Raw genomic sequence first — 1,007,975 nt, forward strand, 5'->3', positions numbered from 1 at the left:
CAACAGATGCCTAAGAGACAGACCACGGAACGAGGACATGCCACAACCAAAAGGACTAGCCACACTACCATACATCAGGAGCGTTTCAGAACTGACAGCCAGACTATTGCGACCCTTAGGACTCATAACGGCACACAAACCAACAGCCACGCTCAGACAACTCACTAGAACAAAGGACCCGATACCCAACATGAGCAAAACTAATGTAGTTCACAAAATACCGTGCAAGGACTGCACAAAACACTCTATAGGACAAACAGGAAGACAGCTAACAATCCGCATACATGAACATCAACTAGCCACGAAACGACACGACCAGCTATCCCTAGTAGCCACACACACAGACAACAAGCAACATGAATTCGACTGGGAAAACACTACTATCATAGGGCAAGCCAGACAGAGAACAGCCAGGGAATTCCTAGAGGCATGGCATTCATCCACAAACTCCATCAACAAACACATCGACCTGGACCTAATATACCAATCACTACAGCGGACAGCTGAAACTGACAACCGGAAGCGGCAAGGATAGACCACTATAAATACTGGAAGAAACATCAAAGAAGCGCTTCGCAGGAGGCTCCAAAGCACTGATGATGTTGCCTAGCCAGGGGACGAAACGTTTACAACAAAAACTTCCAGCTCGGTGAACAGATCCATTATCATACTAGTGTAATAATAACGTCAACAAGTAGTGTATAGTCATAGGAAGTTATATAACAGTGCCATCCAGGAGTGAGTCCTTTTAGATTTATGAAATGTATTAACTTAAGGTCTGTGTGAGGGGGTCGTTTTGAATGGAGAATAATATATCCTCAAAGGACATCTCATCAATTTCCAAAGAATGATACCTGGGGTTAGAAGAAAATAGTCATGTTTCAGGATCTTCTGCCATAACAGCCCAGACTAAACATCACCTGAGCTTGTTCTTAACCTGTAATTAAAAATGGATTGGTGACTTCAGTACTCTAGCCTCCACTATTTAATTCAAAGAATTCCTAACTTCAATATCTGAACAATGTAAATTGGTAAACATTCTATTTTATTGTACAGTTTAAGATAAACCACATTAGTAATCTTATTGTCCTCCTGCAATCTAATTATTTCCTACCAAAGGCTCACTTAGTCAATAACTGAAAGTTAACTTGCAAGTAGCCCATAGCTGGAGAACTATGACGCAGTCTAACCAGGCATCCAGATGCAGCACTCAATATCCTTAATATGATACAACTATTTTGTGGTTTAAAAAAAATCCAGTTAAACCATTTACTTTCAATGAATTTTTAAAATAAGCTTTGCATTGTCTTTAATAGGCACGAGTTTTAACAAATATAATCTCACCATACATTTAAATGACTGCTATTTGTAAAAACTCATTAGTCTTTCCACAGCATGTGGATTGTAAGCCAGAAAATCTCTAGAACAACCCTTAAATTCCAAACATCCTCTTATTGACATACATTAAGTAACAAAGCAAGCCAGGGGCTATGCTCGCTGGAATGAGCAACAGCACAACCCATACTTAAAAACTTTATCAATTTCTGTTATATAATCTAGATTCCACTATTTTGAACATTTACAATGAAATAATAGCAATGTTTAAGCATACAAGAATGAAATACAAAGCTCTCTATTTACAATCTACACTTAGACAGCTTTTCAATTTACATTCTTTTTTGTGAAGGTTTATTTTCTAGTAAAAGCACCAGTAAGCGCTGTCGCAGTGGTTTCAGTTTCTTTGTATACTGCTCTTTAAAGAGTGACACCAGCTTTTCCCGTAGGTCACAAAGTGATGGTAGAGTCTGGCAGTTGGGAACATATAACAAGGTATTAAAGAAATGATTCCACAAATCTGCATGATGACCTCTGAAACAAAAAAAAAAATTTTCAGCAACTGAGCCATAGTTCAGAGATACAATTAAATAATGTAGCACCTGTTTAGGATGACAATTCCAGATATCGGGATATAAAAACTGACCTTTGAAAAGTTGCATTAACTTTCCAGATACCCTGGTCTTTCTTTAATTTCAGATAAGTGCCAAAGAGAAGGCAGTGAATTGTTGCAGCAATTCCAAAGTAGTCTGTCTAAAGCCACAGAAAAATAAGCATTAGCTGAAAATATTTTAAAGGGATTTATTTAAAAGATTGTTCTATAAATAACTTGAGACATTTCTTTGCTCAACTGAGATGGCTGAACAATAATAGAGCATATGAAATGACATCTTCTAAGGATAACACAAGATGACACGTGTTGCTGGCAAGGTCAGTCAGCATTTATTGTCTATTTCTAACAGTTTTTAAGATGGTGATATGCCAACTGTTCATAGGGTGCACATATTCACAAACAATGCTGTTAGGGAGTTTTGGGATTCTGACCAGGCAACAGTGAAGGATGACGTCTGCTTCTGTTACCTTTTTCAGGTGGTCAGTGCCGGATAGTGGTGGATATGGTGTCAATTAAGCAGGTTCTTGCCCTGGGTGGTGGTGTTAGAGTTGCACTCATCCAAACAAGTTGAGAACATTCCATCACTCCTGGCTTATGTCTCATTATGGTGGTAAAGGCTTGGAGATTCAGGAGGTAGGTTAGATGTGGCAGAATTCTCTTAACCATGGTGTTAAGGCTAGTAACCTCACATTAGTGGTTTCAGCAATGCTAATACCATTGAACATCCACAGGGTTAGGTAATTGCCTGATACATATCATCCAAGCCTTTAAGTCTCAGTCTTGCAGCATGCAATGAATGAATTACTTAAGTATAAGGAGTTTAGAATCACTTTAGCTTTACCAGATCATAGGCCCCATTCTTTTGAGAGAGAGAAAGGTGTGATTTAACCTGAGAGTCACCATGCATCAAGTATGGGACCAGGTAAAGAAAAAGAGTCTTATTAAACCTCAGCTGTGGCAGATTGAAGCCACACTGTTGGTATCACACTGTTGGTATCACTCTGCATTGCCATCCAGCCAACTGACTGCATAACACCTCATGCGGAGGTTTGGGACAATCACCAAGTGTCCTCAGTGCTGACCTTATGAAAGAATGGTCACTGAAACAGCTGAAGATAATTTGACACAGTAGAAGAACACTTGTTAGGATGTCATTGAGCTGAGATGACTATCTTCTATTATGCTGCATAAGACACCAACTATTGAGACTTCTGATTTGAATTTTTCTCCACTTCACACATAGTTGATAGAAAAGCAGAATTTGACTCATCACTCTAACCTTCCCTGTAGAGTTTAGTGCCATTTGGATGATATCAACAGGATTATTGTTGCTTGCCAACCATTGTGGACAGAGTGGAACAGTCATTGGTCAGGTTACAATTGACTTGGTTTGTGAACAGGCAGTACCTGGAAACCTGCCCTACAATAGGCCTGGAAAGTCTTAAATTGGAGCATGGTTGCTAGAGGTGTATGCAGAAGTTTAAAGTTGAACATGATATACCTGGAATGTCCATGGCTTTTCTGACAGCATTTCAATACACTGGAAGCCTGATGTCTTACAGTTTTCCACAAAAACTGTATTGTGAGGGAATAACTTCATATCTATGCTTTGACCAAAGTCAATCAATGTCAGTCCTTGGGATAACGTGTCATCAACACTGGCTACATCATCCAAGAACCTAGATTCAACATACAATATTAGAATCTTGTTAATAGTCAAAAATTCATACTATCCACTTGCTCAAAATTATTTAATGATCCTGCCTTGAGGCAAAATTCCAAAGTTCCACAACCCTGAAAACATTTCTCATCTGTCCTAAAAGAATTATTCCTAATTTTTAAACAATGCTCCCTGGTTTTGACTCGCTGAAGAGGAAAAATTCCTTTCCTGAGTGCATCATGTCAAGGCCATTCGAGATCATATACACATCAACCCTGTCCTCTAAGCTCCATGGAAAACACACCTACCTTGTCTAACCTTTCGCTTTCCTCAAGGCAAATGGTTTTTTCTCTGTATCAATCTAGTAAACCACCTTGAACTGCCTCCCAAAGTATTCATATCCTTCCTAAATCTGCACAATGTTTGAGATATAGTCTCACCAATACACTAATTGAAGCATAACATCCTTATTTTCATAATCTATTCTTTTGTGACAAAGGAATACACTCAAGAAGGCTAATGCAGTGCTATGGTTTATTATGAACTAAATTAAATATAAAAGGAAGCCAGTAGTGCTTCACTTCACTGCATTTTGACCTCCGTATTTAAGGAAGGATTTAAATGCTTTGGAGATGGTTCAAGTTTATTTGCATAGTGAGGTGGAATTTCAGTGAGGAAATACTGGATCTTAAGGCCTAGGCAAATGAAAGAAAGGTTGCCAATGATGGATTAATTAAAATTAGGGATGCTCAAGAGGCTGGAATTAGAAGAATGCAGATATTTTAGAGGGTAATTGGGATAGAGGGCCAAAGCCATGGAGGAATTTTAAAATCCACTGGTTGTTCAACTGGATGTCATTGTTTAAAAAGGGCTTAGGAATTACTACATGATGGGCAGAGTTCGAGATGATCAAGTTTACATAAGGTAGAAGTTGGAGTATGTTGCAACAGACAAGTTTAGAGGGAAAGGTGTGAAGGGGGGTTGTAAAGAGGAGATAAGCTAAGATAGGTGATGTTAGGCCATTTGATGTGGAAATATAGTCTTGATGATGGTGCAAATGTGTTCAGAAGACCATCTGAGTCAAACTTCACCAAAGTTGTGAGCAGACTGGCAATAGTCTATGACTAATTCAGAGAGAAGGATTGAGTTAATGATTAGGAAAAGGAGTTTGGAGTCAGGCCCAAAATCAGTAGCTTCAGACTGCTCAATATTTAGCTTGTAAAATCTGGAAGGCATCCCTTCCAGAGATTATCCACAAATTTTATCAGAAAATGGACGTCGGGTACCAAATCTGGACAGACATTGCCATGGAGTTTAATACAGCACAAAACCATAGATCACTCCTTACGAGTACATCATGCATAAGACAGATCAGAATTGTTCAGAAGGGATAACAATGTGAAGTTAAAATCTTTGTTTCTTTCACTAAAACTACAAGTTTGTTACAAAAATACAAACCTTTCTCCAAGCACAAAATTATCAGGTTTTATGTCACCATGAATTATTCCAATAGAATGCAGCTGTTCCACCATATACAGAATGTGAATGGCAAAGTAGATCACCAGGGGCTGAGGCATTGCTTTTTCATTTATTGTTTTATATAGATTGACTGCATTCTGAAATCAAAGAAAATGCAGAATTTTACCGGTGATTTTCAAAGACAAACTCACTTCTGTATGTTCAAAAGCAAGTTAATGGGGTAACTTTTTTTTTCCAAAATGATTGTACTTCCTCTTCTATGTCATCTCTAAAATATGTTTTTTTGACTTTATTGCACCCTTTACGAAGTCATTCATTTCTCACAGTAGAGCACTTCAAATAATATGTTCAGGAGCAGCTACAATTGCAGAACAGTCAGGATTCTTTATTACAGAAGAGCAGTCTAAACAAAAGAACAATATAGCAATGAGGAAGACTTAAGTTAACAATTGCCCACAGAACTAGACATGGCAATGTATTGTACTGGTTTTAGGTAAACAGTTGGTCTCCAGTTTTTGGGCATTTAGATCATTTAAGATAGCAGTTCATAAAAGAAACCATAAAGCCTTTTCTAGCCTTTTGAAAACCCTCAGTCCTATTGCAATGCCTTTAATGAAATTTCTTTTGTTTTGGATATTTGTCATACCAGGACTATCCAATCTTGATCATCCACGAAAAAGACACTTCATTCTTTTGCTGATCCTTTCAAGTCTTCTAAATTTGCAGACTGATTTTTCTTTGGAATTCTCTGCCCAGTGGGTATGTCCACAACTGAGACTGACAGATTGATTAATTTTATTTTAAAATGAAGGATATGACAGTAGTTAAGAAAAATAGTATTTAAGTAGATCTGTGGCCTTGGCTGTGTTGAAGGGCAGAACAGGCTTGAAGGGCTGAATGGTCCGGTACTGTTCTTATTTCTTACATTCATATGGATAGGACCCAGTGAACAGATTTGAAAGTTTATTTTCCTGTTTTTTTTCCGAAATCTACATACTTTCATAGAACACTGTGATCCCTTTGTAGAATTGATGTGAACCAGTTAGACTAGTAACCTTAGCTGGTAATCACAGTGTCCTAAGATGTTTCAGCAATCTGAATTGCATCTATATTAGTTAGCGCTTACTCAAAATGACATGTCTAATGTAGAGTTAAAGTAATCTTTTAAGTAAGTTACAATTTATTTCAATTTAAATATGTGACAAAATAAATTGAATGAAATAAATACCAGCAAAGTTCCAAAACTGTACAACTCTCCAACCAAAATACTGCCATTGGTAAAGTAGTGTCCATAGTGGATATTGTTGTAGAGCTTGCAAAACTTGGTGTTCAGTCTCTCCTTTAGCTGAGTATTTATGTAGAATTCCCAGGGATTGGACGTTTTTTGAACCTGGAGAACAACAGAAATTGTGTAACATGTCATATCACATTCAATTCACAATACAGACACCAAAATTTTCCAAATTATTCTTTTCTTAGCATTTTATCTGAAAGTAAGAAGCCTTTCCATAGGCTCCAGTTGGGCATATCAAGTGGCTATTGTAAAGTCATAAAAAGGAAGCCATTTATCGTACCTGTGATAGCTACTTGTAAAAGTTATATAAATCAATTCCACAACTGTTCCTTCCTGATAAATAATTTAGAAAGGAAAATTGCAAGTTGTCAACTTTCTCATGACAGAGGACAACAACTCATTTCCAACACCCTTACAGGCTGTATAGTTCCAATTCACTGTGTAAAAAGAATTTCCTGTCTCCCTTCTGATGTTTTTCACTGTGGTGGAAATATATACTCTACCATAACTCCTTAACTTAGAATAACTCTCTTCAACATTCTCTTTTCTATGAAGAACAACCCCAACTCCTTTAACCTCACCACATAATTCAAGTTCCTCTGCATGTTTCCTTTCTTAAATGGATTTTAAAAAGTTCAGGATAACCTCTTCCTTTTGTACTCCGTCTCTAAATCAAAGATTGGGTATGCTTTATAAAGATGCTTCCCAACTTGCCATCTTCAAAGATTTGTATCTATGTTTTCAGTCTTGTTTTTAAATTCCTTCATTAGGAGTCTTCGCTGCTCCCTAACTCAAACAAATTTGTATCCTAAAACCCTCTCAGATGTCTGCACTCCATTAGTTCTGGCCTGTAGCATATCCTTTACATAATCCACCACAAGAGAAAGTAGCTGCTTCTGCTCTAGCATTCTCCTCCTGAAACTGAACCTCTCTTGCTAGGCTAAGGCATTCATTCATACCTATCTTTTTTGCCAAGCTTTAGATCATTGGCCCTATTACCTCCTTATATAGCTCAGCATCAAATATTGTTCTGTGACATAAGTGGTTTGAGACACTTTGATACTTCAATGGCATTACATATGATGACTCTCTGTCCCTGCATTCTTGTGAAAATTGCACCCTTTTGTTTAGATGAGGAAGTAGTGTTACAGTGGTATTGCCACAAGACTAGTAATCCAGAACCCTAGGCTATTATTTGAACCTCATAACAGCAGATGATGAAATTTGAATTCAATTTTAAGAAGTCTGAAACTGAAGACTGGCTGAGTGATGACCATGTAATCACTACCGATTATCAAAACAGCCGATCTGGTTCATTCATGTCCTTCAGGGAAGCTAGTCAGCCATTCTTATTCTGTCTAGCTTACAGATGAGACTAGGCACATGCCAATGTGTCTTTTAACCTATTTGTGAAATGGCCTAACAAGCTAATTTAATGCAATTCTTAATAGTGTCTACACAAATGTCGCTTGGCTATCCACTAGAATCAGTTGTAAGAATCTTTTGTAATTGTTTCCTTCCCTCATCTGAAGTGGGGTACCACCACAAAGGGTCAACTCAGATTATATAGCTCAATACAGGCTCAGTAATACACTTGGGTCTTCGGATCTGCATATCTTAATTCCAGATTCATTTAACTTATAATTAATTTAAATTCCCCCAGCTGCTACTGAATCTTTTGCAAGATGACAGGGTGTTGATTACCAAGCAATTGGATGCTTTTAGCAGCACCACACATTCCGATGCCAGACCTCTTAAGCGGATACTGAGTGCCTATGAATAGATCTTTTGAATGAGATCCACCTGAACTTCAGAATCCAACAAACAGGGTAGCACTTGGTCAAACGCCGTGCAACTGATTAGTGGGGTACCGTGCACAATTTTGGTCCCCTAACTTAAGGGGATGATGTTGCATTGGAGGCAGTTCAGAGGAGGTTAAGTAGATTGATGGCTTATCTTTTGAAGAGAGACTGAACAATTAAGGCTTTATTTTCTGGACTTTAGAAGAATGAAAGGAGATCTTGTTGAGGTTCAAGGTTTGTGAGAAGATTTGTAGCTCGGGTGCTCATTGTGGTTCTGTTCGCCGAGCTGGGAATTTGTGTTGCAGACGTTTCGTCCCCTGTCTAGGTGACATCCTCAGTGCTTGGGAGCCTCCTGTGATCTTTCCTCCGGCATTTGTAGTGGTTTGAATCTGCCGCTTCCGGTTGTCAGTTCCAGCTGTCCGCTACAGTGGTCGGTATATTGGGTCCAGGTCGATGTGCTTATTGATTGAATCTGTGGATGAGTGCCACACCTCTAGGAATTCCCTGGCTGTTCTCGGTTTGGTTTGTCCTATAATAGTAGACAACACTACTATTATAGGACAAGCCAAACCAAGAACAGCTAGGGAATTCCTAGAGGCGTGGCACTCATCCACAGATTCAATCAATAAGCACATCGACCTGGACCCAATATACCGACCACTGCAGCGGACAGCTGGAACTGACAACCGGAAGTGGCAGATTCAAACCACTACAAATGCCGGAGGAAAGATCACAGAAGCGCTTCACAGGAGGCTCCCAAGCACTGAGGATGTCACCTAGACAGGGGACGAAACGTCTGCAACACAAATTTCCAGCTCAGCGAACAGAACCACAACATCCCGTTGAGGTATCCAAGATGCTAAAGGGGATTGACAAAGGAGATTTAGAGAGGATGTTTCCTCATTGAGGCAATCTAAAATAGTCTTAGGATAAGGGGCAGCAGATTTAAAACAGATGTGGAGAAATTCCTTCTCTCAAACGGTTGTGCATGTGGACCTGAATACTCCAAACTGCAATGGATTTTAAGACATTGAGTAAATTTATGGCCGAAATGGACAGATTTTTAATTAGTAATGTTTGAAAGGTTATGGAAAGTGGACAGAAAAGTGGAATTGAGAACAAGGTGAGATGAGCTATGATCACATCAAATGGAGGAGTAGGCTCAACGGGCTGAACTGCCTATTCCTGCTCCTAGTTCTTCTATTCCCAAACAGCAATCCTGCTTATGTAGACATTAAGTGGGCACCAATTGTGGGCATATGCAAGAGCAAAGGTTACTCAAAGAACTTCTCAAAAATGGAGTTTTAGCAATTTATAATTCTCAATGCAAATTATCTCAACCATCAGGATTGTAGCATCTAACACTCCCAAACATGCCTTAGTAATGACATACCCAGCAAGGCAACTATTAGGGAAATTCAATGAATCACAAAATTTATCTATCAATTCTAGATGCCTCTAGTCACCAGATATTGACCTTCTGTGAAGGTAGAAATAAAAAGGTAAACTTTCACAATAGTTAGCTATTAGGTCTCACCATGCTTTTTTCCCGTCCTGACAGATAAAAACAACCTCCACTTGCTAACCCCATCTATACATATTTGAAAAATTGCAGATGTCGCATATAATATACAGGTGTCAAAACTTCTAAAGCTTTTAACAATAAACTGGTAATTTTCTGTGCACGCTTGTAGAAATTCTTGCCTGTCATTAAATTCAAAGTATTTAAACGCTTGTACGAATAGCCAAGGTAAGCTTTTGTCCTCGAAAAATATTTATATCATCCAGAGCAATCAATTTCAAACCTGAAAAGCAAAGGCTCACAAAGTTCAAGTGGCATTCCTATTATATCTTTTTGAAGTTTCTGTATTTGAATACAATCAACATAAACTAATAATAACATGCCATGATGAGCAAAGAGTAAGTAGTAGAATTGTGAGCACCAATGCCTTATGCACTAGTAACCAAAATGCAACAGAATTTAGGCTGATTTCCAAATAAAGAAATGCAATGAACTCAGCAAAAAAAAACATGGCTCTCTCTTACCTTTAAGCACACTTTTTGTTGGTTCCTCACATCAGATAAATTATTCATATCCACAATTGTAGCTTGATAAACATGAGCAAATGACCCCTGTCCAAGCAAATGACCGACATGGAACATTTCATTCCCTAAATACAGGGAGAGTTAATATCACAAAAATTGTTCAGACTTTGTAACTTAATAGAAACCAGTGATAAATAAGCAAGTAATAAGTGTGTTAACTATAGAATATGATGAAAATGAGCAGATAAAACACTATTGACCATAAGAAATACAAACTAAGTCATTCAGCTCCTCAAGCCAGCTCTACTATTCAACAAGATCATGGCTGTTCTGACATTTCTCACATCCACTTCCCAACATTTTACCTGTAACTTTTTATTTCCCCTGCTGACAAACTCTCTCTCTCAGTCTTAAATGTGTGTATAAAAATCATAACTTCGGCTCTTGAAGGTAACAATATAGTTCTATTAAATTATTCTAAATAAATCTCCATCCTCTGTAAAACTACTTTTTAAAAACTAATATTAGATTGAAAAAGCTGAAAATCTGAAACAAAAACAGAAATTGTTGGAAATGCTCAGCACATCTGGAAACATCTGTGGAAAGAAAGCAGAACAAAAGAAGGGTCACTGGACCTGAAAGATTAACGCTGTTTCTGTTTTTGTTACAGTGAATCTGAATTGGGTAGCTATCCAGATCTTAATCTACATTTATTTCTTAATTTTTTTTCCCTAGTGACAATAATCAAAGAATAAATCCCAATGTTTACTCAAGTTATAGAATACCACGCAATTGTTAACATATTTAGCATGAATAAATCCTGGTTTCAAATCCCTCAACAGCAACATTATTTCGTTTTCCTACAGCCTCATAAGCTGCTGAGGTCTTTGCACATCTCAGATTCCTACGCATATCAACTCCAATTGCTCTATTGTCAGTCATGCCTTAGGTTTCCAGAAGTCCCTCCTTAACTCTGTCCTGCTTTCTTCTTTTAATATGCTTTCCAAACCCCTTTCTCGGAAGATTCCGTGATAACCATCATCAAGTTTGTGGTTAGGGATTATTCCTAACCATATCCTCCTCCCCAAACTAGAGAAAACTATTTTTGTATCAACTCTTTTGAACTCCGTTATTTAAAATAGCTGTATGACCAGGCACAAAGGAAAGGTACAAGCATGAGAGTTGGAGAATGGTAATCAGCACACAGATCCAGATGCAAAGAAAAAGCAGACAAGAAGAGATGCAAAATTCATTTGAGATTTGCTAGCTTAACCTCAATGAAAATACTAGCTGTTAGGAAATAAGAAAAAAAAAATTACAGAAACTCGTGTAGATATTTAAACCCTGGGAAAATCCACTTTGCATTGGATAGGCATATGGAGGAAAATGGGCTAGTGTAGGTTAGGTGGGCTTGGATCGGCGCAACATCGAGGGCCGAAGGGCCTGTACTGCGCTGTATTTTTCTATGTTCTATGTTCTAACTGATAATGAACTAAAAGGGACAGAATCTTAAAAAATTATGTCAGTAGTTCAGGCATGAGAAAGAGAATTTGCTTCAGAGGACCAGATAGTGAATCAGGTATTACAACACAGAACAGTACAGGCTCTATGGACAACTGTGCTGACCATCATATGTCACTCTTAAAGGAATCCCATCTCTCTGGACAGTCCATATCTGCCTGTGCCTTGCTTTTTCATATGTCTGTTTAAATGTCTCTTAAATTTTACTGTCAAATCTGCATCTACCACCCCCATTGACAGCATGCTCCAGGCAACTTCCACCCTCTGCATAAAAAAAACTTGCCTTGCACACATCCTTTAAACCTCCCTGCTCTCACCTTAAACCTATGCCCAGAGTATTTGATATTTAAACCCTGGGAAAATAAGACTCTAATATCCACTCTATCCATGCCTCTCATAATTTTACATACTTCTATTAGTTTACTCTTCAGCCTCTGATGCTCTAGCGAAAATAATCCCAGTTTGTCCAAACTCTCCTTATACTAATATACTCCAATCCAGGCAACATCCTCCTTTGCACCCTCTCCAAAGCCTTCACATCCTATGGTATGGCGATCAAAACTGCACACAACAGAAAAAAGAACAAAGAAAATTTACAGCCCAGGAACAGGCCCTTTGGCCCTCCAAGCCTGAGCCGATCCAAACCTACTGTCTAAACCAGTCGCCCAATTCCTAAGCATCTGTATCCCTCTGCTCCCCACCTACTCATGCATCTGTCCAGATGCATCTTAAATGAATCTACCGTGCCTGCCTCTACTACCTCTGTTGGAAACGCGTTCCAGGCACCTACCACTCTCTGTGTAAAGTACTTGCCACGTGTATCCCCCTTAAACTTTCCACCTCTTGCCTTGAAAGTGTGACCTCTCGTTATTGAATCCTTCGCCCTGGGAAAAAAGCTCGTTTCTATCCACCCAGTCTATACCCTTCATGATTTTGTAAACCTCAATCAGGTCCCCCCTCAACTCCTTTTTTCTAATTAAAACAAAACAAAACCTAACAGAGAACATAGAACATAGAAAAATACAGCGCAGTACAGGCCCTTCGGCCCTCGATGTCGACCGAAGCCTACCTAACCTACACTAACCCATTAACCTCCATATGCTTATCCAATGCCCGCTTGAATGACCATAAAGAGGGAGAGTCCACCACTGATACTGGCAGGGCATTCCATGAACTCACAACTCGCTGAGTAAAGAATCTACCCCTAACATCTGTCCTATACCAACCTCACCTTAATTTAAAGCTGTGTCCCCTAGTAACAGCTGACTCCATACGGGGAAAAAGGTTCTGTCAACCCTATCTAAACCCCTAATCATCTTGTACACCTCTATCAAATCTCCCCTAAACCTTCTTTTCTCCAATGAGAACAGCCCCAATTGCCTCAGCCTTTCCTCATACGATCTTCCTACCATGCCAGGCAACATCCTGGTAAACCTCCTCTGTACCCGTTCCAGTGCCTCCACATCCTTCCTATAGTATGGCGACCAAAACTGCACACAATACTCCAGATGAGGCCGCACGAGAGTCTTATACAACTGCAACATGACCTCAGGACTCCGGAACTCAATTCCTCTACCAATAAAGCTCAGTACGCCATATGCCTTCGTCACAGCACTATTTACCTGGGTGGCAACTTTCAGAGATCTGTGTACATGGACACCAAGATCCCTCTGCTCATCCACACTACCAAGTAGCCTACCATTAGCCCAGTAATCCATCTTCTTGTTACTCCTACCAAAGTGAATGACTTCACACTTAGCTACATTGAACTCCACTTGCCACCTTTCTGCCCAGCTCTGCAACTTATCTATATCCCGCTGTAACCTGCCACATCCTTCTTTGCTGTCCCCCACTCCACCGACTTTCGTATCATCCGCAAACTTGCTCACCCAGCCTTCAAGCCCTTCCTCCAGGTCATTTATAAAAATGACAAACAGCATTGGTTCCAAAACAGATCCTTGTGGAACACCGCTAGTAACTGCACTCCAAGATGAACCTTTACCATCAACTACTACCCTCTGTCTACTTCCAGCCAGCCAATTCCTAATCCAAACCTCTAATGCACCCTCAATGCCATACCTCCGTAATTTTTGCAGTAGCCTACCATGGGGTACCTTATCGAACGCCTTGCTAAAATCCATATACACCACATCTACTGCTTTACCCTCGTCCACTTCCTTGGTCACCTTCTCAAAGAACTCAATAAGGTTTGTGAGGCACGACCTGCCCTTCACAAAACCATGCTGACTATCCTTGATCACATTATTCCTATCCAGATGTTCATAAATCCTATCCCTTACAATTCTCTCTAAGACTTTGCCCACAACAGAAGTGAGACTCACTGGCCTATAGTTACTGGGGCTGTCCCTACTCCCCTTCTTGAACAAGGGGACCACATTCGCTATCCTCCAGTCTTCTGGCACTATTCCCGTAGACAACAACGACATAAAAATCAAGGCCAATGGCTCCACTATCTCCTCCCTAGCTTCCCAGAGGATCCTAGGATAAAATCAGGACCAGGGGACTTATCTTTTTCAACCTTTCCTGTATTCCCTGGACCTCTTCCCTACATACCTCAAAGAAACCTACGCAACCTCTCTTCAGAGCTAGCACCTTCCATACCAGGCAACATCCTCATAAACCTTCTCTGCACCCTCTCCAAAGCATTCACATCCTTTTGGTAATGTGGCGACCAGAATTGTACACAGTATTCTAAATGCAGCAAAACCAATATCTTGTACAATTTTAACATGACTTGCCAGCTCTTGTACTCAATATCCTGTCCAATGAGGGCAATATGCCTTCTTGATCACTCTATTCACCTGTGCAGCAATCTTCAGGGTACAATGGACCTGTACTCTCAGATCTCTCTGCCCATCAACTTTTCCCAAGGCTCTTCCATTCATTGTATAATTCGCTCTAGAATTAGTCTTGCCTAAATGCATTACCTCACATTTGCCTGGATTGAAATCTATCTGCCACTTTTCCACCCAACTCTTCAGTCTATCTATATCCTCCTGTATTCTTTGACAGTCCCTTATGCTTTCTGCTATTCCACCAACCTTCATGTCATCTGCAAACTTGCTGATTATACCAACAGTGCCCTCTTCCAAATCATTTATGTATATCATAAATATTCCAAATGTAGCCTAAAGTTTTATACAACTGCAACAACTTGCCAACTTTTACACTCAGTGCCCTGACCACTAAAGGCAAGCATGCCATATGACTTTTTTAAAATCACCTTATCCATTTGCGTTGCCATCTTTAAGGAGCTGCGAAAGTACATCCCATGATCCCTCTGTATATTCATGCTCCTAAGGGTTCTGCCATTTAACATAAGATTTCTTCTTCCATTTGATCTCCCAAAATGCATAATTTCACACTTGTTTGTCTGAATTAAACTCCATCTACTATTTCTGTAGCCAGCTAATTGATCTATATTCTGGTCTTTCCTTATTAACTACAGACTTAATAATCAGACCACCTACATTTTCATCCAGATCATTTATTTATATTACAGAGGTTCAAGCACTGATCTTTGTTGAACACCTTTAGTCACAGAACTCCAGTCAGAAAAACACCCCTTCACAACTATCTTTCATGACCAAGCCAATTTTGTATCTAACTTACTAATTGACTGTGGATCCCATGTGATTTACTCTTCTGGGTAAGCCTACATTTGACCTTCGTTAAAACAATGAGTGCAGATGCTGGAAGCCAGAGTTTAGATTAGAGTGGGACTGGAAAAGCACAGCAGTTCAGGCAGCATCCGAAGAGCAGTAAAATCAACATTTTGGGCAAAAGCCCTTCATCAGAAATACAGACAGAGTGCCTGAAGGATGGAAACTTAAATGACAGGAGGTTGGGGACGGGGAGAAAGTAGCATACAGTACAACAGGTGAATGGGGGAGGGGATGAAGGTGATAGGCCAGGGAGGAGGGTGGAGTGGATAGGTGGAAAGGAAGAAAGGCAGGTAAGACAAGTCATGGGGACAGTACTGAGCTGGAAGTTTGGAGCTGGGGTGAGGTGAGGGAAAGGGAAATGAGGAAACTGGTAAAATCCACATTGATGCCCTGGGGTAGTGTTCCGAGGAGGAACATGAGGCAGAGGAACATGAGGCGTTCTTCCTCCAGGCATCAGGTGGTAAGGGAGCAGCGGTGAAGGATGCCCAGGACCTCCATGTCCTCGGCTGAGTGGGAGGGGGAGTTGAAATGTTGGGCCACAGGGCAGTGTGGTTGATTGTCCCGGAGATGTCCCCTAAAGCGCTCTGCTAGGAGTGTCCAGTCTCCCCAATGTAGAGGAGACCACATCGGGAGCAACGGATACAATAAATGATATAGGTGGATGTGCAGGTAAAACGTTGATGGATGTGGAAGGCTCCTTTGGGGCCTTGGATGGAGGTGAGAGAGGAGATGTGGGCACAGGTTTTGTAATTCCTGCGGTAGCAGGGGAAGGTGCCAGGCCAAGAGGGTGTGTTGTTTTGGGGGGGGGGCGCGGGACGGCATGGACCTGACCAGGTAGTCACGAAGGGAACACTCTTTGCAGAAAGTGAAAGGGGTGGGGAGGGAAATATATCCCTGGTGGTGGGGTCCGTTTGGAGGTGGTGGAAATGTTGGCAGATGATTTGGTTTATGCAAAGGTTGGTAGGGTGGAAGGTGAGCACCAGGGGGGTTCTATCCTTGTTACAGTTGGAGGGGTGGGGTCTGAGGGCAGAGGTGCGGGATGTGGACGAGATGCGTTGGAGGGCTTCTTTAACCACGTGGGGAAGGGAAATTGCGGTCTCTAAAGAAGGAGGCCATCTGGTGTGTTCTGTGGTGGAACTGGTCCTCCTGGGAGCAGATACGGCGGAGGCGGAAGAATTGGGAATACAGGATGGCATTTTTGCATTTTGGGGTGGGAAGAGGTGTAATCCAGATAGCTGTGGGAGTTGGTGGGTTTGTAAAAACTGTCGGTGTCAAGTCGGTTGTCATTTGACCTTATCAAATGTTTTAGTAAAGTCCATATAGACAACATCTACTACTTTACCCTCATTCATCTTCAGGACTTACTCAAAAAAACTCAGATCAAATTTGAGACAAGACCTCTATTAAGTCCTTTTGCTTCTAAATGCAAGTAAATCCTATCCACAAGAATCCTCTCCAATAATTGTCCTACCACTGACACAAGCCTATAATTTACTAGATCATCCCTTCTTAAACAAAGGAACAACATTGGCTATTCTCCCATAGTTCAAGAAGATACAAGGATCTCTGTAAAGACCCCAACAATTTCCTCCTTTGCTTCCCATGATCCTGGGATAGGTCTCATCAGGTATGTAAGTTAGCTTGCTGAGCTTGAAGTTTGTTTTCAGATGTTTCATCACCAAACTAGGTAACATCATCAGTGAGAGTCTCCAGTGAAGCGCTGGTGGTACGTCTTGTCTCTCTATTTATTGGTCTTAGTTTCTTAAGGTGGGTGATGTCATTTTAGCTTTTATTTTCAAGGGAAGGTAGATAGGATCTAAATTGGTGTGGTTAGAATGCCATGCCTCTAAGAATTCTCATGCATGTGCTTATTTCACCTGTCCTAGGATGCATGTGTTGTCCCAGTCACAGTGGTATCCTTCTTTGTCTGTATGTATTCAAAGTAATGATAGTGGGTCATGTCTTTTGGTGTCTCATCAGGCTCTAGGGACATCTTCTTTAATGTTTTCCACAACACCCATCACCACCTCCTTCTTAGTATTGATATCCCCTAGAATATCAAACCATCCCTTCTTAATCTTAGCATCATCCATGTCCTTCTTCGTGAATATGGATGTGAAGTACTCATTAGGAGTCTCACTCATTTCTTTTGGCTCCATGCATGAATTCCCTCTTTTGTTCTTGAGTGGACCTACCCTTTCCTCATGTAACCCTCTTGCTCCTAATACAGGTATAAAATGGCCTGGGATTCTCCTTAATCCTACTTATCAGGACGTTTTATAGTCATTTTTGCCATCCGAATTCCTTGCTCAAGTTCTTTCTTGCTTCCCTTATATTCCTTAACAACCTTATCAGATATCAGTTTCCTAAACCATATGTGCTTCCTTTTTCTTTTTGACTAAACTTTCAATATCTCTAGTCATGCAAGCTTGCTGAATCTTGCCATCTTCATTTTACATCCTCACAGAAACAAACATTCTGGTCCTGACAGACCTTCTTCCACAAGATGTAAACTTAGCAGCTATCCCAATCTAATTGCTCCAGTCCCTGCCTAATAATGCTGTAACTAGCCTTCCCCAATATTGCACTTTCAACTGAAGATCTGTACAATCGTTATCCATAACTATCCCTCCCTGATGCAAACATTGGTTAACTGGTTAAAAAAAAAGTCTGGAAAGCTACAACATCAAGGTTGGCATGACTTAAGCAAGAGAGGATTGGTAGATGTGGCTGGAGCCATCAGACCGAAAATGCCCTTCGATGAATCAGATTCAACAGCTAAACTGACCGAGTTCTGAAGACGGTGAGATTGCATGTGGTGTCATACTTATTGCATAAAATGTACCTGTAATCTATTGATTATTTAAAGTAACCTTTTTGTCTAAATTATATTTACTTGTTAATTCATGATTACAAAGATTGGGACCAATGCAAATTAAAGTAAAAGTAACAAAAAAAAGTGAAATCTTGGAGGTAATTTCTTAATTGGGGAAGACATCAAGCACCTCTGATTATTTTGGTTTACAGTTCTCTCATGAGGATTGTAACATCTTCCACAGTCAAATGTATGGAGAACAGAAGTCATTATGCCATTAATGAAATTAAATTTCCAGTAAACAAAATAGCTTAAAAAATATTTGTGGGCTTGTTTTTATTACTAGCTTTGCATTATGTCAAATACAAATATCTGTGTGCAAAGCTTTTAAAATTAGAATTAGCTAAACTAGCTGCAACATTTCGATGCCTATTACACTTTAGGGGAGGTTTACATGCAGACAATTGCTGCAAAACCCTGGAGTATATTGCAGTTTAGTCAGCAGAAAATAACAGCAAGTTGAATCTAAGTCCTTGCCCACAAAAGAAAGAAATTACTGGCATGCACACTACCTAAGTTGCTCCTGGAGCCCAATTATAGGAAAACTGAATAGCAAAGTAACCGTATACATTTTGCTCACAAAAAGTACAAATAGAAATATATCTCAACTAGATAATTATTAATGAGTAGATTCCAAATAAGTGTGCTGTTTACCCAAATAAAGATTGATTTTCGGTCTGACAGCAGGCATATTGTCCTTCCAATTTAAAAAAGAGCTATAGGAAGTCAATGGTTTAGCCAAATTTGACAGAATTTCACTTAAAAGATTCTTGTCCCAAGGATTCCTGATGATTGCACCTTGAAAAAGAAAAACAAAAAATCAAATTTTCATATATTTCATTTTACGGTATTTAAATTTTGATATTTTTAAAATATTAGACATAATTATAGTATTGAACTTCAATGCATCAATACAGATATTCAGCAATAATAGCTTCAAGGACTTAAAACATAAACCCCAAGTCAAAAGTACATTGCACCTCACAAATGTAAATAGGACATAAAGGAAATGAGTCATTCACTCTTTCCATCCAAAGACTGTGTAATGTTTTGCATTCTAGACAAGGAACTAAAACTGCATCACATCACAATGAAATGGTCGATACTATTACTGATCAAGCTTTATTTTCTTGAGATTTTAAAAATCTGCACACTTTTCAGATATGCCACTATTTGCTTTGGCTATTGGCAACAATCTGATAACATCTCACATTTGAGCTGCAATTGGATTAATGATTCACAAAACCTGAGATTTTGTAAAGTTATAGCACAACTTTCTTGCTCTTACATTCCATAACTTGGTTAATAAAGTCAATTAATACCAAGGCAAATCAAAGCATTATTTTTGCTCTACCACATTCTCTGTTCCTTAGCCACTGATTCCATCTCCCGCTATCTTAATCACTGGCATTCAGATAGCCCAGTTTGGGTTCTGCCAGGGCCATTCAGTTCCTGACCTCATTACAGCCTCAGTTCAAATTTAAACAAAAGAGCTGAATCCCAGACTTGAGGTGAGAATAAAGTCTTTGACATCAAGGTTGCATTTGACCTAGTTTGGCAACTACGTGTCATAGCAAAATTGGAATAAATGGGTATATGGAAATAAACTTTCCTCTGACTGGAGTCACACCTGACACATAGGAAATGGGCGTAGTTGTTGGAGATCAGTCACATCAGCTCCAGGACATCTCTGCAGGAATTCCTCAAGGTGTGTTCTTGGTTCAACCATCTTCAGCTGCTTTATCAATGACCTTCCCTTTATCATAAGGTCAGAAGTGGGAATGTCCATTCATGATTGCACAATGTTTATTACTATTTAGATTCATCAGATACTGAAGCAGTCCATGTTCAATGCAACAAGGTCTGGACAATATCCAAGGACTGACAAGTGGCAAGTAACAGTTGTGCCATACAAATGCCAGGCAATGAATATCTCAAATGAGAAACAATGTAACGAATGTTTCTTGATATTCATTGGTGTTACCACAATTGAATTTCCCACTATCAAGATCCTGGAGGTTACTATTGACCAGAAACTCAACTGGACTCATCGCATAAATCACAGTAGCTACAGAGCAAGTCAGAGACTAGGGATACTGTGTCAAATAACTCAACTCCTGCCCCGCACAACAGCAAATATGTTAAAATATGTGATATTCCATAACAGTTCTCCAATAATAACTTCTCTAGTTGTGGGAGATATGGTACAGATGGTTACATTTACCAGTTTCTGTTGGGGTTTCAACTGGCTCCTCAAACTGTAGATCACTGCAATACATTTCCTGTAGACAGCAAAATGACTGTTCAGGTTTAAGGCAATCTTCAATGTTCGGCACGCTGCATGCTTCAAGATTCTCATCAATCATCTGAAACTCTTCAGAAACTGGTGCGTCATTGGACACATGCTGACAATTGAGGCTAGGGTCAATGGCAGGAGCTGATATCCTATTATTTTGTTCTGATCCTAGATCCTGAATAGGACTGTAAAATATATATTTGGAGGTGGTAATGAAGGACAGACAGGGTGAAAGAAAAGAGAAAGAAAGATTAATTTGGCACCAGTGGAATTTTGTTTAAAGTCATAAATGAAAAGGGAGCCAATATTGAAAACTGCTTTCGCCATTGTGGCATTCACTGTGTAATTCTTAAAAAAAAAACACAAAATTATAATAATTAGATTCCCTACAGTATGGAAACATGACCTTCAGCCCAACAAGTCCACACTGACCCTCCAAAAGGTAACCCACCCAGACCCATTCCCTTTCCTACATTTACCCCTGATTAACACACCTAACACTATGGGCAATTTAGCATGGTCAATGCAGCTAACCTGCACATCTTTGGACTGTGGGAGGAAACCTACACAGACACGGGGAGAATATGCAAACTCCACACAGACAGTTGCCTGAGGCAGGAATCGAACCCAGGTCCCCAGCGCTGTGAGGCTGCAGTGCTAACCACTGAGCCACCATGCCACCTCATTACCACACTGAAAACTTTTCAAAATCTTGTAATCAATAATATTAACTAAACAAATTAATTCACATTATTTAATGATTAATTAGATTTTAGTAACTATTGTCAAATTTAAGTAGACAAAATTGAAACCCCTTCGTATTAGCACGTCCTACCTAATTTTTCTGATTTTGGCAAGCTGAATGCATTCCTCATCTGATGAAAGAGCCACCAGGTTTGCATCATTGTTAAGTTCTGCCTTTTCTGGAAGAAACAAAACTATTACTCTCCAGTTCACCCAGTTTTAATTGATTGTATAATGTTCAAATGCATTCTCTTTCATTTTGATTTTCATCCATGTTTGTAAATTAAGGACATTCACTATTACCATTTCTATTTTAACTTGGAAATAGGTTTTTTTAAAAAAGCCCAGCATGCTCAAACTGCCACTTTTTGATCTCTGATAACCCTCCTGTTTGCCACTTCCCTCTCCCGACCTTCCCGCTTGTGACAATTATCCAATGTTCTTTCCACTTTCTGAATGCTTCACATGGTTTCTCTCACTCCCCAGTTGGCTTCTCCCTCTCATGGCCCATCTCCCTGGTGCAGAATCTGGAAGTCACAGTGGGTGAGTAGAGGGATGCCCATGAATTAGTGATTGGTGAAAAAAGTAAGCTAATAGCACTTATTAAAATTAGAAACAAAATTAGTAAAAAGATTTTTAGCCAATTGGGCTCAAGGTAGCCAACGTGTAAAAATTTCTGTTCAGGATCTTAACCCAAACCTTTTTTTAAATGGGAAAATCATTTTCATTTAAAATGCTATTTTGTGTGGAAGGCATTGGGAATGTTAAATGAAGGCTATCTGTACTTTACAAATTTAACTCTATGCTGATAGTTACCTTTACTGTAATCCTCTGAATCTTGCTTATGCTGTGGTGGTACCCCATAGAATGGGGTTGATGCTAGTGGGGCTGCAAACCCAAAATTCTGTGTATCATTTGGATTGATTACCAAGGTTCGGTTGTCACAAACAGCCCAAACAGCTTGATCATCTCTATCCTGAGCAAAAATTATTAAAAGTCAGTTTCATACTTGACAAATCAGGATAAGTATCAAAACCTTAGAATTGGCAAAGTACTTCCTTGACAATACATTACAACATTATTGATTCACTGGGACAGTCTTCACTTTATTACTATCCAACATGGTAAAACATTAAGTAAGTGGGCAGGTAATTTCAAGTCTTTCCATTCCTCATTCTGTGTTGGGGGAAGGGGCTGAGAGTAACTTATGACATCATAATGATTATGTGGCATCACAAAGTAGTTTTGACCAATAGTTATGAAAATACCTAAATTCAATATGAAAATATAGATAGCTAGCATAGATAGAATATGTCATTACTACTTTGGAGACATATGATGTACTATCTTATATAAAAATGGGACAAGAAGATGACATTTAGCTTCTGTAGAAGGAGACAGTTGACATTTCAGGCCAATGAACTTTCAAAAGAAACATGAAATATTGTTTCAGTTTTCTGACGGAAGGTAACAAGTGTTTTAAAACGTATGATTAATTTTTTTTAGGGTTTGGGTTTTGAGCTAGTGGCAAGTAAGTTTTGGACTTTGTGTATGAAGGAGTAATAATTAACTTTGTGAAGCCTTTGTTTTAAACCATATACTTTAGAGAACAAGTGGCTGGGGCCCTCCTGAATTAATAACGCAAGGTTGTGTTGTGTTATGAAAGTTTTACCATCAGAGAAAACAAACACTGAAAGCCATTATCTTGTTTTTGGTTTAGGAAAAACAAGAATTTATTTTTGCTTCAGAAAAACCCAAACTTGAAAGCTTTTGAGTTCTGTTTGCAGAGATTGGCTGTGGCTAGATGATGCAAGAACAGTTTCTCTGGAGAAAGGAATTAAAACAGTAAAGAAATAAATTACCTCAGTTTAAGGGTATAGTTTGAAAATTCCAGATCAGAATTGTAGATTAGACATTCGAAGGGATTAATTGAAGCTAAAAAGATTCAAGACCAGTTGTGTGAATAATCAATCAAAAGGCTATCAAGACTTTGAATTGAAGGAAACTGTTATGTCAAACATAAACTAATGTCAGAAAAGAGAATTCTCTCTGATATTTGAGATAAATGGGACTTTTGTTTTGCAATGTGTTTCAAAATCATTCAAATTGTATTATATGTGAATATCTTGGTTTGTTCTATTTTATCATTTCTTTATTAGTTAAAACAGAATCCGCAGTATTGCATGTTTATGTTTTACTGAAGGACCACAAAAATAAGTCATCTAGTAGAATGGAGGTGGGGTTGTGGGTGGGATAGGATTTCATTCAAACCTATAAAATTCCAGCAGAATTAGAATGGGTAGATGTAGGAAGGATGTTTCCGAAGGAAAGAGAGTCGCAGTCTAAGGATAAGGGGTAAGCCATTTAGGAATAAGAGTATGAGAAATGTCCTCACCCAGAGAGAGTGGTGAGCCTGTGGAATTCACTACTACAGAAAGCAGTCAAGGCCAAAACATTGTATGGTTTCAAGAAACAAAAAAAGAGTCAGATACAGCACCTGGAAGCTAAAGGAATCATAGGATATCAGGATAATGCTGGAATTGGCAACTGAATTGCATGATCAGCCATTCATAATGAATAGCAGAGCAAGCTGGAGGGGCCAAATGGCCTGCTCCTGCTCTTATTTCCCCACACAAGCCAGATTGCACTCTGGAACCTGACATGCTCAGTAATAACATCAGCTAGGAATGTAACACCAAAGCACTGACTGCTGTGTGGTTTATACAAAGTACTGGAAGATGGTTAATAAGTTAAGTTTTACTCACAATTGCAACAAGAGTTTAGCTTTAAGTTGGCTCAACAGCAATTTTACTTTTATTGTCAGAAAGTATAGGTTGAAGCTCCACTATAGAACTGAAGTAATCTAAACTAATTGCTGAAGAAATGTGGCATTGTCAGAGGTGCCTTCCTTCAGATGAAGATAATAAATCAGTAAAGAACTTGAATTTTTGTTCTGTTGTTCATTAAAAGGATATTAAAGATCCCATACTCTACTTATTCAGGTGCCCTGTAAGTTTCTTCTTGAACCAACACTATAGATTAAATGGTTATTCACTTCATAGCCTAATATAGAACCTTTTAAACAAAATAACTGTTGCATCACTACGTTTAAAAAAGCAATTCAGTGTACATGTAACACTCAAACATTTCAGCTGAGAGTGGGGTAGGAAAATAAAAATATTTCTTACCTTTACTTTACCAGCTATCAACTGTTTTTCTGACAATTCTCCCCACGGTGCCGATTCTACAGGTTTACTGTTCAAATCATTTTGTATGCTGCAACATTGCAATGCTAATTAACAAGAGACCAACTGGCTATGGTTTAATTAAAAAAATGTTACAAGAAACTGTTTTATGTACCTATTCACACTACCAGCATCATCTTCAAAGATAGAGAACGGTACTGTAGAAGGTGGAGCAAAGTTCATACTCAGACTTTCCATGAATTGATGGTTGTCTTGACAAAAAAATATGGAGGCAAAAATAAAATTAAGAGACAACATTCAAATGTAATTAATAAAACATTTCCAGAAACTTTCTTTAAGGTCTCTGTGAAAGTATAAATTTGCCAATGCGAATTCCGAGAGGAATGTGGAAACAACCCCTCAAGCGGAATGGCCTACTCCTGTTTGTATGTTCATACTTTAACTTCATATCATCTAGAAAGAACCTTTATCTATCCATTTTTGATCCAAAATGGACAATCTTACACTTGCTTACTTTGAACTCCATCTGTCACAATTTTGCCCAGGTAGACAATCAATATCCCTTTGTAATTTTATGCCACCACGTACACGTTTACAATGCCATCTAACTTTCTGTCATCAGCAAATTTCTTTGGCATGCAATAAGAATAGGCAAGATAGTGTGAAACAATACAGGATTAAAAGATTAATAGGACGCTACAGTATAACTTCAATGATCATTGCTACAGGCTGAACTGCCCCTCAGCCACATTACTCAGAGAAAGCACACCGCTTTATTTGACAGATTTCAACCGCACAAATTTCCAGGTTTCCATTCTATTATTCTCTCACATCAATGGAAAACAACAATTTTATAGTGTAACAATACTTTAAAAGATATTCTGTTCTCAGCCAAGACCTACCACATATCATCAGCAAGCTTAAACAGAGTAATAGCAAAGAAGAGTTTAATTGGAAGGTAATAATTAAGCAATTAGAATTATAATCCCTACAGTATGGAAACAGGCCATTCGGCCCAACATGTCCATATTGACCCCCCACACGAAGAGTAATCCACCCAAACCCATTCCCCTACCCAAACATATTCCTGAACTCTATGGACAGTTTAGCTTGGCCAATTCACCTAACCTGCGCATCTTTGGATTGTGGGAGGAAACTGGAGCACCTGGAGGAAACCCACGCAGACACGGGGAGAATGTGCAAACTCCACATAGTCGCCAGAGGTTGAAATTGAACCCAGGCCCCTGGCGCTGTGAGGCAGCAGTGCTAACCACTGAACCACCATGCTGAAATAGTAAGCAAAATATAATAACGAAATCATAGAAATCAAAATGAAACCCTGCATTTATCAATATTTTTAATCAAACTATCACATGTATGACACACATCTGAAGCAGTAACCAAGATTTCTGGCTCAAAGGTAGGAGCACTATTATTGAGCCACCAAAAGCCTACCTGAACTGTATTTGTAAATATTTTCTAATAAGCTTGATCAAAGATTTTGTTACACACCTCTGCTACAGGTGGACTTTAATTTGGTTCTCCTTGCTCAGAAGTAGGAACACTGCCACAAGTGCACAAAAAGTGATACAATGTAAATATAATTACTATAGCTGTTATAATCAACCTATTTTGATATGCTAAGGCACATGTCCAGGGTGAGTGGCCCAAAGGCAGGGACACTAAGTAGTTCCACAGTCACTGTTATAACAAAGGTTTTTGCACAGAACAGAAGTCATGCAAATCACAGTGAGGCAAATGACAGGGATACTAAATGCCATTTGGAGGGTAAATGTCACTAACAATATGATAACTCCTTACAAAGTGCCATGGTATATTTTGTGTTCACCTGAAAAGAGAGACAGGGTTTCAATTTAAGCTTCAAGTCACTGGAATGATCTTTCAATGCAATACTATTTGATTCAATGGAAAACATATTAAGCCAAGTTCAACACAATGTATGAAGTTAAATCCAAAACTATCCCACACAGGTGAGCAGACTAGCATTGAACACTGACAGATACTTATAAGAGATTGTGTCCGGGGTGTTTGTTTCATTTTGTTGGGATTTTAAGATTTCATGACTTATAGTTTCACAGTTTAGAATACACTAGTCATTTTTATGACCTTGAATAAAAATGTGAATGCCTTATTACAAATATTTTGTACTATGGCTCATGCTTATTAGAAACTGAGCTATCTCATTTTATATCAAACAGCACAGAAAAGGCTACCATTCTATTGCGAGGTGAACGGTAATGTAAGTTCCAAGAAGAAATTGCAGAGGGTTAACCTGTGGCAAAACAAAATTAAATCCCTCAAGGGTGGATTGTAACAGTTCAAGATGGCATCTCACTATCATAAGGCAGTTTAAAGAATTGAGAATATTTTAACAAATCAGTATATGGGGATATTAATATTTTAAAGTAAAGGCATAAATAATGTGCAAAGCGAAATAAAATGTTTCTATTAAGATTTAATAATTGTATTAATATGGAACACATATGCACATTGCATTAGTTTTAATGGGTATTTGAGTTAGCAAATATATCCAAAATTAAAATAGCTAGAGCTATGGTAAAGGAATAGAAGATAAACAAAATTTACCATCCTTTTTACAAAACGCTTTGGAAACTCCATCCTGCATTTCTGTTTGATCTTCTGCAAAAGCACCATCATGTTCATCTACTTGAGGTAATTCAGGAATCACTGGTGCCTGAAACATATCCATTATAGCATCTACCACAAAAAAAGACAAATTAATTTTGGTTATGTTTTTACAATTTGTTCTGTATTGCACACTCATTCTACATTCAATTTGTAATTTAAATAAATTTACAAGTTAGAGGTAATGGTTTTTTAATTTCAGACATGGTTACATTTTTGGGATTTTGCCAACTTTTAGTTCAGATTATTTTGGTCTCCTCAGTATTAATTCTAATTTACCAAACCTTCATTAGCCACCATTTTTGCCTTGAAATCTAGATCGCCTTTCAGTAAGTTACTCAGGAAGCTAGCAGCTTGTTTTAAGCCATTTGTGGGATATGTGCATCATTGGTCAGGCCAGTAATGTTTTGACCAAGAAATAGTATTAAAATTACAGGCAAAAGTGGCTAGACTCTGAAATTACAGATATTTGATTTATACGTGCACTCAGCCATTACTTTGAAATCACTTGGAGTTAAGTAAATTGCCTATAAACTGGCATCTGTACTTGGGGAAATCTCAGAAGGAGGCAGAGATGACATCTGCTATCATTATGGATGGCAACGTTCATGGAAACTCCTTCAATTAATTGCTTAATTGTTCACCAATGGCTGTGGCAGGACTTCAGTGACTTGAACTGATCCATTAGTTGTGAAGTGTGTCCATAAAATTTAACTGTGTCCACAAGATTTAACTGTGCCCATAAAATGTTGCTTCCACTATCTAGAATTTGTTAGTATTGTTGTAGCTTCATGAGGTCAGTGCTACATTTTTAAGATATATGCAGTGCTGCTCTTGGCATGGTGTCTTGTTCAACTCATTGCAGTGTTAATCCCTGGGTTTTGGATTTTTTTCTTCAACAAAGGCTCACTTGTGGAATGTGAGTGTCACTGGCTGGGCCAGCATTTATCGCCAACTGTCGCTGCCTAGAGAAGGTGATAGTGAGCTGCCTTCTTGAACCACTGCAGTTCACGCACTGAAGATAGATGCACAAAGCCATTAGGGAGGAAAGTCAAAGATTTTGACCCAGTGGCACAGAAAAAAAACAGCAATATATATTTCCAAGTGAAGATGGTGAGTGGCTTGGAGGGGCACTTGCAGCTAATGGTGCTCTCATGTATCTATTGATCTTGTCCCTGGTAGAGTAAGAGATACTTTGGGCCACGGGTATACAGATTTTTATGAAATACAATTAAATTGCTCATGATGGCTCACAGCAATTCATGGCTGACTCAGTTTTGAACTCTAAATTTTTTTCTAAACCTACCCCATGTAGAAGTAGTGCCAAACAATGGAGTGTATACTCCATGTGAATATGACAAACTGTTTGCAAAAGCAGTGGTTCATTTGACTAACACTATCATCAATAGATGTATTTGAAACAGGTATGTTAGTAAGATTGTGGCTGTACATTTTTTTCTTGCATGTTAGTTTTTACATCACCTGCCACAAGTTCAAATTGATAGCTACATCCTTTCCCAATTGAACAGTTGGGCCAGTAATGGCCCTACCAAACTGTTCGCAATGATGGATCCTCCCATTCAGAGTATCTTTTATACTCTTACCGCAAACAGTATTTTTCCAGGTACTATGCAACGTGAAGTAGTATGGACACTTCAGCTGAGGGATAATAGTAAGTGGCAGGAGATTTTCTTGACAAGTCATTATGGAGTCTAAGCTGAAAATGTGTTGCTGGTTAAAGCGCAGCAGGTCAGGCAGCATCTAAGGAACAGGAAATTCGACGTTTCGGGCAAAAGCCCTTCATCAGGAATGTGGAAAGTGTGTCCAGCAGGCTAAGATAAAAGGTAGGGAGGAGGGACTTGGGGGAGGGGCGATGGAGATGTGATAGGTGGAAGGAGGTCAAGGTGAAGGTGATAGGCCGGAGTGGGGTGGGGGCGGAGAGGTCAGGAAGAAAATTGCAGGTTAGGAGGGTGGTGCTGAGTTCGAGGGAATCGACGGAGACAAGGTGGGGGGGGGCGGGGGGGAGGAAAGAGGGGAAATGAGGAAACTGCAGAAATCTGAGTTCATCCCTTGTGGTTGGAGGGTTCCCAGGCGGAAGATGAGGCGCTCTTCCTCCAACCGTCGTGTTGTTATGTTCTGGCGATGGAGGAGTCCAAGGACCTGCATGTCCTTGGTGGAGTGGGAGGGAGAGTTAAAGTGTTGAGCCACGGGGTGTTTGGGTTGGTTGGTCTAAGTCAATTTCAAGACTGTCAGGACTTCTTCCTTCTGACGATTGTGCCATTTCAGCAGGTCTGTCCTGCTGGTGAGGCATAGCATACCAGAGATGTAGATGAAGGAGTAAATGAGTGTTGTTAAATGTAATTTTGTGAGCCAAAGGTGAGACAGTTGTTGTGTATCCATTTTTGTTTTCAAATTAATAAGATTTCTAAATCAACATATTACAATTTTCATGTATCAATGTTAACTGTTTCTTACCCAATGCTTCTTTGGTATAAACTGTTGGTGAAGGTAGCACTTTGGATGGAGTAGCTTGAACCAAGCCAAATGAAGAGTTTGGTGTGTGGGATCTATTCGCAATTGATCCAGAAACATTTCCTGTCAGAGTTGAATATTAAAGCAAACAATTAAATATTAAAAGATTTCACTCCCTAACGTATGATTGCTAAGTTGGCAGAAAAGAAAGTTCAAGAACAAAAATGCTATTTTCAGAGGCTTTGTCTTTTATAGGTAAGTTTGGAGGTAGGTGCTACCCACTTTTAATGGACCACTAAGAACTTACACAGCAGACAAGAGTGCTTGTGAAGAAGAATACTAAGTTACCTGGATCCAAGAATTGACACACTGACCAAAGAAGTAATCACCTGACTTCCATAGCCAACATTAATGACTGACAAAAAGCAAAGTCAAAATATGTGAAGCTCAGACAATTAGCCAAGACTGCATACACATTGCCTCGAAATAAGGAACAATTTTGTTCCTGCTGGCTGCTTACTCACTGCAGCAACTTGCCATACTTCCATGGTGCCTAAACCATGGTTTCATAATGACTTTTACTGTGATGGCAGGCCAGTCTGTCAACTGTGAGATAACTGCAAGGATAGATCTAACAAGTCGCTGAAGATTTATAAGTCAGAGACCTTCAGTTCATGAGAGTTAAAGCATGAAATAAATCATTCTGGGGAGCTATTTTTGTCACTCTATCACACTCTGGAATGGAAGTACATCATTTTAACCAATGCATTGAGTACAACCTCAAGCTCCAGAGAGCGAATTACAACTCTTGTATGTTCATGTAAAGCCAGAACAAAAATGGAGAGTGGGCTATCTAGGTTTAGTAACAAATTCTTGTGCATGCTGCAACCCTGCATCTATGGTGATGGTGTTAGAGAAGGTGGGAAGGTCAGAGGTCCTAAGGCAATATGAATGCTGATGTACATGTTTTAATTTGGGGCTATGGACAGTAATGGCATAGGCTGCAAATTTGTTGCCCATCACAGAACTAACCAGGAATCTTTCCCAGAGTTACAGCCTGCCATTGATGCATGTCAGAAGAATTTACAGGTTAATAATCAATCGGTTTAACCCCATTGACTATTTTGAAAGTTACTTGAGTTTGAAATCGGTAGGTAAATAAGAATGAATATTAGTTGGATTTTCAAAAGGTATTAAAAAATTGCCACAGATGAGGCTCTATTACACAATATTATATATTACAAACTGTTTGGTTATTGTCCATTTACCAAATCCTAGAGTGTAGAAATAAATGGGTTGTCTGAGGCTTATCACAGCATGAGTCTTAATTATATATAATCTAAATAAATGGCATCAATGACAGTTTCAAGCTTCTTTAATATACAAAACTAGGAGAATGTAAGGGAGTGCTATTATCGTAAGACTGTTAATCCAGAGGCCCAGGTACTTTTCCAGGGACCCTGGTTTGAATCCTGCCAAGGCTAATATTGGAATTTGGATTTAATAAAAGTCTGGAATTAAGAACCTGGTGCTGACCATGAAACCATTGTCAATTGTTAGCTAAACCATCTGGTTTATTAATTTGTCTTCAGGGAAGAAAACTGCCATCTCTACCTACACACAACTTCAGACTCTCAGCAATGTGGTTAACACTTAGTTGCTCTTTTGGCAATTAACGCTGATCTGGTTAGTGACAACCCATGAATGATTTTTAAAAAAGCACTGGAATAGAATGTGAAGAAATGGGAAGTTGTCCAAATTGACAGAAAAAAGAAACAGAAAAGCAAAGTATTTCAAATGCTGAAAAATTGGAGAATTACAACATTTAGTTGGGACTTTATGTCCATGTACACAAATCATAAAATTAACATGCAAGTAATAGAGAGGTAAATGACATGATCTTATAAAGAAGTTGGTGTATAGGGTAAAGACTTAGTACAGTTCATATACAGTAAAGGCCTTGGTGAGTGAGTAGTGCATATGGTTTTGGTCTTCTTACTCAAGAAAGGACTAAATTCAGATTGCCCAGATGGAGGGAATGTCCTATGTCGAGAAATTGAGTAGATTAAGCCAACAATATCCCTAAAATTTAAAAGAATAATAAGTCATCTTGCTGAAGAGGAGTTTGACTTGGAATGGAAATATTTTGACACAGATATTTACTAATTTGCTTTTTTTTTTAAAACCAGTTTTCAGTGGCTTTATTTCAGAGTTTCACTTTTTGGTTTTAAGAATATTGTAGACTGTAGAAAACATTACTTTTCAATATCAGACTCATTGGGAAAGATATTTAAATACACACTGAATGATACTGAAAAGGTAAAAGGGTACTTGGTTCTCCAGCATCATGAGACAGCCTCAGCTGCAGAATAATGCAAGGAGAATGGGCTATCAACTGTAGTTGAGCACCTAGGTTATCCAGCAGCTTAAATTGTTCTGATGGAAGGCAGCTGGGATCAAACTAGCTTGTGCAGTACCATTTGGAGCTCAGGGCCAATGAACCAAAACTGTAAACAACAAAGTAAACCTCCTGTATGATGTTATGAAATAACGAGTACACTTACACGTCTGATTGTACACATATTAGCTTTTAAAATTCTAACTTCATTTTTGTTTTGTGATAGTTTTCAATTAGTGTTACTTTGCAAACATAACTACAGCTCAAGTAAATGTTTTCCAAGTACAATATAAATTACCGTCTTTTGGTTTCGAGAGCGGGGTCCTAGAACTGTTACCACTTCTATTCATAAACCTAAAAGATTAAAATATGTTGTCTTACACAATTGCAGAGTCATTATGGTTTACTGAAAACAATTAGTCTGAGGCACCACAGTTCAAACCCTTCCATTTATTTTTATTTTGAATTAATAGACGTTGTAAACAAATATAATGTTACACACGCTTCATGTTACTACACGAGAAATCCAGAGTCCTGGATAAATTATCAAGAGACAAAATTCCACCAGGATACGTGGAATTTAAATTCAGTTAATTAAGTAAATATGGAATAAAGTTGGAGAGCCAGTTAGGGTGACTGTTAAACTGTCAGATTATGGTAAAAATCTATAAAGTTCATAATGATCTTTAGGAAATTAGATCTGCCATGTGGTGTGGGTGCAAGACCCCCATATGAGAACCTGTACAACAATGAAGTTTGCAACCTTCGCAAATCTGTCATTGATTCTTCCTGCTGCAGGCAAGAGAAAGAAATAGTTAGCTACCTTTAAATAGTCCATTTGCAATAATGGATAGCAAGCCGAACGTACAGCATTTAGCTCGGGATTCAGATTAGAAGTCTCGTGTGTAAAGGTTCACAGTCACAGGGCAATGCAACCATTGGGAGAGTGGGTTTTTATTTCTGTGTAAAGTACGTTCAGCTACATGAGATTAAATGAGTTCACTGAATAAAGTGGTGAGCTCCAAAATGGCAGTACAATCTAAAATCAGTTATTATGTCATACTCTGTCTGCACTGGCATACTTCCAATGGAATTGTCTGATCAATGACACCTGGCACAATCTGCAGCTGAACTGTTCACCTATGTATCAGATGTCATTTTGGTTCAAAGTAGGATCCATTCATCAATGCATAATAATAAGATCGATATTGTGCTCTAATTGTCGAACAGATACTTGAATATTGGACTTGAGTTATGGCAAGGTTTGCATGCCTATAGAAGTGTATTTCAGATAAAGCATGTAATCTTCAGGAAACAAGGAAGAGGAAGAAGAAAGTGCAAGAAAATGTAAACATCTCGCAGGGGTTTTTGATATTTGTTCCTGAAGTATTTGGGGGTAATGATATGCAAATATTTATTTATTCCACCTCTGCTTCCACAAAGACGCCAATGATCAATATTGCGTGATTCCAGTCCTATAACAATAGACCAGAATGGGAAGGAGGTAGGGCAATTCAGTTACTTTTTTTAGAAAATTCTGTCAATTTTCTTAATGTTTTGTGTTGTCAGCCCACAATTTATAGTTTTTTTGCATATTTGCATTGTGTTACGAACTTAAATTCACAAATAAGAGTCACTAGGCTGTTGCATTGATATCCAAGTGGTAATGTGTCAATTAAAACACCGAAGATTTGTGCTCTGTTTTGATGCTTTGCAAATACTTCAAAAGGTAATCAAAATCAAACCAGAAAGGATCATTCAAACTAAGCTTCTAAAAGGTATTTAAGAAAACAGTATTCATCATTACCAAGACACTCAATATAAACATTTTAAGATTAAAAAATGTAGCAAAAATACGTACTGTTCCCTACTGTTGCTCTCATTTAAACCCGTAACTAGGGATCTGGACAGTGGCTCCACTTGTGTCCGTGTGTCACTGGCCCCTTTATCTGCCTCTTCATAAATCCTAGACACTGTTTGAAAGCCAGGAGATTTCAATTTTTCATCTACTGTAGGCAACAATGATGCCATCTCATATTGGGGTTGATGCAGATGAGCTGTAGCAAAACTTGTGGTTGTGACTTTTCTAGCACAAACTTCTAATGTTGAATTTTGTTCCTTTATTAGCCTTTTGTCCGTTTTCATTTGTAAAGCAGTAGCTGAAGATTCTGCAACAGACTTGGTTGGTTGAGTTGATGATTCAGGAATCAGCTGCAAGGAGGTTTGAGATGATATCTGCTTAACAAAATTTTAAACATTTAGAAAGCATGTTAAAGGCACTCTGAATCAATAGTTTGAGATTTCTATTTTTACTAAGAGGGTAAGCCTTTGGAATTTTCTACTGCAGGAGGGCTGTGAAAGATCACTTGTTGAATATGTTTTAAATAGAGTTTAACAAATTTCAAATTACCAATGAGGAGATAGTGGAGGATAAAAAGGTACTGAAGAACTACAATTATTTTGAAATGCTACTTCCAAATGGTTATATATTTTAAATATCAGTGTGATTATAAAAGTACTAGTTAGAATAGCCACACTAATCGTTTTTAGTATAAAATATACACATTTACATTAAAATTTGATCCTGCGCTAACAGTGATACTACAGTTAAAAATTTAGGAGGTTGGTTTAAGCTCAGTTGGTTGGACTGCTGGTTTGCAATGCAGAATGACAACAACCATGCTCAATTCCTATAGTAGCTGAGGTCACCACAAAGACGCACCTTCTGAACTTGTCCTTTGTTTGAGGCATCATGACCCTCAGACTTAAAAGAGAGCAGCCTATGGTCCTTTGGGATTATGGCAACTTTCAGTTCACACTAGAAAGTCAATTAATTATTGGTAAGCTTTTCTTGAGAAAATACAAGTTTAGTAGGTAACTGGAAAATCAGTTAACTTTAGGTTAGAATAATAGCTTTTATTGTCACATATACTCAATGAGTAGTGAAAGGTTTATACATCGCCAATTACAGTGCCAACCTAGGTACAAAAAGTACCTAGGCACAGCTTCTTTAGTTACAAAATCCTAGACAATAGAGAACTAAAATATCCAACATTATAGAAAAGGCGCATTGAGAATGCAATGTGAAGAGAGAGATGTTGAAGACTGCAAGCATTGTTGAGGGAATTTGGTATAATAAAATGTATGTATCTTTGGCCATGCTCCATACACTATGGCACTACGAATAAAATAAGCTTATGCTTCAGCAGTATTAACAATACACAGAATTCAAAGATATGACTCTATGACAGAATATAGGGACCTACAGCATGGAGACAGGCCTTTTGGCCAAAACTGGTCCATGCCAACCATAATGTCTGTTCATGCTAACCCCATTTCCCAGCTCTTGGTTCATAGCCTTCTAATTCTCTCTTATTCATATATTTGTCCAAATGCCTTTTACATGTTGTTAACGTACCCGGCTCAACCACTTCCGCTGGCAGCTCATTCCATATGCGTACCATCCTCTGTGTAAAAAGGTTGCCCCTCAGGTCCCCTTTTATTCTTTCCCCTCTAACCTTAAACTGATGGCATCTAGTCCTCGATTTCCCCAACCTATCCACACCTCTCATGATCTTATACACCTCTATAAAGGACCCCCTCAGTCTCCTACACTTTAAATAAAAAAGTGCTATCTTGTCCAACCTTTCCCTATAACTCAGATCATTGAGACTAGGCAACATCCTTGAAAATTTCTTCTGCACTCTTTCCAGTTTCATAACATCCTTCCTGTAGCCAAGGTGACCAAAACTGAACACAATACTCCAAGTGCAGCCTCATCAACATAACTTCCCAAGTTCTATACTCAGTGTCCTGACTGATGAAGGCCAATATGTCAACAGCCTTCTTCACTGTCCTGTCTACCTGTGCCTCCATTTTCAGAGAACTCTGAACCTGAACTCTAAAGATCCTTCTGTTCCACTACACTCCTTAAGGCCCTACCAGTCACCATCTACCTCCTACCTTGATTTGACTTTCGTAAATGCAAGACCTCACACTTATCACATTTGCTATTTCTCAGTCCATTTCCTCAGCTGATCAAAGTCCTGCTGCAATGTCTGATAAGTTTCCTCCCTGTCCAAGAGACCGCCTATTTTCGTGTCATCAGCAAACCTACTAATCATACTTTGTACATTCGTATCCAAGTCATTTATATAGATAACAAACAGCAATGGGCCCAGCACTCATCTGAGGCACTCCACTAGTCACAGGCCTACAGTCCAACAAGTATCCTTCCACTATTACCCTCTGCTTCCTACCATCAAGCCAATTTTGTAGACAATTTGCCAGCATGCCCTAGATTTCATGCGATCTAACCTTCCAGAGCAGCCTATCATGTGGAACCTTACTAAAAGCCTTACTGAAATCTATACAGACTACGTCTACTGCCCTGTCCTCATCAACCTTCCTGGTCACTTCATCAAAGAACTTTAACAAATTTATAAGGCATAATCTCCCACTCAAAGCCATGCTGACTACTCATAATGAAACCCTGTCTTTCCAAATACGTGTACATCTTATCTCTCAGAATTTTCTCAAATAACTTACTTCCAACAGATGTTAAGCTCACTGATCTATAGTTCCCAGACTTTCCTTTGCAGCCATCTTGAATAACGGCACAACATTCCTTGCCCTCCAGTCTTCCGGGACCTCACCCCCAGCTAATGTCAATGTAAAAATATCAGCCAAGCCCTCCACAATTTCTTCTCTAGCCTCTTGAATGTTCTTGAATATATCCAGTTTATCCATCTTCATATATTATAATACATCCAACACCTCCTCTGCTGTAATATAGACTGTCCCATTCCTGAAGAAGAGCTCATGTCCGAAACGTTGATTCTCCTGCTCCTTGGATGCTGCTTGACCTGCTGCGCTTTTCCAGCAACACATTTTCACCTAAGATATCACCATTAACTTCCCAAAGTCTTCATCTTTCATAGTTTAACCACATGAAATATAGGACAAGGTTAGCTTTAGTAATTAAAAAATGTTGTTGTTTTCCTAAGGGGTTTTCTGCATGCTATAGCTAGTTTCATGGCACTGCATGCAATGGGTTATTTTCTTTCACTGATATGATTTTTTAAAAAAGCAGTAAGCACATACTTGTTTCAGTTTTGCGTAAAGGTTTATAGCTTGGGAGCTGGTTGCTGTTGTTGTGCGTATGTTTGCCAAGCTGGGAATTTGCAGATGTTTTGTCCCCTTTCTAGGTGACATCCTCAATGGCGTGAAGCCTCCTATGAAGCGCTACTTTATGGTGTGGTTGGGACTTATTCGATTTTGTTCCTGCTGCTTCTGGTTACCGGTTCTGGTTGTTTGTTCCAGTGATCAGTGTATTGCGTCTAGGTCAATGTGTTTATTGATGGAATCTGTGTATGAGTACCAAGTTTCTAGAAATTCTCTGGCTGTCCCTATTTGGCTTGTCTTATTATTGCTGCGTTGTCCCAATCAAATGTATGGTCCTTGTTATCTGTGTGTGTACTAGGGATAGCTGGTCGTGGCGTTTACAGGCTAGTTGATATTCATGAATGTGGATTGCTAGTTGTCTGCCTGTTTGTCCTAAATAGTGTTTCGTGCAGTCTCTGCATGGAATCTTGTACACATTTGTCCTGCACATGATGGGTATTGGGTCTTTTATTCTGGTGAATTATTGTCCTGAGCATGGCTGTTGGTTTAAATGTTGCCATTTGAAGGCCTTCCGTCCAAAATGTCAAATCTCCTGCTTCTTGAATGCTGCTTGATCACTGTGCTTTTCCAGCGCCATCCTTTTCAACTCTGCAGCCCTCACTTTCTACTTAGTATTTATACACAACAGAAAATAAGGACCACAACTTCGACTGGGACAACTCAGCAATAATAGGACAAACCAAACAGAGGACAGCCAGAGAATTCTTGGAAGCACTCATCCACGGACTCCATCAATAAACACATTGACCTAGATCCAACGTACTGACCATTGCAACAAACATTCAGAACTGGCAACTGGAAGCAGTGGGAACGATACCAAATAAATTCCAACCGACACAGTACAGCAGTGTTTCACAGGAGGCTCCACAACACTGAGGATGTCACCTAGAAGGAGGACGGAATGTCTGCAAACCAAATTCCCAGCTCAGCAAACATATCCACAACAACAGCAGATACTTCTTCCAAAAATGCTAAGAAGTCAAGTTGCATTTTTTTAAATAAAAGATGGAAAATTAATGGAGCATCTGCCAATGTAGAAGCAACAATACTGGACAGCTGAAGCAGTGACAAGCATTCTTTTGGTTATGAGAAAATCTAGTGCTAAATATTCAGTTTTGAAGAATAAAGTAAACCTGGGTTGCTCCGTAATACTGATCAAATGTGGCTAAACATTGTGTACATTTAGCAATATTTTAACATTAGTTCAACTTTTACCAAATAATTTTAAAATGTAATTTTGAACTCTATTTTTATGCATATACAATGTATTAAAGCTTTACAAAATCTCAGATAGGTATCTTTTCTAAAGGCAGACAGATCTCACCTGCAGTATTTCTTGCTCCCGTTCCTGAGTTAACTTCAGTTGTACTTTCAGTTGTTCCAATTTTTGCTCCAGTGATCTGATCTCATCAGATTTGGAGGCTGTGCAAATCTTCTCTTCAATTTTTTTGAACAAAATAAAAATTACCATTTGAATCTTTAAACAGACAATTACATTTTGTATAAAAATATTAGGGCATATTAGAATGCTAAGTGGCAGATTATTTCATTCTTAGAAAATAGACACCAATTATAAGAGCAAAGGAGCATTTTCACTCTGAATTTAATCAGTTGCAACAGATTGATGAGATGAGTCATTTAAACTTTATCTTCAGAAAAGTAAAACTACATACCAAGCCCGGAAAATGGCCAGAATTTCCCAAAAATCCGCTAAAACTCATTATTCATATAAAAGCAGTTGATCTCAAGATTGAAACATTTGGAGAATTCAAGTCAGGCCACTTTAGAGGGAAATAAGGAAGCATAAAGCAACCAGACAGTTTCTCACTAAAAGGCTGTGGCATTTTGAGAAAATGAAAAATGCAATTACAGATGAAGTACAATTCAGTTTTGTTAGGTAAGTGCATCAAAAGATATGAAGCAAAAGCAGGGAAATAAAGTTGTAATAGCTCAAAATAACTTGCAAAGTAGGTAACAGTTGCTGTTCCTTTAAAACGACTTCCACTTGAAATAAACTAAGTTTCCATTTTTGAACAGTCCTGAATGTTTTCAGGTAAGAGATTGTCAGAGGTGCCATACTTTGGATTGTGTGTTAAATCAGAGGCCTCAGTCTAAAGGTGAATGAATGCGTTAAGTTTGAGACATTGAATGAATGAGAGAAGTTCTACTCATTGAATTAACACGTGCAGTTTGTTTCATTGAATGACTGAGTACAGTTTGATGCATTGAATGAATGAATGCATTTGGATTCATTAAATGAATGTGTTAAGTTTGTTTGAATCAATGAATAACGTGGCATTATTTTGAAGCTGGTCAGGGGAGTTATTCATGCTCCCTTGGTCAACGTTTGTCCCTCAGTCAACACCACAGTTAACACTTGGTCAGGTTTGCAAACATTTGGCAAGTAAACAATTTCCTATAAGGGTAGTTTTTCTGTAACATGATGGCTACGTTCTTGTGCAACCTTAGGTTGTAGAAAAATCGTGCTTTAGAAACAGCACTTAAAGTGCTGGTGATGTAATCATATTACAGCCAACATTCGTTTTAAAAGTTCACACTTTGGAAACAGTGAACCCAATTCATCAATCACGTTACAGCCAATTTGCATTAACAAAACATGCATTATAGGAAGATGGCCTGTATTACAACACTGACTACACTTCAAAATTGTCTCATTATTTGTCATGTATTTTGGGATCTTTGGTGGTTGTGAAAAATCACAATACAAATTCAAGTCCTTTGGTTTACATATCCCTAGAAACATGGAATACTTGGAAGGTACAATTTTAAATTTTTGTTTCATGAAGTATTGACTTCAATGGTGCCACTGACAATGTTGCAACAGCAATGAGCAATAAATGAAAGGCTGGAATCCCACACTGTCAAAGAAGGAAGCAAAAACTGAAAGCTGATCAGCAGTTCCAATAAGTTCTAGTGAATGGCTAAAAGTCATAGTAAAACTAAAACAAAACATACTCCATTCCTCCTTTTCTTTGAGTTGGCTTCGTGCAAAGTAATCCTTAGCTCGAATTTCTTCAAAACACATTTCTTTATCTCCAGAAAAGAGAACATCTTTATGATACATGATGACTTGCTGAATTTCACCAACTGCTTCCTGATTTTTACCCTGGTTGTCATTTTGATTCACAATCTTAGGTGCTTTTGGAATTCTAAATGGTTAATAGAAATAAGAAAACTTGTGTGAGATAGTTACTGAAATCATATCACGTAATCAAATGAAAATTATTCACAGTCACACGAAGATCTAAATGGAAGATGTCACATTAGATACAAAATGACTAGTTTAAAAAACCTGTAATATGTTGGTACTCAAAATAAGAGCTAATATCGTTCATTACAATTTATTCTGTGAAATAGAGAAAATTGTTCAAATGAGAAAACAAATTTGGAAAAGGAGTAAGTCATTCAGCCTTTTGGGCCTGCTTTGCCATTTAATTAGCACATGGCTGATCTAATTACTCCACATTCCTACCCAACCTCAACCACTTACTATTCTATTGCTGATCAAGAACCTATGTACCTCTGCCGTACAAAGTATTCAAAGACTCTACTTCCACCTCCTTAAATTTAAGTATTATTTATTGTACTCGATTCACTTTTCAATTTGGAGATGGGGAAAAGGGTAGAGAGATTTGGAAGAATGAGTTAATGACTAACAAACAACTTTCAATATAAATATGTTTGCAGTATGAATATTAAGTAATAAAAAATATCATTACTGGCTTGGGAATTGGTGGTAAAAAATAAATGTAGAATTTGTGGCAGTAGCTACAGAAATTGTGTTTGTCTTTCTAGATATTGATCTGAGTAAGTTGAGACTCATCGGAGGTTAGATTTGGGTCGAGGCATAACGAAAAAACAAAAATATTGGAAATTCTCAGGAGGCAAGGCAGCTTCTCTGGATTGAGAAACAAAATTAACATTCGGATCAAAGATCAATCACTACAGCCCTTATGAGCATTTCCCAGATTTTATATTTTAGTTTTAGTTTTCCAATTAATTTGCCGAGTACAGGAACGATAGAAAAGTGGTTAGTAGCTGTTTTCAGACTAGAAGGAGGTTTATAGTAGAGTTCCCAGGATTTTAAAAAATTATTTATTCATGAATTGTTGGCATCACTTGCTGGGCCAGCATTAATTGTCCATTCTTGACTGCCCTCAAGAAGACGGTGGTGAGGTCCCTTCCTGAACCACTGCAATTTATATGGTGTAGGTACCCCATAATGTTGCAAGGGTCTATGTTACGGCTGTGTATACAGGACAAGATTTCAAAATTTGCAAATGACAAAACATGAAGATATTATTAACAGTGAGGAGAATACTGTAGCACTTCAAAAGGACATGGAGGTAGGTGAATGAGCAAACAAGTATCAGATGAAATTTGATGCAAAGAAGTGTGAAGTGCTTCATTTTGGTTATAAGAATGTTAAGACACGATATAACACAAAAGTATATAATTCTAAAAGTAGTGTAAGAGCAAAGGGAACTGCGTGTATGAATAGGGGCTTTATCAATAGGGGCACAGAGTATAAAAGCAAGCAAGCAAGCTGGGTACAACATGCAAGGAGAACATTACTTTGGTCTCAACTGGAGAATCACATCAGATTTTGGACAGCACATTTGAAGAAGGTATGAGGACATCTGTGAGGGTTCACAAGAGTACTTCTATGCATGAAGATTGAAGAATTAGGACAGTTTTCCACGGAGAAAAAAAAGGCAGAAATGAAATTTGATAGAAGTATTCAAAATCATTATACACCCATTCAAATACAATTACTTACAAACTATCAGACTCTGTACCACAAAGAGCAAACACAGTTTGTTTACTGTCACAGCTATTTTGTATGTTGTCTTGTAATACCTGCAGATGTAAACCCTAAAAAAAAATTACAAGTATAAATTTCAACAGTTAGTCTGAAATTGCAATTTGCAGTTGTATGCACTAGTAATACACAGAAAAAATACATTGCTTATGAATTTTATTACCTCCTTATCTTCAGAAAGTATTATCCCTTTGCTTGGAAACCAATGGTATCTGATCCAAGTAATCACTTTTTTTAAAAAATTGCACAAGTCTTGACAAGTAAGCTGTTTGACTAAGGCGGCATCATAGCCAAGCACAACTCCAGTGAAGGGACAAAACTACAAATGTTCTACTATTTTCAGGAGATATGGCTATGCAGTCATTTATCATAGAATTTTGAGAACAAATAGATTGAGAATGACAAGCTCATATTTAATTGCCATCTTAAATTTCAATTTTACATAACCAAAATAGTTACCTGAGATCTGGGAAATGTCTCTGGACCCACAGATGCAGCGTTCAAACCTAATTTATTCAAAGCAGACAAATCTTGACCAACAGGCTGAAGATTTTCCAAAGTTTCATGTGGAAAGCCTAAACAAGTAGAACACTTAATTTAAATGTAATATGCAGATTTTTACAGTTACAAATGCTCAGCTGTCTAGGCACAATTCCTCCTAAACAAAAAAAACTAGGATCTCAACATATGAAATCTGAGCAGGAGTAAGTTTTTCAGCCCTATAATCCTGTTCTGCCATTTTATAAGCTCATAGCTGATTGGATTTTGTGGCCGTAACTTCGCTCTTCTGCTTGATCGCAAAAATACAACTAGTTTTTGATTCAAGGACTACTTTTTTTTGGGGGGGGTGGGGGCAGCTATTTTTTCATTGTTGTATGATGCCATCAAGTAACAACCCTTCCATATTTCTGTTGATATTCAGGATAATTGGACTCTCAGAAGTAGATTGAGAATAATTCATCAATATCATCAATCATTATCAACTCCCCATCAAACTTAAAGCCATGACATACAAGGAAGGCATTAATTTCCCAGATACTACAATATTTTGTACACATTGGTACAAGACAACATGTATAAATTACCATAATATTTTAAAAATTACCACATTTCTAGACACAAAAAGCCATCACCCTAAACACATTACACAGACTGGAGAGGTCACAGCTATTACATTTCCATTATGCCTACATAAAGCTAGAATATTTCACCTAGACACTTAAGATAATAGTTCCTGCAGCTCTGAAATCTGTCCGTCTCAGCCTTGAATATACTTAAATGACCCAGCCTTCATAGCCCTCTGCAATAAAGAATTCCACAGATGCAATATCATTTGAAAGAAAAAAATCCTCATCTTGGTCTTCAATGGGTGACTTCTTCTTAAGATAATGCCCTCTGGTTCTAGATTTTCCATACAGCCAAATCATCTTTCCTTCCAAACATCCGAGGAATCTTGCACATTTCAGTGATGTTTCTTGAACTTCAATAAGTACGAGCCCAACTTATGCAAACTCTCCTCATAAGAAAATCCTCCCTACCTGTGGTCAACTTAGTTAACCTTCTCTGAGCTGCCTTCAATGTCTATGTCTTTCATTGTACAAACGGACCAAAATTGCTCACAGTGTACCATTTGTGATTTGATTGGTGCCTTGTATATTTTAGACAAGCCCTAATTTAGTTATTGTTGTGTATCTTGTTATAAAACACAGTGAAAAATGTTGTATAATGTCACCATTCTCCTATGCCATCTTAAAACACAGAAAAAGAAACCAAAACAAAGAATATAAAGGCAGAAAAATTAAGAAATAAAGAAGGTGTTCAACTTTACAGTCCTTCGTGTTCAATGCTACATCATGATCGCCAGGCATGAGTCCCTTTCACAGCACTGCTGCCGCTGGAATGAAAATCACTAATCTTCAGAGTCATCTTGTCTCCAACGACACCCTTGCCAGTATGAGTCTTCGCTGGACCTCACCAATGCTACTGTGTACCACACTGGCCTAAACTCGACTCTGCCACCACCTTGACTCCACTTCGGGCCCACCTCACCGATGCAACCGTTGCTGATGCTGCCAGGTCTCATACTGGGCCCAAACCCGCCTCCACTGCCGTTTCCATGAATCTGCGCAGAACGCAGATGCCATAGGGAACCCAAACTTGTCACCCCAGCAGCAGCCATGACTTGGCACTACCACCACCTCAACAACACAGAAGCCACCAGGAACCCAAACTCACATCAGACGCTGCTGCCATAAGCCCACACTGTTGGGCCCACTCATCGTTGCCATTACCCCACGACCAAGCTAATATCTCATCAAGGGGTGGGTAAAATAAAATAGAAGAGAAAAAAAAATGAAAGCGAGGAGAGAGAAAAAGAAGAGCGGACAAAGCAGATGAGCTCAGGCTCAGCAGCCCTACTCTACCACCATCTTACTGGAAGCTATCCTAATTTCAGTCCCTTTGAAATTAAGGCCAACATTCCATTTACTTTCCCCACTATCTGTTGAATTTGAATGCTCTCTCATATTTTAAGATCCCTAAATCGCTCGGTGTTGTAGCCTTCTGCAGTCTTCCTCCATTTAAATGATATTCTGCGTGTTTATTCTTCCTGCCAAGATGCATAACCTCACATTTTTCCACATTATATTCCATTTGCCAAGTTTGATATCTTGATCTACTTCTTTACTGCTTAGCCACCTTCCCACAGTACCTTTCTATGTAAGCGCAAGCTGTAAGACCTGGTCTTTGTTTGATGTCCAGGCCCCAGAGACTCCCTTCAGGTGAAATAGGTGTCTCTATTACTAGTGAGACAAGCCTTATATTCTTGGTTTAATTTTTGAACTTAAATTCCAGCATCTGGAATTGTGATGGGATTTGAAATCATACCCCCATGGAACAATAGTCTGGGACATGAATTACTACACCAGTGGAGTTACTACTAGGCCATTATCTCTCACACTAACATCCTTCCCCATGGTAGGCTACTGCAAAAAATACGGAGGTATGGCATTGAGGGGGAGTTGGAGGTTTGGATTAGGAATTGGCTGGCTGGAAGAAGACAGAGGGTAGTAGTTGATGGTAAAGGTTCATCTTGGAGTGCAGTTACCAGCGGTGTTCCACAAGGATCTGTTTTGGGACCATTGCTGTTTGTCATTTTTATAAATGACCTGGAGGAGGGGCTAGAAGGTTGGGTGAGCAAGTTTGCGGATGATACGAAAGTCGGTGGAGTTGTTGACAGTGAGGAAGGATGTGGCAGGTTACAGCAGGATATAGATAAGCTGCAGAGCTGGGCAGAAAGGTGGCAAATGGAGTTCAATGTCGCTAAGTGTGAAGTGATTCACTTTGGTAAGAGTAACAAGAAGATGGAGTACTGAGCTAATGGTCAGATACTTGGTAGTGTGGATGAGCAAAGTGATCTTGGTGTCCATGTACACAGATCTCTGAAAGTTGCCACCCAGGTTAATAGTGCTATGAAGAAGGCATATGGCGTACTGGCTTTTATTGGTAGAAGAATTGAGTTCCGAAGTCCTGAGGTCATGTTGCAGTTGTATAAGACTCTGGTGCAGCCACATCTGGAGTATTGTGTGCAGTTTTGGTCGCCATACTATAGGAAGGATGTGGAGGCACTGGAACGGGTGCAGAGGAGGTTTACCAGGATGTTGCCTGGTATGGTAGGAAGATCGTATGAGGAAAGGCTGAGGCACTTGGGGCTGTTTTCATTGGAGAAAAGAAGGTTTAGGGGTGACTTGATAGAGGTGTACAAGATGATTAGGGGTTTAGATAGGGTTGACCATGAGAAGCTTTTTCCACGTATGGAGTCAGCTATTACGAGGGGGCATAGATTTAAATTAAGGGGAGGTAGGTATAGGACAGATGTTAGGGGTAGATTCTTTACTCAGCGAGTCGTGAGTTCATGGAATGCCCTGCCAGTAGCAGTGGTGGACTCTCCCTCTTTATGGGCATTTAAATGGGCATTGGATAGGCATATGGAGGAAAGTGGGCTAGTGTAGGTTAGGTGGGCTTGGATCTGCATAACATCGTGGGCCAAAAGGCCTGTATTGCGCTGTATTTTTCTATGTTCTATGTTCCACAGTACTCAGAATTAAATACTGTACATCAGCTGAGACCAAATCAGTGATTTTAAAAGGCATTTCAAAACTATTTACAATTATTTACCACAGCACAAAACAAAACTGAAACTCACCATTTTGAGATCCAAACATCAAACTATGTTGATTCCCCAGGGGTTCAGGTTTAGGTCTTATGGGATTTTCTGTTCTAACTGGAAGAAGATTCTGAGATGCTCGATCCCTAAAACATCTATTAAAAATAGCATATGACCAATTGTCTGACTCACAATAAAACAAAGTAAAATATATAGCAAACAAGGTTTTAAAAATTATATTAATAGTGATATATAAGCATCAAATTGTTAGTTATGTAACAAACTTACATAAGATTATCTTTGCAGTATCTGGCATATCAGGAGGTTTTATTTAAAAAAGATAACAAACTGCACCTTATATACATGTTCAGACTTCAAAATGTGGCATAAACAGTGATTATTTTTTTCTTGAACATAACACTTTTACATTCTTCACTCATAGTGTCCGAGTGTCACTGGCCAGGCCTACATTTATTGCCCATCCCTAACTACCCACTTGGTGCTGGTGAGCTGCTTTCTCAAACTGCTGCAGTTTTGGGGATGTTGGGACACCCATTGTATTTTTAGGAAGGGAGTTTCAGGATTGTACCTAGCAAAAGTGAAGGAAGAATGAGTGATATAGGTCCTAGTCCCATCCTTATCGGTGGAGAACACAGGTTTGGAAGGTGATGTTGCAGGAGCCTTGTAAGTTATTGTAGTATATCTTCTAGTTAGTACACACTGCTATCACTGTGTGTTGGTTACAAACGGAGTGAAAGTTGAAGGTAGTGGATGGGGCTGCCAATCAAAGCAGGCTGTTTTATCATGGATCGTGTCAAGCTTATTGAGTATTGTTGGAGTGGCACTCATTCAGGCAAGTAGAAGGCATTCCATCACACTCCTGACTCATGCCTTAAAAAATTATGAAAAGACATTAGGGAGATAGGACCCAAGTTACTCATTGCAGAATTCCTAGATTCTAACTTGCTGTTAAAAGCCACATTATTTAAATGGTGTGGTTCGATTTCTGGTCAATGAAATTTCTTTAAGATGTTGATGGTGAGGAACTCAGCAATGGAAACACTATTGAAAGTTAAGGAGCAAAGTTAGACTCTCTCTTGCTGGAGATGGTCATTGCCTCGCACTTGCCACTTGTGAGTCCAAACCTGATCAGGTCTTACTACATTTGGACAAGGAGCAGCAAAATCGATGTTTCGGGCAAAAGCCCTTCATCAGGAATAAAAGGGCTTTTGCCCGAAATGTCAATTTTGCTACTCCTTGGATGCTGCCTGAACTGCTGTGCTCTTCCAAAATCTGGTTTCCAGCATCTGCAGTCATTGTTTTTACCTACATTTGGACAAGGACTACTTCAATTTCTGAGATGTTGTGAATGATGCTGAACTCTGAGGATCTTCTCTGATTGCACGTCAGTCATTGATGAAGTAGCTGAAGATGGTTGGGTCAATGACACTACCTGACAAATGGGACTCTTGCAGAGGTTGAGTCCCTACCTCTGCACTAGAAGACTTAGGTTCAAATCCCAAGATTTGAAAATAGAAAATATCTGCTCTGAGAAACTACAACAGTGGCATCCTGAGGCTGAGATGACTGACCGCCAACAAACACATTCCTTGTGCTTGTATGCTAGAATTGTGAGGGAGTGCATTTATGAAAGTCAAATAGTAAAAGGGAATATACTGAGAGGGGTAGATGAAGTGAGAGATTATGGCTAGCAAGCGAACAGGTCTCTAAAGATAGCAGTACAAATAGATAAGGGAGTAAAGAAGGCACATAGATTGCTCTCTTTCATTGACAGAAGTATAGAACACAAAAGTAGGAATAGGAGATGGAAACTGTCTAAGACACTAGTGAGGCCACAACTGGAATACTGCATACAGTTTCTGGTCATCACCTTAAAGTGAGGATGTAATTGCTCTGGAGAGAGTGCAGAGAAGATTTACTAAAATGATGCCAGGGCTGGAGAACTGTAGTTAAGAGGAGAGGTTAGTATTGTCTTCTCTGTTCCAAGGAAAACGGAAGGATGACATGATTGAGGTATACAAAATTGTGAGGGATAGAGATAGAACAGACAGGGTGAACCTGCAGCAGGATTAGAGGAGACATGAAGATAAATGTTTTTTTACACAGAGAATGATGGTTGTTTGGAATTAACTGCCTGAGTTGGCGATGAAAGCAAAGAGCCTAAACTCTTCTTAAAAGTACCGAATCTGCATTGTACATGTTGTAAGCTGCAGGGCTATGAGCTGTGTGCAGAAAGAGGAGATTAGAAAAGGCATCTGGCTGTCTTTCGGTTGACATGGATAAATCGGCCATATGGCTCACTTCTGTGCTGTACCATTTCTATGGTTCTGCAACTCCAAACAATGGAGAATGGCCTCAGATTCTAATTAACACCTCTTTTGCTATGCCTTGGCAATGCCATACTTAGTCAAATGCTAGATACCACAATTTCAATTTTCTACACAAAGCATTTACTCCACTTAAACAGTCATGATGCTTCTTAACAATGACTACTTTATCGAAGCATCAAAAGATACTTTCTAATAGCTTCTGGTATTTTGTTTTCCTTGCACCTTTAGAAGGTCGTTTGCAGCATTTACTTACATTAATGCAAACTGTAGTGGTTCTGTTTGCCGAGCTGGAAGTTTTAGTTGCAAACGTTTCGTCCCCTGGCTAGGAGACATCATCAGTGCTGTGGAGCCTCCTGCGAAGCGCTTCTTTGATGTTTCTTCCGGTATTTATAGTGGTCCGTCCTTGCCGCTTCCGGGTGTCAGTTTCAGCTGTCCGGTGTAGTGGTTGGTATATTGGGTCCAGGTCGATGTGTTTGTTGATGGAGTTTGTGGATGAATGCTATGCCTCTAGGAATTCCCTGGCTGTTCTCTGTCTGGCTTGCCCTATGATAGTAGTGTTTTCCCAGTCGAATTCATGTTGCTTGTCATCTGCGTGTGTGGCTACTAGGGATAGCTGGTCGTGTCGTTTCGTGGCTAGTTGGTGTTCATGTATGCGGATTGTTAGCTGTCTTCCTGTTTGTCCTATATAGTGTTTTGTGCAGTCCTTGCATGGTATTTTATAAACTACATTAGTTTTGCTCATGTTGGGTATTGGCTCCTTTGTTCTAGTAAGTTGTTGTCTGAGCGTGGCTGTTGGTTTGTGTGCCGTTATGAGTTCTAAGGGTCGCAGTAGTCTGGCTGTCAGTTCTGAAACGCTCCTGATGTATGGTAGTGTGGCTAGTCCTTTTGGTTGTGGCATGTCCTCGTTCCGTGGTCTATCTCTTAGGCACTACAGCGGACAGCTGAAACTGACACCCGGAAGCGGCAAGGACAGACCACTATAAATACCGGAAGAAACATCAAAGAAGCGCTTCGCAGGAGGCTCCACAGCACTGATGATGTCTCCTAGCCAGGGGACGAAACGTTTGCAACGAAAACTTCCAGCTCGGCGAACAGAACCACTACAACAAGCACCCGAGCGACAAATGTTCGCACAAACTTTGATTAATGCAAACTATTGAATAAAATTTGCTGTGTTGTTTAAAAATATATACTTTTTGAATTAATTTCTTCTTCTGAAATTGGAAGCAGATGGAACAGCATTTTTTAAAAAATGGTTATATTCACCAATAAGGGGAAGAAATATAGGTACACTTTTTATATCCAAGAGCTCTTGAGATTTTCTCATGGGCTACATTTTGGTTTTAAGGAGCGAAAATTTCATTCTTACTAACTCATTTATTAGATGATGTAATTACAAAGTAACAAAATATTTTGTATTTGTGTTGAACTATGTAGTATTGGAACCCTCAGAAACTGAGTAATTAATATTTTCAATAATTGCCAACTACCCAAAATACTTAAAGCAACAAAACACAAAGGAAAACGTTGATCTTTTAGGCACCAAAGAAACTGAATTGGCACAAAGCAACAGGCGCACATGGTGCTTCCCAGTAAAGGCTTCCATGATGTCTCACTCACTCACCTTCCCTTCCTTCTTACTTACCTTGTTTGGTGCTCTTCCAACCTCAGGCTGTTCCTCTCACATGTCATTGATAGGCTATCTAGGTAATACATTCAAGAGAAAACTAGGGTGGTTGGATGAGCAGTTCCTCTCATGTTCTGCCCATTTACTTATGGTGGTGGCTATTCAGAACATTCACCCTGTGATTGAATTTTTCTGGCAGTTTTGAGACTTTAGGAATGAATTTGCTTGTAACATGCGTTTTGAAGCGAAGTTCCATCCAATTTAAAAGATATTAGTTCAAAGCAAATAGAATTACTTTTCATTCAAGAATGGACAGGTCAAAGTTAACATGGTTCAGATCCAAGATAAACCTTTTTTTTGCTATTTTTAAATATTATTATTATATCTCTTTCTCTAGCACTATTTTCCCTGGTAGAAACAGAAAAACAGCTAAGACATCAGCATATTTCTATCAATTAATTGGATCCCAGACTTTGATTTTCTTTAATACATTCTATTTTGAAACTGAAACATATGTCAGAGGTAGTTTCTTTACTCAGAGTAGTAGGGGCATGCAACAGCCAGCCTTCAGTCGTAGTAGCGGTAGACTCACCAATTTTAAGGGCATTTAAATGGTTATTGGACAGATATATGGGTGAAAATGGAATAGTGTAGTTTAGACGGGCTTCAGATTGGTTTCATGGGTCGGCACAGCATTGAGGGCCGAAGTACTGCACTGAAATGTTCTATGTTCTATAAGCAAACAAACACACTTAAAAAGTTAACTTAAATCACCTAAGTTACCTGCATAAGAAATGTAAATTCTGCCAAATGCATTTTATTTCAGATCTTCAAAAGAAATAAAAATTCAACCTGTTTTTGTCTTCAAAAGAAATAATCAACAATTTGTTTCCAACCCAGATCACAAAAGTGAGATAGTTCTTGAAATACAAAACCCTAGGTTTATCTTTCTCAGCTCTACCACCCAGGTCTGCCTTACCCATAGTGATGTATTAACATATCCACTGGTTCTGCAGAATGTTGAATGCCTTTCTGAAAGATGCTATCAGCTATCTGAAAGTTGCCTTTCATTTCAAGCACATTTGCCCATGCAAGATAGAGGGCAGCTGATTTTATACCAATCTCTTGACTATACATGTAGTTGTAAAAATCCAGTGGTGTTGTGCTGCAGTTTATCTGGAAAAAGAAAGAAAATGCTATGTAAAATTAAGTTAAAAGTTCTGCAGGAGCTTTCAAACAATCAAGAGTTACATCAAGGCAAAATTTAAAATAATTAAATACATGGGAAAACCTCTCCACTATCAGAAATCATACTTGGCACACCAGAAAATGATGATGTTTGTGGCAGCCCAGTCAAAACAGCACCATGACATTTCTGCTGGAATTCTTTACTCTAGAGTTCTAGGTTCAATTAATCTTCAGTTGCATCAATGGCATGTCTTCCATCATAAAGTCAGAGTGGGATGTTTGCTGATGATTGCACGGTGTTTCACTTAGAAGTACTCATGAGGCAGCAGTCCATGGCTGCACGCAGCAACACACGGACAACATTCAGTTCGTCATTCATGTCACACAAATGCTGACAAAAGAGAAAATCTGTCTTTAACACATCACAGAATCCATTTATACTGTGTCCGTTTTTTAGGGGGCCAGAGTCCCAATGACTAAGAATGAGGGTCTTGTAAGTACAGTGGCTAAATTAGATCACAAACTGCAGTAACTAGTTCACCTCTTGATTTTAAAAATCCTTTGGACCATTTACAAGACATAAATTAGGCATTTAATGGAATACTGTCCATTTAACTGCTGCTCTAACAACATTAGTGAAGGTCAACTGCATCTCTTGTACAAACCACCAAACTGGACTAGAGGCCTGTGACCAGTGGAGTGCCACAAGGATCGGTGCTGTGTCCTCTACTTTTTGTCATTTACATAAATGATTTGGATGCGAGCATAAGAGGTACAGTTAGTAAGTTTGCAGATGACACCAAAATTGGAGGTGTAGTGGACAGTGAAGAGGGTTACCTCAGATTACAACAGGATCTTACCAGTCCTATACCAGTCGCAGGCCGGAGGATACACGATAACATCCACCTGGTCCGGGACCTGATCCATTTCTGTCGACGGGCTGGTCTGCCAAGCACCTTCCTGTCTCTCGACCAGAAGGCGTTCAACAGGATCGAACACAAGTACGTGCTCAGGGCTCTACAGGCATTTGGGTTCGGGATGCAGTTCCTTGTCCGGCTCAGACTTTTGTACGCCGCCACAGAGTGTCTGGTTAAAGTGAACAGGTCCCCGACGGCGCCCCTTTGCTTCGGGAGAGGGGTACGTCAAGGCTGCCCCATGTTCGGCCTGCTGTATTCCCTGTGCGTGGAGGCATTCCTGCGCCTCTTGCGGAGGAGGCTGTCGGGACTGGTTCTGCGCGGCGCGGGCATGGGGGTGATCCTCTCGGCCTATGCCAACGATGTGTTCCTCACTTTCACCGACCTGGCTGACCTGGGGAGGATGTGCGAGTGCCAGGCCGTGTACTCGGCAATGTCTTCCTCCAGGATCAACTAGGCCAAATGTTCCAGACTACTGGTGGGACTCTCTGTCAGAGGAGTTACGGGGGCTCAGCTGGAGTACCACCCATTTCCTCTACCTGGGGGTCTACCTCAGCCCGGCTATCTTACAGGATTCGAGTGCTGGTCATAAACCAGCTGGTGGCCGCCATGCTGTGGTACCGGCTGGTCACTTTGGTCCCTCCTCCTGGTTTTGTCGCTGACATCAAGAGAACATTAGTTGACTTCTTCTGGGACAAAAAAATGCACTGGGTTGCTGCACAGGTTCTGAGTCTCCCTGTTGAGGAGGGCAGTCAGTCACTGGTGTGTGTCCGCACCCAGGTCGCGACATTCCGCCTTCAGACCTTGCAGCGATACGTTTATGTCGAGCCTCCTCCTAAGAGGTGTGCCCTGGCGACGTATTTTTTTCCGCCAGGTGCGTAACTTCATCTATGACAGACAGCACCTGTTCGTCAACTGTGACGGTTTGGAGATCGCCCTCGAGACGCTGCCTGTCTTTTGTCAGGACCTGATCACTGTCTGGAACATGGTCGAATCGCATCGCGCCTACCCTCCGGCAGGAGTAGCGGCTGTCGTCAGGGAGCCGTTGCTCAGGAATCCACACCTCCGTACTTGCGGGTTTAGTGGCTGTCAGAGGGGAGGGCCATGGCGGCGATGGTGACCAGGGTCGGGGATGTGCTGGGAGGCGGGGGCCTGGGCTGGACGCTGCCGCAGGACATAGCGAGCAGGGCAGTGGTAGACATCCGGTATGTGGCCTCCACCATCCGACGCCTTAAAATGGCGGTGCTCGGACCCAATGTAGTGCACCAGTTGGAGGATGCTCAGGTGTGCGGTGGAATCCCGTCTGCCCGGACGGAATTTTACATTGGCCCGAAGGTCGCGTACTTCCCACGGGAGCCTGTGCCCCACAACCTGAGCCGCCTCTGGAATTTTAGTTTTGTCCCTTTTAAGGATGTAAAAAGGCGGGCCCTGTATCGACTACTGCTGCACACCTTCCAATTCTTCTCCCTCACCCACCGCCCGGAGACGCCTTGGCGTGCCCATTTGCCACCGGGAATTGGGGATCCCCAGTGGAGGGCGCTCTACGCGGGAGGCCTCCCCGTTTCTCTCGGGGATCTGAGGTGGAGGGTGCTGCACGCAGCGGTCCCCTGCAACCGCAGATTGCAGTGGTTCACGGAATTCAAGCCCAATGGCTAGTTCTGTGGTACTGTGGAGTCCGTAGACCATGTATATATTGGGTGTGGGCGTTTGCACTCCCTTTTTGATTTTCTCAAAAACCTCCTCTTGTGCTTTTGGTTGCACTCCAGTCCCACTCTCCTGATCTTCGGGCGCCCGGTACGGAGGAGGGAGGGCAGGTCTGAAGACCTCCTCGTGGGTCTGCTCCTGGGCCTGGCCATAAATAGCCGTGGGCCGTGGAGGAGGTCGTTAGGGCCGACTGCCTGCCCCTCTTCCGCAGCTACGTTAGAGCATGGTGTCTCGGAAAAGGAGCACACAGTGTCCACCAACACCCTGAAGTTGTTCAGGGAGGGGTGGGCGCCGCAGGGAGTGGAGTGCATTATTTCCCCCTCCAACTCTATTTTGATTTGATCTCTGCCCTCCCCTTCACTGTTTGATCACACAGCATTGCCCTTTGATGTAAAGGGCACCGCTTGTCACTGGCCACTCGGTTGTTTCCTTTCTTCCTGGTGGTGGAAATTTGAATAAAGATTCGTGCACCTTGTGTCTTTCACTGTGTCTCACACCTGCACACACACAGCATGGGTGCTGGGAAAAAAAAAACAAGCAGCAAAAAGAATAAAAATGAAAAAAAAATAAACAAGAGTGTTAGAAGTTCTATTCACTACAAAAAAATACAACAGGATCTTGACAGATGGGCCAATGGACTAAGAAGTGGCAGATGGAGTTTAATTCAGATAAATGCGAGGTGCTGCATTTTGGGAAAGCAAATCTTAGCAGGACTTATACACGTAATGGTAAGGTCCTAGGGAGTGTTGCTGAACAAAGAGACCTTGGAGTGCAGGTTCATAGCTCCTTGAAAGTGAAGTTGCAGGTAGATAGGATAGTGAAGAAGGCGTTTAGTATGCTTTCCTTCATTGGTCAGAGTATTGAGTACAGGAGTTGGGAGGTCATGTTGCAGCTGTACAGGACATTGGTTAGGCCACTGTTAGAATATTGCGTGCAATTCTGGTCTCCTTCCTATCGGAAAGATGTTGTGAAACTTGAAAGGGTTCAGAAAAAATTTACAAGGATGTTGCCAGGGTTGGAGGATCTGAGCTAAAGGGAGAGGCTGAACAGGCTGGAGCTGTTTTCCCTGGAGCGTAGGAGACTGAGGGGTGACCTTATAGAGGTTTACAAAATTATCAGGGACATGGATAGGGTAAATAGGTAAAGTATTTTCCCTGGGGTCAGAGAGTTCAGAACTAGAGGGCATAGGTTTAGGGTGAGAGGGGAAAGGTATAAAAGAAACCTACGGGGCAACTTTTTCACGCAGAGGATGGTATGTGTATGGAATGAGCTGGCAGAGGAAGTAGTACAATTTCAATATTAAACAGGCATATGGATGGGTATATGAATAGGAAGGGTTTGGAGGGATATGGACCAGGTGCTGGCAGGTGGGAATAGATTGGGTTGGGGTATCTGGTCGGCATGGATGAGTTGGACTGAAGGATCTGTTTCTATGCTGTACATCTCTATGATTCTATGACTCATTTAGACATAAAATTAGACAGATGACAGGAAAGGAAGTACATTACAACCTGTTTAGGAAATGAAGGCAGGTAGGTAGTTACAGCCTAGCTGAATGAAGTATTGTAATAAGACTGCAGGTATACTCAAACATGCCTATGCATGCCATAAGTGCTTCCCTTCCTATCCAACCAACAGGTGAGAAAATGCACACTCACGTCATCACATCAAAAAATGTGTCTCAGAGAAACAAAATAATTTTCAGACAGCCAATGAAAATATTATAAAATTGGAGATTTACAAAGTCAAAGAACTTGGGGGAAAGAATCAAGATGCAAGAAACAGCATCCCTCCATTGTTGTTTTTCTCTTATGCCTTTCTTTAAATCTCCTTAAGCTGCAGTATTACATTATAAACAAAAACACAACCATCAAACCTTTTTTGTATCTAAACAATTGCACCTTACTTTTAAAAGTCAAGAAATCTGTGTGAAGGACAAAACCATCATGCAAGTTACTACCAGGATTAAAAATATGTTGAATATTATGAATAGAGTAATGTCAAGTTTCCATTTTTAAAAGTTAATAAAGCAATAAAGGAAACTAAAATATCTCTCAGTTCTGAACTACAACAGGAAGGAGCAGGTGCTTAAATTCCAAAACAGATCCTCTTTCCCTTTAGTATATAATACTAAATATTTTTAAAAATATTTCCAACCCAACTACTTGCAACTCCACTGGATGCACATTATCTTGCTTATTATCATTAAAAATTTGTAAAATCGTAACAGATTAAAAAGCTTATACAGATCACTTGCCAGTTTCAACCAGTAGTTGACATATCTTGGATCGTTGGAATACTTCTTGTCACCTATAAAATTCTTTACAAGCTTCTCCAACACTGAGACCAATATGTCTTTCTCAGTCGGGGGAAGTAAAGGTTCTATCCATTGTATAAACCTAGAGTGATAGGAAATGAGATGTGAATAACTTTTCAAAGAATGGAGACTTAAGAAAAAACTTGCAGAAACTTTCAATTTTTACCTGTCCCATAAATCCAGTGGATCATTGCCTGCGTAGCTTTGTATCTTAGCCTCAAACATCCTGCAGACATAAATAAATGTTAAATATTAATTTGTTCACATCCCTTACTTTTAAAGACATTACATAACTTATGATCACATCTGTTTTCTAGTCAGTATGAAATATGCAAAGAATGTTATAGTAAAAACAGAACTTCCCTTTGTTATGGGGAAAATCACCAGTCTTGGAGTCAGAATCAGGGTTCAATGACAGAGTTTATTGCACAAGGAAATACCGGAGCTCCGGGGAGAGAAAAACACCAATAGCACAGTGGTCAGCTGCAATTCTTCTGTCGACCCAGAGCACTTGTCAAGATACTTTTATACATCTTGTAATACAATAGGTCAGTGATGAGATTATTGTCTTTGTAGCATGGTTTGCTTATAATTATCATTGTATCGAAAAACTATTCTGCAGTCATTGTCAGTTCCAGCACAGCCTTTGTTAATTTCAGCGTGGTTGTTGTTAGTTTCAGCGCAAACATTGTCAGTTTCAATGTCTACACAGAAGTCCATTGCTCTAGTAACGGGCACTAATCACTCTTCCTGAGAAGGACAATTACTGCAACTCTGGCTATTAGCACTCTGTATCAAGTCCGTATCAAGCTGTTAGCATTTCTACAAAAGGTATTGGCTGGACCCAGATACTTCGGCGAGCAGTGTACGTTACTCATGTGTATTCTCTCCCCCACCTGCCTTAAACTAATCAACTAGGTTTCGAGTACATTATGCTGGCATTCTGGTGGCCCCAGGCAGCGTCTGTATTTGCGCTGCTGTCTCTCTACATATTGTGGTCCGACGACCATCTTATGTATCAATGGCTCAGCAGCCATCTTGTGTGCATCTCCAAGAGAATAAATAGATATGTTGTACTAAGACATACAGGTAACTTCGACACCAATGTTTATCAGTCTTTGTCCAGTAATGTCGCTCACTGGGATTAGAAGTTAACTAATTGAAACACTATTGCATAAACTGGATCAAAGATGACACTATAACTGTAGGGAGGTGAGAGGCTTCTGGTATCATCACTAGACTATTAATCCAGAGACCCCTGGATTTGGGTTTTGGGGATCTGGGTTCATGTTCACATCCCACGAATGAATCTTGAAAAACAGCACGGAAACAGACCCCTTGGCCCAATTTGGCCATGCTGACCAGATATCTTAAATTAATCCAGTCCCATATGCCAGCATTTGGTACATATCCTTCTACACCCTTTCTATTTATGTACCCATTCGCATGTCTGTTAAATTGTTGTAATTGTATCAGCCTTCAGCACTTGCTCAGCAGCTCATTCCATACAGACACCATTCTCTCTGTGAAAAAGTCACCCCTTAAATCCCTTTTAAATCTTTCCATTCTCACCTTAAACCTCTAGTTTTGGACTCCCCTACCCTGGGGAAAAGACCTTGGCTATTCACACTATCCTTGCTCTTCATAATTTTATAAACCTCTAAGGTCACCCCTCAGCCTCTGATGCTCCAGGGAAAATAGCCTCAACCTATTCAGCCTCTTCCTATAGCTCAAACCCTCTAACCCTGGCAACATTCTTGCAAATCTCTTATGAACCCTTTCAAGTTTCACAACATCTCTCATACAGCAGGGAGACCAGAATTGAACACAGTATTCCAAAAGTGGACTAACCAATATCCTGTACAGGCACAACATGACGTTCCAGTTTCTATTCTCAATGCACTGACTATGTACCAAATGCCTTCTTCACTATCCTGTCTACCCGCCGCTCCACTTTAAATGAACCTGGACACCAAGGTCTCTTTGTTCAGCAACACTCCCCAGGAACCTACCATTAAGTGTATAAACCCTGCCCTGATTTGCCTTTCCAAAATACAATCCTCACATTTAACTAAATTAAACACTACCTGCCCATCTGATCAAGGTTTCATTGCACTCTGAGAAAACCTTCTTCACTGTCCACTACACCACCAATATTAGTGTCATCTGCAAACTTACCAACCATTCCTCCTATATTCACATCCAAACCATTTATATAAATGACAAAAAGCAGTTGATCCAGTACACAGCCTTGCAGCATATCGCTGGTCACAGGCCTCCAGTCCAAACTTCAACCCTCAACCACCATCCTGTCTCCTACCTTCAAGCCAATTTTGTATCCAGGAATTGATCTAATTATAAAATGCTCTTACTGGGAAAACAGGTCCATAGCATAAGTGCTTTTCTCCCCCTTCAATCAATACCATCCAAATCAAAGTAAACTGGTTGTTTATTCAACTATCATTTATCAGGCATTAGTAGGCAGAAATTCTTGACAATATTTGTCTGCAACACAATACAACTAGTACATTTTATCACTGGTACATTGTCCCAAGGAATTAAAGAATTGTAATACTTCAGTTTTTTTTTCTTTGACTAATTTCTGGTTGTGCAGCATTAAACGCAAATTGTGCACCTGGACAATGGACGTGGTGGGGAAATTAAAATTCATGATGATTCCACCCAGTGACTTCTGCCTTCTGGTGGAAAGTGCATACTTCAAAGTGTGGAAACACCAGCTTAAGTTGCTCTTTGAGTTTGTTAACCATCATCATATATCCTTGTAGCTGCACAGTCACACAAGGCAACACTCAGATCCTAGATTTTTGTCTACATACTTTGAATTTACAAAACTTGAGTTGGTCCTATGTACAGTACACCACTTCAATTCTTATCAACTCACTGAATGGAACCATTATATCCTTATACATGATGCTAATTGACAGATATAATCTGTTCATGTTTTGTCTTTAGAACACTCTCTAAACCATATGACTTGAGAGTTTTCTTACTTGAGATCAATCTTGTTCTTTCTTATTATTATATCCAATCCAGTTTTGAAATCTCCAACTCAATTAGTCTTAACTACACTGCCATCAGGGAGGCTAATAATGGAGGCTCAAGAACACCAGATACAAGTGTGCCCTCCAGGTTTTTAGACTGCACTATCATATATGAAGTGCCAAGCATGTATCATTATCTCTACATAAACACTGATAGTTAAAGGAGACTAGTTGCCCATGAAGTAAAATGTTAAGCAATGAAGCCATCAGCTTGATTGACATCCAATTCAACAATTTTCACATTCACTCCCTTCACCAGAAATGCACAGTGGCAATGGTAAATATCATCTATGAAATGCAATACAGGAATCTTGAGGCTCCTGAAATGGCATCTTCCAAGTCTGTGACCACTGTCCTCAAAGCAACAGACATATGGGAACAATCCCTTCTGAAAGGGTCTTAATGAAATACATATAAACTACATCAACGGCCCTACACACTTAGTCACCTTGAAAAATTCAATCAAATCCAATCGGCACAACCTCCCTCTGACAAAGCCATGTTGACTATCCCTGATCAAAACTTTCCTCTCTAAATGGAGACAGTTTTCTCCTTCACTATTTTCTTTAATAAGACCATAAGACATAGGAGCCGAAATTAGGCCATCCAGCCCATCGAGTCTGCTCCACCATTCAATCATGGCTGATACGTTGCTCAACCACATTCTCCCATTTCCTCCCCATAACCCATGATACTCAAGAACCTATCTACCTCAGTCTTAGATATATTCAATGGCCCAGCCTCCATAGCCTTCTGTGGCAATGAATTCCACAGATTCTTCACTCACTGGCTGAATAGGTTTCTCCTAATCATCGTTCTAAAAAGGTCTTCCCTTTACTCTAAGGCTGTGCCTGCGTGTCCTAGTCTCTCCTATTAATGGAAGCATCTATTCTGTGCAGGTCACTTAGTATTCTGTATGTTTCACTCACATCAACCCCTCCATCTCATTCTTCTAAATTCCATTGTGGATAGACCCAGAGTTCACAAACATTAATCATATGTTAAGCTTTTCATTCCTGAGTCCATCTTCATGTACGTCCTCTGAACATGCTCCAATGCCAGTACATCCTTCCTGAGATATGGGGCCCAAAACTGCGCACAATACCCCAAATGTGGTCTGACCAGAGCCTTATAACGCCTCAGAAGTACATCCCTGCTTTTATATTCAACATCTCTCAAAATAAATAGAGTCATAGATGTACAGCATAGAAACAGACCCTTCAGTCCAACCTGTCCATGCCAACCAGATATCCCAACCCAATCTAGTCTCATCTGCCAGCAGCCAGCCCATATCCCTCCAAACCCTTCCTATTCATATTCCCATCCAAATGCCTCTTAAATGTTGCAACTGTACCAGCCTCCACCACTTTCTCTGCTAGCTCATTCCATACACGTACCAACCTCTGTGTGAAAAAGTTGCCCCGTAGGTCTCTTTTTTATCTTTCCCCTCTCACCCCAAACCTATGCCTTCTAGTTCTGGACTCCCCGACCCCAGGGAAAAGATGTTGCCTATTTACCCTATCTATGCCCCTCATAATTTAGTAAATCTCTATAAGGTCACCCCTCAGCCTCCGACGCTCCAGGGAAAACAGCCCCAGCGTGTTAAGCCTCTTTCAATTGCTCAAATCCTCCAACCCTGGCAACATTCTTGTAAATCTTTTCTGAATCCTTTCAAGTTTCACATCTTTCTGATAGGAAGAGGACTAGAATTGCACGCAATATTCCAACAGTGGCCTAACCAATGTCCTGTACAGCCACAATATGACCTCCTGTACTCAATACTCTGACCAATGAAGGAAATCATACCAAACGCCTTCTTCACTATCCTATCTACCTGCGACTCCATTTTCAAGGAGCTATGAACCTTCACTTCAAGGTCTCTTTGTTCAGCAACACTCCCTAGGACCTTACCATTATGTATTTATCTGAATTAAACTCCATCTGCCCATCTGGTCCAGATCCTGTTGTAATCTGAGGTAATCCTCTTCGCTGTCCACTACACCTCCAATTTTGGTGTCATCTGCAAACTTACTAACTGCACCTCTTATGTCATCATTGTCTTCCTAACTACTGATTTAACCTGAAATGTAAACCTTCAGAAAATCCTGGACTATAACTCCCAAGTCTCTTTGCACTTCAGAATTCTGAATTTTCTCCCCATTTAGAAAATAGTCCATCCCTCTATTCTTCTGACCAAAGTGCATGATCTCACATTTGCCCACATTATACTCCATCTACTACTTCTTTACCTACTCTCCTAGTCTGTTCAAATCCTTCTGCAACCTCCCCAGCTCCTCAATTGCTTCATGTCCCTCTACCTATCTTTGTATTGACTGCAAACTTAGCCAGAAAGCCCCAGTTCTTTCATCTAGATTATTAATGAATAAAGTAAAACGTTGTGGTCCCAACACTGAGCCTTGTGGAATACCAATTATCACTGGCTGTCATCCTGAGAAAGACTCCTGGAAGAAACAAATCAAGGGAGTACACAGCTAATGGCAAAACACTAGGAAACTCAGAGGAACAAAAGGATCTTGGGGTGCTCATTCACTGATAGCTGAAGGTGGCTAGACAGGTTAATAGGATAAATCTTCGAGTAAAAAATGAGGTCTGCAGATGCTGGAGATCACAGCTGCAAATGTGTTGCTGGTCAAAGCACAGCAGGCCAGGCAGCATCTCAGGAATAGAGAATTCGACGTTTCGAGCATAAGCCCTTCATCAGGAATAAAATTATTCCTGATGAAGGGCTTATGCTCGAAACGTCGAATTCTCTATTCCTGAGATGCTGCCTGGCCTGCTGTGCTTTGACCAGCAACACATTTGCAGCAGGTTAATAGGATAGTTAAGAGTGCACAATGGATGCATGCATTTATGAATTGAGGCATAGATTATAAAAGCAGGGAGGTTATGTGAGAGCCATACAGAACTTTTATTAAGCCATAGCTTGGGTACTGTGTACAGTTCTGCTCACCACACCTTAGGAAGATTGTGATTGCACTGGAGGGGGTTCACCAGGATATCGCCTGGAATGGAACATTTCAGTTATGGAAAGAGGCTAGATAAGCTTGGGTTTGTTTCTTTGGAGTGGAGAATGTTGAAGGAGGGATCTGATAGGGATGTATAAGACTATGAGGGGCATGAGAATGAGGACTGCAGATGCTGGAGATCAGAGCTGACAATGTGTTGCTGGAAAAGCGCAGCAGGTCAGGCAGCATCCAAAGAGCAGGAGAATCGACGTTTTGGGCATGATCCCTTCTTCAGGAATGCACTTTTCCAGCAACACATTTTCAGCTCTGATCTCCAGCATCTGCAGTCCTCACTTTCTCCTCGAAGATTTTAACCTACTGTGAATCCTCTTGCAAGGATGCCTTCCTTGAAGAAGCTCTCTTCCTCCCACTACACTCATTCCTGAAGAAGGGCTCATGCCCGAAACGTCGATTCTCCTGCTGTTTGGATGCTGCCTGACCTGCTGCGCTTTTCCAGCAACACATTTTCAGCTATGAGGGGCATGGACAGGGTGAATAGAAAGCAGCTACTCCCCTGAGTTAAAGGGACAAGAACAAGGGGACCTAAGTTTAAAGTGAAAAGGCAGAGGGATTACAGGAGAACATAGAACATTACAGCCCAGTACAGGCCTTGTCATACTAATCTGAAGCCCATCTAACCTACGCTATTCCATGTACGTCCATATACTTGCCCAATGACGACTTAAATGTACTTAAAGTTGGCAAATCTACTACCATTGCAGGCAAAGTATTCCATACCCTTACTACTCCCTGAGTAAAGAAACTACCTGTCATCTGTCCTGCATCTATCATCCCTCAATTTAAAGCTATGCCCCCTCATGCTCACTGTCACCATACTTGGAAAAAGGCTCTCCCTGTCCATCCTACCTAACCCTCTGATTATCTTATATGTCTCTATTAAGTCACCTCTCAACCTTCTTCTCTCCAACGAAAATAGCCTCAAGTCCCTCAGCCTTTCCTCGTTAGACCTTCCCTCCATATCAGGCAACATCCTACTAAATCTCTCTGCACCCTTTCCAAAACTTCCACATCCTTCTTATAATGCGGTGACCAGAACTGTACACAATACTTCAAGTGCGGCCGCACCAGAGTTTTGTGCAGCTGTAGTATACATGGTTCCGGAACTCGATCCCTCTATTAATAAAAGCTAAAACACTGTATATCTTCTTAACAACCCTGTCAACCTTGGTGGCAACTTTCAAGGATCTGTGTACCTGGACACTGAGATCTCTCTGCTCATCTACACTACCATTAGCCCAGTACTTTGCAGTCCGGTTACTCCGACCAAAGTGAATCACCAAAGTCCACATTATACTCCATTTGCCACCGCTCAGTCCAGCTCTGCAGCTTATCTATGTCTTGCTGTAACCTACAACATCCTTCGTCACTATCCACAACTCCACTGACCTTAGTGGCATCTGCAAATTTACTAACCAACCCTTCTATGCCCTCATCCAGGTCATTTATAAAAATGAAGGATAGCAGTGGACCCAACACTGACCCTTTCGGTACACCATTAGTAACTGGACTCCAGGATGAACATTTCCCATCAACCACCACCCTCTGTCTTCTTTCAGCAAGCCAATTACTGATCCAAACTGCTATATCTCCCACAATCCCATTCCTCCGCATTTTGTACAATATGGGGAACCTTATCGAACCCCTTGCTGAAATCCATATACACCACATCAACCAGTTTACTCTCATCTACCTGCTTGGTCACCTTCTCAAAGAACTAGATTTGAGGAAAATATATTTTCACTCAGAGGGTGGTGTGACTCTGGGACACACTGGCTAGGAGGGTAGTTGAAGTGGGTAACTACACAAACCTGAAAAAGTACTTGGACAATCATTCGTAGAGTCATAACATTTAAGGCTATGGGAAAGAAGCAGGAAAGTACCTACGACTGTGGGTTCATATTTCTGGTGGGACAGACTCAATGGGCCAAAGGGTCTCTTCTGCATTCTACGATACTAGGGCTGGAGAGGCAAAGTTTGGACAAGGGTATTCAGCACAGCTCCGTCAGCGGCAAGAAAATGTCGAACAAGTTTTCCAATTCGTTTTTCCCTGGTGATCATAATCATTTTTTTTAAAAAAAAGTTGCAAACTCTTGATTATCAAGAATGGTGGGGGAGTTTTCTAAACTTTGTACCCGGGTCAAAGGGCAGTCATTTCTTTGCTTTCAACGCCCCAGTGTCACCAACACTTTAAGATCAGCTACTGTTTTCTGATTTATATGTGTGCAGAAATGATTACCGCCAGATTTTTAAAAGAAAAAGCAAGCCTTCTCTCGTACGCTGCTTCCTCCCCATGAGTTTCCATTTCAGCTGTTACTGCCTGTACATGTGGTTCAATGGAGCCATTCAAGGGGGCATCGGATGAGTATTTGGGTACAAATGGTGAAGGCGGGGAGATTCACACTCGGGAGCGGTATTCATATGAAGAGCTGGTGTGGGCACGACGGGCCGAGTGGCCTCCTTCCGTGCCGTCACAATTCCGTGATCGCCCTTCCTTCGCCTGCTTCGAACAGCGATCGGGGATTCGTGATTACCCCGGCTCCCGCGCCAGCCCAACAGGGGAGAAGCCGCTGAAAATGCACTTACTGCCAGGTCTCTTGAAAGTCCATGTTTCCGCCGCTGTCCATGTTTGCAGCAAAACCTGCCGCTGTCCCTGAGCCCGGGAGCCGGCCGCTCGAGCTCGATCTTTCAAATTACAACCGCCGCCGCGCTCCTCAACCGCCATTGGCTGAGCAGTGCGCGTCTCGCGCTCCCTCACCTTTCACCTCACGCACAAGCAGCCAATCAATGGCGCGCTTTCCGGCCACCTTCCACTCAACGCTCCCATGCCTTTCGACAGCTCCTGAGTTGGAGTTGAAGGTCTTGGATTGGGGTGTACACGTACACATATACATACAAGTTTGTAGGGTGAATTTGTATCTGCAGAATTACATTTTATTTTGCTCCTGAGTTGGAGGTGAAGATATTGGGCTGGGGTGTACACATACACGTATAAGTTTGTAGGGTGAATTTGTACTGGCAGAATAAAATTTTATTTTGCTCAAAAGCTGCATGAATCCATGTAAGATTCTGTAAATCCCTTTAGAAATAGAATCAGTCTGATCATCAGGGCACAGACAGCCTCACACAGGGCACCTCATACCTTCAATGCATTATCTGAGCTTACGTGGCACCTACTATTAAAGTTCACTTGAGAATATAACTTTTTTAAAAGGTTCCAGGATTTACATATGAAAGAGCTGAGACCAACATAGTAATTCTAAAAGATGAGAAACTTAGCAAACAATCCAGGTCTTTTTCAATATATAGTTTCATTTGCATCACACTGGAAACTTTTACTATAAATTCTGTGTCTTATGATCTCATACTCTACAACCATTTGATGAAGGAGCAGTGCTCCGAAAGCTAGTGCTTCCAAATAAACTTGTTGAACCATAACCTGGTGTTGTGTGATTTTTAATTTTGGACTATAACGTGGTGTTGTCATGATTTTTAACTCTCTATGGCTTGGCCACGCTTCTACGACATACGTGCACACTCACTACTGAAGGGAAGGGTGTCACATCTCCACACATGCACTATTAGGGTCTAGTCGAGTTTTTGTCAATGGCTATATTAGAGATCCGCAGTGATTGGGAACACCACTGATTGATTTGGAACACCTAAGACAGAATTTAAGGAATCAGACAGCCCAGGGCGAAACAAAAGCAGACGTTGATGGAGAAACTGCCAACATCCGTGCAAAAGGAAGCAGAATGAACATTTCGAGACCAGTAACCCTTCTTCAGAGCATTCTGGAAGCTTGCTGGACAAGACCATTTGGATCTGAACTCTCCACCCCATACCTCTATTTGCCCCAATTACTTATGTTATTTATTTTTGTTTTACATGAAAAATACTAAATATCAGATTTGAGAATCACCAACAAAGCCATTTGTTGCTCGTCCATAGGTAGTGAGCTTCTGCCTTGAGTGTAACTGCGTATGCTCATTAGGACAGTTGAGAGTATATCACATTACTATGGATTTGAAGTCACAGACTGCTTACTAGATTTCCATCCATTAAACAACAGTGTGGTAATGATATTCAAGAATATCACTACCATCCAAGAAAAAGCTGCCTGACTGATATAAGTTGCACTCAGCAATTTTCCTTTGTCAGCAGCTATACACGCAGCCTCTAGCACATGAAAAGGGCCAAAGCAGCAAACGTGTGTGGCTGCTATCACATACAAGCTCCTCTCCTAGCTACACGTCATCCTGACTGGGAATCTCTTCTTTCACTGCTGCTGTGTCAAAACCAATAATATGTGGATTGCAGTAGTTCAATAAATTACCTCTAGATCACTTTCACAAAGGCAATTAGGAATGAAGAACAAATGCTTGCTAATGTCCCATGAATAATTGTTTAAAAATGATAATCGCTTACTTCCAGTTCAATTACATCAACATCTTCAGCATCACTTCACTAAATCTGCTGTTGAAAACCTAAAACTTGTCTATGGCATTTCTAAACAATACCATTTCACTGCTTGACTAGCCTCCCATTTCACTCTCCTTTCTCTAAACCTGGGCTTATTCAAAATTCTGCCTGTCACAGCCATTATCTATACACAGATTGGATTACCTGCTTAAAGGGTGAATTTTAAAAACTACGTGGGATAAATTTATAAGATAAGCAGGGGAATTAACCTCCAGTGGCCTTGGTAAATGTTAACAATTGAAAAAATAGATAATTTTGTCATCATCAAAATGGTATAAATGGGAGCTTGCTAAGTGCAGGCTAGCTGCTACAATTCCTGCACTGCAACAATAACTACACTTCTGAAGTTCTTAATTTGTTCCACGTGTTTTAGGATGACCACTGATTGTAAAAGGTGATATATAACTGTCTATCGCCTTAACACCTGTCGTTGCAGCTCTGCAATGGCTATTTGGTGATTCACCAAAGCTTCAAATTTTAATTTTAAAATCTTAGCCACATGTTTGAATTCCTTCATTAGTCTTCCTTACTCATAACCTGTAACTTCCTCCAGCCTTTTGTGTGTTCCCTACTCCCTTTGGACAACCTGTAGCTTACATTTCTAAAGACTTCATTCTGTTAAAATCCTGACTCAAAAATCTGTGTTCTCACATCCCTTTCTTCCTTAGGGATGCTAACTGTATTTGGACATGGTCCTAAAGGATTAATTAAGTAATTATCAGCATTTAACACCCCCACTCCCAAAATTCCAATGCTGTTATTGAACAGAAACTTGATTCAAGTATTAAAAAAACTGCAAACAGCATTTTTCCAACAAAGTTTGGGAGAAGATTTGTAGCTTGGGTGCTCGTTGTTGTGGCTCTGTTCGCCAAGCTGAGAGTTTGTGTTGCAGACGTTTCGGCCCCTGTCTAGGTGACATCCTCAGTGCTTGGGAGCCTCCTGTGAAGCGCTTCTGTGATCTTTCCTCCAGCATTTGAAGTGGTTTGAATCTGCTGCTTCCGGTTGTCAGTTCCAGCTGTCCGCTGCAGTGGTCGGTATATTGGCAGATTCAAACCACTACAAATGCCGGAGGAAAGATCACAGAAGCGCTTCACAGGAGGCTCCCAAGCGCAGAGGATGTCACCTAGACAGGGGACGAAACGTCTGCAACACAAATTCCCAGCTCGGCCAACAGAACCACAACATTTTTCCAACAATTCCAATATTTTTATAATCCATAAATGTTCTGAGAAGATGAAGATATCTCATTCAATATTTGAAATGCCCTCTATTTCAAATGAAGTGTGTTGAATGGCTGCTACAGATTGCCCACAAAGGCACTTTAGCAGAGGTAGTGGTCACATGACAATGGTCAGCCAGGATACTAATAGTGGGATTGCATTTTCCAGATATCTCCCTTTTCACACAAAAAAATACAAATATTTCATTCATTATCATTTGCAAATTTAACTGATACAAATTATCCCCATATACATGATCGCAAAGCATACCATTCATGAATACAACTGCGTTAACTATGGTCAATTCCAGCTTTGTCAATCTGCACCTGTATTGCATGCTTAAAGTTTGAATTATCCAGACCCCTAGTAACCCTCTTGTGATGCAGAGATGGAATCCCTACCGGAGGACTGGGTTGAACTCGCTCTTGCTCTAGAGATATGTAATGACATCTCTGAACAGGTTGATTTTAAAAAATATTGTGCAGGCCCCCTTTTTTTTATTTCAAATATATACTTTATTCATAAAATACTTTGATGATCTGTACAATTGGTCATGCCATACATATGTAAACATTCCATTTCTTTCTATACCAAGACAGAGTAATCATTCATATTTACAGGTCTGTACGATTACTCTCCACATATTTAGCTGGGGGGTCAGCGGGGTCCCCTTACTGCATCGGCCCCCTAATGGAACAGTTCATCAGGTACCTGCTCATTTTAAAGGCAGTGTTTCTGCTTGGGAGTGTGTCATTCCCTTTGTGAGTGCTATTGTTACGGGTGATTTCCTTGTTGGGAAACCATAGACCTCTGAGAGTGCAGGTTCATAGCTCCTTGAAAGTGGAATCACAGGTCGATGGAGTAGTGAAGAAGGTGTTTGACTGATAAAGGAAAGCATACCAGAGTACAGGAGTTGAGAGGTCATGTTGCAGCTGTACAGGGCATTGGTTAGGCCATTTTCGGAATATTGTGTGCAATTCTGGTCTCCTCCCTATAGGAAGGATGTTGTGAAACTTGAAAGGGTTCAGAAAAGACTTACAAGGATGTTGCCAGGGTTGGAGGATTTGAGCTACAGGGAGAGATTGAATATGCTGAGCTATTTTCCCTGGAGCGTCAGATGCTAAGGGGTGATAGAGGTTATAGAGGTATCTAAAATCATGAGAGGCATGAATAGGATAACTATTTCCCTGGGGTGGAGGAGTCCAAATCTAGAGGGCACAAGTTTAGGGTGAGGGGGAAAAATATAAAAGAGACCTAAGGGGCAACTTTTTCACACAGACAGTGGTATGTGTATGGAATGAGCTGCTAGAGGAAGTGGTGGAGGCTAGTACAATTACAACATTTAAAAGGCATTTGGATGGTTAAATGAATAGGAAGGGTTTGGAGGGATACGGGCCGGGTGCTGGCAGGTGGGACTAAACTGGGTTGGGATATCTGGTCGGCATGGATGAGTTGGACTGAAGGGTCTGTTTCCATGCTGTACATCTCTATGACTCTATGACTCTATAACTGAAGGTAAAATAGAACAAACTAAACCATAACCACCTGATGAAGAAGCGCCGCTTAGAAAGCTAGTGCCTCCAAATAAACCTGTTGGACTATAACCTGGTGTTGTGTGATTTTTAACTTTGTTCACCCCAGTTCAATGCTGGCACCTCCAAATCATCACTTCTACTACGCACTGAAAGGGTTTTAAATAAGCTGTAAACATATAACTTCATTAATCCCAAAACACACTCTAATCAATTGAAACAAGATAAAACTCATTTTGTATAGTAGCCAAAACACAGCCCTGGTACAGTAACCAAAAAGCACCACTTATACAACACTTCAGTAGATTTAATTCATTTGGTGACTTCAACTTACAGACTGGAACTGCAGACAGCTTTTTAAAACTATTGTACACCTGAGCCTACATGTCCTCCACTTTAAGTAACCACTTCAAAGGTTTTATCCCAACATTTCGAGTATGGGGTTAACACTACTTGTTCACTCAAAAATAACTTAGTCCATAATATCCTTCCCTTCTCAGGAGCACTGATATATACAACCCATGCACATCCAAGGGTTTAAAGGGACTGTATAAAACTCAAAATGAAAACAAAGCTCCATCAAAATTATCAAAAGTTCTCCCGAAAATTTTTGGAGAAAATCAAAGGATTGTGTTCCATCTAAATAAAAGTTTATTGCAAGTTATTTGCTAATGTAGATTTCTAAATGATGTTGAGCAGCATAAGACTTAATGCTTCTTTTTCAATGATTGAATATCTTTGTTGGTATGTGGTCGATTTCTTTGAAAAACAACTGATAGGCTGTTCAATCCCCACCTCAACTAGTGCAATGAATCAGCCGCCACCACAATGTCACTACCAGTTTGAATAGCTTTGCACAGTTCAGCATGGATAAGACTGTTGTCAGTACAGTTTGTAAATTTTCAAAGGCGATTTGACACACTTGTAGTCAATCAAATTTTTTTCCCGTTTACAATAAGTTTGTTAAAGGTGCAAAGACAGTGCTGAAGTTTGGAACAAACTTGTGATAGAATCCACTCGTCAATGTAATGTCAAAGTTCATGTTTCACACGAAGCACAGGAAAACCAATTATAGACTTTATTTTTGCAGCTCTAGGTGCTGACTAGATTTGCTCTACAGTATGGTCCAAATAAAGATAAAAATCACACAACACCAGGTTATAGTCCAACAGGTTTATTTCGAAGCACTAGCTTTCGGAGCACTGCTCCTTTATCAGGTGGTTGTGGAGAATAAAATTACAAGACACAGAACTTATAGCAAAAGTTTACAGTGTAATGTAACTGAAATTGTATATTGAAAAAGACCTGGATTGTTTGTTAAGTCTCTCATCTTTTAGAATTGGTTTCAGTTCTTTCATATGTAAATCACAAAACTTTTTTAAAAAGTTACAGTCTCAAGTGAACTTTAACAATTGGTGTCATGTTGGCCCAGATAATGTATTGAAGGTGTTTACTTCCCTGCGTGAGGCTGCCTGTGCCACAATGGTCAGACTGATTCTAATCTAAAAAACGGATTTACAGAATCTTACATGGATTCATGCAGTTTTTAAGCAAAGTAAAATGTAATTCTGCAAGTACAAATTTACCCCACAAACTTATATATGTATGTGTGCATTGAGGGTGTGTATGTGTAGGGTGGGGGGGAGGGGGGCGGAGCGGTTATGAGTGTTTGTGTGTATGTTTGTGAGTCTAAGAGTAAAGGGGTATAGGTCTGTTAGAGTGTGTGTGTGAGAGTGTATGTCTGAGTGTATGAGAGAGGGTCTGTTAGAGTGTGTGTCCCCGTTAGAGTGTGGTGTGTAGTGCAATGGGGTCACCTGTAGTGTGACATGTTGAAGCCATCCCCATGAGTACCAAACTTGGCTATCAGCCATGCTCGGACACTTTTTGTTGTTGCCTGTCCCGAAGTCAGCCTTGGATGATGGTCATCCGAAGGTCTGAGGTCAAAAATCCTGGACCGCTGAAGAGTTCTCCAACTGGGAGGGAACACTCCTGCCCGGTGATTGTTGTGCGGTATCCATTCATCCGTTGCCGTAGCCTCTGCTTGGTCTCGCCGATGTACCATGCCTCAGGACATCCTTGCCTGCAGTTTATGAAATAGACAACATTGGCTGAGTCGCATGAGTACATGCCATGTACATGGTGGGAGTGTCCCCATGTGTAATGGTGGTATTCGCATCGACGTTCTGACACATCTTGCAGCATCTACCATGACAAGATTGTATGGTATTGTCCTGAAAGCTGGGCAGTTTGTTACAAACACTGATCTGTTTGAGGATTGATGGTTGTTTAAAAGCGAGAAGTGGAGGTGTGGGGAAGGTCTTGGTGAGATGCTCATTCTCGTTGATAATGTATTGCAGGCTGCGAAGCAAAATCATGAATACCATCAGGAGAATTACTCATTGCTTTTCGTCTGCCCTAATGTCATTTGCTCAGAAAAAATTATGCCCACATACTGGGCCCAGTCTTCGACAGCAGGATCAAATGAGTCGTGCTTCCCAAATAGCAGCATGACACCAGAAATGCGTACCCCAAATGAAAAATGCTTGTTTCAAGTGAATCACTGGCGTGTTTTTCTCTCATCGTCTCTGAAATAACTCCACCAAGCCTGATATCCTGTCACCAAGTCACCCTTTATTTAGAGACAATAGACAATAGGTGCTGGAGTAGGCCATTCTGCCCTTCGAGCCTGCACCACCATTCAATATGATCATGGCTGATCATCCTTAATCAGTATCCGGTTCCTGCCTTATCTCCATAACTCTTGATTCCACTATCCTTGAGAGCTCTATCCAACTCTTTCTTAAATGAATCCAGAGACTGGGCCTCCACTGCCCTCTGGGGCAGTGCATTCCACACAGCCACCACTCTCTGGGTGAAGAAGTTTATCCTCATCTCTGTCCTAAATGGTCTACCCCGTATTTTTAAGCTGTGTCCTCTGGTTCGGCACTCACCCATCAGCAGAAACATGTTTTCTGCCTCCAGAGTGTCCAATCCTTTAATAATTTTATATGTCTCAAACAGATCCCCTCTCAGTTTTCTAAACTCAAGGGTACACAAGCCCAGTCACTCCAGTCTTTCAGTGTAAGGTAATCCCTCCATTCCAGGAATTGACCTCGTGAACCTACGCTGCACTCCCTCAATAGCCAGAATGTCTTTCCTCAAATTTGGAGACCAGAACTGCACACAATATTCCAGGTTTGGTCTCACCAGAGCCCTGTACAGCTGCAGAAGAACCTCTTTGCTTCTATACTCAATCCCTCTTGTTATGAAGGCCAGCATGCTATTAGCCTTCTTCATTACCTGCTGTACCTGCACGCTTACCTTCATTGACTGGTGTACAAAAACACCCAGATCTCTTTGTACTGCCCCTTTACCTAACTTGATTCCATTTCGGTAGTAATCTGCATTCCTGTTTCTTGCCACCAAAGTGAATAACCATACATTTATCCACATTAAACTGCATCTGCCATGCACTTGACCAATCACCTAACCTGTTCAGGTCACCCTGTAATCTCCTAACATACTCCTCACATTTCACCCTGCCACCCAGCTTAGTATCATCAGCAAATTTGCTCATGTTATTGCTAATACCATCTTCTATATCATTAACATATATTGTAAAAAACTGCGGTCCAAGCACTGATCCCTGCGGTACCCTACTGGTCACTGCCTGCCATTTCGAAATGGAGCCGTTTATCACTACTCTTTGTTTCCTGTCAACCAACCAACTTTCAATAAGTTTGTACTTTGCCCCCAATACCATGCGCCCTAATTTTGCTCACTATCCTCCTATGTGGGACTTTCATCAAAAGCTTTCTGAAAGTCCAGGTATACTACATCTACTAGATCTCCCTCATCCATCTTCAGAGTTACATCCTCAAAAAATTCCAGAAGATCAGTCAAGCATGATTTCCCCTTCATAAATCCATGCTGACTCTGACCTGTCCTGTTACTACTATCCAGATGTGTCATAATTTCATCCTTTATAGTAGACTCCAGCATCTTTCCCACCACTGAGGTCAGACTAACTGGTCTATAATTTCCTGCTTTCTCTCTCCCACCTTTCTTAAAAGGTGGTACAACATTAGCCACCCTCCAATCCACAGAAACTGGTCCCAAATCTATCGAACTCTGGAAAATAATCACCAATGCATCCACAATTTCTCGAGCCACCTCCTTCAGTACCCTGGGATGTAGACCATCAGGCCCCAGGGACTTATCAACCTTCAGACCTGACAGTCTCTCCAACACCAATTCCTGGCAAATATAAATTCCCTTCAGTTCAGATCCTTCAGCCACTGTTACCTCAGGGAGATTGCTTGTGTCTTCCTCAGTGAATACAGATCTGAAGTACCAATTCAATTCTTTTGCCATTTCTTTGTTCCCCATAATATATTCCCCTGTTTCTGTCTTCAAGGGCCCAATTTTAGTCTTAACCATTTTTTTGCCTTTCACATACCTAAAAAAGCTTTTACTATCCTCCTTTATATTTTTGGCCAGTTTACCTTCATACCTCATTTTTTCTCTGCGTATTTCCTTTTTAGTAATCCTCTGTTGTTCTTTAAAAGTCTTCCATTTTCCCACTTATCTTTGCTATGTTACACTTTTTCTCTTTTAACTTTGTATGTTTCTTAACTTCCCTCGTCAGCCACGGCCACCCATGCCTCCTCCTAGGATCTTTCTTCCTTTTTGGAATGAACTGATCCTGCATTATACACAGAAATATCTGCCATTGTTCCTCCACTGTCATCCCTGCTAAGGTATTGCACGATTGAACTTTGGCCAGCTCCTCCCTCTAGCTCCATAGTTCCCTTTATTCAACAGAAATATTGTCACTTTTGATTGTACCTTCTCCCTCTCAAATTGCAGATTGAATTATTGTATTATAGTCACTACTTCCCAATGGCTCCTTCACTTCGAGGTCCCTGATCAATTCTGGTTTGTTGCACAATACCAGATCCAGAATTGCCTTCTCCCTGGTAGGCTCCAGCACCAGCTGTTCTAAAAATCCATCTCGGAGGCACTCCACAAAGTCTCTTTCTTGAGGTCCAATACCATCCTGATTCTCCCAGTCTACCTGCATGTTGAAATCCCCCATAACAACTGTAGTAACATCTTTGCAACAGGCCAATTTCAGCTCCTGATTCAACTTACATCCGACATCCAGACTACTGTTTGGGGGCCTGTAGGTAACTCCCAAGAGGGTCTTTTTACCCTTAGAATTTCTTAGCTCTATCCATACTGACTCTACATCCCCTGATTCTAGGTCCCCCCGCGCAAGGGACTGAATATCCTCCCTTACCAACATGGCCACCCCACCCCCTCTGCCCATCAGTCTGTCCTTACGATAGCACGTGTGGCCTTGAACATTCATTTCCCAGGCCCTGTCCACTTGAAGCCACGTCTCAGTTATCCCCACAATATCGTATCTGCCAATTTCCAAAAGAGCCTCAATCTCATCCATCTTATTTCTAATGCTTCGTGCATTCATATATAATATTTTTAATTTGTTACTGCCCTCACCCTTCCCATCAACTCCTATTTCACTCAACCTTACGGCATGATCCCTTTTTGAGTTTTCTGCTTCATTGATACAGTTGTCTTTCTTGACTTCCCTTGTTCTAACTTTCCCTTCAATTTCCTTCTTAAACATCCAGTTTGTCCGCACCCCCCCCCCCCCCCCTCCGGCTACTTAGTTTAAACGTAACCGTGTCGCGGTAGCATACCTGCCTGCCAGAATGCTGGTCCCCAACCTATTAAGGTGCAAACCATCTCTCTTGTACAATTTATGCTTACCACAAAACATACCCCAGTGATCCAAGAATTTAAATCCTTGCTTCCTGCACCAGTTCCCCAGCCACACGTCAAGTCCATTATCTCTCGGTTTCTGGGCTCACCAGCCCGAGGAACTGGTAGCAAACCGGAGATAACCACCCTGGACGTCCTGCTTTTCATCCTTCTTCCTCGTTCTCCGAAGTCCCGCTGTAGTATGTTCCTCCTGTTCTTCCCGACATCATTTGTGCCGACATGTACCACTACCTCTGGCCTTCACCTTCGTCCTTGAGGATTTCCTGCACTCTGTCTATGATGTCTTTAACCCTGGCACCAGGGAGGCAACACACCATCCTTAAGTCCCGCCTGCTGCCACAAAAACCCCGGTCAATTCCTGTCACTATGGAGTCCCCTATTACCACGGCTCTGTGTGATGTTGGACTCTTCCGCTCTGCCTCCACGCCAACTTTTGATTGACAGACCTGGCCGCCTCGCTGACTGGCAGTGTCATCTGTCTCTACTGTTTTCAAAAGATTCAACTTGTTCCTGACAGGTACTTCCCCTGGGGTCTCTTGCACCTGTCTCCTCTCTGCCCATTGAGTTGAGGGTGTGGTGCTGGAAAAGCACAACTGGTCAGGCAGCATCCGAAGAACAAGAGAATCAATGGGCATATATTGAATTGAATGGAACTTAATTTATTGTCACGTGTACCGAGGCAGTGAAAAGCTTTGCCTTGCAAGCAATGCAGGCAGACCACAATTAATTAGCATAGATAAGTAAATCACAAGAAGCTCCCAGTTTTTATGAACCCATTCGATGCTATTACTGGATAAGCTTGAACTCAGATTGAAACCCAAATTGACAAACCATATTTTGATCTGGTTTTAACAAAGTGGTTTCTCATTGAACCAATGCTGCAGATTTTGCTTTAACAATTAAACAGAAGTCTATTAACAATAAATAAAAGCAGCTACTTATACTACAAATTCAAAGATCTTTAAATACACATTGAAAGTAATCCCATTAATGTGAAAATAACGCAAATAAATCTTTTGTATAGAACTCAAAACATACCCCTGGTTCATTATCTAAAATCACCACTCATGCAATAGTCACACCAGAGTCCCTGGATCTCACACATTGGTAGGTTGAAGTCAGTCTGGGACGAACACTACCTCTTCACTTTAAGGTAACCTAATTCACAATTCCTTCCCTTCTCAGGAGCATTGGTCAATACAGTCATTCTCATCCAAAGACTTCACAAAACTGCCCAAAACTTTGGAATAAATAATAAGCTATGGGTGTTTCCCTCTCTAAGCTATGGGTGTTTCCTTAAACTTAAGAAAAAGTTCCAGAACTCTTTAACAATCCTTGAGGACCAATTATTTATCTTGCTGAATTGCAAACAATCTAAGATAAACAAAATTCCACTCATTCCAAAGGCAGGCTTCAAGTCATATTAAAGGCCTCAAGTCATATTAAAAGTATATACGTAAAATATATCCCACAGTTTACATAACAATGCTCTTTGCCACTGTTGATGTCATTATCGTCTTGGTCAGCTGGCTGCAGTAAAGGAACAGCTCTGCAGTTGTCTGTAGATACTTTTTTTAAATTAATGGGATGTGTGTTCTCTGGCTGGAGCAGCATTTATTGCCTAACCCTAATTTCCCTTGAGAAGATGGTGGTGATCTGCCTTCTTGAACCACTATAGTCCATTATTGTTTGTCTGCCCCACAATGCTGTAGTGGATGATTTTGATCCAGCAAAACTGAAGGAATGTTCATTTCTGTCAAACTCAGATTAATGTGTGTTATGGGACTGCAGGATGTGGTGTTCCATGTATCTGCTGCCCCTGCCCTGCCACATGGGAATAGTTGTGGATTTGGAAGTTTCTAAGGAGCCAACCTGAGTTTTTACAGTGCATATTGTAGATGATACACAGTGCTGCCATTGTGCTTCAGATATGGAGGATTGAACATTTGTGGATGTGGTGCTAATCAAGTGGGTTGCATTGTCCTGGATGGTGTCAAACTTCTTGAGTGTTGTTGGATCTGCACTTATGCAGGCAAGTGAGGAATATTCCATCATGCTCCTGACTTATGCCTTGAAAATGGTGAGCAGGTTTTTGGGAGACAGGAGATGAGTTACTGGCTGCTGGACTTCTAACCTCTGACCTGCTCATATAGCCATAGTATTTGTCTGGCCAGTCCAATTCATTTCTTTTTTTGGTCACAGATAATCAGGACATCAGGAGGTGATTCACTCCACATGATATCAAGAAACTGAAAGCACTGTGCAAAGAATATGGACTGTGACAACATTCCGGCAATAGTACTAAAAGCTCCAGAACTTCTTGTGTCCCAAGTCAAACTGTTGCAAACAATGTGGAGTATTCTTTCACATCTGAACAAGTGCCTAGTGGACAAACCTTGAGGAGACAGGAGATCCGTTACTGGCCACAAAATCTCGTATACAAACTGTTACTGCAGCCACAACAGTTATTTGGCTTGTCCAGCTTGGTTTCTGGACAGTGGTAACTTCCAGGATATTTATAATTGAAGGATTCTGAAATGGTAATCACATTGACTAGCTAGAAGTGGTTGGATTCTCTCTTGGTGCAGATGATCATTACCTAGCACTAATTAGTTATTAGTTTAGGCCTGAATGTTGTCCAGGTCTCACTGCACGCAGGCATGGTCTGCTTCTACATTTGAGATATTACCAACAGGACTGAGCAATGCTATCATCAACAAAGATCTGCACTTCTAACCTTATGACAGAGGGTGTGTTGTTGATGAAGCTGATGATTTGGCCTTGGTAATATTTGTACATCTGATATGGTGCTTGTGGGGCAGTGGTTGTGTCCCTGCTGGTGAGATAGGTCTTAAGTCCTACCTGCTCCTGAGCTGTGTAATAATGTTTCTGAACAAGCTGGATAAAAAAAAAATCTGGAGGAACAGGTGATGTTGGACCTGTAGTTTCTAAAACTATCCACTACTCTGGTTAATGTTTTGGATCACGTCTGGTTCAGTTGTAGACTAATCATCATTTACTAATTCCATTTTCATAGTATCATGTAATTATCAGGATGGTGGAAGGACATTCTTTTGATTGGAGTTTCTTTGTCCAGCAAACTATATACTTATTATAGTCTGAATGGTCAGGTTGAGGCCCAGAAAGAATTTATTTCCTATTACTTAAGGAACTTTGCATCTTAAATTACTCAATATAATAGCACTTTACTACCTTGTTAGTTTCTGAAGAAAGCCAGTGTGAGTAGCTACTCTTGCTGCCTACCTCTCCTCTGTATGTGTGCCTGTACCAAATATCCCAATAGGAGAAACATGCTCTCTGCCAATAGTCCTGAACCATTCTGTAACCGGTGGGATCTAAGGGTGGCTCAACAGCATAGTAAATATTATATTTAAGGTTGCTTTCTTTGGTTTTGAGGTTAAAGTCTTTATATTTTGAGCTCTATGAACTCTGTTTCTTTGTTTGGAAGATCAGGCTAACCGCATAAGTATCTATTCAAGCTAAAAAGAGATGGAGATGAAGTAGTAAGCAGGGAAAATGACAATATCAATTTGACATTTAAGTGAGAATTAGGCAGAACAGAAAGATCGGAGGATAAGTGAAAGCAGAAACAAGATAAGCAAACAAAGAGCATGCAAAGAGATTGGCAGCTAACAAAGGAAAAACCATAGGTTTTTATGAACATATAAATACTAAAAGTGTGGTAAAAGGAATAATGCAGCTAACTGGGGATAGAAAATACAGCATAGGTGAGGTACGAAATGGAGTCTTTGTGCAATTTTTGCAAAAGAAGAAAATGCTGCCCCAGTCATAGAGAAGGGATAGAAAGTTTAGACACTAAATGGACTAAAAAGTGATGACATGGAGGTAGTATAAAGGCTGGTTGTATTTAAAATTGAACCATCATCAGCATCAGAGCAGTTGTATGTGAGAATACTGAGGGAAGTAAGGGACATTAGGCCATCTGCTCCTTATTAATATCTAGATTGCAATACAGTTTGTAGCACTATTAGCAGGGTTGCAACCTTCATGTGCTCAGGTTTTCTAATTAATTTTGTAGCTGTTTTATTGTTTTGTCCTTGAAAATGGGAAGAAAATCAAATTCTCTCTCATACCTCCTTTTATTTTCACAACAGCAGGGAATAGAAAATGCATAGCCATTTTAATGCACCCAGTAATTCAAAGTTGCAGACTATTTAGAACACTTCTTTTTCAGTAGCTGGTTTTCTTAAATCTCTAACATCTACCTATTTTCAGCTGTTCCACTCTGACACCATGTTCCAAATGCTGTATGTTTAATGACAATTACAATCTACAGATAAAGACAATTACAATAGAGGAAGAGGTCACATCACTATGGCAAGCCAGCATATCTCAGCAAATACCTGTAATGTTTCTCTTTTTTGTTCCTTTTTAGCAGCATCCCAGAGGTTAATTTTTAGTTTCTGAAGACGTTGTGACAATCCTGGAGAGTTGGCAATCCTACTCTTTGTTTAATACTTTCCCTTTATCATTACTAGCCCCCCCCCCCAACCTACCCTTTCTCAGCATCAATTTTTCATTGACAGAAGTAAAATCAATCAGACTGACATGTTTTCTTTCAAAGGAACTAAAAGTTGCTATTAATATGCCAGTTACAAGAACAATTAAATGGTTCAGTAAAGCAGCCAAAATAAGAGATCTGATTTACGTTTTTTTAAAAATGCTGAATATGCACAGGCCATTTGGCACACAGAGGAAATACCATTTTTCTTTTATTCATTCACAGGCTGAGGGCATCACTGGGAAGGCCAATGTTTATTGATAATCCTTAATTGCCCATTGCGCAGTTAAGCATCAACTGTGGGTCTGAAATCACATGTAGGCCAGGCCAGGTAAGGACAGAGGTTTCCTTCCCTAAAAGGTTCCCTAGTGAGCCACGTGGGGTTTTCCCAACAAAGGTTTCACTATTAATACCAGGTTTTTGGTTGAGATCAAATTCCACCATTTGCTTATTCCACCATTTGAACCCCCCAGAACATTAAACAAGTAAATTAACAAAGAGTTGCAGATACTGGAAGTCAGACAAAAACAAATTGCTGGAAAAACTCAAACTGTTATGAAGTGTAACTGGATCTGAAATGTTGACTCTGCTTTCTCTCCACAGGTGCTGCTAGTCTTGCTGAGTTTTTTTGTTTTTTAGTCTCCATAATATCAACTGGGATTCTGGATTAAGTCTTAGCCACAATACTACTAAGATATCCCTTCCCCCTCAGTTTAAGATTTGTAGCCATCTGCAATCCTGAAAAATATTTTACTACCATGATTAGTTAAATAGGATCAGGAATTGTTGGCAACCGAACAACCTCAGTGTTTTTTTTAAAAACACGTTTTAAGTATAACGTCCGATTTGCAAACCTCCGAGGTTTTAAAATCCAATTTTTAGTTTAGAGAAAAGGAGGAAAGCAGGGCTTTAAAATATGCTTATTGCATTGGAGGTACTTTGGGTAACCTGTTAGCAACAAGACTGCGGGGTTGCTGCTGGTACCTGTAGCGGCGGCGCCCCGCCTTCCGCATCGCGCGCTGACGCGGCTCCTGCAGCGCGAGCTTAGCCTGTGCCATGCGCGAAAAGTAACCAGAGCGGAAAAAAAAACGATACATTGTTGCCTGGGTCAAGGTATCGACCTGGAGGAGGGAAGTACACCGCAGACTGAGAAAACATGCCGAAGGATCATCTACTGCTGCAGCGGCAGCAGCAGCAGCAAGCGTGGGAAGAGGAGGATTCAATACAGGGCAGCCTCGGTATCAGGGACACCTCGCTGGCCAGGTACCTGGATGGACAGCACTGGCAGCTGAAGAACGAGCTCCGTCAGCAGACAGCCCAGAGTCAGCTGTTCACCCAGCACAGGTAGCCGGCGCAAATACCGAGACTGACACGGACTAGACGGGCCGCGTCAGCTGACGGGATCCCTTTTCCGGGTTCCGTCGGCTTTCAGATCTTTTGAATGGAGTAGCTCGGAGAACCGTTACGTGACGTTAGAAACCATCTTCCCCTCCCCCTTGCCTTTCCTGCTGCCTTTTCAATCCCATATCCTGTTTTGGGTCATTTTTAAGGATGCGTAATATGCTGGGAAGTTTGCCCAAATCACTTTTTATAAAAAAAAAATTCTGAAAGATGGAGGCCCCGTGAATCTCTGACTTAGAAATTGTAAATGTCATGACATTAGTGTCATTCAGGATCCCAACGATGATCAGTGGAGTTGCAGATTGACAGATCATTTTGCAGATTTGCCAAGCGGATGCCTGTCGGAATGCTGTTGGTTGAACCAGTGCCAATAAGATAGACTTCCTTCTATTTTGACGCTAAATTCAAGATCTTTCCAGAACTATTGGGTAGTTTTGCCTGGCATTGTGTTGGTATCTGTGCTGACTTGACAGGTCTGATTTTGATTTTTAAGCAGATATTGTCAAAATGAAAATAAAATGCCCGCAAGTGCACTTGTTGAATAGTTTCTGGAGGGTCTTGAAATTAGTTTTTACAGCTTGTCTGTCTTAGTCAGTGTTGGTGCCCTGGATACTGAGCAGTTACTTCATTTCAGACAATCGAAAGTTATTTTGTGGATTTGCAACTGGTTTAATCTTCTCTGAAAATAGTTTTCTCAGCTGCAGAGGAACACTGCAGGAACAGCAAACATTCATATCAGGGAAGCAAGAGTTACCACAACTGATCTGTAGCAAATAAAACCATTTGTTACACTTGGAGGTTTCCAATATATGACCAGAACCTATGAAAATCCAAGTCTTTTAAGAATACCAGACACGGACCTGCTTACATTTGTGTTGATCTTTGAGCCTAGGGGTAATCTAACAAAGTGGATTGCATTGTTGCTGCTGGTACTCAAACTTTCATTGACTCCCCTTGTGTTTACACATTGGCTCCCTGTGGCAGTATCTAAAAGTTACATCCAAATCTTTCAGGAGTGAAAATAGGAAACATTTCTAAAGGCAAATCATCGTGGAAATTTGGATGTCTTACATCATTTGATAATGGATTTAAAATTAAAAGTTTATCTGAAATTGGTGGTATTTTATCCAAAATGTTAAGAAATGTGGGACAATGACAGTTACACGGAATTAAGCATCAGATCAGTCCTGAGCTAACTGAATGGCAAAACAAGCTTGAGGGACCTAATCTTCTTTGTCTGTCTCAAGTAAAATTCTCATGTTGTGTTCAGGTTCCTCGATTGTCTCATCCCCTCTATCATTGTTACCACCCAATAAGCTTCTGACATTAACTGTGTTCTTCGGTTCTGATCTTATGAACTTTTCCAATTTCCATTGCCCTGTTCTTTGTGCCTTCAGCTGTCTAAAGATTCCTTCTCTAAACCTGTCTGCCTTTTACAATTTCTTTTTCTAAGACAGTTCTTAAAACCTACCACCTACAGCTTTTGGTCACCTATCCTAATGGGTGGGGTGGCACAGTGGCTTACTAGTTAGCACTGCTGCCTTACAGTGCCAGGGACTCAGGTTTGATTCCAGCTTCGGGTGACTGTTTGCACATTCTCCCCATGTCTGCATTGGTTTCCTCTGGTTTCCTCCCACACTCCAAAGATGTGCAGGACATGCTAAATTACCCATATTATTAGGTGCATTAGTCAGAGGGAAATGGGTCTGGGTGAGTTACTCTTCAGAGGGTTGGTGTGGACGTTTTGGGCCAAAGGGCCTATTTCCACACTTTAGGGAATCTATTCTAATCTAATATGTGTCAATTTTAACTCATAATTAGCTTTCCAAGGCACTTCAACGTGTTTACAACAATAAAGAAGTTTTTTAAAAAGTAGATAATGGTATAAAAAATCAAGTTAGTTAATAAAAGGTGTCCAATATGGCTCCTGAGTGGTACAGTGGTTAGCACTGCTGCCTCACAACACCAGATACCTGGGTTCAATTCCAGCCTTGGTTGACTGACTGTGTGCAGTTTGCATGTTCTCCCTCTGTCCGTGTGGGTATCCTCTGGGTGCTCAGGTTTCCTGCCACAGTCAAAAGACATGCAGGTTGGATGGATTGGCCTTGGTAAATTGCCCCGCAGTGTCCAGAGATGACAGGGTAGATTGATTAGCCAGTCTAAATGTGTGGTTGCAGAGATAAGATGAAGGGCACTGGGTCTGGATGGGATGCTTTTCAGAGGGCTGAATAGCCTCTTTCCGCACTGGGGTGATTGTATGATTCTACACATTCTGCAGGATTTCGTCCACGCTGTTGTAGTGAAAATCTGTTCCATTACTATGCAGGTGATTTGGACATATTCCTGCAAGCTATGTTTCCTTAAAGGATGTTGATGGTCTGGTGGTAATGTCGATGGACTACAAATCTAGAGGCCCAGATCATGTTCTGGGGTCATAGACTCAAGTCGCATCATGGCAGCTGAGGGAGTTTAAATTTAGTTAATAAAACCTGGAATTGAAAACCAGTCTTAGCAATGGTGACCATGATGGACTGCCATTGATTGTTGTAAAGACTCATGTGGATCATTAATATCCTTTTGTTTAGAGAAGGAAATCTGCTATTTAACCTCACTTGGTCTGATCTGCATGTGACTCCAGACCCACAGCACAGTGGTTGACTTTTAACTGCATTCGTTTCGGGAGTCATTACTTCTAACATCCTTGGTGCCCTGCTATTTTCTCACATGTAATTTGCCTTTCGGTATCATTCTACAATGCACCACCTGAATCCACATGTATACTGACAATCCCCATTGTCATTTCACTTGACCCTGTCAGCGTTTCTATTTGTGACACCTGGTAGTGGATGGGCAGAAACATCCTCCCGGTGCATACTGGGAAGCTTAAAGCTATTGTTCTCCTTCCCCACCATTGTTCGCTGTCATATTTCCATCCCTGGGTTTAGCTAGCTTTGGCTCCAGTTACTGACATGGGTAAATTTCAACTACTATTCCATTTGAATTACGGGCGGCACAGTGACTCACTGGTTAGCACTGCTGCCTCATACTATCAGGGACCAGGTTCGATTCCAGCCTTGAGCAACTGTCTGTGGAGTTTGCATATTCTCCTCGTCTCTGTATGGGGTTCCTCCCACAATTTAAAGATGTGCAGGTTAGGTAGATTGGCAATGTTAAATTGTCCATAGTGTTCAGGGATGTGTAGGTTAGGTGCATTAGTCAGGGTAAATGTAGAGTAATAGGAGAATGGCTCTGCGTGGGTTTCTCTACAGAGGGTCGGTGTGGACTTGCTGGGCCAAAGGGCCTGTTTCCACACTGTAGGGATTCTATGTTCTAATATCTTGTCAGGTTTGACTTTCATCCAGTCATTTCTTATCTTTGCAGTCTATCTGTTATATGCTAATGTGATGCAGTGGCAGTAGACCTCTCTTAACCACCAGAAATTGCATGGCTGCCCTAATTATGTGTGCTGCACTTGAACAGACTGGCTGCAGCACTTAGAGAGAACAGACATCCCCATGACAAATCTTGTTCCCTAACCACTGAATTCATCCTTCCCCTTAGTTACTGTCCAAGGTTGAACCAGACAGTTCGCAACTTCAGTGCTTCATTTGACCATAAGCTGACTTTAAGATATTATAGTATACCAGCATCAAACTCACCCGCCTCAACATTTTAGCATCTTTATCTCAGGCCCTGTTCAGCTCATCCATCGTTGATACTGTCATTGTGTCTTTATTCTGTTCAAATTTGACTATTCGACTGCTTTCCTGGCAGGAATCTCACGTTTTGTATCCTTCACAAACTTCTATATTCAGCGATCCAAAGCTGTGCAGTCAATGTCTGAACTCAGCCCTGGGTTCATTTGGCTCTTGGTCTGACAATCAGGATTTTAAAATTCCCTTGGGTTGAACAACCTCTTTGGCTGTTTCTCTTCCTGTCTTTGTAACCTCTCAATCCTTAAAGATACCACTGCTACTCCAATGCTCATTTATGCATCCAGGTTTTTCTTTGCTTTGATAGTCATGCCTACAAACGCAGGAAATCCCTCCCTAATTAGAACATAGAACATAGAAAAATACAGCGTAGTACAGGCCCTTCGGCACTCGATGTTGCGCCGATCCAAACCCACCTAACCTACACTAGCCCACTTTCCTCCATATGCCTATCCAACGCCCCTTTAAATGCCCATAAAGAGGGAGAGTCCACCACTGTTACAGGGCATTCCATGCACTCACGACTCGCTGAGTAAAGAATCTACCCCTAACATCAGTCCTACACCTACCACCCCTTAATTTAAAGCTATGCCCCCTCGTAATAGCTGACTCCATACGTGGAAAAAGCTTCTCATGGTCAACCCTATCTAAACCCCAAATCATCTTGTACACCTCTATCAAGTCACCCCTAAACCTTCTTTTCTCCAATGAAAACAGCCCCAAGTGCCTCAGCCTTTCCTCATACGACCTTCCTACCGTACCAGGCAACATCCTGGTAAACCTCCTCTGCACCCGTTCCAGTGCCTCCACATCCTTCCTACAGTATGGCAACCAAAGCTGCATACAATACTCCAGATGAGGCCGCACCAGAGTCTTATACAACTGCAACATGACCTCAGGACTCCGGAATTCAATTCCTCTACCAATAAAAGCCAGTACACCATATGCCTTCTTCACAGCACTATTTACCTGGGTGGCAACTTTCAGAGATCTGTGTACATGGACACCAAGATCCCTCTGCTCATCCACACTACCAAGTATCTGACCATTAGCCCAGTACTCCATCTTCTTGTTACTCTTACCAAAGTGAATCACTTCACACTTAGCGACATTGAACTCCATTTGCCACCTTTCTGCCCAGCTCTGCAGCTTATCTATATCCTGCTGTAACCTGCCACATCCTTCCTCACTGTCAACAACTCCACCGACTTTCGTATCATCTGCAAACTTGCTCACCCAACCTTCTAGCCCCTCCTCCAGGTCATTTATAAAAAATGACAAACAGCAATGGTCCCAAAACAGATCCTTGCGGAATACCGCCGGTAACTGCACTCCAAGATGAACCTTTACCATCAACTACTACCCTCTGTCTTCTTCCAGCCAGCCAATTCCTAATCCAAACCTCCAACTCACCCTCAATGCCATACCTCCGTATTTTTTGCAGTAGCCTACCATGGGGAACCTTATCAAATGCCTTACTAAAATCCATATACACCACATCAACCGCTTTACCCTCGTCCACCTCCTTAGTCACCTTCTCAAAGAATTCAATAAGGTTTGTGAGGCACGACCAGCCCTTCACAAAACCATGCTGACTATCCTTGATCACATTATTCCTATCCAGATGTTCATAAATCCTATCCCTTACAATTCTCTCAAATACTTTGCCCACAACAGAGGGAAGACTCACTGGCCTATAGTTACTAGGGTTATCCCTACTCCCCTTCTTGAACAAGGGAACCACATTTGCTGTCCTCCAGTCTTCTGGCACTATTCCTGTAGACAATGAGGACATGAAAATCAAGACCAAATTGCTGTGACTTTCTACCTTTCTTTCTCCAATAAATTGCTTAATAAAATCCTGCTCTCTGATTAAGTGATGGTCACCAGCCTAAAATTGCCATGTGGCTTGGTGTCAGTATTTGACTTCCTGTATAGTACCTTTTACAATGTTAAAAGTATAAGGTGAATGTAAGTTGTATACGGGAATAAAAAAGGATAAACAGATGAAAGCTTTGACTGATACAATTATTTTATGCCTTATATGCAGATGTTTGCTGCTATTGAGCTCTAATTTTCTCATGCATTCAACAATTATTTAAGATGTATTAGAATTGTAGGTGTAAAACATACTAACTGTTTGAGAGATTGTGCAAGGGGGATAATATGATGGTTAAAAGATGTTGATTTTTGTAATCAATTTTTATTTAGGTATGATCTGAGTCTGGACGAGATGCGGGATTTATCTTCTGAGCGAGTCAAGTTTGTCATAAAATTACCAACTGTTCAGCAACAGTTGGAAGAACAGGTATTTGCTTGAAAAAAAACAAACCTATTTGTTTCTTCAAACGGATTGAACGCTGGGTAGAATTAAATGCTTTAAGGTGGGGTTCACATCCACTGGCTGGAACCTGTCAATTGTTTTTGCGAGGTCTGATGCAAAGTAGTAACAATCAGGCACCTGCCGTGTGTCAGAGTTCACCTTGAATGAAGCCTTGTGCAGGGTGGAAAGCCTGTTGGCCAATCAGAGACTGGCAGCACTCCTATACTTGCAGTGGCACCAGAAGCAGTGGAGCTTTTACCAGGATTCCAGGTGGGTTTGTGGAGAGAGTTAAGTGGAATGGCATAGGGGTACCAAAAAGGGGATTTCTGGGAAGTAGAACAGAGAAAAAAGGGATCTGGGGAAAAGGGCCCTTCACGTGTTGGGTCCCTTGATCAGGCATACAGTGCTTAAGTATAAGGTTCACCTCTCCAGTAGGGCATAGTTTCAAACTGAGTAGAGATGGGATTGCAATTGTGCTGCATGTTGTGTTCTCATAGTTTTGACAGATATGGCACAGCCTTTTGTGCAATACCAAGGAAATGCTTCATGTTTGAAATGCTGGCCTTTTGGATGAGATGTTAAACTGATGTCCCATCCTGTTCGCTTTAGTGAATGCTAAAAGCAATAGCATTGGAAAAGAGCAGAAGTCCTCTCTTCCGGTGTCTTGACTAATATAAATTCCTAAACTAACATGAGTAAAAATAAATATGATTTAGTAATATTTAATTGCTGTTTGTGAGACCAAGTTTACTTAAATTAGCTAATGTGATTCCTGTAGTTCCACAGTATTTAATGTTGGAAAATGTGCAAACTTCAATAATGCCTACTTTGGGTAGAGAGTATGGTAACAGAGAGATCTTGGCCTGCAAATGTACAGCTGATAAAACAAATTTGTAAACAGCAAAAAAGTTAAGAGCGTATGGAATTCTGGGTTATAATTAGAGTTTTAATTGAAAACTAACTTATTGACAACATATTCAAAGCATGGTTACAAAAGGCATAGAAAAAAATTGCAAGATGATTTAGATTAGCATTGCAATTGGACAGAAATGTAACAAATTAATTTTATCTTGAGCCATGGGGATTACAGCATAGCTCAAACCATTTTGGAACAAAAGCATATTATAAATAGGACTGAATTAAGATGGAACAGTCTAGGTCTGGGAAGAATAAAAATATATCACTTTCCATGTCTTGGTGGAGCCACAAGTGAAGCTAAAGGATAGTGAGTGTTATAGTTGTAAGGTGTCAAATTCAAATGTATAGAAGGTAAGTTGACACTCTTTTCAATTGTTACCTTGACTCAGTGGAAATACTCAACTTTGATTTAAAATGTCATTTGTCTCCTTACCAAATCATAAGTACATCATCAAAATTGACACTTCAGCTCAGTAAAACATTTTAGAAAAAGCAGAAAGTTAACCTGACATCTCAATCCATGCCACCCTCAAACAGCATCATCAAATATGGGTTAGATACTACTGTGCCAAAATGACAGTATTGACATAATTTCAAGGTCAGGAGAACGTGAGGACTGCAGATGTTGGAGATCAGAGTCAAAAAGTGTGGTGCTGGAAAAACACATAGGTCAGGCAGCATCCGAGGAGCAGAAGAGTTGACATTTTGAGCAAAAGCCCTTCATCAGGAATGAGAGGTTGGGTGCCCAAGGGCACTGAGAGATAAATGGGACAGAGGTGGAGTTGGGGGGAAGGCAACTTGGAAGGCGATAGATAAATGAAAGTGGGGGGTGATGGTGAATGGTCAGAGAGGAGGATGGAGCAGATAGGTTGGAAGGAAGATGGACTGGTAGGGCAGTTCAAGACGGTGGTGCCGAGTCATTGGTTAGCTGTGAAGCACCTGGGATTGTCCTACACAGAAACTTAGGTTAATTTATAATGTACTAGTCAGATCATATTTAGAATGGTCTGTAGATGAACACCTGTGCTTAAAAGGTTTCTTTTTAAAAGATTATTCATTCTAATCTAGAACATTGTCCTCTATTTTAAAAGCCTGAATCTTTCTGACTCAAAAGTTGAGTGTATGATTGCCTTCTAAGCCTCCATCTGTGTTACATGATAATTATGTGGGCTCCTCTCTAGTCTTCACTCACCCACCTATTTTGCAAACATGAATTTGTTCCATGGGATTTATGCTATTTTGACTTAAAAAAAACTGAATTCATGTTGCCTCTTCTTTTAGATAGAAAAGAAAAAGCACTGTGTCAATAAAAGTCTGGCAATTGGAGAGGTACTTTCCACAGCTGACCTCACGACTGGAGTAAAGGTAAAGATTAAAGGGAAAACTTTGCAAAGCAATTTGGATAGAATTCTGTTTTCGTAACTTTCAGAGGTTACGGCACGGTGGCACAGTGGTTAGCACTGCTGCCTCACAGCGCCAGAGACCTGGGTTCAACTCCCGCCTCAGGCGACTGACTGTGTGGAGTTTACACATTCTCCCCGTGTCTGTGTGGGTTTCCTCCAGGGGCGCCGATTTCCTCCCACAGTCCAAAAATGTGCGGGTCAGGTGAATTGGCCATGCTAAATTGCCCATCGTGTTAGGTAAGGGGTAAATGTAGGTGTATGGGTGGATTTCGCTTCGGCGAGTCGGTGTGGACTTGTTGGGCTGAAGGGCCTGTTTCCACCCTGTATGTAATCTAATCTAATCTAGGTTGAGAAGAATAGCACTGTTGCCTGAAACTAGATAAAAACATGAGTGAGAAAGGGGTCAAAATTTATGCTCTTGGGAATAGATGGAGAAAGGGGAGGACGCTCATGTAAAATGTAAACACTGACATTGGTGTACTGGAATAAACTACTAGTTTCTGTACTGTATTTTCTATGTTTTAAATAAAATAAAAATAATTGTGCATAGCATATTTTGCGATTATGTATTAAAAGTCCTAGCTTAGTATTTTCATAATTTGCTTAAAGAACAGATCTGAGTTGCATTGGCAAAAAAGGCTTAATGACTTGAGTGGGAGTAAAGCTGTGTGTTTAGTGATGGGAGCAATGAAAAGGATCAGGTGGCAATTGTGGAGGGAAGTGGGGAGTAAAGATTACTCTGGAGCAATTGCAAGAGCTGAGGAATGGGCAAAGCTTGTAGGGGTTAATATCTGGTCAAAAGGCCATTTTTCTTTTCAATCGGAAATTAATTTTTGACCAATGACCATCTGCTGTGGAGATCAAGTTTTGATTACCTCATCAAGAAGGAAGGATATCATAGTCTAGAAGAGGGTGTCTTAGAGAAATTTTATGTGTGATAACAGCTGTTGGGGAACTTCAGTTATATGGATAGCCTTCCTTTAGAGTTGAAACAGTTAAGAGAAATTGAATCAAATTGTTCAAAATTATAAATAATTTGGTGAGAGTCAATAGGATAACTTGTTTCAATTGGAGATGATGATCTGGGATATACTGTCTGAAAGGAAGACTGAAGTTGGTTCAAAAGTACCAGAAGAGCACTGAGTGAATCCTTAAAGGGGAGAAAAGACTTATGTAGAAAGAGTAGGGGAGAGGGACTAACTTGATATTAACATAGGATATGAAGCCATATAGTACAGGAACAGGCTACTTGCCCTAGACAGTCTTTTACTCCACTTGAGCCTTATGCCATCTTTCTTCATGTAAATCTGTCATCATAATCCTCTGTATCCTTCTCTCTATTGTACTTGTTTAGCTTCTCCTTTAATTCATCTATTCTGTTTGCTTCAAATACATTTGTTTTAATGAGTTCCACATGATCACCACTCTTTCCTGCAGAGGTTTGTTTTGAATTTCCTATTGGGCTTTTTGGTGGCTGTCTTACATTGGATTTAGAGAGAATGTTGTCTTTTGTGGAAAGAGTATAATTAGAGCCTGTCAATCTGCCAAAACCTATTTTTAAAAAAATATCTTGATGAAGTAGACCCTCGGTCTTTTCTTCAAGAGAAAAGAGACTCAGTCTGTGAATCCTTCTCTGATAATGTACGCCCTTAATTTCCTGATATCATTCTTGTAAATATTGCCTGCATGCTTGTTGGTATTTCTGTATCCTTTTTATAAAAAGCTGACCAGGAACATGCAAAGTACTTCAAAGGCAGAATCTTCCTGTTCCTGTGTTGGTGACATGGGGAAAATAAATGGGTAGTTAGCTTTGGCAAGGTCCTTATCCCCCTTTTCTTGTCACCACATTAGTTAAGTTCTGCATGAGAAAGTCTATTGAGGATCTCCCCAACCTGCTATCAAATAAGGATGAGTAACTGCAAAACTTTTAAAAACTTATTGCAATTTAAAATCACTGAGGGCATTTCAACCCATTACATATCCAGTAGTCTGCTCTGAAGACTTTGTTCACATTTGACAGCTGAGACAAATTTCACTGTAGCAGTTGAGATAATTAAAAGTATTCTGGAACAATCAACAAATGCCTAAATAGCACAAAACTCATGTTAGTGTTATGTTCTAATATCAACTGATCCTTTTAAAAAAAAGTAGGTTCTGAATCTACAGTTTTTCTAAAAATCAATCAGTTCTTCCTTTGGCCATACCCTATTAGATTAGATTACTTACAGTGTGGAAACAGGCCCTTCGGCCCAACAAGTCCACACTGACCCGCCGAAGCGCAACCCACCCATACCCCTACATATACCCCTTACCTAACACTACGGGCAATTTAGCATGGCCAATTCACCTGACCCGCACATCTGTGGGAGGAAACTGGAGCCCACTATCTAGAATTAGAATTAGATTTATTGTCACATGTACTCAAATGCAAAAGTACAGGAGTACAGTGACAAGTGGGCGGCACAGTGGCACAGTGGTTAGCACTGTTGTCTCACAGCGCCTGAGACCCGGGTTCAATTCCCGACTCAGGCGACTGACCGTGTGGAGTTTGCACGTTCTCCCCGTGTCAGTGTGGGTTTCCTCCGGGTGCTCCGGTTTCCTCCCACAGTCCAAAGATGTGCGGGTCAGGTGAATTGGCCATGCTAAATTGCCCGTAGTGTTAGGTAAGGGGTAAATGTGGCGACCTCCAAGTGAAGCGAAGCTGTTGTCTCCTGCTTTCTATTTATATCTTTCCCCTGGATCCAGGACAAACATATAAATAGAAAGCAGGAGACAACAGCTTCGTTTCACTTGGAGGTTGCCACTGATGATGTTACCTAGCCAGGTAATGAAACGTCTGGATATCCAACCACAGCTCAGCGAGCAAACCTACACCCTAAACCTCAACCTGAGCTACAAACCTTCACAACCCTCTGCTTCTTAATGCTTTACTTTCTCCCTACCCACTTTGTCCACACTCTCATTGTTTTGAAAACTTTTGTTAATCTTTTCTCAGTCTGCTCTCCAAGGAATACAGTCCAAATTTTCCAATCTATGCTCATAAGTGAAGTCACTCACCCCTGGAGGCATTCTTGTAAATTTCTTCTATACTCAGTAAACGAAGACAAGGTGTTAAAAAGAAAAGATTGGCCTTATGTTATGACTGATATTGGAGGAGTGCATTGATTCCTTTCTGGTGTCACTCCTGCAGTGGTCATGACAGATCAAATTTTATCACAGTGGTGATATGGTCAATTATATTATTTTAAATGGTTTAGTATCTTAAATAATTCAGTGAGGTTTCACTCATCAACAAAGAATAACTAGTTTAACTAATACATTTGCAAGAAACACTGCAACAACTCAGCAAAGCTCCTCAGAGAGCAAAGTTCCAAACCCACGATCACTGTCACCTGTATGGACAAGGGCAGCAGGTACACATGAACACCACATCTACCAGTTTTCTTCCAAGGTACACGCCATCCTTATTTGGAAATGTATTGCTGTTCTTTCACAGCTGCTGGGTCAAAGTCCTGGGAGCTATTTCCTGAATAGGCATTGTGGGTATACCTACACCAAATTAGCTGCAGTGGTTCAAGAAAGCAGCTCACCAGCAATCTTCACCAGGGCAATTAGTGATGAGGAATAATTGCTGGCTTAGCCAGTGACACTCACGTGTCATGAAAGAAGAACTGAATAAAAATAAACACAAATAATAAACATATGTTCCTATAGTAATATGCAGTTTTAACTGATGCCAATAAACCTCCTGCTCAGGGAGGACATGCATTCATACATCATTGAACGTTGTCTTATTCCATTGATTTCTTTCCTCAGTGAAACTTGTGGTAATTATTCATCTTTAGCATTAATTCACATTGTTAAAAGCAGCATAATTCAACTTTAATTTTAATGCCTGTTATCAACCAACCCTGATTGGAAGGTGTTAGGATCAGAAATTAGAGTTAGTCCTTTCAAGAGGGAAGGTAGAAAATGCTTCTACATCCAAAGGGAAGGAGAAATTTGGAACTCACTTCTGCAAATGGAAATTGTTTCTAGACGGTAAATTTAAATTTGAGAATGGCAGTGTTTTTGTTACTCAGTAGTATTAAAGAGTGTTGAGTAAGGATGCAAATCAACCACAATCTCATTAAGTGGTGGAACAGGCTCTAGAAGCTAAATACACTCAACTACTATACTGAACTTCACAAAGTATATTCCAGAACCAAAGTAGCAAGACCCAAAGATCAGGCGATAAGTCCATAAATTGCTCTGATTACCAGCGTAAACTGTTCTTTGAAGCTATAATTGTCTCTTTTAAATTAATTTGAAATGAAACCCATTTTAATAAGTGTCATTCTTCATTAAAAATTAAAACTGAAACTCAGCAATGTACAAATTAAGGCCTTGAACAGTTTTCTGTTTGGACAATGTAACTGACCAGTAATTCAAGCATAAGGTCAAGAACACCAGAATGAACATTACACTTTCCAATCAATTTAATTAATCATTGCATGAAAAAGGTCAAACACCGTAAGGATGACTGACAAACTTGCAAAGTGCATAGTGGTAATCAGTCTCACAGGCAGAGTGATGCCTGTACTAGGCACTGTACATCACAAAGTACGTCATTTCCATGTGAATGGCCTGCTCCTGCTCCTAGTTTCCATGTTTTTATGATCATATTTTGTCCAAATTAGAATTTTCTCTCAAAATAAAATTTGGCACTGAAGCTTTCTTCCAAATTACAGGAGTTATAAACTGCAGCATGGGTGAGTTTTTAACTTGATCAAAACCCAATCACTTAAAGAGTAGGAATGTGACCCTACATATTTGAATAAGTTTCAAGAAACAGTAGGAAAATCAAAACTGTCATCCTTGGGCCCAGGAGAGACTCGATACACAAAAAGAAACATATTAGACTTAAATCGTTAATTCTATTGCTTTCATTACAATGCTGCCAGATCTATCACGCTTTTCAAGCATTTAATGTTTTCCATTCCAGAAACCATTTGATAAGGCACTACAAGTAAGGTAATTGCAGAAGAATAGAGCTCATGATATAGGCACACTGGATGAAGAAGAAGTTTGGCGAGCTAGTAGGAGGTAGAGAGTAAAAGACCAAAAGATACAGTGGCAGAAGCATTCAAACATCCAATCTGCTATGCAAGTCAATGAGATCATAGTTGTTTTGATGATCCTCAATTCTTCTGCCTTTTCCCTATTATCCCCAATTCCCTCACTGTTTAAAAATCTACCTATCTCAGCTTTGAATATACTTAATGACCCAGTCTGCTGTCCCGCTGTGGTAAAAATTCCACAGATTCACTACCCAATGAGAGAAAAACATTTTCCTCATCTCTGTCTTAAGGGTGATCCCTTACTTGAGATTATGCCCCCTGCCCTAGACTCTCCCAAAGGGGAAGCAATCTCACTGCATTAATCAAAGTTGTATGATCTGCAAACTCCCACTACAGGTGTTTTCTGTGGATCATCTTGGTTTGCAACAACTCCCACGTGCTGCAGCATTCCTCCCAATCTGCTATCTCTATTGTGTATTGTTTCAGTTCTGAATTAAATCACATTAGTATTTCTGCTCTTTACCTTTGAAAAATACCTATTCTTAACACTGTATTGTTACTATTGTCTTTTTTAATCAGACTCCTATCAATTTTATACCTAACAGGCTATTTTTCAAGATAAAGTGAAAAAAGATTAGAGACCTAAATACAAAATGAAGACCCTATTTTTATATTAAAGACTAGAAATACTCATCAATATTATTTACCACTCAGCTGCTTTGTTTAAGCAAAGTTATCTAAGTATCTCTTCTTCCTCCACTAAATTATTTAAGATGCACAACTCCATCATCATGCTCCCACGAGGAGGTTGAACAGTTCATCCACTTTACCGACACCTTCCACCCCGACCTCAAATTTACCTGGACCTTCTCAGACGCCTCCCTCCCCTTCCTAGACCTCTCCATTTCTATCTCAGGCGACCGAATCAACACGACATTTACTATAAACCGACTGACTCCCATAGCTACCTAGACTACACCTCCTTCCACCCTGCCCTCTGTAAAAATGCCATCCCATATTCCCAATCCCTTCGTCTCCGCCGCATCTGCTCCCAGGAGGACCAGTTCCAATACCGAACAACCCAGATGGCCTCCTTCGTCAAAGACCGCAATTTCCCCCCAGACGTGATCGGCGATGCTCTCCACTGCATCTCCTCCACTTCCCGCTCCTCCGCCCTGGAGCCCCGCCCCTCCAATCACCACCAGGACAGAACCCCACTGGTCCTCACCTACCAGCCCACCAGCCTCCATATATATCGTATAATCCATCGTCATTTCAGCCACCTCCAAACGGACCCCACCACCAGGCATAAATTTCCTTCCCCTCCCCTATCAGCGTTCCAAAAAAAACCACTCCCTCCATGACTCCCTTGTCAGGTCCACACCCCCCACCAACCCAACCTCCACTCCTGGCACCTTTCCCTGCAACCGCAAGAAATACAAAACTTGCGCCCCCCACCCCCCCCCCCCCCACCCTCCAAGGCCCCAAGGGATCCTTCCATATCCGCCACAAATTCACCTGCACCTCCACACACATCATCTATTGCATCCGCTGCACCCGATGTGGCCTCTTCTATATTGGGGAGACAGGTCGCCTACTTGCGGAACATTTCAGAGAACACCTCTGGGACACCCGGACCAACCAACCCAACCACCCCGTGGCTCAACACTTTAACTCCCCTTCCCACTCCACCAAGGACATGCAGGTCCTTAGACTCCTCCATCGCCAGACCATAGCAACACAATGGCTGGAGGAAAAGCGCCTCATCTTCCGCCTAGGAACCCTCCAACCACAATGGATGAACTCAGACTTCTCCAGTTTCCTCATTTCCCCTACCCCCACCTTGTCTCAGTCCCAACCCTCGAACTCACATCACCTTCCTAACCTGCAATCTTCTTCCTGACCCCTCCACCTCCCACTCCGGCCTATCACATTAACTTTAACCTCCTTCCACCTATTTCCAATGCCCCTCCCCTAAGTCCCTACCTTTTATCTTAGCCCACTTGGCACACTTTCCTCATTCCTGAAGAAGGGCTCATGTCCGAAACATCGATTCTCCTGCTCCTTGGATGCTGCCTGACCTGCTGTGCTTTTCCAGCAACACATTTTCAGCTCGACTCCATCATTCCATTGTACGTTGCTCTCACAGGTGTACTGAGTGGCCTATTTATATATGTACCCTGGACAAAGAGCCTACCTCAGTCAAATAATGAGAATCCAGTCTAGTTTCAGCTAGTTATTAATAAGGCTGTTGATTCAGTGCACCTTTTGAAAGTTAATCTACTCAAAGCTCACAACCTCAGAATTTTAAACTTTAGATTTCAACTTCAATGCCAACTATAAATTACAATCTATAAATTGTACAAATTAAAAGCTTAGATACTTCCTTATTCAGCAAATGTATGTGTCTAACCAGTATTCACTTCTTCCTTTCATTTAGGTAGCTTTTCATTTCTTTTTCAGACCTCACTATATCACAGCAGTAACTTGAAGCATTGAAGGAAAGCAGAAAGTTAACTTATTGTATTAACTCCTAAATAGAGTCTTCATCTTGCTGGCTGGCCCAGAGTGGAATTGATGAAATTATGAGAATTTCATAACCTAAGTTGAGAAGGTAGACTTGAGAAAATGATCAATTGCACTAAATGAACATAACATTTTTTTTTTCTTTTTTGTTCTTTACCCCGCACTACTGCCTGACTGCGGTAGAACATTATATTTTTATTGCTCTGTCATCCTCTTTTGCTCCTCACTCAACATTGATTGCTGATGTGAGAATTTGAGGTTCTGGAACTACTCTGGCCAATGTGAACCAATTGTCTATTTCACCTGTATTGCTGACTTAATCAGAAAACCATTAGTGCTGAAAATGTGTCTAATTGTGTTAATCTTGCTTCTCTTCCTGTTCCTGCCCTGCAGATGGGTGTGGTCTGTTGGTTGTTTGGTGGGGCAATAATTAACCTTGGAAGCAAAGAGCACATTGAAAAGTGGTTTCAACCCCTGAAGGTATGTTATGCTATATATACCTAAACAAACTACTCTATCATATGTTTTACACAAGCAATTTGCTGACCAATTCAGTTTTTTAAAAATTGAATATTTGAAAATCTCGCATGCATCAAGTATTTATGAAGCAACCAACTCCATGATTTCTGCCTATTTATTTCCTGTCTAGCGTTTTCCAATTGCAATCTAGAGGGCTGATTTTGGGAGGCAGTGGCATAGTGGTCATTTCACTGGATCAGTTTTCCAGAATGTTCTGGGGACATAAGTTCAAACCCACCAGGACAGATGGTGAACTTGAATAAAAAGCTGGCCTAATGGTGACATGTAACTATTGGTGATTGTCATTAAAAACCCACCAGGTTTGCTCATGTCCTTTAGTGAGGGACATCCACCAAACTTACCTCACCTGGTCAGTATATGACTCCAGACCCAAAGCAATGTGGTGGATCCCTAAATGGCTTCTGGGTAATTATGGATGGGCATAGCCAGTGATACCCATATCACAATTTAGCAAAGGCTCACTTATTTCACAATAAGTTGATTTACTTCACTATCCTGTTGCAATGTCCTTAATTTTCCCATATTTCCTTTTTTTCCTACTGAATCCATTTACACAACGTTAACTTTCTGAAATGTTACTGTACGTTTTGAACATTTTTAATTTTGCCCAGAAATGATTCATATGATCGTTTAATGTCGTTTTTAGATTTTAAAGGTTTTGATGGGGAAGACAGTCCTGAACACACCACATACATTTACTTTATCTGGAATATGTTTGGATAATTAAAACGACTTGCATTTATAACTCCTGCTTCTAGGTATCGCTCTGGTTTGTCCACAAGCTGCATCCTTAATTTTATGATGTTCTTGTGATGATATTAACGTGTACTCATGTAATTATCCTCTTACTAGTGAGCTGCTTAAATCAAAGAGAATCCATTTGGAATATTTCTTTATTCAGTCCTATGCTACAATATTGGCTCTGGTTTAATACTACTATTCATCTTTTATATTTCTCTAGAAAGTCACTAAACAGATTATCTGGTCACATTTCATAGTGGTGTTCTGGAACGTTGCTGTGTAAAAAATGACTTGACTTGATTTGATTTAATTTATCATTGTCACATTTACCGTGATACAATGAAAAGTTTTTCATGCTATCCAGACAAATCATAACTTACTTAAGTGCATCAGGTAAAAGAACAGCATGCAGAATATAGTGTTGCAGCTACAAAAAGGATGCAGAGATAGATCAACTCTGATCCAAGAGAGGTCTGTTCGTAAGTCTGATAATAGCTGGGAAGAAGCTGTTCTTGACTCTGTTGGTATGTGTTTTCAAACTGCCACAATTCCTACATTATCTCAGTGATTACACTTCGATACAAGAACATTATCGACTATGAAGTGCTTTGAGAAGAATAATATTCATGAAGGCATTATAGAGGAACCTCGATTATCCGAAGGATAAAGCGTGGGAGTATTTTGTTTGGTTAATTGAATTCTGGATAATAGAATGCCAGATAACATTCGAGCATCTGACTTTGCAATCTTGCCGGAGAATCCGATTATTCGAATACTCAAATGCTGGATAATCGAGGTTCCTCTGTATACAAATGCAAGTTTTCTTGTCCTAATGAGTTGTCCTACATAACTCTATTCAATGTGTATTACTCTTCTGGATTTAGTTGAAGCCTATTTTAATGAATACAGAGTTAAAAATCACACAACACCAGGTTATAGTCCAACAGGTTTATTTGGAAGCACTAGCTTTCGGAGCACTGCTCCTTCATCAGGAGGCTGTGGAGTATGAGATCATAGAACATAGAATTTATTTGCTATAAGTCCACGTTTATAGCGGCAGTGGTTAGCACTGCTGCTTCACAGCGCCAGCGACCCGGGTTCGATTCCCATCTTGGGTGACTGTCCGTGTGGAGTTTGCACATTCTCCCCATGTCTGTGTGGATTTCCTCTGGCTACTCCAGTTTCCTCCCACAGTCTAAAAATGTGCTGGACAGGTGAATTGTCCATGCTAAATTGCCCATGCTAAATTGGTGCATTAATCAGGGATAAATATACGATCGGGGAATGGGTCTGCAAGGTTACTCTTCGGCAGGTTAGTGTGGACTTGTTGGGCTGAAGGGCCTGTTTCAATATTGTAGGGAATCTAATCTAATCTAATCAACTACTTACAGACATTTGGAAAAAGCCAATTAATAACATTTTTTCCGTGATCTAGATGTTGAAATAAATATTAACCACAAGTATCTAGATATCAAAATATAAGGTTCATTGGAGGGAACAGTGTATTGGTGTGGTAGCAAGGAGATATGAGTGATGATACTACCTCAGAAAAGTAAACTCCTTTTGAGCAGATCCAACATATAAATTTCTTTTATATGGCTATATGTATCATTATTGTTCTTATGGGACGTTTCTCTTGCTACTGTATTCTGAGGGGGAAAAAGAAATGTAGACTTTCTTTTTAAGAGAACAGAGATTATTGATCCGGATTGAAAGGGTATTTGATGAATCGACATTTCTTGGTGAAATCTGAAGAAGATTTTTGACAAAAATAGAGTCATGAACAATGACAGTCATCCCTTGATCTATGTTTACCGTTTGGATGCGTTCAGGGAAATGGCTACGATCTCTCAGATGCAGGTTCCTGAACTTAACTGTATCCTTCTCTGGAAGAACTTTGAACAGCAGTTGAGAATTTGCATTCATCTGGGACTCACTGGTTAATTTAATACATTTGAAATAATTTTTAATATGTTTTAATTAAGGTTGTATCTCAGTATTATGGTGATTTTCTTTCTTTTAATTCAATTATTAATTTTAATGTAATTTTTGAATTAATGAGCAATGACCCTGAAATGAATTTCTGCCGAAACAAGAAAGTGAAATTGAAATTTATTTATATCTAGGAGGTTTAATTGCCAGTCCTGACCCAATTGAAGTCCTGCTTCAATTGTTGGTTTTCCATATATTCTGGTTTGTTTTCAATTTGATGACTCAAGTTCATTATTTTTTGTTTTTGTTTATATGTTCAGAAGTGATAGCTGAATGGTTTTCCATCACCAAGTCTCCGTGTCTTTGTTTTGTTTTTAATGATTGACTGCCACCAGTAAAGCCTGTGCAACCAACTGGGCATGCTCGAAATGTCGATTGTCCTGCTCCTTGGCTGCGTTTTTCCAGCACCACAGTCTCAAGTCTGTAACCGGCAATGCAAACCATCAAAAGTGAGAGTGGGGTAGGGATAACATGAAGGGGCTAAATCAAAATGGAGTTGGAAAGGGGTAATAAAACAATGAATTCCCAGCAGTGGCAACCTCTTTCTAAAAGCATCAAGTGCTTTGGTGGATACAGTATGTTCCCACTCCAAGGACACCCGGGCAGGAATGTAACCACAGAAGACTGGCGCTCTTGTTTAATTGTTTGCACACATGTTGGCTTACATTTCCTTGGTTCAACAATTTTCATGTTCTTTACTTTTCCATGTCTTAATTTTGTTTTAAAGTACTCTGTCCTGCTCAACCTCTTTCATCCTTACCGCCGACACACCTAAAGAAAGCTTGACTTCTTTTCAGGTTGTCCGTTCTTCTGTTTAACATGGAAAATTGGAATTAAAACAAGGAACCATATGACTGACTGACTGATTTTACAGCAGTTGTTAGCTTTGTGCAGTTTTTTTGTTTTGAGGATCATCTTGTTTTACAGCTCTGTTCACAAAATTACACAAAGCACAAAGCCATTTCAGTCCACATTTGCAAAGGACTGCTTAGAGCAGCAGAGTATTAAAAATGTATCCTGGCTGACTAGTATTTGATACTCTGTGTCTTCCCTCTGTGTGGCTGAGTTAGAGCGTGATGACTGAGAGCAAGGTATCCATTTAAGTGAAAGAACATGTGGGAATGAGTAAAGGTAGTATTTGGGGATATAAAGGAATCTGGAGGATCAAGGCTATTAAGGGATTTAAACATGCAAAGGAAAATTTATATTTTATTACTTGTTAGCAATACAACCAAGCTATCAAAGTCACAATACATGATGAGTATTTATTTTCTCAATCAATTGAAGTGAAAATCATCTTTACGATCTATGCTACTTAACTCTGTGATCTGCCTGTATTGCTCGCAAGACAACGCTTTTCACTGTGCCTCGGTACACGTGACAATAGATTCAATTCCATTTGATTCAATTCAGTTGGAATATATTACAAACTGCATTTGAAGCTAAACTACTTATGCAATGCCTTTTGTTTCTCTCCCTAATCAAATTGTAGGACTTAAAATTTACTGGAATGTTTGCAATGACTGAACGTGGACATGGTAGTAATGTGAGGGGCATCCAGACCCAAGCAACATATGATCCAACAACAAAGGTAATCAATGGAGTGATGCTGGGATCTTTTAGCTAAGAAATTAAAATATTTTGGTTTTAGGGAGCTTCATTCTAGAAAGTAAATAGAAACAATGTATATATTATATCAATTAGTTATTTTTAATTTGAAGGCCACAGCTGATGAGTGGTATATTTAAGTATTTTGAACATTTTCCACTTCATTGCTGCTTGAACTGTGGGGAAAGAAAGAAATCGTCATGTTTTGGCTAATTAAACATCAGTGCAACACAGGCTTAATCTGTTATGAGTGTAAAAATATGAATTGTACATATGAGCGAGATATCTCCAAAACCATCTTTGCCCATGCTTTTTATAATCCATGAGACATAGGTGGTAATCCTCAACTTCACTTTCCCATCTATTTCCATAACCCTTGATTTCCTTCATTGATTAAAAATCAGTCCATTTTGGTTTGGAATATACTTAACAACACAGCCCTTGACAGCAAAGAATTCCATATATCCCTTACCCTCCAAGAGAAAAGATTCTTCCTCATCTCTCTGAAATTGGTAACCCCTTACTCTGAGATTTATTTCCTGTGGTCCTAAATTCTTATGCAAGGGAAAACAACTGTCCACGTCTTGTCAAGCCTCCAAAGAATCTTGTACATTTCAATGCGGTCTCCTCTTGTTCTTCTGAAGTCCAATGTGCACAAGCCCAATCTACTCAATGACTCATAAGCAAATCCTTCTATATCGGAATTAACTGAGTCAATGTCTTCAGTACCTTGAAAGATGTATCTTTCCTTCAATAAAGGGACAGTGTTCCAGCAGTTGTCTGATTAGTGCCTTGTATAGTTATAGTAAGCCCTCCCAATGTTTATACCCCATTCCCTTTGAAGTAATAGTCAACAGTCCAATTGCCTCTATATTTCTTGCTGAGCTTGGAAACTAGCTTTTTGTGATATGTGCATGAGGATGGCCAAATCCTGCTGTGCTGCTGCTTTTTCAGTTTTTCTCCATCTAAGTAATGTTCAGCTCCACGATCTAGCAAAGTGCATAACCTCACATCTTTTCACATTATATTCCATCTGCCATTTTTTTTTTGTCCATCACTTGACCACTTATTATTTCTCTGTACACTCTCTCTTATCCTCACAACTTCCTTTTCCACCTATTTTAGCATCGTTCCCAAACTTGGCGATTGTATGTTCACTTCTGCCATCCAAATCATTAGCACATATTTTCAATAATTTGTGGTCGAATACTGATCTCTGTGGCACTCCACTGGATATAGGCTGCCATTCTGAAAATGTCCTCTTTATTCCAACTCTCTCTTTTCTAATAATCAGCCAATCCTCTGTCTGGGCTATATACTATGAGCTCTTATCTTAGTAAGTCACCTTATGTATGGAACCTTTATGCCTTTGGAAATCAAAATATATCTACTGGTTCCTTTTTATCTATCCAATTTGGCACACTTGCTTTCATTGCTGAGACCACTGAGTATAAGAGTTGGGATGTCATGCTGAGGTTTTACAGGATGTTGGTGAGGTCTCTTCTGGAGTACTGTGTGCAGTTTTGATTGCTCTACTATAGGAAGGATATCATAAAATTAAAGAGGGTTCAGAAAAGATCTATCAAGATTTTGCTGGGACTGGAGGGTTTGAGTTATAAAAATAGGCTGGGACTTTTGATCACTGGAGCGTAGGAGGTTGAGGGGTGACCTTATAGAGGTTTATGAAACCATGACAGGCATAGATAAGGTGAGTAGCATGAGTATTTTCCCTCGAGTAGGGTGTTCAAAACTAGGGGCATCCTTTTAAGGTGAGAGGAGAAGGACATGAGGGGCAACGTTTGTTTGAATCCAGGAAATAGTTCATGGATGGAATGAACTGCCAGAGGAAGTGGTAAATGTAGTTACAATTACAACATTTAAAAGACATTTGGATAAGTAAGTGAATAGGAAAGGTCTGAATGGATATGAGCCAAATGCAGGCAAGGCTCTGAATGGATATGAGCCAAATGCAGGCAAGTGGGACTAATTTAGTTGGGAACATAGCTGGCATAGAGAATGTGAGGACTGCAGATACTGGAGATCAGAGTTGAGAACGAACTCCATCACCAAACCCAATGCTTGGAGGAAGAATGCCTCATCTTCCGCCTTGGGACCTTGCAACCACACAGGATTAATGTGGATTTCACCAGTTTCCCCATTTCCCCTCCCCCCAGTTTATCCCAGTTCGAAGCCTCTAACTCGGCACCGCCCTTTGACCTTTCCATCGTCTTTCTCATCTATCCACTCCACCATCCTCTCTGACCTGTCACCTTCTCCCCCATCTTTATCTTCCTATTGCATTCCATTACCTTCCACCACCCTCCACAGCCCCACCCCCTTTCCATTTATCTCAGCACCCCCAGCTCAGAAGCTTCATTTCTGATGAAGGGCTTATGCCTGAAATATTGATTCTTCTGCTCCTCGGATGCTGCCTAGCCTTCTGTGCTTTTCCAGCACCATACGCTCAACATAGTCAGCATGGACTAGGTGGATTGAAGGGTTTGTTTCCATGTTGTATGACTCTATGACTCTATAACTATAATATACATGTTAGGTATGATTTCACTTTCATGAAGCTATGCTGACCGTGCTTGAATATATTATGTATCTAAATGTTCTGCGATTACTTCCTTTATCTTGACTCTGTCACCTTCCCAATGACAGATGTTAAGCCAATTGTCATTTAGTTGCCTTTTTTTTGTCTCCTTCCCTTTTGAATAAGGGTGTTACATGGATAGTTTTCCAATCCTCTAGGAACCAACGGATTCTTGTAAGATTACTACTAGTACATCCTGTAGCAAATTTTTATTATCGTAGGATGCATTCATCAGGTCCAGGAGCGGTCTTATTGCCTTTTTTTTAAATGAAGCTCTTGCGATTTTTTTTAATGTACTAGCTAGTAGTTTACCCTCCATATTTTATTTTATTCCTTTTTTTTCTCATCTTTTGTTGTTTTTCTGAAATTTCTGAAATCATTGTGCCTCCCCCAACACACACACACAAAACTGGCTGTGCATTGCACCTGATTAAGACTGATGGTTGGGTGATTTGTCAAATTGTGCTGGATTTTATTAATGACAGTAGGCACCTGCTGTCATATTCTTTTATTGTGGGAGTCACTAGCAAAGTTGCTTGTCTCTAATTACTCTTGAACTTGCTGGACCGTTTCAGACAGCAATTAAGAATCAACTCACATTGGGTTTGGATTGCATGCAGACCAGCAACTTCCCTTCCCAAAATGATTTTAGTGAATCAGATGGGTTTTTAGAACAATTGCTTATAGTTTCATGGTCACCAAACTGAACTAGTTTTCAATTCCAGATTTATACATTCAATTCAAATTTCACAGCTTCTTTGCTGGAATTTGTACAGAGACTCAGGATTACTAGTCTAGCTACATTGCTGTTACATACCTGTCTCTCCCTCAATTGATTTGCAGGCTTCTTGCACTGGCCAGCAACCATTTTCAACAACACAGGCTTTCAGCATATATTTCATTAGAAAGCATTTAAATTCGCTCCTCATATCATACTCTCACTGTTTAACAGAATAGATGATCAAACACAGCTATCTGCTTTTTGTGCTGAAATAAATGAAGATCTCAGCCAGAGATTGCAATTGCATTGCTATAATTTGGGTCTGTATTTTTGTTGGCTAATGCTGCTGTTCCTGATCATAGTCCAGAGATCCCAGTGAGAAGTTATCATTTGTGCATGTGGTAGAATGCAGTGCTGTGAAACTGGGTAGGGTATTGTAGATTGGGAGGCAGCAAGTTAGAAATTGATGTTTGTAAAATTGTAAAATGGGGACAGCATTGCATGGTTCCTTTTAAAAGATGGTGCTCTTTCAGTGCTTAGAAATTTAAAATGGATGTATGTGAGCAGCAGCTTGAAAGTTTGCAAGTACTCAGACAGCGTCCGAATTGAAACGTTTGTATTGAAAGGCCCGTACAGTTAGCAGGCCAAGCAGCAGTTTTTACCAAGACCACAGGCTTTTGAATTTAGCCAATCAATTTGAATCAGGTATTTAGATACCAGGAACCTATTAAATTTAAATCTGAGGTTTTGACAACATAGGACTAATCCTATTGTAAGAAATATTAATATGTCGTCAAGGGTATAAAAGAAGGGGGCAGTTAGACAAAGACCTCCGAGCAATCTGCTATCCGCCAGAGGTAACAGCCCTCAGCTTTCAAGAGAGCCGTCACAGCCTCATCTGTATCTTGGAGAAACCACCAACTAAATAACAACAGGACCAACAATGGTGAAGGCATTCCTGACAGCAGAATCGATGGAGAAGATGCAGAACTTTCTGGAAAATGTAACCTGGCTGTAATTTCGAGAGACTAAATTTTATTTTTATCATATGAGTGGGACTTGTATTTATTGAAGCAGCGTACCATTAGAATCTCGTTTCATTTGGGGGAACAGTTAGTAGTCAGAAGGGATTTATTTGGTTTGTTAATGGTTTAGTTAATTTATTCACTGTTAGAGTTGGATAAGTATATTGTTACTGGTTGATCTTAAAGTGAGGGCCAGGGATTTATTTTATTTAGCCACTAGTAGTTGCTGAAACGCAGGTTACACCACAGATTATAGCGCAAGGTGTTCCTCTTTGGGTGTTTTATTTTCAGTTTTAGGAAGGGGGTTTATAACAGCAGTGAATTAGCTGTTTTGGAATGATACTTAATAATTAATTGGGTATGGTAGCAGAAGTGCACAACAACCACGTTCCACAAGAAATTCATGATATTGGGTAAAGGTAAGAAATTTTAGGGTATAATAAAGTTAAATCTCTTACTCTTCATAGGAATTTATCATTCACACGCCATGTGAAGATGCGGAGAAAATGTACATTGGAAATGCAATGAAAGGAAACTACGCTGCTGTATTTGCTCAACTAATTGTCAGTGGACAGTTGCTAGGTTTGTATATTTTAACTCTATTCATGAATTACTTTTGACTTTTCTGTGTCAGACATTGTATTTGGATGTTCTGCAATGTGGGATAAATCTAATATCAAACGTCTTCAAAAAGTTTCAACAAAAGGTGTTCATTTAATATCAGCTATGAGCCCTGCCTGTTGGATGTGAAAAGGTGTGAATAAGGGTTTTTGACTCTGCTTCTTATACTTTTATATTTGATAATAAATTTAAGAACAATTGAAGAAGTGATGTATCTAACAGATGGTTATTAGCTACAGTTCACTAATTGGTTTATTTGTAGAGAACAATTAAGTAATCACACATAGGAGATCCATCTATAATTACAAACTTGTACTTACCTGCACATCCACTAATATCATTTATTGTATCCGTTGCACCCGATGCGGTCTCCTCTACATTGGGGAGACTGGGCGCCTCCTAGCAGAGCACTTTAGGGAACATCTCCTAGACACCCGCACCAATCAACCACACCGCCCCGTGGCCCAACATTTCAACTCACCCTACCACTCTGCCAAGGACATGGAAGTCCTGGGCCTCCTTCACCGCCGCTCCCTCACCACCAGACGCCTGGAGGAAGAACGCCTCATCTTCCACCTCGGAACATTTCAACCCCAGGGCATCAATATAGACTTCAACAGCTTCCTCATTTCCCCTTCCCCCACCTCGCCCGAGTTCCAAACTTCCAGCTCAGCACTGTCCCCATGACTTATCCGGACTTGTCCGACCTGCCTAGCTCCTTATCCACTCTACCCTCTCCTCCCTGACCTATCACCTTCATCCCCTCCCCCCACTCACCCATTGTACTCTATGCTGCTCTCTCCCCACCCCCACCCTCCTCTAGCTTATCTCTCCACGCTTCAGGCTCACTGCCTTTATTCCTGATGAAGGGCTTTCGCCCGAAACGTTGATTTCGCTGCTCGTTGGATGCTGCCTGAACTGCTGTGCTCTTCCAGCACCACTGATCCAGAATCTTGTACCTCACCAGGCAGTTCAGACATTTCATTGCATTTATACCATTGGAAGCCACAACAAGGATATGGTGTAACTGCAGCCATATGCTTTGTTTAGTCAAAAACTGTCCTATCCAGTTTACTTATCTTCAGGACTTTGCATCATGTTTCTGCTGAGTGTATCAAACATCAAGACTGGCTGCTGCATGGCATGACATAAACATGGGCAGCAACAATGTAGTTTTACAAGTAAGATTTATGTTAGCATTTGTTTTGTTTGATTAATATACATTCAAGATGAGTTTTAGTATCTCAGAAGAAAGTAATTGTGAAGATTTGAGAATAATGTTTGAGCTAAGTGTGAAACAAACCAAAACAAATTACTGAAGACACTCTGCAGGTCTGGTAGTGTCTGTGAAGAGAATACTGAATTCGCTCAGTTGGCTGGATGGGTTTGTTTGTGAAGCACAGTGATGTCAACAGTGCAGGCTGAGGTTACCATAAAACTCCAGCCTTCAACTTCTGTCTAAGGAGAGAGCAGCCTTATGGCCTTCAGGGATGAGGGTGACTTTATTAAAGGTAATGTGCACAAGTTTATCACGTTTGGAGGCAAAATATTTGTTTTCCATAAATTCCTAATATTATGCAAAAAATGTAAAGAAAGCTGGTGGAATTAGATGGTCAGTTTGGTCTTCTCCACTTTCAGTAGTCTACAGTTGAAAGGTTGGAGAACCATTGTTTTACACAGCCTATTGGAGTATCGAAATGTTTGCCAGAAGGAATAATTGTTGCAAAGGTGTTTACATCATTTTATTTGATTCATGTTGAATCAGGGATGTTCTAAAGTTGTTGGAGGAAGCATAATTTAGTTTCCATAAACCGTATTGAGTGAAATGGCTTCTCAAGTGCTGGAGCCCTCTGTAGTGAAATGGGGTAAATGTGTGATTTAATTTAGTGGAAGGAGAGAGGTTGGCTCTGGCTATATTTGATGAGGAAGAAGATTAACACGGGGCTGCATTGTTAAAAATAAAGCTTGTAGTGGGTCACCTACACTTAATGTAGGTCTCGTTATGTTAGTTAGAGCAAGGCTAATAATACTGAAATACTCAGTAATTTATGTCTTGAAACAAGTATTAAAATCATGTATCTTAGTGAGCAACAAAAAGGCATTTTAAATTTTGACCTTTTAAGAAATAACTTACATGAATTTTTAAATTACATCTTGGAAGCTGATCTTGTTTCACTTGATTACAGTAAATTCACATCCTTGGTTCAGGCAAAACATTTTGCAAGTTTACTGGGCAAACAAAGAAGCTAAATTAGTTTAGCTAATGATGCCATATATGACAGTCAAGCTTCAGGTTCTGCCTTAGAATCTCAACTAATGGCTTTACTTTTGTGCTGAAAGATTCTTCAATTTACCTCCGAAGGCATGGACATTTAACATTCAATTTAAGCCTTCAGCTTGGGGTCATTTAAAATGTTCATTTCTTATTACTTTTTGAATTTAACCACTCGGGCAGTGTTTGAATCCAATGTGTATGTGCTCCCTTGTGTAAAAGTGGTCAGAGCTTAAGAAAAAACGTGGAAGATATTTGAGTAAGGTCACGGTTACAATAACAGCACCCATAATAAAGTGTTTCAAGGTATGTCACAGAGGTGTTATAAAACTAAATGTGACACTGAGTCATTTATAAGTAGATACTATAACAGATAACTAAATGTTTGGCTAAAGAGGGAAAATGTTAAGAAATGTCTTAACTGAAGAAAGAGAGCTGTCTGGAAAGAATTCCAGACCTAGGGCCTAGACAACTACAGCAATGGCCACAAGTGGTGGAGAAGTTAAAATTAGGTTTGTTTAAGTGACTAGAATTGGATGAATGCAGAGATGTCCTACAGTTGTGGTCTGGGGAAGATTACAAAGGCAGCAAAGTCTCAGGTCTTAGAGGACTTTGGAAACAAGGATGAGAATTTTGGAATTGAGCTGTTAAACTGGCAGGCAAACTAGGCCAGCAAATACAGGGCTGATATGCAAATGGAATTTGACATGAGTTAGAAAATGGGCAGCCAGGTTTTGAATCACTTCAAGTTGACAGAGGAAGTAACAGAGACATCGATGAAGAATCCAGTAATAGATGAGCTGAGACAGGAGTGGAAGTGAACAGTGTTATGAGAATGGTAATAGTTGATCTTAGTAATGATTCGTACGTGTGGTAGAAAGCTTATCTTGGGATCAAATATAACACTGAGGTCAGCCATGACTTTGAATGGCAGAACAGGCACAAGGGGCTGAATGGCCTGCTTGCACTCCTATATAGTTGTGAAGTTGGAAACAACTGATTGTTGCCAGGGAAAGAAATGGGTGTGGTACTTAAGGAGCAAAGTTTGTGGTTGGGAAAGCATTCTTCCATTTTCCCAATAATTAATTGGACAATTTCCCTGCTTATTCAGTGCTGGATGCCGGACAGACAAAATAGCGAAGGGGTTGAGAGAGATGGTTGTGGAGTTGGTGGTGAGGTGAGGTAGGGTTTCACCAAAGATATGTGGAATCTAGTGGTGTTTTGGATGTCATCAAGAGGTAATATAATGTTAAGAAATAAGAGGGAGCTATGGATGATTTTTTGGAGTACAGCAAAGCTAACTATGCAATGTGAATAGAAGTCAATTTTATGTCAACAAAGTGAATCTAAAAATGTAACACTGAGAGCACAGTTCCATCTAGCTGGAAGATAGCAGAGAGCTAATGGAGTTGACCAGTGTTATCAATTGTGCTAAAGACTGCAGACATGAGGATGGCTAATTTATTATTTATCAGTGTCAGATCGAATGCCATAGAAAATGGGCAAGTGGAGCAAGAGTAGTCCGTTCAGCCTGTCAAATGTTTTCCCACCATGGAATCAGATACTTGCTGATTGTCTACCTCCAGCTGTTTTACCCCCCCCCCCACCCCCCAATATGTCCATCTTCCTTGTCATGAGTGTCCAGCAATCTCAGTTTCTGACTGAGCATGTATGATGTTAGAACTTTCACAGCCCTCTGAGATAGTGACTTCTAAAGTTTCAGCATCCTCCTCATTTCCGTCTTAAGTGGCCTGGCTCTTATTTTAAAACTGTTTTCCTTGGTTCACAGATGTTATACGATGCTATTCAGTGCATTGTGGCTGCATGTCTCTCCAAATTAGTACTGTTAACAGGCCTTTTCTGTGTAACTGTACACATTGTTTCCACTTTAAACATCACCTATTGCCCTGCTGAATGCCTCAGCTAAGCATGTCTCCACCAAACCTCCAGGCAGTGCATTCCAAACCTGAACCACTTGTGAAAGCTTTTTTTCACATCATACTTACTCCTTTTGTAAATTGCTTTAAATCTATTTTTTTTGTCCTAATATAACCAGGAAATCATATTCGTAATCCCCATCCATCCTATCCCAGACTCTCCAGAAAGAAGAAAAATCCTATCCACATCTACTCTATCACACCCTCCTCCTTGGGTGAGCCATATCCCACTTACCCTGCATTAGAAACCTTCTCAAACCCCACTCTAGTACATCACTGACACTTAAAAGTCTTGACTCCATGTCTCTACTACCCAACCTGAAAACCATCTCAGGTTTTGATCTCTCAGAAGGAAATGCTTCTATTGCAACTTTACATCAACTTGTGCAGGTCTGCCGCTTGTGAGTTAAATTGAAATAATACTCCACTGTTCCCCTTAGAGATCTGAATTAAGTGCCATTTCCTGTGCCGCCTTCTGTTAAATATATATAAATTGAGAAGTAGTTTTTAAAAGAATTGGGGTGCATTTTCTGTTTGCTAATAAAAAGATGTTCATTTTTTTCAGAATGAGACAACTTTCCAGTTTTTACATCTGTATTCAAATTGCTGGAATACAACACAGCAGCTATTTTATTTGATCTAAAGAACCTCTTTTTTTTTTGTGTATGTGTGTTGTTTTGAATTCTAGCTGGGTGCTGCAGGTTGGGATAGGATTGGGTTGGGATATCTGGTCGGCATGGACGAGTTGGACCGAAGAGTCTGTTTCCATGATGTACATCTCTATGACTCTAGGACCAGGAACTCAGCTGGAATGCCAAATCATTCATGAGTCACTGAAAGTTAGCATGTTGGTGCAGCAAGCAATTAAGAAGGCAAATGGTATGCCGACCCTTATTAAAAGAGAATTTGAATATAGGGATATAGATGTTGTGTTACAATTATGTAGAGACTTGGTAAGACTGCACCTGGAGTATTGTCTCATTTTAGTCCCCTTATCTAAAGAAAAACGTACTTGCCATAGACCGAGTACATTAAAGGTTCACCAGCTAATTCATGGAATGGGTGAATTGTCATATGAAGAAAGATTAAGTACACTGAACCATTCCCAGGAGTTTAGAAAATGAGAAGTGATCTTATTCTTACAGAGATTGACAGGGTTGATGCGGGTGGAATTTCCTCTATTTTGGAACAAAGGAGACATCCTCCACATAGAGGTACGGCCATTTAGAATTAAGAGGAGAAGGTGTTTGAGAGCAGAAAGTGTAGTGAATCTTTGGAATTCTCTGCCCCATTAGGTTGTAGAGGTTCAGTCTTTGAGTATGTTCAAGACTGACATTGATAAATTTCTACAGATTAAAAACATCAAAGGTATGGGGATAGTGTAGGAAAATGGTGTTGATGGAGGAGATCAGCCATGATCTCATTGAATGATAGAATGGGATCAAAGGGCTGAACGGCCTACTCCTCCTGTTTCTGTTGTTTTCAATTCTCTTTGTAACAGTGAGTGATACTATTTGGCTTACATCGAGTGTCTAGCAGGTGGGGTAGCACATTGTTACACACCTTATTAGAAATGTTATCTTGTGTTGCTGATGAAACAAAATCTTCACTCAGAAGCACAACCCTCTGAAAAAATGTCAGCAGAACGGTAGAATTATTCAAAATCAAACGGTGACACAGACAGAAGAATATTGTTCTGTCCATAATGCCTGCACTTAACGGTTTAAAATTGTTAGAAAAATCTATTCTTCTATTATATGGATGTAGACATTGCTGGCTAGGCCAAGGTTAATTGCCCATCCCTAACTGCCTTTGAAAAGTGGTGGTGAACCTCCTCCTTGAACTGCTGTACACCATCTTGTATGGAATGGTGTTCCAGTGCCAACGAAGGATATATTTTCAAGTCAGGATGACTGGCTTGGAAGGGAACTTGTAGGTGATGGTGTCCCCTTATATTTGCTGCCCTTGACCTTGTAGATCGGTGATTCGCAACTGTCTTTTGGCCGCTGCCTCCATGGGAGTTCTTGTCAGGTTCCAGGGGACCCCTTTCAAACAGGGTTACAACACAAACAGATAGACAGAAAATCATGTATTATTGATCACCAAGAAAGCTTGAACATTCCGATATGCTGAACACAGCTTAAAAAAAGTATGAAATTAAACATCTATCAGGCCTAATGCAGTCCTTGAGCTTGGTGCTTTTCTGTGAGTTTCGTGATAAGTTGGGTATTTCATCAGTTCAGTTATCAGGACCCCCATAAACCCTTGGGGCTCCCCTTCTCACAATTTTCAGTCTCTGGCCCCGTTCAAATGTGCTAGGGCCCCTAAGGAGGCCATATGGCCTCCGTTGAGAATGGCTGTTCCAGATGGTTGAGGCTGTGGGTTTGGAAGATACAGAAAATTACTGCATAAAAAACACTTTCATCAATTTTAACACACAAGTATTTGTCTAATTGTTTATTCTTTCTTGGGACATGGATGTAACTGGCTAGTCCCAGCATGTATTTGCCAATTCCTAATTACCCAGAGGGCAGTTAAGAGTCAATCATATTGCTGCTGTTCTAGTATCTTGTTTAGGCCAGACCAGGTAAGGATGGCAAATTTCCCCACCTAAAGGACATTAGTGAATTATCTAAGTTTTTACAGCAATTGACTGTGTATTTGCCATTAGTCTACTTTTTACTTATTCCAATTTTTTATTGAATTCAGAATTCACCATTTGTCACAGTAAGTGTCAAGCCCACATCCCCAGATATTGGCCTGAAACCCTGGCTTGCAATATTACTGACTCTTCCATTCCTCCTTGTGTACATTTATTTTTGATGGATGAAGCTTGCCAATGAGCTTTACTGATGGCCTTGCTTGCAGCACCCTCTGTTGGTCAACGATTGTTTTTACTAATGCAACTGAAATTCTGTTCACTTTTGACGTACGAACATAGAAACAGGAGGAAGAAGAACATTCAGTCTCTCAAGCCTGCTCCACTATTTGATAAAAGACCAGGTGCTGGTCAGTGTGGTCATAAAACCTGCCTCACCTATCTTATTTAAAAAGGTGCATTCTATACTCATCTAAGCAAACCTGAAAACTTTAGTTACATAACTATTTACAAAGTGTGGTAAGAGAGGTCATGCTTCTCTAGTTCTGTGTCATCTGATGTCACTTAATAATTGTAATTATATTATTAATCCTTCTTTCACATATCCCAGAAGTTCTTTTTTGGTAGCCCATTTTGCCATTAACATTTAATACTTATATTCCCATTTCCTCCTGGGAGAGATATTAGAAAGCATGGACAGTGGACACATGCAAGCAGTGGAGTTGCTATTTCGTAGTAGGCAAGGACATTTCTGAGATTCTCTTAGAAAGTAAAAGTAGACCCTTGTTCTTGAGGAGGTACACTTATGGATCCTGCATGGTCTGTAAACTTTATGGCCAGCTGGGGATGTGCTCATGCGTTTCTAAACATTTTTTCCAAAACCCATCGAGTTAGACCCCATCTACCACTCCCTGAGAAAAAGAACAGGAAATGATGTCACCACCGGAAATGACATCACTAACACATGGGCACAGTGGTTAGCACTGGTGCCTCACAGCACCAGAAACCCGGGTTCAATTCCTGCCTCAGGTGACTCTCTCTGTGTGGAGTTTGCACATTCTCCCTGTGTCTGCGTGGGTTTCCTCCGGGTGCTCCGGTTTCTTCTCACAGTCCAAAAATGTGCAGGTCAGGTAAATTGGCCATGCTAACTTGCCCGTAGTGTTAGGTGAAGGAGTAAATGTTGGGGAATGGGTCTGGGTGGGTTGCGCTTCGGCGGGTCTGTGTGGACTTATTGGGCCAAAGGGCCTGTTTCCACACTGTAAGTAATCTAATCTAATCGAGTATAAATAGAAAGCAGGAGTTATCAACAGTGCTTTGCCCAGAGGCCCACTGAAGATGTTACCTAGTAGGGTGACGAAATGTCTGGAAATGAACCTTCCAGCTCAGCGAGCAAACCTACATTCAGAACCTCAACATGAGCTACAAATCTTCTCAAAACTCATTTTTCCAAAGATTGTTACCCTTGTATTCTGTTATTGAGAGTGTACTCCTCAATAGGTCCTTTTGAATGTAATGTAAGATTTTTGTTCTGTCTGCAAAGAGTGCCTTTGTCGATTGTATTTGTATGTTTGATTATTCGTAAGAAGAGAACTAGGCGACAAAGTTTTAAATCAACTAGGCGAAAGCGAGGGCTACAGATGCTGGAGATCAGAGTCAAAATTAGAGTGGTGCTGGAAAAGCGCAGCAGGTCAGGCAGCATCTAAGGAGCAGAAAAATCGATGTTGCAGGCAGGATTCCTGATGAAGGGTTCCTGTCTGAAACGTTGATTTTCCTGCTCCTCAAATGCTGCATGACCTGCTGTACTTTTCCAGCACCACTCTAATGTTAACAAAATTTTAAAGCAGGCATTCCTTCAGTTTAAGGCTGAGAAGAGGAGATTTCTTTTCCCAATCAAGGAGTGGTGAGTATTTGGAACTCTTCCCCAAAAAGCAGTGGAAACCAAGTCTTTCAATAAGTATAATAAGTAGCTGTACTGACTCTCTGAGGTGTCAAAGACTGGGTGCACATGATGCAGGAACTGATGGCAGTGGAGGGCTCAATCCTAACACGCAGAATTTGCAGCAAAAATTTACAGTGTGACGTAACTGAAATTGTACATTGAAAAATTGATTGTCTGTTATTCTAACTATTTGTTAGAATACCGTGATTGTTTCACTTCTTTGATGTGTAAATCACAAAACCTTTTTTTAAAAAGTTGCATTCTCGGGTTAGCTGTTAACAATGGTGATAGCTAGACAATATGTTGAAGGTGTTATCCCCCTGTGTTCTCTGTCTATGCCATGATGTTTAGATTGATTCTAATCTAAAAAGTGTCATAACGGAGTATTACATGAATTCATGCAGTTTTCAAGCAAAGTACAATGTAACCCTGCAAGTACAAATTCACCCCGCAAAATATATGTGTGCATGTGGGTCTTTGTCTGTGGGTATGTGTGTCCGCCTGGGTTATGGGTTGTGAGTGTGAGAAAGTATATGTGTGTGTAGTGAGTGCAGAGTGTCTTAAGTCTGTGGGGGGGTGCATGTGTGAGTATGGGAGTGTGTGTCTGTAAGGGTGTGTGTGGGTGTTTGCATGCGCGTCTGTGTATATGTGTGTCCCTGTGTATGTATGCATAGGAGTGCCTGTGTGTGTGTGTGTGTGTGTGTGTGTGTGTGTGTGTAGGAGTATCTGTGTGCGTGTATAGTGCAATGGTGGTCACCTGTAATGTGACATGAACCCAAGGTCCCTCCCTATGGGTACCGAACTTAGCTATCAGCCTCTGCTCAGATGAATGGGCACCGCAAAACAATCAACAGACATGAGTGTTCCCGCCCAGTTGGGGAACACTTCAGTGGTCCAGAACATTTAGCCTCGGACCTTCGGGTGACCATCCTCCAAGGTGGACTTCGGGACAGAGAAAAGTGGTCGAGCAGAGGCTGATAGCTAAGTTCGATACCTATAGGGTCCTCAACCTGGACCTTGGGTTCATGTCACATTACAGGTGACCACCATTGCACTATACACACATACAGATACTCCTAGACACACACACACACACACACACATTCCTACACATACATACACACGGACACACACATACACAGACGTGCACATAGACACCCACACACACCCTTACAGACATACACACTCCCACACTCTCACATGCACCCACTCACAGACTTAAGACACTTTGCACTCACTACACACACACACATACACTTTCTCACACTAGCAACCCCCAACCCAGACAGACACACACAGACAGACAAAGACCCACATGCACACATATATTTTGTGGGGTGAATTTGTACTTGCAGGGTTACATTGTACTTTGCTCAAAAACTGCATGTATTCCTGTAGAACTCCGTTATGTCACTTTTTAGATTAGAATCAATCTAAACATCATGGCAGAGACCGAGAACACAGGGGGCCAACACCTTCAACATATTGTCTAGCCATCACTAACCTGAGAATGCAATTTTTTTTAAAAAGGTTTTATGATTTACGCATGAAAGAAGTGAAACTATCACTGTATTCTAACAGATGAAAGGGCTTAACAGACAATCAATATTTCAATATATAATTTCAGTTACATCACACTGTAAATTTTTGCTATAAATTCTGTGTTAGGATTGAGCCCTCCACTACCACCTGATGAAGGAGCGACACTCCGAAAGTTAGTGTGCTTCCAATTAAACCTGTTGGACTATAACCTAGTGTTGTGACTTTTTTTTTAAACTTTTTACACCCCAGTCCGACACCAGCATCTCCAAATTGTAGTTAACTGTGCTTGTTTCGTTGCTGGGGCACTGAAAATACATCTACAAGTTGTGACTGATCAGGGGTGAGGCGTATACATTGTCTTATCGGAAGGATTTTTTTTACTTTGATTATTTTGGGTGGTTAAATTTTTCTTGCCTGCTGCTTTCCTTGAATTTTACTTCATTCACTGTAAAGAATGAGGAATTCAGTAAATTGAACACAGTCTTGAGAATAGTGCACGTTTTAACTTGGCCTATTGGAAGGGTTAAATGGACTAAATTAGCTTTCTTCATTCCATGCATTTTGGAAAGAAAAACAAACTGGGTTGATGGTTCCCAGAATATTGAGAAGTCACATGAAGCATTTCAGAGAGATGAATGTCAATAGGCTGGTTTGCCTTCTCACATGCAGATGCTTCCATTTCTAACAGGAAAATGTTTGTTTTATTTTTAAACAATAACCTTCATGTTGCTCATGAATGGGGTGAGTCTTCTATCCTGCAGTCTTGAAAAGTCTACATGAACTGGAGAAATGAGATGGCAGAGTTGCAACCTTACCTTCAGTTTATGATGTTTGTCAGCACAGTTCCCTGCTGGGCCAATGGGATTTTGATTTGCTGTGCTATCCTATTCTGTCCTGTCCTGCCCTGCTACTGGGGTAACAAGATGGAAATCAAACTCTGGTGTTCCTGGATGTATCACAAAAGTGAAAGATTTTGTGAAAGCATATTGGTTTATCTGTCTTCAGATCTGGGCTGACAGCCTAGAACAAGGCTTCTGTCCTTACAATGATTACTATATTACAAACAAGTAGATTCTGGCTATGTGTAAACATAGAACAATACAGCACATGATGTTCTGCTGAACATGAACCAAACTCTAATTCTTGCCAACCCAGGCTGACAGATAGATATAAACATTAAAAAATAATTGGTGTTGTGGATGGAGTGTAAAGCTGGAAAGATAGTTCAATAGTCCCTATCCACAAAGTTTGCTGAGATGATCCTCTTGGCTAATCAGGACTTGCTGTTCATCAATCTCTGCCTTCTCCAGTTACTTTCACTTGCCTGCAGGAGACATAGAGCAACTGGTTCACAACTTAAAATCTCCGAGCTTAGCATTTAAAGCAACAGCTTGCAGCAACTGGTGAGGGACAATAAATTGACTTTCTTCAGGCTTTACTTGCATTTTTACTGCAGAGGAAAGAACAGCACCTTCCCTTTATAGAGCTCCAATAGCTTTTTCATCTGTTCAGCCATTAGCTGTTCAGCTACCTGGGAGCCAATCATGTTGATGGCAGGTGCACGGCATTTGTCATTGATAACTAGTCATCATTCCATATACCGGTCAGCTGCAAGTGGATGGGATGTATAGTTACTATATTTATGAGAAACTGGTGGTGTATTGTACATTCCTCAAGTAGAAATGAAGTTATAGTCATAGGAGAAGTGATCTGTTGCAATTTTGCATATTCCCTTCCTCCTTCCTGCACAATCATAGTTTTATAAAATATTAAGATTTTAAGATAGCTTATTTTTATATTTGTTTTGTTTTGTGTCAGGGCCTCACTGTTTTATTGTGCCTGTTCGAGATGATGCAGGCAACATGCAGCCAGGAGTCACAGTAATTGACATGATGCACAAAGAGGGTGAGTTGGCAAATGTTTTGATGCAGAGTCAGGATAATTTAACAGCCCACAGTTTGCATTCAAAAACACTTCATCTTTATCTTGACAATAACGTCAGACACTGGGTAGATATGCTGTTAAACACTGGAATTCAAAGGTTACTGTGAGATGTACTCTCCTGTTTAGATTTTGTAAAAATGACATCTCGCTGATGTAAGTTAACTTAATTGAATTGTGTGAAATTGCTGTACTGACATAGTTGTTAAGAACCAAGCTCACAATAGAAAAAGTGACACAGAAAAGAGAGTTCCACAGCCATATAAGGACCTGTTAAATTTATCTATGGCTGGAGTAGTTGGAAATTCATTTGCTGATGTGCTCAGTATTAATGACCATCCATTAATCTCTCTGACACCTGACACTGAGAATGAACTGCTGCAGATGTGGGAACTCATTCTTTTAGGTTTTAATTGTTGTAAATGTTTGAACTTAGTAGCGTGCATTGAATTTTTGAAGCTCACATAGTGAACTCCTTGTTGGGTAAGTGTATTTTCTGTTATCCAATGAGGGCTGGAAATAGCGTTTCCGATCCTGTTAGGAAGATCTGGGCAGATCTGCCCATTGTACGGTTGTGTGTAGTGCAGCCAAGAAATTGACTGACCTTGCATTCCTTTGCCACTTCATTTTTCAAAAGGCCTGTAGTTTGAATTCCTTTGGGAAGGGCGCAGACTATTTTACAATAGAGTAACTGTGAGAATTTCCGAGGTATGGTACAATGCTAACATGTTTTGTTTTCTTTTTATTTCCTCCCACCATCCCTTCCCTGTTCCTCAGGTCTAAATGGCGTTGATAATGGGATTCTAGTATTTAACAACGTTCGAATTCCAAAAGAAAATCTTCTTGACAAGTTTGTGTTTCTTCATTCCTCTTCTCTGTAAAAGTATATTATATGTAGGAGTTTTTACTGACTGTGTGAGTAAATAAATCTCGGTTGGCCTTTAGAGGCATAAAGATCTTCAGCACAGAAAAAGGCCCTTCAGCCCATCGACTCTGCACCTGTCAAAATCATGTAGCTAGCTATTCTAATTCTATTTTTCAGCACTCAACCCATCGACTTGTATGCCTTGGCATCACAAATGTGTGTCTAAATGTTACGAAGGTCTCACGAGGAAAGGCTGAGGGACTTGAGGTTGCTTTTGTTAAAGAGAAGAATGTTGAGAGGTGACTTAATAGAGACATATAAGATAATCAGAGGGTTAGATAGGATGGACAGGGAGAGCCTTTTTCCAAGAATAATGATGGTGAACATAAGGGGGCATAGCTTTAAATTGAGGGGTGATAGATATAGGACAGATATCAGAGGTAGTTTCTTTACTCAGAGAATAGTAAGGATATGGAATGCTTTGCCTGCAACGGTATTAGATTCGCCAACTTTAAGTACATTTAAGTCGTCATTGGACAAGTATATGGATATACATGGAATAGTGTAGGTTAGATGGGCTTCAGATTGGTATGACGGGTCAGCGCAATATCGAGAGCCGAAGGGCCTGTACTGCGCTGTAATGTTCTATGTTATGGGTTCTATAGTCTCCATCACTCTTCTAGATTCCCACCACCCTTTTGGTAAAAAAACCTTTCCTCACATCCTACCTAAATGCTGCCCCTTACCTTCAATCTATGCTCCCTGGTCATTGATCCCTCTGCCCTATCTATGCTCCTTATAATGTTATACATCTTAATAGTGTCCCCATGCAGTCTTCTCTACTCTGAGGAAAGCAGTCACCATCGATGCAATCTCTCTTCATAACTAAAACTCTCCAGCCCAGGCAACATCTTGGTAAATCTCTTTTGCACTCTCTCCAGTGCAATCTTAACCCTCCTACAGCGTGGATTCCAGAATTGCACAGGTTTGGCCTAACTCAGCTCTTAACTCTATGCCTTTAGCCAATTGAAGAAGTACCTTTTACACTTTATATTTCCTGATTTGTGCAGATCCATTATTTTCGGTTCTTGCTTCCCTTTGAAGTAGTATATTAGTTAATTGGTTGAAGTCAGTATATGTAAAGAGAGAAAGATTAACTGTCAGAGTAAGTGGTAGATGCAAATCCAATTACATTTAAAAATCATTTGGACATGAATAGGAAACGTTTAGAGGGATATGGGCCAAACTCAGTCAAATGAGACTAGTTTAGTCTGAGAAACCTGGCCAAGTTGACCAAAGGGTCTGTTTGCATGCTCTGTTACTCTATGACTATGACTGTGTATGATTTATTTGCGTTTCTGTTTTACATTTCACCACTTCAAGCTGTTTCAAAATAATTGAGAGCCAATAAAGCATTTTGTTTTTGGAAGTGTAGCTATTGTTGTAATGGACTGATCATCCCAAATTATTGCAAAGCAAGTTGGTCGTTTTGACAACAGTAGTTAAACAACTCGTTTTTGCTGTCTCTGCTTATAAAATGTACTTTATCCAAAATAGTCATTATATATGTTTTAAATTTCTACTTCAGGAACCAACTGCTCTCTTTGACCAGTGAATTAGTAAAAATAGGAAATGTTTGCCTGAAGTATGGCAAATACTTTCAAATGATAGCAATAAGGGGATTAGAAAATAGCTTTAGTTAATGGAATGCCCATGAAAGGAATGTGACTTCTTCTACAGAAACCTTGCAGAAATACAAGAAGGCCTAGCCAACCAGGCACATCAATGTGAAACAAGAGAAACTGGGATTGTCCTTCTGTAATCCAAAGATCAGTTGTAGCATTGTCAATTCTGAGTTAGAATTCAAGTTCCATTCTAGAGACCTGAGCACAAAATCCGGTGCACTACTGGTGGTGTGCTAAACTGTTGGAAGCACTATTTTTGATTGGTAAGTTAAACTGAGATCCCATCAGCCCTCTTGAGGGCAATTAAACAATACCACAGCATTACTTTAAAAAGCTGTGGAGTTTCTCCCTGGTGTCCTAGTCAATGTTTATCCCTTCAACAGTATCACTAAGTAGTATTTGATGAAAGTCCATTCTATAAATATATCTTTCTTTCCTACAGTGTGGAAAGAGGCCATTCAGCCCATCATGTCTGCACTGAACCTCTGAAGGGCATCCCTCCCAGACTTAGACCCAGACCCCATCCTTAAGTGAGGACCTGGAAACAATTATTATTACGGAAGAGTTAGTGTTAGGTAAGCTAATGGAGCTAAGGATAGGTAAGTCTCCTGACCCTGATGGAATGCATCCCAGGGTACTAAAAGTGATGGTGGAAAAGAATAGCAGGTGACCTGGCAGTAATTTTCTAAACTTCGCTGGATTTTGGGGCAGTCCCAGCAGATTAGAAAATAGCAAATGTGACACCATTGTTTAAAAAGGGAAGTAGACAAAAGAACAAGAATTATAGACCAGTGAGCTTAACCTCTGTAGTGGGGAAAATGCTTCAGTTTATTATCAAGCAAGAAATAGCATGGCATCTTGAAAAAAGTTGTCCCATTGTACGGACGCAGCATGGATTCATGAAGAGCAGGTCATGCTTCACTAATTTTTGGAATTCTATTACGACACTTCAAGCAAGGTGGACAACGGGGACCTAGTCGATGTTGTGCACCTATATGTCCAGAAGGCCTTTGACAAGGTGCTGCACGTGAAACTGCTGCATAAGATAAGGATGCATGGTGTTAGGGGTAGAGTATTAGCATGGATAAAGGATTGGTTGATGGACAGGAAGCAAAGAGTGGGGATAAATGAGTGCTATTCTGGCTAGCAATCAGTGACTAGTGGTGTGCCTCAGGGATCGGTGTTGGGACCGCAATTATTTACAACTAATATAGATGATTTAGAATTGGGGACCACGTGTACGGTGTCAAAATTTGCCGATGACACTAAGTTGAGTGGCAGAGCAAAGTATGCAGAGGACTGTGAAACTTTGCAGAAGAACATAGATAAATTGAGTGAGTAGGCAAAGGTCTGGCAGATGGAATACAGTGTTAGTGAATGTGAAGTTATACATTTTGGTCAGAGTAACAGCAAAATAGATTATTACTTGAATGGTTAAAAAATTCCAGCATGTGGATTCGCAGAGGGACCTGGGTGTCCTTGTGCATGAATCTCAGAAGGTTGGTCTGCAGGTACAACAGGTAAGTAGGAAGGCAAATGGAATTTTGCCCTTTATTGTTAAAGGGGTTGAGTTTAAAAGCAAAAAGATAATGTTATAGCTGTACAAGGTGCTGGTGAGGCCACACCTGGAGTACTGTGTACAGATTTGGTCTCCTTACTTAAGAAAGGATGGACTGGCATTGGAGGGGATGCAGAGGAGGTTCACTACGGGGTTCTCTTATGAGGAGAGGCTGAGCAGGTTAGGATTATATTCACTGGAATTCAGAAGAATGAGGGGGGATCTTATAGAAACATATAAAATTATGAAGGGAATTGATAAACTACAAATAGATAGGATGTTTCCACTGGTAGGTAAAACTAGACCAACAGGGCATGGTCTCAAGATTAGAGGAAGCAGGTTTAGAACTGAACTGAGAAGGAATTTCTTCACCCAGAGGGTTGTTAATCTATGGAATTCGTTGCCCAGGGGAATAGTTGACGTTACGTGAGTAATTGCTTTTAAAGTGAAGCTAGATACTGTTTTTGAAAAGTAAAAGAATTAAGGGATATGGTGAAAACACGGGTAAGTGGAGCCGAGTCCATGAAAAGATTCGTCATGATCTTATTGAGTGGCGGAGCAGGCTCGAAGGGCTGGATGGCCTATTCCTGCCCTTGTTCTTATGTTCTATCCCTTTAACTCTACATTAACCATGGCCAACCCACCTTGCTTGCACATCCCTGGACACTACAGGATAATTTCCCATGGCCGATCAAAAGAACTTGCACATTTTTGGACTGTGGGAGGAAACTGGATCTCCCAGCAGACACCCACACAGAAACAGAAAAGGATATCCAAACTTCCCATAGGCAGTCACCCAAGGCTGGAATTGAACCCACATCCCTGGTGCTGTGAGGTAGCAGTGCTAGCCATTGAGCCATTGTGTCATCTACTGCAGAGCTAATGATTTTGATTTGATAGAATAAATATGTTTTTGATGATTTCTCCATATTTATCCCATGTCTATGCAGGGAGGGTTGGTCACTATAGAGGAATGGATGTAAATTAATTGGCAAAAGGATCAGATAGAGATGAGAATTTTTTTTAAATACAGTGTGCTCTGAAGGGCGGTAAAGACAAGCCAGGGAACTATAGACCGGTGAGCCTGACCTCGGTGGTAGGCAAGTTGTTGGAGGGAATTCTGAGGGACAGGATGTACATGTATTTGGAAAGGCAAGGACTGATTAGGGATAGTCAACATGGCTTTGTGCGTTGGAAATCATGTCTTACAAATTTGATTGAGTTCTTTGAAGAAGTAACAAAGAGGATTGATGAGGGCTGAGCAATAGATGTGATCTCTATAGACTTCAGTAAGGCGTTTGACAAGGTTTTCCATGGGAGACTGATTAGCAAGGTTAGATCTCATGGAATACAGGAAGAACTAGTCATTTGGATACAGAGCTGGCTCAAAGTAGAAGACAGAGGGTGATGGTGGAGGGTTGTTTTTCAGACTGGAGGCCTGTGACCAGTGGAGTGCTACAAGGATCAGTGCTGGGTTCACTACTTTTTGTCATTTACATAAATGATTTGGATGCGAGCATAAGAGATACAGTTAGTAAGTTGCAGATGACACCAAAATTGGAGGTGTAGTGGACAGCAAAGAGGGTTACCTCAGAGTACAACAGGATCTGGACCAGATGGGCCAATGGGTTGAGAAGTGGCAGATAGAGTTTAATTCATATAAATGCAAGGTGCTGCATTTTGGGAAAGCAAATCTTAGCAGGACTTATACACTTAAAGGTAAGGTCCTAGGAAGTGTTGCTGAACAAAGAGACCTTGGAGTGCAGGTTCCTAGCTCCTTGAAAGTGGAGTCACAGATAGATAGGATAGTGAAGAAGGCGTTTGGTATGCTTTCCTTTTATTGGTCAGAGTATTGAGTACAGGAGTTGGGAGGTCATGTTGCAGCTGTACAGGACATTGATTAGGCCGCTGTTGGAATATTGCGTGCAATTCTGGTCTCCTTCCTATCGGAAAGATGATGTGAAACTTGAAAGGGTTCAGAAAAGATTTACAAGGATGTTGCCAGGGTTGGAGGATTTGAGCTACAGGGAGAGGCTGAACAGGCTGGGACTATTTTCCCTGGAGTGTCGGAGGCTGAGGGGTGACCTTATAGAGGTTTACAAAGTTATGAGGGGCATGGATATGGTAGATATGCAAAGTCTTTTCCCTCGTGTCGGGGAGTCCACAACTAGAGGGCATAGGTTTAGGGTGAGAGGGGAAAGAAAGAAAAGAGACCCATGGGACAATTTTTTCAAGCAGAGGGTAGTACATCTATGGAATGAGCTGCCAGAGGAAGTGGTGGAGGCTGGTAAAATTGCAACATTTAAGAGGCATTTGGATGGGTATATGAATAGGAAGAGTTTGGAGAGATGTGGGCTGGGTGCTGGCAGGTGGGGCTAGATTTGGTTGGGATATCTGGTCAGCATGGACAGGTTGAACCGAAGGGTCTTTTTCCATGCTGTACATCTCTATGACTCTAAGTAGTTCTCAGTGTAAATTTGAGAAATAAATTGGCTATCTATGTCTAAGGAGCCATGATAGCTATAACAGGCTGAATGGTCTCCTTCTGTGCTGTATGATTTTAGGATAACTGTGCTTGAAAGTTATTGAACAGGAAAGTGACTGAGTGAGTGAAATCAATCGTGTGGCTTATATTGACTCATCAGTGAGAGGTGGAGATAGGGAAAGCAGATAGTTGTATGCAGTATGTATGTCTGCAATAAAATGTAAAGCTGGTGCACCTTTTTTTAAATAATTCCTAAACTTGATGATAGTAATGAGATTGTGGAGAGGACTGAGGTTGGGAGCAAAGGTAATCCATGAATCCCAATCTTGTATTTTTGAAGATTGGCCTTGATCATCATAATACTTCGCTTTGGAGTAATAGAAGCTCTGGGAGAGACCAAAATGAAATTCTAACATTTGAGAAATAACTTGATGTGTTTGAATCAGGTACATGAAATGGATTAATGATATTGTGATTGAAAGGTAGGTATATTAGATAGATGAGAAAACTGCTGGGTAGATGAAAAGAGGTATTTCTTTTATCAAGGACTTGTCTTGGAATTGGTTACTGGTGCAAATGTCAGAATACTGATCAATTAGGAAGCCACTAGTTTTGGAAGGCCATGCATATTTGGGTAAGTTGAGATGAAGAAGGGTGGCACATTAGTTATGGGTAACCTGTTTCCTCAGATTTTCTTGATTATATTATGGAGCAGTCATTCAGGATTCTTGAAATTGCAGCATACTTTTTCCTTTGTCTGCCATCCCCAGGATTGATGATTGGTAAAATGGGACAGCATCAACTGCAGAAACGAGGCATCAATAGCCTGGATGGTCCCCTGACTCATCTTGTTCTTTGGTGGTATACCTGTGAATTGTATATAATCCATTGAAGGATAGTAGTTATTATTCTGACATTATGGATTTTATTCATGAAACCTCAGCTCAGTTTCTAGAGTGTTATGTATACAAACCAGACTTGCCATGGGGAAGGTTATGGGGTTGTGGAAGTAGTTAAGATCACAGAAAAGCAGGGCAGTATTGATTTGAGAGACATTGAAAGGGGACAATGAGTGGGAACACTTGACTGAAATGGAAATTTGTCAGTGATCAAAGCCTTCAAGGCCAGAGCTTTGAAAAGCACAATACATGTGCAAGTTCTCAAGATGCATTTTCTACTTTCTTCACACAGGTTTGGTTCTGTATCTGAGAATGGAGTTTATGAGTCACCTATTGCAGACAAAGGTGTGAGATTTAATGTTATGCTAGCAGCCCTTACACCAACAAGGATTGCCTTAATATTTCAGGCTTTGGGAGCAATGAAGGTAGGTACATTTTTCTAACAAATTTGTCAGATCTACAAAGTAAAATAGAAGAATGGTAAAATAGTGCCATCCACCTCATATGTCCTCAACCCAACAGTGGTGCATAGTGCTGTCTCTTTCCATCATAGCTGGTAGCTTAAAGACTATTTCTGAACTATTAGTGAATTGAATAGCTCATGTTAAGACAGTTTCTCAGTCCAAACCTCTGTTAATTGTAGGACCTCGCATCTTATGGTTGTTTTCACGGAACCATACTGTTTGCACTTGGTGCATAATTTTACAGGACAAAGCAACATCATCTTGTTGAAGATCAACCCTTAACTGAAAAAATCTGGGCAAACAGACTGAAAACAGTATCAAGCATTTTGAAGAAGGGTCACTGGACCCAAAATATTGCTTCTGCTTTCTCTCAACAGATGCTGCCAGATCTGCTGAGTTTCTCCAGATTTTGTTTTTGTTTCAAGCTACCTCCGGAGTCTTTTATCATTGGTCATGGTAAAAGCCCATCCTGTTTACTCCTACCTCTGCTTGTGTGAAAACACCTGACCCCTTTGACTGAGGTCAAAGACAGAACAGCTTGTAACATAACCAAGGAGGCAAAAGTGAGGACTGCGGATGCTGGAAATCAGAATCTAGATTAGTGTGGTGCTGGAAAAGCACAGCTGGTCAGGCAGCATCCAAGGAGCAGGAAAGTCGATGATTCGTGCAAAATTCCTGATGAAGGGCTTTTGCCCGAAACGTCGATTTTCCTACTCCTCGGATGCTGCCTGACCTGCTGTGCTTTTCCAGCATCACTCTAATCTAGACCCCAACATTACCAAGGAGTCCTACCTTGCACCACACGTGACTTTGGAATGCATGTTTATGAGTTGAGCAAAGTCATGCTAGGAGCCTTGACTGACTGACATAGCAATGGATCCTCTGGTTTCTTCCCTGATTAATTGAACATTGCAAATTCTTTTACATTGCTGGGAGTTTGTGTGGACAGAGACTGGTTGTTTTTAGTAGTATAAAAGTGATTTGAAAGACTGGTCATCCTGTGCATTACTGTGTTTAAAACTCTGCATTAGGACTTTAAAACACAATTTTAATGAGATAACGACTACACAAAACAAGAAAGGTTTGCTTCAAACGGAGACCATCACAATGTCATAGCTAAACATAAAAGCAATTAAAATACTTTACATGCGCATTAATAAAACAAATGAGACTTTGTTCAGGATAAACTATTACTAGATAGATTGGATAAAATGATAGAGCTGACAGAAATAAAATGATTATTTTGCTTTGGTATTTGCCGGAGAGATAGAACAAGAGATAGACATTGGATGAAAAGATGAGTAATGCGATCGAGGTATTTTAAATGTTACAGAAGGATGTATTAAATAAACTGGTCAAATTTGAAGAGGATAAAACCTTAAGTTCAGATGGATTACACATCTGCATTTAAAAATACTCCAGGAAAGACATGGCAGATACTTAGCAGACCTATTAAATAAATTCTTGGGGGAGAAATGTACAATATCAAAGGACTGGCAGGGAGCTAACAAAGTATGTATATTTAAGAACGGGAATAAACTTGTCCAGGGAATTGAAGACTTATCAATTTAATGTCTGTGATAAGATAGTGAAGATCATACTAAGGGAGGGAATACAAGTACATCTGGAGAGGAGCCCATTTAAAATCCATGTTGACTATTATTCAAAGTGAAAATCTTGCTTGCTCAAAGAGAGTAGATAACGGTGCTGCAATCAGTGCAACTTTTCAGGATTTTCAAAAGACCTTCAGTGAAGTTGTCTGTGATAGACTGATGAATAAAGTCAGAAAATGTGAAGTCAGGGGATCAAGGGCTGAATGGATTAGCAGTTGAATTCAGCACAGAAAGCAAAATGTGGGAATAAATGGTGATTATTGGTGTTCCAAAAGGATTTTTTTAGATTAGATTAGATTATTTACAGTATGGAAACAGGCCCTTCAGCCAAACAAGTCCACACTGACCCTCCGAAGAGCAACCCACCCAGACCCATTTTGCTACATTTACCCCTTCACCTAATACTACGGGCAATTTAGCATAGCCAATTCACCGAACCTGCACATTTTTGTTTTGGACTGCGGGAGGAAACCTGAGCACCTGGAGAAAACCCACGCAGACATGGGGAGAATGTGGAAACTCTACACAGTCAGTTGCCTGAGGTGGGAATTGAACCTGGGTCTGGTGCTGTGAGGCAGCAGTGCTGACCACTGTACCACCCATAAAGATTTATGGTAGGAATACTGCCATGCACAATTTACATTAGCAATTTGGAGTTTGGAATATCTCTTAAAGATCCCCAGCCCCTCAAATGCTGCTTTTCAACCAATTTGATTCACTCCACATGATTTCCATATGCCTAGAGGCACTAGAAACTGCAAAACCTATGGCCCTCAATGGGAGTACTGAAGATGCAAGCTCCAGAAGTTGCTGTGTCCCTAGTCAAGCTGTTTCAGTACAGCTGCAGCACTGGCATCCACCCAACAATGTGGAAAATTGTCTAGGTACGTCCTGTAGACAAAAAGCAGGAGAGATCCAACCTAGCCAATTATTACCCCAAGAGTCCACTATCGATCATCAGGAAGCTCAAGATGGTGTCATCAACAGTGCTGTCAAACTGCATTTGCTTAGCAATAATCAGCTCACGCTGGATTCAGCTCGGACCACTCCCCTCCTGATGTCATTATAACCTTGGTTCAAATGTGGACAAAAGAGCTAATCTCTCGAGATAATTTGCCAATGATTTAACCGAGTGGGATATCCAGGGGTTGTAGCAAACCTAGTGTCGATGGGAATGAGGTGGTAAGGCACTGTGCAAAGTATTGCCATACATAGCAGTACAAAGGAAGATAGTTGTGGTTCTGGGAGGTCCATCACCTCAGTTCCAGTTCCTCCAGAGCCCAACCAACTTCAGCTCCTTCATCAATGATTTTCCCTTCATTTATCAGAAATGAGGACGTTAACTGTGAAATCACCAATATTTCAGCACCATTTGTTGACTCCCAGATATTGAAGCAGTTCATGTCCAGTTTGAGCAAGACCTGGACAATATCCAGACTTGGGCTGACAAGTGGCAAGTCACATTTGCACAACAGAAATGTGAGGCAATCACCATTCCCAACAAGAGAGAATTTACCTATCACTCCTTGATATTCAGTGGCATTGCCATCACTGAATTCTCCCACTAACAACCTCTGGGAGTTACCATTGTGGGTTGGTCAAGGGCTAGGAATCTGACAGGATAACTCCCCTCCTGACTCCCCAAGGCCTATCCACAGTCTACAAGAAGCAAATCTGTGATTGATTACTCCCCACTTGCCTCGATGAATGCAGTTCCAACAACATTCAAGAAGCTTGGTAATGCCTGACAATCATTATCATCTAAAAGGATAAGGTAGCAGATATTTCTGGGAATGTCACCGCTCTAAGTTTCCTTCCAAACACTCACCATCCTGACCTGGAAATACATTGCTGTTCCTTCAGTGTCTCTTGGTCAAAATCTTGGAACTCCTTTCCCAATGGCATTGTTGCGGTATTTACACCGAATGGACTGCAGCGGTTAAAGAAGGCAGCTGGCCACCTCCTTCTCTGTGCTGCTGCCCAGCCAGCATGGCCCACATCCCATGAGTCAACTAAAAAATATAGTGCTCCATCTTCCCATGATCGTTAACATCCCTAAGACTTTTTCCATCTGTTATTGAAATCAGTACTACCCAGGGTTCTGTATTGGAACAATCAAATAAAAGTAGAATACATGAGGTAAAAGTAAGAAATGCTGGAGAAATTCAGTAGGTCTGGCAGCATCTGTGGAAAGAGAAACAGAACTCATGTTTTGAATCTAAGTAAGTTCTGAAGAAGAGTCCCATTGGACTTGATGCTCAATCAGTTTCCCTCTTCACAGATGCTGCCTGAGATTTCTACTTAACAAAGCAGGGCTGTTCCTAGAAATTGCAAACGTTATTGTTGGAGTTCAGTTCTGCCATTTTTGTCTTCCTGATCTCACTGAATATCTACTCAGAACACTGATCCTGCAATTTCTTATTGATGCTAACAGCGGAGATGTGAGTGACTTATTGAGTGTGATGAGAGTCTATTATGTAATGAGGTTGCTGGGACAGAATAACGTTGCATAGGTGGTGTGGAGGGGCACATGTGAATAGATGTTTCAAGATGGAAAGACCTATTAAGAGAGTAGTTAGCATAGTATAAGAGATCTTGGACATCACGAATGGGGGTAATGAGAAGTTATGCTGAATCTGTGTAATCTCTACTAAAACAAATTTTGAGAAGATTTGTAGCTCAGGTTGAGGTTCTGGATGTAGGTTTGCTCACTGAGCTGCAAGATTCATTTTCAGACATTTCGTCACCATACTAGGTAACCTCTTCAGTGAGCCTCCGGACGAAGCACTGCTGGTGTTTCCTGCTTTCTATTTATATGTTTGGAGTTTCTTGAGTTGGTGATGTCATTTCCTATGATGATTTCATTTCCTGTTCTTTTTCTCAGGGGTGGTAAATGGGGTCTGAATCAATGTGCTTGTTGATAGAGTTCCGGTTGAACCTCAGCGAGCAAACCTACATCCAGAATCTCTACTAAAGGACAGTTGGCGTGTTAGCACAATTTTAATCATTATTCTTGAGGAAGGAATTGAGGCCCTGGAGATGGTGCAGAAGGTATTTAGAAGAATAGTTCTAGGGATTGGGGAATTCAGCTACAAGTTAGGTTGGAGGAGCTGGAATTATTCTGCTATAGAAAAAGTGAGAACTTCAGATGCTGGAGATCAGAGTCGAAAAGTGTGGTGCTGGAAAAGCACAGCAGGCGGTCAGGCAGCATCTGAGGAGGAGGAGAATTGACGTTTCGGGCATAAGCCCTTCATCAGGGAGCTGAGAGGTAAATAGGAGGGTGAGGGTGAGGTTGGAATCTGTCCTTCCCACTTATTCACACTCCCCTATCAACATCTCTCTGTTTTCCCCTCCCACCCGCATCTACCTGTCGCCTTCCCAGCTGCTCTGATGCTGCCTGACCTGCTGTGCTTTTCCAACGTCACACTTTTCGATATTATTCTACTAGAGCCCAGCAGTCATGAGGATGCATGTGATGAATATCTTCTCAAAAAAAGATGAGAGTCACGCAGATTATCTATAAATTTATCTAAGCCTAGGAAGGCAGGGCAGCAGAATGATAGTTTCGGGGTAAGAATGAATGATGGCCAAGTTAGTCCTGTGATGGGGAATGAATGGTGGTATAATGGGGGACAAGGTGAGGAGGGAAAAGAGAAAAACGTTCAGGTTTTTGATAAAAAGGAGATTAAAAACAGTGGACTTTCAGAGGAATGAGACTGACTGATTTTCTCTACAAAGAAATGGTAAGAAGAATTGTAACATTAGTATGAATGAAGTAGGGTGGCACGGTGGCTCAGTGGTTAGCACTGCTGCCTCACAGCACCAGGGACCTGGGTTCGATTCCAGCCTCTGGTGACTGTCTGTGTGGAGTTTGCACATTCTCCCCATGTTTGCGTGGGTTTCCTCCCACAGACACAAAGATGTGCAGGTCAGGTGAATTGGCCATGTAAGGGATAGGATTTATGAACATCTGGATAGCAATAATGTGATCAAGGAGAGTCAGCATGGTTTTGTGAAGGGCAGTCATGTCTCACAAACCTTATTGAATTCTTTGAGAAGGTGACAAAGGAGATGGACGAGGGTAAAGGGGTAGATGTGGTGTATATGGATTTTAGTAAGGCATTTGATAAGGTTCCCCATGGTAGGCTACTTCAAAAAATATGGAGGTATGGCATTGAGGGGGAGTTGGAGGTTTGGATTAGGAATTGGCTGGCTGGAAGAAGATGGAAGGCAGTAGTTGATGGTAAAGGTTCATCTTGGAGTGAAGTTACCAGTGGTGCTCCACAAGGATCTGTTTTGGGACCATTGCTGTTTGTCATTTTTTATAAATGACCTGGAGGAGGGGCTAGAAGGTTGGGTGAGCAAGTTTGCGGATGATACGAAAGTCGGTGGAGTTGTTGACAGTGAGGAAGGATGTGGCAGGTTACAGTGGGATATAGATAAGTTGCAGAGCTGGGCAGAAAGGTGGCAAATGGAGTTCAATGTCGCTAAGTGTGAAGTGATTCACTTTGGTAAGAGTAACAAGAAGATGGAGTACTGGGCTAATGGTCGGGCACTTGGTAGTGTGGATGAGCAGAGGGATCTTGGTGTCCATGTACATAGATCTCTGAAAGTTGCCACCCAGATAACTAGTGCTGTGAAGAAGTCATATGGTGTACTGGCTTTTATTGGTAGAGGAATTGAGTTCCGGATGCCTGAGGTCATGTTGCAGTTGTATAAGACTCTGGTGCGGCCGCATCTGGAGTATTGTGTGCAGTTTTGGTCGCCATACTGTAGGAAGGATGTGGAGACACTGGAACGGGTACAGAGGAGGTTTACCAGGATGTTGCCTGGTACGGTAGGAAGACTGTATGAGGAAAGGCTGAGGCACTTGAGGCTGTTTTCATTGGAGAAAAGAAGGTTTAGGGGAGATTTGATAGAGGTGTACAAGATGATTTGGGGTTTAGATAGGGTTGACCATGAGAACCTTTTTCCACGTATGGAGTCAGCTATTACAAGGGGGCATAGCTTTAAATTAAGGGGTGGGAGGTATAGGACTGATGTTAAGGGTAGATTCTTTACTCAGTGAGTCGTGAGTTCATGGAATGCCCTGCCAGTAACAGTGGTGGACTCTCCCTCTTTATGGGCATTTAAACGGGCATTGGATAGGCATATGGAGGATAGTGGGCTCATGTAGGTTAGGTGGGCTTGGATCGGTTCAACATTGAGGGCCAAAGGGCCTTTACTGCGCTGTATTTTTCTATATTCTATGTTCTAATTGCCCATAGTGTTAGGTGCATTGGTCAGAGGGAAATGGGTCTGGGTGGGTTATTCTTTGGAGGGTCGATGTGGACTTGTTGGGCCGAAGGGCCTGTTTCCATACTATAGGGAATCTAATCTAACCTATTCCACTCAGAACCACATGAACGCACCTTTTATTTACTTGGGGAAGAAAAGTCTGTCTACATCTGCCTTAAAAAAATTAAAGCTTCTGAATCTACTGCCTTTTGAGAAAGGGAATTCCAAACATACTCATCCCTCTGAGAGAAAAATATTTTCCTCTTCTCTGTCTTAAATGGAACCCTTTATTTTTAAATGCTGACCCCCTAGTTCCAGATTCTCCCACATCTTTTCATCATACGCATTGTCAAGTGCCCTCAGAATCTTAACTTTCAATTAAGTCGCCTGATATTTCTAAAATTATTATGGAAGGGAAACGAAGATGGTATAATTTTACGCTGGGTTTACCCCACACTAACATATTGGATAGAGGTTGCAATGGTGTGTGTAAGTGTACTGAGTACTTTTTGCAGTATTCTCCTGATGTCCAGTTGAAATGCAATGTGATCATGCAAGATTGCAACATGGTCAACAAACTTTGCCAATGTCCAACCATATGGCAATGTTAATGCACTGTGTGTTTAGAATCAAGACAGCCATTTCCTTATTGGCAACCACTCCTGCAAAACCACCCTTGTCTACATCTGAAAGACATTAAGCGATATGATAAAACTGAAGCTTGAATTAGTCTTTTTTTTCTGTCCTGATACAAACCGTTTTTTTTTAAATTGATTCTCCTGCAGAAATGGTCTGTAATACAATTGTCCCAGAATGTGGACGTTGTGGTATAGCTTTTGGCTTTGTGCAGGATAGAAACATAGAAACCAGGAGCAGTTGCGGGCCATTTGACTCTTTGAGTCTGCTCTGCCATTCAGTCTGACCACAGCTGATCCTCTATCGTAATGTCATGTTGCCACTTTCTCCCCATGCATCCTGATGTCTCTTAAAATGTGAAAATATGATTGTCTCTTTCTTGAATATATTTATTGAGTTGGTATGAACCCTTCTGTGGTAGAGGATTTCACAGTCTCACTCCCCTTTTGAGGGAGGAAATTTTTTTCTCATTTCAGTTCTAAAAGAGAGTCATGCAGTCATAGACCTGCGCAGCCTGGAAACAGACCCAGTGGTCCAACTCATCCATGCTGGCCAGATATCCTAAATCAATCTAGTCCCATATCCCGCTAAACCCTTCCTATTCATATACCCATCCAGATGTCTTTTCAATGTTGTAATTGTACCAGCCTCCACCACTTCCTCTGGCAGCTCATTCCATTCATGCACCACCATTTGCGTGAAAATGTTGCCCTTTAGGTCTCTTACAGAGGAACCTCGATTATCCGAAGGACACGGGAGGGGAGTATTTCATTCGGTTAATTGAATTCCAGATAAACGAGTGCCGGACAACATAGTTTAGCCAAGCACTGGGACATTGCGATCTTGCCAGATAATCTGACATTTGGATAATCGGGGTTCCTCTGTATACCTTTCCCCTCTCACCTTAAACCTATGCCCTCTCGTTTTGGACTCCCTCACCCCAGGAAAAGACCTTGTCGCTTTATCTTATCCATGCCCCTCATGATTTTATAAATCTCTGTAAGGTTACCCCTCAGTCTCTGACGCTCCAGAGAAAACAGCCCCAGCCTGTTCAGTCTCCTCTTATAGCTCAAAGCCTCTAACCCTGACAGCATCCTTGTAAATCTTTTCTGAACCCTTTCAATTTCGCAACATCATTGCCAAAGCAGGGAGACCAGAATTGCATGCAGTATTCCAATACTGGCCTAACCACATGACCGACCAACCCCTATACTCAATGCACTGACCAATGAAGGAAAGCATACCAAATGCCTCCTTCATTATCCTGTCTACCTGCAACTCTACTTTCAAGGAAATATGAGCCTGCACTCCACAACACACCCCAGTACCTTCCCACCAAGTATAAGTACTGCCCTGATTCACCTTTCCAAAATGCAGCACCTCACATTTATTTAAATTGAACTCCACCTGCCACACCTCAGCCTGTTGGCTGATCTGATCAAGGTCTCGTTATAATCTGAGATAACCTCTTCACTATTCACTACACTGTCTATTTTGGTGTCATCTGCAAGCTTACTAACCATGCTTCCAGTGTTCACATCCAAATTGTTTATATCAATGATGAAAAGCAGTGGACCCAGCACCGATTCTTGTTACATACCGCTGGTCACAGATCTCCAGTCTAAAAGCAGCTCTCCCACCAACACCCTCTGTCTTCTACCTTTGACTCAGTTCTGTATCACATGGCTAGTTCTCCCTGTATTCCATGTGATCTAACCAGTCCACCATGGGGAGCCTTATTGAAGCCCATATAGATCACGTCCACCACTCTGCCCTCTCAATTCTCTTTGTTACTTCTTCAAAAAACTCAATCAAGTTAGTGAGACGTGAAATGGTCTACGCCATATCCTGTCTCCTCGTTCCAGACTCTCTAACTTGGGAAAACATCATCCCTGCATCTAGTCTGTACAGTCCTGTTGGAATTTTGCTTCAACCAGATTCCTTCCCATCCTTCTAAACTGTAGTGAATACATGCCCTGTCAACCCAATCTCTCCTCATAGACAGTCTTGCCATTGCTGTTATGAACCTTCACTGCACTCCCTCTATAACAAGTATATCCTCTCCTTGGTAGAGAGACCAAAATCGTACACAGTGCTCCAGGAGTGTTCTCACCAGGGCCCCGTAAAATTGCCATAATTCATTTCTGCTTCTGAACTCAAGTCCTCTTACAATGAAGGCCAATGTACCATTTGCCTTCTTGATAACTTTTTGCACCTGCCTGTCCACTTTCATTGAGTGGTGTAGAAGAACTACCAGATTCCTGTATGCATCCACACTTCCCAATGTATCATCATTTTCAAAATTATTTTCCTTTCTCTTTTTCTTGGTGAAATGTATAACTTCCCATTTAATCATGTTGTACTCCATGTGCCTACTCACTCAACTTGTCAAAATCACCTTGAAGCCTTGTTGCGTCATCCTCCCAACTCAATCCCACCCAGTTCCTTATTGTTAGCGAACTTGGAAATGTTGCATTTGGTTTCCTCATCCAGTTTATTTATATAACGTGAATATCTGGGGTCCAAGTACAAATCCTTGTAGTACCCATTGCTCACTTGCTGCCACTCAAGAAAAGACCCATTAATTCCCACTTTCTGTTTCCTCTTTGTCAATCAATTCTCGATCCATGCCAATGTATATGCTTTAACTTTGCCCACTAACCTGTTATGAAGGACCTCATGTGAATATTCTGGAACAAAAAGACTGATATCTCGTCCACAAGAGGGCAGCAAGAGTATTTGAGTATGGACTGGGTGGTTTCTGTATTCTTGCCCAAGGACTGATTACACTGTGTGTCAAATGTTCAGAGAAACATGTAATTTTCGTATACTGTTAGGGCTGCATAAGCCACGTGGTCCTTTGTGCCTGCTGTGCTATTTAATAAGATCATGGCTGATCTTCTACCACAACCCCACTATCAGGCCCATTCCCATGTGCAGTTCAAATTATAATTTAAGAGTGTAATCCATTTCTGATGATGTATGCTGCCTGAAGAACCATCAACATCGCCAAAAAAAAGCCAGTCATCCAAATACACAAAACAATTCTGTAGGAACATAAAAACCTCAGATCCACAATGTCTGCAGGTTCTTAACTGACGTCCTCCGCAAACAATATCCAGTATGATAATTGATCACTCTGACCATCCCAGCACTTGTCTATAGTGAAAACTGAAGATAGTGCCTATGTCTGCCACCTTTTCAGCCCGGGTTTACCTTCAATTACTCTGGAAGGGAAAAGTTTCTCAAACAATTCGAACAGTGGGTGAAACTAGCTGTCTCGCGCTGCTACAATGCAGTAAATCTATGGACAGTTTCCTCCACTAACAAGCTGCTGTCAAACCAGAATGGTGGCTTGCCTGTCCCACAAATGAGTCACATTGTGAAGGTTTCAGTGCCAGTGTGATGTATGTAGGCTGCATGATCCAATGACTGATGGATCATAACAAACAGCACGTCTTGTTAATTAATTATGTACAATCAGCCCGTGCTTGCAAGCCTCAGAAAAGAATATCCACAGAAAAGAATATGCTGTTAGAAATTATTTATTATATAATCTGGATGATGCAAAGTGTTACTCTGGAATCCAATTTCTGACCATCAGCCAGACCCACAGTTACTGAGTGATGCAGATATGTATTCCAGAAATTGCGTATGTAAATAGAGCGTTACGTGGCAAAAGGTATCTATATGTACATTGCATCTTTTTCAAAAAAGAGGAGTCATGGAGACAGCCATCTCTGCTACACCCCTGTGGTACCCACTCTGCCCAAGCAGAATCTTCCTGCCTGGTTTGGAAGTTAAGATTGATGGGTTACTGTTCTGGCTACCTCTCAACCCAACCAATCAGCACCCACTTCTCATGTTATATAAAAGGGTGTCCCTTTTGTTTAAGTCTATTTGTTGCATTCTATTTCTGACGAATGCAAAACGAAAACCTTCAACTTCTTTTTATTTTAGCAGTGTTTAAGATAATAGCTGCTGTAAGAGTGACCTCAACTTAACTGTTCTGTTTGATCCTCATAACCCCTGATTCCCTTGTTTTGCTTGAAGAGAATTCCACAGAGTAACTGCACTCACAAAATCATTCTCCCCTCAGTTTTGAGTGGGGAGACCACTCATTCTTAGACTGTCCCCTAGTTCGAGACTCTCCCACAAGGGGAGTATCCTCCCAGTTTCAGGTCCTCTCAGAATCATACCTTTCATTTTCTCATTCTTCTGAACTTCAATAGGTGTTGTACTATTCGATTTATTTTTGTACAATAATCCCTTCAAACCAGAAATCAGTAGCATGAAACGTCTTTGAATTGCTTCCAGTACAGAATACTCTTTCTTCAATAAAGAGACCAAAACTGGACCCAGTACTCCACAAGCAGTCCAACTAAGGCTATACAGCTGCAGCAATGTTTGACTTGTTTCCTATTCCATTCTCCTTGCAATAAATGTTAATGTTCCATTTGTCTCCGAACTCACTGGCTGTAGCTGCATTCAAACTTTTTGTGTGGTTTAAGTACCAGGACACAGAGATCCTTCTGTACAGTGGAGTTCTTTGACCCTTGCTAACCATACCCAAACTTTCATTCTGAGGCTACATGAACTCTCATGCAATAAAATGGTCATATTGAGAAAATGTTTGAGCAGCACTGCATTAGTCTTGGACCCATACTTCTTACCCTCAAATTGAATGTGATGTTCTATGATGTTAAGGTCATGTTGCCAAGAGGCTCATTTTAATATGAGGTCACAAGGCTCATTTATACTATCAGGTTGTGAATGAATCCTGGCTCGTTGCACATTACTATATCTAAAATACACTGTTCCCTGCTTGGATCTAGAATATGTGTTTTGAAGAAATACACTCCCGAATACACTCTATGAACTCATCTTCCAGGTTCTCTTTGACAATCTGATTTGCCTAACCTATATAAAAATTAACATCACTCTTGATTGTTCCAATACCTCTCTTACAAACACTTATGCATTATTCCTGCAGTGCAGTTAATGTTAGTCATTTCTTACCTCTGCTATGACTTACCTCTAACCAAACAGATTTTATAACTGAAGTACTGGATGAAGTCAGCCTTAGTTAATCAAAATGCCCGTGCACCTTTTCCTAGTGTCCTGCCATAGAGTCACAGAGATATATATGGCATGGAAACAGACACTTCAGTCCAACTTGTCCATCCTGGCCAGATGTCCTATATAAATCTAGTCCCATTTGCCAGCATTTGGCCCATATCCCTCTAAACCCTTCCTATTCATAAACCCTTCCTGATGCCTTTTAAATGTTGTAATTGTACCAGCCTCCACCACTTCCTCTGACAGCTCATTCCATACACACACCAACCTCTGTGTGAAAAGGTTGCCCGTTAGGTCCCTTTTAAATCCTTCCCCTTTCACCTTAAACCTATGCCCTCTAGTTTTGAATTCCCCTATCCTGGGGAAAAGACTTTGGCTGTTCACCCCATCCATGTCCCTCATGATTTTATAAACCTCCTCAGCCTCCGACGGTCTAGGGAAAATAGCCCCACCTATTCAGCTTGTCCCGATAACTCAAATCCTCCAATGGCAACATCCTTGTCAATCTTTTCTGAATGCTTTCAAGTTTCACAACATCCTTCCTATAACAGGGAGACCAGAATTGCATGCACTCCTCCAAACGTGACCCAACCAATGTCCTGTACAGCTGCAACATGTCCTCCCAATCCTGATACTCAATGCACTGACCAAATAAAGGCAAGTGTACTAATGCCTTCTTCACTATCCCATCTACCTGTGACTCCACTTTCAAGGAACTATCAGCCTGCACTCCAAAATCTTTTTGTTCAGGAACACTCCCCCAGACTTTACCATTAAGTCCTTTCAAACTATCAACTACCCTTGAATATTTTGATCCCAGCCTTGGTGATCTTCCAAACATGTCCCTGAAATTGCTGTTGGTGATAGAGATTTATTTCTGTTTGTACTATTAATTCATCCATTTTGTTATGAATGCACTGTACTTTCAGATATGGAGCTTTTACTTTTGACTTTTTGACCATTAATGGTATACAATCTGTCCCATCCTTCCATGCTCTATTTATCACTGCATACATGGCTGACATTGCTGTTTTAGAACAAAGAACAACTACAGCACAGGAACAGGCTCTTCAGCCCATCAGGCCTGCACGACACATCACGACTTTCTAAATTAAAAACTTTTTCCCTCTATGTGGTTTGTATCCCTCTTAATCATTCCTATCGTATTTGCTTCAAACGCTTCTTTTGACAGCACATTCCAGGCACTAACCTCTGTGTTGCCTCTGACATCTCTTTTAAATTTACCCTCCTTTACCTTAAACCAATGTCCCCTGGTAATTGGTATTTCTACCCTGGGAAAATGTCTCCAACTATCCATTCTATCTACGCCTCTAGTAATTTTGTAAACTTCCACCAGGTTGCCCCTTGCCCTCCAAAGTTCAAGCAAAAAACAGTTTTCCAATTTCTCCCCTTATCTAACACCCTCCAAGCCAGTCAACATCCTGATAAACCTTTTCTGTATCCTCTCCAAAGCCTACGTATTCTTCTGGTAGTGTGGTGAATAGAACTCGCCACAATATTCCAAATGTGGCTTAACTAAAGTTCTGTACGTCTACAATATGACTTGCCAGTTTTTATACTCTATGGCCCAACCAATGCATGCAAGCATGCCATACGCCTTCTTGCCCACATTATCCATTTGCGTTGCCACTTTCAGGGAACTATGAACCTATACACTGAGACCTCTCTGTACGTTGATACTGCTAAGAGTTTTGCCATAGATAGGATTCTGGGTAATCCAAGATGGAGGACAGGAAAAATTTCTGGCTGTAAGAGCTGCTCTTTTTTTTGTGTGGTATTTTAGGTGTTGGAGGTGATTTCCATGAATTCCAGGAGCAGCAATTACTGTTTTATATGCTGTTGCTTTGTTTTGGAGCTTTGGGGAAAAAAAAGTCTAAACAACAGCAGTTTTAAAAGGGAGAAGAGCAGATGAAGGAAGCACATGGTGAGGACAGTGCAGGGAGAGGGAGAGAGGGAGGGAGAGAACCTGTACAGTTACCGCCTTTGCTGTTTGATTTCGTGTATCGCTAGACATCTAAGAAAATTAACAAACAGTGAATTTCACAACTAATCTTGGAGGAACTGTTGGGCAAAGTTCACAGCACAGAATCAGATAAGTTATTGTTGTTTTAAGTCTATCCAAGAGAAAGGCTGCAGTAGTGAATATAGTGGATTCCTTCTTGATTATATGTTTTTGGAGATCAGTCTCTTGATTAAATTTAAAATATAAGCCATAGCTATTAATTTAACCTGGGACAGTGTTTGTAGAGGAATAAGACGGTGTTATTTTCTGGGTCTGTAGATTGTGAAGGAGCAAAAATGGCCTTTGCGGTGATATGTACTTCTTGTCAGATATGGGAGTTTACAGAGAGTTTAATGATTACTGCGGATTATATCTGCCATAAATGCTGTTGGGTACGAATCTTATCATATCGAGTGGATCGGTTGGGGAGACAGATAGAAGCAATGAGGAATTTGCAACAGCAACAGTATGTGATGGATGGCAGTTATAGGAAGGGGGGAAAGTCTCAGATACGGTCACATAGATGGGTTAACTCCAGGAAGGGTAAGAGAGGTACGCAGCTAGTGCAGGAGTCTTTTGTGGATATACCCATTTCAAACAAGTATGCTGTTTTAGAAAATGTAGGGGGTGATGGATTCTCAGGGGAACATAGCACAAACCGCCAAGGTTCTGGTATTGAGACTGGCTCTAATGCAACGAGATCAATTGTGTTAGGGGATTCTATAGTCAGAGGTACAGACGGACGTTCCTGTGACCAGCAGAGAAAAAGCAGAATGGTGTGTTGTTTCCCTGGTGCCAGGACCGAGGGTGTCCCAGAGAGGGTGCAGAATGTTCTCACGAGGGAGCAGCGCCAGCAGGAGGTCATTGTTCACATTGGAACCAATGATATAGGAAGGAAAAGGTTGAGATTCTGAAGGGAGATTACAAAGAGTTAGACAGGAATTTAAAATGGAGTTCCTCAAGGGTAGTAATATCTGGATTCGTGGAACTAGTGAGGGCAGGAATAGGAGGATAGAGCAGATGAATGCATGGCTGAGGAGCTGGTGTATAGGAGAAGGATTTACATTTTTGGATCATTAGAATCTCTTTTGGGGTAGAAGTGACCTGTACAAGAAGGATGGATTGCACCTAAATTGGAAGGGGACTAGTACACTGGCAGGGAAATTTACTAGAACTGCTTGGAAAGATTTAAACTAGTAAGGTGGGGGGTGGGACCCAAGAGGATAGTGAGGAAAGAGATCGATCTGAGACAGGTACAGTCTGAGAACAGAAGTGAGTCAAACAGTCAGGGCTGGCAGGGACAAGGTCGGACTAATAAATTAAACTGCATTTATTTCAATGCAAGGGGCCTAACAGGGAAGGCAGATGAACTCAGGGCATGGTTAGGAACATAGCACTGGGATATCATAGCAATGACAGAAACATGGCTCAGGGATGGGCAGGACAGGCAGCTTAATGTTCCAAGATACAAATGCTACAGGAAGGATAGAAAGGGAGGCAAGAGAGGAGGGGAGTGGCATTTTTGATAAGGGATAGCATTACAGCTGTGCTGAGGGAGGATATTCCCAGAAATACCTCCAGGGAAGATATTTGGATGGAACTGAGAAATAAGAAAAGGATGATCACCTTATTGGGATTGTATTATAGACCCCCAAATAGACAGAGGGAAATTGAGAAACAAACTTGTAAGGAGATCTCAGCTATCTGTAAGAATAATAGGTATTTATAGTAGGGGATTTTAATATTCCAATCAATGACTGGGACTGCCATAGTGTTAAAGGTTTAGATGGAGAGGAATTTCTTAAGTGTGTACAAGACAATTTTCTGATTCAGTATGTGGATGTACCTACTAGATCAGATCTAAAAGTCGATGTTCTAAATTGGAGAAAGGCCAGTTTTGATGGTATTAGGCAAGAACTTTCGAAAGCTGATTGGAGGCAGATGTTCGCAGGTAAAGGGACGGCTGAGAAATGGGAAGACTTCAGAATAAAGATAGCAAGAATCCAGAGAAAGTATATTCCTGTCAGGGTGAAAGGGAAGGCTGGTAGTTATAGGGAATGCTGGATGACTAAAGAAATTGAGGGTTTGGTTAAGAAAAAGAAGGAAGCATATGTCAGGTATAGACAGGATAGATTGAGTGAATCCTTAGAAGAGTATAAATAAAGTAGGAGTATATTTAAGAGGGAAATCAGGAGGGCAAAACGGGGACATGAGATAGCTTTGGCAAATAGAATTAAGGAGAAGGGTTAATTAAGGGTTTTTATAAATATGTTAAGGACAAAAGGATAATTAGAGAGAGAATAGGGCCCCTCAAAGATCAACAAGGCGGCCTTTGTGTGGAGCCACAGAAAATGGGGGAGATAATAAATGAATAATTTGCATCAGTATTTACTGTGGAAAAGGATATGGAAGATAGAGACTGTAGGGAAATAGATGATGACATCTTGCAAAATGTTCAGATTACAGAAGAGGAAGTGATGGATGTCTTGAAACGGTTAAAGGTGGATAAATCCCCAGGACCTGATGAGGTATACCTGAGAACTCTGTGGGAAGCTAGAGAAGTGATTGCTGGGCCTCTTGCTGAGATATTTGTATCATCAATAGTCACTGGTGAGGTGCCAGAAGACTGGAGGTTGGCAAAAGTGGTGCCACTGTTTAAGAATGGCGGTAAAGACAAGCCAGAGAACTATAGACCGGTGAGCCTGACCTCAGTGGTGGGCAAGATGTTGGAGAGAATCCTGAGGGACAGGATGTACATGTATTTGGAAAGGCAAGGACTGATTTGGGATAGTCAACATGGCTTTGTGTGTGGGAAATCATGTCTCACAATCTTGATTGAGTTTTTTGAAGAAGTAACAAAGAAGATTGATGAGGGCAGAGCAGAAGATGTGATCTGTATGGGCTTCAGTAAGGCGTTCAACAAGGTTCCCCAAGGGAAACTGATTAGCAAGGTTAGATCTCATGTAATACAGGGAGAACTAGCCATTTGGATACAGAACTGGCTGAAAGGTAGAAGAATTAGGGTGGTGGTGGAGGGTTGTTTTTCAGATTGGAGGCCTGTGACCAGTGGAATGCCACAAGGATCAGTGCTGGGCTCTCTACTTTTTGTCATTTACACAAATGATTTGGATGCGAGCATAAGAGGTACAGTTAGTAAGTTTGCAGATGACTCCAAAATTGGTGGTGTAGTGGACAGCGAAGAGGGTTACCTCAGATTACAACAGGATCTGGACCAGATGGGCCAATAGACTGAGAAGTGGCAGATGGAGTTTAATTCAGATAAATGCGAGGTGCTGCATTTTGGGAAAGCAAATCTTAGCAGGACTCATACACTTAATGGTAAGGTCCTAGGGAGTGTTGCTGAACAAAGAGACCTTGGAGTGCAGGTTCATAGCTCCTTGGAAAGTGGAGTCGCAGGATAGTGAAGAAGGCATTTGTTATGCTTTCCTTTATTGGTCAGAGTATTGAGTACAGGAGTTGGGAGGTCATGTTGCGGCTGTACAGGACATTGGTCAGGGCACTTTTGCAATATTGCGTGCAATTCTAGTCTCCTTCCTATCGGAGAGATGTTGTGAGACTAGAAAGTGGTCAGAAAAGATTTACAAGGATGTTGCCAGGATTGGAGAATCTGAGCTACAGGGAGAGGCTGAACAGGCTGGGGCTGTTTTCCCTGCAACGTCAGAGGCTGAGGAGTGACCTTATAGAGGTTTACAAAATTGTGAGGGGCATGGATAGGATAAATCAACAAAGTTGGGGAGTCCAGAACTAGAGGGTATAGGTTTAGGGTGAGATGGGAAAGATATAAAAGAGACCTAAGGAGCAACTTTTTCACACAGAGGGTGGTATGTGTATGAAATGAGCTGCCAGAGGATGTGGTGAAGGCTGGTACAATTGCAATATTTAAGAGGCATTTGGATGGGTTTATGAATAGGAAGGGTTTGGAGGGATATGGGCTGAAAATGTGTTGCTGGAAAAGCACAGCAGGTCAGGTAGCATCCAAGGAACAGGAAATTCGACGTTTCGGGCATAAGCCCTTCATCAGCCTTTCCTGATGAAGGGCTTATGCCTGAAACGTCGAATTTTCTGTTCCTTGGATGCTGCCTGACCTGCTGTGCTTTTCTAGCAACACATTTTCAGCTCTAATCTCCAGCATCTGCAGACCTCACTTTACCCTTTAGAAGGATATGGGCCAGGTGCTGGCAGGTGGGACTAGATTGCATTGGGATATTTGGTCAGCATGGAAGGGTTGGACCGAAATGTCTGTTTCCATGCTGTACATCTCTATGACTCTATTTACTGTATACTTCCCTCCTGTATTAGATCTCCCAAAATGCATCACCTCACATTGGCCTAGATTAAATTCCATCTGCCACTTCGCCCCCCCCCCCCGCCCCCCAAAGTCTCCAGCTAACTATTTTGTGCTGTATCCTTTGCCCATCCTCCTCACAATGCACAGCTCCCCCAACTTTGTGCCTTCGGAAAGTTAATAACCAGCCTGGAGGCCTGTGACCAGTGGAGTGCCTCAAGGATCGGTGCTGGGCCCTCTACTTTTTGTCATTTACATAAATGATTTGGATGCGAGCATAAGAGGTACAGTTAGTAACTAGCCACCTAAATTCTCCTCCATATCATTTACACATATATTACAAACAACAGCACTGAACCCTGCAGAACGTCTGCTGGCAGAAAAATACATATCCACCACTACTCTCTCTTCTTTGACCAAGCTAATTCTGTACCATCTTACCAGCTCATCACAGATTCCATGCGACTTCACTTTCTGCATTAGCCTGCTATGAGGGACTTTGTCAAAGGCCTTAGAAAGCCCATGTAGACAACATCCACTGCCCTGCCCTCAACAACAATCTTTGTTACTTACTCAAAAAAAGTCTGTCAAGTTTGGCCTTTCTCTTAATTTTACCACAGACATGAACAAACTTGCTATTCATCCTCTTGGCCAGATTGTTATCGACTCCTTTGTCTGCCCAACTGTTCTCTTCTCTGGTGTCTATCCCCACCTATTGTTTACTCCTTTCCCCCTCCCCACTCCCTACCTTCTGCATATAAATCAACGTTTTGTTTAGCTCTGAGGAAGGGTCACTGGACCCGAAATGTGAACTTCGATCTCGCTTCACAGATGCTGTCAGACCTGCTGAGCTTTTCCAGCAACTTCTGTTTTTGTTGCATGCTGATGATTTCAAAGTCTTTATTAATTCCCAAAGTACCCACAGTTGATGAGTTATTGCCTGTTGCAATTAGGAAACTGCTGGTTGAATTCCTATTTTCAGGATTGCAAGTAAACCCTCTCTTACCAAAGTGTGGTAGTAGTGCATCTGTTAATCTCTCAACAGCGATCTCTAAGGTACTACTCTGACCTTCTCCCTCCCAATCTCTTCATATTACATTGACATTATGTGCTCTTCTATTCTTTGTATTCTTTTTCAGCAACCATGCTCCCCTTTTTCCCAATGGTTTCTCTTAAGGCAGTTTATGAAGATTGCACAAATGAGAAGAGAGTGGGGTGCACTGCGATGGAGGTTTTGCAGAAACAAACAAGAGGCAGCAATAATGAAAAGGATAGTGGGGTGGAAATGAGAAAAGCCCCCAAGCAGTTTACAGCCTTAAAGCAGGCCATTCTGCCCATTAGGTCCCTTTGTAGTTCTTTCTTAGAACTAACCCCAAACCATTCTGGTTTATATCCACGTCCCTGTATCTTCCACTGTTACGAATGCATCTAGAAATTCCTTCTGACCAATCTCCGCACTCTATTGGTGTCAGTTTTAAACTAATGAAATCTTTTCGTTCATTCTCAGATAATAATAATGCTCATGTATCAAAGTCAAATGACACAATGGCATTTCCAATACCAAATCATGTTGGAAGATTTGCAAAAACTACATTTTCCTTTGTGGCTAAAGTGTATTTGTTTCTCACTTGTTGTTTCACTTTGATTGACATTCAATATTACAGCTCTTGTACTCCCACTTAGTGCCCATCCTGTGTTATCTAGTGAGATTGATAACTGCTGCTATTCTCTGAGGATTCTACTGCTTGACTTCAGGCAATGTCTGTGCTGCTATTCTTTCACCTTTTTTTTATTCAGTCCTGAGCATGGGGTGGCTGAGTGTCCTGTCTAATAAGTCACAGCGAGAGATTCATCAATTATTGCAACATCCTCCCAACGTGCCTCTGCTGTTTGATTCTAAGCATGTTCAGAAAAGAGCTTGCTCGTCTGATATTGTGAAGACAGTTAGTGTCGGCTGTTTTAGAGGGTCCCAGCACGAGAGTTCTGTGAAGACTTGACTTATGAAGATTGGAGATTGAGGACTAACGTGTCCTAGCAAAGCTGAGCTGAGGATCTCCATTGACAGATTGCCCTGCATCCTCTCCATCCCCCCACCCCCACCCCACCCGCCTGCCCGCCCGCCCACTCCAAACTCTGGCCAGGAGGTGCTGGCTGTCCAATGTGAAATGATCATAGCTCATTTCACAGATAGAAATAAAGTACTGCAGATTATGGACATTTGAAATAAAAACGGATTGTGCTGGAAAATTTTAGCTTCTGCAGAGCAAGAAGCAGAGTTAATATTTCACATCTAGTGTTATTCTTCTTAAGAGCTGAAGTTCTGTTAACCCTGTTGCATCCATTATTATGTACCAAACTTGTCACCTTGAAAACTACCCCAATTTATCCTGCCCTCTCCAGGAATTTGGTGGGGATTACAGTAGACCGATGTTAGTGAGGGGACCTTGCAACATCGAGGGGAATCCCATAAATGTTCTGACAACTTAAAGCCCATGTGTTTGTGCAACTAATATTTGTCCAGTCTGTGTAAATGGAACATCAGGAATATGTGGGAAAGGCGTTTATTTCATTAATACTATGGCTGTACGATAACAAGGAAGAGAATTTTGAGGGGGCAGTGAAAGGATGTGAGATGATCTTCGAAGCAGGGATAACCTGTTTAGTTCCACATGCCACGTCCGCAGGGGAAAACTACACAACCTGTAGGACTGCGGTGGATGCAAGAATTTCCAAGACCGTGGGGTGGAGGTAAGGAGGAAGATCTATTTCAGAGGAGGAGTCTATTTGCTCATTACAGGAGGGTTAGTTGTTGTTCAAGTGCACTTTATAAAACACTGTATCATCTGATGTCTGTGAAGAGCACCACAGGAGACCTACAGACACTTGTAATAAGGGAGTGCGCACATATAGTTTGACGCAGATCTTGGCTGTTTGACAGATGTCAAAATCTAATTCACCAACTGCTTCCTATTTCGTGCAATGGCCTGCCCACAAAATGTTCATTGTGGTTTTTATAATTTGTTTGCACATAATTTTTTTTTAATCTTGTCAGGTTTTTCTCACTGTCAGTTTTCTGCTTTTTTTTAAAATAGAGGTTGATATTATTCTGATGTTACTGATTTTGACCAGGACTGGTTTGATTATGCTCACCTTTATGAGTCAAAGGACTAACTCCAGAAATTTGACACACAGCACAACCCCTGAGGACTGCAGAGTCAGAAGCCCTGTCTTTCAGATACTTTATTCTCCTGAGGTCCTGCCTATCCCCTCACATCCAGTAGCACACTTACAAAAACATGTTGAGTTCTTCCTAATGTCCTGACCAATGTTTGTCCCTCAACTGACATAACTGTAACACAGATTATTTGGTCATTATCCCATTGCAATTTTTGGATCATGCTATGTACAAATTGTCATGACTGATATTCATCAGTGACTGCCCTTCCAAAGTGTTATTAGGTCTAAAGTGCTTTGTGATGTCCTCAGGTGCCAAAATGTGTGATACGAATGCAATCTCTTTCTCTGCGGTTGAGTTCGGTTGTGTTGGCTCTTTAATGTTGTTGACTCCACATTGTCTTTTGTCAGTGCTGTTCAGTTGGTTGCAGGCGTTGTAGCTAAATCTGATTGTGTCCTCATTAAAAATTTATGTTTCCAACAGACTGGAAATCAGGAGCAAACAAGTCAGTGTACACAAAGATGGGTGAAATGAGAATGAAAGTTTGAGATTGCTACAAATGTGAAATAAAAAGGCAGATAGTTTGGAATGCATAGCAAGTCAGTTCACATGTAAAGGGAAAATACATGATGTAGAGATGCCGGAGTTGGACTGGGGTGGACAAAAGTCAAATAACACTAGGTTACGGTCCAACAGGTTTATTTGGGACTGCAAGCTTACAGAGCTCTGCTCCTTCCTCCGACATGTTATGGTGGAGAGGTTAACCTTTAGCTTATAAATACCTCTCTATCATATCACCCCTGAGAAAAGAATGGAGCTCCAAAAGCTTGCAATTTCATATAAACCTATGGGAAAATACATGTTAAGATATTTTTGGGTGTGTGCCCTTCATAGGACAGGGAAGTGGTGGTCACAGTTGAAATTCCATAACTTTTGTCCTTATAAAAAATTATTGCTGACTTGTGTATTCCCACCAGTTTTTCTGTTGGTTGAAGTTTCTATGTAATCTGGAGAACTCCTGGACTGTATGTTTCAGCTCTTCACTAAATAAATGAAGTTTGTTACTGTGGGGGAGGAGATAGCACTGACCTCATAGTTAATAGAGGATTAAAATTTGATGCTAAAATATAAATGTAACGCCTTGTTGCAATTGATTTTAATTCACCTTCTTGATGATCACACAATGCAAAAACAAAATTCAGTGTGTTGTTTTAAATATTTGGTCACATTGTAAATAGTTCATAATGTTTTATGGAATTGCTACTTCTTGTATTAATAGTGGCCAAGAATGCAGATGCTGTGTATTTTGCCCTGTGATTGTGGAATACACAGCACAGCCTTACAATCATAGAATTCTTAATAGGCCATTCAGCCCATTGAGTCCATATTAACCCTCTGAAGAACATTCCGCTCAGAACCATCCCCCCCCCACCCTGTCCCTTTAACCCCATATTTCTCATGGCTAATCCACCGAGCCTGCACATCCCTGGACACTATGGGCAATTTAGCATGGCCAATTCACCTAACCTGTACATCTTTGGATTGCGGGAGGAAATCTGAGCACCCAGTAGAAACCCACGGCAGACATGGGAGAATGTGCAAACTCCACTTATTTGCCCAGGGGTGGAATTGTACCTGGGTCCCTGGCACTGTGAGGCAGCACTGCTCACTACTGAACCACGGTGTTGCCCACCTGTGTTGGAGCTACAGGTTAACAACTGCATGTACGGTGAGGGTTGTGGCTTTAGTATTAGCTGTTGGACCTTTCTGTTGACCAAAGTAAGGGAATGGGAAAATTATATTTCTGGTCTCTGAAGAGAGAGAGTACTTTGACAAGAAAATTATGCAGCTAAATTGCAGAAAACTCTTATGTTAAGAATGAATATTGATTGTTGTGCATTGTGGGCTGCACTTTGGCAAGTGCAGGAAGGAAGCCTGTGTCATCAGATGTACCTTGCATTCAAGGCAAAGTTGGCAGAAGTGGTGATACCTCTAGTGGGTTGGGTGATCGTACCAGTCCCATCACTTCGTCTGATGCCTGCACAGTGGGGAGGGGGCAGCCACAAGTGGTAGAATTTCTAATTGTTCGAAAGTAACTCCCCAAGTTCTGCCCTGCCCAGTGCGCCTCCTGCTGGTGCCCTTATGGGTACAGAAATTTCAAATCCAATGAATGGAAATGTTCAAGCAACAGGAAGCCACTCATTAGCTAAGTTTGCACCAGCACTCACTTCCTCATTGAATCTATCTATGTTAAATCAGATTTATGACTCGAGAATGTTTCATTTACTGTTTGCTGTATATTTAATAAGTAGAATAGTAAGTAAATTTATTATTTAAAATATTTATAAACTGTTAGAAAATTATGTTTAGCTTATGAACGTTCAGAGGACAGGATGACCATGACAAGCTGTGCAGGTAGAGTGCGTATCTGAATCAGTGATAAAGAACAATTCCAGCAGATTGATTACGGAATTTTAACCACAAATGGGCCATGACCAAATATTGTCAAGGCTGATTTTATTTTCTTATGGGCATTGGATATTTTGTGCACTAGAGCTGTTTGAAATTCTTCTGGGTTTCGAATGCTGTTTTTCTCCAATTGAGGTTTTTGACGAAACCTTACAAATAGGTTTTTATGAAGCCAGTGAATGTGAAATGACTGTTTTGATTGCAAGCTTGCATTTTTAGTGCTATTTCAAACACAAAATTGAGTGATGTATGACCATGGTTAGATATTGAATCGTTAGTGGTAAGTTTTGCTCTACTAATAAACCACCAACTGATATTGACCTTACTTTTGGGTTCATGTCATTTTATTGCTGAAACAAATTGGTTTCATTCTCAAGTCAGAGTATTTGATGTGCTCAACAACTTGGCACCATTTTCAGTGGAGTTGCTACTTATCTCCTTGACTGACTTCTTAGTAGGTTGCTAATATTTGGCATTTGATGATATACTACTGTATTGGTAGAAATTAAACAGTCATTCCTGTCTCATGTGGATTGCAATAGCAGTTTGAAACTGACATTAGAACTGTGATAGGATGATACCCTAGTTTAGCCTTTGTTCATAAGACAGTCTTTCCATACCAGGGACTATCCCAGTGAGCCTTCTCAGATCTGTTTCCAATGGAATAATATCTTTTCTTAAATGAAGAGACCAAAACGTCTCGCAGTACTCAGATGTAGTCTCACCAGCACCTTGCACTGTTGCAGTAAGACTTCCCTACTCTAAAAAATGATACCATAGTCTTGTGTGAAATACTTCAAGCTAAGACCATGCAATAAAGTAATTCAGATATTTGGGCAGAGTTTTGAGTTTATTCTGTGATACCAGATAAGGATCAACAAGCTTTTGTCACATACATTGTCATAGAGTCATAGAGATGTACAGCACAGAACCAGACCCTTCAGTCCAACTCATCCATGCCAACAGATATCCCAATCCAATCTAGTCCCACCTGACAGCACCCGGCCCATATCCCTCCAAACCCTTCCTATTCATGTACCCATCCAGACACCTTTTAAATGGTGTAATTGTACCAGTCTCCACCACTTCCTCTGGCAGCCCATTTCACTCACGCATCATTCTCTGCGTGAAAACTTTGCCCTTAGGTCCCTTTTATGTCTTTCCCATCCCACCCTAAATCTATGCCCTCTAATTCTGAACTCTATCCATGCCCCTCATGACTTTATAAACCTTCATAAAGTCAATCCTCAGCCTCCGACACTCCAGGGAAAAGAGCCCTAGCCAATTCAACTTCTCCCTATAGCTCAAATCCTCCAACCCTGGCAACATCCTTTTCAGAGCCCTTTCAAGTTTCACCACATCCTTCTGATAGGAAGGAGACCAGAATTGCACGCAATATTCCAAAGGTAGTCTAACCAATATCCTCTACAGCCGCAACATGACCTCCCAATTCCTGTACTCAATACTCTGACCAATGAAGGAAAGCATATCAAATGCTGCCTTCACTATCCTATTTATCTGTACTCTACTTTCAAGGAGCTATGAACCTGCACGCCAAAGTCTCTTTGTTCAGCAATACTCGCTAGGATCTTACCATCAAATGTATAAGTCCAGCTAAGATTTGCTTTCCCAAAATGCAGCAGCTCACATTTATCTAAATTAAACTCCATCTGCCACTCCTCAGCTCATTGGCCCATCTGATAAAGATCCTGTTCCAATCCAAGGTAATGTTTTTTGCTGTCCACTGCACCTCCAATTTTAGTGTGATCTGCAAACGTGCTAACTATACCTTTCATGCTCACATCCAAATCACTTATATAAATGACGAAAAGTAGTGGACCCAGCACTGATCTTTGTGACACTACACTGGTCACAGGCCTCCAGTCTGAAAAACAACCCTCCACCACCGCCCTCTGTCTTCAACGTTTGAGCCATTTTTATATCCAAGTGGCTAGTTCTCCCTGTATTCCATGAGATCTAACCAGTCTCCCATGGGGAACCTTGTCAAACGCTTTACTGAAATCCATATACATCACATCTATTGCTCTGCCCTAATCAAACGTAGATTTGGACTGGATAAAGTCCTTAAAAATGGGTGTTAAATGGTTAAAACAAAACTAGTTGTTCAGGTTTTAACAATCGATTAGATGAAACAGAAATTAGAGTGAATTTTTCCCAAATGGATAAGTAATTCTGAAAATCTTTTTACTCTTTTGGTCAGATATTCATGGGCATGTAAGACAATAGACATGAAAATTGCATTTCTGAAATATGATCATTTTTGGAGACAAAAGAAGGATATAGTAACCAAACAAATATATCTTCGGTTTGAATGATGCTCCTAGGGTTCTGCAGTTTTCAGTGAAATTTGTTTTGCTTATGGTTTAATGACAAAAACAGACCATCACATCGCAAAATGTTCCAGGTGTTTTCATGATGCGTAATGGGATGATACTTGAACCTGAGCAAGGTGTGATTTTCATAAAACTTGATTGAGCCCTCCACTACCACCTGATGAAGGAGCGACGCTCCGAAAGCTAGTGTGCTTCCAATTAAACCTATAACCTGGTGTTGTGATTTTTAATTTCATAAAACGTGAGGAGAATTTAAATTGGGAAGTCAGGCTGTGGGGCTTTTAATGTAAAAATATAGATCGCGCTATTGAATGAAGTATGTCTGGATTCTTCAAGTACTATTTAGGCTCAAAAACAGAAATTGTTGCAGAAACTTAGCAGGTCTGGCACCATCTGTGCAGAGTTAATGTTTCGGGTCCAGTCTTCTTCAGAACATTTGGTAGCTGGGAAAGGTTGGTATAAATGCTGAATATGGAGAGGGAAAAGGAGGAGGCAACAATAAAAGTGATGATGGTGAATAAAAAAAAAGATTAGAATGGAAAGTCTGTCAGAGAGTGGAGCAGAACTCCTTAAAGGTGGGCATATCTGGAAGAGATGTGGCCTTTTCCCAGGCCACATCTGTGATCAGCTGTAAAAGAGGGTCTCTGGACCAAAATGTTAACTCTGCTTTCTCTCCATGGATGCTGCCAGACCTGCTGAGTTTCTCCAGCAATTTCTGTTTTTATTTATGATTTCCAGCATCTGCCGTTCTTTTGGTTTTTTTTGGTGTATTATTTAGTATGTTGTTCAAATCCCAGTTAATCATACTAGGCCATCAGAAATATGTTCTACCTAAAGAAGAGACAGAACAATTGTGAAATTTAATTCTAAAGGTTCTTGATCAGCTAAGACCAGTGGAGGATTTTTGACTTGGTGACATTAAATGAGACACAGACCTTATTGTGTTCAAAATTGAAGAAGTTGAGGGAAGGTGTCCTGAATGACACTTACTTGGCGTGCCTATGTAGTCATTAGCATAACATGAGCCAAGGATATGCTGGAGGGTCACCTTTAGTCTTAGTTCTGATCCTGTTGAACATAGAACTGAACAGTAAGCACAGTACTGGCCCTTTGGCCCTTAACGGTGTGCTGACCTTTTATTCTACTCTGAGATCAAACTAACTTGCATGCCCTTCATTTTACTATCATCCCTGTGCCCTATCCAAGAGTCGCTTAACTGTCCCTAATGTATCTGACACTACTACCACCGCTGGCGCACATTCCACGTTCCCACCGCTCTGAGAAACTTCCTGCCAAGTTTAAACTCAGTCGTGACCCTTTGTGGAAATTGGTCACAAGTGGGCTGCATATCTGGAGACAGATTGGGGTGACGCGGTGGCTCAGTGGTTAGCACTGCTACCTCACAGCTCCAGGTTCGATTCCCACCTCGGGCGATTGTCTGTGTGGAGTCTGCACATTCTCCCCGTGTCTGTGAGGGTTTCCTCCAGGCGCTCCGGTTTCCTCCCACAATCCAAAGATGTGCAGGTGAGGTGAATTGGTCTTGCCAAATTGCCCTTGGTGATAGGTGCATTAGTCAGGAGTAAATGTAGAGTGATGCTGGAAAATGTTGGCTCATGTTATGCTGATGACTACCCAGTCATGCCATGTAAGTGCCATTCAGGACACCTTCCTTCAACTTTTTCAATATTGGACACAGTAAGGTTGTCTCCTGATGAAGGGCTTTTGCCCGAAATGTCAATTTCCTCTTCCTCGGATGCTGCCTGACCTGCTGTGCTTTTCTAGCACTACTCTAATCTAGACTCTGATTTCCAGCATCTGCAGTACCCACTTCTGCCCAGGAATAAATATAGAGCAATAGGTCTGGATGGGTTACTCTTTGGAGGGTTGATGTGGACTTGTTGGACTGAAGAGTCTGTTTCCATACTGTAGGGAGTCTAACCTAATCTAAAAAAATGAAGAAAATTCACTGTCTCTTGTACTATTAAGCAAAAGGTGCACAATAATATATTTTGGTGATCATCCAAGTCTCTCAAGGACTTTGTAAAGGGCTTTGCAGTTGTGATGAAGCTATTTTAGTGTATGTAATTTTTATGTAAGCAATCAATTTATAAAAATAACAATTTTGAAGGGACAGAGGTTCCAAAGAATTGCAACATGTAAAATCTTTAATGCATTTTTTACATTTGTTAGTTGCCTACACGTCCAATTTAAAATTAGGTGTTAGAGTGTAAATTGCAAATATATGGTAGTCATATATATATATGTATGTCTGCAACTTTCTGTAATAGAGTTGCTGTTTATCATGAAATCTTGGGGCTTTATTCATTTCTCAGTACCTAGATCTCACACTGTATCCAATTTATAAAAAGATTGATGGTCACTAGCCAGATCATAACTTCAAATTGGTGGCCTTGGTGGAGTCAAAACACAGTTGATGTAGCCTTGATAGATCATTGAACATTATTTTTTGTGTTGTTCCAGAAACATTTCTTCCATGTAGAAAATATAAAACCACTGGGGCAACTCTCACTACTCATTTCTTTTAAGACCCTGGGATAATTTCCAACAGGATGCAGGTACTCATCAACTGTGGCTCCAGCAGTTCACTTCCCAGATGATGGTAATTTTTCCTGGATTCTTCCCCTTCGTCCCTTTCCTGATTTAGAGGTGTTTCTGGAATGTTGTATTTTGCATTGGTCTTCAATGCAGAACATACCTGTTGAGTTCAATTGTCATCTCCTTATTTTCCGTTACTAATTCTAATTTTCCATAGAACCAATACACAACTCATTTTCACAAGTTTTTTACCTGTTTGAGAAATGTTTGTTTTTTAATGTTGTTGGCAAGCTTTCTCTGATACCCTAATTTTTCAAATTATCAATGGTTCAGTCATTCTTTTGCTGTTTCTTATATTTTGTCCATCTCTCTGATCTGTCAACTGTCTCTTTGATCTTTTTCTTTATTTTTGAAACCATTTTTCACCTTTTTGGTTAACTGTGGATGGTGGGTCTGTCCTTTGCAATTTTTATTACTAGTTGAAATATATTTGTTTTTATATAAATCTGACCAAGATACAGCTGATTTCTCCACTCTGTGCAACAGCTTTTGTTCCCGAACAGTTTCAGACAGAGTTATTGCTGTGTGACAGTTCATTTCTTTGATGATTCATTCGGAGGTACAGCATGCAAACACATTCTTCAGTCCAACTCGTCCATGCTGACCAGATATCACAATCTAATCTAGTCCCACCTGCCAGCACCGGCCCATATCCTTCTAAATCCTTCCTACTCATATACCCATCCAGATGCCTTTTAAATGTTACAATCGTACCAGCCTCCACCACTTCCTCTGGCAGCTCATTCCATACATACACTACCCTCTTGGTGAAAAAGTTGCCCCTTAGGTCTCTTTTATATCTTTCCCTTCTCACCCTAAACCTATGCCCTCCAGTTCTCCATGAACAGTTATTTAAGTTCTGAAATCTACAATGTCACAGAGGACAGGTACACCGTGGGTCATATATTTCCCTTCACATTGTGACATTAATGCATCTTACCTCAAGTCTCAGCAATCACCATTTACATTAACTGACATTTCGATGGGACAGATTTGATGAAAGTCAAGATTGATGAAAGCCCACTATTTCGTGTGAGATGTTTTAACTTATTGATGGAAGAGAAATATTTAAGTCATCGTCGACGATGACGACGACAACAACAACATAGTGTTGAACTGAGAAATAACACTGAATAGATTCAGGGGCCACTTGGCTCAGTGGCAACACTCTCACCTGTGTCCAAAGTACATGGCCTTTATATAGAATTTTACTGAAATACTCAATTGCCATTCTGCCAGCTAGATATGAAAGATCCCAGGCTGTATTTTGGAGTGGAGGAATGGAACTTGGCCAGTGTTCCACATAATATTCACTCTTCAGCCAACAAAACTAAAGGAGATTATCTGGTCATTAACCCATTACTGCTCATAGGAGCTTACCACACACAAACTGGTCACTGCATTTCCTGGCTGCCTAGTTTTCAAAATTATTTCACTGACCTACTTACTGTGGGACAGGTTGCATTTCTAAAAGGCATGATACAAATTCAAATGCTTTCCTTCTTCTTACAAGCTTCTTAGCAACAGGATAAGACAGGAACCACATCACTTGCCATCCACTCTCTTTCCAACAAAATATTGAAACTTGCCCTCTTACTCTTACTTTATTCTGTCTGTTACTGCACATCTATTGACTTATCCTTAACCTAATATACAAATTCATTTTAGCCAGCTGTTCTATCATGACACAATAGTTGCCATAATTAAGTTTAAACAAATAATCTTGGACCTGCTCTTTTAGAATCATAGTTAGACAGCACAGAAACAGACCCTTCCATCCAACCAATCCATCCAAATATAATCCCAAACTAAACTAGTCCCACCTACCTCCTGCTGACCCAAATTCCTCCAAATGTTTTCTACTCATGTGCTTAGCCAAATGTCTTTTAAATGTTGTAATTGTACCCATACCCTCCACTTCTTCAGGAAGTTCATTCCACATGTGAACCACCCTCTGTATAAAACAATTGCCCCACATGTCTTCCTAAAATCTCACTCTTCTCACCTTAAAAATGTACCCCCTAGTCTTGAACTCCCCACCACCACCCCCCCACCCCCAATCCTAGGGAAAGGACAACTACCATTAACTCTATCTATATGCTGTATTATTTTATAAATTTCTGTAAGGTCATCTGTTAACTTCCTATGCTCTTGGGGTAACAGTCCTAGCCTTTCTTTATAACTCATCTTCTATACCTGGAAACATCCTGATAAATTTCTTTTGAACCCTCTCCAGCTTAATAATATCCTGCTTAAAACTGGGCAACCAGAACTGGACACAGTACTCCAGAAGAGGCCTCACCAATGTCCTGTACAAACTCAACATGACTTGCCAACTTCTATACTCCAAGGACTGAGAAATGAAGACAAGCGTGCCGAGTGACCTTTTAACCACCTGTCTATATGTGACACAAACTTCAAAGAATTATGTACCTGAACCCCTAAGTGCCTCCATTCTATAGCACTACCCAAGACCCTACCATTAATTGTATTAGTCCTACCCTTGTTTGTTGTACCAGAATGTAACTGCTGAAAATGTGTTGCTGGTTAAAGCACAGCAGGTTAGGCAGCATCCAAGGAACAGGAAATTCGACGTTTCGGGCCAGAGCCCTTCATTAGGAATGCCCGAAACGTCGAATTTCCTGTTCCTTGGATGCTGCCTTACCTGCTGTGCTTTAACCAGCAACACATTTTCAGCTCTGATCTCCAGCATCTGCAGACCTCACTTTTTACCAGAATGTAATACTCACATTTATCAAGATTGAACTCCACCTGCCATTTTTCAGCCCATCGATCCCCATTTCATCAAGATTCTTTTGTAATCTTAGAAAATCTTCTTCACTGACGACTATGTCACCAATTTTGATTTCATCTGCAAACGTGCTAACCATGCCTTCTACAGTCTCATCCAAATCATTTATATAAATGACAAACAAAAGAGACCCAGGAGGACACATTGGTGACAGGCCTCCAGTCCGAAAAGCAATCCTCCACCTCCCTCTGTCTCCTGCCATCAAGCCAATTACATATCCAATTGGCAAGCTAACCCTGAATCCCGTGTGATCTAACTTTACTAATTAGTCTACCATGCGGAACCTTGTTGAATGTTTCACTGAAGTCCAAGTAAACAAAGTCTACTGCTCTGCCCTCGTCAATCGTTTTGGTAACTTCCTCAAAAAACACAATCAAGTTTGTGAGACACAATTTTCCTTGCACAGAATCATGCTGAGTATTCCTAATCAATTTTTGCCTCTCTAAAAGTCCATAAATCCTATCAATTTTATAATTACTCCCAATAATTTACCCCCAACCGAAGTCAGAGGCACAGGTCTATAGTATCTCGGTTTCTCCTTACAAGCTTTCTTAAACAAACATTAGCCACTGGCAAGTCATCAGGTGCCTCACCTGTAGTTATAGATGTTACAAATATTTCTGCAAGGAGTTCACAATTTCCTTCCTTACTTCCCACAATGTTCTGGGATACATTTGATCAGGTCCTATAAGTCCACCTATAAGTTCTCTAAGACCTCCCAAACTTTCACTTTTGTAATGTGCACTGTTTTTAAAACATCAACATTTATTTTTCTGCATTCTCTAGCCTCCATTTCTTTTTCCACAATAGAAACTAATGTGAAATGTTCATTTAGTATCTCTCCCATCTCCTGGGGTTCAACACAAAGATGATCTCCTTGATCTTTAAGGGGCCTTACCCTCTCTTTAGTTAACATCTTACTCCCAATATATTTGTAGAATCTCTTTAGATTATCCTTAACCTTAAATGCCATTGGTATCCCAAATTCCCTCTTTGCCTTCCAGATTTCTTTCTTAAGAATGCCCCTACACTCTTTATCTTGATAAGATTCAATTGAACCAAGTTGCTTATATCTAACATAAGATCCTCTTTTATTCTTGACTAGAACTCCAATATCTTTATTCATCCATTGTTCCTTATTGTTACCAGCCTTACCCTTCATTCTAGTCATCACACTCTTGAAAACCTCCCACTTGTCAGACATCATTTTACCTGTGAGCAGTCTATTCCAATCAACTGTTGAAAGTTCTTGTCTCATACCATTGAAATTTGCCTTACTCCAATTAAAAACTTTAACTTTTATGGAAGGCTTATCCTTTTCCATAACCTTTTGAAACTCTGTCAACCATATGTAATAGCTGCAAATGTGTTGCTGGTCAAAGCACAGCAGGCCAGGCAGCATCTCAGGAATAGAGAATACCATATGTAATAGTCAATTATCATATATTTGCTGCTACCTAGCAGTGCTTTGACTGAGATCATCCATTTCTAGTTCACCACAGAATGTTGGTATTTTCCTTCAGGTTTTTCAGACTTGTTGGAATGTATCGACTCTGGTTAACTGGAAATGTGAAAGACAGTATTAAGCTAAAAGAAAAACATAAACTAGCAAAAAATAGGTGACAGTCAGAAGATTGGATGTGACATAAAATACAGCAAAGAGTGACCAAAGAATTAATAAAGAGATAAAACATTAGAGTATAAGGGAAAGCAAGACAGAAATATAAAAGTAAAAGGAATTAAAGAATAAAAGAGTTATTAAAGTGAGTGTTGGTTCTATGAAAAGTAAGTACATAAATAAGGTAATTTGAACAGGTATTTTGCATCTCACTTCTCTGTGGAAATTCAATAAAACCAAGAACTGCAAAAGAGGGAAGAATTCAGGAAACTCACAATCACCAGAGAAGTGAGGTGGCACTGAGTAAATTATTGGAGCTACAGACTGATAAGTGCAAAGGTCTGGGTTGACTTCATTCTAGGGGCTGAAAAAATTAGCTAGTGGTAGTTGATGTATTGGTCTAATTTTCAAACTCACTTGATTCAGGGATAGCCCCAGTAGATTGGAAGATACAAATGTAACTCCTTTAATAAAAAGGGAGACAGAAAACAGGAAAATCCCAGCAGGTTAGATTAAAATCTGTCATAAGGAAATTATTAGATGCTACTGTAAAAGTTACAGCAGAGCAAACAAATACATCCACACACCTTCATGCATCAGGCAAAGTCAACATGGTTTTGTGAAAGGGAAATCATGTTTGGCCAAAACATTGGATGACTTTGAGGAGTTAATACATGTTGTGGATAAAGTACCACTGGTGAATGTACTGTCCTGAGATGTCCAGAACGTGTTTGATAAGGTGCCACATCAAAAATTGCTATTGAAAATAAAAGTTTGTGATGTAGGGATAATATATTGGCACAAATAGAAGATTGGTTGGCTAGAAAGAAGCAGTAAGTTGGCATAAACAGATCGTTTACAGCAAGTTGGACCACAATGCAGGCCACTGGAAAGCAGCTATTTCTAAATGCAGGAAACATTTGTATGTCGGGTCTTTAAAATTATACCCCTGTATAATTTTATTTCCCTTTTATGGGAACCAGGTGTTAAATGGAGGCAGTAGTTTCCCTTCCAATATCTGCCCAAATGCTCTCAGAACCTCGCTTGAAATACTAGTTTTCCTCAATATTTTGGGTGAGTCTGGCTGCAACAGCTCTTGTGTCAATGTCTAGTATTTTGAATTTATCAATGTCTTGCTGAAATCAAGGTAGGTTTCATCAGGTGAAAACTTGGCCGACAATGAGAACAATTACATTTCTACCAAGAGTTTGATGATCCATAGTTTGAGTTCCCTTATTATCTTTTGATTTGGACAGGGAATTTGCATCCTAACCTTTGCATAATGCGTTTCAGTTCCAAGCCTCTGCTTTAGCAATAGCTGTTGCAGAGATATTTTAAGATCGCTTTGTGAGCGATATATTTCAAATTGTGAATTTTCATATCCAGGTACTGTATATACTCATGTATAGGTTGAATTTTGAAGACAGTTTTTTAAAGTTGAAATTAGGGGGTTGACTAATACACAGCACAAGTTTTGAGGGGCTGAAATTCATACTGCATTTCGAAGCACTGTACTATTAGCAAAAGTTGATTTGATCCCGGGTAAAGAAAAGAAAACACAATGAATTAAGGTAAAGGTAATTACTGGATAAAAGCAAGAGACCGGTATGGAAATTTAACATATCAAAGGTTCATTGAAATCCTGCAAAATCACACTGTTCAACATCATCATAACCTATTTAATGGCATACTTAAAATGAAACATTTATTAAATTCTGAATGTGTAAGTGTCTTGAATTTTCCTGCCAAATTCTTCAGTTACCCTCCCATTTACTCGCGTATATTATGAACCTCAACAACATTTAACACATTTATCAAAGAAGCAAAGATATATGTAGCAAATACATCTCAATTTTATCCAGGTATAATGGAACAATTAAAATGACGAACCTTTTAGCGATATTAACTTTTGGATGTGTAGTGAACAAAGTGTGATAAGTACTGATAGACTTAGACTTAGTCCCGGTCTGAATGAATGAATGAATCAAAATGTGCTGTCGTTAACTAAGTGCAGTAAGTAGAGTTATGAATAAATGAATAGAGATGCAATATATTAAACAAAGAGTGATAAATAGAGTTACCAATGTGAATTAATGAATGTGATTTAATGTGAAATAGAAGGCTCATGTTATACATGAGATATATGGAAAATACGAGAGTGTTTTGGCCAAAAATAAGGGTGTTGACTTATACTTGAGGTCAACCTATACACGCGTATGTACTGTAATTACCCTTAGATAGTCTTTTCTGGGTGTGGTGGCCTGTCTCAGTTAAATGTTCCTTTGTATTTTCCCGAGAGTTTGACTACTTTCCATTCAATTGACTTTGACAGTCATTCCCAAATGTCCCTGCTCTTTTCTTTGTTTGATAAAATAGTAACTATATGAAGCAATTAATCTCCATCAAATAAAGCAGAACTAGTCTAAGAAATACTCTCAGTTTTGAAGGATGTAAGACATATTCTAACTGAAATAATAGCAAAAATATCAGAGTTTCTTGTCTGGTGAGAAGGCTGGACAGCAAACACTAGCAATTCTTTTCTTTCAAGAAAACTATGAATTTCACTGGGCATCAAAAACAACCAACCTGTTTGTTGTCTTATGCATCATTCTGTAACCACATTCTCAGCATCAGATTAGATCTCTCGCTTTAATTTTATTTTCCACAAATATATACCATAAGTTGTTGCTTTGGAGAGTCACAGCTCATTTGAACTTTTTTTTCTCATTTCTGAAGTCCAAACCTTTGAAGTTAGTCAATTTAGATTTTAAAGATTAACTGTCTATTTTAATTCATCTTGGCACGGAAGATAACATAGCTGCTATGCAGACAATTGTACAGTTCACAGTCATGTATACTATGCAATCTGTGAGTGAGAAAAGATTACAGGTTGACTTTATTGACTTGAACCAAATAGTGGGGAGAAAGGAAATCTCTACAATTAAATGGATGGATGCAAAGCTTAATTGCCTACTTACTGTATGGAAGAAAATACATGCATAAAGAAATTCTAGAGAAGGGATGCTTCATATAATGTAATGCTTGGTAAGGAATATGGAGGCTCAAATTTGTTTGAAACTTTGGTTATACATATAAATCTCTTTTCTTAATTTAAAGAGACAAGACAATAAAACCTAATTCTATTCAATTCCAAGAGAATCTGTTCCAGAAAGGGAAATACATTGGATGCTGTAAATGTGAAACAAACAAAGTATTGGAAATATTCAGCAGGCCAGGCAGCATCTGTGGAGACTAATGCAGCACCCTACAGTATAAAAGTCAAGGAAGAGCCTAGGCAGACTGGCTTGCTCTACAGCCATTTATTGACCGCCGAGTCCGTAATTGGCTCGAGGCAGTACCTGTGCAATATAGGAGAGGTAATTCTATCTCAAAGAGCTGTGAGTCAATCAGATGGCCAGTGATCTCTTGTCTCAGCAGCAGCACTGGGAACAGTGGCCATAGTTAGAGCTTTTTGCAGTTATGAACAGAAGATGTTGATGGGGCCTGGACCTTTAGGTTGGTCCATGGACTTAGCATTATTTGATGACTTCCTCTGTGAATTAAATACCTGCATGGTTTGCCATCTTATACCCTCCCTGGGACTGTAATAGTCTGCTCAATATTTCTGATATGCGATCTTCCATCTGTATTAAAATATAAAGTGCTGTCTTCTTTCTTCACAGATAATGCCTGAGTGTTTTCCATTTATATAAGAAAATCTGTTAATTGTACATTGTAAACAGGTGGTTAGTGTTCACTTGGGATTCACCTGCACCCAAAAAGTGTCCCTTTTAAGGGGTTAACCAATTCATCATTTTTTTCATTTATTTTAGTTTGCCCAAAGTAATATAGATTGGAACAGACTGGAAATATTGTGGTTAGGTTAAAAGATATGTTATGGACCAGACCAATGCCTCCTCAAATTTTTCAAGGAGATAACCTAGACCCTAACTTTTATCTTATTTAAAGGCAAGTACAGGGTGCTGTCTTTCAGATGTAATTCAAATGGTGACACTACTTGGCTTAAGCAAAACACATTTTATTCTTACCTCAAGTTAAAGTACAAACAAAAGAAAGAAGAATTGGCACAACGTAACAGAATAATAGATTATTTAACTACTAAACAACAACTGTTCCAATATAGTAACATCCTATAAACACGAAAAGACGAAGTTATTAAGGCAGATTGTTTCACATGCGATTCTGACAGCAGAAAGAGAGCCCAAGCTTTGAGCTGTAACAGAGAGGGGAGAGAGAGTTTCCACAGCCAACTTCAAAACCTCGATAACTGCTGAAAGACAAATTAAAATCCCGGTTCTGTGGAAGCCTGATTCTATCCATTCATGCTGCTTTTATTGTTCTAACTTTTTGAAAAATCTAAGTCCTCATAAGCTGTTTGTTGGCTTGGAGGTGATTGCTCGGAATCTGTGGCTCAAAACCAAACACATATACAAGGTTCAAATACACCTCTAAAAGCCATCCTATCGTCACTGATACATGTTTGTAGAATGTATCTCCTATATAAAAATGAGCAAAGGTTAGCTCCACTTCTATCCTTCACTACCTAACTTTGTGGAATAGAATTCCAAGGTGTCCGTACCACATCCATTGCCAACATAGTTAAGGCAAAATTTGTAAGGAGATGTACTCATTGGAAAGCATGTTGAAGCATTTTAAAACAATGCTTAAAACTCAACTCTTAACCAGACTTCTGGTCACTTGGCCTGATATCACTTCAAGTGACAAATTTTGCTTGACGTTACTCCTTTGAAGTGACTTGTAACATTTTATTGCCTTACACTATAGAAATGCAAGCTGCTGTTGAGTTTTCTTTCTATAGTTTTCTTTCTATAGTTTTGTTTCTAATGTTCCCAGTAGCAATGGAGATTTTGGACCATGGGTCTCCAACATGTTGGAAATGTTTGTATGAAGTAAATTTGCTTTAACTATGTATTGAATGATTGACTTAAATATTGCTTAGTATCAGAATTAGTTGGTGGCACACTGAGCTATAATTCAAAGCATTGCGTGTTCAAGCGCATAATCAAAATTAATATCTTGGTGAATTACTGAAGAGGTGCTCCTTGTTGAAGGTGTAGTCTATATACAACTGAATATTAGACAGAGCCCCCATTGGCTAGATATGAAGTATGTGACATACTGTGTCTTTAAGGGGTGTATTTTGTCGTGGTTTTTTTTTGAAGTGAAGTTTTAAGGCAGAGGAGGCGAGCAGTCTATGAGAGCCATGAGAATAAACAGTTTCTGAGGCCTTGAGGTATTTTGTGAAAGTTGGAACAATAGAAGCAGCCTGAATGGGTGTAGTCAAGCTCCCACAGATGCAGGATTTTTTGTTTTAGCTTTCTGCAGTTGCTGTTGGGAAGAAATGGAAGCTGTCTTTTTTCCCTCTCTCAGTTACAGCCAAAAACTCTCATGCTGCGAGAGCTGCATGTAAAACAGTCTATTTTCTGAATTTGTCTTTTGCCAAGGATGTTTTTATGGGATGTTACTATATTGGAACAGTTAATTAACAATACGTATCTATTATTCTGTTATGTTTTCCAATTGTTATTCCAATTTCTTGTTTCTTTTGTTGTATTTTAACTATGTTGGATTAATAAAGCATGTTTTGCTTTAAATTTCAGTAGTTTGACCAATTGAATTGCATTTGAAATACAGCACCTTACGTTTACATTTAAAATAAGAAAAGTTAGGGGGTCTAGTTTATTTTTTGAACATTTTGAGGGGTTTGGTCTGTCTGAACAAATCTCCCATGGCATTCCTTGAAGAAGGACAGGATGTTTTCTCAAGTCCTGACCATCATCCCTACCTTAGCTAATACCATCAATGAAAGGAATTAGTTACTCACCTCATTTATGATTTGCAGAATGACTGCAGAGTCTGAATTTAAAAATAATGTAAAGATATGAATCACAAGTTTGTCAATGTGTTAAAACACCAGAAATGTTCAATTTCTTTAATATAACATGCTCTTTTTTACATTTTCAGCTTGGCCTGACGATTGCCATTCGTTATAGTCACAGGTAAATCCAACAAATATTTTTCAATCTCTCTTTACAAGGGAAAAAGGCAAAAAAAAATCAGATTTCTTAACATTGTGGTTTATGTTCTGGACATGAAAAGGGGAAGTACAAGCTGTGCTTTGCTGACTCATATCTTCCACATATTAAGCTTCAGTTGTCGCTTAATATAATGGTCTTCATTTTTGTTGCAAGCAATAAATTTCCATGACAGAGCAAAGCATGTATCTATGTCTGCAAGCACAGAAACCACCATAGTTAATTTCCTGGCATCCCCAGAAACCCCCCTAACAGACAGTGTGTCGCTCCCTATGTGCCACCACCCACCCCCCACAACTCCACTTCTACCACCTACACAAAAAAGATCCACTTCCTCGTGGGTGGTTGTGTAACTTCACAAAACTGAATCTTGCAAATAACTCACAGTTGTAATTCTGTACATGAGAAAACAATGCAATTGCACTGTGAAACATATGGTGGTGTTGTGTAGAAATTTTTAAATGCAGCATTAAAAGGGAATCATGCAACTTTGAGAGAGGCAGAACCCTGAAACAGGCACCTTTTGAAAATGTCTTGTGCTTATTTTCATATTCAGGCTGAGTTGGTTTGTTTTGAGGCGCAAGTGTATTGTGATGTTGGATTATTATTGTGGTGATGAATGTCTTTATATATAAATCAGTAAATTTGGTACTAGAGAACATTACTGTGATACACAGCTGGAATTCGTAATGCACTGCATCTGAGCTTGCCAGCAGCATTTTGGTCAAATTTTTGACTGCCTAAGTGTGTTTATTTTTTAATGAATTTATTTCCTAAATGATTTTGCTGTCAACATTTGATAGGAAGGGTGAAGGGAGCAGAGCGGAGGTGACAATGTCAAGGAGTTAAAATGATCATTAGTATTCACAAGACTGGATTTTTCTTATCCTGCAACACTCTTCATAAATACAGCTTTCAATTTTTGCTCATTCTTTTATTTATATTTGTATCCTCTCTCTCTGACCTTTTCCCCTTAGTCTATGCAAATAATAATTTCTCTCATTGTTCACAATCCAATGCCCTGCATGTCTCAAGCATGTGAGAGTTGCAAATATGGTGAAGCCAGCTGTTTGATTGAGCAGACCCATTTGGACCCATCCCATCCAAATCTGACATCTATGGCAGCACAGTAGGTGTTCTGTAAGATAGTTACACGGGGTCAGTCTGGCTTTTTAGTTTTTCTCTTTCTCTGTTTATTAGATTAGATTAGATTAGACTTACAGTGTGGAAACAGGCCCTTCGGCCCAACAAGTCCACACCGACCCGCCGAAGCGCAACCCACCCATACCCGTACATTTACCCCTTACCTAACACTACGGACAATTTAGCTTCGCCAATTCACCTGACCCGCACATCTTTGGACTGTGGGAGGAAACCGGAGCACCCGGAGGAAACCCACGCAGACACGGGGAGAACGTGCAAACTCCACACAGTCAGTCGCCTGAGTCGGGAATTGAACCCGGGTCTACAGGCGCTGTGAGGCAGCAGTGCTAACCACTGTGCCACCGTGCCGCCCAATATTACTATTTCCCCTGGCTGAGATTAGCTAATGCAGCACAGACCATAAGAAATTGGAACAGGAACAGGCTGTTTGGCCTCTCAAGCCTGCTGTGACATTCTATAAGATCATGGCTGATCCAACATTCCTCATGTTCACTTGCCACTACTGATCAAGAATCTGACTATCTCAGTCTTAAATATACAGAAGAACTCTGCTCCCGCTGAGAGGACATTGAGAAGTAACTGGGGTTACTGGACCCAGCAAAAGCTATTCACCTTGACAACATCCTGTCTATAGTACTGAAGGCCCATTCATCTGAACTATCTCCCCAAACTTTTAACAACTTATGGTACTGGCATCTACTTGACCATGCTGAAGATCATTCTACCTATGACCAAGTAAAGATAATTTTGCCACGGCCAATTAAAATCCTATTAATGGATCCATTAAGGATGTAACTTAAGAAAATCGAGGTGAGTGGTATTCTAAGATAAACACTCCTGTGGCTGGGGCTGTAACTGACAAAACTAAAAGGGGGCAGTGGGCAGACTTATCACTGGATGTTACTGCAAGTGTTTTTAAGGACGTGTCCTCAGCTTGTACCTTGGTATTGCCACCTACAATTTATTATTAAAAAGTGAATAAGGGAGAACTTGGCCTTCTCACTATAATCTTCAACGCACTACCTTCAGTATCTGATTAAATTGGGACACAACACATTTTATTGTTAATTCTCTACTGGATCAGGCTTGTTGGCTTCCTTGTTTATGCCTTGCTTCAAACTGTGTCTATTGCCACTGAGTCCCCTGCTGATGACTGTCCCGGAATAGTAACCCCAATTGCCCTCTGTCTGTCTCTCTCTCTCCTGACACATCATGCAGCTTTCTGGAGATTAACTTCTCGATCTCTTCCTGTACATTCCACCTCATTTTTCTCTGAAGGGCAACCAAACTTTGCCAAACTTTGTGCCATGTCCAGTAGCCAAGTTGCAAGGTGGTTATCATCTTTATGATTCATGTCAGCCTCCTATTTACGTCACAAGAAACCTGTACTCTATTGAACTACAGTTTGATTCTACGTAAGTGCCTTTAATGTTGAGGAAATCCCAAAATGCTTCATAGAGGTGTAATCAGGTAAAAATAGATTCAGAGATAGTGGGAGGCATGACTAACAACTTAGCCTAACTTTCAACTCTCATCATTGTCACTAACTTTGTGCTCACCTCTTGGTGAACTCCTTGTGGAAATCCATTCAGTGGATATACAATGATCTTGCACAATTTCATTGTGCTTTTCACCTTTGCAAAATATGACGGCCATCTTCATATATCTCTTGCAAACTATACATCCTTAACATTTGCTTCATTTTCAAAAACCTTATACCCCTATTATCAGGATAGAATTGCTGGCTTAAACAGGCAGCAAGTGCGAGATGCCTGTCTTATCTTGTATGTTGGTGTTTGTTTTTATTATGTTTGGATATGGAAGTATATTGACAGAAATTACTCAATCTGAATCACCTTTGGGCTCGCTTCAGATAATGGTGAAGTTTAAACCTGTTAATCACTTTGGTAAATAGTGTAGTGTGAGAAGACCTGACTGAAGTAGAACAGTGCATTTTAGACTGCTTTCTGTGGAAAATACTTCATGTGGCGATACACTGCATAATCCACCTACAGCTTTGTTGCTCGTGGGTTTTGAGGTAATTCCCTCATAAAATATTTTCCGTGTTCAACAACCTATTTTTTTTTGTACAGCCTGTGTACATTTTGGGTGCACATTAGTCAAGAGTATCTTATTCTGTTGTGTCCTTGGCTTGTGTTCCATGACCATTTTGTAAAAAGATGAACAATTCCATTTGATTAATAGAAGATCCAGACTAACTAGGTGCATTGATCTTTGCGTAAGAACTTATTGCTGATATATATATGTGTGAGAATTTATTGCAGACCTTGTTGTTGTTCCTCACTTTATGATCTGAAAGTTTCCAGTTATCCTCATCACTTTACAAGAACAAAATGATCCCGCACATTGATGTTAATGTGCTGTTAATCTTTAACAAGGTTAAAGAGTTATTTGTGAGAGAGGATACAGATCGAGGTACTTTTGACAATTTTAACTTTTAATTTCCTTTTTTTTTCTGGGCTCCAGATATGTATTTGTGCTTCTTTTCTGAAATGACCTTTGGATTAGACCATCAGGGGCTAAATATAAGTTTTTCTATTTCTGTTTCTTATGCATGCAAGTTTCATCACTTTTATTGTGAATGCAAGTGTTATCTCCTAACAAGCAGTGAAATCTTTACTAAGCAGCTGCCACAAAGTGACAAGCAAACCTTGGACTAGGTGGTCAGGCCTAGCTGAGGAATTATACTTCTACCTCTGAGACAGAGGTCATAGGTTTGACACCACTGCAGACATTGGGAACTTCATTTAGGTTAGTGTCTTTGGATGCATTTCCTCAACTACAGGAAGTAGGCTGTTCAGCAAAACACACATAAGGATGTATGTGGGAGATACCGACTGATTTCTACAGCATGATTTATCTCCCTTTTTGAAGATGGTTGTCACAGTCCTAAGGTCCAGTGTGGGACTTTTTTCTTCCTCCTCTGTAGGTTGAATGCGTGGAAGCTTCAGGTTCCATTTCTGAGGAATTCAACTGGAATGTTGTCAGGGTCTCATTGCCTTATTGTTTTTCATCCGTTTAATTACTTGTTGCAGCCCTCGAATTGATGGTAGTTCACGCACAGATTTTATCACAGGCTGCTGTGAGGTGACCTTAAGCCTATTAGCTGTCACAATGGTTGAGGAATTGTTTGAAATGTTCTAATCAATGTGGACAGGTGGTATTGTAATTCATATAAAGAGAAACCCCTAACCTATGAGTAAAGGGATGTTGTTCATTTGATGTAGATGTCGGATTTCTGGAGTTTTCTCTTCCTACCTTTGTATTTGCACAAGTGCCTTGAGCTCGGAGGTCACGTAATTCAGTATTGGTTTCATTGACTCGATCCAGGTAATGAAGATGCTTGAACACAATCCTGTAGGCACAGACATCTAGTACAATGGAATTCATTTGACCCCACTGTTCTGGAATTGATCTAGATGTGTGAAGATTTTCCAGTGAGTTGCATTTTGAAGTCCTGGTTTCAATCACTCACCACTAGGACTCAGACAATGATTATTTTCTTCTGGAACTTCGAAGCGTTGCAATGTCTTTGTGTTAGATGGATGATCATCACCAATCAAGCGAGTTTATGATCTGTCCAGTAGACATGAATCTCTACATTAATTGCACAATAAAGACAACACTTGGATCTTTGACCTAATGAACAAGGACATAACCAATGACATATCAATGTTTTGATCTATGATGCCGCCAAGTGGTTTTGTGTTCGTCCTTTAAGTTTTGTGATAACACACTTTCCCAGCAGAAAGACACAATTTTCATTGGCTTTTCCCACTCTGTTTTTATCAGCGGCCCCTCACCAGACATCAGATTAACTGTCAACCTTGATACTAAATGTCTCCCAGAAGAATGATTTTTCTTGTTTGGGATGGGCATAAGAGCTTCTTCAAAGTAAGATTAAGACTTCTTCTTTTCAACTTCATCAGACTCCAGGGTTGAGGCACAAATACTAATAATGGGTAGCATATTGGTTCAGGCTGAGTTGTAGGTGAAATCTCATTTATACATTAAGGGTTTCTGGCATTTCATTCAAGATCCCACTCTTCATTTGAGGCAGTATGGTGGCTCAGGGGCATCACGGTGGCTCAGTGGTTAGCACTGCTACTTCACAGCGCCAGAGACCCAGGCTCGATTCCAGCCTCAGGTGTGTCTATGTGGAGTTTGCACTTTCCTCCCCCTGTCTGCGTGGATTTCCTCCAGGAGATCCGGTTTCCTCCCACGGTCCAAAGATGTGCAGGTGAGGTGAATTGGCCTTGCCAAATTGCCCTTGGTGATAGGTGCATTAGTCAGGGGTAGATATAGAGTGATGCTGGAAAATGTTGGCTCATGTTATGCTGATGACTACATAGTCATGCCATATAAGTGCCATTCAGGACACCTTCCTTCAACTTTTTCAATTTTGGACGCAATAAGGTTGACTCCTGATGAAGGGCTTTTGCCTGAAATGTCAATTTTCCTCCTCCTTGGATGCTGCCTGATCTGCTGTGCTTTTCCAGCACCACTCTAATCTAGACTCTGATTTCCAGCATCTGCAGTACCCACTTCTGCCCAGGAATAAATATAGGGGAATGGGTCTGGATGGGTTACTCTTTGGAGGGTTGGTGTGGACTTGTTGGACTGAAGAATCTGTTTCCATACTGTAGGGAGTCTAATCTAATCTAAAAAGAGGCCAAATCGCCTTTTTCCACACAGTAAGGATTCTATGATTCTAACCTGGTCAGTCTTCCACAGAGTATGGCAGTGAGTGTTTGAACTGTGATCACCTTTGTTGTCAACAAAAGTCCACATGCACAGAACAATCTTCATTATGCTTATGTATGCTGTCACATCAGGATTGTATCAATGACACAGCAATAATGCCTCTGTTACCACATCTGGATTCAGTGGGGTGACATCAATCAAATGCTGATGGCCTTTTTTTTTGAAGCCCCCACCAAGGTCCTGTTTTCCTATGCAGCAAACTTGGGGTGACAGAGAAGAGTTTCAAAGACAAATTGAAAGCTCTCCTAGAATTGTGGAATATTAACATTAATGGTTGGGAGGAGCTTATTACCAATCATGCGCAATGATGACAACTTGTCCTTCAAGTGCATTGCACTTTTGAGTCTCAACATGAGGCAGAGTAATAGCCAGAATAAAAGAGGAAGCAAATTATGCGCCGTACTTTCCACTAACTCATAGGGCATCCTGAACCATGTGCTCAAAAAGAGTCTGCCTCATGCATGAAGATCCATGGCAGAAACTCAAGATCCTCAATAGACATAGCCCTCGAATTGAGGAACAGACAACAGGCGGGTGACACAGCAGTACGGATGGAACACAGCGATGATACAATGGACAAGTTAACTTCTTATCTTTCATGTGGATATGAAAGATTTCATATTATCCAGTGAATTGATGTTCTGGCCAATATTTATTGTTCAGCCATTAAAGGTAAAACTGATGAACTAGATATTTTTCTCATTGTGACCTGCGGCTTTCCCAAGTATAAACTAACTCACCTTTTACTGCAGTCAAGCACGTCCCAGGTACTTCTTTTAATGGTGTGAAGTGTTTGATCCAGAAAGGGTCAATTCATATTCTATTTGGATTTAATTTAGTTTATTGTCATGTGTACCGAGGCACAGTGACGAGCTTTGATTTGCGAACAATACAGGCAGATCACAGAGTTAGATAGAATGAGTAAGCAAATAACAGGTAAACAGAGGCAAAAACAGCAATGAATGTTAAGAGTTTGAGAGTCCATTCAGTATTCTAACAACAGTAGGGTAGAAACTGTTTCGAAACTGGCTGGTGCATGTGTTCAGGCTTCTGTACCTTCTCCCCGATGGTAGAGGTTGTACAAGAACATTGCCAGGTTGGCTTGGATCTTTGAGAATGTTGACAGCCTTTCCTTGACAGAGGGCCTGGTAGATGGATTCTACAGATGGAGGGTTGGCCTTTGTCAATGTCTGGGCTGAGTTCACCACTCTCTGTAACCGTCTCCAATCCTGAATGGTACAGTTCCCATACCAGGTAGTGATACATCAAGACAGAATGCTCTTGATGACGCACCTATAAAAGTTGGCAAGGGTATTTGCCATCATGCCAAATTTCCTCAGCTGCCTGAGGAAGACGAGACGTTGTTGGACCTTTTGTAACCAGTATGATCACATGAAGAGTCCAAGAAAGCTTCTTGTTGATGACCACTCCCGGGAGCTTGACACTCTCCACTCATTCCACCCCTGTGCTGTTAATGTGTATATTTCCCTCCCCTCCCCTATCAGCGTTCCGCAAGGACCACTCCCTTCGTGACTCCCTCGTCAGATCCACACCCCCCACCAACCCAACCTCCACCCCCGGCACCTTCCCCTGCAACCGCAGGAAATGTAAAACTTGCGCCCACACCTCCACACTCACTTCCCTCCAAGGCCCCAAGGGATCCTTCCATATCCGCCACAAGTTCACCTGTACCTCCACACACATCATCTATTGCATCCGCTGCACCCGATGTGGCCTCCTCTATATTGGGAAGACGGGCTGCTTACTTGCTGAACGCTTCAGAGAACACCTCCGGGCCGCCCGAACCAACCAACCCAATCACCCCGTGGCTCAATACTTTAACTCTCCCTCCCACTCCACCGAGGACATGCAGGTCCTTGGACTCCTCCACCGGCAGAACACAACTACACGACGGCTGGAGGAGGAGCGCCTCATCTTCCGCCTAGGAACCCTCCAACCACAAGGTACGAATTCAGATTTCTCCAGTTTCCTCATCTCCCCTCCCCCCACCTTGTCTCAGTCGGTTTCCTCTAACTCAGCACCGCCCTCCTAATCTGCAATCCTCTTCCTGACCTCTCCGCCCCCACCCCACTCCGGCCTATCACCCTCACCTTGACCTCCTTCCACCTATCCCACCTCCATCGCCCCTCCCCCTAGTCCCTCCTCCCTACCTTTTATCTTAGCCTGCTTGGCTCTCTCTCTCTTATTCCTGATGAAGGGCTTATGCTCGAAACGTCGAATTCTCTATTCCTGAGATGCTGCCTGGCCTGCTGTGCTTTGACCAGCAACACATTTGCAAATGTGTAGGGGGACATGAGTAACATCCCGCTGAAAGTCAATAATGACTTCCTTGGTTTTGCCAGCATTGAGAGCTAAGTTGTTCTCAGTGCACCATTTTCCAGGTCTTCCACCTCCCATCTATAGTCTGTTTCATTGCCATCTGAGATTTGACTGACTATGGTGGTGTTATCAGCAAACTGGTAAATGGCATTAGTCTGGTATTTGGCAACGCAGTCTTGGGTATACAGTGAGAACAGTAGGGGCTGAGTTCACACTTCTGGGGGAGTCCAGTGTTGAGTGTTAGTGAGGATGAAATATTGTCCTCCCTCTTAACTGATTATAGCCTGAGTCAGGAAACTGAGGATTCAGTTGCAGAGAGTGGGGCTTAGTCCAAGATCACTAAGTTTAGTAATCCATCTCAAAGCGATAATAGTGTTGAAGGCTAAACTGTAGTCAATGAGTAGGATTCTTACATAGCTGTCCTTGTTGTCAAAATGTTCTAGGAGTGAAGGGTAAGTGATATGGCACCTGATGTGGATCAGTTGGTCCGATAGGCAAATTGGAGTGGGTCAAGAGTAGTGGGGAGGCTGGAGTTGATTAATGTCATGACCAACCTTTTAAAGCACTTCATGACTACTGAAGTTAGGGCCACTAGGTGGTACTCATTAAGACATGCTGCATGAGCCTTCTTAGGCACAGGGATGATGTTGACCCTCTTGAAACAGCCAGGGACAGTGGCCTGCTGCAGGGAGAGGTTGAAGATGTCCAAGAAAACCTCTGCCAGTTGAGCTGTGCATGCTCTGAGTGCACGGCCTGGTACTCTGTCTGGTCCCATCACTTTCCTTGGATTCACATGAAGGAAACTGTTGTGACCTTGTAAGCTGTTATGGAAGCAGCATTAGCTGAGGCTCCCTGGCTAAATACCTACTTACAAATGAAAATTTTCATTAAATACCTGTTGTGCATAAATAGCTCTTCAAGCGGTTTGCAATATTGTAATTACTTTCTGGTTGTCCATTACATTTAATATGAATGCATATAATATAGAAGTGTAAATCATGCAAGTGCAGCTGATTACTAAACTTATCAGGCTTCAGCGTCTGATTGATCTTTTTTGTGTGGGGACCCAGTGTGTTGAAATACATCAAAATTGCATTATGATGCTTGCAAATAAGTGTTCTTGGGCCCCTTTCTGTGCCACATGAATGCTGTAAGGGTTATAGAGTTGTAGAGTCATACAGCATGGAAACAGACCACTCAATCCAACTTGACCATGCCGACTAAGGTTCTCAAAGTAACCGGTCCCATTTGCCTGTGTTTAGCCCGTATCCCTCTACCCCTGCTTATTCATGTACCTGTCCAAATGTCTTTTAAATGTTGTAACTCTACCTGCATCTACCACTTTCTCTGACTGATCATTCCACATGCGAATCACCCTCTGTGTGAAAATGCTGCACCTCAAGATCTTTTTAATGCCTTCTCCTCTTGCATTAAATATACACCCTGTGGTGTTAATTCGTCAATCCTAGGGAAAGGCCTTTACTATGCCCCCATGATTTTATAAACCTCTATAAGGTCACCTCTCAACCTCCCAGACTCCAGTAAAATAATTCTCAGCTTATTCATCCTCTCCTTTTAGCTCTAATCTTCCAGTCCCAGTAACACCCTTGTAGATCTTTTCTGCACCCTTTCCTTCCTATAACAAGGCAACTTGACACAGTATTCCAAAAGTGGCCTCACCAACATCCTGTACAACCATAACATCATGTCCATTTTTGATTATTTAAAAAGTAAAATGCTGTGGATGTTTGGAGATTTGAAATAAAAACAGGAAGAGCAAGAAACTCATCAGGTCTGCCAAGATTTGTGGAGGGAGAAACAGTTTATGTTTTGAGTTCATTGGCTTTTCTTCAGTTACAAATAAGACTCATGTTGGTCTTGAAACAACTCTGTTTCTCTTTGCACTGATCCTGTCCTGATTAGTTTTTCAAAATGTTTCACAATCATTCCTTTTGTTGGTCAGGTTTGGAGGCCTGTGACCAGTGGTGTTCCACAGGGATTGGTTCTGGGTCCTCTTTTGTTTGTCATCTATATTAATAGTCATGGAGATAGACAGCATGGAAACAGACCCTTCGATCCAACCCGTCCATGCCGACCAGATATCCCAACCCAATCTAGTCCCACCTGCCAGCACCCAGCCCATATCCCTCCAAAACCTTCCTATTCATATACCCATCCAAATGCCTCTTAAATGTTACAATTGTACCAGCCTCCACCACTTCCTCTGCAAGTATACATACCACCCTCTGCGTGGAAAAGTTACCCCTTAGGTCTCTTTTATATCTTTCCCCTCTCACCCTAAACCTATGCGCTCTAGTTCTGGACTCCCTGACCCCAGGAAAAAGACTTTATCTATTTATCCTATCCATGCCACTCACAATTTTGTAAACCTCTATAAGGTCACGCTATAGGGAAAACAGCTCCAGCCTGTTCAGCCTTTCCCTGTAGTGCAGATCCTCCAACCCTGGCAACATCCTTGTAAATCTTTTCTGAACCCTTTCAAGTTTTACAACATCTTTCCAATAGGAAAGAGACCAGAATTGCACGCAATATTCCAACAGTAGCCTAACCAATGTCCTATACAGCCACAACATGACCTCCCAACTCCTGTACTCAATACTCTGACCAATAAAGGAAAGCATACCAAATGCTTTCTTCACTATCCTATCTACCTGCGACTCCACTTTCAAGGAGCTGTGAACCTGCACTCCAAGGTCTCTTTGTTTAGCAACACTCCCTCGGACCTTACCATTAAGTGTATAAGTCCAGCTAAGATTTGCTTTCCCAAAATGCAGCACCTCACATTTATCTGAATTAAACTCCATCTGCCACTTCTCAGCCCATTGGCCCATCTGGCCTAGATCATGTTGTAATCTGAGGTAACCCTCTTCGTTGTCCACTACACCTCCAATTTTGGTGTCATCTGCAAACTTACTAACTGTACCTCTTATGCTTGCATCCAAATCATTTATGTAAATGACAAAATGTAGAGGGCCCAACACCGATCCTTGTGGCACTCCACTGGTCACAGGCCTCCAGTCTGAAAAACAACCCTCCACCACCACCCTCTGTCTTCTACCTTTCAGCCAGTTCTGTATCCAAATGGCTAGTTCTCCCTGTATTCCATGACATCTAACCTTGCTCACCAGTCTCCCATGGGGAACCTTGTCGAATGCCTTACTGAAGTCCATATAGATCACATCTACTGCTCTGCCCTTTCAATCCTCTTTGTTAATTCTTCAAAAAACTCAATCAAGTTTGTGAGACATGATTTTCCATGCACAAAGCCATGTTGACTATCCCAAATCAGTCCTTGCCTTTCCAAATACATGTACATCCTGTCCCTCAGGATTCCCTCCAACAACTTGCCCACCACCGAGATCGGGCTCACCGGTCTATAGTTCCCTGGCTTGTCTTTACTGCCCTTCTTAAACAGTAGCACCACATTTGCCAACCTCCAGTCTTCTGGCACCTCACCTATGACTATCGATGATGCACATATTGAGCAAGAGGCCCAGCAATCACTTCTCTAGCTTCCCACAGAGTTTTCGGGTACACCTGATCAGGTCCTGGGGATTTATCCACTTTTAACCATTTCAAGACATCCAGCACTTCTTCCTCTGTAATCTGGACATTTTGCAAGATGTCACCATCTATTTCCCTACAGTCTATATCTTCCATATCCTTTTCCACAGTAAATACTGATGCAAAATATTCATTTATTATCTCCCCCATTTTCTGTGGCTCCACACAAAGGCCACATTGCTGATCTTTGAGGGGCCCTATTCTCTAGGAGAAAGTAAGGATGCTGGAGATCCGAGCTGAAAATGTGTTGCTGGAAAAGCGCATCTGGACAGGCAGCATCCAAGGAGCAGGAGAATCGACATTTTGGGCATGAGCCCTTCCTGAAGAAGGGCTCATGCCCAAAACGTCGATTCTCCTGCTCTTTGGATGCTGCCTGACCTGCTGTGCTTTTCCAGCAACACCATTTCAGTAGGGGCCCTATTCTCTCCCTAGTTACCCTTTTGTCCTTAATATATTTGTAAAAACCCTTTGGATCCTCCTTAATTCTGTTTGCCAAAGCTATCTCATGTCCCTGTTTTGCCCTCCTGATTTCCCTCTTAAGAATACTCCTACTTTCTTTATACTCTTCTAAGGATTCACTCGATCTATCCTGTCTATACCTGACATATGCTTCCTTCTTTTTCTTAACCAAACCCTCAATTTCTTTAGTCATCCAGCATTCCCTATACCCACCAGCCTTCCCTTTCACCCTGAGAGGAATATACTTTCTTTGAATTCTTGTTATCTCATTTTTGAAGGCTTCCCATTTTCCAGCCGTCCCTTTAACTGCGAACATCTGCTTCCAATCAGCTTTCGAAAGTACTTGCCTAATACTGTCAAAATTGGTCTTTCTCCAATTTAGAACTTCAACTTTTAGATCCGGTCTATCCTTTTCCATCGCTATTTTAAAACGAATAGAATTATGGTCGCTCGCCCCAAAGTGCTCTCCCCGACACCTCAGTCACCAGCCCTGCCTTATTTCCCAAGAATAGGTCAAGTTTTGCACCTTCTCTAGGAAGTGCATCCACATACTGAATCAGAAAATTGTCTTGTACACTCTTAAGAAATTCCTCTCCATCTAAACCTTTAACACTATGGCAGTCCCAGTCGATGTTTGGAAAGTTAAAATCCCCTACCATAACTACCCTATTATTCTTACAGATAGCTGAGATCTCTTTACAAGTTTGTTTCTCAATTTCCCTCTGACTATTGGGGTGTCTATCATACTATCCCAAACAGGTCCCATACTATCCCTTTCTTATTTCTCAGTTCCATCCAAATAACATCCCTGGATGTATTTCCGGAAATATCTTCCCTCAGCACAGCTGTAATGCTATCCCTTATCAAAAATGCCACTCCCCCTCCTCTCTTGCCTCCCTTTCTATCCTTCCTGTAGCATTTGTATCCTGGAACATTAAGCTGCCAGTCCTGCCCATCCCTAAGCCATGTTTCCGTAATTGCTATGATATCCCAGTTCCATGTTCCTCACCCTGCCCTGAGCTCATCTGCCTTCCCTGTTAGGGCCCTTGCATTGCAATAAATGCAGTTTAATTTATTAGTCCTACCTTGTCCCTGCCTGAATAAAAGCAAATTAGTGCGAATGCTGGCATCTGAAACCAAAAGAGAAAATGCTGGAAAATCTCAGCAGGTCTGGCAGCATCTGTAAGGAGAGAAAAGAGCTGACGTTTCGAGTCTAACTGACCCTTTGTCAAAGCCCTTTGACAAAGGGTCAGTTAGACTCGAAATATCAGCTCTTTTCTCTCCTTACAGATGCTGCCAGACCTGCTGAGATTTTCCAGCCTTTTCTGTTTGGGTTCTTGTCCCTGCCTGCCCTGACTGTTTGACTGACTTCTTTTCTCAACTGTACCAGTCTGAGATCGATCTCTTTCCTCACTATCTCCCTGGGTCCCACCTTCCCACCTTACTATTTAAATCCTCCCAAGCAGTTCTAGCAAGTTCCCCTGCCAGTATATTAGTCCTCTTCCAATGATTTGGATGAAAGTATAGAAGGCATGGTTAGCAAGTTTGCATTTAACCCCAAATTTGGTGACATAGTAGACAGTGAAGAAGGCTTGCTGAGATTACGAGATCTCGATGAAATGGGTCAATGGGGTGAAAAATGGCACGTGGAGTTCAATCTGAATAAATGCGAAATATTTCATTTTGCTACAACAAACAAGCATTGGGCTTATACAATTAATGGTAGAGCCTTGGGCAGAGTTGTAGAATAGAGGGACATAAGTGTTCAGGTATATAGGTCTTTGAAGTTTGTGTCTCATATGGACAGGGTGGTTAAAAAGGCTTTTGGCATGCTTGCCCTCATTGCTCAGTCATTTGAATATAAGAGTTGGGAAGTTGTGTTGAGGATGTGCAGGACATTGGTGAGGTCTCTTTTGGAATATTGTGCCAGTCTCCCAGCTGTGGGAAGGATAAGTTGGAGAGGGTTCAGTCGAGATTTACCAGGATGTTGTTGGGTATGGATGGTTTGAGTTATGAAGTAAGGCTGGATTGGCTGGGGCTTCCTTCACTGGGAGTGTAGGAGGTTGAGAGGCAAGTTTATAGCAATTTACAAAATAATGAGGATAATAGATAGAGTTAATGGTAGTCGTCATTTCCCCCGGATGTGGAATTTCAGGACTAGGGTGAGGGGCACGTTTTTAAGGTGAGAAGACAGAGATTTTAAAAAGGCATGAGGGGCAAATCATTTACACAGAGGGCGGTCCATGTGTGGAATTAACTTCCTGACGAAATAGTGGTTGTGAGTACAATTACAATGTTTAAAAGACATTTAGGTAAGTACATTAATAGGAAAGGTTTGGAGGGATAGGAGCTAGGACTAGGCAGGAGTTTAGTTTGGGATTATGGTCGAAATGGACTGGTTGGACAGAAAGGTCTGTTTGCGTGCTGTCTGAATCTGTTACTCTTTGACATTCCACACAAAGCAACTTTCACCTGGAAGATCTGCAAAAGTAGACAACCTCCCAACATATTCTCACTCTGGTAATTTTCTAATAGTATTACTAAACTCTCCCCATGATTTATTGCTGGAAATGTAAGAGGAGTCATTCAGATCAAATGAGCATATCTAAAATATCAGGAGAAGGGTTTTAGGGAACATTTATGCTCCTGTCGAACAGTCTACCCAGTCCGATTGTTTAGAACACAGGAGAGTCACTGAACAAATAAATGGAATTACGTGCTCTTTAAAAAAAACTGTCATCAGAAAATCCTCTCCTACATTTTGTTTATAGAAATTTAGGTATAGAGTTAAGCAGGTTTTTGTGAACCTGAGTTACCTGGACTTGTATGTTGGATTTGGAAAATGTATGACTTACCTGGTAGAACACACAACAATTTCTTCAAGTTCCTTCTGTCTCTTGAGCATCACTGATGTATGACCATTGTCACATTTGTCTCTCCTTCCTGTAATCTGCTTTTGTTTGATCATGTATCTTCAAAAGTAACTGACTTCATTCAGAGAAGATCCTTTGGTATAATAGCATCAACTGCCTGGGTGTTTGCCCAGTTCACATTTAGACATGGTTTGGAAATTGTGAAATATTGTCACTTAAATTTTGCTGTCAGGTCTAAATTCCATTTCCCCCTTAGAATGTTATCCCTCTGTCCCACCTGATCATCCCTCCCAGTCATCCTTCCTTGGTACCCACTAAGTTTATCCACTGAACATTTGAGCCATTCATATAAGAAATGCAGTGAGATCAACCCACTTTTTGAATTTTGTAACTAATCTCTGGAGGGATGGCCACAGATACACTACAGTTTATCTACATGCTACTGAAGTAGATAGACTGATCAACCATAACCACTACTCCCCGTCAGTGGCCTGCTGTCTTTTGCTGGAGATGCATGTGGATGCTTCTCAAGTGAGGACAGAATGTATTTGGATGCCTACCAGTGCGTTTCACCAATGCCACTTGCGGGAAATTTGAAGGGCAGTCTCTGTGCATGTTGCTCATTCCCAATAAAAGGATAAATGCCTTCAGAAATGGAGAAGTGAGAAGGCTGGAGAGGAAAACAAAACATTTTTTAAGTTTTGTCAGATGAGCTTGTACCATCATTGGATAGTGTGCATATAAATCTTTTAGAAAGCTAAGTGTTCATGTAGTTAATTTAAGTACATGTTTATTTAAATATGTCTAAAGGTGGTGCACTCCAAACAGAAAACCCCCAATTAACTAAGAACATTTAGTTTCCACTTGGGTATTATGTGGGTGGTGTGACAAACAAAAGCTGAGGCAAGCTTTGATGTAGACTATAAGCTTTAGCACCTTCCTCCTGTTGCTGGGGAATTTTTTTTTCTTCCATTGACAACTTATTTCCTCCCCAGTTTTACATTTTCCCTAACTATATCTGATGCTTCTTAGGGTTCTTGCTATTTATACTTTTAGTTTCTATGTTTCTTTCAAAATCAAAACTGCATATATTTGGTTTATATTCTAAACCTTTCAGAAAACTTTACTCTCATAAATTACCTGTATTGGATTATAACATTTATTCAAAACTGGAATGGGGGGGTGAGGCGTAGGAATGGGTTTCTGTTTCCATTTTTCTTTGTGTCAAGTTTATTGTCTTTATTTTTTGCTTACAAGCTTCTTTAGAACTTCATTTGAACAACATTTTTAAGCTGTTTAAGTCAGTTGTTGGGAGAACAAGTCGTCTTTTTACTGTCGTTGTGTTTAAATTGGTCTTTGTGCCAAACAAGACACAGAAAGTAGAGGCATCTGAAGGTATTTTTACCTGTGTTGCTGAACTTTCAGTACTCAATTCCATTTATGTATTAATGAAAGCCATGATTTTAGCTTTAGTTATTTGACAGACATTGAAATTCACTAACTTCTTTATTGCATGGAAAGGTATGTATTTATCACCTTGCCTCAAATAGGTGGAGCCCACAAGTGCGTGTACAAACTAATGTACACACGTGCATGCAGTGTTTCATTTAAACTGGATTTTATTGAGCAGAGATTTGAATATAGGAAGTACCAAGCCATGAAATTATTGACTTCAAAACCAGAAGTGTGTGAGATCATACTCCCAAGTGGCACACTGTGTCAAGAAGGGCAGGCAGAAGCCATCCCTCTCTGGAGCTGCTGTTGGACTGCCACCTCACACTTGGCCTGGAATACTCAAGTGGTGATTGAAAACTCTTAGTTTTTGGTATTTCTGGTCTTTGCATTTTGCATAACATTGCTTCATTTTCCTTCTTCTGCTTGATTTTTTTTTTGTTTTGTGTGGGGCTGTTCATTTATCCATTCGGTCGGTTGGAGTTGGAGCTGAAACTCCATGCCTTCAATCCATAGACTTGCTGTTCAATAAGAGTTAATTCTGTTCGCCCTGTGTTCAGTGAATAGTGAAAATTTAGTTTAGTCTGGGTTCGAGCTCACATTTGTTGATTGTCCAGTAACCAACAGGTGTCTCTTCACATGTACAGGGTGAAGAGTTAATTGGGGTCTCAGTGGACAAAGTAGGGTCCAAGTTGATCCATGTTGCCATGAAAGATTGGAACTGAGTCAACTCTTTGTGGCAAGTCTGGTAGTACAGTACATGGGATATGCAAGTTGATAGTACTTCATGTAAATGATTGAAAACAAATCTTCTGATTATTGGGACATGGGCGTTCAACCCCAAATAACTGCAGGTCACAATCCTCATAGAGATAGTGGTGATAGCTGGATACGCAGCGAGAAGCTCTAACCCAGCAGTGCTGGGAATTTTCAGTGGTTTTAACAACTCAAACCCCAGCAGAAGGGGAGATGATAACCTACTGGTATTAACTGTTAATCCAGAGACCCACTTAATGTTCCGGGGACCCAGGTTCGAGTTGTACCATGACAGATGAAAACCTTGAATTAAAAGTCTAATGATGACTGTGAATCCTTTGCCGATTGTTGGGGAAAAAAAAATCTGGTTCACTAATGTCCTTTATGGGAGGAAACTGATGTCCTTACCTGGTCTGGCCTACATGTCATTTCAGACCCATAGCAATGTGATTGTCTGACTATTAACTGCCCTCTGGGCAAGTAGGGATGGGTAATAAATGCTGGCCTAGCCAGTGACTCCCACATCCCATGAATGAAAATTTTAAAAATCCGTACACAGCTAGGGGCATTCATGAGCCTTGACTGTTGAAAGTTCAGTGGACTGTGGAAGCAGGGTGTGCCTCCAGGATAGAAACCAAGTGCACCCTCTCAGACAAATATTTGTTTGGGAACACTTGAGCAAGGTGGTGGGTGTGTCAAGAAGAAACCTAACGTGCAGGACTTCATATTGTTGACTGATTAGGTATAAAAACTTATCAACAGTCAGGTTCATTGTTAAAGTATCATTGTTTGATGAACTCTCCACTCTGAGAATATACCATTCAGGGCATGCCTCATTCCAAGAGGTTGTTACATTTATCTTTTCTAAAATATTTGTCACATGCAATTAGATTACTTACAGTGTGGAGACAGGCCCTTCGGCCCAACAAGTCCATCCTGACCCTCCGAAGTGCAACCCACCCAGACCCATTCCCTTACATTTACCCCTTCACCTAACACTATGGGAAGTTTAGCATGGCCAATTCACCTAACCTGCACATTTTTGGACTGTGGGAGGAAACCGGAGCACCCGGAGGAATCCCATGCAGACATGGGGAGAATGTGCAAACCCCACACAGGCAGTTGCCTGAGGCAGGAATTGAACCCGGGTCTCTGGCGCTGTGAAGTAGCAGTGCTAACCAATATGCCACCATGCTGGCCACTCGGCTCGGCCATTTTTAAGGTCTCCAAGGTCACTTGGGGTGGTCCAAGGCTTACTGAAGAGGAATTGAAAGGTGATCGGCAAGGTTACCTGAATTCAGGGAGTATGAGAGAGAATAAAATAAACTCCATCTTAGGCAGTGCTGTTGCATAAGGCAACTGATGAGCTCTTTGTAGGGAACTTGGTATGAAATCTCGAGCAGTTGGATATTTCTGTGCTCTTAGAAATCAGGATGAGGTTTTAGGAATCTATTAGCAACTACATGTTGGAGCTAGCCAGTAAAATCCTGAGAGTTGTAGAAAGTCAGAGGAAGCTGGGTGCTACAAATAGTTCAGTATATCTCAATGTGGGAGTTGAAAAACCCACTAGCAGTATTTGCTTGATGCAACTGAGCAAGATTAGAGCTCAAGGGGAAAGAAAAACCACAGGGGTAATTCTAGCTTGGTAACATTAGCTGTTGGAGATGAGCCTCTGAGTACTGATTCACCATCTCCAGAGTCCAGAAGAGCATAAACCCAGAGAAGTATGGAGTCATTTTTTTTCATAAACCTTCAATGTTTACTAATGAAAAACTTATCTCTTCCTTACATTTACTCAATGCCCAGGCATCCAGTGCACTCTGGCATAGTGAATTCCAAAGATTCATAACCTGTTGAGAGGAATAGTTTATCTTCATCTGGTGATTGATCAGAATGGAAGCAGGTCTTTTGTGAGGACGTGCTGAAGTAAGGTCTTCAACAGTGAATTGTAATCTGTTGTGAAGTTTACTGAGAGTTGGTAATCCACCATGTCACTAATGTCTGGGGTGAATTACTGGGAATTTTGGTGGGATCTGACTTGTGTGGGTTGTTTGATGGCCTGTTACCCATATTTACCACATGTTAATTCTGGGTGTTAGAAAATAAGTCCTACACATTGCTTATAATGCTGTTCTGGCACCAAATAGTAAATTTCATTATTATATGTTCAAACATTGGAATATTGTGGTTTTATTTCCTTAGGAAGTCCATTGGATCTCACTTTGTCTACTGTTAACAAATGTTACAGGTTGCTACTCAGATCATAGCATATACAGTATTTAGTGGTCTGGACCAGAGTTATAATATTCAGTTGATCAATCAATCAGATTAAATATGCATAACTTTCTGCCATATCTTTGCAATAATGTAATAAAACCACATCAGTGTCCAATTCAAATTAATATTAGACAAAGAGGAATTTTAAAAGGGAGAGAACATTCATTCTTTATAAATGTTAAATTGATTGATGAATATTTTTTATCCTCATTAGACCCAGGAGGTGGAACTACTAAGAAAAAATGATAAGCCTTAATAGGTTTTCCATACATAGGTCATGCTTTTATAAGAACATAGAAGCTAGGAGCAGGAGCAGTCAATTCAGCCCCTTGAACCTGCTTCACCATTTGATATGATTGTGGCTGATCTCATCATGACCTCAACTCCACTTTGTGCCTACCCTCCATAACCCTTCAACCCATTACAAATTATACCTCGACTGTCTGAAGCTCAAGCAGGGTTGCATATCATAAGCTTATCTTGCTTTGCTGTTTAATGCAAGTATAAGATTAGCTATTCCAACTCCTGTGCCTAGATTATTTTCATCTGCCACATGCAGCCCTTACTGAATATGCTTATTAAACTTCCAGATTACAAACAAAATACTTTAAGTTTCAATTGTAATACTATGTCATCAAAACTTACGCAATTTTCATTTCTCAGTGACATTAACCATAATTGATATAACTTTGTATTTCTAAATTTGGCTGGCATATTCATAGGATGAAAATTGGGAGTCCTTTTGGTAAACCCAGGATTTCTATCTGGTCATATGACAGAGTCTCTTCAGCCAAAGGAAGGTCATTGATGAGAAGCAATGCATTTTCCTGTTCCAGACCAGCCCTAGATGAATTAGCAGCAGGTATTTGTCAGTATTAGAAATGTAGATGCCTTTAAGGGTCAAGCAGAACAGTCCAGAGCTGGTTGAAAGCATGTAATACTGCAAGGTTTGTGCAGGTTTGTAGCTCAGGTTGAGGTTTAGGGTGTAGGTTTGCTCGCTGAGCTGTAGTTGGATATCCAGACGTTTCATTACCTGGCTAGGTAACATCATCAGTGGCGACCTCCAAGTGAAGCGAAGCTGTTATCTCCTGCTTTCTATTTATATCTTTCACTCTCAAACAAAAACTAACAAACTTAAAAGACCCAGTACAACCCATGGACAAAACCAACGTCATCTACAAAATTCCATACAAGGACTGCCACAAACACTACGTAGGACAAACAGGAAGAATGTTAGCCACCAGGCTACACGAACACCAGCTAGCCACAAAAAGACACGACCCTCTCTCCCGCATAGCCCTACACACGGATGAAAAAAACCACCATTTCGACTGGGACAACACATCTATCCTGGGACAGGCTAAGCAAAGACATGCCAGAGAATTCCTAGAGGCCTGGCACTCCAACCACAACGCCATAAACAAGCACATAGATCTAGATACCATCTATCAACCCCTCAGAAAACGAACAGGAAATGACATCACCACAAACGCCAGGCGCCCCATCCAGGAGAAAGGTATAAATAGAAAGCAGGAGACAACAGCTTCGCTTCACTTGGAGGTCTCCACTGATGATGTTACCTAGCCAGGTAATGAAACGTCTGGATATCAGACCTACAGCTCAGTGAGCAAACCTACACCCTAAGCATGTAATACTCTTTGGGTAATTTGCTGGTGGGTTATTAAAAGAAAATATTGCTGGATCTTGGGATGTAGTGGCTCAGTGAGAGTGTTCCAATCTTTGAACCAGGAGTTCTGGGTTCAAGACCCACTTGCCCCACATGTGCCATAGCATGTCTGACTAGGAGAAAGTGAGGACTGCAGATGCTGGAGATCAGAGTCAAAAGATGTGGCACTGGGAAAGCACAGTGTGTCAGGCAACATCTGAGGAAGAAGAGAGTAGACATTTCAGGCATAAGCCCTTCAATCATGACATTCCTGATGAAGGATTTATGCCCGAAACGTCAATTCTCCTGCTTCTCGGATGCTGCCTGACTTACTGTGCTTTACCAGTGCTACACTTTTTGACGCATGTCTGACTAGGTTGATTGAAATAACTACAACCTGTCTGATCCAGAAAACTCAAACTGCAGAAGTTGATTTCTACAAGTGGTAAGAGCTGGCACAATGGTAGCATCCCTACCACCCAGGTTCAAGTCCTACCTGCTCCAGAAGTGTGCTGTAATACCTCTGAACAGGCTGATTTCAAAGTAAGAGCTGAATTCTCATCTGTGCTCAGATGTCATTGAAGAGGGAGCATGTGGTATCCACCAGTAGCTTAAAGGCTTACAGAGATAGGTGGGCACTATTGCACTGTCTATTATCTTCTCCTTTGACAGAATTTTAACTTACTCCTTCCCTAGTTTGCTTCCCTTTCTGTTTGTGTTTTTGTTATTGGAATTGTTGGTAATTTTGGTAATGTATGTTGGTGGTGGATTATCAATTTTTTTTTAAAGTGCTGAATTCATAGGTCTCCTGTCTGCACATATCCATGCTTGGACAGAATTCCACATTGGCCCCAGGTTCCAGAACTGGTGACCTGTGACCTGAGCGCTCTAATGGAAATTGTCACTGTATCTTTCCATGTGGTGCAGAGGGGTTTCCTTTATCAGCTGCTGCTGCTGTACACCATCACAACTTTACCGTCTGTTGCCATCTCAATCTGCCTTGATGGACCTTGCTCTCCCTGGTGACAGGAGCCCCCAATGGAAGGCACTCTATGTGGGAATTCTATACTTTCTGTCAAGGACCCAGGGCAGAGGCTGTTACACGCAGCAATCTCATACAGCGTGGATTAAAGTGGTTCATGAACCTTTGGGCCAGCTGTTCTTTTTCATGTGTAACAGTGGAGTAATTTACTCATGTATGTATGTATTGGTTGTGGGTGATTGCACCTCATGTTTTACTATGTAAAGAATCATCTGTTATCCTTTTGGCTGCACTTCAGCCCCATATTCCTGTTTTTTTGAGCATCTAGTGCAAAGGCATGAGGGCAGATTGTAAGACTTGGTAGTGGGCCTGTCCTGGGCCTAGCGAAAGTAGCCATCAACAGATATAGGCAGTGAATGTGCAGAGCACCATGATTGCTGACTTCCATCTGCAGTTACATCCATGGTCTTTGGAGAGGCAGCAAGTGGCATAGTCCAGGAGGATCTAATCGACTATGAGATCCTTGATTGGATTTGTTAACCTGGGCCAATTAGGGAGCCCTGGCTGACAGATAAAACAGGAGAGTGAGAGCTGCCTCTGAAGGAGCTGGATCAGTGTGAGTGAAGGACTGTGCTTTTTTTTTCCCTTAAAAAAATTAACAGGAGATTTAGAGTCTCCTCAGTTTTGGGAACTGACTCTGTGCTGTGCTGGCTACAGTCGGTGCGCACTGTTAACCTGGGACAATCAGGAAAGCCCTGGCTGACCGATATAACCAGGAGATTGAGTCTCCTTAGTTTAGGCGGTTGATTCTGTGCTGGCTGGGCCACAGTCAGTGTGTTACTGCTGCTGTTGGTTTCTGTTTTTTTATTGGGGGGGGGGACCTGATTCCTGAACTGGCTGAATTATATAGCCAGTTTGTTAACTGGTATTGCTTTTTATTGAGCACTGATTTCTAAACTGCCTGATCTACCCAGTCACTGTGTCTCTGGGGGTGGGGGGAGGTGGGGAAAGGGTCTGTATTCTATTCACTGTTTTACCTAATTGTACTGTCTTATATGTATTTGCTACTGTTACTATTTTGTGATGACTGAAAGTGGGATTTGAGGTTTGTCCTCATTTCCCTGAAAACTGGTTGAACAATGGGGTTTGGCGCCTGGCTTTGTTGCTCCTCTCCCTTGTAAAACTGCTGTTTCTCTGTATACAGCTGTTATTATCTACCATTTGTAAATTGTGTGGTTTAATAACATTTTTAAAAATAAACAGGAGATTCAGAGAGGCTCCTCATTCAGGGAATGGCTCTGAGCTGGCATGTAAATAAAGTTAAAAATCATACAACAGCAGGTTATAGTCCAACAGGTTTATTTGGAAGCATTAGCTTTCAGAGCGCTGTTCCTTCAGGTTGGTGATGGGGTACTTACTCTGCGCAGTAAGTTAAAAGCCTTTTGGGATAGGTGGGCACCATGGAGGCTTGGGTGCTTTATCTCCCCCTCCAATACTATTTTGATTTAGTTTCTCAACACTCACCCCCAATTTTGAATGTTGGGTTTTTAATCATTTTAGCAGACATTGTAATTTGCTACCGTGTGCTTGATTCATTTGGTGACGTGTTTATTCATTTTCAAAGAAGGTCTGCGTTCTTCCACAGCGGGTATGAGGATTTGCTTCTGTGCACAGAAAGGATCCAGAATGGAAAGGTGGGAACTGATGCTTGTGCTGAACTTCAGACTTTCAATAAAACTCCTGTAATTCTCTGAAAGTCCTTTGCTGCCTAATTCAACGTCTGCTAAACTGCACCCCGGTAAAACTAGGCTTAACAAGAGTGGCCAATAGGGGTGTGCACCTTTGGGAGTTCAGGTCAGGAGCATAGTCTTCCATCCAATAGCGTATCCTGGTAGTAGTGGTTATTTTAAGCATCTGCATTAAAAAGATTTTGGAGACAAATTCATTTTTTGGGTAGTGGGGCTATCCCTCCCTGACCTTAACCCTCACCATAAATTGTACTCCAGTCTGCAAGTCATCAACCAGTTTTTCTGACCTCGGTATAGCAGGCAACTGTGATTAAACCTAGTGGAACGGGTACTTAGTAATGAAGGAATCTCCATTCCTGGGAAAACTTGAAGGTGAATGAAGGACATTCCAATGGATACAGTCCTGGAATAGGTCCAGGTCTCTGTCTTGAAATGTGGGCACTATATCTTTCAACCTTGAGTAAGTTTCATTAGTGTACAACTTTGAATTTTTCTTCAAGTAATGATACCAAGTGACATGGAAGTGGGCATCATGGCCTGCCTGAACAATTTGAAAGCTTGAAAAATGCTGAACACTACTCACTCACATACTCCTCTTTCTCTGCCAGGCAACTGAAGTGTCATTGATTCTGATAATGAATCCAGTTTTCAGAAAGCGTAACAAGGGTTTCTTGCTTCAAAGATGTTCTCTTTGGCCAACACAACACCCCACACAATATCACCAAATTAGCTCAAATTCTCAATCATCTCGTTTACTGTTTGAGGAACCCTGCTATGCATAAATTGGTTGCCAGGGTTGACTATGTAACAAGAAAGGCTGCACTTCAAGAGTAATTAAGTGTCTCACACATCCTGAATTTGTGAACAATGCAACTTCCTTCCTTTTTATAATTACATTCTCTCTCTCTGTCTGCCCCTTTTCCTTTCCTCATTGGATTAGCAATGAGCAGTGATTGGGTTGGTGCTCATAAGGAGGTGGCAGTGTGATACAGATTGGTTAAATGCATGGACAAAGATCTTGTAAACGGAGTAAAACATGGGAAAAGGTGTTCATTTTGGCATGAAGAAGAAGCATATTATCTAAATGGTGAGACATTGCAGAAGGTTCTGGCTGTCTTCATGCGTGAATCACAAAAAGCAAATTGGCAGGAACAGCAAGTGATTAAGAAAGCGAATGAAGTTTTGTCATTTATCATAAAGGGAATTGAAAACAAACGTTATACAGAACATTGGGAGACTACATCTGGAGTTTTGTATACAATACTTGTCACAGTACTTTCAGAAGCATGATAATGCATTGGAAGCAGTTGAGTGAAGGTTTATTAGACAAATACCTGGAATGGTTGAGTTATGAGGAAAAGTTGGATAGGCTAGACTTGTATCTACTTGCATTGAAAAGAGTAAAAGCGACTTGACTAAGCATTAAAAAATCCTGTAGGATCTTGTTAGGATGGATGCAGGGAGGATTTTCCCTCTTGTGGGAGAATCTAAAACTTGGGGTCACTTTAAAACATGGGGGATGCCTATTTGAGAGAAAGAAATGAGACAAAATATTTCCTGAGGACTACATGTAAAAGGCATCGGCGTTTGTGTATGAATGGAAGATGTTTGGAGGGATGTGGGCCAGGTGCTGGCAAATGGGACGGGATTGAGTTGGATGTCTGGTTGGCATGGACGAGTTGGACCGAAGGGTCTGTTTCCATGCTGTGCATCTCTATGACTATGACTATCTATGATTGAAGTCTTTGAAACTCTTCCTCAAAAATGCGATGTTAGCATAGTCTTTGAATAAATTTGAGGGAAAGATTTATGGATTCTTGATAAGCAAGATAGTGGAAGATTATCCCTGCCCTAATAACCTTTGATTCCACTGTCTAACACAAAATCTTAAAAATATTGAATGACTTTGTCTCCATCACCTTCTTAGATGGTTCCAAAATCTCTCAACCTGCTGTGGGAAATAATTCTCATCTCTGTCTTGAAAAGGTGACCCTTAATTTCAAAGCAGTGCCCCTCATTCTGGACTGACCCACAAGAGGAAACATCCTTTAAACATCACCTATTTAAGACCATTCATCATCTTAGCTACATCAATCAAATCATAGAACATAGAAGGATACAGCGCAGTACAGGCCCTTCGGCCCTCGATGTTGCGCCGACCGAATCCTACCTAACCTATACTAGCCCAATAACTTCCAAATGCCTATCCAGTGCCCGCTTAAATGACCATAAAGAAGGAGAGTTCACCACTGATCTTTCCAAACTCCAAAAACAAGCACTGCCTGTCCTTCCTGTCCTCATAAGACAGCCTGCTCAATCTAGGCTTACCATTTACACAAAGATTGTTGATTAAATAGAGTAAATGGGAGCGTAAAACTGCAGAGAGAATTTCATTGATAAAGTGAGTAAGGCTCGAAATGTGAAAAAGAAGATGACTTGAAATTATGCGATGCGTTTCCTGATTTCAGGATGTTCCAAAGCATTTTACAACCAGTGAAGTACTTTTGAAAGATAGGCTGTGATTTTCCACTCCATGTGTTCATGAAGTGGGGTTAATTGGACAAAATTCCAAAAATCAGATTCTTGCTAAACATTCATAATGAAGTCATCTATCTTTAGATGATGAGATCACTTCCTCACCATCAAGTGGTCAGAAACCTATATGAATGCATATGCATCTCATTAATTACCCTACTTGCCGGAATTAATTCCTTGTTCCTAACTGGTCCCCAGTTGAGATACTCAACACTTTATAAATGTAGTGATCCTCTGCCTCCAGTCCAGGTGATTATACGGCTTTTGCTGCCTTTTCTGCTACCGATGTGATGTTCCCTGTCCAGTCCTGTTAGAATTTTATAGGTTCAGTGGGATTTTGTTCTTCTAAACTCCAGTGAATATAGTGCTCACTGATCCAGTCTCTCTTTATACATCAGTCCTGTCATTCCAGGAGTCAGTCTGGTAGATCTTTGTTGCACTCCCTGTAAAGCCAGAATATCCTTCTTTAGGTAAGGAGACCAAAACTGCACAGACTACACCAGCACAGTCTTACCAAAGCCCTGTACAGATGAAACAAAACATCCCACCTCTCTCCCAGAGAGTTGTGATGGTTTTCAACCGTAAAATGGGTTCACAGTGCAGAACACGCCATGGAAGCTCTGCTGTAGATATGGTGGATATGTGATAGGTTCTGCCATTCGTGTGTGTGTGTGTGTGTGTGTGTGTGTGCGTGCGTGCGCGCGTGTGTGTGCGCGCTCATATCAACTTTGCTGATTGAGAGATGACGCAAGGTGTAATTGTTGAAGTGCAGCATTGGGACTAAGTGGTCCACATCTTTTACTTTGCAGAACTTTCTCTGGTCCTGTCAGGACAATAAAATACCAATACACGTTAGAACACTTGCAGTGAACACACATGTTCAAAACTGCTTATTCTGTACAACAATTGAATTCCCGTGTTACTGATATGCCCTCAGAAGATTTTCTTTGCTCTCCCTCCCATTACGTCTAAATGTAGTCTGCAACCTCTGTAGGTGGAGGGAGTCTGCTGACCGGTATGCCCTAATGACTTTGTCAGGCGTCTTCTAGGGTTTTAGGATCATTTTCCTTTGTCAGCGTTGCTAAAGGCAATGTGGTCACTGGCAGAGGGAAGGTGGAGGGAAGGATATGGCTGGCGTATGATTTAAGTTGCTCAGGTGCCTGTCTTCTATCTCTTCCTCCATTTGGGAATCTGGTGGCTCCTTAAGAAGTAAAAGCACTTGGAATGAGGCCTCTGTCTCTCTCTCTCACTCTCTCTCTCTCTCTCTCTCTCACTCACTCTCTCCTTGTCATTGATGCTGACCCATCATGCTCAAGTGATGGAGCACTTGTCTGTTTGCAAATCTAGCAGCCACTGAGCATTCTGCTGGACCTGGGTCTCCCAAGACAACCCAGTGTTACTGTGGATATAACCACGTGTACGCGTGCATGCTGGGGCCTCCACAGCAGTGAGCATGTAGATGGACTCCTCCATCTTTTGTTTCAGCTTATTGAGGTCTCTGGCAAACCTGTCTGCTGACCCTTGCCTCTATTTTGCAGATTGTGGCATATCATTTATGACGGAGTACAGATGCACATTTTCTGCCCGAGATCAAGCAGGTTCCTGGTGTCCTTTTAGTATTAGAGACCTTGAAGGTTTCTTCCTGCATCTGTGTTCTGAAGAAAGGTCCCCATACTTGAAATCCCTCTGTTTCCTCTCTACAGATGCTGCCAGACCTACTGAGTTTCTCCAGCAATTTCCGCTTTTGTTTCAAATCTTCAGCATCCTCAATTTTTTGATTTATTTCTGTGTAGCAAGTGACTCCATGAATCATCTTTGAAATAGATTGAGAACGTCAGGACTGCTTTCCAGGAAGAAACAAGGCTGAGAAAAGATGCGAAAGAGATATTAGAAAGGGACCATGAGGGGTCTGGGCAAAGTCAATTGAGAGAAGCTGTTCCCAGCTCATGAAACAATCAAGAATTCTTGGGTACAGATTTAGGAGTAATTGGTTGACAGAGCAATTATGATATTGGTGAAAAGACATTCATGGCTGTGAATGGTTAGGCTCAAGATTGCCCTGCCTGAAAGAGTGGTGAAGTCAGGTTCAGTTGTAGGATTCAGAAGGGAATTTTGAAAATGAACAATTGCACAGTTAGAGGGAGAAGGCAAACACAGGAATGCTCATGCAGACAGACATTTTTCTGAATGATTTCGTGCTGCACTGTAATAATTCTGTTACAGTGCTATGGAATCTTTAACTCTCACCTCAGACAGACAGATGAGACTTTGTTTTAACATCCTATCTGAAAGACAGCACCTCAGTCAGAACATTGGACTTTATTTTTCTGTTGGAACCCTGTAGTGGGTGTTCAAGCCAGAACCTTTTGATTCAGACAAGACATGCGATCAGCCGAACCACAGCTGATGGGGGCATGATGTTTGCAGATTTGGATGTGGTTCAGGGTGGTATCACAGAATTATTACAGTGGAGAGAGAGGCCATTTGGCCCATTGTTGACTGCACTGGCTCTGAGTATTTTAATTTAATTTTAACTTCTCCTGCCTTTTTCCTGTAACCCTGCACATTATTTCTATAGAAATAAGCATCCAATTCTCTCTTGAATACCATGATTGAACCTGCCTCCACCATACTTTCAGGCAGTGTGTTCCAGAGTGTAATTAATCATTGTGTGAACTTTTTTTTCTCATCTGTTTCTCAGCACGTTTGAGTGGAAGCAGTTTCTTTCTATCTCTCACTCTGTCCAGACCCCTCATGATTTTAAAAACTTCTACAAAATCTCCTCTTTGCCTCCTCCTCCCCAAAGAACACAACCCCAACTTCTCCAATCTTTCCTCTTCTGAGCAAAGGGTACAGTTAACTATAGGAGTTCACAAAGAGGAATTTGAGTGGTGAATTATTTGGTTAGAATAGAATATCGGGCTAAGAAAATGGGCCTTTGAGACAAAATGGGGTCAGAGCGAGTTGTGCAAGAATTGTGTTAGAATTTGGAGATAGACATGAATTCAAAACAAGGAAAGTTTGTTTCAAAGGGTTGGGGAAACAGGATGGGGGATGTGGAAAATCGGCAGGGGCTATAGAATGGATGATCTCTGTCTTGAAAGGCCAAAAGATTCTCAAACTTACTGTTAGAGGTGAGACTGATGGAGAGAGGGTAGGTGGTTTCAGAAAACAGCTCATAGCAGAGAAAAGACCAGCAGAATGTCAACATTAATCGGTGTCACCTTGTAAGAAGGTAATCACTTTCACATCTGAGTGAGTATCGTTACTCCCAGTTAATTTGGCAACCAGCTGATCTTCCAGTTTATTAAGGAGAGTTGACCGGATTGTCTGACCACTGCTTTTGAAAACTGTGAACGCTGGTTTATTTGTTCCAGTGGTTCTGATGAGTGTTGGTGACATTGTGGCAGAACCTGGAAGAAATATCCTGGTACCTCTCCCTCAGTTAATATCACCAGATTATGAGCAAATTTAATAGCCTTTCCATAGCTGTTTGTGAATGCTTGCTGTGTTCAAAATTACTGCCATATAGCCTTATGCAACAGTAAATATAACTCAATGTGAATCACATATGTGAAGAAATTTTGAGATGAGGTGAGGTACAAGTACTTTTGAATCTTTTATGAGTTATGAAAAGCAATATATTGTTATACCAAACCAAACTATGCCGTTGCAACCACTGAATGTTAGCTCAATTAGTTTAATGCATTGAGAGCTAATTGTTACTCTGCACCATGGAAATACATTTGAATAAGTTTGAAATTGCAGGCAGTTTTTAAAGAAGATTGAAATTCTTCAGTTGTGTCTGTTTTATTTTAAAACTTTGAATATTTTTAAAGAAAACAAAATGGCAGAGACAGTGCAGGTGTGGAGTCTTGTGGTATAGAGCTACAGTTGTAATTTGTCTTGTAGGTTGTTGCTAGCCACATATGTTTTGAATTCTAAAGGCCTTGTAAACCATACAGCAACTAAGAGAGGATGTTTATAACCAAATACAAAAGTTCAAAGTCATTGTCTAATTCTTTAGGGATACACTATGTCTTGCACAATTTTCCATTGACTATTTTATAACTCTGTAGCAAAAAAAATCATTTTAAGATTACACTTCTCATTTGATGCAAGTTCTCAATTAATCTTTATTGCAAAACTGTGAAATTAATAATCATATTGATAGGCTGGAAGTATTTTATGGTCTGTCAGCGTACATGGAGGATTAAACAAAAAATGTTGCTTTGCTTAAAACAATGGTGATAACTCATTGCACGAACACACTGTAAGATTTGATTTTGAGCCACACATTTTGTTCCCAGGTTGAATCATTAGTTTGTGACCTCTCCCAAGACTACGATACAACCCAATGAGTGTCGACCAGCCACATTGGGAAATGAATCAGTTCAGAAAAGGGAGGGTCCAGAGAATTTCCAAATTATTCAATAATTTCTGGTTAGAAGCTGTCAATATTGGTCAAGGCAGACATCTGGCATGGCTTAGAGCTATTTTCTTAGTCTTCATCTCTCTCTCTCTCATCCCTCTGCTGGCAGTCTCAGTCTCTGTCTCTCTTTGACTCTCTCTCTGTATCTCTCTCTACCCTCCCTCCCCCATCTCTGTCTCTTCCTTTTGAAACCCCAAACCTCCACTTCCAAATGCTCCAAACATAATTAATCAATCTAGCTCATATTTTCAAATTACTGGAAAATTTAGCCATGGACGGAATGATGTGTCTAACTCAATGAACAAGGTTCTTGCTGGCTTTCCACTGTGGAGTAAAACACAGACAGGAGAGTTGGTTTGGACAAAATAATTAGGAAAAGGTGATCCTATTGTCCTAGCATTTCCTGTCTGATTGTATGATACAGGGCTGTATACAAAAATAAAAGGGTCATTGCCTGGAAGAAAGAACAATGGATTGTGGGGATGTCAGGAGGTCATATGTAGGGAGGGCATGAGGATGAAATGTCCCTCAATCTATGATGTAGCTACTGAAATTGATTTGTGGTTTGTACAGTATTAACAAAAATAGGAATGAGGGTTCTTGTGGTAATGTGCACTGTTGCCCAGTTGTGCTCTGGAGATGAGATAAGAACTTTGGTTTTGTGCAAGCTATGATTCCAGCCAATAGATTGTTACACTGCCGATCTTACTAGGGCTCCTTGATGCATCACCCGCTCCCACTTTGTGAAATGTGACCGTGATGCCAAAGCAGCCACGCTTATCTAACCTCTCTAATACAGCTCTCTTGTGCATGTTTCAACTACATTTACTTGTAATGAGATCTGGAGCAGAGTGGCCCTAGTGTAACCTAAACCGAGCATCAGTTATTGGTAAGTGCTGCCTAATATCAGTCAACAATACCTTCCATTACTTTGTTAGTGATTGAGAGTAGGTTGATGAGGCGATAATTTGGATTTTGATGGGGTGATGATTAGATTTGTCCTGCTCCAGTGAACAAGATTTACCTGAACAATTTTCCATTTAAGATCATGGACATTGCCAAAAAACACATAAGAAGGCAAATTTTATATCTTGCACTCAGTCACACTGAAACACAGGAAAACCAACTTTATAAAGGAAACAACACTATATAGTGGTTGACTGGGGACAGCCCCTTAAGAAATTCCTGTCATCAAATTAATCAAGCAATGCATCAAAGCAGGTTTGTAATTCAGCAGTGTAGTATTAGACTGGTAATTGTCAGCCTGAAACCCAGACCCTAGTAATCCACATTGGTCAAAAGTAGAAAGATAAACCTTTCTCAGAAAAGTGCTGAGGAATATTGATTTGTTTGGGTAATTAATTAGAAGCTATGTTTCATGTCAATCTTTAGAAAAGTATAAGCCCAGTTATGGTCTTCATGCCAAGACAGAAAAATAATCAACATGTTACTGTGTACCATTCTTTTGGTACATTGGATAATCCTTTGAGGGCCAGATTCCTTTTGAAAATCTGGATTAAGTTTAGGTATTTATCACCGACCTGAAACAAGGGCATGTGCCAAGAGCGGTTGAATATTGAGCCACTTCGATTGAAATTCTAACAGTTTCATTTGGAAGTGAGTCTGTATTGCTTGAGCAAGTGTCATCATTTCTAGGGAGAAACTCCAGATTCTGCCCACAAAGCAGAATTATGAACCACAAACAAGTTAACAAGTACTAAAAATGATACACTGTTGTGCACCAGTACCACTACTAGAATAACGTACTGGTCGACTGCATAGACTAGTCGAGCAACAACCTGACACGGTCACAGAAGCGTGCATCACCATCACCATTACCATTCCTTGGTATGTCCTGTCCATACCAGAGGTTGTGGTACACAGTCAGGAGGTAATTGCCTTGGGGCATTTTCATGGTGTCGGATCTAACATGGGCAAAGACACCACCTGGCATTTCCCCACTTCACCCACTGAATGAGTACTCCTAAATCTTGAGCACAAATTGAGGATGGTTGGTATCCAATACCAGGAGTGGCTATGCAGCACCACTACTGAGAGAACTGACCAATAAAACATCTGCTAAATCTGTTATTAGCACCTGAGCCAACAAGAGAGTAAAACGTACTTGACCATGTTATCATCGATGTACCTGTCACAAATGCACTTGTCCATGACCATATTAGTAAGTGTAATCATGTACAGTCCTTGTGAAGATGAAGTCCCATATTCACATTGCGGTTGCCCTTTCATTTTGTTAATTGAAAACTTTTGAACAGATCTAGCAACCCAACAGGTGATCCATGAGCCACTGATGGCCGTTGGAAGCAGCAGAAATGTATTCAACACAATCTGCGACCTGCCGGCCTCATATATACCCAATCCTACCATTAGCTTGAGTTCTGGTTAAGTGAAGAGTGTAGGAGAACAAGTCAGGAGCAGTACGAAAGCATATCTAAAAACCAGGTGAAACTACAAATCAGGACTACTTGTGTCCCAAAATAGTGTCTGAGTAAAAGTGCGGACTGTGGATGCTGGAGAGTCAGGTTCGAAAAGTGTGGCGTGGAAAAACACAGAGGGTCAGGCAGCATCTGAGGAGCAGGAGAGTCGAAGTTTTCCTGATGAAGAGCTTATGCCCAAAATGTCGACTCTCCTGCTGCTTGGATGCTGCCTGACCTGCTGTGCTTTTCCAGTGCCACACTTTTCGACACTGTCAAAATAGTGTGAGCAGCAAGTGGTAAAGCTAAATGATTCCTCAACTAATGGATCAGTTCTATGCTCTGATGTCCTACACATCCAGTCAAGAATGGTGGTAAACAATTAAATAACTAATAGGAAGAGGAGACAAATATCCTCATCATAAAAGATGAGTGAGCCTGGTGCATCAGTGGAAAAGACATGGCTGAACCATTTGCAACCATTTTTAGCTACAAATGCCAAGTGGATGATTCACCTTAGCTTTCTCCTGAGGCCTTTAGCATCACAGTTGCCAGTCTTCAGTCAGTTTGATTATCATAGAATTCCTGCAGTGTAGACAGAGGCTATTTGGCCCATCATCTCTGCACTGACCCTCCAAACAGCATCCCGCTCAACCACATGCCCCCTTCCCATAACCCCATTCACCATGCTTAGCTATATATCCGTGGATAGAGAAGGTCAATATTTAGCATGGCCAAATCCACCTAACCTGCGTGTCTTTTGACAGTGGGAGGAAACCAGAATGATTCCTGAAGAAGAGCTTATGCCCAAAACATCGATTCTCCTGCTCCTTGGATGCTGCCTGACCTGCTGCGCTTTTCCAGCAACACATTTTTCAGCTCTGATCTCCAGCATTTGCAGTCCTCACTTTCTTCGGTGTGGAAAATTGTCCAGGTATCCACACTCCCCAAAAAGCATATCAGATGCAGCCCAGCAGAATACTGCCCTCTATTTTTGAATCAACTTGTTTCGATGTGTTGTAACACACCTCTGGAGAAGAAGGACTTAAACCCAGGCCTCCTGACTCAGATGGAGAGACCCTACCATTGTACCACAAAAATCCTCATTTCTGTCCAATCAATCTACTTTCAATCGTCAATGAACCTGAAGGAAGGGATCATCAACTGTGATTTCAAGCAGTACCTGCTCAGTAATCACCTCAGTTTGGGTCCTGCCAGGGACACCAAGCTCCTGAGTTACCTACTGCCTTAGTTCAAACTTGGCAAAAGAGCTGAACTTGTGGTGAGATCACAGCAACTGCCCTTGATATCAAGGCAGCATTTGAACAAGTACTGAATCAAGGAGCTTTAGACAGTGGGATGAGTGGGCATTGAGTGAAAATGCTCCAATGGTTGAAGACATATTGAGCACAAAGGAAGGTGGTAGTGGCTGTTTAATTACCTTTGCCCAAGGCCATCATGACAGGAGTTCACCAGTGTAGGATCAACCATCTTCCATTGCTTCATCAATGACCTTCCCTCCATCATAAGGTTGAAGTGGAAATGTTCATTGTGCAATCATCAATATTGAACACCGATCATAACACCTCAGATGCTGAAACAGCCCACGTTTTTGTGCAGTATGACCTGGACAACATTCAGATCTGGGTTGATGTGTGGTGCCAATGTTACTTGCCGCAGATGGACCAACTACACATTCCCCTCCACACTACTCTCTCAGTCAAATTTGTAGAACTCTCTTCCTAACAGCCATGTCAATCTACCTGCACCAATGCCAACAAGAGAGGATCTAACTGTTTCCCCTTGACATTCAGTGGCATTAGCATCACTGAATCCTCCACTTTCAACATCTTGGGGGCTTCCTACAGTTAAAACTTTGTTATTGAGCATGACTGATGAATGTGTGTTGGCAATTAGTCAACAATATTCAGTAGGTTATTCCTGAGACAGCACCTTCCAAACCCATGATTACCACCGCCTAGAAGGACAAGGGTAGAAGATACATGGGAACGCCACCAACTACACATTCCCCTCCCCACTCCTCTCTCAGTCAAACTTGTAGAACTCCCTTCCTAACAGCTATGTCAATCTACCTGCACCAAATAGATTCCAGGGGTTCAGGAGATCAACTCATCACCACCTTCTTGAGGGCAACTAGGGATTAGCAATGAATGCTGACCCCAGCTAGTGATCCTCACTTCTGTTGTGTGAATAAAAATAATTAGTTCAGATGCAAAACGAGGTACTGCTTTCTACTTTTAAGGTTTGAGAGAGGGTAAGCAGCTGGATAGTGAAGTGGCCCAGCACAGCAGAGCATCGCAGTAAAACCTCCAAAAGTGGAAGACAATCTTTCTACCATGAACTTCAAACCACCTCTTCAAAAAATAACCAAGCTGTCAGTTTCACTGACATTTGCTGTGAGCTCTGTACCTATTGGTTCACACACAATAACCAGAACTGACCCAATAATTTTTTAAAAATTCAATTTAAAACATAAGAACAGTTTCTGAAATTTACAATTTACCGTGTTTATTTCTAAAAATGATACGTTATCTGAACATAGAGTCATAGAGATGTACAACATGGAAACAGCCTTCGGTCCAACCAGATATCCCAACCCAATCAGGTCCCACCTGTCAGCATCCGGCCAGTATCCCTCCAAATCCTTATTCATATACCCATCCAGATGCCTTTTAAATGTTGCAATTGTACCAGTCTCCACCACTTCCTCTGGCAGCCCATTCCATACACATATCACTCTCTGCATGAAAATGTTGCCCCTCAGGTCTCTTTTATATCTTTCACCTCTTATTCTAAACCTATGCCCTCTAGTTGTGGACTCCCCGACCCCAGGAAAAAGACCTTGCCTATTTACTCCTCATGATTTTTATAAACCTCTATAAGGTCACCCCTCAGCCTTCGATGCTCCAGGGAAAACAGCCCCAGTGTATTTAATCTCTCCCTATAGCTCAAATCCTCCAACCCTGGCAATATCCTTATAAATCTTTTCTGAACTCTTTCAAGTTTCACAACATCCTTCCAATAGGAAGGAGACCAGAATTGCAAGCAGTATTCCAAAAGTGGCCTAACTAATGTACTGTACAGCCACAACATGACCTCCCAACTCCTATATTCAGTACTCTGACCAATGAAGGAAAGCATATCAAACGCCTTCTTCACTATCCTATTTACCTGCGACTCCACTTTCAAGGAGCTATGAACCTTCACTCCAAGGTCTCTGTTCAGCAACACTCCCTAGGACCTTACCATTAAGTGTATAAGTCCTGCAAAGATTTGCTTTCCCAAAATGCAGCACCTTGCATTTATTGAAATTAAACTCCATCTGCCACTTCTCAGCCCATTGGCTCATCTGATTAAGATTCCGTTGTAATCTGAGGTAACCGTTTTCACTGTCCACTACACCTCCAATTTTGGTGTCATCTGCAAACTTACTAACTGTGCCTCTTATGCTCACATCCAAATCATTTATATAAATGACGAACAGTAGTAGACCCAGCACTGATCCTTGTGGCAGTCCACTGGTCACAGGCCTCCAGTCTTAAAAACAACCTTCCATCTTCTCCCTTTGAGCCAGTTCTTTATCCAAATGGCTTGTTCTCCCTGTATTCCTTGAGATCTAACCTTACTAATCAGTCTCCCATGGGGAACCTTGTTAAACGCTTTACTGAGGTCCATGTAGATCACGTCTACTGCTATGCCCTCATCAATTCTCTTTGCTACTTCTTCAAAAACGATAAGTCCCCGGGGCCTGATGGTCTACATCCCAGGGTACTGAAGGAGGTGACTCTGGAAATCATGGTGATTATTTTCCAGAGTTCGATAGATTCAGGATCAGTTCCTGCGGATTGGAGGGTGGCTAATGTTGTACCACTTTTTAAGAAAGGTGCGAGAGAGAAAGCAAGAAATTATAGACCAGTTAGTCTGACCTCAGTGGTGGGAAAGATGCTGGAGTCTATTATAAAGGATGAAATTACGACAGGATAACAGTACTAGGATAGGTCAGAGTCAGCATGGATTTATGAAGGGGCAATCATGCTTGACTAACCTTCTGGAATTTTTTGAGGATGTATCACTGAGGATTGACAAGGGAGATCCAGTGGATGTAGTGTACCTGGACTTTCAGAAAGCCTTTGATAAAGTCCCACATAGGAGGTTAGTGAGCAAAATTAGGGCGCATGGTATTGGGGGCAAAGTACTAACTTGGATTGAAAATTGGTTGGCTGACAGGAAACAAAGAATAGTGATAAATGGCTCCCTTTCAGAATGGCAGGCAGTGACCAGTGGGGTACCGCAGGGATCAATGCTGGGACTGCAGGTTTTTACAATATATGTTAATGATATAGAAGATGGTATTAATTGTAACATTAGCAAATTTGCTGATGATACTAAGCTGGGTGGCGGGGTGAACTGTGAAGAGGATGTTAGGAGATTACAGGGTGACCTGGACAGGTTAGGTGAGTGGACAGATGCATGGCAGATGCAGTTTAGTGTGGATAAATGTATGGTTATCCACTTTGGTGGCAAGAACAGGAAGGCAGATTACTACCTAAATGGAGTCAAGTTAGGCAAAGGGGCAGTACAAAGAGATCTGGGTGTTCTTGTACACCAGTCAATGAAGGCAAGCATGCAGGTACAGCAGATAGTGAAGAAGGCTAATAGCATGCTGGCCTTCATAACAAGAGGGATTGAGTATAGAAGCAAAGAGGTTCTTCTGCAGCTATACAGGACCCTGGTGAGACCGCACCTGGAATATTGTGTGCAGTTCTGGTCTCCAAATTTGAGGAAAGACATTCTGGCTATTGAGGGAGTACAGCATAGGGTCACGAGGTCAATTCCTGGAATGGTGGGACTATCTTATGTTGAAAGATTGGAGCGACTGGGCTTGTATACCCATGAGTTTAGAAGACAGAGGGGATCTGATTGAGATGTATAAGATTATTAAAGGATTGGACACTCTGGAGGCAGGAGACATGTTTCCGCTGATGGGTGAGTCCTGATCCAGAGGACACAGCTTAAAAATACGGCGTAGGTCATTAAGGACAGAGATGAGGAGAAACTTCTTCACCCAGAGAGTGGTGGGTGTGTGGAATGCTCTGCCCCAGAAGGGAGTGGAGGCCCAGTCTCTGGATTCGTTTAAGCAAGAGTTGGATAGAGCTCTCAAGGATAGTGGAATCAAGGGTTATGGAGATAAGGCAGGAACAGGATACTGATTGAGGATGATCAGCCATGATCATTAATGAATGGTGGTGCAGGCTTGAAGGGCAGAATGGCCTACTCCTGCACATTGTCTATTGTCTATAAAAACTCAATCAAGTTTTTGAGACATGATTTCCCAAACACAAAGCCATGCTGACTATCCCTAATCAGTTCTAGCCTTTCCAAATATGTGTACGTCCTGTCCCTTAGGATTCCCTCCAACACAGTGGTTAGCACTGCTGCCTCACAACGCCAGAGACCTGGGTTGAATTCCCGCCTCAGGCGACTGACTGTGTGAAGTTTGCACATTCTCCCCATGTCTACGTGGCTTTCCTCCAGGTGCTCCAGTTTCCTCCCACAGTCCAAAAATGTGCAGCTTAGGTGAATTGGCCATGCTAAATTGCCCGTAGTGTTAGGTGCAGGGGTAAATGGAGGGGAATGGGTCTGGGTGGGTGCGCTTCGGCGGGTCGGTGTGGGGCTGAAAGGCCTGTTTTCACACTGTAAGTAATCTACATCTAAATCTAAACTTCCCCACCACCGACATCAGGCTCACAGGTCTATAGTTCCCTGGCTTGTCTTTACCGCCCTTATTAAACAATGGCACCACGTTTGCCAACCATCAGTCTTCTGGCACCTCAGCTGTGACTATCGATGATACAAATATCTCAGCAAGAGGCCCAGCCAATCACTTCTCTAGCTTACCACAGAGATCTAGGGTACACCTGATCTGGTCCTGAGCATTTATCCACTTTTATGTATTTCAAGACACCCAACACTTCCTCCTCTGTAATATGGATATTTTTCAAGGTGTCATGATATATTTCTCTACGTTCTATACCTTCCATAGCCTTTTCCACGGTAAACATTGATGCAAAATACCCATTTAGATTACTTAGTGTGGAAAGAGGCCCTTCGGCCCAACAAGTCCACACTGACCCTCTGAAGACCATCCCACCCAGACCCATTCCCCTACATTTACCCCTTCAACTAACACTATGGACAATTTAGCATGGCCAATTCACCTAACCTGCACATCTTTGGACTGTGGGAGGAAACCAGAGCACCCGGAAGAAACTCACGCAGACACGGGGAGAATGTGCAAACTCCACACAGACAGTTGCATGAGGCGGGAATTGAACCCAGGACTCTGACGCTGTCAGGAGCAGTGCTAACCACTGTGCCAGATTTAGTATCTGCCCCATCTCCTGCGGCTCCACACAAAGGCCGCCTTGCTGATCTTTGAGGGGGCCTATTCTCTTCGTAGTTACCCTTTTGTTCGTAGTGTATTTGTAAAAACCCTTTGGATTCTCCTTAACTCTATTTGCCAAAGCTATCTCATGTCCCCTTTTGCCCTCCTGATTACCCTCTTAAGTGTACTCCTACTGCCTTTATACTCTTCTAAGGATTCGCTCGATCTATTCTGTCTATACCTGACATATGCTTCTTTCTTGTTCTTAACCAAACCTTCAATTTCTTTAGTCTTCCAGCATTCCCTATACTTAGCAACCTTTCCTTTCACCCTGACAGGAATATACTGTCTCTGGGCTCTTGTTATCTTTCTTCTGAAGGCTTCCCATTTTCCAGCCATCCCTTTACCTGTGAACATCTGCCCCCAATCGGCTTTTGCAAGTTTCAGTTAAAGGGGCAGGTTTTTAAACTGTCAGAAATTCTGGTTGCTGGAAAATTTGAGGTGGTAGAGCACAGGATAACACCAAGTTTACTATATTGACCAGAAACTGAAGGGGATCCGCCTCATAAACACAAATACTGAGGCTGCAAGAGCAGGCTAGAGGGTGGGAATTCTGCAGCGAGTAACTCACCCGCTGGCCCACCATGTACAAGATACATGTTTGTGATATATTATGCTTCAGGTGCTTCCATGAGTGCAGTTCCAACAGCACACAAGAAACTTGACATCATCAAGGAAGAAGCCTGCTTTATTAACACTCCATCTAACACTACCAATGTGAATTTATGAGTCTCTCCATCAACTCATGGTAGCAGCAGTTTAGTACCATCTACATGATGTAGTGCAGCAGCTCATCAAATCTTCCAAACCCGTAACTTCTACCAACTGAAAGGATAAAGGTAACAGATAAGATCATAATAAGACAATAAGGCATAGGGGCAGAATTAGGCCATTCAGCCCATCTAGTCTGCTCCATGATATGTTTCTCAGTACCATTCTCCTGTCTTCTCCCCAAGACTCTTGATCCGCTTACTAGTGAAAACCCTATCTATGTCTATCTGAAATATACTCAATCACTTGGCCTTCAAAATCCACAGATTAACGACCCTTTAGAACATAGAACATAGAACCATTCAGTGCAGAACAGGCCCTTCAGCCCTTGATGTTGCGCAGACCTGTGAACTATTCTAGGCTCATCCCTCTATACTATCCCATCATCATCCATGTGCTTATCCAAGGATTGTTTAAATCACCCCAATGTGGCCAAGTTAACTACATTGGCAGGTCGGGCATTCCATGCTCTTACCACTCTCTGAGTAAAGAACCTGCCTCTGTCATCTGTCTTAACTACAAATTGAGGGGTCATAGATTTATGCCCCCTCATATGAGCTGACGTCATCATCCAAGAAAAAGACTTTCGGTGTCTATCCTATCTAATCGTCTGATCATCTTGTATGTCTCTATCAAATTCCCTCTTAGCCTTCTTCTTTCCAATGAGGACAGACCAGGTCTCTCAGCCTTTCCTAATAAGTCCTTCCCTCCAGATCAGGCAACATCCTGGTAAGTCTCCTCTGCAACTTTTCCAATGCTTCCACGTCCTTCCTGTAATGGGGTGACCAGAACTGTCCACAATATTCCAAGTGTGGCTGCATTAGCATTTTGTATAGCTACAGCATGACATTATGGCTCTGGTACTTATTCCCTCTACCAATGAAACCTAACACACCGTATGCCTTCTTAAAAGCACTATCAACCTGGGTGCCAACTTTCCAGGATCTATATACATAGGCTCCAAAATTTCTCTACACATCCACACTACCAAGAATCTTTCCATTGACCCAATACTCAGCCTTCCTGTTATTCTTCCCAAAGTGAATCACCTCACATTCAGCTGCATTGAACTCCATTTGCCACCTCTCAGCCCAATTCTGCAGTTTATCCAAATCCCCCTGCAACCTGTAACATTCTTCCAAACTGTCCCTTACTCCAGTGACTTTAGTGTCATCTGCAAATTTACTAACCCTAGTTAGTAAACGCCTGCGTCTAAGTCATTTCTAAAAAAATGAAACCAGCAGTGGTCCCAAAACAGATCGTTGTGGCACACCTCTAGTAACCGGACTCTAGGTTGAATATTTTCCATCAACTGCCACTCGCTGCCTTCTTTCAGAAAGCCAGTTTCTCATCCAAACTGCTAAATCCTCCTCAATCCCATGCCTCTGTATTTTTTCCAACAGCCTAATATGTGGAATATCAAAGGCTGAACTGAAGTCCATGTACACCACGTCAACTGCCTGACCCTCATCTACATGCTTGGTCACCTTCTCTAAAAACTGAAAATGTGTTGCTGGTTAAAGCACAGCAGATCAGGCAGCATCCAAGGAACAGGAAATTCGACGTTTCGGGCCAGAGCCCTTCATCAGGATGAAGGGCTATGGCCCGAAACGTCGAATGTCCTGTTCCTTGGATGCTGCCTGACCTGCTGTGCTTTAACCAGCAACACATTTTCAGCTCTGATCTCCAGCATCTGCAGTCCTCACTTTTTACTCGAAGATTTTAACCTACTGCGAATCCTCTTGCAAGGATGCCTTCCTTGAAGAAGCTCTCTTCCTCCCTCTACAAGGATTTCAGTGAGTCTCTCTCTCACTGCACCCCCAGGTCATCTCCTCTGCACACGTTCTCAAACAGACTCGTTACCACAGCCACATCTCCTTCCTCAGCACCTGCCTACGGAACCGACTGATCCCGCACAGACTCCGGACTACATTCCAACCAACAAAATTTGGACCCAACCAGGACAACCTGTACCTACAACAAATCCGAAGCCTCCAGCAACAGACCTCCCTCCAGATCCTCCACTCCACCCTTGTAGCCATGCGTCGCTACCTACATTCCCTGCAATCAGCCCTACCCCAGCTCAGGACAACACTCTCACAAACTTGCAAAGGACCTCTACTGTTCTTCATCTACAGAGATTCCTGATGAAGGGCTCTGGCCCGAAACGTTGAATTTCCTGTTCCTTGGATGCTGCCTGACCTGCTGTGCTTTAACCAGCAACACATTTTCAGCTCTGATCTCCAGCATCTGCAGACCTCACTTTTTACACCTTCTCTTAAAACTCAGTAAGGTTTGTGTTACACGACCTGCCCTTGCTGAAACCATGTTGGCTATCTGCAATCAAATTGTTGCTTGCTAGATGGCTGAATAAATTCCTCATCTTCTCAGTTCTTGATTTTGAAGCTGTTCCATTGGTCCTAGTCTCTCCTACGAGTGGAAACATCTCCTCCATGTCCACTCTATCCAGGACTCTCAGTATTCTCTAAGTTTCAATCAGATACATGCCCCTTCTCCAAACTTCTAAACTCTGTCGCATATGCACCCACAGTCCTTAACTGCACCTCATTCTCGTAAACCCTCCTTGGCATTTCCTCAAATACTAGCACAACCTTTCTTTGGGCCCAAAACTGCTTCCAGTATTTCAAATGCGTTCTGACCAGGGCCTTATGCAGCCTCAGCAATACATTTCTGCTCAAGCCTTCTTGACATGAGTGCTAATATTGTATTTGCCGTCCTAATTGCCAACTGAGCCTAAATATTAAGACAATCCTGAACTAGTACTCCCAAATCCCTTTGTGCTCAGATTTCTAAAGTCTTTCCTCGTTTAAAAAAATATTCTGCCTGCCTTCACATTTTCTCACAGTGTAAATCATCCGCCACTTCTTTGCCCACTGTCCTCGCCTGTCTAAGTCCTTCTGCGGCCTCTTTGCTTCCTCAATACTACCTGCCCCTTCATCTATCTTTCTGACATCTGCAAACTTAGTAGCAATGCCCTCAGTTCCTTTGTCCAGATCATAATGTATTATGTGAATAGTTGTGGTCCCAACATGGAGCCCTGTGGAACCCCACTAGCCATCCTAAAAAAAGACCCCTTTATTTCTAATGTCTGCCATTTGCCAGTTAGACAATCCTCTCTGTGTCAAAGGCCTTCTGGACATCCAAAGAGATCACATCCACTGGCTCTCCTTTGTCTAACTTGCTGGTTGCCTTTTCAGAGCATTCCAACAGGTTTGTCAGGCATGATCTCCCATTGACAGTGCCATACTGACTCAGCTATTTTTCCAAACACTTCCAAGTACTCCAAAATCTCATGCTTACTAATGGACTCAAAAATCTTACCAATGATCAACATCAGATTAAGCAGTCGATAGTTTCCTATCTCCTGCCTGCCCACTTCTTAAACTAGAGTATTACATGAGCCCATTTTCCAGTCCCTGGACCCTCTCTGACTCCAGTGATTCCTGCAAGATCACCACCAATATCTCTACAATCTCCTCAGCTAACTCCTTCATGATTCTGGCATCTTGTCCATCTGGTCCGGGTGATTTATCCACCTTTAGACTTTTCAGCTTCCTCAGCACCTTCTCCTTAGTGATAGTCACGACACTCATGTCTGCCCTTGACTACCTTGATGTTCAGGTATGCTGCTGATATTTTCCACTGTGAGAACCGATGCAAAGTACCCATTGAGTTCATCTGCCATTTCTTTGTTAACCATACTACTTCTCCAAGATCATTTTCCAGCAGTTCATGCTTGTCCCTCTCTCACTTTTATTTGGAAAAACTCTTACAACCTTCTTTTATATTTCTATCTAGCCCTTTCTTTCGTATTTCAACTTTTCCTCCCTTATTGCTTTTTAGTTGCCCTCTACTGGTTTTTAAAACCTTCCCAATTTTCCAGCTTCCTGCTAAACTTCCATCATGTTGTATGCTTTCTCATTAGCCTTTATTCTGTCCCTTACTTCCCTTGTCAGTCATGGTTACATCATCCTTCCTTCAGTATGGTTCTTCTTCCTTAAGATGAATTTCTGCTGTGCCTCCTGAATTACCCTCAGAAACTCCTTTCATTGTTGCTCCACCATCTTCCCTGCCAGGCTCCTTTTCCAATCAACTCGGGCCAGCTCTTCCCTCATGTCTTTGTAATTGCCTTTACTCAATAATAATACTGTTACATCTGATTCCAGCTTCTCAAACTGTCAGGTGAACTATTTCATATAATGGTGACTGCCTCCAAGGTGTTTATTCACCTTAGCTTGTTACGAGGGGGCATAACTACAAATTGAGGGGTGATAGGTTTAAGACAGATGTCAGAGGCAGGTTCTTTACACAGAGAGTGCTAAGGGCGTGGAATGCCCTACCTGCCAATGTAGTCAACTCAGCCACATTAAGGAGATTTAAACAATCCTTGAATTAGCACATGGATGATGATTGGATAGTGTAAAGGGACGAGCTGAAAATAGTTCACAGGTCGGAACAATATCGAGGCTGAAGGGCTTGTTCTGCGCTGTATTCTTCTATGTTCTATGTTCTTAAGCTCCCTAATCAAGTCTTCCTCATTACTAAATTCAAAATTGTCTGTTCCCTAGTGGGCTCTACCACCACCTGCTCCAAAAAAAACCATCTCGTAGACATTCCACAAATTCCTTTTCGTGGGATCCACTACTAATCTGATTTTCCCAGGCTGCCTGCGTACTGAAGTCCCCCATGATTATTGCATTAGTGCCTTTCTTGCATGCCTTTCCTATCTTCTAATTTATTTTCTTTCCCGCATTCTAACTACTGCTAGGAGGCACATACACACCTCCCATGAGGATATGTTTCTTTTATGGTTCCTCAACTCTATACATACAGATTGTGTGCCTTCCAACTCTATGTCACATGTTGCAATTGATTTGATGTTATTTCTTACAAAGAGGGCAACCCAACCCCCTCTGCCTATCTGCCTGTCTATCTGCCCTTTCAACAGGACGTGTATCCTTGGATATTTAGTCCCAACCTTGATACCCTTGCAGCCATGTCTCTGTGATACCCACAACATTGTACCTGACCATTTTCAATCAGTGCAACAGGCTCATTTACCATGTTTTGTGTACTGTGTGCATTTAAGTACAACAGTACAACTGCATTGACTGCTCCCCTTCTCATAGTTGTCTATTCTCCCTGAAGTTAGACTCCTGACCATTCTCTGTCTTATTACTTGTTCTAGAAGCTTTAATAAACTCTGCTGAGCCCCCTTCCCAAACCACCTCTAATATTTTCCATAATTTTCCATGCAAATGAACGCATCCCTCAACTATTTAGTTCAAAGTTAAACAGCCGTAGTTATGTGATTGCAAGAACCCTGTTTCCAGCATGATTCAGGTAGAGCCCATTCATCGGAAAAGTTCCCTCCTTCCCTAATGTGGGTGCCAACAACCCATGAATTCAAACTCGTTTCTTCCACACCAATCTTTGAGCCACATATTTACTTTAATCTAGTCGACCCTGTGCCAGCTAGCTCATGGCTCAGGTAGTAATGTGGAGATTATTACCATTTCTGTTTTGCTTTTTAATCTGGCCCCTAGCTGCTCATTCTCCCTCAGCAGAACCTCTTTCCCCTTTCTGCCTATGACATTGGCTTAGGCACACCTTCAGCTGCAAGTGGTCCTCCAAGTCGCTCACCATCTTGACTTAGAAATATATTGCTGTTCCTTCAGTATTGCTGAATCACATACCTACATCACATGGACTGTAGTTGCTAAAGAAGGTAGCTGGCCACCACCTTCTCAAGGGATGGACAATAAATGCCTATTCACCTGTGGTACCCAGATCCTGTGAACAAATAGATTTTTAAATGTTGAGCCTCCACAGCATGATGTGTTTATGGCTGTGTCCTGAGTGTCTTTTCATTCTTTTGCTTCAAAATTATAATTTTATTTTTTAAAAAAGCAAATGGTAATGAAATTGCATAAGAAACAAATCAGAAATTTAAAAGCTGGACATAACTTTAGACCACGGCAAAAGTGAGGATTGCAAATGCTGGAGATTAGAGTTGAGAGTGTGATGCTGGAAAAGCACAGCAGGTCAGACATCATCCGAGGAGCAGGAGAATTGATGTTTTGGGCAGTAGACCTGTCAGCCTCTACAGAGATAATAGAACAGTCAGTGATCTTAAGTCATACATCCCTCCATATCAAAATTCCCAGTAAACCATTTCATCTTGTCCATCCATTGTCTCCCTCCAAAATCCCCTAGAGCCACATTTCTTTTGGTGACCTCAGGCTAAGCCTCACTCTCAGCAACTGGATCCTTGGTTTCCTGATCCACAGGCCACAATCAGTGAAGATTGGGGACAATATTTCATCCTCACTAATACCCGACACTGGAGCCCCCCAGGGGTGTGAACTCAGCCCCCTACTGTACTCACTGTATACCCATGACTGCATCACCAAATACCAGACTAATGCCATTTACAATTTCACCGATGGCACCACCATAGTTGGTCGAATCTCAGATGGCAATGAAACAGACTACAGACGGGAGGTGGAAAACCTGGAAAAATGGTGCATTGAGAACAACCGAGCTTTCAATGTCAGCAAAACCAAGTAACTCATTATTGACTATTGGCAGGATGTTACTTTGTCCCCCTATGCATAAACAGCACAGAGGTGGAATGAGTGGAGAGTGTCAAGCTCCTGGGAGTGGTCATCAATAACAAGCTTTCTTGGACTGTTCTTGTGGATGCGCTGGTTACAAAGGCCCAACAACGTCCGTTCTTCCTCAGGCAGCTGAGAAAATTTGACATGACGGTGAATACCCTTGCCAACTTTTATAGGTGCGCCATCGAGAGTATTCTGTCTGGATGTATCACTGTATGGAAACTGTACCATTCAAGATCGGAGACGGTTATAGAGAGTGATGAACTTGGCCTGGACAATCACAAAGGCCATCGTCCATCTATAGAATCCATCTACCAGGCCCGCTGTCAAGGAAAGGCTGCCAGCATTCTCAAAGATCCATCCCACCCTGGCAATGTTTTCTACAACGTCTACCATCGGGGAGAAAATACAGAAACCTGAGCACACGCAGAAGCCAGTTTCTGTTGTTTAGAATACTGAATGGACTCACAAAACCTTAGCATTTGCCTGTACCTGTGTTTTTGTTTCTGCCGCTGTTTACCTATTATTTGCTTATCTATGACACTTTGTGATCTGCCTGTATTGCTCACAAGACAAGCTTTTCACTGTGTCTCGGTGCAAGTGACAATAAGTTCAATTCAATTCAATTCTAACAAATTTGCAGACTATCCCATTTGGTAAATCCTCACCCCATGACAGACACACAGACAACTTATCATGCATGTTTAGGGCCCTTTTTGTTCATTACATTTGAAAAATTTCAACTTTACTCATCTAAGCTTAGTTATCAAAACAGCCATGAATTGGTAGCTGTATCTAATATTTTGAGCAACGCTTATTTTCTTTCTATTATTTTTTAATAAGCTCATAACCTGGCACTTTAGTAAAATTAAAATACATAAGGTTGTTCTGAAATCATGTATGGAGAGTAGCTCAGTTGTTTTATTCAGTGTTCTAACAGCATTCATTTAGATGGTAAAAGTGGACTGCTTCAAATGAGCACTAAGATCTGGCAAGTCCAAGAAGAGACATTTCTACTGGGACTCTACTGCTAATCTGCAATAGCTGATTGAACAGTCATGGAAATCCTTAGCAGAAGTAACACAATACTACATGCTGCCAATATAACATCACACTAGTGGGATGGCTTGCCTGAAGGTAATTCATACCCTAATTATGTACCATTTCCCTGACCATTTACCTCTTCAGTGTTTTTTCTTAACCATTAAGTGAAGACCAAAGGTTGTTGACTGGCTTTCCCAAGGTGTTTCTCTTCCTGCAAAAACATTGTCACATCAGGCTTACATTGCATTAACTCAGTCTGATACTTTCACTGTGGTCTTTCATTGTCAGTTAAATGTGAAAGACATTGTGTAAATACAAATCTTTTTCTTTCTTTCTCTTATTCGGTTACATTTGTGTCGTGGTCATTTCAAATTGGCAGAGACAAAGGAAGCCTTGACCTTACAGACAAGTGCTAGTTGAAAATCTAAATAACTGATTTAATTTTAATACTTAGTCCTCCCTTCAATGGCTGGTGTTATCTGATATATGCTGCATACATACACAGTATAGTTCAGCAAGATTCCTTTGTGGTTTTCCAAATATAATCCTGACCCCAATTCAAATACACAGCCACGTATGACCTGATGGCAGTAATTTTGTTGTTTTTGAGGATCGTTGTGATATTATCAGATTGCACCGGTACATACTGCTCACTACAATAGTCCTTTGTGCAATATTTTAGAAATCCTTTTTCCTCCTTCGTAAAATGTATCATCATCATTGTAAATAGGCTAACATTTTTATTTTAAAATGCATCTTAGAATTCTTGGATTAGACAGCACAGAAGAAGTTCTTTGATCCATTGTGCTTATAATGGCTGTTTGAAAGAGCTACTCGATTTGTACTAATTCCTTGTGCTTTCCTTCTAGCCCTTACTTTCTTTTTACCTTTTTCACATATTTCTTGAATTCCTTGTGGAAGTTATTATAGAATCTACATCTCTTTCAGCTAGTGCATTTTTCCTAAATTGTCCACATTTTCACCTCTTCCCTGTTGTTTTGATTTTACTATAATTCCATATCATCCACTTTAATGGCATTGGCTCCTGCTATATTGTGCTACCATAAGTATCAGACTGCTGGGAGCTGTTCTTTGTTTCAGAATGAGGGGTCATGCCACATCACTTAGAACCCCCACCCCCACCCCCAGCATATGTACTAGTACATGCCCACACACTTTCCAGCATTGACAGTATCAAGAAAACAAATTTTTCTTTCTTCTCCCTTTTTCAAGGTCCTTTCAAATTAGCTTTAGCACATTTAATTCAGGGACAAAATTCTTAATATGACTGAATATTAGATATTGTGATGCATTTGTATAAAGTTGAAAATCACACAACACCAGGTTATAGTCCACATCCATATCTGGCACCTCCACATCATTTGTATAGAGTGCTATATTAGTTATCATTTTGCAGTCCGATACCTAGTGACATTTGAGAATTTGTGAGCTCGAGTTTTTCAGCAAAGCGTAATTCAGTTTCCTGCTGTCATCTGACAGGAATTTCATTACTTTGCATGTGCTGTTTAAGCACATGAAACAGCTATTGAAAATTTTGAGCATTTGAAAAGTATATTTTCACTCCATGTAGGTCACAATCACAAATGAATGTCAATGTTGTAAATTCATGAAATGGTATGTCCTCTACATACATCTTACACTGATGATGATACAAAGCCAGAAACCACATTCAACTCTCATATTTGGTGTTCTTTTGATACTAAATACCATTTGTAACAACCAAAATCTGTGTAGGAGTAGGCAAAGCGAGGGAATCCTGCCTATATGAGCACTGTATCAGATCTGATATGTTATCTGGGTGTTTTTGTTCTGAGGGTTCTAAGGTGGGGTGCCGTTGCTATTTTAAACAAACATGCTTCGCATCCCATTCAGAATTGCGCTGCTTGCAAAAATAAAACCCTTAGATCTTCAGTAAAGGGGCAAAAGAAATTCGGAGTTGGCATGGAAAGTCTTTATAAGCAATGCAGGGTTCTGTCGAAGAGTAGAAGGTAGATTAAAAGATAGCAGTAAGGCAGAGGTGGAATATTTCATGCTGTCTACAGTGCAGTTTCTGCGTGCAGTGAAAATGCATGTGAAAACTATTTCCTAGACTTGAGCCCAGCTGAAGTTCTCAGCTGTGCCAAAATGAAGGAGTACTACACAATTAGAGACCCTTTAGTGGGATGTTTAATTAAGTAGTGTGAGGTTTTGGGTGTTTGCTAAAGATTTCACAACATTATGAAGAGGTACAAGGAATATATCTGGTTCCCGATTAACATTTACATAGAACAGTAGAGCACAGAACAGGCCCTTTGACCCTCCATGTTTGTGCTGACCATGGTACCATTCTAACCTAATCCCATCTGCCTGCATATGGCTCATATACCACTATTCCCTTACTGGCCACATGTCTGTCTAAATGGCTCTTAAACTTTGTTGTCGTATTCGTTTTTACCAACTTCCCTGGCAGCAAGTTCCAAGCACTTATTACCCTTATTGTAAAACAACCCTTTCCTCGCTCATCTTCTTTAAACTCTCCCTTCTCACCTTAAACCTATGTCTCATTGTTTTGATATTTCTACCCTGAGAAAAGAACTCTGACTATGCACCCTATCCATGCCCCTCATAATTCTATATGCTTTATTCCATATCAAGTTGTCCCTTAGCCTCTGATGCTCTTGTGTAAATAATCCAAGTTTGTCCAACCTCTTCTTGCAGCTAATACACTACAATCCAGGCAACATCCTGGTATGCCTCTTCTGCTATTCCTGGCCCCTCCCCCCTTCCTTCCACTCCTCCCTGCCACAGCCAAAACCTGTACATCCTATGGTACGGTGACCAACACCACTGAAAATACAAAGCTAAAAACCGAAAGAACTACAGATGCTGGAACTCAAAATAAATATATTAAGTTGCTGGAAAAACTCAGCAGGTCTGGTAGATTCTTGAGGAGAAATCAGTGTTAATGTTTCAGATGCAGTAACCCTTCTTCAGAACTGATGGGAGCTTGGAAAAAGTTGATTTTTATGCAGAAGATAGGGTTGGGAGAGGGCTTAAGGAGTAAGCAATAGGTGGAGATAAAGCCCAAACAGAGAGAAGGACAGTTGGACAAACAAAGGAGTGGATAACGGTCAGTCTGGGGGAATGAGTAGCTGCTAATGGGGACTGTTATTGGTTAACAGTGGGTTTTGTGTGTGTAATAGACCATGTGAGAACCAGACCTGGTGTGTGGAATTGGGGAAGAGCATGTGGAAGATGTTCAAGCCCTAAAATTGTTGAAGTCAATATTGAGTCCAGAAGGCTATAAAGTTCCCAAATGGAAAATGAGGTGCTGTCCTTCCAGCTTGTGCTGACTTTCACTGGAGCACTGCAGCAAGCCTGAGACAGAGATGTTGGCCAGGAAACATGGTGGTGTGTTGAAGTGGCAGGCACCTTACTCCTAGGTGTTACGAGCTAGTGAGGGCAGGAATAGGAGGATAGAGCAGATGAATGCATGGCTGAGGAGTAGGTGTATGGAGAAGGATTTACATTTTTGGATCATTGGAATCCTTTTTTGGGGTAGAAGTGACCTGGACAAGAAGGACGGATTGCACCTAAATTGGAAGGGGAATAATATACTGGCAGGGAAATTTGCTAGAACTGCTTGGGAGGATTTAAACTAGTAAGGTGGGGGGTTGGGACCCAGGGAGATAATGAGGAAAGAGATCACTCTGAGACTGGTACAGTTGAGAACAGAAGTGAGTCAAATAGTCAGGGCAGGCAGGGACAAGGTAGGACTAATAAATTAAACTGCATTTATTTTAATGCAAGGGGCCTAACAGGGAAGGCAGATGAACTCAGGGCATGGTTAGGAACATAGGACTGGGATGTCATAGCAATGACAGAAACATGGCTCAGGGATGGGCAGGACTGGCAGCTTAATGTTCCAGGATACAAATGCTACAGGAAGGATAGAAAGGGAGGCAAGAGAAGAGGGGGAATGGCATTTTTGATAAGGGATAGCATTACAGCTGTGCTGAGGGAGGATATTCCCAGAAATACATTCAAGGAAGTTATTTGGGTGGAACTGAGAAATAAGAAAGGGATGATCACCTTATTGGGATTGTGTTATAGACCCCACTAATAGTCAGAGGGAAATTGAGAAACAAACTTGTAAGGAGATCTCAGCTATCTGTAAGAATAATAAGGTAGTTATGGTAGGGGATTTTAACTTTCCAAACATCGACTGGGACTGCCATAGTGTTCAAGATTTAGATGGAGAGGAATTTCTTAAGTGTGTACAAGACAATTTTCTGATTCAGTATGTGGATGTACCCACTAGAGAAGGTGTGAAATTTGATTTACTCTTGGGAAATAAGGCAAGGCAGGAAACTGAGGTGTCAGTGGGGGAGCACTTTGGGGCCAGCGACCATAATTCTATTCGTTTTAAAATAGTGATGGAAAAGGATAGACCAGTTCTAAAAGTAGAAGTTCTAAATTGGAGAAAGGCCAATTTTGACGGTATTAGGCAAGAACTTTCGAAAGCTGATTGGAGGCAGATATTCGCAGGTAATGGGACGGCTGGAAAATGGGAAGCCTTCAGAAATGAGATAACGAGAATCCAGAGAAAGTATATTCCTGTCAGGGTGAAAGGGAAGGCTGGGAGGTATAGGGAATGCTGGATGACTAAAGAAATTGGGGGTTTGGTTAAGAAAAAGAAGGAAGCATATGTCAGGTATAGACAGGATAGATCAAGTGAATCCTTAGAAGAGTGTAGAGAAAATAGGATTATACTCAAGAGGGAAATCAGGAGGGCAAAACGGGGACATGAGATAGCTTTGGCAAATAGAGTTAAGGAGAATCCAAAGGGTTTTTACAAATATATTAAGGACAAAAGGGTAACTAGGGAGAGAATAGGGCCCCTCAAAGATCAGCAAGGTGGCCTTTGTGTGGAGCCACAGAAAATGGGGGAGATACTAAATGAATATTTTGCATCAGTATTTACGTGGAAAAAGATATGAAAAATATAGACTGCAGGGAAGTAGATGATGACATCTTGCAAAATGTCCAGATTACAGAGGAGGAAGTGCTGGATGTCCTGAAACAAGTAAAGATGGAAAAATCCCCAGGACCTGATCAGCTGTACCCGAGAACTCTGTGGGAAGCTAGAGAAGTGATTGCTGGGCCTCTTGCTGAGATATTTGTATCATCGCTAGTCACAGGTGAGGTGCCGGAAGACGGGAGGTTGGCAAACGTGGTGCCACTGTTTAAGAAGGGTGGTAAAGACAAGCCAGGGAACTATAGACCGGTGAGCCCGACCTCGGTGGTGGGCAAGTTGTTGAAGGGAATCCTGAGGGACAGGATGTACATGTATTTGGAAAGACAAGGACTATTAGGGGTAGTCAACATGGCTTTGTGTGTGGGAAATCATGTCTCACAAACTTGATTGAGTTTTTTGAAGAAGTAACAAAGAAGATTGATGAGGGCAGAGCAGTAGATGTGATCTATATGGACTTCCGTAAGGCTTTCGACAAGGTTCCCCATGGGAGACTGATTAGCAAGGTTAGATGTCATGGAATACAGAGACAACTAGCCATTTAGATACAGAACTGGCTGAAATGTAGAAGACAGACGGTGGTAGTGGAGGGTTGTTTTTCAGACTGGAGGCCTTTGACCAGTGGAGTGCCACGAGGATCGGTGCTGGGCCCTCTACATTTTGTCATTTACATAAATGATTTGGATGCGAGCATAAGAGGTACAGTTAGTAAATTTGCAGATGACACAAAAATTGGAGGTGTATTGGACAGCGAAGAAGGTTACCTCAGCTTACAACAAGATCTTGACCAGATGGGCCAATGGGCTGAGAAGTGACAGATGGAGTTTAATTCAGATAAGTGCAAGATGCTGCATTTTGGGAAAGCAAATCTTAGCAGGAGTGTTGCTGAACAAAGAGACCTTGGAGTGCATGTTCATAGATCCTTGAAAGTGGAGTCGCAGGTAGATAGGATAGTGAAGAAGGCGTTTGGTATGCTTTCCTTTATTGGTCAGAGTACTGAGTACAGGAGTTGGAAGGTCATGTTGCGGCTGTAAAGGATATTGGTTAGGCCACTGTTGGAATATTGCGTGCAATTCTAGTTTCCTTCCTATCGGAAAGATGTTGTGAAACGTGAAATGGTTCAGAAAGATTTACAAGTATGGAGGATTTGAGCTAAAGGGAGAAGTTGAACAGGCTGGGGATATTTTCCCTGGAGCGCGGAGGCTGAGGGGTGACCTTGTAAGGTTTACAAAATTATGAGGGGCATGGATAGGGTAAATAGGCAAAGTCTTTTCCCTGGGGATGGGGAGTCCAGAACTAGAGGACATAGGTTTAGGGTGAGAGGGGAAAGTTGTAAAAGAGATGTACGGGGCAACTTTTTCACGCAGAGGGTGGTACATGTATGGAATGAGCTGCCAGAGGGTGTGGTGGAGGCTGATACAATTGCAACATTTAAGAGGCATTTGAATGGGTTTATGAATAGGAAGGGTTTGAAGGGATGTGGGCCGGATGCTGGCAGGTAGCACTAGATTCGGTTGGGATATCTGGTCAGCATGGACGGGTTGGACCTGAGGGTCTGTTTCCATGCTGTACATCTCTGTGACTCTCTGACTCTATAACTGGAAGCTCAGGGTCTTCTTTTGCTGAGAGAATGTAAGTGTTCTGTAAAGCATTCACCCACTCAATGCTTCGTTTCCCCAATGTAGAGGAGACCACATTGTGAGCAGCGAATGCAGTAGACTAGGTTGAGTGAAATGCAAGTAAAATGACATGCCACCACCAAACACATATTCTATTCCCCTCCCCTCCCTTATCAGTCTTCAGCAAGGACTGTTCTGTCCAGGACACCCTGGTCCACTCCTCCATCACTCTCTACACTCCTCCCATAGCTCTGTGGTGCCTTCCCCTGCAACCACAGAAGGTGTAACCCTTGTCCATTTATTTCCTCCCACCTCAGTGTCGAAGGGCCCAAACGCACCTTCCCACATGAAACAACCCGTTACCCGCACTTCACTCAATCTAGTCGGCTGCATTTGCTGCTCACAATGTGGTCTCCTCCACTTTGGGGAAATGACACTTAGACTGGATGACTGCTTCACAGCACACCTACGTTCTGATCACAGAAAAGACCCTGAGTTTTGTTGCCTGCCATTTCAATACATCCTTGTGTTCCCTGGCCAACATCTCTGTCTCGGGCTTGCTGTAGTGCTCCAGCGAAGGTCAGCACAAGCTGGAAAAACAGCATCTCATTTTCTGCTTGGGAGCCCTATGGACGTCTGGACTCAAAATTGAGTTCATCAATTCTGGGGCTTGAGCACACACTGTCCCCTTCCCCTATACACCATGCCTTGTTATCAGATGGTCTGCTATTACACACATTGTTCGCCATCAATAGCAGCGCCTCATGCTCCTGGACTAACTGTTATTCACTACCTTGTCTGTCCAATTGTTTTTCCCTCTCTTTGGGCTCTCCCTCCACCTATCCTTTACTCCTTACCCCCTGTCCACACCCTGCATAAAAAAAAACTTTTTCCCAGTCACCATCAATTCTGAGGGGGAGTCACTGGACCTGAAATGTTAACTCTGATTTCTCTCCACAGATGCTGACAGACCTGTTGAGGTTTTCTAACAATTTCTGTTTTTGTTACCACTGAAAATAAATTCATCTGAGTGCTATTTATTGAATCTTGCTAAGTGTGAATAACTATCCAGTTGCTCGCTGTACCTCTAAGCAATTAACCGTGTGAGAAATGTTTTGAGTTGTGTTAACATGAAAGGATTTTTCTTAATTCCTAATTTGTTCGGTAAAAATTTTGGTTTGTTTCCAACTCTGTTTGTCAAAGATAATTGTAAGACTAACATTAAATGCACAAAATTAACTGAACATCCTTCTGAACATATTACTGAACAGAGTAGGCCCTGATTTGGTCTTTGGTCTCAGATGAATTAGTCATTCCAGTCAGAGTGACAGGCCAGTAAAACTGATCTGAGTGTTTCCATAGTAGAAAGGGGCTTTGTGCCCTCTAGTTAAAAATATTTGCACGTAGGTGAGCACGTGAGGACAACATCCTTATGTTAGCCAGCATTTAGGGCCGCACGGTGGCCCAGCCATTAGCACTGCTGCCTCGCAGTGGCAGGGACCCGGATTTGATTCCATCCTCACGCGTTTGTCTGTGAAGTTTACACATTGTCCCCGTGTCTGCCTGGGTTTCCTCCAGGTCTGAAAATGTGTTGCTGGTTAAAGCACAGCAGGTTAGGCAGCATCCAAGGAACAGGAAATTTGACGTTTCGGGCCAGAGCCCTTCATCAGGAATGAGGAGAGGGGCTCTCCAGGTCCTCTGGTTTCATCCCACAGTCCAAAGATGTGCAGATTAGGTGGATTGGCCAAGAGGGTGGCACGGTGGCATAGTGGTTAGCACTGCTGCCTCACAGCACCAGAGACCTGGGTTCAATCCCCGCCTCAGGTGACTCTTTGTGTGGAGTTTGCACATTCTCCCCGTGTCTGCGTGGGTTTCCTCCAGGTGCTCCGGTTTCCTCCCACAATCCAAAAATGTGCAGGTCAGGAGAATTGGTCTGGCTAAATTGCCCGTAGTGTTAGGTGTAGGGGAATGGGTCTGGGTGGGTTGCGCTTCGGCGGGTCAGTGTGGACTTGTTGGGCCGAAGGGCCTGTTTCCACACTGTAAGTAATCTAATCTAAATAGCCCATAGTGTCCAGGGATGTGCAGGCTAGGTGGTTTTGCCAAGGGAAATGCAGAGTTGCAAGGATAGAGTCAGAGGGTGGGTCTGAGTGGGATGCTGTTCAGAGGCTGAATGGCCTGCTTCCACACTGCAGGGATCTTGCTTAGCTGTGATTTACATAGAACATAGAACATAGAAGGATACAGCGCAGTACAGGCCCTTCGGCCCTCGATGTTGCGCCGACCGAGTCCTACCTAATTTCTCCCTCTTCACGCCAAAGCATTCGTCTGTCGGCTGATAGGGGGGCACATTTTGCATACACACAAGTGTACAGGTAGTAGCAAATTAAATGATTGCTTTACTAGCAGGTAATGTTAACTGAAGCACAGGTTGAGACAGTGACCCAGAGGAATTCCTTGCGCCACTTCTCACTTAAGAGGGTTGTGGATGCTCAACCATTGATACTGAAAATGGTGAATTTCTGTGTGAGTAGTATTCACAGAGCAGAGTGCGACCTGACAGTACTTAATGTGGTCTAATTTGTTATAATTGATCATTCATCTTGCCATGTAGCAGCGGATATGGATGACTGTGCCTTCCGAACATTGAGAGATCAGACCATGCTAGGTGAACAAATCAGGGCACCAGATTTACAGCATTAACAAAAAAAACAAAATAGCTGGAAATACCTGGCAGGTTGGACAGCATCTGTGGGTAGAAAGACAAAATTAACATTTCCATGATCTTTCTCAGCAGTTCTCTCTTCCACTATTTTCCTCTCTCCCTTCATGCTGGCTGACCAGCTATTTCCAGTATTTTCTGTTTGCTGTAGTGTTTTTCAATTTTTCAGCCATTTGTTTTTATGTCTTTGCTGGGCAGAAAGGCATCAGATTGGAGAACGGGGAGTTGTTGAGCAAACTGGCAACTGAATGGGAGGCCAAAGGGTAGGAAGTTGAAAGATTCAAAATGCAGCTGTGAATTACTTCGTAAAAGTGCCCCCGCCCCAGTGCCCCACAGACCCACCCAAGAATGCACAGAGAAGGTGAGGAAGTTGGGCACTGAGGGATACAATCAAATGGCTTGATTACATCTTGTCAGACTACAGGTTGAACGTATCATCCTCTGTACTAGCGCATTGGGAAGGTTTTCTGTTTCAAAGGGACTATATAAATTCTGCACAACAGCAGACCAAATTATGCATTTACTTCCTAAATTATAGCTGTGTGTTTTATTTATAATTCATTTACATTGAATGATTAAATTAATTTTCTGTTGAATAAAGGGGGGAATAGATTCCAAGATGCACCAGGTCCTTTTCTCATATGCTGGAATTCCATAGAATTATACAACATAGGAGGTAGTTATCTGCCACTTCGTGCCTCTTTGAAACAGCTGTCCCATTCATTGCCAAACTGCTATTTCCCCAGAGCCCTAAAGAACTTTATCTTGCCGGGATTTACACATTCCCATTTGAAAATTCCCATTGAATCAGCTTTCATCGCCCTTTTTGAATTGCGCATTTCAGTCCAACATTGTGTTGGCCTGACTGAGACAATACATTGTCTGCCTGTTTGCCACAGCAGTTATCTGAGTCACTATGTTGTTTGGTGTGACCAAACATGCTGAATAAGGGATTCGTCCTGTTGTAAGAAGTGGCACAATTTATGAATGGTGTTGGAAAGTGCCATTTTAATCTGGGATACTGAGGTTTGGAATCCAATTTGACATACTGTTGCAGAAAAGTGCACTAAAAGATTATAATAGCATACTTGGCACCATTCCACCAGAAAATGTGGTGCACCGTGTAGCATTGTTAAGATTAGACTGTTTTTGATATAAACACGGAGTTGAAATGAAGGAAGTTGCTGGTATCTGGGGGCAGGAGTGGTGACAGAGCAGGCCACAGAAGAAGGTTACCAAGTACAGACAGAGGAAATTGATGGTCTGTACTTTGCCTTGAGGGGACCCAGACCTCATCTATGTGCGTCTGTGTGTTTGGAATAAAATGACTACGTTAACAAAACCCAGTTTGCTCAGTCATGTGGTTAACATCATTAGGCATAATGCAACCTGCTGAAAAAAACATGTAAGATTATTTTGAAATTTTTTAGAAGTGATTCATTGCAACTTTCTTCTTAGAAAATCTTGAAATGAAACTGTGACATATCAATTACTCTAAGAAAATTAAGTTGTTATGAAAAAAACAAAAGATCAGACTTTATTTGAACTTTAGTTTTCAGTTTGCTGGAAGCTTTAAGAAAAAAACAAAACTCTTCCAATGTGCCACTATACAGCAAAGGTAAAAGAACAAAGGGTTTTGCTGCTGCTTTGTACCAGCCTATTTGGTCTGTTGGTGTACTAGTTACAACATATTGCTGTTATTTTCCACCAGTTTGCAGATGTAAATATTTTATTCCTTCTTCGTCCATTCATTTAAAGAAAATGTTTCTTACTTTTGATAGTTCTCCTACCTGTAGCATCTCCCAATCAACCCTCATTTCTTAACAACGACACAAGCTTTAACCACATGTCTCATTTGTTTATAGAACAACAGTGTCTATACTTGAAAAGTAACTAGTTGGCTCCAAAGTATCATGTCAAAGTGAAAGGTGCTAGATAGATGTGTTTATTTTTTTCTTCAAACAGGATAAGGCAAAGTTTGTGAGCAGTAAAATATAAATGTGAATTTGGAGGACCATTGTATCTTATTTGACACAAATGGGCAGTTCGGAGGTGTGTGTGTGTGTGTGTGTGTGTGTGTGTGTGAGAAATGTCATTTTCCCTGCTCCTCGGATGCTGCCTGATGTGCTGTGCTTTTCCTGCGCCACTCTAATCTTGACTCTGTGCTACAAATGGTTCCAACCCCTCACACATATTACCTTCTCTATTTCTTTCTGTCATCAAATGTTCATGTCAATTGAGTATCTCTCATTCCTGACTTTCACGATCAATATGCTGTGATTTGCAAACAATGGGTTGAGGAATGGCAAGTAACATTTGCAACCACACAATTACCAGACAGTGACCATCTCCGCAAAGAGACAATTTAAATACCACCCTATGAATTGAATTGCATTACCATCACTGAAGCACCATTATCAAAATTCTGGGGGGGGGGTTACCAGAAACGTAAATGGGTTGACCAGAAACTTAAATGGACTCAGTATATACATACACTGGCAACCAGAGCCTAGAAATACCGCAGCGAGTAACTCAGCTCCTCACTCCCTAAAACCTGTCCAGTACCAACACGGCACAAGTCAGGAATGTGATGGAATACTCTCCACCTGCCTAGATAGGTGCAGCTCCAGCAACACTCATGAAGCTTGACACCATCCAGGTCAAAGCAGCCCACTTGATTGGCACCACATCCCCAAATGTCCACTCCCTCCATCACTGATGCTCAGCATCATGTGTGTATGATGTCTAAGATGCACTGCAAACATTCACCAACAATTCTTTGATGGCACCTTCCAAACCCATGATCATTTCCATCTAGAAGGACAAGGGGAGCAGATACATGGGAACACCACCTCCTGCAAGTTCCCCTCCATGCCTCTCGCCATCCTGACCTGGAAATATATTGGAGTTAAGGTCCATATGAGCCATAGTTTAATTGAATGGTGAAGCAGGATCAGGGACTAAATAGCCTACTCCTGTCTTAGAGCCATTACAGTGAGTTGAAAACAAAATCCATTGTAGAACTGTTCAAGATTAGATTAGATTCCCTACAGTGTGGAAACAGGCCCTTTGGCCCCAACCAGTCCACACTGACCCTCCGAAGAGTAACCCACCCAGACCCATTTCCTGCTGGCTAACATACCTAACACTATGGGCAATTTAGCATGGCCAATTCACCTGGCCTGTACATCTTTTGGACTGTGGGAGGAAACCGGAGCACCCGGAGGAAACCCACGCAGACACAGGGAGAAGTGCAAGCTCGACCCAGACAGTCACCCGAGGCTGGCATTGAACCTGGAACCCTTGTACTGTGAGGTAGCAGTGCTAACCACTGAGCCACCGCGCGAGATAGCTTACTTTGGATGAGGCAATAGCTAAAACCCCAACAGGAATAGGCCATTCAGCCCTTCAAGCCTGTTTTGCCATTATTTATTATTAGGGCTCATCATCCAATGCAATACCCGTTCCAGCTTTTCCTCCATATACTTTGATTCCTTAGCCCCAACTGCTGTGTCCAAGTTCTTCTTTAAATCATGCAATGTTTTGGCCTTGACTCCTTTCTGTGGTAGCCAATTCCAACAGCACCACAACTATCCTCATCATTCCTGTACCTACCTTGTCTAAACATGTTAGTTTCTATGAGGTCCCCCTTATACTCTGAACTCCAGTCTATATAATCCTAACTGATTCAATGTCTCCTCGACTGTCAATCCTGCCATCAAGAAATCATTCTGGTAAACCTTCACTGCACTCCCTCTGTAGCAAGAACATATTTCCTCAGGTAAGGAGACTAAAACTGCATGCAGGTGTAGTCTCACCAAGGCCTAATTTAGTTGCAGTCAAACATCCTGTCAGAATTATATTGAATTATCTGAGTTGAAAAGATATTTATTGTTAAAAGCTATCTTGAGAATGTAACTTTTAAAAATGTTCTGGGGTTTACATATGAAGGAACTGAAACTAAAATGATCATTCTAAAAGATGAAAGACTTAAGCTAAGTTTGTTTAATATTACATTCCATGACACTGCAATCCTGTTGCTGTAGAGTCTGTGTCTTATGATTCTGCTCCTTAACTACCTGATGAAGAAGCATCGCTTCGAAAGCTAGTGCTTCCAAATAAACCTGTTGAACTATAACCTGGTGTTGTAAGACTTTTAACTTTGTCCAAATCAGTCCTACACCAGCACCCCCAAATCAGAATTATATTTTGTTTACATGAAGCATATATCAAAATGTAGTTCATGGAGGTGGTTCATCCCAGGCTGAATGAACACAATTTAATTAATGAAAGAACCTAACGAAGTGATATTTGTGAATGGACCTTCTGCTTGAAGATTTATGTTTGCATATGTCTGTTGACCACTGCTTTGGCCATAATGTGGTTGCTCTGCAAATACTCACCATTAAGATTCACATATAAATAAAGTTCTGATTTCATTCTTGAACATTTCTAACTGTCCTGCACCTTACGCCCATTTCATGAAAATATAGAAAATGTACTGCATTGTTATATATTCCAACCTCCCCATCTACCCTTCCCACCCATATTGCACTCTATATTCACCGCTGTCAACGCCATCTAAGGCATTAGTGTACCTCAAATTCACTTTTCCACTTAGGCACAAGACCATACTTTCAATGTTCGCACTCATGGAATAGTTGATACGACAATAATAAGAAGCAACGTGACTCTGACATTGTGTTTCAAAATGGGGGCTTTAAATTGAGATTCTTTGTTGAATGATCAACAATTTGCATCTGGTGCAGAATTATTATAGACTAACTTCTCAAGCTAGTCAGCAGACCATTCATTATTTTGCTTATTGGAGCAGGCCACAATCAACTTAACTTTATTCAAAAATTATATTCTAGTACTTAGGTCAAAGTTGTTTCCATGACTGGAAATTCAAAACCATTCGAGCTCCAAAATCTAAAAAAAAATCAAATTTCCCTAAATTGTTTCTAAAAATACTGAACCATATCCAAAATTTGCTGGCATCAGCTTTTCTTGATTCAAGAGTCAATTGAATAGATCAGAGTGGTGCTGGAAAAGCACAGCAGGTCAAGCAGCATCCGAGGAGCAGGAAAATCGACATTTTAGTCAAAAGCCCTTCATCAAGAATAGAGGCAGGAAGCCTCCAGGGTGGAGAGATAAATGGGGGGAGAGGTGGGGCTGGGGAGAAGGTAGCTGGTTTCCAGCATCTAGTCCTCACTTTTGCCCACCATTAGGAGTTGTCAACTCAATGCCAGCACTTCACCTTTCCTCTTGAGCCTGAACATGTGTCACCTTTCACAAAACGCACCACAGTGAACAGTTTTTACCGTCCTCATTCATAAAAACAAGTAAAATTGCACACATGGAAATGTAGAAGGGAATGCATTTCTCCTCTGGTTCTTGATTGCTAAGGAGATCAATGGTTACAGGGAGAAGGCAGGAGAATGGGATTGAGAAATATATCAGCCATGACTCGATGGGCCAAGTAACCTAATTCTGCTCTTACATCTTTACAGTCCCTGTTTGAACAATGTTCTCAAAAAAATGCTGAAAAGGCAAAGAGAATTTCAAAACAGATAGACACTCCAACTGGCGTGAAGTGAATTTATAAAACTTCTAGTTAAAAAAACAAAAATGAATATTCAATAGAGACACACGAGTGGATAATGGTGACTTCATTACCATCTGCTCAAGAAACAACAATTGACAATGGGAACAAAGAGAAAAGTATATCTAAATCCATAGGTGGTTTTACTTTTGCCCAGAGAGCTTTCAAAGTTAGAAATCTGAGTCTTCATTTCTTTTTCTCCCTCTGCCTTCTCTCGCCAGATTTAATGCACTTCTATACTTCAAGGCTTAAGTGGCACAAGTTAACTTTTGTTGCATTGTTAATTGCTGCATAAATACATGTTGTTGCTATTGCATCCAGTTATAACACACTGACTACTACAGCTGACATCAGCTACCACGGTGCAGTGTCGGCTGTTGAACACATTCTTACCCTGAGTATGCTTGCTGTGAAGTTATCTTCTGTCACAATCAGTTGCCATTTAAAATTGAATGTTTACTTCCTTTTGACAGCTAAATATTCTTTGTAGCTTTCAGAATACATTTGTGTTTCCTATTGTATAGTTTCTGCAAAATAATTTCCTGCTCAATTCGGGTGTGAGGATCATAAAGTGAAATAGGGACAGATACAGCATTGCAGGAGTAATGATATTCTTTGAGCAACTTTGGAACATATTGTAGTTTTGTTTGATTTTACAGCTCGCTGCAAAAGTGCACCATCAGGATGAGTAGTAATATGCGCTAAATGATCCATTTGATGTGATATATCAGCTTGGTTAGTGGCACGCTTGCCCCCGAATGCAATTGATTCAAACACACAATCTGGGCTGATGGTTCAGTGCACTACTCTGGGAGTGCTTCATCAACTAATTCTATTAATTGAGTTTTAAACCGAAGTCTGTATCCAAGGCCAGGTGAAAAATTCCCAGCCAAAACAGAGGCAGGGAAATTACCTCAGTCCTCAGTTAATACTATCAAAAGTAGATTAGCCAATCATTTATCGCAATGTTACTTGTCAATTGTTGTGTGAAAACTGATCAGGACATTTTCATTAAAAAGAACACTATGTTTTGAAATTAATTGGCTGCGAAATACTTTAGGACATCCTGTATTTGTGCAAGACGTATTTGCGTCGGTGGGGATCTTGAGAGCTTTCATTTACTCTTTTCCAAGCATCTGGGTTAACAGCATGAAACTAGGAAAGGTCACATGAGGGAATTTTGGAAAACCTATAGCCCTGATTGTAGTCTCTCTTCAATGCTTCACTTCTGTATGTTCCAGAACAACTTAACTGTCAGTGGTGTCAGTTGCAATTAAGAAACTCCATCCAATACAGTTCCTTTTGGCAAACCAGTAGACTATATATTCCTTGATTCTGGATTAGTGGTGCTGGAAGAGCACAGCAGTTCAGGCAGCATCCAAGGAGCAGCAAAATTTGAACTGCTGTGCTCTTCCAGTACCACTAATCCAGAATCTGGTTTCCAGCATCTGCAGTCATTGTTTTTACCTTATATATTCCTTGATCCAGTGCTGCCAATATTGATTTTTGGAGGGCAGTGCTTGCTACTATGATTTGCCTGTACTGCTCGCAAATAAAGTTTTTCACTGTACTTAGGTACGTGTGACTACAATAAGTCAAATCAAGTCAAACAGGCTAGGGCTGTTTTCCCTGGAGTGTTGCAGGCTGAGGGGTGACCTTATAGAAGTTTATAAAATCATGAGCAGCATGATTAGGATAAATAGACAAAGTCTCTTCTCTGGGGTGGGGGAGTCCGAACTAGAGAGCATAGGTTTAGGGTGAGGGGGGAAAGATATAAAACAGACATAAGGGGCAACTTTTCCATGCAGAAGATGGTACATGTATGGAATGAACTGCCAGAGGATGTGGTGGAGGCTGGTACAATTTAAAAGGCATCTGGATGGGTATATGAATAGCAAGGGTTTGGAGGGATATAGGCCGGGTGCAGGCAAGTGGGACTAGATTGGGTTGGGATATCTGGTCGGTATGGACGAGCTAGACTGAAAGGTCTGTTTCCATGCTGTACATCTCTATGACTCTATGACTCTAAGTCAGGTGGTTATGTCATTGGACTGAACCCCTATTGAGTTCAGTTTTCAGTTAAACAAATTCAGATTGTGTCATCTCCTATTTTTGTTACATGGTAGCTTTTGATAATGACTGCACTAATTGCAATTATATGTCGTAGAGTCAAGGAGTCAGACAGCATGGAAACAAACCCTTCAGTTCGGCACAGTGGTTAGCACTGCTGCCTCACAGCGCCAGAGACCCGGGTTCAATTCCTGACTCAGGCGACTGACTGTGTGGAGTTTGCACGTTCTCCCCGTGTCTGCGTGGGTTTCCTCCGGGTGCTCCGGTTTCCTCCCACAGTCCAAAGATGTGCGGGTCAGGTGAATTGGCCATGCTAAATTGCCTGTACTGTTAGGTAGGGGTAAATGTAGGGGTATGGGAGGGTTGCGCGTCGGTGTGGACTTGTTGGGCCGAAGGGCCTGTTTCCACACTGTAAGTCTAATCTAATCTAATCTAAGTTCAACCAGCCCATGCCACACATAATCCCAAGCTAAATAGTCCCATCTGCCTGCTCTTGCCCATGTCCATATAAACCTTGAGGCCTGTCTGTTTTTTTGCACTTCCATTGCCATTTCCTGTTGCTTTTCGACATTGTTGTTTTGATATTTAATATTTCTGTCCCTTTACATCATTCCTAATTCAAGTCCCCACACTCTCCAAACTTTCCCGAATGCTCAAGTTCTGATGAAAACTTTTATTTTCTTCCAGAATGTGGCATCACTGGAAAGGCCAGCATGTGGTACGGGCCCATTAGAGTTGCTTACTGGGCCATTTCAGAGGGCAGTCAAGAGTCAACCATATTGCAAATGGAGCCAGATTTTAGATTTCCTTCCCTAAATAGGGGCATAAGGGTACGAGTAAGCCATTTGGCTCTTTGAACATGCTCCACCAGTCAATAAGATCACCCTGGCCGACCCATTGTCTCAGCAGGCTCCTGCCCCACTGAACTCATCTTTACCTACTTCGATACTGTCCTATCCCCCCTAGTCCAGGAACTCCCCACATACGTTCGAGACACCACCCACGCCCTCCACCTCTTCCAAGACTTCCGTTTCCCCGGCCCCCAAGCCTCATCTTCACCATGGATATTCAATCCCTCTCCACCTCCATGCACCATGACCAGGGCCTCCAAGCCCTCCGTTTTTTCCTCTCCAGAAGTCCCCAACAGTACCCATCCACCGACACTCTCATTCGTTTGACTGAACTGGTCCTCACCCTTAACAGTTTCTCCTTTGAATCCTCCCACTTCCTCCAGACCAAAGGGGTAGCCATGGGCACACATATGGGCCCCAGCTATGCCTGTCTCTTTATTGGCTACGTAGAACAGTTGATCTTCCGTATTTACACCAGCACCACTCCCCACCTCTTCCTCCGCTACATTGATGACTGCATTGGTGCCACCTCATGCTCCCGCGAGGAGGTTGAGCAATTCATCAACTTCACCAACACATTCCACCCTGACCTTAAATTTACCTGGACCATGTCTGACACCTCCCTCCCCTTCCTGGACCTCTCCATCTCCATTAATGATGACCGACTTGACACTGACATTTTTTACAAACCCACCGACTCCCACAGCTATCTGGATTACACCTCTTCCCACTCTACCTCCTGCAAAAATGCCATCCCGTATTCCCAATTCCTCCGTGTCCGCTGTATCTGCTCCCAGGAGGACCAGTTCCATCATAGAACACACCAGATGGCCTCCTTCTTTAGAGACCGCAATTTCCCTTCCCATGTGGTTCAAGATGCCCTCCAACACATCTCGCCCACATCCCGCACCTCCGCCCTCAGACCTCAACCCTCCAACCCTAACAAGGACAGAACGCCCCTGGTGCTCACCTTCCACCCTACAAACATTCACATAAACCAAATCATCTGCCGACATTTGCTACCTTCAAAAAGACCCCACCTCCAGGGATATATTTCCCTCCCCACCCCTTTCCGCCTTCCGCAAAGACCATTCCCTCCGTGACTACCTGGTCAGGTCCACGCCCCCCCTACAACCCACCCTCCCATCCTGGCACTTTCCCCTGCCACCGCAGGAACTGTAAAACTTGCGTCCACACCTCCATCCAAGGCCCTAAAGGAGCCTTCCACATCCATCAAAGTTTTACCTGCACATCCACTAATATCACTTATTGTATCTGTTGCTCCCGATGCGGTCTCCTCTACATTGAGGAGACTGGACGCCTCCTGGCAGAGCGCTTTAGGGAACATCTCCGGGACACCCGCACCAATCAATCACACCGCCCCGTGGCCCAACATTTCAACTCCTCCTCCCACTCTGCCGAGGACATGGAGGTTCTGGGCCTCCTTCACCACTGCTCCCTCACCACCAGAAGCCTGGAGGAAGAACACCTCATCTTCTGCCTCGGAACACTTCAACCCCAGGGCATCAATGTGGACTTCAACAGTTTCCTCATTTCCCCTTCCCCCACCTCACCCTAGTTCCAAACTTCCAGCTCAGCACTGTCCCCATGACTTGTTTGGACTTGTCCTACCTGCCTATCTCCTTTTCCACCTATCCACTCCACCCTCTCCTCCCTGACCTATCACCTTCATCCCCTCCCCCACTCACCTATTGTACTCTATGCTACTTTCTCCCCACCCCTACTCTTCTCTAGCTTATCTCTCCACGCTTCAGGCTCACTGGCTTTATTCCTGATGAAGGGCTTTTGCCTGAAACGTCGATTCCGCTGCTCCTTAGATGCTGCCTGAAGTGCTGTGCTCTTCCAGCACCACTGATCCAGAATCTGGCTTCCAGCATCTGCAATCATTGTTTTTACCTACCTAATCAATAAGATCACCACTGACCTGGTAATGATCCCAACACCACTTTTCTGTGTGCCTTCCATAAACTTTATCTCCCTTGCTATCAAAAATCCATCTAACATCCTTAAGTAAATCAAATGTTCCAGCCTCCCCTGTTTCCTGAGGAACAGAGTCTCACAATTTATTAGTTCTCTGAGTGAAAAAATCCTTCTCGTCTCCATTTTAAATATGAGACCTCTCATTGTTAAACAAGTTCCCCTAGGTCTAGTCTCTTCTCCAGAATCCATCCTGTCAATCCACTCAGGATCTTGTATATTTCAATAAGATTACCTCATATTCTTATAAAAAAACACCGCTGAATATGGGTCTAATCTGTTCAACCTTTCTTTATTGGAATGAGTTGCAATAAATTTTCAAATAATGAGACCAAAACTATCCCAGAACTCCAGATGTAATCTCACCAAGGGCATTTATGGTGACAGAAAATCTTCCTTTATTTATATTGCATTCCCCTTGCACTAACTATCTATATTCATGTATCGTCCTGTTCACTTGCTGGGTCTGCAGACTAACTTGTGGCTAATGCACCAGGACACCAAGCTGGCTGTGTAATCTTTGAGTAAATTGTACTTCTTATTCTATTCTTCCACCAAGACGGACAAGCTCACATTTTCCTACATATTCCTCCAATTTTGCCCACACCTTTGCCAAATCTATATCCCTTTGCAGACTCTCTCCACTTCTTCTTGCAATTAAATTTCTTAACCATCTTGGTGTAATCAATAAATTTAGCTAACTTACATTTGGTCATTTCATCCAAGTCATTGACGTAGATTATGTATAATTGAGGTTGCAGCACCAATCCCTGTGACGCACCATTAGTTGCAACTTGCCAATCTGAAAGAAAAGTCCCTGATTCCTGTTAGCTAACCAATCCTTTATCTATGTTAATATGTTAGCCCTGACACCATGATTCTAGAGGGCACTCATGAACCAGGTGGGCTTTTATAAAAATCAATGATAGTTGTCATGAGCTAGTTAGTTTATTTTCTGAGACTGACTCCAAATTTATTAATTGAATTTAAATTTCACCAGCTGCCATGATAAGATTTGAGCCCATGTTTTGAGATCATTAGCTTGGGTCCTCTGGATTATTGATGCAGTGACATCATCATCAATCCTCTCATCTCCTCTGTGAATGTCATGAAACTGAAACATTAACTCGAGTAAAATGATAACTAAAGTCGCCATTATCCCAGAGGACCAAAGGTCGGTACTCCCATTAGATATAGACAACTGCAGGTAATTTAACCTGAGAGCCAGCACACCTCTGGAGAGAGGCAAGGTCGAGAAAGCAATTTCTTCATGGTAACCTCAGCCAGTGTGGCAATGGAATCTACACTGCTGGCATCACTCTGTATCGCAAACCAGCCATCCAACTAACTAAGCTGACTGACTCCAAATCATTAGCACTTAACTTCAAATCATGTTTCCATTTTAGCCAGTTTCTTAAATTCCATCCATGTTGGGAAATCAACGTTCCAGCTTTGCAATATTGGAACCTAGTGACAAAAGTTTAAAGGGAGAATGCAGTTCCTTTAAAAAAAATGATTACCGGCTTTAAATTTTCTTGGAATTTCCAAATTTTGATGTCCAAAAGCACTTCATAACCAAAGATTTCCTGCATTACAGTTGTCATTGTTGGGACAATCAATATCCACACAGAAAGATCCTACTAACCCAACCAACCTACACATCCTGGACACCATGAGCAAATCAGGCAAATCAACCTGACCTGCACGTCTTTAGACTGCGGGTGGAAACTGGAGCACCTGGAGGAAACCTATGCAATCACAGGGAGAAGGTGCAAACTCCACTCAGCCATTTGCCCAAGGGTGGAATCAAACCCAGATCCCTGGTACTGTGAGACAGCAATGCTAATCATGGAGCCATTGTTCCCTACATTAGTTTCTTACACGGTCCAATCCTGCAGATTAGGTGGATTGGCCAAGCTAAATTTCCCTTAGTGTCCAGGAATATGCAGGCAAGGTGGCTTAGTCATGGGAAATGCAGGGTTACAGGGGTGGGGTAGGAGGTGGGTCTGGGATGGGATGCTCTTTGGAGGGTCGGTGTAGCCTCGATGGACCAAATGATCATCTTCTACACTGTCAGGATTTATTATGTAATGGCAGAGCAGAGTCCTTGGGCCAAATGCCCTAATTTTGCTCCTTTATTGTATTGTCTTATGAACTCTGTCACTGTATTGAACATGTCTTATTCTTCTACATAATATATACATTTATGCACCTATTGTACAGAAGTGAAATGCTTAATATCCTGGAGTCAATCAAAATAATCTTTATGGAGCTATATTTGGAGAGTTCCTACCAGACATTTTAATTTTTTTTTGTGTGTGGCAATTTTATTTCTTCCTTAATGTTTGAATTCTAGGAGATCCCCCTCCACATTGTTGCAGCACCATAATATTTGATTCATTGAGAGCAGTACTGTGGGAGATTAAGTATCATGAAAAGGCTCATAAACTGGGTCTCCTGTAACTATTTGTTGTTTTCATATCATCACTACGGTGCAGCATCTGTAAACAAGTCTGTGCATTAGACTGTTGGAGTGAATTGGTGACTGTAGGTGTCCCTCATACTGCTGCTGCCTTCATACTGGTACTGTTTAGTTGCTGCTCACAAAACATAGGGCACTCTCTTGACTGGAGTCAGCTGACAGATGTAAACAATGCTGCTATTCTCCTCTGACTCTCTTGGGTCGTGGTGCTCATGAGGCAATGAACCCGTTTCATTGTGGCATTGACAAAATAATGCTGAAAAGAATTTCATTCGAGTCCACTGAGCAAATAGTGAACTGCTGCTAGCAATAATTATTTCATTGCTTTGAGTAACCTCTCATAAAATAACATTTCACTGTAATTTCTCCCCCACTATTATGAAAAATTCTAAGCACTATCGCTTCAGTATTGTTTTTTCAAATGTATCAGCCCTGTGATGACTCATGTATGTCTGGTTTCTGAGCTTTAAAAAGCTGAAGTACTCTTTAACATGTACATTTCACTAATTATGTCGAATATGATTTTCCAAAGGCAGCGATGATGCAGCAAGTCTGTATTGGCACTAACTTAAACTTTGACGGTCATTACTTTCAACTAGACTTGCTTGTCAGCAATGTTGGATAATGTTATTAGCAGCAAAACAAACTCCTAAACTCTAGATAACGAGCAAAAGCATGGGCATTTGATTTGAAATCTGTATGGTAGATTATCTTGTGATGTCAGACATTGAGAGATGTTAGCATTACATATCGTGCGCAATGTTAACAGCACAGCCAAAGCATGCACTCCAGCTCCTTGTGTCATAAAGGTTCTTGAAAATATGGTCCACCCTCAATGCACAATCGTGCAAGTGTAAGAAATGTTACAAGGGCAGGCGTTGAGCTGGAAGATTCACCTTCACTACCTGTAAACAAGATGCATGTTGTCTTATACGGCACGAAATGGAAGCCCACAGATCAAAACAATGCTGAGGTACAGTTCCTTGAATGCTTTCAAACCTCTGACAGTTATTACATTTTAAATGATAAGGTTATGTTCAGCAGGGAGATTGATTTGAAATCACAGAAATAAAATAAACTGAGATAAAATTCAGTGACATCAACAACATTTATTTGTTGAGTGAGATAACTATCGTTTCTGCAACAGGCAAAGAATTAGTTAGCTGAGTAACCAATCAGTTTTTTACCCCTGAAATATCTTTTATAATTTGCCAACATCTCTCCATTTTTGACATATGTCCAGGTCTGAATGATTGTAATTTGGAGGGAGACTTGGAGGTGATGCTGACATGAATTTGCTGTCCTAGTTCTTCTCAATGGTGAAGGAACTGCTGATGAAGAAACCTTTGCAAGTTGTCCACAGAGTACCTGAGCTATAAGTTTTCTGAAAACCCAACTTACTTCCTCTGCCTTCAGTCATTTAGTGAACCTCTGTCAGGGTTGGTCAGTTAGTTATACCACCGAGAAAGAAAAGGAAAAATCAGGCCTGGTTCCCAATCCTGATTAGTTTTTCAGTGACTGCTGCTTTAAAATGTGAGGACAAGTTCAAGTATATTTGTGCTTAGTTTGCCAGGAATTAGCGGTTGGGATACTGTACAGAAGAAAACTGGAAGTACTTCGGCAATTGTCTGCACCTTCAAAACAGGAGAGGGAGAGGAATTAATCCAAAATTTTACATTTTTTTTCCAATTGAACCTCTATCTTGAGCACTTGTCATCCTGCAAACTCTTTTGGAGACCTCGCACATTCTTTACTGTACCTTCTGCATTCTAAGTTCTAAGTTGGTCCCACTCCTCTCTCTTTTCTACACTGTCCTTCAAATGTTTTCTGTGATGAGAAAGGCTTTATGAATGGCTTTAATGGCTGACTTGTCAAGCAACAAAGATTGTGCCCTTAAAGGTTCACATTGGACTAAACACATACTTACTTCAGAACAGTACTGACTCAGTGATGCATTTTGAAAGTACTATCTTTTAATTGAAGCATTAAACTATGGCTTTGTTATGCTAACTCAATTGGATGTAAAATCCCCTGTGGCACTTTTTCACGAGTAGTTTGTTGTCTTGGTATCCTGACTAATGTTCTTCCCTCAACCAACAGAAAATAGAACATCTAGTCAGTTGTTTCAATATTTGTGTGTCAGTTGCTACTATGTATAATGTGCAGCTGGTGCAAGTTCTTTCATTTGCTTTCAACATTGCATCAAGGGGCCCAGGCAAAGCTGAAGTCAATGGGAATTCGATGGAAACCTGGCAAAAAGGGAATGGTTGTGGTTGTTAGAGGTCAGTCATCTCAGCTCCAAGACATCTCTGCAGAGTTCCGCAGGGTAGTGTCCTTGACCCAATCATTTTCAGCTACTTCATCAATGACCTTTCACCATCATAAGGTTAAAGTGGGGATGTTCACTGGTTCACCCCGCAATGTTCAGCATCATTCACAATTCCACAGGAACTGAAGCAGTCCATATCCAAATGCAGCAAGGCTTGGACAATATGCAAGTTAGACAAATAGCAAGAAGCATTCACACTACACAAGCGTCAGGTCATGACCATCTCCAACAAGAATGAGAATCTAACAATCACCCCTTGATGTTCAACAGCATCAGTATCACATAATTCTCCACTACCAACATCAGGGGGTTACAATTGATGAGAATCTGAACTGGACTATCCACTTAAATACTGTGACTACAAGAGCACGTCAAAGGCCAGGAATCTCAAAATAAGTAACCCATTTTTTGACTCTTCAAAGCCTGCCCTCAAGTCACAAGTCACAAGCCAGCAGTGTGATGGAATACTCCCCATTTGCCTGGATGAGTGCAGCTCCAACAATACTTGAGAAGCTTGACACAATCCAGGATTAAGTAACCTGCTTTAACACCACATCCATAAGCATCCACTCCCTCCACCATTGACGCTTGGCAGCAGCAGTGTATACCAATCTACAAGATACACTGCAGAAATTCACCAAGGCTCCCTAGGCGCCATCTTCCAAACCCATGATCATTTCCATTTGGAAGGACAAGGACAGCAAATTCTTGAGAACATCACCACCTGCATGTTCCCCTCCAAGCTATGCACCATCCTGACCTGGAAATATAATGTCATTTCCTCAGTGTCACTGGATCAAAATTCTGGAACTCCTTTCCTAACAGCACTGTGGGTGCATCTACACCAACTGGACTGCAGAGAACTTCCTTCTCAAAGATGGTAGCAATGGGTAATCAATGTTGATCGGTGAATTGCTTAAAAAATGTTACACAAATTAATTTCTCTAATTGGTGCTAATTAGCAAGCTTGCTCTCAATAAAATAAACCATTTCTGGTTCAGAATTAGTGGAAAGAGACTATTTCCCATCTTTACATGGGCTTTACAAAATTATCACTGTGTCACTGTTCTGTTGCTAACAGTTTGGAACTCTTATTATAAAACAGAATATGCAAGAGTGCATCCATGATAAACTTTTTGATTTGTTTTTACAGAAATTGATAGATCTTCTTCCTTTTCAGTCTTTATTCAGATATCCATGATCTCACGATCTTTAGTTTTCCTTTTCCTCTCTAACGTTATTGGTCTCTGTTCAATGATATGATTGTTTCCTTGACTGAATATTGATCTTTTGTTGGCCAATGAGTTCAAGGAATGTATGATTTTAAAAGCAGTCTCCGAACTTTTGACTGGAATGATTGCAAAGCCCCAATAACAGCAAGATTATCTCTCCATCAAAGTGCAGTGAGTGGAGAATAGTTACAGTACTAATTGTGTGCGTAAAATTAATCTCAGTATTGCGATTGACAGAGAAATTATCCAATCCTCTCAACAACTCCTGCTTACATTTATGTGACGCTTTTTATATAGTAAGATATCCCCAAGATACTTTACAGGAACTTTAGCGAATTAAATTTGACACGGCCAGATCTCTGTTCTGACTGTAACTTATTAAGTGATTATATACAGACATTTATATATAGCAGTCATTGAGTTACTGGACAAGCTTGCTGTAATGTTTTGTTAATCTTTTGCTCCTGTCCCCGTTGTTTTTAAAATTAGCCGGAGGCAATTTGGACCTAAAGACAAAGAAGAGGTGAAAATCATTGAGCATCAGACCCAGTACCTTCGTCTGATGCCGCACCTCGCTGCCTCACTCGCTCTGACTTTTACAAGCAGGTAGGAAACTTGTTTCATTTCCTGTTGTCTTTGTGTGTATGCAAATCAAAAGCAATATGTTCAAAAACAATGTGGAAAGCGATTCTCTGCAGGAGAAACATTAACGTGCTGATGAAGACCCCTTTTCACATGTGGACACCATCCTGAGGGTACCTGCAGTAAATGTTAAGTCAATCACACAAATTCCTGCAGATGTTAACCACCCTTGTGTACTCCCATCATCCCCTACTAAGGTTAACATAGTCACATATGATAATATGAACATTTAATTAGGAGTAGACCATTTGGCCAGGCAAACCTTTTCTGCCATTTGATATGCAGGTCAGGTGAATTGGCCATGTTAAATTGCCGGTAGTGTTAGGTAAAGGGTAAATGTAGGGGAATGGGTGGGTTGTGCTTCGGCGGGTCGGTGTGGACTTGTTGGGCCGAAGGGCCTGTTTCCACACTGTAAGTAATCTAATCTAAATGCTGCTTGATCAGATCTTGCTTGATCTGATTTTAAGTCCAATCCACATCACTCCTTTGCCCTGAGAACCTTTCACTACATTGCTCACAGATTTGCGGATGACACCACTGCAGTGGATTGGATGTCAAACAATGATGAGACTATGTGGCATGGTGTAAAGACAACAAGCTCAGTGTCATCAAAATGAAGGTGCTGGTCATTGACTTCAGGAAATGGAGGGGTGGACATGCCCCTGTCTCAATTAATGGTGCTGAGGTGGAGGTGGTCAAGAGCTTCAAGCTCTTTGGAGTAGATATCAGCAACAATCTATCCTGATCCATCCACATCGATGCTACAGTCAAGAAAGTACACCAGTGCCACTGTCCACGATGATTCTTAGCAATTTTTACCAATGCTCCACAGAAAGTAACCTCATTGGATGCATAATGGCTTGGTATGACAACTGCTCTGCCCACAACCTGCACGAAATTACAGAAAGCTGTGAATGCAGCCCATCCTGATGAAGGGCTCTGGCCCAAAACGTCAAATTTCCTGTTCCTTGGATGCTGCCTAACCTGCTGTGCTTTAACCAGCAATACATTTTCAGCATCAGAAAAAACAGCCTGCCTTCCTTTGACTCCACCTACATTTCCCAGTGCCTCGGGAAAGCAGCCAACATAATCAAAGACCTCACCCACCCTGGTTGTAATCTCTTCCACCCTTTTGCATTGGGCAGAAGATACCAAACTTTGAAAACACGAAACAACTTTTTTTTAATTTCAAAAATATACTTATTTCATAAAATACGTTGGTGATCTATACAAGTGGACATGCTAAACATATGTAAACATTCCATTTCTTTGCATACCGAAACAGAGTAATCGTTCCTATTTACAGGTCTGTACGAGTACATTTTTTAGCTGAGGCGTCAGCAGAGCCCAAATGACTGCATGGGCCCCCTGTTCTTCTTTAGACAGGCAGATGTTACATGGTGGTCTTTCCTCACCGCACCTTGGCGGCAGCTGCCCCAAGCTTCAGCGCGTCCCTCAGCACATATTCCTGGACCTTGGAATGTGCCAGTCTGCAACACTCAGTCAGGGTCAACTCCTTCAGCTGGAAGATCAACAGGTTTCTGACCGCCCAGAGAGCATCCTTCACCGAATTGATGATCCTCCAGGCACAGTTGATGTTCGTCTCGGTGTGCGTCCCGGGGAACAGGCCGTAGAGCACGGAGTCCCGTGTCACGGCGCTGCTCGGGACGAACCTCAACAAACACCACTGCATTCCTCTCCAGACTTCTTCTGCGTAGGCACATTCCAGAAGGAGGTGTGTGACAGTCTCGTTCCCCCCCCGCAGCCGCTTCGAGGGCAGCGTGCGGTGCGGCTGAGAGTCCGGGCGTGCATAAAGGATCTCACAGGCAGAGTCCTTCTCGCCACCAGCCAAGCCATGTCTTGGTGCTTGTTGGAAAGTTCTGGCAATGAGGCATCCTGCCAAATGGCTTTGACAGTCTGCTCAGGGAACCGCTCGATAGGATCCACCCTCTCCTTTTCCCAAAGGGTCTCAAGGACACTACGTGCTGACCACTTCCTGATGGACTTGTGGTCAAAGGTGTTTTTCTTCATAAACTTCTCCATGAAGGACAGGTGATACGGAACGGTCCATCTACTTGGAGCGTTCCGCGGCAGCGAGGCCAGGTCCATCCTTCGCAACACCAGGGACAGGTAGAACCTCAGTATGTAGTGACGCTTGGTGTTTGTGTACCGGGGATTCATGCACAGCTTGATGCAGCCACACACAAAGGTGGCCATCAGGGTGAGAGTGGCATTGGGTATATTTTTTCCCCTGTTGCCCAGATCTTTGTACAGCGAGTCCCTTCGGACCCGGTCCATCTTTGATCTCCATATAAACTGGAAGATGGCCCGGGTGACTGCAGCGGCACAGGTTCTGGGAATAGGCCAGAACTGTGCCATGTATAATAGCAATGACAGTACCTCACACCTGATGACCAGGCTTTTTCCCGCGATGGAGAGCGACCGTAGCTTCCATCTGCCCAGTTTCTGCCTCACTTTGCTGATACGCTCCTCCCAAGACTTGGCGCGTGCCCCAGCCCCCCCAAACCAATACCCAGCACCTTCAGATGGTCAGTCCTGACGGTGAAGGGGGTCGAGGATTGGTTGGCCCAGTTCCCGAAGAGTATGGCCTCGCTCTTGCCTCGGTTTACCTTGGCCCCTGAGGCCTGTTCGAACTAGTCACATATGCACACGAGTCTGTGCACGGACAGCGGATCCAAGCAGAAAACGGCGATGTCATCCATGTACAGGGAGGCCTTAACCTGCAGGCCTCCACTGCCAAGAATAGTCACCCATCTCAGGCTCACATCCTTCCTGATGGACTCGGCAAATGGCTCTATGCAGCACACAAACAAGGCAGGAGAGAGAGGGCAGCCCTGCCTGACTCCAGATCTGACTGGGAAGCTATCTGATTCCCACCCATTGATTGAGACTGCACTGACAATATTGGTGTAGAGCAGTCTGATCCAATTGCAGATTCCCTCCCCAAAACCCATTTTGGAAAGAACATCTCTCATGTACCTGTTTTGGAGAGAGCATCTCTCACATACCTGTGTGATATCCTGTCAAAGGCTTTCTCCTGGTCCAGGCTGATCAGGCAGGTGTCCAACCCTCTGTCCTGCACATAGGCGATCTTATCCCTGAGGAGTGCGAGACTCTCAGCGATCTTCCTACCCGGCACAGCACAGGTTTGGTCAGGGTGAATCACCGACCCCAGAGCAGACCTGACTCAGTTGGCGATTACCTTTGACAGAATTTTGTAATCCGCATTCAACAGTGAGATTGGTCTCCAATTTTTGAGTTCCTCCCTCTCCCCCTTCCGTTTGTAGATGAGGGTGATGATGCCTTTCCTCCTGGATTCACTCATGGTACCTGCTCGAAACATACTGACATACACCTCCAGCAGGTCCTCGCCAATCAAGTCCCACAGAGCGGAATAGAGCTCGACCGGTAAGCCATCGCTTCTGGGAGTTTTATTCTTTTCGAAGGACTCAAGGGCCTTGGTCAGCTCATCCAGAGATAGCGGCTGGTCCAGCCTCTCGCGTGTTCTGTCGTCTAAGACCTCCATGATAGAGGACAGGAACGACTGGGAGGCCGCGCTGTCAGTCAGCTTCGCGTCATACAGACTGGCATAGAAGGATTTACTGATCCTCATGACATCAGCCTGAGATGACGTTATCGAGCCGTCTTCTTCCTTCAGGCTTCTGAGCACAGAGCTCTCTTTGAGCACCTTCTGGAAGAAGAAACGTGAGCACACCTCCTCCTGCTCCACTGAGCAGACCCTGGACCGGAAGATTATCTTGGAAGCCTCTGAGGCAGAGAGCGAGGCTTGCGGGCCCTTCACCTCCCTGAGGTCCTCCGTGACATCGACCCCCATCGTCTGCCGCAGGAGCAGGTTCTGCATACTTTCCTGGAGTTTGGAGCTGGGACAGTTTTCCCCGCCTCTCTCTCGCCTCCTGAACACCTTTGAGGATGAAGAACCTCTTGATGTTCCCTTTTACTGTTTCCCACCAGTCCGCTGGGGACTCAAAGAGGGGCTTCATGGTTCTCCAACCTGCTAGTCCCTCCTTGAGCTCCTCAATGTTTCCCGAGGTCAACAGCTTTGTGTTCAGCTTCCACGTTCCCTTACCCGCCCGCTGCTCGTCCTGTAGGTGACAGTCGGCCAGCAGGATGCAGTGGTCAGAGAAGAACACCGGCTTGACGTCGGTGGATCTGACCGAGAGCGTTCGGGACACAAACAGGTAATCTATCCTTGAGCGGATAGACCCGTCTGCCCGTAACCAGGTGTATCTACGCTGCGCTCCATCTGCAGGATTGCTGAAGACGTCATGCAGCTTGGCATCTTTTACCGTGTCCATCAGGGCTCTGGACGTGGTGTCCAGTTTACTGTCACCCCCCCTCCCCGCCGGATCGTCCATCTGCATCAATGATACAGTTGAAGTCTCTGGCCAGAATGACCGGCCTGGACGTAGCCAGCAACAGTGGAAGCTGCTGCAGGACAGCCAACCGTTCACTCTTACCCACTGGGGCGTACGCATTAATCAGTCTCAGGGGAACATTCCTGTACATGATGTCGGTGACGAGGAGGCGCCCGCCCACCACCTCCTTAACCTCAGAGATGGTGAAGTTGCCTCCTCGCAACAGGATACCCAGGCCGGAGGCGCGGCTATCGTTGTCCCCTGACCAAACTGACGGCCCATGGACCCACAAGCCCAACCATCTCCTGTAGCTGCTGAGGTGCGGTATCCCGCACTCCTGCAGAAACAGGACGTCGGCTTTAACGTTGGCCAGGAAGGCCATCATAGAAACACATCGCTTAGCCGATTTGATGCTACGCACATTGTTGCTGGCAATTTTTAACCCCATTTTAACAGTTTACGAGGTTAACAGTGTCCATTTGCGGCTGGTCTTGCCCCTCTGGGGTAGCTCTGTGCATCCCCGTGGTGACGGCAAACTGCTGGACTTTCCCAGGGCTGAGGTAGCTGTCCGGCTCCACGCTGGAGCCATTTCCCGCTTTGGTGTCTTCGGGTTGTGCCCAGACTCCGCACCGTCCAGTTCTCCATCTGACAGCGGGGCTGTCACAGGACCGCTGCTCCCAGTTACCTGGAGCTGTGGGCCGGTGGGTACCTCTTGGTTCTCACCTGATGGGGGGAGGCCTCTCCCCATCCCCTCAGAGGGATCGTCTTTCCCTGCTTGGGTGGTGCTGCCCTCCTTTCTCCCCGCGGCGCTCTGTCTCTTCCTCTGGTGACGACCCTCCTTGCGCCCGTCCTCACCGTCGGAAGAGCTGCCTGTATCCTCGTTGCGTAGGTGTCGTTGGGTGGCTCTGGGGCCCTTGAGAGTTTTCCTCTTCCTGCTTTTGACAGTAATCCAATCCTCAGCCTCCTTTGATCCCTCCTCTTCCATTTCCTCCGTCTGTCTTGAAGGAGCTTGGATCGGCTGCTGCATCTCCCCGCTGTCTGCCGTCTGCTCCGCTACAGCCTGCTCTTCCTTCTGGGTACCTCCAGACACCGTTCCCGTGCTGTTTTGTGGTACCTTGCTGGTCTTAGTCGATCTACGGCTCGTGTTGCCACCTCCAGCCATCTGTGCGTAGGTGGCAGCTCTTGGGCAGGTCTTGTACATGTGGCCCGCCTCTCCACACAGGTTACAGTTCTTGGCCTCCTTACATTCCTTGGTCGGGTGGCCTTCCTGCTTGCAGTTTCGGCAGACGGTCACCTTACAATCCGCCGCCATGTGGCCTGACCTCCCGCAGGTTCGGCACACTTTCGGCTGCCCTGCGTATGTCAGGTAGCCTCTGCTTCCTCCGATGGCAAAGCTGGAGGGTGGGTGGAGGATGTTCCTACTGGCATCGACCCTCAGGGTTATTCTGACCTGTCCAGATCCCGAAAGGATCGACCACATCGGTACTCTCTCCCTCGACCTGGACATCTGCTGCTGGGACGTGAGGGTTGTACACCTGGATTGTTACAACCCAACTCCTCTGTGCGGGAAGCACACACAACAGGACTGTCGACAAGATGGAGAACAGAGGTTCCCCTTCCTTCTCCTTGAAGACCTTCAGGAGCTGCTCGCAATTCTTCATGCTCCTGAAGGTCATGTCGAAATAGCCTGCCGCAGGGAAATCCTGTAGGCAGTAAACGTCCGCTGCTTCAAACCCGCAGCACTCCAGCAAAATCTTCTTCACAAACACCGTCCAATCGACCGGTATATGCTCCTCCACCTTCTTTACAGTCACCCTGACTGTGTTGCGAATGCCTTGGCCAGGGCTGTGAGTGGCTGAAAACACGAAACAACAGTTTCAAGAACAGCTTCTTCCCTGCTGTTACCAGACTTATGAACCAACCTCTCAAATAATTGAGTTGACCTTTCTCTGCACCTTCTCTGCTGCTGTGACGCTATATTCTGTATTCGGTTCTATAACCCTGATGTGCTTATATAAAGTATGATTTATCTGGTTAGCATATAAAACGATACTTTTCACTGTATCTTGGAGCATGGAACAATAATAAATTAAATCAAGTCAAATCAAATCAGAACCAATCCATTTCTGATTCAACAATATTCAAAGATTCTGCTTCTACAGACTTTTGAAAAGGTCAGTTCCAAAGACTCATGAATCATAGGTTCACAGAGATGTACAGCACAGAAACAGACCCTTCAGTTTAACTCGTCCATGCCGACCAGATATCCTAACCCAACCTAGTCCCACCTACCAGCACCCGACCCATATTCTTCCAAACCGTTCCTATTCACATACCCTTTTAAATGTTGCAGTTGTACCAGCCTCCACCACTTCCTCTGGCAGCTCATTCCATACACATACCACCCTCTGTGTGAAAGAGTTGCCCCTTAGGTTTCTTTTATATCTTTCCCCTCTCACCAAAAACCTATGCCCTTTTGTTCTGGACTCCCCTACCCCAGGGAAAAGACTTTGCCTATTTATCCTATCCATGCCCCTCATGACTTTATAAACCTTTATAAGGTCACCCCTCAGCCTCTGATGCCCCAGGGAAATCAGCCCCAGCCTATTCAGCCTCTCCCTATAGCTCAAATCCCCCAATCCTGGCAACATCCTTGTAAATCTTTTCTGAACCCTTTCAAGTTTCACAACATCTTTCTGAAAGGAAGGAGACCAGAATTGCACGCAATATTCCAACAGTGGCCTAACCAATGGCCTGTACAGCCGCAACATGCTGAGAGAAAAGTTCTTCACTCTTTAAATGGTCATCCTTTTATTTTTAAATGATGACTCTTCATGCTAGCTTTCCCCACCAAAGGATACATCCTCTTTGTTTATTCATTTGTGGGACATTGGTGTCACAGGCCAGGCCAGCATTTATTGACCATCTCTAATTACCCTGGAAAAGGTGATGGTGACCTTTGTTCTTGATTGGGGTAGTTCATGGGTGTAGGGAACACAATGCTGTTAAGGAGGGAGTACCAGGATTTTGACTAGCAGTGATGAAGGAACAGTGATATGTTCCCATGTCAGGATGGTGAGATGTTTTGTAAAATAACTTGCACCACTCGTGCGTCTGCCTCTCATGTCCTTCTGGGTGGTACAGGTCCTGAACTTAGAAGATGCTGTCCGAGGAGCCTTGCTGAGTTACTGCAGTTCATCTTGTAGATCATACTCACTGCTAAGACTTTTCGTTGGTGGTAGATGGGAAGCCAAGCAGACTACTTTGACCTGGATAATGTCAAATTACTTGAGCGTTTTTGGAGCTGCACCCATCCACTTGGATAGTATTCCATCACTCGTGTGGCTTGTTGTTTGTAGATGGACAGGCTTTGGGGAGTTGGGATGTGAATTGCAGACCACAAAAGTGCCAAACTTTGACCTGCTGTTGTAGCCACAGCGTTTATCTGGCTGGCTAACTTCAATGTTTGTTCACTGATAACCCTGAAGGTTTCAGTGATGGCAATGCTATTGAATGTCAAGAAGAGATGTGTTTGTTCTCTCTTGTTGGAAATGATCATTGCCTGACAAATGTTTCTTCCCACATGTCAGCCCAAGCCTAGGTGTAATGCTACAAACAGTGGTGACCATTGTGCAATTGCCAGTGAACATCCCTGCACCTGACCTTGTAATAGAAGGAAAGTCTTTGATGAAGCAACTGAACATTGGACCTCAGACACTATACTGAGAAACTCTTGTAGTGATGTCTTATCTCACCTGTCAAGACCCCTCAGGATCTTGTATGTTTTAATCAAGTTATCTCTTTCTCTTCTTAATTCCTGCAGATACGAGTCAAGCCTGTACAACTTTTCCTAATAAGATACCCTTCCCATACCAAATGTTCATCTTCTGTGAACTGTTTCCAATGCATTTTCATCCTTCCTTAAGTAAGGAGACCGGTACTGTGCACTGTACTCCAGAGGTAGCCTTGCTGGCACACAATATAACTGAAGCATAACCTCTCTACTTTTGTAATCAATTATCCACCCAAGAAATGATAACATTCTACATACTTGCCAAATTGCTTGCTCTACCTATAGAGAAAACTCTTGCAATTTATGTACTAAAACACCCAGATCCTTCTGCATTTCAGAGCATGGCAAGTTCTTGCCAGTTTGATGATATTATTCTTTAATTCTTCCTGCCAAAATGACAGTTTTGCATCTTCTCACATTATGCTCCATTTGCCATATATTTGCCCATTAACTTAAACTATTTATATTCCTTTCTGACCTCTTGACAATTTATTCTTCTACGTGTTATTTTCTACCTGTTTCTACCTATTCATCAGCAAATTTATCCACCATACCTCGGTTCCATTCATCCACATATTTCAGATGAATTGTAAGAAGTTTGAAGTGCAGCAGATCACTGGTACACCACTCATTAGCTCTTACCAATGTGAAAGAAGATCCTACTCACTGTTTCCTGTCAGCAAGTCAATTTGCTATTCATGTCAATTATCGCCTACACAATGATCCTTTACTTTTATAAATAACCTTTGATGTAGCTCCTTATTAAGTACCTTCTGGAAATCCAAGTACAGCGCATTAATTGGTTCCCCTCTATCCACAGCACAAGTTACTTTTTCAAAGAATTCAAATAAGTTAGTTACATATGATTTCCTTTTCACAAAACTATGTTGACTCTGTGTGATTACCTTGAACTTTGCTGAGTGCACTGCTTTAACACCTTCATAGCTTCCAATATTGTCCATGCAACAGATTTTATGATTGTGATGGGAGGAATCTGCTGATAATCAAGCTCCGCTATGTTACCAGTCAAGCCATTAGTATAAAAGTGTCAATTCAAACACCAAAGTGGCCAATCAATTCCCTTTTCTGTTACTATCCAGAATAAAAGAGCATTTTACCAGGCTCTGCAATGACCTCAAATAATCTCTTTATTCTAACACAAATCTTATTCATAAAGCAATTGGCAAACACTGGTTAACATCTGACCATTAGTGTGTAATTATAACTAATACTAAATACAGACACACTTGCTCAACACAAAAACACAACAGTGTCTGCAGTGAAAATTTTATTTAAAAAGGGGCAAAGGAACACAACACACTGTTGCCTAAGAGACTGAAAACAAAAGATAGAATTTGATGACTTCTCACAATCTACTAGGTTTCTTGTCAACAAAATCAAATGCTGACATTTGTATATTAATGACTCAGAGGAAGGAAGCAAATATACTGCAGCCAAATTTGCAGATGACACAAAAATAGATTGAAAAGCAGGTTGCAAGATACAAACAGTTTACAGAGAGATATTGGTCGGTTAAGGAAGTGGACAAAAAGTTGACAAATGGAGTATATTGTAGGAAAATTTGAAGTTGTTCATTTTGGAAGGGAAAACAAAATAATGGTGTATTATTTATATGAGTCAATTACATCCATGCTCATCCTTGTGATCTCTTGCAAGTATAGACCTAAACTACTCAATTCTCCTCATGAAACAAGCCTTCCTCCAATGCAGTTGGGCCAAAATTTGGCATGTGGAGTTTAACAAGAATAAGTGTGAGGTTATCCGTTTTGATGAATGAAAAGGCATCCTACCTACTTAGAGAGAGAAATTTAAAATGCTTTGCTGCATAGGGGTCTGGGAGTTCTCATGCAAGAGTCACACAAAGTTAGTATGCACTTCCGCCAGGCAATCAGGAGGGCAAATTGAATTTTGGCATTTGTTGCTAAAGCATTGGAGTATATAATGAAGAAAGTGTTTAGACAAACATGCAGGGCATCTGGAGTACTGTATGCAGTTTTAGGCTCCTTACCCTGACAAGACATATAATTGCATTAGAGGCAGTTTAGAGAAGGTTCATTGAATTAATTACAGAGTTTAATGTTTTATAAGGAGAATTGAGCAGTTTAAGTCTATACTTGCAAGAGTTTAGAAGGATGAGATGGTGTGTGATTAAATTTTTTAAGGTGCTAAAGAGGATTGACATAGTAGTTGTAGAGTTGATGTTTTCCCCTGGTGGGGCAGTCTAAAATGCGAGGTCATAGTTTTATGATAAGGAGTAGCAGATTTAGAACTGAGATCTTTCTCACAAAGGGCCATGAATCTGTGGAATTCACTACCCCAGAGTGTGAGTCATAGAGATATACAGCATACGAACAGACCCTTTAGTCCAACTCGTCTGTACTGACCAGATATCCGAAACTGATCTGGTTCCATTTGCCAGCATTTGGCCCATATCCCCCTAAACCCTTCTTATTCATGTACTCATCCAGATGCGTTTTAAATGTTGTAATTGTACCAGCCTCCATCACCTCCTCTGGCAGCTCATTCCAGGGTCCAACCCTCTGTGTGAAAATGTTAGCCCTCAGGGCCCTTTTAAATCTTTCTCCTCTCACCTTCAACCTATGACCTCTAGTTTTTAACTTCACTACCCTGGAAAAAGACCTTAGGTATTCACCTAGCCATGCCCCTCATGATTTTGTAAACCTCTATAATGTCACCCCTCACCTTCCAATACTCCAGGGAGTAAAACCCCAGCCTCGCCCTTCAGCTCAAGCACTCCAACCCCAGCAACATGCTTGTAAATCCTTTCTGGACCCTTTCACGTTTAACCATATATTTTCTGTAGCAGGGAGACCAGAACTGAACATCAAATTCCAAAAGTGACTTCACCAATGTCCTGTACAGCCATAACATCCCAATGTTCTGACCAATGAAGGCAAGTGTACTAAATGTCTCCTTCACCACCCTGTCTACCTGTGATTTCACTTTCAAAGAACTATGCACCTGCACCACTGGGTCTCTTTGGTTGGCAACACAGTAGACTGAATAAATTTAAGGAGGAGGTAGAGTTTTAATTAGTAACGAGTTAAAGAGTTATGGAAACAGCAAGAAAGTGGAGATGAGTCTGAGATGTGATCAGCCATGGTGAAGCAGGCTCAAAGGGCTGAGTTGCCAACTCCTGTTTATAGTTCTTATGCTCTTATCCTTCTCACTGTCTTTAGCACACTTTGAACTAAAAGGCCATGAGACCATAAAGTGGGCAGATGACTTATTCTCAAGTATCCTGATGCCTATGTTGAGTAATGCAGTCTGAGTAGGTAGGCTCAGCCGAGAGTGAAATGTATTCAGTTTCTCCATGTCTCTGGGATACATGAACTCTTTTGATGAGTCAAAATTGAATCTTCTTGTGGTCACAGACCAACATATTCCACCGCTTTGTGCATTTTTAAGTGTAAAGTATTCATTCGAGCTTTTTTCCATGGAATCACGCAGTATATTTGTCCTAGCCTACCAGTCTCCAATATGATTCTTTTGCATTAGCCCTGGAAATAATTCCCATTTGATAGTTTCCATTGAAGCTGCTTACATCACACTTCATGCAGTGTATTTCAAATCAGAACTATTCTCCTCAGCATCCTTCTGGCCCTTTTGTCAATGCACTTAACTCTGTGTACCCAATTGCTAAGTGCAGTTTCTTCCCATTCATTCAATCAAAGGCCACTAATTATTTGGAGTATTATTTGAATCTCATTTAACCTCCTCTCCTCCAAGAACAACTTCAGTTTCTTTAATCTAGCTGCAAAGTTTAAGTGGCTCATTCCTGCTGCTGATATTCTGGTAAATCTCTACTTTTGGTTCTGTCTCACAAATAGGAAAATGTTTCCATATCTTACCTTCTACCTTGATGAACTGCTACCAACTGCTTGTATATATAATTAGCTCGCAACTAGCTGTTAAATTCAGAAACTGCTATGTTTGAACCATGGTGGACCAAGGATCTCATATTTTTGTGTCTCGCTTGATTTGGTGTTGGTTTCAGCCAGAAGCCCTCTGCTATCATTTCAAATGGGCTGAGCTGGTAATGCATGTTCAGAATAAAAGTCACTCTCTAATGGAGTTTGATTCACCAAGTCTTTTGTTCATTGATCTAAACTCTCAGTTGCCTGCAGACATTACAATTCTTGTACATGTTTTTATTGTATGAAACTGACTGCGTTACCTGGACAAGTTCAGTCCAGACACATTTGCACGCAGGTGGACTGTAACATTTAAAGGCCTTTATTAATCACCTGCACAAGGGCATCTGCTGTGCCTGCTCTGGAACTGGCTGTAGGAATAGAAGTCAAATAACAATCTACAGGCATTGTCCAACCTGCTCTCCCTTCCCTCTCTGTTTCCTATCCCTCTACCAATTTTGCATCCATGTTCACACTGTATCTTTTATGCCATGACCTTTCTCACATGTCTATTGTGTGGCACTGTGTCAAATGTCTTCTGAAAATTCATGTATATTATCTTAACAACCTTAACTTCATTGAGCCTTTCAGTTATCTCTTTAAAATCCAAATTAGTCAAACACAATTTCCACTTTAGAAACCTGTGCAGATTCATTCTAATTAACCCATATGACTACTAACTCCATCCTGATTAATTTTTTTTGGACATTTACTACTATCGAAGTTAAACTAACTGGTCTGTAATTGCTGGGATTATCATAAAATTCCTACAGTGTGGAAGTAGGCCACTTAGCCCATCAAGTCCACACTGATCCACTGAAGAGCATCCTATCCAGACCCACCCTATCCCTGTGACCCTGCATTTACCATGGTTAGGCCACCTAGTCTGCACATCCATGGACACTCTGGGCAATTTAGCATGGCCAATCCCCACCTAAGCTACATATCTTTGGACTGTGGGAGGAAACCAGAGCATCCGGAAGAAACCCAAGCAGACATGGGGAGAGTGTACAAACTCCACACAGCCAGTTGCTCAAGGCTGAAATTGAACCCAGATCTTTGGTGCTATGAAGCAACAGTGCTAACCACTGAGCCACTGCACTTCCCCAGTCTTAAGTTTATAAACTTTCTTGAACAAGGCTATAATGTTTGTCATTTTCCAGTATTCTGGTATTTCTCCTGGGTCCAAGGAAGATGAAAGATTATGGCCATTGCTTCCACAATTTCCAATCTCACTTCCGTTGAAGTCCTTGGATGCAATTCATCTGGTTCTGGGGCTTTGTCAACTTTAATTGTCAACAGTCTATCCAAGACTACTTCCTTGTTAATTTTGATCCCTTCCAGTGATAGGCTTTCCTTCTCTATCATCATGGGGCCTGGGCAACATTGTCCTCTTTTATAAGTATCATTGAACACCTCAGCCATGCCCCCGTTTCCATCTATAAAGCCCCTTTTTAGTCTCTGACATGTTGCACCACTAAACACTCTCTTACTGTTTATATGCCTGCGGAAGACTTTGGGATTTCCCTTTATGTTAGCTGCTGATCTTTTTTCAGTGTTCTTCTTTGCCTGTCTTCTTTGCTTTCTGCTCCCCCCTCCCCCCCACATCCAACCGACACTTCTGTAATCCTGGTGATTCCCAATTGTATTTTCTGCCTTATACCAGTCAAAAGCATAGCTTTTCTTTCTAATATTAATTTCTACCTCTGTTGTCATCCAGGGAACACTGGATTTCTTTGACCTACCTTTTTCCATGACAGGGAATTTACCTCATCTGTACCTGAACCATCTACTTTGAAAGTGGCCCACTATTTAGTTATGGGGCAGTTTTCAGGCTTCTGATCTTCAGTCTGTTTGTAAGTTGATTTGTACGCAAGTTGGAACACAGTGCAGGACATTAAGAAATAGCCAGTCTTAAGTCCAAGAAATGTTTGTTTGCCGGATCTTTAGAGCTACACCCCTCTCTGGGATTGCATCTATAAGTATGAGCCTTCGTAACTTGGATGTTTATAAATCGGCGACCCCCCCTCCTCATATTGACAGTCATTCCAGTTAATACTGCTCAGCTCTGTTCCTGCCCCATGGCATTTCATCAGCAATTTCACAGGTAACCACCCTCCTACCCAGAGGCTCATTAATTGTGCCGCAGTCTGAATAAAATCCAACCCATAAAGTCTCTTCCTGTATTGTCTGCTTACTCAAATCATGTTGTTCTGAGTCACAGAAGAGAGGAAAATATCTATTAATATCTCCTGCATTCTGTCATTGTACCCTTCTCCCGATTAGCTTTGTCATGTGAGAAGGATATGTTTATGGGCCAAGGTCCACATTGTTGAGCAGGTGTCAGTGTCATATCTGTATCCTGGAACAACTTGGCTGGCAGAGAGGTTAGTCTAGTGGACAGGGCTCTATCATAACAGGGATATGTCAGTGGCGTAGAGGTATCCTTGCACTGGAAGGTCTAAGTTCATGTCCCACCTGTCCTGCAGGTGTGCCCGAACAAGGTGAATTAAAGTAATTTCACACATCAGATTGTGAATACTGTCTCCAGCGAGCACATGTTACATCTTCTCATAAAACAAAGAACTGAAGATGCAGGAGATCTGAAACAAAAGCAGAAATTGCTGGTGAATCTCAGTGGGTCTCTCAGCATCAGTGGAGAGAAATCAAAGTTAATGTTTTGGATCTGGTGACTGTTCCCCAGAACTCAGTGACTATTCTGATTCTTCTAACTTTGCTTTCTGCTGCCAGACCTGCTGAGCTTCTTCAGCAATTTCTGTTTTTCTTACGTATTTTTACTTGCTTCACAAACCTAGTATGTTTTGAGCCAAAACCTGAGTTCTTTCTTTCTTGCTTTTAAATTTGTGGCCCCTATAATTTACTCTCTTCATTTCTCTGAATTTTTTTATGTCAAAGCTTTCATCATGTTGAAAGCTAGTTAAATCAAAGAGACAACCTCAGTTCCTTTTACCTTTAGTTACAAATACCCAATAGTAAGAATCAGTTTTGTGTCACCTTTTCAAAAGCAGTAAAATCCAAAGGCACTTTGTCAGTACGTTAGGAGCCAGAGGATAACCGGGAAAAGAGTTTGACCCATTAGGGAGCAAAGTGGTCAGAAATGGTGGTGATGTTTTAAAGAGCACTTTGCGTCTATGCTTAATTATAGAGAAAGTTCATGTCGACATAGAAATTGGGGAAAGGGACTGTGATGTACCTGAACTAATTAGCATTGAGATGAAGAATAAATCCCCAAGTCCCGATAAGGTTTATCACAGGCTGCTGTGGAAGGCAAGGGAGGAGATTACAGGGGCAATTGTGAAGATTTTTCTCAACATAGGAGAAGTAGCAGAGGACTGGAGTGCAGCTAATGTGGTATTGTTAATCAGGAAGGAATAAACCTGAAAACTATAGGCCAATTATCTAACATCAGTGGCAGAGAAATTATCTGAGTTAATCTCCACTTCAAGAGGCAAGGATTAATCAAAGATTGCTAGCAGAGCCTTGTCAAGGGGAGATCATATGTGTAGCTATATATTATCATGTACAATATTAAAATCTGTATTTATGAATTATGTGACAGCAACATAATTTGTTCAAAATTTCTGGAATTCAAAGTTTTGAGACAGTTGTACATTACTGGAAATTTTCTTCAGATATGCTCCACATTCAATCAGGATGACTAACTCTCCTGTATAGTCCTGATTCCGTTAGACTTCCTTATTGCCTGCTGCACCAGTATGCTAACTTTCTGTGTCTCAGTTATAAATGTCTCAAGTCCCTTTGAGTTGCAGTTTTTTGCAGTTTTTTCCCTATTGAAATAATCCACTTCTTTTGTTCTTCTTTCCAAAATAAGCAACTCCATATTTTCCCACATTATACTCCATTTGCAACTTGTTGCCCACGTATTTATTTAATCTATCAATATCTCTCTGAAAACTGTTTTATCCCTTTCACAACCTGCCTTTTAATTTTTGTGGGGGTCATCTTCAAATTTGGTTAAGGTACATTCAAGTTTTTTCCTCCAAGTTATTTCAAATATATTGTAAATAATTGTTTGGAGCACTGTAACCATTGGTTACAGGTCACCAACGTGAGGAAAAAAAAACATATCTCTACTCACTGTTTCCTGTCCATGGGCCAATGCTCTATCCATGCTAATTTACTAATCCAATACCTTGGCCCTTATCTAATGACTTACCATTTTGTGGCATGCCTTCTGGAAGTCCAAATATAACACATCTACTTGTTCCCTTTTGTCTAGCCTTTCCTCAATAAGGCAGTCCACCCATTCAGGTATTAATTGAGTAAATATTCTCTGAACCGCTTCCAATGCATTAATACCTTTTGTAAGTATGGTGATCAGTACCATTTACAGTACTCCAGATACAGTTTGACCATTGCCTTGAATAATTGAAGCATAGCTTCCCTACGTTTGCATTCAATTCCCCTTGCAATAGATTTTCTGATTATTTATTTTACCTGCATATTAACCTTCTGTGATCCATGCACTAGGACACGCAGATCTCTCTGCATTCTCTCACCATTTAGATAATACGCTTCTTGTTTACTCTTTCTGCCAAAATGGACAATTTCACATTTTCCCACATTATGCGTCATTGGCCAGATCTTTGCCCACTCACTTAACCTATCTACATTTTTTGTAGCCTCCTTATCTCCACTTCACAACTCGCTCTCCTACTTATCATTGTGTCATCAGAAAACTTAACGACCATATCTTTGGTATTTTCATCTAAATCACTTATATAAATTGTAAAGAATTGAGGCCCTTGCATCAACCCCTGTGGCACACCACTCATATCATTGTACCAACCTGAAAAAGACCCACTTATTCCTACTGTCTGCTTCCTATTAACAAGCCAGACTTCAATCCATGCAAAACTTTATCCCCTTTATTGTGAACTTTTAATTTCTGCAATAACTCTTGATGTGGCACTTCATCAAATGTCTTCTGGAAAGTGCTTTTCCTTTTGCTTGTGAGGAGCTTAACTGGAAATCTGACAGACCATGGATAGGAAGGTCGACATTGGAATCAGGTGGAGAATTGAAATGATCAGCAATTGTAAGTTCAGAATCATGCAGTATGAACAGAGATATTGTGTAAAGTGATCACCCGAGAAACAGATTGTCTGGCCATCACCTCTTTGCTGTTTCTGATACCTTGCAGTGTGCAAATTGACTGCTGCATTGCCTGCATTAAAACAGTGATTACACTTCAAAAGTACAACTTTCTAGACGCACTGAGGTCATGCAATGCACTATGTAAATTAGAAGCCTTTTTTTTGGTTAAACCTGTCAGTCTTGTGAAACAAACTGACTCAAAGGCCAAACAACTTTGGCATGGACAAATTAAATTTGATGCAAAGAAATGTGAGATGGTGCATTTGAGTTTGAAGAATGAGGGTAAACAATATAAACTAAAGGGTGCAATTTTAAAGGGAGGACAAGAGTGGCCAGATCTAGGCATGTATTTCAATCTGAAGATGTCAGGATAAGTTGAGAAATCTTAAAATTATACGGAGAGAACCCTTGGCTTTATAGAGAGAATAGCATATTTAAACAAAGAAGTTATGCTGAGATTTTATAAAACTTTAGTTTGACCCCATGTACTGTGTACAGCTCTGGGTGTCACTTTGAGATGTTCAGGCCTATAATTGTATTCAGTGGAATTTCAAAGGAATGAAGAAGGATGAAAAGCTTAAATAACATGGAAAGACAAGAGAAATTGGCACTTGAAGCTGGCAAGAGAAGATTTAATTGTGTTTGGAATATTGAAGGATTTCTCAAGGACCTGACTGTAGTGGCAAATGATCTGTAACTTGAGGACATGGATGTAAGGTAATTGACAAAAAAAAAGAGGCAAAATGAGGAAGTAAAATTTCACAGTGTGATTTTAGAGTCACTATCTGAAATGCTTGTTTAAAAAGATTCAGTAATAACTTTCCAAGAGGAATTGGATAAGTAGTTGAAGTACAATCAATGGGTCTATGGGGAATGGAATTATTTGGAGAATGCTTTCACAGAACTGACAAAGGCATGATATGCTGATAATGTTCCCCTATGCGGTAGGATTTCATTGCAGACGGTGCAGGTGTGGGTAAACTGCAGTCATCACTGACATCAGTGTTTTTTGTGTATTATCTAGAGGAATATTATTTCAAGTGACATCTCGAAAAGTCTTCACTTCCCCACACTGTGTACATATTAATACTGATTGGCAGCATTGAAAGAGCAACTAAGATAGCGAGGGCAATCGGTCACTCCCTCACTCAGCCAGAGTCGAGGGTAATTTTGACTCCCTCACTCAGCCAGAGTGGAGGATCATTTGCTCACTTGGCCAGATTGGAGAGCAGTTAGTCACTTGACCAAATTAGAGGGCAGTTGGTCACTCAGCCAGAATAGAAGGCAGTTGGTCACCTGTCTACACAGTCTGTGTGGAGGGCTAAATTCACAAATTATATAGCCTTGTTTTTAAGAACAGTATTGAATGTGACATATTGCCTGTGCAGGCAGATTTCATAGCACTCTGTGGAATTACTTTTCAGGTGCAACCTGAGATGAGTCTCATTGATGGAACATTGTTATCATTCAAACATTAATACAGCTCAAATGCTGTAGTAGTTTCCAAACATTTAACGACCCATTTTGCATTTATTTGGCTCCACTGCAGGCATTCGTATTGGTTGAACTGAGGCTGGATGTGTTGGAGCAATTATCAGAAGCAGTCATTAGTTTACACCTGATTAATTGGAATAAATAACAATGCCTTCCAGTACAGATGAATGGGATGTTGGCAGATCAAAGCAATATGCTGAAAATAACGTTTCAGTTCAAAATAACATGTACGGTCTGATGATGCAGAAAGATTGCTACTGCCTACCCAGTGAGGACAACTATTGTGCCTGTATATAACATGTGTTAAAGGCAGCATTTCGAACAAAAACCTAGAGTCTTTGTTGTGTCATTTACAGATTCATTATTCTTGAAAAAATTGGACAATATTTATTAAGTGTTTTCAAGAGCTTTATAGTTTATGTGGCATCTTGTCACATCCTCAGGACATCTGAAGAAATTTACCTTAAGTGGAGGTAAATAAGAGATTTTGCTATTTTTTTGTAGTGATCATGGGAAGGGATGTTAAAGTTGGAATACCGAAACAAAAACTGAAATTGCTGGAAAAACTTAGCAGGTGTGGTAGCATCTGTGGAGAGAAAGCAGTGTCAACATTTCAGGTCCAGTGACCCTTTTAAAGAACTGAGGTAATGTTACCTCCTTCTGCAGGCGCTACCAGACCTGCTGATTATTTTCCAGAAAATTGTTTCATTTTGTCATTTCCAGCATCTGCAGTTCTACGGTTTTCCTGGAACATTAAAGGTTTGCCATTTTGAACATGCAGTTCCAGCACCAAACTCTTTCTAATGAGTGTCAGGTTAAATATTTTACAAAGCAAAGGGTCTCCTCCTCTGTGTCCTGAACAATATTTATCCCTCAACCTATATATAAAATTGAACTTCTGGTCATTATTACATTGCTATTTGTAGGAGATTGACACGGAGAAATTGACTATTATGGATATAACAAAAATAACTCCAGTTCAAACATATGCCATTGACTTTAAATGCTTTAGGATATTCTAAGGTTGTGGAAGCTCCAAGATAACAAATCTTTCTTAACTTTCATCCACTTTATTCTAACACTACACCTCCGCTTCAGTCCTAGAAGAACATCAGTGTTGCACCAGAAGGCACTTTCCCATTGTCCAAATGAGCTACATTGTGAAATCCCTAAGTGAAATCGTAAATTATTGTCAAGTTCAGATGATTTTGCATATCGATCAGGAGGTAGATCAATACTTTATAAAGTCACTACAGACAGAACCATGACTGCCTGCCAGACAGGTGATTTGACAATATAAAGTTCTTCTGTATCTACATATAACTAAAAAAACCTAAAAGAATTATTCACCAATGCTACTTACGTCTTTGAAGTTTCGCAGATCTGAAGTTTTTCTTTAAACCTCTAAACAAAACTCCGTGCCATGTTTGAAAAATTCCAGCAGATGGCATCTTTTTGAAATATTTTCAGCCAGTTCATTTAACAGCACATAAAGGTTTCTGTGTTATATATTTCCTTCAGAGGATAAACTTCACTTAGTACTTACATTTGTGAAGCTTTTGGCCAATGAAACCTCCTGGAGTATATCTCCATGGTCTGCACTAAATCAGTGATTGCAGCTGGAATGTATGTTCAAAATTGGACTGCATGTGGGGTCATGTCCATGGTCACCAATATAATCAATTGTATTATATTCTGTAGTAGAAGAATGAGGATTGCAGATGCTGGAGATCAAAGTCGAGAGTGTGTTGCTGGAAAAGTACAGCAGGTCAGGCAGCATCCGAGGAGCAGGAGAATTGACATTTCGGGCATTAGCCCTTCATCAGGAATGGTGATCTAATGAAGGCGTATGCCCGAAACATCAATTCTCCTGCTGCTCAGATGCTGCCTGATCTGCTGTGCTTTCCCAACACCACACTTTTGACTTATACTCTATAGTAGATCATCGCACCTTGAATCATCTGGGTGCATCACTATTTCATATTTGTCACTTAAGAAAATGTGTTAACCATTTAATCTCCCAAGCTGTTTTGCCATTCAATTAGATCATTGATGATCTACATCTTATTACAAGTGTCCCAGGCAAGGCCAGTATTTGTTGTCCAAAGTTGAACGTGAGAAGGTGTTGGTGAGTTGCCTCCTTGAATTGTGGCAACCTGTGGTGTATCACGATTGTTGTGAGGAAGTTTGGGGATTTTGACCTAGCAGCAATGAAGGAACAATAATATCTTTCCAAGTCAGGATGGTGCTTGATCGAGAGTGAGACCTAGGTGTCCACAAGCACCTGGTGCCCATGTTTTTCAAGGTGGTGGAGGTTCTGGGTTTGGGAGGTATTGTTGTCTGCTTATCTTGGGTCTAGACTTTCTTTTTAAAAACTAGCTATTTTAGTTTGGAAATTTTCAGTTGCTCCCGAGTCTCAATGTTAGTTCAGAAGAGTGAATTCCAGACCTCCACTACTCTGCTTCCTCATATCACTTCTGAATGGCCTACCTCTAATTTGAATGTTATGTTTGATTGGTGGCACAGTAACTCAGTGCTTAGCACTGCTGCCACGCAGTACCATGGATCCGGGTTCGATTCCACCCTCGGGCAACTATCTGGGTGGATCTTGCACGTTCTCCCTGTCTGTGCATTGGATTTCTTTGGGTGCTTTGGTTTATACTCACAGCCTAATGCTGTGCAGGTTAGGCGGATTGGCTGTGCTAAATTGTCCATAATGATCAGGAATCTTTAGGTAAAGTGGATTAACCATGGGAAATGCAGGATTACAGAGATAGGGTAGAGGAGTGGATTTGGGTGGGATGCACTCCAGAGGGTTATTATGGGCTCAAGGAGCCGAATGGCCTGCTTCCACACTAGGGATTCTATGATTCTATTTGAACTCCCCTAGAGGACGTAATGTGCCTTATCTACTCTACCATATCCTTTAACTCAATTAGATCATTCTTTAACCTCTAAAGGAATGCAGCCCATTCTATGCAGATTGCCCACATAATGTAACACAAATAGCACTCTTACCCACATAATGTAACACAAAACTCCCAGTTTCACAGTAGTGGATTTCCTGTGCACCTCTGCTGAAGCCAATTTATCTTTTCCTGGGTGCAGTCCTCAAACTGAGTTTATGCTACTAGTCCAGGTGGAGTGCACTCTGCCTCACAAAAAGTGCTGAGTCATTTAACAGGAAGTGTGGCATTGCTAACGCCTTTAATGCATGTCACTATTGAGTGACGAATGTTGCTACGATCCCTTCTCGTTTCTCGGGTGGATGATGGAGATCCTATGGCACTATTTTGAAGTGTACCAGAGGAGTTGTCCCTAGTGTCATGGTCAATATTTGTGTCTAGGTGAACTTTGCACAAAAATAACCTGGTCATTACCAAGCTGCTGTTAGTGAGACCCAACTAATGCACCAGCCAGCTCCCTCATTTCCTGCAACAGACTACACTTCACTGGCTGTGCAGTGCTTTGGAGCATGTGACATGAATACAAGTCTTTTTTATTTTCTTTCAAAAACATCCCAAAGTGTTTCACCACAGATGATTATTTAGAGCCATACAGCACAAAAGAGGCCCTTTGGCCCATTGCGTCTGCGCCAAGCTATCTGTAACCAAACTATTTTCTGTGTCCTGTCACCTGTAAACCACTGCCTTGCTGGTGATGATGGACTGGCAGCTCTTGCTGGATGTGATTTCTGGTTCCAGGGCCCATAATCCCAGGGAATGCCCCTTGTGGTCTTGTTAAACTCCTGAGAGGGACTTAACTTGGCTGGCCTTTTGTGGCCTTTAGAAGGAGTAACAGGAATGCAGGGTACTGGGCTAATGATAAGGTTCTTAGTAGTAAAGATGATTAGAGAGATCCCAGTGTCCAGGTACATAGATCCTTGAAAATTGCCACCCACCTTGATAGGGTTGTTTAGAAGGCATATGGTGTGTTAGCTTTTATTAGTAGAGAGATTGAGTTTCAGAACCATGAGATCATGTTGCAATGGTACAAAACTCTGGTGTGGCTGCATTTGGAGTATTGCATACAGTTCTGGTCGCTTCATTATAGGAAGGGTGTGGAAGCTTTGGAAAGGGTTCAGAGGAGATTCACTAGGATGTTGCCTGGTATGGAGGAAATGCTCAAGGACTTGAGGCTGTTTTCATTAGCGAGGAGAAGGTTGAGAGATAACTTAATTGAGACATATAAGATAATTAGAGGGTAAGACAGGCTGGACAGTGAGAGCCTTTTTCCTTGGATGGCAATGGCTAGCACAAGGGGACCTAGCTTTAAATTGAGGGGTGATAGATATTGGACAGGTGTCAGAGGTAATTTCTTTACTCAGAGTAGCAGGGGCATGGAACAGACTGCCTGCAGCAGTAGTAGACTCGCCAACTTTAAGGGCATTTAAATGGTCTTGGATAGGCATATGAACGAGAATGGAATAGTGTAGGTTAGATGGGCTTCAGATTGGTTCCACAGGTTGGCGCAACATCGAGGACTGAAGGGCCTGTACTGCGCTGTAACGTTCTATGTTCTATGTTCCTTTAAAAAGATGCGACAGGGATTGGGGAGGGGATCTTGTCAGCATTCCAACAGATAGGTGAGATGTTGAAAGCCAATTGCCGTCGCTTGACACAAATGTGAAGCCAGAAGTCAGAGAAATATTTAAAGAACAGTAAAATATTGTGATGGAATGCCATCCAGTTCTTTGAAAACTGTGAGGATTTCAGGAAGTATTTGTGATTTTCTTTCTTTCTTCCTAACTCAGACATAGCCGTGTGCATTTTTATTGCAAGCAACAAATTCACATTTTTTTAAGCCTAATTTGTTTAGGGTTGTTTACATGTGTAGAAGTGCCATTTAATTGTGAGATAAAATATATGCTGAAACCCCTGTTCAGCAAGATAATGGTATTTAGTGGTTTTCCTCTATATCTTTACAATCAGATTATCCTTTACATACCTCTCACCTACCACATAGCTGACTGCATCGATATAACACTTTGTAATTGAGATAACAAGAAAGTCAATTCCATCAGCCTTATTACACCTAAAAGTATAGATGAGATGCAATGAGTGGAATCTAATAATCCCCAGTGGTGTAGCTTTCTGGCAGGAGAATGGGGAAGTTCATGGAAATTTGGAATACCTTGGCTCAACTTCCTGATGTATTCCATTCCCAGCAGATCTTTCTGGAGGCAGGCTGTTGGTGGCCGCAGAAAGTTTCCAATCTGGGCACTTCAAATGATAATTGGCTCCTATTTCTGGATGCATTTAGATTCTTCAGTGGAGTACAGACCAATTGTGTGGATCCGGTCTCAAAGCTTGTTACTTCTGAGGCTGATGGAGAGTTCAACATCAGCAAATAGTAAGGCTGCTGTCTGCCCATATTACTCTTTTGTCTCCTGAATTTCGACACAGTGGAGGTAGATGCCTCCAATGGCTGTAATAGAATGAACCTCGTGTCCATTATTGATAGTGGCAATGCCTCTTCCCCATAGGACCATCAGTGCAGCTCTGCCAGGGGTCTCATGTTGCGGACTGCCAGACTTCACTATGTCCAGCACTTCCACCTTAGGAAAACGCCACCATCATTTAATTGGATTTTGAACACAGAGAAAACTTTGAATTAACTCTTGGCTAGTAGGGTTAAAGAGAGTCCATAGGGTTTTTGCAAATACACTAAGGACAAAAGGGTAACTAGGGAGGGAATATGGCCCATCAAAGATCAGCAAGGCAGCCTTTGTGTGGAGTCACAGGAGATGGGGGAGATCCTAAATGAGTATTTTGCATCAGAGTTTCCTTGGGAGAAGGACATGGAAGACATAGCGTGTAGGGAAATAGATGGTGACGTCTTGAAAAAAGACCATATTACAGAGGATGAGGTGGTGGATGTCTTGAAATGCATGAAAGTGGATAAATCCCCAGGACCTGATCAGATGTACTCTAGAATTGTGTGGGAAGCTAGGGAAGTGATTTCTGGGCCCCTTGCTGAGATATTTGTATCATCAACAGTCACAGGTGAGGTGCCGGAAGACTGGAAGTTGGCTAATGTGGTGCTACTGTTTAAGAAAGATGGTAAGGACAAGCCAGGGAGTCATAGACCAGTGATCCTGATGTTGTTGGTGGGCAGGTTGTTGGAAGGAGTCCTGAGGGACAGGAATTACACATATTAAGAAAGGCAAGGACTGATTAGGGGTAGTCAACATGGCTTTGTGCATGTGAAATCATGTTTCACAAATCTGATTGAGTTTTTTGAAGAAGTACCAAAGAGAGTTGATGAGGGGAGAGCAGTGGATGTGATCTATATGGACTTCAGTAAGGCGTTCAACAAGGTTCCACGTGGGAGACTGATTAGCAATGTTAGATCTCATGGAATACAGGGTGAACTAGCCATTTGGACACAGAAATGGCTCAAAGACAGAAGACAGAGGGTGGTGGTGGAGGGTTGTTTTTCAGACTGAAGGCCTGTGACCAGTGGAGTGCCACAAGGATCAGTGCTGGGTTCACTACTTTTCATCATTTACATAAATGATTTGGGTGTGAATATAAGAGGTACAGTTAGTAAGTTTGCTGATGACACCCAACATTGGAGGAGGTCTGGGGGTGGCGGGGGGGGGATGAGTTGCTGAACAATGAGACCTTGGAGTGCAGGTTCATAGCACCTTGAATGTAAAGTTGCAGGCAGATAGGCTAATGAAGAAGGTGTTTGGTATGCTTTCCATTATTGGTCAGAGTATTGATTACAGGAGTTGGGAGATCACGTTGCGGCAGTCCAGGGTGTTGGTTGGGCCACGTTTGGAATATTGCATGCAATTCTGGTCTTCTTCCTATTGGAAGGATGTTGTGAAATCTGAAAGAGTTCGGAAAAGATTTATAAGGATGTCGCCTGGGTTGGAGGATTTGAGCTATAGGGAGAGGTTGAATAGGCCTGGGGCTGTTTTCCCTGGACCGTTGGATGCTGAGGGATACCTTATAGAGGCTTTTAAAATAATGAGGGGCATGGATAGGGTAAATAAGTCTTTTCCTTGGGATGGGGGAATCCAGAACTAGAGAACATAGGTTTAGGGTGAGAGGTGAAAGATATAAAAGAGACTTAAGGGGCAATTTTTTCACACAGAGGTTGGTGCTTGTATGAAATGAGCTGCCAGGGGAACCTGATTGGGGCTGGTGCAGTTGCAACATTTAAACGACATCTGGATGGCGATATGAATAAGGAAGGATATGGGCTTGGTGCTGGCAAATGGGACTAGATTGGGTTAGGATATCTGGTCAGCATTTGGACTGAAGGATCTGTTTTCTTGCCGTACATCTCTAGGACTCTGTGCTTCCCAGAAGACTGTCCCCATCAGATCCAGGCAAACTGTACTCAATAAAACCCCACATCAGACAGCTCATGGCAGCACTGGGGAGTGGTACATGGTGAGACAAGCACTGTGTTTTGATGGGACATTAAAGTGAGAGCACACTTGCTGACCCAGTGATTCCGATGACTATTAAATGATTCCAAAATACCTTTTGAAGAATAACAGCCAACTTGTACAAATTAGATATAATGGTCAATGCTCCTTCCATAGCCTATGGCATGATAATCAGATTAATTAGCCATTCAACTCATGTCCAAAATCATGATTGCACTCATCGGATTAAGTAGAGAAAAAAAACCATCGGCAGAAGAGTTGATAACTGGGAAACGCTGACTTAAAGTTATTGACAAATAACTTTAGAACTCGAATATTTCTCTTGAGACTAACTCATTGAGAAGGTTGTAAATCCTTAGCTATTGCATCTATTCTTAAGAATAAATCTTATTTATTTTTAAAATGCTTGTTTTTCATGTCTTTATCTGTAACAAAGTGACATTTGGAGAATAATTTGGGACATTCAAGACATAAAATATGTCTATTTCTGTAATTGGCAGATTCATTTGGCATTAATTCTAGAGAATTGAGTATGTGTACTGTGCTGCTTTATAAAAATCAAGATGTGTATATCATTGCATTACACATTGATTTTATTAAATGTTATGCTGATATTTTTGCCAATAGTTTGGTAATTGAATATCCATTGTGCTATGTAATTATGTGCAATTTTTCACTTATGGAGAATCTTTCACCTCCTTGGAACATCAGAATGGAGCAGGAATTGCTTGAATGACAATTCCTGTCCTGAATGAGGGTGACTGCATGTACAATTCACCCTTCAAATAGGACAAATTTCAAACAGCAAATTGCTGAAAATGTGAATTCATAAGTGGAAAATAACTAAACAAGCAGACACAATGCAACCAAAAACTATAGCCACATTACCTTACATCAAAGACAGATCAGAAAAGACTTCCAGACTACTCAGACCCCTTGCCATCATGGTAGCCCACAAACCTGCCAACACACTTAAACAGCGACTAATGAACTGAAAGGGTCAATTAGATATAACCAGCAAAACTAACGTCATTTACAAGATACCATGCAAGAACTATAAAATACACTATATTGGACAAACTAGCAGGAAACTTGCCACTAGGATACACGAACACCAACTACCCACCAAAAGACATGACCCACTATCACTAGTTTCCATACATACAGACAAAGAAGGATGCCACTTTGACTGGGGCAACACACACACCCTAGGACAGGCAAAACAAAGGCATACACGAGAATTCTTAGTGGCATGGCATTCTAACCAGAACTCCATCAATAAACACGTCGATTTAGATCTTATGTACTTTCCCTGAAAAAAATGGAAATGACATCACCCACCTTCAGAAACCAGGATTTATAAATAGAGAGGCGGGACATACCACCAGCACTTCACCGGAGACTCGCACTGAAGATGTTACCTTGTATGGTGACAAAATGTCTGAAAGTAAACCTTACAGCTCAGCGACCTAACTTACATATTTATCATCATCTTGAGCTACAAATCTTCACCAAAATCGGTAAAATAACTTGCTTAGTGACACCCAGTTTGCTTTCCACCAGAGCCACTCAGTTTTTGATCTCATTACAGCTTTAGTTCAAACATGGACAAAAGAGCTGAATTCCAGAGCTGAGGTGAGACTGACAGCCCTGAACAGCAAGACTGTATTTGATTTTGTCCGGCATCAAGGAGCCATCTTGAAACTGGAAGCAATGGGCATCAAGGGGCAAACTTGCCACTGGTTAGATTCATACCTGGTACATGATTGTGGTTACTGTAGGTCAATCATCTCAACTCCAGAACATCTCTGCAGGAGTTCCCTAGGCTCAACCATCTTCAGCTGCTCCATCATAAGATCAGAAGTGAGAAATTTCACTGATGATTACACAATGTTCAGCACCAGTCCAATTCTTCAGATACTGAAGCCATCCATGTTCAAATGCAACACAACCTGGACAATACCCAGGCTTGGGCTGACAGGTGGCCACCCAGATGCCAAGCAATGACCATCTCTAATGAGAGAGAGTCTAACCACCAGCCCTTGACATTCAATGGTGTTACCATCACTGAATCCCTGACTATCAACATGCTAGGGGTTGCCATTGATTAGAAACTCAACTGGACTCTCCATGTAAAGACATTGGTTGAAAGAGCAGGTCAGAAGCTAGGAATACTCTGACAAGGGTATGCTGATTTGGAAAATGTAAGGGGTGATGCATTCTCGGGGAACGTAATATGAACAGCCAAGTTTCTGGTATTGAGACTGGCTCTAATGCAACGAGGGGTACGTCGGCTTCCAAGAGATCAATTGTGTTAGGGGATTCTGTAGTCAGTGTTACAGACAGACGTTTCTGTGGCCAGCAGAGAAAAAACAGAATGGTGTGTTGGTTCCCTGGTGCAAGGATCAAGGTTGTCTCAGAGAGGGTGCAGAATGTTCTCACGGGGGAGAGGGGCCAGCAGGAGATCATTGTCCACATTGGAACCAACGATATAGGAAAGGAAAAAACTGAGACTCTGAAGGGAGATTACAGAGAGTTAGGCAGAAATTTAAAAAGGAGGTCCTCAAGGGTAGTGATATCGGGATTACTCCCAGTGCTCCGAGCTAGTGAGGGCAGGATTAGGAGGATAGAGCAGATGAATGCATGGCTGAGGAGCTGGTGTACGGGAGAAGGATTCACATTTTTGGATCATTGGAATCTCTTTTGGGGTAGAAGTGAGATGTACAAGAAGGACGGATTGCACCTAAATTGGAAGGGGACTAATATTCTGGCAGGGAAATTTGCTAGAACTGCTTGGGAGGATTTAAACTAGTAAGGTGGGGGTGGGCAGGGGCGCAGGGTGGGACCCAGGGAGATAGTGAGGAAAGAGATCAATCTGAGACTGGTATAGTTGAGAACAGAAGTGAGTCAAATAGTGAGGGCAGGCAGGGACAAGGTATGACTAATAAATTAAACTGCATTTAGTTCAATACAAGGGGCCTAACAGGGAAGGCAGATGAACTCAGGGCATGGTTAGGAACATGGGACTGGGATATCATAGCAATTACAGACACATGGCTCAGGGATGGGCAGGACTGGCAACTTAATATTCCAGGGTACCAATGCTACAGGAAGGATAGAAAGGGAGGCAAGAGAGGAGGGGGAATGGCATTTTTGATAAGGGATAGCATTACAGCTGTGCTGAGGGACGATATTCCCAGAAATACATCCAAGGAAGTTATTTGGGTGGAACTGAGAAATAAGAAAGGGATGATCACCTTATTGGGTTTGTATTATAGATCCCCCAGTAGACAGAGGGAAATTTAGAAACAAACTTGTAAGGAGATCTCAGCTATCTTTAAGAATAATAAGGTATGAGTTGGAGATGCCGGTGTTGGACTGAGGTGTACACAGTTAAAAATCACACAACACCAGGTTATAGTCTAACAGGTTTAATTGGCAGCACACTAGCTTTCAGAGTGACGCTCCTTTGGAGCGACAATCACCTGATAAAGGAACGTCGCTCCGAAAGCTAGTGTGCTTCCAATTAAACCTGTTGGACTATAACCTGGTGTTGTGTGATTTTTAATAATAAGGTAGTTATGGTAGGGGATTTTAACTTTTCAAACATCGACTGGGACTGCCATAGTGTTAAAGGTTTAGATGGAGAGGAATTTCTTAAGTGTGTACAAGACAATTTTCTGATTCAGTATGTGGATGTACCCACTAGAGAAGGTGCGAAATTTGATTTACTCTTGGGAAATAAGGCAGGGTAGGTGGCTGAGGTGTCACTGGGGGAGCACTTTGGGGCCAGCGACCATAATTCTATTAGTTTTAAAATAGTGATGGAAAAGGATAGACCAGATCTAAAAATTGAAGTTCTAAATTGGAGAAAGGCCAATTTTGATGGCATTAGGCAAGAACTTTCGAAAGCTGATTGGAGGCAGATGTTCGCAGGTAAAGGGACGGCTGGAAAATGTGAAGCCTTCAGAAATGAGATAACAAGAATCCAGAGAAAGTATATTCCTGTCAGGGTGAAAGGAAAGGCTGGTAGGTATGGAGAATGCTGGAAGACTAAAGAAATTAAGGGTTTTGTTAAGAAAAAGAAGGAAGCATATGTCAGGTATAGACAGGATAGATCGAGTGAATCCTTAGAAGAGTATAAAGGAAGTAGGAGTATACTTAAAAGGGAAATCAGGAGGGCAAAACAGGGACATGAGATAGCATTGGCAAATAGAATTAAGGAAAATCCAAAGGGTTTTTACAAATATATTAAGGACAAAAGGGTAACTAGGGAGAGAATAGGGCCCCTCAAAGATCAGCAAGGCGCCCTTTGTGTGAAGCTACAGAAAATGGTGGAGATACTAAATGAATATTTTGCATCAGTATTTACTGTGGAAAAGGTATGGAAGATATAGACTGTAGGGAAATAGATGGTGACATCTTGCAAAATGTCAGGTTACAGAGGAGGAAGTGCTGGATGTCTTGAAATGGTTAAAAGTGGATAAATCCCCAGGACCTGATCCAGTGTACCTAAGAACTCTGCGGGAAGCTAGAGAAGTGATTGCTGGGCCTCTTCCTGAGATATTTGTATCATCGATAGTCACAGGTGAGGTGCCGGAAGACTGGAGGTTGGCAAACATGGTGTCACTGTTTAAGAAGGGCGGTAAGGACAAGCCAAGGAACTATACATCGGGGAGCCTGACCTCAGTGGTGGGCAAGTTGTTGGAGAGAATCCTGAGGGACAGGATGCACATGTATTTTGAAAGGCAAGGACTGATTCGGGATAGTCAACATAGCTTTGTGCATGGGAAATCATGTCTCACAAACATGATTGAGTTTTTTGAAGATGTAACAAAGAAGATTGATGAGGGATGAGCAGTAGATGTGATCTATATGGACTTCAGTAAGGTGTTCAACAAGGTTCCCATGGGAGACTGATTAGCAAGGTTAGATTTCATGAAGGCCTGTGACCAGTGGAGTGCAACAAGGATCGGTGCTGGGATGGGCAATAAATGCTGACTAGCCAGTGACACACATGTCCTTTGTGTGAATAAATAAAATGTGCACAGCTGGGCCAACACTGGAACCTGCTGCTCAGTGACATTGTGGGAATACCTTCACTGGTTGGCATGGACGGGTTGGACCAAAGGGTCTGTTTCCATATTGTACATCTCTATGACTCTATACAATTGCAAATTTAAGAGGCATTCGGATGGGTATATGAAAGTACTGTGGATGCTGGAGATGTGAAATACAAATAGAAAGTGCTATGCAAATGTACTAACTCTGGCAGCATCTGTGAGGAAAGGAACAGAGTTAACATTTTGGACTCATACGACTCCTCCAGTGTGACAACTTCCCAAAGAAAATGTCATATTGAATTCCAATCATTAACTTATTTATTGTTTGTGGATATTATTGCATGTGTATAGTTTGACTCGTGGAGTTGCTTAGGTAATTATCTTAGTCTTCATTCCAGTCACTCATATTCTCAAATTGTCTTCTGATAATCCTCTACCTTTTTTATGGCTCTCCTTAGCTCATCTCTTTATATATAATCCTAGATATTTTTCTCAACAACCTGTTCATAGATGTTATTACACATCTCTAGAGCAGATGGAACTTGAACCCAGGACTCCTCACTCAGAGGCAGGGACATTGCCACTGCCTCAAAAGACCTCCTATTTATGATCAAAGAATTCCCATCTTCTGTGTGTCTTTAACATCATAATCAATTGACCATTAACAATGTTGACAAGTTCAGCATCCATTTTTTGCGCAATAAATTCCCACAAGCAGCTGAGTGATAGTGATCACTATCATCTGTTTTAGTGGCACTTTCAATTACAGCAGCTAGGGTACTAAGACGATTCCCTACTTCAAGTATTTTCATGGGATATTTTAATGAAATCTGAGAGATGGGCAGGGATTTAAATTCGTTTCCAATCTGAACAACAGCACATCCATCAATGCAGTTCTCTTCAGTATTGTTCAAATCCATCCACCTAGAATGAAGTGGAAACCCAAAGCTGGAACAGGAAATGAAGGATGCTGGTGAAGGTCTAATGGCAAGGATCCTTTTCAGTACCACCTTTAATCCAGGTGGATAGTGCTGTTAAGAAGACATACGGTGTGTTAGGTTTCATTGGTAGACGGATTGAGTTCTGGAGCCGCAATATCATGCTGCAACTATACAAAACGCTGGTGCGGCCACACTTAGAATACTGTGTACAGTTCTGCTCGTCCCATTACAGGTAGGATGTGGAAGCATTGGAAAAGGTGCAGAGGTGATTTATCAGGATGTTGCCTGGTCTGGAGGGAAGGTCTGATGAGGAAAGGCTGAGAGACTTGGGACTGTTCTCATTGGAAAGAAGAAGGCGAAGAGGGGATTTGATAGCGACATACAAGATGATCAGAGGATTAGATAGGGTAGACAGTGAAAGACTTTTACCTAGGATGATGACGTCAGCTCATATGAGAGGGCATAACTACAAATTGAGGGTGATAGATTTAAGACAGATGTCAGAGGCAGATTCTTTACACAGAGAGTGCTAAGGGCGTGGAGTGCCCTACCTGCCAATGTAGTCAACTCAGCCACATTAGGGAGATTTAAACAATCCTTAGATAAGTACATGGATGATTTTGGGATAGTGTAGGGGAACGAACTGAGAATAGTTCACAGGTCGGCGCAACATCGAGGGCCAAAAGGCCTGTTCTGCGCTGTATTTTTCTATGTTCCATGTTCTAGCCAAAATTAGCATGGTTTTTTGATGACTTACGATTTCTTTCAAAAAAGAATTATGAACATTAAATGTGTTCATTTTAATCTCTGCCAACATCTCTTCATATTTATCAAGAACATTCAGTTTGTTGTGAGGTTACTTAAGTCAAACATGAAAAGAGGGAGAAAAAAACAAAAAGATGTATTTTACTGAAGATGTGAGTCTGTGGCCTATGGCTATTTCTTATATTCTCAGTGAAGTAGTGGAGTGCCAAAAAAGCACAACACACCAGCATACTCCGTGGATGTCAGTTTTAGTTAGTGTCCTTTTGAATATCCACCTGAGGTAGCCCAATGTTGCACACACCTCAGCACCTACACTGTACATGGTAGAGACTGGTCTCTTTCCTCTCTCAGCAGAACGTGTCAATTTAAGCCTATGAGTGGAATTGAAGTAAAACAGAAAGAGCTGGAAAAACTCAGCATCTGAAGAGAGAAAATAGAGTTAACGTTTTGAGTTCACCGAGTGGTTTTGTGGCTCTGTGGTTAGCACTGTTCCCCCACAGCACCAGGTACCCCAGTTCGATTCCACCATTAGGTGACTGTCTGAGTTGAGCTTGCATGTCCTCCTTGTGTCTGTGTGAGTTTCTTCCCACAGGTATGCAAGTTCGGTGGATTAGTCATGTTAAATTGTCCATAGTGTGCAGGTTAAGTGGATTAGCTGTAGGAAGAGCAGGGTTACAGGGACACGTTAGGGGTTTCTGGATCTGGGTGGGATGTTTGGAATGTTGGTGCAGACGTAATGTGTCAAATGGTTTCTTTCTGCATTGTAGGGCTTCTATAATTCTATCACCTTTCATTTATCTAGCACATTTTAATTTTGTTTTAGAATTCAAGCAGCTCCAGTTCTTTGTTTTTATTTTGGGAGGATGAAATATCTGTGCAACTAACATTTGTTTCAGGAAAGCTGGGATAGAATTGATTGCTGCAAACATTTTTCCCTTAATTGCAAACGTCAGGTAAAATGTAATTGCAGTTTGAAATGTGAACAACTATCTTAGTTTTTGCATTTGTTTTTCATGTTCATGCCTTTTGTCACTCTTGCTCACACACATCCTCATGGGCTACTTCCACAGGCAGCTGACACTGTCCAGGACCTCACCCAACTTGCTGACCTTTGTGTGTTGATGGGCTATTAAACTGCAGCAGAAATCAGAGCTGAATGCAATTCTTTCCTGATCCAGTGCCCATCCACATTCACTTCTAGCAGGAACTGCTGAACACAATCCAAGTGAAACACCTGAACCATTTTCTCTATCCTGACTTGGGATACTGATCCAAACTGTTACCTTCCAACTGCTGGCTGGGTGATGATCACCAAGTTCTGTAGAGGATTGAATTTGAGATCTTTCAAGGTTGTGATTGCCACCAAAGGAAAGGGCTCCATCTGAAATACACTTAATGTGTTACTTTAAACTTCTCATTCAGAAGAACTAGCAGTGGCTGACAGATGTGTGGGCGGCACGGTGGCACAGTGGTTAGCACTGCTGCCTCACAGCGCCTGAGACCCGGGTTCAATTCCCGACTCAGGCGACTGACTGTGTGGAGTTTGCACATTCTCCCCGTGTCTGCGTGGGTTTCCATGCTAAATTGCCCATAGTGTTAGGTAAGGGGTATATGTAGGGGTATGGGTGGGTTGCGCTTCGGCGGGTCGGTGTGGACTTGTTGGGGCGAAGGGCCTGTTTCCACACTGTAAGTCTAATCTAATCTAAGTTTAATCTAAATAAAAGGAGTAAACAATATGCTGACTAAATACAATTGAATGTAACTGAGTTTCAACTTGTTCCATCTACCAAGTCTGATCAATCTAAACTAAGGTCTAAATTAATTTTTGGAGCAAGAGACACATGGTGAGATGGAATGGAGAAATGTTTGGGAATGGCAGCGTGGACAGGTTTGAAATTCACTCACACAATCTAGTCATCTTGGATTACATTGAAGTGTAATTACATTGAAGTGCAAGTGTGGATGTTGGCTGTTCTCTTGGCACTAGATCATTTGAAGTTCCCTGCTACCAACAATCCACCATGTGGGGCCCATCTTTTTACCCCTAGCACTTCATCTCTATAACTAAAGCATTACACCTGCTTACATATGTCTCTGTTTTCAAAAGATTCTTAAAACCTTCCTGCCTGTCTTTGTTCTACCTCCTCTGTTTTTGTTGTAAAGCACTCACAGCTATTTTCTCAATGAAGCGCAAGGTGTAAATTTATTGTAGGTGTGGGACTTGGGTGAAAATCAGAGGACTGAGCATAGCTTTGAATCTTCGCCAAGTTGAACACTGGCACTTGCTGTCTAGACTCCCATGTAAAGTATAGCTGCAAGGGGAGGAGGAGGGACTTCCATTTGTTTGTTGAACAGTACCTCACTGTGAGTAACTGCCTTTAGGCAAGGTTAAATGAGGACAAACAGAATTGGGGAAACATATGATTAATCTTTGCCCATTAAAAATACGTTTGCAAGGGAGATGGCATAAAGAGCACTAAAACTGTAAAACATCTGTACTGGTGAAAAATAGAGTAAATATATTATCAGCTATGTCCAAGAGAAGTTTGAAATATTTTTCATGCTCACGTCACATGTATCTCATGAATACAATTCCAACCAGGAAGAATGTTGTTTGATTGAATTTCTATAACGTAGGCAAAGTGCCATTGCTTTGCGTGCTTTAAACAGGACTTAAGTTCCTGTTTATTGGTCGTGTAATTTCTGTTTTATTTTTATGCTGACGCTGTTTGTTATTTAATGCTGAAGTGTTTTCTGTGTTTTTGCAGCATTTGGAGATTTATTTCCCCAATCCTGCTTCAATTACATAGTTCTTGTAAATGAAACCATTGCATGTTTTATGTGGTAGTTCACTGGCAGACTAAATGCTACTACATTTGGCTGTCAATTTTACAGTAAACTACATAAAATGGGTGTTGACTTATACATCGAGTATAAAGCTGGATGGTGTGGGTGGTCACCATCATTGTCATTCATCACCTCGGGTCTACTCTGTAGATGTTTCCTATACTCCTGTATATCTTCTCAACACAATCCATATCATCTATCTGATTCCTTGTACATCTGTTTGGTAGTCACCAGACTAAACAGAAGAGGAGGAAGCATCAGCAGGAAGGCAGAAGCTTTGCAGTCTTGTTCAACCCGATGTGTCAAGTGGGTAAGCAATCTTGGCTTCCTCCTGTGGTCCCCAACGTCACAGCCTTTGACCAATTTGATTTCGTACATGTGCTATTACAAAATGGCTGACGGCATGGAATGTTGCAAAGCCCCTAACAATATTCTTGTGAGAATACCAAAGACAATTGCTGCAAAACTGCCGGAGTTCCATCTCAGTACAGCTCCAATAACAACATCTACCTTACAGTGTAGAAAACTGTCTGGCTATGTACCATCAACAGAAAGCAGAATAAATCCAACCTGACCACTGACGTCAATGGTTATGATAATTAGAGATCAATCACCTCAGTCTCAAGGATATCCTGCAGGAGTTCCTCAGGAAAGTCTCCCAGGCCTAATAATCTTCAGTTTGCTTCATGCATTAACTTCTCTCCATCATTAACTTCTCTCGGTCATGAGGTCAGAAGCAGGAATATTTATTGATGGTTGTGCATTGATCAGCACCATTTCCAAGTCCTCATGTACTGAAATGGTCAATGACCTTATGCAGTAAGTCCTGGACAACATTCAAGTTTGGCATTAACATTTCAGTAGCAAATAACATTTGCATCACGCAAGTGTGAGACAATTACAATCAAACCTTGACAATCAATGGCATACCTTTGCTAAATACCCCACACTTAAACATCCTGGGGCTACCATTGTCCAGAAACTGAACGTAAATGCTGCTTTACAAGTACAGGTCAGACGTGAGGAATTCTGCTGTGAGTAATGCACTTCCAGACTCTCCAGTACCTGCCAGCATCCATAAGATATAAGACAGGGATGTGATTGAAATCAGTTCCAGTGACACTCAGGAGGCTCTGCAGTGATACTAACCAGGACTCAGCTGTTTGCTTGATCAACACCCATCCACCACATTGTAGCAGCAATGCCATCTACAATGTAGCACACGGTACTTTCCAAACCACAAACATTATCACCTTGAGCACCATCACCGCCTGCAGGTTCTCCTCCAGGCCAGACACTATCCTGACTCAGATTGATATCTCTGTTCCTTCACTATCACTAGTTAAGTTTCTAAAATCATTGTGGTTTTACCAACACTGCTTGGACTGCAGCAGTTCAAGAAGATTGCACACCACCATTTCTTCAGAGCAAAAGGGGATGATCAAAATATTCTGTCCTGGCCAGTGATCTCACATCCTGTGATAGAATATAACAAAATAAATGCTTCCGAAATATGGACATTTGACCCATTTAATTTCCATACCAAATCCACATAATATATTACAAACCCATTTTCATCCTTCTTTCCAGACTCTTAATATAAATCCTTATTTATTTATCTGCTGGCAGTCCCTCACTGACTTTCTGGTCCAGACTGATGCGAGTCCAGAATTTTGAGCAGAAAATCTAAGCTGACTCTCCAGTGCTGTGATACTTCACTGGCAGGGATGCCATTTTTTGAATAAGACATTAAACTAAGGCAATTCCTCAGGTTAGGTTGACTTGGAAGATCTCACACACGTTTTAAAAAAGAACAGGGAAAGTCTGTGGATTATTACTGTGCACAAATTGGCTGCCTCACATTACAACATTGACTTTGTTTCAGAATTACTTCTTTGCCTGTAAGATGCTTTGGAACTCCCTGAAGTTATGAAAGATCCAATATAACATGCAAATCTTTTTTCTTCTTCTTTCACTTCTTAAATATCTTGATTGGTTTGGTGTTAAAAGCTGCTGGGATTACACATTTTACTTTCTTATAATATTTTGCCTTAAACAATTTGGAAACCACTCCCCCTTTCTGCTTCTAATATTAATTCTAGACTTGATCTTGCTCTACATGCTAATTAAATTTCATAATCTCACTTTCTAAAAGTTTCCATTCCAGGAAACAGTCTACACTCAATTATAGAGCTTCTAAATATAGGCTGTCATTGTGGCTTTGGAAAATCTCAGCGCATTTCCACTGGATTATCTTTTGAAGAGTAGGCAATGTTGTTTTGTTATCAAACCTGCCAACCAGTTTGAACACATAAAGATATTACAAACCAAAACAGATAGAAATAGGTGTAGACGATCACTTTTTTTGAAATGGTTGCACTTTGGTGCAGGTGTGGATATTCTGTTTGGTAAGTTCTTTAAGAAGTGGATGGCATTTTCAGTCTTTATCATTGTCATGCACGATGATGAGCATTAACATTCATACTGTGTAACACAACAGTAAAGGGGTAATACCTGTGCAAGGCAATGTCTAGGTCATAGTTGGGATATGTGTGCGCACCTTTAGGCAGTCAATATCAAAAATTCATTAAAGCCATAGACTTCATGCATAAAAAACAGCAGTTGTGAACAGAGATGAAATACGAGACTATTTCCACTGGTGCAGAAAAGATTAAAATGATTTCTTGGAGACTTCAAAATTGTTCATGGTATTATTTGGCAAACAGAGATAAATTTATTTATTTTTTGTTTGATCATGAAATGTGAACATTACTAACTAATCTAGCATTTTTGCCCATCTCTAAATGCACTTGAAGAATGCTGGTTAACATCCTTGTTGACCCAGTGTAGTTTATATAGCACTGGTAAGCTCAGAGTTTGTTGGGAAGGGAGTTCCAGGCTTTTAACCTAAGACCATAAGAAATAGGAACAGAAGTAGGACATTCATTCCCATTCAATCATATCATGGCTATTCTGCCATCCCCAACGTCTACATTCCTGCATTTTCCCTGCCACCTGTGATACCCCGACTGATCAAGAATCTATCCATTGCAGTCTTAAATATGCAGAAGGACTCTGCCTCCACAGCAAGGAGTTCCAAAGGCACTCACCTCTTTGGGAGAGGAAATTCCCCCTCATTTCAGTCTTAAATTGGCACCCGTTATTTCTGATACTACGCCCTCAGATCCTAGACTTGCCCATGAGGGCAATCATCCTCACAGCCTGTCAAGTCCCTTTAGAATCCTATCTGTTTCAATAAGATCATCATGCATTCTTCTAAACCTCAACAAGTACAGTCCCTGCCTGTTTAACCTTTACTGAGAAGACAATCCCTCTGTACTGAGGTCATCCTAATGAACCTTCTTTGAACTGCCGCCAATGAAATGATATATTTCCTTAAGTCAGGGGACCAAAACCACGCACATGAAGGCATTCTTGTGCATATGTTACCCGGAAGAAGGGCTTCTGCCTGAAACGTCAATTCTCCTGCTCCTCGGATGCTGCCTGGCCTGCTGTGTTTTTCCAGCACCACATTTTTCAACTCTGGTCTCCAGCATCTGCAGTCCTCACTTTCCCCCACATGTTATCCTTGTTATGCTAGATTGTAAAGGTCATGGTTTGTAAGATATTGTCTGAGGAGTAATGGTGAGTTGCTGCTGTGCGTCTTGCAGCTAATACAAATGATAGCACTATGCCCTGGTGGCTGATTGGACATGTTTAAAGCTGTGAATAGGGTACCAATTAAGCGAGCACTTTGTCCAACATGTGCTACCTTCTTTTTCTTGTTTATTTTTAATTCTTATCTGGGATGTGGGTGTCACTGACACTCTCTAGCACTAGCTGTTAGATTAGATTAACTGATTATCCCTCTACATCATTTCAAAGACAGTGAAGGGTCAACCACATGGTGTCACATGACCACCAAACCAGACAAGGATGGAAAATTCCCTTCTCTAAAGGACAGGAGTGAATCAGATGAGTTTTCATTGAATTCAAATTTCACCATCTGACGAAGTGTGATTTGGACACATGTCCCTTGAATTTTAGTTGGTGTTTCTAGATTACTAGTCCAGCGATATTATCATAATTCACCCACCACTGCTCGTTGGTAACTCCAGGGTATTGGCATTCAGTCATGCCAAAGAACAATGGTTTGATTCTCTCTTATTGGAGATGGCTATTACATAGTGCTTGGGATGTGCCTGTTACTTCCCACTTGTCAGACCAGCCCTGAATGTTGTCCAGTTCCGGCTACATGCGGGCAAGGACTGCTTCAGTATCTGAGGTGTTGCAAAGTTTGGTTGCCAGTAACAAGGTTAGGAGGAATCATTTTGACGTAAGAAGTTGCATCATCGGAGTGTATTGTCATTGATTATAGTTGAAGCAAGGGCTTCCATCTCTAAAGAATAAAAAATGGATGCAGGTTTAAAGCAGAGATTTACAAAGTAGAGTAATAATTTACATGTATTTGAAGTCTAAAAAGGAATATCCAGTCGAACGGAACCACTTTCATGTTTTAGCTCTACATAAGCTTGTTCTCATCCTTCTTCATCTAATGTTATTAATATATCTTTTAATTTCTTTGTCCATTATAATTTGCCTTCATTCATTCACATGTACCTATCCAAAGGCAAGTCCTTGGCTCATTGTTTGCTGCCGGAACCATTTTGACAGTTTTTGTTGGTGATAGGTTTCCATTGCCTTCTACTATCGGGGTAAGGTGAGTAAACCAGTCTCAAGACCATCTTAGCGAGATCAGGAATCAAACCTGCACCGTGACTGAACTGCACACTAGCCCACTTGTCTCACTGACCGCCATCTTTATCTAGTTTCCTTATAACTACATCTAAGCTAATTACCTCAACTTCTCCTTGTGGTAACAAGTTCCACATTATAACTACCCTCTGTATTGAAAAAAAAACATTCTCCTGAGGATTTTGTTTTGCTTGGAATTCCTTCTGATTATCTAAAATTTAAGACCCCTAGTTATGGCCTTACCAAAGAGTGGAAACAATTTATTTCTGTCAATTCTGTTAAGCTTTTTCACAATTATAGTTACCTGAATGAAATTGCCTCTGAGTGTTAAATAATCTAGAATTTTCTACTTTCTGGTCAATTTTTCTAAGTGTGTATAATCTCAGAATCTTAGCATGCTTCTAACAGTTTGAGATTGTCTGGCAAAGACCTGGCACAAACACGATTGGTTATATAGCCTTCTCCCGTATTTTAATCTTAGTTGCTTCAATTAAAAGACCAACTGCGTTTATGAGATTTTTGGCTGTCAGCCACTGACCTTGCAGACCTTCACAGTGATCTTACAAGTTTTATGGTGTCGCTTTCCTCTGTTACAATGTAGGTTTCACCCTGATGCCATCTCAAGAGGATTTCTGGATCCCAGAGATAGTGACATCAACAGATTGCTGAGTTAATAATCACATTGAAGATTTCTTACACAGCAAACCAGGAAATTAAAAACACTGATTATCATCTGTAAAACATGAGGTTTATCTACAAACAGAAATATTACAAACAAACTTCTGTAAATAGGAAAATGACTTACTTTTAAAAAAAGAGTCAGTGACATCTTTATCATGGTGGATAGGGGACAGATTTCTGAAATTAGTTTTTATCAGATCCAGAGATTTTGCTTGTAAGTAATAATAACTTCATATTGGATTAAGTTCCCTACAGTATGGAAACAGGCCCTTCGGCCCAACAAGTCTACACCGACCCTCCAAAGAGTAACCTACCCAGACCCATTCCCTTACCCTATATTTACTCTTGACTTGTCAATTTAGCATGGCCAATTCACTGACCTGCACATCCTTGGACTGTGGGAGGAATCCGGAGCACCCGGAGGAAAGCCACGCGGACACAGGGGGAATGTGCACACTCCACACAGACAGTTGCCTGAGGCGGGAATTGAACCTGGGTCTCTAGCGCTGTGAGGCAGCAGTGCCACCCCATTTTAATATGACATTAAAACCTCCATTAAACCTCATTAAAGAAATCATCACATTTTCAAAGGCCTTTATGATAGGAAAATTTTGTTAGACACTGGTGTACATTCTAAATCACTTTTTTTTGTCCCAGTTACATTTGAGAACAGTTGAAATGTGCACCCTATTGCTGAGCATGATAGCCCTGACAAGAACTACCGGATTTCCATCTTTTTCTGTACGTGCATGTCGACCAGACATTGCTGTCAGTTTTGCAGAGCAGTTACATTGTACTCTGACAGTTTCACCATCATCAACACTACAGTTTTATATAAGCTCCACGTTACTACTTGGCTCTTATGTGATATGCTTTTCATTTACCCGAGGTGGAACATTTAATGTTCTGTGAATCTATATTGGCAAATATCTCCTTTTCATCGTTCTAATCAGAGAGATGCCAACCTTAATGTGAAGCAGTAATAACTATCAGATTACTGCTCTGCTCCTACCTTTCTGTGTCTAGTTGAAGGTCCATGTTTCTTTACAAGTCATCCAAACCTGGCTTCTTCAGGAATACAGAACGGTAGTCAATGTTCCCTCTAATTTTCTTACTGGCTGCACAGAATTCTGAATCTGGTGCGTGACACTGACTTTTGGAATTGATGGTCAACGCTGCAATCAGTATGCTGAAGCTACTCACCATGCACAGTACATCAGAGCAACTACATGCTCTCCAGTTGCTTTTTGACGGCACTGCTTGCTGTATTCTGGTAACTGTGTAAAGTTCCTCAAGCTTTTCTGCATCTTTGTGAGCTAGGATCCAACACACATTCAGGTCTTACATCTGGTTTGTGATGACCCGTAGACTGAAGGAGGTGGACCAGTATACCTGTAATTAATTTCTTTTTCTAAACAAAATAGGCTATATTCCCTGTTTTACTGTCATCTGAAAATTTCAATAGCATCTGCTATTCACAAGGGAGCAGATGAACATGCACATCATTTAAATTATGTAACTCTCTCCCTCACATAATGTTGCTGGTGAATAACCACACTTTTAAGGGAGGAAATATACTGCAGGTGCAATCAATCTTGCTGTAGATTGCGTGATCCTTTTTACATAGATTCTTCTTGGTCAGTAAATAGATTCCTGCTGTAAACTAGACTGCGGTTAGTCATGCCATAGCACCCACCCCACCACTAACTCAGCAGCTAACACAAGACAATCTCTTGATGTGTTTGCAGTCATGCCTGTCAACACTAACGTTTAGATTCAGGTACAGGAGCACTCCAATTTGATCCAAGCTAACACAAGCTTGTTTTCTAGTAGTGAACACTGAATCTAAGATAACATTTACAAACAAAAGAAGTGGACAATGTACCACATTCATCCCAATAGAATGTTGGAATCAGTCTTCCAATTAATTTGAAAGCTGCAGCAATTTCAAGTTAAACCAGCTGCTTTACTGTAATTGTATTTAAAGCTTCTGCAGTTCCTGTTTCAACTCTCATATTACATCTCTCATTTTTTAAAAAATTTCCATCAATTGGAAATTTGTAGAAATTCTCCCTTCCTCATTCTTCTCCTTGACTGAGTTGCCTGGCCTTGGCAAAACATTCATACGTCACCTACTGGCAGCTTGTCTTATATGAACTGACTCAATTGATGTTTAGACTTGGATTGACATTATTTTAGTAGTGCAACATAATCTAAAAAGGACTATTGACGTTGCTCTCCATTAGACAGAGGTAATTTGTTACACATCTGGGTTTGGGTTGGCAAGTGATTTCGCACACATTCAGAGGGTTAGATTGGGTGGACAGGGAGAGCCTTTTTCCAAGTATGGTGATGGTGAGCACGAGGGGGATAGCTTTAAATTGAGGGGTGATAGATATAGGACAGATGTCAGAGGTAGTTTCTTTACTCAGACAGTAGTAAGGATGTGGAATGCTTTGCCTGCAACAGTAGTAGATTCGCCAACTTTAAGTATATTTAAGTTGTAATTGGACAAGCATATGGACGTACATGGAATAGTGTAGGTGGGATGGGCTTCAGATTGGTATGACAGGTCGGCGCAACATCGAGGGCCTGTACTGCGCTGTAATGTTCTATGTTCTATCTTCTTTATTATGGAATTAGACCTTTGGGCACCTTTTGTGTGAAACTGGAGATGTGGAGTTGCTCACTATTTCCAGAAAGTCACAGCATTCACATGGTAATTGCCATATTTAAAACACAACTGCACACCATTTCAGGTATTGATAGCCAGCAAATTCCCTTATACTGTCCTGCTCCACCACCATCACGGAGAATATGACCTGGACGAAAGGAAAATTTGTTCCCCACTTTGCAGACAGGGACCTGAAGGTTTCAGTGGATGGGGTAGATGGTGGGTGAGGAGAAGAGGGAAGTCCTTTTTCCAGCTGACCGTCACATTAAATGATCACAACGCGAGATCAAGCTAGCTTGGACCTGGATTGCTGTATCGAGGTTAAAGCAGCTGCCCAGCAGTACAGGAGGAAGGTCAATAAACTTCTGCATTTTTCTAGAGTCAGTGCTACCATATTCTCTGTGCTGCATTGCTCACCAGGCCACTACAGACTGACACTACACACATACACACCTCACCAAGGCTTATGCAATATAAGCCTCAGGATTCCTTTTATCATGTCCACTCACGGCTCTCTCTGATCCACCTCATCCTTACAGACTACTCACTTGTCTGAGCCTGCTTTCTGCTCCATCACGGGAGACACCTCAGTATCTCGGAGTTTAATTTAGATAAATGTGAGGTGTTGCATTTTGGGAAAGCAAATTAGAGCAGGACTTATACACTTACCTTCAGTGTTGCTGAACAAAGAGACCTTGGATGCAGGACCTTGAAAGTGGAGTCGCAAGTAGATAGGATGGTGAAGTAGGCGTTTGGTATGCTTTCCTTCCTTTATTGGTCAGAGTATTGAGTACAGGAGTTGGGAGGTTATCTTGCGGCTGTACATTGGTTAGGCCACTTTTGGAATATTGCGTGCAATTCTGGTCTCCTTCCTATCGGAACGATGTTGTGAAACTTGAAAGGGTTCAGAAAAGATTTACAAGGATGTTGCCAGGGTTAGAGGATTTGAGCTATAGGGAGAGGCTGAACAGGCTGGGGCTGCTTTCCCTGGAGCGTCAGAGGCTGAGGGGTGACCTTGTAGAAGTTTATAAAATCATGAGGGGCATGAATAGGATAAATAGGCAAAGTCTTTTCCCTGGTGTGGGGGAGTCCAGAATAAAGGGCATAGATTTAGGGTGAGAGGAGAAGATATAAAAGGGACCTAAGGGGCATTTTTTTTCACACAGAGGGTGGTACTTGTATAGAATGAACTGCCAGAGGGAGTGGTGTACAATTGCAACATCTAAAAGGCATCAGGATGGGTACATGAATAGGAAGGGTTTGGAGGGATATAGGCTTGGTGCTGGCAGGTGGGACTAGATTGGGTTGGGATATCTGGTCGGCATGGACAGGTTGGACTGAAGGGTCTGTTTCCGTGTTGTACATCTCTATGACTCTATGCATTACCATTACCACTAACTCCTTTTCCATGAACTTCCATCATTTTCAATCCTTCTCCTTGTCTCATACAGATCCATTTGGGCCAAGAGGTCCAAATTTTTATTTTTGTTGGGGAAGATGGAGGAGGTTTCTCTTCTCTTACTCTCTCTCTCTCACATTCTCTCTCTGTTTGTCTCTCTGTCGTGGTGTGTCTCTGTCTGTCTGAATCTCTCTCTGTCTCTCTGTGTGATGAACAAATTCTGTACTTGCCTAGAGAATAGTTTGACTGCTCATGTGGATATGACAAAGGTCAATTAACCCAGTAACGGTCATTGAACTGTGCTCAACCATGTCATTTTCACATTACTGTCAGTGCTAACTCATATTTTCATCTCTCTTAACGGGAAATTCCCTTGCTTCTAGAGGCACCCAGCAAACCTTGGCAAAGAGGCCACAGTAAGAGATTCTCAGCTTCACTTCAACCTTGAGCAGGAAGCCACTGAAGCCTGATAGGATTCAGCAGCATGGCTTTCACCTGGGCTTTAAAGATGCTACTGCAAGTGTGAAAGCCATAAGGCCCCAGCAATGGCAAACACTTGCAGCCACAACATCTCAGAGAAAGGCTTGCAAGATACCAGTTGTGTAATATACAGGGTAAAGAGTGGAAGATTGTGTGAGAAAAATCATTCTGTATCATGGAGGACCAGGTGCCATGAATCTCACTCAATGAAACACATTAATTTTGTTGTTGTTGGAATGGGGTTCAGTAATAGTCTTTAACCCCTAATTTTCTCTTTCTACTCTTCAACTTTGTCCTTATTGACAGCAGTGATTTGCAGAGGAGTCCCACCGGTCACTTTGAGATGCTGAATCCTCCTCTGCTTTCATTCACTCTTTCAAGGTCAAATTTTCCCACACAGGATGTTAGCAGGAGCAGTGAACCCAGCTGATAATGCTTTCTCTTTTTTTGGCGGATGGTGGAGCTGATTGTAATCCTGTTTTGTTTTATTTGTGTAGGAGTCACATATTACCTTGTATTCTCGTGTCATGTCTCTAACTTTCAGATGTCTCAAAGTTGGTTTCGGTGTTCTCCTTACAGGTATGCAGGAGAGATACTGGATGAAGATATGTATCAAGGCAGGAATCTGGTCAACAATCGCTCTTTGCAGGCATTAGTAGCAGGGCTGAAAGCTTACAGCACCTGGGAGAATCTAGCCTGTTTACAAGATTGTAGAGAGTGCACCGGTGGTATGGTGAGTAAATCATGTGGAAATTATTCTTTTCTAGATGTGCCGAAAGAGCATGGGATAAGTTTGTGAAGCCTAAACTGAGGAGTGTACATTTTAACACTGCGCCATTTATTATTTATGGTATTTGTAGTCTGGAGACTTGATGACTAAATCTAGGCATTGACATTTCAGTGCAGCTGCACTGTATGAGGCGCTGTCTTTAATTTCTAAGACATTGAATTGAGCCTCGACTTCACCTCTCAAAATCATGCAAAAGCTTCATGGCATTATTTCTAAGAAGGCCAGAGGAATTATCCACAGTGAACTGGACAATATTTCACTCTCAACCAACTAATTTGCTGTCACGCTGCTCAGAAAGCAGGATTTAGTGGATTCTAGACATCTGAATAAGAACAGAAAAGTGCAGAAATACTCATCAGGTTATGGTAGCATCTGTGGAGAGAGAGAAGTAATGTTTTGGATCCATGAATTTTCATCAAAACAGCATTAAATATGTTCTTCAACTTGAGACCGCTGGGGAACTGATAATACCATCACTAGGAACCAGAATCATACAAAGTTGGAGTCAAATGTTTTGGAAGAGTGTGGAACACTGGTTGGGTAGGTCAGTAGTCCTAAGGTTCTGAAAATATTGAATGAAACCTCCCAAGATCCAGCAGCATTAAGAAGGAGATTTTCAACATCTTGAAACATTGGGCAATTCTAGAATCAATAAAGACTGAAATAGTACTCTGAAGTTTTGGATTAGTGGTGATGTTGGCAGGATATAGGAATTGGAGTGGAAGGGTTGGAGTTGTAATTCATTTGAAAGCATTGGGGTTTGTTTATGTTGCAGTTTGCTGGGATTAGATAGTAGAAGGGCTGAAGAAGGGCTTATGCCTGAAACGTCGATTCTCCTGCTCCTTGGATGCTGCCTGACCTGCTGCGCTTTTCCAGCAACACATATTTCAGCTCTGATCTCCAGCATCTGCAGTCCTCACTTTCTCCTTAGGTAGTAGAGTCATAGGGTTGTACAGCATGGAAACAGATCCTTCGGTTCAAGCCGTCCATGCCGACCAGATATCCCAACCCAATCTAGTCCCACCTGCCAGCACCCGGCCCATATCCCTCCAAACCCTTCCTATTCATATACCCATCCAAATGCCTCTTAAATGTTGCAATTATACCAGCTTCCACCACATCCTCTGGCAGCTCATTCCATATCTGTACCACCCTCTGTGTGACACTCCGATGTCGAGCGATACGTGAATTGAAAACAGCAAAGGTAGTAATTGTGCAGGTTCTCTCTCATTCCTGCACTGTCCTCACCATGTGCTTCCTTTGTCTGTTCTTCTCCCTTTTAAAACTGTGTACTGGAGGAGTAGAGTCCAGTAGCTTTATGGGAAGAATCCCTTTCATCAACATATTCCTATCCAAGAAGGTCTCTCTACAATACATCCTTCAAACAGTATATGAGTTTCCATAAATATTTAAAGAAGAAAATAGTTAACTAGGTGAACTAGGTGCGCGCTGCTCCAAAAGCTAATACTTCCAAATAAACCTGTTGGATTGTAACTTGGTGTTGTCTGATTTATAACTTTGTCCACCCCAGTCCAACACTGTTTCCTCCACATCATAAATGAATATTGGTTCTGTAGAAAACCAGACTGGAGAATTAGTAATGGAAAGAATGAATTGAACAGTACTTTGGACCTGTCTTCACTACAGAGAGGATAAATAACATCCAGAAGCAAGAGTAAGTCATGAAATGGAAAATCTCAAGAAAATTCCAACCACCAGAGAAGTAATATTGAGGAAATTGTTGAAGCTGCAGGCTGACTGTGTCTATGTCCTGATGGACCTCCTGCAAGGGTTTTGAAATAAGTGGCTAATGAGATAGATGATGCATTGTTTATACTTTTTTCAAACCTGAAAATGTGTTGCTGGTTAAAGCACAGCAGGTTAGGCAGCATCCAAGGAACAGGAAATTCGACTTTTCGGGCCAGAGCCCTTCATTAGGAATGAGGAGAGTGTGCCAAGCAGGCTAAGATAAAAGGTAGGGAGGAGGGACTTGGGGGAGGGGCGATGGAGATGTGATAGGTGGAAGGAGGTCAAGGTGAGGGTGATAGGCCGGAGTGGGGTGGGGGCGGAGAGGTCAGGAAGAAGATTGCAGGTTAGGAGGGCGGTGCTGAGTTGAGGGAATCGACTGAGACAAGGTGGGGGGAGGGGAAATGAGGAAACTGGAGAAATCTGAGTTCATTCCTTGTGGTTGGAGGGTTCCCAGGCGGAAGATGAGGCGCTCTTCCTCCAACCGTCGTGTTGTTATGTTCTGCCGATGGAGGAGTCCAAGGACCTGCATGTCCTCGGTGGAGTGGGAGGGAGAGTTAAAGTGTTGAGCCACGGGGTGGTTGGGTTGGTTGGTTCGGGCGTCCCAGAGGTGTTCCCTGAAGCGTTCCGCAAGTAGGCGGCCCGTCTCCCCAATATAGAGGAGGCCACATCGGGTGTAGCGAATGCAATAGCCGATGTGTGTGGAGGTGCAGGTAAATTTGTGGCGGATATGGAAGGATCCCTTGGGGCCTTGGAGAGAAGTAAGAGAGGAAGTGTGGGCGCAAGTTTTACATTTCCTGCGGTTGCAGGGGAAGGTGCCGGGAGTGGAGGTTGGGTTGGTGGGGGGTGTGGACCTGATGAGGGAGTCACGAAGAGAGTGGTCTTTGCGGAACGCTGATAGGGGAGGGGAGGGAAATATATCCCTGGTGGTGGGGTCCGTTTGGAGGTGGCGGAAATGACGGCGGATGATACGCTGTATACGGAGGTTGGTGGGGTGGTAGGTGAGAACCAGTGGGGTTCTGTCTTGGTGGCGGTTGGAGCAGCGGGGCTCAAAGGCGAAGGCGCGGGAAGTGGAGGAGATGCGGTGGAGGGCATCGTCGATCACGTCTGGGGGGATTCTACGGTCCATGAAGAAGGAGGCCATCTGGGCTGTATGGTATTGGAACTGGTCCTCCTGGGAGCAGATGCGGCGGAGACGAAGGAATCGGGAATATGGGATGGCATTTTTACAGGGGGCAGGGTGGGAGGAGGTGTAGTCCAGGTAGCTGTGGGAGTCAGTCAGTTTATAGTAGATGTCTGTGTTGAGTCGGTCGCCCCAGATAGAAATGTTAAGGTCTGGGAAGGGGAGGGAGGAGTCTGAGACAGTCCAGGTGAATTTGAGGTCGGGATGGAAGGTGTTGGTAAAGTTGATGGACTGTTCAATCTCCTCGTGGGAGCACGAGGCAGCGCCGATACAGTCATCGATGTAGCGGAGGAAAAGGTGGGGGGTGGTGCCAGTGTAGTTGCGGAAGATGGACTGTTCCACATATCCTACGAAGAGACAGGCATAGCTGGGGCCCATGCGGGTGCCCATGGCAACTCCTTTAGTTTGGAGGAAGTGGGAGGATTGAAAAGAGAAGTTATTCAGGGTGAGGACCAGTTCAGTCAGTCGAAGGAGGGTGTCAGTGGAAGGGTACTGGTTGGTGCGGCAGGAAAGGAAGAAGCGGAGGGCTTTGAGTCCTATGTGATGGGGGATGGAGGTGTACAGGGACTGGATGTCCATCGTGAAGATAAGGCGTTGGGGACTGGGGAAGCGAAAATCATGGAGGAGGTGGAGGGCATGGGTGGTGTCCCGAACGTAGGTGGGGAGTTCTTGGACTAAAGGGGACAGAACCATGTCGAGGTATTGGGAGATGAGTTCGGTGGGGCAGGAGCAGGCTGAGACAATGGGTCGGCCGGGGCATTCAGGTTTGTGGATTTTGGGCAGGAGGTAGAAGCGGGCGGTGCGGGGTTGTGGGACTATGAGGTTGGAGGCGGTGGATGGGAGATCCCCTGAGGTGATGAGGTTATGGATGGTCTGGGAGATGATGGTTTGGTGGTGGGAGGTGGGGTCATGGTCAAGGGGGCGATAAGAGGAGGCATCCGCGAGCTGGCGTTTGGCCTCAGCGGTATAAAGGTCGGTGCGCCAAACTACTACCGCGCCTCCCTTGTCTGCCGGTTTGATGGTGAGGTTAGGGTTGGAGCAGAGGGAATGGAGGGCTGCACGTTCTGAGGGTGAGAGGATTTTTCAAACCTGCCTTGATTTGGGTAAGATCCCATTAAATTTGAAGCTAGCAGATTTAACTCCTTTATTCAATATTGAAAGGATTGATAGGATTGTAGGTTGGGAAGAGAACAGTGGGGACGGCCTGGAGGCTCAGTGGTTAGCATTACTATCTCATAGTGCCAGGGACCTGGGTTCCATTCCACTCTCAGGTGGCTATCTGTGTGGAGTTTGCGCATCCTCCCCATGTCTGTGTGGGTTTCCTCCAGGTCCTCCACTTTCCTCCACAGTCCAAAGATGTGCAGGTTAGGTAGATTGGCCATGCTAAAATTGCCCGTAATGTCCAGGGGTACATAGGTTAGATGGATTCGCCATTGGAACTGCAGGCATACTGGGATAGGGGTTGGATCTGGGTGGTTTGCTCTTTGGAGAGTTAGTGTGGACTTGTTGGGCTGAATAGCCTGTTCCCACAATGTAGGGATTTTATGAGGACACAAGGTGATTACAAAAAGATGTAAATAGTGGATGGGCAAAGATTTGACATCGGGAGTATAATATGAAAAATGTGAAATTGTCCATTTTGGTGGTAAGAATAAAGGAAGGGAGATTATATAAGTGATGAGAGATTGCAGAGGAATTTTGATTGTTCTCATGTGATCTATAGAAGGTTAGCATGTAAGGACAGCAAGTAGGAAAGCTATTTAGTGTGGTGTAATTTATTGTGCGCTCCAAAGTCGGGAGGTCATGCTTCACTCATGTGGTGCACTGGTGACACCATGTCAGGAGTACTGTGCATAACATCGGTCACCTTTTATGAGGAAGACTCTAGATGTGTTGAAGGCTACTCCGAAACAGCCTTTACTGGGCTAATAACTGGAATGGTGGATTGTCCTCTGAGGAAAGGTTGGCCAGATTAGTGTTATATCTGCTGGAATTTAGACAAAGTCAGAAATCACATGATACCATGCTATAGTCCAATAGGTTTACTTGAAATCACAAGCCTTCATCCCCTTTGTCAGATGACGGACTTGTGATTTCAAATAAATCTGTTGGACTATAACTGGTGTTGTGTGATTTCTGACTTTGTTCACCCCAGTCCAATGCCAGCGCCTCCACATCGTGGAATTTAGATAAGTAAGGGGTGACTTGATTGAAACACATGAAACACTGAAGGTTTTTGACAAGGTATGTGTGAAGAGAATGTTTTCTCAAATGTGAAATCTAGAAGCAGAGTTCTAAAATCAGGGGTCAGCTATTTAAAACAGAGATTGGATGAATTTTTTCTGAGGTTGTGAATCTTTGGAAGCCTCTTCCTGAAAAGGAGGTGGAAGTAGAATAGTTGGAAAATTTAAGGTAGAGATAAATCAATTCTTGTGAAGCAAGGGATGTAATGTTATAAGGAATAGGAGGGAATGTGGATATGAAGTTACTATCAGATCAGACATGATCTTATTCAGTTTAATTTGAGGAGACTAGAAGTGGACACCCTGTTGCTGAGCTTGATATCACTGACAACAACTCCTGGATTTCCATGTTTTTCTGTGCATTTATGTACACCAGAAGTTGCTGTCAGTTTTGCTGAGTAGTTACATTTGTTACAACTGGGCATTGAACCCCTCTGTTATTTAAACCAAACACCCAGAAAAACACCCCTTGCTTGTAGTCTGTTAAAGTATGAATGACAGAGAATTCCAAAATTCCACTATATAAAGAAAATAATATCAATTTATTCTTTAACTCTAAAAGTGAACATTAAACAACACCTATTCATAACTCTTAAGCCCTGCTTTCTCTTAATTGCTTATAATCTGCCTCCAATTCCATAACAATATGCTGTTCCAGTAAAATACTTTTTCAAATTACATCAACTTAATTTCAAACCCATATAGTGGCTGTTGCTTCCAGTGCCTTTCCTCTTTCGGTTGAAGATCTCCCTGGGCCATCTTCTTTCTTTTATTGCAAAGATGTTTAATATGAAAAGGTACCTTTCGTAGAGAGTGTTTTAAGTGGCAGTTGCTCTGTCTGACTTTCAAAATGTCTGCCTTTTTTTATACCTCCCACATTAGATCATCTCATTGGTTTGACATTGGTAAAACAATAAATTCAAACTCGATTGGGTTTTAGTATGCTGAAGCATAGTTTAAGCTGATTGATTAAATTTGAATTATTGTCAAAACAGCAACCAACTCGAGTATCTATTTCACAGCCAAATGTTCCATATTTTCAATTTTCCAGTACAATCTGGGACTGTTAGTCAGTCATATGACAGGTGCTTAAAAGCTCTCAGTGCAAAACAGCATTCAGTCTCTCTTAAAGGTACAGTACATGCCTTCAACTTCATAATAACACATTATACAATGACAGTTTCACCATCATCATGTGCAAAATCCAGCACACTGCAGTTTTATATAAGCTCCACACTACTACTTGGCTTTTATGCGATATACTTCTCATTCACCAGAGGTAGAACCTTGAAGGTTCTGTGAATCTGTGTTGGCAAAGATCTGCTTTTCACCGCTCTAATCAGAGAGAGACGCCAACCTTGCATGAAGCAGTAATAACTATCAGATTACTGCTCTGCTCCTACTTTTCTGTGTCTAGTAGAAGGTCCATGTTTCTTTCCAAGTCATCCAAACCTGCTTCTTCAGAAATACTGAACGGTAGTCAGTGTTCCCTCTAATTTCCCTATTGGTAGCATGGGGTGACACTGGTGCGTGACACTGACTTTCGGAATCGAAGGGCCTGAATGGCTTACTCCTGCTCTTGATTTGTATATTTTACCTTGTTACATCTAGAGATGCAAATCCTTACTTTGTTCATTATTAATCAATTATATTGTTTATTTTCCTACCTGTAAATATTCTACGTCTTACAATGAAAGGAAAGGAAGTCATGGAGAGGATCTACAATTTCTTGATGACCCCTCCCTGTGTTTGCCAGGAATGCTTGTCCTTCCAGGTGGTAGTTGTGGGTTTGGAGGGTGCTGGGAAAGTTTCTGCAGTACGTCCCTCTGGTGTAACATACTGTTGACACTATATTGGTGGTGAATTGAGTGGATGGGTAGCCAATTGATTGGGCTACTTTCCCCTAGATTCTGTCAAACTGTGTCAAGCAACTCGAACTCCAAGGTACAAATAAACTTATAGATTCATTACCACAACAAACCATTTGGCCCCTGGTTGTTCCACCATTCAGTTAATCAGTTTGCCTTTCAAATTCTATATTCACACTTACTCTTTGATTACATTGTATAACAAACATCTGTTTACCTCCAACTTAAAAATAATCAATGACGCTGCATCCCCTACTGTCTAAGTCAGAGAGTTCCAACGTCTACAACCTCGCAGAAAAAAGACTCCCCTCCTCTCTATCCTAAAACAGCAACCCCTCATAGCGAGTTTTGAGAAGATTGTAGCTCAGGTTGAGGCATTGGATGTAGATTTGCTCTCTGACCTTGAAGGTTCATTTCCAGACGTTTTGTCACCCTACCAGGTAACATCTTCAGTGGACCTCAGGCGAAGCACTGCTGAAAATTCCTGTTTTCTATTTATATGTTTGGGTTTCTTTGGATTGGTGATGTCATTTCCTGTGGTGATGTTATTTCCTGTGGTGAAGTCACTTCCTGTTCATTTTCTCAGGGCGTGGTCGATGGAGTCTAACTTGATGTGTTTGTTGATAGAGTTCTGGTTGGAATACCATGCTTCTAGGAATTCTCATGTGTGTCTTTGTTTGGCTTGTCCTTGGATGGATGTGTTGTATCCTTCCTCATCCATATGTAAGGATACTAGTGAGAGGGGGTCATGTGGCTAGTTGGTGTTCATGTATCTTGGTGGCTAGTTTTCTGCCTGTTGGTCCAATGTAGTGTTTGTTACAGTCCTTTCACAGTATTTTGTAAATGACATTAGTTTTGATTGTGGTCTGTATGGGGTCTTTCAAATTCATGAGCTGCTGTTTAGTGTGTTGATGGGTTTGTGGGCTATCATGATGCCAAGGGATCTGATTAATCTGACAATCATTTCTGAAATGTCTTTGATGTAGTGGAGAGTGGCTAGGGTTTCTGGATGTGTTATGTCTGCTTGTTTGGCTTGTTGCTGAAAGATCGACAGACTGTGTTCATTGAGTACTCATTCTTTTTGAATACACTTAAGAAATCTGGAGAAATAAATAAGACCGACCTCCAGATAATGAAACCAGACAAATCCAATGCACCACACTTCTACGGATTACCCAAAATTCACAAACCAGGAGCCCCCCTCAGACCAATAGTCCCACTACCTGGAACACCAACTTACAGATTGGCCAAGGAGCTAAACCAAAGACTAACACTTAGTAGAAGACTCACACCACTCCATCCACTCCACCCAAGAATTCCTGAAGACCATCAAAGACACTAAGATAGAAGAGGATGAAATAACAGCCCTGTTTATATCAATCAGCATTAACCTGGCCAAGGAAACACTGACTACACTATTAGAAGACTCAAAGACACATACTCCCAGCACCACTAACTTCATCAACAAGGACAGTACATCAAGCTAGTGGAGCTATACCTTAGCACACACTTCACCTTCAACAACAAAACCTACAGACAAACTAACGGAACACCATGGGATCTCCAATATCAGGGTTCTTAGCAGAGGCAGTAATGCAGAGTTTGAACACACAACTCTGCCGACCATCCAACCCAAGCTTTGGGTCCGCTACGTGGATGACACCTTTGTCATTACTAAACAAAACAAATTAGATGAAAGCTTCAAGACCATCAATAATACCCTTACTGGCATAAAATTCACTAAAGAGGAGGAAAACAACAACAAATTGCCATTCCTAGATGTCACATGTCACAGATGGGGAACTTCAAATGAACGTCTACAGGAAAACAACACATACAGACCAAATACTGAGCTACAGAAGCAATCACCCGAACATCCACAAATGAAGCTGCATCAGAACATTATTTCAATGAGCCAACACATTGCAGCACATAGGAACTACACCGAGCAGAGGAAAATCACCTATACCATGTATTCAAAAAGAATGGGTATCCAATGAACACAGTCCATCGATTTCTCAGTAATAAACCCAAACAAGCAGACAAAACACGTCCAGAAACCTGAGCCATTCTCCTCGACATCAAAGACATCTCAGAAATGACTGCCAGACTACTCAGATCCCTTGGCATCATGGTAACCCACAAACCCACCAACGCACTAAAACAGCAGCTCATGAACTTGAAAGACTCTATACAGGCAACAAGCAAAACTAATGTCATTGACAAAATACTGTGCAAGGACTTCAACAAGCACTACATTGGACAAACAGGCAGAAAACTAGCCACCAAGATACATGAACACTAACTAGCCACATAAAGACATGACCCTGTCTCACTAGTATCCTTACATACGGATGAGGAAGGACACCATTTTGACTGGGACAACACATCCATCCTAGGACAAGCCAAACAAAGACACGCAAGAGAATTCCTAGAAGCATGGCATTCCAATCAGACCTCTATCAACAAACACATCGAGTTAGACCCCATCTACCACACCCTGAGAAAAGGAACAGGAAGTGGCTTCACCACAGGAAAAACATCATCACAGGAAATGACATCGCCAATCCAAAGAAACCCAAACAAATAAATAAAAAGCAGGAATTTTCAGCAGTGCTTCGCCTGAGGCCCACTGAAGATTTTACCTCATAGGGTGATGAAACGTCTGGAAATGAACCTTCAAACCCAGCGAGCAAACCTACATCCAAAAGCAACCCCTCAATTTTCAAACTATGCCTTGTAATTCTGGACTCAGCACAAGAGGAAACATCCTTTCCACTTCCACCCAGTCAAGACCGTTCAGAATCTAATATACTTCAATCAAGTCACCCTTCATTCTTGTAAACTCCAATGAAAACAAGTCCAGTATGTCTAACCTATCCAACCTTGAACAAAGCCAGTGTATGCTGTGAGCATGGAGTGATAGGTGAGCTTGACTTTGCTCAGAGTGAAGAAATCGCCAGCAGAATTCATGATGATCACGTTCATTGATCATTCATATACTCATTCATCTATATTGGTTCCAGTCAAGGAAAACCTTATGCTAAACTCTCATCCTTGTTTTCAAATCCACCTATTTGCCTTAAACCTGAATGGACTACCAGGCTATTTCAGAGAGCAGTTTAGAGCTGCCACACCCACTTGTAGGCCAGACCAGGCGAGGAGGGCAGATTTCACTTCCTTAAACTGAACAGATCTTTAGAGCAGTCAATGATATCTTGATGTTTACCATTGCTGGCACCAGATTTAGTACTGAATTTTAATTCAAACAGCTGAAAGTTATTTGGGATTTGAATCTGATTTGAGCATCAGCGTGGTCCACTGAGTTTACAAGTCAAGTGACATTACCATGACAATGTACATATAGGAGACCACTAATTAATAGAGTTTAATTAATAAAGCTGAAGGAAGATTTATCACAAAAGGTGAGCAATTTAAATTGCGAGAAAACTGAAATTGTAAAACTGTGAGGAACCCAGTTTTAAATTACTGAACATGATGGTTCAAAACTTTACAGAACCATTTCATTCAAAAGCTTTTAAACAATTCCCATTAGTCCTTTGGACCAAAAGAACTAAATAAAATTTTTAGAGCTTTTTTGAAAGCCATCAATAAATACAATTGGCAGTAAGTCCCAGTGGTAATTAATTCAGTCAGGCGGCACGGTGGCACAGTGGTTAGCACTGCTGCCTCACAGCGCCAGGGACCTGGGTTCAATTCCCGCCTCAGGCGACTGACTGTGTGGAGTTTGCACGTTCTCCCCGTGTCTGCGTGGGTTTCCTCCGGGTGCTCCGGTTTCCTCCCACAGTCCAAAGATGTGTGGGTCAGGTGAATTGGCCATGCTAAATTGCCCGTAGTGTTAGGTAAGGGGTATATGTAGGGGTATGGGTGGGTTGCGCTTCGGCGGGTCGGTGTGGACTTGTTGGGCCGAAGGGCCTGTTTCTACACTGTAAGTAATCTAATCTAATCTAATCTTTAACGAGCTTTCTGTGCGGGGCCTGCTTCATGCACACACTTGTATTAAAGGAGTGCCTTAATTCGAAGCAATACTCCAAAAGCTAGTGCTTCCAAATAAACCAGTTGGATTCTAACCTGGTGTTGCATGATTTTTAATTAAGAAAACCATGTAACTGAGTATTACCTTCAGACTAAGAAAATTAACCGAGCCACATGTTTTTGCATTTTTGAAATATTGTACGTTAACCATTGAATGTTTGCAAAAAATTGAAGAATTAAAAATAGCTTTACAAATCAAATGGAAGATACAAATGAGTTCTATAAATTGTGATGGTCAACAATTAATACGTTATAAGATCATGTGAGGGTTTGCCACAATTTCAGGAATTTCATGATATCTATTAAAAAATACAATCGAGTAGTTTTCATTAAAATCCTTTATATTTTGCTGATACTATTGACACTATTTATAGAGTTGAGCAAGGGCTTCAAAGCATATTTAGGCAATAATATATTTACTCACTATGTTCCCCCAATTAACACTTGTTTGTAGGTTGTTTTCTAGTAAGATTAGAGTGGTGCTGGTAAAGCACAGCAGGTCAGACAGCATCCGAGGAGCCCTTCTTTGGCCCAAAACGTCGATTTTCCTGCTCCTCGGATGCTGCCTGAGCTGCTGTGCTTTACCAGCACCACTCTAATCTAGACTCTGATTTCCAGCATCTGCAGTCCTCACTTTTACCATTTTTTTTAGTACGTCTCAACGAAACGCCTGTCTCACCTCTTTCTCTCTTCACCTATAACCAATCTGCTGATTCTAATTCTTTCGATGTTTTGTTTGTTGAATTGTAAAAAGAGTAGGCCACTTACCCCCTTAAACCTGTTTCATTAAACAATTAAATTACAGCTAGTACCTGACCTATGTCCACATTCATGTTCTTTCCCCAGATCATTTAGACATGTACTAGGTAACTTCAGTTTAAAACTAATAATTGATCCAACATCAATTTCTGTTTATGGAATGGCATTCCAACCTTCCATGCTTGATTTGTAAAGCTAATAGAAGGTTATTTATCATGTGGGGAACTGAATACAAAGTATAAAGTTATGCTTCAGTTATACATTGGTGAGACCATATCTGGAGCACTGTGTACAGTATTGGTCTTCTTATTGTTCCTTAATGCATTGGAAACAGTTCAGGGAAAGTTTACTGGACTAATAATTGGAAAGGGCAGGTTGTGTTATGAGGAAAGGAGAGAGATCCTAGGTTCGTATGTATTGGATTTTAAAAGAGTACAAGGTGACTTAATTGAAACGTGTAAGTGTTCTTGACAGGGTGAATGAGAAAAGGATGTTTCTTCATGTGGGAGAATCTAGATCTACAGTCACAGTTTAAAAATGAGGTTGTTACACCCACTTAAGACAAAAATGAGAAAGAATTTGTTTTTTCACAGAGTTTTGTGAGCTGTTTTCCTGAAAAGGCATTATAAATGGAGTTTTTGAATATTTTTAAAGCAGAAGTAGATAGATTCTTGATAAGCAAGGTGAGTGCAAAGATTGCTGGGTGTAGGTGCGAATGTGGAGTAATCGGTCTTGATTTTATTGAATGGTGGAGCAGGATGAAGGGGCCTATTTCTGTTCCTAGTTTGCATATTCATATGTAGATCTTTGCAATAATTCCTTCAGGGTCAATATCTGTTTTTGAAGATGTGGCTCCCACAACTGCTCACAGGACTCCAGGATGTAGTCTAAACACCGTTTTGTACATCTGTACATTATTTTTCCTTCTTTTTGTTTTCTAGTCTTCTATATTTAAAGGCCAGTATGTTTTGTTAGTCTTTTTGATCATTTTCTGGACCTTTCTAATTTTAATGGTTAATGTATCTGGGGACCTCCATTGTTTCGAGAAAGTACTTTATTTAGGCCAAAGTGGATGATCACACATTTGCCTGCATTGAAATCCACTTATCTCAGCGTTTCCTTTTATGCAGCCTATTAATGTTCCTTTTTTATTTTATGCTTCAGTATATGCAGTTTGTAGTTCCACCTGTCATTGGAAAATTTGAATGTGTGGTTTTTAACACACTTATCTAAGTTGCTTATAAATATGCTGTATTGTTCAGCATCCAATCTAGATCCTTGTGGACACCACTATTATATCCTGCCAATCAGAATATCCGTGTATTCTACTGTGTATCAAATCCCCTGTCTGCTATTTTAGTTGTGATCAAAAAAATTAAATCTGTTTTGTCAGATGTAACCTAGCTTTAGAAAACCATGTTAGTTCTTTATAATCAGTTGGAGGGCTAATGCCTGAAACATCGATTCTCCTGCACTTTGGGTGCTGCCTGACCTGCTGTGCTTTTCCAATGCCACACTTTTCGCCTCTTTCTGATCTGTTGTACTTCAATTACTCCTTTTCCTCTCTTCAACTTTCTGTTACCCTCAAACCTTTCCTTGCTGGATTTGCCCATTCTATTGCTTTCTGTTTTTAATAGTTCTGGCTAACTTTTCCATATCTTTCTGGTATTCCTCCTGTGTTGTCGGTTTCTGTGTGATATTGTTTTTTTCTCTGTTGCACTCTAATAAGTATTGAGGCTAGGTGCAGCAGCTACTGTGATTGCCCAAGAACAGAGATTTAAACTCTAATTAAGTTATTTAGCTGGTAGATATCTGAACATCATGACACTTACAAGTGAGGGATTGCAAATGTTGTACTCTCGTAAAGATCTAAGTTTCAAAACCAGATTCTGGATTAAACAGATGAATTGAAGTTAGTATCAGCTCAATGCTAACATTCTCTCTCTCTTGCTTTGTCTCTGACTCTCCCTCTCTCTTTGTCTCTCTCTCTCTCTCTCTCTCTCTATGGCCTGTCGCCTTCCCCCAAAATAACTTTATTGTTTTCTTGGCATGTAGTTGCTACTTTAGCCCACAGCAACAGCTTTTTTTTACACAAAATTATCTAGCAAGGTTTTCGTAAGTCACTGCTAGCCCACAGTCACACAGCATTACTCTTGTGCCAGCTTTCCTTTTGTGCCAGAAGTAGGCATTGCATATGCAGTAAAAGAGATACACAGTGGCTGTCTAAGTTATCAGTGATTGCCACGTTGCAATGTCTTTCTCTGATGTTACTTCTGTGCCTCTCTCGAAACAATGTAACAAAAAGCTGTCTTGCAATCTGTAACCATGTGTGCTGTTGTTATTGCCACTTATCTGAATAGTCCTCGTGCTTTCTAACTGTAATAATTTTGTTTCAAGAGGATATTAATTTCAAGTAAGGTCTCTCTAAATAATGATCAATCTGTTGCAAAGTGCTGCAATGTAACCTCCAGTGATTTATAACAATAAAGGTGTTTCTGCCAAGAAAGGGATAATGTCAAAGCCTTTCATTTCATTTCAAATGAATAACGAAGTTCCATTCAGTTTATGTGACAAGGTGCTCTGGGGTTTTTACTAGTAACTTAGTGACCTGAGTATTATGACTCTATGAATAGGTGAACTTTGTATTCTCTGCCAAGGGTTCAACTTTTGGTCCTTACCATGTTTGAACTCGAGTGTGCACTGCTAGCTAGTATTTTAGATATGCCTTTTGGATTTGGATAATTAGAAGGAAGGAGGGGGAATTGTAGTGGACCTTGATGTAACCACAACAGATGGACTCGGAAATTAACAGGAACCCATGTACTCTCAGCCTTTGACTTGTGCTTGGGGACATTGGTGATGGTGTAGAGTGCTGACTAGTGGAACCTCACTATCATGAACAGGGCCATTGATGCAGAGGCATTTCTTGCTGAGAATTTTCATTTTCTTGCCTCACATTTTCAAGGTTATGGTCTAGGCTCCTGAAGTTTGATGGTAAAGTTAGTTTTAACAAGTTACTATCAGTGGTCCCAATACAGATTCTGCAATGCGCCTACAATAGCCTTGTACAAAGTAAGACCAAAGGAGGCATGAATAGGAGTAGGCTTGTCTGCCTCTGGAGTCTGCGGCACTATTTAATGGCTGATCTGACACTCCTCACATTTGCTTTCCCACCCTTTCCCCTTAACCCTCGATTCCCCTACAAGTCAAGAATCTATCAATCTCAGCTTTAAATATAGACGAGGACTCTGCCCCACAGCTCTCTATGGCAAGATGTTACAAAGTCTCTCAACTTTCTGAGAGAGGAAATTCTTCCTCATCTCAGCCTTAATTCGGTGCTGCTTTATTCTGAGACCATGCTGTCTGGACTGAGACTCTCCCATGAAGGATAACATTCTCTCAGTATTTATCCTGTCAAGCCCCTTAAGTATCTTATATGTTTCAATGAAATCATCTCTCATTCTTTTAAACTCCAATGAAAAGATACGCCCCACCTGTTTAACCTTCACTCATAAGACGATCCCTTCATACCAAGGATCATCCCTAAGTGAACCTTCTTTGATCTGCCTGCAATTAAGTGATATCTTTCCTTAAGTAAGGGGACCACACTGCTCACAGTACACCAGATGTGGTCTCACCAGCACCTTATACAGTAGCAGTAACATTTCCCTACTATTATACTCCAATCCCCTTTGAAACAAGCACCACCTTCTGATTACCTGTTGCACATGTATACGAGCTTTCTGTGTTTCATGCATAACTGCTTCCTGCAGTTTCTCTTCATTTAAATAATATACTGGTCTTCTGTTCTCCCTTCCAAAATGAACAAATTTGCATTTTCCCACATTATACTCCATTTGCCGACTTTTTGCCCACTTACTTAATCCACCAATATTTCGCTATAAACTGTTTGTGTCCTGCTCCCAACCTGCCTTTCTACCTGTTTTTGTGCCATCTGCAAATTTGGCTACTGTGCATTCACTTCCTTCCTCCAAGTCATTAATATATATTTGCAGGCAATTGCGGCCCCAGCACTGACACCTGTGGAATCCAACTGGTTTCAGATCACCAACCTAAAAAGGAACACCGGCCCCACTCCCCACCTCTTCCTCCACTACATTGATGACTGCATTGGTGCCACCTCGTGCTCCCGTGAGAAGGTTGAGCAATTCATCAACTTCACCAACACATTCCACCCTGACCTTAAATTTACCTGGACTATGTCTGACACCTCCCTCCTCTTCCTGGACCTCTCCATCTCCATTAATGACGACCAACTTGACACTGACATTTTTTACAAACCCACCGACTCCCACAGCTATCTGGATTACACCTCTTCCCACCCTCCCTCTTGCAAAAATCCCGTATTCCCAATTCCTCAGCCTCCGCCGTATCTGCTCCCAGGAGGACTCGTTCCACCACAGAACACACCAGATGGCCTCCTTCTTTAGAGACCGCAATTTCCCTTCTCACGTGGTTAAAGATGCCCTCCAACGCATCTCGCCCACATCCTGCACCTTCGCCCTCAGACACCACCCCTCCAACCGTAACAAGGACAGAATGCCCCTGGTGCTTACCTTCCACCCTACAAACCTTCGCATAAACCAAGTCATCCGCCGATATTTCCGCCACCTCCAAAAAGACTCCACCACCAGGGATATATTTCTCTTGTTGTGGTTCTGCTCGCCGAGCTGGAAGTTTTTGCTGCAAACGTTTCGTTCCCTGGCTAGGGAACATCATCAGTGCTGTTGGAGCCTCGTGTGAAGCGCTGCTTTGATGTTTGATGCTTTGACATCAAAGCAGCGCTTCACACGAGGCTCCAACAGCACTGATGATGTTCCCTAGCCAGGGAACAAAACGTTTGCAGCAAAAACTTCCAGCTCGGCGAGCAGAACCACAACAACGGATACCCGAGCTACAAATCTTCAATCAGATTTTATATATTTCTCTCCCCACCCCTTTCCACCTTCCACAAAGACCATTCCCTCCGTGACTAACTGGTCAGGTCCATGCCCCCCTTCAACCCACCCTCCCATCCTGGCACTTTCCTCTGCCACCGCAGGAACTGTAAAACCTGTGCCCACACCTCCTCCCTCACCTCCATCCAAGGCCCTAAAGGAGCCTTCCACATCTATCAAAGCACATCCACTAATATTATTTATTTTATCCGTTGCTCCCGATGTGGTCTCCTCTACATTGGGGAGACTGGACACCTCCTAGCAGAGCGCTTTAGGGAACATCTCCGGAACACCCGCACCAATCAACCACACCGCCCCGTGGCACAACATTTCAAGTCCCCCTCCCACTCTGCCAAGGACATGGAGGTCCTGGGCCTCCTTCACCGCCGCTCCCTCACCACCAGACGCCTGGAGGAAGAACGCCTCATCTTCCGCCTTGAAACACTTCAACCCCAGGGCATCAATGTGGACTTCAACAATTTCCTCATTTCCCCTTCCCCCACCTCACCCTAGTTCCAAACTTCCAGCTCAGTACTGTCCCCATGTCTTGTCCGAATTTGTCCTACCTGCCTATCTCCTTTTCCACCTATCCACTCCACCCTCTCCTCCCTGACTTATCACCTTCATCCCCTCCCCCACTCACCCATTGTACTCTATGCTACTTTCTCTCCACCCCCACCCTCCTCTAGCTTATCTCTCCACGCTTCAGGTTCACTGCCTTTATTCCTGATGAAGGGCTTTTGCCCGAAACGTTGATTTCGCTGCTCCTTGGATGCTGCCTGAACTGCGGTGCTCTTCCAGCATCACTAATCCAGTACCTAAAAATGAACCTATATCACCATTTGATGTTTTCTGCCTATTAATGCGATGACCTGTATTGTACACAGAACTTCAGATGCAGACTCACCAATGGCCTGTCTAACTGAAACATAACCTGCTTAAGTTTATATTCAGTAGGATAGGACAGGTGAGTGAGGTGATAATAGGGAGCACTTTAGGACCAGTGAACAAAGCTCTGTTAATTTAAGTTAGTTATGCAGAGGGGCAAAACTGGTCCACAGATTCAAGTTTTAAAGAGGGACAAGGTGGACTTTGATGGAGTTAGACAGGAGCTTGCAAGGTTAATTGGAGTTGTTTGTTTGCAGGCTACTCCAATCAACCCCTGCAAGCTCCTGCCTAATTCCATTAAAATTTGCCTTGCCTCAGTTTAAAACAGCAAACCTGTGGGACAACCTTTTTACACAGAGGGTGGTACAGAAATGGAATGAGCTGCCGGCGGAAGTGATTGAGGCGGGTATATTATCAACATTTAAAAGGCACTTGGACAAATACATGGAAAGGAAAAGGATATGGACCAATTGCAGTGAAATGAGGTTGGCATAGGTGGCCATTTTGGTTGGCATGGACCAGTTTGGGCCAAAGGGCCTGTGTCTGTGTGATGTAGGACTCTATCAATCTAATCCCCCTCACAATAAACCTCAATCCTTGGTGGAGGGTGAGCAACCTTATTACTCTTTGCATTCAGTACCTGGTAATGGACACAGATCCTCAGTTTTCTGTCTTCCTCACAAAGACTATTGGTGGACATATACAGACTTGATCATTCTCAGATAATACCCTTCTCCAAAATCCTCCATAGGTAGTCCCAGACTTCCTGGCCATGATTGGGAGGGATCTGATATAGATCACAATACCCAGTATTGTCATCACCTTCGCCAAAAGTTGACCTGCGTTTGAGTGTTGACCATCAGTTCAGTAGCTGAAAATGTGTTGCTGGAAAAGTGCAGCAGGTCAGGCAGCATCCAAGGAGCAGGAGAATTGACGTTTCGGGCATGAACCCTTCTTCAGCATCTCCAGTATCTGCACTCCTGTCAGTTCAGTACTCAATCAGCATGGATTGATAGGATAACCTGTACCCACTCTCTTATCTTCAGCGTCTCCAATTGAGCTAAGATTAAAAATTAGAGAGAAAAGAAGGAAAAAAACCAAGAAATTACTTCTATGATGCAGAGAACCAGATGAAAAGCTTCCTTTAATGGAAGGATGTTGATCTGATCTGTTTATTGTCTGATGCAAAATCAGTCGAACATTAGCATTCCAAATACGTTGCTATAGAACTATTGGAGATGTTTGTGGGTGAAGATCATATTTATGTTGCTTTGTTGCCATTTTGATTTAAATTTGATTTCCTGCTGTCTATCTAATGAAAATATATAGACACTTTTAAATTGAAAGAGATGTTCAGAGATGCTAGTACACACCTTTGGAGCAGGTGGGACTTGAACCAAGACCTTTTGGCTGAGTAGCAGGGACACTAGCATTGCACCACATGAGTTTAATGCAACCATATATCTTTTTATTTAATAAAAATATTCATTTAATAAAGCTGTTTGTCCATCTTTCCAGCCACTTAATGGAGCTGTTAAACTGACTACAGAGGAACCTCGATTATCTGAAGGACATGGGCGGGCATTTGGTTAATTGAATTCTGGATAATCGATTGCAGGATAAGATAGTTTAGCTAAGCATCGGGACCTTGCTATCTTTCTGCATATTCCAATATTCGGATAATCGAATGCTACATAATCGAGGTTCCTCTGTATCTAGTTTTGCTTTAATGCTGCGTTAACCTGTTAATTTAATGAAGACACTCACAGTCCCTGCTGGTATCGTGGTTATTGTTCAGTGCTTTCACCACTGTCGCCTGTGTTCAATTCTCGGTCTGGAAATATGAAGACACTCGCAGTCAAAAAAATGAAGACACTTAACAGTTTAACTTGTAATTTGTGCATCTGTTTCACTAATAAGATTATAACCTGTTCTATCAGTACATGTAACTTGCTTATAAAATAACGTATTAACCTGTCCATTATTTTACCTCGTTAAATTAATGTTTTAATTAAATGAAAGATTTATTACTTGTAAATTTAATTAATGTCCTTCTCAAATGGCCAATTAACCTGATCAGTAAATGACCTTTAAATTACCCATTCAATTGACCTTTTAACCTGTCAATTAAATTAACTCATTAATCAGACCATTAAATGAATCATTAAGTTGTTTATTCAATGAAGCTATATCTCATTTTTAAGCGTATTGCCGTATTTCAACACATTAGTCAGATGTCAGACATATATACTGCAAACATTGAAATTCTAACTTTTCCAACCACTTAATTACAGATGGTAAACTGATTATCGAATGATGGCATTAATTTTATTGCTTTAATTCCTTGTTCTAAGGATGCTGGTTTCACAGGTAAAGGTCATTTAACAACCTTCCCGACCCTTATTGGCACAAGTTAAAATGTGTGAATTTGTTTTTTAAAAAAATCACCATTGACAGCAATGACCAAACGACACTGCACAACAATGTGCTAACTTCATAACCATTGTGAAAGGCTGAACTGTAAAAACAGAATTTAAAGACAAAAATGTAATGTGACCTCATGTAGCTTTCTTGTAATGTGAACCAATTCAGTATTGCAACAGACTGCTGCACTACATCTGTCAGGACATTTGACATAATCCCTACACTGCTCATATTGCCTTTCACACTCTGTGCACTTCTGGAGTTACTCAGGGTGACATGTGTGAGTAGCAGTTATTTCAACTGCTGCCTATTTAAAACATTGCTTCTTAATGAATAAAGCATTTTACCAAAAGATAGCCTGTACACAGACATATGCAGATCCATCCAAAAACACCTTCCCCCACCCCCTCTCCTGTGGTAATGTGCAAAATACCAAGAATGTGTTGAAAGATTGATAATGTTAATGAAGCAGAACTTAGGTAGAAACGCCTTAACAACAGTTAGAAAGAAAGGTGTAATAGCTAGGTTTCCCTTGTGAGGTTTTGTTCTTTGATGCGACAGTTGGTTGACGTTTTGATTATTAATTCTATCCGGCTGGTGACTTAGATGCTAAATGCATTCAGAATGTGGGTGTAGAGCAATTTATAGAAATGGATGGAAACTTGATCACAATCACATTCTGCAGCCTCCTCTGTTCTATTTGATAAAGTAGCAGAGGGAGGGATTTCATGAGAAATGATAGTTGGGATCTCCCTACAGATATTTACTCTCAGCAGCATTCTGTTCTCCCCACTCCCCACCCTTTGAAGATATTAACCCCCTTCTAGGCTGGTACAGTTTCACAAACAACAGGCATTCCCCAAAAAGGCTAAAGAAAGGCCATACCAGAATCAAAACTCTGTTTCCCTCTCCAGATGCTGACACCTGCTGAATTTCTCCATCATTCTTTATGTTTGATTCAGACATTCCCCAATACCTCACTCCTAAGTAGTAGTTATTCTTATGTGAGCTTTAATGTTGAATCACCACCAATTATTTAAGCTTGTCCTTACCCTCACCCAAAGTATGTTCATTTGTGGGGAAGAGTGCTGAGGGGCAGGAACACTGGATGATTTTGCACTTGCTCCCACTCTACTTTAAGGAGAAAGTGAGGTCTGCAGATGCTGGAGATCAGGGCTGAAAATGTGTTGCTGGAAAAGCGCAGCAGGTCAGACAGCATCCAAGGAACATCATTCCTGATGAAGGGCTTATGCCCGAAACGTCGAATTTCCTGTTCCTTGGATGCTGCCTGACTTGCTGCGCTTTTCCAGCAACACATTTTCAGCGCACTCTACTTTAGGAGAGATAAACCCAATTGTTTGTCCCAGTAAACCAGCATAGGACCTTGTATTTTAATTCCAGAAATCAAGAACTCAGGGCAGGACTTATACACTTATGGTGAGGTCCTGAGGAACGTTGCTGAACAAAGAGACATTGCTGTCCAGATTTATTGTTCCTTGAATGTGGAGAGAAAGGTAGATAGGATAGTGAAGAAGGTGTTCGCTATGCTTTCTTTTATTAGTCAGTGCACTAAGTATAGGAGTTGGGAGGTCATGTTGAGGCTGTACAGGATATTGGTGAGGCCACTTTTGGAATACTGCATGCAACACTGGTCTCCCCGCTACAGGAAGGATGTTGTGAAACCTCAAGAAGTTCAGAAAAGATTTACAAGGATGTTGCCTGAGTTGGAAGGTTTGAGCTATAGGGAAAGGCTGAACAGGCTGGGACTACTTTTCCTGGCGCTTATGGAGGTGTATATAATGAGGGGCATGGATGGGGTAAATAGACAAGGTCTGTTCCCCAGGGTGAGGAGTCCAAATTAGAGGGCATAGGTTAAAGGTAAGAAGGGAAAGATTTAAAAGGGAGCTGAGAGGCAACGGTTTCACATAGAGGAGTGAACTGCCAGAAGAAATGATGGATGCTGGTACATTTACAACATTTAAAAGGCATCTGGATGGGTATATGAATAGGAAGGGTTTAGAGGTATATGGGCCGCCAAGTGCTGGCAAATGGGATTAGATTGATATGGGGTATCTGGTTGGCATGGATAAGTTGGACCAAAGGATCTGTTTCTGTGCTGTACATCTCTATGACTCTAACCTACTTTCAACAATATCTTTCATTTTGTTAGTTCACATAAGTGAATCGATTTTTTTAAGTGTACGAACTTGAATGTAGAATTTGCAGCACAATAGCTGACTGTCTCATTTAGAAACAATTATTTAACTGAGTGCTGGCTGAGGAAAGCCTTTCAAGTAGTACAGAATAGATTTTCAGCCAAGCAGGTGGATTTTTTTTGCCACAAATGTTTCCTCTTAGACTATAGGATGTAGAAGCAGAAGTCAACCATCCAGCCCATCGAGTCTGCTCCACCATTCAAAGAGATTGTAGCTGAACTGAGACACCAACACCTTCATTTTCTTGCCTATCTCCCATAACCATTGATTTCTTTAATGATTAAAAATCTGTCTCACCGTGAGTACACTGAATAACCTAGCCTCAACAGCCCTTTCTAGTAAAGAATTCCACAGATTGCCTATCCTCTAAGAGAAGAGATTCTTCCTTATCTCTGTGTGAAATGGGCAGCCTGTCATTCTGAGATTATTCTGGTCCTAAACTCCCCTGCAAGGTAAGCATCCTTTCCACATCTACTCTGTCAAATCCCCAAAGAGTCTTTTATGCTTTAGTACTTGGTTGCTTTGGCATCTTTCAACTATCTGCCATCTGTTTTATTAAGTTTGCAGTAAGTGGATCAGCTAAAATGGTAACATTTCTGTAAATCATATTCTTTAAACTAAATTTTGATCATATGTCCTCTTGTTTTGAGTTACTAATATTCAAACAGTTAGGTGCCTTTCCTCTTCACATTATCAAATTTTTAAAATGCAACTAAGTCAGTCAAACACATTCAAACTATCACGTATTTCCATGGTTTATTGAATGATTTTTACCATTTTAATTTTTATTCTTCAGTAAACATTTTCAATTCAACTGCAAAGATTACAAAAATAGACCATTAAACTACATTAATGAATCAACTATCAAGTGCAATAAGATAAGAAAACCACCTGAAGCTTCCATGGTAACTATTCTTCTTAGTTTCAAATCCCACTCCAGACCACAAATGAATCTAGTCTGACATTTCACAATAGTAATGTGGGAGTGGCTGCATTTTCAGTGATGCTGTCTTTTGTGATGCTAAACCCTGACTCTGCTGAAGTTAACATGAAGGATGTCTGAGCAAGGTCCAGCCTCACACCAAAATGTTTAATTCTTAACTGCTCTCTGAAATGTCTTAGCAAAATGTTGCGAAGACCCACTTGCTCCACTTCTGTACAATTAGGCACAGATAATTAATCACTCTCATTGCAAATGTCCGAGAATAAATAATTTGAAGAACAAAGAGATTAACTGAGCCAACCTTCATTCCTCAACTGTTAAAGTAGGACATTTATTATTTTTTAGAACTTTATGTGTGTAAATTCAGTCCTGTGTTTGTACACAAAGGAATAATAACTGCCCTTCAAGAATAATCAATTTGTTGTTAAGCACTTTGAGCTAAGTGCTTAAGGCTATAAGTGAATGCCACTTCTTCCTTTGTTAAGTGTTACGAAGAGTTGCAGTAGAGTAAATATAACCAATGTTATAAAGATTGGTTTCCTCCTTTCCTTTCCTTATTAAGTTTATTAATCATTGGATTGAACTTCTCCCTCCAGTTCCTGCAGTGTTCTTGCAACTAACATCGTTGTCCAACATTCTGAATACTGGCACACTCATTCTGAAAATCCTGACATTGTTCCTGATGTTTATTCTAAGACTCAGTTAGGGATAGGACAAAAGACCTGAGAACACCAGTGTTTTCTCAATCATCTAGTTGTAACTTTGGCGGGAGATCAGAAGATACTCCATCAGTAACTCCATTGATGCAGACTTTCCAGATCTTCCTGAATAAGAAGGTACAGTGGATGATTGGGAGAAGCACCTATAGAAATTTGCAACCTTGTTTCTAGTCTATTTTCCCAAATTATAATTTTCCCACCTTTTGCCTTGAAAAGAAAGTAGTTCTTCAGCACTGACTGCCTTTACATAAAGCAGCTTTATTTTCCTAAATATGTAGTATAATTAGTATTTTTGTAGCCAGCAACTATTATCTAGGCATGAATTTTACTAATGTAATTTAAAGTCTTTAGAATTACTGAAGTGCAGTCTATTCAGTATGAAATTAATGTATAAAAATGTGAAGTTGAAAGCTATGAATATTAGGTTGAATACTGCCAACACTGAATTCAAGTGTGCCAATAAATTGGACTCTGTTCAAACTGAGCGACTGTTCTAACTTAAGATTTGCTACCGCAAAATAGCTGTTTTGCTTTTGGGGGGAGTTGGTTGTGGGGGTGTTGGGGGTGGGATGAAAGGAACTTTTGCTTTCGTTTCTAAATGTTCTGTCTGATAACTCCTGTTCCAAAGGTTAATTTAAACTCTGTTTTGTGCTGTTCGTGTTTTTACTGCAGTGTGAGATTAACAAAATGACACTCAGCAAAAATCAAATAAACATCCCTTTGTTGTTTGCTAGCGAGCTGGAAGGAGTGCTTCTGAGGGTTGGTGGGGTGGGGGGGTGCGGGGGGTGGGGGGTGTTGGTGTGTATCTTTACAAAGGTTCAAGTTTAGTTGCAAGCTGAAGAGATACCTTTCTTTCAATGTGATAAGACTACAATGCTTCCTGCCAGTTTCGAAAACAATGCTATCTGTACTCTGTTGCTAAATGTCAAGAACCACACTGTTCAAGATCCAAGTTCAGTGTACCCTTGTTAAAAGGTGAAATCTTCGCTCCTGTACTCAGGCCTTTCTTGGACTGTCAGGTACATCTGAGCAGGTAGGTCTGCAGATGAAGCACATCAACATTTGGAAGCATATGCAGCATCTAAGTAAAACGAAAAACAGAAAATTCTGGAAATACTCATGAAGTTGGGCAGCATCTTTGGAGAGAGAGTGGCATTTCAAGTCAGTGGCCTTTCATCAGAAAAATGGTAATGATGCAAAAGGTTTTAAGCAAGTACAGTGACTGGGGAGGAGGAAGGTAAGGTAGAACAAAATGTTTGAATGTGATAATGGCAAATGAGGCAATGGTGAAAATCCGAAGAAGTTAGTAACAGGGCAAATATTGTATCCAAGGAAAGGTTTAGAGGAGCCATATGTGGTAACAGTAGAGCTGTCTGAAAGAAGGGATGACCTGAAAGTATGATTTGGATGTGAACGTAGGAAGTAAAGTTAGTAAGTTTGCATATTACACCAAAATTGGATGTGTAGTGGACAGTGCAGAAAGTTGATCAGGTGGGTAAATGGGCTGAGAGTGGCAGATTGAGTTTAATTTAGATAAATGTGAATTGTTGCATTTTGGAAAGGCAAATCAGGGCAGGACTTATACACTTAATGGTAAGGTCCTGAGGAGTGTTGCTGAACAAAAAGACCTTGGAATGCAGGTTCACAGATCCTTGGAGTGAAAGGATAGTGAAAAAGGCATTTGAAATGCTTTTCTTTATTAGACAGAGGATTGAGTACAGGAGTTGGGAGGTCATGTTGCAGCTGTACAGGGCATTGGTTAGATCACATTTGGAATATTGTGTGCAGTTCTGGCCTCCCTCCTATTGGAAGGATGTTGTGAAACTTGAAAGGATTCAGAAAACATTTACAAGGATGTTAGGAGAAAGTGAGGACTGCAGATGCTGGAGATCAGAGCTGAAAAATGTGTTGCTGGAAAAGCGCAGCAGGTCAGGCAGCACCCAAGGAGCAGGAGAATCAATATTTCGGGCATAAGCCCTTCTTCAAGGATTTACAAGGGTGTTGCCAGGGTTGGAGGGTTTGAGCTACAGGGAGAGGCTGAATAGGCTGGGGCTGTTTTACCTGCAGCGTTGGAGGCTGAGAGTTGACCTTATAGAAGTTTATAAAATCATGAGGGAAAGAGGCGGCACAGTGGCACAATGGTTAGCACTGCTGCCTCACAGCGCCAGGGACCTGGATTCGATTCCAACTGCGGGTGACTGTCTATGTGGAGTTTGCTCATTGTCCCCGTGTCTGCGTGGGTTTCCTACGGATGCTCCGGTTTCCTCCCACAATCCAAAGATGTGCAGATTAGGTGAATTGGCCGTGCTAAATTGTCTATAGTGTTAGGTTCATTAGTCAGGGGTAAATATAGGGGAACGGGTCTGGGTGGCTTACACTTCGGAGGGTTGGTGTGGACTTGTTGGGTTGAAGGGTCTGTTTTCACACTGTAGAGAATCTAATCTATCTAAAAAAACAAGGCCTTTTCCCTGGAATGGTAGAGACCAGAACTAGAAGGCATAGGTTTAGGGTGAGTGGGGAAAAAATTTAAAGGGTGCTAAGGGGCAACTTTTTCATGCAGAGGGTGGTGCATGTATAGAATGAGCTGCCAGGGGAAGTGGTGGAGGCTGGTACAATTACAACACTTAAAAGGCCTCTGAATGGGTATATGAATGGGAAGATATGAGCCAAGTGCTGGCAAATGGGACTAGATTAATTTAGGATATCTGGTTGCCACGGACAAGTTGTTTCAAAGGGTCTCTTTCCGTGTTGTTCATCTCTCTGACTCTATGACTCTATTGAACTTGAGTCTACCTAAATATGACAATACAGGCAAATAATTTGTTTTAGTGCAATTTACCATCAACCATGCAGTCTAATTTCAAACATAAATATTCTGCACAGAATGCCAGGAGCTCTTAAGTTGTGGATCTAAATCATAGGAAATTACTTTGTCTGATGAGTCATTTCTCCTAGTAATGCTGGCCCTGAACCTACTCCCTTGACTGTGGTACCCTGCATGTTCCACTTGTGTTTCCCTTCAGAAGACACACTGGGGCTGAAGTCCATAGGGGTCTCCACTCATCCATTGTCACTTCTATGGGAAGGTGAATTGAAGAAATGCTAGAGAAATGCTGATTTCTGTAGTTTTTCCTCTGGTAGTAGAATCCATGTAGAAAACCACCTTCAAAAATTGAGAGATGTAGTATTAGAAATCATACAGAGAAGCAAAAGCAGGCAGTGATCAAATGATGTGCATCACATGAATACAAGGCCTGTTTTTGGCCTGGATCATACAGGAAAAATGTGAAACCATGATGGACAGGGTTGGGTTAATGGGGAAAGTTAGGCTCATTGACTCAAACAACAGTATTTTGGAATACAGCGCAATGATAAAGGCCTTCAACAATAATCCCATTGGCAGTCAGGATAACAAAGTAAACCCAGTTGGAAATTGCTTCATACTTAATGATGTGCTTCTTGCATGTCACAAGAGAGCAACCAATGCACCATGTGCTACCTTCCATTCTTTCCCTGTAGCCCCACCATATGTGACCGGGACAACCTGATGTTAGATGGTAGCAGTCATTGACATAAAGGTTTCTGCAGCTCAGGCTATGTTTTATTCATTCTTGAGATGTGAGTGAGACTGGCAAAGTGCTGCAGTCCGTGTGGTGTAGAAACATCCAGTGTGCCATTAGTGAGGAAGCACCAGGACTTTTACTCAGCTACACCATAGAACCAGTGCTGTACTTTCTAAGATTTGGAGACAGCAAGGAATGCAAATATTAGAAGCCAGAGTCAATAGATGTGAAGCTGGGAAAGCACAGCAGGTCAGACAACATCTGAGGAGCAAGAAAGTCAGCATTTCGGACCAAATGAACCCTTCCCAATGAAGGGTTTGTTTCAGGGCATCTTGTAGATGATATTCCAACAGCATGGGTTCAATACCCATACTGATTGAGGTCACCATGAAGGACCCACCTTTTCAATATTGCCCTTGCCTGAGGCTTGGTGACCCTCAGATTAAATCACCACCAGTCATCTCTCTATAATAAGAGAGAAGCCCTTGGTCCTCTAAGACTATGCCAACGTTCTAATTACTTTTGCACTGTTGACACTGTGCTTTAGTAGCACAAGAACCATTGTTTAATGTGGTCAATGTTATGCTGATCAAGTGGTCTATTTTATCTCAGATCATAGAGTCATAGAGATGGACAGCACGGAAACAGACCCTTCGGTCCAACCCGTCCATGCCGACCAGATATCCCAACCCAATCTAGTCCCACCTGCCAGCACCCGGCCCATATCCCTCCAAACCTTTCCTATTCATATACCCATCCAAATGCCTTTTAAATGTTGCAATTGTACCAGCCTCCACCACTTCCTGCGGCAGCTCATTCCACACCTGTACCACTCTCTGCGTGAAAAGGTTGCCCCTTAGGTCTCTGTTACATCTTTCTCCTCTCACCCTAAACCTATGCTCTCTAGTTCTGGACTCCCGAACCCAGGGAAAAGACTTTGCCTATTTATCCTATCCATGCCCTTCATAATTTTGTAAACCTTTATATGGTCATCCCTCAGCCTCCGACGCTCCAGGGAAAACAGCCCCAACCTGTTCAGCCTCTTCCTATAGCTCAAATCCTCCAACCCTGGCAACATCCTTGCAAATCTTTTCTGAACCCTTTCAAGTTTCACAACATCTTTCCGATAGGAAGGAGACCAGAATTGCACACAGTATTCCAGCAGTGGCCTAACCAATGTCCTGTACAGCCGCAACATGACCTCCCATCTCCTGTACTCACTACTCTGACCAATAAACGAAAGCATACCAAACGCCTTCTTCACTATCCTATCTACCTGTGACTCCACTTTCAAGGAGCTATGAACCTGCACTCCAAAGTATCTTTGTTCGGCAACACTGTGGACCTTACCATTACGTGTATAAGTCCTGCTAAGATTTGCTTTCCCAAAATGCAGCACTCGCATTTATCTGAATTAAACTCCATCTGCCACTTCTCAACCCATTCGCCCGTCTGGTCAAGATCCTGTTGTAATCTGAGGTAACCCTCTTCGCTGTCCACTACACCTCCAATTTTGGTGTCATCTGCAAACTTACTAACTGTACCACTTAGGCTCGGATCCAAATCATTTACGTAAACGACAAAACGTAGAGGACCCAACACCGATCCTTGTGGCACTCCACTGGTCACAGGCCTCCAGTCTGAAAAACAATCCTCCACCACCACCCTCTGTTTTCTACCTTTGAGCCAGTTCTGTATCTAAATGGCTAGTGAACCTTGTCGAACGCCTTACTGAAGTCCATATAGATCACATCTACCGCTCTGCCCTCATCAGTCCTCTTTGTTACTTCTTCAAAAAACTCAATCAAGTTTGTGAGACATGATTTCCCACACACAAAGCCATGTTGACTATCCCTAATCAGTCCTTGCCTTTCAAAATACATGTACATCCTGTCCCTCAGGATTCCCTCCAACAACTTGCCCACCACTGACGTCAGGCACACTGATCTATAGTTCCCTGGCTTGTCCTTACGATCCCTCTTAAACAGTGGCACCACATTTGCCAACCTCCAGTCTTCCAGCACCTCACCTGTGACTATCGATGATACAAATATCTCATCAAAAGGCCCAGCAAACACTTCTCAAGCTTCCCACAGAGTTCTGATGTTGAACTACTTGAGTGCCGTTGGAGCCGCACTCATCCAGGTGGATAATATTCCACCATTCCCTTGACTTGTGACTTGTGGATGGTGGACAGGCTTTGAGGAATCAGGAGGTGAGTTCTAGACCACGTAATTACCAGGTTTTGACCTGCTATTTTAGCCACAGTACTCATATAGCTTACGTTTTTGCTCAATAGTAGCCCGAGGATGTTGATTGTGGAGATTCAGTATTCGTAATATTATTGAACATCATGGACAGATATTACTGTTCTCTCGTGTTGAAGGTGGATATTGCCAACCACTTGTGAAGCGCAAGTGTTCTTGCCACGTATCAGCCCAAGCCTGGATGTTGTCCAAGTCTCACTGCATGCGGACAAGGCATGAATGGTGCTGAACATTGTGTAACCATCAGTAAGCATCCCCACTCTGACCTGATCATGAAGCAGAGGTCATTGATAAAGCAGCTTAAGCTGGTTCAGCCTTTGACTTTGACGAGTTCCTGTGGCTGATAGTCTACCTGACTGCAAGATGACTCAGTCTTCCATGCTCTGTTCACATCACCATTCTGGGCTGGATTTTGATGTTGCCATTCGCAAATGAATCAGCTAGAATCAGGAAGCAGTACCTGCCCAATTTACACAGGAAGATTAGAGGTATTCCTGATGTAGAGAAGTTAGACCAGTCATCGCTAGCATTTCTTACTGCCAGTGGCAGTCGCCCTATTGCATTTTTCCATTTTCCAACCGATGTTTGAATTGCTGCCATTAGAAAACTTGTGAAATAAATTGCACATTTATCCTGAGAGAATGATCCCTTTGCAGTGATGGAGGACTTGTAATAGGCCATCCAAACCTTCCAACTGCCCTGCCACATCATGGCTATCTGTATCTTAATTTGATTACACAGCGGAGTTTTGCAGATTGTCAGTATTCCCTTAAATGACCTGCATGGGTGTGAGGCTGTGCAGCAATCCCGAATATGTGACGTGGTGTACCAAACAGGCCATGCACAATAATGAAAAGTTAAGAGCAACATTGAAACAGGCAATTTGTCCTAGTCATTTCAGGCCTGTGTTCATGCTCCAATCCTTTATCCTCCTGAAACTATTAGCATAACCCTCTCTTCCCTCCTCCCTCATATACTTTCCAATATTCCCTTCAATGTATTGAAACTATTCACTTCAACCTGTGCTAGTGAGCACCACATTGTGTAAACGACTTTCTTCTGAATTCCCTGTTAATTTCTTGGTAGTCGCCTTTTATTGATAATATCTAATTATGCCCTTCCCATAAGTGGAAACGTTCTTTGTGTATTCACCCTGTTAAAACTTTCCACAGTTTTAAGGACCTCTGTTAGGTAACACCTGAGCCTTTGCTTTTCAAAAGAGACCCAGCCCATTTTAACCTTCGCTTGTGACATAAAAGGCTTAACAGTGAGCCTCAACTTGACACTGGCATAGCAAAATATAAAAGCAGTTCATAAATATGAAGAAAAAAAGTAATGATTAAGCTCCATTGTAATTGAAAACTTGAAACTTGGTGAAATGATGTTGAAAATCACACAACACCAGGTTATAGCCCAACAGGTTTATCTGGAAGCACTAGCTTTCGGAGCGCTGCTCCTTCATTGGGTGGGGGTTGTGGAGAATAAGTTTGTGAGACACAGAATTTATAGCAGAAGTTTTGCAATAAATTCTGTGTCTTACAATCTTATTTTCCACAACCACTTGCTGAAGGAGCAGCGCTCCGAAAGCTAGTGCTTCCAGATAAACCTGTTGGACTATAACCTGGTGTTGTGTGATTTTTAACTTTGTACACCCCAGTCCAACACCAGCATGTGCAATTCATGGTTAAATTATGGATATGTTTGCCTTGGTCCCATAACCACTCCCACTCTTCTCTGTTTGGTAAACCTATAAATGTTATGAAATGTTCAATCAAACTAAACCAAAAGGTACTTTGTGGTAGAAAATTCCAGGGTTCCACTCACCTTTGTTGATTAAGTGATTTCTGACATCTTCCTTGCTTTAATTGTAAGCTTATGCACTTGGTTCATTAGCAGTCATTTTTTACCACCAGATTGCTGTAAAATATGAGATTTGACGTGGCTGCAAGACAACAATAAATGCAAATTCAGTGACTGAAATGGTGACAAATCATGGCTAACACTATATAAAATCAAAGTTATTCTCACACACATAAAAGTCTTAACAGTGAACCTCAACTTGACACTAGAATATCAAAATATAAAGTCAGTTCATAACTATGAAGAAAAAAAAAGATTAAACTACAGTGTAATTGAAAATTTGAAACTTTGTTAAATGGTTCAAAATCCTCATTTTGAGTGCTGGCTTTGCAACTGACGTAATTATCCATTAGTATCCAAACTCTGGATAACATAATGAAAGGGTTATGCGAGCTCCAGAGATGTCAATGATGACTTTGGGTCCAAGCCAGAGGGAGACGTCAGTGTGTGGGAGGTGATAAGCTCTAGTTTAAGTAAATAGGTTATGCCATCAACATTTCCTACCTGTAGATTCAAAAAGATTGCTCAGTTTTTAAAACAAATGGTATAAAATGTTACATTACTCACTTTGGAGAAAAATATTTTTAATGCAAACTCAGTTCCTTTTGTTTCAAACAATATTAGGTTGTCTACCTGTATCGATACTACAAAACTTCCATGAGAGGGTTGGAGGGGGAGTAAAGGATCTGTTATAATCTTTTCTAATGTTTTTGGTTATTTGCCTTCCAGTGCATTTTCAATTGTTTTTCAGTAGAGGACCATTGAATAAAATGTAATGTACAAATGAAAAAGCGACATCATTGCACAGTGATGTAACTGCATCTGCACACAGTTTTTTGCATCAGTGTTTACTGTGGAAAAGGGCGTGGAAGATATAGAATGTAGGGAAATAGATGACGACATCTTGAAGAATGGCCATATTACAGAGGAGAAAGTGCTGGATGTCTTGAAACGCATAAAAGTAGCTAACTCCCCAGGACCTGATCAGGTGTACCCTAGAACTCGGTGGGAAGCTAGGGAAGTGATTGCTGGGCCCCTTGCTGAGATATCTGTATCATTGTTAGTCACACCTGAGGTTTTGGAAGACTGGAGGTTGGCTAATGTGGGGCCACCATTTAAGAAAGGTGGTAAGGACAAGCGAGGGGACTATAGACCAGTGAGCCTGATGTCGGTGGTGGGCAAGTTGTTGGAAGGAAACCTGAGGGACAAAGTGTACCTGTATTTGGAAAGGCAAGGACTGATTAGGGATAGTCAGCATGGCTTTGTGTGTGGCAAATCATGCCTCACAAACTTGATTGAGTTTTTTGAAGAAGTCACAAAGAAAACAAAGACACCTTGGAGTGCAGGTTTGTAGCTCCTTGAAAATGGAGTAACAAGTAGATAGGATGGTGAAGGGAAGTTATGATGCGGCTCTACGGGACATTGGTTAGGCCACTGTTGGAATATTGCGTGCAATTCTGGTCACCTTCCTATCGGAAACATGCTGTGAAACTTGAAGATTTCCGAAAAGATTTAGAAGGATATTGCCAGGGTTGGAGGATTTGAGCTATGGGGAGAAGTTGAAAAGGCTGGGGCTGTTTTCCCTGCAGCGTCGGAAGCTGAGGGGTGACCTTATAGAGGTTTACAAAATTATGAGGGGCATGGATAGGATAAATTAAAAGATAAAGTTCCTGGAGTGGGGGAGTCCAGAACTAGAGACCATAGGTTTAGGGAGAGAGGAGAAAGATATAAAAGACACCTAAGGGGCAACTTTTTCATGCAGAGGGTGGTACGTGCATGGAATGAGCTGCCAGAGGAAGTGGTGGAGGATAGTACAATTGCAGCATTTAAAAGGCATGAATAGGAAGGGTTTGGAGGGATATGGGCCGGGTGTTGGCAGGTGGGACTAGATTGGATTGAGATATCTGGTCGGCCTGGACGAGTTGGACTGAAGGGTCTGTTTCTGTGCTGTACATCTCTCTGGCCTTATGATGAATGAGTCCTCCATGGAATCATTAAAGTGATGTGTACCTGCCAATGTCATTGAGTGGTGTGAACTTGTAAAACATGTGACACAGTCGAATGCGATTTTAGATGAATTTATAAAGCATATTAATTGTGTATGAAAACCTATTTAGTACAGTGATAATAGGAAAGTAACTTTCATTGGCATATTAAAGATCAGTCTCCCACCTCACCCACACACACACAAATGCAGAAGTACACAATTTATCAGTATAAAACTTCCTAAAATAAACCAGCCTAGTTTTGTATTGAAATGTAAAGTCCATTGCCTTTGTTGATAGTGGTCAGTCAGCCTGTGTGGGTGTGAGTAAGCTCATTAAGCCTGGTCTGACAGCAGTCTTGTGGTCCTACTCACACCCACATGAGAGATTGACCATAACTGAAAACAAACAAATGGAGCAAACTTTACATTACTGCAGCTCAGAAACTAATGACAGCATCAAGCTAATCATTACCCTTCTGGTAAGTTATTCAGGAGCAACTAATGCTGAAAATTGTTGGCTATGTAAAGAGAGGACTGATTGAATAGTATTTTAAGAAACATTCTTGTTGTGTGATTCACATTTTGGATATTTTATTTTGTCATGGCTTAACCACTAATATATGCACGTATAGGAGAGCTTTTACCATCATCAGCCTGTAAACCCATTTAAAGATGTTTATTTTTGAAAATAATACCCATCATAATCAGTAGTATTAGGTTAAGGTGAGTACTATAATTTCAATGAAGTGAAACCTTATCAATGAGTCCTGTTAAAATGCTGAGAAATTATGATTGTTACAATAAACAAAAACATAAATGTAGAAAATGCATTATATTATTAAATATCAAAAACAACTTAGATTTATACTGCATCGTTAACATAAAGTTCCTGGAAATCTTTGAAACCAATTTAGTCATCAAACGGAATGAGGTGAAATTACTGCAAATGGCCAGAAGTTGATCAAACAAGTAGGTGTTAAGAAGCGCTGTAAAGGAGAGAGAAGAGGCAGAGGGTTTGGTGGGTTAGGACGTGAATTTCAGAACTTAGTGCCTAAACAGCTGGACATATGCTGTCAGTGGTGGAGCACTTCAACCCAGGAATGCTCCAGCGGCCAAAATTAGATAAGTGCAGGTATCTCTGATCTATGTGGGGCTGGAGGAGATTAGTGAGAGAAAGGAACAATGAGACCCTGGATGGATTGGAAAACAAGGATGAGAATTTCAAATCAATGTTTTATGTAACTGGGAGTCAGTGTACATCAGCGTGCTCAGGGATGAGAGGTGAATAGAACATGGTGTGCAATAAGCAACAGATTTTCTTAAATTTACACAGGATAGAATATGGGAGGCCAACCAGAGGTCATTGAAATAGTCAAATCTAAAGCTAACATGGGCAAGGATGAGGGTTTGAGCAGCAGGTGAGCTACATTGGGGAGAAATTGGACAATATCAAAAACTGAAAGTAGATTGTGTTAGCGATGGCAAGGCTGGACACTGAGTAGCTCCCCTTGGGGAGATATGTGTTACCAAAGTTGACCAACAACCTGGTGTTGTGTGATTTTTAATTTGCCCACCCCAATCCAACAGCGGCACCTTCATATCAGTTTGTTCTCAACACAGTTGAAAGGAAGAGTTGGTATCTAGGGGATTGAGTCCAGAGTGCAGACTGAAAGCCCGGGCTTCAGCTTTCCTGATATTTAATTGAAGAACCTTTTCAATCATTCTTGCACTAGATGGCAGATAATCAGTCTAATAACTGAGCAAAAGCAGAAGTCACACAATACCATGTTATAGTCCAATGGGTTTATTTGAAAAAACAAGCTTTCAGAGCACAAAGGAGCAGCACTCTGAAAGCTTGTAGTTTCAAATAAACCTGTTTGACTAAAACTGGTGTTGTGTGACTTCTGACCTTGTCCACCCCAGTCCAACACCGACGCCTCCACCTCAATAAATGAACAACAGTGGAGGAAGTGAGAGAGTGATGGTGAGGTAGATGTGTCATCAGTGTATGTGAAGAAACTTCTGTTATGCTGATGTGACTCAGGGATAGTGTGCAAATGAGAAACTGGAGGAAGGGAGCATAGGTCTTTGGGAGATACATAGGAAATAATTTTTGAAAGAAGAAGGAAAGTCATTGTCAGTCATACTTTGGATGGTGATGGATAGATTAAAAACAGGCAAGAACTAGACAAAATAGAAAGGCTTTGGAGAAGAATGGCATGATCCAACCATGTCAAAAGCTGCAGACAGATCAAGAAAGACATAAGGGATATTTTATCTTTCTTACATTTATGACATTGGTAAGGGCTTCTCCAGCGCTGTGGCAAGTGAGGAAATCTTATTGGAGGAATTCAGAGATGGAGTTCCGAGGAAAGATGGGCATGGATTCAAGAGGTGAGTTCAGTGACTTTGAAGAGGAAAGTGTGGTTGGAGATGGGGCCCAGTTTGCAACAAAAGAGGATTTACAGCTGCATTTGTTTCTGGAGAAAGGTAATTAAGGAGAGAGGGGCAGTGCCTGAAAAGAGAACCTTTAAAATATTTCCTCATCAACCTGCTCCATCACTGTATTGAAAAGGCTCAAGAGAACCGTGGAGATATTTTTAAACAACCTGTTCAGGTGCATAATTGTACATCTCTGAAGCAGGTGGGACTTGAATCCAGACTTTCTGGCTCAGAGGGTGGGGCACTACCACTGCCCATAAGAGCATTAGATCTATACTTAGTAGATATTTACTAATCAACTTGTTCAAAGATGTTATAACTCTCTTCTGGAGCAAGTGTGATTTGAAGCCAAGCCTCCTGGTCCTGAGATAGGGTCATTACCACTGCACCACGTGAGCTGTAATAGATAATTTTTTTTTCCCATAATCAACCTGTCACACATTTGGCGTAGTAAGGTCTTAAACCAGGCTCTGTGGCTCAGGGGAGGGACACTACCACTGCACCACTAGACCCCTATAGAGAACATTAACAATATTGTTCATTATAATAGTCAAGAGGTCAGGCGGCTTGGTCAGCAGTTTAGTGAGAAGAGCATTGAGGAGGCAGGGAGTGGCAGTTATGAACAAGATAACCTTAGGGACCACGTGAGGACTGATAGGAGAGAAACTAGGAAAGATACATGTTTAGGGCTGGGCAGCTTTCAATGAACTTTGACCATATGGTCATTGAAAGGGAAGGAAGCTTCAGTGGTAATAAGTTGTATGGTTTCAATCTTAGTGACAAAACTGTCTATGAATTCACACATGGTAGCTCAGTGGTAAGCACTGCTGCCTCACAGCACCAGGGACCCGGGTTCGATTACACCTTCAGTCTGTGTGGACTTTGCACATTCTCCCTGTGTCTACATGGGTTTCCTCCAGGATGTCCAGTTTCTTCCCACAGTCCAAAGATGTGCAAGTTTGGTGAGGACTAGCCATGCTGAATTGCCCATAGCGTCCAGCGATGTGTAGGCTACATGGATTAGCCATGGGAAATGCAGGGCTATAGTGGGTCTGGGTGGGATGCTGTTTGGAGGATCGATGTAAAATTGATGGTCTGAATGGCCCATTTCCACACTGTAGGGAATCATTCTATTCTACTTATTTGGAGGCAGAGTTGGAGGAGACAGGAGAAAGTGATTTAAGAGAAAAGCATTTCAATGGAGAAAAGAAGCTGGGGTAATCCTAGTGTTCCAGGATGGTTCTTGGCAGATTGTAATGAGGATCCAATGATGCTTTCTGTAATCTAACTGGACCTAGCTGTGAATGGCTTCACCAGTTGTACACCATTTTCTTTCAAGTTTGGATCCCTTGAATTTAAGGGCTAGTGATGACATACATACAAGGAAAATGGTCAGGCGAGAGTAATTGTTTTATTAGGAATGATGACAGAGACAAAAAAACAGCAGATGGTTTTGTGGAGGTGGAGAAGTCAACGTTTCATGACCTGAAGAAGGGTTACACCCGAAATGTTGACTTCTCCACCCCCTGATGCTGCCTGGCTGGCTGTATTCTTCCAGCCTCCGGCTTGTCTTATTAGGAATGATGGCACTGAAGGTGGAGGTGAAAATGCATTTGAATAAATGTAATAGTTGAAGGCATTTTTTGATGAATGGAAGGCCAATGGTGAGACTGCTGGGAATTTGCAATTACAAGGGATAAGGGATTTGGAGTCTTGTTTTTCTAGCGGAGGAGACAGACGAAATAGATCAACAATTGATCTTTATAAGATCGCTAGAATAAGGTTGAGTGAAGGGCCATTTAATGCAGCTTTAGATGCATTTTGTATTATACCCCTTACGGAGCAGCTTCTTTATTCTTTAAGGGTCTCTTGGCAAACTTCACAGCAGTGATGTGATTATGTCTTCCTTGCAGGTATTGGTGGCATTTGATTTTGTAATTGTTTTATAGGATGCAGGTGTCACTGGCTAAGCCAGTATTTATTGTCCCTAAATGCCATGAGGAAATGCTGGTGAACCACCTTCTTGAACTGTTGCAATTCTTGTGGTGTAGGTACATCCACAGTGCTGCTCGAGAAGGAATCCCAACATTTTGTACCAGGAAAAGTGAAGGAGCAGCAATAGAACATTGTGTCAGGCTGGTGTGTAGTTTGGAGGGGATTGTGCAGGTAGTAGTGTTCCCATGAACCTGCTACCCGTGTCTTTCTAAATGGTAGAACTTGCAAGTTTGGAAAGTGCTCTCTCAGGAACTTGGATGAGTAGTTAAGGTGCAGCTTGCAGATGTGCACACTCTTATCTCTGTGTGTTGGTGGTGGACAGTGTGAATGTTTGTAAATGTGGTGCCAATCAAGCAGGCTGCATTGTCCTGGATGGTGTTAAGCTTCTTGAGTGTTTTGGAGCTGCACTCATCCAGGCAAGTGGGGAGTAATCCATCACGCTCCTGACTTGTGCCTTATAGATGGTGGATAGACTTTGGGGGGTCAGGAGGTGAGTTACTTGCTGCAGTATTCCTCGCTACAAGATTCCTAACCTCTGACCTGCTGTTGTAGTTCCAGTATTCATATACTATAGTGAATCGAGTGATCAACATTGGATGTTATAGTTTATAAAACCTAATGAAAAGCTGGTACCAAATCAAAAGTTCTTGTTAGTAATTTGCCTTCCTACCACAGCAATCCTAAGTAGTGCTGCTAGCTTACAATCTTATCCATTTCCAATTACTGTCCTGACCTGGAAGTATTTATGAAGGTGAGCAGGTTGGAGTAGTGCTAAATGGGTGATTCACCTCCAGAGTGTGGTATTATTACAGTGAAGCCCATGGTCTAATTTCAATGGAATTTCTGGCATCCTGATGTGTGAACACTGTCAGTGAGATTTTCATAGAATCCCTAAAGTGTGGAAACAGGTCATTTGGCCCAACAAGTCTGCATTAATCCTCTGAAGAGTATCCCACCCAAACCCATTTCACTACCCTATTACTCTACATTTAGCCTTCACGACTGCACCTAACATAAACATCCCAGGACACTATGGGCAATTTAGCAAAGCCAATTTTCCTCACGTGTACATCTTTGAATTGTGGGAGGAAACCATCCGGACATGGGGAGAATGTGCAAACCCTACGCAGATAGTTGCCCGAGGCTGGAATTGAACCCAGGTCCCTGGCGCTGTGGGGCACGATGCTAACCACTGAGCTGCCATGCCACCGTGTGCTCAAAGGCAGGTCACAATGAATTTCCATCCTGCCACTGGGACCAAAGCACCAATAGTTGGGATCACCCCACAAAGCAGCTCCCTCCATCCTGTCATAACTTTTGCTGCAAAGCCTCTTCTCCCCGTCACTCTGCCTTTTATTTCACAATTCCCTAAATCGACCATAAATCACCATTGTTTTAAGATTAAGTAGAAGCCTTTCACGTGAAAAGGCTTTTCAGAAATAACTTTCTCAAAACAGTTTAGAATTTGGAATGCCATATTCAACAGACAGCTACTATCTTCAAATGTAGTAGTTTGTTTATAGCGTTGATGTGAACAGCAAATCAATTCTTATCTAATGTTAATTTCATAATACTGTTAAAGGGTTTATATTTTGAAATTCCAGACTCGTGCAAAAGTGCCTCAGCTCTAACCCTATATACATAAAGGCAGCTTAGTTCTGAAAAGACATAAGAATTTCATCCAAATTACATTAAACCAAATGGATTCAAACTTGATCTCTGCTGTTGAAAGCAGAATGTTTGAACACAATCATTTAATTAACTGCATTCATGACATAGTTTCAATATCTTCTAGTATACTTTTATCTTGACAAATATTTATGTCAATCAAAATCATAAAAAATATTATCTAGTCATTGTCACATTGCTATTTCTAAAATTTGTGTGAGCAAACCGATTGCCACTTTCCTATATAACAATAATGAAGACACTTAAAAAATACTCCCTTGGCCACGAAAACTTATGTGCAAGCTGCTGTATGTGTTCCTACTGCGCATAGCCTGAGCCTGTTCTTCAATAATATCCGTACAATATACTTTCCAGCAGGGGCCACTAGACATCCATCAGGACCATGATCCAAGCTGATGTTTCACCTTCCTAACCCAGGCTTACTGATCCCAGCTGGAATTCTTAATTACACAGGACATGGGACTTGAGTGTAAGAACAGGGATAAGCTATTTGAACCTTCGAGCCTGCTTCACCATTCAAAAATATCTGCGTCTTGATTTGTGATATTATTGCACTCTCCTGTTTACTCCACACAACCGCTAACTCTTTTTATCTGTCATAAATCTAACACTGTCTTGAATAAATTTAAAGAGGCACTACTTTCCACTTTTCCGATGGAAGAAAATTCCACTCTTTAATGACCTCTGAGAAAAAAAGTTTGTCCTCTTCTCTGTCTGAAAAGGAAAGCCTCTTATTTTGGTCTCCCTCACAAGAGGAAACATCCATCATATCAAGTCCCCCCACATTCCTTTATGTTTTAACAACAATGCATTTCATTCATCTAAACTTCAGTGAGCGTGCACTCAACCTGTTCAACTTTTTTCATAAGATAACCCTTTCATCCTATGAATGTGTCAAGTGATCCTCCTCTAAACTGCTTCTCATGCAATTATATCTGTTTTCAAATATGGAGACCAAAACTGACCATGGTACTCCAAATATGATCTCACCACTGTATGTGCACTGTACAGCAGTAAAGCTTGCCTACCTTTACATTTCATTCCTCTTGCAATAAATTCCAATATTTTGTTTACTTTCCTAATCACTTAGAATTCCTACACTGTGGAAACAGACCCTTCAACCCAGCAAGTCCAGACCAACTATCCAAAGAATAACCCACCCAGACCCAATCTCCTATTACTCTATATTTCCCCTTGACTAATGCACCTAAACTACACATCCCTGAACACAATGGGCAATTTAGCATGGCCAATTCACCTAACTTGCTCGTTTTTGGACTGTGGGAAGAAACCGGAGCACCCAGAGGAAACACACAGACATGAGGAGAATGTGCAAACTCCACGCAGACAGTCACCCGAAGCTGGAATCAAACCCACCGTGTTACCCCTGCTGCACTAGCTGTTCATACCTGCTAAAGTTGTGATTCTTCTAAGAGAACATCTGTACCACTGAGTTCTGCAGTCTCTGTCCATTTAAACATGATGTAGCCTTTCTCTTCTTCCTAACAAAATGAACAAGTTCTTATTAACACATGCATTGCTTAATCTGCCAAATTTGTGACCACTCATTTAACATGTATTTATAGCTTTGCAGGCTCTCAACCTCCTTTTGACATCTTACTTTACTGTCTATCTTGGTGTCATGGCAGATTTAGCCAGCATGTACTCGGGTGATGCTGCGGCAGGTGGTTTGCCGGTTCCTGAGCCCCGGAGGATGGGCCCCCTTCACCCGGGAGGAGCCGGGGGGAGGTGCCAGCTCGGTAGCCATGAACAATTATGCCAGTCTTTCAAAGAAAACCCGAGGACCAATGATGTGGTTCGAAAGCTGCTCTCACTGGAAATGGCATCTCATAAAGAGAAGCTGAAACTGAAAACAAGCCAGCTGGTGGAGACGGTGTAGAGGAGTGCCAGTGACGTTGGCTCTACAGAAGTCCGAATTGCCATCTTAACGGCAAAAATTCGGAATTGCCAAGAGCACCTGCAGGTACACAGGAAGGATAAGACCGACAAACGCTACATGTTAATGGCATTCGACAGAAGGAAGAAGCTGTTGAAGTATCTCCGGCAAGCACGCTATGAGGTTTTTGAGAATGTGTGCACCCAGCTAGGCATTCAGTACACCTTCCCCCCAGAATATTACAGGAAGGTGACACTGCGATGGGCTGCCAAAAAAGCTTTGTGCATAAGGGTGTTCCAGGAGGTATAGAAACTGCGTGCTGCTGAACGGCAGAAGCAGAAAGCAGCAGTTGAAGAGAAAGCCCAGTCCATGAATAAGGAAGTTAATGAAGGTACACCAGTGTGAACAAAAGAGTACGTAAAGCAAATACTACAGGACTGGTTGTGTTGGACACAGTAACTGTATTTTAACAGAGGACGATGGATGTCCAGTGTCAGATTAATAAATATTTATATCTTTAAAAAAAGAGGCTGTTTTCATTGGAGAAAAGAAGGTTTAGGGGTGACTTGATAGAGGTGTACAAGATGATTAAGGGTTTAGATAGGGTAGACAATGAGAACCTTTTTCCACGTATGGAGTCAGCTATTACAAGGGGGCATAGCTTTAAATTAAGGGGTGGTAGGTATAGGACAGATGTTAGGGGTAGATTCTTTACTCAGCGAGTCGTGAGTTCATGGAATGCCCTGCCAGTAGCAGTGGTGGACTCTCCCTCTTTATGGGCATTTAAACGGTCATTGGATAGGCATATGGAGGATTGTGGGCTAGTGTAGGCTAGGTGGGCTTGGGTCGGCGCAACATCGAGGGCATGTACTGCGCTGTATTTTTCTATGTTTATGTTCTACTCATCCAAATCATTGATATAGATTGTGAATAGTTGAGGATACAGTTTCTTTCCACTGCTGATAGTTTGCCAACTCAGGAAAGACCCATTTACCTATTTACTGCTTCCTGTTGCTAACCTATCAGCTGTCTATGCTAATATGTTACCTGCTGCATCATGTTTTCTATATTATGTAGCAACCATTGGTGTGGCACCTTATAAAGAAATTTCTGGAAATATAAGTGCACCACATTTTCCAGCTCCCCTCTATACACAATGGGTATTAATTTGTCAAAAGACCCCAACAGATCATTTAAACATGATTTGCCTTTCACAAAGCCACATTGACTTTGATCAAATTGTTATTTTACATGTTCTACTAGAACCTCCTTAATGAAGGACTTGAACTTCTTCCCAATGATAGTTGTTAGGTTAACTGGCCTATAGTTTCTTGCTTTCTGCCTACCACTTCCTTTTTTTCCTGAATGTGTTACATTTGTTATTTTAAAATCTCTTCCAGTGTTTAAGGAATTTTGGAAGATTATAACTAAAATGTCTACTATCTTTATGTTGCTTCTTCTGAGATCCAGGGAAGAAGATCATCCAGTCTTGGGAACTTGGCAGCCTTTATTTAGGCCCACTAGTTTTTTGAATATCTTTTCCTTGATGGTGATGACTGTTCTAATTCATCTCTCCCAAATAACTTGTGACTTTCCACTATCTTTGGGAAGTTTTCTATCATGAAGACAAACATAAAATATGTATTCAATGCCTCTCCTATTTCTTTAATTTCTATTATTAATTCTTCAAATTCTAACTCTAGGGGACCAACACTCAATTTAGTTACTCTTTCTTTTTTCTTCTCAAGTGCGTGTAGAAATTCTGTTTTTCTATCACTATCTAGCTTTCTTTTGCATTCTGTTTTCTGCCTTTGTATTATATCGGTCATTCTTTTCTCATTCTCAAAGTCTGCCTAATCCTCTATCACGTGACTAACCTTTGTCGATTTCTGCAGTGTTTCTTTCAATTTAATACTATCCTTAGCTTCCTTATTTAGCCCTGGATAATGCATCAAATATAGAAATTCTTGGAGAAAATCAGCATGTCTGGCAGCATTTGAGGAGAGAAAGCAGAGTCAACATTTCAGGTCCAGTGACCCTGCTTCAGAACTGATGATGCATCATTTTCAAAGAACTGTTTTTGCTTACTGAGATAAATCTTTGCTGACAATTATTAAATAATCTCCTTAAAATAGTCTGGCATTGCAACCCTACTGTCCAACTTTTTGACCTTGTTTCCCAGTCCTTCATATGGACATACAAATAAGTAGCAGGAGTAAATTGTTAGACCACATGAGCCTATTCCACCATACAGTAAGGTCATGGCCAATCTTACCTTTGCCCATGTATTTAGTCTATCATTATCATTTTGTAGCCTCCTTGTATCTTCTTCATACTTTCCTACCTATCTTTGTGTCATCAGCATATTTGACAACTAGATCTTCCATCCCTTCATCCAAGTCATTTATTTAAATTGTAAACATTTGAGGTCCCAGTGCCTATTCCTGTTTCACACCACTCATTACATCTTATCAACCTGGAAATATCCATTTATGTCCGCTCATAGCTTCCTATTAAACAGCCAATCCTCTGTCCATGCCAATATGCTATCCCTTACATCAGCAGCTTTTAGTTTCTGTAATCATGTGTGATGCGGCACTTTTTCAAATGCCTTCTGGAAATCCACAGCATTTGTTACTTCCTCAAAGAACTCCAATAGATTGGTTAAAGATTAATCTCTTTTTAGAAACTGTGTTGACTCTGCTTGATTGCCTTAAACTTATCCAAATATTCTGCTAGAACTTCTTAAATAATCAGTTCTAACATTTTCCTATTGAATCTAAGCTAACTAACCTGCAGTTTCTTGTTTTCTGCTTCCTTGTTTCTTGAATAATTATATCAAAGTTGTTATCTTCCAATCAATTGAAACCTTCATTGAATCAAGGGAGTTTTGGAAAATTAAAGACAATGCATCAACTATCCCACAGGCCACGGCTTTTTAAGACCCTTAAATAAAGTCCATCAGGATCCAGACACTTGTCAGCCTGCAACTCCAACAATTACTCAGTAAACTTCTCTGGTGATTGTGATTTTACTTGTATGTTCTGTTTTGAATACCAATGCCAAATACCTGTTCATTACATGTCTTGTTTCCTTTTTCTCATTATTAATTCCCCGATCTCACCTTCCACAGGACTGACACTGACTTTGTTAACTTCTGTCGTTTTGAAATATTTATAGAAACTCTTGTTATCTGTTTTTATGTTTCTGGCTAACTTTCTTATGTACTTTAATTTTTTTCTCACCTTACTAAATTTTAAATTGTTGCCATTTTGTATATGCTGCCCAATCTTCTATATAGCTGATGTGGAGAGTGTGGGCAGATCAGAGGACCTCCTCGTGAGTCTGCCCCAGGGCATGGCCAGGCTGGCTATCAACCAGTCCAGCTGTGGAGGGGGTTATCTCTGTCAATTGCTTGCACCTGTTCCGGCAGTTATGTTCAAACCTAGATGCCACCAGAGAGGGAGCATGTGCTGTCCACCAATGCCCTTGATGCCTTTAGAGAAAGATGGGCATAGTGAGCAAAAGAGTGCTTAATTTCCCTCTCCAACTCAATTTAGTCTGCTCCTTCTCTCCCTACACTGCCCCCCTTCACCTTTTTGACATCAGCATTGCCCTTAACAGGCTTTGCTTGTTAATATACAATTGGCCACGTGGGTGTTTTCCTGGTGGTGGAAAAAAAATGTGCATAATAAAGTCTGTTCACAATGGTGAAAAAAATACTGCCGAATCTTATACCAACTATCATTGTATAATTATATGTTCCTTCCTTTTAGTTTGCTTACTACTTTAACTGCCTGGTTAAAATTGGATGATAGATCTGTCCATTGGAGGTTTTATTTCTTGTTTGATTGTATCTATTTTGTGCATTCAGAAATATCCCTTTGAATGCCTGTCATTGCATCTCTATTGACCTACTCTTCAACTTAATTTGTCAGCTCTCTTTCATGCCCTCATAATTGCTCTTATTTAAGTTAAAGTAAATAGTGTCAGAGCTACTCTCTTCTTCCTGAAGCAAAGGCCAATCATATTATATCCGCTGCTACATAGGGGACACCTTTACTATGAAATCATTAATTAACCCTGTTTCATCACACAGGATCAGGTTTAATATAGCTTCCTATCTGGTTAGCTCCAGGATGTGCTATTCTAAGAAACAATCCTAAAAGTTTTCTGTGAACTCCTCATCTAAGCTATCTTTACACATCTGAATTTTCTGGGTGATATGTGGATTTAATTTTCCCATGATTATCACCGTATCTTTTTTGACAAGCTAACATGTCTTTCTTTATACTGTATCCTTCCATGTAATTGCAATCTGGGTGGGGGGAGGATGCATATCACTCCCATGAGTGACTTCTTGCTTGTATCACTTCTCATCTCTACCCATTTCCACATCCTAGTTTTGTGAACTTGGGCGATCTGTATCTGTTACATTCATGATCATTAACTAACAGAGCCACACCACTATCTTTTGCAAAATCTTATCCTTATTGAATGTCATGAATATTTCAAGATTCTACTCCCAATCCATTTCATCTTCAACTATGACTCTCTAATGCCAACAGGTCACACTTACTGATTTCTTTTTGCAGTCTCAGTTCATTCAATTTATTTGAATGTTACATGTAATCATATACAGAGTTTTTAGTTGAATTATTTTGTTCTTTTTGTAAATTTGATTCTTATGTGTTAGCTTACTCTTAAATTTGCACTCTAACCCTTCCTGACACAGTCATTTCCCATATTAGTTCATACTCTCAACTATGAATGTATTAATTTATTTAGGTTTAAGCAGTACTAATTGACTTACATTTCCCCCATTCAAATTGAACATGAAGTTATATCATATTGTGATCAGTGTCACCTCAAAGCCCCTTTACCATGAGGTAATTGATTAAACCTCAATCGTACATTACCAGTTCATGGTTTGCTCTACAACAGGAAGCTCTTGTGATGCAGTGGCAGAGTCCCTACTTCTAGATTGGGAGGCCCAAGTTCTGGTCCCACCTGATGCAGAAGTGTGTAAAAGCATCTCTGAACAAGTTGATTAGAAAATATGAATTTACTTTCCAGGCAATCTTTATCAAATTGATCCTCCCAATCCTCATGTAGATTTAAATGACCCATTTTCATTGTGGTATACTTATTTCATGCTCATTTATTTCTTCCTGCATACTCTGTCCTACAACATTGAGAGTCCATAACCTACTCCTACAAATCACTTACTTTTTCCTGTTCCTTATCTCTACCCAAACTTGTCTTCCATGTCTTTATTTTGCAATTTATTGTCATATCTCAGTACTGAATGCTTATCATCCTTAACATTTCTTCTAGCTTCATTGTTCCAACGCATCAAATACCATTCAACATTCAGGTCTCAATCTTGGTCATCTTTGAATCATGTCTCTGTAATGCCTATCAAGGCATGCATTTCACTTCACTGGACTCTAAATGTTAACTTTATTTTCTCTCCACAGTTGCTACCAGACCTGCCAAATTTCTCCAGCAATTTCATTTGTTTTTGTTTCATACATTTCACTCCATCTGCTTCAATTGATCCCTTCTGTTGCAAATGCTGAGTACATTCAAGTACAGGTCCATAAATTCTGCTTTTGTTTTATTCATTGATGAGATGTGGGTATCCCTGGCTAGGCCAACATTTATTGCCCATCCCTAATTACCCAGAGGGCACTTAACAATCAATATCTGCTGTGGGTCTGGAGTCACATGCAGGCCAGACCAGATGGCAGATTTCCCTTCCTGAAGGGTATTCGTGAACCAGGTGGCTTATTTACAACAGTCAACAATGGTTACATAATCACATTATATTCTTTTTAAGACTGGGGTTTCAAAGGTGAAATAAAATTTGGCTGCCTGTCATTCTTTGTCAGTTATCTGGTAACCTGTAAAATAAAGATCAAATCTTCTTTAAACAGCTGAACTTCTGACAGAATATCAATGGATTGTGAATCCATAGATTGCTTTTCATCTTTCTTGTATAGCTTGATGCTATCTCCAAATGCAGTAATAGAATCTGCATTGCAGTAAAAGGTTTTCTTGTTTTTTCTTTGTCTGCTGGCATCTCTCTTTTGTTATATCTGTTATTGTCCATATAAAAGTTACATGCTTGTGGTTAAGGTGGCATTTGAATTTTTTGAAATGACATCATGTGCACCTTTTCTCCTTGTCTTTGTAACATTTCTAAGAAACATGTTGGTGGAAACAGCCAAAAACAACCAAAATCTAATAGGGTAAGCCTGTCTGTTATATAAAGTAACATTTACTTACTTTTTCTTCACCCAAGGATCAGTTTAGCAGTTTTTGGAGCTTTCATTTCACCCTCCTACCCATTCGCACTCTCACCCATTCACACTCTCACCCATTCACTTGTCTATTCACAAACGTTCAGACTGGACTTTTAAACTTTCCAGATAAACTTTCCATGGCTTGTGCCATGACACTGGGAGTGAGATTTTGCAGGGCTGTCCTTTCTTCCCTGCAACTCCACTTCACTCTGTTGGATGTCTCCGAGGGGTGCTGCACTGCACATTTCAGCAAAGGACAGAAGTCCTCGGAAGAAATGCACAGCCAGCTTTCAATCGAAAGAACTAGCATATGAAATGGCAATCCAACAATAATTCCCGTTGGTGTTCATTGAGAGATAAGTATTAGCCAGAACATTCAGGGATCTCCCCTGTTCTTTATCTCATGAACTGCCTCAGTTTAATGTCTTATCAAAAAGAAGGCAACTCTGCCACTGCCTCTCTATCAAACTGGAGAGTGAGCCGAGACTTTAAACTCAAATCTCTGGAATGGGACTTGAATCCTCAACCTTCTCATTTGTGTTGTGAATACTGCTACTGTGCCATTCTGTGGAGCCAGTAATTGCTTGATAGCTGTGAGTATTTATTTCTCTAGAGAATTCTAAATGGCCACAGCAATCAAGTTACAGCAAGTGAAGCGCATAGGCACAGAAATCACTTTCGAGCCATTGCTTAAAGGGTTTTTCCAACATGAGAGCTTCTGTGGTTCAGATGCTGCATTTATAAATTATCTCCAGATTGTTTCACAAGCGCAGCATTATATGAAATCTAGTGGCCTTGTGATACTGAGTCATCCCTTCAATGAATGATGAAAGTTGTCTATTGAACTAGGCTGCAATGTTTCAACTTGTCACCAGCTCTTTAAAGCACAGTAAAGTAATATCAAGTGGATAAAGCATTGCTCAACTTTAAACCTACCCTATAAAATTTAGGGTTGACGACTGCTAATGTATAAAATTTATATTGGAGTTAATTTGTTTCTTTTCAATGGTTTAGCACCTTTACTAAAACAGTGAACAACAAACAATTTAAGGTGTAATTAAATCAAGAATGGCAATTGTAGGTGGCATATCCTCAGTTTCCTAAGCTGTACTCCCTGCATGTTGTAGCATCAGTCTTTAAACAGAAATGTAATAAGCATTTGTACACTAATCTTAATGCCACATTGTTCAAGACCCTTTATACTCTTTACTGGTACAATTTGAGCATTGTTTTCAGGAGGGATGAAAACACAGTTTTTTTCAAATTTGTTGGTCTGTTGCCAACTCAATATCAACTCCACTTGTGTACTGTAATGCAATGGGACATTTTATTTGACACCTCTATATTTACATATTTATGTTTTGCTTACAGTTTGCTCAGAGTGAAATAGGCCATGAGTTCCAGGAATGTTCTTTTCTCTCATCTTCCTTACACAACACGAGGTTCAGTGATACTTGCATCCTAAAACAATGAATTTATAGCCACAGCTAGCTTACCAAGGAACAAGCTCATTTCATCATCTGAAGTGTTCAGCAAGTGCAAAATGTTTCAACAATCTTCAGAAAGACACACATTCATTAATTTTGATCTAAAAATGTTTCAACAAATCATGGTATTGGACAACTGTTATTATAGTTTTTTTTGTATAACAGCATCTTTATGTTCCTAATCTAATTCTGAACTTCTGTGATGAGGGAGCAATTCAGTAAGAAATACTTTAATCCAGGTGTGTCCGGGTATTGTGCCTACCATGGCAGACTCAATATGGAAAATCCTTCTAACTTTCACCATGTGGTGCCAAATATTGAGTCAATGGATCAGCTGTTGGGTATTCTACTCTCCCTATCTTTAGCAATGGAATATGGGGTGAGAGTATGTTTCATACGTCTGAACCAATATTACTCATATCTTAATAATTGCCAGAAGTCAAATCAATGTTCCCTTTAACTTAGTGCTAGAAAAAGCCTTCTACACACCTCCAAGCCATTAAGTTTGATGCAATTAGTAGGAACATTTAAACACAGATAGAACTACCCTGGCTTTACTTGCTAGGTTATTTCTTGCTTTGTAATATTGCACATTCCTCATGGAATTCTAATGTGTGATGGAATACAATTCCCTTCATTTCCTGTTTCTGTAGTTCAAAGGTTCTCCATTTCAGATCATGGAAACAGTCTGCAGATTACGTCTTCTCATCCCAGAGCTGGACATATGACACCATTGTATGTCCATCTCGTGTGCTTCACCTTTCAGTAGATGAACTGACCCAGTCATTTACAACAATGGCCAAAATAATTTTCTGCGAAAATGTTATGCACTTGTAAAATTCAAACTGAAAACATTGGTTGTTTTAGTTTGTTGGCACCAACAAATCTGCCTTTTCTATTAGCATTGATACCGGGAGCTGTGGTAAGCGATAGGCAGCAGGATAAGAGGTTTAATGAGTCTCACAATTCCAATTAGTGACCGGAATTTTGTTGGACGTTTGCTGCACTAGGACAGGATTGTGCTTGATTGAAATGCCCTTCAAAGTTGAATGCCTTCCTGACTCTCAGATTCCTGATTTTTATGAGGAAGCAGCAGAGGTGTATGTTTCCAGCTGGCAATCCAGCACTGCTGGGAATGTAATGGTGAAGTTAACAACAGCACCATAGTGGCAGCTCACTTTTGACTCTCATCTCTCTTCCCCTTGCAGCCATCAGGACAGAGTGAGTGATTGAAACACGAGACATGCCTGGGGGCTGGGGGGAAGCACTACCTAAGGCCATAAAGAAGAGATACAGGATTAGGCTGTTCGGCCCCTCGAACCTGCCTCACCATTCAATAGGGACTTGATGAATCTGACTCTCTTAACGTCTACTTTCCTGTCCTTTCTCCTTGGTTGATTTTTCTCTCCTCCTGGATCAGAAAGTCCAATTGCAGAGCCTCCAATGGTTGGGATCAGGCACGTTAACACCAATTAATACTCCAGGTCACACCAAGTGTTGTATTCGCTAATTTGCGCGGTCTTACAAATTGGCAGTCTCAGCCAAAGAACAAAATGAATGGACACTCCAGTTGCAAGAGAACAAAACGTATAGTGTTCCTATTGAAAGGAATTTAAACACCACAACCAGAATGATTGAAGAGATGGACAAATTGGATTATGAATGGCATTATGTAAGTTGGGTGTGATCTCACTGAGCAAAATGGAGTTGGAGGGGGACGATTGCTACTTTAAGAATTCTAAAGGCACTAAATGCTGTAATTTAAACATGACAAATGATTTCATCTTGTCAAAAGCTTTAGAACAGATGACAGGTCCTGCAATTGAAGGGAATGTAAATTCAAAATGAATGAGTGGAAACAATATTTCGATGTTTTAACGGTTTGGAACAAACTCCTTAGGGAAATGCCCAAAGCAATATTGAATCATTCATAAACAAATTCGATTTATTTCAGATATTAACATTTTGGTTTTACAGTACGTGAGTGACATGAAACATGACATTATTGCGAAGAACAGGTTACTTTGATCTCCTGCAATGACGTATGGTTTTCCACCACTAGGGGAAATACCCACTTCATCTGTTTCTGGTGTAGACTAATTGATCAATATTTTTTGTTACTGTTAACTAACAATTTCATCATCATTTTATAATGTAGCTACAAGATTTGTAAAAGGTAATCCAGCTGAACCTTAGCCTTTGTTTTTGTAGAATAATAGAAATTCACAACTTGGAAGAAAGCCATTTGACCCATTATATCTATCACGGTAAATGCAAAGTCACCCTACTTCCTACTTTCTAGCTTTTGGTCTGTAGCTTTGTTTGTCATAGTACTTCAAATGTGTATCCAAATGCCCTTAATTGCCTCTATTACCTTTCAGATGGTGACTTCCAGATCCCAACATTCCCTGCATGAAGATAGTTTTCCTCAAATCCCCTCTCAAATGTCTGCCCCTTAATATAACTATGCACGCTCTGTTTGATGACCTTCAGCCCTGCCGAATGGGGCCTTCCTGGGTAATCTATCTGCACCCTTTATAATGTTATACAAATAGTCATTTGGTTTTACAGAACTTGAATATTCCTGAAATAAGACATGTTTTATTGAAGCTTTCCAACTTGTACTCAGCTGGTCATTTTGCAAAAAAGCAATCAATGCTATGAAAGAAACAATGTTCACCTATTTTATTCAATTGAAACAGGTACTGTATGTGTATTATTCTTTCTGTGAACAATATACTAACACATGTAGATTCTAATACATACTAGTAATCCGCACTGAGTCAAATTGAAAACTAAATTGGTTGTCAGCATAATTTTTCTCTCACTGTAGACAACATTTACTGTATAATTCTATAGCTGAATCACACGTAATGTTTGACATGCTGTTGTGATTTTGCAAATGTGGGCTAGTTGTGTACGATCAGTACCTTGCATGTTACAAACATATGAACAAGTAACAAGAATATGCCATTCAGCCAGCTCTGCTAATCAATAAGATCATGGCTGATTTGATCTTACCCTCAAGTCTGCATTCCCACTGATAATCTTTCATCTCTTTGATAATCAAAAATCTTCCTAGCTCTGCCTTAAAAATATTTTAAAATTCTCCTTCTGAGGAAGAGAGTTCTGAAGACTGGCAACCTTCTGAGAAAAAAAATTGTTTCCTCATCTCAGTTTTAAATGAATGGCCACTTATTTTTAAACTATGAACCCTAGTTCGAGATTCTCCCACAGGAGGAAACATCTTCCAACATCCACCTGGTCAGGACCCTTGGGAATCCTACGTTTCAATTAAGTCATCTCTGACTCTGAACTCCAGAAGGTACAGACCTAGCCTGTCTAGTCTTTTCTAAGGTAGTCAGCTCATCCAAAGTGACAGCCATCCTCTGATTCATATCTCAGCATAATGCCTTGACCAGTTAGAATCGATCTGGTCGAAGATTTAAACACATCTTGACAGTTAACTGTCAATTATCATCTAACTAATCATTTTCCATGGCAATGCCTCTACCCATCAGAATCCACTTGCCAGTTAATCATTGCGTTCCTCTTGTACTGAATTCATTTTGTTTACCCTTAACATTGCTATTACTTAGAATTATCCTGATGAGTGTAAGGCAAATGCATTAACAAACAGTGTCTTTTTACATCAATAGTTTTATATATCTTTCAATTATGCCTCTCCTCAGCTTCCTCTGTTCAAATGGAAACAATCTTAGTCTACCTAATGCTTCTTCTGAACAAATTTTCCACAGTCAATATTCTGATAAATTTACTCTAAGCTCTGCACAGTACAGTAGCATATTTCCCTGAGGAGAGAGTTTTATTCTGATTCTGATCTTTGCTGTTCTTCATGTGATTATGCCTGTGTAGATATTTAGCCATTTTGTTCCACACTGATAGTGTCCAATACAAGCAAAAATAAAATTCCAAGAATGTGTCTTTCTTGTTGAACTGCCAGCACAGATACTCAGTGATTACAGACTCAAATGAAAACCACAAATAAAAATCTTAGGTTTCTATGAATGAATGCATTGTATTGTGCACACATTTCTCTCAGCCATGTGGTAAAATTGCATTCAGCCTTTGAGATCCGATAATCCTCTAGATGTTTTGGTCCTTAAGATTTTGGTTTATAATCTAAAGGTCATATCTTAATTGCCAATTGCAATTTTATTGGAGCTAACAGAACAATTACAGTAAAATAAATAAAAGCATTAAAATGTAGCATCTTTAACAGTAAAATAATCTGCAGATAGCCTCAGGAGCATTATTGAACAAAGTTCAACACTGAGCCAAATAAGGGGTTAATAGAACAAATGGGAAGATTGAAACTGAACCAGGAGGAAATCACGTATGGTCACATTGCTGAATTTGGAATGCATAGGGTTTGATAAATAAACTTGGTGAGTTACAGGTGCAGACGGTAAAATCGTGATGTGATTTGGCTCAATGTAGAACAAGACTGAGTGTTAAGTATTCCTGATACAAGGCATTCAGGAAAGGAGGAGGGAATGGGTTCATATCTTCAGAATGGTTCTGAAGATAGATCACTGGAACTGAAAGCTTAATTCTGCTTTCTCTCCACAGATGCTGCTAGCCATGCTGAGTTTTTCCAGCTATTTCTGTTTTTGTTACATTAGCCATTTTCCAGTCCTCTGGAACCCTTTCTGACTCCAGTGATTCCTGAAAGATTACTGCTAATATCTCTACAATCTCATCAGCTATCTCCTTCAGAATTCTGGGATATAGACCATCAGGTGCAGGTGACTTGTCTGCCTTCAGACCTTTCTGAATGCTCCAAGATGGTCGTGAAGAAGGACACTTCAGCTGGAGCCCATCTGCTCCATTTGTTTCTATTTTTTCCCCTGTTCTTTTTCCTCTGTACTCCTTTCTTTTTTAGGCTATCCTGAACTCTTAGTCTCGGTACAGACTTAGACTCTCAGCCTTGCCTCTAGACCCGGTGAGGTGGTCTCCCAGTCTGATATGGTGATCTTTCAGTCTGGCACGCAGTCTTTCAGCCTGGTGTAACCTCAGTGTGGACCTCCAGCCTCAAGGTGATTCCAGCGTGGTCTTCTGGCCTCAAGAACCTCAAAGTGAATCCTGGGCCCATGTTTGGAGCCGAGGCCCAGTGTGGACTGGAGGCTGGATGCCTGCATGGATTGTTGGTCTGAACCTTTTATTTTACCATTATCTAATTTATTCCTATAATCTGTAATGTTGGACTTTTTATTTCTTTATTTTCCGAATTATTTTTCCTCAGAACTTGTACTGAAGAATCTGTACCTTGTACCTAAGATGGTGCTATAAGTGATAACTTGTAAACTTTTCACTGTACTCATCTGAGTACATGTGACAATAAAGCTCATTCAAATTCTAATTCTAATTTCAACTTCCTCAGCATCTTCTCCTTAGTGATGGCCACTACACTCACATCTTCCTCGACTCTCTTGAAGTTCTGATATGCTGCTGGTGACTTGCAATGTGAAAGCTGATACAAAGTGCCATTGAGTTCCTCCACCATTTCTTTGTTCCCCATTGCTACTACTTCAGCCTCATTTTCCAGTGGCCCAATGTCCACTCTTGTCTCTTCCGTACCTTTTATATATTCTAAAAAAAACTCTTACAATCTTCTTTTATATTACCGGCTAGATAACTCTCATATTTTCTCTTCTCCCTCCTTATTTCTTTTCTATTTGGTTTTTAAAGGCTTCTCAATCGTTTGGCTTCCCTCTAATCTTCACCACATTTTATGCTTTCTCTTTTGCTTTTAGGCTGTCCCTGACTTTATCAGCCATGGTTACTTTGTCCTCCCTTTAGTATGTTTCTTCTGCTTTGGGATGAATTTTTGCTGTGCCTCTTGAATTATCCAGAAACCCCTGCCATTGCTGTTCCACTGCCTTCCCTTCCAGTCAATCCTGGCCAGCCCCTCCCTCATGTCTTTGTAAGCTACCTTTACTCAATTATAATCTGATTCAAGCTGCTCCCATTCAAACTGCTGGATGAATTCTATCATGTTATGGTCACTGCTCCCTTGGGGTTCCTTCAGCAGAAGCACCCCCATCAAGTCTGCCTCATTATTACATATCACTAAATCCAGAGTTCGCTGTTTGGTGTGAGCTCCACCACAAGCTGCTCCAAAAAGCCATTTCATAGGCATTCCATGAATTCCTTTTCTTGAGATCTGCTACCAACCTAATTTTCCCATTCAACCTGCATATTGAAGACCCCAATGATTAATGTAATAGTGCTTTTTTTACATGCCTTTTTTTAATCTTCTGATTTACTTTCTTCTCCACATCCTGACTACTGCTGGGTGTCTTGTACAAAACTACCATCACAGTCTTTTTTCTTTACGGTTCCTGAACTCTACCACACAAATTCCATGCCTTCTGACTCTATACCACGTGTTGCTATTGATTTAATTTCATTTCTTACTAAAAGGTCAGCCTGTCCCTCTGCCGATCTGCCTGTCTTATCAACGTGATGTTTTTCCTTGCATAGTTAGTTCCTGACCCTGATCCCCTTGCAGTCACATATCTGTGATGCCCACAACATTATACCTGCTAATTTCAATCTGTGTTGAAAATGTGTTGCTGGTTAAAGCGCAGCAGGTCAGGCAGCATCCAAGGAACAGGAAATTCGACGTTTCGGGCTAGCCACACATTTTCAGCTCTGATCTCCAGCATCTGCAGACCTCACTTTTTACTCTACAATTTCAATCTGTGTTACAGGCTCTTTTGCCTTGTTCGCGTATTCTGTACATTTAAGAACAACACCCTCTGTCCTGCATTGACTGCCCCACTTCTCAGAGTTGTTCCCTTATCTGCTGTGCCTGAAGTTAGATTCCTGAACCTTTCCATAAATTTCCATGCAATTGAACCCCAAACTCTCCCCCACTATTTAGTTTAAAGTCCTAATACAGTCCTAGCTATGTGATTCACCAGGATTCTGGTCCCACCGTGACTCAGGATGGAACCTGTATTGATGGCAATATCCCATGAATTTGAAACTGATTCTCCCACACCAATCTTTGGGCCATGCATTTGCCTCTTTAACAATGTTGACTCTGTGCCAATTAGCTCATGGCTCAGGTTGTAATGCGGAAATTATTACTTTTTTGTTTCTGCTTTTTAATTTAGCCATTATCTGCTCATAGTCCATCAACAGAAGCTCTTTCCCCTTTCTCACTATGTTGTTAGTACCTACATGGACTACAAGAATTGGATTTCTCTCGTCCCTCTCCAAGGAAGGAACCCCAAGGCAGCAGTGACCATAATATGATAGAAATCACCCAGCAGTTTAAATGGGAGATGCTTGAATCATAGGATTATAAGTTGCTCTGCAACCCAGATGAGATATCCTGAACCCAGGCACCAGGTAGGCAACAGAACCTTTGGGACTCTTGACTCTTGCCATAGATAACAGTGTTTAATCCTCTGATTATACTGTCCCTGTTTACAGCAACATTTCTCTTTCCTGCCGCCCCCCCCCCCCCCCCCCCCCCCCCCCGCCTTGAATGGCTCTCTATACCACAGTCATATGCTCAGTTTGAGTTGGTCTCTCTGGGCACAGAAAGGTTTCAGTTCTGGTTGCGATGATCTTTCTGTTTTAACCAGGATCAGATCTTTTAGCATCCACAGTCTGTTATTGTCAGCAGTGACTAGAAAGGTGTCCAGAAAGTGAGTTTTGAAAAGACTTGTAGCTCAGGTTGAGGTTCTGGATGTAGGTTTGCTCGCGGAGCTGGAAGGTTCATTTTCAGATGTTTCATCACCCTACTAAGTAACATCTTCAGTGAGTCTCCAGACGAAGCACTGCTGATGATTCCTGCTTTCTATTTATCTGTTTGGGTTTCTTTAGGTTGGTGATGTCATTTCCTGTGGTGATGTCATTTTCTGTTCTTCTGTGTCCAGAAAGTTTAAAACCAGAACAGACTCTTCTAGTGGGAGCACCATTAGTGGTGTATCTGCCAGCAGCAGGCATCTCAAGGCTTTCCCATTTGTGACTTGGCCTCCCGGATAGTGTTCCAACTTGTAATTGTGTACACTTAGAATGAGAGCCCACTGCTGAATTTGATCAAAAGCTATGGACCTAGAGGCTTGTGGTCTGTTACTACTACAAGTATGCATTTGTAAAGGTATTAGTGGAATTTTCTCACGCCAAAGATGACTGCCAACCCTTCCTTCCCTATCTGGGTGTATTTGCACTCTGCATCAGCCACATTCTGGGTAGTATGTGCTATTAGACATTCCACTCCATTGGGCGATTTGGGAGCCATATGGGGAGGTATTGCATGTCAGCAATAGATCTTGCTTGGGATCAGAGTGTGCCCTCCTTGGAGAAATGTCTAATGTCTATGTCTGATTTTTCTAAGTGGTTTACTGTTTGTTTAGAATCCCCAAAAAAGCCAAACTGATCCCTTGGGTTTCACAATTGGTACAACAGGTGCTGCCCATTCTACAAACTGTTCCCTTCACTTAGCAGCCTTCTGATTTCTGCCTCAACTTTAGCCCATAAGGCAATTGGTACAGGGCGGATCTTGCAGAATCGTGGAGCTGATTCCTGGTCAACATGCAAAGCTTCTTTGATAGTCCCGAGACCTTCCTGGAAAGCGTTCAGGTATATTTAATTAGGACTTCACTCAGGCAGCCATTTTCTAATCGAAAAATGTTGTGTCAATCTAGGTGAACCTTTCTCACTAATTTTGCCCCATAAAGTTTGGGCCACAGCTTTTCACTACAATCAGTGGTAACTGAACCGGCTGCTTCTCATAAGAGACCGGAACCAAGGTTGTGCCCTTAATCTGTAAAAGTTCCCCGGTATAGGTTTTCAGGCTACCCGAGGTCTTATGCAGACTTAAGGGTTGGAGTCCATACTGAATTGTGTTAAAGACTGTTTGCGGAATCACTGATACAACTGCCCCAGTATCAACCTCCATTAGAATCGGGTGACCAGACGTTTATTTTGAATGGTTCTGATTTGAATGTTGCTAAACAATTTAACTGTTCCAAGCCAGATGTGGGTGGGCTTTCCAGGGTGTGCACTGTCCTGGTTACCAGCCTATGTGTTCTTCTATTTGATTCAGGCGAGGGCGACAATTTTGCTATTTCGAGTCTGTATACTGGCAGCAACTGCAATGGCTTGCCGGCGCAGCTTCTGAAGAAAACGTTAACCATTTGGCCAAGGCTTGGCTTTGTTTTGGGGTTTTGCTGTGAGCTGACCTAGAGTCCCCCTCAGTTCCAGGATATGTAGTGAGTGTGGCTATGCAATTGCCTGCACTCAAGTGGTATCCCCCAAGCTCAGTTGCACTGCTGAGGGTGTCCACTTCCATCAGCTTTCCCAACAACTCATAAGTTTCACTCGCTGCATTTTCTAATGAGAAAGCCAGTTGTAGCACCTGTTTGAAGTCCAGTTGCTCTTCATCTATTAGGCACTTGTGCGTATTTATGTCATTAATACCACATAACAAATGGTCTCACAGCATCTCATTCAGGATTAAACCAAAGTTACATGCCTCTGCCAGTTATCTTGAACTTGTCAAAAGTCCCTGAGTGGATTCCGAGTAAAGCCAAATTGCCGAGTAAAGCCAACACTGTCTCATAATTAGAGGAGGCTTAGATCATAAAATTCCTTCACTAAATGCGTCAACTCTTAAAATGTTTCATTATCTTGTACCTCAGGGAAGGTTTGACTCCTGAGCTGTGGGTGGACAAGTTGTCAGGAGACGTACTTGTTGCTTTTCATCTCTCCCAATGTCATTTACCTGGAAGAAGTAACGTATTCTTTCCACCTGGTAAAAACAATGACTGCAGATGCTGGAAACCAGATTCTGGATCAGTGGTGCTGGAAGAGCACAGCAGTTCAGGCAACATCCAAGGAGCAGCGAAATCGACGTTTTGGGCAAAAGCCCTTCATCAGGAATAAAGGCAGTGAGCATGAAGCATGGAGAGATAAGCCAGAGGAGGGTGGGGGTGGGGAGAAAGTAGCATAGAGTACAATGGGTGAGTGGAGGAGGGGATGCAGGTGATAGACTAGGGAGGAGAGGGTGGAGTGGACAGGTGGAAAAGGAGATGGTCAGGTAGGACAAGTCTGGACAAGTCATGGGGACAGTGCTGCACTGGACGTTGGGAACTAGGGTGAGGTGGGGGAAGGGGTAATGAGGAAACTGTTGAAGTCCACATTGATGCCCTCAGGTTGAAGTGTTCTGAGGCGGAAGATGAGGCGTTCTTCCTCCAGGCGTCTGGTGGTGAGGGAGCGGCGGTGAAGGAGGCCCAGTACCTCCATGTTCTCGGCAGAGTGGGAGGGGGAGTTGAAATGTTGGGCCACGAGGCAATGTGGTTGATTGATGCGGGTGTCTCGGAGATATTCCCTAAAGCGCTCTGCTAGGAGGCGCCCAGTCTCCCCAATGTGGAGGAGACTGCATCGGGAGCAACAGATACAATAAATGATATTAGTGGATGTGCAGGTAAAACTTTGATGGATGTGGAAGGCTCCTTTAGGGCCTTGGATAGAGGTGAGGGAAAGGTGTAGGGGCAGGTTTTACAGTTCCTGCAGTGGCAGGGGAAAGTGCCAGGTGGGAGGGTGGGTTGTAGGGCGACGTGGACCTGACCAGGTAGTCACAGAGGGAATGGTCTTTGCGGAAGGCGGAAAGGGGTGGGGAGGGAAATATATCTCTGTTGGTGGGGTTGTTTTGGAGGTGGCAGAAATGTCAGCAGATGATTTGGTTTATGCAAAAGTTGGTAGGGTGGAAGGTGAGCACCAGGGGCATTCTGTCCTTGATATGGTTGGAGGGGTGGGGTCTGAGGGAAGAGGTGCGGGATGTGGACGAGATTCGTTGGAGGGCATCTTTAACCATGTGGGAAGGGAAATTGTGGTCTCTGAAGAAGGAGGCCATCTGATGTGTTCTGTGGTAGAATTGGTCCTCCTGGTGGAGGTGGAGGAATTGGGAATACGGGATGGCATTTTTGCAAGCGATAGGGTGGGAAGAGGTGTAATCCAGGTAACTGTGGGAGTCGGTGGGTTTGTAAAAAATGTCAGTGTCAAGTCGGTCATCATTAATGGAGATGGAGAGGTCCAGGAAGGGGAGGGAGGTGTCAGAGATGGTCCAGGTAAATTTAAGGTCAGGGTGGAATGTGTTGGTGAAGTTGATGAATTGCTCAACCTCCTCGTGGGAGCATGAGGTGGCGCCAATGCAGTCATCAATGTAGCGGAGGAAGAAGTGGGGAGTGGTGCCGGTGTAATTACGGAAGATCAATTGTTCTACGTAGCCAACAAAGAGATAGTCATAGCTGGGGCCCATACGTGTGCCCATGGCTACCCCTTTGGTCTGGAGGAAGTGGGAGGATTTGAAGGAGAAATTGTTAAGGGTGAGGAACAGTTCAGCCAAGCGAATGAGAGTGTCGGTGGAAGGGTACTGTTGGGGACGTCTGGAGAGGAAAATACGGAGGGCTTGGAGGCCCTGGCGATGGCGGATGGAGGTGTAGAGGGATTGGATATCCATGGTGAGGAGGTGGTGGGCGTGGGTGGTGTCTCGAACGTATGTGGGGAGTTCCTGGACTGGGGGGGATAGGACAGTGTCGAGGTAGGTAGAGATGAGTTCAGTGGGGCAGGAGCATGTTGAGACAATGGGTCGGCCAGGGTGGTCAGGCTTGTGGATCTTGGGAAGGAGGTAGAACCGGGCAGTGCGGGGTTCCCAGACTATGAGGTTGGAAGCTGTGGGTGGGAGATCTCCTGAGGTGATGAGGTTCAGTATGGTCTGGGAGATGATGGTTTGGTGATGGGGGGGTGGGGTCATGGTCGAGGGGGCAGTAGGAAGAGGTGTCCTCGAGTTGGCGTTTGGCTTCAGCGGTGTAGAGGTCAGTGCACCAGACTACCACTGCGCCCCCTTTATCCGCTGGTTTGATGGTGAGGTTGGGATTGGAGCAGAGGGATTGGAGGGCTGTGCATTGTGAGGGTGAGAGGTTAGAGTGGGAGTGGGAGGTAGACAGGTTGAGATGGTTAATGTCCCGGCGGCAGTTGAAAATTAAGAGATCGAGGGCAGGTAATAGGCCAGCGCGGGGTATCCAGGTGGATGCAGTGTGTTGGAGGAGGAGAAGGGGTCCTCGGAAGGTGGGCGGGAATCCCGATTGTGAAGGTAAGCTGGGAGGCACCTACTGGGCCCAGGTTTCAACAGCAGTATTGAACGAGTCAAACTTCCCAAGTAGTGGCATGATGCCGGAAATGCTTGTCCTAACTCAAGAATGACTGTTGCGAGTAAATGTCTTCAGGAGTGTTTTGTTTTTCTCTCACCACTACTGAGATAACTCCACAGAGGCTGGTATCCTATCACCAAGTCACCCTTTACTTACGCACACGTACAATACTTGACGTTGGTCCAGCATCTTCAGAGCCAGCCATCAGAGTAAACAGAACCTCCAGCATCCCTGTTAATATCTGTCAGCCAGGGCTCCCTAATTGGGGCTGTTAGCTGTGTCAGTCAGAGAAGTCACATTCTATAAGGTCCACCTGCTGACCTTGTTACAGTCACTAAATCACTATTTTGTGCTGAGCTCCTGATCCATCAGTTCATCATGTTTCTAAAACTTTATAAATGGTGAGCCAAAAAGCGCAAGCAAAAAGCACCTCTTCCCCTCTGCATTGACTTTCTACATCGCCTCCAAGTTCCCTGGACTATATATTCTCTCAGGCTGTGTCTCACTCTGGATGGAATCTCTCCCACCTGACTATGTGAAGCTTCCTGCTCCTAAAATGGTATTTAGCCTAGTGAATTGCTAACCCTGTTATTTTCCTCAACATGGCTTAAACACCCATAGTGCTATAAACAAGCTTTGGCCCAGATTAATTACAAGCATTGCTATATGGCACCTACAGCATTTTAGATATTTTCTAATCAAACTGTTTAGAGATATTCTAGCACACCCTTGGAGCAAGTGGGACTTGAACCTGGACCCCTGCTTCAAAGATGGGGACACTACCACTATGCCATAATAAGACAAATTCCATTCAAAATAACAAATCCTCATCAAAGTCACACAAAGGGCAGACTTAGCTGCATTTTCTCTTAAAGTGCATAATGTGCTTTTCTGAAACAATTGTTCATTTATTTAAAATAGACATTTGTGCATGCTTTGTCTCCTGATTCACTGGAAGATATTGATTGAGTCATAGCACTCAGCACCACATGAAATGGTAAAAATAAAATTCCAGTTACTAATCTGCAAAGAATTTCCTTTTACCACAGGATGCAACAAGGAGCCCGGCCCTCAGTAGCTGAGTATTCAATCGGGGCCTCATTAGCTTCCTGGAATTGCTTACCTTTCTGTGAGCACCTCGTATGACCTTTGACACCTTCTCTGCATTAAGTTTGTTCCCAGTTGGCAAATCAATGTCATGGCTGTCATTCTAACTCGTGATTATCACAAAAGTGTGTAGCTGATTGAACCGGTATTCTTGTTAATCAAGTTGCACAAGAAAGTGTCATTGAAGTAGCTGTTGCTGGGTGTAAATAGATTTTCTGCAGCATGAATATCGTGCAGAATTTTGTGTCTATTTCTGTCTCTCACACTCTCTCTTTCTCTGTCTCGCTCTTGCACTCCTCCACTCCATGCCCCCTCCAACCCCACCCACCCACTCTGATTGTAAGGAGGACTGTTCTGTGAGATGGCTTATGATTACAGCTAACTAAAGACCGGAGCTATTTTGTAATCGCTAATCCATTGGACAAGTCTCTAAGCATAATGTTTCCCTGAATATATTGAAGGGCATTAATCCACATTCTTGATGATTAACACTATTGATGGATAATCAAGACTCTGTAATACGTAGTGTGGCAATTGCTTCAATATAGGCCAAAAAACAAGTTCAATAGAAATATCAAATTTAACTTAATCTTCCTTGGCTTTATATAAGGTTTATATAGTTCCTTGAAAGTAGAATCACAGGTGGCTAGGATAGTGAAGAAGGCATTTGGTATGCTTTCCTTTATTGGTCAGAACATTGAGTATAAGAGTTAGGAAGTCATGTTGAGGCTGTACAGGACTGTACAGTGGTTAGGCCACTTTTGGAATATTGCTTGCAATTCTGGTCAACTTCGTATCGGAAAGATGTTGTGAAACTTGAAAGGGTTCAGAAAAGATTTACAAGGATGTTGCCAGGGTTGGAGGGTTTGAGCTATTGGGAGAGATTGAATAGGCTGGGGCTGTTTTCCCTGGAGTGTCGGAGGCTGAGGGGTAACCTTATAGAGGTTTATTAAATCGTTAGGGGGATGGATAGGGTAAATACACAAGGTCTTTTTCCTGGGATGGGGGACTCCAGAACTAGAGGGTATAGGTTTAGGATGAGAAGGGAAAGTTTAAGGTGGAAAGTTTAAGGGGGATACACGCAGCAAGTACTTCACACAGAGGGGGTGGGCGTTTGGAACGCGTTGCCAGGAGAGGTGGTAGAGGCAGGCACGGAAGATTCATTTAAGATGTGTCTGGACAGATGCATGAATAGATGGAGAGCAGAGGGATACAAATGCTTAAGAATTGACCGACAGGTTTAGACAGTACATTTGGATCGGCTCAGGCTTGGAGGTCCAAAGGGCCTGTTCCTGGGCTGTAAATTTTCTTTGTTCTTTATATAAAAGAGACCTAAGAGACAACCTTTTCACACAGTGGGTGGTACGTGTATGGAATGAGCTGCCAGAGGAAGTGGCAGAGGTTGGTACAATTGCAATATTTAAAAGGCATTTGGATGGGTATACGAATAGGAGGAGTTTAGAGGGATATGGGCCGGGTGCTGGAAAATGGGACTAGATTGGGTTGGGATATCTGGTCGACATCGACGAGTTGGACTGAAGGGTCTGTTTCCATGCTGTACATCTCTATGACTCTGAAAGCAAAATGCTGTGGAAGCTGAAAATCTGAACTATAACAGAAAATGCAGGAGAAATGTAGAAGGTTTGGCTGCATCTGTGGGGAGAGAGAAAAACAGAAGAGTCATATTGGACTCAAAACAATAACTCTACTTCCTTTAGCACAGATACTGTCAAACGTGCTGAGTTTCTGCAGCACTTTCTGTGTTTATTTTTTTCTTGGCTCAGCTCAGTTTGCTTTCACTAAACTGTGACGATGTGATGTCGTGCACCAGGCTTTGTCACGTGAAAATCCAAGCAGATAATGAAACTGGTAGCTGATTGGAATAAAAATAATGAGGGGTGAATTTCTACAGGACAAGCTGTATAAACTTTACAGAAGCTGGCGTAGTCCTGTTTGGGTTATTTTCAGGATTTTTTATCACTCTTTTCTCAAGACAAGGGGTAAGGAACATTCCAATCTCCTAGCCCCCCTACTCCTACACATTCACTGTACTTTTTATAGGTATATTTGAATTGATTTCAAATTCTAAGGAAACATATGTCTTATGTAACTAACCACAGAACTCAGTTGTTGTTTACCCTCCTATTATCGTACTTGGCCTTGTGTGGAAGTCTTCAATTTTGCATCCAGCTTCTCCTAAAATTCTTCTGCAGCCTGCTTTAACTTCTTTACATTAGAACTCTTCTACTTTATAAATCTGTTTTTTGCCATGACAGTGGTGTCTTGGATTAATATAATGCCTTAAAGTAGCAAAACGTATCAGTGCACTTCACACAAACATTACCAAATACGGAACCAAGCCATGAGAGGAAGATATTAGGACAAAAGTCTTGTCCAATAGATAGGTCTTAAAGGTGATGAGAGTGGCGTGCCAGATGGAGAGGCTTAGGGAGGAAATTCTGGAGTTATGCAACTGCATTTTAAAGTGGATGGAGATGCGGATTGTTCACCACCCCAGATGGTAAGCAAAATACTACAGGTGCTCAAAACCTGAAACAAACACAGAGAATGCTGGAGAAACGTAGCAGGTCTGTCAGTATCTGTGGAGAGAGAAACCGTTACATTTTGTAGTTCAGTATGACTCTTCAGAACTGACAAGGTATTAGAAAATAGGCTCTTTGTTAAGGAGGGGCAAAAGGGCTGATAGTGCAGGGGCCTCGTGCAGATGACATAGATTGTGTATAGTGGAGAAAAAAAATGAGTATAAATTAGGATGTGAAAAGGAAATAAGTGCCAAATAAACAAAATCTAAACATGACACAGCTGAAGGGAGGTGGGGGGGAAGAGTGTGCAAAGAATGTAAGAAAAATGGAGAACTGACATAATGCAATCAGTTTATGAAGTTATTGAATTCAACATTGAGAGTCGAGATTATAGCATTCCCAAGCGGAAAATGAGGTGTTCTCCTTGACGAACCATTGTGCTTTTTTGGAAGATTACAGCAAGCCCAGGACAGAAATGTTCAAAGAAGAGCAAGCAGCTTTATTATAATGGCAAGCACCTGCGAAGTGAGGCTCATTCTTATGGACAGAGCAGAGGTGTTCTGCAAAGTGATCATTGAGTCTACGTTTGCTCTCGTTAGTGTGAAAGAGACCTCAGTGTGAGTAGCAGATTTAGTAAATTAGATTGTAACACAGTAGACCAGTGAGACGCTGTGTTTGGTGCTTGGACAGTGAGAAAGGTTGACGTAAAAGGGCAAGTATTACTTCTGCAATTTGCATGGGAAGGTACCATAGGGGAATGAGGAAGCATTACGAGGGATTGAGAAGTGGACCAGTGTGTCACAGAGGGAATGGTCTCTGTGGGATTCTGACAACGGAGGGGCAGGGAAGATGTGTTTGATGGTGGAATCCTGCTGGACGTGGTGCAGAAGGCCGGTTTGAATACAGAAACTAATGGTGGCATCATCAGAACAGATGTGATGGAGAAACTGTGAGAATGGAATGGAATTCCCTTGGGTTGGGCCAAGGATGAGAATGCTAATGATTGTCATATGCTGAGTAAAGTGGCGTCCCTTTTGTTCAAGCTGGTTTCTTGTGTCCTAGTTCTGATGAGTGCAAGACATGGAGTTGCTACTTTTTGTCTCCGTTAAGCAATTGTTTCTAAACAAACAGTTGAACTAGGAGCAGAAGTAGGCCATTTGCCACCCACGGTAAAAACAATGACTGCATATGCTGGAGCTGAAAATGTGTTGCTGGAAAAGCGCAGCAGGTCAAGCAGCATCCAAGGAACAGGAAATTCGATGTTTCGGGCATAAGCCCTTCATCAGGAATACAGGCAGAGTATGCTGGAAACCAGATTCTGGATTAGTGGTGCTGGAAGAGCTCAGCAGTTCAGGCAGCATCCGAGGAGCAGTAAAATCGACGTTTCAGAAAAAAGCCCTTCATCCGGAATACAGGCAGAGAGCCTGAAGGGTGGAGAGATAAGTGAGAGAAGGGTGGGGGTGGGGAGAAAGTAGCATAGAGTAAAATAGCTGAGTGGGGGAGGGGATGAAGGTGATAGGTTGGGAGTGGAGGGGGGAAGTGGATAGGTGGGAAAGAAGATAGGCAGGAAGGACAAGTCATGGGGACAGTGCTGAGCTGGAAGTTGGGAACTGCGGTGAGGTGGGTGAAGGGGAAATGAGGAAACTGTTGAAGTCCACATTGATGCCCTGGTGTTGAAGTGTTCCAAATCAGAAGATGAGGCATTCTTCCTCCAGGCGTCTGGTGGTGAGGGAGCGGCCGTGACGGAGGCCCAGGACCTCCATGTCCTTGGCAGAGTGGGAGGGAGAATTGAAATGTTGGGCCACAGGGCGGTGTGGTTGATTGGTGCAGGTGTCCCAGAGATGTTCCCTAAAGCGCTCTGCTAGGAGGCGTCCAGTTTCCCCAATGTAGAGGAGACCGCATTGGGAGCAACAGATACAATAAATGATATTGGTGGATGTGCAGGTAGAACTTTGATGGATGTGGAAGGCTCCTTTAGGGCCTTGGATGGAGGTGAGGGAGGAGGTGTGGGCGCAAGTTTTGCAATTCCTGCGGTGGCAGGGGAAGGTGCCAGGATGAGAGGGTGGGTTGAAGGGGAGCGTGGACCTGACCAGGTAGTCACGGAGGGATCGGTCTTTGCGGAAAGCGGAAAGGGGTGGGGAGGGAAATAGATCCCTGGTGGTGGGGTCTGTTTGGAGGTGGTGGAAATGTCGGCAGATGATTTGGTTTATGCGAAGGTTGGTAGGGTGGAAGGTGAGCACCAGGGGCATTCTGTCCTTGTTAAAGTTGGAGGGGTGGGGTCTGAGGGCGGAGGTGCGGGATGTGGACGAGATTTGTTGCAGGGCATCTTTAACCATGTGGGAAGGGAAATTGCGGTCTCTAAAGAAGGAGGCCATCTGGTGTGTTCTGTGGTGGAACTGGTCCTCCTGGGAACAGATACGGCAGAGGCAGAGGAATTGGGAATACGGGATGGCATTTTTGCAGGAGGTGGGGTGGGAAGAGGTGTAATCCATGTAGCTGTAGGAGTCAGTGGGTTGGAAAAATTGTCGGTCATCATTAATGGAGATGGAGAGGTCCAGGAAGGGGAGAGAGGTGTCAGAGATGGTCCAGGTAAATTTTAGGTCAGGGTGGAATGTGTTGGTGAAGTTGATGAATTGCTCAACCTCCACGCGGGAGCACGAGGTGGTGCCAATGCAGTCATCAATGTAGCGGAGGAAGAGGTGGGAGTGGTGCCGGTGTAATTACGGAAGATCGACTGTTCTATGTAGCCAACAACGAGACATACGGGTGCCCATGGCTACCCCTTTGGTCTGGAGGAAGTGGGAGGATTCAAAGGAGAAATTGTTAAGTGTGAAGACCAATTCGGCCAAGCGAATGAGAGTGTCGGTGGATGGGTACTGTTGGGGATGTCGGGAGAGGAAGAAACGGAGGACTTGGAGGTGCTGGTCATGGCGGATGGAGGTGTAGAGGGATTGGATATCCATGGTGAAGATGAGGCGTTGGGGGCCGGGGAAGCTGAAGTCTTGGAGGAGGTGGAGGGCGTGGGTGGTGTCTCGAATGTATGTGGGGAGTTCCTGGACTAGGGGGGGATAGGATAGTGTTGAGGTAGGTAGAGATGAGTTCAGTGGGGCAGGAGCATGCAGAGACAATGGGTCGGCCAGGGTGGTCAGGCTTGTGGATCTTGGGAAGGAGGTAGAACCGGGCAGTGCGGGGTTCCCAGACTATTAGGTTGGAAGCTGTGGGTGGGAGATCTCCTGAGGTGATGAGGTTCTGTATGGTCTGGGAGATGATGGTTTGGTGATGGGGGGTGGGGTCATGATCAAGGGGGCGGTAGGAAGAGGTGTCCATGGTAGTCTGGCGCACTGACCTCTACACCGCTGAAGCCAAACGCCAACTCGAGGACATGGAGGTCCTGGGCCTCCTTCACCACTGCTCCCTCACCACCAGACGCCTGGAGGAAGAACGCCTCATCTTCCACCTTGGAACACTTCAACCCCAGGGCATTAATGTGGACTTCAACAGTTTCCTCATTTCCCCTTCCCCCACCTCACCGCAGTTCCCAACTTCCAGCTCAGCACTGTCCCCATGACTTGTCCTACCTGCCTATCTTCTTTTCCACCTATCCACTCCACCCTCCCCCCCTAACCTATCACCTTTATCCCCTCCCCCACTCACCTATTGTACTCTATGCTACTTTCTCCCCACCCCCACCCTCCTCTCACTTATCTCTCCACCCTTCAGGCTCTCTGCCTGTATTCCTGATGAAGGGCTTTTGCCCGAAACGTCAATTTTACTGCTCCTCGGATGCTGCCTGAACTGTTGTGCTCTTCCAGCACCACTAATCCAGAATCCATTTGCCACTCAAACCTACTCCACCATTTACAAAGAAATCTCGATTATCCAGCATTCGATTATCCAAATTTCGGATTATCCGGACAAGTTCGCAAGATCCTGAAGCTCGGGCTAAACCATGGTATCCAGCATTTGATAATCCAAACATTCAATTATCCAAACAAAATACTCCCCACCCGTGTTGTTCAGATAATCAAGATTACTTTGTAATAAGGTCACGGCTGATCTTGTTTTGAATTCCACATTTTCATCTCTCCCCTTGTGAGTCAAAAGCCTGTTCACTTCTCTTTTAAAAATATTCAGTGACCTCATCTCCACCAACTTCTGATGCTGAGAATTTCAACATTTTCCTCATCTCTGTCCTAAAGGGACAAAACCATCTCTTTTTTTATTCATCCACGGGATCAGGGCATCGCTGGCTAGACCAGCATGTGTTGCCCATAAGACAGTTAAGAGTCAACGACATTACTGTGGGTCTGGAGTCACAGGTCAGCCAGACCAGCAATTTGCCTCCCTAAAGGGCATTAGTGAACCAGATGTGTTTTTCCAACAGTCACTACATGGTCATCATTACAACTCTTAATTCCAGATTTTCATTATATTCAGATTCCACTATCTACTGTGGCAGGATTTGAACTGGGTCCCCAGAGCATTATCTGAGACTGTGGATTAACAGTCCATCGATAATGCCACTTGGCCATCATGTCCCCTTGGACTCACTTTGAAAAGGGAACATCTTTTCCACATCCACCAACTAAAGAACATGTTCCTTGCAAACTACCTTTTAGTAGCTCTTATAAACTTCTTTGTGGTCTTTTGCTGAATAAAGAAAGGAGTCCATCTGCCCTCTAAGGTGTTGTGAAAGATTCCATGGCACTGTTTTGAAGACGAGGTGGCTCAGTGGTTAGCACTGCTGCCTCACAGCACCAGGGACCCAGGTTCAATTTCAGCCTCGGGCAACTGTCTGTGTGGCGTTTGCACATTCTCCGTATCTGTGTGGGTTTCCTCAGGGTGCTCCGGTTTCCTCCCACAGTCCAAAGATGTACAGGTCAGATGAATTGGCCATGCGAAATTGCCCCATAGTGTTAGGTGCGTTAGTCAGAGGGAAATGGGCCTGGGTGGGTTACTCTTCAGAGCGTTGGTGTGGATTTGTTGGGCGGAATGGCCTGTTTCCACACTGTAGGGGAATTGAATCTGATCTAATCAAAGATCAGAGAAGTTAGCCCAGTGTGCCATCCAACATGTATTTCTCAATCAATATTTCAAGAACAGATGATCTGTCTCTTATTACATTACTATTTACAGAAAGGATTTGAGATTGGGATGTCCTGGTGTCATGAATAGCTCCAAATAAATGCAGGTTGTTTCTTTAAACAGGTAAAAGGCTGACTGCCATACAAATAAAACTCATCATCAATTGCAGAGGAGGAAATTGACCTTGTGAAGGTGACAAAGCATAGACTGTGGTATCACCCTGAATGTCCCTTCCAGTACTCTGTAACATGTGCCACCTCTGTCATTACGTGGTTCAAATGAAGGGTTGTCACCAATCTTGCCTTGTCTATACTTTGTCTAGAGCCTGTCAAATGTCTAGTGCGTGTAGAGGATATATCCCTACAAAAGAGACATTGTTCTTAGTTAATAAGATGGTTTATGGTATGTAGCAATAAGAACAAATACTTTACTGGTCAGGCATATTTGTTATGACACTCAGTGCTATACATAATATATCGACTCCCTAAGAAGACATCGTTTCCGCAGACTGTATGGCTTCAACAGAATGGGTGGAGCTCAGTGAAGATTAACTCTTTCAGAAATATTGTACAACATAGACCTCTAGTTGTCTACCTGCTAATTTGGTCAAGTAGTGGTTTTTAATACAAAAATTTCTAAATAATCGGGACAGTTGCAACTTATAAAACAAAACACTGTTTGGCCTCCTAGACCTGTACTCCAGCTTAACAAAGTTTGACTAAAGCAACGCATCAGTCAAACAATAAAATTTCCCCGTTCTTTGGAAGACTGTTTCACTCAAAACATTGTGCTTTTCTTTCCACAAGTGCTGCCAGGCCTGCTGAGTTTCTCTCGCATTCTCTGTTATCCGTTCATCAATCCATGTTTTTGAGGTTCAGTTTGTTTCATAAAATCAGGAAGCATTTTTTTGTCTAATGTTGTCTAGTTTATTTAGCAAAGCTTGTCTTATTTCAATGTTATATGAATTGAAGTTGTTCAATTGCTTTGTTCCAGGGTTATATGATGGAGAACCGTATCCCTGGGCTGAAATGTGACTCTGATGTATTTGTAACCTTTGAGGGTGACAATGTTGTGATGCTACAGGTAAGATAATTTAAACACTGCTCCGTGTAGTATTCTGCCTTTACTGCTCGGTTACCTGAGCTTCCAGTTTTGACTTGTATTTTTCTGAAAACGAAATAAATCTCCGTAGACAGTTTTATTCCCAATTTGTGTTCTGATCAGTTGTACTAACAAATTGATAGGATTGCCCTTGGATTCTAAAGTTGGTCCTTCAACTTGTTGCTTTATTCTTTCACTGTCTTTGGTCTTCACTGTAGACTGATGCATGTAAACTGCTGTGGGCAGAATTAATTTAATTGTGGTGGAGATCGTTGCAGTAAAGTCAACACATTTTCCTTTGACACACTCATACAGGTTGCTTATTCTTCTTTGAATGATTGTTAGAGCTTTGAGGTTTCTTTAGAAATAAGAAGCATTTTTAATAGTTACCAACATAGAGATACATTTTACTATTGCCATAGAGATGCTGAATATCATTAGACCCAGCATTGTAATTGCTAATACAACATTAGAACAAGCAACATTTTTATACCTATTTCTCCCATTTACTATCTGCATAGGATAAGATATGTTCATTAATGAATTCTAAATTAATTGATTTTGTTTTGCTAATTTATTCTTGTCTCCTGAATGTGCTGACTCCCCCATGGAATGGGAATTTCTAAAAATGTGCTCTTTCATGCGATGTGGACATCACTGTCTGGGCCAGCATTTATTGCCCCTCCCTTCAGTGCCCTTGAAAATGTAGTGTTGAGCTGCCTTCTTGACCCACTGCAGTTCATGTGGTTGATACACATGACACACTGTTGTTAGGGAGAGATTTTCAGGATTTTAACCCAGTGACAGTGAAGGATTAGTGACAGATTCAAAATCAGGATGGTGTGCGCCCTGGACAGGACTTTGCAAGTGGTGGTGTTCATAAGTGTCTGTTGCATTTGTCCTGCTAGATAGTTGTGGATTCTGGATAATGCTGACAAAGGAGATTTGTTGTTGCATTGCATCTTGCAGATGGCACACATATACTCCTGTGGATCAGTGAATGTCTGTCTGTGGGATTCCATGCAGGTGGGCTGCTTTTTCCTGGAAAGTGGTGGAGGCTGGTACAATTGCAACATTTAAGAGGCATTTAGATGGGTATATGAATAGGAAAGGTTTGGAGGGACATGGGCCAGGTGTGGGCAGGTGGGACTAGATTGGGTTGTGATATCTGGTTAGCATGGACGGGTTGGACCGAAGGGTCTGTTTCCATGCTGTACATCTCTATGACTCTATGACATTGAGCTTCTTGAGTGCTGCTTGAGTTACACTCATCCAGGCAACTGGAGAGTATCTAACATACTCCAGTTAGTGGACAGGCTTTGATTAGCCAGTATTTGCATTTCTTATTGCAGAATACCCGCCTCTGACTAGCACTTGCAGCCACAGTCACGCCAGAATTTGATCTAGAACTCCAGCAGCTGTCGTCCCACAGTCTCTTCAGAGATGTCAGTGAGTTAAAGAGATGCCAGTCATTGACAAGCAGGATTCACCTCCCTGCCTGGGTCTTTGGTCCTGGCCATCTGAACAGCCTCTGCCATATTACCTGCTCGAAGTACAGTTCTCCCTGAGGAGGTAATGTTGGTTTCTTGTTGGTCCTCAAACCCCTGACACTTTCAGAAAATACACCCTTGCCCCCAGATTTTACTCCGGCTCTTGTTCTTGGGGTTCCGGCACAATGGTGCTGGAAACCTTCAGGGTGGGAAACCTGCTTCATAAGGCCTGTGTATATTAAGGAAGAGTGAGAGAGATCCACGGTGGGTCCCCACTCACAGGGTTGGGAGTAGCCAAATGCAGAATTAGTGCTACAGTGGTCTGGAGAGGGTAAATGAGATGTAATGATTATTTCCAATAAGAAAGAATTGGACGTGGTGCTTATACAGGTCAGTGTGTTTGAATTTGTTCTATGAGCAGTGTTCTAAAGGCATTTACTTTGTGGATTTAGCTTGTCTTGCCTACTTTAAGCATCTGAGTTTCCCAAAGCTGGGGAAACGTGGCCATCTGTGGTAAAAATGAAGGAACACAGCTATAATATAATTGAGTTACTAAACATAAGCAGATTGGTCCCCATTCATAGAGTCATAGAGAGGAACAACACGGGAACAGACCCTTCGGTCCAACCCGTCCATGCCGATATCCTAACCCAATCTAGTTCCATTTGCCAGGACTTAGCCCATATCCCTCTAAATCCTTCCTATTCATATTCCCATCCAGATGCCTTTTAAACGCTGTAATTGTACCACCCTCCACTCCTTCCTCTGGCAGCTCATTCCATACATGCACCATGCTGTGCGTGTAAAAGTGGCCTGTTAGGTCCCTTTGAAATCTTTCCCCTCTCACCCTAAACCTATGCCCTGTAGTTCTGGAGTCCCCCACCACAGGGAAAAAACTTTGTCTATTTGCCCTATCCATGCCTCTCATGATTTTATAACATCCGTAAGGTCACCCCTCAGCCTCTGGCGTTCCAGGGAAAGCAGACCCATCCTTTTCAGCCTCTCCCAATAGCTCAAATTTTCCAACCCTGACAACATCCTTGTAAATCTTTTCTGGACCTTTTCATGTTTCATAACATTCTTCTGATAGGAAGGAGACCAGAATTGGATGCAATATTCCTAAGTTCTGTACAGCCGCAACATGACCTCCCAACTCCCATGACCAATAAAGGAAAGCATACCAAACGCCTTCTTCACTATCCTATCTACCTGCGATTCTACTTTCAATGAGCTATGAACCTGCACTCCAAGGTCTCTTTGTTCAGCAACACGCCCTAGGACCTTACCATGAAGTGTATAAGTCCTGCTAAGATTTGCTTTTCCAAAATGCAGCACATCGCATTTATCTAAATTAACATCCGTCTGCCACTCCTCAACCCACTGGCCCATCTGATCAAGATCCTGTTGTAATCTGAGGTAACCTTCTTGACTGTCCACTACACCTCCAATTTTGGTGTCATCTGCAAACTTATTAACTGTACCTCCTATGTTCACATCCACATCATTTGTGTAAATGAGGAAAAGCAGTGGACCCAGCATCAATCCTTGTGGCACTCCACTGGTCACAGGCCTCCAGTCTGAAAAACAACCCTCCACCACCACCCTCTGTCTTCTACCTTTGAGCCAGTTCTGTATCCAAATGGCTCGTTCTCCCTGTATTCCATAAGATATAACCTTGTTTACCAGTCTCCCATGAGGAACCGTGTTGAAAGCCTTACTGAAGTCCATATAGATCACATCTACCTCTCTGCCCTCATCAATCCTCTTTGTTACTTGTTCAAAAAACACAATCAAATTCGTGAGACATGATTTCCCACACGCAAAGCCATGCTGACTGGTTCCAGCTGAAAAAATTTGCATTTCAATCTCTGGCATGATTCCATCCCATCTGTTGTTGGGAGTTAAAATTCAGCCTATTGTTTCAGTAGGAAGTGGAGTTTCAAAACATATGCTGACTGTGAATTTAATCAGAAATAAATACATCTTTGTAAAGAAGCCTATAGAATATTAATTAATTGGCATCAATCTCTGCAACATCCTACTGCAACGAACAGTTGTGAAGTAGCAGTCTTGTTAACTATCTGGAAAATATTGAATTTGAAACACAATGTGACAACATTACAGAGTTGCAAATGAAAGTTTTAATACGTGAGCCATTTCGACAGAAAAAAAACCTCACATTTATACAAGGTACTTCATAGTCAGTTAAGTACTTTTGAAAAGTATTCTGTTGTTTTAATGTCCGAATGGGGCAAGCAATTTGCACACAACCAGGACCCTCACAGAAAAATGTAAATGATGATTGCCATATGATCTGCTGTTGATATATTGGCTGAGGAATAAATATTGTCCAAAAGAACATCCATCTTTAAGAACGTCCATGGCATCTTTAAGTAAGCATGTTATCACTTCTAGATCTACATGTATCTTTCTCCCATGTTCGATACTTCGATTTGGATTTTTGCTCCCAGCCACAGCACTAAAATGGTCCTCATGAAAATCATGTGTTTAATTATATGTTATCGTGACTGTGATAAACTATCCGTCCTCATTCTTTTTGACCTACCTGTAGCTTTTAATGAAGTTGGTCACTCTACCCTCTATCCTCCTTCCTCGAACTGGATGGGACATTCTTATTCAGCTTGAAGAAGCCAGAGAGTCACCTGCTTCTTTGCCCTCACTGTTAGCACTTTAGAATATACGGTAGCCCAGTGGTTAACACTGCTGTCTCACAGAGCCAGGGACCCAGATTCAGTTCCACCCTCAGGTGACTGTCCGTGTGGAGTGTGCACATTCTCTCAGTGTCTGTGGGAGTTTCTTCTAGGTGCTCTGGTTTTGTCCCACAAGTCCAAAGAAGTGCAGGCATGTGGATTGTGCAGTAGTGGTGCTGGAAAAGCACAGCAGTTCAGGCAGCATCCGAGGATCAGGAAAATCGGCGTTTTGGACAAAAGCCCTTCAACAGGAATACAGGCAGAGTGCCTGAAGGGTGGAAAGATAAATGAGAGGAGGGCGGGAGTGGGAGTACAATAGGTGAGTGGGGTGGAGATGAAGGTGATAAGTCAGGGAGGAGGGTGGGGAAGGTAGCAAAGAGTACAATGAGTGGATGGGGGTGGGATGAAGGTGATAGGTCAGAGAGGAGGGTGGAGTGGATAGGTAGAAAAGAAGATAGGAGGGTAGGACAAGTCATGGGGACAGTGCTGAGCTGGAAGTTTGGAACTGGGGTGAGGTGGGGGAAGAAGAGATGAGGAAGCAAATGTGGCAATGGTAGCAAGTCTGTTTCAGGACATATTGAAGAGCTTCAGGGTAGAGGAAATGACCTGGGAGTTGCAGTGGGAGAGGGACTCCCTGAGATTCTTGTAGAAAGAGGAGGAAAACTTCTTCAAGGCAGGCATCTTTGCAAGAGGATTCGCAATAGGGTTAAAATATCTAGGTATGGATTGGCCATGCTAAATTGCCCCATAGTGACCAGTAGGTTAGGTGGATTAGCCATGGAGAATGCAAGGTTACTGGAATGGGGTTGGTCTGGCTGGGATGCTCTTTGGAGAGTCAGTGTGGACTCAATGGGCCTAATGGCCTGCTTCCACACTGTAGGGATTCCACAATTTAGTGTCAAATTTTGTTTGATTATTATTCTTCAAATGCTATGGACAATGTTCTTTTCTAAAGATGCCATCAAATTGATGCTGTTCACCTGAGAGGATTTAATGTTTCATCTTCGATAGTGCAACACTCACCAAGTGTTGCACTGGAATACCTGTATGGATTAGGTGCAGATGTGTTTGGAGTTGAACTCATTATCTACTGGTTCAGACAAAATTCTGCCTATAAAACTTGTTTCAGTCGCAGATGTTGTACTAATTTGTCTTTCCTTTGCCTTGTATAACCTGTTTACTCTGCTTGTGAAAGACTCTGCAGGGTATTTTAATACCTCTCATCAGCTCCCTCTCAAGCTAGAACACTTCACCAGTTTTGTCCTTGCACAAACTTTTAATGTTCCCAGTGAATCAGAAATACCATGTGGCATTTCTTACCATGATACGCTGATGTATTCACAGATGATTTGCTATTTGAAAACTGAGAACAAATCATTAAGTCTCTCTAATGTGGTACGTTGGGCAATAGTTTGTTTGCACAACAAAATCCCATCCCTTTCCACACTTACACTGTGTGCAGTGCGGTTTCTTGTCTGACTGTGAAAAGGCGATAGTATTAGGCAATATTTTAATTAATTTTTTCATAGGATGTGGGATGATGACTACCATTTGCCACCCATCCCTTAATTGCCCTTGAGAATGTGATGCTGAGCTGCTTTCTTGAACTGCTGCAGTACTCTTGGTGCAGCACTTGGTGTTTTTAGAATAGAATTTTGTTTGGGCTGAGTTCAAAATAAAAGGGAAGATAGCAGACAGACACTCATCTGAAAATCTCCAAATGACGCAGGAACGGCACGGTGGCACAGTTGGGCGGCACGGTGGCACAGTGGTTAGCACTGCTGCCTCACAGCACCTGAGACCCGGGTTCAGTTCCTGACTCAGGCGACCGACTGTGTGGAGTTTGCACGTTCTCCCCGTGTCTGCGTGGGTTTCCTCCGGGTGCTCCGGTTTCCTCCCACAGTCCAAAGATGTGCGGGTCAGATGAATTGGCCATGCTAACTTGCCCGTAGTGTTAGGTAAGGGGTAAATGTAGGGGTATGGGTGGGTTGCGCTTTGGCGGGTCGGTGTGGACTTGTTGGGCCGAAGGGCCTGTTTCCACACTGTAAGTAATCTAATCTAATCTAATCTAAAATTCAATTGTGGGGACAGCTAATCAGTGAAATGTCAATCTCCCCTCAGCAGAATCACAGAATTGTTTGTGTGCAAAAGAGGCCATTTGGCCCTTGTTACTATACTGGCTTTCCAAAGGACTAAGTGTCATGCCACCTTTCCCCATATAACCCTGTACATTGTCAATTTAAATAATTATCTAATGTCGAAGTAGAAACAGAAAAAGTAAATCTGCTGTCGAGGGCTGCCAGCCTCCAAAACGCTGGGCTGAGATAGAGTATCAAACATGTCATCAAAGTTCAAAGAATTGGAGGAAAGGATTTTAACTACCCAAATACTAATTGGAGTAGTTTTAGGATGCAAGGTATGGAGGCAGCAAAGTTCTTAAATTGCAACCAGGGGAATTTTTTTCAGCCAATACAAACTTTACAGATTCTCTCTGGTCAACAAGGGAGGGAGTAAAAGCAAATTACTGCGGATGCTGGAACCTGAAACCAAAAGAGAAAATACTGGAAAATCTCAGCAGGTCTGGCAGCATCTGTAAGGAGAGAAAAGAGCTGATGTTTTGAGTCTAACTGACCCTTTGTCAAAGCTAAAAAAAGGGGAGAAATAGGGAGGTATTTATACGAGGCTGAGAGAAAGTGAGTCATGGCTCCAGAAGCAAAGGTAGCAATAAAGAGATGATAATGACAGTGAATAGAGAGATTATAGGGAGATTAGGAGCTGTGAATGACCAAGGCGGAAGCCGGTGCTATGTGACAAAATATGTCGGGGATGGGGGGGATGGGTGAAGCAGAGGCAAAATGGAAAACAGGGGAGAAGGGTAGCAAAGGGGGAAGAGGAGAGGAAAAGGGTGATGAGAGAGTGGGGAGCGAGAGAGAGAGAGACAATTAAGAAATAAGCGGTACAGAGCAGTGAAAAAGAAATAAAAAAGGTAAATAAAATAAATGACATGGTGACTCAGCGGGGCGACATGGTGGCTCAGTGGTTAGCATTAGCACTGCTGCCTCACAGCACCAGGGTCCCAAGTTTGATTCCAGCCTCGGGCGACTGCCAGTGTGGAGTTTGCACATTCTCCCCGTGTCTGCGTGGGTTTCCTCCGGGTGCTCCGGTTTCCTCCCACAGTCCAAAGATGTGCAGGTCAGGTGAATTGGCCATGCTAAATTGCCACATAGTGTTAGGTATATTAGTCAGAGGGAAATGGGTCTGGGTGGGTTGCTCTTCAGAGGGTCGGTGTAGACTGGTTGGGCCGAAGGGCCCGTTTCCACACTGTAGGGAATCTAATCAATCTAATCAAAATTATCTGGGAGTAATTCTGGACCTAATATTTGGAAATGAGGCAGTGCAGGAGGAAGGATATATCAGTAGGGGAGTATTTTAGAGATAGTGATCATAACTCAGCCTTTGAATAATTATGGAAAAGCATCAGAATGAACTGGCAATAAATGTTCTGAAGACTGATTTTGCTTAGATCTGATATGATTTCACCCAGTGGACAAGCACCAGTTACTTGCAGCTAAAACTGTCCAAGCAATGGGAGGCAATCAAATAGGAAGTAGTGAGAGCACCGGGCGGATGTGTTCCTATAAAACAAAGGGTGGGACCAACAGCACAGAACACTGATGTCAATGGACATAGAGGTTAGGATTAAGGAAAAAAAAGATTATGCCAGATACAGATGGCTCAATATGACAGAGTTTCCAGAGTATAAAATGTGCAGATTGCAACTTTAAAAGGAAACCAGGAAAGCTAAAAGAGTGTATGAGAGAAAAAAATGGTGGGAGGTATGAAGGAAGATCCAAATGGATTTTTAAAACATAAATAAAAAGCAGGTTTTTTTGTCAGCATGAAATCGCTGTAACGTGATTTATAAATTCGGGATCCTATTTCTAAAGCACGAATTTTTAAAACATGTATTGGCTATAACGCGATTACATCACCAACGCTTTAAGCACTGTTTCTAAAGCGTAATTTTTCTGTAATGCGGGGTTGCTGAAGAAAACAACCATCGCGTTGTGGAAGAATCGACTGGACAAGAAAATGACTTGGTAAAGAGTAGGGCTTGTAAGGAACCATATATGTGTACGTGTGTGTCTGGACACTGAAGACACAGGCACAGTCCTCAATAAATAATTTATGTCGATCTTCACAGATTATTGAAGAGGATGGCACAGATATTGACATCAAGTTGGAGGACTGTGAAATATCAGAATAAATTAACATAAATAGGCAGTACTAGCAAGTATTGCAGCTTTAAATGTGAATAAATCTGCAGGCCCAAATAAGAAGTATCCCAGGTTAATGTGGAAGGTGAGAGAGGAGATACCCAGCATTTTGGCAAACTTTTCAGATCCTCTCGGTCAAGGTGAGGGCCAGAGAAATGGAATGTTGCTCATGTTGTCCCATTATTAAAAAGGGGAGGAAGTGATGGTGCAGGAAATTACAGGAACTCAGTCTTACCTCAGTGGTGGCAAAGTTATTAGAAAATATTCTGAGCGACAGGATATGTCTGCACTTGAAGAGATATTACTTTGAAATAAACTTCTGTTGTCAATGTATGATTTGGAGATGCCAGTGTTGGACTGGGGTGTACAAAGTTAAAAATCACACAACACCAGGTTATAGTCCAACAGGTTTAATTGCAAGCATTAGCTTTCGGAGCGACGCTCCTTCATCAGGTAGTTGTTTATACTAATTTAAATTCTGTGGTTTCTAGGAGGTTAATGTTTTCCCGGTAATACCCAAGTTGAGCATCAGTAAGCAGGTTATTGGTCATTAAGTCTTGCTTAATAGCACTGCTAGCAACAATTTGATGATCAAGAGTAGACTGGTTAAGCAGTAATTAACCTGCTTGGGTTTGTTTTACTTTTCTGGGATGGGATATACCCAAGCAGGGCAGTTGGAGCAGTCAAATGGACCTTCTCTGGAGGAAAGGGTGGCTTTAGAAGTAGCCCAGAAGGGCCGAAGGATCAGACACACAAAGAATTTCCTAAACCATATGTAAATCACTAGCTGAATTCCATGTAAATTCAGTATCTTCCTTTTTTAACTTTCATTTCCCTCCCTGTGACCTGATACTAATGGAATAGAATCTCTGCTTCACTTTTGGGCTGTAAGTGTTTTAAAATCTTGTGTTATGTTTCTAGAATAGTGATAGAATATGGAACAGTGCAGCTCAGGAACAGGCCCTTTGGCCCATTATGTCTGCACAGATAATGATGTCAGTCAAAACAAATCCCATCTGTCTGCAAGTGGTCTGTATTCCTCTATTGCCTGCCTGTTGATGTGTCTATCTGAATGCTTCTTAAATGTTGCTCTCGTATCTGCTTCTACTGCCTTCCCTGGCAGAGCATTCTAGATACCTACCACCCTCTATGAAAAAAACTTTCCTCACACATCTCCTTTAAACATACCCCCTTCACCTCAAACCTATGTTCCCTTGCATTTGACATTTCCACCCTGGGAAAAAGACTCTGATTGTCTATACCTCTCATAATTTTATATCCTTCCATCAGGTTAACCCTCAGCCTCTGACTCCAGTGAAGACAATCCAAGTTTTTCCAACCTCTCATTACAACTAATAAACTCCAATCTAGGCAACATCCTGGTAAGCCTCATTGTCACCCTCTGCAAATAATGTGATGACCAGAACTGCACGTAATACTCCAAATGTGGCCTAATATAATTTTCCTACAGCTAAAATATGACTTGCCAACTTTTATACTCAGTGCCCTGACTAATGAAGGTAAACGTGCCTTATGCGTTTTTTACTACCTTATCCACTTGTATCACCACTTTCAGTGGAGCTATGGACTCACACCCCAAGGTATGTGCTCCTAAGGGTCTTGCTGTTTACAGTTTACTTTTCTTTAGGCATATGATTCCCAACATGCATCACCTCACAGTTATCTGAGTTAAACTTAGTCTGCCATTTCTCCATGGACTTTTCAACTGATCCATATCCTATTGTAGCCTTTGACAACCTTCCTGACAATCCACAGCTCCACCAATTTTTTTGTGTCATCTGCAACCTGATTAACCATGCCACCTACAATTTCATCCAATTCACTTGTATGTTACAAATAATAGAGGTCCCAGCACTGATCCTTGTGGAATACCACTGGTCACAGACCTCCAGTCAGAAAAACACTCCTCCACAAATATTCTCTGTCTTCTATGATCAAGCCAATTTTGTATCCAACTTACCAACTCACCATGGATCTCATGTGAGTTAATCTTCTGGACCAGCCTACCATGAGGGACCTTGTCAAATGCTTCAGTAAAGTCCATTGTCTACAAAAGTAGATAACATCCGTTGGTAGATAACATCCATTGCCCTACCCTCATCAAACATCTTCCTCACTTCCTCAAAAAATATAATCAAATTTGCAAGACTGGACATCCCCCAAATCAAGCCATGCTGATTATTCTTAGTATGTACATTATTTTCCAAATGCAAGTAAATCCTGACCCTAACGATCTTCTTCAATAATTTCCCTACCACCAATACAAGGCTTACCGGCCTATAATTACCTGCATTATCCCTGTTAAACTAAGAAAAAACAGTGGCTATTTTAGAATTAGAATTGGAATTAGAATCCCTACAGTGTAGAAACAGGCCCTTCGGCCCAACAAGTTCACACCGACACTCTGAAGAGTAACCCTGGCAGACCCATTCCCCTACTATTCTACATAATCCCAGACTAAGGATTTTTAGATTTTGCCTGTAGTTAAAGAAGATACGAAGGCCTCTGTCAAGGCTCCAGCAATCTCCTCCTTTGTGCCCCTCAGTATTCTTGGATAGTTACCATCAGGCCCTGGGACTTTTCCACCTTAATATTTTTCAAGACACCCAACACTACCTCTTCTTAATAGCGATACACCCTAGAATATCAGTAAAACCCTCCCTAATCTTACTATCATCCATGTCCTTCTTCTTGGTGAATATTGATGCAAAGTATTGATTAGGAACCTCACTCGCTTCCTCTGGCTCCATGATAAATCCTTTCTTTGTCCTTGAGTGGACTTACCCTTTCTCTAGCTACCCTCTTGCTCCTTATATAGCGATAAAATGCCTTGGGATTCTCCTTAATACGAATTGCCAAGAATGTTTCATGGCCCCTTTTTAGCCATTCTAATTCCTTGTTAAATTTCTTTCCTGCTTCCTTTATTTTCTTCAAGTACCGTGTCTAATTTCAGTTCCCTAAACTTTATATATGCTTTGTTTTTCTTTTTGACTAAATTTTAAATATCTCTTGTCTTCCTGAGTTCCTGCATCTTGCTATCCTTAGCTTTCATCTTCACAAGGATGTGCCAGCCCTCAGCTCTGACCAACTGGCCTTTAAAAGACTCTCAGATGTGGATTTAACTTCAAGCAGCCAACCCCTATCTAATTACTTCAGTTCCCTAATAATGTTGTAATTAGTCTTACCCCAATTTAGTACGTTCAGCAAGGACCAGTCTTATCCACAACTACCTTAAAACTTAAGGAATTATGGTCACTGTTCCCAAAATGTTCACCCACTGAAACTTTGATCACCTGGCCTGGTTCATTCCCTGACACAAGGTCTAATAGCCACCCTTCTCCAATTGGAATATCTACATATTATTTCAAGAAACCAGCAATCCAGTTGTGTTACATTTTCCCATAAACTGCTGACACATCTGTTCTTCTATCTCCTACTGGCTACTAGGATGCCTATAGTATAACCCCATCATAGCATTTGCACATTTCTTATTCCTAAATTCTATCCATATGGCCTTGCACGATGAGCCCATCCAAGATGTCCTATCTTGGTTTAAATGTGACATTTAATCAATAATTCAACTTCCCTACTGCCTTTACATCCCTCTCTAGCAAGCCTGAAATATCTAAACCCTGGAACATTGAGCTGCCAGTCTTGTGCTTATTGTATACAAGTTTCTCTAATGGCTACAGTATCATAATTCCACGTACTAACCCAGATTCTAAGTTCATCTGCCTTACCTATTATACACCTTGCCTAAAAATAATTACAATGGATTGACAGTCCTGCTGTGTTCATTAACCTGGCATTGCCAATTCTTTCTGTTAGACTTTCTTGACTTAACCTCTACCTGGACCTCAGTCACTGAACAAAATAACTAAGGCAGTGTTCTCACATCTCTGCCACACTGGTGTAAGCTCTCCTAAGTGGCACTGACAGGTTTCCACAACACAGGCATCAAACTATGGTGGACAAAGTTGAAAGGCGTCTGGCCGAGATGGAGCAGGTGGTGAAGGAATTAAAACTCATACTTTCCTTGAAGGATGCTGAAATTCTCTGTGCCTGTGAGGGAGGTTGAAAATGCTCCGGTATCACTGGAGGCTCAGTCAATGTCGTAGGAAATTGAACGTTTAGGTTAAGCAAAGGCGCATGTGTTCCTTTGAAGCTACAGAGGAAAGAAGTTTTCATGCTGGTCAGATGTTCTACTTACCAACAAGTAGGAAGCTCGACAGATTTGGGAGAAGCCCAGAAATAACCGACGATCCAGCAATTGAAGACTGTATTGATGACTCACGGTTGGTTATGACATCCAGGGGGTCCCAACGGGAGTGAGCAGCTGGTATTTGTGGTGGAACATTTGTACAAAAAGGCTGCATAGTTTAACTGGGAACTGGTACAGATGTTCAAAGGAATCTGCAGCAGATTCTTGAGGAACTGACAAGATTTTGGGTGAAAGCAGTAGCCTGACACAGTTAAAGCAAAGGTTTTATGAGTACAAGCAAGACAAATGGGAGGACGTGGTCTCTGTCTCCATGGAACTGGTGAAACAGGCAGCTGAAATGAAGCCTAACAAACAAACCTCACTAATCTTTTTTTGACACCCTGCGTCACATCATTTGGGGACAGACTGGACTTTTAATTTTTGATCCCTGCTCTTGTATCTAAACAATATTCTGGCTTGACTGGCTACTGATTTTGGTGATTTTTGGCCAAAGCAAGGAAGTGTACCCAGCATGGGAACCCTGTTTGCCAGGAGACCTCTGGAAGTTTTTGCATTGGATCGTTTGGTCCTTGACCCCTCTTTGTGGGCGTCACGGTGGCACAGTGGTTAGCACTGCTGCCTCACAGCGCCAGAGACCCGGGTTCAATTCCCGCCTCAGGCGACTGACTGTGTGGAGTTTGCGTTCTCCCCGTGTCTGCGTGGGTTTCCTCCGGGTGCTCCGGTTTCCTCCCACAGTCCAAAGATGTGCGGGTTAGGTGAATTGGCCATGCTAAATTGCCCGTAGTGTTAGGTAATGGGTAAATGTAGGGGTATGGGTGGGTTGCGCTTCAGCGGGTCGGTGTGGACATGTTGGGCCGAAGGGCTTGTTTCCACACTGTAAGTAATCTAATCTAAGTAATCTAATCTAATCTAGCAATTTGAGTACAAGAACACACAGATATCTTCACCATGTACATGCAGGTTATTCCCATTTGTGACAAAAAGGTGTTGATGATAGGCAGAGTGTTAGTACCTGATTAATTGATTTGGAGATGCCAGTGTTGGACTGGGGTGTACAAAGTTAAAAATCATACAACACCAGGTTATAGTCCAACAGGTTTAATTGGAAGCACACTAGCTTTCGCTCCTTCATCAGGTGATAGTGGAGGGCTCAATCCTAACACAGAATTTATCGCAAAAATTTACAGTGTGATGTTAACAGACAATCAATTTTTCAATGTAAAATTTCAGTTGTCCACTCGCCTTACCCCCTGAGAGTAAATGAAAGTGGCCTGGGTACCTTACAGAGCTATTTTGCTCATAAAAAGACCTCACACTAATTCACAGACTATTCTCCACACTATCTCTTCTTTAGACATGGCCTACTCTTTAGTAATGGGTTGAAGGGTAATGGAGAATGTAAAGTTGAGAACAAGATGAGATCAACCACAATTATATTAAATGGGGCATTAGGTTTGAGGGGCTGAATTGCCTACTCCTGCTCCTAGTTCTTATGTTCTTATGAATTTAAATTCTGCCAGCTACCAAAGCCGGTCTGAACCCATGTCCACTGAAATAGTATAGTGACTTTACCACTGTGCTGTAATCTATCATATTAAAAGATTTTTTTTGTTTTCATTGGCTTCAGTTTAACACATGCTTAAACTGACCTAAGTTAATATCAATGTTTCATTTTGTTCTGTTTTGATAATGCAGGCAGAAAACAATTCTTACATTATTTTTTATAACATTATTGGGAATCCTTAATGTATAAACTACATGTTTAATTTCTTTTATCAGACACTTAATTGTGTTCCTACATTTGAGGAACTGGAGTCCCGGCTGTTATCATCATTGGTGGTGCCTGGAGTCATTATGTAACATTTTCTTTGAAAAGCATTTAACAAGATTAAAATACATTATCAGTACAGTGAGCAGGCCATTAATTATATTTCCCCATAAGGGCCTTAAATCATCTAAATTTGTCATTGGAATTTCTGTTCTGTACATTTGTCTTTGAAATACAGTAAATTAATCATTATATATAAAAAAAACTAGCATGACTGTAACAAATGTGATTTTTTTTAACAGATTAATGCATGCATTGGACATAAGCTAGTCAGTTATTGCTGTTTTTATTAATGTTGTTACTAAAGGAGCTTATCAAATATCTGATTCAGGAGAGGATTGCTCTCATTTTCCATTTGCCCACTTGTCCTCCCTCTCATCCTGACTCGTGACCACACTGATCCTGAAGTCATTATCCACAGTTATGAATTTCATTCGACTACATGTTAATTGCTATATTAAGAGCGTATGTTCCAGGAGCACATCTTATGGATTCTGGCATGAAGTTTTTCACATTAGCAGAACATTTGGATAAACTGTACAGGGATATGAGCAGTTGATGCAGGTATCAACAGAACCTGTTCTCCTTGATTATTGAAATTCCTGATATGTGCTCCATGTGAATACAGCACCACCCCAGGAGGGTTTGAATAATTTAAAATCTGCATGTTCAGTCTCACCATCTTGTAAACCACTGCAATTTTTTTTTTCCTTACGAATACTTCCAAAAGCACAATAGTAACACTGACTCTTCATTTCACTCTATTTGGAGTTATAATTCATCTATATGTAATAACTAACCTCTTGTTTATTCTTTTAAAGAGAGCTCAGAATTGGGATGTCTATAATGATTAGGTCAGTGCCCAGGCTTGAACAGTATACTTTATCATGTCAAATTAAATTCCTAGAATTCTGCCGAATTTCAGTGAAGATCAGGGAGAAGTGCCAGCAATGATTGTTTTATCCTTCACCTGTTCTTATTCACATTCTGTAGATTAATAGTAATAAGCTATTTAAAGTCCAGGATAGTTAAATCTGTATCTGGTTGAAACTGGATATACTAGATTGGCTAAATCAAATTATCTTTTCTCATTTTACATTTTCTTTTTTTTAATGATGCCAGCTGTGAATCTTCACAATTTCTTTGTACATTTTCTCTGCTTTTCTCTTCCCTGACAATTTCTTCTCATCGCTGCCCCTCTTCCACTCTTGGTGGCGTTTTGCTTGAGTCCATGGTCTGGTTTCCCCTTAGTATCCCATCCAATTATTTGTGTGTGAACCATGGCACCACAACAGCCTCTTCCACCATGGGCATCACATCAATGCAGCTACTGCTTTTGTCCCTGGGCATGGCCTCGGCTTTCACATGGCAGTCCTACCAAGTGGTGTTCAAAGGACCAGAAAGAAGGAAAATCCAATGGGACATTAGCGTCAGTCCCAGCCACCTTTTATATGCAGTGGGCCTGAATGGAGCAAGCCAAGAGTGGATTTTGGTTGAGAGATGGTGATGGTACATTTGGGTTTTGGTGGGAGGGAAGGATGTTGTGCTTAAACCCGTAAGTTTCTATATTCTGTTATTCAAGAATAATATAAGGGAGTTATCGTAGCTCAACTCTGTCTCCAGCTGACAACAAACAGTGGATAGCAACTGAAAACTGGGAGGATAACTAATGCCCTCCATTTCTGAAGCCAGGTCTGCTGAGACTTGAAGATGAATATAGAAGCACCTCTTGGTGTTTAGACCCTTGGCTACATTCTACTAACCGTCCATTGAGATCAAGGCAGTTTCCTTACTACACCAACACTGTGGGGAGCTTTCTTCTTTGGGTGGTAGATTTACTAAATTGTGGAACTAATTTTATTAATTATTCGATCAATCAGTTTGGCAGTTTGAGTCAATTCATTGAATTAACTTTGTTACTGTTAACTATTTTAACCTCAATGATACGTGCAATGCAGAACTATAGTATAAAAGAAGCCACTATCCACTTCTCATCTAAAGAATTCAATAAGGCGTTTGATAAGTTTCCCCTTGGTAGGCTATTGCACAAAATATAGAAGCATGGAATTGAAGGTGATTTAGCAGTTTGGATCAGAAATTGGCTAGCTGAAAGAGGGATGGTGGTTGATGGGAAATATTCATCCTAGAGTTCAGTTACTAGTGAGGTACCGCAAGGATCTCTTTTGGGTCCACTGTTGTTTGTCATTTTCATAAATGACTTGGATGAGGGCATAGAAGAATGAAGGGCTGATGAAGGGCTTCCTGATGAAGGGCTTATGCCCGAAACGTCGATTCTCCTGTTCCTTGGATGCTGCCTGAACAGCTGCGCTTTTCCAGCAACACATTTTCAGCGGCATAGAAGAATGGGTTGGTAAATTTGTGGATGACACTAAGGTCAGTCGAGTAAAAGGTAAAAACAGTGACTGAGATGCTGGAAACCAGATTCTGGATTAGTGATGCTGGAAAAGCACAGTAGTTAAGGCAGCATCCGAGGAGCAGCGAAATCGACGTTTCAGGCAAAAGCCCCTCATCAGGAATAACTGCTCCTCGGATGCTGCTTGAACTGCTGTGCTTTTCCAGTACCACTAATCCAGAACTAAGGTCAGTAGAGTTGTGGGTGGTGACAAAGGATGTTACAGGTTACAGAGTGACATAGGTAAGCTGCAGAGCTGGGCTGAGAGGTGGTAAATGGAGTTTAATGCGGAAAAATGTGAGGTGATTCACTTTGGAAGGAGTAACAGGAATGCAGAATACTGGGCTAATGGTAAGATTCTTGGTAGTGTAGATGAGCAGAGAGATCTCAGTGTCCAGGTACATAGATCCTTGAAGGTTGCCAGCCAAGTTGATAGGGTTGTTAAGAAGGCGTATGGTGTGTTAGCTTTTATTGGTAGAGGGATTGAGTTTCGGTACCATGAGATCATGCTGCATCTGTACAAAACTCTGGTGCAGCCACATTTGGGGTATTGTACACAGTTCTGATCGTCACATTATAGGAAGGATGTGGAAGCCTTGGAAAGGGTTCAGAGGAGATTTACCAGGATGTGGAAGGAAGGTCGTATAAGGAAAGGCTGAGGGACTTGCGGCTGTTTTCATTAGAGAGAAGAAGGTTGAGAGGTGTCTTAATTGAGACATATAAGGTCATCAGAGGGTTAGATAGAGTGGACATGAGAGCCTTTTTCCTTGGATGGCAATGACTAGCATGAGGGAACGTGGCTTTAATTTGAGGGGTGATAGATATATGACAGTTGTCAAAGGTAGTTTCTTTACTCAGATAATAGAGGGGCATGGAACGCACTGCCTACAGCAGTAGTAGACTCGCCAACTTTAAGGGCATTCAAATGGTCGTTGGATAGGCATATGGGTGAAAATGGAATAGCGTAGGTTAGCTGGGCTCCAGATTGGTTCCACAGGTCGGTGCAACATCAAGGGCCAAAGGGCCTGTACTGCGCTGTAATGTTCTATGTTTTATGTTCTAATTAAATACCAGTGAGTTGTTTATGCTAATGCAACCAGATCCTAGCATGAGTCATCACCATCAGATAAGAGAATTGAAAGGAAAAGAAATCCATGTCTCTGTTTATTAGATAATTAATGGCAGAAAAGGCTTTTCTGTCCATCCTGTTTGATTCACCCAGAAGTCATTTGCAGTCCCTTTGCACCTGAATTCCAATTTCTTCTTAAAAGATTCACCTTCACTTCTCCTCCCAGTATCTATTCCAGAAATTAGTCGCTTTCAGTGAAAAGAAAGGGTTCATGGCATCAATCCCAAATCTTTTGTTTCCTCATGTGAATCTGTCCTTCAATGATTTTTGTGTGAACATTGATTCCTACATCAAGCTCCCTCGAGGTATTGCTCCTTGGGCATCCTCTATGTTCTGTTGCCCGATAGTGTTATGGACCAGGCCAGACACCCCTCAAAACATTTCAAGGAAGTAGCCCAGACCCTAACTTTGCTAGTTGTTTTAAACAGGTGTAACCAGATATTTCAGGAGTGATGTAGCTGACCCACCCACTTAGATTTAACCAAAGCAGAATTTATTTACAAGATTACGGAATGACACATAAACAGAAGAGAACAAAATACGGAATAACTTAACCTAACCAAAAACCCAACAGATAATTCCAACTGAACGATGTTATTCCAATACTTGCACCAATCCCCACAAACATCCCTTGACACAAAAGGTAAAAATCACCCCAATGTCTTACAGGAGAGAAGTCAGAGAGAGACTACTAATCTGGCCCTGTTTCAATGGGGTCCCGCAGCTTTTTCCACAGTACTATTAAAAACCAAACCAAACCAGAGAAAATCTGAGCTGGGAGAACTGGCCACTCCCCTTTCATTGTACAAATTTTTTTTAAACTTAACAGTCTTTTGCCTGAGGCAGTATCTGTTAGCTGCAATCAAACTGGCCCTAAAATCCTTCAGCTTGGAGTCTGTGAATTTTATGTCCTCTCTGAAAGACACTAAGGACAACATAACCTTGTTAAAGGAGAAGCAGCAGCTTCATCACACTGGTGATTGGAGGATCTTGCCTTGCTTGTCTTGTAGCTGATGCGTACACCAATCAAGGCTCAGCTTTCACCATACAGGCAGCCATGTCTTAGAGTACACGCAGAACTCTTTGGCCAGTAAAGGTGGAGCTGAAGTCTGCACCCAGCTTCATCTCCCTCATGATGAAATCAGTAACCAAGAGGAAAAGGAGATTGTGCACCTTTACTGCACTTCAGTGATGACATTGAGGGAGTTCATGATGCCCATTCTGCTCTTGACCCAGCAGCTAGTTCTAGAATGATGGTTAATGAATGCTGTGGAAAACGTTCTTGAACCAAGTGATGTCGCATCCAAGTGAGTTCTGATACAATGGGCTCTACACTATGACGTTCCTGAGCATAAAAGTCTGCACACAACATGACCTTCCTGATCTTCACCAAGAGTACTGTCTACTTCTGTTTTCCATCTGGTGAGGAGTGCCATGTTGAAGACCTTAACTAGCACTGTCACAGTGTTAAGCTACTCCAGTTGTTGCAGTCATTATGATTCCCTTTGCTTACGCCTCACCTTCACTCATCCAGGAGATCGTCTCCAGTCCACATCTTGTTGAACAGGTCCGTGAGCTCGGTTGAGATCGTGACCTCGCCATGTTTTGATAGCTCTTCCCAGGCTCGCAACAACATTGACTCAGCCATGACTCTGTTGCTTCATAGTAGTAACAACCACCAACTATTACAAAGAGCCATGGAAGGAAACCGCAAAGGTTTCACCTAAGTTGGGTGTCGAATATCAGCACTACTCACATGATATCCTGTGTATCATGTGGACAGAGACTATCAACAGTGAAGCATTGCCACATATGATTGATCAGAGGTGTTTCTTGACTGTCTTAATGGAGAAACAACTAAGACTGGCACAGCAAGTGTTTCACCTCGTGGACGCACATCCCACTAGAGTGATGGTAGTATTCACACCATCAGTCTAAAGACATGGTCAACCAAATAAAACCTTTAAGGAGGGCCTGCAAGAGCAGGACAACATCCAGATTAGAGCAAAAGAGATGGTAATGGATTGGGGTCAGTGGTAGAGGCTTTTTGCCCCCACTATCCAGCTTAGCATTTGAGAAACTAAGTTAAAGTAAGTCTTCGTGTCTCTACGTCCCAGCTACATTCTGGGATGAACATAAAGACATGCAGATGCTGAAAATCCGAAACAAAAATAGTTGGAGAAACACAGCAGGTCTGGCAGCACTTGTAGAGAAAGAAAAGCGGAATTAACTTTTTGAGTCCAGTGACCCTGCTCTGACAGCTCCCCCTGAGATAAGCAGGGCAAAGGCAGGACAGGGAGCTGCCTGGACCTCAAGGCAGTTTGCAACCTCAGAGGATGGGAGCTGAACTAATGCCCAACTTTATTATGCCAATGCGACATTTGAAAAGTTGCATGTGCAACTGCATCAGTGACTCTGTGATCCCACTTGTAGCCGTGATCCACTGTATGGGCATCATAGGAAGATCACCACATCAGCCATGATCTCACTGAATGGCAGAACAATGGGCTGAATGGCCTACTTTTGCTCCTAAGTCATAGATGGAGACTTTGCAAAAGGGTTTCATACTGGGTGTGTAAATTGTAACAACTGTTGGTAAATTGTCTGTTTCATTCTCTTCAACAGGGGAGTTTTTTTTTCAGGTAATACATTACCTAATACATTCAGGTAATACCCGGGTTCAATTCCCGACTCAGGCGACTGACTGTGTGGAGTTTGCACGTTCTCCCCGTGTCTGCGTGGGTTTCCTCCGGGTGCTCCAGTTTCCTCCCACAGTCCAAAGATGTGCGGGTCAGGTGAATTGGCCAGGCTAAATTGCCCGTAGTGTTAGGTAAGGGGTATATGTAGGGGTATGGGTGGGTTGCGCTTCGGCGGGTCGGTGTTGACTTGTTGGGTCGAAGGGCCTGTTTCCACACTGTAAGTAATCTAATCTAAGTAATCTAATCTAAGTAATCTAATTAACACTCACTCTGGTTTCAAGTGAGGTTGGTGACTGTTAACCTGTATGATCTTTGTCATAGAGTAAAAAGTGAGGTCTGCAGATGCTGGAGATCAGAGCTGAAAATGTGTTGCTGGTTAAAGCGCAGCAGATCAAGCAGCTTCCAAGGAACAGGAAATTCGACGTTTTGGGCATAAGCCCTTCATCAGGAATGATCTTTGTCATATCTGGTTCAGAATGGATACCCATTATTCTTAGGAGTGGTTGAGTTGCATCATCGAAGGCTGCTATATCATCATATAGCTATAACTGTTACAATGTAGGCAGCTTCTGATTTCTTCCAAAGATGTTTGCTGGAAACAGTTAACCTCTTGCGCAAGTAATCATTATTAGTTCCATGATTTAAAGGTCATTTTTGACTTTTGCACTTTCTCTGGCAGTCTGTGATTTTTTTTTCAAATGTTGCATTGGCGTAATAAAGTTGGACATTAGTTCAATTTGGTCTTTAAATAGTAAGAAGCAGTCGAGAGGTTCCCCAGGTTGATTCCACATACGGATGGATTATTTTGTGAGGCGTGATTGTGTAGGGTGGACCTGTATTCATTAGAATTTAGAAGAGGTTATTAGAGAGGTCACTTTATTTAAACATTCAATATTCTTGAGAGTTGTGGGAAAGTCTCATATCAGAGGGCATTATTTCAGTATAAAAGGTCACACATTTAACACAATATTAAATGATGCTCATTTACTATACAGCTTAAGCCTTCCCTCAGCTTCTCAGCTTAGATTATTTTTCTTTAAAGTAAGAATTTTCACCCTTCCTCCAAGGGACTTAATTTTCCTTAAGTATCTGAACTTTACTGCGTTATCCTGGGTTTATCATTTAGATTTTCATCCTCTTGGTTTTGTTAAGACTCTTTGTGTTCTTCAACAATTTTTTCAGTACATTTCATTATTTATAATTGTTTTGAGCTTGGCTACTGCTTCTATAGCATATTTAACTGCTGGCTATTGCTTTCACAGAACTGTCTGGCTTTTTTCGTTTAAGGTGTTGAATGTTTAAAGATACTTTCACAGATTTTATCTGATTTTTTGCTCTCCTTTCTTCTCCTCGGATGACTGTGGTTTTTCTAGAACTGCAGACACCTTGAGAAGACCATCACTGCTAAGATATTACATCACTCAGTGATGCCCACCTACAGCCACCATGATATCTGTTGTGGTTGTGTTCATCTGAATCATCTGAATGGCTTAGGTAGATGCGCTGCCAGCAATTTTTCTTATCAGTATTCCTCTACAATTCTAATATCAAGTAGGGAAAGTGCCCACTGTGAGTCATTGGCAGAATACAGGGTAGGTCGTTTAGTATTGAGATGAGGAATACCTTCAGTCAAGGTAGTGAATCTTCTGAATGAGACAAAAAAACCTGCAGAGGTGCTAAAATCCAAGGTAGACAAGCAGGAGGCTAGAAGAAGACAGCAACCCAGGCAGCATCAGGAGGTGGAGAAGCTGCTTGGCTTGCTGTGTTCTTCCAGCGTCCTGCTTGTCTATCTTTGGAACTCAGCAATTGATTTCCAGATCTTAAAGACGTCTGGGGGTAGGGAAATAGTATGGGAAAATGCTGTCGAAATAGAAGATCAGCCATGATGTAATTGAATGATGAAGCATGCTGAAGGAGCTGAATAGCTTTCCCCGGCAGCATTTCCTGTGTTCCTATGTTGTTTTTAATCCAGATTTTATCTATGTTGTTCAGGGCCTTTCGTAAGATCTGACGAAAGGTGTCTAGCCACTTTTCTAGGTGATGGTGGTGTTTTATTAATTCCAGTGGTTGAACAAACAAACAACAATGATCAAATTCCTCACACTGTCAGATTATAGTGTATGAGAGAAAAGGCATCTTTTGTGCAGTGCTCAGCTGAACAGATCAGAATATCTCAGACTTGGGCGCCAGGGGCCAGGGTTCACTTCCAGTCTTGGGCGACCGTCTGTGTGAAGTTTGTTAAAAATCACACAACACCAGGCTATAGTCCAACAGGTTTATTTGGAAGTACTAGCTTTCAGAGCGCTGCTCCTGCATCGCAGCTCTGAAAGCTAGTGCTTCCAAATAAACCTGTTGGACTTTAACCTGGTGTTGTAACTTTGTCCACCCCAGTCCAACACCGGCACCTCCACATCATGTGTAGAGGTTGCACATCTTCCCTGTATCTGCGTGAGTTTCCTCTGGGTACTCTGGTTCCCTCCCACAATTCAAAGATGTGCAAGTTAGGTGGATTAGCCATGCTAAATTACCCATTGTGTCCAGCGATGTACAGGCTAGGTGCATTAACCATAGGAAAAATGCAGGGTTATAGGGGTAGGATTTGGGTGGGATTTTCTTTGGAGGGTTGGTGTGGGCTTGTTGGAATGAATGGCCTGTTTTCACGCTATAGGAATTCTATGGTAATTTTCAGTGTAGGTTTAGCAAGCTTCTGTTGTAGGAGAGGAGAATTAAGCACCCTTACCAAAACACACAAAATGAATCTTCATAAGGCCTCCAGCTGCATGGGACTTTTGAATTGGGGAACAGACTATATTACTATGGATTGTATTTCATGAAAGAAGACTGAGAGTGGCAACAAACAATCCTGGACAATTACCTTTAGCTGCAGTAGAGTGTATTGTGTCTTCTTCATTCATATGCACTGAGCATCAGTCTTTCTGAAGGTACTCTTCACACCTTGTGAGCAGATTATGTGTAAATCTGTGAGGTTTTGATCTTTAGGTTTAAGTATTTGCATATACTTCAAGACAGGAGGGAAATCCCGCAGCATCTGTTATTCTACAAGTTTGAATAATGCTCTTTAAAAAGTGGCCTCATTGTTGCAAAGAAGAAAACAAAATGTATTAATTTTCCTTTTAACAATCTCTTCCTTCAAAGGAGACCAGTTCTGGCTCCTCCAATCTTACTGCAAAATGAAATACTTAATTCATCTCTGATGTTATTCTATTTAAAAATGCTCATTTTAGAGGGCATGTATAATCCCAACCTTCCTTTCACTATTTCCATCCATCTTGTTATGGCATGCTTTCTCCAACTGTACCTTCTACTCTCACTGCTAACAACAGACATTATGGGCTCACAGTTTTTAATCATCACCAATGAATAAACAAGAAGAAACTAAATGTAAAAGGAACAAGAACAAGAGGACTTTGATTTAATCTGATGTGCAGAAGAAGCAAGGAGTTGTGAGAGCAAAAACTTATTCACGCATCAAGTTGTTAGGATATGGATTGCACTGCTTGGAAATGGGGTGGAGGTTCAGGTGCGGCATTCAAGGGGGCATTGGATGATGACTTGGATAGAAACAATGCACAAGGGTATAGGGAAAAAGCAGGAGATTGACACTTGGTAAATGATGATGATTTGAACAACTAGTACAGGCACAAATGGCCTCCTTCCATTTCTGTGATTTTTTTTCTCTGTGAAGTTCTTGAAGTTCGTGCAGCTCTGGCTCAGAGTTTATATTTTGGAGGATGAACAGCAGACACTGCAACACATCAGGAAGGGAAAAATCACCTGGTTCTTAGCACCAAGAGGAAGTCACACCTCATTTGTTCAGTGCTCAGGGACAGGAGAAGGGATATGGTGAAAATGTGTATCAGTGGAGAAGATTAACCATGATCTTATTGAGCGGCGAAGCAGGCTCGAAAGGCCAGACGGCTGACTCCTGCTTCTAGTCCTTATGTCCTTATGAACATGATTGCGAGTGAAGCAGATAAAGGGACTCAAAGGGTAAGAGTGAAGGACCCACAGCCTTTACCATTTGGTCAACAAGTCTGAGGTTTTCTCAGTGTGTTTGAATAAGAACAGGTGCTGCAGGTTCGATGAGCCACTCACCCTGTCACTGTGATACAGAAAGGTTTTCAAGATGTGGGGAAAGCAAAAAGGAATTAACTTCATCTTAGGGTCTTCAGAGAGAGTGCAGGTTAATAGCTCCTTGAAAGTGGAGTTGCAAGTAGATAGGGTAGTGAAGAAGGCGCTTGGTATGTTTGCTGTTATTGATCAGTGCATTGAGTATAGGAGTTGGGAGGTCTTGTTATGCCTGTACAGGACCTTGGAAAGGTCACTTTTGGAATACTGTGTGCAATTTTGGTCTGCTTCCTATCAGAAGGATGCTGTGAAACTTGAAAGGGTTAAGAAAAGATTTAAAAGGCTGTTCCTAGAGTTGAAGGATTTGAGCTATAGGCAGCTTGGGTTGGGGCTGTTTTCCCTGGAGTGTTGGAGGCTGAGGGGTGACCTTATAAAGGTTTATAAAATCATGAGGGACATGGATAGGGTAAATAGACAAGGTCTTTTCCCCAGGGTGTGGGAGTCCAAACCTAGAGGGCACAGGCTTAAGCTGAGAGGGGAAAGATTTAAAAGGGACGTAAGGGGCAACTTTTTCATGCAGTATGGAATGAGCTGCCAGAGGAAGCGGTGGAGGCTGGTAAAATTACAACATTTAAATAGCATCTGGATGGCTACTTGAATAAGAAGAGTTTAGAGGGATATGAGCCAAATGCTGGCAAATGAGACTGGATTTATTTAGGATATTTGGGCGGCATGGATGAGTTGGACTAAAACATCTGTTTTTGTGCTGTATATCTCTATGACTCTTTGTGGCTAGTGAGATAGTCGATACATTGCCTTTCATTTCCTGAAAATCCCTAAAGTTGGGGATGGTCTCATTACAGTGGAAGATAGAAAATGTAACTCCTTTATTTACAAAGGGAAAGAGATAGAAAACACAAAACCAAAGGCCAGTCGGATTAACATCTGTCAAAGATGATTAAAGAAGTTATTGCAGGGCACGTATCCACATATCCATGCAGGGCAAGTTCCAGGTAATCAGGCAGAGTGAAAATGAGGACTGCAGATGCTGGAGAATTAGGATTCCTGGTGAAGGGCTTATGTCAATTCTCCTGCTCCTCAGATGCTGCCTGACCTGCTGTGTTTCTCCAGCACCACACTCTCAAATCAGGTAGAGTGAACATGGTTTTGTGAAGGGAAATCATGTTTAACTCATTTGTTGGTGTTCTTTGAGGAAGTAGCATGTGCAATAGATACAGGGAAAACAGTGGATGTCATGTACTTAGAAGGCATTTGATGAAGTGCCACCAAAGTTAATTACTCATGGTACATGAGATAGCATATTCACATGGATAGAAAATTAGCTGAAAAGCAGAGACATAAATGGGAATTTTAAGTTGAAAATATATCAGTTGGTTGCTGCAGGAATCAATGCTGGAACCTCAACTCTTTACAATTCACATAAATTATTTGGTTGAAGGGATGGAAGGTAGGATTGCCAATTTTGCTGACAACACAAAGAAAGGAAAGTCAGTTGTGACAAGGACATAAGGAAGATATAAAAACAATGTAAACAGGTTAAGTGACTGAGCAAAGAACTGGCAAATCAAAGGCAGTTCCAAGTACGTTTTAAAGGTTGTGAGGTTATCTGCTTCAACTAGTGTCCCAGACAGTTCATTTCAGACCCTACCAGCCTCTGGATGAAAAATGTTTTCCTCAAATTCCCTTTAAACCTCCTGTCTTCCACCTTAAAATTATTCTCCTATGTTATTGACATTTCCAGTAAGAGGAACAGCTGCTTTCTATCCATCTTGCCCAGTCCCTCGTAATCTTACAGGCCCCCTGTCTGCCTTCTCTGCTCGCAGGAAAACAACCTGAGTGTATCCAGCCTGTCTCCATAACAAAACTAGTCATCCAACCCCTTTGCACCCCGTCCAGTGTAATCGCTTCCTTCCCATAGAGTGATGATCAGAACTACACAAAGTACTCCAGCTGTATCCTATCCAAAGATCTGTACAACTCCTCCATGACTTCCCTGCTTTAAGGCAAGTATCCCATAAGCTACCGTGACTACCATATCTTAGAGTCATAATGCTGTACAGCATGGAATCAGACCCTTTGGTCCAACCTGTCTATGTTGACCAGATATCCTAAATTAATCAGTCCCATTTGCCAGTATTTGGCCCATATCCCTCTAAACCATTCTTATTTATTACTCTTGACTTGATTGACTATGCATTCCCAAGTTTCATTTGCTTAAAAATTCCATTAACGAATATGTCATCTTGGAACTAACTTGACTCCAAGCGCACACTTGATGTTTGATTTGGAAAGATCCATAACCAACAAGAATGTGAATAACCAGTTAAGTTTTATAGGTGTTGTGGCTTAAAACAATACTGAATGGTCAGTTTGCATATCATGCACAATTTTTCAAATTGACACAGGGTTTTCTGATATTTGCCTAAGCAAACATGTTGGATCGGAAAGTCAATACATTAGATTATGCAGCAGTCAGTTCAGTCCTCTTCACTTAGAGTAGGTGATGTGTCCACAATAAGCAATAAAACTTCCTATTGGCTATTACAATGACAGAAGAAAGTGTAACTGCAGATGCTGGAAATTAGAGTTGAGAGTGTGGTGCTGGAAAAGCACAGCAAATCAGGCAGCATCTGAGGAACAGGAGAGTCATTGTTTTCAGGCAAAAGCCCCTCATCAGGAATGTGGTGTGACATGCCAAACAACATACCTGGAACATAAACTTCAAAACAGTCATCTCATTATGCAACATCGAGTGATATTCTACAGATTAATCAGCATTTGAGCCCTCTCACAAGCTAAAGTCTGGCAGTTCCATCAACTGGGAATTTTTAAAATTAAATGCTACAGTTATGCTGTTAGTCCCTCTTAAATGTATCTGTTTCTTTCCTAGCCTCCCTACTTCTTAAAACATGCACTGTACTCACTGCGTCCCTGAGACTAGCCTGTCATTATAATAGTTGAGTGTCTGATGCTGGAAAAGCACACCAGGTCATGCAGCATCCAAGGAGCAGGAGAGTTGACATTTTGGGCAAAAGCCCTTTAACAGGAATCCTGATGAAGGGCTTTTGCCCGAAACATCGACTCTCCTGCTCCTCGGATGCTGCCGAGGTTTTCCAGCATCACACTCTCAACTCTAATCTCCCGCATCTGCAGTCCTCACTTTTGCCTATGTCACATCACATAAACTACTGAGATTCAGGCAATCGCTTTCTGAAAGAAAGTTAGTGCTGGGCAACAAAACCACGGACACATCACATGTGCAAATAAAAAAAAGAGAAACAGCAGTCCGATCCAGTCATTGCCTGAAATTGCTGGCACACTTAATATGTTAAAAGTGGCGTCTTTACAATTGAATCGAGCATGTGTTGCTGGAAAAGCACGGCAGGTCAGGCAGCATCCAAGGAACAGGAAAATCAACGTTTTGGGCAAAATTGACTTTACAATTGACTTAAGCAGACATGGCAAATAATCAGTATCATTTTTCAGAAATGACCTCTGTGCCCATAAATAACATGCATTGTGTCAGTGCAAGAGCCAGTAGTTCATTGAAGTGTTGGCCTAGAATGTTGGATCAAGTGCTGCTGTGTGGCATAGATCCAATAATTGAGCACCACCAAGGAGAGAAGCTGATATGAAGACAAGCTGATATTTACTGCTGGAATGTTTGATGCCTAGATGCTCCCTATGTGCTAGGTTGAGTGGAGGTGATTTGAAAGAACTAAAATCTACAGAACGAGTTAGTACGAAAGTAATTTTTTTTTCTCTGGGCCTTTGAGAAACTTGGTAAAATACAGTCAAATGATCTAATCATATTGTGAACCACATTTTATTTTTGAAGATTTTGCTGGTGTTTTGCAGGAAGCAAAGTTGGAATTGACCATTTGAAAATTTTTTTCCCAATCAATATTCGATGCTGGGTCAATTGTTGATTTTAAATCTGAGATTGGTAGATTATTGCTAACCAAAGGATATTAAGGGATATGAAGAAATATGTCTATGCAGGTAGGTTACAGAGCAGCCATAATTGGTCAGCTTGATGGCAAACAGTCGCAGATGGCTAACTAGCCTATTCCTGTTCCTAAATTCCAAAAGAAAGAAACTTGTTTAATTTGGAAATGCAATGTTGAGACCTTCATTTCTGAAGTAAATTCAGAATATGCCGGTAATGCACAGTGGAGCAACCAATCTCCTTAAAGCTATGTGCCGTTTATCAATAGATTCTTAATCTTAAGGAACTGCATGAATAATTTCATTAATTTGAAGTGTGCAACATAAAATGCACTTATATAGTTTGAAGCATGCTTTGCTTCAGATTTCCAAAGCTGCAGTCTGATATATTGTTTCCATACTTTTGTTTGCATTTACATCAAGCTTGTTATATCCCATGGTGCTTTGCAGAAAATTATGATACTGGACAGGAGTCTAGATTAGAGTGGTGCTGGAAAAGCACAGCAGGTCAGGCAGCATCCGAGGAGCAGGAAAATTGACGTTTCGGGCAAAAGCCCTTCATCAGGAATGGAGGCAGGGAGCCTTCAGGGTGGAGAGATACAATGGGTGAATGGGGGTGGGGGTTGGAGGTAATAGGTCAGGGAGGAGGGTGGGGGAAGGTAGCAAAGAGTACAATGGGTGGATGGAGTTGGGGATGAAAGTGATAGGTCAGAGAGGAGGGTGGAGAGGATAGGTGGGAAGGGAGATTGGCAAGTAGGACAGGTCATGGGGACAGTGCTGAGGGGTGGGGTCTGAGGGTGGAGGTGCGGGATGTAGATGAGATGCGTTGGAGGGCATCTTCAACCATGTGGGAAGGGAATTGCGTTCTTTAAAAAAGGAGGCCATCTGGTGTTTTCTGTGGTGGAACTGGTCCTCCTGGGAGCAGATATGGCAGAGGCCTGGTATGATACTGGACAGCCTTGTGGTGAAGCTTGGTAATGAAACAAATTGGTTGGAAAGCATGGTTGAAAGGAGCAAAGCCAGCAAAAGCTGGAGAAACACAGCAGTTCTGGCAGCATCTGTGGGAATGAAGCAAGAGTTAATGTTGAGTCTGGTGACTTCATTAGAACTGCCATACCTGCTGAGTTTCTCCAGCAATTTCTGGTATTGTGTCAGAGCTCTAGCACCCGCAGTTCATTGTTTTATTTTGGTTGTAAGGAGGTTTTTAAGATGGATGGGAGTGGAGGGTGTGGGGGATGAGAAGTGAAAAGTTGAAAGAACTTTGGATGCTGGAAATCAGAAACAAAACCAAAAACAGAAATTGCTGGTTAAGCTCAGCCAAAGTGAAGAAGGGTCACTGGCCTGAAACATCAACTCGTGATTTCTCTCCACAAATGCTGCCAGATCTCCTGAGCTTTTTCAACAATTTCTGTTTTTATGTCTCATGAGGAGAAACTTGTGGAGGAGGATCTTTCAAGAAAGTAGTTTCATAGAAACAAAGCATTTGATAGAATAATATGATCAAAGGTTCAGTCACTGATTTTGTGGGACAAGGGAGTTTATGTGAAGCCGTAATCATTGGACTAAGTCAAGAACAAGAATTTTGATTTGATTCTGTCAAAAGGACCATTGCTATCAACAGCATAAAACTGTTTAAAAATGCCTTAAGACTTATGTCCTTAGCATGTATCAATATTATAAATAACAGTGCCAATTAAGGTCAGTCCTGCTGTTTTGGTATTGTTGTTTGTGATGGCCCTTTATTGCAAAGTTCCCCTCCCTTCCCCAATAGGTGTAAATTGCTTGTTGGAAATCAGGTGTTATGCATATCAATAAGAGAGACTGGAAACAAAAGCCCATTGCATTTCAAATAGTGACAATCAGTTTACCTCATTCAGCTCCTAGCAATGAATTACAGTGAATATCAACAGTGATAAGTCTCTTCAACTACAGTCCAAACCCTTTGTTTCTCTCTCCAACAACACAATACTAGCTTACAGATCTCTTGATTAAAAGCTAAGTGGACATGGATTTCCCCAATAATTAAATTAATATGACTATAAGTGCCACTTATAGACATTCTTGAAATAAGATTTACTCCTGACAGTTTTCGTTTTTGGATGGACTCACTTGAGAACTGAAGGTTGATCTAATGATTTAAGTGTTCCCCTGTAGGAGAACAATATCTTCTGTAGTATGTGTAACTGAAATAAAATGAATTGTCAGCTCAAGTTATAGTGAGTAGAGTGGTTTCTTTTCTCATTATATGTTTTATTGACATATGTTTCTTGATTAAACTTAAAAATATAAACCATAAGTATTACATTAGCCTGGAGCAGTGTTTTGTCGAGGAATAAGATGGTGCTATTTTCTGGATCTGCAGATTGGAAGAAGCAAAATGGCCCTCAATAGAGTGATATGCTCTTCTTGTCGAGAGGTTAGGGAGAGTTTATGTGTTATTGAGGATTATATGTGCAATAAATGCCGTTGGTTGCGTATCCTATCTAATCGAATGGCTCGGTTCATGCGACAGAGGCAATGAGGAATTTACAAGAGCAAGGGGGTGTGATGGAAGGCAGTTACAGGAAGGGAGAAATGTTGCAGATACTGTCACATAGATGGGTTACGTCCAGGAAAGGTAAGAGAGGAAGGCAGTTAGTGCAGGAGTTTTCTGTGGCTAGCCCCATTTCAAACAAGTCTGCTGTTTTGGAAAATATAGGAGCTGATGGATTCTCAGGGGAACATAGCACGAACAGCCAAGTTTCTGGTATTGAGACTAGCTCTAATGTAATGAGGGGTACATCGGGTACCAAGAGATCAATTGTGTGAGGGGACATTCTAGTCCGAGACACAGAGAGACGTTTCTGTGGCTAGCAACGAAAAATCGGAACAGTGTGTTCCCTCCCTGGTGCCAGGATAATGGATATCTCAGAGAGGGTGGAGAATGTTCTCAAGAAGGAGAGGGCCCAGCAGGAAGTCATTGTACACATTACAACCAACAACATAGGAAGGGAAAAGGATGGGATTCAGAAGGGAGAATAGAGAGTCAGACAGGAATTTAAAAAGGAGGTCCTCGAGAGTAGTAATTTCTGGATTATTCCCGGTGCTACAAGCTAGTGAGGGCAGGAATAAGAGGATAGAGCAGATGAACGCTTGGATGAGGAGCTGGTGTATGGGAGGAGGATTCACATTTTTGAATCATTACAATCTAATCTGGGGTAGAAGTGACCTGTACAAGGAGGATGGATTTCACCTGAATTAGAAGGGGACTAATATGCTGGCAGGGAGATTTGCTAGAGCTGCTTGGGAGGATTTAAACTAGTAAGGTGGGGGGTGGGACTCAGGGAGAAAGTGAGGAAAGAGATCAATCTGAGACTGGTACAGTTGAGAACTAACACGAGTCTAATAGTCAGGGCAGGCAGGGACAAAGCAGGGAACAAGGTAGGACTGATAAATTAAACTGCATTTATTTCAATGCAAGTGGCCTAACAAGGAACATGGGACTGGGATATCATAGTAATTACAGAAACATGGCTCTGGGATGGACAGGACTGGCAGCTTAGTTCCAGGATACAAATGCTACAGGAAGGACAGAAAGGGAGGCAAGGGAGGAGGGGGAGTGGCATTTTTGGTAAGGGATAGCATTACAGCTGTGCTGAGGGAGGATATTCTCAAGGAAGTTATTCGGGTGGAACTGAGAACTCAGAAAGGGTTGATCACCTTATTGTGATTGTATTATAGACTTTCTAATAGTCAGCAGGAAATTGAAAAACAGATTTATAAGGAGATCTTTTTTATCTGTAGGAATAATAGGGTGGTTATGGTAAGGGATTTTAACTTTCCAGACATAGACTGGGACTGCCATAGTGTTATGGGTTTAGATGGAGAGGAATGTGTTAAGCGTGTACACAGAAATTTTCTGATTCAGTCTGTGGATGTACCTGCAAGAGAAGGTGTATAATTTGACCTACTTTGGGGAAATAAGACAGGGCAGGTGACTGAGGTGTCAGTAGAGGAGCACTTTGGGGCCAGCAACCATAATTCTATTAGATTTAAAATAGTGATGGAAAAGGATAGACCAGATCTAAAAGTTGAAGTTCTAAATTGCTGGAAGGCTAATTTTGACGGTATTAGGCAAGAGTTTTCAAAAGCTGATGGGGGCAGATATTCGCAGGTAAAGGGACGACTGAAAATGGGAAGCCTTCAGAAATGAGATAACAAGAATCCAGAGAAAGTATATTCCTGTTAGGGTGAAAGGAAAGGCTGGTAGGTATAGGGAATGTTGGATGACTAAAGAAATTGAGAGTTTAGTTAAGAAAAAGAAGGAAGCATATGTCAAGTATGGACAGGATAGATCAGGTGAATCCTTAGAAGAGTATAAAGGAAGTAGGAGTATACTTGAGAGAGAAATCAGGAGGGCAAAACGGGACATGAGATAGCGTTGGCAAATAGAATTAAGGAGAATCGAAAGGGTTTTTACAAATACATTAAGGACAAAAGGGTAACTAGGGAGAGAATAGAGCCACTCAAAGATCAGCAAGGCGGCCTTTGTGTGGAGCCACAGGAGATGGGGGAGATACTAAACAAGTATTTTGCATCAGTATTTACTGTGGAAAAGGACATGGAAGATATAGAATGTAGGGAAATAGATGGTGACATCTTGAAAAATGTCCATATTACAAATGAGGAGGTGCTGGGTGTCTTGAAGCACATAAATGTGGATAAATCCCCAGGACCTGATCAGGTGTACCCTAGAACTCTGTGGGAAGCTAGGGAAGTGATTGCTGGGCCATGTACTGAGATATTTGTATCATCGATAGTCACCGTGAGGTGCCGGAAGACTGAAGGTTGGCTAATCTGGTGCTACTGTTTAAGAAAGATGGTAAGGTCAAGCCAGGGAACCATAGACCGGTGGGCAAGTTGTTGGAGGGAATCCTGAGGAACAGGAATTACACATATTAAGAAAGACAAGGACTGATTAGGGATAGTCAACATGGCTTTGTGCATGTGAAATCATGTCTCACAAATCTGATTGAGTTTTTTGAAGAAGTAACAAAGAGGAATGATGAGGGCAGAGTGATAAATGTGATCTATATCTATATGGATTTCAGTGAAGTGTTCCCCATGGGAAACTGCTTAGCAAGGTTAGATCTCATGGAATACAGGGAGAACTAGCCTTTGGATACAGAACTGGCTCAAAGGTAGAAGGCAGAGGGTGGTGGTGGAGGGTTGTTTTTCAGACTGGAGGCCTGTGACCAGTGGAGTGCCACAAGGATCAGTGCTGGGTCCATTACTTTTCATAATTTATATGAATGATCTGGATGTGAGCATGAGAGGTATAGTTAGGACAGCGAAGAAGGTTTCCTCGGATTACAACAGGATCTTGATCAGATGGGCCAATGGGCTGAGAAGTGGCAGATGGAGTTTAATTTAAATAAATGCGAGGTGCTGCATTTTGGGAAAGCAAATCTGAGCAGGACTTATACACTTAATGGTAAGGTCCTAGAGAGTGTTGGAGTGCAAGTTCATAACTCCTTGAAAGTCGAGTCCCAGGTAGATAGGTTAGTGAAAAAGGCATTTGGTATGCATTCCTTTATTGGTCAGAATATTGACTACAACAGTTGGGATGTCATGTTGCTGCTGTATAGGACATTGGTTAGGTCACTTTTGAATATTGCATGCAATTCTGGTCTCTTTCCTATCAGAAGGATGTTGTGAAACTTAAAAGGGTTCAGAAAAGATTTACAAGGATATTGCCAGGGTTCGAGGATTTGAGCGATAGGGAGAGGTTGAGTAGGCTAGGACTGCTTTCCCTGGAGCGTCAGAGGCTGAGGTTTATAACCTTACAGAAGTTTATAAAATCATGAGTGGCATGGATAGGGTAAATCAACAAGGTCTTTTCCCTGGGGTGGGGGAGTCCAGAACTGGAGGACATAGGTTTAGGTTGAGAGGGGAAAGAAATAAAAGAAGTCTAAGGGTCAACTTTTTCACGCAGAGGGTGGGTGTGTATGGAATGAGCCGTGAGAGGACGTGGTGGAGGCTGGTATAATTGCAACATTTAAGAGGCATTTGGATGGGTATATGAATAGGAAGGGTTTGGAGGGATATGGGCCAGGTGTTGGCAGGTGGGACTAGATTGGTTTTGGGATATCTGGTCGGCATGGACGAGTTGAACTGAAGGATTTGTTTCTGTGCTGTACATCTCTATGACTTTATGACTTAGGTACATGCGACAATAATAAATCAAATCAAGTTGTTTGTATTGAAAGGGAAAACAAAAGAATAGCATTTAAATGGAGAAAAATGTTGTTGCAAGTTGGCAGTAGAAGAGGATGCTCCACCCAGAGCTCACTCACTCTGCCTGCTTCTCTTCTTCTTTTCTTCTTTGTCTTCTCTTTTTCTTCCTTATAGTGTTCCTTTTCCTTCATCTCGTCCTTCTTCTGTTCCGCCCTTTGACTCCCGGGCTCTGGTAATGATTCCCAACCTCCAGCAAGCGACAATCCCCAGTTTCCAACAGCAACTCCTGGCCTGGCACAGCAGCCTCCTGTAGCAGCCTCTCGACCTAGCACAGCAGCCTCCTGTAATAGCCCCTTGGCCTGGCACAGCAGCCTCCTGTAGTAGCCCCTTGGCCTGGCACAGCAGCCTCCTGTAATAGCCCCTTGGCCTGGCACAGCAGCCTCCTGTAATAGCCCCCTGGCCTGGCACAGCAGCCTCCTGTAGCAGCCTCTCGGCCTAGCACAGTAGCTTCCCATAACAACCTCCTGACCTGGCATAGCGGCCTCCTGTAGCAGTCTCCTGCCCTGATGCAGGGTCTCCCAACATTGGCATGATGACCTCCTGACCTGTTCCAGTGGCCTCCTGGTGTGAAGTATTCCCAGCCGCCTGCAGTGGGCTCCCAGTGTGGTGTATTCCCAACCTCCTGCAGCGCCGTCCTGGTGTGGTGTTCTTCCAGTCTCCCACAGTGACCTCCCGGTGTGGCGTATTCCCAGCCTCCCGCAGTGGCCTCCCCGTGTGGAGTATTCCCAGCCTCCTGCAGCGCCATCCTGGTGTGGTGTTTTCCCAGCCTCCTACAGTGGCCTCCCGGTGTGGCGTATTCCTAGCCTCCTGCAGTGGGCTCCCAGTGTATTGTATTCCCAGCTGCTTGCAGTGGGCTCCTGGTGTGGTGTATTCCCAGCCTCCTGCAGCAACGTCCTGGTATGGTGTTCTCCCAGCCTTCTGCAGCGACATCCTGGTGTGGTGTTCTCCCAGCCTCCCACAGTGGCTTCCCGGTGTGGTGTTCTCCCAGCCTCCTGCAGTGGCCTCCCCGTGTGGCGTATTCCCATCCTCCTGCAGCAGCGTCCCAATTTGGTGTTCCCCAGCATCCCACAGTGGCCTCCCAGTGTGGCATATTCCCAGCCTCCTGCCGCAGCTCCCGGTGTGGCATATTCCCAACCTCCTGCAGCAGCCTCCCGGTGTGGTGTTCTCCCAGCCTCCTGCAGTGGCCTCCCGGTGTGGTGTTCTCCCGGCCTCCTGCAGCAGCCTCCCGGCGTGGCATATTCCCAACCTCCTGCAGTGGCCTCCCGGTGTGACATATTCCCAACCTCCTGCAGCGGCCTCCCGGTGTGACATATTCCCAACCTCCTGCAGCAGCCTCCCGGTGTGACATATTCCCAACCTCCTGCAGCAGCCTCCCGGTGTGGCATATTCCCAGCCTCCCACAGCAGCCTCCCGGTGTGGCATATTCCCAACCTCCTGCAGCGGCCTCCCGGTGTGACATATTCCCAACCTCCTGCAGCGGCCTCCGGGTGTGACATATTCCCAACCTCCTACAGCAGCCTCCCGGTGTGACATATTCCCAACCTCCTGCAGCAGCCTCCCGGTGTGGCATATTCCCAACCTCCTGCAGTGGCCTTCCAGTGTGGTGTTCTCCCAGCCTCCTGCAGCAGCCTCCTGGTGTGGCATATTCCCAACCTCCTGCAGCGGCTTCCCGGTATGGCATATTCCCAGCCACCGACACTGGGCTTCTGGTTTGGTGTTCTCCCAGCCTCCCACAGTGGGCTACCAGTGTGACAGGGCAACCTCCTGGCTTGGTGCAGCGCACTCCCGGTGTGGCATGTCAAGACGCGGTGTGGAGCCTGGGCCTGGTGTGGACTAGAAACCAAGTGCCTGCATGGTCTGCTATATTGAACTCTTTTTGCTAATGCTGGAGATTGTATTTCTTGTAACGAAAGAAGCTGTGCCTAGGTACTTTATACTTAAATCAGCGCTGGAATTGGCAACATATAAACCTTTCCCTATACTCATTGAGTAAATGTGCCAACAAAGACTATTCTAGTTCTGAGAAGAGGTCACCTGACCTAAAACATTAACTCTGAATTCTCTCCACAGATGCTGCTAAGCCTTTTGAGCTTTTGGTGCTGTGGATCCACCCACAGCAGGTGGACTGCAGTGGTTCAAGAAGGCAGCTCACCACCACCTTCTCAAGGGCAACTAGGGATGGGTAATAAATACTGGCCTAGCCAGCAATGCCCATAAGTCACAAGTGATTATGAAGAAGATTCAGGAGGATGCTCTCTGGTATGGATAGACTGTCTTATAAGTCAGGTTAAACAACTTGGAACTCTGCTCTGTGGAGTTTAGAAGAATGGGAGATGATCTCATTCAGACGTAGCAGACTCTTAAGGGGTCTGACAGGGTAAATCCTGAGAGGATGTTTCCCCACTTGGAAGAGTCTAGAGCCAGAGGGTGCCAATTTAAGACTGAGCTGAGGAGGAATTTCTCCTCTCAGAGGGTTGTGAGTCTTTGGAATTCCTTGCAACAGAGAGCTGTGAGAGCAGAGTCCTTGTGTATATTTAAGGCTGAGATAGGTTCTTGATCAGTTGGAGAATCAAGGGTCGTGGGGAAAGGGCAGGAATGTTATAGAATCACTGCAGTGTAGATACAGGCCATTTGGCCCATCTAGTCTACCTGCCATAGAGCATATCACCCAGTTCCACCCCCGCTATCTCCAAAAAATCCACATTTACCATGGCTATTCCACTTAGCCTATACATCCCTGGATACTACAGGCAATTTACTATGTCCAGTCCACCTAACCTGTGCATGTTTGGACTGTGGGAGGAAACCAGTGCTCGTGGTGGAAACCGCACAGATGTTGGGAGAATATGCAAACTCCACACCCCAGGGGGTGACTCAATCACCCCAGGCAGGAGTCAAGGCCAGGTTCCTGGCACTGTGAGCAGCAGTACTAAACCACTGAGCTACCATGCTGCCCTTGTTGGATCAGCCATGATCCTATTGAATGGCGGAACAGGCTCATGAACACAAACACTCCACTCCTGTTCATATTTCTTATGATCTTATGGTTTATGGGATGTAGGCTTACACTGGCAAGATTGACATTTCTTGCCCATCCCCAAGTCCTTGAACTGTGGCTTGCTATGACTGTTTCAAAATGCAGTTTGGTGTGAACCACATTGCTGTTGTCTGGAGGCACATGGAGGCCAAAGCATATGAGTATGGCAGATTTCCATCCATAAAGGGCATTAACTTTTTTATTTCATTCAAGGGATGTGACCATCACTAGCTGGATTGGCATTTATTGCTCATCCCCATATGCCCCTGAGAAGGTAAACCTCTCGAAACAGTGGAGTCCATTTCATGTAGGTACCTACACAATCACATTAGGAAGGAAATTCCAGGATTTTGGCCAAATTACACTGAAGAAACAGTGATATGTTTCCAAATTAGAATGGTGATATGGAGGGAAAATCTGAAACAAAAACAGGAAGTGCTGGAGAAACTCAGCAGGTCTTGCAGCATCTGTCAAGAGAAAAACAAAATTTCAAATCCAGTGACTGTTCAACAGAACAGAAGTCTGTTTTTCTCTCGAGTTTTAAGATTGGATGCTGCATTCTAAGGAACTGGGTGACTTGTTGAAGTGCATCTTGTGGATAATATACACTGCTGCCACTGAGCGTCGATGGTCGAGGGAGTGAATGTTTGTGGAAATCGTGCCAATCAAGTCATGGATGATGTCAAGCTTTTTGAGTGTTGTTGGAACAGCACTCATCCAGGTAAATGGGGATTATTCCATCATATTCCTGCCTTGCATTTGTATGGCACAAATGTTACATGTCATTTTACAGTCCAGGCCTGGATATTGTCCAGGTCTTGCTGCAATTAGATATGGATTGCTTCATTATCTGAGGAGTCATGAATTGTGCTGAGTATTGTACAGTCATTGGTGAATATCCCTATTTCAGATCTTTTGATGGAGGGGAGCTTGAAGTGGAGATGTTTGCCGATGATTGTGCAATGTTCAGCACCATTTATAACTCCTACTTAATATTTCCCACTTGGTATTCCAACATATGTCTTTAATGCATGTTCCCAGTCTGTTTCTTCTCACGATTGCAAATCTTATTTCTTTAGGTTATTCTGATTAACGTGAGTAAGCGAATGTCATCTGAGGGACAGTTTCAGGGTCAGTTGTGTTTGTCTCCAGGTCCATGATTTATCATTTTGGGTTGGGTATGAGAAAGCTTGTCATCCAAACATCTTATGACTTAATAAATGGGAATCCGCTTCAACCGTACGCATATTGCTTGTTGGTATTTCGGTTCATAATGCAATACTTTGATGCTCACTGAGTGGCAGGAAGTTTGTTCACAATTACAGATCCCAACCAGGCAAGTCAGTAGTTCAGCTGTGTGGTTAGGAGAAGGAACTGAGCAAACACTAGATGCTTCCCGACAGTGAGGGAGAGAAAACAGAGGCTGAGTCATCGTGGGCTGGTTCTTACAAATGTTTTCCGGCAAGAGTTGAAGAAGGACCCTGCTAAAGTTAGGAAAAGACAACCAAGACAATTTTCTTCTTTCTAATTATCTTTCCTAATTTTCTGCACAGCCTTTGTTTCCTCCTCTGTACTCTTGAAACCCTCCCTCAATGGATTCAATCTCGCAAATTGCAACTGCCCCAATGTTTCCGAAAAGGTTAGATTGTTTGTAGTTGGTCAGAGTCAACAGGCTTTGTAACTGAAGTACAGTGAGCTGTACTCAATTCTGTCACTACACAATGTTCACAAATGTAGTCTTACAGCAAGCATGAAATAGTTCATCTACAATTTCCATTAATAATCTATTAATAATGTAGGACATATGCCAAGTAACTACAAATAGGCTATAGGAGGGAGTTATTGAGAACTTTGGTTAAAAATGTGGGCCTTGAGTTTATTTCAGTGATGGAGAGATTTAGAGAGGGCTTTGCAAAGTAATGGCATGAAAGCAATTGAAAGTTCTGCCGCATCAGAACAATACTGAAATAAAAATACGGAACTGCTGGAAATCTGAAACAAAAACAGAAAGTGCTGGAGAAACTCAGCAGGTCTCACAGCATCTGTCAAGAGAAAAACAAAATTTCAAATCCAGTGACTTCAACAGAACGGAAGTCTGTTTTTCTCTCGACAGATGCTGCCAGACCTGCAGAGTTTCTCCAGGATTTTCCATTTTGTTTCTGAGGGAGCACTGTACTGGTAGAGGTGCTGACTGTGGCTGAAATGTTAGGCCAAGGTCCTGTTTGCACGGTGATTTCCAAATGAGCAATGCCGTTACACTAATTAAAGAACAGCACAGGGAATTCTCCCTGGTGTGATAGCCTTCAGATGGCAGTGGGTCATAAAGGTTCAGCTCTGTGGCTGTCCTGTGAACTCACTATGTATTGTCATAGGTTGTCAGTCTGCTTTTCACACAGTGCTCCAGAAGCTCTGCAAATTCTTGGCCACAACAAAATTGAGATTGTCCAGTAGGACAGCAGAATGTCACACCACTGGTGCATCCAGCCATTGAGGCAGGGAAGATTTTTCTGATGTCAAAATAGCTTTTCCACTTCAACTGTGGAACAATCCCTTATTTTCCACCCTGACTCAGTAAGGCTGAGAATGATTATCACACTCCTTAGATCAACTACAACCCCAGGTCAAATTTGACACTGAGTTCACACCCTCTGCGTCTTCTCTTTAGCTGAAACACTATATTCTGCATTCTATTCTATCACCTTGATGTGTTTACTTAAGGTATGATTTATCTGGATAGCATGCAAAACAATATTTTCACTCTAGCTCAGTAAATATGATAATAATAAATCATATCAAATCAAACACCCAAAACCTCACCGTACCTGTTTTCTCCAGCTGCATGACCTGTCAAATGTTTTGAGAATTTCCCATTGTTCTTACTGTCCTGGTCGTATTCAAGAGTCTAACTTTCTGTGTATCTCAGCAAGCTGCCAAGTGGCAAAAGGTTTTTGGCCGCTGCACTGGTTCACCTGGTTAGGGCAGTGAGTGGTTGAGTCATGCAGGCAAGGAAAGTCCCTCTTCCAACCCTTGCCCTACATGGTATCAGCTAATCTCCAAGAGATACTTAAGTGTCTGCCTCCAGATGCAGGAAGGAGAAAGGCAATCAGGGTTCATGGTACTCCTCACCAAGGCCAATGGGGCTGAATTAGCTTCAATATTTTATGACTCTGTAATTTCAACAGGGGTCAACCAAATAAATTTTGTGAATATATGCATTTATAATTAAGGCTACGGCACTGGGCTAGCTGGACAAGACTGATCTCATTTTTATTTCACAGGATTTGTTGAATTTAATTCATGACATTTGTCTTCTTTTTCTAACCATGAATATATCAAACTGCCAGTGAGAGAGGCTGGAGTCGCTGTAATTCAGTCAATGTTAAATTTCATTCAATTTAAAGGGGGAGGCAATGGTCTAGTGGTATTATTGCTGGACTGTTAACCCAGAGAGTCAGATCATGTTCGGGGGTACTGGGTTTAAATCCTGTTACAGCACGGTGGCTCAGTGGTTAGCACTGCTGCCTCACAGTGCCAGGGACCCAGGTTCGGTCCCAGCCTTCGGTTACTGTGTGGAGTTCGCACATTCTGCAAGGGTTTCCTCCAGGTGCTCTGGTTTCCTCCCACAGTCCAAGAGTGTGCAGGTTAGGTGAATTGGCCATTCTAAATTGACCATAGTGTTCTGGGATGTGTAGGTTAGGTGCATTAGTCAGGGGGAAATGTAGAGTAACAGGGTTACTCTTCAGATGGTTGGTGTGGACTTGATGGGCTGAAGGGCCTGTTTCCACAGGATTCTGTAAGTAAGAAGATAGAGGAATTTGAAATTTAATAATAAAACAGTCTGGAATTGCCATGTGTAAAAGTCGAATTTTTCAGACTATTTTAAAGGTTCAATTTATAGGGTCGACTATAACTCAGGCACTAGTTTTGAGGGGCTGAAATTCATGCTGCAGTTCGAAATACCATATTATTAGCAGAAGTTGATTTGATTGCTCAACCTGTCCCAAGTAAAGAAGAATAACACAATGAATTACGGTAAATGTTATTACCAGATAAAGGCAAGGGAAACAAGAATGAATTACTAGTAGGAGAATTTATTTATACAGACTGGTAGGAAAATTTAACATGTCAAATGTTCATCGAAATACTGCAAAATTACATGGTTCAACATTGTCATGGCCTGATATAATGGCACACTTAAAATGAAACATTTATTAAATTCTGAATGTGTAAGTATCTTGAACTTTCCCACTTCCCTCTCATTTACTCTCATATATAATGAACCCCAGCAACATTAACAAATTTGTCAAAGAATTAAAGTTATATGTAGCTAATATATCTCACTTCTGTTCAGGTATAACATGATAATTAAAATGATAAATTTTTTAACAATATTAACTTTTGGATATATAGTGAACAAAGTGCAATAAATACTGATAGACTTAGTCCCGGTCTGAATGAATGAATGAATCAAAACGTGCTAGAGCAAACCAAGTGGACTAAGTAGGGTTATGAATGAATGAATGGATAAATAGAGATGCAATATAGTCAAAGAGTGATGAGTAGAGTAACCGGTATGAATGAATGAATGCGATTTTGTTGATGTGCGTTATTGGGAACATGCAGTTTCCTTTGTAAGAAGTTTATAATGTGATATACAGTAGTAGGGTCAACTTTTACACGAGATATATGGAAATTACAAGATTTGTTTAGCCAAAAATAAGGGGTTGACTTTTACATGAGATCGACTTTTACACAAGTATATACGGTAGATGTCTACTTATAACCATGAATTCATGGTCAATTGTCAGGGAAAACCCATCTAGTTCACTAATGTCCTTTAGGAAGGAAAACTGCCCTCCTTACCTAGTCTGGACTACATGCAACTACCCTGAGCAATGTGGTTGACTCTTAAATGTCATCTGGGCAATTAGAGATGGGCTATAAATGCTGCCGATCCAGAGGTGCCAAGCACTGTCCAGTCCACAGCACGTGGAATTACATCCTATCAAAGGTGAAAGGAGTCAATTGAACAGGGCACACTGCTATTAATGAAAATAGAAAATGAAAACCTACTGACAACTGGTGGGGTGAAGGTGTGGGAGACCAGATTTGTAATTTACAAATCTTATATTTTTACTTTGTTTGCTCTGTTCAAATTTTGTAAGATTCATCCTATGGAGGTATTGAATACATGTAAAGGCAAGGAATCATCTAAGTAATCTCTTTTGTATCTCCAGGTTCCTTAATGCAATCATTAGCTCCAATCCCTTTAACTACTGAGGTGCGAATCTCTGGCATTACATCCTTAAATATCTCTGTCTCTGCAACTCTCTCTCTCTCTTCCCGTAGGATGCACCTTAGAGCCTCCTCTTCTATTAAGCTTATAGGCATCTTTCCCAGTTTTCCAACTTTTTACTCCACAACAATGTTTGTCTAATTTGCTACGGTGAGGTGCCAGGGCATGTTTATTCTTCTTCAAAGATGCTATCAAAAGTGCAGATTTCACTTGTTGAGAAGAATCGGTTTGCTAAAAGGATTTTATTAATAACATCATTAAATTGATTATTAGATGATTTAAGGTCAGCTGAATAGTATGCAGACATATTTTATCCAACCATCATTATCATGATTATTATGGTGAGCTGAATAGGGGATAAACCAACTCTTGTTTCAAGTACATGTAACGAATTATATTGTATAGTTTTATTCTAAATCAATAACAATGGTGTGTTTGAGATTAAACCTTCAGCATTTGATGGAAAAAGTGACACTTCACAATAAGTCACTTCCTGCTTTGGCTTGATAAATCTGACACTGTAATCTGTCATTGCTATTTTAATGAGAGTCATGGAAAGGAATGTGCTGCAGAACATATTTCTAATATCTGCCTAATCGTGAAAACATCTGGTTCTCCCCACCTCCCCACCCAAATCCCCAATGCCTTGGTGAGTAAGTCTATCATAAGCTGTAGAACTGAGGCACACAGGCATTCACAGTTGCAACCTACTATATATTGAATGATCAAACCTCATCTTGGGGTGGAGGGGAGTGAGGGAGTTGCTTGGGAAGCTATAGTTTGTTCTCAGTGTGGGATTATAGAGGGGGAAGGAAAGTAAGCAGATAAGACTGACAGTTAGGAAAAGACAGTGTGCTCCATCAAACTGGAGGGACAGTGCCAGTGCCAACACAAGCAAAAAATGTTGTGCAAAATTTCTCATCCATGATTCCTACTTTTGTCCCCAAATTCCCTGGCCTTTGCACATCAAGCAATGACAGTATGGCAGGGGGAATTAAAATCCCATACCTATGCTTGACTAGTTCACTTTTCAGGTGGAGGGAAGGATACCTTAAAATGAAGGTAAATGAAATGCTTTAGAGGGTATAAGGATATAATCCAGATGCCTTTTAAATGCTGTCATCGTGCCAGCCTCCACCACTTCCTCTGGTAGCTCATTCCGTACACACACCACCCTCTGCATGAAAAAAATTGCCCCCTTAAGTCTTTCCCCCCTCATCTTAAACCATATGCCCTCTAGTTCTGGACTCCCCTACCCTGGGAAAAAAACCGTGTCTATTCACCCTTTTGCCATTGATAAGGTGCCACACGGGAGGCTGTTGAGCAAGGTGAGGGCCCATGGTGTTTGAGGTGAGCTGCTGGGATGGATTGAGGATTGGCTGTCTAACAGAAGGCAGAGAGTTGGGATAAAAGGTTCTTTTTCGGAATGGCAGCCGGTGACGAGCGGTGTCCCGCAGGGTTCAGTGTTGGGGCCACAGCTATTCGTATTATATATTAATGATTTGGATGAGGGGACTGGGGGCATTCTAGCGAAGTTTGCAGATGATACGAAGTGAGGTGGACAGGCAGGTAGTACTGAGGAAGTGGGGAGGCTACAGAAGGATCTAGAGAGTTTGGGAGAGTGGTCCAGGAAATGGCTGATGGAATTCAATGTGAGCAAGTGCGAGGTCTTGCACTTTGGCAAAAAGAATAAATGCATAGACTACTTTCTAAATGGTGAGAAAATTAGTAAAGCCAAAGTACAAAGGGATCTGGGAGTTCTAGTCGAATATTCTCTAACGGTAAACATACAGGTTGAGTCCGTGATTAAGAAAGCGAATGCAATGTTGTCACTTATCTCAAGAGGGTTGGAATATAAAAGCACCGTTGTGCTACTGAGACTTTATAAAGCTCTGGTTAGGCCCCATTTGGAGTACGGTGTCCAGTTTTGGTCCCCACACCTCAGGAAGGACATACTGGCACTGGAACGTGTCCAGCGGAGATTCACACGGATGATCCCTGGAATGGTAGGTCTAACATACGAGGAACGGCTGAGGATCCTGGGATTGTATTCATTGGAGTTTAGAAGATTAAGGGGAGACTTAATTGAGACATACAAGATAATACATGGCTTGGAAAGGGTGGACGCTAGGAAATTGTTTCCATTAGGCGAGGAGACTAGGACCCGTGGACACAGCCTTAGAATTAGAGGGGGTCAATTCAGAACAGAAATGCGGAGACATTTCTTCAGCCAGAGGGTGGTGGGCCTGTGGAATTCATTGCCACAGAGTGCAGTGGAGGCCGGGACGCTAAATGTCTTCAAGGCAGAGATCGATAAATTCTTGATATCACAAGGAATCAAGGGCTATGGGGAGACTGCGGGTAAGTGGAGTTGAAATGCCCATCAGCCATGATTGAATGGCGGTGTGGACTCGATGGGCCGAATGGCCTTATTTCCACTCATATGTCTTATGGTCTTATGGTCAAGTTCCTCATGATTTTATAAACCTCTATAAGGTCACCCCTCAGCTACTGATGCTGAGCCCCAGCCGATTCAGTCTCTCCCGATAGTTCAAACCTTCCAAACCTGACAACATCCTTGTTAATCTTTTCTGAACCCTTTCAAGTTTAATAACATCTTTCTTATCGCTAAGAGACCAGAATTGAACACAATATTCCAAGAATGACCTAACCAATGTCGTGTAGAGGCAACATCTATGACTCTATTAACATGACCTCCCAATTACTATACTGGCCAATAAAGGCTCTCTTCACTACCCTGTTTCCCTGTGACTCCACTTTCACAGATCTGTCCACCTGTACTCCAAGGTCCCTTTGTTCAGCAGCCCTCCTCAGGACCTTGCCATTATGTGTATAGGGCCTGCTCTGATTTGCTCTACCAAAATGTAGCACCTCACTTAATGATGATGAAGTCAATGCAGCAGTAGTAGGTATTACAGGACTTTGTTATACTGTGTAATATTATTTGTTTCAGAGTTCAATTCTATGTTTCCGTGTCCCAACCCACATTATCTGCTCTCCATTAACCAAGCCCTGTTTTGTTAACTAAGAGAATGGGGAGCAGACCCTCCAGCCATGACTTTATTTGATGGCAGAGCATGCTTGAGCAGCGAACCAATCTACTTCTTCTCCTAATTCCTATTTTCCTATGAGATCCACATTTGCCGGATCCCACCTAATGCCTTTGTTCACCCAGCTTTCAGAAGATGTTTGAGACACTCAGTCCTTGCCTTTTTTTCTCCTTTTACATGTGACAATAGAATGCTATGACATACCTTCATGCGTTTTGTTTAATATCATCTTTCCCCAGTCGGACGGCCTTCTTCCCTGCACTCTCCCCACCACGTCCAAAACATGAAAAGGGAATGGTTTGGGGTAGGTCAGGGGGAATTAAATGAAGTGTTCATTTCTGATGCAGTAATAATCATTGTCTCTACCTCATAAGACAGAGAAGATAAATACTTTTACATTTTAAAAACATTCAGCAAGCCCATTCAAACAGCAAGCAATGAAATCCAAAACTGCATGGATTACAACATTGGTTCGCGGTCTGTGGAATTTTGGGTCAGGTTTATGGAAAATATCAATGGCCTACAGAGAGTTAATCGATCCTCAGTGCTTGTTGCTTTCTGTCTCCGAATGGGGAGGTGATAGCACACTAATAATGTCACTGAAATGGTAATTCAAAGCCCCAGACTCAAGTTCTGGTGACATGGGTTCAAATCCCACCATGGACTTGGTGGAATTTAAATTTAATCAATTAAATCTGGAATATAAACATAGATGCAGTAAGGATGACTCATCGATCCATTATCAATTGTCATGAAAACCAATCTGGTTCACTGATGTCCTTACCTAGCCAGACCTACATGTGACTCCAGACACAGGGCAACATGATTGACTCTTAACTGTGTTCTGAAATGGCCTAACAAGCCACGTAGTTCAGGGACAATTTGGACAGGTATCAAATGGTAACCTTGTCAGTGACACCCCACGTCCCATGTAAGAGTAAAGAAAGATATTGTGAACCACAGCCATTGATTCCATATCTCATTGTTTTGTGGTTCAAAGCTGGCTGTTTATGACCAAGTGCCAGTCAGTCTTAAGGTTATTTATTTTGTTTAAATTTTTTAAAAATTGTTTTAATTTGCAAATAAATGTTGGTGATTCATCCTGTAGGTGGTTGTGCGTGAGCTTTTAGCTCAACACGCAAGACAGTACAAAGAGAAGCCTGTGATTGGACTGCTGCGAAACTGGACTGCTGCTGTCGCTGACAGTTTCAGAACCAGGTAGACTTTTTACAGCTAATGGGAATGAAAAAAAAAGTTTTTTTTGAGTGGTAGGCTCCTTGTCCTTGGAGCTTTTTGCTGCTATCATTACAGACTGTGAAGCTTGATCTTAAAACTCTTCCAGCTACAGACTAATGTAATCCACCCAGCTTTCAATCACGCTGCTTACTCTATGAGTAGGCTGAGAGGTTTATCCATATTTCTGCCTCAACTGTATGAGCAGCACTGATGCCAGAATGATGCTTTGGACAAAAGTGTAATAAATTCTGGTTGCTGGAAATCCGAAACAGAAAAGGGATCTTAGATCTACAGGCTGGAGACTAAAGGTTGTACCACCTCAAACAATATTTTGTCTAAAGTTTTGAGAAAAGCAGATACGCTATGAAGGGCTGTAAAGGTGTCCAGTTTAATTATGAAAGTCACTCGTTGATCTTCTTTAATTAAATATAACGTATACAAGAATTAATGATTGGCTCATTTGATGTTAAGGCATAATATATTTGAAAGAAACTGAAATATTATATTGTTACATTATTTGTGAAGAAATAGGAATTAATTATTATAAAAATGCATATCCATAATGTCTCATTTACTGTTACATTACAATCAGATGACAACAATGAGATAGTCCACTGCCCATGCAGAGAGCAGCAAGAGATGTAGATACTGAAGCACAGGCATTTTGAGTCTAGAACTGTGATTATCCTGAACTGCTGAGGGCTGGACAATTTGGCACCAAATTTCTCTTCAAATATTGAAACTTAGAACATAGAATATAGAACAGTACAGCACAGAACAGGCCCTTCAGCCCACGATGTTGTGCCGACCATTGATCCTCATGTGAGGTAAACCTAATGTACGACCTGTCAAATTTCTGTGACCATATGCATGTCCAGTAGTCTCTTAAATATCCCCAACTGCTGCTGGCAACGCATTCCATGCTCTCACAACTCTCTGTGTAAAGAACCCGCCTCTGACATCCCCACTATACTTTCCACCAAACAGCTTAAAACTATGACCCTTCGTGTTAACAATTTCTGTCCTGGGAAAAAGTTTCTGGTCATCAACTCTATCTATGCCTCTCATTATCTTGTACACCTCAATTAGGTCCCCTCTCTTCCTTCTTTTTTCCAATGAAAAATGTCCGAGCTCAGTCAACCACTCTTCATAAGATAAGCCCTCCAGTCCAGGCAGCATCCTGGTAAACCTCCTCTGAACCCTCTCCAAAGCACCCACATCTTTCCTATAATAGGGCGACCAGAACTGGACACAGTATTTCAAGTGCGGTCTAACCAAAGTTTTATAGAGCTGCAACAAGATCTCACAACTCTTAAACTCAATCTCTCTGTTAATGAAAGCCAAAACACCATATGCTTTCTTAACAACTCTGTCCACCTGAGTGGCAATTTTAAGGGATCTATGTACCTGCACACCAAGATCCCTCTGTTCCTCCACACTGCCAAGAATCCTGTCTTTAATCCTGAACTCAATTTTCAAGTTTGACTTTCCAAAATGCATCATCTCACAACTATCCAGGTTGAACTCCATCTGCCACCTCTCAGCCCATCTCTGCATCCTGACAATGTCACGCTGCAGCCTACAACAGTCCTCTATACTGTCAATGACACCTCCAACCTTTGTGTCATCTGCAAACTTGCTGACCCATCTTTCAATCTCATCCAAATCATTAATAAAAATTACAAACAGTAGAGGCCCAAGAACAGAGCCCTGTGGAATACCACTCACCACTGACGTCCAGGCAGAATATTTTTCTTCCACTACCACTTGCTGTCTTCTGTTGACCAGCCAATTCTGTATCCAGACAGCTAAATATCCCTGTATCCCATTCCTCCTGACCTTCTGAACGAGCCTGCCATAGGGAACCTTATCAAATGCCTTACTGAAGTCCACATACACAACATCCACTTCTCGACCCTCATCAACGTGCCTAGTAACATCCTCAAAGAACTCAATAAGATTTGTGAAGCATAACCTGCCCCTCACAAAGCCATGCTGACTGCCTTTAATCCAGCCATGCTCTTCCAGATGGTCACAAATCCTATCCCTCAGAATCCTTTCTGACACCTTGCAGACGACAGACGTGAGACTGACTGGTCTGTAATTGCCGGGGATTTCGTATTTCCTTTCTTGAAGAGAGGAACTACATTTGCCTCCCTCCAGTCCTCAGGTGGAAAGCGAGGATCTTCACAAGAGGGGCAATTGTTTTTACACAGGGTGGTTTGTGTGTGGAATGAACTTCAGAGGCAGTGTTGGATGCGGGTACAGTTGCAACGTTTAAAAAACTACAACAGGATCTTGATCAGATGGGCCAATGGGCTGAGAAGTGGCAGATAGAGTTTAATTCAGATAAATGCGAGGTACTGCATTTTGGGAAAGCAAATCTTAGCAGGACTTATGCATTTCTCTGCAGTGTAATTGTACCGAATCTGAAGTGGACATTATGTTTATAGAGATGTACAGCATGGAAACAGACACCTCAGTCCAACTCGTCCAGGCCGACCAGATATCCCAACCCAATCTAGTCTCACCTGCCAGCACCTGGCTCATATCCCTCCAAACCCTTCCTATTCATATACCCATCCGGATGCCTTTTAAATGTTGCAATTGTACCCATCTCCACCACTTCCTCTGGCAGCTTATTCCATACACCTCTGTGTGAAAACGTTGCCCTTTAGGTCTCTTTCATATTTTTCTCCTCTCACCCTAAAGCTACACTCTCTAGTTATGGGCTCCCCTACCTCAGGGAAGAGACTTTATCTATTTATCTATCCATGCCCCTCATGATTTTATAAACCTCTATACGGTCACCCCTCAGCCTCCGAAGCGCCAGGGAAAACAGTCCCAGCCTATTCAACCTCTCCCTGTAGTTCAAATACAAGGCAACATCCTTGTAAATCATTTCTGAACCCTTTCAAGTCACAAGTTGCAGACAGCCAGTTACAGATTTAAAAGGCCGAATGGCCTCCTTCAGTGCTCAAACCATTCCATAATTCCATAATCTATGTGTGAATCATGACATGAGTTCTAGCCACCGAAACATAAGGGGTATTTCACCCCCACCTTTCTCCCAAGGTTAGGACTACCAACCCATCCTGGATGTCCCAGTATCTCCAGGAATAAAGATTAAGCATTACAGTGTAAAGTGGAGAGAAAATCAAAGGCATTGAAAAAAAAAATGTCCAAGAGATCCCATTAAGAGTTGACTGGTAGTAAAGTGTTGTCTTGTGGGTAGTAAAGAGCATGGTCCAGTGGTGCATCACAGGAATGGATGTGGGGGGTGGACGAGGTGGAATGAGACTCCGCCTTTGGGGGCAGAAGGTCATGAACCTGAAATATGTAGAACCAGAACTGGAAACCTCTGCATGGGCCGGTCATCTGACATGTACATGGTCAGACGTTGAGCAGGAAAACAGCCAGGAGCAGGAAGTCTATTTGATGTTCCCCTTCCTTAACCCAGGGGCACAGAGTACAGTTGCAGTGCTCTTACCATCCCCTCGGCCATGAATAGGAAAATTTTCACACACGGTTGTGCAACCTGAAATCTTTCTTCCAACTCCCACCTCTACCAAAAGAAGTAGAAAAACTGGAAATTCTGTGGACAGGGAAACAGTCAATATTGGAGGTGTCAATGAGAATTTCTCAGAATGAGGAGTGACAACATTGAAGTTAGAGAGGATGCACATTGTAACTTTGAGCATTGATGGATGTGACAAGATTTGTGTTTTGAGGATTGCTGAAGATCTTGGAGATATTTTTAACAAGGGGTGGATCCAAAACATGAACAGTGAAGGTTTAGTTGGAATCCATGTGAAATACTCTGAACTGGAGCAAAAGATTTGTTAGTGAGAGTTATACTCGATAAAACTCAAGGAGGAAAACAGTACATAATAAGAGTATTGTGTCCAGTTCTGGTCACCCTGTTGTAGAAAGGGATATTATTAAGCTACAGAGGGTTCAGAAGAGATTTAACAGGATGTTGTCAGCTATGGAAAGTTTGAGTTATATAAAAGGCTGGATAAGCTGGAAGTTTTGTCAGAGGTTTATAAAGTCACGAGGGGTATGGATAGAGTCAATGGTGGAAGTCTTTTTCCTAGGATGGGGGATTCCAAGACTGAAGGACATATTTTTAATGTGAGAGATTTAAAAAAGACAAGAGGGGCAATTATTTTTCACAGGGTGGTTTGTGTGTGGAATGAACTTCAGAGGAAGTGTTGGATGCAGGTACTGTTACAACGTTTAAAAAACTACAACAGGATCTTGATCAGATGGGCCAATGGGCTGAGAAGTGGCAGATGGAGTTTAATTCGGATAAATGCGAGGTACTGCATTTTGGGAAAGCAAATCTTGGCAGGACTTATGTACGTAATGGTAAGGTCCTAGAGAGTGTTGCTGAACAAAGAGACCTTGGGATTGCAGGTTCATAGCTCCTTGAAAGTGGAGTTGCAGGTAGATAGGATAGCGAAGAAGGCATTTGGTATGCTTTCTTTTATTGGTCAGAGTATTGAGTACAGGAGTTGGGAGGTCATGCTGCGGCTGTACAGGACATTTATTAGGCCACTGTTGGATTATTGCATACAATTCTGGTCTCCTTCCTATTGGAAAGATGTCGGGAAACTTGAAAGGGTTCAGAAAAGATTTACAAGGATGTTGCCAGGGTTGGAGGATCTGCACTACAGGGAGAGGCTGAACAGGCTGGGGCTGTTTTCCTTGGAGCGTCGGAGGCTGAGGGGTGACCTTATAGAGGTTTACAAAATTATGAGGGGCATGGATAAGATAAATAGACAAAGTCTTTTCCCTGGGGTGGTGGAGTCCAGAGCTAGAGGGCATAGGTTTAGGGTGAGAGGGGAAAGATATAAAAGGAACCTAAGGGGAAACATTTTCACACAGAAGGTGGTATGTGTATGGAATGAGCTGCCAGAGGAAGTGGTGGAGGCTGGTACAATTGCAACATTTAAGAGGCATTTGGATGGGTATATGAATAGGAAGGGTTTGGAGGATTATGGCCTGAATGCTGGCAGGTGGGACTAGATTGGGTTGGGATATCTGGTCGGCATGGACGAGTTGGACCAAAGGGTCTGTTTCCGTGCTGACACTTAGACCAATGCATGAATAGGAAAGGTTTGGAGAGATATGGCCCAGGAGCAGGCAGGTGGGATTGTTTGAGTGTGGGATTATATTTGGCATGATTTGGTTGGACTGAAGGGTCTGTTTTCGTGCTGTGTGTTTCTATGAACATGATGGAAGAAACAAATAGAAATTCAGTTGGAGAGAAAGCAGGTCTTCCAAGTGGCCATTTCTGAGTAGTTGTGGCATTTTCCATTCTTGGGTAAGATTTCCCTCATCTTGATATATTTTTTGCCTTTATCTCTGTTTTGGCTTGGGTTCGTTTACCCTGCATCATTGACTTTATTTAGGTTAGGTTGGAAGTGGGGGGAGCTGTGTTCCTGAGGTAACGAAATGTACAATTACAAGTCTTTCTTACTTTAAATATCTTACAAATACTATCTTATCAGTGACCATCTTAATCCCTTCAATACCTGCTAACTTGTTCTAGCTGGAGAGAGAGAGAGAGAGAGAGAGAGAGACAGACAGACAGACAGACAGTCAGACAGAGAAGCCCTACATATGTCCTATGGTGACTTTAACTTTTTTTAATGAGGGGTAATAAAATCAATCAAGGTTTCCATGCTGACAGGTTTCATTTCAAAAGTATACTTTATTCTAAAAATTTTCAAGCATAAACAGGTATGAAAACATTTTGATTTGAATATTACAGCATTTGTAAGAAAATGCAGCACATCAATGGACATGTTCTTCTGCACACTATTGTAATAGTCTTCATATTGATAGTATACATTCCACATCAGTTATACTGCCCAAAGGCAAAACATTTCAAATTGGAAACTATATCAAATGCTATAGATATAAAGTATTTCCCTATACCTATACCCAACTGTGTCTGTGGACAATGGACTATATCAAATGCTATAGATATAAAGTATTTCCCTATACCTATACCCAACTGTGTCTGTGGACAATGGGCTGGACCTGATTTGGTTGAGTTTCTTGCCCTGTTTGATAAGCATAAAGAAATCCACTGCGTAGTAACTGTGGAGTCATGCACTGTCAACGGAAATGGGAATTGTAAATTTCTTGACCCATCAGACCAATAAGTGACAATTTAAGCAGCTATTTCGGTACACAACCCAACAACCGCTTCCCCGCTTTCACCACCACACTCTCACAACCTCCCCTTAGAACCCTTCATCCCCTCCTGGAGTCTCTGGTATGAAATATGGGAATGAGCACCAGTCCTAACTCAGTGTATTCATGAATCCCTTCCAAGTGAGACAAATGTACAGCAATAGGAAATTTGAAAAAAAAATGAAGTCACCCCTCATTTCAGAGGTGTTTGTCAGTCTGTACAACCAGGACTGGCAGACAAAACACTGTTCCCAGAAGTGAAACAAAATTTGTTAAGACTTCTTAAAATGTGTTTTTCTGGAATTTAACCCTCTGTCTGTTATTAGGTTGTTTTCAAATGTGTGTTTACTGTCTCAGTCAGTATTCATAGATTCAAGTAGCAAGACATATGGATAATGACAGGAGTAAAACCAATGTCCTGGAACATTTGGGCTTTCCGGCAATATCACCACAAAAGAGATGAAAGGTTCAAAATTATCTTTGAAGCCAGTGGTGACAAACAGATCTTGGAAGGAGCACGTCATTATTTAGGTTCTGTTTACACCAACAAACATTAAATGGCATCTGACTTGGTGCTGGAGGGGAAATCATTTAGCAATGAACATGCATAACTATGGAGAAACATACTCCTTGATTTCCCCCTTGTGACTTTGTGTTGTGCCCCTGCTACCAGGCATTTTAAATTTGTGCATCTAATTTCACCCCGTTACAATGTTACAGCATTGAAGCTATTGTTGCTCTTTAGTTCTTCCACTGTTTACAATGGGGCGCTGAATTTCTGCTTGGTTCAGTCGTTTCTGTTGCTGCCCCACGGAAAGAAGCACGTAGATTCCACGTTTCACAGAATCGTGCAGGACCAGACGGGGCCAGTTGCTCAGTTGGCTGGATGTCTGGTTTGAAATGCAAAGTGATGCCGACAGCATGGGTTTAGTTCCCACACCGACTGAGGTTAAGGCAAACGGCCTACCTTCTCAACACCTCCCCCCACCTGAACCGTGGTGATCCTCAGATTAAACCATCACCAATCATCTCTCTCTTTAATGAGACAGCAGTCTTTGGTCCAGTTGAGCAATAGCGACTTTATCTTTACTATACTAGAAAAGGTCTCAAGAGGTTTGACTCAAACACTGGCTCTTTGAAAGAATTATTGGGTAGATTTTTTTTCTCTTTAAGTGCCTATTCAGTTCCCTTTTAAAAATTCCTATTGAATCTGTTCTTTCAGGCAGTATGTTTCAAATCATACCAACTCATTACAAAAACACATTTTCTTCATCTCGATTCACATTTAAATGACAAAATCTAGGCCTTGATGACCTAATGTAATCCAAGAAGAGTTTGAACTTTGGAGGGCAGTGGACATAGTGCCCAGGTCTCCCCACTGTCATATAAGGGTTAATACAGCATTCCTTGATTTACAGCAGGGAGCCATCTATGGCTGAGCTAAGAGTAAAATCCTGTAAAACCCTGCATTCTGTCGCACTTAGTCATTGTGAGATCATAACTGCATTTGACCATTTAATGCAACCAACACAGTGAGCAGCAGAGAGATATGTGATGGTGGTAAATCTGAAATATAATTGTTTACAACATTGATTACATTTCAGAAGTGATGCTTAGACACTATAAAGTGTGTCTGGAGTGTTCAGACATAAAAGATATTGTTGTATAATACAATAACCCTTACTTTCTTATACCCTAAGTCCTGGCCTACTTTTTAATACAATAGCTAATACAATCAATCAAGGTGGTGTGTGTTGGGGGGACAATGATGGTAGATTATTAAACAGAGACAAGATAAATAGAACAATTAAGAGGATTGTGAAATATAGAAGTGAGTGGAATTGATTAAACTTTAAAACTGAACAGATAAACAGCAGTGGCTGTTTTGTGTACTGTATATTAATATGCTTCTTTCTAATTGTAGTCTCAGTTTCCTGCACCAGACAGAACCTAAAATAATTTGTTGTCTACTTGTAACAGTTGGAAAAACTCTGACTGTCTATTCATTAATTTCCCATAGTATCCTAGCATTTAACACAGAGACGGTGGGCAGTCTGAGCTTCTTATTGAAAGCGCTAAATTACCGAGAGAGAATCCTTCAACGCAGTTTGGCAGCCAGACTCTACAGTAAGGTAAAACCAGATCCCAGGTACTTCAATGAGATTATTGATTCCTGATAATTTTGTTGTTATTCTTCAGACTCACTTGCTGATGTAAATCACTGAGGAAGCCATAAACAAAACTACGATGAACAGTCAAGACAATTGTTTAAGAATTATTTGCAAAGCAATCATGCTTTTGAATTGATGATTGCAGTAATCTGCAGGAGAATCAATCCAGATTCTACTTGGCCACTTTCCTGTGACCAGTTAAAGGGGCTTGCAAGCAGGTTGTCCATGTTCCTTCTTGGCCACTAAATGTTACTAGAACAGGGTGAGAGGAAAGGACCTAGAGAGGGAAGAGAAAAACAATTTTAAAAAAGCCTTGAACAGAAAAATTATCTTGTCTTTGGCTTCATAACTAGACAACTAAAAAAAAGTAGCACCCTAATGTAGAAACAAGGAGAAATCTGAAGTAAAATACATATTTCTAGCAATTACAATTTTTAAAAAGCAACTTGCAGATGTCTCAAGATATTCCTTGATTCAAGGAATAAATTGTTTAAACCAACAGGAATGTCATTAGGAAAGTATACCCAAGAATATTTTACAGAAAATAAGTATGACAATTATTAGAAGTAAACAAAAAATGTTAATAGATAACAGATTTGTATGTGATTGATTTTTCTAGAAGATAATGGGGGGAGTTTTAACCACACAGGATGGGTAGGTGGGAGGGAGGAAGGGTGAGTGGGAAAGAAAAAAAATTTTAAACCCAAGTCCAACCCACCTAGTTCCGGTTCTAATGGAGGTGGGTTGGGGGCGGGTGACCAATTCACTCCAGGAGGCAGTTGGTTAGTAAAAGCTTTTCAGGACATTGTATGTCTCTAAAAAGATTTTTTATTTTCAATTCATGGGAACTGATTTCCCAGTGCTCAGAAGTAAAAGGAGAAGGGAAGGCCTGAATCCGTGAGTTAAGTGGTATTTGCAGCAGGAAGCAGGAGTGTTCCCTTCACCAAGTACTAGCTCTGACTCACCTCTCATAATCTCCAGCTGTCCCCATGATCTGCACCAACCCCCGTAATTGTCTGACATCACCTGTGTCTCTCTACTCTCTCCTGCAAACTCTAACTGGCTTTCACAATCTCCAACAATCTTGTATTATCTACAATTCCCCGGTGTGATCTCCTGACTGTCCCCATGATCTCTGCCTTGCACGACCCTGTAATCATTGATTCCCTCCATTCCCTTTATCATCCATGATTCCCCAACCTTGTGATTTCTGATTCCCTTGATTTCCAACTATTCCAGTGAGTTCTGCACACTCTCCCCTCCCCAGCTATGTCCAACCCCCACCACTCATAATCTCCCAACTCCCCATCCCAATGGTTTCTGAGGCTGCCACTCCCATAATCTCTGACTTCTAACCCCGAGCAGCCCTACCAGGGAGGTAGAATGTCAGTGTGGTGCTGGAAAAGCACAGCAGGTCATGCAGCATCTGAGGAGCAAGTGAATCGACATTTCGGGCATAAGCCATTCATTCCTGATGAAGGGTTTATGTCTGAAATGCTGATTCTCCTGCTCCTCGGATGCTACCTGACCTGCTGCGCTTTTCCAGCACCACAGTCTTGACTCTGATCTCCAGCATCTGCAGTCCTCAGACTTTCTTCCAGATAGAATGTCACAGCCAATCTCACTGAAGGTGGTAGATCGTCTAACAGCTTGCTTTGAAATCTGTTCCTTTTCTTAGGTAACGAAAAGAAAGGAAGAGCCCTTCACTGCCTGGAACTCATGCCTCCACCATGTCACTTACCTTGCACTGGCTCACATTCATCGAGGTCAGTAACAATATCTATTCATTTGATAGTTTAATATTTGACATATTTACAGTACCAAGAACACTGCGGCAGTTCTAACACAGAAGCAACTTTCTGACACATATCAGTGCATCCCCATCACCAGCTGGCCAGAGTTGTGTGAGACCAGCTCTGATCATTATTTTCTTTCATCTCCAGTACTCTCCTCTCCACTCCTGAAGACATCACTAGCTTGCTGAGGTCCAGATTCAGAACTACTTCATGTATCTCTAACAAAAAAAGGATTCTGGGTAATCCAAGATGGAGGACAGGAAACATTTCTGGCTGTAAGAGCTGCTCCTTTTTTTGAGGTATTTTAGGTACTGGAGGTGACTTCTTCGAATTCCAGGAGCAGCAATTACTGTTTTATATGCTGTTGCATTGTTTTGGAACTTTGAAAAACAAAAGTCAAAACAACAGCAGTTTTAAAAGGGAGAAGAGCAGACAAAGGAAGCACATGGTGAGCTTCCTGCACAGAGAGGGAGAACCTGCACAGTTACTGCCTTTGCTACTTTTGAATTCATGTGTCCCTGGACATCGGAGTGCATTTGGGAAAATTAACAAACAGTGAATTTAGACTTGAAAGAGTTCAGGAAAAATTTACAAGGCTGTTGCCAGGGTTGGAGGATTTGAGCTATAGGGTGAGACTGAACAGGTTGGGGCTGTTTTCCCTGGAGCATCGGAGGCTGAGGGGTGACCTTATAGAGGTTTACAAAATTATGAGGGGCATGGATAGGGTAAATAGGCAAAGCATTTTTCCCTGGGGTCAGGGAGTCCAGAACTAGAGGGCATAGGTTTAGGGTGAGAGGGGAAAGATATAAAAGAGACCTTCTGGGCAACCTTTTCAGGCAGAGGGTGCTACGTCTATGGAATGAGCTCCCAAAGGATGTGGTGGAGGCTGGTACAATTGCAACATTTAAGAGGCATTTCGATGTGTACATGCATTGGAAGAGTTTGGAGGGATATGGGCCGAGTGCTGGCAGGTGGGACTAGATTGGGTTGGGATATCTTGTCGGCATGGACAGGTTGGACCGAAGGGTCTGTCTCCATGCTGTACATCTCTATGACTCTATGACTCTAAATGGTGTGAACCTTGATAATGAATCAAACCATGAATGGCATTAAGATTGAGACCAATCCAGTCTCTCCAGTCAAACCCAGTCCAGTCTCTGCAGACTAGCCCAGTCTAGTCTCTCCAATCAAACCTTGTCTAATCTCTACAATTTACCCCAGTCCAATCTCTACAGCCAAACCTAGTCCACTGTCTGTGGCCAAGCCTAGTCCAGTCCTTACAGTCAAACCCAATCCAGTCCCTACAAGCTTACTCAGTCCAGTCTGTGCAGTGAAACCCAATTTGGTCCCTACGATCAAGCTTAGTCCAGGTCCCATGGACAAATCATGTCCAGTCTCGATAGCCAAGCCCAATCCAGATCCAGCAGTTAACGATCAGGTATCTAAGTCAGACTCAGTTCAGTGTCCCCAGTCAAACCCAGTCCAGTCTCTACAACAAAGTCCAAACCAGGTCCTGCAGTCAAACCTAAACCAGGCCCCACAATTAAACCCAGGTGAAAGTGAGGACTGCAGATGCTAGAGATCAGAGTCAAGATTAGAGTGGTGCTGGAAAAGCACAGCAAGTCGAGGAGCAGGAAAATCAACGTTTCGGGCAGGAGCCCTTCATCAGGAATGAGGCTGGGAGCCTCCGGGAGCCACCGTGGAAGCTCCCTACCTCATTCCTGATGAAGAGCTTCTGCCAAAATGTTGACTTTCCTACTCCTCAGATGCTGGCTGCCTGATCTGCTGTGCTTTTCCAGCACCACTCTAATCTTGACACAATCAAACCTAGTCCTGTCTCCACAGTCAAACCCAACACAATTCTGAAGAAGAGTCACTAGACTCAAAATGTTAACTGTTTTCTCTCCATAGCTGCTGCCAGACCTGTTGAGTTTCTTGAGTAAACATGATTTTGTGTGTTTCTAGTCTCTACATTTGTTTTACCAGCAGGAATCACCACATACAGCAGCAGCGCAAATTGTAGTTGACCTTTGATCTCCTGAATCCAGAGTACTGAGGCTAATTGTGGCACTCCGACATTGCCCACGTACTTGGACTTGGTATCAAAAGGTAACTGGTGATGGAGGAATAACTTCAGTAGAGGAGGGAAGGTCAAAAAGTACAGAATAATTTGGATATTATTTTACGTGGCTTGACAAAGTTACCTTGAAATAATTTTCATTTTACAGTGCACCAATCATCTAACTTACTCATAATATCTGAAAAGTTAAAAGTTACTGGCTGAAAGATAGAAGACAGAGGGTGGTGGTGGAGGGTTGTTTTTCAGACTGGAGGCCTGTGACCAGTGGAGTGCCACAAGGATCGGTGCTGGGTCGTCTACTTTTTGTCATTTACATAAATGATTTGGATGCGAGCATAAGAGGTACAGTTAGTAAGTTTGCAGATGACACCAAAATTGGTGGTGTAGTGGACAGTGAAGAAGGTTATTTCAGATTACAATAGGATCTGGAACAGATGGCCCAATGGGCTGAGAAGTGGCAGATGGAGTTTAATTCAGATAAATGCAAGGTGCTGCATTTTGGGAAAGCAAATCTTAGCAGGACATATACACTTAATGGTAAGGTCCTAGGGAGTGTTGCTGAACAAAGAGACCTTGGAGTGCAGGTTCATAGCTCCTTGAAAGGTGTTTGATATGCTTTCCTTTATTGGTCAGAGTATTGAGTACAGGAGTTAGGAGGTCATGCTGCGGCTGTACAGGACATTGGTTAGGCCACTGTTGGAATATTGCATGCACTTCCGGTCTCCTTCCTATTGGAAAGATGTTGTGAAACTTGAAAGGGTTCAGAAAAGATTTACAAGGATGTTGCCAGGGTTGGAGGATTTGAACTTTAGGGAGAGGCTGAACAGGCTGGGGCTGTTTTCCCTGGAGCGTTGGAGGCTGAGGGGAGACCTTATAGAGGTTTACAAAATTATGAGGGGCATGGATGGGATAAATAGGCAAAGTCTTTTCCCTGGGGTCAGGGAGTCCAGAACTAGAGGGCATAGGTTTAGGGTGAGAGGGAAAAGATACAAAGAGACCTAAGGGGCAACTTTTTCACGCAGAGGGTGGTATGTATATGGAATGAGCTGCCAGAGGATATGGTGGAGGCTGGTGCAATTGCAACATTTAAGAGGCATATGGATGGGTATATGAATAGGAAGGGTTTGGAGGGATATGGGCCGGGTGATGGCAGGTGGGACTAGATTGAGTTGGGATATCTGGTCGGCATGGACAGGTTAGACCGAAGGGTCTCTTTCTGTGCTGTACATCTCTGTGACTCTATGACTCTAAAGAATGCTGTACTCAAGAAAATCTGATCAAAAGACTTGAACTGAGTATAAAGAAAAATTGGAATAATCTATCAGTTTGTTAATGAGTTTGAAAATTTACTATTTGGTGATTTTTGGTCTGCATATTTCTTTCCATCTTTCAAAATGTGGCAACCCGCATGAGGTGGGTGTGGAGAGTAACCCTTTTCTGTAATTTGTTGACTTTACAAAAGCAAAATACAGTGTCTGCTGGAAATGAGAAATAAAAAGGGAAAGAACAGGAGAAACTTAGCAAGTCTGGTAGCGTCTGTGGAAAGAGAAGCAGAGTTAATGTTTTGAGTCAGATGTGATGCTTCTTCGTAACTGGAGAGAGAGGAAGCAAAGTTATGAATTTTTATACAGTAGGTAAATGTAGGGGCAACAGGGTAAGTTAAACAAAAGGGAAGGTCAGGGGAAGGTTAGAGGGTAAGGGAAATTATATATAACAGTCATATATAGAACTGAAGGCAAAGGGAGTGGTAATTGTTTGAGATTGTGGATTAGTGATGCTGGAAAAGCACAGCAGTTCAGGCAGCATCCGAGGAACAGTTAAATCGGCATTTCGGGCAAAAGCCCTTCATCAGGAATACAGTTTTTACCTACTTTTTACCTAATTGTTTGAGAGCAAAGAGTCCGGTCCAGCGTAGTTGTTAAAAACAGTAAACATTGCTGAAGACAAAACCATGAAAACCATTCACTTTTTATTGGTGGGGGTTGGGAAGCAACAGTGAGGGAAATAAATTTGAAAGAATTTGTGGCCAAAGTTGTTGAACTCAATGTTGAGTCTAGAAGGCTGATTTGATTTGATTTGAGTTATTGTAGTCATATGTACCTAAGTACAGTGAAATGTATGTTCTGCAAGCAGTGCAGGCAAATCACAGCAAACAAGGACATGCAGATCATAAGGTGCTCAGATGGAGTGAGGCATACAAGGTTATGGCTGCACAGAAGTGGCACAAAGCAAGTGCAACGTTAGCAAGATCAACATTGTGGATGTTATCTACCTGGACTTCCAAAAGGCCTTTGATAAGATGCCTCACGGGAGTAAAGTGAGGGCCCATGGTGTTCGAGGTGAGCTACTGGCATGGATTGAGGATTGGCTGTCTGACAGAAGGCAGTGTTGGGATAAAAGGTTCTTTTTCGGAATGGCAGCCGGTGACAAGTGGGGTCCCACAGGGTTCAGCGTTAGGGCTGCAGCTGTTCACTTTATATACTAATGATCTGGACGAAGGGACTGGGGACATTCTGGTGAAGTTCACTGATGATACAAAGTTAAATGGACAGACAGGTAGTTCTGAGGAGGTGTGAAGGCTACAGAAAGATTTAGACAGTTTCGGAGAATGGTCCAAGAAATGGCTAATGAAATTCAATGTGAGCAAACGCGAGGTCTTACACTTTGGAAAAAAGAACACAAGCAAGGACTATATTGTAAATGGTGAGAAAATTCATAAAGCCAAAGTACAAAGGGATCTGGGAGTGCTAGTACAGGATTGTCTAAAGGTTAACTTGCAGGTTGAGTCCGTGGTTAAGAAAGCAAGTGTAATGTTGTCATTTATCTCAAGAGGGTTGGAATGTAAAAGCAGTGATGTGCTACTGAGATTTTATAAAGCTCTGGTTAGGCCCCATTTAGAATACTGTGTCCAGTTTTGGGCCCGAAGGGCTCATTCCCGAAACATTGACTCTCCTGTTCCTTGGATGCTGCCTGACCTACTGCGCTTTTCCAACAACACATTTTCAGCTCTGATCTCCAGCATCTGCAGTCCTCACTTTCTACTAGAGTGTGTCCAGCAGAGATTCACACAGAAGATCCCTGGAATAGGAGGCCTAACATACAATGAATGGCTGAGGATCCTGGGATTGTATTCATTAGAGTTTAGAAATGACAACCACCAAATAAGTGGAGATTTCATCCAGTCTGCATTGCATCTCCGCTGTATAGAGGAGACTAGGTTGTGACAAGTGATTACAGTAGAGTAGATTGAAAGAAGTATAAGTAAATCACTGCTTCACCTGTAAGGTGTGTTTGGAGCTTTGGATAGCCAGGATGGAGGAGGTAAAAGGGTAAGTGTTACAACTTCCTATGATTGAATGAGAAGGTCTATAGCAGAGGAATGAGGTATTGGGGGTAACCAGGAAATGGACAAGAGTGTCAGTACCTTTGGAATACTAACAAAGGAAGGAAGTGGAAGGTGTGTTTGGTGGTGCTAACATGCTGGATCTGGCAGAAGTGGAGAGGATAATCCTCTGAATGCAGACACTGTTGGGATGGGAAGTGAAAATAAGGTGAATCCTATTATAGTTCTAAGAGGAAAAGGAAGAGGTAGGAGCAGAAGTGCGGGAAATGGGTTAGACACCATGAAGGGCCCTGATCACCACAGAAGAGTGGTAGTCTCATTTGAGAAAAAGGAAATCTTGTCAGAAGCATCTTTGTGGAAGGTAGCGTCATTGGAACAGATATGATGGAGATGGAGAATGGAATGGACTCCCAAGGGAAGCACAGTGTGATAAAGGGCATGTGGGATAGCTGTGGAAGTTGCGAGATTTGTAATGAATATCAGGAGAACAGCCAAAACTGGGAAATAGATACAGAGATGTAAAAGAAGGGAATGGAATAGTCAGGAGTAAACTAAGTAAAGGTGAGAGAAGGATGGAAACTGGAAGCAAAGTTGATGAATTCTGCCTGCTCCAGTTGAGGACAGGAAGCAGAATATACAGTCATTGATTTCCCAAATAAAGTGTGTTGAAAGGAAATCCAAGTTGGACTGGAATATAGAATGTTCCATAAGCCCCACAAAACACAGTCATAGCTATGGCCCATGTAAGTACCTATGGCCACATTTCTTTTGCATGAAATGAGACAAGTTTAAGGAGAAATTGTTTAGTGAGAGAACAAATTCAACCATTAAAGGTGGGTCATGGTGGATGAGGACTGTTCGGGCCTTTTGTTCAAAGAAGAGGAGAATCCCCATGGCAGATGATGGGCATCCCTAGTGAAGAAAGGGCTATTAGAGCCAGAAAAGAAGAAATTATTGAAATGCCATAGGGCAATCATGAATATAGTAGGTAGGAGGAAACTGTCATGGGGAGAAAAGATGCGATCAAGTTATCAAGAAATAAGCTCAGTGGGGCAGGCACATTGGGGCAGTTCTGTTTGCGAGTTTTGGGAGGAAGGTGGAAGTGGGCTGTACTGGGCTGAGAAATTATGACGGCTGTTGAGGGAAGATAGCCAAAGTGGATGGGGTTAGTGACAGACCTGGAAAGGATAGCTTAATGTTCATTATTGGGTCAATAATGGCTCAGGGGGAGGTTGGGAGAAGTATCCAAGAGATCTAGCTGAGTGGAAGATTTTGCAAACCACAGGTTCAAAATCTCTTCTTCCCAAGCAACCTCAAAATTGGCACTTACTGGCTTCCATTACAGTGTTGAACGCTGCTATAGTTTAGGCATATTCCACAGCGCCAGGGACCTGGGTTCAATTCCAGCCTCGGGTGACTGTCTGTGTTGAGTTTGCAAACTCTCCCTGTGTCTGTGTGGGTTTCCTCCGGGTGCTCCACTTTCCTCCCACAGTCCAAAGATACGCAGGTTAGGTGAATTGGCCATGCTAAATTGTCCATAGTGTTCAGGGATATGTAGGTTAGGTGCATTAGCCAGGGGAAATGTAGAGTAATAATGCAAGGTCTTGCACTTTGGAAAAAAGAATACAAGCATGGATTACTTTCTAAACAGTGAGAAAATTCGTAAAGCCAAAGTCCAAAGGGATCTGGGAGTGCTAGTTGAGGATTCTCTAAAGGTAAAACATGCAGGTTGAGTCCGTGATTAAGAAAGCGAATGCAATGTTGTCATTTATCTCAAGAGGGTTGGAATATAAAAGCACCGTTGTGCTACTGAGACTTTATAAAGCTCTGGTTAGGCCTCATTTGGAGTACTGTGTCCAGTTTTGGTCCCCACACCTCAGGAAGGACATACTGGCACTGGAGCGTGTCCAGCGGAGATTCACACAGATGATCCCTGGAATGGTTGGTCTAACATACGAGGAACGGCTGAGGATCCTGGGATTGTATTCATTGGAGTTTAGAAGATTAAGGGGAGATCTAATAGAAACTTACAAGATAATACATGGCTTGGAAAGGGTGGACACTAGGAAATTGTTTCCATTAGGCGAGGAGACTAGGACCCGTGGACACAGCCTTAGAATTAGAGGGGGTAAATTCAGAACAGAAATGCGGTGACATTTCTTCAGCCAGACAGTGGTGGGCCTGTGGAATTCATTGCCACAGAGTGCAGTGGAGGCCGGGCGCTAAATGTCTTCAAGGCAGAGATTGATAAATTCTTTATGTCACAAGGAATTAAGGGCTATGGGGAGAATGCGGATAAGTGGAGTTGAAATGCCCATCAGCCATGATTGAATGGCGGAGTGGACTCGATGGGCCAAATGGCCTTACTTCCACTCCTATGTCTTATGGTCTTATGGAATGGGTCTGGGTGGGATGCTCTTTGGAGGGTCAGTGTGGATTTGTTGGGCCAAATGGCCTGTTTCCACACTGTAGGGATTCTTTGATTCTATGAAATATATTTTGGATCCTTATATCTGACTAGGCTACTTGAAAGGCACTCTATTAATGTCCCACAAGCTAACATCTATACCCCTAATTTGGGTGGGAGACAGTCAAGGAAAGAAGATTGTTTATTTCTGGATCTATTTTAGCAAATGTGGTCAGTTTATTTTATCCCTACATGCGATCTCCAATTTATGAAAATCTGACTTAGAAACACTTGTAATTATGAGCAAGATCACATGCATGTTAATTTGAAAGATCCAAAATGCAAACATTTCCTCATATTTACAAGCATATATCTTATATTGTACTGTATTGAGTTATGACTTGTATACAAATTGATTTACTAATGTACTCAAGGACAGAATCCATTCGTAAGCCGGGGACTGCAAGTAAACAGTTTAACTGCATCATTCATTTCATAATTTGAAACAATATCTCTTCAGTCAGTATGCAAATATCTTTGTTTAACTTCCAAAACTTGGATAATGCTGTGCTACTTCAACTCATTAGCAAGCCATTTTTATGAAGTTACTTTTAATTCTAACAGCCTTCATTAACCCCACAAAGAAAGGAATTTCACACAAATGTGTTAAGTGTTTCCAGGCTCTTGTCACACAAAGTAACTTCAAACCCTAAGCGTAAATGAAAGCATTTAGTGTTGAGTATTTTCCTCTTTTTTGACTTTTGTAACGATTATTGTAAAATCTCATCCAACTCTGTGTTTCTCTCTGTATTAGATTATGTGGTTTTAACGAAAGGAAACTGAATGATTTTTAAGCAACTGAAATGATGAAAGGGGAAGTGTAGGTTTAATTCCTGGCTTGTGTTAAATTAGTTCATCTTAGCCAGAATGCCTCCATGGACATTTTTTTTTGTGTACCAGATTAAGAAAAGAGAAATCTGTTGGGGTTCCCAGTATGCAATATGCACATGATGAAACCGCATATGTATGTCAAGTGAAGATGAGATTCGTCTCAAGTACAGTCTTGCTATCATGGAATAACCTGCCAGCATTGATGCTATTGATCCTTATCCATGAAAAAGAGCCTCTTTGGTAAGGTACTTGAAGGCAACCCTGCATTCTAGGAACCATATCTCAAGAAAATACCACAAAGCTCAAAATCAGAGAGTCAAGGGGAAAAAGCTTGTATAAGAAAAATTTACAATGACTACATTACAAAGTACGGTAATGCTTCTGCTATTGTCCTGATAACTTAATCTCTAATTTGAATCCTTGGCCAATAGAGTGTCTTACTAATGTCCATGTTATGTTCTAATATATTAACTTAAAACATTTTGTCTGTGCAGAGGTCAGTATGACCAGACTACCTCAGACGTTCCTGAATTTAGTTTCCACAAGCAACAAAGTTACTCCTTAGCTGGCAACCTTGTTCTTTTCTTCTTTTTTGTTATCTTGCCAGTTTCCGCTACTGCTATCACTCCTTTGTAGTTGCTGACCTGTTGACATATAGTTCCAGGGGATGTAGCCACCTCTCATGACTCAACCACCACTATTTATAAATTGATCTTGATTAACATTCTGTTTAATTACAGGAACATCATGTTGAAGTTTGATCCTGTTCTATCCCCAACACTTCAGCAACAAATGCACAGACCTGCACATATAAGCACAAAGCCTCTCCCACTCTTAGACAGGATTTGTTGAACAACAGCCCCACGCTGTAAAGTTCATTCCAACTCTGTTTATTGCTGCTGTTTTTCACATCAGCTGTTCATTACCATGTAGAGGGGTTTGGCAGGTGACTATAGTGAAATTCAGCTAAATGTAAGGGTTTCAAACAAAATGTTCCAAATGGACTTATATTGTTGGTTATAAAATGTAAAGATGGTTCCTTTTTAATAATGAGGTAATAACACTGTAGAGGAAATTACAAAACTGTAATGGAATGAGGTTCATAAGATGACTAGATGAATTTCTATTAATAAAGACAATGCAAATAGTTATACAATCAGTCAGGAATTTGGTGACTAAAGAAAGAATTTATACATTGTCTTTGATCACTTCAAGATGTTCAAGAGCTCTTCACAGCGAATGATGCATTGTGGGAAAGGCAGCTTTTGCATAGCATGACATTGATTGTCTCAACCTGTCTACCCCTCTCACTGACTCCACCCTCTCACCTTCACAATGCGCAGCCCTCCACTCCAATCCCAACATCACCATCAAACTGGTGGATGAAAGCAATGCAGTAGTAGTAGTATGCCGCACCAACCTCTAACTCGCTGAAGCCAAATGCCAACTGACTGGCACCTCCTCCTACCGCCCATCGACGACAACCCCGCCTCGCATCACCAAACCATCATCTCCCAAAAAATATCCACAATCTCATCACCTCAGGGGACCTCCCATCCACAGCCTCCAACCTCATAGTTCCCCAACCCCACACCACCTGGTTCGACCTCTTACCCAAAATCCACAAACCTGACTGCCCCAGTCGACCTATTGTCTCTACCTGCTACTGCTCCACTGAACCTATCCAGCCCCATCCTGTCCCCCTTGGTCCAGGAACTCTCCACATACGTCAGGGACACCACCCATGCCCTCCAACTCCTCATTGGCTTTTGTTTCCCAGGCCCCTAACACTTCATCTTCACCATGGACATCAATCCCTATACACGTCCATCCCCCACGGCGAAGGCCTACAAGCCCTCCTTTTCTTCCTGTCCTGCTGAGCTAACCAGTCCCCCTCCACTAACGCACTCATTTGATTGGCGGGACTGGTCCTCACCCTCAAATTCTTCATTGATTCCCACTTCCACCAGACCAGAGGGGTAGCCACGGGCACTTGCATGGGCCCTCGCTATGCCTGCCCATGAAGGGTATGTGGAACAGTCTTATCTTCTGTACTTACACTGGTAACATCCCCCACCTTTTCTTCCGTTACATCGACGATTGTATTGACGCTCCTCCCACGAGGAGGTTGAACAGTTCATCAACTTCACTAACAACTTCCACCCTGACCTTAAGTTCACCATCTCAGACATCTCCCTCCACTTTCTGGACCCTCTCCATCTCCATTTCCAGCGACCGACTCAATACGGACATGTACTTCATACCCACAGCTACTTTGACTGCACCTCCTCCCACACCCTCTCCTGTGAAAACGTTATCCCTTACTCCCAATTCCTCTGCCTCTGGCATATCTACTCCCAGGTAGAGAAAATCCACTCCAGAAAATCCCAGATGTCCTGCTATTTCAGGGACCACAATTTCCCTCCCAAGTGGTCAACAATACCCTCCAGTGCATCTCCTCCACTTCCCGCATCTCTGCCTTTGAACTCCACCCCTCCAACCGCAACAAGGGTAGAACCCCCCCCCCCCCCCCCCCCGGTCCTCCCACTAATGGTCTTCCAGCCCGCTAATCTCCAGATGCAGGGCATTACCTCCACCATTTCTGCCTCTGCCACCTTCAGTCAGATCCCACCACCAGAGATATATTTCCCTCCCCACCCCTATCTACTTTCTGCAGAGACCATTCGCACCGCAAATCCCTCGTTAAGCTCACCCTCCACACCCAACACATTCCCTTGCCGCCGCATGTAAAAACTGCGCCCACCTCCCTCCTCACCTTCGTCGAAGGCCCCAAAGGATCCATCCACGTCCAGCAGAGATTTTCCTGCACATCCACCCACCTCATCCACTGTGTCTATTGCTCTTGATGTGGTCTCCTCCACATCGGAGAGATAGGACACCAACACGCTGAGCATTTCAAGGAACGTCTCGGGGACGCATGCACAACAATCAACATGTTCTGTGGCCAGCCACTTCAAGTTCCCCTCCCACTTCTCCAAGGACATGCAAGCCCTGGGCCTCCCCCACCACCAAATCCAAGCCACCTGACAACTGGAGGAAGAACGCCTCATCGTCTGCCTTCAACCACACAGCATCAACATTGACTTCACTCCAAATCCTCCCTCCCCCACCTCATCCCAGATCCAACCCTCCAACTCGGCACTTCCCTCTTGTCCTGTCCTACCTCTTCATCTTCCCTCCCACCTGTCCACTCCAACCTCCATATCAACCTATCACAATTAACCCCCCCTCCCCACTTGCGTCCACCTATCACTTTCCCCTCAGCCCCAGCCCCACCCACTATATATTTCTCATCCCCCTTCCACTCCACAATCCTGATGAAGGGCTTATGCCCGAAACATCGACTCTCCTACTCCTCAGATACTGCTTGACCTGCTGTGTTTTTCCAGCAGCACCATTTTCAACTCTCAGTTTTTACACAGTACCAAGTGAAATGGTCAGATTCCCCTGTTTTTGAGTTGTTGATTGACAAAATATAGCCAGAATGCTGTTCTTCAAATAATGTAGTAGAGTATTTTACAGTCACTTGATGATGTCTCTGACATTACAGCATACCTTCAGCACTACACAGAAGTTAAAGCCTAGCATTTGTAAATAAGACTTTAAAAGGAAAGTGAATGGGTATATGAGTAGCAAGGGATTAGAGTGATATGGGCCAAGTGCTGGCAAATGGGACTAGATTAATTTTGGATATCTGGTTGGCATGGACGAGTTGGACTGAAGGGTCTGTTTCCATGCTGTACATCTCTATGACTCACCAGACTAGGACCCACAACTTTTTGGTTCAGAGGACTTAGGAAGAGTAGGATGGATGGGCCATTACTCTAAACATCTACTTTATCAGTTTCTATTCAGTCAAAACTAGGGTTTTAACACCAGTTAGTTAGCATGGCACAAGTCAGTCAGTGGATAGTTTTATGGAGCTTTTAGTAAATTTTGATCCAGTAAATTTGCACTTCAGTTACATTGATTCTAGGACTAGAGAAAAGTGGAATAAAAAAGATATTTTGGGGATGCTATGATTTCCAGACTTTTGTATCTCAATTAATCCCTTTGATCCCAAATCATGCAATAGAGTACTAGCAATTTCTTGCCATACCATATTGGATTGGAATGGATGATTCCTCACCTTTTGTGGCATGTTTAGTTTGTAAGTATTGGATAAGTGCAGCATATTTGTGCATTTCAACAATAACCCTCAGCTTTAGTGGGAATTCCTCAGGATGGTGTCCTTGGCCCAACCAATCTTTGTCAATGCTTCATCAATGACCTTCCTTCCATCATGAGGTCAGAAGTAAAGACTGATGATTGCAGTGTTCAAGTCAATCTGTCACTCCTAAGCCACTGAGGCATTCTGTGTCCATGTGCAGCAAGAACTGAACACCATTCAGGATTCACTGACAAGTGGCAACCTATCCACCACACTTAGGCCAGGCAGTGAGCATTTCCAGCAAGAGCAAATTGAAACATCTTACCTTGATGTTCAATGGTATTACCAAGACTGAATCTTAAAATATCAACATCTTTGGGAGGGGTTAGCCTTCCCAGAAACTGTACTGGACCAACCACACTGTGGCTACAAGAGAAGGTCAGAGAATTCTGAGACAAATAACTCGTCTCCTGACTCCCTAAAGCCTGTCTACCATCTTCAAGGCACAATTGTGACAGAATATTCTCCACATGCCTGAATGAGTGTGGCACCAACAACACTCAAGAGAATCAATACCTTCCAGTAGTTTGATCACTTTTCTGTTCTGTATCTTAAACTTTCATTCTTTCCACTACCAGTGCACTGTGCCATAGAGAGCTCTTGTACAGAGCAAAGCCGATCAGCAGATCAAGTCTGCACTAACCAAAAACCCTTGGATACTGCCTGACCTGCTGTGCTTTTCTAGCATCACTCTAATCTAGACTCTGGTTTCCAGCATCTGCAGTCCTCGTTTTTACTTAATCAGAAACAACCACCTAACTATTCTAATCACATTTTCTAGCACTTGGCCTTGTATGCCTTGGCATCACAAGTGTACATCTAAATACTTCTTCAATTAGGGTTTCTGCCTCTACTACCCTCACAGGCGGTGAGTTCCAGATTCACAACATCCTCTGGGTGAAAAATATCTTCCTCGTATTCCTTCTAAGTCTTCTGCCACTTAACTTAATTCTGAGGCCCCTGGCCATTGATCCCTCTACCAAGAGGAATCTTTCTTCCAGTCTACCCTGTCTTATGCCCCTCATAATTCATAACTAACACTCTCCAACCAAGGCAACATCCTGGGTATTCTCCCATGCACCCTCTCCAATACAATCGCATCCCTCCCATCATATGGATTCCAGAACTGCACACAATGGTCCAGTTATGGCCTAACAAACTTTTTTAATACAATTTTAACATAACCTCTCTATTCTTAAACTCGGTGGCTTGGCTAACAAAGGCAAGTGTCTCACATGCCTACTCAACTGCTTAGAGTTATAGAAATGTATAGCATGGAAACAGACTCTTCGGTACAACTGTCCAACCCAACCCAATCTAGTCCCACCTGCCAGCACCCGGCCCATACCCCTCCAAATTCTTCCTAATCATATACCCATCCAAATGCCTCTTAAATGTTGCAATTGTACCAGCCTCCACCACTTCCTCTGGCAGCTCATTCCATAAACATACTACTCTCTGCGTGAAACAGTTGCCCTGTAGGTCTCTTTTATAACTTTCTCCTCTCACCCTAAACCTATGCCCTCTAGTTCTGGATGCCCTGACCCCAGGAAAAAGACTTTGCCTATTTATCCTATCCATGCCCCTCATAATTTTGTAAACCTCTATAAGGTCACTCCTCAGCCTCCAAAGCTTCAGGGAAAACAGCCCCAGACTGTTCAGCCTCTCCTTATAGTTCAAATCCCCCATCCCTGGCAAAATCCTTGTAAATCTTTTCTGAACACTTTCAAGTTTCACAACATCTTTCCGATAGGAAGGAGACCAGAACTTCACACAATATTACAACAGTGGCCTAACCAATGTCTTGTACAGCCGCAACATGACCTCCCAACTCCTGTACTCAATACTCTGACCAATAAAGGAAAGCATACTAAATGCCTTCTTCACTATCCTATCTACCTGTGACTCCACTTTCAAGGAGCTATGAACCTGCACTCCAAGGTCTCTTTGTTCAGCAACACTCCCTAGGACCTTACCATTAAGTATATAAGTCCTGCTAAGATTTGCTTTCCAAAAATGCAGCACCTCGTCTTTATCTGAATTAAACTCCATTTGCCACTTCACACCCCATTGGCCCATCGGGTCAAGATCCTGTTGTAATCTGAGGTAACCCTCTTCGCTGTCCATTACACCTCCAATTTTGGTGTCATCTGCAAACTTACTAACTGTACCTCTTAAGCTCGCATCCAAATCATTTATGTAAATGACAAGAAGTATTAATCCGCTTGTCGTGATACCTTAAGGGTGGACGAGTACACCTAGGTCCCTGTGATCCTTGGTACTTCTGAGGCTCTCACCATTCGTCATCTACTATAAAAGGGGTCACAACAGCAATCCAGCATGGCTTTTTTGACAGAACTTTCCAAACAAAAGAGAGCTTGCGACACTGCCACTTGCAATTCCCTCCAAGCTGCATGCCATCCTGAGTTAAATTTATGTTGAAGCTGGGTCAATATCTTTGAACTCCCCAGCAGCACTGTCAAAGTGTCCATGCCAGATGGGACTGCAGCAGTTCAAAACCTACCCAGCAATGCACACATTCCAAAAAACGAAAAGAAATAGACAATAGTTTCCAGCTTCTGGAGTGCATCTTGACAAAGAAGCTCACAGTTATTTAATTACACAAGTGTGGATCTTTAGGTTGAAGACTGATTTTTAAGTGAAATACCACCTTAACCTCTCTGCTATTTCTAATGCACAGTTCAGCCAAGTTAGACATGGAAAATGAGCAGATTGGCACCTCTATTCAAATAGTGGGATGAGAAGTGTCAGATGAGTTTGTTTAATATTCGCGCGCTCATATTGTATTGGGTGGCTTCGAGAGTTTCCTGCGGTACAACAGACAGAGAAAAATGCAACTGAAAATGCAATCATCATTTATCAGTTTTATCAGTTCCCCATTGTTCTGATTTTACTTTAGTAAAAACCTTTAATATTATTTTATTTTATTTACATTTTTAATCTCAGGGTGATTTCTCTTTAGAATGCAACTTGGCCCTAATTGTATTTACACCAAGTGCAGCACATGAGGGGGCACATAACCATTGGTGGGAACTTGTAATGTGCAGCACAGTCCACAGATTAATGCACTGCACAGGAGCTAACAATACTCCTGAGAAGAATGTTGTTACAACTCAGAGACAACTGTGAAATTATTCTAATTGGAGGTATAAACCAACCCAGTAATTAGAGAGACTCAAAACCAACTTTTTTAAAAGATAAGAGCAGCTTCTGTACAGTTGCTAACTAAAATTTAAATGATGTGGGTCAGACAGTTTTATGTCTGTCACAATGTTCTGTAGGTAGCAGATAACCTTTTCTCTCCTTTCAGCCACCCACACAAGTAGAAAAAATAAGCTTCAAAAAAAGTAATGAGCATTTGCATGCAGCGGTAGTTCTGCTTTTCTTTTCAGTGTAATATAAACACAATGCTTATGTAAAATAAAATGTCATATTATATTCAAAGTTTCTACTGACCTGAAGTGTCTTGAGTAATGATAATAGACTTCTCCTTGCAATTAATAAGTTGGAGCTAAATAGGGCAATGCAATGCTTTATAGAGTTGGATGCAAGTCATCAGACCCTACTAATATCTACTGGATATAACTTTACAAAAGCTTACCAACCTGTTTTTGATTGCAGCTTGTTTTTTTATTATTTTGCACTGGATGACATCATTCGTCAAGAATAATGTCAAAGTCCCCCTTGCCAATCATTTTAGCAGCAAGTTCAAAACAGAACATCTCATTTTGGCCTGAATCTGACTTGTCCCTTAGCAATATATACTGGAGGAATTTCCTACATGTTTACATCCTAAATGGTTCAAGCAATAATAAAAGAAGCTGCATTTATTTCCTGACCTCAGGACATGCCAAATTGCTTGACAGCCAATGAAGTATTTTGACATTGTAGTCATTGTTGTCATAGGGAAGCACAGCACCCAATTTGTGTTCAGCAAATTCCACTAGAGAGAAATGAACAAAAAAAGCAACTGGTCATTGTAGTAATTTTGTATGAGAGATAAAAGTTAGTCAGGAGGGTTCCTTTTTGAATAGCGCTGTGGAATCCTTCATGCCCTTCTGAGAGGATTTTTTTTAGATTAGATTCCCTACAATGTGGAAACAGGCCCTTTGGGCCAACCAGTCCAAACCAACCCTCTGAAGAGTAACCCACCCTATTTCCCTTTGACTGATGCACCTAACACCATGGGCAACTTAGCCTGGCCAATTCACCTGACCTGCACATCTTTGGATTTTGAGAGGGAAACCCATGCAGACACAGGGAGAACCTGCAAACTCCACACAGGCAGTCACCCGAGGCTGGAATTGAACCTGGGACCTTGTTGCTGTGAGGCAGCAGTGCTAACCACTGAGCCACGCATATGATCACTTCAGTGTAGCACTGAAGGAATGTTGTATTGCCGGAGATGCAGTTTTTCAGATGAGATTTTAAACTGAGGTTTCACTTGTGTCTCTACAACAAACGCTGAGAAAGCATTCCAGCAAGGAGGCTGAGAAAACACGGTAGACAAAAGGCTTAAAGAGCCATGTTGGAAAAATTTGGAATGAAACCTTGATTGAACGGATGGATTTTGACATGACTTACAGTTGTATGAGAAATAAAATACTTGTATTTTTTGCTCTGAAAATGGCCAAATATAGATGTCAAGCACTTAAAATCTCGTCTAAAAGTGAAGAAAAAGATCCTAAAGACATAAAGCTCTTTCATCTCTTTTGCTTGTTTGCAGTGACCTTAGAACAGTTCTGGAAAGCAGTGGAACAGTGCCCAGTCCCAGAAGACCAAGCTTTGCTGAAGAAGGTGAGATTACAAACTGTAAACTCCCCTCCAGAGAGAAACAATTAGTACATTCAGCATCAGAGCTACATTGTTCTTATCACCAAGGTCCGTTTATCATCTTTTCAGCTGTTAATAACTGAGCAGGGAGGGACACAAATATCATCACTGAGTAGGTGGGCTGCAGTATCTCAAACGTATTTGCTGCCACTTGGTTAAGTGCTGGAGCTTGTTTGCAAGGCTGACAGGAAAGTGGGTGTTGAGTGTTAGCTGGAATTTATTTCAGTTTTAAATAGAATTCAATTATCTCAACTCAACCCTATCAACAGTACTCTCTTTAACCAACTTATCTGGACTAGTTTGCTAAACTGACTGAGAATATACCTAATTACTGAGCAAACTTGGCTTATCTGCTTTTAAAATAGGAAAAGTTAAAGCTGCACTCGCTTTATTCCTTGGCTCAGCCACAAAGTTGACTGCAATACTTATTCAACAATGAAAAAATGTACTTTTTACCCCCATTTCTTTTCCTCTCCCTCCCACTCTCCCAAAGGCCACTATCTCTTACAAGTGGTCATTATTCATGGGCAAATCTCGACAGCTGACAGCAGCAAGACATACCCAGTCCTCTGCTGATGTGAACACTGCAAAATAATAATCATAAGTATGCAGGGAGCCAGGCTGATTGCCTTTCCCTAACCTGGAGACCCCAAAACAACCTGTTGCATTCACATCTGTAGTCTACCTCCAATGGAGTCTCACGAATCCATACTGCTCACAAGAAAAGCATGAGTGAGGAAGCCTGTGTCTTTTCCTTATCCGTTGACTGGATGCGTGCTTAGCTAGCTTCCTGGAGAAGATGGTGGTGAGCTGCCTGTTGAATCGCTGCAACCCTTGGTGGTGTGGAGTATTCATGCTGCTGTATGATGCAGGATGTTGACCCAATGACACTGAAGAAGTGGCAGTGTACTTCCATGTCTGCATAGTGTGTGCTTGGAGAGGGATTGGCAGCTGGTGATGTTCCTACACATCTGTTGTCCTTGTCCTTTGAGGTGGTAGAGGTCACGTGTTGGGACAATGCTGTCAAAGATGCCTTGGTGGGTTGTTAAAGTATTCTATAAAGATTCTTCCAGGGTTTTTGCCTACCCATAAATCTACTGTATAGAGTAACTACTTCTGATTTTTAAAGAATGTCTTGAAATAAGTTGCGAGTTTGACTTACTCCAGTTTGAATTTGTGACCCTCGTTTTTCTGTTATAGTTCAATCTGAAACAAAGTCTGGATTTAATTTTTTCAAAAATTTTCTGTGTTGTTAATTATCTAATACACCCCCCTTAAGTTCACTCACAGTTACCTCTTTGTGAGGCTAAAATTACCGGGTGTTTCCAGCCTTGGTTAAAATTTTTGTGTATGAAATCTAACAATACCTAGATGTTTGTCAGTCATGTCAGCTTTAAAAATCTTTTGTGGAGTAATTATGGCACCCATAACAACTCACCCAGTCGCTTTTCAACAGCACCTTCCAAACCCACGACTTGTACCACTTTGAAGGATAAGGGCAGCAAATGCAGTTAACACCACCACCTGTAAGTTCCCTTCCAAGCCCACGTACCGTCGTAATTTGGAAATATATTGCCACTCCTTCACAATGGCTGGATCAACATCCTGAATTTCCCTTCTTCATAGCACTGTGTGTATACATAACCATGATGGACTGCAGTGGTTCAAGTAGGCGGCTCACTGCAAGTGCAATTAGAAGGGCAATTAGAGATGGACAATAAATGTGACCTGGTTGGAGCACCACACCCTGTGAACGAGTAAAGAAAACTCTCTTCCACCCTGCGGTGATTCTCACTCAGATTTCATCTGCCCCCATTGTTTCCCTTACTTATATATTTTGTTTAGTTTTGTTTTGTAACTCCTGGCTTGCCTCCTTAGACTAAACTGCCCCTGACAGTTTTGTATGACCTGAGATTTTGGCCAGATTGCAGTGAGCTGCTGTAACATTGTGGAAAGCGTTTGAGCTGTTGGAGTTACCCAAAAATCATTTTTACTGTGGTGCTAAATTATTATTAGTTCTACTGTCTCATGAGAGGAAAAACGTGCTTAAAATTGATTGCAATTCAGGGCAGGGATAGCCTTGAGGGATTAACCTTGTCAAAGGAAAGTGGTTTAATGGCAATGAATTATATTTGTTCAGTGTCTTTAATGTAATGAAATATCCAAGGTGCTTCATAGGAGAATTGCTAAACAAAGTGTGGTGCTAAGCCACAAAAGGAGATATTTGGTCAGACCAAATGCTTCCTCAAAGAGGTGTGTTTTGAGAAGAATCTGAAATGAGTAGAGTGAGGTAGAGAGATTGCAGGGTATGAGGTGAAAATTCCAATGATTGGAGGCCTTGGCACTTGAATACACTGCCAGCAATGTTGGAAAATTTAAATTTGGAATGCACAACTGATCAGGATTCGAGCAACATAGATATTTCTGAGAATTGCTGAGTTTGAGGAGATTGCAGAAGTGGAGAGGGGCATTGGGCCAGATTTTAAAAACAGGGATGTGGATTTTACATCAAAAGATTGCTTGACTGGGAACCAGTGTAGGTCATTGATGGTTGGGGAAATGGATTTTCTGCAGGTCAAGACATGGCAGTTGAGTTTTGTATGACCTTCAGTTACCAGCGGGTTGGAAGAAGGAGATCATTGAGGACTGTGTTGCAATTGTCAAGTCTAGCGGTAATAAAGGCATGAATGGAGGAGCCAGCAGCAGATGAAAAGGTGCGAAGTCAAAGGTGATGTTAAGAAGATGAAGGCAATTTTTGACGTTGTACAAACATGATATTGCAAGTTCATCTCAGGATCAAATGTCACACCCACACTGTGATTAGACTGGCTTAATCTCAGATGTTTGTGAGAATATGGAGATAGGGAGAGAATGGATCTTAAAACATCTCATCGCAGCCAATTTGATCTCCATTTCACTTATTAAGGTTTGACTTACAGACCGGATCACTGAAAGTATGTCTGGACTGTGTTCCTGAAGATTGGGGTGGCACAGTGGCTCGGTGGTTAGCACTGCTGCCTCACAGATCCCAGGTTCAATTCCAGCCTCGGGCGACTGTCTGTATGCAATGGTTGCACGTTCTCCTTGTGTCTGCGTGGATTTCCTCCGGGTGCTCCGGTTTCCTCCCGCAGTCTAAATATTTGCAGGTCAGGTGAATTGGCCATGCTAAATTGCCCATAGTGCGAGGTGCATTATGTCAGAGGGAAATGGGTCTGGGTGGGTTACTGTTGGGAGGGTCGGTGTGGACTGGTTGGGCTGAAGCCTGTTTCCACACTGTAGGGAATCTAATCTAATAAATCCCCAGAAATTAGGCTTTTTCTTCATATCAACTGAGAGCTGCAAGTATCACACAGAGGTCTGATACAGCTCTGGGGAATTATTCCAACACTAAGGCCTCCAGCAGGGTAGATGGTGGGAGATTTGGAGTGAATGGAGAGTGGGGTTAAAAAATTCAGACTGCCAGGAACTTAGAATTATTTTTGTGGATCCAGGAGGACAGCAATTCTTTAAGATGCAAAAAAAAGCAAATAAAAAATTCGTCAGTCCCATTACTTATGTAGACCTGGCAAAACGGATAAGAAATTATGCCCAGATTTTCCAAAGTTTCAGAGTCCTAAATAAATTGTTAGCCTTCAAGGTACTATTATCAAATAGCCTGAGACCTCAGAAGTGGTTTACTGCTAAACTGGCAGATAAAACTGCTTTCAGCAGAGCGTACACCTGGAAATTAGTCTCTCGGCAGCTATATTTGTCCAGAAATCACCCCACCAATCTCCCGCCCCCACTTTCCTGAATGTTTTTACAAGATCATGTCAGTGACTGTGATACACCAGTCACACCATTAACCACCTGCAGAAATAATGAAACTTATCAACATCCCAACTTCTCTTTTTAGATAAACTGTACATCCAGGTATTTTCTGTTTATCTTACATTTGCTCTTTTGTCCTTTGCAACGTCAAACCTTCAATGTAAAGCCAGAATCACTCTGAAATCTGATTTGAGCTCTGGAATGCAGACACTTGTATTTGAGCTGTCTCAGGAACAGAGCTCCAGGTCATTGTTCACACCTCTGAAGCGAATGAGAAAGTCAGCCTTTTTATTTAACATCATTAAGACTGAATTTCTTTTCCAACCAGCTGCCATGGCACAACATCTCCTTCCAGCAATTCATACCAATGTCACAGCCTGAAAAATATGAACTATTTTCCATGTCTGTAGAATCTTCTGTTTCCTAGACGACAAAATTAATCAATGTGCCAATTGACTGGGGAAAAGGGTTTTTTAGGACCTAAGACTAGGATCATGGTTTACTGAGCAGGGTGATACCTGCACTTATTTATGCTTCAGAGACTTGGGCAACTGACAGCAAGCACCCCAGAACACTGGAGAAGTGCTACCTTTGCAAAACCCCTGCAAATTTGCTGACAAGAATGACTGTTAAACAGCATATCTGCTCAAAAGCCAATTTGTCCAATATCGAGGCACTGATTACTCAAAACTAATTCCAAAGGTTATGGTGGGGGGGTGTAATTCAATTGCCTGACATTAGGCTCCCAAAGCAGCTAATCCACTTATAGTTTAGTTACAACAGAAGACTCCCCAAAGAACAGCAGGAACACTTTGGAATCTTCTCATAGGAAACCCTGGCCTGTGACTGACCAAATGGAGAAAACTCATTTGGGAAGACACCAAAGACATTGTTGTTGGGAATATGCAAAGTCAAGGTGTCAGGAGGAGTATGCAAACCTCCAAATAACCGATCAGATTAACCTACCTGACCCTCAAAATACCACATGCTCCATCTGTGGCAGCACCTGCAGATTATGCACTAGATTTAGCAGCCATTTAAGAACCGTGAAACCAGAGTGGGATCACATCATCCTCAGTCCCGAGGCACTGCCTAAGAAGGAAAGATTTATTTTGTTCATGTAACTTTAAAGGATGTATGACCACACATACTAGGTAATATTTTGAACTTGCTGAAGATAAGAATTTTAAGAGGTTGTCAAGACTTTGTCAAGTAGCTCCCCTCCCATGTCGCCATCTCCCTGTTGCTCCCTTTCTATTGCCTCTGAAATAATTGACCCCTTTGTTAGGAACAGTGACATCCAGCAACTTTTAACTGGTTGTTGTTCATTATGTTAAACTGTTACAGAGATGGACAGGAGCTTATGGAGCCAGCATAGCTTAACACAACTCTGCTGTCACTTGTTATCCACACTTTCAACAGGACTCACCTAATTGCAATCGGCCATACTGGATCTTTTTATTCATTTGCATCAAGAAAGTGGACAAATAGGCCACTGTAAAATTGGCACATTTATTCTGGCTGAGATTAGCCTGGTGTAGACTATGGCCTGAAGTCTCCTGTTTCTTACTGAGTACTACACCACAAGATACATTTACCCTTCAGAGATTTTTGGGTCAGTTCCTTTGCTTACATTAGCCATGATGAGGAGATGCTGGTGTTGCGCAGGGATGGACAAAGTTAAAAATCACACAACACCAGGCTATAGAACAACAGGTTTATTTGGAAGCACTAGCTTTCAGAGCACCGCTCCTTCAGGAGCTACCTGATGAAGGAGCAGTGCTCTGAAAGCTAGTGCTTCCAAATAAACCTGTTGGACTCTAACCTGGAGTTGTGTGATTTTTTTTAACTTTGCTTATGTTGGTAGACTTTGCTATCACTGAATTTTGCTGTCACTGAATTCCAACCAATTGTCATACAAAAGCAAATGGCATGGGGGTGGCAATTGTTTCAACTGTTTGTCCAACGTATTGTCTCCTTGCAGAAACCAGTTTAAAGTCAACGAAGTATGTGGCGAAGTTGGTTGATTGCAATCAGTATGTGTTGCTGATTACTGTGACTGCCCACTGATTGTGGGAACAGAGAAGAAAAAAAAGGTCAAATTAGCATTTGTTGAACAGCATCCGCCCATGTTTTGTGCTCACACTTCATCTGGTTGTATTTTCCCTCTGTGCAAAAGTCTTTATATAATATCATTATTTGTACATCCAATCAACTTTTGCCTCATCCATACCTGCTTATCATTGATTTCAAAATATGTTAAGTGCACAGAATTTTACTGATTCGATATCCAGAAAGAAAGCTACAAAGGAATATCTTACAGAAATACCACTTCCATGGAATGAACCCATTCAATTCACTGTGTACAATACGTCTTATTTTAAAAAACTTAACTAGTTTCACCTTCCTTATACTGATCTTCACTGACTACAGAGTAGTGCAATTGCCAGGAGAATGATATTAACTTTTCCCCAGGGTGGGGGAGTCCAGAACTAGGGGGCATAGGTTTACGGTGAGATGGGAAAGATATAAAAGGAACCTAAGGGGCAACTTTTTCACACAGAGGGTGGTTATGTATGGAATGAGCTGCCAGAGAAAATGGTGGAAACTTGTACAATTACAACATTTAAAAGGCATTTGGGTGAGTACATGAATAGTGAAGGTTTATAGGTATATAGGCCAAATGGGACTAGATTAGGATATTTGGTTGGCATGGACAAGTTGGACTGAAGTGTCTGTTTCCATGTTGTATGATTCTACGACTCCATGACTGTATAACTGTAAGACAGGCTTGCATTTAAGCAACCTGTACCAAATGTGAAGTAATTCCTCCAGTTGAGTTTAGGTCCAGTAATCCCAGGATCCTCAGCTTGATGGTTGGCATGTTGGCGCGCTGTGTCATAAACATATTTGATTAGTCACTTACGACAATTGTCATTGGGCATTTCCCTTCCTCTTTGACAGACTCATTGGCTTCAACATCCTCACATATTGCTTTTGGACACATAAAACTGCTCATCTGGTTCCATTGCTATTTGTTGTAAGTCTGTGCAGCCACCTCTAGTATTTTGCAGGTTTCCACCTTCCTAAAGCTGTCATGTTGACTCCTAGAAATGAAACACTTCAGCCCTCAACTCTATCTCTCTTCACAAGTGCCACCTCAGACTTAGTACAGACGTGTTGAGCTTTACTGGCAGAGTTAGGATGTCTTAATTTCTTTGTAAAAATTTTTATACTTATTGGTCGTATTTAATATTTTAATGACATCTACTATTTCAAATCTAAATTTCGCAGTCTTAAATAGGCTTTTACAGTTGAAGAGCAGTTGAAGTTAGATAATTAAAGGAAACCGCTAGAGCCAATTTTGCTATATCGGCGGTCAGATAGCACTTTAGATTTAAAAACATATAAAACTTGGCATCTCAGAGTAACAAAGCTCAGAATGTGAGTTTGAACTGAGTTTGTTAAATTCATTCATGGGACGAGTGTGTCACTGGCTAGGCCAACAAATGTATTAAAAAGGAAAATAAAAATAATTGAATAAAATAATTAAGAATGGCAGGATAGGTGATGTCGTACAGCTGCAGCATGTGGGAGCTCCAGAATGCTGGTGTTATCCAAACAAACAGGTGTTTGTGGTTAGAGGATCTTTAGATCAGAGTTTAAGAGCTAAAATTTCCTCCTTAATAACATTCTAGGTCTACCTAAAATGCATGTTCTAGCAGGGGATCAAGAAGGTAGCTCACTACAACCTTCTCAAGGACAACAAGTGACTGCCAATGAATACTGACACAGCCAGTGACACCACATCTGACATGTGAATTAAAATAAATACCAAGCGACAGACATGATGTGGAGGTGCCGGTGTTGAACTGGGGTGTACAAAGTTAAAAATCACACAACACCAGGTTATAGTCCAACAGGTTTAATTGGAAACACACTAGCTTTTGGAGTGACGCTCCTTCATCAGGTGATTGTGGGAACAAGCTACAGACAGTGTGACGCATTGGGGGGGGAGCCACTAGCATTAAATTTGTATTGTAAAATTATAAAACATCGACTGGAAAATTCAAGTTGACAAAAGGAGCCTAGAAGAAAAGTTCATAGAATGTTTTCAGGATAATTTCTTAGAACAGCATGTTCAATAGCCAACCAGACAGCAGGCTATAATAGACCTGTATTAAACACCTCGTAGCAGAGGTGCCTCTAGATCACAACAATTATACTATGGTTGAATTTTACTTTCAGTTTGAGGTGGCACAGTGGCTCAGTGGTTAGCACTGCTGTCTCACAGCAACAAGGACCCAGGTTCAATTCTAGGTTTGGATACTGTCTGTGTGGAGTTTGCACATTCTCCCCATGTCTGTGCGGGTTTTCTCCGAGTACCTTGGTTTCCCCCCACCATCCAGAGATGTGTAGGTTAGGTGGACTGGTCGTGCTAAATTGCAAATTGTATTCAGGGATGTGTAGGCCAGGTGGGTTAGCCATGGGAAATGTGGGGTTATGGAGATAGGGTATGATGTGGACTCACGCGGAATGGCCTGCTCCCACACTGTAGGGATTCTATTCTGTGAGAGAAGAGTGGGTTCATTACTAGTATTTTACATGTAACTAAGGCGCAAGTATGAGGGCACGAAAACTGAACTGACTGAAGTGAACTGGCAAATTAGGTTGAGGTTATGTCAATGGACAGATATTGAAAGAGATGTTTTGGAAGACGAAATAGATATATTCCACTGAGAAAGAAAAATTCCAAGTGGAGGTCTCACGGTCCATTGGGAGGAAGTGAGGACAATCCATATTTGCCTAAAAAAGAAAAAAACATATAATTGCAAAAAGACAAACGGCAGGTCAGAACTTTGGCCAAATCATTTTTAAAAATCAAGGAATGACCAAAATGTTAATAAGGAAGAAACGTTAGAGTGTATAAGAAATGTGAAAGCAGTTTCTATAGATATTTTAAAAGGAAAAAGAGCTAACAAAGTGAACATTGGTGCTCTGGGAAGTGAGTCTGGGGAATTAATAATGGAAAATAGGAGATGGCAGGTGAATTGGTCTCCCCTGTAGATAATACAAAAAAGCAACATTCAAGAATGACTGTTACTGCAGTACTCACTTCTATCTTTTGACTGCTGAACACCTTTGTTATTCTTCTTGTTAGGTGCCTTGCTTCTCTGTTAGATTGCTTACAGTGTGGAAGCAGGCCCTTCAGCCCAACAAGTCTACACTGACCCGCCGAAGCGCAAGCCACCCAGACCCATTCCCCTACATTTACCCCTTCACCTAATACTACGGGCAATTTAGCATGGCCAATTCATCTAACCTAGACATTTTTGGATTTGTGGGAGGAAACTGGAGCAAACCCCCACGCAGACACAGGGAGAATGTGCAAACTCCACACAAGCGGTAGCCTGAGGCTAGAATCGAACCTGGGACCCTGGTGCTGTGAGGCCACAGTGCTAATCACTGAGCCACCATGCCACCTCTACTGTTAATGAACTATAAATCATCCAAAATTAAATGACTTGTATAATTGCCCACACCAAACCCTGCAACTCATTTCCCTTGTTTTCAAGAGAATTGACTCAAATATCCTATTCCTCGCGTTGAAATTCTTGTTGTCCCATCCTTAAGACTTATATGCCGGTCCCTGCTTCCCCCCACACCCCCACCCTGGACAGCATTTTGTTTCTCCAGTCCATCAGAAGCAATTGCTCCTTTGCTGATCCACCACAGCCTTCTGAAACACCTTCCCTACATCTTTCCAAACAAAACTGGGCTCTGGTCTTTACTGACACTCTTCTTTCCCCGCTGCACTGCCCTTAAAGTAGACATGAGACATTTCTTTGTAAATAAATTGGTGACATGGTGGCTCAATGGTTAGCACTAATGTCTCACAGCACCAGCGATCTGGGTTCGATTCCAGCCTTGGGTGACTGTCTGTGTGGAGTTTACACATTCTCCCCGTGTCTGTGTGGGTTTCCTCTGGGTGCTCTGGTTTCCTCTTACAGCCCAAAGATGTGTTATTTAAGTAGGGTTGGCCATGTTAAATTGCATGGGATGTGCAGGATAGGTGGAATAGCTATGGTAAATGTGGAGTTATGGGGTTAGGATGGGATGCTGTTTGGAGGGTCTATGCAGACTCAAAGGACTGAATGACCTCTTTCCCAATGTAGGAGTTCTGTGAAATGACTGCAAAAATATTGAGAGCTCTTGCTGATAATTCTGTAAGCTACATCTTCCTATGGTGCAGTTGGTCTCAGAAGTTAAACATAAAGGATAGATATATGAATAAGAAGGGTTTAGAAGGATATGGACCAAATGATGGCAAATGGGACTAAGTCAGAGTGGGATGTCTGGTCGATGTGAACAAGTTAGACCAAAGGGACCATTTTCATGCTGCATGACTCTCTGAGTGATCATATATCATGGGAGGCCATTCTCAACTCACTGTTCTTGTGCTGGCTATTTTAAAGCTGTATTCACTTAGATTCACTAGTCACACTCCCCCTTTTATTGTCCCTTAGCCCTACAAACTTTTATTCTTTAGTATATATTCAACTCCCATTGAAAGTAAAATCAAAATCTGCTTTCATGTTATATTTTATAACTTTCTGATACATATTTCATGATATTAGAATTTAGTTAACTAGATAATAGTTGCTATTTCTTATAGGATTTGCATGCTTTATTGAGATTACTTTTCTAAACTTAAACTGCATAGAACTTGTTACTACCACTGACCACAAACTTGCAACCAAAAAGTTTCTGAGGTGATCTGTGACATTTATCTTAGTTGATTAGTATAACCCATTATAGGATGCAGCTTAAAGGGTAAGATAAGGTTCAGTTTTATTTGTAGTTTACAGATGTGAAAACTTGCATAAGGAGGTAGCAACAAGAGAAAACATGTGACGCAGTAAGATATACAACAAAGTTTCTGCTGAATAGATCAACAATAACAGGGAAGAGAAACCAGTACAGATAGCATTATTGGGTTTACAAAGGATATTTGAAAAGGTGCCACGCAAAAGTTTAAACATTGAGAGTAATATAGTTGGATGGAGGAAGATCTGGTTACTGGACAGGAAGCAAAAAGTGGATAAACAGGGTATTTTCAATTTGGCAGGCTTTAGTTCACACAGTGCCACAACATTCAGTGTTGAGATTTCAGCTATTTATAACCTAAGACAAAGTTGCTGAGAGAAACCTTTCTCAGTTTGCTTACAGTAAAAAGTCAAATGGGAAGATAGGCTGTGAGAAGAACACAAAGAGGCGGCAGGGAGATATAAAAAAGTCAGGTATTTGGGTAACAATATGGCCAATGGTGTATAATGTGGGGAAGGATAAGAACTGAAAAGCAGAACATTTTTAAAAGGAATGAAAATTCCAAATGTTGTCGCTCAAAGAAATTTGATTATATAGGTACAAGGAACACAAAATTAGGAAGGTACTGCCAACAAAGCAGGAAGGCAAATGGATTGGCCATCATTGCAAGGAAATGGGAGTACAGAAATAAAAATAAAATCTTGCTATAATTGTACAAGGTTTTGGTGAAAATGTGTTGCTGGAAAAGCGCAGCAGGTCAGGCAGCATCCAAGGAGCAGGAGAGTTGACGTTTCGGGCATGAGCCCTTCTTCAGGAATTTTCAGCTCTGATCTCCAGCATCTGCAGTTCTCACTTTCTCCTATAAAGTTTTGGTGGGACCATACCTGGAGTACTTTTGTGCAGTTTTGGTCTCCCAAGTATAAGGAAGGTCTCTCAAGTACAGGATAAGGAAGGGTATCGTTGCATTGGACATGGTATAGTGAAGGTTCACTAGCTTGGTTTCTGGAATTGAAAAGTTTTCCTATGACATTTAAGAGGCATTTGGATGGGTATCTGAATAGGAAGGGTTTGGAGGGATATGGGGCCAGGTGCTGGCAGGTGGGACTAGATTGGGTTGGGATATCTGGTCGGCCTGGACGAGTTGGACTGAAGGGTCTGTTTCCATGCTGTGACTCTATGACTCTATGTTGAGTAAACAAATGACAGTGACAGGGTAGTCACTGAGAGATTGCTCTATTTAGGGAATCTAAAACATGGAACAGTCTCAGCATAAGGAATCAATAACATAGGACTGAAGTGAAGGGGAATTTCTTCACTTAACAAGTTGTGAATGTCTCATTGTTGTTCCATATTTCTCATAATCCTTAAGTCTGCTTTCCTGCCTTTTCCCTTCATTCCTTACTCATTAAAAATATGTCCAACTCAGTCTTCAATATATAAGCCTCAACTATCTTCTAAACACCTCCCAGAAGTAAGAAAAATAGAAAGCGCTGGAAATACTCAGCAAGCCTGGAAGAACTCAGAAGATCTCCCACCATCCATGGAGAAAGAAGCAGAGTTAATGTTTCAAGTCTAATATGACTCCTCAGTCAGTTTCAATTTCAGATTTCCAGCATCCATAGTGTTTTGCTTTTATCCTTCCAAAAAATGCATATGGTAACATGAACATAAACACATACAAGTTAGAAGAAGCAGCAATTTGTCCCTCAAGCTTGCTCTGCCATTCAATAAGGTTTTGGTTGATCTAATTAGTCCACATTCCCACTTACCTGTAATTTCTCCTTTAAATAGGTAGCCCTTTGTTTTTGAATGGTGAGCCATAACTCTGATGCTCCCATAAGCAGAAAATCTATCCTGTCAAAATCCCCAGGAACTTCCACATTTCAATCAAGCTCTCTCTTACTGCTGTAAACTCCAGCAGATAGGAGCCTAGCCTGGCATCAGAAGTCAATGCCCTCATTCCAGGTGTGTTAACAGATCAGAGAAAGTAAACCTGAAGTAGTGTTCCAGATTTGGCTGTGTTGCAGGACAAGAGTTTGAATATGAGCAGCAGAGTTTTGGTTGAAGTTTGGTTTATGGAGGGTGGCAGAATTGTTAACAGTCCGAAGGGTTTTGCGGTAAGCGAGTTGAGTTTAAGGCTAGATTAAGTTTAGTAAACAGCTGGGAGCTGTAGTGGAAAGAAGGTGGTGTTAGTATTCTGGAAATGTGAGATGAAATGGGTCAAAGGGCACTAACCTGGAATCCAACGTGTGCAAAGTCAGCTGAACCTAGTTTAGCAAAGTGTAAAGCCACCTGCATGGAATTCCACATTGCAGATATTGAAATTTAAGTTCAGTGAAAAACTGGCCTAGTAGTAATTATACAACCACTGTCAGCTGAGCCAGGAGGCCTCGGTTCAAGTCCCACCTGCTTCACAAGTGTGTTATTATGCACCTGTACAGATTGATTAAAAATAGCTGAAACCACCTGCATGAGGGCTCTTGTGGTGCAGTGGCAGTGTCTCTACCTTTGAGTCAGGAGGCCTGGGAAAATATCTAAAACCACGTATACAAAGTTGGCTCATTCCACTCAAAATGCTTGAATTACATTGCCTGGAAACTGTTTAAACTCTCTTTTCAGTATTAGCAGACAGAACAGTCTATTTTTTATCTAAATCTTTGTAGATAAAAACCAACAAAGTGCTGAGTTGGTTCCTTTGCCCTTGCTGAGTTAGTGTTATGAACTATGGAGAATATTAAAGGAGGCAAACTGAAGGTAGAATGGGCAGATATATGACAGATAAAATTTCTTGCCCAAAATTGTGAAATGATATGTTTGTTACGAAGAATTGGGAGATGCCATATAAAGGTCATAATTCTAAATTGAGATAGATGCACACATTAAGGGTTGCAGGACATTTTGAAAGTGTTTTATTAAAGAAGGCATCAGATCTTTTGAAATAGGGACAGAATGCATCAAAGCAAAAAGAGTTATGATAAACATGTTTAAACCATGGGATTGGATTTCAATGGGACACTATGCCCAGTTCTGTGCATCACATTTCAGGAAAGATGCAAAGGCATTAGAAAGGATGTGAAAAATATTCATGAGAATGGTTTCAAGGATGAGGATTTTCAATGTGATAGATAGATTGGACAATGTGGTGCTATTTTCCTTGAGGAAGAGGAGGATGAGAGGAGATTTGACAGAGGTTTTTAAAATACTGAGGGACCTGGACAGAGTATTTAATGAGAAATTGTTTGAGAAGATGAGGATATCTGTTAAAATGCTGGAAAAAGCAGCGATGATAATATTGAGGACAAAGCTTTTTTTTGCGGCGAGTGGACAGGATCTGGAATTCACTGGATCATCTTGAGGCCATGCTCAATCATTGATTTCAAAACAGAATGGGATCATTAGCCAAAAAAGAAGCATTTTCAGGGCTATGGGGAAAAGTCATCGGAGTGGCACTGAGTGAATTGTTCTTGAGAGAGCCTGTCCAGACAAATGATCACCTCCTGTGCTGTAAACATTCTATGATTGTATGCGCTGACTTCAGTTGGTCCAGCAATAATATGACTTTAGTTCAATCTCTGAGATCCTGGCAGGACCTTGTCGGAGAATGTTATCAGACTGTAATAAACTGTTGGTAGTATCAGGGCCCCAACAGAATCCAATCCTTCCTTCAGTAGTCACAAGGATATACTCTACTAGCTGAGCAATCTGTTCAGAGACACCAAGGCAAATTATTGTGTTCCTGCCACCCAAGGGCAATGATAAGTTCTGTCTGTGCAGACAAGATGTCAAAAATCAGTCCTTTACACTGTCACTGCTTCAATTTTAAAAACTACACCCCAGTCCAACATCGGCATCTCCAAATCATGCTTCAGTTTGGATTCTTTGAGACTGGTGTGGTAGCCAAGCCCTAGTCCTATGCCAGAAACAGATCCAGAGTCTCAAAGTCCATAAATCTGCCTCTATATAAGAGGATCTTGATTTACTCATAGTAATCTCTGTAATTTAAATGAAAATAGCGTCCATACTAAATAACTCTATTTTGTGAGAGTTAACTACTTGATAGATAAAGTCATTATGCCCTCAGAAGAGTCATTGTCACTCTTGTGAATGGTAACTTTGTAATTTAAATAACCAATTAACACTTCCTTGTTCACTGAGCAGTACAATCTAACCCTTACTGATCTGTTCCTGAAAGTGGTTGAGAAGTACATCCAATGCATCAATACATTCGGGCGGCACGGTGGCACAGTGGTTAGCACTGCTGCCTCACAGCGCCAGGGACCTGGGTTCAATTCCCACCTCAGGCGACTGACTGTGTGGAGTTTGCACGTTCTCCCCGTGTCTGCGTGGGTTTCCTCCGGGTCCTCTGGTTTCCTCCCACAGTCCAAAGATGTGCGGGTCAGGTGAATTGGCTATGCTAAATTGCCCGTAGTGTTAGGCAAGGGGTATATGTAGAGGTATGGGTGGGTTACGCTTCGGCGGGTCGGTGTGGACTTGTTGGGCCGAAGGGCCTGTTTCCACACTGTAAGTAATCTAATCTAATCTAATCTAATCTAATTCTATAGTATATACTGTGCAAGTTGTAAAGGTGAGAGCAAGGATACATAAGGCCAATGTTTGGGGAAGACCCAGTGAAGACTGGTGTGGGCAGAGATGGCAGCTTATAAATAAACCCATTTGTGCAAGTGAAAACTGATCACAAATGTTAGCGAAGTAAATAACAGATCCAAAAACTTTACACAAATGTCTACAACATTAATTGTTTTTTCTGTTGCTGTATTTAACATCTTTTCCTCCATTGCATGGAGTTTTATAGGTTCTGCATCCAGGTAATGACTCTTCCATCCTGTATAAATGGAGACATGATTGTTGGGAAATAATTTCGTACAGGTAGTTCTTCTGTGATGGTTGCATTGTTGTGTGACCCCGTCACTATATTAAAATCGCAAAATAAAAATAGCACTTAAAGTTTTAAAGTTCCCACTTTAGAAACAGTATCCCATCTTCATCAATCGCATTACAACCAATTCATGTTGATGAAATGCACATTAGAGCGGAATGACCTGTATTTTGGCTCAAATCCACACAATTTCCAGGAGTAAGTGTGGGAGGAGATGATCATTGGATATCAATCATAACCATGAGCCACAACTGATTTTCCTTATTCCCTAAAGGGATTCCTCACAACACTCCAGATGGGTTCAGCTAACTCAACACTGACCTGGGATCGGTAGACTCAATGTACATCTGGGCTTTACTAACTGAGCCATCATAGGGGTAGGATCTGCAACAACCAGAAATGGTAAGTGGAAAATCCATCCAAAGGTTCAAAAAGTGTGGTGCTGGAGAAGCACAGCAAGTTAGGCAGTATCCGAGGAGCAGGAGAGTCGCTATTTCAGGCATAAGCCCGTCATCAGGAATCCATCCAAAACATCCCTATCATCACTGAAGCCAATTTGATTCACTCCATACAATGTGTTGAAATTAGATTTCCAAATGTTGTGTTTAGTGATCATTCATCAAGAAACAGTTAAGTGCTTCCGAGTACAGTAATAAATGTGGACTTGGAGTCAACCAACTTTACTCCATTTTGCATCTCGATACCTCCGCTCCACCATCTGTACTGGAGTTTTCAACCTTACAAGTTCCTTTCAGAATTCTCCCTTCATCAGCAAGGCTGCTCTCAAACTAAAGGAATGTCCCAGCTGCAGTGTTTCAGTTTAAGTATAACTCTGCCTAGTGTGACTATTTCAGAAAAGCTAAACTCTGGAACCAAATCGACAAAGTGCCCAGATATGCCCTGTTCATAAAGGGAAAACCTTCCAATGTAGACAATTACCACCACATAATTTGACTGTCTGTTAGTAGAAAATGATGGAGAATATTTAACAACACTCACTTAAGGTTCAGTCAGGCCTATTTGGCTCAGAGCTCATCACACTTGGGGACCAAATGTGGATAAAATGCTGAAATCCAGAGATGAGGTGACAGTGACTGTACATGACAATCAAGACACAACCTGGCCAGATGCAACACTAAGGACCCATAGCAAAATTTAAATCATTGGAATCAGGAAGAAAGCTCTCCTCTAATTGAAGTCATACCTAACACAAAGGAAGATGGTTGTGGCTTTTGGAGGTCATTCATCTCAGCCCTTGAAGACTTCTATGGGTTTTCCTCAGGATAGATTTTGAAGCTATCTTCAGTGGTTCATCAATGACCTCTCTTCCAACAAGATCAGAAGTGAAGATATTCACTGATATTTGAAAAGTGTTCACCTCCATACACAATTCCTTCACTGCCATTGAGTCAGAATCCTAGAACTCCCTAATACTGTACTTTGAAGAGTGTTAAACGTGAACACAGTCTGCAGTGTTCAAGAGTACACCATCACCTTCTGTTGGGCAATTAGGGATATGAGGTGAATGCTTGTTACTAATGAATGGAGGAAAGAAAACTTAAACAATTAGAGACTGAACACATGATCCAGGCAAGCACGTGAGGAAGTGTTGCACATTTGTCGGTGCGTTCATGTAGGTGAAAGTTTAAACTGAAGCACAGTTGCCTTTTTCAGGTATATGTAGAACCCGTGCTTAGAGGAAGAAATAGGAAGAACTCCAAATGTCCTGTTCAGTAATCATTCACCAACCAGTATTACAAATAATAAACATGTTATCTTGTAATTATCACATCACTCGTTATGAGACCACTGCTTGAGTAAATGGCTCCTATATTCCCGACATTACAGTAGCACAACACTTAAAAAGAATTACATTGAAATTAAAGTCCTGAGATAGCATGATGTGGCGGAAGTTGTTAAATTAATGCAAGTTCTCTCTTTAAGCAAGTAAATGCCAGGTGCCAGACAAGTTGACTTGTCATGGACCACAGAGGAATGTACATGTCTGGTTAGATTCGTTAGGGGTACACTGAGGGTTAAGAATGAAGTGGTCCATATGAATGGTTGCCTGTCTTTTATCTTAATGCTGCAACAGTCCATAATACAAAGGGTATCTATAAAAGGGATAATTATACTTGCAAGGCAAGACACTAATCAACTCCTGTACTTGTGTTTTTATTTGATAAAGTTCAGGAGAAGCAGTGAGTCAATCAGTGTGTTTCTGAGATTGTTAGTTTCATAAAATGATGCAGCCCGCTGCTATCAAGGTTTCCTGGTGTGGTCAGATTGTTTATCAAAAATAGCATTACCTCAATGTCATAAAAGCTTGTTTCCAAGTGGCAATTTTTTGTTTATTTATTTGTTTTTCTTTACAGTTTTGCCTTTTGCATGGAACTAACCTCCTTTACCAAGAAAGAGCTTGGTATCTAGAACACAAATATCTCACACCAGCAACAAGCGTGCAGATAAGGAACCAGGTGAGTCTTTGTCTAGTCATAGCGGCTTTCATAACAGAAAACCCAGCAACGCTGTTCAAAACACATTCAAAATACTGTATATCGAAGCAATGAGGAAGGGCGTTAGATTTTAATTTACCTCAGAGAAATCCGAAACTTGAGGGTGTATGTTTAAGGTAAGAGGAGAAAGATTTAAGAAGGGCCTGAGGAGAAACTTTTTACACAGAGAGTGGTGCATGTATAGAATGAGCTGCTGGAGGAAGTGGTGGAGGCTAATACAATTACAACGTTTAAAAGGCATCCAGATGGGTATATGAATAGGAAAGGCTTTGAGGGATATGGGCCAAATGGTACTTGATAAATTTAGGACATCTGGTCAGCATGGACAAGTTGGACCAAAGGGTATGTTTCGGTACTGTTATGACTGTATGAGGAATTGGGCTTACAGTATAGGCAGATAAAATGACCATGCTTGATTCCTGCTTGCTACTATTTTAACTGGACCATTCTGTTTTTTTTTGGTGCTCTTACAATAGACAATCTGGTTGTAAAATATAAAGGATACCTCTCCTTGGAGGGGAGGAGGAGGGGTTGGGATGTGGATGAAGCCTTGAGAGCACAGGAGGACAAAGTAGTGCTGTTAAAACCCTTGGAGGCAGAGGTGGGGGTGGGGTGCAAGATGGCGTGCCAGTAATGTCCTGAGAATTGTCTTGGGTGGGAGGTTGGGATGTGGGACTCTGCGACCCACACTTGACTTTAATCTGCTTTGCGCCGGCTTCAGTGCACCATTGTACAGCCCTGATAACAAGTCGCACCCAGCATGTGCAGAAGGAGGGCCAAATGCTCATGAAGAAATCTGGGACAAAACACATCCCAGGAAGGCCTGACTCAGGAAACAGGACAAAAAATGCCAAATTACTGGACAGTCCAGAAAATCCAGGGTAGTTGGACAGTCCCAGAAAATCCAAGGTGTCTGCCTGACCTAGTAGGTCGGTAAAACTGCCATGAGGGCTCCAATTTTGTGTTAACTCGATATTGAGTGAGTAAGAAGAGGAGACACTCTAAGTTAAATATTAGGAACTTTTCTCTGTGGTGCTCAGCAGGAGCTGGAAAGCACCTCTAGCCATACAAAGAAAGCCTGTGCCTCTACTGGCCATGCTGTTCCACATGCCAACTGTAAAGTAGCATCAAACACCAACCACTCCACCCTCTCTTCTCTCCCCCTTTCAGCCACCACTTACTCTATTGTGACAAGGCCTGAGAAACTTGACCAGCCCAAAGTCTGCCATACCTGCCTCACCTGTGCCCTAACATGATGACAAAATGTTCAGCAGATACTGAGCAAGTTGGGCAGTATCTGTGGTGAGAGGAAGAGAGCTAATGTTTCAGGTCATTGACCTCACATCGCAATGAAAACGTTAACTTTGTTCCTCTCTGTCCAATCTACTGATAATTTTAAGAACTTTTGTTACTTTTAATTTCAGATTTCCAGCATCTACAGTACTTTGCTTTTGCTTCATAAAATTATGTTGTTTGGGTGTGATTGTTAGTTGCTCTGCTCTCCCACTTAATCCCCCTCATTGATTTGGTTCTGAACTTACTTCTACACAAACTCCTTCCCTGGCCTATTGCGTGGATAACTGACCCCTCAAAGACCAAGGTAGTCTAGGTACCTAGTTTAAAAAGATCTATTTGATCTTGCATGCAGTGGGATTAAGGTGTTACTCTGTGGTTCCTTATGTGGAGAGGCCTGTGTATTATGACATTCCCCTGAACAATGTCATTGGGAGCTCTTTTTTATTCTTTCATGGGATGTGAGCATCACTGGTGGGTCCAGCATTTGTTGCCCGTCCCTAATTGCCCTGGAGAAGATGGTACTTAGTTTGCTGCAATCATTGAATTATAGGTACACCCATATTGCTGTTAGGAAAGGAATTCCCAGGATTTTGACCTACTGAATTTGAAGGAATAGTGACACACTTCCAAGTCAGGATGGTATATGGCTTGGAGGGAAGTTTACAGGTAATGATGTTCCCATGTATCTGCTATCTTTGACCTCCTAAGTGGTAGAGGTCACGGATTTGGTGAGTTTGCTGCTGTGAATCTTGTTGGTGGTACATACTGCTGCACTGTTTGTCTTGGTGAAGGGAGCGAATGTTTAAGGTGCTGGAATGGGGCGCCAGTCAAGCTTTGTTCTGGATGTTATTGAGACTTGCTGTGACCACCCCTAGTGAGAAAATCAGCAAAGTATGGGAGAGGTGCCAGACAAAGTGTAGTCCAAAACATCCTTGACGACAGAGCAGGTGAGGAAAGATGCTGCCTCTCAACAAATGAGAAGAGGCCAACTGTGGTAAGATGGTGTGGGTCATCATGTTTGATGTGGACCACCAACCCTGTAAGATTGTGCAGACAATGATGACATTCAATGCTGAATAAAGTCACAAGTAAGTTTCTACCAGGGTGCATTTGCCAAGTCCTGTGGCAGGAAAGAACTGGGGACCAGGCTATGAACTTGGAAGTCAGGAATCTGCAGATAGGTGGACATCTCTGTTGGGACACGAGGTTCTTTTACAGCAGCATCTGTGACAGAGCAGTTGTCTCCAGCCTAACCTCTACTCACTCCAAAGGGCTAGAAAAGGTACCTAAAAAGACAATGTCTCACTTTCCCATGGTTGGTGAACCACATCCTGCAGGATCAACCTACTCATGGTCAAATAAATAAACTTTAAATGCTGTGACTTGGTATTTTTGAATAGTCATGGTCTTGTCAAAAACGGGTTAGGACTAAAGGAATCAAAGGCTGTTGCCACATTCCTGTACTGCAGTGAGGTCTAGATTGTATCAGTGACAGATAAGAGCGCTCGAGAAATTCCTTCTATGCAGGTAGACCATTGGACAAATGCAACTGCCCTTCTTGAAGCAAACTTCAAAAACATTCAGACAGAAGTCCTACAATTTCAACTTTGATGAGTTAGATCACTGCATCTGGGAAGCTACTAGATCCTGTTTCCTCAACTCTCGAATGACTAAAGTTCCAGCGTATGACCAAGAAAATGCTTCATAGATGGTCTGAAGTTCCCCATGAAAAGCAGTAGCATTGACAATATGAATGGGAAAGCACCAATAGTAACAATCTGTCCATCAAACTATTTCCATGCTTTGATTCACAATGTCTCAATAATGAGAAGAGCAGTTGCAGAGAAGGAAAGAAAAGAAAATATATCCTCCAGATCCTACTATCTCAAGGGGTTTCCTGCCTCACGTGCTCAAAGATCTGTCAGTCAAGAATCAATCTTTTAGTCCCATAAGATTTGTGAAAAAATTCATGGCACTTTGTAAATGTCATCCTGAATGTCATCCTTGAACTGACAGGCATTCATCACTCATTAAGGTGCTACGATTGATCACAGCAGCATTGAATTAGAAGAGGAAAATGAGCTGATCTTCACATGCTCATGACCCTAGCTGGAAGTGCGCAGGTTTTGAGATTGTTTACTGTACCCCCGCACAGCAGCATCTTCTCATGGCCTGCTGACAAAGGATTCAGAAAAGATTTACAAGGATGTTGCCAGGGTTGGAGCATTTGAGCTAATAGGAGAGGTTAAATAGGGTGGGACTGTTTTCCCTGGAGCGTTGGAGGCTGAGAGGTGACCTTATAGAGGTTTATAAAATCATGAGGGGGCTCCAGAACTAAAGGGCATAGGTTTAGGATGAGAGGGGCAAAGACATAAAAGAGATTTAAGGGGCAACTTTTTCATGCAGAGGGAGATGCGTATATGGAATGGGTTGCCGGAGGAAGTGGTGGAGGCTGGTACAATTACAACATTTAAAAGGCATCTGGATGGGTATATGAATAGGAAGGGTTTGGTTGGGCTGGATGCTAGCAGGTGGGACTAGATTGGGTCGAGATATCTGGTCGGCATGGACGGGTTGGACCGAAGGATCTGTTTCTGTTCTGTACATCTCTGTGACTCAATGCAAAGCTCAGGAATAATGGCTGCTTGGGCAAAGACTTGATACTTCCAGAGGAAGGTTTGTAGATCCAGACATGGAAATGGACGGTTTTTTTAAATGTAAAAAAGTAGTAAACGGTGAAGGACGCGACTTTCTGTCTTGGCCCTGAAAACTATGTGCATATTTGAAGGACGGATCATTCTTACAACAGCGTTTTATGTTTTGTCATTATTGACAGAGGAACATTCTCTGGTAATGATAAGCTTCCTTTAGGAAGAAAATTCTAAGCACAAATCTTGAGTGGCAAACATTGATCTTTTAATTCTGGGATCTGGCTCCAAATGGTCAATGCTATTAAATACAAACCTTCACAAACCTTGCAATATGAATAAATGTAGACCAGCAGATTGAGAATGAGGTGAAATGCTAGAGGTGATGCCTTCTTCCCTGGTTAGTTCGCCTGTGTGTTCTGAGTGTGGGCCAAGGCAACAAATGCAATCATGCTGTTTTACTGTGGAAAGCATCAAAGCTGAACCGGATGTAGTTTTCATCTGCCCATTCACGTGCACATATTTTCCAGCAGGGATATTTCAGTGTTCTCAAGGAATCGTTACTCCCTTAGAATGATTTCTTCCTCGCATGTGAAAGGATGCTGAATCCAATTGTAACATAGCAGCTACCTTGCCAGATCCGATCAACCAAACTAGCAATATGCGGTGATTCAAACAAGTCCGTGTGGCTAAGTGACGTAACAGCCTGATGCATTTCCCCCCTGAAGCAAAAGCAATGCCCTACCTTGGAATGCAGTTAAAAATAAATACATTGACAAGAAATATTGCAGAAATGGAAAAGAGGTACTGCTAATATTTTAAAAACAAGCTGTGGTCAGTGATCACTAAGTTATCTTTTCTGAGTAATATCGAATCTAAGTTTATTTCCTAAAATGTATCAATGCCAAAACGACTGAGAACGTGTGTGTGACTGTCTCACAAACAAGTTGCATTCATCTCAGTAGTGAGAAACTCATGTTAATTTAGATGCGTATACTCTCTTGAGTTAGATCAGATTTATTATTAATGAACATAAATTCTGTTTCAAACAATTATCAGCTCTCTATTAAGTATATATTTTTACAGTCATTGCATATATTACTTGTAATTTTTTGATTTTATGTTCCTGCTTGTGCAACTTGCCCAATGGGAGCCTCTTTTGGAAGTTTGCCATACTCAATGCATAGTTTTCTAACTATTGAGTTTAGTTCTCAGAATATTCTGCTTGAATTTCCTATATGTGCTGTCATGGGACAGGCTTGACACCAGGAGACTGATGTCTTTTACCAGTAAGAAGTAAGCTTCTCGCCCTCTTACACAATAAAACGAAATGACCACCGTTTAAACATTGGAATTTCCAAAGCTCCCCTAATGGCAACAGATTGGAAAAATTCCAACTTCAGTTGCCACTCTGAGTCAGCAGTTAACTGGGGCAGCTGGTGAGGTTGATACTTTACCTCGGTGGATTGAGTTAGAAAAAAAGAGAGAAAGAAACCTGGTGAAAACAAAACCTCCAGAGCAGCCCCTTACCCCACAGAGGTAATGGCAGTTAGTGATATTGAACTGAGTTGTGATTTCCCTTCCCTTGTGGTTGACTGTCCTGTCAGGGTTCCCACCTGGATTGGATGCCAGAGAGTATTGCGACTATTCTGTCACCACATCAGGAGAGGAAGGGATAGAAGAAAATTTGGTAGGTTTATTTACAAGAGAAGTTTACTGGCTGTTTACTTAATTTGTTGCTTCCCTCTTGAAAACTTATCTGCATCTCCATTTTTTTCATCTGAAATCAAAACAAAGATAGATATTTTCATTTTTAAATGCAAAAAGAAACTGTGAGAAAATTCTGTATTGACTACTGTATCTGATTACCAAATTTCTGCTTTAATTTGATATTAAAAGTAATATTAATCCAATATTTGGAGTGGGGGCAGAACAAAGATGTAGGAGCTACAGCTTAGCTTATTGATGTACCCTCTCCCAGCATTGTGTCACTATGATGGAGGAAACCCAGCCATGGGTTCTTCCTCCCGATCAATATCCAGAAACCGGCTCTGGAAAGTTTGTGCTCGGTAACAGGGTCAAACTCAGCTACAATGCCCCCTACAGTTCAGTAGCCTGGCAAAATCATTGTCCAGGCTAACATGCACCAAGTGATTATGAATTTTAATTGTTTCTGCCTTCAGAATTATATTGCAGTATCAGTGACTATCTGTTGGAGAACTACCTCAATTCTGATGTGAGGACATTATGTACTATCTTTTGTTTCATTCTTTCATAGACTGAGTGTGTTACTGGCAAGGCAGGCACTTGTTGTTCATTAAATTTCACACAAAAATACTTGTTGAAATCCAGTCAAGATAACACAGAGGGTGGATTCCTGGTTCTCTAGTCTACACCCCATGCACCTGCTCTGTCTGAGCTGACGTGTGACACATTGCCATAGTAATTTGAGATCTACACTCTTGCAAGTGAATAGCAATAGGCTTTATTGAACATAACATTATACAAAGGATAGTTAGAGAGAACATCTTACTTAGATACTTACAGTTCAAGGCTCCTGTTTTGAGTGACCTAATGTCGCTTTGACATAGCTCATTTTTGAGCGTGTTTGGTAGCTATACTTGGAATAAAGGTACGTTTCCTTTTAATCTACATCTTTCCCTGAGTTCATTAGCAGTACCCCTTTTAACTATTAATATTTAACTAAGAACATTTAACACTTCACCCCCTGCATCTTATACCCTGTAAGTGTCTCATATTTGAGGGACTAATCTCCAAATGCATTCTCAATTCTCTTAGAAGTCATGCAGGACATATGCCCTCCCTTGTCATTTCTGTAAAGGGTGAACATGTTAGTGGTGACATTCCCTCTACAGCCTCAGTGAGGATCTGTGCATTGCAATTGGTGCTGATGCCATTTGACAGCATTGACTGCATATGAACCTTGAAAGTCCATGCAGACAAAAATGAAATTAGCAGGAGCACTAAATGGTGAAATGGTGTGACAACTCCTGATGACTCACAAATACACTTGAAAGAAAACCTGAATGACAAGATTATCATTAAGTCTTAGAGTCATACAGCACAGAAATAGGCCCTTCAGTCCAATTCATCCATGCCGACCATGGTTCCCAAACTAAACTAGAACCGTTTGATCCATATTCCCTCTAAACCTTTCCTATTCATGTTCCTGTCCAAATGTCTTTTAGATGGTGTACCTGTACTTGCATCTACCACTTCATCTGGCAGTCCATTCTATATATGAACCACCCTGTGTGACAAAGTTGCCCCGAGTTCCCTTTTAAGTCTTTCTCCTCTCACCTTAAAATTATGCCACCTGGTTTTGAATGCTCCAGTCGAGGGTAATGACCCTTGCTAATCATATTATCTATGCTCCTAATGATTTTATACACCTCTATCAGGTGACTTCTTACCTCTTACACTCCAGTGAAAGAAGTTCCTGCCTCTCCATACAATTCAAATCCTCCAATCCTGGTAACCTCCTTGTAAATTATTTCTGCACTATCGCCAATTTAATAATATCCTTTCTATACCAGAGTCAAAAAGTGTGATGCTGGAAAAGCACAGCAGCTGGAAAAGGCACCATCTGAGGAGCAGTAGAATCGACATTTCGGGCATAAGCCCTTCATCAGGAATTTCTATAGCAGGCCAACCAGAACTGTACATAGTACACTGGAAGTAGCCTCGACTATCCTGTACAACCGCAAAGTGGCCTCTCAACTCCTGAAATCCTGAGCAATCCTAAGACTGGCGAAAAATACTGACTCCCCATATCTCATCCCACTACTTCTATAGCACCCAATCCCCTCATCCTGGTCTATTTCCAGCACATTGACTGGTTCCAGTTCTCTGCCTGATTGCCAGTCAAACAGCCAATTTTCCTCCCATCTTCTATGTTTTCAGGATCCATAAACATGAATTTTTTTTTTAAATGTTCAAGTTCTGTTCTAATTTTCTCTAACCAGTCATAGCAACATATGGAGTAATGTTTTATATCTGGTGATATCTGGACCATCCTGACACTGGCTGTGAACTATCAAACCTGCCTGTGATAATGATCTGTGGCAGAGCAAAACTGCTAATACTCACGGTTTAAAAAACAAGTTAAAATTAGAGATCACCCTTTTTAGACAGATAAGGAGATTTTTGTTGGCTTCAGCAGGTTGGGACCTTGACTCAGAAGGCAGTGGAGGTGGTGTCATCGAATATTTTAAGACAGATGTGGATAGATTTTTGTTAAGCAATGGAATCAAAGGTTACTGAGGACAGATGGGAATGGGGAGTTTGAAAGACAGACAGATCAACTGTGATCTTATTAAATGGCAGAGCAGGCTAAGGGCTCCTACTTTCTAAATAGGCTCAAAGATGAAGAATAATAATATGCACTAAGTCATACAAAATGCTTTTTCCTAACTCTACTGCACTGTGAACCAACAATTAGAAGACAATAGAAAAATAAATGGGAGGGATGCAAATGACAGTTCAACACATGTAAACATAAACTGTTTCCTTTTTGCTACTGGTATGTTTGTCGTAATAGTGACATATTGCAGGACTCCTCTGAACTAAAAGTCTAATGATGGCCATGAAACCATTGCACATTGTCGTTAAAAAACTCATTTTCTTCACCAACATTGTTGAAAGAAGGAAATCTGCTGTGCTTACCTGGTCCGACCTACATGTAACTCCAGATCCACAGCAAGAAGTTGATGCCTAAATGCCCTCTGAAATGGCTGAGCAAGCCACTCAGGTGTATGAACCACTAGAAAGTCTCAGAAAAAGAATGAAAATGGACAGACCACTTGCCATCAACTAAAGCATCAGAAATGACACATGTAAACCAAGCTCTGACAGCCCTGCAGAGTATTTCTTAATTACATCTGGTGGCTGGTGCCAAAATTGGGAGAGCTGTCTCACAGACTAGTTAAGCGACAGCCCTGCCATAGTCATACTCACAGAATCATACACTCGGATTCATTCCCAGACACTGTCATCACCATTCCTGGGTATGGAATCATTCTGCAGATTACCAGGTACCATCTGCCCTATGAATCACCATTCCTCTATTTTGAACAACACTTGGATGAAGCACTGAGGGTGACGAGGACACAGAATGTATCTTGGGTTGAGAACTTCAATGTTCACCATCAGAAATAGCTTGGAAGCTGCACTTCTGACCAAGCTGGTCAGGTCTAAAGGAACCAACAGAGGGAAGAATATACTTGACCTCATCCTCATTAATCTGCTAACTACAGATGCAACTCTCCATGAAAGTATCGGTACGAATGGCCACCACACAGTCCTTGTGGAGACGAAGTCCCACCTTCACATTGAGAATGCCCTTCACTGTGTGTGTACTACTGTCACCGTGCTAAATGGGACAGACTTCAAACATTACAAGACTGGGCATCCATGAGGCACTGTGGGCTAACAACAGCAGCAGAATTGTATTCCAGCACAATCTGTGACTTTGTGACCCAGCATAATCACTATTCTGCCATAACCATCAAGCCAGCAGATCAATCCTGGTAAACCTTGCCAGGAGCAGCACCAAGCATACTTAAAAATGAGCTGTCAACTTAGTGAAGCTACAACACAGGGGTATGTCAAAGTCAAACAGCTTAAGCAGCAAGTGACTGACAGAGCTAAGGCAATCCCACAACCAACGGATTGGATCTAAGCTCTGCATCCTTCTACATCCAGTCGGTGGTGGATAGTTAAACAACTGAATGGAAGAGGAGACTCCAGAAGTATTCCCATCCTCAGTGATAGGGGAGCCCTGCATATCTGAGTAAAATATAAAGTTGAAGCATTTGCAACAATTTTCAGCCAAACGTACTGAATAAATGATAAATTTCAGTCTCCTCCAGAGGTCCTCAGTATCACATATGCCAGTCTGAGCCAACTCCATTTACTCCAAGTGATATCAAGAAATGGTTGGCCACATTGTAAACTGCAAAGGCCAGGGGCCCTGACAAAATTTCTGGCAATGCTGAAGATTTGTCATACGCTGAGCCAAGCTGTTCCATTTCAGTTACAACACGAGCATCTACCTGACAATGTGGACAATTGCCCAAGTATGTCCTGTGTACAAAAAGCAGGACAAATCCAGCCTGGCCCAAATATTGCCAGACATCAGACTGTTCTCAATCATCAGTAAAGTGATGGAAGGTGTCATCAACAATGCTATCAAGCAGCATCTACTCAGTAATAACCTGCTCACTGACACCCAGTTTGAATTCCACCAGGGTCACTCTACTCCTGACCTTACTAAAGCCTGAATTCCAAAGGTGAATGAGAGTGACAGTCCATGACATCAAGACCAATTTGACCGATTGTGATTTCAAGAAGTTTTTGTAAAATTGGACACGAATCAGAGGGAAATCTCGCTGCTGTTTGATGTCATACCTGACACATAGGAAGCTGTTTGTGGTTGTTGGATGTCAGTCATCTGAACTCTGTTACACCTCAGGAGTTCCTCAGGGTAGTGTCAAAAGGGGCAGCCACCTTCAGCTGCTTCATCAATGACCTTCCCTCCTTCATAAGGTCTGAAGTGGGGATGCTCACTGGTGATTGCACAATGTTCAGCACCATGAGCAACTCCTCAGACGCTGAGGAGGCCCATGTCCAATTGCAGCAAGAGTGGGATAAAATCAAGGCTTGGGCTGAAAAGTGACAAGTAACATTCGCACCAAACAAATATCAGGCAATGACTATCTCCAGTAAGCGAGAATCTATCATTCAATGACATTCAATGGTGTTACCATCACTGAATTTTACACCTTTAACATCTTGGGTGTTACCATTGACCAGTAACTGAAGAAGACTGGTTATATAAATACTGTGCCTACAACAGCAGGGTTAACGGTAGGAATCCTGCAATGAGTAACTCACCTCTTGACTCCTCACAAGTCAGGAGTGTGATGTAATACTCCCCACTTTTCAGGATGAGTGTAGTTCCAACAATATTCAAGAAGCTTAACACCATGCATAACAAAACAACCAGCTTGATTGCATCTATGCAGATCAACAAGTTCTATGCACTGAATATTCACATGATCTACTTTAGACTTAAAGATCTTTTAGTCTTTGAATAACATTTTATTTGTTATTTAAAGTTGCTATTCAAATTGTCAATGCCCCTCATGATTTTATAAACATCTATAAGGTCACCCCTCAACCTCCTATGCTCCAGTGAAAGAAGTCCCAGCCTCTCCAGTCTTTCCTTATAACTCAAACCTTCCATTCCCAGCAATATCCTGGTTAATCTTTTTGGAACCCTCACCAATTTAATAATATCCTTCCTATAGCAGGGTGACCAGAACTGTACACAGTACTCCAAATGTGGCCTCACCAACGTCCCTTACATCCTCAACATGACATCCTAACTCCTGTACAAGTTCATAAAATCATAGACAAAGTGAATAGCATGGGTCATTTCCCTAGTGTGGGGGACTTCCAAACTAGTGGACACATTTTTAAGATGAGAGGAGAAATATTTAAAAGAGATCAGAGGGGCAACTTTTCGTACAAACGGTGGCTTGTATATGAATAAACTGCCCGAGGAAGTTTAAAACAACATTTGGACAGGTACATAAATAGGAAAGGCTTAGAGAGTAATGGGCCAAACACAGGCAAGTGGGGCTAGTTTAGTTGGAGAAACCTGAGTTGGACTGAAAGGTCTGTTTCTGTGCGATATGACGCTAACTTCTTGTATTTCTTTTTGATGAGTCTTTGGCGGAAGGTTGCAGTTTTTCTCTAAATGCATCGATCTTATGCTGATGTTCTCTCTGCATGATTATAAAGATTACTTCCATTTAACTGACTTTAGCCTGTGCAGATGAGGCACTATCCATCCTGACTGAAGCTTCATAGGTCTTGAACTTAGAATCATAGAGTCATAGAGATGTACATCATGGAAACAGACCCTTCAGTCCAACTGTCCATGCCGGCCAGATATCCCAACCCAATCTAGACCCACCTGCCAGCACCCAGCCCATATCCCTCCAAACCCTTCCTATTCATATATCCTATCCAGATGCCTCTTAAATGTTGCAATTGTAACAGCCTCCACCACTTCCTCTGGCACCTCATTCAATACACGTACCACCCTCTATGTGAAAAAGTTGCCCCTTACGCCTCTTTTATATCTTTCCTCTCTCACCCTAAACCTATACCCTCGAGTTCTGGACTCCCTGACCCCAGGGAAAAGACTTTGTCTATTTACCCTATCCATGTTCCTCATAATATTGTAAACCTCTATAAGGTTACCCCTCAGCCTCCGACGCTCCAGGGAAAACAGCCCCAGCCTGTTCAGCCTCTCCCTGTAGCTCAAATCCTCCAACCCTGGCAACATGGGAAGCCTTCAGAAATGAGATAACAAGAATCCAGAGAAAGTATATTCCTGTCAGGGTGAAAGGGAAGGCTGGGAGGTATAGGGAATGCTGGATGACTAAAGAAATTGAGGGTTTGGTTAAGAAAAAGAAGGAAGCATATGTCAGGTATAGACAGGATAGATCGAGTGAATCCATCGAAGAGTGTAGAGAAAGTAGGAGTATACTTAAGAGGGAAATCAGGAGGGCAAAACAGGGACATGAGATAGCTTTGGCAAATAGAATTAAGGAGAATCCAAAGTGTTTTTACAAATATATTAAGGACAAAAGAGTAACTAGGGAGAGAATAGGGCCCCTCAAAGATCAGCTGGGAGAAAGTGAGGACTGCACATGCTGGAGATCAGAGCTGAAAAATGTGTTGCTGGAAAAGCGCAGCAGGTCAGGCAGCATCCAAGGAGCAGGAGAATCGACGTTTCAGGCATGAGCTCAATTCCTCAAGAAGGACTCATGCCCAAAACGTCGATTCTTCTGCTCCTTGGATGCTGCCTGACCTGCTGCACTTTTCCAGCAACACATTTTCAGCCCCTCAAAGATCAGCAAGGCGACCTTTGTGTGGAGCCACAGAAAATGGGGGAGATACTAAATGAATATTTTGCATCAGTATTTACTGTGGAAAAGTTTGTGGAAGATGTAGGGAAATAGATGGTGACATCTTGCAAAATGTCCAGATTACAGAGGAGGAAATGCTGGATGTCTTGAGATGATTCAAGGTGGATAAATCCCCAGGACCTGATCAGGTGTACCCGAGAACTCTGTGGGAAGCTAGAGAAGTGATTGCTGGGCCTCTTGCTGAGGTATTTGTATCATCGATAGTCACAGGTGAGGTTCCGGCGGACTGGAGGTTGGCAAACATGGTGCCACTGTTTAAGAAGGGCGGTAAAGACAAGTCAGGGAACTACAGACCGGTGAGCCTGACCTCGGTGGTGAGCAAGTTGTTGGAGGAATTCCTGAGGGACGGGATGTACATGTATTTAGAAAGGCAAGGACTGATTAGGGATAGTCAACATGGCTTTGTGCGTGGGAAATCATGTCTCACAAACTTGATTGAGTTTTTTGAAGAAGTAACAAAGAGGATTGATGAAGGCAGAGCAGTAGATGTGATCTATATGGACTTCAGTAAGGCGTTCAACAAGGTTCCCCATGGGAGACTGATTAGCAAGGTTAGAGCTCATGGAATACATGGAGAACTAGCCATTTGGATACAGAACTGGCTCAAAGGTAGAAGACAGAGGGTGGTGGTGGAGGGTTGTTTTTCAGACTGGAGGCCTGTGACCAGTAGAGTGCCACAAGGATCAGTGCTGGGTCTACTTTTTGTCATTTACATATATGATTTGGATTTGAGCATAAGAGGAACAGTTAGTAAGCTTGCAGATGACACCAAAATTGGAGATGGAGTGGACAGCGAAGAGGGTTACCTCAGATTACAACAGGATCTGGACCAGATGGGCCAATGGGCTGAGAAGTGGCAGATGGAATTTAATTCAGGTAAATGTGAGGTGCTGCATTTTGGGAAAGCAAATCTTAGCAGGACTTATACACTTAATGGTAAGGTCCTAGGGAGTGTTATTGAACAAAGAGACCTTGGAGTGCAGGTTCATAGCTCCTTGAAAGTGGAGTCCCAGGTACATACAATAGTGAAGGCAGCGTTTGGTATGCTTTCCTTTATTGGTCAGAGTATTGAGTACACGAATTGGAAGGTCATGTTGCGGCTATACAGGACATTGGTTAGGCCACTGTTGGAATATTGCGTGCAGTTCTGGTCTCCTTCCCATCGGAATGATGTTGTGAAACTTGAAGTTTTCTACCATCTTTCTTGCATGATTGAAAAGCTCTTTCAATCTTCATAATTCTCAGATCCTATGGTCATTGTAATAGGTGTAAAAATTTTGGAAGCTACAATTACTTTCATTACCCACTGGACGAGTGCACAATTAATTATGAGCAGCGGGAGCTGGGCGGAAGTGAAGTCGGAGCGCAGAGCTGGTCAGGAAGGTAAGTGATTGTTATTTGAGTGGAGATTGAACCTTGTAGTGTCTCCCACCCTCCTCTAACCTAAAAAAAGGACTCAGTCGGCTGAACAGGTAAGCTACTTAATGCTCTTGTTTTGGAGACTAAGTGTAGAGTTATGGCAGCGCAGGCAGTGGAATGTTCCTCCTGCAGGATGTTTGAGGTAAGGGTGACCACCAATGCTCCTGCCGACTTCACCTGCAGGAAGTGCAGCCAGCTGCAGCTCCTCACAGACCGTGTTAGGGATCTGGAGCTGGAGTTGGATAAACTGAGAATTATTCAAGAGGCTGAGAGGGTGATAGAGAGAAGCTACAGAGACATAGTTACGCCAGAGAATAGAAGTAGCTGGGTAACAGTTAGAGGTGGGAAGGGGAGGAAGCAGGCTGTGCAGGGATCCCCTGTGGTCGTTCACCTCAACAATAAGTATACCGCTTTGGATACTGTTGGGGGGGAACGGCCTAGCAGGGGTAAGCTGCAGTGACCAGGTCTCTGGCACGAGGTCCAGCTCTGAGGCTCATAAGGGAAAGGGGGACAGGAGGAGAGCGCTAGTTATAGGAGATCTATAGTTAGAGGGACAGACAGGCGGTTCTGTGGACATGGGCGAGACTCTCAGTTGGTTTGTTGCCTCCCGGGTGCCAGGGTCCGAGACATCTCAGACCGTGTCTTCAGAATCTTAAGGGGGAGGGTGTGCAGCCAGAAGTCATGGTGCACATTGGCACCAACGACATAGGTAGGAAGAGGGGTGGAGAGGTCATTCAGGAGCTCAGGGAGTTAGGCTGGAAGCTAAAAGCTAGGGCGGACAGAGTCGTCATCTCTGGGTTGTAGCCGGTGCCACGTGACAGGCAAGCAATAGGGAGAGAGTGCAGTTGAACACGTGGCTGCAAGGATGGTGTAGGAGGGAGGGCTTCAGGTATTTGGACAATTGGACTGCATTCTGGGGAAGGTGGGACCTGTACAAGCAGGACGGGTTGCACCTGAACCAGAAGGGCACCAATATCCTGGGAGGTAGGTTTGCTAGCACTCTTCGGGAGGGGTTTAAACTAATTTGGCAGGGGGATGGGATCCGGACTTGTAGTCCAGCAAGGTTAGCTGTTTTTCAGGATGTCCAAGAATGTAGGGAAGCTGTGGAGAAGGTAGCACTGACAGGGAATACTTGCGGAAACAGGGATGGGTTCAAGTGTGTATACTTCAATGCTATGAGTATCAGAAATAAGGTGGGTGAACTTAAGGCGTGGATCGGTACTTGGGACTACGATGTTGTGGCCATCACGGAAACGTGGATAGAAGAGGGACAGGAATGGTTATTGGAGGTTCCTGGTTACAGATGTTTCAGTAAGATTAGGGAGGGTGGTAAAAAAGGAGGGGGAGTGGCGTTGCTAATTAGAAATGGTATAATGGCTGCAGAAAGGCAGTTCGAGGGGGACCTGCCTTTGGAGGTAGTATGGGCTGAAGTCAGAAATAGGAAAGGAGCAGTCAACTTGTTGGGTGTTTACTAAAGGCACCCCAATAGCAGCAGAGATGTGGAGAAACAGATTGGGAAACAGATTTTGGAAAGGTGCAGAAGCCACAGGGTAGTAGTCATGGGCGATTTCAACTTCCCAAATATTGATTGGAAGCTCTTTAGATCAAGTAGATTGGATGGGGCGGTGTTTGTGCAGTGTGTCCAGGAAGCTTTTCTAACTGAGCATGTAGATTGTCCGACCAGAGGGGAGGCCATATTGGATTTCGTACTCGGTAACGAACCAGGACAAGTGATGGGCTTGTTAGTGAGTGAGCATTTTGGTGATGGTGACCACAATTCTGTGACTTTCACCTTGGTTATGGAGAGAGATAGGTGCGTGCAACAGGGCAGGTTTTACAATTAGGGGAAGGGTAAATACGATGCTGCAAGACAGGATCTGAGGAGCATAAATTGGGAGCATAGGCTGTCAGGGAAGGATGTCGTTGAAATGTGGAACTTTTTCAAGGAACAGATACAACGTATCCTTGATATGTATGTACCTGTCAGACAGGAAAAAGATGGTCGTGTGAGGGAATCTTGGTTGACGAGGGAGGTTGAATGTCTTGTTAGGAGGAAGAAGGAGGCTTACATAAGGTTGAGGAAACAAGGTTCAGACAGAGCGTTGGAGGGATACAGGATAGCCAGGAGGGAGCTGAAGAAAGGGGTTAGGAGAGCTAAGAGAGGGCATGAAAAATCTTTGGCGGGTAGGATCAAGGATAACCCCAAGGCCTTTTATGCGTATGTGAGAAACATGAGAATGACGAGAGTGAGGGTAGGTCCGATCAAGGACAGTAGTGGGAGACTGTGTATTGAGTTGCAAGAGATAGGAGAGGTCTTGAATGAGTACTTTTATTCAGTATTTACAAATGAGAGGGACTGTATTGTTGAAGAGGAGAGTGTGAAACGGACTGGTAAGCTAGCGGAGATACTTGTTAGGAAGGACGATGTGTTGGGCATTTTGAAAAACTTGAGGATAGACAAGTCCCCTAGGCCTGACGGGATATATCCTAGGATTATGTGGGAAGCAAGAGAGGAAATTGCAGAGCCGTTGGCAATGATCTTTTCGTCTTCACTGTCAATGGGGGTGGTGCCAGGGGACTGGAGAGTGGCGAATGTTGTGCCCCTTCAAAAAAGGGAATAGGGATAACTCCGGGAATTACAGGCCAGTTAGTCTTACTTCGGTAGTAGGCAAAGTAATGGAAAGGGTACTGAGGGATAGGATTTATGAGTATCTGGAAAGACACTGCTTGATTAGGGACAGCCAGCAGGGATTTGTGAGGGGTAGGACTCACCTTACAAGTCTTATTGAATTCTTTGAGGAGGTGACCAAGCATGTGGATGAGAGTAGAACAGTGGATGTAGTGTACATAGATTTTAGTAAGGAATTTGATAAGGTTCCCCATGGTAGGCTTATGTGGAAAGTCAGAAGGCATGGGATAGTGGGAAATTTGGCCAGGTGGATAGAGAACTGGCTAACCGGTCGAAGTTAGAGAGTGTTGGTAGATGGTAAATATTCAGCCTGGAGCTCAGTTACAAGTGGAGTTCCGCAGGGATCAGTTCTGGGTCCGCTGCTGTTTGTAATTTTTATTAATGACTTGGAAGAGGGAGTCGAAAGGTGGGTCAGTAAATTTGCAATGTTACGAAGATTGGTGGAGTCGTGGATAGTGAGGAGGGCTGTTGTCGTCTGCAAAGGGACTTAGATATGATGCAGAGCTGAGCTGAGGAGTTGCAGATGGAGTTCAACCCTGTCAAGTGTGAGGTTGTCCATTTTGGAAGGACAAATAAGAATGCGGAATACAGGATTAATGGTAGGGTTCTTAGTAAGGTGGAGGAGCAGAGGGATCTTGGGGTCTATGTTCATAGATCTTTGAAAGTTGCCACTCAGGTGGATAGAGCTTGTAAGAAGGTCGATGGTGTATTAGCGTTCATTAGCAGAGCTAATGAACGCTAATACACCATCGACCTTCTTACAAGCTCTATCCACCTGAGTGGCAGATTGAATTCAAGAGTCGTGAGGTGATGTTGCAGCTGTACAGGACCTTGGTAAGGCCACATTTGGAGTATTGTGTGCAGTTCTGGTCGCCTCACTTTAGGAAAGATGTGGAAGCTTTGGAGAGGGTGCAGAGGAGATTTACCAGGATGTTGCCTGGAATGGAGAATAGGTTGTACGAGGATAGGTTGAGAGTGCTAGGCCTTTTCTCATTGGAACGGCGAAGGATGAGGGGTGACTTGATAGAGGTTTATAAGATGATCAGGGAATAGATAGAGTAGACAGTCAGAGACTTTTTCCCCGGGTACAACAGGGTGTTACAAGGGGACATAAATTAGGGTATGGGGGGATGTCAGGGGTAGGTTCTTTACCCAGAGAGTGGTGGGGGCATGGAATGCACTGCCTGTGGGAGTGGCAGAGTCAGAATCATTGGTGACCTTTAAGCGGCATTTGGATAGGTACATGGATAGGTGCTTAAGCTAGGACAAATGTTCGGCACAACATCGTGGGCTGAAGGGCCTGTTCTGTGCTGTATTGTTCTATGTTCTATTTATTTGTTTCTCAGCAGGGATCTGGCCATATACTCTGGGAGAATCTGTCATGGACAGATTCTTTGCAATAAGTTGACAACTTTATTTCTTCAAAGAAAAAAAGCACCAATTCTTCTTGAAAGAGGCAACAGGGTTTTGAGGTACAGTGGTTATTGAATCCAAAAGAACAGGGGGTTCAAAGTTTCAACTTAGTGTAAATAAACAATTTTTGTGCAGGTTTTCTGCTTTGTGACTACATTCTGATAGAAAAAGCCACTGTCTAAAATTTGCCCATGTGTCTAGCTACTGCCTTCTTTGTCCCCTTTCTTCCCTGCTGTTTTGAGTTTCTGTTTTCAATGTATTGTAGTGTTTGCCCCACTCTTAGTCTTAGACATCCTTCAGTAATAGGCACTATGTACACGTTACTTTCATAAAGGATCATAATGATTGAAATCACATACACGGTCTCCACCATCCCTTTTCCATTGCAATGATATAGCATGCCCCTTATTTTATTTTCTGTTATGTCCTAAGCCCCAATGTTTTCTGGAAGACAGTGTGAGGATTCCCAACCTCAACCATGACAGAGAAACCAAAAGGATTCAGTTTTAAAACTAGTTTTTCTGCCATTTATTTTCGTCACTACATCCCACAATTTGTCCAACAGGTTTGTTTCATCACAACCCCTCAGGAAAAATTCATCCTGCCCCTCTATGTCCCCAACTGCTGAGTCTCCTGCAGACCACTTTGGTTTGTGTTACATTTTCAGTGTTGCCACTGCAAACTCTGAACTTGCAACTCTTACAAAATGGATCAGGTCGGGTTCCTTCATGGTTTAGACTTCACCCTGCTTCCTTGCACACCCACTATTTTCTAAGTGTTCGTATCCTCTGAATGTCTTGTAATTACTTTCATTTTTCTATTGCTTTACTAACTGAACTGATTAGCAATGAGAAGAAATTAATCATGTACTCTCCTTTGGCCAGTTAACAGGCTTTCTTCAGCTTCTGCATGGAATTTCCCATTCTGCGGTTAGTGCCTAGGTTTGCCTTGACGACTATCTGTTGGCCTTCACTTTCAGTATTTTCTGTACCTCTGGGTGGATTGCTGGCCTGGCCTTTTGCTTTGCTGTCACTGAGCTTCAGTTCAGGCTTTGATTGCCTGGCTCTGGTTGTGTGGGTCTCATTATCAATGTCACCGTGTAGTATTGTGAGATCCACTGTCTTGTCAGTGAACAGACTCAGGCTTTATTGAACATAAAATACAGAGGACAAATTCCTACAGATCCAGCCTTCAGTTCGATGTAATCTGATGTTGCAATGATAGAATTCCGTTTACAAATGCTTAGCAACTACAGTTAAAGTCAAGGTTTGATCCCTTTGCTTTGCGATTACTTATGAGCAGACAAGCTTTGTTTCATTACATAGGTGTACCACTTTCCATTTGTACTTTATTCTTATCTTTACATTGTTTAAACCCCTGGAAACATTTGTCCACTGGCCAATTTAACACCAGAGTTTAAAGGTTAGACGTCTTGCAATATAAATATTTTGTGCTGCAAAACCTCATAACAGTACTTAGCAATATTTTGAGGGATGTAACCACCTCTGATCATTGTGGTTCATGGTCCTATGCAAAATAATCCTGCACACATATGTTTAGAGTTCATGATTTCCACACTGAAACCCATGACATTTCTGAAACCTGACCTGCTAAACCTCAAATGGCACTGATCATTATGTGATAAGTTTTAAGGTTGCAACTTAAAGCTATCATAAATCAAATCTGTATTGAGCAGGATATAACCTTACATATATTCCAGACAGTCCGGGGCTGGGGGGTGTGTGTGTGCATGTGTGTTTGTCGATATGAGTGGGGTGAGGCAATAAGTGCTTTAACAAGCCATCTCCTGTTATTTCACAGTCTGTATAAGCATTAGTGACTAATCTTTCGCATAGAATCTATCATCAAGAGATGAAGACAAATGGGCCTGGACTGTGGAACCACTCCTGCTTCAACCACTAATAATCCAGTGGTTAGCACTGCTGCCTCACAGCGCCAGAGACCCAGGTTCAATTCCCGCCTCAGGCGACTCTCTGGATGGAGTTTGCACATTCTCCCTGCGCCTGCGTGGGTTTCCCCCGTGTGCTCCGGTTTCCTTCCACAATCCAAAAATGTGCAAGTTAGATGAATTGGCCATGCTAAATTGCCCATAGTGTTAGGTGAAGGGGTAAATGTAGAGGAATGGGTCTGGGTGGGTTACGCTTTGGCGGGTCAGTGTGGGCTTGTTGGGCTGAAGGGCCTGTTTCCACACTGTAAGTAAGTAATCTAAAAAAAAGCAAATTAATCTAATAAAGGTATCTCAGAGGGAAGAACCCAACAATCATTGATTTGTTTCCTATTCTGGCCGTGCCTCTTGTTTTCAGGCTGTCAGAGGGGCTGCAGAACTGATCCTGTGCCAACTCTTCGCTTTCTCTGTTACTGCAGTACCTGTATTTTGCTGGTTGTCAAGTATTTTTGAACGTTCTGATTAGGTTATAAAAGGTGTAACATAAATGCAAGCTCTTTCACACTCTGGACTGGGTGAAAGAGAATTAGTGATTCCTGCTGGAGACATGTTGACTGCTTGAGCTTGTCTTTTAGATGAGGTGTTGATGGCGTAGGGCTACAGCATCACTCAAAAAGAGTTAGTGAGTTCACCCAGTGTAATGTCAACATTTACGTCACTATCAAAACTTCCCATTTTCACCCCCTCGCTGCCCAAAAAAATGAATTATCTGGGGCGTTTAGCTTCTTATGGCTTATGGCATCTAACTGTCTGCAAATCGACTGCCACCTTTGTCTGGAAAACAGAACTAAATGCGAAACGGAAGCGATTTGTTGCCCACCATTGAGAAATCCAGGTCCATATACAAGTTTACTTCTTTGAATCAATTTTCTAAGATCACTAGATTTATGCTGTCCACATTTGTGTTTTGTAACTTGTCAGCAGACTTGCAGGTATGCTGTCCACAGATCTGGAACGGGGCTACAGAAGACAGTTCGAACAGCATTCAAGAAGGGGGAGCTCTTTAAAACTAAAATAGATGGCTAACACACACTTTCTGGGCTGAGCCGGGGGCGGCACATTGGCACAGTGGTTAGCACTGCTGCCTCACAGCGCCAGAGACCCGGTTTCAATTCCCGCCTCAGGCGACTGTCTGTGTGGAATTTGCACATTCTCCCCGTGTCTGCGTGAGTTTCCTCCGGGTGCTCCAGTTTCCTCCCACAGTCCAAAAATGTGCAGGTTAGGTGAACTGGCCATCCTAAATTGCCTGTAGTGTTAGGTGAAGGGGTAAATGTAGGGGAATGGGTCTGGGTGGGTTGCTTTTTGGAGGGTTGGTGTGGACTTGTTGGGCCAAAGGGCCTGTTTCCACACTGTAAGTAATCTAATCTAATCTAAATCTAATAAAAAGCCACTTGGACCTAAACACAGCAGGGTTTTCCAAGGCTGCAGAACTGAGACCCAACATAAGATCAAAAGAAAATTTCCTAACTAGGCTCAGTCAGGGCTATTTAACCTGAGAGAACCCACATTCCAATGAAGGTATACAACCCTCAAGAGTTAAACCATCTGTTCTTTCTTGTACTAAACAAACTTGAAAATGGCTCAATTTATTATCCCAATTAACACAGTGACTGCATTATAATTAATGTGCCATGATGAAGATGCCCTTGAGATTTTTATTTTTCTTAAAAACTGTTTATCACTTAATTAACTACCAGCATCAAATAAATTGCGTGCTTCACGACTCAGCCAGCTCCTGTTGTCAGCACAAAGATTGTAATCTGTGAGTCACTGGAGACTCATTAACTTGGGACATTGCTTTTGCATGAATTCACTCTACAGTCTCCCTCGCCTGTATCCAACCAGAGAGAAATCACGTTTACAGCCCATCTGCATGCTATATGAAGAAAAACTGCCATCCCACATCAATAAAACCAGCACTGTTTAGAAGTCAAGGTTTTAACAGCTGTTCGCAACTTGGTGTCACAAACCAATTATTTAACTAGTAATGCTTGCTGACTCATTAAGCAATGTATCTCTTTTTATAAAGCACTTGAAATAGAATCTCAGCTAGAGGATTGATGGATGCAGGTGGCTCTACAAACTGCTGGATTTTTTTTCTCCCACCACTCCCCTCCATTTCTTTGGCCTCTGACCTAGTCTAAATTTGAATTCTATTTTACTGCTTAAAAGGTGAATAGGATCTTCTGGGCAATAAACTGGGTTAGCAATGAGCACTTAAATGTGTCAGCCACTCAATGCAATACTCAGTAACAATGCTGCCTGCTGATAACATGAAACCTGATGATGACCAGCTGAGTTATTCCTTATATAATAATGCTCACTAACAACATCAGAGGTTGTAAAACATCACGAGACCATTAGACATAGGAGTAGACGTAGACCATTCAGCCCATTGGGTGTGTACAGAGCGGAAACAGACCCTTCAGTCCAACTTGTCCATGCTGATCAGATATCAATTCCCATTTGCCAGCATTTGGCACGTATCCCTCCAAACCCTTCCTATTCATATACCCATCTGAACACTTTTAACTGCTGTCATTGTACCAGCCTCCACCATCTCTTTCGGCAGCTCATTCCATACATACACCACCCTTTGCGTGAAAAAGATGTCCCTCAGGTCCCTTTTAAATTTTTCCCCTCGCACCCTAAACCTATGTCCTCTAGAGTCATAGAGATGTACAGCATGAAAACAGACCCTTTGGTCCAACTCATCTATTCCAACCAGATATCCTAACCCAAACTAGTCCCACCTGCCAGTACCTGCCCCTATCCCTCCAAACCCTTCCTATTCATATACCCATCCAAATGCCTTTTAAATGTTGCAATTGTACTAGCCCCCACCACTCCCTCTGGCAGCTCATTCTATACAAGTAGCACCCTGTGTGAAAATGTTGCCCCTTAGGTCCCTTTTATATCTTTACCCTCTCACTCTAAACCTATGCTTCTAGTTCTGGACTTCCCCAAACCAGGGAAAAGACTTTGTTTATTTATCCTATCCATGCCCCTCATGATTTTATAAACTTCTATAAAGTCACCCCTCAGCCTCCGATGCTCAGGGATAACAGCCCCAACCTGTTTGGCCTGTCCGTACAGCTCAAATTCTCCAACCCTGGCAACATCCTTGTAAGTCTTTTCTGAACCCTTTCAAGTTTCACAACATCTTTCCAATAGGAAGGAGACCAGAGTTGCACGCAATATTCTAACAGTGGCCTAACCAATGTCCTGTACAGCCGCAACATGACCTCTCAACTCCTGTACTCAATACTCTGACCAATAAAGTAAAGCATACCAAATGCCGCCTTCACTATCCTATCTACCTGGGACTCCACTTTCAAGGAGCTATGAACCTGCTCTCTGTTGGGACAGATCTTCTGTCCCCGTGTTCGTTTGGAGGAGAGAGACACTGGGTCTGATTAAAAGTATAAATAGCTTTAATGAGAGAGAAACGTACACAGTACAGTGAGGTGTCTAGCTCACTGGAGAAGGCGCGTTCTGCCTATATTTTAATTTGTCTATCCTTTTGTTCTCTCACATTCCAGAGTTACATCCTTATTTGGTAAAATGCAGAATTTTGGTATGTCATTGGTTCTCACCTGATAACATTCTATTACCTCAGTTTGAGCTACGTGCATTTTGACACGGCTCCAATGTCCTGTTATCTCTCACCCTCCCTGGGGCCTCTTCAGGCTATGCCATCAGCTTTTCAGTCTGTTCTTAGTGTAACATAATGGCTTACTGTTGTCTAGTGAAGCTAACAAGTTCCAGACTTGCTAATACTGCCTTACGTGAGCACTACCTAACAATAAAGTTTCTTACACTGCCTAACCTTAATAATGGATCCCAACAACTCCAAGGTCTCTTTGTTCAGCAACACTCCCTAGGACTTTACCATTAACAATATAAATCCTGCTCTAATTTGCTTTCCCAAAATGCAATACCTCACATTTATCTAAATTAAACTCGATCTGCCACTTCTCAGCCCCTTGGCCCATCTGATCAAGACCCATTGTAATCTGAGGTAACTTTCTTCGCTGTCCACTACACCTCCAATTTTGGTGTCATCTGCAAATTTACTGCTCTGCCCTCATCAATCCTCTTTGTTACCTCTTCAAAAAATTCAATCCAATTTGTGAGACCTGATTTCCCTCGCATAAAGCCACATTGACTATCCCTACTCAGTCCTTGCCTTTCCAAATACATGTACATCTTGTCCCTCAGGATTCCGTCCAACAACTTGCCCACCACCGATGTTAGGCTCACCAGTCTATAGTTCGCTGGCTTGCCCTTACCACATTTCTTAAACAGTGGCACCACGTTAGCCAACCTCCAGTCTTCAGGCACCTCACCTGCGACTATTGATGACACAAATATCTCAGTAAGAGACCCATCTGATCAGGTCCTGGGGATTTATCCACATTTATGCGTTTCAAGACATCCAGCATTTCCTCCTTTTTCAAGATGTCACCATCTATATCCCAACCTTTATATCTTCCATATCCTTTTCCACAGTAAATACTGATGAAAAATACTCGTTTAGTATCTCCCCCATCTCTTGCGGCTCAACACACAGGCCGCCTTGCTGATCTTTGAGCGGCCATATTCTCTCCCTTGCTACCCGTTTGGTACCCTTTAGCTTTGGACTCCCCCACCCTCGGGAAAAGACCTTGGCCAATCACCCTATTTGTGGCCTCATATTTTTATAAACCTCTATAAGATCAGCCCTCAGCCTTGCAACACTCCAGGGGAAAAAAACACCAGCCTATTTGGCCTCTCCTTATAGCTCAAACCCTCCAGAACTGGCAACATCCTTGTAGATCTTTTCTTCATTCTATCAAGTTTAACAACATCCTGTCTATAGAAGGGTGACCAGAATTATATGCAATATTCCAACAGTTGCTTCACTAATGTCCTGTACAGCCGCAACATGACCTTCAAACTCCTATACTCAATGCACTGACCAATAAAGGCAAGCTTACCAAATAGCTTCTTCACTATTCTCTCTACCTGCAACTCCACTTTCAAGGAACTATGAACCTGCACCTCAAGGTCTCTTTGTTTGGCAGCATGCCCCAGGACCCTACCATTAATTGTAAAAGCCATGCCCTAATTTGCCTTACCGAAATGCAATACCTCACATTTATCTAAACTAAACTCCATCTGCCATTCCTCAGCTCATTGGCCCATCTGATCAAGGTCCCATTGTGGTGTGAGATAACCTCCCTAACGTCTTCATTGATCTTGATAATCTAAGAAATTCCTCCTCATCTCTGTCTTAAATGTGCAACCCCTTATTCTGAGATTGTGCCATCTTGTCCTATGCTTTGCCACAAGGGGAAACAACCTCTTCACATGCATCTTGTCAGTTCTCTTAAGAATTTTTTATGTTTCAATAAGGACACTTCTTATTCTTCCAAGTTCCAAGATGCATGTACTCAATCTCTTCTCATAAATTATTTCCACCACACCCGGTCTCAGCCTGTTAAACCATCTCTGGACTGCCTCCAGTAGCAGATTAACTTTCCTTAGATAAGGGGCCCAACACTGTTTACATTACTTCAGATTTATATTGTTTTAGCAAAGCCACCTTACTTTCATGCTCCATCACCTTTGATTTAAAGTCGAACATTCTATTTGGTATCTCTCTTGACCATTGAACTTGGATGCTATATTTTTGTGATCAATGCATGAGGACTCCCAAATCCTTTTGTGCTATTGTTTCCTGCAGTCTTTCTTCATTTTGGTCCTCTTATTTGAGGAAAGATATTGTGGCATCGGAGGCATTTCAGAGGAGGTTCACTAGATTGATCCCAGAGATGAGAGGTTTGTTGTATCGAACAGTTGGTATTTATTTCTCCAAACCTTTCCTATTCATTTATCCGTCTGGATGCCTTTTTAATGCTGTCATTGTGCCAGCATCCACCACCTCCTCTAGCAGCTCATTCCATACATGTACCACCCTTTGTATAAAAAACATGCCCCTCAGATCCCTCTCACCTTAAACCAGAGATTGAACAGATTAGCCCTATACTGGAATTTAGAACAATGAGGGGACATGATAAAAGGTATGGATAAAATAGACATGCAGCAGATGCTTCCTATTGTGGGGCATTGAAGGATGAGAGATAATTGTCTTAGGATAAGGGGTAGCAAATTTAAAACAGAGTTGAGGAGAAACTACTTCTCCCAAAGCATTGTGAATCTGTGGAATTCACTACCCTAAAGTGGATGCTGGGACAGAGTAAATTTAAGGAGGAGTTAGATGGTTTTAATTGGTAATGTGTTGAAGGGATATGGAAAAAAAAACAGGAAAATGGAGTGAAGAGCTTATCAGCCATGATCAAATGGTGGAGCAGGCTCGATGGGCTGAAAGGCCTAATTTTGCCAAATTATCTTATGAACTGATGAACTATAAAACCATAAGACATAAACATAGGAGCATACATTAGGCCATTCAGCCCATCGGGTCTGCTCTGCCATTCAATCATGGCTGTTAAGTTTCTCAACCCCATTCTCCCACTCTCTCCCCTTAACCCTTGACAGTCCCATTCTCCCCTTTACAGTCAAGAACCTATCTGTCTCCATCTTAAATACATTCAATGACCTGGCCTCCACAGCCTTCTGTGGCAGTGAATTCCAGATTCATCACTCTCTGTCTGAAGAGGGTTCTCCTTATCTCTGTTATAAAAGGTCTTCCCTCCACACTCAGGCTGTGCCCTCAGCTCTTGGTCTCTCATACCAATGGAAACATCTTCCCAACATCCACTCTGTCCAGGCAATTCATTATTCAGCTCTTTTCTTCCTGCCAAAGTGCATAACTTCACATTTTCCACATTCTGTTCCATCTGCCTAGTTTTCGTCCAGTCTCTGTATCCCTTTGCAGACTCTTTCTGTCATCCTCACTACATGCCTTTTCATCAATTTTAAGTCATCTGGAAACATGGTTACATACTGATCACCTAGGGCCCAACACAGGAGCAATATTAAACAATGTTTAAGTATTCTGCCATATGAAAGGATATTAGGGTAAGTAATCCAAAGCTTTGTCACAGGAAGTGGGAAAGAGAAGAGACTTAGGGTCTAATTATCTGAATGCTCAATTGCCAATACAGAATGATGAAAATTGGGGGTCTGCAGAATACCAATATTGGAGGAGTACCACTAGCAAAAACTAATTATGTGAAGTGGTCTGAAATATGTTGGCAAATCTTGTTCCTCGAGAGCTTCGCTAGCCCAGAGTTCTATTCTCTTTATTCTGTAATTTTAGCAAAAGAGTATGATTTTTGTGGTGTATCTGTTTCTGTATGTGCATTAGAATTAGCAAATGTGGGGAATTACACTCAGCCCCAGCAGAGAGCTAAAATGTACTTATTTAAAAACAAATTATATATTTCTCTCCATAAAATTGGCATTCCAGAGTCTCTCAAGGGCAATTAGCAAGGGGCAAGAAATGCTGGTCCAGCCAAGAACACCACATCCCACAAGTCAATAAATAAAAACTTGAGTGAGTGAGGAAATTGCGCAGCAGGACCTGCTGCGCTTTTCCAGCAACACATTTTTAAGCTCTGATCTCCAGCATCTGCAGTCTTCACTTTCTCCTGAGTGAGGAAATTGCTTATAATTTCCATTGGGATTCCGAACCCTGATCAGCAGAACCCTGGAGAAATGACACAAATGCCTGTTCATACCTTTTCTCCAGAGATTGTTTTCAAGTTGTAGCCAAGATTTTGGGGAACTGCATCCCTTTTAAACCCTAGGAGATTGAGAGGTGACCTTATAGGAGTTTATAAAATCATGAGTGGCATAGATAAAGTGAATAACATAGGTCTTTTCCCTAAGGTGGGGCAGTTCAAAACTAAGGGGCATATTTTTAAGATGAGAGGAGAAAAATTTAAAAAGGACATGGGGACAACCACTGAGACTGGTTACAGTATGGAATGAACTGCCAGAGGAAGTGGTGGATGCAGCTACAATTACAATGTTTAAAAGACATGTGCATAAACACATGAATGGGAAAGGTTTGGAGGGATATGGGCCAAACCCAGGCAGGTGGGACTAGCTTAGTTTGGGAACACAGTCAGTGTGGACTAGTTGTTTCCATGCTGTATGACTCCATGATTATATGACTCTGAAAAAGAATGTTTCCAGGATGTTAAGGGATAGTTTAACACTGTGAACTCTGTTTTGTAGAGTAGGATGGCCACTATTCATTATTTTGTTTGCTCTAATGTCTCTTACAACATTTTGAGTCTTTGTGTAAATATATTACTGAATAGCCTTAGATAGTGAGTGCTGTAGGTTACCAAATAGTCCACATTCAATGAGTTCCCATTTATATATTTTTTTGAAGATATAAATTTTAGAAGTAGCAAGTGTAACATGAAAAATAAGAAAAAGTCAAAAGATGTACAGTACGTAGTTCAGTCTGTCAGTTCTGAAATGTTGGAAGTGCTATTGCGTGAGTTCAGGGCCGGAATTATCATCTGCGCAGCAGGTTCCCATCCATGTTGAATCTTATGTTTGAAACACTTCCAAAAGGAATTAAAAACTTTGTTGGTGATGCTCCTCTGTAATAACACACAAACCCCAAACCTCTCCCCTTCCCATCATGACTGAATCAGGAGTACAAGAAATCTGGAAATGGAAAAGTATACCTTGTTTGGGAAATTGCACAGTGGAAAATAACAAAAACAGAAGTTGTTGGAAAAGTTCAGCAGGTCTGGCAGCATCTGTGAAAAGAAATCAGAGTTAATGTTTCAGATCTGGTGACCCCTTCTCAGAACTGATGATAACTAGGAAAATGTTGGTTTATATGCAGAAGATAGGGTGGGGTTAGGGGATAGGGGCTAGGGAGTAAATGATAGGTGAGGATAGAGCCCAAAGAGAGAGAAGAACAATTAGATAGACAAAAGAGTTGATAATGATCTGGCCAGGAGGGTGAATAGCTGTTAATGGAGATTGTTGGTGGGTAACTTAGTTGGTGGCTTAATAGATTGTGTTGCTGTGGAGGTGCTGGTGTTGAACTGGGATTGGCAAAGTTAAAAATCACACAACAGTAGGTTATAGTCCTGATGAAGGACTTTTGCCTGAAATATCAATTTTCCTGCTTCTCGGATGCTGCCTGACCTGCTGTGCTTTTCTAGCACCACTCTAATCTTGACTTTAGTCTCCAGCATCTGCAGTACCCATCTCTGCCTACCAGAGATGTTATAGCCCAACAATTTATTTGGATGTACAAGCTTTTGGAACGCTGCTCCTTCATCGGGTAGCTAGTGGGGCAGGATCATAGGGCACAGAACTTATAGTAAAAGATCGAAGTGTAATTGAAGTGATGTATTGAACAAACCTAGATTGCTATTAAGTCTTTAATCACTTAGAATGGGGATGCAGGTTTCGATTGATTAAAATATAAATCCCAGAACTTCTTTCAAGATGCAGACCCGGGATACCTTAAGATTTTATTAAAAAAAAGTCAGCTCAGAAAAGAGATAGTGTGTAATGGCAGACTGTGATAACAAGGCCTGGTGTGTGGGGTAGGGAGCTAGGACATCGGAGAGTTCAGGTCCTAAAATTATTGAACTTGATATTGAGTCTAGAAGGCTGCAGGGTGCCCACATGGAAAAGGAGGTGCTGTTCTTCCAGCTTGCATTGAGTTTCGCTGGAGCACTACAGCAGGCCTGAGACAGAGATGTTGGCCAGGGAATAGGATGGTGTGTTAAAGTGGCAGCAGACTGGAAGCTCAGAGTCTTTTCTGCAGGCAGAACATTCTGTGAAGTGGTCACCCAGTCTATGCTTTGTTTTCCCAATGTAGAAAAGACCACATTGTGAGCAGCGAATGAGTAGACTAGATTGTGTGAAGAGTAAAAAATGAGGTCTGCAGATGCTGGAGATCACAGCTGCAAATGTGTTGCTGGTCAAAGCACAGCAGGCCAGGCAGCATCTATTCCTGAGATGCTGCCTGGCCTGCTGTGCTTTGACCAGCAACACATTTGCAGCTAGATTGTGTGAAGTGCAGTTAAAGTGCTGCTTCAGTTGGAAGGGGAAAAATAAGTTGGGTGAGACAAGAGAAGAGCAAAAAATAAGATATTGGATGTGTAGCCAGTGACCATGGGGTGAACTTTAAAATTGCTTTCTATAGCCATGAAGCTGGTGCTTCAGACTGCTTGCTCCCACAGTAAATATGCCATCTTCATGTTTCAAACACGGATACATTACGGGAACTTCACACTCGGATAGTGAGCTGAAAATATGCCCCAGCTAATGTGAAGCCAAACCATATCATCTTGTCACACATTCAAACTCTGCCTCCCAAGTATCTGTCTTCCCTATTGGAAATGGAAACAGCTGTAACATAGTGTATACAGCACAGCAGCTCGCTCCTACTGGGTCTACGCCAATATCTTGATTCTCTCTCACCTTATTTTATCTCAGCAATTCATCAATATATATGTATGTGAATTTTCAATAAAGAAATAACTTGCATTTTTATTGTATCTTCCACAATCTCAAGGTCTGCTAAAGTTCTTCATCATTAGTGTATGACTGCTTGATGTATTGTAGTTAGAAACTGTAGCTGCTAATTTGTGCACACTAAATTACCGCTAATAGCAATGTCATAATGACTAAATATTAGTGATGTTATTGGATAGATAAATATTTGCCTCCATAATTGAATTGTTAAGAAAAACAAAATTATTGCAAATATTTTGTAACGTAAAAGATTAATTTGTTTCAGTATTTGATTCTGAAAAAGTGACGACGCACCCTTATTTTGTTTTGTCTGCTTTCAGACCTGTTCCTTTTGGACATTGGCATGATATTGTTAAGTAAACATGGTAGAAATAGCTTGCATTTATCCACAATTATTGAAAAAAATCTGAAAGGAAGTAATTAGCTCACTGCAGACCTATATCTGAACTCCATTTTCCTGCCTTTGATTGCTGTCCTTTGATACCCTTACCTAGCAGAATTCTGTCAATCCTGTCTCCAGTTGTTCCACAACCTTTCTGGGGAAAGGGATTCCAGTTTTCTCTAGCGTACTACTGTATCACATCCTGAGGATATTCCAATGCTCCAAGTTTTAAAATCGCTGGTGCTTTGAACAGTGAATAAACTTCTGCAAGCAATCTTTGTATATAAAAGGTAAATGTTGTGTTGCTCTGTTATCAAGATGCTGTTTGGGCACACTCTTCTGACACTTGGATCAACCGCAACTTCACTTGATGGGGTGAGACTTTAGGCATATTCTAGACGGCTTGTCATCACCTGCCTGGGGAGAGCTGTGGTCTCTTATCAGGTGATCCCACAGTCCTGCCTCTCTGCTTCCAAGATTTCCTACTGACACTATAAATCTGACCTGCTTTAACTCGCCTTAGCCGTGCTTTCCAAGAAAGAATTCAGTGAAATCACATCATAAATCGCTGATTTCCTTTCACACTTCATTTGTTTTTTGTTCAGATTGTAAGGTATGTTCAGAAGATATTGCACGTCACTGCTTAGCCAGTGAAAGCAACAGATTGTGTATGCAGAGCCTGTGAGGATGAAGAGGCTAGAGCAAAACAGGCAAGAGGTTGATTTGATTTGATTTATTCTTCTCACTTGTACCTAGATACAGGGAAAAGTATCAAATTGCGTGCTAACCAGACAAATCATACCTTATGTAAGTACATCAGGGTTAGAACAGAATGCAGAAAATAGTGTTATACAGCTACAAGGAAGGTACAGAGAAAGACCAACTCTAACACATTCATAAGTCTAATAATAACAGGGAAGAACATGTTCTTAAATCTGTTGATATGTATTCTCAAACTTTTGTATCTTCTGCCCGATGGAATGGGGTGGGACAGTCTATGTTGGCTGCTTTCCCGAGACAGCAGGAAGTGTAGATGGAGTCAGTGGAACAATGGAAGGAAGGCTGGTTTTCATGGTGCACTGGGCTACGTTCACAATTCTCTGCAATTTCTTACGGTCTTGGGCAGAGCATTTGCCATACCAAACTGTGATGCATCCTATATAAAGCTTTCTATAAAAATTGGTAAAATTTATTGTGGACATGCTGAATTTCCTGAGTCTTCGAAGGAAGTAGAGATACTGGTGTGCTTTCTTAACTGTAGCATTGATGTGTAAGGGTCACGATAAATTGGTGATACTTACTCCGAGGAACCTGAAGGTCCTGACCATCTTCACCTCAGCACCATTGATACAGATAGGGGTGTGTCCTCTTCTCCCCTTCCTGAATCAATGACCAATTGTGGTGTCATCAACCAATTTGTCAATGGAGTTCGAGCTGAATTTAGCCACACAATCTTGAGTGTGGCAACAGTGAGTGAAAGGAAAGTTTGATTAGATTAGATTAGATCCCCTACAGTGTGGAAACAGGCCCTTCGGCCCAACAAGTCCACACTGACCCTCCGAAGAGCAACCCACCCCTGACTAAGTTGTAGAGGCTGAAGCAGTGGATAATGCCTAAATGCAAGAAGAACCAGATCTACAAATAGAAACCAAGACACTTTAAGGAAACTTTCATCTGTGATAATAATCAGAAATATCAGTCAGCCGTGGAATATGATATTGACAATAAGTCTGAGGTATGTGGTCCAAAAAGCTTGCAATAAAAAGTCACTTTCAATGTGTTATGTAAATAAGAAAGTGCAATTGCCTCCTTTAAGTGAGCTGCCGGAAATGACAACTGATATTGCTTTCAACACTGCTATTCAAGATTGTGAACAAACATTTTGGAAATAAGCATGTGTGTTAATTTTGGTTTTGAGGAATTCACAAGCAATACTGCGGATCTCGAGAATGATTAATAGTTACCATACAGTAAAAATTGTAAATCAGGTTAGAGGGAAGTGAATCAGATGAAGGTTTTTGATTAGAATAATTTTCTGTGAACTTGGGTGTTTGTGTTTTGTATTTGTGGATCAAGATTGTTACAGTAATTAAAATAATTGTGTAAAAGGAGTTAAGGGAATGTTGAACAAAATCTGTTGGACATTCAGTTCGTATGCCTAAAGGCTGACGGTCTCAGCTCATTGCAACATAAGCCTTTTTTTAACAAGTTATTTTAAATTTTCAGTTGTTTATGTCTGGACATAGGAAAGCTACTACATTACTACTGACTTTCAATCACTGATCTCCTGCAGATAGCAGTGAAATCAATGTGAAAATGAGCACATTTCACAGCGTAGGCACATATGCAATGCTAAAGGGAATAGACCATACAGTTCCTCATGTCTACTTCCCTCATTCAGTATGATCGTAGCTGATTAGATTAGATTAGATTCCCTACAGTGTGGAAACAGGCCCTTCGGCCCAACTAGTCCACACCGACCCTCCGAAGAGCAACACATCCAGACCCATTCATCCCTGACTAATGCACCTAACACTACGGGCAATTTAGCATGGCCAATTCATCTAACCTGCACACCTTTGGACTGTGGGAGGAAACTGGAGCACCTGGAGGAAACCCATGCAGACACAAAGAGAATGTGCAAATTCCATACAGACAGTTGCCCGAGGTGGGAATTGAATCTGGGTCTCTGGCACTGTGAGGCAGCAGTGCCAACCACTGAATCACCGTGCTGCCCATCATTGATGTAAACACCACTTCCCTGCCCTATCCTCATAAGCCTTCATACCATTCGAGTCTAAATATCTATTGGTTTCAGTCGTGAATGTACTCAAAGTAAAATATCCACAGAAAGCTGGAGTGCAAACATCAAATCATAAGCACATTATTCCAGGTGTGATCTTACCAAAGCCCTGCACTATTGCAGAAACATGTCCTTACAATCCATATTGTAGAAAAGGCGACTACACTATCAGCATTAAAAATGCATGTCCCTTTAATGGTAAACCAGCCTGGTTCCACAGTTGATTTAGAGCAAGTGATGCTCATTGGATAATGATAAAAAGGTGTGCAATAACATCTCCGAACCAGTTGTTTAGAAAATATGGTGAGGTGGTAGCCCAGGTTGAAGTCCCACCTTAGCTAGAGGAATGAAATAACATCTCTGATTAGAAAATGTCTGGTGCAGTGGAAGCGGGCCATCATCAGTGGTGCTGTTCAGACCCACCTTCTCAGAAATGTATAAGAACATCTCTGAACAGGTTGAGTAAAAATATAAGGTTTGGGATCTCCCTCTTCCACTTTATTTTAATTTAATCCCCTCCCTTATTCCCTCCCCCTTTGTTTTGTTTTTGTTGCAGTGCCCCTAGTGGGTACTGCTTATAATTGTCCCCTTAGTGAGTAACATGGCTGATTTGGTGGTGGTTTATGTATTTTTTAAAAACTAGGTTATTATTAGTTGTTTATCAAATCAATACAGCTGAAATCTTAGAGCTTTTGTGGCACAGTGGTAGTGTCCCTACCTCAGAGGCTGAAAGCCAAGATTGAGATCCAATCTGCTCCAGAGATGTATCATAACATGTCTGAACAAGTTGAATGTAAAAATAGACCTGCTGGTGGCTACCTTCTTCACATTCCTTGGGGTTTGTTATTCCCAATTGCTTGCCTCTCTTCTGTAGCTACATTTGTGTCCAGGTGTCTTTGGAGAGGGACCATGTGGTACCCACCAGTCCACTTGAAGTTTTCGGAAAAAGAGAGGTGGCCACTGCAGGGGCTGGTGTGCATTATCTTCCACTCTTAACACTATTTTGAATTTGTTGCCTTATTTCCCCACTTTTTGGATTTTTTTGTTATTTTCGCACTGCTCTTGTGGGTAATGTTTGTAAAACTTATAAGTTGTTCATTGGATGTAATATAAAAGACAAAAAGAATGAACCGGAATTTTCCCTCGTGGTGAGTCAAGTTCTGGACAGGGCAAAAGTCTGGAAGAGAAAGATGGAGACTGGTGTTCATTAAATTATAGATTTACAATTAAGCCCTTGTAAATATCTAAAAGCCTTTGGCTGTCAAATATAACATATGGCCGTCAGCCTGCTAAGCATATAGATGCTGTTAGGGTTTTTAATTGAATGTTCTCCAGTAATTCCTCACTTAACATTGTAGCTTAGCTTCTGAAAAAGCAATGTTAACTGAACAATGTTAAGGAAATATGATTATCTCATTGCAAACAATGCAAAGTGAGGTTTTGCAGGCCAAAGAAAAATAAAATGTTAAACTTTGCACATTTATATTGCTAAATTACTATACTTGAATTGAAGTAACTTCCAAATAACATGAATTTAAGAAGTAAAATAAGTACAGTTTGCTGTTTCTACTTACCTCCCATTCACCGCTCCTTCATGCTTCTGCTCTTCTCTCTCTCAGCCCTCTGACTTAGTGCTGCTGGTGCTCCCTGACCCTCTGACCACACTCCCTCTCTGCTCGCCAACCTCCCCACTGGTCAGTACTCCTGCTTGCCAAACTTGATTTCAGTCAACTCTCCTGCTTGTGAATTCTCCCACTTGCCAATTCTCCTGATCGCTGACCCTCTTCTTGGCCACTCCTCAATCTGACCTTTCCTCTTCTGAGCACACTCCATGAATGAGGCATCGGATGATAATGGTGAGAGTCAGATGGAGAGCAGCTTTGAGTTACAGGGATCAGCTGGCAAGGTGACGAATGGAAAGGTTGACCTGCAAGGGGGTCAGCCAAAACGAGGCAGACAGCAGAAGGGCCAGTGACTAGGAAGGTCAGTCAGCAAGAGGGTTGGTCAGTGGGGTCGGAAAGTTGGTGGGAATAGAGAGATGAATGGTTCAGCAAATGGCAGAGGCCATTACAAAACAGTACGTCATAATGCATTCTCAGCATGAAACAACGTTGATGCAAATCCACAAAGCTAAACCACAAGTAACTCTCCCATTAAAAACATGATATTAACTTGGACTGCCTTAAAACAGGGTAATCTAATGCAAACAAAAACCCCAAACAACTGCTGAAGCTGGAAATCAGTAACAAAAACAGAAATTGTTGGAAAAACGCAGTAGATCTGGCAGCAACTGTGGAGAGAATGAAGAGTCACTGGACCTGAAATGTTAACTCTGTTTTCTGTCCATGATGCTGCCAGACCTGCTGAGTTTTTCCAACAAGTTCTGATTTCCAGCATCAGCGGTTGTTTGAGGTTTTCTTTTGCATTAGATTAACCTGTTTTAAGGCATTCTAAGTTAATGTCATCTTTTTAATGAGAGTGTTATTTGCGCTTTAGCTTTGTAGACTTGCATCAACGTTGCTTCATGTTGAGAATGCATTATGCAGCACGGCTTTGTAATGGCTTCTGCCATTTGCTGAACCATTTATCTCTCCACCCCCGCCTCTCCCCCACTGGCCAACCCTCTTGCTAGCTGGCCCTCCTAGTCACTGACCCTTGCGCTGTCTGCCTCTTTTTGGCTGACCCTCTTACAGGTCAACCTTTCCATTTGCCACTTCTGTGGACATAAAACAGAGTTAGCATTTCAGGTCCAATGACCTTTCTTCATTCTGTCCACAGACGCTGCCAGACCTGCTGAAATTTTCTGGCAATTTCTGTTTTGTAACCTAAAGCAAAGATTTACTGAATCTCTTTATTTGATTTGTGTTTTATGTGCATGAACTCCCAAATCTCTGTGAAGAACAACATTTAATAGTTTCCCACCTTTTAAAAATAATTCTGATTTTCTATTTCTCATGTGATACTCCATCTACCACCCCTTTAGCAGCTCTTAATTTTTCGCTTAGCTTTTTATCATCAACAAACTCCTTTAATCTATTATAAATTGGAAACAGTTGAGACCCTAACACTGATTCTTGTGATGCCCACTGTCAACCTGAAAATTATCCTTTTATTTCTACTTCATTCTGTCTTTAATCAATGTTGTGCCCATGATACTTACCATATTAGCCCCATGAGTGTTTGTCTGAAAAAAAGGCCTTTTGAAATTCCAAATAAACCATATCCACTAGTTTCTTCTTATCTGCCCTGTTAGTTGCATTCTGAAAAAAAACTGGAGTTATTTGGTCAAACTTAGTTTCCCTCTAAAAAACAGTGTTGATTCTGCCTTATATGATGATTTTCTAAGCTCCTAGTACTTCCTTGTTGATGGATTCCATCATTTTCCTAACACTTGATGTCAGGCTAACCAACATGCAGCTTCTTATTTTTTTCACCCTCCTGAATGATCAATACTTTCCTCGATAGCCATTGCAATCATCACCAGAGACTTCCTTTGTACTTGATCCATTCCACTGGCCAATTAAAGCTCTACACAAACAGCAGCCTGATAATTGTGGATTTAAATAAAGCTCCAAGCCCCTTTCCAGTATTGATATTTTGAACAAATTACCATGCACCTCCTTGTTTTATCATGACACCATGACGGAATAAGCAAACATCACAAGACAATAGAATTGTACTTGACCAATGTCCAATTTGTTGCCACCAACCTTTGCATTCACGTTTTTCAGAAGGCAATTTGCTACTTTGGATAGACCAATGCTGTTCCGTAAACTAATCTGTAAGTATCAGAAATTCTGATCAATGGTTGTACAGTGTACCAGCAGATTGAATCTCTGATAAAGTACAAATAGCAAATACTTTCAACATTTCTGTAAGTTATTGCAACTGGTTTTGATTCATTTTCTAAAAACAAGTTTTTCCAATTCTTTGAGGAAGGAGACTTGCCTCAGAAAAATCATGCCCTTTAGTTGGTGAGTACTTTTGTTGTAGTCTTTGTAGTAATACAGAATTTGTAAGCGTTACAAGATAAGGATTGTACTAGTCACATGGCAAATCTGTTCAGAAAGATTTTCATTCAAAGACAGCTCATAGAATCTTTGAAAAAGTTCACCAACTTGCTCAAAGTGATGAACACATTCAAGATGTCGCAGCACAAGCTTTTAGTCTGTACTCTTTTAGACAAACTTTACATCAAATCTGAAGGCTTGCTGTTCAGGATCATGAAGTACAACATTCAACAGTTAATAAAATAAATGTTCCATTTCCATATGTCTTTCTCATTTCATGCATTTTAATTATTTTCTGTTAACTGTACAATTGACGTGTTCTCAATAAAAATCTACAAAGCTGCCTCTGGAGCCCCGTTTCTGTAATTATTAATTTGCTAATTCTAACTTTATTAGTGTAAGTTTGTCTCCAGAGATATCTAGTTGAGTGTACTGACCAAGCAGGCCTGTGTGTCTGAGGCCTCATTAGCTAAAGACATTTCTCCCAAAGGACTGGAAGACAACAAAGCAGCATGCAGCATAGACATCTGTGTGTGAATTTTCTCACTGCACCTACAGTCCATCACAGTCACATTGCTATTGTTTTGCACAGTCTCTCATTCCACTTTTCAATATTAGCACCAGAAGTGACTTTTGAATGTATGGGAACTGCACAGACAAGAAAAGCAGATGAGTCAATGTGTCTCGTAGAAAATATTGCAGCTAAAACAACTGAACCTTTGAAGCTGAGCAACTATGAGTTGAAAAAGCCCTCTGATCCGTAAGTGAGAAAAGCAATGACTAACTAACGGAAGAATGTATATTAAGCAAAGAAGGTTGTTGTAAAAGAACAGATCCATTCTACTGGTTTCTGACCTTACTCAGCCTTAGCTTTTTGGATGAGTCCTTTGAAGTTTGCTGGAGACTGCATTTGCTTGCTTTTAATGGTGCATTTCAGTTCTCTATAGTGGTGTGCATCAATCTCCTAGAACCATAATCAAAGGAGAGTGTTTGAGTTTGTGTGAGAGGTTGAGAGAAAACAAATTTAGGGCATTGCCAATCAATATCATGGCCCCATGTACAAAGGGAAATTTGAGCTAAAAGCAAAAATTGTTGAAATTCAGATCAAGTTTATCATCATCCATAAGAGTAGAAGAGACAGGTTAATATTTCAGGAAGAACCACTTTTCAGAGGATTTCTTCCTACTGCTACATTTCATGAAATCATGAGAATGTGCTTTACAAACGAGGCTATGATTTTGCTATACTTCCCACACACAGGAAACCTGAGCTCAAATGATTTTATTTTCAGATGATGGCAAACCTGTATTTTCTTATGTAAGAAAGTTGACAGATAAGAATTGTGATGTTTGGTTGGTGCTTGTTAAGTTGCAAATCACATAATGTTTAAAGGCTTAGTTTTGCAGTAACGTGATGATGGTTAGGAATTACTGTATATTTGCTGTATGATATGGACAATTTATCCCTTTCAATGATGTGTAAGAGGTTCAAATCACTAACTGAAGGAAGGTAAATGATTCAAAGATATGACAGGGTCTAATGTTGAATATGTCCTTGAGTATCTTCAGAATGGCACAGAATCACAATCATAATCAGGTCATCTGAATAGTTTTGAAATAAACCAGAATACGTCATCGAAATTGCAAATTGTGAAGGTCTTATGGTAGAATTGCATGAATTTCAGTGATAGCTGCACAAGACTGGATGTGTGTGCTGGGAAGTAATAACATATGAAGCAGACCATTATAACAATGTTGTCAGGTTTAATGCAATAGTTACAGCAGAATTATTGGTAGAATACCACAGTAGAATACTGTGTGTATAGTTTCCAAGTGTAGTAAATATCCACATTCTTCTATTTGCTGTCACAGAATATCTGTAACATGAAATGTAACAAAATGTAATTTCACCAGAAACCCTGTAGTATCTTTCCCATCAAATTGTTATAGCTAATGAGTATCAACTTGTTGCTCCTAAGCCATGAATGCTATCACAATCATGCTTGATTCTGCCCTTAGTTTCCATTGTCAGCTAGAACGTGTCACATATGCACTTTACCTAGTTAGAGCAGTATTCTCCAATCTAACATGAGTCAACTCTGTTGGTTCATCTTACTGGTTCCACCAGCAACTACGTTTTCAAGTTTAGTTCGATATTGATTTCTTCTCCATTCTAATGTGCTGACTTGCTGGGTAAGGTTGCAAGAGTGCAGGAAAGCTGCTGCTATCTAATGGAAATTCCCATTCTCCATGTGTGAGCTAAGACTGTGTTCATCAATAGAATTATCTGAACATTAGAAGTGGAGGGGGACAGAATCCATGACTGTCCTTAAATGATGTGGAGGTGCTGGTGTTAAACTGTGGTGGGCAAAGTCAGAAGTCACACGACAGCAGGTAATCGTCAAACAGGTTTATTTGAAACCACAGGCTATCAAACTGCTGTTCCTTTGTCAGGTGACTTTGTCACTTCACCTGATGAAGGAGCAACGCTCTGAAAGCTTATGATTTCAAATAAACCTGCTGAACAATAAACTGGTGTCATGTGACTTCTAACATTATCCTTAAATACATTAGATGTCAGCTAGAAATGGAAATCTACCCAACTGTAATGTATGTTTGAGGTGAACTAACTCAGCACAAACCCATGACATTCCCTGACTAATTTGGCTCAGTAATGCATATAGTGGCATCTTTACTGTCCTACCACTGCAAGGATTCTAACAGCCAGTCCCAAATCCTCCTGCTAAATATTAACTGTCATATACAGTTCATTAAGAAAGTAACAACTTTGAAGTTCCCATTACAGTTAGTTTTAAGCACCAATGTATCCTTCTTAAACATTAGACAATTTGTCTTTAATTTGAATGTATTTTACAGCATCATTCCATAAATTACAGTATTCATTACCTGTTCATCTGACATCTGTATCCAGCTTAGGACTGATAATGTTTATTACCTGTTCGCTGTATTGGAAGACATTTAAAATTGATTTTTTTTTGGACTGCTAAGATGACCAAATTCTGGGATAGTGATTTGTGCTGAGGTAGAGCATTCTGGAAGCATTATCAGAATCAAGTTGCCAGCAGACACACACTTTGCAGCAGGAGTCACAGAATATTATCAGAAATGGGACCTTGGCTACATTTTCTCTGAGTTAGATACTGGCAGTTTATACTGCCCTTCACTAAAAGTCCTACTTGAAACTGTCTAACTTACCAATGAACCACAACTACACCAGGATAATAATAAAAGCCATTTAATTAATTATTTAAGCTGATTATAGGAATATGATAAATAATATAGCTGACAATTTTGTAAGTGCTGCTCCTTCATCAGGTAACTGTACCTGATGAAGGAGCAGAGTTCCAAAAGCTAGTGCTTCCAAATAAACCTGTTGGACTCTAACCAGGTGTTGGTGATTTTTAACTTTGTCCACCCCAGTCCAACACCAGCTCCTCCACATCAAAAGTTAACTAAAGCTAAACTAAAACAAAAAGGGAACAGGATTATTCATTCATTCAGGTAAACAGTTCCTGCCCTTCACACAGAACAAAATGAAGCACAGAATCATTGGTGACTGTTAACAGTAAAAATGGTGATTTAATGAAAAAGGACAGGGTCTGAGGTCCCAGGACCTCTAGATGACCTATTACAAGATAGATATGGATGAGGAATTCCAGTTACTGTTCTTAACCCATTCAGACAGAGAAATTTTAATGACTGTAGCTTCCCCACCGCCCTCCAAAAAAACATGCGGCTTCATCCAAACAGAATTTAGCAGTATTTCTGAAATAGTTCCCTACCCTACAATATTTAGAACTTTAATCTGCAACTAAAGTTGTGGCCTCTATTTTTCTCTCACAAGGTCTGGTCCAAGCGTCCTTTTTCTCTGAGTGTTGCCCACTTAAAAGTGATGGATTCTGTTTTTTTGTCATGACTTTGATTTTTGTTCTTTTAAAGCTGTTGTTTTCTCAATTCCTAACAGAGAACCTTTATTTACAAAACAGTGTATTGGGCTCAGTGTTTGCACATATCAGCCACCTGTACCAGTTTGTCCCATGGTTCAAATTTTAGAACTTTTGTGTTTGATTTTTAAATTTTAGTGCTAATGCAAATTTGGGGGAAATCATCATTATCAATAATATAACAGGAAGTGTTTTCACTGTTATGTATTTAAATGATGAAACATTGTTCAGTTAGATTTAGTTTTAAATATAGAAATAGCTTAGATTTGTTTTCTTTAGTATAGAAAGTATATTTAAAATGTTTCATTTTATATCAGATTTTGGCACAAAGTGCTCCACCTAATGAACTGGCTTTTTTTTTAAAAAAAAGGAATGTGCTCATTAAATTTGTAAGCATTTAATGGTTTTATACAGACACAGACAGTCGCAGGTGTAAGGTTTGATTTCTATGTATTTTCACTGTAAAACTACACAATCTTAGAATAATAAAAAGATGAAATCTTAGCCAGAAATCTAAGCACTCTGCGCAGTATATTAGGACATTTTAATAAGTTTCCCTTTCGGAGGTTTTTAATTTATCCGTGGGCAATTTGATTTATTTTGTCTCTGAAATGCATCTGAGCAGTTGTGTGTCACTTTCTTAACCAGACCCGACGCCGACTGTGTGTCGAGGTTTAGAGGGCGGTATCCGAGTGTAGCTCGATTTTAATAGCTTGTCTAGCCGATGTTTGGAAGGTATTTTGTTGCATTACTGTGACTGTGGCTTCATGACACCCGAGAGCGGTTCAGAATCATGTGTAATATCAACGGCCCAGGATTTACAATCTCGCCGCTCGGACATTGTACCGTACCTGGTCCCAGCGCTTTGTATTTGTCCTAAACCCCAGGTGAATCGGGCTGGTTTCTGCTCGTTCGATCAGAAACAAATCAAACCTCGCTCTTCGGAGTGAAAGAAAAGCGAGAACGATAGTTACAGCGATAACATTGATGTCAATTCGGAGAGTATTTTAAACAGCTGATTACCCAGGATCCGAATCATTTCGAAAGGACCTACCCACACGATCATTCTCAGACTAAACAGCGCTTGTATAAAACACACTCAACATATAAAGCAGTGGAGGCAGCCGGTCTCACTGGTAACTTTGATCATATATATTTATGTTAACACCTTCATTAAGTTGTGTTTCAGAACTGCACCCTCACGGGGACGATCATAAACTCATAATCCGTGCTCTCTTGTTTAAGGGGAGGGTGGGGAATCGCCGCTGAGATCACGGGTAAGTTTTTTTGTTTTCCCCCGGCGCTGATGTGTGACCCTCAGCTCTGGGGGGTGGGTGATGGCACTCGGGGGTGGGTTCGAGGCCGGGGGAAATGAGACAGACGCGAGAAATGAGCCCGCTAAAGAAATACCACTGCACAAAAACCGAAACGAAAATTCCACATTACCATGAGCTCCTTTCGGGATACCAGATGGTTTATGTTCTCAGTCTCTAACGAACATCCACCTGCATCATTCTCAGGGTCGGGTTATTTGGTGTTTTTGAAAGTCGTTTCGAAGAGAGTTTATTCGGGGGGGGGTGTCTCTTGTTTCTCCTTTCCTGATTAATCTTCCCCGCTCCCCCCCCCTTTGTCTTTCTCTTGTGACCCCCCTGTTTTGTTCTCCCACCCACCCACCCCCAGCTAACTGAACTGTGTCGCTCGGTGAAGGAAGATGCTCTGACCGTGCTCTCAGCGTTCAACATCCCCAGCGCCACCGTCCACGCTCCGATCGCCGGCATCGCCAACCCTCGGGCCACTTGGGCATTTTACACTCAACCTCAGGCCAAAGCAGCGCTCTCCGCCCGGGCCAAACTGTAAAGGACCGCACTGTGCCAAGCCCACCTTTTTCTACCACAGAGGAAACCTCACCCACCTCACCATCAGTGTTCATTTTTTAAAAAAAACTGTAATATGTTCATGTTATTAAAGATCAAGATGCCATGAAATCGGTTGATTCCACCCCCGCAACCCCTTATTTCCAGAAACCATTCTTATTGGAATTGTATTTTTGTGATATAATGGGAAACAAAAATAAATGCTAAAATAAACACGTTTTCATTCCAAAGTGTTTTTTTATTATTATCTGGAGGAGAGTGGAATAGACAAAGTTAGAAATCACACAACTTTGAGAAAACCTGTTGAATTCTAACTTGGTGTTGTGTGTGATTTCTAACTCTTGTGTTTTGTTGTTCTCTAGCCCCTGGCACGGAGCCTCTGTTATCGTGCGGGTTTTGACTTTGCTGGTTCGTGTGGGTGGACATTTGTTACTTTCACACTTGATTACTATCTCTTTCAGACCGAAATTGTCCTTCTTCACCATCAGTCCCTGAGCACGGCTCGCGCGGATCCGAGGTACAATTGAAGGGAAAGTCTGTGTGTGTGTCTGTGTGTGTTTGGATAATCGGAGCCCTGCAAATTGATTTATTTAAAATAATCTTTAATTTGAAAATGAAACTTGCGGTTTTTATTCATTTATCGTTCAGGGGTGTATGTAATCTAAAGACATGCGGGTACACACTTTCCAACTCTGTTCTTGATGGTTGTCGAATCAGACCCATACTGCTAACTCTTGACTCACGGTTTTGCCGAGATTCTCTGCAAGTAAAGCACTGCTGTTGGTACAATATTGCTCCAAGCGCTTTAAATCCCCAGTTAATGCCGAACGACAGATAAATTGCACGTTTATTTCATCTGCAAAGTCTTCCTTACAATAACCAAAGCAATGTGGTTGTTGAATAATGCTTCCAGCCCGTGAAAGGACAGACTCCAAATGTGCTCTACAATTTTAATAAATCGAACCGAATTCGTCTGCCACCCCATATATTGATATGGACGTACAAATAACCTTCCCGAAAACGTTGCTTTTTGATAAGTTCAGATGTGACAAATCGCGCTTTCATCATTGCTAACTGCACCGCAGTAAACTTGCAATTCATTTAGCAAGTTTTTTTTTCTTGGGGTTTTTGTTTTGCATTGAGGTTTTAGTTTGTTGGATTACTGAGATTTCTGTCCCTGTCAGTGTTTTCACATCGGTGTCTCCAGCCGCCGGCGCGCAAGTAGAAGAAAAATAGCGCATTATTCGCAGAAAAAAACTGAACAGGCGGGTATTCCGGCCGCCACCGACCCCGGTATCACCAGAGAATCGATTCGTTTGTCGCTTGAAATTTTGATCGCGCACACCGACATCCGAGAAACGAAGTGCCGGTGATGACAGTAATCTTGTTTTAATCATTAAATTTGATCCCCCTCCCACACCCCCGGACTCCGCTTGGGGGTACTCATATTCCTAGCCCATCCCTCTCAATTTGTAATGCTGGCAATTAAATGTTGAAAGCAGCTCCCCCCTCGGACAGTTGGGACAATAGCTGTTTAATCAGATACAAACATCTAATGTTTCATTCTCAATTGGCCGGAGTGATGTTGAGCGGTCATATGTATTTGGAAGCGCTCATTTTCCCCGCGCGATGATGTCCCCTTGCAGCCCTTTCCAAAACTGGCTATTTGTTGCCGAGTGCGACTTGTTGCATGTCCAAGTGTCATATTATACCTTCCACCTATTTGGATATAAAATTATTTGCCGTCATGTGTTGACCTCCCTTTCCATACGCCACCCCGCCCCTCCCCAAAAAAATCAAGCCCTTTTTTTCCCTATCTCCTCAAACCCTTCCGCACCAGCATTAGAACGGGCTCCATCGTACCCCCCTATCTTGGTTCTTGACGATTATTTTGTGGGTTCACATCGGGATTATCGTTTCTCAGCGCCAAATCGATACTGAACTGTATTCCCTGCATCATTCTCCTTCCCCAATGACCCCAAGCGAACTCAGCGTTGACATGCTGTCCACTTGTCCAGAAAATCCTTTGCAGAGGGGTTTTAAAGTAATACGTCCCAGAAGGTTGCTTCAAAACTCCCTCAGTTTCGGCTACGGTGGAATCTCTTAAAATAATCCCTCTACGCCACCACCCTGCGCACTGAAACCCGTTGTCTCACTTTTTTTTAATGTTATACAATGTTTAGAACTCATCATCCTTGAAATCAAAACAAAACTTCTCTGTAAAAAAAACATAATTACATATTCATCGATCGTTTCCTGGATTTGCCTGTGTAGGCGGGGCGGGTGTTTATATTTCTCAATTGTTTACCCCAGCCGGCTCTTTCACCTCCCCCCCCCTTCCCCAAAGTCTCCATCTACTTGCCCTGACTTGCCCCCTACAGGGCCAAGCTGGGTTCTATATATATGTATCCACACACGTACTGTATGTGTGTGTGGTGCGTGCGTGTGTTTATGGGTGCCTCATTGGGCGGAGATCTGGGGGAGTGAGGGGTGGGGGGGTCAGAGAGAGAGAGAGAGCGGGAGGGAGGGAGGGAGGAGGAGAGTCGGCTCATTGGAGCATTGCTGAGTACCGGGGCCATCAGTGGAACAGTCGCGCACACACTCTCCGCACCCACTGGAAACTGATCTCAAGAATCTGCGAGGGTTCCGCCACCTTCAAAACAAAGGCGAGCGACTAAAGTCGAGAGCGCGCAGCAGCCGCCCGTCCAGGTGAGCCACTTGCAGTAGACAGCAGCCCGGAGTCCTTTTTATTTTCAAGAGGTCCCCCTCACTATTTACTTCAGATCGGTGGAGGAGAAACAAACGCCTTTTTCTATTGTTCGACTTGCGTGTATGTACTTGTCAATTTTTATTTTTAAAAAAAAACACCACACGGGCGGGCTGGACCGAGTAAGCCGGCAACAGAATGCGTGACAGAGGTCTGAACCCTAGACCCGGTCTGAACCCCCCACCCCCCACCCTCTCTAGTCGTTGTGTGCGGAACTTTTGTTTTCTTTGAGAAGTAGGGTTGCAATATTTTGACTGGCGTGGAGCGCGGCTTTTGGAGGAAGGGGAGGCGGTCTTCTGTCTATTTATTGTCCGGCGGCTGCAAAATTCCCTCCGCGGCAGCAATAACAAAACCACATGTGCCGTGGTTTACGTAGGCGATCGACCGAAAGTTGGGGAGTTTAGGACTGTTATTTGACGTACAGACAAACAGAGCCCTTGTCTGTGTCCATTCGGTCATGTACCATCCTTACAAATCAGGTACAACCGTCGTATAAAGCAACTTCTGGTTCAACGTTGTTTTTGTTGTGCCCTCCCTTGAGCAACCAGGCTCTCAACATTTGCACTTCGGCGTAGACTTTCATAACTTGTTTCTTCCAAAAAAACCCCTATATCTTATGCCTGCAATCGGATGAAGCATTATCACTTCTCAATGGATCGTTTCACGAATCATCCGTTTTAAATTCCGACCAAATAATGAAAAGTCTGGATTTAAATAGGCATATGCACGGGCATCTTTATGATCGGATCAGAAGAAGCGAAAGGGGAACTTTTAAAAATATGCACCTGAACATTTTTAAAAGTTAGGAAAGACTACTTTAGGGACAGTATTTCATTTACGACTCTTGTGGAAGATGAGGGGTTAGTAATGTGTGAATAGGTGGTGGGCCATGACTTTTGGGCGTTGACGCGGCTGTTTGAGAAGTTCTAGTAAGGCTGCAAGCCTCTAGTAGAGTGAAAGTTTCAGTCTCTCTCTCTCTCTGTCTATACAGCCCGTGGCCGTGTTGCTGCTGCGAGCCGCCTCGCGCTCTGCCCATGTGACACGACGCCGCACTGTAAACAAAACAATGCAACAAGGACGCGGACGTCACCGGGCGTATTATCCAATCGTCGCCGGCCTCTGAGACGCGACCGCGGCTGATTGGTTGGCGCTGAGCCTTACCGGCTCGGGCTGCATTCCATAGCCCGTCCTTCAAACCCCTCGCTCGGGTGGGGAGGGGAAAGCTGCTGCAGCGTGCGCTGTCAAACCGTGCGCGTAATACTCCTAAACTATGTGTGTATGCACCTTAATACATGGAAACTTTGCGTCTGCTCACTGTCAGACCGTGTGTCCTTTAACCTGGCGGGTCTGCAGCAACTTGCATTGTCAAATCCTTTGTGTGTGCACTGTTAAACCTCGCGTCTCAGACTGTGTGCGCGCACACTGTGTATTTAAGGGACAACAATGAAGGTTCACAAGGATAATACCGAGATAAATTTGTGTAATCAGGCCTGTTTTCTCTAGAATTTAAATGGTTAAGGAATGGGCTAATTCCATCTTCAAGATATTAACAGGAAAAGACAAAGTAGATAAGGATAAACTATTTCTACTGATTGGGGATTCTAGAACTACTAGGTATAGTCCGAGAACTACTAGGTATAGTCTGAGAATAAGGGCCAGACTATTCAGGAGCGTTGTTACAAGCACTTTCACACACAAAGGATGGTAAATGTTTAGAACTCTTGCACAAATGGCAGTGGATGCTAGATCAATTATTAACTTCAACTGAGATACATTTTTTAAAGTATTACTATTAAGGGGTGAGTCAAAGGCTCAGTTATGGAGTTAGGCCTAGGTTTGAGAAACTGAATGGTCTACTCTTCTGCTCATAATACTCTTAAACTGTGTGAATGTGACTGTGCACCTAATATTCTTAAACCCCCTAACTTGTGGCTGCAGCAGCATGCTCTTTCAAACCGCGCATTTAATACTCAAGCTATCTCTCTGTGCTCCAATGTTCTTTGAAACTGTGTGTGTGCACTATGTATTTAATACTCAAAATACTGTCTGTATTCTAATGCTATTTCAAACTATGCGTATTGTCTTTAATACACAAACTATATATAATCTGCTGTTCTTTTAAACTATGCTGCATATGTCATGCTCTTCTGAACTGTATACTGTACGTTTAACGCAATTAAAATAGTATACATATGCCGAATATTTGGGGCTCATATATAAATGTTTACTGTATGTTTAATTCTGTCTGAAACAATGTACACGTGTGGAGAGTGTTTAGTGTTCTCTCAGGAGGGCATCTGTAAACTGCAGTCAAGACGAAGGGGAGAAGTGTGACATGAACTTAATTGTGGGAGTTGTAGTCTTCCGTACTGATCTGTCGCCCCCTCCTCCCACCCATACCTGACAGCAGCCCATGATTCCATGCAGTACTCTGCTAGGAATGGGCGATCGATGCAGCGTCGTGGCAAACGGTTCAGATTTGTTACCCTTGACAGTCAAAAAAGGAATGTTTAGGAAAGGCGACGTTGTTTTTATTTACAAGCAGCGGCTTGAATCGGAAGCATTAAGATTTTTCGCCGACGGGGGAGAAGAGCTGAGGTGAGGCGTTATCTTGTCAGGGCAAGGTGCAGAAGTTTGGGAGTAGAGATAGAGAGCGGTGCTGTGACGACAAAGTACAGGGGTTTGGGAGCAGGAACAGTGCGATACTGTGAGGACTCGGTGCTGGGGATTGGAGCAGAGACGGAGCGGTGCTGCCCAGTGACTGTGAGGACATGGAGATGCTGGGGAATGGTGCGCACACAGAGCTGTGCTGTGAGGACTCGGTGCTGGGGATTGGAGCAGAGACAGAGCGGGGAAGTGAGGACTTGGTGCTGGTGATTGGAACAGGAACAGAGCGGTGCAGTGAGGACTCAGTGCTGGGGATTGGAGCACACACACAGCGGGGCAGTGAGGACTCGGTGCTGGGGATTGGAGCAGAGACAGATCGGGGCAGTGAGGACTCGGTGCTGGGGATTGGAGCAGAGACAGAGCGGGGCAGTGAGGACTCGGTGCTGGGGATTGGAGCAGAGACAGAGCGGGGCAGTGAGGACTCGGTGCTGGGGATTGGAGCAGAGACAGAGGGGGCAGTGAGGACTCGGTGCTGGGGATTGGAGCAGAGACAGAGCGGGGCAGTGAGGACTCGGTGCTGGGGATTGGAGCAGAGACAGAGCGGGGCAGTGAGGACTCAGTGCTGGGGATTGGAGCAGAGACAGAGCGGGGCAGTGAGGACTCGGTGCTGGGGATAGGAACAGAGACAGAGCGGTGCTACCCAGTGACTGTGAGGACTCGGGCTGGTGATTGCAGCACACACAGAGTGGTGCTGCCCAGTGACTGTGAGGACATGGTGCTGGGGACTGGAGCAGAGACAGAGCGGGACAGCGAGGACTCGGTGCTGGGGGCTGGAGCAGAGACACAGCGGGGCAGTGAGGACTCAGTGCTGGTGATTGCAGCAGATACAGAGCGGTGCTGGTGATTGGAGCGCAGACAGAGCGGTGCTGCCCAGTGACTGTGAGGACTCGGTGCTGGGGACTGGAGCAGGAACAGAGCGATGCTGTGAGGACTCGGTGCTGGTGATTGGAGCGCAGACAGAGCGGTGCTGCCCAGTGACTGTGAGGACTCGGTGCTGGGGAATGGTGCAGAGCGGTGCTGTGAGGACTCAGTGCTGGTGATTGCAGCAGAGACAGAGCGGTGCTGGTGATTGGAGCGCAGACAGAGCGGTGCTGCCCAGTGACTGTAGGGGCCGCATTGTTGACACTGGGGAAGTTGTGACGCAGACGGAGCCGCTGCCAGTTGTGAAAAGGCTGCGCTCAGCACTTTCCACAGAACAATGGAACTGTAGTAGGAAACACGCCAGATGAACGTCTCGTGTTCCTCACATCTCTTACTACCAGATTTCATCAGCACAAAAACATATTTCTCTCGGGAGCAGAGACTCCAGTTTATGATTTAATCATGGATTTGAAGAAGTAAAGCTCCTTCTGCAGTTTACACGGGAGCCAGAGACGTGTTCTGCAGTTTTGATCGAAGTCTAAACTGAATTAACTAATTAGGTGATATATTATTAAATTTGGAAAATAACGGAAGTTGGCCAATACCTACAGTGCTCAGACAACAGCTGCACTATCCCAAATATCTCGGAGGATATTACATTTGCTTGCTTCAGACTTAACATTTTTCACATCATTATTTGTTTGCCAAGACGGTTCACTTAAGATTCAGATTTTACAAGTGAGGCATGAGGACCAAGGAACTGGACAAATCTTTGAAGAATGATTTGTATCAAACATGTCTCTCACATGAAGAAATATGTGTACCTGAAACATGGACCATCATATTCAAACTTATCATTTTTAATATTGGTTAGTTAATTATCCAATTTCTTGAAGAACATCCAAAAGCAATTGATAACTTTCTTTGCTACTGGTTGCAAAAAAAGACATGTAAAACACTGGATGAACAGCAGGTAGAAAGCTGTGATGCGTGGGAGAGCCAAGAGATTTTTAGGATGAAATCCCCCCTTTGTTTCTTCTGCCAACTCGGTTTGGCCATGAATGTGGTCAATAAACAGTAACATGTCATTTGACTAAAGGGCATCTCAAATCCATTTCACCCAGAGCACTCTCTTTACCCAGCACCCAAGGCAGTGAGACATTGTAGGTATTTTCATTACTTTCCAACCGATTAAACTCAGGCCCCTTCTTGGTTTGCATCAATGAGTCACACTGAGTAAAAACAAATAGACCTTGGAGTGCAGATTCACAGTTCTTTCAAAGTGGGAGTCGCAGGCAGGTAAATAGGCATTTGGAATGCTAGCCTTTATTGGTTAGTGCATTGAGTATAGGAGTTGGAGGTCATATTGTGGACAGGATGTTAGTTTGACCACTTTGGAGTAGAACATGCAATTCTGGTCTTCCTATAGCAAAGATGTTGTAAGTCTTGAAAGGGTTGATAAAAGATTTACAATGATGTTGCCAGGATTGGAGGGTTTTCCTGGTAGGGAGAGGCTAAATAGGCTGAGGCTGTTTGCCCTGAAGCGTCAGAGGCTGAGGGGTGATGTTATAGAGGTCTATAAAATCATGAGGGGCATGGATAGGGTAAACAGGAGAGATCTTTTCCACAGGGTGGGGGGAGTCCAAAACTAGAGGGCATAAGTATAAGGTGAGAGGGGAAAGATATAAAAGGGATCTAAGGGACAACTTCTTCACACACAGGGTGGTGCATGTATGGAATGAGCTGCCAGAGGAAGTGGTGGAGGTTGGGACAATTACAATATTTAAAAGACACCTGGTTGAATATATAAATAGGAAGGATTAAGAGGGATGTGGGCCAAATGCTGGCAAATGGGACTAGAATTATATAGGATATCTGGTCAGCTTGGACGAGTTGGACCGAAGGATTGGTTTCTGTGCTGTTTATCTCTATGACTATTTACGTTTGGAGTCACCTGGGGTGAGTTACTTAATGAATATTTATCAGAGCTCATTCTGAATATGCTTTTCTGTCTTGGTGATAAAATCCAAACTTTTCATTCTAGATCACATCTACCTTGAAGTGCTTGTTGACATTGTAAAGTTTTCAAATATTTGTCTATCCATTAAAGTAATCAACATTGAACCATAAACATGTTTAACAATAACAAAATAACCATCAAACTTGTTAAGAATAAATATAATAGACAGTTTAAAATGATGAAGGTTGAGAATAAATGAAGGTTACAATGGGTTGTAAAGGTCCAAGTATCAATAACCAGATTTGAAAAACACTGATTGATAGTATGATGGATACAGACTAATTAGTAGGGAGTTGGATAAATACATGAACGAGGAAATATTGCACTGATAAGTGGAAACAGTAGGACCAATGAATGGTCTTTTGGAAGAGCTGGCACTAAAATAGTGCAGGAGAAATTGAGGGCTGCAGATGCTGGAGATCTGAGCTGAAAATGGAAAAGCGCAGCAGGTCAGGCAGCATCCAAGGAGCAGGAGAATCGACATTTCGGGCATGAGCCCTTCTTCAGGAATTAGGAAAGTGTGCCAAGCAGGCTAAGATAAAAGGTAGGGAGGAGGGACTTGGGGGAGAGGCGTTGGAAATCTGATAGGTGGAAGGAGGTTAAGGTGAGGGTGATAGGCCGGAGTAGGGGGTGTGGGCGGAGAGGTCAGGAAGAAGATTGCAGGTTAGGAAGGTGGTGCTGAGTTTGAGTGTTGGGACTGAGACAAGGTGGGGGGGGGGGGGGGGGGGGAAATGAGGAAATTGGAGAAATCTGAGTTCATCCCTTGTGGTTGGAGGGTTCCTAGGCGGAAGATGAGGCACTTTTCCTCCAGCCGTCGTGTTGCTATGGTCTGGCGATGGAGGAGTCCAAGGACCTGCATGTTCCTCGTGGAGTGGGAGGGGGAGTTGAAGTGTTGAGCCACGGCGTGGTTGGTTTGTGTTCTCTGAAACATTCCACAAGTAGGCAGCCTGTCTCCCCAATATAGAGGAGGCCACGTCGGGTGCAGCGGATGCAGTAAATGATGTGTGGAGGTGCAGGTGAATTTGTGGCAGATATGGAAGGATCCCCTGGGGCCTTGGAGGGAAGTAAGGGGGGAGGTGTGGGCGCAAGTTTTGCATTTCTTGCGGTTGCAGGGGAAGGTGCTGGGAGTGGAGGTTGGGTTGGTGGGGTGTGTGGACCTAACGGAGTCACGGAGAGAATGGTCTTTTCGGAACGCTGATGGGGAGGGGAGGGAAATATATCCCTGGTGGTGGGGTCCGTTTGGAGGTGGCAGAAAGGACGACGGATGATACGATGCACCATATCTATCTTTTAAATCAGCATGCAACCATTAAAGTGTTAAGCAGGTGTAACAGGCACATTTTATTTTCAGAACAAACCAGACTGGGTAGTCTGATTCAATTCATGCAACTTTCATTTGGAAGCTTCTGACAGCAATGATATGGAAAAGGAAAAGCAATTTAATGGCAGTACCTTAAAAGCTAGTTTAAATTTGACAATCCTGACCTAAGGGATTCACTGGAAGCAGTTAACTTGACCAGTGTGTACAGGATCAACTATAGCTATAGTGCTGGAGCAATTTGGATTACCTTCTCTTTGGCACTTGACGATCCTGGTGCACAGCTTGCTATTTTAATCCCCACACAAAAATGGAGAATAGGAAATGTAATTTTTTAAACTGAGAAAGTATCTATTGACAGTCAATTGAAAATGTTGGATTTATTTGCCCTACAGAATCTTATCTTTAACCAAAGTGGCTACCTTCATGAGTAACTGTATAACCTAGGCAACAAAAGCCATTCAGCATTTGCACATACATAATGTATAATGCTTTTAAAACAAAACTTTGAAAATGGCAGCAAAATTAACAGGGCTGAAAAGTTAGGATACTTGAATTATGACTTGCTATTGTTCAATATTTTGTTTCTATGTATTTATGACTAGGCAGTAAAAAGGAATGCAACATATAAAAAAAATCATTGGTTGACAAATCTAAAAACTTTAATAATACTTTTTAATGACTTGAGAACTTTTTTCTTTTCTTGTAGGAAAAAATGCAACTACTTTGTGTTCCATAGGATTGAAAGCAGATCTGACTGGGAACCAAACATCATCCATATTCCAGACTTAGCATCACAAGCATGTCAAGAGGTGAGCTTTATGAGCAATCTTCTCCTAGCTCAAGGTGTGAAAGCACCCAGTTGTCTCCAAACTTCGTTACGACATGTCCACTGTTTAATCGTAATTTTTTGCGTGGATCACACTCCTCTGTTACCCCATGTTCGAGATCCAGCAGGTTGTCCAGTGGATACTATTCTCTTGACACAGACAGTGGACAGATGACTAAACCCACAAGCTGCGACAAGTCTACACAGACTCCAAGCCCAACCTGCCAAGCCATCTACCATACACAGCACGCCTTGGCACAAGCACAGCTTTTACAGAATCGTGGTAAGAGCCTACTTCTTTCGTGTCACACAGAAAGGCAGCTAGAAATTCTGCTACAAAAGAAAGGAATTGCTACAGCAACCCTGCAGGTTGAGCAGCACCCGTGGAGAGAAAGCAGATTCAATGTTTCGCGTCCGCTGACCCTTCTTCCAAACTGATGTCACTGGACCCAAAACATTGATTCTCTTTCTGCAGATGCTGCCAGACCTGCTGAGTTTCCCTAGCAATTTCTGTTTTGTTTTAAACTTCCAGCATCTGCAATTCTTGTTTCTTTTTTAAATAAACATTTTGCTGGTTGAATTCAAAAAGTTAAATCATGTTGCTTTTGTTTTTGTCACTTAGATTTATACTGATTCCATGGAGATGAAAATAATTCACAGCAACAAGTCTCTAAATTAGATGACTCTTATTTAATTAGAGCTGTCTGCATGGTGTGCACTTAAAAGTTATTGATTAAAGTTATTGATTATTTGGAAGTTATAATGCCTTTTCTGTGTATCTAAAATAAGTTACAATGCTCACTCAACAGTGTTTCTCTTTGAAAAAATGTCTAGAAGCTTTGCAACTATTTATGAAAGTTTACATTTAGCATTTCAAGTAACAAATGCAAATGGCAAAAGTTTCATGTTTCCACTGATGCTGAAAGAATTGTGGAAATGAGCTTAATAAATCAGATGAATGATACAGAGGACACATTCTTTTCAAGACAAAATCAGCTGGAATCTTGGTCACCATTTTTTTTTGTGAGAACAGTAAAATAAAAGGTTCATCCAAAAAAAAAGTCCCATATTCTGGATCAGTGATAGAATTCTGGTCAAAAGTTGACTTTGCTTTGTGTTTAAATCCAATAATGTACAACACTTAGTTCCACTTGTTGCAAAGATGATCTCTAATGCAAATCTCCCAAGCTTGGCACGTGTTTGAATTTGTAATCAAAACAACATCCTTGAAATGATCCAGGTGGAGAAGGCATGAGAAAAAAAACACAAAAACAGAACAGATTGTGAACTTGAGTCCTTTGAATGATCGCAGTACTTGCTGACAGTAAGGTATTTTTTCATCAGCGAAGGGACTCAGGAAAAGGTTGTGATGGAGTCAAAATATGGGTGTGACTGTGCAAGGTAGACAAGGCCACCATCTCGTCCATCTGCCGTGTCTCAACATTAGGCTGCTTTTGTTGGCCGTTTGTGTTGTGTTGTAGATGGTTAGATTTGATTTGTTAATTCACATTCATAACTTTTCAACTACAGCTATGCATAGAATGAAGAATGCAATTATTTTCTTTAGACTATTTAGTTTATTGCAACTGTATATAAAAACAGTTGGTGGAAGGAAAACAAGGATTTAATACATTTGGTGGTAGTGAAAAGAAAGATTGACTGATTGTCTGCTTCTCGTAATACAACACAATCCAGAATGATGGCGTTCAAGAGAGTGCTGCCTATATTTTAATAAATGAGCTTCTTCTCAGGTCCTGTCCTGGTTGTTTTTAAATCATTCTCCCATGGCATTCCAGTGTATCTTGAAATCAGCAAAAGTTGTTTTTGGCCTGACAGATATGGTTAGTTAAAGTACTCTGACACCCACAACATCTCCAAATTAAGATCATGGGGCCTGAAGGAGAAATTTGGATAAATCCTTGGGCCATTCTATTCCGTTGTATTGTTAGAATCATATCCAATCTTGCCAGTAAAGAATCTTATCATAAGCAGAGCATGGAAATATACAAATTTATTTTGCAGCAGATCAAATGATCAATATTAAGTACTGGAAAACCTTGCTTTGAGTTACAAACTAGAAGATTGTCGAACTCAGTATTGCATCAGGTTCATTCTTCACTCTATTTTTAAAGGAAGCACAACACTGAAATGTTGCATTTCTTGCTCAGTGCAAGCATTTATTTTCATATTTCATATGATTATTTAAAAGCCTTTGCAGTTGTGTTGGATTTTTCTTTGCTCAGATGGAGAGGAACCCAGGAATAGTCTCCAGCTCTAACTATTTTAGTAGATCTTGAAGTTTGCCATTTGATAATTGGGGTAAGAGTCAATGCTATCTGAGTGCTCTTATAGTCTGCAAGTGTACAACATTTATGGTATGAGTGCATTTGCTTTGCAACTATTGAAGTTGCATGGTTTGGATTATTACCTGTCATTAGTCACTTTTGACTTAATAATCATTTGAGTAAAACAAAACAAATTTTTTGAATGAAACTAAATAGAAAGGATGCATTCTTTCTCAATTACTGTTCAGGACCCCTAAATTTTTCAGACCTTGTGGTTCATATAGTTTGCCTGCTAAAATTTACCAATAACATATTGTGAAGGGATCATTATCACCCATTTAAACTTCACCTTCAGTGATAGCACTTTTTTGAACCTTGGGAATTCTGTTACAGAGATCACGTTTTACGCAAGTTTTGGCCTGAAAAGAATATATTTTAAAATCAATAATTCTAGTTACAATGACAACTAATAATAATGACAGATAATCAGTGTTAATTCAAAATGTACTTGCGATTAAACCTACATTGAAAAGCAATGTTCCAATCTGGCATGGAAAGCTGCAAATAATGCCATTCAACCAGGTTTTTTTATTAGAAGGTTTTAGTACATATACTAATCCCTTTTTTAAACTTCAAACCTGGGATGAAGGCAGCTCTGGCTAGGCCAGCATTTATTGTCCATCCTGAATTGCCCAGAGGCCTGTTATGAGTCATTCACATTGCTGGGGGTCTAAGTTCACATGTAGGCCAACCAGGTAAGGATGGCAGATTCCTTCCCTAAAGGACATTAGTGAACCAGATAGGTTTTCCCAACAATATTAATTAGACTCTTAATTCTAGATTATTTTTATTGAAATCAAATTCCTCCAGCTTCTGTGACGATTTTCAAAGCCAGGTGCCCAGAATATTAACTGAGTCTTTGGATTAACAGTTGAGCAGTAATACCACCAGGCCGTCATTTTCCTGTTAAACGATCATTAAGCAAAGGGACCTTTTAAAACCATCACTTAGACGAGAGAAGCAAAACATTCAGTTATCTTTTTAAAAAGCTGCTTTATTCTGTAACACTGTCAAATAGATTGAAGAAAACCAATTACTGTGGCTTAAAGCACAGAAATGATGGCTTACTTGATGATTCATTTTGCAGGCGATCCCTCCCTCCATTTGACAGTTGTGCATTTAAAAATGATGCAATTAAAAAAAATCATTTTATGAGCGTATTATACCTCATCCTCTCTCCTCACATCTGGAGCTGATGAATGTAAGTCTGTGCAAAACAGCATAACACCACACATTAAATGATGCATGTACTTTTTTTCTCACTCATTCAGTTAGTTATTTTCAGGCAAGAAAAAAAAGTTTATCTACTTTACTTCTTGGCCTTTCTGAAAGCCCCACTTTAATTTCACTATTAACCACTTAACCACAGTATTAATTTTCTGCATTACTTTATGTTACAAAGTCAGCATGGATGGGAAAACTGTTAACATCTGAAGTACATGGACCAAGTGATAAATTTTAACTCTTGTTTTGCTGATTGCGCACTCAGGTTCAGCCAAAGTCTGTGTTACCCAAATTAATTCTGCTCTAATTTGATTGCCTTAGGGTTAACAGTAACCAGTTTTTTTGTTGCTCAGGCGAAGTTGAACCTGCGTGCAGCACTCTCGTTTAAGGCAGTTTTCTTGCACAGGTCTACCCGAAATTACAGTACTCAAAAAGCTTCTTTCGTATGAAAATGAAATTTTAAACCAAGAGCAGACTTCTGGTAGATTGACTAAAAAGATAATTTTCCTTTGCTTGCTGTGGCTGTACTTCCACACTTCTGTACTGATTCAACATCCTCATGAGCAAACATTTTCAGTCACAGACGATCACCACAGAGAAATTGGAGTGCACAATGCAAAAATGAGAGCAATCTTATTTAATAGTATTGTCTGCAAAAATCACAAACTGCCAGAATTGTTAACCATTTATGTTTTTTACTTTCTCATCACTTCTATCCAGTTTAAAGTTTCAGCTTCTAATTTTATATGCTGCAGTCTGCGGCTGACTCTTCCATGCAGCGGAGCTAAAACACCATGGTTGATACTTAGTTCAGTAATATAGAGAGTAGATTTTCTTGAATGAAATCTTTATCTGTTACAAAGGATCTTGTAACTGTGCAGTAGAAAGCTTCTGCACGTTCTGAAAGCTACAAAGCAGTCCAGTAACCAACACATTAACCTACTGTACCTGTGGAAGGATTTTGCATTTTTTTAAACTAGTGTGTACCTAATTAAAGTGTGCATTTATTTGTTCAAGTTTAACTTTCTTTTTAGTAATAATAAACTAATGTTAAGGACTAAAAGCCTTCCAACCACTATTATACCAGAGTAATTAATATCAGACAGTGCTAATCTCTACATGATGCCTTTTTTACTAAATAATCAGAATTGCTGCTTATTTCCTTTTGCTACTCAACAGTGTTCTGTTTGCAATGAGACTGACTGCATGTTGGAATAATAGCAAAACGAGGTACATACTGTGTTGTTATTTTGGGAATTTGTTAATAATTGTTAACTGTCATGTTTGCAACACTTATATATTTCAGTTGTTAGTACTACAGTGCTACCTTATTAGTAAAGTGGAGCATATTTTGAATCCTTTAAAAACTTGTATTTATGTTACTTTCTTAATGAAACCTTTCAAAGCAATTCACTGGAACATAATCAAACAAAAGTTCACACAGAGCCAAAGAAAGAAATCAGGACATGTGTCCTTGGTCAAAGTGACAGCTTTTTAAAGACAACTTCACAGGCAATAGAGACAGAAAGGCAAAGGAAGAATTTGCGGGGCTTCAGGACTAGACAGCTAAAGTCAAAGCCATCACTGGTGGAGTGAGAGAAGTAGAGAATACTCAAAAGGCCAGCACTGCAGGGCGGTCATTCGGCTGGAGGAGATTATGGAGATGGGGAGTTGATGAGGCCATGGAGGGAGTTGAATAGAAAGGGGGAATTTCAAGCTCAAAGTATTGGCAAACTGGAATGCAACATAGAACCAGCATGGAGGGGACTTGATACAGGATGGGATTTGGGCAATAAGAGTTTTTCACATGTCGGACAGGCTGATCAACCTAACTTGACAATATATTATAGCCTTAAGTCAGTTTACTGCCAGACAGATTACAATGGTTATGGTCTACCCAGCAAATATACAGGAATCTGCAGTGAAACACTTTGCACCTTCCACTGAGTACCAAATTGGATAAGTTGAGGGCTTGACTTCAATACATCAGGAATTATTGATCTGGGCCAGTGTGCTGGGAACTGGAAAAATGGTGGGTTTAGAGGGCAGAACTTTAAGGTGCGAGGAGAAAGGTTTAAAAGGAACCTTAAAGGCAATGTTTTCATACAGAGGGTAGTTTGTATGTGGAATGAACTGCCAGAAGAAGTGGTAGCTACAGATACGGTTGCAACATTTAAAAGACATTTAGATAGGTACATGAATAGGAAACGTTTTGAAGGATATGGGCAAACCAGAGGCAAATGTTCTAGTTTAATTTCAGAAACTGGTCAGTATGGATGAGTTGGACTGAAGGGTTTGTTTCAGTGCTGTTTGAATCTAACACTTTATAATAAATTTATTATGCCAAATAAGAGCAGAGGGAGTGTGTATCATAATTGATGAGTGCAAGGTGGTTCATTCTCAGTTATTGAAATCCTATTCCCAAATATAAGTAGAAACATCGAAGCAAATAAAAAGCACATTTCTTGGATTATAAGTCGTTGTATAATTCACATAATTTATGGTGCCTGATATATATATTCTCTTCTATTTGGATGGCATAAAAGCATTTCAGAAATTGCAACGTTTTACGAAATAATTTTGTAGTTCCGTGGCATGGGACTGTTAACAATAAGGTCAGATTTTGTTGCTCATTTCCAATTGCCCTTGAACTAAGTGGCTTCCTTTGCCATTTCAGGGGTTAAGAGTCAATCATGTTGCTGTGGGTCAACAGTCACATGTAAGTCACTGAGATTTTCTTCCCTAATCCAGATGGGTTTTTACAACAGCAAGTTTCATGGTCATCATTACTAAGACTAGTTTTCAATTCCAGAATTGAAATTTAAGAATTAATTGAATTCAGGTTGCACCAGGTGTCCTGGGACATTAGTCTGGGTCACTATTCCAGTGACAGGACCTCACCAGAACTACAGGACCTCAAACAAAAAGTAAAAATCTTGCTTTTTGTTGAACACTTACATATAAAAATGTTCTGATATTAGAAAAGCCTCTGGCAATATTGTTTGTGAACAAGGTTTTAGCTCAAGTAGTTTGATGTGTTTTGCATTTAGCTATAGGTTCATACATGAAAGGGAATTCAGTGCACATTTAGCTGCTAGACCATTATTTTCCCATATCCGTGAGCCCTGAACTTTTAAATTATTAATTTTGCAGGCACAGAAGGGATACACCAATCTGGAATACAGGAAGACTCTTCATCAGTGCCTATGGATGTTCAACCCGAGGTATGGATCGGACGAGAACTGCGAAGGATTGGCGATGAATTCAATTCTCAGTATCAAACACGAAGGGTAATTAGTAAATCTTTAGATTCTTTTTGAAAATGTGTATTTGTGTCCTGTTAATAGTCATCGTCTGCAGTATACTGACCATGTGTGATCTTTAAGGTAAAATAACAATCTGAATAGAAACTGAGGGTGATGGAGATACCAATTTCAAAACTGCTATATGGGCCTGATCTTCAGACATGATGTTTTCTGCCCTCGATCCTACCCAATCCTAGTTACTGTTCTGAGCAGAACTGTCCTCTCCTGAATCATTTTGGGAATACTGTTGCATAGTTAACAGTGGCAGCATTCTTGTATCACTCTCATGGAGTTATTCTTCATTCATAAACCGCTGTGGCAACTGGCTGTTGAACCACGAAAAACATCATAACCCATTCTAATCCTTGTTCTCTTACCTGACATTCCACACAAATGTACCTTCACCCAAAAGTGCTGGATAGTCAACAGTAATGGGAAGCGTGCCCACTTCTGTTCCTCCTTTCCCAGAGGCATTTCCAAGGAAACTTAGAAAAGGGATACTGTGGGGCTGAGAGGCTTTGTTCTTTGGAGAAAGTCCTTTTGAAATTTCAGAGAATATAGCAAAAAAGCAAGAGTCAAGTCAAGAAAGGCTATTTTAAAACTAAGAATAAACTTTCCTCTGGAATACCAATAACACAACCAGAGTATTCTGAGTGGAGGCTATTACAATTACAACAGTTCACCACCAGAAATGTAACCAAATCTGCTATTCCTGGCAATGTCTAATGTCGGCCTGTGATGTAATTACCTTATCAAAAGCATCTGACATACTTGGCAAGCACTCTGACCTAACCATGACACTAAACCAGTATGTTAATGCCTTTCTTTGTTAACCAAAACCACAATAATCATAACTGGTCCTCACCATAGCAGCAAGACAGAGGAGATAATTTAGCATTGCATAGTACATTTGCAACTTTTTGGTCTCATTGTAAAATGAATATAACATGATGTTAATGGGCTTTATTCAGTCGACTTGTCATTATACGATTTGAATAATTTATTGTGTTCTTCATTAGGATATTTACTGTAAAATAAGTAAATAATGCCTTAATGTCGCTGTGTAAAGGGGTAGATTTCTCCCTCCCTCTCTTATTCCTGCTAACACCAGATTTTTCTCACCTAAGTCTGGTTTCCTAATAGTGAGACACAGTTCTGTGGGTGCTAACAGTGCTCCTAAATGTTGTGAAAGGCAAGGTGAGACTGTTCAACCATAGAGCTATCATGAACAAACCAGAGGCTATTATCCCTTGCTGCTTACAAAGGTACAGTTTTCAGCAGGTTCACGAGAAAGTAATCAGGATTCTGAACAATATTCAACTCTTCCTGCCTGCTCTTTAGGAGACACTGACATTTTACATTGGTTGAATATGACAGATCAAGAAATTAAACCCTTGATCATCCCAGTCTGTGTGACTTAGCATCGATAACTCATGGTACCTTGAATTATCAGGAGATCTTCGAAGTAACTTTTAAATGGGTTATTCTAATAATTTATTGATCTAAAAGTAAGTTTGTCTAAGTATATAATTTCATTAACTAGGAGAGGTGAATTGATAACAAAGTAGCTGATGTAGATCATTTGCAGTTCATAAATTCAGCTCAAGATTTCTGTGGCAGTCTGCTGATTCTCCTGCAGATAGTGGGCACCAAAATTAACTTGAAATAAGTCACGTTTTCATGGCCATGTTTTGTAATTTTGTTTTCTTATTATAGGAAAAGGTTCTTAGTTTTTCAGCTAGTTCTAACAGCAATTACTTGAATCTTAGAAAACCCGGAAGGTTCAAGGGTCAAATCCTCAGCTGGTCTAGTCTTTTGAGTACAGTGGCCACAATTGGATGCCGTGGGTTTGAGACAGTATTTCAACAAGGATGCCTGCTTCTGATCACTATCTTAGCAACTGTTACTCGAAGCATGTGTGGATGTCTGTTGAAGTTTGCCTAGTATAGCTTTCCTGTCCCAGTGCAGTCAATCTGCAAAAGCCCTCTCAGCTCACAATGAGAACAGGTTTAGGGAGAAGTCTCAATTGAATCTAATTCAGAAGTAAGTGTTTTCAGGAGGATAAGGAAACAGTGGTGGAACTGTTAATACACCTGGTGATAACAACCAGCTTATAAACATTAGTGAAATGTAAAATATACGTTACAAATAATTGAACACTGAACTGAAGCTGTGAATATATGTCGCTTTTCCTGAATTAAATCAACTTTTTCAAATCCAATGTTTTGGCAGTTATGTACCAGATTCATGAGTTAGCACGAAATAATTATTCCATATGATCATAATTCTGGAGGTTCCCATTTTATTCTTAAATAATGGGTTCATTATGTATCATATGCATTTCTGTGAAGTGATGTGCTTTCCCAGTATGAGTATATATTGGTTAACCACACGGGTTGTCCAGCTGTTGTCATTTTGCAGTTTGTTTGGAATGTTCCTGCAGATTGCAACTCATTGTATTTGGTACGATCTTTGCTGGCTGGCTTAGGGATCCTTAAATCTGTGAAAATCAGGGCATCTGATCAGATGGTTCAGATTTGCATAGCCAATTGTCTGGCTGGATATTTTCATTCACAAAGGGAAATATTGTGATGTTAATATAAGATGTCATGTGGTGTAATAGCCTTGCATACGTGAGTTCCAAGGGAGATAGAGAGCCTGTATTACTTTGGAAGAGGTAAAGAACTTGAAAGAGAAGCAGAGGTATAAATGAAACGGTAAGGTGAAAAATGTAGTCAAACAACAAGTGAATTTTAAACAATTAACAGTGCACACAAAAGCAATTTCTTGAAGTTTTATTCTTTTCTGTTGCTCTACCCATTAAAAATCTACATTCAGCCAGTTATTTTGTGTGCCACTGCATTCACATGGACAGTCATCATCAATGATCTATGAATGGAACTACTTTATGTTCCTATAACTCTTGTCTGGCACAGAGCAGGTCAATACAGGCTATAAAGATAGGCACACCTCTTGTACAGCTACATGGTGTGGTTGGATTTAGCAAAGGATTAAGGAAACTTGTACTGACTCTCCTATCTGAATTTGCAACATTAAGAGCAGATAAAGTTGTCTAGGGAGATAAATTAATTATGCACAATTTATTGGTTGAAACAAAATACTAGGGGAGAAAATTAGATTCCAGGAAGCAAACAAAAATTCAGACATCTCAGACATCTCATGAGTGTACCTCATCATTTGCATTTACATTGTGTCTTATCATGTTGAAATCTCTGAAAGTGCTTTGCACAATGATTTAGTATTGAAGTCACTATTTTGCAAAATATTGGGGTGGACTGTTGTTCTCAAATATCAGTTGCTAATTTTAAATCTGAGGTAGACAATTTTTTAATAAGGAAATAACGTTATTACATTAAGGTAACATTTTCCCAACGGCAGGGATTCAGGCCAAAGGCAGATATATGGAGTTTGGCCAAAGATCACCCACAATCTCATTGAACAGCAGAACAGGCTTGAGGGGTTAAATGGCCTAGTTAAGTTGCATTTTCCCTAGTGTAGTTGTCTTTTGGTAGCGCCAGCAGAATGAAAGTGCTATCCAGGAGGAGAACACTAAAAGCTCATTGTTTGACATTTGAACATAGCAATCAGGAGCAGGCGTGGACCATTCAGCCTTTCCAGCCAGCTGTGCCATTCAATAAGATCTGATTTTATTCTCAAATACAGATTCCCACCTACACTGTTGCTTATCAAAAATCTATTTACACCTGCTCTAAGATTCTGCTTCGACTGCCTTTTCAGGAAGAAAGTTCCAAAAACTTTCAACTTCCCATAAGAAATATTTTACCTCATTGCCCATTTAAAATGGCAACGCCTAATTTTTAAACAGTGATCTCTATTTCTAGATTTTTCCATAAGAGGAAACATCTTCTCCACATTGAGTCTATCAAGGTCACTCAGGATTTCATTTGTTTCAGACAATCCACCTGTTCCAGATTAGTTTCATAAACTGTTTCAGAACTGTCTCCAATGTATTTACATATTTCTATAAGTACAGTGACTAATATCATACATGGTATTCCAGGAGGAACACTAATGCTCTGTGTAACTGAAGCATAACTTCTCTTTGCCTGTATTCAACTTCCCTCACAATCAATGATAACATTCTACTAGCTTTCCTAATTACTTAGTAAACCTGCATACTAACCTTATGTGATTCATGTGCGAGGACACCCCAGGTCTTTCTGCATCTCCATGCTCTGCAATCTCTCACCATTTAGATAATACTCCTTTTTATTCTTCCTGCCAAAACAGACAAATTCACATTTTCCCACATTTTGCACCATTTGCCATTCACCTCTCAACATCTTTTTATAAACTCTTTGTCTCCGCTTCACAATTTATTTTCCTACCTAGGGGTGGCACAGTGGTTGAGTGGTTAGCACTGCTGCTTCACAGCACCAGAGTCCCAGGTTCAATTCCAACCTCAGATGACTATGTGGAGTTTGCACATTCTCCCTGTGTCTGTGTGGGTTTCCTTTGGGTGCTCCGGTTTCCTCTCACAGTCCAAAGACGTGCAGGCCAGGTGAATTGGCCATACTAAATTGCCCGTAGTGTTTGTGCATTAGTCGGGGGGAAATGAGTCTGGGTGGGTTATTCTTTGTAGGGTTGGTGTGGACTTGTTGGGCCGAAGGGCCTGTTTCCACACTGTAGGGAATCTAATCTAATCTATTGTTGTGTCATTAGCAATTTGGCAACCATATTTTCTGAGCCTTCATATAAATAATTTCTATAAATTTTAAATAGTTGAGATCTGTGTGATGCACTAATTGTCACATCTCACTAGCTTTAAAACGACCGTTTGCACTCACTTTCTGCTCAATATTAGCCAGTCAATCTTCTATCTATGCCAATATGCCATCCCTTATTCCATAAGGTTTTATTTTCCATGATAATCTTTGATATGCACATGAACAAATCCCTTCCAGAAATCTCACTACATGTATTGTTGATACACCATCTTTTACCATGTTGTCTAAAGGACCGTGCTTCCAACAGTGCAACATTTCTTTAGTTCTTCATCGGCTCACTAGCCTAGACTATGTGCTGAAGCCAAAGCCCTCTAACCTATTGCAGGGAGCACTAGTGATCTGACACTGTGAAACAAGTTGTTTGTTGATTTATACTCTTCTCCAACAATGGCTGGCTAGCGATCAATAGAATTGGCCAGCTCCTTAATGCCAAACCTCAGGAAAATTAAGAAAATATGTTGCTGTAGGGAGAAAATTGTATTTTTACTGACATTTTGACTCCAATTTGCATCCAAGAGGGTGGAGCTCTTTGGGAGGGAAAAAAAACTATAAACAGATTGCTCCTATTTAATGCACATGAGATCAGTTTCTATTTAGCACACTACACCACAAGCACAAAAAAAATTATGAAGATTTTACTTCAGTCTGATTTTGTTTAACATCTGTGGGACAGCTGCAGTGCTACTGGATTTCCAATTAAAACTTAAGCCCGTTTAGGATTTATTTTTTCTATGCAACTTATAAAGGAGAAGAAAGATAAATATTCGTATATGTTTCATATTATAGACCTATTTACATAGGGTCAGTAATTTACAGTGACGGGATAACTGAAACATGCACTTGGAAACCTAGATTTTTACATTGCATTTCCATCTGCAGTATGTGTAAAGAAGCTGCTATTACCTTTAATAAGAGACAAGTTAGGGTCACCGTGTCAGCCAAGTTCTGTTTACATTACATGCAATTCCACTGTTTTATGAATGTATTTGAGGATCTTGTTACATATATTTCCATAAATCATTAAGAAATTTAGACCAGAGGCTTTGACCAAAGGAATCATTTTTGTAAATGTCAACTATATTCTCCCTCCCTCAGAAATTACAGTACCACATTTCAGCCACTTCACATAATAGTTCCCCACAAAACTATAGATCCCAGTGAAGTGTAAAATTGTTATTAACTTCTCAATCAACAACTTTTCAAAAATAATTAGGGACTAGTTCACAACTCCTTTGGATTTAACCATTATCACCTTGGTTGTAAAGGTAAAACTGCCGTAGTCCTACTAGAACATAGGGCTGCAGTCTCATTAGAGAGAGAGAGACAGACAGACAGAGATACTTAGCTGGTCATGGTTTAACCTGAGGGTCACCATTGCCTCAAGTGAGGGGAGAGATTGTATCTTTCATAGTAGCTTAGCCAATGCAAGAATTGAACCCACACTGTTGGCATCACTCTGCATTGCACACCAGCCATCCAATCAACTGACCTAACACCTATTGGTTCCCCTTGGTCTATCTTGCTTGTTAATGCCACAAAGAATTCTAATAAATTTGTCAGGCATGACATCCCCTTCATGGACCCATGCTGATTTTGATTATATAATGTTCTGCTATTACAGCCTTTATCATATATTAAACATATATTAAATAACATGAAGATAACATTTTCCCAATAATGTATGTTAAGCTTATTGGCTTACAGTTACCGGTTTATAGCTTTACTCCCTTTTCTAATATAAATGTTACATTGGCTGTTTTCCAATCCTCTGGGACTTTTCTAGAGTCTAAGGAAGATTGCTACCAATGCATCCACTATCAATGAAGTTGCTTCCTTTAATATCCTAGGATGCATCCTATCAGGTCCAGCAGATTTATCGGTCATTAGTCTGCATTAATTTCCCTAGCACGCTTTCCTTAGTGACTATTCAGTGGTTAATTGGAAAATGTGTTCTCAACAAACTAAATTAATGACAGAACCAGACTGGTCTTCCCTCTGCTGTTAAATTGCTGATGAACGCCTATTTAATTTAACCTGCCATTTGGAATCCAGTGAGACTGGATTTGCACCCTCTCCATTGACACAGTGAGAGAAGTATAAAACTAGCTTTCCATTGAGCTCACCAGATTCCCACCTGATCATATAGGGTCAAATGACTTGATGGGTGCCTTGGCTTACATAAGGAGAATCAACATGGATGTGATACCAGAAAGATTTTGTTACACCTAACGATTCATAGTTTGGAAAAGGAGGAGTGTAAATTGATGGTGGTTGAGAGTCCAGAATAATATTGGTCTGCCAACTTTAGTCAACTTTAACATATATTTATAAATTCATTCATGGGATGTTGGCATCACTGGCTGGGCCAGGACTTATTGTCCATCTCCAAATGCCTTTGAGAAGGTTGTGGTGAGCTGCCTTTAGATTAGACTTACAGTGTGGAAACAGGCCCCCCGGCCCAACAAGTCCACACCGACCCGCCGAAGCGCAACCCACCCATACCCCTACACTTACCCCCTACCTAACACTACGGGCAATTTAGCTTGGCCAATTCACCTGACCCGCACATCTTTGTGACTGTGGGAGGAAACCGGAGCACCCGGAGGAAACCCACGCAGACACGGGGAGAACGTGCAAACTCCACACAGTCAGTCGCCTGAGTCGGGAATTGAACCCGGGTCTACAGGCGCTGTGAGGCAACAGTGCTAACCACTGTGCCACCGTGCCTTGTTGAACCATTGCAGCCCATTTGGTGTCAGTGCACCCACACTACCATTAGGGAAGGAATTCCAGGATTTTGACCCAGCACCAGTGAAAGAATGATATATTTGCTAGGATGGTGAGTGGCTTGGAGTGGAACTTGCAGATGGTGGTGTTCCCATATACCTGCAGCCCTTGTCCTCCTACATGGAAGTGGTCATAGGTTTAAAAGGTGCTATCTAAGCAGCCTTGGTGAATTTCCTGGTTTCAAGTCTGAGACTGTGATGCCTTTGAGGTGAAGTTTATTTCTACGGTCAGTGTGGTGGCCCAGCATATTTGTGTGGCAATGTTTGTGCCACAGGGATGCAGTGTGTGGGCTTTCAAACATGATTGCAGAAATAACATAGGTTTGGTGTAATTTCTAATGTAACAGACAGCACTCACTAAGACCAAGCATAGATAGAGAATAAAAAGTTACTCACCACCAATAGCATCCTCTTTAATTTGCTTTTATTCAACTTATTTTTAATGAAGCTTACCTACCGTATATACTCAAGTAATAGTCAATTTTTTTTTGACTACTTTTTTTAAGGTTAAATTTATGGTGTTGATTAACACATCAATAATACTTTTGAGGGGCTGAAATACATGCCTCTCAAAATTCACACCATATCATCAGCAGAAGCCCAAGTGACAAACAAATTATGGGGTAATTCTGAAAACCCGGAGTGGAACACAACAGCCAGCGGGCTGGAAGACCGGCAGCAGAGCAAAATAACCAGCAGACTGGAAACTGGAGCGGGACATGACGGCTGGCACACTGACTCATAAACATTGACCTGTTTTCTGTGAAGAGCTAGAAATGACCTTTATGCAAGACACAGAGGAACCTCAATTATCCGGTATTGGATTATCCGGCAAGATCCCAATGCTTGGCTAAACTATGTTATCCTGCATTCGAGTATCTGAAATTCGATTAACTGAACAAAATACTCTCTGCCCCTGTCCTTCGGATAATCGAGGTTCTTCTGTACATTGGAAAATTCCAGTTTCTTTGGCCATAAATTGGGAGTCGACATTTACATGAGATCGACTATTACTCAAGTACATACGGTAACTTATTGTGAGAGGGCAGGGAGCAAGTCATTTGGCCACACGTTTAGCTATGGAATGGTGAGAAAACATACTGTTTAAGAAAGGGAGCCAAAAATAACAGCCAATTCAGATTGGATACAGCCAGCGACATGAGCAGACAAGTGCACTGATGTATTGTGCCGCTGAATGGATACATTTAGGCTCTCCAAAGGATTCCTCCATGTTAAGCTGTTTAAGTTAATGGGGAATTCCTTCCTCATAAATCATAAAGGGTGTTTGGAGAGTGTGACTGCAGGTTCAATAGGTTGAAGTTTGGGAACAGTTTGCCTGTCAAGACTCAAGGTTAGGGAACGGTTATTTAGAGAGAATAAGTTTTTAAAATGATAAATGAATGAGGAAAACATTTTTTTTTAAATTAAGAGAGCGAGCAATCCAGATCTAACCACATCTTAAATTACATATCTGAACTCAAGTACTTGTTAATGCCTTTGGCATAAAGATAAGATTTCTTTGAAAGTTTAGATTTGAGGAGGGAAGGGAATAACTGCATTACCACAATAATTTCAGCCATTAATCAGTTTTACTCGAGTAGCCCATTTGATAGCCTAAAAGTTGGTGAGCCTCAAAACAGACTGAGAGAGACAAAGCTTGGAGTGGGGAAGGCACAGGGTCTTCATCTTAGACTTGGAATATCCTTACCATAACTTTTTAAAGCCCAGGCTTGTTAAACTATACTCACCTTCCTTCCTGGGTACATTTGAAAGTGGGATTGCAAAGTGTTTCATAACAATTTTGAAAAGCTCGACTAAAATAAATGGACCGTCCCTATTTTAATTTATGGTGCATATGCGCATGCTAGTTTAGATTTCTAAAAGTTATTAAAAAGCATTTGACAATTTGTTTCACTGATGGATTATAGTACGTTCATTGCCAAACACGTCAACAAGCACTGCCCTCAGCTTTTCAAATAAAGTTCCTTCTAATTTAATGTGCATAACCCCACCAAAGGTACATCATCATTTAGGTTATACTGCAGCATTTCATGTACTCTGTAGTATTTCAATTGCTCAGTATTCCAAAAACTGGGCCTCCTGGGAAAGAGTTTCAAAAGGGGGTGCTAAATATATCTTTATGGACAGATATCGAACCAGACTATATGTATGTAGTAATCTATTCAGATATATGAGGTTTTACAGGTAGGGTTTTTTAAAAATAAATTCTGGTATGGTGCATTGTTTCTTTCTCCTTAACTTTTTGTGTGTATTTTGCTCAACTTCTGGGCAACAGCTCAACGTAAAATTTTACAATATCGGTTTCCCCATGGAGCCCTTGTTTAGTACTGGTTTGATGATACCAGAAGCATTGAGTGAGGACAGCATTAAAAAATGAAGGGAGGATTGCATACTTATATATGAGAGCTGGAAAAAATCAAAGCCAGCTAGTGCAAAGTTGTTGGCAATGTAAGAGGTTAGAAGGTGAATATATGAAAAGTTAATACACTGTGCCATCTCAAAGTCAGATTCATGGTCCCCTGCTGCTTATTCCAATCTCCTTATTAAACACAGTGCTGAAGCACCTCTGGCAGCAGCAGTAAAATGTGCATTCAGTTTGATTAAGTGCCTTCAGACCGCTATATGGCAATGTACAGCAGAGGTCAACTCTTCCAGAAGGGTGGACTCACTCTTACAAACTTCCAGTGATCATCTCGGTGCAGCAGAAGATGATGATGATGTAGTTGTTTCAAGTTGGTAAATGTTGGTTGTCGGGAGACATTAGGGGGAAAACACCTTTAAAACTGAGTGTTATCTTTAATGAAGGGATTTCTTTTTCATTTTAAAAGTGAAATTCAGGGTTGACACAGTTCATTAGTCAGTACAATTTATGAAAACTATAGATGTTCTGCTGTGATGCTCATGGGTAAACTAGATTGTTTAGAAATATCAGCAGCATCAAACTATACAATGTGTAATGTATCAATCTGCTGCTAGGGAGGCAATACGTTTGTGTTGTGTCCACTTTAAGTCCAACTGCAATAAGGAAACAGAGGATGAAGCTACTGTATGCATTCAAGTATCAATGTATCTCATAAAAGTTGACTCCCTGACTTCCAGCCAAAAGAAAGTCAAAGCTATTTCCTACTTACAGCCACTCACTGTCAAATTCCAACTTTCCCTAAAGCAACCCTACTTAACTGAATAGTGCATCCTTGGAGGTGGTTGTTTAACTCCCTGTGTCTGTGCACATCAGTGTGTGCTGTCAAGGTCACCATTTCGCTGGTGTGCACAAAGTTCCTGCCAATCCCACTCTCTAATATGACAACACGGCATCAAAAAGCAACAGTGGATCCATAGCCCAGTTCAAATTTGAAGTTTGCATTGGAAAGCAGACAAATGATTGTGCAGGAGGTGGAAAATTCAAGGTATCAGAGAAGAATGTTCGAGATTGGAGGGTGCTTTCTCTTTCTGTCAGTTTAAGATGAAACTAAATGAGTGAAAATTGCTAGAGTGCAATTTCTAGCACCACAGTTTCTCGCACCTTTCCTAGTCTGTCCTGAATTTCCAAGCCATCTCTGGATGGTCTGCTGGGTTTACAATGAAAAATTATTCTGTACTGCAACAGAAAACCAAGATTCGCATTGTTTTAAATCAAAATTCAACAATAGAAATAATTTCATGGCTTATTTTGAGCTACTTTTGGAGGTTGGCAGAAACAATCTGTGATCTGGCAATTGTGCAGTACTGAGACAAGGAGAAAGTGATTTTAAACCCCTCCACAAAGTTGCTGGTGTCAAAACTGACCCTCTACCTTTTGACAAAAGATTTAATCTTAGAAACATGACTTTCATGCAAACATAAACCATACCTGTTAGAAATGTAATGCTATTTGGTATTGAAAGTTGCAGGTTAGAATGTATTTGTAAAGCTGTGGTGGTCAGAAAAATCAAATGAACTAACCATCTTTTCTTTGACACTACTTGAGTTGAATCACAAAATCAGGCAATTGGGAAAGGGTTATTGGGAGCATCATAACTGTGGTGGCGCTTTGCAAGAGCTATCCATTTTGTCTGAATGCCCTGGAAATGTTACCTTCCCAACCACTTTCCTGTTCAAATTAGGTTTCCACCCTTCTTTTTTGGCAGTGCGTTCCAGATTATACCATATGTGATGAATGTTTCAAAACGTCAATATGGATACTTTGAAGTTTTTGAGATTCTCAGGTGATTTATACAATAAGCAAAATTTAACCACAGTGGGTAAAATGCTGTACTTAAGGTTGAAAAACTGCATTTTTCTACATTATAAGACCATAAGACAAAGGAGCAGAAGTAGGCCATTCAGCCCATCAAGCCTGTTCTGCCATTCAATGAGATCATATCTGAATTGATAATCCTCAACTCCATTTTCCTGCTTTTTCCTCATAAATATCCTTCACTGAACAAAGAATTGTCCATATCTGCTTTGAATATACTTAATATCCTATCCTCTATGCAAAGTATTCTACAGGTTCACATTAACGGTGAACATAATCTCCATCAGTTAAAAGTTTACCGTCCCTTCGGAAAAGCTTGCATGTCCTCCAGTACTTGCCTTTCCCATTCACGTTTGAGCCCGACCAGTGAATGTTAGTTGGGATTTTACCACACAGGATATCCGGGCTGAGCCTAAAATACACACATGTGCAGGCACACTGACACAATCCTGGCCTGTTTTCCACTCCCTGATGCCTATATAGCTACTTCTAGTTAAACCAACACAGACAGATGATAAAACCTTGAACTTCAGCTGTTAAAGTGGAGTTTCTACTAAACTTACTAAACACTTTTCCTCACCTGTTGAATGAAGTGGGAATTTACATGCTCAATTCTATGAGGAGTGAATGTAATTTACTCTGCTCCTACAATGCTGCATGAAGACACAACAGAGGATTCTGTTCTGAATACCACCTTTCTAATCAATTAATCATCATCAAACTGTCTCTCAAATTTGTCAAGTTAATTTAGCACAACACTGCTGGCAGCTTCAAGTTGTACAATATCTGCTGATGAATGGCAATTATGGCCAGCATATTTTTGGCATTAGATAAAACAAAGTAGAGAAACAGATGCTGTTGCGATCAACAGTGATTCGTAAACGTTTTGAGGGGAATTACAAAGATGAAAAAGACTCGACTCATTCATAACATCCCAAACCACAAGATACGTAGGCCTCAGTTAGTCGATGGTAACATAAAGATTCTGTAGTTTATACTGTTGTCTTCTCTAGGTTTTTTTTAACAGTTGACAGATAGATGTTTCTGACAATAATGAGATTTTAGAAATTTGCAAAACAGGTGGAGGCCAATCTGGCCCATCCTTTTCAGAGCAAACCCGCTGCTCCAAGTATTCCTCACCACCTGGAATTCTCCTCCCTTGCAGCTTGCAATCTTCTCTGCCTCAGTCCCTTCTTCCGCATAGCATTCTGTGCGCCCCAGGTAAACTGTGTGCCCGTGGTAACACCTCACCCAATCAAAACTAACTACTGACCAATCAGCACCATGGTGTACTGTAATATAAGTAATTTGAAATCTGGTGTTCTTACCTTTGTCCGAATGAGGACAAGATAAATAGCTTCGGTAACACTTCTCTCTTCAGCAAGACTCAAGTCCTGTACCACCAAGCAACCTTTATAACTGTTTCTCCTAATTACTCTTGCCAGTCTTTCACTGACAGTTTAAACTCATTGTTTTTCACTGCTGACCCCCAACTAGAGAAAACAGTCTTTCTCTAATTACCCTATCAAAAACTGTCAGCATTTCAAACTCCATTAAACCCTCAAATAAAAGCAAAGTATTATGGGTGATCAGAGATCTGAAGGGAAAACAATGTGCTGCAGAAACTTCAGCCCGGCTGCTATACAGAGGAACAAAGTTAATGTTTAGAGTCCAGCATGAGTCTGAAAGCTTTTTGTTCTTAATCCATTAAACCTCACAAACTTCTCTTCCCATGTAATGTCACTCCTCACTAACTACGAATTCCCACACCTGGTACACCAAACAATGTGCTCTCTATGGCTTTATCGTCTTCTTAATAATGGACACCCAAACAGATATCCTATGACCCAATAATGCATTCTAAGTATTTCTCAAACCCATGTCCTGTACGACCTGGAAGCACAAGGGAAGCAGATACAATGGGAACACCACCACCTGCAGGATCCCCTCCAAGACCCACCTCATCCTGACTATCACCCTTCCTTCACTGTCATGGGGTCTGAATCCTGGAACTCCCTTCAAAACAGCATCTTGGGTATACCTACTCCACAATGACTGGAGCAGTTCAAAAAGACAGCTCACCACCAGCTTCTCAAGTACAAATAGAGATGGAAGTAAATGCCTGTCGAGCCAGTGACGTGCATATCTCTAAAGGAAATATAAAAGGGAAAGGCCATTTTTTTGTTAATCCGCTCACCAACAGTTAAATAAATTATGACTAAATATCCTGACTTGTTCCATTATGCGTCTCATCATATTTTGGGTTTCCTTCCATAACACATTACTTCAAATGTTTTTCACATTCTTTTGTCTGCCCATTCCACAGTGCTCCTGAAGTCTTTTACAGACTGTTTGCTAAATCTTTTACTATCATTTCAGCACCAGGTCTGTTCCCTACAAGGAAGCCCCAATCCATACAAATACTAAGACGCAGTTATTTACCCGGCAGGTTGACGGTGGCACAGTGGTTAGCACTGCTGCCTCACAGCGCCTGAGACCCGGTTTCAATTCCCGACTCAGGCGACTGACTGTGTGGAGTTTGCACATTCTCCCCGTGTCTGCATGGGTTTCCTCCGGGTGCTCCGGTTTCCTCCCACAGTCCAAAGATGTGCGGGTCAGGTGAATTGGCCATGCTAAATTGCCCATAGTGTTAGGTAGGGGTAAATGTAGGGGTATGGGTGGGTTGCGCTTCGGCGGGTCGGTGTGAACTTGTTGGGCGGAAGGGCCTGTTTCCACACTGTAAGTCTAATCTAATCTAATAAAATTGACGAATGGAAATTTTGACATGTATAAGTTAGAACTGAATTGGAAGAGAGACCTAAGAAACTTAAACTCATTCCATAGCGCCACTTAGTGACTCGGGCCAACAACTAACCTGTGACAGTTGATACTGCGCAATTACAGAGGAATGCTGGGAGAAAATTGTGATCAGAAATCCGAGTTTTGTGGTTGGGAAATGTGTGCCTTACTTAAGATTTTTTTAGTCATCAGTCAAGTTAGTTATTGATTATTGATAATATTCAGATATTCATTGAAATGTGCTTTAAAAACCACATGCTAAGTTTCAGAAGGAAAATTTGTATTTTTGAAATATACAACGTGAGGAAACAATAATGATATTTGCACCTTCCACTTAACGGGGAATGCTGTTTGAGTTTTCAGTGTGAAGTACACATTCAGATAGGCTTGGATCACACCTATGTGCAAACAGTTTATACTTTTTATTCATTTATCAAATCTGGATATTACTGGCCAGGCCAGCATTTATTACTTAGCCTGAATTGCAAAGGGGGCAGCTAAGAATCAAGCAAATTGTTGCAATCACATGCAGGCCAGACCAGTAACGACAACGGTGTCCTTCCCTAAAGGACATTAGTCATCCAGATGGGTTTTTGCCAACAGTCAACACCAGTTGCATGGTCATAGAGTCACCGAGCTTTACAGCATGGAAACAGACCCTTCGGTCCAACTCATCCATGCCAGCACTTGGCTCATATCCCTCTAAACCCTTCCTATTCCTAAACCCATCCAGATGCCTTGTAAATATTGTAATCCTACCATCCTCCACCACGTCCTTTGGCAGGTCATTCCATACATGCACTACGTTGTGTGTGAAAAAGTTGCCCATTAGGTCCCTTTTAAATCTTTCCTCTCTCACCTTAAACCTATGCCCTCTAGTTTTGGACTCCCCCACTCCAGGGAAAAGACAATGTCTATTTATCCTATCTATGCCCCACATGATTGTATAAACAGATGTAATGTTTCAGCCTTCAACGCTCCAGGGAAAACAGCCCCAACCTATTAAGCCTCTCCCTATAGCACAAAACCTACAATCCTGAGAACATCCTTGTACATCTTTTCTGAACTCTTTCAAGTTTCACAACATCCTTCCTACAGCAGGGAGATAGTAATTACATGCAGTATTCCAACAGTGACCTAACCAATGTCCTGTACAGCCACAACATAACCTCCAACTCCTATACTCACTGCACTGACCAATAAAAGCAAGCATGCCAAACACCTTCTTCACTATCCTATCTACCTGCGACTCCACTTTCAAAGAGCTATGAACCTGCACTCCAAGGTCTCTTTGTTCAGCAACACTCCCTAGGACCTTACCATTAAGTGTATAAGTCCTGCTAAGATTTGCTTTCCCAAAATGCAGCACCTCACATTTATCTGAATTAAACTCCATCTGCCACTCTCCCACCCCAGGGAAAAGACTTTGTCTATTTACACTATCCATGCCTCTCATAAATTTGCAAACCTCTGTAAGGTCACCCCTCAGCCTCTGACGCTCCAGGGAAAACAGCCCCAGCCTGTTCAACCTCTCCCTATAGTTCAAATCCTCCAACCCAGGCAACATCCTTGTAAATCTTTTCTGAACCCTTTCAAGTTTCACAACATCTTTCCAATAGGAAGGAGACCAGAATTGCACACAATATTCCAACAGTGGCCTAACCAATGTCCTGTACAGCTGCAACATGACCTCCCAACTCCTGTACTCAATACTCTGACCAATGAAGGAAAGCATACCAAACGCTTTCTTACTATCCTATCTACCTACGATTCCACTTTCAAGGAGCTATGAAGCTGCACTCCAAGATCTCTTTGTTCAGTAACTCTCATTAGACTCTTAATTGCAGCTTTTTATTGATTTTAAATGCCACCATCTATCGTGGCAGAATTTGAATCTGGAGCCCAGAATATTACCTGGGTCTCTTGGATTATTAGTCTAGCAATAGTCCCACTCGGTCCTCACCTCCTCACTTTAGTGCAACTATGGGAGCAGTCTCCTGAGGTCCGGTTCTAACAAGCCAGAAATAAAACTGAATTTTGGTGTTAAGAATGTCTACTTCAATTGGCCGTCAGTGATTGAGAACAACGTACTTGACTTGGCCTCGGTGCTGCTCAAAACTAAGTGAAGTTGCTGCCGAGAGCATAGAGTTCCTGTCCCAAGACCACATTGAGTTGGAAAGACGAGATATGTGAACCTTACTCTTTTAAGTCTTCGGAGGGGGGCAGAGTGTGTGGCTTTGCTGTGACATATTTTGAACACTATCCTGTGCTACATAATCTGCTGCATGAAACAATTCTAATTAGTAATAAACACCAATGGATCTTAGCAACATTTAGCTGGTTAGGTAACCATCTGTGGTGGATGTGATAAACCTGCAAAGTGTTTTCCGTCATTCTCTGTGACAGTGCCAGATTTTCACATTTGCACTATTTTGCTTTTTAATTGTAATGGGCAGTTGAGATTTTCTGTGAATTTGGATGTTACTTGCACATTACTTCCTGCTTTGATATCTGAAGCCTCCAGCATAAGGAAGCTTCAGAGGATGACTGTGTTTTCTAAACAGAGTTAGAAGTTTTTTAATGTGGTTTTGGGGTTTTTTTCTCTCCCCACCTGCTTGGAGTCAGAATGACAAGATGACTGATGTTTGTTGATTGTTCCTTATATTACAATTCCCATTTTTTTGTTGATGTGCGTAGTTGCGATTTATTGTTAGTCATGTTATTTTGTAGTAAAGTATCAGATGACCTGTGTACCCGAAAGTCTGTTCCTACATCCCATCCCAGCAATTTGAGGGCTTGAATTTAGTTGAAAGGTTTTGGAATGGCAGATTTACGCCACTGAAACTGATCCTGAAGATGCCTGTTATTGTTTATGGGTTTACAATGGGTTTATAATGTTCTTTTTGTAAAGTAATCTCCTGTCACTGCCTGGTCAGGCCAAATGTGATTTTAGTCCCATGATGGTGTGGTTGACTCTTGATTGCCTGCTGAAGTTGCATTAATCACTATCAGTCATTGAACACAAAGCTTCTGAGGACATCTAGGGATGGACAATGGAAACTGACATTTCCAGAAATGCCTGCATCCCAAAAATAACTTTTAAAAAAGCCCTCTTGCATCAATTAATATTATTGGCTGTACAATATGCATTTAGAGTCATAGAGATGTACAGCACGGAAACAGACCCTTCGGTCCAACTTGTCCATGCCGACCAGATATCCCAACCCAATCTAGTCCCACCTGCCAGCACCCGGCCCATATCCCTCCAAACCCTTCCTATTCATATACCCATCCAAATGCCTTTTAAATATTGCAATTGTATCAGCCTCTACCATTTCCTCTGCCAGCTCATTCCATACACGCACCATCCTCTATGCCTCTCAGGTCTCTTTTATATCTTTCCCCTCTCACCCTAAACCTATTCCCTCTAGTTCTGGACTCCCCCACCCCAGGGAAAAGACCTTGTCTATTTTTCCTATCCATACCCCTCATGATTTTATAACCCTCTATAAGGTCATCCCTCAGCCTCCAACACTCCAGGGAAAACAGCCCTAGCCTGTTCAACCTCTCCCTATAGCTCAAATCCACCAATCTTGGCAACATCCTTTCTTTGCTTAAGAAAAATAGATCTCTCAATAAATTTCAGCGATTAGGTCACTTCTATTTCTCACAAAATTGGTTTTTAAACTCACAGTCAGCAGCAAATCCATGTACCCCTCTCCAAATGATTAGTTTAGATGGTATATCAAATGTGTTAAAAAAAAAAGCTGAAGAAATTTGCAGTCAACAGTGACCATGCACTTTGGCTACTGTCAGAGAAAGAATTTGAATTTAGGTTCATTGTAAGAGCCAAACACTACATTGCGGAAGTTAATCACAATCATGGTGCTGCTGATTTAGAATGTTTTCATCAATTTCTGCTCTATCCATCTCATTTCTTTTTAAAAACGCGTGAGTATATGCACTTGTTAATTGCAATAATCGTGGTTGTTTGATTCTGAATCTGTCAGTTATAACCCTCTGAAAACAGTGCCCTTGAATCAATGTTAGTGGAGGTATCAGGTGGTGGCAGGGGAGAAGGGAGGCAACGTGGAATTTTCTCCCCATTTCTCCAACTTGCTCAGTGTAACTTGAGTGGAGTTTCTGCTGAAGCAGGGCATCTTGTGAGTTTAACCGTGATGAGTCAGGAGGAGCCTTGAGGAAATTCACCCCCCTCCCCCCCTTCCCTTTCCATGGTGATTGTCACTGACAATATTGTGTGAAAGGAAGTACTGCCTTTTTCTTCTAAGCCTACTGGTCAATGGGGATGCTGTATTTCCCACCTCCTGAAAGAACATTGGAACACATGGCTTTTAGGTTTCATTCATATAGCATCAGGTATCACTGCCACCTGTGTTTCAAACAGCAGATTGCAAATGCTGTTTGTTTATATGCAAAAGACAAGACATTTCAGGTCCAGTCACAGCTGCACTGCCGAAGGGATGGAAATTGGGGGGGGAGAGAGAAGCGTGGTGAGAGAGAAGTGGGTCTTAAACCGATTCAAACCAGGGAAGCACTTCCATTTGTTTCTGGGTGGTCGTCCACATGAAAACAAGAGACTCCACGAGCAGGTGCTCTAATGCCATCTCCGAAACGGCAGGCGAGTCCCAGGTGGACAGAGGAAGTGTGTCAGTGATGCCCTCAAAGCCTCACTGACCAAGTGCAGCATTCCCACAGGGATTCTCCAGCCCAAGGAGGAGTATCCGGGAAGGTGTAGAGCACTTTGAGACATGCAGTCCGGTGGGGGATGGGGGTGTGGAAGAGTGGAAGCCAGGTGATAACAGTGTAAGGATCACACTGTCACGCCCACCACTTCCCACTATCACCTTCTGCTCCAAGTGTAACAGAGCCTGTGGAAGCTGCATCAGCCTGTACAGCCACCCTCAGACTGAGCTTGAACAAGGAAGAGAATCATCCTCATCTGCAAGGGACTGCCAGTGATGATGATGATGGTTCTAACTCTCTATATGATGACACATCTGATGCAATGATATTTAACAAAGGACCTGTCAGGTTTTGACAGTGAAGCAGTGAGGCATCATTTTAAATGCCTCAATGAACAAGGCATCTTCTTGATGCTTTCAAAAGAAAAAGGCTTAAAAGCAGTTCACATCAAATTAATTACTTGGATGCACAGTGACTCTTCTGTAAGCAATTGTCGGGGATAGTGTGCAGTTAGCAAGCTCCTACATACAACTACAGGACAAAGGACCAGTTGCCCTGTGCAGAGAAAGCAGTGTCTGCATTTCAGGTCCAGTGACCCTTCTTCAGAACCAGGATTCTGAAGGAGGGTCACTGGACCTGAAACGTTAATTGTGCTTTCACTCCACAGATGCTGCCAGACCTGCTGAGTTTTTCAAGCAATTTCAGTTTTGTTTCTGTTTTACAGCATCCACAGTCTTTTTTTTTGATCATTTGACCTGTTCTTTAGTGACATTAGCTTAGAAAGTAATGTTGCTCTAGGCATGGAAATACTCCAATACTCTGGGTTCACTTGTTAAGAGCAGAGCTTTAAGTCTGACAGTGTAACACAGCTTGTATTTCGGACTGGAATGTTAACACATCCAACCCTTTTAACAGGACAAGGATTTCCTCTGGTCTAACATTAACATCATCAGGTTAAATATTAAATGGGTCCAGCATTTGATCCAGACAATAGATACTGACATTAATGACTTCAATTTTGAAACTGTCATCAATAATGTTGCATTTGAAATCAGTAATTTTATTTCCATAGATTTATTCTATATGAACTAACAATACATTGTGGAGGGTTATAATTACAGATACACACACAGCCACAAAAAAGACAAAGAGTGAACTTAGTTGATTGTAAATGTAAACGGCTGAACGGTTTCACCTTCATGGACTGGAACAATGGGTGGCATCTATTTTAATTACACGTACGTTAAAGTGCATCTGGGAAAACACTGTCTCCCCAGATTTGTGTCAACACGTTACCAATGATGAAAGATAAATGAAAGAAGTTTGTGCTCCTTTTTAAAGGAAAATTAAAGTTCCTCCTCTTGATACTCAGCCGAAATCTGTAGCTATTAGCCGATGTGCCTGCTGGGAGAGGCTGTTTTATCCATAAATTGCCCTGGTTTAAGAACCACTTTGATTTAATAGGATCCACCCTGACATAAACATTTATAACCAGTATCTTGGAACTGTTATTCTCTGAATGAGTCACTTACATTCCCCATCTCAGGCCCTCAGGGCATTGTCTGTACTGAGACTAGTTATTCTGATCTATATTGTACAAGATGTATGTTACCAGTAGCTTCATGGCTGAAGGCTATATTAATTTTATTAAGATTAATTTTAAACTTAAGCCAAACTCTAACTTGTTCAATCCTGATTTGCAACAAGCTGCCAGAATCCTTGGTGTTTATGACCCACCAGAATATGCATTTTGTTGTAAGTTAATATGTGCTGTAAGTTTCTTGCTGCATCTGTAGTACACAACCCATTTAAAAGTCCTTTGTCTGTCTTTCACACGACGTCATCCGTGATAAAGCATTGTCAAACAGTACAGTCCAGGAACTGCAAGTTAGCTGACTAGTATTATCAGCTGAGTCAGATTAATAATAGCTATGTTGTCTGACTCTTCTCTGCAGTTCCAGGTTAGTTATAGGAGATGGATGGGATGGGCGAAAAGCCAATGTTTTTGATCCTGTTCCCTGTCCAATGAGTCCTGGTGAAAACATGCAGGTGTATGAATATCAAATGAGAACAGGTTTGGCTCCTGCTACATTTTATGGCCATTATTTACTCTCTGGGCTAACAATACCTACTCAGCTTGTAAATTCAGCAGAGATGCTTTGCACTGATTTGGTTGGGAAGGGGGACAGTTAGCTCTGAAAATTCTCTTGGAATATAAAGAGTACGAGTGGGGTTCTTGTGCTGCAGTGGTTGTGCCCTTATCTCTGGGCAAGGAGGCTTGGGTTCAAGTCCCACCTGCTCCAGAGCTATGTCATGACACGCCTGAATAGGTTGATTAATAAATACCTGTGAAGAGCATAGGGATTTATAGCAGCAGGCAAAAGGTCATAATAAGACCATAAAATTTAGAAGGAGAATTAGGCCATTCAGGCTATTGAATCTGTTCCAACATTCAATCATGGCTGAGATGTTTCTCAACCCCATTCTCCCCAGAACCCTTGATCTCCTTACCAATCAAGAATCTATCTCTTTCTTAAATACACTCAATGACTTGGCCTCCACAGCCCTCTGTGGCAATGAGTTCCACAAATTCACTACCTGCTGAATGAAAAAAACTCCTCATCTCAGTTGTAAAGGGTCTGCACCCTCGGCCTAGTCAAAGTTTTCTCCACGTACACAATACTGAGAGTCCTGAATAGAGTGAAAATTTCAGTAAGATCCCACTCATCCTTCTAAACTCCATTGAGTACAGACCCAGTGTTCTCATCCGCTCCACATATAACAAGCCTCCATCCCTGGGATTATTCTTGTAAACCTCCTGTAGACGCACTGCAATGTCAGTACAGAACTGCACACCATATTCAAAATGTGGTCTGCCCAGAGCCTTACACAGGCTCAACAATGCATCTCTGCTGTCAAGTTCCAGTCCTCTTGAAATGAATGCTAACATTGTATTTGCCATCCTAATTGCCAAATGAAGCTGCATGTTAACCATAGGGATCCTAGTTCAGGATTCTCTTAAGTCTCATTGTGCTTCAAATTTCTGAAGCCGCTCCCCATTCAGAAAATAGTCTATGCCCCCATTCTTCCAACCAAAGTGCATAACCTCACATTTTCCCATCTTGTATTCCATCTCCCACTTTTTTACCCACTCTCCCAGCCTTTCGAAGTCCTTCTGCAGTTTCCCACTTCCTCAACACTACCTGTCCCATCTTTATGTCATTTGCAAACTTAGCAACAATGCCCTCAGTTCCTTAATCCAGATTGTTAATGTATAACATGAATAATTGTGGTCACACCATGGATCCCTGCAGAACTCCACAAGTCACAGGCTGCCATCATGAAAAAGACCTGACTATTCCCACTCTCTGCCTTCTGCCAGTCAGACAATCCTCTATCCATGCCAGTACCTCACCCCTAACACCTAGGCCTCCTATTTAACTCAGCAGCATTCTGTGCGGCACCTTGTCAAAGGCCATCTGGAAACCCAAATAAATCATATCCCTGTGTCTCCTTTGTCTAACTTACTCGTTACCTTCTGAAAGAATTCTAACAGATTTGTTAAGCATGACCTCCTCTTCACAAAGTTGTGTGGACTTAGCCCTGTTTTGCCATCCACTTCCAAGTACTCCACAATCTCATCCTTAGTAATGGAATCCAAAGCCTCATGAACAACAGGGGCCAGGCTAACTGGCTTATAGTTTCCTGTCCTCTTCCACCCTCCCTTCTTAAACAGGAGTGTTGTTAACCCTTTTCTATTCCTCTGCGACGCTCCCCAGTATAGGCCTGCATTTGACCATGATTCAAATTATACCTGCATGGCTTTTTAAGGAAAAAGCAATTTATTGAGTGTGCCAATTATCTATGATTTATTAAATCTTTTATTTACAACAAAATTATTGCACTGACAGCTATCAACATGTCTAAGCTAAATTATATGTGCATAATGATTGTTTAGTTTTGATTATTTAGTTTTTTTAAATCCAAGGAACAGCCACTTATTTGCAGAAGGCCTGGATTTTTTTGTTTGTTTTCAATGGTGTATTGTCCCAGCATACATTATTCAACCGGGACAAATGTACTCCAGCCACAGACTGTGAGACATATCCGTGAACATAAACAAACAGCAGTTTGGCTGAGTCCCAGAAACCCTCGTACAGCCACCTCATTCCCCGTTGCTGAAATGGAGCATATTACTCATCTATTTGTAAACAAAATCCATAACAGTGGCTGAAGCAGATAAAACAAGTTTATTATCCAGTAAGTGGCACATTTGAAGGCTAGGCCAGTTCATTTTCTGCTTGGTATTGTTATCATCCTTTGAATATCTTATTTTCCATGACTTATTCTACTTTACCTGGGTGGAGGAGACAACTTTTTCCATTGCAGCAGTCGATGCAGACAGAGTTGTACATAGCAGGATGAGAATTAAGCTCCGGAATGGGTGGCACGGTGCCACAGTGCTGCCTCACAGCGTGAGAGACCTGGGTTCAATTCCCGCCTCAGGCGACTGACTGTGTGGAGTTTTCACGTTCTCCCCGTGTCTGCGTGGGTTTCCTCCAGGTGCTCCGGTTTCCTCCCACAGTCCAAAGATGTGCGGGTCAGGTGAATACGGGTAATTTAGCATGGCCAGGTGTTAGGTAAGGGGCAAATATAGAGGTATGGGTGGGTTGCGGGCCAGTGTGGACTTGTTGGGCCGAAGGGCCTGTTTCCACACTGTAAGTAATCTAATCCAATCTAAAAAAAATAGTAATCTTTCCCAGATTGTGTACTGTCTTCCCTCCTATTCGGAGTAAGACAGCCTTTTCCTATAGCAAGGCATCACGGAGAGTAGTTAAGTTGAAATGATGACTTCCATCTTTCTAAAAAGTTCCATTAAAATGATAGTAAAGGCTTTGACTTACTGTGATCACATCCTCCCTCAGGCCCCTGGTGCATGGTTTCAGGTTTCAGTTGGAACATTATGGTGAGCATTCAGAGTGCTCCAGTCATGATAAAATGAAGTTGTAATTCCATAATTATGGTGATGTAGGCTTATAATTTATATCTGGCCTTGTCACTCCTCTGCATGCATTTCACTGGCTATCCATCACCTTGTCATCATTTTTATTCCTGGGAAAGTGAATAAATCTATAACCAAAATATCTGTTCTCAAAACTGACCCATTGGCCCTTAAGAAGAGACTCAAATTAATATATGAATGAAAAATGATGCAAATGTATTTTAAAGATACAAATGCAATTTTACAAATTTAAAAACATCAGCTAAATCATCACTTTGGCTGATTACAGTCAAGGAAGACGCCATTATGTAATACCATTTTAACAGAAATACAGATGTTTGGTTGAAATTTAGGAGAAGATTTAGAATTACTTGTAATTTGTGAACCACAAGCGGTGTATAACATAATACAGGGTATAGGTATGGTGGTTGGGATGGCACAGTTTCCATTTATAGAAGAGTCAAAAGCCAGATTTAAGGTTAGAGGAGAGTTGATGAGAAATATGTTCACCCAGGGGATGATGGGATTTTGGAATACACTGTTTGAAAGAGTGAGTTGAGCAAGAAACTCTCATAATATTAAAGCAGTATTTAAATGTTCACCTGTGTTGCTAAAGCGTCCAAGGCTACGGGTCAAATCCTAGAAAATGGGATTAGTGTGATCAGATCTTTGTGGACTGGCACAGACAGGATGGGCCGAATGACCTCTTTCTGTGGTGTGAATGTCTGACAATCTTGTGAAATCATATTCACACAAATCTCCTGGATTACAAACTCTTGTGATTTTATTTGTAGATTGTTAATTGCAGCAGTAATTGTTTCCCTATTGGGTTGGGCTAATGGACAGTAGTTAGCTCTACCGCTATAACACATGGATTTGTGTCAAATGTCATTAGTCGGAATAATAAATCACTGTTGGGAGTAGGAGTTCAGGGTCAAGGATACACATACTTCCTTAACACTGATTTCCCAGGATCAACTGAGCACTTCCAACAATACATTACTTTGCTTCTGTCACTTTGCCATCAGTCTTTTGTTAAACATAGATAAGAATGAAACATCCAAGAGCTGGAACTTTTACTTTACTATGAATGAGAATTTATTTGTTGTTCCACTCATTTCCTGTTTGTCCCATTCACCATTATAACATGAGTTTATTTCCACAAATACCAAGTTAGACTCAGATAGACGACAAAATGGAAAATCACTGCCAATCTAAGTCTGGGGGTGCCCTCCCTTATCACTACAAACAGGTCACCAGATTGTGAGCCAGCTTGTTAACACAGCTGACCTGTGAGTTTCTCAGCCTTTCACAGTGACATTGGCTGGCAGCTTCTGGCAAGGGGCAATCAGGAACTGGCAACCTCTGGGTCCTTAAAGAACATTGTCAAATCTAATCTTCAGGGCTTCCAGTGGCGGTTAGGTAAGTATTTGACTTTTCCTTCTTGTGGGTGGAGTCACAGAAAGACAGGAGATCAGTGACAAGGCATGGGTTTCAGGGGCAAACCCTTTCCCTGCTGGGAGGGCAAGAAAGTCAGCACAGTGTGATTCAAGTGACCATTAATTGATCACATAAGGATCTTAAGTGGTGGCAAATCAGCCCTGTAGTACTGTGCTAGTGTCTCTATCTCTGAGCGAGGAAACCTGGGTTCAAGTCTCACCTGCTCCTAAGGTGTATAATAACATCTCTGAACAGGTTGATTAGAAAATACCTTAAAGTCCCCAATAGATCCTTGCACCTAGCATTTAGTTGTCCAATTATTTTCCCTTCTCACCACCTCAGGGAGGGGCAAATTCACCAAGTAGCTTTCTCAAAGCAGCTTAACTGCACAGAGTCCACACTGATCAAAGTAGGTATTAGGACAAGGTTTTAAATTATAACGGAAACAGCAGCAACAAAACTGAAGCATTGTTATTCAATATTTTGCCCATTATTGATGTCTTCAATTCTCTCAAGGTAGGGGTGTGTGTGTGTGTGTGTGTGTGTGTGTGTGTGGTTAAAAACCAGTTTCATTGCATCTGAGTCATACCCCTGCTGAAGTGGATACAATGTCCCTGCAGTTGTTCAGCTGGATACTTTGCAGCTTGTGTTTATGAAGAACCAAGTCAATTGATTCACACATAAACATGCCCCTGAATTTTGTCCATGCTTATCAGGTGATACTTTGAAAACTGAACTGAAAATAGAAAGTAACAAAGCAGAACTTTTGCTCTTGCAGAGAGAGCCAGCACAGGGACAGTGGGCCGAATGGTTTCCTGAGCTGCACCCGCTTGATGATTCAATTCTGTTCTTCGTTAAGTTTGACCTGAAGTTTTCAGATGTGCACGGAAGTTCTGAAGAGAATTAGACAAGCAAGAAAGCATCTGAAGTTGGGTTTGTTGGGACGGGGAGACCGTGGAGATTTTTAAGATTTTGGCTTTCATTTACTAGAAGGATACAAGGGATAAGGGCATTTGGTTATGTGGTGGGACGAGAAGCTGGGGCTATACTCCTTGCAGTACAAATCAACAGAGTATTTCACAGAGGTGTTGAAAATGATGAAGGGTTTTGATGAGTAGATCTGTTGCCGTAGGGCAGTAGAGGTAGCAACTAGAGTACACAGATTTAAGGTCATTGTCAAAACGATCGTATTTTGCAAGGATATGTGGCTAGAAGGTGGACACCAGGAGAGGATTGTTTGACTCAACCTGTTGTTATAATTTGGAATGCACTAGGAAATAAAACCAAGGCAGATGCAGACTCAATACTAACTTTAAAAAGAAAAAAAAAAGCAGGGCTATGAACAAAGAACTGGAGAGTGGAATTCACTGATGGTCTCAGTGTGCTGGCACAGCCACAATGGGCTGAATGGTCTGTACCTCTACCTGAAAGAAAAACCCGTTCATATGAACTGTTCAAAGTCTATTTTTTAGACGTGCCACAATGTAAAGCAGTATGTCTACTGCAAAAATGATTTGAAGATATTTCGAGAACAATGCCAGACCTTTTAAACATTAAAGTATTATTTGAAGAGATAAAAATCTGCCATTGTGGTTGCACATAGCTGCTTTTACAGGAATCACGTATACAGAATACGTTTCCCCTCAGCTTCTACAGGGGAAAAGCCCAGTTGTTATCGCAATTCCTCTGTGCCAAACAATTTCACTTGAAGCCAACATCAGAGCCGCAAACACCAGCTGCTGCAACTGCTGTTCTTGAGAGTCTCAGGCCTGTACCCAGAGTTTTTTTTCACCTTGCCTTCTCCACACTGACTGCTGAGTTGGCTTTGTAAGATGTAATCACATGAAAAAGTATGGTATAATTATAAACGTGCTAAATATATATAATGATACTGTGTGTATTTTTGGAGATTTTTCTAACCTTCAGTAGCGTATAACTAAACAGTGAGGATACAGGAATGCTTTTTTTGGGGAGGTGGTTTGAATCTCAAGTTAATTTCACACAAAAACAAGACCTACAAAGGTTTTCATGATAGTTCAGGTTTCCTTCTCTGATCTGTGGATTGTATTATACATTTTGTACCATTCTTCCCTGTATCCACCCCACAAATAAGTGGCTTTCAGAATTGTTTAAAATATGCAGGAGAAAGTACTTTCTTTCAGGTGTCAGATTATACTTTGCAAGGATTAAACAGATGATCGCCAAAACACCGATGATGAGAACCTCAGAATATCATGTAATAGAAAGAAGTTTGACTCGCTCACTGTGTTCTCACAGCAGAGACTGTGAATTCCCGGAACACCAGCAGGAATCCCTGTGATAAGCAAAATACTGCAGGGGCTGGAAATCTGAAATATGAACAGAACACGCGAGAGAAAATTCAGCATTTGTAACTAAAAAGTCTATCAGTCTGGAAACTCTGTTTCTGTCCACAAAAACTGCCAGATCTGCTGAGTTTCTTCAGTGTTTACTGTTTTTATTTATCATAGTCAGAATCCAGATTCAACTTGCAGCTGTAGAATGCCTTTAACATCAGGAAATGTCCCAGAGTGCTGCCTAGGCAACCAAATAATGGTTGGGGACACAAATGAGGAGGAGTGACAGGTGTCTTGGTTAAAGAGGTAGGTTTAATAGAGGGTCTTACAGAAGGAGAGATGTCTACATGTTTAGTTTAAGAAGGGAGTTTTGGAATACAGGGATCAGGGGTATGACTGGCAGTGGTCAGCCAGAGAGGGGAGTTGTGCAGAAGGAGATTGCAGAGGTGGGATGGATTGAGGCTTTGAGCAAGTTGAAACATGAGGATAAGAATTTTAAATCAAAAGGTTGGGAAATTGTGGAGTGTCAGATCTCTGTGCAGTGTTAGTATTGCATCGATGTTAGCCTTAAATAGGAGGTAGCTAACATTTCCAGTCAGTGGAAATGTTCCACCTTTGAGAGGATTTCTCTGTTGATCTGGGGATATTCCAGAACTTGCCCTGGGATAGATTGGTAAAGGATTTGAGTCTTCTGGAGTTTGAGGCTGAGACTAGTCCTTCGGCAAAGGTGTTAAGCGAGGCTTGAAGATTCTCTTCTGAAAGAGCAGAGGTGATATCATCACCCACATACCGAAGTTCCTCAGGCCAGCTCTGTGTCACTTTCTTCCTAGATTTCAACTGGTTAGGATTGAGAAGTTTTCTCTCCATGTCCATGGTATACGGCAGGGAGGATCAGGAGTTTATGTGGTGTAAGAGGTGAATACAGGCAGCAGTGTTTTGGGTGTGTGGATTTACAGAGGATCAAAGGCAGGAGGGTTGCCCAGCTTGGCAATAAAAATGTCGAATTTGGAGGTTGCAAATGTCTAGATTAGGAAATAGAATTTGACTTTCCAAACATAGATGGATGTGCATCATTACAATTGTCCAATTCAGCCTCGGACTCCAGGTTTCCTGGGACGATAGCCAGCATCTGAGCACGCTGTGAACTTCGAAATAGCATCAGATTCAGTTGTGTTGCCCTCCACGATCAGATAATTTGTGAGCATCTGCTGACAGTATGGTGTTAAGCAATGGTGCCAATAATGACATTTGCTGCTTTTAGAAAAGGGGAAGGAAAACTTGTTTTATCTAAGTAAATGATTTTTAAGTTAGTTATGAAAGGGACATGTAATCAATGTTGAGCTAGTCAGTGTCAGTTACACAACCATTTATCAAGTTCCACATGAAGAGGTTGGGTCCATGCTCTAAATAGGTCTGCCACTGTTACATCATCAAGTGGACTGTTCTTTTAAATGAGATGTTAGACTGAGCTTTCATCTGCTAGAGTGACATCAAATTCTCCTTTTATCCTTTAACCAAAACCATACATCCTAAAGACAAAGTAACTTATCTTAGTCTGCTGAGCACAAAATTGCTGCTACATAACACTTAATAATTTTTGTGGCTCTTCAGTCAATTTGAATTAGTGTTTTGAGGGCTGACTGGTCTTTTTAGATCACAGTTGCAAGCTTGATGCCATATAGCTGCAAGATAGTCTTTGCCCAGGCAGTGGACCATTTATATCACCTGGTTTGAACTGTAATTCCACTATCCAGCAGAGTGGTTAGCACACATTTGTATTTAGCACTTGATTTTGTGAACTTTAATATCCAAACAGTATGAAACTCCTCTTTCCCAGGGTCAAGTCAGGCTCTAACACTGGGATTACATTTCCAGCATCAGGTTAAGGTGGAAGCTTGGCACTGAAGTGTAAACACAACCTTTCTATATACAAAGTTAAAAATCATACAACACCAGGTTATAGTCCAACAGGTTTAATTGGAAGCACTAGCTTTCGGAGCGACGCTCCTTCAGCAGATTATTGTGATTGTGTCACCTGATGAAGGAGCGTCGCTCCGAAAGCTAGTGTGCTTCCAATTAAACCTGTTGGACTATAACCTGGTGTTGTGTGATTTTTAACTTTGTACACCCCCAGTCCAACACAGGCATCGCCAAATCATTTCTATATACACAAACACTTTTTTTCAGAAAGCGAGAAACATACCAACAGGTTTATAGTTTCCCTTCTTGCATCTCCTAGCATTTAATTCTGACTGAAGCTGTGACTACTTCAATGTTTGAAATTTCTTTTTTTTAAAATTTAACCATTCACTATTAAATTGAACATGAAGTCTCAACTGATCACTTGTTTCCTAGTTTTGGTGTGTCAAATGTGTGTTGGAAGATCTTGTTCAGATCTTCCAGTCAGTGTTACTAGACCGAGAGAACTGGAATTAAATATTTTGAAACTCTGTTCTCATTAACCAACTTTTATATAGCTCGGCAATAAGAAGTATGATTTTAAAGCCATCCATTTAATGAAAAAGCCACGAACACAGTTTTTAGTCACCGATTTATAACCTAATGTCAGTGTGGAGGTTGTTGTGGTTTACAGCAAGGAAATTCTGTCAGAATCTAGATGGTGCAACAGAAAAATGTTTTGATTGGAATTTTGAAGTGAAGAGATGAAAGTAGTTATCTTCTTGAGATGAGTATGGAGAGGGCAAGACACTGTGCGAGTTGATGGAGTGAGATGGAAGGACAACATGATGCTGAAACTCATCCAATACGATCTTAACTTGCTTCACATAAAAATAAGATTGCTGTATGGAAAGCAGTGAAGCAAAATGATTTTCAAACAAAACTTGTGTGCTACACGTACATTCTGCAGCATTCCTTTAAAATGTGCTTTTGCGTTCAGTGTTAATTAGCATTTTCACACAAAATATGACAGTTAAAACCTTCAATCCCACACACTTGAAGTCAGCTTAGGTCATTAGGAAGCACTGTCCCATGTCTTCTTCATGAGGTGATGATATCATACTCACTTCAAGATGCCTATTTGTACTTGCCGAACTATCAGCTCAAGTGGAGATTTATTGTGGATAAGGTTTAAATCAAGCTCCTGCCCATCTTTTGAAAGGTACAATGATGTTATTTGAAGAATAGGGAGTACTCTCCCAATGCTTTCCCTTATGTCTAACCCTCAATTGAGGTCATTCATTAAAAAATGTGTTTTATTTGTTATTTGTCGTGCATAAGCTGCCAACCACAGATGCATAATAACAGGCCTATACTATACTCGCCTCCCCCCACCTCATCCCAGATCCAGCCCTCTAACTTGGCACCGCCCTCTGGAACTGTCCCACCTGTCCATCTTCTTTCCCATCTATCTACTCCACCCTCCACTCTGATCTATTATCACTCCTCACCTGCATTTACATCTCGCCTTCCAAGCTACCTTCGCTCCAGCCCCAGCCCCCCGTCCCTCACCATTTATCTCTCAGCCCCCTTCCCTCTCTCCTCATGAAGGGCTTATGCCTGAAACATCGACCTACTTCCTCTTTAGATGCTTCCAGCGCCACACTTTTTGACTCTGATCTCCAACATCTGCAGTCCTCACTTTCTCCTCTGGGACTATATTACACATTAATTGATTGCCCCAAAAAGCTTCAACGTTATTCTGAAACTGCAGAAGGCTCTGCACGAATGCAAATTAAATCAGTCTTTTCAAATTTTGAGCTAACACCAAGATGCTGGATTTTTATTTAAATCCATAGGTTCAGAGATGTTACGACACATTATTGCAAAACCTCAAATACTGAAGTAGTCCATATCCAAATGCAACAAGACCTGGAAAATATCCAGTCTTGAGCTGAAAAGTGGCAAGTAACAGTTGCACTACACAAATGCCAGGCAATGACTATCTCCAATAAGGGACAATTCAGTGGTGCTGCCATCACTGAATTCCCCCTACTATCAATATCCTTGGGGATACCATTGACCAGAAACTCAACTGAATTCACCAGAAATGCAGTGGCTACAAGGGACGTTTAGAGACAAGTAATAATGCATTGAATATCTCACCTCCTGACTTCCTAAAACCTGTCCAAAATCTACAGGGCCCACGTCAGAAATCTGATGGAATACTCCAGATTTGCCTGGATGGGTGCAGCTCCAACACTAAAGAACACCATTCAGGAAAATGCAGCCCATTTGGTTAGCACCATATCCACTAACACCCACTCCTCCACCAACCACTGCTTAGTAGGAGCAGTGTGTTTTACCTACAAGATGCATTGCAGAAAATTTCCAAAGATCCTCAGGCAGCATCTTCCAAGTCTATCTGGAAGGATAAGGAGAGCAGATACATGGGAAATTGCCATCCTGACTTGGAAACATATCGCCATTCCTTCACTGACACTGTGTCGAAATCCTGGAATTCTCTAACGGCATTTGGACTGCAGCAGTTCAAGAAGGCCGTTCACCACCATCTTCTCGATGACAATTAGGGAAGGGGAATAAATGTTGACCCAGCCAGCAATACCCATGTCTCATGTGTGAATAAGATTCTTTACATACCACCTCGGAGACTTGAATCTGGGTCTCCTGTATCAACACTAGGGACATTATACTGTCCACAAGAATTCTTAAGATGCTGGATAGTCTCACAATTACAAATATGCTTCAGGTGGTAAGTGCAAATTGAAGTGTTGAAAGATATTCCGGACCATTAAGGTGCCTTGGACTAAACTTTAAAAGTGTTCGTGTAAGTGCAGCAGTAGGTACTAACATGCTAAATAAGCTTCGCAACTAAAGCAGTCAAGATGCTCATTTTGTATAATATTGAATATTTTTGAGTGTTTCTGGATTTTTTGTTTTCAGAATCTTGCATTTCTAAAACAAAATCTTTATTTCCCTCTCATTACAGGCAAGGGATCTCAGACCACCAAATAACCAGAATGGAAATTTTTTTTGGAACTTGTTGAACATACTGTGCAGGAGAAGGATCAACGGTGTGTGATCAACTCACTCTTCAGTTTTACTACTGAAAGGAAACCCAGCAAAAAAAAAGTAGCTATGCCATTTTAAACCAGACTAGATGGCTGAAGGTTTCAGCAGTTTTAGTCCTTGCTTTTACTTCAGACAGAAATCAGCTTTTCTTGTACTTGTCTGTGTGTATATTTTGGCATATTAAAGTATGATGGAATGGACATCAACTCAGAGGCTGAACCGTCGCTAGAGCCCATCGCTTTGTTGAAGTTCCCTGGGAGATGGCAATAGGTGTGGGTCTCCCGTCAGGTAAAAACCAGCCGGACAGTTCAGCAGTGGATTAATTTTGAACCCTTTCATTGTGCTCCACAAGCGTTTCCTGCAATTATTGGAACCTGAGCCAGAAAATATCAAGAGCTGTCTTACATTTCCCCCAACACACAATCAAATACAATCTGAATTGTTTTCATAACAGACCCTTTTATTATATAACAGAAATGATGATGTTCAACCCCTGCAGCCCTGAGAAGTGTACATGTGTAAGTTATTTTGAACTGTGTATTTATTAGATGTAGAGCAACTTGTGTTGTTTTTAAGTTTGTTTTCTCCTCTCTTCTCCTTTTGCTCTGTAAATCATTGCCAAACTGAAGCATAACACACCTTGCAACGTTTTTTGTTCCCGTGCTGTTAATTTCTGCTTTAAGTTATCTAATTTCACTTCACTTCTTGCAGTGTTATTACACTGAAAAGGACCCAGTATATATGTAGCAAATGTTAAGTAATTCCCCACCCCTTGTCACATCCCATCTGTACCTCCCCACTCCTCCCGACCCTGGTTTTCTTTTTCCTCCATTTTAATTTGATTTTACTTCTTTGCACTGATGTCTGAAGGGGAATTGACAATTTTTTAAATTGTGCAATACTGCTGTACATAGCTACAGGGCTTTATGTACAAAAATATTTTGTTTTGAAACTTGTGTAATTTTGAAGTACAGATCTTTTCTTACAATAAATGTGCTTAAAAATCAAACCAAAGATCCTTTACCATTTCAGTTTGGTTTTAATTATACCTGTAGTTTATTAGCCTGCTGACTCTGGTTAACACAGACAATTACGGGAGGACAAGGTGAGAGGGAGCATATGGCACCAATGGAACAGAGTGTCTGTCCAAACCACCATAAGTGGGAAGGTACTGTAATGCTTATTTCATAAGAGTCATAGAGATGTACAGCACGGAAACAGACCCTTCGGTCCAACCCGTCCATGCCGACCAGATATCCCAACCCAATTTAGTCCCACCTGCCTGCACCCGGCCCATATTCCTCCAAACCCTTCCTAGTCATATACCCAGCGAAATAGCCTTTAAATGCTGCAATTGTACCAGCCTCCAACCACTTCCTCTGGCAGCTCATTTCATACCCATACCACCCTCTGCGTGGAGAAGTTGCCCCTTAGGTCTCTTTTATATCTTTCCCTTCTCACCCTAAACCTATACCCTCTAGTTCTAAACTCCCCCACCCCAGGGAAAAGACTTCGTGTATTTATCCTATCCATGCCTCTCATGATTTTATAAACCTCTATAATGTTACCACTCAGCCTCCGAAGCTCCAGGGATAACAGCCCCAGCCTGTTCAGTCTATACCTATAGCTCAAATCCTCCAACCCTGGCAATATCCTTGTAAATCTTTTCTGAGCCCTTTCAAGTTTCATAGCATCCTTCCGATTTGCACGCAGTATTCCAACAGTGGCCTAACCAATGTCCTGTACAGCCGCAACATGACCTCCCAACCAATTCCTGTACTCAATACTCTAACCAATTAAGGAAAGCATACCAAATACCTTCTTCACTATTCTATCTACCTGAAATTCCACTTTCAAGGAGCTATGAACCTGCACTCCAAGGTCTCTTTGTTCAGCAACACTCCCTAGGACCTTACCAAGTCTTGCTTATAACGCAGCACCTCACATTTATCTGAATTAAACGCCATCTGCCACTTCTCAGCCCATTGGTCCATACTTCAATACTGGACAAAAATTTGTTCTGCACCAGAGACACCTGGATGACAAATACTTCACACCTGCTTGATCTACAATGTCTTTCGATTAACTGACTCGAGATTGAGACAAGCAGTCAGAGAAACAGGCCATCCACTTCCCTGAGCTGTTCTGCTATCCAATTTAGATCATGGTTGCTATGGGAAATGCAGGGTTACAGGGATGGGGATGGGGGGAGGGGTCTCTTCGGTGGATTGGTGTGGACCTCATGCGCTGAATGACCTGATTCCGCACAGTAGGGATTCAATGATTTGAACGTCACCTCTCACTTTTTCCACCCATGGCCCAAATATTTTCTCTTGTGGGACATGGGGCGCCTGTGGCTAGGCCAGTATTTATTGCCCAACCCTTGGGAGATGTTTAGCTGTAGTTTTAAGATGATGCTGCTTTAATCTTTATACCCCAACCAAAATAAAGTTTTTTTTCTAGATTTACCCAATTAAATCATTTTAAATGCCATGTTTGGATCACCTTGTAATCTGCTATACTTGACGAATTACAACTCCTTCTCATACAATATGCCATCATCATTTACGCATTGTGCCTGAAGGACTAAGGGTGCCATTTCCAAGGTAATTATGTCCTGTCTGAATACACTGCCCAAAAATGAACAAATTCTAAGTGAAAATGGACAGAATAAGAAAAACACAATTTCTACAGGTATGAACTACACTGATTATGCCCCCAAAAGGTAACAGTTTAGAAGTTTATTCAAGAACCCCCAGGGTTCTCTTCAACTAATTTCCTGCCGATTATATTTCACTTATCCCTCATCTGCCCCACCCTTTGAAATACAATCTATTGGCTTTTGCTGAATTTTGTCCTTAAACTGCCAAGTCCCTTTGTTCCTACACTTCTTAGTATCTTACAGCATTGAAAGTACTAGCTTTCTTGGATCTAAAAGTGGTTGACCTCAAGCTTACCTCCAATTTGCTGTCGTTGCATCTACTCATGTAACCAGTCTTCTGTTTCATTGTCCCTTCCTACTCCCATCTGCCTTACATACAATGCTTAGTGCTAGCTACAAATTTGGATATTCTTTCATATATCATTAATAAACTGAGGTTCCCATGCAGATGTCTGAAGAACTCCCACTTGTCATTTTCTTCCGGAGTATCTACTCTACCTGCACTTGGTTTCCTGCCCCTTAACAACTTTCCAAACCAAGCTGTGAGGCTATTATGAACTCCATGCAAGTGCATTTTTGCCAGTCCAAGTCTTCTGTGCAATGTTAGCAAACATCTTCTAGAAGTTCACACAGGCTTCCTAAGGGGAGTCCAGAGCTAGAGGGCATAGGTTTAAGGCGAGAGGGGAAAAAATTAAAAACCCCTGAGAAGTAATGTTTTCATGCAGAGGATGATACATGCATGGAATGAACAGCCAAAGGAAGTGATGAAGGTGGGTACAATTTTAACACTTAAAAGGCATCTGGATGAGTATATGAATAAGAAGAGTTTAGAGGGATATAGGCCAAATAGGAGTAGTCAGATTGCAATGTCTGGTCATGCAGCCCAATTGGACAGAAGGGTTTGTTTCTTCGCTGTATGACTGTAAGACTCTATAAATTTAAATTCAAGTAATAATGCCCCAGACACGTGTAGATATGGTATGTGTCTAAATATATTTTTGATATTCTGGTCTGACATACTGTTTAATGGGCTAGTTTTCACTCTCCAATTTCAATCATCAGTGAAGCAGACCAGAGAGAAGGGACCCATAAGATCATGTGTATTTATAAACATTTTCAATGGTAAGGCTAATATATCAGTGATCACCTTGGAGCATGTTTACGTTCCAACTGATGTCAAGAGGTGTGTTGGGGATTTCAGAAACCTCTCTCAGTAAAACTAGTTTCCAAATCACATTGTATATTTGGAAATAGTCATCTGTTCTTGCATTACTTTCTTGAAAGTGGGTTGGTGCATCTTTTTAAGCAAACATATTATCCATTTTTATGACATTTCATAATTTCAGTTTTAAGTTGGCAACTGGGTGATCATCAGACAAAGCTTGTGACTCAGTATAGTTTTTGTTGCAGGAATCATGTTCATTTATTTTCTCAATATTTCAAGGTACATAACCTTTTGTAAGTACAGATTGCTTATTCAGAAACAATTTTAAAAGACAAAACAAATCAAAAATACCGCTGCTTGAAACTGCAATGCTGTGTGGGTGGAAAGTGCTTTCAGTTCCAAATCACCATTTTTTGAATCCATTTCGTTGTGGTTTTATTAAATAACTCAGTATGTATTCATTTCAAATACTCAGTCAATGAATTTATTACAACAGGGTGTTGTCTTAAACTTACCCTTAATGCAGATTTGATCGATAAAATGATACCAATGTAAACATGCAGGGGTTATTGGAATACAGCTATGGAATGGGACTGATTTGGGTGCTCCACACAGTCAGTCTGGACTTTACAGGCTGAAAGTGGCCTCCCTTCTATGTCACAATGGCTCTGACCCAGCACCACTGCAGAAACACTGTCAGCAGGAGTATTCTGATGATTCAAATGCCTTTGTGGTGCAAGGTGTCCATTCACGTAGCAAGTTTTCCAGGATGCATTCCTGATCTTTCACCAGCAGCAAGCATCTCTACATTCAGCCTGCAGAGCGTCATCCTGGAGGTTTTGGAATCAGGGCTGGTTTTTCATAATGTAAAAATATCTTCTTTTAAACATGGTAAGAATTCACCCTGTAACCTGAAGAGGAAAGATGCTGCACTCTGCTACTTGAACCCATGAATTAGATTCAACTTTCCATTCATTTACTGTGCTCTTTTCCTGACCCTCAATCAGCCATTCTATTTTAAACAATAGTGCTGTTGAATGTGAATAAATTTTAACATCCTGGGAAAAGGGGCTGTAGTTAAAATGTGATGTGTGCATACACTATTTCGAATTCATATTCCAGGGTTATTCCTTCAAAGTTTGCATACACGATATTCAGTAGGAACCAAAGTTTGTACTATCAAAATGTATCTCCTTCTCACAATTGCTTCATGTTATCCTCTTTATTTTTTAACAAATCACTATGCTTCAATAGGAGCAAAAATGGAGAAAGCAATCTGGTTTTTATAGTCAGGTTAATAAAATATCACGTTTCAATGGTCGCACATTTGTTCAGGACATGGCTAGACAAACACTCAACAGAATTACAACATATAATCTCTCTCAGTACCTTTGGGATGAATAGGAAATAAAATATCACTCTGTTAAATGAACTTACCATGGATAAATGGCAAAAATAATGGCACTGGGACAAGTGAAAATTTATGAACAGTTCCATAAATATCATGGAAGGTTTCCTTAATGGAGATCAAACAGCTCAAGGGAGATGAGACACCCATAACATTGCTATGTAAAGTCTGACCAGTTGTAAATGTGTCAACTAATGCAGCACAAAATTCCAAACTGAGAGGTTCTGTGATTAAAACCAGCTCAGCACTGTCCTCATGACCTGTCCTACCAGCCAATCTTCCTTCACACCTACCCGCTCCACCCTCCCCTCTGACCTATCACCTCCATCCCCACCCCCATTCACCCATTGTACTCTTTGCTACCTTCTCCCCAGCCACACCTCCCCATTTGTCTCTCCACCCTGGAGACTTCCTGCCTCTACTCTTGATGAAGGGTTTTTGCCCGAAACGTTGATTTTACTGCTCCTCGGATGCTGCCTGACCTGCTGTGCTTTTCCAGCACCTCTCTGATTAAAACATCTATAACACTTTAATTGCTTATTTACGTTACTTTTATTTTAAACTAATGAGAATATTGAACAAACTGAGCTTGTTTGCACTGGAATTCGGAAGGGTGAGGGGGTACTTGATTGAAGATCCTAAATGGTCTTTGGCAGACTTGAGGGGCCAAATGTCCTATTCCGCTTCCTGTTTCTTAAGGCAACGGGTCTTATGACTAAGGGAATAAGACAAGGATGTTTTCTCTTAAGGGTCAGTTCAGAACTAGGAAGCTTGGTTTTAAAATTAGGGGTCATCCTTTAGGACAGAGACAAAAATACTTTTTTTTCCCTCTAGGCAGTCTTGTGCAACTTTAGAACTCTCTGCCTCAGAGGGCAGTCGAGTCAATGAATTTTTTTTTAGGTGGAGGTAGGTAGGCAATCATTAGATCTTCAGGGAGACAGATGGGAATGTGGAATCCAAAACAGAAACACTTCAGCTGTGAGGAGGAAGTGCTGGATGTCTTGAAACGCATAAAAGTGTATAAATCCCCAGGACTTGATCAGGTGCATCCTAGAACACTGTGGCAAACCAGAGAAGTGATTGTTGGGCCTATTACTGAGATATTTGTATCATCGATAGTCACAGGTGAGGTGCCAGAGGAGTGGAGGTTGGCTAACATGGTGCCACTGTTTAAGAAGGGTGGTAAGGACAAGCCAGGGAACTATAGACAAGTGAGTCTGACGTTAGTGGTGAGCAAGTTGTTGGAGGGAATCCTGAGGGACAGGATGTACATGTATTTGGAAAGGTAAGGATGATTTGGGGCAGTCAACATGGTTTTGTGCATGGGAAATCATGGCTCACAAACTTTATTACTTCTTCAAAAAACTCAATCAAGAGGATTGATGAGGACAGGGTGGTAGACGTGATCTATATGGACAAGGTTCCCTGCGTGAGACTGGTTAGCAAGGTTAGATCTCATGGAATACAGAGAGAACTAGGCATTTGAATCCAGAACTGGCTCAAAGGTAGAAGACTGAGGGTGGTGGTGGAGGGTTGTTTTTCAGACTGGAGGCCTGTGACCAGTGGAGTGCCACAAGGATCGGTGCTGGGTCCACTACTTTTCATCATTGATATAAATGATTTGGATGTAAGCATAAGAAGTATAGCTAGTAAGTTTGCAGATGACACCAAAATTGGAGGTGCAGTGGACAGCAAAGAGGGTTACCTCGGATTACAACAGGATCTTGATCAGATGAGCCAATGGACTGAGGAGTGGTAGATGGAGTTTAATTTAGATAAATATGCGGTTTTGTATTTTTGGAAAGCAAATCTTAGCAGGACTTATACACTTAATGGTAAGGTCCTAGGGAGTGCAGGTTCATAGCTCCTTGAAAGTAGGGTCACAGGTAGATAGGATAGGGAAGAAGGCATTTGGTGTGCTTTCCTTTATCAGTCAGAGTATTGAGTACAGGAGTTGGGAGGTCATGTTGCGGCTATACAGGACATTGGTTAGGGCACTGTTGGAATATTGTGTGCAGTTCTGGTCTCCTTCCTATCAGAAAGATGTTGTGAAACTTGAAAGGGTTCAGAAAAGATTACAAGGATGTTGCCCAGGGTTGGAGGATTTGAGCTATTGGGAGAGGTTGAACAGGCTGGGGCTGTTTTCCTGGAGCATCAAATGTTGAGGGGTGACGTTACAGCGGTTTATATCACGAGGGGCATGGATAGGGTCAATTGACAAAGTCTTTTCCATGGAGTGGGGGACTCTAGGAACTAGAGGCATCGATTTAGGGTGAGGGGTAAAGATAGAAAAGAGACCTAAGGGAATGAGCTGTCAGAGGAAGTGGTGGAGACGAGTACAATTGCAGCATTTAAAAGGCATTTGAATGGGTAAATGAATAGGAGGGTTTGGCGGGATATGGGCCAGGTGCTGGCAGGTCGGACTAGAGTTGGTTGAGAAATCTGGTCGGCATGGACGAGTTGGACCGATGGGTCTGTTTCCATGCAGTATATCTCTATGACTCTATCTTATTGAATGGTGTAGAAGGCTGAATGGTCTATGTCTAATTCTAATTTATATGCATATTTGCACGTATGTTCCAAAACTCAGCTTCAGCAATTCCTAATACAGACACTCATGGGTACCTTTTAGAATTATATGGCAGTACTGAGGTATATTAGAAATGAGAAAGAAGTGGTTTTCCTTTAACAGCCTGTACTCTGTGACCCTATCAGAAGTCACATGACACCAGATTACCTTACCTGATGAAGAAGCAGTGCTAAGAAAGCTTGTGATTTCAAATAAACCTGTTGGACTATAACCTGGTGTTGTATGACTTCTGATTGTCCAACCCAGTCCAACACTGGCAACTCCACATCATGGCTTTATGACCCTGGAAAGAGGTGAACATGGTTTGTAAATGTAGCAATCCAGCCTCCAGCACCCTTATACCCCAGTGATCTCCGAGAACAGAAGAACACAAATAAATAGGAGAAAGGCCATTTACTCCATCTTCACTGATCAGTTCAGGAACACTGTCCTTCACAATACCTTCGATGAATCAATGAATATTGTCCTGTCCTCCACTTTTATCCTGTTGGTTGTTTCAATCACATTCACTATAGTAGTTCTGTTCTGTCAAATAGGTCATCCATAGATCCATTTATGCAAAATAGATCAATGGGCACCCCTTGAGGGGTGGAATAGTCTCTCAGTGCATTTTTGTTTTATAAAGTTAATTTATTGGCTGTGTGTGTCACTGGCAAGAAAAGTATTTATTACACATCCCTAATTAACAAATATAATAAAAATAAAAATGTCAAAGTTTTCAAAAATCTCAAGAATGATATCAAACAAAGATTTTGACCACTTACATGAAGTAACATTAATTGTGCCTGCATTCCTGTATGGTACGCTGACCTTAATTTTTCAAATACAATTGGTAGCATTTATAAACTTTTAAAATATTCAACAAACTTATACAGCCAACTTTCCATCCAAACCTGGCTACAGAGTGAAAGCTCATTATTTTTTGATCTGGGCTGTGGTTCTTGAACCTCAAGAACTATTCTCTTCTCACACCAACTTCTGATTAAACCAATCTCAGAGCCATCCCTTCAGTCCAACTCCAGCACATGTCCTCCTATGCCTGCAGTCTCACTGCTTTGCAGCACATCTCCCATGGAAGTGCCACAATAAAAGACACTTCTGACTCCATATTTACACTGGAGCATTTTAGAATAGTTTGTTCACAAATGTGGAAAAATACATTATGTAACTAAGAATCCAACTCAATGACTGGGATCTACTGAAAAGATTTTGGGATAAACAATTAGTAAATGAGAAAGCAACAACTCTGATCCAAAATTGGTTGGCTTCTCGTTAATGCAGATTGCCATTTGTGAATCGAGTGGAGGAGGGGCAGGAGGACATATGTTACAGTCAATTTCAATTGCAATCTTTGTTCTCAGCAAAGATACAAACTTCATATTTCAAATATTCACAATCGTTAACAGCTTAAGCATCAAAGCCGGTCTCTCTTTAACCACCCAAACCAATCGTGTCAAGTTCTTCTGAATTTAGCAATGATACAGCCATACTCTGTCATAAGCAAAATATCAATGTTCAGAGGGGATGTCCACTTAAAGCCAAACATAACTTCATAATGCATCACCAGACAAACACTGATCACCATCTCAATCACTGTCTTGCACATTGACCTTAACTTCCGCACTCAGTAAAAACTGCACAGACATGGAAATCCCTCACACATTTCGTTATTTTCACAGGAAACACCTCCACTTTCCTTCACCTTTTTCAAGTCTACCCCACATTACAGAGAAAAAAAACAGAGCTCCTAATAAAATCTGCCTACAAAGAGTACACACAAGGGAGACAGCAGAAATGATGTTTCTGACTAGCTCGCATTTGGTGCACTTTTGTAATATACAGGATCGGCGAGTGTCACTAAATTTACTAACAAGATCCACAACCTAATAAGGTGTTGACTGTTTGTCAAGCTAATAACTCCACGGGCATCAATATGTTGTCCAAGTAGCCACTATGTTGCTTGTAAACCTTGAAAACGTGTGCCAATAAGCTAGTGAGACATAAAACATGTGACTGTGTGTGTTTCAGTGGGCAGGACAGCAGAGGAGGAACAGAGGAAGAATGGGGTTGGTTGTGCTCCATTACATGGCAAGTGCCATATACATATACTTTCAGTAGGGTTCAACTGAATACCAGTGAGTAGACACTTTTTAACTAATCTCTCCAGATGAGTTATAACACACCCCTGAAGCAGAATGAACTTGAACACAGGCATCCTGGGCCAAAGGTAGGGACAGCTGCCCTACAACTTATCTAAGATACAACAGTGTCTAGCATGAGGTCTAAAAGTATGACCCTGAGATTAAAAGTCTCTACTCAACTGAGCTAGCTGGGCACCAATGGGGAGTAGGAATTCTGAGCCGTGTTCCTGGTCTTAATGAGGAAAGTTCAATTGTCCAACTGTGCTTGAACCTTAGTCAAATCAATATGAATGCTGAATCTTCCTGGTCTTAGTCCCTTAATGTGCTGGAAAAACAGCGTAGCAGGGAACAAATCTCATCAACAACATGGAACACAAACCAACACTGAACGACAGAATCAGACTCTGACTTTCCACTGAGAAAATTTCAATGCAGTACACTAGTTCCTTAGTACAGTATCGAAATCAAACACTGAGAGGTGAGAAGTGATTCAGGCACATTACTGAATGTGAGGATCATGGATCGGGACCTACGCAGACCTCTTGTTCTAGCTCGGCCCATAAGAGGAAACATCCCCTCTACATCTCATTGATCAATGTCTTTAACATTCCATCAACCTCAATTTGATCTCTTTTCATTCTTCTAAACATGAGGGAGCATAGGCCTAAACTGATCAAATCTCTCTTCATAAGACAAACCCCATCAATTTAGTGAATCTCCTTTGAACTGCCTCCAATGCAATTGCATTCCTTTGAAGTAAGGTGATCAAAATTAAACACAACACTCCAGGTGCTGTCTCACTAATTTCTTGTGACAGTGGGTGATTTGGACAATAATGAGATTTTCCCTGAATGATACAATCATCATACTTCAAGGTCCAACCATAAAACAGAAGCACTTAGGCACCAATTGTCAACATCCAAACCATGCTGGGGCTAGTGCTCTTGGGAACCACATAATTAGGGAGGTACAAAAGGTTTTAAACTAACAGAAGCAAAAGATCAAACTTGGATAGATGTGGCATATCAAACAACAGAGAAAAAGATCTCAAGGGAGGAAAATATTATGGGAAATTAGTGTCAGAGAACAGCAGGAAGGGACACAGAGACAAACTCCTAGGAATAAACAGACAATCAAGAATAGATCTTACAAAGATAACAAAAAAGGCAAAAGTAAAAGGTTGAGAGGTAGCACTGTTAATCAAGGAAGGCTTTTGAGCAATAGTTAGAGATGACCTTGATTCAGGAAATCAAGACGTAGAATTGGTTTTGGGAAAATGTGGATTGGAAAAGGAAAAGATGTCACTAGTGGGAATAGTCTACTGGCCTCTAACAGTAACCACAATATAGGCCAAAGTATACAGAAGAAATAATGGGTGCATTTGACAAAGACATGGCAATAATTATAGGTGACTTTAGGCGCTGTTAGTAGGTTTGCAGATGACACCAAAATTGGAGGTGTAGTGGACAGCGAAGAGGATTACCTCAGATTACAACAGGATCTTGACCAGATGGGCCAATGGGTTGAGAAGTGGCAGATGGAGTTGCATTTTGAAAAGCAAATCTTAGCAGGACTTATACACATAATGGTAAGGTCCTAGGGAGTGTTGCTGAACAAAGAGATCTTGGATTGCAGGTTCACAGCTCCTTGAAAGTGGAGTCGCAGGTAGATAGGATAGTGAAGGCGGCATTTGGTATGCTTTCCTTTACAGGAGTTGGGAGGTCATGTTGCAGCTGTACAGGACATCGGTTAGGCCAATGTTGGAATATTGCGTGCAATTCTGGCCTCCTTCCTATTGGAAAGTTGTTGCGAAACTTAAAAGGGTTCAGAAAGGGTTTACAAGGATGTTGCCAGGGTTGGAGGGTTTTCGCGATAGGGAGAGGCTGAACAGGCTAGTGATGTTTTCCCTGGAGAATTTGAGGCTGAGGAGCGACCTTATAGAGGTTTTTTTCAAATCAGGAGGGGCATGGATAGGGTAAATACACAAGGTCTTCTCCTTGGGTTGGGGAGTCCAGAACTAGAGGGCATAGGTTTAAGGTGAGAGGGGAAAGATTTAAAAGGGATTTAAGGGGCAACTTTTTCATGCAGAGGGTGGTGTGCATATGGAGTGAACTGCCAGAGGAAGTGATGGAGGCCGGTACCATTACAACATTTTTAAGGCATCTGGATGGGTACATGAATAGGAAGGGTTTAAAGGGATATGGGCCGGTGCCAGCAGGTGGGACTAGATTGGGTTGGGATATCTAGTCGGCATGCATGAGTTAGATCGAAGGGTCTGTTTCCATGCTGTGCATCTCTATAACTCTAACTGAATTTTACATCCAGTCTGAAAGGGAGATGATTGCTTCTAGGATTAGTATTATAAACGTAAATAAGAGCAACGATGTTGGTATGAAAGCGGAGTTAACAAAGTGAACTGGGCCAGCATGCCCAGAAAGACAATTGAGAGACAGTTACAAACATTAAAAAGGGACATTTCAGAATACTCTAAGTATATTCCTACTATAGGAAAATCCTACAGGGAGGACCCATCATCCATGGTTCACCAAAATAGTGTAGGAAAAGCATGACACCTTAGAAATAAACCATATGACTATGCAAAGGTAAGTGGCACATCAGATGATTGGTCACATTATAAAGAATGGCAGAGAACAATCAGAGGATTAATCAGGAGAAGAAATGATATGAGAAGAAGTGACTTAGAGAGAGAAATAGTTTCTACAGGTATTTAAAAAGGAAAGAAATGAGGAGGTAAAGTGAGTGTCAGCCCTCTGGAGAGTGATGGGAAGGCTAATCGTGGATAAAGTGTTGGAAATGAGACTAGGTCAGATTGGGATGTCTGCTTGGCGTGGAGGAGTTGGACTCAGGGGTCTGTTTCCATGCTATATGACTCTATAAGGAAATGGCGGATGAAATGAATAAATATTTGCTTCTCTCTTTACTTCTGGAAATTGAAAAATATATCACGGGGTAATCTGTACCTGGTCTTTCTCAACACTATGGGATGCAGTGGCCTTGTGACAGTATCATTGGACAAATAATTCAGACCACCCAGGAACATGAGATTAAATCCCGCCACAGTAATGTTGAATTTTGAAGCCAATTCATAAATGTGGAATTAATGAGGAAAGAAATTGGTTATCTTGTCTTTCCTACATGTGACTCCAGACCCATAGCAATGTGGTTGATTCTAAACTGCCCTCTGGGTAATTATGGATAGGCAACAAATGCTGGCTTTGCCTGCAGAACCTACATCTCATGAAGCAACAAAGAAAACAATGGAAACCATTACATTTTCTTACCTCAGGCTTCAGATGTAAATGCCATCTTTTCCCCCTCTGTTCAACTGTCTCCATAATCTGGCAATGTAACACTTGAATGGTGCTTTTCTTGAGAATACCCCCCTTTGTCACTTCTACCTTAAAGCATACTTGCTGCATTTTGTTCATTGAGAATGTGTGCTGATACCATTTTACAGAGAAACAAATGAATTGACAGTCTTTGCACAGATAGAATATCTAATAATGAAGACAGCTATATAAACATTAGTGTGGGCTACCCAGGGTAAACACTGTACTTGTGCTATACCAGGGTATTTGCACAAAATTTGCATCAAAGGAATTGAAACATAGTCCAATTCTCCTCACTTTGTTAAGATGCAACAAAATTGGTGGCTGAGCTATGGGCACAATCGCTTCAGTCCTTCATCTACATAGTAGATCCAAAGCGGCAAGTAAAGGAAGAATTCACATTTACACATCATCTTTCTGACCTTCAGAGGTTCCCCAAGCACCACACAGTGAGCCAACTTGCTCTTTCATAGGCAATTGAGAGTGACCAATTGTGAGTGCAGCAGGTTCCAACACAGCTAGGAGACAAATCGCAAGAATAACTGGTTTATTTGCTTAAAACAAGGGATAAAGTTTGGGTCAGGAGACTAAGACAATTCCATTGCTTGGCATTTAATTGTATCATGTATTCTTTGACATTCACCTGGTCATGTGAAAAATAGCACCCATGATATTAGCTGTATCTCTCCAACCATATTAAAACCATGCCTTTGTACAGCACACAAGGAGGCCATTCTGTCCATCAAACCAGGTTTCTCATGTCTACTAAATGAGCTAATTAGTTCCACTTTCTTCCTTTTCCCCACTACATCAAAACTATTCCCTTTCAACTGCATATTCCCTTTTGTACATTGCTATAGAAGTTGCTTCCAGTGCAAATCATAACAAGTTGCTGCATAAACAATACTTTTCCTTAGCTTTTGACAATTCCGTGACAACTTTCCACTTCTGAGGCAAAAGCAATAGCAAAGAGGCAAAGCTTGACACTCACGACTTAATTCTTGTTAATGTGGGGTGAAATGGCCAGGCCATGCTAATGTTCATCTTAAGATCGACAGCGTTGAAGATAGATGAGGTATGAATAGGTATAAATCCAAATGAAAAGGATTGAAAAGAAACCAGAGTCTCTTTTTTTTTGTACAGGTTGTGTAACTGAGACCTTTTTTGCAATCCACCTGACTCATGGCAGTCCCAAGAACTGTGACAAGGGTGTTACAGAAACAAACTACAGGTTGTACTATTGGCAGCATTAATTACAGTAATACCTACCAACCACACCCTGGATAAAATGAGTTCGTGATGTGTTAGTCACCATACCAGTATTACCAGTTGTCCCAAGATCATGAGTAAATACATATCCAGTAAACATTGTGCAAGTCTCAGATATTCATTGCAGTAAAAGATAAGTGGTCCGTTAACACTATTCACAAGATAACAGTCTAGACAGTACATTCAGGTGAGTTCATTGTTTACCTTCTGCACCTGTAATTCTGGCCAATAAGCATGAGGTTCAATAGACCATTGTCAAATGAGATATCTACAATAACATGCATTAAATATGCCTTTATTCCATTTTGTTCAGAAAATAAGTACAATGCAGCAGTAACAATCAATAAGCTTAAACCATTTCAGCCTTCTATCTCACCACTTGCATCACAACTTTACGTGTTTCCATGCTATAAAAACCAGCTGGATACTAAACAATCTGATCGTTACTTTGGACAACTCAAACTGCACCAATAATAGCAAAAGAACAGTTATAGCACAAATGTCCTTTTTTCAGTGATTAAAGTTGTTTTTGTCAGAGACACTTGCAAAAAGAAAATGTTCCATTCATTTCAACAACTTTGTAATCACCATTAAATCTAACTGGCAACCCCCGAACCTGGTAAACGTTGAAAACAAAACACCACTAAGATCAGTTCTGGAAAATAGAAATCTGATTCATGTGAGGTTTATGCAGGCAAATTTCCAGATCAAATAGAACCCGGTTCTAGGAGTTTTCAAATTGAAGAAGTACAACCACTTCCTAGCCACAGACATTGTGCTCAGACCTAATTCTACAAAATATATTTCAAGTGCACTCTCCCAGTTGTGAATTATCAATGCTTAGAGCAATTGTCAAGCCACACTTGCATCAGAAATTAACCACATGCCTGACAAAAATGATTTTCGATCTGACAACATCTTTAAATTTACAATTTTTGAGAAAATGAGTTTATGGAGTAAATCAAATTTTTAAAAAACTCTCAGCATTCTTCACTTGCACTCTTTAAGTGGGTGAGTAACAATGCCATTCCTTTACTTGTTTGAGTATGCACAGCCCTTAAAAGTCCCGAATCCGCTGCAACAATTTGAAAAGTTTTCCTGGAAACTTGCTGACCAAATCTTACCTGCATGTCTCAGTCCATCTCATATCTTTCTTTATCCTCTTGTTTCATCCTTGGCAAACCTGTAAGAGTGGTTTGGAAGCGAGTGTCAGTCTGGAAAACTTCAGAGACCAATATTAATTGTTCCTTCGCATTAAATTGGCAATTACCTTTAATTATCCGAGGTAGACAAATATTCTGACAATAGAGAGACATAGAAGACAAGAGTGAAATTCTAACAATATTACAATCACTGTAAATTTTGAAGTAATTTATTTTCTCATCAACAAATGTAGAGAGGGTGGAAATAAAGGCATATTTTTATGAGAGGGATGTATTTTGGAATTATTGAGGTCAGAGATCATCATTGCTGAGCAGTGCATTAAGTCCTCTACTTTAAGCATCCACTTGACATAATGCAAGAACTTCAGATATTGTTTGATAATCTCTTCAATCCAATATACTCCCATTGGATATTACATGAGTAAGATCAACCCAGTTTTGTGTCCAATATTGGCACAAAATAATGATGATGATTGCAGCCCAAACATCATAAAAGCTCAACTCAGTCACGAATGCCCCTGAAAGGAAGGGAAAGGAAAGGAACCTGGTCCCTGTACTCATTCTTGCTTGTTGATGACTCTCATCTTAACACTTTGTGGTTGACGTTTAATGCCTTCTGATATGATCTTGCAAGCCATTGACTATAAAAAACAATATCTATTTCTGGAAGGACAGAACCAGCTTTTCACTGCTTCAGGGCAATGGGGGATGAGCAAGAAATGCCAGCCTTGTCACCAGGAAAAGGTACTATTTTGAGGATAATTTATACGTGCATTGTTAAAAGCTTATGAGCAAGGATTACTGTATATTGGGAAAGGGTTTTCCAAAAAGCAGATCATATGACACAAACAAGACGCTTGATGTTTGGAACATGACTGGTGATCTACATTTCCTCTGCTACTCCTTTCCTGTTTTGAACTCCAGCAAAAACGTCTGACATTTTGAAGGTTAATACAAATCATACTGGAAGTTTTTTTTATTTTTGACAATGAGATGTCATCAATTACAACAATAAACATGGAACACTATACATACATTAAGTACCAGATGTTTAAGTTGTGAAGTATTGAACAATTGATTGACTCATTTGTGCAGCAACACCCATGCATTTCTATTCTACCCTCAATTACTTAAAATGTCCAAAGGTGTTTCACAGGAACTTTATCAAGTAAATATTTGACAGCAAGCTAGATAAGGTGAGACAGTATTAAGACAGATGGATAATAGCTTGATCAAATTATTAGCAAACTTTTTTGATTTGATTTGTTATTGTCACATGTAACTAGAGACGGGTGTGGAAAGTTGGTGAGGTCCAGGGAGGGAATTCCAGAACTGAACAACCAGAGCAGTGCAATTAAAATCAGAGATGCACCAAGAGATGAGAGTTGAAGGAAACCAAAGTTCTTAGAGGTATCTAGATTGGAGGAGGCCATTAGAAAAACGATGGAAGAGGTCATTAGAACTGCTAAAAGGAGCGTTAATATGCTCATTGAATGATGGTTTGAGTTCTGCCAGGACCACACAGCCCCTGAACCAACTACAACTTTGGTTCATATATGGAGAAAAGAGCTGACCTCAAGAGGTGAGGTGAGTGACTGCCCCTGACATCAAGGCCATATTTTAGAGACTGTGGCAATAAGGTGCCCAAGCAAAACTACAAAGAATGGGAAATCAGGGGGAAACTCTCCACTGGTTGTAGTCATACCTGGCACATAGCAGGATGGCTTTTGGAGGTCAGTCATCTCGGCTCCAGGACATCTCTGCAGGAGTTCCTCTACATAGTGTCCTTGACCAAACTATCCTCAGCTTCTTCTCAATGATTTTCCCTCCATCCTAAGGTCAGAAATGAGGATTTTTACAAATGATTGCACAATGGTCAACACCACTTGCAACTTTTCAGATACTGAATCAGTCCATGTTCAAATGCAACAGGATCTGGACAATATCCAGGCTTAGGCTGAATGTTACAATTAACTTTCATGTTAAACCATGCCAGCCAATGACCCTCTCTAACAACACAGAATCTTACCACTGCTTCTTGACATTCAATGGCATTACCTTCACTGAATTTCCCACTGTTAACATCCTGGGATTTACGACTGATTGAGACTAAATTGTACTAGGCAAATAAATATTGTGGCTACAAGAGCAAGAGACAGTAAGGACTGCAGATACTGGAGATCAGAGTGGAAGAGTGTGGTGTTGGAAAAGCACAGCCAGTAGGCAGCATCCGAGGAGCAGGAGAGTCGACAGTTTGAGCATAAGCTCTTCATCAGGAATGGGGGGGGGGGGCGCGGTGGCACAAGGTGGCTTCAAGATAATGGGAGGAGATGGGGCTGGAGGGAAGGTAGCTGGGAATGCAATAGGTAGATGAAGGTGGGGGTGATGGTGATAGGCCGGACAGGAGGGTGGAGCAGATAGATAGGAAGGAAGATGGACAGGTAGGACAGTTCAAGAGGGTGGTGCTGTGTTGGAAGGTTGGATCTGGGATAAGGTGGGGGGAGGGAAAATGAGGAAACTGGTGAAATCTACATTGGGACCATCCAACCATACCGGATCAAAGTGGAAGATGAGGCGTTCTTCCTCCAGGTGTTGGGTGGTTAGGGTTTGGTGATGGAGATGGCTCAGGATCTGCATGTCCTTGATGGAATGGGAGGGGCAGTTGAAGTGTTCAGCCACTGGGCAGTGGAGTTGTTTAATGCGTGCATTCCAGAGATGTTCTCTGAAACATTCTGCAAGTTGTCGTCCTGTGTCCCCAGTGTAGAGGAGACCACATCAAGAGCAACGGACACAGCAGATGACATGTGTAGAAGTACAGGTAAATCTCTGTCGAATGTGGAAGGATCCTTTGGGGCCTTGGATGGAGGTGAGGGGGCAGGAGTGAGTGCAGGTTTGCACTTCTTGCGATGGCAGGTGAAGGTGCCGGGAGTGGAGAGTGAGTTGGTGGAGGGAATGACCTCTATGAAACAGATAGGGGTTGGGAGGGAAAGACATCCCCTAACCATCTGATGTCTGGAGGAAGAACGCCTCATCTTCTGCCTTGGGACCCTCCAATCACATGGGATCAATGTGGATTTCACCAGTTTCCTCATTTTTCCACCCCCCACCTTATCCCAGATCCAACCTTCCAGCTCGGCACCACCTTCTTGAACTGTCCTACCTGTCCAGCTTCCTTCCCCCCTATCCCTTCCACCCTCCTCTCTGACCTATCTCCTTGAGCCCCACCTTCATCTATCTATCGCATTCCCAGCTACCTTCCCCCCAGCCCCACCTTCCCATTTATCTCTCAGCCCCCTTGGGCAACCCCCTCATTCCTGATGAAGGGCTTATGCTTGAAACATAGACTCTCCTGCCACAAGAACAGGTCAAAGGCTAGGAATCCCATACTGAGTTACACACTCTTGACTCCCCAGAGCCTGTCCATCTTCTACAAGACACAAGTCAGGAGTGTGATATAATATACCTATCTGGATGAACAGTTCCAGCAACACGTAAAACATGACACTGTCCAGAACAAAGCAGCCCACTTGAATGGCACCATTTCTTCAAACATTTGTTCCTCTATCACTGACGCTCAGTAGCAGCAGTGTGTGTCATTTACAAGATACATTACAGAGATTTACAAAGGCTCCTTAGATATCACCTTCCAAATGCACAACCATCACCATCATGGAGTGGCATGCTGGCTCAGTGGTTAGCACTGCTGCCTCACAGCATCAGGGACCCAAGTTCGATTCCACCCTTGGGCCACTGTCTATGTGGAGTTTGCACCTTTTCACTGCATCTGTTCCAGTTTCCTCACACAGTCCAAAAGATGTGCAGGTCATGTGGGTTGGCCATGGGAAATGCAGGGTTACAGGGATAAAGTAGGAGGTGGGTCTGTGTGGGATGTTCTTCAGAGGATCAGTGTGGACTTGATGGGACAAATGGCCTGCTTCCACACTATAGGGATTCTATGATCTAGAAGAGAGTAGATATAATTGGTTCAATCAACATGGTTACCATCAGACTAGCCTCTAACTCTAGATGTCCAAAAACAATTAATTCAGATTTCACCTGTGTTGGTGGGATTCAAACTCATGGTTCCAGAACATTAGCCTGGGGCTCTGGATTACGATGCTAATGACTTCACCATTATGCTGCACCCTCCTCTTGAAAATACTGTATGTGTTTGTAAAATCTTCCTCGCTGGCCTGTTTTGACACTATTACCTTGATGATTTGTGATTATATCTCTGCCTTGGTTAGCGTACAGTTTTTGATGACTTGTTGCTTTTGCTAGATCCTCGTCACGCGACTCTGATATCTATTCCAGCTAAGTGATTTGTCTCTAGCACTATCTTACTTTTGATTATTTGTAATCATCTCTCTGCCTTAATTAATTGTTTCATAGGTCATCCCCTCATTTATTATTCAGTTCTTGACACTTTACTCACACTGTTCGCAGTAATCTGTTGACACTCTTGATTACCTGCAGAGACTTATTATCAGCCTGTTGACACCCTATCACACTATATGTACTTATCAGTAATGACTTGGAGACGCCGGTGTTGGACTGGGGTGTACAAAGTTAAAAATCACACAACACCAGGTTATAGTCCAACAGGTTTATTTGGAAGCATTAGCTTTTGGAGTGATTTTTAACTGTGTGCTTATCTGTTGACACTCTTAATTACCTGGAATCATCTTGCCTTTATCTCTCCACCTATATATTCCATGCCTGTGCGCCTCTCCCCACTTCATCTAAACAGAGGAGCAGTGCTCAGAAAACTTGTGATTTTGAACAAATCTGTTGGACTATAACTTGGTGTCATGTGACTTCTTACTTTGTCCCACCCTAGGCGATCTCCACATCTTGAAAGTATACAACTGTTCCTTCCACGGTCAAAATCCCTAACATCATTGTGCGTATAACTACCCATCATGGACTATGAGTCCAGGAAGGCAATTCACCATCACCACAACTTCTCAGATAGCTAGGGATGAGTAATATATGCTGGTCCAGCCAGCCACATCCATACTTCCTGAAAGATTTTTAACAAACACGTCAGGGCAACACAATAGAACAGAATTAATAGAGCACTGTCGTCCTTGTGCCCCACCTAATAGGTCAATACAAACTAAGACTAAGTCACTCTGCCCTTTTATCCTGCTCCACAACCCAGTAGAATCATGGCTGATCAGATCTTAACCTTAATTCTACATGACCGCTTACCCCTGATATTCTTTCTCATCCTTGGTGATCAAGAAGCTATCCAGTTATGCCTTAAAAATATTTAAAGGTTCGGCATCCACTGCCTATTGAGGAAGAGAATTCCAAAGACTCTCAACTTGCTGAAAGAAAAAAAATTTCCTCATCTCAGTTTTAAATAGGTGACCCATTTAATTTATTCTTAACCATTACCCCGGTTCTAGAATTTCTCACAAGAGAAATCCTTTCAAAATCCACCTGACCAAGTCCCCTCAGGATCTTGTACACTTAAATTAAGTCACGTCTGACTCTTCTGAGAATAAAGACCTAGTCGATCTAGCCTTTTGTCAAAAGGCAATCCACCCACTCCAGAAATTAGTTTAGTATGTATTCTCTAAAGTGCTTCCAATGCACTAACACATTTCTGTAAGTAAAGTGACCAGTACTGTATGCAGTACTCCAGATGCAGACTGTGCCATGTCCTCTATAACTGAAACATAACGTTTCTATTCTTGCATTCAAATCCTTTCACAATAAAACATAACATTCTATTAGCTTACCTGATTACTTACTTTACCTGCATACCAATACTCTGCAATTCATGAACTAGGACACCCAGATCCCTCTGAATTTCAGTGCTCTGCAACATGTAAATCATGTGCTTCTTTTTTATTTCTTCTACCAAAGTGGGCAATTTCACACTTTCCCACATTATATTCCATTTGCCTGATCTCTGTCCACTCACATAACCTATCCATATCTTTTGTTGGTTCCTTATGTCACCTTCAATACTCATTTTCCTACCTATCTTTGTGTCATCGGCAGATTTAGCTACCATAGCTTCAATCCCTTATCCAAATCATTTATTTAAATGATAAAGAATGGAAGTGCCAGCACCGACTCCTGTGACTTGTGACGTCCTGCCAGCCTGAAAATGGCCAATTTATTCTTATGCTATGCTAGCCAATTTTCTAATCCTGCTAATATGTTAACCTCTCCACCATTAGCTTTTATCTTCCGCAATAACCTTTGATGTGGCACCTTGTCAAGTGCCTCCTGGAAATCTGAATACAAATACATCCATGGTTCCCCTTTATCTATCTCACAGATTACCTCTTCAAAGAGCTCCAATAAACCAATTTTCCTTTGACAAAACCATGTTGGCTCTGCTAGAGTACCTTGAACTTATCTAAGTGCCCTGTTGTAACATCTAAATAATGTGAGAAAATGTGAGGTTTTACACTTTACAGGAAGAACAGGGGAGCTCAATATTAATTAACTGGGGAAAGTGGAAAGAAACCTATAATAGAGGGATTTAAGTTGCCCTCACGCATGAATCACAAAAAGATAGCATCCAAGTTCAGCGGGTAATACGGAAGACAAAAAAATCGATTTGCTTTTGTTTCAAAGGGAACAGAGTATAAAAGTAGGGAGGTTTTTCTAAACCTACACAAGGCACTAGATTCGTTACGACAGCTGGATTATGACAGCTAAATTATTATGAATTCTTTTGAGTCCCTTCGCTAAAGAAAGACATAATGAGATTGAAGACAGTCCAGAGAAGATTCACTAGACTGATACCTAGGTACTAGGTATGGAGTGGCTGTTTTATGAAGTTGTCCATTACACTGGAATGCAAAGGGACCTTATTGAAACATACAAGACTCTTACAGTACTCGACAAGGCAGATGTGGAACAGATGTGATTCCTTTTGTGGGACAGTCTAAGACCAGAGCATAATCTCAGGATAAGAATTTATATGTTTAAGTTGGAGATGAGGGGAAATTTCTTTGAAGATAATGAATCTGTGGAATTCTTTACTACATAGGAATGTCAAGGCTGAATTTTTTTTATATTTAAGGCTGAGATGGAGTGATTTTTAATCAGTAAGGGAACCAAAGGTTATTGGGAAAAGACAGGAAAGTTGAGTTAAAGATTATCACATCAGCCATCATCTCATTGAAGGGTGGAGCAGACTTGACAGTTAAATGGGAGAAAGTGAGGACTGCAGATGCTGGTGATCAGAGTCGAGAATGTGGTGTTGGAAAAGCACAGCAGGTCAGTCAGCATCTGAGGAGCAGGAAAATCGACATTTCGGCCAACAGCCCTTCATCAGGAATGAGGCTGTGAGCCGAGGGGGTAGAGAATTAACTGTCCTATTTATGCTACAATGTTTATGGTCTGACATTTTGCAAATAGATTTTCATTCATTTTTCTTTAGATGTCAGACTGAAGTAAATTGAGGAAGAACAAGGCAGGCTTTATTTGCTACAAAGACCAATGATAAATAATTTTTAAAAATCATCTGACTCAATAGTGTAACATTAAACAGTGCTGTACTTTCAATCCAAAAATAATCATGTTGTTCATTTAACAGCTGCACTGATCCTGTGTCATTCAATTGCTTGTTTCAGGCTATATGCGTGACATCTGAAAAACAGTGCTCTGTCTGCTGGGACCTCAACGCCAGAACAAAAAACTTAAATTAATAATCAATCTTTTAAAAACAAAAATAGAGATGTCTATTTATCTCACGGCATGCATTGAACATTTCCATTTCAGACAGACTCTACACTATTATTTTTTGTAAACTGCTGTAGCTTGGAATCTCTCCATAGACACAAAACTAAAACTTGGCATACATAATGGCAAACTATTCTCAAAGGCACACAAGATTTAGAATTGGATTTAGACTGTTGGAACACTGTAAGGAATAAACCCTTCAGTCAAATGTGTCGTTGCAGTTTCCCAAACCAAACTAGCCCCATCTACCTGCATTTGGCCAATATCCATCTAAACTTTTCCTATTCATGTACCTGTCCAGTTGTCTTCCAAATGGTGTAACTGTACCTGTCTCTGTCACTACATCTGGCTGTTCATTCCACATACAAACCATCCTATATGAAAAAGTTGCCCCTCGTGTACCTTTTAGGTCTTCCCCCTCTCACCTTAAAAATATGCCCTTGTGTTATGAACTTCCCTACTCCAGGGAAAAGACCTTTGCTACTCACTTTATCTATGTCCCTCATGATTTTATAAACCTCTATATGGTCAACCTCAACTTCCTAAGCTCCAGTGAAAAATGTCCCAGCATATCCATCCTCTCCTTAAAACTCAAACCCTCCAGTCCCGGCAACATCCTTGTAAATCTCTTCTGATCCCTCTCCAATTTAAAAATATCTTTCCTTGGCCGGGCAACCAGAACTGTACACAGTATTCCAAAAGCGGCCTCACCAAACTTCCTGCACAACCACAACATGACATTCAAACTCCTGGACTTAATGATCCAAGCAATGAAGGGAAGTGTGCTAAACGCCTTCTTAACCACTTAGCCTACCCGTCACACTGCTTTCAAACAATATTGTCCAGTGGGAGAAAGTGAAGACTGCATAAATCCTACCCTTGTTCATCTTACCAAAATGCTACACTTCACATTTATCCAAATTAAACTCCACCTGCCACTCCTTAGCCCACTGACCCAATTGATCAAGATCCCTTTGTAATCTTAGGCAGCCTTCTTCTCTATCTACTGTACCACTTAGGTCATATGCGTGGCTCAGTGGTTAGCACTGCTGCCTCACAGCAACAGGGTCCCAGGTTTGATTCCAGCCTCGGGTGACTGCCTGTGTGGAGTTTGCAGGTTCTCCCTGTGTCTGCATGGGTTTCCTCTAGCTCACTCTCTCGGCGGAGCAGGTAATGGCTGTCTGGTTGTGTTTTTTTAAGTCGCGGTATAGTCCAGTTATTGTTTTTTTTAACGGCTAAAATTTAAAGTTTTTTTAAGCGCCTAGCGGACCCGGAAGCTGGTGTCGCGCTAGCTTACCTGGGAAGGTTTTTTTCTTATAAAAGCGCGCAGGCGAGGAACCTGAGGCACTACAGAGGTAGAGCCTCCCGCCCGCCCTCCTCCTCTAACTTAATAATAAGACCCGTTGTGGTAAGCAGGTAAGTGCTGCATTTTGCTTGTTTGTTTCTTTAGATCTAGTTTTTAAAGTTTACCTTTTAGAGGGATGGCAGCGAAGGCAGTGCAATGTTCCTCTTGCAACATGTATGAGGTGAGGGAAGCCACTAGCGTCCCTGCTGATTACACTTGCAAGAAGTGCACCCATCTCCAGCTCCTCCAAGACCGTGTTAGGGAACTGGAGCTGGAGTTGGATGAACTGCGGATCATTCGGGAGGCAGAGGTGGTCATAGATCAGAGCTTTAGGGAAGTAGTTACTCCGAAAGTTATAGAGAGATGGGTGACAGCGAGGGGGAGTGGGAGGAAGCAGCCAGTGCAGGGACCCCCTGCGGTCATTCCCCTCAAGAATAAGTATACCGTTTTGGATACTTGTGGGGGGGATGATTTACCAGGGGTAAGCAATGAGGTTCAGGCCTCTGGCACGGAGCCTGTCCCCGTTGCTCAGAAGGGAAGGGTGGAGAAAGGTAGAGCGATAGTTATTGGGGACTCAATAGTGAGGGGCACAGATAGACGGTTTTGCGGGGGCGACAGAGACTCACGATTGGTATGTTGCCTCCCAGGTGCAAGGGTACGTGATGTCTCTGATCGTGTTTTCCGGGTCCTTTTGGGGGAGGGGGAGCAGCCCCAGGTCATGGTCCACGTTGGCACCAACGACATAGGTAGGAAGAGGGGTGAGGATGTTAGGCAGGCTTTCAGGGAGCTAGGTTGGAAGCTCAGAGCTAGAACGAACAGAGTTGTTGTCTCTGGTTTGTTACCCGTGCCACGTGATAGAGAGTCGAGGAATAGGGAGAGAGAACAGTTAAATGCGTGGCTACAGGGATGGTGCAGGAGGGAGGGATTCCGGTTTCTGGACAACTGGGGTTCTTTCTGGGGAAGGTGGGACCTCTATAAACAGGATGGTCTACACCTGAACCTGAGGGGCACCAGTATCCTTGGGGGGAGGTTTGCTAGTGCGCTTTGGGAGGGTTTAAACTAACTCTGCAGGGGCATGGGAACCTGGACTGTAGCTTTAGGGTACAGGACCTTGAGTGTAGGGAGGTTAGGAACATGGCATCGATCTCGAAGGAGGGTGCCTGTAAGCAGGAAGGTGGCTTGAAGTGTGTATACCTCAATGTGAGAAGTATAAGAAATAAGGTAGGTGAACTTGCAGCTTGGGTTGGTACCTGCGACTTCGATGTTGTGGCCATTACAGAGACGTGGGTAGAACAGGGACAGGAATGGCTGTTGCAGGTTCCAGGGTTTAAATGTTTTAGTAGGGTCAGAGATGGGGGTAAAAGAGGGGGAGGTGTGGCATTGCTTGTCAAGGATAGTATTACAGCGGTGGAAAGGACGATGGAGGAAGACTTGCCATCTGAGGTAGTTTGGGCTGAGGTTAGAAATAGGAAAGGTGAGGTCACCCCGTTAGGAGTTTTCTACAGGCCTCCTAATAGTCTGAGAGAAGTAGAGGAAAGTATTGCGAGGATGATTCAGGAGAAGAGTGAAAGTAGCAGGGTGGTTGTTATGGGGGACTTTAACTTCCCAGATATTGACTGGGAAAGCTATAGCTCGAGTTCGTTAGATGGGTCGGTGTTTGTCCAATGTGTGCAGGAGGGTTTCCTGACACAATATGTAGACAGGCCAACAAGAGGTGAGGCTATACTGGATTTGGTTCTAGGTAATGAACCAGGCCAGGTGTTAGACTTGGAGATAGGTGAGCACTTCGGGGACAATGACCACAACTCGGTGACTTTTACTCTAGTGATGGAGAGGGATAAGTGTGCACTGCAGGGCAACAGTTATAGCTGGGGGCAGGGAAATTATGATTCGGTGAGGCATGACTTAGGATGTGTGGATTGGAAAAATAGGCTTCAAGGGAAGAACACAAATGATATGTGGAGATTGTTCAAGGAACAGCTAATGGGTGTCCTTGATAAGTACGTACCAGTCACGCAGGGAGTAAAGGATCTTGTGAGGGAGCCGTGGTTTAATAAGGAATTGGAATCCCTTGTGAAAGGGAAGAGGGCAGCCTATGTAAAGATGAGGCGTGAAGGTTCAGTTGGGGCGATTGAGAGTTATAAGGTAGCCAGGAAGGATCTAAAGAGAGAGCTAAGAGCAGCGAGAAGGGGACATGAAAAGTCCTTAGTTGGTAGGATTAGGGAAAACCCAAAGGCTTTCTATAGGTACGTCAGGAATAAAAGGATGACTAGGGTAGGTATCGGTCCAGTCAAGGATAGTAGTGGGAAGTTGTGCGTGGAGGCGGAGGAGATTAGAGAGACACTAAATCAATACTTTTCGTCAGTATTCACTCAGGAACAGGACACTGTTGCTGATGTGAATATTGAGTCACAAGTGATTAGAATGGATGGCCTTGAGGTATGTAGGGAAGAGGTCTGGGGAATACTGGAAAGGATGAAAATAGATAAGTCCCCTGGGCCTGATGGCATTTATCCTAGGATCCTCTGGGAAGCTAGGGAGGAGATAGCGGAGCCATTGGCCTTGATTTTTATGTCGTCGTTGTCTACGGGAATAGTGCCAGAAGACTGGAGGATAGCGAATGTGGTCCCCTTGTTGAAGAAGGGGAGTAGGGATAGCACGAGTAACTATAGACCAGTGAGTCTCACTTCTGTTGTCGGCAAAGTCTTGGAGAGAATTGTAAGGGATAGGATTTATGAACATCTGGATAGGAATAATGTGATCAAGGATAGTCAGCATGGTTTTGTGAAGGGCAGGTCGTGCCTCACAAACCTTATTGAGTTCTTTGAGAAGGTGACCAAGGAAGTGGACGAGGGTAAAGCAGTAGATGTGGTGTATATGGATTTTAACAAGGCGTTCGATAAGGTACCCCATGGCAGGCTAATGCAAAAACTACGGAGGTATGGCATTGAGGGTGCATTAGAGGTTTGGATTAGGAATTGGCTGGCTGGAAGGAGACAGAGTGTAGTAGTTAATGGTATAGGTTCATCTTGGAGTGCAGTTACTAGCGGTGTTCCGCAAGGATCTGTTTTGGGACCACTGCTGTTTGTCATTTTTATAAATGACATGGAGGAGGGGCTTGAAGGCTGGGTGAGCAAGTTTGTGGATGACACGAAAGTCGGTGGAGTTGTGGACAGCGAAGAAGGATGTGGCAGGTTACAGCGGGATATAGATAAGTTGCAGAGCTGGGCAGAATGGTGGCAAATGGAGTTCAATGTAGCTAAGTGTGAAGTCATTCACTTTGGTAGTAGTAACAAGAAGATGGATTACTGGGCTAATGGTGGGCTACTTGGTAGTGTGGATGAGCAGAGGGATCTTGGTGTCCATGTACACAGATCTCTGAAAGTTGCCACCCAGGTAAATAGTGCTGTGAAGAAGGCATATGGTGTACTGGGCTTTATTGGTAGAGGAATTGAGTTGCGGAGTCCTGAGGTCATGTTGCAGTTGTATAAGACTCTGGTGCGGCCTCATCTGGAGTATTGTGTGCAGTTTTGGTCGCCATACTATAGGAAGGATGTGGAGGCATTGGAACGAGTGCAGAGGAGGTTTACCAGGATGTTGCCTCGTATGGTAGGAAGATCGTATGAGGAAAGGCTGAGGCACTTGGGGCTGTTCTCATTGGAGAAAAGAAGGTTTAGGGGAGATTTGATAGAGGTGTACAAGATGATTAGGGGTTTAGATAGGGTTGACAGTGAGAACCTTTTTCCGCTAATGGAGTCAGCTGTTACTAGGGGACACAGCTTTAAATTAAGGGGTGGTAGGTATAGGACAGATGTTAGGGGTAGATTCTTTACTCAGCGGGTTGTGAGTTCATGGAATGCCCTGCCAGTAGCAGTGGTGGACTCTCCCTCTTTATGGTCATTTAAGCGGGCATTGGATAAGCATATGGAGGTTACTGGGCTAGTGTAGGTTAGGTAGGCTTCGGTCGGCACAACATCGAGGGCCGAAGGGCCTGAAATGCGCTGTATTTTTCTATGTTCTATGTTCTATACCACCAATTTTGGCACCATCCACAAACCTACAAACCACGCTTCCTAAATTCGCATTCAAATCATTTATATAAATGAAAAACAACAGTGGACCCAGCATTGATCCCTGTGGAACACTGCTGGTCACAGACTTCCGGTCTGAAAAACAACCCTCTGTCTCCTATCTCAACCCAATTTTGTATCCAATTGGTAAGCGTTCCCTGAATCTCAAGTGATCGAAGTTTACTAACCAGTCTACTGTGTGGAACCTTGTCAAAGGCTTTACTAAAGTCCACGTAGACAACATTTACTGCTCTGCTCTCGTCTACCTTCTATTGTCTAACGGCATTGACCAGAGCACAACATTAGCCACCCTTCAAGTCTTTCTGTACTTGACCCGTCGCTGAGAATGATCTTCAATTCTCTCCCTAGTTACACTTTTGCCCATAATATACTTGCAGAATCTAGATGGAACATAGAATAATATTTTACATGCCTCTCTGCTCTAGATATTTTTAAGTTTGTTTTCGGCATTGATTTCCCATATCATATTTCACCAGCCAAGTTTTTGTCCACTCACTTAACTTGTCTACATCTTTCGTTGTGTCATCCTCTTTACTTGCCTTGCATCCTCATATTGTGAGATCTGCAAACCCGACGATACAATACTCACTTTCCTATCCAAATCATTCATAAATATTGTAAATAGTTGTGACACCAGCACTAATCCCTGTTGCATACCACTAGTTACCATTCTAAAAATGCCCCAAATCCTAACTCTCTGTCGTCCATTAGTTAGCCAATCCTTTACCCACACAACCTCCAACACCATGGGCTTTTATTTTATTAAGTAATGTACGGTCCGTGTTGCACTTAGTTAACATAGCAAAATTTTACAAAGTGCTTGATAACCAGACAGGTCAGACCTCGAACAGACATCAAGAAAGGTCAAGGGGAGGTGGCTGCAAATCAACCAAGTAGGTGTGAGGAGGTTTTAAAAGCTGGCAAGAGGTGCAGCTAGGCACAGGGTTGGTTATAGCTTTTGTGTGAGAAGTGCAGACCTCACCATTACATATGAAAGTTTTTGTTGCAAACGTTTCGTCCCCTGGCTAGGAGACATCATCAGTGCCGTGGAGCCTCCTGCGAAGCGCTTCTTTGATGTTTCTTCCGGCATTTATAGTGGTCTGTCCTTGCCGCTTCCGGGTGTCAGTTTCAGCTGTCCGCTGTAGTCCACTATAAATGCCGGAAGAAACATCAAAGAAGCGCTTCGCAGGAGGCTGCACAGCACTGATGATGTCTCCTATCCAGGGGACGAAACGTTTGCAACAAAAACTTCCAGCTCGGCGAACAGAACCACTACAACAAGCACCCGAGCTACAAATCTTCGCACAAACTTTGAACATATGAAAATTAGCATCCACTCAAACATCAAAGCAGTGGAACAATTGAAAGTAGCACATTTCCAGCACAGCCCTTCTCTCAACATTTTCAATATGTATAGATGCTTGTGTTTATTGAGCAGTTGGACAGCAGATTTTAATGAGGAATAAAATATTCCACTGCTGAAGACTCCAAATGAAGATAATACCCTGTTAGAAGTCTATCTCCTTGTGGAAAAATGTAACAACATTTTGAAAACATTAGTGACAACCATGTATTTTAGCTGGAATTGCCACATTAATACATGAATTAGGAGCCATTCAGCCCCTTGAGCCTTCACCTCCATTCAATAAGATCATGGCTCCCCTGCTTGTGATTCAAGTTCCACATTCTCATCTACCCCTGATAGCCTTGGATTCTCTTAATGTGGAGGCGCCAGTGTTGGACAGGGGTGGACAAAGTTAAAAAAAATTACACAACACCAGGTTATCATCCAACAGGTTTATTTGCAAGTATCAACCTCTTAGAGAAAATCTGGTGTTGTGTGATTTTTAACTTGGTTCTCCTGCCTAACAAGAACCTAGCCACCTCTGTCTTAAAAATATTGAATGACTCGGCCTCCACTGTCTCTTGAGTTATTGAGTTCCAAAGTTGTACAACCCTCAGACATTAAAAAAAGATTCTCCCCATTCCTGTCCTGAAAGGGTGTCCCTTAATTTGAAACAGCGCTGCCCAATTCTAGACTGACCCAAACAAGGAAATATCCTTTCCATGTCCACTTGTCAAGGTCTTTAAGAATTTTACCACTTCAACCAAGTCATCCTTCCATCTTCTACACTCCCAGAGTAACAAGCCGAACATATCCATCCAATCTTCATAAGACAACCTGCAACCAATTACTCTCGCTGAAGCCCTGTAACCTCCACAGAATTGGTTTGTTATTTCCAGCAACATGGGAACCTCAGCAGTGGAAGACTGATGATACAGTACACAAAGCTTGTCTGTAATCAGATTTGTAGCTGCCTGCATGTCTGTAATTTAATCTGGTTTTAACCCTGTCCTACTGGCTAACATCTTAATGGCATGACTGAATTTTCACCAAGCCAACACGGAGTTCCAAGATTTCCCTCTGGAGACACACAGTGCTGAGAGAAACATACGTAAAAATCGTGTTAGTCGTTGTTTGCCAAAGCTATGTAGACTTCGGAGTTGTTCCTTTAGATCAGAAAATTGTAAACATTACTATTATTTCAGAAAGGAGGGAGGGAAACAAGCAAAATACAGACCAGCTGAATGCTAGTTATGGAGAAGGTACTGGAATCTATCATCAGGGAGAGTGACTGAGCATTTAAACAATTATAAGGGTCAGTGAGAGTCAGAAAGGATTTGTGAATTGTAGGTTATTATTGTTTAGGAGCTGCAGGACCCTGGAGCAATCTTGTGATGACATCAGGGAGTTGCACATCATGTGAAAAGGTAACAGTGCAGGCAAAGATAGGACACTCTAGAATGACAGAGACTCTTAAGAGCACATAGACATGAACATGTGAAGAAAGTAGATTAGTCCTTAATAATGTAATGATAAGATTAGAGCCTAGGGTATCTACAATGTCTTGAATTACTTTGTATGAAAGTATCATAAATGATGTTACTTTGAAGTCTAAGCCTGAAGTCAATCATCAACATTGCTTTATGGTTGACCAGTCAGACTTGAACCCAAACTCATTGTGTGCATCAAAGCACACAGAGTCATAGAGATGTACAGCACAGAAACAGACCTATAGTCCAACTCGCCCATGCCAACCAGATATCTTAAATAAATTTAGTCCATTTGCCAGCATTTGGCCGATATCCCTCTAAACCCTCCCTATGTGTGTAACCATCCAGATCCTTTTAAATGTTAAAAATCACACAACACCAGGTTAGAGTCCAACAGGTTTATTAGGAAGCATCAGCTTTCGGAGTGCTGTCCTTCATCAGGTAGCTGTACGAAACAGAGATAGTACAAAGTGAATACTTTATGATCAGCAAGTGACAAGTAGTGGCCCTGAGGAATTCATATGTGGATAGCAACTGAAGGAACTGAGAATTCTATACCCAAATTTACAGATGATACTAATCTACAAGGCCCAGTGAATTGTGCAAAGGAAGTTAAAAAGAAGCACACACCACTGTAAGCTGGTACACAGGTATAAGAGGCAATTAAGGAGGATGACAGAATATTGGGCTTTATCTCTGAATGGGCTGTAAAACAAGAAAGGGATGAAGTTATACCTGAATTGTACAGAGCTCTGGTTTGGTCACCACACCTCTAAAAGGATAAGAATAGCCTTCTGCTGGAGGTACAATGAACATTCACCAAAATGCTACAAGGGACTGAAGGATTAGGTTACAAGAACAGGTTCGGTAAGTTCATTTTTGATTCCCCAGAGTTTAGAAATTGGAGTTGTTTAAACATTAAAAGAATTTGAAACAGTAGATATAGAGGTGGTAATAGACACGGAAAAAGTTGGAAATGCTCAGGAGGTCAGTCACCATCTGCAGAAAGGAAAACAAAGTTAAAGTACAGGATTTTTAGATATTTGCTAAGTAACCTGTTGAACAAAATTACTGCACACCTCTGGAGTAGGTGGGACTTGAATCCAGGCCTCTTGGACCAGAGGTATGGACACTTCTAACGTGTCACAACAGCACCTCCAAGTACAAGTCCTTTAATACAGATTTTCAGATGGCCTCAAGCAACCATTTACCTACCTGTTTACTTCTTCCCTCCTCAGTATCCAAGGGCGCAAACATACCTTCCAGGTGAAGCAGCACTTTATCTGCATTTCACTCAATCTAGTCTACTCCATTCTCTGTTCACAATGCTCTACATTGGGGAAGCAAAGCGTAGACTGGGTAACCGCTTCACAGAAAACCTACATTCTGTCTGCAAAACAGACCCCGAGCTTTCACTGCCTGCCACTTCAACACACCACCTTGTTGCCTTGCCAACATCTCTGTCTCAGGTTTGCTGCTGTGCTCCAGTGAAACTCAGTGCAAGCTGGAAAAACAGCACCTCATTTTCCATTTGGGAACTCCACAGCCTTATGGACTCTATCGAATTCAACAATTTTAGGGCTTCAGGCACCTTCTCCTAACCCCACACCAGGCCTTATTATCACATGGTCTGCTCTTACTGTACACACAACCCATTGTTAGACACTAATAATCCCAATTGGCAGCTGTTCATTCTCCTTGGCTGATCTTTATTCACTTCTTTGTCTAACTGTTCTCTCTCTTTTGGCCCTACCTCCACCTATCATTTACTCCTTACCCGCCACCCTATCTTCTGCATAAAAGCCAACCTTTTCCGAGCTCCTATCAGTTCTAAGGAAGGGTCACCAGACCTGAAACATTAACTCTGATTTCTCTCCAGTGATGCTGCCAGATCTGATAAGCTTTGGACTGGAGGGCATGTCTTATGAAGAAAGGTTGAGGGAGCTAGGGCTTTTCTCATTGGAGTGAAGAAGGATGAGAGGTGACTTGATAGAGGTGTACAAGATGATGAGAGGCACAGAGTGGATAGCCAGGGCTTTTTTCCATGGCAGAAATGGCTGTCACGAGGGAGCATAATTTTAAGGTGGTTGGAGAAGGACTTAGGGCAGATATCAGAGGTAGGTTCTTTACATAGTGAGTGTTGGGTGCATGAAAAGCATTGCCAGCAGTGGTAGGAGAGTCAGATACATTAGGGACATTTAAGAGACTCTTGGATAGGCACATGGATGAAAATAAAATGAAGGATATGTAGGTTAGTTTGATCTTAGAGTTGCATAAAACGTCGGCACAACATCGAGGGCCGAAGGGCCTGTACTGTGCTGTACTGTTCTATGTTTTATGTTCCAGCATCCACAGTTCTCTTGGTTTTTATCTGCCGACCTTAATTGCCTGCTGCACTTGTGGGCATGTAGAACCTTCACCACTAATCCTACCTTGAGGTAAATAGCCCAGAGGCAGGATGGTGGAGGCAAATTAGCAAAGTGGCTTGTCTCCAAACTCACCTCACATTGGGTGGGAGTCCTGCGCTATTAACTCAGTATCCCTCATCACCGATGTCGGCCAGAATATTTCTAGCATTTTCCATTTTTAACTTCAGATTTCCATCACCAATAGGAAATTGACAAGGAGAAGGTATTTTCTTTGGTGGAGAAATCTGGAGGCGTTACAAATTAGGAATGAGTTTTTCAACAGGGAAATCAGGAAGCACTTTTTGTTTCACCCAAGTGCTGGGAAAGCTAACACTGGGGACTGAGTGTCACGTATCCCAGTTCCCTGACAATACCAAGTTCAATGGGAAAGTAAACAATGAGGAAGAATCTGGAAAAAAGGAGTAGATGGATAAGTATAGACAGGAATGAGCATGGCAGATAGAAAAATGGAAAGTTGTTCACTTCGATGCGTAGTGTGACTTTTTTAATCAGCAAGAGAAAGAAATATTGCTATTCAGCGATGATGTGGAGGTGCCAGTGTTAGGCTGGGGTGGATAAAGTTAAAAATCACACAACACCAGGTTATAGTCCAACAGGTTTATTTGGAAGTACTAGCTTTTGAAATGCTACTTCTTCAAGGTACCTGATGAAGGAGCAGCGCTACGAAAGCTAGAACTTCCAAATAAATCTGTTGGATTATAATCTGGTGTTGTGTGATTTTTAACACTATTCAGAGAAACATTGGGACAGGAGTAGGTCAGTCAGAGCTTCGACTATGTTCCGCTGAGTGAGATCATGACCCCACCTTCCCCCTTGTTCCTACCCCATTTCTAATTATACAAAAATCTCTCTCATATTTCAGCATTACACTTAATTGAACTGTTTGTGGAAGTGTTCCAAACCTTTAGCAACCTTTGTATGTAGATGTTTTTCCCAAATTCACTCCTGAAAGGTTCTAAGCTCTACTCTTTTTAAACTGAAAGTAAATCTTGCTCTATACTGTCCCCATCAACTCTGGTTAGCTCAGATAGAGCAAGGTGGTAATAACATCAAAGCCTTATGTTCAGTGCCCATGCTGACTAAAGTTGCTGGCTTCTGCCCCAGACTTTAATTCTTGCCTAAGGCTATATTAGTCTGAAAACGCCCGATCTTGTCTGATCTCAGAAGCTAAGCAGACTCAGGCCTAGTCAGCAACTGGATGAAAGATTGTCGGGAAATGCCAGCAGGAAAGTCTAGCTCTAATACTTCGATTTTGCCCCCAATCCTGGACTACATAATCAACAGAAATGGTTTCTCTCTATCTTTCTTATCTGTTCCCTTTGAAATCCTGTAAACTTTGAGGAAGTTACCCTTCAAACTGCTAAATTACAGCGAGCACAGATCGAAGTGGTGGTGACCCGCTGCAGTTCACGTGTAGTACATTTTCCCAAAATGCCGTTGAGAAGAGAGCTCTAAGATTTTAACTCAGCCACAGTGGAGGAACAGTTAAATAGTTCCAAATCAGGTTTGTATGTACAGCTTGGAGGGTCTTGTATCTGCATTTGCTTCCATTAGTTTGGAGAAGTCTCTTTCCCTGATTCAGTACTACTATCCTTGGAATTTCTAGCAGGCAGACTCGTTCATCTGTAAATTAGTGACTTAAAAGTAACTATTAGACATGCCTTTATTTTCATTGTCTTTTATCACCTTATCTGCTGTTAAAGGATACACATTTTTCTGAACCGCCTTCTTCCTAATATCAATCTAAAAATATTGTGTTGACTGTGTATCTCTTGCAAGTTTCTTTTCATACTTCCTGCTTGGAGTTTTTACTATCTGCTTGACACTGTTTCCACATTTGCGAGGATCTTCACATTTTCTCCCATGCAAACCCTACATTGAACTAGATTACATGATGGTCACTAATCGTATCATTACTCAGCTAATTAAAACTAGTTTTTTTCTCATGACCAAACTAAACTGTACCAGGAGGTACAGATATAAGCTGATTGGTGGAAGGATTAGACGTGACATGAGGAAAAGCTTTCCACCCCCAAGATACCATCAACTCATTTAAAAGCTACTTGCCACTGAAGTATTGTAACCTGCAAGGCTATAGACCAGGTGATGGAAGGTCATACAGTCATACAGCACAGGAGCAGCCCCTTTGGCCAAAACTGTCCGCCCCAAACAGGTTTCCTGAACTGAACTAGTCCCATTTGCCTGCATTTGGCCCATATTCCTCGAAACCTTCCCTATCCATGTATCAGTCCAAGGGTCTTTTAAATGTTGTAACTGTATTTGCCACTTCCTGTGGCAGCTTGTTCCATATGCACACCATGCTCTGTCCAAAAATGTTGGCCCTCAGGTCCCTTTTAAATCTTTTCCCTCTCACCTTAAAACTCTACCCTCTAGTTTTGGACTCTCCTACCCTCACAGAAAGGCCTTTTCTATTCACCTTAACCATGCCCCTCATGATTTTGTAAACCTCTCTAAGGTTACCCATCAGCCTTCTATACTCCAGGAAAAAAAAGTCCCAGCCTATCCAGCTTCTCCTTATAACTCAACTCCTACAGTCTCGGTAACATCATCTTTTTTGCACCTTTTCCAGTTTAATAACATCCAGTCTATAGCAGGGAAACCAGACTTGTACACAATACTCTAAAGGTGGCCGAACCAATGTCTTTTACAGCCATAACATGATCTCCCAGTTCCTGTGCTCAATGCTCTGACTGTTGAAGGCAAGTATGCCAAATGCCTTCTTCACCAACTTGTCTACCTGTGAGGCCACTTTCAAGGAACGGTGTACCTGTCCCTATCAGTCCCTCTGTTCGACAACACTCTCCAGGGCCCTACCATTAAATGTATAAGTTCTGCCCTTTTTGGCTTATCAAAACGCAACACCTCGCACTTATTTAAATTAAACTCATCTGCCATTACTTGGCCCATTGGCCCAGTTTTACTCTTAGATAACCTTCTTCACTGTCCACTATGCCACTAGTTTTGGTGTTATTCACAAACCTAGTATCCGCATTCTCATCTAAGTCGTTTACATAAACGACAAACAACAGTGGACCCAGCACCACTCCTTGCTGTGCACAACTGGTCACAGGCCTCCAGTCTGAACAATTCTGTACCACCACCCTCTCTCACCTATCATTAAGCCAATATGTATCCAATTGGCTAGCTCCCCCAGGATCCCATGTGATCTAACCTTAGTTAACCAGTCTATCATGCGGAACCTTGTTGAAGTAATTTAATTCTTAATTTCTAAGATTGTGATTCTCCGACTATTCTATTTCTTTCTTTTTCTGGGTATTTTACAATCTCATATATTATGATCCCCATCTTGTTCATCCCGTTGCCATGTATTAGTAATAATGACCATGTTATAACTTCGAAGTTCAATTTGCATCTACCATTTCTTCAATTTGTTCCTTATACTCTGTTTTTATGTAAAGAAAAGATTATCTCGGCCACAAGCCTGGATCTGCCTTTACTAACTCCAATGCTTTTTTTTCTTATTTCTCTCAATTAATCACTTTACACATTCTCGGTTCCCTGCTACACAGTTGCATCTAAAACACAGTTTCTGACTGCAACTTGACTATTCCCTATACTACCTTTGTCTAGTTGTGCCTCCTTCCTCATACACTAGTTTAAAGTTAGTGACTTCCCCATCGATTATTTCTGCTAGAACACGCTTACCATAATACTAAAAGCAAAATACTTTGGATGCTGGAAATCTGAAACAAACACAAAGTGCTGAAAAAACTGAGTTGACATTTTGAGTCCTGGGTGACTTCTTCAAAACTCTTTTCCCAGTCTGGCTCAGGTAGGGGCCAGTTACTGTTCATCCCTGTCCTGATGCCAATGCTCCAAGAAACAGGAACCCCCTTTCCTACCCCCGAGCTCTGTGTTTATTTTCCTAGTCTACTTATCCCTGAACCAATTAATTTGTGGTTCAGGTAAGGATCCAGAGATTATAATCAATGTTCTCTGGGCAGCTCATGCAACAACGTCAAACAGGCTGTGTAACAGCTTCTGAATGACCACACCTGCATTAAAAAAGTTAAAGAGGGTACACACTTAAATTAACCACCTTCACACACCAAAGACTGACAGAAGGAGCATTGATGACAACTCCTAAAGTCATGCTTTACTATTTTAGGCTCCATTTCCTAGTACTCTGCAAACAGCGATCCGGGTGTGTTTTTAACATGAATCATAAACGTTAATCTGAAGTTTTAGCAAGCAACAAATGGTTCATTAGCCTTTATTACCAGGGGAATGGGGTATGAAAGTAAAGATGCTTTAGTGCAATTGTTGAGGCCACACTTGGAATCATGTTTGGTCTCCTTACTTTAGGAAAGATTTACTTGCCTCAGAGGGTGCCAGGGAAATAAAGATTCACCGTGATGTTAGGTTTGTCCCATGAGGTGGTGTTGAGCAGATTAGGCCTGTATTCTACACAGCTTAGAAGACTGAGAGGCTCTCTCATTGAACTGTTTAAAATTGTGAAGGTGATTAACAGGGTAGACGCTAGGAGGGCTGATGAAGGGTTTAATGCCCGAAACGTTGATTTTCCTGCTCCTCGGATGCTGCCTGACCTGCTGTGCTTTTCCAGCAACACACTCTTGACTCTGATCTCTAGCATCTGCAGTCCTCACTTTCTCCTAGATACTAGAAGGGTACTTTGCCTGGCTGGGGGTCTGGAACCAAAGACTGAGAGGTAGGGCTATGATGAGATGAATTTTATTCAGTCAAAGAATTATAAACCATTGAAGTTATTTTTGATGGAAAATTACAAAGTGCTCCACCATTGAGTATATTTAAGTCAGAAATTGATAGACTTTGGAGCACAAAGGATTTTAAGGGACATGGGTGGGGATTGTGAGAAAGGCGTAACTGAGACAGAAGCCAAACATGATCATATGGAACTATGCACTAGTTTTGAGGTGCTGAATGGCCTATTCCTACTGCTGTATCTTTTGTACTTAATTTTTAAGAATTGAGGTTGAAAGATGTTTGTGAAAAATAACATGGATTTAACAAAGGAAAAGTCCCTAAGACAATATTTACTGGAGCCTTGTGTATTTGTTTGCAGGTTCTGACATTTATAGGTATTCAATCTTTACCTTTCTCCTTGTTATTGATGTCCCACATGTAACTGATTCCTTCACTGAAATCCAAGATTTAGCTGCAGTCATTACTTATAATAAATGATGTGAAGAATTATTTTAACATCTGTTTCTTCAAGCTCCATAGATAATTTTAGGAATATAGTTCATCACACTTTGATTACCAGTTCTGTATTGTATTTAACCATTCTTGGATCCATTTCAATCCTGAAAGGTTACACCTCCAAACCGGAGTCCAAACGTTAGGTGGTTCGGCGATGTTAAATTGCCCATAGTGTTCAGGAATGTGCAGGCAAGATGGGTTAGCCATGGGAAATGCAGGGCTACAGGGATAGCGTAGGGGGTTGGATCTGGGTGCGATGCTCTTTGGAGGGCCAGTGTGGACTCGATGGGCTGAATGGCCTACTACCATACAGTAAAGATTCTATGATTCCAAACTTCTTCAGAATCACAGAATGATAGAACACAGAGAGTAGTCAATTAGCTCATTGCATCTGTTGCCTAATCTTTGAAGGGGTTGTTCAATTAGACTCAAGCCATTGCACGTTTCCCACAGCCCAGCAAATCTTGCCTTCCACCATACTCATGAACAGTCAGATCTCAGCCACTCACTGAGTAAAATACAGCATACACAATGAAAATACACACGCAGCAATGACTGCGGCTGAAATGGAGAATTTAAATGATCTACATTTCATCTTGTCGCTTAAACTGTAATTAAGAAGGCAGCATACATGAAGTTCTCTGCATCACAACAGATCCAGATGCTGCCGGACTTCAACCAGCCTTGAACCCTCACAGATCCACAGAACAGATACAGAGAGTAACAGCTTTAAAGGCAAAAAGAAAAACTCTACTGTAAATGTAACAGCAAGAGATAATGTGGGAGTCAAGTAAAATTGGAGAAAGATGGGTAGATAGGAAGATAAGTAATATGGATTTCTGACAGTTAAAGATAAAAATCTTTATGAGCATCAAGGGACAAGAAGCTATAATGTTCTCACCACTTTTAGCTTTTCGTTACAATTTTAGGTTTCTCTGCACATTAATGTTTTTGAACCCAAGTATTTACCCACTGTCAGTTGACAATAACTTTGGCTCGTGCTAAGGATAATAAATCTATTAAACATTAATTCAGATCTTCAGTTTAAAAGTAAGCAATAAACTGTGGGAATGAGGCTGACCGGGAGGAGTGACAGCCCCTTCCATGACCTTAGGACATGCCAAAGTGTTTTGTAGCCAATTAAATACTTTCAAACTAGAGGGCTGAATTTGTTTAGCCTCTGGAAATAGGTTTGGAGTTGTAGAGCCATGGAACGAGATGGGAGCCAAGTCATGATGGTTGGCTAATACTCTTGCCTTCAGCAACGTTGCTGGGGCAGACTGGAAGCTGTGTTGGCTGTCCAATCCATGCAGTGATTGGCGCAATTAAGATGCCATTTTTGGGCCATGTTTCATTGACACCGGTATGTTCCCAACATGACATTTGCTGCCCGCTGTGTGCCGAAGCTGCCAGCTTATTTGAGACAGAATCCTGCTGGCAGGCCAAAGCTCCAGGGGATCACTCTGATTAACAGGCCCGTCTGTAATTATTCTATGGAGGAGTTTCCCTTTTGCTCCTACTGTCCCCTTCTGGCTTTGTCCTTTAATTGATCACTTCTGCATACAGAGAAAAGGGAGGGCTCTGAGGCACAGTCGTAGTGTCCCTAGCTCTGGGCTTTGTGCTTATTAGCGGGGAGCTGCAGGCCCAACATCACAGCAAGAGCTTCGATTAGGCCTGCAGCCTGAGGGACAAGCCCACCGTCCGCAATAGGATGGTGAGCATGGAAGGGGCCAACGAGCAGGCCACTAGTCTGCAAGCACACTGATAACACCGGGCTGGGTTGGGACCCCATTATGTGGTCCATGTCAGGATCCTGAGACTAGCTAGACATCCAGCCCATTGCCACTACTGAAACGGAGGGACACACAGCTGTCAACTCACACAGGCAAACACTCCGCAAACTGGCAATGAGAAAACAGCCAGGTTATTTGTTTTACTGACATCAAAACGTTTGGGGGAGCACCCCTGCTCTCTTCAAACAGCAGCAGGATCCCCTGCATTGGAGGGGAGGCATTACCGTGGCCATCTGAAGTGAGTCCTCTTAAAGATTAGAGTGGTGCTGGAAAAGCACAGCAGGTCAGGCAGCATCAGAAGAACAGGAAAATCAACGTTTTGGGCAGGAGCCCTTCATCAGGAATGAGCCCTTCACCATTCCTGATGAAGGGCTCCTAACCGAAACGTCGATATTCCTGCTCTTCGGATGCTGCCTGACCTGCTGTGCTTTTCCAGCACCACTCTAGTCTTGACTCTGATCTCCAGCATCTGCTGTCCTCACTTTTAATGGCTGGCCTTCATTTAGAATGAAAGCTTCATTTAAATAAAATAAAACTTACTTTAAATTCAGAAACAATGGCCTAGAGATTTATTGCAGTGATGTACAGAACAACTTTGATTATCTGAACGTCAATTATCCAAATTTCGGATTATCTGAACAAGATCTCAAGCTTCCGTAAAAACGGCATTAGGTAATTCAGCATTCAGTTAAACGGCGTTCTGGTGTGAAATGCCGGATAACCAAGGCATGTTCGGATAACACTCATAAATTACTATTATTCATGATCAGACCAACTGTCCAAACGATTATCCCACTCGTCTCATTCGGATAATCAAAGATATTCTGTATTCCAGAATCAGAGAATTTATTCACAAAGCTGCATGTCAAGGTCAAGGGGAATCACCGACACAGTGGACTTTAAGGCAATTCCTTGGGATAAAGTCTGAGGGTATGTACTATATAACTTATGAGCATTCTCTATTTACTTCACTGTGGTCATTTTTTTTCAATGGTTTTCTCATGCAGTGACTTGTGGCTAAGTGATAGCTGTCTCACACATCTGAGTCAGAGCTGTACACCGGAGACATGAGTAGACAGTTTAGACTGATCCTTCAATGCAGGACTGGTGCCTTATCTGGGCTGTCATCTCTTAGATGTCAAACAAAGACTTCTCTTTCTCCCTCAGTGGTACACAAGCAGGGAATTTATCCCTGTGTTCTCTTCATTACTTGTTCTCAATCAAAATCATGAGAAAGTAGATTTGGTAATTAGCCAATTGTTTGAGAGTATTCATTGGTCTTGTGGTAGGTAGGGGCATTCCATTGTCTCCTCTTTCTACTGTTTGAAAGTAAGCCCAACCAAATGTTTTGTGGAATATCTATGTGAACAAGATTGGACAGTGTCAATTCATTTTTAAATTATTTTTCATTAAACTGTGTGGACGTATTATGACACACCTCTGTCGCAGGTGTGAGTCAAACCTGAACCTTCAGGACTAATGGTAGGGAAGTGAATACTGCACCACAAAAGCTCAAACCTCACTTCCAGTGTAAGCTAATTTTCAGTGTTAGAAGATGAATCATTACATACTCTTAATAAAAGGCGTCACTTATCTTTCTTAACAAGGTTTTAATATAGTGCGTGGCTGTAATATGTAAAATTAACATTCACCAGTTAGGTATCATTACAACTATCAAGAGTCAGAGTCTCCAATTGGACTTCACACTCAATAGCCCAAATCTCCAGCCAAAGATTATGTAACACCATAAACTGGGGAGTTAAGGCAATGTCAACCTTGGCTCCTTTGGAACCGTGACCTGATACAACAAACCCTCCACTTAAAGAATACGATTAAATGGAACAGATTATAAGGTAATTTATCTCATTGCTCTTTGTGAGACCTCGTTATATGTAATTTGATTGCTGTATACGCTTACATTATAACAGTCAGTCCACATCCAAAGTACTTGCAATATCATGAATTGTTTCTGGAGTCCTAAAGAGATGCAAGACATTATAAAAATGACATTTTCTTCTTTGCTATCTAGAAAATCCAGTACTTTGAGGAGAAATATTGACCTTTCTGATTCAAATGATTAAAAAAAAGGATGTTTACTGAGTTTTCTATCATGTTAGTCCAATTCAATGTGCTTTTCCATCTGGTCATGACAACCAATTGATCTTTCAAACACTGTCCTTTAAAGGATCTAAACAGGAGCCATCAGCCTCCACAATCATATTCTAATTCGACTCTTGTCCCGAGAAGATCCAATCACGTATGCCTTCAGCTTCCATAGAGGAAGGAGACTGATTCATTTGATAGTGGATTACTCAGCCAGAGATCGGTTTATGGTCCTGTGTTAGTGAGCTAGTCCACTAATGTTTCTGTCCATCTGCGTGAACAATATCTCAGTGACAGAAACAGACTTGGCTTGGCTTGCTTTATTATTGTCACATGTACTGAGATACAGTGGGAATGAGAGTACATTGCAAGCTCTGCCAAAGAGCTATCACAGACACAATGAACCAAATGGCCTCACTCTGTGCTGCATCATTCACAGTTTTTATAATTCTATGACATTTCCACCCCCACCCCCACCCTCTGCTCCTCTTCAGGTAGAAACCTCTGATGTTGTGATATTTATCTGATTGAGGGCTGATGTAATTGAAAAAAAAACATCAATAACACAAACATACCACATCAAGTCAGTGGCAATGGAGTAAGCAGCGCATCCACTGCTTGTACTTTCTGTTCTTTTTTGACTTGTCTGCAGATCAAGACTTTACCACCAGCTTTTTCTTTACAGCATTAGTGGTTTAGGTACAAAGGTTCCACTTTCCAATCACTGTTTTCTGTTTTAATAATGACAACAGCTTGTTGTACAGTTTAAGGCGGACTCCACAAAGCATTTTGGAAACGAACACAAGGAACTAGATTGTCATCTCCCAATAGAGGTGTGAACCAGGTTGCGAATCACTGAGCCGTAGCTCTCTTTGCTGCAAATACACCTTCCCTCTGGCTGCCTGACCCCATACCACCATTGCCTCTTAGCAGGCCAGGGAGAAGTTGCAGACACCTCTCTTCCATCATGAGGGGTCCCCATTGTGAGGGCAGTCTATTTTTGTGTGGTAGCAGTGGCTGTGAGGGAGCACTTTTAAAGCTTTTACAAAAGATGTCTCCACTTTCGAGAGGGGGGCCACGGCTCTCAGGTCGGGAAGGGTGTGGCCTTTGAGAGGGATAACACTCGTTCCAGCATTATTCTCAAGGCTAGCCCGTCAGGCAGGGGATTCTCTGTCTTGGGGGAGGAGGACGACGACATGCAGGAGCCTCTAAACACCATGCCCAGCACAGATGGCAGGTGTCCACTGTGGCCTCCAACCCTTTGGAGTTCAGCCCCCAACTTCCCAAATCTTCAATTCGACACAGGCACTTGACCAGGTCACCCTCGGTGCAGAGGAGTAGAGGAGCCATCTGCAAGGCCTTTCACCACGAACGCTGGGGGTGGGGTCAGAGGGAGCAGCAGGAACTTGCACCCTGTCACTGGAGATGTCCGGATACCAGATGCTTCACATGAAGTGCGAAAGCTGACCTAGAAGGCAGAGCAGGGCAGGATAAGACAACAGCAGACGTTCCTAAAGAGAAGCACAATCCCTTCTCTTTCTCCATACAGATCTATTTCTTTCCCAACCTCTTCAGGAACCATATTCCAAATCACATCCAGCTGTTTCCTCATGCTGCCTCTGATCCTATTGCAAATCACTTACCTGAACAGCACAGAGATCCGTAGAGCGCTTCAGCTGTGCACAGTGTCTTCTGATCACTGACCTCCCTCACACAGTGCTCCCCTTGTTACTGTGGAGGAAGCTGGTAGCAGGCTGTTCACTTGCTGCATAAATGGCTGTGAGGAACAGGATGGTTGGCCATGGTGCACAGGAACCATATACCCCTGGCCTCATAGGTGGCACGGTGGTTTGCACATTCTCCCCAGGTCTGTGTGGGTTTCCTCCGGGTGCTCTGGTTTCCTCCCACAGTCCAAAGGTGTGCAGGTTAGGTGAATTGGCCATGCTAAATTGCCCACAGTGTTAGGTGAAGGGATAAATGTAGGGGAATGGGTCTGGGTGGGAGGGTTGGTGTGGACTCGTTGAGTCGAAGAGCCTGTTTCCACAATGTAAGTAATCTAATCAAAACATCTGTACCTCTGCAGGAGCAGCCATAACAGCATGGAATAGTGCCTTTGTCTAAAGGGGGTGAGGAATTAGGGGACGGCAAGATTCCTGCAAGATGCCTGTTGTGCATGTGGATGGACGAATGGATGGGATTTGTGGGTGGGGAGGGGAGTGGTGGGTGGATGACAGCACTGGGCTGCAGCTGTAATATCCTCCATACAGTTGCCCACCTCCCGCAACTTATCGGTTCAGTGTTGTTGCCCCAGCACCAGATTCGAGTAAAAAGTGAGGTCTGCAGATGCTGGAGATCAGAACTGAAAATGTGTTGCTGGTTAAAGCACAGCAGGTCAGGCAGCATCCAAGGAACAGGAAATTCGATGTTTCAGGCCAGAGCCCTTCATCAGGAATGGCTCTGATTCATTCTTGATGAAGGGCTCTGGCCCGAAACGTTGAATTTCCTGTTCCTTGGATGCTGTCTAACCTGCTGTGCTTTAACCAGCAACACATTTTCAGCCAGCACCAGATTCCACATCCTCCAGCCACCTCAGCTGTCCTCCCAGAGTGCTCCTGGGAGCAAAGTGACCAACTTGGAGATAGTGGCACTGTGCTCTTCTTGTATGCACCACACGGGGCATGGTGCTCACCACCACACGGGGCATGGTGCTCACCACCACACGGGGCATGGTGCTCACCACCACACAAGCCATGGTACTGTGCCAGTCCAACACGAAACCACGGCTGAGGTCGTGACCATAACGGAACGCACAAGTTCAAAATGCCTCAAGGGAGTCAGCCTGGAGGCCATGTATCTGCTGTACCCAAATACACAGGTCCCAAAGGAAGACCAAAGTTCTGTCTCATTGACCACTCCTGCCTCCAAAAGGACCAGACTGGCAAGTGTGCTCTGACCGTCTGTTGGGGGAGGGGGAGGAGGGGGTCGTGCATAGACACGAGACTTTTAACAACTCCTTTTGTGTCCTCCTCAAATAAATCCCTGGAAGTGCATGTTCGAACTTGGTGCCTGCTGCCTGAACAGGGAATGACCATATTCCCCGTCCTCCTCCTGCAGAAGGATCCGTCCCTGGATCCACATCCTCCAGCACCGTTCCAAGGTGATCGCAACCTCCGCGATCCTCCCTGGCTGCTCCGGGGAGCAACGTGACCGACTCTGAGGTACTGGCAAACCACTCTGACGAATCAAACCACTTCCAAAATGAAAGCTGACAGCCACATTCATGTGGGGAGAAAGGGATCGGTGATAAACACCAGCAATGCCCACACATCCCTCCCATTAACCTGGAGAGAAAGAAAAACGCAAAGGTTCCAGCTTTGATTTTTGGGGCCTTATTTTGCCATCAGAGGCAGGAACTAGGAGGCACAGTGGATAAAACCTACAAGATGTCTGAGGAACAGGCTGTGAGAGAGGCCACCATGTCACATACCTCAGGTCAACACAACAGGCCTGCTTTGAACCCTCTTCCATGCCCTAAGTCAGCAGTACGCCAAGGGGAACAGATGCATGAAGGGTCACTTTCTTTCTAATATCTTATAACATCAGTGCCAGGAGATTCCAGTCTTTCCTCTGAGGATGGGGACACACCGAGATAGGGCAGTGATCATAGAATCATACAGATGTACAGCACGGAAACAGACTCATCCATGCCAAACAGATATCCTAAATTAATCTAGTCCCATTTGCCAGCACTTGGCCCGTGTCCTTCCAAACCCTTCATATTCATGTACACATCCAGATGCCTTTTAAATGTTGCAATTGTACCAGCCTCCACCACTTGTCTGGCAGCTCAGTTCATACACGTACCACCCTCTGCATGAAAAAGTTGTCCCTTAGGTCATCTTTCCCTTCTGACCCTAAATCTAGCCCTCTAGTTATGGACTCCCCCAACCCAAAGAAAAGACCCTATCTATTCACCCTATCCATGCCCCTCACGATTTTATAAACCTCTGTAAGATCACCCCTCAGCCTATGATGCTCCAGGGAAAACAGCCCCAGCCTATTCAGCCTCTCTCTATAGCTCAAATCCTCCAACCCTGGCAACATCCTTGGTGGTGTTGGAGGGGGACAGAAGAGAGGAGAAACGCCATACTATTTTGCAGCTGGGCCTGGATGCTGGTTGTGAAATTCCATAGGTAATAGTCAGCAGTGGAGAAACGTTGATGCCTCCCCCGTCGAACAGACCACTGGCATTTATGTTGAGGGTCATGCTTGAATAATCCTCAGAAGCACCTTTGGAATTATTTTCTGAACTTACACATGCTTTATGAATGAAGGTTACTGCTATTTTTTTTTTAAAAGAGGCCCAAAGGTCACTTCTGATCCCCATCCTGCTGACTTGGTGACCCTTCCCACATGATTGTGGGAAAACACAGAGTAGTGACCAGGTGAGCATGTGTACGTACATACGTGTGTGTGTGTGTGTGCATGTGTGTGTGTATGTGCGTATGTGCATCTAACTGTGTGTCTGTGTCTGTGGCTGCAACAGTAGTGGAACCATAAGTATATTTAATTGTAACTTTTGACAGAGAAATTCAGAGGTGGAGAACACAGGCTACTCAGTAGCAGTGGTCATGTGGAGCAGGGCAGAGAAGAAAGAAATGACACGGTATTGAACTCTTCAAAATGAGAAAAGCCTCTTCCTAGCCCAAGTATCCTGAAGCCAGTTGTAGAATGGTAATTAAAACCAAATGCATTGTGGATGCTGTAAATCAGAAAGAAAAACAGAAATTGTTGGAAAAGCTCATCAGGTCTGGCAGCATCTGTAGAGAGAAGTCGGACTTATTTGGGTCGAGTGACCCTTCCTCAGAACAGGATGGAACAGGTTTCCCGGATTCCCTTCCTAAAAGGGTGCAGATGCTGGGACAATTGGAGCTTCCAAAATGGAAAGTGATAGAGTGCAGCTAGGCAAGGATGAGAAAGAATATGAAGCTCAGTCAGGTCAGTGAAGTTGAAGTATTGATGATCCATAATCTAACCAAATCACCCAGCAGGCCCACATGGCAGTCTCCCTTGTCTCAGTTTTGGCCAAGCAAGTTTACAAGGGCAAGGAACAGGAGTGCCTGAGAGTAGAAGAACACAAAAATGATGCTTATAAATTTACAAGATCTAAGAGGCACCCGTAATCAGACAGGATGGCTAAGCAGGCTCAAAGAATAAAGTGGCCTGCCCCTGTTCCCATTCACTATGTTCTCACATTACAAGGCTGTTGTTATTGTGTGGATCTCACTTAAGCATTGCGTATACATAGTTAATATGTCACAACCAAGCTAAAAGGAATGACAGAATTAAATGGCCAATAAAAAACAAGATATATAGACTTTGGCCTACTCACTCATACAGCCCTTACAACGCATATTCCCCCCAACCAACACAGTTGCTGGTGTTGCTTGTGGATAAATATAGACTCCATTCAGCCAGTAGCTCAATTGTATTTCATTTCCTTTTTGTTAAATGAATCATCGTGGCAGCCAATTCCAATCCAACAAGATCTGATAATGATCTTCAGGAAGTTAGCCAATTGCAGTCAGTAAGGAGAAAGGAATTGCTACAGCAACATATCTACACAGTCCACAGCAAAACGGCCTCAGATAAAGGGAGGACTATCACTTGGAAAAAATAAAATATTTAGGTTCACTGTCAATCAGTATTAAAGTATATTCAATAAGCGTGCAGGCAGTCAGATAAAATTATGTATCATGTCGTATATGGAATGAGCTGCCAGAGGAAGTGGTGGAGGCTGGTACAATTGCAACATTTAAACAGGCATTTGGATGGGTATATGAATAGGAAGGGTTTGGAGGGATATGGGCCAGGTGCTGGCAGGTGGGACTAGATTGGGTTGGGATATCTGGTCGGCTTAGACAGGTTAGACCAAAGGATCTTTTTCCATGCTGTACATCTCTATGACTCTATGTCTACTGTAAGAAGTGAATCCATTTTCCCCAAATGATAATCAGAATATTGCCTAAATCTCCAGTAAGACTTTAAAAACTTTGCTTCAAGTTCGAATCCTTGAGAGAAAATAAAGCTTTCAACCAAGTTAATCACCAAAGTCAAAGAGAGAATAAAAAATAGGAAAAGGCCAATAGCCTCACAATGTTCCCAATTAGGTTCTCACTGCCACAATGCCTCTCCATAGGGTCTTTAACAGAATAAAGCATCCTCAAGCACTTCAATGAGCAGAGAAGTAAATTCACACCAACTCAAAAGAGAAGCCATTAAGTCATGTGATCAATGTTTGGCTGGAAAAGGAGGCTAGCAGGAGTGTTTTATTTATTAGATTTACAGTGTGGAAACAGGCCCTTCGGCCCAACAAGTCCACACCGACCCACCGAAGCGAAACCCACCCATACCCCTACATTTACCCCTTACCTAACACTATGGGAAATTTAGCATGGCCAATTCACCTGACCCGCACATCTTTGGACTGTGGGAGGAAACCGGAGCACCGGGAGGAAACCCACGCTGACACGGGGAGAACGTGCAAACTCCACACAGTCAGTCGCCTGAGTCGGGAATTGAACCCGGGTCTCAGGCGCTGTGAGGCAGCAGTGCTAACCACTGTGCCACCGTGCCGCCCACACGGAAGAAGAAAAGAGTGGTAGAGAGATTGCTGGATATGTGGGATTGTGTTCAAATAATGATGGAATCAGTGAGTGGCAAAAATATCATCTTTTATTCAGCAATCACAGCACAAGTTCAAGGTGGCAAAAGAATCCCGAAATACAGTTCTTACAAAAGCCCCTTAATACAGTATTCTTACGTATATTAAAATCTCCTTACTATAGTGTTACTTTTTTTAATCCATAGCAAACCAAGGTTTGAAGGGCTTCTGTCCTGGAAGACAGGAGATGGGTTAAAACATGCTGCTACTTCTGATGGGACATCTGTCCGGCCTGCTTGCATAATTAGGTGGTATCAGGTAAATATTCGTGAAAATGCTAGGGCTATATGCTCGAAGTACGTTAGAAATCGTAATAAAAGAATAAAGGATGTTGAAGTGATTCCTGGAGCTGTATGGTGAGGTTTATTTACTATTTGTCAGTATGAGTTTCTTTCATTCATGCAATTTCATGCAAGCACTCCTTTATCAGTTAGTTTCTTAAAGGTAACAATGGCCCAGTTAAAATGTATTTAAAGGGTATTTAACCTATTCAGGATGCGGAGATGGATGGTAAGGGCTCATTAATATTATAATGTTTCGTGGAGACTTGATGGGGATAGTATTGTTCTGCATGCTGATAAGGTGTGGAAATGCAGTAATGGGTTTGAAAGGATTGTTTTTAAATTTGGATACCACAGAACCATGGTTTTACGACTAAATGGATGAAACCATGTTATAGTAAGTAACAGGTTAGTAAAGGGTTATGAATCAATAAACAGGAACCTGATTGGGATATCTGGTCGGCATGGAAGAGTTGGATCGAAGAGTCTGTTTCCATGCTGTACGCTATAATATAGCAAGCTGGTGAGTGAGTTAATAAAGGCAGCCTATAACAAAATATCCACAGATGGAATTCCAGAGTTTGAGGAATAGCTGGCTTAATGCCAATGCTAGGTACTGCATGATGGTGTTGGGGAATGTTGAAATTGGGGGATATGCAAGAATCCAGAAGTGAAGAAACACAAAATGTTTCCCAAAAGTTACAGACACATGGACAATACAGAAGTAGAGAGAGACGATGGCTTGGGGGGGATGGGGAGGGCGGCGGGAGGTTTGAATAGAAGGGCAATCATTTTAAAAATCGAGGCGTCGGAGATCAGGAAACAATGTCGGTCATGAGCACAGTGGTCTCAATCTGTGATCGTCTCTGTCACCCAGCGGGCTGCATTTCTGACAGGCTATTCAGCCTTTCAAAAGGTAGAGAACTGTTAATGAATACAAGAATCTGCAATTGACAGCATTTCTCCTCCTTCTGCAACTGCTTCTCTCAGCCTCATGAGGGAAGGTAGATTTCACCACCATACAGCCTATCTGCTATGCTGGCTAACAACTGCTTGAAAGGAATTCATTAATTTTGTGTTCTTTTGCAAAATTGAAAACCAGTTTCTGTGCACTGGTTTGTAAAATTCTGACAAAAACAAATTATTTAAAAACAAAATGATTTTCAGTACACAAGCGATTTACCTCGTTGTGATGACAGATACCCTCCACAGTGTTCCACGAAATTTGAAACTCAAGCATTTGGATGATTTTTAATCAAGCTAAATTTCAACATATTTCTCAAGATAATCTTTTATAGTAGACATTGCTTCAATGATGATGAAATGGGTTGGGGTTGGGTGGGGGTTAGTGAGGGGATACACTCTACACCTCAGTTGTCAGGCACTCAGAATCACACCAGCATCCAATATGGTGAAACACATTCTATAATTTATTTCTTCAGTTACATGAACACAAGATAGAGTCATGCAGCACGGAAACAGACCCTTTAATCCAACTCATCCATGCCAACCAAGTTTCTCAAACTAACCTAGTCCCATTTGCTTATGTTAGGCCCATATCCTTCAGAACCTTTCCTATGATAAATATATATAGTCTAATAAGAGCCATCTGGAAAATAACATACACTGACTGACCCCACCGCATGGTTCAACAGTTTCAGCCCATATTTGCAAGTTTGGTTTCACGAACCCACTTGGAAGTCAGTCGTCTATGCTGATCATCTTTTGTTTCAAAAGCTTCCTGAAATCAGGCTTTAATCTGCCTTTCAACAGCATCAAAACAAAAGTAACTTGTGTTTTTATTGTAGTGAAAAGCGCAGCAGGTCAGGCAGCATCCACGGAGCAGGAGAATCGACGTTTCGGAATCCTGAAGAAGGCCTAATGCCCGAAACGTCGATTCTCCTGCTCCTTGGATGCTGCCTGACCTTATGCGCTTTTCCAACAAAACACTTTTCAGCTCTGATCTCCAGCATCTGCAGTCCTCACTTTCTCCTTTTTATTGTAGTGGCTTATCACATCTCACAGAAGCAACCCTCAAGCCCTTAATACAGATCGTGGGCACCAAGGGGCAGAGGGATAGAGCAGGAAGGAGAGTTGTTGTGAAAGCACGACCATGCTGTTACTGAATGATAGAGAAACCTTGAGGAACCAAATAGCTTGCCCTTTTCCTATTTCTCCTGTTCTTCTGCAATAAGTGACTTTAGAAAGACATTTATTGATTGCCCAACTTCTTGTCATTGTTTAACTTCAACTAAAATACCTGGTTCTAGTTTCAAAGTTCATTTGAAAGCAGTGTTAATATTGCCAGACTAAAATTAAGTACAGGGTTTACAGCTGGAAATTAGAAATTCATACATTTTATGCTTGCATTTGATACTTTAAACCACTTTCTGTCAATTCTTTCATTAGTAAAGCCATGATCCTTAGAAGCAGTTAAAACATTGCTTTTTATATGCAATTTCAGTTCCTTCAGCATGTTTTACACAGAGGCATGCTTCATACTTGCACACAATCTGTCCAAGGAGGGATCAGGGAGTAGGTAGGGAAACATTGTTCCCACTGGTGAAAGGTTCGAGAACAAGACAGCACAAATTTAAGGCAATTAACAAAAGCAGCACAGAGAACCTATTTTTCCGCTCACAAAGAGTAGTTAAGATCAGCAGTACATTGCTTGAGAGAGCAGTAGAGGCAGGTTCAGACATGGCATCTAAGAGGGAGCTGGATTATTAAATAAATGAAACAATGTGCAGAGTTATGGGGAGAAGGCACATCGTTCCTTGAAAGTGACCTCACAGATGGACAGGATGGTGAAGCCTTTTTGGCACGCTCAACTTCATCAGTTGAAGCACTGAGTACAGAAATTCGGACATCATTTACGGCTGTTCAAGGGATTGGTAAGGCCACATTCAATTCTGGTCATCTTGAAGGAAGGATGTTATTAAACTGGAAAGATTGCAAAATAGATTCACAAGGATGTTACCGAGACAGGGAGATATAAGGAAAGGCTGGATAGGCTTGGACTTTTTTCCCTGGAGCATAGAGAGCTGAGGGGTGACCTTATAGTGGTTTATAAAATCATGAGGGGCATAGATAAGATGATTGGTCAAGGTCCTTTTCCCCCAGAGTAGGGGAGTCAAAAACTAGAGGACATAGCTTTACGGTAAGCGGGAAAGATTTAAAAGGCATTGAAGGGATAATATGTTCCATACAGAGGGTGGAGCATTTATAGAAAAAGCTGCCAGAGGAAGTGGTAGGGGCGAGTACAATTATAGTATTTATATGCCATTTGAACAGGTACATGTATTAGAAAAGGTTAGAAGGATATGGGCCAAACAAAGGCAAATGGGACGACTTCAGTTCAGAAAACATGGTGAGCATGGACAAATTGGGCTTAAAGGGTCTGTTTCTGTTCTGTATGACTCTAAAGCGGGCAATAGCACTAAGTACCAGTACAGGCAATGGGCCAAAAGGCCTCCTGCTATCCTGCTAGAGTTTTGTGCCGCCATGTTATTTTTCAGCAAAATCACTGATGTACAGGTTTTGGATATTATATGAGAAATAATTTTTAAAAAGCTATACTTACAGATATTTAATAAACATTTTCAATAGGATTGTCTCAATGCTCTGTAAAATATAGCCTGTAAATTGATAGTCTGGAATCAACATGTTCATTCTCATGACACCAATTAATTTTAGTCTTTAAATTCTGATCAAGGGAATACTATGTAATCCCAGTGCTTCCTAGTTTACAGCCAATGTATACAGTCTCTTTCAGCACAGCCTACTCTGTATATTCACTTATTGCAGTGACCCACCACATTACTACAAGTACCGAACAGACTAAAAGGATCACCAATTTGGTTAAGTGCCTCACTGTAATTAGCAAGGCCCTGCACACACAAAAAAAGTGCTGATAGTCAATTTAGTGTTGCACAAAATTTGTAATGTATTTTAACAAAAATACTGTGTGCATGAATTAAAACATGCAAAGTTCATGCTGTTCCTAAATAACCTGCACAAAACAAAAGTTCTACGAAAGCTGTGTGTATGATTTTTATCCAATCCCCGTTTGGAACTTAAAGGAAGCCGATTTTCATGATTTGCAAATTACACAGTTATTCTCCAATCTGGTACAACAGATGATTAGCAGCTTCAAAAAAATTGACAGTCAATTTTCCATTAGCTTAATCACTTTATACATCGAATAGCCATACTACAGAGATCAGGGAGTTTGATTTTCACATTAGTTAGTTTCCGATGTTCCAAATAGATATGCTTTGTTTGGATGTTCGATTTGGGAGAGTTGTACCTTAAGCTGCCTAGTCTCGGAGCTCCAAAATTCTCTCCTTTTTGCCTCTTTCTTCTCAAAGTCATAGAAATGTACAGCATTGAAACAGACCCTTTGGTCCAAACCGTCCATGCCAACCAGATATCCCAACCCAATCCAGTCCCACCTGCCAGCACCCGGCCCACATCCCTCCAAACCCTTCCTATTCATGTACCCATCCAGATGCCTTTTAAAATGTTGTAATTGTACCAGCCTCCACCACTTCCTCTGGCAGCTCATTCCATGCACGTACCACCCTCTCTGTGTGAAAAACTTGTCCGTTAGGTCCCTTTTAAATCTTTCCCCTCTCACCCAAAACCTATGCCTGTAGTTCTGGACTCCCCCATCCCAGGGAAAAGACTTTGTCTATTTACCCTATCCGTGCTCCTCATGATTTTGTAAACCTCTAGAAGGTCACCACTCAGCCTCCAATGCTCCAGGGAAAATAGCCCCGGCCTATTCAGCCTCTCCCTATAGCTCAAACCCTCCAACCCCGGCAAAATCCTTGTAAATCTTTTCTGAACACTTTCAGGTTTCACAACATCTTTCCGACAGCAAGATGAGAATTGCACACAATGTTCCAAGCATGGCCTAACCAATGTCCTGGACAGCCTCAACATGACTTCCCAACCCCTATATTCAATACTCTGACCAATAAAGGAAAGCATACCAAACGCCTTCTTCACTATCCTATCTACCTGCGACACTACTTCCAAAGAACTATGAATCTGCACTCCAAGGTCTCTTTGTTCAGCAACACTCCCTAGGACCTTATCATGAAGTGTATAAGTCCTGCTGTGATTTGCCTTTCCAAAATGCATCTCACATTTATCTAAATTAAACCTCATCTGCCACTCCTCAGTCCAATGGCCCATCTGATCAAGATCCCGATGTACTCTGAGGTAACCTCCTTTACCGTCCACTACACCTCCAATTTTGGTGTCATCTACAAACTTACTAATTATACCTCCTAAGTTCTCCTTTAACGTCGGGTTTGCTTGCCCAAGTATTTGGTCACTGTAGTGACTGGATCGAGGTCAGACAGGTGGATCTCGTTGAGTATGAGGTTCCTTATTGGGGCTGTTAATTTGGGCCAATCTGGGATTCCCAGCTGACAGATATAGACAGGGGGTTTTTGATGTGAAGGGCACTGCTTGTCACTGGCCACTCGCGTGTTTCCTTTCTTCCTGATGGTGGAAACTGAATAAAAAAAAGAAAAATAAATAAATAAACAGGGGGTTCTTGGCCCTCTTGTGGCACAGTGGTAGTAGCCCTACCCTTGGATCAGGATGCCCAGCTTCAAGTCCCACCTGGTCCAGAGGTGTGGACAACATCTCTAAAAAGGCTGATTAGTAAAATAGGTTAATGAAAAAAGAACAGGAGTCTCAGGGATTCTCCTCACTCTAGGTACTAGTTCCGAGCAAGTTAGTCAAATTCTAGGTACTGTGCACATGTTAATAAAGGGTAACTTGGTGACAAAGGTCCTGGCCTCCATGGAGTTATTTCGGTCACTTATCCTCATTCCTCCTTTGGCCCAGCTATCAAACTTTGACTGATAAAGCTCCTGCGAAGAACTGGGTGATGTTCTACCACATTAAAGAACTGTATAAATGTGAGATATTGTTTTAAGGGTAAGATCAGACTCACTCACAATATCTCCTATTTATATTCATTACCTCCATTAATGCCATCAAAACTCCCACTTTACAAACCAACCATTTGGGTAAGGTGAACTACACATAAAATTTACATCCCAGAAACACATCATTTAGCTCAATGTATTCAGCCAGGTATTACGCTGCACACAAGCTTCTTTTCACCCCTCTTCATGGCCTCACCCTATCATCACATTTCTCCTGAATGGGTTAGCTAAGTTATTTGCTTGAACTCCTCCAAATAGTAGCAAGCTCTGCATTCTAATCTTGGTAAAGAAGTTTCCTATGAATTTTGTACTGCATCAGATTTACTTGTCTTCATTATTTTATGTCTTTCATTCCTCGTTTTGGATTCCCCCACAAGCTGAATTACTTTTTCAATTTCTATCTTATCCAAACCCTCCATTATTCTGTAGATAGCTATCAGATCAGCCTTCAGCGCTTTCCAGAGAAAAGATGGTCTCTTGGTTCAGTTTTTCCTGATGATTTTTACATGATAATCTTTTTGTAAAGCTGCTTTTACAGCTATTCCAATACCTCTATATTCTTTTACAATACGGAACCCGCAAAGGTGCACAATATTCCAAGTGTGGTTGAACGAGTATGCTACACACATTTAGCATAACTTCTTTGCTTTTCAGTACTCCAAGTGCTTTCTTTGTATGTTCTTTTTATGGCCTCGTAAACCTGTGTTGTTACTCTTAATGAACTGGACCCAGCAAGGAGTCAAGTCTGAACTAAAGTGACTGGGAAAAAACTCTGCATTACTCTTTATGTATTCCTTCATTTGATGCTGCAGAAATTACTACAATAGTTCTTAAAGGGTTAATAGTATTAAACTTAACATGATTCAATGCTATTTGCATAATCCTGACCTCTAACCTTTCAGTTAAAACAAAATTGCTGCGTCACTGTTGATATTTATTTTCTAATCTGTAACTAATGGCAGATACGGCAAAAAAAACCTCCCACTACATTCAGGAAGCTCGTGATCACTGATGGCCAGCATTTCAATACATATTATATATAAATAGATATAACAAAGAAAATACATTGCCAAGTATTAAAAGAAAAGCCTGGAAAAAATAAAAATCAGGTTCCTCAGCATCTGGAAAGAAAAATACAAGCATATGTTGCACAGAAGTGCTCAGATGTTAACCGGTATGTTTTTTTAAAATCTAAATCAGATGTTAGGTAAAAACAATGACTGCAGATGCTGGAAACCAGATTCTGGATCAGTGGTGCTGGAAGAGCACAGCAGTTCAGGCAGCATCCAACGAGCAGCGAAATCAGATGTTGACAGGCCAGCTATACACATCAGATTTTTCTGTTTGACTCACTGTCTTAACTTAAACCACTAACACTCTAACATTGTTCGTGGAAACTGAATCTACTTACACCTAATAAATGTAACAAATAGAATGCAAAACAACTTATATTTAACATTATGCCAAATGCTCATTTAAGACAGCACTCAGGAGTGACAGTCTCCCTTTGACTGAAGTGGTACAAAGGGGGGTGAAATGGGCACTCTCAATCTAAAACTTTGGGACACAGATACACACATCTGCCTGGCACTAAGCTGGCAGTGTCACATGCATTGCTAATAAGGAAAACGCAAGTGTCATATTCCTTCTCAAAGTTAGGTTTCATGTGTGCTGCTAGGGCAGAGCAAGGAGAATTTTATTCTGTACACAGTAGCCGAATTCAGATAACAGCATGGTTAACTAAGGCGGCAAAATGGAGACCAGGCCATTTCCCTTAAGAATGCTATCCCTCCTTAACCAAAATAACACACACAGCCTTAGCTTAATTGTGGTAGTACACAGCAATGGGGGAAGTCATTGCTGAGTTCGAATCCACGTCCATTTATGTGGCACCATTTTTTGTTGTCTGCTGCAAATCTCAAAGTACTTCACAGACCACTTTCTAAAGCACAGCAACTGTTGTAATGTTATTAAATCAGGCAACCCAAGAGTGCATAGCAATATCCTGTGGAAGGCACCAAGATTGATGGACAAATGTCAGACAGGCCATCTGCAGAATTCTCTAGCTCTGCTTTATTCTGAACAGGCAGGCAGGGTTCCGCTTTGAATTTCTGTTTGTAATTTAGGTTGATGTTGGGGGGTCAGTGTTGAGGGATATTCACACAGGAGCCTTGAGGTTTTTGCTAATACCTGGTGCCTAGACATTCCAATCCATAGTATTAATTTTCACATTCACCTATTAAGCACAAAATATGACCAAAAATTATTTTCATTGCATTTTTGTACGATTGCAGCTTGTTGATAACATGATTTATTCTGAACTGAATTCCAATCAGTGGTGTTTGTCTCAGCTTAGCTGTAGCACTCTCTATCGGTAAACCAGGAACTACTCCAAATACTTCAGCCTGTAACCTAGCTGGTTTCATTGCAATGTAGATGGAGTGCCGAATTGTTGGAGGTACTTACTTTTGAAAGAGACCCTAAACTAAAACTCTGACTTTCCTCTCCAGTGGAATTAACAGATTGCAGTATGGTATTCCCAACGTCCAGACTAAATTCTATTCTTTAGTGGACATAACAAAAGACCGATAAAAACAATGTGCTGGAGAGACTCTGACTCAGAAGAAGTCATAGCTGAAAATGTGTTGCTGGAAAGACGGAGCAGGTCAGGCAGCATCCAAGGAGCAGGAGAATCGATGTTTCGGGCATGAGCCCTTCTTCAGGAGTGAGGAGATACTGCCTGACCTGCTGTGCTTTTCCAGCAACACATTTTCAGCTCTGATCTCCAGCATCTGCAGTCCTCACTTTCTCCTCAGAAGAAATCATATCAAACTCTAAGCGGTAACTCAATTTCTTCCTCCACAGATGTGCCGGATGTTGAGTTTCCTTAAAAGAAAGTATCAGACTGGAAGACTGAATTTAAAAAAATATTCATTCACAGGATTACCCATATCTAGTTGCCCTTCAGAAGGTGCTAGTGTGCAGTTTTCTTGAGCTGTTGCAGTCCATGCATTGTATGTAGACCCTCAGTGCTGTTAGGGAGTGCGTTCCGGGACTTTGAGCCAGTAACACTGAAAGAACAGTGATATGTTTTCAAGTCAAGATAGTGAGCAGCTCAGAGGGGAACTTGCAGGAGTGGTGGCCCTATGTATCTGCTGCCCCTGTCAGTCTCGGTGGTCGAGGCTATGGGTTTGTAGTTGCTGCATAAGGAATCTTGGTGAGTCGTTGCAGTACATCTTGCAAATGCTATACCTGACTACCACCGCTCATTGGTGGAGGAGAGGCTGGATGGTAAAGCTGCTGATTTGGATGCCAATCAAGTGAGCTGCTTATTCCTGGATGGTGTTGAGCTTCTCGAGTGCTGTTGGAGTTGCAGTCAGCCAGTTTTAACTTTTAGTCATAACATTTCCCATATGACATCAGTTCTTCATTGCCTGCAAAGTCTTTGGGACAGCTGCTGTTAATGACCATGAGCCATGAACTAGTGAAATAGCAAGACAGCTAAAGGACCTACTCTTGCTTCCATGTTCTTAGTTCTACTTCCTCACTTCATCCCCATTTCTACTGATTCCAAGAGTCCATAAATCCATTAAATAGCTATGAATATATAAAATGGCTGAATAACTTACACATCCAACCAATTCAAGGTAAATGAAGGATAAGTGACAAATGCGAGCCTTTCTTACACCTCATAAAAGAATAACAAAGCCTACAGAACTCAGTTACATCGACAATTTTCACTTTGAGTAAATTTCTACTCATCTCAACCCTAAATGGCTGTTTCCTCATCGTGAGTCCATGCCCCCTGAATAAGAACATGCAGTATGTACAAGGGCATCATATCTTCTCCAGGAGGTATAAATTTTGTGACAAGATAAACTGTTTACATCTGTATTAAAGCTGCTCCAACATATTGGGAAAGTAGAGGTTTTGGAAATGGTTTAAACTGAATCGATTTTTTTTCTCACAATACAACTCAATATGGAGATGTTGACATCAGCCTCCTTAGAACAGCAGGCCCTCATGGACTTCCTGATGATGCATTGAAATTTAGTCCAACCCCACAATCACTTCCTCACGTTTTTAAAAAGCACTCAGCACTCTCTTGCCTCATGTAGGTGCTCACCAATAAAAAAAGAGTCGAAGGATGGAAGAAAGGGAATCAAGGAGACTGGAAAAAAAGAATTTTTAATGAATCTTTTTGGAAGGGAGAGGTCACAACTCATAACACCAGTGCAAAAAAAAGGCATTCTTCTCCATCCGCAGCATTATAACTTTATAGCAGCTGTCATTTTAGCGTAATAGCCACTTTCTCTCTTCCAGTCTGAAAATTGCATGTTCAAGTCCGGTCAGAAATTTAAAGACATCGCAATTGGTATTCCAGTCCTTCACATCAGAATTTAGACTGAGGCATTATCTGTAAACTGAAGCAATTTCTACTCTTTCAGGGTTGATGTAAATAAATCCCACAGCACAACTTCAAAGAGGTGCAGGGAAGCTCACTGCTGTGGCCCGGCCAATACTAATAGTCAACCAACTTCACTAAAACAACAGTTATACTTTTTCAAATTCACTCGTGGGAATTTGGAGTCACCGCCTGGGTTAACATTTATTGCCCACCTCTAGTTGCCTCTGAAAAGGTGGTGCTGAGCTGCCTTCTTGAACCTCTGCAGTCCATTTGGTGAATGTAGACCAACAATGCCGTTAGGGAGGAAGTTCCAGAAATTTGACCCAGCGACACCGAAAGAATATATTTCTAAGTCAAGATGATGAGTAGCAGGGAGGGGAACCTGCAAATGATGGTGTTCCCATGTATCTGCTGCCCTCTCCTTCTCGATAATAGAGGCTATGAGTTTGGAATGCACTGTCAGAGAAGCCTTGGTGGATTTCTGCAGTGCATCTTGTAAATGCTATTACTGAGCATTGGTGGTGGAGGGAGTGGATGTTTGTGGATGTGGTGCAGATAAGTTACCAACATTATCACACTTCAAAAGTACCCAATTGGCTGCAAAGCATTTTGGGATGTTGTGAGACCATGAAAGGCACTAAATAAAATGCAAGTCTTTCTTTCTAGTCATCTTCATTTTTGTTTAAAAAAAAGATGTTCATTCACTTTTAAAGGGGTGGATTTTAAGGAAACCTTAAAATTAGAGGTCAGAGTGAGGAGCAGTTACCTAGAGACAGAATACCAGATTTCTGGCCTGAGGGAACTGAAGGCATAGTGGAGCAAGGGGAAGCCTGAAAGATCAGAGATAGATGAATGGAGGGTGCAGTGATTATAATGAGGTCAGCCAGGTGGACTGCATAGAATATGAGTTCCTTGATTGGAACTGTTAATCTGGTCCAATCAGGGAGTCCTGGCTGACAGATAAAAAGAGCAATGTATGTGAAGGGCACTGCTTGTCACTGGCCACTCGGGTGTTTTCCTATCTTCCTGGTGGTGGAAATTGAATAAAGATTCGTACACTTTGTGTCTTTCACTGTGTCTCACACCTGCACACACACACCATGGGTGCTGGGGGGGAAAAAAAATAAACAGGAGATTGACACAGAAAAAAAAAAGAGCAATGTCAGACATTTTGATACTCTACAGCTGGTTTTGATGGGGCTGAATCAGCGTTAAGGACTTTCCGTGTGTAAATAAAGGGTGACTTGGTGACTGGCCTCTGCGGAATTATTTAGAAGAGTTTAAGGGAAAGTTTGTAAAGAATAGAAATAGTTTCAGGAGGTACCAAGCCATAAAGGGATTTAAGCAAAAGGAAACGGTATAACCCAATAGGGAAAGTATGCTGGTACATGAGCCCAACTAATCCCAGGATCCTCACAGAAGTTAACGTGTACAGTTTTGGTCTCCTTACTTGAGAAAGGATGTATAGCAATGCAGGGGGTGCAGAGGAGGTTCACTAGGTTGATTCTGGAGTTGAGAAGGTTGGCTTCTGAAGAAAGATTGAGTAGACTGGGACTGTACTCACTGGAATTTAGAGTGGGGCCTCTTACTGAAACATACAAATTTATGAAGGGACAAAGCTAGGCTCGAAGCAGGGATGTTCTTTCCACTGGCAGGTGAAACTAGACCTAGGGGACATAGCCTCAAAAATAAGGATGAGTATATTTAGGGCTGATTGAGGAGAAACTGTGGAATTCCCTGCCCAGTGAAACAATTGAGGCTACCTTATTGAATGTTTTTAAGGCAAAGATAGATAGATTTTTGAATAGTAAAGGAATTAAGGGTTATGGTGAGCAGGTGAGCAAGTGCAGCTGAGTTGACAAAAAGATCAGCTCTGATCCTTTTGAATGATGGAGCAGGCTTGAGGGGCCAGACAGCCTACTCCTGCACCTGGTTCTTATGTTCTTAAAGGTTTAATCAAAATCCCCAATTTACCGACATAATGATCAGATTTCTATACTTAATGAGGACTATTATTGATCACAAATAAATAAATTATAGCCACAGGCATCTGACTTATCAATTCATAACTCAACCCATGAAAACTCTAACTCTTCTCTCCCCTTTTAAAACCTGTGTATGTACATGAAGAAAGGCACAGATAAAAAATGTGATGTTATTTTATGGAGGGAAGGAATAACTTTGGAGAAACAATTCAGTAATAACAGTCAATGTTTGATGAGATGTTCCTTTTCTTCCCTAAGACCTGCTGTTCTTCAATCCAACTGCTCCAGCTTCTTCCATTCCTTTACTGTGTCAGGACAATGGGTACATCAACTGCATAATCTTTTAGTTACTGATTAAAGGCAACAGATCACAGCAAATAGTGGGGAAGAAAGACACTGACTGTGTTCAGGCTTCAGGTACTAATATTTGCAGAGAAATAGAGACACAGCACTTGCTCTTCCAGCAATCAGGAAGCTTCTCCCAGACGAGAAAACTTCTGCTCTTGATCATTCACACACACGAGCTGTTCCCTTGCTCAGGAGCCAGAGAGTTGTCATCAGGCTAATGAGCTCTGGCATCCACAACTGGTCACAACTGCACAAACCAATCAGCTACCTAAACAAAAAAAAATAAAACTGAACTGCGGATGTTGTAAATCGGAAACAAAATCGGAAATTGCTGGAGAAATTCAGCAAGTTAGGCGGCATCTGTGGAGAGAAAACAGTGAATGTTTCGGGTCCAGTGGCCCTTCTTCAGAACTGAGTTTCCAATTGAAATTAAATTGAATTGAATTGAATTTATTGTCACACGTACCAAGGCACAGTGAAAAGCTTTGTCTCGCGAGCAATGCAGGCAGATCACAGAGTTAAGGAGCATAGAGAAGTAAATAATAGTTAAACAGCGGCAAAAACAAAAACACAGGTACAGGCGAAAGTTAAGGGTTTGTGAGTCCGTTCAGTATTCCAACAACAGTAGGGTAGAAACTGTTGCGACACCAGCTGGTGGGTGTGTTCAGGCTTCTGTACCTTCTCCCCGATGGTAGAGGTTGTAGAAAAACATTGCCAGGGTGAGATGGATCTTTGAGAATGCTGGCGGCCTTTCCTTGACAGTGGGCCTGGTAGACGGATTCTATAGATGGGAGGTTGGCCTTTTTGATTGTCCAGGCCGAGTTCACCACTCTCTGTAACTGTCTCCGATCTTGATACATCCAGACAGAATGCTCTCGATGACACACCTATAAAAGCTCGCAAGGGTATTCGCCATCATGCCAAATTTTCTCAGCTGCTTGAGGAAGAAGAGACGTTGCTGGGCCTTTGTAACCAGTGCATCCACATGAAGAGTCCAAGAAAGCTTGTTGTGAATGACCACTCCCAGAAGCTTGACACTCTCCACTCGTTCTACCTCTGTGCTGTTAAAGTGTAGGGGGGCATGAGTAACATCCTGCAGAAAGTCAATAACGAATTATTTGGTTTTGCCGACATTGAGAGCTAGGTTGTTCTCTGCACCACCTTTCCAGATCTTCCACCTCCCGTCTGTAGTCTGTTTCATTGCCATCTACAATTCGACCAACTATGGTGGTGTCATCAGCAAACTTGTAAATGGCATTTGTCTGGTATTTGGCAACTTAATTATGGGTATACCGTGAGAACAGTAGGGGGCTGAGTATGCACCTCTAGGGGGCTCCAGTGTTAGTGTTAGTGAGGATGAAATATTGTCCGCAATCTTCACTGATTGTGGCCTGTGAGTCAGGAAACTGAGAATCCAGTTGCAGAGAATGGGGCTTAGTCTGAGATCACTAAGTTTAGTGATCAGTACAAGAGGGAATAATGAAGGCTGAACTATAGTCAATGAGTAGGAATCTTGCGTAGCTGTTCTTGGCATCAAGATGTTCTAGGGAGGAGTGAAGGGCAAGTGATAGGGCATCTAACGTGGATCTGTTGGTCCGATAGGCAAATTAGCTACCTGTTGCTGGCTGAGTCACATTATGTACACAGACTTTGGTGCCATGCAGTCATGTCTCACCCCGCCTCCCTCCCCCAGTAGAGGTGTTGACGGGAACCAAGAGGGTCTTTGTAGGTTAGCAAAGCCACTGGTTGAGATTTGCCGCATGATAAATGCAAATACTGATGAGCTGAAGGTCATGGAGGTTGGATTTTGAGAGATTAGTCAGAAGAGCATGTGAAATGGCACAGACAAGGGCTTCAGAACCTGTGTACGTCACAGAGATGCAAGGGAACCATGAAACTAATCTTAAGTTTCAAAGGGACCTGACAGGAGGAGAGACAGGAGCCAGGATTTTCCACCTAGGTGAAGAGATATCTGCAAGGCCATCTTATCAGAGTGTAGCACATAACATGGAAAATGGAATGGAGAAGCTTAACCTGTAATGGGGCTGTGCATGCTTCTTAACTTACATCCCCTCCTGCCACTGAAACCATGTCTGTCAAGGCAATGCAATATCTATTACTGAAGAAGGGCTTATGCCCGAAACATCGAATCTCCTGCTCCTTGGATGCTGCCTGACCTGCTGCGCTTTTCCAGCAACACATTTTTAGCTCTGATCTCCAGCATCTGCAGACCTCACTTTCTCCCCAATGCAATATCTAGCCCTGTGAAAAGGATTAGAGTTCTCCTGGTGCAAGGTCATTTTGGAAGAATACCAACAAGTTTTACTTCCTGACACAACAATCTCCTGCGTAGCTCAGTGCAGGCAGAAACCTGAAATTGAGGACACGAGAGATGGAGTGAAAAAAAGAGGGAGGTGTATTGGTTGGGGGAGTTGTGATAGGGTTGAGGGAGGGAGGTATTTAATCTCTTAAGTGAAGCTGACTTGATTGACAACTTCGCTCTTTTCATCTGATACCTCATTGGCCCTTTTACACACGAAACTACAGATATTACTATGGCCTGACCAAAACCACACACTGACAGGTTTTTCTTCCTTCAAGTTGAACATTTCTGATGCTGTGTGTGTAAGCAGAAGTAAAGCAGGACCACAGCTTTGGAAAGATCTGTCTAAGGTTATTTACAGCCCAGAAAAGGGGTTAGTTCCCACACCAAGAGCAGCATTAGACAGCTGTGCAAAAGCAGTGTTGCTATCGGAGCCACTCAACTGCTTCCTTTTGAGCAGTTGGCAGGATGGGGTGGGGGGGGAGGTGTGTATGGGGGAAATAGAGGAGAGGGGGAATAATGTGTTCCTTGGGCCTTGGATTTAAACAATACCATCAATGTTCAGTCTACCACAGGTGTTTGACTCACGACAGTACTTGATCTCTTCTACCATTCAGACTGGAGGCCTGTGACCACTGGAGTGTCACAAGCATCAGCGCTGGGTCCTCTACTTTTTGTCATTTGCATAAATGATTTGGATGCGAGCAGTTAGTAAGGTACAGTTAGTAAGTTTTGAACCCAAACTTGGAGGTTAAATGGACAGCAAAGAAGATTACCTCAGATCACAACAGGATCTTGACCAGATGGGCCAATGGGCTGAGAAGTGGCAGATGGAGTTTAAGTCAGATAAATGCGAGGTGCTGCATTTTGGGAAAGCTAATCTCAGCAGGACTTATACACATAATGGTAAGGTCCTAGAGAGTGTTGCTGAACAAAGAGACCTTGGAGTGAAGGTTCACAGCTCCTTGAAAGTGGAGTTGCAGGTAGATAGGATAGTGAAGAAGACGTTGCTATGCTTTCCTTCATTGGTCAGAGTATTGAGTACAGGAGTTGGAAGGTCATGTTGTGGCTGTACAGGACATTGGTTAGGCCACTGAAGGAATATTGCACACAATTCTGTTGTCCTTCCTATTGGAAAGATGTTGTGAAACTTGAAAGGGTTCAGAAAAGATTCACAGAGATGTTGCCAGAGTTGGAGGATTTGAGCTATAGGGAGAGGCTGAAGAGGCTGGGGCTGTTTTTCCTGGAGTGTCGGAGGCTGAGGGATGAGTTTTTAGAGGTTTACAAAATTATGAGGGGCATGGATCGGGTAAATAGGCAAAGTCTTTTCCCTGGGGTCGGGGAGTCCAGAACTAGAGGGCATAGGTTTAGGGTGAGAGGGGAAAGATATAAAAGAAACCTATGGGCTAATTTTTCACACATGGGATGGTATGTGTACAGAATGAGCTGCCAGAGGAAATGATGGAGTCTGGTACAATTGCAACATTTAAGAGGCATTTGGATGGATATGTGAATAGGAAGGGTTTGGAGGGATATGGGCCGGGTGCTGGCAGATGGGACTAGGTTGGGTTGGGATATCTGGTCGGCATGGACGGGTTGGACCGAAGGGTCTGTTTCCATGCTGTACATCTCTATGACTCTCTATACATTCCCCGCTTCATTGTGAGACCAAGTGCAAATTACTGAGATTTTGCACTTCTCAGTTGAAGCTTGTGAATGCAGATCTCATGATTAGTGGGACACTCCCCTCACCACCACCAAAGGAAATAATCCACTGGATCTTGCAGGAATTTTCAACTTGACCTGCTCAGAGATTTTTTGTTTACACACATCTGGAGCCGGCGGGACAAACCCAGGCCTCCTGGTTCACAAGTAGAGACACTACCACTGTGCCAAAACAGCCTTTCCACTGAATCCTGTATCGACCAGGTACTCAAGTGGTCACCCATCTGGCTCTTTGGTGGATCACTGCCTGGGACAGCAACGCCCTGTCCCATTCAAAGAGATGGTGTTGAGGGCTGGCTACACAGCACCAACAAAGCTCCGAAGCAGTGGGCTAGATGGGTGATGTTTCGAAAGGAATGACATCACAGGTGGAGGCATTCCAGATGTGAGCACAAGGGGGCAGGCTTCCGTGGCTGCCCTTCTCTCCCTGATTCCTCATTTGTGCCCCCCAAACCATCCCAGAAGGAGCCCCCACCACTTTCCCCTGACCTCCCGTTTTACTGGTTGGGGCGAGAGGTATCTGCAGTGATGGCAGGGGGCGTGCTTATGAGAAGCCACTAACTGTTCATGAAAGGGCCTGAATTAGTGGAGATTTGGGAATGGGCAACAGGGGGCTCATCCTCCTAGGTGTTAAATTCTGAGCTGACATGAAAGGGACGGGGATATTTCTTTGGTACCAGCCGACCAGGTTGTTTTCCCTTCGCCGCCACTTCCCAGTTATTGCCTTTAAACATTCATCTGGCTATTGGTTGTTAATTTACACTAGCTGACCAGGTGAATCTTGTAGAAGGGAGGGTTTTCCTTGTTTCTTTTGAAGGAAAATATTAACTGCTTGTTGATGTTTAAAATAACATTGAATTAAAAATCCATTTATAAAGAAATACTAGCAATCACAGAAATCTGCTTTTCTTTATAGAACTTACCAATGGTTTAATTCTGGTGATAACTTTCATCATAATAATGTTTATTGCAGTATGTGCACATTAAAGAGGTGGATATCAGTGCTGAGCAGTCTTCATTTGAACACCACCCACATCAATTCTTCTATTGAAGTATATCACTGTTAGATACTGATCGAGCCCCCTCTAATTCCTGTAACTATCTCCTTCTAGACAATCCTACATAAGTCACCACCATTCCCCCAGTGACTCAATGACATCTTCCACTTTCCAAGTCAGTTATGGATTAAAAACTCAGCTGAAGCTGCCCAAACTCCATTTACCGCTAAGCTTTACCAATAGTGGATGGAGAACAGTTTTGTTCATAATTACAGAGCTGCACTTAAATCACCATTACAGAGATGAAATGACAGTGCTATTCCAGTGCAACAGGAGTCAGTTAACTCAGTTGGCTGGTTTGCAATGCAGAATAATACTAACAGCGTGGCTTCAATTCTTGCACAGGCTGAGGTTACCACGCAGAACTCTCCTCCCAACCTCTTTCCTTGCCTGAGGTGTGGTGACCCTCAGGATAAGCCACTACCAGTCATCTTTCTCTGATGGGAGAGCAGCTCTATGTTCTCCTATGACTAGGCAGACTTTGCCTTTACTGCAAGACCTACAATATGATTTTTCCTGGGTCGGAACAATTTTTAAAAACACCAGCTGAAACCTGGGACGCAGACATCTCACCCTAATACTAATGAATCCAATTGTTCACAGAGGAAGAGGGTGAGCCCGTTTCACACAAGCAGGAAACCCCAACTAGACACGGCCACTTGAACATAGCCCTTAGCCCTGAAAAGGAGAATAATACAAGAGCAATGTGCAGCTTACTTTCTAATAATAACATTTTAAACCAAAAAAAGAATTTGGTTCCTTTGACTGGAAAGAACTACAAGCCACATCCACCACTGGCACACACCCCATATGCCACTTCTTTCTCCACATGAAATTCAGTGGAGTAGATATTTTGGAAAACTAGCAGATCTGGCATCATGTAAGTGACCTCTAAGGGTCACTGGACCCAAAACATTAACTCTGTTTTCTTGCCACAGATGCTGCCAGACCTGCTGAGATTTCTCAGTAATGTCTGGTTGTGTTTCTGTTTTCTAGCATCTGCTGTACTTTGGTTTCTTTGGGTAGAAATTTGGCTTCAGCTTTGTGTTGTTCAATTTTCGTAGTGCCCTGGAGCAACATTGATAAAGATTGCAGGAAGCTTGGGTGTTGGCAAGCACGTGGTAAAGTCTAGCCTTATATAGGACAAGACTTCACACAAGACACCTGCAAAGAATTGCCTCAAAGTAGGCTTTGTATTGTGAGATCACTTCGTGCAGCAATGTAGCCCATTTTCTTTACATATTCATATTAACCCTTTTGCATCAGCACCAAACATGTAACAGTGCACAGGCCATCCTAACGCTAGGGGCCAGGACTTCTGAAATGCAGCCTAAGCAAAAGCATCCTTTTTGCACTGTCATCCAAGATGACACTTCTCCTTTTGACAGCCAGACTTTGGTAAGAAATTTGAATACGTGGTGAAGCTTAGAAGGGGTGTTGCATTCCATGTCTCGACTGTGCGTGTGTGAGGACAAATATATGTGATATGACTGCTCTATGCCACCAGTCTAATTTAGGGCCCTCTCCTCCACTCAGTTCTCTCTCACACACACACCTGCACAAACACACATATACACACGTGTATACACACACAAAAGAAAAAAAAAGTGATATGTTATGACACTTCTATGATGGTAACAACTGCAACATGAAGAGGTCGGCAGGCAGCCTATTCAGATGTACAAAAACAATTGGTGTGGTGCCAGATTATATTCCTGCCTCAACACAGAATGGGTCGGGTTACATTCGTCATGTTTTATAATTTATCGTCTGCCAACAAGTGAAACTTTAGCAATAGTGCCTTGTGTGGGCAGCTGGAAGGCAGCATAAATCTACCATTGTGTCAATCATTCAAATACACATTTCTCCAGGCTGCAGGACAATTAACCAGAGAGAAATGGCACAGGCCTCTCAGTGAACATGACTTTTCTTTACAATTATTCGTACCACTCCAGTGTCGGGGGTGATCTCAAAAGGGGTGGAAAACCTCCCATATGTGAACCACAGAATCTCTACAGTGTGAAAGCAGGCCATTCAGCCTATTGAGCCCATACCTACCCTCCAAACAGCATCCCACTAAGAATCACCGCACACTTGCTTTGCCCTGCATTTCCCATGGTTAATCCACCTAGCCTGCACATCTTTGAACTGTGGGAAGAAACCAGAAGAAAGCCACACAGACACAGAGAGAACGTGCAAACTCCACACAGACAACTGCGTGAAGCTGGAATCGAACCCAGGTTCCCTGGCACTGTGAGGCAGCAGTGCTAACCACTCAGCTGACATGCTGCCCAAGCTAGTACAACAAACTATTCACACTTTACAGTGGGAGGTCATTGGATGGTAGGCAAGAACCAACACTTTGATTTTTTTTTAAAAAACCAGCACTAGCCCAGAGTCACTGAAATGTGTCCAACAGGGGCTTTTGCCCCAAATTAGGGATCAAACAAAAAACTGCACCACGCAATAAATTAAATCAGAGTGATCACTGGAATTTTATGCTATTTTTTTCCCCCCAGTACCTCTATTTGGTTTCCATCAACACACAGGAGCTGTAGGTAAAATAGTGAGGTAGGTGACTTACTTCCTGTCTCTGGTATTGCTATAGTTAAGGAGATCTGCTTGCAACTACATGAGAAACAATGTTTAATTTTTTCCATCCACTTTTCCCTCTCTTTGATGCTCCACTAATGACCCACTGAATTCAGAATTACCCCGTTTGAGCATAAGATTTCTCCTTACATCACAAACACTCAAAAGGCATGTTGCAAATACCACAACCTCTTCCCCTCCCTGAGTTGTCCACAATTGCTGTTCTCCAAGTGCCGTGAATTCTGCCACCCGATATGAAAGCAAGCTTGAATGTTAAACAAATCCCTATGTAAATTATATTCAATCTTCCATGTGCAAACATAAGAGCTATACAGTTTGAATTGAAGTTCTCCATTTAAAAATGACAACGCAAAAATCAAGCCAGTTCATAATGGCATATGTATTTAATAGAAGCGTACGGCTAAGGCCGAAAGGAAAATTAGATGTACATTATTCTTCTCAATGTTGTTGAGCACTGTGCAGAAATCAGTTCCTCTTCAAACAGAAGCTGATTACTAAATCCACAAACAGTTATGGTCTGTAGGTATTCTGTCATCTGACCACATACTGTGACAAAGGAGTTTCCTTTTGCTGCAGCACATTAGTCATATCAAATTTTAACCTGTGCTGTGCAGACCATCAGGAGATAAAAAATATTACAAAGGCTTTTAGAATAAACTCAATGTCTTCTTATATTTTTCAAGACAATCAATTTTCCATGATCTGTTAACAACTTTGAGGCCTCAAATACCAGCACATGATTGGTTTCAATTACAAGATACTCAACTTATTCAATCCAATCTTTTAACGATACCTTTTGCATGTAGAGAAGGAAATCCACGCTCATGTGGTAACATGAATTGTCAGACATCTAACTGGGACAGCGCCCTAGCCTCACTCTGAGCATGTTTAGGTTAGGAGGTGTGAATGGGCTGCTTGCTGTATCTTGTAAAAATAGTGACAAACAGCTTTAAGCTGAAAAGATCAACAGACTTGTCCTTTCTCAATAGATGCTACTTGAGCTGCAAATGGTCTCCAGTTCCTGCTGCCTTTGTGTCATATTTTCAGCATCTATAGCGTATCAGTGTATGTATATAGTGCCCACAGTTCAGTTCAAGCAATTTCAAAAACAAATGCAGATGGCTCTCACTTGTCTTGGATATTTTATACCTTTCCCTTTAAGTGTTTTGTTTTGCTTTTAGAGCAAACACCACCATTGTTAATGTTAAAATTAAAATGGCTGGGGAATACACATATCTCTAAGATAACCATTACAATGTGAAGAGCAAGCAATAGTAAACACAGATCTGTGGGTCTCAGTACTCTTCTCATTAATCCCCAATCAGTAACAACTGAAAACAGTGAACTTGAATTTGAGAACTGTTTGCAAAAGATACAGTACTACAAAATAGTCATCTGGTAGTGGAGAGCTTTAGCGTTGTTAAAAAGACATTTTGTCAAAGTTTTTCATCTTACATTCATTGGAGCAATTTTTTAAAAAATCAATATAAAAGGGCAGAGAACGTTTATACTATGAGAGACAACTGTGCAGACTGGTCGGCAAGTGGATTCTGATTGGTGGAGGTGTTGCCACGGAGAATGTACCAGTTCGATGCTGACTGTCTGTTAACTGTCAAGTTTTGTTTAAGTTTTAAACCAGGTGGCTTGATTTTGGCCAAGGCTGGGAAAATGTACCAGTGAACTGTTTTTACAAATTATGTTGAAGTTTAACAGGCACAGTGTGTATACCTGTGCTTTCTGACTGCAGTCTAGGTCACTATGTATTCCTACTTGCAAGCGCATCATAGTGTGAGCCTGACGGACAAGCCTAAATTGGTTGCCACTTCTTCTCACACTCAGATTTACTTAAAAGTTTGTCCAACTGAAGAATCATCAAATGTTGGACACAGTGTTTAAATTTAAACAAAGCTTACCAATTAATTGTCAGTCACCTAACTGGGACATTTCCCACTGCAACACAGTCCACTTGATAACCAATCAGCACTCTCATACCACACAATGGAAACGTTGTTTTCCCGTTATGTTGGTATTCTTACAAATTGCCCTGATAAGAGCAAAATGAAAAAAAACTCAGCAAAATGATTCATTAATAACTCGATACAAAGTTCATCCAGTCAAATGCTCCAGGTAAGTTGATTCCTCTTTACTTGACTTTCAGAAAGTGTTTTTCTGATACACTTACCCATCTGTAAAACATGCAGCACTGTGATGACAAACCTAATTATTCTGTTAGCTTTAGTTTTAAAATTAAATTGGGTTGCTCCATTTTATGAGGGGTGGGGGGAGATATGAAATTCTGAAGATGACCAAAATATGAACACATTTACTAACAGCATAAATTAGGTCTCAGCAGTAACAACTATATTTAAAATACAGTTACATTTTTCTGTGTTTTGCGCTAAAAATAACCCTTCTCACTGAAGCATGTCAATATGTTTTTTTTCTTTCATTGTTTCCAACTCCTCCAATTTGTATAGTGCAACGGTTAGGATTTATTAAACATACAGGAACTTTAAAGTACCAACTAAACACAATAAAAGACTGAAGGCGTTAAGTGAGGAAAAGGTGTGACAACAAATTAAATTTGAAAGCCAAGCTACTGTGGGAACAGGAGAAACATGGGAGTCAGCATTTGGAGTACTAATGGGAATCAATGAAATCAGGATGACAGATACCATCTCTAATTTTTGATTGTACATCCTGGTAATTGAAGAACTAAAACTGATGACAGTTTGTGAAAAATAAAGAATTGCCATTTTAAAAATCATGTCCACCTCAAACTCAAATGATAATCACACAAATTATTGTTTTGGCTAAGTCAGCATATCTGTACCATAGTAGTCATTGGGGACTCCATAGTTAGGGGGACAGATAGGAGGTTCTGTGGGGACGAGAGAGACTCACGGTTGGTGTGTTGCCTCCCAGGTGCCAGGGTTCGTGATGTCTCTGATCGTGTTTTTGGGATCCTTAAGGGGGAGGGGGAGGGGGAGCAGCCCCAAGTCGTGGTCCACATAGGCATCAACGACATAGATGGGGATTTAAGGCAGAAATTCAGGGAGCTAGGATGGAAGCTTAGAGCTAGGATGAACAGAGTTGTTGCACTCTGGCTTGCTGCCAGTGCCACGTGCTAGTGAGGCGAGGAATAGGGAGAGAGAGGAGTTGAACACGTGGCTACCGGGATGGTGCAGGAGGGAGGGTTTTGGATTCTTGGATAATTGGGGCTCTTTCTGGGGTGGGTGGGACCTCAACAAGCAGGATGGTCTTCATCTGAACCAGAGGGGCACCAGTATCCTGGGGGGGGGGGGGGAATTTGCTAAGGCTATTGGGGTGGGTTTAAACTAATCCAGGAGGGGGATGGGAACCAAAATTGTAATTGGAGTATAGAAAAGGTTGAGAGTAGGGAAGTCCGAAATCAAGTTTCAGGGATGCAAGATGGCACCGGCAAGCAAAAAGTTGGTTTGAAGTGTGTCTACTTCAACGCCAGGAGCATCCAGAATAAGGTGGGTGAACTTGCAGCATGGGTCGGTACCTGGGACTTTGATGTTGTGGCCATTTCAGAGACATGGGTAGAGCAGGGACAGGAATGGTTGTTGCAGGTTCAAGGATTTAGATTTTTCAGTAAGAACAGAGAAGATGGTAAAAGGGGGGGGGGGTGGCATTGTTGCTCAAGGACAGTATTTACAAGGACAGTATTACAATTGCAAATAGGATGTGTGGGGATTCATCAACTGGGGTAGTACAGGCTGAGGTTAGAAACAGGAAAGGAGAGGTCACCCTACTGGGAGTTTTCTATCGGCCTCCGAATAGTTCCAGAAATGTAGAGGACAGGATAGCAAAGATGATTCTCGATAGGAGTGAGAGAGACAGGGTAGTTGTCATGAGGGACTTCAACTTTCCAAATATTGACTGAGAAAGTTTAGCATGAGTACTATAGATGGGTCAGTTTTTATTCAGTGTGTGCAGGAGGGCTTCCTGACACAGTATGTAGACAGGCCTACAAGGCGCGAAGCCACATTAGATTTGGTACTGGGTAATGAGCCCGGCCAGATGTTAGACTTGGAAGTAGGTGAGCACTTTGGTGATAGCAATCACAATTCTGTTATGTTTACTTTAGTGATAGAAAGGGATAGATGTATACCACTGGGCAAGATTTATAGCTGGGAGGGAAGGCAATTATGATGCGATTAGGCAAGATTTAGAAAGCATAGGATGGGGAAGGAAACTGCAGGGGATGGGCACATTAGAAATGTGGAGCTTATTGAAGGAAAAGCTCCTATGTGCCCTAGATAAGTATGCACCTGTCAAGCTGGAAGGAAGCTATAAAGCACGGAAGCTGGAAGTGGAAGGAAGTGGAATCTCTGGTCAAGAGGAAGATGAAGGCTTATGTTAGGATGAGATGTGAAGGCTCAGTTAGGACACTTGAGGATTAAAAGGTAGCCAGGAAAGACCTAAAGAGAGAGCTCAGAAGAACCAGGAGGAGACATGAGAAGTTGTTGGCGGATAGGATCAGGGTAAACCCTAAGGCTTTCTATAGGTATTTAAGGAATAAAAGAATGACGAGAGTAAGAAGCTGTGTGTGGAGTCAGAGGAGATAGGGGAAGCACAAAATGAATATTTTTCAACAGTCTTCACTCTAGAAAACGACAAAGTTGTCGAGGAGAATACTGACATACAGGCTCCTAGACTAGGTGTGATTAAGGTTCACAAGGAAGAGGTATTAGAAATCCTGCAGAGTGTGGAAATAGATAAGTCCCCTGGGCCGGATGGGATTTATCCTAGGATCCTCTAGGAAGCCAGGGAGGAGATTGCCAAGCCTTTGGCATTGATCTTTAAATCATCATTGTCTACAGGAATAGTGCCAGAAGACTAGAGGATAGCAAATGTGGTTCCCCTGTTCAAGAAGGGGAGTAGAGACAACCCTGGTAATTTTGGACCAGTGAGCCTTATTTCAGTTGTTGATAAAGTGTTGGAAAAGGTTATAAGAGATATGATTTATAATCATCTAGAAAAGTGTAATTTGATTAGGGATAGTCAGCACGGTTTTGAGAAGGGTAGGTCGTGTCTCACAAACCTTACTGAGTTCTTTGAGAAGGTGACCAAACAGGTAGATGAGAGTAAACCGGTTGATGTGGTGTATATGAATTTCAGCAAAGCGTTCGATAAGGCTCCCCACAGTAGGCTATTGTACAAAATGCGGAGGAATGGGATATAGCAGTTTGGATCAGTAATTGACTTGCTGAAAGAAGACACAGGGTGGTGGTTGATGGGAAATGTTCATCCTGGAGTCCAGTTACTAATGGTGTACCGCAAGGGTCGGTGTTGGGTCCACTGCTGTTCGTCATTTTTATAAACGACCTTGATGAGGGTGTAGTAAGGCGGGTTAGTAAATTTGCCGACGACTAAGGTCGGTGGAGTTGTGGATAGTGACGAAGGATGTTGTAGGTTACAGAGAGACATAGATAAGCTGCAGAGCTGGGCTGAGAGGTGGCAAATGGAGTTAAATGCGGACAATTGTGTGAGGTGATTCACTTTGGTCGGAATAACCGGAATGCAAACTATTGGGCTAATGGTAAGATTCTTGGTAGTGTAAGTGAGCAGAGAGATCTTGGTGTCCAGGTACACAGATCCTTGAAAGTTGCCACCGAGGTTGACAGGGTTGTTAAGAAGGCACACAGTGTTTTAGCTTGTATTAATAGAGGGATTGAGTTCTGGAACCATGAGGTTTTGCTACGGGTGTACAAATCTCTGATGCGGCCACACTTGGAGTATTGTGTACAGTCACCACATTATAAGACGGATGTGGAAGCTTTGGAAAGGATGCAGAGGAGATTTATAGGATGTTGCCTGGTATGGAGGGGAGGTCTTACGAGTAAAGGCTGAGGGACTTGAGGCTATTTTCGTTGGAGAGAAGGAGGTTGAGAGGTGACTTAATAGAGACATATAAGATAATCGGAGGGTTAGGTAGGATGGACAGGAAGAGCCTTTTGCCAAGTATGGTGACGGCGAGCACGAGGGGGCATAGCTTTAAATTGCGGGGTGATAGATATGGGACAGATGTCAGAGGTAGTTTCTTTACTCAGAGTAGTAAGGAGGGCATCCTCCGGAGGGAGGTCTGTTGCTGCCTGACCTGCTGCGCTTTTCCAGCAACACATTTTCAGCTCAGAGTAGTAAGGGTATGGAATGCTTTGCCTGCAACGGTAGTAGATTTGCAAAGTTTAAGTGCATTTAAGTCGTCATTGGACAAGCATATGGACGTACATGGTGTAGGTTAGATGGGCTTCAGATTAGTATGACAGGTCGAAGGGCCTGTACTGCGCTGTAATGTTCTATGCTCTATACTACGCTAATCAGATTTTCCAAATATGTTAAAGGGAAATATACAGAAAGGAGCTCCACAGAGGTCTTGCAATTGCACAGTAGAGTTGATTATATCGATCTTTAAGATTACAGAAACCAATGTGGTTCAAGTGGTTCAGTGCAAGGGAGTGTGAATTTCACTCCCTGTTCTCTACTATGTTGGCTGGCCAGTAATTATAATTTGTCCCTGATCAAAGGAAGAAAAGAAAACAGATGAAAAATAAAATTATTGAAGATGTTTTGCATCTTCTACCTTTCAAAGCTGAGTAAGTAGCATCGCAATGCAAACCAGGAAGGTTCCAGATTGAAAATCAACCCTCTGACTGAGCTTGCTAAGATTAACCAGGATGGAAATGGGAAGAACCTGATTAGTCTCAACACACTTGGGGAATCAGTGAGAACAAATTTAAGTCCGGACAGCACGAGGTTTTGGGCAGGAAATGTACAATGTTGAAATTTGCTGCTGACACAAATATGGGAGCTATTAAAAACAAGAAAGTATGGGCAAGACAATAGAATGGACAAACTTTAATGGGAAGAGGTTTGAGGCATAATATTCTGGATTTGGCACTCAACAGAAATATGGCACCATTTACAGTCATAGAATCATAGAGACGTACAGCACGGAAACAGACCCTTTGGTTCAACTTTTCCATACCGACCAGATATCCCAACCCAATCTAGTCCCACCTGCCAGCATCTGGCCCCGAACCCTCCAAACCCTTCCTATTCATATACCCATCCAGGTGCCTTTTAAATGTTGCAATTGTACCAGCCTCCACCACTTCCTCTGGCAGCTCATTCCATACATGTACCACACTCTGTGTGAAAAAGTTGCCCCATAGGTCTCTTTTATATGTTTCCCCTCTCACCCTCTAGTTCTGGACTCCCCGATCCCAGGGAAAAGACTGTCTATTTACCCTATCCATGCCCCTCATGATTTTATAAACCTCTATAAAGTCACCCCTCAGCCTCCGACACTCCAAGGAAAACAGCCCCAGTCTATTCAACTTCTCCTTATAGCTCAATTCCTCCAACCCTGGCAACATCCTTGTAAATTTTTTCTGAACCCTTTCAAGTTTCACAACATCTTTCCAATAGGAAGGAGACTAGAATTGCATGCAATATTCCAACAGTGGCCTAACCAATGTACAACCACAACATGATCTCCCAACTCCTGTACTCAATACTCTGACCAATAAAGGAAAGCATACCAAACACCACCTCCACTATCCTATCTACCTGCGACTCCACTTTCAAGGAGCTATGAACCTGCACTCCAAGGTCGCTTTGTTCAGCAACACTTCCTAGGACCCTAACATTAAGAGCATAAGTCCTGTTAAGGTTTGCTTTCCCAAAATGCAGCACTTCGCATTTATCTAAATTAAACTCCATCAGCCCGCTTCTCAGCCCATTGGCCCATCTGGTCAAGATCCTGTTATAATCCACTACTCCTCCAATTTTGGTGTCATCTGCAAAAGTACAACTATACATTTTATGGACAAACAAGAACAACTGAAGCTTAAACACATAATTCCCCAAACGAGATAAAACAGGGGGAAAGCCAATAGCGAATTGATACAAGTTCAGAATTTTCAGAATGATGGAAGTAATTTCATCCTCTAACACCATAGCTGATAACAATTATTCCTAATAATTCTAGGAAGTTAACTTGTCAAATGGTTCTTATGAGGTCTGAAGTGGGGCACAGGGTACATGTCAAACCTGGCACTGATCAATTTGCACAAGACAATGGCCAGGCCACAGGAGCAGCACGATGAGGAGGTCTGAGCTTCCTTACCCTCCTATAAATACAGCACCAAAACCATAGGGTGCATGTCATTTCCAAAGTACCAACAGGGTCAAAAAAACCACAGGAGAGAAGAGACTTGACATACCACAGCAGAAATGTCATGAGGAGATTCAATAGAGGACAAAAGGGTTTCGATATAGAATCAAACACCACAGAAACAGACCCTTCAGTCCGACTTGTCCATGATGACCATGCTTTCTAAACTAGACTAGTACATTTGCCCGTGTTTGACCCATATCCCCCTAAATGTTTCTTATTCATGTATCTGCTTGAGTGTCTTTTAAACGTTATAACTGTGCCTGACTCCATCACTTCCTCTGGCAGCTCATTCCACATACAAACCACCCTCTGTGTGAAAAAGTTGCCTCTCAGGTCCCTTTCAAATTTTTCCCCTCTTACCTTAAACCTATGCCCTCTAGTTTTGAACTCTCCTAAACTACATTAAGCATAATCGCCTTCCAAAAGCTCTAACATTCATTGATCACTGGCTTGAAAATGGTCTCTCATGTGCACTTTGTTGGCAGTAACCATGTCCAGGACTTTTGGATAAAGTCCAACTGCTAGTGAACATGACTCAAGGGCTGAAACAATATGATGGGAAGAAGGGAAAGATCCTACAAAAAAAAGACTGGATCATAAAAACAGACATTTCTCATGCTGCACATTTTTGTCAAAAGCAATGGAAGTAGATTGTAATTACATCAGGCAACTTTACTCTTTTGGCTATTTAAGGTGATATTTACCTTATTGTTTAAAATATTCTCCAGCTGTTAATCAACACTTGAATTTTGCTGTTTTTAGTTGGTTTGTTACAGTGAAAGTTTTGGAGTGAAATCTGGTCCATAGGTTTACTTCCATCGGCTGCAAGGGGGTCCCTTCGTGGGTAAATGAATCTTCCACTTTACAACTGAGCACTGGAGGTGCAGCAGATACATACCTTAAACACCTCAAGGTCAATATCCCACTAAGGATGCTGCAGCAGTGAAATTATAAGTGCTGTACTTCATCTCTCATCAAAATGGGTTCTGAGAGTGTCCAATATGAAGAATAAGGAAATAAGATTTCAAATAAAGATGGTTACTGATTACACTCATCTCCAGTGATAGCCTACCAGAAAGAATCTGACAAACTGAATAAATCTACCCGAAATAACTCTCTTACCTGCCTTCATTTTAAAAACTTATACTGCATCTATTGAGCAAAAGGAAAGTTGTAGACTGAATGTTTTAGAAGCAAACATATAATTCAGCAACATATGCATAGGCTATCATTTATTAGCGAAGATACATGAAAACAGGAAAGGAATCATTCACGAATAATGATTACAAGTAAATCTGATTTTATGTCTAACATTATGGCAGTACTTTTTTGAAATAAGGAAATTTTAAATAACTACAGGTATTAGTTAACATTATTCTAAATATTCTGTGTAATACTTAGTATATTAGGAATGTCATGAGAGGTTACCTGTGTATATAATATATTATAGGCTCCCAAGCAATTGAAATAAATTAATCTAGCTGTTAGTATTTCAAAACTAAACATTTATTTAACAAGCTGTATTCTATTTTGATTAATGGGAGCTTCAGGTTAACATGGATCAAGAGTTGAAATTCTTTAAAATTACAGAAAGAATACAGCATTCAATATATATTGTCCCTATTGAACAGAGTATTTGTGTAGTCAAAAATTGTGAGCTATGCTATTAATAAAACATGCTGAGATATACTTTGAGGTTCTGAAGATGTGGACATCAAATGTAGCATCAAATTAAGAAACAAACTTAATCTTTAAGGCTCACGTTGAGAACAGATGTTTAACATTCAGTATACACATTATGCAGTGTTCAGTTCCCCTTTTACAGCAAAAGTCATTTGTCTTGAGCACCTCCAGGCAAAATGCATGTTGCGTGTTCAGCTTCATTCCCATGATATCATGCAAATAGTCACAGAACTCATCACTTGAGGAATCAAGAGCAGAAAGCCGTAGTTCATCATTCCAAATCACTAAGCTCCAGGGCAAACTCATTTACAGTGTAAACCATATCACTTTAAGATACTTTTAATGATTTTTTGATCTATGCCACAAGTCAAAGATGATAGGTAGCCAGCAGAGGAAAATTGGGCAGCCTAAAATTATTTCTTGCCAAGTAGAAGTTGTCTCCTTGATAATGAGGATTTCTAAGGAACAAAAAAAATGTCTTTGGCACAACTAACAGGGGCTTCAACTTGTGAAGATTTTGGAATTCTACAGCATCATTCAGGACTATGGGATGACTCAAGATGCCTTACTGGCAACTAGTGAAGCACAATCTGCAGTCACTGTTGTAAGAAATACGGTTGCTAAATTGTACATGACAAGACCCTGCAAATGAGATAAATCACCACAAAGTCTGTTTTAGTGATCTTGGTGAAGGGAGGGATGACTATTGGACCAAAGGAGAACTCAAAGCTTTTATCCCCAAATAGTGCTGTGCTATCCTTTACGTCTACCTAGACAGCAGATCGTTTTGAGAGAGAAGTTTGAGAGAGAAGCATGGTCAGGAATCTCAGAATTGAGCAAAGGATTATCAGCTTATATAATATTGTGCAATGTTCTGGTTTCTACATTGTTGAAACATGACCGTAAGAAACAGGAATGGGAGTAGGCCATTCAGTCCCTCAGGCCTGTTCCGCCATCCCCAATAGGGTCACAGCTGATCCAATATTCCTCACATCCACTTTTCTGCCTTTTCTCCACAACTCTTGATTCCTCTACTGACCATGAATCTATCTAGCTCAATCCGAAATATACACAAGCACTCTGACTCTCTGCGGCGAGGACTTCCAAACACACACAACCATTAAAGAAAGAATTCCTCCTCATCTCAGTCGTAAATTGGTGATTGTCTGAAAGATAGTCTCTGGAAACAATATCTTCCAGATTGCGTTCTGGAAGTAGTGATCTCTTGAAGTTGCTTTGCCAAATAAACTGACCAACATTCATGTCTGGTATCCAACCTGGTGAAAGCTTTTTGCTCCAGTAAATGTGAGTTTCAATCTCCCTGATTTTGGAATTTTGAGAGGGCATCCCTTTTGAGGAAGATTTAGATATCTTGAGTTCTGTACCATTGTAATTTCCACTTGTATTTTTCAAAACAGATTTCTGGCATCAGGGTGCTTGCATCAGTGCCTTGCTAATGTTGGAAAAGTCTCACCATCTCATACTTCTGATATTACTGCTAAGTAACAGAAATAAGCAAAGTGATTCAAAACTGAAAATTTCTTTCGGGAATAATTAACAGCACAGACTACAACTTACATTTACAGATAATTACGTATTCCACCTCCTTCTATTTTGCATATTCTGGACAGGGGATTTCGTCATATGGCTCAACCTGGCACTTTGGCTCATTAGCATATTCTGTTCTTAAAACAACATAGCTCTTACAGTGATAATATAACGCGGTCCATAGTGTAAGTGGCAGAAAACTCCATGACATTGCTGTCAGACTAATCCAGGATGGAATTGGTTGCCTGCTGAGCCTCTTGGCATCGCAGTGCTGCTACGGAAGCTCAGAGTGAGATCTTGAGGTCTATGGTTGCTACCGTTCAAACCCGTAATACTACAGCTCGGACTCCGACCACTGCTGTGCAGGCTCAAAGCTGTTGCCATTGTGTGTACGCACCTCAATGATAACCAGGGTAAGCTGTTCATACAGCAGTCCTATAATCTGTACTCCTGTAGTTAATAATGATACTGAATCCCAGCCGCCAAGAAAGTACCAATGGGAAATCAGCATTCATACTCTCACCACTCCACCGTTCTCCTTGTTGTCTAGCTAGACCAGATGGCTGTCACCCATATTGAAGTGGTGCAGATCAAACAAAGCCAGGCTGTCAAGGTACTCGAACACGTCTCTAAAACATTCCACAAGTCAAGCTGCAACCACTTGGGTAACAGACTGAGGAGCCAAACATGAAAATTAATGCTTAAAGCAGTGGTTTTCTTCTCATATTAATGATGTGTTACTGGAAAAGGTTATAAGTGGAAATATTCATTTGCTGGCCTTTATGGATTTGATGCTGATCCAGGGGAGACTGGGATCACTGTACCTTTGAGAGTATTCCTCCCATAATACTCCATTCTTGTAACCCAAATGCTGCTGGGCCACAACTTACTCAGTAATCTTAGTCAGCGAGGGAACAGCAAGGTGGGGAGAGAAAAAATATCATGAGTAGGATGAGAAAGAGGAGAGTGGGGGGACTAAAGAATGTAACTTTTTCACACCATATCTGACCACTGAAGTCAAATTTACTGATCACAGGGTTGAACTTGGACTCCAGGGAGCAAAGAATAGTCAACTCAACTCTGCTGACAGACACTCGAGATTCAGATTCCAAATGCCTGTATTCAGAGGGTTCTGGTAGCCCACGTAGAAGCAGTCAGTCAAGAACAGAAGTAAACAGGGACCATCTAGAGTGGTGGGGATTGGCTGTAGAGTTCAATCCAGATAATTTCACTGAACATCAGCAATCAAGTGACAGGGCTGCATCGCTTGGTGCATTCTGAGATTACTTAAGGACACCTCTATTCAATTTATCACACTTGTGTGGCCATAGCTCTTTCCATTTGGGAAGAGGAAACTGTGGATTCTGCACTTACCAAATAGAGTTATAAATTGATCTGCTTGAAGTATAAATCCAAACCAAAATTTGAATCAAAAGAGATTAAAAAAAATTTAGAGGAAAGCCCCAGAATAAATGCATTTCTGTCCTTAAGCTGCTTAGTTCAAAGTGTAAGAATAAAATCAATAGTCATCCACTAGTGCTAGGTTGAGGGAAATGGGGAAGATAACCAAGGAGTTTTTAGAATTGGACTGTACAAATTCAAACTAAGTCACTGCAAACCGAAGTTATGTACTGTTAGTGTTTCCCACTTTCCAGCTGAAATGACTACTTACACAAATTAGTACTTTCCATTCCTTAACTATAAAGAAAAGCTTTAGTTTGAGATTTACTGATTGGGAAAAATAAACCAAAGTAAAATAGCATAGAAGTTGCACATTTATCTCTGCTGAGCTCTGTTACCATAAGATGCATGCCCTTTTAGTACATAATTTCAAAGATAATTCATTATTGTATTATCACGGTCTATTTTTGTCCATTTTCCCTGTTTTTGCTTCTCACATTGGGGAGACTGGGCACCTCCTTGCAGAGCGCTTTAGGGAACATCTCCGAGACAACCGCACCAATCAACCACACCACGCCATGGCCCAACATTTCAACTCCCCCTCCCACTCTGCCGAGGACATGGAGGTCCTGGGCCTCCTTCACCGCCGCTCCCTCACCACCAGACGCCTGGAGGAAGAACACCTCATCTTCCGCCTCGGAACACTTCAACCCCAGGGCATCAACAGCTTCCTCATTTCCCCTTCCCCCACCTCACCTAGTTTCAAACTTCCAGCTCAGCACTGTCCCCATGACTTGTCCAACCTGCCTAGCTCCTTTTCCACCTATCCACTCCACCCTCGCCTCCCTGATCTGTCACCTTCATCTCCTCCCCCACTCACCCATTGTACTCTATGCTACCCTCTCCCCACCCCCACCCTCCTCTAGCTTATCTCTCCATGCTTCCAGCTCTCTGCCTTTATTCCTGATGAAGGGCTTTTGCCCGAAACGTCGATTTCACTGCTCATTGGATGCTGCCTGAACTGCGGTGCTCTTCCAGCACCACTGATCCAGAATCTTCTACCTCTGCCCAGTCAAAGACGCTGTTCTACACAACCAGCATAATAATAAAGTAACTAATTGACGCATATACAAGTCACGCAAATTGGTACAGGCTGACTCAGATCCTATAGTTCCTGTCTTCATTCTCTGATATTGCTGGAAAGTTTACCAGTGCATACTATCAAGCAATGCAATTACTTGCTGTTGAATCTTTCAAGTTTCTTCGCACGCACTTAGAAGAACCTTTCCTTTATTGCTGTAGAATTTCAACAAGCTCCAGTGATTTCATTTCACAATGTGTTTGCAATGCCAGAAATCCTACTGTGTCATTCAACCACATTCTAGATAGCAATTACACAAGTGCTCCACAATTATCCAGTGGTTGTTCTTCACAGACCTCATGCATTTTAAAGAATACAACATGCAACAAAGAGTACCACTTGTTGTCTGAAGTCAAAACAAGCCTACAAACTGTGACAGTCCATTTCGTGACATGTATATGCCATTGTCATAAGAGAGCTTCAGATACACATGGTGCCCGGCCTGGAAACTTTCAGTTATTAAGAGAGACTGGACTGACTAGTCATGATTTGGAGATGCTGGTGGTGGACTGGAGTGTACAAAAATTGAAAATCACACAACACCAGGTTATAGTCCATCAGGTTTAATTGGAAGCACACTAGCTTTCGGAGCGCTGCTCCTTCTTCAGGTGATTGTCACCTGATGAAGGAGCGTCGCTCTGAAAGCTAGTGTGCTTCCAATTAAACCTGTTGGACTATAACTTGGTGTTGTGTGATTTTCAACTTTGGACTGACTGGGGTTGTTTTCTTTAGAGCAGAGTAGATAGAGAGGTGATGTGATTGAAATGTATAAAATGAACAGAAACATAGATTTGGAACAAACTTTTCTCTTTGATGGAGGGATCAATGACCAGGCCATAGATTTAAGGTAAGGGGCAGAAAAGCTCGAGATGTGAGGAAAACTGTTTTTACCCAGTGCATAATGGGAATCTGGAACTCACTGCCTGTAGGGATTGTAAAGGCAGAGATGCTCATAATATTTAAGAAGTATTTAGATGTGCACTTGCAATCTCAAAGTATACAAGGCTGTGGACCAAGAATTGGGAAATGGGATTAGAAAGAGGTAAATGGTTGTTTTTGGCTTGCACTGATGTGATAGGCTGAAGTGCCTTTTTCTTTTCTGTCGATCTTGGACTGTGACTCTGTTTACTGTGCAGCAACTAATCAGAAATAATTTTTTAAAAAATCTTGTTAATATTTCAAGACCCTCATCTGTTTAAAGAGGTTAATGTTATGTTCATCACAGATTGCTTTGACTCAGCCACGTTGTCCAGGCATGTAAAACAAAGGTTGTCAATTGCCTAGGATTATCTTGGAATCTTCAAGAATTAACTATTCGCCTCGGGGGCACTGTCGTGAGAAATTAGCAGAAATATCATAAAGCCAATCATATGTGTTCTCTCCACTTTCTTTAACTATTCTCATTTATTATTTAGAAAAATATTTTTGAGATGTGAAAGTAAACCATTTGACTAATAGTCAAGTATCATGCAAACATGGCTCCTACACTGACCTCTGCAGGACCCCACTGGACAAAGGCTTCCATTCTCAAAATACCCTTCAACCATCAGCCTCTGTTTTCTACCACTTAGCCAATGATGGATCTAATTTGCCAAATTTCCTTGGATCCCATCAGACATGACCTCCCCTTAACAAAACCATGCTGATTGCTCTTGAGTAATCACTGCTTCTTCAATTACACATTAGTTCTGTCCCTCAGAATTGTTTCCACTAGTTTCACCACCTCTGAATTTAGAGTGAATGGCCTGTTGTTTCCTTGCTGATCTCTTTCTCCCTACTTGAACATTGGTAACATATTGGCTGTCCTCTAGTCCAATTGCATCTGTCATGTGGTTATGGAGGAATTGAAAACCACTGCCAGTTAACACTTTTTGAAGCTAACACCTACATAACGTGAATTGCAAGGTGACATTTTAACACAATAGAAGCCTAAAATATCTAGAATACCTAATTGTACCTGGAATTATCTTATTGCTGCGGGTTATTCCTGCCATGTCCTCCCATGGAGATACTTCAACTTTCGACATCAACATAATTGTTGCTTTTCTCCCCATCAAATTAAGCTCTGTCCCACATCCTCAATCTTTTGGTTTTTCCTCTTCATTTGCTTGGTATTCAGTTCATATGCTCCCTTTTGAAGAGCATTAAGATTTCTTTTTGCATGTCAGAAGTACAATAGAAACTTAAGTTGTTATACTTACTTGTAAATCCTATGTTGAATTGTTGAGATTGTCTCCTGGAAACTGCATGGTTTGTTACTCATCCCTGTAGATTGATACATGAATGAATCTATGCTTCAAAATCGTACTTCCACAAATACTGTTTAGGATGTGACTTCACAAAGCAAAGACCAAACATGTATAAGACTTAATGAAAACCTGAAATAGTCTTCCACTGCACCACTCTGATGGAAAGATTATTGACCTGAGACACCAGCTCTCTTCCCTTCTCCGTGGATATTGTCTGGCCTTTGAGTAGCTGCTAAACATTCTGTTTTCTTTACTGCAGCAATACGCAAACAACCCAAAATACAATTCAATGCAAGTTTATATTCAGGATTTATTCAAACCTCACTCCAAACTTGAAAATTTCATTTAGGACAGGTCACACTTATGGTCAAAACTTAACAATACCTTTTTTGATAATAACTGATAAAATTGTTGCTGTAACCATTTCACAAAGATGTAAAATCTTGAAGTAATATAACGAGAATCAATATTAAGAAATTTTACGAATTCTTCCCACTTGCTCAATTTTTCTCAGTTGTATTTGTGTTTAGGTATGGAATGAGCTGCCAGATGAAGTAGTGGAGGCTAGTACAATTGCAACATTTAAAATGCACCTGGATGGGTATATGAGTAAGAAGGGTTCAGAGGGATATGGGACTAATGCTGGTTAATTGGACTAGATTTATATAGGCTACCTGGTCAGCATGGAAGAGTTGGACTAGAAGGTCTGTTTCTGTGCTGTATATCTCTATAACTCCATGAGGTCTGTGAGTCTGTGCAATTCTCTTTCCCAGAGAGCAATGGAGGTTGGGATACTGAATATCTTTATGGCAGAGGCAGGTAGATTAATGATTAACAGGTGGTCAAAAGGTATCTGGGCTTTGTAGGAAAGTGGAGTTGATGCCACAATCAGCCACCATCTTACTGAAGGACATAGCAAGCTTGAGGGGCCAAATGATCTACAGCTCCTCCTAGTTCACGTGCTCACGTGATACTTCAGCAAACTTTCTTCAAAAATAAAAGCCTTGGCACACAATACAAAACAAATCTTCTAGCCTCCTATTCTGTAATCTTTCGTTACTTTACAATGCTTTACAAATAACAAGTCACAGCACACACTCAACAATCAGGCTCACTGACAACCTTGAAAGTTTTCAAGGGCTGTTGGTACTTAGTTTCCACCACCGAGACTATCACTTAAGTCTATTCAGTAAAATGCGGTGCGTTTGGGAGCCTGCATCGACACATATGTTTGACAGAAAGAATTCTAACAATCTGGAGTCCAACTAACTTCAAAACAAATTGTTGGAAGTGCTGTAAGTTATTGTATTTGTTACAGCCTAATTGATTCTTTCAAGACAGGCTGGTAGATTCATAGAGAAAACTTATTCCCTCTCATCAGGAGTCACAGATTTAAAATCATTAGCAATCATCTAGAGGAGACATGAGAAGAGGGTTTTGTTGCGGTCTGAAGTGGTCACTGAAGTGGATTCCATAAATATTTTTTAGAAGAGCATTGAGTAAATAGTTGACAGCAAGGAACATACAGGATTATTTGGAAAGCTTGGATTCATCCATTTTCTCCTCTCAATAAGAAACAGTTGTAGACTGCTCATTTCACGTTTGAAGTTTTCAACACTATTTATTCTGTTTTTAATTCTTGTTTGCCACTTGTTATTCAGTTGTGAGTTATTTCTGTCTAATGAACGTGAGGTTTTAGCGAAGAAACGTATAAATACAAAGGAAGACAGTGAAGAACAAATCCAGAAATGTGTTCATGGTAAGTCAGAGTATTTAAAGGGACACAAACTTCACACCACAGGGTTAAGTTAACAATTAAAAATGAAGATTATCTAAACATTTTGGCTTTAGTGTCTTCATTCTGTATAATCCAAATGATTCTCATTGTCTTCCAATACATTCCCCCTCCTACTATGTACCAAACAGTGAGTTTAAAATTTCTAATAGGGTCACTGGGTAAAGGTTAAATGGGTGAATGGGGAATAAAGAGGAGGAACAGCAGAGGAAATGTTGGGTCATTTCAATTTTAACTCTCTCCTCTCCCCTTCCCAGGCTCCACCGAGGCAAACTGGTGAGGTTCAGTTGGTTGGCCATTTTATATCATACCGGATTTCAATTTCCATTCCCTCTGTTTCCCACTTGACCAGTGTAAAATTGCTCCAGAATACTCACCTCTCATTCCCACATCAGGAGAATCCATCACTTGGAGGGAAGCTCAAGGTAGTGATGCTCCTATGTGCCTTTACCCTTGCCTTTCCAGTTGGTAGAATTTGGTGTTTTGTAAGGTGCAGTCAGAGGTGAATTCCTGCAGTGCACCTTGCAGATGGAACACATTGCTGCTCCTGTGCACAGTGGGGGCACAGTTTTAGGTGCTGACTAGAATGCTGGTCAAGTCTGCTGCTTTGACCTCGATCTGGTGAGCACCTCATCCAGACCAGTGAAGAACATTCAATGCAGGCTCCTGTGGAGGCTTTCATGAGTCATAGATGATACTAATATCAATTCAGCAAGTTGGTCTATTTGTGGATTTTGGAAATCTTCCACCCATTGTTCAAAAATAAATCACTTAACACACTGAGTCGATAGTGTGGTGCTGAAAAAGCACATTAGGTCTGGCAGCATCCAAGGAGCAGGAGAATCAACGTTTCGGGCAAGAGCCCTTCATCAGGAATGAGACTTGTGAGCCAAGGGGGCTGAGAGATAAATGGGAAGGGGTGGGGTTGGGGGAAAGGTAGCTGAGAATGCGATAGGGAGATGAAGTTGGGGGTAATGGTGATAGGTCGGAGAGGAGGGTGGAGCAGATAGATGGGAAGGAAGATGAGCAGGAAGGATAGGTCATGAGGGTGGTGCCAAGTTGGAAGTTTGGAAGTGGGATAAGGTTGGGGGAGGGGAAATGAGGAAACTAGTGAAGTTTACATTTATGCCATGAGTCCTAGGCCCATCAATCTTCAGCTGCTTCATCAATGACCTTCCTTCTGTCATAAGGTCAGAAGTGGGCATGTTCGCCAATGATTACAGTGTCCAGAACCATTCGTGACTCCTCAGATACTGAAGCAGTCTGTGCTCAAATGCAACAAGATCTGGACAACATCCAGGCTGGGGCTGGCAAGTGGCAAGTAACATTCATGCCACACAAATGCCAGATAATGACCATCACCAATAAGAGACACACTAACCACCACCCTGTGACATTCAACAGTATTACCATCACTGAATTCCCCCACTGTAAACATCCTTGGGCTTGCCATTGACCCCCAGAAACTCAGCTGGACTCACCACATAAATACAGTGCCTATAAAAGCTGGTCAGAGACTAGGGATACTGCAGTGAGTAACTCACCTCCTGACACCCCAAAGTCTAACCACTATTAACAAGGCACAAGGAGTGTGATGGAATGCTTTCCATTTTCCTGGGTAGGTGCTGCTCCAACAATATCAAGAAGCTTGACATCATCCAGGATAAAGCAACCTGCTTGACTAGCACCACATCTACAAACACTCGATCCCTCTACCACTGGCGCTCAGTAGCAGCTGTGTGTTCTATCTACACGATGCACTGCAGAAATTCATCAAAAATCCTTAGGCAGCACCTTCCAAACCCACAACCACTTCCATCTAGAAGGACAAGGGCAGTAGAAACAAGGGAACACCACCACTTGCAAGTTTCCCTCCAAGCCACTCACCACCCTGACTTGGAAATATACCGCCATTTCTTCACAGTCATTGGGTCTGGAATTTCCTGCCTGCTGGCTGTGAATTGACCCACAATGCAAGTAGACTGCAGCAATTCAAGAAGGCAGCTCACCATCACATTCTCAAGGGCAAACAGAGATGGGCTTTCAATGCTGGCCAGCCAGTGATGCCCAAGTCCCATAAATGAATAAAAAGTTTAAGGTACACCTGGTATTCAAGCATGTAGATACTAGTTACTACCTCAGTCTAAAGCTAAGTATGCTTTATCCTGACTGTCAAAAATTCAAATCAAGTATTCCCCCTGTCACATCCTGTTAAATTACATCTTTTGACCTTTCTCTATTTGGTTACTAGCTGTCCCTAGTATGCCACTTGTTGGGCCTGGTAATATGGAGTGGACTAATTTCTGGTGCTGTACTTCTGCTATTAACAAGGCTTTCCATCTCAAAGAGTTTGATCATAATCATTTGCAACAAATAGTTTCATGCATCCGATATGGCACTTAGTCACTTGGCTATTGACGAAGCAGACAAGAGGAACTGATTCCTTTGTGAGAGTACTGTTGCATGCATCAGTACATATTCACGAAGTTTAATGCTTATGCAATCAATCACCATGTCATGACATGATGGTCCCAGGCCTGTGCACGCACAGTGGGAAAACATTAGAGACAGTGGCAGCAGACAGCTCAGCAGTTAGAAACTGGCCTTCAATGGTAACCGCTGTGTATCAGAATGTGAATCATCAGACAAAAAAAATCTTGCTGAAGTCTCCAGGAATGTAAACACATAAGATGTAGGAGCAGAAGCAGGCCAATCAGCCCATTGAGACTACCCCACTATTTGTGGCTGACAACAGATCTAATAATTCTTAGCTCCACTTCTAATTTTTTCCCCTAAAGCCCTAAATTCCTTTCCTGATTGTCCATCTCAGCTTCGAATACATTTAATGACACAGCCTCCACGGTCCTCTGCATAAAGAATTCCACAACGTCACTAACCAGAGAAAACTATCCTCCACCTCTCAGTCTTATTGGGTGACCCCTTACTCTGAGATGATGCCTGCTGCTTCTGAATTCAGCCAAAAGGGGAAAAAAATCTCCACATACATCCTCTCATTCCTCCCAACTCCAATGAGTACAGATCTGACATATTTAGCTTCTCCTCGGAAGACAACCCCTGCAAGCCCAGAAGTGACTGACAGAACCTTCCATGGATGGTCTTCAATGCAAGTATATGTTTCTTTAGATAGGGGGCCCAAACCTGTCGACAGTATTCCAGCTGTGGTCTGACTAGTGCCTTGTATAGTTCACATTGCATTCAAACCCATCCATAAAAATGCTCAGCATTTTGCCTTATAGTTCATAGGGAGCTGGGCTTGACAAGGCCTCTTTTTATGTGCTCATGTCTTTGCCTGGCTCCGTCTTTAATTTCAGGCTCGGCCCCTATCATCTGCAATTTAATTTGCACTTGCATTTAATGCGGATAATTGCCACTCTCTTTTTAAAAAGAAGGCTTTCCAATAGTACTGCAAATTACAATCAGCACCTTGGCTTTATTCAATTTTCAAACAAAGTTAAATGAAGATGGTTGGACTATGCAAACACTACAGTAGTGCCTGTTGCTGATACCACACTACATAGTGCCCCAGAGTTTGTACACGTATGGGCCATGGAAATTATATGTCAGTCTAGTGACTGGGTCTTTAATTTTGTCTAAATTTCAGGCACTGAGGTTAAGAACTGGCAGGGTAATCCAGGTAATCCGTGCACTATGAATTAAATCTGTGACCTTCTGGTCTGCATGGGTTGGAGTTTTTAATGCACCTTTCACAATCTAAGACAGATACAAAACCCCATTTACAACCAATGGAAGTGCTTTTGGAGTATAGTCAGTTACTGTAATGTAGGAAATGAGGCACCCAATTTATGCACAGGACAATCCCACAAACTGCACTGATATAAAATGGAGAATAAATGTCAGCTGGGATACCGGGGCCCTCTCTTGTTCTTCTACAAATAATACTGTAAGTATAGAAACAAAGGTTAGGAGCAGGAATAGGATGCTCAACCCCTCAGGCCTGTTTTATTATTCAATAAGATCACGGCTGATCGGATTACTCCACATTCAAGCTATCCATGAAAAGTTTTCATCCTCTTGCTTCTCAAGAATCTATTCACCTCTAGCTTAAAAAGATTCAAAGATCTTGCTTTCACTACCTTTTGAAGAAGAGCATTCCAAAGGTTCATGCCTCTCTGTTGGGAAAGATATTTCCTCATCTCGATCTTAAATGGGTGAACCTTATTGTTTAGCAGTGACCCCTGGTTCGAGATTCTTTCATCCACCGTCAAAACCTTATATATCGTGGTCAATTGCAATCAGAATTCCAGCGGACAGAAGCCTGGCCTGTCCAATCTCACCCATTCCAGATATTAATCTCAAACTTCTACAGAACTGTTTCTAATGCATTTGCACCTTTCTTTAAATGAGGAGACCAAGACTGTACACTGTGTTCTAAACGATGACTCACCAATGCCCAACATAACTGAAGCATAATCTACTTTCTTTTGTATTTAATCCCCTTTGGCCATATATGATAATATTCTATTCTATGTATCTTGCTGTATCAGCGTAACAACTTCTTGTAATTCAGGCAACTAACAAAACAAAAGACCTCTTCCAGCCCAGTTATACTCATTCCCACTCATTTCCATAGGATTGAAGATATAAAGCTTTGTGTACACGTATGGACAGACTAAAAAACCAGTTTCTTCCCAGCCTAGACCATAAGACATAGGAATGGAAGCAAGGTCATTCAGCTCATCGCGTCCACTCTGCCATTTAATCATTGGCTGATGGGTGTTTCAGTTCCACTTACCCGCACTCTCCCGTAGCCCTTAATTCCTTGCAAGATCAAGAATTTATCAATCTCTGCCTTGAAGACACCCAATGTCCCGGTCTCCACTCCACTACGTGGTACTGAATTCCACAGGTCCACCACTCTCTGGCTGAAAACATTAGAGGGGGTCCATTCTAAATTGACCCCCTCTAATGTTAAGGCTATGCCATCATCTCCCCGCCTAACGGAAACAACTTCCCAGCGTCCACCCTTTCTAAACCATGCATTTTTCTCATCGCTTAGAAATAGTCCATGCATGTATTCTTTTTTCCAAAGTGAAGACTTCGCATTTGCTCACGTTGAACTTCATCAGCCATTTCCTGGACCACTCTCCTAAACTGTCTAAATCTTTCTGCAGTCTCCCCACCTCCTTAGCACTACCTGCCTGTCCACCTAACTTCATATCATTGGTAAACTTCGCCAGAATGTCCCCAGTCCCTTCATCCGGATCATTAGTATATAAAGTGAACAGCTGCGACCCCAACACTGAACCCTGTGGGATCCCACTGGTCACTAGCTGCCATTTCGAAAAAGAACCTTTTATCCCAACTCTCTGCCTTCTGTCAGACAGCCAATCCTCAATCCATGCAGTAGCTCACCTTGAACACCATGGGCCCTCACCTTACTCAGCAGCCTCACATGAGGCCTTTTGGGAGTCTAGATAGACAACATTTACTGGGTTTCCCTGGTCTAACCTATTTGTTGCTTCCTCAAAAAATTCTAACAGGTTTGTCAGGCACAACCACCCCTTACTAAATACATGCGGACTTGTTCTAATCCAACCCTGCACTTTCAAGAATTTAGAAATCTCATCCTTAATGGCAGATTCTAGAATTTTACCTACAATCAAGGCTAGGCTAATCAGCCTATAACTTTCCATCTTTTGTCTTGATCCTTTCTTGAACAATGGGGTTACAACAGTGATTTTCCAATCATTTGGGACTTTCCCTGACCCCAGTGATTTTTGAAAGATCACAGTCAGCGCCTCCACTGTTTCCTCAGCCACCTCCCTCAGAACTCTAGGATGTAGCCCTGTTATCAGACTTCTGAATGGACATCTTTAATGTTAACATTGATCTCTCTCTGCACCTTCTCGGCAGCTGTAACATTGTATCCTACACTGTGTTCTGTTACTCTGATGCAGCTGCATAATACAATCGACCTGGAAAGCATGTAAGACAACACTTTTTACTGTACCTCAGTACACATGCTAGTAATAAATCAAAATAAATTAAATAAGCTGTTTCTCTAGCTACTTCTTTTAGGATCGTAGGACAACTGACTGGGGTAGTGCCCTGGAAACCAAGCCCCATTAATCCTGTTTTTGTCACAAACATTAATGATTTTGCAAGAAGTACACAAGATTCCCAGTTGACCCGATTTTCAGAGCCACATTAATAAAAAGCAAGTTCAGGTTTCTGTTCCAGACAAGATTCACTATTTATTGCAAATTATTACTCACTAGTTACAGGGAAAGAATTATAACTCATCAGTATACAATGTTATGAAATGCTAATTAAAAACTCTTTTATAAACGCCACCTTAAACATACAGACAGATGCATGGGCAGGGGAGGAAGCACATGGACAGAGGCAAGAAAGCTGAAAAGACAGTTCATAGTCTGTCCACAAATCCTGCTGAGTTGGGGGTTTGGTGACCCAAATATTTCATCCTGGGTTCCCTTTCCTAAATGCTCCTTCTGGTTTGCAAGAGGCACAGGGTGGCTGGTTCACTTATAAAATGTCCTATTTATCAACTAAAAGTTATAGCTTACAACAGCTGCTGAAGGAAAGATCAACTGGTTTTCTTCAGGTTTAAAGTGCATTTTGATTCGGAGTTGAACAAGATTAAATCTCCTGTGTTTTGCTCCCAGTTCCAAGCTGGTCAGCTATCTGAGAACTAATGAAAGGTTGCTGGCAAGACTTTGCCATCAGTAATTAGTCACTATCCATAGACGAACGACGTTTGGTCATCACCTAGCTGCGACTGTACACAGAACCCCTAGGCTCCAATTTGTGTGCAACACTTCAATTACTGCTTGTTCAAACAGTTGCCCTGGGTTACTTGCTTTCGAACCTTACAGCCTTCCTTTCAAAACACTGGTTCAAAACAGCTCTCATTTCAGTTCCACAAAGATACATTGCTTTTAGGATGAAATCCATCAGGGACAAAGCACTTGTCAGCCTGCTTCTCCCATAATGTGTTCACTATGATTTCTGTGGTGACTGTGATTTTCTTAAGTATCTACTTCCTATCCACTTTCTAATTTATAGCTAATTCTGGGATGTTGCTTACAGTCTCTACAGTAAAGACTGACATAATCTAGCTGCCCAATTAATCATCTCTATCTTTATTTTCCCAGATTTACCTTCTCCAGGATCAATGCTCATTTTGTTAATTCTTTTTCATAAACTACCGAAGAAATGCTAATGAACTATTCTTATATTTCTATCCAGCTTTCCCTCACTTTCTAAATTTTCCTCCTTATTAATCTTTCAGTCACAGCTTGTTTTTTCTAAAATATATCTGAGCCAATGTTCTGGCCTGCCACCCATCTTTGTACATTTACACACCTTATGTACATTTATATATCCAAAGAGACAGGTGGAAGCTTCATTTTAAGATCACTTATGAAAGCTTTTGTAAAGTCTTTCATTGCCACAAATGAAGTGTGGGCCTAGCTCATGTGTCCAAGTCTCTGGAGTGGGAATTAAACCTTTGACCTTCTAACTGAGAAACAAGAGTGCTACCAATTCAGTCGTAGGTGACACTGGCAGGTAAGTGATAGGAAGGCTTTAGGTCCTTCGAGTCACAGCGACCTGAGACACATGCTGGCTTCACTGGAAACAATAAGATCAGAAGTACTCAAGGGCAGCTCTACGGCGCTGGTCTTCTAGGGAGAAACTTTGGAGAAAGATGAAATACAAACACAAATTATTGTTTTGAACTTAAAATAGAAACAGAATATGCCTGTAATATTCAGTGTCCTTTCATAGCATTTTCTATTTGAGTGGAGCTCGGATGTAAACACTACAAAAAGGGAAGGAAGGAATTAACATAGCACCAGATTCAGAGACTCAGATACATTGTTGGTGACAGACAGAAAAAGGGCAGTGTTGGCATTGTCTGTAGAATATAAATTGGATGAAGGATGAAAAGATGGAGAATGGGGATGAAAGGAAGGAGGAGGAACAGAAGGATGAGAATGGGGAAAATTGTGAGGTGGAAATAAGGAGTAGATTATTATAATTATTAGACATTTAAGAGGGCATGAAATGATAATCTGAGCAGAAACAAATGTTGTGGGAACAAGCAAGACAATGGCACTGAGTTGCTTACGCAGAGAACCAATGCAGAAACAATCTTTCTGCACTGTAACAATTCTGTAAATTACGATCTTGTAAATCTCTCATTTACAAATCAATTCAATTAGCAAACAAAACAAATGAACAGTCAGTTAAAAAAAAACAATGTTTACAAGAAGTCCCAGTTGTAACATCAGGAAAAACATTCTGAGAAAACAAGGATCTGGAGACAGCAAGACGCTTGCACAGTGTTTTGCATAATGAATGTACATTTCCAAGATTCTTATCAGATTTTGCACCATCTTCATTAAGCAGCTGAGGCATAAGCAATTCGATTGCCTGGTTGGGATTGATCAGCTGCTAAGTCTCTTTCAGTGGACATTATCCTAAATGAACGGCACTGATTAATAAACATTAATTTGGACAGCTCAGTACTTACAGCAGTTCAAATCTGTGCCAGTTGCTGGCAGCTCTTACAGTTTCAGTTGTAAGTATTGTTCAACTATGTAAATTTACTACGTCTCCACAAAAATTGCTGATTGAGTGCTTGTGTTTACATGGTGACAATGGCTGTTTTGTCAAAAGTGCCAGCAGAAAATCAACAGGTCATTAGATTATTGTTATCTTTGTCACTGAATCTTTGAGCAGGCTGCCAATGTCGACATAATGCATGGAAATTGAATCCCTTGAGTTTTATACAGCAGCAGAGCCCTACAGTAACACAGTGGGAAATTGGACCCCGCCAATACATGGGTGTTCAACCTCTTCTATTTTGTGTAATGTTATGCCAGTCAGTCTTCTTGGGAACTAAATATTAATGCAGCTTTTATTAAATGTACAAAATAAATTGTATAATAATCTAAAGTTAGACTGCAGACTTGCAGTGGTCCTGGATTTATACACTGGGCACTTGGACTGTTGGCAGGTTCCTGGGTCAAAATCCTGGAACACGCTAATAAAATTGTGGCTAAACTTACATGACAACAGTTTACAATTATACACATTTCTCTACATGTTAAAATGTTGTTTGGTGGTACAGGACTTTATTGCTAAAAAATAAACCCAGATTTTGATGAACCTTTGCATCTTTCGCTCATCAATTCACAAGAAATACCAAAGTAAAAGGAAAATAAGACTTTTACAGTACGAGAGGAGAGTGATGATTAGACAATAAGTGGATCATGACTGTTAGTGAAATTGTAATAGAGATTGCACAAGAGAGATGATGACTGACAGTTAATTGCTGAGCTTTAAGTCTGAAATTAAGCAGGTCGACTCTGATTAGTCAAGGCATTAACCTGAGAAATGAGCCAGACAATTAATTTCACCTATTTTAGAGTCTAAACAAATAAAGGATATACACATATTCTTCGTCTGCAAAGAACATTACCCTGTACTGATATGTAGTTTCTAGGATGTGTAGAGGCACCAGAATGAAAGCCTGACTGACAATCCAAAATGAGATGGGTTATGATGCCAGCTGATGTTATTACTGGGCAGGTCAGATCCAAACTGAAACCTGGCTTGATTGATCATTATTCTTTCTTTTATTATTTAACCAGACAGGTTTTCACTGAAACCCAAACTTGCAATACTGCAGATGTAATTTTAACAATAAATGTAAGACTATATTGCAAAAGAAATGATAAAACAGGATAAACCTAGCTATTTACATAAAACACAATGAGAAAGATTTTGAAAACTGTAAAAATACAATCCTATCTATCCTATTACCATCATTTTACAGTAGTCTAACCAGAGAATGCCTACTTATCTATAAGTTTAACTTAACTGCTTATTTTAATTCCATGTCTTAAGAGTTTGGCAGCCTCTTCTTTGTTTAGTCACAACTGAGCTTAGATTTTCTCAGCTTCAAATGGTCCGACCTGAGTCTTCTCAAACACTTCTACTTTGGAGAGCTAATATCTTCACACTGAAGGAACCTTTTTTCTTAACCTTTCCGAACCAAGTTCTTTTTCTAGGAGAATCTGTTTCATATATCTATCATCAACAAAGATTGCTGTGAACTGAAATCAAATGTTTTCCTCGATGCAAAAATAACCTTGATCCCTCTAAACTGAAAGCAAACCAGTAAGTCTCAATGTTTACTCTATCTGTTCATAGATTTTCCTAATGCAAACCTCAGCGGCTCTCTCCCTCACACTGGTGTTAAAAAAAAGGTTCCAGAAATATTAACAACTTAATCTCACATACAGGCCAAAGTCTAGATACCAGTGGTTTAAAATCCAATCAGCAAAATATATTAATCTCGTACTCAACATCACAGTTGTCAGCGTAATTATTCACAGAGCATTATTTAGCAAAATCTTTACAGTAGTTTCTCCGTACTTGCAGGGGGATACGTTCCAACTCGTACTGCACAAACTTGAAACCACGGATAGGAGAGAACCCATTCATTTAAATGGGAAACTTACCTTCCAGGCAGCCTCCTGGCTCTGAAATGTTTCCTATAGTACATTCAGGCTGTGGTAAACGGCGGGTAACTGAAACCGCGGAAAACGATTCCGTGGATATGGCTGTCAACCTGTAATGGCAAAATCGCACCTAATGTTGGATACAGTGTTTTTTTTGAGTTTTGCAAAGGATGCTGAAAATGTGTTGCTGGTTAAAGCACAGCAGGTTAGGCAGCATCCAAGGAATAGGAAATTCGACGTTTCGGGCATAAGCCCTTCATCAGGAATGAGGAGAGGGTGCCAGGCAGGTTAAGATAAAAAGGTAGGGAGGAGGGACTTGGGGGAGAGGCGAAAGAGTTTCTGTGCAGAGGAGATGACCTGGGGGGTGCAGTGAGAGAGAGACTCACTGAAATCCTTGTAGAGGGAGGAAGAGTGCTTCTTCAAGGAAGGCATCCTTGCAAGAGGATTCGCAGTATCTTCGGGTAAAAATTGAGGTCTGCAGATGCTGGAGATCTGTGTGGTCAGCACCCTTCTTGTTGCAAACTGCAAAAGGGACACGCCGTTTGATACAATGGGCCAGTCTTTAGGATGCATGGCCTCCATATCTAGCATCAGACCAGAATTGAAATTTATACGCCATATTACTCATTTGTGTAATTGGCATAATGTTTTATTGGCATGATTGCAGCTTCCAAAAATGTCCCAACATGTATCACAGGAGTATTATCAAACAAACTTGAGACAGTCACATAAAGAGGCCTGAAGGCCAATGACGATTAGCTTGGTTAGAGGTGGGGATTCAGGATAATTTTAAAAGGCAAAAAAAAGAGAGCTAAAGACACAGAGTGAGGTTTCTAGAGGGAAATTCAGAGCTTGCAGTCTTAGCAGCTGGAGGTGTAGCTGCTTATGGTTGAGAAATTAAAATCAGGGATGGTCAAGGGGCCAGAATTAGCGTAACACAGATACTTAAGAGGACTGTAAGGCTGCAAAATGCAACAGTAATGGAGAGACAGATGCAATGGTTTAAGAGCAAAATACACCATTGCTGCACAGTTGAAGGAAACTACTAACAGACAATAACAGTTAGTAGCAATGAGGAATTTGCAACAGCAACAGTATGTGATGGATGGCAGTTATAGGAAGTGGGTGGGTGGGGGGTGGGGGGAGAGGGGGAAGTCTCAGATACAGTCACATAGATGGGTTAACTCCAGGAAAGTTAAGAAAGGTAGGCACCTAGTGCAGGTGTGTTCTGTGGCTATACCAATTTCAAACAGGTATGCTGTTTTGGAAAATGTAGGGGGTGATGAATTCTCAGGGGAACATAGAACGAACAGCCAAGTTTCTGGTATTGAGGCTGGCTCTAATGCAACGAGGGGAGCATCGGATTCCAAGAGATCAATTGTGTTAGGGGATTCTCTAGTCCGAGGTACAGACAGACGTTTCTGTGGCCAGTAGTGAAAAAGCAGAATAGTGTGTGGTGCCAGGACCAAGGATGTCTGAGAGAGGGTGCAGAATATTCTCACGGGGAAAAGGGGCCAGCAAGAGGTCATTGTCCACATTGGAAGGGAAAAGGTTGAGATTCTGAAGGGTGATTACAGAGAGTTAGGCAGAAATTTAAAAAGGAGGTCCTCAAGAGTAGTAATCTCTGGAATACTCCTGGTGCTACGAGCTAGTGAGGGCAGGAATAGGAGGATAGAGCAGATGAATGCTGGTGTATGGGAGAAGGATTCACATTTTTGGATCAGTGGAATCTCTTTCGGGGTAGAAGTGACCTGGACAAGAAGGACAGATTGCACCTAAATTGGAAGGGGACTAATGTACTGGCACGGAAATTTGCTAGAGCTGCTCGGGAGGATGTAAGCTAGTGAGGTGGGGGGGGGGGGGGGCGGTTGGACCCAGGGAGATAGTGAGGAAAGAGATCAATCTGAGACTGATACAGTTGAGAACAGAAGCGAGTCAAACAGTCAAGGCAGGCAGGGACAAGATAGGACTAATAAATTATACTGCAGTTATTTCAATGCAAGGGGCCTAACTGGGAAGGCAGATGAACTCAGGGCATGATGAGGAACATGGGACTGGGATATCATAGCAATTACAGAAACTCAGCTCAGGGATGGACAGGACTGGCAGCTTAATGTTCCAAGATACAAATGCTACAGGAAGGATACAAATGGAGGCAAGAGAAGAGGGGGGAGTGGTGTTTTTGAAAGGGATAGCATTACAGCTGTGCTGAGGGAGGATATTATTGGAAATACATTGAGGGAAGTTATTTGGGTGGAACTGAGAAATAAGAAAGGGATGAATACCTTATTGGGATTGTATTATAGACCCCCTAATAGTCAGAGGGAAATTGAGAGACAAACTTGTAAGGAGATCTCAGCTATCTGTAAGAGTAATAGGGTGGTTATGGTAGAGGATTTGAACTTTCCAAATATAGACTGGGACTGCCATAGTGTTAAGGGTTTAGATGGAGAGGAATTTGTTAATTGTGTACAAGAAAATTTTCTGATTCAGTATGTGGATGTACCTACTAGAGAAGGTGCAAAACTTGACCTACTCTTGGGAAATAAGGCAGGGCAGGTGACTAGGTTTCAGTGAGGGAGCACTTTGGGGCCAGCGACCATAATTCTATTAGATTAAAATAGCGATGGAAAAGGAGAGACCAGATCTAAAATTTGAAGTTCTAAACTGGAGAAAGGCCAATTTTGATAGTATTAGGCAAAAACTTTCAAAAGCTGATTGGGAGCAGATGTTCACAGGTAAAGGGATGGCTGGAAAATGGGAAGCCTTCAGGAATGATATAACGAGAATCCAGAGAAAGTATATTCCTGTCAGGGTGAAAGGGAAGGCTGATAGGTATAGGGAGTGCTGGATGACTAAAGAAATTGAGGGTTTGGTTAAGAAAAAGAAGGAAGCATACATAAGGTATAGACAGGATAGATCAAGTGAATACTTAGGAAAGTATAAAAGGCAGTAGGAGTATACTTAAGAGGGAAATCAAGAGGGCAAAAAGGGGACATGAGATAGCTTTGGCAAATAGAATTAAGGAGAATCCAAAGAGTGTTTACAAATACATTAAGGACAAAAGGGTAACTAGGGAGAGAATAGGACCCCTCGAAGATCAGCAAGGCAGTCTCTGTGTGGAGCCACAGAAAATCGGGGAGATACTAAACGAGTATTTTGCATCAGTATTTACTGGAAAAGGATATGGAAGATATAGAAAGTAGCGAAATAGACAGTGATATTTTGCAAAATGTCCATATTACAGAGGAGGAAATGCTGGATGTCTCGAAATGCATAAAGGTGGATAAGTCCCTAGGACCTGATCAAGTGTACCCTAGAACTCTGTGGGAAGCTAGAGAAGTGATTGTTTGGCCTCTTGCTGAGATATTTGTATCATCGATAGTCACAGGTGAGGTGCCGGAAGACTGGAGGTTGGCTAATGTCGTGCCACTGTTTAAGAAGGGTTGTAAGGACAAGCCAGGGAACTATAGATCAGTGATCCTGACGTTGGTGGTGGGCATGTTGTTGGAGGGAATCCTGAAGAAGGACAGAATGTACATGGATTTGGAAAGGCAAGGACTGATTGGAGACAGTCAACATGGCTTTGTGAGTGGGAAATCATGTCTCACAAACTTGATTGAGTTTTTGAAGAGTAACAAAGAGGATTGATGAGGGCAGAGCGGTAGATGTGATCTATATGGACTTTAGTAAGGCGTACAACAAGGTTACCCATGGGAGACTGATCAGCAAGATTAGATCTCACAGAATACATGGAAGACTAGCCATTTGGATACAGAACTGGCTCAAAGGTAGAAGACAGAGGGTGGTGGTGGAGGGTTGTTTTTCAGACTGGAGGCCTGTGACCAGTGGAGTGCCACAAGGATCGGTGCTAGGTCCACTACTTTTTGTCATTTGCATAAATGATTTGGACGTGAGCATAAGAGGTACAGTTAGGAAGTTTGCAGATGACACCAAAATTGGAGGTGTAGTGGACAGTGAAGAAGGTTACATCAGATTACAACAGGATCTTGACCAGATGGGCCAATGGGCTGAGAAGTGGCAGATGGAGTTTAATTCAGATAAATGTGAGGTGCTGCCTTTTGAGAAAGCAAATCTTAGCAAGACTTATACACTTAATGATAAGGTCCTAGGGAGTGTGGCTGAACAAAGAGACCTTGGAGTGCAGGTTTATAGCTTCTTGAAAGTGGAGTCTCAGGTAGATAGGATAGTGAAGAAGGTGCTTGGTATGCTTTCCTTTATTGGTCAGAGTATTGAGTACAGGAGTTGAGAGGTCATGTTGCAGCTGTACATTGGTTAGACAACTGTTGGAATATTGTGTGCAATTCTGGTCTCCTTCCTATCAGAAAGATGTTGTGAAACTTGAAAGGGTTCAAAAAAGATTTACGAGATGTCGCCAGGGCTGGAGGATTTGAGCTATAAGGAGAGGCTGAAGAGGCTGGGGCTGTTTTCCCTGGAGTTTCGGAGGCTAAGGGGTGACCTTATAGAGGTTTACAAGATCACGAGGGACATGGATAGGATAAATAGACAAAAAGTCTTTTCCCTGGGATGGGGGAGTCCAGATTAGAGGACATAGGTTTAGGGTGAGAGGGGAAAGATATAAAAGAGACCTAAGGGGCAACGTTTTCACACAGAGGGTGGTACGTGTATGGAATGAGCTGCCAGAAGAAGTGGTGGAGGCTGGTACAATTGCAACATTTAAGAGGCATTTGGATGGGTATATGAATAGGAAGAGTTTGGAGGGATATGGGCCGGGTGCTGGCAGGTGGGAGTAGATTGGGTTGGGATATCTGATCGGCATGGACGGGTTGGACCAAAGGGTCTGTTTCCGTGCTGAACATCTCTCTGACTCTATGACTCGAAATACTGATTTTGCCAATAGTATTCACATTCTGAGAATGAACAAAAAGATAAGATTGAGAGGCATTTCAAAAGACTGGCATCCTTTTAGAATACAGAGTCTTTGAACTCTCCAGCTGAAACACAGCAGTGAGCACAAAAATTAGTCATAATGCAACTTAAATCTTGACAGCAGCAGCACTGCTATGATAATAACCTCAAGACTATATTAGCCATTTTTTAAAAATCACTTCAAGTGTATTATTTTGACTCAGTCTTTTCTTTATACAATACTGAATGGACTCACAACTGCTTAACGTTCACCTGTACCTGTGTTTTTGTTTTGCCGCTGTTTACCTAAAATTTACATGTCCATGCTACTTAACTACTTGATCTCTCTGTATTGCTCGCTAAACAAAGCTTTTCACTGTGCCTCAGTACACGTGACAATAAATTCAATTCAATATTTTCTCTATTTATACCTTGTTCACCAATTTCCATTATATCCCTATCAACCAACCATGTATTTTCTGCATGACATCCACCTATCTTGATTATGCATATTCTTTGAAAGAGTTTTGAATTGTATTGCTCCCCAGTTAATTGTTAACCTCAGTTCCTCTGAAAGATGAAACTAACACACATGACTGCCAAAGATTTCTTGCTATCGTGTACTGCAGGCTGTCAGAGATGATAGTATAGCATTTGGCACTAATCAAGAAGGATCACATACTGGAAGTTGTCCAGAATCCTGGTCCCACCAACATAGCCCATTGCTTTCAGAAAGAAGGCAAAGCAAAAAAGGCGAATCTAGCCAGGTTGTCAGCTGGGTTATCTTCAAGACCAATGTAAATGTGTCAGCTTTCTTCAACATGAGAACAGATGATTTAGTCAGCATAATTTCAAACGGTAACAAAGTGGTTACTTTACTAGGCCAGTTTATCAGAAATTGGTACCACGGAGCTTCAGACTTACCTCCAAGGCAATTGGAGATTTTAAGGACAGCCAATATATCTGGGAAAAAAAAGACAGATCAGTAAAGATGGCCACAAAAGTGTTGGATGCTCACCAAAGCACAAACGGTTAGGTAATGCCTTTCTGGAGAGAAAACCTGTCTTCCTCATCAAGCCTGGCCTAATGTGACTCCCACAGCAATGTGGTTGATTCTCAATAAGCCACTCAGTTGCATTAAAAGTCCAAGAGGAATGTATCAGGTGGACAATCTCTTATTGATCTAAACACCAGACTTGACAGACACATCCTGCTGAATGAAAATAAATGGTTTGGTTGATGGGATATAAATAGAGAAATGCTACAAAAAGAAAGGTCTGAGCCAAATTAAAAGTCCTGATTTGCCAACATCTGGGGATGAAGATTGCAGGAACTGTCCCAAATATTCTACTTATTCTACAGAACCTTCCAAATCAAAAACAAAGTCAGAATTCACACAACACCAGGTTCTACAGCCAGAGTCACAGATGTACAGCACAGAAACAGACCCTGCGGTCCAACTCATCCATCCTGACCAGATGTTCAAAATTACTCTCATCCCATTTGCCAGCACTTGGCCCATAACCCTCTAAACACTTACTGTTTATATACCCATCCAGATGCCTTTTAAAGCTTGTAATTTACCAGTCTCCACCGCTTCCTCTGGCAGCTCATTCTATAAACACACCATTCTGTGTGATAACATTGCCCCTTAGGCCCCTTTTATATCTTTCCCCTTTCAGCCAAAATCTATGCCCTCTCATTCTGGACTCTCCCAACCCAGGGAAATAACCTTGTCTATTCATCCTATGAAATAACCTTGTCTATGCATGCCCTACATGACTTTATAAACTTCTATTAGGTCACCCCTCAGCCTCCGATGCTCCAGCCTAATCGGTCTCTCACTACAGCCGAAATCCTCCAGCTCAACCCTGGCAATATCCTTGCACATTTTTTCTGAACCTTTTCAAGTTTCACAACATCTTTCCGATAGGAAGGAGACTAGAATTGCACACAATATTCCAAAACTGGCCTAACCATTGCCCTGTGCAACTAGTCCTATACTCAATATTCTGACCAATAAAGGAAAGCATACCAAATGCCTTCTTCACTATCCTATCTACCTGCAATGCCACTTTCAAGGAACTATGAACCTGCACTCCAAGGTCTCTGTTCAGAAACGGTCTCGAGGAACTTTACCATTAAGTGTACAAGTCCTGCTCTGATTTGCTTTTCCAAAATGCAGCACCTCGCATTTATCAAAATTAAACCCCATCCGCCAGCCCTCAGCTCATTGGCCCATCTGATCAAGATCCTGTTGTAATCTGAGGTAACCCTCTTTGTTGCCCACTACACCTCCAATTTTGGTGTCATCTACAAACCTACTAACTATACCTCCTATGTTCACATCCAAATCATTGATATAAATGACGAAAAGTAGTGGACCCAGCACTGATCCTTGTGGCACTCCACTGATCACAGGATTCCAGTCAGAAAAGCAATCCTCCACTTCTACCTCCTCTTCTATATTCGAGTTAGTTCTGTATCCAAATGGCGAGATCTCCCTGTATTCCATGAGATCTAACCTTGCTAACCGGCCTCCCATGGGGAACCTTGTCAAACGCCTTACTGAAGTCCATACAGACCACATCTACTGATCTGCCCTCATCAATCCTTTTTGTTAATCCTTCAAAAAACTCAATCAAGTTTGAAAGACATGACCTCCCACACACAAAGCTATATTGACTATCCCTAATCAGTCCTTGCCTTTCCAAATCCTTGTACATCCTGTCCCTCCAACAACTTGCCAACCACCGACATCGGACTCACTGGTCTCTAGTTCCCTGGCTTTTCCTTACCACCTTTCTTTAGTGGGACCAGGTTTAATTAATTAAAATCACAAGCTTTCGGAGCACTGCTCCTTCCTCCAGTGAAGTTAAGAGGGGCAAACAGACACACCATTTATGGGCGAAGAGAAATCAGAGTTAACATTTTGGGTCCAATGCCCTTTCCTTAGAATTGTGCTGAAGAAAAAGCTCTGAAAAGTGTCACCAGACCCGAAACATTAACTCTGATTCTCTCCACAGATGCTGACAGACCTGCTGAGTTTTTCCACTATTTTCTGTTTTTGTTTGATTTACAGCATCTGCAGTTCATTCAGTTTTTACTTAAAATTATTGATTTCGATATTGACACCTGAATACAAATTTTGGTAAATACCCTGTCAAACACTAGGAGTGACAACAAATGTAATGATGGTGAACAGTAAGACAAATGAGAACAGATATCCTATCGGAGACAACAGCAGCACTTGAAGTGAGCATGCCTGGAAGGGAGGCAGCAGTGAGTTAAACACTAAAATGAAACCAAAGATGATGGATAATGAGAATCTGAAACAAAAACAGAAATTGCTGAAGTAACTCTGTAGGATCTGGCAGCCATGTATCTACATGTTGTCCCCTACAAAATGAGCAGGATGAGGGAAATCACCACCTGCAAATACCACACCAAGTTACACACCATCTTGGCTTGGAGTTATTTCACTGTTTCCACTACATCAAATTCCTGGAAATCTCTCCATAACAGATGCGTGAGTGTACCTACATCGCAAGGACTGCAGGGTTGAAGGTAGCAACTCATCACCATGTTTCTCAAGTACAATTCGGGACAGGCAATAAAATACCAGCTTTAGCCAGCAATACCAACATTCCATGAATAAAATAAAAATCTCATGCATTGCTGTCTGTGGGGTCTTCTTGTACATAAATTGTTTCTGTGTGTCCATCATTATAACAGTGACTATATTTCAAAGGTACTTATCAGCGTGTTGGAACATTCTCAGGTGTTATATAATGCAGATTACAAAGGTGATCCTTGTAAATTTGAAGAAAACTTAAGAAAAGTTTCAATTGCATTATAAATTAATTAAACGATCTTAATCTGTTTATACATATGGTTTATGAATGTGAATTACATTAATTTTGCTAAAAAGGACTTTGCTAGCTTTATTATTCAAAATTCAAGGAACAGACACCTCATAACGGGGATACAAACACTAAGCGAAATTGTCACTGCTATTATAGGTACAAAATGTACATTATGGAACCCGATGGTAAAGAGGCAAGGAAGAACATAGCCAAAATCACTGACTCTTATAGACTCTCTGAAAATATTGTTCAATTAGTCCCAATTCTCTTATCATTTACCACACCTCCAAAATTACCTGCTTTTCAAACATTAATCCAATTCCTTGCTAAAAGTGATTGTTGAAACCATTTGAACCTTCAGGAGGCGCAATCCAGATCACAATAACGCTTCATGACAGTATCTGTAGAATTATTTAGTGAGACAGTTTTGCTGTAATAAGTGATAGTCTATAGTGCATGCTGTTGCAGCCAATGCCCTGCATGATGGTGAAGATGTGCCCACCATTGTTGAACAAGATGAACTCCCAAGGGGTGGAGCTCACGGCACCAGGAATTGTTTACACCAGGAATTTTCATGTGTTTGCTCTCCAGTCGGTGAAAGGTGGTTGACATAGAGAGGTTACACATAAGAATGCAGAGAAATTGAACACTTCATAAAAAAACAGGCATGTGTTAATTGCTGAAATATTCTATTCTACTTATAGGAGTAGGTTTAGTAAATGCGATTAATTTTTAAAAAATCCTTTTAAGGAATTTTGACTGCCTGAGTCAGTCCTTACATGCAATATGAAAAGCTTCAAATTCACAAATGTCATTGCAGCAGTTAAAAATACAAGCTCAACCCTATCAATCAAGAAATTATTAGGATTTAATCCCCACACCGAACGGACTTTGCCAATTTCAGAAAAGATGGCAGATGAAGAATGGATTTCTACATCTCTTAAATGGTCAAATGATTCTATTATTCCTTTGGGAAATCATTCCACCAAGGATGTTGGCAAGAACAGAGACTGTCATCTGGATAAAGTGGGATGACAGCGGCAATATCTTCCAGCACTCATTGTCCAGGTTTCTGACGCAAGTGACCATTTCATGGAGCAGTCAATGATCAATGCATCAAAAAACCATGCTCGTCGTGTGTCATTGACTGCTTTCAGAACAGGATGAGCTATGTCAGAAAGGCAATTTGCAAATGACAACACTTATCAACATTTAAAACATTTCAGTCACAGGATGTGGGCAAGGGTGACAAGGTCAGCATTTACTGCCCATTCATAGCTGCTCTGGTTGACTAACCGTGGGGTATTGGTGGGAGGAGGGTGTGGGGGCACAAATGTCCTCATTCTTTGCGGCATTTTATAAAGAAGCTTGCTAGATCACCTCATCTAAGAATTGTCCCACTTGAATCACATACAGGTTAGCCTAGGTAAGGATAGCAGTATTCTTTCTCTAAGAAACCTCAATGAACAATTATGAATCCATGACCACTTCCATCCAGAAGGACAAGGCAGCAGGCAATGGGAACTACCACCTGCAAGTTCCCCTCCAAGTCACTCACCATCTGACTTGGAAAAAAATCACTGTTCCTCCACTGTCACTGGGTCAAAATCCTGGAACTTCCTCCTGAACGATATTGTGCATCTACCTCCAGCACATGGACGGCAGTGGTCCAAACAGGGAGCTCACCATCACCTTACCAAAGGCAACTAGAGACAGGCAAGAAATACTACTCCAGCTCATGGCACTGATGTCCCATAAATGAATAAAGTCACAGGGGTCTAGAGCACAGATAAAGCTCTCCAGCCCATCTAATCTTTGCCAGTCCTAAAAAAAAAAGCCACCGAACTGTTCTCATCCCATTCCTGCTACTTGCCCCATAGTCTTCTATACCAAACAACTCAACAGCTTCATTTGAATTTGTACGGAGGAATACTTTTTTTTAAATTCAGGGAATTAAAATTCTCTAACCTCCACAGGCAATAAGTTCGTTTTGGAAGAAGAAATCTCACTGAACTTGATGAGCAGGCAGCCATACCTGTCCTGTCCCAAAACCATTCCTGATGAAGGGCTTATGCTCGAAACGTCGAATTCCCTATTCCTGAGATGCTGCCTGGCCTGCTGTGCTTTGACCAGCAACACATTTTCAGCTGTCCCAAAATCAACAAATATGGTCAGCTGGAGATCAGACAGAGAGACAAATGGCATTTTATATTAGTCGGTGTATTTTGCAAGAGACATTATACACAAAAGTATTCCTCCATCGCGAGTCTTGTTAATCCTCTTAAATCTAAAAAAAATTCAGAAGATTTGGTTTGGATTAGTAAACTGCCCTGCCTTAAATTGCTGCAAGAGTTACAAAGGGTCACTGGACTCTAATGTTAACTCAGTTTCTACCTCCACAGACACTGCCTGACTGAGTTTCTCCAACAACTTCTCTTTCTGTCTCAAATTTCCAGCATCCACAGTTCATTGTTTAATATCAGTGCAACACTACTGCTTGCTTGCAGTTCCAATCTAGCTTGATAGCATGCAGTGAGCATTCAAAGCATGGAACTTAAAAAGTGATTACGAACTATCCGAAGTTCTGAAGAGGAGTAGCATTTAACTTGAAACATTAACTCTGTGTCTCTTACCACTGACGCTGCTTAATTTCTTCGGTGTTTGCAACAAGCAAAGTTAACAGAAAGGACAATCAGAATGGGCACAGTGGTTGCTGAGAAAAGCAGCTTAGGGCTACCATTTATATAAGTATTAGAACATAGAAGATAGAACAGTACAGCATTGGAACAGCCCCTTTGGTCCATTATGTCTATGCCAACCATGAGGCCGTTCTAAACTAATCGCATCTGCCTGCACATAATCTGTATCCCTCTATTCTCCGCCTGTTCATGTGTTAAACGTGTCTTAAACGTTGCTATATCTGCCTGTACCACCTTCCCTGGTAGTATGTTTCAGGAACCTCCTATTTTTATGCAAAAAAAACCTTAAACCTTTTCCCTTTCACCTTAAACCTACACCCACTAGTATTTCAAATTTCCACCTTACCTATGCCTCTCAATTTTGCATAGCCTCTGATCCTACATGAAAACAATCCAATTTTGAATAACTTCACCTTATAGCTACTACACTCCAATCTAAGCAACAGCCTCTTTTGCATCATTTTCAAAGCCTCTACGTCATTTCTATAGCATGGTCACCAAAACTGTGCACAGTACTGTACCCATGGCCCAACCTAAGTCTTACACAGTGGCAACACGACTTGCCCACTTTTACATTCAATGCTCCAACCAATGAAGGCAAGCTGTTTACCATCTTACCTACTTGTGTTTCCACTTTTAGGGAGCTATGGACTTGGACCCAGTTTATCAATACTCTAAGAGTGTGACCAGTTGTAGCATTTTCCTCTTGTATTTAACACCCCAAAATGCATCACTTCACACTGACCAGATCTACCAATTCTCTGCCTAATTTTCCAGCTGATCTACATCCTGCTGTATCGTTTGACAACCTTCCTCACTATCCACCACTTCTCACATCACGTGCAAACTTACAAATCAGACCACCATCAGTTTCACCCAAATCGTATATATAAATTACTAACAATAGAAGTCCCAACACTGATCCTTGTGGAACACCATTGGTCACAGCTTTCGATCACAATATCATCTCTCCAGCATCACCCTTTGCCTCCTATTTGCAAGCCAATATTGAAGTAGTTTGCCAGCTTCCCTTGGATCCTTTGGGCTCTTACCTTTTGGACCATCCTTCCACGTGAGACCTCATCAAAGCTTTACTGAAGTCCATGTAAACCACGTCAATGACACTGCCCTCATCAATATATTTAGTCACCTTTTCAAAAAGCCCAATTAAATTAATCAGACAGAATCTTCCTCGAGCATATCAGTGCTATCTATCCCTGATTAATCTCCACCTTTCCAGTTGTTGATTTATCCTCTCCTTCAGAAGTTTCATGTTCTCTCTGGATGACCCCTCCAAGATGTCCTCTGTCAGTACAGATGTGACATTCTCCTTAATCAATAATGAACTCCCCTAACCATTTTATATCCCTCTTTATCTCACCTGAAATATCTAAACACTGGAATACTGAGCTGTCAATCCTGGCCTTTTCACAATCAAGTTTCTGTAATGGGTATCACATCATAGTCCCAATCAGATCGAGAATGTAAGCATTAAATGTTAGTTCATCTCAGCCATACTAAGCAGGGAGGAGAACTATAAGGGCTCAATTCAACAGTTCTGGAAGTAGACAGTAGATTAGATTCCGTACAGTGTGGAAACAGGCCCTTCGGCCCAACAACTCCACACCAACCCTCCGAAGAGAAACCCATCCCCCTATAATTACCTCTGACTAATACACCTAACATAACTGGCAATTTAGCATGGCCAATTCACCTGACCTGCACATCATTTGACTGTGGGATGAAACCGGAGCACCCGGAGAAAACTCACGCAGACACGGGGAGAATGTGCAAACTCCACACAGACAGTTGCCTGAGGTGGGAACTGAACCTGGTCTCTGGCGCTGTGAGGCAACAGTGCTAACCACTGTGCCGCATTACATGTTTTAATGTTATCACTGCTTTCAATGTTGACAAGTTCAGATTTCCTCTCATCTGGATGCCTTGCTGGAGCAACTATTAACACAGCAGTTCTAAAGGAGGGTCGGTGCACTTGAAACATTAACTCTGCTTTCTATCAAACCTCTTGAGTTTCACCAACAATTTCTGTTTTTGTTTCAGAACTCCAGCATCAGCAGTTATTAATTTTAGTTTAGTGACATAACAGGTTGTGACACAAAATAAGATTCCTGTAACATTTTATAATACGCAAAGCAAAAATGTTTGCTCTACAAAGTAATAATCAGTAAACATTTTACATACGGCAGTGGTTGCCACTATTCTAAGTAATGTCTGCAGCTGGCACCTAGTTGCGATAGCAGCTTGTTTTGATAGATTTACTGCCGGCAATCTTTCTTGTAATTCTTATTTACTGGGCTTACTCATATTAAGTTGGTGAAGCATTAACCACTAACGAGTATTCAACAGAGGAGGCTTCTTGAGGAACAAGAGGTGGCTTGTTACCTAATAACGAGATTGTAGGTTGCATTAAGACTGAGTATCTGCATTAACACTAGGTAAAAGGCATTGTTACCTCCTAGCGAGATTATACTGCATGACTGTAGATATGATTAACTGAAAATCAATTAGCTCCTCCCAGCAATAGGCATCTATACATCAATGTGTGGAGCAATTCCAAAGTTTGGCACTTAACCCTTTCAGGCCATCTACCTTATGCAACATCTGCATGCAAGTCAAAATACACCCCATGCAAAAATAACAATAGAGAAAAAGAAGTGTAAGTGAGGAGATAACATCATCATACAGTCCAGAAGATCAACACTGCAACAATAATAAGCAGAAGCACAGTTCCGTAACAGTGAAACATCTGAGGCTAAAACAACCACCATGTTGCATTTACATCGTATTTATCACAATTTCAAAGAGCCCCATAATATTCTATAATCACTGAAGTACATTTGAAGTGCAGTCATTTTTGTAACATAGGAACTGTAGCATCCAATTTTCATGTAATTATCTTATCCAAACTACAACACAATAATGACCAGATAATCTGTTCCAGATGTCACTGAAGGAATATAGGGGTCAGAGGAAAACAGGTTGTGACACAAAATAAGATTCCTGTAACTTTGGGATCTTTTATACCCACTCGAGGGTAAAAGGTATCTCAGTTTAACATCTCTTCTGAAAGATAGCACCTCAGCACTGCTTGACAGTTTCAGTCTCAAGAGTGAATCATTAACTGACAAGGTTTTGATTTAGCAGCAGGGGTGCTACCAACTGATAGAAGAATGGTATTAAAAGTGATGAAAACCAAATGGTTCGGAGAAATCTTTAATGAGAACTAAGCAGAGACAAACTAAAAGAGGCCTTTCGAACGGAGTACATTCAAACTCAGATTAAAAATATGGCACTTGCATTGGGCAAGATGAAATCCAACAAGAAATTAAAATATTTTGATGATAAAGATATGCTTGACCATTCAATATGATCAGGGCTGATCTGATTATGGCTTGAATTCAATGTTCCTTCCCACCTCCCATATCTCTTGACTCCCTTGTGATTAAAAATCTATCTCAATTAATCCTGAATGACCCGGTCTCCACTGCCTGACAGGGGAAGAAAATTCCAAGCGGCAATGACTCTCACAGGAGAAATTCCCTCGTCACCATCCTAATTGGAAAGCCTTTTATGTTTAAACTGGTGGGGAATTATTGACTCAGCACTACCCTGCCAAGTCCCGTCAACATCTTGAACGCTGCAATGACAGAGATGGCCAATATTAAGTATCAATCTTTTACTTGTCGGGCTGTAACCAGAGTGAATCTATAATACAAAATAGGATATTCCAGACTTCCATCTGTTTCACGAAGAGAAGGACAAATTACCACAAAGGAATGTAATGTAATTCAAAGGGGAGAAACTTGATGGAATTGACATAAATGGAAAAAAATGGTAATGGAGTAAGCATTGGCATTAATATCCTTGGCCAACAGTCTTCCCCCAAGTAAGACAACAAAAAAAATTAGCTGCTCATTCATTTCACTTACTGTCTGAATCTGGCTCCATACAAATTAGCTACACACTTGCCCACATAACAGTGACTGCTCCCCTGATTATTTAGATGGGAAGAGCTTTGGGATACCTCAAAGCCCTCACCGTACATTACATCAAACAGAAAGCACAAAGCGTGCTGCAGAAAGTCACACTTGAAGGACTTTAAGCAAACTGACTGGGTATCTTTCTGCTGTCAACGAGGACATTTATGATGGAGCGGACAAGTTCCTGATCTCTGGGTAGGAATTGGTATGCAGAGAACAGGCAAGGGAGAAAATTAACTCCTACACATTCAAAAAGAAAGAATTGCATTTAGATAGCGCTTTTCATGATTGCCATCATTTTAAAGTGCTTTACAGCTAACAAAGTTCACGTTGAAGCACATTCACTTGTAGAAAACACAGCAGTTCATTTGTGCTCAGCAAGATCCCACAGACTGCAATGTGACAGTGATCAGATAATGTCATGATCTGGAGGTGCTGGTTTTGGACTGGGGTGTACAAAGTTAAAAATCACACAACACCAGGTTATAGTCCAACAGGTTCAGTGCTTCCAATTAAACCTGTTGGACTATAATCAGATAATGTGCTTTTTCTTTACACTCATTGAAGGATAAATAATGGCCAGGTCACCTGCAATAACTGCTTTGTTCTTGATAGAAACAGTACCATGAGATCCTTTACCATCTCTCAAACAGACAGATAAAGACTCCCAACATTGTCAATCTTTAGTTTTGAGCTTAAGTCCAGTAGTGGGATTTTAACCAGAACCCTGTATTTAGTAGATCAATGCCCACATGTTGATTTAGGAAGCAAGAGACTTTCAGAGATTTACAAACTTTACATTTCCCTGCCCAGAACCCGACTGGGGAAGGACACAGCCTATATTTTGATAAACCGTCACCAAATCACCTGTGTCACTTGCTAAACTAACAATTGGCAGCCGTACTCAGAGGCCATGCAGCAACAACAAAGATAGGGCTCAGGCGGAAGAGAGGGAGGGAACTAAATCAAAATGGAGTTGGAAGGGAACATACACAAAATAGTTCCTGTGGTGGCCACCTCTCTCTAAATGCCCTGAGAATACTGGGGAACACCATGTGCTCCTGAGCAGAAGAGAAGCAGACTTTTCAGGTGAAGAGTTATAATCCCCTCCACAACCCGCTGCCTTGACTTGTTAATGACTTCTTTCACCAGATCCAGGAGCAGGTCCATGAAGAGCTTCTCCAACTTTCCTGTCCCTGAATCCTGCAGATGCTCTAAATCAGTATTCACGCATACAATGACATCAAAAGGTGAAGGAAAGGTAGGGAGAGAGGGAGGAGATCCAACGAAAATGGAGTGACAACAAAAAGCAAAGAATAATACAGCACAAGAACAGGCCCTTCGGCCCTCCAAGCCTGCACCGACACATTTTGCCCTTCCATACTAAAACTGTCTTCTCTTACAGGATCTGTATCCCTCTATTCCTTTTCTCTTCATGTATTTATCCAGGTGCTTATTGAATGCTGCTATTGTGTCTGCTTCCACCACCTCCTGTAGCAATGCATTCCACTCACTCATCACTGTGCAAAAAATCTGTCTCACACATCTCTTTTAAACTTGCCCCCTCACACTTTGTCCCTAGTAACTGACCCCTCCATCCTGGAAAAAAAGCCTGTTCTTTCTACACTATCCATACTATTCATAAACTTATAAACTTCCGTCAGGTCAACCCTCAACCTCCTATCCAACCTTTTTTGATAGTTTAAATCCTCCATACCAGGCAATAACCTGGCAAACCTTTTCAGTACCCTCTTCAAAACATTCATATCCTTCTGGTAGTGTGGTGACCAGAACTGCACACAATATTCCAAATGTGGCCTAACTAACGTTCTACAAAAATGCAGCATAACTTGTCAAATTTGGACTCAGTTCCCCTTCCCCATCTAATTTCTCGACCACCGACATGAGGTTCATAGGCCTGTAACTTCCTGGATTACCCCGTTACTCTTCTTAAACAATGGAACAACACTGGCTATTCTCTAGTCCTCTGGGACCTCACCTGTGCCCAAGGAGGATATAAAGATGTCCGTCAATGTTCCTGCAATTTCTTCTCTTGCCTCCCTCAGTATTTTGGGATAGATCCCATCAGGACTTACCTTAATACTTTTTAAGAAACACAACACCTCTTCCTTTCTAATAGCAACTTGGCTTAGAAATTTGACAGTCCCTTCCCTGAGATCATCCTCCAACAATTCTTTCTCTTTGTGTCAAAGTATTCATTTAGGACCTCACCTACATCATCTGCTCCACACAGATTCCCTGATTTGTAATCGAGTGGGTCAACCCTTTTCCTGGCTACCCTCTTGCTTTTCATATATGCATATGTATAAAAAGTCTTGGGATTCTCCTTAATTCTGTTTGCTCATGATTTTTCATGACCCTTTTTAGCCCTTCTAATTCCTTGTTAAGGTCTTTCCTACTTTCCTTATATACTTCACGGGCTTTGTCCGTTCCATTCCCCATAACTTTCTTTTTTCTTTTGACCAAGATCATAACATCTTTGGCCATCCAAGGTTCATGTAACTTGCCAAATCTATTTTTCATTCTCATAGTAATGCGCCGTTCCTGAACGCTCATCAACTGCCGTTTGAAATACTCCCACCTGTCCCATGTGGATTTACCCTCAAACAGCGCCTCCAATCAACACTCTCCAGTTCCTGCCCAATATTGTTGTAGTTCACTTTCACCCAATTTAACACCTTCACCCGAGGACTGCTATTGTCCCTATCCATGACTGTCTTAAAGCTGTGAAATACTCCATTACCGGTAATGCAACTCCCCCACCCCTTTTTCCATCCTCTTCTATCACACCTGAAACATCTAAATCCTAAGACATATGGCAGCCAGTCCTGTCCCTCTTTCAGCTGAGTCTCCATAACCTCAGTAATGTCACAGTTCCAAGTACTAACCAAAGCTCTAAGTTCATCTACCTTCCTATTATACTTCTCACATTGAAATACTTGTATTTCAGACCATCTCCCCTGCTCTTGCCAGCAGCATTTCCCTGTCTGTTGACCTTCATTTCTATCTCTCCCTCAATTTCTCCCTGTATTGCCCTACCTCTCTGGTTTTGATTCCCCTGCCACACTAGTTTAAACCCTCCCCAACCACTCTGCCAAGTACCCATCCAGTTTGTACAGGTTCCATCCCCACGGAACTGGTCCTCATGCCCCACAAAACTGAAACCCTCCTCCTCACACCAGGTTTTCAGCCACATATTCCTGCTATATACCTCCTGTTGTTTCTACTCTGATGCACTCATGACACTGCTAGTGATCCTGAGATAACTACCTTTGAGGTCCAACATTTCAACTTTCTTCCCAGTCCTCTATATTCTGCTTTGAGGACTTCATCACTTTTATTCCCACCTAATGTTGTTCGTGCCAACACGTACCACAACCACTGGCTGTTCGCCCTCCCTATCCAGAAAGTCCTGCTACCACTCAGGCATCCAGGACCCTTGCAACAGGGAAACAATGCGTCATACGGATTCTCATTTGTGGCCTCAGAAATGCCTATCTATTCTGCCTACAATTAAATCCCCTGAAACTATAGTATTTCTATGCCTATTTCTCCATCTCTCTGCAGCAGAGTCAACCATGGTGCCATGAATTTGGCTGCTGATGTTACCCCAAGAGGCTATTTCCATTAACAGAATCTAAAACGGTATATCTGTTTTGCAGGAGAATAGCCACAGGAGATTCCTGCATTGCCTGCTTAGTCTTCCTGCTCTGCCAGGTCGTCACCCATTCTCTTCTTGCATGTGTAGCCTGAGTCTGAGGTGTGACCACCTCTCTGTACATGCTGTCCACAATATTCTCCGCCTTGGAGGTAAGTCTCTCTATCACCTGCAGGGCTCACCCCTCTCCACAGGCAACAACACCGCTCTTAGATATTTTCCAATCAATCTGTTCACTGCCTGGACACTGCCACAACAGCCCACCAAAGAATACAGCCCCTTTTTTAAGTTTTCCCACCAACTTGTTCGGAGATGTTCTTGTACACCTTTTGAGCAGGTGGGACTTGAACCCAGGTCTCCTGGCCTAGAGAACTGGCCATTACCACTGCACCACAAGAACTTGTTCTCTTTCAGAAGTTTTGTTTGGAAATTGGACATTGGATTTTAGAAAATTGTTAATCAAATTAACGTGCTGTTTTCAGAGAGTCCCGTTTTATGCACATTCAAAATATTTTTTAAAAAGCAACCTCTGAGACAGGTGGGACTTGAACTTAGACCTTCTGGCTCAAGAATAAAGGCACTAACCATTGCACCACAATACTCCCTGTAATTTTATTTTTATATACAGAAGTGCTACCTCATAAAACTAACCAGATTTTCCCACCACCAAACCTCCTGTGGTATTTTTCAACTAATAATCACCATCAGTAGATCACCCATGTTTCCAATTAATTAACTTACATGCAATGCAATAACATCAAAAGGTTAGGGAGAGGTAGTTTCAGGATCTGTAAAAACACAGATACTTTCTAATCAGAGACATTATTGCACACAGATATATTATTACAAATTACCATTATCGGGAGCAGATAGAACTTGAACCCAGGTCTCACGGTCATGGATAGAGACACTACTGCCATGCCACAAGTCCAATGAGCATCAGATGCTTTCAATCAACTCCAGAGCTGTTCTGGATAACCCTTAAGGGGATCAGCACTTCTAATACCAACACTTTGTGACTCACTGAAAAGAGTACAATCGATATGGCTACAGTTGACATTCTATAGATATAATCTTGCAGCTGCATGTGTAACCCAATGAAGGGGGTCTATATCTAGATATTAATGATCACCAGAAGCAATTATTTCAATTATTACATTTTGGGTGAGGACTATTGGCTACAAACTTCTGGTCTTCTGACTTTAAATGTGGATCAGCTTGATGAGGTGAATACCAGCTCTCATTGTTAGCTGTAAGGGTTCTAAATGAATCAGTTTTCTGAGATTTCAGCACAGCAGCACAAAAATTGCTCCTTCATTACCACCGCCCCTTAATTTCAGTCGGAGACACACTGTGGCTGGGATGAAAATGAAAAGGAGCCCAGTGCCGCAGAGTAAAAGTAACTTCACTCCTCCACTTGTGCTGTTTAACCTGAGAATGCTCGATGTTGACATTTGTGTGCGCGACTGAAATGGAAACTGTTCTATTCTCCTTCACTAACAAACATTATCTTAAATGAACAAAAATTCTTCAAAATAAGTACTCAAGAGCTTTATTGTAAATGGTGTTCATGTGCCAGCTACCCCAATTTTGTTGCAAGCTGAGACAATCAAAGAATAAAATTTTGTATTTTAAAAATTCAAGGTAGTGTTTATAGTTTGCAATTCTAACTAGGGACTCCTGTGAAACCAGTATCAGTCTTGTGATAGCTAATCACTGCATTGTAAATCCCCTGGAGCACTCCATCTGAAAACTACTTTCAGATTTGTAATTACTATGTTCCCTTCACACATCAACACAGCCTAGAGGTGATGTACAACTCTCATTACAAATTTACCAAAGGAGGGCTATGCAATTTGATTAAGAAGTCGCATTTGGAGAACCATGAGATAAACAGAAATTGGCATTTTGAAGAAACATGTTGTGAGTTCCCAGAAAATTTCACTGCTGAAACCGGGGTACAAGCTTCCAGCTCAGCTGCATCGAAAAGTATACTCAGTGAAACTGGTTCAAGTGCTGTTCGTGTCATGTTGCTGAAGATGTCTGCTTCAATAACTGAAAATTCAGGCAATAGAAAGGTCTACACTTCAAATATAAACTTGTACAGCAAATAAAAAGTTTTATAAGTTTAACAATATTCAAGGACTCTGCCTCTGCCATTCTGAGAGAAGAAAATTCTCCTCATCTCAATTTCAAAATGGGAGATACCTTATTTTTAAGGTCTGTCCCCTAGTTCCAGTCTCCCAAAGAGAAACACCCTTTCAGCACCCACCCTGTCAAATACCCTCAGAAGTTTGTATTTCTCAATAAGATCACCTCTCATTCCTCGAAATGGATGCTGATCCAATCTTTCCTGAAATGGTAATCTGTTCATCTCTGCCCTAAGGTAGACTCCACACCTATTATTTCCAGTTTTACAATGCTCTGAGCAAACTCATCATTTTCACTTTCCTGTGACAGTTCTGCAAGTCAGACTGAACCCAAAAGGGTTCCCTCCTGTGTTTCCCACTTAATGCTGAGAACTTGCTGCATCCCAAGTGGAATAAATGTGACTTTACTTACTTTCTACTAAAACAATAAATCTTATCAATCAAAGAGAAGACAATTTCTCACTGTTTATCAAAAATTGCAAGAATTTGTTTCTCATTCAGTGTTGTTGAGATATTTATGACCTATTGCATGCATGCACACTGAAATATTTGACCTTTGCATTAAGATGCTGTGATCGCCAGCATTTGTCGTTTTCAGTACAGAAATGAATACATTTCTCAAGCAAATTCATCAAGTCAACACGTTTGAGATCTTCTGATTAACAGTTTACAGATACACACCTTGACTCCAACCAATATTTACTGCAACAACCAATCCTTTCAATAGCGCATAGTAGGTTCAGAAAGTGATTAGAAAGAAAAATGGAACATTGTCACTTACTGCAGGAGAATGGAATTTAAAAGTAGCACAGTTTTGCTACATTAATACAGGACATTGGTGAGACTACAGCTAAAGAACTGTGTACAGTACTGGGCTCTATTTATGAAAAAGTGTATAACTGCATTAGAACAGTTCTGAGAACCGATTCCTGGGATGAACAGTTTACCATTTAAGGAAGTGTTGGGTTTTTATCCATTTAAAACAATGAAAGGTGATCTTATTGAGACACACAAGATTCTGAGGGTACTTGACAGGGTGAGTGCTAAAAGAAGGCTTGCCCTTGGGGGAGAAAGAGAGGGAGGGTACAAAATTTAAAAATGAGGCGTCCCCCTCTTAAAATTGAAACGAGAAAAATATTCTTCCACAGAGAATGGCAGAGGCAGGGTTTTTGAATAGTTTTAAGGCAGATGTAATAAGTACTTGACTAACAAGGGAGTCACAGGGATAGAACATAAGCACGAAACTAGGGTTAGGGCCAAAATCAGATCAGCCATGATTGTACTGAATGGTGGAACAGGCTTGAGGGGCTGAATGGCCTGCTCCTAGATCATATGTTTCAATGCCAAGAATTGGCTGCCAGGCAAATGTTAGTTCTGCTCCATTTCCCCTTAATAAATAGCAGTGGACAGCAATTTATCCAATGATATCAACTGGCAACTGAAGAGACATCCTGACCTCAAGATACAGGCTATACATGAAATGAGTAAAAACAAATAGTTTCTATCACACCAGTAACTTTCTCATTTTCTTTCAATTTCAATTTAGGTCACATACTATTTTGAATAAAGTACGATTAAGTATAATTTTGAAAAAAAATTGTGTGTGCCTTGCTGATTTAATCACTTTGGTTGGAAACAGACAGTTGGATGAGGAAGCTCTGAGCTGTCATTCGTAATTGGTTGATGTGATGAGTAACCAAGGTGAAACCTTAATATGCTCGAGTCAATTAGACAGATGCTATTTGCATAAATAGTGCTCATGGAGTCTAATGATCACAGCTGGGTCCACATTTTGTTGGTCACCGAGGCCAAATTGTTGCAAAAGACAGAAGCTCTGTGAAATGGTTATTTCCTCAGGGACAAAGTACATAGATTTTTTTTCCCCCAAAACTTATTCTCACTATGCATTGTAACTCAGTTAATGATGTGCAATTGTTAAATGAGAAAAATGAGCTCAAAGTGACCTGTTGAATAATCAAGATGGTTGTGCAGAATAAAGAAAGGTCAGCACTTACATACACAGTGCAGACTTGTAGCTGGACTACTCTGGTTTCTGGATTAACAGTTCACCACTGTACAGAAGTACAGTACATCATGTTCGGTAAACAGTACGATTCTGCTTCCTGTTTCAGCTTTCAGTAATTCTGAAACATAAACAAAAGGCGAAAAAACTGACCAACAGATCATCTAAAAAAAGCCAGGGGCAATTATTTTAAGCAGTGACAAATATCATAATTCACAATGACACAAAAGGTTTGACACTCAGAAACTAAAGGTACCGTTTCAGCAAAACTGTATTTTTTTTGTTTAAAGAGGTTTTGGAATGACCTGTTGTGATCAGGATAAAGATTTACTTAACAACTATTGTTATGAATTTGAGAAGATCCAATCGTTTCTTTCACATTGTGCATTGTCATTCGATGAAATATCCCTTCCAATTAGGTACTTCACTACTGAGATGTTAAGTTTCATTTTTTTCATAAAAGTACAAGTTAAGTATGCTAACAGTTCAAACACATTACTGAATATGTCATTATGATGATCAATAAAATCTTTAAGTCGATTTTAATCTGGATCATCAAGAATTAACATTTATGCTGCTCTGAAATCTACTGAGCATTTACAAAGTGTATCGTAAATCAAGATAAGCTGAAGTGATAAATAATCATCCCATAAGCAAAATTCTGATCCAAAGTATTTTGTTGTTCCCTCACTATGTATAAATATATATTATGTATATGATAGCCTGCTGCTTGAGATATTAGTCTTTTTGCCTCATAAAGGAAGCAATACCATAAATTATCTTTTGGAAGCCCCTCCTACAGTATTTTACACTCATTAAATGAAGGAAAGACATTTTAGAAATGCACAGCTACAGGTTTTTCAAATAAATTTGTATTTTTGTTTTCCACTCTAAACAAATTTAGGTTGACTTTGGTTTGTATGTCAAATTGACAAGGAAATAACAGAATCAGCTGACAAACCACGATCAAAGAAAACAACTTGCGTCAGAAATCATCTGTAGAACACAGCTTTTAAACCCTATACTTGTACAAATATGGTTTTTTTGAAAACTTTCAGGGCTAACCACTAAATAGTATATAAATATGTATATGTGTGTGCCTATGTGTATGTATGTATGTATGTATGTATGTGAGTACATGTGTGTGTGTGTGTGTGTAAGTATATATGTGTGTGTGTGTGTGTGTGTGTGTGTGTGTGTGTGTGTGTGTGTGTGTGTATATATATGTATGTATGTGTTTTGTACTCAAACAGCTATGCTGGTTTTGTAGCTAAAACTACCCACACACATCAGTGATATTTTCCACTTTTCTGCAATTCGTTTCAGTGTAGGAGCAGCAACTTACATGTGGTTTTCTCTGTCGGGAACGAAAATGACTGAGCTAAATCATACTAAATGCTAGCAGTGGAAAATAAAACCCAGAAAATGCCAGCAAGGGCACCACTTGACTTAAAATAAATCATTAGCCTAATATACAGATTAGAGCAAACCCATTTTGAGTTGTCTTTTGAAGAAGAATTATTTGCATGTTAAAAATAGCTCAAATCCATTTTAAAAATCATTGCAACCAAGTCAAAGTTTTTTTTTAGTCTATTACTTCAACTAAAACTAAATTATAAATCATAACCCTGAAATTATTTGGGATACAATTGGAACTGTGAAAAAGGAACGAGGTTATGTTTATTAATAATTTACTATGCAACAAGGGCACAAAAATCGAATTTATTATTGGACTGTTAGCCAAATAAATTAACGGCAATAATTTTTTTTTGCTTTAGAGGAGGAGGGTGACTTTTAGAGACAGTTAGTGAAGCAAGTTCAGCTCGTGAGATTTTCCTCACGATGTTTAGTGTAGGTTGTGAAACAAAACCATACCTATCAAAATTTCCCTGTGGCTGATTACAGAAAATAATCAGCAAAGCCATCAAGTTTCAGTTTGACTTATTTATATATTTATTTATAAAAAAACACAAGATTAGATAAAGTAGAACAAGATCATTCTTATGCCCCACATTTTAATTGCTGCAATGCAGCCTCTTGCATCCTAAAATGGCAAATGTCAACTTATCCCAAGGTGGGAGCTTACATGCACTCTGCAAATAATTTTAAAATTTGTTCCAATTAAGACTACAGTGTTGCTTTTAATACTGGAGTATTTAAATGACCATGGAGTTTATAAAACTGCAGAAAATGAATATTCAATTAAAATGCTCAAGGTTTGTACCTTCTTTTTGCATAACTCACTATCCAAACATCAAAATACACACAAAATCTTTTGGTAGTCTTCTATATTTTCACGAGTTATTTTATAAATGCTTTTGTACGCTTAATTTTGTTATCAGTTCTGTTTATCAGTAATTGTGGCAAAATCTTACGCATTGTAGAGAGCCATTTTTGTTCCTATTTGGATGGTTACAAAACAATTAGAATTATTACCACCTACAGTAACTGATTCTGTCTCGGAATGTCCATTGCCATTCCTTAAACAATTTTATAAATCTACTGTTTATAAGTATCCAATATTCCTTACAACACGAGTCTGTGATAGCACATTAGATATTGCTATTTATCAATGAAGAAAGCAGGTTGATCAGAGACAGTCTGATCTTTACAGAAGTTGCAGCAAAAATATTTCTGCATTTAAGAGAGTCTGTATGAACATTCTGCAAAAGGTGCAGCAACATTTACAGCACATACGCCCACAGTTACACAGATTATCATGCATGTCAAGTTTAGCTTGTGTATATTACATTTATCTCACTTAAATAGGTTCCTGCGCAGTTTGAAACAGCACACTCAAATTGTTACTGCAACGATTAACCCCAATCCTTCTTGGTTTTTTTGTTTTATATTATATTAAATACTAGCACAGTAGGTAAAGCTGCTAATGTCCCGAATTCAAATTGTGGTTAGAGATGTCAATACCTTACTACACATATAGAATGTTGAAACTGCTGAAAATATATTTCCACCTTTTTTTTCTCAGTTTAATGTAGCGAATGTGCCCACACAGCGCATGAATGAACCAGAGTTTAGAGACATGACACATTGTGAAACTACTGAGTATATGGCTTCTTTTCTTGATTATATTGCTGCACTCAAAATATCAAATATGCCTATTCCTCAAAAGCCCGATACCCTCAAATGTGAGCTACTGTGGACACGAGAAAAGGTTCCACATCTTCAAAAAGACAACCACACTGAAATCTGTTATTTCTTAAAACAGAACAGCACATCAATTAAAACAGAGACAGCCAGATCTACTTAAGTTGCTCATTATAAGCACACTCCACATGTAAACATTTTTTAAAAACTACTCATGATATAATTAAAATGTAATATTGATACCAAGCAGTCCAACCATGCAATTTGCATTTCAAGCAGATTTGAGTATTTTGTAAGAGGCGAGGAATTGTAAATGTGCAAAATAGGACAATATTAATTTGGCTGCTAGACTTGTTCTTCTGTTCACCCAGGTTGAAGGAAGTCACGTGAAACTTTCATTAAATCAAAAGAGAACTAACTTATTTGCCAAATGACAATAGTATGGACATAACAATGTAAAATTCAGTAAACTCATAAAAATACAGCCACTGTATCAACCGAACTTCCTAACACTTTGACAGCTCACTTTTTAACCATCAGCTGGCTGCTTGTAGAAAATAATTTCAAACATAAACCTACAACTTAGGTCTACATAAGAATATCCATCACATAAGTGTTTGAACCAAAGCATGATGCCAACTGGCAGTAGTCATGTTACGGTTATGTATTCGTCAGCATTCAGATCCAAAACAAAACAGGCAACATTGCAGTAGTTTGATATTTATGTACAGGAAACATTGTTGTAGTTAAATCTTTAAAACCTCAGTGAATTGGAAGAACTGTTACAAGAGGTGTATGATATTGGTATACTATTACAGAGGAAACCTTGAAAAAAGTGCATGTCTTGTATCAGGCTGTGGTCGATTAAGTTAATAGAGGGTGTGGACATGATCTTGTTTTTAACTAAAACAGCCATTCATCTGTGGGTATTTGTTTTCTGTATGTGCCTTACCTTCCATTACATGAGAAAAACAAGTAAAATATTTTACACATACACACTTCTATATATATATGTGTGTGTGTGTGTATGAGCACAAAGATGAACTGGAAACTTTACTGAAAAAATAAGTGTAATTTTCAGGCCTTTCATTGTTGATACCACAACAATTCAGCAAAATGTGCAAAAGCTATTTGACAATGTGCATTATTTTGATTAAAATATGTTAGGATCAATTTAATAATTACTTACAGCATATGTTTAAGATGTATCAGAATTGAGTTATTTTCTTTTGGTTTAAAAAAAGACCCACTAAATTGTGGTGATCAATGACTAAAGGTTCGGTTTTGTTACGACTGGCTCTTGCGTCTTTTTAACTGAAGTCCTGTCTGATTCAATCGCTTGTAGGTGGATAAAGTAAGACAGAAATATGTCAGCATTTAAACAAAAAGTGAAGCAGCTGCAAAAAAAAACAAAAAAAGAAAAGAGGCAAGGGGAAAAGAAAGATGAGGTGTGGAAAAAATGATCAAAAGGCGATGAGTTATCAAGGGCAATTGTTTTTGTAAGCCATTCCAACTTGGTTACATATTTAAGGCTTTAAGGAAAAGAAAACTTTTAAAAATAGTTCAAACATTGCACCCGATGTCTGGATCTTCATAAAACGAGATGAGCAGATCAGGTTAAAGATGTTTGTGCACTTTTACCAAGCGCACACGTAGATGATTTTATGAAACTTATAAGTCTCTACGCGATGCAGTTAATAATGATACGAAACAGTTTCGCAATGACAATAATTAGGTCATTGTTGTTGGGTGTTTTTCCAAATTGATTTCACGTTAAAATGCCATGGCATTTCCTTGTTTCAGTTTCTGGGATACCGTGGTATTGAAACAGATGTGGTTGCAAGGTTTTAAATTACAGATAGCCTCCAGGCTGCTATCAATAATTAAGCTTGCTCACATCTTGAGACTCAACAAAAGGAGCAATTTGTAGGTTTTTAATTACATTGCAAAAACAAAACCCTTCATTACCGCCTTCTCCCCTTCACTGAAGAATAGGAGTAATATCAGTAAGTTACTAAATACAGTGAAAAAGAAATCCAGCCTACTGTACTAGGGTTAGTAAATCATCTATCAGATATACTGACCAGTTTCACTCATTGCAAGGTGCCGATATTTTTTGTCAGAATATTCTGAGTTTTGGACTCTGCACAACCCTGCCTCTTGGTTTGCAAACTGAGTGGCATCAGTACAGGGAAAACACACTAACTTAATAATTTTATAAAAGTGCTGCACTTGGGAAGATTTCTTTATTTGTAGAGACTGTGAGAATAAAGGAAGTAGACTGAAGGACAAAATAATGTTTCCTTATCACTACTGTTCTCAGAATAAAATAAAATTCCTAACCACATAATTTATGCAGTATAAAAAAAACAAAAGAAAAACAGATATGGCTTTGGATATGAATCATAGTAAGTGATATCAAATAGTAGAAATTGTTTCACTGATGAAAGGTGTTGGAGGCTGCACTTCAACTGCCGTTAATTCAGTTGTCAGCTTTCAATAACTCTGACCTTTCAAAAGGAGACTTACGCTGGTCTCTCAGACTCCCATTAGTTAAGAGCCAAGTTAACATTGTCTTTCATCTATTTTAGTTACATAGTAACAATTTGAAATATATGCAAACTCAAAATGAAGAATTAGGATTCAAAGAGTGCTCCCCTGGTCGTCTCAAATCTTTTTAGTTTCCTTTGCAGTCAAGATTTAGCTAAATTAGACTTAGATTTCAGCTTAGGGACGCAGATGACTGAAGATTTTTTTTAAGGGGAGAGGTGGGATATTGATTCGGAATATTATACTAAATAAAAATGCAGCGAAAATAACCTTGTCATATTGCTGAAACAATTCTACAGTAAAATAAAGCCATTATTAAAATATTTGTAATGAGCACAGCTGATTTGTATTGTAAATAATATTCTGACAAGATATATTAGTAATCAGATTTATAAGTACAATTTAGGATGAAGAGGGATCTTAACTTGGAATCTCTGCTGTCTTTATTAGTCATGTTAGGATTCAAATGCATTCTCAACCACATTCTTGCCTATCTCTGATGCCCTTGCCTGACAGATTATTCCACACATTGCCACTCTGTCATGCACAGATTCCCTTCAAAATATTAACTGTATATCTACTATAGATTCATTAAAAATGTGTTCATCAATTCCACCATAGCATAGTTTCTGACAGGAGCACCTGCCACAATTCCTATAAAATCACTCTTGCCACTTCTCAGAGGTTGTAGCAGAATATTTTTTAAAAAAGCTTAAAAAATTAACTATGCACTGCAGTGACTAGCACACGAGTGACGTGCAGAAGAAAGTCAAGCTATTCCTGCAATTTGTTATCTACCACAAAATACAATATTCTGCAATATAAATGATTCTGTAAAGGTCATATGAAACAAGGTAAGTTCATATCGTAGCAAATGCTGTCAGCCACAATTGACGGCAAGCAAATGTTACAGTATTTTATTTTTGAGTTTTTGTGTGGTTATTTGTGACTCACAGCATGCTGTCTTATAACCTTTATTCATTTAGTAGCCACTTGTTTGCAACTTTCTTCAAAAACTAAAAATAAAATTCTATTCCCATTTATTTAATATCGGGCTGTTACAAAGTAATTTCAAATTCACAGGACGTAATTAATCTATCATCAAATGTGAAAAACAGGTCAGGAATGAAAACAAATGTACATACACCAGAATCATTGCCGTTAGTTATCAAACAATTAATCTAACCTCGACAGAAAAAGAAAAATATTTCCATCTTCAGAGCTGCAGAAATTAAAATGTACTTTATGTACATCGTGTTTCTGCACAGTAATTAATAGGTAGGAGGAGGAAAGCTGTTTGCTTATTGGAAGTTATCAATTCCATGCTGGGTTCAAGTGCAGCCAATTGTTATACATTTGTGTGACAAGCATATCTGGTCAAGTAGCTGTTACTCATGTGGAGACGGTTGGCATTGGCCAGGCTCTTGATAAAATTCAGCTTTGCTGAGCCTGACACTTTTCTTAGTCAGTGGCCCACAGATGGAGCCCAAGCTGATTGTTGTACTAGCTGCAGTCAGGACAATGAACTTGCCCCTTTTTGTTCATATTCATGTGTGAGATGTGGGCATTGCTGGCCGGCCAGCATTAATGGCCGAACCTAGTTGCCCTTGAGAAGATGGTAGTTGACTGCCTACTTGAACCGCTGCAGTCCACCTGCTGCAGTCTCAAGAGCCAACGCAGACAGCTATGAGATACCTTCTCACAGCTAGTTCATGGTGGCAGTCGTGGGAACCTGATAACACATTGCTCAAATTCTTCTACGCGGCTGGATAAAATCAGAAAAGAAGAAAGAAAGAAGATTGAGGCAACGTGTGATTAGAATTTGGTTAAAAATGAGAAAAGAAGCTATAACCTGTACTTATCTGAAGAAACTTAAATGTTTGCAGATATTCATCCCGATGACAAAGCAGAACAATCCAAATAAATGATTAAATGGTGTTTGACTTCAGACTTTATGAATTATTATGATACGGAATGGACTACTTGAAAGCATGGTGGAAGCAGATTCGGTAATAACTCTCTAAAGGGAACTGGCTAATACTGAAAAAGATCCCGGGGAAGTACAGAGAGTGGGACTAATTGGACAATACAGGCGGGATCTGTTAAATGGTCTCCTGTGGTGTACAATTCTATCATTCGAGGCAAATGTTTCTACCTCTCATCAAATGAGACAAATGCATTCAGAAATTGCTATGGGTTTATTTAAGACAAAATGCTCTATCAACTTGATGCTTTGCAAAATCTTGATACAGTCTAACAGAGAGATGAAGTATGCACATAAATTTCAGCTAGGAGTGATGGTTCGGTGAAAACAATTTCTACAGTCCAAAAGCTTTCAGTCAACAAATTGTGATCAATATACTAAAAGAACGTGCAATAGATTCATTCCGGGGGTGGGGTAGTGGGTAAGGGGAAAGTCAGGGCAAGCTGCCTTTGCGTTTTTGCACTTATTCAGATAGATACTTAGCTCCATCTGGCTGACAAACACAACAGGCAAACCCAAATGACACATCGTATCACAAATTGCTGATTTCTGAAAACAGAACTGCAACAATAATACAAATCGTTTACACACTATCGGTGCAGACATCAGCGGACCAAATTGAAGTAAATATGGTATACACTCTACATTTGTTTTTATGAATTACAAAGTTTTTTTTATTCCATTCTGGGGTCTTGATCTTAACGTGGTCAGTAATTTTAATGTTAAAACTCACTCACAAATATATTGAAGTGGCAACCCAAGCAACCCTTCCAAGGAACAGCCACTTAGCCAGCTACGGCAACAACAACTGCATTTCAGTTTGATATATGTCCAGGTACTCATGACATCAAGGGATATGTGCAGCAAAGCATTGAGGTAGACCATCAGTCATGATCTTGAATGGCAGAGCAGGCTTGAAGGGCATCTTGATCCTGTATTGTACTTCTAACACAGGTAAATGTCCCAAATTACTTAACTGAGTGTAATCAGATGAAAACTGACACAGGGCCACAAAAGGACACATTAGAACAAACAGAAAAAACACTGGAGAACTTCAGCAGGTCTGGCAGCATTTGTAAAGATTGAAACATAAACTCTGCTCCTCTCTCCACAGATGCTGAATTTTGTGTTTGTTTCAGATTTCTCATGTCTGCAGTATTTTGCTATTATTTGGGGTACATTTTAGGACAGGTGACTAAACTTTTTTTTATTTCAAAAATATACTTTATTCATAAATACTTTGATCTATACAACTGGACATGCCGTACATAAGTAAACATTCCATTTCTTTGCATACCGAAACAGAATAATCATTCCTATTTACAGGTCGGTATGATTACATTTTGAGCTGAGGACAGGTGACTAAACATTTGGTAATAAAGACAGGTTTTAAGCAGCACCGTCAAGGAAGTGATTGAGGTGAAGTGATTAGTCAGAGCCAACTCCACACCTTAAGGACATGGTAGGTGAAGGTATCACTGCAAATTGAACAAGAAAACTTTTTTTTTGGGAATGCAGGGGGAGCCAATGTTGAGAAGATGATGGGGCCACCGTGGGGCCAGGCTTTGGAGGGAATTGAGCATGAGCAAAGACAATGCACATTTACAGATTTATGACAAACAAATTGACATCTACTTATGAGGGATGTGTGTTAATCCTGTGGAAGGTGTCTTCTTGGAGAGCAGAATACAAACACATGAAGGACAATGGAGGATTAATGAGTACGATCAAAGAGGCAGAAAAATATATCCACATTCTGAGTACCTTTCAGCAAGAATAGCTATTTCTTAATTTGTTTAATGGTAGAATCTTCTAAAACAAAATGCATTTCACTAAGAATAACTATGGCGAGACAACTGAGCATGATTGTACAAGGCAAACTGGTGAATACAGCAGGAAAGTGTCAACTAAGGCCATCTTGTGAGCCTGGTGCAGAAACCTGGCAGAAGCAAGCTGGGGCAGGTGGTGGTTAATCACTTTGCTAACTCTATCAGGGAAGGGCTTTCAAAGTATGAAAGAAAGGCTGCAACCAGGAACCCACCATTGCAGGAGGAGGACTCTGAGCTTACAGCTCAGAGAAAATAATTATATCCGTACTGAGTGACTGAAACCTGGCCAGCTCCATCACTAATACAAGTAATACCTAGATCTCAATAACGAGTCTGAGTCACCTCTGCAGTATCTTTTCAGAGATTGCAATTCATCTCTTCTGAATAGAGGAGATGGATTTAAAAGGGATCTGAAGGCAACATTTTCAAACAGAGGGTGGTTCTTATGTGGAATGAACTGCTAGAGGAAGTAGGAGAGGCAGGTACCGTTTGAAGACATTTAAAAGATTTAAATATTTAAACAACATCTAAAAGACAATTGAACAAGTACATGAATAGGAAATGTTTAGAGGGATATGGGTCAAATGATGTGTGAACCTTGGTTAGCATCGATGAGTTGCACTGAGGTTTGTTTCTGTGTTCTATAACTCTGTAAGAGTTGTAAAAATTTAGGGATCTTTATTGTGTCTACCTAAGCCAAATGAGCAGCGCTTTGGCCAACACAGCTCCTAGTGGCACAACAGGAAGATGACATTTTCACATTGAGAGGGGAAGGTTAAAATATTCAACTTCTTTGTAATACTGATTGTGACAGTTAAACAAAATCGTTGTCCCAGAAAAGGCAGAACTTAATCCTACAACATAAGGAACCATAATCAATACGCAATGGAGGTTAAGCTTTCAGGATTACAATCGCTGTCCATGTCCTAATACCACAGGAACATGGTCAATGAGATCACATGTCTCAGCAAGCAATCTTAAAATCTCAAGATCATTGATTTACTGCTTAAAACACCTTGCATTCAGAACTTCAAATCTGATCAGTTTCATCTGCAATTGTACAAAATGGGTATTCAGTTGCAGCCACTTTTGGCCTAGCTTACTGAATACCTTCATGTACACTTTCCACAGACAGGTGCCTCTTACAGCCAACCTTAAGCACTCAACAAGGAAAGGGATGTGCAGTACTGTCATATCACAGTGAGACTGTACTGCCAGCTAACTGCTGGGCTTTGATGTTTGGAAGTCAAGCTTCCTTTTCAAGTTATCATTTTAGAAATAGACAGAAGTTAAACTTGCAGCAAAACACTGCTCAGTGCTCCAGACCAAACAGGCTCACATGCTTCACGCAATGACCAAATAAAATTTGAGGTCTGCACACTCAGAATGCAACTTTTTATTTTTAGGTGTCTTTCTGGTTTCAAGTTAATTTCTAATCTGAAAAACTGCATACAATCTGTGACGACTGCATTGGTGTACAATAGACAACAGCACCAATCAGTCCAAAGGGAAAAGTGGAAATAATGAAAACTATGCTTTGCAAATTTCAACAAAGGAAGAGTTGTATCCACACACTGTGACATTTCTGCAACTACCAGACCAAATAATCAAAATAGATCCCCCACCCCAGCACCCGTACCCTTTAATATTAGAAGTCCAGTGAGGAGGGTTAAGTAGATGGTCGAGGCACTTACATCTGAATGTATAAAATGAGAAGGAGCCAGCCCCACAGCCCCTGGAGCCCGCACCACCATTTAATAAAATCATGGCCGATCCTTCCCTGTTTCAAATTCAACATTCCCACTGACCACTGATATCCTTCCATACTCTTGCTTAACAAGAATCTATGCACAATGTCAAAACCCTGAAGTATGATGGACATTTTTAAACTTATAATTCCAAAATGTGCTTTGTAGAAGAGGGCTAATACAGGAGTATTGGCTGTAGTTTTAAGTTATCTCACGGTCTGGGGAGAGAGGCCCATAGCATTTCACACCTAAAGATGCAAAGGAGTCTTCAAACAAAGAGGTCAGAAGCAAGTCGATCCAACTGTGAACTCGTCCTTACAAAGATAACAAAGGGTTGATGACCCCATGCTCAACAGCAAGCCAACCCCATGGACTGTGTTCCAAATTGCAAACGCATTTTATGCTTCTTCCTTTAAACAATACATAGGAACAGAGTTTAAAAAGAAAGTTGCAACACTATTGGAGTATGTTGGTGGAACTGAATGTTCTGAAGTATAACAGCCAGGGTTTGAGCATGAGTGAGTTGTTAAGGTCATGGTTGAAGAATTATCCCCTCGCCACCTGTATTGCAGATAAAGGGTGTCGTTATTCAGTGCTAGAAATCAGCTGGCTAACAAGCCAGACCAAGGGAAACAAGATGACAAAATAACTCTAATACTGGAAATGTTGGAATTCAGTCGTACTTGAAAAGAATCAGAACTCCAGAATCTCAAACAGCAAGCAAACTTGATGTTCATCTACCAACAGCAATGTTACCAGTAACATCCACCACAACAGCCACAACTTTCAAATTGCCCATCACAAGAACAATTCAGACACTCATCTGCATACCTGTTTTATTAACTTTTGCTTTTATTGGATTCACCTCATTTCTAACCTCTGAAATATCTGTGCATATATGCTGTATTACTAATTCTTCTGGCATTTAGTAATGAATAAACTCATCCTTTGTTGATGCAAGAAATCTTGGATAAATTGGTTTCTTTTAAAACACAAGTTCGTGGATTTCTTACACCCAGTTGAAACAAAGTTAGGGATCTTTTTCTATATTAAGCTTGTTGCAAAGAAGAGGGAATGGGGAAATAAAGAAGGGGAGCCAGTTCATTGCTCATCACCAGGATGCTTAATGTTTTGGGACATCCTGTCCAAATCCATCATAAATGAAGGAATCTTGCCTAGGGTCTCAGTGTAATATTACCTCAGTAAGAACAATATTCAATGACCTCTAAAATCATTGAATATCTTCAAGCATTTAGAGTGAAAGCTGACTTGCACTGTTCAGCAAATTGGTAACAAAGAAGCAGATTTGTTGGATTAGTAACAGAAATGCACAATAGAAAGATGGTAAAGCGTTACTAGAAGAGGAAATATTACCTCACATGGCTATTGAAGCTACTTCAATGATAACAGTTAAGAACTGGAATGTGAGCAGAAAGATCACTATTGAATCAGCAATGGCATAATGCAGATGGCCAGACTGCTTCCTTTTATGCAGGACATTTTATATAGTATTTTTTTTCAAAAGTTCATATTTCTTTAGAGTTGTTTCCCTGATTTCCTAAAAGTTTCACTTGGAAAGCAAGAGGTGTGTGCCAGTGGAGTGAGACCCTGTTTTGCTATCAAGAGCTGAACAAGTCACACTGTATGCCCACATGTTGCCTTCCTGTAGGAATTACTGGAAAGACTAATCCATAGCAGGAACTGCCATCTCTGCTTTGCCTTCCGAACCCAATGGCAAACTGCAGTGGCTATCATTCCTGTTCTGTGGGATCATAGCTACTCTTGGCAGAGCTCAGTAAAATTAATGAACAGCTAAAATATTTTTTGTAAAACGTCAGCCTTGAAAGGGAGTAACTGAAGGCTGAACACTCAGGGGTACACATTGAGGCAAACATGGACTGTGCCTGGACAACTATCAACTCAGTGTGAGACACTCTTCGGTCCACCCGAAACTGGTTGGTCTTCCAGAGCGAGGAGCTGGCCCTGCCCGAGTGTTGCAGGCTGGCACATTCCAAGGTCCAGGACCACGTGAAAGTTTGGGCAGCTGCTGCCAAGGTGCAGTGGGAAAAGACCACTGTCTGAGGTCTTTCTGCTGAAGTTAAATTGAGTTTCTTCAGTTATTGGACTGTCCTGGTATCTCAACTACATGAAAATACAGTCATGTACAAGTAAGAAATGCCTTTGGTTTGTTTGCTAGATAGAATGAAATTTCAATGTTTGTTTCATCATATGCTACTGTACAAAACTGAACTGCTTCAATGTTTATGTATGTACTTCTTTTATGAATTAAAGTATATTTTTGAAAATAAAGTAAAAATTTCCTTTATCTTCTTTGTGATCAAGAGTATCAGCATTGGAAGTAGCAGATACAGATAACTTGCAATGGGTTACTGCTGATTGGTGGGCCACACAGCAACACCCCCAGCCACCTCCCCCCATTCCACACCCTGCAGGATCTAACGCTGAATTTCTCAGGGAGTTTTCACACAGCAAGCACTTTGAAGTGTGATATGGAAACATCACAATGCATACTACAGAGCACTGGGCATCAAAACGATTCTGAAATTGAAGTGGCAAGTGTAAACAAGGAATCACTAGAACAGTGAATTCAATGTCAAATCATGTAAAGAAAGACAAAGGGAGCCAGAAAAAAAAATTTGGTCAACAGAAAATAGTAGTAAAGAAAGTTCAGCAATGAATCCTTTCCAGAATCTCTAACAATTAAAATGGCAGAGTAGTTCCACAGAAACAAGAACTTCTGGATTCCTGTGTGTCATCTCAGATGGCCAAACTGCTGAAATTCCTGTTGCATTTGTACATAAGTAATGGAAAGCATCATGAGCTTCACCTTTACTTTAACAGTTTTTTTTACTCATATGGTTATTATTGCATATTGGGCTGGAATGTGCCATTTTTAACTCAATGGAGTAGTAAGACCACCAATATAGGAGCATAATTAGGCCATTTGCTCCATCGAATCTGGTTTAACGTTCATTCAAGGCTGATATGTTTCTTAACCCCATTCTCCTGCCTCCTCCCCTTAACCCTTTAATCCTCTGACTAATCAAGAGCATATCTGTCTTAAATACATTCACTGACTTGGCCTCCACAGCCCTCTGTGACAATGAGTTCCACAAATTCACCACCCTAGCTGACAAAATTCCTCCTCATCTCAGTTCTCCCTTCTCCATTCACAGAGGTTGTGGCCTAGCCAAACAACTAGTGGAAACATTTTCTCCCTGTCCACTTTATCTAGGTCTCTCGTATTCTGCAAGTTTCAATGAGATCCTCCCACACCCCTCATCCTTTTAAACTCCAGCATCTGCAGTCCTCACTTTCTCCTTTTAAGCTCCCATCAAGTACAAACCCAGAATTCTTAGCTGCTCCTGACATGATAATCCTTCACTCCTAGGATCATCCTGGTGAACCTCCTCTGGACAACCACCCCGTGGCTCAACACTAACTCCCCCTCCCACTCCGCCAAGGACGTGCAGGTCCTTGGATTCCTCCACCTCCAGACCATAACAACACGACAGTTGGAGGAAGAGTGCCTCATCTTCCGCCTAGGAACCCTCCAACCACAAGGGATGAACTCAGATTTCTCCAGCTTCCTCATTTCCCCTCCCCCACCCCCCCCCCCCCCCCACCTTGTCTCAGTCAAATCCCTCAAATTCAGCACAGCCTTCCTAACCTGCAATCTTCTTCCTGACCTCTCCGCCCCCACCCCACTCCGGCCTATCACCCTCACCTTGACCTCCTTCCACCTATCGCATCTCCATCGCTCCTCTCCCACGTCCTTCCTCCCTACCTTTTATCTTAGTCTGCTGGACACACTTTCCTCATTCCTGAAGAAGGGCTTATGCCCGAAACATCGAATCTCCTATTCCTTGGATGCTGCCTGACCTGCTGCTCTTTTCCAACAATACATTTTCAGCTCCTCTGGACACCCTCTAACACCAGCACATCCTTCCTTAAGATATGGTCTTCCTTGACCAATAATTATTCCTAACACCATATGACAAAAGCCAATTTTTCTGACAGGCATCTATCTGCTGTTTGTAGAACCAGCCTGTGTGTATAAAGGCTGCTGAGTTGCAAAATCAACAATTACTCCTCAAAAGTTACTACTTTCGCTAATGTGCTTCACAACTTGAGGGTCATGAAATGCACAACATTAATTTAATTTTTTAAATGCTGTCAGTAAACAGCGCATTTGAATATGTTAGAGGACAACAGGTAACAAACACCCAAGCCCTTGCATTTGTCTGAAAGAGGAAGCCAAAACCGAATAATTAATTTTGAACTGGTTTCCTGCCTTGTATTCCTCAGTGAGTGCTCTTTCTTCCATTGACTAAATCCAATGGAACGGATGTGAAATGAACTGAGTCGGTCTATGAATCATCAAAAGAATGCAAATATCCATAAATCTACAGCCCCTATTGTACATTAACACCTAACTATACAATAAATATTTGTGTAGATTGCAAGTCACATTTCAAATTTATTCCGAGCATACAAAAACTGCAATGCTTTTCAATCAGTTCCACTATCAATTCTGCCTCAAATTTCCCAACACTATAATCAGCAAATAGTGGCAAACGTTTGAAAATTTGGAGCCAATCCACAAGTCACTTTATCACTCTTCACTAACATCAACAACTCTCTCAAAATTGCACCATATTCTCTGAATCAACTGCCCTTAAAATTCGCTGACATGTGCAGTACCAATTTTAATGATCAATTGCTCTAAATTCAACCATCATTTTAGCTGATGTAAAGATAGAGACGCTTGCATTTATATCGTGCCCTTCATGACCTCAAGGCACCACCAAGACATTTTCAGCCAATGAAACGCTTTTGAGATGAAGTCAATTTTGTAATACAGAAAATGAAGAAGTCATTATTCACATAGAGTCATAGAGTCACAGATGTACAGCATGGAAACAGACCCTTCGGTCCAACCCGCCCATGCCGACCAGATATCGCAACCCAATCTAGTCCCACCTGCCAGCACCCAGCCCATATCCCTCCAAACCTTTCCTATTCATATTCCCATCCAAATGACTTAAGTGTTGCAACTGTACCAGCCTCCACCACTGCCTCTGGCAGCTCATTCCATAAATGTACCACCCTGTGTGTGAAAACGTTGCCCCTTAGGTCTCTTTTATATCTTTCTCCTCTCACTCTAAACCTCTGCCCTCTAGTTCTGGACTCCCCGACCTCAGGGAAAAGACTTTGTCTATTTGTCCTATCCATGCCCCTCAATTTTATAAAACTCTATAAGGTCATCCCTCAGCCTCCGACGCTCCAGGGAAAACTCTGACCAATAAAAGAAAGCATACCAAACGTCTTCTTCACTATCCTGTCTACTTGCGATTCCACCTTCAAGGAGCTAATAACCTGCACTTTTTGTTTAGCAACACTCCTTAGGACCTTACCAGTAAGTGTATAAGTCCTGCTAAGATTTGCTTTCCCAAAGTGCAACACCTCGCATTTATCTGAATTAAACTCCTCTGCCCCTTCTCGGTCCATTGGCCCATCTGATCAAGATCCCGTTGTAATCCGAGGTAACCTTCTTCACTGTCCACTACACCTCTAATTTTGGTGTCATCTGCAAACTTACTAACTGTACATGATTCAGCCCTGAATAAAAACAATGAAATGAAAGACCAAATCATTTGTTCATGAGTGAATGTTGATTGAGAGGTAGCTATTGACTAGGGCACAGGGGAAAATTTGCTTACTCTTCTTTGAACTGGTGCCAGAAAGTACTTTTAGTTCTAGGAGGCCCCGAGGGGCCAAATGAGGTCTCAGTTAGGCTCCCATCCAAAATCTGATAATTCTGAAAGCACAGGCTCCTTCAGTATCTACATTACCTGCCTAAAGAATATCATCCTCTGAAATTCACATTTACAAAGTTGACTACACTTCCAACAAAAGGAGTATGGAGTGAAACAAGATGCTCAAAACCAGATCCAAACTCATCTCAGCTCTTCCCTGATGTTGAGGGAGCTGCCGTTTCCGTGGCCACTGTTGATTTCAGATTTCCAGCATGCTTATTGTCTCTGATGCATTTTTTCAACATGTTGTTGGGATGTGGGAATCATTTGCCAGCATTTATTCCTCAATTTCATCTTTTCTTTTCTTTTTGTTCATTTATGGGATGTGAGTGCTGCTGTTATTGTCCATCCCTAACTGTCCTAGCGAGGATGGTAGTTTGCTGCCTTCATGAATCACTATATTCCTTGGGGGAATAGGAATAATCACAGCGCCTTTGGAAGGTGATTACCAAGACTTTGACCCAGTGACAGTGAAGGAACAGTGATAAAGTTCCATATCAGGATGGCAGGTCATTGAATGAAGAATTTGTATGTGGTGGTGTTCCCATGTGTCCGCTGCCCTTGTCCTTGTAGCTGACAGGGATCACGGGGTTGAAGATGCTGTTGACTTAGTCATGGTGAGTTACAGCAGTGTGGTTTGCAGATAATACACTCTACTTCTATTGTGCATTACTGGTGAAGGGAACAAAAGTTTAAGATGGTGAATGGGGCGCAAATCAAGTTGGCTGCTTTGTCCTGGATGGTGTCAAATCTCTTGTGTATCATTGGAGCTGCACACATCCAGGCAAGTAGGGGTACGTCATCACCCTCCTGGCTTGTGTCCTGTAGATAGTGGACACGCTTTAAGGAGGGAGGTGGTGTGTTACTCACCATAGAGTTCCTATTCTCTGACCTGTTCTTGTAGCCATAATATTTATATGGCTGGTCCACTTCAGTTTCTGGTCAATGGTAATTCCCAGGATGTTGACAGTGGGGGACTTCAGTGATGATAACACCTTTGAATGTCAAGGAGAGATGGTTGGATTGGAGATGGGCATTGCCTGGAATTTGGGTTGCTACTTGCCACTTTCCAGCCCAGGTCTGGATATTGTCCAAGTCTTGCTGCATTTGAACATGGGCTGCCTCAGTATCTCAGGGGTCACGGATGGTGCTGAACATTGATGATTGCACAGTGAACATCCCCATTTCTGATCTTAGGATGGAGGGAAAGTTATTGATCAAGCAGGTGAAGATGGTTTGGCCCAGGACACCACAGTGTGGATTGAGATGATTGATGATCCAACAAACACAACCATCATTTTTTGTATGAAATAGGACTCCAACCAGCAGTTTTCTCCCAGAATTCCAAATGACTCTATATTTGCTAGGGCTCCTTGATACCTCATTCTGTAAGAAGTTGCATTAATGACAAGGGCAGTCACCATCACCTCTTCTTGAACACAGCTTTTGGCCATGTTTAAACCAAGGCTGTAATGATGTCTGCAGCTGAGTGGCCCTCATAATCCCCAAACTGAAAATCAGTGAGCAGGTTATTGCTGAGCAAATGCTCAAAAGGATGTTGTCAATAACACCTTCCATCATTTTACAGATGACCAAAGGTAGACTGATAGAGTAGCAACTGGCTGATTTGTTTTTTCTTGTGGACAGAACATAAAGTGGTCACTTTTTCCACAGTGTTAGGCAGATGCCAGTAATGTAGCTATAATGAAACCATTTGGTTAGGGACAAGGCTAGTATAGCCAGGATGACGTTAGGGCTCACAATCTTTGCTTTGGATACAATATCCAAAATAGATCCAAATGAAAATACAACTTGCTACATTCAGGCAAGAAATTAGTTATTTAGGAGCATCTATAAGCTGACATTTCTACAATTCTTCATGTTGGATTTGCTTTAGGAATGCAAAGGAGGTTACACGTCTTCATGGCTACAAAAGCCCAAATAAGCATTAATTTTTCCAACTTAATCCTTCTTTAGCTGGGTGGACGATGAAGATGTGAGTAATTAGTGCCTACAGAGTGTTGGTATTGCCAATGCCATGACATGTGCCAGCTTAAGCCAACTTTACTACACTGCTACAAGAAGACATACCAAGAATGAAGATGATAATCATTAGCCAAATCAAAGTAGAAAAGTACATGCTTCTGTACTGTAAAATTATTGCATATGATAACTTACAAAAGTTCATAAATATAGGAGAGAGAGAGACTGATTGATGGCTTTTTCAGACAATCAGCATAGGCTCTATAGGCTGAATGGCCTTCTCCTATTTTGTATGATGCTAGAGCCCAGAGACAAGGTGGGAATGGGGATGCCCATGAGTGAGAATGCTGGAGGATCAGGGCGGGTAAGGAATAAAACTAACACGGGGGTGTCTGTAGTTGTGGACGGTGGCTGGTGATCTCTGGAGGGGTGAGGAAATCATGGCAACGTGCTCCTGCTTCTCCCAGACCACAAGCAGTCCTGGAATAACGATTACTTGCTGGATCCAAACAGCTTTTGTCATCCATGAGTCACCTAGTTTCCTATGTTAGCAATGTCAAATCTTAATGGCTGAGTGCCAAGAGATACACTGCCATATTATAATGAATGACCCTTCCCTCTCAGAAGAAGGTTGATTTCCCAAACAGTCCCAAGAAAAACCAGAAAGAGATGCTTCTGAGGCAGTTTGGAGTCAAATTTTTCTTCATTTTTAACAATTTAACTCCAAAGTCCCAACCCCATCCCCTATGCCTGGGGATGGCAAAATTAAAAATCCTTCTTATGATTTTATTCACATATATTACGTTGCATCTTCAGAAGGGAGCATAACCCAATTATTTTAAATTTACCTACTTCTCTGACAACTCAGTGGATAAAGTAATTCATATGAATGCATCAATCACAATCAAATTCTGCCCACAACCACTCATTGTTTTGTATTGTACAGAAAACAATATATTGCAAATACAAAACCAACATCTGTAATGCAATACTTATGCACAAATGCAATCCTAAGCAAATGCTATGAAAATTGCCCACGCATTAGTCTACTTTCTCTACGCGGAAGATTAGTGAAAGTATGTGACCTTACAGAAGCTAAATATAATAAGATGTGGGGAAATACTGCATAGGAGACAGAGCACTCAAAATGTGGTTTGCAAACCAATATGCTCATCTAGTACATAAAGTAATCATTTATGCAAGTCAGTCATATGTCCCATGCAGATATAAATCCTTGCATGACAAATAGCCATGAAACTTACAACATGCCAGATTCTGGCTCAAATCTCCACGCAGGCCAAGGGGTCACACAATCCAACGATAAAGTAGTCATCGTCTCCACAAGGTCTACTTAAAATAATTTCCATGCACTATGTTATCAGTAGAAAATAGATACTAAAGGGGAGGGAAAAAATGCTGCTCAATTCATCACCAGAAAGAACTTGGCATAAATAACTGATTTGCTCACTGTTGTCAGTTATATTTACAGGAAAACGGGACTGATATCAGCATGTCATTCACAACACTGCCATTGTCTATTCTGCAACACAAAGCAAGAGCATGATGCAATGGTTTTTCATGTTATAACGTATTAAAATTCTTCATGTTTTGACTCGAGGTATTATTCTTGACATTTATTGTCTTACATAGAGCATAGAGCTGTATAGCACAGGAACACACCCTTCGGGTCACCATATTGGATGCCGTTCTAAACGAATCTGATCTGCCTGCACATGGTCCATATCCCTCCATTCCCTGTCTGTTCAAGTGTCAGTCCAAATGTCTTTAAAACTTTTTTTACTTTATTCATTCAAGGGATGATGTCAGCAGGTGCTACAAAGGTCAATATTTATTGTCCATCCTTAATTTCCCTTGAGAAATTGTTCATGGGTCACCCTCTTGAACACAACTCAGTAACTTGTTCGACAATTCTCGAGCACAGTCACATTGCTGTACATTTGGACTCACAAACAGGTCAGACCACGTAGGGACTGCAGATATCTTTCTCCATAGCAGAGGAGCAAGGTCAGCCTTGTGATTGGAGTATTGCAATCACTTGCAACAGCAAGATCTCAGAGACAGAAAGAGTTTAACAACCAGATTTTTGGTGCCACTAGTTGAAGAACCTACTGCTTTTCTTCCATGAACTTCTATTGCCTTATTAAGGTAAACTAAGGCAGGGAGACTCACGTTTTTTCCTGAAACCTGCGTGTGAGGTGGTACAGCTTTGGATGTGTTTCATTTTACAATTGATCACTGCTAACCTGCTCCCCAACTCCATTTATCTGTCTCCCTCATCTCCTTAAACCCTTATCTAGCATTAAATGTCTATTGGTCTCAGCTTTCAAAGCTCAAAATGATTCAGAATTCCTCAGCCTTTTGGAGAGGAGGTAATTCTAAACTGCTATTATCCAAGCTTCCTCATTCAATTTATGAATGGCCCAGATTAAATTTTACAATTACGTCTCCCCTTCTGTGGTAAGTCACTTACAGTTTGCAATTCTGTCAAATGCAACTACCTACTCAATGCATTAAGCCTCAACAAATAATAACTGCTACTTCGCCATTGATTGATTATATTTTGCACAAGAGTGCAAGTGTAACAGATTAGATTTCCTCAACCCTCTGAATAGAAACCCACCCAGACCCACTTCCCCTTAACTAATACACGAGCACTATGGCAATTTAACATGGCCAGTTCACCTGATCTGCACCTCTTTAGACTGTGGGAGGAAACACACGCAGACACGGGGAGAATGTGCAAACTCCACAAAGACAATCACCCAAGGCTGGAATTGAACCTGAGACCCTCGTACTGTAAGTTAGCAGTGCTAACCACTGAGCCACCATGCTGCCTCACCTTGATGTAAATCCACAGGACTAAACAGTTTCCCAAAGTAACAACCAAACAATATCTGACGAAGATACTAAGGCACACAGTAATCATAAATTTGTTCTGTTTTGTATATGAGCTCAAAGTTAGGCAGACACTACTACACCTTCCAAGTTCATCCCTGCCCACACACTTAAGTAAAAAGCAAACAAGTATTTTTATACAAAAACTGGGGTAATGTCACAGATTGAGTGGACCACTTTTCTGAGAAGTCTACAGTCAGTTAATATGAATCTGACGTAAGGAAGTTCTGACATCTCTGCAGCAAAACAACAAATAATGTTCTAGTGGTCAGTCTGATATTAAACATAAACATGGATGTGCTGACAGCTTGGCACCAGATCCTCTGTTTACATGTCAAGGATGAGATCAGGAAAAGATGATTAGAAGCACATTGATAGTGTAAAACAAAATTTGCAGATCACAGAAAAATGGAACACAGTTACAGGCTTTCACAAAGCATGCACTCTACTGCAAATTTGAACTCAGAATCACTGGCATGTGCAAACATCTGCACCACCTGCCTGTAGCAATCTTCAAAACCACTAATCTGGACTCATCAATGACAGGTCTTCAATTATGCACTGGTAATGGATTTCTGCAGAGAGCCATCTTGGTGTGAGGGGTCAGGAGGTGAAATGTCTATTGGAGTCCTGGCTCTGACAATCAGTTATGCTCATCAACCCAATGTTGCAGCTGGTGATCAAAACAAGTATTTTTCAGACAGACAAACTTCACTGTACATTGGCATGTACTTAACTGAAACACAGAACATTCTCTGTTTGCAGGCACCAAAACATTCTCTGTTCATAGCACTTCAGCAAATGATAACATAACAAAATGCTGGGAGTGACAACAAAAAGCAAGTCAGTGAGCATTTGTGTGCAGAAGAGACAGGTATGACATTTCAGGTGTGCGTTCATTTCAGTTTCGGTGTAAGACAAACATCCAAAGCTTCACAACTCGTCAACTCTCTTGCAGATGTTTGTGGATTGCTTGCGTAGTTCCAATATTTTATGCTTCTAAATGTCAGAACAGCAGCATCTTTTTATAATAGGATTAACATTTCAAATTCAATGTCCTTCTCAATAACTTCAAAGTTCTCACTGTTGTTTGGAATCGTTTTCCCTCACAACTTGTTCATGTCAACATCAAAGTGCTTCGGCACTCAGTTCTTCTGATTCCCAATTACCGAGTGCCCACAGCCACATCCCCTCTGCAAATGTTGGCAGAGCTTCCAGCTATCAATCCCCACTTTCTGGAATTTCTTTTCTTAAGTAACTGTACATCTTTGCCAGAACATATCAGCTGGAAACCGACTTCTCAAAACTGCTCTGCCCCATCACCTCTTTCGGTTCTTTTTCCGATGTCTGCTTAGTGTTTTGGACTGACATCGGATTGACTCCATCTGCCATCCACTGGAATCACCTTTGGATGATCGACTACATTGAAAGAATACAGTGGCACAGTGACACAGAGAAAATGCATCTGCTGGTGGGGCAGATGAAAACGATGGCTCTTCAATATAAGAAAGTCACTTAAAAGTTGAACACTTTGTTCAGCAGAACCATCTTTACCCAGTCAATGTGAAGAGGTTGAGATGAACAGCAAAGGTAACTTTAAAGCAAGCTAGATGAACGGCTGCAGGGAAAAAGCCATAGGACCTGCCAATAAGATTAGATAAAGTAAGAGGGAAGGAAGCTCACGGAAACACAAAGCACTGAAACAAATAGCCAATTTCTGTGCTGTATATTCCATATCTTTCAATGCACTGTATTGCAGCAGAAATTCGGGCTAAATAAATAACGATCAGACCACTTTGTATACAATGATCCAGTGAGAAAATTCCACAATGAGAAAGACCATAAGATGTAAGGGCAGAAGTAGGCCATTCAGCTATTCAATCTGCACCAGTATTCAACGAGATCATGGCTAAGCAGCTAATCCTCAATTCCACTTTCCTGCAATTTCTCCATAACCTCCAATTTCTGTACTGACTAAGAATCTGTCTATCTCAGCCTTGAATATACTTAATAACACAGCTGCAACAGCCTTCTGTGGTAAAGAATCCCACACATTACTTGCCGTCGGAAAGAAGAAAGTCCTCCTTTCCTCTGTCTTAATTTGGCAACCACTAACTCTGAGTTTATACCTCTGGTCCTAAGGTCTGCCACAAAATGGAAACAACCTTTCTATACTTAACCTGAGGGGTCTCCTAAGAATCTTGTATGTTTTAATAAGGTTGCCTTTCACTCCTCTATACTCTAATGGGTATAGTCCAATGTACTCAAGGTCTCTTCATAAGATAATCCTTCCACACTAGGGATCAACCTAGACAGCCTTCTCTTGATTGCCTCCAATCCCAGTATAGCTTTCCTTAGATAAAACTGTTTTCCAACTATGGTCTGTATGGTTTTAGTAAGACCTCCCTACTTTTATACTCCATTCCCTGAGAAATAAAGGCTAATGTTCCAGATGCCTTCCCTATTACGTGCTGAACTTGAATGCTAGCTTTTCGTGATTCATGCACAAGGACTCTAATCAAACACAATGTGTTAATAGAAGCAGCCTGGTCCTCATCAAATCATACCACCTACAGAGTCAAGAATACACTGATCCACAAGGCATGCCAGGATCACTTGTGGACCCAGGCAGTCAACCAATCTAGTCACCAATCTTCTTTATGTTAGGGATACTTCTACTGACTCAATCAGTATGAAGAGACTCAGATTTGATACAATTCACTGGGATTATTTGAATTTGTTGATGATTTAAAGGAAAGAATGCCTTAGGCAGCTTAAACCTTTTCTGAATTGATGGTTAAGTAATAAGCAGGAGGAAGTGAAAGGGTGAAACACTTTTGGTTGATGTCCAAGATAACTTGGCTAGATTGGAAAAAGAGGAGCAGGTTTTAATGTCTTTCAGACTCGGCCCATTGATCGAGAGCTCCAAGTTTTTTTTATTCATTGAAAGAAAGTGGGCATCCTTAATCATCCAGAAGACAGTTAAGAGTTAACCAAATTGCTGTGGGTCTGGAGTCACATGTAGGCCAGAGCAAATAAGGATGACAGACTTCCTTGCCTAAAGGGCATCAGTGAACCAAATGGATTTTTCCCATAACAGTTTCAGGATCATCACTAGACTCATAATTCCAGATTTTTTAAGTTGAACTCAAATTCTATCATTTGCTCTGGTGGGATTTGAACCCGGGTCCCCAGAACATTACCTGCCTCTCTGAATTAATTGTCAATTAATAATACCATTGAGCCATTGCCTCCCACAGCATGATGCTCAAAGGCCAAGACTAGAACATGTTACTGTGAGGCTTTTGAGGTGGTTGGTGGGTGAGGTTCAGGCAGGTCTGTTTTATTGCGTTTGTGCACCCCTCCTGCTGCACAGGTAGGTGGAGGGGACCAACTGGTTTCCTCCTGCCAGTTGCCTCTGACATCAAGGCAATCTTAACAAGATCCAGAGGAAACATGACACTGTGGGATTATTCAGTCAGTGAACTAGTCATGTCTGGTCCAGGATGTGTCACAGATATCCACAGTCTCTTGGGGTATCTAACTGCTCAGTTACTCGATGCTTGTTATCTGCCTCCTTCTCCCTTGTATCGATTGTTGAGAGATTTTAAAAAGAAAAGAGCCTTTTACATATTCGGAGGGGTGAGCAGTTCTTTTCCCACTGGTTGGAAGTAATTGTTCATACAGAGGCCACTCTCTGAAATGCAAGATAAAAGCAAGCCATGGACAAACAATGAATTGATGAGAATCCTGGATAATGATCAGACCAACAATTTAATTCAGCTCTCGCCTTTAAGAATAGAAATAAAAATCACCCAGCACAAAAGCTTAAAACAAAGAAACCTAAACCCAAAGCTCTGCCACTGCCCGGGCTTCTCTAACTAATCACCGCAAGCCTGGAGTTGCTATCTCAGAATGAGAGGGGCAAGGTTTTTGCTTGCAAAGCAGAAGATTGCCAGGAACATTATCTACATGATGGATGGGAACCAGAACAAGATGAGCAAGCAAATCCTGTTCAGAGACATGGACACAATTATGTTTAGGCGAGATATGCTACATCTGAAAGAAAGCGTTCTACAGTCCAGATAAGGTGCAAGTCTCTGGCCAGCACTGTGTTGTAATAGGCAGAGGGAGGGTTGATAGTCGTACTGGCACTGAGACACACATTGGCTAAAGGCAAAAAGTTATGAGTTGAGAGCCAAGCCAGGAGAGACCTTCTCATACACACGGGAATACAAAAAGGGGATAACGTGGTCTTTTTCTATGATTATATATGTATCTTTCCTGAATTTCAGTCATTCCACTGCACATTATGTGGGTAAAGTATCATTGTCGTGTAGGAAATAAAGTTACAAGAAGTTAGCTATCTTAACATATCCTTGGGCATGAGAGTCATGTTTTCTGCAGTGAGCTGGGACTGAGGAATATGGTAAAAAATGTGGATAAATGGGCAAAGGATTGATCTCTGCAAAACAGATTCACTGATCTGGCCGACAACTGCTCCTAAAGGATCTTGGGAATATGCACCATTTCATCAAATAACACACGGACTGAATTCAAACAATTATATTTTATGCACTGTTCTCTCTCTCACCTTCTTTCACTCTTGTTGAACTAAAATACAATGATGTTGTTCTCTGCTGCATGTATGACCATACTAACAAGCCCCTTACACCAATGCATTAGGCTTGGGTGATGGAGTTTCCATCTGGTAATATTGTTATTGGTTGCAGTGCAAACATATAGAAATTGGACTAATCCCGACTATGCCTGCCCCTTGCCCGAATTCTAGCTATAGCTCCTTACCAGAGGTGTGAACTTAGGAGAATATTGCTCATCACTGACACCCAGCCACACACTGAAGTCACTCTTATTCACAATAGTAAGTGGAAAGTATCAGGCAGATTGCATCATTCCGACGAGTCAGGGGCTAAAAATGCAGACTAGCACCATGACTCAACCAACCAACAAACCAAGCTGTAAGGGGGCCCACACTGCTCGCCATTTTAAGAAATCTCAAACCATTTGCAGTCATTTCTGAAGCGAGATTCGTTGCGGCTCACCGGGTTGAAAGTGACTTCCATGTTCACCCAGATTCAATGAGCAATATCACTCAGAGGCATGACCATTATTTCCAGTTACAAACTGATTGCCATTTAGAAATATACTGTTTGATGTTGTGGTTTATGACACTTGGTCAGGTACAGTATGTCCATTTGTCCTATGTTAGAGCTGAAACTCAGCCACCAATTGAACAAACCTGCGATTGTGACATGTGCCAATCTGCACATTTCAGATCAACTTCTCACTATCTGATCTCAGGATAGTTTTAACAAGGCAAGAATGCCAACAGACTGGCAAAAGTTATCATCTTGCCTTCATATTTTTGGTGAACAAAGAGATATCAATTTCAGATTTAAAATCAACAAGTGATCTAAAAGGCAATGGCATTCATTAAAAAGTTTTAAACTTGCTCCATTCAATGCATTAACCAATATTTCTTCACTTCTCTCCTGAAGATCTGGCTCTAAATTTTAGGATTTGTCACTAGACCTGGCTTCCCCAGCCAATTCCTTCACGCTTTCTACCAGTTTGGTTGCTGGGTCAAAATGCTGGAATTCCCTCCCTAACAATGTTGTGGGTCTACCTACAGCACATAGACAGCAGTGGTTCAAGAATGCAGCTCACCGCCACCTCCTGAAGGCCAAGTAGGGATGGGCCAATAAATACTGGCCTGGCGGCACAGTGGCTCAATGGTTAGCAATGCTGCCTCATGGTGCCAGTCTCGGGTGAATGGCTGTGTGGAGTTTACACATTCTCCCTGTGACTGCATGGGTTTCCTCCAGATGTATAAGTTAGGGGAACGGATTTGGTTGGGTTACCCTTCGAAGGGTCAGTATGGACCTGTTGGGCCGAAGGGCCTGTTTCCACACTGTAGGGATTCTATGATTCCATGACTGAATTGAAAATGTTGCCCTCAATATTTTTAAACATTCAATCAAATCACTGCAAGTTCAAGCATGCCCTAATTTGTGTAATCTCTCTTTGTTACTTAACTATTTGAGCTCAGATGGCTTAGCCAGCACACTCATGTCCTGTGAGTGAACAAATAGCTAAACAAAATAATAAATATGGATTAGTAAATCTTTCCATGCTGTACATCTCTATGACTATATTGCACTTCCTCAGAGGTCAATACATCCTCCCTAAGGTGTAAGGGCAGAACTACCCACTGCACTCTCGTTGTGGTCTAACCAGGCCTGGTACAACACAAACAAAAACAGAAGTCATTGGAAAAGCTCAGCAGGTCTGACAGTGTCTGGGAAGAGAAAACAGAGTTACCGTTTCAGGTCCAGTGACCCTCCCTCAGAACACTTCTGTCTTTGTTTCTGATTTACAGCATTCGCAATTCTTTTGGTTTTTATCTGATATAGCTCCTGTTCAGGTGTGTAAATATGAAGTCTATTCTACTATTTCATATTCATAGAATCACAGAAACCCAACAGTACGGAAGGAAGCCATACAGTCTATTGATCTGCACCGGATCCTCCGAAAAGCATCCCATCCAAACCCAGCCCCCTACCCTGATGCCAGTAACTCCACATTCTCCATGGCTAATCCACCTAGCCTGCACAGCAACGGGCACTAAGGGACAATTTAGCATGGCCAACTCACCAAACCTGCACATTTCAGATTGTGGGAGGAGACCAGAGCACCCAGAGGAAACCTTTGCAGACACAGAGAGAATGTGCAAATTCTGCACAGTCACCCAAGGGTGGAACTGAACCTGAACCTTTTTATTCCCTCATGGAACAGGGACATTGTTATCTGGCCAGCATTTATTGCCCATCCCTAGTTACCCTTGAGAAGGTGGTGTGAGCTGCTTTCTTGAACCAACAGAATAAATGTTACCCTACAACACCGACTGGAGTACTTAAAGCATTTTAAAGCATTTTCAATCCTCTCTTTAATCACACAAGCCAGTTCCCCTTTAAAAATAATTGAAAAAAATAAATATCCTTTATTCAATACGCTTCATTCTTTTGGAAAATTGGCACAATAAAACTATAAATTATATAATGTTCCAGCTGTTGAGAGTCAGCAAAGCAACACGTAACAAGTGTGATTACATTTTAAGTTATCCAGTACAAAGGTTTTTATTTCTCAAATGCATCTGGAGTGTGCAGTCCAGAGTTTTTGGGGTTAAGATATGGGATAAAACAAGGTGACACACTCATTCTTATTTCTGTTCTTCACTTCCAAAACTTCTAAGCTAAAGAATTTGAATTAGCTTTATTGTTATGTACTAATCATAAAGTATGATATCCTAGTTAACACCAACGTTGTTTCAAATTAATGTCAGCCCACAGCACCAACTGGAGTTCTTAAAGCATTTTCTAAATTCTACTTCATTTCCTTAAATGAAAATGGAAACGACAAGTCAGTGACTTTAACCCCTTTCCAAAGTCAGGAGTTAGACATGAGCCTGAGCAGAAATAGGGCAGTCAGTTTAAACCCAATTTGAGGTCTACTGTAATTCCTGGAATCGGGCTCACGAAAGAACTGTTGCTCAGAGAAAAAGGGATCAGAATTATAGGATGGTTGCCAGAATGGCAGGGAGTCCCCAGGCCCTTGAACAAAGTAACGCCATTGCGGGAATTATGGCTGAAAAAGTTAATGTACTGTTGACAGACTCCAGTGAAATACAAGAAGAGCTATCCAAGGAGAAATGGCAGGACAAAGCAAAAATCCATAACCAATTGCCCTACACACTTCCTGGCCAAGCAGTGTTTTAATCAGTAATAATACTGAAGTGTGGAGAAGAAACTATTTCAATATGTTACCTTCGACATTCAGTTTTCACTCGATTTTCTAAACACATTCACACATGCAAACATCTTGCATGGAACTTACCACATTATGGATACCATGAAAACAGCAATTTCATTTCATCTTGGGGGGGGGGGGGTTGGCAAAGAAGATTTCTACCCAGCACAACTTCAGAGTAGCAGGATTTCCAAGGTTCAATCATATGGATGTGCACTCCCACAGGCAGTAAAGCACAGCATGAAAGGGACAACCTGTCGCCAGTCAAAGGCCAACTCATCCCACCTATCTTAACAGAGTCCACCCTACATCCTCCATTCTTCATCTCAAAGGTGTTACTGGAAATTGCTTATTGGAAGTGCTACTTAGAAAATCCAAGTATCAATGTCTTCTGTATGGTGTCAAATGCTTGATTCCAACAAAGGCACTGGTTAAGGTTGAAGAATGAGTAAAAGCTTGGAGGACAGGCAAATTGGATGCTAACTTGAATGGAGTAGTTTATGTGAAACAACAGGACATTAAGATTAAGAACTTTTCATTCAGGAGGATGGTTGCACTGTATTAAATAGAACTCAGAACTATTTAGAGCACAGATATTGCTGAGTCAGCCCAATTAATCTGTCTCAGTGTTTATGTTGTTTGCAAACTTCCTCCCAACATATTTAATCTCACGTTATCAATATATCCCTCCATTTCTTTCTCAATCAAGTTGTTGTTGAATTCATGCTTCCATGTTATGGTAGCAGGCTCGGCATTGTAACTGTGATACAGAAAGCTCAATATTTTTGGAGGATGATGGAAAGTGTGAGAAGACCCCCATCTGGAAAATTCAAGAAAGATCAACATCTCAACACAAAAAGAGCAGAATGATCAGCAATGATATAGCAGCACAGGAGGAGTTAGCAGGTAGAGTGAAATGATAAGCTATCGTCTCAACAATTACTGGTCAGCTTAAGTTAATTTGCCCAAAAACAGAATATTGCAATATTGTTTATGTAGAAAAAATGGGTGTTGGTGAGATCAGTTGGCTCAATGACTAGAACATGGTACAAAGTAAAGCCAACTGGGTAAGTTTGATCCTGTACTGACTGTGCTAGTTCATGGGGGTCTGCCTCACCTTACTGACCCACTTGACAGACGGTGGCTCATTAGTCAGCACTGCTGCCTCACAGCGCCAAGGACGCAGGTTCGATTCCAGCCTCGGATGACTGTCTGTGTGGAGTTTGCACATTCTCCCAGTGTCTGTATGGGTTTCTTCTGGGTCTCCAGTTTTCTCCCACAGTCCAAAGATGTGCAGGTTAGGTGGATTGGCTGTGCTAAATTGCCCATAGTGTTCAGTGATGTGTAGGTTATGTGCATTAGTCAGAGGTAAATATAGGGGAGGGGGAATGAGTCTGGGTGGCTTACTCTTCAGAGGGTCGGTGTGGACTTGTTGGGCCGAAGGGCCTGTTTCCACACTGTAGGGATTCTAGGATTATATGCTCTTGTAAAGTGGTTACCTAGAAGCAATACATAAACAATTTTAATTCTCTAATGGAGAGAGGGTCTTTTGTGAACTGTGGCTCCCTGACATCACCATGTAAAAAAAAATCCATATTGATACTCTGATGATGACTCATTAAAACGCTCCAATGGGAAGAGTTCTAGCGAACTTCAACAGCTGTTCACATCAGAAACTACTCAACAGTCGGATTCTGGGTGATTGCACCTGAAACCAAAGGGTTATTTCAGTTTCTTTGCAGATACTCACAGGAGAGTAAAAGCTAATAAACAAAGTACGGCAGAGCTGTACATAAGCTGCCCTGTAGGACACTGCCCACAACGCTCCGTCCTTGCATGCTACACATAAGGTAGCACTTACATTACTGTAACACACACTTCATTACTGTAACACACTGGTAATGTTACTGGACGAGTAATGAAGAATGCTCAGGCTAATGTTTTGGTACCTGGGTTTGAATACCACTGTCATTGATGGCATTATTGCAATTCAATGGGGCAGAATAAAATTCTGGAATTAAGTGTCAAGCCTAATGGTGGTCATATAACCACCGTCAATTGTTGTCATTTGGTTCATTAATGTCCTTTAGAGAACAAAACCTGCCAACCTAACTTGGGCTGATCTAACATATGACTCCAGACAGTAATGTGGTTGACTCTCAACTGCTCTCCAGGCAATGAGGGAAAAGCAATAAGTAATGGCCTAGTTAGCAACGTCCACGTGAATGGATTTTTAAAAATGTCACAGCGTGAACCAGTGCCAATAAATTTGAGACACAAAATGTTTCAGATGTGCACTTATGATGCTAAGTGCTGTAAAATGGGATTAAAATAGTTAGATGATTGTTCTTGACAGGGGCAGACACAATGGGCCAAAGGACCTTCATCTGTCTTGTAGATCTCTGCGACTCTGACACTGCCTAATGGTAAGCTTTGATCACTGCAATTTTCCATGTTTTGAGCATTTATGGAGCAAGAATGGGGAGCAGGAGAAAAGGATAGTATTACCAAAAACTGTGCCAAGAATGATTGGTTCAATATTCTGGGCTGCAAGATTCTATGAACTGCCTGATAAAACCTGCTGTACTGAGGAAGCAGACTGGCAGGGGGAAGGACAGGGAAGAAGCCAGCAGCAGTCAGTGACTGAATCAATCACTAACAACAACCCACTTTCATCAGGAACTCTACTCTTCTGAACCAACCAAACAAAAGGCCAAAATATGGATTGTATACTTTCATAAACCTGGCCAGGAACCGAAGAACAACAGTCGACCATTTAGCTTATCCACCCTGCTCCACCATTCAATTAGATCAAAGTTGATCCCCGTCTTAATTCCATTTAGCTTCCTTAGTTCTGTAACACTTAGGTTTTTTTACCCAACAAAGCAGGTATCAATCACAGTTTTGCCATTTTTAATTGGGCCCCGGCTTCAGGGGATTTTGAAGGGAGAGGGTTCCAAATTTCCGATAAGTTTTAAGTGAAGTACTTCCTGACAACTTCTTTAATTGATCCAGCTTTAATTTTGAGGTTAGCCCCCCTATGTGACATTGCTTCTAGCAGAAGTACTAGAATGAGAAAAACACACAGTCTACTGATGTTCCCCTCCTGCAAACACTAGGCAATTAAATATGCAATACATTCACAAAATATAAATATGAATTCTCACTTTTTAAAATACAACAATTTCATACAAACTAGAGATTATGTTGCTATCGAAATATTAGTGAATTTGTTTAATTACTCAGAAGGTCACTATTCAACTTGCCCACATGTGCTCACAGACTATTACATACTTTACAACTGTTGGCTCAATAGCTAATAAGCATGCAGAAACCTGATTCAACAGAAGCTATACAGTAAATGAGAAAGTATATATTGGCAAAAAAGCATTTGGATTCCTAAAGGCAAATTAGCTGTGATGTTACTTCGCTAAACATAAAGCACAAAGGATAATATTTAATCAAAAATTACCTTCAGTGAGGGACAAAATTGGAAATACTTGTTGCTTTAATTCCACACTCTTCCTAGTATTCACATACTGTCAATACGATCTGGTAGATTAATCCACTGATGTTTAGAATTATTTGCACAGATGGAGTTCTTTTCATCCATTTCCCAACATTAATTCTGCACAATTTATGATATAGCTGTTTGACAGAGCTCACTTTATGGAATCTGAAAACCTCCTTCACACAAACATACACAGATAGCCACCATACATTAAAGGAGTTAAAGTGCTTCAGTTTGAGGGTGGTTCTGGAAAATATGCAATTATCACCCAAATGATTGGGTGCATTTCAGATGTGCTCAGACAGATAGAATAATAAATGGTTTGTAACTTTTGTTAACTTAGGTGTTTTGCTTACTTAAGGATTAAGTGACTTGTTGGTTGTTGTAGAGCAAGTTCTGACATTGCCATTGGGGAGGAGACAGTGTGGTAATTATGTCACTGGACTAGTAATCCAGAATCCCAGGCTAATGTTCTGTGGTCACTGGTTTGAATCCCATAAAGGATTAAAACTCTAAAGTTAAGCTTTAGCCAAACAGTGACCATGTAACCATTGCTGATTGTCGTAAAAACCCATATAATTCATTTTGCAAAGGAAATCTGCTGTCTTAAGCTGGTCTGGCCAGCAATGTGATTAGACTATAAGAAATAAGAAGAAAATTAGGCTGTTCAGTCCTTCAAGTATGTTCTGCCATACAATAGGATCATGACTGATCACACCCACTTTCCTGTCCTTTCTCTGTAATCCTTGATTCCCCCACTGATCGGGAATCTATCTCAGCCATAAACGTGCACAACAACTCTGCCCCCACAGCTCCCTCTGGCAAGGAGTTCCATAGACTCACAACCATCTAAGAAGAAATTCCTCCTCAGCTCAGCCTTAAATAGTAAACCCCTTTATTCTGAGACAATGTCCTCTGGTCCTAGACTCGCTCATGAGGGGAAACATCCTCTCAGCATTTACCCTGTCAAGACCCTTAAGAATTCCATATGTTTCATTGAGATCATCTCTCATTCTCCTAAATTCCACCGAGTAGAGTCCCAACCTATATCACCTTTGCTCATGAGACCATTCCTTCATATCAGAGATCATCCTAGTGGAGATTCTCTGAACTGCCTCCAATGAAATTATATCTTTCCTTGAATAAGGGGACTAAAACTGCTCACAGTATTCCAGATGTAGTGTCACCAGCTCCTTGTACAGTTGCAGGAAGACATCCCTATTCTTACACTCCAACCCTCTTGAAATAACGGCCCAACATTCCATTAGCTTTCCTGATTACCTACAGCACCTGAGTGGTAGCTTTGTGTTTTGTGCACAAGTACCCCCCAAGTCCCTTTGAGTAGGAGCTTTCTTCAGTTTCTCTGAGTAATATGCTTTGCTTTTGTTCTCCCTTCCAAAATGAACAACTTCACATTTTCCCACTCCATTTGCCAAATTTTTGCACTTCTTAACCTGTGCAGATGTATGGGTCACCACCTGCCGGTTGGGACAATATAAGTGGTAATGTTTCCAACATGGTACCTCTCTGTAAACCATCTGTATCCCTCACAACCTGCTTTGCCACTTATTTTTATGTCCTCTGCAAACATGGCTACGGTATGTTCACTTCCTTCCTCCAAGTCATTAATATAAGATTAAGTTACTCTTAACTTCCCTCTGGGCAATTAGGATTGGGCAATAAATGTTGGCCTTGCCAGCGACACCCACGTCGTTTGAATGTACAAAAAAAAAGTTGGATCTGAAACTACATCACATTAAGATCATTCCTCCCAAGGTGCTTTCCCACATTCAGCTTATCCAATGGATAGAATTAATTATTTAACGAACTCTTGCAGACCAACATGTTCCTTGAAGGAGTCCAGTGTGTATTTTAATAATCTCATTCCTTTGCCACAATTTACTCATTTTGCATTCCAGTCAATAAGCAGATAGTTAAAATGTTCCAAAGCAGTCATTCTCCACTCTCTCTGATCTACCACAGGTTTCATGTTCTTTGCATTATTTGAAGATCTATAATATACCTCTATTATTATAGCAATTCCTTGTGATTCCTACTGCCTACTCTTTTATTGCTTATACCAACTACCTCAACAGCTCACACATCTTTTACCAGTACTTAAACCTCCCTTCCTTTCTCACTTTTTCTGTTTATATTCTGTCCCTACATGTATACTTTTCATTCTTGCCCAGATTAGTACCTCCCTAGATGAAGACAAAGAGAAAAACAATCTCACACTCCAATTGTCAGCAATCTTCCAAGAGATTCATTGGAGTTTTCCAGAGCACAATTCTATAAATAACTGGCGCTCGGCATCATTATGGCTGATGAGGATACATTAAAAAGTCACATATTTTAATAAAATAAATCATTGCATGTGATCATTAAGGCCTAATCAATTATGACATTTAAAATGGATTAAATCTATGAAAAATTATTCAAAGAGATCATGAGAAAAGGGGAGTATAATAATGGAAAGAAGAATGCAGGGGAGAGGGGGGTGCAGGGGAGAAAAGGGGAGGGTAGCTCAGGGTGTAATGGAGGAGCACAAAGACTGGGAGGATTTCTAATAGCTTCCTTCTCTTGAAATCTCTGATTAAAATGAGCAATAACTGGTCTGGAACTAAACAATACAATTTGAGGATTCTAACATTCATTCCCAGATCAGGCTGTTTCAAGTGAGCTGATGTTTTTACATACCTTTGTAACAAGGATCAATTAAAAGTACTTGGTTCAGGGGAGGACCTAAAATCTAATGCCAGTCAAGTTGCTCCTGCTTGCCATCTAGTGGCTTCTGTTGCACATGGACTCTCTTGGATGCATTGATCTTGGTCTCTCACACCTCAACAGCAGGGTCTAAATAAACAGAGTGGCCCTTTTGGGCAAGTTACCATGACCAAACAGAACAATGCAGATGTATGGGACACCACCTGCCGGTTGGGACAATATAAGCGGTAAATAAACAGAGTGGCCCTTTTGGGCAAGTTACCATGACCAGTGGAACAATGCAGATGTATGGGACACCACCTGCCGGTTGGGACAATATAAGCGGTAATTTTTTCATCCTGGTACCGCTGCAGTGCTCCAGCGAAGCCCAACACAAACTGGAAGAGCAGCACCTCATTTTCCAGTTAGGCCCTTTACAGGCTTCAGGACTCAATGCTGAATTCAACAACTCCAGACAATGATTCTGCCCTGCATCTTGATTACAATCTCAGCTCCCTACATCTTGCTTACATGGGCTTGCTCACAGCACTGCTGACCTACTTTCTGCTATTAACACTGAACATCAACATCTATTCTTTATCACTCCTTTACCACCATTAGGACTCTCTTTCCCTTTTTGCTCTGGGCATCCTCACCATCTGTTCCACTCACTCCTACTCCCTCTTTGTCAGGAGCAAAAAAAAAATCCCATTTGTCAGCCTCCTTCAGTTCTGAAGGGTCATATTGGCCTTGAAATGTTAACTCTGTTCCGATCACCACAGATACTGCCAGATCTGCTGAATTTCTCCAACATTTTGTTTTTGTCTTAGGATATGAAACTGTTGCCAAATGGAGTAGTTGAAATAAATAACTTTAATGTAATTAAAGGGCAGTAAGGCGAAACACAACAGGGAAAGGATCAAGGCTACGTTAATGAGGTCGCCCCTTTCCCACACCCTATTTCCCAATCCCCATTCTACTTACAAACCCTTCCACATGCGGTTTCTCCATCACTCATAGCGAAGGTCCCAAACAGGCAAGTGAAAAGTTTGGAAGAGAATAGTGGTAAGGATGGTCAGCGGAAAAGGTGGGGCATAGGAAACAAATAGAAACTGCTAAAAAATTATTAAAAGTTTGGGAGTTGGACAGCTCAGCTGGCTGGACAGCTGGTTTGCAATGCAGAGTGATGCCAACAGCATGTGTTGAATTCCCATACAGGCTGAAGTTATTAGGAAGGACTGTCCTTCACAACCTCTCCTCTTGCCTGAGACATGGTGACCCTCAGGTTAAATCACCACCAGTTATCTTAATGGTCTGGTCAGACTGTGGTGGTTTTATGCTGAAAATGTGTTGCTGGAAAAGCGCAGCAGGTCAGGCAGCATCCAAGGAGCAGGAGAATCGACGTTTCGGGCATAAGCCCTTCTTCAGGCTTTATTACAATTTAGTAAATTATTAAATTTCAGTAACTAAAAAAAATTGGCACACTGCATACAGCACCAATGTTTCACCTTGTCTAATTTTTTTTTACATGCTCATAACTTACTGAAAAAATAAATCACAATGAACCTATGAATATTTCTAAAATTCTGCATGCAGCCTGATTAACATTTTCTAATATCCCCAGTGACCCTCAGGATTTTGAGTGAATAGCTCTGAATTAGGTGAAGTTTTTAAAAAAATTTTATTCGTGAGATGAGGGTATAGTTGGCTCGGCCAACATTTATTACCCATTACAGAGGACAGTTTAGAGTCAAGCACATTGCTGTGGGTCTGGACTCATCTGAAGAACAGATACATTTCTTTCCCTTCCAGACATTGGTTTTTTTTCTGACAATCAACAATAATTTCATGGTCGTCATCATCAGATTCATATTTCCAGATTTTTATTGCAGTCAAATTCCACCATCTGCTGTGGCGGGTTTCAAACCCTGATTCCCAGAACATTACCTGGGTCTCCGGATTACCAACACCGCTGGACTGTTGTCTCCTGAGAAGTAAAATGACAAGGGGCTCATGGGCAGCATAAACACCAGCAAAGCCGAGTTAGTCCAAAAGTCTTGTTTCTATGCTGTATGTTCTTTTGTAGGTCTAGCTTAGTAAAATTGGATGAGTACACTTAGACAAGTAAATCCAGGAGGAGTTAATGGAGCTCCTTAACATGACACTGATGTTTATTCATACCAGGCCTGGTTCAGGTGATGGTGCTGTCATGTCCAAACCATAGGGAAACCGGTTCAGGAACCATTCCAAGGCTTGAACACAAAAGGCTGACAATCACAGGGCAGTCACCCTTCAGTGCTGCATATCAGAAGTATTCTGGTTAAGATGTGAAACTGGGGCGCATTTGCCTGCTTTGGTAGATGCAAAAGATCTCATGGCACAATTTCAAATATACCTTGATGTCCAGACCATTGTTTATCCCCACAGTCAACATTATAAAACCACATTATCTGGTAATTATCAAACTGGTATTGTGTGCACATTGACTCACATATTTCCTACATTATAACAATGACTACACTGAAAAAGGATCCATTGATTGTCAAGTGCTTCAAGATGGTTGTGAGAAGTGCTAAATGTGAGAAATGCATGTAATTTATTTTGTTCTTTCTTACACATAAACCTCAGAGGCAGAAGTGAGGGCTAACTTAAGTTATTAATGTAACTAACACATAGTAGAGTCAAAATTGGTAGCAGACAAGGATGAGAATGTTACGGATCTGGGTTGGTTTACGGATCTGTGGCATTCCCCTGTTGGTCTACTCTGAATCCTGCAATTGCCCCCAATGTCCTCATCCCTACTCTTTACACAGGGCTGTATTCAGACTATTGGATTTTAACATATATGTTTTTTTTATAATACACTTTTATTTGTACATCTCAAAGGCATGACAAATTATAAAGGAATTTAGGAATCTTTGCAGTAATCCAGAGAAAAACACAAAGGCCAACATTTAGGTGGAGGCACCATTGTAAGAACTAGGAATTGACAAGAAATTGTTAAGAATGCGCACCCAAAATAATTGACTCAACTAACATTGGAGAGACTTTCAGGGTATTTCTAAAATTTGGGAGGGGTTACTTATTCTCCCACCCAGGGATAAAGCTTTACCCAATTGCAACACAAATTGTCAGTCGATTGATTTGGGTTAAAAAAAACAATTGTCAAAGTGTAATTGTGACTGAATTAAGGCATGCAGCAGGACAGAGGTTATACAATGTCAGGATTCAAGCTGTTAGAAGATCAGTTGTGAACCAATTGTGGGGCGAAGGGCCCGTTCCTGTCCTGTACAGTTCAGTCAAGAGAAATGCTAATTATCATTGTCTTAATACTGCCCAAAGGCAGCACCAGACATGACTATGTGAAAGCTACTTGCGACATAACAGAGGTGGTTTCGGGCTAGTTTGTAATTAGTGTGCGTTTCTGCTATTTTGATGATACTCCAGCTGGCTGCAGGTGGCTTGTAAGGACAGTGCGGGGGTGGGGGCTCAGTTTGGGACTAAGTACTGACGTTGGAAGACAAGTCCCCACCTACGTAATCTTAGTTTCAGTTTCCACATTTTGCAAATAAAACATTGCAAAGTTCTCTGGTAATGTGTACATGTGTACAAAGCCTACGGGCAGCCAGATCTGCCAAAATGTTGACATTCAAGTCATAAATTTTATCTTTTGCATTGTACACAGTTCAGACGCCAGTGCGCTACCCCTTCACTCAAAGGTGTGGGTTCAAACCCTGCCCTGGTGGCTCGAGCAGAAAACTGAGACTGACATTTCAGTGCACCATGTCCTCATTAATGCACTATCAGAAATGCTGTCTTTCACTAAGCCTTTAAACCAAGGTCCTCTCTGCCCTCTTAGTGGGTGCAAAACATCCCATGGAAAAAAGCTGAAGCAGCTCCTCTGGTGATCTGATCAATAACTGCCACTCATCAAAACCATGAGAGAAGATTAGCTGATCTGTATCTCATTGGTGTTCGCAGAACCTTTCAAAAACCTCAAATTGGCTGTTGCATTTTCCTAAATTACAACAGTGCCCACACTTAATACTTCACAGTCTTTAAAGTATTCTGGGACATCCTAACACCACTGTATAAAAGCAATCTTTTCCTTTCCCTCTCCTCCCCTCCCCTTGAACAGTAATCAATTCCATGCACAGTGGAACTTCCTGTGAAATCCAACAACATTAAAAAATAAACTCAGGACGGTCAGGATGGAGGGGAGGGAAAGCAGTGATAAAAACCTTTTATAGCAGGGAACTTACTCTACAAACCCATGATTGATTTGTCGAATTAGACACTGATGACCTCAAATTACTGCAGTGAATTACAAGCAAATAAACATAAAAATTCAAGTAACATACAATTAGCCTTGTGACTGTCCCCAACAGCCAAAGGGTCAAGAATGAAGAATAACAGATACCAGATTAACTGAAACAGATTTGGAACAGAGGGCATAACTTTGTAGTAAGTTATGACCCTGTGAAATAAATTTCCAAGGTTAAAGGCTGAAGCAGAGTCAATCGTGTGGATTAGATTTGATAGATGAATGACAGAAAAAGGAGGTGATGAAATATTCTGACAGGGTGGAGGATTATGAACAGAACTATTTGTTTACATGGTGCGTATCTACTGCCATTACCAGTTGGGTAAAAGAGGCTACTTACTCTGTTGCTACTTCCATGTGTTTGTAATAAAGCTTTGAGAGTAAGCTTTGACAAGCTAATGTAGCGATTTGAACTTCTGGGCTTTTTCTGTACTGTGCACAAGGCTGGGAATATGCGGAGAGCGCGGTCTGAGGAGGGAGCAGGGAAGGAGAAAGAATAAATGTACATAAATAACTATATGGATTTTTAAGGTAATGATCAAAACACCATTTTCTGTAATTTCATTTTGGTTCTGCTTTTATTCTATTACTTTTTAAAATCCATCATCTCCAAAACCAGGCCCCAAACAAGCAAGAAATGTTCATCTGATGTTATAGGAAGCTGTTAAAAGGCAAATGAGGTTTAGTCAAGAACTTGCTTCAGGATTGGTTACTGAGAAGGATTCCTGTGCAAATGCAGATAGTAGCGACACCTCCTGATAAATCCAGCTTTCCCCTTTGACAATCACAGCTCATACTGCCAACACTGCAGCTGTGAATGATGGGCACCATTAGGGGAAGAGAGAACCAATCCTCCTTCCTGGCATAAGAACTAGAGGCCCCTCAAGCCTGCTCTGCCATTTGATACGATCACAGCTGATCTCATCGCAGCCTCTACTCCACTTTCCTGCCCATTCTCCACAACCCTTCAACCCATTATTAATTTAACATCTTCAATTCCTCTCATTCTCCTATAAGTTAGACAGTGTAGGCTTAGACTGTTCAATCTCTCTTTACAAGTCAAACCCCTCTGAATTGCTTCCAATACAACTGTCTCTCCTCAAGTAAAGGAACCAAAATTGCACACAATACTCCAATTTGCTGCACCACTTCCCTATTTTTATACTCTACTCCTTTAGCAATAAATTTTAAATATCTGGCAAACCTGCAGACAATGTGAAGGTCCAGTATTTGAGAATGGATCGTACTCCCGACGGAAGACATGTCTATGGACAATTCAAGATATAACACAGATTGGACAGATTGGATAGTGCAAGTTGGTGTTGAAAATGAAATATTCTATTGACAGTTCTCCTTGAGTAATCTTCGAGTAAAAAATGAGGTCTGCAGATGCTGGAGATCACAGCTGCAAATGTGTTGCTGGTCAAAGCACAGCAGGCCAGGCAGCATCTCAGGAATAGAGAATTCCTGAGATGCTGCCTGGCCTGCTGTGCTTTGACCAGCAACACATTTGCAGCTCCTTGAGTAATCACCAATCAACTCATGGGATTGGAGAATCTGCTTTGGGAGGCACAGCAGGAAATGAAGTGAAGGCTTTAGGTGCTTCAGCTATTTTACTTATCAAAATAAGACAACACGGTTGACTTTGACAGGGAAGACTTGGTTTGACTTTTACATGAACACTTTCATACTAAAGTTAAAAATCACACGACACCAGTTTATAGTCCAACAAGTTTATTTGTAATTATAAACTTTTGGAGTGCTGCTCCTTTGTCAGGTAGCAACGCTCTGAACGCTTGTACTTCCAAATAAACTTGTTGAACTACCATCTGATGTTGTGTGATTTTTAAACTTTGCCCACCCCAGTCCAACACCGGCACCTCCACATCATGAGTTTTATACTAGTGATGACATAACTTGACATGTTAAAGCCAGACAGGATTCTGAGGAAACAGAAAATTCAGTAAACAATCGCTAGTGTCATGACAATCTAGAAAGAGGAACGATGCCTTGATTTGAAGTCTCAGGTGGGGCAGGATGAGGAGAGTTGAAACTTCACCTGTCGCTGCAGAAATGTGGCTAACCCCATGCTAATATGGGGTCAGGTTACATCCCAACTTTTGCTGAATCCAGAAGTGGCAGGAGGTTCCCATGCCCAGAGGAACCCACCCAACACAAAGTTCTGACAAGGTGATGTTTTCAAGACATTTGGGATTTAGGAATTTTGCATTTTAGGGGTGTGAGTTTTATCAGAGGATGTGGAATCTTTGGTGGGAAGCCATAAAGTATGGTGAGACATACTTTAATCTCAAGGGAAACTTACCCCTGGATAACATCATCTGATGCCAATGTACAAATGCCTTTGAGACTTACTCAGGATATATGGCTTTCCAGCAGTTATCTAGACACTCTGCACTATCAATCCTTTCAACTCTCGAAAGGTTAAACAGAGTTAAAACTAACGCTGTAAATTCTTTACAAGAACTAGCTGCAAGTCTATAATTACAAAATATTATCCTTTTAACTTTTCAGAAGGTGACAGACCTGCAATATGTTTCCAACATTTTAATTTCAGATTTGCATTTGTATATGTGAGGGCTTCACTTTAAAACAGAATGCACAAAGGAACAATTGAGTCATGAATCCCTTGTCCAGTTCACTTAACAAAATAGTTGGATTATTCCAATAGTTGTAATTGCAAGATGACATCAATGGGAATCTGAGCCACTATTAGCCACAAGGAACATGAACTGAAACTTTCGTGAATCTATTAAGCCACAAACACATTCCCTGATGAACTGAAATAACTAGTCATTAAGAAAGAATTTATAAAGTTTCACAAGTATAAAAGTAATTTTGTTGTAAAGATTAAGGTCAAGGTGTTCCTCACTTGTGTTATTCCTGTAGCTTTTACTCAAAACACAATTAACTAAAACAATTCTCCCACAAACAAGTCATTCTCAAATGGAATATTAAATGTTTTAAAAACCATGGTAATTAGATTAGATTCCCTGCAGTGTGGAAACAGGCCCTTCAGCCCAACAAGTCCACACCGACCCTCCAAAAAGTAACCCACCCAGACCCATTTCCCTCTGACTAATGCAACTAACACTGTGGGCAACTTAGCATGGCCAATTCACCTGAACTGCACATCTTTGGACTGTGGAGGAAACCGGAGCACCCAGAGGAAACCCATGCAGACACTGGAGAATGAGCAAACTCCACACAGTCACCTGAGGCTGGAATCGAACCCATGTCTCTGGCGCTGTGAGGTAGCCACCGTGCCGCGCCTAATGTCACTGACCATTAGAGTTTTTAAAAAAAAATTAAACAAAGATACCTGCAGCATGACATCCAGCCATTTCAAATCAAATGTTGGTCAGGGAAAAAGGTAGAAAGGGAGAACAAGGAACTTGTAATCAGAGAAAGAAAAATGTAAGCAGTTATTTTGGTTGGAAGGGAGTGGGGGGAACCTGGGGAGGTGACAGCAAGTTGGTTGTGATGGTGAAGTAATTGTCATCCATTTATAACTGTCTGCTTGCCCTATTGCAAAACAGAGCCGAGAATACAAATAAGCCCGTATTCACAACAGCAAAACAAGAGGGTTGCGATCACAGATCAAGAGAAACATATATTGTTGAGATGAAAAATTATGAGATGGAGGAGACTGAGACAGATCTAGTGATGAGAAAGTCATGAGCAGCTGCACGAGTGAGTTTTGACTTAGATCCCTTGATCAGGAAGCAAACAATGCCACCTCTTTGCAGGTACAAGCTGAACCCTGTAATTACAGTAAATATCCAAGGACAAAAAGCAACCAGAAGTAGGGTTCATGGTGCAGTCCAGGCCTGGGGGGTACAACAGCTGGAAATAATCCACATCCCACAGCAAACAAATCACAGGTATCTCCATGCACAGTGGTAGAAATCATACTCCACTTCCAGCAACATTTCCAAAAATCCCACACACAATGGGTCAAACCATATTGTCTCCCATTTCTAGCAATATTATATCCAATAGCAAAACAAGTTACAAGCCCTGAAGAATTTCAACATCTACTACACTAACACTGTGTATCACCTTAATAGTTAAAAACTAGGTTTTAGGAAATAGAGGAAAAGTAATTCATTTTTAGTTTAATTACTTTTGCTATGTGGATTTTAAACTGGACCTGGATATGTCAGTGGGAATGGATTTGTTCACTATGTTGCTCGCTTTCAAGAATTTCTTACCATTAGAAATAAACAGTTCAGAGAGTGAGTGCAGTGTGCTTAGCTGTAAAAATACTGGTGATTTTTTTTTAAAAAAACATTTTATTGTTTTAAAAATTGAAGAACAAACTCCAAAGTAGCTGAATGAATGTAAATTAACATTCTGCCCTAACCATAACCTTCAATGCCCCTAAACATGACACAAATGTGTCGCAGCAATAATTATACTGTCACCAGTGGCTCAGAGGTGTGTTTGTAATGGAATTTTTTTTTTCTCTAACCATACTGGAATTAGCCTCATGGCCTGTACAACATATATTGTAAACTTGTTATTATTAACACTAGAAATCACTGTAGTGCACTGCTTTCATAGCATAATTGTATATTAATAAATGTTGAAAAACCAAGTATAAAACTAAACATTACAACATTGTCTGTTTTTCGAAGGGTGTGCAGTTACTGTTACAAATCTTAATACCAGTACAGCTTGCAAAGGTATAAACACCACTATTAGTGTAAATCCACAAGTATTAACCTACAACTGGTACAAGTGTTGCTGCGTCCTCAACTGACTTCGAGATCACATGCCTGCAAAAAGTGTTTTTCTTCTCTGTTTCTGAGTCACCATTTCTCATTTTCATAAACCTGCGTACTCTGAGATTACCGATTACACCCCCAGAAGAGTGGAACCCCACACAGTTACTGCAAATGTCGTTGGGAATCAGCTGATGAGTTAGTTATTGAAAATCAAACCTTCACACATTTGTCACGTATAAAAGATGACTGAAAACCTTTGAATCAGAATAAGTTACAAAAGGAGAAAACCAAGGGTATGGCAGGGCCTGTAGTGCTCTTTGTGGAACACTGGCATGAGCATACCTTTTAGTAGATCCCCAAAATGCTTGGCAGAACTCAATTAGGGGTACCAGTTCTCCCATATTGTAAATGCAGACTCTATCTCTCCAATATTGGTTGAGAGAATGGAAGCAAGGCAAGCCCTGAACAGGTACGGTCAGCCTTTCCTTCAATAGGGAAGGTGGCAATAAACGTACATCTTTCAGCTCAGGTTACAACTTTTGAGATACCTGACTGAATCCTATTGCCCATTGTGACATAAAATCTTCCAGGAGGAGGCAGAAGTATTGAAGAGAGGTATTCCGGATTATCTGAAAACTCTGCAACCTTCATGGCTGTTTGGAGACGGGTCAATATTCTCCATCACTAACAAAGAACATCAGGCCCAGCATAAAAATACCTTTGTACAATAACAATGTTATCATACAGCAGGTCAGAGGTGAATTGTTGGGGGGTGGGGTGAGAGGGGAGGGGGGATGTCAATGCACCACTAACCTCAGTGAGCCTTTACAGTAATAGTGTTATTATAAAATTGCAGGGCAAGGAACCTACAGGATGAGCTGGGTGAGTTGGGGCAGCAAAATCATTCTGCGAGGCAACCAGCAATGTGGCTGATCACATCATTTTTCCAACAGGGTTGATAGGTTAAATTTGTTCCTGTAGCCTCAGAGGCCTATTTGAAGAGTTTCCACAATGCAGCCAAATCAAATGAAAAAGATACAAAATTGCTGGGGAACTCACGTAGCAAATCCGGTGACCCTTCTTCAGAACAGGTAATCAAAATTCAACCAACATCCAATCAAACAGAAGTCATTGTGTTCATCATCAACCTGAAAACCTTGGTTGGAGATGCTCTACCAACACCTCTGAGAATCGCTATCTGTTTGCTCACCTCAACTTCAGCCAAAGCGGGACATAATCCCTATGTCTTTCTCCTCTTCCCTGTTTACAACTTAACCCTGAAACAAGAGCATTTTCAGTCTTTTGATTGCATGAAACTGTATCATTGTGTAGATTTTAATGACATGCTACTGTTCAATGACATTAGCAATATCATCAAAGGAAGTCACGGTGTTCATAAGCCAAAAATACAATGTCAACTTAGACTTAAACAATGAGAAAATCTTAAATACAGTTTGTTATTTATATGCAGTTTTAAAAAAACAAGTTATGGTATTCTGCATCAGCTTTTAACAAGCATGTGTCCTTTTAGCCAATTACATGAACCTGCCCAATTTATTGTAACACTTCAAATCAGCAATAACTCATTCATTACCATTAATGTACTTATTTAAACATAATCTAAAAATATCAAAAGGCAGCAAACTGTTTGAAAAAATATACCTGGCGACAATTGTCTTGAAAGTTGATTTTCAATATTGTAACTTGCATTCCATATGCTCAGTTGTGAGCTTACAAATGTCAAGAAACACAGGAACAACAAGTTAGGATCATTAGTACAAAGCAGGTAGGTTAAATATTGTTTTAAGTGGAATTCTGAATACAGTAGAAGATCAGGTTACCATCCCCAAGCAAAGGGAAACACTAATAATCAAAATTCATTTCAATACCAAAAATATTAGACTAAAAGTTATTGCAGGTAATACTTTTGCATTAATTCCCACCCTACTTATTCATTTTAATACAGTAAATGAATTAATTCAGGGAACAGTTTAATAGGCTAGCAAAGTAGCATTAAGAAATTTGATATGAGGACATAAAAAAACAGAACTGTTAACCTTAACTTATAATTCTGGTAAATCAAAAATGAATAAATTAATATTTTCATTCTCCAGTGGGCTGCACGATCGAAATAAATGTGCCAACTCATTGTAGATGAGTAAACAAATCACTGTTACATTTTTCCAATCTTACCATGAACTAACACAGGACAAGTGACTTGTATCTCTCTCCCTCTCCATAAAATCAAACAATATCTGAACAACACTAAATAACTACAAAAAGACATAAGAAAATTAATTTTAATTTTCCTCTTCAATTTAAAATCCAACCCATTTTAAGGCTTTTGACTCATTAGTAAATTACACTTAATCTGTACTCCTGGGGATTGAAGTTAAGATACAAGTAATGAGTCACATAAATACCTTACTATAATCAGCTAGAGCTTTTAAAACTATCGTGGGAGTTAAGACAAGGAACCGCATTTACTGCAAATGATTTTCAAACTCAGAACACTCTTCTGTTACGACTCTCCTTTAAGGTCATTTGTCTGGCTTCAGACATTGATAAAAAAAATTACTGACCAATATTTTTGAACCATTTAGAATGTATACATATGTAGTTACAGCAAGAATTTTCCATTTAATCAGCTACATTAGTTGGAACAGGTTTATGTTACAGGATGTGTAGATCGAGTAATGATTTGTTTTCTGTAATGTATGTACAAGTCCCAAACCTAGTTAGTGTCTATTTCTTTATGCCTGCTTCAGCTTACTAAAGAAGTACAAAGAGAAAAGGAGAAAAACAATTATACTGAGATATGTCTTATACAAAATTCTAACTAAGAGGCACATTGTTAAAAACACACAATTCAAATATTAAATGTGGGAGAGCATTAAGGCAGATTGTGGCAGAAGTTTCAAATGGAAAAAGTCAAAATCTTTTGAGTCAATCAAACACACATTGTAAAGTGGCATCTAAATGAGTGTGCCATTTCTCATTTCTTTTGAGGTTTTATATTTATTTCGAAATTTAGATAGTGAAGTGACTGTGCAGGAAATAGTTTTAATTTGGCGATTCATTTACCATAAGTGTATATATTTTTTGTAACGCTTGACTTTTATTTTGTATTGATGAACTAAAATTAGCATCCCCGCCCTTCTCCTGCTAACGCACATACATTCTCAGCACTTAAATTTGATCAATGGATGTGACAGAATACTTAGAGTGATTGCAAAGTGATACTATGATCAATGGAGTTCAGACAATCCTACAAAGTCACACGAAAAAAGCCTGACTAGATTGTAACCCTCCACCAAGTCCCAGTGATGATACTACAGCAATAGAATCATTCCAGGTAATCTATAGCATAAAAAGTTTCAATCCTTTTTGCTATAACAGCATTGCCTGACTGTGAAATGAAGACAGCAAACATTCCCACTTGGCAACATGTGGAATATTGTCCACAGTAAAGGATCAAAAACAGTGACATAAACAACACATATGTATCAAGTGATGACCTACAGTCACACTAAGTAATAACCAAATCAGTATTATTTACTGCACAATAAACCACACAATACATGCTCTAATGTGATAATTTAGAAATAACCAACTTACACCTTGATGAAGTTTTATTTATAATTTCCATTGCTCTTAACTAACTTTGCAAATGCCATTGCTATGTATATGTAATAATATTTCAATGTTGTAAGCTGGATAGTATCAATGGCATTTGCAAGGTTATTAAGAACAATGGAAATTAGAAATTAACATATTAATTATAGTATAAATATTATACATTATGCTGAGACAAAATACAAAAAAGTTTGCAACATAATGGATAACAGTATTTTATAGCAAAAAAAGGACTGATTTAGAAATAAAGTCAATGTAACCAAAATACTAGTTTTCAATATGAGGTAGATACTACTTTGTCTCAATTTTCAAAAAAGGATTTAGGGAGTTGTGTAGTGCCAGTGACAGTAGTTAATATTTACAGACACACAGCTTCACACTACTTCCAACAATATAATTTTGTGATAATCAATTGTTCAGGAAATAAATATTTGTTAGTTCCTATCATGTCACTTGACTGGGTACAAGATTTTGTCCAATACTTGAACAGGAAAATCCAAGTGGATTTTACACATTGTCACAAAAGATTTTCAGCAAACAGTAATCAATACTTTACAACTAGTTGGAGGAAAACAAGCTGAAAAAATGGTGTACCAGGTACACATTGCTTGACTTTGAATAAACATCGGCATTTGCACAAAATAAATGTACAAAACCCAAATATCTCCTTTCTGCTTTAAATTCTACATTTAAAGTATTTTGTTGACCTTTACGGTTAACATGAAGCAAGTTCCACTGTATGGTTTTTTGTGGATGTTTACTGCCCATCTCTAACTGTGCAAAGTGCAGTGGGTCTGGAATCATGTATAGGCCAAACCAGATAATGATAACAGATTTTCCTCCCTAAAAGATATCAGTGAACCAAGTGAGTTTTTCTGACAATCATAAAGGTTTCAAGATCATCATTAGACCCCTCACTTCAAATTTTTGTTGAATTCAAATTCCACCACCTGCCATAGCGGATTTAAACTGGAGTTCCCAGAGCTTCACCTGGGCCACTAGATTAATAGTCTAGTGATAACACCACCAAGCCATTAAGTAAAAAAACATACTCTTAATAATTCAAAATTAAAAAGAAACAAAATTAATGATGCTAGTTTTTCTTCAAAAGAGTTTAACAGATACTTTAAAACAATATTATGAGGATATGCTCGACAAAACCAGGAATTACTAATCACAATATTTTCATAATAACGTGGTGATGAACCTTCTTGAACTGCTGCAGTTCACAGAGTAAGGTTAGGTAAAAAATTCTAAGGCAGATGACACTGAAGAAAATTGATATATTTCTAAGCCTGTGTTGTGGAGAACCTGAAGGTGGTGGTGGGCCTAATTCTTCAAGGAGGTACTGGCTGAAGATTTGGGACTTGCTCTGAGGCTTTTCTTCCCTTGCATTCTGGGATTCACCCATCAGACACACACCATAGCTTTTCTCTCTTACAAGCAGGGGTATTTGGAAAGTTGTGGGAAAGTGGAAGATGGGGGTAGAGAAAACATGATCAGGAATACTTTAAACCCACTTTTAAAAAAGTAAAAGATGGGACTATTCAAAGTGGTTCTCCTGGTCCTGGTTAACACCCTGCCTTCCATCCACACCATCAAAAATGGCCATCCATTCACTTGCTGTTGGTGGGTCCTTACTATGTCGAAGCTATTATTTTTCTTGCAGCAGAGTGTTTTTGTAAAATAATCTAATGTAGCATTAAATACCCAAAATAGAAGTTTTGAATATGTTTCAAACAACACACAAATTGAAAACAACAGTTTCAGTACATTTGATTCTTGGGGAAATTAAATTTATAATGTCTTTCTTTTGAAATTATCAATCACCTTTGAAGTTACTTATCTGAAAGAAAGATGAGGTCTCTTAAAATCAGGTCTCCTATTTTATTTAATACAAATCAAAAGAAAATCCCTCGTTTATTTTGTAAAAGAATAGATTCTCAATTGTAACATGCCAGTACAACTAATTTTTGAAAGGGGAGTACCTTTCGACATCTATGTGAAATAAGTGACAGATTACGATAAAGAATGTTGTAGATTGCTATGTTAACCACTGAGAAAAAAAGGGCTCAGCATCATGGTGATTGCGCTGTAAAGATAGTTCCTTTATTTGATGTCAAAAAGAACCAGACAGGTCTCACGTTGCAACATTTTATTCTGCTTGCAGAAAAATTGTATTCAATTTGAAACAAATCATTTTAACATGTGGCAATTTTAGAGATCTGTGGAATTTATTCCAGAACACCAGATCACCCAATCAACAGTTTATCTGTGAATCTGCCCAGAAGTGAAACACTTTTTCACAGTATTATCACTGTGACAAACACAGAAAATGCTAGAGAAACTCAGCAGATCTGGTCGCATCAGTGCAGAGAGATCTCCAGTATTCTGAGCTAACCATTGCTAGAATTGGCCAGGCAATGCCTCATATACTGCAAGCCAATGATATCTCCCACCGACTGGTTGTGCAGAGGCACTAACCAATTCTTGGAGGGAGAGCAATTTCTAAATGATTACCAACTGAAAAATCATCCATATAAAAGTAATGACAATTCAACATCATAACTTTGCACTGGAGTAAAAACACATGCATTAATAGAACACATTGATGTAAAATGAGAATTAAATAAGAACAAAAATTGTTGAGAATAGAGGTCATGCGGAATTTATTAAAAAAAAGGTTTGACTAGGAGAGATGCATCAGAACATTTGAAATACAAACTAGTCCTTCCTCTTTCAAATGCTGACAGACAGCTGTGTTGGAAGCATTTCTGATTTTATTTTTAAGCCATACCCAAAAAAAAAATTCTTGGGTGAGATTCTGACCAGAATAGTTTTAGTTTTCTGACAGCAGGTTAAAAAAATGTGGAGATACAAAAATGATTTTAAAAACTTGACCCAAAGTAAAACATATTCTTATCCAGTTAGCACTTTTTGACAGTAGTCTCTAATTCAACCTTCACCAAAAGGAAATAATGAATGGTTTGAGTGTTTGATATTGCAGCCTGTGCTTAACAAATTTACAAGTTAGGTATCAACTTGTGCAGCTCAATATCATTTCCATGATGTAGTGACTTCACTAAAAGACATGTGGCAATTCCTTTTCTTAAAAAAAACACAAATCTCTAATTTTATGCTGGTCTGACACAAAACACAATTTTTCATGGGTATCTTTAACTGTCTGGGTCAGGTTTCAAATAAAGGTGGCATGGCCTACATATAGCGAACAAACTATACTTGGGCAATAAAGATTCTGCATTTGCCATTTTTGTTTTGATTGCAAAGTTATGACAAGATTAAGAAATATTGATTGAAGTAGATTGAGGTACAGAAGAAGAAAACTTTACTCTTGACCACTTCCAAAAGAAGTATCCACTAAAATGGCTGTAAAAACAAGAGTTGCAAATGTGTTGCTGGTCAAAGCACAGCAGGTTAGGCAGCATCTCAGGAATAGAGAATTCGACATTTCGAGCATAAGCCCTTCATCAGTAGTGCCAGCCAACCTATTGTTTGCAAATTACAGTTTTGGAAATGGTGACTGTTGAATCACCAAAATAAGATTGTTTTTCAAAATAAATCCAAAGCTTTTAAAAGCATAGGCATGTCTGAAAATGCTTTGTAGAAGAGGAATTAATTGCAGAAATTTGACTTATCATATTTGAAATACAACTTTAAGTGGCAACATAGTGGAGAGAGCAATTGAAGAAAATAAAGGTGCAATTCACTTTCAATCTGTGGGCTAGAAGAAGGCCATGAGATTGGTTGAATAACTTCAGAACTGTTTTGTTCTAAGTTCAATGCAGACTGTAGGTCGTTGCTGTAATTCTGCTACGGCAATGATTCATCGCAGAATGTGCAGTTATGTATCTCATACTATCTGAGCTGGTTTTCCTTACAGTAAGCAGACAAAAGGTTTTTTTTTTGCATATTGTTCAAATCTGTCAATTACTGGCCTGGGATATAACGTGTACGTTGAATAATTTATTTCAAATGATGAGATGTTCTAAATTAAAGCTCATGCTGCTGTTTCAGTAAAAAAACACACTTTACTGACTCTCATTGAAAACAATGGAACTCAACGATGCTGTCAAACATAGTATTTTAAGGATTTATAATTAAACTGAACAATTCATTAATTTGGTAGCGACAAAATATCTATTTTATAACAAGTAATTCCAATCGGGCGGGTCTAGGTGCAAATATTTTTGGATGTTGGGACCTACAGCATGTTTAACACGGAAGACAGGGGGCTCCATTCGAGTGATTTAAGGGCGACATTCTTCCAAGTTATAGATAAAAATACATTGGTTGCGATCCGATACACTGTCTCTGCAAGCATCAAGCAACAAGAGTATGTCTGGACACCCAATAGGTTGCAAAACAAAAACAACCTGGGACCAATCGCGTTTGCAGAAGCAATTAATCCTAAACTAGGCGCAGTGTCCTAATGGTCTTGGCAACAGAAAGAGGATAAAACACCTCCATTCACGGAGACATGTCATTTGCACTCTAAACGGTTAAACAAATGCAGCTTATGTTCACATCTAACCCCGTTGGACGATATAGGTTACGGGCTGCGTTAGCCCTATTGGTAGCCTTCACGCACACACACAATAAACGACTGTTTTATCTGCCACACGTTGGACTGTTTTGACTCATCGGCGTGTCTTGTATTTTCTTGCCTTCGCAATAAATCAGTGATTCCCCAAAGCATGCTTTTGCAAAAAAAAACCCAAACAGCAATTGAAATATTAAAAAAAGGCTACTGAAACTGCTGTCTAAGAAAATGCTTACTACCTTGTCCGACTTGGGACTAGACAGAGGAAAGAAGAAATGACTGGCGTTTAAGAACCTGACTGGCACTTGTGAGATAATGCCTAAAACAATAGGAGAGGGACTGGGTCTTTCACATTCGTTTACACTGAAATAGACCCCTCTGTGACTAACGACAGTAGTTACTGAACAATCTTCTATCGTTAGATGTTAACTCGGTGGTTGTTGACATGAAAAAAGTTGCTCACAGTTCAACAGGCATCAGGTTGACCAGAGACGAGAAATTGTCCACTACACACAGCTCCAGGCCATGAAACAAGACAGTGGTAACCCTCCTGATCACTCGTCTTTTGCCCAGAACTAAGAAGCTAATGAATTAACAAAATTCAACAAATCAATATTAAGTTTCAACAAGGACAGTGCACTGCCATTTTCAAATTTTTGTTTGTTTATGGAGTATTGGGTGGCACACAGAATTTCCAAATTGTCGCAGTACAGGAGGCTGCCATTCAGCCCATCAGGCCTCGACCAGCTCGTTAGATGGTGCCAATGTCCTGCTCCCCCTGCCCATATACTTGCACATTATTTCTTTCTCGATAATATCTAACATCCACTTGATTGTCAGGAGTAGTGAAGCTTTTCCTCACTTCACACTATGTTTGCACATCACTGTAAATCTACGTTCTTGTTCTTTTTATGACTGGAAGCTTGTATCCTGCTCAGTCATGGTTTTGAAAGCATCTATCAAATTTCCTCTAACCTCCTTCTCTCTAAAGGGAACAGCTCCAACTTCCCTAATCCATCCTCACAACTGAAGTTCCTCATCCCTGGAACTATTCTTGTAAACTATTTCTGCATAATCTCCAATACATATACATCTTTCCTACACTGTGGAGCCCCCCAAGTGCACAGTACTCCAGCTCATGTCTAACAACAAAAATCATCTCCATGCTCTTGTACACTACGGCCCTATTAATAAGGCAGAGACTTCTATATGTTATAGTTACTGCTCTGTTCACCTGTCCTGTCACCTTTAACAATCTGTACTGTACAGTGTTTGATTTGATTTATTGTTGTTAGATGTACCAAGTACAGTAAAAAGCTTTGTTTGTGGGGTCTGGATAATTGAAGTCCAGCTGCACAAGTGAGGGATCACATGAAAATAAGATACAGAAACAGGTTAAGGCCATTCAGCCTTCACACTGCCTCTGCCCAACACTATGGTTAATCTTCAATTTCAGCTTTCCTTATGAATGCCATGTCCATTGGGACCCAAAAACCTACTGATCTCCATCTAAACATCAGACCATCCTCCATTTCTCTGAGGCAGAGAACAGCAAAGATTTACAACCCTTTGAGTGAAGGAATTTCTCATCTCGAACCTAAATATGTTCTTCTGATTGTAGCTCTGTCTTACCAAGGGCCTGAAAGATTCTACATCTCAATGAGATAATCTCTCACTCTTGTGAACTTGAGGGAGTATGTGCCTAATCTGCTCAATATCTCCTCATAAAATAATCCCCTAAAACAGGAATAGTCTGGTAAAACCTTTATTATGCTCCAAGGCAAATATGTCCTTCCTTAGAGTCGATCATTTGGATGGTTTGCAATGCAAAGGATGCCCCATGGTGCGATTTGAATTCTGCACCAACTTAGGCTCCTATGAAGGACTCTTCCTCTCAATCTTTTCCCTCCCCTGAGGCATGATGACCCTCAAAGTCAAACCCACCACCAGTCCTGTCTCTCTCTCTCTCTCTCTCTAGAAAGCAGCCCCATGGTCAGGTAAATTGGTGATGAAGTTACCCTTTAACACAGTATTGGATGCGTAATCTCACCAAGGATCCATATAATTGAAGTAAGACTTGTTTGTTTTTAAACACGCAAATTAGCAGCACAATTTATCAGCTCACACTTTCAGCAATCCTCCTTACAAAAAATTAAAAATCTTAAAACCTGCAAGAACATGACAAATTAATAATGGGTGGCATGAGATTTATGATTAGGGAAATGTTTGAGTCCTTGACTACATTTATGTAAATAGTTTCTATTACATTGGGTCAGATGGTTGCAAGTTCCTGCCATCAGCTAGCCACCGAAAGGAATAACCAAAACCAAGTAACTTGACCAGTTTGTGAATGCTTCTAGCTACCAAACTTTGTCACTGAGTCAAAACCCTGGAACTTGCTCTCAAGCAACATTTGTGGGTGTACCTACTGTAAATTAAATGTAGTAGTTTGAGACGATAGCTCACCACCACCACCAACTTAAGGGCAGGTAGCATGGGTAAAAGACACACATATGCCATGAATGAATCTAAAAAAGGCATATTACAATTTTTTAAAACTATGCAAACAGCTGTATTGTTATCAGGTTTGCCAAACTCAACCACATTGTAAGAGTTTAATTGCACTGGTGCCTGCAGAAAGGACTCATCTGTTTTAAACCAACACAGCAATTCTTTGATTTTCACTTCAATAATCACATGTTCTCCAGCTGCTCCAACAAGTCAGAGTAAAAAACAATACTTTTTTAAAAAAAAAGGTTTATGGGGTGTGGCTAGACCAGCATTTACTGCCCATCCCAAACTGTCGAGAGGACAGTTTAGCATATTGTCTAGCTATCACCATTGTTAACAGCTAACCCGAGAATGCAACTATTTTAAAAAAGGGTTTTGTGATTTACACATGAAAGAAGTGAAACTATCACTGTATTCTAACAGATGAAAGGCTCAACAGACAATCAATTTTTCAATGTATAATTTCAGTTACATCACACTGCAAATTTTTGCTATAAATTCTGTGTTACGATCGAGCCCTCCACAATCACCTGATGAAGGAGCGTCGCTCCGAAAGCTAGTGTGCTTCCAATTAAACCTGTTGGACTATAACCTGGTGTTGTGTGAGTTTTAACTTTGTCCAGAGGACAGTTTACAGACAAACACATTGGTATGGGTCTGGAGACACAGATAGGCCAGACCAGGTAATGATGGCAGATTTCCTTCCCTAAAGGACATTAGTGAACCACATGGGTTTTTATAACAACGACAATTGGTACTGACTATATGGTTGCCATTGAGCTCAAATTCTTTAAAAACTGAATTCAAATTTCACACGCTCTACCATGGGGGATTTAAACCCACATCCCCAGAACACTGACTTTGTGTTTTGTATTACTAATCCAGAGATATTACCAACTCCCCAGAGAAGAACATGTTGTGAAATGACCTGCCACACCTACACTCTTTTGTGCCACATGCAGTGCATAGTTATGATCTGGAATGGATTGCCAAAATAAAGGTGGTTGGCACCTATTCAATAGTTTCTTTCAAAAGAGAACTGAATAAACACTTTAAGAGGAAAAATGATAAGGCACTGAGAGAGAGCTGTGATTGTGATGAGTTGGATAGCCCTTTCAGAGAACAGTCAACAATATAATGGCCAAAATGGGCTTCTTCAATGCTTTATGATTGAATCAATCTTGAAGATCCCACTTGCAGTGGCAGGTCTTAGTCAAAGTCCATGCTAACACTATAATGTTTATACAGTACAGCATTACATTACAGAACAAAGCAGGCATTTTCTCCAACAAGCCAAAGTTTATGTTCCACATGAACTTCCTCTCACCCTTTCCATTTTTTAACCCATCAACAGATTTCCCTCATGTTTGTCTAGATTCCCCTTAAAAATACAGAACCAGATTAACTCAATCACATCTTGCCATGAAGAATTCCACATTCTAACCACTCTTTGGATTAAAAAAAACATTTCTTATGAATTCCCTACAGATTTCCTTGGCAACTAGTTTAAAAGAATCGGCCACTAGTTCTGGTCTCCCTCACAAGTTGACAAATCTTCACTCTTTCTACCCAGTCAAATCATAAGACCACTATCAGAACAATCTAATCCTTCCTAATAGCATCTAAGTTCTGCCAGCATCCTAGTAAATCTATTATGCACCTTCTCCAGTACTTCTGTATTATTTTTTGTAATTTGTAGACTAGAATTGATTACAGTATGTGAAGGTGATCAAACAAAGATACTAAACAATTTGAATGTTAACACTGGCAGGGATACACTGAGGAGTCAGTGATCATCGTCCCATTCATTCACGGGGAAACATGCAGCACTGAAAGATCTAGAATAGATATAGAGCTCCACCTGGCTTCACAGTTGGTAAATCAGAAAGAAAAGTAATCTTTCATGTTGGTGGTCTCCAGAAGCCCTTTAAGGATGTGTGACATAGCCTTCTGACAATAATTGCCTTACTTTAATTCCTTGCACTTGCTGGACACAATTGTATCAACATTTCTTGAATTTAAGCTTTTCAAAAGTCACCTTTAAACTTAGCTTTGACATATGAACTTAGAAAAAAAATGTGCAATTCAGAAAATCCCAAAAACCACATACAAGGGCTGAGTATTTCCATAGATCAAATCAATGTTCTGCAAGTGATCAAGTTGAGCAATGCAAAAGGATTTAGAATTTATAACTCCAGTCAACTCAACTGGTTCAATGCGAGTGTTACCAGCCATTGGTAACAGAATTTCTGAAGTTCTCGTATTGTTATTTTGGCCGCTGTAGCATGTTCAAATTACTCTTCCAAGAAATGTTGATGCAAGTGCACAATGGGGATATTCAAGCAAATAAAGGTACAAATTGTAGTTGAAAGTAATGACTGCAGACGCTGGTGATCAGAGCTGAAACTGTGTTGCTGCAGCAGGTCAGGCAGCATCCAAGGAACAGGAGAATCGACGGTTCGGGCATGAGCCCTTCTTCAGGAATGAGGAAAGTGTGCCAAGCAGGCTAAGGCAGGGAGGAGGGACTTGGGGGAGAGGCGTTGGAAATCTGTTAGGTGGAAGGAGATTAAGGTGAGGGTGATAGGCCGGACTGGGAGTGGGGGCGGAGGGGTCAGGAAGAAGATTCCAACGCCCCTCCCCCAAGTCCCTCTTCCCTATCTTTTATCTTAGCCTGCTTGGCACACCTTCCTCATTCCTGAAGAAGGGCTCATGCACTTTGTCTAGCCCACTATGCCCTGACATTTTAAGTTGTCATCCAGGTGTTAACTGTTGCAAGACTACTTGCCTCCACTGCCCTCTCAGGCAGCATGGTTCTATCTACCATCTTCTGGGTTAAAACAAAAAAGTTTTCCTCAAATATCCTCTAAACCAGCTATCCCTTACCTTAGACGCACGCACTCTGGTCTGAAACATGTCTGCTGTGAGGAAAAGATTCTTACAATCTACGCTGTATATGCCTTTCATAATTTGTATTCCTCAATCAGAACCCCCCTCAGTCTCCTATTCTCTAAGGAAAACAAACCCAGCCTATCCAGTCTCTCCTTATAATGGAGGCTTTTCATCCTAGCCAATATCCTGGTGAATGCTCTCTGCATCCCTCCAGTGCAATTATATCTTCCAATAGCGTGGAGCCAAGGTTTCATACAATTGTAACAAGATTTCCTTGCTCCTATATTCTATGCCCTAGCTAATAAAGGCAAGCTCCCCGTATGCCTTCTTCACCACCCTGCCTACCTGTGCTGACACCTTCAGGGATCTATGGACTTGTACACGAAGATCTCTTTGGTCCTCAGTACTCCTGAAGAACTCACCATACATTGTGTATATCCCTCCCTTATTAGACTGCCCAAATGTGGTCAGTCTTGTGCACATTTTTGAAAAGGATGCACTGGCCCTGGAGCGTGTTCAGAGAAAGTTCACGAGAACGGTCCCAGGAATGAAAAGCTTAACACATGAGGAACATTTGAGGACACTGGGTTCATACTCAATGGAATTTAGAAGGATGGAGGGGGGTGGGAATCTTACTGAAACGTACGAAATACTGAATGGCCTGGACAGAGTAGATATTGGGACCCAGACTGGGACCCAAGGGTATAGCCTTAGAATAAAGAGGAGACCATTCGGAACACAGATACGGAAAAACTTCTTCAGCCAGAGAGTGGTGAATCTATGGAATTCATTGCCACAAAAGACCGTGGAGGCCAGGTCACTAAGCATATTTAAAGACAGAGATAGATGGCATCTTGAGTATTAAGGGGATCAAGGATTTACGGGGAGAAAGTGGGAGAATGGGGTTGAGAAATTTATCAGCCAGTTGAATGGCAGAGCAGACTCTATGGGCTGAATGGCCTAATTTCTGCTCCTGTGTCTTATGGTCTTAAAATGCATCACTTCGCATTTATCACAATTAATTAAATTCCATTAATGGTCAAGACTGTGAATCAGTTCTTTTCTTGCACATTGGCTCGGTCCTTGTACTTTTATAATTTATTATTGACTATTTTGGTTTCTTTCTACTTTCAGAAATCATATTGAGCAAAGCCTTCCCTTCAATTTCTATTTTCTATCCATTGTTTTACACAAAATAATTCTGTTCTGCCCCAACGGAGCAAAACGATAAGCCTGTCAGATGATATTTCCCAAATGACTTCATTCTGAGGCAAGAGCTTTTGGAATTTTTTTTCCGATATTGTGACCTCCAGTGTGATAGGATATGTCATGTTACTAGCAGAAAATGACAGAGCAATTGTCTGTACTGTGTGTTATGACAGGCTGGCATAGATATCTGCTATTCAAAAGATCTGGGCTTGAAATGAAGGGGCCTGTATCCAATGTGACCCTTTTTTAGTTGATTATTTTTCATTTGTGCTTGTCCGGACACCAGCTGCTCTCCCCAGAAATTGGCGCAACACCAACTTCCATCTTCTCAGACAGTGCTGGTCCTTCTCAGCCTCTAGCCTTTGTCATTAAGTTAAAAGCCACATCAGATTGCTGTAACAGCTTAAACAGGCTTCAGAATCATTTTGGGTCTTTTCTGGGTAGAAATCTGTCATCCTCACCTGGTATGGCCTGCATGTGACTTTAACTCAATACTAATATAGCAGTTTTTTAGCTGCCCTCTGAAACTGCCTAACAAGCCACTCTGTTATGTCACAACAGTTCATGAAGGTGGGCAACCACCACCTTCTTTGTTAACTAGTGATGGACATTGAATATTGACTTTGCCAGCAATGCTCACATCTGAAAATCTCTCTCGAATATAAAATGCATCAGCTGTCTGGAGTCTTAAGTCAGAGGCTTGGAATCCTGCAATGGGTCACTAGTCTCCTGAAACTGCAAAGCCTGTCTACGTTCTACAAGACACAAGTCAGGAATGTGATGGAATACTCCCATTTGTCTGAATGGGTACAACAACACTCAAGAAGCTTGACACCATCCAAGCAGTGCTCACACCTCAATCAAACTCCTTCACTTTCTCCACCACCAATGCTCAGTTATAGCAGTGTGTACCATTTACAAGATGCAGAGCAGTAGTTCCCCGATGATTCTTACATTCCAAATCCATGACCATTACCATCGAGAAGGACAAGAGCAGCTGATATGTAGAAACATGACCACATGCAGGTTCCACTCCAAGTCACTCACCATCATGAATCGGAAATATATCACTGCTCCCTCAGTGTCACTGGGTCAAAATCCTGGAATTCCTTCTCTAACAGCATTGTGTAAGCACTTACAGAAAACAGACTGCAGCAGGTATAGAAGGGAGCACACAACCAACTTCTCAAAGGATGGGCAAGAAATACTGGCTCAACCAATGACACCCACATCCCATGATTGAAAAAGGTGATGTAGTTAGTCAAGGAGCATTTTCACAGAAAGGACCTGATAGATGAAGGAAGGAAATGGCACAGCCAATCTTTAGCAATAGACATTCCCAGGAAGGTACAACCTATAAAAAAGGACTCTGATGGAAATACTCAAACAATTTAACTTGGTAAAATATACACAAGGCAGTATGAAACCATACCTACACATAGAAAGCTTCCAATTCCCACAAAATTTAAAAACATGGGACACTAGGTCAGTACAGGGTGGCAACTAGTTTGTAAGAAGTAGCTTCAGTTAAATTGAGCGTTCAATATCCAGCCTCCATTGTGGCTATGAAATCACTCTCTGGGACTGAAATCCTGCACAACCCACAACTGGAGATAGAGTGGTTTTGCTACCACTAAGACACTGAGTAAAGAAATCCCTACTCTAAAAACTGATTTCTTTCATAAAATTCACCACATCTTCACATTGACCTTTGCGCACTGACCTCAGCTATTTGCGAACCATGAAAATATATATGAACAGCCAAAGGTGCTACTCTTTTCGGGCCCAGTGCTTGGTCCATATACTCTTTCAAGGTCTTATTGGCAGCTCCCTTCTGCCTGAAACTACCATCAACTTTTGTGCTTTGATTTCTAATGACTGTGGAATGAAGGTGGAAGACCGTTCTCCATGATGTCTCTCTACTTATCTAACTAGGGCGATAGTCTAGCCTGAAAGTTCTAGCTATCACTCAGTCTTACTGCAACTTGTTACTCAACCAAAAAACTGCACTTTCATCCTTACACATTACCTCTTCATCCCTCATGTTACCCGTTGTGCTTTATTTTCAAATGTTCTCAATTCAATGCACCAGCACAACACTCTCATCACTTTTCTTGTCCTGGTAACACTCCCATTGCTATCAGATAGAATAGAAAAACATAGACAGTGACTCCAGAAGTTACACTCCATTCCAAGCAAAATGAAATTTAGAATGCAAATCTGTTAAGTGAACAAAATTGAACACTGGTGTGTGGGAGGGGGATTCTTAGACATGTTGCAGCTGATTAGGCGCTGATCATTATCTCAGCTGGTGCTTAAATTGGAAAGTTTTTACGGTAGATTTAACAAGCATTTTGGAAATAAGGGCACCCATTAAAGAAAGGACAGCTAACACAAGTCCCTAAGGTACCCAAAGTTTACAGTTTTCATTGTACCTGACCTTCATCCCAAGGGTGCCTCTCACCCAATTTGCTCTTGAAGATGAAAGCCATTTCAAACTTTAGAAACATCATCATACATACAAGTATAACTTGCCCTCATTACTTGCTGCACATAAACATTGTACTTGCATATAATGTGTGGTTGGAATTTGAATATATACTCAGTTGCGGCTGAGTCCAGAACAAGGCAACAATCATACGACAAACACATAACATATAGCAGAAATTTCTTTACAGAGATGTTAGTGCGAATGACGTTGTGAAACAAACAGCAGGAGCAGATCGACATTCTTCATTTAATGGGAGGTTTGATGCCATACAGCAATGCCGATGTGGCCAGGCCACCACTGAGATAAGTGGAAATCTTCCTGCTAATGAATGCTGAATCACAAGAGTAAAAGTAGACTATTTAACTACAGCCTGCCATTTGACAAGACTGTGGCCAATCCCATTCTGTTTTCCCTTTCTATTGCCTATGACCCTGGACTTCCTTGTCAATAATGAATCTAAGTCAGCCTTAAAAATGTTAATTGATGCTACCTTGACTGATCTCTGGAAAAGAGCATTCCACAGTCAATTGACGCTCAAGGTCAAAAAAAACTCCTGCTTTGAGTAGAAGATCTCTTAGTTTTACACTGCACCCTATGGTGCTAGTTTCTCCTCAAGGATGGGGGGGGGGGTGTGTGGGTGTGTGCATGTGTCTGTGTGTGTGCACACATGTCTAAGCATCCATTCTGCTAAGTTCCCTCAGGGTCTCATATTTCAGCAAGATCACCTCTCATGCTCGTAAACATCAATGGATACGCACCCAAACTTTTGTCATAACCCCTTCATCCAAGGAATCAGTCTAATGAATCTCCTTTAAACAGCCTCCAATGCATCAGCATCCTTCCTTACTCCAGATAAACCAGCTCATAAATTTTGTTGCAACTGATGCTCAAGCTCCAACTCCAATCTTCCTTGGTGGCAGCGAAGGAACTCATTACACTGATAGTGCTCATTCTCCCTCTGAAAGTAATTGACTTCTACAGGGTGTGGATGGTCAAGAGTGTGGTGCTGGAAAGCACAGCAGGCTTGTGGGCTGGGGGAGGTGGGGGGGGTTGCTGAGAGATAAATGGTAGGGGGAGTGGAACTGGTGGGGGGGGGCAGGTAGATGAGATTGCAATATGGAAAATGAAGGTGGGGAAGAAGGTGATAGGTCAGACAGGAAGGTGGAGCGGATAGATGGAAAAGCCGATGGACAGGTCAAAAGGACAGTGCCGAGTTGGAGGCTTGGGACTGGGAAAAGGTGGGAGGACGGGAAATGAGGAAACTGGTGAAATTCACATTGATCCCTAGTGGTTGCAGGGTCTCAAGGTGGAAGATGAGGTGTTCTTACTCGAGAGGGCGGATGGTTAGGGTTTGGTGATGGAGGTGACCCAGGACCTGCATGTCCTTGGCAGAGTGGGAGGTGGAGTTGAAGTGTTCAGTTACGGGCAGTGGGGTTGGTTGGTGCAGGTGTCCCACAGATGTTCTCTGAATCGATCTGCAAGTTGGTGTCCTGTCTCCCTGATGTACAGGAGACCACATCAGGTGCAATGGATACAGTAGATGACATTGGTAGAGGTACAGGTAAATTTTTGTTGGATGTGGATGATGGTCTTGGAGACCAAGGAAAAAGCAGCCAAGGAAATATTCATTTCCTAAATTATTCACATGTGGTGCCTGGTAATTGAGCCAAACAGAAGCACTCTGTCAGGAAACTCTGATGTTTCCACCCCCGAGTGAGGTATTAAAGGTTTGTCTGGATGGGCGATGGGGGTCACAAAACAACAATGGAAGACCATAGGGATAAAGCTCCTGCTTGCTCTATTGGGGAGGTGTGCCCACAAAGTCCTCGAATGGGGATTCACAAAATCTGACAAGCTTAAAAAAAGCCCAATATATCTATTACACCATGAGCATGTATTCAACTGACCTGGTGGTCAGTTAATTACAGGTATTTAATCCTATTGTGGCAGACGGCAAACATTGAGTCAGCCAGCAGTCTCCCCATCTGAAGATTTAGTGGCTTAGCATTTAATGAATTGTTTCTACCTCCCGGTGGGGAAGAAGTGAAAAGGGAAGTCACTGGTCTTCCTGCAGTGTCAAAGTGGTGCCAGAGTGATCTCCCTGGCAATTACTAGATCCAGGTTAGTCCTTTGCTACCATCTCAATAACTGAAAGCCTGAGCCAAAGATCTTTACCCTGCCCAGTCATTGACGATTACAGCAATCAAACAACGCCACTGATTAGACATGGAGACACATCTATTTTCAACTATTACTTCTTGGCTCCACGTAGCTCCACAAGCCAATATCATTCTGGTCAGGATATAAAGCTGAACAAACAAGTGGAACCGGGCAAGTGCGCTGTGTACATAAGCCACTTGGGTTTAGATGTTTAAGCTGCATCCAATACTAGCAAACCCAAAAGCCTCTTCGTTCTTTGCTAAGGAGACCCAGCAGAGAAGGTTCACTGGGCTGACTCCTGCAATGAAGGGGTTGTGTATGTAATTAATGTTCTGAAAATGTGGTCGAGGCTGGGTCATTGAACATATCTAAGGCAGAAATGGACTGATTTAAACGAACCACAAGATGTGGGGACAATCAAATAATTGGCAATTAGGTTTCTGCTCCTATTTCTCAAGTTCTGTTTAAAAAAGATCAAGAGAGGCATAAGAGAAAATAAAAGAAACACACTTATGTAGCACTTTGCAAAGTCATCTGAATCTCAAATCACTTTATAAACAAAGAAGCACATAAGCACATTTTAAGTGTTGTGATGCAGAAAGCAAGATAGCAAATTCATACACAGCAAACTTTCCCAAACAGCAACTTGACAATGACCAGATTAACCTGTTTTAGCAATGTTGATTGAGAAGTAACTATGAGCCAAGTGCCAAATCCTCTTTGAAATAGTGTCATGGGGTTTTTCTTTCAACCTGGGAAAGCAGACAATGCCTCTGTTTGATGCCTCATCTGAAAGTAGTGAGGTGTTCCCTCAGTACTGCGCTAGAGCATCAGCCTTGATTTTCACATCCGAGTTCTGGAGTTGGAATTGAAGCCAATACCTTCTGAGTCCAAGCCAACAGTGCCATCAATTGAACCATCAAGAGACATGGTGCCCTCAATAATCAGACAAGTCAAAATTCTGTTTTAACAAACTTCTCAGTAGAATGTCTTGGAGATTGTTAAAAATCACACACCAGGTCGACACCTCCACATCTTGGAGTTTGTTAAATATGAAATAATTTTCACTTATATTGGACTCCTCGGGGAGGCCCAAAAAAAAGGTCCTGTTGAACAATAAATTGGCTTGATCTTGGAAGCAAGAGCCTTGGGGAACGCTGACTTGATCTATCTTGTATCTGCTGACCTATGAAATGCAAAGGAGCAGCGCAAATTTGCATTTGATTGACTATTTACTCAGTCTCTCTGAACATTGAACTAGAACATGCCCTTCAGCCCACCATGTCTCAACCAACTGTATTGCAATCTAAATAATCCCATCTGCTTGTTCATGGTCCGTATCCCTCTATTCATGAATCCGCCTAAATGTCTCTTAAATGTTGCTACATTATCTGCTTCTACCACCTCCCTTACAGAACATTCTAAGCACCTACTACAGTTTGTGTAAAAAAAACTTTCCTCGCACATCTTTTAACTTTCTCCCTCTCACTTTAAATCTATGTTCCCTAGTATTTGACATTTCAGTTTGGGAAAAAGACTGAGTATCCACCACCCATTTTATAATTTTACATACCTCTATCATATCGCTCCTTAGTCTCCAACACTCAAGCGAAAGCAATCCAAGTTTTTCTAAGCTCTCCTTAGAACTAATACACTCCAATCCAGGTAACATCCTGATAAATCTCTATTGCATCCTTTCCAAATCCTCCACATCCTTCCTGTAGTGTGGTGAACAGAACTGTACCCAATACTCCAAATGTCTCCTCATTAAAGTTCTATATAGCTGCAACATGACTTGTCAACTTTTATACTCAATGCGCTGACCAATGAAGGCAAGCATGCCACACACCTCCTTTATCACTTTATCAGAGTGTGTTACCACTTTCAGGGAGCTGAGCAATTGAACCTCAAGATTCTACTGTCTATCAATGTTCCTAAAGATTATCCCATTTACCGGATACAGGTAGTAAACTCGAATTATAGAAAAATTGCACTTTAGAAACAGCGCTTAAAATGTTGGCGATGTAATCGCATTATAGCCAACACACGTTTTAAAAGTCAGTGCTTTAGAAACAGTGTTCCCAATTCGACAATCGCATTACGTCATGTTATAGCAGAACAACCTATACCTTCCTCTTGTATTTGAACTCCAAAAATGCATCATCACACACTTGTCCAGATCAAACTCAATTGACCATTTCTACACATCAGCTACACTGGCACCACCCCCCACCTTTTCCTTCGCTACATCGATGACTGTATCAGCGCTACCTCGGGTTCCCACGAGGAGGTTGAACAGTTCATCCACTTTACTAATAGCTTACACCCTGACCTCAATTTTACCTGGACCACCTCAGACTCCTCCCTCCCATTCCTAGACCTCTAAATTTTTATCTCAGGCAACCGACTCAACACGGACATTTACTATAAACCGACCAACCCCCACAGCTACCTAGATTACACCCCCCCCGACCAATCCAACCTCCACTCCCAGCACCTTCCCCTGCAACCGCAAGAAATACAAAACTTACGCCCACACCTCCCCCCTTACTTCCCTCCAAGACCCCAAGGGATCCTTCCATATCCATCACAAATTCACCTGCACCTCCACACACATCATTTACTGCATCCGCTGCACCTGATGTGGCCTCCTCAACATTGGGGAGACAGGCCACCTACATGCAGAACGTTTCAGAGAACACCTCTGAGACACCCGCACTAACCAACCCAACCGCCCCGTGGCTGAACACTAATTCCTCCTCCCACTCCACCAAGGACATGCAGGTCCTTGGCCTCCATCGCCAGACCATAGCAACACGACGCCTGGAGGAAGAGCCCCTCATCTTCTGCCTAGAAACCCTCCAACCACAAGGGATGAATGCAGATTTCTCCAGCTTCCTCATTTTCCCTCCCCCCCGCCTTGTCTCAGTCCCAAACTTCGGACTCAGCACTGCTTCTTGACCTGCAATCTTCTTCCCGACCTCTCAGCCCTCACCCCCTCTCTGGCCTATCACCCTCACCTTAACCTCCTTCCACCTATCGTATTCCCAACGCCCCTCTCCCAAGTCCCTCCTCCCTACCTTTTATCTTAGATTGCTTGGCACACCCTCCTCATCCTGAAGAAGGACTTATGCCCGAAACATCGATTTTCCTGCTCCTGGGATGCTGCCTGACCTGCTGCGCTTTTCCAGCAACACATTTTTCAGCTCTAATCTCCAGCATCTGCAGTTCTCACTTTCTGCTACCATTTCTCCACCCAACTTTCCAACTGATCTATATCCTGTCATGATCCTTTGACAATCATCCTCACTATTGACAACTCCACAAATTTATCATCTGAGAACTTACTAATCAGACCACCAACATTTTCATCCAAACCATTTATATATTGCATATAACACCACAGACCCAGCAGTGACCCTTGCAGAAGACTGGTCACAGACCTCCAGTCAGAAAAACGCCCCTCCACAATAATCTGTCTTCTATAAACAAGCCAATTTAGTATCCAACTTACCAACGCATCATAGATTCCATGTGACTTAGTCTTCTGGAACAGTGTACCACATCAGATATTGTCAAATGCTTTCGTAAAGTTTATGTAGACAACATTCACTACCCCACTCTCAATCATCTTTGTTACTTCCTCAAAAAACTCAATCAAGCTTGTGAGGACAAGACCTCCCCGCATAAAGACATGCTGACTATCATTAATAAGCCCCTTCTCCAAATGTGAGTAAATTCTGTCCCTAAGAATCTTCTTTAATAAGTTCCCAGCCATGAATGTAAGGCTCATCGGCCTATAATTTCCTAGATTACAGCTGTTGTCCTTCTTAAACAAATGAACAAGATTGGCTATTCTCCAGTCTTCTGAGACCTCGCCTGTGGCTAAAGAGAACACAAAGATCTGTGACAAGGCCCCACCAATCCCCTCCGTTGCCTCCTTCAGTATCCTGGAATAGATCCTATTAGGCCCTGGGGACTTAGCTGCCTTAATCAACATGCTCCAGAGTCTCAACATACCCATTCTAAGATTAACATTATCCATGCCCTTCCCCCTGGTGAACACCAATGTGAAGTACTCATTAAAGACCTCACTTCCTCAGGCTCCAAACATAAATTCTCTCCTTTGTCCTTGAGGGGACCTATCCTTTCCCTAGTTACCCTGTTGCTCCTATCATAAAAATGCTTTGGGATTGTAAGCCGACTTGCCATGGCTCCTTTTGCAGCCATGTTTCCTTTTCATCAAGGACTTTGTCAGTTTTCAAAACTTTACATATGTTTCTTTTTCCTTTTTGACTAAATGTTTCATTTCTCATCATCCTAGGTTCCTGAATCTTGCCATCTTTACAGGAATATGTTGGTCGTAAAGGTAGATCAACTGACCTTTAAAAGATTCCAATATGTCAGATGTGGATTTACACTCAAACAGCCACCCCCAAATTGAATTATGCAGTCAGAATCATAGCAATATACAACATGGAGAAAGACCCTTCGGTCCAAAGCATCCTTGCCAACCTGATATCCTAAATAAATCTTGTCCCATTTGCCAGCATTTGGCCCATATCCCTCTAAACCTTTCCTATTCATGCATCTATCTAGAATTTCTGGTTCCTGTCAAATACTGTTGTAATTTAGCCTTTCCCCAATGTCACACTTTCACTGAGGACTAGTCTAATCCCTATCCGTAATTCCACAATAATATTTTAAAAGGTAGTTATGACCATTGTTCCCAAAATGCTCTACTACGATCACCTGGCCAGACTAACTCCCCAACACAAGTACAGGTCGTTAGACTATCTACCTACTATTCAAGAAACCCTCCTCGATGCACTGACATTTAAGCCCCTGGCACCATGGGAGTCCCAGTCAACTGTCCCTGTTGTGCCTCCCTAATTACTCTTCAGAAGGTGTAGGTGAGCTGCTTTCTGTGCATGAAGGGCAGGTATAACCAATGCTGTCTCTTAGGAGGTTCCAGGAGTTTGATCCAATGACATTCTAACACATTCTACAGAATGCTAAATAATGTCAGCACAGCTTTCCTGCCATTTTGTGAGCAGGTCTAGGCAGTTTTGCAACTCTAGTAGATTTTGGATGCAAATAGATCTAACTAAACTCCTCGGATTATCCGGTGCTATAATTGCCATAACTGGACTTGAGAATTTTGAATGGGTATTTTCAGCAAATTTCTGCACAGTTCCAAAAGAACATTTTGCAGCTGTCAGGGAGACGGAGGCTAATCGAATTACATTCCCCCTGCAATCTGGGTTTTCAAATGGCAACAGGAATGTAAGTTCCACGTATATGGTCTGAAATAAAGCGAAATGGATTCCAGCAAATTTACATCAGTTAATTGAGTCATAGAGATGTATAGCACGGAAATAGACCCTTCCATCCAATTTGTCCATACTGACCACATATCCTAACCTAATCTAGTCTATTTGCCAGCACCTGGCCCATTTCCCTCTTTAACCCTTCCTAATCATATACCCATCTAGCTGCCTTTTAAATGGTGTAATTGTACCAGCCTCCACAACTTCCTCTGGCAGCTCATTCCATACACACACCACCCTCTGTAGTGCAATATTCCAGCAGTGGCCTAACCAATGTCCTGTGCAGCCGCAACATGACCTCCAACTGCTGTACTCAATATTCTGACCAATGAAGGAAAGCATACCAAAAGCCTTCTTCACTATCCTATCTACCTGCGACTCTAATTTCAAGGAGCTATGAACTTGCACTCCAAGGTCTCTTTGTTCAGCAACACTCCCCAGGACCTTACCACTAAGTGGATAAGTCCTGCTAAGATTTGCTTTTTTAAAATGCAGCACCTTGCATTTACCTAGATTAAACTCCATCTGCAACTCATCAGCCCATTGACCCATCTGATCAAGATCCCGTTGTACTCTGAGGTAGCCTTCTTCGCTGACCACTACACCTCCAATTTTGGTCTCATCTACAAATTTACTAACTATACCTCCTATGTTCGCATCCAAATCATTTATATAAATGATTAAAAGCAGTGGACCCAGCGCTGATCCTTGTGGCACTCTAATGCTCACAGGCCTCCAGTCTGAAAAACAACCTTCCACCACCCTCTCTCTTCTACCTTCGAGCTTGTTCTATATCCAAATGGCAAGTTCTCCCTGTACTCCATGAGATCTAACCTTGCTAACCAGTCTTCCATGGGGAATCTTGTTGAATCCCTTACTGAAGTCAATATATATCACACCTACTGCTCTGTCCTCATCAATCCACTTGTCAAAAAACTCAATCAAGTTTGACAGACATGACCTCCCATGCACAAAGCCGCGCTGACAATCCTTAATCCATCCTTGCTTTTCCAAATAAGTGTTAATACTGTCCCTCAGGGTTCCCTCCAACAACCTGCCCACCACCGATGTCAAGCTCACAGGTTTATAGTTTCCTGGCTTTTCCTTACCACTTTTCTTAAATAGTGGCACCATATTAGCCAACTTCCAGTCTTCCGGCACCTCACCTGTGACTATCGATGACAAAATATCTCAGCAAGTGGTCCAGCAATCACTTTCCTAGCTCCCTACAGAGTTCTAGGGGACACCTGATCAGGTCCTGGGGATTTATCCACTTTTAAGCGTTTCAAGACATCTAGCACTTTCCCCTCTGTAATATGGACATTTTTCAAGATGTCACCATCAATTTCCCCACATTCTATATCTTCCATGTCCTTTTCCACAGTAAACACTGATGCAAAATACTCATTTATTATCTCCCCCATCTCCTGTGGCTCCACAGTTAGGGTTTGGGTTAGGGTTAGCATTACAGATGCATGGGAACACCATCACCTGCAAGTTCCCCAGGTCAAACACCAACCTGACATGGAATATCTTCACTGCTTTTTTTGTTCAAAATCCTAGAAATCTCTCCCTGTGGCTGTGCACTCTTACACCACATGGATTGCAGCACTTCAAGAAGGCCACTCACTATGACTTTCTCCAGGGCAATTAGGGTCACAGAAATAAATGTTGGCCCAGCCAATGATGTGCAGATCCTGAAAACAAAATTACCGCTTTCAACGTGGTAAAGGTACAACACAGTGTTGTTGTTAAGGTAAAACATGGTAAGGAAATGCATCCCTAAGGATTGCACTTGAAGGGTCAACTGACATTAGAAGCTGAAATTGAATGATAGGACATGAACCTACTGCCCCAGAGTGACGGTTTGCTCAGTGAGCCAAGCTTTTACCTGTGAAACATAATGAAAGCATTTAATCTTAACTTTAAGTGTCCCTTAATGTTTCACTCAAGAATGAATTGAATGCTGCAGGTCCCAGATTACCAACAATAATTACACCAGAGTACTCCTAGTAGAAGGTACTAAATCGGCTGCAAACCCTTTGGAACATTCTGGGATCCAGGAAGCTGTTTTTTTCTTTATTTCCAAGAATTCCAAAACAAGAAGCGATTTAGTAACGCAGTAATCTCAACTAACACACAGGAGAGCCCAGCTACCTGAGGTGGAATAGTGAAGATTTAAGACCATTAACAATTGTTTGCAAAACTCAGATGATGATATTGAATTGGCAAACTACTCTAACCAAATAGCCAGGGTTATCTTCTACATTTCACACTATTTCATCAAGGCCCAACCATCTTCAGCAGCTTCGATGTCCTTCCTTGCACTGTAAAGTCAGAAGTAGAAATGTTTGCTGATGATTTCCCAATATTCAGCACTATTGGTGACTCTTCAGATGGAGGCAGTCCATACCTAGATACAGCAAAATCTGGGCAGCATTCTGATTCGTGCTAAGTGACCGAAGGGTCTGTTTCCATGCTGTACATCTCTATGACTATGACTATGACTATGACTCTGACTCTAAGTGGCAAGAAATCTTCACACCTCAAGTGCCACAGAGCGACAGTGATAATTATGATGTTGTTTTCCTTAATACAGCAATGAAATATTCATACTGGATTTGTAAACAGCACACAGTTTCAATTTCTGTGAAAAGTTCAAGCAGGTATATTTAACAGAAACTGATAATATGCAGTTTCAGAGTGAATTGTTTGGAAGTCTGGAATGCTGCTCATTGGAGGACTAAATGCTGCTGATCATGTGATGTCATCCTGGTCCTTGACGTAGCAGTGTACTCGGTTCTTAAAGCACCAAAACAAAAATGACCACCTCCAAAAGGCAGAATCTAATAATCTCCATTTTACATAATGGCGTTACCACCACTGATTCCCCCACAATCAGCAGTGTAAAGGTTTACGTGGCCAGAAACTGAACTGACCCCATCATATAAATAATGTGCTTACAGGTCTAAGTAAGAGATGAGGAATCCTGTCGTGAGAAACTCGCGTACGGACTCCTCAGAGCCCATCCACTGTCTACATGGGACAGTTTGGAGTGTGATGGAGCTCCAAAAACATTCAAGAAACTTAATGCCATTTGCAGAAAGCAGATTGGCACCCCATCCAACATCTTAAACATTCATGCCCACAATTGGCACACAGTGACAGTGTGTATCACCTACAAGATACACTACAACAACTCATTGATGCTCCTCTAACAACGCCGTCCAAACCTATGATCTCCACTGCCTCAAAGAACAAGGACCATTTGTATCCCCCCACCTCCACCAGCTGCTCCCCTCCAAATCTCACAGTGTCCTGATTTGGAACCAATCCTCCAATGGCTCAAAATCCTGGAATTCTCTCTTACAATGGCACTGTGGGTATGGACAACAGTGGGTCAAGACAGGGGGTTCACACCAACTTTAAGCATTATAAGGAAAGGCAAGAAATGAATGAATTAAAGAAAAGACTTCATGGTAGTGTAAAGAGGGCTCCAACTTTTAGAAAACCTATTACAAAGGAAACAAAAGCAAAATGTACTGAAATGCTGGAAATTTGAAATAAAAACAAAGCACTGAAAATACTGCTGTTCTAACAAAGAGTCTATGGTAATCATTAACTTCTTGTAATTGTTAAATTTTTCTCATTTTTCTATTACTGCAAACACACATGTTGCATCTACATACAAATTCCACGTATATACGAAACATGTATAATGTCAAGCACAGAGCCTGTAACCAATGCGGTAATGACATAGTCACTTATTTCAGAAAGACACAAAATTACTGTACAATTGTTGAACCATTAGCACAAATGTCTGCTTCACTGAGTCCATTTCTCAAATTGACAAAACTGTACTCAGGATTCAATGTGCAGAAAAACAAATACATTTCAAGAATAATATCCCTGAGCAATTAACAGAGAATAGAAACTGCTAGTGGATTGTATGTGCTATATGCTGCACACAAATTGATATGACTAGATTCTGTCTCTAAAGCGTACATTGATCCTTCTGTGCTGCTGAAATACATCAAAACAACAATCTACACTATCATGCAGATAACAGACATAATTTGCACAGTCACCCCTTCCCCTTTTCATCATTGAAGTGAAATTTTTTGTCTTGACTGAGTGCAGAGACACAAACTGTGACCAGGTGCCTCTTCAGTTTTGGGGCTTGGAGAACAGCCTCCTTAATTGCTGATCCACCAGACTTTCTAGAAGATGTCTCAAAAGCCATTCACCAAACATGCAAGCCTCTTATCTATCAGTCTACTGGAAGTCTTCCATATCAAACAAACAAAAAAAGGATATAAAGATTTTATATCATGCAAAAGCCCACGCATGCTTCACTACAGTAAAGGCATATTCATACTGACAACATCTGCATTAATTAAAAAAAAACCAACCTTTTCTAACATAACTTTGCTGATACAATAAAGGATATGCATGCTGAAGAATACACTTCAAACAAGAACCCAGAGTCAAAAATGCAAAGCACATCGATAACACTGCTGATCATAACACATCACGCCCAAACTCTCAGCTCAAGAACAAAATGTCAATGAAAATGTACCCTTTTAGCAAAAAGTGGTAATCAAAAGCTTTCTTCAGCCATTGCTACACACCAAAGAACAACTACACATCAAACAAAAACTTCAGCATGAATGAAAGAATCCAAAGAGAGACCAAAGGCCAAATCAAATTATCTTCAACTCAATCCACTGCAGAATGTTTAAACAAGTCATTCAGAGAATACTTACCCATTGTCTCTGGCAGCTTTCTTCATTCAAAAATATACTTTTAGTTTTGAGAACAAAGGAATTCATCAACTAAATACTTGGGTTTCAATTCAATTTGGCAAACACCAGCATATTGCCTACACATACCAGCAGTCTCTCCCCCATTGGTCTATTATACCCAAAAGAGTTGCAGAAGCACAGCCTTCATGCTCATTGGAACAAAAATTACTCATGTATGCTGACTCACTAACCACGACTTCCTTTAGCAACATTTTCTACATTCCTCGGAGTATGACTGATCAAATTCTCAGGGTCACAGTAGTTCTTGGAAGAGAAGTCTTGACTGATACCACGAGTGGGAAGAGACTTAATTTTCTTATAACAAATCTATTGCTACCCAAACCCAAGGTGCAATGCCTGCTAGGGGAATATCTAAAGAAGCATTAAACTGGGCTGGGTCTGTGTGGAAGTATAACTTATAAAAGGTGTAAAATCTGTCTTTGTTCTTTTATCTGAACATTAATGTGCCAACTCTTAAGGAAGCTGCAAGGATTAAAAAACTCATGTTTCATACACAAGTAATACACAACTGCACTCACTTTTGTGATTATTTCTGCAGGCTTATTTCTTAAAATTAGGTTGTTACACTGGCTTAAAATATATGTTGTACACTAAATAGTAATTTACATTACTGCGTTAATTACAGATAGCTCTGAAGAATTAAGAGCTCTGTTCAATATAACATAACTCCTAGACTCAGCTACACAATAAAAAAAAATTTAAAAATCTTTCTGGAGTTGAAACAGTTCATTCTATTTTGAGATGCTATCCTCAATCAAATGTGATACATAAAACATTTATTGGCTTACAGTACATAGTACTGTCCTTCCTGAAAAGGAGGCATTCAAAATTATCACTTGCATCACATTTGCGAAGCACTTCTTTGATACGGAAGTGCTACTGTGTCCACTTCCTCAATAGCATTTGGCTACCCTAACCACAGTGCTACTTAGCCCCAAGTTTACCGTAAAGTCTCTGCAGAATGCTGTTAGCTTCTATACAGCCCCTTTACCACCATTCAACAAATACTTTCTTGTAATGCCCGGGAAGGTGTAATATGTTTGCAAATGCAGCCACACACACCACACAGGAACAGCATGCAAAACCTGCAAAGGTGAGTGAGAGGTGGGAAGTGGTGGGTTTGGTGGGACTGGGTGGGGGTAGTAGGGAAGCAGAGGGAAGACATCTTCACTTTCTTGATTTTTTTTTAAATGCAGGATAAAATTAAGTCTGTTTTTCTCCCAATGCCAGCATTAAAATGTACATGCACTTGAAAAGCAAGATTTCCCTTTGCACAATATATTTTCGGGGAAAGACAATCTATTCCGAAGTGTCCAAATCTTTTCTCAGGCACGCGTGTGTTCAACTGTTAGGGAGGATTTATGAATTTCATCACAATGTGCAAACAGTCTTGTGCAAACGGCCCTTTGCATCTCAGAGTAGCATCCGTTGCTTTCCTTGCCGCTGCCATGTGAGAAACTAAGTCAAATGAATCCAAAGTTGCAGGTTTGACTGTTGAACTGTATTGACTGAGTCGGTTTTCGAAAGTGCCCTGAGTCAACAGGGAAGAGAAATAGAAAATCAGCCACTAATCAACTAACCAGTGGCCTCTAACAGTAACAGGCACATGTAGCTATTGAAATAACTCCACAGAGGCCAGCATCATGTCATCCAGTCACCCTTTATTTACATGTGCAGTAGCAAGTCTTTTACACTGATCCAGTTTCCTCAGAGCCAGCTCTAAGTGTACAGGATGTCTGATACTCTTGCTCTTATCTGTCAGCCAGGGCTCCTTGACTGAACCAGGTTAACAGGTCCAATCAGGGAAGTCACTCTTCGAGGTCCGCCTGGCTGACTTCATTACAAGCACTACCTCCCTCGCCCCTCCCCCTCTGAGTCCGAGGACATAGGCTGGTTCTTTTTCTCATAGCCCTTTGTGGGACATTTTAGCACCAGGTCAGATTCCTCCATCTCTGCCTCGGACATGGGTGGAGTGTAATGCACAGTAGCTCACCTTTTAGAATCATATAATCCCTACAGTACGGAAGCAAGCCATTCAGCCCAGCAAGTCGACATCGACTCTCTAAGCAGCTTTCATTAACGGGGGATCGAGTTTAAGAGCCGCGAGGTTTTGCTGCAGCTCTACAAGTCCCTGGTAAGACCACACTTGGAATACTGTGTCCAGTTCTGGTCGCCCTACTATAGGAAAGATACAGAGACTTTGGAGACGGTGTAAAGAAAGTTTACCAGGATGCTGCCTGGACTGGAGGGCTTGCCTTATGAATAAAGGATGAATAAGCTCGGACTTTTCTCTCTGGAGAGGAGCAAGAGAGGAGACCTGATTGAGGTATACAAAATTATGAGAGGAACAGATAAAATCAATAGCCAGAGACTTTTCCTCAGGCAGGATTGATGGTACGAGAAGTCACAGTTGGAAGATATTAAGAGGAAGGTATAAAGGAGACATCAGAGGTAGGTTCTTTACGCAGAGAGTTGTGAATGCAGGGAAAGCATTGCCAGTTGAGCTGGTGAAAGCAAAGTCATTGGGGACATTTAAGCGACTGCTGGACATGCACATGGATAGCAGTGAGTTAAGGGGTGTGTAGGTTAAGTTACTATATTTGCCATTAGGATTAAATCTTGGCACAACATCGTGGGCCAAAGGGCCTGTTCTGTGCTGTACTTTTCTGCTTATGTAGCATCCCACCCAGATCAATTCCCCAACCTGCAACCCGGCACTTCCCATGGCTAATCCACCTAGACATGCCTGAACACTATGGACAATTTAGCATTGCCAATCCACCTAACCTGAACATCTTTGGTCTGTGGGAGGAAACCAGAGCACCTGGAGGAAACCCACGCAGACACTGGGAGAACGTGGAAACCACTGAGCCACCATGCTGCTCTTGCCACCTTGCTAGCTTCTTGGGCCTGGACTGTCTTGGAAGAAAATCATTCTACTCTTTTGGCAGCAATGGCCTAGAGGCAGCAATGTCTGCCATGTCCATCTCAGATGCCGAGTTATCTTCAATGCTTGACAGAGTGGGAGAGTTCACGGGTTACGGAACAGTCAGAAAGGCAGTCGAGCAGCCAGGTACATTTTGCTCACGCACTGTTTACAGGTTTGCAGCTTTAAGATGGATCACATGCACATTCAGGACCATCAGACCTACCTGAACTTTAATGTGTCACTTTGTCTGACCTTGCATTGACCAGACCTCTTACTTCTGCAGGGCTATTGTCGTGGTTCCTACAGCAAACTTCATTACCTTATCTAAACTGTATCTTTCACTTAGCAAAGTCTTGTGTCAACATTGGTGTTCCTGAGGCCATTTCACCTTCCCCACCCAGGTCCAGAAAGATTAGATTTAACATGGTGTGGAGCCTTCTCCTCATTAGCAACTCTGCTGGAGCTGTGCCTGAAGTTGCATTAGGGGTCCTCCCCTCATCAAACAGGAACTAGAACAGTTTGGTGTCTAGTGAAGTTGTAGGCAGAATCTTTCAGCCTGCTTTCAAGGTTTGAACTGCTCTTTCTGCCATATCATGAGTTGATGAATGGTATGGAGCTGTCCTTCTACATCGAATGCCATTTGACTTTAGGAAATACTCAAATTCCCTGCTGGTAACAGATGTCCCATTATCTGTGACCCACATTTCCGGGAGTGCTTGTACTGCAAAAGATGCGCGCACTTTTTCTATCGTCGTCCCCATGTTTGACAGATGAACCGTATGCACATCCAGCCATTTTGAGTGGGTGTCCACAATGACTAAATATGTGAAAGGACCTGCATCATCAACATGTAACAGAGTCCAGGGTTTACCAAGCCATTCCCATTATCCTGGCCACCAGACAAAACTTGTCACCAATATCTTCATTTTGGAAACCCCTGGACGACCTGGAGGAGTTCAGCTAGTATCTGGCAGCGACCCTTGCTCCCTAGGCTTGCTCAGCATGATGCCAGAAATGCTTGCCCCAACTTAAAGACGATTATTGCGAGCAAATTTCTTCAGGGGTTTGCTTTTCTCTCATCATCAATGTAACAACTCCACAGAGGCCTGTATCTCATCACAAGTGATGCGTGGGCAGCACGGTGGCGCAGTGGTTAGCACTGGTGCCTCACAGCTCCACAGACTGGGGTTCAATTCCCGCCTCAGGCAACTCTCTGTGTGGAGTTTGCACATTCTCCCTGTGTCTGCGTGGGTTTCCTCCCACAATCCGAAAATGTGCAGGTTAGGTGAATTGGCCATGCTAAATTGCCCGTAGTGTTAGGTGAAAAGGTAAATATAGGGGAATGGGTCTGGGTGGGTTGTGCTTCGACAGGTCGGAGTGGACTTGTTGGGCCGAAGGGCTTGTTTCCACACTGTAAGTAACCTAAGAAAAAAACCTAATCTCAGGAAAATCTAAGTCACACTTTATTTAGACATGGAAAGTCCTTAACACTGATCCAGCTGTCTCAAAACCAGCACTAAGAGTGCACAGAACTTATGACACTCCTGTTTATATCTGTCAGCCAGGACTCCCTGATTAGATTAGATTAACATCCCCAACCAGGGAACTCATTCTATGCGGTCCGCCTGGCTGACCTCACTGCAATCACTACAGCTACGAATATGCCTGCCTTCCCTCATTTTTAAACAACGGACTCTTGTTTTTTTATGGATATTTCTGTCCACTGTCTAGTTGTCTGTCCACTCAAAGACAATATCAAATTTCTTTCCTTCCTCTCAGAAGAAAGGCAGCAATGCAGATATTAGAGCCAGGGAAAAGCAGAATTAATTTGGGCAAAGAGTGGTCATAATACAAATTGCAGTTTAAACATAAAATAGTTCTGGAAAGTGATGAGAAAAAACATAATCAGAAGTGAAAATAGCCATCTCAAAGAGAGACTTATGGTTGATCAAACACTGGCAGATTTGAAACCAAGGTTAACCGGTGTTACATCTCATTGGGGAAATGGGCTGAAAATCAAGCCGTGTTATTCTGGGAGTCATCTTAAAAGTTAAAGACTTTAAAAATTCCCCAATTTGTCTGGCCTTTAGCCTCAGGTTGACAAAGCTTGGACCAGTTTTTTGTGGAGTCTGAGCGATGACCTTATAGAGATTTATAAAATCTTAAGGGGCATGGATAGGATGAATAGCCAAGGATTTCCATCCAGGGGTGGGGGAGTCAAACACTAGAGAGAGCATTGGATTAAAGTGAGACAGGAAAGATTTAAAAGAGGACCTGAGGGATAACCTTTTCATGCAGAGGGTGGTGTGTGTATGGAACAAGCTCCCAGACAGAGAGGTGGAGGCAGCTACACTTGTAACATTTAAAAAACATCGGGATGGGTATACGAATAGGAAGGCTCTAGAAGGCCAAATGCTGGCAAATTGGACTAGATCAGATTGGGATGTCTGGTCATCACCACTAAGTTGGACCAAAGGGTCAGCTTGCTGTTTTATGACTTTGTGACACTATAAGGACTAATTATTACAAATAAATAGACTTTAGTTACAGAAAAACATATATATAAACCATCACATACAATTCTATTAATTAAAGCTTCTAACCTCCTTATAAACTAGCTCTCCAAACACTTACACACATGGACAGGAGAGAAAAAAGAACAAAGCTGCTATGGGTGAAGAGAAAAACTGTGAAAGGTGTCCGTGTTCACAAGATTTGGTAAGATGATTCTTACGCTGATCAGAACATTACCCCTCAATCTTCTTTCTCTGAATACTTTCACTTGTTTGAAGGAGGGTGACTGGCACACACCTGTAAAGAGCTTTGACTAATTAAAAAGTCGTAGCTTGCAGCAACTGCTGAAGTAAAAGTAAATTGCTTTGTTTCAAGCTTGAAGTGGTTCTCATCGCAGAGAACAGAAAGACAGCGGAACTTGGAGATCCGATGGCTTCTCTTATCATGTTCACAGCCACAAGCTATTCAGTTATGTGGGAACCAGAGTTATTGGCAGGCAGTCATTGATAACTTGTCAAGAGGTCAGTTAGCTCAGTTGACTGGGTGGCTGGTTTGTAATGCAGAATGACACCAACTGCATGGATTCAATACCAATAACAATTGAAAGCACACTCGCTTTCGGAGCAACGCTCCTTCATCAGGTGGTAGTGGGAGCGATGTTCCGAAAGCTAGTGCGCTTCCAATTAAACCTGTTGGACCATAACCTGGTTTTGTGTGATTTTTAAGCTTTGTATACCCCAGTCCAACACCGGCACCTCCAAATAATAAAAATGGAGGTCACCATGAAGGTCCTACTTTCTTGACCTCACTCTTTGCCTGAGAGATGGTGACTCTCAAGTTAAACCACCACCAGCTGGCTCTCTCTCTAATGAGGGTGCAGCCCGTTGGGACTACAGTGAAGTTACTTGATCACCCCACAGATCCATCCACTACTTGTTGTCTGGCTAAACCTCCATTTGCCCAGAGCCTCTGGCTTCAACTCACCTGCAAACCATCTACAACAGCATAAAATCAGCAGCTGTGTAAAGACCCCTCACAATGAATGTCAAATTCCTTGCTTTCAAAAAGTGCAGCAATCCCTTGATTTCTAAAATAGTTATTTTTCCATTTCAGTCTACAATCAAAACATCAGGAAAATAAAAAGACAGTCATTACACTAGCAGTTCAGTGAAAACAAGGGTACAAACCAAGCATTTACAATAAGGTGGAAAGAAATGCGATAACTCCTTGGATGCAAAAGGAAATACAGATTAAAACAAAGAACAGAAAAAACACAGGTTTATGAGAAATGCCAGGGACTTAATGCAATAGAATTGGACAATATATTAAAAAAAGAGTGAAATTATAAAGGATAGAGTGAGTTTGAATATGCATATTGAGGAAACTTAAAGAGAAATTAATCTTTTTATCCATCGATAAAAAATGAACAGATAGCTAAAGGACTAGTAGAACAGAAATGGCAACCTCCTGTGGAGATAGAAGGCATGACTAAAGTTCTCCAGAATTATTTTGCATCCATCTTCAAAAAACAAGAGAACAGAGTTTATTTTGCAGTAGGGAAGGGACCAGTAGAAATATCTGATACAGAAATAGAATTAGTTTGCAAGGATACATAAAAGTTGATAAGTCACTTGGTCCCACAGAGAAAGCTAACTTGTTGAAGGAAGCAAGGATAAAGCTAACTACAACCTTTCAATCTTCTTTGAATCTGGGAGTGGTGCCAGAGGATTGCAAATGCTTTATTCCAATTTGAAAAAAGGAAGAGGAAGATAACTGGCAACTAATTGGCAAAACAGCAATGGTGAGAAAATCACTAGTGACTAGAAAGATAACATTAATTCTCCCTTGGAGAAACTTAGATTATTCAGAAATCTGAAAGACCTGGAACACAGTATGAAATAATATGAATGGAATCAGGTTCCGTAGGAAACTGCAAAAGAAAATTCTATAAACCATGGGAGGCTGCGGATACTCCATCACAAATATATTTAAGGTTGTGATATCCAGACCTTTACATTTTCAGAGAATGAAAGAAAATAGCAAACAAACAGGAAAATAGGGTTGAGGCAGAAGATCAATGAGTGGTGGAGAAGGCTCATGGGATAATATGATCCATACCTACTCCTAACTAACAAACTAAATGTTGTAAAGGGAGAAAGTGTAGGTTCCTCTGATTGTAATGAGTTAGCAGGGGTCCATTAGTTAGTCCCATTGACCTCACCATGTGAGCATTGTCCTAGCATCAGTCAGCTAATGGGCTAGACAGCAGAAAATAAACTTTAGTATAAATCCTCAATGGCATTTCCACTAATGCCATGAAGGAGGCTCAATTTAATATTATTCAGATGGCAATAACCACTTTTGTAGCACAGATCAACAGAAGTAAATTTCATAAATGCATTTCTGTATCCAAGCGAAGATTTCTGCCATGTATCCTCCCTCCTGTCAAAGTATGCCTTTTTGATGTGAGTATATTTATCATCAAACTACAGGATTGGGAACGTAATCCCAAAGTCAATTGTCACTGTTACAAAAGTGATTGTAAGAAATCTGCCAGGAATTAAAAGTGAAAATTGTCCCTAACCTAAGCACTAAACTTGCAGACGTCACATTAGCTCCAGCAGGCAAGTCCAAGTTGTGGTAATCAACAATTCAGACCAAAATTGGCAACACCTGGTGTTATGAACTTCAAAACCCTCTCTGTAAAGCACTCCATCATTTTCAGTGTGGATTCCTTCTCTTGCTACCCATCCACTGTTTTGCTAGTGTCTTCAGTCTACACTCACTGTAGAATTTGCTTCCTGCACCACCTCCCCTTGCAAGCTCTCACCTTACCTTCAAAAACAAACCTTGAAACTTTCTTGCAACCGCATCAACAACACTCTTGTAACACCTTCTCTAATTCCTGCTTGGTGCCCAATCGTTCCAATACACTTATGTGAAAATCACTATATAAAAACAAGAAACGTTTCAGTAATGCTACTTTTGCTTCTGAATCAGAAAATAGAAGGGTTCAAGTCACAATCCCGAGACTTTAGCCTTATGATTTAGGATGGCATGCACAACTAAAAGAATATTGCACTGTCTGATCTGTCAGGTAAAAGATTCAATGGCAGTTATTTCAAAGAAAAGCACAAACGTTCTCCTGATGTCTGACCATCAGTCCCTAAACTAACACCAGCAAACCAGATAAATGGTTTATTAGTTGACTGCCATTGATGAGAGTTTGCTACGTGTAAATTGGTCGACGTGGTCACACGTTACAACAATGGCTGCACGGTAGAAGCATTTCACTGGCTGTAAAGGACTTTGCACTATCCTAAGTCATGAAGGGTTCCTTTGGAAATGAGAGGTTTTTTTTTCCACATTCTTTACTTAAATACAACTAGCTCCTTAAAAATAAAATGGCACAACAGACTACAGAATGCCCCTAAAAGTTATCCTAAAACACTTTTGCAATGAAATGATCCTGATGCCTCTTTATCAAAAATCCTATGCTATGCGCATACAAAACAAATGAGTTCTGAATAAACCCCAACAGTTTTCAACAAAGGTTACAGTAATATTACTGGAATTACGCATTTAAAGACCGAATTCAAATTTTACTCATCGATATTTCGGCAAATTTGGTTATTACTCATAGCTGTCAACCAAATCACCGATTTGAGAAAAAAAACATTTTAAAAAGTTTCTTTCAATTTCTAAAGTAAAACCTCAGTGGCCGCAGAACATCTGCCACCAAGCAAGGTCGGTCTCCAGCTTCTGTTTCTTAATGTACATATGAGAGGACTACAGTAAAATATAAATCATTATCTTTGAGCAGGGCAGGTCAGCTCTAATCAAAGACAAAGACTGTTCTCATTAAGAGTTGGTCCAGTTCTTAATTCAACTTCAATTTAATTAGCTGACTGATCTTTGACTAACTAATGCATTTGATCACTACATTCGAAACACATCCTCGCCGAAGTATTTCATTAAAAACAATACATGTCCCTATCATAGACCATGAGGACAACTTAATTAGGCACAATATTTTCAAGTAGAATTATAACCTACCTTTGATCCACTGGGCAAAGTATGCGCTCTTCCATCTCTTAGCTAGCAAGATAGAACACAGAACATCTTTAGTCTGTAATCCACCAGTGCCACATATTGCAAATGTGATAATGAACTCTCGTTCTCATTTTGAGTCATAGAGAAGGTTTATGACAATTCTCTAACCCGTGTCTACGGCACAGCTGTAAATGTAAGTTTGCTCCAGATGTTTTTAAACCAACATGCGGTGTCTATCTAAACAGTGGAAACATACTCCCATATAGTGCAACTCATGTTTCTCAGACATTTGTATGGCATGTTTGAAAAATCTCACACATCTCATTCTCAACAATCTGTGGAAATGGCTGCATGATTGGCACCACTTTCACAAACATTCAGTCTCTCCATTACTGAAGCTCAGTAGCAGCAGTGAGTTTCATCTACATGATGCACTGCAGAAATTCACCAAAGAGCCTTAGACAGCACCTTCCAAACCCACAATCTCCACCAACCAGAACAGCAAGACAGCAGATTTATGGGAGCATCACCAACTGCAAGTTCCCTTCCAAGCCACTCACCGTCCTGACTTGGAAATATATCACTGTTCCTTCAGTGTTTCTGGGTCAAAATCCCAGAATTCTGTACCTAATGGTATTATGGATTAACCCACAGCAAATAAACTGCAGCATTTTAAGAAGGCAGTTCACCACCTAGGCAGCAATGCAAACAGCCCATGAAAGAATTCTTTTAAATTTGTTGGTATTTTTACACATTGTTGGCATGTACAAACTGAAGGCAATGTTCAACCCATTTACCTAGACTGTGTTCAGTCGGTGAAAATCTTAGATAGCAAACTACACTATAAATTAGTCGAGGGTGCAAGAATGCCAATGGCCTAGCTCTTCCTTCCTTCAAGGCAGGCTTGCACAGCCAACTGGCAAAGTAGTCATTTTCCTTTTGGATAACTCTCTTTTATATTATAACTTGGCTACTTGTTAAAGCGTTTATAGTGTAGTCAAGTCATAGACTGTAGCTGGATTATATCTCCTCTCAATTCACAGTCTTCAGAAATGTTTACAGAGCTCTTAAATAGCAAATTATTGAAAACTCTACACAATTAGTATTTTGAACAGCTTTCAATGCTTTCTATAAATTTTTATCAAATCAACTGATCAAGAACTGAATATTTACCTAAAAATTTAAACATGTGGTATATGAAATCATCCTCCTTTAGTCTCCCCTGATAGTTCTGGCTCTTTGTTAGGTCAAGATTTCACAAGCAGTAGTAGCCTGCTGAGCTGATTGTTACTTACAAGAAAGCCTCAGCAATGAATCTCAGCAACCGATTCAACTGCACGTTCCATGGAACTTCATATAATCCCGCCTTCACCTGACTTCTACTTATTCATTATTTACACTTCTAACAGGACTTTCTGGCTACCACAGCACTTGTTTTATCGCCGTTAATCTATAACCAAAAACTGTGTTCTACGAAGAATGATATTTATCTCTCTTTTCTTATCACATCAATATTGACCTCAGCTAGTGTGAATCTAACTTTAGCATTTGTTACTTATTACTCACCATTTTAGCTGAAAATTTTTTTTTGGAACACAAAGCTGCTATAAGCCATCACGTCGCTTAAGCCTACTTTATTCTACATCATGGCTCATCATCTACCTATGTGTCATATTCCTGCATTACCCGGTTTTACTTTAATGTCTCTAGTAACTACAAAGCTACCTGTCCTGAACTTACAACGTGATTCAGCTTCAACAGCCCTTTGGAACTCAGCAGGGGGTGAATCCTTGGAATTCTGAGTGAAGCAGTCTAGAACCAGGAGACACAGTCTCAGAATAAAAGACAAGTTTTTTAAAGACTGAGATGAGGAGGTACCTCCTAACTCAGAGGAGGCGAATCTTTGGAATTCTCTACCCTAAAAGTTTTGCAAAAGCTCAGCCATGAAGTAAATTGAAGACAGAGCCATTTAAGACATTTAAGAAATACTCTGCACTTACATTTCTCCTACCTCACATCTCTTCCATCTCTTACCACTCAATCTATCGAAACCCTCCTGAAGCTTTGTCGTATCCTTCTTACAACTCATATTTCCACCACCTTTTATATCAGCTGTAAACATGGAAATATTAAAATTGGCTCTTACATCCAAATCATTGATGTTGATTGTGAACAGCTGGGGCCCAAGCACCGATCCTTGGGATACCCCATTAGTCACAGCCTATGAAGTTGAGAATGGCTTAGCTCAGCCTAAACTCTACTGTCTGTCTGTTAATCAACCCTCAATCTGCAATAGTATACCATCCCAAATCCCATGCTCTTTCATTTTGTTTAACCTCTTGAGCAGGACCTACATCAGAAACCTTCCGAAAATCCAAATACACCACATCTGCTGATCCCACCCATCAGCTCTGCTACTCATCTCTTCAAAAATCTCTTATCAGATTTGTCAAACATGATTTCCCCTTCATAAATCCATACAGAATCTGCCCAATTAGTCAACTATTTTCTGAATGTCAATCATTCATGCCCTTTGTTATGTTCTGCTGTTTTCTCTTCAATTAAAGTCAGTGTGATAGATTTGCAGTTTCCCTGTTATTGCTCTCCTTTCTTTCTGAAACAGTGGGCTTTCACATCTGTAACCTTCCAATCTGCAGGAACCTCTGCAGAATTAACCAAACTTTGAAAGATGGTCACTAATTAGACCATAAGACATAGGAGTGGAAACGAGGCCATTCGGCCCATCGAGTCCACTCCACCATTCAATCATGGCTGATGAACATTTCAACTCCACTTACCCGCATTCTCCCCGTAGCCCTTAATCCCTTGTGACATCAAGAATTTATCAATCTCTGCCTTGAAAACATTTAGCGTCCCGGTCTCCACTGCACTCTGCGGCAATGAATTCCACAGGCCCACCACTCTCTGGCTGAAGAAATGTCTCCACATTTCTGTTCTGAATTGACCCCCTCTAATTCTAAAGCTGTGTCCACGGGTTCTAGTCTCCTCACCTAACGGAAACAATTTCCTAGCATCCACCCTTTCCAAGCCTCTATGGTGAAGGTCATGGTATCCCAGGGATTTGTCAACTTTCAGTCACATTAACATCTCTACTACTTTACAAATACCAACTTCTTTGAGTTCCCCATTCTCTAGACTCTTGGCTCTGAACTAGTTCAAGGAGACTTTTTTTGCCTTGCTCTGTGAAGGCAGGCACAAAGTACTTATTTATTTCTCTAATTCCTATATTTTATATACTTATATAGCTCCTTGCAGTAATCTGGAACTTAACATTTCCCTATCACTTCATGAAAAATTTTCCTCTTTTCTGTGAATGTGAACTTTTGAGTAGGCACTGTACTTTTCTACAGTCTTTACCCCTAAGCAACATATCACACCTGTAAGTCTATGCTGAAAGTATTTTAGATTAGAGGAATTATCAGACAATTGTAAAAAAAGGATCCAAGTGATTTACTGAAGAACTTATTGTGGTTACTTTTTAAAACAAAAACACAGGTTAAAACGTTCATTATATCTGCCAAAGTAACCCATACATACACAGGCTGTGAAACTTCACGATATATGCGTGGTTAAAGTATTCACTGTTTTAAAGTACAGGAGATGCAAAAATGAATAGTGACAAGAGAACTTTCAATAGTCAAAGCACATTTGAGTAATGCCATGTCTCAAGCTTTAGCTATTCTTGGAAACTTAAGTCAATTACTTTGTTGAAAGAGATGACTGAAGAGATAGTGGGTGCATTGGTGACCATCTGGAAGGAGGCGAATGTAACTGCGCTACTTAAGACTAGACGGGATTGGGGGAATAGTTACTACAGACTTGTTAGCCTGACATCTGAGGAGGGGAAAATGGTGGAATCAATCAAGGATGTGTAGGATTGGGCAGATTCAGCATGGACTTATGAAACAGAAATCCTGTTTGACAAACATGTTTCAGATTTTTTAAGGATCTAACTCGCAGAATGAATAATGGGGAACCAGTCAAAGTCGTGCAATGGCATTTTCAAAAGGCATTGTTTAAACTCCCACACAGGAGTAAGTAGGTTGAAAATAGAACACATGAGATTGGGATTAACATACTGATATTTATTTAACATTGGTTAACAGACATAAAATGGAGAGTTGGGGCCAATGGGCCATGGTAAAGCTGGCGAGCTATGACTAGCGGGCACCACAAGAATAAATGCATTGAACATCAATGATTTGAATGGGAGGCCCAAATTTAACAAATCTAAGTTCCTTGAAATTGAAGTCGCACGTAGAGTGTGTACTGAAGGTAGCATTTGGTATGCTTTCCTTTATTGGTCAGCGCATTGAGTGTAGGAGTTGGAAGATCATGTTGTGGCTAGGCTACTATTAGAATAATGCATTCAATTCTGGTCTCCCTGCTGGAGGTAGCATATTGTGAAGCTTGAAATGGTTCAGAAAAGATTTACAAGGATGTTGGCAGGTTTGCTAGGGAGAATATAGGGAGGTTGAATAGGCTAGGGCTGTTTTCCCTGGAGCATTAGAGGCTGATGGGTGATCTTTGAGGTTTATAAAATCATGAGGGGCATGATTAGGATCAATAGACAAAATCTTCTCCCTGGGGTGGGGGAGCCCAGAACTAGAGGGCATAAGGTTTAGAGTGAGAGGAGCAAGATATAAAAGGGACCTAAGGGGCAACTTTTTCACACAGAGCGTGAAATGTATGGAATGAGCTGACAAGGGAAATGGTGGAGGCTGATACAATAACATTTAAAAGGCATCTGGATGGATATATGAATAGGAAGAGTTTAAGGGATATGGGCCAAATCAGGAGTTGAGTGGTCATGTTATAGCTGCACAGGACATTGGTTAGGCCACTTTTGGAATATTGCATACAATTCTGGTCTCCTTCCCATCAAAAGGATATTGTGAAACTTGAAACGGCTCAGCAAAGATTTATAAGGATGTTGCCAGGGCTGGAGGATTTAAGCTATAGGGAGAAGTTGAATAGGCTGGGGCTGTTTTCCCTGGACTGTTGGAGGCTGAGGGATGACCTTATAGACATTTATAACATCATGAGGGACATGGATAGGATAAATAGACAAATAGAGAGACTTACATTATCAGATAATCAGAGGGTTAGATAGGGTGGACAGGGAGAGCCTTTTTCCAAGTATGGTGATGGCGAGCACGAGGGGGCATAGCTTTAAATTGAAGGGTGATAGATATAGGACAGATGTCAGAGGTAGTTTCTTTACTCAGAGAGTAGTAAGGATATGGAATGCTTTGCCTGCAATGGTCGTAGATTCATCAACTTTAAGTGCATTTAAGTCCTCATTGGACAAACATATGGACGTACATGGAATAGTGTAGGTTAGATGGGCTTCAGATTGGTATGACTGGTTGGCGCAACATCGAGGGCCGAAGGGCCTGTACTGCACTGTAATGTTCTATCTATGTTCTATGTCCCTGGGGTGGGGAGTCCAGAAGCAGACGGCATAGGTTTAGGATGAGAGGGGAAAGATATAAAAGAGACCTAAAGGCAACATTTTCATGCAGAGGGTGGTATGTGCATGGAATGAGCTGCCAGTGCAAGTGGTGGAGGCTAGTACAATTGCAGCATTTAAAAGGCATCTGGATGGGGATATGCATAGGAAGAGTTTGGAGGGATATGGGCTGGGTGCTGGCAAATGGGACTTTATTAGGTTGGGCTATCTGGTCGGCATGGACAAGTTGGACTGAAGGGTCTGTACATAGCTATGACTCGAAATGGGACTATATTAATTTAGGCTTTCTGGTTGTCATGGAGAAGTTGAACGGAAGTATCTGTATCTGTGCTATACAACTCTATGACTCTATCTATGACCAAGTTTGTAGATGACACAAAACTAGTTGAGAATATTAGTTATGAGGTGGATGCATAGAGGCTTCAAGGCGATTTAGTCAGACTCAGTGAGAGGGAAAGAGTTTGGTAAAGGGAAGACAAATGTGAAAAAGTGGAACTTATCAGCTTTGATTGGAAAAGCAGATGTAAAGCATTTCTTAAACTTTTGAGAAGATTTGTAGCTCAGGTTGATAAGTATGTAAGTTAGCTCACTGAGTGTTTTCTGACGTTTCCTTACCTTACTAGGTAACATCATCAGTGAGAGTCTTCGTTGAAGTGCTGGTGGTATGTCCTGCCTCTCTATTTATAGGTCTTGGTTTCTTAAGGTGGGTGATGTCATTTCTGTTTTTTTTTCCCCAAGGGAAGGTAGATAGGATCTAAGTCAATGCGTTTATTGATGGAGTTCTGGTTAGAATATCATACCTCTAGGAATTTTCATGCATGTCTTTGTTTCACCTGTTCTTGGATGTGTGTGTTGTCCCAGTCAAAGTAGTGTCCTTCTTTGTCTGTATGTACGGAAACTAGTGATAGTGGGTCATGTCTTTTGGTGTCTAGTTGGTGTTTGTGCATTCTGTGGCAAGTTTCCTGCTAGTTTGTCTGATGTGTGTTTTTTTTTACAGTTCTTGCATGGTATCTTGTAAATGATGTTGGTTTTGCTGGTAGTATCTAATATATCCTTTAGGTTCATTAGTCACTGTTTAAGTGTGTTGGTAGGCTTGTGGACTACCATGATGCCAAGGGATCTGAGTAGTCTGGAAATCATTTCTGATATGTCTTTGATGCCAGGTAATGTGGCTATAGTTTTGATGGCATTGTGACTGCTTGTTTGTATTTGTTTCTGAGGAAGCGGCAGATTGTGTTTATTGGATTTCTTGTAACTGATATTTTTCTTCTGCTTTTTGTAGTTCTTGGGTGCTGCAGTGTGATGTAGCTCATTGAAATAATGTCTTGATGCAGGTCCGTTTGTGGGTGTTGGGATGTTTGCACCTAAAGTTAAGTAATTGGTCGGTGTTTATTGTTTTTCTGTAGATAAACATAATCCACCAATTCCTCAGAAATAAACCCAGACAAGCAGGTGCAACGCAACCAAAAACTATAGCCACATTATCTTACGTCAACGACATATCAGAAATGACATCCAAACTACTCATGGTAGCCCACAAACCTACCAACACACTTAAACAGTGACTAATGAACCTAAAAGGATCCATTAGATATTACCAGCAAAACTGACATCATTTACAAGATACCATGCAAGAACTGTAAAATACACTATATTGGACAAACTAACGCGAAACTTGCCACCACGACACATGAACACCAACTAGCCACCAAAAGACATGACCCACCATATACAGACAAAGAAGGACACCACTGACTGGGACAACACACATCCTAGCACAGGCGAAACAAAGACATGCATGAGAATTCTTAGAGGCATGGCATTCTAACCAGAACTCTATCAGTAAACATACCAATTTAGATCCTACCTGCCTTCCCTTGAAAAAAAGGAACCAGAAGTGACATCACCCACCAAGACTGATGGAGAGGCGGGACATACCACCAGCACTTCACCAGAAACTCTCACTGATGATGTTACCTAGTATGGTGATGAAACAACAGAAAACAAACTTTCAACCTCAGCGAGTTAACTTACATACTCATTTCTTAAGTATTAAGAGGATGGGGCAGTGTTGGTGTCCAATTATGCCCTCATTCAATAATTCACTTGAAATGAAGATTAGATACAGCCAGCAATTAGGAATGCAAATGATTTTTGGATACACATGAGGATTTGAGTGTGCAGTTTCAGTCCCCTCACCAAAGGAAGGATATACTTACCATTGAATGAGTGTAATGAAGATTCACCAAACTGATTCCTGGCATGTCCTAAGAGGAAGGATTAAGGAGACTGGGTCTATCTTCTCTCAAATTATAAGAACGAGTGGTGATTGCATTGAAGTTTATAAAATTCTTAGAGGCTTCGACAGGGTAGATGCAGGAAGGATGTTTCCCCTGACTTGGGTAGGGAAGGGGCTCACAAACCAGGAAGCAGGTTCAGAATGAGGGCAAACCATTTAGGATGAGTTGAGGAGGAATGACTTTACTTACTTCAAGACAGAGATCGATAGATTAAAGACTGAAAGGGATATGAGAACAGTGCGGAAAAATGGCCATTAAGATAGAAGTCCAGATAATGATCTCATGGAAGTTTGAAGCAACATCAAGGAAATGAATGGCCTATGCCTGCTAGTTTCTATTTTCCTGAGCTTGGTTCAGGATCAGTTGACAGCTTTGCTTCAGTATCTTAGATCAAGCAACCAATTATTATTGAATAAATGGATGTGCTCACCGAGTCATCATAAAGGGTGCAGCTAATGATTTCTTTTTAAAAATCAAATATTGAAATCTGATAATTATGGAGTACTCGAGCTGTGAAGTTGCTGGTTCTTGGGTATCTTTCCTCTTTCATGGATCCATTAGCTTCAAACCATTTCCATCTTTGCGCTTCTGAAATAATCCAACACACACAAAGCCAAATTCAAGGTATCTGGGTAGGAAAAAACTGCATCAGAATGAAAGATTATTATTATTTTTAGGCAGCAATTCTCCAATACATAAATGGATACTGGAGCAAGCCAAATTATACTTCCAGACAGCCAGAATCATGCTCTAAAACTCAACCCATCGGCTAGAATTTTCTCCCGAAAAGCAAATAAAGCATCCACACCCCTTCCACTCCCATAAAAACCAAGTACTGTGCAGGAAGGTCCAGGGTTGAAGTACGGACCTGCCACCAAATGGGACCCTTCAGTGGTCAATCAACCACCAATTAACGGCTTATTTTCACCACATGAAAAGTGGCAGACCTCTGAACTAGTTAAATTAAGTGGTCTAATTGCTGGTTTGGACAGAATGGTGCTCGACAACCACACACGCCTCCACTGCACCATTACCATCAACCCTCCAACTACCATCTCTTCTCACAACCAGAAACCCCACCAAACCCCCATTCCCCACACAGAAAAGTTACCTACACACCCCACTGCTTCTGAGCTTCATTGGTGCTATATAGTCTTTGCCACTGTACCAGGAAGGAATGTTCTAAAAAGCCCAGAGGGTGGGCCTGACGGGCACTCGTCACTGTTGGGTGGTCACCCATGCGCCATGCAACCTGGCCCAACACTGAACATGGAACAACCCGGCTATGACATTGCACAGTGGTCAGCATATCCCCAGGAAATTAATCCAAGAACTCACCAGCTCGGAAATGTTACAAGAACACTAATTATCAAAGAGAAAAGGGTATTGGCGAAAGGAAAAGGGAGACAGGGAGAAGAGATAAAAAGGGGGAATGTGAGGAGGCAATGGGAACAGCGAGGGAAGAGGGACAAAGGCAGCGGGAAAACAATAAAAAGGAACAAGTGTCACACTGCAGTCCATTTTCGATATTTAGCCAAAGCCTTGCTTACTGGAATAAACTGCTGTGTGCTGTCAACTCATGAAATCTAGGAATTTCTTTGGGACAGTCTAACTCCATTTCTTAGAAGAATCCAAAAAACCAGTGATGAGAGCAAACTTTGATCCAATCAATAAATTTGGGTCAGATTTGAAACTGAGCTCCTGAGGTTTCAGTGCTGCATATTACCCTGAGCCCGGAACCGCAAGATGAAAAACCAATTTGCAAATCTGAACCAAGACTCAAAATTTCAAAGACATAAAAGGAAACATGATAAATCTGAATCGATGTCAGAGTTAAGAGGGCAGTCAGTCAGTTAGTTAGTTAAACCCTGTTCTCATATTCAGCCTTATTTGGATTCAATTGGTTGGTTAAGGGTAATTTTATGGAACTGGTCAGCTCCATCCACATCACGCAAAAGAATCTGCATGCAAATCAGTTTCGAAAAAAGGACAGTAGTTGACCTTGAACAGTCTACAGGAGTTCGGATGTTACCTCTCAAACTAAAATTCTGGAACATGAGATTTCCATAACAAAATGAGACAGCACTGCCATTATAAATCTTATAGGAGTCGAGAAATTTAACAGTTTTTGTTCGCAAAGATAAAAAAATTCTGGATGGTGGGTTTTGTTAAACAACTCCCATCAGTAATGGTATCTCCTATAACTTTCCTGTAACAAAGTTTCCAGTAACATCTGATAAAAGTCACACAATGCAGCACATGAATATCCTCATGAGATCCAATACTTCAAAAGCAGTTTCTGGTGAGTAATATTCTTTGATGATAAAGTCTGAAAGTGCAAAGATGTTTCACAGTCCTTTATAATCTGAATACTATGCCACTATCCTATCTGTCAACTACTCGGTCAAAAAAATAAAAATTTGCTGATTCTGGTAAATCTTATTGTTGGCCAAAGTGACAGAATTGTGGGTTCGCAGGGTCGAATGACTCTAGAGTTTCTTTCTGAAAATGCAGTCAGGTAGATTTAATGTCAGACTCATTCTGCTTCCATCTTTATTCCTTCATGGGATGTGGGTGTGACTGATTGTGCCAGCTCTTATCGCCCATCCCTAACTGCCCTTGAGAAAGTGGTGGGAAGCTGTTGGGCAGAGAATTCCAAGATTTTCATCCAGCAACAGTGAGGAAATGGTGATACAGTTCCAATTCTGGTATGGGGCTTGGAGAGGAGACTGTAGTGCATTGTGTTCCCATTAGTTCTTGTTCATAGATTTTATGATGCACCTCAGGAGTAGGCAGGATTTGAACTCCGACTTCCTGGCTCAGAGGTAAGGACACTACCAATGCAGCACAATAGCCCTTCCAGGTGCTATCAGGCCTGAGATTACTTAGCTTCTGAGATCTGCAACTTTCAGACTAGTATGGCTGTGGGCAAAAGAAGCTGAATACTGAGGTTTCAGGCAAAAGCCCTTCATTAGGATGATTCCTGATGAAGGGCTTTTGCCTGAAACATCAATTTCCCTGCTCCTCGGATGGTGCCTGACCTGCTGTGCTTTTCCAGCACCACTCTGATCTAAACTCTGGTTTCCAGCATCTACAGTCCTCACTTTTGCCTAGAAGCTGAATACTCTCTACTCAAAATGACATCATCGCGGTCCAAAGTGTCAATGCTTGCAGGAACTTGCTTTAGATATTCCTTAAATCAACTTGTTCAGAGAAGTTATGACATGCCACTGGATCAGGTGGAACCTGAACTTGGGTCCCCTAATTCAGAGGTAGGGACAATACCACTGCATCAAAAGACCCACCTACAAATGCTAAACAGATTCTGGGGTTCAAAAACGTAGTGCTGGAAAACACAGCAGGCCAGGCAGCATCCAAGGAGCAGGAGAATCAACATTTTGGGCATAAGCCCTTCTTCAGGAATGCCCGAAACGTCGATTTTCCTGCTCCTCGGATGCTGCCTGGCCTGCTGTGTTTTCCAGCACCACATTTTTCAACTCTGGTCTCCAGCATCTGCAGTCCTCACTTTCTCCTAAATAGATTCTGCACTGAATAAGGCACATTTTATTAAAAATGCACATTTTAGTCCAATAAGTATGTCATAATCTTAACCTGCCTTTGGGGAGCCAAATCAAACACATGCAGGTTGAGGACTGTTTTATAATGAAAGTTTAGAGCATGTTTTTATGGAACAGTATCAGTGACTTCATCCCACTCACTTCCCCCAGAGGTGTACAGTGGGCTGGCTGACACAATGGCAATTTGCAAGATGGCTCAGGAGCCAGATGAGAGAGTGGACAGACCCACAAGGCACAGCACAAGAGGACATTTGGAGCTCTGAAGAGCATGAACTAGGTTTACTAGCAGGAGACTGGCACCTCTTCTTATCCCATTCTTCCTGCAGACTACTGGAAGAGGTCAGTGACCAGCAACTCCCTTGCTTCTGAAGACCCTTATTGGGCTTCCTATAAAGTAGAGGCGCATATAGTCTCTTTAGATGATATTCTCACCGAAATTCCAGAACATACATTGGTGAAGTCCTGATATGTCCCAGAAAGTCACCCAATGTGTTTCTACAGTCCTCCTCAAACTTAAAGCAGGAATGAAAACTGATATGCCCTTAAGTAGCTCACAAAACTCTTTGCAATGACGTCCTCATTCCTGGTCAGCTGGTTGTTGTTCAACAAATTGTTATCTGCCAAAATGACATGCAGTCTTTTTAATGAATACTTATAAACAATATACATGTCAATCAACCCCCTTAAACACCTCTGTGGAAAACTGACAGCAAAAGCATTGAAGCCAGCACAACCAAGATGATGTCTTGTGCTCAACACTTGCGAATCCAGTTCAGCAGCTTAAGATCTCACCTCAGCCATTTCCTTACCGATTAACTATCAGACCAAAATCACCTCACCCCACTGGAATTTTCAGCTTTGGGAAGGAGCAACTACAGGCAAAACTGAACATGAATGATGCTTCCTTCCAAATATTAATTCCCGCTAATTCACCTTTGTACTTGTTTTATTGTTATGTTATCTATGAAGAATTAGAGACTAAATGTTATAGGAATTTATCTCCTGGGGTAACAGATACTACTGTTTCACAGAAGTCAATGTGCCATGCAGCAGTATAGCACTAATAGTCTACCAGTCACATGGAGAGCTGCAAATAATGCACTCCATGGAGCTCCAGCATTTTTGGGTCTATAAGGTGCTTATTTCAAACTAGAACCAAGGGGCATTTAGCTTGGTTGGCTGGATAGCTGATTTGTGTTGAAGACTGATGCCAATAGAGTGGGTTAAATTCTCCCACTGGCTGAGATTACCATAAAAGTCCCACCTTCTCAACCTTGCTCTTTGCCTGAGGCATGGTAACCCTCAGTTAAACTCACCACCAGTCATCTCTCTCGAATCAGAAAGCAGCTCTAAGGTCCAGTAGGACGATGGTGACTTCACCTTTTAAGGGGAACCAGAAAACAAAATAGCATTGTGGGTCACTTTTAACTTTAACAATGGTATACAGACTGGTGTTAAGAGAATGAAGTTGGCAGGTACGCAGGAAGGTGTTGCTGAGCATAATGCTATGAGCAGTACTCAAAAGTTTGGATTACACAAATACGAGAGTACAAGAGCAAGGAAGTCATGTTCAACTGATAAAGGATGTAGGTTAGCCTCAACTAGAATTAGTTCTGGTTCTGGGTGCTACACTTTACAAAGGATGTGAAAGTATTGGAAAGAATATGGAAGAGGTTTTACATTAATGATTCCAAGGATGAAGAATTTCAGTTATAAAAGTGCTGAAGAAGCTTGGACTGTTAGTCTTGAAGATAAAACTGAGAGGAGATTTGACTAAAGTATTCAAAGTCATGAAGGGCTTGGATGGGATGAATCAGGAGAAAACAGTCCCACTTGTGAAAGAATGGAGGGTAGAGATTTAAATTAATTCATAAAAGCAGCACATTAGTCATCTGAGGAATATCTTTTTCACAGAGCCAGCAGTTCAAGTCTGGAATACACTGCTGAAAATGTGGAAGAGGTATGTTTAATCAGGATATTCAAAAAGGGAATTGGGGGTTATTTGGAAAGGATCAACATGCAAGATTATGGGAAAATGGTCATTGGGAGAGCCAGTGCAGACACTATGAGCTAAATAGTCCCCTCTGTAAAAGTTCTGTGACAAATCAGTTTATTACAATATATCAATGATCTAAATCTTGCTGTGCAGGCAACCATTTCAAAGTTTATTGATGGTTTAAACTCAGACACTGGAAACTGCGTAGGACTTCAAAAGGACACAAAGGATATTGATAAGTTGTTAGAATGGACAGATGTTTGGCAGATAAAATTCAATGCAGTGAAATGTACAGTGACACATCTTGTTAGAAACAAGATGGAGAGGCATTTAAACTAAATGCAACTGTGCTCATGAGGTTCAGGAGCAGAGGGACCTGGGTATGTAATGCGTCAGTCATTAAAAGTGACAGAACATATGGACAACATAGCATATATAATTCTAGGCTTTAACAATAGGAGCATAGAGTACAAGAGCAAGGAATTTATGCTGAATCTGTATAAGTTACTGGTTAGACCTCAGTTGGAGTTTTGTATTTAGTTGTGGGTATTAGACTTCAGGAAGACTAAATTGGAGAGTCAGGTAAATGTTTATGACAATGGTTTCAGGAGTTAGAATCTTCACTTGTGAGGACAGATTGGAGAAGCTGAGACTGTTTCATTTAGAGGTGAAGGCTGAGAGGAAACTCAATAATGATGGGTCTGGGAAGACAGAATCCCAGTTGTAAAAGGTTCAAGAGCGAGAGGGCACTGATTTAAAGGGTTCTGCAAAAGAAGCAAATCCAATGTGATAAAATAAAAAAAACTTTCGGCATGGAGGTGTGATGGAGGTAGATTCAATAGAGGGATGCAAAAGGGCATTAGATGGAAATTTGAAGAGAAGTAATGTGCAGGGTGTTTGTGACTAGACAGGAGAATGGTACAGGTCATTCTGCTATAACAGCGGGAATTGGCTAGAACGTGATTGACGAATTGTGAACGTTGTTTGGATAACGTGAACTTTCCACTGAATGGGTACAGTGATTTTCTATTAGCAACCTCCTACAGCACAATTTTCTATAGAGGAACACAACTGTCGTGTTATAGCAAAATGAGGTACAATGCACGATACTGCACATTTGGAGAGCCAGGGTAGACATGATGGGCTGAACAGCATCTTTCTGCACTGTAACAATTGTGATGCAAAGTTCATAATTTCTAATCCAAGTGTAGGTGAAACAAATACCAATACTTCTCAAAAATTACCTCAAAAGTCATTCTTCCCTCCTGGGATTCCAATCTTTTTTCACCAGGTCCCAGATATAAACTTCCCCTTCAATATTCACTTAATTTACTGTCACTCTCCCTGCCCTGCAGCATTCAGCTTACAAGAGCCAACCTCTGTCCAAATTCACACAACCAACTTCCTGCTGCCTGACTGGACTGAGCTACTTCCTTCATTACACTTAGTTGCTTTGTGTAATGGTGGGTTGGAATGAAAAGTCATTACTGGAGATGCTCTGGCTGTGATTGGAAAGGCAGAGTGAAATTGATCAGGGAATCCCAAATAGACAAATAGGTATTTTGAGGTGACTGTCAAAGGCTAAGGAGAGGTCAAGCAGACTTAGAATGGCAGCTTTTCTTCTTCTCACTTAATTTCACTTGCTACTAGCCTTACTTTTCTTTATCTGCTTTCACTTCTCAATTTCTCCTGTTCTTTTTCCACCTTAATTCTTTGTCTATAAGCTCCTTGCCTGACATCTACCATATGACTAACTGTAAGTCTGCAAAGATTGTCAAGACATTTGAAATTGGGCAGGAAATTGTAACGATTCAGAACTGGATATACATGTTGGATTCAGCTTTCCTGCTCATATCTGGAGGAGGATGGGGGAATTCCCGTTGAATGTGAGATTCCCCTGAGATATATAAACAGGAGAGTAAGCATAAAAAGGCAGCAATTATGACTCATGACAAAGTGCTGGTTAGATCACACAGCTTAAACATGTACAATAGAGAATATAATTAGGTACAACAGCTAATTTGCTTGACTTGTGACTATTTAAATCCTAGTTTCAATATTTTACCAATCATTTAAAGTAATCTGTAGCTAGAAAACTGGCATCTACCTAGTTACATGTAAAATTGTCCAGTTGAGTCGTGTATATAATAGGCAAGTCAAATCAAATCACCAGTTTACTCCAGATCAAAGTGGTCGAAGACGTTGGCAACACTTATCAAGCAGCACCTACTCAGCAATAACCGGATACTTAATGTGGGTTCTGTCATAGCCAGTCAGCTCCTACCTCATTATAGCAATTGTCCAAACATTGTCTACAAAGTTCAACTCCAGTGGTAAGATGACAGTGACTATCCTTCCTAACCAGGTAGAATTTGACTAAGTGTAGTATCAAGGGGCACTAGCAAAACTCAGTCAATGGGAATTCGGAGAAAATTCTCCAAAGACTGGACTCAGACCAGCACACAGCAAGATGGTTACAGTTATCGCAGGCCAATAATGATGCTCAAAACACCACTGCCAGAGTTCCTCATAGTGGTGTCCAAGGGTCAACCATAATCAATAGCCAGTTATTATAAGGTCAGAAGTATGGAGGTTGATTGAGGATTATAGCAACACTGCAACTCAACAGGTACAGAAGTAGTCAATACTCATCTACAACAAAACTTGGACAATGTCCAGGCTTGGGATGATACATGGCAAATGACTTTCACACCACATAAGTTCATTTTGAACAAGAAAATCTAACCACTATCTCTTGACATTTAATGACATTACCATCACTAAGTTAGAGACAAAAAAAAAACTGCAGCTGTTGGAATTCAAGGTAGACAAACTGAGGTCCTAAAGAAGGGTTACACCGGAACCACTGACATCTCCACCTCCTGATGCTGCCTAGATTACCATCACTAAAGCACCCAGTATCCTATGAGTCACTGTTGACCAGAAACTGAACTAAACTAGCCACACAGATATAGCAGGTTAAAAGTGCAGGCCAGTTGCTGGGAATTCAGCTACAAATAACTTACCTTTCAACTCCTCAAAGCCCACAATTTACAATGTACAAATCAGGGGTGTAATGGACTATTCTCTATTTACCTGGTTGATTGTGGTTCTAACAGCTCTGAACCTTATTACAATGTGGGCGGCACGGTGGCATTAGTGGGCGGCACGGTGGCATAGTGGTTAGCACTGCTGCCTCACAGCGCCTGAAGACCCGGGTTCAATTCCCGACTCAGGCGACTGACTGTGTGGAGTTTGCACGTTCTCCCCGTGTCTGCGTGGGTTTCCTCCGGGTGCTCCGGTTTCCTCCCACAGTCCAAAGATGTGCGGGTCAGGTGAATTGGCCAAGCTAAATTGCCCGTAGTGTTAGGTAAGGGGTAATGTAGGGGTATGGGTGGGTTTCGCTTCGGCGGGTCGGTGTGGACTTGTTGGGCCGAAGGGCCTGTTTCCACACTAAGTCTAATCTAATCTAATCTAATCCTTGGTCCAAACATGGACATACGAGCTGAATTCCAGGGTGGGGCTGCTTTTGATTCATTGTGTTATCACGGAGGCCCAGCAAATCTGGGGTCAACAGGAATTAAGGGGAAAGCTCCCTACTGGTTGGAGACACACCTGGCACACTGGAAGATTATTGTTGGGGGTCAGTAATCTCAGCTCCAGGAAATGTCTGCAGGGGTTCCTCTGGGTAGTGTCCTAGGCCCAACCAACTCCGCCTGCTTTATCAATGACCTTCTCTCCATCATTAGGTCCAAAGCGAGGTACCTCACTGATGACTGCACAAGTCGCAACTCCTCAGAAACTGAAGCAATCCCAAATGCTGCAAGACCTGGACAATATCCAGGTTTGGGTTGAAAAGTGGCAAGCCAAATCTTCATTACACAAGTGCCAGGTAATGATCATCTCCAACAAGAGAGAATCTAATCACTGCCCTTGAATTCAATGGTATCACCATCACTGAATCTGCCCCACCAATTACATCCTGGGGGTTACCATTGATCAGAAACTCACCTGGACCTGTCTTCTAAATACTGTGGCTACAAGAGCAAGTCAGAGGTTAAGAAAACTGCAGTAAGCAACTCACCTCCTGATTCCTCAAAGCATATCACAAGGCACAAGCCAGGAGTGTGATGGACTACTCCTCACATGCCTGGATGACTGCAGCTCCAACAATGCTCAAGAAACTTGACACCATTTGCACAAAGCAGCTCACTTAAATGTCACCAAAAATATCAGCTGCCACCAGTACCGGCACTCTGCAGGAGCAGCGTGTACCATCTATAAGACGCACTGGAGAAATTCACTAAAACTTCTCAGATAGCATCAATTGTACGTGGAACCAGTCTTTTACTGTGGCTCCATGACACCATACTAATCAAAAGCAGCCCCACCCTGGAAATCAGCTCTTATGTCCATATTTGGACCAAGGATGTGACGAGGTTCAGAGCTCGTTTGTTGGAAATACAATTCTGCATCTCTCTTCCTTATAGTACAGTAGACATATTTACTCTACAATGATTGCAGTGGGTCAAGGAGGCACTTTCTCAAGGGCAGTTAGTGATGGGCAATAAATGCTGGCTTGGCATTGACATCCACATACGGTGAAAGAAGAAATAAAAACTATACACACCATTCCGCACTTCCTCTCTGATAGGACTCAAAAAAGTTTAATTGATGAGATTTTTATACACTTTTTCTCAAATTTCTCATTTTCCTAAAATCAAACTCTCTATCTGGCTTCCTTATTTGTCGATTTCTTTCGTGAACACGGTGGTTGAGCAGACAAGACCCACAACCAGCCCTCCGGAGAGCAAATGTTCATGTTTTCTCAAAGCACAGAAAAGGTCCAGTGAATCTTTGTCAGGATGCCAAGTGTCAAATCAACAAGCTTCTTCTTGGTCCACTGCACACATTCAACCCTGACTTAGCAGAGCCCAGCTGACTGCATATTTGAACTGCTACACCCAAGAATATCATCATACAGACAGGAAGACCACAGGCTGAAGATAAACTGCAAGCATTCAATGGAAGCTGTTTATTCAACCTATAATGCAGAGTTATGCATCAGTAGCTTTTGTTGGCCTGCTCTACAAGCAGAGCTGCATTTCTTTTTGAAAATCAGACGTTAAAAAAAATGAAGAAATACTCATGCTGTTCAATATCTCATTGGATAAATACATCAATCTGTATTGGTAGGGAGTCGAAGAAAGAATGCAGAATTCAACTCCAGCCAATCCTAAACTCACTGCTCTAAGTCAGACATGCAACGCACTTGTATACAAGAACTGGCTAGAGGGCGGAAAGGTTAATGGCTTTTGTGCTCGAGTGCATAGTGTTAGCTGGTCTGGAGTGCATTTTTAAATAGATTTGTTCCCAGGATGTAGGCATCATTGGCTCAGCCAACATTTATTACTCATCTCTAATTAACGCAGAGGACAATTAAGAGTCAACCACATTGCTGTGGATTCAGAGACACATTTGGCCAGACTTGGTATGGAGGACGATTTCCTTCATACACGTTTGCTTATTTTTACATTTTTTTGTTATTGCATTCCAATTTCACCCCATTGATTTCAACCCTGGTCCCCAAATCTTTGACCTAGACCAGTGACATTACCACTGCACCAGCAACCTCTCCCTTAGTGAGAACTAATGTTAATGATGGGCAATAAACACAGGCTTGGCATTGACATCCACATATGGTGAAAATAAACACTATCCACATCATTCCGCACTTCCTCTCCGATAGGACTCAAAGTTTAATTGATGAGATTTTTGTACCCTTTTTCCCAAATCTCTCATTTTCCTAAAATCAAACCCTCTACCTGGCTTCCTTATTTGTCGATTTCTTTTGTGAACACGGTGGTTGAGCAAGCAAGACCGACAAGCAGCCCTCCGGAGAGCAAATGTTCATGTTTTCCTGAATAAGAACCCATCCACAGTCATTGGGTCAGATCAGGACGAGCAGAAAGTTCAAGGAACTTCAGTGACAAATCAGCAATTGAAATTTTGAGACACGGGAACAGCAATTAATACACAAAAGAATGTAAGCCGGACGTAATGGCAGACTGTTATGAAACTTGAAAGGGTTCAGAAAAGATCTACAAGGGTGTTGCCAGGGTTGGAGGATTTGAACTATAGGGAGAGGTTGAACAGGCTTAGACTGTTTTCCCTTGAGTGTCGATGGCTGAGGGGTGACCTTATAGAGGTTTATAAAATTATGAAGGGCGTGGATAGAGTAAATAGACAAAGTCTTTTCTTTGGGGTGGGGAGTCCAGAACTAGAGGGCATAGGTTTAAGATGAGAGGAGAAAGATATAAAAAAGACCAAAGGGAGAACATTTTCACGCAAAGGATGGTACGTGGATGGAATGAGCTGCCAGGGGAAGTGGTGGAGGCTGGTACAATTGCAACATTTAAAAGGCATCTGAATAGGTACATGAATAGGAAATGTTTGGAGGAATATGGGCCGGGTGCTGGCAAGTTGGACTAGATTAGCTTGGGATGTCTGGTGGGCACGGTCGAGTTGGACTGAAGGGTCTGTTTCTGTGCTGTACATCTCTATGAATTTAATGCCAGAATTACAAATCAGTATCTATTTAGAAATCAGTTGGGGGTGAGAAGTCATGACTGTGTTGGAAACGGTCAATAATTGTGATTTTCCCCAATTTGGGTAATTAATGGCTAGAGGGAGAAAGAGTCCTCCATTGAATTAAAGGATAGGGTGAGTGCTTTTGTAGCCACAGTATTTATATACGGGTCTAAATCAGTTTCTGATCAATGGTAACCCCAGGATGTTGATAGTGGAGGATTCAGTTCAAGGTAATAGCATTAAACAACGGGATGATGGTTAAATTCTTTCTTGGAGATGGACAACACTCAGCACTTCTGTGACACAAATGTTTCTTGCCACTTATCAGCCCAACATCAAATGCTGTTCAAGTGTTAACTGAATTTAGACATAGACTGCTTCAGTATCTGAGGAGTACTAAAGTGTGCTGAACATTGGGGATGTTCACCAATGATTGCACAATTTTGACTTTATAATGCAGGGACAATAAATGCTGAAGTGGCTGAAGATCGTTGGATATTTGGATCAAGGCAATAAATGAATTTGGGAACTGTGTGAACCTACCAGAAGGTAAACAAAGCAGTGAGCTGACTTTTATTCAGTAAATGCCATTTAATAATACTGTTCATGAAAATCTCCATTACATTACTGTCTACCAACAGTCATAACAGAATTGGATTTGTCTCAATTGTTGTGGATAGGATATACCTCAGCAATTTTCCAAGTTTCAGGATGGATGCCAGTTTTTTTAAAGCTTTATTGGAATAGACAGACATGGGGAATGACCAGCTCAAGTCACCTGTACTGCTACTGAGATGTTCTTGTATCCAGAATACTAAGTGGTTTCTTAACAGTGCATGGAGCAAATTGAATTGACTAAAGACCTAAGAGGTTAGAAAGTAGAGGAGACCATAAGCATTTCTGCCTGAAGATAGCTCTATCTGCTTCAGTCTTGTCTTTTGCACTGATGTGCTGGGCTCTCCTCATTGAGGATGAGGATATTATAAAGCCTCCTCCTCCTCCCATGAGTTTTTAAATTGTTCACCACAGGATGTGGCAGGACTGAAGAGTTTAGATTTGATTTGTCAGTTGTAACTTTGGTTAGCTCTGCCTGTCACTTGCTGCTTATGCTGTTCAGGATAAACGTTGTCCTGTGCTGGAGCTTCAGCAGGTTAATACCTCATTTCTAGATATGATTGGTACTTCTCCTGACACACCTTCCTGCACTTTTCACTGAACCAGGCCTGATCCCCCAGCTAATAACAATGACACAGTAGGATATGTCAGGCCACGAGGTTACAGATTGTAGTTGAATGCAGTTGTTCTACTAATGGTGATACACAGTGCCTCATGGCTCCACTGAGTTGAGTTGCTGGATCTGTTAAAAATCTCTTATTTATACTAACATTGGGTATACAATAAATCAAGAAACAAGAAATGCATGTAATCTGGATAATAAATGATAATGGGTGACTCTAATTTACATAGAGTGGGTTAACCATGTCAGCACAAACACTGGACGATGGAGTGTACACGATATGTGCTTCTGAAACAGTACATTGAAGAGCTAACTCGGGATCAGGCCATTTTAGATTCAGTTTTCCAAATGAGAAACAATTAATTAGTAACTTTGCTGTGAAGGAGTCTTTTGGAAATAGTGACCATAAAATGATCAAATGCAATACAAGTCATTCTGAAACTGGAATCTTAAATCTGGGTAAAGGATGCAATGACAGTAGGACAGCAAGTTGGTTATGGTGAATTGGGGAAACACAGCTAAAGATTTGATAGTGGATAGGCAATAGCTAGTATAAAAATAAACACAAAATCCACAACAGATTGCATTCCTCTTAAGCATAAACACTTAAAAGGAAAGGAGGATCGACTGTGGTTAATTAAAGTTAAAGATTGCATTAAAATAAAAGAGGTGGTTTATATGTAAGAATGTCACAAATAGTGGCAACCCGGAGGACTGGGAGCAATTTAAGATGTTGCAAAGTAAACTGATAAGACAAGAAAATACAGAGAACATGAATGCAAGCCAACGGGAACATGAAGGTGAACTATAAAACCTTTTATTGAAATAGGAAAGTTAATTAATTAGCAAGGACAAACGTGGGAGCAGGAGAATTTACTGTAGAGAGCAGGAAAATGCAAATAATCTGAACATTACATCTATCTTTGTGGAAATAGACATGGAAAATTGCCTGGAAATACTCAGCATTTGTGAAACTGAGGAATGAAAATAAATTAACGTTAAAGAGATGGAACTTGAAATATCGGCTGGAAAGAAGGTAGATATATCTCCTATACCAAATCAGCTTGATCCCAAAGTGCTGAAGGAAGTACCTGTAGAGCTGGTGGACACATTGGTGGTTCTCCTTTGTAATTCTGCAGATATTGGGAAAGGCTCTTGCTGACTGGTAGGTAGAAAATGTAAACCCATTATTTAAGGACAGAGGACAAAAGGAAACATACACAATCCTGAAGGAAGTTGATCAAGCTGAATGTTGAAAGAATGTCTCTCCTTGTGGAAGGATCCATCAATCAATGTTAGGATAATTGGCTTATGGTTAGCCACTATTTTCCTACCTCTCTTTTTGATTTAGGACGTCATATCAGCAGTTTTCCAATCCTCTGGCACTTCTGCAGAATCCCGTAATTTGCATCCAGTATTTCTGTTGCTACCTCTTTTAGGATGTAATAGCAGAACACCTGGAAAATCATAATCTAATCGGGCAGAGTCAGCCATGCATCATGAAAGGGAAATAGTGTCTGACTAATTTAGAGTTTTTCAGGAAGTCTCAACCAAAGTGGATAGAGGGGAACCAGTAAATTTGTTGTATTTGGTCTTTCAGAAGTTACCTAATAAACGGTTAAGTCATAAGAGTTCATACCGTTGGATAAGGTAAGAATCCACAATATTGGCATGGATAGAGAATTGGCTCATGGGCAGGAAATGAGTGGGTTTAAGGGGTTCTTTTTCTGGTTGGTGACCCATGACCAATTTGGTTCCACAGGAATCAGTGCTAGGACTACAACTTGCAGGAAATAAATGAATGTAGCCAAATTTGCAGACAACACAAAACAGATGGTATCCCTCTCAAAACCTACTATTCAAAGGGTCATAGAGTCATAGAGATGCACAGCATTGAAACAGACTCTTCGATCCAACACGCCCATGCCAACCAGATATCCCAACCCAATCTAGTCCCACCTGCCAGCACCCAGTCCATATCCCTCCAAACCCTTCTTTATTCATATACACATCCAAATGCCTCTTAAATGTTGCAATTGTACCAGCCTCCACCACATCTTCTGGCAGCTCATTCCATACACGTACCACCCTGTGTGTGAAAAGGTTGTCCCTTAGATCTCTTTTATATCTTTCTCCTCTCACCCTCAACCTATGCCCTCTAGTTCTGGATTCCCCGACCCCGGGGAAAAGACTTTGTCTATTTATCCTATCCATGCCCCTCAATTTTGTAAACCTTCATAAGTCACCCCTCAGCCTCCGATGCTTCAGGGAATACAGCCCCAGCTTGTTCAGCCGTTCCCTATAGCTCAAAGCCTCAAACTCTGGGAACATCCTTGTAAATCTTTTCTGAACCCTTTCAAGTTTCACAACATCTTCCCGATCGGAAGGAGACCAGAATTGCACGCAATATTCCAACAGTGGCCTAACCAATGTCCTGTACAGCTGCAACATGACCTCCCAGCTCCTGTACTCAATACTCTGACCAATAAAGAAAAGCTTCTTCACTATCCTACCTACCTGCGACTCCACTTTCAAGGAGCTATGAACCTGCACTCCAAGGTCTCTTTGTTCAGCAACACTCCCTAGGACCTAACCATTAAGTATATAAGTCCTGCTAAGATTTGCTTTCCCAAAATGCAGCACCTCGCATTTATCTGAAATAAACTCCATCTGCCACTTCTCAGCCCATTGGCCCATCTGATCAAGATTCTATTGTAATCTGAGGTAACCCTCTACGCTGTCCACTACATCTCCAAATTTGGTGTCATCTGCAAACTTACTAACTGGACCTCTTATGCTCACATCCAAATCATTTATGTAAACGACAAAAAGTAGAGGACCCAGCACCGATCCTTGTGGCACTCCACTGGTCACAGGCCTCCAGTCTGAAAAACAACCCTCCACCACCACCCTCTGTCTTCTACCTTTCAGCCAGTTCTGTATCCAAATGGCTAGTTCTCCCTGTATTCCATGAGATCTAACCTTGCTAATCAGTCTCCCTTGGGGAACCTTGTCAAACGCCTTACTGAAGTCCATATAGATCACATCTACTGCTCTGCCCTCATCAATCTTCTTTGTTACCTCTTCAAAAAACTCAATCAAGTTTGTGAGACATGATTGCCCACGCACAAAGCCATGTTGACTATCCCTAATCAGTCCTTGCCTTTCAAAATACATGTACACCCTGTCCCTCAGGATTCCCTCCAACAACTAGCCCACCACTGAGGTCAGGCTCACCGGTCTATAGTTCCCTGGCTTATCCTTACCACCCTTCTTAAACAGTGGCACCACTCAAAGAGTTAAGAGAAATATTGATCAGTTAAGAAAGAAAGTGGGCAGAAAGTTGGTGAGTGGAGTTAGAAAATGTTAAGTTGTTCATTTTGGAAGGGAGAATATAAGAACAGAAAATTATTTGAACAGATAAAAACTGCAGAAAGCTGCAACAATAGACAATAGGTGCAGAAGTACCATTCTGCCCTTTGAGCCAGCACCACCATTCATTATGATCAGAGCTGATCATCCTCAATCAGTATCCTGTTCCTGCCTTGTCCCCATAACCTTTGATTCCACTATCCTTAAGAGCTCTATCCAACTCTTTCTTGAAAGTATCCAGAGACTGGGCCTCCACTGCCCTCTGGGGCAGAGCATTCCACACACCCACCACTCTCTGGGGGAAGAAGTTTCTCCTCAACTCTATTCTACGTGGCCTTCCCCTTATTTTTAAACTGTGTCCTCTGGTTCGGGACTCACCCATCAACAGAAACATGCTTCCTGCCTCTAGAGTGTCCAATCCTTTAATAATCTTATACGTCTCAATCAGGTCCCCTCTCAGCCTTCTAAACTCAAGGGTATACAAGGCCAGTTACTCCAATCCTTCAACGTAACATAGTCCTGCCATTCCAGGAATTGACCTCGTGAACCTACGCTGCACTCCCTCAATAGCCAGAATGTCTTTCCTCAAATTTGGAGACCAAAACTGCACACAATATTCAGGTGCGGTCTCACCAGGGCACTGTACAGCTGCAGAAGGACCTCTTTGCTTCTGTACTCAATTCTTCTTGTTACGAAGGCCAGCATGTCATTAGCTTTCTTCACTGCCTGCTGTACCTACATGCTTGTTTTCATTGACTGGTGTACAAGAACACCTAGATCGTGTTGTACTGCCCCTTTACCTAACGACTTCATTTAGGTAGTAATCTGTCTTCCTGTTCTTGCCACCAAAGTGGACAACCACACATTTATCCACATTAAACTGCATCTGCCATGCATCCGTCCACTCACCTAACCTGTCCAGGTTACCCTGTAATCTCCTAACATCCTCCTCACATTTCACCCTGCCACCCAGCTTTGTGTCATCAGCAGATTATTATTTTTAATACCTTCATCTATATCATTAATGTACATGGTAAAAAGCTGCGGTCCCAGCACTGATTGGCACGGTAGCAGTGGTTAGCACAGCGCCAGAGACCCGCGTTCAATTCCCGCCTCAGGCAACTGTCTGTATGGAGTTTGCACGTTCTCCCTGTGTCTGCGTGGGTTTCCACCGGGTGCTCCGGTTACCTCCCACAGTCTAAAGATGTGCAGGTTAGGTGAATTGGCCATGCTAAATTGCCCGTAATGTTAGGTGAAGGGGTAAGTGTAGGGGTCTGGGTGGGTTGTGGGTCAGTGTGGACTTGTTGGGCCGAAGGGCCTGTTTCCACACTAAGTAATCTAATCTGAACCCTGTGGCACACCACTGGTCATCACCGGCCATTCCAAAAGGGAGCCGTTTATCACTACTCTTTGTTTCCTGTCAGCCAACCAATTTTCAATCCATGTCAGTATTTTGCCCCTAATACCATGTGCCCTAATTTTGCTCACTAACCTCCAATGTAGGACTTTATCAAAGGACTTCTGAAAGTTCAGTTGCATTACATCCACTGGATCTCCCTTGTCCATCTTCATAGTTACATCCTCAAAAAATTCCAGAAGATTAGTCAAACATGATTTCCGCTTTATAAATCCATGCGGACTCTGACCTATCCTGTTACTGCTATCCAGATGTGTCGTAATTTCGTCCTTTATAATTGACTCCAGCATTTTCTCACCACTGAGGTCAGACTAACTGGTCTATAATTCTCTGTTTTCTCTCATCCTCCTTTCTTAAAAAGTGGGACAATATTAGCCACCCTCCAATCCGCAGGAACTGATCCTGAATCTACAGAACATTGGAAAATGATCACCTTTCCATCCACGATTTCTCGACGCACCTCCTTCAGTACCTTGGGATGCAGGCCATCAGATCTCAATGACTCATCAGCCTTCAGACCTAACAGTCTCTCCAACATCATTTCCTACCTAATATAAATTCCCTTCAGTTCAGGTCCTTCAGCCACTATTACATCTGGGAAATTGCTTGTGTCTTCCCCAGTGAAGATAGATCTAAAGTACCAATTCAACTCCTCTGCCATAATAAATTCCCCATAATAAATTCACCCGTTTCTGTCTTCAAGGGCCCAATTTTAATCTTAACCATTTTTTTTCTTTTCACATACCTAAAAAAGCCTTTACTATCCTCTTTTATATTTTTGGCCAGTTTACCATCATACCATAAATTTTCTTTGCTTATCTTCTTTTTAGTTATCCTCTGTTGTTCTTTAGTAGTTTCCCAGTCCTCTGATTTCCCACTCATCTTTGCTATGTTATACTTTTTCCCTTTTGTCTTTATATGTTCCTTAACTTCCCTCATCAGCCACGGCCACCCCTGCCTCCTCTTAGGATCTTTCTTCCTTTTTGGAATGAACTGATCCGGCATCTTCTACATTATACCCAGAAATACCTGCCATTGTTGTTCCACTACCATCCTTGCTAGGGTATTGTACCATTGAACTTTGGCCAGCTCCTCCCTCATAGCTCCATAGTTCCTCTTATTCAACTGAAATATTGTCACTTCTGATTCTACCCTCTCCCCTTTCAAACTGCAGATTAAAGCTTATTGTATTGTGGTTACTACCTCCTAATGGCTCCTTTACTTCGAGGTCCCTAATCAAATTCGGTTCATTGCACAACACCAGATCCAGAATTGCTTTCTCCCTGGTAGACTCCAACACAAGCTGTTCTAAGAATCCATCTCAGAGGCACTCCACAAACTCCCTTTCTTGGGTCCAGTACCCATCCTGATTCTACCAGTCTACCTGCATGTTGAAATCCCCCATAACAACTGTAGTAACATCTTTGCGACAGGCCAATTTCAGCTCCTTATTCAACTTGCACACTACACCCAGGCTACTGTTTGGGGGCCTGTAAATAACTCCCATTAGGGTCTTTCTACCCTTAGAATTTCTCAGCTCTATCCATACTGAATCTACATCCCCTGATTCTAGGACCCCCGCACAAGGGACTGAATGATATTACCAACAGGGCCACCCCACCACCTCTGCCAGCCAGTCTGTCCTTATGATAACACGTATAGCCTTGAATATCCATTTCCCAGGCCCTGTCCACTTGAAGCCATGTCCCAGTTATCCCCACAACATCGTATCTGCCAATTTCCAAATGAGCCTCAAGCTCATCCACCTTAATTCTAATGCTTCATGCATTCATATATAATATTTTTAATTTGTTACTTCCGTCACCCTTCCTATCAATCCCTATTTCACATGACCTTACGGCATGATCCTTTTTTGAGTTTTCTGCTCCATTGATTCCATTGTCTTTCTTGACTTCTCTTGTTCTAACTTTCCCTTTAACTTCCTTCTTAAACTTCCAGTTTGTCCCTCCCCCTGCCGCGCTATTTAGTTTAAACGCAGCTGTGTTGCAGTGGCAAACCTACCTGCCAGATTGCTGGTCCCCCACCTATTAAGGTGCAACCCATCCCTCTTGTATAATTTATCCTTACCGCTAAACATACTGCTAAAAAAAAGTTTTAAAATAAGGAAGTTACACATGAAACACAGTAAGCTAGCACACAAATGATGCAGGTAATCAGGATGGCTCATGGAATGGTCCCTATTTCAAGGGGGTTGGAGTATAAAAGTAAGGAAGTCTAACTGCAACTGTACATGGTGCTGGTGAAACCATATCTGGAGTACTGGGAGCAGTTTTAGTCCCCTTATTTAAGGAAAGATACCTTTTCATTGAGGCAGTTCAGAGAATGTTCACTAGATGATCTCTGGTGTGAAGGAATGGTCTTACGAATACATGCTAAACAGGTTGGGACTCTACTCATTGGAGTTTAGAAGAATGAAAGGTGGTCTCATTAAAACAAAAAGATTAAGGGGCTCATGGGACAGTCTAAGACCAGAGGTCAGAGTCTCAGAATAAAGAGGTGCCAATTTAAGACTGAGGTAAGGAGGAATTCATTTCACTCAGAGTTGTGTGTCTTTGAGGAAAGGCTGAGGCACTTGGGGCTGTTTTCATTGGAGAAAAGAAGGTTTAGGGGTGACTTTATAGGGGTGTACAAGATGATTAGGGGTTTAGATAGGGTTGACCATGAGAACCTTTTTCCACGTATGGAATCAGATATTCCGAGGGGACATAGCTTTAAATTAAGGGGTGGTAGGTATAGGACTGATATTAGGGGTAGATTCTTTACTCAGCGAGTCGTGAGTTCATGGAATGCCCTGCCAGTAACAGTGGTGGACTCTCCCTCTTTATGGGCATTTAAACGGGCATTGGATAGGCATATGGCGGATAGTGGGCTAGTGTAGGTTAGGTGGGCTTGGATCGGTGCAACATCGAGGGCTGAAGGGCCTGTACTGTGCTGTATTTTTCTATGTTCTATGTAACTTCTTGCCACAGAGAGCTGTGGGGCAGAGACCTTATGTATTTAAGACTGAGACAGATTCTTGATCAGTCAGGGGAATCAATGGTTATGGGGAAAGGGAAGGAAAGTGGACATGAGGAGTTTTAGATCAGCTGGATCCTATTGAATGGCAGAACAGGTTTGTGGGGCCAAACAGCCCCTGGACAACGAGCAGAGTCACGTTACCATCACAGCACCATCTCCTCTTCAGGTGGTACTGGGCTTTGGTTCCATGGACAAGGGGAGTCTTCTGGTTCTTCAGCCAGATTTCACCAAGACCACTTCACTCCAGATTTCATTACAGCCTTGGCCCAAACAGAAGTTGAATTCTGGAGGTGAGTTGGGACCATCTGCCTTTGGCACCAAGGCATTTCGTGGATGAATGTGACTTCAAGGAATCTGAGTAAAACTGTTAAAGTCTGGAGGGCAAACACTCCACTAGCGTAACAACCAGTAACTAATTTCCCTTGCCACAAGTCACAGTGACAGTGGGAGTTTATAATTGCTCCAAGTATTAAGGCAACAGCAAGCCCTTACAACCCCAAGGGCATAGGTATACAAGTCAATGCCAGTCCACTGGCATCCCCTATTGTGGTGTAGCAAGTGGGCTTTGCTGTCACTCTGCTGCGTATACACACAGTCATAACAAGATGAAACCTGTAGGCGAAGAAATGGGTTTCTGTACTGATATGACTCAAAGTTTAATTGTGAAGCTGAATCTACATACTGCTCATTCTGAAGCCAAACATTTGCTGTAACTGGGGGCTTATGTTGGCTGGGTGGTGAGAGACTGTTTTTTTGCTACGGAGAGGTTGTCGGTAGATGTATCATTTCTTTAAGTACAATAATACCCGTCATAACGAAATGCATAGCCTGCAGATTGCGTGTGATATTACTTTGATGAAATCGACTTGAACCTAAAAATACTGCACAGAAAGACAGAATACATTATACACAGAATAATCCATTAATGTCAGCGGTGATGATGTTGTTGTTATGTTCACTATAGAATGAACTTGTTAACCAGTTTGGCTGATAGTCAGTCAGTGTTCTACAACAGCCAGTCAATGTCTACAAACTGCCAAACAAGTTTTACTAACATTAGATTGAGCAGTGGCAGGAGCGATCAGATAATAGCAGGAAGATAAGTCATCGTTCTTAACTTACAAAATCTTTTTCAAAACAAATCAGAATATTACAACACAGGAGATCATTCAGCCCATCATATTTGTGCCAGAGCTCTGCAGGAGCAATTCAACATGTCCCCCTCTCCCACCTTTTCCTCACAAATCTGCAAATTCTTTCCTTTTCAGATTATTATTCCATTCTTTTTTGAAAGTCCATGATTCAATCTAGTTCCATCGCACACTCAGAATATGCATTCCAGACCCCAACCACATGCTGCATATCAAAGCTTTTCCTCACATCCTCCATGGTTCTTGAACAATTCACCTTAAATCAGTGTCTTCTGGTTTATTGACCCCTTCAACGATGGAAAGGATTTCACCCCACTTTCTCTTTCCGCACTTCTCCATAAAAACTCTCAGCATTTTCAAGAACAAACTCAGCCATTCCAATTCAATTGAGAATGAATGCTCTTATCCTTGAAATCATTCTTAAGTCTTTTCTGCTGCTTCTCTAAAGTTCTCGAATACTTAATGGGTGGTGTGGCATTTCACTACATACTTCATCCCAAACTCTCAGAAGTTATGCCTTTAAACCATACAGGGCAGTGTGCATTGCCATGTTAGGAACAGATGACATGGAGGAACATTGGTAGAGAGCTAACCTTCCCTAATGTCTCGTAGAGTCTTGCCCTCCTGTCAGTAGGACCAACCATCCTCCTCCTATGTAATACACATTTTCACTGTCATCGGTAAGAATAGTCCAGAGATTTTTAAAAAAATTATTAATGGGATATGGACATCATTGGTTGATTGCCCATCCCTAGTTGCCCTTGAGAAGGTGGTGATGAGCTGCCTTCTTTAACTGTTGTGGTCCATGTGCTGTAGGTGGACCCCCATTGCTGTTAGGAACAGAGCTCCAGGATTTTGACCCTGTCACAACGAATATATTTCATTTTAAAGTTAGGAAGGTCGGTGGCTTGGAGGGAAATTTGCAGGTAGTGTTTTTCACAAGTATCTGCTGCCCCAGTCCTTCAAGATAGTAGTAGTCATGGGTTTGCAGAATGTCTCCCATCTTTTGCATGACGTGTTTGCTCCTTTCACGCCATGCAGTGTTCTCACTGTTGGGGTTTATGTTCTCTACAATCTGTCCAGCCTGAAAATTAGAAGAGAAGTCCAGCTTGTCTTGACCAGAGGATTCTTTCATACTGGTGATGTTGCACTTGTCATTCATGCAGAAAGGCAGTATCAATACTCAGGGATCACCTCTTCCTGTAGTTTATTCGACCCAGTACGGAGAGTCAAGAAAACAAACATATATGGCACAAGGTGTTACATCGCCATCCTTGACCACAATAAGTAACACCCAACTGGAAGTGGTTGGCAAATTATGCTACTGAACAATCAATTTCTGGATGCAGAATACATGCAACTATTCTTTTTGACCAGTCCACAAAACATGCATGGGATAATTTCAAGCTGACCCTTTGGACTAAAATTCTAGTCCAATAGGCCTGGGCTCTCAGAATCTTGTTGAGTGGCTGGTAAGCATCAAGACTTACAGCTGTCAAGAATGGAAATGGAATGGCTTTCATGCTCACTGTTTCCAGTGCAAAATTTTAAGTAGACTTGAAAAGGAAATTTTTACAAAGCCGCAGGAAAAAGAGGGAATGAGATGGACTAGGACTATCTGGACAGATGTCACTGAACCAGCACAGGCTCTTTCTCTTCTGTGCGATTTAGAAATATTCAGTGCTTTGTAGTGAGAAGCAATGATTGATTTGTTCAGCCCATGGTCTTAGGTTGTTGGCAGAGTGAGGAGGGATGTTGCCAACTGTATTTGTTCACAAAGATGTTAATGCTCCATCTCTAAAGTAAGCTCATTCCATCAAATGGACAGTGGAACAGGTCAGGGAGTGAAACTGTCAATACAACTCTTTAAATGTAGTAGTATTTAAGTAATTATGGAAATCTACACATTTAATTGGGGGAGGGGGAACAGTTATTCTACAATTTTTTCTCCTCTTCTTTCCCCCCACCCCCCCCCCCAATATTACTCAAAAGTGTGGAATCTGACTATAACTCTCAGTGAAAATTCTAATATTGTAGCATCGCTACTACTGGGCTTTCCCTCCCTTCCATGCAGATTGAGGGATTACATCAAACATGAAATTATGCAACAACTTTCTCAGAACATCAGTCAAATTTTAGATAAATCAAAATCTACAGTCTAACCACAAACAATAAACACCATTACATGTGTATACCAACATACACATGCAATGATGATTAGCCATTTAGCCAATTACAATTGGGATCATTCTTGCCACTCTCCTTTGTTTTTAAGTGCAGTGATCAGATATGCAGAGAGTAATCCAAGTACTGTCTAGCTGATGAACTATAGAGGTTCAGGATAACATCTTTGGTCTAACATTCCACTGTTCAATGTCACTCAACATCTTATTATTATTTGTTTGAAGGAATGCCTGAGAACTAATGGAATGAGGAAACAGACAACAGATGAAGAGTTAACTGAGTTTGAATTGGCTGTACAAATAGGAGGGGCTAGTAATCAGCACTGCAAATATTTTATGAAATGTGGTCAACTGAAATAAAACTCTAACAGAAAAGTGTGAACTTGAATTCTGTTTAAACACAGTTGTTACCTTTTGGAGTATGAGACATTCTATTTGTTTATGTTTAATACCATTTCCAAGTGCCAAGACATTAAAAAAAAAGTGACAATCACTCAAGTCCCCATGATATTTTTTGCTTTGGCATGACAGAACTGGAGTATGAGTGACAAAAGACAGATTTTATTGAAGGTTTTCATCGTGCACTCAGAACAATTTGCAAAAATACCAATGCAAGATGAAATCAACATTCATGCCACCCAAGTGCCAGGCAATGACCATTTCCAAGACAGGACAATCTAATTACCAGCCCTTGATATTTAATTTCTTTACCATCAACTGAATTGCAACTATCTATATCCAAAGGGTTACCTTTGACCAAAAACTGAACTGGACTAGCCATATAACTATGGTGGCTCAGTCAGAGGCTAGCAATCCTGTAGCGACAAACTAACGTCCTGACTCCCCAAAGCCTATTCACTATCTACAAGACACAAGGTCAGAAGTGTGATAGAATACTCATCATTTGCAGTTTCAACAACACTCAAGAAGGTCAATACCATCCATGACAAAGCAGCCCACTCGAAATGCACCACTTCCGCAAACATCTACTCACTCCACCATTAATGCACAGTAGCAACAGTGTGTACTATCTACAAGATGCACTAGAGAAATTCACCAAAGATCTAATGCCAGCAGCTGCCCAATCCATGTCCACAATCATCTAGAAAGATAAGGGCAGATGATAGATGGAATACCCACAAGTTCCCTTGGAAGTGACTTGGAAAAAGATTGCTGTTCCTTCAGTGTTGTTAAGTCAAAATTTGGAATTCCTTGCTGATGGCATTGTGGGTCCACCCACATTAAATGAACTGCAATGGTTTAAGGCAGCAACTCACCACCACCTTCTCAAGGGCAATTAGGAACGTTCAATTAATGTTTTCCCAAACAGTAATATCTATATCCCAAGTGAATAAAGAAGATATAGGTACATGCTTCACTTCTAAGTTTAGATCACATCTTGAGAAGAAACACTCAATTGCATCAAGTAATCAGAATTACACCACAGATTTTTGGTTCTTCATTCCAAATGAGGCATTCAATCCTCATCCAGAGAGGCACACTCAAATGTCATTGTTTCATCTTCACAAGGATCCATTTATATTCTTCTTTTCTAAATATTTTAAAATTGCCTTTCACAGAATGTGATAACTATTGGCACAAAAACTTCCCTTAATTTAAGTTTTCATGTTCTGATAACCCAACCTTTATTTCTCCAGCTTCTGGTTATCTGGATATCCACTGGTTATCAATTTACTTTCACAAGTTTTCACCATATGCCCTTCAGAATTTTTAACCAAAAGATCCTCCTCATTCCTGCAGTTAAAAACAATCCTCCTCTTATTGAGATTTTCTTCAAAGTCATATGAATAATGCAAGTCAAGGGGATCTTTCTAGTAATTGTGCTTTGGCTCAAAGTACCCCATGTAAACATAGAACATAGAAGGATACAGCGCAGTACAGGCCCTTCGGCCCTCGATGTTGCGCCGACCGAATCCTACCTAACCTATACTAGCCCAATAACTTCCAAATGCCTATCCAATGCCCGCTTAAATGACCATAAAGAAGGAGAGTTCACCACTGATACGGGCAGGGCATTCCATGAACTCACAACCCGCTGTGTGAAGAATCTACCCCTAACATCTGTCCTATACCTACCACCCCTTAATTTAAAGCTATGTCCCCTAGTAACACCTGACGCCATTAGCGGTAAAAGGTTCTTAGTATCTACCCTATCTAAACCCCTAATCATCTTATACACTTCTATCAGATCTCCCCTAAACCTTCTCTTCTCCAATGAGAACAGCCCCAAGTGCCTCAGCCTTTCCTCATAAGATTTTCCTACCATTCCAGGCAACATCCTGGTAAACCTCCTCTGCACTCGTTCTAAAGTTTCCACATCCTTCCTATAGTATGGCGACCAAAACTGCACACAATACTCCAGATGAGGCCGCACCAGAGTCTTATACAACTGCAACATGACCTCAGGACTCCGGAACTCAATTCCTCTGCCAATAAAGCCCAGTACACCATATGCCTTCCTCACAGCACTATTTACCTGGGTGGCAACTTTCAGAGATCTGTGTACATGGACACCAAGATCCCTCTGCTCATCCACACTACCAAGTAGCCTACCATTAGCCCAGTAATCCATCATCTTGTTATTCCTACCAAAGTGAACGACTTCGCACTTAGCTACATTGAATTCCATTAAGGAATTAACATGTAGGTAGATCAGAGAGTGACTATAGAAAGTTTGGATGGCTATTGTCGAGGATTGTAATTTATTGTGAACTGGAAGGAAATTCCAGAGATATCCCTTAAACTTTCCTCCACTGTATAGGTATTGGATATAAGTGATTGGAAGTAGTGATTGAAGACAGAAATGACACGTGAAGGCCTTCATAATTTATCATTGATTTACCTGGAAAGCACAACAACTCAATGCCACATTCATTAGTAAATTAATGCAGACTCATCGTTGTAAGAGGTTATTGGCTTAATGGTTTGAAATCTCTCTTGACTATTGAGGGACAGAGAGAGCAACAAGGAGCACTTAGAAGTTGTGGAATGTTTGTGATGTAAACAAAACACATTTTCATTATTCACTTTGTGTCTCTTGATTGATGCTGTATTCTACTCAACTGACAACACTTTGTTCAAAAGTCAAGGGTAAGACTATTTATCAGAGAATCAGGGAACATGGTCTGTCTCACACAGAAGGCAATAGAAATTTTCTATCCCATCCTTAAAAAGGTACAGATGTTGAGGCAACTGAAGCTTTTAACTTCGAGATTATGCAAGAATATGAAGGGATATAAGGCTGAAGGGAGTAAATGATTAGATTCCATACAGTATGGAAACAGGCCTTTCACTCCAACAAGTCCACACCAATCCTCTGAAGAGTAGCCCACCAAGACTCATTTACCCCTGACTAATGCATCTAACAATATGGGCAATTTAGCATGGCCAATTCACTTGACCTGCATATATTTTGAAATGAGGGGGGAAACCGGAGCAAACCCATGCAGACCCGGGGAGAATGTGCAAACCCCACACAGACAATCACCCAAGACAGGAATCAAACCATGGTCCCTGGTGCTGTAAGGCAGCAGTGTTAACCACTGAGCCACCGAGATGCCCAAATGAAATTGAGGTACAACTGATAGTCAGAGCAGGCTCAAGTGGCAGAATGACTTACTCACATTCCTTTGTTCTAACTGAAATAGGACTTTTTCAATGTTTCCAATGATTTTGTATTTCGCTCCTGTTACCTTGTGGAAATGTTAAAGGGAGGGGTTGAAGGGCGTGCTTTGTCTATTGTTGAACTGAAGCAGGTGGAGCAAGCTTGCAATGCAGAACAGGTACATGAATCTAGTGATCAAAAGTAGAAAGCTGGTGAAGAACTGTGGCAAAAGTCAAATGTGTGTTCTAACTTAAAGATATACACAATGCGGTGACACAAAAAGAGAATATTATCCACTACAAAATGCATTTCCACTGATGCTGCGCCACAACGCACTTTTAAAAATATTAGTGCAGTGATTTAAAGGATGTGCGTACAATATATGTCATTTAGATTTGTCAAAATTGAGGGAGTGTCAGGATACCAGATGCACAGGACATTTTTTTTGTGTTTGTTCCTCCTTTTCCACTGACTCAGTTGTTCCACTTCAAGACAGGAAAAACCTGGCTCAACTGAATTGAGCAAGATTTCTCTTCCTGCCAGCTTAACAACACAAGTCAGCTTGCTACAGGTCCCCCCACCCCTTTCAAACCGAAATCCTCAAAGGCAACTCGAGTTAACCCTTTGGTGCCAGTCCCCTCAGGGTAGAGAATGTAAAACAAAATTTGAACAGCCCAAAAAAGAAACATTTATACATCTCCATGCTCTCTTTCCTTCTTGCACAGATAGGCATTTAACAGAGGACAAATTCAAAATGGAATGTAATTTATTAAAATTCTGCCTGAGGTTAACATTGCAGTTAAATTCCATTTACAAAGGTGGGTGGCATTCTGTTTTTGCTATAGAGAAGCAGAAATCTCATGTATGTGTAGGAGGAGAGAATACTATACCCCCAGTCAAAGGAAATGAATCATTAAGGAAACAACATTCTTTATGGGAAAAGTCAGAATATATACTTGCTTTTTCAGAAATATAAAGTTTTCAAGAAGGAGTAGACACGTAGCCCCTGTGGCTAACAGTACCGAGAGAGTCAACAGCAAGGCGCCCTTATGCATATGCCATCTGCTGGATACATAGGAGGGCTGGGTTGGGGATGTGAGCTAGGAGGAGGCTGCTTTACAGGTGGGAGGAGACAGGAGACTGCAAAAGGATTGGGGGTGGACGAGACAGAGGGTGCAATATGGATGGGTGAGTGATGGGCAGACAAAGGAGCATCTAGAGACAAAGTTTGAAGAATTTTTCATAAACTATAATCAGAAGAAGAGTGCAAGATCATTGGTTGGGGAGCAGGAGAAAAAAAAGACCCTGAGACAACCAACCAGTTAGCAACAGACAAGTGAGTATTTCTAACGTACAATGTTTTAAGTAAAAAAAAAATTGGTCATTAGTTTCAAATCATAGAGTGTGGAAGCAGGCCATTTGGCCTATCCAGTTCATACTGACCTCTGAAGAGCATCACACCCAGACCCACTTCCTACCCTATGCCTGTAACCCCACGTTTCCCAAGGTTAATCCAAGGCGTAAACCAGACAAAGCCCACGCAGACACAGGAAGAATGTGCAAACTCCACACAGACAATTGCCCGAAGGTGGAATTGAACCCAGGTCCCTCGTGCTGTGAGGCAACAGTGCTAATCACTGAGCCATCATGCCACCACTGAATGTTTCAGTAACGTTTAAGGTATATGTAGGGAAATGTCAATAGGTGAGATTTAATATTCTTTAAACTAGAGCAAATGAACATGAAGAGTGGATGAAGGTTTGCTCGCTGAACTGGAAGATCTGTTTTCAGACGTTTCGTCACCATACTAGGGAACAACAACAGTAAGCCTCTGGATGAAGCACTGGTGGCATAGCCAGCTTTCTCTTAATGTGTTTAGGTTTCCTAGGGTCAATGACATCACTTCCTGTGGTGACGTCATTTCCGTTTTTTTTCTCAGGAGAAGGTAAATGGGATCCAAATCAATGTGTTTGTTGATAGAGTTCCAGTTGGAATGCCATGCTTCTAGGAATTCTAGTGCATGTCTTTGTTTGGCTTGTCCTAGGATGGATGTGTTGTCCCAGTCAAAGTGGTGTCCTTCCTCATCTGTATGTAAGGATGCTAGTGATGAGGGTCATGTCTTTCTGTGGCTAGTTGATGTTCATGTATCCTGGTGGCTAGTTTTCTGCCTGTTTGTCCAATGTAGTGTTTGCTAGAGTTCTTGCAAGGTATCTTGTAAATGATATTAGTTTGGCTTGGAAATACTGGATCCACAAGGTGGCATCTTCCAGAATTCAGCAGATTCTGGAATAACGCGCGTTTCAGCAGCACGACCTGGCTGTAACATCACTGAAGGATTAGGGAATGGTATTTTCGAGACCGTTTACCTCGGTTTACAATAACTCGATCCTAGCAGGGAACGGTTCGCGTGCTTTGTTCTGCGCATGCGCCTATGTCAGCTGCCGACAGAGTAGCTTTCTATGAGAGCAGCTTTCTTACAGTTTCTAAATGTACTATGTTAAATGTACTTTTGTTTCGTTAATAAATATGACTTCAACCTTCATTCAGGCTGTGCTATACTTTGCGTTAGACTTGTGTGTGATTTTTGAATGGTCCTGAGTGATAGATATTGCTTGCTGGTCAACCCCACATTTCCCATAGGCCCCATTATTTCTATTAAGTGAGGCTTCACTGCAACCTAACTAGTTGTAGGAGAACTACCTGGAGTCCCAACAGATTTGAAAGTGGCACATGTAAACCCGCTATTTAAAAAAGGAGGATGGGATAAAACTGGGAATCACAATCAATCAATTAACCTAACATCAGTAGCTGGGAAAATGTTACAGTTGACTTTAAAGAATGCAATAATAGGGCACTGAGAAAATTTCATTGGAATTACACAAAGTTTAGATGGATTTGTGAAAGGGAAATAATTTTCAACAAACCTGCTGGAGATTTCTGGGAACACAACTAGTAGAGTAGATGAGAGACAGTGAGTGCTGTGTATTTGAATTTTCAATAAGCTCTTGATGAAAATCGCAGAGAAAAGTTAGTGTAGAAGATTGGAGCACATGGCACTGGAAGTAGTTGAGAATTGGTTACCAAACGGGAAACGGAGGAGGGTGGGGGGAATAAATGTGTCTGTTTTGGATTGGAAGGCAGTGATAAGTAGGGTACCACAGAAATCAGTGTATCAGCCCCAGCTATTCACTACATATATCAATCATTTGGATGAGGAAATCAAACATAATATTTCCAAGTTTGCGACGATGCAAAACTAGGGAGGGATTGAGAGTGGTGAAGAGGAAGTAAAGATGCTTTGAGGTGATTTAGACAAATTGAGTGAGTCAGCAAATACACAGCAGATGCAGCATAACAAGAATATATGTGAAGTTACCACTTTGATAGGGGAAAGAGAATGGGAGAATATTATTTAAACAGAGATAGATTGGGAAATGTCATATTCTGGATTAGAGTGGCGCTGGAAAAGCACAGCAGTTCAGGCAGTGTCTGAGGAGCAGGAAAATCGATGTTTCGGGCAAAAGCCCTTCATCAGGAATATTCTTGATGAAGGGCTTTTGCCTGAAACATTGATTCTCCTGCTCCTCGGATGCTGCCTGAACTGCTGTGCTTTTCCAGCACCACTCTAATCCAGAATCTGGTTTTCAGCATCTGCAGTCTGGGAAATGTCATACAAAGAAGGAAATATTTTGATACACCCATCACTAAAAAGCAAGCCTGCAGGTGCAGCAGGAAGTTAGGAAGGTAAATGGCATGTTATCCTTTATTGCAAAGAGATTTCAGTAGCACATAAAACACAGTACAGCACTGTACAGGCCTTTTGGCCCTCAATGTTGTGCTGACTTTGTATACTACTCTAAGATCAGCCTAACTTACCTTCCATGTGCCGATCCAAGAGTTAAATGTCCCAAATGTATCTGACTCTACTAGCACAGTTGGCAGTGCATTCCACACCCCCACTTTGTGTAAAGAACCTACCTCTGACATCTCATTACCTTCCACCCATAACCATAAAACGATGCCCCCTTGTGAATGCCATTTCTGCTCTAGGAAAAAGTCTCTGGCTGTCCACTCTATCTATGCCTCTCATCATCTTGTACACCCCTACCTCATCACCTCTCATCCTCCTTCGCTCTGTTGAGAAAAGCTTTAATTCCCTCAACCATTCATCATAAGGCATATGCTCCAGTCCAGGCAGCATCCTGGTAAATCTCCTCTGCCCCCTCTTCAAAGCTTCTACATCTTTCCGATAATGAGGCGATCAAAACTGAACACAACATTCCATGTGTGGTCTTACCAGGGCTCCATAGAGCTGCAGCAAAGCCTCACGGCTCTTAAACTCAATCCCTCTGCTACTGAAAGCCATCACACCATACACCTTCTTAACAACCCTATCGACTTGGGTTGCAACTTTGAGGGATCTATGGACATGGACCCCAAGACCCCCCTGTTCCTTCACACAGCCAAGTCTTTAACCCTGTATTCTGCATTCAAATTCAACCTTCCAAAGTGAATCACTTTACACTTTTCCAAGTTGAATTCCATCTGCCACTTCTTAGTCCAGCTCTGCACCATGTCAATGTCTCACTGCAACCTACAACAAACCTCCACACCATTTACAACTCCACCAACCTTCATGTCATTGGCAAACTTACTGACCCACCCTTCCACCTCCTCATCCAAGTCATTTATAAAAATCACAAAGAGCAGAGGTCCCAGAACAGATCCCTGGAGAACAGCACTGGGCACCAAGTCCCAGGCTGAATACTTTCCACCTACTACCACCCTCTGCCTTCTATGGCAGCCAATTCTGTATTCAGACAGCCAGATTTCCCTGTATCCCATGCCTCCTTACTTTGAATGAGCCTACCATGAGGAACCTTTTCAAATGCCTTGCTAAAATCCATGTACACCACATCCACTGCTCTACCTTCAATGTGTTTTGTCACATCTTCAAAGAATTCAATAAGGTTTGTGAGGCATGGCCTGTAATTTCCAGGATTATCCCTATTCCCTTTCTTGAACAAGGGAATAACATTTGCCACTCTCTTATCATCTGGCACTACTCCAGTGGACAGTGAGGACACAAAGATTGTTGCCAAAGGTGCTGAAATCTTTTCCCTCGCTTCCGGTCATAAGCTAGGGGATATCCCATCTGACCCAGCCTATTTATCTATTCTCATGAATTTCAGAATTTTCAGCACATCCTCGTCCTTAACATATTTGAGCACACCAGCCTGTTTCATGCAGTGGAGGAGCAAAGATGTCTTACTGCAGCTGTACAGGTCCTTAGTGGGGCCATTGTGGGCAGTTCTGACGTCATCCCTGAAGGAAGAATGTTTTAGCCCTGGAGGGACTTACAAGGATGACACCTGGACTTTAGGGGTTACATTACAAGGAGAGATTAGACAAATAAGGCCTTTATTCTCTAGGTTTTAGAAGATTAAGGGGAGATTTTTCCATTTGTTAAATTTCTAGAAAGTCCACTGGAGTCTACCCCCTCCCCACCAGGGGGCACTATCTAAGGAGAAAGACCATGCCATTCAGGAGAGATGATAGAAAGCACTTCACATGCAGAGTGTAGTGGAGGTTTGGAACTCTCTTCCACAAATGCAGTTGATACTAATTCAATTGTTAAGTTTAAATCTAGGATAGACAATTATTTTAATTAAGGTAAGGGCATCAATGGCTATGGGTGCAAGGCAGGCATATGAGATAGGCCACAGATCAGTCATAATCTTATTGAATAGCACAGCACACACAAGAGGCTGAATGGCCTATGCTTATGTTATGTTCCAAGGGCTCACCAGACGGAGTCCTGGATTAGCAGGTTTGTTGTACAAAGGAAAGATTGCGTTGTTTGGGCCTGGATTCATGGGGTTTTATAAGAAGAGAGGAGATCTAATTGACATTTATAAAATTCTGACAAGGCTAAACAGTCTAGATGCAGAGATGTTGTGCTCTTGGCTAGGGAGTCTGGAATAAGTGTGATGAAGTAGCTCTTTTAACAAGGTTATGTGGTCCTTGGCTTTTTTTTTCCCTCCAGAGAGGTCATAAACGACACAGACTCGAAAAAGCCCGGGGTTAAAGGGCTTTAGGAGAAAATGAAGACTGCAGGTGGACAGCAGAGTCGAAAAATGTGGTGCTGGAAAAGCACAGTCAGTCAGGCAATATCTGAGGAGCAGAAGAGTAGACATTTTCAGCTTAAGCTTTTCATCAGGAATGAGGTGGGGCTGAGAGATAAATTGGTTGGGGGGGGGGAAGGAAGGGAGAGAGTTGGGAATGTGATAGGTAAATGAGGGCAGAGTGTGATGGTGATAGGTCAGAGAGGTGGGTGGAGTGGATAAGTGGAAAGGAAGATAGACAGGTAGGGTTTTAGGGCTAATTTGATAATAATTAACTGCATCAGATGGTTACTGCCTCAGGCAGAAGGCTTTCAAGTTTTAAAAAGAACACTTGTATAATGAAAGGGGAGTGGCCAGTTCTCCCAGCTCAATTTCTCTCTGGCTTGTTTTTTTTAAAATCAGCCGTGGAAAGGCTGCTGGACCCACAAAAGCAGGTCTAGGCCAGTACTCTCTCTCTAGCTTCTATCCTGTAAAAATCCGTGGTTGATTTTACCTTTTGTGGCAAGGGGTGTTTATGGGGATTGTTGCAGTATTTGGAACAGCATAATTAAGTTGGGAATGATCTGTTGGGTTTTGGAGAGTTTAAGTTATTCTTTATTCTGTTCTCTTTTGCATTTAATTCCATAATCTTGGAAATAAGTTGTTTTGTTTTTAAAAAAGTGGTTTGACCAGCTGATTGTCTCCTGGAATATTCACTTTACACCTACTTAACACAACGAGCAAAGTTAGGGTTGGGACTACCTTCTTGAAATGTTTTGAGGGGTCTGGCCTGCTCCATAACACAAGAGATCACTCTCAGGATACAGACTAGAGCAGCTAGGACTAAGATGAGGAGAAATACGTTCACTGAGACAGTGGTGATCCTATGGAATTCTTTACCACAAAGAGGTGTAGGAGGCCAAGACACCAAATGTATTTACGAAAGAAATGGATGTATTTCAAGACACTACATGTCAACGGGTTTGGGGAGAGAACAGGAATATGATGTGATCTCTGCGAATGGTGGAGCAGATTCCATGGGATATGTGGAGAAGTGAAGAGAGAAAGAAGTTTTACACTTGTCAGTAAAGGAACAGTCAAACAAACAAACAACAGGTCAGCTAAATGAGAGGCACGGAAACTCAAAAAAAACCTCAAGTAATGAATCGACTTCCAATTCCAAATGGATTGAATTTTCAAGTTCCACTATCTGGCCAAGTGTAATTTGAACTCATGTTCTCAGAGTCATAGAGTCAGAGAGTCTTAGAGATGTACAGCACAGAAACAGACCCTTTGGTCTAACACGTCCATGCCAACCACATATCCAACGCAATCAACTCCCATTTGCCAGCACTTGGTCCATATCCCTCTAAACCCTTCCTATTCATATACCCATCCAGATGCCCTTAAATGTTGTAATTGTACCAACCTCCACTACTTCCTCTGATAGCTCATTCCATACATGTAACACCCTCTGCATGAAAATGTTGCCCCTCAGGTCCCTTTCATATCTTTTCCCCTCTCACCCTAAACCTATGCCCTCTAATTCTGGACTTCCTGACCCCAGGGAAATGACTTAGTCTGTTTACCCTATCCATGCCCCTCATGATTTTATAAATCTCTGAGGTCACCGCTCAGCCTTTGATACTCCAGGGAAAACAGCCCCAGCCTGTTCAGCCTCTCCCTATAGCTCAAATCCTCCAACCCTGGTAAAATCCTTGTAAATCTTTTCTAAACTTTCAAGTTTCACAACATCCTTCCCATAGGAATGTTGTGAAACTTGAAGGATTTGCACACTATATTCCAAAAATGGCCGAACCAACATCCTGTACAACCGCAACATGACCTCCCAACTCGCCTACTCAATACTCTGACCAATAAAGGAAAGCATACCAAATGCCTTCTTCACTATCGTGGCTCCACTTCCAAGGAGCTATGAACTTGCACTCCAAGGTCTCTTTGTTCAACAACACTCTCTAGGACCTTACCATTAAGTGTATAAGTCCTGCGAAGATTTGCCTTGCCAAAATGTAGCAACTCGCATTTATCTAAATTAAACTCCATCTGCCACTCCTCAGCCCATTGGCCCATCTGGTCAAGATCCTGTTGTACTGTGGTAACCTTCTTTGCTATCCACTACAGCTCCAATTTTGGTGTCATCTGCAAACTTACTAACTATAGCTCTTACGCTCATATCCAAATCATTTATATAAATGACGAAAAGTAGAGGACCCAGCACAGATCCTTGTGGCACTCCACTGGTCACAGACTGGTCCAGTCTGAAAAAAACAGCCCTCCAACACCACTCTCTGTCTTCTACCCTCGAGTCAGTTCTGTATCCTAATGGCTAGTTCTCCCTGTATTCCTGGAGATCTAACCTTGCTAACCAGTGTCCCATGGGTAACCTTGTCCGAACACTTTAGTGAAGTCCGTATAGATGTGGGCGGCACGGTGGCACAGTGGTTAGCACTGCTGCCTCACAGCGCCTGTAGACCCGGGTTCAATTCCCGACTCAGGCGATTGACTGTGTGGAGTTTGCACGTTCTCCCCGTGTCTGCGTGGGTTTCCTCCGGGTGCTCCGGTTTCCTCCCACAGTCCAAAGATGTGCGGGTCAGGTGAATTGGCCAAGCTAAATTGCCCGTAGTGTTAGGTAAGGGATAAATGTAAAGGTATGGGTGGGTTGCGCTTCGGCGGGTCGGTGTGGACTTGTTGGGCCGAAGGGCCTGTTTCCACACTGTAAGTCTAGTCTAATCTAGATCATGTCCACCACTCTGACCTCATCAATCCTCTTTGTTACTTTTTCAAAAATCTCAAATCAAGTTCATGAGACATGATTTCCCACACTCAAAGCCATGTTAACTATCCCTAATCAGTCTTTGCTTTTCCAATACATGTAATTCCTGTCCCCCATGATTCCCTCCAACAACTTCCCCACGACTGACATCAGGCTCAATGGTTTACAGTTCCTTGATTTGTCCCTACCACCCTTCTTAAATAATGGTACCATGTTAGCCAATCTCCAGTCTTCTGGCACCTCATCTATGATTATCGATGATACAAATATCTCAGCGAGACGCTCAGCAATCACTTCCCTAGTTTCATACAGAGTTCTAGGCTACACCTAATCAGGCCCTGGGGATTTATCCAGCTTTTCGCATTTCAAGACATCCAGCACTTCCTCCTCTGTGATATGGATCTTTTTCCAAGATGTCATCATCTATTTCCCCACATTCTATATCTTCCACATCCTCCTCCACAGTAAACACTGATGCAAAGTACTCGTTTAGTATCTCCCCTATCTCTTGCGGCTCCACACAAAGGCTGCTTTGCTGATCTCCTCTGGATTGCTAGTCCAGTAACATTACCATTACCATTAATACCCCTTAGAACAAGCTCATTCATCACAAGGAGGATACAGCCTCTTGACAATTATTCAGTTATTGAACTTTAATGGATCGGGCACTCACACATTCAGCAACAACACCAATCTTTCAATGATTTTTAAAAATTTACTTCATTCATAACATGACAGCATCACTGGCTCGGCCAGCACTCACTGTCCATCCCTAGTTGCCCAGAAGGCAGCAAAGAGTCAAACACATTGTTGTGGGTCTGGAATCACATGTTGGCCACACCAGGCAGTTTCCTTCCCTGAAGGACATTTGGGAAGCAGACGGACTTTCTCAGCAATCGGTGATGGGTTCATTGACATTGTTAAAAACTTTTAAATCCTTTTTTTTATAGAATTCAAATTCCACCATCTCCTATGGCAGGATTCAAGGCCCCTAGAACATTAACTGGGTCACTGGATTAACAGTCTAGCAATAATACCACTAGGCCATCGCCTCTCTTGTTCGTAAAATGAAAGATGGGTGCCAGGGTGGAAGTGTGTGCTACTCACTGCCTATTATCCAAACACATCATGGTTTTGACTGAGTGCTAAATCACATTTAAGAAACAGGTCATTGCCATTAGTAGAGGTGGGGCAGGTGGGAAAAATCTATTTCAAACACTGACTTTGGTGGAGATCATCAGTATTGGAGAATTTCTGCTGGGATTTCACTGTGGCACAGGGAGTAGTAATGCAGATACAGAGACTAAACTCACCTTCTCTGGCAAGTGCGGCGATTCATTTCTACTGACAGTTCATTGGTCAGGTGACAGACCAATTGACATCTGTAGTCGACAGAAACTACCAGTCTCGGGACTTGAGCAGTATTATTTATTGACGCATCTTCAGAGTTGTGGGTGGAGGATTCTACGCCTAGGTTAAAAACAAGAATAAAGTTAAAAACAATGGCCATATTCTGTTTTCTGAGAAAGAAAGTTCTAAAATCTCAAATCCACCCACACTAGTGAGAGAAAATCTTATGAAACGCACAGCGAGAAGCCAATTTCCAATTGCAGGCTATGGGAACATAGGTACGTGGAAGAGGAGTGTTCTGTGTGCTGAAAATATTAAAGACAATTACAAGCAGCAGCAACTACCAACACCTGCGTAATGGTACAGATGTGAAAAACAGAAACTGCCATAACTACAAGCTAAAGGGTATCGAAAGTCTATATTACTGGTGTTTCAGACTTTAGGATGCTATGTGAAGTCAAGGTGAAAACAACAATTGTTAACTGACTGATGGAAGCAAAACAAACTCCAAAGGCACAGTGTCAACAAGATTAATATTGTGGTCAAGCTTTTATCTGCTAAAGTACCAAGCTGTCAAATCTCTTATTAGGATGCACGTTGGGGGCTCTTTCTGTCTATAAGCTTTTGGTTACCTGTTCAAATAGCTCATGTCAAATATTGTTTAATGCAGTTGCTATGTAGTCCCGACAAGGTTGTCTTACTGTATTGTACAAACATTGTACAAACCTTGGGCATGGTCAAGAGAATTGAAGGAATTGAGAGATCTCACAGGGTGCTAAGGTTGGATGGGATAAAAGAGATAGGAAGACAGGAGGTTATGCAGGAAATCGTAAGATGGGAAGTTCAAAATCAAGATGTTGCTGCACAAGGAGCCAATGTTGGTCAGTGAGAAGAAGGTGGAAGATGGGACACTGGCTGGAAGAGCCAGGGACTGAAGTTAACGTGCTAAAATAAATTCCCAGGATATGGATCTGGTTGGCTGGGATAGCCATCCCAGTTTGTCCATGAGAAGGTGATGGTGAGCTGCTGTTTTGAAATGCTGCAGTCCTAAAGGCATATACTTGTCTTATGTGCATAGATTGAGCATTTTAGCCTGTACTCACTACAGTTTAAAAGAATGAGAGAAGATCTAACTGAGGTACATACGATGCTAAAGGGATTGACAAAGTAGATGTGGAAAGGATGTTACCTCTTTTAGGGCAATCTAGAATGAGGGGTCACAGCTTTAGGCTAAGGACTGGCAGGTTTAAAATAGATGAGAAGAAATGACTTCTCTCAAGGGGTCATGAATTTGTGCAATGCGCAACCCCAGATATGATGTACGGCAAAACACAGAACAAATTTGAGGAGATCGATAGATTATTAGTTAGAAATGGGTTGAAGGTTAGAGAGTGTGGGCAGAAAAGTAGAGTTGATGCCAAGATGAGATCAGCCATGATCATATTGAATGGTGGAGAAGGCTCGAGGATTGAATTGCTTACTCCTGCTCGTTGTTCTTATATTTTTCACGTAGGAATACTAACAGTGCTCTCAGGAAGGAATTTTAGGTTTTAAACTCAGCAACAGTGAAGGAATGGCATTCCTAGTCAGGATGGTGTGTGGCTTAGAGGGAAACTTGCTTGTGTTCCCTTGCGTCCAGTGCCCTTGTCCTTCTTCACGGTAAAGGTTGTGGGATGAAAGGTACAGTTGAAGAGCCTTGGTGAATTTCTGCACCTTGTAGATGGTAGACAGGTATTGGGCGACAGGAGCTGAGTTACTCTCCGCAAAAATACATGGGAAACCCTTCAAGAGCAGAGCACAGGAGCTGGAGATGGAAGAATCTGCTGGAAATTTTTAACGTAGAATCCAGTGTGACCAAGAGACACATTCGACAGATAAAGGGATTAATCATAGTTAACTGCTTACATTAAAAAAAATTCAAAATCATTTTCACTGAGCTCCAAGCGATCAGACAGCCTCTCATCTTTGTGGTTTAAATATTCTCATGTTTGTATCTTGATCGCACATACAACCAATGGCTCTACGTTATTTTCATTGCAGTGGCTTTATGCACAATGATGTCTTCATAGCAGAAGAACACATTCTGATTTAGGTCAGTGCACAGTCAATTCAGTCAGCACCTAATGTGGCTTTTTTAAACAGGGATACTGACTGTGAAATTGGTTGCATTGATATCAGACTAAAAATGGATCAGGACTTTTAGTGAGAGAAATCACAAATAAACTTTGACAGGAAATAGAGGTTATTAAAGAGCTGAACCAGCAGTCATAGAATCATAGAGATCTACAGCACGGAATCGATCATGCAATCATAGTATCCCATTGCCGCCCTCTCCCCTTCCCCACGATCCCTTTAACCACTCAGGCCACATCCAGCACCCTCTTGAATATATCTAATGAGCAGCTCCCTGTGGTATGAAATTCCACAGGTTCACTACTGAGTGAAGAAACTCTTCCTCATCTCAGTCCTTAATGGTTTACCCCTTATTCTTAGACGGTGACCTCTTAGTTCCGGTCTTCCCCAACACTGGGAACATTTCCTGCATTTAGCGTGCTTCACTGATATCCTTTCGGGAATGAAATATTCCATTTTACATTTCAAATTGACTACATTTGACTTCGGGAAAAATGAGGACTGCTGACGCTGAAAATCAGAGTCTAGATTAGAGTGGTGCTGGAAAAGCACAGCAGGTCAGGCAGCCTTCAAGGAGCAGGGAAATCGATGTTTTGGGCTAAAGCCCTTCTCTAGACCCACGGCAATGTTGTTGGCTTGTAAATGCCCTGTGAAAAAGGCCACTGTTTCAAGGACAATTAGAGACAGGCAACAAATGCTAGCTTCGCAAGTGACACCCTTTCGGCAGTTCAAGGGATGCAAGGCTTGAACAGGAACAAAGAACCTAAAAGCAGGATAGGCCATTTAGCCAAATCAGCTCGATCTGCCATTCAATAAGCTTATGGCTGTGGTCTCAACTCTACTTTCCTGTTTATTCTCCCTAACCCTGGATTTATTCAGACTGCTTCATAATATAAGCCCCATATCCCGGGCATGAGTTAAGTGAACCTTCTCTGAACTGCTTCTAATCAAACTGTATTTTGTTTAAAATCAGGTGGTGACCACAACTGTACTCCTCCAGATGTGGGCTTACCAAGGCTCTGTGCATTTTATATTCTTGCTTCTTATATTCCATTCCATTCACAATAAATCTCAAGATGTTGAATGTCTGTCAGTTTGCAGTTAACAGGTGTTTTCTTTCATATGAATGAATGTTGCTTTTAACAAGCAGCAATGAGCTCAAGTGAATATGTGAAGTTGGTTGTTGGCATAGCTATTAGCACACTCAGGACTGTTCGCCAATGGCTGTCCAATAGCAAAGATGCACTTAAAAGTAGACATTTTGTTTTATTTTAAAAATGCAGGCTCGTTCAGTACAGACTGTACTATTACAAGGAACATGCAGCTTGGTTCAATCAGCTATATGGCCAGCAAGTACTTGTACTATAGAACCCCTCAAGTAGTCTACTTCTTTCAGCCACGTTTATTACGCTCATTATGAATTACAGCCTTTTACTCTGTTACATGTGAGTTAACATCGCTGAGCTCCAGTAAGATTAATGTCCTTCAAAATGACTTTAACAGCATTACCCAATCTCTAGGCAAAAAGTGTGGTGTTGGAGAAGCATAGCAGGTCAGACAGCTTCCAAGGAGCAGGACAGTTGGCGCTTCAGCCTGTGCTTTTCCAGAGCCACACTTTTTGATCTGCTCTCCAGCATCCACACTTTCTCCTTATACAACCTCAAGTCACACAATATCTAATAGTCACAGAGATGTACAGCATGGAAGCAGACTCTTCGGTCCCAACTCACCCATGCCAATCAGATATGCTAAATTAATCTAGTCCCATCTACCAACATGTGGCCCATATCTGTCTAACCCCTATCTGTTCATATACACATCCAGATTTCTTTGAAAATGTTGTAATTGTCCCAGCCTCCAACACTTCCTCTGGCAGCTCATTCCATACACATGCCACCCACTGCATGAAAAGGCTGCCCCTTTGGTCACTTTTCAATCTTTCCCTTCTGACCCTAAATCTATGCCCTCTAGTTATGGACTCCCCCAACCCTGGGAAAAGACCTCATCTATTCTCCCTATCCATGCCCCTCATGATTTTATATTTTCCCTTAGTTCCCTTTTATATTTTTCCCTTCTCACTTTAAAACAATGCTCTCTAGTTTTGGAAAGACTACCCTAGAGATAAGACCATGGCTAACCATGGCTATTCACCCTATCCATGCACCTCATGATTTTATAAAACTATTATAATAACACCCCTCAGCCTCCAATGCTCCAGGGAAAACAGCTCCAGCCTATTCAGCCTCTAGAGCTCAAATCTCCCAACCCTGGCAACATCCTTACAAATCTTTTCTGAACCCTTTCAAGTTTCACAACATCCTTCCCATAGGAGGGAGACCAGAACTTATTGCAGTATTCTAAAAGTAGCTTAACCAATGTCCTGTACAGCCCCAACATGACCTCCCAACTCCTATACTCAATGCTCTGACCAAGAAGGGAAAGTATATCAAACACCTTCCTCACTATGCTGTCTACCTGTAACTCAGCTTTCAAGGAGCTATGAACCTGCACTCCAATGTCTCTTTGTTCAGCAACACTCCCTAGGACCTTACCATTAAGAGTATAAGTCCTTCTAAGATTTGCCTTTCCAAAATGCAGCACCTCACATTTATCGAAATTAAACTCCATCTGCCATTCCTTGGCCCAAGACCCATCTAATCAAGATCCAGTTGTACTCTGAGGCAGCCTTCTTTGCTAGCCAATACACCTCCAATTTTGGTGTCCTCTGCGAACTTACTAACTATACCTCAGATATTCACATCCAAATCATATGACAAAAAGCAGTGGACCTAGAACCAATCCTTATGACACACTGTTAGTCACAGGCCTCCAGTCTTAAAAGCAACCCCTTACCACCACCCTCCTACCTTCAAGCGTATCCAAATGGCTCGTTTTCCCTCTATTGACCTAATCTTGCTAATCAGTCTACCATGAGGAACCTTGTCAAACGCCTTACTGAAGTCCACATAGATCACAGCCACCGCTCCGTTTTTATCAATCCTCTTTGTTACTTTTACAAAAAATGCAAATCAAGTTAGTGAGAAATGATTTCCCACACACAAAGCCATGTTGACTATTCCTAATTGGTCCTTGCCTTTCCAAATACATGCAAACCTGTCCCTCAGGATCCCATCCAATCACCTGCCTATTAGTGATGTCAGGCTCACCGGTCTATAGTTCCCTAGCTTTTCCTTACCACCTTTCTTAAACACTGGCACCATGTTAGCCAACCGCCAGCGTTCTGGCACCTCACCTGTGGCTATCGATGATACAAATATCTCCGCAAGGGCTCCAGCAATCAGTTCCCTAGCTTCCCACAGAGTTCTAGGATACACTTGATCAGATCCTGGGGATTTATCCACCTCTATGCATTTTGAGATGTCCAGCATCACCATCTCTGCATTATGGACATTTTTCAAGATGTCATCATCTATTTCCCTAAGTTCTCTACCTTCCATATCCTATGCCACAGTAAACACTGATGCAACGTGTTTCGTGTCTCCCCCATCTCCTGTGGTTCTACACAAAGACTGCCTTGCTGATCTTTGAGGAGCTCTATTTTCTCTCTAGTTACCCTTTGCCAAAGCTATTTCACATCCCCTTTTTGCCCTCTTAATTTCCTACTCCTACTGCCTTTATACTTTTCTAGGAATTCGTTTGATCTCTGCTGCCTGTACTTGAGATATGCATTTTTTTTTGACCAAAACCTCAACTTCTCCACTCATCCAACATTCAATACACCTACTAGCCTTGCGTTTCATCATAACAGGAACATACTGCCTCTGGACTCTTGTTATCTTATTGAAGGCCTACCATTTTCTAGCTGTACCTTTACCTGCGAATATCTATCCCCAATGAACTTTGGAAAGTACTTGCCTAATACCATCAAATTTAGCCTTCCCCTATTTAGAACTTCAATTTTTAGATCTGGCCCATCCTTTTCCATCACTATTTAAAACTAATGGCATTATAGAACATAGAACAATACAGCGTAGAACAGGCCCTTTGGCCCTCGATGTTGCGCCGACCTGTGAACTATTCTCAGCTCATCCCCCTACACTATCCCAAATCATCCATGTGCTTATTCAAGGATTGTTTAAATCTCCCTAAGTGGCTGAGTTAACTACATTAGCAGGCAGGACATTCCATGCGCTTACCACTGAGTAAAGAACCTGCCTCTGACATTTTTCTTAAATCTATCAACCCTCAATTTGTAGTTATGCCCTCTCATACAAGCTGACGTCATCATCCTTGGAAACAGTCTTTCTCTGTCTACCCTATCTAATCCTCTGATCATATTGCATGTCTCTATCAAATCCCCCCTTAGCCTTCTTCTTTCCAATAAAAGAAAGACCCAAGTCTCTCAGCCTTTCCTCATAAGACCTTCCCTCCACACCAGGCAACATCCTGGAAAATCTCCTCTGCACCTTTTCCAATGCTTCCACATCCTTCCTGTAATGGGGCAACCAGAACTGTACACAATATTCCAAGTGTGGCCTCACCAGCGTTTTATGGTTGCTAGCTCCAAAGTGTTCCCCCACTGACACTTCAGTCACCTGCCCTGCCTTATTTCCCAAGTGTACGTCAAGTTTTGACATACAAGTTTCTCTAGTAGACACATCCACATACTGAATCAGAAATTTTTTTTGTACACACTGAAATTCCTCTCCAACAAGCTCAGAACACTATGGTAGTCCCAGTCAACGTTCAGAAAGTTAAAATCTCCTACCATTACCACCCGATTATTCTCACAGATAACTGAAACCTCCTGACAAATTTGCTTCTCAATTTCCCACTGACTACTTGGGGAGTTCTATAGTACAAGTCGATAAGGTGTGGTGCTGGAGAAAGCATATCAAGTCAAGCGGCATCCGAGGAGCAGAACAGTTGACATTTCAAGAAGAACCCACCCTTGCTCTCTTGCTCCTTGGATGCTGCCTGACCTGCCATGCTTTCTCTAGGACCACACTTTATCAAATCTGACACTCGAGCATTTGCAGTCCTCACTATCTCCTAGGGTCGATAGTGCATTCCCAATAAGGTGATCATCCCTTTTTTATTTCTTAGTACCACCCAAGTAACTTCCCTGGACATACTCAAGAATTTCCTCCCTTATTAAAGCCAAAATGTTATCCCTTATCAAAAGCGGCACTCCCCCTCCTTTCTTGCTTCTCCTTTCTGTCCTTCCTATAGCAGTTATACCCTGGAACATTAAGCTGCCATTCCTGGCCATCCCTGAGCCACATCTCTCTAATTGCTAATGATATACCAATCCCATGTTCCTAACCATGCTTTGAGTTCATCTCCCTTACCTGTCAGGCCTCTCAAATGGAAATGAATGCAGTTTAATTTATCTGTCCAACCTTGTTCTCTGCCTTGTTCCTGCCGGCCCCTATTGTTTGACTTGCTCCTTTTCCCAACTGTACCAGTCTCAGATTGATCTCCTTCCTCACTATTTCCCTGCCTAACCTCCTTCCCCTCCCCATCCCAACCTTACTGGCTTAAATCCTCCCAAGCAGCTATAGCAAAACTCCCTGCCAGTATATTAGTCTCCTTCCAATTCAACTGCAATCAGTCCTCCTTGTAATGGTCACTTCTACCCCAGAAGAGATTCCAATGATCCAAATGTATGAAAGTGGATTAGTTTAACAAGACTATTTCAGAAATCGCGCACTTTAATCCGACACACATCTTCATTTTACTTTTCTAGCTTGCCAAAGCAGATCTGATGAGCACACATAGGGAGTCTAGGTCAATGTAAAAATCAAGAAGTTGGTTTATTATTCATTCTCATGCTTGGTCAATGCACTAATTAGAAAGTTAGATTTTTTTCAGACATTTTGCTACATACAAAACATTCTCCCTCTTTTTTAAACTGACTGCTTCCTCTCTTGATATTGTGGTCAGAGCGCTTGAAAAGCTTAAAAATGGTTCCAACACCTCATTGAGAGCTGAGGGAGTGGGCTGATATACAGGGCCTATGAAAGCAGAGGTTTGTCCAAGCAGATGGACTATTGTTATAACTCAAAGTTCCACAGTGGACAATGCTATCTTGGAGCTCTCAACCTCAAGATTTCAGCATGCAACCCAAACCACGGTCCTGACCTTGACTATGGGACACCCTATTCCAAGAGGTGGATTCAGCATAGGTGTATTGCATATTGATTGCAATATAAAGTGTGAAATTTCCCTTCATCATGATTCAATGTGTACACATTGTGTACAAATGGTGGCACAGTGGCTCAGTGGTTAGCACTGCTGCCTCCCAGGACCAGGATCCCAGGTTCGATTCCAGCCTTTGGCGACTGTCTGTGTGGAGTTTACACATTCTCCTGTGTCTGCGTGGGTTTCCTCCGGATGCTCTGGCTTCCTCCCGGAGTCCAAAGATGTGCAGGTCAGGTGAATTGGCCATGCCAAATTGCCCCTAGTGTTAGGTGCATTAGTCAGAGGGAAATGGGACTGGGTGGGTTACTCTTCGGAGGCTCGGTGTGGACTTGTTGGGCCAAATGGCCCATTTCCACACTGTAGGGAATCTAATCTAATCTTGGGGAAAAAAGAGTTCCTACAGCCCAAATGGAAAAGCCACTATCTCTACTTCCCCCACATTCCTGTCAGGAATTTCTGTCAACAGCTTGAAAGTTGATATCGGATGTTCCCAAAGTAAAGCTTTATCTGGCAGGTAGAACACTGGAGTTCTGCTGTGGAAGAAGAGGCCATCTTTTATTAAAAAAATTCACAATGTTCATGCTCCACTCGCGCTTCCTCCAATCTTCGCATTTAAACCTACTACCACCACCGCTTATTTCTTTTTCCTTCTAATGCTCACCTAGCCATCCCTTTAATGCATCTTTATAATGTTAATTCTATCTCCTCCTTGTGGGTAGCAAGTTCCACATCCACTTCAGGGAAAACTTCCATAATCCATCATAAATTAAAACCTTTTTCCCTTCTAAGCATGATTTCATTGAATGGCAGAGCAGGCTCTATGGACTGAATGGCCTATGTCTGCTCCTACGTCTTATGGTCAAAGGATAACACAATAAAATTTAGGAAGGTAGGTGGAAACTTGACAGACTAAGTGCTGACTGGTTGCTTCCCTGGCTGCAGAGTCCAGAACTTGGGATCAAGATTTAGGACACAAAGAGTCAGGCTTTTCAGACTGGGACAAGGATAAATTTTTCTCCCCCCCAACTGAGTGGGTTGTGAATCTTTGGAACACACCTCTTCAGGAGTTTGTAGACCTTCAGGAACTGAGTGTACCAAGGCAAAGATCAAAGATCAAAGTATGCTTGGACTGCAAAACAATCAAAGCATACAGGGATTTGGCAGAAGAGTGAGGATGAGGCAAGGTATCAGCTGTGATCTGACTGAATAGAGGTACAAGCTTGAAGAGACACAAGGTATACTCCTGCTCCCATTTGTTATGTGCTTGTGTTTCCACCTGTGGGGAAGTGCCCAACTTCTGGTCTTGCATGTTTAGTTGCAGCAATGGAAGTGAAGACCAGCGCACAACAAATCACAAAAAGGGAACATCTTTGAATTTTATTCATCCAAAAAGCAAGGAAATTCTTTATAAAGAACAGCCAAACAGTGACAAAAAGAATAATACACCAGCCAGGGCATAGTGGCTAACACTGATTCAGAAAGTTGTGAGTGAAAGTCACATTTCAGGGACTTGATATTAAATCCAGGCTGACTCTACTGCAGCATGGAGAGAGCTGCACTATTGATGATGTTGTCTTTCGATGAGACAACAGATTGAAACCCCCTCTGCCTCTTAGATGGGACACAGACACCTGTTTAAATAAGACTAAGGGAGTGCTCCGCAATGTCCTGGCTAATATTTATCCCTCAAACTACTTAGATTAAAATAGATTCTTATCGACTACATGATTCTTTTCAGGAGAGTACTGCACACTATATAACGGCTACTGTTTCTACATGACAGCAACTACATTGCAAAAATTTCATCATTTGCTACAAAGTGTTTTAGGTTGTACAGACACAAGTCCATTCTTTGTCACAAGAAGATTTCAGTTAAGTGGAAAATAAAAAGAAAATGAAGTTTCTACTATCTGCCAATTTTGAGAACTTAAAGACAGAGTAACACTAAAACAAATCTCCAACATAACAGCTCTTTGTTGTACCAAAAAAAATTGCTCACGGTTGAGTAGTTAGATGCAATTATACTTGTTAAATGCTGAAAATTAAAGTCACATTTCTGTTGGTGTATTGGCAAAACAACACAGCTATAACTGGAGAAGGGTAGTCTGGAAGAGAAGGACTTTTGATGTGCACATACTGTTATAATGTAAGCAGTCATAGCAGCCAATTTACACACAATAAGATCTAATTAATGATCTTGAACGAGTAATAGGAACCAGATAAGAACCAGGTTCTCTACATACAGTTCATGCCTAACCAAGCCCCTTTGTCAATATAGAAACAGATCCTTCATGTTTTGGAAAAAACACAATGCTAAGCAGTCTCAGTTACTCAAGATGTGGGAAAACAAAGAAAATTCCCAAAAAAAAATGCAGATTTCAAATGATCTTTTGGATGTAAATTGCAGTTTTGCATCGAAATATTCAAAAGTAGAAATAGTATTTTTCATATGAATGGCATTCCGCATTCATTGCAAATCTGTCAATTCTAATTTAGGGAATTTTATGTTTACAGCTCTTGCTGATTTTACATTATTTTTATTTTATCCTTTTATCAATTTTGGTTTGGAGCTGTGATCTTAAGATGACTTTCAGACTGTAGGTAGCAACTTGTGTTAAAAAGAAAACAAGCTTTTGTTTATTCATGAGGCCAGATCTGGTAGTTAAATGCTGGTTAGTGTTTGATCAAGGTTCTGCAGATTTCTCATCACTGGTTTAAACAGATAGCAAAACTTGACTAATAACGAGCTGATGAAGAGTGTCTGATGAAGAGTCATCTCGACTCAAAACCTTAGCTTACTCTCTCTCCATGGATGCTGCCTGACCCACTGTGATTTCCAGCAATTTTTGTTTTCAGTGGTGAAGGTGGCATTTGGTTGGCTTGCCTTCAGTCAGAGCACTGAACACTGGGATGTCATGTTATGGCTGTACAAGAGATTGATGAGGCCACATTTGGAGTACTTCATGCTATTCTGGTTGCCTTGCTATAGGAAGCATGTTATTAAACTGGAAAGCTTGTATAAATGACTTACAAGAATGTTACTGACACTGGAGGGCTGTAAGGACAGGCTGTATTACCTGGGATGCCTCTGTGGAGCATTAGAGGCTGACAGGGGAGCTGACAGAAGTTTAGAAAATCACGAGGGCCATGGATAAGTTGAATTCAACTGACTACATTAGCTGCATTTTCATACAAAATTACTTTTTCCATTATTCTTGTGAAGACATTAACCTGCTTAACACATACAAAACTTCAGACTAGAGGAGATAACCATATTTATTAACTATTTATTTCACAGTACAATTTCAGCTCTTTCTACAGAAAGAAAGGACTTGCTATCTTAAAGCATCCGGACAGTCCTCATCCAGCATCAAGGTTATATTGCCTTAACAATAGTACACAAAGATGGCCATCTTAGATGCTGTCAATAGTAATTTCCAAAAATAACATGCTTTCATTTAAATTAAATTTTAATTAAAGTTAAAACTAAACTTTGTTTCAGAGGAAAGACTTTGCAAACTCAAAATGTTATCTTTTTTTTTTACTCATTATGCCTTTCCCACAGTTGATTTAAGGTGTGATCTCCGAGGTTTCTGAAGCATTTTGCCCAGAAGCCATCTGTTAACCCACGTGGTCAGGAGCTTTTGACCACATGTTTCTCAGAAAACAAAGTCAGTGAAGAGCATTAAAGTAGCTTGACAATCAATCATACTTGTATGAAAATGAGCATCAAGACACAGCACACAGAAACTGAAGTTTTAATCACTAGTTGAACCATGACCACTGTCAGTGTTGCAAGTGTCTGGTTCTGAAATATTGACTGATTGAGAACTGCCTACTCCAGCTCATGGAAGGAATAAATGTTTTATATAACAAAAGCCACTGAATTGAGCAAGCAGATAGCATCCCCTTCAGAGCTGAAAATGGTACTGCAGCACTGAAACCATTCTAGGTGTGAAATAAAAAGTCACAAACTTTGAAACGGTTTTCATTAAACTTCACACACGCATCGTCCTAGTCAACGGTGCCCATATCCAAGAATTGAGTGAGAATATGGAGGTGGAGATGAGGAATACATTGACAGACACCAAGACATGACGGCAGGGAGAGAGGTCATTAGTGAAGATGAAGTGGTCATAGATTGGAACTGAAAAAGAGGGCATGCTTACACAGTTGGACAATGGAGGAGTGGAGAGGTGTTAGACAAAGAGGGAGAGGCTGACAATGCCAAAACCTGCAGAGTGACAGAGGAGGAAATAGCACACCAGTACCACTGTCCCAGAATGTCAGTTCAAAAAATACAGAGACTCACATTTATTTAGTATGCTTCATGACCTCAAATATTCAAATGAATGCTAGAACAAGGTTAACTGTAATTCAGTTGTAAAGTTTATCGAAAACAAATGGTTGCTTTTCATTGACTGAAAAAATCCATCATGACCTGACAACAACAGATGGGTGGTTATTTGTGCTGGTCAATAAACAAACGTTCTGAAAAATTGATTGGTCAAAAAGGCTGACTAGGTGACAAAATACAGCCTCAGTGAAGCTATTTCAAGTGAAAATTTGAAATAAATAAGTAACTTATCTTGTCTAAGATCAGGAGATGTTTGATTTGAGGGCAGCAGGTGGAGTAAACTCCACACTCCACTCTGACCCATCACCTTCACTCCCATCTTCACCTACCTTCTCACCAGCCCCCACCTCTTCCATTTAGCTCTCAGCCCCTTTGGGCTATCCCCTCATTCCTGAAGAGCTTATGCTTGAAACGTCGATTCTCCTGCTTCTCAGATGCTGCCTGAACGGCAGTGCTTTTCCTGCACCACACTCTTCTAAACTGGATGTTTGTTGTATGAGGAGGCAGCAGTGGAATAACAGTAATATCATTGAAGTAGTAATCCAGAGTGGGCCCAGACATGGCAGCTGGTGGAATTTAAATTCAATAATGATGACAATAAAACTATTACTGATTGTCACAAAAAAAAAATCCACCTCTTTTGCTGATGTCCTTTGTGGAGGGAAATCTGCCATCTTTACCTGGCCTAGCCGACATGGGACTCCAGGTATACAACAGTGACACTTAACTACCTTCTAAATGAGCAAGCACGTCACTCAGTTTCAGGGCAATTTGGATGGGTATATGAATAGGAAGGGCTTGGAGGGATATGGGCCGGTTGCTGGCAGATGGGACTAGATTGGATTGGGATATCTGGTCGGCATAGACAGGTTGGACGGAAGGGTCTGTTTCCATGCTGTACATCTCTATCACTCTATAATTAGTAAACTTTGTCAGTGTTTAATAAAGACTGGTATCAAAAGAACTGAATTGTCAAAACACAACTTAGATGTATCAATCGAGTTGAGGTGGTTTCTTTGAAATCAAGTATAATGCTCTTGCCAGTTCTTTGTTTTGAATTTAGTTTTAGCTCCCAAAACAGTTCTCGTTCTTTGCAACAAAAGATTGAAAAGTGCTGTGTCACATTTATGCAGAAGTGGGTCTCTGAAAGGTGAAAATCCATTTGCAAATGATTACTTAAGATTTACATGGCTGTATCAGCAGCTTTCTATGAGGCAAGTTTACTCAGGAGTAAAATCAAAGCAATGCTCCCATAGGATACATCAACCATGACCTAACTGAGCAACACAAGGAGCTGAATGGTCCACACTTGTTTGTTCCTAACCCCTTGCCCTTACAGAACTCTCCCACCATTAGGGTGAATAAGACAATCATCTGTACCACCACAATGTACAAGAATAACTTTTATTGGGTTTTATCTTTGACCAAAATTGCCATCTATGCTCACACTAGTGATTTGTCATTAAACCTAATGTATGACCTAATATGAAAAAAAAAGACACAATACACTATAAAGGGTCAGTCAGCAGTCAACTTAAACTGAAAACAAAATAATAAAAATGTTTAAGCAATTACTTCTGAAGTTCACTAACATTATACACAATGTATAATTTACTGTCAATAGCAAGCAATGAAATTTTCCCTTCCTCCACCTCCACAGTCAAAAGATAATTCAAGTCATGTTTCATGAACATTTTAAACTAGGCTCCTTTTTCTCACTTTCAGTCTGCGAGATGGGTGGCTGTGCTGAAAATGTGTTGCTGGAAAAGCGCTGCAGGTCAGGCAGCATCCAAATAGCAGGAGAATCGACGTTTCGGGCATGAGCCCTTCTTCAGGACTGGGGGTGCTGTATAAAGATGACACAGAAAAGCTGAGCAGAACACTAATCCCTACTTCAAGGGCACTGATGAAGGGTCCAGATCTTTTTGGGCGCTTGAACATGAGTGACTGATGTAATTAGACAGGATATTTCGGAAGGATCATTCAGTGAAAATACATGGGTTGAAATTAGAAAGAAAGGGATGATCACCTTGATAGGGTGTACTATAAGCCTCCCAATAGTCAGGGGGAAATTGCGGAACAAATATGTAGAGACACCTTAGATATACGTAACAATAATAGAGTTGTAATAATAAGAAATTTTAATTTTCCAAACATTGTAGTCCCAGTCAAGAGAGTTAAAACAGAGCTTGGATGATGGGAAATTTGTTAAATGTATTCAAGAAAAATATTTTTATCAATATGTGAATGTTTCCACTACAGAAGGAACAAAACTTGACATTCTCTTGGGAAATAAGGCAGGGCCAGCCACTTAAATGTTAGTAGGGAAACACTGTGGGACTAATGATCATAATCTAACCATTTTTAAAATAGTTACAGAAATGATTAAGTCTTCCATAAAAGTTAAAGATTTTAATTGGAGTGAGGTAATTTTAATGTAACGAGATAAGAACTTTCAAAAGTTGATTTGGAGTAAACTGCAGGCAAAGGGCTGACTGACAAATGGGAGACCTTCAAAAGGTGTGATAACAAGCATTTCATGGCATTATGTTCCTGTTGGAGTGAAAAGATAAGGTCAGGAAGATGAGGGAACAATGGATGAATAAAAATGTTGGGGTTCAGTCAAGAATAAAAAAGAATCATATTAGATATAGGCAGCTGAGATCAAATGAATCTTTAAAAGAGTATGAGCAATGTAGGGACATCCTTAAGAAGAAAGTCAGGAAGGCAAAGAAAGGATATGAGGTAGCTTTGGCATCTAAGGTGAATGATAAGAGCAAGCGAGAAAAGAGAGACAGAGTAGGGTTCCTTAAAAGATCATCAAGGTCACGTTTGTATTGAACCTCAGGAGTTGGGCGAGTTATTAAATGAATATTTCTCGTCAGGTTTTACTGTGGAGAAAGAAATAGAAACTAGAGAACTCAGGGAAATAAAAGATGTTTTGTAAACAGTTCATATTTCAGAAGAGGAAGTTCTGGAGATCTTAGACAACATAAAAGTGGTGGATATACCTTGGTCCTGATCAAATGTATCCCAGAACGTCATGGGAAGTTAGGGAGGAAATTGTTGGGTTCCTAGCAGAAATATTTGTTTCATCTATGATCACGGATAAAGTGCCGAAGGACTGGAGGGTGGCTAATGTTGTGCCTTTATGAAAAGCTGTAAGGAGAAGCTGAGGAACTATGGATCTGTGAGCCTGACATTAGTGTGGGTACGTTGCTGGAGGTGACTCTGAAAGATAGGATTTACATGCATTTGGAGAGGCAAGACAGACTAGGGATAGTCAGCATGGGTTTGTGTGAGGGAAATCATGTCTCACAAACTTGATTGATTTTTTGAGTAAGTAATCAAAAATATTGATGAGGGCAGAACAGTTTACTTGGACTTTAGTAAAGCCTTTGACAATGTTTCACATATTAGACTAATTAGTAAAATTAGATTACATGGGTTTGCCAATTGAATGCAAATTGTCGGTTATGGCAGGAAACAGAGGATGGTGGTGGAGGGTTGCTTTTCAGATTGGAGACCAGTGACCAGCAACGTTCCACAGGGATTGGTACTGGGTCCACTTCTGTTTTTCATTTATATAAACGATTTAGATGAGCATATAGGAGGTATTGTTAGCAGGTTTGCAGATGACACCAAAATTGGTGGTGTAGTGGACAATGAAGAAGGTTATCGAAGATTACAAAGAGAGATCTTGATCAACTGGGTCAATGGGCCTGAGGAGTGGCAGAAGCAGTTTAATTTAAGTAAATGTGAGGTATTGCATTTTGGTAAAATAAACAATGGCAGGATTTAGACAATTAATGGCAGAGTTATAAAACCAAGGCATAGGGGCTCAGGTACATCATTCTTTGAAATATGCTTCACCAGATAGACAAGGTGGTTAAGGCAGCTTTTGGCACACTTGCCTTCATTGCTCAAACCTTTGAGTATAAGATTTGGGATGTCATATTGAGGTTGTTCAGGACATTGGTGAGGCCTCATCTGAAGTACTGTGTGTAGTTCTGGTTACCCTGTTATTGGAGGATATTATTAAAGTTGAGAGCGTTCAGAAAACATTTACCAGGATGTTGCCAGGAATGGAAGGTTTTGAGTTATAAGGAGAGGCTGGATAAGCTGATACCTTTTCACTGCAGCGTAGGAGGTTGATAGGTGACTTTACCGAAGTTTAAAATCATGAGGGGCATAGGTAAGGTGAGTGCCAAAGGTCTTTTCCCTTAGGTGGGGGAGGCTTCAAAACTAGGGGGCATACTTTTAAGGTGAGAGGAGAAAGGTTTAAAAAAAAAGGGGACATGAGGGGCAACCTTCTATATTTTCTTTACACAGAGTGGTTAGCGAGTGGAATGAACTGCCGAAGGAACTGATAGATGGGAGTACAATTACAATGTTTAAAAGGCATCAAGATAAGTAATAGGAAAGGTTTGGAGCAATATGGACCAAAAGCAGACTGGTGGGACTAGTTTAGTTTGGGAATATGGTCGGCATGGACTGGTTGGACTGAAGGGTCTGTTTCCATGCTGTACAGCTTTATGACTATGCACAAAGAAATAAGATCTGATCTTATCAAAGGCTTAAGATAATTATAGTTGCAGAAAGATCGAGTGAATCAGAGTGCATGCGTCACCAAACAGAGGATTAGTGGTTCTGGCAGCTGACAGGAGATTTCAGATTAAACAGAACTGAGAATTTCAACAGCAGAAGTACTGGTGGTGTTTAACTACCTGTATAACAATAGAGAAGAATCAAAATCAGTTAAACATCTAGATGTTACACTGAATATCGAACAAAACATGTAATTTATTGTATCAGCACAGGCACTGTGGTCCAAATAGACACCTTGTATTGTATGACTGCACTATTTGACATATACAATGCAAACAAGTATTCCCAAAATTTCTACTTTTGTTGAATTTTGATGCTCAGTCAGTTCAGGGATGGCAGTGAATAATAGAACAATGATTCCGTGCTGAATTTGGCTCATTCACATTGAGGGTTAAATAGTTCAGATTTCCAGGTGACTGTAGTAAGAAATAGGAGGTTCTGGTTACTCAGACCATAAAGCCTATTCTGCCACTCAGTAAGATGATGAATACTATAAATACTCTGGACGCATTAACATACTCGTTAACCTAAAATCTAACTCGGCCTCGAAGTTGAGTGACCCAGCCTTCTCTACTCTGTGAAAAGAGATTTCCAAACAAACACCAATCAGAAGAAACTTTAATGGGAGCCACCTTTATTTAATGTGCACCACTAGTTCCAGGTTTAAAATTAAAGGTCTAACATTTCCCTCACAGGAAAACTCCTCCGTCTCATGTACTAAACAGTGACCCTATTCTAAATGGTTTCTGAGTGATGAAAATATACAGTGCCTGCAAAGAGATATAGGTAGTCAAGGTACCAGGTTGAAGACCTTTCATGAGAAAGAAATGTTCTTCAAGGAGGAGCAGACTTTCAGATAGTAGAGACAGAGAAAGGAGTGGGGATAATGGTGGGGAACAACAAAATAGGCATCCTGTAATTGGATGGGAAACATGACGAAGGGGTAGATGGTGAAAGGTAAGGTAAAGGCATTAGAACAAGTATTAAAATAAAATACATATCTGGAGAAGGTGCAAACAGAAAGGCAGGGATGTAGTGACCTGAAGAAAGATTTGCCCCAAACTTCAAACTGACAACCCTCGTTACACTCATGGGGCCATCCCTTTTGGCTTCAAACGTGGCCAACACACGTTTTTCCAGGACTCCATCTCCAACTTGCTTCTGAGACAGCACAGTTGCTGGCCTCATCTGGGAGAATTAGAATTAGGTTTATTGTCACATTTACTCATGTTCCAAAAGAACAGGTGTACAGTGAAAAGTGCACAATGTCACCAACACGCGTCACCATCTTAGGTACAAAGTACCTGGGTACAAAAAAAAGAAAAAAATAAGTTAAAAAGTTACACTACATCACAATACACATATAATTAGTTAGAAAAATAAGAAGCAAAAAGATAGTCTTTCAACAAGGGCGCCAATAAAGGTTCTGCCACTTCCCAACCGGGTTGCTCCAGGTTGCTGGTCACCTCTGGGTTGGGGAGTGGGGAATGTCCCTCTCAGGAGCCAGGAATCCCATTGGCAGAGAGAAAAATGCTAAATAGGACCTTAATCCTTTTGGGGTTTCCGAAAATGGCAGCAGCAGGTTAATCAGTGATCCCTCAGCTGCTGGATGGCTATCCTGCTGTGACCATTAAATGACTGACCGGCTCTACAACAAAGTCTAGAGGAGAGCTAAAATCAGTAAGTAGAAATTTCAAAGCTGAAACTCATCACTGAAAAATACCCAGGGAAGACACCAAATAATTATTTCAAAATTAATGTCAGGAATAAAATTTGCAAACACCAAATACAAGCTCCTGTAAAAGTGGTGGGTGAAATATATTTTAATACTATTAAATAAAAAATGGTGCATTTACGAAAAAAAACATCAAGTAGAATTTTAAAGATGCTGCCCACAAAGAACTTTAAAAATTATCATGAAGGTCTATGATTTGAAGACGCCAGTGTTGGACTGGGGTATACAAAGTTAAAAACCATGCAAAACCAGGTTATAGTCCAACAGGTTTATTTGGAAGCACTAACTTTCTGAGCACTGCTTTCCACAACCACCTGAAGGAGCAGCGCTCTGAAAGCTAGTGCTTCCAAATAAACCCGTTGGACTATAACCTGGTGTTGTGTGCTTTTTAACCATGAAGGTCTAATCCTGGTCAACATTCCAGTTACAGTTTCAGTCAGTTCTGTTGTAAGGACACTAAACTCAATGAATTCGTCCCCATGCCTCCAGGTCAAGCAATGACTGAAGTCAGCCATCCTTTTTCAGCTCCTGTTCACTGTCGCAAAAGCCCCTGATCAATTTGGGTGAAAGATGCTGAATGAGGACAGGAATGGGTGGAGATGTTTTGTACAGGCAAATGTTGGCTATTTGTATATACATATAAAATGAAGTAATGGAGTTTCATATTGTATGATGGCACATCATTGGTATTGGACCATAATCGAGAGATCACAGATGGGGAGTTCCAATCTCAGCCAGGGTGAGCACCAAAGACGAACAGGGAGGGAGAGAAGGATCCCGATTCCAATAGCAGGCTGTAGAATTCCAGAGGCCTACTATCTCATTCAGGCACAAAATGGGATGTCACACAGGAGTCTTAGAAACAAAGAAGTAAGCAATAGGAAAATAAAACACCAAACATTAGTTCAGATTGAAAGCTGTGAACCACTGCGCACCAAACCGTAGATGATATGTGTCAAAACATAAAACCACGATCGCAATTTCCTTCAACTTCATTAAACACATCACACGTTTAAAGAGGAAGACTACTTGAGGGAGTTGTCACGTAATTCGAAATATTATCAAAGTCAGAAAAACATCTGTAGACCTCTGGTGTTTGAAAAGCTTTGAAAAGATAACTAATTATTGCCAGTTCAGTGGGTTCTGAGTGTTGTGGCCAACATTCAATCCTCAACAATCAGATAAATTAGTCATTCATCTGAGTTTATGGAACCTTGATGCATGCAAATTGGCTGTCACATCTACCTTCATAAGAAGTGATTAGACTTCAGAAGTTATATATAGTGTTACAATTATGAGGTTTATATGGTTGATATATTTTGGGATTGTATTGTTATGGTGAAATGAAAAGGTGTTCATGTGACCTGTTCTGACATCTACTTGACAGTCAGCCTGGATGGTTTGATTGTTAGAAATTTAAAAAGGGCCCAGATTATGTTACTGGGTTAAACATGCAAGGTGCTTACACTGGAGGCAATGACAACAGCCTGTGTGCTAACAGTGAATACACTATGGTCTCCAAAGCTGTAGAGAAATGCTGCCAGTCAGGTTGTTAACATCTTTGCTTCAAATTGCCTTACTTCCAAGATAAAAAGTTGAGATAGAGATGACAAGCAGTCTGCTCCAATAAAATAAACAGCTTGTGAGGCCTTGGGGATTTTTTAAAAAAAGTATGGAACAATAGCAACAGTCTGAATGGATGAGATCAAGCTCCCACCGAATCAAGGTTTTTAGTTTTAAGCTTTCAGTAGCAGTTGCTGCTGAGGTCTTGAGGCTGGATGTGGAAGATGTTTTTCCTCTTTATTACAGCTAAAAGCTGGGGTTCTCTTCCTGTTGTTAGAATTGAATGTGAGACCATCTGTTTTACTGAATCTGCCTTCGTCAGCAGTCTCTATATGTGATGTCACTATATTGGAATAGTTGCTGTTTAGTAGTTAAATAATCTATTATTCCGTTAAGTCTTCCAATTTCTTCTTTCTTTTGGGGTCTTTTAACTATAGTGTATGAATAAAGTGTGTTTTGCTACAAGACTGGTAGCTTGACAAATCAACGTACATCCAGAACGTAATGCCTGCCACTTGCCTTTATCCGAAAAACATGACAAGTGTCTAGACTGTGAGCTGAAAATATGTTGCTGATGAAGGGCTTATGCCCGAAACGTCGAATCTCCTGTTCCTTGGATGCTGCCTGACCTGCTGCGCTTTTCCAGCAACACATTTTCAGCTCTGATCTCCAGCATCTGCAGACCTCACTTTCTCCTCCAGTGTCTAGACTGTCTTCTGAATGTATTTTGAGTGAGTTTGGTCTGGTCCATAACACCACTCATTTTCTTTTCAAGTACATAAAAGCAAATGGAGACATTTTGAAGTGGTGATTTTTAAAGGTGTTTATTGGTATTAAAGTGGCATACATACCTGTCTCAAGAATTCAGACAGTTATACACTAATTTGCTGGGATTAACTCGAACAATTTCACAGTAAAATTATAACTTTATGTGAGATTGCAGCAGGACTTCAGGCTTAGGACAACCATCCCCATTACTTTTATCAATTTAAACCTTTGATCTCATGCCTCACTTGTCACACATACGCAAGGGTAAAATGAGTCATTTATTGATCTTTACCGGGTAACAAAAGCAACGGTGCAGGGCTATCTATTATTAAACACTCAGTCTAGCTATCAATAATGTCTTGAACATCATTGCTAAGAAATAGTTTTAGTTCGTAATATGTGGTTCTCAAAATGGGGTAGCACCCATTTCTCTCAGAAGATTGGTGTTATTAGTATGCTAATCTGTGCAATTCTGGTCTCCTTCCTATCGGAAAGATGTTGTGAATCTTGAAAGGGTTCAGAAAAGATTTACAAGGATGTTGCCAGGGTTGGCAGATCTGAGGGAGAGGCTGAATAGGCTGGGGCTGTTTTCCCTGGAGCATCGGAGGCTGAAGGGTGACATTTTAGAGGTTTACAAAATTATGAGGGGCATAGATAGGATAAATAGACAAAGTCTTTTCCCTGGGGTCGGGGAGTCCAGAACTAGAGGGTTTAGGGTGAGAAGGGAAAGATATAAAAAAAGACCTAAGGGGCAACTTTTTCACACAGAGGGTAGTACGTGTATGGAATGAGCTGCCAAAGGATGTGGTGGAGGCTGGTACAATTGCAACATTTACAAGGCATTCGGATAGGTATATGAATAGGAAGGGTTTGGAGGGATATGGGCCAGGTGCTGGCAGGTGGGACTAGATTGGGTTGGGATATCTGATTGGCATGGACAAGTTGGACTGAAGGGTCTGTTTCCATGCTGTACATCTCTATGACTTTACGACTCTATATCATCTTGAGCACATTAACCAAAACTATTTGCTGGTACTGGCTTTATCCTCAAGCTATCTTACCAAATTTAGGACAAAATCTGCAAACACGGACATCAAGATACAAGGACCATCTAGGCTGACATAAAAGTGGAGTACAAAAGGAGCATTTTATTGTTAGCTTTTGAATAATACATAAGTGGCCATTCATCTCCACTTTTAGAACATAAATCAGGCCACCGCACTAGTTGGAAAAGAAAAGGACAGTGATCTCCCATGTCCTGGCCAATATATATCCTTTAATTGGCACCACAAAGAACAGATTATCTGATCATTTTAACATCATTGCCTACAAGAGTTTGCTGTGAGGGGCTTGGTTGCTGCTTTTCCTACATTGCAAAAACAATTATGCTTTTCAAGAAAAATATTACATTAGGTTGACATTCAATGGCATCCTCTACATTGAATCCCCCACTGTCAATATCCTGGTAATTACTGTTAATAAGAAACTGAACTAGGAGAGAGTGCTGTCTGCAGATGTTGGCAATCAGAGTTGAGAGCGTGTTGCTGGAAAAGCACAGCAGGTTAGGCAGCATCCAAGGAGCAGGAAAATCCTGGAGCTCTTCAACAGGAATGAGGCTGGGAGCCTTGGGATGGAGATATAAATGGGATGGGGGGACGGGGCTGAGGAGAAGATAGTTGAGAGTGCAGTAGGTGGATGGAGGTGGAGGTAAAGCTGATAGGTCAGAGAGGGTGGAGCGAGTAGGTGGGAAGGAAGATTGACAGGTGGGACAGGTCATGAGGGCAGTGCTGAGCTGGAAGGTTGGAATTGAGGGGAGGGGAAATGAGGAAACTGGTGAAATCCAATTGATGCCCTGGGGTTGAAGTGTTCTGAGATGGAAGAAAAGGCATTCTTTCTCCAGGCATCAGATGGTGAGGGAGTGGTGATGGAGGCTGTCCAGGGCCTCGGCAGAGTGGGGGGGGGTGGGGGGGGGGGGGGGGGGGTTTTGAAATGTTGGGCCACGGAACAGTGGGGTTGATTGGTGCGGGTGTCCCAGAGATGTTCCCTAAAGAGCACTCTGCGAGAAGGCGTCCAAGTCTCCTCAATGTAGAGGAGACTGCATCGGGAGCAGCGGGTACAACAAATAAATGTGTGGGAGTTTCACCTGCACTTCCTGCAGAGCTCTTTAGAGAGCATCTCCGGGACACCTGCACCAATCAAACCCACCACCCAGTGGCCAAACATTTCAACTCCCCCTCCTACTCTGCTGAGAACATGCATTTTCTGGGCCTCCTCCATTGTCACTCCCTCACCACCTGATGCCTGGAGAAAGAATGCCTTATCTTCCACCCCAGGACCCTTCAACCCCATGGCATCAATGTGGACTTGACCAGTTTCCTCATTTCCCCACCCTCCACCTTACCCCAGTTCCAACCTTCCAGCTCAGCACCATCCTCATGACCTGCCCCACCTGCCAACCTTCCTTCCCACCTATCTGCTCCACCCTCCTCCCTGACCTATCAACCTACCTCCAACCACCTACTGCACTCTCAGTTACCTTTTTCCCAGGCCCACTCCCCTCCTATTTATCTCTCCACCCCCAAGGCTCCCAGCCTCATTCCTGATTAAGGGCTCCAGCCCGAAATGTTGATTTTTCTGCTCCTTAGATGCTGCCTGACCTGTTGTGCTTTTCCAGCAACACACAAGGAACTGAACCAGACTAGCCACAGAAGTACGGTGAGTAGAAGAGAAGTCCTGCAGCGAGAAACTCATTGTATAACTCTCCAAAGCCTGACCACCATCTACAAGGCACAAGTCAAGAGTGTGACGGAATGCTCCCCACTCGCCTAGATGAGTGCATCTCCAACCACACTAAAGAAGTTTGATACCATCCAGGACAAAACAACCCACCTGACTGGCACCACATCCACAAGCCTTCAATCCCTTCACCAACAATGCTCAGTAAAAGCAGTGTCTACCACCTACAGGATCCACTGAAAAAAAATCACAAAAGCTCCTTACACAGCACCTTCCAAACCCACAATGTATACCACCTGAGAGAGTAAAGGCAGCAGATACATTAGAATATCACCACCCGCAAGTTCCCCACCAAGGCACTCACCATCCTGACTTGAAAATATAACAATTCATTCAGTGCCATCGGGACAAAATCCTGGAACCCTCTTGACGTTGTGGATGTACCTTCACCAAATTGCAGCGGTTTCAAGAAAGCAGCTTACCATCACCTTCTCAAGGGTGACAGAGGGACATGCAATAAATGCTGACCCAGCCAGTCATGCTCACATCCCCAGAATTAATTTGTTTTTAAATTAGCTGTAAGACACTTTGGGATGTCCGATATTGGTGAAAGGTTCTATATAAATGCAAGTTTCATTTTTTCTTAATCATCTACCTTACTTGATCGAGTTTTGTCAGAAATTAGTTGGTGTCAATATCAACCTTGAGATGGCCCTCTAAGGCCTCCTTACCTATCTTTATGATGGAAAAATCCAATTTCAGTTGAAATGTGTGGCATAAAAGACATCTGTGCAAACATCTGGATCTGTTAAAACGTCACACGAAGACTTAAGCAACTAATGGAGAATACACGTGACATTAGGACTAAACATTTGGAACATGGCTGGAATCTGTCTTGGAATCTGGTCAAAATTTCCCATCAGCCAACATCACAAACAGATTATCTGGTCAAGATCACGTCTTAATTTCGATAGAACACCTGCTTCCTAAATTCTTTACAACATTTGATATTGTCTCAGTTATAAACCTTCCGGCTTTACACTGACCTTTTTCTGCCTTTTAGTTACACAAAGTAAACAATTTTGGAGAACGTGAATACTGGTGATTCATTCTACTACATGGATCCATTCTAAAGTGTCAATCAATTTGGATAGACACACTCCTTTCCTATCTCAGCTGAAGTTTAAAATAAAACACCTTAGCTTGATTGGAACCTTTGTTCATTATTCTCTTCATTTACCCAGACAGTGTGACCTTTTCATACACCTTGATACACCCACTCTTGCATGGCACCAGTGATTTCATTAAGAATATCTGGTCTGTTCAATGAATACTTTTTTTGTCTCAGCTCGGAGATTTGTTTTGGTCGGTTTCCGGAGTTCCAATGCTAATTAACCCTCTTAGCGTTCCTAATATTTAGTAATGTGGTTAAGGAAGCTATTACAAGTTAGCTATGTATGAGCTTTGATGGATTTTCACATAAAAATTAGAACATTAATTTGAAGTGCCCAGGAAAAAAAGCGTGATCAATTACCGAAAGTAAATGGAAGACTAAGCCTGTGGATTTGACACCAAAAGCCTGTGACCTTTTCTATCTGATGGCTGTAAGCTGATTTTGTTTGTTGACACCTAATATAGCAAGAGTGAAAAAGTAAAGGGGTAATACAGTACCTTTTTCTGCCTTTGTTATGCAAAGTAAATACAATTTTGGAGAACATAAAAACCTGTATACAATAGGGTGATTCATTCTATTACCTAGGTCCATCCTAAAATGGAAACCACTTTGGATAGGCACACTCCTTTGAATGAGTCAAACCAAAAGACAGGTCAATCATCACAGACTTCAAATACAGTCAGGTAACATTAAGTCAATCAACTTGACTGAAATGTTTGTGAAGAAAGTGGAAAATTTTTCATTACATTTGAAACGGCCGCTGCCTTTAGCACTGGCACAACAAAGAAAGGAGTGTTATTCTGAATTCCACCTGTGCTGACACAATGACACAGAGATAGTACTGTCAATGTTTTGTAGAAATGCACAAGCCAGTGATTCTATACAAATAATGTGAGCCCTTGAGTGTTGGCTAAGCGTTTTCTGAAGTGACCAAGACCCTAAAGTTAGGAAGGTGGTGACTGCATCAAGGCCCAGCAACAGCAACAACAATGGACCCATGAGTTAGGAACAATGTACTCGTTGGTCATTGATACAGTTGCAAGGTCAAACTTTGCGCTGTGCTCTGAAAGTCACTTCGGCATTCCAAGCCTTCTTTCTAAATTGGAAGAAAATTAATTCCTCATCTTATCCTTCACCTTTGAAACATTGCAGTCACATTTTAACCAAAGTACTTTCTTTCTTTAACCTTTTTTTAAAATTTATAGATGTTGGTGACACTGGTTAAGCCAAGATTTACTGCCCTCCCTAATTTGCCCAGAGGGCAAACACATAGTTGAGAGTCTGGAGTTACACATTGGCCAGACTAGGTAAGGATAGCAGATGTCCTTCCCTGAAAGACATGAGCAAATCAGATGGGTTTTTATGACAATTAACAGTGGTTACAGGATTGCAATTAGATAAGTTGTTTCTTTTTAAAATTCCAGATTTTAATTCCAGGTCTAAATTTCTGAGATATGGACTTTAGCTCACATTTACACAGTACATACAGCACAGAAACAGACTAAACCTAACAAACGCCAACACAACATGAATTAAGTCTACCCGCATCCCTATCCCATTTCATCCGATTAGCATAACCACCATTTCTTTCTCCCTCATGTGCTTTTCTAGCTTCTGTTAAATACAAATGAACGTAAGAACTGGAGCAGGTCATTCAATCCCCCAAGCCTGTTCCACCAGTGAGTTCATGGCTGATCTGTGACCTGACCCCATATACCTGCATTTGGCCCATATCCCCTAATACCTTTGCTTAACAAAAATCTCAGATGAAGTTAAATTAAGAACTGATCCAGCACCCACCATCATTTTGAGAAGACAGTTCCAAACATGTACCAGCTATTGTGTATCCAAGTGCTTCCTAAAATCTCTCCCGAACAGTCTAGCCTTAATTCTCAGCCTATGCCTGTTAGTTCTAGAATCTCTAAACATTTGAAATAGTTTATCTTTATCCATCCTGTCTTTCCCTATTAACATATTGCAGGCTTCGATCAAATCACCTCTTTATCTTATAAATTCTAGAAAAAACAGGCCTAATTTGCATAATTTCTCCTCATACCTGGACTCCAGGAAATATGCTGCTATTCTTGTAAACCTATGTCGTGCTCCATCCAGGCCAATATCTCCTTCCCAATGTGTGGTCCCCTGATCTTCCCAGCATTCCAAGTGGGGTCTAACCAGAATTTCTTTTTTAAAAACATAGTTGCAGTCTAACTTCTGCATTCTTAAAATCCAATCTTCTAAATATGAAGGCTTGACATGAATACCCAAGTTATTTGCCTGAACTCCTCTGTGCAAAAGACCTTCCCACATTCTTTGAGTAAAGACATTTCACCTAAATTCTCGATTTAATATGTTGCTGAATATATCAAATTGTGGGACTCAATCTTGATCCAAGATGATCATGGAGGAGCTGATCACATTCCTGTCACTGAGCCAAAAACTGAGATCAAATCCCACTCCAACACTTAACAGTCAAGGAATTTGAGCTCATAATATGGCCAAACGGGTTGAACATGTTCTTTTCAATCCTTCCAACAGATGTCAATGGCAGGCAGTAAAAGCAGGAGAGACTCATGGTCTGCAATTTGCAAATGCCAACAACAAGCCACTATAGCCCCATGCTAAGCATATCCTTGAGCCAATGCAAAAGACAACAGTCACAAATGGTACCTGAAGGGCTAGAGAGGGAGAGGGAGGAGAGAGTTTTTGTCTCACTTAAGTGGAAACATCTTTAAGTGTTCCCTGCCAAGCCCAATTGTCATTTTCGGACTTATATTCAGTGTCACTTGTTTTTCCTTCTAGAGAAAAGAGATCTAGCATCTTCAGCACTTCCCGAAGAGTATAACCTCTCAGTTTTGGCATCATCTTCAATTCCAAAGCCCAGATCATGTGTAAAATATGACTGATAACTGTGAAACACCACATAAAGCAGCACCGCAGTTTTAGAATTTGTTTTCTGTCCCCCAGCTATCATTCAATCTGGGCAGTGAGATTAGCTTTCTACATGTTTGATTCTATTGAATTTAGAAGGCCAAGGGTATCCTCACTGACCTTGGATTAGAGTCAAATACAGAAGCACGCCATCTCCAGTGGGGGTTCCAGAACAAGATAGTATTGTCTTAAAAGTAGAGTCTGCCCTTTCTGGGGAGGGGCTTCATTTTTTTCATATAGAGAGCAGTGGAACTCCTCAATATTTTGAAGGTCTCTGGATACTGGGTCCATCAAAGTTTCCAAGCCGCAGAGTAATAGATGTTTTTTTGTTGGATATGAAATAATGAGGGCAGTGGGTGGTAAATGGTAAATGAAGCCAAGGTGCAAATCACTAATGATTTAACAGAATGGCAGAACAAGCTTAGTAGGCTCAATGGTGTATGCTTCTATGTACCATTATGTTTAATGCCAATGAGTACATCCCACAAATTTATAGTTGTGTATGTTTCTATAACGCAATACACCACTTTATACCACAGCAAAACTGAAACACTTAGCCTATCAGTTCACATTATTTAATAATCTTGAAGAAATACTTTGTGCTTTTGTATTTCCGTATTGCAGAGAACTTATACAGCACCACTTAGTGTACTAAGGTGCTTTGCAAAGGCAAAACAGATGCTGAGCAGTAAAGATTTAATTAAAATAGATTACTTAGTTTCTTAAACACAATGTATTCTCTTCCATTTGGACTTGGGTCAGGCTAAAAACCAAAGACTAACTTGATATCTATTGAGTCATACTGCACAGAAACAGACCTGCGAGTCCAACTTGTCCATGCCAACCAGGTTTTCCAAACCAAACCAGTCCCATTTGCCCGAGTTTTGCCCATATCCCTCTAATCCTTTCCTATTCAAGTACCTATCCAAAGGTCTTTTAAATGTTGTATTTGTACCTGCATCGATCATTCCCTTTGGCAGTTTATTCCACATACAAACCACCCTCCGTGTGAAAAAAAGTTGTCCGTCAGATTCCTTTTAAATCTTTCTCCCCTCACTTTCACATTGCCTGTTTTGAGTTTGACATTTTTATCAAGTTTAAAAGTATTTTCTTCAATTGCAACCTACTTCACAAAACATTTCAGCACAAGAAAATCCAACTATCATCAAATTATTAATTGTATCATCACCTCTGATTTTGAAGAAGTACGTCAACATTTTTAAAAAATACTATACCTAGTGAATGACATTGAACTCATTATGTTTGACCATCATTATGTTTGGCGACAGGTCATATTGTGCACTTCAACTTCACTACCTAGTCTCTGTTTTCCTCACTATCTTCAGCCCCAGTTTGGATTCTGCAAACACCAAGTTGTATAGCAGGCAGTGCACTCAAGTTCATAGTTCTGCGTGAAATATTTAAATGGCTTATCTTGAACTGGATTTTTATTGCTCTAGGCTTCCCTAATACAGAGGAGACATTTGCACATAGCCTGAAGTTATGTTAAACCCATCCCTATTTTCAATTAACTTGGGATATCCTCAAAGCTCTTTTTTTGAGGGGGGATGGCTTAGCCAAATATACTGCTGTTACATTATTTCGAAATTCAAGTATTTCAGTGCACTCCTGCCTGAACCATCTGTAATTTGGAGGCTCCATGTCAATGATACTTTCAGAATATTTGACACTGTGTCCTTCCTTTTGTACTGAAAATAATGAAACAAGAACATGCAAACAGACAACCGAAAGTAGAGAATTGAGTACTGCTGAAAGCAGGCAGATTTGGTTAAGGCTTTTCGTCTTGCACTCAGCAGAACAATTCACAAAAAATATCAAAGGGAAAACATTTGTACTGTGTGAGAGGATTCTGTTGATTGGTTGACAAGTAGACTCTGATGGGAGAGGCATTGCCATGGAGAATGCACCAGTCAGATGATGACTGACATTAACTGCCAAACTTTGTTTAAATTGTAAACCAGGCAATTTGGCTCATATTTTGCAGGACAATGCCTTGGCCAATGACCCATTTTGTTGATCTGGAACAAGGTCTTTCCATCTGCAAAGAACAGAGCTCTGTGCATTAATAGATGGAGTTTCCAGTACACTGTTACTAACAACACAAATGTTTATGACATAAATAGGAGAAATTCTAACTAGCCAAAAGGTGTTCTGTCCATCACACAAATCAGGAAGGCATTGGTGTGATACCAGATACATAGCCTGTACATTTCAAAGCCTAACAGATAAATTCAAACTGTAAATGCCTCCGGTTGTTCACAACAAGCAACATACTAACTGTCCCCAACCACCTTGGGCTTGCACAACACAATATCCAACACTAGTTATGATTTCATAATTGAACTACATCTGCTGAATAATCCAGAGTTTTTGAAGGATTGCACTGACAACCAACTCACTCATCAGTTTCAGATTCTCTGTGAAACATTCTATCATTAATTTCCCAGGACAATGCCTTAACCAAGAGAAGCCGCCTGGTTTATATTTTAAATAAAGCGTGGCAGTTAACTGTCAATCAATCAGCTGCATGGTGCATTTTCTGGGGCAATGCCTCTAACAGGGTCCACTTCCAACCAAATCAATTCCCTCTTCTCAGTTTACATGGTGCTTTCCCTTTACTATGTTTTATGAATTATTCTGACAAGTCTAAGACAAATAAAACTGAAATGTGGATGCTGTATACCAGAAACAGAAATTGCTGGAAAACCTCAGCAGGTCTGGCAGCATCAGTGGACAGAAATCAGAGTGAACGTTTCAGGGCAACTGACCCTTCCTCAGTACTGTTCTGAGAAACGGTCACTCGACCTGAAACGTTAACTCTGATTTTTCTCCACAGATGCTGCCCAGACCTGCTGAGGATTTCCAGCAATGTTTGTTTTGGTGTAAGACAAAAAGGTTTGACAAAATCTGTCTCTTATCAGTAATACCCAATTTCTGTACTACTAACCTTTCATAGAATGCACCTTTTTGTGACCAAAAATGCTATAAGAGAGGGTATTTCATTGTAGGTTATTTTTACTTACTGAAGTCACAAAACATTTTCAACAATTTAAGCTCTTTTTAGAACTTGAGGCTCAACTTGAGTTGAATGGAGAAAATTTTTTGCTTTGAAATGTCTTAGGGAAAAAAAAGGACATTGCAGAGTTCTCTACTTGCCACTGACCCAATGACTGCACTTGCAACAAACTGCATTAGAGATACAAACAATAGTCAGTCTGTCTGGAGCCAGCTGCAAACCCGCACACACAGTTTACAAAACTGTTTTCTTTTCTGGAAACCCACATCGTATAGAAAGAAGTGCCTCACAATCTGAATCTGTGGTGACCATTCTGGAAATATGCATGGGGTTTTGGTCACTTTCCTCCATCACCAGCCCCCATCCCACCCCCAGTCCTCTCCCCCATCGCAAACACAAAAAATTACCACTGTTGTGACAAATATGAAGCACACATAAAATTCTGCTTTCTGAATTCTGCTGACAGCAGTTCTAGTTGGCTTGATTGTTAAAAATTAAACTGGGTCCCCAGGTGAAAAAGGAAAGGTGCAAGACATTCACATTTGCAGGTAATGGCAGAAGCGTCTATGCTGACAGAAGGTAGACTGTACATCCCCAATGCCTGGGGAGGCGTTAACAGTAACTCTGTTTAAAACAGTTATGCTTCAAGGAGTCTTGGCATGGAATTGCAAATCTAGAGGATAATTAGTTGGAATTTCTACGTGAATACAGAGAAGCATAGAAAAAGGCGCTGGTGTGGGCCCGTTAACCCTTCAAGCCTGCTCCGCCATTCAATATGATCATGGCTGATCACCTCAATAGCCTGTTCCTGCTCCCCCCTATTCTTTGATCCCTGTAGCCCCAGGTGCTATATCTAATCGCCTTCTTCAAAACATTTAACGTTTTGGCCACAACTGATTTTGTGGCAGAGAATTCCACAGGCTCACCACTCTTGAGTGAAGAGATTTCTCCTCACCGAATCGTTACAATGCCGAAGTTGGCCTGTTGGCCTATCGAGTCCACATCAACCCTCCAAACATCATGCCATACACAGTCACCCCTACTGTATCCCTGCATTTCCCCTGGCACTCACTGGACACTGCCTGCTATTCAGACAAAGACCTGTCTACTCCTACACTTTGTTTCCTGTCTGTCAGTTTTCCATCCATCGATTCATATCCCCAATCCCATGTCCTTTAATGTTACACACTATTCTTTTATGTCAGCATTTGTCAAAAGTCTTCCTTAAGTCCAAATAAAACCACATCCACTGGCTCCCCCTCAGAAACTGAGTAATGTCCTCAAAAAATTCCAGTAGATTTGTCAAGCATGATTTTCCTTTTGTAAATCCACGCTGCCTCTATCCGATCATGCTACCGTTTTCCATATGCCCAGCTATTAAATCTCTTATAATAGAGTCTTGCATTTTCTACACTTCCAGCATTAGGCTGACTGGTCTATAACTCCTGGTTTACTCTCTGCCTTCCTTTTTAAACGATGTGGGGGGTACTGGTAATGGACTGGGTGGACAAAATAAGAAGTGACACAATACCAGGTTATAGTTCAACAGGTTTTTTTGAAATCACAAGCTTTCGGAGTGCAGCCCCTTCATGAAATCAGAGTTCACCTGACGAAAGGGCAATGCTACAAAAGCTTGTGATTCCTCACTGTCACTAAGTCCTCACTAAACACATAATCAAAGATCATATTGAGTTAATCAGCCATTTTCTTTTGTCTCCCATTACAAAACCCCCTGTTTCTGACTGCAAGGCACTTGACATTTGTATTCACCAATTCATATAATTGACTTTAAAAAATGTATCTAAAGATTTTTTTAAGTTCCTGCAAACTTTCACTCATACTCTATATATCTTTATTTTAATCCCTTTGTCCTCCTTTGCTGCGTTTGCTGACACAAACATATGTGGTCTGATGTACTGCAGGGAGCTGTAGAAACCAGCACTGGGGGTGAGTATGGGAGGGAGTCAAGGGGGGAGAGGGCTTCCCACTTCTTGGGGTCTCCTTCTCAGCTCCCCCCACCACTCCTCGGTTTCTGGATCCTCTTCCCTTCGCTCCCCCCACCCCACCTCCGGCAAACTCACTCCTCTCCCCACCAGTTCAAAATTGTGTACACTTCCCTGCGTACATGCAGCAATGCATTTGCACGTGATATCAAAGTCAATGCAATGCCGTCAGTGTTTGGAACTGTGCATTCCCCAATGAACACAAGTGTAGTTGCACAGAGTTTACGGTGTTAGCAAGCACAGCTGATTTGGTTCCACTCCCTAAGTCCGCTGCTTTCTTTCTAACCAATCTGCATGCCTCTTCCTTAGATGCAATACTATGTCTAATTTCCATTGTAAGCCATGATTTGGCCACCAATTGCAAGACCAACATCATTCATGTTGGTGTGGAAACAGGCTTTTTTTGGGGGGGGGGAGGAGTTAGTCCATAGGAAGATATTTGCAGGATAGGGTTAGGACTGCCAATTCAAAACATATCTCTGAAAGCCGAATAGACTGACTTGACTGAGAAACAGATCAAATAGAGGTAGCCTTTTTCTACAGTTCAATGTCAAGAATGCAGTTGCAGCTTGCGCTTGAACTGGAAAGATCAAAATTCTGGACACTTAGAATGAGACTGGAAGATTAATCTAACTTAAGGTAGAGAGAAAAATACATTTCTGAGGTTACCAGACTGAATAAAGAAAATAAATGAAAGAAAACCCTTGAGAGCTAAGGATTGCTTTGGACTGATCCTGAGGCAACAACATAAAAAATATAACCAAGGTGTGGGATCTCCAATGGGTTTGCAAAAGAGGAGAGTTGAGTGGTGGCTAACACTTCGTTTACATATTGAAATTGTGTTTAATAAATGTCGTATTTAGTTGGTTTGTTGAAGTAAAGGTCTCAAAATATGAAATCTGGTCATGTCAAAACTTTTCAGGATTTCAGCGGAAGTTCAAATGTCTTTCTAGAAGTTGACAATATCTACAGAGATCATACCAATGATCTGGTAACATGATACAGGTGTAGTCAGTGCACCAACTGATAAGTCAATTATTGGACTGGATGAGTTTGTCTTGGCTGCAGGGGAGTGGGGATGGGGTGTTCAAGTGTTGGAAAAATAAAAATATCTGAACTCTCTCAGAGGATACTTTTTCCAAAAACAGGACAGAACTGACCAGTTCAACCCGTGGGAAAGGCTCAACTACAGTCAGTAACATTTGTGTCAAATGATTTTATCACCTGCAAAACATCTATCATTTTTCCGAAGCCTTGAAGCATAACTAGTAGCAGCACCATTTATTGAAAGCTGCCCAGTCAGTGCTAAGACCTTGTTAAGATTTAGAGTATTGTTGCACGCGCTGTCAGGGTAACAGGGTCAGGCTACAGGGGGTGGAACACGCAGCTGCAGCTTCCAGTTTTGGCACTCCTCCAAAATGGTGGGCTTGGCAGCGAGCCACAAGAGAGGCTTGGTTTTTGTTGCTCTTTTGTGAAAATTAGATCAAAAGTATAATTTTGCTAGCAGCGCATTGCTGCGTCAGCCTGTTTGCCACCAACAAATTTAATCTTGCCGGAGCAACTCCTTTAAAGTTGAGTTCAAAACAAGTCAAGTCATAGTGGGGTCAAGATAAATTCACAGAGAAATCCAAAAAAAAATCAAAGGGATCACAGAGGATCAGTCAAGTAGATATCTGCCCAGGGTGCTGCCTAAAAATAAGATACATACAGTTAAGTGGCCAAATGACAATGGCATTTTTGAGAAATGGCAAAATGATAGTTTACCATAAATCTGCATATAACAAGTTCTTGAACTCACCTGGAATGACTAGAGATTGATCAGGTTGCAGAGTCTTCTCAATGTATTTTGCAAATAGGGACTATTTAACATTAAGGCAGTGAACGGCCATACACTTTCTTGCTGCTGGTTTACTTTCCAGAAGGCCTCTTAAATCTGTCAACTTTCATGCCATTTTATTGTGGCACAGGGAGCCAAAGGAGGAAAGACAGCCCAAAACAGAAACGTTTAAAATTTAGAATAAATAATTTACACAATCGCAGATTCCTCCTCCTTCCCCACCTCCAACTGATTAATAATGATAGGTACATCGCGTTCTGGTTTCTAACAATTAAAAGTATGTGCAACTTGCAGCACAGAAACCTTGTGTTCAGTTGATACAGTATATGCCAGTATTTACGAACCATATGTGCCTCCTCCTATCCTATTTCATCTGATCTGATCAGCAAGTTCTCTTATTCCTTTCTCTGTCCTGTATTTATCTAGATATCTCTTAAATGCTTCTATGCTGTTTATCTTAAACACTCTAGGTCTTAGCAAGTTCCAAATTCCAGCTACTAATTGGATGAAATCAGTTTCTCTTGGCTTTCGTTACTGGATTTGTCAGTAATTACAGAATTTCATTACAGGATTTGTCCTCCACTAGCAGGACTGTTTTCTCGGTCTGCCATATCAAAGTCTATCAAAGATGTTAAAAGGTTCTGTTAGGTCACCTCTTCACCTCTTTTATGAAGAGAGCATCCCAGTCTTTTCAGTCTTTCTGGATAGATACAGAAACCAGACCTCACTTTTTACAGAAACCAGAAAAACAAAAGTGCATGATACTGTCATCAAGTGTCAACTGTCAATAAACCAGCGCATGCATGACTACCTAATAAAAAGTATATAGAAGTTTGACACTAGCTAACACAGATTTCTTCAGGTTTTGCACTAGTAAAAATGACTTTCAGTGAAAGGGTAACATGTCATGTGCTGCATTTACACTGTCAATTCAGTTTATACACGAAAGCATCCAGAGAGAGTTATTGTTTTACACATGTAACTCACATGTTAGAACATTCTAATCATGATTGTAAGATTTTCATCTGCAATCAAGGTAAGCTGGTTATCTAATACTGGGCTCAGTAAGATCATCCCTAGATCTTACATCTGTCTGATCTTTCGTCTTTTTTTTAAGATTCCCTACAGTATGGGAACAAGCCCTTCGGCCCAACAAGTTCACACCAATTCTCTGAAGAGTAACTCACCCAGACCCATTCCCTCTACATTTACCCTTGACTAATGCACCTAACACTATGGGCAATTTACAATGGCCAATTCACCTGACCTGCACATCTTTGGACTGTGGGGGTCTTCTTGGGAATCCATCAGGATTAACAATGACTTGCCATCAATCCAGTTCAATAGGTTGGGAGATGGTGCATAGGTCACTTGAAGATTTGTATTGCCAAAGGCAACTTCAAGGTAGAAGCCTAATTAATACAATGTATTAATGTCAATTAATTACACTGTCAATGGCCATACAGTGATGCAACTAGTAGAAAATTGTCTAAAACAAGTTAGTAAGTTCACAACAAAGTTCAGCATCTTCTTTTGCTGATCCCTTTCTGAAACAGATGAGGAAGAATGCCATTCTGCAATAAGCTGACAGGACTTTCCCAATGATTGTAAACATGCCAACACATGTCATACACCACAATCCCCTGGAGCAGTTAATTGCTGGCTCAACAGCCATTTTCAAATGGAAAGATTTTAATCTTTTTTTTACTGGTGGAGAATACTAGCTGCAAAGAATTAAAAGCTAAAAACAAATCCTGTTATTGAGAAGCTGTGCCCAGCCTAATAAGTATCAATCTGTGGTTTTTAGTATCATTTGGACTTTACCTTTTGTCACCTTGCAGAAACACTCTTCCTCTCCTGGAAATTGCTGCCTCCAAAATAATCAAATATATATTATTTGGCAGCTTTCTCTTTTAGTACCATTACTATATTTGTTGTTGATCAGGGCAGACCACCTCAAAACATTTCACAAAAGTAATCTGGACCCTACTTTTGCTAGTTGCTTTAAGCAAGTGCAACATGGATACTCCAGGAGTGATGCAGCTAGTCTAACCACCTAGTTTTAAACAAAACATAATTTATTTGCAAGAGTACCAAATGAAACACAAACAAAAAAAAACAGAATTTAGAATAACTTAACCTCTCTGAAAACCCAACAGACTATCCCAACTTAATGACGCTGTTCCAAATACTTGCAGCAATTTCCATAACCATCCCTTGACACAAGAGGCAAAAATCATATGCAGGGTCTTAGTGGACAGATGTCAGAGACAGGATCAGAGCTTCACAACTCCTGCTGAAACCAAACCACAGAGAAGTGGAGCTGGGAGAACTGGCCACTCCCTTTCATTGTACAAGCGTATTTTTTTTTAAACTTGAAAGCCTTTTGCTTGACATAGTACCTGTTAACTATCATCAAATTAGCCCTAAAACCCTTCAAAACCTAGATGTCTTGGCAATTCTGCATTTATGTTAACTCTCTGCTTAAACTACTACCAGTCATCTCTCTCTCATGGTCTGCTAGGGCTGTGGTAACTTAACTTTACGCAAGATCTTCACTCAAAATGCTGTCTGCTTGGTCAAGTTCAAAGTTTAGTGGGAAGATGCTGAGGTTGTTATTTGGGAAAGTTGGTAATAAACAAAGCAAAGGTCCTTCTTCATGCAAATCATTACACAATGATTTATTGCTTCTATATATGCACATACTGTAAGAGAAACAATGGACTGACAGTTTCAGCTTCACTCTAAAATTAGAACAAGTGATATTCTTACAGGAGGTGGAGTCGACAACAAAATCAAAAATGCAAATTAGCTAGTCTGCAGCAAAACTCACCTTATCTGCAGCTCTTTTTGTGAAATAAAGACATTACCACATTTATCCTATTCTGGAAGCAACTGAGATGTGACCAGTATCAAAGGAAGATCGCTGTTGAAGTAGCCAAGAGTTAAACACCCTCAAATCAGAATAACTTCAGAAAAGTTAGGGAGGTAAAGGTCTATTGTGCAGGGGAATTAAAACATTTAATATTTGTGAAACATAGTGCTAGACAAATTGATTGGACTAAACGTTGTTAAACTGCTGAAGTTACATCCAGTTAAAAGAAGGTGGCTGCTGAAACAGCACACATGCTGGTTATCATCTTCCAATTTCGATAAAAAAAGAGAAACAATCCCAACGGATTGGAAAGTGGCACATGTAATCTCATTATTTCTAAAAAGGAATGAGGGATGAAACAGGGAATTAATGATCAATGAGTCTAATATCACTAGTTGCGAAATGTTGGAGTTTATTATAAAGGACATGACATCAGGTCACTTCGAAGAATACCAACAGTATCGTGCAAACTCAACATGGATTTATTAAAAGGATGTCATGTTTGACAAATCTATGGAGTTTTTCGATGTAACCAGTAGAATAGATAAGGGAGAGGTAGTAGATGTGATGTATTTGTATTTCCAACAAACTTTCGATAAAATCGCACATGAGGCGTTGGCGTGAAACATTCAAAGCAGATAGGATGGGACTAATAGTACTGGCATGGGTTGTGAATTGGTTACCAGACAGCAAACAGAATGAATAGGTGTTTTTCAGAGTAACAGTGGTGACAATGCAATGATTTGAGTTTGGGGCCTTAGCTATTCACAACATAAGTCAACAATCTGGATGAGGGAATCAAATGTAATATTTATAAGTTTGTAAACAACACAAAACTAGGTGTAAATATATGATGAGGGGAAAGTCAAGAGGCTTCTAGGTGATTTTGACAAGTTGAATGATGGGTATTTGGAAAGGCAAGGACTTTTCAATCCTTCCACTTCCTCCAAACTAAAGGAGTTGCCATGGGCACCCGCATGGGCCCCAGCTATGCCTGTCTCTTCGTAGGATATGTGGAACAGTCCATCTTCCGCAACTACACTGGCACCACCCCCCACCTTTTCCTCCGCTACATCGATGACTGTATCGGCGCTGCATCGTGCTCCCACGAGGAGGTTGAACAGTTCATCAACTTTACCAACACCTTCCATACCGACCTCAAATTCACCTGGACTGTCTCAGACTCCTCCCTCCTCTTCCTAGACATTTCCATTTCTATCTCGGGCGACCGAATCAACACAGACATCTATTATGAACCGACTGACTCCCACAGCTACCTGGATTACACCACCTCCCACCCTGCCCCCTGTAAAAACGCAATCCCATATTCCCAATTCCTTCGTCTCCGCCGCATCTGATCCCAGGAGGACCAGTTCCAATACCGTACAGCCCAGATGGCCTCCTTCTTCAAATACCGCAGATTCCCCCCAGGCGTGATCGACGATGCCCTCCACCGCATCTCCTCCACTTCCCGCTCCTCCGCTCTTGAGCCCCGCCCCTCCAACCGCCACCAGGACAGAACCCCACTGGTTCTCACCTACCACCCCACCAACCTCCGTATACAGTGTATCATCCGCCGTCATTTCCGCCACCTCCGAACAGACCCCACCACCAGGGATATATTTCCCTCCCCTCCCCTATCAGCGTTCCGCAAAGACCACTCCCTTTGTGACTCCCTCGTCAGGTCCACACCCCCCACCAACCCAACCTCCACTCCCGGCACCTTCCCCTGCAACCGCAGGAAATGCAAAATTTGCGCCCACACCCCCTCCCTTACTTCTCTCCAAGGCCCCAAGGGATCCTTCCGTCACAATATCCGCCACAAATTCACCTGCACCTCCACACACATCATCTATTGCATCTGCTGCACCCGATGTGGCCTCCTCTATATTGGGGAGACGGGCCGCCTACTTGTGGAACGCTTCAGGGAACACCTCTGGGACGTCCGGACCAACCAACCCAACCACCCCGTGGCTCAACACTTTAATTCTCCCTCCCATTCCACCAAGGACATGCAGGTCCTTGGACTCCTCCATCGCCAGAACATAACAACACGACGGTTGGAGGAAGAGCGCCTCATCTTCCGCCTGGGAACCCTCCAACCACAAGGGATGAACTCAGATTTCTCCAGTTTCCTCATTTCCCCTTCCCCCACCTTGTCTCAGTCGATTCCCTTGAACTCAACACCGCCCTCCTAACCTGCAATTTTCTTCCTGACCTCTCCGCCCCCACCCCACTCCGGCCTATCACCCTCACCTTGACCTCCTTCCACCTATCACATCTCCATCGCCCCTCCCCCAAGTTCCTCCTCCCTACCTTTTATCTTAGCCTGCTGGACACACTTTCCTCATTCCTGATGAAGGGCTTGTGCCCAAACCGTCGAATTTCCTGTTCCTTGGATGCTGCCTGACCTGCTGCGCTTTAACCATCAACACATTTTCAGCTCTGATCGCCAGCATCTGCAGATCTCACTTTTTACCCTACTGATTAGGGATAGTCAACATGGCTGTGTGCGTGGTAAATCATGTCTCACAAACTTGATTAAGTTTTTTGAGGAAGTAACAAAGAAGATTGATGAGGGCAGAGCGGTGGATGTGACCTATATGGACGTCAGTAAGGCGTTCGACAAGGTTCGCCATGGGAGACTGATTAGCAAGGTTAGATCTCATGGAATACAGGGAGAACTAGCCATTTGGTTATGGAACTGGGCCCTCTACTTTTTATCATTTACATAAGTGATTTGGATGCAAGCATAAGAGGTCCAGTTATTAAGTTTGCAGATGATACCAAAATTGGAGGTGTAATGCACAGTGAAGAGGGTTACCTCAGATTACAACAGGATCTGGACCAGATGGGCCAATGGGCTGAGAAGAGGCAGATGGAGTTTAATTTAGATAAATGCGAGGTGCTGCATTTTGGGAAAGCAAATCTTAGCAGGACTTATACACTTAATGGTAAGGTCCTCGGGAGTGTTGCTGAACAAAGAGACCTTGGAGTGCAGGTTCATAGCTCCTTGAAAGTGGTGTCGCAAGTAGATAGGATAGCAAAGAAGGCATCTGGTATGCTTTCTTTTATTGGTCAGAGTATTGAGTACAGGAGTTGGGAGGTCATGTTGCGGCTATACAGGACATTGGTTAGGCCACTGTTGGAATATTGCGTGCAATTCTGGTCTTCTTTCTTTCGGAAAGATGTTGTGAAACTTGAAAGGGTTCAGAAAAGATTTACAAGGATGTTGCCAGGGTTGGAGCATTTGAACTATAGGGAGAGGCTGAACAGGCTGGGGCTGTTTTCTCTGGAGCGTTGGAGGCTGAGGGGTGACCTTATAGAGGTTTATAGAGGGGCATGTATAGAATAAATTGACGAGATCTTTTCCCTGGGGTCAGCAAGTCCAGAACTAGAGGGCATAGGTTTAGGGTGAGAGGGGAAAGATGTAAAAGAGACCTAAGAGGCAACTTTTTCACACAGAGCGTGGTACGTGTATGAAATTAGCTGCCAGAGGAAGTGGTGGAGGCTGGAACAATTGCAACATTTAAGAGGCATTTGGATGGGAGTCTGAACAGGAAGGGTTTGGAGGGATATGGGCCAGGTGCTGGCAGGTGGGACTAGATCTGGTCGGCATGGACGGGTTGGACCGAAGGGTCTGTTTCCATGCTGACGTCTCTATGACTCAATTAATTGACCTGCTAATGTCGCAGGACCTTACACAAAAATACCATAGCCCATAAAGATCCAAGTAATGCTGAGACAATCACTCACGACTTCTTCCATTGGCTTAATCACAGACAGAGTCATTTCCGACCAATTTCCTGTATCTCTCAACCAATATCTTCATCTCTCACTTCCAACCCTTCATCTCAAAATTAAAAGCCACTGCAACTGGTGAGTTTCTCAATCATTCCTTTACCTACACCTTAGATGTTCCTGTTCCCAGCTTACAGTCTTCCACTATCTTTACTTTATTTAAAAAAAGTCACAGGCATGATTGATAAGGCAGTGATGAGCCACCTCCATCAATACAACTAAATGGCTCGTTAGGCTATTTTGGAGACCAGTTAAGAGTCCACCACATTGATGTGGGTGTAGAGTCAGATCAGCCAGCACAGAGAAGAACAGTAGATTTCATTTGCTAAAATCCATTCGAGAACCAGTAGGTTTTTGCTATAATCCAGTGGTTCAATTTGGATCCAAGCTAGTCAGTGAGACAGAAAACAAGTCAACTTTCTTTGAGGATAGAGTTTATTAAGTACTCAGTCTTACAGTGCTTTCCACACACTGGACCCACTTGTTTCCTCTTTGCAACGATCTAATCATGTAAATAATTAATTAACCTAAGTCATCATCTTTATTACTAGCTATATAAACAGATTCTCCTCCTCTCTTTAAATTAATGTTTAAAGACATGCAAACAATCCTTCAACAAACAAATCAGTCTTTTAAATATATCCCATAATACAATAAATCCCCACACTCTACCTTCTTTCTTTAAACAACAAAAAATATTAATCACAAAAGTGCCCAAACAAAAGGTTATTTTATCCATGCTCTTGTATTTGTAATTTCCTGAAGCAAGCACCATTTTTTTGTAAAAACAAAAACAAGTCATGACCTGTATCAACCCACTTTGATTTTATAAAGTATTTTCAATCTAACACTTTCTTCATAAAATCAACCTTTCCTCAGTGACGTCTCTGCTGAACAGACACGGTCACAAACAGAAATGGTTATCCACATAATATTCTATGACCAAACTCTCCGCAGATTGATTCTGATAAAGGATTTCCTTTTGAATATTGGATAAATACATTGCTGTGTCCAGAGGTTCTACTGGTGCCAATGTTACAGTAGCTAAAATATTTTTCAATACACTTTTTATTTTTCGTGTGTTTTCAGACCAACAGACAACATTTATCATTCTGTCTCACCAAGAATACCCGCTGGACTTGAGTAGCTGTCAAGAAGATCGGCATCGCCGTGCTGTGCAATGGACTCAATGCTATGTCACAGAAGGAGCCAATGTTGTGATTCTATGTGAAGCATTGCTGAAAAGGACTAAGTCCACTCTTACAGGTTTAAAATTAGAAAATATGCACAGAAATGTAACTTCTTTAATGTTTTAATTGCTATCAAGACTTCCTCAAAAGTAGCATGTTTCTTCATAATTCTGTCCCAGCTCATCACAACTAATATCAGGACTGGTTTCAGTGCAAAACTAGTGTGCTTACCCAATGAAAAGTCTTAACCGATTTGTTCTTTGGCTGAATGGAAAATCGGCTCTCTATTAGGACTTGTCCAGTTTCACAGGATGTGATTAACCGTTTCCAAGTAGGACTGTTGATCCAAAGTTACTCCTGACTTTATTCTGCTTAATGCTTAACCTCACATCTTTAAATTCCAGAGATTTCCCTCACAGAAAATCAATGAGAATCATAAAGATGCCTGCCAGTTTTTCTTTGACCCATTGTTTGGTCTGCTTTAAGCTAAATGTAACCTACTTACAGCAAGACAGGCCAAACGGAGAAACACCAAATCAGCACTGCATCATTCAACCGAGAAACAAATGGGTTTACGTTTCATAGCCTCCATTCTGGATTGCCTGTTCTTGAAGCGATTTCCAAAATATTTTCCTTTGGAACCTTTCACCATGCAAAAAAAAAGTAGCTTTTATATCAATTGACTGACATCCTCAGGAGCATTCTCCAAGAAGAGCTAAAAGGATTTTCAAGATCACTTGTCCAAAAGTAGAGGAATCCACTTTAACATTCCAACATCTTTAACATCTCACCAAATTTCTCTTTGAAACCACAAATCACTAGCATGACTTTAGCCTTATATATCCCATTAGGGAGAACTTTATTCTGGGCATATCCATCTGTAGGAAAAGGCTAGCCATTCCCGATCTAATAATCCAGTGTGTACACCAAATTCTTTCCAGCTCCCCTAACTCTTTGTTTGGCATCTTTTGTCAACTTACCTCTAATTTGTTTGTAGCCACAAGAGGTTCTCACAATCTGAAGAGCTTCTAATTCTTGTGGAATTCCCAACCATAATCCTTGTTCCAGTCAAACAATGGCCTGTACTCACTCTCATCTTTTTCTGGATGATCACTACAAGATCTCACCCTTCAATGATCAGTGACCCCTATGAGAGTTTGCAAGCCATTCCGAGGCATGCTTATTTCTAGGCCCTTTTAGAACTCAGCCTGCATTTGCTGGTTTTCGATATTTTTACTTTATTTTGCCAATCCATTGATCTTACCTGGCCATCATCTTGCATGTTTAAACAGTGTTTGTAGCTGCCAGGTGATTTTCCTTGGTTTCCCTATGATGGTGGCATGCCTCTATTTAAAAGTCCCGTCATATTACTTTTGCGTTTGGCTGCTGCCCCTTGGAGCAAATAACCTTGCCCATACTCTGTCAACACTTCGTCTGCCATAACCAGGTTATGGTGGATAATTGTCCAACATGTGTGTATGTGAAATGTATGGCATCTCATCACTTTCTGTGACTTGATCAGAATCTCCAAGTTTGTAAGCAGTGCCAGTTAACCTCAAGGAATACACTCTAACAGTTTGCCAAGCTGTAAAATTATGGCCTTTCTTTTAATGTCTGTAACCTTACCCACACCTTTTCACTTATTTAGTCCTTTGTATTTTATATACCATGTCCCCTGGATTAAAATTTATTTTATAGATACTGTAGGGTTAACCCTTTTCTTTCCTGAAACATCAGCTTTATTTGTTTTACCATTCTGAAGAAGGGTCACTGAACCTGAAAAGTTAACTCTGATTTCTCTCCACAGATGCTGCAAGACCTGTGAGATTTTCTAGCTATTTCCATTTTTGTTTCTCATGTAATTGGTTGTCTTATTTAAAGGCAAGCACTAAATAGGAATCTGCAAGTAGAATCTTTGCAATCTTGCATGTTATCCATTCCAGATTCCATTACATTTTCTTCTCCAGGCTATCTATCCTGCTGTCTAAGTTGATCAAAGTCTAACCAAACCTTATGATCATTTAGTCCTTCTTTCCTGTAAATTTTGTCAATAAATTTCAATAGAATTCCAAACATTCATCAGTGTCAGATTATTGAGCGCCTTGTTTTGAGGGTAGTTTACATTCGTATTTGATCCCAGCAGAAAGTGACATGCCAAGGCCATACCAAACATTTTCCTTGGTAAAGAGGTAACAAATATTCACGCTTTTACGTCATTTTCCCATTTAATATCGGGCTCAACTGCACAAAACATCAGAGCAGATGTATAGCCCAACACTTTGCACTTGGTCCCACCCATTCTCCTCCAAGGTAACTCCATTTCCAAACTTCTGGATGAAAAGAACTTAGTTTCCAATTGTCACATTTGGTAGCACAGGATGGTTGCCTGATGTTAATTCAGATACAAGCCAATGAGGCAGAAACAAAATCACTATTACTTGTGGGCAGAGTTTATTAACAATTCCTATGAACAGATCACTTGCTCCCCCTTCATATCAAACATTAAGGTTTAATTAACCTCAATCAATGGCTTAATTATTTTACATATTAACATGGTATTCTGATGGGGTCAAATTGTGTAGGGTAGAAGGTAGGTGAAAGGGGATGGGGGGAAAAGGCTCCTATCTTACCTGATACACACTACAGCCATTTGATAGACTTGAATCTGTTGGCTTCAACTGCAGGCCATTGAATGGGTCTAGCAGTGCTACCAAGAGTGAGAGGCAATCTCTCTTCTGGGAGTCTACAACTGGTACACAGGGCCCAAAAACAAAACAGAGGCTTCTTCCTGAGCCAGCTGTCAGGTAAATTTCCAGCAGTCAACAGCCTCAATAGTGACCATTAATTAACATACATACTACACATTATAGTGTAATAACTACTTCTTCAAAAAAAGGGTTGTGAATCTGTGAAATTCGCTATCCCAAAGTGTGGTGGATATTGAGTAAATTTAAAGGAGGAGTTAGACAGTTTGTTAATTGATAATGGATTGAACGGTTATTGGGAGAAGACAGGAAAATGGGAGTGAGGAGCATATCAGCCATGATCGAATGGTGGATCAGACTCTAATAGGCCAAATGGCCTAATTTAGATTAAATTACTTACAGTGGGGAAACAGGCCCTTCGGCCCAACAAGTCCACACCGACCCTCCAAAGAGCAACCCACCCACAACCATTCCCCTACATTTACCCCTTCACCTAATGCTACAGGCAATTTAGTACGGCCAATTCACCTAACCTGCACATTTTTGGACTGAGAGAGGAAATCGGAGCACCCGGAGGAAACCCATGCAAACACGGGGAGAATGTGCAAACTCCACACAGACAGTTGCCTGAGGCGGAAATTGAACCCGGGTCTCTGTCGCTGAGAGGCAGCAAAGCTAACCACCGTGCCGCCCTAAAGGAAGTCGAACTGGATATCTTAAAATGCATAAAAATGGATAAGTCTCCAGGTCCTCAGATGTATCTCAGAACTCTATGGGAAGCTAGCGAGCGATTGTTGGACCCCTTTCTGAGATATCTGTATAAATCGATAGCCACAGGGTGAGGTACGGAAAACTGGTGGTTGGCTAACGTGGTGCCATTATTTAAGAAAGGTGGTAAGGAAAATCCAGCAAACTATAGACCAGTGAGCCAGACATCAGTGGTGGCAAGTTGTCAGAGGGGATTCAGAGGGAGAGAACTTACTTGCAGTTGAAAAGGCAAGGACTGATTAAGGATAGTCAATATAGCTTTGTGCATGAGAAATCGTGTCTCACTAACTTGATTGAGTTTTTGAAGAAGTGACAAAGAAGATTGATGAGGGCAGAGCAATGGACTTTGTCCATTTGGACTTCAACAAGGTGTTTGATAAGGTAGACTGGTTAGTAAGGTTGCATCACATGGAATCCAGAGAGAGCTAGCCATTGGGATACAAAACTGGCTTGAAGATAGGAGACAGAAGATAGTGGTGGAGGGCTGTTTTTCAGATTGCAGGCCAGACACCAGCAGCGTGCCACAAGGATCAGTGGTGGGTCCACTGCTTTTTGTCATTTATATAAATGGTTTGGATGTAAATAAAAAGATATGGTTAATAAGTTTGCAGATGACTCAAAAATTGGAGGCATAGTGATAGGCCCATGGGTTGAGGAGTGGTAGTTAAAGCTTAATTTACAGTGGAGTTTATTTTAGTGTGGAGTTTGCACATTTTCCCCTTGTCTGCTTGGGTTTCCACTGGGTGCTCCAGTTTCCTCCCACAGCCCTAAGATATGCAGGTTATGTGAACTGGCCGCGCTAAATTGCCCCATAGTGTTCAGGGTTGTGTAGGTTAGGTGCATTAGTCATGGGAAATGTAGGGTTGTACAGTAGGGGAATGGCTCTGGATGGGATACTCTCTGGAGGGTCGATGTGGACTTGTTGGGCCAAATTGCCTGTTTCCACACTGTAGGCATTCTATGGTTCTATAAATGTGCGGGGTTACATTTTGGAAAGGCAAATCGGGGAGATCATGTATACTTAATGGTTGGATCCTGGGAAGTGTTGCTGAACAAGCAGACCTTGGGTTGGAGGTTCATAGTTTCTCGAAAGTGGAATTGCAGCATAGTGAAAGCGATGTTTGGTTCGTTTGCCTTTATTCGTTAATGCACTGAGAAGTGGAGTTGGGATGTCATGTAGTGGCTGTACACGACATTGTCCAAAAGTGACCTAACCACTATGTTCAATTCTGGTCTCCCAGCTATAGTAAAGATGTGAAACTTGAAAGGGTTCAGATAAGATTTACAAGAATGTTGCCAAGGTTGGAGGATTTGAGCTATAGGGAGAGACTGAACAGACTGGGGTTGTTTTCCCTGGAGCATCAAAGGCTGAGGGGTTTATAAAATCGTAAGGGGCATGGTGAACAAAGTCTTTCGCCCCTAAGGTAGGAGAATCCATAACTAAGAGAGCATAAGTTTAAGGAGAGAGGACAAAGATTTAAAAAGGACCTAACAAGCACATTTTTCACAGAGGATGGAGCATGTATGGAATGAGCAGACAGAGGAAGTGGAGGAGGCTGGCACAATTACAGCATTTAAAAGACATCTGGATGAGTACATGAGTAGGAAGCGATTAGAGGGATATGGGGCAAATGCTAGCAAATGTGACTAAATTTAAATTGGATATCAGATTAGTATGAATGAGTTAGACCGAAGGGTCTGTTTTCATTATGTACAGCTCTATGACTTTATACAAGCCTTAAGTGTTCCACAGATGAGCAAGCAATCTGCATCTCCCCTATTGCTGGTAAACACTAAGCTTCCACAGTCCTCTGGGGCACAAGGTTCAAACACTTTTCCACCAAGTTCTGTACTAGTAAATTTAAGGTAACCAAGACACAGTGAAACAAGCTTGGAATTAAAGGAAGACTCCATCATTTCTGCTGTTACGTGCTTATTTTTTGAAAAAAAAATCCATTCTCTATTTTGCTGATCAAAAACAATGTTAAGTTGTTCTGTGTTTAATTATTTCACCCCTGTACTCTATGTTGCTTTACCTACACACTTTTATGATCTGGAGCAAAAAATCTCTGATACACATATATATTAACTTATAATGAGAATTTGCAGCTGTGTTTGAATTTTAAGGAATGAATAATATATATGAGCAAAACATTTACTGGAGAATAAATAATGAGCATGGGATAGGTCTTGTTATTCAGCAATAGTGTCTCAATCTCTGAGCCAGAAAATGCATGTTCAAAGTCACACCTGCCATTAAGGTGTATCACAACATGTCCAAATAGGTCAATTTTCAAAAAGAAAAATTAGCAAATACTTCATCATCTGATCACTACTTGGTGTGAAGACTACATATATTTACTAGGTCAAATCCCAAGAAATTTTAGGTTGAAGCTTTCTCAATATTTCTCATTGTTGCCCTTCTAGTTTCCCCCTTATTCTAGGTGTTAAGTAGGCCGCGGTAGGGACTTTCTAGAATTTAATCAACCCACAAACTTGAATACCACATAATTATGTTCGGGAAGCCCCCCCTATCTCCAAGTGGTCTGACACTAATGCTACTGCAGTACATTGGCTGAAAAGACAAAAGTTGACGTGCAGCAGATTGATGCAACAGGATAGAAGGGAGGAAACCACCAGTTGGTCCTCGCACAGAAATTGCACAGCAATACAATGGAGCTTCCAAGAATGGTAGAATAATTCCCATACATTTTGTCCAACTATCACTCATCTTATCAAATCTAAAACTTTGCTCTTTTAGTTCAGAAAATTAAGAAAACAGCATTACTAAGTGAAATTATTTCAACCACTTAATTACAACATTTAAAAGGCATCTGGAGGAGTACATGAGTAGGAAGCGTTTGGAGGGATATGGGCCAAATGCTCGCAAATGTGACTACATTTATATTGAATATCAGATCAGTATGAATGAGTTAGACTGAAGGGTCTGTTTTCATTGTGTACAGCTATCCATCTCTAAATATCTTGCTTCAAAAGTGTAACCATTATAGAAACCATTGCATAAATTATATAACCTATTAAAAAAAAGGCACTACTCCCATTTCATAGAGTCAGAATCACACAACATGGAAAGAGACCCTTTGGTCCAAACAAGCCACACTAACCATGTTCCAACAAATGAGACCACCTGCCTGCATTGGGCCATGCCCCTCCAAATCTTTCCTACTCATGGAATTACCCAACGTCTTTTAAACATTACAACAGTACCTGCATCCACCACTTTCTCCAGCAGTTCACAGATCTGCTTGGTTTAACACTGAACAGTTAAACTCGAGTTGAAACTTTTCAGAAGATAGACCTGGAGAAATTGGATTTTTTTAAAAAAAAGGAATAAACAGGTCACTCTTGGATTGGAAGGGTGTGAATAGTGGCCTAACGCAAGAATTAGTGCTTCAGCTGAATGTTTCATATACATTCTATCTCTATGATTTGGATAGGGTATTCAAAAATAACATTTCCAAATTTGTTGTTGATACAAAACCTGATGAACACAGGGATCTGAGAGAAGGAAGCAAAGAGATTTCAAGTGGATTTGGCTTGGCTAAATGAGTGGAAAAACATGTGGCAAGTGGAACATAATGGGAAAACATGTGAGGTCATCCACCTGGGTAGAAAAGTAGAAATGCTGATGAGAGGATGAGGAGTGTTGATGTGCAAAGCGACCTAGGTTTTTATTGCAGGAGGATTCTAGTACAGCAGTAAAAACATCCTATTGCAATTTTACAGAGCTTTGGTGAGGCTGAACATGGCATATTGTATATTGTTTTGGTCTCAAACATTACTAAAAATAGTTGTGAAGGTGTAGCTTTTTGACTTGCATTCAATCATAACTGAGGCTCGAGAACCAGCAATATAAATTGGCATTCTCTTTCAAAGTGGGTTTCTTGCATCCAGAGCCGATGAGAAGTTTCAGCTCAGAGTCACATTTAAGCAACGTTCAAACTCTGAACTATCAACTTCTAAATACTGACATCTTACTTTCCTTAGCCAAGAACAGATATACTTGCTCAGAGGGAATGCACCAGAGGTTCACCACTGGATTCCTGAGGTGACGGGCTTTTACAATGAGGTAAAAACAATGACTGAAGATGCTGGAAACCAGATTCTGGATTAGTGGTGCTGGAAGAGCACAGCAGTTCAGGCAGCATCCAAGGAGCAGCCAAATCGACGTTTCGGGCATAGCCCTTCATCAGGAATGAGAAGAGTCTAGGCCACTGGGCCCATTTTATTTAGAGTTTAGAAGATGAGAAGTGATCCAGTTCAAAACACAAAGGGATCATGTTGCAAGTACATTTCCCCATCCTGGAGGCGGGTTGTAGAACCAGAAAACTCTCTCAAAATAAGAGCTAAGCCATTTTAAGATTAAGATGAGAAGGAATTCTTTACTCAGAGCAGTGAATCTTTGATATTGTAGCCCTAAAAGGATGGGGAGGCTCACAGACAATATTCAAAACATAATTTGATACATTTCTAGATAATAAGTACATCAAGATAGCTTTGGCAAATAGAATTAAGGAGAATCCAAAGGGTTTTTACAAATATATTAAGGGCAAAAGGGTAACTAGGGAGAGAATGGGGTTCCTCAAAGATCAGCAAGGCGGCCTTTATGTGGAGCCACAGAAAACGGGGGAGATACTAAATGAATGTTTTGCATCAATATTTACTGTGGAAAAGGATATGGAAGATATAGACTGTAGGGAAATAGATGGTGACATCTTGCAAAATGTACATATTATAGAGGAGGAAGTGCTGGATGTCTTGAAACGGTTAAAGGTGGATAAAGCCCCAGGACCTGATCAGGTGTACCCGAGAACTCTATGGGAAGCTAGAGAAGTGATTGCTGGGCCTCTTGCTGAGATATTTGTATCATCGATAGTCACAGGTGAGGTGCTGGAAGACTGGAGGTTGGCAAATGTGGTGCCACTGTTTAAGAAGGGCGGTGAAGACAAGCCAGGGAACTATAGACCAGTGAGCCTGACCTCGATGGTAGGCACCTGAGGGACAGGATGTACATGTATTTGGAAAGGCAAGGACTGATTCGGGATAGTCAACATGGCTTTGTGCGTGGGAAATCGTGTCTCACAAACTTGATTGAGTTTTTTGAAGAAGTAACAAAGAAAATTGATGAGGGCAGAGCAGTAAATGTGATCTATATGGACTTCAGTAAGGCGTTCAAAAGGTTCCCCACGGGAGACTGATTAGCAAGGTTAGATCTCATGAATACAGGGAGAACTAGCCATTTGGATACAGTACTGGCTCAAAGGTAGAAGGCAGAGGGTGGTGGTGGAGGGTTGTTTTTCAGACTGGAGGCCTGTGACTAGTGGAGTGCCACAAGGATCGGTGCTGGGCCCTCTAATTTTGTCATTTAGATAAATGATTTGGATGCAAGCATTAGAGGTACAGTTAGTAAGTTTGTAGATGACACCAAAATTGGAGGTGTAGTGGAAAGCGAAGAGGGATACCTCTGATTACAAAAGGATCTGGACTAGATGGGCCAATGGGCTGAGAAGTGGCAGATGGAGTTTAATTTAGATAAATGCGAGGTGCTGCATTTTGGGAAAGCAAATCTTAGCAGGACTTATACACTTAATGGTAAGGTCCTAGGGAGTGTTGCTGAACAAAAAGACCTTGGAGTACAGGTTTATAGCTCCTTGAAAGTGGAGTTGCAGGTAGATAGGATAGTGAAGACAGCAGTTGGTATGCTTTCCTTTATTGGTCAGAGTATTAAGTACAGGAGTTGGGAAGTCATGTTGCAGCTGTACAGGACATTGGTTAGGCCACTGTTGGAATATTGCGTGCAATTCTGGTCTCCTTCCTATCGGAAAGATGTTGTGAAACTAGAAAGGGTTCAGAAAAGATTTACAAGGATGTTGCCAGGGTTGGAAGATCTGAGCTATAGGGAGAGGCTGAATAGGCTGAGGTGTTTTCCCTGGAGCGTCAAAGGCTGAGGGGTGACCTAATAGAGGTTTACAAAATAATGAGGGGCATGGATAGGATAAATAGACAAAGTCTTTTCCCTGGAGTCGGGAAGTCCAGAACTAGAGGACATAGGTTTAGGGTGAGAGCGGACAGATATGAAAGAGACTTCAGGGGCAACTTTTTCACGCAGAGGGTGGTACATGTCTGAAATGAGCTGCCAGAGGATGTGGTGGAGGCTGATACAATTGCAACATTTAAGTAACATTTGGTTGGGTATATGAATAGGAAGGAAGGGTTTGGAGGGATATTGGCTGGGTGCTGGCAGGTGGAACTAGATTGGGTTGGAATGTCTGGTCGGCATGGACAGGTTGGACTGAAGGGTCTGTTTCCATGCTGTACATCTCTATGACTCTAAGAGATCTGCAGATACCATGTGGAAAGGATGTGGAGGTAGAAAATCAGCCATGATCTGGTTGAATGGCACAGGAGGCTCAAAAGGCGAAATGATAGACTCCTGCTCCTATTTCCTAGGTAGGGACATTAGTTATCTGAAGCTGAGGAAGACAGGCTATTCATTTTGGAATGCAAATTGGAATGGAAAACTTCACTGAAGTCAGTGCACGAGGGCTCTGTTTCTGCATTGTACTTTGTTTGGATTCACTGACCAATATGTATCCTATAATTCAAATATCATAATTTATGAGAATTTTACACTTCTCTCTGCTGCATTAAATGTATTTTTGTTCAATTAGAAATAATCCAAAAGCTCCAACCGAAAATAAAGAGGATGTGATGTTATCTTGAACCAAATTCAAATTCAATTTTGGTTAAAATTGGAATTTCTTTGGGGACCTTTTCTTCCTCCAAGGCACTTGAGCCAGGTGACCAGAGCTCTTATAATAGGAATAGGTGCTGGCTTTTGAGATTTTCTGTCTCTTCATGTTAATGGGTAGAAGATTAGGTGCACATGCTCAATGTTTGCAACAAGCCAATGTTTACAACCTGTGAAGGGCAATTGAGTCCTTTTCTAGATCAAATATAAACCAGGTTTGCAATGAGGAAACAATCTTGAGAAGAACAAACAAAATACTTTAAATTTTACAATCGTAATGGAAGTGGAAATTGTTTTGGTCGTTATTGACAAAATCAAATGCCAAAAGAAATTGATCATCTGCATCTGGAGCAACTCCTCCCACCCAGAATTTGGATTTGTAGCCTGTGTGTGACTATGGTGAAGGAAATTACACCCTATATCATTGCTAATGCTGTATTGTACATAGAACAGGCTCTACATTAGGTAGTACACATGACTATATTCTCCAATTCTGTTCAAGCTAACGCACAATTATATTATCCGACCGTATGTCCACATCTCATAATCCATATACCTGTTGCAGGAAACCTATACTCCTCACTTCTAGCTTCTATCAGTCCCTCCACCTATCTTTCCCACCAGATTTCCTTCCCCAAGGTCATTGGTGAACCAGATGGGGTTTTCCAACAATTAATAACGGTCATCATTTGGCTCTTAATTCCAGACTTCTACTGAATTCAAATTCCACCATCTGCCATGATTTGAACCCGGGTACCCAGAATTTGACCTGGTTGTCCAGATTAATAATCTAGTCATAATACCACTGGACCATCATCTTCCCATCCATGTTGATGCTAATGTTTCTCATGTTGACCTTCAAGGCAACTTTGAAGGACATCTTCTGTCCTCTTTTGGTGTGACTGCCCAGGCGAGCGGATGACATGCTTTTAAAGCCTGGTATCTAACAACTGAATTATGAGACAAACCATGAGAATTAAAACCTACTTCCTTTTGCAAGTAAGGTCAGTGCAGGGGCCGTAAATGGAAGGTATTTACTAAAAGGTCTCCGAGCAAAGTCAGGATGGAATGGACAACTCACTACCAGTTAACCCAAATACTATAGAAGCATTTAATGGGATATTAGATCAGCACATGAGGGAAGTAATATAAAAGGGGATGCATAAACACTGGAATGACCCATTTCTCTGTCTGTAAAAGCTTATTGTTTTTGACAACCGAATCAAGATTGTCCTCACAAGTCAATTTTGCATTAATTTTTTCTTAGTTTCCACCCAGAACTCAGCGATGGCAGGAGACTCCGTGAATGCTAGCAGAAAGGCATTTCCTCAAACCAGTCCTGAAAGCATCAAACTTCCCCCTCAGTCTTAAGGAGGACCTTGGCTTGTGACTGACCAAAATGGACAAGTCTCATCCAGGGAGGCACAAAACACATCAAGAGACTGTGTCATGGACATAAAAAGATGCAACTGAGGCACTGCAGGAAGTGTCTGAACAACCCATCCATCCAATCCTTGAAGCAGCACCTGCCCAGTACATGACTGGGCCTGTAGATCAAAATCCATTGAACTGGAGCGGAAGTTAAGTCATCCTGAATCCTAAGAGGCTGCCAAAGAGAGGATTTTCATTGTATCCCTGAGTTGCTCATTCTGTACTTGTCCTAGTTTGTTGAATTACCACTGTTTATTTGCATACCCATAAGCCTTGAAGTTTGATACTGCTTCTTACCTTTAACACATATCAGAAAGGGCCAATTTCTACTGTTTGTGGAGTACAACAATTTTGTCACTACTGACATGAAAGTGTCAGCCCCAGTCAATAAACTCTGCTCATACGCTGTGTGGTCAAAAAATTAGTTTCGTTTTAAATTGACATTTCCACTCCCACCAAAAAGATGGCATAACGTAGATAAATGATTTGTGGGCAGCATTTACAGCAAGATAAAACACCTCCTACCAATGCACAATAGAATAGCTCATTATCCTTTAGAGATTGTAGGTTAAGACGTAAATCAATGATTTAATCATTGTTAGTCATCATATAACCTTTACAACTTGTTTTTTTAACAAGTTTTTTTCAATCTCAGTTTACACAGCAGTGAACCATACAGTAATTTAGAGGCTACCATTCAGTAGCTAGTAAACAATCTTTATTTGGTCATTCATTTATGTGATGTGGACATTGCTGGCAATGCCAGGACTCATTGCCCATTCCCAAATATTCTTGAGTAGACAGTGGTGAGCTGCTTCTGTCCATACAATGCAGGAACACCTACAGTGTTATCAGGGATAGAGTTTCAGGATAGAGTGGCAGTGAAGTTTCGACTGGAGGGGGAATGATTAGATTTGATTCTCTACAAGTGTGGAAACAGGCCCTTCGGCCCAACAAGTCCACATCGCCCCTCCAAAGAGAAACCCACTCAAACCCATTCCCCTACCCTATATTTACCCCTGACTAACACACTTAACACTGTGGGCAACTTAGCATGGCCAATTCACCTGACGTGCACATCTCTGGATTGTGGGAGGAAACGAGAGCACCCAGAGGAAACCCACACAGACACGGGGAGAATGTGCGAACTCCACACAGATGGGCGGCAATCGAACCCAGGACCCTGGCGCTGTGAGGCAGCAGTGCTAACCACTGAGCCACCGTGCCGCCCTATAGCAGTTGTGTTTCTCCCACACATCTGCTGCGCTTATGCTTCATAATGGTGGAGGTCAGTGGTTTGTAAGGTGCAAAGGTGCAGCGTTATTTAGCTACAGCGCTGCCACAGTACATCAATGGCAGAATGTTTAATTTGGCGGACAGGCTGCCAATCAAGTGGGCTGCTTTGCCCTGATTGGTGTCAAGCTTCAAATGTTGTTAGAACTGCATCCATCCTGGCAAGTGGGGAGTATTCCATTACACTCCTGATCTTTGCCTTATAAAAGGGACAGGTTTTAGAAAAAAAACTTAATTTTTAAAACAATTAATAGAAGGAAAAGTTAGAACAGATAAGATAATATCCTCATCATGCTTAGGTTTACTCTTTTGCCACGATGATATGGATGCTATTTCCATGTGCATTATTATTGAATGATTGGTCAGGATGAGCAGAGTCTTTTGTGGCTTTTCAAGAGCCAAGATATTAATTGCTCTGTCTCTGGCATCGTAGTCAATAATTTTGTAGTTTGCATTTGTCTCTTGCCTGTTATTAGTAAGTAGGGCCCACACATTCAAACACCAAATATCATATTTCTCACAAGCACTCAAGATTAGTGTAGATGATTCGTACGGAAACTTGACAGAATAGTTTTTTTTTCCCTCTAGTGTCAATCTGTTTATGCAAAAGAAACTATTTGGCACCAAATTAAATTTTCTGGTTGCATCAAGCAAGACTAAAAAAAATCAGTCTAACCTGGTAATTAGCTGTCTGCAGTTGGGAAGGGAGAAATGGTTTATCTGTGATGAATAACCAAAATGGTTGAGAGTACTCCATCCAGTACTGGCTACATGTTCACAACCTTGACTAATATGGAACCCGGTCTCTTGCAGGAGGTAAATTGTCAAGTGATTAAATTGCTGGTTCATTGAATCATTCATGTAATTTTTATTGCAGGAGGTTGTAAGTTCAAAAGCATGTTTCTTCAAAATAAAATGGCACTAATCTGAGTTTTAGAGATGGGTCTTGTTAGTGCTTCAGTCTCTTGCAAAATATAGAGAGTAGATAGAGAGTTGCAATTTTGAAAAATAGATTATTACTACATTGCAAAACCTGTTTAGTGAGTTCTATTGTGTTGACTTCAAAAAGAATAGAGATATGACAAAGCCTAGTTGGGTTGGATTCTGGTTTTGATAATATAGCAGAGAGACAACCGGATTTTAAGACCACACCTGATTTTGGATAAGTGAGTGAATGAGTTCTGAAAAGAGATTTGTATTTAATACTAGGAAGACAGAATATAATATTGAACAAATATAGTAATGGTGAGGTGGACCAGGTCACTCACTGGCTAGTTGACTAACATGCGCTTCAAGTTAATGCTAACAATGCAGAGTTTAATCCTGAACTATGAACTTCACTCTCACCAATTCCATTTTGAACAGCTCCCCCACCCTGTCCACTGTTCTGCTGTAGATTCTTCCAGAGGTTGCTGTTCCTGGTCTACTTTGGTCAGATCCTGCTTTATTTGAATAAAATCTGCCTCAATAACAAATATAAATGAATCTAAAATCCTATTTTTTTTCAGACCACCTTTCTCCTTTTCCATAACAGACTTAATACATACAACGTGTGGTCGCTTTCACGAAAATGCTCTTCCACTGCTATCTCTAACATCTAACTAGTTCTGTTTCCCAGAGTTAGGTCGAGCACGGTCCCTTGTTGGGCTTTTACATGTCAATTTAAAAAGCTTTCATACAATCATAGTCATAAAGTCATACAGCACAGAAACAGATCTTTCAGTCCAACCAGTCAATGCCAAACATAAGCCCAAACTAAACTTGCCCCACTTGCCTGCTCCTGGCCCAGATCCCTCCCAACCATTCTTATTCATGTATCCATTGGAATGTCCTTTAAACATTGTAATTGTACCCACATCCACCACTTCCTCTGGAAGCTCATTCCACACACTAACTACCCTGTGTAAAAAAATTGGCCTCGATATGTCTTTTTTAAATCTTTCTCCTCTCACCTAAAAAATGTGCCCCCTAATCTTGAAATTCCCCATCTCAGGGAAGGGACAACTACCATAAACTCTATTTACGTCTCTCATTATTTTATAAACTCCTAAATACATTTCAATAAATCTGCCCCCTCCAAACCCTTAACACTACAAGTGCCCAAACACTGATGGGGAAGTTGAAATCCCTTCACATAATTGCCTTATTACTGTTTTTACAAACTTCAGTGAATTAACAATATATCTGGTCCTCTATTGCCAACTGACTGGTTGGGGATCTAGAACACATTCCCAGCAATATGATCACCTCCTTTCTATTCCTAGGTTTTACCCACAGAACCTCATTAGAGACCCTTCCAAGATATCATGTCTCCTTACTGCAGAAACTGACTCCTTCAGTAATAATGTAACACCACCTCCTTTTTTACATGCACCCCGACACTACCTGAAGATCCTTTCACCCAGAATGTTGAGATACCAGTCCTGCCCTTTCTCAACCATATCTGTGTCATGGTGACAACACCACTATTCCACATCAGTCTACACCCTTAACTTATTTATCTTACCTATCACACTCCTAGCGTTAGAGGATATCCAACCTTGCTTTACTCCCTTCAATGTGTTGCTGGAAAAGCACAGCAGCAACATGTTTTCAGCTCTGATCTCCAGCATCTTCAGTCCTCACTTACTCCCTTCAATCTCAACATGGCTGAACTCCCTCTGCCTTGATTCCTTTACTAAAGTATGACATGTCCCTACTGAACTAACACCCTGCATCCCCTTCCCCTGTTGAGCTAGTTTGAATTCCTCCCAATAGCACAAGCAAAACCACCAAACGATGTTGGTCCCATTCTGGTTAAGGTGCAGACTTGTATAGGTCCCATCTTCCCCAGAAACAGTACCAGTGATCCAGGAATCTAAAACCGTCCCTCTTGCATCAACTCTTTAAAAAAAAAGTGTACCAGCCACTCTGTGCCTTAGACAAACCAGTGGAAGCAACTGGAGAAAATTTATTCTGATCAGCACTCAAAATTTAAGAATCATCTCAACAATCCTGTGGACAAGAACCAGTGAACTGCTTTCCCAGATTTTCCCCTCATCCAGTAACACATCTTTTTTCCACATGTGAAAGAAAGAGAGAGAGTGAATGTGCATTTGAGAGAGAGTCAGAGAAATAGCAAGCAAATAAGTGTGTGCCCAAGTAAAAGAGTAGTTTAAAAGGAGGTTAGAAGTTTAATTTGTAGGGTTACAGGCAAACAGTTCATAATTGTTTACAGATAGCTGCAGTCTATTTGTTTGTAAAAAAAATAGCCATTCTTGCTAAGTAGTAGAAAGTGAGGACCGCAGATGTTGGAGATCAGAATTGAGAGTGTGGTGCTGGAAAAGCACAGCAGGTCAGGCAGTATCTGAGGAGCAGGAAAATCAACGTTTTGGACATAAGCCCTTCCTGATGAAACATCGATTCTCCTGCTCCTCGGATGCTGCCTGACCTGCTGTGCTTTCCCAGAACAGGGCGGCACGGTGGCACAGTGGTCAGCACTGCTGCCTCACAGCGCCAGAGACCTGGGTTCAATTCCCGACTCAGGCGACTGACTGTGTGGAGTTTGCACATTCTCCCTGTGTCTGCGTGGGTTTCCTCCGGGTGCTCCAGTTTCCTCCCACAGTCCAAAGATGTGCGGGTCAGGTGAATTGGCTATGCTAAATTGCCCGTAGTGTTAGGTAAGGGGTAAATGTAGGGGTATGGGTGGGTTGCGCTTCGGCGGGTCGGTGTGGACTTGTTGGGCCGAAGGGCCTGTTTCCACACTGTAAGTAATCTAATCTAAAAAACTACACGTTATCCTTGTTAAGTAGTTGATTCCTGCTTTCTGGATTAGTGGTGCTGGAAGAGCACAGCAGTTCAGGCAGCATCCGAGGCGCAGTAAAATCGACTTTTCGGGCAAAAGCCCTTTATCAGGAATAAAAAGTTGATGAAGGGCTTTTGCCCAAAACGTCAATTTTACTGCTCCTCGGATGCTGCCTGAACTGCTGTGCTCTTCCAGCACCACTAATCCAGAATCTGGTTTCCAGCATCTGCAGTCATTTTTTTTTACCTAGTTGATTCTTGCTTTCTGCCAACCTTGGGCTAAAAGGCAGGTAAATTGGAGAATATTGCGTACTCCTAAAAAGTCTTTCACTTTAGGGACAATTCCAGGAAAAGTGGGGCCTAAGTCAACATCTGCTGTCCATCTTAGCAACTGTAAATTCCAGCTCACTGGAATTGGGGGTCTTCATAGATATTGGCCCAATGGGAAGCCCATCCATACCTGAGCTGCCCTTATTACAAATTCTTATCAAGATCATTGTATCCTTGAGTCCTTCGGTGTATTTAAGGCTGAGATAAATTCATTCTTGATGATTAGGGGAATCAAAGTTATGGGGAAAGGGCAAGAAAGTGGACATGAGGAGTATCAGATTAGCCATGAACATATTGAATGGTGGGACAAATGCCTTACTCCTGTTCCTATATCTCATGGTCTTTAACTGGAATGGAGGCCTGCATCACAAAACTTTGTGCTTCCCTATCTCCAGTCCCAACATGAACACATTTAAAAATCTTGGGCCAGAATTGGATACCATTTGCAAGTCTGACCACCACTGCAGTAGACCCATAACACTACTAGGAAGGGAGTTCCAGTTTTGACCCAGTGAACAGTGATGTATTTCTCAATCTAGATCATCTATGCAACTTAAAACCATTGCAACTATAGCTCCAATGGATTCACAAAATGGTTGCAGATGAATTATCATGAATCTGTGAGGATGGTGAAAGACAAAGGAGTTTGGCATATTTTGACAGGAATTTACCTGGCAGGAGTTGCTACAAGTAGGAGCAGCAGGTGTGACTCCAACATAGAGATCCTTGGAAGCACACATTGTTCTACCCACTTCCCTCCACCCCATTCCACCCATCAGAAATTACTGCTCAATATTCTGTGCCATTTACTTGTTTCCTGACCACACTTAAACTTGTCTCAATTCATCCATACAGAAGTTCAGCAAGTTAATTTTGGAAGTTGGTACACATCTTATTAGAACGCTTCCCACAATCCATTGAGGGTGTTACTGTCTTGAGAGATTGGAGATGATTGTTATCAAAACCTTTCCCCTTCTGAATTCATTCAGGAAATTCTTCATCCACAATGAGAGGTCAGTGAAGGAAATGGACATGTGGTGCAAAGTGCTGAAAACTTGGAATCTCAATCGATGTGGAATTACAAAACACAACAAGGTATCTCTGTATGGGTGGTGTATGATTGGTCAAATAGACGATCTTTACCTCGTTACACACACTCACTCTTGTCTTTAGACAATTCATGTTGATCCTGATCCTGTCCTAGCTACGTCCTGTAGCTGCAATTCTTTCAAGGTCATAATTTATTTACATTCTGCTCCTTTATGTAGACAGGGCAAAAGATAAAAATTATTTCTCAGTTCTTTTTTTGAGTACACCTTACACCAACTTTAAAATCAAGATCAGCAAACCAAACTCATCGCAGCCTCAAATCACTTAACCAGATGTATAAATTGAGATCATATTAAACTAATACTTACAACATGCAAAGCTATTAAATCTAAATACGGAACCAATTTGATTTTAAAAAGGGAAAGTTTACACAAGGGAAACTGCCTGAAAGAAGCCATATCATTTTTTTTAAAAAAATCATTATTACAGTAGCACCAGGCACCATCTCCCAGCATGGACAATACTGCCATCTCTAAGTAGGGAAAGAGGTCATTTTTCTTGGCAATTTAAGGATAGTGATAATACCACTTCACTTTGAAGTTAAAGCTTCATATTGCACAAGCTTTCTTTGAAATCTAACAAGTGGCACCCTGTCTCGATGTGTAATCTGCAGTCACCAGCAAGGGACCGCAAGCCGAGAGGCACAAAGTAAAAAATCAAAACAAAAGTCTTCTCTGGCACGGAACCAGATGGGGAGTTCATTACATTCCAACAAATGTCCAAGAAAACAAAAAGTGTTGTGAGCTCACAGTCTTAACCAAAGTTTGTTTCTGAAAAGAGCCAACTTAATCTCACTCTCAGATTCCTTCCATTTGTAATGCTGATCAATCTGTTTACATGTATAGCAAGCAATCAGTCTTGTGGTCACAGCTCAGATTACCCAGCACAGCACATATTCCTGGCTACACCCACATGATGGATTGACAGCCTTGAATGTAAATAAAGCAGCAAACGTGACATTACTGCATGCCTCTGTAATTAAAACCAAATTACAGGCTGATATATTTTCCAATTAGATTTAGTCTGAGTAGTAATTTGGAACTGGAGAAAACAAACTGGTTTGTCTTCAAGCACAACAACGAAACGAAATTCCGAGAAAGCCAAGGCAGGCCTTGCACTCAGCTAGAACAGGAGTGGGAAATAGGAGCTCAGCTCAGAGGGTGGACTAGAGCAGTTATAGAAGTATGTTCATCATGTGGGGAGCTATTACAAAATTACTGGGGGAAGGAGAAATGCTTCGTATTAATGAGATTTGTATTAATAGTAGCTTTGTAATAACACACCTGTGTCAATTGTTTCATTGAATCCAAATACATGTCTAAATTCAGACTACTGATTGAGCAGTTTGTTCATCTCTGTACCTACTTCAAGGATGTCTTTATTCAGATTGGGAAATTCAGCGTTGCTGTGGTCAGGGTTAGCTTTTAGCAGAAAGGACCACATTCTCTAAACGACAGAATGCCACTGGTCTTTGTTTGATTATCTGAACATCATTTGCCCATAACAATGGTTGTTTCTAGATGCTCACAAATGCACCTTAACAAGGTGCAAACACTTGAACGAACCTGCTCGAAAGCTCAAATTTGCCTGAGCAGCCAAAATATTGAAGATTTTCGGAGTGTCACCTTTGTTTTTGGTTCCTATGGCAGAGAGAAATAGTTAACACCATTTTACTGACATGAAGAGTTGCCTGTGATAAGCATGGAACCACTTTATTCAATATTCATTACTACAGATTCACAGAAGGACTATAGCATAGATACAGGCCATTCAGCCCACTGTGTCTATACTGAAAGCTCTGGGGTGCAGCCCACCCAGACTCAGTCCTCACCTTATTCCCATGACCTGACATTTACCAAGGCAAATCCACCTAACCTGCACATCGCTGGACAGGGAGGAAACCTGAGTACCCTGAGGAAACCATAGACAGATCACCTGAGGCTGGAATCAAGCCAGAGCCTCTGGTGCTGCCCTTCATTGATGTCTGTACAATACAGAAGAGATAAAACAAACAAACAAACAAATAAATAAATAACAATGGATAGGTTAAATAGCAACCAGGAGAGGTGTCCCCAACTTTTTCTTCAGCCAGTAATTTAGCTTGTTGGAGAAATGTATACTTGAAAGAATCTGGCTAGGGATGGTTTCAGCAATTCACACCATGGTGAATCTGGATGTAGGGATTGGACTGTTATTATTAGATTCCCTACAGTGTGAAAACAGGCCCTTCGGCCCAACCAGTCCACACCGACCCTTCAGAGAATAATCCACCCAGACCCATTTCCCTTTGACTAATGCACCTAACACTATGGGCAATTTAGCATGGCCAATTCACCTAACCTGCACATCTTTGGACTGTGGGAGGAAACTGGAGCACCCGGAGGAAACAGGGAGAATGTGCAAACTCCTCACAGACAGTCGCCCAAGTCTAGAATCGAACCTGGGACACTGGTGCTATGAGGCAGCAATGCTAACCACTGAGCCACTGTGCTGCTGTTAGAAATACCCAGGAGAGGTCCCTGACTTCAATGGTCTTCCACAAATCAATAGCAAGACAATATTCATCATTGGAGGTTCACACATATAAGGCAGCAACTTGGAGAAGTTTAAAAGTAACTAGCACATGTATGTCAAGAAACGATGACTTCACAGGAGGAAGGGTGAGAATTAAGTTTCTGCAATAATGGGCACATAACTTAGGGTGATTACAGGATGGCAACTCAGATGTCTCAGATGATACAAGAACCCTCGCGAGCATTGTTACAACCTCGGAACTCTCCGGTTTATCTAACATTTCTGGTTTCTTTCCCAAGTTGTAATTTTTTTTCAAAAACATCACATTTATTTCCATAGAATTCACAGACAATACGAATGATCATGACCACAACATTTATAATAATAAGGAGTTTCAAGTACTTCAGTATATATGGATTCTTGTTACATATTTGAATGGGAGAGGAAAAGCAGCAAGCATTTACTTGAAGGTGAACTCCCTCAAGGGAGGCAAAGGGAGAGAGGAGAGAGATCCAAGAGTGGTGACATATCAAGAGAAAAAGTCAGAAAGTTCAATGCTCATTTCATACACAAAGATTATGATAGTTAATACCATACATGAATTTACAATTAGAGAGTGCTTATTCACAAATGAAAGCAGTACTTGAGTTTACTGTAGTGAGTCAAAATAATGATTAATAAGAGATCAATGGTCAAATCTTTATGCTATACTAATCACCAAGAATAATTATGAGGGAGAAATCTTCTCAATTTAGATTTAAACTGAATATTTACTGACAAACAAGGAACAAGAAATGACCATTTGGGCACTTCAGACTGTTCTGCCATTCAGTAAAATCACGGCTGAGATTTTAACCTCAACTCTACAATTCCCCTTGGTAATCATGGATCTATCAAACTCTACCTTGAAAACATTTAAAAGATTCTGCATCCACAGTCCTTTAAGAAAGGGAAGTCCAAAGACACTCATACCTCTGAAAAAAAAGTTTCTCATCACTGTCTTAAATCGGCAACCCCTTATTTTTAAGCTAAGGCCCCTAGTTCTAGATTCGCCCAAAACAGGAAACATCTCTTTTGACATCAACCTGTTCAAATGCCCTCAGGATTAGTTTTTTTCCTAACTAATTTGTATATTCATAGGTTTGGAATTCCACAACACTCAGCCACATAAAATCAATAAGAAGCCAATCAGATTTTGGACTGATCAGATAGACATTACAGCAATTTGCGATACTAGAGAAGATTTATAGCTCAGGTAGTACGTTTGCTCACTGAGCTGGGAGATTTGTTTACGGACAGTTCATCACCATGCTGGGTAACATCATCAGTGAGCCTCCGACGAAGCATTGGTGTTCTGTCCCACTTGCTATTTATCTGTCTTGGTCTGTTACGGTGGGTGATATCACTTCCAGTTCTTTTTCTGAGAGGTTGGTAAATGAGGTCCAAAGCGGTGTGTTTGGTGATGGAGTTCTGGTTTGAATGTCAGGCCTCTGGGAATTCCCGTGCATGTTTTTGTTTAGCCTGTCCCAGCATGGAGCACCAACTAGCCACCAAAAGACATGACCAACCATCGCTAATATCCTTACACACAGACAAAGAGGAACACCAGTTCGACTGGGACAATACATCCATCTTGGAACAGGCTATACAACGACACGCACAGGAATTCCTAGAGGCCTGGCATGCAAACATGAACTCCATTAATAAACATATCGATTTGGACCCAATTTACCAACCTCTCAGAAAAAGAACGGGAAGTGACATCACCCACTACAGCAGACCAAGAGAAACAAACAGCAAGCAGGACAGCACATCGGCGCTTCGTCGGAGGCTCACTGATGACGTTATCTCACATGGCAATGAAACATCTGAGAACAAATCTACCAGCTCAGCAGCAAACTTACAACCTGACATTACAGGAATGTTGACAGGGTTGTTGTGAATGGTTACGTTCAACTGAAGCATCAAAACATAGAAAGGCATTGTGCTAAACACTGGATCTTTTGCTGATGCACTGGTACAGGAGCTGAGCTCCTCACTGCGCACCCTCAACCCAACGTAATAGGAGATTGGTGCTGTCAGTCTCTCCCTCACCACCCCTTTCTCCACTCCTCACGTTGCTGCCACACATACAGGTACTGTGGTAGACAGGTACTGTGGTAGACAGGTACTGTGGTAGACAGGTACTGTGGTAGACAGGTACTGTGATCATGGTGGCAAAGAAAATGCAGCTTCTGTTAAAAAATGTATCTTCAATTAGGACCAATTCCAGCACAGAACACACCAGATGGCCTCCTACGCATCTCATTCACTTCCCGCACCCCCTGCCCTCGAAACTCACCTCTCCAATCGCAACAATGACAGAACCTTCCACCCCACCAACCTCCAGATATATCGCACTATCCTCTGCCATTTCTGCCACCTACAAACAGACCCCACCAGTGATTTTTTTCCCCTCCCCACCTCTGTGTTCTGTAAAGACCATTCACTCTGACTCTCTTGTCAGGTCATATCCCCCACCAACCTACCCTCCCCTGATTTTATCCCAGATTCAACCTTCCAACTCGGGACCGCCCTTTCAACCTGTCCAACTTCCTTCCCCCCATGCACTCCCCCCTCCTCTCCGACCTATCATTTTCACCCCCTACCTTCATCTCCCTATCACATTCTCAGCTACCTTTTTCCCCAGCCCCAGCCCCCTCCCATTAATCTCTCAGCCGCTTTGGCCCACAAGCCTCATTCCTGATGACAGGCTTATGCCCAAAACATCGATTCTCCTGCTGCTCGGATGCTGCCTGAAACACACCCTCAACTCAGATTTCTAACATCTGCAGTCCTCACTTTCTCCATATTGTTAATACATCAGCTTGAGCTGATTTGGCTGTTTTCTTAAATCGAAAGAAATATAGAGAAGATGCTTCCAACTCCGAAAGAATCTAGAATTGGGGTCACTATTATTAAAAAGAAACAAAAATCAGGCATTTAAAACAATTTTGTCTCAAAAAGATTGAATGTTTTTGGAACCCTCTCCCTGAAAGTGTACTGCCATCACCTCCTATAGCCCAGGGTCATGATCAATATGCTCCTAAACTGCAGAATATCATTGCTGAACAGGGCAGTAAGGTCTCTTTTAAAAGTTGACTCCATTAATCTCATTTCATTTTCACTTTATTAACAAAATAATGGGCCAAATTTTCTAGATACTGAACAATGTGGACAATGGTGAGAAAGGTAGGAGAAATCGCATAAGGTTGACAGTCAAGAGATTCATGATATTGTGAGCAAAAACTTCAACTTTTCAAGAACATCTTGAATAAAGAGACAAAATTCTTGCTAAAGAGCAACATAAGGCCTATTTGCATGCATTAACATCCTCCTCTGTACATCATCTTACCTCATTGATATGGTTTGTTCCCTCATTTGCACACCCACTTGACAGAAACTAGATGCTGACAACTTCTCACATGAAAATTAGGGTGGCTGCCTGGCCAATGCCAGTGCCAAAAATCCCAGGGAGCTCCCAGCATTGGCTAGTGCATCCATCTGACAGAATACAGTGAGTGGGACACCATAGGGAAGTGGTACATAGGTAATGAGCTGAAAACGTGTTGCTGGTTAAAGCACAGCAGATCAGGCAGCATCCACGGAACAGGAAATTCGACGTTTCGGGCCAGAGCCCTTCATCAGGAATGTCATTCCTGATGAAGGGCTCTGGCCCGAAACGTCGAATTTCCTGTTCCTTGGATGCTGCCTGACCTGCTGTGCTTTAACCAGCAACACATTTTCAGCTCTGATCTCCAGCATCTGCAGACCTCACTTTTTACTTGTACATAGGTAATGACCTAAAATTGAGAAGAAAGCAACGAGGAAGCTTGTTAGATCTCGTGGAGAGAACCCTACACGAAACTCACCAAATATTAACAGAACCAATTTCTGGTAAAATACAGACCAATATATTTGCTTAATATTATTGAGAGTTTCAGTTTAATGCTGTTTGCTAAGGCATCTTGTTCTGCTTTCAAGAGCTGTTTGCCAATCCTCTGATCCAGCACTCGTTCCTGAAATGCCCCTAATCTTCCTCCAGTTCCTGCCTTTACCCCAAGTCCCAAGTCCCTCTTCATCTCAACTATGGCTTATGCTCCCTCTGTTCTCTATAGCATCTCTCTTGCCTCTGGCTCTGGCCTTGCACCGAAGTCCTGGGCTCCACCTAGTGGCAGATGTTCAACCAATGCATGGAGCTTGATCAATCAAACTTTAAATGTCAACTTATATTTACACTGCTTACAATTATAGTTTATTTCTTCTACATTTTAAAATACATCTCATCCTAATGATTGCTTATTTGTGAATGCAAACATTTAGGAATGTAAACAAATTCAGCTTAATGTCTTAAAGTTATTTTCTACAGAGAAAGGTCCCAAGGTACCTAACCCTCCAGTGCTTACTTTACATTCTGTGATTTGCTTTATATTGCAAGTTATTTCAGATAGGCATACAAATTACTGCACAAATATAGTACAGTACTTCAACCTACATCTGGACACACTTTCTTTGAGGATAAGAAAAACAAAGAAAGCCCAACTTCAAATTTAAAATCGATTTCTATGGGAATCAAAGATTCACTGACAATTGCTGCAACTAAAGATGCAATTTTCAGCACACAACCATTTAACTGAGGGCTATGGTACTATGTTTATAAAGAATTTGAAACTGGTGACCAACAGACTCTATTCTCAATGGAAAGAATATTTATACTGCATGCGCCCCCCCCCAACTCTCTGCTTCCTAAACCAGCATACCATTTAAAACTACTTCATAATTTAACTATCAGTAAAAATTTCAGAAAACAGTTTGACTAAACTATCCGGATATGGGCATGACATCGGGCACAGTCCCATCCAGCCAGGCAGGGGTGGGGATTCCCTTCTTTGGTTTGTCTTGTGACTAAGGGCATCAGCATTTGCATTATCTTGGCCTGATTTGTACAGGATCTGGAATTGAAACTGCAAGTTCAGCAGCCCATTTGGTCGCTGTTGCTCCCAGCTTGGCAGGCGTTTGGGTGTAGCTGAGTGGGTTGTTGCCAGTAAATGCCTCCAACTCAGCACCAATTAGAATGTGTCTGAACTTCTGGGAAGTAACCCACCTTGAAGCTAGCAGAGTTTCATTCTGGAGTAATTCTTACTTTCCTCTTGGATGGCTCGAGAATCCCAACTGGTACTAGCAATAACCTCTCTTTACTGTCTTTGAACCAGTGATCGCACTGCACCTAGGACATGAAAATTGGGCTTGGTTTCTAGTATAAGTGGTAGCCAAACCCAGGTGATGAGACAAGCTTCTGCTGGAGGTTTCACAAGGAGTCTTCATGTGCTGGCATCCAACTCCATGTTCCTCCATGAAATATGGTACTTCATATTCTTCCACCCACTCCTTCAATATTCTTCGATTCCTTCAGCAAATCATGGAGTGGTGTAGCCAATGCTGCAAACATTCCACAAGCCTCCTAGAGTAACCCATTAAACCCAGGAAACCAGGCAGTTCACTGTGTCTTTAGCCAGATTTTCCACCACGCAGATTTTATCACCAGAAGTAAAGCTTTCCATGGTATCACAACTCCATCCAGCATAATGTGACTTAACTTAAAACTTCAACCAGCTGATTCAGGCAGTGTCTAGGTCACCTTGAATGTTGACTTGAAGATGAGGGTGTCATCCAGAAATGCCGAGGAGGAACTGGAAATTAAGATCACCAAATGCTTTATCCATCACACATGAAGGAAGCGAGGGCATTACAGAGCTGATAGTGCATGAATTTATTTAGTCCTTCATTGCCTGTTCAGAATTCTCTCTCTTCCATGCCTTTTTCAGGGATGGGTAACTAATTAAAACTGGGCCACATTGAGACGGCAGACTTACTCTGTACCTTTGAGAAGTCGCAACGCCTCCACAGTTCCCAGTGCAAGGGTGAGCATCCTGATGAGTCTTTGCGTTGAGTACCCAGTAATCACCACAGATCCTCAGTTTTCTGTCTTTCTTCATCCCAAGAACACGAAAGTGATTGAAAACTTTCAGATGACACCTCACTCCAAAAACCTTCGCAGGTAGTCTCAGGCTTCCTCTGAGTAATTGGAGGGGGATGCACTGGTAAGGAAGTTTTACTGAACGGTAACCTTTAGTTAGGATCCAATGGGTTATTAGGTTGACAGTCATTTTGACCAAAGGTTATCCCATATTTGGTGAGAGTAGAAACAAACTGTTTCTTCTGGTCTCCTCCAACTCCCCGATCATCAAAGTGAGCTTAGAGATGCTCTTGCAGTTGGTCACTTCATGACAGTGGCAGGTTTAAAGGATATCTATAGGCACTCTTACTTGGAGGTAAACATCCTTGTTTCTGATATTGGCAACCTTCATGGGTACCCAACCTTTTTCTCCCAGAGTGATGAAGGCTGCACTCGAGAGTTACACCAAGTGGAAGCTCTGCTCCATGTAACACATGACCCTCTAACATCATTTTGATCAGTTGAAGATAATTGGTTCGCACCTTCAAAATTAGTGATGATAGTGGCAGGTAAAAGTACAGCCCACTTCCCAGCTATTCAAACAGTTCTAAGCTCTTGTACAAGTTGATACACTTTTAGATTAGATTAGATTCCCTACAGTATGGAAACAGGCCATTTGGCCCAACATGTCCACACCGAACGTCCTAAGCGTAACCCACCCAGACCCATTCACCTACCCTATATTTACCCCTGACTAATGCACCTAACACTCTGGGCAATTTAGCATGGTCCAATTCATCTGACCTGCACATATTTTTGGACCGTGGAGGAAACCGGAGCATCCGGTGGAAACCCACGCAGACACAGGGAGAATGTGGAAACTCCACATAGACAGTCACCAGAGGCTGGAATCGAACCAGGGTCCCTGGCGCTTTGAGCATGTACAGCATGGTGCCCATTTCCGAACCTCAACGTACTGTTCACAGCAGTCACCAGCACGTTTTCCGAGTACAGACAGGCAGAGCTCAATGTAGCTTTGATAGGGATCGATTGGCCCCTGGAAGCAGAGAACCAGGTAAAGAAAGTGACATCATTCAGGTGTCACATAAGACAGACTTTTCCTGAAGGAACGTCGACTCACCTCCCCTCAGTTTATCTGTCCTTGCTCGATCAGAACTATTTTATCAGCTCCAGGAACTGAAACCAAATATTATGCTTGCTTGTATTCCTAAAACCTCTGCTATAACTATGTCAGGTTACAATTCTCCCCAAAGCCTCTGGTCAGTACCTCAAAAGGTTTACTATAGACCACATTGAACCCCTGCTAACAGCCCAGGATTTCCCAATGAGCTCTCTCACATATAGGTTCCATCACAACTGCCAACAGCTCATTCCTGTTGAGGTCTCGTGATGTCATAAACTGCTATGCATCCTCAATCCAGTCTTCAAATCATGGGATGATTGGATGTTCCATGTTAGATTCAGTGTTCAGCTGCACAGTTTGAAAGAAAGATACTACAGAGGTTTTGCAAGGTCTCTGGCACTGCCGAAAGTTACAGCATCCTCAATCATCCAGAGGGTAATGGACAGTGCAAATTATTCAACTGCATGATTCTCTCTACACTTTGCCTCCTGACAGCAAACAAAAAAAGTGGCCTTAGCTGTTTTATGCCTACAGTAACACTTCACAATTATTCACAGGTTATTCTCCACAGTGCCTTCAGTTTGGAGATGACCTCATCCTTCCTGTGGGCCAGCTGACTGGGTTCCACACTGTTGGAGATAGCCAGGTTAAAATGAGAGGGTCCCGAAGCATCACACATGGCTAAGCTGGGCGTTTAGTGGGTTTCTTTATTCAATCATGAATCATGGGCATCACCAACAGGCCAGAATGCATTGCCCATCTCTAGATGCCCTAGAGGGTGGTAGCAAGCTGCCCATCTCTAGAGGGTGGTAGGAAGCTGCCGTCTACATGAATAAGGTTGACCCATGAGGCCGAGGGAGGAAATTCCAAGCTTGTGGACCAACGACAGTAAAGAAACAGCAATAAATGTTCAAGTCTGGATAGTGAGTGGCTTGGAACGGAATTTGAAGGCGATTGTGTCCCATGTGCCCTCATCCTTCAATATGGAAGTGACTGCGAGTGTGGAAAGTGTTGTTTAAGGAGCCTGAGTGAACTTCTGCAGTGCATCTTGTAGATTGCATACACTGCTGCAATGGGGGAGGAGAGAGCAATGCTTGTGAATGGAACGCCAAACAGGGGGCGGCATTGGCCTGGATGGTATCCTGAGTGTTGTTGGAGCTACACTCATCCAGGCAAGTGGGACTATCCAATCACACTCCTGACTCATGTCTTGAAGATGATGGACGGATTTACAAGGATGTTGCCAGGGTTGGAGAACTTGAGCTGTAGGGCGAGGCTGAACAGGCTGGGGCTGTTTTCCCCGGAGGGATGACCTTCTATAGGTCAGGATAATAGGTTAAAGTGGCATTCTGGAGCAAATGTTGGATACTACTCTAACCCTTACGATTTCCCCAGATTGATGATGCAAGAAGTGAATCCTGCCATTAATGTGAATTCCAGCCATCATCATGGAACTGAACCTGCCAAACACACGTGCACAGTCACTGTGTAGGTGCAGGGACAGCAAGGTTCAAGCACAGAAGTGTGTATTGTGACCACCAGCAACAGGTGGCTACAGTGAAGGGGGGCAGATGGAACAGTCAAACAGACTCACACTGGTAGGAAGGACAGACAGACAGACTGACAAACTGGAAAGAGAACTATTTGGAAGGAGGAACAGCCAGTCAAACGAAATTCCTCAGCTGAATGTAACCCATGTGATTATTCCAAATACAAAGTAAAAATAGTTCTGGTTCATCACAGAAACTAGGAGCAGGAGTAGGCCACTCAGCCTTTTGAGCCTGCTCTGCCATCCAATATGGTCATGGCTGATCATCCAATTCAGTATTCTCGCATCCTCCCATAGCCCTAAGAGCTACATCCAACATCCTCTTGAAACATTCAATGTTTTTGCCTCAACCATTTTGCAAGGCAGAGAATTACATAGGTTCACCATTCTCTGGGTGAAGACATTTCCCCTCATCTCTATCCCTCTTATTCTTAGACTATGACCCGGCTTCTCGGACTCCAGTCACTTTCGTGCACCTATCCTGTCTAATCATAGAATTTACAGTACAGAAAGTGGCCATTCGGCCCACTGTGTCTATACTAGCACCTGAAGAAGCTATCCCACTTGTCCAATTTTTCAGCCTCATCTCTGTAGGCCTCTAAATTCATCACTTTCAAGTATATATATCCAACTCTCCTTTGAGTCCTCCTATGTAATCCATTTCCAACATTTTCCCAGACAGTGCATTCTAGTTACTGACATACCAACTAGGAGAAACAGGATATCTTTCTTTACCCCATCAAACTTGTTCATAACGTTGAAAACCTCAAGCAGGGTCACCTCTTATTCTGCTGTACTCACATCCTCTCCCCATGACGGCCAACATGCTGTAATGACATGGACGTCAAACCCCTCTGCTAAACCGAAACACCCTGAAAAGCTCACCTCACCAAAAATCTGCTAAAAAAATGAATGAAAGAAAACCTGATTTCTATTGCTTAGAAAAAAATTTTCCTAACTCTAACAGTGAACACTAAACAAAAAACTATTTTTTCTTAACTGATCACTATCTGACCCCAACTCTTAAAATGCTGCTTCAATAACACAATCATTAAATATTAAAATTAACTTAGTATAAAAGACTGTATGGACTTTGAGAGATTGTCTCCCTCTTGGTCTTCCAAATCTGCTGCTTTCTACTGTCCCGATTCTGCGGTTCTTCTCCCTGGGTCATCTACGATTTTTCTTTTTTATCGTGAGTATCTTTGTATAAAATTCCTTGGTACTTTTGGTATATGATGTCTTTCTGAGAGATTTCTTTGAGAGCGTTGAGATGTTTATTTCTTCGAGAGCGTTGAGATGTTTATTTCTTCAGATAGCAATGGCTCTAATTTTCAAAACTCCTTTCCTTTCACTGCCCCAAGGCTTGTACCCACTCATTGTCAATACAATCAAATTTAAAGTTAATTGGTCATTGGGTATCCTCGGCATAATATAAATCAGTTAAATTCAAATCTGGTTGCCTTAATATTAAAACACAAGCCCAAGCTAATGGTTATATATTAGCAATCCTCAGCATTCTCTGCACCTGTCAGCGAGTCACCGACACACATGCTGTCACTATCTCTCAGCTCAGAAAAGGCAACTTTCTCTTAAAGTGACCATACACTCTTTACACTTCGTAACAGTACCATTTGACTTCTTTACCACCTGTTGCACCTGCATGTTTTCCTTTGGTGACTGGTATAATGAGGACACCCAGACCTCCTTGCACATTCCCCTCCCTCGGTTTAATGCTGTTCAGATAATAAACTGCCCTCCTGTGTTTGCTCCCAAAGTAGATAACCTCACATTCATCCACATTATCTATGTCTTGTCATGTATTTGCCACCTTATTTAACTTGCCCAAATCACACAGTTTCTCTGCATCCTCCTCTTAGCATACTGTCCCACTCAGCTTGATTATCTGTAGACTTGGAGATATGACATTGTTCCCTCATCTAATCATCAATATATATTGCGAAAAGCTGTGGTATGACAAGTCACTGCTTGCCACTTAGAAAGTGACCTATTTATTCCTTCTGTTTTCTATCTGCCAATCAGTTCTCAATCCACTACAGTACATGACCTCCAAGCCCATGCTCTTTACTGTAACATACCATTCTCTTATGTGGGGCCTTATCAAAGGGCTTCTGAAAATTTAAGTAAACCCCATCCAATGTCCCTTTACTACTCTGCTGTTACACAGTACTTTATAATGGACTCGAGCATTTAATTTCCATCTTAATTTTCCTTCCTGTTTGTAATGACCCACTGCCAGTTAGATAAAGAATCCCTGCTTCATGATCTTTGGGTCTTCTGTGCATTCAAATCTCGACACCTACATCATGTGAATGAATTCTTCTTTTAAAAATAAAAGAGTTCGGCGTGGACTAATTGGACAAAAGGTCTCTTTCCATTCTGCATGACTCTGTCTCTATGAAGGGTCATACACTGAACTCCCGGAGTAAAATGTACATTTTTATTACGCCAGTCCAATCAAATCTGTTGATTTGTCTGATAATTTAACCAGATCATATAAACAAAAATTGTTCAATTCATATCAGCCTGAAGATTACACAACAATAAAGGAAAATAAATGAAGAAACGTAAAATGTGGGCATCGCTGGCATTTGCTGCCTGTCCCTAGGTGCACAGGAACTGAAGAGAAATTACAGAACTCAGATGTGCAAGAGGATCTGTGTGTCCCAATATATGAACCACAAACCATTGGCGAGTGAGCACAAGTTGTGATTAGGAAGGCAAATGGAACATGGCAAGGGAAATGTAGAGTCAAAAGTAGGGATGTTTAGCTGCAGCCATACAAGCTATTGGTGAGACATCTTCAGTACTGTAAACAATTTGGCTCTTATTTAAGTAAAGATTAGATTCGATTAGATTCCCTACGGTGTGAAAACAGCCCTTCGGCTCAACAAGTCCATACCAACCCTCTGAAGAGTAACCCACCCAGACACATTTCCTTCTGACTAATACACCTAACACTATGGGTAATCTAGCGTGGCCAATTCACCTGACCTGACCTACACATCTTTGGATTGTGGGAGAACACCAGAGCACCCAGAAAACCCAAGCAGACTGTAAATTTGCTTGAAGCCTTCAAAAGATGGTCCATTCAACTTGATTCCAGGTTTGGTTTGTTGGTGTTTTTTTTTGGGGGGGGGGTGGAGGGTGGCATGCTAATCTTGAGGAAATGTTGAATAGGCTGGGCTGCATCCACTGGAGTTAGGAATAACAGCTAATATTATTGAACCATAGACAATCCCAAGGGTCTAAACAGGATGTATGTTGAGAAGATGGATTCCCTTGTGGGAGAAACTCAGATTCACAAGTCTTTGGAAGTGTCTTCCCCATAAATCTGGGGTGGTAGAGTTATGGAATTTTTGTTTTTAAAAAGGCAGAGATCGATAGATTCTTTACTAACCAGGGAGTCAAAAGGTATTGGGGTCAAGTTAGAAAGTGGAGTTGAGGCCACGGATCAGCTATGAACCTATCCATATGGGTGAAAGATCTTTCCTGCTCCTAATTTGTTTGATCAAATGGTTAAGAACCCCCACCCCTTTCCACTCTGGAGATGACAGATGGGGTCTCTGTTTAATGGCACTACCAACAATGCAGCACTTCCTCAGCACTGCTCTAGTGGTCAAACCAGACTTTGTTGCTTCTGTCACCATCACAGAGCTTCAACACACAGCCTGTTATTTCATGAGGCAAAGCTGCTACCAGTTGGAGCCAAGGCTGAAAGCTGCAATTCTCTGATCAGCCACTGCAGTTAAATTACTACGTTTTCCTTAATTTTCCTTAAAGCACTGGCCAGTTAATAAAATTTAAAGTAATCAAGTACAATAATAACAAGGGCAGTTTGCAAGTCTAAGTAACTAGTCATGGTTTGGTTGCAAGCTAGACAGCATGTAATTACTTCTTTGAATAATGGAAACAAGTTACGTGTGTTATTGTTCACATCCCATCATTTAATATGCAGCATCTCTCAAATGATTTCACGATGAGGAAACAGCGCAAAGTTATTGATAGCTTGCATTTTCCTTACATGTAATATAAAGTAAGACATCATGGCAGGGAAAACAATTTCTTCCAATAAGTTTGTTTTATGTTTCTTCAAATTTGCCTGCATGCATAAATGCTCAATGCTATTTTCAACAGTTTTAAGCTGAAATCGTATCGTCTGTTCTAAGTATGTAAGAAGAAACCTCCAACCAATTTAATTAAGTATCAGTCTGGCTCTGCTGATCACCTCTGACTCAGTCGGTTCAAGAAAGTAATCTATATTATTGCGTAATGCTCAGGGCGGACGGTATAGTCAGAGGTGACACCCTTCTGGTGAGACATTAAACCAAGTTCTGCCTGTTTTACCAGTTCACAAAAAATGAAGAGGACAAACAGTTTTATTTCAACTGACACCACTAGAATCCAATTAAGCGGTAAGAAACTAAGGCATAGCAACAAAAGTAGACCATTCAGCCCATTTAGTCTGTTTGGTTATCAAGTAGACCATGACTGATCAGATAATCTTCAACTCCATTTTCCTGCCTTTTGCCCATTACTCTCATTTCCCTTGCTGAATAAGACTCAGTCTCGGTCTTGAATATTCTTAATGACTCAGCCTCAACAGCCATCCACAGTAAAGAACTCCAGAGATCCACAATCCTCAGACAGAAGAAATCTTTCCTCAAACTGGTCTTTATAAAACTGCTCATTTCGTTGTTTCAGAGATTTTGCTGAATTTCACTACTCAACACCCACTTCGCACACGTGTAATTCTTTGTAGGTAACAACAATGACTGCAGATGCTGGAAACCAGATTCTGGATCAGTGGTGCTGGAAGAGCACAGCAGTTCAGGAAGCATCCAGTTCAGGAATCCTGATGAAGGGCTTTTGCCCATAATGTCCATTTTGCTGCAATTTGGATGCTGCCTGAACTGCTGTGCTCTTCTAGCACCACTGATCCAGAATATAATTCTTTGTATATGAAGTGCTTGGAGAGGATTGAGAGATGAAAGAGACTACTACTTTAATCCTAGGATTGGGAGTCACATGATTTTCCACAATGAGTTTTGCAGACTTCCAACCAAGAACTGGTTAAAAAAAAGTTTCAAAGCAGAAGACCTGGAGCTAGTATTTTTACGGGTGGTGAGGTTTCCTGCCATCTCACTAACCAATGAGTAGGGAACGTGACCCCACTGACTTTGGCTGTGCTACAACCATTCCATGCATTTTCCCCCACTCACGTAAGCAGTATATTGTTTAGATGTGGAAGTTCCCCATCAGAAATACACAGGGGAAGCAGGCCTAGAATAGATTTCAAAAGGGAAGTGGATAAATATTGAAAAACAAGCAAAAAAAATTAATAAACAAAGTGAGGAAAGGGTAGAGTCTGGGATTAAATAAACAGATGTTTCAGAGATGCAGCAGGTGTAGCAAATAAAATGGCCACCTCCTATGCTGTAAAATTTCTATGAATCATTTGATGGAATTCAGTATGAAATGGAAAGTTGCCATTCGAGGCAATGAAATAAAATTTGTTATTTCTTCAAAAAAATCCAAACCATGCTGAATGGCAATTTCTATTATATAACAATCATCATCAGTTTCAATATTATAACTTCCTTCACCTAACACCTGGAATTTCTTCCTAACAATAATTTGTGTAATTTTGTTGAACTTCACTTTCCTTGAGGTCTATCAGCTTTATCAAAGTTGAAGAATTAGGAAATCAGACAGAACTCCAGATTCAAAACCACTCCTAGCAGTTTTTTTTTCCCCCACCACACGGAGGATGGCTCAGTGGCTAGCATTGCTGCCTCACAGCACCAGGGACCTGAGTTTAATTCCACCTTTGGGCACTGTGTGGAGCTTGCACTTTTTCCATGTCTGCATGGGTTTCCTCCCATAGTCCAAAGATGTGCAGGCTATGTGGATTGGCCATGAGAAATGCAGGTTTACAGGGATAGGATGGAGTAAGGGGTGGGTCTGGATGGGATACTATTCAGAGGGTTGGTATGAACTCAATGGGCAAATGGCCACCTTCCACACTGGAGAGATTACTACGAGTAACCTCTCTTTTTATTCTTAGCATTTATTTGAAATTCATGTTGCTCATGTTGGCTCACTGTCCAAGAAGGGTAGAAGGAATATTCTGGGTAACTACAGACCAGTGAGCCTGACGTCAGTGATGGAAAAGTTGCTGGAGAGGGTACTGAGGGATAGCATCTATTTATATTTAGAAATGAATAGGCTTATCAGTGATAAGCAACATGGTTTTGTGAGGGGAAGATCGTGCCTTACCAACTTAGAGTTCTTTGAGGAAGTGACCAAGTTGATAGATGAAGGAAGGGCTGTTGATATCATATACATGTTCTTTAGTAAGGCATTTCATAAGGTTCACCATGGTAAACTAATGGAGAAAGTGAAGTCACATGGTGTGCAGGGTGTTCTAGCTAGATGGATAAAGAACTGGTTGAGCAACAGGAGACAGAGAATAGTAGTTGAAGAGAGTTTCTTGAAATGGAGAAAGGAGACCAGTGGTGTTCAGCAGTTTTGGGGCCACTGTTAGACAATAGACAATAGGTGCAGGAGTAGGCCATTCAACCCTTCGAGCCTGCACCGCCATTCAATATGATCATGGCTGATCATTCCTAATCAGTATCCGCTTCCTGCCTTATCTCCATAACCCTTGATTCCACTATCTTTGAGAACTCTATCCAACTCTTTCTTAAATGAATCCAGAGACTGGGCCTCCACTGCCCTCTGGGACAGAGCATTCCACACAGCTACCACTCTCTGGGTGAAGAAGTTTCTCCTCATCTCTGTCCTAAATGGTCTACCCCGTATTTTTATGCTGTGTCCTCTGGTTCGGCACTCACCCAGCAGCGGAAACATGTTTCCTGCTGCCAGAGTGTGCAATCCTTTCATAATCTTATATGTCTCAATCAGATCCCCTCTCAGTCTTCTAAACTCAAGGGTATACAAGCCCAGTTGCTTCAGTCTTTCAGTGTAAGGTAATCCCGCCATTCCAGGAATTGACCTCATGAACCTACGCTGCACTCCCTCAATAGCCAGAATGTCTTTCCTCAAATTTGGAGACCAGAACTGCACACAGTTCTCCAGGTGTGGTCTCACCAGGGCCTTGTGCAGCTGCAGAAGAACCTCTTTGCTTCTATACTCAATCCCTCTTGTTATGAAGGCCAGCATGCTATTAGCCTTCTTCACTACCTGCTGTACCTGCATGCTTGCCTTCATTGACTGGTGTACAAGAACACCCAGATCTCTCTGTACTGCCCCTTTACCTAAATTAATTCCATTGAGGTAGTAATCTACTTCCTGTTCTTGCCACCAAAGTGGATAACCATATATTTATCCACATTAAACTACATCTGCCATGCATCTGACCACTCACCTCACATTCCTGATGAAGGGCTTATGCCCGAAACATCGAATTTCCTATTCCTTGGATGCTGCCTGACCTGCTGTGCTTTAACCAGCAACACATTTTCAACTGTGATCTCCAGCATCTGCAGACCTCATTTTTTACCCACACTCACCTAACTTGTCCAGGTCACCCTGTAATCTCCTAACATCCTCATCACATTTCACCCTGCCACCCAGCTTTGTATCATCAGCAAATTTGCTAATGTTATTGCTGATACCATCTTCTATATCATTAACATATATTGTAAAAAGCTGCGGTCCCAGCACGGATCCCTGCGGTACCCCACTGGTCACCGCCTGCCGTTCCGAAATGGAGCCGTTTATCACTACCCTTTGTTTCCTATCAGCCAACCAATTTTCAATCCAATCTAGTACTTTGCCCCCAATACCTTGCGCCCTAATTTTGCTCACTAACCTCCTATGTGGAACTTTATCAAAAGCTTTCTGAAAGTCCAGGTACACTACATCTACTGGATCTCCCTCATCCATCTTCAGAGCTACATCCTCAAAAAATTCAAGAAGATTAGTCAAGCACGATTTCCCTTTCATAAATCCATGCTGACTCTGACCTGTCCTGTTACTACTATCCAGAGTGCCGTAATCTCATCCTTTATAATAGACTCCAGCATCTTTCCCACCACTGAGGTCAGACTAACTGGTCTATAATTTCCTGCTTTCTCTCTCCCATCTTTCTTAAAAAGTGGCATAACATTAGCCACCCTCCAATCCTCAGGTACCGATCCCGAATCTATCGAATTCTGGAAAATAATCACCAACGCATCCACGATTTCTCGAGCTACCTCCTTCAGTACCCTGGGATGTAGACCATCAGGCCCTGGGGACTTATCAACCTTCAGACCTGACAGTCTCTCCAACACCAAATCCTGGCAAATACAGATTCCCTTAAGTTCAGGTCCTTCAGTCACTGTTACCTCAGGGAGATTGCTCTTGTCTTCCCCAGTGAACACAGATCTGAAGTACCCATTTAATTCTTCTGCCATTTCTTTGTTCCCCATAATATATTCCCCTGTTTCTGTCTTCAAGGGCCCAATTTTAGTCCTAACCATTTCTTTGCCTTGCGCATACTTGAAAAAGCTTTTACTATCCTCCTTTATATTATTGGCCAGTTTACCTTCCTACCTCATTTTTCCTCTGCGTATTTCCTTCTTCGTAATCCTCTGTTGTTCTTTAAAAGCTTCCCAGTCCTCTGTTTTCCCACTTATCTTTGCTATGTTATACTTTTTCTCTTTTAACTTTATATGTTTCTTAACTTCCCTCGTCAGCCATGGCCGCCCGTGTCTCCTCCTGGGATCTTTCTTCCTTTTAGGAATGAATTGATCCTGCAACTTCTGCATTATACACAGAAATATCCGTCATTGTTCCACCACGGTCATCCCTGCTAAGGTATTGCACCATTGAACTTTGGCCAGCTCCTCCCTCATAGCTCCATAGTTCCCTTTATTCAACAGAAGTACTGTCACCTCCGACTGTACCCTCTCCCTCTCAAATTGCAAATTGAAACTTAATGTATTATGGGCACTACTTCCCAATGGCTCCTTCACTTCGAGGTCTCTGACCAATTCTGGTTCGTTACACAATACTAGATCCAGAATTGCCTTCTCCCTGGTCGGCTCCAGCACCAGCTGCTCTAAGAATTCATCTCTGAGGCACTCCACAAAGTCTCTTTCTTGAGGTCCAATACCATCCTTATTCTCCCAGTCTACCTGCATGTTAAAATCCCCCATTACAACTGTAGTAACATCTTTACCACAGGCCAATTTCAGTTCCTGATTCAACTTATATCCGACATCCAGACTACTGTTTGGGGGCCTGTAGATGACTCCCAAAAGGGTCTTTTTACCCTTAGTATTTTGCAGCTCTATCCACACTGACTCTACATCCCCTGATTCTAGGTCCCCCCGCGCAAGGGACTGAATATCCTCCCTTACCAACAAGGCCACTCCACCCCCTCTGCCCGTCAGTCTGTCCTTACGATAGCACGTGTAACCTTGAATATTCATTTCCCAGGCCCTGTCCACTTGAAGCCACGTCTCAGTTATCCCCACAATATCGTATCTGCCAATTTCCAAAAGAGCCTCAAACTCATCCATCTTATTTTTAATGCTTCGTGCGTTCATATACAGTATTTTTAATTTGTTACTGCTCTCTCACCCTTCCCATCAACCCCTATTCCACTCAACCTTACAGCATGATCCCTTTCTGAGTTTTCTGCCTCATTGATACAGTGGTCTTTCTTGACTTCTCTTGTTCTAACTTTCCCATCAATTTCCTTTTCATACATCCAGTTTGTTCCCCCGCTACTTAGTTTAAATGTAGCGGTGTTGCAGTAGAAAACCTGCCTGTCAGAATGCTGGTCCCTAACCTATTAAGGTGCAAACCATCTCTCTTGTAGAATTTATGTTTACCACAAAATGTACCCCAGTGATTCAAGAACTTAAATCTTCGCTTCCTGCACCAGTTCCCCAACCACACATTCAGGTCCATTATCTCCCTGTTTCTGGCCTCACCAGCCCGAGGAACTGGAAGCAAACCAGAGATAACCACCTTGGACGTCCTGCTTTTGTTGTTTGTGATATACATAAATGATCTGGAAGAGGGCACTTTTGGTATGATCAGCAAGTTTGCAGATGACACGAAGATTGGTGGAGTCGCAGAAAGCATAAAGTGACTATCAAAGAATACAGGAGGATATAAATAGACTGGAGGGATGGCCGGAAAAGTGGCAGATGGATTTCGACCCAGACAAATGTGAGGTGATGCATTTAGGCAAGTCTAAGTCTAGAGCAAATTATACAATGAAGGGAAGAGCCTTGGGAAAAGTTGATGGGTAGAGAGTTCTGGGAGTGCAGGTCCATTGTACCCTGAAGGTTGCTGCACAGGTGGATAGAGTGGTCAAGAAGGCATATAGTATACTTGCCTTCATTGGACAAGGTGTTGAGTATAAGAGCTGGCAGGTCATGTTAAAATTGTACAAGACATTGGTTTGGCTGCATTTGGAATACGGTGTACAATTCTGGTCGCCACATTACCAAAAGGATGTGGATGCTTTGGAGACAGTGCAGAGAAGCTTTACGAGGATGCTGCCTGTATGGAAGGTGATAGCTATGAAGAGAGGTTGAGTAGGTTAGGTTTATTTTCATTAGAAAAAAGGAGATTGAGGGGGGACCTGATTGAGGTTTATAAAATCATAAAGGGTATAGACAGGGTATAGACAAGCTTTATCCATGGGTGAAGGATTCCATAACGAGAAGTCACGCTTTCAAGGTGAGAGGTGGAAAGTTTAAGGGGGATACATGCCGCAAGTATTTTACACAGAGGGTGGTAGATGCCTGGAACGCGTTGCCAGCAGAGGTGGTAGAGGCAGGCACAGTGGATTCATTTAAGATGCATCTGGACAAATGCATGAGTAGGTGGGGAGCAGAGGGTTACAGATGATTAGGAATTGACTGACAGGTTTAGACAGTACATTTGGCTTGGAGGGCCAAAGGGCCTGTTCCTGTGCACTGAATTTTCTTTGTTTTTGTATCTCTCTTCTTGGATAACCTCAGTATTTGGCTGTATTCCCTATCAATGAATCATCAACCTTTTGAACAATTTCCTTCCTGCCAGTTTTCCCTGAACACTGTCTTTCCATTACTCTTCCACACCCACCTATTGCCTCTAAGTCTGCTATTTTAGTGTGTCATCTACATAAGGGGAAAGACAGGCCTTTATTTAGCTGTTCTGCCCTGTCCTGCCTCTGTTACAAGCTTTTTGCTCAGTTTTTCTTGTAGCCCCATGCTCACCCTAACTACTCTCTCACTCAATGTGCCAATTTTTAAATATGATCTTATGGGACATGCCCATCCTTGGCAAGGTCTACATTTTGTTGGCCGTCTCCAAAAAAATAAAAAGGTCCTTGACAAAGCTGGCACTGAGCTACTTCCTTGAAGCACTGTTTTGATACAAATGAGCATCTTAGAAAGCGGTTACGAGTTAAACATATTTCTGAGCATTTAGTTTCGCTTTGCAACATTTTTATACACAGGAACTGCAATCCATTTTATACACAGACCATTTGGCCCCACCAGTCCTTGCCAGAGTTTAAGCTTTACTCAAATCTCCTCCCATTTCTTTTCCTCATCTAAATCTACTATCATAAGCATCTACTCGATTCTCCAACATAGTTTCCCTTCAATGAATCTGTACTATTCACTTCAATCATTCTCTGGAGAAGTGAATTCCACATTCACGCTACTTTTTGGGGGAAGATATTTCCTCTTAATTTCCAATAGGATCCCTCCAACAATCCTGTATTCACACAAGAACAAAGGTCGATAAGGCAGGACCTTCATGGTGACCTCAGCTGGTGCTGCAACTGAGCCAAAAAAACGTAATGTTAACCAGTTGGGAGATAAACACTGGTCACGATGCCAAGGGACATCGACTGCTCTTTGAATAATGTAATAACTTTCATCTGAACACATAGGGTTGGCTGCTCGGATCGAAAAGACAGAACGTCCAAATGCCTTCTGCGCACGGGCCAAATGAACATTCCCAGTATTCAGCCATGGTCAAGTTATTATGCATTGCATACAAATGTGTGCCGGTTTGAAAAAGAAACAAAATATCTTAGATGGTTTAAAAGTATTTCACGAACCCCATTAAGTGATTGTCTGGCTACCATTCATCAGTGAGAAGAGTTGAAAGTAACCACTCACAGCAAATTCTCTTTCTCAGCCATGACTACAACCAGAGGCAAATATCCTTAACAATAAAACTGGGGCCGGGGTGGCGGGGGCAGGATCAAAGCAAACTTAGAGAGGCTTTTTTAAAAGGTTTTCATACCAAGGGAAAGTGCGAGAATGCTGCTTCACCAAGTATGATCTTTAAAATACTATAACTTAATAACACTTCTTCCAAGTTTGTAGGCATGAACTATGAAAATCCAGGTATGAATATTTTAGATGTATATGCACCATTTCCTAGGCACATCTCCAATTCCACTAAAAATGGTTTTATTATTCTGCATCTAACTACTTTGTCAAAGCACTACTTGGCATGTTCATGGGAGAGGTGGGGCAATGATTATAAGATGCAGTACTTCTGAAATCCATCGTATTTAACTTTTTAAAAAATTTACAAAAAAAACTTTATGCAAATGTAAACGAAATTAATAAAAGTTTGAAAGTATTTTCAAATGTGTTATCTTAAGCACTTTCTAGTGATGTGTCACTGAGAATGAACTTTGAAGTGCTAAACTTAACAACAATTGATCAAACGCTTGTAGGAATGGATAAGAGATGCACGATATGTTCATGAGTGCTATTACAGTGCTGTCATTGAAAATTTCTGTTTAGTTCTGCTACATTAACTCTGAGTCACAGTCACACTTCAACCTGCAACAGAGAAGTTGGGTGATAGTTTGTTAAATGTCTTGTCAACTTGTAATTTAGTGCGTCACAAACAGAAAATAAGTAGATTAAGCTGTGGTTCAGAGAGGAAGCGAAAAGCAGACAAGGAGGTCAGAGGAAGAACACCTCATCTTCCACCCTGGGAGCTCAGAACCATATGACCTTAGCATAGAATTCACCAGCTTCCAAATCTCCCCACCACCCACCTCATCCCAGATTCAGCCCTCCAATTTTACCCCACCCCCTTGACCTGACCTAACCTATCCATCTTCCTTCCCACTGACCAATCACAATCACCTCTTACCTGCATCCAACTATCACCATCCCTCTACCTTTCCCCCAGCCCCAGCCCCAACCCCCTTTACCGATGAAAGGTCCCAACCTGAAACATCGTCTCTCCTGCTCTTCTGATGCTGCTTGACCTGCTGTGCTTTTTTCAGCTGCATGTTTTATTGAATCTGACTTTCCAGCATCTGCAGTCCTTACTATCTCCAGACATTACTATTCCACAACTTGCATCGGGCCTGAACATGGAAATATCCCAAGAATAGGAATCTGTTTCAAGTACAATAGACAAGTATCGTAAGTCTTCGGTAACATGAAATATATACTTAGAGTTTTGTTCCAAATATAATTATTTAATACCCCCATAATACAATTCAGTTAGTTTCCTCCTTTCTCCTCCCATCTCTATTCCAAGAACAACCAATGGAAAATTGTTCACTAGTATAAAAATTAATACAACAAACTGCAGTGGGTACGAAATGAACAAAACATGCCATAACACCCCAGCTTGTACAAAATATGGCTTTTGCACATTATAGCCTTCTCCCACCATAAGGTCAGTAGCTGGCTGATGAATGCATAATGTTCAGCACCATTCACAACTCCTCAGATACTGAAACAGTCCAAGTCCAAATGCAGTAAAACCCAGATAATGTTCAGATTTGAACTAACAAGTAACAAGGAGCATTCACACTATACAAATGCCAAGCAACGGCTATTTCCAACAAGACAGATTCTAACCATTTATGACATTTCAATGATCTCAATTACATCAATAACTTTTCAATTGTTACCATTATGGGCATTACCTTTAAAATGGACTGGTCATACAAATGCTGTAACAAGGGCAGGTTAGAGGCTAGAAATCTTGCCGCAAGTATCTCACCTCCAGACCCTCCAAAGCCTGTCCACCACTTACAGTCCCACTTGCCTGGATAAGTACAGTTCCAACAACATTCATGAAGCTTGACACTATTCAGGTCAAAGCAGCCTGTTTGATTGGCACTACATCCACAAGCATCTACTCCGTCCACCAATGCTCATAGCATATGCGTATTAGGTACAAGAATTATAACCGAAATTCACTAAGGTTCCTTAGATCATACCTTTCGTCGTATCTGCCACACAGTTAAAAACCACAATACCAGGTTATAGTTCAACAGGTTTAATTGGAAACACTAGCTTTTGGAGCGACGCTCCTTCATCAGGTGGTTGGTGAAGGAGCAGCACTCCAAAAGCTAGCATTTCCAATTAAACCTGTCGGACTATAACCTGGTGTTGTGTGATGTTTAACAGTGTACACCCCAGTCCAACACTGGCATCTCCAAATCCTGACTGCCAAGCAGTATGTTAAAATTCTTATATTTAGCAACAGAGCTGTGAGTCGACTCTTATAAACAATAATATTCGTTTATTGAATACTTTAATATTCTAATATTAATTGTATGTTATAAACTAACAAAAAAAAGCTACAAACTACGTTATGCTTTAACTTAACTTTGCATGTTTGTATACCACCACACGAGAACTTGGCTGGGCTCCATCTGGTGATGTTTTCTTCTTCTTCGTCTGATGGGCTTGGAGAGGTCTTCTCCTTCAGTGGTTATTTTCGAGTTACCGCGCTGAGTAGGGTTTGGGGCGATTCTTATCCTTCAGAGTCTTCGCACCCTTTTGGAAGTGTCTTGAGGATCTGCCAATGGATTGATCATGTTCGATCAATCTGATCAATCAGACTCAACCAGGGGTTGGCACATTGATGGCAGGGGGGCCTTTAGTAGTCCATTAGGTGCTGGGTGCACATAGCCTCCTCCAAATAAGGGTGCTGGGGCCTCATTGTCTAGAGAATGACTTGCTGCTCCCGATTGTCCCAAGGGCAATATTTCATTGCCTCATTCAAGTCCAATTTCAGGTGTGTATTGAAGGATCTGCAGCTGTCAAGTTTGTTTGCAAACTGACTGTGGGTAGCTGTAGCCTGTCTGGACTCTGCAGCATGTGGATTAGCATAGTTACTTTGGTCAAGGCTGGGTTCTATTTCCCAGCATGCTTTAATCATTGCCCATCTTTTGTAACTCCATGGTAAATTTATTATTGTCCAGCACAAGTTCATTTTTTCAGGTGGCCCATCCAGCACTGCCCCCATTCCAGGAATGAAGAACATTTTTAAGAAATACATCTTTTGTATAGGCAACAGCTGCCCATAAGGTCATTCGTGGTTTCTTAAACTAACTGAAATTCATTTACTCTATTCACTTCTGGTTGTAACAGGTATGATTACTCACACTCTGAAAACACTTGGTTCTGCTTTATAACTTAGTTTAGTTTAAAAGGTTATTTCTGGGTTTTTTTAAGTCAACTTTTACTTCCTTGTTTATTTACCTGTTGAGTTGGCTTCACCAGAGTAAGGTATCAGCTTGGGAAGGTTGTAGAGTTCAGCATTATCATATTAATGAGTGAACAGCAGTGAAGATATGGCACTCAGTTCGATCACTGATTGCACAGAAGCAGAATCATATAGTGCAAAAGAGGCCCTTTCACTCATCCAGTCTGAACTGTCAAAAATACATTACTACCTCCAGTAGGCCTACTTTCCCTCATTAGACCAATAACCTTGAATGTTAGGATATTTCAAGTGCTCATCCAAGTACTTTTTAATAGGTTGTAAGGTATCTCCATCAACTATCTGCCCAGGTAATGCATTCCAGACTCTGGAATTTTCCCTCAAAATAACCTCAAAATAATTTTACCTCTCATTTTAAAATTATACCCCCTTGTTATTAGTCCTTCGACCAAGGGAAACAGTTGTTTTTCTATGCGCCCTGTTCGTGCCTCTCAATCTTATACACCTCTAACAGATCCCCCTCAATCTTCTCTGCTCCAAAGAAAACCTGAGCTAATCCAGCCTTTCGTAACTGAAACATCCCATCCCAGGCAACATCCTGGTGAAATGAAACAAAGAACTGTGGATAAGAAGAACCCTGGGTAAATCTTCTCTGCATGGCACGACCAATAGCTGCAGTGCAACAGTTCCTGTAATTACTACTTGTGGATTTCACAAAAACATTTTGTGACTTTGCAAAGGGATATTTGTTGACTATACATCAAATCAATAAGTTTAGTCTGGTGCAGACTAGAGAACAATCCTCCAGTCAGTAAACTGCTCCTGAACAGAAATTTCACTAGTTCAGAATCTCTAGGTTTTCATTATTTAAATCAGGTCATTGACATTTCTGGCCTCTGCACAACCCTCAAGTGCATGATTGGTGGTTGACCACATCACAAAGAGAGTCAGGTTATCCAAACAGGCCTACTCACCTGGCAACTCCTACAATGCTGCAGCCAAATAGTGCAGCAGAAATATCCAAACAGACCAAACCAAAAGGAGGTAACTTCAAGCAAGCCAACTTCTGATCACTTGCCTGGTCAGTTGTCAAGCTGAAAACAAACAGCCCTTTCTTCTTCCACCCCGCCTCAATCACCATCCATAGTTACAGTCGAGATGTGCACCGCCACATTGAGAAATCTTAGCAATGTTATGTTTGCTCAAAGGGAGGGATGGATCTGGGATGAGGTGGGTGGTGGGGATTTCAGGATGGGAAGAGCACATGACCTTGACAAATGTCCCCATTGAGGTTTTGTTTCATAAAAGTGAAAGAGATCACATAATTTTGATCAACATGCCGGGCATTTTTACTAAAATTTCCATAAAGCTACTGAACGAACATTCCCTTTAAAATTCAAACAAGCAGCATATAAGTCCTCAAAATTATGTTGTGCTCCAACACACAAGCAACCTTCTTAACTGTATAAAAACTGAAAGAACCGCAGATGCTGTAAATCAGAAACAAAAAAAAGATTGCTGGAAAAGCTCACAGAACGTTCTGGTCTGAGATAGGGTCACTCGACTGGCAACATTGACTCTGATTTTTCTCTACAGATGCTGCCAGACCTGCTGAGCTTTTCCAGCAATCTCTATTTTTGCTTCTTAACTATATGCTCCTTCAAAACATGACCAGGAGAATCATTTGACAACAACACAAATAAAATATCAGGGATTAAAAGCAGACCACTTGCAACACAGAAATTCACCCCCGCGATGCATCAGAAAACATGGAAGGATGGAGTCAGGCTGTAAAATTATTGACTCGATTTTGAGTCCTAGAGGCTGCACCCTTCTATGTCACCATCTCAACACTACCCCCCCCCCCCCCCACTCCCCCCCACACACCCCCACTCCCAAACCAAACCCAGTCCTGTTATGACATAGTACAAAAAAGGAGAGAAAGCCATTTCACCAAACAAGGGGAATCTGTGAATCGATGAAACAGTCTGCAACTTATAAAAGGAATATGGTAAAATTTCTAAGTAATAACATGCAAAGACAAGGACAAGGTGCTACATGCTGCAAGAAGAAAGGATAACAGAAGATCATTTAGTTTCATAGTGAAGATTAATATCAGGAACAGGTCTTCACACTGCACTATCTACTAGCGTAAAACTACCATGGGTTCAAAATGGTGGAAGTGAACTCTGGGGGGAAAATGCCTTCTGAGTAGAATGGTTGAAACAAAATCTTCCAATTCAAAGAAGCCGGGCTTTGAAGAAATTTAACTTCATTTATTTTAGGTTGATGAACAAAGGATAGATTCAAGTAGAAGAGTGTGAGAAGAGCCAACTATTCAGTAGATGGACAGAAGAGGCAAAGGTCTAAAATGCACCAGAATTTTATCAGATAGATGTGAGCTCCTTCAGGGATCTCCTCATGACTGGTTTCAGTTGTATTATGTGGGAAGGTGGGGGGGGTGGGGGGGGGGGAGCGAGATGAAATATCAAGCACAAGCCAGATGTTTCCCACAGGGAAACGCAAACTCAAAAAAGGGCAGCATGACAGGAAACTGCATGATTAAAAACTTTTCTTTACATATCCAAATACCCTGTTTTTAAAAAATCTAAATAGGTCTATTAACAATGACCTTTTCAGAAACTATAAAAAAAGGTACTATTTCTGGCTATAGACCTTTGCAGCTATCAAAATATACCGATATGTCCCTTTCATATTCATATTTGCATATCAGTTCTGAAGAGCCCCAACTCTACCTTAAACACCAAGATTATTGGAGATTGATATAAATACACAGCACTTCTGCACCATGTTACTAAAACAAAAATATTTTGACCTGTAATTTTTCCTCCCATCGCCCAATAATCCAAAGTGATTTGAGTTTCAGTTATTTAACCACAATTTATTTATTTTTTAAAAAATTATTTCACAAATATGGACATCTCTGGTTGGATCAGCCTTCGTTTCCTTGGAAAAGATGATGATGAGCTCTCTTCTTAAAGGGAAGCAGGTCGGTGTCTGGGTGAAGTCCCACAAACAGCAGCACCCAATAACATCAGCTTCAAAGCCATATTTCCCCCCATCGCCCCCATTTCCAGTTTTGCCTCTCCTCCCTTGAAAGTAGTTAGCCATACTGGGGAATAGTTCCAGGAAAAAATGTCCTCAAATGAGAAAGTCTCACCTTGGGTGATGAAGCAATGACTGGCTACCGCCATCATCCTTCTGGGTTTAACATTGGAGCAGAAATGCTGCAACAATCCCTGAGCTGGTTCAACGATCAGATAAAAGGTCACCAATCTGAAACTCAATCGGTTAAGAAACTGACAAGTTTCTACAAAGGCCACCGAGCAGTATCAGTAATCTGACTGGCTAGCAGTGTTAGATCAGGTAATGAGCACAACTGGAACTGCAGTTGGGCTTGCGAAGTGACATGGATGTGAGAGGCAGCAAGTCCTCAGAGTTTTGGGAATGAAGGGAATTGGGCATGGGATTGGGAGGCATACTCTAAAAGTACACTTCCTTCCCACCTAAGTGAAAAATAACCTTCCTAAATTAGCTTGTCCTTTCACTGCACAGGTGTCCACCAGCTGTGGAGGCAGACTGTGGACACTAAAAGGGCAATAATTGGCCTTGGTAGGTTTAAAAGGGCAGACAGAACAATAGGTGCCTTGTACGGACTGATGAGTGCAAGATAAAAGATCTTCCACAAAACGAGTTCTTTGATCAGTAATAGTCAGGATCTCTATTTCTCAACAGTATTAACCTACAGTAAATATCGAGCAGAGCAGTACTGCCTTTGCAACCTCAGCAATGATAAAACCAATCGTAGCATCATCTGAAATCCACTGACTGAGAACAGACCAGAAGTGAGAGAGTTACTCATTATACTGGCATTCACAGATATTTTCACTGGTTTCATAAATAATTGATATCTTGTAGAACTTTGAATCACTTTCCACTGGCACCTTATCATTCAGATTTTGCCTGAATGTGGTACACATTTCACTGTTCTCTGCCACTCCCAGTTTGTATCTCTCCTCCCAGTCAGATATTGTTTCCAATCCCACTTCAGAAACCTAAATACACATTCTAGGCCAACGTGCTCAAGACAGAGATGGTGTGCCGCACAGTTAGAGATGCCATCTTTTAGATGAACCATTAATAACTTCACACAAGTGTGTGTGAAAAGATCCTACACCACTATTTTGAAGAAAAGCAACAGTGAGCTCCCCTGGGCAGGTTGAGAATAAATAAAATGATCCATTCATTGTGTATGTGATTGTGTGTATGTGTATGTGTATGTGTATGTGTATGTGTGTATGTGTATATGTGTGTGTGTGTATGTGTATGTGTGTATGTGTATGTGTGTGTATATGTGCGTGTGTATGCGTATGTGTATGCGTGTGTCTGTAGGAGTGTCAGTGTGTGTGCATGTGTGTGTGTGCGCGTGAGTGTGTACGCATACATGGTGACTACAGAAGCAATTTACAAGAATGATTCCAGGAATGAGAAACTTTAAGTTATAAGAAAAAGGCTTGAAGTTTGGACTGTTCCCCTTGGCGAGAAGGCAGCAAAGGGAAGATCTGATTAAGGTTTTCAAAATCATGAGCAGCTGGACAGCGTAGATAGGGAGAAAGTGCTCCCAATCATAGAAGGAACAAGAGCAAGAGGGAACAGAATTAAAGGGATGTGTACAAGAAGCAAGAATGATAGGAGAACAAAAAAAAAACTTTTTCACACCGTGGGTAGTTACAGTCTAGAAATGTGGAGGAGGCAGGTTCACTTGATGTATGACTATTTGGATAGATAGAGCCAGTGCAGGCACGATGGGCCAAAAGGTCTCTTTGTATGCTGTTACAATTCTGTGATAGGAGTAGGAGTTGGCCATTCAGTCCACTGAGCCTGCTCACTATTCAATACAATCATGACTGATCGAACACTTCAAAGCCTCTTACTCACCCCATCTCCATAATCCTGCAGGCCACTGATGATAAGCAATATATCAGTCTCTACCTTAAACACACACAAAGACTGAGCATCCACAACGTTCCATGGCACAGAATTCCAAACGTTCAGCAACCTCCACGTCTCATTATCACTTTAGAGTTCGGGAGACCTTGCTGTGTGAAAATTCGTTACTGCATTTTGTGCATTACACACAGCCACACTTCACTAGCTGTCAAGCACTTTGGAATATACAGAAGCTTTGAAAAGGTGCTACAGAAAATGGAAATACTCCTTTGTTTGGTTTTGATAGCAAAGTTTTTACAATCTGTTCTATACTGAGCAAATATCCTTTCTTTTAAAAATAAAAATGCTAAAATAAAGGTGGCTCAGTGGTTGGCCACAGGGTCCCAGGTTCGATTCCAGCCTCAGGTGACTGTGTGGAGTTTGCACATTCTCCCCGTGTCTGCGTGGTTTCCTCCGGGTACTCCGGTTTCCTCCCACAGTCCAAAGATGTGCAGGTCAGGTGAATTGGCCATGGTAAATTGCCCATCGTGTTAGGTGCATTAGTCAAAGGGGAATGGGTCTGGGTAGTTACTCCTTCGAGGGTCGGTGTGGACTGGTTGGGCCGAAGGGCCTGTTTCCACACTGTAGGGAATCTAATCTAATCTAATTTTATTTATACACAAAAAAGAAAATCTGAATTAACTCACTCATCGGGCTAAACTATAGAGGGGGCTTGGTGTCCTGGATTGTAAATGCTGGGAGCAACATAAAGTTTAGACTTTCCACTTTGGCATTATCATATTTAGAGGAATCCTGAAGAGAGATCCCTCTCTGTATTGACAGTGTTGGCCTGGAATACGTATTGATTTAATCCACCAGTAGCTACATTCCATGCAGAACAATGTGTATTCATGGGAGAGGATCTCAACTGTGCAAGAACAGCAGCAAATAAAAACTGGATCCTCTGTAAAAAATAATCTCATGTGTCAGTAGCAGTAAGTGGCTGTACACAAGGATCAGAAGTAAAACTACCAAATCAATCTGAAGAGTCATTTAACAACCTAGAGACTTTTGCACATTCATCTCCCCTAAAATTTCCTATGCACCTCACCTCAGTGCAACATAATCAAAGACCCCTCGTACCCTCTTCCATCGAGAGGTTTGTATGCATATACAAATGGATTCAAGAACAGCTTCTTCCCCACTGTTACTAGATTTCTGAATGGACCTCTCAAATTTTATATTTAATGTTGACTTCGCTCTCTGTGCGCCTTCTCTGCAGCCATAACATTGCATCTTTGGCTCTGTTCTACCACCCTAATACACTTTGTATGGTATGATCTGCCAAAACTGCATGCAAATGTCACTGTGCCGAGGTACATGCAACAAAAGAAATCAAGTCAAAGCTTCCAGTGTCATCTTAAGAAGGAAAAATTATTTTCTTTCCAATGTTAATTCAGAGCACATTGGGTTGTGTGCACATGATCAGCTCTTGCAAAAATGGGTAGAAATAAATCAGGAAATTATTTCCTTTCCCTAGAGAGGATAAAAACATAAAAAGAATCTGGAGAATCCTGAGATAACACAATAAATTGCAAATTGAGAAAAGGCCATTGAATCTTTACCCACAAAATCACCCAATGTAGAATCTAACAGCATTTGGTCATCCATAGATAATCAAATTGAAATTAGCCCGCTTTCAATAAACAGTGCTTTCCAATTTATCTTTTCACCAACATCATGGTATCCTTTCCCACTCGTACAATACCTCAGTTTGTTCAATAATTGTTAAAAGCCTCAAACTATCTAAATGTAATTCACTCCATAGGCAGGAGGGAACTCCATACATCTTTTGGGGTTTCACCATTTTTTCTGCTATAACCAGGGCATAAGTACACAAGCTGGGCATCCCAGTCACACATCCATGAATTTTGGTAATGAAAAACTTAAAATGTTTTTTTAAAAAAATGCTAAAGATACCTGACACGGAGAACATCTCTCGATTCCATTTAATTGGTTTTTACTTTTATTTATTTGTACATCAAGATGTTAGGTTAATCACCTAATCATTGTGCAATTTAAAAGCTTTGAATGGATTATAATAATTGGTAAATCATTGAATGCAACCTTTGCTGGGGCAAGTTATGGAACATAAGCACATGGATGATTTTGGGATAGTGTAGGGGGACAAGCTGACAATAGTTCTCAGGTCAGCGCAACATCGAGGGCCGAAGGGCCTGTTCTGCGCTGTATTGTTCAATATAAATATGCCTACCTTGGTGTGGCTCAGCTTGCTGTCCATCCTGCAAAAGAAACAAGTTAAAATTAGCCAGCAAATCTCAGGTTTGTGAAAACAAAAAAGGCACCATAAAAATATTGTCTTACTTTGCTTTACTTAGAATACTTGGCTTCCTTTAAAAATTACTTGGATCAACTGGTTCTTTGCAATGTTGAAGTTTACTATTTGCAGCAATTTTGCATGTAATGAGTTTGCATTATTTATGACCATTGCAGTCTGTGGGGGTTTGTGAGTGTGCAAATTTACTGCTGGATTGGTACATTACAAGTGTAACACTGTTATGAAGGTGCAAGGGGTACTGTACCTTTAAGAGAGTTAAAGCTAGCAGAACTACCTGATACAGCACCAAGTGTTCGAAACAAGATACAATGTAACCTTTTGGTCCAGCAGCTAGTGTAGCTGGTTGCCTGGAGATGATAAAATAAATTCAAGTTTGGCCAATCAGCTTACATTATATCCCAAAATACCACCCTCCAATCAAATTTGAATTTACTATATTGACAAAATTTAAAAAGTAATGAAACAATCCAATGCTTAGAGTATAAACCTGGGAAGAATTGAACAGTTGGAGGAGAACTGCCAAGCCACCAGCACATACAGACTGCCAAAAAAAAGCTCTCTTAAAAGTACCTTTATCGATAAATGACCTGTGAAACAAAAATCCCTAAGAAGAAAAGAAGACAGAGGAAGATATTAAGAGAAGATTCGACAGCTGGCTGGTTTTGAAGTTTGAATTTTGATCAATCTTAATCAGGAGTTTTATCGGACTAGTATTATAGAAGGGAAAGTAAAAGATAGGTTTGAGGAAGGAGTTGTACGGTAATTATTCTCTGTTATACATTATAAGAAATAAAGTTGTTAATTTTTACTTAATAGTTCTTGGTCTCTCAAATTTTCACAAATTCTGCACCATTTAAATCTTTTCTGTGTTGCTGGTTTAAATTAAGCAGGGGGGTTTAACCCGTGACGTAACAATACATTTCAGAAACACTTTGAGAAGTCATAGAGTCATACTGCATGGAAACCGACCCTTTGGTCCAACTCGTCCATGCTAACCAAATTTCCCCAAACTAAAAACTGGTCCCATTTGCCTGCTTTTAGCCCATGTCCTTCTAAAGCTTTCCTATACATATACCTGTCCAAATGTCTTTTAAATGTTCTAAATCTACCTGCATATATCACTTCCTCAGGAAATTCATTCCACATATGAACCTCCTGCTGTGTAAAAACGCTGTTCCTCAAGCCCCTTCTAAAATCTTTCTCCTCTCACCTTAGATTTATGCCCCATAGCTATGACCTCCTCAACCCTGGGGAAACGACCTTAGCTATTCACCTTATCCACAGCTTTCATGATTTTATAAACCTCTGTGAGGTCACTCTTCGGCCTCTGATGCTTGAGTGAAAAAGCTCCCAGCTTATCCTGCCTCTCCTTAAAACTCAAACCCTCCACTCCTGGTAAATTCCTTGTAAATCTTTTCTGCACCCTCTCCAATTTAATAATATCCTGAGTTTCCTAATGTTTGGCAATTTAAATGAAAGTCTTACAATGAGAAGGTCCAATTGAACTTTTCAAAATTCTTAAATATGAAATTCTAAACAGTGCCACAATAAAATCAATAGCAGTGGTATATGCTGAGAACTTCAGTATTTTAGGTCATTAGAATAACCCTGAGTCAGGTGACCTTACAGAGGTTTGTAAAACTCTGAGCTAGGGTTCTTCATTGTTAAAAGTGGTTTTAAAATTCAATGCAAGGCATAAGATATTGGAGCAGAAAATTAGCTCACTCAGCCCACTGAATCTGGTCTGATAGGGTTCTCGACCATATTGTCCTACCTTCTCTCCATAATCTTTGATCCCCTTACCAATCAAGGACCTATCAGTGTCTTAAAAGACCATTCAATGGTTTCAACAGCCTTCTGTGACATTGGTTCCAGAGATTCACCACCTTCTGGATAAAGACATTTCTCCTCATCTCAGTTCTAAAGGGTCAACCCTTCACTTTGCGACTGTGTCCTCGGGTGCTCCCAGCATGACTTTACTCTCCTTGGAGATGGTGAGAGAAGTGGCGAGAAGGGTAAGGAAAAAGGGAGTGTTGGCCCTCACCCATCCTTCACTACTTCAGCAAATAGGTGCTCAGTAAGACGATGCAGGAGTGACTCCCGATCTGACAGCAATTTAATGACCTTTCACAGGTCCATTAATGGCAAAAGTGCCTCAACATCCACCTCCCCAAAAAGAGAAAAACAGGTGTCCGCTTTTCCTGGGAAACCATAATGACAAGCCTGCTGAGTTTAGAGTTTGGGGGTGGCGGGGGGATGTCCTCAATTTCAGGGCAATTGGAGGTATGACAGACAAACGACTGGCTTCTGAAAGCCAAGCCCTAGACCTTGCTTCCAATCCCATAATAACCCCCAGTGTGAGACAAAGACAAACATTTTTGCTGCTTGACCCTTCAGGCATAGGCCCAGGCTTTAGCCTCTGGAGCCTCCCAGCCTCTTATTGGCTGCCATTGTTTTGATTGTAAGCTATTAATTGATGACAACTTGCAGGCAGTCCATTGGATTTTGTCATAGTGGGAACAGCATGTTAGCTGCTACCTATCACTTACCCCCATCCGTCAAAAGCAAAGGGAAAATTAGAAGCATTATTTTTAAATAGGAAATTAACAGGCATTTCAAATTCTTTACAACTGTCCCAGAGAGCAGAAGTTGGCTGGATAACATCATTTTAATGCATCAACTGCTAATATGTACTTAGTTTTCATTACGAGTAAGCATTGTGCAATGAGCTAGGATTCATTAACAAGCTCAATGTGAACATGCCCCAGGGCAGCAGTGACCATCATAGGTTGAATTTTACATTCAGTCTGAGCGAAAGTGGACTGGGTCTGAGACTTCATTTTTAAATTTTAATTAAGAGGGAATGAAAGCAGAACTGGCTCAAGTGAGTTGACAAGTTAGGTGAAACGAAAGGTCAATAGAAATGTAGTGGCAGATATTTATGGGAATATTTAAGAACATACAGAATACATGTATTCTGTTGAGAAAGAAGAATTCCAAGGGAATTCATGGTGAATTTCAACTTTATACAAAGTACTAAAAACAACTTTAAAATTATGTAATTGCGAAAAAAAAAGTGACAGATCAGAAGACTGGATTGAAGTAAAAAAAAGTATCAAAAATATTAAGAAAGGAAGAATCAAAGCCTAAGAGAAAGCTAGTCAGACATAACAACAGATAATCAGAGTTTCTATAATTTTTTAAAAAAATAAACCAAAATGAATGATGGATGAAAGTGAAGACTACAGATGCTGGAGATCAGAGTCGAGTGTGTGGTGCTGGAAAAGCACAGCAGGTCAGGCAGCTTCCGAGGAGCACAAGAATCAACATTTTGGGAATAAGCTTTTCATCGGGAAGCGATGGTCCTATTGTAATGGAGCCTGCAAAATTAATAACAGAAAATAAGCGAATGGGAGGTGAACTGAACAGATATTTTGTGCCAGTCTTCACTATAGATGATTCAAGTAATTTATAAGAATCAGCGATACAATAGAATGGGCGAAGGAACTCAGGAAGATCACAATCACCTGAAATATTGTACCATTTAAACTGTTGGGGGCTTTGAGCTGACAAGTGCCTGGGTCTTGACAGTTGCATCCTGTGATCTTAAAAAAGTGAAATAATTCCTGAATTGGTTTTAACTGTCCAACATGCAACTCAGGGATGGACTCATTAGGTTGCAAGATTATGACAGTAACTCCTTTATTCAGAAAGGGAGACAGAAAGCAGGAAACTATAGGCTAGTTAGCCTAAGATCTGTCACAGGGAACATTAGAAGTTACATGAATCAAAAAAATAATTTGAATGCAGGTACACAAAGTAATTAGGAAAGCTAATTGAATTTTATATTTATTGAGGAGATGGAGTATAGAATTAGGGAGTTTATGCTTCCATTACACAACACACAGACTGGATCTGGAGTGATTGTTGATCACATTAGCTAATGAAGGATACAAATACATTGTAGGTAGTTCAGAGAAGGTTTACTAGATTAATACCTGAAATTAATGAACTAGCCTATGAGGAAAGGTTGGACAGGTTAGGTTTGTATCTGCTGGAGTTTACAAAAAGAGTAAGAGGCAACTAGACGTTTTATTAATTTCTGGTACAGTATGTGGGTATCACTAGCTAGGCCAGCATTTATTGTTCATCCCTAGCTGCCCTCAACTGCCTTATTGAACCGTTGCAGTCTATACCCACAATGTCAATAGGGAGGGAGTTCCAGATTTTGGCTCAGCACCACTGAAGAAAATGGTGATATATTTCCAAGTCAGGATGAGGAGTGTCTTGGAGGTGAGCTTGCAGATTGTGCTCTTCTCACATACCTGTTGTCCTTATCCTTCTAAACAGAAATGGTCATGGGTTTGGTCAGTAAAAAGGGGTCTTGATGGTTTTTTTTCAGAGCAGCTTGTAGGTGGGACACACCGCTATCACTAGGTGTTAGTAGTGGAGGGAGTGGATGTCTTTGAATATGATGCCAATCAAACAGGCTGCTTTATCCTGGATGGCGATAAGTTTCTTGAGTTTTGTTGCAGCTGCAAGTGGGGAGTGCTCCATCACACTCCCTACTTGCAGTTTCTAAATGGTGAACACACTCTGGAAAATTAGGAAGCGAGTTACTCACTGCAGGATTCCCAGCCTCTGACCCACTTTTGCAGCCACTGTATTTATGGTTAGTTGAGATCAGTTTCTGGTCCATGGCAACCCCAACAATGTCGATATCAGGGGATTCAGCAATAGTAGCTCCACAGGGTAAAGGGACGATGGTTAGACTCCCTCTCGTCAGAGATGATCATTGCCTGACACCTGTGTAGTACAAACATGACTGCCACTTGTCAGCCCAAACCTGATTGTGCACACCTTGCTGCATTTAGGCTGCTTTAATACACAAGACATTAATGCTACTGAACATTGTTTGTTGGCGATTGCACATTGAAAGACACCAAATCCTGAGAGGCCTAAGGGGGACGTGGAGATGTTTTCTCTTATGGGAGAACTAGAACTTGAGGTTATGGCTTAAAATTCATGAGCTGTCCACTTACAAACAGAGAAATCTTTTTCTCGGAGGGTTGAGTGTCTTTCAAATTCTCTTTTATAAAAAAAAGTAGCAGAAGCAGAGCCCATGAATTTTTTTTAAAGAGAGGTTGATAGATTCTCATCTAGTAAGAACGTCAAAGGTTCTCAGAGGTAGGAACTTGAAGTTCCAATTAGATCAGCCATGATCTTAATGAAGGGCAGAGCAGTCTCGAGGGGCTGAATGGCCTATTTCCACACCTACCAGGACAAAACTACCTTCTCAGCTCTCTCCCCTGCCTCTAAAGTGGTTAGCAATTAGACTGGCTTGGTTGCAAACTTAAATTTGCCTATCTACCCAGCCCAGAAGCGAGTTAGAACAACACGCAGCAAGAAGACCCGACTTATTCTGTTACTAACAAGTCACTAAACAGCCACTGAATTTGATGCTGCAAACATGAACCAATCAGCAACAATCATTGATATTATAGAATGTCAATGAAAAGCCAAATTGAGCAGTCAAACTGCTCCATTAATGTGAAAAATTCCAATTGGCAAAAAAAAGGTGCAAGTCAAACTTCTCAAGAAGCCAGATAAGGCAACTAAATTCAAGGAGAAACTTTATAAGTATTTATCAGTCAGGCATTACCTTTTGGAAAACAGAGTACAAGTGGATCATCACCCAAACTTTAAAGTATCTTGAGCATAAAATCTAAGCTGACAATTTAGGTGAGTGAGTGCTGCTTTGCTCGAGATAATATCTCTTGACAGTGATGTCAAACAAAGAATTTGTCAGGCCTTGCCAGTGGACATAAGCGATCCCTGGCATTGTTCAAAGTATAGCAGGAGTTTTCCCTAATGTCCTCCCCAATATTTATCCCTCAACCAATCTGGTTATTATCGCATTGCTCTTTGTGGGAACCTGCTGCATGCAAATTGACTGTCACATTGCTACAACACTTCACAAACCATTCAAGAAAAAAAACAAGCTCTTTGGCATATACTGAGGTAGTAAAATGCCTTTTATAAATACTCTATCTTTTTGCTCAATTTTAAAATTTCGGTTTGGCCAAGCTAATGGTAAGAAAGCATATGGCCCGGGCAGGGACGAAGTACTGAGGTAGGGAAATGGCAAGTAATTTGGGTTAGTGGTCATGTTATTCTGGGCTGCAGTCCAGTTGCACAAATGAAACCCACCATAAGTTTTGTTTAGTTTTCCCTCCTTCCAGGAAATACAGCAAAACAAAGAAGACCTGCAGTTAGAAGTAAATACTTACTACTTAATAGAACATATAGACTTGTCCAAATAAACTTGGACATGTGAATCATTTATTTCTAGTGACAATGTTCTCCCCTCATTGTGAGGAAGTATAATTCCTGTTGCAATTAATTTCCAGAGTCACATGCTTCCTTCTAATACCTTAAACCAAATATTCATTATTCCCTTGAGCTGCAGTGAGCATCAGAAGTCAAATCAAACAGACTGAATCATGGAGAAGAGATCCATCTTCCACTCATTCATAATTCCCTTTGTGTGTCACAGAGTCAGAAGTACAAGGCAGTAAAGAAGCCTAGATATCCTGGCTAGTTTTGCATTCTCTTAACCAGAGATGCCAAACATAGCACCCTAACAATATACCAGAGATCATAAAATTGTAGATTGCAGAATGAGGCCATCTGACCCATCTTTCCTGTGCCAGCTCTTTGAAAGAGCTGATCCAAGAGATCAGCTAACTCAGCGCAGTCGACTTGGCTCTCCCATAGCTTAACATGGATTAAATTGTCACAGGATGAACTCAATAAAATCAACAAGAGCTGCACGATCTGAATTATTTCACCAATATCCTGGGGTAAAGTGTCATATAACTGTCAGTGGGAGAGCATTAGGGTTGGTATCCAGCTTATTTTTTAAGTTTAAAATTTGGAACAAAATCAAAGCCATGATGTGCTGATTATCTTAGGAACCATATTAAATGGACGAGCACCAGATATTGTGTCTCACTTCTAAACCAACTTGTTAAAAAAGGTTTCCAAGGACAACAGTAACTATGATTACCAGTACACCACAGAACAGAAACCCACTCTGGAGTTTAAGCAAGCTTTGCCAGCTCAGTCATTCTGCTTAGACTAGCGAGTTACTGGAAGCGAAAATCTGAAGTGAAGCAGGGTCAGTTGGGGTAGGGGTTGCCACAGTGAAAGTTAAGCTATGATTCAGCGTAGAAACTGAAAATTATTTAGTGCTGGTACACAGTCACATATCATTGCTAACAATTGTTGGTAAAAAACCATAAGAGATACATTCGATGCACTGGTAGGATACTGCAAAAACTTATACTGTGTGCTATGCAAGTCATGTCTTGTCCTTTATCAGAATGGTTCGGTTATTTCTGAAACATGTGTCCAACTTCACTTCGGATCCCAACACCATTCTGATAAGTCAATGTGTGTGTTTACAATATAATCACGTATTTCTGAACTCCAAGCATATGCGGCAGTGATTATATGGCTGGTGTCCTTTCACAGTCTTAGTGCATCTCAATATGAGTACTTACAGGTGAGCCACAGCACAATATCTCAGCAGAGTAGCAGGAGGTATTCATGCCATTTACTGTCAGCGAGTTAGGCCAATTTTAAACACAGTGCAACAGAAAGGGAGCTTGAAGCCTGACTAGAATACTCAGGAAAGCAAAGTCACGCTAGAAGCAGAAATTTTCTATCATATTCTTCCTTGATGAAGGAGCAGCACTCCGAAAGCTAGTGCTCCCAAATAAACCTATTGGACTATAATCTGGTATTGTGTGATTTTTAACAATATTCTTTCTTGCATCACAATCCTAACACGACCTAGAACAGGCAACATAAAAGACTCAGCAGGCCTCTTCAATGATGCAGTAAACAAAAAGCCCACAAATAAAGTCAATGACTATTAGGCAGATCAAATTATTATTTATTTCTAGATAGAGAACCTCTGTAGCCAAAATCAGCAAATTAATTCAGTGAAAACGATTGCAGTTTGGCTGCCCTAATGTGTCTCACGGTTACCATTCTATTTCTTCCCAAGGCATTGCTGTCATTAACATTTTCTTATCATTAGCAATTTTCAAAGTGAACGGATCCAGGATTCTCACAATCTGTTGCTGTGAAGACAAAAGACCCCCACCTTTAACCAATATCACCAATGGCCCATTTGCTGCCTGGGATCTCTCAACCAAGACTAACTCCAGGATTACATTCAATAGTAATCTGCATCACTTCACAACATCCAAAATACATTAAAAACAGTCTTTGTTTCCACATCTTCTTACAAATTAACTCCTCGCAGTTCTGGTTCAGCCCAAAACCTTCATTTATTTCCCAATCTTCCTAATAGCCATGACAACATGCACTTAAATGAACTGCAAAAAACCTCAAATGTAACAGTTAATCTGCAATATGTCCATTCAGTCAACTTAGCTTGACGATGAAATAAGTCTCTAAAATATATTAAAATCATTCCCAGCTTGTCTACTTCAGACTCCTGACATACCGATTGGAAGAGCCAGCATTCACATTCAACCCTAAACCAACTGCCCTCTCAGACCTCTGTCTCACAGTCACCCTCCATAAAAACTGCCCTTCCTTCCTCTCCATTTATAAGTCTCAAAAAGGTGTTGGGAGAGCAGATTGCCCACCTGCTGACCCTCTGTTGGGTGTCCTTCTTCCTTCCAGTTGGCATCTCCACCGCTGCTGTATATGCTGTGCCCATGCCATAGTGAAAGTTAAAAGAAATCACAACACCAGGTTTTATAGTCCAACAGGTTTATTTGGAAGTACTTGCTTTCAGAGCACTGCTCCTTCATCAGGTAACTAATTGAAGGAGCAGCAGTCTGAAAGCTAGTAATTCCAAATAAACCTGTTGGACTATAACTTAGTGTTGTGTGATTTTTAAACTTTGTCCACCCCCAGTCCAACACCAGCACCTCCACATCATAGTGGAGGTTGGTAGCAGGGAAGCACAGTTGAAGAATTGGCGAAGGGCTAACTGGGTGAAGCGTCTGCTAAAAGGTTGGCAAGCACCTGTCAATACAGTCAGTGCACCCTCTTCAAGATGACATACTTTGAACAGCAAACTCTAATGGCCCAGGCTGGACCCCTTTGGGCTGACTGACCAAAGCCTCCCTGGCTATTCAGTTTCATGAAGGAAGCACCTCTGACACTTCAGATGACCTTCATAAGCTGGTAACCAGTTGGGAAACAGGTAGCCCGACTGTTAAAATCTAGAAATAATAGTCAAGCTAGATTGTAATTGGCTTTTTAGTTACCTGGACTTCTCACGTGACAGACCAGGATGGGAGGAATTAAAAACAGAAACATTTCATCCTCAATTTTTCCCCCAGTGTAACCTTGTAGGGTATGGGTGGATGCCAGCATCCTGATCCATAGCCAAAATCAATAACTCCCTACCCACCTCTTGTCAGTAAACAATGTTGCCACACAGAGTTAAAATACCTGCTTCTCAGTACACAATATTGAGTGTGCAGCCGTACACTTAATTAAGTCTATAAAGTAGATTTCAGTTCTTGGAATAATGCAAAATACATTTGTCTCAAAAAGCAATCCATGTGGTCACCTTTCATGGTTCAGCTGATTAAGACAGTAAATAATTGAGCCATGGGGAGCACAAAGGCACTAGGTTTGATCTTCAGTCTGTGTAGAATTAGTTTGAAGGCCCCCACATGAGGAATAACCATAGGCCAAAGGGTACATTACAAACGTCACTGTTTTACAAGAGTAGCAAAGAGCAAGAGGGAAGCAAAATGATAGAGGGGGGAAATAATACATCATTAAATTAGATTGTAAGTTATATTTTAATTGAAACATTTCAAAAATCTAGTGGGCCAATGTGAGGTCTTTTTTTTCAGATCTAAGACAACAATTCAGATTTTCTTTCAGAAATGGCAAACCCTTTTAGAGGGGCAAGGGGACATGTATTCAGGTGCAAAATGATGAAAGTTAATGGACAGATAAAAAGGGGCCAGTGGAATCTTGGTCTTAACCTCAAAAGGGACTGGGATTAAAAAAGGTGAGGAAATGATATTTCAGCGGTACACATCAATGCAGACCCACATCAGTCATTTGAAGGCTTAGAGCAAACCATTTCAGAACTTTGTCATTTCACTGTATGATGTCAAGTATTCTATGTATTTCTCATAATTTCAATTTGACACATTAATCTCTTTAACACAATTAAATCTGCTTATTCCTCCCAATTATCTAGGTAAATAAACTTTTGACTGACAGTTTCATTAACGTTTTTCTCTTTATAACAATTCAGTTCTGAGTACAGAACCCTGATATACTTTGTCCTTAGGTGGGTGGGAGAGGTTTGATTACACTGAATAAAAACAGAAGAGTTCAAGTTGCATAAGCATGACTCATATTCCTTTGGTGTTAAAGATGTTGTTCTATGAATCTTTAGGACACGTACAAAAGAAAAGCTATCACCTCCGGTAGGGGAATCCTGACCCAAATCTTAACATTGTATTCCCAAATGGCTCAGTTGCAAATATGTTTTCACATAAATAGTTGTGGAAATCAGTAACTCGCTCCCTAAGAGAGTGTGCCTGCTGGATCAACTGAAATTTTCAAGACTGAGACTGACAGATATGCTCATTATTACATAAAGGAATCAAGGGATATGGATCAAAGGCAGGTCAATAGAGTTTAAGGTGCAGGTCATCCATAACCGTACTGAAAAGCAGAAATTAGCTGGAGGCATTGAATAGTTTTCTTGTGTTCCACTGTAATTAGCTGCACTGTGCAACTCCAAATTCACATTAGAATTTGCAAGCCATTTTGTAGAAACACGTTCAGAGACCTTTGCTGTCAGAGTGAATGGGAAAAGGACAACTGCGGCACAAGCTTAAGTGAAGTCCACAGCTGGAAAAATCAATGGTTTGCTTCAGTTTTAGTTTAAATAAGTAATCTCTATGCATAAAACATACTAGATCAATTTAACTAGTCCCATTCAATTGACACATTATCAAATGTCCGTCAACTCGTTTATGTGCCATCTACGACGTAGCTGCTTAAAAGTACAGAATTTGTGTACTGCTGAGAAAAGGACAAAGATATTTTATTGAAGCTTTTAATCTTATATTTACGAGGACAATTTGCAAAACTACCCAAAAAAAGGGGCAAATCAACAATTGTACTGTATTAGAAGCAAGTGGTTTTTTTTGGTTGGCAAGTGGACTTTGATTGGTAGAGATGTTGTTTTGTAGAAAACACCAGTTAAATGATGACTAAAACAAAGGCAAAACTAGCAGTTAAATGTTAATGTAAATCCTCAGAGTAACACCCTGACTAATGAACCAGAAATTGGCAAACTCATGAAGTGCCCCAAGGTGGTCATCCCGGGTCACAAAAAAAATGTCCAGTCTACCTCAGATTAAGTCAGGCATCTCATAAGCTTGAGCAACACATGCTGTGACTATGCAGCAGCAACACAAGTGATGTTCATAATTAACAAGGTGTTATCAGCAAGTCAAAAAGACATCTACCGATCACACAAACGAATACTGTGGTATATGATTTTCAGTAGCAGTGTGATGCCATGTATTTGGTGCCATATATATCAAAGACTGGCAGATCATAACCAACAGCCTATCCCTTTGACTGCACCAAATAAACCAAACAACTTACACTCGCAAAACTCTCATGCATCCAAAATTAGATGCGATTCTTCAGTTTGACACCACTTGTTGGGTGTTTGAGAAATTACTCTGAAAACTAATTTAGAATTGCCAGACTTGCAAAGCTGTGCACTTGTATGTAGTGGATGTTACATTTATATTTGTTCACCAAATCCTGTTCACACACATGCACACACCGTGCATATTTCGACTCATCAAAATTGTTGGCAGCCATTCATTGGTTCATTTCTTAAGGTAATGCCCAGACCAGAGATAACGCACCTCATTTAAAATTTAATGAGGGATGGCTGTTAACTGTCAATCATTAGTTGCTGCATCCTCCATGGCAACATCTAAACTAATCAGCATCGGCCTGACAATCGAGTGCAAGATGAACAGCTTTGACAAAAACGTCACTTTTCCCCGACAATATCCAAGTTCAATACTACTGAATGACTATGAGTAGAAATTACTCTTGAACACTGCTATCTTCTTTGTGAAAATTTCTCAAATCAAGTTCACTGTATTTTTATTCAGCTATTAACCATGATGCAGACACTACAGTCAGATGCAACCATTCAAGGGTTAATGAAGTAGCTGGGCAAAAACAAACAAGCAGTTTCAAATGGCAGCAGAAACAGTCAATAGCTTTAAGATGTAGATTTTACAATAATTTCAAAGTAGGGAAATAAGAGCATTTTAAAAAATCTGTATGCTCTGTTAAAAAAAAGTGACCTAAACAGACACAACAAGACATTTCAACTGTATTCAATATGGTAAAATAGACTGGTAAGAGTGTAACAAACTGCAAAGCCCTTTAAAAAAAAAAGAACAAGCCTGATGGGCCAAAAGGCCATCTTCTGTACTTTGTAATACTTTGAACCTGAAGATTTACTTTATGGAGTGAATTAACAAGGCAAAAGATATCTATCTCATGAAGTTCATGCTAATGGTGAAACTTCACATGTTACTGGATGAACAAAGTAATGGAAAGAGATGGGGTCATCCATAGAAATCTTAAGTTTTATAGGACCAAAACTGATAAAGACAAAACTCAGAACAAGTGAAAGTGGCAGGATCTCTCTTTGATTTATTTGCTGAAAGGCAAATGGGTTGGTCTTATACCTCATTATAGAGATAGTACAGCACAGAAACAGACCCTTTGGTCCAACTCGTCCATGCCAACCAGATATCCTAAATAAATGAGGTGACATGGAGGCTCAGTGGTTAGCACTGCTGCCTCACAGCAACAGGATCATGGGTTCAATTCCAGCCTTGGAAATCTGTCTGTGTGGAGTTTGCACATTCTCCCATGTTTCCGTGGGTTTCCTCCCACAGTCCAAAGATGTGCAATTCAGGTGAATTGGCCATGCTAAATTGCCAATAGTGCTAGGTGCATTAGTCAGAGGGAAATGGGTGTGGGTGGGTTACTCTTCGGAGGGTCAGTGTGGGCTGGCTGGGCCAAAAGGCCTGTTTCCACACTGAAGGGAATCTAATCTAATATAAACATAGTCCCATTTGTCATATCCTTCCTATTCATGTACTCATCCTGATGGCTTTTAAATGTTGCAATTGTACCAGCCTCTACCATTTCCTCTGGCAGCTCATTCCATACATGGACCACCCTCTGCGTGAAAAAGTTGCCTCTTAGGAGCCTTTTAAATCTTTCCCCTTTCACCTTAAACCTATGCCCTCTAGTTCTGGACTCCCCCACCCCAGGGAAAAGACCTTGTCTATTTACCCTATCCATGCTCCTCATGATTTTATAAATCTCTATAAGGTCACCCCTCAGCCTCCAACACTCTAGGGAAAATAGCCCCAGCCAATTCACCCTCTCCCTATAACTCAAACCCTCTAACCATTGTAAATCTTTTCTGAACCCTTTCAAGTTTCACAACTTCCTTCATCTAGCAAGGAGATCAGATTTGCATGCAGTATTCCAATAGCAGCCTAACCAATCATATATGCAGCAAACTATAGAAGATCTTTCTCACATGCACACATTAAGGTCTAGCATAAAAACAATAAGGCTTAGCCAGCAGCTTTCCAGAAAGATGTTCAGTGTTCATTTAACTGCACTTCAGTTATTTACTGAGGAAAAGGGTGCCCTAATAATTCAGCTGTCATCCTGGTGACAGACAAATCGCTCAGGTGGGCAGAAGGATCAAAAGTTTTCTGACTCATTCATAAAAGTCTTGTTTGAGTGTGAAATACAAAATTGAAATTTTATAAAAAGGTCTATTTTAGACTTTAATAAAAAGCCGACCGACTGTACCAATATGACATCTACACAACCCACACGCCAACTAATGAGATGGTGTGCATGGTTGATAAACAAGCTCCTGTGCAATTTTTGTTGTGAAACTTGTGCTGGTTTCATCCATCAGAAGAGAACAGAGTCAGTATAACTTTTTGTTTTAGAAAACCACATAATAAAATGCATTCCTTCTTGGCATATATAGTTTCCTACAGTATAACAGTGATTATACTACAAGTGCACTTAAAGTACATTGGGACATTGTGAGCTCATGAAAGGAGCTATATAAATGCAGGTTTTCACTCAAAAGCATACCGTTTAATAAAACATCCGTAACATAATTCTACAATGCAGTATAGTGGTGAGGTACAGTTCATATCCTGAAAGCTACCTGCATGCACACATAACTATATTTCTAAGCTTGTGATTAAACTGTAGTTTACCAATAACCTCCCAGATAACCAGATGCTTTCGATATGCCGTGTGTTCAATCCCAGACGTTTTTATTGTGGGACAGTGTCTTCCTCAGCGGCAATGAATTTCAGGGATATAATTTGTGTCCCCTCCTGTCTTTGAAGACAAAGCAGAATTGGCATGGGGGTGTCTGAAGAGGGCGGGGGAAGGGCTTAAAGCAGGAATTGAGACATTCAGATAATTGTTTTGTTTAATATGTGGAGGAATTGTGCAGGATGCAACTAAAGGAGCCTGAGGAGGGGGCATTGGAGACATCAACCATTGCTTTTGGAGATCACAGATTTGTTAAGGTACAGAAAGAAGCTATTCAAGCCTGCATCGTGTCTGCACAGACATGTGGAACATTCATTCATAAAAACACTTCCCTCAGGTGGTTAAATGGGTCAACACCAATCATTGAGTATTTCATCTGAGGAACAAAAAACACCCTCATTCCACACTTATCCGTGCTTAACTTAAAGGACTTAGAAACTACAAAGTCACACTGGGTAGAATATGAAGAAACCAGTCACAGGGACCATGGCTGCAGCAGATCTCATTGTAGGTTTGTGTTGACTAGTTGGCTCAATATATCTCAACTCCAGGATTCCCAGCCAATCACAAGGAGCTGGAGTGATGGAGAAGTGCATCCATCAAAGGGAGAATTTCACCTCAAGAGGAAGCCCTGGCAGGAGTCAGCACTTTGCAGGATGAAGACATCATGTAGGTTTTAGGGGAAAAAAAGCATGGGAATGAGATCACACTCTGGAGGCCTGTTACATAAATAATTGACAGGAATGTGGGCATCGCTGGTAAAGCCAGTACTTATTACTCATCCCCATTTGCCCAAAGGTCAACCACGTTGCTGTGGGTCTGATATCACAGGTAGTCCAGACCAGATAAAGATGACCGTTTTCCATTCTGCCAAAAATGACATTAGTGAACAAGATTTTTTTTGCAACCAGTGTCAGTTGTGTTGCTGTCTTGAGGGCAGCTTTTTATTCGAGTTCTTTTTAAAACTGATGCTGCAATCTGCCATGTGGAATTTGAACTAGGCCCCCAGGACTTTAGCTTAGGGTTCTGGATTACTAGTCTAGCCTTATACAACAAGCAGGCTTGGTTAGAAGTTACAGTCCTAGACTGCAGAATATAGTCCTAGAACCAGATTTAGTGCAAAAAAGGTTCAATGATCATCTAAGGGCAGGAAAGGTGGGGGATGGTTTTTAAAAATTCACTCTCAGAATGAGGGTGTGTCATTGGCTAGGCCAGCATTTACTGGACATCCCTAAGTGCCTAGCAAGATGATAACAGTCAACCACATTGCTGTGGGTCTGGATGTCACATGTAGACCAGATCAGACTGAGATGGCAGTTTTCTTCCCTAAAGAACATTAGTGAATCTGATGGGTTTTCCTGACAATCAAGCAATACATTTATGGTAATCATCAACTCCTAATTCCAGATTTTGTTTTTAAATTGAATTCAAATTCCAACATCTACCATGGTAGGATTTGAACCTGGCTCCCTTGAGCATTACCTGGATTGCTGGACTAACAGCCCAGTGATAATGCATCTGGGTCATCAACTCCTCCAGATGGTGTCCCATTTTCAGATGCCGAACCATACATAAACTGACAAAAAGATATGGGCACACACTGGCTTTCTCAGCATTCTTCTGCACATTCTCCTCACATCTGAACACCTGGCGACTCCACTCATTCCTCTTTCTTAAGGCATCTCCCTGTATCCCCATCTGAGCATCCAATGTTCATTGTGTTAATGTCTTCTCAAATCCACACCTCAGTCACCATTCACAAAAAAAAGTTATCCTTCCATCCTCACCACTCCTTCCACTTAGACATAGTCTTGCCAGTTTACAGCACAGAAAAAGACACTTTGGCCAACTGAATTTGAACCAGTCAAAAACAACCACTTAACTATTCTAAACTTGTTTTCCAACACCTGACCCATCGCCTTGTGTGCCTTGGCATCACAACTGCACATCTGAGTGCTTAAATGTTTCTGTCTCTCACCCTTACAGGAAGTAAATTCCTGAATCCCTGCATCCTCTCACATCCTCTCCAAACCTCCTGCCCCTCACCTTAAATTCAATGCCCCCAGTCACTGATCCCACTAAAGGGGAACAGTTTCTTTATGTCTACCCAATCTATGCCCCTCAGTTTTATAATCTCAATCTTGCCTCCCCCACTTCACTCTTCTCTATTCTAAGATTTTGTTTTTAAATTGAATTCAAATTCCAGCATCTACCATGGTAGGATTTGAACCTGGGTCCCTTAAGCATTACCTGGATTGCTGGACTAACAGCCCAGGAATCATAACTTCTCACATTTCCTACACTGACGTTGGTGATAACCTGCTGACTTGAGATTAATGGAGCAGAACCTCTTGACTGAGAAATACTCCAGTCTATCCAATCTTTCCATAACTATAAAACTCGAGAGCTCAGGCAACATACTGGTAAATCCTGCACCCTCCAGTGCAAAACACTTAATGTGGATTCCAGAACTGCACACAATAATCTGGCTTCTCTCACACAACTCCTTGCAAAAGAAGAGAGAGCACACAATGTGCTGAACAGAGGGCGACCTTCCTGTGTTTGGCACTCTGACCACTGTAGGCAAACAGACCACCTTGCAGACTCAGCAGGTGTAAGAGTCAATGGGCACTGATGAAGGGCTTATGCTCGAAACGTCGAATTCCCTATTCCTGAGATGCTGCCTGGCCTGCTGTGCTTTGACCAGCAACACATTTGCAGCTGTGATCTCCAGCATCTGCAGACCTCATTTTTTACTGCTAATGGAGAGTCAGAATCAGATATCAGAGTGTGTTACTTGGCCCTTTGCATTTACCCATTGAATTGTGGTCACCACAGCTGCACTTTGATTTTGTAAGGAGAGAAAAGAGCTGACATTTCAAGTCTAACTGATACTTTGTCAAAGCTGACTCAAAATGTCAGCTCTTATCTCCTTACAGATGCTGCCAGACCTGAGATTTTCCAAAATTTTCTCTTTTGGCATCTGAACTGAATCAATCACTTTTGTGCTCACACAGTTCCTGTTGTATCTTTCCTCTGCTTGGGGTCCTCACAGGTGCCACTGACTACATCCTTAGAAGTAGCCCATGCCTCCATACAGCCACCCACGAACTTGATTTGGAGGTATGTAGATCTGTGATGCCACAGAGGAAAGGAATCATAACTTCTCACATTTCCTACATTGATGTTGGTGATAACCTGCTGACTTGAGATTAATGGAGCAGAACCTCTTGACGGAGAAATACTCCATGACTACTAGAGGTCACCACAGTGGCTGTATCTGTGCAAATGGTATCTCTGGTGGTGGAGACTGGTACATTTACAACATTGATGGGTATTTGAATAGGAAGGGTTTAGAGGGATATGGGCCAAATGCTGGCAAATGGGACTAGATTACTTTAGTAAAACTGATCGGTGTGGACAAGTTGGACTGAAAGGTCTGTTTCCATGCTGTACAGCTCTATGACTAATTGACTCTTCACACCTATGGGAATCCAGCTACTGCAGTAAACAGGAAAATCTTTTCAGCTGAATTATGTGCATCAGGATTTTTCCCTAGGGTGGGGGAGTTCAAAACCAAAAAAGGGCATAATTTTAAGGTGAGGGGAGAAAAAGATTTAAAAGAGACCTGAGGAGCAATTTAAAACAAAAACATGGCAGGTGGTTCATATGCGGAATGAACTTCCAGAGGAAGTGATAGATGCAGGTAGAGTTAGAACATTTAAAAGACATTTGGACAGGTATATGAACAGGAAAGGTTTAGAGGGACATAGGCCAAACACAGGCAAATGAGACTAGATTTGTTTGGGAAACCTGGTCAGCATGGACAAGTTGGACAAACGGGTCTCTTTCCGTGCTGTTTAACTCTATGGCTGTGATCATAGTTGTCCTAGAAGTGGCATCTTTGGCAATTAGTCACCTGGGATACGTGCCTGCAGGGAGGAAATTGGGAAATCCTGCAAATGTCATTAGCAGGTCCTGACAGAGATGGAAGTGAAGAAATTCAGTGCTTGAGTGATGTGGAACATTTGTCCCTATGGATTACTTCCCAGAACAGCACAGGCAACACATGGCCACTTAGTGCACACAACTTATCAGGTCATATTTCAGCACTGAAACCGTTAAAAAGATCACTTTAAAAATGTGTTTTTTTTAGCAATTTCACAAACTAGATGTCAATATGCAACTCTAAAACCATCAAAGCAACCACAAGTGACCCAAGTCTCATTGGCTCTCTCTTTAGTACCCTGTTACTTTCCACTGAAACTGACAACCACCTGCAGCTCTCCAGAACTGCTGATCAGCAATCCTTTTGTCTTGGCATTCACAAGAACACCATTGTGCATGCTTACACAGTCCAGATGGCCACTATCTTCCTCATGGGACGTGTGGGGGGTGAGGTTGTGCACAGCACTAATGAGTAAGTGGAGCTGACAAATCCAAAACTCTGGCAGTTAATCCCTTTGATAGGAGAGATTTAGAATAAAATACTAAGCACATAAGTACAGAATAAGATAAAATAAGTATTACAAAAGGGGGAGAAAAATACGAACAGACCTGCATACAAAACAATGTGGAATTTGGGCATAGGGAGCAAAAAAATATAAAAAAGTGTGTCGTGCTGATGCAGAGGGGGGATGAGACCTGATCGAAGGTGGTCCCTATGCAGCCAGGAATCAAGTAGAGTTTTTGTCTAAACTCAGGCCAGTTTTAGTTTCACTGGCATTTGAGCAAAGGCAGCAGTTCAATGATCTAGGAAACCGTAAAACCAACACCGTTTCATCTATAAAAGGAGGTAACCAATAATGACAATAATCTTCACTTGCTATCTTTTCATCCGTTACCTCCTTCTCTTCAAGAATTGAAGAAAGACAACCTCAATCAAATTCTTTAAAAAGAAGTGTCCAATTTACATTGCGTGGGTTGTTTCAACTTGTTTCTGTGTTTACTTTCTCACCACTTCAGAGTAGACTGTGTACTGCTGTGTGATATACTCACCTTTGAGTGATTGCAGGAAAGAAGCTGGTGTTAATTCCTAAATACTCTTCATTTGAATCTACCAACCACTGCAGTGATCTTGAAAGGTCAGGTCTGTTGACCATGAATTGACTGTTCCCCAGGAGGCAGGTCAGGATGGGCGGAGGCCACTGGATGAATGGTGGCAGCTTTAAGGGGCTACAGGCAAAGAGGTGCAGCATGTGTGGGTCCAGTGACCCCAGTACATTTCAGTAAACAGGTTCTCCTTTCAGGACTCACTCTGAAATCTCTTAGAAACTTGCTTAATGTTTGCCCTATCCAATTCGCTTCTAGATTTCAGTATTGACATTGGTTGTTCCTGAGCTTCTTGGATAGATGAATTGATTAACTTGTTCGAACGTGCTTCGATTTGCAATTTCATTACATACTGACATGTCCTTTTCTTTACTGTGACCATACTTTTCTTGCAGTTAAATCAATTTGTCTTTATAAATTGTACTTACTGCAGAAAATGAAAACAGTCATGAGTACAGATGTTACTGATGACTCGCAGACCTACCTTGTACCACTCCTTGCTGCAATTCCTCAGAATGCATTAATTGTACTGAATGAAACGGAGGAGAAAAAGTGAGACCTGCAGATGCTGGAGATCAGAGCTGAAAATGTGTTGCTGGAAAAGCGCAGCAGGTCAGGCAGCATCCAAAGAGCAGGAGAATCGACGTTTTGGGCATAGACCCCTCTTCTGGATTCCTGAAGAAGGGCTCATGCCCGAAACGTTGATTCTCCTGTTCCTTGGATGCTGCCTGACCTGCTGCGCTTTTCCAGCAACACATTTTCAGCTCTGAATGAAACTGAGCAACTTGCCAAGTTTGCAACCATTCAATATCAGTTTTAAATCTTCCCAATAATGAAACACTCACAGTTCACAAGATTAGTTTGGTTTAAAAAAAAAACTTTTTGCCCATTTGATTTTCTCCCCCCAAGCACCAAGCTGTACTCTCCCCATTACCTTGCAGGCTCTTACACTGATAATGGCCTCAATTTCTCAAAACAATATTTCCTATAGATTGATTGTTTTCTGTGGAAAGGAACGTGGCTCATTCCCCAATTTGTCCCTTGTAATCCTCAAGCTGTCTGCATTTCCAAGGACAGGTTGACTACTATTGGATGCATGTATTTTAATGCACAGTGTGCTTCTGTTGACTACAGTAAGAATGATGGTGGGTGGGTGGGGGAAGGGGGGGGAGCTGGTGGTGATGAAGGTGAGAAGGACTCAGACTTGAAGACACCTCCTTGTTAGGCATGTTAAGTGCAGGGGATGTTGAGATGGTGTTCTTGGGCTGCTTAGACTGGCTGAAGCAGATTAACTTTGGAGTCACAAGCCATAATACAATAGCAGGTCAACTAATGGTTTTGTGGTAAAGCAGCAGTGTCCCCAACTTTGGGATAGAAGGTTTTGCTTCAAGTGCCATCTGCCCTGGATATGTTATAACGTGTTGAACAGACTAACTTTTTTTTTAAAGAAAGTAAAAATAATCAACAAACAATTGGAAGGAGAAGAAAAGCTGCATAACTAAAAAGTAACAGCTAAACTAAAATTCTTTTTTAAATCCTTTATTTTAGTAATAACAGAAAAGGTTCTTCAAATTTCCATACTGCTTCAGCTGTTTTCTATGCGTCCAGAACAAACCACGAAAATGCCACCAATCAGAATTGAAGAAACTATAAAATCCACCATCACAGAGTCAGAGAGATGTACAGCCTGGAAACAGACCCTTAGGTCCAACTTGCCGATGCCAACCAGATATCTATTTATCCGATCCGTGCCTCGTGATTTTATAAACCTCTATAAGGTCACCCCTCAGCCTCAGATGCTCCAGGGAAAACAGCACCTGCCTATTCAACCTCTCCCTATAGCTCAAATCCTCCAACCCTGGCAACACCCTTTTCTGAACGCTTTCAAGTTTCACACTATCTTTCCGATAGGAAGGAGACCAGAATTGCACGCAATATTCCAGAAGTGGCCTAACTAATGTCACGTACAGCCGCAAAATGATCTCCCAATTCCTGTGCTCAATACTCTGACAAATAAAGGACTGCATACCAAACACCTTGTTCAAGTTTATTAAAAAATTATATTAATGCGAGATATTGCTTCAGTCCTCACTGGCAGCAGAAACCAATATATTGACTAGACCAAGCAGGTAGATGAGAATAAACCGGTTGATGTGCTGCATATGGATTTCAGCAAGGCGTTTGATAAGGTTCCCCACAGTAGGCTATTATACAAAATGCGGACGAATGGGATTGTGGGAGACATAGCAGTTTGGATCAGTAATTGGCTTGCTGAAAGAAAACAGAGGATTGTAGTTGATGGAACATGTTCATCTTGGTGTCCAGTTACTAGCGGCGTACCGCAAGGGTCAGTGTTGGGTCCACTGTTGTTCGTCATTTTTATACACGACCTGGATGAGGGCTTAGAAGGGTGGGTTAGTAAATTTGAAGACAACACTAAGGTCGGTGGAGTTTTGGATAGTGACGAAGGATGTAGTAAGTTGCAGAGAGACATAGATAGGATGCAGAGCTGGGCTGAGAGGTGGCAATTGGAGTTTAATGTGGACAAGTGAGAGGTGATACACATTGGATGGAGTAATCGGAATGCAAAGTACTGGGCTAATGGTAAGATTGTTGGGAGTGCAGATAAGCAGAGAGATCCCAGTGTCCGTGTACACAGATCCCTGAAAGTTGCTACCCACACAGGGTTGTTAAGAAGGCATACAGTGTTTTAGCTTTTATTAATAGAGGGATTGAGTTCCAGAACCAGGAGGTTATGCTGCAGCTGTACAAAGCTCTGGCATGGCCACACTTGGAGTATTGTGTACAGTTCTGGTCACTGAATTATAAGTAGTATGTGGAAGCTTTGGAAAGGGCGCAGAGGAGACTTTCTATGATGTTGCCTGGTATGAAAGGAATGTCTTATGAGGAAAGGCTGAGGGCCTTGAGGCTGTACTCGTTAGAGAGAAGAAGGTTGAGAGGTGACTTAATAGAGACATCTAAGATAATCAGAGGGTTAGATAGAGTGGACAAGGCGAGCCTTTTTCCAAGTATGGGGACGGCAAACACGAGGGGACACAACTTTAAAGTGAGGGGTGATAGATACAGGACAGATGTCAGAGGTAGTTTCTTTACTCAGAGAGTAGTAAGGGTATGGAATGCTTTGCCTGCAACGGTAGTAGATTCGCCAACTTTAAGTATATTTAAGTCGTCATTGGACAAGCATATGGACGTACATGGAGTAGTATCAGTGGGATGGGCTTCAGATTGGTGTGACAGGTCAGTGCAACAGCGAGGGCCGAAGGGCCTGTACTGCACTGTAATGTTCTATGTTCTATATAATATAGCTACTGCAGATGGAACACTAAATGTTAATGGGATTCCCTTGTGGCACATTTTCATGAAAAGTCCTGTTCACATGTGGAAGAAGAATGAAAAGCTCAGAGTTTCAAATGAAAAAAAAACAGTCTTGCAAGTACCTCTCGGACAGCCAAGACCTTCACTGACCCCTCCATACCAAATCCTGAGGAGCAGACATTTGACTGCTTAGAGTTAGACTGAATTACATTTCACAAGCGGTCACACATCAGCAGAGGGTATGATATGGAAAAGAGGTTTGATTTGGGTGTCATTTTTATTCACTGTGTATGCCTATGAACCAGAGGGAGTGCTGCTTAGGATTCCCAGGTACAGTTTCGAAATCAGGAATCTCCCATCAGCACAGAGATAAGTGGCATTTCCTCTCGCATGTGATCACTTTGGCATTCTCTTTCCCGGCTAGGAGGGGAGGCTGAGTCATTAAGTATATTCAGACTGGATTTAAAAGCGAAGTACTACAGATGTTGGAGTTTGGAAAAAAGGGAGAAACTCGGCAGATCTGGGATGAAAAGCAGAGTTACCATTTTAAATCTAAAATGACTCTTCTTCAGAATGCGAAGGGGCAGGAAAATAATGGTTCTTCAGCTGTTAACGACGAGGGAGGAGAACAGATAGTGAGGGTGTCAACAACAAAAGACAAGAGGGTTGTTACAGGAGCAGAGTGATGTACATGCAAAATATGTGCTAATGGTCAGTATGAACTGTCAGATGCTGGCAATGCTGACAGCAAATCAATGCAGACGGGCTGGAAGTGAGGACTGCAGATGCTAGAGACCAGAGTCAAGAAGCGTGATGCTGGAAAAGCACAGCAGGTCAGGTAACACCCGAGGAGCAGGAGAATCGACATTTCGAGCATAAGCTCTTCATCAGGGCAAGTTAAGAAGGGGTATAATTACAGCGAGGAACAGTGCCCATGCTCTGAAGTTATATTCAGTGCCATATCCTGAAGGCTGAAGAGTGCCCAAGCAGAAGATAAAGTTTGAGAAACAAAGCCAGAAATTGCTGGACAAATGCAACAAGTCTGGCAGCATCTGCAGAGAAACAAAAAAAAGTTAACATTGGAGTCCAATGACACCTCTTTGCTTTATTAAGCACAAAAAAAAGGTCACTGTTCTTCCAGCTTCCGTTGAGCTTTGTTGGACAATTGCGGTAGGACAGATAGAAATATCAGCATGGCAGCAAGATGATGTATTAAAATGGAAAGCAACTGGAAAGTCAGGATTGTGTTTTTTTTTTAAAAACACACTTCTGCAAAAAACGTGGTCACCTAATTTGTGTTTGACCTCACCACTGTAGAGGAAACCCACTGTTCACACTGCAGCATCTGAAGTGGTCTGCAGCTGGGTTGAAATATAACGCTAGTGGTAAGATTGCCAGAAATTCCCGGCAGGGTTGGGAATTCCTACTTCTCCTGCTGCAGCAGGCACAAAAGAGCCCAGTTACATGATTAAGGAGATGAAGAGCAGAAGATTATGAGAGAAAAGTTGCTGCAAGCCATGATGGATGAGGCACCATGAACTTCATTCGCAACGTAAATGAACAAATTCAACGCGTGTGTTAAACATGTTAACTTGGTATCACAGATAGCGCAGTTCGTATCTAGCTCTAAACTGTATGAAGAACATTAAAGTTTCAGAGGGAATGTAATGGAGCTTCATTATGATGTTGCCAAATACGGTGAGATAGATTTTAAATGAAAGGTTTAAATTACATGGATTAAATGAGAAATATGACAGCAGTGTTTCTGATTATAAAATCATGGAACAGGATGGGCTGCACGGCTGTGTGGAGTTTGTACATTCCCCCAATGTCTGCGTGGGTTTCCTCCAGGTGCTCCGGTTTCCTCCCATGCAGGTTAGGTGAACTGGCCATGCTAAATTGTCCATAGTGTCCAGGGATGTGTAGGTTAGGTGTATCAGTCAGAGGTAGGTGTAGACTAATAGGGTTGGGGAATGGGTCTGTGTGGATTACTTTTCGGAGGGTTGGTGTGGACTTGTTTGGCCGCAGGGTCTGTTTCCGCACTATAGGGATTCTATGATTCTATGACAGATACGAGCAGAGAAGTACTAGCTGTTGAAATGTTCAGACTAAGGGCCCATAATTGAACAAAACGTGAGTAGGTGAAACAGCTTTAGAATATTAGGAAGCTCTGAATGTCCTAACTCAGTAGTTGAGGAAGAAACTTTCAAGATTACATCAGACAGTTGAAGAAGAGGAAGGTTTGAGGAGTAAGGCCAAAGTGTATCAAGATAAAGGAGGCAATTTGCTCAGGTGAAGGGGAACCTTTGGGGAAGGGGAACACAGAAATGGCCTTTTAGGATCATATGGCCTATTTCTGTATCGTAACAGGAGTGTTTCTTTAGTATTGATAAACATTTGCTTACATACTTCAAATCAGCATAAACTTGCAACAACTGCAAAGATAATTTCATGTGCAGCAAACTGAAATAGCATTTTGCAATGTGAAGTGCCTCATTTGGATCTAATACAGTCAAAAATCAACAGAATAGAGTTAGTTGTATATACTAGTCTGCATTGATTTTATTAATTCCTGCCCTGTATCAGACATGTTACACCTATTGGACTTGGTGGTAGTAGAAGAGGTGGGTCGAGGTTCAGAGAGTCACATGATCTTTTGGGGGTTGAGACTCTGAACTCTACTTTACGAAGAGAGATGTGGGGAATTAAGCTCCATGTTCAGGGGAGAGAAAGAGTGGAATAAAAAAAGGAACAAAATTGCCAACCAGAGACTTTCAGGTTAATTATTCTGCAAGAGTTACTGCATGGTATACTGTTCAAGTGCACAAGTCTTAGTTGTAATCCAAAAGTTTGACACTCACTACATTTTGGGTGATGTATAAAAAGGTGGCCTGCTTCCAATACAGCCTGTTCCATAGAGTCATCCTCCAGCTCTTCAAGACAGGAAGAGCTACAAACAACTTAAAATTGGACGAAAATGTGAGTGGAAACAATGTCAAAAATAATTATGATTGTTGCTGTCATTAGTATTTATACTTTGTAAGAAAAAGACTTTTTGTTACAACAATAACTGCTTTGACTTCTTCCTTCCACTTTGTGGTATTAGAAATTTATAGGAAACGCACACCAGCACACTGCATTTACGCTGCAAATATCAAATACAGTACAAAATACCATACAAAAACAAAAGGTGTCAGGAAAAACTCCAGATATGAAACGGTGCATTATTAAATCTGCAAAACTGGCTGCTCAAGTTGCACAATATTCAATTGTATTTAATTTAAAGCCAACAGGATATTCTCAGTCCCTAGCTATGTCATTCAAGTAGGAAGTTTGAGTGATAAAGGTAAAAAGGTCAATACGTTCGGTTTTCACATACGAAATAAGGAAATTTATCTACATTTATGACCATTCAACAACATTAGCAAGTGAAGTGACTATTCATCCTGAAAATGTTGCCAACTTCAAGTTATTTTGTTGCACTGCTTAATGCTAACACAAAATTAGCATTGGGTTTGGTTCAAGTGCCCATTCAGTTCAATGTCCAAGCTTCACAACTGAACAGTCTTTCCATATAAATCATCTTTCTGAGAGGACCCAGATTACCATGACAGGAATAACTGCGTTGTAATGTTTCGAAAGGGAATGGAGTTTAAAAATAAGGATTTTGCTAAAAATTATACAAGGCACTAGTCAGAGTACAGCTGGAATATGGAGAACAATTTCAGGCCCCTTATCTAAACAAATATATACTGGCATTTGAAACAGTCCAGAGAAAGTTCACTGTGCTGATCCCAGATATCGAGATATTGTTTTATGAGGAGAGTTTGAGTAGATAGGGCTGTACTCATTGGAGTTTAGGGCAATGAGAGGTGACCTCATTGAAACATAAAGGTTCTTAGGGGACTTGACAGGGTAAACGTGGAAAGGTTGTTTATTTCCCCTTGTGAGGGGGTCTAGGACCAGAGGGCATATTTTCAGAATTTGGGGTAACACTCAAACTGCTAATATCTCTTCGTTCTTGATGCTAATTTGTTCAAGTATATTACACAGTCAATCCCTGATTTCCATACCAACAGTACATCTTTATTCACTACCACGAAGGACAAAGTACGGACCTATAAACTTTACCCATGTCTTACAGCTCTACACGTAATTTTCCATTTAGGTCCTGAATGGGCCCTCTCAGTCCCTGCCTATTCTCTTGGATTTTTATTTATTTTACCTCTTTGCTTTGACTTCATTTTTCTTAAGTAACCACGAATATAAATGGATGCATTTAGGGCTTCTGCTACTTTGAGCTCACGGTATTTGGCATAAGGCGGCCATCTCCCTTTCTTTATCAAATCCTGGCCATCAGTTAATATCCAAGTTCACTGGGACTTGTTGGTCCCACCCTGCCCTATTACCCTTCTGAAGGCCATTGCTCTGATGTGAAGCTTCCCACAAACAGCTGCTCCCAGCTTGTCAGGTCCTGCCTTCTTATCATAAAAATTGGTTTACGTCAAATTCAGAACCTTTACTTCTGATCCACCACTGACTACCTGAAACCTTATAGAGTTATGATCATTATCACTGAAATGCTCTGACATGCTCAGATTAGTTCTCCAAAATTAGGTCCAGCGCTAACCCCACTCTTGCAAGACTTTGTCCGTCTGACTTAAAATGTATCCAGCAAAGCATTGTAAGAATTCCAACCCCTCCAATTTTGTATGCTCCCGTTAATAGTGGAGAAGTTAAAATCCCCAGTTGTGACCCTATTACTTCTACACCTCAGATTTGCCTACATATGTCTTTCTTTTTCTCCTGAACTGTTGGGAGGTCTATTGTGCAGCCCCAACAAAGCAACTGCCCCCTTTTTATTTTCACATGGACTCATTCATGGAACTTAAGATATCACCTCTCTTTATCGCAGTCATTGGCTATTGGATCAACATTGTGACACTGTTGTCTTCCCCTTGAAGATTCCACAGCCAGGAAAACTGAGCTGCCAGTCGTGACCCTCCCTCAGCCATATCTCCACGATAGCAATTATATTACATCCCTATGTGTTAATCAACACCCTCAACTCATTCTGCCTTACTTGCAAGACTCCTTGCAGTAAAATACAAAAATGCCTCTGGCCTTGCCATTTCTTATATTAATTAACTTCTGTTTTATCAGTAAAGTACAAGCCTCAGCATTATATAATTTTCTTTCTGGAAGAGATAATTTCATTAAAATCAAAATCTGATCTATCAAAACCGGTTTCAGTCTGGGATTTGACTTATACAGTATCATCAGCTGGGATCATAATGTGAGCATTTCCTGCATACGGTGACTCATTTACCTCTACCAGCTGCTCAGTCTAGAATTTCATTATTAATTCTTATTGAGAATGAGGAATGGAATTCAACAGTTTGTTACTACGTTTCATAAATACTGAACTCCTGTTACTTTACTAGGACCTTTCCCATTCCCTACATGTCTCTTTTAAAACATACTAACTGACGGATTAAAGTGTGCGCCTGGGAAGGTCTTGTGATATTTCACTGCTCTCAGTTTTCTTTGAGAGCTCAGCCTTAAATGAAAGCCATCTTCCATGCAAACTGCTCAAATGTGGAGAAAAACTGCAGTAATTGTCATACCTTCTCGAGCAAAACGAAAGGTCCCAAAGAACAGAAAGCAATTTGGGATTCTGCCCACAGACTAATTGATAGGGATCATATTTTCCAACATCTGGAGTGAATTCTTTGCATGAACTTGTTTGTTAGAGAAAAAAAAGCTGGTACTGGACAAATTAATGAGGCAAACTTGATAAATCCCAGGACTTGATGATCTCTGCCTCAAACTGAAAAAGGTTGCTGTAGAGGTCGTGGATGCATTCATCTTCCTTCAAAAATCTGCAGATTCTGGAATAGTGCCTTCTCATTGAGAAGTTTCAAATTTAATATCAGTACTTAAGAAAAAGCATGGGGGAAAAGTGAGAAACTACAGACCTGTTTTACAGGATATCAAATAGTAAGAAAAATACTCAAAATCAATTATGCAGAATGTTATAATTAGACACTTGGTAGAATCAACATGGATTTATGAAAGGGGTATCATGTTTGACAAACCTTTGAGGTTTTTTTTGGGTGATTGTTACAAGCAAAGTAGATGGTAGTCTCTCATGGGGTGGGAGGCTAGGAGGAACTATGATACATTTGGATTTTCAGAAGGCATTTGAAAAGAGCCACACAGGGTGTTAGTGTTTTTTATTCATTCATAGGATGTCAGAGTCACTGGCTGGGCCAGCATTTATTGCTCATCCCTAGATGTTCATGAGAAAACAGATGGTGAGTTGACTTCTTGAAATGCTGCAGCACAATTCCATTAGGAAGGAAGTTCCAAGAGTCTGACCCAGTAACACTGAAGGAATAGTTACACATTTCCAAGTCATTGCCTGGTATTTGCACTCCACAAATGTTACTTGCTACTTTTCAGCCCAGACCTAGGTATTATCCAGATCATAGGATTTGGATATGGACTGTTTTAGTATGAGGAGTCACAAATGATGCTGAACATTGAGTGAGCCAGTCAATCCATGAACTTCACTCCTTCCAATATGATGATGGAAGGAAGATCATCGAGGAAGCAGCTGAAGACGGCTGTGACTACAACACAGTTAACAGGAATGCATTCAGAGATGCTGAGGCATAGATGATTGTTTACCAACTACTACAATCATCTCCCCATGTGCTAGGTATGATTCCAACCAGCAGAAGTTTGCCCCTTGATTCCAGTTTTGATAGGGTTCTTTGATGTCACACTTGGTTAAATGTGATCTTGATATCAAGGACTGTCACTCTCACCTCAACCGGGAATTCAGCTCTTTTGACCAGGCTTGAACCAAAGCAGGAATGAAGTCAGGAGCTGAGTGGTCCTGACGGAACACAAACTGAGCATCAATAAGTAGGTTATTGATGAGCAGGTACTGCTCAATAGAATGTCGTTCACACCTCCCACGGAGACCAAGAGGGCACAGACGGCATGATAATTGGCCAGCTTAGATTTGTCCTGCTTGTGTACAGGACATAACTGGGCAATGTACACTCGGGTAGATGCCAGTGCTGTAGCTGTAATGGAGCAGATTGGCTAGGAGATAGCAGTTCCTGGAGCGCAAGCCTTGAGCACTTTTGCTGTATTGTTGTCAGGGCCCAGTGTCTCCAACAATTTCTTGATTGACATGAAGTGAATCGAACTGGCTGAAGACTGGTGTCTATGATGCTGGATATTCAGGAGGAGGCAGAGATGGAACATCCACTCAGCACTTCTGGCTGAAGATCAGCTTTTACGGTGATGAGCTAGCTCCCCCATCCCTGAGGATGGGGATGTTTGAGAGCTTCTCCTCCACTGAGTTGTTTAATTTTCCACCATCACTGTTGACTGGATATGGCAGCATCTCAGAGCATAGACTGGATGTGTTGGTTGTCGGATCACTGAGCCCTGCTTTAAAAGTCATCTTTTATTATTCTGAATCTTGTATTGCAGATCAAAATGGAAAAAGGGACTGTTTTATATCACGTACTGTGGAAAGAGTTGCTACACTTTAGAATTCAAGTTACTGGAACTCATTGGGTGCTGTGTTTACATTGCAGCATTGTTCAAGCTGTGGGAGAAGAACAGAGATCAAAGACGTCACTAATTGGATATGTGTGAAGGGTGAATGTCACTCATGACAAATTGCTGATTGGTTTGTGTAATTAGGACTATTATTAGATGCCAGAAGTCACCAACGTGACAACCACTCTGGTTAGCGCCAGATGTAAGCAAACTGTAAAAGCATTTACAATAAATGGATAGAAGCCCTGAGATGTCAGAGACGTGGTCTCTTTCTCTCTCTCTCTTTGCAGATGATTTATCACAGCTTGCAAGACAGTTATTCTCTACCAGCAGTTGCTGTAGTTACTTTAAATCAAACTGCTTCAACATGTTAGTCACACAAATCCTGGCAGATGGGATATGAACCCTGACTTTCTGGTTCAGAGGCAAGGACAGTACCAATTGACCATACAAGCCCTCTGACACCAACATTTGCTATAAGCTGTTACTGCTAACCAGTAACTAAAAGCCTTCCCAATCTGTGTGCCAACTGAACTGTATCCTCAAACAATGGAAATAATCTGGAAATAGAGATGAGAGGGTCTTAAAAGGATCAATGGATGTCTCATGGAATTCTGTAGACTGGATTGTGTTTCCCCAATTCTTTTTTTCCCTCCACCTATCAGCTCCACACCTGTTTGTCTGGGAGTGTGAATGTGTAAGGGTTTAAGAGCTAGAGTTAAGGGTTAGAGTGTCAATTCATAGAGTTATATATTGACATTTCATATTTTGTTTTCCTGTAACTAGAACTGATTCCTTTTATAATCAATAGTAAATTTTGTTAAGTATAGTAGCCTGGTCAGTACTTTCTGTCAACCCAAGTCCATCAATTCCCTCCCTGCCAACATGAATTGATGCATTTTTGTCATCCCTCAAAAGCCAACATACAGTAAATAATTAGGGAAGGTAAATCGACATTAGAATGCCTTGCGCTGAAGTCCAGAGGAGGAGTAAATGCATAGGATTTTGGCACTGCAGCTGGAATCGTGTGCAATTTTGTTTCCCTTCCCCAAGGAAGGGATATAGTTGCCACTGATGGAGTCCAATAGAGGTTATTTGACTAATTCTTGGGTGGGGACTATCCCATGAGGAGACAGAGTGTGGACACCAAGCCAAATCTCTAGAGATGTGATCTTATTAAAATCTAAAAAAAATCTTCACAAGGGCCAGACAGGGTAAATGCACTTACCTCACTGAGATGAGGAACAGAGGTCATCTAGAAAGCGAACCTGAGGGGTCACAGTCTCAAAATAGACATAAACCATTTTACATTGAAATGAGGAATTTCTTAATTCAAGGGAGTGGTGAATCTCATGAATTATCAAAAATGGAGGGTTGTGGAAACTCAGTCATCAAGTACATTTAAAGATGATATCAATAGATTTCTTAGGTAGATACCAATTGCATCAAGCAAAATGGGTTAGTGAGCGAAAATGACTGGAATAGATGACTAGCCACTATCTGAAAAAAATGGAGCAGACTCAAGGAGTTTAACAATCTGACTGTATGTTGCTATGAACTGCAGGCAGAAGGGTGGCTGTCACCTTATAGTAATGGTTAATCAGCAATTTACAATGTTATGCAACATTACAGCGGTTGCCACATGACTCTTTTCACGAAGTCCATTTCTGAAAAGGATTTTTGATGTGGCATTCAGGATTGCGAAATCTACTTTTCACATCTCTCTCTCACAGCTGTAAACTTCTTTGGCAATTCATGTACAAGTCACTGTTTGATGGGTCAAACTGGACATGAATAAATGTGGGAAGGCATTGAAGTTACACCAGGAAATACCAAAGTTAAGATAACCACAGGCACATATGTAGAGTTAAATCGGGATAGGCAGATGATCTCACTTACTTTGACTAAACCTTTGGATCACTCACCAGTTAAAATCAAAATGTATATTTTATCGTCCTTATCAAAAGCTATCCTCTCAAGCATGACTATTTCTACGATAAGAAACCTCCTCTAGTTTCTTTCACACCCTCAAGATTTCCCAACCCTGTTCTATATCAAATGAACCACTATTGCATCAAAAGTAATATAGAGAAATACAGAAGGTAATTTGCCTACAATAAAACCTTGCAGCACTAAATAGCCAGATAGTCTATTTCTGTAATGTTCATTCCACCTAAATCCTGAGCTTTTCAGCTGCTTCCCCACAGAGTATGCTGTGCGGACCCTGTACGGTCTGTGCAGACCCTGTACGGTCTGTGCGGACCCTGTACGGTCTGTGCGGACCCTGTACGGTCTGTGCACGGCAGTGACTCTCAGAAATGAAGCTCATCTGAATCCATTGGCAATTAGCGCATGTGGAGAGTCCGAGAGGCTGCAGCCGCCCAGCTTTCAGGACATATTGCTCCTCGGATTGGAACAACTATCCATTCTGCACTAGTTACCTTCCAGAAAACGACGTACCGCCATTGCTCACAATACTCCAAACTGTGGTCTGACCAATTCTGGGCCCCATATCTCAGGAAGGATGTATTGGCCCCGGAGTGGGTCCAGAGGAGGTTCAGAAGAATGAAAGGCTTCATATATGAGGAACGTTTGAGGACTCGGGGGCTATACTTGATTGAGTTGAGAAGGATTGGGGGGAGGGGGGGGGAAATCTGATTGAAACTTACAGAATATTCAACAGCTTGGACAGAGTGCATTTTTTGATTAGATCAGATTAAATTCCCTACAGAATGGAAACAGGCCCTTCAGCCCAACAAGTCCACACCGACCCTCCGAAGAGTCACCCATCCAGACTCATTCCCCTAACTAATGCACCTAACACAGTGGGCAATTCAGCATGGCCAATTCACCTGACCTGCATGCCTTTTGGAATGTGGGAGGAAACCAGAGCACTCAGAGGAAACCCAAGCAAACACAGAGAGAATGTGCAGACTCCACACTGACAATCGCCCGAGGTGGGAATCAAGCCTAGGTCCCTGGCACTGTGAGACAACAGAGCTAACCACTGAGCCACCATGTTGCATTTATAGATCTTGGGAAGATGTTTCCATTGGCAGGAGAGACAAGGACCCAAGGGCACAGCCTTAGAGTAAAAAAGGGAAGACATTTTAAAATGGAGATAAGATGAAAGTTCTTTAGCCAGAGAGTGGTGAATCTGTGGAATTCACTGCCACAGAAGGCTGTGGAGGCCAGGTCATTGAATGTATTTAAGACAGAGCTAGATAGGTTCTTGATTACCAAAGGGGATTAAAAGGTTACAGGAAGAAAGTGGGAAAATAGAGTTGAGAAAGCTGTTAACATTGACCAAAGGGTGGAGCAGACTCAATAGATCCAATGGCCTAATTACTGCTCCTATGGTTTTATTAGATTAGATTAGATTACTTACAGTGTGGAAACAGGCCCTTCGGAGGATCGGTGTGGACTTGTTGGGCCGAAGAGCAACCCACCCAGACCAATTCCCCTACATTTACCCCTTCACCTAACACTACCGGCAATTCAGCATGGCCAATTCACCTGACCAGCACATTTTTGCACTGTGGGAGGAAACCGGTGCACCCGGAAGAAACCCAAGCAGACACGGGGAGAATGTGCAAACTCCACACAGTCAGACAGTTGCCCGAGGCGGGAATTGAACCCGGGTCTCTGGCGCTGTGAGGCAGCAGTGCTAACCACTGTGCCACCGTGCTGCCCATTCTGCAGCCCAAGTTAACTGCCCATCACAAAAGGAAATATGAATGTCGATTAAAGGATCCAAAAAAAAAGAAAATATATCCAGTTGACAGACTGGAAAATGGAGCAGTGAATACATTTCCACTTTGTCAGTGACAAATAGCAGCACCAGGGTCTTCAGGCCATTACAGCAGCGTGCAACATGTGAGGAGGTTGCAGAGGAGATTTACCAGGATGTTGCCTGGGCTGGAGCATTTCAGTTATGGGTAGAGATCAGAGACTGAGTTGTTTCCTGATAGCAGAAGAGATTAAAAGGGGGCACAACTGAGACACATAAAATGGTGAGGGGGAGAGAAACAAGGCAGGCAGGAAGGAACTGGAGGGACCAAGGATCAGGCAGCGTAGACTTAAAGACAGGGCTGGAATGTTTCAAGGAGATGTGAGAAAAAAAATACTTTCACCCAGAAAGTGGTGGGAATCAGGAACATACTGCCCGATAGGATGCACCTCAGTGCTGCATGGAGAGAGATCTTCCATATGACGTGGTAGCAGAAATAGGCCATTCAGCCCATCCAGTCTGCTCCACCATTGAATGAGATCATAGTTCATCTGATAATCCTCAACTCCACTTTCCTGCCTTTTCCACATAACCCTGGATTCCTTTCCTGATTAATAATCTGTCTGTCTCTGATAACTGAGGTTATGCCATCTGATCTTAGACTGTCTCTCTCAGAAGGCAAAATAAGGTTTCCATATCCACCCTGTCAAAGCACCTCAAGAATCTTACGTTTCAAGAAGGTCTCTCCTCATTCTTCTAAGCTCCAAAGAATACAATCCCAATCTACTCATCCTCTCCATACTCCAACATACCCTATTGAACCTTCTCCGGCCTGCCTCTTAAACCAGTACATCTCTCCTTAGTTAAATGGATTCAAAACTGTTTACATTATTCCAGCTGCATTCTGACAGATGCCTTGTTTAGTTTTAGTAGGACCTTCCTACTTTTACACTCCATTCCCTTTTAAATGAAGACTGACAGTCCATTTGCCTTCCCTATTACCATCTGAACTTAGATGCTAGCTGTTTGTAATTTATGCACAAGGACTGCCAGATCCATCTGTGCTGCAGCCTTATGCAGTCCTTCTCCATTTAAATAATACTCCGCTCTTTTATCCTTACCGCTGAAGCGCAGAACCCTCTCTCATCTTCCAGCTCAAAGCCTTATTGTAATCCACAGTACTGCAGGAGAATGGAGGTCAGACTAATGCTCTTGACCATGGATTCAAAATCCCACCATGGCAGAGGGCAGAATTTGAACTCAATGCATAAATGTAGAATTACAAAATTAATCTCAGTGATGATGACTGTGGAATAACCGTTAATTATCCATCAGGTTCACTAATGTCCTTTAGAGGGAAAAAAATCTGCCATCCACACCTAGTCTGGCCTACATGCGACTCCAGGCCCACAGCAATATGGCTGGCTCTTTCCTATCCTCTGAATTGAGTGGCATGCTGTGTCCTTTCAAAGGCTAATTACGGACAGAGAAAACAAAAGAAAAAAGGGAAAAGATGCCGAAACAAAAAGAAGATAAACAAACATTTTTTGCTAAATGCCTTCTTAAGTGTTGAGAGAGAAAAAGGAGTAATTTATACAACACATTCTGGGCCACTACTGCATTTTATAAAAGTGCTGTCATGATCCACATGCGGTTTATTTTCCCTCCAGAATAATTTGCTGCACACTTGAGCTGTTATTTCCCTCTTTGCATTTGCGCAGCGTCCTTGAGGATACAATAGTGTGTGCATGTTGTGAAATGAAAGTCAAGGACTTCGGTTGTGCCAACAAGAAATCCGGAGAGTTAGTTGTGAAAATAAATTGACCAGCAGGTGCTGCCGTGGCATAACCCACACATCCAGATTTCAGATCAAAAGGCTCTGCCGTTTCTTCGGATGTCTGGAATGATTATCTTTTTGATTGGGGATGGTGTGAATGGAAGAGGAAGTGAGTGTGGACTGACATTGTAAAACACTTCAAGAGAATGCTGAAAGGTGTGGTGAATCTGCCATCTGCTGGTGTAATGAGGTACTGTGGCAACAATGGAACAGGTCCTTTCTACTTCAGGTACATCGGCTGGAAGTGGTTTGTATTAATCAGAATAACCAACCACTTTAAAGCAAAACCAGATGTTCCCACAGTGCCTACCATGATGACCCTGCAAGAAACTTTCAAATCCAGCCACAAGGGTGATTTTTGAAAAGCTGGAAACAGACAGTGAGTCAGTCAAACTTGTTTAGGATAACACAAGTCATCAGAACTGGAAGCTTAAAGGATGAAGCAGGTTTCTTTTAGCTCATTTGTGGGATGTGGGCGTTACTGGGCAACAGCAACGTTCTTTTTTTTTACGAGAAGTACTTGCTCATGGGATGTGGGATGTGGATGGATTTGCTGCCAATCCCCAACAGCCTGAAGGTGGTGGTGACGGTGAGCTGCCTTCTTGAACCACTGGTTCTTGTTGCTTATCCCTCATGTCCTCGAGAAGATTAGATTACTTACAATGTGGAAGCAGGCCCTTCGGCCCAACAAGTCCACACCGACCCGCCGAAGCGCAACTCACCCAGACCCATTCCCCTACATTTACCCCTTCACCTAACATTACGGGCAATTTAGCACAGCCAATTCACCTAACCTGCAGATTTTTGGATTGTGGGAGGAAACTAGAGCACCCGGAGGAACGGGGAGAATGTGCAAACTCCACACAGTCAGTCACCTGAGGTGGGAATTGAACCCGGGTCTCTGGCACTGTGAGACAGCAGTGCTAACCACTGTGTCACCGTGCCGCCCATAAGTCAGCACTTACCTGAATGAATAGCAGCAGGCCTTGCAGAAAATCAGTGAAGCAGAGTTGACGTGGTTTGCAAAAGGAAAGAGTGTTTTACAAATATATTGGAGTTCTTTGAGGATGTAACAAGCAGGGTAGATAAGGGAGAACCAGCAGATGCTGTGCATGTGGATTTCCAAAAGCATTTCGATAAGGTACCAATGGAAAAGGTTATGACAGGATCAGAGCGCTGGTGTTGGAGGTGAATATGTTAGAATAGATATTGGATTGGGTAACCAGCACGAGAGTCAAGATCAAATGGGTCATTTTCAACTTGGCCAGGTAGAAAGAAGTACAGTGCCAAAAAGGGTCCAGTGTTGATCTAGGTTTGTGACTTGAATGGGACACTAACTGGATTACAGCTATTATTTTTCAGGTTACACAGATCGGGAGAAAAGCCAACTGTGAGGGGCATATGAAGAAACTGCAGTGGCAAATTGAAGGGGTAAGTGAGGAGACAAAACAGAGTGACATATGTTAAGAAAATAAGAAGCTGCCCACTTAGGCAGGAAGAACAGCAAAGCAGACTATTTAAAATAGAGGCCAAAGGCAGAATGTCGCATTATAAAGCAACGTTCCCACGAGGCTGTGCAGCGAGTCAGAAGATCTGGGATGCTGACATATTCACTCCCAGTTTCTTGAGCCACTGCCATGCCCCAACCTCAGGAGTTAGTGACCTTCTACCTGAATCACAAAACATCAGCATGCAGGTGCAGCAAGAGATTAAAGCCGCAAAAGAATCTTGGCCTCTATTGTAAGAGTACAGAAATTTAAAAAAAAGGGGAAGTCTTACTATAGTTATAGAATCATAGAGATTTACAGCACAGAAACAGGCCCTTCGGTCCAACCCGTCCATGTCGACCAGATATCCCAAACCAATCTAGCCCCACCTGCCAGCACCCAGCCCATATCCCTCCAAACTCTTCCTATTCATATACCCATCCAAATGCCTTTTAAATGTTGCAATTGTACCAGCCTCCACCACTTCCTCTGGCAGCTCATTCCATACACGTACCACCCTCTGCGTGAAAAAGTTGTTCCTTAGGTCTCTTTTATATCTTTCCCCTCTCAATCTAAACGTATGCCCTCTAGTTCTGGATTCCCCGACCCCAGGGAAAAGATCTATACATGCCCCTCATGATTTTATAAACCTCTATAAGGTCACCCCTCAGTCTCCGATGTCCCAGGGAAAACAGTCCCAGCCTGTTCAGCCTCTCCCTATAGCTCAGATCCTCCAACCCTGGCAACATCCTTGTAAATCTTTTCTGAACCCTTTCAAGTTTCACAACATCTTTCTGATATGAAGGAGACCAGAACTGCATGCAATATTCCAGCAGTGGCCTAACCAATGTCCTGTACAGCCGCAACATGACCTCCCAACTCCTGGACTCAATACTCTGACCAACAAAGGAAAGCATACCAAGCAACTTCTTCACTATCCTATCTACCTGCGACTCCACTTTCAACCTGCACTCCAAGGTATCTTTGTTCAGCAACACTCCATTAAGTGTATACGTCCTGCTAAGATTTGCTTTCCCAAAATGCAGCACCTCACATTTATCTAAATTAAACTCCATTTGCCACTTTCTGGATTACTGGTTCTGGATTCTGGATTTTAGCCCGACTGCGAATCCTCTTGCAAGGATGCCTGCCTTGAAGAAGTTTTCCTCCTCTCTCTCTCTACAAGAATCTCAGGGAGTCCCTCTCCCACTGCATCTCCCAGGTCATTTCCTCTGCCCTGAAGCTCTTCAACCATGTCCTGAAACAAACTCGCTACCACAGCCACATTTGCTTCCTCAGTGACTGCATCTGTAAACAACTCATCCCACACGGACTCCAGACCACCTTTAAACCAGCAGAGTTCGGACCCGAACAGGACAAACAGTACAGGCTACAGATTCTAAAACACCAGCAACGGTTCTCCTTCAAGATCCTCCGCTTCACGCTCGCAGCAATGCGCCGGCACCTAACCTCTCTACAGTCAGCCCTGCCTCAGCTGAGGGCCACACTCTCTCAGAATTGCAAAGGACCCACTCTGTACTACATCCTCAGAAGAATTCATACTCTCAACAAACAGTATTTCAACTCCATCCCAAATATCAAAAACTGTAAGTACAACAAACTTTTATCCACCCACCTCCATAACCAGCGCTACTCAAACATTCCAGAAGATTCCCCCGGCCTCGGAAACTACTCAGACACCATTAGCCATGCGGCTGATGCAGCTGCCCCCCACGTTGATTGATGATGTCACATCCACCCCCATCACGGCCACTCCCACATCTACTTCCACCCCTCAATTCCTCATGCATCACATGTGACATCACTTCTGCCCCTTACATCATTGCTGATGTCACTGGCTCAGTGACTTCCGCCACCCCTACTGCCGTGTGTGCCACACTTCCGCCCCCACCGACGCCACTCGCCTGCATTCTGCTGACACGCACCCAACAGATCCGACTGTCACCATTCCCTGCCCCCAGAACCCTGAGGGGAACACCACCCCTGCTCATGACTCCACCCCCATTCCCCCCACCACCACACCCACTCGTTCCCGGCTCCGCCCCCACTCCCAGCTCCACACCCACACCAGATCCCAGCTCCCAGCCATGCTGAGTTTTCACCATTCCTCCAGACCTCCCCCTCACTGAGGACAAACGATCAGTCCTCAAAGGACTCACCTTCATTCCCATCTGTCCACACCTCAATGAATTTAATATACACTGTGACGTCGAACACTTCTTCCGCCGCCTCTGCCTCCCAGCTTACTTTCACAATCAGGAGTCCCGTCCATCTTCTGAGGACCCCTTCTCCTCCTCCAACACACTGCATCCACCTGGACACCCCACGCTGGCCTATTACCTGCCCTCGACCTCTTCATTTCCAACTGCCGCCGGGACATTTAACCACCTCAACCTGTCTACCTCCCTCCCCCACTCCAACCTCTCACCCTCACAATGCGCAGCCCTCCAATCCCTCTGCTCCAATCCCAACCTCACCATTAAGCCAGCAGATAAAGGGGGTGCAGTGGTAGTCTGGCGCACTGACCTCTACACCGCTGAAGCCAAACGCCAACCTCAAGGACACCTCTTCCTACTGCCCCCTCGACCATGACCCCACCCCCATCAGCAAACCATCATCTCCCAGACCATAGAGAACATCATCACCTCAGGAGATCTCCCACCCACAGCTTCCAACCTCATAGTCCAGGAACTCCGCACTGCCCGGTTCTACCTCCTTCCCAAGATCCACAAGCCTGACCACCCTGGCCGACCCATTGTCTCAGCATGCTCCTGCTCCACTGAACTCATCTCTACCTACCTCGACACTGTCCAATCCCCACTAGTCCAGGAACTCCCCACATATGTTCGAGACACCACCCACACCCTCCACCTCCTCCAAGACTTCCGTTTCCCCGGCCCCCAATGCCTCATCTTCACCACGGATATCCAATCCCTCTACACCTCCATCTGCCATGACCAGGGCCTCCAAGCCTGTTTTTGCCTCTCCAGACGTCCCCAACAGTACCCTTCCACCGACACTCTCATTCGTTTGGCCGAACTGGTCCTCACCCTTAACAATTTCTCCTTCAAATCCTCCCACTTCCTCCAGACCAAAGGGGTAGCCATGGGCACACATATGGGCCCCAGCTATGCCTGTCTCTTTGTTGGCTACGTAGAACAGTTGATCTTCCGTAATTACACCGGCACCACTCCCCACCTCTTCCTCCGCTACATTGATGACTGCATTGGCGCCACCTCGTGCTCCCGCGAGGAGGTTGAGCAATTCAATTTCACCAACACATTCCACCCAGACCTTAAATTTACCTGGACCATCTCTGACACCTCCCTCCCCTTCCTGGACCTCTCCATCTCCATTAATGATGACCGACTTGACACTGACATTTTTTACAAACCCACCGACTCCCACAGCTACCTGGGTTACACCTCTTCCCACCCTACCTCTTGCAACAATGCCATCCCATATTCCCAATTCCTCCATCTCCACCGTATCTGCTCCCAGGAGGACAAGTTTCACCACAGAACACACCAGATGGCCTCCTTCTTTAGAGGCCGCAATATCCCTTCCCACATGGTTAAAGATGCCCTCCAGCACATCTCATCCACATCCCACACCTCCGCCCTCAGACCCCACCCCTCCAACTGCAACAAGGACAGAATGCCTTATGCTCACTTTCCACCCCACCAACCTTCGCATAAACCAAATCATCCACCGACATTTCCGCCACCTCCAAAAAGACCCCACCACCAGGGATATATTTCCCTCCCCACCCCTTTCCGCCTTCCGCAAAGACCGTTCCCTCCGTGACTACCTGGTCAGGTCCATGCCCCCCTACAACCCACCCTCCCATCACGGCACCTTCCCCTACCACCACAGGAATTTCAAAACCTGTGCCCACACCTCCTCCCTCCCCTCCATCCAAGGCCCTAAAAGGAGCCTTCCACATCCATCAATGTTTTACCTGCACATCCACTAATATATCATTTATTGTATCCGTTGCTCCCGATGCGGTCTCCTCTACATTGGGGAAACTGGACGCCTCCTAGTACAGTGCTTTAGGGAACATCTCCGGGAAACCCGCACCAATCAACCACACCGCCCCGTGGCCCAACATTTCAACTCCCCCTCCGACTCTGCCAAGGACATGGAGGTCCTGGGCCTCCTTCACCACTGCTCCCTCACCACCAGACGCTTGGAGGAAGAACGTCTCATCTTCCACCTCGGAACACTTCAACCCCAGGGCATCAATGTGGATTTCAACAGTTTCCTCATTTCTCCTTCCCCCACCTCATCTCAGTTCCAAACTTCCAGCTCAGCAATGTCCCCATGACTTGTCTATCCCCTTTTCCACCTATCCACTCCACCCTCCTCTTTGACCTATCACCTTCATCCCCTCCCCCACTCACCTATTGTACTCTATGCTACTTTCTCCCCACCCCCCCCCCCTCCTCTAGCTTATCTCTCCAACCTTCAGGCTCTCTTCCTTTATTCCTGATGAAGGGCTTTTGTCCGAAACGTCAATTTTACTGCTCCTCGGATGCTGCCTGAACTGCTGCGCACTTCCAGCACCACTAATCCAGAATCTGGTTTCCAGCAACTGCAGTCATTGTTTTTACCTCGTTGATTTTTTCCATCTCCCACTTCTCAGCCCATTGGCCCATCTGATGAAGATACCATTGTAATCTAAGGTGACCTTCTTTGTTGTCCACTACACCTCCAGTTTCAGTTATGCAAGGGATTGTTGAAATCCCATCTAATACAGTTCCAGTGACTTTTGTGAGGGATACAACTGCACTGGAACCCATTCAGAGAAAGTTCATGATGTTGATTCCTGGAGTGAATGCACTGTCCCATGAGGAAAAGTTGATCATCTCACTGATGTTCAGAGGAATGAGAACTGACCTTTTTGAACTAAGATGTGAGAGAATTTGACAGGGTAAATGCCGCGTGGATGTTTCGCCTTGGAGAAAGTTAGAATAAAGTATCCTTTAAATTCATAGTAATCGATGGCTGAACTCTTGAAGGATTATGGAAAGGAATTTATTTCAAATTTTGTAGAAATACTGGGGTGGTGTCTTTAAAAAAAAAGACATGTCACTCAGCAGTGAGCATTGGAAATATTTTTTTTCAAAACAGAGATATCTAGAAATCACCTGACTGGCAATAACTAACCGGTTGCTTTGCTGAGTCCATGATGGGGCTCCTTTGAAAAAAATAAGTGACATGGTGAGGTGCTTGTTTTACACAAGTCCAACATTCATTTCTGAAAGGGAATCTCTGTCTGTCAGTTCCCGAGCAAGCTATGTCTGCAAGAGTTCATCTGCACGATGAGCAACTTGACCATGTCAGTCAGAACATCACAGCAAAAGACTCCATAACATCCTGTACCTTATCCTTTTTGCCTTTCACAAGAAAAGCTCATTGGATTTCTGAAAAAAAAATCATTTTGGCCAATGTCCACAGATAATTCAACTTTTTCTCTTATTCTGGTGAACAAGGGAAAGAAAAAAAAAAGATTTTTCCCCAGAAATAAGGATAGGCATTTACAGAGGAACCTCGATGATCCCAACAACACGGGCAGTGAGTATTTTGTTCAGATAGTCAAATACCAGATAATACAGTTCAGCCAAGCATTGGGATCTTGCGATTTTGTTCAGATAATCAAATGATAGATAAGAGGTTCCTCTGTAGACTTCTACATTACCAACTAGGTTCGTTATTCAATTAACATGCAGTAATTGATTTGTTTTGATAATAAACCCATAATGGCATTGATTAAGAAGCGTGGTCAATAGATCTTTTTGTTTAAAACTGGAGATAAAAGAGATGTTTCACTTGGCACCTTAGTAACTGGCAAAAAAGCATGTTTATTTTATGTGGTGACTCATGAAGTAGTGGGACCAGGGTGATTGTTGCTATAAATCAAGGCTGGAGGAGTGCACAGTTTAAAAGTGAGCAGTCTACCATTCAGGACAAAGATGAAAAAAAAAGGCCTACTCCTGCTCTGATTTCATAAAGAACTTGAACTCCTGCTGCCCACGTGGTGTTAATATACCTTTGAGCTATGAGGCAGGGTGTTCTCGGATTGGGATCCATTGACAATGAAGGAGCGCCGATGTAATTACGTATCTGGAAGTTGCGTGGTTTGAAGGTAATGATGTTCCCGTGCACTGGTTACCCACTTCTTTGTGGGTGACAGAACCTTCAATGTTTTCGGAGGTGCAGTCCAAGGTTTGACAATGCATCTTATGCATGGTACACAATGCAGCCACACTGCAACAATGGTGAAGGGTTTGAATGGTAATGTTTCAAACAGCTGCTTTATCCCAGATGGGGTTAAACATCTTGCATTTTACTGGTGTTGCATTCATCTAAGTAAGTGGGTCATTCAAGAATTTAAAACATAATATACAGGCACCTCCATTGAAGTTCTTCCTAAGTTAGTTAGACATTGCTAGATTATTACCTTCTCCATTCCCAATCCCATTGCCATCCATCTGCAAGCTACCTATTTTCTACAGTTCCATTAGATTCCAACAGAAAAGGAAACTGTTCAACTCATCAAGCAATGCTGCCTCTTCAACAGCTATCTAACAGGTATTTTTTTAAAAACACAGCAGGATTTTCCAGTTCTAGCTAAGTAGCACCAACTGCAAATGTTAACATGTCTTTCTTCTGCAACGTCTGTTATATCCACCCTACATCTGAAAAGTCACATTAAACTTCACATGGTCAACTGAATTCCAAAATTTCTTCTTTGGTCATTTGTGAACCAGCGTTGGTCATCTACGAGTGGAATAAACAATCCATTTAAAATACGTTGGGTATGTGACTTCCCTTTTGTCCTTCTTGAACTTTAAAACTGTTGGCAAGCCATAGACTAAAATTTATCCCAACAGCATCAAGCTCTGAGTGGTCTAATCTAACACTGCCACCATGTGGTGGTCAATAGCATTACAGCACTCACTCAGCATAGCAGAGCATCTGCTGCTCCTCGGATGCCGCCTGAACCGCTGTGCTCTTCCAGCACCACTAATCCAAAATCTGGTTTCCAGCATCTGCAGTCATTGTTTTTAACACAGCAGAACATATGCAAATTGTGAAGTTGTGTTTCTCATTTCAACCACAAGCAGTCAAAAAAAAATGCTTTAACTTGTGGTTGGTACTAAATGCTTCACTTTGTTAACCATGCACCATATTAAAAATTCCACTAATTAAACAATTGTTTCCAGGGGCCAACATCACCACATTTTCAGCATTCCCATACCTCATGCCCTTTATTCCCCACTGATTGTGAAGTTGACTTAGTTTCTATCCAAATCACTCAACAAAGTTAGTGTACGAGGTGAAACCCTGTACCACAAGGTGATGCTGGAATGCTAAGCACACAGAGGAAATAGTAGAACAAGCCATTCAGTCCATTAAGCTAATTCTGTCATTCACCATGATCACAGCTGATCCTCTACCTCAACATCATGCTCCACTCCCCCCAGAAATCAGCCTAATTCTAATTCTTTCTTAAATACATTCAGTGTGACTTGGCCTCCGCAGCTTTCTGCGTTCAAGAATTCCACAGAGTCACTAGCCTTTAAGTGAAAAGGTCTTTCCTCATTTCAGTCCAAAATGGCCAATCCCTAGCCAAGGGAAGATCATCACTGGATCCAATCTGTCCAGCCCTGTCAGAATTTCATACATTTCCATCAGGTGCCCTTTCATTCTCCTAAACCCCAGTGAATACAGGCCCAATTGCCCCAATCTCTCCTCATCGGACAAACCCACCATCTCAGGAATTAGGCTTGAGAGACTTAGCTGCACTCCTATGACAAGCACATCTTTTCTTAGGCAAGGAGACCAAAACTGTACACAACACTCCAGTGACCTCACCAGACCATGTACAGCTGCAGGGTTGTTGCTCCTGTTCTCAACCCCTCTTGAAATGAAAGTCAATATACAATTTGTCTTCCTAACTGCTTGCTTTCAGTGACTAGTGCACGCCGACAGCCAGGTCCGTTTGTACATCAACATTTCCAATCTATCATTGACTGATAAAACATCGTTTTTCCTACCAAAGTGGATAACATTACACTTAGCCAGGTATACTGCATCTGCCATCAAGTCAGAGATGTACAGCACAGAAACAGACCTTTCGGTCCAACTTGTCCATGCCGACCAGATATCCTAAATTAATCCAGGCCCATTTGCCAACATTTGGCCCACATCCCTCGAACCCCTTCCTATTTAAGAACCCATCCAGGTGGCTTTTAAGTGTTGTGTTACCCATCATTCAGCTTGTCTAAATCACCTTGAAACCTCTTGACTTTCCCCTCATCACACATTTACACCTAGTTTTGTGTTGTTTACAAACTTATAAATATTACATTTGATTCCCTCATCCAGATTGTTGATTTATATTGTGAATAGCTAAGGCCCCAAACTCGAATCGTTGCATTGTCACCACTGTTACTCTGAAAAAGACCCATTTATTCTGTTTCCTGTCTGGTAACCAATTCACAACCCATGCCAGTATTATTAGTCCCAATCCTATTTGCTTTAAGTGTTTCCCACCAACGTATTATGTGCAACTTTATCAAAAGCTTGTTGGAAATACAAATACATCACATCCACTGGCTCTCCCTTTTCTCTTCTACTAGTTACATCAAAAAAACTCCATAGATTTGTCAAACATGATATCCCTTTAATAAATCTATGTTGAGTTGGCATAATACTGTTGGTATTTTTCAAAGTGACCTGATGTCATGTCCTTTATAATAAACTTCAGCATTTCCCTACTAGTGACATTAGACTCACTGATCAGTAATTCCCCATTTCCTCCCTCAGTCCTTTTTAAAAATGAGATTATACGTGCCACTTTCCAATACGTTGGGATGGTTTCATTTTTTTTTGTGGAAATTGGAAGATGTCAACCAACACATGTGCTGTTTCAGCAGCCATCTCCCTTAACCAGTGGCATAACTCCTGCAGTTTAACGATATTCAGTCCGGGGAATTGTCCAGCACTATTTTGCACAAATATTAATCTGTTTTAATTCATTCTGCACAACAGACCTTTGCCTCCCTAACATTTCTGAGAAGTTATTTATGCTGTCGTCAGTGAAGACAGAACTAAAGTAATTTAATTGCTTGGCCATTTCTTTGAAACAGGAGAATTGATAACGGAACAAAAAAAGACTGAAAAGGGCCTATGTTTGTACTCATTATTCTTTTTACATTCCATTTATAGTTTGTTTCCACAAGTTTACTCATGTTCTATTTTTCCCCCTTAAAATCATTATCTAGCTGAATTCCAAAATGCTTCCAATTCTCAACTGTATATAGCTTCCTCTTTCAAACTAAATACTGCCCTTCATCTCTATAGTTAGCCGTGGTTGGGTCACCTTTCCTGTTGTGTTTTCTTCTGCATTGCGTTAGTTATACAAACACTTGTTCCTTAAAATCGTAGCCCTGCCTTTTAATAAAGCTGCCCAATCAATATGGGGTATGTTAATGACATGGTGCAACTGTTTGATTACCTGCCTAACTCTTGCCCAAATGGTGGTATGAAACAATCAGAACTGCCCCCAGAATTCCATCCAATGTCTTCAAGTCTTTGCTTCTTGTCAAATCAACCAATTACCTACAACTACCGTAGCCTTTTAGCTGAAATTTTGAAACAAGTTAGTTGCTTGTGTGAAATTCATTGGGATTTGTCCATTGCCACCGAGTGACAGCTTTCTGAGTGACATGAAGGACAAGACTCTAATGCTTCACAGATAGGGAACCAGAATCCAAAAGGAAAACACCCTCAATGGAGTAGGAATTATATTTCTCCTTGAACATGATGCAAGTAATTGTTTGGCATTTTTATTTTTTTTTAAAAAAAAGCCTTCATGGGGTGTGGGTATTCATAACAAGGCCAGCTTTTAATGGCCACCAAAGTCCCATTGAACTCTGTGGTTTGCGAGACCATTTCAGAAGACAATTAAGAGTAGACCATAGGTCTGGAATCACACGTAGGCCAGACCGGGTAAGGCTGGTAAGTTTCCTTCACTACAGGTCATTAAATAAACCAGACAATGGTTTTATTCCACTACTATTAACATTTACTTTTAATTCTAGATTTCTTCATAAAATTTAAATTCCACCAGCTGCCGTAGTGGGATTTGATGCCTGGTCCTCAGGACATTATCTTGGGTCTCAGGACTGGGCATCCAATGACACTACCATGATGCCACACAATTCATACTTAGGTCATTCAGATGCAGCTTTTTCTTAAAAAAAACATTGACAAATCATGAAACCACCTAAAAAGCTGAGAAGTGGAATTTCCTGCAGAACAGAACCTCTTCTACAGTGAGTAGATGCAGTGGCACCATCACTGACAGGGGTGTCTCATTACAGTGTGGCAAGTTTTACCATGGGTAGTTTCCACTACAGTGATGGCATAACAAAAATGTTGGCAAAGGAAGTGTCACCCACAACTTTGCATGGTCCTGTGTACGGATTCCTTGTTGCATTATTGCTCTGTTCCAAATCTAACTCGTGACTAGAGTGAAGGTCACGAATGCAGAAAAAAAAACTTCAAATGCTAAAACACTGCAGAAGTCAACTGGGCACTTTTCCCGATCCAATAATCATGAGTTTTTTACATTTACATTGAACCTGCTACTGATCCATTTCCACCCCATCCCCCCGCATCACTTCAAGCACAATATGCTACGCTCATTAGTATACAGTGTTAATTTTTCACTCTATAGATGCAGGTTTCATTTACTAGTGCCTTATAGACAATAGGTGCAGGAGTAGGCCATTCGGCCCTTCGAGCCTGCGCCACCATTCATTATGATCATGGCTGATCATCCATAACCAGTATCTTGTTCCTGCCTTATCCCCATAACCCTTGATTCCACTATCTTTAAGAGCTCTATCCATCTCTTTCTTGAAAGCATCCAGAGACTTGGCCTCCACTGATTCTGGGGGCAGAGCATTCCCTAAATCCACCACTCTCTGGGTGAACAATTTCCTCCTCAACTCTGTTCTAAATGGCCTTCCCCTTATTTATAAACTGAGTCCTCTAGTTCTGGACTTATCCATCAGCAGAAACATACTTCCTGTCTCCAGAGTGTCCAATCCTTTTAATAAACTTACATGTCTTAATCAGATCCCCTCTCATCCTTCTAAACTCAATGTATACAAGCCCAGTTGCTCCAATCTTTCAGCATATGATAGTCCCGCCATTCAGGGAATTGACCTCAGGAAACTAAGCTGCACTCCCTCAATAGCCAGACGTCCTTCCTCAAATGTGGAGACCAAACCTGCACACAGTACTTCAGGTGCGTCTCACCAGGGCCCTATACACCTGCAGAAGGACCTCTTTGTTCCTATACTCAGTTCCTCTTGTTATGAAGGCCAGCATGTCATTAGCTTTCTTCACTGCCTGCTGTACCTGCATGCTTGCTTTCATTGACTGGTGTACAAGAACACCAAGATCTCATTGTATTGCCCCTTTACCTAACTTGACTCCATTTAGATAGTAAACTGCCTTCCTGTTCTTGCCACCAAAGTGGATAACCATACATTTATCCACATTAAACTGCATCTGCCATGCATCTGTCCATTCACCTAGCCTGTTCAAGTCACCCTGTATTTTTATAACATCCTCCTCACATTTCACCCTGCCACCCAGCTTTGTGTCATCAGCAAATTTGCTAATATTACTTTTAATACTTTCATCTATATCATTAATGTACATTGATCAGTGCTGGGACCACAGCTGTTTACATTGTGCTACTCCGATGGGCATCGTCTGCCATTCTGAAAGGAAACTGTTTATCACTACGCTTTGTTTTCTGTCAATTCAATTTTCAAACCAAGTCAGTATTTTGTCTCCTGTGGGACTTTATCAAAGGTTTTCTGAAAGTCCAGATACACTAGCTCTCCCTTGTCCATCTTCATAGTTACATCCTCAAAAAATTCCAGAAGATTAGTCAAGCACGATTTCCCCTTCATAAATCCATGCTAACTCTGACCTATCCTGTTACTGCTATCCAAATAAGTTGTAATTTCATCTTTTACAATTGACTTCAGCATCTTTCCCACCACTGAGGTCAGACTAACTCGTCTATAATTCTCGGTTTCCTCTCTCCCTCCTTTTTTGAAAAGTGGGACAACATTAGCCACCCTCCAATCCGCAGGAAGTGATCCTGAGTCTACAGAACATTAGAAAATGATCACCAATGCATCCACAATTTCTAGAGCCACCTCCTTCACTATCCTTGGATGCAGATCATGCAGGTCCCAGGGAATTATCAGCCTTCAGACCTAACAGTCTCTCCAACATCATTTCCTGCCTAATATCAATTCCATTTGGTTCATCCATTACCCTAGGTCCTTCAGCCACTATTGCCTCTGGGAGTTTGCTTGTGTCTTCCCCAGTGAAGACAGATCCAAAGTACCTATTCATCTCTTCTGCCATTTCCTTGTTCACCATAATAAATTCACCTGTTTCTGTCTTCAAGGACCCAATTTTAGTCTTAACCTTTTTTTTCTTCCTTTTCACATATCTCAAAAAAAAGCTTTTACTGCCCTCCTTTATATTTTTGGCCAGTTTGCCTTCGTACCTCATTTTTACTCCACGTATTGCCTTTTTAGTTATCCTCTGGTGCTCTTTAAAAGTTTCCCACTCATCTTTGCTATGTAACACTTCTCTTATCTTTATACAGTCCTTAACTCCCCTTGTCAGTGATGGCCGTCCCTGCCTCCCCTAAGGATCTTTCCTCCTCTTTAGAATAAGCTGATCCTATACTTGAGTGCACGGGATTAAGCAGGTGGTACAGGCTATGTTGCAAAAACATGAAGTTTAAGAAACTCCCATTCTTTTCATCAGATTCTGATCACATTTCTACCACCTATTTTTATATTCGGCATGAAAAGTGACTCCCATTTTGGAGGAATTTTAATACTTTAAAAGATTGGCTCATAACAAACTTCTGTATTACCAATTCTATTTTTGTTTAAAAAAACCCATGAATGATAAGGGGTATTTGGGTGATAAGATTGTTACTTCTCAGGCTGTATGAAAGCATTTTGTTGGATTAGAACAATCCAAACCCAGAAAGTGTGACATAACTTTGTATGGTTTAATGCTCTCAATGGGTTTATAAACCCACTCACTCCTTACACTAGTATTCCTTATCTTGATAACCAATGGTAATATTCATTAGAATTCATTATTCCTTGATTTCAAAATAATCAAACTGAATTGACACTCAAAGACTTTTAAGAAATATGTGCTAAAAGTTGTTCTGCTATAACGTGCATTTTGTTAATGCAAACTCACTGTAATATGATTGATGAACTGGGGAGACTGTAAAGCACATGTGTTGGTTGTAACACATTACGTCACCAACACTTTAAGCACTGTTTGTAAAGCGTAATTTTTCTATAATGCAGGATTGCACAAGTATGCAACTATCGTATTGTAGAAGAACGACCTATGTATATAAATTGTTACATTTGTAGTCTTGACCATGAGTGAGTAGCGTTTGGTTAAGAATCAAGAATGAGATAGCAATCAGATAATTGTTTTTTGTTCACCGTTAACTATTGCCAGGGAACTAATGACGAAGAACAGAGGTGGAAGAAGCAAGGCTGAACTAGAAGATGAACTATGTCTCTCAAGCCACAGACAATGGTCACTCACAACGGTCATTTTGACAGCTTGAGGGCCAACTTCCTCTTCTAGACACTAAAATGAGCAATTAAAGATATGCAGCTCGGGCAGCTGTGTGGAGTTTGCACATTCTCCCAGTGTCTGCGTGGGTTTCCTCCCACAATCCAAAGATGTGCAGATTAGGTGAATTGGCCTGGCTAAATTGCCCGTAGTGTTAGGTGAATTAGTCAGGGGTAAATATAGGGGTGTGGGTTTCTCTTCAGAGGGTCGGTGTGGACTTGTTGGGCTGAAAGGCCTGTTTCCACACTGTAGGTAATCTAATCTAATCTCATCTCAAGCCATTGGTTGTAAAGCTAATTTTTAAGCTTTTGATGAAAATAACATGGGAAAAGCACAATGAACATTAACAACCTGATTGCTGAATGCTCAAAATGCATGTTAAAACAACATTATTTTGTCGTACTCAGCATTAACACTTGATTCAAAAACAAAAATCCCACAACACCAGGTTACAGTCCAACAGGTTTGTTTGGAAGTACAAGCTTCAGGACAGAAGGAGCAGTGCTCCAAAAACTTGTGCTTCCAAATTAACCTGTTGGACTATAACCTGGAGTTGAGAGATTTTTAACTTTGTACACCCTAGTCCAACACCAGCACTTCCACACCATTAACACTTGATGGCAGTGTGCTTAATGTTCAGGTGGGTGGTTTAGTGAGAGAAAAAGTGATTAGGATAACACAGCCTTTCAAAATTATTTTCTTCCCTCACAATTCTGTGCATATTATGTGAAAATATTAAGCAAATAAATGTGGACATGACCACTTTTGAAATAACACTGGTCTCATTCCCCACCCCGACTTTGGTTTGCTCTTACGCTTGGAAAGGATCAATGGGAGATTTGATGTGAAGAGAAAGGGAATTTTTAATCCGAGGAGATGCAACTCAAAAGGGAACATGACGCTGTCAGATCTCCATTTTCTGAAAAAAACATCAGTCAGTTCCACAACCTCCCATTTACCACAGCCTGGGGCTTCCTTAATAACATCCTGATCCAGAACCTCGATAGGTTTTTCCTTAACCGCAGGCACATGCCTTGCCGCAGTCTTTGTCACCTTGTTTGACCTCTCCATTTGTACTGAATGACTCCATGTCCTCAGTTGCCATTGGAGCTTGCCACACATTTCTTCACAAAATCTCATGCATTGCTCGTCCCCAAATTCCCCATCAACTCTGGCACTCTTGAAGAAAAATCATAGTTAATCCTGCTGCTTAGTGTTCTGCCACACTCTTCGCCATTGGTGAGGATCTCTCAGCTCTGCTCTATCCCATCCTCCCCCTTGCTGGAGGTAATGAAAAAGGACACCTCTGAACAACTCTGTTCTCGATATATATGTATCACTGGCCTGCTATCAGCAGTGGCACAGTGCTCTCAGTACTTGATACCATGATTTCCCCTGTACCATCACTCACCAAAGTGCACAGCAACTTCCACTGCCTCATTCGAGAGACCGGAAAATTAATTCACTAACATTTACTGCAAATCCAGGCTGCTCCCCCACCTCACCTCTAATTTGCATTCAAGGTCATTTGCATTTGTGACTAAGACTGCTTTGAGGTGCCTCCTACTTAGCTTCCCTGCTTTTTTATTTGGGGGGGAGGGGGGGAGGAGAAGAGAGAAGGTTCTTTATCCAAGCAGGTTTTCTAATCCTAAACTTCAAAAACATTTCCTTTGCTATTACAAAAATCTGCCCTCCACAAACTATGAGCAATGCAACGTTGGCCCTCACAACTGGGAAATAGCACAAAAAAGGGATTTTCTCCAACGAGCCACTAGATGGTGTGTCAGACTTGCAAGTAAAATGTAAGATCAAACTGCAACCATCAGAAATCTGAAAAGTGCATGCTAGAAATACACATTGGGTTCACCTATGTCTATGAAGAGGGAGGACTTTTGCTTCAGTCCAGGTCTGAGACAGACCATTCAGCAATCGACAAAACAGTGAACTGAGCCCAGTCAACCATGCAGAATCTTCCTGACATCTGAGGGAGAGTGCCAAAATTAGGAGAGTTGCCTTACACCATAGTCAAGCAACCAAAAAAAAGTTTGGTTCTGTGTGTATGGCTATGACCCAGTCACCATCATCACCATCCCTGGGTATGTCCAGTACTGCCATCGGGACAGACCAGACAGAGGTAGCAATACAGTGATGTAAAGTTGAGGGGCAGGGCTCTATGGCAGAGTGGTAATGTCCGTGCCTTGGAGCAATGTTCCAGTCACAACTGCTCTAGGGTCACCACGTAACCAGAAGGATATGGATGCTTTGGAGAGGGTGCAGAGGTGGTTCACCAGGATGTTGCCTGGTATCGACGGTGCTAGCTATGAAGAAAGGTTGAGCAAATTACGGATTATTTTCATTAGAAAGACGAAGGTTGAGGGGGTGGGACCTAACGGAGATCTACAAAATCATGAGAGGTATAGGCGGGGTGGATTGCAAGAAGATCTCCACACTCCCTCCCCCACCCCACCACCATCACCCCCGAGTGGGGGCCTCAATTACTAACAGTCACGATCACAAGGTGAGAGGGGAAAAGTTGAAGGGAGATATATGTGTGGAAAGGTCCTTACAGTGTGGTGGGTGCCTGGAACACGTTGCCAGTGGAGGTGGTAGAGGCGGGCATGATGGCATCATTTAAGATGTATATAGACAGATACATGAATGGGCAGGGAGTAGAGGGATACAGATCCTTGGAAAATAGCTGACAGGTTTAGAGGATCTGGATCAGTGCAGGCTTGGAGGGCCGAAGGGCCTGTACCTGTGCTGTAATTTTCCTTTTATTATAACACCTCTAAACATGCTGATTGGAGGACAACTGGGAGGTGTCAACCTGGGAGTCCTCACGGTGACTGTCAGACTCCATGAAGTCTCACAACGATAGGTCAGAACTGGGCAAGGAAACGTCTTGCTGTTTAACCACCAACTGTGCCACTACCACACCATGTTCAGCACCACTTGGAGGAGATGGCGAAGCACTTCCATACTGTTTTTCCTGGGTAAGCCATATTCATGAACTAGTGCCAATGAAATGCAGTTGCCAACTGCGGTTAAATCTATTTTTGGAGGCTTCATCACATCTTGCCCTCCAATCGTTAATTGGCCAGTGCATACATTCTTGTGAGACACTGCCCTTCCATTCCAATTGGAAAGCAAAAAACTCATTATCAGTTGAATAATACTGGGCTGACAGCCAAGCAGCCTGTTCCCACACAGCCTCCCCACCCTTTTGAATATTTTTAGATCTTGTAAAGAGAAACATTCAAAGAAAATGACAAGACAAAATGTATTATCCCCCCCCCCCTTGATTTTTCTCAAGGGTCATGTTGGAAACTGATCTTCAATGCCTAAAGACAAGGCTTCAGGCTCCAAAATCCAACCATAGATGAGTTGGCAACCTACCAAAGAGAGGTGTCCGTGTAGACTATCAGCAGGGAGGGGTGGCAAGAGGAGTGATCTTGCTTAGAAGCTGAAAGAAAAGACCACCAGGCAGTAGCTCGGAGGGATCAGAGAGGAATGGCCAAAGAAGTTGCAAAGAGGGCTAGGGGTACTATTTTCTGTCTATCTTTAAACCATTATTCACTGGCACCATTAAAGGTGGGTAAATCAAGAAGGTGGATTTCAACAACAACCTCCCAAAGTGGACTTCCATCAGCAGTTTTGTGACAGAAATGCTTCATTGGGTGTGTGCGCATGCGCGAGCTTTGTTTGTGAGCACACCATGCCTCTTGCACCAGATCCAGAGGCTTGAACATAATCTAGACTGAGCTGCTGCAGTGTCTGATGTAGTCTTTTGATAACAATCCAACCCCTGCCCAAACTCCATCTTCTTCCCTCAGATGAATGTAAAAGACCCTGGGGCACTACTCAGAGAGGAGGTGATTTCTTCTACCCGGTGTTTTGGCTGTTATCTCCTTGCTGCTTAAGGGAACTTTTCTACTGGCAATTTTGCCACCCTTTTTCTCACATAGACATTTCAGTGCTTGTTGAAATATTATGAAGTGTGGAGTTATGAGTGAAAAGATGATGCCCTTGCCTCTCAGCAGAAGCTCTGGCTTCCAGTCTGCTCCAGGCCTTCATGACAGTTCAACAGGTTGATAATTAGGTTTCCAACCCTCCGCCGCCATTTTGAGAAGATGAAATGAAACAAATAAACATTCAATTATAATGAAAGTAAAAATGCTTTGGATCCTGGAGGCCTGAAATAAAATTTCTGAACCAAACAAATATCATAGATGTATGTTTACTACATAATAAAATAATCTCACATCCTCTGTTCAGCCCTGTTTGTTGGATTAGAATTACGACAGCCGACTTCCTTCTTCTTTCTGGTTTGAGAATTATGGGCAAGTTCTTTATTTTATACTATTTATCCCCCACAACTCAAAAACCGGACTTCTCTTGTGTACGCTGAAAGAATTCTACAGTTAATGCTCTGATGTAATGTGGATTGCATCTTTCATATTAACAGATCTTTGAAAACTTTCAAAAGCTTCAACAGACTTTGAGGCTCCTGTTAATTAATGTGTAAAGCTGACTCAATAGAATTTCTGTCATGCAAAGCTAGAAACATGTTGATTCTTTCCCCAAACCTCTCTTGGCACTCTACCACGATGTTAAAAAAAACCCACAAATTAAAATACTTGAACATGATGGCATTCGCTCGACATCTCTTGAAATACCACAGGACTCAAAAAGCAAAATTAAGAGCGAGCACATAGATTATATAACAATCCCTTGAGAAGGCAGCAGTGGATGCAGAATCTTTAAATATTTTTCAGGCAGGGGTAGGCAGATTCTTGAGTGCCAAGGGGGTGAAAAGGTAGTCGGGGATAGGCAGGAAAATAGACAAAATCAGATCAGCCACGATCTTATTGAGTGGTGGAGCAGGCTGCAAAGGACTGATTGACCGACTCTTGTTTCTTGCTCATCTAACAGATACAGAAGATTCTTATGCAAATGTCAAGCCTTGCATGACAGGTTTGTCATGGGCAAGTGGGCAGAAAACAGTGCCTTTGTCATTAGAGGCTTCATAACAAAGTCACACATTCATACAGTCATTTATTTGCTGTTAATGACTCAAACTACAGTATCAACCATTAGGATCGGAGACTGTAATTCTACAAATCTGCCACCTCCATTCCCAGCTACCTTCCCCCCAGCCCCACCCCCTCCCATTTATCTCTCAGCCCCCTTCGGTCTGCCCTCATTTCTGATGAAGGGCTTTTGCCCTAAACGTCGATTCTCCTGCTCCTCTGATGCTGCCTGGCCTGCTGTGCTTTCCCAGCACCACACTCGACTCTGATCTCCAGCATCTGCAGTCCTCACTTTCACCAACTTAAAATTGCCTGCTTCAGGAACAGCCACATTTTCAGTACTCCTAAATTCCACTTTGATACCTTTGTTGTTTGCATGTTTCAAGTTGCTCTCAATCTGGTCTCCTCTACACTGGAGAGACAGGACCCCAACTTGCAGAACATTTCAGAGAACATCTCTGGGACACACACATTAAGCAACCCATCCATCCCATGGCCAAACACTTCAACTCCCCCTCCCATTCTGTCAAAAAACATGCAAGTCCTAGGCCTTCTCCACTGTCAAACTCTAGCCACTCGATGCCTGGAGGAACAAGGCCTCATCTTCCACCTTGGGACCTGCAACCACACAGAATCAATGTGGATTTCACTAGTTCTCTCATTTCCGCACCCCCCACCTAATCCCAGATCCAACTCTCCAACTCGGCACCGCCCTCCTGACCTGTCCATCTTCCTTCCCAGCTATCTGATCCACTCGATCACCATCATCCTCCACACCTTAATCTACCTATCGCATCCCCAGCTACCTTCTCCCCAGCCCCACACCCCTCAGCACCCTTGGGCCCACACTCATTCCTGATGAAGAGCTCAAGTGTGAAACATTGACTCTCCTGCTCCTCGGATGCTGCCTGACTGGCTGTGCTTTTCCAGCACCACATACTTGACTCTAATCTCCAGTATCTGCAGTCCTCACTTTCTCCTCCTTCAAATTCAACAATACCAAGTATCCTGAAAAGTTTCTAGCACTGCATAAATACAATGAGTGCTGCGATCCTTTTGACAATATTAAAACCGCTCAAAGCTAATGTAATTAAGGTTAATTAAATGATCAAAGAATATAGCTGAAAAGAGAGAGTATTGTCCTCACATCACCAAATCTCGAACACAGGGATTCATCTTAAACTTACCTAGCTTTTAATTTAAAGAATGAAAATCAGTTTGAATACACACACACAGACACCTTCACAAAATACCACAGAGAGAGAGTGTGTCAGTCAGGATTTTCAAGACTGTGATCAATGGGTGGTTGAGAAGGATAGTGAGGGATATGGAGAAAATACAGGCAAATGGAGTTAATATAACAAATTAACCATGACCTAACAGAATGGCCGCACTCACCTGAGGGGCTTATTTATCATGGAATTGAGAAATTGCTTTTACTGATTTTAAACTATTATCAGAATTACTTTGTAGTAACTTTAATGGACTGATGTTTGAAGATTGTGGGTATCAGATTTATTTTCTTTAAAACAAAGAATCCATTAAACGGACAGTTGAAGCTTCCTTTCTTTAAAAAAAGGTATTTTTGGCAGTCACATGTCCTGTGATAATAGCTTGTTTACTGATGACCCCCTGCCTAGGTTACAGTCAGGTTGTAATTTTTATTTCAAATATTGTTTGGGGCAATTGTTGACCAGTTTTCTCTCATAGGAAGAACTCTCAGCTCAGCTCTCCTGCTGAGAAAACCTCTTATTGTGAATCCTGATAGTCTTAAAGAGTGACTGAAAGACTAATGCGGTGTTTCCTGAGTAAGTAATATCTGCCAAGAACCCAGACACAATAGCCTATGACTGGTCTACACATGCATCAGTTTTTCCCCCTTTACCTTGGGTGTGTGTTTGGGTTATTTACAAATGCAAACATTTATAATTTTCATATTACAAGCTAAATGTATTAACAAAGTAACATCTTCATTGAATACATATAGTTGAATAAATAGAAATCACTGTTTATATTAAAGAAACCCACATTAAATATAGAGGAAGTGTACAATTGCTCATATCAGGAACTGGGTAAAACAACTGTAGTTATGTTGTGACCCACTTGGTAGTGGGACTGGAGAAAGATGGTGCATCCAGGCTCTCAGCCATAGCAAGATTCCATCGTTTAAAATGTTGTCACTCACACTCTTGTCACCATTACTGAAAACCAACTAAAGAAGATTTTAAAACCCTACTTTTTGTCATTTACATAAATGATTTGCATGCGAGCATAAGAGGTACAGTTAGTAAATTGGCAGATGACACCAAAATTGGAGGTGTAGTTGACAGCGAAGAGAGTTACCTCAGATTACAACAGGATCTGGACCAGATGGGCCAGTGGGCTGAGAAGTGGAAGATGGGGTTTAATTCAGATAAATGTGAGGTGCTGCATTTTGGGAAAGCAAATCTTAGCAGTTAATATACACTTAATGGTAAGGTCCGAGGGAGTGTTGCTGAACAAAGAGACCTTGGAGTGCAGGTTCATAGCTCCTTGAAAGGGGAGTCATAGGTAGATAGGATAGTGAAGACGACATTTGGTATGCTTTCCTTTGTTGGTCAGAGTATTGAGTACAGGAGTTGGGAGGTCATGGTGCAGCTGTACAGGACATTGGTTAGGCCACTGTTGGAATATCAGAAAGATGTTGTGAAACTTGAAAGGATTCAGAAAAGATTTACAAGGATGTTGCCAGGGTTGGAGGATTTGAACTATAGGGAGAGGCTGAACTGGCTTGGGCTGTTTTCCCTGGAGCGTCAGAGGCTGAGGGGTGACCTTATAGAGGTTTACAAAATTATGAGGGGCATGGATAGGAGAAATAGGCAATGTCTTTTCCCTGGGGTCAGGGAGTCCAGAACTAGAGGGCATAGGTTTAGGGTGAGAGGAGAAAGATATAAAAGAAACCTACGGGGCAACGTTTTCACACAGAGCGTGGTACGTGTATGGAATGAGCTGCCAGAGGATGTGGTAAAGGCTGGTACAATTGCAATTTAAGAGGCATTTGGTTGGGTATATGAATAGGAAGGGTTTGGAGGGATATGGGCCAGGTGCTGGCAGATGGGATTAGATTGGGTTAGAATATCTGGTCGGCATGGACGGGTTGGACCGAAGTGTCTGTTTCCATGCTGTACGTCTCTATGACTATGACACAGACACCGACAGACACTGAATATTGCTAATCCAAGTATTAACTTGTATTGCCAAAACATCTCTGACTGGGAGACATGGTGATCAACTGCAGTTGTTCTCTTCACTTTTCACTTCTTCCTTGGCTTAACTCCATTTATAAATTTTTCTCAGAGCAGGTTACTGATAAGGCAAGAACAAAGAAAAAAAAAGGAGACTTAACATTAAATAGCACCTTTCACAACAGGATGCTTCAGGCGATTTTTAAAAAAATGTTTAGTCAATTTGAAATGCAGTTGTCAATTGACACATAGCAAGTTCCAGTGATACTGCTTAAGGGATAAATATTCATCATGATACAGAAAACTCCCCTGCTGTGTGGGAAGTGTTGCAGCCACCTGAGAGAGCTGCAGCATCAACTTACCTGCTGAATATCACTCGATTCATTGCTTTAAGAGTTATTTTGCCCATTTTAAAAAAAACACAGAATGAGCCAAACAACAGATATGTCTATCTGGAACAACGTGATTACACAGTACGAAATACTTTGAGGCAAAAAAAGCTGCAGATGCTGGAATTCAAAGGTAGACAGGCAGGAGGCTAGAAGAACGCAGCAAGCCAGGCAGCATCAGGAGGTGGAGGAGTCAATGTTTCAGGCACAGGCCCTTCTTCAGGAATGGAGGTGGGGATAGGAGAAGCTGACATCATATAAAACAAGGCCAGATTGGAGAACTTCACAGATAAAAAAAATGCTACAAACAGGCCTGGAGACCATTGTCTGCATACAAGAGTAGCCACATGCAGTGCTACACAGGGGTATTAAACACCTTCTCTCATCACTATAGTGTCCAGCTTGTAAACACCATTAAAAGTTTACTGAGGGCAAAGCTCCATGTGGAAAGGCCCCCTTGCGTTACATACCTGCCATCTCAAGCTGGAAGGCCTTTAGTTGGTCATCCAAATTGCAGAGACCATCCATCACCTTTAATTGGACAAGGAATCCCACTCTAGTTATAGAGTCATAGAGATGTACAGTATGGAAACAGAGCCTTTGGTCCAATTCGTCCATGCCAACCAGATATCCCAACCCAATCTAGTCCCACCTGCCAGCACCCGGCCCATATCCCTCCAAACCCTTCCTATTCATATACCCAAATGCCTTTTAAATGTTGCAATTGTACCAGCCTCCACACTTCCTCTGACAGCTCATTCCATACACATACCACCCTCTGCGTGAAAAGGTTGCACCTTAGGTCTCTTTTATATCTTTCCCCTCTCACCCTAAACCTATGCCGTCTAGTTCTGGTCTCCCCCACTCCAGAGAAAATACTTGGTCTATTTATCCTATCCATGTTCCCTTTAAATTTTATCCATTTAAAAGGATGACTGTAGATCTATGGTTTGTGGGAATAACAATCCAAAAATCAAAACCACTGGTAATCAACCACCCAAAAACCTCAAATTATCCTCAATTAATGGTGCCACTCCAAAGGACTTTTTTTTTCTTTGTATGCTTAAAATTGTTCTTGGTTGATCTCATCAAAAGAATGTAATCATAGCCAATGTGTTGTGTGTAGCCCACATACTTGTGAATTAATAGTGGAATAATACATACTCAGCAGATCTTACTCCTGCCATAATGTACTTTGACGTTCATGAAAAATCATTCCATTAGAAGATCCTGCTACTTCAAACAAGTTCCAGTAAATCTAAAATTCCATACTGCACTTGTGCAAGACACTAAAACTGCTCTGGCTTTGTTCAACAAAATGTGACACAATGTCTCAGGTTACAGCACAGAAGGAGATTATTCAGCTCTCTGGAAGAGCGATTCAAATCATTTTTTTCTCTCATTTCAGGCAATTATTTGACTTCCTGAGGGCCTCAACTGAATCTGTCTCCACTGCAGCTAAAGTAACTCCAGGTATGAGCCACACACTATGATAAAATGATCAACTCTTTGACCCCACCATCGAGAAACCTCTCACTTCAGTTCCTACCTATAGAAGGGTACGGAATGACAATATTCCCAAAGCTCAATGTTTCAACCTCTCCAGTCAGCTTTCACCCCTGCCACACAGTAATAGGAATCTCTCTTACCAAAAGTCACAAGTGAACCCCTAGATAACTGTGACAAAGATAAACTATCCTTCTGTGACTTTCAGGATACACCTGCAAACTTTGACATAGTTGACCATACCATTCTGCTCCATCACCTGGATTCCATCCTTTATTGGCTTAATCAGGTCCACAGAACTTCTTGCAATGGATTTCTCCTTCCTGCCCAACTCAATTACCTCTGGCGTTCCCCAAGGATCTGTCTTTACCATCTATCTATTTCTCATCTACATGCTGCTCCTCAGTAACATCATTCAACAAAGTACAAAGTCACTTCTCATCTGTTCACTTGACAACATCCTCAACACCAGCTCTCTCAACTACTCCATTGCTGCTGAAATTAGAGAGCTCATTAACATCCAGTTTTGGAGGAGCAGAAATGATCTCCAATTAAATATTATGAAGATGCTTTCAGTACTCCCTTCAAACTCCATTTCTGAGCTACTGACTCCATCTCTCACCCTGGCAAAGGTTTGAGACTAAACCTGTCTTCAGGACCTTGGTGTCATATTTGACCTGGAACTCAGGTCATGGATTTGTCATCAGCTCTTCCCACCTCTCCTGATTTCACTCCTCTCTCAGCCGATCAGCTGATTAAGTCCTCAATTATCCCTTTGTTATCCCTCGGTTTGACTACTCCAATGCACTCCTTGCTGGTTTCCTACATTTTACCTTGCGTAAACTGGAAGGTCATCTAAAACTTGCACCCAAGTGTAGTTCACCCAATAACCTCGTGTTCACTGAGCTATGTTGGCCACACCACGAGTGACATAATATTGAACTTAAAATAGCGACTTCTGTACTTCCAAAGGAAATGAATGTTTGTGCTGTTATCAGTAATGTCTTGCACATATTCCAGGTTTACAATTTTTAAAACAAGCTTAAGACATTTTCACTTTTCATTCCAAAATGGGATTCAGAGTAAAACAACACTATGGGTAACTTTGCTACAATACCTTAGGCCATTGGTTTTGTTTGTAGAATGATATGCAACAAAACAAAAAACGGTCAGATCAGGGAATTGGATGCTCAAGCAAAACTCAGCAGGTCTGGCAGCATCTGTGAAGAGAAATTGCAGTTAATGTTTCAGGTCCGGTGACCCTTCCTCAGAACTGATGGTTGCTAGAAAAATGTCAGTTTATATGCAGAAGAGTTTGGGGCGGTGGGGGTACATGGGAGCAAACTTTAGGTGGGGATAGAGCCCAAAAGAGAGACAACAACAGTTGCACAGACAAAAGGGGTAGATAATGATCTGGCTGGGAGGGTGAATAGCTGCTAATGGAGACTCTACAATAGTCAGTGTGTCTTGGCAGACAGTGTGATAACAAGGCCTGGTGTATGAGGTAGGGGTCGAGGACATGGGGGAAATTCAGGCCCCAAAATTCCAGTCTCAATATCAAGTTCAATAATTTTAGGGCCTGAACTCTAACAATCCTAGTCCTGTACCTCACACACAAGGCCTTGTTATCATACAGTCTGCCATTACATACCAACTATTGTTAGCCACTAACAGTCCCCATAACCAGCTATTCACCCTCTTACCCAGATTGTTATCTACTCCTTTGTCTGTACAATTGTTCTTCTCTCTATGGGCTCCATCCTCACCTATCATTTGCTCATTACCCTCTTCCCCAACCCTATCTTCTGCATACAACCCGACATTTTCCTAGCTACCGTCCGAGTTCTGAGCAAGGGTCACCGGACAGGAAACATTAACTTTGATATCTCTTCACTGAATCTGACAGACCTGCTGAGGTTTTCCAGCAACCTCTGAATTTGATTGATTTACAGCACCCACAGTTCTTTTCGCTTTTAATTGGAAGTTCAAATCAGTTCCATACAAAACCATAGTCACTTTGAGACCTTAAGTGCACTTGAGCCTTTAACTCAACGTTCAACTAACCAGGGGAGGTTGTAACGAGGTCAGGATACTGTTGAACATACAGCGATCAGGTTGACTGAATGGCAGCCAGAAAACCAACATCACCAGTTGCCATCCCTCCAATATTGTTTACATTGATGCAAATATTTTGCATTTATATATTACACAGGATACATGTGATTGTACTTCAGCATACAGGCTGACTTGCAGTCATGTGACTTCCACCTTTAAGTGCAATATCCAGGAGCGTCTTCACTTGGAAAATGTCAGAAATGGTGCAGTTGAAGGAGTTTTTTTTTAATTTAAAAGCCAGGGTGTCAATGCAAACCGAACGATGCCAAGCTCAGATAGCGAAACAGCCCCTTGCTGTTGTCTTTGCTTGTGAACATTTTAATCAATACCTGTTTGGGAGAGGCGAAGCAGTGCTGGAGACTGACCACAAACCATTTCGAAAGCATTTTCCTCAAACCACTTTGAAGTGTTCAAATGTGCCTGAAAAGAATGTTACTCCATTCGCAGAAACATTCTCAGAAATGATCATGCAAAGCAAGGGAAACAAATGTGCATTGAGCACATGTGTCAAGAGCAGCACTCCTGAGGGAGAATGAGTTAGGATGCTAAAAAGGAATCCAGAGTCTTCCAGATTCAATGAGAAGAAGTTATGCTTTCTCTAATGTTTCTCTGTTGCATGGCAAAGGGTTCTGGAAACAGAAGTCAACGTAGCCACACATTGATCGGTGCTTGAGGGCTCTGAGTGACTGCTTAAAAGGAGGAATATAGTGTCTGCTGGGTGGATGATATCCAGACAATGATTGTGGAACTATGTTGGCCAAATAAGGTAAACTAGGCAACTCTCGCCAAGTGCTGCAGGATATAATTGTGAAATGATGGTCACACTATTTGTTTGAAGACCGCAACGGGCACAGAGATGAAGTGTAGCCCAAAGTGACATCCTGTACAAAGGAAAGCTATTCATTAATCTTAACAGTATGAGATACTGAAGTACATTTGTACAAGCTGTAAAGGAATTGAGCCTAATTGGGAAAGGAAAGTGAAGGGCAGTGAGCTACTGACCAACATAAGCAGTGAGATTAAGGATCGCATCACCCAGTGCTTAGAATAAATGCCAAAAAAAAGTAAGGTAAAATAGAAGTCCTCTTATCCCCTACAGATCATGGATGAAGCTTGAACTAGTAGACCTTCATCTCACAGGAACCAGTCACCTTACCTGAGCAGCCAAACAGGCCTCTGGTTTAAAGTTCTTTCAGTTGAGGAATTAGAAGATATGGAGAGGTGCTGTTAAGGCAGAGAGGTTCAAGAGGTAAAACAGCACACAGAGTGGTGGGAATGGCTGAAAGTGCTGTTCCTGATGTTAGAGCCACTGAAATGGCTGGTGAGCAGGAGACCAAAGGTATGCAGTCAATGATGTGAACTTCTCTCTTGACAGTGAAGATTTGAAGGCAAATGATGACCGGAATTCCAAGAATTGCTGTGCTTGCCATGTTACAAGAAAGATTTCAAGTGTTCCAGGGCAGATACAAATGTCCGCCATACCCTGGCCCAGCAGAGCAGGTGTATTTTAAACTACTGTGGCCAGAGTGCAGACAGGTTGATACAGTTGCAACCCAGACACACACAAGTTCTGCACACCAGTCTGCAGCTGCAGGAAAACGGTTTTCCTCCATTTCTGAAAGACCTCCAGTAATGCAGCTCTGGTCAAGAATTTAATGCTTCACGCATGAAGATGACCTGTGCGAGAGTAACTTTGTGATCTCAAATCTCTTCAAAATGCTCTGCAACTGATAAAACACTTCTTGGTCAAATCAATGTTTACTGTAATGGGTTTCCTCCATTATATAATGTCCTAGGGATGGGCAGCAAGGAAAGAGACGCTCTGGTCCAACCCGTCCATGCCGACCAGTTATCCCAACCCAATCTAGTCCCACTTGCCAGCACCCGGCCCTTATCCCTCCAAACCCTTCCTATTCATATACCCATCCAAATGCCTCTTAAATGTTGCAATTATACCAGTCTCCACCACATCCTCTGGCAACTCATTCCAGACACATACCACCCTCTGTGTGAAAAAGTTGCCCCTCTCACCCTAAACCTATGCCCTCTAGTTCTGTACTCCCCCACCCCAGGGAAAAGACTTTGTCCATTTACCCTATTCATGCCCCTCAATTTTGTAAACCTCTGTAAAGTCACCCCGCAGCCTCCAACACTCCCGGGGAAACAACCCCAGCCCATACAATGATATGTTAGGGTGTCAAGTCTGCACCCCTGGGGTGTTGAATGTTAGTGATAATGAAATATTGTCCCAATCTTCACTGATTGTGGTCTCTGAGTCAGAAAACTGTGGATCCAGTTGCAGAGAGTGGGGCTTAGTCCGAGATTACCAAGTTTAGTAATCAGTCTCCAGGGGATAGTAGTGTTGAAGGCTGAACTGTAGTCAATGATTTTATAAACCCTAACAACCCAATATTGTGTTTTGGTGACGTTGGGACACCACGAAGAATTCTCTTGCTTTCCTTCAAGATACTGCCATCGGATCAGTTACATCCGCTTCTCAGAATTCCTGGTATGGAAGCAGGCCATTTGGCCCATCAAGTTCACACTGACCCTCCAAAGAGCAATCCATCCAGACCCACCCTGTAGCCCTGCACTTCCCATAATCAATCCACCTAGCCTGCACACCTTTGGATTGTGGGAGGAAACCGCAGCACCCAGAGGAAACCCACACAGACATGGGGAGAATCTGTAAACTCCACACAGACAGCCGCCCAAGGCTGGAATTGAACCAATGTCCCTGGTGTTGTGAGGCAGCAGTGCTGACCACTGAGCCACTGCTCCAGGGATTTAAAAAAAAAGACCCTCAGTTTAATGACTCTTTAAAAAGAAACTTGTACCTCTGACAATACAGCACTCTTTAGAATCAAACTCTATTTTGTGCTCAAGTTCCTCAAGTGGTTAAACCCACAGCCGTCTGCCTCAGAGACATGACAGCCACAGCTCAACACAAGACAAAAAGGAGCAGTGCTTTACCAGATGAATCATGCTGGTGCTGCAAAGGTACGCACAGTTTTCTCATACTGTGTCTGGCCAAACAGGAGATTTTTAAAATTCCTAATTCTGCAAGATCAGCAGAGCTGACACAAGGATCATGTCAGAGCAGGAATCCTCACTTAAAGCAGGAACAGAGAACACAGGGCAGGGAGAAAAACCCCAACGAATCAAGCAACACCCATGGAGGGAAGCAGCGCTGATGTCAGAGGTCAAGAACTGGGAACAAATGGCAGAAAATGCGACAGGCTTTGATCAAATTGGGACAAAGTCAGAAGTAAGTCTTAATACGGAGGTGGAAAGCAGGAGGGATTGGATGACAGTAGAGAGTCTAGTGCTGGAAAAGCACAGCAGGTCAGGCAGCATCCGAGGAATGTGGGATTCGACGTTTCAAGCATAAGCCCTTCATCAGGATTTTCTGAAGAAGGTCTTTCTGATGATCAGAACATTGCTGATGAAGCGCTTATGCCCAAAATGTCAATTCTCCTGCTCCTCAGATGCTGCCTGACCTGCTGTGCTTTTCCAGCACCACACTCTCAACTCTGATCTCCAGCATCTGCACTCCTCACTTTCACCTGGGATTGGATGACAGAAGAGTTAGTGTCACTGGGTCAAAGGAAATGGTGACAGGGTAACAGAACACAAAGAAAAGAAAACATTGCCTAATCCAGTGTGCTACTGTCCAAAAGTGAGATCAAAGTGAAACATGCAGAGAAAAGGAAACAAAAATGATGGGGTGGTGGAGGAACAGAGGTCATACTGTGAAATTGGTGAATTCTATGTTGAGTAGGTTGTAAATTGCCTAAAGGTGAGGTGCTTTTCCTCAATTTAACACACACCTTCACTAGAACAGAACAGGCCAAGAACAGCTGATTGCAAAGTAACAGCAAGGTGGGAGAATTAAAAATGACAGCGTTTTCAGTTTTTCGTTTTATCGCATTTGCAATATTGTGGGGTAACCTTAGTTCTGAGGGTTTTTTTCCAAAAAAAAACACAACAATCAGTATTTGTTGCTGCTGCCCAATACATTTTGTTCACCAAGTGGGTAAAGCAGACTGTTGGAAAACCTCCCTCACTTAGACATCCAAGCACAAGTGAGGCTTTCCCACAGCTTTCAATAGTGTTTCCCACTCAATGAGCCGAGTTACTGATTAGCCACAAGAGGCCGCCAAATACTATTCATCTGGTGAGATTTTCAAGAGTCTCTTGTGGGATTTTTAAAGCAATTAATGGTCACAACTTCTACGTGTATGTATACATGCACACGCCTCGCTTCTAAATGCCTCAATTCTTAAAACACCTATCTCCTTCCAAGTCAAGCATTATGTTAACCTAGTCAATGCACTAAGTATAACAAACAAAAGAAAATGCAGTAGTTCCAAAAAGAAAGAGGAACTTCTATAGACTATAGTACAGAAGGCTTTTACTTCCACTGTTGGCTTCTACTTTAAAACCAAACAGCTATAGAAATAATGAGAATGCTTGCAATAAAATGCAGAACTCAGCTTTTCTGATATCCTTCTTCAGCAGTTACACAGGTGTATACAATTGACTAAGCAATTCAGGTTCACAGCGCCTGCATTTAATACCACGCTCCACCTGACTCATCCCAAGAAATATGATTTGTTAAAAAAAATTCAACGTGTCCATCTACAGTTTGAGAAATGATGAAAACAGGTTTTGGATGAAACAAAAAACAGTTTTGCATATTTTACAATGAGATCCGCTTTATCTGAACCAATTTTGGTTTTTGTCGAGCTGTGCATCCTGTGTTGATCTAACGCCAACACCATTCTGTTTGAATATGAAAGCATCTGATTGGAGGATTGTGATTTGCATATCCAATCAGCCAGTCAGAACGAAAGATACTATTCTCTGATTGGACCCTTTAATGTGAAAAAAGGAAGCTTGTGTCTTCTGGTTACAAGGCAGATTCCAATTCTTGCTTAGAATGTCAAAGGGCTTTCTCATAGCAGAGTTCTGGCCTGTTCACCAACAAACAGCTCTGCAGGCGACTTAAGTCTCAGGTCTCTGCCACAGCACAAACGTAACCACCCGAAGAGGCAGCACCTTGAAAGCTAGTGCTTCCAAATAAACCTGTTGGATTATAACCTGGTGTTGTGTAATTTTTCAATTTTGAACGTCAGGAGTGATTAACTAAGAGGTTCCTCTCCACCCCAAAAACCACACATTGCCCTCCCTACCTGCCGTTCTCTTCTCATTCTCCTGCTCCTTACCCTCCCTCTCCAGTGCGCATGGTACACATGCTTCCTAACGACTCTGTCCGTTCCCATGTTCTCACCCTAATCATAAAAAGATCAGAAGAAACAGGAATAGAAGTTGGCCAGTTAACCCCTCCAGCCTACGCCACCATTCAATAGAGTGGATTTGACATTCATCACACCCATCATTTCTCTGCAGGATTCTTGATCAGTTCGGGAATCAATGTCAGCCTTAAATATACACAAGGACTCTGTCCCCTGCAGCTCTCCGAAGCAAGGAGTTCCAGAGGCTCACAACCCACAGAAAAATTTGTCAACTCGGTAGTAAATGGGCACCTCTTTATTCCGAGTGTGCGCGCTCTGCACCTAAACTCTCCCAGAATGGTGAACTTCTCAGCATTTACCCTGTCAAGCCCTTTAAGAATCCTACATGTTTCAAAGAGATGACCTCTCATTCTTCTAAACTCCAGTGAAAGGGACCCAAGGGGCAACTTTTTCCACATGTATGGCATGAGCTGTCAGAGGAGGTGGTAAAAGCTGGTACAATTGCAAAATTTAAAAGGCATCTGGATGGGTTTAAGAGGGATATGGGCCAAATGCTGGCCAATGGGATTAGATCAATTTAGAACATCTGGTCTACATGGCTGAGTTGGACTGAAAGGTCTGTTCAACTCTATGACTACAGCTCCCTCAGGTTACCGCTCCCGCCCCCACAACCTGAGCTAATTTAGGTATTGCTAACTGTGACTAACGTGTTACTAGTTCTGTGGGTGTTTGGGTTTTTTCTGAACAGGTTGCAATTTTTATGTGAGAACTGTGATTTTTGAAATTTCAAGTGATTTTTTTCCCACAAATCTACACTTGATATATCCCAGCAAGTTAATCGCAGTGTGGCTCTGAACTCTCATTCAATCTCAGTGCCAGTGTGCAAAAAAGCATTAACAGACTATATTACTGTGCCAACCATTCCAAAAATAAAATCTGTTTCCGCCTCCTTTCTCAACCAAAGTAACCTGCTAGTGAACAATGCGTGGAATGTATTACGCGGCCAAGAATTTGAACTAAGCAAAGTTATTTATTTGCCCTTCCCTTTTCCCTGTGATTCACACAGAGGAATTTCAGGTGACCTGACTGTCAGCTTCAAGTTAGACTAAGCTGCATCTATTTCCCACACCAAATTAAAGTGAGTTTTGTTCCTGTCTGTTGCCTCACCCAAATCATCACATGGTTTTCTAGATTGGGTATGTATGTGCACAGCGTGATGGCACCACAGTTCTGGGGGTCATACAGATCCTGTCCTGTGTCCCTGAGTTTGGTCAGTTGACAGTAACCTCCGAAATGCATCACAAACAGCAGCAGCAGCATGAGAAATGATAAAATAAAACAAATTGGGATCGCCCATCCCCACCAATATTTAATTAGCAATGTCAGACTTTGCACAAAAGATGCAGATCATTTTCTGCGATGGGGTCTAAATTTGCCAGATTCGTTGAGAACAGCATGTATTTACTACGCATCCATAAACTGCCCTCAGAAGTAGAGTAGAACCACTTGCTTAAATTCCTATTGTCTATTTGATGAAGACAGTCCATTTCTCTATGGGTCATCCAGCGACGATGAAGGAGCACCAACAGAAAGAACCCTCAAAAATCTGAACAAAAGAAAAGAGAAACTCAGCAGATCTGGCAGCATCTGTGGAGAGAAAACAGTTAACCTTTCAGGTCCAGTGACCAACTTCACAAGTTGCCAGACCTGCTAAGTTTCTCCAGCAATTTGTGTTTTTGTTTCAGATTTCAAACATCAGCAGTCCTTTGATTTCTTTCAAAAGTATACTTTATTTGTATAAATCTTTCCATACGTACAGTCACGAGATTATTTCCATTCTGTACAGTCTTTACATAATTAGAACAAACAAACCCAAGGTAATTCTTACTTTTCCAAGACTACATTTACGTGCATCGATGGTTCAATAAGTGAACAGATGCCTATTGTACTTTGGCCAAAAGACCTCAGACAGTGGTCTTTTCCCACTGCACCTTGGTGACAGCTGCCCCGACCTTTAATGTGTCCCTCAGCATGGTAATTGTGGAACTTGGAATATGCTAGTCGCAATACTTGGTCAATGTCAACTCCTTGTTCTGGAAGGCGAATAAGTTTCATCCAAACCAAAGAGCATCTTTCACTGAGCTGATGGTTCTCCAGGCTTTTGTTTTGGGCCTCAAATCCTTGAGCCCATCACAGATGGGCTGAGTAGGAGGAAAGCTGCATGGTTTCCAAGCCCCATTAAAAATTAAAAAAAGGACTGTTCTTGAATCGTAGGATGCACTTTCGGGGAGGCATTTCAAATTGACACCAAGTCACAAAGTTGCTTCTGACAGTTTCACTTGTGTCAAGTTTTTTGCATTGACAGACATGGCTTGAACTATAAAGATTTACATATCTTTAAAAGGAAATTTTTTGGGGGCTAGTTCCTTATAGTAGTAATTTCATTCCCACCCATTCTCAGGGACAGATTAAAATACAAAGATGCCACCCAAGAGAGACCTGTGTATTTAATGTGATTACAAACATCTTACCAAGACAGGGGAGGCAATTGCCTAGTGGTATTGTCACTGGACAATTAATCCAGAGACCCAGTAACGTTCTGGGGATTTGGGCTACGAATCCTGCAATGACAGATGGTGGAATTCGAATTCAGTAAATAAAATCTGGAATTAAGAGTTTAATGACGACGACAAAACCATTGCCGATTGTCAGGAAAAATCACATCTGGCTCACAAGTGTGCTTTAGGGCAGGAAACTGCTGCCCTTACCTAGGTGACTCCAGACCTACAGCAGTGGTTGACATTTGACTGCCCTCTGGGCAATTAGGGATGGGCAATAAATGCTGACATTGTCAGCAACACCCTCATCCTGTGAATGAATTACAAAATAAAAATCGGCCTTGCTCAGATACTGACCTCATTTACACTCCAAAATCACAACCACTCCACTTATTCCTGGCTGTACCTCCCTTAGCCCAGAGCTTGGAAATACTCTTCCTAATGTCACTCTACACCTCACTTTCCATCTTTAAAAAAAACTTGTCACTTTGTACAAGCTTTTGGCAATTCAAACTAAGACTTCCTTACGTGCTTCTTTCTCATTCTTTGTCATATATGTAAATGCTTCGCCCTTCCTCATTCCTATGTTTCTCAGCATTGGCATTCACATGCAAGTTCAGTAAAGGCTGTTTAAACTGGGTGGTTCAACCACATGAAAGAAAGTTATTGGAAATGGCTACCCTTCTCCATTCAATGATATGCTTTTAATGCTGTCAGTCACCTCAAACATACTAAACTATTTTATTTTAAAAATTAAGGCCAGCCAATGTTCCCTGCTAATATCACAATCACAACCAATTTCATAGCCAGAACCCTTAATGTCCTTCCAATGATGACTATGCATATTGAATTGTTCTCAAAATGCATTACATTGAAACATGACCATGGCATTTCATAGCATCCTTTTTTAAGAATGTATCCAATTAATTCAGAGTGAAACAATACATTCACACCTATACATTGTGATTTTATAAAGTATGAAGTCAGCAACTTATTGACTATAAAATTTAATAGTTATATCTTCCACTGTTGTTCAGTACATGAAACCATCCTCAGAAGGTAACACAAAAATCACAGGATACAGATTACAATGTATCACTCAATGAATGTATTGCATATGTGGCATACTTGTCAAATTGAAAGTGCAATATTTATCTTCAACTTTAATTTTTTAAAAAGCGATGCACCGAAGAAACTTTTTTTGAAAAAAAAGACATTCCCATAATGAATGGGGTCTCATGCACGTTTTGCATGAGCTATTTTTAATCCATATTTTAAAACTTTATGAATGTAGCTCTCAAGGCAACCACTTCCTCTCCAAAATGAAAGCAGCGGAGCAACTAGTTAGCAGAGCTCACTGGAAGTTTGTGATTAGTTTATTTAACATACAAAAAAAAGTTTGAATTGTCGTGCTCACATCGGCCTAATATGGCTACAATTAAATGAATCTACTTTCCCGCACGCTAAGCTGCGGAATCTGATAGGTGAAGTACAGGACAGCAGTTTGCATTAATGTAATGTGGGATCGTTTTACCGTCTTCACGCGGTGGGCGGGACTGTTACTTAAGTGCAACATTCTGAAAACTGCCACTAAAAACGGAACTACTGGTCGTTGGTAGTTAAGGCAAATCTTGTGTGATCAAACACGGCTTCAAGCTCCATTCACGAATGCAACTCAAAAACTGGCTTGAGTGTATTGTACAGCCTCGGAATTATTGCAATGATAGCGCCCCATCAAACCTCCTCGAAACCCTGCCAAATACATGCATTAAGCCCAGTTACGCCAGGAAACAGTCAAAGCTGATATTGCCATTTGTCACGTGGAGGGCAATTTTACACAAAATACATCGAGTAAGTGCAGTTCAGCTACTTACAACCTGATATTAAACATTTTCAGTTGCAGCATCGTTGTTTAAACAGTGTTTATTCTTTGCAAAAGTGCACCCACTTTATTCCTGTCACACAGATAAAGGTGACAAGGGCCTTTATTTGTTACGTTCTATCCTGTAGCCATTTGCTTCCTTCCACAATACCTGTGAATACAAACGATGTGTGGGGAGGGATTTATCCCTATACAGCAGGTCCAAAGATAATTGCAGGTAAAAGGAAGATAAATTTGATCCATGTATCTTAAGACTCCTCACATTTTGACAATTCTTTCTGAAATAGTCCCAAGATCTCCCTCTGCACTACTCCATTTGAAGTGAGAACTTAACGGAGTATTGTTTAAAGCATCCAAGTTGAATTCTTTTTATCTTCCTCTTGCACAGAAATAAAAGTGTTCTCTTCTGGCCTTTGGTGATGCTTCAAATTATTCCACTGCAAGCATGTTGAGCAAGGAAAGCATAACATCTGCACGTACGTGGCAGATTCTAAATGAAGTCTCTCCAATATTTTAATTTTTTTTCTTCCCAGTACTAAAAGCAATAATTAAAAATAAATAGCCTGCTCTTGCAAAGAAGAAACCTCAAAGTGCATGTGCAGGAAAAGTGTCTGCTCTGCATCACAATATACTGCCAAGGAATATTCTGCAGTGAGGTCACATTCAAAAAATGTGTTAACTATCATGGGTTTAATATTACTTAGTTACAAAGCATTTCCTTCTCTCTCTAGACTGCAATCAACACTGAACTGCAAGGACATTACAAATTATATTGCAAGCTAGCAGAGTTAAAAATCCAGTCTAAAGATGTCACATGTACCCAAGATTACAGCAAGACTTTCCCCAAGTTGGTTATTTTGCTCCATGTCCAAGGGAGAAGATTGTAAAGGGAAACCAGCATTCTGCTCAGGGTCTAGCAAAACCACTATTCTTGGAGTAATGCCCAAAACCAGCCTGACCTGATTTACCTTTCATTTGTCCTACCCTGCACCATGCTAAGCTTTAATGCAACAGATATCTAAGCATTTGACATAGTATTTATTGTATAATCACTACACAGTTTCACAACGTCTCTCTCCAACACCAAACCAATTCAAATGACTGTTACACTACGTGCCAACATTTTGGTCTGAACTTTGCATTAAAGTCTCTTGACAACTGAACACAAGCTTCTCAGTCATGCAAGGAATGTAATTGAGGAATTACATAATGAAGTGTAATTTGATTATTTCAGGATTTGTAGAACTAAGTGGTAGCTGGAATTCCAAGAATAATTTGTTTAAGCTGTGTGTGTAAGGAACATTGAGTGAAACGCTTTCAGAGGAAGATTGTGCTCACAATTTAAAAATTAGCTAAAAACAAAAATGGATAAAATGAATAGGCTTCAGGTCAATTTTGAACTAGGAGAACAATTTACTCTGGGACAAATCTGAAATAAATGCTCCAAACACTTTACTAACAAAATTATAGTCTATTTCAAGATTCTCAAGAAAGATGCTGATAATCTGTAACCTTAATTGACTCTGGCCAATTAAATCATGTCAGTTTTTTAAAATTCTTTGAATTTTCTTAAAAAAAAGTAACAGGAAGCGTTGTTACAACTTCAGTGCACTTACTTACTATACCACACACTTCCTCTATAGAAACTGTGAACCAAGTTTCCCTCAATAATCGCATTCAATGACTAATTGAATGTATGTATTAAGATTCTCACAGAAAGCAAGGTGCTGTTAATACTGGATGTACAGATAGGACCAACATGTATGGAAAGTGAGGCTCAAACATAAGATAAAAGCAGGATTCAAATGAAATGAATAGTTCATTATTATACCAGCTACAATAATAGTGGGTCAAATTGGTCAAAAATGATGAGTGGTGATTGTTGACTATATTACTGTACGTATCCAAAATAGAACAACGTTGTTCCAGGCAAATCGTAACATTAGAATATCTTGGCACTTACCATTGCAGGAACCTTTCCCTGCAAGTTGTCTGAAGAAGCCAGTTCCCCATATATGACAGCTTGGCTCCTGCCAACTTACTTGCACAAGTTTAACTAATCCCCTTTCTCCTACCCCCTCTCCCTGTCTTTTCAGAAGTGTCCTTCTTCAGATCCTTTGCATTGCCGGACATTGCCACTTAGCTATGTGTTGTATGTTGGTCTCTGAGCAGCAATTGCCTAAAACTAACTCAGTCAGTCAAGTCAGTCACAGGCTACCTCTGCCTTTTGTGGTCACGCCCCCCACACCCCCTCCGGGCACGCGCGAAAGCGTGCTCGCGCACTCCCCCGAGAAGCTCGCGCTGCAGTCAGCGAAGTACCGTAAACCTCAGAGTGTGAGAGCGCTCGCTGCAGCATCGCCCAGGCTCAACAGAGAGAACTGGGCGGGGTAGGGGAACGGATTGTTTTTGCAGTTAGGTTATGAGGGTGTGGTAGCTGCACTGTATGACTTACTTGATTAGGATGCAAGCGATGTTTTATTTTGCTTTGTATACTATCTAATGGTTATTCCTGAGGAAGGGCTTTTGCCCGAAACGTCGATTTTGCTGCTCCTTGGATGCTGCCTGAACTGCTGTGCCCTTCCAGCACCACTAATCCAGAGTACCATCTAATCTAACCTGCCTTTGTGACAACTGGGGTGCCCATCTGAGGTAGCTAACTTGCAAAGCAGATGCAAAAACAGATGATTGCATTTAGAAGTGGCATTTTAAATCTTTCATCACCCGTCATTTTGTGATGTCCGCATATTAAGAGTTGAGTTACAACCCTAATGGTGAGCTTCTTGTGCTGCCAGAAGACTGACTTGGAAACCTGTAGCCTTGTGAGCATCTTGACAGGACCAGGTTCCTTACCAAGACTGTAAATTTAACCCAGCCAACACTCATACTGTTAGAGACCATGATCACTAGCAAAGATCAAGGCAATGCAGGCTAAAGTCAAGATATTGGGATGGAACTGCCCACCTGTAGGATTGTGTGGAGCTGCAGGGTCACTTAGCTTGGCACATGCTAGAGAGAGCAGTTGGTTGCATTGCATTTTACCACTGGGTAAAAGTCACCAACAATTGCCCAGCAGGAAATACTGCTGCCACTCACTCAAGGGCGATTAAATCAATGCTTCCTGATGTAAATGGATCTGGAAAATCTTGAACCAGATACAATACCACAGCATAAAGTATCTGCAGCTTAATGTGAAAACTCACCCTGGCCATTTCGCATTGAATGGTGGCTCACTGCTGCCTCACAGCACCAGGGACCCGGGTTTGATTCCACCCTCGGGCGATTGACTGTGTGGGGTTTGTAAATTCTCTCCGTGTCTGCATGGGTTTCTGTTGGGAGTTTCAGTTTCCTCCCACTGCCCAGAGATGTGCAGGTTAACTGGATTGACCATGCTAAATTGCCCTTAGGTTCCAGGGATATGCAGATAAGTGCATTAGCCATGGGAAATCAGCCATAGGGGATCTGGGTGAGACACTCCTCAGGGGGTCAGTGCAGACTCAATAGGCTGAATGGTCTCTATCTGCACTGTACAGATTCTATGAGGCTATGAGCCTGAATTTTTCTTTTATTTTACTGTTTCCCACTCTGTTGCAAATCACGGTCATTTCAGAAGTTACCAAGAACAGTATCAACATTGAAGAAAGTTAAAGACTGGTTGATTTAATCTGTTCCACACAACTGCAATACCCTTTGTATCACAATTATGCAGGCATTCCAAACCCCATCTGAAAATCATATGATCTTCTGGGAGAAGTGAAAGACCAGATTAAAACTGCGTTAAAATTTGTGGGAATGAGGATGCAGGGTTGGAATTTGAGGTTTAGTGCTTAGCTGGGTCCATTTGAAGCTGACATTAAGCATTGAATGTGAATTTCACCACATTGACCGCAGCAGCCCAAGTTAGCAGCTCACCATCAGCTTCCTGAAGACAAGTGGAATGGAGCAGCCTTGTTGCTTTTGTCCACTTTCTGGGAATAAATAATGAGCAAAGTTGGACCTTGGCTCTCGTGATGACTTTCACTGACACTTCTTTCATAGGGCTCTTTTTATTCAGTAATTCTCTATCCTTGAAGAATGACACAGTAGCCTGTGGGTCAGCTGGAACGTCATGTATATGCATTCCACTGGCATGTCGCAAGAGATGACATACTGCAGAGATGTGCAAATTTCTGAAAAGCAGTTGGGTGCCCAAAAAAGGAACCAAGAGCTCTTTACTCCTAGTAGAATTCTCACAGTCTGGGAGCATTGTGAAGCATCTGTACCACTTCTCTTAAGTGTATGAGCTCTGCGAACAGTTTCTAACTATTTCTCGTTAGGGATTTACAGGCCCTGCTTAGTCTAATGTCGTAAAAGAAAATGATTTGTTACTCTAGGTGAGTGTAGAACAATGCCCATAACCACTATTCAGTTGCTTGATATACCTGTTGTCTCCTTCCACTCTGGTTGTTGATGCTCTGACCGACTTTCAAGAGACTAAGAGTTGGAACTATTGCTCTCTGTAAATGGGTTTATTTTGAGTCAGTGGTGGCTTCATTCACAGAGACAATGATAAAATCCCTTGAAAAGTCAAGACTGAGCATGTCCAGGTTTCTATCCAGGTATGGCTATTGCACAAAAGTCTCAACAGTTACGGTAGGTTTAGATGCTGAGCAAAGCATGTGGATAACCCATCTGCTGAAAAATGACGTAATTACCTCATAAGTACCTTGTCTGTACATCATACATTAATATTGACACGATACTCTGTTGTGACTCAGCAAAGTTAAAACACACAACACTAGGTTATAGTCCAACAGGTTTATTTGGAAGCACTAGCTTTTGGAGCTTTGCTCCTTCAGGTGGTTGTGGAGTATAAGATTGTAGGACACAGAATTTATCACAAAAGTTTACAGTGTGATGCAACTGACATTATATATTGATAAAGACCTGGATTGTTTGTTAAGTCTCTCATCATTTAGAATGACCATGTTGGTTTCAGTTCTTTCATATGTAAATCCCAGAACATTTTTTAAAAGTTACATTCTCAAGTGAACTTTAACAATAGGTGCAATGTCAGCTCAGATAATGCATTAAAGGTGTGAGGTGTCCTGTGTGAAGTTGTCTGTGCCCCCATGTTCAGACTGATTCAATTTCTAAAATAGGGATTTACAGAATCTTACACGGATTCCTGCAGTTCTTGAACAAAATAAAATGTAATTCTGCCAGTACATATTCACCCTACTAACCGATATGTGTTTGTTTGTGTGTGCATGTGGGTGTGTGTGGGGAGGGAGCAAATATAAGTGTCTGTGAGCGTGTGTGATTATGAATGTAAAGGGATATAGGCCTATGAGAGGGTGCATGTGTGGGTGTAATTGTGGGTGTGTATTTGTGAACATATGAGAAAAAGCTTCTGTGTAAGAGGGTGTGCGTGAGTGTATGGATCTGTGGGAGTGTGTGTGTGTGCATGCATGCGTGTGTGTGTCAGAGAGAGTGTAGTGCAATGGGGTCACCTGTTGTGTAACATGAACCCAAGATCCCAGTTGAGGCCATCCCATGAGTACTGAACTTGGCTATCAGCCTCCGCTCGGCCTTAGAGGATGGTCACCAGAAGCTCCGAGGTCGAATATCCCAGATTGCTGAACTGTTCTCTGACTGAGAGGAAACACTCCTGTCTGTTGATTGTTGCACTGTGTCCACTCATCTATTGGTGTAGCCTCTGCTCAGTCTTGCCAATGTACCTGTCTCAGTGCTTCCTTGCCTGCAGCATATGAGATAGGCAACTTTGGCCAAGTTACATGAGTACCTGCCATGCATATGGTAGGTGGTGTCCCCATGTGTAATGGTGGTATCCGTGTCGGCAGGGATATGTTAGGAAGACTGATGACTTGATGTTGCCTAGACTAGAAAATTAGTCTCAACAGGATTGTCTCACACTAGCATTCAAATTATTGGTCTACAGTGCTGCATCTGGAGCACTCACTTTGATTCTGGTCACTGAAATATTTGGGAAACTTGTACGTGCAGGGAAAGACCTTAAGGTTGAACCATAGTGTCAGACGATATACTTGTGTAGAGTAGTTAGAAAAAATGGATTTTTCTGCATGGAAGGATATAAATGACAGCGGAGCTTTAGAATTGTATGACATATTGACCATTTCCTGTTTAAGAATATATACAAGAGGTAGGTCAGAATAATGAAAATCAAATTCAGGAATATTGTCAGGAAGCACTTACACTTGGAATAGTTTTCTGGAATTATTCAAAAGAGAGAGCTGGTATGACTGGATAATGGGTATAGGTTTATGTTTCCGTCGAAAGATTGAACTGGATATGTTGACTGGCTCCCCACATCTGGACAATATGAAGTTGAAAAAAATCTGTCAAGACTAGTTCTCATTGCTTTTAAATCTGGAGTTTTCTTTCCACAAACTGCATTCAGAGTTTCCCAGTCACAATTAATTTAGTGGAAACCCAATTCTACAAAACAGAGCATACAACTTCAAAAGGGTATTTGTTTAAGCAGCCAAATGATTGTTGCTTCTTATTTAAGTTAGCAACAGTCTCTGATGATGGATAGGATGTGAGTCGGAAGCTCAGCTCAGAATCAAATAAGGCATCAAGATTACCCAGGGCTGTGTGTGGGATCGCAGAATGCAACAGTACAGAGAAGACCATCAAACTAAGTTAGCTCTTGGGGATCTAAGATGGCGGTGACCTGAGAAGGTCACACTGCAGAGCTTTGCATTGCAGCAGGAAGATCCTTTAACCCGCCTGACCCAGGTCATCGGGATTTCTTGGGGCGTTGGAAAGATTGTGCAGCCCCAAGAAACATTTAAAAATTGACTTACCTGTATTTTCAGCTGTCCAGAAATGCCTAAAAAGGGAGGAGGAGCATCCAAGACCTGGTCTGCAGCTCAGCCTGCAGCAGCCTCAGAGCCGATCACTCTCCAAGACCTGGTGAACCAGGTCTCGAAATCTCGCGAGATGCTAGGGAAACAGATTGAAGAGAAGCTGGCTCCAGTCTCTCTCATGCTGCAGAAGCATGAGCGGCAGCTGGGAGACCTGGAGAAGAGGACGGATGAGATGGAGCACAGCGTCACAGTGGTGGAAGCTGATGCCAGTTCATCCAAGGATGAGATTCAAGCCCTGAAGACGCAGGTTCGTAATTTGCGTGACCAAGTGGATGATCTTGAAAACAGGGGCAGGAGAAAAAACATTCGGATCATCGAGGGTAAGGAAGGTGAGCAGCCTGCGGAATGTGTTGAAGATTGGCTTCTGAAATTCCTTGACTTGGAGGCTGGCTTGAGAGGATTGAAGATAGAGAGGGCTCACCGGGTCGCAGCGCGGAGGTCGGGTCTGGGTCAACACCCTCGTCCTTTTCTGGTGTGATTCCATCATTACCGAGATATGTAGAGAGTCATGGAGGCTTCCAGACTCCAGGGGAAGGATCCAAAGGCCCTAATTTATGAGGGATCTAAGATCATGTTTTTTCAGGAATTTTCAGCGGCGGGATCCAGAAACAAAAATCATATGATGGTGTCAAGAGAAGATTGAAAGAGCTTGGGATTCAGTACTCCCTGAGATATCCAGCAGTGCTTCGGATCACCTTAGATGGATCCATGCATCTCTTTGACACATCGGAGAAGGCAAGAGACTTTGTGGACAAACTAACCTAATTTAAACAATTGTAGTATGTATAAATATTGTTGCTTGGGTATGCATTTATCATTCTGTAAAAGAAATGGAAGAAATCCGGTTGGAGCTTTGTTTTTTCCCTTTTTTCCTCTATTGATAATAATTTGGTTCAAACTATGTCTGGCGGTGGTTAAGATGTACATTTTAAATTTCTAAGTTAGGACATACCAAAGGATGGGAGGGATATTTATTCCCCCTTTTTTTTATAAAAGAATGTTTTTTTTATTCATTTGATATTCTATGGGGTATTTATTCCCCCTTTTTTAAATAAAAGAATATTTTTTTTATTCATATTGATATTATATGGGGTGTTTATTCTTTTTAGCTTGTGCTTGCGATGTGGCTCTAGCTGGGAGAAGTGAAAGTGGTTGAGATGGTTAGATGCCTATTTATGGGCAGTTCGAGACAGCCCCCTCCGGGCAGAGGGTGAGTTCCCCTACTCAGCGCTATTGGCGCTTTATATGTTGGTTTGTTTTCTGTTTTTTGTTGTGTTTTATTTTTAATAATTTTGCATGTTTGTTAAATGTAGTGGTTTTATTTTATGTAGTTTTTATATTTGGTGGACCATGCTACACTAAGGCTCAGCAATTTGTGGTTCGGGTTTCTCCTTTCTGGAATTTAAATGTAATTGCAGAAGATTATGGCTAATGAGTTGATTAAATGGTGTACCTGGAATATCAAGGGAAGTCACTCACCAATTAAGAGGAAGAAGGTACTCTTGAGTCTTGGAAAAGAGGAGGTTGATATTGTTTTGTTACAGGAGACACATTTGGATGACAAGGAGCATCTGACATTACTGCAGAGTGGCTTTGACCGAGTTTATTTTTCATCATTTAATACCAGAAGTAGGGGAGTGGCTATATTGGTTAGGAAAAATCTCTCATTTAAATTGTTGGAATGTGTTAAAGACTCATATGGGAGGTTTGTAATTCTTAAAGCCTTAATAAATGGGGAAGAATATGCTATTTTAAATGTTTACTGTACCCCAGCGCATCCTCTTAAATTCTTGGTAGATGCTTTTTCTAAACTGATAAGTCTCACGTCTCGGCACATCATTATAGGGGGAGATTTTAACTGCCCCATGGACCCCACAGTAGACAGGTTGCCTAAAGGTCCCTTGATACCCTCTGCACAAAATAAACAGTTATTGGGTTTGTGTGGGGAATTAGGGTTGGTGGACGTCTGGAGGTGTCTCCACCCTACAGGTAGGGATTTCACGTTTTTGTCCAATCCGCATAGATGTCACATAAGGATTGAGTTTTTTCTGACCCCTGCGGTAACCCTGGATCTGGTGGCATCCTGTACGATTGGTAATATTGCCATCTCTGATCATGCTCCAGTGTACCTTATGGTTAAAATTAAGGATGTTACAGTGGATTCAAGGTACTGGCAAATGGACCCCTTTATTCTCATGGACAGTAAGTTTGTGGAGTATTTCTCTAGGGAATTTCGGGCATTCCTAGACATCAACATAGGTTCGATTGATAGCTTATCTGTTCTCTGGGAAACTGCCAAAGCTAATGCCAGGGGGTTAGTTATTTCATATTCCACCAGTAGGAAGCGGCAGAAGGGTGAGCAGCAACGTCTCCTTGAAGCACGGTTGAAGGCAGCCGAGAAGGCATATTTTGACAGACCTTTCTTTTATTGGTTAGAGTATTGAGTACAGGAGTTGGGAGGTCATGTTGCAGCTGTCCAGGAAATTGGCTAGGCCACTGTTGGAATATTGCGTGCAGCTCTGGTCTCCTTCCGATCGGAAAGATGTGAAAATTGAAAGGATTCAGAAAAGATTTACAAGGATGTTGCCAAGGTTGGAGGATTTAAGCTACAGGGAGAGGCTGAACAGACTGGGGCTGTTTTCCCTGGAGCGTCGGAGACTGAGGGGCATGGTTAAGGTCAATAGGCAAAGTCTTTTCCCTGGGGTCAGGGAGTCCAGAACTAGAGGGCATAGGTTTAGGGTGAGAGGGGAAAGATATAAAAGAGACCTAAGGGGCAACTTTTTCACACAGAGGGTGGTACGGGTAACCCAATCTAGTCCCACCTGCCAACACTTGGCCCATATGCCTCCAAAACCTTCTTATTCATATACTCAACCAGGTGCCTTTTAAATGTTCCAATTGTACCAGCCTCCACCACTTCCTCTGGCAGCTTATTCCATACACGTATCAACCTTTGCGTGAAAAATTTGCCCCTTTGGTCTCTTTTATATCTTTCCCCTCTCACCCTAAATCTATGCCCTCTAGTTCTGGACTTACCCATCCCAGGGAAAATATTTTGTCTATTTATCCTATCCATACCCCTCATGATTTTATAACTTCCACAAGGTCACCCCTCAGCCTTCGACATTCCAAAGAAAACAGCCCTAGTCTACTCAACCTCTCCCTATAGCTCAAATCCTCCAACCCAGGCAACATCCTTGTGAATCTTTTGTAAACCATTTCAAGTTTCACAACATCTTTCCAATAGGAAGGAGACCAGAACTGCATGCAATATTCCAACAGTGGTCTGCTTTTGCCCGAAACGTCGATTTCGCTGCTCCTTGGATGCTGCCTGAACTGCTGTGCTCTTCCAGCACCACTAATCCATACCATTATCCTGTACAGCTGCAAATGACCTCCCAACTCCTGTACTCAATGCTCTGACCAATAAAGCATACCAAACGCCTTCTTCACTGTCCTATCCACTTGCGACTCCACTTTCAAGACGCTATGAACCTGCACTCCAAGGTCTCTTTGTTCAGCAACACTCCCTCGAACCTTACCATTAAGTGTATATGTCCTAGGCTTTGGAGAGGATGCAAAAGAGATTTACCAGGATGTTGCTTGGTTTGGAGTGTATTAGCCACAAAGAGATTTTGGACAAGCTTGAATTGTTTCCACTAGAATGTCAGAGGCTGAGGAACAATCTGATGGAAGTATGTAAAATTCTAAGAGACATGGATAGGGTGAACATTAAGATTCTTTCCCAGAGTGAAAACGTCAAATGCTCGGGGGTTTAAGGTGAGAGGGGGAAAGTTTAATGGAGGTGTGTGAGGCATCTCTTTTACACAGAGTGTGGTAGATGCCTGGAGCACACAGGATTACTGAAGAAGGGCTTATGCCCGAAACGTCGAATCTCCTGCTCCTTGGATGCTGCCTGACCTGCTGCGCTTTTCCAGCAACACATTTTTCAGCCTGGAGCACACGGTCAGGGGAAGTGGTTGAAGCAGATTCCACAGCAAAATTTCAAAGGCATTTGGGCAGACACATGAACAGGCAGGGAATAAAGAGATAAGACCAGTTTGGAATGGGCACCCAAATGGTGGGCTACAGGGTCTATTCTCTGTTCTTAACTGATTTCTGGTGAGATTCAGCCATGTACTTCAAACACAATCTTGACTGTAAAATGCTTTGGGACTGCCATTTATCCATTCAACTGTCCATCTGGCAAATAACTCACCCACAACCTGCAAATCATGCAGAACCTGTAAATTTGTCTGGGTTTAGCACTGGCACTTATGCAAACTTCCATCCTTCACCAAACTCCTCATTAAGTTAAAAGTACTGTACAGATATATGTAGCCTTTAGTACTACATTATTTATAATTGAAACTTAATCCAAATTGGTTGCTGCAGCAACTGGGTTGAATCAGGCCTGTGGCATGTTGATAACAGCCTGTGGCATGTTGATAACAGCCTGTGGCATGTTGATAACAGCCTGTGGCATGGGTGTTGTGGATCAAGTTTACATCCTCTGTAAGTGAATATTATGAATCGCTCTATTTAGATATCACAAGCTTGCATCCAAGTCTGGTTGAATAAGCATGACATAGTGTGTGACCATCACAGGACAATGTCTTTCATGTTTTCATTCCATTTTCCAAAGTTCATTCTATATTTGTTTTTCAAACTCCTCTAGAGACTCTCCTAACCAGTGTGCCCCAATGTATGCCTGGGAGGATGCAGAAATTATTATCGGAAATTAATTAATTCATTTTCACTAATAAAAAGTGCAAGAGAATTAACAGAAACAATTGGCCTAATATTTTGTTTACTGCCACAATATTAAAACTGTAATTCCAAATGGTGCAGAATACTAAACAATATCCATACACCATAAAGAAGGATAAGGACAGCAGATAAATGGCAACACTACCACCTCTAAGTTATTTAATTGATTTAATTTATCTTGGTTATGCACTGTTGTGCAATGTGTACATTGCAGGATATTCTTCATTGCTGCCCAGCTTCACATAAATATGCGACTTAACGAGAGCATTGTCCAAATTCCCCTCCGAATCTCACACCATCCCAATTTAGATGCTCATGATTGTTCCCAGAGCAGAGGAGGCAGTGTCATTGAACATACTGGCTTATAGCTTATTGGATAACAGTCACGGGTTTTGGAGGGATATAACTTGTGTGCAATAGTAGACCATTTGTTCTCTCAAGCTTGCTCCACCATCCAATAAGATCGTGGTTGATCTGTTTTGAATTCCACATTCACATTTATCCCCATAATCCTTGATGCCCTTGCCTACACAAACCTATGCAACTCTGTCTTTAAAATATTCAGAGACCCCAACTCACTGAGGCAGGGAGTTCCAAAGTAACTCAATTCTCTGAGAGAAAGAAAATTCTCCTCATCGCCATCCTGTAAGGGGATCTCCTAAATTTAAAACAATACACTCTAGTTCTGGACTCAGCCACAAGAAGAAATATCCTTTCCATATCCACCTTGTCAAAACCAAATTACTCTTCATTCTTCCGAACTCCAATGGATACAATTCCACCCAAACCAATTTGTGCTCATGAGACAATCCAGGAAAGGGTAAACAGGGAAGTGAAGTCGGAATGACCCTGATCTTATTGATGGTGGAGCAGGCTAGAGGGGTCAAGTGGCTTTCCCACTGAACGCTGTCATGAAAGTACCTTGACTACACGAACTCGAGTGGCTGAAGAGAAAGGCTTCATATTCTGAGAGGCAATTAGTGCTTGTAGAGTTCACATCCATAAAATTAATTAATAAAAATCATATAGTAAATGTAACATACTTCGGAGGAGTATCACTTTGAGCCTATGATTCCCAAAGCTCTAAACCACACGGATTTTCTTGTGTTACATTTGATTCTGTTGTAAAGTTTTCATTGATGAAAACTGTTCAACATATTTAAACAATTATTCTGTTACTGTTGTAGAATGAGGCTACATCGGAATGATAGAAAGCAAACGAGGTGTCCTTTCTGTGTAAGTTGATTGCTAACTTCTAAATTCATTTGCATTGTAAAAATAAGCTACTTACACAAGTTATAAATTGCATATTTAAGGACATTTTCAAATATGTATCTTGGCTTATTTTAACAGAGGAACTTACAACTTTGAAGTTCAAGGGTCACTATCCTGGAATATTTATTTGCAGAGTCACATTTGTTCTTCAGTCTTTTAGGTTGTTTAACTGGTCTTGCTCAGGCTCTGGTTGGAGACACAGAAAAACCTGTAAAACAGACAGGATATCTAATCCGTTTCTTGGAATGTGACACTAACTGGTTAGGCAGATATAATGGTCTAATGGTAATACCAACTAACCTACTAATCCTGAGGGCTAGGGTAATGCTGCCTGGGTGTAGGTTCAAATCTTATTGTTGTTGCTGGGTGGAATTTAAATTGAGTTAAATCCGGAAATGGAAGCTAATCTTAGGAAAGGTTACAATTAAACTATTGTTGTAAAAGCCAATCTAATTCATTATTGTCCTTTAGGTAAGGAAACCTCCTGTCTTTATCTTCTCTGGCCTACAGGTAATTCCATACCACAGTAATGTGGTTGACTCTTAATTTCCTCTGAAGTGGCTTTGCCAGTAATTCAGTTCAAGGGCCATTAGGTACGGGCAGCAAATGCTGGCCTTAACAGCGATGCCTATGTCACAGAAACAAACAATGTTCAATGACTGTAGTGATTGGAGCAAGGTTGGCCAGTTGGATCTCATTGAGTATGTGATCCCTAATTGGGGATGTTACTCTGGGCCAGTCAGGGTGCCCTGGCTGATGTATGAACATACATAGCCTGGCCTCGATCTTGGCACCCTTACACTTTGCGATTGAAAAAGGGTCAGCCTTGGAAATGGTTGATAGCCAAGAAGTAGCCTTTAGGGAAGTGGAAAAGGAGCTTTTTGTCAATTAATGTGTTAGCCCACTACATTGCCAAGTGAGATGTCGCACTGACACGTGATGCCTCCTCAGATGGTATCGGAGTAGTGTTGGCTCACCAGTGGCCTAATAGCGTATGCTTCCCAGACTTTGGCTGATGTTGAGCACAAATATGTTCATAGCAGAAGAAGATTTGGTGGTCATCTTTGGTGTGAGAGAGTTCCAGAGATAAATATGTAATAGTAACAACTACAAACCCCTGCAAGAGCCACTCAAAGAAGACAAGGCTGTGCCAGCCATAGCTTCTGGTTGAATTCAGTGGTGGCCCCTTATTCTCAGTGCATACAATTACAAGTTGGCCAGAAGGCCAAGTGGTAAATGCGATACCTTGAGCTACCTCCCACTGGCAGATACACCACCAGCAGTGCCTTCACTGGATGTGTCTGTTCTGGTTTTAAATCTTCTGGGCACCCTTTCAGTCACCGCTGACAATATCTGACTACGGACACAGAAGAAGAACATGCCTACATTCCTGGATTGGGGTGGGCAGTATGTAGTGATTGGAACGAGGTTGACCAAGTGGATCTTGTTGAGTATGAGATCCTTGATTGGGGCTGTTAACCTAGGCCAATCAGGGAGCCCTGGCTGACAGGTATAAATAGGAGTGTCAGCGCGTCTCTTCACTTTGGGACTGGCACTGTACTAGCTGGTCAGAGTCCATGTACTGTGCTTGTGTAAATAAAGTTGACTTGATTATGGGATATCGGCCTCTGTGCAGTTATTTCAATGACCATTAATAGAAAGGAGAAATGTTGCCATATGCTTTTTACCCCATACTATCTTGTCAAAGGCTTACACATTTTAAAGGTAATCAGAATTGTTTGGTTAATTTACCAGTATTTTACAAACTTTGAATAAAACAATGACTGTTGTGATTAATATTCATTTTGGTGTGTGAGCAATCCTCATGCATAACCTCCATGTTGTCCATTGCTGTTTGCTTTATTGTTCACGATGGGGAAGATTTTCTACCACCATTCTGTTTTCAAGCAGAGATCAACAGGCCTCATTGGTCAGTGTCATACAGCAGGATTATCAAGTAATGTATTAAGAGGAAGTTCAGGATATAGTTTGTTGCATGATAGCAATCAGATACAAGTTACACTGATTATGGACCAGGCCAGACCCCCTCAAAATATTTTAAAAGGTATCCCAGGACCCAACTTTTCTTATTTTAAAAGCAGATGTGAAATGGATATTCTAGGTGTGATGCAGCTGGTCAAACTACTCGGCTTTAACAAAACAGAATTTATTTAAACACTACAGTTGAAACTTGACAAAATAATATGGAATTTAGAATAATTTAACAATTGGAAACTTAACTGACCCAACACAGCAACTTAACTAAAGAGCTGTCCCAATTCCTGTAACATCCAATAAACACACCCCTTGGCAAAGGGTAAATTTGCAGGAGAGATTTCAGAGAGAAAAGTCACCTGCTGAAGCATGGAACTTTTCTTTCACTGCAACAGCCTCTCATTATTACAACAAAACCAAAATCGAAAAGCTTGGAAACTGGGAGAACTGGCCACTCCCCTGCCATTGTTAAACTAGAGTCTTCCCAGACATTTCTACACTTCTGCTTTATGACCTCTGTTAAAAAAAAAGCACAAAATAACCTTGTTAAAGTGACAGCATCACCACACAATGATATGGTGGACATTGTTACAGATTCTTTGAGGACAACGTGGATGATTGGTTTCCAAGTCAGGGTCATGGAGTTATAGCGTTGTACAGCATGGAAACAGACTCTTCGATCCAAATTGTTCACACCAACTGGATATCCCAAATTAATCTAGTCCTCTTTTGCTAGCATTTGATCCCTGTTCCTCTAAATCCTTCCTATTCATATACCCAAACAAATGTCTGGCAGCTCATTCCATACACGCACTACACTCTGCATAAAAAAGTTGCACCTTAGGTCTCTTTTAAATCTTTCCCGTCTCACATTAAATCTATGCCCTCTAGCTGTGGAATCCCCTACTCTGCGAAAAGGGCCTTGGCTATTCACCCAATCTATGCCTCTCATGATTTTATAAACCTTGGGAGCTTGCATTGCATCTCCCACCTAATTGAACTCCCTACCCTGTACATCTGACACTCCACTCACCCAACTCCAGTCCCATTCCATCACTTACCTATCTGAAACAATCTGCCATTTCATGGGAATGGACTGACATTCCTTACTCCGGTGCCATTTTAAAAGGGGATCATTCCTCTGGATAAACATTTGGCAGGCCAGAGCTGCTCAGCATGGTTCCTGACCTTTCTCCCAGACACAGCAGAGGTGAGGAAATTGGTGCTCCACTTTGTGGGCAGAAAAGAGGAGACTCTGGAGAATGGATTGCTGCAGACTCGGGGTCAACAGTGGAAAACACAACATCAGTGTCTGCTAGCCACTTGTCAGTGAATTCCCGGCCACCTGGAGGAATGTCCAGCAGTATAAGAAGGGCAATGTCCTTCATCACTCCTTCAGCTATCGACTTCTCTCTGATACACACACTCACTCTATCACTGCTACTGCACACAGTTTCTGCCATGGCTCATGGTCAACCTCTCTCACCTTTACCTGGAACATCTGCTATTGCCCTCAACCACCCAGCCTACATGCCTTCTGTGCTGTCCTGTCATTTGCTCAGGATAATTTGCCACCTGTATCTAAATAATATCTGTGCCATAATATTATAAGACTATTTCCCTTCCCTTGACTGAGGAGTGCACTCTGAGCTGGTGTATGTCCTTAAGCACACAGCTCCTTTGCTGCAGCATTACGCTACGAGGTGCAGCAATGAAGTGCAGAAATATTCTGTAAGTGGTTCGGAGATATACCAGCTGGGTTCTCAGAGGCTGGATGCCAATGGCCAGAGACATGTAATGCATGTAGCCAGTGCCCATGAAACATGCCCTGAGATATTGGTGCATGGCTTCCAACATAGACATGGTTTGGAGCCAGCAGTGAGCTGTCAGGTACCCACACTGACTTTCATGTTCAGAATTCTTGCCATCCTGTTTGCTAGTGATGGCAGAATAGAAAGCAGCGTACTAGTGAGGTAAGATGTGCCATTAATAAGGCAATTAACAAACAATGATCTCTTTTAATAGGTGATCCGCCTCTGCCCAATGAGAATCTTGCCCAGATGCCCAGAACACAGTTACTGTGAGCTGTTGCTGCCAATGAGATAAACCTTGCTGGACTTCTCTGCATATTTCTTGCCATAACTCATGTCTTTCAGGCCCTTTTAAGGTTCCACCCGTCATGACTAATGCTCATGTTAGTGCAACAAGGAAATAGGAACAAATCATTAAATGGGAAAGCAATGCTGAGACAACTCAAAGAAACTTTGCAGAGCACATTGCAGTCAGCAATAATATCTTCGCCTTCCTTTGTGTTCAAACTGGCTTCTTTAAAAATAAAAATAACTGAAGAATATAACTTTCTCAATCACTAATCTTCATTTCAATTCCATTTAAAAAGATTGCATGTTTCCAAGCCACAACATAACAGAATGTTTTGTGAGATCAGTCGTGAAAAAAGATTAAATTTCTCTGTTTTTCTTTGTAAGAGTGAATCTGTTCACATTTAGGCATTCGTACAGAATTTGAAAATTGAAGAGTTTTGTTCTGACACCAAATGCTAAAATCTCTAACATCTGCGACGAGGCGGCTGGGATAGAAACCGGCTGGAGGAGGATGTCAGATATGGACAGTGGGGTGTGTGGAGTTGGGAAGGATTTGGAGATGCCTGAATTCTGGACAGGGCCAAATTCCCAAATTCTGATGGTGAGAAATTCCATCCTGGTTTTAGAGGAGGAGGTGGAATTGCACAGGAAATTCCCACCCACTTCACCACACTCACATCCCGGGGTCGCATCAATGTTATTAAAACAATTCAGTGGAAGGTTGGCCACAATGACTATTTTTCCAATGTGCAACATCTGCTCCTCCTTTTTTTAATTTTCTGACTATCATCAACAGGAAAAGAACATGCACCCTTATGCTACACAGCTGTACTGTAGTTGCCCTATCCCTCTCCACCTGACATGGGGCAAATGCCTAAGAATTTGTGAAAAACCCATGCACACCCTTTACGTGAGAGACTGCCTCTTGAAATTTGAAGCCTTGAGTACCTCAGTTGGAAGTTCCTATTATATATTGAGCAGGATTACAATTGCACAGGACATGGAAAATCCTGAACTGTCTCATTTTAAAATACAATTGCATGCATAACTGGTGTCTGTCAACATCACATAAATAGATTCAGCAGCAGATTTCCATGGAACTGACTTCCTCTGTGTATTAGTCAATGCTTTCATTTAAAATGCTTTTGTGTACTGTTTTAATTTAATACATTGCTGACCATGCCCCTCCCTTCCTGGTCCAAGGACAAGTACAGCTCCTCTTCCGCCACCTGAGCTCAAATGAGCCGATTTCATCAAGATCAGGACACAAACTGTGGACCTACTTGACCTTGTGGCTCAGTTTTGCATGGGCCAGCTCAGTTGTCTGCAGAACTCAGTGGTGTTGTATTGCTTGCCAAACTGTATTTTATTTAAATTTGTTTGAAATGATTAATGATGCTGTTAGTGTAAGGGAGCTGCGGGTAGATTATGGTGGAACTTGGTACCAGTATATTAAATGTTTGGAGAGCACTACAGCAGTAATTCACGTTAACAACTATTAAACTGTAAACCAGCAAGATTAAGGCACTAAAATGTGAAAATGATTGTGTTTAAAGGATTCAGCTCTGTATCTAAGGAAGGACATGCTAGCGTTGGAGGCGGTGCAGAGGAGATTTACAAAAATGATTCAGGGGAATGAAGAGTCTGTCATACAATGAGCGGCTGAGGACTCTGAGTCTGAACTCAAAGGAGTTCAGAAGAATGAAAGTGGATGAGCAAAAGTTAAGAATACTGACTAGCCTGGATAAAGTGGATATGGAGAAGATGCTTCTATCAGTAGGAGAGCCGAGGACCCAAGGGCACAGCCTCAGAGTGAAGGATTGGCTCTTTGGAACTGAGCTGAGGAGAAATTTCTTCTGTCAGAGGGTGGTTAATCTGTGGAACTCATTGCCATAGAGTGCTGAGGAGGTCAAGTCATTGAGTGAAATGAAGACAGAGACAGATGAGTTCTTGATTGTTAATGAAATCAAGGGTTAGGCGGAGAAGGCAGGAGAATTGAGTTGAGAGACTTATCAGCCATAATTGAATGGCGGAGCAGACCTGATGGGCTGAATGGTCTAATTTGCCTTCTGTATCTCATAGTCTTTTGGTCTAAATTCATTTGATATCTATTGCACAGTATACATTCGATCCTTTGATATAATTATCATTCAGTTTGTCATAATGAGCTAAACAAACATTGTGGACCTTTGGTCTCTCTCATTTTTATGTTACAATGCCTAGTCCACCAGGGAAGCACAGAAGGTGGGGTTCAAGAATTTCCCTCTTAAAGCTGCATAAATCGATGAGCCATGTCAAAAGTCGAACACTTCAAGATATAACCCAACACCTAAGGAAAAGACAGTACAAGCAGGTGAAAAGCGAAATTTAACATTGATATCAGGGAGGTGTCCATACAAATTTTGACTTTGTGCAGTTGTGTAAAATGCAAAGATTGGGAGAGATATAAATGAGTTTCCGATTCATAATAACCTCTTTAATATAATTTCACAAAGACAAGACTAGCCTGAGAGAGTGATTAAGACATGAAGAAGGATTCTGGGTTGAGGAGTCACTATAAAAATCACCAAGTTATTATAGGAACAGTGAATCTCATGACAAGGAGAATGTATGTGCTTTCGGTGTCGATGAGCTGGGATAAACCAAATGGTCTTACTCCTTGAGTATGAAAAGATGATGGATTTAACATCAGTCTAGGTTGCTTCAATATATTGTTTTAACTGCACGACACTGTGACCTTTTGCTGTAAATTCTGTGTCTTATGATCCTGCACCAATAGAGTTATCTGACAACAGAGCAGTTCTCTGAAAGCTAGTGCTTCCGAATAAACCTGTTGACTATAACCTTGTGTTGTGTGATATTTAATATTGTCCACCCCAGTCCAACAGTGGTGCCTCCACAGCATTGAGTATGGTCTTATTCCTAATCACTCCTTGATTCCAAGTCATTGACTGGGCTTTCCACTTTGACAATAACTTTATCATAACGTCACACTACAAAATAAAAGTGACTTGACCCATTATGTCTGTCAACTCTTTGAAAGACCTGCCTAAGTAGTTCCATAAGACCATAAGACATTGGAGCAGAGATAGACCTTCAGCCCAACGATTCTGCTCTGCCATTCAGTAAGATCGTGGCTTATATGACAATCCTCAACTCCACTTTTCTGCCTTTTCCACATAACATCTCACAAATTAAAAATCTGTCTATCTCAGTCTTGAGAAAACTTAATAACCCAATCTCAGCAACTTTTGAGGTAAAGAGTTCCACAAATTCGCAATTCTCTGAAACAAGAAGTTCCCGTCATCTCTGTTTTTAAATGTGCAACCCCTTATCCAGAGATTATGCCCTCTGGCCTAAATCTTGCTTAAGGGGAATCAACTTTCCTGTACCTACATTATCAAGTTCTCTAATAATCTTTTATGCTTCAATAACACCATCTCTCATTCCCTATATTCCAATGAGTAAAAGCCCAGTCTGCTTCTCGATCAGCTTAGTGAGTTCTCTCTGGTGTGCCTCCAGTGCCTTATATCTTTCCTTAGATAACAAGCCCAAAATTGTTCGCAATATTCCAGCTGTGGTCTGACTAGTGCCTTGTATAGCTTTAGCAAAATGTCCCGACTTTTATATCCCAGTCCCTTTGAAAAAAAGACCTTCCATTTTCCTTCCCTATTACCTGCTGAACTTGGATGCTAGCTTTTTATGTTTCATGAAGAAGGATTTCCAAATCTCTCTATCCAATTATTTTCTGTAGACTTTCTCCATTTGAACCAAACTCAGCTCTTCTATTCTTCCTGCCAAGATGTATAACCTCACAGGCTTTCCCTGTAAATCTGAACGTTTGTTTAAGACAGAATTCCCTTGGGTAAGTCACTGCATCCTTCTCTAAGGCATTTAAAGTTGGGTAATAAATGCTACCATGACCACTGAAACTCACATCGCATGAAGGAATTAAGATTAAAATGTATTCTCACATTTTTGCACAGAGAACATTGAACAGTTCATGTCCTTCGACACACCATGCCTGTACCAACCATGAGTTTAGATCAGAGTGGTGCTGGAAAAGCACAGCAGGTCAGGCAGCATCCGAGGAGCAGGAAAATCGACGTTTTGGGCAAAAGCTCTTCATCAGGAATAGCTGATGAAGGGCTTTCACCCAAAACGTCGATTTTCCTGCTCCTCGGATGCTGACTGACCTGCTGTGCTTTTCCAGCACCACTCTGATCTAAACTCTGGTTTCCAGCATCTGCAGTTCTCACTTTTGCTCTGTACCAACCATGATGCCATTCTAGACTAATCCCATCTGCCTACACATCATCTGTATCCAACTATTCCCTGACTGTTCATGTGTCTGTCTAAATACCTCTTAAATATTGCTTTCATATCTGCTTCTAACACTTCCACTGGTAGCACGTTCCGACAATTACCACCCTCTATATAAAAACTTGCTTCAGCTCCCACATCTCCTCTAAACCTTTCCTCTCTCACGTTAAACTTACTCCCACTTGTACTTTACATTTCCACCTTGGGAAAAGATGCTGACTATTCACAGTATCCATCCTCTCATAATTTTATATATTTCATTTCATATCAAGTAAAGACTCCGGGGCTCTAGTGAAAACAATCTGAGTTTGTCAAACCTCTCCTTTTAGCTTATACACTCCAGTCCAGATAATCTCCTAGTTAACCTCTTCTGCACGTTGTGTAAAATCTCCACATCCTTCCCAGAGTGTAGCAACCAGAACTGCACACAATACACCAAACATGGCCCAACTCCAGCTTCAACCTGACTTGCCAATGTTTATACTCGTAAAGATTAGAGTGTAGGTTGATGGTCACCCTTGAAAGGCTTAACAGGCTTAGAAGGCTAAACAGCTTACAGCTGTTCCTATTTTATACGTTCTCATGTTAAAACATGAAGTTGGAGAGAAATCTAGGAAGGGCGACATTGACAGGCCAACTGGACACCAATTTGGTCTGACAGGCAGAATGTGATACACCACTTTGTGGGCGGCACGGTGGCACAGTGGTTAGCACTGCTGCCTCACAGCGCCTGAGACCCGGGTTCAATTCTCGACTCAGGCGACTGACTGTGTGGAGTTTGCACGTTCTCCCTGTGTCTGCGTGGGTTTCCTCTGGGTGCTCCGGTTTCCTCCCACAGTCCAAAGATGTGTGGGTCAGGTGAATTGGCCATGCTAAATTGCCTGTAGTGTTAGGTAGGGGTAAATGTAGGGGTATGGGTGGGTTGCGCTTCGGCGGGTCGGTGTGGACTTGTTGGGTCGAAGGAATCTAATCTAAGCTAGTCACTTGAAGGAATCTTACTTGGAACAAAGGAGTATGTCAGTTGACCTTTAAAGCCTGCTCCACTATTCAGTAAGATCATGGCCAATCTTGTGATTTCAGCTTCATTTTTCTGTCCTTCCCACCACCACGCCGTCAACCTTGACCCCTTGTCTATCAACAATTTAACTCAGCCTTTAATAAATTCAATGATGCAAACTCCACTCTTTTATGAGGAAGAATATTCCACAGATTCATGACCTTCTGAGATAAAATAAATTCTTCTCATTGCCATCCTAAGGAGAGCCCATATTTTTAAACAGTGTCCCCTCGATTTTCATTTCCCCCTCTCATTTACTCCAGCAAGACCCTACAGAATCTTATATCTTTTAAGAAGATCATTTCCTATTTTTCTAAACTCCAATGGGTAGAGGATCGGCTCAACCTTTCCTCATAAGGTAAGCCCTTTATCATGGAAATGAGTCCAGTGAACTTTTTCTGAAATACTTCTAAACTAATTAATTCATCAAAGAGCAGACCTTGACTGTACACTGTACTGCAGATATAGTCTCTTCAACGCCCTGCACAGCTGCAGTAAAAATACCCCACTTTTAATTTCTTTTCCATTGCAATAAATGACAATATTCTATTTGCATTCTTACCTCCTTGCTTCACATGCATATTGACATTTGGTATGCTTATAACGTGTACCCAGATCCCTTTGTATCGCCAAGCTGTGCAATCTTTCTCCTTTACGAACAATATAGAACTTTAAGTTTAAAATGTAATGTATTAATTTTTGCGTTAAGAAGGGGAGATATGGTTTAGTTTAATTTTAGAGTGTTCTTGTGGTATTATTAAGTCTGGAGACCTGTTTGTTTATGTGCATTCTAATGGGTTTGAAGAGAAGAAATAGGATAGTAGCTTACAGTTTTTAACAGAAAGGGGAATAAAAAACACTGTTGTCTCGCAATGGATGGGTTGGACTGAAGGGTCTGTTTCCATGCTGTACATCTCTATGACTCTATGACTCTATAACTAAGGACCAAGGACACTGAGACATAGAAACATCCAAAAGGGAGTCAGAGAATAGAGGCTGAAGTGTTGAACTCTTGAGTAAGAAATACGGCAAAGTTTAAGTTTAGGGAAATTGTGTGTTTACTCTGAAGTTATGGTTAGAGTGAATTAAGTTTGCAGTTTGTTTTTGCTGTCTCAGAGAGAGAGCGATACCAACTCAAGAAAAACGCATCCAGCAAATGCACAGAAAATTGCCAAAAGGAAACCAATTACAGATGTGCCAGTCTGAGTGAGAAGCCTTTCATGCTGAGGTTTGAGTGTTTGTCAGGATATTGCTGGGATCAAAGGAACAATGTGACTTTTGATCCTTTTCTGATGTTGGTAATGAAATCTTGCCCACCATTCTTGTCTTGTACAATATAATTCATGTTTTTTTTTATTAATGAACATTTTATTTTTCAAATTAAATCTACGCTGACAGGCTCTTTCAATATGCTTTGGAAAGAAGTGAGGTTGGGGTCTAACCAGCCAAGTTTTACTCTGGGGTCTGACTTATCCAGTGCCAACATCAGCTGGGATCATAGCATGCCACTCCATTTAATACAACTGCAGTTCTTGTCAAAGTGGACAAGTTCTCATTATCCCAAGTTATACTCCAAATTCTCAGCCATTTACTTAACTAGATGCCTTTGTAGACTCTCTATCTCCTCTTGACAATTTACTTTCCTGCCCATTTTGGCATCATCAGCAAACCTAGCTCCATATGTCCGGTCTCTTCCCTGATCCCTGTGGCACTCCAGAGTTGTAGCTTGCTTGCTGTATTACACATCACTGGGACAGTGCACTGGTTATCAGGCCCCCTCAATTTCCAGAGTCATCACAAAAGTCGCAAAGTTTACAAAAGTATGCAACATTCTCAACTTTTCTGTTTTTTTAGACCTAGGTTGACAGAAAACATGGACCAGGTTTTTGTATTTATAGATAATAAATATAAACCATCAATTTATAATTCTACTAGTTAAAACTCTATCCCATTATAAACTCCCCTTAACACATTCCTACAGCAGTCACAGGCAGGAAAGAAGTGGGTATGATTGACGGAGGACTAGACTAGGAAGGTTGCTCAATGATCCATGTTAATAGACTTGGCTGAGATGGTTCTTTTGGCTTATTAGGACATAATGGTCCTTGACTCTTCTTCTCCAGAAAATTTTGCTTGCTTGCAGAAGATACAGGGTGGCTGATTCACACATATAAAGTCTTACTGGTTAACAGTCACAGCTTACACCAACTGCTGAGACACAAATAACCTAGCTTTCTTCAGGCTTAAGGTAGTTTTTAACTGCACAAAAAGATAGCTCCTGTCTTTGTAGAGATCTAATAGTTTCCCCCAAACATTCTATGGAAGCCTAGTTACGGATTGGTTGGAGCTAAGGGGCAGTGTATGAATGATGCTTCAGCCAACAACATGTAGCTGATTAGTCAATGGACTAGTGACCAGAAACATTCATTCCCCCAACCTGATCAGCCGTCTGGGAGCTAATAGCATTGTTGTTGGCAGACAGAAGGCTTTTGGCATTGATAACTGTACCCTGCCCCTGAGCTCCAATCAGTCTATAACTAGACTTCCATTGCTCCTTGAGCAGGCAGCTGTGTAAACATCACTTACAATGAGTGTTAGATTACTTGCTTTTAAAAGGTCCATCAATCTTTCAACAATTCTTGGGTTTTAAACCAGTTCTTTCTCTACTTCCCAATCAAAATACAAAAAAAACTTTACATCTGAAGAAAGATCTATTTGTCTTTCAAACAGAGGGTTGAAAGACAGAATCAATCTTGTTGGAACTAAAGAAGATAAAAAAAAGAGTATAATTGCATTGCTGGGTGACAGTTTGTGTATATTCAACAACTATTCTTTCAAAAGAGAAATCCCTCAAAACAAATCCAGAGCTCCCTGGGTGAAAAAGGAAACAGAAATTAAAATAAAGAGAGAGTGTGTATATGACAGGTGTCAGGTAGAAGATACAACTGAGAACCAAAAGAAATAATATATAGGAGCAGAATCCGGCTGTCTGGCCCATCAAATTTACTCCACCATTTGTTCATGGCTGATATGTTCCTCAACCACATTCGATTGCCTTCTTCCCATGACCCTTGACCTCCACTGAAACAGCACCCAGACGGTGATCTGAACACAGGATCCTCAATCAACTAGAAATATTCAGTCTCCCAATGTCTGAGTTTGAATCCAGCATCATTGGCATTGAACCCATGACCTTGGTATTATTAGCACAACAGTCTAATCCACTGAGTTAACCCACCTATGCATACAGAAGGTTTGGAGGGGACGTTAAAAAACCAAATTAAAAAAGCAAAGAGGAATTATGAGAAAAGACTGCCTGCCTACATAAAAGGAAATCCCAAAGTTTTCTATAGGTCCACCCATAATAAAAGGATGGTGAGGAACTTTGGACTGTGTCTATCCCATTACAATACTATTCCCTATTCTCACAAAGTCCCGAAAAGCTCCTCCTGTTTGGTTCACTCCATGTACCATACTGTCATGCTCAGTTTGCTCAACTAGCTGCAGTCCTAATTCTCATCCATTCAACCTAATGGACAATCACAAAAGCAGAGGCTTCTCCACTTCTCAATCCCTTCATTCGTGACCATTCAGCCAAACAGAGTACTGTGACTGCCTTCTGAAACAGTCTCACAGAAACATCACAATTTCTGTAGTTCAGCTTCCAGTTTTCTGACCTGAGGCTCCTTACTGCAGATGTATTTCTTCCAGATCCTAAATATTGTGACCAGAACAGATCACATGCTCTACCATCTACATTTTTTAATTAATTCATGAGATATGGCTGGGCCAGAATTTATTGCCTTTGAAATGACTGAACTGCAGGGATCAGTTCAGAGTCACGTTGCTGTGTACCAGATCAAGTGAGAACAGCAGACTTCCTTCCCTAACTGGGACTAGGAGAACCAGACAGGATTTTATAATGAACAACAGTTATATATTTACCTTTTTCATTCCAGCTTGTTATTGATTCAAATTTCATCCATTGCCATGGTGGGATTTGAACCCATTTCCCAAGAGCTGGAGTCTGTATACCTGAATTACTAGCCCAGTGACATTACCACTATACCACCACTTCCCTTTAATTTGGTTAATTTAATTTTCTTAGTTAATGCTCAGTGAACGAATCCCACTACTATTGCTAGTTACTACAACTAATGAAAGCAAACTAAATAAATTACCTGAGTTTTGGAAGTTTTTTTAAGCTATTGTCAAATGATTGACTTCCACACACCATGACACACCTTGAGAGCAGTTGATCTGGGTCTCCTGGCTCAGAGAAAGGGACACCACAGCAGCCCTGTTGGAAGTCTCTTATTGTTTTAAATAATGTCACACATATTCATATAAAGTTTCCTAGTTCAGACAGGAGAAAGAAAACACTCACCAAACAATCAATCAGTTATAAAATTGTGAAAGCCCAAGTAATGCCCTTCTTCCTGTCTGAACCTCACGCTGTCTCTGGGTTACACATTATTTCTGAAAAGCAGCTTAAGTCTTGTACAGCTACTGGAGACTGAGAAACGAGAGGGAACGAAGAGTCTTCTTCCTTTACTCTGCTTCAAATTCCCAAAATAACACACTGTCTACATCTCTGTCTGGTATGGTCTCCTCTCTGTCCACCACCTAGTTCTTACTGAGTGTGATAATATAGCAATTACTCATTCAGTAGAGCAGAGGATTTGATTTCATAACCTCCCATACTTGTTTGAAAATGTGAATTGAATTACAATAAAAAATCCAATATGATGTGAACAGGGTAAGGAAATTCCCAAAGTCTTTCATTCGTATATAAGGAGCGAGTGGGTAACTGGAGAAAGGGTTGTCCCACTCAAGAACAAAGGAGGAAGGGTTATGCGTGGAGTCAGAGAAAATGGGTGAGATTCTTAATGAGTACTTTGCATTGGTATTCACCGAGGAGAGAGACATGATGGATGTTGAAGTTAGGGATAGATCTTTGAGTACTCTAGGTCAAGTCAGCATAAGAAGGGAGGAAGTGTTTGAAGTCTACAAGGCATTAAGATGGACAAGTCCCCAGGTCCGGATGGGATCTATCCTAGGTTACTGAAAGCAGCAAGAGAGCAAATAGCTGGGATCTTAGCAGTTATTTAAGACCCCAGCATCCGTTGCAGCATCCTTAAACATGGGTGATGTCCCACAGGACTAGAGAATTGCTAATGTTGTCCCCTTGTTTAAGAAAGGTAGCAAGGATAATCCAGGTAATTATAGACCAGTGAGCCTGATATCAGTGGTAGGGAAGCTGTTGGAGAAGATTCTGAGGGATCGGATCTATTTACATTTGGAAGAAAATGACCTTGTTAGTGATAGGCAGCACGGTTTTCTGCAGGGAAGGTCATGTCTTACCAACTTAATAGAATTCTTTGAGGCAGTGACAAAGTTGATTGATGAGGGAAGGGCTGTAGATGCCATATACATGGACAGTAAGGCATTTGATAAGGTTCCCCATGGTAGGCTGATGGAGAAAGTGAAGTTGCATGGGGTCCAGGGTGTATGAGTTAGATGGATAGAGAACCGACTGGGCAGCAGGAGACAGAAAGTAGTAGTGGAAAGGAGTTTCTCAAAATGGAGAAATGTGACCAGTGATGTTTCACAGAGATCTGTGCTAGGATCACGGGTGCTTATGATATTAATTAATGATCTGGAGGAAGATATCGGTTGCCTGATTAGTGAGCTTGCAAATGACACTAAGATTGGTGGAGTAGCAGATAGTGAGGGGGACTGTCAGAGAATACAGTAGAATATAGATAGAGTGGAGAGTTGGCTGGAGAAATGGCAGATGGAGTTCAATCCGGGCAAATGTGAGGTGATGCATTTTGGAAGATCCAATTCAAGAGCAAACTATATGGTAAATGGAAAAGGCCTGGGGAAAATTGATGTACAGAGAGATCTGGGTGCTCAGGTTCATTGTACCCTGAAGGTGGCAACTCAGGTTGGTAGAATGTTCAAGAAGGCATACAGCATACTTTACTTCATCGGACAGGGTATTAGGTACAAGAGTTGGCAGGTCATGTTACAGTTGTATAGGACTTTGGTTCAGCCACATTTGGAATACTGCACACAGTTCTGGTTACCATATTACCAGCAGGATGTGGATATTTTGGACAGGGTACAGAGGAGGTTCACCAGGATGTTGCCTGGTATGGAGGGTGCTGGCTATGAAGAGCAGTGGAGTAGATTAGGATTATTTTCATTAGAAAGATAGAGGTTGAGGGGGGAACCTGATTGACGTCTACAAAATCATGAGTGGTTTGGACAGCTTTTTTCCCAGAGTTACTAGGGGTCACAAGTTCAAAGTGAGAGGGGTAAAATTTAAGGGAGATCCGCATTGGAAGTTCTTTACACAGAGGATGGTAGGTGTCTAGAACGCAGTGCCGGCGGAGGTGGTAGAGGCGGACACAATAGCATCATTTAAGATGTATCTAGATAGATACATGAATGGGCAGGGAGCAGAGGGATACAGAAAATAGGTGTCAGATTTAGGTAGAGGATCTGGATCGGTGCAGGCTTGGAGGGCCGAAGGGCCTGCTCCTGTTCTGTAATTTTCTTGTTCTTTGTTCTTTGATGTTAGTATCAGTATTCAGGACTAATGTGATCACTGAATACAGTGATACTGATATCCTGAGGATAAATTAAATAAATGAGGAAAGGAGCTAAATGGAGTGAAACAAATAAAAGAATAAGTGCATTGTCAGTCATATCATAAGCTTAGATTTCTTTATTAATCAAATCTGCCCCAAAAGAAACATTTTGTTAGAAACAGTGAGCAAAATTAACTTGGCCTCAAATAAAACTAGAATTTGTTAGAAGTAAATGGCAGCTAATATCAGCCTTCAGGATCAGACAAGTAAGATGATAAACATCAAGTTTACAAAAATAACTATCCCTGTCTTTACTCAGGACTTGATTGATCAGATGTGTATGTCTCCTGAATTCGCTATTTTCCTTTAGGATATTTTTTATTCATTAATGGAACGTGGGCGTTGTTGGCTGAGCCAGTATGTATTGGGAGAGAGTGAGGACTGCAGACGCTGGAGATCAGAGTTGATGATTGTGGCACTGGAAAAGCACAGCAGGTCAGGCAACATCTGAGGAGCAGGAGAATTGACGTTTTGGTCAAAAGCCCTTCATCAGGAATGAGGCCAGCATTTATTGCCTCATCCCTAATTGCTCAGAGGGCGGTTAAGAGACAACCACATTGTTGTGGGTCTGGAGTCACATGTAGCCCAGCTTGGGTCAAAATGGCAGAATTCTTTCCCGAAAGGACATTGTATAAAATGCAGGATGAATTTTTTAAAAAAAAATTGACAGTGGTTATCATCAAGCTAACTTTTAATTTCAGATTTTTACTGAATCAAATTTTGCAATCCGCCTTCATGAGATTTAAACCCATCTCCCCAGAACTTTAGACTCTGGTTCTGAATTGCTAGTTAGATCATAAGACCATAAGACATAGGAGTGGAAGTAAGGCCATTCGGCCCATCGAGTCCACTCCGCCATTCAATCCTGGCTGATGAACATTTCAACTCCACTTACCAGCATTCTCCCCGTAGCCCTTAATTCCTCGTGACATCAAGAACTTATCAATCTCTGCCTTGAAGATATTTAGCGTCCCGGCCTCTCTGGCTGAAGAAATGTCTCTGCATTTCTGTTCTGAATTGACCCCCTCTAATTCTAAGGCTGTATCCACGGGTCCTAGTCTCCTCGCCCAACGGAAACAATTTCCTAGCGCCCACCCTTTCCAAGCCATGTATTGTCTTGTAAGTTTCTGTTAAGTCTCCCCTCAATCTTCTAAACTCCAATGAATACAATCCCAGGATCCTCAGCTGTTCTTCGCATGTTAGACCAACCATTCCAGGGATCATCCGTGTGAATCTCCGCTGGACACGTTCCAGTGCCAGTATGTCCTTCCTGAGGTGTGGGGACCAAAACTGGACACAGTACTCCAAATGGGGCCTAACCAGAGCTTTATAAAGTCTTAGTAGCATAACAGTGCTTTTATATTCCAACCTTCTTGAGATAAATGACAACATTGCATTCGCTTTCTTAATCACGGACTCAACCTGCATGTTTACCTTTAGAGAATCCTCAACTAGCACTCCCAGATCCCTTTGTACTTTGGCTTTACGAATTTTCTCACCGTTTAGAAAGTAGTCTATGCTTTTATTCTTTTTTCCAAAGTGCAAGACCTCGCATTTGCTCACGTTGAATTCCATCAGCCATTTCCTGGACCACTCTCCCAAACTGTCTAGATCCTTCTGCAGCCTCCCCATTTCTCAGTGCTACCTGCCTGTCCACCTAACTTCGTATCACCGGCAAACTTCGCTAGAATGCCCCCAGTCCTTTCATCCAGATCATTAATATATAACACGAACAGCTGCGGCCCCAACACTGATCCCTGCGGGACACCGCTTGTAACTGGCTGCCATTCCGAAAAAGAACCTTTTATTCCAACTCTCTGCCTTCTGTCAGACAGCCAATCCTCAATCCATACCAGTAGCTCACCTCGAACACCATGGTGGCGCACCCTGCTCAGCAGCCTTCCGTGTGGCACCTTATCAAAGACCTTTTGGAAGTCTAGATAGACCACATCCACTGGGTTTCCCTGGTCTAACCTACTTGTAACCTCTTCAAAGAATTCCAACAGGTTTGTCAGACATGACCTCCCCTTACTAAATCCATGTTGACTTGTTCTAATCAGACTCTGCTCTTCCAAGAGTTTAGAAACCTCATCCTTCATGATGGATTCTAGAATTTTACCAACAACCGAGGTTAGGCTAGTTGGCCTATAATTTTTAATCTTTTGTCTTGATCCTTTCTTGAACAAGAGGGTTACAACAGCAATCATCCAATCATCCGGGACTTTCACTGACTCCAGTGACTTTTGAAAGATCTCAACCAATGCCTCCGCTATTTCCTCAGCCACCTCTCTCAGAACTCTAGGATGTATCCCATCGGGGCCTGGAGATTTATCAATTTTAAGACCTTTTAGCTTTTCTAGCACTTTCTCTTTTGTAATGGCAACCATACTCAACTCAGCCCCCTGACTCCCTTTAATTGTTGGAATATTACTCATGTCTTCCATGTGAAAACTGACGCAAAGTACTTGTTAAGTTCTCCTGCTATTTCCTTATCTCCCATCACTAGGCTTCTTGCATCAGTTTGAAGTGGCCCAATGTCTACTTTTGCCTGTCGTTTGTTTCTTATGTATTGAAAGAAACTTTTACTATCATTTCTAAAATTACTGGCTAGCCTACCTTCATATTTGATCCTCTCCTTCTTTATTTCTCTCTTTGTTATCCTCTGTTTGTTTTTGTAGCCTTCCCAATCTTCTGATTTCCCACTGCTCTTGGCCACTTTATAGGATTTCTCTTTTTCTTTAATATATTTCCTGACTTCCTTTGTCAGCCATGGCTGTCTAATCCCTCCCCGGATAATCTTTCTTTTCTTGGGGATGAACCTCTGTACAGTGTCCTCAATTATACCCACAAACTCCTGCCATTTTTGCTCTTCTGTCTTCCCCACTAGGCTCTGCTTCCAGTCTATTTTTGTCAGTTCCTCTCTCATGCCCTCATAATTACCTTCATTTAACTGTAACACCATTAAATCCAATTTTGCCTTCTCTCTTTCAAACTGCAGAAAACTCTACCATATTATGATCATTCCTTCCTAAGGGTTCCCTTACTTTAAGATCTTTAATAAAATCTGGTTCATTACATAGCACTAGGTCTAGAATAGCCTGCTCCCTTGTGGGCTCCATGACAAGCTGTTCCAAAAAGCCATCCTGTAAGCATTCCATGAATTCCCTTTCTTTGGATCCACTGGCAACATTATTTACCCAGTCCTCCTGCATATTGAAGTCTCCCATGATCACTGTGACCTTGTCTTTTTGACATGCCTTATTTCCCGGTACATGTTGCGTCCCTGGTCCTGACCACTGTTAGGAGGTCTGTACATAACGCCCATTATGGTTTTTTTGCCTTTGTGGTTCCTTAATTCCACCCACACAGATCCCACATCATCCGACGCTATGTCATTCAGTGCCATAGATTTAATTTTGTTCTTAACTAACAAGGCAACCCCACCCCCTCTGCCCACCTCCCTGTCTTTTCGATAAGTTGAAAATCCTTGGAGGTTTAACTGCCAGTCCTGACCCCCCTGTAACCAAGTCTCTGTGATGCCTACCACATCATAGTCATTCACTATGATCTGTGCCATTAGTTCATCTGCTTTGTTACGAATGCTACGAGCATTCTGGTAAAGTGTCTTAATGCTAACTCTATCAATCATTAGAGATATTGGAAGTCATAAGATGTCCTAAGTTATCCTTCCCTTTTGCTGCATTCCCAGTCTGCCTCGAGTTTAAATCCGCCTGCACATATGCTATCCTGTTGCTTATCTTTCCATTTCACTCCATACTCCCTGTCGCTTTCACTTTCCCTTCCCCCCAACTCAGAAGTTTAAAGTCCTACTGACCATCCTATTTATCCTCTTCGCTAGAACATTGGTACCTGATCGGTTCAGGTGGAGACCGTCCCAACGGTACAGATCCCCCTGTTCCAAAACTGATGCCAATGCTCCATGAAGTGGAATCCCTCTTTCCCACACTAATTCCTTAGCCACGTGTTTACTTCCCTAATTTTATTATCTCTATGTCAATTGGCACATGGCTCGGGCAGTAATCCGGAGATTATGACCCTTGAGGACCTGTACTTCAATTTCCTTCCTAGTGTTTCGTAATCCCAAAACAGGTCCTCCACCTGAGCTTTACCTATGTTGTTAGTACCAATGTGGACCACAACAACTGGATCCTCCCCCTCCCGCTCCAATATCCTTTCAAGCCGGTCGGAGATGTCCCGCACCCTGGCACCAGGCAGGCAACACACCATGCGAGACTCCCGATCCGGCTTGCAAAGGATACTATGTGTCCCCCTAATTATAGAATCCCCTATAACAACTACTTGTCTTTTTGCTCCCCCCTATTGAATGGCCTTCTGCACCACGGTGCCGTGGTCAGCTGGCTCATCCTGTCCAGAGCCCTTTTCCTCATCCATACCTGCTGGACAAGGTCAAGGGCTGAGGCTCCTGCATTCCTGAACTTAGGTTCCCCCTACCTGCCTCACTTACAGTCACATTCTGATGTCCCTGATCACTAACTGAATGTGAATTACTTAATCTCCCAGGTGTGACTGCCTCCTGAAACAAAGCGTCCAGGTAACTCTCCTCCTCCCAGATGTGCCGCAGTGTTTGAAGCTCAGATTCCAGATCATCAACTCTGATCCGGAGTTCTTCTAGCAACCAACGCTTGCTGCAGATATGGTCACTGCCATTCACAATGGGATCAGCCAGCTCCCACATCAGTTGAGTGATTTGATCACCATGTCACTACTTCACATTTCAAAATTACAGCTTTAAAAACAGATCAGGCTTGAAATCTCTCCTCTATACGTTTAATATCAAACAACATTAATAACTTGCACTTCTTTAGCTCGTTTAATGGAGTAAAACATCACAGGATGCTTCACAGGATGTGATCATCAAATGTAATTTGGCACAAACCCACAGAAGATTGTAGGACAGAAGTTAGGTTCTAGATGTTAAGAAACATCTTAACGTTCCATTTTTAAAAAAATAATTCACAGGATGTGAATGTCACTAGCTAGGCCAGTATTTATTGTCTATAACTAATTGCCTAAAGGACAGTTAAGAGACAACCTCAATTCTTTGAGTCTGGAGTAACGTGTAGACCAGACAAAGTAAGGATGGTATTTATTTTCCCTCAAGAACATTAATGAACTTGATGTGATTTTCTGACAATTGACAAAGGTTTCATGATCATCATTAGAGTCTTAATTCCAGACTTAAAACAAATTGAATTCAAATTCCACTATCTTGCATTACAAACATTATCTAGGTCTCTAGATTAATGGCCTGGTGATTTTCTTTGGGATGTAGAGATATAGAATTTTGGGAGGGAAATTGAAATGTACTTGGGGCATGTTATTAGCTAAACTAATAAATTATATCTTAATGAGTATCTTAAAATAATGCATTATTCATGTTTATGAAGACAGGAATGGAAGCATAAGGTACAAAATTCTTTGTTGTTTTTAACATTAATTTGGTACCACCGTACATAGTGGGCATAACATTGCCAGATGCAACATAAATCCTCTAAACTTACAACATGCATTCATCCACCTGAGAAAGCCAAATCCATTGCACTTGCATCTATCATTGCCAATCAGATCTCAGAACTGAAAAGACTGAGCCTGTGAAAATATTACCACACACTTGTTTCCAGTGGATTTTAGTTTTCGCAATAGTTTAATTATTAGCATAATGGCCATGCACTCATAATTCTCCATAATTAAATTAAACATAGCAGCAATAAATTAATATGCAGGATAGCAAAACTAACAAAATAATTAAAATAAATCACAATGCATCTTTTGAGCACGTGCCAAACATTACGGTAAATACAATGCTTCATTAACATCAGCTTTTGTGTATTCTATTATATATGAAACTGTTGTGGATTGTAGATCAATTGGGATTCATCATCATTTCACTGTGATTCAATCACAGAGGACTCTGAGGATTTGTAATTGTGGGAAATATTCAAATTGCAAGCAGCTGATATGTGAGTCATACTTTGAATCAAGCCGTACTGAAATAATGTAGACCACAGTGATGTGAACAGAGCTAGGATGTTTATTGTCCATGTCCAGATGGTGAGATTACAGCGGATTCTCAGAGTTCACTACTCAACAAGATACACATTTCCAAATGTCTGAAATGCATACTTAGAAAACTAACACAAATAATGTGGTTGACGACAATTTTTTCCTTAAAGAGACATTTTATAAACATTTTAGTTAAATGTGAAAAATAAGCATTTAACCTCAGCTATGCATGAATATCCCCTTATTTGCCAAGATGCTTGATGACTGTTTCTGAGTTGTCCCTTTTGTTTTCACTTATGTAGGGTTCAACCCTCCCTACTTTTACAACCTCCTCCACCGCTTTAGTTTCAAGATCAATGTGCTCGTCTAATTATAGCCTCTTGTAGTGAGTTGACAAGTTGAGGTAAATAATCTACAAGGGAATGCAGATGGATTAAGTGAGTGGGATAAAAATTGGCACATTGATTGTAAGATGGGAATATATTACTTTGGCAAGAGGAATTGAAAAGCGGCATATTGTTTAAATAGAGAAAGGTCGCAAAATCTATGGTAAAGAGCGATCTGGGATCCTGGTGCATGAATTATTAAACATTACTACGCAGGTATGGGAAGTGATTAGGAAGGCAAATGGAAAATTGTTAAAGTTAAAAATCACACAGCACCAGGTTATAGTCCAACAGGTTTATTTGGAATCACTGGCTTTCGAAGCGCTGCTCCTAAATCAGGTGGTTGTGGAGCAGAATCATAAGACACAGATTTTATAACAACAGGATTGTAATGTCATGGAATGAATATTAAACAAATTTAGTTTAAGTCTTTCATCCTTTATAATGACCATGTTAGTTTTGATTCCTTCATATGTAAATCGCAGAACATTTTTAAAGTTACATTTTCAAGACAGCTTTTAACAATAGGTATTTTCTCAGCTCATGACACCTATTGTTAAAAGCTAACTTAAGAAAGCAACTTTTAAAAAGTTCTAGGATTTACATGTGAAGGAACCAAAACGACCAGGATTTGGAGGTGCCAATGTTGGACTCGCATGGACAACATTAAAAATCACACAACACCAAGTTGTAGTCCAACAGGTTTATTTGGAAGCACTAGCTTTCAGAGCACTGCTCCTTCAACAGGTGGTTGTCCAAAAACTAGTGTTTCCAAATAAATCTGTTGGACTATAACCTGGTGTTGTGAAACTAACATGGTCATTCTAAAAGATGAAAGGCTTAAGCTAAATTTATTTAATATTACATTCCATGAGACTGCAATCCTGTTGCATCATAAATCTGTGTCTTATGATTCTGCTCACAATCACCTGAAGAAGAAGCAGCACTTTAAAAGCTAGTGATTCCAAATAAATCTGTTGAACACTAACCTGTCGTTGTGTGATTTTTAACACAAGCACCAGCACCAGCACCTCCACATCGGGAAAACTGTTAATTATTGTAAAGGGACTGGATTGTAAAAATAGGAGCGGTTTACTGCAGGTGTACAGAACATTGATGAGACCATATCTGGGGTACTGTGCCCAACCTTCACCTCTTTTGAAAATGGATATAATTGCATTTAAAACAGTTCAGACAAGATACATTCGACTCATTCCTGGGAAGAAGGAGATTATCCTATGAAAAAGGTTGAACAGCTCAGGACTATATCCATTGTGGTTCTGAGGAATGAGAAGTGAATATAAAAGATCCTGAGGGGACTTGAGAGTGTGGATACCTGACATATATTTCCTTGTGTAGGGGAGGCTAGAATCATTTTTTTAAACAGTTCTCTTTTAAGGTGCTGGTGAGAATTCTTTTCTCCCCGTGAAGGTTGTGAATCTATGGATTTCTCCAGAAATCCTTGAAAGATGGGTCAGTAAAGTAGAGTGAATTGGGAAGATCTTCGATAAATGTGGCAAGGGTTAGCGGGGTGTGGGAGAACGGATAGGAATGTGGAGTTGAGATCATAATCAGGTCATGATCTCACCAAATGGGACTTGTTGGGCTGATGCCTATGTTCAAATGTTCATCGTTCATGTTAATCACTTAACTATTGGCAGGCATACCTTCAGCTGCCTATGTGCTATATTCTGGCATTCCCTCTTTGCCTCTCTCCCCTGCCCATGAATATATTCATGCAGTGTGTCTCCCATCCAATTCAGAAACAAAAAAAAACCTCCTTGTTAAGTGATCGAATGATTTCTGATTAATCAAGTCCAAGGTTTTTGTGATTAATAAACAAGAATGTTCAAGACTTTTTTTGAAGGAACAACATCTTAATGACCTCAAACAACATTAAGCTGTGTGTGTTTTCAGTCAGTTTCCTCACCTGCAAACATTGCATTTCTGTCATTGATAATCCTCTTCGAGTCAGCATTTCTGTGGTAATGTTTTTATAAACTTTCTGTTCGATTGTAACACCAGAGCACAAAGCCAAAATATTGGGACTGGAAAGAAACTGCCCATCACCTCCTGATTAGTATACCATTCCTATCATACTTACAGGTATAGACTCAATTTAAACACCTCTCCCTCAAGACATGCAGCTTGGCAGGTGATGAGCCCTTACAGTGGTTTGGAACTAATAATATTGTTTTCAGATGCTCCCAGACAGAATACATCACCTTTCCTTACACACAAGGAATGAAACTGAAGAGACATAAAGCCGAGTCACAGTGAGGTCAATGAGATCTAAGATTATGAGTCACGCCTCTTGCATTCCTACAGGAAAGGTATGAGGAACAGTAACTTCACATGTGATAGCTGACTTGATGGGATCACTGAAGTCAGGTGTAGAAATACACAGCAATTATAACATGGAGATATGCCATCAG

At 41.6% G+C, this 1,007,975-nt stretch overlaps 3 protein-coding genes, 2 long non-coding RNA genes and 1 pseudogene across 19 annotated transcripts; 4 read left to right on the forward strand and 2 right to left on the reverse strand.

Moving 5' to 3' along the window:
• Window positions 1-1,069: 1,069 nt before the first annotated feature.
• Window positions 1,070-65,207, reverse strand: bub1 (BUB1 mitotic checkpoint serine/threonine kinase). Of its 2 annotated transcripts, none has more exons than XM_060855939.1 (25): window positions 65,080-65,207; window positions 56,554-56,613; window positions 56,328-56,469; window positions 51,244-51,440; window positions 46,326-46,441; window positions 42,581-42,696; window positions 42,080-42,174; window positions 40,255-40,448; window positions 38,603-38,715; window positions 33,956-34,329; window positions 32,393-32,448; window positions 29,700-29,819; window positions 27,165-27,296; window positions 24,712-24,808; window positions 24,540-24,627; window positions 22,168-22,327; window positions 21,443-21,530; window positions 20,536-20,792; window positions 18,966-19,109; window positions 10,230-10,354; window positions 6,316-6,477; window positions 5,067-5,224; window positions 3,450-3,627; window positions 1,982-2,088; window positions 1,070-1,869 (listed from the first exon to the last, which is right to left on the reverse strand). In XM_060855939.1, exons 1-25 carry the CDS (start codon window positions 65,118-65,120, stop codon window positions 1,668-1,670), a joined length of 3,522 nt encoding a protein of 1,173 aa, XP_060711922.1. In that variant the 5' UTR covers window positions 65,121-65,207; the 3' UTR covers window positions 1,070-1,667. The 2 variants fall into 2 exon arrangements, with proteins under 2 accessions (XP_060711922.1, XP_060711930.1); XM_060855947.1 differs by lacking the exon at window positions 65,080-65,207 and adding an exon at window positions 64,377-64,403.
• Window positions 65,208-81,100: 15,893 nt separating this feature from the next.
• Window positions 81,101-498,567, forward strand: acoxl (acyl-CoA oxidase-like). Of its 3 annotated transcripts, XM_060848850.1 has the most exons (19): window positions 81,101-81,422; window positions 87,404-87,500; window positions 89,715-89,798; window positions 97,816-97,902; window positions 102,188-102,286; window positions 107,113-107,227; window positions 119,374-119,460; window positions 120,274-120,346; window positions 127,281-127,413; window positions 167,437-167,471; window positions 242,348-242,464; window positions 288,869-289,022; window positions 360,500-360,589; window positions 408,244-408,353; window positions 416,599-416,710; window positions 418,428-418,515; window positions 436,245-436,315; window positions 454,262-454,363; window positions 498,166-498,567. In XM_060848850.1, exons 1-19 carry the CDS (start codon window positions 81,235-81,237, stop codon window positions 498,340-498,342), a joined length of 2,019 nt encoding a protein of 672 aa, XP_060704833.1. In that variant the 5' UTR covers window positions 81,101-81,234; the 3' UTR covers window positions 498,343-498,567. The 3 variants fall into 3 exon arrangements, with proteins under 3 accessions (XP_060704833.1, XP_060704842.1, XP_060704850.1); XM_060848859.1 differs by lacking the exon at window positions 89,715-89,798; XM_060848867.1 differs by lacking the exons at window positions 408,244-408,353; window positions 416,599-416,710.
• On the forward strand, window positions 325,117-331,187 carry LOC132830104 (small ribosomal subunit protein uS15m-like; annotated as a pseudogene).
• On the reverse strand, window positions 414,218-972,222 carry LOC132830941 (uncharacterized). Of its 10 annotated transcripts, XR_009646450.1 has the most exons (10): window positions 972,002-972,222; window positions 896,767-896,794; window positions 801,718-801,874; window positions 763,748-763,905; window positions 671,336-671,464; window positions 566,214-566,341; window positions 564,470-564,528; window positions 519,861-519,955; window positions 516,073-516,232; window positions 512,239-512,373 (listed from the first exon to the last, which is right to left on the reverse strand). It is a non-coding gene; the product is annotated as an uncharacterized LOC132830941 (long non-coding RNA). The 10 variants fall into 10 exon arrangements; XR_009646453.1 differs by lacking the exons at window positions 512,239-512,373; window positions 516,073-516,232; window positions 519,861-519,955 and adding exons at window positions 425,303-425,577; window positions 489,230-489,688; XR_009646454.1 differs by lacking the exon at window positions 763,748-763,905.
• Window positions 500,902-549,774, forward strand: LOC132830925 (bcl-2-like protein 11). Of its 3 annotated transcripts, XM_060848896.1 has the most exons (5): window positions 500,902-501,068; window positions 508,702-508,804; window positions 508,982-509,104; window positions 515,544-515,680; window positions 548,678-549,774. In XM_060848896.1, exons 2-5 carry the CDS (start codon window positions 508,795-508,797, stop codon window positions 548,768-548,770), a joined length of 363 nt encoding a protein of 120 aa, XP_060704879.1. In that variant the 5' UTR covers window positions 500,902-501,068; window positions 508,702-508,794; the 3' UTR covers window positions 548,771-549,774. The 3 variants fall into 3 exon arrangements, with proteins under 3 accessions (XP_060704879.1, XP_060704862.1, XP_060704871.1); XM_060848879.1 differs by lacking the exon at window positions 500,902-501,068 and adding an exon at window positions 501,076-501,189 and having other exon boundaries at window positions 508,702-509,104; XM_060848888.1 differs by lacking the exon at window positions 500,902-501,068 and adding an exon at window positions 503,576-503,724 and having other exon boundaries at window positions 508,702-509,104.
• LOC132830974 (uncharacterized) lies at window positions 747,000-788,193 on the forward strand. Its single transcript, XR_009646463.1, has 3 exons — window positions 747,000-747,120; window positions 751,575-751,674; window positions 788,107-788,193. It is a non-coding gene; the product is annotated as an uncharacterized LOC132830974 (long non-coding RNA).
• Window positions 972,223-1,007,975: the final 35,753 nt, after the last annotated feature.

The sequence above is a fragment of the Hemiscyllium ocellatum genome, chromosome 3, assembly GCF_020745735.1.
Source record: "Hemiscyllium ocellatum isolate sHemOce1 chromosome 3, sHemOce1.pat.X.cur, whole genome shotgun sequence".
Taxonomy (NCBI): Eukaryota; Metazoa; Chordata; class Chondrichthyes; order Orectolobiformes; family Hemiscylliidae; genus Hemiscyllium; species Hemiscyllium ocellatum.

Excerpts from the sequence above, each read along its gene's own strand:
- acoxl (XM_060848850.1), top strand. The coding sequence starts at position 81,235 with ATGCCGAAGGATCATCTACTGCTGCAGCGGCAGCAGCAGCAGCAAGCG. Across the intron at positions 167,472-242,347 it reads GCCATTCGTTATAGTCACAG|CCGGAGGCAATTTGGACCTA; the intron begins GTAAATCCAACA and ends TTTTAAAATTAG. Across the intron at positions 289,023-360,499 it reads GAGAGTGCACCGGTGGTATG|GGTTATATGATGGAGAACCG; the intron begins GTGAGTAAATCA and ends GCTTTGTTCCAG.
- LOC132830925 (XM_060848879.1), top strand. The coding sequence starts at position 508,795 with ATGTCAAGAGGTGAGCTTTATGAGCAATCTTCTCCTAGCTCAAGGTGT. Across the intron at positions 509,105-515,543 it reads ACAGCTTTTACAGAATCGTG|GCACAGAAGGGATACACCAA; the intron begins GTAAGAGCCTAC and ends TTAATTTTGCAG. Across the intron at positions 515,681-548,677 it reads CTCAGTATCAAACACGAAGG|GCAAGGGATCTCAGACCACC; the intron begins GTAATTAGTAAA and ends CTCTCATTACAG.
- bub1 (XM_060855939.1), bottom strand. The coding sequence starts at position 65,120 with ATGGACAGCGGCGGAAACATGGACTTTCAAGAGACCTGGCA. Across the intron at positions 19,110-20,535 it reads TGAAACCCCAACAGAAACTG|GTGCAATCATCAGGAATCCT; the intron begins GTAAATGTAACC and ends TTCTTTTTCAAG. Across the intron at positions 3,628-5,066 it reads AATTTTGTGCTTGGAGAAAG|GTTCTTGGATGATGTAGCCA; the intron begins GTTTGTATTTTT and ends TGTTGAATCTAG.